This window comes from Schistocerca piceifrons, chromosome 6, assembly GCF_021461385.2.
Source record: "Schistocerca piceifrons isolate TAMUIC-IGC-003096 chromosome 6, iqSchPice1.1, whole genome shotgun sequence".
In the NCBI taxonomy this organism is placed as follows: Eukaryota; Metazoa; Arthropoda; class Insecta; order Orthoptera; family Acrididae; genus Schistocerca; species Schistocerca piceifrons.
This window is the reverse complement of record NC_060143.1, coordinates 588028925-588911385: the sequence shown is the minus strand read 5'-3', so window position 1 is coordinate 588911385 and position 882461 is coordinate 588028925. Positions and strand designations below refer to the sequence as shown.

General features: G+C 43.0%; 3 protein-coding genes across 3 annotated transcripts; 1 reads left to right on the top strand and 2 right to left on the bottom strand.

Moving 5' to 3' along the window:
• Positions 1-45641: 45641 nt before the first annotated feature.
• LOC124802464 (cadherin-99C) lies at positions 45642-674283 on the bottom strand. The gene is made up of 29 exons (XM_047263250.1): positions 674046-674283; positions 412287-412402; positions 343724-343789; positions 309490-309668; positions 291328-291450; positions 215226-215465; positions 161067-161216; positions 152740-152958; positions 152456-152650; positions 151360-151497; positions 143637-143792; positions 134347-134511; positions 130160-130312; positions 129864-130004; positions 125481-125765; positions 124415-124588; positions 124129-124338; positions 100537-100668; positions 88422-88538; positions 88091-88337; positions 87818-87969; positions 87583-87723; positions 68045-68257; positions 67635-67900; positions 62318-62539; positions 61877-61973; positions 58793-58925; positions 58172-58313; positions 45642-47152 (listed from the first exon to the last, which is right to left on the bottom strand). The coding sequence occupies exons 2-29, from the start codon at positions 412381-412383 to the stop codon at positions 47014-47016; spliced, it is 4692 nt and encodes a 1563-aa protein (XP_047119206.1). The 5' UTR covers positions 412384-412402; positions 674046-674283; the 3' UTR covers positions 45642-47013.
• Positions 674284-738673: 64390 nt separating this feature from the next.
• Positions 738674-800760, bottom strand: LOC124802472 (39S ribosomal protein L1, mitochondrial). Its single transcript, XM_047263262.1, has 7 exons — positions 800602-800760; positions 800239-800398; positions 799938-800151; positions 782612-782779; positions 779680-779794; positions 749912-750030; positions 738674-738978 (listed from the first exon to the last, which is right to left on the bottom strand). The coding sequence occupies exons 1-7, from the start codon at positions 800630-800632 to the stop codon at positions 738724-738726; spliced, it is 1062 nt and encodes a 353-aa protein (XP_047119218.1). The 5' UTR covers positions 800633-800760; the 3' UTR covers positions 738674-738723.
• On the top strand, positions 800645-877162 carry LOC124802473 (CCR4-NOT transcription complex subunit 6-like). The gene is made up of 5 exons (XM_047263263.1): positions 800645-800831; positions 806079-806207; positions 845916-846102; positions 861006-861181; positions 877152-877162. The coding sequence occupies exons 2-5, from the start codon at positions 806087-806089 to the stop codon at positions 877160-877162; spliced, it is 495 nt and encodes a 164-aa protein (XP_047119219.1). The 5' UTR covers positions 800645-800831; positions 806079-806086.
• Positions 877163-882461: the final 5299 nt, after the last annotated feature.

The window sequence follows — 882461 nt, the reverse complement described above, 5'->3', positions numbered from 1 at the left end:
GACAGAACCACAGGCACATAGACACAGGCAACAGAGCATGCACAATGTCGGCACTAGTACAGTGTATATCCACCTTTCGCAGCAATGCAGGCTGCTATTCTCCCATGGAGACGATCGTAGAGATGCTGGATGTAGTCCTGTGGAACGGCTTGCCATGCCATTTCCACCTGGCGCCTCAGTTGGACCAGCATTCGTGCTGGACGTGCAGACCGCGTGAGACGACGCTTCATCCAGTCCCAAACATTCTCAATGGGGGACAGATCCGGAGATCTTGCTGGCCAGGGTAGTTGACTTACACCTTCTAGAGCACGTTGGGTGGCACGGGATACATGCGGACGTGCATTGTCCTGTTGGAACAGCAAGTTCCCTTGCCGGTCTAGGAATGGTAGAACGATGGGTTCGATGACGGTTTGGATGTACCGTGCACTATTCAGTGTCCCCTCGACGATCACCAGTGGTGTACGGCCAGTGTAGGAGATCGCTCCCCACACCATGATGCCGGGTGTTGGCCCTGTGTGCCTCGGTCGTATGCAGTCCTGATTGTGGCGCTCACCTGCACGGCGCCAAACACGCATACGACCATCATTGGCACCAAGGCAGAAGCGACTCTCATCGCTGAAGACGACACATCGCCATTCGTCCCTCCATTCACGCCTGTCGCGACACCACTGGAGGCGGGCTGCACAATGTTGGGGCGTGAGCGTAAGACGGCCTAACGGTGTGCGGGACCGTAGCCCAGCTTCATGGAGACGGTTGCGAATGGTCCTCGCCGATACCCCAGGAGCAACAGTGTCCCTAATTTGCTGGGAAGTGGCGGTGCGGTCCCCTACAGCACTGCATAGGATCCTACGGTCTTGGCGTGCATCCGTGCGTCGCTGCGGTCCGGTCCCAGGTCGACGGGCACGTGCACCTTCCGCCGACCACTGGCGACAACATCGATGTACTGTGGAGACCTCACGCCCCACGTGTTGAGCAATTCGGCGGTACGTCCACCCGGCCTCCCGCATGCCCACTATACGCCCTCGCTCAAAGTCCGTCAACTGCACATATGGTTCACGTCCACGCTGTCGCGGCATGCTACCAGTGTTAAAGACTGCGATGGAGCTCCGTATGCCACGGCAAACTGGCTGACACTGACGGCGGCGGTGCACAAATGCTGCGCAGCTAGCGCCATTCGACGGCCAACACCGCGGTTCCTGGTGTGTCCGCTGTGCCGTGCGTGTGATCATTGCTTGTACAGCCCTCTCGCAGTGTCCGGAGCAAGTATGGTGGGTCTGACACACCGGTGTCAATGTGTTCTTTTTTCCATTTCCAGGAGTGTATATTATGAACCATACAGAGCTACAGAAGAGGTGAAAGTGAGAAGGCAAAAGAAAAAAGCAAACAGCTAGGCATCTTCTTGCTGCCCTAAAAAAAATGAATTCCACACCTTTGTTTATTCATACAGATAATGCAAATATTAACACATTGACTCTTTGGTCACAAAATTGTATACAAAAAATAATTTTTTAGAAAGGGATATTGCAGTGTCCTCTCAATGACCATAACACAATTTGTTGCTTTATTGGGTGTACTGATTCAGCTCACAGAAAGCAAAAATTAATATTTACATTTTTACATGTCTGACAAGAACAATCTAGTAAATAAATAAATAAATATATAAAGTTCCTGATATTGGCTTGACAATCGGTATATGTCACTGTGAAGTGTCAGCAACACTATTGTACTGTATGTGAGAGCAGATTTCAGATACTTGATTTTTGCATGTGACACAATGTAGATCACAAGTCCAAAGGAGCGCTGACATCAGGTGCGGGTTGTATGATGTCACTGGGCAGCAACAGGCTGGTCTTCATATGATCTTCCCCAGTACAGCCCACGGTCCATGTACACAGTGCTGTCTTATTGCTTCTCACGTCAGAGTCCACTCACAGCTGTGCTGAAGCACTGGGATTAATTAAACATTTGCACCATTCTGTCAGTCTCTTGAAAAAGATGTACTACTACAGTGCATACTGAGTTAAAGTACATAGATAAATACATGTACAGTAGATGAAGTTTGAATTCCAACATGGGGTTAGAATATTCATACCAATTACAACATCAGTTATTTCTTTCATTTGATTTTACTTAATGGAGATACTTGGAAATGGCTCAGGTTCAAATTACATCTTAAATTAAGATGAAATTAAATGTTCATTTTTTCCCCTTTTTCATCATTAAAGTACTCCCCTCATCTACAAAAGTCAGAAGTTGATAAGTATACACAAACGTTATCATATCCACATTTTATTTAGATACATGCATTTTTTATTATCAGGAGAAAGAAAACTGGCATTCTATGGATCGGAGCATGGAATGTCAGATCCCTTAATTGGGCAGGTAGGTTAGAAAATTTAAAAAGGGAAATGGAGAGCTTAAAGTTAGATATAGTGGGACTTAGTGAGGTTCACTGGCAGGAGGAACAAGACTTTTGGTCAGGTGAATACAGGGTTATAAATACAAAATCAAATAGGGGAAATGCAGGAGTAGGTTTAATAATGAATAGGAAAATAGGAATGCGGGTAAGCTACTACAAACAGCATAGTGGAACACATTATTGTGGCCAAGATAGATATGAAGCCCACGCCTACCACAGTAGTACAAGTTTATATGCCAACTAGCTCCACAGATGACGAAGAGATTGATGAAATGTATGATGAGGTAAAAGAAATTATTCAGATAGTGAAGGGAGACGAAAATTTAATAGTCATGGCTGACTGGAATTTGATAGTAGGAAAAGGGTGAGAAGGAAATGTAGTAGGTGAATATGGATTGGGGGGAAGAAATGAAAGAGGAAGCCATCTGGTAGAATTTTGCACAGAGCATAACTTAGTCATAGCTAACACTTGGTTCAAGAATCATAAAAGAAGGTTGTATACATGGAAGAAGCCTGGAGATACTGACAGGTTTCAGATAGATTATATAATGGTAAGACGAGATTTAGGAGCCAGGTTTTAAATTGTAAAACATTTCCAGGCACAGATGTAGACCCTGACCACAATCTATTGGTTATGAACTGTAGATTAAAACTGAAGAAATGGCAAAAAGGCGGGAATTTGAGGAGATGGGACCTGGATAAACTGAAAGAACCAGAGGTTGCAGAGAGCTTCAGGGAGAGCATTAGGGAACGATTGACTAGACTGGAGGAAAGAAATACAGTAGAAGAAGAATGGGTACCTTTGAGAAACGAAATAGTGAAGGTAGCAGAGGATCAAGTAGGTAAAAAGACGAGGGCTAATAGAAATCCTTGGGTAACAGAAGAGATATTGAATTTAATTGATGAAAGGAGAATATATAAAAATGCACCATCCCATACTGCTCTGACAGTACAGCAATTTTTAACCTCAAAACAAATTTCAGTACTACCACAGCCACCTTATTCACCAGATATCGCTCCGTGCGACTTTTTTCTATTTCCAAGAGTCAAAACGGCAGTCAAGGGACACCATTTTCAAACAACACAAGATGTCCAAAAAGCTGTGACAAGGGTCTTGGAGGATATTACAGAAGATGTGTTCCAGAAATGTTACCATCAATGGCAGAAGCACTGGAAAAAGAGTATGCAATCAGAAGGGAAGTACTTTGAAGGAGACAATACTAAACTATAATGGTAAGCAACTTTTTTTTTTCCACATCAGTCTCATTACTTTATTGTTGCACCTTGTATCTTGGTGATGAATTTTTGGAGCTCTTCAAAGTGAATACCCATCTTGCCTGTAATGGCTTCTTATGTGCTGACATATTTACCCATTCAAAGGTTTCATTCCGAGATAAAGATTCCAATTCTCTCTCCACTGCTTCTTTCCATTCTTGAGAGTTCGGGCTGCTCATTGCTTCTTCTGCTGTTGCTGGCTCATCATTAAAAGACTGGGCTGCACACATTTCAAAATCTGGATATTCTTTCGGTTTTGGTAGCGCGAGAAGAATGCCTTACATTGTTCTCTTCATTTTGTTCATCCTCAGACTCATTGTCATCATAAATAGTCTCCATTTGTCTTTGACTGTCCTTTTCCTGTTCTTCACCTTCTCTTTCTTCACATAAAATTTCATTCTTGGAACTAGATGCAGTTAACTTCGTAGTCTTGCCCTTTCAGAGTGCTTTCTATTTTCAAACAATACCACATTTCTGCTTGTAACAATCCTTTTATTCAATGGATCCATTAATCAGTAACCCTTTGAATTCTCACAACAGCCTACAAAAATATACTTTTCAGCTTTAGGGTCCCATTTTCCTCTTAGCTGTTTTGGAATGTGCACCATTGCATCACACCCAAAAAACCTTATATTGCTTAGGTCAAGTTTCCTTCCTACCCATATCTCATGGTGGGTTTTATTCCTTAATGCTTTTGTAGGTGATCTATTGTTCAAATATACAGCCGTTGATACCACCTCTGCCCAAAAATCTTTTGATAATCCAGAATCAATTATCATGCTCCTTGCTTTTTCGACAATGGTCCTATTAGCCCTCTCAGCAACCCCATTTTGAGATGGGCTGTACCTTATGGTAGTTTGATGCCTGATTCCCATTTTTGCCAGAAGTTCCTTCAATTTCTAGTTAATATATTCTCTTCTGTTATCAGACCTGATGATCTTAATCTTCTTTCTCGTCCAGCTTTCGACCATATTACAATATTCCTCAAAAATGTTACTCACTTGGTCTTTGGAACTAAGAAAATAAACATGAGTATATAGTGAATAATCATCAATAGACGTAAATAAATAATGGCTCCTACCTATGGATTCGCACTCCATCAGGCCACATACGTCTGTATGGATTAACTGTAACACATCTGTAGATTTACTTTTACTAGTCTTAAAAGGTAGTCTTGCTTGTTTTCATTTTATGCATATCTCACAAGGTCCTTGGTTACACTACAGTTCTGTATTTGCTTCACCATATCCCTCATTTAAGACATACTCTTTCTATTTAGGTGTCTAAGCCTGCGGTGCCATAAAAAGCCTTCCACTGAGTATACTGAATAACTAACATTTCTACGTTTACTGTCAATGGTATCCAATTTAAAAATACCACTTTTGTTACTTGCTGTAGTTATAACTTCACCATTTTTGTTGATTACTCTTGCTCCATGCATGTCAAAAATGATTGTATTTCCCGTCTTGACAATTTCCCCTGCAGACAGTAGGTTAGTTGCAACATTTTTTACATAACAAACATCATGTGCTGTAACCATATCGGGTTCACCATTTACACTTACATGTAGGTCTAGTTTCCCAGCCAAATGACACTGAAGCTTGCTGCCATCAACAGTTGATATTCCCATATGAGTGTTATCTTTATCATAAAGAAGAGATTTGTCTTTAACAATGTGCATAGCTGCACCTGAGTCTAAAATCCATTCCAGTTGACGATTACCCGCATCTCCAAAAGAATAAAAACATGAGAGTGCCTTACCTTTATTGTTGGCCCCTATCTCTGGGCTATCAGTAACATACCTCTTTTGCTGAGTGTCTGACCTCGGGTTTACTTTTTCTCTGCACTGAGATGCAATATGCCCCTTCTTCTAACATCTATAGCACCTCACTGATTTCTTCTTTTTGTTTCTTGAATAAAGAACAGATGCAGTTTCTTTCACCAATACATGACAGCTTGAAGTTCTCTTTACATCCTATAGGATTTTAATTTTAACACTGTCACCTATGATCGGTATACCTGAGCTTTCCAGCCCCATAATCATAGGTGCATAACTTTCGGGCAGTCCTGCCAACAGTAGTGGTCCTATCCATTCGTCAGTGATGTCAAACCCAATGTTTCTCAGTCCGTTCGACGTGGCTATTATTTTGTTCACGTATCCATCTACACTCTTGCATTTGTACAGTTGAGTGGTAATTAACTCATGTAATAATCCTACTTTCCTTGCAAGACCTCCACCCTCAAAGGCACTTCGTAATTTGTCCCAGACTTCTTTTGCCATTGCAGCTTTTTCAATGTGAACATAATTCACAGGGTCAACTAGTAATATCAAGTTTGGTTTTGCTTTCCTATCCTTAATAGAATAAATATGATCTGTGGATTTCATTGTCCCATCCACCACGTCCCATAGGTTGTTCAAAGGTAAATACACTTCTGCTGCAAATTTCCACGTCCCATAGTTTTCATGACTCATAAGTCTTTCAAGCAGCAGAATTTGTGCTGCTCTCATTTTAATGGTAACTTTTATCTTTCTTAACGTAAAGAATAATACCGAAGAATAATACAAAAGAGTAGCTTTTGTCTTGTAAGGATAACTCGTACTTCATGCAAGTGCACTACCTGGAACTTTTACAGTACTTTCTCACTATTATATTATGCATATGCTTATTCCAAATGCATCGCTGGGCCCATAACCTGCTAGAGTCGACACGGTTGAATAAGTAATAGTGAGTAAAACACATTTAGTGCCAGTAACTATATTTGCAGTTCCAGGTAAAATACATTGAACACAACAACCAAGGAACATTTAATTACATACATAAAACTCAGAGCATACAATAGCACCAGAGAGGTCTATTATATTCCACATGATGCACTTTGCTGGCATTACACACGGAATATATTGTTCTTACAATTCCAACAGTGTGGAATGTTTTGTGTAAACAAACTGCTAACACACTTTCATAACACATAGGCGAATCGCTGTTACGTTCTCCAGTGCCTGTGCAGTGGTGAACTACATTTTAAAATAAGTGCACTATTTTCAATCTTCGGTGCCGACTTGGTCCACTTGGTTCCAAAAAAAGTCTTCCCTCGGGGGTGCCACATCACTGTTCCGGCATCTTCCTGCTCAAATAACTCCTGTGCACCACTGTGTTAATCACATTTCGACGATCTCCCTATGTTCTGAAAGAATCTCACCTGTGATACTTAGAATTTCTCGAGCTGCTTTTAAACATCAGCCAATGTATGCAGTGATCATTTGTGTTGCGTTGCAGTACAGTATGAGTCACACCTTGTATGTTTTATTGTTGTTATCATTGCTTTGTTGAGGGCTAAGTTGAATTTTAATATTATAGACAGGTGAAGAAAGTTCCACCGCACTGTTGTTGTTCATTCACATTATTCCCCACTCCCACACGCACCACCACCACCACCACAGTGTTCTTAAGACTGAACAACCTCTAAAATATGATCCGCTTTGATGTTGCATGTCATCAAGAGGGTTCATGAAACAGTTTGGGTTTGCCGGGCCTGGTTTAGAGATTAATTTAAAAAATTAAACATATGTTTAACTAATATTTTTAACCCTACAGTTCTGAATAATTTCCTAAAATTCTCAATATTAATTTTACTTCATTTTATTTTTAGATTTATCTGTAACACATTGTGAGCCAGAGCTTTGGGAAATAGAAGAAACCCATACCGAGGATCTTAATAAGTCTGAGGAATTTCATAATATGTCTTCATCAGATAGAGAAAATGCTGCTGACTGCCTTACTGAATGCGAACGAAAAATAATTTTTAAATTGGGCCCATTTAAACCACAAGGACATTTCCAAAGGATTCAGAAGCAAAACGATGTCTTCCAGCTTAACATTACTCATATTTCAATAAGGCTGGTATAAAAATTTCAAGGCCGTGGCTATGTTCTAATATTTTAAACAAACCATACTCCTGCACATGGGTTAACAGTGTATCAGTTACAAGCAATTTTACACAATGTATATCTGACCATGAGAACTCTCAGCAGTATATTAATGGGGGTCTCTTTTTTAATAATTGTTTAAAACGTAATACCCTCGATACTTTACTGCAAAGTGAAATCAACAGTAATATTACTTTCTGGTGAGATATATTGCATTGTGTTAGTAATGTCATAATTACTTTAGCTTCATGCAATTTTCCTTTAAGAGGCCAGAATTCTGAATCCTGAAATTTCATCTCAGTTTTGTGTTTGCTATCGAATTATGATACTATTTTAAAAGAACTTCTTTAAAGCCAAACAATGCAATAAATTACTTAAGCCCCACGATTGAAAATGAGGTTATTAATTTACTTGCTACCGCAGTAAGAGAAAATATTGTTTTAGAAATTAAAAAAAGCTCCATTTCTGGCGATTATTTTGTATACAACATAAGAGCTGTCAAAAACTAACCAACTTTCTGTAGTTTTTCGATGATGATCATGTTGTTGTTGTGGTCTTCAGCCCTGAGACTGGTTTGATGCAGCTCTCCATGCTACTCTATCATGTGCCTAAAGAAATAAAAATTTGCGAGTCATTTTTGGGATTTACAAGGGGGGACCCAAAAGTAACCAGAATCGTAATGCTGCACAACGTGTACTTGTAGTAGCAGGTTGCACTGCCAGAGGGTTGTAGTAGTAGCTCTGCTGAGTCATTCTGCCACACAGCATCACCCAACAGTGAGAAGTGTGGTTTCTTTGGGAGTTCTTTGAGTGTGCATACAGAGTAGCCGTGACACGAGGAAATGGCTAGTTCTTATGAACAATGCGCAGCAGTGAAGTTTTCTTTCTTGCTCGGTAAGAACATAGCAGAAACTGTTGCAATGATTCAGACAGCCTACAAAGACCATGCTCTTAGTAAAACAAATGTGTATGAATGGTTTTCTCAGTTTAAAAAGATAGAAATGGTGGTTGAAGATCAGCCCTGTTCCGGTCGACCTTCAACTGCTTGAAGCAAAGACAACATCGACAAAATCCGTGCTCTCATCAGTAAAGATCAACGTAGGACAATCGACCAACTCGAGAACTTGTCCGGGTTGTCCTGGAGCTCAATTAAGCACGTCTTGACCATCGATTTGGGGATGCGAAGAGTGGCAGCAAAATTCGTGCCGAAGCTTCTTATCGGAGATCAAAGAGATCGTCATGTTCAAGTCTGTCTCAAAATGAAGGATGCATTCAAAGATGATCCACATTTTTTCAACAAAATCATTACAGGTGATGAGTCATCGTGGTATGGGTACGATCCAGGAAGTAAACAACAGTCATCACAATGGAAGTCACCTGGCTCACTTCGACCAAAAAAAGCTTGACAAGTGAAATCGAATGTGTAAACGATGTTGATCTGTTTGTTTGACATCAAAGGGATCGTACACTCTGAATTTGTCCCTGAAAACCAGACAGTAAACCAAAAATTCTATTTGGAGGTTATGAAATGGCTTCGCAGAAGTTTGTCGCGAAAACGTCCGTCTTTGTGGGATTCTGGTGTGTGGTTCTTGCATCACTGGTCTCAATTAAGACTACTACCTTGACCCACGTGCCCTATTCACCGGATTTAGCGTCCTCGGACTTCTTCCTATTCCCGAGGATGAAAAGAGACTTGAGAGGGAAGCGTTTTGCGGATGTGGTAGATGTAAAACGCAATGTCGTGAAAGTGCTAGCAGGTATCAAAGAGGACGAATTTAAAAGGTGCTTCGAACACTGGAATGAACATTTGGACAAGTGTATTAATGCTACTGGAAAGTACTTTGAAGGAGATTAAGGTTGTATTTGAAAACAATAAAGTATATGTTTTCTAGAAAGAAATTCCAGTTATTTTTGGGTCCCCCCTCGTATATCAGTAGCTGATTGTAGTGCAGAAGGGCTTAAAACTGGAATAGCAAAAGAGTGGGGGCTAACAGCTGGTTTCAAAAATTAAAGATGGGAGATGACAAAGCAATATTTTGATGAGTTATCAGAGGATGAGATAATTTCAGACCCAGAATTGTACTTCAAAGTCAGTGTGTATTATTGCTGTTTAGATATATTTATTTCTCAAACTAAAAAATATTTCAAAGCCTCTGTGATATTAGTAATAGATTCAAAGTGTTACAACTGGATCAACTTATCATTTTCAGATGGAATAATAAAAAAGGAAATTGGAAAACTGACTGTTAAATACAGTAAAGGCATGTTATTTGATCTGTATGAACAATTAATTTCTTTGAAATGTGCTTAAAAACTGAAATTCAGAGCCGGCCACTGTGGGCGAGTGCTTGAGTCCAGAACCGAGCTGCTGCTACGGTCGCAGGCTCGAATCCTGCCTTGGGCATGGATGTGTGTGATGTCCTTAGGTTAGTTACGTTTAAGTAGTTCTAAGTCTAGGGGACTGATGACCTCAGATGTTAAGTCCCATAGTGCCTAGAGCCACTTGAACCTTTTTCAAATTCAGAAAATCCATTCAATTAAGGAACTCAAGGAATTATTACTGATTAAATTCAATGGCCAAGCATCCAGTTTTCTGGAGATAATAACAGCATGTTTCCTATTTTTGACCCTTCGTGTAACAACTATATCAGCTGAAAGAATTTTTTAGAAATTAAAACTGATCAAAAACTGTCTTAGACCTTCTATGAGCCAGGAACAGCTTTCAGAGTTGCCAGCGCTGTCTATAGAGGCAGAACATTTCGAAAAACTAAAATCGCCTTCAGCTATGGATGATTTAATAAGCAAGTTTGTCGAAAAAGGTGAGAAAAGTATATATTTCAACTGTTTGGCTAACTTGGCTCCTAGGAGCCTTGATTGTAAATATTTACTTACCTGTGTGACCCATACTTAATCAATAAATATCTATTTTGTTCAAAATGCGTGTTTTTGTTTCCTTTGTGAAAAGAAGTTCCATTTGAGCTTCGCCAAAGTCGGGTAAAAGGGTCTCATGACAAATTTTGATACAGGGTCTGTGTAAGGCAAGGTGTGCCACTGCTAAGATATATGATGAGGAAACTTTTGGCAACTCCACACACACACACACACACACACACACACACACACACACACACACACACACACACACACACACACCAATTGGCGCGAAATTACAAAAGTTCCGCGTTTTTTGAATAGAGCTCGTACTAAATGCATCAAAAATCAGTTTACATTGTATTGTATTTATGGGTGATGTGAGATAGTGCAGTGATGAATTTTTGTAAATTTGTTCAGAAAAGTGACACAATTCGCATCCCTGACAAATTTACTTGGTGATAGCCCTTCGCTTGCATTCCTTTTGACTATGGACACTGATTCAACATTTTAACTGTAACTGAACAAATTATCATCGGCAAAGGGTAAGATGGAAAAGCATTTTCAAATTTTTCTGTATTACTGGAATCATCTGTTAATTCTGCTACGGCAAATGGGAGGATAGAGAAGTCGTCTCTATTATTTTCTACGTTATGTTCATTCAGCTGTTCAACATTAGTGAAAGGTAATGAACAGGAATTGTATAAAAGGTTTTCTGTCTATTTGTGTACATTTGAAATCTGTATTGTGATATTTTTCGTTACTTAGTCGAACATAGAGGTCATTCCATCAGATATCGTGGTAACAATTTCATTTTTAAAAGTGGTCATTTCACCTATAATGCACAGAGTGATAATATTGGTTAATATGTTTTGCAGTATTTGAAGAATATCGAGTTCAGTAGAAGCTTATATGGGTGAAAACGCTAGTTTGACTGACGGTCGAACAATTGCGTTTGTAATCTGCTCATTACCGGTAGTTGAATGCATCTCTGAGTGAAATGTGTCACTTTCAGATCGCGTATTTATTTCACAGACAGCAGCATTAATATTCCCCATGTGTTGATTGATTTCTGCTTCGTTAACTTCTGCATTTGTAGCCTCTCCTTGATGTTATTCAATCTGTACATTGAGCAAGCAGTAAAGGAAACAAAAGAAAAATTCTGAGTAGATATTAAAATCTATGGAGAAGAAATAAATACTTTGAGGTTTGCTAATGACATTGTAATTCTGTCAGAGACAGCAAAGGACTTGGAAGAGCAGTTGAACAGAATGGACAGTGTCTTGAAAGGAGGATATAAGATGAACATCAACAAAAGCAAAACTAGGATAATGGAATGTAGTCAAATTAAGTTGGGTGATGCTGAGGGAATTAGATTAGGAAATGAGACACTTAAAGCAGTAAATGAGTTTTGCTATTTGGGGAGAAAAATAACTGATGATGGTCGAAGTAGAGAGGGTATAAAATGTTGACTGGCAATGGCAAGGAAAGCGTTTCTGAAGAAGGGAAATTTGTTAACATCGAGTATAGATTTAAGTGTCAGGTAGTCGTTTCTGAAAGTATTTGTATGGAGTGTAGCCATGTATAGAAGTGAAACATGGACGATAAATAGTTTGGACAAGAAGAGAATAGAAGCTTTCAAAATGTGGTGCTACAGAAGAATGCTGAAGATCAGATGGGTAGATCACATAACTAATGAGGAGGTATTGAATAGAATTGGGGGGAAGAGAAGTTTGTGGCACAACTTGACAAGAAGAAGGGACCGGTTGGTAGGACATGTCCTGAGGCATCAAGGGATCACCAATTTAGTATTGGAGGGCAGCTTGGAGGGTAAAAATCGTAGAGGGAGACCAAGAGATGAATACACTAAGCAGATTCCGAAGGATGTAGGTTGCAGTTGGTACTGAGAGATGAAGAAGCTTGCACAGGATAGAGTAACATGGAGAGCTGCAGCAAACCAGTCTCAGGACTGATGACCACAACAACAACCACCTTTTGCATCAGAAGAGATGTTACCAGAATTTGAATCTGCGATTTCTTCTTACCAATTCTTGCCATAATGGTATTAAATGATTAAAAAGCCATAATAAAGCATTTTTTGCAATAAATAACATTAACTAACAATGGAAAAAAATAAACACTGTTGTTGAATGACCACAAGACTGATTTCATTCACTTCAATAATGGAACACACTACTGCACGTGAAATGCAAGAGGAAGGTCCATCTTGGACATACCTATACTGTGTACCGGTTTGATACTGTTAAGTATATTGCACTGTATAAAAGTATGTGATTAACTAAGGCAGAAAAGTGATGCTCTGCTGAGGGTTTAAAGCACAATAATGAATTCCATTTTACCTTAAATGTTGTCATTCTACTTTGGCATTTTTTTCTTATAAAAGTTTCTTTTATTTTGTTTTTGTGATTCATTTCACTCGTTTTCAATATCCAGTTGATTTATGTATCCATAGAGATGTTTTGAGTGATTGCTCGACCATGAAAGAAAGACAAACAAACAGCAGATGTTATTTAACAATTGGGCATAAGTGGTTGCCAGCGTGAGTTGGCTCCGATCTTTGCTCACTAAAGAATCGCCGAGGCATTTGTTGACTGTATGATGCATTTTAATTGTCCTAGATTGGTGATGGGAGCAGTGAAGTTAATGATATGGACGGATAGAATTTTGAAATGTAAACTGTGTATCACAACCTGGTAATTTCTCTACACTGTACAATTAGTTAAAACTCTTGAGAGTTCTTTTCCAAATGACTGTGGGTTCACATTGTACAGTAAGCAAAAAACATCATTTGAAGTTTTGTAATAATGTTGCACAAAACGTTAGAGGAGGGTGGGGATGGAAGGAAGTTGACATACTTACAGAATACGTAATGTTGTTTACTGCAAACGTGGATATGCGAGCCACAATTTAAATAATCTTGTCTATAAAATAATTTTAAAAATCTGTGCAACATCGATACGTTGCGTCTCTCCCACAAAATGCTGAAAAATGAAATTGATGTACCTTAGCATTTTGTTTTCCACACTTGCCCGTGCCACACGAACTTATGAGCCTCGATCTAACCGAGCCTCCCTCCCTCTCTTTTTGCTTATCGCAAAACACACTCACACTCCCATACCTCAACATTCCTTTTCACCCAAATTTCGTACGTTTTTAACGCATTTGTGCGTATTTTTCGCAGTTTCATGTATTTTGTAAGTATTTGTGCATATTTTTACGTATATATGCATATTTTTGGGTATCTGTGCGTGTCTTTGCGTATTTTTTTCGCATTTTTACGCGTCTTTTCACTTATCCAGCTCCTCCTCCTGCCACAGTGGACCCTTGCTCCATCTTTCTGCACTAGTTCAGAAAAGCATCCCTTTCCCAGGCTAAAAACCAGCCCCACATCGTGTTTCTCAAATACTGCCTCCTCTCACAATGACTTACACCATTTCAGATTCTGCCAATCCCTGTCCTTCGCAAACCTGGTGCTGCAAAAACACATCTCCGTGGTACAGGTATTCCAGAACCAACTCTCCTCCCTCTGCAGTACAGTACTACTGTGCAATTCCTACTCCATACATTACATCTCTGAAATTGAATCCCTACCTCTCCAGAACCTGGAGGAGCATTCAAAACTCCACCTCCGTAAGTTATCCGACCTGCTGACATCCTACTCCCACCTCAGGGTACCACTATCCAATCCCTATCGTACCCACAGTGTTCCTTGCTGTTCACCCCTAACAGCAGCTAAACCCAGCCTCGCTGACCTATTAGACTTACCACATCCCCCAAAACTCTTTACCAACTCTCCACCAAATCCAGAGCTAAAATATTCCTGTAACACTGTTGTTAATCGTTCCACCAAAACCCTTAGCTTCAGAGAAGTTTCAGTCCTATCCAAAGACCTCACCTTTAGCCCTATACCCAAATTTAACCAAGTTGGACATGTCAAAGACCTTCTCTCCTTCTCCCAAACCTTGCAATGGAAGCACTTTTTTGCTGCCAATCCCTCTAACCAAACCATCCTAATTCCAACATTGAACCCTGCCACTTCCAGTTCATACCACCATCCAACCATGATCCTCTCCCCCTCCCACCTAACCACCCACTGCTAACCTTCCAGGAATTCTTTACCTCCTACTTAGCCTAACCATCCTTTCTCAGTTCCCTTCCGCAGAACACCAGCCTCTCAGTAGAAGAAAAAACAGTCATACACAACCTCAAAACAAATCCTGATTTAATCGTTCTACCTGCAGACAAAGAGTCTAATACTTTGTCATGAATCACAGTGCCTACCTGGTAGAAGGCCTCCACCAATTATCTGACTCTTCCATCTATAAACTCTGCCAGAGTGATCCAATCCCAGAAGTCCATCACGAACTCCAGTCCGTGCTTGAAGCCTTAGGCCCTTCCCAGAACATCTCACCTGAATCCATTTCCCTATCACCCCTATGGCACCCCACACACCCAACTTCTACATGCTCCCCAAAATTCACAAGCACAACTATCGTGTATGCCCCATTGTGGCTGGTTACAGTGCCCCAGTCGAAAGAATCTCAGCCCTTGTTGATGACCAACACCTCCAACCCAATTGCCTGTAATCTAGCCTTCCACATGAAAGACACTAACCACTTCCTTCACCAACTCTCTACTATCCCCACCCTTTTACCTCCTGGATCCTTACCCATCACTGATGACACCACCTCCCTATACACCAACATCCCTCATGCTCGTGGTCTTACTGCTATTGCACGCTACCTTTCCCAATGTCCTTCAGACTCCAAACCCACTACTTTATTCTTAATACATTTTACTAACTCTATCCTAATCCACAACTACTTCTCATTTTAAGGGAAGGTAGATAAACAAATTTTCAGAACAGCCATGGGCATCCATATGCCACCCTCCTATGCCAACATTTTTATGGGCCTCTAGAGGAGACCTTCCTAGCCTCCCAAAATGCCAAACCCCTAGTCTGGTTCAGGTTCATTGATGATATCTTCATGATCTGGACTCAGGGCCAAGACACCCTATTTTTGTTCCTTCACAACCTCAACACCTTCTCTCTCATCCACTTCACGTGGTCCTCCTCAACCCAGCCTGCCATCTTCCTAGATGCTGACCTCTTCCTCTCTGATGGCTCCATCCACACCTCTGTTCACATTAAACCCACCAACCACAAACAGTACCAGCATTTTGACAGCTATCATCCCTTTTGTGTCAAAAAATCCCTCCCATACAGCCTGGCCATCTGGGACAGCTTATCTTCAGTGACAAAAACTCCCTTGCTCTGTATGCTGAAAGGCTCACCAAGGCTTTCACAGACAGGCACCATACCCTAGACCTAGTCCGCAAACAGATCTCTTGCGCCGTTTCCCCTCACATCCCACATCCCCAATCCTCCCATCACCCCCAAGTACCAGCCACAAAAGACTGTTGCCTTCATCACCCAGAACCACCCCCCCCCCCCCCCCCCCGGACTCTAACAACTGAACCACATCATTTGCCAGGGCTTTGATTACCTGTCATCATGCTCTAAAATAAGTAACATTGTACCCGGGATACTTCCCAGCCCTCCACTTTAGGAAGGATTCCATCACCCACCCAACCTCCACAACATCCTAGTCGATCGCTATGTCACTTCCAATCTCGACCCATTGCCACAAATATCATATCCGTGTGGAAAACCCAGATGCAAAACCTGCCCAGTCCACAAGTTTAACCTAGGCCTACCCTATTAGGAGCTGGATCATCTGTGAAAGCAGCCATGTCATTTACCAGAACTGTTGCAGTTACTGCACAACTTCTTTCATATTGGTATGACTACCAACCAGCTGTCTACCAGGATGAATGGCCACTGCCAAACTGTGGCGAAGAGGAAAGTAGATCAACCTGTGGCACAACATGCAGCTGAATATAACATACTTGATTTCAATGACTGCTTCATTACCCGAGCCATATGGATCGTTCCCTACACCACCAGCTTTTCTGAACTGCGCAGATGGGAGTTATACTTACAACCCATTCTCCACTCCCATAATTATCCCAGCCTTAACCTACTGTAACACTGTCCCCCCACACCCTCCACCCAACTGTTTCCACCCGCTCTGTCCTGTCACCACTTCCCCATTCTCATCTCCCTACCTGTTTATTTGCAACACTCTGTCAACCCATCTGCTCATCTTTCCTCACTCCTCTGCTTTCCTGCTCCTTTTTTCCCCATCTCCCTGCCCCACAACCTCCTGATGCTGTGCCTGTTGGAAGTCTCATCCCTGTACACTCCACCACACAGCATTCGTCAATCTCCTCACCCCTTCATTATCATCCCTTCCTCATCCCCGCCCCCTCCAGATTGCTGCTTTCATCCCATGTGATGTGCTTTCTGGCCTGAGATACTGGAGGGAGGGAGGGAGAGAGAGAGAGAGAGAGAGAGAGAGTGTGTGTGTGTGTGTGTGTGTGTGTGTGTGTGTGTGTGTGTGTGTGTCCTTTTTTTTTTTTTTCACTGATAATGATGAAGGCTGTGGCTGAAAGCTTTATGTTAGTGTCTTTTAATTGTGCCTGTCTGCAACTTGGTGTTTCTTCTTTACATTAAGTAGCAGTCTGTCTTTTCCTACGTTGACGATATTCCTACCTGAAGTTTCCATTGTATGACTGAGAATACATTGGTAGTTAGCATAAATATTTGAAATGATATGGCAAGAAAGTATTTGAACACATTTTGTTCAACATTTAGATTAATATGTTACAAATCATACAGAATAGGATGCACATGATGAAAGCAAGAAGACAAAAGACAAAGGCAAACAGCCGTGCATCTCCTAGCTGCCCTGAAAAAAAATGGAAGGCTGCACCTTTGTTTATTTGAACAGATAACACAAATAATAATGTATTGAGTCTTTGGTCACAAATTTTTACACAAAAAGTAAGTTTTTAGAAAGGGTTATTGCAGCGTGTATACAAAAAATTGTAATGTCCTATCAAAAGAACCCACAGCACACACACATACAGAGCAACACACATTCATAATAACACACATATGTAATATATCTATTATACAGATACCAGTGGACATGGAAAGAAACAACTTTAGATCAGTTTACTGTAAGTTATAATACATTTTAGGTGACATTATCACACCATTAAGGCAAGTTTACTTTAATATAATACCGTAATAAAAAATTATTCATATATCCTAATAAAGAGCCTTTTTTGATACAGTAAAATAGTTTATAATTTAAAATAAACTTTGGGATTTCTGTTATAATTTAAGTTGATGGAAAATTTGCATGGACTAAGTATACTGTGACGTAAAACTTTTTTAACTTGCCAAAACATACTTGCTTTTATGGAGAAAAGTGAGATATGAAACACAACATTACTGCAAATACAAATCACTCAGCAGGGGCACAAATAATGGGCAGGGTACAAGATGGCATACAGTATAAGCAAAGGAATTCATTCAGTGGTCGCACTTCATGATTCATACATCCCATCACACAGGAGTGTTCTTATTAGTGTGAAATGGGGGATGATGAACTGTTTCTGTAGATCACTTAAATAACTCAATCATAAATGATAGACAATATTCTTTGTCAACTGCACATGTCATACTCCACTTAAGGCTTCGGAAGGCTGTTTAGTGTCCAATAAATTATCAGGAGATATACTAATTTAAGAGAAAAGAACTGTTTTCTCTTGTCAAGCTGTCCTCCAATCATCCATCTCCAACAAACCTTAAATCAGGATTCAGATGCTTTTGAGGGGTGACAGGTGTTGAAAATGAACTCTTTGGGTGGAGGCTGGAGGGGGAAGGGGGAATTTAATGTATTTACAGAAAATGCAATATTGTTTACTGCAAACACAAATATGCAATCCACAATTTAAATAATGTTTTCTGTAAAATAATTTCAAAAATCTGTTTTGGATTTCTGCAGATTTTCAATCATCTACATTAGAACAAAGAGATCCATTCTGTTTCCTAGAACAGGATGTAGAATCAATACAGAAATAAGTATTACCTTGTAGTGTGGTTATATTTGATTTAGATTAGAGAGAGAGAGAGAACAAAATACCAAACCATATAGGAATCATATCCAAAATTCCTCCACTGTGAGCTTGTATTGGAATAGCTGACAGTTTTACTCAGTGTATTAATTAATCAAATAGAGCATGAGGGCACTGCTGGTTCATAGTGTCCAAGGGCACAATATTGTAGCGGTCAGATATGTCACCACTGGCATAAGCACTTATCTCCTGGTCCACACCTCACACCGCACATCGGAGACCAGAGAAGTGACTGCACGAGCAGATTGCTTGGTTGTGGCCAGCAATACGTAGCATAACACTCTGGCTGTGGCAGTGTGGGTCTAAGAACTCCATCAACCCTGGTAACCAGCTCATTGTGTTTGACGAGTGCCCACTGAACACTGTGAAACATCTAACATTAAAGTTCACATATAATTCATAAATTTAAATATCTTTTCAGATATTGCATTGAACTCTGCAAATGATAGGAAAATATGCCTTTGAGCAGGAAATGATACATTATTGTGTTGATACTTATCTTGACATATGGAGTGTGTCCATGATTGTTGATCTAGCTTTGTTGTTTGTTGCTGAAAATCAAGGGTTGTATCATTTTTGTTTTTGCTGGATTTGTATGCAACAATAAAGTCCAACACATGTATCCTGTTAATTTTCTTCATATATTTATGAAAAACAAAAAGCAGCTTCTTGCTTACACCACTCACAACTACTCAACCATTTTTCGATTACTGCTGTTGATGAAGTGACAGCTGCAATCTCTTACATGACACTCTGACAATGTGTGTGTTTAACAGTATTGATTTATCAGTGACTTTTAGTAGTTTATAATGAATTTAAACTTGTACATATTAATTTTTGCATGACAATATGCTCAGCAGAAAACTGGCATATTTAAAATAAATAGTTTTCTACAATGCTGAGATCTCCAAAGCTAAATTTTGTAAGATGAATATTTTTAGTAATTAATATTACAGTACATTAAATTTTCATCAAAAGAAATTAATATTTTACCTTCCTACAGTAGTGGTGACTTTAAGACTAAATTTTTCTTATTTTGTACAAAATACACTGTTCAAATTCATACTGAAAACTAGTACATTAAAGTTTGTTTACACTCTATACAAATGGTTTCATCACTCAGTAAAACTATATTGAGTTACTGTTATAGCCCTATAGCGTGAGCATGCGTAATCAAACAGCACACGATATAAGTGCCTCCACAGCTGGTGTAGAGAGGTCACCTTGCAGTGTGGAATCACAGCACAGCATGCGCTGCTCCGTGTGCACAGCGGCCCAATATATGCCTGGCACAATTGGTCCACGGCCTCACTTATGTTTTCTTACTAATTGTGTGCTAACCTATGACACTGTATAGTGATGTGTTCTATAATTCTGGGACTTTGTACCATTCTATACTTAATTCTGTGTTATTGTGAATCTCTTCATATGGAAGTAGACTAAAACTTGTTTGGCATTACTTCTGTAATTGTATTTGTACAGTATTGCAAAATACTTTTTGATGACTGCAGTATTCCACTTTCTACGTTTCATTCTTAGATAAACATCCCACACGCCAGTGTTGAACAAGAGCAAGCTCTCACTGATGAGCTGCAAACTTTCTCCATGGCACAATTTGGCAGTCTTGTTGATGCACCAAGTTCCTCCACCATTCTTGCAACCCCCAACCGTTTCGTCCTTATGATGATTCTGTGAAAGATTGGGATGCATATGAAAAATGCCTTTGTCAACATTTCCAAACTTTGTAGTCACAGACCCTAACTTGTGTAAGGTTTTATCTTTGTCATGGATTTCTCCTCATGTTTATCAACTTTTGTGTCCACTAGCTCCTCTTCAGAAACCTGCCAGTCTCTCTTTTGATGAAATATGTCAAGCGCACTCTATTTATCATTGCAAATATACTCATGTTATTGCTGCTCACATTGAGTTCTACCATTGTCAGAAGTTGCTACAACAGTCTTTCAGAGGTTGGGCAACGGAACTTCATGGTCTTAGCTATTGTTGCCAGTTTGTTACTGAGGTCCACTGGGATTCATATGCTAATACAATGGTTTGTGAAGCTATAATATGACTGGTCCCTACAGGAAAGTTTGTCAGCATGCTTTACAATGTAAAAATCCCTTTCTCTCAGATGTTCTGAACAGAGCTCAGTCTTCAGAAGTAGCTACCTACCAGGAAACCAGATAGAAGCATGGTGTGAAGTAACTGCGATTGCTCCCTCTTCTTCTGGCTCTTCTTCTTGGGCGCCAGGGGAAAGAAGATGTCACAGGTGTGCAACTGTGGCCTCCTTTTATTGTGTCATTAGTGTTTTTTTCAACATGAGTGGTCTGCATGCCCAGAGTGTTGGGTGATGTGCAACCATTGTTTCAAAAAAGAAAAAAGGGGGGGGGGGATATTGCACCTGTGTGCAACTCTCCACCTCCTTTACCAGACATGAACATATATGTGATGTTTCCCAAGTGCTGGTAGGCCCAAAGAAGCTCTACTTTGATGATGGATAGGATGGTAAAAGTGCAAGTGCACACGGGTACATCAATGACTGTATTAAATTCTCAAACGTGTTGGGCTTTGGCCCCTATCTCTCATTGGTTGGTAAGTTGCAATAAGCAACAAATACTCATATTTTGACAGTTTTAAACTTCCATAGTGTACAAAGCAGTTGGTCAGCCTTTGCCTTTCTAGTAGTGGATGATGCCAACACTGAAACCTTATTTGGATTAAATGACTTTAGAAATTTTGGGTTCTTTGTTTCTGACAAAGTGCATCTGGTATATCATGTTCCATTCAACAACTTGGTGCAAATTGCTCAGAAATTTCTACCCTGTTTTCAGAAGATTTAGAGCATTCTTCTGACTTCAAAACAAACATCTCAATGAAACAGATGTTACACACCCATATTTTGCATGCCCACCTAGTTCTGACAGCTTTATGGGAGCATGTTACAGCAACCTTTGACTCAGTGGTGATTTTAAAATGTTTGTAAAGTCATAGTCTTTTATTGCTACCTGTCCCTTAACCGATCAGGATGAACTCTCAGAATGGCTCTGTAGGGGCCAATAGTTTTCCAGCTTGTCAGAAGCGTGCTTAGAACTTCTTCTGGATGAAGATTCCAAATGTGTCCTTTTGGGGTACATCAGTGCCAGTGCCTGCCATTTTCTGATGATTTTTGGAGCAACTCACAGTCTCCATGCCAGGGTGCACTACCTACCTGGATGACATTGTGGTCTCAGATTCCTCAACAGAGGGACATTTTTGGAACCTTCATGCCTCATTCATGGTGATATAGGATACCAGCAAAATGTAACTCTGACAAATTGCAATTTTTTCAGCTGTCTGTCATCTATCTAGGTTTCGAAGTCTCGCATGCTGCTGTCAAGCCTGTATACTGGCATGATGTTGCCGTTATAGCTTCTCCGCATTGTACTAATGTCAAAAAGTTGCAAGCCTTTCTCAGAAATATTGCATACTACAGTGAATTTCTTCCTTGTGCAGCCACAGTGGCCCAGCCACTCGATGCCCTCTTACATCTCTTATGTAAAGGTGTTCCTTTCCAGTGGTCACCTACCGACGAGCGTGTTTTTATCCAATTAGGTTCAAAATTACACTCGGCATCTTGGTTACCTTACAACTGGACCGACATCTCGATTTGGCCACAGACACCTCCCAGTACGGCCTCGGGGCTGTTCTCATCTGCAGATATATGGACACTTCTGAACACACTGTTGCATATGCTTCAAAAACTCCGAATTGGGCGCAACAGTGCTACTCGCCGATAGAAAAATGAGCCCTTGCTAATGTGTATGCCTCAAAAAATTTCATGTTTTCCTATACAAATCTGACTTTTATTTGCTTACTGGTTATAAGCTACCGGTTTCTCTTTTTAATTCTTTGGCATCTTTACTGGACAAAGTGGCCCATTCGCCTGCACTGCTGGACTCTGGTTTTGTCGTGCTGTAAATACGAGTCTCATTTCTGATCCATAGTGCAACACCCTATTGCGGATTCCCTGTCTCAAATGCTGACTGGCCACAATTCAGCATTTGATGTCAAAACCCAAAGTACTGTTGACGGTTTTCCCATCACCAGTTCTCGGATTTCAGTGGCTGTCGCAGCCATTCCTGTCTTACATCAGGTCTGGATCCTTTGCATAGTTATTATGCTCTCCACTGCTATCTCCCAGTTCTTCACGGTGTGTTATTATTGGCTACTAAAGAGTCATTGGCCAGGGTTGTGATCCCATCTGCAACGCAGTGGGACATCGTGTACCTTCTCCATCTGGACCGTTGGGGTGTTTCTCATACAAAATTTGCTGGCCCACCACTGTGTGTTTTGACCAGGTATCGACAATGAAATCGTGCACACTGTGACAACCTGCACACAGTGCACCACCCATCGAGCAGCACCGTGGCTTCTCTTTCCCATGGCCGAGCCCCAGTGTCTCTGGGAGTGTGTTACACTGATTTTGCAGGACCATTCCTTAATTCCTTTTGACGTGTAATAGTTGATGCTTTTTCAAAATTTCCTTATGTGGTTTGTTGCCTGTCCATGTCCATAGCAGCTATGGTTATGGCCCTCTCAAAATTTTGAAGATTTTTGCACAAAGAGTGGCATCTGGCATGTTAAAGCCCCTCCCTTTCATCCTCAGTCCGACAGAGAGGCGAAGAGGCTGGTCCGTACATTCAAATTCCAGTTGAAAAAAGTATCGCCCGGTCTTCCCCTGAGGAACGCCTCTATAGGTTCACTCTAGTCAGTGACCATCACCTGGAAGAACTGCTTCACAGCTGCCAGCCCCTTGCAGTGCTTCATCGTGCTCTGGCCTTACGCCTGGCTACCAGCCGGCACTTTCTTCGCAGCAGTTTCACCTGGGCACTGCCATCTGGGTTTGGCTGGTGCCCAGAGTGGATACCAGTGGTCATTTATAACTGCTGAGGCTGCCATCTCTGCACCGTGAGCATCTTTGATGGCTCGGTGTCGTGACACTGTGACCGCCTCCGTCCACGTGTGACTGATTGTGCACCAGAGGGCCCTTTGTCCCTGTGACTCCCTTCACTCTCTGCTGCAGCTGCTGCTGCTGCTGCCAAATGGAGTAGTCGGTGCGAGGCTGCCTCCGTCTGTGCCATTGTCACTTTTTTCTCTGCTGCTTGCATCACCGAGTGCCTGTCCAGATATGGATTTGGGTACACCACCTCCCTCATTGGTGCTTGCTTATGGCTTCTCACAGGGTAGTGGGTGCCATATCTACCCACTCCTGCACCATTCCAGACTATATTCTCTTGTGCCGGCAGTGGACATCTCCACAGTGAACACTTCCCCAACGTGGAACAGTATTGTAACCCTATAGTGTGAGCACGTGCAATCAAACAGCGTGTGATACGAGCGCCTCAGTGGCCAGCCTAGAGATGTCACCTTGCGACCTGGATAGGTGGTGCAGAAGTACAGTGACAAGTGCACAACAGCCAATTGTAAGCCCAGCATGCAGGGCCCACGGCCTCACTTATATTTGCTTAAGTACTGTATGCTCACATGCGAGGCAGTATATTGATGTGTTCTACAGTTATGAGACTTCGTATACTGTTCTGTACTTCAGTCTGTGTTAATGTGATTCTCTTCATATGGAGGCAGACTAAAACTTGGTTGATGTTATTTCTGACATTGTGCCTGTACAGTGTTACAAGAGTTACTATCTTTTGAACTCTGATTATTATTCTTATTGATAATATACAATGACATTACAATGCGAAAAATTTGTATTTCGATGTGTACTGAATAGGTGTTTCATTCAATGCAATTCAATTTATTGCTTGTAACATGTAATTTTACATGTATGATGCTGAATCTTGGTCTGTTACACTATGTGTATCCCTAGAATTTCAAGCATAAAACTTATGAATGAGATTTTACCAGAATATGCATTTAATAGGAAAAGAAATTTACATATCAGAATTGTGTGAACACCAAAGTGTGCTCCATGAAATCCTGGGGCTACAACTGCATCTACAAGGGCTCTCTGAAAATAATATCAACTTAAAGAACAATTCACTTAAAGTCTTGTCACACACTGAGAAAAACAACCCTTATAAATACCATAACAGTGTTGGTTTTACAATTTTTTTTTCCTTCCAGTGCATAACAGTCCAAAATGAGGTGACAAGCAGCATAATAAATCTACAACAATGCTATGATCAAAAACTATAAACAAAAGAATTTGGCTTGTATGAGTAGGTATGTGGCAACTCGATACTTGGAACTACACACACATGCCGTGGCCTTGCTGAGGCACTGCCCCCCCCCCCCCCCTTTCTCTGTCTATCTCTTTACCTCTCTGTCCATCTTCCTCATGCACTCTCTCATCTACAGATGCCACAAACAAACATTCTGCTATCCTGTCTCCATATCTCTCTCATCCACAAACACATCAGACTGCTTGAAAGGATTTTGTCACTTCACTGTCAACACTTCACTGCTCAAGGCTATATAAACCAGCACCATGCAATCCAGTTTGGCATGGCAAGTCTGACGCTGCTCTCACACCCCAGTAAATTCAGTTGTGTTTGTTATTGACTACAGTTGTAAAACTCGGTGTATTCTACTATGTTTGATGCATTGTAAAATTAAACTGACCTTGATTTTAAAAGATATACTGGAGCATTAGCTTTTAGGTGTTGCAGGAAAATCTTACATCACAAGTTCACAGGTAGTTCACCCAAAATGTGCGGCATCAACTTCAAAGATTTCCGATAAAGACTGTGAGATTCAACAAGGTGATGTAGCTCCATAGTTTCAAACAGTAAGATATCTAACAATTTTCTAAACAAGAAAACAGCACAATCAGTAACAGTAATAAGAAGGTAAAGCACCAAACTGTAGTTTCACCAATTGTATTCTGCATAGACAAGCACTCACGCTGAAGATGATGCCGCCAAATCTAAAACTCGTTCTTAAAGAAGCAGTAAAAATAATCATTTATGTTAAACCATGCCCTCTTCTGTGCTGATTGTGTAATGAATAATTGTTTGTATTATTTTTTCGAACAAATCTAATTGTGTGATTGTTCATGTCGTATGTGACACATTAAAAAAAAAGTTAATCTTATTTGTTCTATCTTGTTTCTTCTTCATTGTCTCTTGGAACTAGTTTTCCACTTTCATCTCCATTGCTTGAATATTTCTTAAACTACATATCAGAAGTCTCTCTTCTCCTATGAATTATGATATATTTAGTGTCAATTCAAATCCATATTCTGTATGGCTGGGTTTGAATTTTGAAGCACCACTGGGCTGTGCCCATATGGCTTTGAAATGTGCTATTTGTTTTGTGAAAATGGGATTTGGGGAAAGTTGTTTGTGTTTTTAGTGTAAATGTTTGTTTTCAGTGTTTGCATGTGTTATTGCTACCTAAAGTGATATGTAAGAGTGAATTTTGGCCTTTTGTGATAAATTTCAGTATCTTCTGGGCCTAAATGTTGTATGAGGAAGTGGAGTGAAGTTTCTGATTTTAATCCAATTAAATCCAGGACATAAAAATGCTATATGCACAAAAAAACAATACATTTCAGGTGTTGGTAACTGAAATTGTGATCACAACCAAAACTATATTTATACATGCTGATAAATATACAAATTTAAGTACAGTGTAAAATGAATAAGCTCAACATCAAAAGTAAATAATTTTTTGAAAATTCATTTCCTTTAGTACTAGTCTGTCCTAACTACTTGATTACTTAATTTTACAGGTCACAAATATGTCCCTTTCAACTTGAAATGTTACTTACCAAGATCTCACCTCAGTATTCTTGCTGCTCTTCTTCATTGTCTTTCCTTCTGCGAGCATTGGGTGATTAAATAATGAAAACACTGTAGACATTCACTTGAAATCTTCTGATACTCATGAACATAGGTAATGTGATGATTTTCAGCTTGTATTCAGTAATTTATGCATTTCATCTATCACAGTAAGACTGTTCTGACATAGTGACATTATATTTACAATACATTTTCACCATTGAGTTTTAGCTAACAAATAACATGAAGTTGGTTTTGATCACATAGTCACTACACCTTGTTGATATTAGTTTGTGTGGATGGTTGAGCATAACACCTGTACACTTTATCTGGTAGCTACATTGATACATTTACATTCTGTTAAAAAAGATTTCAGGCTTGCAGTCATCGTGAACTTCATTGCACGATATTTCGGCTTGACAATTGCCAGCCATCTTCAGGTGAGCCGAACAAGGACTGACGAAGACGTTCTCCGCTCCAGCTTATATAGTGCGCTGATAGTACTGCTGCCCATGCGTTGCAATTGGGGAGACAGAAGGGCCACACCGCCCAGCGACCAGCACCCTCGCTGGTGGAACTGCAGTACTCAGCTGCTGTCGGTATTGTCGCTGGCTGCAGCTGTCGAAGTCTTCTGGCGTCCTCATCTCGAGCAAATTTCGGAGATGATGGGATTCCGTGCGTTATTCAATTGGTAACCACTGTCACGGTTCATTAGATTTCCCGCAATGCGTATTTCAACTGATTCTTTGATAATGGAGTCCCAAAAAGTTTTTGCAGTGGCCAAAATCGAAGTTTTGTCATACTCCATTGAATGTCCATTAGAAATACAATGTTCCGCAACTGCAGACTTACTGGGTTGCAGTAGGCGAGTGCAACATTGATGTTCTGTACAACGCTCTTCCACTGTACGCGTTGTCTGTCCTATATAGGCCATACCACATTGACATGGTATTTTGTAGATTCCCACCTTCCGCAGTAACAAATCATCCTTCACTGATCCCAGCAAATCCGAAATCTTAGAAGGTGGACGACAAACCACTTACACATTAAAATGATTAAGAATCCTTGCTATCTTGGAGGAGATATTCCTGACAAAGGGAAGAAAAGCTAGGGACTTGGCTGGCGTGTCCTCCTCTTTATCCACTTCACAGTTGGCAGTTGTCCAGCCGAAATATCATGCAATGAAGTTTACGACGACCAGCTGCAAGCCCGAAATCTTTTTGAACAGTTAATTCGCCGGGAAAATTTCAAATTTTACATTTACATTCTGTTATCCATACACAGACTACCTAATGATAACGAGATGAATGTTATCCTCTGACTAAGCCATGGAAACTGCACATCTTGCTAGCTAGCCTAGAACTGCCTGTGACATTGTTCGCTCACTTATAGATGCATGTAAAAACAAAAATCAAAATTTTGTTGTTAAAATTACAACATTGGCTTAAAAAGAGAGCAAAATCAGGGGACCATAACCAGAAAAAGAGCATGTCCCTTTAACCATGACCTGTATTTCTACAAAAAGGGCAAAATTAGACTTATTATTTTATACAAATGATTCCCACTTTTGTGAAATTTTCAAAATTAAGTTCCTAGGAAACTAATAACTTCTTCTAGAAGCAGCTATTTTTGGAATCAGAAAAATCGGGGCTACAAAACTATGGAACTGAATTTTGTAAATTATCCCAACCTCCTGTGACTGGAATCTGTAACACGAAAACTTTAAATACAAATAAATTTTTAAATAGAAAATCTTTGAAAAAAGTGAAATGCTTGTTCAGAAGAGGAAAATGAAGACTCTTAAGCTATCTCAATTTGGAAACAAATAGCTATTTGCTTACTGCAAATTTCACCTCCACCTGCCATCAGAAGTAGGGAAGTCACCCAGTGAATAACACAGTTTTATGAATTCCTCCATGAATAAGAAATTAATCATTTTACATAATTAAAATGTAAGTGTTACACACGTAATGGCAAAAAGGGGGGAAAATGTATTTAAGGAGTAGAATTGTAGTGAGTGGGGCTATTCCATGATGCTGCATATTGAACTGCGGGTGTCAACTGTGTTGAAACTTGAAAATTTGAACACACAAATTATCTGCAAGGTCATTAATACACAATACGAACAGCAAGGGTTCCAATATATTTCTCTGGAGCACACCCAAAGTTACTTTTACATCTGACAATGACTTTCCATTCAAGATAACATACTACATCCTCCCTACCAAAAAGTCCTTAATCTAGTCATAAATTTCACTTGATACCCCATATGTTTATATGTTTGACAAGAAGCGTAGGTGTGGTACTTAGTCAAATGACTTTCAGAACTCAAGTAGTACTGCATCTACCTGATTGCCTTAATCCAAAGCTTATTATGTCCCCTAATACAACATAATCATTATTATTCATCTGATAGTAAATTCTCAATACTCACAGCTACCTTTCATCTAACTGCACCATCATGAAAATAGTGCATAAATGTCCACCTCATCAAGGCCTCACTACAGACAAAACTTTCTCAACATCACTAACAGTGCTTATTCAGTATTACCTTATTGTAATCATGACAAGAGCCTTCATTACTTCACACAGTCTGACTTTGTACAAAATGTTTCTCCTTTTCCAGTACTTAATAAGCAGCTGAAGTATGAATAGGATAATTAATAGAAGCCTTTCTATAAATTATATATTTCCATTAAGTTTGACAATAACTCTGCTCTGCCAAAGGAAAGGCCATTACACAATGACTCCATAACTATAGCATGACTGCACATCCACCAAGTGTGATCCCATCTACCCATTAAATGTCCTATTATAATTGCAGTTTCATAAGATACAGCTTAATAGTCATTTAACTGTAACTCAGATAAGTAGCAAAATACATTGACAAGACACACAAATCACAATTACTGTGTAAAGTATTTATCAGTTCCATTAAAAATATAGTTATTAAGGAAGCACATATGTGGAATTAACTTCAAAAGCTTGATGTTGGTTTCATTAAATAAGTATGTTGTTTGAAAATTGTCATACCATTGTGTTTGTAAATTCTCTTACCATTGTGTGATCACATTACATCTACAGACTCAAACATCTGCATTTACAGAAAAATAGTCATTAGTTAAACACAGTCTGTTTGAATTCCCTAATTACTTTGAGGTCTACAGTACAGTCTGTTTGAATTCCCTAATTACTTTGAGGTCTACAGTAATAAACCACATAAACTGCAAAATAATTAACTTAAGACTACAATAGTGTGGATGGCAATAACAGTGCAGATGGCAATAACAGTAACAGATGGCTTTCACAGAGTGACAGGAGGATCAAAGACAGAAGATGCGTCACAGAAAATAGAAGTAAAAATAGTGCTGCAAAAGGTTGAGGACCTGTACTTACTAAGCTCATAACATACAAATGTGTATGTCCCTCCGTGGGTTTCCACATGATAAATGCACTATCAAATGTCATGTAACAAGTACGGTGAAAAAAAAAGTGACTAGTTCATTCTATAATGTTATAAATCCAAATAGTACCGTACTTCACCTGCTGTTTACACTTGGTACATTTTACCATGTAGGATCCGTCACACACCTTTATATTACTTTTCATTATGTACGTTGGCCTATATGAACTGTTCTGGTGATCCAGCTACTCTGTCCCACTGCCATGTATGGACTTTCTCTTTTTCTGGACTTTGATCCTTTGCAGGATGATCCTAAAATATGAGATCACGACAACTGCTTCAAGTTATGAAATAAACTTTGAACTCTTAAGTTTAACTTCTCTTTATTTAAATTCTTCCTCTCTCAAAATGACAGAACACTTTAATTACATCTCAAAATAATGTAAACATTGAACAAAATATTATATGTGTGACCTGTAGACTGTCCGTCAAAGTTCCATGTTTTTACATCAAAAAGAGATTAAATTGTTTTGGGTTTCCTTTAACATTTTTGGTGGCCCTCTTACTCCAAGCCATCCATTACACCATCTAACATAGCCACCTTCTGACTAATTTTAAAGAAACTTCACAACATTTTAAAAAATTGACTAGCTTAATAACAAGCTGCCGTCAATTTAAGTAAACTTTAGAAGGCTCACTACTTAGATTTTATAATGGAAATCTCCACCATGTTGCAGAAACTGTACATTGGGATGATTAATACTCTTACAGATTGTCCTGAGAACTCAACATGTGAGTAGCTGGTGTCATAAGTAAGAGTCAACTCCAGAAAATCTTCGTTTTGACAGTCATATATTTTCTCAAACTACGTAGTAACACAGACCTTTCATGACAGAACAACAACACAACCTGAACTTTCTTTTTTGGTTGAACATGCAGCACTGCTTATATAGTTTCTTGACATTACATGCTGTTTTTGTTCTCACTGTTTACAAAATAGATTTATCGAATGGTAATTAGAAAGTTTTATTATAAAATATTCATTGATACAATTTTGAAGTATAGAAATGTTCACTTATAGTGAATATAGATTGAAGTATTGGTTTTTAGGTTTTGAGATGAAAATAAAGTGATGAACTCCAGTTAACAATAATCTACACAAAATTACAGATTTCTTATTAATTAGTGAATAAATCTTTGTGATAATGTAAATTGGAGAATTTTACAGACTGTAGAATAAGATTACAAGCTTCACATTTTATGCAAAACTTTGTTTTGTCAGAATCTCAAAAAGGTCATTTGTTTATATTGGAAATTTCTGGAAGGTGTAATTACAAAATTAATTACAGGCATTCTGAGTCTGACGTCTTTAATAACGTGATCCCCTAAGGTTCTACATGGGTTTAATCATATCTGATGTTGTGAAACTTTTTGAATTGTTAATTTGGCTTTACATGAAATAATTGAATTTCAGTGATTGATTTGCTAATAAGCTACAAGCTAACATTATCATGACATCTTCACTTAATGTTTTCAAAAGTTACATAATTAGTTTTCCTGTAACTGTTCTGAAGTAATATATTACTGGTAATTAGAGATTCTGGCTAATTATTGTAGACTGGTAAGCTAATTAGTTATACTACATTATGTACGCAATGTATGTTATGCATTAGCACCTGACCATAAATTATGAAGCAAAAGATGTTTCATTATATGCTGTGTTCTTCGTATTGTGAACGGTATATCGAAAAGCTATCTTGGGTGGTATCGAACAGTTTGTAAAGTGGTGCTCGCTAAGTCCTAGTACACACATCCCTCCTCCCCTCCCCCTAATCATAGCTACTGTACGGAACGTGGAACAGATTATGTCTGTATGCGACCTGACTGTACCAAAAAGTCATGGAAGTAATGGTAAAACAAATAATTATACAAATATTTGTTAATACATAGACCTATCAGTTTTCAAAAATTAAAAGCAAAAAGGTTTTGAAATTGTTGAGTTCTAATCCACTATTTACAAATGATTGCAAAATTGTCAAGTTCTAATCTACTGTTTACAAAAGATGCAAAATTTTCTATCCCTATCCTTCTATTTTCAAAAGAGATCAAAATTTCAAGTCCCAGCCTAATATTTATGAAAGATAGCAGAATTGAACAATTTTAAGCTGTATAATCATTTTTTTTTAAATCTGAAACCTTAATGTTAACTTGAAATTTTTCTTTCTAGATATTTATACGGTGAAGTCTCTCTTTTCAAAATATGTATAAAATTGTGTAATGAAGTTTAACTTGGGTATCTTCTTTTGTCCTTGACTGTGCTGGAACATCTGGCAGCTTTCCAAATGGCTGTCAGAGTTTTTTTCATTTTTTTTTTGTTTGATTTTTTTTTTATTATTAATGCCATTGCTACAATAGCATAGTCCACCATGAGTGCGCAATATTTCATGTTCAGCCTGGATTAGGATAAGCACACAGAGTCCTGAGTTAAAGTTCAGTAAGTACTCATGCAGAAAAGTATTTGGTAGAAGTCAGGCACTTGGGAATTCATGGATAGAAACATAATTTATGACTAGTAGTTGTATTAGCATCACAAAATATTTAGATTCTTATTGTAGTAACACGATTCATGTTTCCGTCGCACTTCACATAGTGTAGACCGGAACCATCTGATAGGCATGCCCGATGTGAAGTGAGTGGGCACGGCCCGTGCTGCCTGGGTTGTTGTTGTTCCGCCGGCAGAGGTCGCGTGCCCTCTGGTGGACAGGACTTTACTTGCGGTAACTACTGTCCGTGACGCACCAAGCCGATGTGCGCCTCCCGTGATCATTCTGGTGGCTACTGCACTCCTCCTCCTCCGGGGGGTGAAGCCACTGTGATCCACTGCATCGGAAGGTGGAGCATCGTGCAGTAGCAATGACCTCCACGTCCATTGGAAGGTTGGAGTCGAGGGGATCTGCCAACCCTCGAGCCGGAACCTCGAATACGGCTGGAAGTGACCCACATGAAGAGGCCCCCGTCGTACCACCACCGGAGCCCGGGACAGAACAGGCGACAAGCTGTCGAACTCTGGATCAAGACCCGGGAGGGGCAAGACCCGGTGGCGGGGACGATGGGGAAGGGATGACCACAGGTGAACCAGCCTCCTAAGAAACCGGGCCTGCGAGGGGGGCCGGCTCTCGCCGGGGCATTGCCAACGATGGCGATGCCGGTGCTGGAGCTACTGGAGGCCGCCAAGGCTGAGAACCATCGCAGCGAGTCGGAGTCACAGGTGGGAGGGGCGGTAGTGTCCCCTGAGAGAACAACAGGGGTGCCTGCAATGGGGAAGCCGGCACCCGAGGGGTCGGAGGGGGGATGGGGGTGTCCAAATGTGGACGTAGCTGATTTTGGTGATGACGTACCTCCCGGTCCCCCCGCCTGCAAGGTATAGAGCCGGCGGCCATTGCAGAGCAGGACCACCGCCAGTATCCAACGTGGATTGCGACCGAACCCACGTACCCAGAAGACCGACATACCTGGTGGAAAGGCGGGTACCCCGTTTTGCGAAGACTGGCAAGGACCAGGCCGGAGGAGGTGCAGCAGAGTCCTAGATTGGCGCCCGTGGAGGAACTCTGCGGGGCTGCGTTCTCCCATCGGTGTAGTCCGGTATGTCGTCAGGAAAAACGTCAATGCCTCCTCCGCAGGAAATTCGTGCACATACTTTTTCATTTGTGTCTTAAATGTGCGCACCATGCGCTCAGCTTCCCCATTTGATTGTGGATGAAAGGAAGAGAGAGCGAATGTACCGAATACCGAAGCGCCTACAAAAATCCTGGAAGGTCTGTGAAATAAACTTAGGTCCATTGTCCGATACCAGGGTGACTGGCAGACCTTCCACAGAAAACATTTTTGCTAGTACCTGGATTGCAACTTCCAAAGTGGTTGAGGAGCAGCGAACCACATATGGGAATTGGGAATAAGCGTCAATGACAATAAGCCAAAAGCCATTGAGAAAGGGGCGCGCAAAATCTATGTGAACACGTTCCCATGCCTGGGTTGCAGGTGGCCATGAAGAGAATGCTGACCTGGGAGACGCCTGTTGGCTTGCACACTGGGAACAGGCGGCTACCAACTGCTCAATTTCTCTGTCTATACCGGGCCAGTTCTCATGTCTGCGAGCCAAGGTTTTAGTATGGGAAACACCCCAGTGCCCCTCATGTAATAACGTGAGGGCCTCCCTTCACAAACTTGCAGGAACAACTACACAAAGAGCTGTATCATCGGTAGCCAGAAGGAGAACTCCTTCCAAGACTGAGAGGCGGTCTCGCAGAACAAAATAATTACGAAGAGGGTCCGAGGCCTGGCCTGAGGGTCGGGACGATCACCCCTGCTGAAAGAGGTGAACTACTTGCCGGAGAACTGGGTCAGCTGAAGTTTCCCTGGCGACTCTAGAACTAGTGATCGGGAGGCCATCAACCACTTGGTGGGACGCCACATCCAAATGAAAACACATAATCTCCTCCCGATTGAACTTAGGATCCGGGCCCACCGGAAGACGGGAAAGAGCATTGGTGTTGGCATGCTGTCCAGTAGGGCGAAAATAAATGTCATAATGGTGCTTAGAGAGGAACAAGGCCCAGCGCTGCAGCCCTATCCAGAATCTGAGAGGTGGGGCCAAATAATGATATTAATGGCTTATGGTCAGTGATTAACTGAAACTTCATGCCATACAAGAAAGGGTGAAACTTGGTTACAGCGTAGACAATGGCCAAAGCCTCTTTCTCCACCTGGGAGTAATGGGCCTGCGTGGAACTAAGAGTTTTAGACGCAAATACCTGTGGCTGCTCGGAGCCATCCGCATTGCGATGGACCAGGACCGCCCCCACCCCATACTGCAAAGCATCTGTAGCCAGGACCAACGGCTAATTGGGGTCAAAAGTAGCCAAACAAGGCACTGACGTGAGGAGGCCCTTCAACAAGGTGAACACTCGCTCACATGCAGGCGGCCAATCAAAAGGAACACCCTTACGCTGAAGGCAGTACAGGGGGTGGGCTATGGTGGAAGCCCTAGGAATGAGCCGGTGGTAATAGGCAATCTTGCCTAAAAAAGCTGGTAACTCCTTCAGCGAAGAACCATCTGATAGGCTTCGTGCTGAGTGAAAGAGTTGCAATTAATCCAAGCTAGGTAAGGTGTCAATACCTTTGAGTACTCCAGAATGAGATTTTCACTCTGCAGCGGAGTGTGCGCTGATATGAAACTCCCTGGCAGATTAAAACTGTGTGCCCGACTGAGACTCGAACTCGGGACCTTTGCCTTTCGCGGGCAAGTGCTCTACCAACTGAGCTACCGAAGCACGACTCACGCCCGGTACTCACAGCTTTACTTCTGCGAGTCTCGGTCGGGCACACAGTTTTAATCTGCCAGGAAGTTTCATATCAGCACACACTCCGCTGCAGAGTGAAATCTCATTCTGGAAACATCCCCCAGGCTGTGGCTAAGCCATGCCTCCGGAATATCCTTTCTTTCAGGAGTGCTAGTTCTGCAAGGTTCGCAGGAGAGCTTCTGTAAAGTTAGGAACGTAGGTGACGAGGTACTGGCAGAAGTAAAGCTGTGAGTACCGGGCGTGAGTCGTGCTTCGGTAGCTCAGTTGGTAGAGCACTTGCCCGCGAAAGACAAAGGTCCTGAGTTCGAGTCTCAGTCAGGCACACAGTTTTAATCTGCCAGGAAGTTTCATATCAGCGCACACTCTGCTGCAGAGTGAAAATCTCATTCTGGAAACATCCCCCAGGCTGTGGCTAAGCCATGTCTCTGCAATATCCTTTCTTTCAGGAGTGCTAGTTCTGCAAGGTTCGCAGGAGAGCTTCTGTAAAGTTTGGAAGGTAGGAGACGAGGTACTGGCAGAAGTAAAGCTGTGAGTACCGGGTGTGAGTCGTGCTTCGGTAGCTCAGTTGGTAGAGCACTTGCCCGCGAAAGGCAAAGGTCCCGAGTTCGAGTCTCAGTCGGGCACACAGTTTTAATCTGCCAGGGAGTTTCATATCAGCGCACACTCCGCTGCAGAGTGAAAAACTCATTCTGGAGTACTCAAAGGTATTGACACCTTACCTAGCTTGGATTAATTGCAACTCTTTCACTCAGCACGAAGTCCGAAGTGAATGGTAAAAAGCACAGGTGACTTCTGTATGTAAGAAGCCTAAAAGAACGGATCTGTAAAATTACAGACTAATATCCCTAACTTTAGTTTCCTGGAGAATGCTTGAACATATTCTTAGTTCGAATATAATAAATTTTCTTGAGACTGAGAAGATTATGCCCACAAATCATCACAGTTTTAGAAAGCATCACACTTGCAAAATGCAGCCTACCTTTTTCTCACGTGATGTACTGTGAATTATGGATGTAAGGCAACAGGCAAATTCCATATTTCTACATTTCCAGAAAGCATTTGACATGGGCCCCATTGCAGGTGATTAATGAAAGTATGAGCATATGGAATAAGTTCACAGACATTTTATATGTAATAGAATCCGGTATGTTCTCCTTCACAGTGGACAGTTTATCAGATACAGGGATAATGCCAGGAGCATTCCAGGGAATTGTGATAGGACTACTGTTGTTCTCTATATACATAAATTATTTGGCAGACACGGTGGGCAGCAATCTACAGTTGTTTGCTGATGATACTGTGGCATACTGTAAGTTTTTAAACTTGAGACTGTAGCAAGATACAAGATAACTTATATAAAATTTCTATCTTGTGTGATTAACGACAACTAGTTCTAAATGTGGGACAATGTAAGTTAATGTGGATGAGTAGGAAAAACAACCCATAATATTCGAATACAGCATTTAGTAGTGTACTGCTTGACACAGTCGTGTCATTTAAATATCTGGGCATGATTTTGCAAAGCAATAGGGAATGGAACAAGCATTTGAGGACTGTGGTAGGAAAAGCAAATGATTGACTTCAGTTTATTGGGAGAATTTTATGAAAGTGTGGTCCAATGGATGTTGGTGAGACCTATTCTTGTATAATCAAAGTTTTTGGGATCTGTATCTGGTCAGATCAAAGGAGGACATTGAAGCAAATCAGAGGCAGGCTGCTAGATTTGTTAACAGTAGTTTCAAATATCACACTAGTGTTACAGAGATGCTTCAGGAACTCAAATCGGAATACCTGGAGGAAAGGTGATTTTCTTTTCAAGGAACACTATTGGGGAACTTTAGAGAACCGCCATTTGAAGCGGACTGGTGAATGATTCCACTGCCACCAACACACATTGTGCGTAAGGACAATGAAGGTAAGATACAAGAGATTAGGGCCCATATGGAGGCATATAGATAGTCACTTTTCCCCTCCATCTATTTTCAAATGGAACAGAGTACCTATTTCCCTAGTTGCACATGGTATCAAGGTGGAGCCCTCAAAATTCTCTCCTCTTCCTCCCAGTGGAAAGGGTGGGGCACTGATAGGTACTAAAACCCAATCAAACAAGAGGGGCTCATATAGCCAGACCTCCTGATTCAGGAATTATTCAGTGTGGCCATTTATATTAACAGAACACATGCTGCTGGCCAGAATGTGTTTTTAATAGTCAAATGTAAAGAGAGCAGTTTTGAGAAAGTTTTTCCTTTATATATCCAAAAGGATTTAGAGGGAATCTGTGGCTCTTTAAAATCAGTCAAGCGCTTGTGTAATACAACACTGTTAAGAGAAAACTTCCCCCACCAAGCAACTAACCTCCAAAAACCTAGATGCATAAGGGAATATGCAATACAAACTGAACTGCACACCAAACTGAACCACAGCTAAGGTGTTGCAATTTGCAGGGATTTGGTTGACATTACCAGAGAAGAACTAAAAGGTGAGTGAACACAAGAAGGCATTGTTGAAGTGCAAAACATAATGAAAAGTGTTGATGATGGGTGAAATCAGAATCATTTATACTGACTTTCAACAGCATAAAACTTTTAGAGCACAACAAGGCAGGTTCTCTTACCCTAATAATGCAGCCTTATTTTCCCAGTCAATGCATTGTTTTGGGTGTAAGAGAAAAGCCACTTGTGACAAATGTAGTTAGGCCACTCTATTGTTTATCTCCTCCAACGTGTGTTAATTGCTCTGGGGAACACCCTTTCTGGAGTAGGAACTGTAGTGTCCTCCTTGAAGAAAGGAAAATTAAAACAATGAAGCGCATGCTTTATGGTGAGGCCAAAAAGATCTATAGGGTCATACAGCCACCCACATTCCCTACCTCCTTTGATACTGTTGTTAAAGAGCCAGTCCAGAAGGCCAATGCTGCTTTGCAATTGGAGGTTACAAATGCCACCACTTGTACCTACATTTGTCAACGCTTTAGTGCTGTTGCAGTTACTTTGAAGCCTGTACTTTCTCCAAGAACATCAGAAAATGACATGGTAGCCAATGTTGCAGAGCTCCCTGATCCTCCGAAGGTTCAGTCTGGTCCACCATCCATTGCTGCAACTACCATCTCTGTGGTTGTAGCTCCACAGCCTCCACAGGCAAAAAGATCAATATCTAAGGCAGAGAATCAGCTGCTGATGGAGACCAGAAGTCAGCAATCTGATGACATCATCACTACTCTCTCTGACATCTTTGTGACTAGTCCTCAGAGCTGATCGACCTTGATGTCAACTTAGGTCACTCGTCTCACCTCTAGATAGAGCCTCCACCCACTGTAGGCTCCCGTCCCCAGCGGAAAGACAGAGTGAATGTGCAGCCCCTTGATAATGGCTCCCATACTACAGTGAAACATTAATGGTTTCAAAAACATGTGGAGGAGCCAAACGGCTTAGCACAGGATCATCCCTTATACTTGTGTTAGCAGGAAACACATTTTAAAGTGTCTGATGACCCTGTACTACATGGCTACATGTTCTATCACAAGCACTGGGGAAGGGAACAAGGGATGAACCACTGTGTTTGTCAATAATGCACACCACCCTTCTGCTCTTCCCCTAGCTATTGACCTGCAAGCGGTTGGGGTTGAAGTTAATATGTGTGTCGGAGGACCACTGTTCGCTCACTATATTTACCTCTGCAAGATGCAGTAGACTCTGAGCTTTAACAGATCTTATAGAACAACTCCCCTGACAATTTCTCATACTTGCAGACTTCAATACGCATCACGTATTGTGGGCTTGATATCGACTTGCCCTTGGGGTTGAGTTTTGGAGAGCCTCATGACGTCTCACGAACAGTACATCCTCAATACAGGCACTGCTTCTCATTTCTGTGTTGCTACTGGGTCATTCTCAGCCATCGATCTCTCTTTCTGCTCTCCAGTCCTTGCGGACTTCAGTGGGAAGTCTCTGATGACCTTCTTTCCAGTGACCACTTCCCACTCTGCATTCATCTACTGGATGGAGCTCTCCCTGAAAGGATGCAGCCATGATGGATAATTTCTGGAGCAAACTGGATGTTGTTCCACCAGCTGAGTGTATTTGAATGCTGCAACAGTGCCCAGGAGTGGGTGTACCACGTCACACGGCTGATCTTCGATGCTGCTGACTTCTCCTTGCCAAAGTACTCAGGTCATCTTAGGACGCAATCTGTCCCTTGGTGGTTGGCTGAGAGCCGTTCAGTAATCTGGATCAGGTGTGCAGCTCTGCAGCCACCAAACGGCAGAAAATCTCGCAGACTTCAGATCGGCAAGGGCCACGGCTTGAAGTATTAACATGGAGATCAAGAGGAGATCGTGGCAAGTATTCCTGGACTTCATCAGCCATTCCACTTGATCTGCAATACTATGGGAAACCATTAGAAGGATTTCCGGTAAAGGCAACTGGTTACCTATAGCAGCACTGTTGAAACAGGGGTGTCTCCAAACAATGCCCAGAGACATTGCTCAGATGATGCCAGAGCAATGCAATGACTACTGCCAATGGTAGTCACTATCTAGGGTGGTGCTGCTACCATACGATTGTAGAGGGTGGAAAGTTGGTCTTCAGATCCAACAATTCTGAGTCCTACAACAACCCATTCTCCATGTGGGAGTCAAATTTGGTGCTGTCTAACACTCATGAAACGGTGCCCGATCACAATCAAATCTGGTACAGCATGCTGCAATATTTGCAGTGTCCAAGGAGATCCTCTTTATGGTGATTTAATTTGGTATGGTTGACATGCCAGTTCCTTGACTCACGGTGGGAGGCAACTTTGACCCTCCTCTTCAAACCAGAGAAGGACCTCGTGTGTCCCAATAGTTATTGGAGCATCGTCTTAACGAGCTGTGTCAGAATAACCCTCGAGTGCACGGTCGACCATCATCTGGTTCAGATAGTAGAGATGAGGCAGCCCTTTGGCCAATCTCAGTGTGGATTCAGGAGTTTCTTGCAGAATAATGGCGTTTCCCAAGGCAGTGAAACATTAAAACTCTCACTACATTCATCTGAAATAGGGTGGCAGAGCTGTCAGAAAATCTCCTGCTGCCTGCTGGATGGAAAATAAAACGTTATAATAAAACATGGCACACAGTGCTCTGTATACCACTAGCACCACACATTAGAGGGTCCTCTGACTGGAGTAAGAAGCCACGTGTCGTAGGGCTGTGTCTAATGCGCAGATGAGTAAGGAGAACCTCGTATCGTCTGCATGGCTGGAAGGAGGAACATTCTGGATGCATTATGAGCTTTACTAAATGGAGCTTATTGTCTGTGACTTCCAGCCACTCATCTTCCTCTGTACATCAACAGCAACATGATAGCATGCTGGGGGATGGCACACAGAACTAACTGAGGATCACAACATATGTCCTCAACTGCTTCATCTACCCTTTTGCTTCCCACAATACCCATGTTCTCTGCCACCCAGCAGAAAGACACATCCTTCCTCAGCCTTTATAAGTGGAGAAGGGTGTCCTGGATATCCTGGACTAGTTTCTTGGCTCGATACAAGCATTGCAGAGACCGAAGGGCACTCGGGAGTCAAAACAGATGAGGCATTTAGCAGGCATGGCACATCTCATTACTCCAGTGTCCTCAGAATCATGGATAATTCAAAATTGAATACAGTGAAATCTGGAGGCAACCAGATCATGAGGACACAAACTGAGAAGACAGCGGAGCAACCAATGGAGTCCCCCCGTTTAGATCTATCAGTGAATAAAGCTATATAGTTTTGGTGCTCATTTAGAATGGTGGAAAAATTGTATGAAAAACAGTAGAAGGAGACCAATCTCTCCTGTACTGCACTAAATCTAAAATTACGCTAGGTCTCTACAGTAACCAGGGTCCTGCGTATGTCCCGCACCAAGGTCTCCGGCACGCACTTCACACAGATGCCAAATGGCCTCATTGCCCATGGAAAATTGGTAAAGAAGTATTCCATAGCTGGACAAACAATGGTACGGTTTCCTGGTGAATTTGGAGTAGGAGGAATACACACGCTTGACGTGTCACGAACAGTTGCCATCCGATGTTAAGTGGCAGTTTACCTCCCACAGCACAGACACTGGCTAAGCGGATGGTCCTGTAAGCACATGTGGCCAGCCTGATGCCTTCATTGCATATAGCATCAATTCTTTTCAGGTAAGAAAGCTTTGCTGACCCTACATCGTGTGCCCATAATCCAGTTGCGATTGCACAAAGGCACTATAAAACTGTGACGGAAACATCCTATCTGCTCCCTCGGACATGTGGCTAAGACACTTCAAGATACTAGGGGGTCTTTGTCTTCAGGTTGATGAGGTGTGGTACCCACGACAGTGTGGAGTGAAAAATTTTGTCCAGAAACATCACAGAGACTTTAAAAGGACGAATTGCGTCCAATAGACACAGGTCGGGTGAATTAAAAATACAATGAGAATAATTAAAATGAACACACAAAATTCCCTGCAGAAAATGTAAAACCAGTCTTCACAACCTACTCTTCCAAACTCTTCACTGTAAGTTCCAACACTATTAGAGGAAGAGCCCCACCAACTGCAAAATAATCAACAAATAAGGAGTTTTGGACAGGATTCTGTGCTTGATACTGTTTAGTGGTCATGACAGTCTCCAGCAGACAACAGGAGATTTTCTGACAGATCTGCCCCCTATTTTAAGTAATGTTCAAATGAAAGTGGTGAGAGTTTCAATGTTTCATGATTTGTCCAATTTGTTTCCTAAAATATTAGGTTGCTTTTCTTAATGTTTTAACAAGTTTTTTTTTTTGTAAGTGGTCAGCCAGTCACATTTCCTTGTATCTACCTTTTATCTCCTCTGTCATTTTATTTCTGTTATAATCCCAGGTATAGCACGTTTCACCCTTTCTCCATTGTCTTAAGGTGTGTGAGATAGAGTGATTATCTGGGTCAATACAAGTGAGGTGGGAGTGAGTGAGTAAGTGTCATTTTATAGGTTTCCTCATCACTGTGTGACAACAATTTTCGCCATTTTATCCATATTCATTTCTTTTAATTTGTGTAAGGGTACTGATAACCTCATCAATGAGCATCCAAAAAAAAAAAAAAAAAGCCCCAGCAGTTCCACCAGGGTGTGACAGCTACACCAGACGAGGGGACAACACAGAACAGCCAGCAGCAGTCACAAGTTCAGATCTCTCCCACGGTACCAGCTTCTCGAACTAAGCCCACCTACCAGGCTTTGTGAAACATGCAGTAGAACATCTGGGTTTGTTGCAGCAGCAAGTCGAGACTCCTGTCCAGAGGGCAGTGAGTTATAACCCAAGCGCTGCAGCTGTCTGCCACTGACACAACACGTGCGCCTCCACACCGAAGGCCTCTACGATGTAGTCATTTATCACAGGGCTGACTTCCACAGCAACGTATCCGACTGCCTTTGTGTGCCCCTAATTCCAGGTGTTTGAGGCATGACTTATCTGATGGGGTCACTTGCCACACACTGAGCACCAGCATCAGCCAAGCCGGGTACATACGTGTTGCAGCATGCCGGCTGGATGCGGACGGTGTCTCACTGGTCACCGGTTGTTTCCGTGCAAAATTGGGCATTTATTATTAATTTTGACAGCAAATTGTTTCTTTGGCCTTCAACAGCATGCTATCCCATCTTGCCCTCTGCTGCCTTAGTTTGTGACATCGTAGCAGACGCTCCATCCCACATTTGGCTATAATAGTAAGATCCCACCTGTTTAATTATTTATACTGTATTTAAATGTGCAGTGGTCTTATTCGAATAAAATACAGTTAGTACGTACTGATAAATGATATTTTATTGTGCTCAACAGCATGCTTATCAAGCTATCCAGCCAAATAAAGTGTGGCTTTACAATTAACACTTAAGCATGAAGGCTGTTCTTTTTTTTCACAATTTTCTCAGTAATTGAGTGTAGTGGTGACCCTCCATTACAATAATTGTCTTAGTATTATTTCAGCATCGCCAGGTGTCTCGTAACAGGGCCAGAGTAACTCACAGACTGGAAGATATTTAGCAGAGAAGTGAGGAAGGACAACCCATATAGCTGCACATTACGTTATGTGAGGCTGTCTTCATTGTTGCAAAATATCCTCCTATTCTTCATGAGCAGCAACTTGACTTTTTCTATTCATGATTTTGCTTCTTTTCCATATCTTCTTTTATTCTATCCTCTACTTCACAAAAAATTTATATTCTTGAACATGTCTTAAGTTTTTCTTCATTCATCATTTTCCTCCTCACATTTGTATTACTTTCATATTGATAATTATCAGTTTAAAACTATCTCATTAGAATTTAATTAAAAATTTTTTTTCTTGCCATATGTGTTTTGCCTTTGTTATTTGCAAAGTATCTTCAGTGGCTTGGGATATACAGGATGATTAAAAAAAACATTTACAGACTGGCACGCACATCAGTCATACAACAAGGATCGATAATCACATAGGAACCAGGGGTCGCAAAACCACAAGGGGGCACTACGATCACAAGTGGGCATTGCTATCCAAAAACAGGCAGAGCACTTGGAGACCAACACCATTCACACCGTGGAAGCTTTGGAAGTAACATGGCTAGCTACATGTACCGCAAAATGGCTGAGATGCATTTGACTTAAGGTGTAACCAGCTACAACAGATGAGAAGGCATGCCATTGTATTGTGTGAAATATCCCAATAGAAAGGTGATGTGCCACATATTATTTGCCACCCTGCAACACCAACTGTATGAAACCAGCTTATTTCATGTCCACAAGCTGGATGATGGTCAGCAATGAACAGCACAGACAATTTTGGCAGAAGAAAGCAATCTCAAAAGGGTGCGGCATATTCCATGAACAAGTACATGAGCTGTATCCTGCACCACTGACATCCCCCACCCCTTTGTCTGTCACATTGTACATTACCAGAGAACACATCCATTTCATTTCTAATGCGTGCAGGCATTTCAACCGGGGTTCTACAATAAGTGCACGGGATTTCTGCAGTGGTCTCTGCAGGAATCCGTGGCAGATTGAAGCTTCACAGTGAGTATCCTCTTCATTAACAAGGCTGCATTCTCACTCGAGGATGTGATGAATGTACACAAACCTTCATAAGGAGGCAGATGTGAACACACATGCTACACATATCCATGTGTCCTAATGCAAATATAACCTTAACATGTGGGCTTGCATCGTCAGAGACTGTTTAATTGGGCCGTGCACTCTCCTGGGTTAACTTGATGGTTGCAGATGTCTCGTATTCCTGCAAGAGGCTCTGCCAGACGTGCCGAATGAAGTCCCCGTACCTATTTGCCACCACATTCAGTTTCAGCACTGCAGAAAAGTAAGGGCACATTTGCAGGCAACCTTTCCAGCCACTGTATTGGTTGTAGTGGGCTCATCCAGTCTGTTCCCAATTGATTTTTGTATGTAGGGTTATCTGAAGGGCCTTGTGTATGAAACACCTGTTACATTGCTGGAGGACATAGTGTACAGAATTGTTGTGGCAGCAGGATGTCTTCAAGATACACCTGCTGCTGACTGCAGTCTTCATGTCACGTGTGCCTCGATGCATCTGGACAAAACTTTTATCATCTGCAGTGGGTATTCATTTGCAGCAAGTGACTAAATAACCACACCATTTGGTAGCCCCAGATGGCCTTTGCAATCCCAGATTCCTATGTGATTATTGATCCTTGTTGTATACCCAATGTGCTATATCAGTTTGTAAGAGTTTTTTTGAATCACTCTGTATACACATTTGGGTTTCACTTTACATTTCCGATATACTGAGGTTATAAACAGTTCTGGCACTTTATGCTTATCAGTGATGTAATGGTAATATAAATTTCTACTTACAATTTGTACAATTTTGTAGAAATTTATAAGGAGAAATTTATACTATCACTATGACACAGATAAGCAGAAACTATCAGAACTGTTTATTACCTCAGTAAACGATGTCCAAAACGTAAAGCAAAATAGATTAAACACAAATACATATACATTCCAGGTGGCCGAAGATGCCTTGCAAATAATAAAGGCGAACCATCAATGGCAAGAAAAATTGTTTTATTTGTTTGTGATTAGACAGTTCCAAAGAAATTATTATCAACATGGAATTAAACACAATTGAGGATGATAAGACAAGAAATAGTTAATGGTGTATTACTTTTGTTTGTGATACATTGTTTTTTATTCCATAAGTATTTCCAGGAGACCACACTGTTGCCATCATTTCCTGAAAGTATTTTTCATTATTTGTTAAAACATCAGTTTCATTTGTGGACAGCATACATAACCATTCAGCAAGACAGAGACAATATGATCCAATATCTAGAACCTCCATGACTTTCACTGTGTAGGTTCATTAGTACACCTTATCTTCAGAGCAGCAATAAAATATAAGTCAAAAACTGAACAACATTTTATTAAAAATAATATTTAGTCAGTAAAAATATTAACAGGGTACCAGGAAAAAGGAATGTTTTCTGCACATCAGTTTAAAATCTGAAATGTATCACATGATGAAAAGATGATACAAGTGAGACTAAATATTTCATTTGCATTTAAGTACAAAAATTCTATTTCATATCACATCTATGCACAAGTTATAATTTTGAAAAAAATAAACAATAAATAAATAAAATTTGTTGCATTAACATCAACATGTAAGTTTTCTGTATATTTACAATGCTTACTCCTTATACAAATATTTTCTTGAAAAAATATATAATTATTTGCATGAAAATCTCATATGTCAAATGATTTCTTTCACAACAGCACACTTCACTTCAAAAGTCACATCTATCCTCTTATTACACTCAAGTACATACTTCTCACAAAATATTTCAAGGTACACAGGTGGTGGTAACCACAGTGGTCCCTTCACACATTTCTTTCTAATGGTTCACATACAGCTTTCATTTCCATAAATTAACAACCATGAAAACAATGAATAATGAGCAATGATTCAGATCTATAATACAAGTAACTTATTTTGCAAAGCTTGGAAGACTTATGAGCCGTTTCTCACCTATACATTTATAATTATATACACAACACTGCCAATGACAGCAAATAACATTTATATAGCAAACACTGTACATATATTTGTATAAGACTCAGTACAAAACAGTTGGCACACTCATCAGAAAAAATGCTGCAACTATGATTTTATAAAATTTCAGCAATACAAAGATGCTCAATTTTTACTATTTCAGCACTCTACAAAGTGAGAATGCAAATAAAATTTACACATTGGTGGTTCCTTTGTTGCATAAAATCTTTGATGTGCTTGCCAGATAAAAAGTGTATGCAATATTAAGTACATCTGCCACTGCAGCACTGGCACCAAAAACTGGTAACTGCTTGCAAGATTTTTCCTTTTAATATATCGAAGCATACAGTTGTTTGAAGCATAAAGAGTTCAACACTCTTCATAATATTTCACACATTAAAGTAATGTAACATTCTGCTAGAGTGTATTCATTAACTTTCACTGTATACCTACTAGATAAAAAAATTTTCTTTCTGTACCAAGAATGTTTTGCTTTATGGGGGCATCTTGGTATTAAACTGTCTGATGTTGATTTGTTATTGTTGCTTATATTTTACAGCTGCAGCATTCACACAGTCCAATCTCTGAGTATTTGAGCATTGATCATTTTCAAACAGACCACAGCACACATCCAACATTAAAAATGTTACAATCAGTCTTTTGCACAGATTTTGCGCAAAAATGTGCATGAGGTATCAACAGTAAACTGAAAATGAATATCATTTTCTCTTAAGATGCACTGTCATTCTTCCCTATGGCCTGAAAGGCAGTAGTTAATGAACAACAAAGAGAAATGGCAATATTTTTGAGCTATCAGCTGGGGACAAAACAGTATTCTTTTTCAGTAATTTTGCAAATCACAATTCTGTTGTTGTTTCTACTGGAGACCTATCCCCTAAATATGTAAAGCCAAGATGAGAATAATCTTTCTTCTCTCTGAATGTCACATTCTCATTCGTAGCACTGGCATTCATATGGCTGGAATTGTCATCAGACCTAGAAAGGTAAAAAAGGAATTTGTGTTGAGATAGCACAGCTAGCACCACATATTACAAACTATAAAAGTTATCACAAGGAAACCCATTTTATTCTATATTAGAGCTCCTCTGTTATACTGCAGGTATATTGTTACCACAACCTTCTCCTATGAACCACAAACTACTGGAAAAACTAACATGGAACATTTCACAAACAATCCTTATGAAAAAACAAGTTATCAGTACAAAATAAAATATAGTAATCTGATATTGAACTCTAATCTTTAAACTGCACAATAGTTTTGTCATTGCACACTGGCATAGAGACACAGAAATCCAACTCATAGTGTTGTTTTTCTAGGAAGGACAGCCCCCTGATGCAGGACTATTTCATAGACTGGAGGATCAGGCATTTATATAAGAAAAGGAACACAGTTTATGACATTGGGGTATAGTAAGTAAAGACAAAGACTGTGCAGTAGCAGCTATTGAATTAACAGGGCTTAATACGAACAAGAAATCTATCATTCTGGAGTGTTTCAATAAACACAATAATTTTGTGTCAAATACAACACAACCTTGCAGAACTAGCACTCCTGAAAGAAAGGATACTGCGGAGACATGGCTTAGCCACAGCCTGGGGGATGTTTGGAAGGTAGGAGACAAGATACTGGCAGAAGTAAAGCTGTGAGGACCGGGTGTGAGTCGTGCTTCGGTAGCTCAGATGGTAGAGCACTTGCCCGCGAAAGGAAAAGGTCCTGAGTTCGAGTCTCGGTTGGGCACACAGTTTTAATCTGCCAGGAAGTTTCATATCAGCGCACACTCCGCTGCAGAGTGAAAATCTCATTCTGGAAACATCCCCCAGGCTGTGGCTAAGCCATGTCTCTGCAGTATCCTTTCTTTCAGGAGTGCTAGTTCTGCAAGGTTCGCAGGAGAGCTTCTGTAAAGTTTGGAAGGTAGGAGACGAGATACTGGCAGAAGTAAAGCTGTGAGGACCGGGCGTGAGTCATGCTTCGGTAGCTCAGATGGTAGAGCACTTGCCCGCGAAAGGCAAAGGTCCCGAGTTCGAGTCTCGGTCAGGCACACAGGCTGTGGTTAAGCCATGTCTCTGCAGTATCCTTTCTTTCAGGAGTGCTAGTTCTGCAAGGTTCGCAGGAGAGCTTCTGTAAAGTTTGGAAGGTAGGAGACGAGATACTGGCAGAAATAAAGCTATGAGGACCGGGCATGAGTTGTGCTTCGGTAGCTCAGATGGTAGAGCACTTGCCTGCGAAAGGCAAAGGTCCCGAGTTCGAGTCTCGGTCGGTCACACAGTTTTAATCTGCCAGGAAGTTTCAATATCAGCGCACACACTGCTGCAGAGTGAAAATCTCATTCTGGTACTCTCTTAGTCTCAGTCATTACAAAGTCTGTTATAAAATTTGAATTGATCTTGGAAGGACATTGGGTGGGATTTTTACTTTGGTTCACAAGACAAATTTTTGTGAACAGATACCATTTGATACTTCACTGAAAGTGTTAGTCATACATATTCAAATGTTTATCTGCATGCAAAGGGGAATCTACATCTACATGGTCTACATCTACATCTACATGGTTACTCTGCAATTCACACTTAAGTGCCTGGCACAGGGTTCATTGAACCATTTCCATACTACTTCTCTACCATTCCACTCTCAAATGGCGTGTGGGAAAAAGGAACACCTAAATCTTTCAGTTTGAGCTCTTATTTCTCTTATTTTATTATGATGATCATTTCTCCCTAAGTAGGTGGGTGTCAAACAAATATTTTCACATTCGGAAGAGAAAGTTGGTGATTGAAATTTCGTAAATAGATTTCGCCGCAAGGAAAACTGCCTTTATTTCAGTGACTACCTCCCCAACTCGCGTATCATAACAGTGACACTCTCACCTCTATTGCATGATAACACAAAACGAGCTGCCCTTCTTTGCACTTATTTGATGTCCTCCGTCAATCCCACCTGGTAAGGATCCCACAGCGCACAGCTGTCACTGATTTGATTTTCAAAGTACGTACATTCCTCCCCATTTAAATTTCACAACCCTTCCTCAGGGTAACAATCTACTGGAACAGGTTTTATTTTTTCATTTACTGTTTGTGTTTTAAATTCCAGGTCTCCCATTCATGTTAGCCCAGCACATGGCACCTTCCAAGCTATCAGTTTATCAGTTTGTAGCTCCATCTTTCTCGTATCTATTTATTGGAAAGCACATGATGCTTTATGTGACAGTGACCACTTTTGAATTGTTCCTTCTCCATCTCAGAGTGGTCTCCATTATGGAATTTAAAAATTGCCATTTGGTGTAACTTCATCATTTCTTTAAATCCTGATATCATATCTCATAAGATAAGTGAAGTTATCCTCCATTGGAACACTACTGTGATATTACAAGTAGCAGAAGTAAGTAGCACCTCCGTCCCCACCACTAGAAATCTGTACTTTGGTGGAAACATGAAGTAGCCATGGTCATTAAAAATTACAGACAGGCATTCTAGCAATGTAAACAACATCCACTGAGGGATACACTAATCACCTTCGAAAGATTTTATGCCCAGGTCTGCTAGGTTGTTGTGAACAATTTGTAACTGTCACTATTCAGACCTATACACCCTTTTCTCAAGTATGGGATAAAATGCACCATATTTATGGGCATCAGTAATCCTTTAGTGTCCTGGCTGTCTACCAGGATGGTACCACTAAGTCTGACAAACCACCATTGCTGAACAACCAGCCATGTAATTTTCCCATGTCTTGGGATTTTAAAATTATGCTCTGCCTTCTACTTTCATAAAATATTACCAAAAAGTATTTACCTACTTTTCGGTTCTTATCCCTCAGAAGGTTACAATGACATCACAGGAAATGGGAACTCTTGGAGCTCTTAACTGTATTAGCGCACTTTCTACTTTCACTAGGATGGACACAATCATCATGAAAATGCCTTTGGTCTGTTGTGCTGATAGACCACTTACACTTCATCTTCTCTGTACTTCATCTTCTCTGTACTTCATCTTCTCTGTACTACAGGTGATCCTTCTGAACTCTTTATACACTCATTCCCATAAACAGCCTCTTGGAGGGGAGCGAGAGGTACTCATGTTGTCACAGGTATTGCTGAGGAAGTGTATTATCTACTCCTATATGGATCTTACCTTTCATTAAGCAGCTCTCCTAACTTGACAGTTACATCTCAGATGACAGTTAGGTGTCATAGCAGTAAGTTTATTCATCTCGGGATCAACTTTACAAGAACACTGGATGTGTCATGGTATTACAGTTTAAGAGCAATTGAAAACATCTAATTTGTATTTACAGGCATTTACTTGCATGCACGTCCAGTTTGAAAAGGATGAGACAGACTGTTGGTTTTGGTATTATAGTAGGAAACATCCTGGCATTTCCTGAAGTAATATGGAGATTCCACAGAAAACTGAGATTAGGGTCTTTGTACATCCCTGCCAGATAAGATAAACTCAGGATAGCTGGATGAAGATTGGAGCCTTCGTCCTTTTGAACACAAGGGCAGTCTGTTTAAAATGGTGCCACCACCTTCTTCGCTTTTATCCTTGGTGTACACTACTATTTTGCAAAGAAGTTATTTTCACTGTAGACACTGCACACACATTATTTTATGATGTAACACTACACATGCTGTAAGCTGATGTCAGGAGTATACTGATGGTGTTTGGTTTCCATATGTGTCTGCATCTGCCCCTCTGCTAGCCTGGACAGGGTGTATACAACCCGGGACATCCGGGAGATCCGGGAAAAACCCGGGAATTTTTTCGTCTGGGAGAAAACCGGGAAAAACCCGGGAATTTTTTAGAATTCCGGGAATTTTTCATTGTTTGGTTACCAGTTAAATTTTTGTGATTTTGACTGGTAATAACCAATACTCTAACGAAGGATATTATTGTATCCCGCTTCTGCAGAATAATACTGCAGCAACAAAACATGAACGAGAGGAAAAAAAAAACGAAAATAAAACTTAAGTTGCAAAGGAAATGCGCCATATACAACAACAAAACACAGTGCTCATACAAGCGTCTGCGTGTCAAAGGCTTTAGGGAGAATATGCAGTGCTTCCTAACAACATATTGCCTCCAATGAGCGTGACGTGACAGTGTTTTTACATTAGATTCATTTGAGCAGTTGCGGGTGAGCTCTTGCGCATGCACAGTTGAGTCGCGTCTGAGTAGTACTTTCTCCCGCTTCTGGCTACAGAAGTGTGGCTGGGTGCCACAATCTAGTATTGTCCCGGTTTGGAAATATCGTAGATCCAGGGCTGATGCACAGAGCAGTCTGAGTTGTAGTGGGGAGGTGGGTAGTCTCCACGTGACCTGTGTTTACGTTTAGTGATTTTGATGTTTCCTCTTCGTTTATTGCTCTCACATTAAATGAAAACAAAACGAATTTCTGTGGGCAGGGGCTACCAAATGAATTAAAATACGTTCGCATAATTACGGAAGGCTAAAATATGTTGTTAGTTTCAGGTTTTATTTCCACCTTTCTGACAGTCAAACATTAAACACCTTGCAGAACAATGAAGTTATTTTTGGCGGTTTGCTAAAGAGATTTGGCTTTTATTAGTCTTTTGCACCGAGGCAGTCAATTTATTTGAAACAAAGTGTTTAATTTCGCACTGTTAGCTAGTTTCAACTGTTCGCTGCATTTCAAGTGCACGTTTTCCATCTTCTAGCTCGTATGGCATTATGCCATAATAAAGAACCAAACATGAGATAATGCAGTACTGGTACTCAAGAAAATTTACATCCAAATCTGGACATATGATAGTCCACTTTAAGGCGAATTATGCATTTTAGTATGATTCACGAAATTCCGATGCTCTTGAAGTATCCTTTGGTGTCTTGTTTCTTTTATGACATAATGCAAGATCTTTTAATGTTTTACACGTACGAACATGCGGGCTTCCTGAGTCATCGTAGCTGCGCAGGCGCTGTGACACCTGTTATCTGGCGCTCTCTGGGAACTGCTGAAACGAACCAATTTCTAACAGGTCATGGGAAAATATTGCGAATGGTGGTTTGAAAAGTATTACTTTCAAAGTAAATTTCCTTTTACACAAGATGAACTATGTGAGAGAATGTACGATGAATTTCTTAAATCACAGAGCGTTTGACTCTCATTTAAAAATCAACTCTTTGAGGACGACCATCTAGAAGAATTATGAGCCCAGAAGATCAGACATTTACATCGTTATTAAAAATTTTACTGGCACATTTGTGTGATGTATCTTAAAGTGTAATATGTGCAAAAAAGATCAACATTATATGTGGAAGCTTAGCTTCTCTTGCAGTTTATTAATCTTAGTGACCAATATTATTTGTGAAAGCTTTGTTTTTCTTGTAGCAACACTATGTATATTAATTTAAACCATTAACTTTCTTATTTGTGTGTTCACGCTACTTAAGAGTGATCTTGCTATTGGCTGACTACAGCATGTGTCCTGTGCTGTCATCAGCTGGAGAGATCATGTGACATGAGCTATGACTGGCTTACAAAAGCGCGTTGCAATCTTTATTTCATTGCTTCAGAAGGTAACATGAAGTGTTTGGTGGAATTCGAATTTATACCTCTGTAACACCAAAAAATGCGGCGTACCTGTTGCTGCACATTAAAGATCTTTCCAAACTGTGTTTGGAGTGCTAGTTCTGCAAGGTTCGCAGGAGAGCTTCTGTAAAGTTTGGAAGGTATGAAACGAGATACTGGCAGAAGTAAAGCTGTGAGGACCGGGTGTGAGTCGTGCTTCGGTAGCTCAGATGGTAGAGCACTTGCCCGCGAAAGGCAAAGGTCCCGAGTTCGAGTCTCGGTCAGGCACACAGTTTTAATCTGCCAGGAAGTTTCATATCAGCGCACACTCCACTGCAGAGTGAAAATCTCATTCTGGAAACATCCCCCAGGCTGTGGCTAAGCCATGTCTCCGCAGTAGCCTTTCTTTCAGGAGTGCTAGTACTGCAAGGTTTGCAGGAGAGCTTCTGTAAAGTTTGGAAGGTAGGAGATGAGCTACTGGCAGAAGTAAAGCTGTGAGGACCGGGGGTGAGTCGTGCTTCGGTAGCTCAGATGGTAGAGCACTTGCCCTTGAAAGGCAAAGGTCCTATGTTCGAGTCTCGGTCGGGCACACAGTTTTAATCTGCCAGGAAGTTTCACTAAGAGAGTACTTTGTTGAGAATTGTATTGCTCAGAGAGCTGTCCAGCTGCAAGGTTAAGTGTCATTAGTTGTCTAAGTATAGTGACCATGCAAAAATAACCATTGCAGTTCCATGCATTGTGTGAATTTTCAGGAGCAAGTGAAAGTGGTGAAAATGTATATTACATTTCAATGGGAACAAATATTATCTGTCTGAAGGATTCTTGTCAGTCTGCACAATTTATTTTACCTGCTCACATACAAGGATCTTGTGCCATTAGGGTTAACATATACGTCTGTTCCTTTCTTTTCTTATTTCTTTTTTTCACTGTATTATGAGGTTTTACTTCTAGTAGGTTTCTGATACTGAAGACAAATGAGCTATCCAATGGCCAACTATTGTGCCTCCTTGATCCACTGAGCGTAGTTGGGATGTGGGCAGTTGGTAGTTTGTGTGATGTGTGAGGGTGCGTAGTGGTATGAAAAAGGGGTAGGAGGGAGGGGGGGGGGGGGGGGGGGAGGACAGCCTTCCCCAAGAGAGATCACCTTGGATAAAAATGTTCAACATTGTACTAGCGAACATCGTTACATGTATGCTTCCCCAAACAGTAGATAATTAAACAATTACAGGACTAACAAGGAATAAACAGATACATTTGATCTAGACACATGGTCATTCCATATTCTGATCCACATGCTTGTATGTGCAGTCATGTGTCACTCAGTGTTTTGATATGACACAAAAATATCTTTTGTATCCCTCTAGCCTTATATGTCAACATGACACTCAGGATACATAATTTTTGGTGAATTATTATTTACCAACAGTGAACAATAAACTGAATGTTGTGTGATGTCAGAATGGCTTTGTGAAGAAAGATGGAAAGACTCTTCATGTGTAGATATTACTCACTCAAGTGTCATTCCAAGGATCTATGTTGGGCAGTGATTCCCCTACAAGAAGTGGTAACATAACCTCACGCCATGTCAACCGCAACACGAGCAACACCTGGGATCTAAGTGAATGACCACAGGAGTCCATTTCCAGTAGCTCACCAAACAGCTGGACATCACTGCTTCATATCAACAGAGTATGGGATGTGATGACACAACCACAAAGACAGAAACCTGTGTTTCCCCAGTCTTTTAGTAGGAGTCCACGCCAACTTGTTAGTGCACTGCAAAATTTCAACTGAAACTTCTGTATTATTATTATTACATAAGTTGACATTTGTCACTGTGACAAACATCCAGTATGTTTCTTAGCAGCCGGTAATGGTGTTGAACTGACAATGATGCAGTTGTCTTTAGTATTTTAGCCTTAGCCAGGTGACAGATAACATAGGGAATTTGTGCAAAGATTTTGACAAAGAGGATTGGATTGTTGTAGTAGTTGGAATGGGGAACAGCCTGGCTAATGACAGAAATTACGGTACTAGCAGAGACAAGGATGAAATAGGAGTACCAACTACATGCAAATGTGAGTTTTGAGGTGGTCTTGCAGCGCCATGACCAGTCCTGGGTAAACACTGCTGTGAGCTGTGTGAACACTGTGTTGAATATGCTGCCGCAGACTGAAGTGAAATCTCATACAAGTGCAATGCCTGTTGTAACAAGAGGGAGATGGGGATATATTAGACATAGCATAACCTGAAAAGGAGATTTATAGGTTGGCTGATGTTCTTGCAGAATATGAGTGAGGGCCACCATCACACGAAGCAAGATCTCTGTGGTTACTGGTGTCAGAAGGGCACTTTTTTAGGCTAGAATAAGGATTCAGGCAGCCTGTTTTGAAACAAGTCAGAATTACAGAAGAGCCTCACAACACACTTAACAATGTACAAATATGTAAGGTTAACTTCATCAGAATTTTAAAGGATTGAGTAATACAGTAGAAGAACTTGTCTCTTTGGAAAATTTAGAGAGCTCTGAAAAGATAAGACATCCCATGCCTATCTGAGCACACATAACCATATGATTACGTATGTTACATATAAAAGATTGCACTCTAGCATATCACTCATGTAGAACTAATACAGGAAAAGGAGGAGTTGTTACATACTGTATATTAAGACAGAAAACAAGTTCAAAAACATTGAGACAAGTAGATCTTGTAGTGATCAGCACAAAGGACTGTGCGCTTGTGAATTAATACCGAAAAATTGTTCACACTTAATTGTAACTGTACATAGGTCCCCACTGCCAAATTTTGAACTGTTTATGAGGCATTTTGATTGCTTACAATGGTATCTGTCAGACAGCAGCAAGCAGTAGTGGCTCATGTAGATCTTCTAAAGGATTCTGATATGAACAATGATTTGTAAACCTTTCTGGATCCTGCTGTTTGACCTCAGTAATTAACGTTCCAACATTGATGGATAAAGACAGCATGACTGTAAGTGATAATGTTTTCTTTGGTGCAGCTCAAAGCAAGAAAATAACTGTTTACCCAGTAACAAATGCTCCCTCTGACCATGATGCACAGATAGGATAAAAAAGATAGTGTCATTTTTTGAATGACAATATACAAGAGATGGCATGGGAAGAAAATTCATAATGAACCAAATGCTAACATTAAATTTAATCTATCCCATGGTAAATTCATATCATTATTTCAAAACAGCTTTCTGCATAACATAATCAGAAAGGATGTTAAACAGCCATGGATCATTGGAGGAAAGAAAAAGGGAAATGTATCTGTTGGCAAGAACAAATAGTGATACTGCAGCAGTTGTACACTACAAAACCTACTCAAAATTACAAAGAAAATTATTAAAAACTCAAACAATATGAATGTAATACAAGAAATCAGTAATTCCAACAACAGACTCAAGGCTACATGGAATGTAGTGAAATGAGATCCAGGACAATCAGCCACAGAATAGGATAGCATCACTATTCAACTTATGGGGGGGGGCTATAAGTGATGAGTAACAGGTAGCAATATTTTAATAATCATTTCTTAAATATGCTAGAAAGTATGTGGATGAACAGTTAAAGAGAAAAATCACAACAGTGTGTTGAGGAAGCAACTCTCATAGAATTCGGTCATATTCTTCATAACTTCTGCTTCTGAAGTTAAGAAAATGATATAGTCTCTCAAAAATAGAAACACATCTGGATTTGATAGTGTTTCCAATAGAGTACTAAATATTTATTTCCATATAGTAAGTCTATCTTATCCGAAATATATAATGCATGACTAACTCACGGCATTTTTCCAAAGAGACTGAAATATGCTGTTCTTAAACCCCTCTATAAGATAAGTGATAGGAGAGAAGTTAATAACTACCAACCTGTTTCACTACTGATATCATTTTACAAAATTTTTGAGAAGGTGATGTATTCTAAAACAATATCTCACCTGAGCAACAATAATATCTTCCGAAAATCACAGTCTGGATTTCAGAATTGTTCTACTGAGAATGCCATTTATATGAAGTTTTACATGCGTTAAATTACAAAACTGCACCGGCTGGTGTTTTCTGTCACCTCTCTAAGGCATTTGACTGTGTGAGCCACAATATTCTCCCACATAAATTAAAGTTTTATGGGATTGATGTTATAGCCAAACAATGAATAATATCATAACTAACCAAACGAATTCAGAAAGTTGTTCTTAATAGTTTAAGCAATGTAGACTGAGGACATTATTCTGACTGGGCAGACATCATATGTGGGATTCCCAAAGCGTCAATCTTAGCTCCACTATTGTTCCTCAGATTTATAAGTGATATTCTACGTAATACACAACAACCAGGATTAGTTCTTTTTGCAGATTAAACTAATATTATAATTAATCTGAGCATGCATACAGCAACAGATGAAATGGTAAACGATGTTCTTAAAAGCATCATTGACTGGTTTTCTGAGAATGTCCTCAGCCTCAGTTTTTTTTTTTTTTTTTAAGTACAACACATGTTGACAAAATAACAAATGATAGTTTTTGGTGCCCATATTGATGAGAATTTTGACTGTAAAAAGCACATTTTAGAGCTCCAAAAAGAACTTAGTTCAGCTACATTTGGACTTAGAATCATTGAAAATCTTGGTGAAATACACGTCAGTAAGCTGAAATATTTTGCATATCTTCTTTCAGTATCATAAGGAGTAAAGCTTTATGGTGACTCATCTTTAAGAAGAAAGTCTTCATTGCTTCAAAAGGTGCTCTAAGGATATCATGGGGCGCTCACCCATGACTATCTTGCAGACGTCTGTTTAAGGAGTTCGGCAATCTGACTACTGCTTCACGGTATATTTATTCCCTCACAAAGTTTGTTGTAAATAATCTATTGCCATTAAAAAAGGAATTGTTCTGAGAAATAGTGAGCTGGTAGTCTTTTGTGGAGTATACAGTGTGTTGACAATATTTGACAAGTTACATGACAATATTTGACATGTAACGAGTGTGTGGCACTGCCCAGATATGCCTTAGAGAGGAATTCAAAGTGTCAGTGTGCAACAGCATGCTCATAATTCCTTTGGTGTTGAAGGATTGAGTTGCTCTGTGAGACATACTGAGCCAACATGATTTTAACACTATTGGGTGCGAGTTTTGATCTGAAGTGTAGTTAATTTTGGAATACATAATTACAGTGAAGAATAAAGGGGATATTTAGTGATAGTGCCTCCAGTTGAGAGCCATCACCTTCCATTTTGTCTTGTAGTTTATGTTGGGAATGTCCAATTTTTCTTTTTTCTTACACAGACTGATTTTAAACTGTAGAATGCAACTTTCTTTACATCCACTGTCTCACTGAGATGACCAGTTCAATTCTTCCTGTTCCAGTCTATAGTATTTATTTTTGTCCTTTGTTAACCAGTACACATTTATATTAGGAAGAACACTGGAAAATTTTCTACTTCATACCTTTGATAAACAGGATTTGATATGTGAGGAGAATCCTGACCCATGATATTGTGCTCACTTTCATTCCTGTGATGCCCACCTCCCGCTATACTGGAAGCACGCGCTGTTGTGGCAGCATCAGAACTTACAGGACTCTGCTGGCCTGTAAGTGATATAAACATGAGTCATTTCTTTACCATTCTTTCTCTGAAACTGAATAACTTTACAACATATGCAATGGATACACATAAATAACTTGGAATCAGAGTTAGTGGCCAACCAGCATTTACTTCCAGTAGAGCCAATAGACACATTTAAAAGTGACAAACTAATTCTACCTTTAGGAACTATCAGTTTCATTGGTTAGAAATGAGAGGAGGTCTGTCAGACCCCAGCATGGGAGGAGCCCGCCTGCAGTGGCAATAAGCAGGAACTGCATCACACCCTCACAATGTGCCGGTGTCTGACTGACCTGCCATTCCTTTCTAACCCATGAAACTGATAGTTCTGAAAGCTAGGACTAGTTTTTCTCTTTTAAATGCATTTGTAACCACTGGCCAGCAATTCTATATGTTTACAGTTTTCTGTTTCTTAAGTGAATTTCCCATTTGATACAAACATAAAATAATTGGTAGGACATACCTATGCTGTCACCATTTTCTTTTGTTATGTAGCTCACATTGTCTAAGCTGAAAGCATGATTTTTACTGCTAAAGTCCAGTTGTAGATCATTGTAACTGTCACTGTCATCCAGTGGGACACTCATCTGCAGAACCTGAAATGTGAAAAGTGTGTGTTGTACAATGCTGATGTGAGACCTGCATTTTGTTTTCTAGTGAAAGGTCCAGAACCATCAGAATACACAAAACTGAAGTTTTCATCTGTGATGTATATAGCTGTGGCACATCAACTTAAATGTTAGTAGTTAAGGCCCTACCTATCATTAAACATTAAGTTGATGAGCCACAGCTGCGTACACTATTGCTGTTATTTGTGAATAACTGTGTAATAGAGATTTTAAAAAAATAAAACTGACATTATGTCAACAGTGAATTTGTTGCAACAAACATTGGAGAACTACCACACTGCTTATAAAATACCATTTGTTCGAAATCTACACAATCTTACATTACTAGCATCAGTTTGTCTCAAACAGCAATAAGGCCCTACCTATCATTAAACATTAAGTTGATGAGCCACAGCTGCGTACACTACTGCTGTTATTTGTGAATAACTGTGTAATAGAGATTAAAAAAAATAAAACTGACATTATGTCAACAGTGAATTTGTTGCAACAAACATTGGAGAACTACCACACTGCTTATAAAATACCATTTGTTCGAAATCTACACAATCTTACATTACCAGCATCAGTTTGTCTCAAACAGCAATAAGGCCCTACCTATCATTAAACATTAAGTTGATGAGCCACAGCTGCGTACACTATTGCTGTTATTTGTGAATAACTGTGTAATAGAGATTTAAAAAAAATAAAACTGACATTATGTCAACAGTGAATTTGTTGCAACAAACATTGGAGAACTACCACACTGCTTATAAAATACCATTTGTTCGAAATCTACACAATCTTACATTACTAGCATCAGTTTGTCTCAAACAGCAATAATTCTGATTTGGTAAAAAGATCAATTGAGAAATAATTCAACCTTAATATAGACTAACAGAGCCTGAAGAACTTATTATTTACCACCAGCTTCTAGTCTGTCACCAAGTTTCTTAGCGAAAATGAACATTGTACATATATTTAAGAATATCCTTTAATGGAATGGAACATCTGACTTTTAAACATTGATTGTATATCAATGTACATTTTTATATTCCTTTTTAAACTTATCATTCTTACTATAATGGCATATGAATTAATTTACATAGTACACAGTAATGAGCAGCTGAGTCAGCGGTGTCTGCTTTGTTGGAGCAGAGCATTTCTACCGCAATAGAAAATGGAATACTTCAATTTGTTATTTTATTCACACATTGCCAGTTCTTGTACTGGCTCTCAGTATGAGATTCAAATACATGATGAGAGAGACACACACAACACCAGCATACCTTACGGTAACCAAATTATGGGACTCCATGTTTCAGAAGATTGTACGGGCACTGGGCTTTTCACACATCACCGTGTCAACGATGTATTGAAACTACCTCGATGGGGAAAAAATCTCTGCAGCCGGAATCAACTGCCCCAATGATAAGCATCATCATTAACTATAGAAGATTCTTACTGTTGACAGACAGAGCATAGTATACAAAATAATTTTGTCAATTCAATAGAAGACAACAACAACAACGCTCTAGACCCTCTTTCTTGTTACTGATTACAGAAGATACAGCCTCAAATGTGTATGTTTAATCCATGTGAACTTTTGTCATCTGCATATCACAGGATGCAGATGTCAGTATGGGAAAAGAAGCATTGTTGGGGGATTCTCTATGCTTGTAAGTAGGTCACCTGTTCCGGTCGATACCAAGGACACCCTATGCAAAGGAATAGGAAGCCCCTGTCTATTTGTTCAGTAAATGGCTGCATGCTTTGGACACAGGTGATTACATGTTTGTAACAATGTTCCACTGTACCAAACAATGGAAAATCCAGGATGGAATGTAATAATACGAGAGAAGGAAAGTTGCTACTCACCATATAGCGGAGATGCTGAGTCGCGATAGGCACAATAAAAAGATTCACACAATTACCTGCAATACATCCTATGTTCCCGTAACCCTCCTGGCCTCAACCTTCGTTAGTCACTGTCCTCACCCATCCAGCTCCCCCCCCCCCCCCCCCCCCCTCCTCGTTCCCATTCCAGCAATACAGAGCCGTCATTTCACTGCCACACCCAGTCTTATAATTTATTTTTATTTTTCTCTTTTCCACTACTTACCCTCTCCTCCCTTCGCACCTTCTCTCCTGTCCTCCATCTAAACTGCAACACTTCACTGTCCACCATTCCCACCATACTATCCCTCCCCCTCCCCCTACCTGTCCCAGCCTCCTCCTTAACCCCACCCAGTCACCACTCCCATCATGCACTGGTGCTGCTGATCACAGTGTAGTTTCAGCTCTCTGAGACTGCAGACGTGTGAGCAAGTTGCGCTTGCGTGAGTGTGTGTGTGTGCATGTGTGTATGTGTGTCTACTTCTGACAAAGGCCATAATGGCCGAAAGCTATGATTGTGTGAATCTTTTTATTGTGCCTATCGCGACTCAGCATCTCCACTATATGGTGAGTAGCAACTTTCCTTCTCTCTATTGTTACATTTCACTGTACCAAGGATTTCAAATTGAGCTGTGCAGTACACCATTGTTTTGCAGCTGGTATGTCTGGCACCTAGTAATGACATCACATTCACCATTCCACTGCTGGGCTCACAACTTATCCTGTTTTCTTCTGTCTGATCTTTCATGCTGCATTACACCACAGTTGCAACACACTATATACAGGCTCCTATTTAACAAAAGAAAAGAAAAATACACATGCCCTTTAGCCTTTCTTCACAGTTCGACACACACACACACACACACACACACACACACACACACACACACACACACACACACACACACACACAAACACACACAGCCCAAGTTGAATTTGCTATAATTTAAGTCCAGTCATTTACAACTCATTAGCTATATTTAGTTTTCTATATATTTAGTGAATATTTCTATATATTGATTGAAAAACTTAAGTATTACACAAACCTGAGTTTCATATTCCTTAAGATTTGGTTCAACAAACACTGGATCATATCTCGGCACAACATACATTCTTTGCATTCTTTCTTTGTAAGCTTTGTACCTGTAGAGCAGAAAAAGTATTGTTTACAGGAACCATTATAGTGAATTTGTTGGTATCATACATTACTAGCACTACACTTATGTAATATATCATTTCACAAAGCTTTCAGAGTACATTAATTTATAGCCCATATTGTTGACCCATGTCTCCTTGTGCCATTCTTTGGCAGTTTTTTCTTCATCATAAAAAAAAAACAAATTGCTTTGAGTTGGTACATACCTCAACCATGAGATGCATATGTATATTGTTCCAGTTCTGCTTCATATTTCTATTTGCTATTCTTGAATGATTGTTTCCTTTACTCTTATAAAAAAAATAACAAATTGCTTTGTATTGGTACATACCTTGACCATGAGATACATATGTATATTATTCCAGCTGAGCCAAGTACGAAGATTATACAAGCGATTATTATGAGAGCATATGGGAAAACATCCCATGAAACAGCTGAGCCCTTCTGAAGTTTCATGACCATTAATGGACCATGTATCCCACTGGTTGTGGCTTGAAGAGTACTACCGATATCTCTTGTAATACTTGATTTCACAGCAGCATCCATTATTGACCTAAAAATTTCAAAAACTGTCACTTACATCAAGGATGAAAACCAAACAAAAGTTATTTTGTAATTCAAACAACTATAGCAAGAAAAAGAGTCCTGGAAAATGCCATGTTTGGTAGGAAAGCTAGATACAAGTGGTCAGCAGTTATATAGAGATTGTCTATGGCTTTTACGGCACACTCAAAGAGTCTCCTTGAATTGGAATAAGCTCTTTCAATGGTTGTAACATGGATCACAGAGTGATTGGGCAAATCACACGACACAGTCTGAATAATCTTAATACCAATGTTATTAAATTGGCAGATTCTTCTGCTAACACTAACTGGACTGTGAAATAATGTGATGAACTTGGGAACAAAGAAGTGAAGATGGTTATCCACCACATTACCACAACGAGCCTATTCACAATTCCACAGAATGTTTCAGCAAGCATTGTGCTGAAAGGGAATGTACCTCACTACAACCTTCACTCTCCTGAATGGTTGGGTTCATCTTTGGTGAACCTGTTTTGGGGAGTTATACACTTTGTGGTATATATCTAGCAGCATGTGAGTATAATAGTTTCTTACAAAAATGTCAAAGTAAGATTATGGTAACAAAGCTTCAGGCAACAAAGCATTTTAAAAATGATCGAACTTAGAATGCAATGACGATTATTGGGAACAATGATCAATCGGCATCACAGGTATCTGATGCTGCCAGACAATAAGAGTCTACTGAAACAACTTACTCCAACATTTTCTAACTTAGTTAGGGTGCTATACAAATTTTTATAATATATTTTTTTTTATCATATTCAATGCAGCCAGGTGATGTCACTGACAACTACTGATATTTTTATAGGAGCCCAATTGCCATTTTCAAGGCATAACTGCAGCAAGTAAGTGCTGTGCAAGGGAATTTAAAACCTTGGTTTGCACATAAACTCTGGAAAGGTAAAACACACACACACACACACACACACACACAGAGAGAGAGAGAGAGAGAGAGAGAGAGAGAGAGAGAGAGAGAGAAACACACACGCACACACACACACACACACACACACACACACACACACACACACTACCAAAGATGATGTCTCTGCAAACTAAAGTTTTAAATTTATTTGCATAGGGCTTTTTTGCTGCAGTTATGCCTCAAAAATGGCAGGAAGTGCTTCTGTTGAAATATCAGCAGTTGTTGATGATATTATTCGGTTGCAGTCCCGTAAGTTATTTGAATGTTCTACACAAGCAGAAACTTGTGTCTCATCTTTTAACACTGGCTCAGGTGTTGGGTGGGGGGTTGACATATGAGAAAAAACACAGGCATATATAAGCTAATGTACCTGTTACTGTTTGAGAGATAACAGAACCAAATTTTGCACATGTTGTCATTATGTTATTGGCTATAATCTGGATTATTTTTTTAAAAATCTTTTGTCAAATAAGTTGATCAGGACATTGCTGGATACTTTTAGGCACACACTATCATATGAGAAATATTTTCTCAAATGTTACTTTGATTATAACTTTCAAAATGTGGTAGGTTTTTCTTAGTAATTAGATAAACAATTCTGTGCACTAGTTTTTTAATGTCAGTCATAGTATTTGTACAACAATTTTTTAAATTTATTTCTATGATACATAACTATTTTTAGTTCACACAAATACAAATAAATTTGAGAGTTATGCACTCTGAAAAATTTTGTATCAAAGGAAGTAACGATGTACTATTTTCAAAGTCTGTAGCAAATTTCACCTTTTTATCTGCAATGGTTATGCAGAAAATGAAGGTTGGAGGAAATGCAGAAAAAAATTATTAGCATTTATGCCAGAAATAAGCACCATAATGTTGGCCATTACCAAACATTTGGTCTCTTTGGCCTTGTGTAGCTCTTTTCTTCTAGTCTGATCCTTGTGGCATGCCCTTTTTGCAATATCCTTCACTGACATTTCAGAACTAGCAATATGCACCTCATCAGTCTTCTTCTGTAGGTTTTCAGTAAAGCAACCTGCATCAAATCCTAGCCTCATACAGGTCTGGATTCTTCAAATGTTACCACCTTTGAACACCAAACGAGCATCATAAGAGGAAATTTTACCAAACGAGCATCATAAGAGGAAATTTTACCAACAGTGGTTTAGCAAACTGTTATCTTTGGGTGTCTCTTCCAAATGTGGTCATTAAAGCTTTCCTTTGGGTTTTGTATTCCATCATGGGTGCATTTCTTTAACAAAATGTAATTAACCACACCATAAATGGGCTCAAAGTCTTCTGTACTCTATTGATGCCGTCTCTGATGGTAGGAAATAATAAAATTTCACAAACAAGGACAGAGTTGTATAGAAAAGGAGGCAAGTCACTGCACACTGATTGAAACTACAGAGCTTTTACTTCATTTGTAGCATGAATTAAATTGTGAAAGTTGAAGTCAGTATTTCCACCATGCTACAGAAATACCTTGCTGATTAAAAAATTCAACATTTTTTATCTATATTACATACATCCTCCCTCAAAGGGATCAAAACTTTGGTTATTGCTGGTTATGGTCATGGTACTAAAGACAAACAATTTAAACAGCTGAAAAGTATTTGCACTTATTCTGACACAAATAGTGTTAGCACTCAATGATATTTCGGTAGGTCAGTCAGTTGTCATTTTCTACTGTGCATAGATGAAATATTGTATATGGTGGGAAATGATGACTGGCTAAACAGCTGACAATATCATTGTTATCCTGTATGCAAGGATAATTTCAAGATTCACAATATTGTTAAGCATTATTTTGATCATGCGTAATGTTTACATGTCACTTTCTAACCCTCTCATGTCAAGTACCAGTAGTTTGTAAATATTTTCAGTCAGTAGTTTAAAAATAAATAAATAAATTTTTTTTTAAAATAAGCAGAATAGCCGACCAACCAAATCAACAGGAAATGGGAAATTGGTCTTTCGTTCGCACTAAGTAATTAAAAATACAAGGATGATATTACTTGAAAATACTGGAGATAAAACAAAATGGACGTCAGCAAAAATACCTAGTTACTGACAAAAGATAGAAGAACAGCTTCTGAGACTTTTAAAAGCTTTTGAACTTCAAGTATTGATTGTTACAAGTTTCTTCTTCAACTAAACATAGAAAGGGAAAAGTATGGAGATATTTTCCAAACTTGGTGAAAGCATAATGAGGGCCTTGCAGGAATCAGCAACATCAAACATGTGGTTACTGACTTTGAGAAGAACTATTTTGATTCATGATATTAAAATCTATGGTCAGAGTGGTATGAACGCTCATTGTGTGTGCTCGCTTGTATAAATGTGTCTTGTTAACAGAAATAAAGTGCATCATTCCCATGTTTGGTTGTGTGCTGATGATCTCTAGCCAATGATTCACCATAGGAATAGAAATTGCCACACTGGTGACCCCTGACGCCTTCCATTCGATTGTGTTTTTGTGTGATTCTTTTACCCCTTTGCAGCTAAACTTACACAATGTATCAGGTACAGTTTTGTGATTCAGACTCTGACATGGGAGCACAGATAGTCCTTTCTGATAGTGACACTCCTACCATACAGCCTGACTCACGTGCCCCTACCAGCTCGCACCGACCTCTAATGTGAACTCCACCCTCTCCAGCTCACAGCCACCTTGGCAGGAACTGCATACAGGACAACATGCCCATTTCCATGCTGTGCCACAATACCCCAATTTCCTAAACGATTTCACCTGCAGAAGGAGAATTCCAAAATGTGGTTCACCTCAGTCAGTAACCTGTAGGACATTCATGCAATTCTGGGTGACAACGCGTGTTTCATATTTGTTAGCCACTTAGACGACGAATCGGACCTTGTCAGTGACCTGCTGCTGAATCCGCCAGCTCAACATAAATATGGTACCGCTCAGTCCCACAGTATTGAACACCTGTCACAACCGTATGCCAAAGCAATTTGTTACAGGACTCGTTATCTACAGCTGCAGGATTGAACCCCGTCTCAACTGTAACACCACCTCCACCCCAAGTCAACCTGAGCACCTCCCTGATGCCACACTGTGGACCCTGCAGCTGGTTAAATTGCTGCTTGACCATCAAGTATATCTCTTGTCTCACAAGTCTATTAAGAAACTCTGTCTTGCTGACTGTGCAGACAGCATTATCTGACATCACCAGCTCCTTCCCTCCGGCAGCTCCCCCACAGATACAAATGGTTGGCAACACTTCTCCTTCCTCTGGCTCCAATCCAGATGCTTCGTCAGCCTGCCGGTAGCAGTTGCACGCATGGCACGTGCTCCCGGCAGCTACATCCAGTGCCACCTGGTGGTCAAGTTCCAGGACTACCTGCACCACCAGCACCTGCCTCCCATTCTCCTCTGATAGCTGAGTGAGCACACAGTGCACCAAGCAGCTTGGGTGACATGAAGCAGATGTGGCATCCCGTGTACCCGTTACGTCGGTACCACGAAACTTTTGGCGACTCTGCACGGTGTCGTCATCCACTGGGTGCTTACTCGAACTCGGGCAATGAGTCCATCTGGGTGCCACGACTGGCAGTGACACTGTAGGGCGCCACCCTCCTACTCGGTTAACGTACGTGCTGCATCCTCCCACGGGCAGGCTCTACGTTTTTGATCCTACCGGCACCCTCTACTACCTCACATCCTCCACAGTTCTCTGCATTTCCAGGGAAGTGGGAGGGGAGGCCTGTGTGGCCACCACCAACACTGAACATGTGGTGATTGACTTTGAGAACAACTACTTTTATTCATGACATTTTGATCTTTGACCCAGTTGGGTATGAACACCAATAGTCTGCATTTGCTTGTATTGCTGTATGTTTTAATAGTAATAAAGCACTTCATTTCTGCATTCAGTTATGTGTTCGTGATCTCCTATGCCCAACGATGCACAGTGGGAATAGAAACTGCCACACATTTTTCATCAAGTGAGATGGGATGGAACTCTACAGTGAAATGCTACTCAAACTTATAAAAAGATTAAAATTTTAAATTCCTGATATAAGCCTGTTTTCCAGCAATTGTAGTGTTTTTCTTACTTCATCTGAATATCTGTAAAGTACAGGAACAATAAAGTAGAAATAATAAGTTTTAATCTAACCTCAGTACTCTGCTACTGTTTCTTTCCAGAATTGTTTCAGTTTCAGGATCTACTGCATAGAACCAAACATCGGTCCCATCTTTGTCTATTTCAATTGTGCTATTACTGCCAAGAAACTGTCTGGAGTCTACTTTCTCAATTCCAATAATCAAGTTTGTGTGGTCCTCCAGGACACTAGCAATTTTATTCTCCTCATTCTGTATAGTTTCTGGTTTGGCATCATCGATCACTAGTATCAGTCGATTCCGATCGGTAATGAGGTTTATCTGAAAATAAGATGAGTTATAAATTGGTATCTCACTACTACAGTCAAAAGAAATTATTTTAACACTAAGCTCATCTGGAAAATTATCAATTTTTTTATCTTCTAGAATTGTTATGAACAGCCAAGGCATGTCTGGAACACTTACCACAACAGGAACTGTTTCAGTATTGCTGTCTTGCTCTGATGTGGGGTTGTCACGAGCTTCTACAGTGAACCGGAAGGGCAGCCCCACATCATTATCAAATAATTTCTTGCTTTTGATTATGCTTGAATCCATAGCAAAATATTCTGATCCTTTATCACTTGCCAAAATTCTGTATTCAACTTTTCCATACTTCCCACTATCTTTGTCTTCAGCCTGCAACGTTAACAGAAAAATGAATAAGTAAAATAACATTTTAACAAATATTGGGACATGTGTAAACATCAAAGACCAATCTCTCAGTGTAACACTGTAGCTACTTGTCTGGTGCCCAAGAGAAACTTATCTTTCAAGCAATGTTCCTTCCTTCCTCTTTCAAGATTGTTGCCCCTCAATGGCTCTAAATGAAGGAATGATGTGAGAACTACACCAAAGTTAACTTTTGGTTAACAATTAAGCAAGCAAATTACAATGAAGCCTTTTCTAATTGAAACAGTAATGACCTTGCTACCATATCTCCTCACTCTGTATGATACTGTTCTATTGGTGTGTACATGTAATAGAATGCTCATGAATTTTTAATACCACAAAGAGCTCAGTGACACAGAGAAAAATAGCTGTTATGAGCACAGTACATGTGATGCACTAACTATTAGGCATACTCCATGTCATTCCAGTCAGAGCACTTTCCTTTAACTGCGCTTGGAATATACGTTTGAAAGCCTGGGCCAGACTCTACTGATTGCTAGCAGTCAATGCATGAAGAGTGTAGAAGCAATCACTATGTTAACGAATACGCTCCAAGGTGGATGAATGGAGAGTCAAATAGCAGTCATATACAGAATGTTTTGTTATTCATGATAGAAAGATACGTTAACATTGTGTGGATCTACAAGCATTCAGTGATAGTGTTTTCCCATACTTAACTGTTGCTCATTGAGCTGGTCTCCAAACATGGACGGACAGCAACAATTAGTTGCATAGTTGATGGTACTCATTCTGCCCATAAGTATCTGCAACCATTGTTTTGCACAGGGGTTGCCATGGACTGAGTCTAATGTATGACCATTTTTGTTTCTAATTTTTTTTTTACAGAGTATTTGTGGAAAGCATGGGCCACATCTGGTAATGGAGGTGCAGAAATGTTCCAACCAGTAGGCTTATACAATGTTATATCAATTTCAAAGTTACATAATACCATCTATGAACAACAGTATGAAGATTGAGTTCTACATCTTTAAAAACAATGATATGTTGTAGATATTTCAAAGTAAAAATAAAGACAGCTGGTTGGAACATGTTAAACATTTATTGTTAATAAATACAACTGAAGTCTTGACAGTTTCATTTATCAAAATGGATCACACAAATGTGGATGAGTTTTAATTTAGTCTTACATTTCTGTGAATTTGCAGTTTCATTAAGTACATCTATAGACTACTTAAGGAATTGTTCACTATATCACAGTACTGTCTTCTAAATTCTAAGCATGGTCTAAAGCTAATGAAGATGTTATTTTTGTTTCTTTTGAAGTGATGAAATTATCAGCTAAACTAAAGAAGAACAAAATAACGTGGTGATAACAATTGAACTCGAATACTGGAATGACTGTATTTCTGTCATAGCCTCCCCAGGAGTTTTCCACTACAGGATACAGCTATCACTAAGAACTCAAAATGAAAGATTTAGAGGAGCTTGAACTGCATGAGAAAGGGAATAACAGCAGTAAAGGCAAACACAGGTGAGAAGGCCTTACTGAAGAATATGAAAACAGATGTGATTGTGATGTATATTGGAATATGGAACATCTCCTGATCTCTCATAACTGTTCTAGCAAATGTACTCTCAATGAATTGTAGCGCTGAAGCATGAGAGCACTGGATAGAGCCCAATTTTGGGCTGAAAATTTTGGAGCTCCAGAAACAAATAAGTGCAGTAAAGAGCAAAATGTGGGGAAAATAGTGCAATAGAGGAATGACACTTTAGGCAATAAAGATGTGGTGTTTTCAGCAGAAAAGGTGGGACCCAATTACAGGTGCAATTTTTTTTATGGAATGCATATATAAGTCATTTAATGACAAAATTCTCAAGCATTGAAAAAAATCTGTAAAGTTCATATTTCATCACACAGAACTACTTCAGTCACTCACCCACAAAACTGTTAAAATAAATAACATTCAACATTTCAATGTTCTGTGATGTTTCACCCATGTATGATCAGCAAATACACTGGTGCCCAAAATTAAAGCAACAAATGGAAATTTTGCAAGGTAGCATTTATTTTGCTACAAAACAGTATAAACAGGTGATAATAAAGTAGAAACAATGTATAGAATACAGAACATAAACAACTGCAACATGTATAACAGTATACAAAAAAATGTTCTTCATATTTTCCAACTTAACAGATTTGCACACACATTTCTATGACAATACTGCTGACATTTAACAAGGATGTCACTGTGAAACTTCTTCTGGATGTCCAGTAGTCTTTTAGCAAAACTAAGCTGTGGGCTATCTGTAACTCTCCCGACATCGCATTGCTCCTGGGAAACAGTAAAGCCATCGAATTTGCTTTGTAACAGGTATTCTGCAGACCCCTTAATAAGATAATCCCACTAATGTTCAGTAGTTCCTCTCCATAAGACGGCTGCTGGCCTATTGCAGGTGTCTCGACGATGTCGTTGGAGTCTTTCAGTGAGTGCCTTTCTATGGGGTGTGACCAATTCTGGCAGCAATATAGGCCTGACAACAATGATGCACACTGTGAAAGATGTCATCAATCTCATGTTGAGGCAATAACGCCCTTTCTTCCAACAAAGCTGCTCGCAAGTCTTCGAGAGTGGTTAGTGGGCGCCGACGTGATGCAACCTGTGTCCCTAGTGCATCCCAGACATGCTCTACGGGACTGAAAGTAGGAGAGTCATCAGGCCACGCCATGCATGCAACATCTTCTGTTTACAAGAATACATTAACTGCATGTGCTGCATGAGGTCGAGCATTATTGTCCATCAATATGAAGTCTGGGCCCACAGCACCTCACAACAACTGCACATGAGGTCCCAAGATCTCATCACAATACCTACACCAGTTAAACCTTACCATTTCACCCATACTTCATGAAGAGGCATCTGTGTGGTCAACATAATCCCTGCCCACACCATTAGGGATCCTCCTCGATATCACTATCTTTCCACAATATTTGGGACCCAAAATCATGTTCCATGTTCCTTCCAGATGTGAATCCATCGAGAATTGCTCTCCTGACCAAATTGGGCTCATCTGTGACAAGAACACTGGCCCACTGCTCGGTCGTCTAGGTGGCATGTGAATGACTCAACTCTAGACATTCCCTTCTGTGAAGACACTTCACAGGTACATGTAAAATAGGTCTCCAACAATAAAGGCCACTCTGTGGAAGCCTTCTGCACATAGTTTGCCTTAATACAACACATTTAGTAGATGCTGCGAGGTCAGATGCCACCTGCCATGCAGTTCTAAGGTGGTACCATCATGCCCTTACAGCCATAAATGGTTCTCTCTTTCTGATGTCACACATGGTCGGCTCTGTTCTGGTCTTTGGTATACAGTTTTGGTCTCTGTAAACTGTCACCACATCTGAGAAACAACAGAATGATTTAGATTAAGCCATCAGGCCATATCATATTGTGACTGTTCTGCTTCCATTCTTCCTATGGCCTTCCACTGCAGAGAGTATGGTAGGCATCTTCCCTGTGCCATATTGCAGAGTCTGTGGCTGTGTACACAGCAATAGTAGATTTGGGACTACTCAGCAAACACTAGCACCTTTTATAGGTACCCCAACATCGTTGTTGGCATGGTTGTCCACTGTTCAGAATGCCATCTTCTGTGCAGAACATGATTGTATGGACATCTGTTGATAATTTGTATCATGAATTAGACACAGGAGGTGGAAATAGTGGTTTGTTGCTTTAATTTTGGACACAAGTGCAATTACAATCAGATAATGTGTTCTACATCACAGACACAGAGGTGTGTACCTTGTTTCCAAACAGTAATCAGCATCCTTGCTCATTGGCACATCCTCCACATCAGGGTTTCTGGATCGCAATTGTCTGAGCTTCTGTTTTCAAATGCCTTCCAGTGCATCCTTCACATCTGTCAGAATGATCCACTATGCTTCCTTCCCTAGCTACTCTTTCTCTAATTTGCTCATGGATGCTGACAGAATGAACAGTCTCTGTATAACATCACATTTGTATTGCAGTTTTCTTTAACTGATAATGCTTTGGGCTCTCTGACAGCTGAAGAGTCATCTGACAAAGCATCTAAAAACTTGCACACAGCCCAAACATTATTGACAATAGACAATTAAGCTTTCAATCAACTATCCCATCTAGTAATGTTGGGGGGAAGGATGGATACTGTGCAAATCACACTCAAGTGCCTGGCAGATGGTTCATCGTACTACCTTCACAATAATTCTCTGTTATTCCCATCTTGAACAGCACACAGAAAAAACACACATTTACATCTTTCTGTACGAGCTCTGCTTTCCCTTATTTCATTATGATGATCATTTCTCCCAATGTAGGTCAGCATCAACAAATTATTTCTGCATTCAGGGGAGAAAGCTGGAAATTGAAATTTCATAAGAAATTCTGCCATAATGAAAATGCCTTTGTTTTAAGGATTTCCATCCCAAATCCTTATCATGCCATGACACTCTCTCCCCTATTTCATGATAACACAAAATGTACTGCTCTGCTTTGAACTTTCTCGATGTACTCCACCAATCCTATCTGGTAAAGATCCCAGACAACACACAGCAGAACTCCAAAAGAGGTCGGACAAGCATAGTGTTGGCAGTCTCTTTAGTAGACCTGTTACACTTTCTAAGTGTTCTGCCAATAAAACACAATCTTTGGTTTGCCTTCCCCACAATATTTTCTGTGTATTCCTTCCAATTTCAGTTGGTCATAATTGTAATTCCTAGGTATTTAGCTGCAGCTGGATCATGTTGACTTCTTGCCACAATATTCCAGCTGGCGCCATCCATCCATCTTCAGGTGAGTGTCCGCCACTGGAAACTGCAAGTTTCCGGCATCGGCTTTATAGCAAAAATTGGCACGGAAATATACGCACATTGGCGCCCATCACAGGAGCGTCCTCTATTGAAACCTGAAGCCTCTGCAAATACTGTTCTATCTGTGGCACGCAGGTGCATGTGTAAATGTGAAACTACATGCCCAACCTTTATCGGAATGCGCACTTGCATCACTAAAACCAGACATCAGATGCCACCAGATGTGTCATTATGAATAAACAGTTTTCTTTCGGAAGAAATTAGAGAGACCACTGGGTCCCAACCTTGTCCAGTTGAAAGCCGCCGTCATGATGTATAAGATTTTGTGTAGACGTATTTCCACAGATTCTTTAATTACCAAATCCCAAAGAGTTCTCCCTGGGGCCAAGATTTTTGTGATCCATCGAATGGCTTGTGGTAATACAATGCTCAGCTCCAGCCAATTTACTGGGCTGTGAAAGGCAAGTACGGTGCTAATGTTCAATGCACCTTTCGTGTACTGTGCGTATTTGTCTTACCTATGTCAGCTTTGCTGCGCTGGCAAGGAACTTTGTAGATCGTAACCTTACGCAGACCCAGATCGTATTTTACCAAACTGAGAAGGGCACTAATATTCACTGGTGGCTGGAAGATTACTTTAACTTAGATGTTTCCTTAGGACCCTGACTACTTCAGATGAAAGGAACACCCTGGACTTGAACAGCTCCTTATGTATGTCGTGGGTAGTCACGTTTCATCCTCCTTAGAACTGTGCTAATCTGATGTGGAGAGTAACCATTACCTTTGAACACTGACTGTAGATGTTCTAGCTCCTTTGTAAGGCTGTCTCCGTGCCTGGTGCACCGACATTCTAAGATGCCATTAGTTTGTGAAAGGTGATGGCAGCTCAATGCTTGGAGATAAAGGTTTATATGTGTGGGCTTACGATAGTCAGAATGCCCTAATGATCCATCCACCTTCCTAATAACCAAGAAGTCCAAAAAAAGGTAAGAAACCATCCTTCTCTATTTCCATTGTAAACTGGAAGTTTTTGTGAATTGAGTTCAGATGTTGCAAGAAGTGTGACAGTTCTTCACTGTGGGGCCACACTACAAAAGTGTCCTGTCCCCTACTTATCACTCTTAGTTTAAGTTCTATTGAATCAAGTGTCCTTTCCTCAAAGTCTTCCATAAAAAAAGTTTGCTACCAAAGGACAGAGAGGACTTCCCATGGCAACACCATCAGTCTGCTCAAAATATTCATTATTAAATAAAAAGTAGATTGAGGAAAGGACATGATGAAAATGTGCTATTATATCGGCCATGACGTTATTGCTGATGAGTGACAAAGAGTCCGTAAGAGAAACCTTAAAAGTGAGATGATATTGAAGCTCACTACTAAGTAAGTTTCACAGAGTTGAACTGACTTCAGTTTATTGATAGTCATCCAAGTTGCAAACACGATGTGTGCTCTTCCCCACAAAAGGTCTCAGCAGGTACGTGGGGGTGTCAATATTACTGACAATCAGCCATAGCGGAAGCTCTTTTTTACGAATCTTCGGGAGACCGTATAACCTGGGTGGCACAGGGCTATGAATCTTAGTCTTTTGGGCACTTCTTGTGGAACAGAAGAAGAATTCAGCAGTGTTGATGTTTTCCTTTCCACTTTCCTGAGGGGTCTTTGTTAATCTTCCAGTACATTGGTTCACTCAGCAAATTATAAATCTTCTACTCATAAAGCCCAAGCGGCAACAACATGGTGACATTTCCCTTTCTGCTGGTAAGACCACCACGTGAGTACCTTCTCATACATTTTGTACTGCGGCCCTTTCCATGGCAGACACATTACTCTTCTGAGATGGAGCTTTCATGAGTGCACAACATGCTTCATGTCTTATTTCTTCTGCAGCATCATTAGGAAGAGGTCTCACAGCTTCCTCAACAGCACTAATAAAATCAGTCAGTGCAGGGTTCTCAGTGTAGGGGTGAAGTTCGGGCCTTTCCCATGCACAGACAGTGTTATTTTGTCCAAACCTCATCCATTAAATTGCCACTGAGTGTCGAAAAGTATATCCTTGTGGTAACGGTGCTGACTGTTGGGAGAACTTCGGAAACTGTCTCAATGTATGCCTTACGGACACAGTCCGATTTTGTCCGGGTCACTTAGTCGGCCTACGCCCAGGAAAGTGATGGTCAGGCTGGATGCAATATCCGTATGCGTATGAAACAGCTGTTTTGATATGGTATCCAGTTCACAGCAAGTAAAATGGATCCTTTCCTTCACTAGTGCTAGACTCACCTTTCGTGTAATGAATTTCACAGAGGCGATCTGGATAAAATGTCTCACTCTGGCAAACTTTGGAATAATGCCACTGTCCCGATACTTGAGTAAAAAACCACAGAGAACTTAACAATCTCACTCTCTTATTGTGTAGTTTGTCTGACTTCTGGATTTGAAGTGAAATCGCCACCCCAAAGAGGTATCTGATGGGAGAATTATGTGCCAGCAGTATTCTCACAGAAAGGCACTTACTCAAAAACTCCAACCGTGTTGTCAAGACGCTCGCAGCAGGCCAGCAGCCATCTTATGGAGAGGCAATAACTGAATGCCAGTAGGAGTGCCATACTAACACGTCTGCAGTATGCCTGTTGTAAAGCAAATTGGATGTAATTACTGTTTCCAGGAGCAAGGCGATTGGGAAAGAGTTGCAGAAAGCCCTCAGCTTAGTCTCGCAAAAAAACTACCGGACATCCAGAAGAAGTTCCATGGTGACATTCTTGCTAAATGTCAGCAGCACTGTCATAGAAAGGCACTTGCGGAAATACTCCAACAGTGTCATATAGATGGTTGTCGGAGGATAGTAACTGTCTTAAGGGAGACAATAACTCAATGCCAGATGGGAGTATCATATTGAGATGTCTGCAGAATGCATATTGTGTTGCAGTGGCAAAGCGATTTCTACATCCCAAAAGCAATGTGATGGAGAGTCTGCTGCAGTAAGCTACATGCCGTGTCTCAGAGACAGATCATTGGATGCCCAGAAGAGGTTCTATGGTGAGATCCTGGCTTAATGACTGCATCATTATCATAGCAAGGCATTTGCAGAAATACTCCAACAGTGTCATAGACACCCTTGCTGTCAGCCAGCAGCCGTGGGACGGAGAGGCAATTCGTGAAGGGCAGCCATAATGCTACGGTGGGGCATCTGCAGAATGCCTGTAGTGGGCTGACGGTGAAGCATCCTCTGCATCCCAGCACCGGTGTGAGGGAGCGAGGGTTACAGTAAGCCAGCAGTTGTGCTGCGATTATGAACTACTGGACACCCAGAAGAGGTTCACGATGAGACCGTAGCCGAATGCCAGTGGCAGTGTCATAGAAATACGCTATCACCGTGTCTGCAGCAGTGTCACAGAGACATATGCAATAGGCCAGCACCCGTGTGATGGAATGGCAATTCTGGAGGGGAAGCATTAGTGTGATGGTGAGGCATCTGCAGAATGCTTATTATAGTAGTGCAGTGGTGCGGCAATTTCTGTGTACCTGCAGCAATATGATGGAAAGAGTTTTACAGTAAGCTAGCAGCTTTGTCTCGCAGACAGATTATTCCACACCCACAAGAGGTTCCACGGTGAGACCCTTTCTAAATACCATCAGCATTAGCATAGAAGGGCACTTGTAGAAATACTCCGACAGTGTCGTGAAGACACTTGTAATAGGCCAGCAGCCATGTCACGGAGAAGAAGTGACATAACACTAGCAGGAGTCTCATATTGAGGCATCCCAGAATGGCTATTCTATTGCAATGAAAAAGCAGTTACTTTGTATGAGTATCAATGTGATGGGAAGAGAGTTACAGCAAGCCATCAGCTTTGTATCGCAGAAAGACTGCTGCACACGCAGAAGACATTCCGTGGTGACACTCTAGCAGAATGTCATCGGCAGTCTCAGAGAAACACACTTGCAGAATGACTACAGCAGTGTCATAGAGACACTTCCTATAGACCAGTACCCGTGAGATGGAGAGGTGATTCCTGAAGGGCAGCATAGTGTCACTGTGAGGTGTTTGCAGAATGACTGTAGTAGTCCGACGGTGAAGCTACTTCTGTGTCCCATCGTCAATGTGACGGAATGAGGGTCACAGTAAGCCAGCAGCTGTGCCTCAGTTACAAACTACTGGACACCCAGATACGTTTCCACAGTGAGAATGTTGCAGAGAGATAGGAGCCACACAGACTTCAGCAGTGTGACGGATAGACATTTGCAGTTGCCCGGAAATGGTGAGATGGAAAAGCACATCTTGATCGGCAACAGGTATGTCATTGAGAGACATCTGTAGAATGCATATAGTAGTGCAAACTAAACTAAACTCTGCCCAAACAGGCTCTGAAGGCCCAATGGTACCAACCGCCTGGCTTGTCATCCTCAGCCCTCAAGCATCACTGGATACGGATACGGAGAGGCCTACCGGCCATATGACAGTTAACAAGACTGCAACTACTGCTTCTCAATCAAGTAGCTCCTAGTTTGCCTCACAAGGGCTAAGTGATAGTAGCGCAAAGGCAAAGCAATTTTAGTGTCCCAGCAACAATGAGATGGTACACAGGTTGCAGTAAGTTAGAAATTGTGCTTTGGAGACAGACGATTGGACACCCAGAAAAGGTTCCCTTGGTGAAACCCTTGCTAAATGCCAGCAGCATTCACATAGAAGGGCACTTGCAGAACTACTCGAACAATGTTGTCAAGATACTAGCAGTAGGCTAGCAGTAGTGTTGTAGAGAGGCAATAACTGAACACCACCAGGAGTGCCATATTAAGACATCTGCAGAACGCCTGTAGTATTGCCCTGGTGAAGCAATTTCTACGTCCCAGGCTCGACGTGTTTTATCGAGTGTTACAGTAAGCTGGCAGATGTGACTCGATTAGAGAGTACTGGACACGCAGATGTGGTCCGATGATGAGATTGTTGCAGAATAGTAGGAGCCGTTGCACACTTCAGCAGTGTTATGGATTGAGATTTTCTGTTGCCCAGAAATGGTAAGATGGAGAAGCATTTCTAGGACAGCAACAACAGTGTCACTGAGAGTCATCTGCAGAATCCCTATATTAGTGTAAGGGTGAAGCAATATTAGTGTCCCAGCAACAATGAGATGGCACAAGAGTTACAGTAAGCAAGCAACTGTGTCTCAGAAGCACATTGTTGGACACACAGACAAGGTTCCATTATGAGACCCTTGCTAAATGCCAGCAGCAATCTCAAAGATATGCACATGCAGAAATACTGGAACAATGTCGTTCAGACACTTGTAGTAGGCCAATAGTCATGTTATGGAGAGGTATAACTGAGTACCGGCAGATTTGTCATATTAAGGTGTTTGCAGAATGCCTATTCTACTGCATGGCAAAGTGATTACTGCTTCCCAGGAGCAATGCAAGGGGGAGAGATTTACAGAAGGCCTTTGCCTTATTCTCCCAAAAAGACTACTGGACGTGCAGAAGAGTTTGTATTTTGATACCCTTGCTAAATGTTGGCAGCATTGTCATAGAAAGGCACTTACTGAAATACTCCTATAGTCTCGTGGAGATGCTTGTAGTAGAAGACTAGCCGGGTTGTGGGAGGTAATGACTGAACACCAGTGGGCTGCAATATTGATCCATCTGGCTGCTGGCATACTAATCCATCACTGATGGAGAGGCATTTCCTGAGGGGCAGAATGACTATTGTATTGCAATGGTGATGCAGTTATTGTGTACGAGTATCGAGGTGTTGGGGAGAGAGTTACAAAAGAAATCAGTTTCGTATCACAGAAAGACTGCTTGACATGCAGAAGATAGTCCATGGTGAGACCCTAGCAGAATTCCAGAAGCAGTGTCAGAGAAATGCATTTGCAGATTGACTCCAGCAGTGTCATAGAGACACTTGTGGTAGGCCAGCACCCATCAGATAGAAAAGTGATTCCTGAAAAGCAGCATTGTTTCATTGTGTGGTGTCTGCAGATCGACTGTATTAGTCTGATAGCAATGCAAGTTCTGTCTCCCATAGTCAATGTGAGGGAGTGAGGTTACAGTAAGCCGGTAGCTGTGCCTCAGTTTCAAATGGGCCCCCAGATGTGATTTCACAGTGAGAATATTGCAGAATGATAGAAGCCGTCGCAGACTCCAGCAGTGTGTTGGAGAGACACTGTAGTAACCCATAAAATGTTGAGATGGAAAAGAATTTCTAGAACAGCAACTACAGTGTCATTGAGAGACCTCTGCAGAATGTCTGTGATAGTGCAACGTCAAAGCAATTATGGTGTCCCAGCAGCAATGAGATGACACAAGATTTAAAGTAGGCTAGCAGCTGTGCATCAGACAGTTTATTGGACACCCAGAACATGTTCTGTTGTGAGACCCTTGCTAAATGCGAGCAGCACATTCATAGAAAGGCACTCACTGAAAGACTCCAACAACATCGTCGAGACACCTGCAATAGGCCAGCAGCCGTCTTATGCAGAGGAACTACTGAACACTAGTGGGATTATCTTATTAAGGGGTCTGCAGAATACCTGTTGCAAAGCAAATCTGATGGCTTTTCTGTTTCCCAGGAGCAATGCGATGGGGGGAGAGTTACAGATAGCCCACAGCTTAGTTTTGCTAAAAGACTACTGGACATCCAGAAGAAGTTTCACAGTGACATCCTTGTTAAATGTCAGCAGTATTGTCATAGGAAGGCACTTGCAGAAATACCCTAATAGTGTCATGGAGCCACATTAAGGGAGGTAATAACTGAATCCCCGTGGGAGTGTCATATTGAGCCGTCTGCAGAATGTCTATTGTATTGTAATGGCAAAATGATTTCCAAGTCCCAGCAGCAATGTGATGGAGGGAGTGTTACAGCAAGCCACACGATGTGCCTTGAAACCGGAATATTGAACATCCAGAAGAGGTTCCATTGTGAGACCCTTGCTAAATGCAGAAATACTACAGCAGTCATAGAGGCAGTTACCAGCACCCATGAGATGGAGAGGTGATTCCTGAAGGGCAGGCATAATGTTGTGGTGAGGCGGCTGCAGAATACCCACAGTTGTCTGATGGCGAAGCTACTTCTATGTCCCAGCACCAACGTGAGGATAGGAGGGCTGCGGTAAGCCGGGTGCTGTGCCTCTGTTATGAACTACTGGACATCTAGATGTGGTTTCATGGTGAGAACACGGCAGAATGATAGGAGTCATCAAAGACTTCAGCAGTGTGTTTTAACTGGAAATGGTGAGGTAGAGAAGCATTTCTAGAATGGCAGCAAGAGTATCATCAATAGTCCTCCACATAATGTCTATGGTTGTGCAATGGTGAAGCTATTGTGGAATAGCAGCAGCAATGAGATGGTGTAAGTTTTACAGTAAGCTAGCAGCTGTGACTCGGAGACAGTTTATTGGACAACCAGAACAGGTTCCACGGTGATGTCCTCGCTATATGCAGGAAGCATTCTCACAGAAAGGCACACGCAGAAATACTCCAACAATGTTGTTGAGACACTTGCGGTAGTCCGGCAGCTGTGTTACAGAGAGGCAATAACGACGCAACCGGGAGAGTCGTAATAAGGCTTCTGCAGAATGCCAATTGTAAAGCATATCCAATGTGATTATTGTTCCCCAGGAGCAATTCAATGGAGAGATTGTTACAGATAACTGAACGTCTCCAGGAGTGTCATATTAAGGGGCTCCGGAAAGGCTCAAAATCATGAAAAGTTCAATTTTTACTTTTTTGCATTTTCTGAATCTGCAGACTATTACCTTTTAATAGATATATAATTTATTCAATTCCGAAGATGACAACTATTTTTAAATTTTTTTTGAAATGTGTTCTACATGGGCGTGACCCACTGTGGCGCTGTTAAACTGCAGTCAAATGGTGTTATTATTAACATCCGTGTTCATCAGGTACATTTTAGTGAGGTGAGATAAAGTATGTGTTGTGGATAACCTGTGATGGTTCAATACATATCGCTGGTGCGATTGTCGATTGTTTCATGTTTATTTACTCTGTCGTTATCTCGAAAATATTCGTAATTAATTCTGTTTCTTGAGTCTCTGTTTTGTTGAAGTATAATAATGAGTAAAAGTAAAGTTATTAGAAATCCTCTGAAGGCTTTTAAGAAAAGGAGAAATGTTGGAAAGCCAAAGGTATATGTTATTACTGTAAACAATAAAGACGATAACCAAGTGAGTGAACCTAACCTCTCAAGTACACCTGCCCATAGCTGTCAAAGTAGGAAAGATAATACTTCACAGAAGAAGCTTGGTTCAGTGAGTGAAAACTATGAATGTTTTATGGGCGAATCGGATGTGAATGAAATATTTGATATGTCGGTTCTCAAAGGAATTTTTTCAAACTGTGTAAGACGTATTCATTGTAGTGAAGTTGGTCTGGAACTCTCCATAATAAAGCACGTAGGACTTGCTAGTGAAATACAACTGAAATGTGATAAGTGTTCATACATGACCACCTTTTGGAACAGTGTTGGAGTAACTGCAACTGAAGAAAATGGTAGCAAAATCTACGAACACAACAACGAGCGATGCTTGCTTTAGACAAGGAACGCCTTCGGGCTGCAGACAGGGCTGTAAAGAGTCTAGAAATACAAGCAAGAGTAAACAGGAGGAGGAACAAGAGGAAGCTGGAGGAGGAGTCTGCAGAGGATGAAGATAATCCATCCTATGGACCTGGAATGCACTAAAAAGTTAATCCAATCTTTGTCGCTCGATTCCCAAAACTTTCATTTTCTCATACTAATTACATGTTTTCTAAGGATCTTCCAAACATATTTGTTTCAAACTTTCAGTAAATGTTACACAGTACCTTCTGCATAATTTAACACAGCCTTTTTCCAAAAAAACTGTATATTTTTGAATATATAAATAAAAAATTGCAAAAAAAGTTGTGAATTTTCATTACAATTGAAAAAAAATCATTTTTAATAACTGAACTAAAATTTTGTAAAATCCCTGTGTTAAGTTGTAGCCCATATTCCAATAAATAATCTGTAAAAAGTTCAACTTCCTACATCAAATACTTTGTGAGGAAAGATGTAATTTATAAGCATTATTTTAACATTGCAAGTATAGGGCGTTCCGGAGCCCCTTAAGGTTTCTGCAGAATGCCAGCTGTAAAGAAAATCCAGTGCAATTAATGTTTGGCAGGGGCAATGCAATGGGGAGAGAGCTACAGAAAGCCACACATATTTAACAGAACACATGAATACAACATTTCCAGAGATGTGAAAAGCTTTGTCTAATAATTTCAAACTGTGGAAGAAAATATTATTGATGGAAGGTGCAAAAGATAATGTGCACTGCAGTTCTGCACACAAAATGAGTGATGCAAAGGATGAGTAACAACCAGAAATAGTGAGGTCAGATGCAGATGAGCAAATAATATGCGACATCTGTGAAGTAATCACTGGAAGTACCGATGTAATTGACAAGGCCTCAAATTACATCCATGTTGTGTTACATTAGGAGGCTGATCTGCCACCGCAAGAAGCAGTTGTGCCACAATGTGAAGTTGTAGATGGGAATAGCAGCAGCACTGCAACAGAATGTGTCAATCCCAGCTCGTCAGTAATTGATAGAAATGAGATACCTGATGTGGGACAGTGCAGGGTCAAAATGTCACATGTTGCACCACAATTACAGAATGCATCATCTGACACAGTACTGGTAAATTCATTGCTCACAAATTTTAGACTGTTATGTGATGCAGACAATACAAGAAACATAAGGTCACGTAAAAGACGAAAATGGCAGGGATGCACTCACACCAGAAAACACACTTGTAAATTTAAATTGGTTCATGGCAGAGGGCACAAAATGTTTGGAATCAAGAAGGAGTGATTTGGCATCAAATATAAAGTCAGACACCAGAATGAGATTTTCACTCCGCAGCAGAGTGTGCGCTGATATGAAACTTCCTGGCAGATTAAAACTGTGTGCCCGACCGAGACTCGAACTCGGGACCTTTGCCTTTCGCGGGCAAGTGCTCTACCATCTGAGTGAAAATCTCATTCTGGAAACATCCCCCAGGCTGTGACTGAGCCATGTCTCCACAGTATCCTTTCTTTCAGGAGCGCTAGTTCTGCAAGGTTCGCAGGAGAGCTTCTGTAAAGTTTGCAAGGTAGGAGATGAGATACTGGCAGAAGTAAAGCTGTGAGGACCAGGTGTGAGTCGTGCTTCGGTAGCTCAGATGGTAGAGCACTTGCCCACCAAAGGCAAAGGTCCCGAGTTCGAGTCTCGGTCGGGCACACAGTTTTAATCTGCCAGGAAGTTTCATAAAGTCGGACACAGAAAATTTGTCAGTGATCAAATGGTAAACCCAGTGATCAAATGGAAAACAGAATCAGACATAGATGTGATGTCAGAGAGTTTGTATTAGTTTTGTGTTAACCCAAAGCTTTGATAAGTGTGGAAAAATGTGAGGGAAAAGTGATAAGCTGTACAGTTGGATTTCATACTGAGGATAAATTCAAGTAAGAAACTGAGATATTTATTCAGACAGATCAGCAGTGGATATAAATGAGTTGAGCTACAGTTGTGGTAATTATTTTGAGATATGTATAATGAATGGTAGTGTCAATGTTTGATAAGTACAGGCCATGATAATTTAGTAAGATAATAACAGTGACAGCATGTTTCCACAAGTGGGAAATACCATAAAACTGCACAGGTAGCATTAGAATACATGCGATAAATTCCAGGAATGAGAGATAAGAACATACTATAAGATTTTTGTAGTAGTAACCCATCTGGACCATGGGAGTGAAATATTATTATAAGTTATTATTTTGTTGATGAAGTGTTGGTTGTGATGAAATAAGTAATGTAAGAGGAACACACCTTTGGAAAAGAAGCATCATCATTAATATTTAATGAAGGTTCATGAAAAATTGATGTACTGAAGTGAGTTGATGAGGTAAATGAGCTTTTGTGAGAGAGAAGTTATGGTTTATTGAGGGAAGTTATTAAGATACCATCATATATTAAGATTATGCACTCATGGAGAAAGAAGTAAGAAATGACATTGTAGTAATTGAGCATTCAAAGATATGCCAAGGAAAAAATGAGAGACATAATGAGGACATAACGAGTACACACGATGCACAGCTTGAATATAGCTCAAAGTTTGCACCATCAGGCTCCACCCATACCCGACACTGATGGAGTATTGAATGCCGGAAATTCTTGAGCATATCAGGAGTTTCTCTGAGTGCAGCAGTTGCTCAGAGGATTCTTGCAAATGATTCATTTCAGACTCCACAGGATTGTGATACATGAGAGATTTGTTCTGTTCATAGGTATTTGAACAGGTAATTCCCACATTGATGGACTAGGTGGGCATCATGGACCAGGTCCCTAGCCCCCAACTATACTGAATTTAGATGAGGAGCCATGAAATCTCTCAGATATTGTGATCCTGTGGAATGTGAAATGGATCTCATCACAAGAATCATCTGCACAACTGCTACAAGCAGCGGTTAATGTTCCATTAGCGTCAGGCATGCATGGCATCTGATGGCGCAAACTTTTATCATCTGTTGTAGCATTAAATGCTATCTGTATTCATGTCGTATGTCATGGGTGCTCATTAGATCCAATAACTGTTTCAAATAAATTACTCTCTTGCTTCCTTTCGGACCCTCATCCTCTGCTAAACTTTACCGTAGATGTTTGTGGCCAATGGATAGGTTTGATAGATGACAATATTTGAAAATGTAAGGTTTTGTTTTTTCTTCTCAGAATGTCACTGTAATCAATGTATGGGTAAAGGTACAAATCATTTACAATTGTACATATATTAAGAAAAGCTCAAATTTAAGGACTTGTATTACAGTGGCTATATAAATTGTAGATGAACACTGACACAAACATGGAGTAAAACTATTTGAATATAAAGACAATTTAGGAGTTTACCTCCACACCACTGTGACTAAAATGCAAAAAATTATACTCTGTAAATAATTTTCTGCACCTAAGATGAATGTTGTGTAATGGGCCTTCGGACAGAGACCTGCCTTCCCTCTCTCCCAGGCCCTGACCACTCCTAAAGGAGGTGTGCAGGTGCCTATGAGCCGAAAAGGAATCATCCCTTTCCAGGACATCCACACTGTCATCCACCAGATTGTTTTTCTGTATCTCCAGAAGGACTGCAAACACCTTTCGAAACTGGAGATAAGATATTTGCAGTGTACCAGACAGGGCTATAATTGGATTCTTATACAGGACACAAAACACTAATGTGAAATGATGATAAGCAGTTTACTAAGGGGAAGAATGCCTGCCATGAATGCCTTTTCACATCTCTCTTGCTGAGAGGAGTGTGGGAAAAAAATGCACTGAAGCGGACTGGTGACATGGAGCTTGCCCAGTGAAGGAATACTAGCCAATGTAAGGTCTCTGTACGGTCCTACCTTCTTACCACAATAATTTGGAAATTTTGGGCAGGAAAAAACGTTTAATAATGGTAGTGAACAATAAAGATCAAGAAGAAGAATATGATCGAGCCAATCAAATGTACAGACACAACCATCCACATAAGTCTGGAGGATGTAAAGGCATTGCCCTGGAAGGACTTGTGTAGAGCCGAGGAAGAAAACATGTGTTGTCCACGGGGAAAAGAAAAAAACCCCTGCTGACTGGTGAGAGACGCATTTGTCTCCTGAGCACCTTCTGGCACACCACCAAAGCCGGGTACCCACCTCTGACCACTGTCAACTTGCCTCAGCCACTGACTATGTGCCGCTACCGAAGTGTTGCCAGTTCTCTGCAGCACACCTCCCTCGTGTTGATATCAGCCAGCTCACCACCCATTAAAAATGCACTACAACTCAATCATAATCTAAACACTAAGTAACAGCCCTGAGAGTTTTGTAACTGATAAAGGGCAAGTTATTATTTCGTTCTCTTAGGTGACTTGTACATTTATTTGAATAACTGTAGTCCAAAGGCATTTTGCTTCTACCAATAAGTATTTATGACTTATCTCTTTAAATTCTTCCTGCTGGCACTCCAAATAATTTTCACTGAATGCGCTAATGTTGCACTCAAGTGCTGTTTTATATATGTTGTAATGGCCTTAAAAATTTTGACCACTACAAGATCCAGCCTCGTCTCAACGCATTGTGATTGGTTACAAGAATATAGTGGTGAGTTGATAGTAATATTCTACTATTAATATGCAGTGACCTAATAAGATCTGAAACTGACTAAGGAAGCATGTTATTCTGCAGAGGCAACAGGAATTCAATTTCGGAACTGAGAAAACTCTAATTTAGCTGCATCAGGACACACCTAGGAGCTACATGTTCATTCAATGGCAACAAATGCACCGTTAGTGGAAGCCACAGAAATGTCCGATGCCTTACAATGGAAATTAATGATGGATATATTGCTCCCAAAACTACTTTCTGTAACTGAGTACCCACTGAGACAAAAATTTGCAGATGGTTTCCAGATGACATGAGTAGACAGAGAATAAACACTACTCTAAAAACATAATTGTGTACAAGCTCCATAAATTTAAAGAACATTTTACCAAATTATCAAGGAATGCTACCATATCCTAATACAGATGACAAACATAACAAAATTATTTCAGTTGCTGATGTCTTCTACTTCCCAACAAAACCAAATGCCCGCACAGAATAATTAGTAAAACCTGCACTGCTGATAATTACCCAGAATACTTCCACAGTAATGTTGATGGGTCCAAAACCTCAGGGAGTGGCAGAGTGGACTGCACTTTTCTGTAGGCAAGCACAGGTTACAAGACACTGTTTTCACTTCCCAGTGAAACTTATAGCTTTTTGGCAAGGAAGTCCTATAATTCATATGAGATTTAAGTACAGATCATTTTCTAACCATCTTAACTGAATACACATTCAAGATAATCTTCATTGAAAAAGTGATTGAATATCTGTATGGGATATCAAACTTTTTTTTCTAATATAAACTGCATGCAAACCAGCAAGCCAATTTCATGCAATGACTAATCAGATCTCATCAACCTTTACCAGCTACTATAGCAACTCTACTTCATCAAAATAATGTATTTGTTTTAAAAGTAATTATGAAATTTGTAGATATTTGTAATCTTACTAACTAAAACTCCAGAACACAGAGATGGCCTACAGGCCAAAAGTCTCAAAAACAATAATAATATTAACACTACAGCAGCAGGAAGCAGAGGAGCTGTTTTTCTCCAGACACAAATACATATAGACTGCTACTCACTGTAAAGATGACGTGCTGAACTGCATTTAGACACAATGAAAAGACACTTACACATTAGCTTCCAGGCAAAGCCTTCTTCTGAAAGGGAAACACATACACACATTCATTCATAAAAGCATGCACATCTCATGCACACATGATTGCCATCTCTGGCTTCTCAAACCAGCATGAATGAATGAATGAACGAGTTACACACAAAGAGGTTTATTAGTTATATGGAATATTTCACTTACTTTAACCTGCAAAACAGATGTCCCAATAGGTGAATCTGCTGCAATTGCCCCAAAGTATTTTCCCTTTGAAAATTTTTGGTCTGGTTCTGGGAATATAAATTCAGGTTTGTTGTCATTCACATCTACAACCTGAATCTTAACCTGGAATGTAAGAACCATAGTCCAGAAGATTAGACTTATCAATTACCTCAATAAGTAGACAGTACAGAGATATAAAATTCTCACGTTTACTTACAGTAGTGCTGTTTCTCATCTGATTCACCAAACCAGAAAGAGTGTCTAGCTTTATAGCCACCTGATACTGTTGCACTCTTTCATGGTCCAGACCAGCAGTTCTTAACCTTAATTCACAGTTCCGATCCTTTGTCACATTTGTGTAGAAGAGACCTTATAAATGAAATGAGAATAAGTCTATTAATTTTGCTGTGATAATAATGACAGTTAATGAAAAGTACCTTATTGAGGAATACGTTGTTTGTAGTTGATTTAAGATGCACTGAAGACTAACCTTGAATGTCACCATCTGTTATTGTGCACCGAAGAGGAGCTATGTCTTGAGCTCTGATGTTCAAAATTGTAAGTGTCTTTATAAGGGTGCCTGCAGTTGCATTCTCAGGAATCTCTACAGTATAAGAAGTGTCAGCAAAGCCCAGCCCTTCATCTGGTGGAACAGTTGCCACGTGGCGGACATAAACAGGTACTGATGTCACAGATGACAACTGTGGTTCACCGAGATCATAGGCTTTAATATCGACCTAGAAAAAATAAAAGTGGTAATGTACAAAGCACTGCAGAGCTTTACACTACTGAAAATTTGCATTTACCAAAATATTACTTACTTGGTATTCATCGAGTGTTTCTTTCCGTAGGTCATCTCGAACGTGTATAACACCTGTATCAGAATCAATCTGGAAGTATTTGTTTGCTTTTCCTCTTCCAATAAGTTCATATCGAACCTATGACAAAGAAGTGCAAATTCAGCTCCAATTATTCATCCGTTATTGTGCATTGCACATGCTATAACTTTGTTGTAATTTCAACAGAGTTTGATGTAAGAGGGTGTGTCAAGGCCTTAAGCTGATCAAGAATTTGCAGGACTAAGAAAAATAATATAAGCTAGTAAACAATAACACACTGCAGTAAAGTGGTAAACCAGTAAAAACACACAGATTAAAGACAATAAAAGTCAAAATGTAAAATATTCCTTAGTACAATCCATTAATTTCTCCATTGTGTAGAACACCTTTTTTGGATAATTTTGTACCACAGACTTAAAAACTCATAAGTGAGACAATGTGTGCTTGTGAAGGTAGTGCATTTAAAAGTTAAATTCCCAGGTTTATTTGATTTAATCTAGTAGTAGACTGATTGATCATTTTTTTGTGATGAGCTAACTGTCTTCATTTGTAGTTCCATTGACTTCCTCTTGTATAAAAGGCAATCAAGTACAAATAATGCATACCTGTCATAATACTGAGTTTAGTAATCCTGCCAGATGTGTAAATGGAAGATATGCTTGTACTGATATGCCAAGGTCCAGTGAGAGTGCCTTTGGCAGAAATGTGAACTTCAGTAACAAGCAAAGTTAGGTCACCTGGTGGTGGACACATTTTCTGTTACTATTATCAAACTTTTGTCTCTTCCAGTGAACTATGACTTATGCTGTTTACCTGGGCTGATTTAGACTTGTGTGTTATAGTGCTTCAACTAATATGTGTGTGTGTGTGTGTGTGTGTGTGTGTGTGTGTGTGTGTGTGTGTGTAGTGCGTGCGTGCGTGTTTTTTCTGCCACTGCCGAGCTTAGAAGAAACTTTGCTTAATCTCATACTTACAACAAACTTGCAAGGCAAAGTCATAGTGCTTGAACTTACACGAATTTCAATCAGGCACTATTCTACTGCACTACTTCTCTATTGATTCACCCAATCATTTAATGTACAGGAGTGTATATGATATGGGACAAGCCAAACAGACAGCATGAGAACATATATATACCTAACATTGTTTCTTGTAGTGAACATCACACTTTTGATATATTATGTATGTATTCATAATAACGTAAGTTCAAATAGTAATGCTGGTCATAATCAAACAGCAAAAGTTCATTAATGGACAGTAGATTATTTCTAATAGTATAGTTTCGAAGGATAATCAAAATATATAATTTAGTTCTATCAGTAATTAGGGCTTATATCAATTTCCATCAAGAAATAATATAGTTTATTTGTGTTTATTAATAGACAATTTCAATCTGTTGCTATAAAGTTGTGTTCAATATATTTTGTTACTCTAAAGTGTGAGTTACAATAAAAAAACCAAGTCTCTGCTTTTGAAGACACTCACAATACACAAAACTGTCTTCTACTGCCAGATACGTTTTTTGCACTCAGAGAGCTGCCTCACTGTAATATACAGTATGTTCTGTGGCTATGAAAAATATGCATAGTGGTGCTAAGAAAAATATTTTTATTATACATACTAGAAGTTTATTTAATAAGCATATGAGTCATTCTAATTTAATACATACATAATCTCTGTGATATACACTTACAACAGGGAGCATTATCGAATGCCAACTGTCCAGCAGCAATAATGATTGGAGTATTCCCCCCTCCCCGTCACTATCAATCAAAAAGAGTGAAAAATCGAAGTTACACAAAGATTTCTGTATAATTCATTTTGGATTTGTTACTCTTCATCACATTTCCTACTAACACTTTATCTCTGATTTGTAATGTTAGTATATTCATGATGATCTTACACATACAGAACTTTAAACACACTTCCCGTTTATTTCCAAGTTAGTGCTACCATATTTCAGTCACTGAGCTGAAAAGGAAGCATAATTTTTTTCCTTGTATTCTTAGGCAAAGATGGCAACCTTTGTAGATGGGCTACTGGCACCACTTTTCACAATTGCATTTTACATGTTCCAAATTCATAGTACCTAAATTAGGAGTCAGATATGATAACTATAGCATTTACTATGCTACTACTCCTTCCTTCATGAAATATGTTTTGCTGTGTTGCAGTAGTACAACTTACAACCATTCTTCTGTTCTACAATGGCAGCACAAATGACAACATTTTAACAATGTGTAAAATAAGGGAAAGCAAGCAGCATCCAATAGCAGATCGATGCATCGAGCACAGGAACACATAATGGAAAACACCATTCACACTAGCTTTTGAGTGCTATCTCCTTTTCTAGCAACAGTACACAGATTCACACATACAACCATTCAGACCCTCTAATGCACACTCCTATGTCCATGGCAAGACTACTCATACCCTATTATTAACAGCTGTTGCCTTGCCAGGTGCAATTGGGCATGGAGAAGGGTAGGACACACGGAGGAGGCAGCAGGAAAGAGGCAGGTTCTTGGACAGATGACTCTGTAGCCTCACAACAAAATGAAAAAGAGAAAAGAGTACAGTGGGTACAACAAAAAGAGATGTAGGAAGAGGGAGAGGGTGCGGAGGGGGGAGGGGGGGGGGGAGTGGGATAAAGGAGAGAAAGGTGAAGATGAAGAGAGAGAAAGGGAGGGGTGAGAGATCTCTCTTCATCTTCACTTTCACTTTTATATTTGTGGATGGGAGCAAAATAAATGGGATGCCATGTTTTAGTAGAAGTCTAGCAGTATTTCTTAAATTAGGCCAGCATAAGGTAGGTAAGTGATTCTTGGTTTCTCTTACTCTAAATCAGTCTCAAACTCTTTCTCAGGCAGTCTTGAATTTGTCTGCAATGCCCACTCAATTTAGTACCCATTCCTTCAGAAAACTATTTGTAGGTGCTGTAATTCTTCTGCAAGGCCCTCCTTGTCTGAAAGTGTTCAAGCTCTAAGTACCAGACTTTAGCAGCAAATGTGACAGATGGTGGGGGGCTCAGGGCATGAAGTTAGAGGTCATTGTTCATGGGTTTTCTGTATATGTTGTGACACAGGGATGACTAGTCTTTTCTCAACTAATAAGCCAAGGGAAGTTCCACCATGAATTTTTTATTACAATGGACAGAGTTTAAATGTTCCAGGAACTCATCAAATTTCTTGTTCCACGAGGGCACACCACAAATGTGTTGTGTTGCTTGAGGCTTTACAGGTGGACTAGTGGTAAATACGGTTCTTGGGGGAGACATGGGACATTGTCATGAAATTTTCACAATATTTTGTCGACATCTTCAAGTGCAGCAAAAACTTTGCTGAGGCTCTGACTGAAGCCCCCTATTTATGCCAGACTGAGAAGAAACTGTGCAGGTGTATTAACGCATCAAATTCAGTGACCAGTAGCGCAAATATCCTGACCAGTAGTGGGGAGACAGCTACGCCACTAGCCAGACGGAGAATGGACAGATTTGATATAAGTGCAGAGGCTGTCAGTCATACTGTACTGTGCCATCAGCCACCCCAGCACCCTCTGTCAGGAGCTGCCTGCCGACCTATGTGTCCACACTGGCATGTGCCTGTTGTCACCATTGTCAATCGTGTATCTATCTCACCACAGCAGTCATCCTTTGTATGTACAACAGATCTTCTTTGCAGTCACTGTGATTTTAACATGGCCAGCACTAGATACCAAGCTGTACTAAGTTACTATCCTGTGTCCCTTTATAGCTGGTTAGCTGAGCTGCAAATTTCCACTCTACCCCAGTATGAAGAGGTAAATGAGATAACTCTGGTGTTTTTGTATTCCACACTGTGCCCTGTACTAAACTCAGGCACTGTAGATTTCTCTGGCAGTTCAGATATGTGTGCTGTTGATGTTCAGTGCTTATGTTCTAACAGGCTTTTTCAATGTATGCCAGCTTGTAGTTGCAGGAAATCTTATACGAGGATTATCCACAAAGTACATTACGTTTTCGTTTGTGTCCGTTAGGGGCGGGGCTAGTGCAGCTATCTTGGTGTCATGGCATTCTGCCGCTCAGTCGGCATCCTGCCGTGCTAGTGAGAGATTCGTGCTGTACTCCGTTGAGTTACTGTGACAGTCTGAAATGTCAGCGTTAATCGAAAATGCCGCGAAGCGTGAAGTGCGTGCTGTAATAAGGTTTCTGATTGCAAAAAACTGTACACCGATAGAAATCTATTGGCAGCTTTGTGAAGTGTATGGGGACAACATAATCACTGAAGGTGGAGTGCGTCGATGGGTCATAAAATTTAAAAATGGCTGAACTAATGTTCACGACAAAGAGCGAAGTGGAAGACCCAGCATAGTGACTGCCGAACTTGTCGAAAAAGTCAATGCCACGGTCCGTGAAAACCATAATTTCACAATAACGGAAGTCTCTATGAGTTTTCCACAAATTTCATGAAGTTTGTTGCACGAATTCATTACCGAAAAGCTTGGTTACCACAAGTTTTGTGCAAGACGGATACCAAAAATCTTGACAGATTCACAAAAATCAGCGAATGGCTGCAGCGTTAACGTTTATGGACGCTTACGAGAAAGATGGCGACTCATTACTCGATCGCATTGTTACTGGTGACAAAACATGGGTTAAGCATGTGAACTGTGAGACAAAATTGCAGTCAATGCAGTGGGGGCACACGAATTCCCCCCAAAAACCCGAGAAATGCATGCAGACAATGTCGGCAAGGAAGGTGATGGCGACTGTCTTTTGAGGCACTACAATAAACTCTCAAAGGTATTGCCAAACTCTGCACAACCTCAGAAGAGCAATACAAAACAAGCACAGGGGAAAGTTGGGCTCAAAAATCTTGCTGATTCACGACAATGCCCGGGCCCACACGGCAAATGCCACTCGTGAAGTCCTCGAATCTTTTAAGTGGGAGTTGTTTCCTCATCCGCCGTACAGTCCAACCTGGCACCGAGCGACTTCCACTTATTCCCAGCAATGAAGAAGTGGTTGGCTATGCAGCGTTTTGATGACGACGCACAGCTTCAAGAAGAGGTAACCACGTGGTTGAAGGCGCAGGCGGCCGAATTTTACGATGAAGGAATTTCCAAGCTCGTCCATCGCTACGATAAGTGCCTTAATTTAAATGGCAAATATGTAGAAAAGTAGTATTTAAGTGTGGCTTTCATCTGTATATAATTAAAAAAATTCCAATACTTTATTTATTTTTAATTCCAAAACGTAATGTACTTTGTGGATAGCCCTCGTAGAAACCAGGTCTTCTTAAACCAAGATCATCTTTCACAGATCCTAAAAGAGCTCAGGGCTCACTTGCGGGTGAAAGATGCATTAAACTTTATGTTTCTTGAATAATCTTCCTATTTTTGAAGAAACACTGCCAACATATGGCAAGATGACCATTCCTCTCTGTTCCTCATTTTCTTCCATCTCCTCACTTTGCCTAGCACACGCTAGGCATAAGTCACAGTGAACCTCTCATTCAGAATATCCATTCTCTAAACATATGATGTGGAGATGGTGTAGTTCATCAGATAGCCATCTGAATTCAATACGGCTCATCCTCTGTGGACCAACATCATAAGCTTGCCACTTTGTTGTGCAGGAAGGGGACAGCTGGTGTATAAGTCCACATGTGCAGGTTTAAGGTATGCGGTGTGGTGCAAGGTGCCATCCTCTTTTCTTCCCACCAACTCATCCAGGAATGGTAGTTCACCATTTTTCTCCATCCCCATCATAAACTCGATGTTCTAATGAAGTGAATTTAGGTATTGCAAAAGTGAATGCCATGGTGCCAGATAACAAAAAAGAGTCTTGTAGGTTTCAACTCCACTGATTGGAGTGCTCTCTCTTTGGAATGTTCCTAAAATGATTGGGCTCAACAGGTGACAAAGGATTACTCACTGTGACAGCATCAGTCTGTTCAAAGTACTGGTCATTGAATAAAAAGTACGTCAAGACAAACATGTGCTTAAACAAATGAACAAGTTCTCCTTGCAGCTTCTCGCCAATGAGCGACACTGAACCTTTCATTGGCACTCCAGTGAAACGTGAGACCACATTGAACTTAATGAGAATATCTGATGGTGCAAGTCACAAGTTCTTGAGCCAATGGATGAAGTCATCTGAGTTATGAAAGTGGTACTCATGTTTCCCACTAAAGGGCTCAACTGTGCTGCTAGATGTTTAGTCAGATGGTATGTCGGTGTTCCAGTGCTACTGACAATTACTTGAAGTGGCACAGTACCCTTATGAATCTTGGGCAATCTGCATAGTCTGAAAGGAACAGATGCCTGTGTATGAAGGTTGTTGGCCACAACATCAAAGACTGTTCTGAAGTTCTTTGTTGTATTTTGGTTGTCGAGTCCTAGTTTAGAAGGCAATAGGCAAGTTGTCCAATAACTGGTTCACCTTGCTTAAGTACGTCAGTCTGGAGAGGATGAAATTTTCACTGCCTTTATCCACTGGTAACGTCACAATACCAGGATCCTCACACTGAGATTGAAGCGCTGACCTGTCTGCAGCCGAGACATTATTTTTGGGCACTGGTGTTCGTGTCAGAGACATTATTTTTGGGCACTGGTGTTCATGTCAGAGCAAGCAAGTCTCCCATTTGATTTCCTTGATAACATCCCTGTGCAGTTTCAAGATTCCCTGTTCAATAGAACTAATAATATCCAAAATGGGTGGTGTCCTCAGAGTGGGTGTTAAGTTCAGCCCCTTCTGCAAGATCGAAACTTATGACCTTACCACAAAAATACAACAGAGAACTTTAGAGCTTCTCAAAAACAGCACAATCTCTGATAATGTGGCCAGACTTTGCACACAGGCACTTGTTCCTCCCAGAGTATATGAACTGAACAAGATTCACAAGGATACGGTACCACTTTGACCAACTATTAGTCACAGTGGTGCACCAGCATACAACCTGGCTAAAAGTCTAGCAGTGTGATTAAGCCCTTTAGTGGAAAAATGTAAACACTACATTCACAACTCAGATCTTGTGACTTGCACCATCAAATACTCTTGTTAGTTTCAATATATTCTCTCTTTCCACTCAAGTGCAAAAGGAAGGAATCAGTGTTACTGATTGGTGAGAAGCTGCAAGGGATCTTCTTGACTTGTTGAAGCACATGCTCACCTCAACTTAGTTCTTATTCAGTGACCAATACTTTGAACAGGCTGACAGTGTCACAGTTACCCAATGGGGTTAATCTTTTTCTAGAAGATTTTGAGGAGAGAGCACTCAAGTCTGGGAAGTTGAAGCCTAAGTGCTTTTAGCAATATGTGGATGTCACCTTTGTCATGTCACCCTTGGTATTGTATCACTGAACATCAAGTTTGCAATGGAGAAGAAGAAAAATAGTGAACTACCATTTCTGCATGTATTGGTGTGGATAAAACTGGACAGCATCATGTGTCACATTGTGTACCATAAACCTAGATGCACAGACTTACACTTACAGCCCATGAGCTGTCACCATCCTGCACAATGAAGTGGCATGCTGAGGGTGTAGATCCACAGATCATGAGCCATGTCAGATTCTGAAAGCATCTTTGATGAGCTATGCCACCTCTGTACTGTATTTTTAGAGAATGAATATTCTGGGTGAGAGATGCACTGTGCATTACACGCGGCATGTGCTAGACAAAGTGAGGAGACAGGAGAAAGTGAGGAACAAAGAGGAATGGCAGTGTTGCCATGCATCAGCAATATTTCTTCAAAAATAGGAAGATTATTTAAGAAACATTAAGTTAAATGCATCTTTCACCTGCAAATGAAACTTAGAGCTCTTTTAGGGTCAGTGAAAGATTGTCTCACTTTAAGAAGCTTGTAGCTACAGAACATTGTAAATTGGACAAACTTGTTGCACTGTGGAGGACAGATGCATTGAATGTCGAAGACGCACACATCTGGACCAGTAAAAGAAATCTGCAATGACTGTTGCTGTCTCACTCTCCCATTGCGGATCATAATACCTAGACTACCGGTCATCAAATTTGGTACATTCATGCCTGTGCAGTTTCTTCTGCGACTGTCATAAACAGGAGGCTTTGGTCACAGCCTCAGCAGTGTGTCTGCCGCACCAGACAATGTCAGTCAGTTGCGCCAATGAAATATTGTGGAAATTTCACAATGACACCTGACGTCTCACCCAAGAACCGTACATAACATAAATGTGTTTTCTACTTATCAACAGTGTGATGTTAGTGTGGAAATGGTAGATTCTAGTACCTCTGCTGCAAAGTGTTCCACATATAGGTTCAACATGACAAGCAATAACAGACTACAGATCACCATTCCAAGGGTTTGCTCATAATATTTTCCTTTGAGGAAGATATAAGCTGATGTCAGAACATGACTAAAAGTCCAATACAACAATCTTCAAGCTTTTTCACAATTGGTTCCAAGGATTCAGTATGTGTCTCTTTTGCAAACAAGGCTTGGTGTCCAGTGCTCAGTTTATTAAGCTCTTGCTGATCATAACATCCACCAGAGCTGGTAAATGCTGAGAGAATGCATAATTCATGGAATATCAGTATAGGCTCTGATGAAAGAGCATCAAAAGCCATATAGTGCATGTTTGGAGTGAAACTCAGCTGTAAAAAATGGCTTGAGGCTAACAACAGTTCACTGTCTCGCTGGAGTCTGGAGAGCAAGCACACATGACAGCACAACTTGCAGCATCTGAAGAGGTCAGCTGGGTTGTTGTCACAATATTGTGCATAAAATGCGGGACAACAATCAGCCAAACACTTGGGAAACACACCATTAATCAATCACATCAAGAAAACCTGAGAGATTACATTATGGTATATTATTTTTGTTTTCTATTTGTAGACATCCATTTCTTGTTTTAGATGTTTAAACTAATGCTCCTTTCAATACGACAATATGACATACTGCTACTCACCACACAGAGGAGACATTGAGCAGTGGAGAGGCAAATATAAAAGTTGTCTATTGGATAAGCTATCAGACATAGTCCTTCAAGAAGTGGAAAGTCTAGCCTGGAATATCAACAATTATAAAGAGGATAAATTGCTACTCACTAAAGACGACGCATTGAGTCGCAGACAGGCACAATGAAAAAGCAGTTACACATTAAGCTTTTGGCCAAAGTCTTCTTCAGAACCGAAAGGAAAACACACACACAAGCAGGCATGCCTCACATACACAACCACAATTTCTGGTCACTGCGGGCAGACTGCAACTGTTGCATTGAATGAAAGCAGCAGTCAACAGTGGGGTGGGATGGTGCAGGGTACAGGATGACGTGATATGGGTGGAGGTGTGGGTGCTGGGGAGAAGAGTACTGTTTAGTTTTGAGTGCAAGGTCTAAAAGGTGGCACGACAAGGCTGCCGGGCTCAGATCCTGGAGACCGTGGGGGAAGTGAATTTTTCCAGAGCAGAAAAGGAGAGGAGTAGAGAGGGGAAGAGAGTGGTGGATTCACTGGCAGAAAGCAGTGCATAATGAGGGTGGGGAGATGTGAGTAGGGAGGGAGGTGATAGGTCAGAGAGGACGGAAAATTTTGGGTGACGGGTGTGGAAAGAAAGTTGAGGTGGAGATAATTTCAGGAGCGCAGCATGTGATGTACAGATAATTCCCACTGTGCAGTTCAGAAAAGCTGGTGGTGGAGAGGAGGATCCATATGGCCCAGGTTGCGAAACAAAAAGCTGCTTTTCCAAACTGCACAGATAGGAGTTATCATTACAACACATTCTCTGTTCCCAAAACTGTTCCAACCTCAGCCTACAATAACCTACTGTCTCCATATTCTACAGCCAATTGTTTTCACCCACTTTGTCGTATCATCTCCTTCACATACATGTACCCTCAACCTCATTGTGCACTGCTCTCTGCCAATAAACCCCTCTCTGCTCCTCTCCTTTTCTGTCCCCTGTTTACACTCCACCACCCCTCTCCCCTCTCTCCTTCAGTCCCCTGACACTGATCCTGGCAGCCTTGTCCTGCCACCTGCTAGTCCTTGCACACTTCGCAACACAGTGCTCGTTTCCTACCCCTCCCGTACCCTGCTATCCAACTGCCTTCCCTGCCCTACTCCAGATTGCTGCAACTCAACATGCCATCTTTACGGTGAATGTATATCTTTTCATTATTGTATTTCACCAGGTGTAAACACACACACACACACACACACACACACACACACACACACACACACACACACACACACAAACAAACACAAACACGAAAAAACCACAACTCTAAAACATATGGCCACTATTGTCTCTGGGCACTGAGGCCTGTCTGAGGCGAGCAGCTATTTAGGCTGGGGCAAGCAGTGTAGGTAAGGAAGAAGTGTGAGGAGAGGAGGGGGAGGGATAGCAAGATTATGGTGGGGAAAGATGCTGTACTCTGACTGTGGGAGTGTGAAGGACAGGATGGTGGAGTTCTAGATGCAGCAGGGGGATGGGGCGGGAGGAGAGAATGAAAAGGACTATAAAGGTGCACTGGGGGGAGGGGGGCAATAGATATGTGTTGAGGCAGAAATGGGAGCAGGGAAGGGAACAAAAGCAGGTGGAGACAGGACCTAGTGAAGGTTGTGCAATTCAGAAAAGTTGGCAAGGATCTAGATGGTATGGCCAGTGAAGCAGCTACTGAAGTGAAGTGCAATGTGTTGTGTTTGTGCTCAGCAACTAACTCTTGGTCGCAACTCGGTGGTGGCCAACATGTGAACAGACAACCTGTTAGTTGTTGCACCCACAAGCTCAATGATTGCAACTAATTTGGTAGATCTTATTGGTGCTTTTGCAGGTCGCCCTGCCTCTGATGTCAAAAGAAATGCCTCTGACAGGAGTAGACTATATGGTAGTGGGAGTATGTAAGGAACAATTCTTGTGTCTAGGTGTTTTACAGGGATACGAGCTATGTGTCAAGGAGTCAGGAACAGGAGTGGAATAAGGATGGACTAAAATATTGCACAGCTTGGGTGCGTGGCAGAATACCATCATGGAAGGGGTGGGGAGAATATTTTTCACCTCTACATATGGCAAGAGTTACTCAGAAACCTGGTAGAGAATGTAATTCAGTTTTTCCAGTCCTGGATGGTACTGAGAGGGTATCTGGATGATGGCAGGTGACTGGGGAGACAGAGCACTTCCCTGCAATTTTTGCAAACCAAACATTTCATTCAGGACATCCCAAATCCTGCAGACTGTCTGGATGACATAATTATAGCAGTGGCTGTGATGGAGCAATACTTACAACATTTAAAGGTATTATTTTAGCGGCTCCAAATCTGTGTTGCAGGCATGACAGGTGTCACATTTTTAACTGTGTGTTAAGCATCACAGTGATATTTTGAGCAAAATGAGCCTAATGCCCAGACTTTATCTCACTTTCTGTGTGGACTTGATGCAATCTTTGACAGGCACGAAGCAGTGAGTTTTGATTTAAATATAAATCAGTGAGACATTCTCAACAAATTTCTGGTTATGGCTCCCAATGTAGTGTCCTCCTGATACCCAGCAAAGGCTGCAAATGTCAGGTTGTCATTCCATCTCTCTTGTGCCCATGGTGTCATAAGCTACTGCAAACTACTTGTTGGGGTACGTGCAGGATGACATCTTTACCACGGCATCCTGTTTATTTGTTCGGCACTGAACATATGGTCCAGAAGGGCCACACTTTTGCCCACTATCAAAAAGCTCCAGCACATCTGCACATAGTTTACATCAATTTTGTTGGACTGTCCCAGGCAGAAAATGGTTGCCATTGTCAATGCCCTTTATAACTTCCCGTATGTTACACATCCAGTCGACTACAGTGTGTGCCTCATCTACTAGCTTTGCCGCAGAGAGGGTGCCAACCACCACCATCTCCAAAAACAGCCCTTAGTTTATGGCATCTGTATTTCAGTTGTTGTTGAGCATCAGATCACTGCTCCATTCTGTCAATCATCAAATTCAGAGGTGGAGGGGCTGATCAGATTATTCAATATGCAGATGCACAAAATTATGGCAATAGTCACTTCCAAGGAAGCATTCATCAGCTTCCTCATTTATTTGGATATAAACTATATAGGTTTGGGTATGATGTAGCTGAAAAGCTTCGTAATTACCTTGTTTCCAGGTGGTGTCCCATCTGAATCAGTTGCAATTAGAGTTGTTACAGTAGTGCCAATGGGTACACTGTCTTCCAGAGTAACTGGTCGTGGTACTGTTGTGAACACTGGTGGTATATCATTTCGATCCTGAAATCAGGTATTCTCATGTTAGAGTAAAATAAAATATCAACAGGTAAAAACACTGTGTGTGTGTGTGTGTGTGGGTGTGTGTGTGTGTGTGTGTGTGTGTGTGTGTGTGTGTGTGCGGGCACGCATGTGCAGGTGTGTACTCATGTGCGTTGCTGTAAATAGAAAATAGTCAAGTGCATGAATTAGAAAGAGCATATCCAAAATGTGAATTTTACTCAATAATGGTCTCTTATAAGCCAATATGCTACCTTTTACACAATAACTATTCTAGTCTGAAGTGTGGTTGGACCAGTCAGATTTCAGGTTAACCATAACATTATGTTCAGATTTCAGCTTAACCATATGTATTATGCCCAGGTTAGTCACATAAAATGATTTGAGCATTTTACAATATTAATTAGATGGAAGGTCAACATATTGTCCTGCAGAGGAAGACATCAGTTAGAGAAGGCTAGTGAACAAATCACACACGTCCATGTTGAAAGAACCCATCTTGTATTTTCTTAGAGTGATTATGAGAAATTACTGGAGAAACAGCAACACTTTTATCTGCAGGTGCAGACCTTAAGACATGTAGAAAGATATTTCTGCTTAACACATATGACAGAAAAGGTTTAAAAATTACCTGAGCAATTAATAACAAATGTTCACCCCTTGGGAGGGGGGGGGGGGGGGGGGGAGGGTGAATGTAGAGGGATTTATTACACAGATCTGAAAATACTGTTTGCCATTGCAAGATAAATTGATGCCATGAAGATCTTAGTTGAAAAATAATATTATGAAATTATGAAAGAATAATAATTTGGTCTTATACAGTTTCTGGAACAAAATCATCTATCCAAATATTCATTAATCGCTGCACCTCTCAAATAAAAGAAGACTAATAAAGGCTGAAATACTAAATTCTGTCTTTCAAAACTGTTTCACCAAAGATATTCACAACAGTATTCCTACATTTAAGCATCAATGAAAACAATCAATTTTTGATTATTTAATGTAACTGGATAGATCAGGTGTGTGGCCATCATTCATTACTATGTAACCCCCTTGTCAGTCTTTGCTGTCATCTATCTTGCTCAAATTGTTGTCTGTTTTGTACCTTATGTGCTAGTTCACACATTTATCTATCTGTGCCATCTATATTGAATAACATCTTGCCCCTACATCTCTTCTAGTAGTGATTTCTATGGGCATATATGGGTCCATTGTTATTTAGCATATTTTACAGACTATAAGGCATACTTTTTTCTTCACAAAATTGCCTCCATAATTCAGGTGCATCTTATACCCAAAATTAATGTAAAAGTGTCCATTGTTTGATTTAAAATTCCTGCCAGCCTTAAAAATGACCATACATTCAATGGCATGGGAAACGTATCTCTGTCTGGCAACATTGAATTCAACTAGCAGCAGCAGTGCACCGATGCGATGAACATGAGTTGCAGGGATTCATAAGCTATCTCCCTCCTGCCCTGCCATCACAAACCCAGAACACTGTCTAGCTTATGATTCATAATTGCAGTCCACGGTGCCAGTGAACTTTATTTGACAGTGATTTGTGTTATTGGTAACAGCACAACAATATTTTTGTTAGTAGCTAGTTTCACAATACAAAAAAATAAATAATAAAAGGTATTCATAAGATGAGAGCTATAACTTGAAAGTAACAGCATATGCAGAAGAACATTAAAACAAAGCAGTTGAGTGGCATTTCACCAACAGAAAAAAACCATTTGTGACTGACAAGCTAGTAAAGAAGAACTGGAAAAATGAGGAAGATTAAATGTGCAAATAGAGGACTGACTGCACAATGGTCAAAACTAGAAGATGACATATGGAAATGAATTCAAGGACACCATCAAAATGGCACTGGAACCAATTCAACAGTGATTCAAATACATGCTTGTAATCTAGCACTACAGACTTTATGGACTTAGCATGCAAACCAAAACCAAAATATCTCAAAAAATGTCACTGCAGTAAAAAGAGAAAATATTATCTTTCCATCACTTTATTATTCAAAATTGAAAGAAAACCAATGTTGAACTAAGCCAAATAGCGAATACAGATGAAACTTCTCTGACATTTGATGTGCCAAGTAACAGAACTATTGCAATGAAAGGTGCTAAAAATGTAACTATAAAAATAAGTGAACATGAAAAAATGCACTACACTGTTGTCCTTTCATGTTGTGTTGATGGTACTAAACTTGAAACTTCCTGGCATTCTGGGTACTAAACTTAATTCAATTATCATTTGCAAGCACAAAACAATGCCAAAACCTTTTGAAATACTGCCAGGTGGTGTTGTTCATGTACATGACAAATGTTAGATGGGGGAGTCTGGTATGAAATTATGGATTAAGACACTGTGGGAGAGATGAAAAGGTGCTTTATTGAAGAAGAGTTCTCTTCTTGTGCTAGGTCAGTTAAGTAGTCATCTGAAAAATTCTGTGAAAGAGAAATTGAGACAGGGAAATATAGTGCTTGTTGTTATTGCAGGAGGACTTAATTCACAATTGCAACCTCTTAATGTCTTGATAAATAAACCATTTAAAGTGTATATGTGAGAGGAATGGAACAAATGGGTGGTAGATGGAACCCAACATGAATTTAAGCCGAAGGGAGCTTTAAGATGACCTACAATCAAACAAGTGTGTCAGTGGATAAAAAAGCCATTGTCTACGGTGAGAGAAGACAATATTGTTAAATCTTTCAACAAGTGAGGCATAAGTAACACTCTTAATGACAGTGATGACCATCTTATATATGAAGAAGACAACAATGATGATGAAGAGGAAGGAGAAGAAGAAAGTTCAGGTGACAATTTTTGAGGACTTTAAATATCAGTTCGGTTAGATAAACTAAGAATTTTTTAAGTCTGGATTTGTAATTTAATAATAAAAATGGTAAAAATGCTTAAACTGCTTAAAAATGAAGGTGTGGCTTATAGTCCATAGTGCATAAAATACAGTACAAATTTGCATATAATACTTTTTTCATGGTTCGCTACACTGCAGGGCCTTCTCTGCAGTGTCATTCACTGATTTACTTGCAAATTTGACAGCATTTTTTCCCATGTTCCACTTACCTTGCTTATACATGATTCTTTCACATACTGGTGCATTTGTTTTTCGCCAAACTGTTCTGATCAACTTTACTGCCATGCCCTGCATTACTTTGTTTTCCAAATACAGTAAATTAAATGTTGTACAATGTCTTCCTCTTTCTGTTTGCTCTGTTTTCAAAATATTGCCTGTTTTCATGACTTTGAATGTTTTCCCCCATCATAACTGTTTTACATCATAGAGGATACTTTTCTGGCGAGAAATTCTCTCCCACTCACTACCTCTTGAGAGCCCCTCTCTGTCTCACGATTTGCATACGACTTTTTTCTATTTTTGATATCTTTTTACTTGCTTTTCTTCTGATTTTCTACCTTTTTCCACCCCCCTGCTGCTTCATTTTTGCCAGTCCCACCATCTCTGACACTCCCAACCTTTGCTCTTGTCATGTTGAATCCTATCACATATTACACTTGTTCCTCTGATAAATCTGCTTTTCTACTATCAAAACCAAGGTCCCACATTCTGTTTCTACCAATCTCTTTTATAGTTTCAAATACAGCAATCTCTTGCATTTACCCCATTAATCTGTGACTATACATCTCATCTGCCAACTACCACCGCACCAGGCTTCTCTCCTTCTACAAAATCCTGCAGTTATCTGCCACTCTCATTTTCTTAGATAATGTCATCTGCCAAGCCAATTTCAAACTGCAACAACATGCCAGACCTCAGCATAACAAGCTATCCCTCCTTCCCCTACAATACGTCAACAGTGGTGCTATCCTTCCTGTCCCTCTGCAGCTTCCTAAAGGCCACACCACCAACCACCATTCCTCTCCTACAAACCAAGCTACGCTAACCTTCTCAAGCATCCCCACCCTTCACCACTGCCTCCCAGAGCAATGATAAAACCCAATTACGGATCACTCACAATAGTACAGTATTCTCAATCTCTCATCTATGGCACTCTCCCCTTCTGAATTATCTGTATTATTCAAGAGTCTCACGTTCACCCCTAAACTTGCATTTAATTATGCTTCTTTGATGAAGAATCTACTTTCCTTCAGACACAATGTCAGCTGGAAATATCACTTTGCAACTTAATCTCAAAGTCTTTCCAACAGCAAAACCTGACATTGAGCCCAGCCTCAAACAGTTCCAAACAAGATCCCAACTTGATCCACCACCATTACTTCAAAATCATCCCTTATAAGCCTTCCAAGAGTTCCTCATATTACTTCACAACCCTTCTTCAAGTCCCTATAACATGATCCTAACTTGTCCTCTGCAGAACTCCAAGCTCTTCATTCCCAGAAACTAATGAATCCATCATTATCCTCCCAGCAGACATGGGATCTACCATTGTGGTGCTAGACTGAAAGGAATATGTAAGTGACAGTCTACACTAGCTGTGTACACCTCTGTGTACAGCATCTGCCATCAAGATTCCATCCCTGTGATACAAACAGACCTCCAGTCCCTCCTAAAAGCTCAAGCCTCTCACAAGGATGAACACCTCAATCTATAGAACTTCTTACCCCACCCAAACCACACACCCCACCTTTTGCTTGCTTCCTACAAGCCACAAACCAAATCTTCCTGGTTAGCAAGAGGGGAACATTGAATCGAAGTGAAATGTATTAGACATAATCATACAGATGAGAGATTCACTTCATCCCAAAATAAGTCAAGTTAACAGTTACTATGAGTACAATCAGACAAATACAGAGCAACATCAATAATGTGATGGATTACCTTTTGCTGCAACACACCTCGCAACACTGTTCGGCATCGAGAGGATTAGACGTCGGATGTCATGAGGCAATTTGTCCACAAATCTTGAACAGCCATTTCCAAATAAAGTACAGTGACATGGCAGCATACAGCATTTCCCCACTGCCGTGTATCTGCCATTCACTTAAAAGGGATTGGCAACCCCTCAGACACTGAAGCATCAAGGGTTTGCATATGTACACAGCATTGACTCCCCAGTCTGCATATATCGCAACAAGCATGACAGATGGCAAGTGCCACCAGAGGTCCTCTGTGCCAGGGACCTATTTCCTTTGCCATGTCATTTGTGTGGAATTGCATTGGCACAAATTCCCTTGCACCCCAGCTATATAGCACAGCACAAGCCAACACCTCGAGGACAGTTCGCTCTACTGGAGCTCTGGACCGATTCGTGCACCAGCTCTTAGCAGCCCATCTGTCAGAGCCCAATCAGAAGCCACTGCAGCAGTATTTATGACTTTCCAGCAATATCTCGAGACATACCTGTCAGCCAACTGCACCAAACACTCGACCTCCATAGTTAGGGATTGTCAGCAGCATAGTCTTCATGCTGCACTGCATGTATTCACTGTGTGTTACAGGTGTATGCCTGTTAGTGTCTGAAAAGTTGTATTATATTTTGTTGAAGAAAATTGTCCTTTCTTATTAAAGCTCTCTACTGTGGTCACAATAAACCCTTGTTCTTATTATTTCTTATCAAGCATCTCCGCTTGGGAGATGTAGCACCCTGGTCCCGCATACACTCTACAGGGGACAAGTCCAGGGAACAGGCCAGTAGTGGGAGAGTGATTTAGGAAGTCCTGAGTAACTCAAGCTGTATGTGGATGAGCATTATCTTGTTGGAAAACTGGTCCCAGTAGACCATGTAGGCCCCACATGGGGTCAAGAATGTTATCAATGTCATGCTGGCCCACTAAGGTCAGCTGTGCAGGCATTGTGGCACATGACACTGTGGGTGGAACTGCACCACTCATCATGCTGTCTCCACATCCATATGCGGTTATCTGTTCCCAAAAGTAATCGGTATTCATCACTAAACACCATGTTTTGCCAATCTGTGACAATGCACGATGAAGTGGCTTCGCAAAACTTTAGATGGAGTCACCAGTGCTCAATGTTACATGACAAAGGCACTTGGATTGCAAAGTTGCATCTTCAATGTGTCTGGAAATGGCTTGTGGAACAACCGGCACCCGTACATCTGCTTGTCACTGTAGTATACCTGATCACTTGCTTCACAATCCTCCACTCCTCTTGCCTTGTCACCTTTCTGATCACTCCAGACCCAATATGTCCACTGTTCCCGACTGAAGACTCCAAAAGATCAACCTGGCAACCACACAGCATGTCAACCACATCACAGTTTTCATGCCAATGATTAGGCCCTCCCAAACTGACTTAAATGTGAGAAATGTCATCTCACGCATCTATCTGACAGTCTGCACCCCTAACATCCTCCACTTGATTCCAGATGTAATCTTCATGTATATGATTCATCAACAGTGCACCATTTAATCAGAGGCCCTTGTCCGATTGCAGTGGGGTCTCGAATCATTTGCGTATCAAATCTCACCGTACTTATTTGTGAAGTTTCGCATTTGTTCCTTTCTTCCCCCCTGGGTGTGCTGTTTCAATGTTCCTGAGTATCTATCTGAATTAGCTGATCAACACCTGCAGCCTATAGTAGAAAGACTACCCTCCTATGTTAAAGTCACCAACCATTTCCTAGATTGTTGCAAATCTGGGCCTGTCTCATTCCCACCACACACTTTGGTTATCCTCAGTTAGCAACACCTGATTCCAAACGTATGACCTCCTTTCTGCATACCTTAATCAGCTTTATACTTACCAACAACTACTTTACTTTTATGGGCAGACATACAAACAGATCAGGGGCACAGGGTGGTTCCATCCTAGGTCAACCTTTTCATGGGTCATTTGGAGGGGGCTTTCCTGGAACCCATAAGCCTTCGGCCCCTGGTTTGGTTTATATATATATTGATGACATCTTTGCTGTATGGATTCAAGATGAGGTTGACTTGATAAAGTTCTTGGAATCTCTAAATAGATTCTCCCAATTACATTTCACATGGTCCTATTCTGGATCCCATGCTACTTTCCTCGATGTCGACCTCATCCTCATCAAAGTTTGGCTACGCAACTTCTGTTTATATTAAACCTACTAACAAACGACAGTGCTTACATTTTTACTGTTTGCCATCTTTTCCGTGTTAAACATTCCCTCTCATACAGCCTTGGTATTTGAGGCAAACGTATTTGTTCAGATGCAGACTCTTTACAGCAATACATCAACATTCTCATCTCAGCCTTCACTGAGAGTAATTGCCCCACTGGTCTATTTCAAAAGCAGATTTCTTGGGCTGCCATGTCCAGTCCTGATACTGCTGATCCCTCCAAAAAATGCCTCTTGTCACTTAGTATTATCCTGGTACTGAATGTATTAATCAGCTTCTTCGACAAGCCAGTGACTTCCTAAAATCATACCCTGACATGAGATCCATTCTGTCCAACATTTTGCCAACCACACCTAGAACAGCTTTTTGCCTCTCTCACAATCTCTGAAGTTCCCTTGTTGGACACTGTGCTTCTTCTACATCAATTTCCCTACCCTCTGGCTCCTCCGCTGTGATCATTCCCACTGTAAGACTTGCCCTATGCATTCTCCTACCACCACCTATACCAGTACTGTAACTGGAAAAACATACGAGGGTGGTTTGAAAAGTTCTCTCGGTATCACCACAAAAGGTCAGTGCTAGCACAACAGGTTGTTCACATGATACTCATTGGACTGTTGCCTGTAAACATGTGCCATGTTAGTGCTCTTGGAAGAGAGCTGTGACGGTGATGTGGCTCTATTGATGTTCCCACGTAGTGTTTTGTGAAGATGGAAATAAAATTAGATTTGAGCAGTGATTAAGTACTTTGTAAAGAAAAGTATGACAGCGAATGACATTCTTGGCTGCTTCCAGAATACACTGGGGGACTCTGCTCCTTCATATTCAACTGTTACCAAGTGGCGAAATGAATTTGATTTTGGTCGGGAGAGCTTAGATGATGATCCGCACAGTGGTCAGCCAATATGTGTCACTACTCCAGAAATCATTGCAAATGTGCACAAAATGATCACGGAGGATTGCCAATTGAAAGTGCATGAAATTTCTCATGCTTACCGGACATCATCTGAAAGGGTATATCATATTTTAACTGAAGAATTAGAAATGAAAAAATTATCTCCAGGATGGATGCCACGACTCTTGATGCTGGATCAAAAACGTATGTCGCCATCATGGCAATATTACATGAACTAAGGTATGAAATGTAGCCACACCTGCCTTTTTCACCTGATATGGCTCTGTCAGACTTCCATATCCTCCCAAAACTGAAATTTTTTTTTGGTGGATGAAGATTCACTTTAAATGAAGAATTGATAGCTAGAATTGGCAAATATTTTGCAGGCCTGGAGGAAACTCATTTTCGAGATGGGATCGAGGCACTGGAACATCGTTGGACCGAGTGCATTAATCTACAAGGAGACTACATTGAAAAATAAAAGAAGTTTCAGTAATGTAAGTACTTTTTTTCTATTCTGTTCCAAGAACTTTTCAAACCGCCCCTGTACAATCAAAGGGAGAGCCACCTGTGAAATGACATGTCATACACCAGCTATTATGTAAACACTGTTCAGCCTTTTACATCATTTAGGTTGAGTGAGCAAAGTCACAGGGTATATAATGGTGACACACAATATCTTGTTGCAGAGCATGTTCTACAACGTGACAATTGTGGCCTCAGTGCCTGTTTCCCCATGTGTTTCATCTGGATTCTTCCTCTAGATGCCAATTTCTCGGAAATTCACAAGTGAGAACTAGTTTACAACATGTCCTTGTTTTTTGCTATCCACCTGGCCTTAATTTACATTAATTTCTTTGGTCTCAGTATTTATTCACAGTAACTATTCCTTTCTTCATTCCCTTCTAGTTTTCTACCCATCTCTACCACATACAATGCACTTAGCATTTCGCTCTTATTAACACATGCACAATGTTTTTGCAGCAATCTGTGTCTTGCATATTACCCTGTCTTCCACGTTTAAGCTCTCAGGTTTTCAAATTTCATCTGGTTCAGTACCCAACGATCAGTCTTTCCTTCTCATCCCATCCAGTAAGTCTCCCCTCACAAGGGTTCTGGGGAACTTTTCCAAAATTGTTCTACTTCCTAAACCTCACCAGTCCTTTTCCTTCACCCCTTTTCCTTCTCCTTCAATCCTATTGTCAGAGGAAGGACCCAATTGCTTCAAAACATTGCAAATTTAAATACTTCCATAAGTCTGTTCTCCAGCCTCCACTTGGAGAGTAGATGTAGAAATAAGTTAGAGTGACATTGCAAAAGAGCTCATATCACTCTACAGGGAGAAGTCCATAGGTCTTGATGGATTGCCTATTCAATTCTATATTGACTTTGTGGAGAAATTGACTCCTCTTTTAGGATAAGTTTACCCAATAACACTGGAATAATGGAACATATCATGTGACCAGAAAAGGGCACATGTCATTCCAGACCATAAAAAGGGTTGCAATACTAATGTACAGAACTTTAGACCTATGTAATGGACATCAACTTCTGCTAGAATTATGTGATCAAGTGTGATTGTGTTTCTGGAGGCAAAACCACTCCTACGTAAAAACCAGTACTGTTTTCACAAGGACTGATCCTGTGACACATCTTTTTCTGTTCTGTTCATTCATAAGTTTCAGAAGACAATAGAGAGTATACATCAGGTTTATGCCAAGTTTCTTCATTTACAGAAAACATTAGTTCTGCACAGCTGTCTCAAAATAAAATACATGTATACTGGATATTTGAATAGATATGCAAACAGAACTCCATACATTAATCTTAACTGAAGGACTGGGGAGGGGCATGGGGTAGTGTCATCAGAGGTGAAGGCTGTCATGACACAACAGCTACACCATTCTGATGACACCTCGTGAACCAGTGCACTCTGTGTGGCTGTGGCCACACTGCAGTATCTCAGTGGACCAGCCCTGCAACAAAGCCAACAGAGTGCAGCAACTCTGGGCCATCCAAGATATTTGTCAGTACATGCATCCTAGAAGATGTACACATGTGGCACTATCTTTTTCCACTGAAGTTGCAAGGGTAGCCAATTGAAAGCTTGTAGCTCTACACCACAACCTGTTTAGTTTGGTGCAGAATCGTCACAGCCTACAACCAAGTATCACCACTGACATCACTCGGGACTTGGCCACTCCAGTAATGATCTAACTTTGTGGATAAACAACTGCATTCTGATCAGCTCCCTGAAGAGTGGTAGTTGGTGATGTTCCATACTTTGTCCAGGCTGTACAAAATCTATTTCAGACTTAGAAATATTTCATTGCTTATTCAACAGAACTTTAACTTTGTATTAGACTTTGAAATATTTTTCTTCTTGCTCAATAGGACTTAACATCATATTGCAAAGGGACTAACACCACCAAGCTGCTGAATGAAATTTACAAGTTTCTTTTCAGAATAGTATTTTTGCAGTTAAGTTTACATCAAGAAGAAACATGTTGTGTAATTCCTATCCGCAATCCTCCATTGAATTTAAGCCATGTCTCTGTTGCTATAAAGTTACTTTATGTTCACGACACTGTGTCAGTTGCCGGACTGTGAATAAATGAGTTACATTCTATCTGACTTTCCATGGTGGTTATCTCCATGGTATCAGATATAGCATTGGCAGTGATAAGTTAAAATTGTACCCACACACTGTTACAGGTAGTCACTTTTCTAATTTGGGCTTGTCAATATGGCAACAGCAGCCAGCCCTGTGAACCTCACACTTCTGGTGATCATTCTGCTACAGGGGTTGCAGCAGACAAACAAGGTGTTGGTGGTATGGCTGGCAGCAATTACACACTCAACACCAGCAATGGCAGGACATCTGGCCCAAATCGATTCATTAGTGTGGAACATCAGAGCAAAGCCACCCCCTTTCCAAAGCTTCAACCACAAGCTGGGACTTCAGATGTGCCACATCGCATGCATGAAACAACACTTCCTGGTTTATGGCATAACAGATGATTTTTGACTCCCAGGTTCATGTGGCAGCTGCCTGCCACAAGTCCTTCAGCTATAATAAACACAAAAAATTATATCACAAATGGGTCATGAGGCTCCAGAGACTGTCACGGGAATGCGAATTCCTGTGCTCTCACCCCCAATGCAAACAATCATATACTTCCACACTATTTCAGGACACAGTGTCACTGCACTCATCCGACGAAGCCTTGAGACAGTTGTTGAAGTTAAAAGATCCCATATTGGATGTTTGTTTACCAATTATAAGGGCATCTGCACAGTCTCTGCAATCACCTGCCTCCTTCCAGGGTTCAGCATTAGCGTATGCCACTCGCCTCATCAGCAACAACCCATATATTAGGCATAGGGAACAGAAAATGAACTGACACACACAGAAACTCCACCATCCTCAATAGTTACCAGTGTGTGTGCGGTGCTTAATCAGTCACCAATGCCAGCAGTGCTGTTTTCATCAAATTAATTGTGCTCTTGTGGCAAAGCAAGTCACAAGGTGGAGATTTACTGGTCAGCCCCACCAAAGGATGTGGATTGGATATTCTCTGATCCAGCTGAATCACCCACTGATGACAACATGTGGCCAGAGGTCTCCTACATGCAAACAGTAATATCCCCATAATGAAGAGTGTCAATTACAGTGTCTCAAGAGGGAGTCCCGTTTGTCTTCCAAATTGACACGGGCTCCTCAGCCACCATCACTGATTGGAAAACATATCAGAATGTTCAGTCACCATGATTACATCCTTTTGACACCCCACTTCACAGTTTCACTAATTACCTCATATCTATGTCAGAATTTGCTATGCACAACTTCAATAACAAGCCGCCACTCTCACAGCACAATTTTGGTGGTCACCTCCCACGGTGCTTCCAACTCTTTTGGTTTGGATCTATTTAATATATTAGGACTGGGAATTCATGACACTTCAGAAACTGTGAGGGCAGTTGGACAAACGGTGGATCACATGGGCCTGTTAGACAAATTTCCGACTGTAATTTCGTGACGGGTGTCGAGAGTTTCAAACTTCGAGGCACATATTAACTTGCTACCGACAGTGACACCCAAATTCTTCAAGGCATGTAACATGCCATTTGCACTTAGAGAGAAGCTACACAGTGAATTACAATGTCTCCGGGACCAAGACATGCTCAGCCCAGTTACAAACAGTGGATGGGTAATGCGAATTGTGATAATGGAGCACTTAGTATTTGTCAGGACTTTAAGAGTAAATTCACAGACAGTGGAGAACTAACATCTCATTCCCAGGTTAGAAGAAATGGGCTGGAGGCTGCCTATTTTCTAAGGTAGACCTTAAGATGCATATTTACAATTAACCTAGGACAAAGACCACACTCAGTGCTATTCATCAACACTTGGTTTGGACTGTATCGGTATAACTGCCTACGATTTGGAATAGCTAGTGCACTACCTATATTCCAAAGACACTGAAACGACTTAATCAAGGGCATACTGAGAACAGTGAATTATTTGGATGACGTTTTTGTTGTACCTACGTATGCTGCAAACCTTACGAAAAATCTTGAAAAACTTTTTTCAGTGTTTTTGCAAGTGAAACTCCACTGTAAAAGAGACAAGAATGAATTTTTTGAGTGACACATATTCAGTGCCTCAGGAATCTGCCAAACTCTACAGTATGTGGATGCCCTTCATAAGTTGTCAGTATCCAAGGACAGGTATCTGGCCAATTGAACTATTACTGTCAGTCTAGTCCATGGGCGACAGTGCTCTCTAAATCCCTCCATCAGCTGCTTCACAAAAACTTCCCCTATAAATGATCGCCTGTGCATTCTGGGACCTGAAATTGGCACTGTTGCAACTGACCTGCTTCACAGCATAGAACCCCAAACATCACCTCATAGTGGTGACTGATGTCTCCAATTTTGGCATGACACAGTTCTCTCCCATATAATGAATGGAGCAGAACAGTCCATCACATTTGCATGAAAGACATTAAATTTGGCTCAGAGTAACTACAGTGAAATTGAAAAGGAGGCCCTTGCCATCATTTTTGGAATAAAAAGTTTCATTACTATATGTACGGGCAGGAATTCAGCCTTCTTACAGACTGTAAATCACTCGCTGCTACCCTTACTGACCAAAATGACAAGGCACCTACAAAGATGGGTCCTGTTTCTCTCTGCCTATACATATGATATCCAGTTCTGATCCACAACACAGCATGCCAACACCAATTTGACATCTCAGTTGCTAGAATGAATTTTTTGAGTGACACATATTCAGTGCCTCAGGAATCTGCCAAACTCTACAGTATGTGGGTGCCCTTCATAAGTTGTCAGTATCCAAGGACAGGTATCTGGCCAATTGAACTATTACTGTCAGTCTAGTCCATGGGCGACAGTGCTCTCTAAATCCCTCCATCAGCTGCTTCACAAAAACTTCCCCTATAAATGATCGCCTGTGCATTCTGGGACCTGAAATTGGCACTGTTGCAACTGACCTGCTTCACAGCATAGAACCCCAAACATCACCTCATAGTGGTGACTGATGTCTCCAATTTTGGCATGACACAGTTCTCTCCCATATAATGAATGGAGCAGAACAGTCCATCACATTTGCATGAAAGACATTAAATTTGGCTCAGAGTAACTACAGTGAAATTGAAAAGGAGGCCCTTGCCATCATTTTTGGAATAAAAAGTTTCATTACTATATGTACGGGCAGGAATTCAGCCTTCTTACAGACTGTAAATCACTCGCTGCTACCCTTACTGACCAAAATGACAAGGCACCTACAAAGATGGGTCCTGTTTCTCTCTGCCTATACATATGATATCCAGTTCTGATCCACAACACAGCATGCCAACACCAATTTGACATCTCAGTTGCTAGTCAGGACCCTTGAGTTTGATGCTGATCTGGAGGAATGCTTCCCCGTCAGACACCAAATGTACAACTTGTCAAAGTAAGCATGCTACCGCACCCAATGCTATTTCAATTAGCCAACGACCTCCACTACATGGTGCCACATCCAACTCAATTTCGTGGGCCCATCCCTAGGGGCTACCTGGTTCACAGCAGTAGATGCTGGCATGGGGTTTCCATTCATAACACAAATTACCTCCACGTTATTCACATTAAACTGAGTATGCCCCTCTCATAGCCCAGCTCCACCCCTGGACACACTAACACAGGTCTCTGTTACAGACCCGCAACCAACAGGGGTCCACCAATGACACCACGATCTGCTCCTTTACTGGAGGACATCACACCTGGGGTTACAGATCACAGACCATCCCAGTCAGTCAGCCCCATGAAAGAGGACGCCAGCCCAGCCAGACCTTCCCCCCAGGGCAGAGGACATGGACTTCACAAAAGATTCCAAGTCCTGTCTCCACCTTGCCACTTCTGTTCTGGGGGTAGGAACGTCATGATGCAACAGCTATGCTTCACCTCTGACACCACACCATGACAGCTCGGAGGACCAGCCTCATAGCAAAGTCAACAAAGGGCAGCAGCACCGGGCCATCCAAGACATTCAGCAGCACATGCACCCTAGAAGATGCACTCATGTGGAACTATCTTCTTCTGCTGAAGTTGCTAGGACAGTCAATCGAAAACTTGCAGCTCTACACCGTGGGCAGTGACCCTCAAGAGCAGAATAATCACAGCCTATGACTGAGGATCACCACTGACATATCTCAGGACACCACAGCTCTGGTAATGGCCTCACTGCAAGGATCCACAACAGCATCTGATAGGCTCCCTGAAGAGAGGTAACTGGTGGTTGTTCCATATTTTGTCCAGGCTGCAGAAACTCTCTTTCAGATTCAAAAACATTTCACTGCTTGTTCAGCAGAACTTTAACTTTGTGTTAAGCAGAGCTTTAACTTTGTGACAGACTTTGAAACATGTTACTGCTTGCTTGTAACAAAGCAGATGGATTTCATCCTTCTTGTGTTTTTCTTCTCCCCAGTTTATTTTTATTTTTATTCTTTTGCAAATATCTTCAAGATTATCACTTACGTGGAATGTGCACAGTATACCAGAGATGTTGGCTATTAACTTATGGCTTAGCCAATTTTATTATTAATTGCATTCTTTTGATTAATTGGAATTCATAAATGTAATCAGATTATCTAAAAATACCAATAATATACAACTTTTTTATCATTGCTCCTATGTAAACATGTATGCAATTGTTAATTTTCAGATAAAGTAGGTCAGAAGTATACTTAGGTAACTGAAACATATATTTAGCTAATGCTTGAAACGTATTCATAACTTTTGCCTTCATTTAGTTTCAAGGTAATTAGCATTATTAGTTAAAATATTGTTATTGGAATAGAATACCATACTTTGACAAACTAGACAGAGTAATTTACCTTGAAGTCTTCAGTCAAACCAATCTTACTCCACTATTCAGGTATTCAAAAATAGAAATCTTTAATCATAATTTATAAAAATTGTGCAAACAACAGTAGCTGAATGTATTGCTAATTATTGTAATCTTGTAAAGGATTGGCTGCTAGAAGCCATTGTAATAAGTCTGGGAGGTTATGAAATGAACAACATCTATGTCTAAATATGTACTGCAGGTGATTTAGTAAAAATTACAAATCATACATTATGCCAACTTTTATCTGAATTTTGCATCCAGGAAATCATTTGGTAGTTCAGTGACTGTTGTTTGTGATTTGCTGTGAACGGGTAATTAATTTCAAGAACTGTGCCTGACTTCAGTATGCATCCTGCAAACTGTGAAAACAGTACTGAACTGTGAACTGCATTATTTCCAAATGATATTTACTGTGTACACAGTTTCTTTTTTAATATGACTATATACTTGCAATGACAGTGTCACTAATTGCAGAACGAAATTTACAAGTTACTTTTCAGAAGAGTGTTTCTCCAGTGAACTTTAAGTCAAGAAGAAACCTTATGTTGTGTAATCCATTTCTACAGTCCCCTATTGAACTTAAGCCATGTTTCTGTTATTATAGAGTCACTTTATGTTCATGAGACTGTGTCAGTTGTCAGACTGTGAATAAATGTGTTACATGCCACCTGACTTTCCATGTCGGTTATCTCTGGGGCACTGGATATAGCAATGTCAATGTCAAATGTGATCCAAGGTAATGTGATAGCACGACTGCAGTTCGAGATATGCTGGTGTTTGAGGAAGGAGGTAGCAGCATAGAATAAAATATTTGATATCATATGCTTCCAAAGTGCCAAAGTGTTATTGGTTATAGAGATGCAACAGTTTACAGAAATAATAACTGTTTATTTCATGTGTCTGTATTCTGGCTTTTATCATCTGTCACTTTTGTGCTGAAGACCAAGCTGTGCTTCAGTTTACATTTTTCACCTCTAACCACAGAGTACCCGATTCTTGAGTGATTACTCATGTTTTCACTAAACTGTCTGAGAGTGGCGCACTGCTCGGCAGTGATATTTCACTTGAATGTGCAAAGGACCAAAGTGTGGCTAAGGCAGAAGATATTCTTCAGTTGGTAAAATGTGGTCCTTCAACAAGCACACACTGAATTTCTACACATGCTGGTATTCCACAAATGAGAATGTGTAAGACATTAATGTGATCAAACCTCTGTCCCTGTCATTCACAGTGAATTTGACACCTTAGAGAAGGGATAAAAGTAGATGTTTGGAATTTTGCTGCCAGATAATTGCAAATTGACAAAAAAAAAAAAAAAACATTAAAAATAATGAAGTGTCTTTCATTTGTGGCCGTGTAAATAGCACTCATAGCTCACATTGATGGTCCAACAAAATCACATGTGCCAATATGGAGAAACATTTTAGAGAATGCTACTCTGTAAATATGTGATGGTCTATGATAGATGACTGATTGAGTGTGTCATGTTACTGTATTATGTTATAGGGACCCATTATTGAGACTCTCCCAAAAATGAGCTTCTGGCATTACTGGAAGAGGCACCTTTGGTTCTGAGCATGGACACATTCTTCCTGCAAGATGGAGGCCTTGAGCATTCTAATCATGAGGTGAGATGCCATCCAAATGTAACATTTCTGGAAGATGGATAGACATTTCTCAGCCACCAAGGTCTGCAGAACTTACCTGTTTACATTTTTGCCTGTGGAGATGGTCAAAAGGTGAAGCCTACAAAGAAACGTTAAATGCAAGAGGCAAACTTATCACTCTTATTATGAATGCTGCTTCCTCCAAAAAAGAATGCCAAAACAACTACAGGAGCACTACAAGTGTTGTTGTTGAGAGAATTCCTAAGCATAATGAACTCAGAGGTAAAATTTATGAAAACCAACTTTGAATTTAATCATTTACTCCCCCATGAAAACATGGACCTTGCCATTGGTGGGGAGGCTTGCGTGCCTCAGCGATACAGATAGCCGTACCGTAGGTGCAACCACAACGGAGGGGTATCTGTTGAGAGGCCAGACAAACGTGTGGTTCCTGAAGAGGGGCAGCAGCCTTTTCAGCAGTTGCAAGGGCAACAGTCTGGATGATTGACTGATCTGGCCTTGTAACACTAACCAAGATGGCCTTGTTGTGCTGGTACTGCGAATGGCTGAAAGCAAGGAGAAACTACAGCCGTAATTTTTCCCGAGGGCATGCAGCTTTACTGTATGGTTAAATAATGATGGCATCCTCTTGGGTAAAATATTCCGGAGGTAAAATAGTCCCCCATTCGGATCTCTGGGCAGGGACTACTCAAGAGGATGTCGTTATCAGGAGAAATAAAACTGGCATTCTACGGATCGGAGCGTGGAATGTCAGATCCCTTAATCGGGCAGGTAGGTTAGAAAATTTAAAAAGGGAAATGGAAAGGTTAAAGTTAGATATAGTGGGAATTAGTGAAGTTCGGTGGCAGGAGGAACAAGACTTCTGGTCAGGTGACTACAGGGTTATAAACACAAAATCAAATAGGGGTAATGCAGGAGTAGGTTTAATAATGAATAGGAAAATAGGAATACGGGTAAGCTACTACAAACAGCATAGTGAACACATTATTGTGGGAAAGATAGACACGAAGCCCACACCTACTACAGTAGTACAAGTTTATATGCCAACTAGCTCTGCAGATGACGAAGAAATTGAAGAAATGTATGATGAAATAAAAGAAATTATTCAGATAGTAAAGGGTGACGAAAATTTAATAGTCATGGGTGACTGGAATTCGGTAGTAGGAAAAGGGAGAGAAGGAAACGTAGTAGGTGAATATGGATTGGGGCTAAGAAATGAAAGAGGAAGCCGCCTGATAGAATTTTGCACAGAGCACAACTTAATCATAGCTAACACTTGGTTCAAGAATCATAAAAGAAGGTTGTATACATGGAAGAATCCTGGAGCTACTAAAAGGTATCAGATAGATTATATAATGGTGATACAGAGATTTAGGAACCAGGTATCAAATTGTAAGACATTTCCAGGGCCAGATGTGGACTCTGACCACAATCTATTGGTTATGAACTGTAGATTAAAACTGAAGAAATTGCAAAAAGGTGGGAATTTAAGGAGATGGGACCTGGATAAACTGACTAAACCAGAGATTGTACAGAGTTTCAGCGAGAGCATAAGGGAACAATTGACAGGAATGGGGGAAAGAAATACAGTAGAACAAGAATGGGTAGCACTGAGGGATGAAGTAGTGAAGGCAGCAGAGGATCAAGTAGGTAAAAAGACGAGGGCTAGTAGAAATCCTAGGGTAAGATATATTGAATTTAATTGATGAAAGGAGAAAATATAAAAATGCAGTAAATGAAGCAGGCAAAAAGGAATACAAACGTCTCAAAAATGAGATTGACAGGAAGTGTAAAATGGTTAAGCAGGTATGGCTACAGGACAAATGTAATGATGTAGAGGCTTATCTCACTAGGGGTAAGATAGATACTGCCTACAGGAAAATTAAAGAGACCTTTGGAGATAAGAGAACCACTTGCATGAACATCAAGAGCTCAGATGGAAACCCAGTTCTAAGCAAAGAAAGGAAAGCAGGAAGGTGGAAGGAGTATATAGAGGGTCTATACAAGGATGATGTACTTGAGGACAATATTCTGGAAATGGAATAGGATGTAGATGAAGATGAAATGGGAGATACGATACTGCGTGAAGAGTTTGACAGAGCACTGAAAGACCTGAGTCAAAACAAGGCCCCCGGAGTAGACAACATTCCATTAGAACTACTGATGGCCTTGGGAGAGCCAGTTCTGACAAAACTTTACCATCTGGTGAGCAAGATGTATGAAACAGGCGAAATACCCTCAGACTTCAAGAAGAATATAATAATTCCAATCCCAAAGAAAGCAGGTGTTGACAGATGCGAAAATTACCGAACAATCAATTTAATAAGTCACAGCTGCAAAATACTAACGTGAATTCTTTACAGACGAATGGAAAAACTAGTAGAAGCTGACCTCAGCGAAGATCAGTTCAGATTCCATAGAAATGTTGGAACAAGTGAGGCAATACTGACCCTACGACTTATCTTAGAAGCTAGATTAAGGAAGGGTAAACCTACGTTTCTAGCATTTGTAGACTTAGAGAAAGCTTTTGACAATGTTGACTGGAATACTCTCTTTCAAATTCTGAAAGTGGCAGGGGTAAAATACAGAGACCAAAAGGCTATTTACAATTTGTACGGAAACCAGATGGCAGTTATAAGAGTCGAGGGACATGAAAGGGAAGCAGTGGTTGGGAAGGGAGTGAGACAGGGTTGTAGTCTCTCCCCAATGTTATTCAATCTGTATATTGAGCAAGCAGTGAAGGAAACAAAAGAAAAATTCAGAGTCGGTATTAAAATCCATGGAGAAGAAATAAAAACTTTGAGGTTCATCGATGACATTGTAATTCTGTCAGAGAGAGCAAAGGACTTGGAAGAGCAGTTGAACGGAATGGATAGTGTCTTGAAAGGAGGATATAAGATGAACATCCACAAAAGCAAAATGAGGATAATGGAATGTAGTCGAATTAAGTCGGGTGATGCTGAAGGAATTAGATTAGGAAATGAGACACTTAAAATAGTAAAGGAGTTTTGCTATTTGGGGAGCAAAATAACTGATGATGGTCAAAGTAGAGAGGATATAAAATGTAGACTGGCAATGGCAAGGAAAGCGTTTCTGAAGAAGAGAAATTTGTTAACATCGAGTTTAGATTTAAGTGTCAGGAAGTTGTTTCTGAAAGTATTTGTATGGATTATAGCCATGTATGGAAGTGAAACATGGATGATAAATAGTTTGGACAAGAAGAGAATAGAAGCTTTCGAAATGTGGTGCTACAGAAGAATGCTGAAGATTAGATGGGTAGATCACATAACTAATGAGGAAGTATTGAATAGGATTGGGGAGAACAGAAGTTTGTGACACAACTTGACTAAAAGAAGGGATCGGTTGGTAGGACATGTTCTGAGGCATCAAGGGATCACCAATTTAGTATTGGAGGGCAGCGTGGAGGGTAAAAATCGTAGAGGGAGACCAAGAGATGAATACACTAAGCAGATTCAGAAGGATATAGGTTGCAGTAGGTACTGGGAGATGAAGAAGCTTGCACAGGATAGAGTAGCATGGAGAGCTGCATCAAACCAGTCTCAGGACTGAAGACCACAACAACAACAACAACCCTTGTTTAACACCTTCTGTGTTTATTGGTTTGGGTTACATTCTAACAGCTACATCCCTGTAATCAATAGCTACATCTCTGTAGCCAATAAAAGTCAGATACATGTTACATGAAAGCCTTTATTTGAATAGGTCTATACTAGCACCTTCTGATATTTTTTGTTCCTCTTGAAATGCCCTGTATATTAGTAAGCCAGTGGATAACACCTGCAGTCATCCTAAGAGGCCGTCCACTTACATGCAGGGACATGACATCATTAGAGATATACAAAGCGAGGTGCTGCAGCAGTCAGACAGACACTGGATTCACATTCAGGAGGATGGCAGTTCAAATCCTCATTTACGTTTTCTGAGGACTCCTTAAACTGCTTAAGTCAAACTGTGGGAATGTTTCCTTTCAAAACAACACAGTTAATTTTCTTACCCAATCTTTGATTTTAAACTAATCATCAATCTGACATCAGACATTAATCTTCCTTTTCATTAGAACCTAGTTAGAAATTTTAAAGACACTTTCAGATGATCAGCAGCTGGTGCAGAGACTGGTAGCTACTGTAGCTCTAAACATAAACATGTATACTGTAATGTACGTAAATAGGTGAAAAGATTGTACATAATTTGACTACAGAATAGTGACCTGTTACAACGTCAACTATCTAGGAGTATCAGTCCAGAGCAGTTTAAAGTTGATTGACCACACAATTCCAGCCATGGGGAAGGCAGATACCAAAACTGGAATACTGTCCTTGCCAGGTTGTATCAACAGAAAAGAGGCAAAAGATTCAGAGAAGTGGGCAGAGTTCTTCATGAGTTTGTTTAGTCATCGCTGCTCTGCAGTGTATGATATTAAAAGAAAGACATTGCACATCACGGAAAAACTTACAACATTGTGGGGAGGCTTGGGTGTCTCAACAGTACTAATAGCCATACCTTAAGTGCAACCACAATGTGATTGTATCTGCAGAGAGGCAAGAGGCATGGTTCCTGATGAGGGGCAGTGGTTCTTTCAGTTGTTACAGGGGCAACAGTCTGAACGGTTGACTGATCTGACCTTGTAACTTCAGATAACATGTCCTGCTGTGCTGCTACTGCAAATTCATAGGTAATCACAGCCTTTTTTTCTGAGAGCATGCATCTTTACTCTTGGAGACATATAAGAACACCCAAGGCCATACTGACCCTACAACTTATGTTAGATGACATGTTAAAGAAAGCCAAACCTACATTTGTAAAATTTATAGTTTTACGGAAAGTTTTTGAAGACGTTGACTGGAATGCATTATTTGAAATTGTGAAGGTATCAGGGACAAACTACAGGTATCAAAACTAATTAACACCTTGTACAGAAACCAGATAGCAGTTGTAAGCACTGAAGGTTGTGAAAGGGAAGCTGTAATTGAGAAGAGAGAGACAGCCTATTCCTGATGTTATTCAGGATGTACACTGAACAAGCAGTGAAGCAAACCAGGGAGAAATTTGAAAACTGAAATGAAGTTAATGGAGAAGAAACAAAAACTTTAATGATTGCTGATGACACTGTGATTCTTTCAGACTGCAAGAGATTTGGAAGAACAGTTGAATTAAATGGATATGGTCTTAAAAAGAGATTATAAGATGAACATCAACAAAAGTAAAACCATGGTAATGAAGCATAACTGAATGAAATGAGGTGAAGCTGAATGGGAAATGAGACAATAAAACTAGTAGACAATTTTTGCTATTTGGGCAGAAAAATAACTGATGATGGCCCAAAGTAGAGAGGATATAAATGAAGACTGGCAATAGTATTTCTGAAAAAGAAGAATTTGTCATCTTCTATCACTATCAAAAATAGATTTACATGTTAGAAGTCCTTTCTGAAGCTGTAGCTTCAAATAGAAATGAAACAAAAACTTTTGAAATGTAGTGCTCTTGAAAAATGCTGAAAATTGGATGGGGAGATCAAGCAATGAACCAGAAAGTACCGAGTAAAATTGGGGGAAAAACGTTTATGGCACACCTTGGCTAAAAGAAGAGATAAGTTGATAGGATACATCCAGGAGTTGTCCATACAGTAATGAAACGGTTTCTGTTTGGGGTGGTGGTGGTGGTGGGGGGTGAGGGCTACAAATGTAGGGAGAGACTAAGGCTCGAATACAGTCACCAGGTTCAAATGGATGCAGGTTGTGGTAGTTATGCAGATAGTAAAAGACTTGCACTGGATAGAACAGCATTGAGAGCTGCATCAAACCAGTCTTCAGGCTGAAAACAACAACAAAAACAACACAGAGGGAAAATGATGGTGGTACACCATGTACCCACTGCCAAAGACTAAGGAGCAATCTGCAAAGCACAGATTTGTAAGTACCTACCCACTTGTTTGACCTTGTTTCTCTCTGCTGCACAATATGGGGCTGTCATTATTTTTACTGATGAGAGTCTTCTTCTGTTATATTGCCCCACAAAAATTTTCTGTTTTCACTACTGGATTTATTACCTTGGTGAAAACTGTTCTTTTACATATTAATGTACTGCCAGGATAATCAATTAACAAATGCTAAATTTCATCACTGATAAGTTGCATTTTACTCCATACATTTGGTTACTGTTACTGACTGTTCACATTTACAGCATTCCATGTGTGTGTGCAGAGGGGCAAAGATAGAAAGTAGACTTTCATTTAAGCACAACCATTAAAATTCATGTAGTCAATTTAAGCACTGCTGAAGTCTAAAAAGTGACCCGCAGTACAAAAATAGTATGTGAAAACTAAATTAAAAATTGTTAATACGTAACTTATATGAGCAATGCCCTCATTTTTATATTAGAACATTTTTTTGAGTGTAAGAAGCAATTCACATTGGTTTTTTATAAAATGAATAGGTAATATTTACCTCAACATTGACAATCACTCTGGTTGTGTCACCTGGGCGATTTCCCGGATTTTCCAATGTTCCAATGACAAGGATATATTGACTTTCTCTCTCATAATCCAATCCACGTAAAGTTCTAATAACACCAGTTTTCTGATCAATTGAAAATAATTCAGCTGGTCCTTGCCTGATAATGTAAGTTATTTTTTGATTCGTATCTGGATCATCAGCCTGAAAATACCATATCATTAGAATAGGTGCAAGGATTTTTAGCCTCTTTTGTCAACTAAGGAAGTTATGGATTTACCTTGACTTGGGTAACCATGTAATCTGGAACATTTTCAGGGACCCTTGCCTCATAGCTCAGTAAATGGAATATTGGCAATTCATCGTCAATATCCACCACCTGGACTGTGACAGTCGCTGTTGCCAAGCGAGGATCTGGTGCCCCATCTTTTGCAGTCACGACAAACTTATAGTCCTGAAAATAAAAGTAAGCTCAAGGAATCACATACCTGTTGAAGTACAATTTTGTAAGATATTTTGTAAGCACTCCAAACAGTCACAACATTTGTGACTCATTTCATTAGTAACTAATTTAAGGTGCTTCAAAAATAATATGCCTCTGACTCAATAATTGGTGAAACCATAAAAATACAGAAAATATCACTGAAATATATAATGAAGTTGTTAGAGCTTGGTAGCTCGAAAACCTGAGATACCCACTTCTCTTCCCCAACCACCTTCCCCCACCCTTCCCCCTCACCAGCTCACTAAAAGCAGCACAAATAATTTCACCCCCTCCCCCCCCAATTCCTCGCAAGTTGAGCTTTCAATTATTACACATAACCACTGTTAAGAGCAGGTTGTTGAATATCAGTTTATTTCTTGTTATATGTTGTTATGAATAAGGTTTGTAACTAATCTAGTCTAAAACCTTCTTGAACAATCAGAGCCTGCTACAGACCACTGCCAGGAACTATCTGTTAATAATGAAAGCACATCATGTTACATACAAATTTAATGCTGTACATGACTTGTTTCTCCATACTGCATCATCTTTTATCAACACATGGACTGCAAAAGTGAACCTTCTTTTATGTTGTGTACACTGTGAGTCCTGTTCATCCTTTTTAAGCAATTACTGGGTTCACTTATAAATACTAAGATGGTCAGTTAAAACTGACAAATCAATCTGAATACTTTACCTGGCTTCCTACATTACCTCAATGTGATGATAATAGAGTTGGACAAGTACAATGAGTAAATTAGTTTGTATGGAAAAGATGAGAAAGTCACAAACATGATCTATTCTGTGTGAAAGACAGCAATACATACAAATGATACTTAACATAATTGTACCAATGGCTTACCCTCTGTTTTTCATAATCAAGTGCAGTTTTTGTCCGAATTTCACCTGTCATAGCATCAATTGCAAATGGTATCTCATCAGGAACAGAATAGTACACAACTGCATTCTGGCCCTCATCTGCATCAGTGGCAAGCACACTCCCAACTTTGGCATTATTTTCTCCTTCCCGCACTCTAAACAGATACGGCAGATTCTGAAACTCTGGATTTTTGTCATTTATGTCTGTCACTTTTATGCTGATCAGTGCTGTGCTTGATAGTCCTCCAGTATCCTCTGCCTTAACTACCTGAAATTGAAAATAACTCTCTGTCAGTTCAAATGTGTGATGTAAACAAATAATTTGTCTAGTAAGTATTGTGACATTAAATTTTAAAAATCTGAAATATTAATCTTGAATTTTGGGTAGGGTGTTGATTTTTTACTGTAGGCATCATTTAAGAAGGGATTTTTTGAAACTCCACCCCTAAGGGGGTGAAATAGGTGTTGAAAGCTTTTTTGAAAAAAAAAGGCACTATTAAGGGAATTTTCAATTTAAAGCTATGAAAACTGAATAAAAAAACGAATAAAAGAAATAACTGTTTCAGCAGTTTTGGAAACTCATTCCCTAAGGGCATGTAATAGGGGTTTAAAAGTTTCAGAAAAAATTTCTCCTATTTAAAAAACAGTTGTAGGTTGCACACTGTTCTTCATTAACTCTACAAGGATTGTTTAACCTGGACAGGGCATCATCAGGTTACCTTAAAATATAAGGTGAGGATGAAATTATAATTAATTCAGTCTGGTGCTATCCTGGATTACTATAAAGGCAAAATAAGCTTCAAACACCAAATGAATAAAATTACATAGAGAAAAGTCACATAGCTCATGTTAAAGATTCAAAAATTTTCTGATAAAAAGCAACTGTCAAATAAGATATGACACCGAATAAAACATACAAAACTACAACCTACATGGAAAACATATTAAAAACTAATAGATAAAAGCACCAGGATCAGGCATGAGTAGAGAATGAAGAAGAAACCTCAAAAAGTATATTACCTCGTGTGGAGGTGGGGACAGGTGTAGCAGCGCAGAACTAGATCTCGTGCACAAACTGTAAACACAGCTGTATACTAGAAAGGTGACAAAGGGCCATTCGTATTCACATAGTGCATACATATGAATGATAGGAGCTCATGCAAAATATTGTGCTAGTAGAAATGACAGTGTACAGTGTGATAATGGTGTAACATTCAATTAGTAGTGGATGAACTGAGAAATTAATAAAAACATAACAGGGCCGTTGGAAATACATAAAATGCAGGATATGCTAGATCAAAAACTATGTACAGAGATACAGAAAATCCTTATGCTCAAATACAGCCTAAAAGAATAATGAAATGAGCGTTTGGCATCATTGGCCGGGAGGCCCCTTGCGGGTCAGGTCCGGCCGCCTTGGTGCAAGTCTTATTACATTCGACGCCACATTGGGCGACCTGTGCACCGGATGGGGATGAAATGATGAAGAAGACAACACAACACCCAGTCCCTGAACGGAGAAAATTCCTGACCCATCTGGGAATCGAACCCGGGCCCATAGGACGGTAATCCGTCACGTGGACCACTCAGCTATCGGGGCGGACTAAAAGAATAATGAAGTAAAATATGTAGAGCAATAAAATAAAGATTAGACTACAAATATAAGACAAAAAGGTAACAATGCTAAAACCAGTTCCCTGGTAATAAAAGATTAAAAACTAATATATCATTAAAAAAATAAATTAATTAAAAAACTTACAATCATATAAAACCTGATTTGTGCCAGCTAACTGATCATTGAGTAACATATCCTTCTTAGCATATGAATATCATCAAGAAGACTAGGTCTCCTTCCTTGGGGAGCATGATGTAAATCTTTAAGTTCCTGAGTGCAGGTGGCTAGTGGCCCCTGGATTTAAGGTGCTCAGCAAAAGAGGAATTATGCTTACTGGTAATCTGCCCCTTCTTAGTGAGTAAATGCTCCTGAAACCTTATTTTAAAAGCCCTTCCCACTTGGACAATGTCCAAAAGAATGAACATCACATGGAATCTGCAACTGTAAAACATATTATGTAAAGTGAAGGTGGCCGGGGGAGAAAGGAAAAGGACAGGGAAGGAACTGGTGAATGTGAATCAACTGAGGAGCATGCCGAGATAGTCCTTGCATTTGTGATTAACACTGTGTCCGAGTGATGCAGCAGTTAACACATGTGCCTTGTAAGCAGAAGATCCCATGTTTCAGTACCAGTCCATCACACATTATTGTTTGTCACTGCTGATTCTGCATAAAGTCTCGATCCAGCTTGTATCATTGGTCCCTTTCCTTCTCTTTCCTTTCTCCCCCCTCCATCTTCAATTTATGCAATGTTGTGGATGTATTGACACTGAATTTTGTTAGAGGTGGTATACACTATTCTTATATTTTGACCACCAAAGAGTTTAACTGCAGTGTAGAACACATTACCTAAAAATGAAAGCTTCGAAAACCTGTAATTTTAAGGTGCAGGACTGAGAGTCAGTTGGTGATTTTTTTGCATGTATAATTTCTCAATGATGGAGGGGCTGTAGCCATTGCAAAAAAGCAACATATTTCAGGTCTTCCAGTTCCTTTGTAATAGATTCTACATTGTGCAATTTCTGTGATACAGTGTTTCATAGATCTGAAGTAACTCATCTTGTACTTATACAGATGAGACGATGTAGCATGTATAACAGAGTCCCTTGTAGGAGGCTTACTATAAATGTCAAATTTGATGACATGATTAATGAGACAAGGCTACAAATCAAAGAAGTTGAGAATACCATTGCTATTGATGACTTCATGTGTAAAGATCATTCCTTCAACATCAAAAACAATTATTATCTTACCTACATATCACCAGCAAATTTTTTTTTTTTTTTTTTTTTTTACTGGTGGGGGACCTGGGCGAAATGGTCACACTCAACTAATTCATGAATATATCAGCAAGAAACCCTGCAAAATGATTACCCATGGCCAACTGACTGCTTATAAAATTTGTTATTAAAAATGAAGTAATTTTATGAAGTTAAGAGCCGAAGAAGAGCTATAACCTCCACAGTTTCATTGGTGCGTAGATGTCAGTGTCAAAGGTCATCCTGAATAATTGAAATAAGTCTCTTCTACTGGAATGTTTGTATCTAATTTTTTTTTATATCAAGCGACAGTAAAGTGCAGTAGTGAGGAAAAGATTTTCTATGTAAGAGTTGTAAAAGTTCCTTTCTATCAGAAATGGCAAAATTGTCATGAAATGTGAAGTCATTGTGAATCAGCTGAAGAAAATATTAAGAATTGGCCTGCCTGTGTTCCCAATCCCATTAATAACAGGATCTGTAGGTATATCCATCTTGTGAGTCTTTATCTGTGCACACATGTTTGGGGCCTTAGGATTTATCAATCTAAAATTGAGTAAGAGGTCAGGGGGGATGATATGTGCACATCCATCAAAGCAAGCCTTAAGCTCTTCAGCACAGGGAATCAGTAGGATCATAATCTATTTTGCAAATATCATTGCTGCAGAAAAACCATTGGATTTTATTAATGTAGTCATTTTTATAAACAACAACAGTGGTATTTCTCCGGCCTCGGCAGTGAGAGAGAGTGGTCATGCATGTGATAGTTGTGCTAGAATGAATATGTGTGTGTGTGTGTGTGTGTGTGTGTGTGTGTGTGTGTGTGTGTGTGTGTGCGTGCGTGCGTGCGTGTGTGTGTGTCATCATCTAAGGCCCCTTGGATGACAGTTCAATTGTTTAGCGACCTTTTTGTAGTGCATGTCTGTAACTCAACATCTCCACTATATGGTGAGAAGCAATCTATCTTTTGACAATACTGTCATTATCCCATACCAGAGTTTCCATTGTTTGACAGTGGTATTCTCTTTGACAGACAGGACTATGATGGTATTATCTGAGTGAAGCCTTTTTTTTAATACATGCCAGAATCATACAGTCTTTATTATCATATTTATCACATGTGGCCATCCCAGTAATTTCACTGGCTTTACAAGCAATACTCAGTTTATCAGATTTGTTACGAGTTGAAGCATCAAGGGCGATTATAATGTTTGTTACTGTCTATTCGTTTCTAACTGAAAACACCATCCATTTGGTTGACAACACGCTCCACAAAGGGAAAGTAGGCCCAGTTCCCTTATCCCACTGATATGCACGATGACAATAAATTTTCCGAAGAATTCCTGTTAATAATTTGAGCATTCACAGTTGTCGCTCTATGAACATTTGGAAGTATCATAAATTCTGACTCATCCCACAACACTGAAGGCTCTGCTATGTGATGAGATCTATGAGACATAATGAATGAATATATGAATAAAAGTAAGAAACATACCAGCTGGTATCTTGTGAGTTCCTCTCTGTCTAACTTTCGTATGACAGTGATTACTCCAGTCCGGTCTCCAATGGCAAACTGCCGTAGATCATTGCCCGATATGATAGAATATGTGACTGGGTCCTTTTCAGGGTCATTTGCCTGAAAATATGTACAAAATTATTACAAAAAATAATTCACTAATTTTAACTGCATTACACACTTGTATTGCAGTGGAGTTTGTCAGATATTTCGTAAACTTTCTGAATTCATATCCTCACATAAAATTATGTATTTCAATGCAAACGTTCACTTACAATGATAGTTGCAACTGTAGAATTTATAGGAGCACCTTCACTGACTTGCACTTCATATGTCTGTTGCTCAAATACTGGACTTCGAGTGTTTGGACCAGGAACCACATTAACTTCTACTATTGTCTGAGAATATTTTCCACCTTTATCTGTTGCCTGCAAGTAATTAAAAATTAGATGAGCATTCAGAAAAAAATGAAAGATGACTTACAGATAGCTTAGCATTGAGATGTAACTATCTCGTTACTAGAGTTGAATAATGAAATAGCCAATATCCGATTTATATAGGAGTAGGTGAAACACTTTTCATGAGAAGTATGCAATTCATTATATTTTTATTATATTGACCTATGTTTGCCATTATGTTTTTTATTGTCACACATATTCATCATTGTACAATATCACTTAAATTAATTTAATGACTTACAGAAGTCAAAGTTTAACATCTAATTTCATATATTAAATTATGAGATTAATATAATGGAAGGAAACATTCCACGTGGGAAAAATTATATATAAAAACAAAGATGAGGTGACTTACCGAACAAAAGCGCTGGCAGGTCGATAGACACACAAACAAACACAAACATACACACAAAATTCAAGCTTTCGCAACAAACTGTTGCCTCATCAGGAAAGAGGGAAGGAGAGGGGAAGACGAAAGGAAGTGGGTTTTAAGGGAGAGGGTAAGGAGTCATTCCAATCCCGGGAGCGGAAAGACTTACCTTAGGGGGAAAAAAGGACAGGTATACACTCGCACACACGCACATATCCATCCACACATACAGACACAAGCAGACATATTTTCTTTAAATATGTCTGCTTGTGTCTGTATGTGTGGATGGATATGTGCGTGTGTGCGAGTGTATACCTGTCCTTTTTTCCCCCTAAGGTAAGTCTTTCCGCTCCCGGGATTGGAATGACTCCTTACCCTCTCCCTTAAAACCCACTTCCTTTCGTCTTCCCCTCTCCTTCCCTCTTTCCTGATGAGGCAACAGTTTGTTGCGAAAGCTTGAATTTTGTGTGTATGTTTGTGTTTGTTTGTGTGTCTATCGACCTGCCAGCGCTTTTGTTCGGTAAGTCACCTCATCTTTGTTTTTATATAAAATTATGAGATTATACAGATTGAAACTTCATGTACACATTTTTCAGTTCAGTACATTTTGTAGTTTCAAATCAAGGCAAACAGCAATACCTTTATGGGCCACAATTTAATAATAAAACACACAAACTTACAATACAGATACATATATAGAATATGCACCAGAATAGCAGTGTCAATTAATTAAAAGTCAGTGCTTTGGTATAAAATTTTATAAATTTTTTTATTGCACGAATCAAAATTGAATAAAAATTTACAAATGTTCCTTTTTATTGATGCTGGATTTGCTGGCGCATATAAAATTTTGTGAATATTCAATTCCTCATCATAATGCTGTAATTACAGTTATGACAATAATGTCTAAAAGGTTTCTACTTGTTTTTTGTTTGTGTAAGGTTCACTGCCAGAACAGTTTTCAATCAGTTTTTGTAGCAGTTATGATTCAGTCAAGTCACAGATTTGAAGCAGATTTCGAGGAAATTATGTAAGTGTTTCTGACACCTTATTTGAAAATGTTATAGTATAGGTTTACATGACCAGAATTTCTTACTTGCTAAATATTCCTGACCTCTATCTGCATGATAATCAAAAAACAAGACCATGAGTCGGAATGAACAAGATATGTATTCTGAAGTTCTACAAACTCCCTCTATTGTGAAATTAATAACTAGACTCATCTAGTTTTCACTATCCTCATGGAAGCAACAAGTAGAGAGTTGTATATTTCTAGATTCCTTATACTATAGCCCCGTATGTAATACTTGGGTAAGTGTGGCAGCACCACACTGCCAGTGCACTACACTTAGAATATTTCACCAATGGCATCTGTGCGGACCTGTGACCAGAGGCCGCATGTGACTGTCTACATGACTTGTGCACAAGGTGCAGCACCTGTCATGCTATCTGTACAAGGACAGTGCAGCATGTGTTCATACTTATTGTCAGCAACTGCTTGTACATGGAAGAAGAAGAATAAACTTTGCTTCATTGTGGCTGCACTGTTGTTGTATCTTACTGTACTATACAAATAGCAGCTTGCATGGTTTTCACTTCCGCACAAGTATATAAGAGGCATACAAAAAGGTATGTGAATTTTTGCTGCTGCATCTCATGCCCCAAATTCTTAGCACTGATAATTATGTGTTAAATTATTCCTATTGATCTCATTTCCTACCTCATCCTCTTGTATTGATATGTTATTTTCCACACCTATCTGTGTCAAACAAACTTTTGAACCTAACTAATCCCCTCAACATCTCTTCCCTTATGGTAACACATGCATTCTGCTGTACCTCACCCATTCGATCCCTTTTTTTCCCACACTATACATCAATAACCCCCAACAACCTTACTAACAATATCCTAACACTACTCCTCCTTAGTTATGTAAACAAATCTGCTGCACAGCTGTGTGCAACTGCATTGCACCCTCCTATGCCAACCTATTTTATTTGTGGGCCTTCTACAGGAAATTTTCCTAGCCTTCACAGACAGAAATTATCCCCCAGACCTAGCTTGACAACAGATTTCCCATGCCAAGTTCCCACACACCCCCAATCCTCCCAACACTCCTAAGAAACAGCTACAAACAAGTGACCCCTCTGCCACTCTGGAACAACTGAACCACATACTTTGTTAGGCCCTTGATTATCTATCATCAGCCCTGAAATGAGGGACTTCCTACCCGAGATCCTTCCCACCCCTTCTAAAGTGGTGTTCCATTACTCGCCCAATCTCCAGCACACCACAGTCCATCCTTATGCCACTCCCAATCCCAACCTCTTGCCACAGGGATCATATCTCTCTGTGAGACCCAAGTGGAAGACCTGCCCAATCCAACCACCCAGTACTTCCTATTCTAGTTCTGTCACAGGCTTATCCTACTGCATCACAGGGCAGGCCACCTGTTTTAAGCATGCATGTTATATACCAGGTCTGCTGTAAACACTGTTCAGCATTTTATATTGGTATGACTAGCAATTAGCTGTCTACAAGGAAGAATAGCTACAGCCAAACTGTGGCCAAGAGTAAAGTGGTATAACATGCAGGCTGTAAATAACGTACTGGATTTCAATGGCTGCTTCAAAACCTGAGCCAGCTAGATCGTCCCCTCCACCACCAGGTTTTTTGAACTGTGCAGATGGGAGTAATCTTTACAGCACATTCTCCACTCCTGAAGTCATTCGAGCCTCAACCTACAGTAATCTACTGTCTCCATACCCTCCAGCCAACAGTTTCTGCCCCCCACTGCCCTGTCACCTCCCCACAATTCACCTCCCTTCACCCTCACTGAGCTGTGCTCTCTGCCAGCACATCCACCAGTTTTTTCCCTTCTCAGCTCATCTCCTTTCCAATCCTCAATTTTTCCCCCTCCTATCCCTCTACCACAGTCTCCTGACACTGTGCCTGTTGGCCCTGCCTTATCACCTCTAGACCTTGCATGTTCTGCCAGGCAACACCAATCTCTCTTCTTCCTCTTCTCTATCCTGCTCTGGATTACTGCTCCCATTCAATAATTTTCTGTTACAGTCTGGGCAGTGGTCATGTGTGTGCAAGGTGTGCTTGTTTTCGTGAAAATATGTGTGTGTTTCTCTTTTATGGAGAAGGCTTTGGACAAAAGCTTATATGTTACAGTCTTTTCATCATGCCTGTCTACAATTCAACAAGTCATTTTAATGGTGAATAGAAATCTATCCTTTTCATACTCTAGTTTTTATCTTTGGGTTTTCTGAGAGATAATATTCTGCTACAGTATTTGTTGCGTGCTTCACATTTTGCTCTCTTGACATCAAAGCAAATTTCATTCACTGTTTGTCTCTCTATACCACTACACTTTGACTAGGTATCATGGAGAGTGCCTCCCATCATGAACTATTCTACTAGGTACATTTCTACTCCGCTCATAGTCAACAATTCTTCTACTTTAGCACAGTTGAGTAATAACACATCGAATTTTATTAGAGTCATTCTAAAGAAAATCAAAAGAATGATGATGGTTGGCTTTAGTAAATTGTCTATATGTCATTGCATCACACTCTGTAATACTATCAGCTAGCTACCAATGAACATGCAGAAGTTTAGGGTGTACCTGGACTGTTATGCTGTACTGTTCTCCAGCTATCAGTTTTCCAATGGTAAATATTTCACCTGTTTTTGGTTCTATTTTGAATTTCTGCCTTCCATTGTTGGAGACGTGATATATGCTGTATGAAATTTCGGCATTCTCACCAAGGTCATCGTCTGTTGCAACAACCTGAAATTCATAAAATAATGTAGCCTGGAAGGAATTATTGACAAATATTACTAATTTTTGTGATTTTTTTCTTCTGAGTACAAATATAATTGTCTGTGACTAGAATTAACATATGTGTGAGTGGATATTAGATTTTTTTATAATGGGATTGATAGATAATATGTCATCTTACACATTTATTATAAGCTACCAGCAATAAAGGGCTCAGCCATCATTCGAAAAGTATATATAGCAAATAGTGAACAGAACACATTAGTTATATTGCTCTGATTTTTCAGTTTACAATAAGACTGGTGACTGAGGAAACTATTGCAGTGCACCACCAGTGCAACATGTAAGCATTTGTGTTCCGTGAGATTTTGGAAGTCCCTCAGTGAAAAGGTGAAGTGTGATTGTGAAATGCTTATAGGACTCTTACCAATTATAAAAAAGTCTCTTTTAAATATTGAGACATAGCATGCTGGAATTACTCCATCTGTTATGATTTCAACCCCTGATAATATTACTTTCTTCTCTTACATAGTTTACATGTGCCATGTACATAAATATTTCAGAATGATATCTAGACTGAATTTCACTTAGGTTCATTGTTCAGGTTATTGATGTTAATGTGCTGATTCTTCCATTGTATCAGTTTTCATGAAAGTATTGCTAATCAAGCTGAATTTTTTACTTCAGTGAATTAGCAAATGGTGTGTGAGCTAATACATATTTATGGGTTTAGTGATACCACTCAATCACGAAAACTGGCATTCTGACTTTCCAGTAACATAATTCAAATTCTGTGACATTAATTAACTTACAAGATAATTAACAGAAGAGTTCAGAAGTTTCTATATTTTCCATCATAGATATTGCTTCTGTGCCTGTCAAATTCTGATATTTTCTGTTATACTTTCATTCACCTAATTTTTATCCACAAGATGGCAGAATTCATTAATTCATCAAGCTATTAATTACAATTTTGGAATAATTTCCAATTATCTTCAATATAGCACCTGCACTTGTAAATAGGACATTCCCAATGTGGATGCATAAAATGGTTTTGTAAACTTTTCTAAATTCCTAGACCACCACATATTTCATAAATAGTATTGTTAATACGTATAGTACGTCCTGAGTAGCAAAATTTAATGTAGCAGTTTTTCAAATGATTGTGTGATTTCCAAAATAACAATTTGTTCATATGCCAGTCTTTAAATAGTCGATATCACATAAAATAGTCAGTCTGCTACTGGCAAGTAACTGTGTAACATCTATGTACATCAGCACTCAAATGTGAACATGTTAACACCTTTGTGAGAGTCCATGGTCTGAAAGCTCATAGGCACCACATATGACAAAAGAGTACCCACTTGAATGTGAATACGCTAACATCTAAAAGAAATTATGCATATTGGCATCCAGAAGAAAATGTGGTACTGTCATTGCCTAATAACTTACAAGTGCTAATGCAAGTTTGTGAATATTTTGACAGAACTGTGTTGTAAATAATGGGAAGGTTGGACCACCATTGTCACTGAAATAACTGGTTGTTGTAATTCACTGCAGAGCTACTTTTGATTTATGGGTAGTGTTTCTAAACACTGTGCTTAGGCATTATAACAAGTTGATGCATTCTGCCACTGAACTCTCATTTGTTTCTGAGAGGCAACCTGAGTCAAGTGCTGTTTATCTTACATATTTAAGAAACTGATCATTGTTCTAACAATACGGCATTAAGAATAATAAATATGTCAAAAAGTGAAATCAAAATCTGGTGTTGTATACATTATTAATACATTATTAAGCATCTAGCATTCATTAAGTTTTTCAGTTTCATGGCTAAAGACGGGTATGCTGCCGAAGAGGCAGTGTGGAGCAGAACACAGAAATCAGGTTTGTAACCATACAATAGGAGAGCCTTAGTGAGATATTTGCACTTGCATATCTCACAGATCTAGTAGGACATCTTGTGTAACCAATAAATTCTCAAATAAATGATACTGATGCATGATTCTGACTATTTACGTCACCCTGTATCATGTAGCAGTCTAGCATATCAAGTCCACTTTTGTTATGGCAGAGCAACATAGTCTCTCAAATCTTTAAAAAATTCAATTCTCATCTCTTCTGGCCTTCAATTTTGTGGAGCCTTATATCGTGAATTCGGCACAGCTGATCCATAACAGTAATCCACAATTTCACAAATGAATATTCCATAATCAAATCTGCTTCATCTAGAGGTATTTTTTGCTACCCATAATACCAATCTTGCTCACAAACTGTGCATTGTGCCTTTCTTCATGATCCCTGCTATATTTAAGGTGACTGTATATAATAAATTGAATGAGTGGTGAGCTTGTGATGCTATTTACCAAAGAAACTATGCATACTGATCAGTATTCTTTTGTCTGTCAAACAGTTTTTGATGTATGAGTGCAAATAGGTGGTACCTCTTTCCACAAACTCTATAGAACTGAATACAATAATCCAGAACCATTGAGTACTTCCTCAACATGGCCCAATGTACTACTTCCCCATCTTTCTCCGATCTCAATTATCCAGATTTAGTCTGCAGGTGAATAACAAGACAGTCCAGCCAATATGACGTTTTCCAGCATTTCTGAAAATCTGAGACAGTGTTGCATTTATTTAAATTACTTGAGGAAACTAGATGAAATAAAACAACAAGCCTATGCTGTCTCTCTAGTAGATTTGTTGCATCTTCTATGTGTTCTTCCATTAAAAAGCCATCTTTGGTTTGCTTTGGCCATGACTTTTTATATATGATTTTTCCAGTTTAAGTTGTTTGTATTTGTTTTTCCTAAGTATTTAATTGTACTGATAGCCTTTTTAACCAAAATTTAATGGCTTCCTTTTGCTACTCATGTGGATGACCTCACACATTTTTTATTTAGACTCAACAGCTACTTTTTGTTCCACACAGATATCTCGCCTAAATCATTTTGCAATTGATTTTGTTCTGATGATTTTACTAGAGAATAAACAACAGCATCACCTGCAAACAATCTAAGAGGGATACTCAGATAGTCTCCTAAATTGTTTACACACAGGGTGTCACAAAAATTCAGTGCCCAAACTAACATGGATGATACACAAGAAAAAACAAACATATTTCGTAAAGCAATCATATGCTGAAAGCCCATATTGTGTGAGCACTGAGCATGCTTAGATAGCATATGAGTGAGCAGATAAAAGTCACTGCGTTTAACATTGTTACATCAAATGCTATTTCAACACTGAGTCAGTAAATGGCGGGTAGTACTAGTGCCTGCATGGCAGCTGCAGTTTCAACATGGATCACTACACATAGGGAGAACTGTGAGACAAGCACTTTGTTTACAGTGTGGCTGAAGGCATTTGTCAAAGAGCCCGGTGATGTATCGCAAACATTTCCCAACACACAGATCTCCACAATATAGCACATATATTGTAAAGTGCACTCGACTGCTAATTACCAGCTCATTGATGGTAAGGAGGGCTAATGCAGGCAGACCTTGGGTGATGTGTACATCTAACACTGGGAAAGAAGTGCTGTTACATTTTAAGAACAATCCAGAGACAAGCATGCAAGCAATTGTTGCTGTGCTCAGTATTCATCATAGTTTAATATGAATGTGGTGCATGAACAGCTGCTTCATTCATATCATCCTATGACAGGGTGTCTACCGATTTTCAGTGGATCTAATTCATCACCTTTTCATGACTTTTTCATTATCTCTTTAGTTACATTCATGACCTCTCAAAACTAAGTGTGGTACAATGAAAAAAAAAACACTTTTTTATGGGTATGAAAGCTGGTTGAAATGAAAGCTGAATGTAATAATAAAAATTTTGAAGGTACAAAATTTATGTCAGATGTTAAATTTCACAGTAAAAGATTCAGTGTTTAACTTTCCTAAGTAAACTTGAAATTTCAACATCTAAAACTTCAGCTTCTTCTTTTGTCTTTCCTATAATCATTCTTTTTTATTTTTGAAATCTTTTATTTCTTGAACTGTTTTTCTTTTAAGGTTGGTCACTTCATTTTCATAAGATTTCTTCTTTTTCACAGCTTCTACTCTTCTTGATGAAGCATTCTTCACAGCTAGTATCACTAATTTTGTGATGCCCCCATTTAGTTGTTTCTCACTATTAAGAGAACCACCTAACAATTGTACTGCATTGTGAACACTTCTTTCTGCAACATCTGTATCTTCTTCTAAGTTTTCATCTAAAACTTCTTTGTTAACAGAAAAGCTGCCTTCAACTCCACCATTTCCATAATATATGAGTAACAGCTTCTCCACGAACTTGATGAAGCATGGTTCATACTTTGCAGTAAATTCACCAAAAATTCATCAAGTTTGTCGTTCTCAGCATGAATTGTTTCAATTGTTTTTCAGAATATTCACAGAATTTAAAGTATTCTCTCTTCACTACATCGGCTGTTGATGGAGTTATATGTTTTTTGATACAAATTCCTACATTGCAATTGTCACTCAAGAATTTCTCCAAATGGAGCTCTGTATAACTTTGGGTGATAAACATGAGTCACCTCTGATTATCTTTAATTTCAAAGGACTCTTCTCAGCAATTTTTAGAGACAGGCTTTGCAAAATACATGTGCACTCATTTCTGAAAATAAGGCTATTGTTTTCTATGTACAGTGAAATCCTATTTTATGTTTCCGTGTGGTCTACACTTAAAAAAAGCAAAATTGACGAAAATGCAGAATGGAGTAAAATGTTAAAATGCCTCAAAATGTGTGCAAAAACACATGAAATTGGCATACAAGATTAAAAATCGCAATCCTCTCCAATACCTTGTATAAAATATGAAGGAAATTAAATGTGCAAACAATGTTTATACAATAATTCATGGTAATAAAATGAACGGATGTGTACCAGATCACCCAAGAAATTCATGAACACTCAGTCACTTTTATTATGATCAGTTTTCAAAGCTCCATGCACTATGTGATGTCAGCAAATGCCACAACGAAACATTTGTGGTTGATTATCTTCTTCACTGATTATAAATGCTTGCAAATCATGCAACATTTTAAAATTCACATTTGGTCCATTCACTGAAATTTCAATTCTACTCTTACGTGACATATTCAAACCATTCAGAACTACCAGGAAACATGACTGTAAATGGAAGATGTGGCAGAATTCAAAAATACAGATGTTGAATATCTTGTATATACAGACAGATTTTGTTCACCTTAGAGGCAAACAACCATGTATTCCTTTTAGACAATTTTGTTTAAACTCTCATCTTATGACACAAAAGAATCCACTTTCCCTGAGTTTGTCACCCAGGAGATTCTGTAAATAAGGGCCACATCCATAAGTAATTATATATGACAAGTTATTGTTGTGTAACTGGATTTTTTGATAATCATGCTATCAGGAAACACGATTTGGAATATCCAGAATTAGATTTTCACTCTGCAGCAGAATGTGCGCTGATATGAAACTTCATGGCAGATTAAAACTGTGTGCCGGACCGAAACTCAAACTTGAGACCTTTGCCTTTCGTGGGCAAGTGCTCTACCATCTGAGTTACCCAAGCATGACTCACGCCCCGTCCTCACAGCTTTACTTGTGCCAGTGCCTTGTCTCCTACCTTCCAAACTTTACAAAAGCTCTCCTGCAAACCTTGCAGAACTAGCACTCCTGAAAGAAAGGATACTGCGGAGACATGGCTTAGTCACAGACTGGGGGATATTTCCAGAATGAGATTTCCACTCTGCAGCGGAATGTGCGCTGATATGAAACTTCCTGGCAACTTTACAAAAGCTCTCCTGCGAACCTTGCAGAACTAGCACTCCTGAAAGAAAGGATATTGCAGAGACATGGCTTAGCCACAGCCTGGGGGATATTTCCAGAATGAGACTTTCACTCTGCAGCGGAGTGTGTGCTGATATGAAACTTCCTGGCAGATTAAAACTGTGTGTCGGACCGAAACTCAAACTAGAGTCCTTTGCCTTTTGCAGGCAAGTGCTCTACCATCTCACTGTATTCAACTTCATTCTCTGGGGCTACATGTAAGCTGAGTTGACTCAGAGGCGGAATCGGTTGCAAGAATTCTTGCTGTACTTACACAAATACAGAACATGCCATGCATTTTCCAGCACAGAGGTTAATGTTGCTCATTTTGAATATTTATTGTAATGTAATAGTTATCAGAACACGAACAGAGTGAAAAACATTTAACTCCATTTTATCCTCAATCACAGACAATAACTTCCTGGATAATCTTACTCTAACAATACGTGTTTCCAAGACGGTTACTTTACGAATTATATTTGTTTATGTGTGCATCATCACCTCTGTTAATTTGGGCACTGCATTTTTGGACACCCTGCAGATTAAGGACAGCAGAGAGCATATTAAACTTCCATTGGGAATGCCAGATATAACTTCTGTTTTACTCAATCACTTTGCATCAGGTATTATGAAGAGTGATCTTTCTGACAGGAAATCATGAACCCAGTTGCACAACTGAGACTCCATAAACAAGCAGTTTGATTGGAAACTGCTTGTGAGGAATGAATTGAAAGCATTCTGAAAATCCAGAAATATAGAATCCATATGACATCCCCTGTCAATAGTACTCATTATTTTCTGCAAATAAAGAGCATAAAATTCCATAAAATTTCAGGTGTGCAGCCGCATAAATTCAGCATCTTCTTCTAACATTTCGGCTGAATACCATCCATCCATCTTCAGAGTGAGCCAAGGTGACTAACGCTCCACCACTTGCTCTGTCCTTTTAAACTCGAGGACCAAACCACTGCATATGCGGCCAAAGATACACGAGGCACCAGAGACATTGATAGGTGGCAAAGAGGTGTAACATATCCACGTAAATTAAATCTACGGCTGCGCAGTCGATCTACACGGTGATATCGAAGTATCACAGAGAGCTGCACCGTTGTGACATCTTTGTGATTTAATTACAGAAATTCCTAGATTCCATGACTTGTCCAAGCTGAAGCCACTCTCTCTATTAATTAAACTCATCACCAACTGAATTTCAATTGCTTCTTTCACTACTGAATCCCAGAAATATGAAGTTGAGGCTAAAATTTCGACGTTATCACACACCATAGAGTGGCCAGTGCCAATACAGTGCTCCACCTCCGCAGATTCATTAGGTTGTATGAGACGGGTGTACCTGCAGTGCATCTCTCCTCGACTGTACGTGTCATCTGTCTGATGTATGAATGGCCACACTCGCAGGGGATCTTATAAACCCCAGGCTTCTGAAGCACCAAATCATCTTTAACAGAACCCAGGAGTGCTGCAGTCTTTGGTGGAGGGCGAAAAATCACTTTCACTTCGTGTTTACTGAGAATCTGTCCTATTTTTGATGAAAGGTTTCCCACATACGGCAGGAAAGCTAGAGCATTAGTCACCTTGGCTCACTCTGAAGATAGCTGGATGGTATTCAGCTGAAATATTAGAAGAAGCTGAATTTATGCAGCTGCATGCCCAAACTTTTATGGAACAGTCTTTACACCACAAAAACGTGAAGATGCACAAAAAGTTTTTGCAAACCCTTGTCACCAGTTGTGTAAAGGCCTCATCGCCACTGCTGTGGAGGCAGAGTTGGTGAGTTCATGAAATGGCTTCTGGTGTGGTACACTGCTAAAACAATTTCCCCTTGCCACTATTACACAGCTAGATCCCAATGTCAGGTAATAGGATAGGAGAATAAAGGTTCTACAACACTCCAACAAATTAGTAACAAAGTCATACAGCACTGCTTGCAATATAAGACAAAAAAGGTCCTCAATGACTAAGTGCAAATAATTGTAGGTAATTTCACAGGAAACAGCAAATGCAATTACAATTGTCTGTTCACTTCTAAGAGTTCACTAAATGACGTTCCCTGTCTAAGTCAGCCGATGATAATCTAGAGCTGCTCTTCTATTTTCCAAGTAGGCTTCTGTCTTTTGTTGCCCGGTCATTGGCAGACTGTACTCAGCTGCCCATTGGCTGGGGCAAAGTCGATAACTCCATTCTCAGTGACACCCGTAGCATTGGTGGAACTTGCACAAGTGGCGAGTCTCTTTGGCAATGACACCAGTTCGCATCTTTGCACCTGTCACGCTTTTGCCCTGGCTGTGTCTTGTCGAATGACACAGCAGTTTTGTTTCACAAGAACAATATTTTCTGAATATGTGCTGATTATGTGCCAACAGATCATTTTCTTTGAGGTAATTCATAACGTTCAAACACAGTACATGTTCCAAAATCCTACTGCAAATCAACATCAGTGATATGGGTCTGTAATTCAGTGGGTAACTCATATTTCCTATCTTGAGTATTGGTGTGAACTGTGCGACTTTCAGTCTTTAGGTACAGATCTTCCATTGAGTAAGCAGTTGTATACGGTTGCTAAGTATGGAGCTGTTATATCCGCAAATTCTGAAAGACACCTAACCGGTGTAAAGTCTGTCCTGGAAGAGTTGCCTTTATTAAGTAATTTAAGTTACTTCACTACACTGGGGATATCAACTTCTAAGTTTCTCATGTTTGCAGCTGTTCTTGATTTGAATTCTGTATTATTTACTTCAATTTCTTTGGTGAAGGAATTTCAGAAAACTGTAACCACAGAACTTTAGTGGCACTTTCATTGGTAACATTGCCATTGTTATTGCACAGTGAGAATATTGATTGTATCTTGTAACTGGTCTCTTGGGGTTTTCTACCAGATTTCCAGATGGAGTTTCACAGTAAAAGCTATTGAAAGCATCTCACACTCCCAATTCCATTTCAGATTTGAAGCTCCTGTGAAACATTACCAGTCTTCGAGATTTTGCTTGCTTTGTAAGATTTTTTTTCATTGCTTCTGCAACAGTTTTCTGACCTCTTTTTTGTACCACGGAAGATCAGTTTTATTGCTTATTAATTTATTTGGTATAAATCTCTCAATTGCCACTGATACTATTTCTCTGAGTTTTAACAAATATATTATTTCATTATCTAAGATACTAAGTAGTCTTGGATGGTATGCAAACATTGTGTTAAATTGTCATTTAGAGCCTACACGTCACTGTATAATTCATAATTATGATTATAAAATCTGAGAAGAATGGATACTGATAAAAACCCATTGCAACTTACAGTATACACAAGGCGCTTCCCTTCTCCGGCCTGTATGGTGATGGGAGCTATGGCTGGCAGCCGTGGCGCATTGTCATTCACATCGTTCAAGGTGACGGTGAGGGTGAGTGGGGGACTAGCGGCACCATTACCTCCGGTCATCTCCCGAGCAACAACCTGTAACATAGTTCCACTTTAAGTTATTTGTATGCTCTAAATGTATCAATAACATTCAATATCAAACAATGGAAAATCCAGGATGGAATGTGACAATATTATGAAAAGGATAGTTCTATTCACCAATAGCAGAGATGCTGAATCCCAGATAGGCACAACAAAAAAAAGGCCAACAAGGCCTTTGCTGAAAATAGACAACACACACACACACACAAATGCCAGTCACACAGACATGACCACAGTCTCTGGCAGCTGGTCTGGCTTCAGCTGCCAGACTCTGGTCACATATGTGTGTGTGTGTGTGTGTGTGTGTGTGTGTGTGTGTGTGTTGTCTATTTTTGACAAAGGTCTTGTTGGCTGAAAGCTCACTTCCCGATAGTCTTTTTGTCGTGCATCTCCCCTATATCATGAGCAGCAACTATACTTTTCAAGACACTCAAGATCAATATTTACTTATTTAAACACACAAAGTGCAAATATCAGATGTGCTGAAGAAATCCAGCACAAAAGTTTTCTGGGTGCAAAACTGTCTCATACTGTAAAGTAACTAACTCGGCAACAGTTATTTTACAACCTGACACAGTTTTACGCTTAGAAAACTTACATGTTAACTGACTATCAGCAGGAGCCTATACATTTACAATTCTAGTTTTCACTTATTGAAATTTCCATTGAAGTCCTAGGTTTCTAATTACAATGATCAACAACATATTTGCTAAAAAGAATTGAATGGTGTTCTTTGCTAAGTCATGGGTGCTGAATTTGAAAATGAGATCAGTTTTTGGCTATTGGGCTCAGTTTTCTTGTGACATGTGTAACAAAACTTGTCAGTACTAAACTCTCATTTCTCACTGAAAAACATGATACACTGTGTTACTAAAGAACACAATCCAGTAAACCTTCACATACAATAACATTTATTTATACGTATACCTTGAATATTATTTACATGATATACGCATATGTAGTAACATAAAAACATATGTAAAAATTGTATTTTTACTCAAATGATTTTCATTCAAGGTTATTGTGGATATTTTAGATGAATCTGTGTAGATGGTTACAACTGCAATTATTATTATTATTGTTATTATTATTATTATTATTGAAAATTACCACACATTGCTTCTCACAAGGTCATACCACATGTGGTGTGGTGTACATCTGAACGTTAATGTTTCTGTAAAAGGTTACTTGAACAATTAATTTTCAGAACCATCCAGTGTAACAAGGACAGTACCCATTCAATCCCTGTGGTTCCCAATATTTTCACTAGGTCTTTTATATGGTAAATGTTTCTAAAATACAGAACTGCCAGATCACCATAGGCACAGTTGAAATAAAAACAGAATTACAAATAATGTTAATTTGGACAGTACAACATTCAACAGCCATAATACATTTGGACTTTTTCATCAAAACATAAAAAGCTTGTACAATGCGAAAACAGAGCTTCTTTTTTTTAACACAAGGTACTTCTACAGATGTGCTATGCATTACTGTAGGCATAAAGTAAAGGAAAATGAGAGTAACAATACACACAAAAAGTGGACTAAAGTCCAAGGCCAAAGACGTTAGTATATACTGCAGAGACCATCTGCTTCGTGTCATACTTCACTAAAAGACTTTGAAATATACAAGGTAGCACTTCTGACAGTCTATATGCCACCAACAGGAAAAGTTCTAAACTTCATTAATCAAGTAGAAGGGAGTACTAATATGACTCATTCCCACTAAGTGGGAAAATGCTGCATGCGGAGATTCCAATATATGTTTCGACTCTGAAAGTTCTGATTGAGGGCATCTAGAGTTACTGCTGACCAGCTTCAGTTTGATTCCCACAGTAACATTCCCAATAAGAATAGGAGGGCATAGCACAACAACTGTTGATTGTTTCCTAACTCTATCTGTCTTTAATGAAATAATTGGTTTAGCTATGAAGGGAAAAACAAAATATGTCAGCTTCACTAGTTTCTGTGAGAATTTACAGGATGAAAAAATGTGAAGAAGTTAAGCAAGAACATACAGTAGATGAGTAATTTAACTATTTCCTACAAATATTATAACAACTTTATGAATCCAGTTCTCCTTTACAATGATCCAGGGACATTTACAGTGGAAGTTGAGACAGAGGGTGGCTAACATCTGAGATCAAAATATCTTGTGCTACAAAGAGAGAATGTTATTTAATGGAAAAGATTAGCTCTAATCACACCTTTAAAATGCACTACGAGCAATGTAGTCCTCAAAAAGGCAGAAACCAAGTGCTATGCAGAAAATGAAAATTCCAAGAGCAAGGCAAGGACAATTTGTACCATTATTAGGCACAAAAAGAATGAACTCAGTAATGCAAATCATATCGATCTTTCTGAGGGCACTAGCAGCAACAGAGAATGTGAAAATAAAATCATTGGCTACATAATTCAGTGAATTGTTCCTAACAGTAGCTGAAAACACAAGAACAAAATATTGTCCATCAAAAGCAGATATAATATATTGACTTTGACAGGTAATGCAAATTCCACTATCAGATGTTAGTACTCTTCTGGCTATGATGCTATCTCAGCCATAGTACTAAAATCTCCTGCTGACTTGGGAGCACCACCTGCGAGTTACTTTTTGAATCAGTTGACGAGTCAAGAACGACTGAAGTATGCAGAAGGAACATCAACATACAAAAGTGGAAATAAGAAACTGACCTCTAATTACGGAGTAATCTTACTCCTTCCTGTGTTCACACAAATTTTTGAGAAAGTACCTAAGAACACAATACTGAACCGACTTTCTGAGAATAAAGACACAAAAGAATTACAGAATAACTTTATGACTTTTTAACTATAGCTCAGTTTAGCTTCCGTAAAGGCATCTCTACTGTGTAAACTGTATATGATCTCACAAACTCTCCTCTAGTGGAATTAAACAATAAAAATCACCCTGAAGGCATTTCATGTGATCTTGCCAAGGCCTTCGGTGGCATAGATAAAAAATTCTGCTATGGAAACTAAAATGGTAATGCATTAAATGTCTTCGCCTTGCATTGATGGAATCATATCTTAACAACAGAATGCACAGCCATCACCTTAACAATTAATCTTCCAAAAACTCAAAATGTTATAGGATGGGTAACATATCTACTCACTGAGTGACATCAGGAACAGAAATTTGCAAGCTTTCAGAGGCACTGCCTCCTCCTTCTATCAGAAGGGTTGAAGGGAAAGGAAGAGGCTGAAGGAAACAGACTGATGAGGTTTAAAAAATGGGGAGAGTTTGGAAAAGATTCCCAGAACCCTTTACTGGATGGCTTGAGAAGGAAAGACTGTCCTGCCTGATAAATCTCTGCTGATCTGGGATTCTAGGTGACTTCCACACTTTCCCCATTTGCAAATCCAGCATACATTCACTCAGTTCTGTCCTACGGCACAGTTATCTGGAACATTTGTACTAAGGTGAAAAAAGTTTTTGAACAATTTGCTGAAGCTTCTGCAGGCACCTAAGTATCCTTACACTCACATGCCACTATATGTACTCCCTGATGGTATTTGTGGTTAATGAGAAGAGTGGTTTTAGGATGAACTCAACTATTCACAGCCATAATACTAGAAGTATAAATAATTTCCATATAGACAACACATCCTCCTCTAGGGCTCAGAGTGGAGTTTATATTCAGGGGCAAAAGTCTGCAAATGTTTCCAGTGAACATCAATCAAGAAATTGAACTACGCATATATAAAAAATGATGTACAGGAACAGCTCATTAGCAACTCCTTCTAAAATTTATCTGTATACTGGGCCTTAGGAACATAAATGCTGCCTTATTTTAATACTTCTATCAGACATATCCTGATGTTTCCAGTGTGTAGACAGCTAATATGGGTCTCAATGAAGTTAAAATGCTTCATTTGAAATATTAGATAGTAACAGGAGCTGAGTAGTATGGCAAGAGAAGGAATCACTTCTATCAACACAGCTATGCTTCTCCTAAAACACACACCTGAAGTAATCTGGAAGTGATGGGAATTACTTATCGGTTTTTGTACATCATCACTTGTCATAATTTGTTGGTAGCACAGTTTACAAAAGTAGCCACCAGTGGTCAGTTCTGTCTGTTAATATCTAATTTGACCCATTCCATGATGGAGTTGGCAGAACATGATGTTTGAACAAATGAAAAATTCAGAAATTTAACTCCAGGAAATAAAGGTGGTTTGGCAGCATTGTGAATGACTCATCATCAAACACACTTAATCAAACTGCATTTCAGCATTGTGACAACTGTCTTACATGATTTTGTTGTTCCAAATGTGTGAAAGTTTATGGTTTGTACTAAATCAGAAGAAAACATACTAACATTAATCCGCATAAATATCACAATTTTTTGTTGTATTTGTGGAGTGTCAAAATGGAAACTTAATACTCTTGTAGAGTAAGCTTGGCAACCAGGACAAGAGTTGTCCTCCCCCCCCCCCCCCCCTTTTCTCATGCCCTATGTATGCTGTTTGTCATTGGCTGCACTCCTAACGGGGTAATTAAAAACAGTGTAACACATGTCCATTCCAGTTGGCAGATTTTGAAGAGCCAATGGACCACAACCAGCTGTTATTTTACTTTGGCAAAGATAGATTGTATGATGTTAAGAACAAGGAAAACTGAGCAACGTTCTAACTAACCATTTGTTCTTAGGGCTGTTCGTCACAGTGGAGAATTTTCAATATCATTACCTCCTGAGAATGTGACAGTGAGTGGTGACAAATATAATGATGAACTCACAGAACACAGCAAAGGAGTTATGCAGGCCGATCCAACATTCCGAGGCCACTGTGAATCAAATGAACCACACTTTCTGTCTCAAGGGGCCCTAATGACATAATTCATCATTTAAATTTGTCAAATCAATAGGATGTCATGATTAAAAGGCTAGAATTTTCTCTTCTGCAATGTTTATCATGACCACCACGCTGTTTTTACTCAGTATTTCTCCAAGGAAGATGACACTTTTTTTTTGTTAACATACTGTGACCATAGTGGAGGCACTCACCCACGACTTTGGTGTACATAAGGTGGTATTTCTTTTGCAGATTCCAGCAAAGTTAGATTGAAAGCAGAGTTTCTCATAATGAGCACAAATTTTCTTCTGTTCTGATTGCTTGTAGAGCTAATCTGAAGGAGATATACTTATCCAGTATGAGAAATACATATGGTATACATTTGGAGGTTTCAAAGTAATTGCAGCACTCCCTCACGTGTTGCTTGTATATATGAAGCACTGCTACCTTCTATGCAAGAGTGACAGCAGAGACAGAAAAAAAAACACTATTATGGGAGAAATGGCCTACTCAGAATGAATTGCTATCCATGCATAAGATCATAATGAACATTCTTATTGACCCCAAAAATGTGTAACTACCTCCTCTTCATATTAAACTACATCTTGTCAAAAATTTAGTGAAAGCCCTGGAGAGAACTTCACAAGGATTCTGTGCTTGCAAAGAAGTTTCTAACAATCAGAGAAGGAAAAATAAAGATAGGAACATTTGTAGGTTTCAACATTAGGGAATCAATGTTTGATGAAGACATTCTTGATTTGTCGAGTGATCTTGAAAGAGTGGCATGGTTGCCTTTCATAAGTGTCTGCAAGAACTTTTAGGCAACCATAGGGCAGAGAATTATGGTAACTTATTGCCTGTTGTTTTTCATCTCAAAGTCTTGGGTGGGCATTTGTTTAATGATTTTTCTGACACTTGGCTAGCACAAGTGGCTGGTGTTATCAAAGATCCACCCTCCATTTCTGGAAGTAAGATTACCACTACGGTTCTTCCCATGTCATATGCAACAGTTGACTGCTGCAGTACAGGATTCCAGGAACTTTGTTTTTATACATGGGATGCTATAGTTTGGTACTTATTTTCTCATAGCAGCTATCAAGACAAATCCAATGATATGTTACAGTAAGGTCTCTGAAGGTCAACGAAGGTCACAATGGTGGAGTGAATGTCCATTTACAGAAGGTGTTCAAAGTGAGACCATTGGTATCAATGCAGTGCTGCAATAAGTCTCTAGCTCTCACTGAATTTCATGGCATTCTCCGTAAATGAGAAGCATGTCAACTTGTTCTTCAAAGGAACACATCATTCACATTCACTTGATTCGACGATACCAATCTTACCATTCGTAGTAGTGTTGTATTGTGAAACCGTCGAATGATGTTTATATGTCAATGACATGTTACATGGATATGCCGTATTCAGTGAATATTCACTATTTGCATGATATACAAGAGAAAATTGTCAGCGCATGTGCTTTGATAAGTGCCGATGTGAGAAGGAATAACACTCAATCTATGATAAGCACTGAGTAAGAGGACGTCACTGAACAAAATTTTATGGTTGGGCTGCAAATAGTACTCAAAGGAATGATAAAGTGAAGATGGTAACTGTGATATTCAGTGTAGTGATGAGTTATTGCAAGATGTCACTGGAATGGAATGATTCAGTTAGTACTGAAGTGCTAATGCCTGAGACTGATGATGCACTAGAGCACAAGAAATTTTGTCAGTGAACAATGAAGCTGAGAGTGATGATGTTGTTAATGATGATGAGATTGAAGATATGTTGCTTTGTGGAGATTAATTAATATTTATATGAACAGTTCATTGATGCAGGATTATGATGATTCTATTGAGTTCTTGGAACAATTAAGGAGATATATTGCTGCCTATTGCTACTAATGGTTTACTGGTCACTTGTGGAGGGTTGTAAACAGGGAAGACAATTTAATAATAATTTATATTTGGAGAAATTTCCTGAGGGAGAGATCTTTATGGTGTATACGGAATACTTACAACCACGATAACGATAACTTGCAATTTTGGGCAAACTTATTGAAAGAAATAATCCTGTTTGGTGGGATCAAAATGACACTGTTTGCAATAAGCGTGCTATTGAAGAATATATTTGAGTTTAGATTTATAGGTTAACTGTTTGCCTTCAAACCACTGTCCAGGCTGTTTTGCATACTTTTTGAACCTTGGAGGTGCTACTTCTGAATTAACTGGCGCATCAGTTAACATCATCTACAGCTGAGTGCGCCCTGCACCGCTCCACCCACCAAGGAAAAATCCTTGGCAGTACCAGGAACTCAACCCGAATACTTTGCATGGCAGCCATCACACGACCATCCAGCTACAGAAACTGATTAACTAATAAGTGGGTGGGGGGTTCAATATCTACCTTAGCAACAAATCAATTCAGTGCACATTACCACTGTACTAGTCATTATTAAATATCATTTCTGAGTATAGTCTGCTGTGTTCTAGCTGAGTAAATAGTTCCTGGGTTGTTGTAGGCACTATCTACAACTCCTTGGCAAAAATATTACACTATCCACAGAGAGGACATATGCTCACTGCATTGCATTGAGCATACATGCAATGCACAAGGGAGGCAAGACCTACTTATCCACACTATTCCTCACTGTGCTGCAGCTGATGTGCTGGTCGAAGGTTGCTTCCTCAGATCTCTGTGCCCGTCAGTCAGTGCATGAGAACAGCTTTACAGGTTCATTCACATACCTGAAATCTGAACTTCCCTGGGCTCGGTGGATCCCTGTCAAGTGTTTCTTCATTGACTACCAGTATGCCACTGTTGTCAACTTTAAAGAAGTTTGTTGTCAGTTCGAATGCATATGTTGGTTTTGGATCATCAGGGCCCTGCAACAATCATGAATCTTGAAAATGGGTAGCATATGTACATATAAACTTAAGCATTTCAAAATTAACTCCCAAGATTCCACAGCAACTAGGAGAAAAACCACTTTCACATAAAGCATTAACACTTCTGTCCTTTCAGTTTTGTGAGCATTGTATTACAGCATTTTCAAAGTTTATACTTTCAGAGTAAAAGAGACCACTCACCAAACAGCAGGAGCATTGAGTCGTCAACAGATGCACAAAAAGGGAAAAAAAGAAAAAGAAATAGAAAAAGGCTTGCCAGGTTTTGGAGGAAATAATGAGCTCGAGTACACATACACAAGCGAGCGTGCCCGACCACCCACCCACGCACCCACCCACCCACCCACATGCACACACACACACACACACACACACACACACACACACACACACACACACACACACACACACCTGTGTCCAGCTACATTGAGCTGGCTGAACATACAGTCAGACAGCACAATGTAGCTGTGCAGGTAGTTTGTGTGTGTGTGTGTGTGTGTGTGTGTGTGTGTGTGTGTGTGTGTGTGTGTGTGTGCGTGTGTGGAGGATCGGAGGGGGGCATATGTGCTATGTGCTCGGTTGTGCATGCTCGTTAATGGATTTATCCAAAATCCAAGAAGTTTTCATTTTCTTTTTCAAGTGCTTGTCAACGACTCAATACTTCTACTATTCAGTGAGTGGTCTCCATTACCACTAAGTATTTACATTTTGAAACTTCCTGGCAGATTAAAACTGTGTGCTGGACCGATACTTGAACTTGGGACCTTTGCCTTGGGCCTTTGTTCTAGTCTTGGTCCGGCACACAGTTTTAATCTGCCAGGAAGTTTCATATCAGCGCACACTCCACTGCAGAGTGAAATCTCATTCTGGAAACTATTTATATTTACCAGAACTTTCCTTACCATATTGCTACAAATTCTGTGACAAAAGTACGTACAAGATCAGCATCAGTTACTGTAAGTTTAATTGGGTTCCCACTGGCATCAATAACTTTAGTTCCAATGGGTGCATTTTCATCCACAAATCCATCAGCTGCAGAGACCTGGATTTTTGGTGGGTTGCTGTCCACTGGCTTGACTGTGATGAACAGTTTTGCAGTTGCAAATCTGCGTTGTTCAGATTCTTCTTCTGCCTAATGGAACAAGGAAATAACACTTTCAATACCTTACTGGGAAGTATATATCTTTTATTGTAATTGTAATTTTCTAAATTATACCTTACCTTTATAATTATCTCAAATTTTTTAGCAACAGATGTATCAACAGGCTGTATCTGCCTTACAGCTCCTGTCTGAGGGTTTATTTCAAAATAATCCTTGTAAGACGATGGCATTCCACTCAGAAAACTATAATGAATAGGAGAATTTATGGAATCCATGTCAACAGCTTGAATCTTTTCTGGGGATATGTTGAGAATGCCAGCCAAGATTCCACTTGAAACCTAGAAAAGAACAAAAGTTTCTGGGATACCAACAAGGGACACAGATAGCTTTTTTGAGACATAAAACATCTCTAACAGTGCAAATAAATGTAAATGAACTGTCAAATAAAAGAGAGAGAAAGAATGAATTTCATAAGTATGAATGAGGGTAATGAAGACATAAGAAGTTTAAAAATTAATTTTATATTATTACTAAAATTAATAATAATGAATTCTTTCACAGATGAAATAGCACAGTTTAAACAAAACTTCTGATAAATATTAATACCAAGTTGGCACATTATGTATATCTACTACATTCTGAATAATACAGGTACTAACTTAATTTCTTGGTTGCTCCGTAATAGCTGTACCAAAACTAAAATGAAAATTTACATTCAGTTTAAAGTAACTACTTCAGTTTGACACTTTTCATTTAAAACAATTGTGAGTACCATAGTGAGTTCCTCTCTTCGATAAGCCCTCTGTAACCTTGTGTTCAGAAGAAAGAGTTCTACTTAATGTGGAGAACATGCTGCTGTTTAAAGTTTGAGGTCCATTAACACCATTTTCATGAGCATAAAATCCTTCAGTCCATTAGTAAAAAAAATGAGATACAAAAATAAGGAACAACAAAGTAAATACCCCAAGAATAAAGCAAAAAATACCTTGATTATTATTAAACAAGGAATACAAAAATGTTCATATACTAAATGAAAACCTGATTTTTGAAGAATTACAGTAGTCCTTAAAGGCAATTGTTTTGGATTAAGCTCAATTGTGACCATTATGAATATCACTTGAAATTACAAATTGCTGAAATCAGTCACATTTATTACAATGTAGATTGGACAATGTTTTTTGAAGTATTACATTTTCATCATCAGATGGACTTACATTAATTGATATGGCACAGACTTTATACGTAAGACTGTGTTTATTGGGAGGGCTTTGGGAAAGTCTAGCTCTTCTACAAGGAGTTCACATACACAGTCTAGTCAATGGATGTATTGTACAGTGCATGGAATATAACGGAATTTCTGACTCTACGACTTTATTTGAAATAATTAGGAGGTAAACGTCCTCAAAGTCTGCACCCCTTGAAGGTGAACCAAAGATGGAAGGGGGGAGCAAAGGTCCCATTTTTAATTTTTTTGCCTTATAACTCCGAAATGGTGCACTGTAGAAAAAAAAAGTTCCAAACAAAAATGGTAACTAATTAAATTTCCTATAAAATTTCTGTATACGTATTTGTCAAATTTCCAACACTTTTCAAGATACGTTTTATTTAAAATCAATGACTTTTAAAATATCATTTTACCTCACTCTTTTTGTCGAACATTTGTTTCTAGTGCCTCCCGTGAACATTTCTCAGAAAAATTGTCTGAAATGAAGTTGTAGAGCATTTCATTTCCTTTAACTTGATACAGACTTTTGCCACTTCATCTTCAACCAGTCAAAAGTTATAGAACTTCTAAGCTCTAAACATACTTACTTATAGAGGAACTTCGAAACTGAGTGTACTTTTCCAACCCTCTCCCACCTTCGGCTCTCATCCCGTGGGAAAGGACTAAGTATTTTTAAATTGTAACTATTCGTAATAAAGTCATAAAGTCAGAAATCTCATACATTCCATGCTCTCTATACCCCTCATTTGAGCACTCATTCACTGAACTAATAGGAAACTTGTGCAACCCATTTCTGAGTCTTGTTCAAGTGTTTGGGATCCTCACCAGTTCGATTTACAGGTAGAAATCAAAGCAATTCAGAAGCGTGATGCTAGATTTGTTACTAGTCTATTCAGTCAACACCTGAGTGGTACGAGATGGTTTGTGAATGCAAATGGGAATCCCTGGTGGGAAGATGTTCTTTTCACAAAACACTACTGAGAAAATTTAGAGAACAGGTATTTGCAGCTAACTTCAGAATGATTTATTGCTACCAACACACATTTCGCATGAGGACCATGAAGACAAAGTAAAAAAAAAATTGGGCCTGTACAGAGGCATACAGACAATCTTATTTTCTTCCTCCATTTGTGAGCAGAGCTGGAAAGGACTAGCAGTGGTACGTGGTACCCTCTGCCATATCTCATACAGTGGCTTGAAGAGTACGTATCTAGATGCAGGTATGAATGTGGATGTAGATTCTGGGGTAACCTGTGGCCCTGCATAGGCACATTAAGAGGGAGGTAGAAGCCCTAGCCTTGTTTAGCACAACACTGACATGGGGATAGTTTGATTACACAGATGAACAACAATACACAAGGGTTTCAGAAATTTCCATGATAAGCTTCTAGGACTTGTAGAGAGGATCATCATCATCATCATCATCATCATCATTTAAGACTGATTATGCCTTTCAGCATTCAGTCTGGAACATAGCCCCCCTTATAAAATTCCTCCATGATCCCCTATTCAGTGCTAACATTTGTGCCTCTTCTGATGTTAAACCTATTACATCAAAATCATTCTTAACCGAATCCAGGCACATTCTCCTTGGTCTGCCCCGACTCCTCCTACCCTCTGCTGCTGAACCCATGAGTCTCTTGGGTAACCTTGCTTCTCCCATGCGTGTAACATGACCCCACCATCTAAGCCTGTTCGCCCTGACTGCTACATCTATAGAGTTCATTCCCAGTTTTTCTTTGATTTCCTCATTGTGGACACCCTCCTGCCATTGTTCCCATCTACTAGTACCTGCAATCATCCTAGCTACTTTCATATCCGTAACCTCAACCTTATTGATAAGGTAACCTGAATCCACCCAGCTTTCAATCCCATACAACAAAGTTGGTCGAAAGATTGAACGGTGCACAGATAGCTTAGTCTTGATACTGACTTCCTTCTTGCAGAAGAGAGTAGATCGTAGCTGAGCGCTCACTGCATTAGCCTTGCTACACCTCGCTTCCAGTTCTTTCACTATGTTGCCATCCTGTGAGAATATGCATCCTAAGTACTTGAAACCGTCCACCTGTTCTAACTTTGTTCCTCCTATTTGGCACTCAATCCGTTTATATTTCTTTCCCACTGACATTACTTTCGTTTTGGAGATGCTAATCTTCATACCATACTCCTTACATTTCTGATCTAGCTCTGAAATATTACTCTGCAAACTTTCAATTGAATCTGCCATCACAACTAAGTCATCCGCATATGCAAGACTGCTTATTTTGTGTTCACATATCTTAATCTCACCCAGCCAGTCTATTGTTTTCAACATATGATCCATAAATAATATGAACAACAGTGGAGACAGGTTGCAGCCTTGTCTTACCCCTGAAACTACTCTGAACCATGAACTCAGTTTACCGTCAACTCTAACTGCTGCCTGACTATCCATGTAAAGACCTTTAATTGCTTGCAAAAGTTTGCCTCCTATTCCATAATCTCGTAGAACAGACAATAACTTCCTCCTAGGAACCCGGTCATATGCCTTTTCTAGATCTATAAAGCATAGATACAATTCCCTGTTCCACTCATAACACTTCTCCATTATTTGTCGTAAGCTAAAGATCTGGTCCTGACAACCTCTAAGAGGCCTAAACCCACACTGATTTTCATCCAATTGCTCCTCAACTAATACTCGCACTTTCCTTTCAACAATACCTGAGAAGATTTTACCCACAACGCTGATTAAAGAGATACCTCTGTAGTTGTTACAATCTTTTCTGTTTCCATGTTTAAAGATTGGTGTGATTACTGCTTTTGTCCAGTCTGATGGAACCTGTCCCGACTCCCAGGCCATTTCAATTATCCTGTGTAGCCATTTAAGACCTGACATTCCACTGTACTTGATGAGTTCCGACTTAATTTCATCCAGCCCAGCTGCTTTATTGCACTGCAATCTATTGACCATTTTCTCCACTTCCTCAAACGTGATCCTATTTCCATCATCATTCCTATCCCATTCTACCTCGAAATCTGAAACATTACTGATCGTATTTTCACCTACATTGAGCAACTCTTCAAAATATTCCCTCCATCTGCCCAAGGCATCCACAGGATTCACCAGCAGTTTTCCTGACCTGTCCAAAATACTTGTCATTTCCTTCTTACCTCCCTTTCGAAGACTGCTAATTACACTCCAGAATGGTTTTCCAGCAGCTTGACCCAATGTCTCCAACCTGTTTCCAAAGTCTTCCCACGATTTCTTCTTGGATGCTGCAATTATCTGTTTGGCTTTGTTTCTTTCTTCAACATAACTTTCTCTGTCTACCTGAGTTCTAGTATGTAGCCATTTTTTATACGCCTTCTTTTTCCTTTTACAGGCTGCCTTGACTGTGTCATTCCACCAAGCTGTTTGCTTCCTCCTACTTTTACACACTACTGTTCCAAGACATTCTTTAGCCACTTCTAGTACTGTGTCCCTGTACCCTGTCCATTCCTTTTCCAATGACTGTAATTGACTACATTCAACTAACTGGTACCTTTCTGAGATCGCTGTTATGTACTTGTGCCTGATTTCCTTATCCTGAAGTTTCTCCACTCTTATTCTCCTACATATGGACCTGACCTCCTGCACTTTCGGCCTCGCAATCCCAATTTCACTGCAGATTAAATAATGATCAGTGTCATCAAAGAATCCCCTGAATACACGTGTGTCCCTCACAGCCTTCCTGAATTCCTGATCTGTTATTATATAGTCAATGACAGGTCTGGTTCCCCTGCTTTCCCAAGTATACCGGTGAATGTTCTTATGTTTAAAAAAGGAGTTTGTGATTACTAAGCCCATACTGGCACAGAAATCCAAGAGTTGCTGCCCGTTCCTGTTGGCCTCCATATCCTCTCCAAATTTACCCATAACCTTTTCGTACCCTTCTGTTCGATTTCCAATCCTGGCGTTAAAATCACCCATGAGCAGAACACTGTCCTTGTCCTTTACTCTAACAACTATATCACTGAGTGCCTCATAAAAACTATCCATCTTATCTTGATCAGTCCCTTCACAATGCGAATATACTGACACAATCCTAATTTTCTTGCTAGACACTGTCAAATCTATCCACATCAGTCGTTCGTTTACATACCTTATTGCAACTACGCTGGGTTCCATTTCTTTCCTGATGTAAAGCCCTACACCCCATTGTGCTATTCCTGCTTTGACTCCTGACAAGTAGACCTTGTATTCTCCCACTTCTTCTTCTTTCTCACCCCTTACCCGAATGTCACTAACAGCTAAAACGTCCAGCCCCATCTTACTTGCAGCCTCTGCCAGCTCTACCTTCTTCCAAGAGTAGCCCCCATTGATATTAATAGCTCCCCATCTCATTACCATTTGTTTGCCAAGTCGTATCTTAGGAGTCCCTGGTTTGTCAGTTAGAGGTGGGACTCCGTCACCTCCAAAGGTCCGAGGCCTTTTGCTCTGATTGTTGCCAGCATCATATTTAAAGTACCAGGGAAGCAGGTTGCTAGCCTTACTTGCCCCGAGTCCCATTGGGTTTTACCCCTAACGGCTGAGGGACTAACCGGTGGATTTGGTAGTCTTTGCCGTATGAGCACAAAGGTGACCACGACTCAGAATATGTCCGAGATGCCCAGCCTTATTCCAAAGTAACTGGTATCCCGACTGTCGGGACCACTTACTTGGCCACTCATACGTTACCCGTGGTTCATGAACTAGGACATGACTACAGGAACCCACCCAGGAATGACTAAATAAAATTTTGAATAAGTTCCCATGTCCAGAAACATACTGTTTCTGTTCTATGATGGCTTCAATTACCCAAGAATTGACTACAGCTTCAGGACCTGGATTAGGGTTGACACAGTACCATTATAAGCTAACAATTCAAATGGAAACATAATGAAACATCCATTTGTCACTCAAGCAAATTTGTTTGTATTACCACTTAAATATTACGTGTTTATATTATTCCAAAACAAAAAAGAACCCAGCATACTGTACATGCAGAACAGTACCGATGCATTACAACAGTGGCTCGATGTGGTGACCACCGATGTTGCTACAAACATTGTACCTATGAAGCATGTTCTGGCATGTGCTCACCATCCCACCCGGTGTCTCTTCAATTTCTATTGAAGTGGCCAGAACTCGCACCAGCAGATCTTCCTCCATCTCTATGGGAGTATCATAAATCAAACTTTGCATATGACATTAAATGGCATCAGCTGAGCATCTAATGTAGTACATGTCATCCTGTCTACCCTTTTGCATACCAGGACAAGCAACTCAAGATCTTTCTTTTTCCTCTGAGCAGATGTGGCACACTACACATCTGAAATGAAATCATCATAGAATGGAAAGGTACATGTCTGAACATGGGTTCCTATTCAAAATATTATGTACTCACTCCCCTCTACAAGTCCTAGACGTTTGTAACAGGAATTTCCAAACACTCTGTGAACCTTATCTTTGGGTTAAAATAGTTTTTTGTCCTCTGGTATCAGACAGCACCATATGTTACCCAACAGTCATAGGTATAACACATCTGTGCCATACTAACTGATATAAATCAATCTGATGAACAAGGTGCAACAACAATGTTCCAGGGGTAAATGTACAGATGGGCAGGGCTGAGCAGAGATGGCAAGGAGGGAATGGACAAAGATAGGAGGAGATGAAAAGGCACATGGGCAGGAGGAGATGAAAAGTGAGAGTGGTGAGGAGTAGATAGACAGATAGATGGGTGAGGAGAAAGAGAGAGACAGAAGGAGGGGAGGAGGAGGAGTTGGGGAGACATGGGAGAGGAAGAGGTGATGGACAGATAGAGGGGGAGCAGGAGAGAGACAGAGACAGACGGAAGTGGAGATGGCAGAAGAAGGGGGAGGAGAGATGGAAAGAGAGAGGGGGGAGAGCAGGGGATGGACAAAGAGAGGTAAGAGGGGGAGGGGGGATGGACAGAGAAGTGGGGAAGGAGGAGATGGAAACAATGAGGAAGACCGAGGAGATAGGAGATCAAGAGAGAGAGAGAGAGAGAGAGAGAGAGAGAGAGAGAGAGAGAGAGAGAGAGAGTGCTGTGGGTAAATGGCTGGTATACAATATGTAAAAGAACGAAAAGGGAACAATAAGAATGGAGAACCAAAAATGAAGTGCTCACACCAAAAAGGGTCTAAGGCACAGATATAACTCTTTCGTTCCTATTGTCCAATCTATACATCAAAGAAGCAATGACCAAAATTAAAAAAATATATTCAAGAGCAGGATTAAAATTCAGGGCGGAAAGATATCAACGACAAACTTTGTTGATGCCATTGTTAACCTCAATGAAGATGAAGATCTGTTGAAGGGAATGAACAATCTAATGAGCACACACCTTAAATCAAAAGTAAACCAAATAAAGTCACATGTATGAGGAGTTGCAGAAATAAGAGTAGTGATAAACTTGACATTAAAATTGTGTCCATTTAGGAAGCCTGCTAACCTGGAAGCAAAACAACAAATAACTGACAGAACAAGGATGAGATAAAAAGCAGACTAGCACAGGCAAAGAGGGTATTCCTGGTCAAAGAAGTATATTAATATCAAACATCAGCTTTAATTTGAGGAAGACATTTCTGAGAATAAATGTACGAAGCACAGCATTGTACGGTAGTGATTCACGGACTAAGGGAAGACAGGAAAATAAGACAATAAATGCGTTTGGGACACGGTTGTAAATAAGGACGTAGAAAATTAGGAAAACTGATAAGATAAGGCACGAGGAGGTTCTCCGTAGAATCGACGAAGGAAGGAACATATAGAAAACGCTGACGAGGAGAAGAGACAGGATGGCAGGATGTGTGTTAAAGCGAGAGGACGTAACTTCCACAGTACTAGAGCATAATAATTATATGGGAAGACAGAGAGTGAAATATACCAATAAATAATTGAGGACGTATGATGCAAGTGGTACTCAGAGATGGAGAGGTTGGCACAAAAGAGCATCAAACAAGCCAGAAAACACGATTATAAAACAACAACAAATTTTTAAAAAATTGATCAGAAGAACTTCTCGAGTACCACAAAAAGGTTAAAACAAAATACATATACCTCTCGCGTTTATGTCTAATTGTATGCGAAAATCAGTTATTAATGAAGTGTATTATCAGTGACATGTTACGCCTTAATGGGTTATCACAAAATTGTCATTCGTTGGTCCTGAGCGTGCCTCAGCTTCGCAGACTCACCGAGGCGGAGTACTCGGGGTTGATGCAGACGCCGTTGAGCGGCGTGCAGCCCTGGTAGATGAAGGACGGCTCCTGGTCGTCGTCATCCTGCACCGTCACAGTCAGTGTCGTCGTCGCCGACAGCCGCTCCGACGCGTTACGCGCGCGGTCCTGCAACACGAAGAGTTCCTCATTCAAACAGTGAAGGCATCTCAACTCCTCTCACAATGCCGGAACCGCTCCTCTACAGATCTAATTAGCCTTCCCTGGCGAAGAGTGTCGAGTATACACATTCGCTGTTACAATATCATCACGTGTCACGTTCATTGTAGGCAACATAGACAGAGAGAGCACTAGAGTCTGCGATAATGTTCACACCCGCACTGGTGACGACACGATATCTATTGCTGTTACCGTAAGCCCAGCATTCACTCGATACCGAGACAAAGTCCAGGACGAGAATCTACATCAAACACTCGAAAACGGCATCTTTCACCAACCAATGTGCTCAGTGCAGGGTAGGAGCAGAATCCACACTACACACCCTTCCCATCCTTTTCGTTCATGATGTATGAAACTCTCGATGGAGATTTCTTATTATGTAATACAATATTCCTGATTGTAGCTATATTATTATTTTTAAAGAATTGTGCGTTAAATGAGAAGTGACCGTTGGCAACGACGAATTTTTCCGAACTAAAACTGGCCGAATCACCCAGAAAAAGTGGCTCATATGTCATAATCACCACGTGTATTAACGCGGTCACACCCATAACAGCAAGCCTGACAAGCGAAAACGACCTCGAGGCTTCATCGATTTTAAGATATGTAAATTTGTGCAACCATACCTATGTCGCATGCTCGAGCATACGCACCGACAATGTGAACGCTTGTGCAAGCAAATGCGGGTTACGAGGCGATTTTCGTAGCAACAGTGCGTCGAGCGATGTGAAGCAAATGTGAACGTTCAATGTAAACATTCAATATCCTCTGACAGTTCTCTTCGGTACAGGTTCCACGAGTACAGGTTCTGCCTAAGGACGCAGTAAAGGCCCTCAACGTTGTCGGTGTGTACGAGATACAGCGGAGCGCTATGCCGCCTGCACTGGGGAAACCCGATGGCCTTTTAGCTCCCGCATAGCTGAGGACGAGCGCGGCGTTCGGTTGAGACAAAATGACGAGTCGGCAGCAGCGGAGCTCTGAAGCAGGGCGAGCACTGGCGGGACGGCCGCGGATGCGCACACGGAAAATCGGATACTCAGCCGAAACGCTGATGGCGGCGACTGAGGAGTTTAGTGAGTCTGTGCCTCCAGTTATTTCGAATTTTCAAATGTTATCCGGCATCAATAGCAAGAAGAAGATGATCAACAAAAGTGCTTCGCAAAGTTTCAAGTCTAGTGCCACGCAAAAAACTCGCAGTGAAAAATCATCCGGATCAAAATGTAAGTGTTAACATGTGAAGTCCATCCTGACAAAGCAAAACTAGTTGAAACTATTAATTCGTTGCAAGAAATTGTGCGCAGATCCTTGGCAGAAAACAAAGTGTTAGCTGATAGACTCAAATGTCTTGAAAATGATCATAGAAAACTAAAAACCGCCGAGCAAGGCGTAAGTGAATTCGACAGAAATAAAGTGTACACAGTGACCGAAGATTCCGTCGCCATTTCAAGTTTTCCAACACATTCTGGGTGTACCGGTAACGCTAACCATAGCGCAATCATTTCGTCGTCTTTAGTAATAAATTCTCCTGCCGTGCTCCAAAAAACGGTAGGCCTATCTACAAAAGATCAAATCGTGCCCCATCTGAAAGAAAAGCCAGTTATTAAGCAAAATGTGGAACCTCGCCAGCCAAAAACCGTCACTCATAAACAGAAGCAAGGTAAATTCAACATTCAAGACGACAGTTAATTTAACTAACACCACAAATGCAGCAAGAAGAATAAACGATGTTTAATGGGTGATAGTCATCTTAGAGGTCTTGCACACGAAATAAAAAGCGTAAACAGTGAAGTAAATGCTTCAGGTTTTATTAAACCCGGCGCTCGTCTTGACCAAGTACTTTCAACTGTAAACAATATCTCTCGAAAGACAATGAAGGAAGACTTCATTGTAATATGTGGTGGGGCAAATGACGTCGCACACAACGATGGCTTGCATGCTGTTAATGCCCTAAAATCTGCCCTAAACCATCCAAATGACTCAAACGTCATTGTTCTCGATATTGCACACAGGTATGACTTGCCTCAATTCTCGTGTGTAAACAAGGCAGTAGCATACACAAACAGTCAATATGCAGAAATTTGCAACCGTTACGCAAATGTACAAATGGTTGACGAGCAACATTTTAGTAGAGATCTTTACACCAATCACGGCCTTCACCTCAATCGGCGCGGAAAAAGCGACTTAGCGTCCATTATTTGTGAATTCGTCGTAAATGCCAGGAACAACGTATGCTCAAAACACACACATTCGAAGAATGAGTGCTCCACAACACAAGAACACTGCAGGAATGGGTATAGACAGACGACATTGGACAAATGGCTGCTGAAAACACCAGGTAAAGCTGATTCTTCCCAGGCTCCCAGTACATGGAAACAGACCAACTTGAATAAATGGATAGTAAAAAATACCAAACCACTCTGTCAACCGATATTTCTTTTTTAGGGATAAATGTATAAGTGGTTCTGGTAGGGTGACACGTCCATCAAGCGTTCAACAATCCAAATTCACTTTCAAATTAATTCAACAGAACTTTCAAAGTCTTGGCAATAAGCACAATGAGTTGGATACCATTGCAGCAATTGATAACCCTGATGTTTTAGTTATAAGTGAACACTGGTACACAGCATGAACTTTTGCTCTGACTTCAGTAGAAAAGAGAAACGTGGTGGTGGGGTAGCTATCTTTGCAGCCAGTGGTAGTAATTACAGTGTAATAGATGTAAGTGCTTTCAGCATTGAGGGTGTAATAGAACTAGCAGCAATTAATTATAAGTGGGGGAAAGAGAACTTAATTATTATAGGTCTATACAGACCTCCATCTGGTAGCCTAGATAGTTTCTTTGATGTTCTTAATGACCTGCTTGTTGACATTGACAGTAAACACTGCAAAAAAAATGGCTGCGTTAACATAATACTAACTGGAAATATAAACATTGACTTGCTGTCCAATGACTCTGTATCTAAAAAACTAATGCTAATACTAGCTCAATTTAACTTAACATTTCTGATAAACGAGCCCACTAGAGAGGTCAATAGTGTAAAATCATGCATTGACAACATTATAACTAACATGTCCCACTTTACATGCATTGCATCAGTTCTGAAGCTTGTCATTTCTGACCACCACGCAGTACAGGTATTGATAGAAGCTGAAAATCTTCATGTCAATAGAAAAGAGAAACAATATGTGACAAAAAGAATGACCAATGACGACAATCTAAAAGATTTCAACAGTTTGCTAAAAAGCTTACAATGGGGTCAAAAAAGCAGCATTGCTTTCAGTGAGTTTTCATCAGATTTTTATTATTGCTTCAATGTCTCATGTCCAGAAATGACCTTTACAGTAGATGACTGCAAAAAGATACAAAAAATAACTGGATAAATCATGAAGTAAAAACAGCAAGAGAGAAACTTAGACTTTTCCAATATGCAATGATAAATAATAACAATAATAATAGACTAAAGGTAGAATTTAAGAACTGTCAGGATTACTATAAAGATCTTCTGCTAGAAACTAAAAGTAAATACGTAGCCACAATGTTAAGAAACTCTACTAACAAAGGTTTAGCTGTTTGGAAAGTAATAAATAGCTTTAGGGATTGTAAGGATAGATCAACAAGTGATTTTACTATAAACCATAAAGGGCACACCATGAAATGTCAATGTCAGATTGCAAATGTTTTTAATGAGTACTTTTCTTCTGTTGGAAAATCTGTCAATGACCATTTTAAGAATCTTCAGCATAGATATAGGGGCATTACATTCAAACAAAGCATATACTTGGCCCCAACCAATAACAAGGAAGTCAGAAACATAGTAATGTCATTAAAAAATATAAAATCAGCAGGCTATGATGGATTGTCTATCAGTACACTGAAAAGATGCATAGACAACATATCTGATGCCATGGCCACAGCAGTAAATGATGTAATTGCATCAGGTTGTTTCTCAGATAGTCTAAAGACAGCACAAGTAACCCCGATTCACAAGAAAGGTGATAAATCTAAAATTGAAAACTACCGCCCCATCTCAATCTTACCTGCATTTTCTAAGGTAGTTGAGAAAGTTATTTATACTAGACTAATGACATTCCTGAGTCAACACAATTTAATATTTGAAAATCAGAATGGCTTTATGAAAAACAAGTCAACATCAGTAGCAGCAGCACAATTAATAGACAAAATAATAACGGCCATAGAGAACAAGGAGTACGTAACTGGAGTGTTCCTTGATCTAGAAAAAGCTTTTGATTGTGTCAACATCACCATATTACTTGACAAGCTGTGGAACCTGGGTATAAGAGAAACTGGCTATGAGCTAATAAAATCATATATGAGCAATAGAAAACAATTTGTCCTGCTTAAAACAAACGGTGGGTCCTACAAATCTAAAATTACAGATATCAAATATGGAGTGCCTAAAGGTTCTTTCTTGGGACCCCTTCTTTTCTTGATTCATGTTAATGATATACAGTATTGTTCTCCTAACTGTACAAAAATATTGTATGCAGATGACACATCAGTAGTGTGTAATCACAAACACTATGAGAGACTGGAGGTACAGTGCCACAGTGTAACTAATGCAATAGTCAAGTATTTTAATGAAAGCCATCTAAATGTAAGTGCTTCAAAGACTGCAATGATGGAATTTAAGACAAGGAAACAAATAGAATTTGACATGAAATTATCCATAGGAAATGCCATTGTAAAAAAGGAAAAATGGACAAAGTTCTTGGGAATTACAATCCAGGACAGCCTCAAATGGGACATGCATATTGATTCCTTAGCATGTAAGCTGTCGAAGAATGTGTTTGCTATAAATATGATTAGCAAATATTGTAAGGACACGTGTGTACTAAAAACTGCTTATCATGACCTATTCTCATCAAACTTAAACTATGCTGTAGAAATATGGGGTGCAACAACTCAAGCCAACCTAAGTACATTATTAATACTACAGAAAAAAGTTAACAGAATTATTTGTGGTGCCAAACCTCGAGAATCATGTCGGAATCTGTTCCCAAAATTAGGTGTGCTTACCATTATAGGTGTATACATATTGAAAGTTATACTGCTTGTGGAAACAATAAATCCAAATTTCAACTGTGACCTGCACCAGTACGATACAAGGCAAAAGTTCAGATACCATGTAAATAGCCACAGAAGAGATTTATATGAAAAAAATGCACCTCATTTGGGTGAAGCTAGCCAATGCCCTACCAAAAAGTCTCACAACCCTTCCTACTAACAAATTAAAAGATCGGCTAAAAAGAATTGTAACTGAAAACCCTTTTTATTCCCTAGACGAGTATTATATCTGTATGAAAAGTGCTTCATAAGTATGTCAAGCTCATAGTTTTAAGTAACCTACAACTAATATAATGTTGATAAAAACGATATTTGTAATATCGTGATTGTATACTACCAGACGTAAAATCCATCAAAATGTAAAATTTATTAATACAAACAAATCTTTAGTTTGTAATTTATAAACTGACGTATTCAGAAGAATAATCTGTATGATGTCCTGAAACTGTATTATTTCTAGGGATTGTATTTGATTATTCGATGTTGAATAATAATAATAATAATAATTATTATTATTATTATTAAATCCCGAAGCAGACTGACAACGCGGACAGGGAAGGCGTTCCCGCTGACTGCCTTCCGTAACCGAGGCTCGGCTATCCAAGGGGACGTCTCCTACTAGATTAATCGTTCTCGCCGCATTCAGCCGCCTCGTAATACTAGATTATGTTCTCTTGTGACACGTTTTTACCAGGTTACTTTACTGTCTGAGTCTATCTCTTCGGTACTGATTTTAAACTAATGTCCCAATGATCCAGATACTTGGCATTTTAAACGTAGCTCAGAACTGGAAGGCAGTGCAGTACGTGGGGGTAAGAACCACCCATCTGCAATAGAGGAAGGGATGCGGGTGAAACGGGGTGACAAAGAAGAGTAACGCAGAGCACCCGAGTCGCTCCCTCCGTCGCAGCGTTCGGACGTTCTCGCTAGTGCCCTCCGCATGATCGTAATTTGTTTACTTTTCGCGACGAGTGTCGTGCTATTCGCGTTCGTACTAGTATTTCCCTACTCATTTAATCGTTATTCGAGAAGAATCGTTTACGCGCAGTGTAGCGTACGCCGGATTGTGTGTGTTTCCTTCGACACACGTTCGCGGCGGTAGCACTGTATAGTTCACCGTAAAATGGCCGGCCCCCTGACACGGGTCTGGTCATACGGTCGGCACTAGAGATCTGCCATCAACACGCACCGACAGACGTTACGCGTACCACCGACGTCCGACAACCGTGGTGAGATCCAGCAGGCTGAGTCACCACACTCGGATACACAGTTTCTCCAACACCAACACGAGCTTCAAGATCAACCCGAATAGCAACTTATGTACCACCATCATCAACAACTGCCGTTTCAGCAGCAACAACTGGTTCAACAGCACTAGTTTTAGCTGTTGCAGCTACAACAACACCAATTCCAGCACTATCACCACCACCAACAACAGTTCCGTCAGGTTAGGCATCAATTTAGCTACCCCAGTGATCCTTCCGGCTGCGCCATTGAAGCCAATGCACCTGCAAGTAAACGGCTGGGTGTCGACTCTCCGCCGTCCCAGCCTGTGACATGTGTGAGTTACTGGGTTCCGTTAGCCTTTCTAGTAATGGTACAGCGCAGACAAACTCGTAACGCTCTCAGAGTCAACAGTTGGCTTCCTCTGCTGCGGTCGTACGCCCGAGTGTCAGCACCGGTACAGTCGATCATATGCAGGCACCTGTATTGCCTTCGTGGAGAGCTCGGACAAGAACGTTGGCAAACTCCACCCTATGTCAGGGCAAGTTATTATTTTCCTGTAACTCTCATCTCAAGCATGACATTGTTGACATTAGTCCGCTACGTAGAAACAGAGTTAAGATAGAACTGAAAACTGCTGCGGCTGCTAGTGCTTTGACACAAGTCCCTGTTTTAAAAGATCGTAAGTCTGACGTCTATATTCCCAACTTCCTATTCCATACCTATCGCATTATTTGTGATGTTGACATCAGCCTGACAGACATGGAGATGGCTGACGCAATGGAGAACATATATTCTGTCGCAAGTATCGAACGATGCACTAAGAAACATCATTCACATTATGTACAAACTGTGCCGATTCCTCTCTGTTTGACTATGTTCTGCTCCCAAACTCTGTCCTCATATGTTGCTAGTCTGGAGACACGTTTCCCAGTAGAACCAGTAGAACGTCGCACCAGTCATTCAATGTAGGAATTGTTAGCTTTTTCATCATCGGGCAAGCCAATGTAGAAGTCATACTGGTTGCCGCAAGTGTGGTAGTCCACACCCAGCAGATTCATGTACGGCGGCGTTTCCGACGTGCTTAAATGGCACATTACGGCACCCAGTGACAGACCGTTCGTGCGCAACCTTTATCCGTCGACAAGGGCAAAAGCCTACGCCACGTCGGGGATGGTAATTGGTTGCCCTCAGCTCTCGCACACTGCTGTTCTCTGCCAGCCTCCTAGTCCTCAAAATCGCCTGGATTTCCCACCTCTACCTCCAAGGCATTTCCCACGACCAATAGTCGCTTTACGAGATTCTTCCACGGGATCAACGCCACCGCCGCTGTCGCCCCAGTTAGGCTCTCTCCCTCTGGATGCCGCGCATCGTCAACCCGACTTCTTCCAGTCGGCAGACAGCTCTGGCACAAGAGGTCATTGAGATGGCGTGCTCCTAGGACAGTATGGTTCTCACAGACATTATTCGTCACGAATATTCTGTCTCTCCTCACCTCCATAGCCGGCCGCTGTGGCCGAGCGGCTCTAGGCGCTTCAGTACGGAACCGCGCGACTGCTACTGTCACAGATTCGAATCCTGCCTCGGGCATGGATGTGTGTGATGTTCTTTGGTTAGTTAGGTTTAAGTAGCTCCACGACTAGGGGACTGATGACCTCAAATGTTAAGTCCCATAGTGCTTAGAGCCATTTGAACCATCCTCGTCTCCCCCAAGCCCCGCTACCACCCAACCCATATCCTCATCAGTACAGTCAACAGCCGCCACCACTTTGTAATAACAACGATTTTTTTTTTTTTTTTTTTTTTTTTGTCATCAGTCTACTGACTGGTTTGATGCGGCCCGCCACGAATTCCTTTCCTGTGCTAACCTCTTCATCTCAGAGTAGCACTTGCAACCTACGTCCTCAATTATTTGCTTGACGTATTCCAATCTCTGTCTTCCTCTACAGTTTTTGCCCTCTACGGCTCCCTCTAGTACCATGGAAGTCATTCCCTCATGTCTTAGCAGATGTCCTATCATCCTGTCCCTTCTCCTTATCAGTGTTTTCCACATATTCCTTTCCTCTCCGATTCTGTGTAGAACCTCCTCATTCCTTACCTTATCAGTCCACCTAATTTTCAACATTCGTCTATAGCACCACATCTCAAATGCTTCGATTCTCTTCTGTTCCGGTTTTCCCACAGTCCATGTTTCACTACCATACAATGCTGTACTCCAGACGTACATCCTCAGAAATTTCTTCCTCAAATTAAGGCCGGTATTTGATATTAGTAGACTTCTCTTGGCCAGAAATGCCTTTTTTGCCATAGCTAGTCTGCTTTTGATGTCCTCCTTGCTCCGTCCGTCATTGGTTATTTTACTGCCTAGGTAGCAGAATTCCTTAACTTCATTGACTTCTTGACCATCAATCCTGATGTTAAGTTTCTCGCTGTTCTCATTTCTACTACTTCTCATTACCTTTGTCTTTCTCCGATTTACTCTCGAACCATACTGTGTACTCATTAGACTGTTCATTCCGTTCAGCAGATCATTTAATTCTTCTTCACTTTCACTCAGGATAGCAATGTCATCAGCGAATCGTATAACTGATATCCTTTCACCTTGTATTTTAATTCCACTTCTGAACCTTTCTTTTATTTCCATCATTGCTTCCTCGATCTACAGATTGAAGAGTAGGGGCGAAAGGCTACAGCCTTGTCTTACACCCTTCTTAATACGAGCACTTCGTTCTTGATCGTCCACTCTTATTATTCCCTCTTGGTTGTTGTACATATTGTATATGACCCGTCTCTCCCTATAGCTTACCCCTACTTTTTTCAGAATCTCGAACAGCTTGCACCATTTTATATTGTCGAACGCTTTTTCCAGGTCGACGAATCCTATGAAAGTGTCTTGATTTTTCTTTAGCCTTGCTTCCATTATTAGCCGTAACGTCAGAAATGCCTCTCTCGTCCCTTTACTTTCCCTAAAGCCAAACTGATCGTCACCTAGCGCATTCTCATTTTTCTTTTCCATTCTTCTGTATATTATTCTTGTAAGCAGCTTCGATGCATGAGCTGTTAAGCTGATTGTGCGATAATTCTCGCACTTGTCAGCTCTTGCCGTCTTCGGAATTGTGTGGATGATGCTTTTCCGAAAGTCAGATGGTATATCGCCAGACTCATATATTCTACACACCAACGTGAATAGTCGTTTTGTTGCCACTTCCGCCAATGATTTTAGAAATTCTGATGGAATGTTATCTATCCCTTCTGCCTTATTTGACCGTAAGTCCTCCAAAGCTCTTTTAAATTCCGATTCTAATACTGGATCCCCTATCTCTTCTAAATCGACTCCTGTTTCTTCTTCTATCACATCAGACAAATCTTCACCGTCATAGAAACTTTCAATGTATTCTTTCCACCTATCTGCTCTCTCCTCTGCATTTAACAGTGGAATTCCCGTTGCACTCTTAATGTTACCACCGCTGCTTTTAATGTCACCAAAGGTTGTTTTGACTTTCCTGTATGCTGAGTCTGTCCTTCCGACAATCATATCTTTTTCGATGTCTTCACATTTTTCCTGCAGCCATTTCGTCTTAGCTTCCATGCACTTCCTATTTATTTCATTCCTCAGCGACTTGTATTTCTGTATTCCTGATTTTCCCGGAACATGTTTGTACTTCCTCCTTTCATCAATCAACTGAAGTATTTCTTCTGTTACCCATGGTTTCTTCGCAGCTACCTTCTTTGTACCTATGTTTTCCTTCCCAACTTCTGTGATGGCGCTTTTTAGAGATGTCCATTCCTCTTCAACTGTACTGCCTACTGCGCTATTCCTTATTGCTGTATCTATAGCTTTAGAGAACTTCAAACGTATCTCGTCATTCCTTAGTACTTCCGTATCCCACTTCTTTGCGTGTTGATTCTTCCTGACTAATGTCTTGAACTTCAGCCTACTCTTCATCACTACTATATTGTGATCTGAGTCTATATCTGCTCCTGGGTACGCCTTACAATCCAGTATCTGATTTCGGAATCTCTGTCTGACCATGATGTAATCTAATTGAAATATTCCCATATCTCCCGGCCTTTTCCAAGTATACCTCCTCCTCTTGTGATTCTTGAACAGGGTATTCGCTATTACTAGCTGAAACTTGTTACAGAACTCAATTAGTCTTTCTCCTCTTTCATTCCTTGACCCAAGCCCATATTCTCCTGTAACCTTTTCTTCTACTCCTTCCCCTACAACTGCATTCCAGTCGCCCATGACTATTAGATTTTCGTCCCCCTTTACACACTGCAATACCCTTTCAATATCCTCATACACTTTCTCTATCTGTTCATCTTCAGCTTGCGACGTCGGCATGTATACCTGAACTATCGTTGTCGGTGTTGGTCTGCTGTCGATTCTGATTAGAACAACCCGGTCACTGGACTGTTCACAGTAACATACCCTCTGCCCTACCTTCCTATTCATAACGAATCCTACACCTGTTATACCATTTTCTGCTGCTGTTGATATTACCCGATACTCATCTGACCAGAAATCCTTGTCTTCCTTCCACTTCACTTCACTGACCCCTACTATATCTAGATTGAGCCTTTGCATTTCCCTTTTCAGATTTTCTAGTTTCCCTACCACGTTCAAGCTTCTGACATTCCACGCCCCGACTCGTAGAACGTTATCCTTTCGTTGATTATTCAATCTTTTTCTCATAGTAACGTCCCCCTTGGCAGTCCCCTCCCGGAGATCCGAATGGGGCACTATTCCGGAATCTTTTGCCAATGGAAAGATCATCATGACACTTCTCCAATTACAGGCCACATGTCCTGTGGATACACGTTACGTGTCTTTAATGCAGTGGTTTCCATTGCCTTCTGCATCCTCATGTCGTTGATCATTGCTGATTCTTGCGCCTTTAGGGGCAATTTCCCACCCCTACGACAAGAGAGTGCCCTGAACCTCTATCCGCTCCTCCGCCCTCTTTGACAAGGCCGTTGGCAGAATGAGGCTGACTTCTTATGCCGGAAGTCTTCGGCCGCCAATGCTGATTATTTATCAAAATTTAGGCAGTGGCGGGGATCGAACCCGGAACCGAAGAGGTTTTGATTACGAATCAAAAACGCTACTTTTTTTTTTTTTTTTTTTTCGAGTTCGAAGGATCAGGAAGAGGATGGAGTGGGTTTTTCGATGTTGTTCTTTTTTTTTATTTATTTCTTTAATTTTTATAACATTTTTTTTGTATTATAGATTTATTTTTGTTTCATTATAAAGAAAGATCCTACAACTGCCGTAGCCGAGCGTCCGAGTCGTCTTCTCGTCTGTTGGGAGGGGTTCCCCCCTATTCCGTCCGGAGAGGATCAATATGTTCCAGGATTCTTCTTCATTTTCAGCGTCTGATGCCCGGAACGCCCCAGTGAGCAGGAGGATCCGCAAATAATGAACCTAAATAATTTGCGAAACGAGTTCTGTACTTCGGGTGGCGGCTGAAAGCTGCATGTGTCGTCATCAATAGGGACCAAAAGTCGAGTGTGCCTTTGGGAGCATCGCAAAATATGTAGTAAACGGCCATGCCTTTTAGCCAGTTAACGGCGTTCGTTCTGGTTGATGGAAAGTATACGACGTCGGGGCGCAATACGTCATCAGGGGAGATAGACTCCGGCAATCGCCGCAAGAGTAATGCCAGCATGCGCTGCGTCAGTAGCCAGCACTCGCTGGTCGCGGCACACGTCAGACGGTGTGCATCCGAGTCAGCGACTGAGCATGTCGGACACAAGGGGTCGTCCGTCAGATGTATGGAATGTAACCTCTGACGAGTAGCGAACTTCCCATTCACAACCACGTACCACAATGAACGCACCGTCGTAGGTAGAAAAGGCGTGTGTACCGCTCGCCACACCGCGTTCCAGGCAACTTCAGGATGTCTGTGGGCGACCGTATTTACAGGTTGCCGCTGTTGATAGAGGCGATAATAGTCTTTTGTGCTGGGCTTCCGTGTCGCCGGAAGTTCTGACCGTAAGTAGCTGAAGTCAATAAAGAACTCTCTGATGTGGGTGAGTGCCGGTGAAACGTGTCCTACAGAAACCGGGGGATGCAGAGAGTGTGGTGCCACTTCCGCTGTCAGGGTGCCCGTCAGAGTGGCGTGGGCAGAGGTCCACGTGCGATACCTGGTGTTGAGATAAAGCGATCGCGCACGGTTATATACGTGAATTAAACCGATACCGCCCGCCCGCTGCGGTAGTGTCAGGGTGGCGTATCGGACTTTAAAAACCAGACCGGTGCTTACGAAATGTCCATATGCTGCTTGAAATCTGTCGGCCATCGTAGCTGTCAAGGGAAGGATATGCGCAAAATAGTTCAGTTTTGAGACAAGATAGGTGTTGACATAATGTGTTCTGAGGAGCATATCCAAGCAACGCAGTTTGTTGTCCTGCAGCAGAGCACGTGTCTGGTGTAGGAGCCGGCGGTACGTAGCCGCCGCCGTGCGGCGGACATTGCTATAGAATTGCACTCCTAAACACTTGAGTACGGGCACCTTGTCAAAGGGCACCGCCGTTGTGTGGGAAATCCCTCCTCCGACATCCATGTATTTTGTCTTCTTCACGTTGATGACGCTCCCAGCGACCGCCCCGTACTGGCTTAGCCACTGTAGCGCCATATGCATTTCATCCTCTGATCTGGCCAGGAACACCACGTCATCGGCGAATGCACCACAACAAAAGGTCACGTCCCGCAAGGAGATACCAGTTAATCGCTGCCGTAGACCATGTAAAGCTGGTTCAAGCGCTGCAGCAAATAATATGCCCGACAGGGGGCACCCTTGTCGCACTGACCGTCCAACAACAATGTGACCAGACTGATAACCGTTGACCATCATGCGGGAGCGCGCTCCGTGGACCAGTCGAAGGACCACCTGTGCAGACTCCGGAGAGAGGCCCATGTGTTGCAAAACTGCGCGTAAGAAGCCGTGGTCGACGCGGTCGAATGCGTGGTCAAAATCTACGGCGACAAGGGCGCCTCGTATTTTGCAGGCCGCCGTCAAAGCAATTACGTCGCGGTATGCTCCTAACGCCGTATGAATGTTGCTGACACCACCTAAACATGTCTGATCGGTGTGGATGGCTTTCCCGATAGCGGTGTGGAGACGCGCGCGGAGGATACGGGCGAAGATCTTGTAGTCGTTGTTGAGGAGTGTGAGTGGGCGAAAATCCTGCCACCTACAACCACCATTCGGTTTCGGAACTGGGATCAAGATGCCTTCTGTGAATTCTGTGGGGACAGTGGAATCAGAGCGGATCCGGTCTTGAAACATTTGGAGCCACTTGTCACCCATAAGGTGGTAAAAAGTGCGGTAGAATTCCAGGGGTAAACCGTCCGGTCCAGGCGACTTGTTCGGTGCTCCACGAGCCAAGGCCGATGTCAGCTCGTCGGGTGTAACGGGTAACAGCAGACTATCATCGGGTGCCACGTCCCGAGGGGCGGGAAAATCGTGCAACAGCCCGTCATAATCACGTACATTTCGCGGATCTTCCATGTACAAGGTCCCATAGTGTCTGGCGAACGTGTGCGCGATGTCCGTTTGTGTCACTGCGCGCCCGCCGTCCTCCGTGTTTACCGTCGTAATGAGCTGACGTTTGCGGTGGCGCCTCTCGCGCACAATGTGATACACTGACGCTGTTTCGTTGGGGATACAGTCTTGCACTTGCGCACGGATGCGGACACCGTCTCGCTGCTCTGTCCTGATGCGAAGTAGACGAGCTTTGATGCGTTGTACGGACATCTGACGTTCGGAAGACGGCGGTTGCGTCGCCAGCTCACGTAACGCTGTATAGTAAAATTCCGATGTTGCCCTTTGCCAGTTCGCTCTGTCACGCCCGTAGGCCATCAATGTCTTTCGGAGTGCAGATTTGACACATCCCAGCCACCACAGCAACGTGGAAGCATACATAGGCAGGCGCCTGATACATCGACGCCACGTGTCAGTGACTGCTCGCCGACACGCTTCCTCGCGAAGGAGGGAGACGTTCAGCGTCCACGGGCCCCTGCTGCGTCTTGTCAGTTGTCGGGGTAAGGTGACAGTGCAGATGTACGCGAGATGGTCCGTGAAGGCCGTCGGCCAGAGTTCTGCATCACGGGTTGCTGTGCGAAGGGCACGCGAGACGTATATCCGGTCCAGACGACTGGCAGAATGGCTGGTAAAGTGCGTATATCCACTCTGGGTCCCATGATGTAAGAGCCATGTGTCGTGGAGCGTGAGGTCACGTATCAATGCTTGTAGAGCCGGGCATGGGACGTAATGCGGTATCTGGTCCTCGGGCCGCAGAACACTGTTAAAATCGCCGCCCACTATGTAATGGTCCATATTTCCTTGCAAAAGTGGGGCTACCTCCTCCGAATAGAAGACATGCCTGTCACCACGGTGCGAATTACCGGAGGGAGCGTAGACGTTAATGAGGCGGACTGCGCCAAGTGTGAGTGCGATGCCTCGCCCGTTCGGCAAGTAACGTCCGTCGCGTCTATGCCGTCTCGGAGAAGGATCGCCGTTCCTCCTGCGCCATCAGCTACGGGTAGGCTGTACGTGGTGTAGCCATATAGGTCTAAACACAGCTTGGGACGGACCTCCTGGAGAAGGGCAATGTCCAAGTCTGCCGCTCTGATCATGTCGTGTAACATGCGGGTCTTGACAGTGGAGTGGACACCATTTACGTTGACTGTTCCCACACGGTATGACTGAGACATATCAAGTGGCGGAGGCAGTGTGCCGGTGCAATCCCACAGTGATCTCACACACCACACACCACACAGCCATCCATCTGCATGCTGTGCATTACTGTGCCGTAGGAGTCCCTGATTGGCAGAGCCCTCCGGGCTCAATGTCAGCCATGGGCTCTGGTGGAGATATCGATGTTTGTTGTGCATCATCTGCCTCCATATCGTCTGCCCAGTCACCAAGAGACGATTGTGATGTCATTGGGGGCTGGTCGCTTTCATAGGAGCCCACATTTTGGGAGTCGACGCAGTGCGCCTCGTTTTCTGGGCCACCAGATGTAGGAGAGTGTTCCTTGTCTTCAGGCACCTTCTGGTGAATGATGCCACTGGAGTCCGTTGCAATTGTGGGCGAGTCAACGAAGTCGATGTCTTCCGTCGGCTTCACATCCCTGTCCTGCTCTTCAGCTGACAATCGTCTCTTCTTGTGTCGCTTGGGTGATTTTTGCTTTCGGGTCCGAGATTCGACATCCACTGGAGGGCGGGCCTCGACATAGTCTCGGTCGCTAGGAACCCCTGTGACTCATCCCGACAGTGACGGTGGCTGGGTGCCCACGACGCTGCGGTGGGCAGAGGCTGTAGGAACCTCTGCACCGTTGGGCTGCGGCGTCGTCGACGGTGCTGACTCTCCAACGGAGCTGGCAGCGGCTTGAGGAGGTAGCAGGTTTTGATCATCCATCACATCATGTCGTGCCGCCTCCACATATGTTAGCGGGAGAGAGGTCAGAGTGGATCGTTGGGGAAGTTCATTGCGGGGCACCTGAACGAGGCGGCGCTGCAGACACTCAGTTCTAACATGGCCCTCCTGGCCGCAGCCCGAGCAGGTCCTCGGTTGTCCATCATATATAACAATTGCGCGGCAGCCACCAACGAAAACATATGATGGAACGTGCTTCTTAAGTTCTATGCGCACTTGTCGTACCCCGTTAAGGACAGGGTACGTTTCGAATGTGTTCCATTTCTCCTCTGTGTGGCTCAGATCTGTGCCGTATGGCCGCAGCGCATCAACGACTAGGTTGGCAGGAACTTCGAACGGTAGTTCAAAGATGCGCACGGTACGCACCCCCAGACCAGCATGGTCAACTCCTACCACGCTCACGTTACCGTCTGCGTGACAGAAGCGAAAGCCGTTTGCAGATCGTTGGAATAATCTGTCGCAGGCCGCTTCGTCAATCAGTTTGAGGTACACTGTGCTGGTTACAATAGACAGATGAATTCCTATCAGTTCTTGTGGTTCGATGTGCATGATGTCTCGTAGAAACCGCTCAATTTCATGGGCCTTCGGTCTCGTGTACGATGCGTTGAACGTTAGTTTAATTGTAGCTTTTCGATATGAGAACGCCATGTCGGCTCGGTACAGCTACTATACGGCAATACAACGACGCGATCGCGCGCTAGCGGGTAAACAACAACACCTGCGGAGCACTGCCCGGCGCGCCGAGCCCGTCCGCACGGTAACACGGCTGAAAGCCGACTGCCCCTAGACCACGGGTACAACGAATATGTCATCAAAAAGGTTATGCCGTGTATCATGCACCTCTTTGAAGACGCGAAGACACAGCCACCAGGAACTTTACAGCCTCGACGACAACTATTAACGACCCTACTTACGTCTAGCAGCTGTGGCAGGCTTAAGGATTCTCCAATGGAATGCACGATCTGCAATTGCCGAAAAGGGAGTCCTCAAACATTAACTCTGGACGCGGAAGATAGCAGTGGCTGTCTCCTCAGAGATGTGGTTTCAACCAGGTTCTGTTGCCCACTTTCGAGGATGACAGGTTAGAGCCATGACAGTGAAGATGGTCGAGGTGGTGGCGCCCTCTTCGTTATAAATGGACTGTATCACACCCAAGTACAGAAGATATGCCACGAGGTTATCGACAGCTCTCAAGCGATAGCTGCCAGGCTCTCTACCACAATTGATCGCCTAATCATTGTGGCTATTTATAGCCAGCAGAGGTCGTATATTCCCTTTGGAGAATGGTACGCACTGGTTCGGCAGTTGGAACCTCCATTCTTATGTTGTGGGGATTTTAACACGCACAGCAGACTGTGGGGCTATGCATATAATAGGTTGATCCTTGATAGGGATCCTTGAGGTTCTCGACGAGTTCAATCTTATCCTCCTCGATGATGGATCCCCTACGTTATTTCCAAAGTCGTCGGTCTGACTCAGGTTTGGCGTCACTTTCTTCGACTTTCACGTGAAGTGCTCTATGAGGTCTAACCACTACACTCTTCTTATATCAACTTTCACTGCAGCGCCTATCACAGCCTATAGGCCAGCTCATCAATGGAACGTTACGCAGGCAGATTGGTCACGGTATGGCGCACTAAAGGACGCCCAACTATAGTCATTCATCGTCCCTGAAAGCAAAGCACGCTGTGTTTAGGACTTACATCAAAGTGGCGGCATAGCGTTCTATTCCACGGCGTTTGCCCTTTCTTGTTTTGTTCAAATGCCTCTGAGCACTATGGGACTTAACTTCTACATCTACATCTACATTTATACTCCGCAAGCCACCCAATGGTGTGTGGCGGAGGGCACTTTACGTGCCACTGTCATTACCTCCCTTTCCTGTTCCAGTCGCGTATGGTTCGCGGGAAGAACGACTGCCGGGAAGCCTCCGTGCGCGCTCGAATCTCTCTAATTTTACATTCGTGATCTCCTCGGGAGGTATAAGTAGGGGGAAGCAACATATTCGATACCTCATCCAAAAACGCACCCTCTAGAAACCTGGACAGCAAGCTACACCGCGATGCAGAGCGCCTCTCCTGCAGAGTCTGCCACTTGAGTTTGCTAAACATCTCCGTAATGCTATCACGCTTATCAAATAACCCTGTGCCGAAACGCGCCGCTCTTCTTTGGATCTTCTCTATCTGCTCTTTCAATCCGACCTGGTACGGATTCCACACTGATGTATAGGTCGAACGGGTGTTTTGTAAGCCACCTCCATTGTTGATGGACTACATTTTCTAAGGACTCTCCCAATGAATCTGAACCTGGCACCCGCGTTAACAACAATTAATTTTATATGATCATTCCAGTTCAAATCGTTCCGTACGCATAATCCCAGACATTTTACAGAAGTAACTGCTACCAGTGGTCATCAGTCCCCTAGAACTTAGAAAACCTAACTAACCTAAGGACATCACACACATCCATGCCCGAGGCAGGATTCGAACCTGCCACCGTAGCGGTCGCGCGGGTCCAGACTGTAGCGCCTAGAACCGCTCGGTCACCCCGGCCGGCTATTGTTTTGTCTTGTACTTTAAGAGCATATACATGTTTGTCATAACACTGTTGTAATTCTGCTCTAATGTTATTGTCTGAAATTATGTTTCTTTGGCACTTGTAGAAAAAAAAAAGAAAAAAAAGAGGAACAGGGGACCGCCTGTCGAGTTGGAATTCCTGCACGATGGATGTGCTCAGCAGATTGCGTCACAGCCCCTAAAGGACTAATGTGTGTAGAATTATCTTCTGCAGGAAATCTGCTAGATTTGATTCGATTTATTGTATAGGTGCACCTATGCAACGCCTGAAGTATTTTCTACCGAACTGTATCAAACATGTATCACTTGCAACCAGGAGAAAACAGCTCTGTGACCTGTATGGTTGAGTGTAAGATGAAAGTGGTGATATAACGGCATAACTCAGTGATGCCTGGAGCAATTTAAACCAAATTTGGCGTATACATGATTCATTTTACACTGGGGTGATGTGCACATACACAGATTGCGGTAGTATCGCCTACAAAAGGAATAAAAGGTCACTGTACTGGCGGGCCTGCCATTGGTACTCAGATGTTTGATGGGTCCGACGTGATTACGGCCGTACGACGGGATTCAACAGATTTTGAACGCGGTACGATAGTTGTGGCTCGACGCAAGGGACATTACATTTCGGAAATCGTTAGAGAATTCAATAGACCGAGATCCACAGTGTCAAGAGTGTGCTGAGAATTTTCAGGAATTACCTCTCACCACAGACCACACAGTGGCCGATGGCCTTCGCTGAAAGACCGAGAGCGTGTTTGCGTAGAGTTGTCAGTGCAGAAAGACAAGCAACACTGTGCGAAATAACCGCAGAAATCAATGTGGGACGTACGAGGAATGGATCCGTTAGGACTGTAGCGCGATATTTGGCGTTAATGGGCTATGGTAGCCGATGACCTAAAACAGTGCCTTTGCTAACAGCACGACGTCGCCTTCAGTGGCTCTCCTGGGCCCGTGACCATACTGCTTGGACCCCAGACCACGGCCTGGTCAGGTGAGTCCCGATTTTAGTTGGTAAGAGCTGACGGCAGGGTTCGAATGTGGCGCAATCCCGTTAAACCGTGGACCCAAGTTCTCAAAAAGGCACTGTGCAAGCTAGTGGTGGCTCCATAATGGTGTGGGCTGTGTTTACATGGAATGTACTGGGTCCTCTGGTCCAACTGAACCGATCATTGACTGGAAATGGTTACGTCCCATTACTACGAGACCATTTACAGCCATTCATGGACTTCATGTTCCCAAACAACGATGGAATTTTTGTGGATAACACCGCATCATGTCACTGGGCCACAATTGTTCGCGATTGGTTTGAACAAGATTCTGGACAATTCGAGCGAATGATTTGGCTATCCAGATCACCCGACATCCGTTCCATCGAAAATTTATGGTACATAAACGAGATGTCAGTTGGTGTTCAAAATCCTGTACCAGTAACACTTTCGCACTCGTGAATAGCGTTAGGGACAGCATGGCTCGGTATTTCTGCAGGGGACTTGTGACGACTTGTTGAGTCCACGCTGCGCCGAGTTGCTGCGCTACGCAGGATAAAAGAGGGTCCGATCCGATATCAGGAGGCAACCCACGACTCTTTTCACCTCGGTGTACTACGTTTTTATTAACTAGCTCTCTTGTCTTTCGGTTTGTCTCTTCAGCACAAATTTTGCAATTTATTGTACACAAAGTTTCCAAATAAACTACAGCATTAAGGATTCCTCACAGCTCAAATCCGGATGACACTGCAGTGTTAGTTCGTTTGCTTGTCCGGCGTGTGCTGGAGGGTGCTTTGTGCACCACTGCTGCTTCCCCCTGTTCAGTTCCAGTCGTGCGCGGTTCGCACGTGCGAAGGCTGCTGATAAGGCCTGCGTACGAGCTCGACTCTGTCTCTAATGTTTACTTCCGCGGTGCTTTGGTCACATATACTTAGGAGTAAGTAAGGTGAAGAGACACTGAAATCAACCTGAAATTTAGCACGTATCTCTGTTCTAGTGTGATCGCGGCATTTGAAACCGAATGAAAAATTTCACACACACAAGGCTAAAAAAGCGGAAAATAATTATTTAAAGAAAAATAAATTTTAATGTACACCCATGCCCGAGGCAGGATTCGAACCTGCGACCGTAGCGGTTCTCGCGGTTCCAGACTGAAGCGGCTAGAACCGCTCGGCCTCAACGGCCGACTTTCCTTAACAGTTTCCACACTGAACCTATTCCTTTCGTGAGTCCATGAAGCATTTGTGACAGGCAACACGCTTTCAGCAGCACCATTAGTGCCAGGTAGAGCTAGCACAAACGCTGTAATGCACTTCAAATTATTGCAGCAGGTATCTGAGATGTAGAGAAGTTGAAAATGATAAATCCTGTTCAGTTTGGTTTCGTCAGAGAGGTATTTTCTTTATTCTTTTGATGTGTTTGTTCTCCATTAGGTAACGCAACAAGTCACCTGAAAACACGCTGATTCAGAATATCTGGGATAGTTAATGGGAAACGGGACAGTATACATACCGTACGTATTTTACCGGAACAATGGTACACTTAAGCTAAATAAGGGACCATCCCTTGAAATACGAAAGTCTGGTCACGCTGTTATAACACCAAATACATAGTACTGAAAGTTTGTGATAGTGAAGTTTTAATAGCCGGCCGAAGTGGCCGTGCGGTTAAAGGCGCTGCAGTCTGGAACCGCAAGACCGCTACGGCCGCAGGTTCGAATCCTGCCTCGGGCATGGATGTTTGTGATGTCCTTAAGTTAGTTAGGTTTAACTAGTTCTAAGTTCTAGGGGACTAATGACCTCAGCAGTTGAGTCCCATAGTGCTCAGAGCCATTTTTTTTAAGTTTTAATAGCTATAAAAATACATAATTGGTGTATGAATAGTTCGCCTTCAAACTGTCATCCATTGTATGCGCCCCGCGCTTTTCGTTGTAAGTCTTACAAGTATTTTCATTTGTATTAGAAATTCACAATACTATCTGGGGGTCAGGAATCTTAATGTGCTACGAGAAATTATCTTCATTTGTGTTACAAATTTACAATCACAAAGTTTCAGGACTATCAGTATAGGGTTGGGAATCTTAATGGGCACCGAGAAATTATTTTACACTTTTTAGTCCAAACAAGGCACGTGGTAAATTGAAAAACTTATATTACTTTATATTAAAAACTTATTTCTCTAAAATATTTAATTTCTTAGTTCGCATTTCATTGCTGGCTTTGTTTTATTGCGAAAGTTGCAAAAGGACTCGATATTTTTTCTTCGAGCGATTTTCCACAAGACAGATCCCGTATCTGAAATTTTTGCAGTACCTAAATAAAGAAAAAGGCTAAAAACCCTTCATAAATAAGAACACATAAGTAGATAAAATTGTGGCTTTTTAATTAAAAATTGCTTAAACCGCGAAAGGGTCAGCGCCATCGAGGGGGAAAAGCACGGAATGTGCTAGCACGTAGCATCAACTCTTTAGTGTTCACTATGGACCTGGTTCGTGGTTCAGAGCAATGGAAGTGTACTCAAAATACGTAGTTAGCAGAGGCCTATTTTCTTTGCGGACTAGCAGATGATAATGGCCGTGCCGCTCAACGTTTATATTGGGGGAAACGTGCGCTGACAGGAGGACATTTGAGGCGACTGATTCCTCATCTTGCAGAGAGCTCTCTGAACCTAAACCCACCACACTTTTATTTGTGGGAGCCTTTGGAAGCTGTCGTGTACGGAAACACGGTACAAGATGTACAGAGTCTTCGTGCCCGTGTTCTCGAAGGCTGTGAAACAATACGCATTTCTGCAGGGATACACCAGCGCACCAGCGGTTCTAAGCGACGGCGAGTTGATGCGTGTATCCGTGCTAACGGAGGGCATTTTGAACATTGCATTTGGAAAGTGTTTTATACTGTGCTCATACGTTCTTCTCCTGTTTGATTCCCATGATTACCGCGATCATAAAGCCAAGTAGACACTGACCTCTAACAGGGAAACAAAGCACTTCCACACTCATGTCCACATAGCATATTTCCTTCCTCTACGTGTGAGGAATATTTCCTGGAAGTTCGGCCATACGTTTTTGTTACACACTGTATACTAATAACAAAACTGTAAAATGTCGTGTCTGTGTACTGAAAATATTCATCGATAACTGATTGTGGTGATGTAGGGAGTGTAACTGAATACAGTAACACTATTTTAAAAACTCTGCCTGTCTATTTGAACACGTTAATTTCCAAAACTACTAGACGGATTTTCATGGGCTTCCCACAGGTAACTTTAGAGTAGCTTGGGTCAATATACAGGCTTTATTTCACTAAAATCGGATGACGGTAAAAGATATCTTAATTTATTATCATATCTTATGAGGCAAACTGTCATCTGATGGATTTTTCAGTAAACCAAATACTACTCGGACACAAACACGCAGCTTATTAATGAAGGGGTCCATGGTAGCCCGGAGGTTGTCATTTGGAGTGCTACTGGGCAGTCCAGTGAGATCGTTGAGCCATACTCTTTTTGAAGACAACAACGGCCTACCAATGCGTATCGACTTCGAGCGGTAAGCGGCCATTATGAACAATATCTTCGCTCCACATAGCCTTCAAAAAACTTGTGTTTGACTTGTCAGTAATAGTAATGTGAGTAGAGCAGTTATGCTCTTTTAAATACGCGCTAAACATCATGATAACCAAATGAAAGTATAGTGCTTCTCGTTGGCGACCCTTTCTATATGGAAGATCAACTGCATCAGATTTGCTAACGACGAGGTACTGCTTGCAGGTAAAACAGCATCTCCTCAATGGACACTGCCCAGACTTGAAGAAAGCTTGAAAGGGTACTGAATGAAAATTAACGTGATCAGAGTAAATAACAAAGAAGATATGAAACTGGAAACAACGAAAGATCAACGTGAACAGGTTGTGCAATATAGATATTTGGGTATGACGCTAAATGATTACTGGATGATTAAAAAGAAAAAGGTCCAATAATTTAAATGGAAAACCAAGCTTTCCAGAAAACTGTATTATGCAGAGAATCGCGGTTGGAGTTATCAAAAATGTTGGTTAAATACTTCGCGTGGTGTGCTTTTCTGTGCGGTTGTGAAACCTGGGCCTTAAAGAGGGGAGAGAGAGACCAAATTGATGCATTTGAGATGTGGAACCGGAAGAGAATGGAGGAAATACAGTGGATGCATAAGGTAATGAAAAGTTAAGTACTAGAAAGGGTAAAGGAACCAAAAAATCTCAAACCATACTAGATGTCACATGTACAGCGAGGATAAGAAAAATTAAAAAAAAGAAAAAGACATTGGTCAGATGTTTTGTGAAATGATTGTCTAAAAGCAGAAACAAATGAAACAGACTGGGGAAACATTTGAGGCGCTTTTGTTTGCTTCTCGACATCGTATACAGCAAACGAGGCATCTAACCTTTTTACCTTTTGCTCTAGATTTTAAGTTCATTCTTCGGAAAGCATGAGACACTTCTTCTTAAACTAGCTGTCGCCTGAAGCCTCGCTCACGCATCAGCAGTTTTGTTATGATGAGTGATGGTGAGTGAGTAGGTAAGCTGTTGTGCGTGCAACAATGCCAGCTGCGTTCACGTACTGCCTGTTCCGGCAAGCACAGGTTGCGTGCTACTGAAATAACTACACATCATACAACGTGGACATTACCCAAAAAATTTAATAACTTTTTAACATAGTTCATGTTCACTGGTGTAAAAAAAATGTTCCATCCGAAACCTCATACTCTTAGGGGTAGATTTTTTCCTTTCTGTCTTTTTTTTCTACTTTCGAAAGTAGCCTATGTTATTCCTCAGTGTTCAAGCTATGCCCATACCAGATGTAATCGGAATCGGTTCAGGAGTTGAGTGGTGAAAACGTAAAAGACGGAGCTACTTTCGCATTTAATAATACCTGTGTAGAAGTATACATTAAGCAGTTTGAGGTTTGTACAAGCATTGCATCAGTAAGTTGAATCGTGTTACGCAGAAGATATCAATCATTTTTACAAATACGATACAGTTCAAACGCCAAAAGTAAACAGCTTTTTCAGAGAGCTAATACCATGGTCCAGTCACATTAACGTGACCGCCGCCTACGCTGCAGCACTAGCAGTTGAGGGTATGTAGAGGTGGAAATCAGTATAAAGGCACGTGGTTATTTGTGAAAAAGAACACGTTTATTTACGTGTTTGGTACTGCAAGCATTTTCCCGTATCGTTTACAACAAAGTAAAACAAAATACATCCTTTTTTACCATTAGCATTGGTACTTAAAGAACGGAACAACCTTTAGGGTGTGGAAATCGATATAAAGACATTTATGAATTGTTATCAAAATAATCTAACGTAAACAGTAAACAATCACAACTACGACCTAGTATCTAGTCGAGCCCCCACTGATCTTAATAACTGCGGAAATTCTCTGTTCTTAATAACTGCAGAAATTCTCTTAGGAATTGACTGTGTAAGAGCAGTGACCTCGTCTTCCGCGATTGCTATCAACTCCATCTGAAATGCAGTTTTCAGCTCGGCCACAGCCTCAAACTGTCGCCCACTGCAACAAGCACGACACGCTTGGATCTCACAGACTGCTCGATGGCCACCACATAAATGAAATTCCTTTCTCTTGCAAACAACACTTTGTCTTGGCACACGTGTCAATCCCAGCGTTCCCATGTTGGGCTGATAAACTATCCTCGTCAAATTCCTCAAACATACGAACAAATACAATTTCCAGCATTCTTGTGTAATCATCGGACTTCATTTTGGGGTATAGGCGTGCTATCCTGAATCTGCCATTAGCACAAAATGCTGCTCAGATTCAAATGCTGCCACCGCCAAACTTTCTGCTCATCCGAACGTGTTCATTTATATGGAGATCATGTTAGTAATACTGGAAACCATCTGGCGCATCCAAATTAAACTTTTTCTCATCACTGAAAATCACTCTGTTTCATTCTGCTGTCCACGGCAGATGTACTCCCCCAAACTTCAATCAAGCCTGAATGAGATTTTCACTCTGCAACGGAGTGTGCGCAGATATGAAACTTCCTGGCAGATTAAAACTGTGTGCCGGACCGAGACTCGAACTCGGAACGTTTGCCTTCCTCGGGCAAGTGCTCTACCATCTGAGCTACCCAAGCACAACTCACGCCCCCTCCTCACAGCTTTACTTCTGCCAGTACCTCGTCTCCTACCTTCCAAACTTCACAGAAGCTCTCCTGCGAACCTTGGAGAACTAGCACTCCTGGAAGAAAGGATACTGCGGAGACATGGCTTTCATCTTCCAGCAAGTTTCATATCAGCGCACTCTCCGCTGCAAAAAATGGTTCAAATGGCTCTGAGCACTATGGGACTTAACTTCTGAGGTCATCAGTCCCCTAGACTTAGAACTACTAACTAACCTAAGGACATCACACACATCCATGCCCGAGGCAGGATTCGAACCTGCGACCGTAGCGGTCTCACGGCACTCCGCTGCAGAGTGAAAATCTCATTCTGGAAACATCCCCCAGGCTGTGGCTAAGCCGTGTCTCCCCGCAGTATCCTTTCTTCCAGGAGTGCTAGTTCTGCAAGATTCGCAGGAGAGCTTCTGTGAAGTTTGGAAAGTAGGAGATGAGGTACTGGTGGAATTAAAGCTGTGAGGACGGGGCGTGAGTCGTGCTTGGGTAACTCGGATGGTAGAGCACTTGCCCGCGAAAGGCTAAGCTCCCGAGTTCGAGTCTCGGTCCGGCACGCAATTTTAATCTGCCAGCGGTTTCATTTCAGTCAAACTTCCTTATGCGCATTGTTTAAAAGTGGCTTATGGGTCTGCAAATCTGCCACGATTGGAGAGGAACACAAGCCGTCGACTTTTACTTTACGCAGAATGAAGCGCGTATCTGATGCCGATAATTTTCGTGTCCGGCCATATTTGTCAGTTTTGCCATACAGTATAACCAGTCTGACAGAATTATCAATAACACCAACTTCAACGTATGAATTTCTTAGCAATCTGGCGATTAGGCAGGCCCGTTTCTTTGTACGCCTTAATAATTGTTTGCTCTTCACCCAAGAGAAACTTTCCATGCGACGTAATCACAATAACTGCCGTACGACGTTAGCAGACACACCTCCAAACTGTAACTGCAGCGAGCTGTTCACATTCACCATTGGGCGCGTCATCTAGCTGCCCTGCCTTTATATCCACATCCGCCCCTTACTACCCGAAACATTGCCTTTTTCTCTATTTGTAAGTACTCGGCCTAATTCTAATAGTGAAATGAGAATGTATATTTTTTTGATTTGTTGTAAATTGCACAGGGATAATGCGTGCAATACGAAATAAGTAAATAAATACGTTTTTCCCACAAATAACGACGTGCCTTTATATACTAATTTCCACCACCGCATAAAGCGTGTGAGGGTGACGGAAAACAGCGTAGTCGTTGTCGTAATGCGGAAACGGAGCGATTTATTTGATGTGCAAACGGACATAGTCATTGGCTTTCGGGCAATGTGTGGAAGCATTTCCGAAACGGCTAAGTTTGTAGGCTGTTCGAATGTCGCCGTAATTAAAGGTACACCGCGCATGGCAAAATGGCGCTGTCCTGTGAGGCACCGAGGGTTACAGTTAACAGGAGTGAATGACAGCTGCCAAGATACGTACAGACGAACAGGCGTGCAACTGTTGAGCAACTAACAGCCCAAATGATCAAGGGGCTGTTAACAGTGTTTCCTAAACGTTCATTCGGCGAAAGTTGCTGCGTGTAGATCTTCGCAGCACGCGCCTGGTTCAAGCGCCCATCCTGACGGCTGTGCATCGGCAACAAAGGCTCAAATTTGCTGGCCAGTAAAGCGACTGAACGTTCACTGAGTGGCAACAGGTGGCCTCATGTTCCACCGGGGGAAGGGGGGGGGGCGAAGAGAGAGAGAGAGAGAGAGAGAGAGAGAGAGAGAGAGAGAGAGAGAGAGAGCTTAAGGAGTATCGGAGCAGACTTGCGATTGGATTCAAGACTTTCTTGCAGATAGACCTCAACACGTCGCTCTTAACGGAACTAAATCGACAGATGTAAAGGTAATATCCGGAGTGCCACAGGGAAATGTGATAGGACCGTTGCTGTTCACAATTTATATAAATGATCCAGCAGAAAGCGTCGGATGCTCTTTAAGGCTATTCGCAAATGATGCAGTGGTCTATACCAAAGTAGCAACGCCAGAAGATAGTAAGAATTTACAGAACGACCAGCACAGAACTGCTGAATGGTGGGGGCTCTGGCAGTTGGCCCTGAACGTAAATAAATGTAACATATTGCGCATACATAGGAAAAGAAATTCACTACTGTACAGCTGCACTATTTATGACAAAGAGCTGAAGACAGCGTTTGCCGTATAATATCTAGGCGTAACTATCCAGAGCGACCTTAAGTGGAATGACCATGTAAAAGAGATAGAGTGAAAAGCAGACACTAGACTCAGATTCATCGGAAGAATCTTAAGGAAATGTAACTCATCCACGAAAAGCTTCTTCGCCCGATTCTTGAGTATTGTTCATCCACCTGGGATCCCTATCAGGTACGACTGATAGTGGAGATAGAGAAGATCCAACGAAGAGCGCCGCGTTTCGTCACGGGATCGTTTAGCAGGCGAGAGAGCGTTACGGAGATGCCAAACAAACTCCACTGCCAGACGTTACAAGAGAGGCGTTGTGCATCGCGGAGAGATTTACTGTTGAAATATCGGGACAGCACTTTTCAGGAGGAGTCGGACAACATATTACTTCCCCCTACATACATCTCGCGTATTGGCCACGAGGAGAAATTTCGAGAAATTAGAGCCAATACAGGGGCTTACCGACAATCATTCTTCCCAAGCATTATTCGCAAGTGGAACAGGGTTGGAAGGATCAGATAATGGTACCGAAGTACCCTCCGCCACGCACCATTAGGTGGCTTGCAGAGTACGATGTAGATAGATGACATCTGGTGTGTATGGACCTGCAAAAATCATCGGAAGAGTCCAGGCCTGAGGAGACGCCGTTATGGCGTGGGGAATGTTTTCGAGGCACTCTCCGGGTGATCTCGTCATTCTGGATAACACACCGTATCAACACAAGTATGCGTCTATCTATCCTTGTGGACCACGTCCTACCCTACATGGAGCTCGTTTTCCTCGGCCCGATGGCATCTACCAGCAGGACAATGCAACGTGTCAAACAGCTCACTGTGTCCGTGCGAGTTTCGAAGAGCAGCAGGACGAGTTTACTGTACTCCCCCACCCAACAAACTGCACGGACTTAAACCCAGTCGAGGTTCTGCGGGACCCACTCGACTTCTTTTTATTTTTCATTTTGTTCGGTGTTGTTCGTTGCGTTTGGTCTGGGCGGACGTCACAAGACATCCGTTCAAGTTGATTGTTGATTCCTTTACTGAGCAGCCCTCTGACCGAACACGCTGAGCTAGCGTGCCGTGCCGGCTTCGGGCTGTTTCGCCACGGATGCTGAACCGTGAAAGCTAGCACAGGTGGCCGGCACTGAGTCGGCACGGCTGCACACCACTGTCAGCACCTTCCAAAACGTCACTGACTCTCTTCGCGCTGCAAAAGGTGGTTAGTCAGGCTTCTCACAGGCCAACAGACTAATGTGACTGGACAGATTATGTTTCCCTATATGCGTTATATGCTTCAAACGAGATAAAATTTTACATTAGGACATCTTTTTTTCTCCATGATCCGGTTTCGATGAAATAAAACGTATACGTTACCTGAAGTTACACTCAAGTTTCCTGCGAAAACCCTACCAGTTATTGAGATTAGCATGTCCAAATAGGCAAAACACATACACGACGGTTTTACAGTTTTATTGTTGATGTAGATACAGAAGACATTGATCGGTAGTCTATTATCGTTAAGAGATAGATCTGTAGAACGCGTTTCGTGATTGAGTAGCAGATAAATGAGATTTTGTGTAGGTTTTACTCGGTATACAAGTAAAGTTAAATCTTTTACTTTGTGAAAAATTTTGTATACTTCTACGGCTGCGTTCAAGCTCACACATTCAGGCATTTTCGGTAAATATTTGATCTCTCTGGATTCTTTTCTCAGTTGGTAAAAAATAGTACCGCCACGTTTCCATTTTCCATTATCGTGAGGCTTCTTACAGTCAGTATATTTGTTGTTCTACGCACCTTGACATTTCGCCAAAGTCCTTTTCTTGCCAGATAGTACCTTGTGTCCTGTTCGGCATTTTATTAGGGTCAACATATTTCAGTCACGATATAGCATTTCACTTCTTGTTGAAAGGTACAGTGAGTAATCCATGAAGTACGAATATTTTATATGTGAAAGTAGCTCTGTCTGTCTGTCACAAAAAATGTGGAAATGTGTGGTAAGTTCCTACGCGACCAAACTGCTGAGGTCGTCGGTCCCTAGGCTTACACACTACTTAATCTAACTTAACGCTAAGGACAACACACACACAAATGCCCGAGGGAGAACTCGGACCTCCGACGGGAGGAGCCGCGCGAACCGTTGCAAAGCGCCCCAGTCCGCGCGGCTGTTTGTCACATTTTCACGGCAGAACCACTGAACCGAATTTGATGAAGTTTGGTATCGAGACACCTTGAACCTTGAGAAGGAACAAGTCGACTAAAAAAAAGTTAAATCGATAGGCAGGTAAGGTAATAGTCGTTAAAAGTATCGAGGCAGCAAAATCTTTGTCGGCAATGCATTCTTTTACAATACGTTCCGCAGACGATAAGAGCCATGTCAAATTGGAAAGAACCAAACTGTAGATCTCAAAAAGGATCAACACGGAGGTCCACGAGTAGGTTTGCTTAGCATTTACGGTTCACCATAATAATTTTTGTCTTTTGATTGCACCTGGCGCAGTGAATCCGAAAGACATCACAAAAATTATTATTGTGGGTGAACCATAAAAGTTAACATATGTTCTCGCGAAATTTCTTTAGAGATTTTTGGGATCTATATTGTAGTATGACATCAAGTTATGTAGTACATATTGATTAGACAGCGTGAGGCTGCCGGCAAACTATTTACTTTATATACCTTTAAACGGGTAAACAGACTTTCATCAAACATTTGTCACGACAATTCTGATTAAACTGAGCTTCAAATAAATTTTTAAAAAAATCTGCGCTGGAGTCGATGCATTCCTGTCTGTGCCGTGATGCGATACACGTACAAGGATTGTAAGACGCGACTTGGTGCGATGGGGCAGCGGAGAGAACGGCACACACATCGCGAGCTGTGCTTCTCCGATACTTACATAACAACAGTAGCGATACGCGAATAAAGCCGCAGGTAAAAGCTAACTGAATTTTTACAGAAATAGAAAGTATTACTAATCGATGGAGAACTTTCGGAAATGCCTAAGGCGGCACTGTGCCTATTTAGCAATGTACAGCTGTTCTTCGAACAGACCAAAAGACCCAATTTTCAGAAACCGTCCGTAGGAGAGTATCACTGTCTGTCAGCGTTCGTACCTTTTCTCGATCATTTCTTAAATGAACTGTCATTAAAACTCCCAAAAAATTTAACTACAAAGAATCGGACACGTTCAAAAATTGCTGTCGCCAAACTAGAGTGATGACAGTACACAGCATGTTTTGCAAAGTTCTGGACCATACACAGAGGATCTCCCTTGTTTTGTAGCTTTGAAAGGGGAGCTTCAAATCTGGCAACAAATCTGTAACAACTATTACTTGCAGTGAGATATTTCTCGATCTTACTCCGTCTCAAGAAGTATCTTCGCAGCAAGATCACGGAAGGCCGTTTAAATTCACTGGCATTGATGCATATCCATCAAGGTATGGCATCAACGATGATCGTGAGGAAGAGTTAGATATCTTCCGTAGGAAACACAAGAGGAAAGTTTCATTCCGTTATATGTAATAATGACTGTCCTAAAACTGTGACTGTAATAAAATCATATTTCTAATATGTGTATCATATGTGATAACGACTGTAATTAGCGTAATCTCTTATTGTACGTGTCTGTTTATTTTAAAGTCAGACTCACACAGCCTGTAAGGACATGTTCACGCTTCTAATGTACCGCCTCCGGCCCTGCAAAGGTGGAACTGGTCGCCGGGCGCCTGCTGTAGAAGAAACAGCAGAGCAGCGCCACGACACGACAGCTGTACCCTCGTAGGCTGGAGAAACGATGCTACTGGCTGGAGAAGGGGCCCTCGCCAGGCAGCAAAGCATGTGCTCGTTGGGTCTGTTTCCAGTTTTGAATGCCCGCATCCGCGCAAAAACATCACTGCCGGAACAAACATACAGAATAGCGGAACGGCGACACTTGCCTATATCGTCTCTCCTGAACACTTTCCGCAGCAGAACCCTCGCAAAAGTTTTCGCAGTCTCGAAAGCTCGCCGTGGTGGTCCTCGCGGGACGTGCCCCACGTTCCAGTGCATTTCTGCGCGTCTCCGACGGACGACACGGCACCCACATCGTCTGCATCGGCGGCCGGATGGCGGCAGCTAGCCGTCTCCAGTGCACGCTGCTGGACGGGGGACGGGCACAGCCCGCGCATGTTTTCCCATCACTGCCCACTTACTTGCACTGCTGTCTCCCATCCCAACTACTCCGTACTCTGCTGTCTCCCTTTCTTCACTTCATCCACCACTTTTCTTCTTCTCCTTCTATTTTATTCTGTCCTCCCGTTGTGCCTTCGATAGCTGTTTGATGTCAGAATACCTTTTTGCTGAAATGTTTCATCAGAGCGGAAACGAGAGGCCCTAGAAATCACACAATGGACTTTTCTCCAAATTTTGTTAGCAAAATGAAGAATGTGAAATTAACGAATGGGGTATCAGAGTGACCAACGTGAGCTTTATTTTTGCAACACAAAGATTTAATTGTTCCAAAACAATCGGAGTAATTGAGGCGCGCGTGGCTTGTGTTCGTGCCATATCTCATTTTCACTGTACTACCACCTCGTTGTGTCAATTTCAGTTACTGGTGCCACTGAGTGCCCGCCTTGCCTGCCCGCGAGAGGCAGCAGCGGCGCTTACCGATATCAGCCCTGGCGTATTATCTTTGTTGACTGCTGTTACTTCCCGGTTGTCGTGTGTTCGGGGAGCCCGGATGTGCCAGTGATGAGTTGGGAGGCGCCAGCAGTGCAGTTCGGACCTGGCGGTGCTTGACTCGGAACGCGGCCCAAGTCCAGTCGGGCCGCGGCTGCATTGAAGGTCCTGACAGCCATGGCTCCCCCGACGGTTGCCGGTACATACCACTTGTGAGTGCGGACCACCTCGGTTGGTCGTCGGTCGGTCGTCTTGTCGGACGACGTATCGCTTATGGGTTACCTGCGCGTGCCGACTCGTGATTCGTCCTTGTTATTGCACAGTCGCTGCCGTTAGTATTGTCTAGTCCTTCGTGCAAGTGTTCGTGAAACTGTGTGTAGCTTGTGATGTCGACTGCTCACTTATTTTAGTGCTGTCTCCGTGCTGATGCGTGGCAGTCGGTCGGCTGGTGTGGATCGACCAGGAAATCTCCGCGCGGCGCAGTGGGCTGGGCCCGCTAGCGGTCTCTACGCAGTGCCGGGGTGTGTGGGAGCTGTTCCGATTGCTACGGGGTTGGTGGCTCACCGACCCGGGACATCAGAGTTGGGCAGTGATTTAACTACCGAAACCAGACTGTTCATATTGTGCTGTTGGTTAACACGGTTGGCTGTTGGGTGTATTCCCGTGAGCAACAGCGAGGGTTCGAGTTGGCGAAAGATTGGCCACCATCCGGTGGAGTTTAACTGTATTTTGGTTATTTGTAGTCCAAGTCCACCAGCGGAATTTTCTGCCTTGTGCCGTTAGCGTTCCGGTTATCTGCCCTGGCCGCTGACGTAAAATTCAGGCAGTGTCCTTTCCTCACCGTGTTGTCACTACCCGACATGTGTGTGTAGTTATGCATACTTGGTTGTGGGCGGCTACGCCTTTTACGTTTTGGCTTTGGAGTTAATTGTACACTGGTCGGGTGGCAAGCAAGACGTCTTGTCGGTGGGTCCGTTGACTGTCTCTTGGTTGGGTTGCCGGCGGATCGGATATAGTTGGGCTGACTAGCTGTCTCCCCTAAATGAACGCTAATATTTCAAGTGCAGACTGACCCTCAGAAACTTCTGAGCGCCGCTGGCTGTACTGCCTTTTCTTATTGGTGTTTGATTGTGTATTTTAATGGCTTATAGCGGATGGTTTGAATTTGTATGCTTTTAGTTCGGTTTTAAATAATGGGCCGTCGGCCGCTTTAAAATTGAAAGTTCCTTACTTGTGAAGTCTTGCATTGGACCTTCAGCCTCATTTAAAATATTTTGTGGATAATGCTTTGAGACTTCTGCCGTTTGAAAATGTATTGTAGTTGTTTTTTCCAATAATGGGTTTTCAGCCGCTTTAAAATTTAAATTCCTTACTTGTTAAATCTTATATTGGTGGGCCTTCAGCGTATGTAAAATATTGTTTAAAAATAAAGGTTTGGGCATTCTGCCTACAATGCCCGGCGGATCGGATATAGTTGGGCTCCCCTAAATGAACGCTAATGTTTCAAGTGCAGACTGACCCTCAGAAACTTCTGAGCGCCGCTGGCTGTACTGCCTTTTCTTATTGGTGTTTGATTGTGTATTATAATAGCTTACAGCGGATGGTTTGAATTTGTATGCTTCTAGTTCGGTTTTAAATAATGGGCCGTCAGCCGCTTTAAAATTGAAAGTTCCTTACTTGTGAAGTCTTGCATTGGGCCTTCAGCCTCATTTAAAATATTTTTTGGATAATGCTTAGAGCCTTCTGCCTTTTGAAAATTTATTGTAGTTGTTTTTTCCAATAATGGGTTTTCAGCCGCTTTAAAATTTAAATTCCTTACTTGTTAAATCTTATATTGGTGGGCCTTCAGCGTATGTAAAATATTGTTTAAAAATAAAGGTTTGGGCATTCTGCCTACAACAAATTATTTTACTTGTTTTAAGTCATCAGCCTTCAGCCGTTTTTAAATTAAAGTTCTTGTCTTTCAAGTATCACACTATGTGGGGCCTTCAGCCTAATTCAAGATAAGGCCTTCCGCCTTGTGTTTTTTTTTTTTTTTAATTAATTTTACCTGCAGTCTCAAATCATGGGCCTTCAGCCGTCTTTAAATCAAACTTGTTTGCTTTTCAAGTGTTAAATTTGTTGTGCCTTCAGCCAAGTTATAGAACTTACGTCCGTGAGGCCTCCTGCCGTCTAAATATTCCGTTTTGAGTCTGAATTTTAAGTGAATGGCTTTCAGCCGTTCTTAAATTTAAGTGGTTGTGCCCTTAAGGCATTAGACAGTGTGACCTATTCAGCTGATAACTAGGTCGAAAATTTTTGCTGTATTTTCTGGACAACTAAATAAAGTGTAACTGACAGCCCCCTTTTGGCCCCTTTCCACAACTGCAACTACCTGTTCTGTCCTACGGATTTAAGCAGGTCGTTTCAATAAAGAAGAAAAACTTAATTACTGATCTGAGGGCTCTTCGAAATAAGTTACACTGGTGCAGATAACGTGGAATTTTTTCTTTCGTGTTAAAAAACCACAGCATAAACTGAAACTTCTCTGCGTTCTACAGATCTATACACGATTAATAATAAGAGACTGTCACTTGTTATTGTACTTTTATCGTAAAATATGACAAAAAAGAAACAAGAAGGCATAACACAACAAGTCACACTGACGTTCCGTTACTTCCAGGATTTCTGCATATTTTAAACTCACAATTACATGCTGTCAGTAAGTGAAAATCGTAAATCGTGATTATGCCGATATTCATTGTCTCTGTCTCTGTCTTTCTCCGTCTCTGTTTGGGGAGGGGAGTACTTGCCCCCCCCCCCCCCCCCCCCGTATCACCCCCTTGAATCCGCCCTTGCACGTATGATGGACGCGGCGTACTACAGTCTAATATTTGCTTTATTTGGCGGGTACAGAGGAGACAGCAGCAGGCCGATGTACAGTGTGTGGCCCGCCCCGCCCCTTGGAGTAGTGAGGCGCCCAGCTCCTGAGGATGGGGCGTGGCGGGGCGGGGTGGGGCGGGGGAGCCAAGGCCAGCGCCGGGCCCGCGTGAGCGAGCGCCAGCAGCTCGGAGCTCGGGCGGCTCTATGCAGCGCGTCTTACCAGCACAGTGTGCTGCTGACGAAGCTCGCCGCCACCATCAGGTGGTACTGATGCGACTGATTGTGAGACGTCAAGTCTGAAAGGTTTCCTAGCCGTTGTTGTGGGACGTTAAATGTTCTGGATAATCAGGCCACGTCATATTTCTCAGAATCTACATATTCGGTGCCTCGACTTCTATACCGGAATTTTCCTCTGGAGTCTCCTGGTGTTCCAAGCTGCCTTAACACTTGTGGAGACCAGAGCTGGGTCCACTAATAAAAAGGGGTTTTCCCGCGCTTTTCCGGACGGATGTAGTTGTTAGGGTGGACTGTGAAATAATTCTGCATACCATTCATTGGTGAAGTGTCATATCAGATTGCAAACGTATTCTACGCCAAAAATAACACTATTAGTTTTCATACAAACAGTAAAATGAAAAACAAAATTGTTCACAACTTAAACACTGAAGTGCACCACAAGCCTGGCATTTATAAACTAAGCTGTTCCGTGCGCCACAAACTTCACATTGGCCAAAGCCGTAGGAGTTTGACCGTATGATACCACGAACACATGGATGCTCCTAGGCTCAGCAACCTAATTACGTCAACTTTTGCTACTCACTTGGCCCAGCACGGAAACACAGAGGCAGGCAAGGAAAAAAAACTTAGAGATATTACATTTTGCCGAAAGAGGAGTACAGATGAATCTGTTAGAGGAACCCAAAAAACCTGACTCCATACTGTGTGATCAACTAGAATTTAAAAAACCAAATGTACCTCCAAAATTTCATACAACTTCTCTAATTTGGAATGATAGAAATAATAATTAATTCAGAGAAACAGAATTCTTCACTGGCCGTTACCATATCTTTCAAACCCCAATTACTTAATGTCTCACTGTACAAAATTATGTGTACTGTAAGAAGTATCTCTGAAAAAACTCGAGAGGTGTGCCCTATCTGTAAACACACAGATCACGTTCTTTGGGACATCAAATCAGTAGCCGATGTAAACACACGTATTCGCCATTTTGTATTACGTTCAGTGCACTGATCAGTATGGATTTTAAAAGAAAATCAAACCTCTGTCTTATGTAAAGGAAGGTTTGCATGAAGTAAGTACTTTGTATGTCGCATATATAAAACTATGTAATCACAAAAAGTTTGTTTTGTTTTAGGACGCAAATGTAAAACCTTTTGTAAGCTATGTATCACAAAGAATTGCTACATTTAGGACACAAATGTAAAACTTGCAAAGACGTCAGTGCTAGCATCAGGCTGGAAACTAGTAAAGGTACAATAAAATCATCTAAAAAAACTAACTTGTGACTGGTTGCAGTGTCTCCTTCAACGTATTTCAGTATCAAGTTACAGGAGTGAGCGTAGGGAACACACACACACACACACACACACACACACACACACACACACACAAGAGGAGACCCAAAGCTTTGGAAATTTGCCACTTGTGAATAGCATGTACAATTTGCCGACTTGACCGTGCACTAAATGAGGAAATCAAAGGAAGGACGCAAAACCTTTATAGTATAGCGGAAGAAAGACAGCTAGGATGGTTGGGGCATGTCAAAAGAATGGAAGAAGAGAGGTGGCCGGCCACACATAGCACTTTCATGGCAATCACATAGAAGGAGAAGAGGAAGGAGGCCACGAAAAGGTTGACTAAGGGGCATCCAAGAAGTGATAAAATGAAGATAAATAGAACAGGATGACGAAAACTAACGAGATCGACCAGTTTCGCGACAGAGATGCGGGATGCGACGACAGCTGTACCCCGCACCAAGAAGCGTAGGAACGCGGATTCGTGAATGCGCGTATGGACAGCGTTATCTTCAGATGCGGTATATGTTTTTTGCAATAAATATGAAATTAAATTAAGGCTGTTGTAGTAATACACTGAAGAGCCACAGAAACTGGTACACCTGCCTCATATCCTGTCGGGCCCCCGCGAACACGCAAGTGTGCCACAACTGGACTAATGCCTGAAGGAGTGGTGGAGGGAATTGACACAATGAATCCTGTAGGACTGTTCATGAACCTGTAAGAGTACAAGTGAGTGGAGTCACTTATGGATAGCACGTTGCAATGCTTCTCAGATATGCTCAATAATGTTCGTGTCTGGCAGTTTAGTGGCCAGCGGAATTGTTTCAATTCAGAAGAGTGTTCCTGGAACCACTCTGTAGCTATTCTGGACGTGTGGGGTGTCGCATTGTCCTGCTGGAATTGCCCAAGTCCGACGGAATGCACAATGGACACGAATGGATGTAGGTGATCAGACAGGATGCTTACGTACGTGTCACCTGTCTAAATCGTATACAGACGTATCAGGGGTCCCATATCACTGCAACTGCACCCCCCCCCCCCAAACCATTACAGTGCATCCAACAGCTTCAACAGTCCCCTGCTGATATGCAGGATCCACGGATACATGAGGTCGTCTCCATGCCCGTACACGTCCATCCCCTCGATACAATTTGAAACGAGGCAACATGTTTCCAGTCATCAACAGTCCAATGACGGTGTTGATAGGCCCAGGCGGGATTTGATGCTCTGTGTCGTGCAGTCATCAAGGGTACACAAGTGGCCGTTCGGCTCCAAAAGCCCATATGAATGATTCTTACGCTAACACTTGTTGATGGCCCAGCATTGAAATGTTCAGTAATGTGCGGAAGGGTTGCACTTATTTCACGTTGAACGATTCTCTTTAGTCGTCGTTGGTCCCGTTTTTGCAGGATCTTTTTCCGTCCGCAACGACGTCGGGGATTTGATGTTTTACCGGATTTTTGATATTTACGGTACACTCGTGAAATCGTCGTACGGGAAAATCCCCGCTTTATCGCTACCTCGGAGATGCTGTGTCCCATCGCTCGTGCGCGTTCAAACTAACTTAAACCTGATAACTTGCCATTGTAGCAGCAGTAACCGAGCTAAAAACTGCGCAAGGCACTTGTGTTATACATGCGTTGCCGACCGCAGCGCCGTAATCTGCCTGTTAACCTCTGTATTTTAATACGCATGCCTGTAAGAGTTTCTTCGGCACATCAGTGCCGCCGCACGCTGTCGCTATTGGCTCCGGTGGTGGAACCCCGCCCCCGCCTGCCCTGATCGTGTCCTGCCTTCAGAGCGGCGGCCACACCGGAAGCGGAAGCGGCCGCGCTGACGGCACGCCCTGTCCTTCCTCGCTTGCTGGCGCCTACAAGGTAGGGCTGCGGAACGCGCTCGCACAGGCCGTTAGGTAGCGACACTCTGCCGTGTGGGCGTGTGCCGCCGCGTACGTGGCGTCCGACTACGGTCACAATGAAGATGGACGGCTTTCGAGTCTGTTCCCCATCATCGCCAGCTGTACAACAGACCAGTGGTCATCAAACTGCGGCCCGCGGTGCTCAGTCGTATTTTATAACAATACTCTTCTAGAAACTGAGAACCGAATCCAGAAACGTCAGCTGACATTAAAAACTTATTATGAGTCTATTTTCCCTCCTCACAAGGGAAACTCCCCAATGCACCCCCTTCGGATTTAGCGCCACGTCGCCCATTGGATAGCCCGTCAAAAAACTGAGCGCAGATCAACCATGAAAATAGGAAGGTGTACTAAACTGAGTAAAAAAAGAAGAAAAATGCGAGGGTCGTTGAATAAGTAATACTCCAGATTTTTTTCTCAGAACATAATCTTGTTAAGAGTCAGAATCTGGTGACAATATACATCAACATGTCTTGTCCATGTACCATTTTTCTACGTAGTCTCCATCACGTCCTATGGCCGTATGCCAACGCTGTGGAAGAGCACGAATTCCCTGCTAGTAAAAGCTCTTGTCCTGTAGGCGTAACCGTGTTTTCACTGCATGACTGACACTCTCGTAATCTTCAAAGTGTGTTCCCCGTAGAGAATCTTTAAGCACCTAAAACAGATGGCAGTCCGAGGGTGCCAGGTCTGGACTGTAGGGTGGATGAGGCAATGATGTCCAGCCCAATTTGGTGATCTGTTGCCGGGTTCTCAAGACTTGTGTGTGGGCGTGCATTATCGTGTTGGAGCAAGATTTCTGCTGGATTCTTTTCCGATCGAACACGTCGGAAACGGTTCTTAAGTTTATTCAGAGTCTTTACGTACGCCTCTGAATTGATGGGTGACCCTCTTGGCATCATCTCCACGGGAATGACGCCATCACAATCCCAGAACACTGTCACCATGACTTTTCCGGCGGAACGGGTTCTCCTGAATTTCTTCTTTTGTTGTGAATCAGGATGATGCCACTCCACGGACTACCTTTTTGCTTCCGGTGCAAAGTGGTGCACCCAGCTTTCGTCCCCCGTAACGATCCGTGGCAGAAACGCCTCTCCGTCGGTCTCAGAACGATTCGACAATTCAGATGAAATTGCCTTTCTTTCAATCTTGTGGTCTGCTAAGAGCATTCGTGGAACCCATCGTGAGCACTTCTTTGAATATCAGAGAGTCTCGATAATTGCAGACGCCCTTCCAATGCTGACCGACAAGTCGAGCTGTGATGCGCCAGTCGGCACGAGTAACGGCACCCGCACTATTCAGCACGTCTGGAGCAGCGGCTGTGGGAGGACGTACCGAGCGCCGCTGACACTGGAGCTCTGTTCCCGCCTTTCCTGAGTCTGTAACGTTCTTTACCCACCGCCCAACTGTACTCCTATCAACTGCTGCACCGCCATACATCGCACACAAACGTTTATGGAAGTTCACCACCGTTTCTTTTTCTGCACACAAGAAATCAATAACAGCACGCTGCTTGTAACATGAGTCGTATGTAGACGCCACTTTGACGCTGTACTGCGGCTCTGCCACATGCCAGAACGGTTCCAAACTTCACCGGCGCAAAGAACAAACATCAAATGTGAAGCACCAACAAGGACGTTTGTCTATGCATATCAATGACATTTTTAAAAAAAAACGTGGGATATTACTTATTGGACAACCGTCGTAGAAACAGAGAATGTTCCCTCCTTAATATGTGCAATACAGGGTGGTCCATTGATAGTGACCGGGCCAAATATCTCACGAAATAAGCGTCAAACGAAAAAAGTACAAAGAACGAAACTCTTCTAGCTTGAAGGGGAAACCAGATGGCGCTATGGTTGGCTCGCTAGATGGCGCTGCCACAGGTCAAACGGATATCTACTGCGTTTTTTTTTAAAATAGGAACCCATATTTTTATTACATATTCGTGTAGTACGTAAAGAAATATGAATGTTTTAGTTGGACCACTTTTTTCGCTTTGTGGTAGATGGCGCTGTAATAGTCACAAACATATAAGTACGTGGTATCACGTAACATTCCGCCAGTGCGGACGGTATTTGCTTCCTGATACATTACCCGTGTTAAAATGGACCGTTTACCAATTGCGGAAAAGGTCTATATCGTGTTGATGTATGGCTATTGTGATCAAAATGCCCTACGGGCGTGTGCTATGTATGCTGCTCGGTATCCTGGACGACATCATCTTAGTATCCGGGCCGTTCGCCGAATAGTTACGTTATTTAAGGAAACAGCAAGTGTTCAGCCACATGTGAAACGTCAACCACGACCTGCACCAAATGATGATGCCCAAGTAGGTGTTTTAGCTGCTGTCGCCGCTAATCCGCACATCAGTAGCAGACAAATTGCGCGAGAATCGGGAATCTCAAAAACGTCGGTGAAGAGAATGCTACATCAACATCGATTGCACCCGTACCGTATTTCTATGAACCACGAATTGCATGGCGACGACTTTGAACGTCGTGTACAGTTCTGCCACTGGGCACAAGAGAAATTAGGGGACGATGACAAGAGTTTTTGCACGCGTTTTATTTAGCGACGAAGCGTCATTCACCAACAGCGGTAACGTGAAACGGCATAATATGCACTATTAGACAACGGAAAAATTCACGATTGCTGCGACAAGTGGAACATCAGCGACCTTGGCGGGTTAATGTATGGTGCGGCATTATGGGAGGAAGGATAATTGGCTCCCATTTTATCGATGGCAATCTAAATGGTTACCGATGTTACTACAAGATGTTTCACTGCATGACAGAATGGCGATGTACTCGCAAAATGATGAATGTCCGGCACATAGCTCGCGTGCGGTTGAAGCGGTATTGAATAGCATATATCATGACAGGTGGATTGGTCGTCGAAGCACCATACCGTGGCCCGCACGTTTACCGGATTTCTTTCTGTGGGGAAAGTTGAAGGATATTTGCTATCGTGATCCACCGACAACGCCTGACAACATGCGTCAGCGCATTGTGAATGCATGTGCGAACATTACAGAAGGCGAACTACTCGCTGTTGAGAGGAATGTCGTTACACGTATTGCCAAATGCATTGAGGTCGACGGACAGCTTTTTGAGCATTTATTGCATTAACGTGGTATTTACAGGTAATCACGCTGTAACAGCAAGCGTTCTCAGAAATGATAATGTTCAAACGTACCTATGTTCTGTATTTTAATTTAAAAAAAACCTACCTGTTACCAACTGTCCGTCTAAAATTGTGAGCCATATGTTTGTGACTATTACTGCGCCATCTATCACAAAGCGAAAAAAGTGGTCCAACATTCATATTTTTTTACGTACTACATGAATATGTAAAAAAAATGGGGATCCCTATTTTAAAAAAAAGCAGTTGATATCCGTTTGACCTATGGGAGCGCCATCTAGCGGGCCAACCATAGCGCCATCTGGTTTCCCCCTGTGTAGAACAAATAGGACGTAAGTACATCTGGAGGTTACTTCGTTACACGTAGCTGTTGCAAACTGACATTGCGTCGCGATACATATACAAATTTGAATAGAGCTAACACATACGTCAATGACCGAACAGAAAGTTCGTGATTTTGTGAAAAGAAATGACCCAGTAAGATTTGAACCCGGATGTCCCCCGTCGCAGTCCAACACCACGACCACACAACCACCACACGATGACAGGTAACTCTGCTACATACTGCACATGTTAAGTTTGGACCATTCACTGTTTCTATTTTTCTTCTTTTTTCCACAGTCCAGTACACCTTCTTCCTGTTTTCGTGCTTGATCCGTGCTCAGTTTTTGACGGGCTGTCCTATAAATCTGAGAGGAGTACGACGGGGAGTTTCCCTTCTCAGAAACAAACACAAATACCCAAAGAAACAGTAATATTTTTAAGAGGTGTTTGATTTTAATTCACGCTGATGAATTCGACCGTGATCCACGTATAGTTCAGCGCTTACGTTATGCTCACAGTGGTATGGGGCGCAGTGCAGCGACTTTGGTGTTGACAGAAGTGAGAGAGAGGCGTTTTATTGTTTGTCTTCTGATGCTGGCAACTCACGAGTGCGCGAAACTAACACAAATCAGGTGCTGTGGCATAAATGTCAAACGGAAGTAACACGGACTCGGAAATATGCATTATCTTCAAATGAGGTACATGTTTGTAGCAAGGAATGTGAAATCAAATTGAGGCAGTTATAATACAATGCAATGAGTACAAGAGAAATGACATTCAAAATATTTAGTGAATATTTAGTGTGGTCGTGTCTCTTGTTGGTGTTCCTATTACTCTTTAATATAACATACTAATTTATGTAGATTGCCAGTTAATAGCTGGATCCGTTGGGGGAGGTTTGCTAAAGTGGCCAGGACGGCAAAAGTCGCCATTCGGTATTTTTTGCCCTGAGCAGCGTTACTGCCTGCCGAGAGGAGTAATAATTTTTTGGCCTACAAAACGTTCCTTTTTTTCTATTTTCATTTGATACTTTCTTCTTCGAACGGCCAATTCCTGATCCCCCCTCTTCTATGGGCCCTCAGCTGTCGCCCCACAATATCAGCACTGGCTCTTAATCAAAAAAGTCCAGCGGGCACTGCTATAGAGGGTAAAAATGTAAATGTCGTGTGACTAGGGCCTCCCGTCGGGTAGACCGTTCGCCGGGTGCAAGTCTTTCGATTTGACGCCACAACACAACACCCAGTCCCTGAGCGGAGAAAATCTCCGACCCAGCCGGGAATCGAACCCGGACCCTTAGAATTGACATACTGTCGCACTGACCACCTTTTTCTTTCATTTTGTTCGTTGTATTTGGTCGTAGCGGACGTCACATGACATCCAGTGAAGTTCGTTGTTGATCCTTTCACTCAGTTTTTTTTATTTTATTTTATTTTTTTAATTACAGAGAACAGCCAGGTCTCTGAGCGAACACGCTGAGCTACCGTGCCGGCGACCACTCAGCTACCGGGGTCAGACGCTATAGAGGCTGACCCACGAGGAATGATCAACATTCGGTGACATGAAAGGAACGACCATTTGAAGCAAAAAACTTCGTATGGACATATGCCCTATTCCGAGTAATTTCCTACGAACGAAACATTTAATGCATATTTGTTTTTGGACTAGCGGCGTGCACATATGTGTCTTGCCCATACGATATCTTTGAAGTTTTATTCTAGCTCAACCTGCCTCGTTGCTTTCAGCTTCTTTGCTCGGGATGTCTTTCTGCAATTGCACTGGCCCGTTGAATACGCTGTTGAGCACAGTGTGTTGTGAGCGAAGTAGTACGAGAAACTGAAATGTATCAGCAAGAAGCGTTTCTTCCATGTTACACTCTCAAATAGACAGAGGGGATAAAAGACTGTCCATATGCCTCCACAAGAGCTCTAATTTCTCTTGCCTTATCTTCGTGGTCCTCAAGCGAAATGTACGTTGGCGGCAGTATAATCATTCTCCAATCAGCTTTAAATTCTGATTCTCTAAACTTTCTCAATAGTGTTCTCAAGCATAACACCCACATCCCTCCAGGGATTCACATTTGTGTTGCTGAAGCATAACTGAAATACTTGCCTCCTGTTCGAACCTACCGACAGCAAATCTAGCAGCTCGCCTCTCAACTCCTTCCTTTAATTCGACGTGGTGTGGATCCCAAACACTCGAGCACTACTCAAGAATAGGTCACACCACAGTCCTGAATGCTGGCTGCTTTACGAGTGAACCACACTTTCCCAAAATTCTCCCAATAAACCAAAGTCGATCATTCTCTTCCCACACTGTACGATAAAAAATTTCTTGTACTCCATTTAGAGAGTTTGTCTGTACACTCAGGTACAGTGGACCACAGCGAGAGCCTGAACACCTGTGCCACCTTTTGCACGCATTCCTTAGCGAGGTGTGAAATTTCTTCTAATCCTAGCCGAAGTTTTCTAGTTTTCACAATGAACTGTTTCAGCACCTTTCTGGGATGATGTCAGAGGTCAGTGTCAAAGGCACGTTTCTGTGAGCAACAGATGGAAAAAAACAAGGGTGACTCGCCTAAGCTGTTTTCCCCAGATTCGTTTAAGATATCGTACTATCGTAATATCCTAGTGACTTGTGTAAAGTATTCAGTAACCGACGTAGCCTGACCGCATAGCTAATTTAACTACCGAGATATCAGTATGAACTTCTCTTTTTCGAGCTGAACTATAATAATTTATCTTGGTAGTATCGTACTTCAACGATGTTTCATTTTCAAATCACGGTTACTGTTTTCGGAGTGCTTGCAGTATTTAGAACTTAGAATTTACCTATTTTGAACATGAATTAATCCGACTGCTGTCGTGGGGAAATTCGTGATCAAACCTTACTCTTCCCCCTTCTGGATTCGTTGCATCCTATTTGTGGATACTGGCACAGATAGATCGATTGGCAGGAAGTACATTAAGTTGGAGGTAGCTGAAAGTTTTAAATTTCAGCTCAACTGCACTACGTCCTTAAACATTTTGCAGGAGACAGGGGTCAGGGGTCTGACTGGAGTGTGTGCTCGCATTCCACTATCAGAAACAATAAATTGATCAGTCGGGCATTTGACATTACTATTGGCTTTTAAAGCACTATATAATCCCTAAGTCAGTTCTCTCAGCTACACCAGGGCGAAGAATGAGGAGGAGGAGGAGGAAGAATCTACCACGTTGTAACGGGGAATCCTCCTCTAGCATTATCTTTCCTCAACAGTAGTTGTCACCAGTATTATTTTTAGAATTTTCGACAGGTCAATATTTTCTCAGTTGCTTTTCTGAACATTTTCATATAGTTTCACACACAGTACGTTATATTTCAAGCTAAAATTTATGAAAAGGAATTACTTTGTAAAATATTTCAATTTCGATTTATAATCGATAAGTAATAGTTGTGAATGTACAGATAAAATTATTGTTTTGGAAACATTTGAAATAACGAATTATTTGCACACTTCAAATTTCTATTATTAATTACGCAAACCTGCAATGCTTATTGCGTTTGTTTCTGGAGTCATTTATGAAATAATAATGGAAAGTAATACTGTAACGAAAACTAGTAGAAATTCATTTGTTAAGAAAAACTGTAAACCCTTTCGAATATTGTTATTTCCGGAGAGTGGAGGAGTCCTAATTTTCGCCTCTGATGTGATCGGACGTATTTTTGTATAATATGTGCGAACAATGTAATTTCGGCTTTGTTAAGGGGAAAAATCGAAATACTGTATGATATTCTAAAACCTGAGAAATTCAGTGGAAAACATTTTTATGGAAAAAATTCTGCAACGACAATCTTTAAATTTATTTAGTTCAAACTAACCGTGAGGGCCTTATGTTAGATTTTCAGCTTCAAGAATCAGACCCCGAGACAAGAAGAATGGGAGCCATCTTAACATGACAAGCTAAGTAAACTTGAAAGTTTATTGTAATCTTCGCTCGTCTCAAATCTTCATAAAAGACTTTGCTTATCAAAAACGTGGACTGGGCATTGTTTGATGTGGGCAACAGATGGAAGAAGGAAGGAGGGGGAGATTCACAGTGTACAGGATTTGGAATCCGGGTGGTCGCAAGACTGAATCTCGCCAAATATACAAGTCCTAGTATCCAGCAATAGAGCAATAGAATGCAAGTAAAAACTGCTGCTGCAAGACAGAGACCACTTGACTGTATTGAGAAACAGTAAACATTGCACACTCAAGTCACATTCCACTCCGCAGCAGTACTTGTGACAGATGTCGGTGACTGCTAGAAGACTCCTACATCCCGCGTGCTCACTTCTCGATGCCCACACGCAGCACCCCAGGCGAGACGTCGCGCAAGGCTAGATGGCGCCGTGGATGCACGTCCCTGCGATCACGCCAGGTGTGGAGCGTGTATGTGCCTCAAGCCAGAAATGCCCATTCGTTCTGGCCACTGACTACCTCCGACATGCGTCCCGCATGCTAAACGGTGTCGTCCTATGGAACCAGCCACATAGGTATCAGTTCAATTACAATTAAATATTACGATTACAGCACTAACCTGGTCCCTTACAAATGGATATTGTTATTTTCTTTGCACAGGGCAAAACATGGACCATAGCAACAGCAACTTTACATCCTGACGCATACCTTATAAGCCTGCTGACGACAGCGAATCTATCACCATTCCCTTGCTAAGTATAATGCTTCGCCAATAACTGAATGCTGGTGGCAACAAACAATATTTACTGAAAATTCCAGAATGGATGAACGTGCTCAATTTGTTTTCCTTGTGAGTGGTACCACTGTGTCTTCGGAGGAGAGATGTAATCGTCTTACAAGTGATCGGCTGTTAAACACACAATGCCAATGATTATGTTACTGTCGCTGAGTATAAAAAGTGGTCTTGGTTCTACAGGCACACACAAGCAACGCTAACCGTGTACATGTTAAAAACTATATATGCTATATAAATCGAGGTATGGTATTGCTTCCAAATGAAGTCATCTTCCACAGAAATACCGCAACACTGAATGCACCTGTTAATCTATGTGGTGTGTATTAACGCACCAAAGTGCGGGTGCAGTTCGCCAGAGGTGACAGACATGAATGCACCCTCAGAGACACAGATCTCCTTCAGACTGCAGTACGTGTATGTACTTTGGAAGTACAACACAATGCAATAGCAAAATCTTCTTTCAGTTCCCGTATGATGTGAAGTCTGCCTCATTTTACCGATAAGAAACACCACCGTAACTGCTCATAGTGTCTTTTCCATCACCTCGTGTTGCAGGAGGAAGCTTGGTTTGGCGCTCACGTTTCACGCTGTACACGGTTGACAGAGCTACGAGAACATGTTCCCATATCCATCGGGTGGTCAAAACATGGTCGTGTCGCATTATCTCAGCTCACCCTATTTCTCCATAGGATGTAGAAGGTGATATAGTCCTCTCGGACTTCCACTTAGTTCCCACTTAAATTGGAACGATCACACGGACAAAGCCGCAGGGAGCGTGGCGCAGAGAATGAGGAACAATTTCAAGATGCATAGAGACTGTGTAAACCCACACTCGAATTTTGCTCTATGGGGTCCTTAGCAGATACACTATGTCATCAAAAGTATCCGGACACCTCGCTGAAAATGACTTACAAGTTCGTGGCGCCCTCCACCAGTAATGCTGGAATTCAACATGGTGTCGGCCCACCCTTAGCCTTGATGATTGTTTCCACTCTCAGAGTCATACGTTCAATCAGGTGCTGGAAGGTTTCTTGGGGAATGGCAGCCCATTCTTCACGGAGTGCTGCACTGAGGAGAGGTGTCGATGTCGGTCGGTGAGGACCGGTACGAAATTCGCGTTCCAAAACATCCCAAAGGTGTTCTATAGGATTCAGGTCAGGACTCTGTGCATGCGAGTCCATTACAGGGACGTTACTGTCGTGTAACAACTCCGCCACAGGCCGTGCATTATGAACAGGTGCTCGATCGTGTTGAAAGATACAGTCGCCATCCCCGAATTGCTCTTCAACAGTGGGAAGCAAGAAGGTGCTTAAAACATCAATGTAGGCCTGTTCTGTGATAGTGCCACGCAAAACAACAAGGGGTGCAAGCCCCCTCCATGGAAAACACGACCACACCATAAGACCACCGCCTCCGAACTTTACTGTTGGCACTACACACGTTGACAGATAACGTTCACTGGGCATTCGCCATAACCACACCCTGCCACATTGTGTACCGTGATTCTCCACTCCACACAACGTTTTTCCGCTGTTCAATCGTTGAATGTTTACGCTCCTTACACCAACCGAGGCGTCGTTTGGCATTTACTGGCGTGATGTGTGGCTTATGAGCAGCCGTTCGACCATGAAATCCAAGTTTTCTCACCTCCCACCTAACTGTCATAGTACTTGCAGTGGATCCTGATGCAGTTTGGAATTCATGTGCGATGGTCTGGATAGATGTCTTCCTATTACACATTACGACCCTCTTCAACTGAGGGTGGTCTCTGTCAATCAACAGACGAGGTCGGCCTGTACGCTTTTGTGCTGTACCTATCCCTTCACGTTTCCACTTCACTATCACATCGGAAACAGTGGACCTAGGGATGTTTAGGAGTGGGGAAATCTCGCGTACGGACGTTCGAAGTCCGTGAGTTCCGCGGAGCGCCCCAATCTGATCTCTGACGCTTAATGAATACTGAGGTCGCTGATACGGAGTAAATGGGAGTAGGTGGCACCATAATGCATCTAATATGGAAAACGTTTGCTTTTGGGGGGTGTCCGGATACTTCTGATCACCTAGTGTAGGTTCGAAAAAGCTGACTCGCTTTCAGATATGAGAGTGCCACGAATACGATTCACCAGTGGCAGCAATAATTAATAGAGATCTCCACAGGATGCAACGCAAGTGGGTGGTTGAATGCAGATACCAGAAAGCGTAACACTACAGAACTGAAAAAACCAGTGTATTTGCATTTTTACGTGATTCCTCACACAGCACACCACCTACCACATGTGATCATTCTCAATCAACCATTATCCTCCCTTACCTGTAACCCCGTGGATATACTGCAGAACGTCTGTTACACTGTCTACCTGGCATCGAGATAGAATGCGTTAAAAATACTGTTAGCATGTGAAATATCTAGCAGTGGCATGAGGTAGATGCAAATATCGGCTTAATAACTTGTTACTTAGCCGAAACACTTTCTAAACTCGGTGAGAAGCGTGTTGTATTACGAGCTTACGCCACTGGTGACGTGCCCCCACTCGTCCGGTGTGTTAATACACATCCCAAAGATCACCGTCTATATTCAATGTCGCTGTGTTTATGTGGAAGACTAATTCATTCGGAAGCAATACCATACCTAGATGTATAGTTTTTAACATCGATATCGTTAACTATAGTTGTGTGCGCCCGTAGAAGCAAGAACGCTTTTTATGCAGGGTGACAGTAACACAGTCATTGCGATCATGTTCCTAGTAGATGGTTGCTCTCTTCCTAAGACACAATGGTACTATCACAAGAAAAACAAATGGAGTATGTTCATCCATTCCAGAATTTTGGCTCAGTATTGTTTGGTGCCACGAGCATTCAGAATACTGCATTCTGACTTAGTAAGGGATGTGTGACAGATTCACTGTGATCAGCAGGCTTATAAAGTATGTGTTGGGTGTAAAGTTACTGCGGTCAGTGTTCCGCCATCTCCAAAGTAAATGACTTATATCCAGTTGTAAGGGAGGTACAGATTTGACATCGAACACTGTGAATTTCAATGCACAGGTAACCGTATGGCTTTATGTGGAAAATTGTGACCAGTCATGAGGAGGATACAGATACTGATATTTCCAGAGCCACAGTCACGAGGAGTAGGAGGAGGAGCTATTTCAGATACTTCACTCATTATCGAATGTCACCAGACTGGTGTTGCTATCTTAATATTAATTGTAATTAAATTGATAACTACGTGGCTGGTTTCCTAGGACAACACCAGTTGGCGTGTGGGGCACGTAGCGGAGGCAGCCGGTGGCTGCAATTAATGGATATTTACGGCCTGTAAGGTGCATGCCACCGCCATTGAGCCTTCTCTTCTGGTCACTTGAAAATATTCAATATCGATCACTGGCAAGTGTCAGTGCTGGACGTATTGATGACATCCGAATTCCTACCATTCCGTCATCGTGGATACCCTCCGTGACCTGGCGAGTCTGGCATACACCTGGTGTGGTCGCGGAGACACGCATCGAGGTGGTAAGTAGGGTTGTGCGTGCACAGGATGTACGAGTGTTCCAACCGTCTTCGACATCTAACCCTGACAATCACTGCTACGGAATGGGATGTGGTTTAAGTGTGCTGTGTTTACTGCTTCTCAATGGAGTCCACTGCATTCTGACTTGCAGCGGAAAGGTGGGAGTGCTATTCATTATTGTAACTATCCTATCGTGTGGTAGATTCTTCCCCTTCCTCCTCCTCCTTCTCATTCTTCGTCCTAGTGTAGCCCAGTGCTTTAAAAGCCAAAGAAACGTCAAATTCCCAATTGATCAGTTTATTGTTTCTGATAGAGGTACTGCGAGCACACACTCCTGTCAAACCACCTGCCGTCTGTCTCCAACAAATTATTTAAGGACATAGCGCAACTGAGCTGAGATCTGAAACTTTCAACAACTTCCAACGTAATGGACTTCCTCAAAAATTACCTGTCAGTGCCACTATCCACCAACATGACGCAAGTAAAAAATTGAGAAGTGGAAAGAGTAGGGTTTGGAAACTGGTTGCAGGATCGAAAACCACAAATAGGATGCAAGGAAAAACTGCTTGCTCAGTCTGATGGAATGAGGGATCTATGTCCACGATATCCACAGCTGGAGATTTACCAGCTATCCACTACTTCGTTCAGGACAAAAGAGGGGTTACCGTGGTATACAACACATGCTCGCTGGGGAGGAAGTACCCAGCTGAGAGAGAGAGAGAGAGAGAAAGAGAGAGAGGGAGAGACAGACAGACAGAGAGCATGTGTTTCAACAGGAATTTCTCAGGTATCAATGTCTAAGAGCTGCTGCAGCCTAATGCTTTGTTTGACAGGAAGTAAGTGGAGGGGCGAGGGAGGAGCTTTGGGGAGGTCGCTCCTCTGCCAGTGGTAACTCAGTCAGTATCTGCACGGCGGGACGAGCACATCGAGCAGCTGCATCCACTGACCTGGTACGGAAAGTGTGTGTTTGGGAGCAAAACCAGAAGTGAGTTTGCAATCGAAGGGATACCGGCACCTGACACTTTGTTCGGGGATTGAGTAACAGGCGACCAGTGTGTGCTTCCTATGGTGACCCAGCACTCCTACAGTAGCTGCTGGCCACTGTTCAACGAACATGCGCCCGCAACCCCATTGTCATCCAGTAGCCTGTGGGTGGTGTGCGTGAAGAAGCGAGAATGAGCAATCGGTAATTTGTTTTTTCGCCAGATACATTTAGCGCAATCTGTAACAGTGCAATTACATGTGATGACCTGTTTTGAGGTCGATTTCGAGACGGTATTCCTTGCACAATCATAATAAAAAAGCAATCTATTTTATTACTTCTTTTCCTACATCTTCCAAAGCAGAAGAGAATGATGTGCTTCTCCCACCAAATAGAAGAGAGATCCAACCTCTGGCAATTGAATTTTATAAATAAACAGTACATCATTTACCATGTAATTCATGTTGATTTGAATTTCCTATCGTGAGATCCTTCCTTTCTAGCACACACTTAGTCTTTTTGCCACTAATTTCCAGATGTGGGAGTGGAGGGGTTGATTAATTTAACGATTTAACTAATTAGTCAATTAATTTTATATCAAAGGTACACTTGTATTTGTGTGTGGGTTTCCCAGAGGAGTGGTGGGGGGTTTCCAAGAAGGAAGGATTATCCCCAGGAGGTCATAAATAAATTAACAGAACAACAGATTAAGAGGTGGGAGAGGTGGTGATAAATCAATCAAGTCTTCCCACAAATGTATGCAACCCACACTAACAATTTGTCTCAGAACCCACTTTGCCCTGCTACTTATGATGCCCTGTTGTGTCCCAAATCTCTTCAACAGGCCTCTGATCAGAGTAACTGGTAATCCAGAAATCAATGTGACTCAACTAGCACACTCGTCAAACCACTGTAGCGCGATACTGGTCTCACGATCCAGACAGTTATCCCACTGGAAGATTTCTCCACCGTCAGGGAGAACATCGAGCACAGAGAGATGTAGCTGATCCGCAATAATCACATAGTACACAGTTCTCGAGTACTACCACAGGTCCTACAGCTGAACGTCCCCCACAGCATAGCACTGCCCTCACTGGTCTGCAGCCGTGGCGAAGTGCATGTTTCTGACAGGCACTGGCCTGGATAACAGCATATATGGACACGACCAGTGAACTAGTGTAACAACAAATGTCATTCATCCGACAGGCGATCCATTTCCATTGATCCACGGTCCAATCTCGACGATGATGCCCACTGCAATCGTAATCAATGCTATCATTCCATCAACAAGGGAACACGACGGGGTCCTCTGCTGCGGAGCCACATTTACGACGTAGTGCTGCGAAACACTTTCCCGCACCAGCACTGCACTCTGTCGTTAGAGCCATCTATCCTGCTTTCCACAGCAGCCACAATTTCGATCTCCATTCACTGTGATAATACACGACATCACACATAAGCTAGTAATGGAGTCGTGGCTTAGCAATGATACATAAATAAGTGCGATGCGACTTTGTGATCGGCTGAGAGCACCGTAAGATCCACGCAACACTGTGACAGCAATGTTCAGATTGAGAAGTAACTCACTTATTTGGGTAATATGTGGAAAATTGTGGAAAATATGGAAAAATGAGGGTAAATAGGTATCTTCCTGGCCGTGACCTCTGCTTGTGCCTCTAATGACGAAATATTAATTTGTTATGCAGAATCAGATTCGCGTGACATAATTTGATATCGGCAAAAAGAGACGTCTTAGAACTTCTCCCTACGGTGCTCCACTGAAATGTCTGAGTTTTAAAAGATGAAGGTGTGGACGAGGTGTCCGGTCCTCATCGGTGCAGATGCGAGGGGGGAGGGGACAGGGGTTGCTGCACATGTGACAACTATAGAGTTACGTCACGACCCGGAATACGAGTCGCTCGACTGGCTTGGTGATCTCGATCGATTCGTGGTGGTTCCCTGGAAGAGAGGGAATGAGGAAACCGACGAGCTCAAATGGGTAACCTGACACCGGATGTGTAACTTGATACCAGATGTAACGAGACCATCGTCTTAGGGAGAACAGGCAGATAGGGCTAACTGACCGACGTTTTAATACTTCTGGATAGTGTGGTACAGAATATGGACAAAATGTGAAGGTTTTTAGTAATAAGGACGCACGCTTTGTGGAGATGTTCGAGGCCAGTGGGAGATACTACTGCGGTCGTGGGTGACGGAGAAGTTGTCGAAATTCCGAGAGCGTATATTCCAGGTACAGACTGGAAACACAGTGTACTACTTTGCCTTCCTTACTCTCGCACGGTGAAAAAAAGAGAAAGTCAGAAGTTGAAAACAATACCCGGCTTCACTGTTAGTCCTTCTCGCCACACACTGTTCACGAATCGAACGGCGAAGGTGGGGGGAGGCGTGGGAGGGTAACAGTGGTGCCAGAAGTACCGTCCACAGTTGCCTCGCGGGCTACACACGTGGCAACACTGGAGGCGAGACTGGAGGGTGAAAGCGAGCACAAGCCGCGTCGTGAGCACAGTGCGCAGCCATAGAGGCGAGGCGGGCAGGCGGGCGGGCAGCAGGGTGAGGCGGCGGCGCGACCACACTCACCGAGGCGACGACGGTCACGAGGTACCGCTGCGTGCGCTCGTAGTCGAGGGCGCGCGCCACCGTCACCTGGCCCTGGTGCGGCAGCCGGATGGCGAAGAAGGCCGCCCCGTCGGCGGCGCCGCTGCCCTCGCCCTCCGGCGGCTGCCCCGCCACCACCGAGTACTCGACCAGCGCGTTCACGCCCGCGTCCGCGTCCACCGCCTTCAGGCCGCGGAACACCGTGCTGCCCACCGGCGTCAGCTGCGGGCACACCGTCCACCACCTCTCACATTAACCGAGTACAGCTTGTACATGGCCCAGTGCATGTTGGATGAAGTAGGGACAGAGGAGGAGATCAAAAGAAAAGGGAGATCTATCAGACAGAGGGCATTGGTGACAGTGACAGAGAAGAGCTGTACGATTCACTGGTAGAGAACAAAGATGTGTTCTCAGAGAGACCTGACAGAGTGGTGTATTTTGAACATATATTCAGAGTGAAGCCTCATGAGTCTAATAAGAATTTTTGGAGAAGTAAACATTATGTGCTGTGGTATATGAATAACTGATGGGCTTATATATATGAGTAATTTTTGGTGCATGGGGGGTCCAGCACAAGGTTTTATGTTGTTTGAGAAATTTTGGGGTGTAATCGTTAACTTGAACATATTTTGCACTGCGTTCTGTATGTAGACACACCAAACTTCCTTTGGTGCGCGGGGGTCAAGTTGGTGGGCTGAATATTAGGGTAAGCAACACAGCATGGGGATTGTAAAATTAAAGTTAGTTTATTTTGCTCCTTGTACTCTCAGTCTAGGCTAGATGATACGAATAGAGGATATTATAACAAGGTGTATAGGTGAATTTTAATAGAGATTTTTAAAAGTCTTTTTTTTTTTTTTTTTTTTTTTTTGAGGAAACATTGCCAAACCCCAGAAATTAATTCATGGTCCGTAATAATCAAGTAAGGTATTTTTTTTTAGTTTCTGCTGTCAAGCCATGACAACAGTCATATATTATTTAAAGTCTGATTACGGAGGCTTTGTCGCCAAGCAATACTGCCTCAATGACGTGGGCATTTCTAATCTAGTATTGAACAGATTGTTGGGCACAATTACCCAGCTGTTGCTCTAGCCTGTTTCTTAGTGATGGTTTGCCCTGAAATTCTGTCTTAGCTGTGTCAGCTCTGGATTGCATGAGGATGGTTCCAGGCTGGACCACTCTATGGTAAGCGGGGAAAACTTTCGTGTATATATGATTTTCATTGGGGATTTTGTGTGTTCCCTTGTAGTGCTCCATAAACTGGCTAGTGCGAGGACAGGAAACGGCGCCTGAGTAGGGAGCCGTGACACTACATCTAGTCTGGGGGCACCCCTGGAAGACATTTTTGGCAGTGAGAAGCGATAGTGCTCGTGAAATAAATTGATAAATGATACGTGTTCCAAAGTGAATAAATTGATTGGAAACAATGTGGTGTGCATAATATACTGCCCAAAATAAGGAAGTTAAAAAAAAAGAAATCGATAAAAGTTGTTTTGATTTTGTTAAAATTGTTTGTGTTTGTTTTGCTTTGCCAGGCCTGTTGTACTATACACACACACATAGAAAACACGAATTTAGAATCATGGTTAAGGAAAATTTTATTTTTTGGATTAGGGTTTTTTACAGATATGTTACAAATTCCTTTCTGTTGGGCACAAAATACATAGGGAATTTTACTTATTTTAGGGTGATGCCACTGCCGACTAGATTGCCAAGTAAACCATTAAATTTCTAGGACTAATTTAACATGACTGGTCAGTCACTCTTTTTGCGTTTTTTTGTTGGTGCTACTTGCATTTACTGCGTGCATGCGCTAGCAAGTGGGGGTATTGTGACAGTACAAACCCCCGTTACTAGATGAATATTTCTAGTATGCAAGGACTGCTCTGTGGAGAGCGAGCGCGCTACACGGTGTGCGATTCGCGGAAGCGCGTGTCGCGCCCGCGCGAGATTTGCAACGGACGGTGGGATGGTCTCTGTCACCGGGCGGCCACGTGGCCCGCAGTTTGGGGCATTGCTCGGTTTTTCACGCATTACGCGAAAACTATGTAACTTACGGTGAAGAGCGATGCGGCAGTGGATTGTGATCAGCAATATGCACCTTCTGAAAGATAGATCTTTATTTCAAGTCACGAGACGCAAAAGTTATAGTAACCTCAAAACCGGTTAATATCACGAATACTGAAAAATTAATAAAAATAGTAAATAACAACTTACAGGGATGAGCGAACACTCATTGAAAACGTTTCGTCATAGCGGATCGAGTTCCGTAGTCATATGTTCAGATTCATAAATAATTAAGCCCGTAAAGAGCAATAAACAAAGTTTGAGGGAAAATTGTTTATACAATTCAATAGAAAATTCATGACGTAAAGAACGGCACTATATAATATTTTGGGTGGCATCACACGTATTTTAAGCTAGTTAAGTTATACTATACACTTAACTTGCAATAGTTTTCATTGTTTGCAAATTATTATTGACATTTATCGCTCTTAATTAATTAATTATTATAGATATGAAGATTTTGAGCAGCGCAATGTGTAGAACGCTCTAGATTACGTCTAAAAACGGTGCTATATGGTGAATCTACTTGGTTTCTGAATTGTCGAACGGAAAAAACACATTTGGAAATTGTATATAAATTTGTTTAGTCTAAATAAAAGCAAAATATAAACTGTAAGGGGTTCATTATGTAAGAGGTTTACTGTTCACTACCCTGCTGGAGCAAATGTAATTTCGATGTATTGCTCACGCGCTGCCTGCGATATAAAACATCTCTGCTGCAATAGAATCGCAGGTCAGAGCAGTGTCGGCAGCAGTAACAATCGCTCGCAGTCGCAATAGTTCGTTTTAATGGAGCAGTCGCAATAGCTCGCTGTTACGGAGAAATCCTAGCAGCTCGCCGCTACAGTACAGTTCATAGCCATGTAAGAGCAATAGCAGTAGTCGTCGGCCGCTGGTGCAGCGCAGTTCATTGCCGTCTTAGTGTAAGGTAAACTTTATTATTCTTCATCGCCATGCGCGTATTTAAATTTGTTGTCTGAGATGTTAACATCAATTTGCTTCAATCTTTTTGTGATTTGTCAGTACCAATTAAGTCAGACTTTTAATGTTCAATATTTATGAAATGGTTTGCAGAAATGTATTCAATAATACGGTTTTTCAGAACATAATTTTTTACCAGTCATTTACTTGAAGTTAAATATTTTACAAATTTTCCCAGATAATTGATATGTGTTGTTTAATAATCAGAGGACCAGCTCTGCAGCTGTGTTAACAAGCAAAATCAGTTTTTTTCTGATAATGGAAATCTTAGACAAATGTTGTTCAGTAGTAGTAGACAGGCCAGCATTGCATTAAACTGAGCCATTTTGGAGCAGATATATACAGGGTGGTCCATTGATCGTGACCGGGCCAAATATCTCGCGAAAGAAGAGTCAAACGAAAAAACTACAAAGGCGAAACTTGTCTAGCTTGAAGGGGGAAACCAGATGGCGCTATGGTTGCCCCGCTAGATGGCGCTGCCATAGGTCAAACGTATATCACCTGTGTTTTTTTAAAATAAGAACCCCCATTTTTTATTACATATTAGTGTAGTACGTAAGGAAATATAAATGTTTTAGTTGGACCACTTTTTCGCTTAGTGATAGATGGCGCTGTAATAGTCACAAACATACGGCTCACAATTTTAGACGAACAGTTGGTAACAGTTAGGTTTTTTTTAATTAAAATACAGAACGTAGGCACGTTTGAACATTTTATTTCGGTTGTGTCAATGTGGTACATGTACCTTTGTGAACTTATCATTTCTGAGAAGGCATGCTCTTACAGCGTGATTACCTGTAAATACCACATTAATGCAATAAATGCTCAAAATTATGTCCGTCAACCTCAATGCATTTGGCAACACGTGTAACGACATTCCTCTCAACAGCGAGTAGTTTGCCTTCCGTAATGTTCGCAAATGCATTCACAATGCGCTGACGCATGTTGTCAGGCGTTGTCGGTGGATCACGATAGCAAATATCCTTCAACTTTCCCCACAGAATGAAATCCGGGGACGTCAGATCCGGTGGACGTGCGGACCGTGGTATGGTGCTTCGACGACCAATCCACCTGTCGTGAAATATGCTATTCAATACCGCTTCAACTGCATGCGAGCTATGTGCCGGACACCATCAAGTTGGAAGTACATCGCCATTCTGTCATGCAGTGAATCATCTTGTAGTAACATCGGTAGAACATTACGTAGGAAATCAGCATACATTGCACTATTTAGATTGCCATCGATAAAATGGGGGCCAGCAATCCTTCCTCCCATAATGCCGCACCATACATTAACCCGCCAAGGTCGCTGATGTTCCACTTGTCGCAGCAATCGTGGATTTTCCGTTGTCCAATAGTGCATATTATGCCGTTTCACGTTACCGCTGTTGGTGAATGACGCTTCGTCGCTAAATAAAACGCGTGCAAAAACTCTGTCATCGTCCCCTAATTTCTCTTGTGCCCAGTGGCAGAACTGTACACGACGTTCAATGTCGCCGCCATGCAATTCCTGGTGCATAGAAATTTAGTACGCGTGCAATCGATGTTGGTGTATCATTCTCAACACCGACGTTTTTGAGATTCCTGATTCTCGCGCAGTTTGTCTGCTACTGATGTGCCGATTAGCCGCGACAGCAACTAAAACACCTACTTGGGCATCATCATTTGGTGCAGGTCGTGGTTGACGTTTCACATATGGCTGAACTCTCCCTGTTTCCTTAAATAACGTAACTATCCAGTGAGCAGTCCGGACACTTGGATGATGTGGTCCAGGATAACGAGCAGCATACATAGCACACGCCCGTTGGGCATTTTGATCACAATAGCCATACATCAACATGATATCGACCTTTTCCGCAATTGGTAAATGGTCCATTTTAACATGGGTAATGTATGACAAAGCAAATGCTGTCCACACTGGCGGAATGTTACGTGAAACCACGTACTTATACGTTTGTGGCTATTACAGCGTCATCTATCGCAAAGCGAAAAAAGTGGTCGAAGAAAAAAATTCATATTTCTTTACGTACTACACGAATATGTAATAAAGAATGGGGGTTCCTATTTAAAAAAAAATGCAGTTGATATCCATTTGACGTATGGCTGCGCCATCTAACAGGCCAATCATAGCGCTATCTGGTTTCCCCCTTCAAGCTAGACGAGTTTTGATCTTTGTAGTTTTTCTCGTTTGATGCTTATTTCGTGAGATATTTGGCCTGGTCACTATAACGGGACCACCCTGTATATTGTGTAATAGAACAATTGTCTTTATGTAACACTATACCTGGGAATGGAAATGGCCCGAGAAGCGCCACCACCTTATTCCCCTAATTTAAAGTCCAAACTGTCGGCTTTGAAGCAGGAACAACTGCGTCTTCATTTAAACGAATACTTTTTCAGGGAGAGCTCCCTTTCCATTATCGACCTGTCGAGAAGTCCTCAGCAGTCCGCTACGGCTGTGTCCTACGTGAGCGACAGAAGCGACCCACAGCAAGCGACAGCTTCAGGCGACAAAACACAACTGCAGGTGTAGTTACGGAAGGGTCCTACGTGAGCGACATCTGTCTCGCTGCCTGTCGGCCGCTGCAACTGGCGACGTTTGAGTCTCGTCGCTGCAGCAAGCGCGACAGAGAGCGACAGCCACGTGTCTTCTCAGCAAAGTGGTGGAGCGGACGCGACTGCAGTTATGAATTACTTAACATCCGATTTTAAGAAAACCATTTGATTCTTCCGCATATTATAGCTTGATATCTTTAAACGATAAAGGTCTGAATTTATTTTCGTTATTCGTCATAGTTACTGTATTGCACGAAATTGAGTACTTGGCTGCACGGTATTTTACGAATTTGCAGAGATAAAATCACATTGCGTAGACTTCCTGTATAGTTCTTTGAGACCATACATTATTGTATACGAAATGTAATATATGTCTAAGTTTTATTTAAAGTTGAGACCGAAATAAAGCCGAGATATTGGTTGTTATATCCGCGGACGGGTCAGTCGCTGCGCGTCCGAACCTTTCCTGCGCTTCGGGAATCAAGTGGTCGTAAAAATCGTTGTATTTCATAAACGGTTCAAGATATCAAAATGACGAATTTTGGAAATGACAGCACACAAAAAATGGTTGAAATGGCTCTGAGCACTATGGGACTCAACCGCTGAGAACTTACAACTAGTTAAACCCAACTAACCTAAGGACATCACAAACATCCATGCCCGAGGCGGGATTAGAACCTGCGACCGTAGCGTCTTGCGGTTCCAGACTGCAGCGCCTTTAACCGCACGGCCACTTCGGCCGGCGACAGCACACAGAAAGGACTATTTTATCATATGATTAACACTCGATACGTTTTTGTAAACGCGTGAGCAGAGCGAAAACAAGACTCCCTATAAATTACACCATGAGGTTTCGTCCAAATTTTCGTACGCATGCAAAGGGAGAGAAACAGGTGAACGGGGTATCAAAGTGACCAGAAGGAGGTCTAGTTTGGCATGAAAATATTTAACTGCTTGAAAATAATCAGGGTCATTAACGAGAACTTAATTAGTAAGCCGAGGAAAAATTGAAATATTTAACGAAAAGCTGATGCCATCCTATGTAAATGAAGTGTCAAAAATTTCATCTTTTCAAGACCTAGCAATCCCTCACATAAATAGATACACTGGTGTGATATTTAAATGTCAAAAAGGCTTCCTTCGAATCAAATTCGTTAGGAAGGCAAACGAAGAGTCAGTAAGATCACGCTTTCTGAATAAAACTTGAAATTTAAAAAAAATGAAAGAAATCAGTCAAATACTTTATGAAATGATTTGTGTAAAAGAAATAAGTAAAGCAGAGAAACGTTCTATATGCCTTTGAATGATGCTCGAAATCATGAACAGAAGATGAGGTGCACCAAACGTTTCCCTAAAATTTTTTATTTCATACTTTTAGACAAATCATTACACATAACATTTGACTTTCTTTTCAAAAATTTTGTATGTTTTACTTTTACAGACTATTTACATCAATTGAAACGCTTGACCTTAACATTGACTGCTGGTGAATTACGTTTGCAATATCAAATAACTCTAAAATTTCGTGGTTCTTATAATTTATTAGGAATTAAATCTGTATCATATACTTGGATAGGTGTGAAGATCAAGTTCTTTGGCAAGACCTTAAAAATATACTTAGCGATGCAGTGAAAACAGTATACATAAAACTTAGTATACATAATTGTAAGTGAGTCAATAAAAATATAAAAACGGCCCCGAATCGAACCTAGGAAGTTTTTATATCGCATTATCCCGATCTGTAACGATACCTCTACACCACAGTAACTTATTGTTTATTGTTTTCCAACTGTGTACTTATGTTTAGATGTAACGTAGTTATTCATGTAGTAGTCATTCCTCTGCATTTGTTAGCTGTTACAAGTTCTTGCTCGTGTAAAAAAACATTCGTATTTAATTTATTGATGAGATAGTCGAATGCTCTTCTGCTCATTCACGTGTATTCGAAGAATTTGGTGATCTTCGTAGTTGTTGCTATTTATCAAATTCTCCATGAAGATTCCTCCCTTTGCAAATTTCAAACACAGCATTGCTTTCCGCTTTATTTTCTTAAGTAAACTTAATTCTGTAGCCTTACTCTCCAGCTACAGTATTCTACAGGTTAAGGACGCGATTTTCTAGAAACAGCTGGGTGGCTCTAAGCAGCCATCTTGTAGCGCGACATGGTCGCTCTCACGCAGGACACCCGAGCTTTTCGCCCGATGAGTGTGGCGTATCCAGGAGTGGCTCGCTGTCGCTCACGTAGGACACAGCCTTAAGAGTCAGATCACCTCTGGAAGGGTGGCCACATCTCGGCATAAGACGTAAGAGTTCAGCAGCCAGAAGTCACGTCACCATCCATCAGTGGCAACTACACACAGACACAACTCGTATACTATCGATTCGATAACCTAATTTGAAATGCTACCAATTCGATAACCTGACGTGGAATGGACCATAGGAGGTCCAAAATCAATATAGTGTTGTGATAGCACTGTAACCACAGTTCGAATGACCTGAGTTAATACGACAACGTGAAAAATGCAGGAACCACGTTTGTTAAAACCCTAACGATTTCACGTAAGCTGAAAATAACCTATAACCTATAACCCACACATGTGTTCTGCTTGGAAACTGCAAAAAATCGAAGGATGAAAATTCATGCTTCTGGCAGTGGAGACTTATGCAGTGCCTCTGAAGCCAAAAAAGTATTAAATTCTTGTAAGACTCACCACAAATATTTTTGTATGTGCAATAGATAGTGGTTATTTCATCGGCAGTAAAATAACCATCACAGAGCGATCAGACATGCAGTCTTATGTGTACCAACATTTGAGAAAGAAACATTCTCATACTTATTTACAAGTAGAGTGGCAGCCACCGAGAACATGGCAGATACATATAATGGAACAGTATGATACTTTCTACAAGAGTGGCGGGCAACACCCTTTTTGCACAGCACGTTACGAGCCGAAAAACTGAACTTCCATGTCCAGCAGAGTCCGCTGGCATCTAGTGGATGTAATATGTAGTCAAGAGCCCAGTAGCGTCGTATCTGAGTACGAGGGAAAGCTTGCGTCTCCATAAATATACTACAGTTAGGGAACAGGTGATGGTCACTGGGCGCCAAGTCAGGACTATAGGGTCGGTGGGTGATTATGTTCCACTGAAACTGTTGCAGGAGAGCAACGGTTTGCCGAGCGATGTCTGGGCGAGCGTTGTCATGCAGAATGTGTACGGCCTTGCTCAACATTCCTCTTCTCGGGTTCTGAATTGCCCGTTTGAGTTTTTTAGGGGTCGCACAGTACCTGTCAGCGTTAATTGTGGCCCCAGCGATTTAGCTCCGACGTCGAGCTGAAAGAAGAGGTTCATAACTTTCTGAACAGCATGGCGGCGAGTTGGTGTGACATGGGCTTACTAAAACTGCCACAGCGTCTACAAAAATGCATCGACAGAAATGGTGATTATGTCGAAAAATAGTTAAATGTTCAAGCTGTAAACTGATGTAAATCACTGTAGAAATAAACAGGTGTATCTACTTATAACAAATAGGAGACCTTACTTTTGGGGTTACCCCCGTATTACATAAAGAGATAATGAGAGGTAAAAATTCATTAAACGACACAACCATTAAAATATATACACGCCGTGTATATTTACTAGGCAGTGCCCTGTGGTAGGAATTTAAACCGACGGCGTCGCCTAGACAACGTGAAGGTCGAGATGGCCGCCATGATATCATAGAGGTGTGTACTGATAAAGGGCGCCGTTGTCATGGTAACGTAACGGCCGAAGTGCCAGTCGAGAAACCAAAGAACGCTTGGGGACGCCGACTACGATCGAGGTATCGATTCAGATCGATATCACCAAAGACGTCAGCACGGAGTGACCTGTTGCTAACAGTCCGAGAGTAGCTGTTCGACAATGCAGAGACGGTCTCCCTCGTCACTCACCGCGTCCCTCCGGCTTACTTTGTCCTTGACGATGTCCAGTACTATATCACTGCCCATTCTCCCCTGTACTCTTTTACCCAAGTACCACTTTTTCTTTCTTTTGTGGCGGCGTTCGTAGCGACAAACAATTCGCTGTAGAAACGGCTTACGAAGTCACCGCCACACTTTTAATAGCGGGCCGACCGGTCCGCTGGAACAGTGAACAGAAAGATGAAAACGCAAACACTCTGATTAAATAAAAGTCGGTACTTATCTTTATTAACGAAGATACAGAAACACAGTAGTGAACTCCGTGTCTACAGAGATCTGTCTAGTTCGAGTCGGAGCGGCTAGGTCAGCGTCGGCTGACGACTAACAACAACTCTGCTGCGATGAACACACAACTGACTAGCAAGTACACAATTCGGTGGCGAGTATACAACTGAGCGGCGAATACAGAACTGTCCTAGCGCTCGCGACTCCAGCGCTTAAGAAACCAGAAGCCAGCGGTGGTGCGCGCAGACTTGCGGCGATTTCCTGTCTCGCTGGCGCTGCTTATGCGGACGGCGTCCGGACTTTGATGCTGCCAACCTTTTGGCAGCGGGCTCGGGTGGCATTACTGGCTAGGATATAACACTTTCACTTTTGTTCATTACTACAGTGTCATCTGAACTAGAAGAAGGGATCGGTTGGTAGGACACATTCTGAGGTGTCGAAGAATCACAAATTTAGTACTGTAGGGAACTGTGGGGGGTAAAAAATCGTAGAGGGAGAACGACAAATGAAAACAGTAAGCAGATTCAGAAGGCTGTAGGTTGCTATAGTTACATGGGAGATGAAGAGGCTTGCACAGGATAGAGTAGCATGGAGAGCTACATGAAACCAGTCCTCGGACTGAGGAGCACAACAGCAACATGTTCATTACCGTAGCTGCAGTACCTACTGCTGTGGTAGCGACGATAACACGTGTTCGATTGATTTTGGTACGAAACACTGCAGGCAACGTAGACGCCGCGCACAGGGCACACACGAGATTTCAGAAGTGACCAAACTACAGACGCCACGCTTGCGCGCTGTTTCCTCCACTTACACGCATACACCTCCTGGGCGTGGCGCTCCTGAACGCCCCCCCCCCCCCCCCCCCAGCAGCGCGCGGTTACTGCCGCGGCCCCGACCCGCCGCCCACGCAGATCCGGCCCGCGCGGTCGGAACCCGACGCCCCTGCTGCTGCGGGTATCCCGTCTAGCTTCTACCCCGCACGCCTTATTGTCCGGGTTTTGCGTCCGTACAAGCGAGGCGCACCACACGCCGCACAATGCGCACAGTGTATCGTGCTGTGCCGGGCATTGCGTTCGTCTACAGCTCCGCCTCACACCCGGATTCCTACCCCGTCCGTGAGGGCGGCGCTTGCGAGTACGGTCGCCCCCTCCCTCATCTCGCGCAGTTCGTCAGTACACGCGTACTTTCATTTTTGAGCAACTGCATTCCACACACATTTTGCCTGTTCCAATAATAAACTTGCAAGTTTTCCTTTGACATCATGAGAACAACTAGAAATGACGAACTGTTAAGCATCTCTCTTACACTGCAATAAGTTCAACTGTTAAGTTTAATCTCATATACGAGGGTCGTTCAACAAGTAATGCCCCAGATTTTTAAAAAGCCATTAACACACATAGGCAATCGTCCTTATTGGTGCTTCACATTTGATGTTTGTTCTGTCCGCCGGTGAAGTTGCGAACCCTTCTGGCAGATGGCAGAGCCGTAGCACAGCGTCAAAATGGCGTCCACATACGACTCACGTTACAAGTAGCGTGCTGCTATTGCATTCATGTGTGCAGGGAAAGAAAACGCGGTGAACATCAGTAACGTTTGTGTACAGTGTATGGCGATGCAGCAGTTGATAGGAGTACAGTTGGGCGATGGATAAAGAAAGTTACAGCCTGAGGAAATGCGGGAACAGAGCTCCGCGATCAGCCGCGCCCGGGGCCCGGGACGTCATGTGACAGCCACTCGGGACGTCATGCCACAGCCACTGCTCCAGACACGCTGAAACGTACGGATGCCATTATTCGTGCCGACCGCGCGCATCACAACTCGACAATTGGCTTTACAGTTGTCAGTCAGCATTGGAAGTGCACTTGCAATGACCGAGACTCTCGGATACTCAAAGAGGTGTTCCCGATGGGTTCCACAAATGCTCACAGTGGGCCGCGAGATTCAAAGAAAGGTGATTTCACCTGAATTGTTGGAGCGTTTTGAGCCCGACGGACAGGCCACTTTGAAGATGACGAGAGTGTCAGTCATGCAGTGAAAACATGGCTACGCCTACAGGAAAAGAGCTTTTACCAGCAGGGAATACATGCTCTTCCACGATTTTGGCATACGGCCATAGAACGCGAAGGAGACTACGTAGAAAAACAGGAGCTGCATAAGACATGTTCATGTATATTGTCACCAAATTCTGACTCTTAACAATAAATATGTTCTGAGAAAAAACTGTGGGGCACTACTTATTGAACGACCCTCATAAAATGTGATAAGTCTCTTCGATGTAGCAATAACTGGACTGTTAATTATCCACCACCTTCTCCTCCCCCTTCACATCGAGAAATACTGTATACTACCAGCTAGATACGTGTGTATTCTTCGTGCATGGGCAACGACCCACTTAGAGCTCAAGTTCTGCTGCATGCTTCACAAGAAGCGAGACATGTCTTGACTGTCTCTTTACGCAGATTTCTAAGATGTGAAGATTTCTGTTGCCCTTTGTACTTTAATAATATAAACTATACATTTTCTTCGACATATTTCAGCTTTCTGATGAAATGAAACACGGTTTAGGGAGATAAATACTCATTTATTTTCACTTTTTTTAATTTGGTGTAACGTAGTAGGATACAGAAATAGATATAAATATGTACGTAATTCTCTGGCAACCTAAGCGAGGTGCAGATGCATCGAACACGGTGCACACTGAACCAGAGCACGCATCGCAGTTCGTAGCAAAGGCTTCCTCTGAAGTCTTCTGACGTAGCTCTGTAGCAACATGCCAGACGTTTCCAGAAAATCTCTATACATATGTCCACCTTTCACCAAGCTCATACACAGTACTCTGGATAACTACACTACCACACATCAGTGTGGTATTCTCGTTGGTGTAAATTTTCACTGTTGTTTGATAGCCTCCAAACATACTGTATGACCATCTAGTAACACTGCACGCGGTCGGGAGTTGAACGTAGCAGTTACTTGCGTTGAATTCTGCTGTAATTCATGCCATTCATAGTCTGAAAGCACTATTTTCATGTCTCTAAATCCTGAAGTTTCCAAAAATTACCATTACTTTTAACTCATGACTGAGGAGATGCCTACAAAAATGCCTTTACTGTCACTGGCATTCAACTTGTACGTTCAGCAAATAATATCACTAAGACAGACGCAGGAAACAGTGGTAGCGGCTTGACGAGGGGCTCAGACGGTGGTAATAGTGGAAAGTCGCAGTCCGGAAGCAATTCCGCACGCTGAACTGATTTCGGCTCTGACGTATCAGGTGTCTAGGGCTCTGCAGACCCGTGCCTTATCCTCTGCGTTGTGCGAGAGAGAATATTTGCAGACGGTAACCGTTGTATCTCGCCCGGTAACGCATTCACCTGAGCGCTTCTTGACAGCCACGCGTAAATTACGCCCTATGTACCACTACGCAAGTGTTACGCGCTCGTACTTGCTGTGAATTTGCAGTGTGCGCCTGCGCGATGCGCTACGCTTACCACTGCACCTCACCACAGAATACAGGCGATGCAACAGTAAGAGAAACAAAATGTCCGGGAAAACGTGTTATCAGATGACTGGGTGGTGCGGTCTAAAACAGGCAGCCACATAATCAATCCAGGCTGGGAAAAATTTGAAGAGATATTCGAAAGCAGCACAAATTGGTACACAGGGTCGTTACGATGATTCTGGTGTTCCAACACAAAAATTTTTAAAACAAGCATGAATCTCTCCCAGCTGTCAAAACATCAGATTTAGTGTTATCACGCCTGATGGTACACATGCAACGCAAGTTACATCCGAAATGAAGATCAGGTTTAGGGATGCTTGTGCTAAAATGAGTGCAGGTTGTATTCGGCCATTCACCAGATTGACAGACCCATATTTTACGAATCTCGTGCACGTATGCATTGACTAAAGAGCAAAGTACAGGTGTGCCAATGCGTCCGAGTTACTGTGCGACCATGCAACAATTCTGCATGCAAATGCTGCTAAAGACGAGGCACTGTCAGAAGTTCTGAAAGCCATATCGAATGAGTGCATCGTGGCTAAAACCAAAGCTACTTTTGGGTTGATACCTTCAAAAAAATCATTATTTCAATCTTACTGTTCATTACATTGGCTGGGACTGGAATCATATCAATAGGGAGGTCACCAGAAAGTTCTCTCATAAATGTGAGACAGAAGAAAATATTATTAAAAATAAAGACGACAGGAAAATGAAAAAACAGCGCTAACATCTGAAATGTTGAGAACTGAAATATTTATGGCAGATGTTGGTGCCAACGTCGAAAATCTTTTTGTATGTCCATTCTTTTGGCTTGAGGCCTGGAGGACTACAGCCGTTCACTACTGTAACAAAATGAAACACCTACATCCGTCCTTGTGATGTCATTTATTGTGTAGCTTCCAGTTTCGGCGCTTCAGTGCACCATCTTCAGGCCTTAGTTGATGCCGAAGGGCTTATCACGATCCATATATACGACGCATCAATGGCCAACATAACTGGTTTACCCTGTCACATTCGCAAACATCCCTGTTGCACTCATGGTGTGTTTGTTTCACAGCTGGAATGGCACTGGTCGAAGAGGCTCGTGGCGCGTTCGGAATGACAGCGAGACACGCTGCCCATTTGACCGGCCTGCACAGCTCCGGTGGCCGACAAACACAGCCCCGCGCGTGCGGTCATCAGATGCATGGGACGCCACGTACTACCCCATCGCTGTTGCACTCATACTCTCCGTCGTCAAGAAAAGGATGTAACCAATAACGTATTTTAGAACATCTGTTGACTGGTGCTAATCAAGTCAAGTGCACAATGCAATCATGGCGGCTTGACTATCGGTGTGTATGTTGGATATATTGGAAACTCGAAGTCTGGAACCAGTTCTGTGGCTCCGATATACCAGGAACTCCATCATGGAGTCGGTCTGCATGATGACTTATTGATGCACATGATGGACGCAGTTCGGCATGCAGACTTGGCTTCCAGTCCAACGTGTTTTGAGTGGCATTGTGGAATGTGTCGCTGGCTTGATGTACAATGAGGTGACAAAAGCCATGGAAGAGCGATATGCGCATGTACATAAGGCAGTAGCGTCACGTACACGCGGTACAGAAGGGCGGTGCATTGGCGGGGCTGTCATTCGTAGTCAGGTGATGCATGTCAAAAGTTTTCCGAAGCGATTATGGCCACACAGCGGCACTTAACAAATTTGAATGCGGAATGGTAGCTGGAGCCAGATGTGTGGAACAGTCCGTTTAGGAAATTGTTAGGGAATTCAATATTGGAAGATCCACAGTGAGATGAGTGTGCCGAGAATATCGTATTTCAGGCTCACCACAGACAGCGCAGTGGCCGACAGGCTTCACTTAAACGACAGAGAGCAGCGGCGTTTGTGTAGAGTTGTCAGTGCTACAAGACAAGCAACACTGCGTGAAATAACCGCAGAAACCGATGTGGGACGTACGACGGACGTATGCGTTAGGACAGTGCGGCGAGATTTGGCGTTAATGGGCTGTGGCAGCAGACGGCCGACGTGAGGACCTTTGCCAACAGCACGACATCGCCTGCAGCACCTCTCCTGGAATCGCGACCGTATCGGGTGGACCCTAGACGGCTGGAAAACCATCGCCTGGCCAATGAAGCCCCGATTTCAGTTGGTAAAATCTGATGCTAGGTTTCGAGTGTGCCGCAGACGCCACAGAGCCACGAACCCAAGATGACAATAAGGCACTGTGCGAGCTGGTGGCAGCTCCGTAATGGTGTGGCCTCTGTTTACACAGAGTGTCCAACTGAACTGTTCAGTGGCTGTAATCGGTTATGTTCAGTTACTTGAAAACCATTTCAGCTATTCATGTTTCCAAACCATAATAGAATTTTTATGAACGACAATGCGCCATGTCCTTGGGCCACAACTGTTTCCAATTAGTTTGAAGAACATTCAGGAATTCAGAACAATTTGAGTGAATGATTTGGCAACCCTTCCAAAATTTATGGGACATAATCGAGAAGGCAGTTCATGCACAAATACTGCACTCGCAACACTTTTGCAATTATGGATGGCTGCAGAGGTAGTAAGGCTGTCTATTTCCGCAAGGGACTTCCAGTGACTTGTAAGTTCGTGCCACATCCGCGTGCTGCACTAAACGGGGAAAAGCAGGTCCGGCACGATGTCAGGAGATTTACTGTGACTTTTGTGACCTCAGTGCCGCTGTTGCTGCTCAAATGTGTCAGGGAGGCGTGAAATGAAGGAGGAGTAAAAAAACGTGAAAAACTCTTACAGACACATATAGACATAGTGAATAATAAACACTGAGGGAGAGATATGGTTTAAAACTTACAATCGAGTGTGCGATTAAATTTCTTTTGCTTGGAGGTCTGATGACGCTTCATGACGATATTCGACCTTTCACTATCGAGTCCGGGACAAAAGTCTTGGGTCCACTTGATGGTTAGGAAGCCTGTACGCCGAAGATGAGTGGTGGGGTAGATGACCACAGCGCTGCAAGAACTGGTAAACAGCGGCTTCAGTTATTGTGATCGCTTCTCAGTTTTGCTTATTGATAACTTGATACCAGTGTCTTAGTTTATTTGTACAGCACTGAAGATGATCACTAAGTGATCGAAAATCGATTCTGCTAGCAATAAAACATCAATATTACGGCCAACAGTTATTTCAGACTGTACCCATATCCACAGGTCACACATCTTGGATTCTAGCGTCACTGAGGATGTCATGCATCTAAACTTATAGACAATACAGGTTAATACCTGCAGTAGGGAGACGTCACAGAAATACCGTTACCATGCTCAGTGGTTTACAATGTTGAAACGTCATACGTAAATAACATGCTAATATTTTATAGCAGAGACTTGTGTTCCGATAAATCAGAAATATTTCAAATGAAGTTTGGAGATTGAGGACCCCATGTGAAGTAGGAAATTGATCACTGGAGACTACATAATACTTCACCCCACAAATCCTACGAACTCTGCCAAAACATACAACAAAATACACCCCAAATGTATCAAAATGATTCCCAAATTACAGCTTCCATCGTCATCGCCAGCCCTCTTACCACCCCTCAAGCGCTCCATACTTTACAGTGCTACTGACAGTCTGTGAGTTCCACCACTGCAGTGAAGGCTTGTATCAGGCTGGTCTAGTTACCCAATATGTTCTTGGCGGCTAGTAAGCCTGGACACTGCTCATGAGGTGAAACACTTCGCCTGAGGAATCACTTACCCGTTAAAATGTTTTTAGGATGAATGGTTGGAGTTTAACATTTCTTCTATATCGAGATCAAATTTCCATCACGCCAAGATGCACCTACAGCGAAAATAGGTGTTAATTTAAAAAACAGTACTGTCATACAGCAAAAGAGAGTGCGGATCCCTGCGGCACAGCTGGCTGGGAATCCTACAGCTATTTGGGAACTAATTTCAATTTGAATTCGCCATGAGACCTACTGTTTAAAGCTAGTGAATCTACTACTGCTACTACTATACCAGCTGAGCCACTGCAACCCACACGTCTGTATGAGCTATTACAGCACATTTTCCTGTGCAAATACCCTTAAAATTAATCAGAAATGATGAGAACAATATATCCCTTTGTCAAGTAAGTTTAAGAGCTCAAATACGGTGAACTTGGGCGACTTGTACCCTGCAACATCGATCTCTATGGAGAGACTCAATCTAGGATCGATATATCTTAAAATGCTTTTCGGTTATGCTGCCACGTGCGTGTTGGGGCGACGTCTGGCCTGTGTTGAATGCATGGGGTGCAATGGTCAGGCGCCTGACACTGCTTGCTGTGTTTCATGTTGAACTGTCTCGGATAAGAAGAGAATGGACTATTACACCCGTTAGAATGTCGCTGTTTTGTTTGTACACCGTAAATACTGTTAGTCAGATATGCACTGCTGGAAATATCTCCCTCAACATTTATCTCTTATTCTTTCTAGCACAGAGGACCACTATGTAGTTCGGCGCCTGTGTTGTTTATCATGACTAGTTTGTTATAGCCTGTGTAATAGTACTCTGCGATGTGTCCACTGGCTTATAAGAAGACCACATTGTGCACCTACAAGTTGGGAAGCAGTTTGCTGAATTTTTAAAACTGGTGAAATAACTGCTTTTAACAACAGTTCGTGTGTTACAGCGATTAACTTACATGTAGACTACATGGAACTCGAGTACTTGGATTTCAACACTATTTTGACACTGTAGTCAACTTACTGAATTTATAAATGGTCCGATTAAAGAAGGAGATGGAATTAGGATACTATTTATAGTTACAGTGTTTTCCTCTACACAAACAAACATTAACAAGTCGTAAGAAATGGTAAGTGACATATACAGATCCTACGACTGACGGATGAGAGAACAGATACCGAGATCTTCCGATCCATAGAGTGGTTAGACTTAAGTCGTCCTTTGGCTTTGTAAAGTACAGGAGAAGCAGATGAAAGAGATTTCTCGGAAACATTAAGAAGTCATTATACCACTATTCGTTAAAAATCTGTGTTGAATTCTCAGTTCTCTAGTTGTCGTGGTTTTGGATCTTTAATTCAGACGATAGTACTGCCACATATTATTCGACACACATTCAATTACCTTGTGTATGCTTGTCACCTGTCTCCATTTACAAATCCTTTGCAAACGTCTGATGTCATGTGTGCAGTGTGCAAGATATGGTAAGGTTGGAACCATCAGATGTGAAATTCAGTTACATGGTTGCTATCACGTGTCGTGCTGGCTGACACAGGTTCTATACTGTTCCCCTATCTTCTACCCTAAATTTGTTGGGCTGTTATGGAGTTGCTTGAATGAACGAAAAAAAATCTTGGTACGCCTTGAATGATAATGAATATTCCCAGTTTTCAACGCAAAGGTACAATATTCGTTTTACAAGCATCAGAATGCAGCTAGAAGGTGGGCTAACACTTATTTAGGTGGAAATTTCGTTGATTTCGACGCTACTTGTTGATTTCACCAAAAATTTTAAGTGAAAATTCAATGTTTGTTTTAAAAAAAATTGTGGTAAGGTCTTATTGGACCAAACTGCTGAGGTCATCGGTCCCTAAGCTTACGCACTAATTAATCTGAAACTAACTTACGCTAAGGACAATGCACACATGCATGCCGGAGGGAGGACTCGAACCTCCGACGGGGTTGGTGAGCCGTGCTAAATTCAGTGACTTGGTGTGTGTGTGTGTGTGTGTGTGTGTTACCTGTCGCCATTTAGAAATCCTGCAGTTGGCAGAGTGCAACCGTCAACAGTAAAATTTCAAGAACAAAAACTTAACTTTTGTCTGTCTCAGAAACGTTTTCACTTCGATCGTATGTCGTCATCGATTGACTAACACTAGAGTAAATGAAACAATTCCTGTACCTAGAGTGAGAGGACAAGGGTATACCTGATAACACCTACAACAAGTATGTGGTGGTGCAAAAGCTCTGAGAGAGAATGCAAATACGAACATCCAAACATAATTCCACCCGGTGGCGCAGTCTCTACGTTACAATGCGGGTGAGTGTCGAATCTCGACGCAGGAAGATCTTACGTAGACAGAAACATTTGAAACGAAGTTCTCAGATATGTGCAAAACTGCAACAGAGTAAATAAAGAGACGAATGTCTGCACGAACAGTGAATGGTTCAAATGGTTCAAATGGCTCTGAGCACTATGGGACTCAACTGCTGTGGTCATAAGTCCCCTAGAACTTAGAACTACTTAAACCTAACTAACCTAAGGACATCACACACATCCATGCCCGAGGCAGGATTCGAACCTGCGACCGTAGCGGTCGTGCGGTTCCAGACTGTAGCGCCTTTAACCGCTCGGCCACTCCGGCCGGCCACGAACAGTGAAAAAATAAGTAGAAGGGACGTGTGCCAGAGGCTAGCGGGGCAGATCCTGCATTGGAAACCTTCAGCAAGAAATTCTGTGCGAACATAAAGGACAAGGTCGTGAAAACGGGATAAACGAGGCAAATGAGAAGAACGTGACGCCGCGCTGCTGACGCATGCAAGTCGGAAGCCTACTGACAACGTAGCGAGTTGCTTTACGCTTCTCCAATTATTGTGACAAGCAAATACAGAAAATCGTGCGTTTTCGCCTTTCGTACGTCGAGAGCTTCCGGACACTTAAGGTTCCACCTGGACAGCAGTAAAATTTCTTCTCTCATTTAACTTAAGTGTGGTTCAAATACGATGCGTCGAAGAAACTTACTCGTTACAGATAAAGATAACTGCCACCAGTCACTGTATGAGCTGTTTTCTTATTTACAAGAGTTAGTTTATGAGCAATCTCATTCCTCTTCAGAACCCCCTGAATAGATTCGAAAACCAGCTAAAGGAAATAAACATTTTATGTGAGGCAATTATCTGAATTTATATGGAATTACTGTACAGTCGCAGCGCTAACCTTAAGCTTACAGCGTCCACTTACTCTGTCTGAAGTTGTAATATTATTGGTATTTCCGTCCTACGAAAGCTTTGAGTATTCTTTGAAAGACATTTGTTTTGTATAATTTACGTAACTGTAAAGATGCGCATCTAGCGCGGACGCTAATACATCGATTGCGCAGTCAAAGAAACATTTTAACAGAAGCTGAACTGTCGTTCCGCTTCGATCTAAATAAAAGATGACGGTAGAAAACGTTTGTAGATCTTCAGATTTTAATGTGCTTCTGCTTGTTATGTGAAAACGTAAAGGAGGTCGACTTTAAGCTAAAAGAGTGAGCGGTCTTGCCAGCGTGCAGACAACATTATTAATTAATAACATTCAAGTAATTTATGTTCGAAATTGTAACTCGGCAAGCTATTGTTATCGGGGGTGTTGGACAGTGCAAGAATTGTCTTCAACGAAGGAGAAAAGTGACTGTAATTTGTGACAAAAAACGCGAACATGGGAAACAGCACAGGACAGGCTGAAATCTGATCGCACCATACTGTTAGAAAAGTAATTATGTAAGTTGTATTGTTTATAAATAAGCCCTAATTTGCTAGTGAGAATTGTTTGAATATATTTAGTGTTTACCAGACTTCTTATTCTGTTCTTTTCCTTTATACTTTTTTATCCTCCGTGCCATATTATTTTTATAAATGTCAAACAGCCTTTACTACAGCAGAGAATACTGCGGCATCCTGGTCGTTGACAGAAGGCCGCTCCTTGTCTTCTATACAACTCATAGCTGCCCCATTTATTGTTAAAGGTCCCTTAGGTAATTATAAAATTCATACTGATTACGTAAAGAAATCCGGGTTGTTCTTTTCCAAATAATAGAAATCTTTGCGTAATCAGAAACTAGCCTCCTTCTGACAACGATCAGGAGCCGACCAGAAGACGGACGTCTTCGACCGCTTTCGTGTGTCCTGTGGCAAAGCTGTGCCAAACTGGGAACACGACATTCTAGTATGAAACACAGATTTAAATTGAAAGAATTGAGATATATTTAATAGTAATAATAATTTTTTTTATCATACTAGATGTGGCGCCCGAACAGGGACCTGATAAAAAAATTTAATCTGTTCTGTTATTGTTTCATGACATCATCCGGTGGACATCGGGAAGCCGTAAAGGAAGTACTGAACGAAACCGTGGAAGTATTAAAAAAAAAAATTCGAAAAATAACAGCAGTGCGCAAAATGACTGATGTAAGTACGGTTTTCATTACGCATAAAATCTCGCGTCTTGTATAATATAACTGATTTCCGGAATTTCTTTCCTTACTGCTTCATTTTATCCTATCGCTGTTATTTCCTTGCAGAGTTGCTTATTTACGTAGTTAGAATTCGTTTCTGATCATCTCTTCATGCAAAGTTTATTTGTTAGCATTATTAGCATCTTCATTGTTGCTACGGTTAAGAACACAAGATGGATGCCATAATAGCAGGATTCAGTGTCTAGTAGGTGTTTGTCACTTGTTTTCAAAGTTAGGTGCCATCTTGTCTTCTACCCGGTATAGCTCGGCAATTGTCACCTACCGCGGTGTGACGTTTGACTATCAGGAAGCGTCGCAGCGTGCGCATCTGAGAGTTGACGATCGGCGTGCTGCCAAAGATTTCTTTGAGCAGTTACGTCACAAACTTGAAAATAAACATGTCAGATGACAGAGGCAAGCCGACAAACAGTGTGGATGACGTTGATGACACTGTTGTCAAGTCATACCCACTACGTTCGCGAACGGGAACAGGCAGACCCGATTCGCGAATGGAGAGAACGGCAGACGATGATGTTGTGCGTGACGTATCGTCACAGCAAGCGGGAGAAAATTCGATGGTTGAAATGATGAGAATTTTTTTTCAAGAAAGAGAACAGGAGAAAAGGGAAAGGGAAGCTTATAAATTACAAAAACAACGAGATAGACAAGAAAGGGAACAAAAAGAAAGGGAAAAGGAACGGCAGACAGAGCGAAAATGGTTTGACCTGAATACCATGATTGGTACAATGAAAAATAGGTTAGATAATATTGATGCCAACTTAGAGGCAAGAATAAGGACAGTCACGGTGGAATATATTTCGGAATTAAGTACTAAAGTTAATGAAAGGATAGAAGGTATTCTGCAGAAGGTAGATGCATGTGAGAGCACAGTAGGTAACGTGCACAAAGACATCAAAGTACAAATCGAAAGTTGCCAGGCAGTTACAACAGAAGTTTCAAAAAAGTCCGCTGAGGTCGGAGCTAAAGTAAACAAGCTTGCAGACAATGTCGTCACTCTGCAAGGCCAGGTCAATGACCTGACACAGGCGCTATCCGAAATAAACATTGAAAAGAGGGTGAATGATGCTGCAGCCAACGTACGTTCCACGATAGGAAAAGAATTTGTAGAATGGGTCGAGACTAAGGAACAGTACATAGAAAACAAGGTTCAACACGACTTAAAAGAAGCCGTTAAGTCAGCCACAGTTGAAGTTTTAGCTGCTCCAGGTACATCAAGAGATACGATTCTCGCTGAATTAGGAGAGATTCGTAGAGTTTTTCACCGAGATCTTCCCGAGTGGAAACGACACCTCACTGAGGAAATCGAGCAGTTGAAACGACAAGTCAATGATTTTCCTAATGATAATAGAAGTGAGCATTCACACTTGCTTTCTTCAGAACATGAATACAATAATAATCCCGTGTCTCGTGTAGAATTCTCTCCACTTGTACATGGACACAGTAGTAAGAATCCTTTAGTACGCAACCAGAATGATCAAGTAACTCTTGTCGAGCTCATGAAAGAAGAAAGCGTTCTCAAGCACCGCGTATTCCAGCCTTTTCTGCCAGAGAAACGCAACATCCACCCAATGGTTTTCCTGAGAGCTGGGATGACAAGCAACGTATGCGCTTTATAGTAGGTTACATTCAAGGAGAGGGTTCTGTCTGGGGAACAGAAGTAATTGACAGATGTAATAATTACGCTGACTTCGAAAAGCAATTTCTGAACAAATTCTGGAGTTCAGGCATACAACAACGCCTTAGAAAGGAGGTATATAATGCTGAACCATTTAATACGAGAAGTGCTGGTCTCCGTAGGTACTTCGAGAAATACCTGCGAAAAATACAATATTGGGACACGCCCATTTCCCCGAAGGACGTAATTATGATCCTTAAGTCAAAGCTACCGGTATCAATCAGGGAGAAGTTAGTAAATGTCAGTGACGACGACACGGAGGCTTTTCTGTCAGTACTTGACAACCTTGACATGATTCAAGAAGACGTGCGTGCTAGTGCGCGGAGTAATTGTAATCTTGGCCCGCACACTACACAGCCGCACGGTGTAGGCGCAGACTCAGGTATGTCATACCAACCCAACAACAGTAAAGGACACGACGTTCCGTGTGATAATAACAACTACTATCGCCGTAACGGGAAGCAGAAACATAAATTCCAGGATCAAAATAGGTACCACCCCATATACCAGACAACACAACAGCAATACGGTAATTCACCAGTTAATTACAATGATCGCTATCACTACAATAACGATCGCCATAATAATAATTTCAATGGAAAAGGACGTTGGATTAACACCAACAGTCAACAACAGTATGGTAACCAGCCTAGATTCCAGCACTGTTCTCAAGGGAGAAATCCTCCAGATCCTTCCAAGCAATACAAACAACAGTATGCTCCAAACTTAGGAATAGTCCGCCTTTTACCAACTATCGAAGTCAAAATCATGAACCTCAAAATTCTCGCATCTATTATGCCCGAGCAAACCCGCCAACACACACCATCTCAACTGAAATTCCGGCAAATAGCTCGCAACTTAGGTGGAATACGGAAGCAAACTTCGTACCAAGCGTACCGCCCGGTACTTCAAAGGTAATTGTGAGCGAAATTCAATCTAATGAACATGCGGAAAACTAAAATCACACTTTGACCGGTTTCACACCTTCAGAACTAATCTCCAGGCAAAAGGAAAGCAATGAATGGACTGATCCCATCCCCAAGATAGAAGGTCCAGAAGTCAACCTAGATAATAAGTTAAGACAAGCCCTGATCTCTCTCACAACTCATGCCAATTTAAGAAAAAAGGCATTTGACAAGCATGTCAATAAAGTTCTGTCGTATCGCCTGAACGAGCGTGTTCTTCTGAGGACACACTTCAAACCATCTCTCATCTTACGTAAAAATCGTAAGTGGCAACACCTATACGAAGGACCGCTTGTTATAGTCAGGAAGCCACATATTGGTTGTTACGTGTTGGCAGATCCAGCTAGTGGACGAATAAAAGGACTTTACCACCATGTAGACCTGAAGAAGTACCATGAAAAACATTAAAAAAAATATCATTTATTATGTTAAGCTGCAACTTGAAACAAGAGTGTGATCTGTTTAGAAAGTATGTGAATCAACAGCATGTACATGTATTCTGCAGGTGACGTAATCATTTGAGTGAGGTGGTCATGAAGTAATGATGGAGCTTGAAAGATATGAAGTGATTGAAGAAGGTACTCTACGGATTTGGAAAATAAGATTTGCTTTAGTTTTAAGGTAGTTTTAAGTTTCTTGAGCACGAGAAGACTGCAGTCGTTGGATTGAGTAAGGGATGTGCCAAAGTGCCACCTGCTGCTTTAGTTTTAAGTTATGGCAAATCTCCTTTTTACCAAGTAGTAAAGGTTTTCTTTAAATCCCTCATTCAGACCAGAATGTCCGTATATGTGAAGTATTAACCTAAGTTAAGCCTTCAAAGGATTGATATTTTAAGTCGCTAGAACCATGTACGATGAAAAACTGATACATTGTAATCTGTAGATTACACCGAGTATAAGCAGCAACATATAGTTAATGTGCAAAGAAATGAATAATGGTACCCGCAACTGGAGAGCAACTTTAATTTATTTATTACTATGAGTCAACCAGTTAAGAAATTTGCATTTATAATAAGAATTAGGTCCTGTATTGGAGAAACTTAGAGAGACTATTCCTATGTCACGAGTATTATACAGAAACCTTCGATATTAAGACACCTAGTTGAGGACTGAGATAATCTGCTTATATTCTTCTGCTATGTCCGCATGCCGTGATTTTGAAATATATTTGAAGATGCTTTGGAAGCGGATTTGTGCGACATTTTAATACTGAAGTCAAGTTATGCCACGTGGATGACACTAAAAACGATGGAGCCGAAGAATGAATTTGCTCAACTGATTATTTCACCTATTATCTATCTTCGTATCTTTCATTTCCTTGCACTATCCTATTGTAGTTTTCGTCTTTAGCATTCTTACCTTTCTACCCTACCCGGTAGGGGAAGAAATTTGGAAATTGGTTCAAAAGATTTGACGTGTGTATGTTGTGTGTCTTGACGATCGTGGCTCGTTGGTTAATGTGTATCTGCAGTTACTTATCGAAACGTGATGTAAATCTGATTTGCTGTGAACAAAAGCATCCTAGGAAATAGGAATAATTTTCCCGATTTCTGTTAGATGAAGTTTTGAACGTGAACTGTTCGGCACGCCAAAGTGGGTACATTTTACTGATTATTGATGTAACCGAATAAATGAACAAGAAAAAGGGCTGTTATAGAACAATAAGGAAAAGAATCAGATTTAAAAAATATATAAAATCTAACGTGCTTCAGAAGCACCATTCAGAATAGCAAACACGTTTTTCGTTAGGTCTTGGACAGTAATAAAAAAAAAAAACTATGTATATTTTGTAAGTGATCCTTTCATGATAAGTAATTTTAGCATTACCTGTGCTAATCTGTGGTATAGAGAGACCTACATGGACACGTATGAATTGCTGCGTGTGACTCTGTGACAAAATGATGGACACGTGTGTAAAATAGTAATTTGACACATGTATGGGCACGAGAAACTAGTTATCTCTTGTGTGAATCAGAACTGTAATAAACTTATGGTCACGAGTGATGTTCCGCGTGTGAAGTAGCATTACAAGTATTCTCACGTTGCAACGACGATACAGTGACTATCAGTCAAAGGATAGACAAGCTATTGTACTTACTGCAATAGGTGACAGTAGTCATTTTCATCGATGACTGTTCTTCGTCGCTGGTGCAGTCAATTTACCGTCCAGGTTGACCATGTCGCCTTGACGAGCTGCTCCAGTACCCACGATTCAACAAAAGGCACAAGTTAAAAGAAAGGTTGGCAGCCACAGAACTATCTGTCTCGTGCAGGACGCGTACTGCCAACGCTGTTAAACCGCCAGTTCGTTACCACGTGACTGTGAAGCACTGTGGCAACATTCAATGACTGCTCGCCGGCCCCTACTCAACAATAAGCATTCCTCTCCATAACGGGCGCGAGCGTGCTCCAGATTTGAGATGAAAATGGACATAAAAATAATAAAACGTTGATAAACTACGCACGATGTTACTATATTTACATTTAAAGGACACTAACGATGACTATAAAAATTGCTACGGCAATATTGCTAAATACATTGCTTAAGAAAGACCTGTACAAGACGAAACGTGTTTTGCTAATATTTGCTAACGAAAGAATGTAAAACCTAGACACAAAATATGAATAATATATAATGTATATGTACATAGTCTATGTAGTAATTTTTATTGTCTTAAATTCTTACTCTATATTCCCTTAGATTAAGATGCTAGTTAATGAGCAAGTCCTAACACAGATTTTTTTTTTCTGTATTTTCATGTGCTGAAACATGAATTGGAATGAGATTAAGACAGCCACCAAACTGACTCATTCGTCATTGAACCAGTCATCAACTTTCCTGATTCCCGACATGACCCGGTGGATCGTCGAGTCAAGAAATATCACTTCCCCCTTCACATAGTGAAATTCCCAGTGTTTTTCCACCAGAATGTGAAAAGGTGATCCCCAGTTTTAGTGCAGTGAAAAGTGACAGGTGATGAAAGAATTCCCCTGTGAAAATCACCCGAGTTCATGGGAAATACTCCCAACTACAAAGTGAAGAGTGACGTCGCTACGAGAAAGACTGATAAAAGTTTTATGTTCTGTTCACAATTGGCGGAAATGCACCAATACTGTAATAGAATTTTTTTTTCTTATTGTCAATATTTATGTATATTTGTATCTGTATGTGTATTTGATTTGTACTTATATCTATGTTAGTATTTCAATGTTTCAATTGACTGAATGAGAGTAACTCTTGAGAACCTATGTTAAATCCTTGAACACTTATGATGACATCATGCCACAACCAAGTTTGTTAATGATCAAGCAACTGTGAGTAGCTTTGACGACTTAGTATGAAACGCATATAATTCTATGTGCCTTATGTTATGTCTGTTTTGCTCCCTACAAGGAGACATCCTTAAATACTCCATTCACTAAGTACGTGAATCCAATAATATTACGACTGCGCGTGAGTCGTAACGATCTTTCAGACTCATTACTCCTCACGCGGGAAGCGATGTAATATTATTGGTATTTCCGTCCTACGAAAGCTTTGAGTATTCTTTGAAAGACATTTGTTTTGTATAATTTACGTAACTGTAAAGATGCGCATCTAGCGCGGACGCTAATACATCGATTGCGCAGTCAAAGAAACATTTTAACAGAAGCTGAACTGTCGTTCCGCTTCGATCTAAATAAAAGATGACGGTAGAAAACGTTTGTAGATCTTCAGATTTTAATGTGCTTCTGCTTGTTATGTGAAAACGTAAAGGAGGTCGACTTTAAGCTAAAAGAGTGAGCGGTCTTGCCAGCGTGCAGACAACATTATTAATTAATAACATTCAAGTAATTTATGTTCGAAATTGTAACTCGGCAAGCTATTGTTATCGGGGGTGTTGGACAGTGCAAGAATTGTCTTCAACGAAGGAGAAAAGTGACTGTAATTTGTGACAAAAAACGCGAACATGGGAAACAGCACAGGACAGGCTGAAATCTGATCGCACCATACTGTTAGAAAAGTAATTATGTAAGTTGTATTGTTTATAAATAAGCCCTAATTTGCTAGTGAGAATTGTTTGAATATATTTAGTGTTTACCAGACTTCTTATTCTGTTCTTTTCCTTTATACTTTTTTATCCTCCGTGCCATATTATTTTTATAAATGTCAAACAGCCTTTACTACAGCAGAGAATACTGCGGCATCCTGGTCGTTGACAGAAGGCCGCTCCTTGTCTTCTATACAACTCATAGCTGCCCCATTTATTGTTAAAGGTCCCTTAGGTAATTATAAAATTCATACTGATTACGTAAAGAAATCCGGGTTGTTCTTTTCCAAATAATAGAAATCTTTGCGTAATCAGAAACTAGCCTCCTTCTGACAACGATCAGAAGCCGACCAGAAGACGGACGTCTTCGACCGCTTTCGTGTGTCCTGTGGCAAAGCTGTGCCAAACTGGGAACACGACATTCTAGTATGAAACACAGATTTAAATTGAAAGAATTGAGATATATTTAATAGTAATAATAATTTTTTTTTTATCATACTAGAAAGTGCAGTTCTAGAGAGTTCCTGACATGAGCACACAGCGTATTGTAGCGGCCCAGTTATAACTGCTTCTTTTATTGCCCCCTTAATATACTAATTTCACATGAAACAGGGCATACGTAAAGGGTGTTACAAAGTCCTTGCGTCAAACGACTAGGGGGTAATACGTCACCGCAAACAACTTGTGTCTTTTAAAGTATGACGCAACGGGGCGTAGGCACTCTGCGACATTTGTATGCTATGTATGTTGCCTTTAGGCCAGCCATCTGGCCCACCCAAAAGAGTGTCAGTCATGCTTCTGTAATATCTTCACTCAGTCTTAAGATTTCCTGGTTGGAAATCTCGATCACTTTACTGGTGTAGATAGTACGCAGATGTTGCACACCATGACATCTCGTCGTCCCAAGGCTGACGAATTCAATTACGTTTGGCGTCACTGGGAAGCATCAGCAAACATTGTGTCTCTAACAAAAATTGTTGCCTACAGAGTGATCTGTCAGCGCTAGACGTTTGAGGCAAAAGCAACAAGTCTGTACACAATGTCCTGAACGAATTTCCAGCAGGTGAGCAGTGGGGGGGCAGTTGGGTGTGGGCAGTGGGTAGAGGGAGCAAGATCTGTCTACTGATTATCCCAACACATGTGTTGCTGTGTGTGTGTGGGGGGGGGGGGGGGGGCAGATGTGATGCGTGGAGGGCGTGGGGGGCTAGGAGTGGGGACGAGTCGCAATTGTGTCGCACAGTAACGGCACTACACGTGTGCTGCCTGGTTTGGCATGGCAGGGCACAACGGTCATTTCATAATGTCTACAGTAAACACACATACTGTGTTTTAAATGACCAATGTCGGCAGCAGCCAGAGACGAAACACGAACGGGCCGAAGTCGACCGGCTTTTATCGACTTCTGCCAATCTAAAACTTGTGAACTCTCTCCAGGACTGTGAATAAATAATAGGGTCCGTTACCGAGTTACAGAAAAAGCAAAACAAATGGGAAATTCTTTTTATCAATCTGAGTGTTAAAATGCGGTTCATATACATATTATGTGATCATCATTCATCGACATTGTTTTCTTGTGCCTTTGTTAGGCGTCGGTGCAGAATCGGCACAGTTATTAACGGACTTGGCATGGTTTGTTGCCCGTAAGCCTCCTGCCCTCCCCCCGGACGGAGTACGTGCACCAAACTGTGTGCGTGTAATGTTATCCGTGTGGAACAGAGTGAAAATTTTCCAAATGTTTGCGAATCGTGTAACTGAAACGAGAATCGGGTACCAGCCCATGACCCTGCTACTGGGATGTGGGAGTATCCGTTTGGGTTTTCAGACACTAGTTATCATACGTTCCATATAATGATATGACGTCTTAAATGGAAGACACAAGATTGGCGCTTACAAGTTTTATTAGTCTGGGAGTTTAAGTATGTTTCACATAGCTGCATATTACCATTCGCATCATTTGGTGATGTAATGCTTTAAAAGGAAGATATTTAAGTGAAAGAAAAAAATAATGTGACAACTTTTTTATTCATCCACACTGTTATAACAAAATGTGCACCCAGGCATGCATGTGGTAAGAAAGGAATAATAAGTTTTGAATAAGTGCAAATGTTCAAATGTGTGTGAATTCCTAAGGGACCAAACTGCTGAGGTCATCGTTCCCTAGACTTACACACTACCTAAACTAACTTAACGCTAAGTACAACACTCCACGAGGCTTCAATTAGTGCAAAAAAAAAAGGCAGGGCTATTTACATACGTGAACTAAATGTAGATAAAGGTATCAGTATATGAGAAAACTGTCAGTTGTTAAATACTAGAAGTTTCTTAAGAGAAGAAGCTCGCCGGCCGTGGTGGCCGAGCGGTTCTGGGCGCTATAGTCTGGAACCGCGCGACCGCTACGGTCGCAGGTTCGAATCCTGCCTCGGGCACGGATGTGTGTGCTGTCCTTAGGTTAGTTAGGTTTAAGTTGTTCTAAGTTCTAGGGGACTGATGACCTTAGAAGTTAAGTCCCATAGTGGTCAGAGCCATTTGAATCAGTTTGAACCATTTGAGAAGGAGCTCCTTCCGGCTAATCGCCTGTGTCTGTCCGGTCTCGCAACGCACACACATAGGCACGAGTAACTGGCGAATCTTGTACGCTGCTCTGAATAATAACTCGGCACATTTAACAAAAGTGTCTAATTAGAGACGGTTTGTCAGGAAGAGTAACGGACATTGTTCGAAGAAAGTAACGCCGATGGCGTCTTGCTGCTTGAGCATTGTATTCCGAACAGAACCAGCATCTTTAAATTCGAAGTCCGATTCAGTTAGGCTACCACTAATGACGGTGACTACAGTAGATTTTTGAAGGTCAGTCTCCTTACAGAACAGTGGTGTACGCTCATCAGCACTTAGGGCCTGCCGCGCGGTCTCAGGCGCCTTGTCACGGTCCGTGCGGCTCCCCACGTCGGAGGTTCCAGTCCTCCCTCGGGCATGGGTGTGTGTGTTGTCCGTCGCGTCTTCTTCTTTTAGTGTTCAACCCTGAGGTTGGTTTGCAGCAGAGCGCCGTTCCTCTCTTCTGTCTTCCTTCCTCTTCAGTTCTACATATGTGTTATATCCAACGTCATTCATGATCTGTTGTATGTATATCTTTGCTCACCCTTGCCGATTCCTTCCCTCAATAACTCGTTCTGCTATTGCTCCTATAATGTTGTTGTGTCGTGGGATGTGTCCTACAAGTTTGTCTCTTCCTGTTTGGATGTGCCTCCTGTACTCTTCTAAGCATCTCTTCATTTGTTAGTCTCTCCAGCTGATCATCACCCTTCTATAGCACCACATCTCCAGGGCCTCCAGCCGTCTACTCTGTTCTCTTCCAATTGTCCACGTTTCACATCAGTATAGGGCCACAGTCCAAACGAAAGCTCTCGTGACACGTTTCCTTATTTTCAGACTGATGTTGCTGGTGAGTAAGTTCCTCCTGCGATTAAATGCAATTTTGGCCTTTTCTGTTCTGCTCGCAATTTCTTTCCGGCTTCTACCATCCCTTGTGATTTTTCTTCCTCTATCACTTCCAGCTCCTCTCTTCCAATTCACGTTCTCAGAGGTCCATATTTGCTCCTGTACTGCATACCATCACTTCAGTCTTTTTCTTGTTCATTCTCATTCCATACCGATTGCATATTTTTTCCATTGTTCGGAGGACTTCCGCTAGATCTTCTTTTGTCTCCGTGACTAGAGCAATATCATCTGCGTAACGTAGCATGTCTACCTTCAGCCCATTAATTTTGATCCCCACGTCAGTAGTTTGTCGTACTTGGTCTATAGCTTCCTGGATGCAAGCGTTGAATATAAGAGGAGAGGAGAGAGGGCACATCCTTGTCTTACCCCTTTTCTAATATTTGCTTCTTGTTCCTGGTGACAGTTCATCATCACAGCCGCCTCATTCTTATAGAAACTGAGCATCACACGAATGTCTTTGTACTTTATTACACTTTTCCTCAGCACTCTGAACATCTCTTGCCAGATAACGTTATCAAATGCCTTTTCCATGTCTACAAAGGCAATATAAGTCCATAGCCTAAGTTAGTTTAAATTAGATTAAGTAGTGTGTAGGCTTAGGGACCGATGACCTCAGCAGTTTGGTCCCATAAGACCTTGCCGCAAATTAATTGAACTTACCGCCTGATACACTCACCACCCAGGAAGCGATAGGGATTTCATTTTTCTTACAGGAGTTCACATTACTACTGAATGATATTTTCAGATGTCTGGACGTAAATTCAATACGCCGTGCTATCGCTTCTACGATGTGTCCTTACGACAGCAAAGCTTCACTTCATCTCCTGCATACGATCGAACAGATTCGTTTAACTTTTATCACTTTCTTACCCGCTCACTGCTGCCCGACGAAGGATACAGCAATTGGTTGATGATGTACTCCACGCAGCAATGGAACGTTAATATCACGTTGGTGTACAAGTTCGTAACGTTTTTCCGTAAGTTTCATAAACACAATAGATACATATAACAGAACCTCTAGTCATCGATAATATATCTCATTCACTATTTACAACAGCCTGCCAACGCTGGCGTAATTTCTCGGTTCCACGACTGTAGAAATCACGAGGTTTTGAGGGGAAGAACTTATCAACCCACGTTCGGACGCATTTTCATCCGGAAACGAATTTCCTTGAAGGCTGTTCCGCAGAGAGCGGAAAAGGTGAAAATTTGAGGGAGCAAGATCATGTAAATAAGGTGACTGTGGAATGGCTTCCCAACGCAAACCCTGTATAGTGCTTTGTTTTCGGTCTAGCAGAATGTGAGCAAGCGTTATTGTGCAGTAGCGTCAGTTCACACAGTATTGCTGGATTGATGGGTTTAAACGTTCTTCAACAGATCCCGAAGGTCTTCCTGAACATGGGGAAACGGTTTTCCTTAAAACGAGAAAAACATTATCGTGCCGTGCCTTGCCCCACGGCATTATCCTCACGCACGGTGTGAATGTTTCTGGCTGCCTCCGCCGCCTCTGCCTGTAGGCAGACAGAAGAATAAGTCGGAAATGTTCCGATACCTGCACTTTGCACTCCATTTTCTAGCGTCTACAGCTCCACTTACTACCTCTAAACGACAAAATAACAGTATGTAAACTCAGATACCAGCAGTGAACTACAAATAAAAAATGGCAGTCGATTATGTCCATAGCAACCGGAATACCTACATGCAAAACACAAACGCTGCGAACTTAAGCACCAACCTCATATAAAAGTAAGATGCTTCTACTGCGGCCTAGTAACGTGTTTTGTACGGGTAAAAGCAGTTTTCCCGAGAAATTTTTATTCGGTGCCCTTAAAGCACAATAATGTAGGCAGCATTTATTATATTGAGATACATTAAGGGAATCGTCAACCAGGATACTATGTCAAGCTTTTTGTTCCCATCGCCATAGGCAAATTTAGCTGAGCACACTTCAAGGGCTTATAAAGTTTTGTATATTCTGTTACACCACCAGACACTCTGGCATCAACAAATTCCCAATGGCAAGTAATACAATACGGTTTTTATAATATTGTGCTCCAGTTTTCTTGGTTGAAGAACGCGAATATACTATCTGTTTATGGGTCCTCCACAATTTATAGCGTTTAATTTTTCTTCAACTGTTTCTGCTATGTTTAGCTAAATTGCTTTCGGTGCGAGAAACCGAAAAAAAAGCGGAGCGGACTTCTGAAGGGTCTGCAACGTCCACAATGGACATATTTCAATCATTTACAAGAAGGAAAAGGGAGTTAAGTGCACAGAAAGTAACAACGGAATTTGTGCAAAGTTTGTATAGCTCTGAAACGTCCTAATATGAAGTCGTTGGCGTTAACGTGGGCAGCAAGTCGGAGCAAGGGCGCAGGGGGGGCAAGGGGGTAGGGGCTTCCGGTGAATCTGGACTCACCACCTAAAAAAATTACACACGACCGCGTTGGCGTATAGTGGAACTGAAAGATTTTAATCTTCAATCATACGACGTAAAAGGCATACGCACTATCGATATTCAGTAAGGGTACAGATCGATTTAAACCATGAATATACCGATATCACTATCGGCTATCGCCCCCTCCCTAGTTTAGCCAAGACCGACTACTGTAACTACATTGTTGACCTTACTAGAGCTCAGTTGTTGTTTAGTTTATCAGTCCGGTTCTTACTTGCAGTTGAATTTATTGTGAGCGCTGTCGTTTATTTTATTCCGCTGTGTGCTGTAGTGATAGCTAAACTAAGGATACGTTTGTCATCAAGAAAGGAAAGAAAATCGATTTTGAATCGTCCACTAGTATTATGGTACGTTAATAACACGTGCACATTACTATAACAGGCTTCTTACGTATGTATCTACAGCATTTTAATGTTAGCACTGCAGTCGTTATTTGGAGACTGGTAGAACGTTGGGGTTGCAATATTTCGGTATTTCATAAGGCTGCGGAGCGCTAAGCACCGTCACAAATAACATTAAATTAAAATCAGTGCATCAAAATACACTTGGATTTGTCTGTGTCACCTAATAATCGCGTTGATCAACATAAATATCACCCAAACGATAATGGTTACACTTCTTTAAAAAAAACTTTGCTCGAAGTTCTATCATTACTAGCGCAATTGCCAAAATATCGCCCAATCTGGTCACCCGGACGGTACTCAATAATGGAAACAAGTAGTTCGGTTCTAAAAGATTTTTTCAGCGGGCTGCTTGAGTTGGTCCGAGCAGTAGACTGCGCCCTGCATTCCCCCCTCCTCCCCCCCCCCCCCCACAATCATCCAAAATGTATTTACGCTCTTGTAAAACTATAACCACTCAAATTCTTGCTCACTTACGGATAATTGAAGAATTTTAATGAAATTAAAGATACTTTAATAAAATCGGATACTGAATTGATTAAATTGGGATGCTTACATATGCTGAATGACTTCTGACATGGTTTCAGATGAGCTGTAAGTTTGAATACAAGACTGTAGTAGGAGAAAGATAGTTACTATCAAAAAAGATTTGAAATCGTTTGATTTTATAAGCAATTCAGTGCAACGTTAAGATTTTTCTGCTGTACTGTAGTGAACCTTATGTTAAAAGACTAATCCGTGTTTTGTTCGCAAAGAGACAATACATTTTTTAGTTTACACTTGAGTATTTCTTATTATATACATAAAAACTAAGCGAGAAAAGGTTCACTTAAAAGAATAACATGGATTCTCAACATTGCATAATTTTACAGTCCAATTACTATTCGTATGAATGCCTTCCGAAAGCAAATTATGTAAATAAAATTAAAAAATAAATGTGTTTTCAGAGTAAATGAAAAACATGAGCCTTTTTTAAGTTCTCCTTAACAAATCGGATGTCACCTGACCCCCACTCTCTTCCCCCACAAACTGCATTACGTATACAGATAACAACTCCGTGTGGCTGTATTGCCTGGTGCAAGTATTTCTGTTGGGCGCCATTTTGGAGACTTGCGTCTCCAGACGTCACAGCATTTACAGCCGTGGAAGGGGGACCTACAGTTTGACGTGGAATTCCATCCACGTTTTGCTTCTGGCGACTCCTCAGATTGTAGAGAGGTGGTCGCTAAATTAAAACGAAGACTGAAAAATTCATGATTTGGCCGAGATTTGATCCCACGAGCTCTCGGTTTCCAGGCACGCGCTTAACGTCGACTGCCAGGTGTGACAAGTCTATAGCGAGTTCATGTGGAATAAATAACCGTATCTATGGACTGCATTGACTTCAAAGTTTAAATCTTGCACACCGCCAAAGAACCGTACCTGACACAAATTTCAACTTGGTACATCTAACCGCTCCCGAGTAAAAGAGGTCCGAACAGTTGGACACCCGAGTAGTCCTGTAAGGTGAGAATGGACAACCATCGGCGTCCCGTAAGCTGAATGACGCTCGCGGACCGCCTGGCCACGTGACACGACGGCAGCGATCCTAGCAAGTGACATTAAAACTAGAGCAACCGTGACGTTAATGTTGATGGCCGGGAGGGACAAAGCGTTCCAAGACCCGGTCTGTCATTCGGCTTTGTTCGGCACTTCTCGGAAGTACCCGGAAAGGCGCGATATTTCATTTAGCACTGCGGTGCGGCATTCTTCTGTGAGTTCGGCAGAATCATACTGTCAGCGCTGTTTACTCTTCGTTGCTTGTTCGTGATATGAAGGACGTTCACAGGCCCTGTGGCTCTTTGCACAAAAAGTGGCAACCTAGCAGCCATCTGTCGAATCCTTTAAAATGAATGAGAATGATGAAAGAAGAGAGGGATGAGAATTATCATCTGGCATAAGTGTCGGGTACTGCAGAATTGCTATGAAACGACATTACTGTAGCATGCAGAAAGAATTTAAGGATTTAGTTGACAATGAAAGAGCATCGGCAGATGGGATTTATTGTTTTGTATACCAAGAAACACTGTGCTAAATTTGCAGGCACAGAGCACTTGAAGAAATTGGTGGTACGAATAGAAAAATTTCTGATGTCCCGGGTGCTATTCCGTTTCCAGCTGCAACAGTTTCGAGTGGAACTGAACAGAGTATGAGACTTGAAGTATTACTGAAAAGTACGTTGGTTAAATAAAGTTTAATGCCTGGAACGATTTTTCGATTTAAAACTCACTACTGTTAAGTTTATGAAGAAAAAAGGAGTCCAGGAACGAAAATTAGACATCTGGAATGGATTTCAGACTTTGCATTTTAAGTAGATTTGACTGTAGTAAGACACTGCAGGGTAACTTTTCTGATTTGATGGCGATGCATTTAATGACAAAATCGCGTTGTAGAATGGACACAGTCCGCCAAAGACAATTCAGTTGCCTAAGCTCAATGGCGTTAAAGAAATTTGCGAGGTTTGAAGAATTCATTTTGGCCTTGAACGAATTACGAGGATAGTTTTATAAACATTTTGAGGACACTGTCATCTTATTCTGTTTTCCAGCTGTTTTCGAGACAATTTGCCGTCTCAGATGAAATCGCCCCTGAGAAAGTGCATATGTAACTGACTGATCTGCAACATAATTCCTGTTCTAATGACATATCTTTTTACATAATACAACGTCCAGGACGTCTACATTGCTTTCCTTATGTTAAGTTTCCAAGTCTGTTTTTCTACATTATGAAACCACATAAGTCATGATTACGTGGCAACTCGAGTGCAAAACTGTGTGAAATTGTTTGTGTCTCTCCATATAACAACAGTTTGTACCAAATAAAAATTATATTACGTCTCCATAAAATATATACAGGGTGTTACAAAAAGGTACGGCCAAACTTTCAGGAGACATTCCTCACACACAAATATAGAAAAGATGTTATGTGGACATGTGTCCGGAAACGCTTAATTTCCATGTTAGAGCTCATTTTAGTTTCTTCCACCTACGCTCAATGGAGCACGTTGTCATGATTTCATGCGGGATACTCTACCTGTGCTGCTAGAACATGTGCCTTTACAAGTGCGACACAACATGTGGTTCCTGCACGATGGAGCTCCTGCACATTTCAGTCGAAGTGTTCGTACGCTTCTCAACAACAGATTCGGTGACCGATGGAGTGGTAGAGACGGACCAATTCCATGGCCTCCACGCTCTCCTGACCTCAATCCTCTTGACTTTCATTTATGGGGGCATTGGAAAGCTCTTGTCTACACAACCCCGGTACCAAATGATTAATGTGATTTGAAGAGAAGTAATAAAATGAGCTCTAACATCGAAAGTTAGCGTTTCCGGAATCATGTGCACATAACATATTTTCTTTCTTTGTGTGTGAGGAATGTTTCCTGAAAGTTTGGCCGTACCTTTTTGTAACACCCTGTATATACACAATGTGTGGCTAGGGCCTCCCGTCGGGTAGACCGCTCGCCTGGTGCAGGTCTTTCGATTTGACGCCACTGCGGCGACTTGCGTGTCGATGCGGATGAAATGATGATGATAAGGACAACACAACGCCCAGTCCCTGAGCGGAGAAAATCTCCGACCCAGCCGGGAATAGAACCCGGGCCTTTAGGTATGACATTTCGTCGCACTGACCACTCAGCTGCCAGAGGTGGACATAAAATATATATAAAAATAATTAAATAATACTGAAAAATTGATTTTGATTGTGATCTACACTGTTGACACATGTTAAATGTAAAACCAAGTCATATGCAGGGCGACTGTACCGGCATTTAAATGCCAGACAGCAGCGCACGGCGGCGGGGGAAGGCAGAGCGCTTTGGCACTCCGGCCCAGGCGAGGCCCGCGAGCCGAAATCTTGGCCGCCCCTGGTTTATGGGCTATAAGCACCGAGCCAAATGGCAACGATTTCCCGATACGCCACACCAACATATTATGCCCGAAAACACGCGTTTTTGAGGGTATATTCGTTTAATATCATCCCCTAAATTTATTTACACATCGAAAAGAGCGTTTTTTTACGCACGACGCACAGGCTGTAACTTTGCGCTCAGACTGAGAATGTATTTTTCTTCAGTGTTCAAATCTTGCGGTCGGGTAAGCACTTCCACTGATCTGTGTCGCGAGGTGCAAACGTGAGGTGAGTCAAGCGAGGGCGTAAATATCCGGAAATGTGTTCCCGGTTGCGTACAAACCGAGCGCCTGCCCGCCTCCCGCTCTCCCGCCGCTCGAGAGCCAGCCAGGTTCAGCCCGCAGGCGGTGGCCGCTGGCTCCTCACCAGCGCCGTAACCGTCCCGTTTTTACCCACTGACGCAAAAGACCGTCACTTTTGCAACTTTAAAATATTATTTGCAATTTATGTACAGTCTTAAAAACCCTTGCTTTAATGCAGTATGAACTGCGCAATATGTTTGTAGTATTATATAACAAGTACATGCTGCGCGAACAGAACCACGGAACATCTAATAAGTCTTGCAGCGAGCAATCAGTTGCACAGTTGATCATTCATCTAGAAAGATGCAGTTCCTAATAATGGAATCTTATTTCTATAGCAGTGGCGTAATTAAAGTCTAAACGTGTTGAAATGTAGAAGCCCATCAGTACAAAACTTTCAAAATCATCACAATCACTGTTGCAGTTCGAGTAATAAAGGCTCTCTCTGTCCCTGCACCACGTTTTAACCAACATTTGTCTCTTTTTATATTTTTCTGTGTTGAAATAAATATATAACGGGCAGATGCATCTGCGCGGGTTCTTAACTATCCCGGGACACGATGTTCGAACCTACACACTCGCAAAGGCAGCACACACCTGAAAACGCAATGTGTTTGCTTGGCGCTTGCAGAACACGTTCCACCTGGGCAGAAAAGCTACTACACTCCACTGCTAGAGCGCACGCTCCACGTAGCCCAGTTAGCAAAGGCCAAAGAAGGTTGATTAGGGAATGAAATTGTGGAGGGAGTGTCTCTGAACAATACACTGAAAATCTTGATCAGTGGGGTGTGGGGATGGGTTTATAAGTCACTTTCTATGTATTTCTCGAATAACTCGAAAACCACGGCTTCTAGCGAAAATGTTTACCAGTAAAAAACTTCACTACATTAAATTTCCTAAAAAAACATCGCTATTCATCATTTCTCTATAGCTAAGAGTTCAGGGGATGGAATTAATCACAGATTATGAAGAATATTGTTTTAACGCTATAAAATAAATACTTGTTTTAAATGAAGTGGCTTAAAAAGAAATATTAATTGTGTGTACCACATCTAAGTGCTGTAGCGCCTTATTAAGGGATAAATTGTGTTCGGTGGCTGTCACAGAGTGGAGGGGAGGGGAGGGTTGTGTAGGGTAGATGCGCGAGGCAAGGTGAGTGGCTGGATTGCGGCCATGCTCTTCCCTCCTTCATAGGTCTGCAAACTGAAGGTCGAGCAGCTCATTCCCCACTGTCTAGCCCACTACGTCACAGGACACAACCACAGTGTGTTTCACAAAGTTGTAATCAAGTCCTCCATAGCTTCCCTTATGAATGTCTGGCGACACAGTGCGCGAACATGCCTGGGACTGTTTAATCTGCACAAAATGCGTTAACACTGCATAGAATGAAGACGTGAGTTACTAATAACACTAACGCAGGTAATTCATACGATCAGAATCTACGCAATTCTCTGCACACTCTCCTGCTAGAGGAGAAACTGATTATTAGCCACCCAACACGAAAGCTATGGCATTCTTCAGCGAAAGACAATTTCCCTCACCGTGAGCGCCGCTCGCTTTTCAGTTTAGAGACAGACTATACATCCCCAGCATTTCGTGTCTGGTTCCCTTATGTGAGCAGACAAAATAACTTCACTGAGCTCGTGTTCATATAGTGGAGTTATTTTTAGATTATTAAGTGAGTATTTATTTGCAGTTGTTATGTGAGCTATTATGTAAAATATGTTCCTGTGTGTAAGCTGTAAGTGTGATGCTGTCAGTGACCTATGCAGTGTTGGTGGGAAATGGATTGGGGTAAAAGTGGTGCCTTGCTGCTGTCTAGCATTGACTACATAGTGTAAAGCCATGTAGCTGTATTTTAGTCACTTAGTGCTGACTTAATGAATGACCAAAAAGTCACTGTACGTCTCTCACTATTAATTATGTTACTGGTAGAATGCATAAATCAGTTCCATTCAGGGATTTCTGGCACTCGTTGGGTGAGCTGGACTGACAAGGGGAGGCTGCAATTGCGAAATTCAGATTCGATTCATACTGCGCATAATAAAAGGTGTAATGTGGCAAAGCACCAAGATGCACTTCTCAGCCGTTGTCGAGAAAATCGACAGTTAAAAGAAACCGTTGCAGTGAAATACTCTCTACGATTAATAACTCTGCATAGCGTCGTGGCGCAGCGGTAAGCGCTCTGGTTCGTAATCCAAAGGTCGCCGGATCGAATCTCGCACTATGCAACTTTTTTTTTTTAGTATTTGTTTTTTATAATTCAAATATATATATATATATATATATATATATATATATATATATATAATTCCCGGCAATCAGTTGCAACAATTATGCATATAATAAGTTGTTGAAAGTCGTTTGTCGTGGAAAAACTGGCGACTTCGAACATCATTATGTTTTCCGCAAACAAAGTTGTGTTTCACAAATGTTATTAATTGTCTTCATAGTGTTAACCACTCATAGTTAACGGAAGACGTAGAAACGATATTCCGAAACGAATACGTATAGCGTAAGTCAAACGTTCGAATTAGAATAGAGACCCCACGAACACAAATTTGCTGTGGCAGGTATGAAATATAAACTCCGTTACTCGCTCGTTACACTCGAATGACAGATGTTGAATGGGCCGAAACGAGCCGCCGCATAACAGCGTAGTTGCCTGCTAACTTCGAAAGAAGGTAGATGCGGTCCCTAGCGCAACTTATAACATTGTCGAAAATCAGTGCGGACGGGAGAGCTTTGGTACATCCTGTTAAAAAAAAACGGAAAAATGGAGGCGGTACAATTGGAGAGCGATCCGCCTTCACCAACATGCATAAGCACATTAATACTTTATATATATATATATTTGAATTACAAAAAACTAATAATAAAAAAAAATTGCATGGCGCGAGATTCGATCCGGGGACCATCGGATTACGAACCCGAGCGCTTACCGCTGCGCCACGACGCTGTAGAAAATCACTAATCGTCGAGAGTATTTCACTGCAACGGTTTCTTTTAACTGTCGATTTTCTCGACAACGGCTGAGAAATGCATCTTGGTGCTTTGCCACATTACACCTCTGGCCATGAGCTTTTATTATGCGCAGTATGAATCGAATCTGAATTTCGCAATTGGCGGCCTCCCCTTGTGAGTGGAGCCATTTGCCACACATCCACAACGTATCTTTCAAGATGGGTGTCAATATGTCTGATAGAATGGGACTGATCATGTTGATGACCTACTTCTGCTGCAGAGCCTCTGGGACTCTTTAGATTTTGGGAGAGCTGAGGCTGGGGTGATGCATTTGACACCCCTCATGTTGTGAGAAGTATTCCAGACAGTGATAGTGGAGACAATGAAATCGACACTGTCGAACAGATGTGCGTGTTGCACTTCAGTGTGGTAGACAGTTGACAGCTCCAGCTGCTGGGCTTTTTTCCGTAATAGTTCACTTAACAACTGCATACAAGTATTCACTTAATGAACTCAAAATAACTCCCCTATACACGGAAACAGTCTGAAACGCTCCTATGGGTGTTGCAGCGTAGGTTTTGCTGAGAAATAACGGTTAAGAAAAAACTTGGATATTTTGCCCCGTTTACGATTTAATTGGCACTGACGTTAGCCAATCAGGTCGTTGTGCGCGTAAATTCAAAGCGTGGGTGTGTTGTTCTCACAGCGCAGGCGACGGCGCGTCAGGTGAGACTTGCTCAGCCTTCGGCTCGGGTTCAGTCCGTACTACCGTCGTATACCAGTTTTTGTGTCGCCCTTTTGTTCGGTTTTAGGAAGCCACATGGAGAACACGTTTGCCAATACCGTCTCTGTCGGGCCGCTTCAACTTGCGAGGACAACGGCCTGGTTGACCAACTTCGACGCTGGTCAAAGGGGAAACGGCGCAAAGCATCGAATTATTTCTCACGGGCTCAGTCAAGTTTTTCTCTGCTCATATTAGAGCAATGGAGCAGCGCTCACGGTGGGGGTAATTGCCTTTTGCCGGAAGAACACTAGAGCTGCCGTCCAGGATCACTAAGGATCAGAATTTCCTCCGGCAGTGAGGAACAGTGTGCAGAGATCTGACCACACGCATTACCTGCGTCAGTTGTTTTAGTGACTCACATCTGCACTGCGTACAGTGGTAGCGCATTTTGTGCAAAGCAAACACTCCCCGGGCACTGCGTCGCGAGTGTTTCGTGGCGCGCTGTGGAGGACCCGATTACAACTTTGTGAAACACACACGGTTGTTTCCTGTGACGTAGTGGAGCAGGCACAGTGGGGAATCACCTGCTCCACCTTCAGCCTGCAGACCTACGAAGGATAGCAGAGCGTGACCACAAGCCGTCACTGACTTCGCCTCGCGCACCTATCCCACGCAACTGCACCCTCCGCTGTCTTACAATACGGCCCTGCTACACCTACATGTGGTACACATATTTGGTATTTGTTTTTAATGCACTTCATTTAAATGTAAACATTAGTATCATACCGTTGCTATTTTTCCATCTCTTAACGCAGAAATTATTAGTCCTAGAAAAAAATGAGTTGGACCTTTTTTATGGGAAATTTAATGTACTTTCATCTGTACTCGATAACATTTTCAGTAGAAGCTGCAGGTTTCGAATCATACTCGAAACACATAAAGTGACCGCAAAACCTATCCCCACTATCCGAACGCTGACACCCCTACGGTCAGGATTTTTAATACGATATTCAGGACAGTCGGTCCTATCACTGAGCAAAAATTTGCGACTAAGCGATTTCACCCCTAATTTTCCTTCATCGTCTGGACTAAAATGCACAAGTGGGCGAATGGGGTACACACTTTTAAATTCATTTATTGCCTGCGGGGAATAAAATTTCTGATCCACCACACTCAGACAGTGCCTGGCTTCTACGACACGTAAACCGCACGCACGCTACGAATGTTTTCGTGTACGGCTTTACAGATGTCGAGCAAATATACGGAAACAGAGAGAAAAGAGTCCTCGAATTTAAATGTAGACGCCAGCCAAGCCCGCCGGTTGCGTTGTCGCATCTGAACACAAGTGGCACCTGTACAACATCCTGAACACGTTGCAAGTGTCAATCGCGATCGTAACATTGCTGTTTAAGTTGTGAGTGAATGACGTCGGAGCCAAGTAGCAGGAATGTTTGGTGTTTCAAGAGGCGCCAATCGAACATTTTACTGCTGTTATGGCACAAAATAGTAAGGGGCTGAAAATTAAAACATTTTAAAACTTATTGTCCTTGCTAAAAGCAAAGGGAGTCACGTCAGAGACAGAGACAGGACCGAGAAACTAGCGGTTCGTAGCAAGTGGGTCAGACCTCGGCACGTTACAACACCACGCCAAGAGAGACAGAGAGAGAGAGAGAGAGAGAGAGAGAGAGAGAGAGAGAGGACGAGCTCAGCAAAAAATAGCACGGGACGGAACACCGACAGAAATGTGACAAGCATATTCGTTAGCTCGTAAGAGGTATCGATAGGAACTGTACCTACTCCAGAAGATCGAGTATCAGAGAACCTGCGCAGCAGTTAAGAGCAGTTAAGCGAATACAGAAGAGTAAGAAGCAAGCAGGCGGTCATTACCAACAGAGCATCACGTCGCAGCCTCACGTTAGCTTCCTTCAGACAGTCGAGCTCTCCAGCTCTCGCCGAATTGATAATTGGGATCAATGGCGCGCTCAGTGGTAGCACTGGATTTCGCGACTACGATACTGTAGCGAATGTCATACGCCATGTTATCAAAAATATCCGGACACCTGCCTGAAAATTACTTACAAGTTCGTGGCGCCCTAAATGGGTAATGCTGGAATTCAATATGGTGTTGGCCAACCCTTAGCCATCATGACAGTTTCCACTCTCGCAGGCATAAGTTCAATCAGGTGCTGGAAGGTTTCTTGAGGAATGCCAGCCCATCCTTCACTGAGGAAAGGTATCGATGTCGGTCAGTGAGGCTTGGTACGAACTCGGCGTTTCAAAACATCCCAAAGATGTACTATAGGATTCGAGGTCAGGACTCTGTGCAGGCCAGTCCATTACAGGGATGTTATTGTTGTGTAACCACTCCGCCAGAAGCCGTGCATTATGAGCAGGTGCTCAACCGTGTTGAAAGATGCAATCGCCATCCCCGAATTGCTCTTCAACTGTGGGAAGGAAGAAGGTTCTTAAAACATCAATGTAGGGCTATGCTGTGATAGCGCCACGCAAAACTACAAGGGGTGCAAGCCCCCTCCATGAAAAACACGACCATACCATAACATCACCGCCTCCGAATTTTACTGTTGGCACTAGACACGCTGGCCAGATGACGTTCGCCGGGCATTCGCCATACCCACACCCTGCCATCGGATCGCCACATTGTGTACCCGCATTCGTCACTCCATACAACATTTTTCCACTGTTCAATCCCCCAATGTTTACGCTCCTTACTCCAAGCGAGGCGTCGTTTGGCACTTACCGGCGTGATGTGTGGCTTATGAGCAGCCGCTCGACCACGAAATCCAAGTTTTCTCACCTCCGCCTAACTGTCATAGTATTTGCAGTGGATCCTGATGCAGTTTGGAATTCCTGTGTGATGGACTGGATAGATGTCAGTCAGATGAAGTCGAATTGTACGCTTTTATGCTGTCCGTGCCCCTTCACGTTTCCACTTCACTATCACATCGGAAACAGTGGATCTATGGATGTTTAGGAGTGTGGAAATCTCGCTTACAGGCATATAAGTGACGCCCAATCACCTGACCACGTGAGTTTCGCGGAGCGCCCCATTCTGCCCTCTCACCGTGTCTAATGACTACTGGAGGTTGCTGATATGGAGTACCTGGCTGTAGGTGGCAGCACAATGCACCTAATATGAAAAAGGTATGTTTTTGGAGGTGTCCGGATACATTTGATCACATAGTGTATATACGATAGAACAGTCTGGAAACCAGCCGGATGTAGCTGAGATGATGGTCTTCGCCTGATGAACTTCATACTGTTTGACGCCTACCACTGTTGCTGGAGAAGCTGACTGTCTTCCGACAACACCACATCAGGGAGCGCTGACGGCACCGAACTTCACCGCGGAAGCCGGCAGCAAGGACTCGTGCAGTTCACACTCCGTGCCCACGGGTGCCGAAATCTACGTGGCCGGTAGGAAGTAGACGGGCCGACTACACGACTTCCGACAACACTACATCACGGATGGGTCATTTAGGGTCAACACAGAATTCGGAGTGGGATCGAGCACACTCCGGCAGCTAGTAGAGACCATTCGTGCCGCGCCGACAACACGCCTGGGCCCGCACACCAGGTGCTGACTCGGCAGTCGTCAGCGGGAATCCAACACGCAGCTGAGACATCGGCTGCAGCGCCGGTCTGAAACGAGACGACTGCAAAATAAGTGAACTTTGACAATGTTTTCTAGTGTCAGAGACGCTTCACAGCAACCTAGCCGCAATCATTTCGTAAAGGCCGGCAGTCGCGAGTTTGTTTACATACTTAGGCGTAAATTTCGTACAAGCGTAGATATTTTGTTTTTGACTAGACTTAGCGCTTCAAAGTTAAATTAATTCGTGTCTCTCATCCAGAATTTGTGTGGTTAATTAAAAGTTTCTGAAGTAAGTTTATAAGTTTGTTTACATTAGTGTTCAGTTGCGTATTAGTACAGGTTAAGAAACTATTGTCTTGTTGAAGTTATTTTCTGCTTTTGTGTTACGTATTACTATCAAACCATGTGGACAATTGTGGTAGTTGCCGTAGAAATTTGAAAGAGGCGGTGTTCTGTATAGACTGTAGGTTGTGGTTTCATTGGGGCGAGTGCAGCGGAGAGGAAACGAGGGTAGATAATGAGGCTCTTCCATGGCAGTGTAGGTTATGTAGAAAGGACAGAAAAATCGCGGAACAGGAGGCAAAGATTTGTGCCCTTAAGGCTGAATTAGAAATCGCGAATTTGGAATTAAGTAAGCTAAGGGAGGAATAGGACTCTGGGCGCTGGGAAAAGGTAGCAAGCAAAGGGCGAAAAAGGGAAACAATTGATAAAACTTCTGAAATTCAGTTAGCAAATAAGTTTAACTATCTGAAGTAGTGGAGCAAGGGCCTCATTCAGATGTAGTCGAATGTAGGTTGAAGCAGATTACTAGCTTAAAGAAAAAAGACAGGTCGGGGTCAAACCAGAATAGGAAAAAAAAAATTCTGCTCATAGGTAGCATTCATGGGAGGGGTGTGGGCCAACAGCTTGAGAAGAAATTAGGGACAGAGTACCAGGTCACAAGTTTTGTGAAACCAAGTGCTAGCCTTAGCCAGGTGACAGAAAAATTAGGTCGGTTATGCAAGGACTTTGAGAAGGAAGATCGGGTAATTATAGTTGGGGGAGCAGGAAACAGCCTGGCTAAGATTCCAAGATATAGTATTAGGAGTGACCTGGATAAAATAGGAGCAGAAACTGAGCACACGAATGTGGGGTTTGTGGAGGTCTTTCAGCGCCATGATCAACCCTGGCTAAACACTGCTGTAAGGCGTGTTAACACTGAGGTGAACGGAATGCTCCAGACACCGGCAAAGTCTCACGCAAGTGTTGTTCCAGTTGATGCTATTGGTAGGTGGGGCTACACTACACATGGCCTGCACCTTAGTAGGAAGGGGAAAGATAAGTTAGCTTCTCTATTCGCAGATACTCTAAGGGGGGCCACAGTCACACAAAGGGTGATCCCCGTGGTTATTGGGACCAGGCAGACAGCAGACATGTTTCTTAGGTTAAAGCCAAATTCCAGACAGACAACAACCAAGGAAAATAGAAGAAAAGAAACTTCATGCACAGCAAATAGGGATAAAGCTAAGGGTGGTATCAACTTACAGCACCAAAATATCAGGGGAATAAAAAATAGATGAGCTGATAATGTGTTTAGATGATCTCAAAAATAAGAATCAGATTGATGTACTTTGTCTGTCTGAGCACCATGTAACTGTGGGGATGGAAAATGTGAGTATAAATGGGTATGATTTAGCATCTTACACTTGTAGATCTAGTGTGGATAAAGGAGGAGTTGCCATTTTCATAAAAGAAGGGTATAAATACAGAACTGTTGAAGTAAGCAAATTTTGTGTTGATCAGCACTTTGAGGTTTGTGCATCTCCACTAGGAGATTGGGAGCTATTCATAAAAAAGTTTGACTCCCTATTATGCTGTCTGTCACACAAAAAGAAGAAGTTATTAATCTGTGGTGATTTCCATGTTAACTTTCTAAGCAATTCTGATATGAAAAGTGAACTAGAAGTGTTGTTACCAACATACAACTTAGAATCAGTGATCAATTTCCCTACACGTATAGCTCAGGACAGTAGTACCCTAATAGGTAATGTATTTGTACAGCAAGAGGATGTAGAACAAACACATGCTTTCCCTGTGGTAAATGGATTATCTGACCATGATGCACACCTGATTAACCTACAAAACCTAACAGCGTGTACACTTCAGAAACCATTAAGTAAAAGTGTGAGGGTGCTCAACCCAGTATCTATAGATCACTTCAGAGAAAGTTTAGGAAATGTAAACTGGAAAGATGCATATAATGAGTCAAATACTAATGATGAATGCAGCATATTTCTTGACAAATTTATATACGTTTTTGAACACTGTTTTCCAAAGAAAATTACTAAATGTAACATCACAAACTTTTCAAAGAAACCTTGGATTACTACAGATATTAAAGTGTCTTCAGAAAGAAAAAGAAAACTGTATGAGACAGCAAGAACTATTAAAGATCCAGAAGTAGTTTTACACTGTAAAAATTATTGTAACATACTGAGAAAAGTTTTAAGGGAATCAAGAAATATGTATGTTAGAGAAGAAATTAACAACTCCAGCAATAAAATAAAATCAATATGGAATGTTGTTAGATGGGAGACAGGAAAAGTAACCACTGGGGTAGGTAGTATTACTGTTAAAGGGAATGAGACCATCTTAACCAACAGTACACAGGTAGCCAATGTATTTAATAATCACTTCTTAAGTGTAGGAGAAAAAATTGGTGAGAATAGTTCAAAAGAAAAAGCCATGCAATACAGGGAAGAGTCAGTTTTGAAAAATTTTGGTCAGATTAAGTTTCATCTAACAACCTCTTGTGAAGTAAGCAAAATTGTTAAATCTTTGAAAAATAAATGTTCTGTTGGAGTAGATGACATCTCTAACAAGTTAGTAAAACAATGTGGAACAATTACAGCCAATGTTTTGAGTCACATATGTAATGCATCACTGACTCAGGGTATTTTTCCAGACTGGTTAAAATATGCCACTGTCAGGCCTGTCTACAAAAAGGGGGAAATCACAGATGTCAATAATTACCAGCCAGTATACTTGCTTACAGCATTTTCAAAAATCTTTGAGAAAGTAATCTACTCATGAGTGGTTAGCTGTCTCAACAGTAATGGGATACTTTGTAAATCACTGTTCGGATTTTAGAAATGCTGTCCCACTGAGAAAGCAATATACAATTTCACTGTTCACATAATAGAGTCTTTAAATAGTAAAATGTCACCAGTAGGAATATTCTATGACTTATCCAAAGCATTTGATTGTGTGAACCATGACATTATGTTAGAGAAATTACAATTCTATGGTATAAATGGAACAGCATATGAGTCGTTTAAGTCATATCTACAGAACAGGAAGCAAAAAGTCTCATTATATGCTTCAAGTGATTTAAATGAGTTTGCCACGTCATCTAACTGGGGTGAAATTACATTAGGTGTTCCACAAGGTTCGATCATGGGTCCCCTCCTGTTCTTGATATATATGAATGACCTCCCTTCTTATGTGAAACAAGATGCTGGACTGACACTGTTTGCTGACTATACAAGCATAATTATGAATGCAGTAAAAGGAAGTCCGATAAAAAATGATACAAATAAGGTCTTTGGAAAAGTTATAAATTGGTTTTCTGAATGGGCTTGCTCTGAACTTTGAAAAAACACAGAACATCCAATTTTCTGCTGCAAAAAAGTATAATTCCTTCAATAAACATAACACATCAAAAGAAGTCAGTAGCCAGGGCAGAGCATACTAAGTTTTTGGGTGTACATATAGATGAGAATCTTAATTGGAAAATTCATATTTTGGATCTCCTAATGTGACTAGGTTCAGCAACTTTTGCAATCAGAATATTTGACAATTTTGAGGATGTAGAAATTAGTAAGCTAACATACTTTGCATACTTCCACTCTCTGATGTCATATGGAATAATATTCTGGGGCAACTCAACACTTAGGCAAAAGGTATTCACTGCTCAAAAGAAAGTAGTTAGAATAATGCATGGGGTTCATAGTCGCACATCTTGTAGGCATCTGTTTAAAAGGTTAGGAATTCTTACAACTGCTTCACAGTACATTTACTCAGTAACGAAATTTTTTCTCAACAACATGGACCAGTTTAAAATCAACAGCGACATTCAATTACAATACCAGAAAAAAGAAATTTCTACACTACCCTTTACTTAACCTATCTTTGGCACAGAAAGGGGTAAAATATGCTCCTATAAAACTTTTTGATAAATTACCAGATGAAATAAAATGTCTGGCAGACAGCAGTAATAGTTTCAAAAACAAATTGAAATCATACCTCCTTGAAAACTCCTTCTATACCATAGATGAATTCTTGAATATGAGTAAATAAATCTGGAGATATAATATATGCATTTTGTGCCATTTAAGGGAATGGGATAGATAATAGAAATATGTAGGTATAACACTAGAATGTAAACGAAAAAAAAGAGGAAAAAACTTGTTTCCTGTGCACATTTCTTGTGCATTTGACACGTTCCACATCATAATGGTTTTTCCGTCCTATTGATCAACGGAACACGTAACTAACTAACTAACTATCCTGAATTCATGCAGACGTGTCTCCCCTCAGGCTGTCTGTACTGTATACACAGAAAACGGAAAGATATCGTCCGACAAGCCACAACGCGGACGAAAGTGAGTGTCGATTGATGGTGAAAGACGGTCACCAAAGACAAATGTGACGAAAGGTAAAAGGACGACAGCTGCGAGAGTCACTGCAGAACTCAATATCGCACTCGCGAATACTGTCAGTACCTAAACAGCATGAAGGCAGTTCCGGAAGGAGGGAACTGCAGGGGCAGCTGGAATTTCAAAACGACTCATCAGTGGTGCAAATGCCGGTAACAGAAAAAACTGGACTGTGGATCAATGGAAGAAAATCATTTGGTCGGATGACTCTCGTTTGACACAGTTTCCAACTTGTGGCCAAATTTTTCACAAAAATGAAACATTGAAGGGCTCGGTAACCGTCTGAGGAACCACACTGTGTAATACCGAGGACCTCACGGTTACTCTGCACGGTCGCATTACTGTGAAGGGTAAGGTGCCCATTTTGGCTGATCAGGTCCAGCCAACGCTACAACGTTTGTTCCCCAATGGTGACGTTCCGTTCCAAAACGAAAGTGCCCCGGATCATACGACTTGCGTCGTCCAGGACTTGTTTTGCGAGAACGGGGATGAATTCCGCCTCTCCCCTACCACGAAATAGAGGGTAAAGAAAGCATGGTAATTAGAGAGTAAACTGCAGCTGAAAAAAAAGTGAGAGATAAGTGAAATTCCTGGGAAGGAAGATCAATCGAGTGATGTTTAGTGTCGTAATATCAGCAGATGCCTGCAGTACGATTGTCATGAAAACCTGCAAAGCAAACCTACACTTTTATTTCGTGCAATAATGTTTTAGCTACTTAAAGAAAAGTAACGATTAATTTATTCGTGTTCTGTCATTATTATTTCGTATGTCCTGAAGATCAGTGCTACTTGGAGTAACACGCAAATACTGTGTAAACTAATAGGGATAAGTCTTAAATATATGGAGACTTCTATCAGCATGTAACTACTTATTGCTGTAGCTGGTTCTCCAGATTCTTTAATCGGCTTTGATAATTCCGTGAAACTGACATACATCTGGAAGATTACCAGTTCTTGCACACATACGATGCACTGTTCGAAGTGGAAGCTGTTTTCCGCAGCCGCACTTTAGTAGGCCATTATACGGCAATTTAATTCGACAATATAATCTTGTGTTTTAACACTTGAAATGAAAGCTATGTCTCGGACAATCATTTGTTAGCTACATTAAGAATGTTAAATGTAATTGTTACTGCACAGACTTGCGGTACCTAAGAATTTTGCATTAAAATACTATTCGAAAAATTCAATCTGAGGAACTAGGTTTTTGTTTTGTTTTAAATATATAGTACAAACACATGCATGGATGCATACACTGCTACTTCAGACATATTTTGAGGCCAATCAAAGCTTTCTGGCTGTTTGTTAACAACAAAACATGAACTGATTTTTGAAGAATTTGCCTTCTTCAATGTTAAACAACACCAAGTCATTTTTGACAGTAATGTCGTGGTGGTGATGATTCTCTCGACTTACATTAAGGTGGTAAATAAGACCGCAGTTTCAGAGAACTTCCCATGAGTATATTTCAAAATAAACAGACAAAAAATTGTACACAATAATATACAAAATTACTATGGATATCCAAAAATATGAAAAGTAATCCATTAAAAATGGTTGAAAGATAGAAAACTTCAAGTATGTATTTAAGATAAATACGAAACAAACACTATTTCTGTAAACTGTATCACCCTTTACTCGCTCTGGGAAATTACTGGTATCAGGGACGAAACATTCTCATTCTTTTCATAAAATTCCGTTCCTCCTCTGGCGATGATCATTTCTACAGCAATTAGAAAATGGGGGCTTTATTCCTCGTTTCATTTTGTGGCGGCGTAAGCTTTGCCAGCACACCGGTCGGCTAAGACGAAGCTTGAAGATCGATTAGTCGGCACAGGATCGAGCGCACCTATCGCGAGAGAGGCCAGGACACACTCACAAGCAACGCGCCGACAACATCCTCCCGACAGCACGGATTTAGGCCGCCGCCGCTAAACGGAGCGCCTCGTTCGACCGTTCACTTTGGCGTCTGTCAGTTTACTCTCAGAGCAGGTTTAGTTCATCACAGGCTACGACAGTACACAACAACCAGAGTAGTGGCTATAACGAGACTAGTTTACCTCAACCACAATTGTAGTTTACATCAGTCTGCAAGAGAACTATTACGGATGGAGCTAGTACCACAACATGTGGACTCTATTCAAGTTAAGTAATGTTTCCAGTTCACGTAAATAAAGAAACGTGTTACCTACGTGTCCAATTTGTGTCGTAGAAAGAGGATACCGGCCACTCGTAACAACATTAGATCCCTCGCATCCCTGCGTTACAAGACTCTACACATTTTACCAAAAGGCACGAAAACTACACACTCGATCACACTTCGGAGAGTTGGAAGCAGCGTTCCCTCGGGACCAGGTAAGTCCTTCCCGCGAAGGCTTGTTGTTCAGTGAGCGAGTCTCGGGGAGGGGACGAGCCGGCCACCCGCTGCACTCGCGAATGCTTCCGTAACCCGGCAGCTCGTGCGCGGACACCGGGACCTGCACCAGGGAACACCGCCCTCACACTGGCGGCGCGCCACGCCTGCCGTATCCGCGTGTCGGCCAGTTTGAACCTCCGTCTACATCGGTACTCAGCAAGCGGCGGATACTGCTGGTACCTCTAACTGATCGCCCCTTCCTTGCTCCATTCGCGAATGGCGCGTGGGAAGAAACCACTCTAGTACCTCTAATGTCTCGGATTTTTCTCGCTGTGGTCATTTAGCGAGACGTACGTGAGTTGGAGTAATACGTTGTCCGCTTCTCCCCCGATTGTGCTCTCTCAGAATGTCAGTGGTAAACCTCACCGTGGCGGCCAGCGCCCCTCCTGTAGCGTCTGCCAGTGGAGTTGGTTGAGAGTCCCTGCGACGCTGTCGCGCCGGCCGAACCACCCAGTGACGAAACGCGCCGCTCTTTGTCGCATCTTCTCTACCTCTTCTCTCATTCCTGCCTGCTGAGGGTCGCAGACTGATCAACAGTAGTCAAGCATCAATCGAACAAACGCATTATAAGCCACTTCCTTCGTGGATGAGTCACATTTCCTTAAGAACCTTTCTATTAATCTCTAATCTGCCATCTGTTTTTCCTACTATTTGATTCATGTGTTCATCCAGTTATGGTCGCTCTGGATATTTACACCTAACCAAAGCTATGCAGGTTCTGGACATCGCTGGCGTTGCTACTTCCTTGCAGAGAACCGCATCTTCTGCAAGCAGTCTTAAAGAGCTCTAGATGTTTTCTGCTACATCTTTTATATGTACGGTACACTTCCTTGCGCTGCTGAAATTATCTTTACGCTTGCTGATTTTGTTCCGGTCCGATCCTCTCTCTGTGAAGTCGTATTTTGTCACTAATTGGCAGTGCAGGGCTGTGCCAAATGCCTACCTCAAGTCATGGAACACGGCATCAAGCTCAGCACCGATTTCTACACCGCTGTGAATCATGTTTCGGTCCTATTTAGAACAAGGCAATAACATCCGTTGTAGCGAACAGTATGGCACCAAACCATGCCGAATGCAATGGCAGGAGCTCACTGTATAAGGAAAAATGCGATCAACCACAAGGCGACAGTATTCTGAGTCCAATTGTTCTGCATGGCGGCGAGTGCTGAAGATATGTACCTTCCACGGTAATTCGTGTGCTTCGTTAGGTAGTGACTGTCTACTTCACCTCAACAAAAACGATTCTATCCAGATGCGTCGAAAAGGAAATCGAGAACGGAAGGCAAGCTTTGATGGAACTGACAAGTCGTGAGGCAAGAAGCTCTCAGTGCCGACAGTCCGAAGACTCGCAGCACCAAGATCTCCGCAGAGGTGGCAGGAATTCACGGCTTTGAGGAAGACGCACCAGACGGAGAAACTTGTCACTAGAAGATTGTAAAAAATGGTTCAAATGGCTCTGAGCACTATGGGACTTAACATCTATGGTCATCACTCCCCTAGAACTTAGAACTACTTAAACCTAACTAACCTAAGGACATCACACAACACCCAGCCATCACGAGGCAGAGAAAATCCCTGACCCCGCCGGGAATCGAACCCGGGAACCCGGGCGTGGGAAGCGAGAACGCTACCGCACGACCACGAGATGCGGGCAGAAGATTGTACAGGCCGACCCAGATGAAGTGGGAAACGGTAGGATCACGATCTACGTCTACTGTACAATTGTACCTGCATTCGGTAAGTAAGGAACAGTACGGTGTGTGGCGGAGGGTACGCCCTTCCTGTTCCATCCACGGAAGGAGGACTGTCTGTCGGTGCCCTTCTGTAATAGTCCGAGTTTCTCTGTGTTCACACCAGTGCTTTTAATGACTCGTTTTACCGAGCAAGGTGGCGCAGTGGTTAGCACACTGGACTCGCATTCGGGAGGACGACGGTTCAAACGCGCGTCCGGCCTCCCTGATTTAGGTTTTCCGTGATTTCCCTAAATCGCTCCAGGCAAATGCTGGGATGGTTCCTTTGAAAGGGCACGGCCGGCCTCCTTCCCCGTCCTTCATAAGGGGCCCAGACGGTCGGAAAATACTCGAGAACTTGCGGATCGAAAGTTGTGTAATCGACTTGCTTCGTGCGTGACTTCACGTCCTCGGGATTCTTTCGGTGTGAGTCTGGCCTCCGATTTCCAAACGGAAAGATTCAAGTGGTCTTTCATCTTAAACTCCTCCGGAGAGGAACTCCTGCATTACTGTACATTGTTACTGATTCCGGTAACTGATCGTCGACCGTGGAGTAAAAGCTCGTACAACATTTTGTCTGTTTATACAGTTTACATAAAATTTGTTTGTGTTTCGGCTGAGCTATCACTGTTTGCCGCAGCCGCCTTTCCGTGCATTTCGTGCCAAGTTTCTGACGGTGCCACGTCTCTGACCTCAACTGTAACCGTGCTTCTGACGGTGGCACGACAGGCTCTCCTGTGTTTGTGACTCTTGAAGTTTTCCCGGCGTATCGAATATTCCACAAGCTTTCGGGATTGCAGCTGGATCTCATCGACTTCTGGACGTCATGGTTAAACGCAGGGTGGATGGGTCATTGGGGCATTCGGTCTATCGAAAACCCACGCATACGGATCTGTACCTGCAGGCGTCAAGCTGTTATCACCCGTCACAAACTATGGGCGTCCTTCGAACGTTGGTGCATAGGGCACATGTCGTGTCTGATAAAGACAGCCTTGCAGACGAATTAGAGCACTTGAAATCGGTATTTCAACATAATGGATATTCTGCACATCAGGTCAGTACTGCTTTATGGAGGAAAAAACGTGACCACCAACAAGATCAAGAGGATAAGGCGGTGTTTAAGTCCAGAGCATTTCTCCCATATGTCGGGAACATTTCATCGAAAGTAGGCAGAATTTTAAAGAAACATCGTGTGAAAGCAATCTTCCGGCCACCTACAAAGACTCGTGCTCTTCTGGGCTCAGCCAAGGATGATCTGGGATTACGGAAGGCTGGAATTTATAAAATACCTTGCGAGTGTGGGAAAGCCTACATTGGTCAGACCACACGCACAGTACACGACCGCTGCGTTGAACATCAGCGCCACACTCGCCTTTTACAGCCCAGTAAGTCGGCCATAGCCGAACATTGTATTTCCACAGGACATAATATGGATTATTCGGCCACGAAAATCTTGGCCCCATCGAGATCCTCCTGGGATTCAGTTGTGAAGGAATCCGTGGAAATACGTTTAGCGGATAATCTCATTAATCGTGATGGCGGCTTTTTATTGAATAAGGCCTGGGACCCGTTGATTTCTTTAATTTCAACCAAAAGAAAACTTTTTATGGCTTCTGACACGTCGAGCGACAAGTAATTTTAATATTGAAATTTTGCATTTTATTGTTTTGGACACGTCTGCGTGCATGTTTTACTTTTTTCACGCATTCGATTGCGCTCCATAGATGCAGTAACATTGTAGAGGGCCTTGGAATCGACAGGTGGCGCGCATGCTACGGTAACTTGCGCATGCGCGCCTGCGGCACTTTTACGTATAAATAGAGCGACTTGCACTAGCAATCTCCAGTGTCAAACACTCGCCTGAAGATGGCTGTAAGGTTGTCAGCCGAAATATCGTGGAAAGAAGTCGATGAGATCCGGCTGCAATCCCGAAATCTTGTGGAATCTCCTGTATTTGTTAGCAAGTCTTCAAGCTAATCGCAACACGATCAAGATTGTAGAGGCCAAAAGTGTTCGGTTGCGTGAATTTTTTTTTCTTGTTTTGTGTGTGAAGTTCGTCCCACGGGAGCGTGGAAAACAAGGACGCGATGCAGGTATCTGAAGTAACAGTCACACTAAATACGTGTTTTTTTCAGCGGCGCTTTAGCGCACAAACTGGGTATGTTGTGGAATGCTGGTGAGGCTCGGCTTGCCAGGAGGCCGCCGTCAGACGGTACGTGACGGCCAGCGAGACCTCGCAGCGGCGCCGACCTGTCCGCCCACGCCCGGCTGACGTCACTGGCACCTGCTGCGCGCCGGTGAAAGCCCGAGACTACACTCACTGCTGACGCGTCTGTAAACCACTATCAAGCACACGGCAGAACGTACATCCGTGACACACGTAGAGGGTTTTTTTCTTGAGTCATCAGTCTTTTCACTGGTTTAATAGGACCCGCCACGAATTCCCCTGCTGTGTCTACCTCTTCATCCCAGAGTAGCACTTACAACATACGTCCTCAATTATTTGCTGGATGTAGTCCGATCTCTGTCTTACTCTACAGTTTTTGCCCTCTACAACTCCTTCTAGTACAATGAAAGCGAGTCCCTGATGTCTTAACAGATTTACTATCATCCTGTCCCTTCTCCTTCTCAGTGTTTTCCACATATTCCTGTCCTCTCTGATTCTGTGCAGGGCCTCCTCCCTCATTCCTTACTTCACCAGTTCACTTAATTTTCGACATTCGTCCGTAGCACCACATCTCAAACGTTTCAGTTATTCTATGTTTCAATTTTCCCACAGTCCATGTTTCACTACCGTACAATACTGTGTTCCGAATGTACAGTCTCAGAAAATTCTCAAATTAAGGCTTATGTTCGATACTAGTACACTTCCCTTGGCCAGGAATGCCCTTTCTGCCATTGCTAGTCTGCTTTTGATCTCCTAACTCCGTCCATCAATGGTTACTTCATTGTATTCCTTCACTTCATCTATTTTGTGACCATCAATCCTGATGTTAAGTTTCTCACTATTCTCTTTTCTGCTACTTCTCATCACTTTTGTCTCAATCCATATTCTCTTCACATTAGACTGCTCCTTCCATTCAGCAGATTATGTAACTCATCTTCACTTTCACCCAGGATAGCAATGTCATCAGCGAATCGTATCATCGATATCCTTTCACCTTGAATTTTCAGCCTACTCCTGAACCTTCCTTTTTTCTCATAATTGATTCTTCGATGTTCAGATTATCCTTTTTAATTCAAGCTCGTCGTCCTTGATCCTCCACTCTTATTAATCCTTCTTGGCCCTTGTACATATTGTATATTACCTGTCTCTTCCTATAGCTTACCCCTATTTTTCTCAGAATTACCAACATTTTGCAGCACTTTACATTATCGAACGCTTTTTCCATGTCGACAAATCGTATTAACATGTCTTGATTTTTCTTTAGTCTTCCTTCCTTTATCAACTGCAAAGTGAGAATTGCAATATTCAGCTACGCAAAGGGAAAGACACTCACCACGAGATTGTCCTACTGCGAGGGTACGAGATTTGCCAGATATTTTTTAGCCAAAATTTGGAAGTAAATAATTTCGTTGAGTGGGAGTGAATTCCAGTACTGATATTGAATACAAATGAACAAGCCTTATTAGTAGAATTAAATACATTTTTTTAATCCAGAATACTCGTTCAAGATAATGATGAACACCCATAGTCCGAGGAGCGTTGGGGACAATGCGGGAAACCCGCACCGCCGTACTAGGCAAGATCCTAGCAGAGCTGGTTTGCCATTGCCTTCCTCCGACCGTAATGGGGATGAATGATGATGATGAGGAAAATGACACAACAACACCCAGTCATCTTGAGGCAGGAAAAAATCCCTGACCCGCCGGGAACCGAACCCGGAACCCCGGGAAGCGAGAACGCTACCGCAAGACCACGAGCTGCGGACTTCGTTCAAAATATAAAGTTTTAATTACTATGCAAGAACACTTATTTATAGGACAAGTCCTGTTTTGTGTGTACTTTTATTTGTATGAGGTATTCCGCCTGGTCTCCATGCCGTTCCAAGAGAGCTGAAGACGTACTTGGAGCCTTGACGGGCAAAGCAGTGAAAGGCGGCAATGCCAGCCACGCTGTCAAAGAATACAAATAAGTCATTGACCGGTGTAAGTTATTGACCCGCTCAGTCTTCGACTACAGAAGCATCGCACTGAAAACTACTACTCAGAGCGTGATTTTCGACATTATAGGGCGATCGGGAATTCCTGGAGCCATGAAAGCAACTACCACCAATGCATTGTTAGTGGCAGCTTGCGAAATAGCACTTAACATAAAAGGCAGATGTCGTCAGATAGTTCTGCCTTGAGACGTTTTTCGATATCTGATCATAACTCCAAAACGGCAGTGGCTAAATTCTGGGGGCTAATACAAACACATCACTGGTAAACCACAAACCGAACTTCTCTGCAGTAAAAACCCATGAAAAATGGCGAGACCTCTTGCCAATAATCCTTTAAGACACGAAATTACCTTACTTTCGGTATCCGTTTGACATCTGTCTCTGCACCTCTCTCATATTTGCCACACGAGTTAAGGAACGAGAAGGACATCAATTACGAACTAAAGCAGTTTACTGGTCACAGTAGACTTGTACATATATTTAAACTCACACTGATAGTCACAGAATCGCAAAGCGCTTTGCAGGAACTATAAAAAACAAAAATCGATAAGCAGGCTAAGATAATGTACACTTTAAAAAAAAAAAAAAAAAGACGCACCACGAAGGAATTATCCGAATACGACGGAAATCGGTAGGTGCGATACACAAATACAGACAATAAAAAGATCGCAAGTTCAGAAAAATTGGATGGTTTATTCAAGAGAAGGGGTTTCACAAATTGAGCAAGTCAATGACGCGCTGGTCCACTCTGGCTCTTATGCAAGCAGCTATTCGGCTTGGCATTGATTGTTAGAATTCTTGGATGCCCTCCCGAGTGATAGCGTGCCGAATTCTGTCCAACTGGCACATTACATCGTCAAAATCCAGAGCTGGTTGCAGGGACTTGCCCATAATGCTCCAAACGTTCTCAGTTGGTCAGATGTCCGGCGACTTTGCTGTCCGAGGTAGGGTTTGAAAAGCAAGAAGACAAGCAGCAGGAACTTTCGCCGTGTGTGGGCGGGCAATATCGTGCTCAGGATGGCTGGTCACGAAGGTCAACCAAATATGGCGTAGAATATGGTCGACGCACCGCTGTACAGTAAGGTCGCCGCAGATGACGACCATAGGGGTCCTCCTATGAAATGAAATGGCATCCCAGACGATCAGTCCTGGTTGTTGGGCGACGACGGTCCGAGGCATCTACAGACACCTCGTCGCCGGTCATCGGGGCCCAGTTCGAAGAGGGTCTCATCACAGAAGGCAGTGGGATTCTAGGCGAGATACGTGTCTGGAGACACGTCGGACAGCGGTCGGGCGCCGACACGGCCGAGAACCACGAGCCATGGCCTGGGATCCAGCTTCATTTCATAGCAGGACCACCTCAGTTGTCATCTGCGGCACACTGGCACGTCGACGACATTCTACAGCCAGTTCTGTTTCCCTTAATGGGAACCCATCCTTCGCTTCCATTTCGGTAAGATAATTCCCAACTGCTCGTCTTCTTGCTTGTCAAATCAAACTTTGACCAGAAAGGTCGTCGGATCTCTCCCATTTTGAGAAAGTTTTGAGAATTTTGGGCAGGTCACTCCAACGCGCTCGGGATTTTAACGATGTAATGCGCTAATTGGACAAAATCTGGCATGGCATCCCTCAGAAGGACATCAAACAACTGCATCAAACAATTTCAAGCCGAAGAGCTGCTTGCATAAAGGCTAGAGGTAGACCAACGTGTTATTGATTGCTCAATGTGCGGATCTCTTTCTCTTGATCAAATCAACCAATTTTTCTCAAATTGTAATGATTTGTTTGTCTGTTGATCATGTGTACCAATTTCCCTCCCATTCGGATAATTCCTTCGTGGTGCGTCGGTGTTTTCGTAGTTTTCCTCCTTGGAGTATATTTTGGATATATTGGCGACCATCACAGAGGCCAGGGAAAATGACGTAGACGTCAATTTGTTACGGATAAAAGGAGCGCATGAAATTTTGCCTGGCGAAAGAATCGACCAACTAGCGCAGTTGTGTCTAAAATTGATCGTTCATAGTGGTTTCAAACCTACGATCAAGAACACTGCTTATCCTGACTGGAACCGAGAGAGGTGAGGTTCTTAGCAGTATTAAGGGCAGACGGCTAGCGGCCGTAAGACAGAACATCTCTCCCCAATCGTCGTTCGACTATTTGAAGCTAAGCAAACGTCATTCGTATGAAGCTGGGACATTCACATTGTATAAAAATTTTAGTTTCCAGCATTGTGATGAGGACGAAACTGACGTAGCAGACCTTGTATTGTATGTTAACCCGGGACCTAGAAACGACGGAGAGGCTGCGTCCCCGCAGCCGCAGTGGTCCACAACCCCACGACGACTACCGCACCCTCCGCCGCCCCACACCGAACCCAGGGTTACTGTGCGGTTCGGCCCCCGGTGGACCCCCAGAGGGAACGTCTCACACCAGACGAGTGTAACCACTATGTTTGCGTGGTAGAGTAATGGGTGTGTACGCGTACGTGGAGAACTTGTTTGCGCAGCAATCGCCGACATAGTGGAGGTGAGGCCGAATAAGGGGAAGCAGCCCGCATTCGCCGAGGTGGATGGAAAACCGCCTAAAAACCATCCACAGACTGGCCGGCTCACCGGACTTCGACACAAGTCCGCAGGGCGGATTCGTGCCGGGGACCAGGCGCTCCTTCCCGCCCGGAAACCAGTGCGTTAGACAGCACGGCCAACCGGGCGGGCCGCCCTTTTACGTTTACTCGAAGTTTTATGTTAACTCTGTACAGTACGGCGGTACGGCCAATACTGCCTAAAGCCAAAGAAAAAAAAATAAAGATAAAAATGTTGCCACCACGCTGGACCCAGAGGTCCTCTCAGACGAGTCAGGGAGCCAAGTAAGGCATCGTCCTGGACGCACTACTGTGTGGAGGCTCCTGGGACAACGAACATTGCCATATCGCAAGTGCCATCGTCATCGTCGTCAGTAGGGGGCAGGGGGCAGGCAGAGCTCGGTAGTCCGGCGAATCAGCCTCTGTACCCGCGTGCCGTGCGAAATGGGTTGGAGGAAAATCGTCGCTCGGAGAGCACCCCGTGTCGTTTCTCCACGGCGGCCTGCCGTAACTAGGCCACGAAAGTTGGGTAATAACATCCCTTGTCCCCGTTTTCCCTGTACGAGTATTATCCGCTACCCCAACGACCGAAAACGCTGAGCACGTCCTTGCCCAATGCTGTGAGGGACTCCGCCTTAGTCGCTGCTGGTCGGCCGGGCTGCGGTCTCGGTACGTCACCACGCCGGTGTGTGTATCCACTGCACAGGCGCGTCCAGCTGTTAGACTTCCGTGTCTGTGACAGGTGAGGGCACTGCAGATATCTGTGACCTTTGTTACGTTGCCAGCTGGCACACGCAGCGTCACCTGGGCATTTATTTCGCCCACTGCCTTGCGCCGCAGCAGTAACACCAGTCACCGTCAGGTCAGCTGTCGGGCTGGGCTGGCAGTTGGATGGGTGGACCGTCCGGTCTGCCGAGCGCTGTTGGCGAGCGGGGCGCACTCAGTCCCTGTGAGGCAGTCTGAGGAGCTGCTCGATTGAGGAGTAGCGGCTCCGGTCTCGGGAACTGACACACGGCCGGGAGAGCGGCGTGCTGACCACGTGCCCCTCCACAGCCGCATCCAGTGACGCCTTGGGGCTGAGGATGACACGGAGGCGACACTCCGTACTTTCGATTCGCATGTTATTTTTCCCTATACAACTGTCCTGAAACGATTGCACAGAACCTACTGCTTACAAATAACTGAGTCTTCATGACCTGTTCGTTTCAGTCTTCTATTATTAGTCCACCCCCTCCTCTACCTCCTCTCTGACCACCCTCCCTGCCTTTGCCCATAACTACCCCCCTCCTCCCCCCCTGTCTGTCCATCTTTTCTCCCCCTTCTCTGTCCACCACTCCGTGATCCGCCTCACGCTCACTCCAATGAGAGATCCGTGGTCTTTACCACCACAGTATTTCTCTCCAGCTCCAGGTAGTAAGTAATATGTGCGACAAGTCTGGCTGACATCGATCCATTGCCGTAGCAGGAGATGTTGAACATAAGCACGTATTGCACTCATACATGTCCGATTCGCAGCCGTGTGGGCTGATCTCAGGTCCCGCAACACGTTGACAAAACTATTGTCTCACTGCAGACCTCATTGTCGGGACCTGCTTGACACAATGAACTGTACAAATAAGATACAAACTGATCTTCAGGCCTTTAAAAGTATTCCAAATAAACTAAACACAAGAATTAAATACCAGCAGGTCCTCTTCGAAAATTTTTATGTCACCCCTTGTTATCCTCATTCCCCCTCCTACCCCTAGTGGTAGTGCGAAACCTTCCTCTACTTTTATACGAGGCGTGGTTTCGCACAGCCACATCACTTGTGTGGCGTAGCGTATTTCATTTGTGAGGCACGACCTAGAGTTATGAAGAAAATTGAGACAACAGCATTAAGTAACTCAATATGGTAACACAAGCGATGGAAGCAGCGCACGGCAGGAAAGTTGTCTGGACGCATGAATGTCGTGTGTTCCATATTGAATAGGCGTTTGGAGTGACGTCTCAAGTCAATGACGGGAGCACATCGTGATACAAGTAACATGTTTACAACCAAAGTAAATATTCTATGCGAATCATAGGTCTTTGTCACTGATTCCATATGTATGGGAAACTGGCTGAGGTGGCACAAATGAAAGCAAAATTAAGGAAAACCACGTACGATGAAGATGTTTAGGTCGTGTTACATCACTCCTCTTGTGAAGCTTAGTTCGCACTTTGGTGGCACAAATGAAAGCAAAAATAAGGAAAACCACGTACGATGAAGATGTTTAGATCGTGCTACAGCACTCCTCTTGTGAAGCTTAGTTCGCACTTTGGTGCATCGTTGAGACTCATTGCCACGATTCTTTTTCGTAGACTTTTTATTGCAGACTTGTTCGTCGTACCACGTCTAGGTCCGAGTCGACGACGCCAGAAACCTGTAAGTTGAGTCCTCTCCTGCGCAGATGAAAGATCGTATGGTAGGTAAACGAAGGGAAGTTGTTGAAGTAATTTTTCAAAAAAATGTTTTACGTATAGAATAAAAAAACACAGTATGCTTTCGATCCGCATGTTTGTTTCTTATACAACTTTTCTGAAGCGATTGCAGAGAAACTATTGCTTAAAAATAATTGACTATTTCAAATTGTACGTCTTACATCGTAGCCATATGACGAGGTAATAATCTTTTCGTTAATGGTCATATTTATTACGACACTTCAAAGTTTTTTAACTGACTGCCCGTTGTTCGAAAAATTGCACTTAATTCAGAGTGGGAATTGCGACTGCTAATCTGAGGGAAGCAAAAATTAGCAGTCAAGTTGTCGTCATATTCCGAAATGTGTAATTTCATATCATTATAATAGAGGTGTATCCTACGTTGAAAGGCAGAGTGAAAAGAAGTGAGCCGACCACGATTCGATCCCATAGCCCTTCGGTTTCCAATTTATTTCTCTACCCATGATATATATGTGTGTCAGTGGATAGAGGATGGAGGAAAAAATTACAAGAAAGCGGTGTGTGTGTGTGTGTGTGTGTGTGTGTGTGTGTGTGTGTCTGGTTGGTACCCTTTCGTGGTCGCTGGTGGTGCTGGCGTTTCGCCAGTGTACGTATACATTCTACATACTGGAGCAGCCAGCCGTTGCCCTGCCTTCAGGACTTCTTTGCCAACATGGTCACCGTTGTGTTTTACCGTAGGCCATTGGCCGAGGTCGCCTGCGGGTGCCAGAGGCTTGATACGTTGCACAAACGAATGAATAACATTCGGGCGAGAGACGACTCGACTTATACACATTGTCGCACCATAAGGGGTCATTCCTCCTAACTGGGGCGGGAGGCGAAGAGGCAGTTCTTCCAGAGAGAGACGAAACAAGCGAGTTGCGGTGGGACACACCCCGACGGGTTGCGATCGGCAGCGTCAGGTGGCTGTTAACAAGGATCTGCGCCTCGATGCTACGAAATATGTTGGGAAGAACTGCAAGAGCCTCCGCGATAAAACCCTTTATCTCGAACACGCGGTCAAACGTATTGTTAAAAATGCAGAAAAGCGACGGCACAGCGAACAAGAGTGACTGCAGCAACTGAAATCACATCCCGCTCCACCGCTATCGGAGCCAAAATGGAGCGACCAGGAAAGCAATTGTGATGCTCCCCAGTCAGGTCGCCAGCAGACAAGATAACCTTCCACTGACACTCTGCCCTGGAAACAGTTTTACGATGAATATTAAGAAAAGTGAGAGGAGGAAAGGAACTGAAACGGCCATATTGTTTCGGTATTAAAGCTATTTTACTCATCTTAAAAGCCTGCGTGATCTCGTTTAACATCGCCGTAAACGTCTTACCCGAGAGCCGCCTCGCCAAAAGCGAACGTTAAACTCCGTAGGGAGACCACTCCAGTCGGGTAATTTACGGGAGACAGCAGCAGCGATAAGAGAGAGAGAGAGAGCACCGCGTCTGCCTTCGAGGCGGCCACAGACAGCAGGTGTGATCCACCCACGTACGGCTCCACGAGAACCATCAGGAACACGTCTCACATTGTTGTTCACTGCAAACAGCTGCGCATAACAAAGTTTTGAACAAGGCTGCTTGATTCAGTGACCGTTTATAAATTAAAATTGAAACAATTGAGCCCTCGGTCACAATTTTTTAGTCTTTTTTACCAGGTTTCAACACTTCTAAGGGTGCCTTCATCAGACTTTACACATTTAAAGTGGCCTGTTATTTATTTTATACGTGAAATGTAAGTACTGTCTCTGTCTTGTATCGTTAGTCAGTACTTACACTTTTTTATATAAATTTTTTTTTCTTCCCACAAATTCGTAATTATGATACAGTCTACTTTAAACGTCTAAATTCTGATGAAGGCACTCTTAGAAGTGTTGAAACCTGGTAAATAAGACTAAAAAATTGTGACAGACGGCTCAATTGTTTCAATTTCAGTTCCGCATAGTATTTTTGGAGAGCGCCAACAATATCACTGTGAGAGATGTAACGAAACTGCGACGATGTCGCGATTGACGGCGAGTTAGGTGATACAGTGATGTCAGTTTCCGTTCGACAAGCGAGAGAGGTTTGGATTTGACCTGTAGACCCTTCATCTGATGCCGCTTAACCCGCAGCAGCTTTGATTTAAAACGGCGAACGTCTCGGATCAGGAGACAGACGTTACCCGCTCCGTCATACAGCTCGCGCAAAGGAGGGTAAGAAAATTCGCAAGTTTTCCTATAGACTGTAGTCCTATGCTCCAGCAGCAGAGTGCGATATTAAGGAACGACGGAGATTCGGCGTCGTTACATCTGCCCACCGATGATCCAACAGCGAAGAACAAGGCACAGCGGAGCGGCGACAACGCTCCCACACGGCCCAAATCACGCCTCCCAGAGCGCAGCCCACGAGTTGGGATTCAGTCAGCGTCCACTGCGCTGCGCCCGAAACAGCTTCGCAGGTTGCCGTTCCGGGTTTACAGTAGCCGCCACAGCACAGTGCTCAGAAAAGGAAACGGAGACAACGTCAACCGCAAGAATCATACCATATAAACCATCAGATGAACGAAACCTGTCGATACGACTTCAAGAGATGGAATATTTCAGCTCCCACACGTCACGCAAACACATCGCATCTACCAATTCACTTAGTTCACGACAGAAACTACAATGTGGGGACTGATCGCTTGGACGTAAAGCACAATTAAAGTCGCCACCTGACATGAGATACTGAGGCCTAGCGCAAACCGTCAACGCGCCACTGTATGACCCGAACCGGGCGGTGCATATAAAACAACATGGGCTAGGTTAGAAAGAGCACACCCTATCCCCCTAACAGAATTAATCAGTTCAATAACGGCAACGGGGATACGCTCATGTTGCACCCACGAAACTGGACAAGGAGACAGCATGTAGAATATTGGGCTAAGATCCAAAGGCAAAAACATGGCAAGGTATTGATGCCGAAGCCATGTTGTAAGACAAGTCTCTCAGTCCTGGGCTTGAACAGGAGAGAAATGAAACTCACGGTTGGACTATTGAGGGTCATGGGAACTTCAAAAAACTCCTACATACAATGGGGATAATAGAAGACCCCAAATGCAGGCTGTGTGGTATGGGCGAAGAAACCGCATCACAGACACAGAATATTCGGATCAACCAGACCTGAAGAAATTGTGTCTCGCAAAGCACTGATAAAGGATATGCTTGCACTGTTCAAGGACACTGACTGGCTTTACCAGAGACACAGGGATCAATACCGCACAATGAACTCTGTTTCGGTGCGGGCAGCAGCGGGCTTGACCAATGCTGTTTCTGCCTCCCTGATCAAATCAAATCAAATCAACATATCGCTCATTCAGAAGCCACATTAAAATCAGTTTGAAATTCAAAGAGAGCAAATCTGGTGAATAATACTTCTTGTAAAACTTCAGTATCGACAAGGATTATAAATAAACTGAAGTAACGAAGCCAAATGAAAATATGATTCAGTTCTATTAACGTTTAATAAAGGTGTAAGCTCGAGTCATCAATAAGAATAAGAACAGGTGCATACGCCAAAGAAAACCTACTTATTCCACTCCTCGACTGTCACAATCCCGTCGAACCGTTACGGTAACGTTTCTTCTTTGCAACAGCACGATCCGGCTGGGTTCGTTGCTTACGCCGGCCGTACGGCAAGTTACCCTCCGCCGCCGACTGTGTGGGAGGATTGTTTACCGCAGCCAAGTCAACCGTCGCCGGCGCTGAAGAGGCGGAAAATGTCTGCACAAGGGGAAGCCCCAGTGAAAGCGACCGACGCAAGTCAACGAGACAGCCAGGCGTCAAGACCGAGTCTGCGTCGGGAGTACCAGGAGCGTGCTGCTGTGGCTCAACACGTGGAACGGACGGAATAAGCGGCGAGGGAGTCGACACCACGGGTTCCAGCGTTTGGAGAGCTTCGAAGGACACATCAGCGGAAATCCAACGAGTCACATCAGAACCCGTGTCTTCGGTCTTAACTGTGGAATGTCACCCGCAGCGAAATTCAAATCCGTGCGGTGGGCGTTATTAGCAGAAGACTGCTCACCCCCTGATTCAGTACTATTGGGGACGAGGTCCATCACCGTTAACTTAAACCGCTTTTCAAGAGCAGGCTGCAAAACAAAGACACTTCTCGGACACAGCACGTCCCCACCCAGCTACAGTATGTATGAGACGGGATCTTCTGTTTCACCTGCATTTCTGCGGAACGAATTCCGATGAAGCGCTGGAGTCAGTGCTGGCTGGACCATCGTTCTCGGCGAATGTTTTTAACCTCGCCGTGCTTAAGCAAAACGTCCTTACGGTAAACATTATGTACGTAGGGAGGCAAGTTGAACACACTAACATTCGTGTATTCAACATCATCATTTGCAAGGAGGACTCCACTATCTGAGTCGTCTCTGTGACAGAAAGGAATCTGGGAACCATGCTTAAGCAGTAATATTTCTACTGGCAAGGGATTCAAAAATTTAATAAATAAACACAAAGTTCGGTGTCAAAATACGCCGTATTTACCTAATCGCATGTCAAACCAGAAACACCTACCACCCAATGGTAGGTTACCAGAGAACTGGCCTGCACATGACGGGTCGACTTCTCACTGTATCTTTACGAGGAACAGATCTGGACTCCACGGGAACAAAAGGAGCGTGCATACGACGACGCTAGCACATCTAAACCAAGTCAAAGACGAATTCGACATACCGTATACATTCACAAAGCTAAAACCTTGCCTAAACAGCAAACTTGCAGTAATCGTGGCGCTCTTAAGGAGCAGAAGTAAACAGTAAACCCTTTCAGCGTCGCAAGAGGAACTGCGGACCACCACTGCAGCCACGTACGGATCAGATCCCACTGTCTACATCTACATCTATACTCCGCGAGCCACCTTACGGTGTGTGGCGGAGGGTACTTATTGTACCACTATCTGATCCCCCCTTCCCTGTTCCATTCACGAATTGTGCGTGGGAAGAACGACTGCTTGTAAGTCTCCGTATTTGCTCTAATTTCTCGGATCTTTTCGTTGTGATCATTACGCGAGATATATGTGGGCGGTAGTAATATGTTGCCCATCTCTTCCCGGAATGTGCTCTCTCGTAATTTCGATAATAAACCTCTCCGTATTGCGTAACGCCTTTCTTGAAGTGTCCGCCACTGGAGCTTGTTCAGCATCTCCGTAACGCTCTCGCGCTGACTAAATGTCCCCATGACGAATCGCGCTGCTTTTCGCTGGATCATGTCTATCTCTTCTATTAATCCAACCTGGTAAGGGTCCCATACTGATGAGCAATACTCAAGAATCGGACGAACAAGCGTTTTGTAAGCTACTTCTTTCGTCGATGAGTCACATTTTCTTAGAATTCTTCCTATGAATCTCAACCTGGCGCCTGCTTTTCCCACTATTTGTTTTATGTGATCATTCCACTTCAGATCGCTCCGGATAGTAACTCCTAAGTATTTTACGGTCGTTACCGCTTCCAATGATTTACCACCTATGGCATAATCGTACTGGAATGGATTTCTGCCCCTATGTATGCGCATTATATTACATTTATCTACGTTTAGGGAAAGCTGCCAGCTGTCGCACCATGCATTAATCCTCTGCAGGTCCTCCTGGAGTACGTACGAGTCTTCTGATGTTGCTACTTTCTTGTAGACAACCGTGTCATCTGCAAATAGCCTCACGGAGCTACCGATGTTGTCAACTAAGTCATTTATGTATATTGTAAACAATAAAGGTCCTATCACGCTTCCCTGCGGTACTCCCGAAATTACCTCTACATCTGCAGATTTTGAACCGTTAAGAATGACATGTTGTGTTCTTTCTTCTAGGAAATCCTGAATCCAATCACAAACCTGGTCCGATATTCCGTAAGCTCGTATTTTTTTCACTAAACGTAAGTGCGGAACCGTATCAAATGCCTTCCTGAAGTCCAGGGATACGGCATCAATCTGCTCGCCAGTGTCTACGGCACTGTGAATTTCTTGGGCAAATAGGGCGAGCTGAGTTTCACATGATCTCTGTTTGCGGAATCCATGTTGGTTATGATGAAGGAGATTTGTATTATCTAAGAACGTCATAATACGAGAACACAAAACATGTTCCATTATTCTACAACAGATTGACGTAAGCGAAATAGGCCTATAATTATTCGCATCTGATTTATGACCCTTCTTGAAAATGGGAACGACCTGCGCTTTCTTCCAGTCGCTAGGTACTTTACGTTCTTCCAGCGATCTACGATAAATTGCTGATAGAAAGGGCGCAAGTTCTTTAGCATAATCACTGTAGAATCTTAAGGGTATCTCGTCTGGTCCGGATGCTTTTCCGCTACTAAGTGATAGCAGTTGTTTTTCAATTCCGATATCGTTTATTTCAATATTTTCCATTTTGGCGTCCGTGCGACGGCTGAAGTCATGGAACGTGTTACGATTTTCCGCAGTGAAACAGTTTCGGAACACTGAATTCAGTATTTCTGCCTTTCTTCGGTCGTCCTCTGTTTCGGTGCCATCGTGGTCAACGAGTGACTGAATAGGGGATTTAGATCCGCTTACCGATTTTACATATGACCAAAACTTTTTAGGGTTCTTGTTTAGATTGTTTGCCAATGTTTTATGTTCGAATTCGTTAAATGCTTCTCTCATTGCTCTCTTTACGCTCTTTTTCGCTTCGTTCAGCTTTTCCTTATCAGCTATGATTCGACTACTCTTAAACCTATGATGAAGCTTTCTTTGTTTCCGTAGTACCTTTTGTACATGATTGTTATACCACGGTGGATCTTTCCCCTCGCTTTGGACCTTAGTCGGTACGAACTTATCTAAGGCGTACTGGACGATGTTTCTGAATTTTTTCCATTTTTGTTCCACATCCTCTTCCTCAGAAATGAACGTTTGATGGTGGTCACTCAGATATTCTGCGATTTGTGCCCTATCACTCTTGTTAAGCAAATATATTTTCCTTCCTTTCTTGGCATTTCTTATTACACTTGTAGTCATTGATGCAACCACTGACTTATGATCACTGATACCCTCTTCTACATTCACGGAGTCGAAAAGTTCCGGTCTATTTGTTGCTATGAGGTCTAAAACGTTAGCTTCACGAGTTGGTTCTCTAACTATCTGCTCGAAGTAATTCTCGGACAAGGCAGTCAGGATAATGTCACAAGAGTCTCTGTCCCTGGCTCCAGTTCTGATTGTGTGACTATCCCATTCTATACCTGGTAGATTGAAGTCTCCCCCTATTACAATAGTATGATCACGAAACTTCTTCACGACGTTCTGCAGGTTCTCTCTGAGGCGCTCAACTACTACGGTTGCTGATGCAGGTGGTCTATAGAAGCATCCGACTATCATATCTGACCCACCTTTGATACTTAACTTAACCCAGATTATTTCACATTCGCATTCGCTAATAACTTCACTGGATATTATTGAATTCTTTACTGCTATAAATACTCCTCCACCATTGGCGTTTATCCTATCCTTGCGGTATATATTCCATTCTGTGTCTAGGATTTCGTTACTGTTCACTTCCGGTTTTAACCAACTTTCCGTTCCTAATACTATATGCGCACTATTTCCTTCAATAAGAGATACTAATTCAGGAACCTTGCCCTGGATACTCCTGCAGTTTACCAATATTACGTTGACTTTTCCTGTTTTTGGTCTCTGAGGACGGACGTTCTTTATCAACGATGATAATGTCCTCTCTGGTAAGCCGTCAGGTATTTTATCGTTTCGCCCAAGGGGGGGTCCCTCTAACCTAAAAAACCCCCGTGTGCACGCCACACGTACTCTGCTACCCTAGTAGCTGCTTCCGGTGTGTAGTGCACGCCTGACCTGTCTAGGGGGGCCCTACAGTTCTCCACCCAATAACGGAGGTCGATGAATTTGCAACCATTATAGTCGCAGAGTCGTCTGAGCCTCTGGTTTAGACCCTCCACACGGCTCCAAACCAGAGGACCGCGATCGACTCTGGGCACTATGCTGCAGATATTAAGCTCAGCTTGCACTCCGCGTGCGATGCTGGTTGTCTTCACCAAATCAGCCAGCCGCCGGAAGGAACCAAGGATGGCCTCAGAACCCAAGCGGCAGGCGTCATTCGTTCCGACATGTGCTACTATCTGCAGCCGGTCACACCCAGTGCGTTCAATAGCTGCCGGAAGGGCCTCCTCCACATTACGGACGAGACCCCCCGGCAAGCACACCGAGTGCACACTGGCATTCTTCCCCGACCTACCCGCTATTTTCCTAAGGGGCTCCATAACCCGCCTAACGTTGGAGCTCCCTATAACTAATAGGCCCGCCCTCTGTGACTGTCGGGACCTTGCCGGAGAATCGGCCACTGGCCCAACAGGCGAGGCATCCTGTGGTGGCTCGGAAACGATGTCATCACCACTAGGAAGCACCCCGTACCTGTTGGAAAGGGGTAAGGCAGCTGCCACGCGGCCAGATCCCACCTTCGCCTTTCGGCCAGGCACGCGCGAGCCCACCACTGTCCGCCATTCACCCTGGAGTGATGGCTGACCGGTAAGATGCTCACTGCCGGAAGACGCAGCGACATCAGGGGTTCCATGTGATTCCAAGGCCACCGAAGTAGGCATAGGTCTCACCACAGTTGCCCCAACGCCACTACGGGCCGACGCCTGCGTCTCGAGCTCGATGAGCCTAACAGACAAAGCCTCCACCTGCCCCCGAAGAGTGGCCAATTCTCCTTGCGTCCGCTCACAACAACCACAGTCCCTACACATGACTATGTTTACCCTACAAGCGAACGGTGTACTCGCCTTATTAGCAGCAGGAAATCGAAGTGCTCTCTCACTGACGGTCTAACCGACACTGAGCTGTTCTAACCAAACAAACAAAAGCCTGTACGATACGAGGGTCGATAGCAACGGCAATACTGTACACTACACTGTTATTAAAATAAACGGTTGTGTCTAGTAGGCACTCAAACACGCAAGAAATTACAAAAATGTGTGATGGCTCTTCACATCATTTTCACAATTTACTTTTAATGCAGTGTTAATTTTCACAGTTTGTACGAAATATTTATAAATTACAGAGAAAAAGCTTCACCGTGAATCAGTGTGTATCTCATAGCGAAATACGGATCTAAATGCCTACAGCAATTCCTGAGATTAGCCTGCCTGTACAGAGGGACACAAGCAAGCGACTTACAAAAGAAATAATGACAAGTACCTAACAAATTTGGTTAAATTTCAAACTGTTCTCGGTGTTCCTGAATTTTGCTGCAATGTCACCCTTATTTCTTTCCCACCCGTATGGCGTGCTTTCTTGCAGACAGTAAGTACCGAGTATGCCAGCGATTCTCTAAAAAACTTAACTACATTGTATAAAACAGTTTCAGATTTCTTAATACTTTTAAATGAGTTAATGTGTTATAAGAGTCGAGGGGCATGAAAGGGAAGCAGTGGTTGGGAAGGGAGTGAGACAGGGTTGTAGTCTCTCCCCGATGCTATTCACTCTGTATATTGAGCAAGCAGTGAAGGAAACAAAAGAAAAATTCGGTGTAGGTATTAAAATCCATGGAGAAGAAATAAAAACTTTGAGGTGCGCCGATGACATCGTAATTCTGTCAGAGACAGCAAAGGACTTGGAAGAGCAGTTGAACGGAATGGATAGTGTCTTGAAAGGAGGATACAAGATGAACATCAACAAAAGCAAAACGAGGGTAATGGAATGTAGTCGAATTAAGTCGAGTGATGCTGAGGGAATTAGATTAGGAAATGAGACACTTAAAGCAGTAAAGGAGTTTTGCTATTTGGGGAGCAAAATAACTGATGATGGTTCAAGTAGAGAGGATATAAAATGTAGACTGGCAATGGCAAGGAAAGCGTTTCTGAAGAAGAGACATTTGTTAACATCGAGTATAGATTTAAGTGTCAGGAAGTGATTTGTGAAACTATTTGTATGGAGTGTAACCATGTATGGAAGTGAAACATGGACGATAAATAGTTTGGACAAGAAGAGAATAGAAGCTTTCGAAATGTGGTGCTACAGAAGAATGCTGAAGATTAGATGGGTAGATCACATAACTAATGAGGAAGTATTGAATAGGATTGGGGAGAAGAAAAGTTTGTGGCACAACTTGACCAGAAGAAGCGATCGGTTGGTAGGACATGTTCTGAGGCATCAAGGGATCACCAATTTAGTACTGGGGGGCAGCGTGGAGGGTAAAAATCGGAGAGGGAGACCAAGAGATGACTACACTAAGCAGATTCAGAAGGATGTAGGTTGCAGTAGGTACTGGGAGATGAAGAAGCTTGCACAGGATAGAGTAGCATGGAGAGCTGCATCAAACCAGTCTCAGGACTGAAGACCACAACAACAACAACAAGAACAATGTGTTAAATCCTGCACCGGAAAAAAATTAGTGCTCCTGGAAAGACGATGTCTATTTTGATGCGATGACGTCATACTTCACCTGGGGAACAGTAGATATACTACAGATGATGGTTCCAACGTCGTCCGGCAACAGGTGGCGAAGTGGCAACAGCTACCAGAGCGCCACCTCTGTCTGCCCTTTAATACAGAATGCTGACAGCCAGAAATTTCAGCGAAGCAAACGGGCTACTCTCTACACACTATCAGTAACACAGCGCAAGTACTGGCCTGTCTGACCACAGAAAAGAAAATTCCGTGGTTGGCAAAAGGTCATTAAAATGTTTGGCATACACTTTCTACTGTTTCTCAGCTCTCAGAGGCATGAGCAGTGAACAGTGTCATCGTGTGGAACTGTAACCATAGCGGACCATGTGAACAATTACCTTTCTACCTTGTCTCGCAAGGCAGCTTTCAGTCGGATGAAAATTTCGTATAATAAATCTTACTGACACGATATCACCGCATATTCATTACTTTTTATAGATGGCACCCACTTTCCTCAGAAAATGTGTCCCTAAGTTTATTCCATCTCGAATGAAATGAGACATGTATGTCCAACAGAAACTATTGTTGAACTAACAGTCTAACAATTACTCTCAACAATATGGATATGTAAATAGTTAGGTCTGAGGACTGTTATCTTAGAGCGGATTTACATCGTGGACATAGAAATTAGTTGCGTCTAGGGAGAGTTGCCTGAAACTGGGCTTATCTCGAGGACACAGAAGTTAGTTGGGTTTGGTGAGTGTTACCTGACAGTCGGCTTAACTCACGGACTCAGAAATTAGTTGCCTCTATGGGGGCTTACCTGAGAGTGGGGTTACCTCGGTATTACAGAAATTAGTTTGGTCTAGGTAACGTTGTCTGAGATTGGTCTTACCTAAGGGACACACAAATTTGTTGTGTCTGGATGAGTTACCTGAGAGGGGGACATGGAAATTATTTGTCTCTGAGGACAGTTATCTGAGAGCTGGCTTACGCCAGGGACACAGAAGTCATTTGGGTCTGAGTAGAGTCACCTGACGGGAGGGGACTACCGCGGGGACACACAAATTACTTGGGTCTGGGGAGAGTTGCATGTAGCAGCTTACCTCAGGGATACAGAAATTAGTTGGGTTTATGGAGATTGGGTTTATGGAGATTTATGCATTGCATTGACTCAGAAATTATTTGGATCTAGGAAGGGTTAACTGAGAGCGCGCTTACCTCGAGTACGAAGAAATTAGTAGGGTCTGTGGAGAGTTACCTGAGAGTGGGTTACTTTGGGACGACAGAAATTACGTGGGTGTGGGGAGACTTACCCGAGAATGGGATTATCTTGGGGGTACAGAAATTAGTTGCCTCTGGGGAGAGTTGCCTGCCGCATGGACTCAGAAATTAGTTAGTTCTAGGCAGGTTTACCTGAAAGTGGGCTTACCTCGGGGCACGGAAATTAGTTGGCTCTCGGGACACTTACCTGAGAGCTGGCTTACACCAGTTCTACAGAAATTAGTCGCATCCAGGTAGAGTTAGCTCACCTCAGGGACGGTGACCTCGTACGGCGTGTCGAGAAAGACGGGAGCGTTGTCGTTGACGTCAGACACTCTGACGATCACTGGGATGGTGCGCTTCCGACCCGTGGCTCGCACCGTGCACGTCAGCTGCAACCAAACACAGTGGCACAACATGTTTTGTGAACCGTCAGGGGCGTACATGATGATATCGTTTCAGATAAATCTGAATATTGCAAATTGGATCAAGCTGTGCATCTCTGACAGGAAACAAAGGGTGTCAGAAGGACAGAGATCTAGACTGATCTATCAGGCATTGTCCAACTGGGTGCTAATTACATGTCTTTTCCCACAACGTACAAACTTAGGGCCATTACCTTTTGTTGTGTATATCAAATACATATAATCAGTTACATTACCCAAGTTCAATTTGTAAGTAGGCTGTTTATGTTTTCTCTATGTAAGTAGGCTGTTTATGTTTTCTTATTGGCAACGTTACGTAGCGCTCAATATGAAAATCACTGGCTGTGCTGTGTGCAGTCTGTGGCTGCTTTGCATTGTTGTAATACTCGCCATTGTAGTGTTAGGCAGCTGGCTGTGAACAGCGCGTAGCGTTGCGCAGTTGGAGGTGAGCCGCCAGCAGTGGTGGATGTGGGGAGAGAGATGGCGGAGTTTTGAAATTTGTCATGAACTGCTATATTTATATATGATGATATCAAGGTAAATACATTGTTTGTTCTCTATTAATATCTTTCATTTGCTAACTATCCCTATCAGTAGTTAGTGCCTTCCATAGTTTGAATCTTTTATTTAGCTGGCAGTAGTGGCGCTCGCTGTATTGCAGTAGCTTGACCAGCGAAGATTTTTGTGAGGTAAGTGATTTGTGAAAGGTATAGTTTAATGTTAGTCAGGGCCATTCTTTTGTAGGGAATTTTGAAAGTCAGATTGCGTTGCGCTAACAAAATATTGTGTGTCAGTTTAAGCACAGTCATGTATAATTGTTCTAAGGGGACGTTTCATATGTCGACCCTTAGCCTAGGATACCTCACTGGAATCTTCTGATTTTTCCTTGTAGTTTGTATATTTAGTGTAGCTTTTGTGTATTGCTAGCGCGTAATTGTAGAGAGAATCCCCTTTGTAGTTGTAGCCTTTCATTGTTGTACAGTAAAACAGTTGTGGCATGCATATAGATTTGCACCAAGTATTTCGCAGCTACGCTTGCAATTAACTAGATATTATTTTCAGTGCTATGTTAATGTGTTCTCCTATTTTTGCACTTCAAATTGTGCTTTTCTGTGTTATCGTGTGAAATATTGTGACAATTATGGCGTGTGAAAAACGTAACACTAGGCTCCAAAGTAAATTGAGAAATGATAGTGACGACGAGCGTAGCTTGCCAGCACCACTGTGTAATGAATTAACAGACGTTCAAAGTAGTAATTTGGTAACCGTGCATAGGGAAATGGAGCGGGCGGTAAATAATGGTGTAGACAGTGAAACAGGTAGTGAACAGAGAAGCATTATCGATCGATCGGTCGGCAACAGCTCGCCTCAGGAATCGGGAATGACAGGACACAATTTTGCAAATACTGTAGACTTAGGTTTTGGGTTCTCACCGTTTTCTCAAATAAGTGAAGACACATTTTCAGCTTGTCAAAATGTGAATGTTGCCGGTGCAAATGCACTGCCGAAAAGAGTAGAGGAACAGATTCCAGACACTAACGCATTGTTATTACAACTAATGCAACAAATGGAACAAAATCAGAGACAAACACAGCAAAAGCTTCAAAAGTTAGACACAATGGAACAAAATCAGAGACAAACACAGCAAAAGCTTCAAAAGTTAGACACAATGGAACAAAATCTTAAAAAGTTAGACTCATTGGAACAAACTCTTGAACAAACACGTGAAGATTTAACTACTGAGTTACATAACATTGAATCGAAATGTCAAAAAGTCTGTAATGACGTAAAAACACAAATTTGTGAGCATTTCCAACCAATTTTTTCGCGTCATGAAAATGCATTACAGAATCATGAAGCAGCCATAAAAGAACTGCAAACTATTGTTCATGAAAATCACAACACCTTGCAAGCTAAAATTGACTCAGTTGCATCTACCGATTCGGTTACGCAACTTGCAAAAACTCAGGAAAACTTTAAGGACACAGTAGATACTCTGAAACTTGGTTCAGAAAAACACACTGAAGAAATAAGGACACTATCGGAGAAAGTAGCCGAACTTTCGGATCAGGTCACTAACTTATCTACAAAGGTAGATGATGATCTGAATGACACAAGACCCGTAGCCTTCACTGACACAGAAGAGTATGAACAAATAAGAAAGTTCAAACAGAATCAAAATCAAATCAATACACAGTACAAAAGAGAAATCCGGGAGGTACAAGATCAGCTGACACAGGTAATACAAGAATTACGTATTTCAGAGGATACTCGCGCCCCAACACGGGAAGAGGGACACAGAAATACGGAAAAGACGCAAAATAATAACACAGGGCATTTCGGAAGTTATGAAAGAAACTGGCAATGTGCACCGAATTTCGAGATGGAACGGCCGACACGACCTAACAATGACCTATATGCGACTCGCCGACATGATGATTTTGACTATAAGCTGTTCATTACTACACGTAAATTCAAAACATTTAAGAATTCAGGCAACGACATTCATCCACAAGCATGGCTCCATCAATTCTCTCATTGTTTTCCTCCCAACTGGTCGTTAGGACACAGATTAGAATTTATGTGTGGCTACTTGGAGAATGAACCAGCTGTAAGAATGCGATCGGTAATTCACGATTGCCACAGTGAAGGAGAGTTTTACCATGCCTTCCTCTCAGCATATTGGTCTCAAGCTACACAAGACCGTGTAAAACATAGCATCATGATGATGAAACACTTTGAACAATCTGAATTTTCCAGTCTTGTCAAATATTTTGAAGACATGTTGCATAAGAATCAATATCTTTCAAACCCATACAGCCCCTTAGAACTCATCCGCATTTGCTTACTCAAATTGCCTGAACATTTACGACATATTATTTTAGCAGGACGTTGCAAAGACGACATTGAAGCATTTCAGGGACTGTTACAAGAACTGGAAATTGACACAGACAGTCGCGGGATGCGAAAACAGGAAAACAATCACTACAGGTCACATCCGTCACAATTCCGTGACGACAGAAATAATAACTGGACCCGACAAGCCTATTCTTACAACGTAAATCGTGACCAAAACAGACACCACCCGTATGACTACCGTTGGCAGAGCAGTAATAATTACAGGGAAAGATCACCTCTCCGCGGTAATGACTATCACAGAGACAATCAGAGAAACAGACAATATGGGAACGAAAATAATTATTATTACGGGAGACAGAATAACTTCAGATGCAACGGTCCAGCGCGCAGTTACGATTCAGGGAGAAATTCTCCACCACTTAACCGACAAGAAAGAAACTACAGGAACTACCGACATGACGACAGACGATATATTCGTAACGACAGACCTGAATTGCATCAGAACTGGCGGGATTTAAACAGGGCAGGGCCTTCTCGTCAGAGTGAATTTGTAGAAGTTAGGTCTCCTAATCCCAATAACGGCGCGCGCCAACAAAGAGGCAGACAATGACTCGCGCCGCAGGCAGCCACCTACGCCGGCTGGCTCAGAGAAAAATAACATAGACGCTAACCTTGAGAAAAATTTTAGCATTCCTCACCGACGTACACCGCATGATAATTCCGTTCAAGTTGAACCTCTGTGCACTAGGAAGAGTAAAGGTTTACACCACATTTCACATGTAAAACCGTTTATTGAAAGATAATCTGCTTTTTAACTTTGTCTTTGCCATAAAACTTTTCACTTCACATTTCTAGTATGCTTTGTCAGACTTAAGAAACTGTTAACATGCAACAATGTTTGAAGTTAAATAACCAGTCTAGAACCTAGGGAACATTTTTAAACAGAAATTACGAATGCATTGTTATAGTGAACAGACGACAAAGTGTTGTATTTGTACATTCTTGCTTGTTAGTTGCACGATTACGTAACGACTATCAGGCTTACATACTTAGGACACATACTGGTACTGCTAATGAGATTTTAATGCAACATTTTGGTTTACTTGAAAATACATTCTGGGTTTAATGTACTTTCTGTGAGATACCAGACGACACAGTGGTTAGTTTAAGTGACAACTACACGGTTTTATCACGACGCTACTAATGAGACACAATTTACCTTGTTGCTTTTGCGGTGTATCTGTTTTATATCTGCACAGTTTTTCTTAATTCTTCTGGAAAGTAAAACATGTTTTAGTAGTAACTTTTGTACTATAGCTACAATGAGACTGCCTTTTCCATAGCACAACAATACGTTACAGCACAGTACTTTCATCATCACAACAATAAGCGTAATAACTAAGATATCTCTACGCAAAGCATCTCACTTTTGTTTATCATGAGGTAAGTACATTGGCTTCTGCAGAACTTAGCTTTCGGAGGAAAATAACTACGACACTTCCACAGAGATTATCTTACAACAAGATGCACATTTAGCACTACAGGACATGCATTTCAGTGATTAATTTTGTACTTAAAACATTTATTTTTAAAGATTTTTGAATTACAAAGAAAGTTTTCCGTGATACATTTCATTCCATTGCTGTAATCTGTAACACCTGAGGGTATAATTACATTAAACCTCAGGGGGGTACACGCCTACTTTGTGTACCATGTGTTTGGCAAGCACAAGGAGCCCTAGCTAATATGGTATTTGCTTATACAACTTTACACATCGGTACCATATTTCTCTAACACAGAATTACACAGCTATCTGGTTATTTACCTGAGAGAGACAAACATTTATTTTACTACATCAGTGACAGACGTGTACGTAATTACACAGTTGGATAACTTCACACTTATGAAATTGTATTTTGTCTGTACTTTGTAAACTGTTCATTTTTTTTTTTTGGAACGATTGTGATAGTATGAGAGCTTTGAATGATGTATTTGGTATGTATTCATGATTTTTAAAGTACGTTTGAGGCAGATGACACTTTTGACATGAACAGAGAATTTTTTTAATTATTGGAGGAAGCTACGACGATTTTGAGATTTGACTGAGGTGTTATAATGTTATTTTTACGACGACGATGTGTATTATGCTGCTGAGGTATGTTTATGATTAATAGGCTGATGCTATATGAGTTATTTGATTAAGCCACGTAGCTGTTATGATGAAATATTGAAGAAGTGTCGACGAATATGGTAAGGAATAATGAGTAGTGTTTAGGGACTCTGGTTTGTGAAAAAGGTTGTTGGAAACCAAGATTCGTACTTTAAGAGTTATGAAACGTGCGTAAATGCGTGACTGTATCACAATGCTGACAAATATTTTATTTGGACACTTATATTTATAGGATTTTCTTTCTACAGATTTGCAACGCTAATTCTTGACCTGTGAAATATTTTTATGTGAGACTGTCACTGTAGCGGAAACTGGTGTTGTAAATATTTCCGTAAGAAAGTTAAGTGACCACCTGTATGTAATGCGTCGTGGGCACCCACCTGGGCGACAGCCGCCCGAAAAAAAAAAGCCATTAGCCTTTCAGCGGCACAGGTAAAAAAAAAAAGGGAGGCCATTATCCTGGCTATTGACCTTCCTTTGTAGAAAGCATCGCAAATACACTCCTGGAAATGGAAAAAAGAACACATTGACACCGGTGTGTCAGACCCACCATACTTGCTCCGGACACTGCGAGAGGGCTGTACAAGCAATGATCACACGCACGGCACAGCGGACACACCAGGAACCGCGGTGTTGGTCGTCGAATGGCGCTGGCTGCGCAGCATTTGTGCACCGCCGCCGTCAGTGTCAGCCAGTTTGCCGTGGCATACGGAGCTCCATCGCAGTCTTTAACACTGGTAGCATGCCGCGACAGCGTGGACGTGAACCGTATGTGCAGTTGACGGACTTTGAGCGAGGGCGTATAGTGGGCATGCAGGAGGCCGGGTGGACGTACCGCCGAATTGCTCAACACGTGGGGCGTGAGGTCTCCACAGTACATCGATGTTGTCGCCAGTGGTCGGCGGAAGGTGCACGTGCCCGTCGACCTGGGACCGGACCGCAGCGACGCACGGATGCACGCCAAGACCGTAGGATCCTACGCAGTGCCGTAGGGGACCGCACCGCCCCTTCCCAGCAAATTAGGGACACTGTTGCTCCTGGGGTATCGGCGAGGACCATTCGCAACCGTCTCCATGAAGCTGGGCTACGGTCCCACACACCGTTAGGCCGTCTTCCGCTCACGCCCCAACATCGTGCAGCCCGCCTCCAGTGGTGTCGCGACAGGCGTGAATGGAGGGACGAATGGAGACGTGTCGTCTTCAGCGATGAGAGTCGCTTCTGCCTTGGTGCCAATGATGGTCGTATGCGTGTTTGGCGCCGTGCAGGTCAGCGCCACAATCAGGACTGCATACGACCGAGGCACACAGGGCCAACACCCGGCATCATGGTGTGGGGAGCGATCTCCTACACTGGCCGTACACCACTGGTGATCGTCGAGGGGACACTGAATAGTGCACGATACATCCAAACCGTCATCGAACCCATCGTTCTACCATTCCTAGACCGGCAAGGGAACTTGCTGTTCCAACAGGACAATGCACGTCAGCATGTATCCCGTGCCACCCAACGTGCTCTAGAAGGTGTAAGTCAACTACCCTGGCCAGCAAGATCTCCGGATCTGTCCCCCATTGAGCATGTTTGGGACTGGATGAAGCGTCATCTCACGCGGTCTGCACGTCCAGCACGAACGCTGGTCCAACTGAGGCGCCAGGTGGAAATGGCATGGCAAGCCGTTCCACAGGACTACATCCAGCATCTCTACGATCGTCTCCATGGGAGAATAGCAGCCTGCATTGCTGCGAAATGTGGATATACACTGTACTAGTGCCGACATTGTGCATGCTCTGTTGCCTGTGTCTATGTGCCTGTGGTTCTGTCAGTGTGATCATGTGATGTATCTGACCCCAGGAATGTGTCAATAAAGTTTCCCCTTCCTGGGACAATGAATTCACGGTGTTCTTATTTCAATTTCCAGGAGTGTATTACACGCTCATTACCTGAAAACATATGGTTACTCGTACTTTGTGCTAATTACTGAAATGCTTATGAATTGACAAGAAATATTTTTACATCTGCACACCTGGTTACGACAAGCGTCTTTCTACGAGAGTTGAGAGCTACCGACTTATGAAATGTCACATGACTATTGCATGATATTTGCATGCTTTGGTTTGCGTAATTGCTTATTTCATTTGATACCTGTTTTCCAGCTGTGTTACAGCATTAGTTTTATAAAATAAACTTAGATGCATTTGCTAATGTGAACACTTTCTGTCAACAGATCTATTAAATGATAATTTTGTAATCCACATTCTTTAAAAAAAAAGGAGCACTTGGAAAGGAAAGAACAATAAGAAGGGACTAGTAACAGTAACTGGACACATAATTTTCTTTTCAAGTACATGGTAATATTTTTTTACAATAAGTTGTTGTGGTGCACCACTTTAATTACTTAGACATTAAGATGTGATTATACATTTCCCTTATCTGTATTGTTATCTTTAGTGTACTATTTTTTTTGCTTGAGCTATGTCATGTTTAGATATAAGCTGCTGTTTGCCAGGCATAGTGCTACTGAACTTTAATTTGTGTTACTCTGCTAAGCCAGATTTATTTTTTTTTTGTTTGCTGCACATTGCCTCATATTAGTTGTAATGTTGAATTGCTTGGTAATTTAGATTTACTGTAGTTAATTGTGTTATGTGCTGCTGCATTGCCTCGTCCCTTAGTTTAGCATCTGAGCTCAGTAGATTTAAGTTAGCTTAAGAGGGGGTAGACTATATAAGAAACTAACTATTATAAATTTATAAGAAATAGGATACTGTACAGTGGAGAAAAACTATTATTGACAGAGGATGTGAACAAAATACAGAAGGCAGGCTTAGATAGGACTTTTTGGGAATAATGATGAACAAAGGGAGATCTCCATGCAAAATACTGCAGTAAAACAAACCCTGTCCTTTCCCTTTTGTGTTATCCCACTATATGTTTGTGTACCCTTGTGTATTTGTTTTCTTCCTGTCTGTGTGTAGTTTCATAGAATTTTTTCTTCTTTTAATATTAAGCTACATTCACTATGATGAGGAATACTGTTATCCTCGAATATAATTGGCATTAATAATATGTTATTTACTTTGTAAAGATGTTAGACATTATTAATTCCGTTCTGTTTAATGCTCATGTGTGAAGTTGATGTTTCAAAAGTTATTGTGATCTTTTATGTATGTACTCGTGTCATAATTCCTGTAACATTGATGTATATGTTTATTTCTATTCTTTTGTAAAGCCCCTATTATCTACAAATGTTATCTGTATTATTATGTTTCAATGATGTTTTCTGTATCTTTGTAATTGTATTCTCATGTTATAAAATTGTACTTGACACCAGTTCATCAAATTAAGTAACTTGTGAGTTACATTTCACTGCACACGTTTCTGTTGGTCATAGTATATGGACAATATGTGAGAAGTTGGGACTGTTAGTGTTTGCTCGTGTTTTACTAATTCAGCAAGGGACTGGATAACAGCATTGCTGGTTCTAAGGACAATTCCAAAAACTTTGTGAGTGCACAAGTGGTGGTTTATGGACTTGCTATGTTCTCCGCAAGACTCTTCGATGGTGATTGTGCACCTGCACAGTCACAACAGATGGCTGCTGGCTGTCTCTTCAAGGACTATAGTGGGTCTACATCTTTGATGATCCATCAATACCATTATTTCTACAAGGACTGCAGTGGGTCTGCACCTCTGGTGGCCCACCAATACCATTATCTCTACCAGGTCTACAGTGGGTCTGCTCTGTGATGACCTACCTACCATTATTCTTCAAAACTTCGACTGACTCTGCTGTGGGTTTGCTCTGTTGTGGCCCATTACCTGTACGCATGTCAAGAGTCAGCACTGTCTTTCCGTTGGAAGGACAACACTACTTCTTCAAGACTGCATGGAAATCCACTACTTCTGTGTGCATTTTCCTTTACTGCTCAGACTTTGAGAAAAACTCTGCATTTTTACTGTGATGAACAATCTGGACTGTCTTTATGGACTGTGAGAAATTTTTAGCTTTTGACCAACATTGTATCAATAAGTGTGTGCATTTGATTTCTTTGTTATTGTAATTATGAAAAATTTTATCAAATCATTATTGGCCACTGCCCAAAAAAAATTTGTAAATTTTTTTGTGGGGAGCATGGGGGCTATGTAAGTAGGCTGTTTATGTTTTCTCTATGTAAGTAGGCTGTTTATGTTTTCTTATTGGCAACGTTACGTAGCGCTCAATATGAAAATCACTGGCTGTGCTGTGTGCAGTCTGTGGCTGCTTTGCATTGTTGTAATACTCGCCATTGTAGTGTTAGGCAGCTGGCTGTGAACAGCGCGTAGCGTTGCGCAGTTGGAGGTGAGCCGCCAGCAGTGGTGGATGTGGGGAGAGAGATGGCGGAGTTTTGAAATTTGTCATGAACTGCTATATTTATATATGATGATATCAAGGTAAATACATTGTTTGTTCTCTATTAATATCTTTCATTTGCTAACTATCCCTATCAGTAGTTAGTGCCTTCCATAGTTTGAATCTTTTATTTAGCTGGCAGTAGTGGCGCTCGCTGTATTGCAGTAGCTTGAGCAGCGAAGATTTTTGTGAGGTAAGTGATTTGTGAAAGGTATAGTTTAATGTTAGTCAGGGCCATTCTTTTGTAGGCAATTTTGAAAGTCAGATTGCGTTGCGCTAACAAAATATTGTGTGTCAGTTTAAGCACAGTCATGTATAATTGTTCAAAGGGGAAGTTTCATAAATTTTCTGTTGTTTGCAGATGTTACAAACATTGCAATAAATACAAAATCAAATATCGTCTTAGAAAGACTGACAAGCAAAATTTTAATGAACATTAATTAATGGTTCCTAGACAATTCTTGGTCACTAAAGTTTGACAGTATTTAACTTTGGTAATTACAGCTTGATAATAAATTCAACTTGAAAGAGCATGCCAGAGAATTGCCGAAGTGCCTAGACAAATTTCTCTTTGCACTGCATATATTGTCAGAAATTAATCACATAAAAATGAAAATTTTAGCGTACTTCTCTTACTTCCATTCCATATGAAATACGGGATACGTTTTTGGGAAAACTAATCCAGCGAACGTAAGCTTTTTTGTGACCTTCGAAAAATCCTGCAGAGACCTCTTTAAGTGTGTGGAGCTACTAACTATTCCTTCTCATTATATTTATTGCTTAATGAAACTTCTAATTAAAAGTATATCCCCCATACAAAGCAACAGCTCAGTTCATGGAATCAGTACAAGAAATAATAATAATTTTCACAGAGATTTAGCGTCCAGAAAGGTGTCCATTAATCAGACATTTTCAACGACTTGCCAGCAGCCATAAAAATTTAATTACTTATCAAGTTCAGTTTAAGAGTAACCTAAAACGATTTATTGGTAGACGTTTCGTATTCCTTGATAAATTTTTAGCAGAACTGATAAACAACGCAAGTAGTACACGCAGTATGATTTCTGCACAAATTCGGTGCAATAAAGTGATCGATGTAAATAAGTGTTGTAAAATGATGTCTCTGTTTGATAGTGTGTGGTTACAATACCCTAAGAATGATTATTCCACCTCTATTGAGTATTTACATATTTTGTGACAAATCTGTTATTACCTTTTAAATGAAAATGCATTCAAGATTTCTGTAATTGCTTCACATCCACGAGGATCACTTTACTTCTGGTCTGCAGAACAGACTGGGAACAGCACAATTCAATCCCTTTGGTATTTTTGTACCAGCCTCTCCACTAATTTTTATTATCTAGTAGGAAGCATTACAAGATTGTAAATACTTCCTTTATTTTCTTTTTTACAGTGTTTTATTTAGTTTGTGCTTTTATATGTGTAAACATATAAGGAGAAAACTGTACAAGATGCACAATTTTCCTCCGGCCATTTGCCGATAGGTGGCGACAACGGTAAGTAGCGGTCGAAAGAAACAGATCGCAGACGTCAGGCAGTTAGCTTGCACCTCGGCCAACATAACCTCATTCAAACATTAGACGATCTGTGACTGCATCATAAAGTTGTTCTTGATTGAAAATGTCAGTTTACAAGCCTAATTCTCGTCGTTGCGGGAGGTGTTACTGTTTTTTTGCAGTATGAAGAAAACAGCGGCTGAGTCTCATCGAATGCTCTCACTATGTATGGTAAGGACGCTATTAGTGAAAGAACGTGTCGTGAGTAGTTTCAACGCTTCAAGAAGGGTGATTTTAACGTCGTAGACCGGCATAGTGGTGGAAGAGAGAATGATTTCGAAGATGCAGAACTGGAGACATTGCTGAGTGAAGACACGCGTCAAATTCCAGAGGAATTGGCACGATTAGTGGGAGTGACACAGCAAGCCATTTCAAAACAGCTCAAGGCTATGGGCATGATTCAGAAGGAAGGAACTTGGGTCTCGTGTGAGCTGAAACTAAGAGACGTTGAACGGCGTTTGTGAACAGTTGCTTCAGAGGCAAACATGGAAGCGATTTCTCCATCGCATTGTGACCGGGGACGAAAAATGGGTTCATTACGATAACCTAAACGCAAAAAGTCATTGGGATATTCCGGCCATGCTTCCACGTCGACGGCCAAACCAAATATTCACGGCTCCAAGATCATGCTCTGCTTTCGGTACGACCAGCTCGGCGTCGTGTACTGTGAGGTGTTAAAACCAAGTGAAACAACCACAGGTGCTCGTTATCGAACGCAATTAATGCGTTTGAGCAGAGCATCAAAAGACAAACGGGCGCAATACAACGAGAGGCCTGATAAAGCGATTTTGCAGCTCGACAACGCTCGACCCCACGTTGCAAAAGAGGTCAAAACGTACTTGGAAACTTTAAAATGTGAAGTCCTAACCTACCCGCCGGATTCTCGAGACATTGCTCCCTCTGACTATCACCTGTTTAGATCAATGGCGCCTGGCCTGGCTGACCAACACTTCCGATCTCATGAAGAAGTCACAAATTGTATCGATTCGTGGATCGCTTCAAAAGATGAACAATTTTTTCGACGCGGGATTCGTACACTGTCCGAAAGATGGGAGAAATTAGTGGCCAGCGATGGAAAATAGTTTGAATGATACATGTGTAACCAATTTGTTTCATTAAAGCCTCAAATGTTGGAGAAAAAACGCCGGAAGCAAAGTTGTACACCTTGTATGTAGATTAATTCTGTTATTTCATCTGTAATATTATACTGGTGTACATGTGTATTTTGCTTTCTTATTTCGCGTAACATATGATGCACTACTTTGTTAGATTTTCAGAAGCACAATTTACTTTGATACGCAAGTGGAGAACACAGCAGGAAAAGAAAAGAAGAAATTACAAGCAAAAATATTTACAAGAACACTGTAGAAGACTCCAAGAAAACGAAAATAGGCATTGCACTTTCTATAATTAGCAGCAATCCTATTATGAGAGCACTCTTATAGTGTAGCTTATTCAAGCAGCAAACCGAACGATTATAAGTGACATTTTTTAAAGGCTGAAACATAAACAGTACATTTTATTCTAAACAACAATGAAACTACAATTTATTTATTTATGTAAGATCTCATGTTAATTATAATGACTGTAAATATACTTTGGAATGATTTTAGTATTCATTAATTTTATCCCTTAGTACCCATGAAATTTGATTTAAAACTTTTGTTCTCGTGGACATTTTTATAAAGTGCACAAAGCACGTTCATTTCCTGTGCTCTACATATGGGATGGACATACTGTAATTACGGAAAAGACAAGTGAAATTGACCTCAAGAACACTGACAGTGGACGCGTCGAATGCCAGGTAATTAACGAACTAATAGGAAGAATTAATACAGTTCTTGAAAAATACTATAATACACGTCGCTTCTATACTGAAGCGCCAAAGAAACTGGTATAGGCATGCATATTCAAATACAGAGAATATGTAAACGGGCAGAATACGGCGCTGCGGTCGGCAACGCCTGTGTGAGACAACTGTATGGCGCAGCTGTTAGATCGGTTACTGCTGCTACAATGGCAGCTTATCAAGATTTAAGTGAGATTGAACGTGGCGTTATAGTCGGTGCACGAGCGATGGGCACAGATTCTCCGAGACAGCGATTAAGTGTGGATTTTCACATACGAACATTTCACGAGCTTATTGCGAATATCAGGAATCCGGTAAAGCATCAAATGTCCGACAACGCTGCGGCCGGAAAAAGATCCTGCAAGAACGGGACCAACGACGACTGAAGAGAATTGTTCGACGTGACAGAAGTGCAACCTTCCGCAAATTGCTGCAGATTTCAAAACTGGGCAATCAACAAGTTTCAGTGTGCGAACCATTCAACGAAACATCATCGATGTGGGCTTTCGGAGACGAAGGCCCACTCGTGTAAACTTGATGATTCCACGAAACAAAGCTTTACATTAGACTGTTGATGACGGGAAGACATGTTGCCTGGTCGGACGAGTCTCGTTTCAAATTGTATCGAGCGCATGGACGTGCACGGGTATGGAGACAACCTCATGAATCCATGGACCCTGCGCGTCAGCAGGGGAATGTTCAAGCTGGAAAAGGTTCTGTAACGCGTGGGGTATGTGCATTTGGAGTGATGGGACTCCGGATACATCTAGATACGACACTGACAGGTCACACGTACGTAAGCATACTGCATCCGTTCATGTTCGTTGTGCATTCTGACGGACTTGGGGCAATTCCAGCAGGACAATGCGATACCCCACACGTCCAGAATCGCGACAGAGTGGCTCCAGGAACACTCTTCCCGAGTTCCAACACTTCCGCTGGCCACCAAACTCCACAGACATGAACATTATTGAGCATATGTGGGATGCCTTGCAACGCGCTGTTCACCCCTCCGTACTCTTACGGATTTATTTATGGTACAGCTAATGGGCAACAACTGTCATGACAATGCAATTAATAGTCAATAACTGTCAAATTAGCAGAATGTATGGGCAAGATGTCAGCCTAGTAGGGGACTTGTGTTCATGTTTACCGAGTTGTCCGAATACTTTTAAGTGTAAAGTGATAACTATCAATTTAATGATAGTAAGTTACGAACCAACGAAAGGTGTCTTCCCCACTGCCGCAATGTGCCACTCCACAATCTTCTGTCATTCTTAATCTGGACCTCAGTCAAGCAACAGTAGCAGCGGCGGCATCAGTGGTATTGCACATTTCCTGTATACCGTGGCACTCGCGGTATTGGACTAGTTCTCGTGACTTTTCGCCAGAGTATCGCAAACAGCGCTATTCTCCGCCCTCAGTTCTTTCATGATTCGAGCTCCCATGTATGAAACAGATTCAAAGGTCTAGTTACTTTACAAACATATATTACATATATCTTACATATCAGACGTTAAACTGTAGGCGAAAAGAAGTTTAGAAAAGGTCTGACGTCATGTTTAAAGTTTGTTGTATGTCGCTAAGTACTCTCACCATCAGACACCCCACGAGTATAGTCGAGTGATTTGCTCTCCATTTTAAGCAAAGCTAGCTTTTCACGCTTCTCAATGTTTAAGACCTCAGCTATGTGTTGTACAATCATGTAATTTTGCAGACACACTCAACTGGTACATGCAAATACTGTCTGCAAAATGTGTTGCAAATATAGTTATAAGGAAGTAATATATTAAAAGCATCCCTGATGTGGCAGTTTTACTGTACGAGTAGCGAAGATGAAGTAAATAATAAACTTTTCTCCTTTCATCATTTTGTGGGTGGGTATCAGGGAGAAAAAGTTTCGTAAAGATTTGAGCTGTAACGTTTGTTGGAAATTGCTTAGTGCACCATTCTAAGATAGTGGATGAATATTCTTAGTGAAACTTCCTGGCAGATTAAAACTGTGTCTCGGAGCGAGACTCGAACTCGGGACCTTTGTATTTCGGGGTCTAGTGCTCTACCGACTGACCTACCCGAGCACTGCACTGTTCCGGACGCCTCCTCCCTCACAGCTGTAATTCTGCCGGAACCTCGACTTCTACTTTCCAAACTTCACAGACGCTCGCCTGCGAAACTTGCAGAACGAAGGTAGGGGACGAGCTACTGGCGGAATTAAAGCTGTGAGGAGGCGTCCGGAACAGTGCTTGGGTAGGTCAGTCGGTAGAGCACTTGCCCACGAAAGGCAAACATCCCGAGTTTGAGTCTCAATCCGGCATACAGTTTTAATCTGCCAGGAAGTTTCATATCAGCGCACACTCGGCTGCAGGGTGGAAATTTCATTCTGGAATATTCTTAATTTTTGCGCGCTGTGAGTAGTGGCGCCTTGTCATTTATACGAAGTTCCCAGCAATATGACTTGTCTTACTGTGTTCGATTATATAAGGGTTGGCGAGAAATGCATGCTCGGACATACATACAGTTACGTCGCAGCTAAATGATTTCGAACGTGCGCAAATTGTTGCTGCTCGTAAAGTGGGTGTTTGGTGCTTCACGAGCCACCGTATCGAGGATATTTAACGCGGAAAAACTTCATCCCTGGACTAAAGTGTGTGTTGACTGATCGTGACGGACGATCACTGAAGAGTATTGTGGCAAAAAACAAGAACACGAGGTATGCAGAAGTCATCGCAAAACCGAATGTCATACATCGAACCCTTTCACCAACAAAACAACACGAAGGGAGCTCCACAAGATGGGAACTGCAGGGCGAACTTGAATTCCAAACCGACTCAGCAGTGATGTGAAAAAATGGTCCCATGGCATTCCCGGCCGGGATACCCCATCCGGGGAAGTTAGGCCGCCGTATGCTATCTTGTTTCAGTCGGCGCCATATTGGGCAACTCGCGTGCTGGTGACGAGGATGAAATGATGATAAGCACAACACAACACCCAATCCACGAGCGGAGAAAATCTCCAGCCCGGCCGGAATCGAACCCGGGCCCGCTGCGCGGTAGGCAAGCACGTGACCACTCAGCTAATCAGGGAGACAGCAGTGATGTAAATGCGCGTAACAGTAAAACGTCGAGTCGGAACCATAAAACCTGGACTGTGCAGCAATGGAAGAAAGCCATTTCGTCGAATGAGTCTTGTTCCACACTGTTTCCAACTTCTGGACGAGTCTACGTCCCAAGAGTAGGTCACGGTGAAGGTTCAATGATGAAAAAATGCCACTGATGGCCAAAAAGCTTGGCCGCAGAGTTGCCAAGTCTCTTCAGTCGACACCACGCTGCACGACTCACGTGTCGATGATGATGAAATGATGGCAAGGACAAGGCAAAAGCCAGTCCCCCGGGTGCAGAAAATCTCCGACCCGCCGGGAATCGCACCCGTGTCCTCCGCACGGCAGCCAGAGAGCGCTGACCACTCAGCTGACGGGTTGGTGTCTCGTGTGATGACTGCGCAGCCATGTTGGGCTCTTCCACGGGCCCCACGGGTGCTCTGCAGTGTCGCATAACTGCCAGGGGCAGTGTCTGCATTTTGGTTGTTCGGGTTGTAATGGGACACCCTCCTCTAGCATTGCCTTTCCTCAACAGAAGTAGGTGATATCAAATAATATATACGAATTTTTAAACAGGTTAATATTATCTCAACTGTTTTTCTAAAGGAATTGCGTATGATTTTGTGTGCGATGTACCATATTTCACGCTAAAATGTATAAAAAGCAATTACTTTAATTTCGTTGTTACAATCGATAAGTAAAGTTAAAATTACTTTCTTTTTGAAACATTTGAAATTACGAAATATCTGGCGCACTTAAAATTCCTATTAATAATTGCACGTTTACGTCTGGATTCATTTATAAAGTAATGATATAAATTGGTGAAATTTCATTTCTCAACAAATTTGTAATCTCTTTGAAATATTGTTAGTACTGCAGAATGGATTAGTAGTGGGCATTCCTGTGATGTGACCGGCCGCGTTTTTATTTCTGGCAATGACAATGTAGTTTTCGGTTTTGAAGTGGAATTTGTAAGAGTGTGATACACAAAAATGTGAGAGAATAAAATTAACTATTCAGGCAGTTATTCAGAAGTTATTACGTCAATTGGAACCATAAGAACCTGTGATACAAAAATTTCAGCTTCAAGAATCAACCCCTTGACGTGAAGAGCTGGGGCCAACTGCAAGAAAGGAACATAAGTAAAAAGGTTTGTTGTAAATGTTGCTCCTCACAAAGCTTGTTAAAAGAGTGTATTATGAGGTTAGTAAAATGTAAATGTGGTGTGACGAGGGCCTCCCGTCGGGTAGGCCGCTCGCCGAGTGCAAGTCTTTCGATTTGACGCCACTTCGGCGACTTGCGCGTCGATGAAATGATGACGATTAGGGCAACACAACACCCAGTCACTGAGCAGAGAAAAACCTCTGAACCAGCCGGGAATCGAACCCGCGCCCTTAGGATTGACATTCTGTCGCGCTGACCACTCATCTACAGGGGGAGGACACGAAGTCAGTGACAATCAACAAATGAGGGAGGTGCAGATTGCAGGGTTCGTCCCACGGTACAACGTTTGCTCCCCAATGGTGAAGCTGTGTTCCAAGACAACAGCGCCCGTGTTACACAGCTCTCATCGTCCGGATCACGAAGATCAATTGCCGCATCTGCCTCGGACACCGCAGTCACCAGACCTCAGTGATATTGTGCTTTTGTGCTCTACTTTGGAGAGAAGTGTACGTGATCACTATCCACCTCTGTCACTGTTACTCAATTGTCACCATTTTACAGGAAGAATGGTATACTACTCTCCTGAAAAGCATACACGACCTGTGTCTATGCATTTCGAGACGACTGGGAGCTGTTTTGAATGGCGACAGGGTTCCTGCGCCGTATTAGGCACGATAATGTTTTGTGTATTTGGTGTTTCCACAGTTTTGTCCAACCCTCATAGTTATAAGTAGATTATGACAGCATTTAAGGTTTTTAAGTCGGTCAAAAATTATATAAAACACCGATAAATATTAATTTTGCCACCCTGCATGCCACTACGCGCCACGAGCCACACTCGGCGGCTGGCAGTGTACGGCGGACAGCGCGGGCCAGCCTGGCCTGGCCGCCCACCGGACCCACCTGGAAGACGATGTGCGACAGGTTGTCGCGGTCCCTGTCGAGCGGCCGCAGCAGCTGCAGCCTCTTGCCGTTCAGGATGAAGACGGGCTCCAGCCGCGGGAACACCAGCTCCAGCGCCACGTCCGAGAACGGGTCCCCCACCACGGGCAGCTCGGCCGGCGTCGTCTGCTGGCTCATCTCTGCGAACACACCGCGCCGCACACTGGCCGTCAGCAGAGAGGCGCACACTTCCTTCAAACCGACATCTTTAATTAGCAGAGCTTCACAAAGTAGCCTACTCTTTCATTTTCATCCGTCATCCAAAAACAGGTGGTTTTCATTCGCTGTGCTCATTTTAACAAGTCTTTATTCTACATCTACATCTACGTGATTACCCTGCTATTCACAATAAAGTGCCTGCCAGAGGGTTCAATGAACCACTTTCAAGCTGCCTCTCTACCGTTCCACTCTCGAACGGCACGCGGGAAAAACGAGCACTCAAATTTTTCTGTGCGAGCCCAGATTTCTCTTATTTTATCGTCATGACCATTTCTCCCTATGTAGGTGGGTGCCAACAGAATGTTTTCGCAATCGGGCGAGAAAACACGTGATTGAAATTTCATGAGAAGATCCCGTCGCAACGAAAGACGCCTTTGTTTTAATGACTGCCCCTCCAATTCACGAATCGTATCTGTGGCACTACCTCCCCTATTTCGCGATAATTCAAAACGAGCTGGCCTTCTTTCAACTTTTTCGATGTCATCCGTCAGTCCCACCAGATGCACCGCACAGCAATACTCCAGAATAGGGCGGAAAAGCGTGGTGTAAGCAGTCTCTTTAGCAGACCTGTTGCACCTTCTAAGTGTTCTGCCAGTGAACTGCAGTCTTTGGTTTGCTCTACCCACAACATTATCTATGTGATCGTTCCAATTTACGTTATTTGTAATTATAATCCCTAAGTATTTAGTTGAATTTACAGCCCTCAGATTTGTGTGACTTATTGCGTAATCGAAATTTAGCTGATTTCTTTTACTGCTGATGTGAACAACTTCACACTTTTCCTTACTCAGGGTCAATTGCCACTTTGCGCACCATACAGATGTCTTATCTAAATCATTTTGCTAGTCGTTTTGATCATCTGATGACTTTACAAGACGGTAAATCACAGCATCATCTGCAAACAATCTAAGACGGCTTCTCAGATTGTCTCCTGTGTCGTTAATATACATCAGTAACAATAGAGGGCCTATAACACTTCCTTCGGGAACGCCGGCTATTACTTTTTTACTCGATGACTTTCCGTCTATTACTACGAACTGTGACCTTCCATACAGGAACTCACGAATCCAGTCGCACAACTGAGGCGGTATTCCGTAGGCACGCAGTTTGGTTAGAAGACGCTTGTCAGGAACGATGTCGAAAGCCTTTTGGAAATCTAAAACTATGGAATCAATTTTACATTCTCTGTCGATAGTACTCATTACTTCTTCAGTACAAAAAGCTAGTTGTTTCACAAGAACGATATTTTCTAAATCCGTGCTGACTATATGTCAATAAATAGTGTTCTCCGAGGTAATTTATAATGTTCGAACACAGTATATGTTCCAAACCCCTACTGCAAATCGACTTTAGTGATATGGCTCGCTTTCTTCTCTGTCTGTAGGTTAGTTACGAATTTTTCAGTCGATTTTAAAGTAACTTTGCAAAGAGCTACAGACTAGAGATTTTAAACATGGCTGAGAACTGCATGACAATGCAATATTAACCCGCTTCCTCGTCGGTTTGCTCGGAAGTGGTGGCGGTGCGAGTACAGAAGTTTCGTAACGCCTCATATCTCAGCTACCCTACAGGACTGGCGTGCTGAGCAGGTAGTATAGGAATGCACTCAAGCTGGTGTGCAAGCAGACGGGCACGACTGAGCAGAGAGGAAGAGGGGGGAGGGGAGACTGACCGAGAGAGGGGAGCAGCAGGTGTATACCATATATGTGACAGTGAACGCAAGCAAAGAGAAAGGCAAAAAGTTTATATATAATTTAAATAACAAATATATACTCAACAATATGTTTAAAATCCATTGACAACTTTCACACATGTTAAGGCTAAATAACGGATAATTATTATCTAAAATGAAAACAAATTTTTAACACAGCACGTATTTGACACTGGAGTGTTGCGGCTGTGATTTTCAATCCAGACACTGATTTGATGCAGCTCTCCATCTACTATATCCTGTGCAAGCCTCTTCATATCTCAATAACTGCTGCAACCTACATCCTTGTGAATTTGCTTAGTGTATTCATCTCTTGGTCTCCCTCTACGACTTTTATCCTCCACACTTCCCTCCAATGCTAAATTTGTGATCCCTTGATGCCTCAGAACATGTCGTACCACCTGATCCCTTCTTCTAGCCAAGCTGTGCCACAAATTCCTCTTCTCCTCAAATCTATTCAGTACCTCCTCATTAGTTACGTGATCTACCCATTCACTCTTCAGCATTCTTCTGTATCACCACATATCGAAAGCTTCTATTCTCTTCTTGTCTAAACTATTTATCGTCCATGTTTCACTTCCATATACACTCCATACAAATACTTTCAGAAACGACTTCCTTACACTTAAATTTATACTCAATGTTAACAAATTTCTCTTCTTCAGAAACGCTTTCCTTGCCATCGCCAGTCTACATTTTATATCCTCTCTACTTCGACCATCATCAGTTATTTTGCTCCCCAAATAGCAAAACTCATTTACTACTTTAAGCATCTCATTCCCTAATCTAATTCCGTCACCATCACCTGATTTAATTCGACACACTCCATTATCCTCGTTTTGCTTTTGCTGATGTTCATCTCATATCCTCCTCTCAAGACACTGTCCATTCCGTTCAACTACTCTTCCAGGTCCTTCGCTGTCACTGACAGAATTACAATGTCGTCGGCAAACCTCAAAGATTTTATTTTTTCTCCTGGCTTTTAATTCCTACACCAATCTTTTTTTTCTTCTCAATATACAGATTGAATAACGTCGGGGATAGGCTACAACCGTTTCATACTCCCTTCTCAACCACTGCTTCCTTTTCATGCCCTTCAACTCTTATAACTGCCATCTAGTTTCTGTACAAATTGTAAATAGCCTTTCGTTCCCTGTATTTTACTCCTGCCATCTTTAGAATTTGAAAGAGAGTATTCCAGTCAACATTGTCAAAAGTTTTCTCTATGTCTACAAATGCTATAAAGATAATTTTGCCTCTCCTTAACCTATCTTCTCAGATAAGTCGTAGGGTCACTATGGCCTCACGTGTTTCACCATTTCTACAGAAGCCAAACTCATCTCCCTCGACGTCGGCTTTTACCAGTTTTTCCATTCGTCTGTAAAGAATTCGTGTTACTACTACCTAGCAGTAAGTTTTTGCCTAGTTTCCTTCCTTCCATAGCTCTCTGAGCAGTTCTAAGTTTCGTTTTGAGAAATTCATTTAAAGTCCAAGTTTCACACCCGTACGTTAAAACCGGTAGGGCACACTGATCAAAAACTGTCTTCTTTAAGTAGACTGGCATGTTAGAGTTGAAAATTGTTGCATTCCTTCCGTAAGCCCTCCAACCCAGTTTAATTCGACGAAAAATTTCCGGTTTCAAATCCCCTTTTGCGTCAATTAATTGCCCCAGGTAAACGTATTCTGTAACACTGTTTAGGATGCTGCCGTTCAGTGTTACACGTGCTGCAGCCACCCACTATTATGCATAACCTCAGTTTTAGAGTGATTTATTTCAAGTCCAACTTCCTGACAACAATCTGTTAAGTCTCTTATAGAGGACTGCATTTCCATCTTACTGTTAGCTAGAACCACTATATCGTCAGCAAATATCAGGTGGGTTAGTCTTTTAGCATTTATCCTTTTCCTATGTTGTTCCATATAATTATCTACATAGCCATCTCGTGAATTCCTATAAATAACTTCGGGGATATAGGTTCGCCCTGCTTTACTCCTTTTCCAATGGGAAATTCGCACTTGTTTTTTCCTATGTTGATAGATTCTACAGACGTGTCATAAATGTAGCACAATATGTTTAGACATTTTGTTTCCACTCCTTGCTCGGCCAGTGCCTGTGTGACTGCAGTGTGGCTGACAGAATCAAAGGCTTTTCCGAAGTCAATGAAGGCTATGCATAGTGGCATTTCGTACTAATGGACTCGACTAATTACTTCACAGAGATTACCGGACGTTCGAGTCCTCCCTCGGGCATGGATGTGTGTGTTGTTGTTAGCATAAGTTAGTTTAAGTAGTGCGTAAGACTAGCGACCGAGTACCACAGCAGTTTGGTCCCTTAGGAATTCACACACACACTTGAACATTTTTCAGTTACTCCACTGCCAGTTTGGAATGTCCTCGACAAGATTTAGGTTTCATTTTCTTTGCTTCGCTTTCAAATCCTTCCTATACTCCATTCACCAAAACAAGAGACGTACTGTAAACACGGCAAGGCGCGTGACAACACCGCTGCCGTCGAGGGGTGTACAAGCAGGGGCGTCAGAAATTAAAAAATGAAAGTCATGTTTTTTTTATAATTTGGCACCTGAACATGATAAAATGATCCGAGAACTACCTTCCGACACCTTTTTTTACATTACATTAAAATTTATTGTCACTGAAAAAGAGAAATATTTAAGCTTTCAGGAAAAGTTGTTTTTTCGCGTTACTCTATATTTATCACGCCATATCTTCTAAAGTGTGTGTCACACAGCAAAACAATTTTATAAGTGCCTTCAGTACTATATGTTGATGACGTCTGCAAATTTTCTGCTCAATAGAGGTAGTAATAGTGAAGTAATAAATTAAAATCTCACGTCCGATGCAGAACTTTTACCAAATCATCATCCGAAATATAGTAAGCGACAAACTTTTCCCCTTTAAATTTTTTTGTGGGGGTGTAAGCGAGAAAACTTTCAGCATGGTTTGAATTTAATTTTGTAATTTGTTGGCATGCGATGGGTGCGACCGTTTGTCCTTTACGAGCGGTGCATTGTGCGGCTCGCAGGCGCGGCGCTCAGTCAGTGCGGCCGTCTCAGTTGCAGGTGTGAGCTCGTCAGTGGGTGTTGTACAGCGGCGATTTCACGATATCTTAAGTTCATCTGTAAAGACGCTTGAAAGACTAGTTGTTGGTTATTAGAGTAAGTATATGTGTTTGTAGTCACGCTGAGCATTCATTGTTTATGTGCGCATCCAATAGCATCGCATGGTTTCTTATTTTATATATTCACTTATTTCATTAGCATCACATACGGCTGTCCTCATTTAGTCATCCACGGATTCAGCGAGCGAGGTCAACGTGTCAGTTCTGAGTCCACCAAAGGAGCGAGCAAAGAAGAAATCATTAAGTTCTTCTGAGAAGCACATGGTGCTTAATGTGTATAAAACGGAACTGATACATCCAGAGCAGTCGGTGAGTGACATTGTTTCGAAAACAGCTGCAGCTACAGGTGTTGGACGTTCTTCAGTGTATCGTGTGATAAGTGAGTACAAGGTCACACACTCTTTGAAGTCTCCCAAGAAAGGAAAATTACGACAGAAACATTCTGAAAGTGTTGATGACTGATAGAAATGCGATACGAAGAAAAGTACATGAGTTTTTTTTTCGTAACGAATTGTCAAGTGCTTACAGTCGTGAACGAAGATGCAGATCTGGGCAATTTTCGGAGAACTACTTTTATAAGTTATTGAGAGAAATGAATTTCAAATGTGTCCGGCGCGTGCGCGATAGCATGCTAATAGACAAGGATGACATCATTTTATGGAGGCGGCGTTATCTTCGAACGATTAAACGGTTGAGAGATGAGGGCAGACCTATTTTCTATTTGGATGAGACGTGGGTGAACGCAGGACATACCCGAAGTTACGTCTGGGTAGATGACACTATAACTTCCTCAAAACAAGCGTTTCTGTCCGGATTATCCACCGGAAGCAAGGGCCCATCAGGTAAATGGAAACGTCTGATTATCGCACACATTGGCAGCAAAGCAGGGTTGGTTGAAGGATGTTTGTGGACTTTCGAATCCAAGAAAAGTGGAGATTATCATGAGATGTGCGCCGAAACCTTCGAGAAGTGGTTTCAAGATGTTCTTCCTCGGCTTCAGGGAAATGCAGTTATTGTTCTTGATAACGCGCCGTACCATTCTCGGAGCAAAGAGAAAGTTCCCAATGCGAATTCCAATAAGCACGAAATATCAGAGTGGCTAAAATCTAAAAACATCGATTTCAAAGACGGTATGTTGAAGAAAGAACTTTTAGATATAGCTAAAAATCACAGAACAGCGCCCAACGAATGCGCAATAGATGAAATGGAGAAGAATGCAGGGAAAACTGTTCTCAGAATTCCTCCGTACCACTGTGAATTAAACGCCATCGAGTTAGTGTGGGCCAGAATCAAAGGCTATGTTGCAGCGAAAAACAAAACATACAAAGTCGCGGAAGTTAAAGTACTGCTAGAAGAAGCAGTAAGAACAGTGACTGCAGAGGATTGGAACAAGTGCGTCCTCCATGTCGCAGAAGAAGTGGAAGCTCAAAGATGGAAAATGAGACTGCATTATAGAGGAGAGAGGAGCGGTTTGTTATAAACCTCAATGAAAACAGTTCAAGTTCGACAGAGTGAACCTTGTTTCGTCCTTTATCATTATTATTACTGGTATTGTTATTAAAATTAACAATTAATTGTGTTTGAATGGAGCGTTTTGTTGGCAACCTGAATGAAACTAAATCTGCTTCGACAGAATGAACTCAGTTTAACATTAATTTAACATTATTGTTAAACTTATTTCGTACATTGTTGCCCAGGTTTCTCAGGGTCCGCTCTGACAGCTCGGCAGCCAGCCGAACGCCGCCAGCTGCAAAGCGTGCGCCAAGGATTTTCCACACCCCTACGTACCACGTGAACACCGAATGCTTTCTCTGGAAACGAGCGTAGTCGCTCACGTGACACTGTTTATGTTTCGTCCCAGCTCTCGGTGAATAGACTTTAGTTGCTTTAAGCTCCTCCTGTGGCCTTTGTGTAAGAGCTTCTACATTGTATTCAACGTTTATTTACTCCCATGAATCTTTTTTTCCTTTTTAGCAAATTGTGATCGTTCATTTTAGATTTAACGGTAGTTATGTACCTTTCCCCCCCATGAACCATGGACCTTGCCGTTGGTGGGGAGGCTTGCGTGCCTCAGCGATACAGATAGCCGTTCCGTAGGTGCAACCACAACGGAGGGGTATCTGTTGAGAGGCCAGACAAACGTGTGGTTCCTGAAGAGGGGCAGCAGCCTTTTCAGTAGTTGCAAGGGCAACAGTCTGGATGATTGACTGATCTGGCCTTGTAACAATAACCAAAACGGTCTTGCTGTGCTGGTACTGCGAACGGCTGAAAGCAAGGGGAAACTACAGCCGTAATTTTTCCCGAGGGCATGCAGCTTTACTGTATGATTACATGATGATGGCGTCCTCTTGGGTAAAATATTCCGGAGGTAAAATAGTCCCCCATTCGGATCTCCGGGCGGGGATTACTCAAGAGGATGTCGTTATCAGGAGAAAGAAAACTGGCGTTCTACGGATCGGAGCGTGGAATGTCAGATCCCTTAATCGGGCAGGTAGGTTAGAAAATTTAAAAAGGGAAATGGATAGGTTGAAGTTAGATATAGTGGGAATTAGTGAAGTTCGGTGGCAGGAGGAACAAGACTTCTGGTCAGGTGACTACAGGGTTATAAACACAAAATCAAATAGGGGTAATGCAGGAGTAGGTTTAATAATGAATAGGAAAATAGGAATGCGGGTAAGCTACTACAAACAGCATAGTGAACGCATTATTGTGGCCAAGATAGATACGAAGCCCACGCCTACTACAGTACTACAAGTTTATACGCCAACTAGCTCTGCAGATGACGAAGAAATTGAAGAAATGTATGATGAAATAAAAGAAATTATTCAGATTGTGAAGGGAGACGAAAATTTAATAGTCATGGGTGACTGGAATTCGAGTGTAGGAAAAGGGAGAGAAGGAAACATAGTAGGTGAATATGGATTGGGGGACAGAAATGAAAGAGGAAGCCGCCTGGTCGAATTTTGCACAGAGCACAACATAATCATAACTAACACTTGGTTTAAGAATCATGAAAGAAGGTTGTATACATGGAAGAACCCTGGAGATACTAAAAGGTATCAGATAGATTATATAATGGTAAGACAGAGATTTAGGAACCAGGTTTTAAATTGTAAGACATTTCCAGGGGCAGATGTGGACTCTGACCACAATCTATTGGTTATGACCTGTAGATTAAAACTGAAGAAACTGCAAAAAGGTGGGAATTTAAGGAGATGGGACCTGGATAAACTAAAAGAACCAGAGGTTGTACAGAGATTCAGGGAGAGCATAAGGGAGCAATTGACAGGAATGGGGGAAATAAATACAGTAGAAGAAGAATGGGTAGCTTTGAGGGATGAAGTAGTGAAGGCAGCAGAGGATCAAGTAGGTAAAAAGACGAGGGCTAATAGAAATCCTTGGGTAACAGAAGAAATATTGAATTTAATTGATGAAAGGAGAAAATATAAAAATGCAGTAAGTGAAACAGGCAAAAAGGAATACAAACGTCTCAAAAATGAGATCGACAGGAAGTGCAAAATGGCTAAGCAGGGATGGCTAGAGGACAAATGTAAGGATGTAGAGGCCTATCTCACTAGGGGTAAGATAGATACCGCCTACAGGAAAATTAAAGAGACCTTTGGAGATAAGAGAACCACCTGTATGAATATCAAGAGCTCAGATGGAAACCCAGCTCTAAGCAAAGAAGGGAAAGCAGAAAGGTGGAAGGAGTATATAGAGGGTCTATACAAGGGCGATGTACTTGAGGACAATATTATGGAAATGGAAGAGGATGTAGATGAAGATGAAATGGGAGATATGATACTGCGTGAAGAGTTTGACAGAGCACTGAAAGACCTGAGTCGAAACAAGGCCCCCGGAGTAGACAATATTCCATTGGAACTACTGACGGCCGTGGGAGAGCCAGTGCTGACAAAACTCTACCATCTGGTGAGCAAGATGTATGAAACAGGCGAAATACCCTCAGACTTCAAGAAGAATATAATAATTCCAATCCCAAAGAAAGCAGGTGTTGACAGATGTGAAAATTACCGAACTATCAGCTTAATAAGTCACAGCTGCAAAATACTAACACGAATTCTTTACAGACGAATGGAAAAACTAGTAGAAGCCAACCTCGGGGAAGATCAGTTTGGATTCCGTAGAAACACTGGAACACGTGAGGCAATACTGACCTTACGACTTATCTTAGAAGAAAGATTAAGGAAAGGCAAACCTACGTTTCTAGCATTTGTAGACTTAGAGAAAGCTTTTGACAATGTTGACTGGAATACTCTCTTTCAAATTCTAAAGGTGGCAGGGGTAAAATACAGGGAGCGAAAGGCTATTTACAATTTGTACAGAAACCAGATGGCAGTTATAAGAGTCGAGGGACATGAAAGGGAAGCAGTGGTTGGGAAGGGAGTAAGACAGGGTTATAGCCTCTCCCCGATGTTGTTCAATCTGTATATTGAGCAAGCAGTAAAGGAAACAAAAGAAAAATTCGGAGTAGGTATTAAAATTCATGGAGAAGAAATAAAAACTTTGAGGTTCGCCGATGACATTGTAATTCTGTCAGAGACAGCAAAGGACTTGGAAGAGCAGTTGAATGGAATGGACAGTGTCTTGAAAGGAGGATATAAGATGAACATCAACAAAAGCAAAACAAGGATAATGGAATGTAGTCTAATTAAGTCGGGTGATGCTGAGGGAATTAGATTAGGAAATGAGGCACTTAAAGTAGTAAAGGAGTTTTGCTATTTGGGGAGCAAAATAACTGATGATGGTCGAAGTAGAGAGGATATAAAATGTAGGCTGGCAATGGCAAGGAAAGCGTTTCTGAAGAAGAGAAATTTGTTAACATCCAGTATTGATTTAAGTGTCAGGAAGTCATTTCTGAAAGTATTCGTATGGAGTGTAGCCATGTATGGAAGTGAAACATGGACGATAAATAGTTTGGACAAGAAGAGAATAGAAGCTTTCGAAATGTGGTGCTACAGAAGAATGCTGAAGATTAGATGGGTAGATCACATAACTAATGAGGAAGTATTGAATAGGATTGGGGAGAAGAGAAGTTTGTGGCACAACCTGACCAGAAGAAGGGATCGGTTGGTAGGACATGTTCTGAGGCATCAAGGTATCACCAATTTAGTATTGGAGGGCAGTGTGGAGGGTAAAAATCGTAGGGGGAGACCAAGAGATGAATACACTAAGCAGATTCAGAAGGATGTAGGTTGCAGTAGGTACTGGGAGATGAAAAAGCTTGCACAGGATAGAGTAGCATGGAGAGCTGCATCAAACCAGTCTCAGGACTGAAGACCACAACAACAACAACAATGTACCTTTACATTATTTCAGCAAACCGCTCTATTCCACTTAGTGGTATGTTTTTTTTAGCGTTCGTTTCTTAATAGTTAAATTGTCCTTGACTACTTCAATGTTGCTGTTAGCTCGAATCTCAAGCTGAAAAAGAAAGTGTATGGTCCCGCTTAAGCATATGTCACCCACCAACAATGGACGGTAGTAGCTGTAGAGAGGGGGGGGGGGGGGGGTGTTAAGGACTGAACAATAGATTCGTCAATTAATAGCAAGTATCTTTTGATATCCTTTCTACCACTTATTACGGAAACGCGATATTGTTGTCAAAGGGTGAGGCAATATTGTCCGCCGACAATCAGTATCTTCCAAGAGGAAATGAAACGCACGTGCTTGCAGTATGCCGAATTTGCTTACTTCTTTAGTAAAAAGGCGTTAGTACTTTAGTTAAAACTAAAGAAGTAAATAGAAATTGAGTTCTCCAACAGTCAGTAAAACAGTGTATCACTACGGAAGTTATTTACTAAAGTCGTCCAGGCTAAAGAAATGAGAGTTACTGCAACAGTAATTTATAATTGTTTGGCGCTTGCCACCCTTACATCTTAGGCAAAAAAATCCGTTTCTCCATTGCAACAGTCATAGCTGATACTATTCTGAACTCTGATAAGTTTGAAAAAAGGTACAACTCTGTCTAACCGTCATTGTTCAAGTTCTGGGGAATCAGCCACCTCTGCTGGTACAGACTTTGTTACTTAAAATTGATTACAAAATGCATGAGTAACAACTTTATCCTTCGAGCATGGAGAACGCGCTACAATGGGTTCCTATATCTAATAAATTTGATTGTACTCAAGAAGCTAAATTACCAGTTCAAAACTAGTACTGCTGCTGTGGCTGTGAAACTGTCTTACATATGCAACAAGCTTCAACATCGAATACCTCAATTGGTGATCTAGAATCATCTCCGAGATAAATCGGCGCACATTTTATTCAGTACTTGCATTTATTAAGCCTTCAGACAATTTAATAGACCGATGACTTCGTCCTTAGGCTGCCGCGTTTGTAGGTACTCACGTACCAAACTAACTTGCAAATACAAGTTTGTAGCTGTCGCATTCGGAAGGCGTTTATGCATGCAATGCAGACGACAATCTTCTTTTCTCGCAAATGAGTCTGTTTCATTTAGCCACTTGCTCTTGTAGCTCATCCTAGTTCATCAGATATATATGACAGCTAAAAAACAATAAATACTACAAAAAAATAATTCTTGGAAAACTGTTGAGACTGACTTCCCGAAAAGGACGTACACGAACAAGCAGCAAGCGATAATTTTGCTCTGGGCCAACGGCCTTGTCGCTGTGACGACACCGGTCCCCGTCAGACCATCGAAGTTAAGCGCTGTCGGGCTTGGTTAGCACCTGGATGGATGACCGACCGCCTGGGGCTGCCGAGCGCTGCTGGCAAGCGGGCTGCACTCAGCCCTTGTGAGGCCAATTCAGGAGCTACCTGAATGAGAAGTAGCGGCTCCGGTCACGAAAACCGATAAATGACGGGAGAGCGGTATGTCCCACGTCCGCATCCAGTAAAGCCCCTCGTCTGAGGATGACACGGCGGTCGGTCGGTCCCGCTGGGCCTTCCGAGGCCGGTTCGGACGAAGTTAAGTTAATAATTTTCCTCTACAGAGCAAGTACTCTATTTTATGTTTCATTTATTCCACAGAACGGATAAAAAAATTGATATTTAATGAACTACCGCCGAAAGGAGTTTAAAATCGCAATCTAGTCTAGTTGTTTTTCTTTCATATAAATGGTTCGTCTAGTAATTTTACACATACTGTACACAGAACCAGCTCAAAAAGCTGTCATACACCCCATGGAAGACCAATGTTCATAGTTCCTGGAACTTCCAACATACACCAGTTTAGAGTCGAGAAATGTCGTTTCACAAGTACGGGTCGACTGAATAAAACCTTAACAAGCTGAATAATAATCTTCTCAAAGCAATTTATTGTATTTTAATATCAGCACTTAAACACTTCGGAACTCACTTGCGCGGCCTCTCCCGCCGGAGGTTCGAGTTCTCCCTCGGGCATGGGTGTGTGTGTGTGTGTGTGTGTGTGTGTGTGTGTGTGTGTGTGTGTGTGTGTTGTTCTTAGCATAATTTAGTTTAAGTAGTGTGTAAGTCTAGGGACCGATGACCTAAGCAGTTTGATCGCTTAGGAATTCACACACTACTGCACTCCCCTGACTTAATCCCTCGTAAGTTCAACTCGATTTCTAAACTGAAGGAACCACTTCACGGCATTCGCTTCAGAACTGCTACAAATTCGTCGGGCAATAGGCCGCGCCGATCGAACTGTCAACACAACTGGCACTGCTAAGAGTATCCCACGACTTCCACATCGCTGACAAAGGGTTATACACAATGTTGGTGACTACTTTGAAGGTCAGTAAACCTTTGGAACACATATGTATTTTTTACGAGCTGTAAATAAATAGTTGCCACTATTAAAGTTCCAACGCTCGTACTTGTCATTTATACTACATGTAATATTAGCTCTCTAGCCTTTCTAGAGGACCCTCTACAATCTCTGTTGACGATTATGATGCCTGATACGGTACCACCTGGACTACATTTACCAAATAAAAAACGTATGCCTCAACCCAGGATCGAACCATCAACCTCCTGCATGTTAACCCAAATCTTTATCCGCAGCACCTACTGTACATCATGATTAATACGTGCTGACAAGGGAGTTACCACACATGTGGCTACAGTGCTGCTAGATTGCCACTGTTTAATGTCCTCTTTCTGCCGGATGTACTCGCCGAACGAAACTTTGTGAGAGACATTTTTTCATCGTTGGCAGGTGAGGCCTGCGAAGCCCGAGTGCGCTGCACCGTATATATATATATATATATATATATATATATATATATATATATATATATATATATATATATATATAGGGTGGTCCACTGATCGTGACCGGGCCAAATATCTCACCAAATAAGCATCAAACGAAAAAACTACGAAGAACGAAACTTGTCTAGCTTGAAGGGGGAAACCAGAAGGCGCTATGGTTGGCCCGCTAGATGGCGCTGCCATAGGTCAAATGGATATCAACTGCGTTTTTTTAAATAGGAACCCCCATTTTTTTATTACCACCCTGTATATATATTGCCCCCGCAAACAAGGTTTACACTCGGCGCGATGGGTGTTGGGAGCGACTGTAAATGGAAAATGCCTTTACGGTCACTCCCATAAGCCACCGCGCCGAGTGTCAACTTTGTTACTTTGTTTGCGCGTGTAAAAGTTATATATATTGACACTCGATATATATACACCTTTTACACGCGCTAACAATGTTGACACTCGGTGCGGTATAGGGTGGAGAAAAATTGTGTCACGAAATTTTAACCTTGGATAGCTGATGCCAGCAGGAACCAAAATTACAAATGTTTTGTAGGTCGACAACGCACAATTTTTAAACTACGGAAACACGGCACCACGCGCTCAGATTGGCCGTGGGATTGCCCTGTTGCCTTTCGTAGGTTGAAGGACAGCGCTATGGTTTTCGGTTGACACATACAAACGCCCCTCGCCCCGTCACTGCCCCAACGTGATACGCACACGTGTCGAGCAGGTCTTGCTGTTTGTCTCCGCCTCACGTCAGAGGCATTCACACGTAAGCTTCGCTTCGGGGCACACACACACACGTCACCTGCGATTTAGTCTTATACTAAGCATGGCGGCGCAGTATTCGTTTGAAAAACAACGAGATATGGTTTTTGTTTGTGGACTAGCCGACGGTAATGCGCATGAAGCCCGACGGTTGTATGAGGAACGGTACCCAGTAAGACGCCACCCACACCCGCAAACGTTAACAGCAATTCACCGGCGACTTGGCGAAAGAGACTCGTTGGGGCGATATTGTGGTGAAGCTGGAAGACCAACACGACAGGATGCTGCACTTGAAGAGGGTGTTCTCGAGCTCTCCGAGGAAGCACCTGCGGCAAGCGGCTGGACACCAGATGGTGGTCACTCACCGGTTACTCTGGGAGGTTTTGAGGGATGACCGCCAGCATCCATTTAGTTTCCACCCCGTCCAAGACCTATATGCTGTGTCGGATTATGAACACAGAGTAGCGTTTTGCCGGTGGTTTCTCCGACGTGTTGCACGAGATGCTGACTTCCTCGCCATTGTGTTGTACACGTGAACTTAAAATATATATATGTGAACTTCATGGTGTATTATATGTACAATTACATGCTTTGAGAGCACTATGTCAGCGATATTGGCATGTTGTTGATCGCAAACACCGCTGCAGCTCACCTTCCTGCTATAGTCAAATCGTTTATAGAACTGGACTACAGACAACAATTTACCGTCACTCAATTATAGTAGGTTATACTGATTGTATTCGAGCCACCCAATCCGATAATGCGCCGCCTAGCTCGTTCGGTGTGATTCCGTCTGTTCTAGGAACAGTGGATCGCAAAACTCACGGGCTGCGAAGTGTCGGGCAATGCTACACTGTCCTAAATCAAAGCAACAAATGGAAATTTTGCAAAGTTGCGTTTATTTTGCCACAAAACACTATAAACAGATGACAGTAAACTACACTGAAGAGCTAAGGAAACTAGTACACCCGCCTGATGTCGTGCAGGTCCCCCGCGAGCACGCAGAAGTGTCACAACACGACGTGGCATGGACTCGACTAATGCCTGAAGTAGTGCTGCAGGGAATTGGCGCCATGTATCCTGAAGGGCTGTACATAAATCCGTAAGGGTACGGAGGGATGGACATCTCTTCTGAACAGCACGTTGCAAAACATCCCAGATAAGCTCAACAATGTTCGTGTGTGGGGACTTTGGTGGCCAGCGGAAGTGTTTAAACTCAGAATAGTGTTCCTGGAGCAACTCTCTAGCAATTCTGGACGTCGCATTATCCTTTTGGAACTGCTCAAGTCAGTCGGGATGCACAATGGACATGAACGGATGCAGGCGATCAGACAGGATGCTTACGTACGTGTCACCTGTCAGAGTCGTATCTAGACGTCTCAGGGATCCGATATCACTCCAACTGCACACGCCCCACACATTACTGAGCCTCCAACAGAATGAACAGTCCCGTGGTGACATACAGGGTCCATGGATTCATGAGGTTGTCTCCATATCCGTGCACATCCATCCGCTCGATCCGACCAGGCAACATGTTTGCAGTCATCAACAGTCCAATGACGGTGTTGAAGGCCCCATGCGAGGTGTAAACCTTTGTGCCGTGCAGTCATCAAGGGCACACGAGTGGATCTTCGGTTCCAAAAGCCCATATCGATGACGTTTCGCTGAATGGTTCGCACGCTGACACTTGTTGTCGGCCGAACACTGAAACCTGCAGCAATTTTTGGAAGGGTTGCACTTCTCTCACGTTGAATGATTCTCTTTAGTCGTCGCTGGTCCCGTTCTTGAAGGATGTTGGCCGCAGCGACGTGGGAGATTTGACGTTTAAACAGATTCCTGACATTCACGGTACACTCGTGAATTGGTCGTCCGGGTAATTCCCCACATCAACGCTACCTCGGAGACGCTGTGTCCCATCGCTCGTGCGCCGACTATGAAACCACGTTCAGACTCACTTAAATCTTGATAACCTACCATTGTGCCAGCAGTAACCGATCTGACAACTGCGCCAGTCACTCGTCTTGTATGGGCGTTGCCGACCGCAGCGCCGTATCGTGCCTCTTTGCGCATCTGTATTTGAATACGCATGCCTGTACCAGTTTCAGTGTGTGTATGTGTGTGTGTGTGTGTGTGTGTGTGTGTGTGTGTGTGTGTGTTCACGTGAACTGTGTGATGTATCATATGTAGTAGACTTCCATGCTCTGAGAGGACTATGTCCGCAGTATCGGCTTGTTGATCACCGACACCGCTCCAGCTGCAACTTCCTGCTGGACACTCGTATGCTGTCACTCCGTCAGTTCTACGAACATTTGATCGCTAGCCTCTCGGGCTGTGATGGTCTGGGCAATACTGAACTCGTGTCCAAAATTACAGCAACAAACGCAAGTTTTGCAAAATTACGTGTATTTACTTACAAAACAGTATAAACAAATGATAGTAAACTAAAAACAATTTAAAAAATACAGAACATAAACAACTGCAATATGCATAAAGGTAGACAAAAATTTTCTTAGTTTTTCCCAACTTTAACGGATTTGCACACGGCTGGTTAATGTTCTTTAATGTGCTCAGGGCGGGGATTGGCCACCTCTGAGAGCAATATAGGCTTCACAACGATAGGGCAGGCTGTGAGCGATGTCACCAATCTCATGTTGAGGCAATAACGCCCATTATTCCCGCAGAGCTGGTGGATGGTGACATGGTGCAATCCATCTCCCAAGTGCATCCCTGATGTCCTCTATGGGATTCAAATTGGGAGAGCGTGCAGTTCACGCCATGTGTGCAATATCTTTCGTTTCCAAGAACACGTCAAACAACCCTGCTCTAAGAGGTCGAGCATTATCGTCCAGTAATACGAATTCTGGGCCCACAGCGCCTCGTAGTAACCCCACGTGAGGTCCCAAGATCTCGTCACGATACCTGACAACAAGTAAACCTTGCTGATTCGCCTGTACAGTTTCACGGCAATGTGTTTGAGTGGTCAACATAATCCCTGCTCCATCAATTCTACATATCGCAATTCATCGCAGAGAGCCCGGTAGGCGTCATCTCTGAGCCATACACTGTGTACACAGCGCCTGTGGATGTGGGACTACACGGCAACATACCCCATTCGATTGGCGCCCTACGTCATCGTTGGTGTGTTTGTCCGTTGACCGGAATGCTATCTTCTGTGCAGAATGCGATCGTACGGGCATCTATTGACAATTTGTACGATTATATCGTGAATTAGACACAGGACGGTGAAATAGAGGTTTGATGCTTTAATTTTGGACACCAGTGTGTGCTGCGACTCAATAGTAGCGAGTGCTGGGAAGCAGTAGAACCACGATGTGGTAATTGCCTCTATGTGGTGTCAATTGACGAATAACTTAAAAAACAGTCGATGTATGGTGTTTAACACTGTTTCTGCCGTTTGCCTACTGGCGTCCAGGTAGACTATTAACTATATTCTACCTGCATACAGCTATAATATGCTACTTCGACTCCAACACAAATGTTGTATTAAAACACAAAATACCGTTGGCAGTATACTCTATCCGTTAAGATTTGGTACTCTGTCACACACAAAGCATGGAACTTACCATGAAATTACCCTGTTACCGTATAATTTTTTGTGGATTATGTTATGACGCCATTAATTTACACACAATGCACATGGCATTCACATACTACTATACTTCACGAAACTATACTATAAATCTAAACTAACGGAACCAGCCAGCTTCAGTGGTGCTATAAAGTTTTTCCTAAGTGGAGCATAAAGTTCGCTTGAAGGTGGCATCCCGCACATAAAGCAACGCTTAGCGTTGTACTACATGATAAGGTAGTTAGGGTTGACTGTTTAACATGGGTGACTTCTAATTATAGAGTTTGAGTTATATATGTCAAATCACAAGTGGGCAGCATTATTGGTAACCACATGATACAGTTTATAAAGTGCCCATACACACGACTATATGCAGTTTGTTACGTCCTTCTTGGCCAAACACCATGGTATTACCCGTCTGGAGACCACTACAGAATGTATTGTGTGTTTGTTCCCTGTGCAAAACTGTTCAGGCATGTATACACTAAATTGTACCTTTCTTTTCAACTACTCTGTTATGGAATATATTAGGTTGGTGCATATGTTCGTAGTGTTTTACCAGAAGTTTAATAAACAAAACAGTTACACATAACAAGCACTTCAGTCATCAGTAACATATACTCATTACAACAGTCTGTCACCGCTGGGACATCTTTTCGATACCACAGTAGTAGGAATCACATGGTTTAGAGGCGAAGAACTTGTTGAGCCATGTTCGGAGCGCATTTTCATTCAGAAAGGCTAGTCCTTGAAAGTTCTTCGATGTAGGGTGGAAAAGATGAACATCTGTGAGCACGAGATCAGGTGAATAAGACTGGTGCAGAATGGCTTCCCAACCCAAATCGTATACAGTGTTCTTTGTCAGTCTAGCTGAGTGCACGAGGGTGTTGTCATGGAGCAGCATCACTTCACGCATGCATCTCAGTTGTTGACAATTAATGTCAGCACTTACGGTTGCACCTAAGGAAGCATTTCGTAGTTTACCACAGCAATTCGTACTACACCGCATCGTCGCTGTTGCATCACATGCTAAACATTATCTTTCATGAATGCATGCAGCTCTTTGTATGGGGAGTTGCCGCTATGTTTGGGCTCAACCATTCCTTCCTTTTCCTTGAAGATGCCATTTCTCGTCATCAGTAACAATACAGGATACAGATAGTGTTGTTCACGTGCCAATTGATGACGAACAAGCAGAGATACACATATGAACACCTGCTGATTTTTGTGTTTTTGGCTTACAGTATGTGGTACCCATACACCCGATTTTTGAACCTTTCTAATTGCATGCGCCATACAAAGCTGGCTGGAATGATCATAGTTAATCATATTTGCCATTTCTTGAGTACACTGACGTCGATCGTTGTAGATTAATGTGTTCAGACGATCTTCATCAAATCCCGAAGGTCTTCCTGAATGTGGAGACTCACTAATGACAAAACGATCCACCTTAAGACGAGAAAACGATTTTCTTGCCGAGATCTGTCCAATTACATTATCCCCATACAAGACGCAAAATTTTCTGGCCGCCTCTGCTGCTGTAACCCCTCTGTCGAACTCAAACAGAAGAATATGTCGGAAATGTCCCGATTTCTCCAGTTAGCACTCCATTTTCTAGCGTCCACAGCTCCGCTCACAATCTCCAAATGACGAAATGACAATATGTCAACTCATGTAACAACAGTGAACTACAAATAAAAAATTACAATCGATAAACAAAACCCATAGCAACTGAAATACCAACATGCAAAACAAGAACGGTACGAACTGATGCAAAAACCAATAATTACGTCACTTCAAATATTACTTGTAATGCTATTGCTACTGTACTCACATTATTTCGTCTATGTTTTCCGTGTATTACGACGTTGCTAACTTCTCTACAAATCAGGACTGTCATACTTGGACACTGCAATGTTGAGTGAGGTACCATACCTCGTAATATTTAGGGTCATTTCGTTTTCATTACTAATTCGAGGTCCAAGCATGAAGAATGTGGTTGAGGACTTGATACTAAGCTTATATTTCAGTTGACGCAGCATCATTGGTTGGTAGAATATAGGCATCAGTTCTGGTCATGATACACAATTATTTTGGAACACGACGACTTTCACATCTACGCCTATATATCAGTATCTCACAGATGATAACATCCCTTTAATACGTGTTGTGGCATTTGCTTAGCATTTATAGCAATTATGGGTGGCTACACAACTCTTGCCTTAATGTCTACAAGGTATACGAACCGAGTTTTCTTAGCGATTTCGCTTATGCTACGATAAACATGTATTTCATTGATTTAAAACAACAGTTATTTCTATCATGCACTGGAATCAGTAACACCAGCTGTGTATTTCATCCATTTAAATTACATTCCTATCACTTTTAGTTTGGGAGCTACAACCCTTCAAAGTTTCAGGGGCAGATACCACACGCTGTACATAATACATGGCTGTGTGGTGGGTGATGGATATTCTGGCGGTGGAAAGTTGATTTAAATGAGATATTCAAGTGAGTGTCCATGTTCTATAATGCACTATGCAATGCGCCTTCTAAAGGATCTGCGGACGAGATGTAACGTCGCCGGTGTAACGGAGCAACATGCGTCCTCGATGCGCCGTTTTGCATCATCTGGGGATGTGGGCTAGTGACATAAACACGATCCTTTAGCTATCCCCACAAAAAGAAATCTAATGGTGTTAAATCTAGCGACCTAGCGGGCCACGAGTGAGGACCACGGCGACCCAACCACCTTTCTGCAAACGTGTTGTTCACTTCTTCGACAACAGCACGCGCAGAATGGGCTGGATGACCATCGTGCTGCATCCACATATGGACTCTCGTGTGTAGACACACATGTTCAAGAAGACCGCCCAAACTGTCCACTTTAAACGAACGCTATAACTCACCTGTCAGCGTACCTGGGAAGTAGTGTGGACCGATGATTTCATCCCCAAGGATTCCACACCATACATTATTAGACAACCTACGTTGACGGTCGACAGGTCGTACCCACAGAGGATTGTCTGGGGCCCAGTAGTACACGTTATGGCGATTCACTGCACCATAATTTGTGAACGCGGACTCATCAGGGAACATAATACCTTGTAAAGACTCCAGCGTGAAATCACGCATGGCCCATTCACAGAATGTGACTCTCGCACGGAAATCGCTCCCATGCAGCTCCTGGGTCGGTGACAGGCGGTAAGGGTGAAACCAGTGGCCGTGCACTATACGCCACACGGATGTGAGACTGACACCAGCGGCTGCAGCAACGGCTCGTTGAGCTGACAGGGGGATCGTGGTGTAGCTACTGCAGCTCTAACAAACACCTCCGTCTCCTCACTTCTTGCAGTTCTTCGTCTGTTACTGCGGCGCATTACCAAGCTGCCTGTTTCCCGAAGTCGTTGTTCGGCACGTTAGAACGTAATGGATGCCGGAGCTCCTCGCCTAGGATATCTCAAGGCGCACGCCATGGCTGCTTCAGTGGCATCGTGTCGGCACTCGCCGGGCATCAGCAACATGTCAACGTACTCGTTATTCGTGTATGCCATCTTGATCCGAAGTCAGTAACAGTGGTGTATTGAGCCCCGTTTGTTTGTGTGGCTCGAAGTGCCGGGTATGCGGCCGTGTGCGGCGACAGTCGGCAGTCTAGCAGCGCATCGGGGAAGCTTCTCGCTCCGTGACACGGGCGACGTCACACAACTCGGCCGCACCGCACTGAGAAGCCGCACTGCGCCATGCGCACCGTGTGTGGTGTCTGCCCCTCAAACTTTCAACGGTTGCAGCTCCCAAACCAAAAGTGACAGGAGTGTAATTTAAATTCATGTAGGCACAGCTGGTGTTACTGATTACAGTGCATGATAGAAACAGCCATTTTTCCATTTAAAAAATGGAAATCTTTTTGCTGTAACTCCTTGGATAATAACGCAATAAACTATGTTCATAGCTCCGCGGACAGTGTAACGTTTCTTATGGTGACCTACCGCAATAAATATTTCCGTCGCCTATTACTTCCCAACTTACAGAGGCAAACACATTTAGTGAAACACCCTGTATGCCAAGGTATCGACTCCGACATTGTCTTTGGAAATGTCACGTCTCACACTGTTACAGTCGTTGGTCGTGTGTTTACATGCAGTACATGTTCGTTTTTGTAACCAATATTTGGCAATAAAAAGCCTTACTCCTTCCTTCCTGCTGTGCGTATGTGGTGTCTATTCTTTTGGACATGTCTGAAAGAACACACACCACGTATACAGGTTGTTCACTTTAGCGCCGGCCAGTGCGACCGAGCGGTTCTAGGCGCTTCAGTCTGGAACCGCGCGACCGCTACGTCGCAGGTTCGAATCCTGCCTCGGGCATGGATGTGTGTGCTGTCCTAAGGTTAGTTAGCTTTAAGTAGTTATAAGTTCTAGGGGACTGATGACCTCAGATGATAAGTCCCATAGTGCTCAGAGCCATTTGAACCATTTATTTTGTTCATTTTAATCGAAGACATTGAAGTATCTCTAAAACTATATAGTGGAGTAAACAAAGTTATAATTCCAATTTGTTTGTCTCTGATGCAGACATCGAACGATACCGTACTAGGCTCGCCACCCCACCCCGTGCGTGGGTGGTGGAGGGCAACTCTGAAATCTTCAATGGGAACCATTGTTGTTATTGTAGATTATGATTCGACCAAAATCTGAAGCATTTTCTTCATTTCGCTACAGATGGCGCAGCTGTAACCGGAGGAATACAAATGGGTACGCAATCGTAATTTGCGACACGCTGCTCGGTGGCACGTGGGACCTCACCTGCATGGTGCTACGGTACGGCAGGCCCGTCTTTCATAACAGCTTCTACATGGAAACCGCATTCGCAATGTTGTATTCTTCCAACATACCGAACTCGAGGTGCAACCTTGGACGTGTAGTGAACTACGACACATCGTAACAGGCAGCAGACGGCGACCGGAGCTCATGTACCATGCAGACGTAGAACATAGAGTGGCTCTTAGCATTACAATATTTGCGCAGTGTTTGTTGCCTGCACACCTACCCATCATTTGGAGAACAGACGTGCAAGTGAACCATGAACACGGTAGGCACAGAAGAAAAAACTGAAATGATCCTGACACACGCAGAATGTAGGAGGAATGTTGAGGCTACTGTTGCCTTGTATGCCGACATTTTCCAGAGAAATCTCACTCTCGTTCGTTCTTTTACAAGACTGTGAACACTTTTATGTCTGATGGCAGCGTACAGACCGACAAAAGGAAATGAAGCAAACATTTTACACGAGCTAACGAAATAGCTGTACTAGAGGCAGTGCACCACAGCCCACTGATTTAGCGCTCGGTAATTACACCGTGACAGGGTTGCTAAACGTCCCGTTTTCCGGGACAGTCCTGCTTTCGGATTTAAAAAATGAGCGTCCCGGTTATCGCTTTCGGGACGCCAGTTTAGTCCCGGTTTTGTGATGCCAAAGAAATACACTCATACCGTCTATTTCTTCCCAAATACTGGTGAAGATTTGTATTTTAACGGTCACTGTCAAGCATAATAATGTTTTTTGTTTCATTGTTGCACTTGCCAGCGTCTATCAAGGGCCTTTATTGCGCGTAACGCTTCCTTCTGTCATTAACTCTTTTCTTGGGATTCAGTTGAGTCAAGACGTTGCAGCTATGTGGTCCTCTGTCCGAGGCTTATTGTGCTTAGTTCACATTTGCTTGTGTCTGAAGTGAGCCCCGAACGCCAAAGCGAAAGCGTTCCTTTCAAGACAATGTACAGAAGAATGGTCTTTCATCAAACGAGGATGACATGACTATGACGTGGAATATGTACGTCATATGTTACTATTTCACATGGAGGAAGGGAAGGTACTATAGATCATTCAGGCAGCAAAAAGCGTAAATGAAACATGTGTTCTGCTAGCACTTAAAAAAATAGACAACTTTTTTATTTCAAAGTCATCAAAACAGAGCCAATCAGTAGTAGCAGTGGAATTAGCAATGCGTTATCATACAGTTAAACACCATACGTCCTGGAAATCTGTAGACTGGTCTTCTAGGCTAAGCTGCAATCTTTTTAACGAATCTGTCACAGTGAAGAGTGTGCCGTTGGGCAGAACCAAAACAACAGCACTTTTGAAAGCAGTTTTGGCACCCAACACTGTCAAACAAATACTCGTATGCGACGACCTTTCACTGGTCCCCTATTATTCGACAGCTACAGATGCGAGTAATCACAAGGCTGAAAAAGTATTTCCGTTAATTTTTCAATATTTTACACCTCAGAATGGCTTTCAAGTGAAATTGCTTAAATTAGTTTCAGTGCCAAATCAAACAACCTCTACAGTAAGTACGTACTGCATTACCGCATTAGAAGAAAATAAAATTGATAAGAGTCTAAGTGTATTGCATTTTGCGGTGTCAATGATGACGCTAATTTTGCAGGAGTGCGGCGAGCAGGTACTAACAATGCACTTGCTAGACTGAAAAGTTGGCTGCCCTGCTCACCTACTAAACAGTGCTGCCAAGACTGCCGCTGGCGTGATGAGTGTTGACGTAGAAACATTTATACTCAATCTTTTCAATTACTTCTCCATATACACAGTTAGAACGGAGCGTCTAAAGGAGTTTTGTGAGTTTGTGGGCGTAGAGTATCATGCATTGTTGTCACATACAAAAACAAGGTGGTTGTCTTTGTTTGTTGCTGTACAGAGAGTACTGAAGTTGTGTGATGGTCTTAAATCATTCTTATTCTTAGAAAAAAAGACACCTAAATTTCTGACAACCCTCTTCCAGAAAGCAAATCCGTGGTTCCTGCATAGTCAGTTGAGCGTGTTTCAGAGACGAATACTTAAACTTGAGAAAGCTGACAGCAGTGTTATAGAAGACGCTGTGATTTTGTAAAATACTAGCAGAATCGTAGAAAGTCGTAAAGAAGAAAGTTTTATTCCACTCAAACTGACATCTCTCTTGCAGAACAACGAGGTTGGATTAACTAGTGAATTTCAAAAATTTCATGTTGATGTAGAACAGTTTTATGAAATGTGTACAGGTTACTTACAAAACTGGTCAACAAATTTCAATGAGTTTTCCATTTTTAAATGCTGGACACAGGATCTGAGTGGAGCAATGTGACAAGGACAATAACATTTATACAACGTAGAGGATTGTCAGTAGATGACAGATTATTCTTTGACAAGTTTTCTGTATTTAAGCATTTCACTGAATCAGAAATCAATAAAAATAGCGGTAACTGGGGTAGCAAATCATGTCGGGAGAAGTGGACATATTTCTTTCGACAGGCTGGATGCGAAGAACAGTATTCTCAGTTGCTGAATCTGTGTTAACTCGTCTTCAGCGTACCAGGGCATAATCGAAACGTGGAACGAGTATTTTCTCTCGTGAAAGTGTAATGGACTGAGGAACGAAAGAGATTACAAGTACCAACGGTCGAAGCAATAATTAAATGCGTTTTTAAATATCAAATGAGTTGTAAATAGTCTTCACTGGTTTGCCGCCGGATCACGTTGTGCAAATTCCACAATATTTCCTCGGAGCAACTGTCCGCCATCTTCAGATGGTTCAAATGGCTCCAAGCACTATGGGACTTAACATCTGAGGGCATCAGTCCCCTAGAACTACTTAAACCTACCTAACCTAAGGACATCACACACATCCATGCCCGAAGCATGATTCGAACCTGCGACCGTAGCAGCAGCGCGGTTCCGGTCTGAAGCGCCTAGAACCGCTCGGCTCACGTGGTTTAACCTTGCTGGTACGACTGATGGTATCTGCACGTAGACGCCCCGTTTATAGAACGCGCAAGCGAAGAATGCGCAGGCGCGGAAATCGGACATGCGCAATGATTTACAGTTAGATGGTGCCATATTCAAACTCCCTCTGCCGAAAATCACGGAACGGCTGGTCTGCGCGTGCGATGTACGCTGCGTTTGCCAACAATGCGGCCAGACGTTACTCACCAACGGCCATACTAGGCCAATGTTATAACGGGCCTGTTATCGAAGAATCTTGATTTTCGCGTCGTGATTTAATAGTAGCCAATGCAGGGTTCCAGTCTGTGCTCAGTTGAAATCCAGTATCCTTGTTGATGAGATTATCGGCTGTACGGATATGTATGGCTACCTTAATGACGCAATCCCAGAAAGATGTTGCCGGGTATAAAACTTTCGTCTTTTCGTAAATCATCCGATGCCCTGTATTCAGCCAGTGTTCCGCAATTGCCGACTTTTCCGGTTGACGAAGTCTGTTCGACGCTGATGTTCATCGCAGCGTTCTTGTGCTTTGCGGCATGTCTGGCCTAAATACGCTGCCCCAAATTGACAAGGAATCTTGTACACACCACATTTCCTCAGGCCAAGGTCATCCTTCACCGAACCACACAGGTTTCTCAGTTTTGCAGATGGTTGAAAAACACACTTTAACTGTTTTGTCTGAACATTGTCTTCAAATGTTGTATTACACTCGAAAGGTTCTCAGGATCAGATACCACACGTGCTCTATGAGCTAACGCACGTACTTCATGCCGCGTTGTGCAGGATGATGGCAGCTTGTGGCCTGCAGATATAGATCTGTATGCGTTGGCTTGCGGTAGACGCTGAGTCCCAAGGTTCCATCTGCTTTCCTTTCTTCCCAAAACATCAAGAAAAGGTGAAGTACCATCTTTTTCCACTTCCATTGTGGCGTTTATATTAGGATGGAGCGAATTCAGATGCTGAAGAAACGTAGGTAGGGTGTCAAGTCCATGTGGCCACACCACAAATGTATCATCCACATACCGCAGAAAACAAGAGGGTTTGAGAGTGGCTGACTGTAGTCCTCCATAAAATGATTGGCCACCACAGGAGACGGAGGGCTTCTCAAGGCGACACCGTCCACTTGTTCAAAATATTGCTCATGAAATAACAAGTATATTGAAGTAAGCATGTGTTTAATTAATGTTACTATGTCCTCCTCAAACTTGTTGCTAATGAGCTCCGAAGAGTCCTGCAAAGGTACCTTTGTAAATCAAGACACAACATAGAAACTTACTAAGAGATCCGATGATTACAATCTAACAGTTTTCACGCGACCTATGAAATGTGCAAAGTTTCGAATGTGATGTTCGCACTTGCCTACGAGATGTCCCAATAGTGATGTCAGGTATTTGGCAACAAAATAAGTAGGTGCTCCTATGTTACTTGCAATGGGACGGAGAGGCATCACATTCTTATGGATCCTGGGCAGGCCGTAGAGTCTAGGAGAAGCTGCAGCCTGCTGACGCAAACCCTGAGTATGATTTTCTTAAAAGGAAAGACTTGTGTCCTTGATATACTCACGGAATTCAGAGCACGTATTAGCAAGATTAAGCTACATTTATACAAACTTGTGTCAGTGACGGGGCTCCTGCAATGACAGGTATTCATAATGGTTTTATTGCTCTTTGTCACAAAGACGAAGACTTTGCAGACTTCATTAGCTAACACTGCATAATTCATCATGTACTGGCTAGGAAGTGACTTAACACAAAAAATGTAATGTGTACTTTTTTCAAGATTGTTAATTCCATAAAAGGAAAATCTCTCCAAAGGCGGCTCTTTAAGCAGCAATTAGATGAGGAGGAGCCAGATTTGGCATTGTATACTGACGTGAGGTGGTTGAGTCGAAGCAAGTTTTTGCAAAGATTTTTACGTCCATTGGACGAAATAATAAAATTTCTTGAAGAGTGTTGCGATGAGCGTGATTTAGCATTTTTCGCACATTTTGTAAGTAGGCTGTTTATGTTTTTATGTTGGTAACGCCACGTAGCGCTCTGTATGAAACTGACTGACTGCGCTGTGTGCAGTCTGTGGCTGGTTGGACTCATTGTTGGAATATTCGCTCGTGTAGTGTTGGGCAGCTGGATGTGAACAGCGCGTAGCGTTGGGCAGTTGGCGTGAGCCGCCAGCAGTTGTGGATGTGGAGAGAGAGATGCCAGAGTTTTAAGAGGTTGCTATAAGTGGACGATCTGGACGTGCGTCCGCCAGTAAAAGCAAATTTGGAAAGATGGATGTCATGAATTGATAGATATACATATATCATGACTTTTGAACATTATTAAGGTATTGTATTGTATTTTACGGTAACCGGGGACCTAGAAACGACGGAGAGGCTCCGTCCCCGCTGCAGCCGCAGTGGTCCACAACCCCACGACGACTACCACAGTCCACTTCACCCCTCCGCCGCCCCACATGGAACCCAGGGTTATTGTGCGGTTCGGCCCCCGGTAGACCCCCACCAGGGGACGTCTCACACCAGACGAGTGTAACCCCTATGTTCACGTGGTAGAGTAATGGTGGTGTACGCGTATGTGGAGAACTTGTTTGCGCAGCAATCGCCGACATAGTGCAACTAAGGCGGAATAAGGGGAACCAGACCGCATTCGGAGAGGCAGATGGAAAACCGCCTAAAAACCACCCACAGACTGGCTGGTGCACCGTACCTCGACACAAATCCGCCGGGCGGATTCGTGCCGGGGACCAGGCGCTCCTTCCCAGTGCGGAATGCCGTGCGTTAGACAGCTCGGCCAGCCGGGCGGGCATTATTAAGGCAAATACATTGTTTGTTCTCAAAAAAAAAAAAAAGGGGGGGGGGGGGACTGTTAGTGCTCGCACGTGTGTTGATAATTCAACAAGGGACTGGTTAACAGCATTGCTGGTTTTAACGACATTTCAAAAAAAATTTCTGATTGCACAAGTGGTGGTTCACAGACTTACTATGTTATCCGCAAGACTCTTCGATGGTGATTGTGCACCTGCACAGTCGCAACAGATGGCTTCTGGCCATCTCTACAAGGACTACCATGGGCCTGCACCTTTGGTGCCCCACCAATACCATTATCTCTACAAGGACTATAGTGGGTCTGCACCTCTGGTGGCCCACCATTACCATAATCTATACCAGGACTACAGTGGGTCTGCTCTGTGATGACCTACCAACCAATATTCTTCAAAACTTCGACTGGCTCTGCTGTGGGTTTGCTCTGTTGTGGCCCATTACCTGTCTGCATGTCAAGAGTTAGCACTGTCTTTCCATTGGAAGGACAACACTACTTCTTCAAGACTGCATGGAAATCCACTACTGCCGTGTGCATTTTCTTTTACTGATCGGACTTTGTACAATGTAATTACTACTGTGATGAACGATCAGGACTGTCTTTATGAGAACAATTTTTGCTTTTGACCAACATTGTATCAATAATTGTGAGCATTTGATATATTTTTTATCGTTAATATAAGACAAATCATCAAATAATTATTGGGCACTGCCCAAAACAATTTGTAAACTTTTTGTGGGGAGCATGGGGGCTATGAAAGTAGGCTGTTTACGTTTTTATGTTGGTAACGCCACGTAGCGCTCTGTACGAAAATCACTGACTGTGCTGTGTGCAGTCTGTGGCTGGTTGGAATCATTGATGGAATATTCGCTGTTGTAGTGTTGGGCAGTTGGATGTGAACAGCGCATAGCGTTGGGCAGTTGGAGGTGAGCCGCCAGCACTGGTGGATGTGGGGAGAGAGATGCCAGAGTTTTGAGAGGTTACTATAAGCGGACGAACTGGACGTGTGTCCGCCAGAAAAAGGAAATTTGTCAAGATGGAGGTCATGAATATATATATATATATATATATATATATATATATATATATATATATATAATGACTTTTGAACGTTATTAAGGTAAACAAAGTCTGTTCTCTATCAAAATTTTTCATTTGCTAACTATGTCTGTCAGTAGTTAAAATCTTTTATTTAGCTAGCAGTATTGGCGCTCGCTGTATTGCAATAGTTCGAGTAACGAAGATTTTTGTGGGGTAAGTGATTCATGAAAGGTATAGGTTATTGTTAGTCAGGGCCATTCTTTTGTAGGGATTATTGAAAGTCAGATTACATTGAGCTAAATAAAACATTGTGTGTCAGTTTAGTGATGATCAGAATAAGTAAAGAGAGAAATGTCTGAGTACGTTCAGTTTTGCTCCGCTGTTTGAAAATAACGTAAGAGGTTTACCAGAACAGTTTTTCATAATTTTTTTAGGAGGACGTTTCAATTTTACCGCAAAACTGATCGCATTAAATCAAGAATTAGGAGGCAAGAATAAGGCAGTAGCAGAAATTGTGAGTTCTTTGGCAGCATTTAAAAGTCAAACAGCGCTTACGATAGTTGACATCGGGAAGAAAAGTTTTTGTGTGTCCATCCTTTTGTCAGGCGGTCTTTGGGACGACGGCCGTTTACTACTGTCGCAAAATAAAACAGCTACAGCCGTCCTTATGATATGATTTTATTTTATTTTGTTGCAACCAGTTTCAACGCTTCAATCCGCCATCTTCAGGCTGTTGTTGATGCGGTGCGGATTGACGTGATCCCTGTATATATCACATCAGTTGCCAGCATAACTTGATACGCAGATAATCTGAGCCAGCCGGGGTGGCCGAGCGGTTCTAGGCGCTTCAGCCTGGAACCGCGCGGCCTTTACGGTCGCAGGTTCGAATCCTGCCTCGGGCATGGATGTGTGTGATGTCTTTAGGTTAGTTAGGTTTAAGTAGTTCTAAGTTCTAGGGGACTGATGACCTTAGATGTTAAGTCCCATAGTGCTCAGAGCCATTTGAACCATTTGATTACCGAACTATGGATCGGTCGCACTGGACCAAATGATTCAGCCTTACATTACTGGCCTCCATGGTCACCGGACCCGACTGTATGCGATTATTTCTTGTAGTGGTTTATAAAAGACACTGTATATATGTGCCTCCGTTACCAACAACAATGAATGAACTGAGACACCGCATAACAGCAGCTGTAGAAGAGAAGCTGTAACTCTAGACATGCTCGCTACAGTGTCGGAACAACTGAAATACCGCATCTCACGGGGGCATGCTGAACACCTATGAAAAAAACCTTTTTGAGTTTCCTGTTCATCAGAAAAAAAGTCATTGTATGTGTTTATTAGTTTCATAAATGTAGACGTGCCAAATCAGACGATTCTTTCTGACACACCCTGTATATCCAACCACCCTTGCAGCAAAACAATCGTGATCACAAAAAGAAATGTCATTGTATGTTTATTTTGAGTTTTCGTCCAGAAGAAAGACGGGTTGTATTTTATCGAAGATGGCCATCTAAAAAACCACCTCGGTAGTTAACTTGTAACGAATGAAGATTTGAACAAAAAATCTTTTGTGGTTCTGTAGGCTCGGTACAAGATTGCATGCTGTACTAAGGAGCTATTTTGCAGTGGCAGCTCTTGCGCTGTGACGACTTTCATAAGCATGTTTGCAGTAAGGACAGCGGACGGGGTACGGGCGTGCACTCGCATGCGTCTAGCGAAAGCTGTGACGCGTAACAGGCGAGGGCCCGACGCAGCTGCGCCGCAGTCTGTAAGAACAAACCTCATGTAAACATTACACTACGTACTGTTCCGCATTTGCTGGAACCTCATTGGATTTCGTTCCACATGGAGCAGAAGCCAATCCGTCTCGCATACAGTCAAGTACAATAATGAGGATACGTTTTACGCTGTGCGTAACGCGACAATACGGGACAACAGCTTTAGCGGCGCATTTAACACGGAAGGCACTGGCCAGTCACCTGCAATGATGTGAACAGTTGTAATAAAGACGATAAAAGAGACGAGTAGTGAACAATATAGCCAGGAATGTTATTTAATTTTTAACAGAAAATAATATTAAAACTCAGATAAGCTTCTTAGGTGAGCTGATGGAAAAAGGTAACATGCTCTCCATCTTAGCTAACAAATGGCTCTGAGCACTATGGGACTTAACATCTGAGGTCATCAGTCTCTTAGCTAACACCGTACTCTAATTGGAAACGAGAGTGATGAAAATTCCTGACTTTAACAAGCGTAATTTTTCTGCACGAGTTATATGCGGCGTAAAAGCGCGCTGCCGGGCTTTCACCATGCAGTTAAATACTGAAGGTACTGCAGTCAGTCGTATGGTAATCTCTCAACTTCTTCCATATCGGACTCCGAGGAATGCGGTACATTTCAGTGCTGCTACGCTGATACCGAGGCTGTCAACAACAGAATCCCAAGCCACCAAAAAAGTCCACATTTTCCCTCCTCCTCTTTTATGACGTGCTGTTCAGTATTTCACCGTCGATCGGCAGTTACAAGACACGGAACTTCGTGAATTAGTCTCAGTAAGGCAGCTTAAATGTCGTGTTATCCCGTAACTTGGCTCCAGATTAATTTTGTTGGGTTCAGATTGCGGTGTTACGGCGAGAACGGCAAAAAATGCATCATTTGTTCAGTGTGCTCCACGAAGTGAAAATTGTTTTCCGTGTTTGTACGACGCTTATCATTGTGGCTCATGTGAGACCACATTTGTTCAATGAAACATTGGGCATATTCAAACAACTAGTGTTTGATTTTTCATGTTTCTCAAAAAAAAATTGTGTAATATACCTTAACTCAAAATCTTTAACAATTTTTATAATACATGGATAATTAAGAATGTGTATTTACAATGAAAACCAGAATTCTGTGTGCAGCATGTAATTAGAAACTAGAAGACGCGCATTTTTGTGGAGAAAATGATGGCTAAGTATGAGTTAGTTAACGCTTATTTGATAAATTTCATATTTAAATGATTTAGGTATTCAAATCGAAAAAAGTGTTCATCGTAATGGGTTGCGATCTTTCGCCAACCACCCCGTCTGGTTGTCAATCGACGACACTCCAGGTCACACCACGAGTACGTCCGAAATATCAACTCTAATATTTGCTACATAATGTTTCTTGAAAAAAGTCAAAGCTGACTTTTCTCTGTAATGTAGTGCAAAACATTAAGAACAACTTGTTCCTAGCCATTAACTGTGTTCAGCACGTGTGTTTCACTAGAAGCAGAGTCATCCATTTTCGCGGTACACATGAACAGCGGGACAATCAGAGCACAAGTAGCATTTACAAAGACTGTGAGTGTACACGGTTTTTGAAATAAAAATTACGTAGCTAAGTACGATTAAGAAAAACTTTGATAGCTGTTATTTTGTATGTATTGTATGTTAACCGGGGGCCTAGAAACGAGGGAGGTGCTACGTCCCCGCTGCAGCCGCAGTGGTCCGCAACCCCACGACGACTACCGCAGTCCACTTCACCCCTCCGCCGCCCCACACCGAAGCCAGGGTTATTGTGCTGTTCGGCCACTGGTGGACGCCCCCCTCCCCTCCCTCAGGGAACGTCTCACACCAGACGAGTGTAACCCCTATGTTTGCGTGGTAGAGTAATGGTGGTGTACGCGTACGTGGAGAACTTGTTTGCGCAGCAATCGCCGACATAGTGTGGCTGAGGCGGTATAAGGGGAACCAGCCCGCATTCGGCGAGGCAGATGGAAAACCGCCTAAAATGCATCCACAGACTGGCCGGCTCACCGGACCTGGACACAAGTCCGCCGGGCGGATTCGTGCCGGGGACCAGGCGCTGCTTCCCAGTGCGGAAAGCCGTGCGTTAGACAGCTCGGCTAACTGGGCGGGGTTTATGGTCGTTAATACGTCCTTTACAGTGACACAGTAATGAGGTATCTTGAAGTTTCATGTATCGTAACTTAGTAATAAAATATCCAATACATGAGGTGGACCTACTTTCACGAGCGGAACAACACGAGTGTACGGGAGCTACGGCTGCTGACCAGCCGTCGCGTTTGTGTTTGTTATGGTGAACGGGGTGCAGGTGGCAGACCCAGCAGCGGACACTCCGACGCGGTCAGCCTGCGGCCTGCGCCGTGCCGACGGCGGAGAGGCACCGGCGGCCGGGTGGCGTGGCGGCGTTCACCAGGGGCCGTCTGACGTTTCTCTCCGACGTTTCGTTACACTCTCTTTCTTGCAGTGTTCCAGTACAGTTCGCTGCAGTCAACGTGCCGAGTAATAGTGTCTTCACACTTGACGGAACGCCACCGTCACGTCAGAAGATTCTCCTTCGTAGTTCAAATGGTGGCATTCTTACACGCTGTCAAAGGAACGTTATCGACACGTCACGCCACGTCAAGTCACCGTTACGTCAAGGTTTCTAGGGAAGAATGTTTTGACGGGCCGTAATGTAGCCAACTTGGCGAGGAACTGTTATATTAAGTACAAAGTGTGATCTAATACGAAAGTTCAACATGAAATGTGGCATGACAATTATCAGAGTGAATAATCAGAACAAAAAGCTCCTGACATTGTAAGAAAAAGTTCACATACAAAGAGCCATTGCAATGGAAGAAAAGGGTATTCAACGACAGAATCCATACAAGCAATAACTCTTTGATCATGCTAGCCACCTAAACAATAGCAAACCGAAATGTAACCAGGATAAATAACTAATGAATCTCCTTCCCTCCTTTTCTCTCTCTCTCTCTCTCTCTCTCTCTCTCTCTCTCTCTCTGCCTCTCTTCCCCACGCATACATACATATGTATATAAAAAAAAACATATTTACGCACAGCAAACTACACACACACACACACACTTAAAAAAAGGAAAAAAAAGAGTATATGCGGTAGGCTGCCTAACAGCACAGCTGGAGCAGACTTACGCGAGCCGCTGCTCTCCTCGATGTCCAGGATGATGTTGGACTGCCCAGACTCCAGCTCGCACAGCCCTGCAACACAGAAAACAAGCGACAAGTTACAATCGGAACACAGCGCTGGCCGCAAAGCCTGCTACTAAGAGGCAATCCTTGCCTGTATCTGGCCTACAACTGAAGACACGTCGATGCACCTCTTCCCCCTCAGCCGGGTACGCAGCGCATGGACAGTGGGAAGCCGCCACAGCCCCTGGACCACGCCACTCAAACTTGCTCTGCGGCTGACGGTTCCACCTGCAGTTTCCGAACGTTACTAATTGAATCGGAATATTCAGAAACCCCACATGCCCAGTTTTTGACAGAATCGAGTTACCTACTTAGATGGTACTGTCTGGAGAAATCCCGTACGTTCTGGCATTTTCGGTATTGTTAAACAGCCATTGTATCACCTTACCTGAAGGGAAATTCTCAAGTACGAAAGATACCGGCTTTCTCAGAAGTTGAAGTAGTCAGCACTGTTTTAAACAGAGAGAACAGTCGATATTGCCTCTTACTATTTGATTTAATCGATTCACGCTGTTACTGGTAATAAAATTACAGACAGTTGCGATGCGAGTGACAAATGCCAGGAAGCAGGGAAAAAAAAAGAAAGAATGCAGAGGGGTTTCCGAAACTTGGGTAGCACAGCGGTAGCGTCACCACCTATCACGCAAGGGGGTCCGGGTTCGGTTCCCGGCGTGGGACTGGGTGTTGTGTATCCATCATCATTTTCATCATCATTGACACGCAAGTCGCCGAAGTGGAGTCAACTGAACCCGAAACCCGAAGCGGATATCCCCCCCCCCCCCCATTTCCGAAACACCAAACTAAGTTAGAGTGAAAAAAGAAGCGTATACTAATTGGAAAAGAAATAGAGTAACCAAAACATCGTGTTACCGCTGCAGGTGAATTCTGATCTGAAACTTTGTATTGCTTCAAAATTAAGGTTTAATTGCCACAGTGAACATAATAATGTACAACATTAAATTCAACACGTAATTCTATTTCCAATAGTCGGATGGAATGCATGACAACCAAGGTAACAGAAGGCAGCAAGATAGAATTATACGCTAAATTTAGTGACTTCCAAACAAACAATGAACAGGATGGATTGCTTCAAGCCTCACAGTAATAAAATCAATGGCAAGAAAGAAGCCTAGAAGTGATAAGGAATGTAGGAGGAAGAAATCAAAAGGACAGTCATCCGTTTATTGGCTATCAGGGCATGACGGTAAGATTCGGCTTTGTAAAACGACCTTCCAAAGTATTTCCGGTGTCAGCAGTGACCGAGTAAGCCACCTGTGCAATCTGTTGACAGAAGGTAAATCTCCACAAGACGAGAGGGGAAAATGTCGTCCTAGAAATGCTAAACCAATGGCCTTAATAGTGCAAGTAAAAAATTACATCAACTCATTTCCAGTGAGGAAGCACATTGTACCATTGAAGAATGGAATTATTTTGACTCTAAACTTAACCTCAAGATTATGTGACAAATGTTCAACAACATTAAACCGGATATTCAAGCTGACTGTCAATTTTATTTGAAAATTTTCCGTGGACATTTTAATTTAAAATTTGGGTAGCCACGGGTGCACCGTGTAGCACATGTGAAGAGCTCGGTGGAAAAACAAGTCCAACTCTGTCTATGCTACTAAAAGCGTACCAATAGCTAAGTTAATACTGCACAAAAAGTGTGCTGATAAATTCTTCCAGATATTACGTGCACTTAAAACGAATCTGAAACTGATTCTACCATTGCAGGCCTCTCGTTTTATTTCATGCAGAGCCTGTAACTGTCTCAGTTACCAATATAGGATGCTTCTTCTTGTGTCAGCTTTCAGTAAATGTCTCATGTGCACGATTTACGGAGTGGGACAGCCATGTCTTATACACTATGTGATCAAAAGTATCCGGACACCTGGCTCAAAATGACTTAGGAGTTGGTCGCGTCCGCCATCGGTAAAGATGGAATTCAATACAGTAGTGGCCCACCCTTAGCCTTGATGATAGCTTCCACTCTCGCAGGCATACGTTCAATCAGGTGCTGAAAGGTTTCTTGGGGAATGACAGCCCATTCTTCACGGAGTGCTGCACTGAGGTTTTCTATAGATTCAGGTCAGGACTCTGTGCAGGCCAGTCCATTACAGGAATGTTATTGTCGCGTAACCACTCCACCACAGGCCGTGAATTATGAACAGTTGCTCGATCGTGTTAAAAGATGCAATTGCTATCCCGAATTGCTCTTCAACAATGAGAGGAAAGAAGGTGCTCAAAACATCAATGTAGCCCTGTGCTGTGATAGTGCCACCCAAAACAACAAGGGGTGGAAGCCCCCTACATGAAAAACACGACCACACCATAACACCATCGCCTCAGAATTTCATTCTTGGCACTACGTACGCTGGCAGATGACTTTCAACGGGCATTAGTCTTACCCACACCGTGCCATCGGATCGCCACATTGTGTACCGTGATTCGTCACTCCACACAACGTTTCCCCCTGTTCGATCGTCCAGTGCTTGCTTACGCTCCTTACACCAAGCGAGGCGTCGTTTTGCATTTACCGGCGCGATGTGTGGCTTATGAGCAGCCGGTCGACTATGAAATCCAAGTTTTCTCCCCTCCCACCTAACTGCTTTAGTACCTGCAGTGGATCCTCACTGGCTACTTTACATTTTGTGCATTTTAGGTCATGTATTGCAGCGTACCAACTGCAGCTAACGTAAGGAAGTAATTTTTTTATCGTGGTAGGAAAGCTGTATCTTTCCAGTGAAGAGTAAATGGATTGTATATGTTAGTGATACGCCGCACATGATAAGTTTCTGCACGCCATGCAGAGTGGAGCGTGATCATAAACAGCTCAAGACACTGAAATAAGGACAAGGTTAAGTGCGTATAGAGATGAGTAGTTCTCTGTACAGTAAACACTGACGTGTTTTTATCTATCACAACTTGGAAGTGTATTACTGCCATTCGTTAGCTTATCAAAGAAAAAGTACAGTGCTATAATGCAAGTTAACGTATACAATAATGTCGTAACAACAGCAGTAAGTAAAAATATACAGTCGCTTCTGGTAAAAAGCTTCATTCTTGCCTGTTATACAGCCATTGAGAAAAGCATTCGTAAACAGAAAACGAGACCTGAGTTCACAAATGATACATGTAACGGTATAAACATTGTTCAATTTACTTAAATTGATTTAACAACTGAAAGTTGAATGCCAAATAAACACAGAAACACAGTGCTTTATACGGCAGTGCATCTCTGAACAAATATTTTACTTACCATGTGAGTTTCCTCCTAATACGTAAATCATCAGTCGCAATCGCTTTGGAGTCAATTGTGCAAGTTTGTTTGTTATGTCTGATGTTAATGTTTTTCTATTTGCTTCAAGGTACAGTTTGCACCCTCCTTTTGTATTTCCCTAATACATGTTTAATAATGTTTACAGTGATTGCTCTTACTTGCAACACATACAATTTGCGAGTTAGAGCGTCATTTTTAAATTTCAATACCTAACTTTTCGCTCTCTTCTTATATTCGCTATGCAACGTTTCTCATGTGATGTTATAAAACAAAGTCATCACTGATATTTATATACGATTACTACTATTTTGTTATTTTAGGTGTGATACTGCATACTATCACAAAAAATATATCAAGGAATTTTTTGAAGGTGGTAGTGGCACTAAAAACTTCAGACCGTGTTTTTAGTGTTACCCATGACAATGGCCAGTCTCAGTCTGATAGTTGTAATACTAGTCGAATATACTTACAAGAAAGCACAAGCAGTGACACTGGTAAGCTAAATATCTTATGGTCAACTATGAGTGTTTCTTCCTACGCTTGTGCTATTATACTATGTCCTCACCATTACCATGTCCGCCCCCGGTAGCTGAGTGGTTGCCGGCACGGTAACTCAGCGTGTTCGGTCAGAGGGTTAGCTGCCCTCTGTAATAAAAAAAAAATGAGTTAATGGATCAACGACGAACTGAAAGGGGTGTCTTGCGACGTCCGCCCCGAGCAGATACAACGAACGAAAACGAACAAAATGAGATTAAAAAAAAAATAGTGGCCAACGCGACAGAAGTCAATCCTAAGGGCCCGACTTCGATTCCCGGCTGGGTCAGAGATTTTCTCCGCTCAACGACTGGGTGTTGTGTTGTCCTAATCATCATAATTTCATCCCCATCGACGAGCAAGTCGCCGAAGTGGCGTCAAATCGAAAGACTTGCATCCGGCGAACGGTCTACCAGACGGGAGGCCCTAGTCACATGACATTCACATTCACCATTACCATGCTTTGTTTGTTGAAAGCTCTTTTTATGTTAGAGTGATGTGTGCGAGGTACGTCATGTTGCACGTTTTTATCCTTAGCAATTGCAGGTAGAGGCAATGGACGTAAAAGTTGTGGCACAGGACTGTCTAAGCTTGCAGACACCCCATTCTGACATGAAAACACAATGGGCTCTACTTCAAGTACACCTGTTTTTGAAAGAAAATTTCCCCCAGCAGAGAAGCATAAGTTTCCACGAAAGAATGGAACATGTTGTAAATCGGAATGGTTTGTGGCTTATCCGTTGCCACATTACGAAGAAAAGAGTGGCAGTGTTTTCTGCTATCACTGCATTCGGTCCATCAACTTAGTGAACAATAGAAGACCACGGAAAGAGACAGCTTTTCTTAAAGAAGGTTGCTGTAACTGGAAAAAAGCTACGGAAAAGTTCAAGATATACGAGAAGAGTCTTTTTCATCGGGAGTCTCTCGCAATTATTCAACAACATGAAAATACTCGTAGCACACCTGTGATTGCCCAAGCCCTCTGCTGACCGATCAGGAGAAAGCAAGAACCGCTTTGCTAGTAATGATCAGTTCACTCGGGTTCCTGGGTCGAACAGGAAACGCACTGAGAGGTCATGAAACGGTCTCTGGGAACCTCATTATTCTTCTCCAAGAGAGGAAGAATGATGTGCCAGAACAGAAGATATGACTGAAATGCCGCGTGACACTTGGTTGTTGGCTCACATGATCCGGCGAGAAATTATGCAGCAAATAAAAAATTCCCCATTTTACGTAACTGTGGCAGACGCAACGACGGACGTAGGTAGCCAGGAACAGTGTACGTTGTATTGACCCTGAGACGCTCGAAATAAAAGAACTTTTTCTGGGTTCATATAGTCCACCGGACACCAAGGCGCAAATGCTGGCAATCACCATCAAAGACATCGTTCTAAGACTCATTAGAAATTGAGTTTGTACACGCTCACAGTTTCGATGGAGCTGCTAATACGTCCGGGCGGAACAAAGGTGTGAAGGAAATCCTTCAGGACAAGCCACACAGTTGCTACATCCACTGCAGCAACCATTGTTTGGATTTGGCACCACAGGAAGTTTCAAGAAGCTGTGATCCATTGCGCGATGTACTGGTAATATAATTCTGGAATCCCCAAAAACGATAAACGTGTATGCAGATGTTGTGCTACTATCCGGTGTCGATGAAACGAATCCAAACCCAAAATCTCAACGACTAATTCCAATGTATCCCACCCGATGGTCTGTAAGAGTAAAATCTTTGGCACATTTCAGGGAAAACTATGAGCGGGTCAGGAAAACGGTGACCGAAATATTGAATGTAACGAGCTCAGTTAGAGATGAAAAAAGGTCAGTCCTGGGGGCTATGCGAAGCGGCTCGAAAAGTTTGAAACTCTTATGTAACAGCCTAGAACACACCTAAACAGTATCCATAACACTACCGCAACCCCAAGTGTATAACGCTGACATACGTTAAGTTCACCTTGCAGTATTTGTTTCCTAAGAACAGCTTACACAGTTGCAGATGACATGATGTACACTGAGAAAACGGCAACAGGAAAAGCACAGAAAATATGCCGCAAACAGCGACAGCAATTCTTAAAAACATGCCATAACGTGCAATAAATAAGGTAGTACGAAAGTATCCAAGGAAAACTATATTTTAAAAAAATGTAATTATGTGTTACAGTGTTGGTATAACTGTGCTACTTTCTGCATGTTCTAAATTTAAAAAACCCACTGATGATGGCGATATTTGTCGCCGAAACTAGTTTGGGAAATAAATAAGTAAACAAACAACAAAGTGTTTTGCATCAAGGCGGACTTACAATTCCCATGTTGTTGTCTTTTCCATGCGAACACGGACCAAATGGAAGTGTTATAAGGTAAAGTTATAGCAATTGAAGAGTCTGGACTGTGTAAGGAACTAGCCAGATCCCTACAGAATCCAAATTTTAACGCAGTGAGAGGTTCTAAAAGCAGCTCTTGCAAATCTTAGGACTATGGAAGCATTTGATATGCTGTTAGGCGAATCCAAAGATTGTTATAAAAATCTAAATATGAGGGATCCAAATATCTCATAGCCAATAAAAATACCAGCGAAATAGCAACACCCAGAACACAGTCTGTTCCCATAGAACTGTCTCAACAACGAAAATATAGTAAAGATTTGTTTGAAACACTTGACCTCCTTCTGAATGAGATTGATCGAAGGTTCCACCAAGAGGATCTAAAGCGACTGTCCCATCTTGAAGAGATACTTATTACACATCCTACATCTACACGACGTTTGGAAGAATTGCTTGGAGTACGTACATCAGACTCTGACCTGGACAAGCTTCATGCACCGGTCGAAATGCTGCGAACCATTACGACTGGGTATACAACCATGTGATTTATCCTCTGTAGGAAGAAAACTTATTGTTCAACCTGGTAGGGTTAAAGAACTCTTTCAGGAAGTTATTTGTCTCATCCTTCTGATTCTGACAGTTGCAGTATCGTCAGCAACTCAGCACCCTCTGAGAGGTTATTCGCCGCCTTGAGACGGCTCAAAATTTATCTCAATGTGTCAAACGACTCAGTCGAACTCACTCATATACTCTTACTCCATGTTCATCAAGACAGGGTTGGAAAAATTAATCTTATGGATGTCCTCAAAGAAATCGTTTCCTGAATTGTCGAACGGAAAAACACATTTGGAAATTGTATATAAATTTGTTTAGTCTAAATAAAAGCAAAATATAAGCTGTAAGGGGTTCATTATGTAAGAGGTTTACTGTTCACTACCCTGCTGGAGCAAATGTAATTTCGATGTATTGCTCACGCGCTGCCTGCGATATAAAACATCTCTGCTGCAATAGAATCGCAGGTCAGGGCAGTGTCGGCAGCAGTAATAATCGCTCGCAGTCGCAATAGTTCGTTTTTATGGAGCAGTCGCAATAGCTCGCTGTTACGGAGAAATCGTAGCAGCTCGCCGCTACAGTACAGTTCATAGCCATGTAAGAGCAATAGCAGTCGCCGCTGGTGCAGCACAGTTCATTGCCATGTAGTGTAAGGTAAATTTTATTATCCTTCATCGCCATGCGCGTATTTAAATTTGTTGTCTGAGATGTTAATATGAATTTGTTTCAATCTTTTTGTGATTTGTCAGCACCAATTAAGTCAGACTTTTAATGTTCAATATTTATGTAATGGTTTGCAGAATGTTTTCAATAATACGGTTTTTGAGAACATAATTTTTTACCAGTCATTTACTTGAATTTAAATATTTTTCAAGTTTTCCCAGATCATAGTCATGTGTTGTTTAATAATCAGAGGACCAGCTATGCAGCTGTATTAACAAGCAAAGTCAGTTTTTTTGTAATAATGCAAATCTTAGACAAATGTTGTTCAGTAATAGTAGACAGGCCAGCATTGCACTAAGCTGTGCCATTTTGGAGCAGATATATAGACAGCCTTCTCCGGTGACAACATTATGAGGTAAGAATTTTTCAATTTATTCAGGTTGATTTCACAAGGCCATGACGTAGCGCTGCTTACGTCCAAAATTAATCAGTTTCAATTCTCAGTCAATTTAGTACAGGAAGGATATGTTTATACGGGAAGGTTACAAAGCCTTCTTCTTCTTCAAACAAATTTTGTTATTCTTTTTTCATTAAGATGTGATGCACAATGTCTGTAAAATAGTAATGGGTTTGTGAACTAATAATAATAACAAAAGGTATCTCTCTGGCCGACTGATATTGCAGTCTACAGTAAATATGAACTCCTTTTCGTAAATGTACTCAAAACAAAGTAGTGCCAATGTCTTCCCACATAAATGATGTCTTTTTAAAAACTAATGCAACGAATATGAGTATTAATGAGTTGTTTCTCTTTGGAGAACAACATAGCGCTGATTACCTAACACACCTTCCCACATTATCGGTATGCATGTATTCTTACCGGTTTTTCTGAAAGACGAAATCAGTAAACGGGTTTGCTTGCTCCTCCCCCCCCCCCCCTTCAATGGCTAACGTAACTTGTTTCTGATGTATTATTCCTTTCGGAATAAAGACGACTATAATAGCTGACAAGGAGTTACGATCAATTTCGCAAGAGGCAGCAGCAAAATCCGCGTGTCAAGTGCGGTTTAGCGTAAAAATAGAACAGTTTGTTGAAACTTGTCTCGGAAAAAGTGCGTGTGCGACCTCTTGCTAATCTTAAGATAGTATCAAGTGTTTTCTGCGGCTTTTTACGGTGGTCGAGAAGTGACGATTAGTGCTCGGGAACTTTGCTGTGAACATTAATGTCAGACTAGCTCTAGAAATCCTTTTCCTGATTTTATGAATAAAAGCAGATCAAGTGGCATCGTGTCTTTTCGCAATTCTCATTTTAGTAACGTCGAAAAACTCCTATTTGCCGTTCGGTTATGCAGTACTTATTGCACGCACGTTAAAGTCTGCGACCGGCGGAGAAAAAAAAACAATGTGTACAAGGACGAGACATCTTTACAAGACGAGTGGTAAGCAAGTTGCCTCCTGTTGTGCTAGGAGAAATGGACCCGGGATGTTGCATTCAGAATCCGCCGTCTATCTCGAACTTGGCATTTTTTTTTAAGGGTTATTTTCAGAAACCGATCATGTAACTGCATGACGGTTACATTTTTGATCTCTTGTGTACGAATAGTACAGTCGGTACTCCTTGCGTTGCAACGCTTCTCCAAAACACTCTGCCATCAAGTCCCTGATCGGTCAGGTGTCAGTGGCTTTTGGATCTAATATTCCCATATAAGCTCAAAAAACAGTGCTGCCAATCGCAGACGTTTTATTCCAGTTTAGTGTCGAATATTTCCACTAGGACCCTCGCTTTCCGCATCACCTGTCCAGTTCGTCCCTCGTTGTGAGGCCAGATATTCACACGTCACACGTGCAGGTCCCTGCGTGCGACTACTGGGGCCCCTCCTCACCTCGACAAGGCGCCGAAGGCCACAGGCTACTTCCGTGGGCAGCACCGCTACGTGACCTCCCTGGAGAGTGGGGCTCAGCCGTCCGCTACGACGTGAGCCCTGCGTCTGCCATCCCGGACACCCACCAGCTGTTCGAGCAGCTCGAGGAGTTAGTCTGCTCCACTGCCCTGGCTGGTGGCTCTGGTCTCAGGGCGGTGTTCCCACACTCGTTTAGGCGAATACCGCGCTGATCCCACGTAGCCACCTCAGAAAATACGGCAGTCGGCAGCAAAATTTAAGTGATTCTTGGGGAGATGGCGCGCAAAACTTCCCTGCGACGACTGTGGCAGAATGGACGGCGGCCGCAGAAACGCCTCGGCCACACTGCGGGAACAGCGAAGCCGGCGAAGGAGGAGCTGGTCGGGCGCCTCACTCCGTCCGAGTCCAGGGAGTTTCCTTAGACATGTAAATAATTACACGGAACAGCCAAACAAACCTGTACACCTACCAAATATCGTGTAGGCACCCCGCTAGCACGCAGAAGTGCCGCAACATGACGTGGCATGGACTTGACTAATGTCTGAAGTATAGCTGGAGGGAACTGAAAGCATGAGTCCTGCAGGGCTGTCCATAAATCCGTAGGAGTACTAGGAAGTGCAGATCTCTTCTGAACAGCACTTTGCAAGGCATCCCAGATATCCTCAATAATGTTCATGTCTGGGGAGTTTAGTGGCCAGCGGAAGTGTTTAAACTGAGAAGTGTGTTCCTGAAGCCTCTCTGTAGGAATTCTGGACGTGTGGGATGTCGCATTGTCCTGCTGGAATTGCCCACGTCCGTCGGAATGCACAATGGACGCGAATGGATGAAGGTGATCAGACAGAATGCTTACGTAGGTGTCACTTGTCAGAGTCGCATCTAGACATTGCACACGCCCCACACCATTACAGAGCCTCCACCAACTTGAACAGTCCCCTGCTGACATGCAGGATCCATGGATTCGTGAGGTTTTCTCCATACCCGTACACATCCTCGATACACTTTGAAATGAGACTTGTCCGACGACGCTACACGTTACCTGTCATCAACTGTCCAATGTCGATGCTGATGGACCCAGACGAGGCGTAAAGCTTTGTGTCGAGCAGTCATCAAGGGAAAACGAGTGGGCCTTCAGCTCGGAAAGCTCATATCGATGGTGTTTCGTTGGATGGTTCGCACGCTGACACTTGTTGATCGACCAGCACTGAAATCAGCGGTAATTTGCGGAAGGGTTGCACTTCTGTTACGCTGAACGATGCTCTTCAGTCGTCGTTGCTCCCGTTCTTGAAGAGTCTTTTTCCGGCCGCAGCGGTGTCGGAGATTTCATGTTTTACCACATTCCTGATATTCACGGTCCATTCGTCCGCAGCTCGTGGTCTAGTTCAAAAATGTTCAAATGTGTGTGAAATCTTATGGGACTTAACTGCTAAGGTCATCAATCCCTAAGCTTACACACTACTTAACCTAAATTATCCTCAGTCCCTAAGCTTACACACTATTTAACCTTAATTATCCTAAGGACAAACACACACACACACCCATGCCCGAGGGAGGACTCAAACCTCCGCCGGGACCAGCCGCACAGTCCATGACTGCAGCGCCTAAGACCGCTCGGCTATTCCCGCGCGGCCGTGGTCTAGTGGATAGCGTTGCTGCCTCTGGATCACGAGGTCCTCTGTTCAATTCCCGACCGGCTTGGGGATTTTCTCTGCCCATGGTGTGGGTGTTTCTGTTGTCCTCGACATTTCATCATCATGCTGCGTGACAGTGGCTGGAGTGGATTGTGTACAAGTTGGACTGGGTAAAAATTGAGACTTTGTTGGGGTGCTGATGACAGTGCACTTGAGCGCCCCACAAACCAAACATCATCATCATCATCATCATCACCACCACGTTGCAGTCGTGAAATTGTCGTATGGGAACAAAATGGTTCAAATGGCTTTGAGCACTATGGGACTCAACTACTGAGGTCATTAGTCCCCTAGAACTTAGAACTAGTTAAACCTAACTAACCTAAGGACATCACAAACATCCATGCCCGAGGCAGGATTCGAACCTGCGACCGTAGCGGTCTTGCGGTTCCAGACTGCAGCGCCTTTAACCGCACGGCCACTTCGGCCCAGTTCATAGCTACCTCGGAAATGCTGTGTCCCATCACGCGTACGCCGACTATGCCATCACGCTCAAATTCACTTAAATCTTGATAACGTGCCATTGTAGCAGCAGTAAGCGATCTAACTGCGCCAGACACTTGTTGTCTTGTATAGGTGTTGCCGACCGCAGCGCCGTACTCTGCCTGTTTACAAATCTCTGCATTTGAATACGCCTGCCTATACCAGTTTCCTCAACGCTTCAGTGTGCTATGCTTAACCAGACGTAATTCATGAGTGATAAAATCATTTTAAACATTCACCACAGGCAGATGGCAGAAACAGTCTGAAAAGCTTCTAAAGGTGCTTCACGGTAGGTTGTGCTGAGAAATAACGGTTAAGAAAAATATTCGATACGTTGTGCCGTTTCCGTAGCATTGAAGTTAGCCAAACAGCTACGGTGAAGTTAGCCCTGTCAGGTGACACCGCCTTACCGCAGCACTGTGCGTGCGGGCAAGACGGATTGCGTGTTTCATTGAAGTGGAGGGCCGTAGGGCTGCGCGGCAGGGTAGCTGCTGGCAGGATCTCCCGAGCCGATCATAACTTTGCGGAGGAACGTGGTCTTTCCTACATCCAGTCCCGATGCTTCCTTTCCTCGACTTATCTAGGCCCTGGGAAGGCAGAATGGCTACGGAATGGCAGCACGAAATATTGCCCGGTCGTCGAGGGTGGGGGTTGAATTGCTGACCCAGCTCCCCATCACTTGTAAAAAATATTTTCTCGGTTCGAGATCTCAGTAATAAACCTCGGAGAAATCACGGACCATCACGGAGACGAAAATGGCCACGGAAAAGGACTTTGCTTATAAGAACGTGGAATGTGCAGGGCTTGGGTACAAAGAAAAGAGAAGTATACCATCAACTAGGGAGGTTGAAGAAGATGTATGTGTCGTCAGTGAAACAACGGTCAAGGGGAAGGGAAATGAAAATATAGCAGACTGTATTTACCTTGAGAACGCGCGTTAAAAAAGAGGAAAGGGCCAAGAGAGGGACTTCGATAGCTGTCCGTAAGAGACACAGAAGAGATATCAAATGCTGGGAGGAAACTGATGAGAGGATAATGACTGTAAAAATCTCAAAATATAGCCACGAAGTTATCATTGTCTGGGCTTATGCGCCTACAAAGACTCTGATAGTAAAGTCTAAGATGTGTTTTATGAAAAAATAACAAATGTGCTACAGAGCATAAACGCCCACAAACAAATAATTTTAATGGAAAATTAGGGGTCATCACCGATAGTGGAGTAGTTGGAAGACATAGCTGTGACACAGTGAATGACAGTGGTGAAAGGTTAGTGGATATGTGTGAGACAGAGTTCTTCAAGGTTGCAAATGGTTTCTTTCCTCACAAGCAAATCCACAAGTATACTTGGAAATATCAGGTCAATAATACACTATATTATTGCCAATAAAAATTCCAACTTAAGAACAAATGATATTAGAAGCTACAGGGGCGCAGAATGTGGCTCGCACCACTTCCTGTTACGTGCAACGGCGATATATCGAAGGGCCAAAGACAAATTAAAGAAGCTTATATTCCCACAAGGACAATGGATACTATGAAATACAACTGAAATAGCTTGAAACAGGGGTTATCAGACAAACTGAGGCACTTAGAAGAAGGAACGGCGGGGCATATGTCCCAAATGCATACACACAGCACCGAGCGGGGTGGCGCAGTGGTTAGCACACTGGACTCGCATTCGGGAGGACGACGGTTCAATCCCGCGTCCGGCCATCCTGATTTAGGTTTTCCGTGATTTCCCTAAATCGTTTCAGGCAAATGCCGGGATGGTTCCTTTGAAAGGGCACGGCCAATTTCCTTCCAAATCCTTCCCTAACCCAAGCTTGCGCTCCGTCTTTAATGACCTCGTTGTCGACGGGACGTTAAACACTAACCATCACCACCATACACACAGCAGCGTTTGAAGCCCTGAAGCAGCAAGAAGGAGAAAGAAACTGACCCCATAATGATGGGCTCAAAGCACCGAAGAAATATTAAACCTAAAAAAGATGTTCTATAACAAGAGGTTGATAACACGGGACAAACATGGCAGAACCTTGTATTTTAGAATGAATAGAGAACTAAGAAAGGACAGCTGCAAAAGGAAAAATGAAATCTGTGGGGATAAATGCGTGAAAGTGGGCTGAAGCATACAGTTTGGAAAAGGTTGCAGGGGTCAGGAAAGAAGTAAAAGAAAGAGCTAATCTGCCGGTTATCAGTCGCTAACAGAAAAAAGGACAGAGTATAAGGCAATAAAGTGCGAGGTACAGGAGAATAAGGAGGGTGAAGAGGTGACGAAAATAGCTGCGACACAGGTATGGAAGGAGGCTACACAAATGAAAATTGTGAAATCACCAGTGCCTGAAAAGGTACAAATTGAATTAATGAAGCATGACCCAAGAATTCTGTATGAATATGTAAGCAAGTTACAGGGAGCTGAGCAGATACAGTTCTGTGTGTACTCAGTTTCTCCATCGGTAGGTGGTGACCAGCATGAAGTTCATGAGGTGGAGGTCATCATCTTGAGTACATCTTCAGGCTATTTCATAGACTGTTTTGGGGCATCTAGGTATACATTCACTACAGTGTCATATGCAAGACTCGGTTCGTAATTATCCCAAGTTTCCTCCTTAGTCTGCTATATTCACTTAGTGGACTGTTAACTTCTGTCAGTTCCTCATCAGGTGCTCTTGTGAAAGAGATAGAATTTCTTGCAACATATCTTACAAGCTGACAAATATGCCTGAGTCCTTTCCTTTGGTTTTCTGTCACAGTCTCCTTTCTGCTAAATGTGTATCCCCACCGACAACCCGACCCACGTGCAACATACTGGCTCGCTTCCTGCTCCCACCTGTGGCAATGGGACTGAGTTTTGTCGTAGCGGGCCCTTATCCGTTAGTTAGAGGGCCCGCACAACAGACAAGCAAGATGGGCTGCCGTCCTACTTTCAAAAACTCAGATCGGAACATCGCCAGTGGATGTAAACAATAACAGGCGTTCCGAATAAACACGGAACTACTTCACCAGAAGACATGTGACAGTGTTTCCACCAATTAGAACTCGCGTGACTCATGTAGCGCTCCGCCAGCGCTGCGTTATAACCACGCTTGGGCAGTGAGAGCGTCAGTGTTTACCTACTGGCTCCGGCCAGTACTTAACGCCTGCTCTAGCATAGTATACACTCGCCGTAGCATTCAGTAGCACGTTCCATGTTGTAATTGGTGGAGTAGATTTTTGTCATTATTTTCTTTCATTGTCTCGTGTTCTTATCTGTTTTGCTACCACAAGAATTGTGAGGTTTTCTTGTTGGTCTTGCGTTTAAACTTTAGTGCATGTAAAGAAGGCTTTTTTTCTTTAAAGTATAATAAAGTGCGTTCAAACTCGACTGTTAGTTCTTTCCTGCCGACCGCAGGACGCAACAAGTTTTAATAACTTTTTTCCTAATTTCTGCCCCTTACTATTCTGTGCCACAACAAGTCATTTAATAAATGTATGCAGTATGGGGAAGAAATTCCAACAGCGTGGAACTTCATGCATCTAAGTCTCATACATTAAAAAGAAGCAAAAAAGTGTTTATCAATTATCGTGTCATAAATGTCACATGTCCAATGTATGTATGTATGAAAATATTTTAAAACCAAGAATGGAGAAGTTTGTAAATGAAGTAGAAGAACGAAGGGTCTTCAGAAAAGGCAGGTCTTGTGCAGATAACATCTTTAACCCTACTACAAATCATGAAGAAGACACTACGAAGCCGGCCGCGGTGGTCTCGCGGTTAAGGCGCTCAGTCCGGAACCGTGCGACTGCTACGGTCGCAGGTTCGAATCCTGCCTCGGGCATGGATGTGTGTGATGTCCTTAGGTTAGTTAGGTTTCAGTAGTTCTAAGTTCTAGGGGACTGATGACCACAGATGTTAAGTCCCATAGTGCTCAGAGCCATTTGAACCATTTAGACACTACAAAGGAATGCAAGCAACATTTGGTCTTCATAGGTCTTGAGAAAACTTGTGTCACAGTGCCACTACAGCTATTGTTCGATTTGCAGCGGTCAGGGGAACTGCAAAAATATTTATGAAAGAACTAATATAAACCTGTACAAGTCGGCGGAATGTGGAAATAAAGTGGGGAAAGAAATTCCTAGCGAGACCTTAAGAATAAGTAAAGGACTGGAGCAAGGATGCTATCTGCCTCCCACACTCTTTAAGATGTACGTGCGAAGGCACTGATCTGTGGTGTAGAAAGTGCATGGGCATGGAGACTGAACTGGGGAAATAGTGTATGTACACGCTTTTCTATGCTGATGATGAGGTCGTTGCAGAAAACGATGAAGAGGATATTCTTACACGCTTAGGAAGTTGTTGGAAGAGTATAAAAATTGGCGTTTGAAAATTCATTTTGAGAAGTCGGAATGTCTATGCTGGGGAGATGAGGGAAGCAACTTACCCACTATAGGACATCTTATTAAAGTGTGTAAAGAGTTTAACTACCTAGGTAGTATCCTACCAAGTGATGGAAGATATGACAGAGATATCCAACAACGGATTACGCATGGAAGGGCAGCTATGCAAAAATTAAATCCTGTACTTTGGTCTTCAAAACTGAGATTAAAGATTGAAAATTCTTTTAATGCAAATTAATCGTGGAACCAATAATAACAAGCTGTGGGAGTGAGTGGTGAGAATTCACAGAAAGGAACAGAAAGACACTTAGAGTTTTAGAAGTACACCACTTGAGAAGAGTATGTAGAATTTCCCGACTGGACCACGTAAGACATAAGAAAATAAAAGAAACGACACAGACACATTATAGTATTACAAAGGAATAGAGGAAAGACAGCTAAGATGGCTGGTGCACGTGAAAAGAATGGATGAAAACAGATGGCCCAAGACCTTCTAGAAGGATAAGACGGGGGATGACACGGAAAGTGTGGGAAAGTGATATCCAAGAAGTGATGGAGAGAGGAGGAATACGGTTCAAATGGCTCTGAGCAGTATGGGAGTTAACTTCTGAGGTCATCAGTCCCCTAGAACTTAGAACTACTTAAACCTAACTAACCTAAGGACATCACACAGATCCGTGCCCGAGGCAGGATTCGAACCTGCGACCGTAGCGGTCGCGCGGTTCCAGACTGTAGCGCCTAGAACGGCTCGGCCACCCCGGCCGGCAGAGGAGGAATAGAAGAGGACGATGAAGGGTGGCGAGATCGAGGCATTTGGCGGCGGGGACGCGGGGTGCAACGACTGCTGTAGAACCCACACAACAACAAGAAAGAAAGATGGACAGTCTGGCCGCTGTGCGCGCAATTTTCAGTGGCCCGCCAGATATAATTATTATAAGTTGTTCTCATAACGCGTATGATAGCGCACGAGACTGCTCAGCCTTTGACGCGGATTCGATCCTTACTACCGTCTCATGTACAGTTTTGCATCGCTCTCTTACACGGTTTTAGGAAACCAAACGAAGAACACGCTTCGCGACGCCGTCTCTGAATGGGCCGCTAGAATTTTCGTGCGTAACGGCCTGAGTTGTTAACTTCGATGCTAAACTAAGTCGCAAACGCCGCAACGCAACCTGCCCTGCAACACCCCTAATAGCTTTTCTAGACTTTTTCTGATCACCTTGTATCAAAACTGAAGTTGCTTGCTCGTGTCTGTGAGTAAATGCAGGCTATCAAGCACTGCTGTAGGAGTTTGATCCGGTTTTCAGGAGGAATGCCACCTAGCGAACAGCCGCCATAACCTAGACACCGTAAACACAGAAAGTGCGACAAAATTCGCAGGCTTAGTTGTAGCGCGTCTGGCTGGAATCCCAATGGTTGTAGGATCGAATCCTAGCTTGGTCACTTTTTCATTCTGCCTTATAACCTAGCATTCACTTCTCAAGGATGTGGAGATATGCATTGCGAAATATAATGACAACTTTAGGACCGATTGTATAAAGCATTTAACCTTAGGTTAAGATAGAAAATGACCTCAGCTCAAACTTAAACTGGAAATCTGCGTTGCATGAACATTAATCCTGGGTTATATCGTCGGGATCTCATTTGACCGGCCACGTCTGTTTATAGTGTAGTGCCACTACGATTCACCGCTTTTGTTTTTATAAGATACCAAATAAAAAAGAGTTTTATTAACACAAAAATGGCACGTAAATATGTGACTACGCCATTTCCAGGTCACTGATGTTCAAAACACTTTCTTTCGACTTGGAAGGTTAGGTTAAGGAAATTACCGGCTACCATGTGTACTTAACGATCAAACTCTAACAGCTCTTGCTAGACGATTCGTAATTTATGTGATTAGTTCAAGGGCACTTTAGACACTTAGCAGCAGAATAATAAAGAAAACTCAAAATATTTGCAGTGAACAGCTAAGTATGGGAATTCTGACAGCAGCCAAAAACGATTCATCATTCTCCCAGCCCTTTCTGTAAGTTTATACAGGGTGTTACAAAAAGGTACGGCCAAACTTTCAGGAGACATTCCTCACACACTAATAAAGAAAAGATGTTATGTAGACATGTGTCCGGAAACGCTTAATTTCCAAGTTAGAGCTCATTTTAGTTTCATCAGTATGTTCTTCCACCTACGCTCAATGGAGAACGTTATCATGATTTCATATGGGATACTCCTCCTGTGCTGCTAGAACATGTGCCTTTGTAAGTACGACACAACATGTGGTTCATGCACGATGGAGCTCCTGCACATTTCAGTCGAAGTGTTCGTACGCTTCTCAACAACAGATTCGGTGACCGATGGATTGGTAGAGGCGGACCAATTCCATGGCCTCCACGCTCTCCTGACCTCAACCCTCTTGACTTTCATTTATGGGGGCATTTGAAAGCTCTTATCTACGGAACCCCGGTACCAAATGTAGAGACTCTTCGTGCTCGTATTGTGGGCGGCTGTGATACAATACGCCATTCACCAGGGCTGCATCAGCGCATCAGGGATTCCATGCGACGGTGAGTGGATGCATGTATCCTCGCTAACGGAGGACATTTTGAACATTTCCTGTAACAAAGTGTTTGAAGTCACGCTGGTACGTTCTGTTGCTGTGTGTTTCCATTCCATGATTAATGTGATCTGAAGTACTAATATGAGCTCTAACATGGAAAGTAAGCGTTTCCGGACACATGTCCACATAACATATTTTCTTTCTTTCTGTGTGTGGAATGTTTCCTGAAAGTCTGTAACACCCTGTTACAGAGTCGGCCAGAAAAACGTATACACTTTTTGCCAGGCTCTATCGTGATATCGATATTATCGTTCGATTTGGGTTACGAGTGTGTTGTAGTATGGTTTTTGGTTCAACAGATGTTAGTACTTTCATGTCGGTATTGGGAAAACAAGATGGCTGGAGCACGCCTGACATTCGAGCAACGAAAATGTATTGTGAGGTGGTTTTTCAAATTTGATAATGCCGTTCAAGTGCAACGTCAGTGGAGGCGGGAGTTTGAAACTGAACCGCCAATTCGCCTAGTAATTAAACGCATCATTGACAAGTTTGAATTGCATGGAACGACTTGTGATATTCACAAAGAAAGATTAGGAAGACAGCGTACAGCTACAAATCCTGGTTCGTCGGCTCTCGTGTTGGAATCGTTTGCTAATTCTCCACAGAAGTCTGCTACGCAACGTGCACGTGAAGTGGGGGTTAGCAGTATAAGTGTGTACGAAGAAGCCTGAAAGCTGCAAAGTTGAAAGTTTACATTCCACGATTACTGCACGCGATTAATGATGACGATCCTGATCGCCGAATGCACTTTTGCGAATGGTATCAGCAAATGGTAACGGATGACGAACAATTTGTGACGAAGGTAGTGTGAAGTGACTTAATGGAACCGTGAATTGGCATAAGAGTGTGCACAAGGCACCGGAAATTTCGCATGTTTATGTGGATAAAGCGGTCAATTTATCAGGGGTTCATGCGTCGTGTGGACTATCATCTAGGGGCTTAGTAGGGCCCTTTTTCTTTGATGCTACTATTACTGGAGAAGTGTACCTGAAAATGTTACGCACATCACTTTTGTCAGGTGAACGTGCGCTTTATGGTGCTGATGAAGAGGTCTTCTAGCAACAGGAAGAGGCGCCCCCACACTACCACCTAGCCGTACGAGCTTTCCTGGATGACAGTTTTCCGGGGCATTGGGTTGAAGGAAGGGGGCCCATTGAGTTCCCTCCACGGGCGCCAAATCTAGCACCTATGGACTTTTACTTGTGAGGAACTGTGAAAGATAACGCCTATCGACGTAAGCCACACACACGCTGGTGGAGCTTCGCCAGGACATTACAGCGACATGTGCAGCGGTCTGCCCTGTAACATTGACTGACGTAGTTGCGACGACCGCTCGTCGTTTTGTTATGTGTATAGCCGCCAACGGCGAACATTTAACATAACCACGTGCTAAAGTTAAATGTTGTACAACATGTGTGATCAATTATTAAATGTAAAATAAAAACATAAATAATACTTTTCGTTTCTTATAGTGTGCACATTTTTCTGGCGGGCCGGCCGAAGTGGCCGTGCGGTTAAAGGCGCTGCAGTCTGGAACCGCAAGACCGCTACGGTCGCAGGTTCGAATTCTGCCTCGGGCATGGATGTTTGTGATGTCCTTAGGTTAGTTAGGTTTAGCTAGTTCTAAGTTCTAGGGAACTAATGACCTCAGCAGTTGAGTCCCATAGTGCTCAGAGCCATTTTTTTTCTGGCGGATTTATATTCCGGTTTCGGCATGAAGTGATAATTGGCTGTCGTAATTAGAAAGTACAATGTCTTCTTCCAACACTCACTGCTCACACACGCTATAAATGAGAACTTGACACACGACTGCTGCACCTTTTCTTGCGTTTCCACGCAAGTGCATCTGCGTAACTGGAAACTCTTGGCTCTTCAGCTGCTAGCTCTGGCGCCCGGCTTTCTGCAGACAGGGGAATATTATGATATCATTGTACAGGTGTGCACTTGCAGGGACGACCAACGGTAACACGTGACCCATACATGGTATCTACCGTCTCGCGGAGAAAAGAGCAACGTTAAACAATACAAATACGTTGTACTTGTTGCATTTTTACTGTGAAAATTATCGAATAATAAAAATGGCTAGATCGTATCACAAAAATTACTAGGAATGCCCGCAGTGCCTTTTTTCCAATACAGTAGCTAGTTGTCGCTTCAGGAAGGACTCCGACTGCGTTCGCACAACGCTTGTAGCATTCGGATGTCGCTTCGGGTATCGGAGCCACTACTGTTGTGTTTACTTTGCTGTACTGTTTGGAAAATGCCGTCAGCGGAAGCCTCCAAAGCACCCGTTTTTATCAGCGTCTTCTATGGGACCAGCGAAACAACTATCACAACAACTGATTCATTTCGGACAAGTTATCTGATGAGGTGGCAACAGAATTACAAACTACATGTACCAAACACATTACCTCTTCTTTCATTGTGTTAAAATGAGAGGCAGTAATGAGGTTGAAGTATCATAGCTGAAAAACACATGAAAATAATGTTTTACTATATGAGAAAAAGTTTTCGAAACCGTGTCATTTGAACAGTTTAGTTTGACGCTCTGTTTAAAAGTTTCTTCCAGTCTGATAGGTGCCTGGTATGCTCTACTTAACGCTCATTATTCCAAGAGCACACTCAGTTAATCGTCGTGTTCTGAAGAGCGTTTGTAGAAATATCCTTTCCCCTGGATCTAACCCCACAGACTGTATAAGATTTGACAAAATGCTTCAAGAATGGATATGCCTCATCTGCAATGAATACAAAAGGCAACACAGGTGGTCTTTTGTCATGGAGAGTCTGGCCGTTTATTAAGCTCCCTTTTTTTCTATCGAACGACATACACAAGACGAACTTAACTTCCCACACCCCCACCGTCGGTTATGTGAGTTTCCTGGAGATCCGCGACTGCTACCAGTACGACTGAATGAAAATGTTTACAACTATAAAACGTTGTACCAGAATTTTCTGGTCATTTTAGACGAATATGTTTTCCGTCAACATCACGGACTACATTTAGAAAGTTCTGAATGTTACACAAGTTACTTACAATCGCCTCCTCATAGCTACTCAATAACACGTTGTCGACAGATAGCATTCTCGATCGGTGTCACATTTCCCGCCAAAGGTCGATAGCAATATGTACTCAACTTAGATATCGAGATACCTCCGACTGTTTGAGAATAATTATTACGTCTTAAATTTTCATAAACGTTTGCAATACAACATAGATGTATTTCAGACACCAGCTCTAGACTGCTGGAATTTTTTGAAAGTATTTTAGTATCAGGTTCTCCAAGTATATTTATACGTACAGTCGCACACAAACGGTGTAATTTCAGTAGCCTATCTGATCTTAGCTATTCAACTTACACACAGTTCATCGCAAGTGGAAAGCTGTATTGGAAGAGCGCTATAAGCTTGCCAGTTATTATCGATCGGGTTCAGATCTGGCGTGAGTTGGGCGGGGGGGAGGGGGGGGGGGGGCAGCACATCAATTGTAACTCTGCTTCTCGAACCACTCCATCACACTCCTGGCCTTCTGACACCGCGCATTAGCTTGTGGAAAAATGCGCTTGGCGTAGAGAAACATGATTGTCGAGAAGGGGTGTACGTGATCTGCAACCAGTGTACGATACTCATGGTGTCATAGTGATTTGCGGGACCTCCACTGGATCCATGGGTGCCCGCGTGAATGTTCCGCAGATCTTAATGGATCCACCGCCAGCTTGTCTCCGTCCCGCAGTACAGACGTCACGGACTTGTTCCCCTGGAAGACGACAGATTCGCCTCCTCCCATCGGCACGATGAAGAAGGTATCGGAATTCATCAGACGATGCCACGCTCTGCCACTGCGGCAACGTCCAATGCCGATGGTCACGTGCCCGTTTTAGTCGCAGTTGCCGACGTCGTGGTGTTAACATTGGCACATGCACGAGTCGTCGGCTGCGGGGACCCATCGTTGAGAATGTTCGGTGCACTGTGTGTTCAGAAACACTTTTACTCTGCCCAGCATTAATGTGTGATGGTAGTTCCGCCACAGTTCGCCGCCTGTCCTGTTTTACCTCTCTGCCCGGCCTACGAAGTCCGACATCTGCAATGAGGGGTGAGAACCCAACCCCACGACGTCTAGACGTTTCACCTTGGTTTCGCCATGTGTTGAAGAAACGACTGCAAAGCGACTGATGATTCAAATTTGGTCCATCGGTACACCCATCCTTGTTCTTAGATAAGTTTTAACTGTTTCAAAAAAATCCTGATTCGTCTCGATTCCGCATGCAAAAAGACACATTCTTCTGGGAGGTTTTTGAAGAGCACCACTTCTATACTTTCCACTTCTGCGAACTGGTTCAACCTTTTCACGAAGGTAGATGAATGGATAAAGTCAAAAAGATTTTTTTTTAATCAGTTATCTTCAACCCTTGCCGAGATACGATGGCTTAGAGTCGACCTACAGTGAAGAGCTAAAGAAACTAGTGCAACTGCATAATATCGTGTAGGGCCCCTGCGAGCAAGCAGAAGTGCCGCAGCACGACGTGGCATGGGCTCGACTAATGTCTGAAGTATTGCTGGAGGGAACTGACACCGTGAACCCTGCAGGGCTGCCCATAAATCCGTAAGACTACGAGGGGTGGAGATCCCTTCTGAACAGCACGTTGCAAGGCATCCCGGACATGCTCAGTAGTGTTGATGACGGAGTTTGGCGGCCAGCGGAAGTGCTTAAACTCAGAAGTGTGTTCCTGGAGCCACTCTGTAGCGATTCTGGACAAGTAGGGTGGGGCATTGTCCTTCTCGAATTACCCAAGTCCGGCGAAATGCACAATGGATATGAATGGATGCAGGTGATCAGACAGGACGCTCACGTACGTGTCACCAGTCAGATTCGTATCTAGATGTATCCGGAGTCTGATCACTCCAAATGCACATGCCCCACCCGTTACAGAACCTTTTCCAGCTTGGACAGTCCCCTGCTGACATGCAGGGTCCATGGAGTCATGTGGTTGTCTCCATACCCGTACAATTTGAAACGAGACTCCTCCGACCAGGCAACATATTTCCAGTCATCAATGTTGGTGTTGACAAACTCAGGCGAGGCGTAAAGCTTTGTCAAGGGTACCCGAGCAGGCCTTCGGCTCCCAAAGCCTATCTCGAAGATGTTTCGATGAATGGTTCGCACGCTGATGCTTGTTGGTGCCCCAGCTTTGATATCTGCAGCAATTTGAGGAAGGGTTGCACTTCATGTTGAACGATTTTCTTCAGTCGTCGTTGGACCCGTTCTTGCAGGATCTTTTGTTGGCTGCAGCGATGTCGGAGATTTGATGTTTTACCGCTTTCCTAATGTTCAAGGTACATTCGTCAAATGGTCGTACGGGAAAGTCGCCACTTCATCGCTACCTTGGTGATGCTGCGTCCCATCGTTCGTGCGCCGACTATAACACCACGTTCAAACCCACTTAAATTTTGATAACCATTGTAGCAACAGTAGCCGATCTAACAACTGTGCCAGACACTTGTCGTCTTGTATAGGCGTTGTCGACCGCAGTGCCGTATTCCGCTGTTTATCTCTGTATTTGAATGCGTATGCCTATACCACTTTTTTGGTGCTTCAGTGTAAATGTGCGGCGTAAAATTTGTTTTTACGTTAACTGAATGCGCAGGAGCAGTTTAAAGTGAGTCAAATAAATAAAAAACGCGCTCTTACGATAATACTGAAAACTCGCTGTCAAAAATATTGCTTCACTCTCATTTTATGTGCAAAATACATGTTTTCTGTGAGTTTTTTTACGTGCGCCACTTCTATGTTTCAGAATTGTGCGAATCGGTTCAAATTTTGTAAGCCGGTAGAAAATACATGTAGTTAATAGTGGCTCTGTTATTTTGTAAAACCTTTATGCGGTGCCAGGATACAAGTAACATGGTTCAAAAGACACTAAAGACCTTTACCGGATCATTTTTCGCCAGTCAACAAAAATCTGCTCGACTTGCGAAGCTATGGTGGCCTAATGTCAAAATTATGCTAGAGTAAAAGTTGCGACCCAGAATGAAAAATACTCCTATCGTAATACAAAAGAGACGAATATGTCTTGGGCAGAGTTACGGATGTGAAAGAACACAACTAGCTTCTTGACCTATGTGGCAGCTTCAAAGACAATTAAACCAAACATGTTGACATACTCGCGCTATGTTAGATCCACCCCTTGTTACACGTGTGGTCAGGAGTATGAGAACAAACAGACACAAATGTATGTACTTGTAGTGAGTGGGATGCATCTACAATAGGAAGTGTTGGAGAGTAGCGGTGCACCTATAACAGCAAGTATCCCACAGTGGGGATTCATGCATCCTATACATTAATCACATCGGTATGTATCAAGTTATACTACATGACATTACGCATCATGTACTCATGTTACTTTACTTGGCACAATGCTCTGTATTACATGATGTGGATACCAATACTAACAGGTAAAACAGCCTGAATATGTCAAAATGTTTTGATTCAAATGTCTCTGAAAGCTAGTTCGCTTCTTTGTCATCCCTAACTCTGCCCAGGACATATTCGCCACTTTTTGTGCTACGATAGGAGCATCTTACATTCTTGCAGATGCACTATGTGATCAAAACTATCCGGACACCTGGTTGAAAATGACTTACAAGTTCGTGGCGCCTTCTATCGGTAATGCTGGAATTCAATATGTTGTTGGCCCACCCTTACCCTTGATGACAGCTTCCACTCTCGCAGGCATACGTTCAGTCAGGTGCTGGAAGATTTCTTGGGGAATGGCAGCACAATTTGTACGGACTGCTGCACCGAGGAGAGGTATAGATGTCGGTCAGTGAGGCCTGGTACGAAGTCGTCCAAAACATCCCAAAGGTGTTCTGTAGGATTCAGGTCAGGTCCCTGTGCAGATCAGTCCATTACAGAGATGTTATTGTCGTGTAACCACTCCGTCACAGGCCGTGCATTACGAACAGGTGTCCGATCGTGTTGAGAGATGCAATCCCACCCGAGAATTGCTGTTCAACAGGGGGAAGCAAGAACGTGCTTAAAATATCACGCAAAACAACAAGGAGTGCAAGCCCCCTCCATAAAAAACACGACCACACCATAACGCCACCGCCTCCAAATTGCACTGTTGGTACTGTGGCAGGGCATTCGCCATACCCACACCCTGCCATCGGATCGCCACATTGTGTACCGTGATTCGTCACTCCATATAACATTTTTCCACTGTTCAATCGTCGTTTGGCATTTACCGGTATGATGTGTGGCTTACGAGCAGCCGCTCGACCATGAAATCCAAGTTTTCCCACCTCCCGCCTATCTGTCATAGTAATTGCAGTGGACCCTGACGCAGTTTGGAATTCCTGTGTGATGGTCTGGATAGATGTCTGCCTATTACATATTACGACCCTCCCTAACCGTCGGCGGTCTCTGTCAGTCAACAGACGAGGTCGGCCCGTACGCTTTTGTGCTGCACGTGTCCCTTCACGTTTCCACTTCACTATTACATAGGAAACGGTGGACCTAGGGATGTTTATGAGTGTGGAAATCTCGCGTACAGACTTATGACACAAGTGACACCCAATCACCTGACCACGCTCGAAGTCCGTGAGTACCTGGTAGTAGGTGGCAGCACAATGCACCTAATATGAAAAACGTATCTTTTTGAGGGTGTCCGGATACTTTTGATCACATAGTGTATATGGCCGTAGAATGCTCACACTACTCTGTGCAGCTATAACCTGTTTATGATGTTGAACTGTCTGTTCAGACTTGTCTTGTAATGTTCTAGAAAGCCGTGAGCAACTTCGCAACAAAATATAAATTAAATACTATTGTGGAACATTGGTACTGTGTCTACCTGTTTTTAATATCTACGTTACTCCAAGTATCGACGAAATAATCCACAAATGTTATTCTAATATGCGACCAAGTAAAATCTCGTCGCCAAAAGCACTCTTGACCTGTCAGAACGGTGCGTTGGTTCTGAATCAGAAGTCTAAAGAATGAGAGAATCCAATAACTGAGATAAATACTGTGCTACTCTCGACTCCGGTACAGAGCGCCCGTGTCGAACGACATATGCAAGACCTTGGCAATGCTGGGATAAGTTGAACCGTTCACAACACAGAAATAAACAATAGGCCAGATCCGATGTACTGCACGATGTCGATGGTCGACCGCTGCAAACTGGAGCTGCTCGATACTGGGCAAGAACTGGGCCACAGCTGGAGTCGGGCTGTTCCTGACGTGTCAGCCACATAACCCGTGGCGCATTAGTTCAGCGGGAGCCAGTTGCCGTTTGGCGACAGCGGAACCTAAAGTGCCGGCCTCTGAACCTGGAATCAGCTGGTTACCATAAGAAGATTATATTTGTGATGTTCGACGTGCGAGCGCTAGAGTTACACAAATGTAAACGGGATGCGGGATGCTAAAGCTGCTCAGTACATTTTAGGACAGTAGCCGTGCAAGTTACAGATGTAAACAGATAGTGCCAATAATCGGTGGACCCAGTATCAGAAGCTGAAATGCTGCACGCAGTGCATACACTGAGGTGCCAAAGAAACTGGTATAGACAAGCGTATTCAAATACAGAGATATGTTAATAGGCAGAACACGGCGCTGCAGTCGGCTACGCCTATATATAAGACGAGTGTCTCGTGCAGTTATTAAATCGGCTGCTGCTGCTACAATGGTAGGTCATCAAGATTTAAGTGAGTTTGAATGCGGAGTTACAGTCGGCGCACAAGCTGTTGGACACAGCATCTCCGAAGTAACGATGAAGTGGGGATTTTCCCGTAGACCATTTCAGGAGCGTACCGTGAATATCAGGAATCGGGTAAAACATCTAATCTCCGACATCGCTGCGGCCGGAAAAAATATCCTGTAAGAACGGGACCATTGGCGATTGAAGAGAATCGTTGAGCGTGTCAGAAGAGCAACCCTTTCCGCAAATTGCTGCAGTGCATCAACAAGTGTCAGCGTGCGAACCATTCAACGAAACATCATCGATATGCGCTTTCCGAGCCCAAGGCTCTGAACTGGTGGGGGTTGTGTGCAGTTGGAGTGATACGACTCTGACAGGTGACACGTACCTAAGCATCCCGTCTGATCACCTGCAACCATTCATGTCAATTGTGCATTCCGACGGACTTGGGCAATTCCATCTGGACAATGCGAGGCCCTACACGTCCAGAATTGTTACAGAGTGGCTGCAGGAACACTCTCCTGAGTTTAAACACCTCCACTGGCTACCAAACTCCCCAGACATGAAAATTAGTGAGCATATCTGGGATGCCTTGCAACGTGCTGTTCAAAAGATACCTCCAACCACCTCGTAGTCCCGAATTTGTGGACAGCACTTCAGGATATACGATGTCAGTTCGCTCCAGCACTACTTCAGACATTAGCCGAGTCCATGCCACGTCGTGTTGCGCCAGTTATGCGTGCTCGCGCGGGCTCTACACAATATTAGGGAGGCGTACCAGTTTCTTTGCCTCTTTTTAACTAGTCAAGAAACGAGTTCATATTTATTTATGGTTCATTATCTATGCTACAGTTAGCCAGCCTAAAAAAAAAAAAAAAAAAAAAAAAAAAAAAAATTATGCTTGATCACCTTGTGTAATTCGTGAACTCAGGTCCAGAGTCTCGCCTGGATGAAACAATTAGTATTATAAGATAGTTAGTACTGTAGCTGCTGCTATTTATTCGTAATGAAACCAAATGTATGCGTATTAACATGAAAATTATACATATTGACTTATTTAAAGTCTTAAAAACACAAGAAAAATCTAAATGCATCGTCATATATGTGTGCCATCTCTTGGTGCCTGTAATAACGTAATAGGACGCCGTTTGCATGGGGACATCGAGGCTGATATGTCTGTCAGTTGTAAAAGACGTACTTGACGCTTGTATAACACTGGAGGTAGGTATCACTCATCAAAGATAAAAGCGGCGTTCACTACAGAAGTGACGCCAGTTTAGCCACATCATGTTATTGTAGATAATCTGCTATACATCGTTATTCCCAAAGGGAAACGATTATGTTACAAATAGTTAAGAAACACTTGGAGCTTAGAATAAAAATATATCTTACGAAGAGCAGTAAAAATTTGAACATTATTTATACATGTCATTTATAAAATCGTCCACGTTACTGCTATTATAAATTAATATTTCTGGGACTGTTCCACGTTTTATATCAGGAGAGAGTCACAACTATTAGAATAATAAGGTACATTTGTAATATTTGTTGTCTACTTGATGCTAAAAATCTTAAAACTGGCTGTAACATATAAGCTTAAATTCTAATAGAAGTATAGATAGTTGGAGGAGAAACTATCCTCTATTTCAAAAGATGTCCTCAAATATTCAAAAGAGGCTTTTTCACGAAAACTTAACTGTTCATTTAACAAGGCCAGCGGGCTGTCCTATAGTGAACAAAAATTTCGAGTTCTTCCAACGTATTTAAAAGTAAACCTTTAGGGCTGGTGTGGAGATGCTGACGATTATTTATGTCGCCCAAACCAAAACCGGACGCAACGAAGGTAACGTCGGGTGCGACGCAATGCTTTATCGAATACCTTCAGAGACACTCTGTAGATTCTCGGCTGGTGATGCTACTGGCTGCCCTGTGTTATTGTGAGGAGATGCGGAGCGCGTGAGATTTCAAGCATTCGACAGCAGCTCTACGTAAATAAATGTCACGCGATCGTCCGACGGAGACTGGGAGGGCGGGTGCGGTGTTGCGACCAGCTGGAGTCGGCGCTGCCGCTACAGGTCCGGCCGGCTACACACGCTCGTGACGTCACTGGAGAAAAGCGTCGGCAAGGAAGGCCGAGCGAGGGGGCAGGGGCGCGCCTGGAGTGCCCGTCCGGACATGGCGGTCTAGGCCTCCTGCGATTTGCCCACATCTGATGAGGCGCATTACCCACTCTTCCCCAATACAAGTTTGAGTTCCGTCTCTAATGACATCGTTGACGACATCTCTTAAATTTCCTCCCTCCGAACGGTAAGCGCACATCTATTTGGAAATCTCGGTACACCTACTAACAAGGGAACCTCCCCATCGCACCCCCCTCAGATTTAGTTATAAGTTGGCACAGTGGATAGGCCTTGAAAAACTGAACACAAATCAATCGAGAAAACAGGAAGAAGTTATGTGCAACTATGAAAAAAAAGCAAAATATACAAACCGAGCAGTCCATGAGCAACATAGGCAACATTAAGGATATTGTGAGCTCAGGAACGCCGTGGTCCCGTGGTTAGCGTGAGCAGCTGCGGAAAAAAAGTCCTTGGTTAAAGTCTTTCTTCGAGTGAAAAGTTTTAATTTTTTATTTTCAGACAATTATTACCCGTCCGTCCGATGCGAGGCAACTGCGCCGTAGCATGGGGACGCTACACCTAAACAAGAAAACCTAAATCGGGCAAGGTAGAAGAATCTTTTTACCCATTCGCCAAGTGTACAAGTTAGGTGGGTCGACAACATATTCCTGTCATGTGACGCACATGCCGTCACCAGTGCCGTATAGAATATATCAGACGTGTTTTCCTGTGGAGGAATCGGTTGACCTATAACCTTGCGATCAAATGTTTTCGGTCCCCATTGGAGAGGCACGTCCTTTCGTCTACTAATCGCACGGTTTTGCGGTGCGGTCGCAAAACACAGACACTTAACTTCTTACAGTGAACAGAGACGTCAATGAACGAACGGACAGATCATAACTTTGCGAAAATAAGGAAAGTAAAATTCTCACTCGAGAGAAGACTTGAACCAAGGGCCTCTCGCTCCGCAGCTGCTCACGCTAACCACGGGACCACGGCGCTCCTGTGCTCATACTTTCCTTAATGTTGCCTATCTTGCACATGGACTACTCCGTTTGTATATTTTGCTTATTTTTTTCATAGTTGCACATAACTTCTTCCTGTTTTCTCGATTAATCTGTGTTCAGGTTTTCAAGGCCTATCCACTGTGCTAACTTATAACTAAATCTTAGAGGTGTGCGATGGGGAGGTTCCCTTGTAAGGAATCCGCACATCAATCTTCACTCACCCCTGCTCTCGAATATGCCTACAGTTATTCTACACTGAGGAGCAAATAAACTGTTACACGTGCCTAATATCGTGTGCCGCTGAAGTGCCGCAACGCGACGTGGCATCGACGCGACTAATGTCTGAAGTAGTGCTGGAGGGAACTGACACCATGAATCCTGTAGCGCTGCCTATAAATCCGTAAGAGTACGAAGGGGCGGAGATACCTTCTGAACAGCACGTTGCAAGGCATCCCAGATATGCTCCATAATGTTCATGTCAGGAGAGATTGGTGGTCAGCGGAAGTGTTTCAACTCAGAAGAGTGTTCCTGGAGCCACTCGGCAGCAATTCTGGACGTGTGGGGATTTGCATAGTTCTGCTAGAATTGCTGAAGTCCTTCGGAAAGCACAATAGGCATGACCGGACGCAGACGGTCGGACAGGATGCTTACTTAGTACGTGTCGGGGTCGGGACACTTGTGAGGAGCGACATTCGTGAGGAGACCCGGCCGAACAGGCAGCGGGTGGTCTACAGGGACACCAAACAGGCAGCGCACCGCAGTCCAGTACTGCTGTTGTACAGATGGAATTCACCACAAACTAAATGGTTCAAATGGCTCTGAGCACTATGCGACTTAACATCTGAGGTCATCAGTCACCTAGAACTTAGAACTAATTAAACCTAACTAACCTAGGGACATCACACACATCCATGCCCGAGGCAGGATTCGAACCTGCGACCGTAGCGGTCACGCGGTTCCAGACTGAAGCGCCTAGAAGCGCACAGCCACACCGGCCGGCCTCACCACAAACAACTTAGTTCTAGGCGAAGGCAGCCATACATTTATTCCGGACGTCGCAGCTAATGAAGTGCGAAAATAAGTGCCAAACGCCAAAAGGCGTGCAAAATGAACGGACACTCCAATTTCTTCTGTTTACGCCGAAGAAGTAGGGCCGCTGTTCAACCAAGGATACGACATCGTCACATCACTGCCGTCACACAGGAGTGCAAAACGATCGCTGCAACGCATCAGGCAAAAAAGCATGGTATCTACACAAGATCCGACCGATGCTGCAGGAATATTTCTGCAAGAACATTATCTGCTAATGAATGATGGGAGTAAATTTTTACTTGCAGATGACGACAGAGGACCAAATGATAGGATATTGGTGTTCGCCAGCGAAAGGGGAAAATCCTGTTTAACAGACTGCTGCAATTCGTTATTTGTCGATGGAAGGTTCAAAAGCTCCTGCACGCTGTTTGGACAGTTATTTATTGTTGATGCCGATATTTCTAGTTCTGAGAAGGATACAAACACAGTTCCAACCGTGTACGCCTTGCTACCCAATAAAAACCGGGAAACGTACGATCGCTTTTTCACAGCTGTTAAGAGCAACGTACCTGGATGGTATCCTATAGCATTCATGATGGAATTTGAAGCTGCAATCATCCAATCAGTAACACATTTGTTTCCTGATGCAAAGATTAATGACTGCAACTACCATTTCAATCAGTGCTTCTGGAGGCAAGTGCAGAATTGCGGCTTGCTGCTGCCTACAAAGAAAACGAAGGAATTCGTTTTCACATTGTCTTCCGCTTTGGCTCACATTCCCCTGGACATGTTAGATGATGGGCGGTTATACATTCAGGAGAGCACGCCAGACAATGAAAAACTGCAGAATTTTTACGACTATTTTGTTGAACAATGGCTGGATAATGAAGACATGCGAAGGGATATATGGCACTGCCCAGGAAGGCGTCACCGCACCAACAGTGTTTCAGAAGGCTGGAATCGGAGGATAAATACATTAATTTCGAAGGTTCATCCAAATTTTTACTGCTTAGTAAAAATGGGCACCAATTTGACCGACAAGTGTGAGTGGGAAAAGAAGAAAGAAGTCCGCAATTAAGACAGATGAGATAATTTCTAAGGTCCTTACAAGACTCCAAGTTAACGGCAACATAAAATTATTTCTTATTTGCGTGGCCTATGCACAAAAATTACAATGGAAAGGAAATGGCTGAAGCTACAGCAACATTTGTACATATTGAAAAGGGGTTCAGTTCACGCCGATCGGCCTATTGGAAAAATTGTAAATAAATAACCATCCTCTAAATATTTTAAATAAATACAGTATAATGGGGGACGAAGAGAAAGTACCTCCTCGTGGTGGTCCCTGGAAAAGACACAAAGTCGGCTAAATGTCTCTTGTAAATTGTAAAAGATTCACTAATGAAGTCTGAAAAATCATAGCTGTTCTAACAATCACAATCACCATTTTTGTGTAGAGAATTTTAGAAACAATGTCTGTTTGAGTGAACGATGAATACTTCTTGTTTCAATACATAAATTGCATACCTTAACGCTAATTGCTAGCAGGACTCACATTAGACCTCAGTACACTTCCCTGCGTGGTACGGGAAAACTGAGGTTTATTTCGAAATAATTAAAGAAAAAAGTTTCTACCGAGAGCTAAATTCTTTAGTTGGCTCCTCTTAATATATGGTAATCCTCTTAATATATGGTAAAAGAATTACTTTTGAATGCATTATGGGAACAGCAGTGATCAATGTCTTGTAAATAATTACTAATAAAAACAGTCTTGATCACAATTTATTTTATAAGGTGACCGGTTTCGACCACTGCTGTGGTCATCTTCAGACCATTGAGTGGAAACCCCTTTCTGTTGGAGAATTCTCCAACAGAAAGGGGTTTCCACTCAATGGTCTGAAGATGACCACAGCAGTGGTCGAAACCGGTCACCTTATAAAATAAATTGTGATCAAGACTGTTTTTAATAGTAATTATATGGTAAAAGGTTGCCTTCCTATCATATCAAATATTGGGTGAGGGGTTTAAAGACGGAAAACATTTTCTGTTTCTATAGTTTCTGTAAAATACATCGTTAAGTATGAGGTTGAGCGAAAATTATGCCGTATGTAAGATTAATGAGAACAAAAATTCCAATGAAAAAGGTCTTACGCATAACTGTGCTGCAACTAACGGTTGACATGATATCGTGGGGGCAAAGTCAGCTCCGATTTCTAATCTGACTAAGGCCACTCTTCCGTGCCCAAAAAAATTGTGGAACAACGTAACCTGGCTGCACTGGAGGAGTGTGGATGTCCCTGGGCAGCTGCCCGGGCCGGCACAAGCCGAGTGCTCAGTCACACGAAGCGGTAGCAGGTAGTGGCCGAGCAGGTAGTGGCGCAGCATTTGCGACACACCCTGTGCCGGTCCCTCAGCATCCCGGATTTCTCACAAGTGTCGTCACATTCCAGTTTCTCACAAGTGTCGCTTCTCACAAGTGTCTACAACTCGTACGTATCACCTGTCAGCGTCGTATCTAGATGTATCAGGGGTCCCATATCACTCCAACTGCACACGCCCCACACCATTACAGATCCTGCACTGGCATGAATAGTCTCCTGATGAGATGCAGGGTCCATGGATTCATGGGGTTGTCTCCAGGCCCGTACACATCCATCCGCTCGATACAATTTGAAAAGAGACTCTTCCGACCAGGCAACATGTTTCAAGCCATCAACAGTCCAATGTCGGTGTTGCCGGGCCTAGGCGAGGCGTAAAGCTTTGTGTCGTGCAGCCATCAAGGGTACACGAGTAGGCCTTCCGCTCCGAAAGCCCATATTGATGATGTTTCGTCGAATGGTTCCCACACTGACACTTGTTGATGCCCCAGTATTGAAATCTCCAGCAATTTGCGGAAAGGTTGCACTTCTGTCAAGTTGAATGATTCTCTTCAGTCGTCGTTGGTCCAGTTCTTGCAGGATCTTTTTCCGGCCGCAGCGATATCGGAGATTTGATGTTTTCAAGAATCAAATGGCTCTGAGCACCATGGGACTCAACTTCTGAGGTCATTAGTCCCCTAGAGCTTAGAACTAGTTAAACCTAACTAAAGGCCTGACCAGACAGAATGCTGCCTGGCCGTCCGGCCTGTGGCCTTGAACCGCAGCCGGCAGGCCGCACTGTTGAATCGCTCGTTACTGTATGGCGGCGGTCACACAGAGTGCGGCTCCGACGCACCGGCACGCGGCCTGCAGCACCGGCCGCCGCCGGGTTGTCACAGATTACAGATTCGCCGCAAGCCGGAGCGGCTGCTTGCCTCTGTTGGCGCACTCAACTGCTGTGTGGTCACACTAGAAGCAGCGGCGTGAGGCGGTTTTTGTCTTGCAGCTCGTAGTGCATGCACACAGAAAGACTTGTAGAGGAGCTGAGAGAGTACAACTTTTGGTATGATACACGCGATCCTGATTTGGAGGTAGAATACATTTGTCTTCGATATACTCTTGATAGATAGCCAGGAGAACTAGCGAAAAGAACTGTTTGTAACAGAAGAACTGGGATCCACTATCCTTCGGGCATTTTAACCTGACAGCCTTTACGTCTATGCTTCCAAGGCAGTTCGGAAACCCCCAGTTCTATAAATCCTTCTTCAGATTTCTTCCACATCTCTGTTGTAGGCTGTAGAACAATCCTTATTGTCTGGCACACTTGTTTCACAATATCTGAGAGTGTTGAACGTCCTAACCGAAAAGAAAAAGCTATGGTCTGGTGACTGTCGCCCGTAGACAAGTATCTGGAAAAGATAAAAATCAATTATGCCGATAGAACGAATAGATAAGTTAACGACCAAAGGTATGTTTGTTTAAATTCAATGACAACGTTATGAATACAATGAAACAAAACAATCTATTAAGTAGAAAGTTCTCTCTAGCGGGACATACGGAACTAGATGTTACTATCGTTTGCTGTATTCGTAAACACTGCAGATAAATTTATCACTCCACTCGTAACTACGTTGTGGGATAGCACTTTCTTCCGCCGAACCTTTCATATGACACAGCAAAACTGAAATGGAATAATTTATATTACTTCCATTTCAAGCACAAAGAGGCCACAAACGGTAAAACTTACCTCAAACAAACGGCTTGTCTGTGCCTTGTATCAATTGGCTTTCTCCAGTTCGTTGTGCACTTCTCGGTGCTACCTTTTTATCAGGCGATGCATTTCCTCGAAACATTCTCGCGACATACGAAAATATTTGAAGAACCTCCCTTCTTCAGACTCACGACCAATACACAGACGACTGTATTCTCCTAAGCTTTCTCTCTTGTTATCAATGTCGTGCACCCAACATCTCCTATTCTTGGTGCCATTTCGTATCGTTAGTGCAAGCTACTCATTTCTGCAATGAAAAAAAATAAAAATAAAAATAAAAAAAACTCGCACGAAGATAACGTGTCCCGCGTGAAAATTCCAAATCGTCTAACGCAAGACTATCGCACTACGCATGCAAGCTTAATAATGGGTTTCCGCCCCTTCCACAGTGTAACAGCTGACGCATCAAGAGTCGCTGCGGCCGGCCGGCCGGCCTACCATTGCCTGTGTGGCGTCCCTGGCAGGTCCGGCCCACCGCTGCGCCGTCCGTCGCAGCGGCAGGCCGGATTCTGTCTGGCCAGGCCTTAAACTAAGGACATCACACACATCCATGCCCGAGGCAGGATTCGAACCTGCGACCGTAGCGTCCTCGCGGCTCCAGACTGCAGCGCCTATAGCCGCACAGTCACTTCGGCCGGCATTTGATGTTTTAACGGATTCCTGACATTCACGGTACACTCGTGAAAATCCCCACTTCATCGGTACCTCGGAGATGCTGTGTCCCGTCGCTCGTGCGCCAACTATAACACCACGTTCAAACTCAGTTAAATCTTGATAACATGCCATTGAAGCAGCAGTAATCGATCGAACAACTGCGCCAGACACTTGTTGTCTTATACATGTGTTGCCGACCGCAGCGCCGTATTCTGCCTGTTTACATATCTCTGCATTTGAATACGCATGCCTATATCAATTTCTTTGGCGGTTCAGTGTCAGAGGTCCGGCCGGCCTACACGAAACTATAATATCAGTTGCGGGAATCTTTGGCAGCGAGGTGACCCCTTTGTTGCGCAGCGCAGATGGTAAATCTAAAGAACACGTACGAGCTAGTACCCTGCCGGGTATCTCGGCTCAGCAGTCACGAGTCTAAGGTCAGGCTGCACATAGACGGACAGCGCCAGTGAGAGAGACTGCTGCTGCCATCGAGTACGCTCCGACGCGCACATTGCGCGCGCGCGCGCGCGTGTGTGTGTGTGTGTGTGTGTGTGTGTGTGTGTGTGTGCGTAAGCTGTGAGAAGGGTAGAGCGTCGCACGCCTGTGTCAGCTGCCCTGGAGACCGCTGCGCGGCAGAGTAACTCTCTGACGACTCCTATCGCTCGCCGTAGCCGTCGCCCCGTGTCGCGAGGGACTAGCCGCTAGAAAGCGGCAGCCGCCGTGGCTGCCGGCAGGCCGACAGGGGGCGAAACGACCAGTGCCCGCGCTGTCGCGTCCCTGGCCATTCTCGTAGTTTGCGTACCGCTCCTCGGGCGCGGCAGTAAATCTCCGCACACTCGGTTCGAGGCTCGGCACAGTTTCCTCTGTTCGCGGCCCACGTCTCTGCTGCCGGCAGGTCGGTTTCCAGGCGTTTCGCCACCTCTTCATTCCGTCGATTACTTCATCCACTACATTGTACAAACGCAGTTCTCTCCTTTCGCCGCGCGGGGTAGCCGCGCGGTGTGGGGCGCCTTGCCACGGTTCGCATGGCTCCCCCCGTCGGAAGTTCGAGTACTTCCTCGGGCAAGAGTGTGTGCGTTGTCCTTACCGTAAGTTAGTTTAACTTACATTAAGTAGAGTGTAAGCCGGGGGGAACCGATGACCTCTGCAGTTTGGTCCGCAGGAACTTACCACAAATTTTCTCTCATTTCGTCTTAACTCCCCGTCTTGTCTGGAACATACAGCAGTGAGTTAGACAAGTGCAACTCACGTTTCTCTCATCAATTTAGTTTTTTTCCACATTACCTAGGTGCATATCGGACTCAGATATTGCGAGGAATGTGGCTTCAACATGTTATTTTAAAAATTCGTTACCTAGTTTACGTAATATCAGGCACTCGAGAGACTTGACAAATGTTATCCGTGGCCACGACAATGAGCCTGTGTAGCGAACAGCGCAGCTTCGGCGTCGCAGGTGCAGTCTACGGCCGCTTCTCGTCTGAGCGCGGTGTGTAGTGTGAGTGTGTGTGTGTGAAACAAAACACTAATTATGTTAAATTTTAATGGATCCCTCAGAGCTCTAGGTTAGTCTTACTGGGTGTAGGATTAGATAGGGGCCAACGCCTGAAGTCGTGATTTGCCTTTTTTTTTTTTTTTAGGCAAAAGTGGTGTGGCAATATTCCTTCCTCATTTTTGAATCACTTTTATACTCCCCAAGGGAAGTAAAAGAAAAAAAGTAGCGCAATCGGTTAACGCACGGTACTTGTAAACACACGGTACTTAACAGACAGTGGGTCGTCAGCGATGCCGCGGTTGTGAGTTGAAACAAGAAAAAAATTTAAAAACGTGGGTACAGTGTCGTACTACCAAGCGGGCAAACCGTGTTCAAAATTCCCTCCTGCCATACATTCTTTTTCACAACACGATTAACTATCCATTTGGTCACTCAAATGTATGTTCTTTTTCTGTAATCTTGGCAGATGTCATACTATACATTGAATATAGAATATGAGTCATGTGGTAGGAATACGTTACCGTCGCAAGTAAATGTGATGAGTAGTGAAAGCAGACAAGATACCAGATAGACCACTCACAGAAATGAAAACAACAAATAAATGGGTGTGAACAATGTTAGAACAAAGAAATTCAAGACTCAAGACTTCGAAAACGGAACGCAACTTCAAAACCATTAAAAATGTCTGTTTTGACAGAACACAGAGAAACAGTGTCACTGTAAAACTGTTGCATTCATTTGTTACAGCTTACGTGATAAACTATTATATTGTGTCGTAGAAGAAGGTGTAGGTATATGAATGACGAAGACTAACTTCACTTAACGAAGGTTTATTCAGCACTTGCAGATACAAGAGCGCGGAGCGAACTGCCTCCCGCCAGAACACATGCAGTATATATAGAACTAAAGAACATTCCAGTACAATGATTCTTGACATTTGTGGATACTTCTAGAATGTACTCGAACCGAATATAGAAATTAAAATTGTACAGTCCAGGTGAGCTTTGAACCCACGACCCTCCGTGCAAAATTTTAATATACCAACCACTACCCCACAGTGCTACTGAGCTTCTGCTGCGACAATACTTTCACCATTTCCTTGGAAGTGATCACATTCACATTCATACGAACATCTACATCGAGCAAGGAGGCATATCTCACTCACTCACTCGCTCACTCGCTCACCAGGCTTACAACTTAGGTGCGTCACTAGCACATTCCTGTCCGCGCAATTTCTCATCGGTGAACGGGGCCTCACCCAATGGTAATCCAAATGCAACGTGTAACATGCCAACAAAACGATGATTTCATCACAAATCATACGGGTCATGTCAACACGTGGCCATGGATTTATATGGAAGAAACATATACATTAGATCTTTATATCATTAACGAATAAAGTATTTTTTGCTCCATCTTAATTTTTGTAAATGGTACGACCCTTTTAAAAATGTATATTTTGTAAATAACTCTTAAAATAGTAGAGAACAAAAAAGTATAACTAATAAACCAAAAGTACTGGAGACCTGGCAGATGTTTTGCGTTAAAGCTCCCTCTTAGTGTATTGAAATTTAGTTTACACCCGCACACTTATGCGTTTCCTTTAACTTACAAATTTAAGACGAAAACACGAAATTTAAGTCAATGTTCCACTCAAATATTTGTTTTATGATACGGAAAGTCACAGAAAGATATCTTTTCTGTCATGTTACCACATACTACTGACGTAATTATAATCAGCACCTTTTCCGCTCCAGCTATCTGTACTATGTAAATATTTATTACTAAAAATGTAAAAAATTGTATTTGCAATTCTTCTTACAAATTATTTACTCGAAAACCCTGTAACGGGACATCCTCCTCTAGCATTACTTTTCCTCAATTGCAGTTATAGATACCAGTATTATTTTTCGAATTTTTGGACAGGTAAATTTTCTGAAAACTTTTATATAATTTTATACACAGTATGTTATAAAATTAGAAGGAAGGTCAGCATTAGCCGTAATTTTGATGATTTATTAACAGCAAAATCGATTTTCGATCACATAATGAACTTTAATTTGTACGCTAAAGCACTGAAGATGATCATTATGTGATCGAAAAACAATTTTGCTGTTAATAAATCATCAAAATTACGGCCAATGTTGACCTTCCTTCTAATTTTATTTATCATATGGTCGTTGTGCACACAGCACTCTATGGAGTCGCCAATCAACAGTGTGTTACATTTCAAGATAAAATTTATGAAGAGGGTTTACTTTATAAAATATTTTAATTTCCATGTTATAATCGATGAGTACTAGTTCTGAAACTACAGTTAAAATTATTTGTTTAGAAACATTTGAAATTACAAATGACGTATTTGCACACTTAAAATTTCTGTTATTAATTACGCAGTCCTGTACTGTTTACTATGTTTATGTCTGTATACATTTCTGAAATAATAATCGAAATTAATAATGTAACGAAAACTAGTAGGAATTCATTCGTTAAGAAAAATTGTGAACCCTTTGGAATATTGTTATTTCCGCAGAGTGAGAGAGTCGTAAGTTTGCCTCTGATGTGATTGGACGTATTTTTGTATAATAGGTGCGAACAAAGTAATTTCGGCTTTGATAAGGTGAAAAATCAAAATACTGTATGATATACTAAAATGTGAGAAAATCAGTGGAAAATATATTTCCGTGCAAAATTCTGCAACAACAATCTTCCAATTTATTTACTTCAAACCAACAGTGAGGAACTTCAAGAATCAGATGATGATGATGTTGATGATGATTGGTTTGGGGGGCGCTCAACTTCACGATCATCAGCGCCCGTACAAAACCCATTTTTTAAACAGTCCAGTGTTGACACAGTCGAATCTAGTCACTGTTACGAATGATGATGATGATGATGATGAAATGGTGACAACACGGGCAGAGAAAATCCCCAACCCGGCCGGGAAGCATTACACAATCACACAGAAATCACCTTCTCATACCTGGGTCACCGCAGCTGCTGGGGGGATCGTAGAAGGCACTACCCAAAAAGTTGGCACAGTGTTGGCGGTGTCGCGGATGGTGCACGACAAAAGTAAAGCGATCTTGCAAGAACACCCAAAAATCAAGAACGCTCATATCACCTTCATGGAACAAATAAGAGATCGAGAGGCCCTTTATCTAGATCACAGCGTTGGTGTTCGTATGTGGGAAATATGTCCCATCTGGGAACAGAAGTGATTTCGGTGTAATGGCACGGGGAGCCGAACGTAGAAGAAAGGCAAGCATCTTCCGAATCAGCTGCCACACCTCCGCAGAAGATCAACACATCACTCGGTGTTCGTCCGTATCAAGCGTGTGACAACGAGGGCACAGCGGCGAATCTGTCATTTTAATGGCATGTAGACGAAGTTGCGTCACGTATTTCCCATTAACGACCAGATACCAGGTCGTGTCGAGGAGGACATGGTGCACAGAACGCCAAACCACGGGCCACGCGATCGTAGGATGTCGGCTTCCATAACATTCCGAGTACGATTTCTCATCATTAGGCGGTAAACATCACGTGCCGTAGGGTTCCTGGTACTGGGCAAGTCGCCATGGACATAACTGTATTCGGTGAAAAAGGTCCTGACATGTGAGAGAGAGGAAGAAATGCGGGCTACTGCAACGGGTGCCACTGGAGATGGAGGGGCCAATTCGTCAATCAGGCTTCCCGATAATCTGGTTTGGCGGCGGGTTCACGATTTAACCATCGTACTTACGTAAATGGCAGCTGCTCTCGTTTGGACGTTGACAAGGTGTGAAGGAGGGAGTGTCAGAGTGTCGTAGGGGACTTTGAGATAAGATCCGCACTTACAAAGTAGCCGAACGCGCCTGAAGTCTGTATGCCATTGCCTTTGGACATCAATAAAATCTGTGCTAAATAGGGTAATCGCGAGACTAGATGAGTGTTGACGAAATCCACCCATTGTAACATATCCAATGCTCCCATGAGAGCAGGAGTTTATAGTTAAATGAGATCGTGCGCTGTATATGACGCGTGAAGGTGATCCCCAAACATATGAGCTCGTCCACTAATGGCAATGGAGCCACACTCTCTGCTGGAAGACCTCTACCGACGAACATAGCACTAGATTTCGTCAGGTTCACACGGCTGCCCGCAGCAGTCCCGTACTGGTTGATCCATGCCAGTGCCTCTCGCACTTCATCCTTCGATAGAATCAAGAACACCGTGTCGTCTGCATAGGCGCGGCAGATGAAAGCATGCCCCCTCATTGTCATCCCTGTCACCCGGCTCCTCAAACCGCGTAACAGTGGCGCAAGGGCGATGGCGAAAATGAGCATCGACAGCGGACATCCTTGACGGGCCGACCGCATGACACTAACAGGGCCCACCCACCACATGACCAGCGCCACTGACCAGCACTCGCGACGTTGCACCGCAGAGGAGCCGCAACACGGTGTGTAGAAACCTGTGGGCAGAGGGCAGCCGTCTGAGTACGTTTTCTAGGAAGTTACGACTCACTCTATTAAAGGCGTGATCCAAGTCTACTGTCACTAGGGCACCGCGACTACGGCAGGTCGTGGCCCTGAGTGTCGTCTGAATACTACTGTCACCTCCAAAGCACGTTTGATCCAGACAAATGACTTGAGGGATGACGCGGCGAAGGCGAGCGGCAAGAATCCGGGTGAAAATCTTGAAGTCACAGTTTAACATGGTCAACGGCCGATAATGTCCAACTCCCCGACATCCCGATGCTTGGGGACCGGGATAAACAAACCTTCAACGAATTCAGGTGGGAGGGGAAGGTCAGGGTTCATCAGTTCTTTGTACATCGCAGCCGGCCGAAGTGGCCGTGCGGTTCTAGGCGCTGTAGTCTGGAACCGCGCGACCGCTACGGTCGCAGGTTCGAATCCTGCCTCGGGCATGGATGTGTGTGATGTCCTTAGGTTAGTTAGGTTTAACTAGTTCTAAGTTCTAGGGGACTAATGACCTCAGAAGTTGAGTCCCATAGTGCTCAGAGCCATTTGAACCATTTGTACATTGCAGTCCAGCGTGAGCCCATGATGTAGTGGAATGTACGGTAAAACTCCAGCAGAAACCAGTCGGGACCCTGGGCTTTGATCGCCACACCATCATGAAGAGCATCAGCAACGTCGTCAGCCGTAACTGTCGCCGTGAGAGTCTCTGCAGCATTACCCGTTAAGAGTATGTCAAGGAACGGAGGACATCAGTCGCTACCGTAATGTTTTGGTCCTCTGCTGCACTGAAACGTTTATAGTGATCCACTAAGGCGTTAACGATGTCATTCCGGGTCGTCGATCGACGACCGTCTGGCATGTCGAGGGCGTTGACCAGCTTCCTCCGACACTGCTGCTTCTCTAGGATAATATGACGCATGGACGGGGTTTCTCCTAGTACACAATCGTGACATCTTGCGCGTACTATTGTGCCTTCAAGGCGGTGACGCATAAGAGAAATCATCTTCACCTTTATCCGCTGAACTTCATCCTGTCGTTGAACAGAGGGGGCACGGTTTGAGAGTTCTCGGAGAATTGTGAAATAGTATTCCATGGCATGTCATTGCCAAAGCCTTTTGTCGCGACTGTAATTCATCTTCGAACGACGTAAAAGTACGCTTGGTGCAGTCGAGCCACCACTGGAGTGTTGAAGGATACGCTGGAAGGTGTCTCACACAGTTGTTCCACGTAGTCTCTACCATCTGCCTGCACTCCAGATCCTTGAGATGGGCGACATTCAGCTTCTACAGGCCTCGACCGCGCCACACCTCCTGTCTCTGGACCAAAACAGTGCAAATGTAGGCGATATGGTCGGAGAAGGCGGTAGGCCAAAACTCAGGGTCAAGCGTGGCAGTTACGATTCCTCGGGAAACGTAGGCAGGGTCAAGACGACTTGTTGAATGGCTGGTAACATACGTATATCCAGGTCGATCACCACGCACGCGGTCCCAAGTATCGGTGAGGTTCAGTTCATGCACGAGCAGCTTGAGTTCCTGGCATGTGGTGAAATGGGAATGTTGGTCCTTCTGGGATAACACACAATTGAAGTCGCCGCCAAGATTGATATGGTCGTAGAACCCTACAAACAAAGGAGCGACCTGTTCTGAATAGGGTAAACATTAATGATTCGGACACCGTGAAAAGTCACAGGAAGACCCTAGCCGATGACAGGCAAATGACGTCATCTACCTCAATGTCGTCCTTAAAAAGAGTACCTGCCCCACTGCCACCGTCAACACACGGCGTGAGGTAGAAAACATAGCCATAGATATTAGGAACTTCCTGCAGAAGGGGAAACATCGAGGTCCGACACCCTCAACATTTCACGGAGCAACTGTAGTTTGAAAGGGGTGCCAATGTTGTCGACGTTGATGGAGCCAATCCTGTAAGCTTGTCGCGGAATTGGGACTACTGGGACGGTCATGAAGGCACGAAGAGCAGCAGCGAACAGGAAGGTTGTCCCAGTAGGCTGCACATCCCCATCCAGTAACCTTGTCGATTAGCAGTCGTGGTCTGGAGCAGCAGCATTCGCTGCTGTCACAACGGTGGGTGTTTCGTCGTCTACATCGTCAGACCAAGCAAAGGTGCGTGGATGGTGTCCGTCCAGTGGAGTACCTGTGGAGTCCGAAGGGGCGGTACGTCGGCTTGGAAGGGTGGTGCTGTTCAGCGTCCATAGGCAGACGGGGTGCAGACTGGTGCTTCCACCACGGAATCGTCCATCGGGGGAACATCTTGACAGTTGTGACCCTCATCGTCTTGAGACTGCGTCCTGCAGGCGTCAGACGGGGCGATCCACCGTTTCCGACGTGACTTCGGCGACCGTTGCTTGCGCACGTGATCTTCAGTGTCCGAAGACGCCTGGGCATCCGTACGGTCAGAACACAAAACCACGGAGTCAAGGGCCATCCCCTGCACTAGAGACTGCTCCCCACTGCATATGACAGACAGGAGGAGGAGGCAAGGACGCCGGTCCGTCCGAAACAGCCTGAGGCATTACCGGAGTGGCAGGTGGTAGGAGCCAGTGGTGGTCGCCGTCGGTGGTCGTTATGGAGGACTTCGACAAACGTCAGCGGGAGCGTCGTTGGAGCGGCCGTGGTCTGCTCGTCCCCTCTCAGTTGCAGACAGTTAGAACGGAGGTGTCCTTCTCTGCCACATCCCGAGCATGCCTTCGGTTGGCCATAATAAATTATACTTGCACGACAGCCACGAATATATAAATAGGACGGCACATGTTTAGTTAGCTCTATGCGGATCTGTCGTACTCCATTGAGAACCGGGTATACAGGGTGAGTTACCTAACATTACCGCTGGATATATTTCGTAAACCACATCAAATATTGACGAATCGATTCCACAGACCGAACGTGAGGAGAGGGGCTAGTGTAATTGGTTAATACAAACCATAAAAAAATGCACGGAAGAATGTTTTTTAACACAAACCTACGTTTTTTTAAATGGAACCCCGTTAGTTTTGTTAGCACATCTGAACATATAAACAAATACGTAATCAGTGCCGTTTGTTGTATTGTAAAATGTTAATTACATACGGAGATATTGTAACCTAAAGTTGACGCTTGAGTACCACTCCTCCGCTGTTCGATCGTGTGTATCGGAGAGCACCGAATTACGTAGGGATCCAAAGGGAACGGTGATGGACCTTAGGTACAGAAGAGACTGCAACAGCACATTACGTCCACATGCTAACACCTTTTTATTGGTCTTTTTCACTGACGCACATGTACATTACCATGAGGGGTGAGGTACACGTACACACGTGGTTTCCGTTTTCAATTATGGAGATTACAACCCCCATCCGAAAACACAAACTGTAGTTTGGTGAATTATGTTAGTAGACAGTGCAAACACAGTGGGCAAAAACTTTTTCAACATTCTACGTATTTCGCATCACTGACTTTCTCCTGTAAAATATGCATGTTTCCAGCGCTCTTCTGTTTATAAGAGCTTGCACGTAAAACATTCTGCATCGATTTTTGTGTCTGATTTGAAGTTTTTGTTAGATACACCCTCAGAGAGGAAATACAGTAGTGAAATAGTGATGTGAGACATTCACTCTTGATCTGTACGATCTGAGATGAAATCACCCAAAAGCGGAATGTCCACAGCACGAGAAAATGTACGCATCGGAACCGGCGGAGGTGTTAACGGCGTTACAGGAATCGAGGGATTCCTTTAGCCTCCTGGCAGACACGTGGCCTCGGAAACCGGCAGCACGTGAGCCGCTGACGCGGATGCAGCCCCCCCCGCTCGCGCCGCACTTTAGCGTTTAGCCGGACCTCGGCGCCCGGCAGCTGCTTTAGACCTCGTACGTTCGCCGTCCCGCTCCCCACACCTCTGCGTCCTCGTTCCTATGCAGACGTTCCCACAACTCGCGCTCGCTGCTTCAGCAAATCGCTCGCCACAATGCCGGAAGTGCTGCTCGCGCGCCGAGCTGCAGGTTGTTGACAGAGCCGACCGGGAAGGGGACAGCTGGCTGCGTTGGTGCATACACATTTACAAAATTGGAAAACATGGAACTACACCGAAAATAAGGAAAAAATGTTGAAAACGAATTCAATATGGTGTTGGCCCACCCTTAGCCTTGCTGAGAGCTTCCACTCTCGCAGGCATATGTTCATTTAGGTGCTGGAAAGTTTCTTGGGGAATGGCAGCCCACTCTCCACGGAGTGCTGCATTGAGGAGAGGTATCGATGTCCTTAGGTGACGCTTGGCACGAAGTCAGGGTTCGAAAACATCCCGAAGGTGCTCTATAGGATTTAGGTCAGGGCTCTATGCAGGCCAGTCCTTTACAGGTATGCTATTGCCGTGTAGCCACTCCGCCACAGGCCGTGCATTATGAACAGGTGTTCGATCGTATTGAAAGGTGCAATCGCCATCCCCGAATTGCTCTTCAATAGTGGGAAGCAAGAAGGCGCTTAAAACCTCGATGTAGGCCGGTGCTGTGATAGTGCCACGCGAAACAACAAGGAATGAATGTCCCCGTCCATGAAAACCACGACCACACCATAACACCGCCCCCTTCGAATTTTACTGTTGGCACTACACACGCTGGCAGATGACGTTCACTGGGCATTCGCCATACCCACACCCTGCCATCGGATCGCCACATTATGTACCGTGATTCGCCACTCCACACAACGTTTTTCCACTGTTCAATCGTCCAGTGCTTACGCTCCTTACACCAAGCGAGGCGTCGTTTGCCATTTACCGACGCGATGTGTGGCTTATGAGCAGCCGGTCTACCACGAGTTCCGTTTTCTCACCTCCCGCCTAAGTGTCATAGTGCTTGCAGTGGATCCTGATGCAGTTTGGAATTCCTGTGTGATGGTCTGGATAGATGTCTGCCTATTACACATTACGACCCTCTTCGATTGGCGGCAGTCTCTGTCAGTCAACAGACGATGTCGGCCTGTACGCTGAATGCCTCGCCAACATGCTGCCAGTATGGTCGCACTATCGGTCGGAAGATGCCATTCACGTATCGTTCAGCAGTTACGGCGCCTTCCATGACTACCAGCGGCGTACGTTGGCCCCACATAATGCCACCCCAAAACAGCAAGGAACCACCACCTTGCTGCACTCGCTGGAAAGTGTGTCTACGGCGTTCAGTCTGACAGGGTTGCCTCCAAACACGCCTCCGACGATTGTCTGGTTGAGGGCATATGCGACACTCATCGGTGAAGAGAACGTGATGCCAGTCCTGAGCAGTCCATTCGCATGTTGTTGGACCCATCTGTACAGCGCTGCACGGTGTCGTGTTTGCAAGATGGATCTGGTCATGGACGTCGGCAGTGCGCATCATGCAGCCTATCGCGCACAGTTTGAGTCGCAACACGACGTCCTCTGGCTGCGCGGAAAGCATTATTCAACATGGTGGCGTTGCTGTCAGGGTTCCCACGAGCCATAATGCGTAGGTAGCGGTCATCCACTGCAGTAGTAGCCTTAGGGTGGCCTGAGCGAGGCATCATCGACAACAGTTCCCGTCTCTCTGTTTCTCCTCCAGTCCGAACAACATCGCTTTGGTTCACTCCGAGACACCTGGACACTTCCCTTGTTGAGAGCCCTTCCTGGCAAAAAGTAACAATGCCGTCGCCATCGAACCACTGTATTGACCATCTAGGCATGGTTGAACTACAGACAACACGAGCCGTGGAGCTCCTTCCTGGTGGAAAGATTGGGACTGATCGGCTGTCGGACCCCCTCCGTCTAATAGGCGCTGCTCATGCATGGTTGTTTACATCTTTGGGCAGCTTTAGTGACATCACTGAACACTCAAAGAGACTGTATCTGCGATACAATATCCAAGGTCAACGTCTATCTTCAGAAGTTCTGGGAACCGGATGATGCAAAATTTTTTATGATTTGTGTATGTCAGCTATTGTCATCGAAGGTATGTCTGCTACTGCCATTGAAGCATGCATATTGTTCTCCGCTTCATCGGTTTCCCATGCGACATCACTAGCGATCCACTGTCACTCATCGTTCAGTTTTGTTTCTATGTTATATTTATTGTCCTCGGGATCCCACAATTCCTACTTTATTGCCGACCGCTGTGGCCGAGCGGTTCTAGGCGCTTCAGTCCGGAACCGCGCGACCGCTACGGCCGCAGGTTCTAATCCTGCCTCGGGCATGGATGTGTGTGATGTCCTTAGGTTAATCAGGTTTAAGTAGTTCTAAGTTCTAGGGGACTGATGACCTCAGATGTTAAGTCCCATAGTGCTCGGAGCCATTTGAACGTGCTTTATTCTACAAAAAGGTGTAAGGTGTTCAGTTTCTTAGCCATTAAACTCCATACTTAGTGAGAACACACTGCCGCAATGCGAATATAAACACTCACTGGGTCACAGTTCCTGAGTAGATTAAGCCATTTACGCACTATGTGGCATGCTGTAACTTGTCAGGCTGTACACTGCATGGCGGCATAGTGCGGCAGTGGCAGTCTTCAGCAACGCTCAGTCTGAGAACACCCCCCCCCCCCCATTTCGGGTAGAATTGAAAATGCTGGGGAAGTACTGTCCTGCGAGCACCGGATTCGAGATGCAGTGCCACCAACTCAAGTACGAGTTGCCGTCCAGAAGTAGCCTTGCGGCAGACTCGCAGCTTTGTGTCTCAAGAGCTTACTGCGTTACTGCGGCGTACGCTTTTGTTCTCCCCGTCTCTTTTTCACACGTAAACGTGGTGCTGCTGCTCTGACCAGATCTTCTTTTTCTTTTATGAGATAATTGAGAGAGTGCAGTAGTAAAATACAAATCTAAAAGTCTCGGATTCAATCATAGTCAATCCTAGGATTTTTGTCTATCAGTTATTACTTCTTTCCCCTTTGACAATGATTATTGATGTGAAATGTTGAGTTACGCCATGGTTCTGAATATATTAGACAGTAGTTCGCTCTATAACAGCCTGGGTAAGTCAATTCAAATGTCGGAAGAGACACTGTGGTGTCGAAGTCTTCGGATTGATGAAGCTTTACTTTACTTACATAGAGTAAAGTTAACATTCGTGTTATAAATGGAAATGGAAATGAAGTCCCATGCTTCTTTACAGAGCGTAGGGGAACGATGCGGGAGACCCGCACCGCCTTACTAGGCAAGGTCCTAATGGAGGTGGTTTGCCGTTGCCTTCCTCCGACCGTAATGGGGAAGAATGATGATGATGAAGACGACACAGCAACACCCAGTCATCTCGAGGCAGGAAAAATCCCTGACCCCGCCGGGAATCGAACCCGGGACCCCGTGCTCGGGAAGCGAGAACGCTACCGCGAGACCACGATGGCGGACAACATTCGCGTTAAACATACAGCAAAAGTAATGCTGACACCCATATTAAACATACGATGAATAAAGCATAGCAACACTATACTCGTGAATTTGAGATTACATCCAAGTGCAGCTGAATAAATGGCAGGATCAGTACGTAAATATGTATACGCTTCAGGCTACTAATGGTGCCTCATAATAAATCGAGACGAAACGTTTATGGCAAAAAATAAATTGAGTTAATTCATTTGCAAATAGACCTATTTTCCCGCCACAATTTAAACTTCCCACCATGAGTCAGTGCGACATTGCCACATCTACTGGCGCCATCTTGGAGCCACAATCTTGAATAAATATGGCAAAATGCAGAGGGGAGGTGATGTCTGCTTTGTTCCACTACTGATGTATTTTTGGAAGTTCGTATCAGTGACAGAATTAAGCGCCGCCATCTTATCTTTACGAACGCGTTTTCTCAAATCAGCGAACGCAATTTGACATTGTAATTACCACTGGAAGAAAATGCCAAAACAGAAGAAATTCTATATCACCAGTTACGTAATGGAAAAGATGAAACACATCTCATATTTAAGACAAAGCTTGCCAAAACCTTCTTTACGACACTTACCTATCACCATTTATTAAACGAATGATATTACATAATATGTTAGAGTGAACTTATAGGTCTGGGCCTAAATCAAAACGTCTGTATAAACCAAATTTTAATCCAGTCTACTGTCATCATTTAGTGTAAGGCCTATGTGTTACTTTCAGGCTGAAAACAGAAATGAATATTCCAATACCGATACAAATGCTAGAGTGCGTCGTAATAGTAGTTTCTGTTGGAAAGTGAAGTTGATTTATTAGTTCAAGCTCCTAGAAAAGAAAAATTAAGAAGTGAAATAAAATCGCTTAAAGCAAAAAAACGAATATTTACAAAACACAGTATCTTCATTGTCCTCTGAAGGAAAAGCAGTGGCAGCTGACAGCTTGCACATGAGAAAGGTAATGAATTTGAAAGCTTGTAAGTTTTTAACTAAAGATTTACGAGATCTTGTTTCACTGACGTTCGCTTTCGCAAAAGTTTTCATGTAGTCCGTTAGATTAGTTCCGTTTCGTAGGAACGTCCATTACGAAGCGTAGTACGGGGTGTTCAAAAAGTCTCTCCGTAGTGCCGTATAATTGCTAGCCGCACGTGCCTTATGCTGCAGTGAATATACCGAAATGAAACTCAGTGAAATAGAAGTTATTAATTTATTGAATATTCATTTTTACTGAGATAAACGAAACAGTGGAAACGTTGGAAGAGTCCACTTGAAAGGAAGTAACCCAGGCAGGCGCGACTAACAATCATACGGCACTGCGGAGAGACTTTTTGAACAGCCCGTATATAGTAGTTCGCAGCTGTCGTATCGCTCGGTTTCAGTATGACGCCGAGCGCAGCGCTCGACTCGATACAAATCTGTGCTTTCCTTTGTGTGTAGTCTGTATTCTGTGGTCTGACGGCGCGGTAGCGGGAACGTTGCGGAAAGCACGCCGAGATGGAGCAAGTGAGAGCGAGACAAAAGCTGGCAGGTTCTCAGTGGCGCGGCGCGGCGCAGGGAGAAAGTCAGAGGTGAGCGCCGAATCGGGTGTCTACGGAAACGAAACGGTGTAGGGAGAGAGAGAGAGAGAGAGAGAGAGAGTGATGGAGAGCCTGACGTGGGAGGAATGGGCGCCTCACCGCAGCAGCGGCGCCTGCGTGGTGTACGGACGGGAAAAGCCCGACTGGTTAAAACCGACATCGTTATTTTAGTGCTGAATAACCAGTTTCGTTTTTTTACTAACGGACGGGTAAAAAAAAACGAAATATCAATTATCCGTGGCAGACATGCTATAATTTTTCGTTTTTAAATAAATCTATTGGATGGGCGGCTGTACATGGAGAAAGCGAGACTTGCCCCATCTGGTGTATACCGCAGTTTCTGGCTGTTGTCGGCGAGCTTAAGTTGTATTACAGAATGGCGCCGTTCCCGAATACAGTGTCAACAAAGCACAAGCCCCGTTCGCGGTAGGAGGCACTAGAAACCTGCGACATCGTATAAGCAGAAAACGTGACACTTAGCAATTCGTTCATAGTTCAAAAAAATGGTTCTAATGGCTCTGAACAGTATGGGACTTAACTTCTATGGTCATCAGTCCCCTAGAACTTAGAACTACTTACACCTAACTAACCTAAGGACATCACACACATCCATGCCCGAGGCAGGATTCGAACCTGCGACCGTAGCGGTCGCGCGGTTCCACACTGTAGCGCCTAGAACCGCTCGGCCACCTCGGGCGGCCGTTCATAGTCAACAGTAAAAATAGAAAGTAGTTGATATGTCCCTATGTCTACATAATATGCCTTTATCTGGTTGTACCCTTTAAAACGTACAAATTAACAAGAAAAATTGAGTTCTCCAACCTCAGTTATCACCCTTTAGCACTTACTATTCGTAACGCCCAATTAGTGGTATGATCCCCGATTACAACATGACTTTTGAGGAGAGTTTCCAAGAATTAGAATCAATAGGAGAATACTGATGATTTTTTTGTAGTACTCAACCACTTGTCACTTTTCGAGAAAAGCAGTGAACTGTGGACGGATTAAGTTCTGTTTTAATTGCCTGTTTAATATAACATTTTGATTTTACGTGTCTTGAAACTGACGGAGTCGAAATTTCTCATTCTTTGTTCGTTTTCTACTTTTGGTACAGGAAATAATAGCAATAAAACTCTGAAAGTCAGTTATTTCAGAAACCGGTTATTTGAGCGGTTGTTCAAATGGTTCAAATGGCTCTAAGTACTATGGTACTTAACATCTGAGGTCATTAGACCCCTAGACTTAGAACTACTTAAACCTAACCTAAGGACATCACACACATCCATGCCCGAGGCAGGATTCGAAGCTGGCGACCGTAGCAGCCGCGTGGTTCCGGACTGAAGCGCGTAGAACCGCTCGGCCACCGCGGCCGGCTGAGCTGTTGTAACAGTCCCCTTACAAAGGGGTCGGAAGAGCCGATGTAACTGAAAACCGGTTGTTTGAGCGACAACCGCCATCCCTAAGTGCGCAGCCGCAGTCCAGCCACGTCAATCGGTTGCTTGTGATTAATTCATGAGGCGAAGAAAAAGGGGCAAGCACGTATGAAACATAACATGTCGTATCACTGATGCAGCCTTACGATGAGTGTCGTTTTCGAACGACGCTTAAAATGAGGTCGACTCGTATTCCGTGACTATTTTATGCACACGTTAAACGTAGAAGTACTGGAAGTCGATGACTACTCCTTACTTCGCTTTCAACCAAAGCATCAGCGACTGGTGCCGCTTTCTGGGCACTACTAATTCGAAGATACGCTCTGAAGTTTGCCACTGAGCTTCCTGTGCTCTGCGTATACTGACGTAATCGTAGCAGTCTGTCAGGTCGTTAAACTGTACGTCCAATAAAAAAATTTTGTACACTCCTACAAGATTTATTTTATTATGAAACGTACCACGGAACTGCCTGCCACACTGCAAATCTAAAAGTTCTAACTGTAGCTTGGCATCCCCCACTGATGTCGTAACCACTGGTATCGGCGTGTACGACCTTCGCTTTTAAGTTGCTGGCCCTGACATACTGCTGTTTTCTGTTTTAGAGAGTGACTCTCGACTTCAGGTAACGTGCAGTTGAGTACATACGCTTGCCTTTAAAGGCCACGGCCAATGCGTCACAAGTTTTCCGCCCCCCGTCTGTCTTGTGCTTACTCATTTTTGGGCGCTCTAAAATAACCACAAAATTATTTTGATTTAAAAGATGCACTTTCGGGAAAGATATGGAGGGTGGTATTTAAGTCGAATTACGCGAAATTTGGTGAAACTTACGTTGCGTATGTCCTCGCGTGATGTATTCGTCAAACATTTGTTGGTAACATTTCAGATTACACCGTCTTGTACTTGCACTCTGTGTGTACTGCACAATTGTTAATAATACATAATTTGCATTCGAGACATCCAACAGTAGCGGCCATGCTTTGAGTGACATCAAAACAAGACGAAGACAGCTTACGTGCCTTTTACGTTTCCTGACTTACTGCTAAATCAGGAAAACTGCACACTATCGGACTGGTTGGTTGTTTGAGTTGGTGGCGGGGGCGAAAGAGCGAGGTCATCGGTCCCATCGAATTAGAGAAGGGTGGGGAAGGAAGCAGGCCGTGCCCTATCAAAGGAACCACCCCGGCATTTGCCTCGAGCGATTTAGGGAAACCGTGGAAAACCGACATCACGATGGCAGGAGTTGAAAGCGAGTCCAGTGTGCTGACCACTGCGGCACCTCGCTCGGTCACACTTAGAGAAGCATTGATACTGCCAGTTGTGAGTGAGGTTTTGAGCACCGTGCTAAACAAGACACCATCAGACATTTTAAAGAAAATGCTATTAAGCGACAATGCAGTACAGAAACGAATCGATCAAATCGTCCAAGTGTGTCGACGGTTCTCTAATGTCCAGAAGGTCAACGAGTTTTCCTTACAGCTCGATGAATCGGCCAAGTAATGTACTCCTTACCGAAGTTCGTTTCATAAAAGTTTGTCAAGAACTATTTATTCGCAAAACATTTCGAAACTGACACCGAGGGAAAACCTATATTTGACTTGCTGGGACACTGCTTTAAAGAAAACAGATTTTTCTTACAATAACATCGTGCCTGTTGCTACCGATGACAATGGTTGCACGATACCGTGGATTCGAGACATATTTAAAAAAGGCGTTTCCTCAAGTAGTTTCCGTGATGTATGTTATTCAGCAACAGCACTAGGTTGAAAAAACCCTAGACGTCGTCTTCGCTGCTCACTACAGTAAATGAGTACATCAATTAACAACATGAGAATCAATGCTCCCTCTGACGTAGTATTTCGAAAACTTTGTGATGAGTGTGAGGAAGATTACAGTTGTTTATTATTGCATATAGAACTTCGTTACATATCCAAGGGTCCTACCTAAAAATACATAACCTCCTTGACTCAGTTAGGACGTAGTTCGAAAAGAAACATAATTCCTTAAGAAGGGATCTATTGAATTAACTGGTTTATGCAGGGTGTTGAAGAAAGTGTCGAATACTTTGAAAGGTGGTAATAACCATAAAAACAAGGAAAAAAGACCAATAAATACGGGTCCGGAAACATATGGCTTTCGAGACCTGTACAAATGCCCATAGTGCTGAAGAGGTTTGATTGTGAATGCGTTGTCCTCTGTGTCAACCAACGTCAACATCGAGGAAATAAATACTGTACGGGCACCGTGGCCTCTGTGATTCGTCTCTCTGTATCGACATACTCCAATCGTACACGTCAGTCCGGGCACTGGGTAGTCCATAAGCAGCTGAGTTGTAGGTACTGCAGTTTCAGGCTTGTTAGTGTCTTATCGTGCATCGTAGTGACGACTCTATTTACAAAAATGGATTAATTGTTATATACACTGTTATTGTGATGTTTGTACTGTCTTTCACACGAGTGGTTCACTACATTCTCTTCTCCTTTCCACATGTTAGCAATGGAAGCGTAATATTCCACAAGTGATGGGGCAGATATTATTTACAGCTACAGGTCAGCAAATGGAAGGTGCCTGTGAGACCGTGCCCTCTACGCGGAAAAATATCCACGTAGCAGAAGTATCGTGCGATAAGCTGTTCGGTCGACTTTTCCGGCGCCTCGGGGACACAAGTTGCCTAGCAGCCCACGGCGCGAGCAGTGGACGGCCTCGGTCAGTCTGCACACTTCAGATGGGGGAGTACGTGATACAAGACCTGGACCCAATAGCGGCGATTGTTAGCAGTCATCCTCATGTCTGGGCTGTAATACATGAAGAATTACTGCACCCATGTCATCTTCAGTGCGTCCAGGCACTGAGGCCAGAAGACCACCGAGGCAGATTGCAGTTCTGTCAATGGTTCTTGCAGATGTCTCCTACAGATCCACTGTTTTCGCCGAAGACTTTATTAACCGACAAGGCAGGATTTACAAATGTGGGTGAAAGAACCCCAGATAAAAGGAAACATGTATTACAGACCACTGATGATGCTTCCCAAATAAAAGATGTGAAACGGTGAAACGTATATGGTAATAAACATACTGCCTTCAATTGGATGCACAGACGATACATACCACCACGAATTTAAAGCAACTAAGGAAAGACGGAAAAGCCGGCCGCGGTGGCCAAGCGGTTCTAGGCGCTTCAGTCAGGAACCGCGAGACTGCTACGGTCGCAGGTTCGAATCCTGCCTCGGGCATGGATGTGTGTGATGTCCTTAGGTTTGTTAGGTTTAAGTAGTTCTAAGTTCTAGGGGACTGATGACCTCAGATGTTATGTCCCACAGTGCTCAGAGCCATTTGAACCATTTGAAAGACGGAAAACAGAAAAAATGACAATAATACCAAAGTATTCCCCACTGACTGCTGTTGCGAAAAGGTGTTTATATGTACTGAAAGATAATACTAGGCTGAAGTATTTCATTTTATACACTGGAGGAATAATCGCAAAATAAATGATACATGTTTTGTTCAGTGTGCTTTACTGACAGTGTTTCCAGGGGAATAGCGAATAGAAAAACCGGGATAAAACTGATGCGGCATGCAGAAGTTTAAAATAAGATTCGTATCAACGACGAACAGCGAATAAACATAGTTCTTTTTTTTTAATTTGTGGTAAATTCCTATGGCATCCAAACAGCTGATGTCATCGGGCCCTAGGCTTACACACTATTTAATCTAACTTAAGCTAACGTATGCTAAGGACAACAGTCACACCCATGCTCCAACCTCAGACGGGGGAGAGCTGCACGAACCGTGACAAGGCGCCTCACACAGCGCGGCTAACCCGCGCGGCCTAAACAGTTCAAGTACACTAAAACGGCCCATCTAGGCATACCGTACGCTAACACTCAGCTTGTGGCGAGGTGATGTTGGGCGCCTAAATCTTGAATTGCTCTTCGTAATTTTCATGCGTATCTTGCTTAACAGTTAATAAAACTGTTGTTTAGACATTACGAAATATTCACAGAACGATCACTCCTCCTCCGCCCGCTCCTTGTAGAGAGTGTGGAACTCTCTTTGGCAGTCTCGATTTTTTAACATTTTTGTATCCCAGATATGTTTTGCTGTCTGTTCTTCATCATCGAGTGCTACCGCAATCACTGCAAACTGCTGTACGCTAAATTTTGGCATTTTATGACGATCTACCACGAACCACTAAACAGTGCCTCTGGTGAGTATTTCATGAACCAGCTGTAACGTCACGACGTTGACGTACCGTATAGTACGAATGTCAGAAATTCCCCTGCCCGCCAACGTTGAAAAACGTGACTGTTAGGCGGCGGAGACGTCCCGGCAGGTGCGAGTCCACCACAAGACGGCCGCTCCGGAAGAGGCCGCTTGTCCCTGTCGACCGCGAGCTGCCAGCTGCCCACACCGTGGTCCACGGCCACCGCGACGCGACCCCCTGTGTGCAGACGACGGGCGTCGCACAGCGGCCGCTGTTCCTCACACCGCACGGTCGCCACTTGGCTCTCCCCTGACTCCGTACTGAATAACTTACGGCTCTAACGTATCATCTCTCGGCTTCACCACGACTGACTCCTTGCAAACAAATCCGGCTGTACTACGCTCAAAAAATAAACTTCCGCTCTCTCCGTGCAAATCAAAAGTATTGCAATTTGACGCCACCTAAATATACGCAATGCTGTATTGTGTTAAAAAACACACTGCTCACTAGGTGTATATATTTTTATATTGTAGATCTGAGGATGGTCATTACTGACTGGAATCGATCTTCGTCAAAAGAATTGATATTGTGATTAAAGACTCGAATAAAAAACATTTCCACCTAAATATGTCTACGCCTCGTCTGTCCTCACCGGGCTGACGGTGCGCCTGCAGAACATTCTCGGGGCTGATGGGCGAATATTAAAGTGGAATCCAGAAACCCAAACTGTAAATTCCCCCAATATACAGTACACCTCGGACATTTGCGTTTTGGTACGGTTATTGTTAAAATGACAACTCTTACCATACAGAATTCAATATTCATTCCGCGTGTATTAAAACGTCCGTCTCCCATTTCATCGAAACGTCTTTTATTTCATTCCGTCCTATTTTCCCTTCTATCCTTCTCCATACCTGTGTATGAATATCTTACTGTACCATATCCTCAGTAACGCAATCCTTTCCTCGAGATTTACACTGCAGCGCCAAAGAAACGGGTATAGCCATCCATATTCAATCACAGAGAAACCTAAACGGGCGGTCGGCAACGCCTATATAAGACGAAAAGTGTCTGGCGCAGTTGTTAGATCGGTTACTGTTCCTACAATGGCAGGTTATCAAGATTTAAGTGAGTTTGAACGTGGTGTTCCAGTCGGAGCACAAGCGATGGGACACAGCATCTCCGAGGTAGCGATGGAGATTTTCCAGTGCGACCATTTCACGAGTGTACCGTGAATATAAGGAATCTGGTAAAACATCAAATCTCCGACATCGCTGCGGTCGGAAAGCGATGCTGCAAGTACGGGACCAACGAAGATTGAAGAGAATCGTTCGACATGACAGAAATGCAAGCTTTCCGCAAATTGCTGCAGATTTCAATGCTAGGCCATCAACAAGTGTCAGCGTGCGATCCATTCAAAGAATATCATCGATATGGCCTTGATGACTGCACGACACAGAGCTTTACGCCTCGCCTGTTGATGACTGGAAATATGTTGCCTGGTCGAATGAGTCTCGTTTCAAGTTGTATCGAGCGGATGAACGTGTACGGCTATGGCGACAACCTCATGACTCCATGGACCCTGCATGTCGGCAGGAGACTGTTCAAGCTGGTGGAGGCTCTGTAATGGTGTGGGGCGTGTGCAGTTGGAGTGATATGGAACCCCTGATACGTCTAGAAACGACTCTGGCAGGTGACACGTACGTAAGCATCCTGTCTGTTCACCTGCATCCATTCACGTCTATTGTGCATTCCTACGGATTTCCGCAGTTCCAGCAGGACAATGCGACACCCCACACATCCAGACTGGCTTCAGGAACACTTTTATCAGTTCAGACACTTCCGCTGGACAACAAACTCCGCACACATGAACATTATTGAGCATATCTGGGACGCCTTGCAACGTGCTGTTCATAAGAGATCTCCAACCCTCACACAATTACGAATTTATAGACACCACTGCAGGATTCATGGTGTTAGTTCCCTCCAGCACTACTTCAGATATTATTCGAGTCCATACCACGTAGTGTTGCGGCACTTCTGCGTGCTCTCTGGGGCCCTAAACGGTACTAGGCAAGTGTACCAGTCTCTTTGGCTCTTCAGTGTATTTTATATACTGATATATTAATGATAATATCACTCCTAGTATCAGCATCTGGAAAATTACGACCATTCCTTCGGTCTGTGTCAGGGGGCAAAATTAGTATCAATAAATTACATACCTACAATATCTATGTTTGTGATAGTATGTATGGTGCAGAATGGTTCACACCTAGACGTAAAATATTTGCACCAGACATTTGGTTCACACACCTTAGCCCTGAGTTACGAAGTACAAGAAGAGATATGTGAACTAGAACTTCAAGCTTTTCGAACTGTGGCTTCTTCTTCCTTTCAGTGTACCTTCTAAAATATCCATCCGTAATGATTGTCTTCTTAGCCTCCCATCCAGTTTTCTTATGCCTCTAAAATCTAAGGAGCGAGGCTGAGGAAGACGTCAGCGGTGAAACAGACACAGAATCGCGTTCGGGAAGACGACGCTTCAAATCCCTGTCCAGCTATCCAGATATAGCTCTTCCGTGATTTCCCTAAACTGGACCTGGCAATTGTCTCTGAAAGGACACAGTCTTTCCCTTCCTCGACTAATCCGAGTCTCCACACTGTCTCTAATGGCCTCAGTGTCGACAGCAGGTCTAGCTCTAATCTTCGTTCCTTCTTTAAAATTCCTACTAATATTCGTCTTTCTTCACAAACTCTCGTTAATACTTCTTCACTCTTCGTCCTTTCTAGGCGCCTTATCTTTTCCACCCACATCTCAACGGACTTGTTTCACCATCTTCACCGTACAACTCCACACAATGCCTTTACCCTGTCTCTCTTCTATCTCCACATTTATACTCCCCGTTTTCCCATTCCACTTGCAAATGGTTCGCGGAAGGAAAACTTCTTGGCACGCCTCCGTGTGAGCTGGAATCTTTCAAGGCCTCTCTGCGAGATATGTGTAGAAGGAAGCAACACATTAGTTCGGTCTTGCACGAATCTATGCCCTCGTGCAGAGCGCCTCTCCCGCGGCGCCTGTCGCTGGATTTGCACGAGCTCCTCCGTGACGTTTTCGCGCTTACGAAACGAATCCGTAAAGAAAAGCGCTGTTCTTCTTTGGATCTTCTGTACTTCCTCCATTAATCCTATTTGGTACAGATCTGAGACTAACAATATTCAAGGATTATTGCTCGATTCAGGGTTTCGTAAGTTACCTTATCTGTCGGTAGACTACATTTCCTTTCTTCCAATTAATGTCAGTCTTGCATCTGCCTCAACTGTGATAAGTTTAATGTCGTCTTTCTATTTTAAATCGCTCCGTACCAATAATCCTAGATATTTTATGGCCGCAACTTAAGCCACTGACTGTTATGCAATCGTGTAATCATGAAACAATGAGTATTTCTGCCTATTTATGAGCAAAGTGTTACTTTCGTTTATGACGATGGTGAACTTCCAAACCCTGTTTGAAGCGTCGATCTTCTACAGATCTTCCTGGATTTTGCATTAAATTTCAAGCGTTGTGGTTTCTCTTTATACAACAGCATCATCCGAGAAAAGCCTAATGGAGCTTCCGACGCTTTCCACTTGGTCATTTACATACCAGCGGAAAACTGCTACTATTGGAGCATAAAAAAGTGCGAATATGTTCCTGTTTCCTTAAAAGACTCTGACTGAAAAGCGGGATACCAGCTGCCTCATTTCACTTTCCTCAGTATCTTTAAAATTTTTCCCAAAAACTTTGGGATGCGGACATATTTACGCTTTTTTCTTTTTTTCTTTTTTTTTTTTTTTTTTTTTTTTTTTTTTTTTTTTTTTTTTTTTTTTTTTGACATACAACTTATCTCAGAGTCCAACAAGCTCCCCTAATTGTAATTCGTTCACACCCACTAGTGCATCGCTAAGTCGCTCATACTCATCCACTTCCATCTGCCATTTTCACTCACTCATTCAGTCTCCTTGTTCCTTCTTATCGCTAATGTATCTTTCCTTCCTTCCTACTGCTGATGTCTGTTCTCACTGGCGCTAAGTGTTCCAAATCGACGCGCATAAAAAGGCATTTTCCGGTGTTATAGCTCGAGTTCTATTGGTGATAAAACGGTAGCAGCAACTGTTTTGGATAACCTTTGTGCCAGGGACCATTTGTATACCCAATAGAAGGATCGTCTTAGTGTCGCTATCCAGCAGCACAGGGACAATGTATGAATGTTGCACACTTTCTCTGCTGAAACAAAAGGAGCATATCGGTTGGTTGTTTTTGCAGTTGATGTGGTCTGTGGTGGGCTTGACGGATATAAAGGGGGCGACGTTAGTTCATGGACAGTTCCTAGAAAAACCAAACAAAAACTTTTTTTTTCCCAAGAGACAAGAGGTTCAAAGCTACCCTAATTCTACACTTAAAATCCGGTACCGGGCGAAGTATAAATAATAAATCGCAGTAAACTGCTTACATTTTAAAAGTATGTTCTCTAAGCATTTATCCAGAAGGAACAATCTACCTGTTTCCAAAAAAGTCTTATTCGGTATCGAGAAACACCCCAAAAACTTGGTTTTTGGTTACCAAACCTCAGCCCTGTATTCTGAAGCGGCTATGCAACTTTTACGATGCTTTTCTAAGATCCCAGTCTTGAATAAACTTGAAAATTTTCCTCATATCTTTATCTGGTTCTGACGTACAGAACCATACACGTAACACAGTTACCTATACGTAAAATACGCACGCAAAATCCAGTGTGAGGTAAAACCGTAGTTTATGAAGTCATTTAGCACGGTCAAATATGCTGTTAAGTCTCTCCGTTATAATCTGGAAACACCATGTTGTAGTACTGAAGTAGACGCAAAATACTTTTGCAAGTAAAATCCGGACTGAGGTGTAAAGTTAGGTTTGCGTTATTTCAATTTCGCATAACTTATCTATCTAAATTTTATTGACCAATACATTTCTTTTCATATGAGTTACAGGCTCTGCTGCAGCAGGGAAAAGAAGGAAACGAGCAGATGAATGCTCCTAGCGGAGCACAAAAATGCGAATAGGTTCCTGTTTATTTAAAAGACTGAAAATCAGAGTAGCAACTGCCTCATTTTTTTTCCTTTCTTAGCACATTTAAAAATTTTCCCAAAAATTTTGACACGAGAATATATTCGCACTTTTTTATGTTGAGGGAGCAGAAGACAGTGGCAGTGGCAAAGAGACGGAAAATACTGGAAGATAGTAGACACTAGTTGTGTCATAGAAAGAGCGAAGGAGACAATGGCAGTATGGAAGAAAGAGAGAGACAGTGGAACATAGTTGATAGAACAGTGCTAGGAAAAGAGTGAAGGAGGCAACGATAGGGCGCGGGAGGGAGGAATAAAAAGAAGCAAAAAGTAGAAGCAGGTGAGAGCAAGTGCTAAAGACAGACAGAGTATATGGCAATGATAACGAGGAAGAGAGAGATAGTGACAGAAGAGACCGTAGCAGCGGGAAGGAAGGAATGAGAAATAAGCATTAAGAGAGAGTAAGAGGGAGGCAATGGAAGTGAGAAGAGATTGCAGAAATAGGACAGAACGGAGGGGACTATGGGTGTGGCACAGAAGACAACGACAGAGAGACACAGAGAGTCAATGACAACGAGTTGGGCTGAATGAGTGAGTGAGAAAGGGGAACTGGGTATGAGCGACATACTGCGAACGATTAGAAGGTCTGAGTGAGATACAGTTAGGGGAGGATGAGGGAGCTTGAGGTACGCCGCACATTAAAAGAAAAAAGCGCGAATATTTTCGCTTGCCAAAACTTTTGGGAAGCATTTTAAAGGTGCTGAGGAAGGTGGAATGGGGCACTGGTACCCCAATTTTCGATCGGAGAGTTTTAAGTAAACAGGGATATTTCGCATTTTTAGTGCTCCGATAGGAGCATTTTTCAGCTAGTGTACGTATGTTCAACATCTCCCTCTAAACAACAGCGCCGATTTCAACTAAACTTGATACACGTGCCACTATCTCGAGCGAATCGCTGTGGAGGTGAGAGAACTACCTGCCCGTGAGAGGAGCTGATTCCTCAGACGTTAACCGTCCGCTATTTGAGAATGAGAGCTCTCAGGGATCTGCAACAATTTTTATTCGTAATTTGAAGTCTTTATAAAGCTTTTACTCTCTGACAACCGCCATAAAATGATGAAAAGAAAAAAGTTTATGTCTTATTACATTTTCGCTGTTCGTGCAGTAAACCTGCCGCATCAGGCACGATGTTTTAATTTGTTACTTCTTTACTACTAATTGAAGTCGCGACACATTTTGCAAACAGTATGTCACTGTACAACACACAGTTCAGAAGACATGACGTCATAGGGTTTGAGCTGCGTGATGTGGAAATTGAGGACGAAATTCTCTACAGATAGCGGTAAAATATATGCACAAATGTATGTGAAATGTGTTAAATATAAATGAAATGCACTGACATGTGCAAAGCCGTAGGTGGAAAACTCTTCCTTAAACCCCTGGATGGATTTCACCCAAACGTGAGACACATGTTACTAGCTGGAAAGAGATACTGGGGGAGGGTGGTGGTAAGAACCAGCAACCTGCTACTGTGATACGGGTGATGACGTGGAGAGAGACGGAGAGAGGAAGAGATTAAAAGGAGTGAGGAGAAGATATAGGGACAGGTGGAGTCAGAGGGGAGGGGGCTGAGGTTGCAGGAGATGGACAGAGGGGGCAGGAGCAGAAGGACAGAGGGAGACACGGGTGGAGACAGACAGTGGACAGAGAGAGGGGGGAAAGTGGACAGGGCGGAGGAGGTGGGAAGCAGGAGGTGACCTGAAAACTTGCAGCAATAACACCGGGTACTCAGCTAGTAATTCCATGTTTCTCGTGTTATCAGAAAGAAGGAAAGCCACCGAAGGTCAGCACTCGCCGAAACCAGTTTAGGGAGAGCAAATAAGGACTTTATGCAAAAGCAGGCACACACGTCTCACAGCGACGTTCACACATTTCTTTTAATAAGAAAACATTTTCTTCCTATTGCTAGTCTACATTTCTGTTCTCTTTAGACTTACTAGTGTCAGGCATTTTGTTGCCCAAACAAGAAAACTTATCCACTAGGTTCATTTCCCTTTGATGCCCCAGCATCACCTGACTAAAGCCCCACGACCCTTCTCCTGCTTGTAATGACGATCACTTTACGATCTGTTTTCCAGGCGCTGTCAAGTCTGTTGGAGCTGTCAACGAGACGACGAGTACGGCCGCCGTGCTCGTGGGCACCTAACCTACCCTCGCAGTGCGCTCGCCTCAGGGGCGAGGCCGCAGGGGCGTCGTGACGTCACGCAGGCGCGGCAGTAGCAACCTCGGCATTTCCTTCTGCGGACGTGACGTCAGCTCCTGGCGTCGTCTTCACCTTCCACAGAAGCACCCCTCGGTTCCGTCCCACCGCCACCAACGAACCCGCGCATTCCTAAGTCAACGCCACAAGTAATATCTACTGGCGACCGCACATTCGCACCACGTATTCCACATGTGTCACATACCGATTCTCGCTTCCTGATACAGAAAACCGTACTGAATACTAGTACGTCCGTGATTTCCGGCCCTCGCTTCTTATGCCACCCGTTACAAGAAGGCTCCGTTGACCACACGTTTACACTGGAAAGTGTAAGATGCAACCCCCATGACAGGCTCTCACTACACGACCGTAGCTCAAGTCCTGCGTTAAGCTCCTAGTAACTGACACCCACGAAGCTCTTTCACTGCGCAGCCATCGACCTTCGTCAGGAGCACATCATTAGCCTCCGGCATTGCACAGCCGTTTTCATTCTGAGCATTATCTCTATCTAATAAATGGATTTTGTATTTTTTAATCTCTTTTTTAACGTCGAATGTTACAAATTCCCTTGACGAATTAAAATGCCGATGTTGCGTCATGTCGACAGTGTTGCCGTCCTCCCTCACTCGAGGAAATGAAATCACGAATAAACGAGAAAAACTTAGTGCGCTTAATATTCTACACCGTACTGTACTTCCGCTGCTCACCAACCCCATCTAGTTCGTCGCTTCTATGAGAACGAATCCTCCAGTCGACCTTGCACCTCCACAGACCACAGATTCTTTCCCAACGAAACGTCACTCAGTCTGCACTCGCGCACCACGACGCGCGACACCGCCTCCTCCCCCCCCCCCTCCCCCTTCCCCCTCCCTGCGCTGCGTCCTTCTCGGCCCCTCCACCTCCACCTACACCTACAGTGACTAGCCTCCACCCCACCGATATCCCAGGCTCTGTATGTGTATGCCAAACCAACTCTTCCCACGACTTCCCCATGTACTCTCAGCCCAATGCCCGAAACACTTTTTTTTCCATTTTTGATGGAAACACCGTCAATATCTTTTAGCGTGAACGCTCGAGAAAAATCGGACTAAAAACTATTAAATAACTTCTCCCAGTCGTATACTGATTCCTAGCCCATACAGATAATCTTGAACATTGCTCAACGTTAATTTTTAATAGTAATGGAAATACTTGTACGATTTAAAAATAAAAACTTGGAGCGCTTGCAATAGATAATAGTCCGGAAGCGAACAATTCACGCATCAGTTAATGAAAAAGGCAGATGCCGACAGCTGTGCATTTATCTTAGAATACGTGTGAAACAAACGCAACCCTACTTTTATAGAGTTTGTAGATTTAGTGAAAACTTTTGACATTATTGAGAGGAATACACTATTGTCAAATTCTGGAGGTAGAAAGGATAAAATACGGGCACCGCAAGGTTCTTTCGAATTTGTACGAAAACGATACTCTAAGTGTAAGAGCCGAAGAATATGAAAGAGGAACTGCACTTGAGAAGGGAGTGGAAGATGGTTATAGCTTATTCGCGATGCTATTTAAGTTGTACATTGAGCTAGCAGTAAAAGAAACCATAGCAAAATTTGAAAAGGAAGGTAAAGTTCAGGGGCAAAAGGTGACAGCTTTGAGGTTTGCCAATGACGTTGCAATTTTGTCTAATACAGCGAAGGAATTGGAAGACAAATTCAGTCGAATGGTTAGCCTCTCGAAGAGTTTTAATAAGACGAATATTTATGAACGTAAAACAACGGTAATGGAACGTAGTCAAATTACGTCAGAGGCAATTAGATTAGTGAATGTAACACGAAAAGCAGTGGATGAGTGTCGCTACTTGGGCACTAAAATGAATGATGACGGACGAAGTAGATAGACTATAAACGCAGACGGGCATTAGCGAAAACAGAATTTCCAGAGACGTAGAATTTCTAGACGTCCAACATAAATAAAAGTGTTAAGAAGTGTTTCATAAGGGCGTGTGTCGTCTGGTAGGGAAGTTAGGCAAGCAGTTGAGACAAGTAGAGAGTGGAAAGTACGAACTGCAGAAGAATGCTCGAGGTCGGATGGGTAGACTGCCGAGTTGGTCAATGAGATTTATAGCGGAACATGAGTAAAAGAAGGGACGGGCTGGTAGAAGACGTCCACAGGCATCGACGAATCGTGAGTACCGTAATGGAAGGAACGGGAGGATCGGCGGTAAAAACTGTGGACGTGAGCGAATTCAAATGGGTGGGGGATGCATGTGTCAGACCAGTCCTCGGAATTATATGTAATTCAAACAAAAGTAAAAAAAAAAGAAGCAAGTTGCTATTAGCTGGAATCGCCCCAGCTATTTCTCGATTACAGCACTCCTGCACTGCACATCTCTTACCAGGTGTAGAAGTATGAAACCGGACTTTCCCTGTAGACGGTCCGTGAGACCGCGTCTGCAGCGCCATCTGCTTCCTGCAACGGCTGACGACGAATGTCAACACACAGTAACTCAAGTCCCGTAGATCAGTATCTGTTTCAAACCCGTAAACGTGTCGAGTTTTGTGCCAATGAACTACGATTTGCAGATGGCATTGGTTTTCTGTTACTTTTTGAAGCAAAGTGCTGCAGAATCGCATCGAATGCTTGTCAAAGCTTCGGCGTACACGCACTTGGCAAAACACAGTGTTTCGAGTGGTTCAAAAAATTCAAAAGTGGTTTCTTTTTACGTGAGAAACTACGAACGCGGGAAACCACCGAAAAAGTTCGAAGACAAGGAATTGGAGACCTTATTGGATGAAGACGATACTTACAGTCAACAGGAATTCGCGGAACAATTGAATGTGACGCATAAAGCCGTTTCTCTTCGGTTGAAAGCTATGGGAAATATACATAAAGTGAGAAAATGGTGAACTAAATGAAAGACAGCAAGCAAATCGAAAGGCCACTTGTGAAATGCTGTTCGCCAGATAAAAAAGAAAGTCGTTTCTCCATCGAATAGTGGCAGGTGGTAAAAAATGGATATATTTTGAGAATCCTAAGTGTCGTAAACCACTGCAAGACAGTTCAAATGTCTCTGAGCACTGTGGGACTCAACATCTGAGGTCATCTGCCCCCTAGAACTCAGAACTACTTAAACCTAACTAACCTAAGGACATCACACACATCCATGCCCGAGGAAGGATTCGAACCTGCGACCGTAGCGGTCGCGCGGTTCCAGACTGAAGCGCCTAGAACCGCTCGGCCACCGCGGCCGGCCTGCACTGCAAGACCAATTCGCTTTGGAAAGATGACAATGCTCTGTTTTTTAAGGAAGAAGGGTGTCACCTATTATGAGCTGCTAAAACCTGGTCGCTACCAACATCAAATGATGGATTTAAATCGAGCATTACGTGAAAAAGACCGGAGTATGGAAACAGGCAACACAAAGTCATATTACTCCGTGGAAATGCCCCATCACGCACAGCGAAACGGGTCAGGGAAACGACCGAGGCGTTCAGTTGGGAAATTCCAGGGCATGCTGCTTATTCTCCACACTTGGCTCCGTCCGATCATCATCTGTTCGCACCACTGGGACACGCTCTCGCTGAACAATGCTTCAGTTCGTATGAAAATGTACGCTAATGGCTCCCTGACTGGTTCGCTTCAAAAGAACCTGCCGGAGAGGTGGGAGAAACGTGTAAGCAGCAATGGAAATTATTTTGAATAAAATAATGCTTATCAGTTTCAGAAAACAGACGTGTAATTCTTGCAACCAAATTCCGGTTCCATACTTCTACAGCTGGTAGTCTGTTGGAAGCAGTGCGCACTTAACAGCACTCGAAAATCTTTTGGTACCTTCAAACGTTATTTCGTCGGAGAAGTGGGTCGCACTATTTGTAGGAAGCTGGAGCGGGGAGCTCATCTTTAATCGTAGAAGTTGTAAGTAGGCTGTTTATGTTTTCTTTATGTAAGTAGGCTGTTTAGGTTCTTATATTGGTAACGCCGCCGCCACGTAGCGCTCTCTGTATGAAAATGAAATCACTGGCTGTGCTGTGTGCAGTCTGTGGCTAGTTTGCATTGTTGTCTGTCATTGTAGTGTTGGGCAGCTGGATGTTAACAGCGTGTAGCGTTGCGCAGTTGGAGGTGAGCCGCCAGCAGTGGTGGATGTGGGGAGAGAGATGGCGGAGGTTTGTAATTTGTCATGAACTGCTATATTTATATATGATGATATCAAGGTAAATATTGTTTGTTCTCTATTAATATCTTTCATTTGCTAACTATCCCTATCAGTAGTTAGTGCCTTCCGTAGTTTGAATCTTTTATTTAGCTGGCAGTAGTGACGCTCGCTGTATTGCAGTAGTACCAGTAACGAAGATTTTTGTGAGGTAAGTGATTTGTGAAAGGTATAGTTTAATGTTAGTCAGGGCCATTCTTTTGTAGGGATTTTAGAAAGTCAGATTGCGTTGCGCTAAAAATATTGTGTGTCAGCTTAAGCACAGTCCTATAAATAGTTCTAATGGGACGTTTCAAAGTGTGGTGCAAGTGGATGAGAGCGGAGCAGTCCGTGAGTGTGGGGCGCACATGTCCAGACGTGGCCGTACGTGTGTACACACAGACAGACGTACCTGGCTTGGCGGCGGCTAAAGGCAGCAGGCAGGCGGCGAGGAGCGCGGCAAGCGCCCGCACCCGGGGTCGAACCCAGGACCGCGAGCAGGGCTGCATGCCGGCGGCGGCGGCGACCCTGGAACACAGCACGCGCCCTGTCAGCCACTCTGCACACTACACAACAAGCTGGAACCGGCGAATCCACACATATTATCAAAAGGCATCTATGTTCGTACAATATGTTCCAAATGTCCTTTTAAAACACTGGGTTCATTTCCTCTAAACTTGGTACACGTGTAACTCACTGTCTCACCTACCTATCTACATCTACATCTACATGGCTACTCTGCAAATCACATTCAAGTGCCTGGCAGAGGGTTCATCGAACCATCTTCACAATTCTCTATAATTCCAATCTCGTATAGCGAGCTCTGATATCCCTTATTTTATCGTGCCGATCGTTCCTCCGTATGTAGCTCGGTGTCAACAAAATATTTTTGCATTCGGAGGAGAAAGTTGGTGATTGGAATTTCGTGAGAAGATTCCGTCGCAGCGAAAAACGCCTTTCTTTTAATGATTTCCAGCCCAAATCCTGTATCATTTCTATGACACTCTCTCCCATATTTCGCGATAATACAAAACGTGCTGCCTTTCTTTGAACTTTTTCGATGTACTTCGTCAGTCCTGTCTGGCAAGGACCCCACACCGCGCAGCAGTATTCTAAAAGAGGACGGAGAAGCGTAGTGTAGGCAGTCTACTTAGTAGATCTGTTAAATTTTCTGCCAATAAAATGCAGTCTTTGGTTAGCCTTCCCCACAACATTTTCTGTGTGTTCTTTCCAATTTAAGTTGCTCGTACTTGTAATACGTAGGTATTTAGTTGAATTTACGACTTTTAGATTAGACTGATTTATCGTGTAACGGAAGTTTAACGAGTTCCTTTTAGCGCTCATGTGGATGACGTCACACTTTTCGTTATTTAGGGTCAACTGCCAAATTTCGCACCATTCAGATATCTTTTCTAAATCGTTTTGCAGTTTGTTTTGATCTTCTGATGACTTTATTACTCAATAAACGACAGCGTCATATGCAAACAACCGAAGACGGCTGCTCAGATTGTGTCCAAAATCGTTTATGTAGATAAGGAACAGCAAAGGGCCTATAACGCTACGTTGGGGAACGCCTGAGATCACTTTTGTTGTACCCGATGACTTTTTGTCAATCACTACGATCTGTGACCTCTCTGACAGGACATCACAAATCCAGTCACATGAGTGCGACGATATTCCATAAGCAGGCAATCTCACTACGAGCCGCTTGTGTGGTACAGTGTCAAAAGCCTTCCGGAAATCCACTAGTTGTGTTTCACAGGAACGATGTTTTCTAAACCCATGTTGACTGTGTCAATAGACCGCTTTTTCTTCGAGGTAATTCATAATATTCGAAGACAATATATTTTCGAAAATCGTGCTGCATATCGACGTTAACGATATGGGCCTATAATTTAGTGGATTACTCCTACTACCTTTCTTCAATATTGGTGTGACCTGTGCAACTTTCCAATCTTTGGGTACGGATCTTTCGTCGAGCGAACGATTGTATATGATTGTTCAGTATGGAGCTAATCAAAGCGGTTGGGATGGGGGTGAGAAATGAGTGTGGTGCACGACGGTAAAGCACCCAGGCTACTTTGACGCAATATTTCAGAATGAGGGTGTGGTGTCACCGCCAGACACCACACTTGCTAGGTGGTAGCTTAAATCGGCCGCGGTCCATTTAGTACATGTCGGACCCGCGTGTCGCCACTGTGTGGTCGCAGACCGAGCGCCACCACAAGGCAGGTCTCGAGATACGGACGAGCACTCGCCCCAGTTGTACGGACGACATTGCTAGCGACAATACGGACGAAGCCTTCCTCTCATTTGCCGAGAGACAGTTAGAATAGCCTTCTGCTAAGTCCATGGCTACGACCTAGCAAGGCGCCATTAGCCTTACCTAGTTTGAGAGTTATCGTATAAATGTCTAAAGAAGAACGTTGTAAACCAACAAAGAATAAAGTTAAGTATATTCCAAAGCTACGTATTTTCTTGATAGCAGTCATAACGTATCCTGTTCCAGACTTGACGCCAGTCAGCGTGTGTGTACGCGTGCCTTTCGGCTCCCTTCTCTGTGTGGCATAGCTAGCTTGTTACGCCACAACAGAGGGCACAACAAACTTTATACATAATTTCAAACCTTTTCGAAACTTTTTCGTGGTGACATTCGCTCAACGATGGACGGAAATGAAGGTTGTCCTAGAAGGTTTAGCACATAGAAAGATTGTTGCAGCCATTCGGCCTCCTTCTAACCGACACGTGGGCATCACTGCCACCGAGGCAGAACCATTTAGCAGAACACCTCCATCCTGCCCTCCAAAGAGCTCTCGCTTCACATCACTGAAGTCGCAGATGGCAGTGGTTTGGAGTCAGTGGAATGTCTGGCTCGGAGCTGTGTTTGAAGTAGCGGATTTGTGACAGCTGGCTGTGTCAGTGTGGTGCCACCTGCTGCTGCAGACACAGAGCCACACGCCGGTCACTGAGCTCTTCCTCCTCGGTAGTGCCACGTGGCCGTTCGGAGCGCTGTCTTCTTGCGACCCTACATAAAAAAGGCCGGTTCCCACTAGAGCGCGGCAGCGCGGCGTGCGGCAACGGCAGCGGCAAGCGTTTTCCGCGTTGACGCGGCGGCTCGCGGAATTGGCGTTCCCATCTGGAAGCGGCAGACGTTAGCGGTAGCCAATGACGGACAGCCACTGAGGTACGGGGTGGGACCCACCGAAACGCGCGGTGCGTTTGATTAACTATATCTTACACCTATATGAAGGAAAGACGAAGTTGGGTGAAGACATACCAATTTTTCATTTTCTGTACAATGTACTCTTTCACATATTTCATTATTCATGTTTTCTCATTTCACCATGAACAGATTTCATGACTACCGTTCACGATTGTTCACTATCTCCTAACACATTGAAACAATGTACGACAAAAGAAATTATTCAGATAGTTAAGCGAGACAAAAATTTAAAATGTGATACGGTAGCAGGTACACGAAACAGTAAGAACACAAAGGCTAGGGGGAAGGGATGAAAGTGGAAGCCACCTGATAGAATTTCCCACAGAGCATAATGTAATCATCGCCAGCACCTTGCTTAAGAATCACGAAAGAATAATATATATTTCGAACAGTTTTCGAAACCGGATTTTAAATTGTAAGGCATTTCCTGATGCAGACGCAAACCTGACTGAAGACTGTCAATAGCAAGAAAAGCGTTCTGAAAAAGAAAATTTGTTCATGCCGAATATAAATTCTAATGGTTGGATACTATTTTACAAAGGTATTTGTGTGGAGTGCAGCCTTGTACGTAAGTGAAACGTGGATGATGAACAGTTCTGTCAAAAAGACAATAGACGCTTTCAAAACGTGGTGATTCATAAGAATGCTGAACATTAGATACGAGGTCGTGTGACTAAAGAAGAGGTACGGAATTAAATAGAGGAGGAAGAGGAAATTATGGTACAACTTTGACAACAATAGGGGTTAGTTGACAGGACGTATTATGGGGCATCAAAGAGTGAGGACAAAGGGGTTGGTTGACACTATTATGATAATAATCATCTGTTGAAATACTATTCTACTATTTTATCTGTTAATGTAAGCAGTGAATTTACTCTTCCATGCACTCCTCCACAAAATATTTAAACCAAAACTGAAATCAGCTGAACACCAAATCTTTCAACCACTGTCTGACAACTACTGGATTCACTTTCAACTTTCTACAACTATCACCGGCTAGCCACACACACACACACACACACGCGAAAATAAACAAACATTAGTTTTCAGCATATAATTCTGCAGTTTGGCAACATGTACATAAACAAACCAGACAGGAAGGGACATGAGGTGAACACACTGTAGTTTCGACGTCAAATCAGAGTTTTCAGTAAAACGTCTACTGCTAGTGGCAGAAGAAAAAAGAGCGAACATGAAAATGTGCTTATGTTCCATAATCTAAGTTTTAGTTCAACCTCCAGCATGTGACCAGGTGAGGGGAAACGTATATGTCCGCCAAAAATTCGATTCACTGAAAGTAATCAGTCATTCACGTAAAAAAAGATGTGAACTGTTTTATAATCTCCAAGTATCACATATCAAAACAAAACTGAATCATTCTAGATTCCGCCGAAGATGCCTTAAAGTAAAAGGCGAAACGCGTCTTGAATCAGTAAAGTACACTGGATAAAGAAAAAAGAAAGGAAATAATCAATAGCTCTACATATTTAGTAAATTACATCTTATGACATACCAGCAAATTAGTTTCGGTTTAACTTCTCATTCGACATGCTATTAATGCCGTTTAAAAAAATTCATCTATCCCTTCTGAAAAACTGTAGTTACTTTCAAAAATGGTTCAAATGGCTCTGAGCACTATGGGACTCAACTGCTGAGGTCATTAGTCCCCTAGAACTTAGAACTAGTTAAACCTAACTAACCTAAGGACATCACAAACATCCATGCCCGAGGCAGGATTCGAACCTGCGACCGTAGCGGTCTTGCGGTTCCAGACTGCAGCGCCTTTAACCGCACGGCCACTTCGGCCGGCTATGTAGTTACTTTCATATCTTGGTAGACGACGAGCAGGACGAAGTACCGGTCGCGTCGCCGAGCAACCCGCGCGCGGTCACGGCATAGCCCGTCCGCCGACATATCAGACAATATCTCGAGAACGGTGATAGCTATCGATCTGCTCTCAGCTTTAAAAACAATTTCGATATGTTGACTAAATTTCATACGCAATAATGTATTACCTAAAATGAACTGTACGCAAAGTCCACGCAATGCGTTTTTACCTCTGCACACTCATTAAAATTTCGTGTAAAGGTTTACGTAAATGCGATACAGCAAGTAACCACGACGAATAACGAAAAGAAATTCGGTCCTTTATCGAGAGAAGATATCAGGCTGTAACATGCCCAAGAATCAAATTTTTCTACCGAATAGTTTCCTTGGAATCGGATGATAAGTATTTCATAGCTGCCGCCGCGTCCGCGCCAGCGGTTCGGCGAAAGTTCGTGTGGCCCGGGGTGCCGTACCTGACGTCACGCTCAGCGCGTTCTGTGATTGGCGGCGCGCACCTGGAGCGCGGCAGCGGAAGCGGTTCGACATGGGCAGACCGCGACGCAGAGCCCGCCGCGCCTTGCCGCTGACGCCGTTTCCATGGCAACCACGCCGCTGACGCGCCGTTTTGACGCGCGGCAGCCCTAGTGGGAACCGGCCTTAACGCGACCGCCGCTGCCGGCAACCGTGTACAGTGGCTACAGTCCTGCCATGTCTTCCTCCAATATCGCGCAAGAAACATCCACTTTTTCGTAGCCCAATTACAAGATCTCGCTCAAACTTTGTGAGGTACTGATGCAAAATTTCGATAGACATATACGAGGGTAAACCCAAAAGTAAGGTCTCCTATTTCTTTATAAGTACATAGACCTGTTTATTTCTACGATGGTTTACATCAGCTTACAGCTGGAACATTTAGCTATTTTTCGCCATAATCTGCATTTTTGTAGACGCTGTGGCAGTTTTTGTATGGCCATGTCATACCAGCTCGCCGCCATGCTGTTCAGAAAGTTATGAGCCTCTTCTTTCACCTCGTCGTCGGAGCTGAATCGCTTTCCGGCCAAATGTTGTTTTAACCTAGGGAACAGGTGATAGTCACTGGGCGCCAAGTCAGGACTATAGGGTAGGTGGATGATTACGTTCCACTGAAACTGTTGCAGGAGAGCAACGGTTTGCCGAGTGATGTGTGGGCGACCGTTCTCATGGACAATGTGTAGTTCTTTGCTCATCTTTGCTCTTCTCCGGTTCTGAATTGGCCGTTTGAGTTTTTTCAGGGTCTCACAGTACCTGTCAGCGTTAATTGTGGTCCCAGCCGCGCGGGATTAGCCGAGCGGTCTGATGTGCTGCAGTTGTGGACTGTGCAGCTGGTTCCGGCGGAGGTTCGAGTCCTCCTTCGGGGATGGGTGTGTGTGTTTGTCCTTAGGACAATTTAGGTTAAGTAGTGTGTAACCTTAGGGACTGATGACCTTAGCAGTTAAGATCCACAAGATTTCACACACATTTGAACATTTTTTGTGGTTCCAGCGATTCATCTCCGACGACGAGGTGAAAGAAGAGGTTCATAGCTTTCTGAACAGCATGGTGGCGAGCTGGTATGACATGGGCATACAAAAACTGCCACAGTGTCTACGAAAAAGCATCAACAGAAATGGTGATTATGTCGAAAAGTAGCTAAATGTTCAAGCTGTAAGCTGATGTAAACCATCGTAGAAATAAACAGGTCTATGTACTTATAAAGAAATAGGAGACCTTACTTTTGGGTTTACCCTCGTATATAAAACCAATTGCGCGTAAGAAAATCCTGCGCTGTCCTGCGAAAGTATGTCGTTTCGTTGTCTTTCTCTGAGTGAGTTTTAATTACTACAGCAGGGCAAGTAAACTACTACACAAATTGTTTCCCCCAATTACATTCTGTCTTCTCATATTTAATTCTAAACAAAAATTGTATAGATAACACGTCCTCTTCCTCATCGTCGATTTTACACAAAACAGTGAAGCTGTATTTATAGTTTATCGGCTTATGGTTAGAATGCTACTACGGAGTCTGAACCGTCTACAACTTTGTAATTCTATTCAACCACAGAATAAAACAGTGCGAAATACTGCCATCTTCACAGCTGGAGAAGGCTGTCTCACGCCCCGGATCCCTATCATCCCAACCGATTTATCGTTTCTTTGTAAGCGACTTCAATTGCCAACCAAAATCTCGTTTGCAGAAACAATGAACAAGGCTAAAGGACAGAGAAACGAGAGAGTAGGAGAAGGACAGAGATAGTAGGAACGAAATGCACATAGTCGTCGGTAAGGAAGAGTTGCACAGAGACAGAGAGAGAGAGGGGGGCAGAGAGCCAGAGAGAGAGAGAGAGAGAGAGAAAAAGTCCCGGACGCATGGTTAATTCTTCGGTTGGAGAGTTTAATGCTCAGTAAAAATTCTATATTTTTAAAACTAGCTACATAACGTGAAGGCGATTAAGCGTACTTCATTGGCCGTGCATCACCTTGTACCTAGAAATGGAAGATGGTCTTTTGTAAGTGAACTGAGTTTGTGATGCAAAAAGAGGCAGGCAGATGTTTATTTAGTCAGTGACCGGTTTCGGATACGACCACTCTCAAACGAACCAATGTGTGTCAAGTAAATGTCAGTCGAAAATAGCTGTAAACAAAGTGGCTTCATATGTGTATGGTCACAACTAACGTTCGTTAACGAATCACGTTGGAGTTACGCATGAACTGATTTTCTTTAATATCTTAACAACTTGTCTGTCTTCAAAATGAAAAATTGTGTTAGTTTCAATTTGCTAATATTCCGAAATGTTTTTTGCTGTGAAAATACTTGGTCTTAACGTGATTTGAAGGAAGGAAGGAATGTTGGGTTTGACGTCCCGTCCACGCGAGTCATGAGACACGGAGCACACGCTCGGATTTTTCGAGAATGGGTAAGAGAATGTGCCACGCCCTTTCAAAGGAACAGTCCCGGCATTCGCCTGGAGCGATTTAGGAAAATGTCGGAAAATCTAAACCTTGATGGCCGGACGCAGGTTTGAACCGTCGTCCTCCCGAACGCGAGTCCAGTTTAGTAACCACTGATTTGACTTGCTAATTAACGGTGTGTAGTAGAGTAGAAATGTCACACATAAACAGCACCGAGCAGATTTCCTCCACTGCCACAGTTTTAAATACGAATAGGATTTGAGTAGGTGCACGACGGCTGCAAAATACTAACGCGAATTCTTTACAGACGAATGGAAAAACTAGTAGAAGCCAACCTAGGGGAACATCAGTTTGGATTCCGTAGAAATATTAGAACACGTGAGGCAATACTGACCCTACGACTTGTCTTAGAAGCTAGATTAAGGAAAGGCAAACCTACGTTTCTAACATTTGTAGACTTAGAGAAAGCTTTGGACAATGTTGACTGGAATACTCTCTTTCAAATTCTAAAGGTGGCAGGGGTAAAATACAGGGAGCGCAAGGCTATTTACAATTTGTATAGAAACCAAATGGCAGTTATAAGAGTTGAGGGGCATGAAAGGGAAGCAGTGGTTGGGAAGGGAGTGAGACAGGGTTGTAGCCTCTCCCCGATGTTATTCAATCTGTATATTGAGGAAGCAGTGAAGGAAACAAAAGAAAAATTCGGGGTAGGTATTAAAATCCACGAAGAAGAAATAAAAACTCAGAGGTTCGCCGATGACATTGTAATTCTGTCAGAGATAGCAAAGGACTTGGAAGAGCAGTTGAACGGAATGGATAGTGTCTTGAAAGGTGGATATAAGATGAACATGAACAAAAGCAAAACGAGGATAATGGTATGTAGTCGAATTAAGTCGGGTGATGCTGAGGGAATTAGATTAGGAAATGAGACACCTAAAGTAGTAAAGGAGTTTTGCTATTTGGGGAGCAAAATAACTGATGATGGTCGAAGTAGAAAGGATATAAAATGTAGACTGGCAATGGCAAGGAAAGCGTTTCTGAAGAAGAGAAATTTGTTAACATAGAGTATAGATTTAAGTGTCAGGAAGTCGTTTCTGAAAGTATTTGCATGGAGTGTAGCCATGTATGGAAGTGAAACGTGGGCGATAAATAGTTTGGACAAGAAGAGAATAGAAGCTTTCGAAATGTGGTGCTACAGAAGAATGCTGAAGATTAGATGGGTAGATCACAGAACTAATCAGGAGGTGTTCAATAGGATTGGGGAGAAGAGAAGTTCGTGGCACAACTTGACAAGAAGAAGGGACCGGTTGGTAGGACATGTTCTGAGGCATCAAGGGATCACCAATTTAGTATTGGAGGGCAGCGTGGAAGGTAAAAATCGTAGAGGGAGACCAAGAGATGAATACACTAAGCAGATTCAGAAGGATGTAGGTTGCAGTAGGTACTGGGAGATGAAGAAGCTTGCACAGGATAGAGTAGCATGGAGAGCTGCATCGGGCCGGTCTCGGGACTGAGGACCGCAACAACAACAACAGGTGCACGACAATATTCTATCTCGAAAAAACGTTGGTTTTCCGGAGCGAGTTTTGTAATTTCAGAAGAAGACTATGTTACACAAAAATTGAATGCTATAAATTGAAAATGTAGTAAGTAAATGTAAGAAACTTGCGTTAGAAGGATGGTCAGCGGTGAAAGTTTATGCTGAGCATAGCACAGCACTGTCTCCACCGCACCCATCCACCACACCCCAAACACTCCAGGTGAGCGCTGACAGCTGCGCTCCCGTCGGAGTTTTCAGTCTCTGCAGGCCACACGTCACTGTCTTCACGGACATCAATTTGAACAAGTTCTGGCGCAAGTATATAGTGCGAAGCTGTGTTGAATTTCTCGTCCCTTCGTGTCACTGTTTTGCAAGAAGAATTAATATTGAGTTGTTTGTGGTGCACTTGTGTCCCTACTCTAATGCATATCTCGGAAATGAACAAGTTTCAGACAAAACTTTAAAGTTTTACTCTTATTTTGATGCATACATTATATTCACGACTGTGTACAGTTATTTTGAATCACCCCGTATAGGAAAGGAAATCCGCTACTGTGCAACTTCACGACTGATGAGAAACTGCTAGAAACAGTATCTACAGCAAAATATCTAGGAGCAACTATCCAGAGCGATCTTTAGTGGAACGACCGCATATAAACAAAAAGGAGGAAAAGCAGATGACAGACTGACATTACCGGAAGTACTCTCCGCCACACACCACTACGTGGATTGCGAAGCACGATGAAGATGTAGACGCACATTGAGCTGTGTAATGAAACTATTTGAAACTCTTCTTCGCAGCTGAAACATTCACAGGTGGCTGACTACTGTAGCACAAATGTTGAAGCCACGGCACGGGAGACGAATGTGCTGGTGCTGAGAACTAACTCTGCGACAGCTGTACCTGCCACTGGGTCCACCCTTCTACTCACTTACGGCTCCTGCGACACGCCGGTATTTCCGTGACGTCACGGAGACGGTGGCCGAAACGTTGGCGTCGTTCGAGTATTACAGCTGAGTGCAACCGCATTTAAACTGTCTCCACTGCGTGATAGATCGCCGTGGTTTACTCGAACGCATATTTCGCGTGTTTCGCTGTCTCACCACGTGTAGTGCTGGGTGATACCTCTACTCTCTTCGCGTTGCGCAAATGTTTCTGATTTAAATAATCAAACAGCGCACCGGATACATTTTTTTTATGCTTAGCACTAGGAATATCAAAAATTTATTGCCTAGTGAAAATGTTTACGTTAGTATTTTGTGTACTGGTTGTATGTGTTTTGTGCCTCTCTTCCATTGTATTGTCTTTTTGAGGTTTAACAGTATGAGTGATGGCAAGCGTCTGTCTTATTTTCTGCATAATGGGGGAAGGCAGAGTATCTTATAACCACAAAAAGATAGGTACAGTGCAAGACAGGCAACACAACATACAACCACTAATGTAAATATTTGATCATGACGATGGGAAAGAAATTCTCGAAATGCTTCGTGCGAAGCATGAAAAAATACGTCAGTTGCGCATTGTTTAATTATCGTATTTAAAGATACGTTACAGTTCGTAGAACATCGATTATGGTGAAACTGAGTCAAATGTTTTGTTTACCACTTGCTGTCGCCACATGTCGGAGAACTAGTGGTACAAAACGTTAACTGAAGTTCGTAATTATTCCTGACACCACTTTCCTTATCAATATTGTTTTCCTCTACATATTTTGGTAATATGAATATGATGAAAAAATTTAATCCGTATGTCTCATTGATTTTAGTAGGTACACAAATTTTGTTGTTGATTGACAATACATTGAGTGGCAATACATTGCAGATGATTAGTACCAATGTTGATAAACGACAAGGTAGTAAATGCGCAAGCATTACAAATGCTGGAAATTACCTGATTTGAAGAAAAACTGTCGGAGGTTCAGTTGGTAGGGAGTGGCCGTACTGTGTGTCGTGGTTAAGAGTCTGGCACGCAGCTCAGTTTCACTAATATGTGTCGCGTGTTTATTTCTAGTTATGCCGCCTGACCTCTTACAGTAAGCGAACTTAACGTATCCATTGTCAACAAAATGCTTCTGGGTTTGAGGCCGCATTGTCAACTACAAAATTCCGACGTTTCGGCGACAGCTGCAAGGCGCCTTCCTCAGGGTGTATTGCTAATTGTGACAACGGCTGCGGAAGCCTACGTGTGCCCATGTCATTTGTAGCAATGAGTAAAGAATGTGACCCACCAATTTGTCGGTTCTTGTGAATGGATCCTTGTATGAAAGAGAAAAATTTATTCATTTTGAAAGTTACGTTAAAGGTCAGTGAGATCCTTTTGATACCCCAGGCTACATGTATGCAACACATTTCTACAGAAAAACCGCTTAAGAGAATAAAATTTATATTAGGATGTATTAAAGTGTCATAAGTTTGAGATATACAGTTGCCTTAGAAGGCTAGCAGGAACCTACAACTTCTAATCTTCAACGAGAATGCTACGAGACTGAACACAAAAAGCTCCGCACATGCGCGGGCTGATGTCTTTGGGGCAGACTTATTAAAGGCTTTAGAGCCAGTCACAAGAATTTCCTCTGATCAATCGAAACTGGTTGCAACCGTGCAATGGCCGCAACTCGAATAGCTTTCACCCAGTCACGAATCACAGGAACTGGGAGAAAGCCTGTGTCGAACGCATGCGCGTGGCTGCAACTGCATCTCGAACGAACCTGTTGCTGCGTGCCAGGGTGGTGGGGTGGGGGGCGGTGGTGCGCCAACGTCGACCAGCAGCGCGCTGCTCCCTGTCAGCCGCGGAGGCTGCGGTGAGGAGAGAGGGGGGGATGGCGAAGCCGCGGGCAGCTGGCCTGGCGGCAGGCGGACGGCGGCGTCGCATGCGTAGCGCCTCCGCTGGCGGCCCGTCTCCGTCTCGCACCACTGCCAAGGTAGCTCGCAGTTTAAAACATCGATACATATTACAAAAACGGATGACGTACTTACTGGTATGTATGTATGTTGCACATCTCCTCCTAAATCAGAGTGAGAGCTCTTGGCCACTTCCAACAAAATTTACTTATAATTTCAAACATGTAGGAAACTTTTTCTTTTTGACAAAGCTCGCGAAATGATGAAAGGAAAAAAGTTTATCGCTTACTACATTTTTTGCTGTTCGTGCAGTTTCATTTATTCGTTCGGCATTTACGGAGGCATTCACAACGTAATGTATTAACTGAAATATTCCGATAGCTCTATACTGACTCGCACTACTCTTTACATATGTTCTTATAATATTACGTCTGATTGATTCCGTCCGTACAGGCCTCTGAAGGTGCAACGGTACCGACCGACCGCCGTGTCATTCTCACCCGATAGCCGTCAGTGGACGTGGATATGGAGGGGCATGTGGGCAGCACACCGCTGCCAGTTTTCGCGAGCAGAGCAGCGACTTCTCGATCGAGTAGTTCCAGCTGAGTGCAGCCGGCTTGCTGAGAGCGCTCGGCAAATCCTGCGGTAAGCCACCCGGGTGCTACCCGAGCCAGACAGTCCGCACCTTCCGTGGTCTGACGGGAGCCGCGCCAAGGCCGCCGCCTGTTCATCTATTGGCTCCTTCAGTTGATACGAGTGTAATTCTCACTCAGACTCGTGAACAGTAGTCAGCCACGCTATATATATGGACTAGAGCTCACGCTCTCGATGTATCCGCTCCACAACCCCACGTTGTCCCAGACATTTCGGACATGGTAGCATTAGGGGATTTTAATTTCTTTTTTGAATATTCTGAATGTGAGTTACACGTTAGCGTGCGATCTAATTTCACCCCAAAGCATTGCATTTAGGCTTGTCGTCATGCCTGATGCGTCGGCCACTCACAGAGAGATGCAGTTTTCTATTTCTATCTCTACTGTGAAGCTGCTTTATGCTGCTGCTTGTTTCGTTAGGATTGGACGAAGGTGACACCTGGAGTGGTAGGTCTTCAGTACGTGCAGGTCTGCGTTCAATGTTCTGCCGTGGCTGCAATAATTTTTACTTCGATATGCGATGGCCTGATCGTCCGCGTACGAGAATCTACGTGATCTCGTGTCTGGCATGTCGGCAGCATACAGACTGAAAAGAATGGATGCTGGTGCCCAGCCCTGGGGGGGGGGGGGGGGGCAGTATTCAGGATCGGTGCTCTTGCTGTTCAAGCCACGAACTTGATGTCCCTATTTGTCACCATGTGTTGAGTAAGACGTATGTCTTTTTGCATTTGATGGTTCTAGCTAGATTAAGCAGTAGCCTCTCAATCCATATTGTAAGTTGGTGTAAGATATATGAGAATCAGACCGGTTTTCGTCTTGTTTTCCAAGCCTTTCTCAATGTACGTTGTGATCGCAACAATTTCTACTGTTCGAAAGCTCGCTTGGTATGTAGGAAGTCTGGTGTCGATTTATGGACCAATAATCTCTCTAACAGTTTGTAGTAGGTACATATCGGGGATATCAGTCAGAAATTCTTCCGCCTTTTTTTTCCGCTGCAGTCCAGGATGAACCTTGGCCTTCCCAGCGAGCTCCCGCCATCCATCGCGGTCACATGTCACACGCTACCCTCCTCCAGTTTCTGCATCCGATCTTCCGTAGGTCTTCTTCGACTCCACCCTTCCATCCTGCTCGAGGTTGACCTCGTCCTCTTTGTCCTCCTGGATTACCAAAGAGGATCTTCTTTACCACCTCAGGCTCCTCCAATCTTGCCACATGACCTGCCCATCTCGTCCTTCCTGATAGTATGATTTTTGTTACAGGAACATCGGCATATACAGTGTTCAATTCTGCGTTGTACCTTTTCCTCGATTGTTCTCTCTCATACACAGGGCCAATTATCCTCCCCAAAACTTTCCTCTCAAATCCGTCGAGTAGCCTTGCATCGGTTTCCGTCAAGGGCCACGTTTCCGAAGCATAATTGAGAACTGGTCTAACAAGGGTTTTATAAATAGTGAATTTTGTTGTGCAGCTGAGGAGTGTGGACCGGAATAAATTACTCGAGTTCAAATATGCCTCATTTGCTGATATCAGCCTAATCTTCATTTCAGTTGAGATGTCATTAAAGCAAGTGACTGTGGAACCAAGACACTTGAGGCTATCAACTCTATCAAATGTGTATCCATTCACATTGGAATTTGACGGCGTATTTGATTGATATGCTTTCCCACAGGCCATGCATTTAGTTTTATCTTCGTTTATCATAAGACCCATCTTCTTATTTGCTTGACTTACGGCTGTAAAAGCTTCTTTCAGTGCGGGTACTATCCGTACTATGATGTCTCGTTATCTCTGGTTATCTCTGGAATTTCCGGGTTTCAGCGCCGCGATGAGTTTTGCTTCTTTCCAGGTCTCAGGGAGAGCACCCGTTCTGATCTATGCTGTGGCAGAATTTAGCCAACCACCTTTTTTCTCAACTTCCGAGTTCTGTCAAGAATTCTGACAGAATTTCGTCAGGTCCAGTCGCTTTTTCTGTCTTCATCAACTTCAAAGCCTGGACAGTTCCTTCTGTTTCCACTTCTTTCACAAAGCCCATGTTAACTGGATTAGTAACTAGTGTATTCTTCGCGTTGCAGGAAATCTCTTCATTGTCAGTTGTCGTTAGTTGGCTTTTGGAAGTCTCTTCTGTCGCAGTCTCAGGGCTGGAGCCAAGAGATGTCGTGTGAGGCGTCGCGGCACCGCATGCTTTCCCAGCTCTTCCTGCTGGAGTGAGGATCTGGACTTCCCACTGGAATCTAGACCTTCCTTCCATCTGCTTCGACGCTCCTCGTTCACAGTACCGCGGTCGCGCCGTTGCTGCTCTCCTTAAATTTCCCCGTAAGTTTTCCACGTTCTCTCCTCTAGGAAGGCGTGAATTCCTTCCTAATCCCGCGAGGAACGGCATCTAGGGCTGCTTTGTGTACCAGGTTTGTGAATTTTTTGTAGTTATCAGATTTCTGCGGTGTCCGGTCTACTGTGTTCTCGACGTAGGACTGATAATAAACCCAGTGGGCTTTTCTCAGATTTGTGGTCTTTTGGCGACTACAGTTAGCGGACTTGCTGGCTGCGTAGGGGCGCCACGAGCGGCCTGCTCGTGGGCCGCACGGGCGTGCCTGCCGGAGGTCTGGCCACGTGTGGGCTGGAAGGCCGCAGCATCCCTGCGGGTACCGGCTGTCTGCCTGGTCGGCTACTCTGATACTTTCAGCCGTCGCTCCCGGATAACCAAACCTAGTGTGCTCAGAGTTATAAACACCGACGTAAACCGCTACATGATTAGCCTCGGGTAAAATACCTACGAACCGTATCTGTGACTCAGGCTTATTGACATTATAGATCATCAGCTCTCCCAGTTTTATACCGATCGCATATTCTGCTGGAATCTCTTTTGTGTCTACATTGCCTAGGAGTTCATTCTTCATGGGGGTGGCTATATTGTGCCTGTCACGACCCACGTAATCCGCACCACTCAATCCTGGTTCTTGCAGTAAAACCCCGCCATGGAGCACGCCGTTTTATTATTTCGTTACTACTAACTGTGAAGCAGGCAAAAAGGAATACAAACGTTTCAAAAATCAGATCGACAGGAAGTGCAAAATGGCTAAGCAGGCATGCCTAGAGGACAAATGTAAGGATGTAGAGGCTTATCTCAGTAGGGCTAAGATAGATACTGCCTACAGGAAAATTAAAGAGACCTTTGGAGAAAAGAGAACCACTTCTATGAATATCAAGAGCTCAGATGGAAACCCAGTTCTAACCAAAGAAGGGAAAGCAGAAAGGTGGAAGGAGTATATAGAGGGTCTATACAAGGGCGATGTATTTGACGACAATATTATGGAAATGGAAGAGGATGTAGATGAAGATGAAATGGGAGATACAATACTGCGTGAAGCGTTTGACAGAGCACTGAAAGACCTAAGTCGAAACAAGGCCCCGGGAGTAGACAACATTCCATTAGAACTACTGACAGCCTTAGGAGAGCCAGTCCTGACAAAACTCTACCATCTGGTGAGCAAGATGTATGAGACAGGCGAAATACCCTCAGACTTCAAGAAGAATACAATAATCCCAATCCCAAAGAAAGCAGGTGTTGACAGATGTGAAAATTACGAAACTATCAGTTTAATAAGTCACGGCTGCAAAATAATAACGCGAGTTCTTTACAGACAAATCGAAAAAAACTGGTAGAAGCCGACCTCGGGGAACATCAGTTTGGATTCCGTAGAAATATTGGAACACGTGAGGCAATACTGACCCTACGCCTTATCTTGGAAGAAAGATTAAGGAAAGGCAAACCTACGTTTCTACCATTTGTAGACTTAGAGAAAGCTTTTGACAATGTTGACTGGAACACTCTCTTTCAAATTCTGAAGGTGGCAGGGGTAAAATACAGGGAGCGCAAGGCTATTTACAATTTGTATAGAAACCAAATGGCAGTTATAAGAGTTGAGGGGCATGAAAGGGAAGCAGTGGTTGGGAAGGGAGTGGGACAGGGTTGTAGCCTCTCCCTGATGTTATTCAAACTGTATATTGAGCAAGCAGTAAAGGAAACAAAAAAAAAAAAGTGCGGAGTAGGTATTAAAACCCATGGAGAAAAAATAAAAACTTTGAGGTTCGCCGATGACATTATAATTCTGTCACAGGCAGCAAAGGACTTGGAAGAGCAGTTGAACGGAATGGACAGTGTCTTGAAAGGAGGGTATAAGATGAACATCAACAAAAGCAAAACGAGGATAATGGAATGTAGTCGAATTAAGTCGGGTGATGCTGAGGGAATTAGATTAGGAAATGAGACACGTCAGGTAGTAAAAGAGTTTTGCTATTTGGGGAGCAAAATAACTGATGATGGTCGAAGTAGAGAGGGTATAAAATGTAGACTGGCAATGGCAAGGAAAGCGTTTCTGAAGAAGAGAAATTTGTTAACATCGAGTATTGATTTAAGTGGCAGGATGTCGTTTCTGAAAGTATTTGTATGGAGTGTAGCAATGTATGGAAGTGAAACGTGGACGATAAATAGTTTAGACAAGAAGAGAATAGAAGCTTCTGAAATGTGGTGCTACAGAAGAATGCTGAAGATTAGATGGGTAGATCACATAACTATTGAGGAGGTATTGAATAGGACTGGGGAGAAGAGGAGTTTGTGGCACAACTTGACAAGAAGAAGGGACCAGTTGGTAGGACATGTTCTGAGGCACCACGGGATCACAAATTTAGCATTGGAGGGCAGCGTGGAGGGTAAAAATCGTAGAGGGAGACCAAGAGATGAATACACTAAGCAGATTCAGAAGGATGTAGGCTGCAGTAGGTACTGGGAGATGAAGGAGGATAGAGTAGCATGGAGAGCTGCATCAAACCAGTCTCAGGACTGAAGAACACAACAACAACAACTAACTGTATTCGCGACACATTGTGCAGACAGTATTCGTGTATACTACTGAATTTACCTCCAGCGTACATAGTTCAGGACATACGGCATCATAAGCATTGAGATTCATGCAAAAGAAACTGCAGGGTGAAATTCGCTAATGGTACAGCTGAAATAGTACAGATGTGTGGGAAATATGTTAAATATATGTGAAATGTGCGTTCGCGGGGAAAAACCCTGCACCGATCTTAACCAAACTTGATCCACCTTCAGTTTATAGTCTGGGAAGAATAGGCGTAGGAACCAGTAGTCTCCTATCGGTTTAGGGATGATTACGTGGAGAGGAAAGCGGGTAGCAGGAGATCGAGAAACGGACAGGGGGCGCAGGAGATGCTAAAGATACGCAGGAGGAGGAAATGATGGGGCAGAGGGGGCGAGAATAGACACAAAGAAAGCGAGAGGAGGATATGGAGTGAGAAAGGAAAGAGGTGCAGGTTGACAGAGAGACAGAGGAGAAAGAGATGGCAAAGACAGGGGAAGGAGAAGGTGAACACAGAGAGGTGGGAAAAGGGGGGGGGGGGCATTGACAGTGGGAAGGGGATGGTGGAGATGGACTTCGAAAGGAAAGAAGAGGAAATGGACAAAGAGAGCAGGAAGGTGAAGATGGACAGAGAGGGGGGGGGGGGGGAGGCAGGACGTTGAGCAGGTTAACAGAAGACTGGATTAAATACATACCTAGGCAATGCTGGGTACTAAGCTAGTAAACAGAAAAAAAACACGGAGGGCATAGCACCCGTAGCTGGGAACTATAATCAGACTCACTGGAAAGGAATTTTTTGAGGCTAAATGCGAAGATTTTTTGGTAGATTAGCATGAAGGAGATGAACAAGATGGCGACCTGACACGAATTCGAAAGGCTTTGCTTTGCAAGTCACGGTATCGGTGCCCTGTGCCAGCCAGACGTACGGATGGGACAAGTGCTGTCCGCATCCGCAAACCACTCATCCATATATGCAAATCCTTTACAAATCATTTTTAACATTTTGTAAATCGCTTTAATAGACATCCAGCACGCCACCGCTATGCTCGCACTTGGCGTGAACTGTCTTCTGCTGAAGTCACACTTCGTAATTCATTGGCTAAAGAAAGTAGAGGTCGATCATGACCTCATTTTAACGTATTACGTTGTTTTCGCGGTCTTCAATCCGAAGGCTGGTTTGATGCAGCTCTCTCTACTAGTCTTGCATTTGACGCTGTTTATGTATTCTTGCCTACGTCTCCAGCTCCCCTCCTCTATTGCTTGCTCCCAGTCAACCGACCTCTTCTTTTAGCTAAGCGGTGCCACAAATTTCTTTCCTTCCCAGTTCGATGTAGAACCTTCTCCTCAGTTAAGAGATCAACCCATCTAATTCTTATATAGGATTCTCATATAGCACCACATTTCAAAACTTATCCTCTTCTTCTCGTCCGCGTTTCACTTTCGTACTAGGCTACGCTCCAAAGAGATACTTACAGAAAAGACTTTCTAAGACTCAAATTTATATTGAGCTTTAAAAATTTATCTCTTTCAGAAGGTTTTCCTTTCTACTGCCAGGCTCTATTTTATATTCAATATTCACTCTCCTTCGGCCATAGTCACTTACTTTGCTATACAAACAGCAAAACTCATCAACTACTTTTAGTGCGTCATTTAACAATATAACTGCCTCACCATCGTCTAATTTAATTCGACTAAAATCTATAGTCCTTGTTTTATTTCTGTTGATGTTCATTTTATGTTCTCTTTTCAAGACTGTCTATTTCATTCACGTGTTCCTCCGAATCCTTTGTCGTCTCTGATATAATTACGTCATCGCCAGATCTCTAAGTTTATATTTCTTCTCCCTGAACGTTAATTCCCTTTGCGATAGTTGTCCTTGGTTCCTTTTACTGTTCGTTTGGCGTACAGATTGAATAACGTCGGGTACAGCCTATAGCCGTGTCTCACTCCTTTCTCGACCACTGCTTCCCTGTCAAGTCCTTAGATTTTTATAACTCCAGTCTGGTTTCTCTACAAGTCGGAAATTATCTTACCCTCCCTCCATTGAATCTCTGCTACCTGCACAATTTCAAAGAGTGTTGTCCAATTCACGCTGTCAAAAGCTTTTTCTAAATCTACAAATATTATAAATGCAGATTTGTCTTTCTTCAACCTATCTTCTGACGTACGTCGTAGAGTCAGTAGCGCCTCGCGTGTTCCCGTATTTTTCTGGAAACCAAACTGGTCTTCCCCAAGGTCAGCCCTTAACAGTTTATCCATTCTTTCACAAATAATTCGTGTGAATATTTTGCAACCACGACTCATTTAACTGATGGTTCGGTAAAATTCACACCTGTCTCCTTTGGGTTTCGATTTACTACGTTCTTCCTCAAGTGTCGGTCCTCTTCGTCTGTCTCGTATATCTTGGGTACCAGGGGAGGGAGATGTTTTGTCACGACAGGTTCCCAAAAGTGTCTCAGTAATTCTGAGGGCTCGTGGTCGTGCGGTAGCGTTCTTGCTTCCCGCGCCCGGGTCCCCGGGTTCGATTCCCGGCGTGGTCAGGCATTTTCTCTGCCTCGTGATGACTGGGTGTTGTGTGATGTCCTTAGGTTAGTTAGGTTTAGGTAGTTCTAAGTTCTAGGGGACTGATGACCATAAATGTTAAGTCCCATAGTGCTCAGAGCCATTTGAACCATTTTTTGAATTCTGAGGGGATGTCGTCTCCTCCAGCGGGGTAGTCTCCATGTAAGCGCTACGTCAAATTCTTCTTCTAGTATCATATCTCATCTTCACCTACTTCTTGTTCTGTTTCTCTAATACTGCCTTCAAGTTCATTTCCTCTCTTACGCTCCTCTATATAGGGCGTTAAAAAAGGCATTCCATATTCTGAGAGTAAGTAGTATTTATCAAAACAAGACAAAATGTTCATTATAGATGAGCCTAAAACGAATACCTTAAGAGATATGACGCCTGGTAATCTCAGCTACTGTGAAACACATCTGTTCTACTACAATCTCTTTAAATAATTTTTTTATAGCCAAAATCGCCGTCATAACTACTTTTTATTGACCGCTTTCGACGTGTATCTTCTACAGACCTTCAAAAACTTTTTCGGTGGTACGTTATGTTTCACTGTGCTTTCCTTACTCATGTCATTTTGGCATTTTGTAGACAGTAGAGAATAAAAATCAAAATACATACAGGTCTGTCACACATATGCGTGGAATGTGAAATATACTCGGGGGACAACGGCGCCTTAACAGCACCTGAAAGCTGACGATAAGGGCTGTCGCTTTTTGAAGGACGTGACACAGGCCCAAACCGCCCCTGGGAGGGTGAATGTCTCGTACCGAATCTTGAAGAGCAAGCCGTGACAAACGTACGAATGCAACGCCATTAGCATGCGGCGGGCCACTGATGGCAAGATGTGGAGTGCTTGTGCCACGTGGGGGATATGTGATGCCAAACATACGTTAACATATTGCGTCCGTTGCAGAAGATCGAGGACTTGTAAACGATGATCTAGGAGCCAAGCTCTTACTCGGGACAGCAGGTGCCGGCGGTTGAGGGCAGTCGTGCGCCACAGACCAACCACGAAATTGAATCCTAGGCATCGGACAGTACCTGTTCCAGCGTAACGTCAAGCGCCGGCGCGTCGGCCAGGAACGTTACAGCAGAGGGGGCTGCGAGGCGACGTCCGCCGGTAGTGCGCTGACCGACCTCTCTCTAGGACTTAAAGTTTCCACCAGTCTGATCTCACTACAGAAATAAAATGTTTACGTGCGACGGTGTCAGGACTTATGTAGGAATACACGTAAAACACACACACACACATCTCGCTCTTTCCTATTCGCTGTCGTCGATTCACATTTCTTTCCACATTACTTTAAATCGACATCATACTGGGTGACAATTATTGAACTATACGAACAAACCCTCCCCCCCTCCCCCCCATGAACCATGGACCTTGCCGTTGGTGGGGAGGCTTGCGTGCCTCAGCGATACAGATAGCCGTACCGTAGGTGCAACCACAACGGAGGGGTATCTGTTGAGAGGCCAGACAAACGTGTCGTTCCTGAAGAGGGGCAGCAGCCTTTTCAGTAGTTGCAAGGGCAACAGTCTGGATGATTGACTGATGTGACCTTGTAACAATAACCAAAACGGCCTTGCTGTGCTGGTACTGCGAACGGCTGAAAGCAAGGGGAAACTACAGCCGTAATTTTTCCCGAGGGCATGCAGCTTTACTGTATGATTACATGATGATGGCGTCCTCTTGGGTAAAATATTCCGGAGGTAAAATAGTCCCCCATTCGGATCTCCGGGAGGGGACTACTCAAGAGGATGTCGTTATCAGGAGAAAGAAAACTGGCGTTCTACGGATCGGAGCGTGGAATGTCAGATCCCTTAATCGGACAGGTAGGTTAGAAAATTTAAAAAGGGAAATGGATAGAATGAAGTTAGATATAGTGGGAATTAGTGAAGTTCGGTGGCAGGAGGAACAAAACTTCTGGTCAGGTGACTACAGGGTTATAAACACAAAATCAAATAGGGGTAATGCAGGAGTAGGTTTAATAATGAATAGGAAAATAGGAATGCGGGTAAGCTACTACAAACAGCATAGTGAACGCATTATTGTGGCCAAGATAGATACGAAGCCCACACCTACTACAGTAGTACAAGTTTATATGCCAACTAGCTCTGCAGATGACGAAGAAATTGAAGAAATGTATGATGAAATAAAAGAAATTATTCAGATTGTGGAGGGAGACGAAAATTTAATAGTCATGGGTGACTGGAATTCGAGTGTAGGAAAAGGGAGAGAAGGAAACATAGTAGGTGAATATGGATTGGGGGGAAGAAATGAAAGAGGAAGCCGCCTGGTAGAATTTTGCACAGAGCACAACATAATCATAACTAACACTTGGTTTAAGAATCATGAAAAAAGGTTGTATACATGGAAGAACCCTGGAGATACTAAAAGGTATCAGATAGATTATATAATGGTAAGACAGAGATTTAGGAACCAGGTTTTAAATTGTAAGACATTTCCAGGGGCAGATGTGGACTCTGACCACAATCTATTGGTTATGACCTGTAGATTAAAACTGAAGAAACTGCAAAAAGGTGGGAATTTAAGGAGATGGGACCTGGATAAACTAAAAGAACCAGAGGTTGTACAGAGATTCAGGGAGAGCATAAGGGAGCAATTGACAGGAATGGGGGAAATAAATACAGTAGAAGAAGAATGGGTAGCTTTGAGGGATGAAGTAGTGAAGGCAGCAGAGGATCAAGTAGGTAAAAAGACGAGGGCTAGTAGAAATCCTTGGGTAAAAGAAGAAATATTGAATTTAATTGATGAAAGGAGAAAATATAAAAATGCAGTAAGTGAAACAGGCAAAAAGGAATACAAACGTCTCAAAAATGAGATCGACAGGAAGTGCAAAATGGCTAAGCAGGCATGCCTAGAGGACAAATGTAAGGATGTAGAGGCCTATCTCACTAGGGGTAAGATAGATACCGCCTACAGGAAAATTAAAGAGACCTTTGGAGATAAGAGAACGACTTGTATGAATATCTAGAGCTCAGATGGAAACCCAGTTCTAAGCAAAGAAGGGAAAGCAGAAAGGTGGAAGGAGTATATAGAGGGTCTATACAAGGGCGATGTATTTGACGACAATATTATGGAAATGGAAGAGGATGTAGATGAAGATGAAATGGGAGATATGATACTGCGTGAAGAGTTTGACAGAGCACTGAAAGACCTGAGTCGAAACAAGGCCCCCGGAGTAGACAATATTCCATTGGAACTACTGACGGCAGTGGGAGAGCCAGTCCTGACAAAACTCTACCATCTGGTGAGCAAGATGTATGAAACAGGCGAAATACCCTCAGACTTCAAGAAGAATATAATAATCCCAATCCCAAAGAAAGCAGGTGTTGACAGATGTGAAAATTACCGAACTATCAGCTTAATAAGTCACAGCTGCAAAATACTAACACGAATTCTTTACAGACGAATGGAAAAACTAGTAGAAGCCGACCTCGGGGAAGATCAGTTTGGATTCCGTAGAAATACAGGAACACGTGAGGCAATACTGACCCTACGCCTTATCTTGGAAGAAAGATTAAGGAAAGGCAAACCTACGTTTCTAGCATTTGTAGACTTAGAGAAAGCTTTTGACAATGTTGACTGGAATACTCTCTTTCAAATTCTAAAGGTGGCAGGGGTAAAATACAGGGAGCGAAAGGCTATTTACAATTTGTACAGAAACCAGATGGCAGTTATAAGAGTCGAAGGACATGAAAGGGAAGCAGTGGTTGGGAAGGGAGTAAGACAGGGTTGTAGCCTCTCCCCGATGTTGTTCAATCTGTATATTGAGCAAGCAGTAAAGGAAACAAAAGAAAAATTCGGAGTAGGTATTAAAATTCATGGAGAAGAAGTAAAAACTTTGAGGTTCGCCGATGACAGCAAAGGACTTGGAAGAGCAGTTGAATGGAATGGACAGTGTCTTGAAAGGAGGATATAAGATGAACATCAACAAAAGCAAAACAAGGATAATGGAATGTAGTCTAATTAAGTCGGGTGATGCTGAGGGAATTACATTAGGAAATGAGGCACTTAAAGTAGTAAAGGAGTTTTGCTATTTGGGGAGCAAAATAACTGATGATGGTCGAAGTAGAGAGGATATAAAATGTAGGCTCGCAATGGCAAGGAAAGCGTTTCTGAAGAAGAGAAATCTGTTAACATCCAGTATTGATTTAAGTGTCAGGAAGTCATTTCTGAAAGTATTCGTATGGAGTGTAGCCATGTATGGAAGTGAAACATGGACGATAAATAGTTTGAACAAGAAGAGAATAGAAGGTTTCGAAATGTGGTGCTACAGAAGAATGCTGAAGATTAGATGGGTAGATCACATAACTAATGAGGAAGTATTGAATAGGATTGGGGGGAAGAGAAGTTTGTGGCACAACTTGACCAGAAGAAGGGATCGGTTGGTAGGACATGTTCTGAGGCATCAAGGGATCACCAATTTAGTATTGGAGGGCAGCGTGGAGGGTAAAAATCGTAGAGGGAGACCAAGAGATGAATACACTAAGCAGATTCAGAAGGATGTAGGTTGCAGTAGGTACTGGGAGATGAAAAAGCTTGCACAGGATAGAGTAGCATGGAGAGCTGCATCAAACCAGTCTCAGGACCACAACAACATGAACAAAACGTAAATTAGTTACAAACTACGGCGTGGACACACATTATTCAACATGTAAACGTCGCTACTACAGGTATTCGGATTTAGGTTACGACATGTTCGATATGCGTGTCGTCATTGGTGATGATGTGGCGCAGACGAATAGCGAAATTCTGCACGGTCCGCTGAAGTGTCGGAACATCGACGCTGTCGATGAACTCCTGAATGGCTCTTTACAGCTCCGCAACGGTTCTGAGGTTACTGCGGTACACTTTATCTCTGGTGTAGCCCAACAAAAAGGAGTCGCATGTGTCCAGATCCGAAGAATCTGGCGGCCAGTCGAGGACCATGCCAGTGGCGTTCTGCTCCAGGACCTCAGAGACCCTCCTGCTTCCATGGAGTCGAGCTCAGTCTTGCACCAACCACATCTTGTCGAAATCAGGGTCACTTTGGATAGTGGGGATGAAATCGTCTTCCAAAACCTTCACGTACCGTTACAGTTCGGTAGTCGCCGTGCCATCGACGAATATCGCACCGATTATTTCATGACTGGACATTGCACACCACACAGTCACCCGTTGACGGTGAAGAGGCTTCTCGATCGTGAGATGCGCCAATTTTATTCACGAACCCATCCACGTGCATGAAAATGGGCTTCGTCATTAAAGTAAACCACACATGCGCATACCAATTCCCACCACATCCCGCGGCCAGCCGTGCAGTTTGAACGTCGTAACGCTAACCGTTTAGAAGTGAAGACGATTTTATTTCATGTAGTTGAATAATTGTGACCAGGTGCAGCGCAGCACGGCGGCAGCCACTAGCTGCAGGCTGCGCCCGACGCCCTGGCGTCCCGACTGGCCCAGTTTCGGCGCCCGCATGCAGGTGGACAGCGAGCGGCGCACACCTCTCTGCGAACAGGACCACGTTCCGCGAAACTGTGAAACTTCAGCTTTTGTTACAGGAAACTGTACGGACACTTCGTACGACGTGAGGAAAACTTACCGAACGTGGACACCATTGATAAGTGGCACAATAGGCCCACAAAAATTACAAATGAATATAGTTATTTCTCTCACCGTAAAACAGTTGTTTAAAAGTTGGGGAATCTTAACGTGCCATATGAGTGCACTTAGTAAACTGTACTGGACACGTAGAAAACATTTTTGGTACCCTGGAAACCGTTCTATCTACCATTACGTAAAACGACATACAGAAAGCAAAAATGAACTAAAAACTGGAAACACTGCTTTCTATCGAAGAATAGGGAAACTTCCGAAAGAGACACAGGAAGTAACTCGGAGAGAAGATATTAAAATCTTTGCTGAAATAACAACTAAACAGTGAAACATTATGTAAAATAACGGAAGTACTCTTCAAATATCTTACGGAAATGCAGAGGGGTGACGTCGTCGACAATGTTCAGTACTTCGTCGTTGTCAGTGCCAATGAAATTCACCAACAGCCGTGTAACTTAAGATGTTATTTTACTTTATTTAGAAGGCCACCAGTTTCTGCGTTTCACTATGCCGTCTTCACACCCCATATGCATCTCTCAAAATAAACGATAATGCCATATAGAGCCATAAATCTGTGGATGTCGTGGATTGAATCGTTACGCTAGTGCTTCATTCGAAGATTTGATAGCTATCGAGAGTTGTTACCAAGTCTTCGAATGAAGCACTAGCGTAACGATTCAATCCGGGACATCCAGAGATTTATGGCTCTATATAGCATTATCGTTTATTTTGAGACATGCATATGGGATGTGAAGACGGCATAGTGAAATGGAGAGACTGGTAGCCTTCAAAATTAAGTATAATAACATCTTAAGTTACACGATGATGATGATGATTATTAGTGTTAAGTTACACGGCTGTTGGTGAATTTCACTGGCACTGACAAATACTTAACCAGCCGATGTCCCCTGTCCATAATGGACCAACAGAGACTTCGGTATATCGTGTCGTTTTTGAGGCTGGGTGTCCACCTGCCGGAATATCGGCGGTTGTGGACCACATCACCCAGCTATAATCGTGTAAGTTATTTGAACATTGTATTCGCCGGGAGAAACTCTGGTCTTTCAATAAAAGTTGTGTAAGCCAGTAATAAGAGGGGATTTTTATTTTTAGTGATTAATGCTATAGACGGGAAAAACACGTGTTAAATTTTACTAAGCACTGCGTCACATTTCTTATACGTTTCTGATCACAATATTCCATTCGATGCGAAACGACACAGACCCAGCTTTTCGATAAGTAATTGGTGGCGGAGGGGGGGGGGGGGGGGACGAGACTTAGCTGACGGCAATCAGACACAGTGTGAACACAACAAGCTTGGGGTGCCTGCCTCATCAGGGAAGATCAGTCTGAGTTTTGAAGAAATACAGGAACGCGCGAAGCAAAACCGACTCTATGACTTACCTTAGAAGATAAGCTTTCGAAGGGCAAATCCACATTTATAGGTTTAGAAAATGCTTTTGACAACGTTGACTGGAATGCACTCTTTGCAATTTTGAATGTGGAAGGGACAAAATACGAGGAATGAAAGGTTATCTGTAAGTTGTACAGAAGCTAGACAGCAGTTCCGAGAGTCAAAGCACGTGAAGGGCAGGCTTGTGGTTGAGAACGGAGTGCCACGGTTGTAGTTTATTCAGTGTGTATAATGTGCCAGCTGTGAAGGAAAGCGAGCACACAATGAACGTTTCTTCAGGAGACTAACAGTCTCCTCTTCTCCACCCGTTTCATCTGGTCAGCACCGAGTCTCCGAGAAGCTGAATCAGACAGCAAACACAGCACAGTCCTGCCTGCGAAACAAAATCGTAGCACTGCCCTTGTCCGCGGCTGAGATAACAACTTCGGTGTCCAACCTGTGTGAACGCAAAGCAGCCTTCTTCTCTCTGGTGTTGTTATCTTACTCTTGCGCAAAACAGCCAACTGGTTTCCGATGATGCAGAAAGGTAAGGAGCGAAGCATGCCATGGGTTGACTGTACTCGGTGATTCAGCCAAGCTCTTCACCTTGATTTTCTCAGGAGCCGTTTAAGATACTTGGTAATAACCACTTTCCCAACAAGGGTAACTGCATATAACTGACACAGTAAAAGGTGTCCGACGGGTCCGGTTTTCGGTTTCGTCACATAACGGATTTCTCCGGAACACTTCATATCGACTTGTGTGGTTTTCTTTTTTTTTTTTTTCCAACGCCAGCGAGGTAGCACTTGTAGTGTCAAAACTGCTTGGTGAAGACAAACGTTGCAGCTTCTGTTGGTAGCGCCGAGCGCCGACTACGTCAGCATTCCCTCTCGCGCGTCTGCGTCCACCGCAAACCAATGTTATCATTTAGATTTTTCTTCATCATTTTCAGCACTGTTTTTGATGAGTGCCGATGTGAAAAAAGAGCACACTAATTGCGTTAAAAATGTTTTTTTTTCCCGCAATTGGTACGCTATTGTTATTCCATTCACACCGCTCCACCTTCCACCCCCCAAAGAGCAAGCGGACTTCTTCTTTTGCGCCCCCTACACGTAATGCTTCACACAGTCAAAGTGAAAGACTGGACGTGATGAAAGCTCAAAACGTCGTAAGACTTCTTCACACAGTGAAAGTAAAATTATGTCGTTCTACAATTTCAAAAGAACAACTTCAAATGCTTACCGAAAATTGTGAAAAAATATAAAATAAAAATATTGACACTCGATATTACCAATTTGTTATCGATATACCGTCGGAAGAAATAGTGCAATATATAGGCTAATTCTCTGAAAAAATATTAATGTCTCGATATTTTACGAACGTACATACTTGTGGTTCCCAAGGGTCCTGGTTCCGGTAAAAGACGCCGTGATCGCAAAAGAGGCGGGGCGTGGCGAGAGCGGCGCTGGGTGGGTCGTCTGGTGGGAAGTGGGTAACGGGACAGGGGCAGCGCGATCCCAGGGGTCCGGTCTCTGTGCAGAGGGGTCGGCTGCTGGAGGCGTGGCGTGTTGGGAATCGCGTCCGGTGGGGCCGCCACCCACATCACATGTCTTCCACGCCGACTGAGAATGCTGTGAGGACATGCTCGGTGTGGAATTTATTCAAACTGCGGTTTCGTTTCTGTGATGCATATAAGTGGTGGTCGACGCTGGTTAATTCGACGGCTAGTTTTTGAGTGGTACAGTAAGTATGGTGTACGCGTACTTGGAGAAAGTGTTTGCGCAGCAAACGCCGACATAGTGTAACTGAGGCGGAATAAGGGGAACCAGACCGCATTCGGCGAGGCAGATGGAAGGAAAGCCGCCTTAAAAACCATCCACAGGCTGGCCGGCACACCGGACCCCGACACTAATCAGCCGGGCGGATTCGTGCAGGGGACCGGCACGCCTTCCCGTCCGGAAAGCAGTGCGTTAGACCGCGCGGCTAACCGCGCGGGCGTGTAAGACATTAGTGCTGTGGGTACTGGTTTTATCACTGTATGTGTGCCTCTTAAGCTGTGAAACCGAGCGGGCCTACTTACTTGGGAACGACCTGTCGTGTAACTTACTTCCTTTTCACAAATTAGCCGCTAGAATAGTAACGCGTTCGTCCTGGGCTGTGACTGTTCAATTTTAAAATCAGTGTGATCGAGCCTACTTAATTTTTCTAGCTATTTTCGCTTCTTTTGTGCGCTATCTTCTGCCGTGTTAAATTTTGTCATTAGTCTAACCTGACCTCTCTCGGAGCTCCTTGCAAGTCGTTTACTATTCCGGGGGAAGGAGACGCAGATAACGTCTTAAGACTAATTATCCATCGCGTTCTTAGCTCGCTCACCCGAAGATTTTGTTTCACGATCTGTCCTAAGCTGATATTGCGGTCGGTGCCTTGAATTGGTGTTTAATAGTTACGTGTATTTCTAAGAGGGTACTTGACGTGTTACAGACACGTTGTGCTCCCGTGCTCGGCCCAGAGGCCAGTGGCCGCCAGTCGCCGCCGCACGTCACGGTACATACACTCCCGCCTGGGTGGCTGGGGCGGTTTCCACTAACTCCGATGCTGCTGCATTTCTGATACCGATGTTATTGTGTAACTGCTCTTGTAGGTAGAATTTTATTTTAACTTTGGAACACCTCTTGGAGCACTTGATATTTCCCCTTTTGGGGCTGTCTTAGAAAAGTTAATTATCATTCCTGTAAACTGTAAAAACTGCTTACTAATCCTTGTCAAATTACATTCAATTTTGGGCGTTGAACTGTCCACGAAAAACTCTAGCGAAGTCGGCTCTTGTTCTGTATTAATATAAATATTGTTATAACTAGTAAAATTGTTTTCAATATTCTCTGTAGATTGCATTTCAGTCTTCCTACGTAGTTCTAAATAAATTGTCTTATGTATTTTACGAATGGTGCTTTATCTTCATTTGGGTTGAAACGTACCAATCGTTGAGCAACCAATAAATCGCAGAAAGTGTCGTAGCTCTAAAGACGAATTCTATGGCATTTCACTCTTCGAAGTTCGATTATGAGTTTAGTGATAACTGCGATATTTAGAAATTGGGAGTCATCTCTTCTGAACACGAAACCGACTGCTGCCGTCGTGTTGCAGTAGACGCCTATAGCGTCATGCTCACGCGGCGCTCAGAGAGACTGCAGCGCTTACAAAAGCGGAGTGTCGGAGAAAAGTTTCAGATTAAATTGGTACTGGTCACATTCGGCTACAAGAGCTTGGACCAACACACCAATTACCAAGTCATAGAACTACAAAAGAATGAAGCCACAAACACTCACTTAAAATTCCATATAGGTCATCAAGTGTTCGAAATGCCCGCCTTCCGTAATAGATTTTTTCAGTCGCTACTGCAAGGTCTTCTGGACAGGCGGAAGAGATTCCTTCGATATAATTCCACACGCTGCAACAAATCCACGTTTTAAATGCTCTAGGGTTATCAGAACTTGTACACAGACATGATCTTTGAGTTTAATCCCGAGGAAAGAGTCCAGTGGCGTTAAGTGAGGGGAACGAGCAGGTCAACCGATAAAGCTTCCACGCCCTGTCCAGCGAGCAAGAAAGAGCTAAGCCATAAACGAGTAGTGAAGGGGCCACACGTCCTGCTGATACAGCAAACGTCTACGTATTCCAAGAGATACTTTCCTCTAGGAAAGCCAGGACCACTTCGGCAAGGAATCTTTTACCCATTAAGATTCCTTCAGTGAACTAAGGATCAACTCCCAACCCCCCCCCCCCCCCACCTGCTGCGTCCCCCCTTCCCCACAACGTTTACACGCCATTGCGTCTGATGTTCAAGCTGACTCAGCCAGTGCGGGCGGATTCTCAGCGCCCCGATATTGCACGAGAGATAGGCTCATCGCTAAAGAGAATTCTTTGAAGAAGGAACCAGATGTCCCAATGCTTTTTCGCCGCAAAATGCAATCGACGGTGGTGCGAATTATTCTGGAGGCACCTGTTCTCTCTATGGAGCTAACATAGTGTTCCACGAGCTGCACATTTGTTCCTCATCTTCTGTGTAGTGTTGCAGTGTTCGTGCAATAACAGTCTGTTTGCACGTTCGCTGAACTGTCATTCTCATTGGACACCGTCTGTCTTCGTGCGGACAGTTAAGCTGTTCTTTTCGCGTTCCTTCTGCATTCTCCGGAAAAAAGTATCGTATCTAGTTTCTCTCACTGTGCGAAAGACATTTATTTTTCCAACTAATCGCCACTCGACACAGGTGGACGACACAGAAAGAACGGAATCTTCAATCACTCTGCGTCTCTTTTGCACCGGTACCGCCACGGTGGAACACAAGTTTCGAACTTACCCGACGTTCGTATTTCCACATTTGGATATCAAATTACCCACTTTATCAAATCACCAACTTTCCCACGACAGTAATCACTTTCATCTCCACAACAGATAATTTTAAAGTTTGACTTTTTTCAATTGCTCTGAAGCTAGTAATCGTATTTGGAGGAGTGAAACATGGCTGAAATCACCTCATTTAGACCTACGACGGTAGCGAGATGAATTACTGTTATCCAATTTGAAAACGTCTAGTTCATACCCGTATCTCTGTAATTAATGTAGCTACGTAGAGAGACTGCACTTCATTTACTGAGAAATTCTTTAAAATTCGTACGGTGATGGTGAACGGTTCTGAAATATTTGAGCTTAACATTTTAGTTTAATCATCCTGTATAAAATATCTGCAGGGATTTCTAGTTATACATGTAGTCCAGTTTAAAATTATTTTTGCAGCAGCTTTCCTCTTTTAAACTGATATTCGCAAGTCCTAATGTCTTAGTACTTTAAGTAACTTGCGGTCACAATAAGTACACCCGCGGCAGTGTTACTGCGTGCGTGTCGCCGCCTATAGTGGTGTGCAAGCAAGGCGGCGGCCGAGGCAGGTGCAGCCGCCCGCGCCACGGGCTGGCTGGCTGGCAACGCCGCGTTAGGCGCCGAATGCGATCGCTGTTTTTGCTTCTGACTCTCATCGCAAAAATTTATACGCCTGGGCAGCTATAGCTGTCGCTTCAAAGCGCAGGATTTGTCGACTTTGCTTTCTGCCGGCGACAATGTACACTGCGGTGGCGTAACCGAACTAACACGAAAATCAGAGCTAAATTGATTAAATCTTGGCGGGTAATCAGGCTTGTCGTGGCCTCATCTCCCATCGTTTGCACGAGGTTCCCGGTTGTCTTATTCAGAGAAGGAAGAGTCGAGTTGGCGTCCAGTTCGTTCCTCTGAAGCCGCTGGACCGCAGCCGCGTGCCTCCGGTCAAGGGGGGTGGGGGGTGGGGGGGAGGGGGGGGCGGACGTACAGGCCTGCCGCCGGCGACTTTCTATTCCGCCGCTTTCACATTACAGCTTCTCGCGTATTTTTGCTGGCGCCACATCCCGCGCCGAGCTCAGCTGGAAACCGCTGTCCCGACTGACAACATCGTCACGTGCAAGTTGGCTATACACTGAAGTGACAATGAAACTTGTATAGCCAAACGTGTTCAAATACAGAGATACATAAGCAGCCAGAACACGACGCTGCGGTCGGCAACGCGTATATAAGACAACTAGCGTCTGGCGCAGTTTTTAGATCGGTCACTGCTGCTACAATGGCATGTTATCACGATTTAAATGAGTTTCAAGGTGGTGTTACAGTCGCCGGACGAGCGATGGGACACAGCATCTCTGAGATAGCGATGAAACGGGGATATTCCCATACGGCCATTTCACGAGTGTACGGTGAATATTGGGAATCCGGTAAAACATCAAAGCTCCGACATCGCTGCGGCTGGAAAAAGATCCTGCGAGAACGGGACCAACGACGACTGAAGAAAATCGTTCAAGGTGACAGAAGTGCAACCCCTCCGCAAATTGCTGCAGACTTCAACAAGCGTCAGCAGGCGAAATCATTCAACGAAACATCATCGATATGGGCTTTCGGAGCCGAACGCCCACTCCTGTAGCCTTGATGACTGCATGACGCAAAGCTTTACTCCTAGCCTGGGCCCCTCATCACGGACATTGATGACTGGAAGACGTGTCGCCTGCCTGGTCGGACGAGTCTCGTTTCAAACTGTATCGGGCGGACGGATGTGTACGGGTGTGGAGACAACCTGCCGAATCCGTGGACCCTGCATGTCGGCAGGGCGCTATTCGAGCTGCTGGAGGCTCTGTAATGGTGTGGGGCGTGTGCAGCTGGAGTGATACGGAACCCCTGATACGTCTGTATACGACTCTGCGGATCCTGCCTGATAACCTGCAACCTTTCACGTCCATTGTGCATTCCGACGGACTTGAGCAATTCCAGCAGGGCAATGCGATTCCTCACACGTACAGAATTGCTACAGAGAGGCTGCAGGACCACTCTTCTGAGTTTGAACACTTCCGCTGGCCACCAAACATCCCCGACATGAACATCATATGTGGGATGCCTTCCAACGAGCTGTTCAGAAGAGATGTCCGCCCCTCGTATTCTTACAGATTTGTGGACAGCCCTGCTGGATTTACGGTATCAGTTCCTTCCAGCACTACACTTCAGACATTAATCGAGTCAATGCCATGGCGTGTTGCGTGTTCGCGGGGGCCCTACACGATATCACGCAGGTATCCAGTTTCTTTGGCTCTTCAGTGTAATTAAACCTCTGTTACTTGAGAGGAACGCCATGAAAAACGAGTGAATGTAGGACAGTGAAACTTTGTCGAAACATTTGTAAGGACTTGCAGAAGAGAGATACCGTTAACAAATAAACCATTGAATGAAACATATTTTAATTTCCACACGGCGGGATAACATTTGTTATTTGCGTGCCCGTGTTTGCGTTCCAGGCCACAAACGCCGCTCAGCGTTACGACCGTATCCACCCACGACAGCCAGTTAGTTAGCTCGGATACGGCTTCACAGTCGTTCGCGACCCTACCGGTGGACTCCCTTGCCGTGCAGTATCTGAAGAACCCAAACTGCGTCCAGAAGTAACATCCATCACAGCGGTAACTCGTTAAACAATCTGTGGCGCAACTGGACGTCGGCCAGTCCGAAATCGCCACTTAATTCCAACTTTCAAATCATGTTCTTCAACCGCTGTGCGGTCGCTGTTGTTCCGATAAAAGAGCTTTATGGGTGAAGCCCTACTCACACATCCATACTTACTGTCTGCTACTGTTATGCACGCTGGTGGTTGCGTTTCAGCCCTTCGTCACAGTAACAGTCATTGTCATTCGTATGACACGTACATGCAGTACATTTATAGTAAGCAATGAATGTCGCCACATAAAATAAAAATAAAACAACAAAATATTAATTATTTTGGTTCCTAACCCATTCCTCTGCTGTTGCCCTGGCATTCATAAGATCACACGTACTCTTATAGCATCATAATGCGCACTCCTCTCTTATATGTGTTTCAGTGCACCGCACTCACAACTCCGAGACGATGCAGTAGGCCACTTATAGAGCGAGTAACAGCGCCGAGCACATCCAGCGCGGGATCCATTTAATTTGACCCACAGGTTCCTGTCACGTACCACACCCACAGTATCGCAGTTGTCTTTCTCGAACCCTTCCCCTACTTGATAATTTACGATGTGCTGACAGTTCTTGTTCCAGAGATTCCTTACTTAGTAGGTCAGCTATTCAGCGTACAGTAGTGGCGGGTGTCACGATCGAAGCCTATTTCTTCGTGGTACGGGTATGTCGTGACGACTGGGTAGTTCTTTATTCTCTAGTAAACTGTGGTAATCTCTAAGCATGATCTCTGTTGACACTGCCTAGCACGGGAAGCCAGCAGAGAGCAGTTGCTCTGACTGTACCAGTAATCGTGCTCATCATGTTACTGAGCTGCGCACCCATCTAAATGGCTCTGAGGTCATCAGTCCCCTAGAACTTAGAACTACTTAAACCTAACTAACCTAAGGACATCACACACAGCCATGCCCCCGGCAGGATCCGAACCGGCGACCGTAACGGTCGCGCGGTTCCGGACTGAAGCGCCTAGAACCGCTCGGCCACACCGGCCGGCTCGCACCGGTTTGGATGGTATAATAACTATTACAGCATAATGAAGCACAGTAGTCTGCGGCCGAAAAGAAAACCGATGCAAGGGCTGATATACGCAAAGTCTCTATTCAGACCCCTCCGGTTTTGTCACACGGCCTCTGAATGCCAGTTTTTGTCTTGGCTGATGCGTTTTTCAGATGTTTTTTATTAGATAAAGTGTAGCCGAGTTGATGCCAAGGAATTTGGGGTAGTTGTTGTGAGGGAGAATATTGCCGTCAAACCGCACTTTGAACTCAGTGTTAGCTTCTTTGTTATTAAGGTGAAACGCACAAACGTCGCTCTTACTGGTACCGCGCTTCAGTCTCCCATTTTTGGAAATATGAGTTAAGAGCCGCTAAGTCCTCCGTTAGTGTTTCCTCTGACTAACCAAGCTCTTTTGACTGACAAGCCGAGTGACATCGTCTGCATAGCAGAATTTCCTTGAAGACGTTTTTGTGATCTCTCAAAGGCTTTTGATTGTGTGAATCATGAAATTCTTCTAGATAAGCTTAACTATTGTGGTATGAGTATGACAGTGCACAATGGTTTAATGCATACTTAACTGGAAGAATGCAGAAGGTTGAAATTAACGGTACAGATAGTCTACAAGAAACAGCAGAGTTCTCTAACTGGGAAGGTATCAAGAGTGGTGTCCCACAGGGTTCAGTCTTGGGTCCCTTATCGTTCTTAATATCAAATAATGACTTGCGACTCTGTATTCATGAAGATGCAAAGCTAGTTCTTTTTGCTGATGATACAAGTATAGTAATCGTAAATAATGTCTTTCAGAAAATTATTAAGTGGTTCTCTGCAAATGGACTCTCACTAAATTTTGAGAAAACACAGATTATACAATTCTGTACACTAAATGGCATAACACCGCTGACAAATATAAACTATGAACAGAAGTCTGTTGCTAAGGCAGCATATTCAAAATTTCTGGGTGTGTGCATTGATGAGATATTGAACTGGAAGAAACATATCGATGATCTGCTGAAATGGTTAGGTTCAGGTATTTACACTATTACGTTATGCAAATTCTGGTGATAAACATATCAGTAAATCATCCTACTATGCCTATTTTCATTCACTACTTTTATATGGCATCATATTTTGCGCAATTCGTCAATAAGAGAGAAAGTATTCATTGCACATAAGCGTGTAATCAGAATAATAATTGTAGCCCAACCAAGATCACCTTGCAGACATGTATTTAAGGAACTCGGGATATTCACAGTACCTTCGCAGTACATATATTCACTTATATAATTTGTTATTAATAACCCATCCCAATTCAAAAATAACGGCGAAGTGCATAGGTACAACACTAGAAAGAAAGGATGATCTTCACTATTCTGGATCAAATATGACTTTGCAATAGAAAGGGGTGAATTATGCTGCCACAGAAATCTTTGGTCATTTACTAAACAGCCTTAAAAGTCTGATAGATAGCCAACCAACATTCAAAAGCAAAGTAAAAGAATTTCTCAATGACAACTCCTTCTACTCACTAGATGAATTTTAAGGGCGACCACAAAGCAGTTGCTGCTAGGCTGAATACCGTAACACTTACAACCATCGAAAAGAAACGCAATGGATATTTAAAAAAAGCTGATAAAAATGCTCTTAATGCCTTTCCAAGAGACAGTCTTCACTCCTTCCGATCTGATTATGTAAGCGCAGAAAAGCTGTGGAATGATTTCAAAGAGACAGTATCGACATCAATTGAGAGATATATACCACATAAATTAATAAGTGATGGTACTGATACCCCATGTTACACAAAATGGGTCAGATCGATGTTACAGAAGCAACGAAAAAAGCATGCCAAATTTAAAAGAACGCAAAATCCTCAAGATTGGCAAAGTTTTACAGAAGTTGCGAGATGCTTTTAATAATTTCCACAACGAAATTCTGTCTCGAAATCTGGTAGAAAACCCAAAGAGATTATGGTCATACGTAAAGCACACCAGTGGCAAGACGCAATCAATACCTTCACTGCGCGATAACAACGGTGAAGTCACTGATGACAGTGCCGCTAAAGCAGAGTTATTAAACACGGTATTTCGAAACTCCTTCACCAAAGAAGTCGAAGTAAATATTCCTTAATCCCAATCAAGAACAACTGCGAAGGTGAGAAACATAGAAGTAGATATCCTCGGAGTAACGATGCAGCTTAAATCACTTAATGAAGGCAAGGCCTCCGGTCCAGATTGTATACCAGTCAGGTTTCTCTCAGAGTATGCTGATAAAATAGATCCATATTTAGCAGTTATATAACCTCTCGCTCACAAAAAGATCCGTACCTAAAGACTGGAAAATTGCTCAAGTCACACCAATACCCAAAAAGGGAAGTAGGAGTAATCCGCTGAATTACAGGCCTATATCACTAACGGCGATTTGCAGTAGGGTTTTGGAACATATACTGTATTCGAACATTATGAAGTACCTCGAAGAAAATGATTTATTGACAGATAGTCAGCACAGTTTCAGAAAATAACGTCCTTGTGAAACACAACTAGCTCTTTATACTGATGAAGTAATAAGAGCTATCGACAGGGGTTGTCAAATTGATTCCATATTTTTAGATTTCCGGAAGGCTTTCGACACCGTTCCTCACAAGCGTCTTCTAACCAAACTGCGTGCCTACGGAGTATCGCCTCAGTTGTGCGACTGATTTCGTGACTTCCTGTCAGAAAGGTCACAGTTCATAGTAATAGACGGAAACTCATCGAGTAAAGCAGAAGTAATATTCGGCGTTCCCTCTATTGTTACTGACGTATATTAACGACATACGAGACAATATGAGTAGCCGTCTTAGATTGTTTGCAGATGATGCTGTCATTTACCGTCTTGTAAAGTCATCAGATGATCAAAACGACTTGCAAAAGATTTAGATAAGATATCTGTACGGTGCGAAAAGTGGCAGTTGACCCTGAATAAGGAAAAGTGTGAAGTTATTCACATGAGTACTAAAAGAAATCAGCTAAATTTCGATTACACGATAAGTCACAAAAATCTGAAGGCCGTAAATTCAGCTAAATACTTAGGGATTACAATTAAAAATAAACTGCCGGCCGGTGTGGCCGAGCGGTTCTAGGCGCTTCAGTCTGGAACCGGCCGACCGCTACGGTCGCAGGTTCGAATCCTGTCTCGGGCATGGATGTGTGTGATGTCCTTAGGTTATTTAGGTTTAAGTAGTTCTAAGTTCTAGGGGACTGATGACCTCAGATGTTAAGTCCCATAGTGCTCAGAGCCATTTAAACCATTTGAACAAATAACCTAAATTGGAACGATCACATAGATAATAATGTAGGTAGAGCAAACCAAAGACTGCGATTCACAGGCAGAACACTTAGAAGGTACAACAGGTCTACCAAAGAGACTGCTTCTACCACGCTTGTCCGTCCTATTCTCTAGTATTGCTGTGCGGCGTGGGATCCACATCACGTGAGACTGACGGATGACAACGAAAAAGTACAAAGAAGGGCAGCTCGTGTTGTATTATCGCGAAATATGGGAGATAGTGCCACAGACATGATACGTGAATTGGAGTGGCAATCATTAAAACAAAGGCGTTTTTCGTTGCGACGGGATCTTCTCATGAAATTTCAGTCACAAGTTTTCTCCTCCGATTGCAAAAACATTCTGTTGGCACCCACCTACATAGGGAGAAATGATCATCACGATAAAATAAGAGAAATCAGGGCTCGCACAGAAAAATTTGAGTGCTCGTTTATCCCGTGTGCCGTTCGAGAGTGGAACGGTAAAGAGACAGCTTGAATGTGGCTCATTGAACCCTCTGCCACGCACTTTATTGTGAATAGCAGATTAATCACGTAGATGTTAGATGTAGAGGATATGAAGTAATGACTATATATATATATATATATATTATTTTGTGTAAAGAAAACTTATGTTAAAGTGAAACTTTCCACATCATCACGAAATGTCGTATTCATGATCTATGGAATAAATACTAATGTATATACGTATGGAAGAGCTTGTACATGCAGCTATGCAGGGAAATTGGCCGAAAGTTCTGGGGGAGATTCGGTGATTCGGTAGGTTTTAAGATGGGTCTTCTCCGCAGTAAAATACTGCACGCGCACTCTGGGCAACGCTAGATGAGTTGCAGCGTCTTGGCAGTCAGACCTGGCTACAGGCGTGCAGACCAACTTAGGCAATCCGGCAGCGCCTAACGGCAAGTCATGACGCGTGAGCCGCCGCAGCAGTGAGATCAGCGCGCAGCTAGGAGCGTCTCCGAGCCAGGGAAAACTTGCAGCTGCAGCGGGAGAAGCAGTGGCAATCCAAGGGTCCGTAGAGCAGGAGGCAAGTAAGTAGCCACCGGAGTGAGAGGAAGTGAGCAGCACGGCGCAGCGTGGAAACAAACTAGCCGCGAGTGTCCCTGGCTTGCAGCACGCTGTTCAAGTTTCCCCTCACTGGAGCGAAGCCAGAGGACGGAGGAGGGCACGCGACTGCGGCTGCGGCGTGCTGCCTTCTGTCGTGTGGGCAGAAGCGAGGAGTGCACGGCGGGTGGTACCTAGTGGACAGTGGTGCATTTCACTGGAGACAATCCGATATCCGACGAACTGGCGGCTGTCTGGGGTCTCAAATACTACTGGTACGGGTGTTTCTACGGGCCAAAGCACTGAGCAACGATGGAACATGTCAGATGGCGTTGCAGTGCGTATTGAATCTATCTAAAGCATGGTGTATTTTAAGGTTGTTGCGTCGGAGCAAGGCACCGAACGATTGCGATACATGTTAAGACGGCGTTGTACTGAATTATTCAGTGTGGTTAAGCCATCATCTTTGGTGTTGCTGTGAGTCTAAACTGCCTCGTAACAGACACTCGTCCAGATAGTTCGTTTCCTGAAGATCTCTAGCGATTCCACTTGAGCTCCATTTGATTCTGTTTGCTTGTCATACATAACAGGTTCTGCCCTGCTGGATGTAATACAGTGCAGTAAGCCTATCCTGTGGCACACTAAGATTACAGGACTTTTACGTATTTGTGACTGTCTGGTATAACAAGTTCTACCTTTTTGGACGAAGTTTGTTAAACTGCTACGAGGCACACTAACATTAATAAATGTTTACGTATTTGTTGCTGTCATGTGTAACAGGTTCTGTCCTGTTAAAAGAAGTAATTTACTGTAGAACGTTTGAGCAGCACATTTAGAGCTAAGTCTTACAATAAGAGATTTTGGTTATTTCCGAATTTGATGACTGCTGTGTAAATAATAGTTGTACAGAACTAGCCACATGTAGAACCGTATCAATGCTGTCATTCCTATATCTTCATGTTACCTCTCATGGCTTTTGGGTTAGGTTAACAAACAGCAACAGTGGCTCACGTCATTAAGGGGAACATTTTGCTACTGCTGATTCATGTTACTTATGTACTTGTGTAAGGATTTGTCTTACTTACTCTGAAGGGCACGTTAAGGAATACAAATCTGATTAACTGAACGTACATACTCTTGTGCACAAAGTTAATTGTTTGCCCTGATTAACGTACACCTGTTTCTTAGATTGCTCCGTGGAGCGAAGCATATTTCACTATAATTTGGTACAGTTACCTGTTGTTGATTGAACAGTTTAAGAGCTAAACTATAAAAAATGAAATGGTTATTGTACTACCTTATCTACCCATACAGTTGTTTAATAAGATTATATAACATTATCAAGTGTCTCTTAATGATTTGAAAATGCTCAGAGTTTAAACTTTAATTTATCTTATGCGGATAAATTTTGTCGTCTGCAGTTATTGTTCATGTGGGAACACGCAGCATGCAGCGCACCCTCGCTTTGCCGTCCACCGCCCCAGCACCAAGACACTGCGGTGACAACGTGATTCCTGTGGCGCACCGTCCTAGCATGATTGCTGTGAAGTTGGGTACCGACCTATACGGTACAGTTTTCTGTCTACACTGGCTCACGAAGCGAAAGTATCATGATAATCACTTTGTACTTCACTTCTGCCGCCTCTCTGATGACACACAGCTCCACACGCACGCACAGCCGTGTGTCCTCGCCGCCTGATGCTGCCCCCTGCAGAGCAGTCCGAGGCGGGGCGCACGTTGATACCACTGGGAGACGCGTCGCTGCGCCTCGCCCCTGTCTCACACCTGCCACACTCGTAACGGTTGCCTGGACGCCACGTGCCCTCGCGCCCTGTCGGTCTTTCACTGATCCTAGCATATTCTTGACCGGGACGAAAAATGCTCCTATCACAGCACGAAAAAAGGTGAATATGTTCTGGGCAGAGTTAGGGATCTGAAAGGAGGGAACTAACTTTTCGATTTATCTGCCTCTTCAAAGACATTTAACTCAAAACATTTTGACGTATTCGCGATTTTTACTTGTTAGTATTAGTATTAGTCATGTAATATAACGCCCGCTCACAGAAAAACTTTTTTCGCCATTACATGTATACTCTTCAGCCACATGATATTATACATTGTTCACAATGGCTGGAAATTTTCTGCATTTTGGACACGGGATCAGAGACTATAGCCTATAAACTGCAAGAGGCAGGCTTGACAAACACCTTGCAGCTAAGACAGCTCATTGTGTTGGGGAAATATGGTTAACTCGTATAAGAACGCGAATATGTCAAGATGTTTTGATTTAAATGTCTTTGAACTTTCCAGATAAGTCGAAAAGCTAGTTCCTTTCTTTTACATCACTAAATCTCCCCAGAACATATTCGTCTTTTTGTGTTATAATAGGAGCACTTTTCATTCTAGTTCCCAACCTTCGCTGTACCATAATTATGACATTAGACCGCCTAGCTTGATAACCGATGTAGATATTTGTTGACTCTGGCGACGGCTGATCCGGTATGCTTATATCGTGGTAACGAATAAAACTTCCACAAAACAGGACGACCGTTAATTACATGTATTTGTCTGTCTTGTAACAATATTTTCGCGTAAGTTTGAAACATGCAAGTGGAGCGTGTAAAAAAAATTAAAAAAACTAAACCTTTCAAAAAAAAAACAAAAAAAAAAACAGTATTCTGCACATAAAATCCTACTCAAGCTAGATTTCTTGAAAGCGAGTTTTCCGTTTTATCACAAGAGTACATTTTTTATTTATTTGGTTCATTTCAAACTGTTTCCGTGCATTCAGTACACGTATGAACGAATTTTCCGTGGAACATTTAGTTCCACATCAAACCATCGAATCTCGGCAAAAGATAAAGATTATTAGATAAAAAAATTCGTTTTGACTTACCAATTTATCTATCTTTGCACAAAATTTGAACCGATTTTTACAAGTTTGAAGTATAGAAGTGGCACCAGAAAAACGTGTTTTTTGCACGTAAAGTCCAAACGAAGCAAGACTTTTTCAAATGGTTAAAACTGGTCTTACAGCATGGTCCATTACACACGTGGACTCAATTTCAACCATCAGTTTCGCTCCAGTTCGAAGTGGATGTTTTTGCACGTAAAATGCGAACAGTGTACATACAAATGATGCCATTAATTGAGCATTAATTTCAACTCAATTAAAAATCTTTTGCAAAAGGAATTAATCGATTCACACAATTTGCTAGGGCGCCAGCTCCGGTTCGCCGTTCCAACCTTGTTTAATGTATTGTAACGTAGCTAAGCAAGACAGATGTCCGAACGACTGTACAAATGGCTGCTGGTCCGGGTTAAACCAAAACCTTTTACCCCAGGTTCTTAGCTCAAATAGGAACCGAACACATGCCCCCGCCCCTCTTCCCAAAAACCAAGCTTCTGCGTGCGGGCTTTTCAGACACATTTGTTACAGCTAATGATATTTAACGAGAAAGCCTGCATTCCCAAATATAAACGTTAAATGTTTCATGCGCACCCCGAATCGGACGCTATTGGCGAACAGGGCAGGACGGCGTTGTTCGCTGGGCTTCACAGGAGACATTGAGCATCGTCCCAAAACCCACCTTCCAACGTGCACACCAGTATCGTAACGGGAAATATGTATTTATACGTAATTTCGAGTGAGGTCTTAACATGTTCGTAGAATGCGTCCACTAAACTTATTTTGGTGCGCCCTGTGAAGACATGACAACAAACCTCAAACGGAGCCCAACACAAATGATGTACGTGAAGATGATGTATTAGTTATCGAAGCTCTTCACAGAATATTAATCGGTGAAATTGCTGCTGGCTAAGCGACACAGTTTGTAGGTTTGAAACACGATGCTAAAATGTTTTCCTGTACACGTACGGAAAAGCGGCGGCCGGGTTCGTGTCGGACACGTGCATCGAAGTCTCCAGCAGCCAAAAATGCGGCTGGCATGCCACTGGCCGCTTATACGCCCGGAGCGTTATAAAGGAGCAACCTGTGACACTCTACGAAGCTGAAGGGTTTTCACTGCAAAACTGCACAAAAATCGCGTCGCATTTCGTTTTAGTGAGGCCAATACGAAGATTTCTTGAGGACATATCGCATACCAAACACGAATTTTGATTACAGTTTGAGAATGGCCTACTTCGAGTCGCAAAAACAGAAAACAGACATTTAAGGAAAACCACATACATCCGAAAACATGAAATATAAGTAATTGGATATTTCGTTCCTTCAGACGCCAATTTATGACCAGTTATCTGCCATCCAACTATTTCGTTACGATAGCAAAATTCCAGTTGTGCAGAAGGATCATTTGGAAGATCGAAAGTGTTTAATAGACCATATCCCCTGGCTTTAGAACAGCATTGAGAATTGCACACGTTAAAATCATTGGAACATTCCACCCAGAAAATTCCAGAGAAAATTTGAAATTACTTGGCAGGGTAAGGCAGGCTAAAATCGCGAACATCAGCGTTCGGGATGCCGATAGCACAAGTATTGAGCCCAACGCCGGATGCGGTTGGGTGGCCATACAAGTGCAGTAGTCGTGACGCCGGCCGTCAGATGAAATGCTTCAGAAACAGCAGAGAAGCAGCGGGGAAAGGAGAGGGGCAGGGGGGGGGGGGAAGTAACCTGAACCGGCTCGTCCGAGTACACCACACCTTCCGGAAGCTCAGCCCGTGGACGAACAACAAAAACGAGGAGCACGTTTACCAGCTGGTGACAGTTTTGCCTAGCTCCAATACGCCAGTGCCCCTCCTGCGTTGCTACTCCGCACAGTGATGTCTTCCACGGACGCATCCAGCCAACACTCTTCTCTAGAAGACGCAGCTGTGAGCAGCGTACAGACAAGGCGGGAGGAGCCTTGTTACCGCCAAAAAATTCAACAACCAAAATGAAAAAGTCATCGTAGGAGTTTTCAATTGCCGCAGCATCAAATGTGTGATTAACATTACTTTTCGAAAAAAAAATATTGTGACAGTTCAGATGCCGACAATGAAATTAGTTGCAACTTTTAAAGAAAAAATTCCTGTAGATACTTTAGCATACATCGCTATGTATGTTAAAAAGAACTTCATTTAGAATGCGCAACAAGAATTTCAACTGAGAATTTTTAAATCGAAAACTTGCGTATCTAATTATATCCAATTTCATTCACTATTATTTTTCTGGCCTCAGGCCTAAGTCCGGTGACAGCAGAAGCAGGCGTCAGGTGGCGACAGCCGGGGCGGTCTTCAGACTGCGTCTGCGTCTGCTTCACCTGGCGCTGAACAGCCCTTATCGTGTAGACTGTGTTAGCGTTTTGAATTTTAAAAATTGGTTGCACAGTTGTTTAACGAATTAGCAATTTCCTGAACGCGAGTGGTAACGGAAGAGAAAACGTGGCTAGCGGCTCGAGGCCGAGGGCTGGGCGAGATAAGATAGCAGCAGCGGACCGTGAGTGACCGAGCGCCGCGGCCAGAAAGTCGCACCGCGCAGCGCCTCACCTGATTCGCGAAGCCGCTAACGGGTGTCGTAATTTTTGTTCTCGAATCATCTTCGTTCCACAAATACTAACTACATATACGGTTTGTGAAGACGAGTTCTTAGCCCTGTAGGGCACAGCTGACTTGGTACAGAACTGGTTTTCTCGGTCAATACTACTGTAATTTGCCATCGTCGTCCACTACTCGAGCCCATCAAGAAGACAAAAGAAGACCGCCAGGTGCCTCTCACCCAGTGCATTCCAACGTGCACTGACAAAGGCGCAGCAGGAAAAGGTGAGTGGTCGGCGGTCAGCAGCCACGTCGCAGTCCAACAGCGAATTCAGAAAAAAAAAATGTTGAGATCAAATGAAACAAACAGAGTAACATCAGAAAAAAGTCTGCCGGGTTTTCTTTCAAAAGGCGCCGAAAGTGTTAGCTGTTTTTAAAATTAATTATTTTTTTAATTAATCCTAGTGCACCCAAAGTGCCAGATAAAATTTGCACTAAGTAGTAAGTGGGTGCGTGGGTGCACTCGGGTGGTTTTTAAATAGTCCAATTTTTTTTTCATCGAAATAACTAGTTTTTGATTTTGCTTAGTTTAATCAAACGTATTTCACTTAACTCGAGCCGGCCGGAGTGGCCAAGCGGTTCTAACCGCTGCAGTCTGGAACCGCGCGACCGCTACGGTCGCAGGTTCGAATCCTGCCTCGGGCGTGGATGTGTGTGACGTCCTTAGGTTGGTTAGGTTTAAGCAGTTCTAAGTTCTAGGGGATTGATGACCACAGCTGTTAAGTCCCATAGTGCTCAGAGCCATTTGAACTTAATTCGAAACACAGAGTAATATATAAAGAAGTCAAGGTGAGTGATTAGCCCAAGTTGACTTCTTTACATATTACTCTGTGTTTCGAGTTAAGTGAAAGACGTTTGATTTAACTAAGGAAAAACAAAAAACTAGTTATTTCGATGAAAAAAGGATTGGATTATTAAAAATCACCCGGGTGCACTCACCGCACCCATTTACTACCGTTGTGGACACAATTTTGTTGGGCACTAAGTTTTTACATAATCTGCCACGTGCTCACTTTCGTCTGTCGACTTGCAGTTGCTTTAAAACACACCAAAACAAAGCTTTCACACTTTGGCCGTAAGCTACAAAGATTGGTGAATCATAATGGTATACTAAGGAAAGAGCTACCATCACCAACATTCTTTAAAGTCCGTCAGTTTACATTTTGAATATATATTTTTGCGTCACTTGGAAAGCTGGTAGATTGAAGTAACACAAGTGTCTGAGACGTCTGGACGTTTTGTTGCTGCTCTGCTTCGTTTGATTCGCTGGCTCAGACGGATGAGCTGAAATTTGTGAAGCAAAGAAGGGAGCAGTTTCTACGGTATATGTATGTACCTGCAACGTAAGGGGCTGGCTGGCAACTAATGAAGAAATGTCATATATTCGATGTCGCGTTTCCGATTCCATTTGCAAATCAATATGTACAATATGCGTGCGAGTTTCTGGTAGACATTTCACTGTACTTTCATTTGCTCTCGTCGACGTAAAGTCTTCACGTATCGAAGCGGCTCGGAAAGAAACCAGGACGGCTTCGGCACATCAAGGGCACCTCTCCTTCAACGCGTACTAATTGGAAGTACGAACGAAGGCTTTCTATTTTTGTTCTGATTTGCGATTCTCGTTTCTGTATTGTTATTATTTGTGAGAAACTGCAGACAGTCATTCACTTTCACTCTGTCTTTATAAACCGCGGAACTGAGCATCCGCAATAAAGGAAACGCACCATAATACTTGTTTAAATTTCACGTCTTTTTCGTTAGGCAAAAAACCGACTCTTAAGGGGTGTAGAACGTCAAACCGGCCGAGTTTGAGCAGGAGAGGCACCACATGACATTTTAATTTCCACTGTCTATACTTTTACAAATAAATTCATAAAACTTTGTCAGGATGACCAGGAAGGATTCAGGATTCACACTCATAGCATTGGAGGTTCAAAAACATAACAATTTTTTTTTACATGTGAAATTTCCATTGGCTGCATTTGTTGCTATAGGTACACTAACCGTTATAAGTAGGAGAGATTCTTCGATGAACTTTGCACAGCATAGAAACCATACGTACAAGTGTATGAAACTCTAGAATTTTCCAAATCTATTAAAAACTGTACCTATAGCAACAAATGCGACCAATAGAAATTTCACATGTAAAAAAGAAATGGTTATGTTTTTGAGCTTCCACTGGTATGAGTGTGAATCCTGAATGCTTCCTGGTTATGCTGACAAAGTTTTATGACTTTATTTGTAAAAGTATAGACAGTGGGAATTAAAATGTCCTGTGAGAGACGGTGAACCGAGGCACCGACAGCAGAGGACCGAACCGCGGACGGCTGCGCGTGTCTCAGAGTGCTGCGAGCCCGACCGCAGCAGGGGTGTAAAAACGCGCCTCTGCAGTAACAGGGCTGGCTGGCACACAGTGTCACTCCGCCGGTTTGTTCCTTCTTCACAACGACACCCCTCCTACACACAATATCGTTGCTCCGACGCCGAAACGATGGTGGCGGTCAACGGACAACCTGGAGAGGGAAGACACGGTGCTTTCAAAGGTCACGTCGCCGACAGCCCTCCGGGAAAGACGGCTGGACACTGCAGACATGGACAGCACAGGAAGGGAGGGAGGAACGCCGCACCCTGCAGCAGCCCGCTACATTTAAAAAAAACTCATATGGACAAATACCCTATTCCGAATAGTTTTCGACACAGAACACATTTAATGACGTTCAATGCTAGCCCTTTGCTCGGGGCGTCCTTCTGCCATTACACTAGCCCGTTGAACGCGCTGTTGTCCATGGAGTGTGATGAGCGAAGTAGTGTGGTTATAATTAAACTTTCCCTATTTAACACGTTATAGCACGGGAACTAATTACCGTACGAGTACCAAACTTGGTAGCAGTAACGTCCAGAGTATGGGGTGCACGATTTGCTTGTGTCACAACGCCACCATCCAGTTCCAAATATGGCCACCAGGTGCTCTTATTGATAGTCTCATACACCTGACCATTGACAGTGCAGTTGCTGATGTGTCAGCGTGAGCTCGGACAAAAGGAACGGGACATTATTAGTGAAGCTCTATTATCAAAACAACAGTAATGCTGCAGCTGGAGAATATCGCCGGTTGAAAGGATTACGGGAGGGTCCTCTTTCTCCATCTAGTGTGCTGAGCACGATGAAGAAGTTAGAATGGGCTGGAGCACGAGGCGTCGCTCCGGGAAGAGGCCGGCGACCGGTAGCACGGCACGTGGTTGATGACATCGCTGTTGCTATCGCAGACAAAGCTGCGCGCAATTCCCGATCGTCAGGCAGTGCGCCTGCTGTGTCACGACAGTTGCACATTCCGTGGTCCACTGTACGGAAGGTGCTTCGAACCATTCTCAAATGGTATCCGTACAAGAGCCATATCGTACAGCAGCTTGCACCATGCACCACAAGGCGCACAACCACGTGTTGACTTGGCTCTCCACTTTCCCCCAAGGACTGAAGTTGACGAGGGCTGGTCCTGGACCACCCTATGGGCAGACGAAGCTCATTTTTCTGTGACGGGTGGGGTGAACACACAGAATCGCCGAATATGAAGATCTTCACCTCCAATCACTGTTTATGAAGTTCCTCTCTACGGTGTGGCTTCACGGCTGCGTTCATCATCGGCCCATTCTCTTTTGAACAGGTTGGCACTCGAGAAACAATACGTGCAGCCCGACAGGCCAGCGTCACTGCGATATCCAGCTCCAGCATGTCGTACCCGCGCTACAGGAGACAGGCGCATTGAATTCAATAGTTTTCAAGCGAGATGGGGCCCCACCGCACGTCCCTCGTGAGTTTCACCTGCTTCTGCGAAACACATTTGCAAACGATAGAATTATCAGCCTGTCGTTTCTAAATGCTTGGCCGGCACGATCACCTGATCTCACTCCCTGTGATTTCTGGTCGTGGGGCTGGCTGAAGAGGACAGCGTTTGTCTGGGGAACATCCGCAGCTTATCAAGAGAAGTAGCTAGCATACCAACCGACAAGCTTCGTTCTGCTGTGCAGAATGCAATCCAGAGCTTTCAGACTCTTCTGGACACTGATGGGCGCCATATTAAGCCCCTTTTGTAGCAGTAATGGTACCGGTATGTGATGATATGATGTACCGTAGCAGCACATTAAAATCATTTCAGTTGAAGTGATTCTGCGACATTTCCCTTCTCCATCTCCTTGACATTAATGCTACCAAGTTTGGTCCTCGTACGGTAATTAGTTCCCGTGTTATAACGTTTTAAATAGGGAAAGTGTAATTATAACCGCCAGGTATTTCAGAGAGAAGCAGCGGTTATGACGCTGTCCAAAATGCCAGACATCTACGCTGATGATGAATTTGCAGACGTGGACTTGTTTACAGCTTCTGCGATGGTAGCGGTCCTGCTTCGGTCGAAAAAGCCGTCGGCGTTTGCCGATACTCCCAGTTTCCGACGGTAGAGTGTTTTTTCCAAAGTTTTCAGCGCACTAAATCAAACAGGTATTCTTCCAAGTTCCCATTTTTCTTCTGGACGTGTAGTTCAACTACTTGTGCAGGAACAGCAACACGTTACTGAAACGGTGCAGCGTAGTCCTTCTACCAGCACACGGCGACTTTCTGAACATATGCGTCCCACGAAATCATGCGTGGCGAACATTACGCGCGGGAAACTTGTACCCATTTCACATACAGCCTGGACGCAACCTTCACATTGGCGACGATGTCTCACGACTTGAATTCTGTCGCTCGTTCAGGGACAGTCGTAATTTCTTTCCATTAATTCTCTTCGCTCGCGAAGCCATGTTTGCCGGCCGCTGTGGCCGAGCGGCTATAGGCGCTCCAGTGTGGAACCGCGCTGCTGCTACGGTTGCAGGTTCGAATCCTGCCTCGGACATGAATGTGTGTGATGTCCTTGGGTTAGTTAGGTTTAAGTCGTTCTAAGTCTACGGGACTTGTGACCTCAGATGTTAAGTCCCATAGTGCTTACAACCATTTGAATCATTTTTATTTTGAAGCCATGTTTACGAGGAATAGAATCAAAAACACACGTAATAATTATCGACGGTCACAGCACAATCCATACGCTACAGTAGAAACCAATTTCCAAGTTCGTGTTTCGATCATTGTTTGGTGCTTCATGGGCGGTAACATGTTGATACGGCCCGTCATTTTAAAAGAGCGAATGGCGGCACACTATTACTTGCGTTTTTTGCAAAATTCGTTTGTTGAACACCTCCAGGACGCCCCGCTTGCCACGCAGACTGCAGTGCACTTCACCATGACGGAACGCTTCTACATTTTACCATACCTTAACCACAATTACACCAACCACCGGATTGGCCGTGGTAGTACAAGTAACAGGCCACCAAGAACGCCACACCTTACACTATTGGATTTTTGTTTATGGGGTTGGATGAAGTCTGATGTGTACAAACGAGAGGTGAAAACGCGAGATGAACTGCTTGGTCGCATCGTGGACACTGCTGCCCTCGGTAGGGAACGTGCAGACGCACTCACACGGGCAACACAAGGTGTTCTCCCAAGACGCACTGAAGCTGACAGCAGGCTATTTGAACGTTTACTGCGAACCATTCAACGGCTGTAATGTGACGTGCACGATAATCCTTAGAGGTGAATGTGTTAAAAATATGTATTTTTCAATTCACATTTTATAAAACGCTTGTTGTACTGTTTACTTACTGTTGTACATGACTACATGTGTGAACGTAAAAATTTATTGAATAATATAGAAAATAAATAACAATGTACATTATATGTGTTCTATCTCGGAAACCATTCAGAACAGGACGTATGTCCATAGGAAGTATTTTGCTTCAGATGATCGTTCCCGTTATATCTCTGAATATTGATTATTCCTCCTGTACAGTCTGTATGCTTTCAGGAGGCGCGGTCTAGGGTGCCTTGCCACGATTCGCTCGGCTGCCCACGTCGGAGGTTCGAGTCCTCCCTTGGGCATGTGTGTGTGTGTGTGTGTGTGTTGTCCTTGGCGTAAGTTAGTTTAAGTTAGCGTAAGTAGTGTGTAAGCATGGGGACCGATGGCCTCAGCAGTTTGGTGCTACAGGAACTTACCATAAATTCCCAAAATTCGTATGCTTTCAAAAAAGATGTTCTGACATTAAATCATTGTTCTACTCCACTTCCCACTCTCTACCTGCCTCTTCCTGCCCATCTCTTTATTCCCCCCTCACTCTATCAATCTGCTCCTTCCCCCCTTTGTTCGTCTGCCCCTGTCCCCTACGCCCATCTCCTCTTGCCTCCACTATTCCTCCCCTTCTCTTTGTCAGTCTCCTCGTTCCCCTCTCTTTGTCAGTCTCTTCCTTCCCTTTTTCCACCTCCTCGTCCGCCCTTTGCCTCCTCCCCCTCTGCCTGTTCATCTCCTCATCTCTCTTCCTCCCCTGTCCCTGCCCACCTCCTCAACTTACCTGTCTCTGTCCTTCTTCTCCTCTCCTCTCCTCTCTCTCTCTCTCTCTCCATTCCTCTTTCCTATCTCTACCCATCTCCTCCTCCCGCTCCTCATTCCCATTTTCTGTCTATCCATCTTCTCGTCTTTCATTCTCTCTCCACGTTATCACTCTGATGTCAATTGGAGGTTAGTGGTTTTACGCCTACGGTATTACTTCAGAAATTGTAACGAATTTGCATACCGAATGTGTGACTGACATCGTTCCAGGGGTTTTGCATGAGCTTTTCACCCGTGACTTTTCCCGCATAAGCACATGTCAAATATATTTCACACGTATTTAGCTAAGTTAAGGCCTTCATCTGAACGTCAAGCGAATTTTGCCTATCACTTTTATTTTCACACAGCTCGATGTTTATGAGATCGTTTCTCCTAAATCACATGTTGTACAATGATATAATTTTTCCGGTACATCCAATTGTATGTGTTCCTACTATCTGCGAAATGTGTTGTGAATAGACTTGCTAGTGAAGAAGTAATAAATTAAAACGCCATGCGTGATGCTGCTGTTTTTCACGCATATCAGTGTTTATGACGTCATATCTCCTAAACTACGTATCGTACGGCGATGTAATTTGTCTAGTACATTCAGTGGTATACGTGAATACTGTCTGCAAAATGTGTCACGAATGCAGTTAATAATAAGGAAATAATAAATTAAAATGTCACTTTTGATGGAGTAGTTTCACAGCATGAATAGCGAAAATGTTGTAAGCGACGAACTTTTTTTTCCTTTCATCATTCTGTGGGGCTCGTCAATGACAGAAAGTTCCGTAAAGGTTCAAAGTTACGTGTAAAGTTTGCTCCCATTCTCAAATACTGGATGACTAAAGCAAGGGTATTCGCTTGTCGTGGGCTACACTGCACCTCTTTGATAGATGGGTACTTCTTACTCCCACAGCGATTCTTTCCAGGCAGTAAATGATACGCGTACCAGGTTTGGTTGAAATCGGCCGAGTGATTTTGGAGGAGATGTGGCACATACGTACATACATACATACAAACAGGGTGACAATTACTGAACTATATGAAAAAAAGCGTAAATTAGTTACTAACTACGGCGTGCACACACATATTCGGATTTAGGTAGTGAGATGTTCGTTATGCCTGTCATCATTGGCGATGATGTAGCGCAGACGAATAGCGAAATTCTACGCGACCCGTTCAAGTGTCGGAACACCAGTGCTGTCGATGGACTCGTGAATGGCTCTCTTCAGCTCAACAATGGTTTTGGAGTTATTGCTGTACACCTTATCTCTAGTGTAGCCCAACAAAAAGGAGTCGCATATCTTCAGATCCGGAGAATATGGCGGCCAATCGAGGACCATGCCAGTGGCCTCTGGGTACCCTAGAGCCAGCATGGGGTCCCCAAAGTGCTGCTCCAGGACCTCAAACACTCTCCTACTTCGATGGGGTCGAGCTCCGTCTTGTGAAAATCAGGTTTGCTTTGGGTAATGGGGATGATCTTCCAAAACCTTCACGTACCGTACGGTAGTCACCCTGTCATCGACAAATATCGCACCGATTATTCCGTGACTGGACACTGCACACCACACAGTCACCCGTTGGGGGTGAAGAGACTTCCCAATCGCGAAATGCGGATTCTCATGCCCCGAAATGCGCCAATTTTGCTTATTGACGAACCCATCGAAATAGAAGTGGGCTTCGTCGCTAAACCAAACCATACAATTCCCATCATGGCCCGCGGCCAACCGTGCAGTTTGAACGTCCTAACGCAAACCGTTGAGAAAGTTATGAAGATTTTATTTCATATAGCTCAATAATTGTCACCCTGTATGCAGGCAGACCTGTATCCAATTTTATAATTTGTGTAAATATTAATGAATTTCAATTTTCAGAAAACCATTCCTTGCTATTGCCAGTTTACATTTAATATCCTCTTTACTTGTGCCGAATATCAAAATTCGTCTCCCACTTTTGATGTCTTATTTTTCTGACCTAAGTCAGAATATCAAAATTTGTCACCTACATTCAATATCTTATTTCCTAAACTAATTCCCTCGAGTTACGCTTAGTTAGCTTTGTTTCAAATCTGCTGATGTTCCTTTTGAGACGCAATCCATTCCGTTCACCTGATATCACAAGCTGTCACTGTGTGTCGGAATTACAATGCCATCACGAGACGCGAAACTTTTTATATTTCCTCTTTCCAGATTCCTCCACCGTTTGCTTTTCTGCACGCTCACTGTACATAGTGAATAACGTCGGGGATGGGCTGCAACACTCGTTCCCTTCACAACCGCTGCCTCCCTTTCATGTCCTTCGGTTCTTACAGCTGCACTGAGGTACAAGTTGGATATACCCTTGTGCTTTCTGAATTTTATCGCCGCAATTTTCGGAATTTCCTAGATTGCATCCCAATCAACACTGTCAAAAGCTTTCTCCAAGTCTACAAATGCCATAAACGTCCCACATTTCTCTATAAACGTCCCACATTTCTCCATAAACGTCCCACATTTCTCCGCAGTCTGTAGGATTTTACCTCGACGAGGGGCTTCCAGTCGTATATCGCCCATGGAATATTATTCAAGGGGAGCTGCACGTGAATAACTGTCAAAAAATTGATTTTTTAATTTTTTGTCTTGAAAAATTCTCCGTAGTTTTTAGAACGAGAAGACGTTTACTTCCATGAAAATGGACCACAGAAAGTACAAAAATTAGACGAATTTAAAAGTGGCTGCACGCACCACGACGTCCAGATGGCACACAGTCAGCTCTGTTAAAAATAAAGTTTTGCTCTCACTTGTTTCGTTTTTATGACTTTTTAGTTCCTTAAGTTGGCTAACCTGCGAAGGCTTTACAGTTACTTATCTTTTGTTTGTACAGACAGATTAGTCGTTGTTTGCTGTTGTTTTGGCGCGAACATTTTGTTTACAGCGAAGTAATTGTGTGCGTGAGTTTCTTATTGTATTGTTATGGGCAAGGCATAAGACAAAATAAAAGTGACTTTGAGGGAATGATAAAGGCAGTACGGGTTACCTTCTTTCATAAGCCCTCACAATGTGATGCACACTGCCAGCCGCGAGGAGGGGTCGCGCCGTTTGCGGCACCATGTCACGGATTGCGCGGCCGCTCCCGCCGGAGGTTCGAGTCCTCCCTCGGGCATAGGTGTGTGTGTGTTGTTCTTAGCATAAGTTGTTCTTAGCATTAGTAGAGTGTAAGTTTAGGGTCCGTTGACCTCAGCAGTTTGGACCCTTAGAAATCCACACACGTTTGAACAGTTGAACACTCTGCCAACCTGGCAGTGATTCATGGTGTGCTTAACAGAGGGCTGTCACTGAAATTCAGATCTACAATCATAAATATTCTTTGCCATTTGCTATAATGGAAGCTATAAAACCAATAAATAGAGATCTTACTAACACAAGATTATTAGAGAAATGTTTACATGGTAGGTGCTTAGAGCCATTTGAACCATTTTTTCGTGCGCGACAGGCCGATGTACATTAGCGACGGCGGCTGGCGAAACTTGAACGCGAAACGACCGACAAAGCTCAGTTAGCCGGAGCAACTTTGCGGCAACTGACAGCGGCCGGAAGACCCACTTGAAGAGCCCCGTCTCTCTTCACGACTCCAGTCACCCGTCCACGTTAAGGACTGACGCTTCAGTTTCAGAACACGCCAACAGCAAAGGAAATAGTCATTTTAACACGTCAAAAGTAAGGCAGGCACGATCACAACATAAAAAAACGTACCAAGCTACAGAATGCACGGTAGAAACACACAGAAGGGCCACAGAAACTCCTACACCTGCCTAATATCGTGTAGGGCCCCCGCGAGCACGCAGAAGTGCCGCAACACGACGTGGCATGGTCTCGACGAATGTCTGAAGTAGCGCTGGAAGGAACTGACACCATGAATCCTGCAGGGCAGTCCATAAATCCGTAAGAGGTCGAGGGGGTGGACATCTCTTCTGAAGGGCACGTTGCAAGCATCCCAGATATGCTCAACGATATTCATGTCTGGGGAGTTTGGTGCTCAGCGGAAGTGTTTCAACTGAGAAGTCCACTCAATGAGGACATCTGCATACAAAAGTTCCATTAAAAATAATGGGATACAAATTTATAATAGTTCTCCACATCAGACAAAATTATTTCATCACTCTCAATTTCAGGAAAATCCTGTTTGATGACTGTTCCTGCTGAGTTTCAGAATCTCTACATGTGAATTACAAAACTTAAAGGAAAAAAGGGCAAAATATCTTACTGCGAGTAGTTCAATGTGTCCTGTAGATTAAGCCAATCGAACAAACTCACCCATCAGAAACAGCGCCCTTACCTTTACATAACATCGAACATTATACTATATACTTCCAGTAAACTATTAAGAAAATATCAGAAGCTATTAAAAAAGCGAAGGTTGGAAGAAATAATATTTGAATTTGGTGGGATGAGATAAATTATCGCTGTGTAACTGCAACGCTACTCATTACGCTGCCGCGACCTCATATGTTGGACGGCCATATGTCGCTTGTTCCCATTCCCTGAAAGCTTTAGCTGTACCTCTATGACAAATTGAAATTTAAGTATAACAATTTGTACCAAGGACAAAGCGTTTTTCATCGATCCTCAGTATGCTGTTGATTTCAAATGGCATACTCTCATAATACGCAAGTTACTCGTAGAATAATTCTTTTACCACGAATATGAGGTTTCTTGTCATTTTATTACAACGGATCGTACCATTAACGGCCGGTTTTCGAGTGCTGCCCAGTTTGCTGGTGCGCAGAAACGGCATATATACACTATGTGATCAAAAGTATCCGGACAGCCCCTAAAACTCACGTTTTTCATATTAGGTGGATTGTGGAGCCACGTACTGCCAGGTACTCCATATCAGCGACCTCGGTAGTCATTAGACATCGTGAGAGACCAGAATACGGCGCACAGAGGAACTCACGGACTTCGAACGTGGTCAGGTGATTGGGTATCACTTGCGTCATACGTCTGTACGTGAGATTTGCACACTCGTAGGCATTCCTAGGTCCATTGTTTCCTATGTGATAGTGAAGTGGAAACGTGAAGGGACACATACAGCACAAAAGCGTACAGGCCGACGTCGTCTGTTGACAGACAGAGACCGTCGACAGTTGAAGGAGGTCGCGATGTGTAATAGAAAGACATCTATCCAGAGCACCACACAGGAATACCAATTTGGATCAGGATCCACTGCAAGTAGAACGACAGTTGAGTGAGAGATAACTTGCATTTAATGGTCGCGCGGCTGCTCATAAGCCACACATCACCCTGGTAAATGCCAAACGATACTTCTCTTGGTGTAAGGAGCGTAAACATTGGACGATTGAACAGTGGAAAAACGTTGTGTGTAGTGACGAATCTCGGTACACAGTGTGGCGAGCCGATGGCAGGGTGTGGATATAGCGAATACCCCGTGAACGTCGTCTGCCAGCGTGTGTAGTGCCAACGGTAAAATTCGGACGCGGTGGTGTTATGGTGTGGTCGTGTTTTTCATGCAGGGGGCTTGCAACCCTTGTTGTTTTGCGTGGCACTATCAGAGCACAGGCCTACATTAATGTTTTAAGCACCTTCTTGCTTCCCACTGTTGAAGAGAAATTCGGGGATGACGATTGCAACTTTCAACACGATCGAGCATCTGTTCATAATGCACGGCCTGTGGAGGAGTGTTTACACGACAATAAGATCCCTGTAATGGAATGGCCTGCACAGAGTCCTGACCTGAATCATATAGGGATGTTTTGGAACGCCGACTTCGTGCCAGGCCTCACCGACCGACGTCAATACCTCTCCTCAGTGCAGCACTCCGTGAAGAATGGGCTGCTATTCCCCAAGAAACCTTCCAGCACCTGACTGAACGTATGCCTGCGGGAGTGGAAGCTGTCATCAAGGCTAAGGGGGGGCCAACACGATATTGAATTCCAGTATTAGCAGCGGAGGCTGCCACGAACTTGTCAGTCATTTTCTCGCAGGTGTCCGGATACTTTTGATCACACAGTGTATATACAGGCTTCAACTCTGCACCGAAGGGAAGTGGCGTGCATGTGACGTAGGTGGCGTTCTTCCATTTCACTGGTCAACGTTCAGCGGCACGTTCAGAATATATGGCATGCCAGATATTGCTCTGCACGTTCGGAAAGACTCCAGAACGTGCCGTTCCACGCTATGACGTGAGGAGCTCGGCACGCTCAACGTTCGGAATCACGGTGCGTGTGCCGACGGCTTTATCGCGGAGCACCGTCGTGTCCGATGGATGGTGATTTGGGATGGGGGGGGGGGGGAGGGTGCGGCCGGAACTGCGCAGCAGCGCGCTGCGAACAAACAGGACGCCGGTGCAGCTCTGACCGCGGGAGTGGTGGGTGGTTCCGTCAGCCATCGGCGGGGCACCCAGTGTGCACAGCGCAGCGACGGACAGGGACACGGACAGCGACACGGGCAAGGGCGAGGGCGCGGCGCTTCTTCCTGCTAGGTCTCTCGTGGGCCGCGGGCAAACGGACCGTTCATTCGAGTGTCGAGAGTGCCGAGTTTCTGACGCCGTACCGTGGAAAATGCTCTATTGGCGAACAAGATAGGGGCCACGGTCATCGAGGGTTAAGCCACAGGTCAACACGTATTCGTTCCTCTCATTCCACTGATAACGAGTGATTTAAACAGATTGCAGTTTCCCACGAGACTTGCATTCGCTACGAGTATCAACAACGCACAGGGCCAATCACTTAGTGTATTAGTTATTAAACATCTCGGCACTGCAGCTAGTATGTTATTTCGGGTGGTCGTAACTAAACTTACCCTATTCAAAACATTATAACACGGAAAGTAATCACTGTACGAGTACCAAACATGGTAGCATTAGTGTCAAGGCAGAGAAATAATGTAGAATCAGTTCAACTGAAACACTTTTAATGTGCTGCTACGGTACATCATACCATTATATACCGCTACCATTACTGCTACAGAAGGGGCTGGCGCCCACCAGTGTCCTGAAAGCGCAGGATTGCGTTCTGTACAGCAGAACAAAGCTTGTCCGTGGGTATTTTGGCTGCCTCTGCCGATATGCTGCGCTTCACATCAGCACATGTGCTGTTCCCCTCGTAAAAAGCCTGTCCTTCAGGTAGCCACCCAATACCAGAAATCACAGGGATTTAGTTCAGGTGATCGTGACGGCCAAGCATTTGGAAACGATCGGCTGATAGTTCGATCGTTTCCAAATGTGCTTCGCAGAAGCAGGTGAAGCTCACGAGCTCCCCACCAAATGCCACATCCGGCATTTCGTGGGGAGCGAATATTTTTCTTAATTTGTGGCCAATGTTGGGCCTGATGTCCTGCAATACGTGTTAATGACATAAACTGAGACAATCTCTTGAAAAGGGCACGAAAGACCGATACCTGGGTCGTAATTAAATGAACAATACAGTCAAACAGCGGTGTCTTCCTCAATAAAATGTACTTACTCATAATTTGTCATCGACGGATTGTTAAAACGTAAACTTGTTTATCATTTCTGTCGTCAGACGCGAGTTTCTCATCAGACCACGTTGAGGCTGAGGTAAAACTGTTAACTCGGGAGAGGGTTTCACTCCGACAGACGCACGTGATCAATGAAAGTCTTGTGTTGCATACAGTTGACGGATTCGTAGTATCAAAATTGGGAATGAACTATGTTTAACAAAACGATATTCTAAACATGTATACATTTATAGGTGCGAGCGAATGTGAAGTTTTAGAGAGGAGTAAAGACGCGAGCTTGTGTCGACGTTAGGTGGGTATGTGTTATTCAGTGATGGAATGGGCGAGGAAGTTAGGATAAATTTGGGATAAATGTCAAAGTTAAGCAGGAAGAAATTAATACTTTTAGATTTTGTGACGAAATTGTAAATGTCGGAGGCGGAAAAAGTCTCGGAACAACAGTTGGACGAAATAGATAGTGTCAGGAAAGGAGGTTTATAAATAAAGTGAACATAAACAAAAGTAACACTAGGTTACCGAAGTGCAGCCGAATTAAGCCGGACGATTCTGAAGCAACTACAGGGTGTTCCATTTGTCTGATCACCGCCTGCCCGGGGTATTGCAGGCCGGCCACAGGAGCCGCGCCTGCCGGTGGAATGGGTCCCGTGGCACAGCACTGTGCCCCCTTTTTGTTTTTGGGTTTTGGCCTGAAGGGCTTACAGAAATACGCGCCTTGTCGGGCAGTTTCATTTGAGCTGTGAAACAGGCATCACCAGTGTTACAGTAAAGTTTGCGAACGCAACATCGGCAAGAGCGAATTACTCAATTCCACAACGAGTGTTTGTTTACGATTCGTATGTGCGTACGGAGCCCGATCGTGATGTTCGGGCCCGTGGCTGTGGCCGACCGGTTCTAGGCGCTTCCGTCCGGAGCCGCCCTGCTGCTACGGTCGCAGGTTCGAATCCTGCCTCGAGCATGGATGTGTGTCATGTCCTTATGTTTGTTAGGTTTAAGTACTTCTGAGTCTAGGGGACTGATGACCTCACATGTTAAGTCCCATAGTGCTTACAGCCATCTGAACCATTTGAATTTCGTACTGTCCGGAGAATGTATGAACAGAAGTTTCAGGTGTTGAGTTCTGAGTCGTGATGCAGTTCACAAATTAGTGAATAAGTTCGTAAAACGGAAAGCGTTCAAGAGAAGAAGCGTAAACGACGACGTACAGTGCTCACAGAAGCTCGTCTCGATGACACTGCATGTTGTTGTTGTGGTCTTCAGTCCTGATACTGGTTTGATCTCCATGCTACTCTATCCTGTGCACGCTTCTTCATCTCCCAGTACCTACTGCAATCAACATCCTTCTGAATCTGCTTAGTGCATTCATCTCTAGGTCTCCCTCTACGATTTTTACCCTCTTCGCTGCCCTCCAATACTAAATTGCTGATCCCTTGATGCCTCAGAACATGTCCTACCAACCGGTCCCTTCTTCTAGTCAAGTTGTGCCACAAACTTCTCCCCAATTCTATTCAATACCTCCTCATTAGTTATGTGATCCACCCATCTAATCTTCAGAATTCCTCTGTAACACCACATTTCTAAAGCTTCTATTTTCTTCTTGTCTAAACTATTTATCGTCCACGTTTCATTTCCATACATGGCCACACTCCATACACATACTTTCAGAAACGACTTCCTGACATTTTAATCTATACTCGCTGTTAACAAATTTTTCTACTTCAGAAACGCTTTCCTTGCCATTGCGAACCGCCTGGAAAATTCCCCTAAAATGTCTCCTATTCACCTTTCGCAGCAAACACAGATATCGAGCACCTCTGTATAAAGAGGTGCTACGCTGCCTGGGCTAAGGTCCCATAAAGTGTCTCCCATAAAGTGTCTGTAGTACGATAACTCCGACCTGGTGATCCTGCGCGGTTTTGCGAATGGGTTTTAAAACAAGTGCATGACGGTGAAGTGGATCCTTACCTCATTTTGTTTTCAGACGAGGCTCGGGTACATTAATTCCCGAAACTGTCGACATTGGAGCGTAGATAGACCTGTTGTGCTTCATGAGGAACCCCTTCTTGATCAGAAAATAGGTGGGTAGTGCGTAGTTAGTGATGACAGAATAATAGGCCCCAATTTTTTTTAACGACCCATCACAAGTGGAAGATGTGTGCAAAACATTTTGCGACCGTTTTTTAATGAACTAAGTTGAAGAGAAGGAAGTTCCACAATTTTTTCAACAGGATTCGCCAAGGGTTCATACGGCCAATGTTTCTTTGCATGCAGTTCACGATGTTTTCGTTAAAAGAATGATTGGTAACATTATCTGGCCCGCTAGAAGTCCTGATTTAACTCCGTGTGATTTTTATTTGTGGGTTGCACTGAACGACAAAGTGTACACAACCAATCTTGACACGATAGAGGAACTCAAAGACAATATCCGCGAATCAATTAATTCAATATCTCAGAGTTACATCGTGTGCTTAATAATTTATTGAGTAGATGCCAGAAATGCATGGAAAACAATGGCAGGCAGTTGGACGATCTCCTTGTGTGACATCAGTGAGTACGGAATTTATTTGCTTATATTTTAAATGTAGTCGTGTCCTGTCGCAGCGAGGCGAGGCGGTATCTGATGGCCGGGCAACGGGGCGCTCGCAGCCGCCGTGTACCGCACCGCAAAGGCGCTCGCCAAATAAACGGTACACCCCGTAGGTTAGGGTACGTGACAGTAAGGCTAGCAAATAGTTTCTGTTTATGTGCAGAAAAATAAATATCGACAGCAGAGGTAAACGCGAATACGAAATACACAGTGGCAATCGCCAGTAAAGGTTTCGTGAGGGGAAAAAACTATCTTAGCATCCAGGAAAAACGTGGCTGTCGGAAGGATTTTAACGGTGTACTCTTGTACAGAAGTGAAACGCGGATAATGAGGTCAGAAAACAAGAGAATAGAGGCTTTTGAAAAGTACAAGGGGAGTTTTGGATTGCGTAAGTTATAAAGATGTGTTGATTCGGGGAGAAAAGCTGTTGTACCGTATTATCGCTGAGTCGATGTGCGCGTAACGCACAGCGTAAAACGTATCCTCATCAACATACTTGACTGTTCTCGAGACGGCATGGCTTCCCGCTCAAGGTGAAATTAAAACCAATGGGGTTTCAACAAACACAGAAGAATACATTGTGTAATGTTTACATGAGGTTTATCCTTATGATGGAGTATAGCCACTATACTCCGTTGATCATAAGAACAAACCTCATGTAAACATTACACTATGTAGTCTTCCACGTTTGCCGGAGCCTGACTGGATTCCGTTTCACATGGAACGGGAAGCCATGCAGTCTCGAGTACAGTCAAGTATGTTGATGAGGATACGTTTTATACTGTGCGTTACGCGCACATCGACTCAGCGATAATACGGTACAACAGCTTTACCGGCGCATTTAACACGGAAGGCACTGCCCAGCCACGTGCACCGACTGGCATGCAGTGATTTGAACAGTTGTACTAAAGACGTAAAAAGACACGAGCAGAGAACAATATAGCCTAGAATGTTATTTAATTTTCAAACAAAAGCAAATAATGGTAAAACACTGGGGATACGCTTCTTAGGTGATATGAAGAAAAACGTGCTCTCGATCTTAGCCAACATAGTACTGTAATAAAAAACGAGAGTGATGAAAATTCGTAAATTTAACAAGGGTAATTTTTCTGCACGACCTACATGCGGCGTAAAAGCGCACTGGTGGGATTTCACCATGTAGTTAAATATTGAAGGCACTGAAGTATTACAGTCAGTCGTCTGGTAACCTCCGAACTCTTCCATATCGGATGCCGAGGAATGCTGCTACGTTCATAACCAGCCGATCAGCAATAGAATCTCAAGCCCCCAAAAACTCCACATTTCCTCCTCCTCTTTTATGGCGTGCTGTTCTGCGATTCGCCATCGCTCGGCACTGACGTGTCACAAAGCTTCGTGCATCAGTTCCAGTACGTTTGGCAGCTTAACTGTCTCATTATCTCTCCTGACATATGGAGCTCAACTCTATTGCGTTCAGATTCGACTGTTAAGGTGACAACTGTAAAAATACATCATTTGATAATTTGTAGAGTGCACTCCACGCCGTGAAAATTGTTTACCACGTGTTTTTTTTTTTTTTTTTTTTAATAGACTGTGGGACTCAACTTCTGTGGTCATCAGTCCTCTAGAACTTAGAAACCTATCTAACCTAAGGACATCACACACATCCATGCCCGAGGCAGGATTCGAAGCTGCGACCGTAGTGGTCGCGCGGTTCCCGACTGTAGCGCCTAGAACCTCTCGGCCATCCCGGCCGGCTGTTTTCCATGTTTCTACGACGCTTATCACTGTGGCTCGTGTGACTCACATCTGTCCTATAAAACAGTAGGCACATTCAGACAATGACTAGTTGATTTTTGATTTTTCTGCAACAAATTTGATTGGGTAATGTTTTCTTAACTTCAAAATGTGTAACAATATTTTATAATACATCTATAATTAAGAATGTGTATTTGCAATGAAAAACAGAATTTTGCCTGAGACATATAATAAGAAATTAGAAGACGTGCATTTTTCTTGCAAAGATGATGGTTAAGTACGAGTTAATTACCACATATTCGATAAATTTCACATGTAAATGATTTAAGTATTCAAACCGAATAAATAGAAATTGTAGATCAGAACGGATTTCGAACCGCCGCCCAGCAGTGCTGCAGTCGACATTTAACTTACGATACTACCGATTACGCTACGGATATACCGATACTTACTACGTCATATTTCTGGAGAAACGTCAAAGCTGATTTTTCTCTGTAATGTTGTGAAAACAGTTAAGAACAACTTGTTTCTGGCCATTAACGGTGTTCCGAGTGCGTGTTTCACTACAAAGCAGGAAGCAGTGTCACGCATTTTCGCGGTACACGTGAACTGCGGGACAGTCGAGAGCGCAAGTAGCGCTTACAGAGGCTGTGACTGCACACGATTTTTGAAATAAAAATTACGTAGCTAAAGTATGATTAAGAAAAACTTTGACGGCTGTTTGTACATCAGAATGTCGAAAAGTTTCATTTACAGTGACATAGTAATAAAATATCTAATAGGTAAGTTGGAGCTACTTCCAAGAGCGGAACAAGACCAGTGTACGAGAGCTAGGCTGCTGACCATTCATTGCGTTTGTGTTTGTTTACATCAGGTTTATTGTTACGATGAACGGAGAATAGATAACTGGATACTGGAGGAAAGTATGTGTTCGTGCGTGTGGGAGAGAAAGTGGTGTGGTTGAGCGGAGAGGAGGAGGTGAAGACGGCAGAGCAGGCGGTGCAGACTGGAGGCCTGGAAGGTCCAGCAGCGGCGGCGCGAGCCGGCAGCGCGGTGGAGTGGAGTGCAGCGCCAGCGTCGCGGAGCTTGCAACAGCGCCCTGCCGGCTGGCTGGCTGGCAGCGCGCCCAGGGCAGCTCGGGCCCGCGCCGCGCCGCGCCACGCCACGCCAGCAGCTAGCTGTGCGCGGCTCTCTGGGCCGACACGGGCCGGTGGCGCGGCGGCAGCGGCGCGGCGGCAGCGGCGCGGCTGTCCACTCGAGATGAGCTGCCTGGTCCGGGAGCGAACGAGTCGAAAGCTGTAAGCTGCCAGTGGCATACGTGCACTGGCAGTGTTGTTGCTAAGACTGTAGGGTAAGCAACTTTCAGACATGGCAATACCAACCAAAACAAAACAAGTCTCGTAAACATGCGATCTGAAATGCGTGCCTTAACACCACTTGTTCACTAGAAGACGTGTCTTTCACACTAGCAAAATTTTACAGCCCATCTTTACTACCCTTTCATTCTCGCTTTGGTCCGTACTAACTACTCTCAAAACTGCCTACCCTACAGTCTTAGCGACAACACTACCGGAACATGTATTCCATCGCCAGAGATATCAGAACGATTTACGGTTATACCTTTCGGCTCGATCCTTTCCGCCGTGCGGTCTCAGGCGCCTTGCCACGGTCCGCGCGGCTGCCCCCTCGGAGGTTCGAGTCCTCCCTCGGGCATGGGTGTGTGTGTGTGTAGTCCTTAGCGTAAGTTAGTTTAAGTTAGATTATATAGTTCGTAACCTTAGGGACCGATGAGCTCAGCACTTTGGCCCCGTAACAACTTACGAAAAATTTCCAAATTTTTCGATCCTTTCCGGGACAGCATCCCTAAACTCACACATCTACCTTTCTCAGTCATTCCTGAAAATTATTATCGTCATTGCGGAACAACGCTGCATATAACGGGGCTAGATACTCCACTACACTCTCTGAGCTCTAGTGTACTGTGCAGTGCAGCTGTCAACGAGTCGTGCGTGCGACTGACAAAAGAGCTCATCTCAGGATCACCCAAAAGTCAGCCGTCGATCCATTGGCGTCCTCGACAACGTTCACATCCATCTAACCACCACTTGCGCCGAACCGCCAGAGAACCTGCTATGGCCGTGCGTATTCAAATACAGAGATATGTAAACTGGTAGAATACGGCGCTGCGGTCGGCAACGCCTATATAAGACAATTTCTCACGCAGTTGCTAGGTCGGTTACTGCTGCTACAATGGAGGTTATCGAGATTCAAAGGAGTCTGAACGTGGTGTTCGCATGAGCGATACGACACAGTATCTCTCAGGTAGCGATCGGGGATTTTCCCGTGCGTCCATTCCATGAGTGTACCGTGAATATTGGGAATCCGGTAAAAAATCAAATCTCCGACTTCGTTGCAGCCGGAAAAAAGCACTGCAAGAACGGGACCAACGACGACTGAAGAGAATCGTTCAACGTGATAGAAGTGCAACCCTTCCGCAAACTGCTGCGTATTCCAGTGCTGGGCCATCCACAAGTATCAGCGTGCGAACCATTCAACGAAACATCATCGATATGGACTTTCGCAGCTGCACTGCCTGGTCAAATGAGTCCCGTTTCAGATTGTATCGGTGAAACTGTACGGCTTGGAGACAACCTGCCGAATCCGTGGACCCTGCATGTCGGCATGGGACTGTTGAACCTGGTGGAGGCTCTGTAATGGTGTTGGGCGTGTGCAGTTGGAGAGATATGGGACCCCTGATACGTCTAGATACGACTGTGACAGGCGACACGTACGTGAACACCCTGTCTGATCACCTGCATCCATTCATGTCCATTGTGCATTCAGACGGACTTGCGCAAATCCAGCAGGACGTCCAGAATTGCTACAGAGTGGCTCGTGGAACACTCTTCTGAGTTTAAACACTTCCGCTGGCCACCATACACCCCCGACATTAATATTACTCATCATACCTGCGATGCCTTGCAGTATGTTGTTCAGAAGAGATGTTCACCCCCTCGTACTTTTACAGATTTATGGGCAGCCCTCCAGAATTCATGGTGTCAGTAGCCTCCTGCACTAGTTCAGACATTAGTCGAGTCCATGCCACGTCGTGTTGCGGGACTTGTGCGTGCTTCTGGGGGCCCTACACGGTATTAGGTAGATGTACCAGTTTCTTTGGCCCTTCACTGTATATGCCGACGATATCCCGTTGTTATTGCATGTTCATCCTTGTTATTGATGGTCTACGGGAGTTCAGCCGTTCAGTTAATCGAGAAACTGAAACACCGATAGCCGTCGTTTTGATGTTGTTTTATTACATTGCAACCACTTTCGATGACTCAACATACCCTCTTCAAGTGTTTACTGATGAGGGGGTGAAATCCAGCCGTATACACAATCCCATCACTGGCCAACATCTATGATGTGGCTTCCGTAGAATACTGTAAAATCGATGTTGAGTCTGCAAGCACCACAGCCAAGTGTCCAGTCATATATCAGCGACGGGCCTGAGAAAGTCGCAGCTGCTGTACCGCGTATGAATGTTGACCTTTCATTATCGCGCTCTGGGCAAAATCTGAATCTTAGACCAAATCCTAAAAAATCACACAGGCCATCCTTCTATCACACCAATAGCTCATAGACGAACGTTTTCGTGGCGTAATTTACCCTGCATTCCTCCATGGTCTCCAGCTATCCCACCAAAACGCAGTAAAGAGATCTCGTATCCGTAAGGACGAGAAGAAAATTTTAACAGCAAGCGACGAATCTCTCGTAAGCGTATACGCAGTTAAATAATTTAGAAAAATAATTCCATTACACGACCTCAGACTGATTACGTCGTTTAGTCATTTAGAAATTAGACTCGACTACAATCCCGTTCATCATAAGAACAAACCTCATGTAAACATTACACTGCGTACTGTTCCGCATTTGCTGGAACCTCATTGGATTTCGTTTCACGTTGAGAAGAAACCAAGCTGTCTCGAGTACAGTCAAGTACGATAATGAGGATGCTGTGCGTTACGCGCACATCGACTCAGCGATAATACGGGACAACAGCTTTACCGGCGCATTTAACACGGAAGGCACTTGCCAGCCACCTGGTCCTTCCAACCTGCAGTGATGTGAACAGCTGTAGCAAAGGCGCAAGAGAACTGCATAGCCTGGAATGTCATTTACTTTTTGAACAGAAGGGAATAATGGTAAAACTCAGTCGATACGACTCTTACGTGATCTGCTGGAAAACATAACATCCTCTCGATCCCTAATTTTTCTTCATGAGCTATGTGCGGCGTAAAAGCGCACTGCTGGAATTTCAGCATGTAGTTAAATACTGAAGCCACTTGAGATATTACATTCAGTTGTCTGGTAACCTGTGAACTTCTTCCATATCGGACTCCGAGGAAAGCGGTACATTTCAGTGCTGCTACGATGACAACGGGGCGATCAGCAACAGAATCCCAAGCCACCAAAAAAGTCCACATTTCCTCGTCCTCTTTTATGACGGGCTGTTCTGCTTTTCACCGTCGATCGGCAGTTACATGACACGAAAGTTCGTGAATTAGTTCCAGTAAGATTGGCAGCTTAAATGTCGTGTTATTTCTCGCGAGAAATCCCTTAACTTGGCTCCAGGTCAATTCTGTTGGGTTCAGATTGCGGTGTTACAACGAGAATGGTAAACATGGATCATTTGTACGGTGTGCTCTACGCCGTGAAAATTGTTTATATGACACTTATCATTCTAGCCCATGTGAGATCACGTTTGTTCTATGAAACAATGGGCATATTCAAACAAATAGTATTTGATTTTTCATTTTTGTACAAAAAAAATAATTGTGTAATGTTCTCTTAACTTCAAAGTCTTTAACAATTTTTATAATACACATCGATAGCCGGCCGGGGTGGCCGAGCGGTTCTAGGCGCTTCAGTCTGGAACCGCGCGACCGCTACGGTCGCAGGTTCGAATCCTGCCTCGGGCATGGACGTGTGTGATGTCCTTAGGTTAGCTAAGTTTAAGTAGCTCTAAGTTCTAGGGGACTGATGACCTCAGCTGTTAAGCCCCATAGTGCTCAGAGCCATTTGAACCATTTTTGAATACATCGATAATTAAGAATGTTTATTTACAATGAAAACCAGAATCCTGTGTGTGGCATATAATTAGAAACTAGAAGACGCGCATTTTTGTTGAGACAATGGTGGCTAAGTATGACTTAATTAAGGCATATTTGATAGATTTCATATTTAAATGATTTGGGTATTCAAACCGAACAACCGTCGCCGACCAGCCCGCCTGATTACCAATCTACGACATTCCCGGTGACGCCACGAATACATCCGAAATATCAACCCTAATATTTATTACATGATGTTTCTTGAAAAACGTCAAAGCTGATTTTCTCTATAATGTACATTAAGAACAAGTTGTTTCTGGCCATTAACGGTGTTTCACTACGAAGCAGGAAGCAGCGTCATCCAGTTTCGCGGTACACATGAACAGCGGGACAGAGCACAAGCAGCGATTACAAAGACTGTAACTGTACACGAGTTCTGAAGTAAAAATTACGTACCTAAAGTATGATGCAGAAAAATCTTGATGGCTGTTAGTACATCAGAATGACTCAAGTTCCATTTACAGTGACATAGCAATAAAACACATAATGCATAAGTTGCACCTACTTCCAGGAGCGAAACAGCACCAGTGTACGAGAGCTACGGCTGCCGACGAATCATCGCGTTTGTGCTTGTTTACATCAAGTTTATTCTTATGATGTACGGAGTATACCGATACGTACGAACAGACTCAGACCATTTTCTAACATTAGCTTAGAAAATTAACACTGCCTAGCTGTTCCCGACACTTCATGTACGTGGAATGTATTGTTGATTTATAAAGCTTCATTGTATGCAAAATTTCAAGTAGCACGATTGCAGACGTGAAGGAGGAGCTTGTCTGGTTCATTAACTCGCAAGAGAGCCGCGGAGTTGCCCCACACCTCACTTTTCGAAGGAGTTACCAAACAGCCAGCTAAAGCCCGATCAAGTTTATCCCTTATGCACGTACATTCAATATAAATACAGAAAACTGCGAGCAGTCACTTTTTTTAAATGGTTATTTCTTCCACAAATCGGTTTTTGAACCTTTTTATTTCTTCCATAAATCGGTTTTTGAACCTTTTCAGGTTCATCTTCAGATGGTGAAAGCAGGTTAAACAAATATCACGGATTGAAACAGACATGTAACCTCCTGCGCACCATCTGAGGATCAGCCTAGAAAGGCTCGAAAACCGGTGTATGTAATAAATAGTATTTTAAAAAAGGTGACTGATTGCCGGTTTCTGTATTTACACACCGAAGAACCAAAGAAACTGGTACACCTGCCTAATATCGTGTAGGGCCCCCGCGGGCAGGCAGAAGCTCCACAATACGACGTAGCAGGACTCGACTAATGTCTGAAGTAGTGCAGGAGGGAACTGGCACCGTGAATCCTGCACTGCTGTACATAAATCCTTAAGAGTACGGGGAAGTGGAGATATCTTCTGAACAGCACGTTGTAGGGCATCCAAAAATGTTCACGTCTGGGGAATTTGATGGCCAGCGGAAGTGTTTGAACTCAGAAGATTGTTCATGGAGCCACTGTGTAGCAATGGTGGGCGTGTGGGGTGTCGCGATCTCCTGCTGGAATTGCCCAAGTCCGTCGGAATGCACAACAGACTCGCAAGCAACGCGCTCGACCACAAGTATTCAGGTCGTCGTCGCAGACAGAAGGCAGTCCCCAAGGCATCGGCGCAGTCGTCCAGCCACTGACGCACCAGCTCGCACTCCATTTGGTGGCTGCAACTCATCGTACAGCGGGACTTGTTCTTCATCAGCAGTGAGGCTGAGGTGGACTATTACGGAAGAGCTCTGCACCACAACACGCGGACGCAGTTAAAATTAAGTAGCAGCTCTCTGTTCGTGTACATGAAGAACCCTGTTAATACATGTGTGCAGTTGTGTCGTGAAAAAGAGGATACTGGCCACGAAACAACTTCTTCTCCTTTGATTCCTACGGTACAAGACTGAACAGTGGCGACGGGGAGACAACAGTGGCGACGAAGATTCTACACTAATAAACGATTGAAGATTTTTGACTCCGCCAGTTTCAACATACGTACAATCAAATTATTAAATTAAACAGCCAACTGAAGGAAAACTCGTCCATTCGCAGTTCACTGCTGTTGTCGAAAAGTGACCGAAGACTACAAAAAATAACCAGTATTCTCCTATTCATTCTAATTTTTTGAATCTCTACTGAAAAATAATGTTGCAATCGAAGGTCATACCATTATTCGGACGTTACGAATAGTCGGTGCTAAAAGATGAATACTGAGGTTGAAGAACTCTATTTTTCTTGTTAATTTGTACATTTTCAAGGCCACATGCAGATAAAGGCATATTATGTAGACACTGGCACCAGATCACCTACTTGCTATTTTCATTGTAAACTATGTACGAACTGTTGTACTTTTTATTTGATGCCACAGGCCTGTTGTGCTTCCTTCCGTTTTTAATCTTTTAAAGCAAATGGGGCACTGTACTTGGTTGATAACGTACCATCCAGACTAGGGATGGTGCCACTCTGCAATACGACTAACATCCGACAATGACAGCGGGAGACCACCATATGGACCAGATGTAGGAAGTCTTGTACACTGCCTGTACCCATGCGCCATCCAATAGGCCACGACACAAGGGAGCAGGTATATTGTTGTCTCAGCAATGCTGTTCCTGTTCTTACGGCACGTCCTCTTCTTCAGCGTTGTTATTAAAACAGCGTGATCGCTTTTCCCTTGAGCCGTGTCGGCTCGTTTCCCGAGCTGTTAAAACTTTCCTTATTGGCGCAATCGGTTTTCCTGTGAGGCCACTGGGTGGCGCTTCGGTCTTCTCGTAGTTGGCTCTTTTGTTAGAGGGAGAGGGGGGCAGGGCAGGTTGTCGACAGACGGTGGGGCGGTGAGAGGGAGGGAGTAACGTGTGAGGGGCGGCCAGCGTGCCATTACGGGGCCTGGTCGGCGGTTGCTCGCCCCTATCTGGATTTGGGAGTGACCGTCTGCTCATGTGGGCGTCACGATCACGTTGATTTTCTCTGGTAACCGCCCGCCCTACCTTGTTTACAGGTAAGGTACCTCTGTTTACGGATTTTGATACATTTCCTCCGATACTGGATTTGCTCCCCCGGTTTGCCCGCCGTTCTCCGTCGCTCCGTACTCAAGTTACTAAATTCGCGCCGCTGTCTGTGTGAACTCCCTTTATGGATCATATATTTGAGTGTATTTAAACTGTGTTTTCCTTTTAATAGCAATTTGTTTAGCATTTCGGTGATCTTTGTCATTATTGTTTGGGTGTGAAATTAATTTGGTTGTAATATTTTCTAGGGCATCACATATACTAGTGACCACTGAGGTCACTGCTCACCAGTGTGGGATCCGTACCAGATAGGGTTGATAGAAGAGATAGAGAAGATCCAACGGAGAGCAGCGCGCTTCGTTACAGGATCATTTAGTAATCGCGAAAGCGTTACGGAGATGATAGATAAACTCCAGTGGAAGACTCTGCAAGAGAGACGCTCAGTAGCTCGGTACGGGCTTTAGTTAAAGTTTCGAGAACATACCTTCACCGAAGAGTCAAGCAGTATATTGCTGCCTCCTACGTATATCTCGCGAAGAGACCCTGAGGATAAAATCAGAGATTTAGAGCCCACACAGAAGCATACCGACAATCCATCTTTCCACGAACAATACGAGACTGGAATAGAAGGGAGAACCGATAGAGGTACTCAAGGTACCCTCCGCCACACACCGTCAGGTGGCTTCCGGAGTATGGATGTAGATGTAGAATATCGAGCCTGACCTTCAAGGTGGCAAGTTCCCGCCTGCCCGACGCGTGCATGAATTGTAGGATCGGGCGAGGTCGTGGTAGGCACATGCCAACGGCCCGATGACTGTTGGCTCGTCTTACGTACTCGCGCTGGAAGGTCTTGGTGAGATTCAGCACTTTTCCTAAAAGAAGGAATTAATTACTCGCTGTTGTATGTGTTATTACTACTGTGAGCTCGTGCTTAAGTATTAGCCCTCGAGCATTTCTTGCTACTTCTTAAGTTTACGTAAGTAAATTTGTTTTTTGAGGGCCTTGTTAACGGCTGCTTAAACAGATTAATTGTTATCTTTAGTAGTTACTGTCAAATCATTAACCGGTTAATGACCTTTATTTTAACTATGGATTCATTGTAACAGATATATTTTGGTCGGAGTCTGGGCGGGGTTTGCACTTTGTATTCTTGTCTCTGGCCTTGAGAACTCTAATGCTCAATCCTGCCTTCGGCTTCCCGAGTTTTTCGTAACTTTGGAGCCGTTGGCCCGACGTGTTTTCCCTACTCGCCGATCCCCTGGGCGTGGCTACTGCACGTCGGCTGTGTACGCCTGTGCGTCGCGCTTTTTCGCATCCTGTCCTGCGGTAGTCACTGAGGCGGCGCGGCCTCGTCGCTTGCTACGGCATCTCCCTATATGTTAAGTTCTTAATCTTTGTGGCACTCGGACTTAAGTTTAAATCAAAGTGTTCACTACCCTAAGCCATCCTAGCCAAGCCCTGCCTCCGACAGCCCGGCCTTCTCTTGCTGCTGCTACCTCAAAATTTGCTGTGATTTGAAGATCTTTCAGTCCTTTAATTGTGGATTGCTGAACCAGTAAATTTTAAAATAGTTGTTACCTTTCTGTTGCAAAATTGTTAGTGACCGAAGGGCGCCCCAAATCCTTTATCGTAATCCTGGACCTGTAAATTTTAAAGTATTGTTGCCTTCCTGTTCGAAAAGTTTCTCGTGTCAAAGAACTCCTCCAGTTTTGTGAAATGCTGAACCTGTACCTTTCATTTTTTTTAAAAAAAAAAAAAAGAAAGGAGACTATTCTTCGGTTTCTAAATTGCTACCGTAAAAAGCGCTGTCAAATTATTGTAATCATAATCCTGGACTTGAAAAATTTTCCTAAATAAGGGCCACCTTACTTGTTTAAAGTTTACTATGGTTCTCAAATTGTTATGGTGACGCTCTTTCTGTAATTGTACAGAAGTCATATTTGCCTACTTCAAATTTTACGAATTTCTAAAGGGCTCTGGAGTTGGGTTTTTATGAATGTTGAACTTGTTCTTTTAAACAGGCATATATATATATATATGCAACTGCTTAAAGAGGTACTTAAACGGCCTTATGTAACTTGTGTTAACTTGCCTTGAACTTGGTGTTCTGTCGGGGCTACTTTACTGTAAGTATGGTCTTCCTGGTTTGTCACTCTGAAATCTATCTCACACAGTTTCTATTGATTTGTATGATATTGCTGTTTTAAGTACATCTTATTAAGTAAAGGATTACCAAATATTGTGTCCACTGAGATCTCATCCGTTTTTCAGTAATAACTAAAATTACAAAGCAATGGAAATTTTATGAATAAAATTGCTCGTTATTTAAAAACAAAAAATTTTAGCAGTGCTGTTACGGCCAGTTGATATTTCGGGTTTTTAACGAGTTATTAGTGTTAAACAAAAACACCTTCGTAATCGAGACTAAACAAATACAGAAAACTACTGGTTACTCAGATACCGGTTCTAACCGGTCGGTTTTTCCCGTCGCGGCTGCTGCTGCTATTTTCCGGTGTCTGTGCGGTTGCTTACGATAGTTGGTGGCGGCCATCGGCACAGCATTTGGTTTTGGTAGGACGCTCGACGCTTGTAACGGCGTTTGCGCGCTGACGCAGTAAGCTACTCTTCGCTGCTGCCGCCTCTGTCCGGGCTATCGTTCAGACGCACGTATCATGTCTATTAACTATTTCTCCTTTTTTTAATTAAATGTTTCCCTGAGACATTTAAGTCTCTTTTTATTATCTACCACAATGATCGAAGCAGACGAAATGAATTAAAATTTGTGCTGCGGCAGAAACGTTAACCTTTACACCACAACATTTAATTATAAGATCTATAAAATCACCAGTGGTGCAAGGACATTTCTAACTACTTATAAGACTTCTTCGCGATTTTCTATTAGCACAATCTCTCAATAGGACTGGACGAGTTGTTCATATTTCATCTGCTATGTTCAGTTTTCTCGTCTTGATCTCCAGCAAGACGTATCGTGTCGGTTCATTTCTTTGACTGTGACTGGACTGTTCTCTTGCAGAATATAACAGGCTACGCTACCTCACATTGCATGCCATCCAAGTAGCAGCCACGTCAAACATTGCTTATCTTGGGTGACCGTGGGGAAAACGGTGGCAAGGCCGTTGCCTGTTTTACGGCGAACACATCTGAATTATGTACGAGATCTGTCAGTCTGCTGGGCTGCAGCATTCTCCTGTTGCCGTACTTCAATAAGTTATTGTTTAGCGACTGAAACTTCTGCTAGACGAGACGAACCCGATATCACCGTGGTCGAGGGAACAGAAGATTGTTAGGTGAGATAAATTTTCCAGTTAACACAGAATCGGCGACAGAAAGCTCATTAACTCCGTTTGGAATCGCATTTCATCCAATTTCATTAAATAACACAAACACGCTGATGTATATTTCGTTTATTACACGGTGATCAATAAGTAGCTCACAGTGTTATAAGGACGTTCTCGTCGATGGAAGGGAAGTACCCAATTGTTCTATCTCGTCAGAAAACAAAAATATTTTGTAGGATAGCGACGTAGGCTGCAGTGATCTGTACGTTTCCTGCTAAGAGACTACAGGGAATGCAATTAATAGTGCAATAATTGACCACAAAAGGGCTCTTAAGTAACACGAAAGACGACGGCCTCATTAGAGACGCAACCCAAGCTCGGATTTTGCCTTAAGCGATTAGGGGAAATATCGGGAAACTTTAATCTGCATCGCTGGACGGGGATGTGGACCGCCGTCGTCCTGGTCTGCTGATCACCACACCGCACCGCATGGCCTCGCTCCCAGCGCACGTGCGTACAGTAAGGACGGCAGCTGCCGGAGTTTGCGACACAACGGTTCGCAGAAGTGCGCTAACTAGCGACGCAGGCCGTTTCCGAGGCGGCCCCGTTTTCAGGTGCCGTCGCTGGAGAGTCACTACACGGCCCAGTGGGCGAAGGCGCACTCGTCGTCTTGTCGTTCCTGTGCCACAAACAGGTGGCGCCGAAAAGTATGGAAAAAAATTAATCGAGATCTCCGTAGACGGTCAAGACACGTGTAATGCGTAGGCAGTTTGTCTTATTACCTTCACGTGTCTTGCTGTATTTCTTTCTTTCTTTCTTTGGGCCTTGTCCCGCGCCAACGGGGGGTCGACCTTGTTGTTACGGAATGGGCAGTGTTACTTCAAGAGGGTGACCACATGCCCTTCCTGCCCCCCCCCCCCTCCCCCTGGGACGTAAGGAGAGTACCCCAGCTGTCTAGCTGTCTGCATCTAGTGTAAGCCATGAAATAGTGCAAACGTGTTCAAATGTCTGTGAGTCGTGTAACTGAGGCGGAACATGGGGACCAGCCCGACATTCACCTAGTGAGATGTGGAAAACCGCCTAAAAACCACAGCCAGGCTGCCCAGTATACCAGCCCTCGTCATTAATCCGCCAGGCGCTGGCGCGCCTATCCGAGTCCAGGAAGCGGCGCATTAGCGTTCTCGACTACCCTGACGGGTTACGTGTCCTACTGGGTCTGAATTCTAATCCCAGTTTCCCGTTCGACGTCATAAATTGAGCAGCACTTTTCTGTCTGCAACAATAAATAATTGTTTCATATATGTAGACCACTCCCCACTGGCAGCTGTTTGTCGAGTTCCACTCACAATTCCTTTGTGTGCATATTTCGATATAAAAGTGGCGTGAGAATATAATACAGAAAATCGATTGTTTCTGACAGTGGTACTGCTGTTACCGAAACCCCTTCGAGATGCAGGTCGCGAAACAAGAGGTAGGCCGTGTGCATCCGGATGCTTTCTCTTCTTCCTGCCGAGTCTGCGAAAACTGGAAGGGGAGGAGAAGGGGTGGGGAGGGGGCGGGGAATGTGCACCGACCGGTAGCAGGTGTGTGTGCGCCGAGTCCGGTGCAGCACAGAGCTTCCCTAGTCGTCGTGCAGTGGAGGGACGGATCTTGCACAAGGCGGCTCGCTGGCGAGTCGACACACGACTTACACAGTGTACACTTCACACAGCAGTGGTGCCCTCTTTCGCCCCTGAACGAAATGGCGTTAAAGGTGTGTTCAGTCTCTGACATCTTATTCAGATACCTACAGCGTGACCGATAAAAGTGTCGAATACTTTGAGAGGTGGTACTACTCAATGAAACAAGAAAAATAAGCCCAATGACCACGGGTCCGGAAATGCACATTTTCTGAGATGAGCCAATAAACAGTGGTGCGGAAATGCGTACTTTCTGCGATCAACACGTGTTTACGGGAGGTGTTCAACTTAGCGTCCATTCATGACAATGCACCTGTATGCCCCCGGCGTAAGGAATGACGCACCCTTTGAAGTCCACCCGGTTGTTGTTGTGCCTGCTGGCACACGTTGAAGACGCGGCCAGCAGTGCGGTGCTGGCAATACTGGTGCAGATTTTATACCAGTTTGATACAGAAATTAATTACATTTATCAATTAATCACCGCCCACTGAACAACCCCCTGGATGACACGTGGGGCCACCACATTCCCCAATCCCGTACCCTTCCCCACCTGCTCTATTCGTGGAAATTTCGAATTTCGGTGGGAATTTCGAATTTTGGTCGGAATTTAAAAAAAATGGTGAGAATTTAAAAAATGGCGGAAATTTCCTTGTCCGAAGGCTGTAGTGACGTGCCAGCCCATCACCCCACATAGGAACTGGCGGGAAATTGAAAATATCAGTGCTCTTCCTAGCACTCGAAACCCTGTCCTTCACGGTGGAAAGCTCAAGTGCAGTCGCCAACACATGGAAACTGTCCAGATACAGGAGAACGAGGTTAGATTAGTGAACTTTATTCATTTTGGTCGGGAAACTGATGTAAAGTTAGGTGCTAATTATTTAATTAAACATAAATATTGGTCCTAATTACACATCTATGTGCATAGCGCTACATAAGGAGCGCCTAAAATCACCGTACAGCTCAAAAATCGACGATGTTATACAACTGGTATTATCCTGCTAGAGAAAACTTTCACGGCACCAATCAGACCTAGTCATAGGCGTAATCAAATTCTACATAGAATGGCCCCTTCACCTAGAAGGTGGTGGGAAGAAAGGCTGGAGTGCAAGGTACTATCGTTTTTTTTTTTTTTTTGGTGGGGGGGGGGGGGGGAGGGATATGTTCAAATCATGAGACGCTGATGTTGGGCACAGTGGAGGTCAATAAGTGTAGCACGCAGCAGAGGACTGGGTCCATCGCTGTTTGAAGTCAAAGTTCGCTACAGACGTCTCCTGCTACATTGCTCAGTTTTCACCCTGCAGCCCACGTGATCGAAGTTCAGGAATGTCAATACACGCAACCAAAACTGGTGCAAAACGATTCACTGTTCTAATTACATGTCGAAATTGTCATGAAAAAAACCAGCACTCGTAAATAACGGGCCATAATGCAACATCGGTGATCGGGAAAAATCGTAATCCCAAAAGACTGCAGGGGTGGCAGTTGCGCAAGTGTTCTCCTCGACGTGACATCACGAACTAACCAACTTACAGCCAGTCTCATTCTCCCCCCCCCCCCCCCTCTAGCACCCCTCATCTCTCCCTGACCCCGCCAGAGAGATACAGGCGTATTTTATCTTGTCACTGATGGTCCAGAAAGAGATCCATCCGGTGGCAGTGATATACAGTTTCCGGTCTGCGGAAACAGATGAACACTTCCTGCAATCTTTTAATCATATTTGTCAGAAGACTGGAGCCCCCTGGAACAACAACGAAATTTTGGAGGACTCTGCAGATCCCTTTTTCAAACAAGCAGCTGCTACCATCTGTGTTGACCACAGCCCCCACCATACCTGGGAGCAGAGTCTTCAGCCAGTGCATCCCTGGCGGAGATCGTAGCTGGGTGGTCCAGGCAGTCGGTCAGTGCGAATGGTGCCAACATGCACTACGGGCCCTGATGCCAGCAGGTAAAGGAACAAAGCAAGATAAATGATGGCTACCCCAACCTCCTACGGAACATGCCGCTATGCCTCTATCATACTGACCCCACAAGCGTCCGTCACTCTGCAAAAGAAAACACTCCACTGTAACAGTTGTATTTTTAAAGTGAACGCACCTCTTATAAGTGAGCACCTTTTAAAAAAGAAAACACTATCGCACTGATAATAAGTCTCCTACGACACATCACAGAGCTTGTCTGCAGAGTCGCGTAGCAATGCACCTGGTGGAAACTCAGGCACATCTCTACAAGTTCATTTGACTTCTACTCTACCACATAGCGATACGCAACATTGAATTGACATGTGTACAGAGTTGCTTTCTGCTGCTCTGCTATTTTTGACAGAAGTATATGCCCTTATTGCATACCAGATGAGCTCTGCTGCTTTTCTTGCTACCTTCCAACTCTGATATATTACCACAGACCTGTCAGGACATGTACAAACTGTAGATTTTAGGTATTTTTTTATCCTAGTAATAAGTTATTCGTTAGTTGACAGTGTGTCGACTGCACTTTGCATTCTGTACAGTAAGAGTTTCCCTTCTCCCTACCTACAGAGTGCATCATAATTTGTAGACAAACAGTTACCAAGTTGTGTGTCTGAACCGCAACTATCTACCCCAGCTCTACATCGACAGTGCTAGCAAGTTACACTACCAATATTTCATAATAATACTGTACTGTCTCCATCCAGAAAAAAAACCAAAGGCATCTTGCTGCACCTATCACATCTCCCTTCACACTCTTAAAGATCCACCATGATGACACATGGTCATCCCAGTTCCGCTATTTTGTGTGCTAGACAATGTTACGTGGTTCCATTACAAGGCCTGCTGTCACGATTTGTATTTGACGTTTCATAGACGCCAGTGCGATATTGCAGTGTATTGACAAAACAGGACCGGCAGCAGTATAGAAAACATCATCATCTTGAATTACATTCAGCTGCTGCCGAACGTAAAATGATTGTGTTTTTTCCTGACATATGAAAAAAATGGTGCGAAAGGCTGTATTCTGTAATGTTATTTCACGTGTTTGAAATGTTTGCAACACACATGTGCATGACAATTTATATACAGACACTGATTTGAATGCCAGGGACACTTTCAAGCCATTTAATTTTGTCCAGCAAACTAAAAGAAATCGGTCAACATATACGTTTTCTTCATCGGAGTTTTAACTCTCGCTTTTTCATCAATTCGACGACAGTTTCAGAGTAACACAGACACTCTACAGTGATTGGTAGTTTTTGCAGCAAAATATTGGAAGTTGTTTTTGATTTTACATAGGGCGGCTTTTACAGGAGATGTGAGATAAGTTACCGGTGGCAGTGCTGTAACGTTGTTTTCACTTCATTGGATGTCGCAAAATAACATGAGGTGGGGGGAGAGAGAGATGTGAACCATATCCTGCAGACGAGCGTAAAAAACTGTACAAATTTTACTCATAAAACTATAAGAAAATGGATTGCACATGCTATCGTGAAAACGAGACATCTATTATCGTCGCAATCATGCTTTCTTTTATGACAGATGCATACCTATAAGAGGTGCGATCACGTTAAATGCAATTGTTACAGTGAAGTGTTTGCCTCTGCAGAAAGGTGGTCATTTCCGGGGGCTGTACGCTGGAGACATAGGGGCGTGTTCCGTAGGTGGCAGCTGACAAACAGCTTGCCGTCGGTGTAGCCATTATCTACCTTGCTTTGTTCCTTTACCTGCTGGTATCAGGGTCTGGCATCATTACCACTGACTGACTGTGTGGACCACCCTGCCACGTGCTCCACAGGGGACGCACTGGACAGAAGGCTTCTCCCAGATGTGATGGGGCCTGCGGTCAGCGTAGATGATAGCAGCTGCTTGTTCGAAAAAGGAATCTGCAGAGTCCTCCAAAATTCCGTTGTTGTTCCAGGTGGTGTCCAGTCTTTCCCAGAAAAACATTTAAAAGATTTCACGTTACAGATCGGAGACAGCTATCACTACCACCAGATGAATCTCTTTGTGGACCATACAGAACAGGTCTGAGGAATGAGGGGTGCTAGGGAAGAGTTGAGACTGGCTTTAAAGTAGGTTTGTTCACGACCACACGTCGAAGATAACACACATGCAACTGCCACCCGTATCTCTTGCTGCAATCTTTTGGGTGATGGTATTTCCTAATTCGCAGTGCATGTGTTACCTTATGACCCGTTGCTTATGAGTGCTGGTTTTCTTTTCACGACAATCTCGCCGTGTAGTTAAAAGAGAGAATGATTTGCCATCAGTTGTGGTAGCGTGTATGGGCATTCCTGAATTTCGGTCACCTGGGCTGCAGGCTGAAAGCTGAGCAATGCAGCAGGAGCCGTCTGCAGTCAAACAGTGGTGTGCGCTGTCCTCAGCCGTTTGCTTACAGGTGATACACTTGTTAACCTCCTCTCTGTGCAACACGACAGGAGGGGCGGGGACCCACATGTCAGTCGGGGAAAACAATGACGCCATTTGGGGGTGGACTGGATGTAATTAATTGATCAATTTAATTAATTTTCGTATCAATCTGATATCAAAGGAGCACCAGTACTGCCACCATCCCACTACTGCGACCTTGTAGTGCCCGGACATAGTTGATTGGCGTGGTGTAGAACAATTCCTTAAAGTGCCCTCATAGCCAAAAAACTAGGGGATTGTGTCCCCCCCTCCCCCCATCGACCAATACAGCGGTTCTGAGATATCTCCATCAGATATTCGCGCACATTGTAAAGAAAGTGTGCTGGTGCGTCATTATGCATGAAGCACGTTTGTATTCGTTGCTGCAATGGCACCTCCAGCAAGGTAGGCAATACGTTAATGAGAAAGTCAAGATAATGCGTCCCAGTTAACCTTTGTGGTAGCTTGTATGAGCCGATTAATTTATCACCAAGTACGCCCGCCCGTACATTGACTGAGAATCGGTGTTGATGCCCTCTTTCCTGAACTGCTTGGGGGTTTACAACATTACCTCTTGTGAACCCTGGCTCAGAGGTAAATAAAATTTAGGATGTGAACAGTGGATCTGCGGCACACTTGTGCAGCAGCCACTGACAGGATGCACTCACCACTGCACACAACACTGTTGTCACTGCAACTGGGACTTGCAAAACACTGAGGGCGCTGCACGGGCGCCGCTAGTGGTACAGCAGCGCAACCTGCAGGCTTCGCTGGCGCCTGCTTTTATGGTCGAGCGCGCATTGCTCGTGGTGTTCCCATATTTTTCCCAACTCGTTTCTGGTGGCGTCAGCAGAACTCTTGCACAGCCCCCTCGAACACCGTTTTAGCCAAGAGGGTAAAGCGAAAACATTCACTTTTCATTCAAAGGTTCCCAATTAAGTTTGCTGTGTACCTCTGTTCCACGCTTGGCTGAGCCACAGCAATCTGTTAGGAGGTCAGCACTGTGTCTCTGAACTGTTTCAACGTCTGCAGTGAAGGCTGTCACCACAGGGGCTCCAGACGGCCCCACCTCTACGGGCAACAGCGCCCGCGGCCTCAGCCACGTACCACAGCTCCGCTGCGTTAACACGTCTGTGTGGTGCACCTTAGCCTGAACAAAATAATAAGATGGCACACCCTAGTAGTCATAATACAGCCTGAACAAGTAAATAAAGAAAAATAAAATGAAAAATGCAGATCTCTCATTGTTTTGCGGGAGGTTCTTTGTTAGCCTCTATGGAAAAAGTTAAGTTGCCGAAACTCGAGGAAAAGGAATCACAACCTCCTCCTTTTGGAAGTTATTGTCTGAACGGAGAATGCGGAATTCCCCTGACAGGTGTGGTAATCCAGAGCTTCAGGTCTCAATCTGTCACAAGCTCCTGACATACTCCACATTGCCTCTTTTACCATGAGCTTATCTGCAACAACATTCTTTAATATTTTACGGAATACACGATTGATGCCACCGCATCTCTACTTTGGACTCGTGACCAGTTGCGTCAGAAACAGGGGGAACATACTCTTACGGCGTAAAGTCAAGCGCCGTGACGCCAGTCGGGAACGATAGAGAAGATACGGCTGTGAGAAGACGTCAGCCAACCGCACTCTGGCCGGTCTTGCCTCCAGCAGGACAACGCGACAGCAGCTGCCCCTGTGTGACGCGAACATAGGCGCCGCATCCGACTGGCCACACCCCCGGTTCAATAGTAGCTTCAAGATTAGCAGCTTGGGTAGAAGGTCAACTCTAATCACTGCTCCATATATAGCTCACACTTGCAACGTTTATACTGAAGAAGATTGCTTATTTTCTATGTCGCCCTTTGCTTGCGACACATCTGTATAATTGGAAAAGTTAAGTATTGTATCTTTTAATTTTGGAATAAAACTCATTAACACAATTTGTTTGAATGTTGTCTAGCGATCCGAGTAAGCAGGTATCCAAGACACCACATATTTGACGACGAGCATGGAGACATAATCCTTCTTTGCTAGTGTTTGATTGACTGTTATTTTTGAGGTTATCAGTCCATTGTCTAGCGCTACTGGGGAAGATGTTACTGTGCGTGGCACATAAAAATATAAAGACTTTACAACCAACCTAAAAGATGACAACTAGTACTAAATATACAAATAAAATATTCGCAATCGTAGAACACCAAGGCACTGGCAAAATATGTTTGTAATGGGGCACAATTTAAAGACGTATTCGTCAGTTAGTAAGGTTTTAGGGTAGCTAGTTTGGCAGTACGTAGGAGTTGCGAGTGTAGTCTGTTCGCTCCTTCAGGAGCGGACCAGAATGCTTTTCGATCTTGACAGGTACTGTCTATCGCGCCCAGAGGACAGTACTTCAGCTTATGCCACAAAACTGTGACTCGCCTCCGAACAATGGTGCACAAGGGTAGAGGCCGTTTTCCGCGACTCCTGCTTTCTGGCCACGAGCGACGCGGACTTTGAGCAGCGCCTCTTCTTCGCCGCTGCCGCTGTCGCAGTGCTTTAAGGAACAGCGTGCGGAGGCGGGACGACTGGCGTGGGCGTGGCCCCGGCCCGGACCCGAGCGACGGCGGACGCGTGTGGGGCGGGGCCATGCCACGCCCACGCGCACACGCACGGCACGTCTGCCGCACGCCAGCCTCACTGGGTGCACACAAAACTTCGCTAGGCTGTTCCAACTGCACACAGAGAGGTGTCCCGTCGTCACCAGAAGAGGAAATTAATACGAACGTCTTCAGCGAAAAAGCACGGACTCTTTAATGATCTATAACTAACCTGGAATGAGCAGACAGAATTAGTTCCGTTTGCAGATGCTACACGTAATATTTTCCCAAGAGGAATAAAGAAGTATCAAAATGATTCACTTCTCACAAACGATATAGGTTTAAGATTTGAAAGCACGCAGCGCTATCGAGAGTACAACCGAGAACAGAGCAGTTGCGGTTAGTATACTGCACTAATAAGAAATTTTAAGCCCGGTACATAGTTCCTAGGGATGAACACTTAAATAGAAAACAGCCCGCCCGGTTAGCCGAGCTGTCTAACGCACGGTTTTCCGGAGCGGGAAGGAGCGCCTGGTCCCCGGCACGAATCCGCCCGGCGGACTTGGGTCGAGGTCCGGTGAGTTGACCAGCCTGTGCATGGTTTTTAGGCGGTTTTCCATTTGCCTCGGCGAATTCTGGCTGGGCCCCCTTATTCCGCCTCAGCTACACTATGTCGGCGATTGCTGCGCAAACAAGTTCTCCACGTAGGCGTACACCACCATTACTCTACCACCCAAACATACGGGTTAAACTTGTCTGGTGTGAGGCTTTCCTTGGGGGGTCCACCGGGGGCCTAACCGCACAATAAGCCTGGGTTCGGTGTGGGGCGGCGGAGGGGTGAAGTGGACTGCGGCAGTCGTCGTGGGTTTGCGGACCACTGAGGTGGGGACGGAGCGTCTACGTCGTTTCTAGGTCCCCGGTAAACATACAAATACCAAACCGTATAATAGGTTCGATAAGACGTTTCCCTTCCGCTACTTTGAACAGTGCAATAGTTATAATTTTTCTGTCCACAGAACATAATAATTTAACATACACTTTCATTCACTGATGCCCTACGGGATAACATTTTGGAGTAACTCCTCAATTAGGTATCAGTTCTTCACAATACAACGACAGTAATTATAGCCATGTGTATAGCTCGTGTATGTGAAACATCCACACGGTATCCGCATAAGTACATGCGACTGTTACCTACACTTTCACATTTGTGATATTTGTCGCCTACGACCCGTTTGAGTTTGAAAGCACTAGAGAGGCTGACAAATGTAATTCTGGAAGGAGATGTCAGCTGCTCTACTCCGTAGTGATGAATCAGATTCCCCCTGTGGTAAACGGAGCGCTTGCCCGCCGGCTTTCCCAGCACACACCTCCCACGCGGCCTGCGGCACACGCCCGGCCTCCGTCCTCGTCCGCTGCTCCCACGGTGAGGCAAAGTTTACACGCTTTCACTCTCGACGTCTCGTGCCACACAAAAAGACTCCCTCCATTGCGAGAGTAGTTTCCCACTAAGCGCGTCCTGTAGTTGCGTGGTTCCTCCCACGGCCGCCGTTTGTGCGGCAGCTGTGTGCCACTCGGTCGGTCGCAGAACGCCCACCCAGTAGAGAGGAGAGGGGTCCGCTACCCAAAGCTAATCAGAAGGGGGCGACTGCTCGAGGGGGAATCGCCAACATCCAGGGACGCTCCTGTCAGAGGTGACAGAACGACTTCCGAGTCGGTCGTTGCCGCACCGCGCTCCCTTGGCTCACACTCACCCTTCTCCGACACTGCCCAGCCGCTGCTTCCCCCCCCCCCCCCCCCTCCCCTACAGGCTCTTGCTGCCTCTGCTGCAGCGCCGACGACATATTGCAAACGTCCCAAGTATCGTTCAGCAGATACCGACATTTTGCACACATACTATCCGATTTACTTCACCGCTGTACTGCGCTTCCATAACCCCGTTTTCTATATACGTTTACTGGGTATTACACGTTCTACATCTACATCTACGTGATTACTCTGCTATTCACAATAAAGTGCCTGGCAGAGGGTTCAATGAACCACCTTCAAGCTGTCTCTCTACCGTTCCACTCCCGAACTGCACACGGGATAAACGAGCACTCAAATTTTTCTGTGCGAGACCTGATTTCTCTTATTTTATCGTGATGATCATTTCTCCCTACGTAGGTGGGTGTCAACAGAATGTTTTCGCAATCGGAGGAGAAAACACGTGATTGAAATTTCATGAGAAGATCCCGTCGCAACGAAAAACGCCTTTGTTTTAATGATTGCCACTCCAATTCACGTATCATGTCTGTGGCATTATCTCGCCTATTTCGCGATAATACAACACGAGCTGGCCTTCTTTGTACTTTTTCGATGTCATCCGTCAGTCCCACCTGATGCGGATCCCACACCGCACAGCAATACTACAGAATAGGGCGGACAAGCGTGGAGTAAGCAGTCTCTTTGGTAGGCCTGTTGTACCTTCTAAGTGTTCTGCCAATGAATCGCAGTCTTTGATTTGCTCTACCCACAATATTATCTATGTGATCGTTCCAATTTAGGTTATTTGTAATTGTAATCCCTAAGTATTTAGCTGAATTTACAGCCTTCAGATTTGTGTGACTTATCACGTAATCGAAATTTAGCTGATTTCTTTTATTGCTCATGTGAATAACTTCACACTTTCCCTTAGTCAGGGTCAATTGCCACTTTGCGCACCATACATATATCTTATCTAAATCATTTTGCTAGTCGTTTTGATCATCTGATGACTTTACAAGACGGTAAATGACAGCATCATCTGCAAACAATCTAAGACGGCTTCTCAGATTGTCTCCTGTGTCGTTAATATACATCAGTAACAATAGAGGGCCTATAACACTTCCTTGGCGAACGCCGGATATTACTTCTGTTTTACTCGATGACTTTCCGTCTATTACTACGAACTGTGACCTTTCTGACAGGAAGTCACGAATCCAGTCGCACAACTGAGGCGGTACTCCGTAGGCACGCAGTTTGGTTAGAAGACGCTTGTGAGGAACGGTGTCGATAGCCTTCTGGAAATATAAAAATATGGAATCAATTTGACAACCCCTGTCGATAGCACTTATTACTTCATCAGTATAAAGAGCTAGTTGTGTTTCACAAGAATTTTATTTTCTGAAACCGTTCTATGTGTCAATAAATCGTTTTCTTCGAGGTACTTCATAATGTTCGAATACAGTATATGTTCCAAAACCCTATTGCAATTCGACGCTAGTGATACAGGCCTGTGATTCAGCGGATTACTCCTACTTCCCTTTTTGGGTATTGGTGTGACTTGAGCAATTTTCCTGTCTTTAGGTACGGATCTTTCTGTGAGTGAGTGGTTGTATATAATTGCTAAATATGGAGGTATTTTATCAGTATACTCTGAGAGGAATCTGACTGGTATACAATCTTGACCGGAGGCGTTGCCTTTATTAAATGATTTGAGCTGGAATAATTCTCGAAGCAGAAACTCTGCAAATAGTTGTGGACGTGAAGAACCAGTGAAACTCAAGAGTATTCACAATATAGCCAATTTTCGTCAGCTGCTTTATTGTCTCCAAGTTCGACTGTCTGTGAATCTGAAAAGAGTTAAAGCAGCGAAGAACAGACAATACCGCGACTAATCAGTCCCAATAGTTAACTTCCTTTTTTAACAGTGATAGTACTAGGTACAACTTCACCTAATTAGACTGGCGACCGTTCTCTTTACCTAATTGCAGTTTGTTTCGAATCCCGTTTGTTCTGATGTTGCTTTCATTGAATAGCAATCTTTCGAGGAACGAAAACACTCAGTTTACTTACCATCACGTACGATCATGGTCAACTTGAAATGTTTTCACAGGAGCAACATTATCGGTCTACAGCTAATTTAGTAGTAGCCGGTAGAGTTATAGTATGCATGTTTGTTCCACGTCTCCTCCTAAACCACTGGGTCGATTTCCACCAGTCTTGGTAAACGAGGCACTTACTGCACGAAAAGAACCGCCGTGGGGGAAAGAAGCCGACGGCCTTGCCGCAGTGGTAACACGGGTTCCCGTCACGTCACCGAAGTGCAGCACTGCCGGGCTCGGCTAGCTCTCGGACGGCTGACCGTCCGGTGTGCCGAGCGCTGTTGGCGAGCGGCGCGCACTCAGCCACTGTGAGGCGAACTGAGGAGCTGTTCGATTGAGGAGTAGCGGCTCCGGTCCTGTAAACTGAGATACGGCCGGACAAGCGGCGTGATGAAGACATGCCCCTCCATATAGGAATCCAGTGACGCCTGTCGGCAGAAGATGACACGGCGGCCGGTCGGTACCGGTGTGAATTCGTGGCCAGTTCGGGTGGAGTTTACTCTTTAGTTTAACAGCTCTTAACCGGTTAAAAATCTCTCTACGCTACTTCACCATCCGATTCACAGACACAGTAGCAGAGCCGCCTCAGGGGACGACACCCTTCCCAGCTGCGTCATGGCGTGCACGCGCCCAGGCAACATCGTGGGCTCACACTGCCACGTCTTTACTAAGTCTGACTAGAGTCTGTAACCACTGAAATAACATCACTCATCCCGTCAACCCACGACGCTGCATTTCGTTTTCTGCTCCCGTCCCGGGAGCTTCCCCTTTCCGATCGGGCTGTGCATTAAAGTGAAATATTGTGTCTCTCCTTGGAGGCAGTGGTACGTAATGTAATTCCCTTATGTCCACAAGTGTGTTCGTGACACAGACTTTCGAGAGAGGTTTAGAGCCAGAGTCGAAGTCTCTATATCTGTCCTGGCCAGCCCCGTACAAAAAGAGAGAGACTAAAATAAAATCTGCTGTTCCAGTCACAAATTCGGGTTGCTTACACAATTACGAGTTCAGTCGTAGCAGGCACGACGCTGCACGCTCAAGATAGCGTCTGAGCACAGGACGAGCAACTGAGGGGGACGGAGAAATTTCTGGATTCACCTGTACGTTAATTCACAAATTGCTGGAAGAGGCGTAGAGCTGCAGCAGAAGATCCAGTGGCCGTCGGTTCCAGAAAGCCACGTGCGCAGGGAGTTGGTCCCCTCCGACGGCCAGTCCTTGCGAACGTGGCCTGGCCAGCGGAGGGGCCCAACTGCGAGACAGGCCGGAGCTGCCGCCTCCGCCTCCGCCCCCGCTCCTGCTAGCAATGGAGACCTGTTGCTTTCGGACGCACCGTGCCGTACCGTACCGTACAGTGAGCGACGGCCTGGATCTGCAAAATTACTGGGAGACGCCCTCCCGGCCCCAGTTCTGTAGGCTTTACTTCGTTACCAGCAGTCGGGCGGTAGCTGATGATGTTTGGTTTGTGGGGCGCTCAACTAAGCGGTCATCAGCGCCCGTACAAAGTCCCAGTTTTCACACAGTTCAATTTTTATACAGTACAATCCCACTGTCACGAATGATGGTGATGATGATAATGAAATGATGAGGACAACACAAACATCTAGTGGTGGTGGTGGTGGTGGTGGTGGTGGTTGTTGGGATGTTTAAGGGGGACTAAACAGCTAAGGTCATCAGTCCCCCACAAACATCTAGTCGCCGGGCAGAGAAAATACGCAACCCGGCCGGGAATCGAAGCCGGGACCCCGTGATCCAGAGGCAGCAACGCTAGCCGCTAGATCAGGAATTGCGGATCTCGGGCGGTAGTAATCGCCGTTTTTCGCTTCGTGAATTTGTTTCCGCCCCCTAGAAAGCAACTGCGCCGCATTCCACTTTCCTCAGCAACTTTAAAAATTTTTGCATGCGTACATATTCACGCTCTTTTTAACATGCAACTTCACGCTCCCACAAGCTCCCCTATTGTAACTCGCTCACACCCAGCAGTCCATAGCTGTAACTCGCTCATACCCACCCACTTCCATTTGCCCATTTCACTCACCCACTCAACTCAACTCACTGTCGTTGTCTCTCTCTGCCAGTGCCCCACGTCTAGTGCCTCCTTCTCCTTCCTATTACTACTGTCCTCTCCCACTGTCGCTGTCTCCCTCCTAATGCATTCCCTCGTTCCTAATGCTGTTATCTCACCTCACTATACCGAGCGAGGTGGCGCAGTGGTTAGCACACTGGACTCGCATTCGGGAGGACGACGGTTCAATCCCGCGTCCGGCCATCCTGATTTAGGTTTTCCGTGATTTCCCTAGATCACACCAGGCAAATGCCGGGGTGGTTCCTTTGAAAGGGCACGGCCGACTTCCTTTCCCATCCTTCCCTAATCCGAGCTTGTGCTCCGTCTCTAATGACCTGGTTGTCGACGGGACGTTAAACACCAATATCCTCCTCCTCACCTCACTATATCCCTCTTCCTCATTGTCACTGACATAGACTCTATCCGTCATTATCTCTGGTTCTCACTCAATTCCACTTTCTCTCCCCCCCCCCCCCCTCCACCCCCACCCTGCACTTCCAAATTCACTCTTTTCGTAGCACTGCTCTGTCACTGTCAACAGTGTTCCACTGCCACAGAGTCCCTCTCTTTCTCTCACACAGCACTTGTCTCCTTCGCTCTTAGTCAACCACAACCGCAACCTACTACCTTCCGGTACTTATTACATTTCCGTCTCTTTCCCACTACCACTCTATTCCTCTCTCTCAGCATAAAAAAGTACAACTAAGTTCGCATGCCGAAATGTTTGCGAACTTTCTAACAGGTGCTGAGAGAGGCAGAATAAGGCAGATGGTACTCCAATTTTCAGTCAGTCTTTTAAATAAACAAGAATATTTCGAATTTTTTGCACTCCGACACGAGCATTTTTCCGCTGCTTCCCTTCTTTTCTCTGCTGCGGCAGGGCATACAAGTCATATGAAAACAAATTTATTGGTCAGTAAAATTTAAGTATTTAACTTACGTCAAACTGAAATAATGCAGAATGAATTGTAAACCCTAGACTGCATTTTACGTGCATAAATATTTTGAATCTGGTTCAGTACTATAGCAAGGGGTTCCCAAATGACAACGGAGACACTTCACAGCGTATTTCTCCGTACTAAGTCACTTTATAAACTACGTTTTTACCTCACACCAACAAGAACTTGCTACCTATTACGACGGCAATAATCTCAAACCAAACCCTAGTAAATCTCAAGTATCCGCCTTCCATCTTAGGAACAAACAAGCCAAACGGAAACTCCGAGTCATGTGGCAAGGGGAAGAGCTGAAACATACAAACAGCCCAAAATACCTGGGAGTAACATTGGACAGAGCACTTACTTTTAAGCAGCACTGTCACAACACTAAAAAAAAGGTCTGTGCCAGGAACAACATACTGCGGAAGCTAACAGGTTCATCGTGGGGAGCTCAACCACATGTTTTGCGCACCACGGGTCTGGTGCTGAGTATCTCAGCAGCGGAATATGCGGCGCCAGTTTGGAGGAACTCTGCTCACACTAAGCAAGTTGACGTCGCCGTAAACGAAACTGTACGTATTGCCACAGGATGCCTCAAACCAACTCCCACAGACATCATCTACCCCATCATAGGCATAGCACCACCCACTATCCGCAGACAAGTAGCCGCCGAGATCGAAAGATCAAAACAAAAGAATGATCCTCGACACCCGTTGCATATGCACCGAAAACAACGTGTCCGGCTGAAATCCCGCAGGAGTTTCATTGAAACTACTGAAGAGCTCGTCACCAAACCCGCCGCAAGGAGGCTATCTCTTTGGGAAGAAATGGTGCCACACTCCACAATGGATCTACTTGAGGAGGGATCTGCAGGATTTCAACTACCTTTTACAACTTGGAGGTCATTAAACCGGCTGCGCACTGGAGTAACTGGGTGCAAATCAAACCTATTTAAATGGGGTTACAGTGATGGCGACAGGTGTGAATGCGGAGCAATACAGGACTTGGACCACCTACTGATCTGCCCAGATATGTCTATGACATGCACTAAAGATGATATTTTGAAAGTCAATGACAAAGCAATCTACGTTGCTAATTCCTGGGAAGGGAAGATATAATTGGTGCATCCGGACACGGAAGAAGAAGAAACCTCACACCAGATTTTACGTGTACAAGTAGGGTAACTTTTTTAACCTCTCCATATCGGAAACGGATACAGATATGAAGAAAATTTTCAAGATTGTTCGAGATAAGGATCTTAAGAATATATAGTAGTAATTACAGTCACCTTCTGTGCACAGCCGTCATGGAATCTGCGGCTCAGTTGAAAAATAAAGATTTTTGAAACTGGGCAGATGGCACTTCTACTAGAGAACAGACAACTATAATTTGAGCAATCGGCTACTGTTACTTACACTGAAGAGCCGGTACACCTGCCTAATGCCGTGTAGGACCCCGCGAGCACGCAGAAGTGCCGCATCAGGGCGTGGCATGGACTTGACTAATGTCTGTAGTAGTACTGGAGGGAATTGAAATCATGAATCCTGCAGGGCTGTCCACAAATCCGTAGGAATACGAGCAGGTAGAGATCTCTTCTGAACAGCATGTTGCAAGGCATCCCAGATATGCTCGATAATGTTCATGTCTCGGGAGTTTTTTGCGTGGCCAGCGGAAGTGTTTCAACTCAGAAGAGTGTTCCTCGAGCCACTATGTAGCAATTCTGGTCATGCTGGGTTTCGCATAGTCCTGCTGGAATTGATCAAGTCCGTCGGAATGCACAGTGGACATAAATGGATGCACATGATCAGACAGTATGCTTACGTACGTGTCACCTGTCAAGAGTCGTATCTAGACGAATCAGGGGTCCCAAATCACTCCAACACCATTACAGAGCCCCCACCAGTTTGAACAGTCCCCTGCTGACATGCAGGGCCCATGGTTTCATGAGGTTGTCTCCGTAACAGTACGCGTCCATTCGCTCGATACAATTTGAATCGAAACTCGTCCGACCAGGCAACGTATTTCCAGTCATCAACAGGCCAATGTCGGTACTGACGGGCCCAGGCGAAGCTTAAAGCTTAGTGTCGTGCAGTCATCAAGGGTACACGAGTGGGTCCTCGGCTCCGAAAGCCCATATCGATGATGTTTCGTTGGATGATTCGCACGCAGACACTAGACAATTTGCGGAAGCCTTACACTTCTGTCACGATGAACGATTTTCTTCAGTCGTCGTTGGTCTCGTTCTTGCAGGCTCTTTTTCCGGCCGCAGTGAAATCGGAGATTTGATGTTTTACCGGATTCCTGATTTCACGGTACGCTCGTGAAATGGTCGCACGGGACTATCCCCACTTCATCGCTACCTCGGAGATGCTGTGTCCCATCGCTCGTGCGCCTACGATAACTCCACGTTCAAACTCACTTAAATCTCGATAACCCTCATTGTAGCAGCAGTAACCTACCTAAGAAGTGCGACAGACACTTGTTGTCTTATATAGGTTTTGCCGACCGCAGGGCCGCATGCTGTCTGTTTACATATCTCCGTATTTGGATACGCATGCCTATACCAGTTTCAGTGTAATTACAAGAATTTTGCGCGGCATCCGCAAATATTCGAAAATATGTCACTATATAAATGAGCACTGGTATTATTGACGAAGGATTCAGAGAAAACGTCGCGATTAACGAAACACTAGAACCGGAGATATCAGGAGCCCGGCCTATGTGGCGCACGCGGTGTAATTTCAGTTGCCTGGCGTGTTCGGTATTCTACCGAACTGTTTGGTATTCCAGCCTAGTGTTCGGTACCGAAGTATGAGTGGTTTTATATTTTTAGAATTGCTTTCATATCGGTAACTTATTTATTCATTATAATTATTGTCGCTTCTGCTCGGTGTTTCAGAAGTTGCAAAATCTGAATCCAAATATCCTTAAAGCTAACTGCAATTGCCATATCTTAAATACTGCAACAAAGCACTGCATGAAATTATTATCTTTCGATGTCGTAAGTCCTGTGCTAAATGTTTCTGGTGAATTTTCTGTCAGTGCAAAAAGAGTGGAGGCGCTTCAAAAATGCTTTGCGTTTCTACTTAAGATTGCCGTTCCGTGTTTCACCATATAACAGTTAGATGAGCAATTTTACTGTCACCTGTGTAAAAGCTTTCGCATGATTGGAAAGCGATCAAAATGTATATCTCCCAAGAGGGTGACAATGAGTGTAATGTGCTCATTTGGTCTTTTGCCGCTAATGAAGAAAGTGGATTGCCAGAATGCTGTATTTTTTCTGTACAGCATTTATTAAATTTATTTCAGAAACGTATTAAAATTCTGGAACCCTAATACATAAATTATGTTCACATTGAAAGAGGACACTGAATCATGTAAGAACGAGGGTTTCTTCGGAGAAAAAAAACAAAGCAATAAATGGTAAAAACTAAAACATGTTGAGCGAAATAAATTCAAGAAGAACACTCTTGTACCCTACCAAAGAGCCGACGATTGTCTTAAAAAGACGTATGACTTTTAAGATTTTCAGTTACGTGAATACAGGGAAAGTAGCTCCTACATACGAAAAATACAAGCATGAAAGGTGGTGGGTGTTGAAGAGGACACTGATAAAGATAGTTAATACGAAGATATCCGTTTATTCAATAAAACTCTGGAACAATTACACAGTCAAGCGTCTACTTCGCAAACACGTTTTCGTGGAAAATTTTAACGGAGATGAAACGTCTAACATAAATATATATGATGGTAACAGGGGTGGTTGGTCACCCTGGCAATGATTTGTTTGTTCTGTAAAGGTGGCTGCAATAGTTTTAATTTTATGTCATGTCTGCCTACTCCTTTGTCATTTTTGAATAAATCGGTTACTGGTCACTGATGCTGTTAACCAGTTGCTTTCAGCCGTAGTTGAGCCTGAAACATCCTTGGGGTTATACCGTTTACGTGCCGTAGTTTAAATTTCTTAGCTAGATTTCATCAGCTCGTCTAATGTGAAATCTGTAAATGTGAAAGATCCAGTGTTTGAAGAGATTGTGGCAAGAGTTTTGGAGGAAGATGACGGAAATAGCAGCGAACATTTATTTTCAAGTGAGGAAAATAATTTAAATATACAATGTGAACATAATTCTGAGAATAGAGCTGCAACTTGAGAAGATGATGATAACGAGGAAGAGGAGAAGGCATCATCAACAAACACAATTAAAGTAACACTGGATTTTTATTTTCTAAAGCATTGCCTAAGAAAAATAAAACCCAGAGTCGAATCATTGTGAAATTTCCTAAAGCTGCTAACATTGCTCAAAACTTAAGTTCGGAGATCAACTCTGTCCGAAAAGACCCAACGCTACCGACTGGTCGCCGTGTCATCCTTAGCGGATGCGGATGTGGAGTGACATGTGGTCAGCAGGCCGCTCTCCCGGCTGTATGTCAGTTTTCGTGACCGGAGCCGCTACTTCTCAGTCACATAGTCCTCAACCGGCCTCACTTGTAGTGAATCATGGAGCGCGCCCCTACAATTCCGTATCGGGCGTTACAATCAAATGGTTCAAATGGCTCTGAGCACTATGGGACTCAACTTCTGAGGTCATCAGTCCCCTAGAACGTAGAACTAGTTAAACCTAACTAACCTAAGGACACCACACACATCCATGCCCGAGGCGGGATTCGAACCTGCGACCGTAGCGGTCTTGCGGTTCCAGACTGCAGCGCCTACAACCGCACGGCCACTTCGGCCGGCGTTACAATCAAATGCGACTGAAAATCGACGTTTTTCTGAGTGAACCGAAAATAATAGCCCCGCGTGGATGTTCCGGGACTTTATTGCATATATCTTTGGGCATCTGAAAACACAAGCACGAAAAATGAACAACTTAGACATATTTAAGCCAACATTCAAGAACCAATATTCGCCGGCCGCTGTGACCGAGCGGTTCTAGGCGCTTCAGTCCGGAGCCGCGTGACTGCTACGGTCGCAGGTTCGAATCCTGCCTCGGGCATGGATGTGTGTGGTGTCCTTAGGTTAGTTAGGTTTAACTAGTTCTATGTTCTAGGGGACTGATAAGGGTTGGGTTGGGTTGTTTGGGGGAGGAGACCAGACAGCGAGGTCATTGGTCTCATCAGATTAGGGAAGGATGGGGAAGGAAGTCGGCCGTGCCCTTTCAAAGGAACCATCCCGGCATTTGCCTGAAGCGATTTAGGGAAATCACGGAAAACCTAAATCCGGATGGCCGGACGCGGGATTGAACCGTCGTCCTCCCGAATGCGAGTCCAGTGTGCTGACCACTGCGGCACCTTGCTCGGTCGGGATTGATGACCTCAGCAGTTAAATCCCATAGTGCTTAGAGCCATTTGAAGCATTTGAACGAATATTCAGTTTGAAGACTGTCTTCTCTCGTGTAACAAAACCTAAATTATATATTTGGAAGCAAACTCACTGGTGAAAGAGAAGTATTTATTGAATTCTGGTGGGCAATAGGTATTTTAAAAAGTAACATTTGTAATTCGTAACATGGACATTAGTTTGTGATTAGAGGTAGGTACGTAAGAAGCTAGAATATGTGAAAGCAGAACTAAACAAAGTAACGGCATCCAATGTTACAGTTTTAGTTAGAAGAGACTACGATATTATGTGAAGTGTAGAAGTGTCCATTGTTACGCACATCCAAGAATGCGTAGTTAATGCTATTTTGCCCCCGAAGTAAAGTATCGTGAGAGCATCGTTAAGGAAGCAGAACAAAATAAAGTAGAATACCGCTGCAGTCGTTAGTGCGTCGGAACGTGGAACCTTGGTGTCAGTGGACAACTGTATTAAAGAGGACTGTAATATAGTTCGGAAATCGTGAAACTCACGGCACGAAACGTATCGCCTCAAAGTGCCGGCGGCGAGTTGGTGAATGCTCCGCGGAAGGAAGAAACAATTGCAGACCGACGGCGACAGTAAGAACTTCGCACTGGACGCCGTAACTGGCGGCGTCACACGAAAAGCCGAGTGTCGCCGGCTGTGCGAGGCCTGGGACACGTGACGTGACGTGACGTGGCGCTCGCCGCTGCCCGCTTATCCTGACGTGTGGCGTCCCGGCAGTTTGTTGTCGTGTTATCGATTGGCTGGCGCCCCGCCGCCTCTACAGCGCGCAAGCTAGAAGTTCCTAGAAAGACAGTGCGGTATCACCCGACACTTTAACGAGGTCGAGACTATTTTCCCGTGTGTCGAACGTCACGTCTCTTTACGAACAATCGCGTAAGTATAGCGTTTCGGATAAGCGTAGCCAAAACACAGACAAAAGTACTCTAAATTATAATAAACTAGAATGCACATCGTCAGCTCATTGGTACTGATTAAAAAACATTCGAAGAAAAGACGGACAACTGTGTTAACTAGGAAGTAAGAAAACACAAAATGAGTTAGCTCTATTCGTGGAAGAAGCAATGGGTAGGCCGATGTAGGCGAAGAAACACCGATGCAGAGGAAAATTCTACTTGGTTTGGAATTGGGTACAGACTTCAGGAAGAAGTGACGTTTCAATTAGCACGCCAGCATGCCAGCGTCGAGCCGAAAGCAGGGGCCCTATCCTGCATCTTTCCGCCATTTTGCCGATCGGTTCGGCACGCAACGGCACCGAACTGTCTTATTTTCGAAACAGAGCCCCAACATTATTCAGTTAGCATTTCGAAAGCGACGCCGAAAGATCCTAGCGAACCGGAACGCTGTCGTCAGTTCTCGCGCCAACCGACGTTAAGAAATCTGCCTCAGATCCGCGCATGCATACTGCATCGCCACAGCGGCACGAACTCGAAGCGGCTAGCTGCTGAGAAGGCGGGTTACACTACGTTATTCTGTTCCAATTTCGCTGAACACAGGCTTCCATGAATGCATGATAACGATACAATATTGACTGTATCCTGCAAACCGTCGTAAATGCCACATTACGTCATTTTATTCTCATTCACATCGACGTCTTGTTTAGTAATTTACGTTTCCGAATATGAGTTAGGAATGGACTGTAGTACCACATTGTACAAATACATTTATACGAACACCCGAAAAATTCGTCGATTTTTCTGTTTTCCGTCGTTCCTTAGTTGCTTCAAAATTCAAGGAGGTATGCTCCGTCTATGCAACTAATTAAAGGCAGTTTGTTTATTCCCACACGCGTTTCGCTTCCTTTATTGGTGAAAATGCGTCACAAATAAAAGAAGCGAAACGCGTGTGGGAATAAACTGCCTTCAATTGGTTGCATAGACGCAACACATCTGCACGAACCTGAAAAATTGTTTAAGAGAGTGTCAGAGAATAAGAAGATGCATAGAATGTGGTTGTAACTCGCTCCTACAGATCCAACCGATGAAGTTGCCTACTTCCCTATTGACACGTCAACGAAATGGCTCTGATCACTATGGGACTTAACTTCTGAGGTCATCAGTCCCCTAGAACTTAGAACTACTTAAACCTAACTAACCTAAGGACAGCACACACATCCATGCCCGAGGCAGGATTCGAACCTGCGACCGCAGCGGTCGGGCGGTTCCAGACTGAAGCGCCTAGAACCGCTCGGTCACACCCGCCGGCCGATACGTCAACGATTTGTGTCATAAAAACAAAATTTAAAAAATCGGCTTTTCGAGATCGTTTGGCGAGTGCAGCTATAGACGTTCATTATAGTTTATAACGTGCATCTGATGAATCAAAATGTTTCATATATGGTGGTATAGTCTGAAAATATTGTGGCGGGAGCCTTTCATCTCTGTCTACTGCTGTTAAGGATTCGAAATCAGATAAATACTTGTGACAAGCTAAAGTATAAAGACGATTGCTGCTAGCTTAATTCGCAGTAATTTGAGTTGTGGTCTTAGATTCCTGTCTCACCACACTCTCGGAAATCGCTACGTATTTCGAAGAAAATGGTGAATTATTTGTGACAAGAAGTAGTACAAATCCCACTGTCAATTGTTCCACGCACATTAATTTCATGTTTCATTTCTTAAACATATGGAAGTTATGAAATCGGAGATACTCGTTACTGAGAAAGCGCACTCTTAATGTGTAAATTACAACGAACATTTCAGAAATATGCTTAAATTTGACAATTAACGAAGTCTCAGGATGAGTTGGAAACACGAAGAGGAACAAAAGTATTTTCGCATTCAGTTGTATACGAAGCTATGCCCTTTGCCTCGGCAGTTCGCCGCCTTACCATTGTCGCTACTACAACTCGCACGCTGTCGTTGCTTTATTTTATGTAATTCGATTTGAGAGAGATGCAGGCTGACTTCGTTGCCGAATGATGCTGGATTGTTACTCAAAAAGTTTTAAACGCGTTTCGATGGTTACAAAGTAAACCATTTGCAGTAAAGAATACACAAGTCACTAGTAATTTCAGGTAGCGCTTCTGTAAGATAAGTAAGCAGAGCTGATGTCTTAATATTTAATGATCTTTAAACTATTAATTTCATAAAAATAACAGGCTATTGTGAGAAAATATTGATCGAAAGCTTTTTTTTATGTTGTAATCATTCACAGTAACAACCTAACCTAACCATACTTCTAGCAAAGGAAAATAGTCTTTTATGAACTAACTTTCCAACTGGACACGTGCTGTGGTGATGCTTTAGTAACACAATCACTAAATCCAAAGCTAAAACCGCTCAATATGTTTAAAATAACAAACTATAGGTGTAAATAAACCACATCTTACCGAACGACAGGGCCATACCGAAATTCATAACCTCTCCATACAGTTGTCGAAAAATCGGCGGGAGGACCGTTCGGTAACATGTCTCAGAAGCTTACTGAACAGGAAATTCGGATAAAGAAATGACGTCGCTACCGAAACTAATCTACTGCACCGACTGGTTTAAACGACAGAGAACAGGGCCCTACGAGGAAGACGCCAGATTGCCGAAGGGCTCAAGCGGCGGTGCTCAGACCGCAGGCCCTCCCATTCTGTATTTTTCGTACCGATCGGTGCGGCACATTACCTCGGTGGTGAAGTAATTTTCGGATCTTTATCCGAAGCTGCTATACTCTAAGATTTTGAGACCTGTTCCGGATTGGTCCTGCCACAGATTTTCCGACAACTGTACCAAGAAATGGTTGTTTTGGTACAGTCACTCGTTTGATTTGGTGTGATTTGTTTACAGCTAGAATTTGTTGTCTTAGAATTATTGAGTGGTTTTAGTTTTGGATTCAGAGATTGTGTTTTACTGAAGAATCACCAGGATGCATCTGAGTGCAAAGTGAGTTCATAACAGACTGTTTTCCTTTGTTAGAAATATGGCTTGTATTGTTGTTACTGTGAATGATTATAACATAAAAAACATTTTCGGTCAATATCCTCACACGATACCTGTTATTTTTGTGTAATTAAGAGTTCAAAAATTATTAAATTTCAAAACTTTGGCTCTGCTTACGTTTATTACATGAGTCTTAACTGAAATTGCTAGTGAGTTGGTGTACTTTTTCCAACAAATGGTATACTTATTATTTATCGAAGTGAGTTTAGAGCTGTTAAGTGACGATACAAAGGAATTTGGGTGAAGCCTGATGGTGGAGATCTTTCAAAATTTCACGGATTTACGGGTTACGCCCGCAACGTAGTCAGCCCGCATTAACGCGCTCGCTCTGTACAACTTGTAGTGTGGCGAGGTGGTTAAGGCAAGTAACTGCAGTACTACAGGTCACAGGTTCGCATCCTGTTGAGTATAAATTCTTTTTTCCTTTTCCTGTTTGTAATACTTTCTGAGATGCTGTTAGTATCTTCGATTTCGTAACTTCTATATGTTTAAGAAATGAAAGATGAAACTGTGTGAAGCAACTGATAGTGACATTTATATTTTTGTCTTGTCACAAGTAATTCACATTTTTTTCCGAATATGTAGCGATTTCCGAGTGTGTGATTAGACAGGAATCTAAGAGCACAGCTTAAATTACTGCGAATGAAACTAGCAGCAATCATCTTTATACTCTTGCTTGTCACAAGTATTCATCTGAGATCGAATTCTTAACAACAGTAGACACAGATGAAAGATCCCCACCATAATATTTTCAGACTGTAACACCATATACGAAACATTTTGATTCATCGGATACATATATGCGATTGCAGTGTTTCTCGGCGTATTCCACTGATGAATTCTTCTCGGGTTATCAGCCGAGTAGTGGCGTCGTCCTGTCGCAACGTTTGAATGACTTTCGTACCCATCATCTTGGACAATTCATCATCAGATACATGTTATAAACTACGACGAACTTCAATAGCTGGACTAGCCACAGGTTTTAGAAAAGGCGTTCTTTAAAATGTTGGTTGTAAGACGCAAATCTTTGATGTATCATATAGGGAAGCAGGCTACTTCATCACTTGGATCTCTAGGAGCAAGCTACAACCACGTTCTATGAATCTTCTCATTCTCTGACAATCTCTTAAACAATTTTTCGGAGTCGTGAAGGTATGTTCCCTCTAAGCAACTAACTGAAGGCAGATGCTTCACAAATGAAAGAAGCGAAACGCGTATGGCTTCACTCAGTTGTATAGACAGAACATACTTCCACGAATTTTGAAGCAACTAAGGAACGATGCACAGCAGAAAACATGACAAATCTTTTGGGTGTTTTTATAGATGTATTTGTACACTGCAGTACTACACATCATTCCTAACTGATATTCCGAAATGTAAAATCCAAAACAAGACGTCGATGTGAATGAGAATATAACCACATTCACGTCAGTTTCCAGAACACAGTCAAATACGCCATCGTTATTATGTTTGCATGGGAACACACGGTGAGCGAAATTTGAACAGTATTACGTACTTTAAACTCATTTTTGGTGCTGCGAGGAATAGCGTACCTGTGTCGGGTGCTAGCCGCTTCGGGTTTCCGCCGCTGTGCGCGCTGCAGTGCGCATGCGCGGATCTGCACCAGATTGCTTTTGATTGGTCGGCACGAGGAGAACTGACAACAGCATATCAGTTCGCTAGGACCGTTTGGCGTTGCTTCCGAAATGCTTACAGAATAACGTGGGGGCTGTCCTTCGGTAAGGGCGCCGCGCGGTGCGCTCGCCTACCGACCCAGTCGGCAGTGGCAGAGCAGCCGGAAGACGAGAGCGCGGAGCCCGTGACGCCGCTCCAGGGGCGAGGCGAGGCGCCCCTCTAGCCACGCTCCCCTCCCCTTCTTCTTCTTTTTTTCTGTTTTGCACTTTTCATTCTCTGCCCTGAGGGGACAGAGCGGGCTGTTTTAGGGCTTGCTATTTCCCCTTCACAGCCACGGGTTTATACACTTCATTTTTAGACAATTTTTACATTTATCTTGCTACATAGTGCAAGTTTTCTTTTGGTCATTAACAATTACAATGATATTTTGATATTTTAACATTTACAATGATATTTTAACAATTTCAGTGAATTTTAACAATTCTTTTTGTTAATATTACATTACAGTTTCGTTTTCCTTCAATTAATTTTACAATGCAATTTCTTCTTTGCCATTAATAGTTTATAATTACAGATATTTTATAATACAGGTAACTACTTATGCTACTATACATATGCATTTATTTTCCATTTTGTTATTTAGTGTGCAGAGCGAGGGAGGGGAGGTAGAGGGAGTTGGGTTAGGTATGTTTTGGTGGTTCTTTTGTGAGCCATGTTCTTGAGTGCTTGGTAGTGTTTGTGTTTTATTCTTGTGTTCTTCCGTCTAGGTGTAAGAGGATGGTGGTATTTTTTGTTAGTGGTGATAGGATTGGGGAGAGATCGGGGTACGTCTTTGCTGTGTTGTGAGCGATTGTGTGGGAGGGTGTTGTGTATTTGAATTTAGGTTTCCTGTTTGTTCTGTGGTTGACTGTAATAATGTCCTCCGTGTCCGTATCTGGCTCTCATTTTGGCTAATCTGGTTTATAGTGGCTCCATTCTGGTTGCCTCATATACTTCGTTGCTGGGTGTTATAGATGGTAGCCTTGCGGTACTTCGTAGGAGTCTGCGTGTTCTGTGCTGAACAGTCTTTTTGCGATCGGTGCACGTATACCTCCCAGGGGGGCTGCTGCATACTCCAGAACTGGACGAATGAAGGTCTTGTACGTATGTATTGCTGTTTGAGTGTTGCAGCCATGGAAGCGTCCTTGCACTTGTCGTATTAGGTTTTGTCTGAGTCGGGTTTTGTTAAGGAGGTACGTCAGGTGGGTCTTCCAGTTGAGATGTTTGTCTAGGTATACTCCGATATATCTGGCTGTGTCGTTTACTTGTAGGGGGCTATTCCAGAGGGTTAGTCGGATGTCATGTTCGTTCTGTTGTTTCTTTTTTGTTAAGTGCCTATGTCTGAAGAGGACTGTCTGTGTCTTGGTTGGGTTAGGTCGTATCCTCCATTTTGCCATCCAGGTTTCTAGACGGTGGAGGTATGCCCTCCGTGTGCGCGCTTTTGTCGGCTACCTCGCTGCCCCGTGTCCCTTCTCCGCCCATTCCACGTATGCCAAATCGGTGGCTCGACGGACACACTTGGCGGGACACTGCGCTACTTGTGACAGACACGGGACCAGAGACCAGCCGCCACCGGAAGAGAAGATTAGTCGACAGCAAGGTCATTAGAGACGGAGCACCAGCTCGGATTAGGGAAGGAAATCGGCCGGGCGCTTTCAAAGAAACCGTCCCGGCATTTGCCTGCGTGCTTGAACTGCCGTCCTCCCGAATACGAGTGCACTGTGCCGACAGACCAGTGCGCCTGCCCGCTCGGTGCTGCGACCGCAGCTGGGCGACTGCGGTCAGCGCAGCACGTGGCCAACACAGGTCGCACGTCTAGGCTACAATCTTACTACTCACACTGCAGTTTTGCAGGGGCTGAAACAGACCCGTAGTACCTGAAGGGCTGATCGAAAAATGCTAGAAACAAATACTTTCACATTCCTCACTTGAGACAGAAGCGACGTTAGTGTGCCCGACACCTGGTCGGCCTACCGCAGTTACCGCAGCAGGGAAGCTCCTAGCCGCCACCGTCGCCGCCAGCTCACCTGCAGGCAGAGAGAGAGAGACCGGCTCTGTTACAATGCTTGCATGCTTTTCATTACAAATACACACGACCGAGGCTGTCGCTGACAAGACAGGACCACTGGGGCAACTTTGTGCGGACTCTGCTACAAAATAGTATGTTGGTAAAACTGCACAAACTGCAGACTGACAAAATGAAAACTTGTACTATTCACACTGAAACGTCCAGGCGGCTCTACTATGCGAGGCTGGAGGTCTTCTGCAGAATACCTTCCACAAAAGCTTCTCCCGGACAGTGATCCATTTCGGGACCGACAACAACACGTCAGTCTCCGCCGACTAGTGGAAACTGACTACGCTACTGACCGAGTGGTCACCCCTTCGCTCAGGAGGAAGTTGCTCTGGCTATTAACAAACTCGAACCCAAAAAATCCCCAGGCCCCAACGGAATTCACCCAGAATCTATCAGGAATATAGCACCGCGCAGAGCGTATCGTTTCCAACTCAATTAATGAATGACACTACAACACCGACAACTTGGAACTCTGCAGATGCAGTAATCGTCCAGAAGACTGAGGACAGAGACCCGACGAATTCGAAAACATTCAGACCAATTTGCTTGATAAACGCATTGCCTAAGGCACAGGAAAGACTACTTTGCGACGGATTTTGTGACACAGGCATCTCTTTGGCCTTAACCCCCACCAATTCGGGTTTAGATCACAGAAATCTACAAATGACGCCATTAACAATGCGTTGCCAACAATACAAACGACACAAGACAAATACGTAGTTGCGATGCTAATTCATATAGCTGACGTTTTTGATAACGTCTGGTGGCCTGCTCTACTTGCAAGATTTAGGAAAATGCAGATATCCACATCGCTATGTTAAGGTTTCCTCAACTACTGGAACAACAGAGTTGTAGAATGGCGCGCAGGTCATTAGAGGGTCGCCAAAAGAATTACGAAAGGCTGCCCGCAGGGTTCTATATGCGGTCCCATATTCTGGGACATCACTATAGAACATCTTTTAAACACTGTCGATCACGACAACTGGGTAACAGGAGTAACTGCGTATGCAGATGACGTAATGGTAATTACATCGGCCAACTCAAGAGCAAATCTAGAAGTAAATGCAATACAGATACTGCAAAAAATAAATAACTGGTGCAACAACAACGAACTTCAAATAGCAGCCAACAAAACTGTCTACCGACTGCTACAGGGAGCATTACAAAGAAACCCAACAATCAATCTTGACAAAAAACCACCATACCACGAAAGCTTACAACATACCTCGGAGTATATGTTGACGGAAAACTCAAAGGCCACGCAAAACTCGGACAAAGAGACGAAACTGATCCATAAACTAGCCAGACTCAACACTGCACAGCTTAGACTATCACTAAAGATGACAATAACCTACCACATCGTCTTATTTGAGTCCAGCACATGGGCCTATCGTCTCTGCCTTACACCACGCAAAACCATGGTACGACGGGGACAGGGAAGCATCCTTTTAAGAAAAGTGAGCAGCGTTTGGGACAACATCTATAGAGGCATTATGCGTTGTCCTGGTGTGTACCCAGTAACATTATTGTATGTTTCACAGCTGCAGCATACTGGTCCAGAAAGGGACGATAGGACAAATTACAGGCCAACAAATAACTGACAAGAAACAACTTAATGAATGGCGAAATGACACGTGGCAGACTGAATGGTACATAACAGACAAAGAATGCTGAATACATACATTTTTCCCGAACGAATGAGCATGAAATATATAGCTCCAAAACGTGGTACGGTCCATTTTTTTACAGGGCATGGACCGTACTCACATCATCTTCATTGTGTTGCAGTAAGTGACACAGAAATGTGCACATGTGGAGAAATCGGCACAGCGGAACACATCACATTACATTGCGACATGTTTAGGCACATACGACCATAACAGTTCGACATTGACATACGACAAAGGATAAGACAAACGGATTATTGGTTAGAACTAACACCATCAGAGACAAAATTCCACAAGCTCTACACGCCGCATAAAGACAGGAAAGACCATACAAGAGACGGAGAAGAGGGAATCAACCTACAAGACGATGCGGCGCATGGAAAGATTCCGACAACGACCAATCACTGACTCGTCTGCCTCAACAAACTCACAACAAGACAAAATGGATACGTAGAGCAAGGTAAAAGTAAATAACAGAACAAGGAAATAACATCCAACGACGGAAAGTCTATAAAGCTTGTAACTACAGATGAGTAACACGTAAATAACTGCTAAGTTTAATTTCATAACGGCTCATGTTACAGAAATACAGTGATCTGAAACTTGCTGGGGAGGCGAGGCTCGACGAACTTCCGAGGTCCCCTCCCGCGGGAAAAGCCGCGTCACTGCCAGTAGTTATTCAAGAACGTCATACTAGTGTCAAATGCCACCTAAGCTGTAAATTTTCCATAATAGTCCACCTTCCATAATGTATTACTGGAACCTGAGCTATAATAGTAAAATTAATATGCGAAACGTATACCAAGTTATAATATGTAATGAAAATTGTAAAATAACATAATTGAATACAATTTGTAGTTATATCTAAGCAAATTACTGCTCCATTTGGGACTGGCTCGAAGTTGTTCCGATGCCCTCTCACCTGGAAGGTAGTGGGACACCTTTTTCAATTAAAAACCCCTCCTATCATCTATTAGCTTCTTCTCAAATAAACAAATTGTTTCCGTGTTCTTTTCTTCAAATTATATTCGTTTTATACCTGTATTAACTCATTGTTACTTTCGACCTATGGCTCAAAACAAATATTGTTAGAAATGTGGAACACTGTACTGTAACACGTAAAATTGTAAAATGTACGACCTACTTTTTCAAATAGGCAGCAGGCAATGAAGAAGTGAAAAAATATCACTGCTTACAAAGCCAGCCTCACTAGCGACCCCAGCGTCTGGAGACGCGTGTCTCGTCGCCGACAGAAAATGCTCCGTCCAGCTCAGAGACCATACGTATGGTGCCCACCAAGGAGCCAGTGCGTGCGCTGGCAGTAATCTTAAACCGACGACAGCGCTGACACAAGCCTCGTTTGCAAAAATAAGTTATTTTTATTCTTTCGCGCAAACATGTTTCATCATATAACTATCTGTTAGCTCCAGCGACTCTTCAACTAGCTTTTTTTTTTTTTTTTTTCACTTCGAATCACCCATCTTTGGGGTGCATCAGATCGATCACTTCTTAGATGCTTGTGTTTTCTTTTTCTCCCAATAGTTCTTCATTCTGTTTGATATCTTCTTTCTTTCCTCCTCTGATATCTGAATCTGTTTCCTGGTGTTTTGGTGTTGATCTTAACTTGGAACCTCTTAGTTTTGTCGTTGGTCACTGTCTTGGCTGTACTGTTCTTCAACATGACTTCGGTAAAGCTCTCAAATTCTTTTCTACTTCCTTAAGCCAGTTGGGTTAAGTCTTTTTTTTTCTTTTTGTAAAAGAAGTCAAAGATTTGTTTAGTTAGTCAGTCAGAGTTCATTCGGAGCACGTGTCCATACAAATCAATCTTCCTTTTCGTCATGGTTTCCGAGAGTCTCTCCGACTTCGCATAGAGGACTTCGTTTATATAGAAAACTTGTTTGTTATTTTGGAATCTGGGACCCACGATCTTCCTCAAAATTTTCCCCTCCTTGATTTTCAATTTCTCCGTTTGCCCTTTCCTACCCATGACAAGTGTCTCTGCTGCACAGAGTGCTTCCGGCTTTCTTATTCTGTGTGTGTTTTTGGTTTTCTGAAAAGCTAGTTCCATTTTGGTCCTTCTTGCTTCCATTGCTTTCCATTCAAGATTGTTCCAAGGAATCCATTCCCCTAGGTATTTGAAACTCCCAACCACCTCTATTTTTTGAGCTCCTACTTTAATTCTCTTGGGAGTATATTCGTCATAATCTTCGTTTTTTCCTAACAAGTCTTAAGTCCTATCTTCCCTGTCTGCTCTTCTTTAGCTTCATCCTGCGTTTCTGTGAGTAGCGCCATGTCGTCAGCAAATGCCTAACACTTAATCGTGATTCCTTTGTTTTTTGTTCCAAGTCTTATTCACCCTCTCGTTCTTGCATTCCATTCCCTCACAACTTTTTCGAGTGCACAGTTAAACAGCAGGGGTGTCGGACCCCTGTTCTGATCTCGATAGGTTCCGATAGTTCACCCATGAATCTTACTTTACAGGACGTGTTCGTGGCCGTCTCCTTGACTATGTTTCGAATTTTCCCGTCCAAGCTAAACTCCTTCAAAATATTGAACAACGACTTCTATGGAATCGTAAGTTATTTGGAAGTCTACAAAAGTCACTATATAGGTTTCCCCTCTGCTTCTGATATGATAAAATGTATCTGAGGTTTAAGATCAGTTCAGCACAGAATCTTCCTTTCCTAAATCCCGCATGATACTCTTCAATTTGGCAATCCAACTGAGATTCTGCTCTTTCTAGTAAAGCTCTGGACAATATCTTGTAGGTCACATCCACCAGGGAAATCTCTCTGTAGTTGCTGGGATCAGATTTAGGACCTTTTTTGTGAAGAGGATGTATTAGGGCCATTTTCCATCCCTCTGGAATGATCTCTTTCTTCCATATCTCCTCAAAAAGTTTCTGGAGTAAGACAATTGCATTTTTGCTAGCATACTTCCACAATTCGACTGTTATCTGTTTTTCCCATGATGCCTTGAAACTATCCATATGATTTACCATTGCCTGGATCTCACATACAGGTGGGAGTTTACAGTCTGCGTTGGGGGATGACTTTGGTCCGCCATCGAACGTCATCTTTTGGTATGGTTCCTCGCAGTTTAACACCTCCTCGAAGTATTAGAGTATCTCACAGTTGCCCATATTACTATACGCCATGTTCCCTTCAGTTTAATATCGTCGCCATTACCATTTTACTATCTGAGTACTAGGCGTTGCTTGGGTATCTGCGTATTTCTGTGTTTGTGGTCTTCACTCCAGAGACTGGTTTAATGCAGCTCTCCAGTACAAGCTTCTTCATCTCCTAATACCTACTGCAACTTACATCCTTCTGAATCTGCTTAGTGTATTCATCTCTTGGTCTCCCTCTACGATTTTTACCCTCCACGCTACCCTCCAATACTGAATTGGTGATCCCTCGATGCCTCAGAACATGTCCTACCAACCGATCCCTTCTTCTAGTCAAGTTGTGCCACAAATTACTCTTCTCCTCAATTCTATTCAATACCTCCTCATTAGTTGCGTGATCTACCCATCAAAGCATTCTTCTGTAGCACCACATTTCGAAAGCTTCTATTCTCTTCTTGTCTAAACTATTTATCGACCACGTTTCACTTCCATACATGGCTACACTTCATACTTTCAGAAACGACTTCCACACACTTAAATCTATACTCGATGTTAACGAATTTCTCTTCTTCAGAAACGCTTTGCTTGCCATTGCCAGTCTACATTTTATATCCTCTCTACTTCGACCATCATCAGTTATTTTACTCCCGAAATAGCAAAACTCATCTACTACTGTAAGTGTCTCATTTCCTAATCTAACTCCCTCAGCATCGCCCGATTTATTTCGGCTACATTCCATTATCCTCGTTTTGCTTTTGTTGATGTTCATCTTATATTCTCCTTTCAAGACACTGTCCATTCCGTTCAACTGCTCTTCCATGGCCTTTGCTGTCTCTGACAGAATTACAATGTCATCGCCGAACCTCAAAGCTTTTATTTCTTCTCCATGGATTTTAATACCTACTCCGAATTTTTCTTTTGTTTCCTTTACTGCTTGCTCAATATACAGATTGAATAACATCGGGGAGATGCTATAACCCTGTCTCACTCCCTTCCCAACTACTGCTTCCCTTTCATGCCCCTCGACTCTTATAACTGCCATCTGATTTCTGTACAAATTGTAAATAGCCTTGCGCTCCCTGTATTTTACCCCTGCCACCTTCAGAATTTGAAAGGAGTATTCCTGTCAACATTGTCAAAAGCTTTCTCTAAGTCTACAAATGCTAGAAACGTAGGTTTGCCTTTCCTTGATCTTTCTTCTAAGATAAGTCGTAGGGTCAGTATTGCCTCACGTGTTCCAACATTTCTACGGAATCCAAACTGATCTTCCCCGAGGTCTGCTTCTACCAGTTTTTCCATTCGTCTGTAAAGAATTCATGTTTGTATTTTGCAGCCGTGGGTTATTAAACTGATAGTTCGGTAATTTTCACATCTGTCAGCACCTGCTTTCTTTGGGATTGGAATTATTATACTCTTCTTGAAGTCTGAGGGTATTTCGCCTGTCTCATAGATCTTGATCACCAGATGGTAGAGTTTTGTTAGGCCTGGCTCTCCCAAGGCTGTCAGTAGTTCTAATGTAATGTTGTCTACTCTCGGGGCCTTGTTTCGACTTAGGTCTTTCAGTGCTAGCAGAATACTATCGAATGATATTTCGCAAAACCCAAAGAAATTCTGGTCTGCTGTTAATGGCACCACAGTTAGTGTCCAACCCCTAGCGAATGGGTCAAGCACTCAAACTGAGGGTAGCAAATCAAAAGATGAAATGCTTAACTTACGTTTTCAAACGTTCCTTTACAAACGAAAACTCAGGAGAATTGCCCCTGTTTAATCCTCGTACCACTTGAATGATGAATGAAATAAGTGTTTGCGCCAGTGGTGCTGAGTAAGAGCTGAAATGGTTAACATTGAACAAAGCTCCAGGGTCCGTTAGAATCCCTGTCAGATTCTATAATGAAGCTGCAGCGGACTTAGGCGCTCTCCTTCTAACTATAACCTACCGTATATCCCTAGAACAAAAAACTGTGCCCAGTTCATGGAAAAAGCGCAGTCCACACCTGTCTAGCAGAAGGGCAGTAGAAGTCATTCACAGAGTAACCACCCAATACCCTTCACATCGATTTGTTGTAGAATCTTAGAACATATTCTGAGCTTAAACATTATGAAGTGTCTTGAACAGATTGACCTCCTCAATGCCAGCCAGCATGGATTCCGAAAACATCGATTTCGTGAAACGCAACTCGCTCTTTTCTCACATGACATACTGAAAGCTCTATCAAGGCGGTCAGGTAGATGCAGTATTTCTTGATCTCCGAAAAGCGTTTGACCCAGTACCACACCTACACTTATTGTCAAAAGTACGATCTTATGGGGTATCAAATGAAATTTGTGACTGGGTTGAACTTCCTGGTAGGGAGGACACAACATGTTATCTTAGATACAGAATCATCGTCACATGTGAAAGTAACTTCAAGTTTGCCTCAGGGAAACGTGTTGCGACCCTTGCTATTAATTATGTTGGATTAATGACCTTGCAGACAATATTAATAGTAACCTCAGGCTTTTTGCATATAATGCAATTATCTATAATGAAGTACTATCTGAAAGAAGCTGCATAAATATTCAGTCAGATATTGATAATATTTAAACATGGTGCGAAAATTGACAACTTATTTTAAATGTTCAGAAATGTAAAACTCTGCACTTTACAAAACGCAGAAACGTAGTGCGCTACGGCTATAACATCAATGAATCACTGTTGGAATGGGCCACCTCAAACACATACCTGTGTGTAACACTTTGTAGGGATATGAAACGGAATGATCACATAGGTTCAGTCGTGGCTAAAGCAGGTGGTAGACGTCGGTTCATTGGTAGAATACTGGGGACGTGCAATCAGTCAACAAAGGTGATGTTTCAGCCATATTGGAGTCTTTCTTTGTGTTTGGCATTCGTGTGAATCGAAGAAGTCGAGTGATTGCCAAAAAATGGACGAAGAAGAATTTCGTGTGATGATTAAACATTACTTTATGAAAGGCAAAACGCCTCATAAGACAAAAGAGAAGCTTGATAAACATTACGGTGACTCTGCACCTTCGATCAGAACAGTTTACAAGTGGTTTCAAAATTTTCGGAGTGGCCAAATGGGCATCAGTAACGCTGAACGTTCTGGACGCCCTGTGGAGGTTACGACTCCAGAAATCATTGATAAAATCCATGATATGGTGACGGATGACAGAAGAGTTAAGGTGCGTGAGATTGGTAGTGCTGTGGGCATCTCGAATGAACGGGTAACATTTGGACATGAGAGAGATATCCGCAAGATGGGTTACGCGATTGCTCACGCTTGACCAAAAACGGAATCATGTGAAGTGTTGCAAGGATGGTTTGCAGCTGTTCAGAAAGAATCCGCAGGACTTTATGCGTCGTTACGTCCTTTTCCATCACGACAGTGCACCAGCACACACCTCAGCAGTTGCAGTCACAAAATTAATGGAAATAGGATTCCAACTCGTTTCACATCCCCCCCTCCCCCCCTTATTCTCAAGACGTGGCTCCCTCGGACTGGTATTTGTTCCCCAATTTGAATAAATGGCTGGCGGGACAAATATTTTATTCAGACGAGGAGGTGATTGTAGTAACTAATAGCTATTTTGCAGACTTGGACAATTCCTATTATTCGGAGGATCAACAAACTAGAACAGCGTTGGACGAAGTGTATAGGTCTAAAAGGACTTTTCAAACGTCCCTCGTAGAGTATTGCTCAGGTGTGTGGACCCGTACCAAACAGGACTAACAGGGGGTATTGAACGTATACAGAAAAGGCAAGCACGAATGGTTACAGGTTTGTTTGTTTCGTGGGAGAGTGTCACACTGATACTGAAGGAACTGAACTAGAGGATTCTTGAGAATAGACACAATCTATCACGAGACGGTCTATTACCGAAGTTTCAAGAAGCGGTTTTAAATGGTGACTCCAAGAATATACCAGAAACCCCCACGTATCGCTGACACAGGGATCATGAGGATAAGAATAGAATATAATTACTGCACGCACAGAGGCAATCAGACATTCATTCCTCCCGTGCTCCAAACGTGAATGGAACAGGAAAAAGCCCTAATAACTCGTATAATGGGACCTACCCTCTGCCATGCACCTCACGGTGGTTTGCAGAGTCCAGATGTAGACTGTCAAAGCACGTGAAGATGAGCTCCCAGGGCCGAAATGTACCGTGCATTGAAATGAAATCACGATTGTGACTGAACGCGGTTGTTCTTTATTTTACGAAAGTAAAATAGTTACAGAAGAAACTCTGACGGAAATGGACATAATTAAATCAATTTCTTCTCACACTCGCCGTAGCAAGTCGGGCATAACTTGCGTAACTGCAACGTAGATCGATTGTTTGGCAGGGGAGGAAAATACGCACGGTCTTTAATGAAACCCCAGGAAAAGAAATCCAGTGGTGTAAAGTCAAAGAGCTGGGAAGCGATTACCGAGGAAACCTCGCACTTATATGAGGAAATGAGATGGTTTACCGTTTTGCTGGCAGTAGACCATCCCATCTCGGTCATCTTCATCGATCTGTGGAATTATTTACATTTATTGTCTGATTTATGGACGACGTTACTTTATTTATCACTGTCACTTCCCAACGAAAGAATACTTGAAATTTTCAACGTAGCTCAGAACTGGATGACAAGACAATACTAACTGGGCTTGTTATCTGGTGTGTGGCGGTGGGGACTTGGTGCATAACTGCTATTTCCCCCTGTTCCCTTGCTCCGTTCCCGAATGTTTCCCGTGAAGAACGATTACTGGTAAAGCACCGTGTAAGCTGTAGGCTTCCTGATTTTTACCCTCACGGTGTTATCGCGAGATATGCGTAGGAGGAAGCAATATACTGGTCGAGTCAGGTGAAGAGAAAGCGAAACGAACCTGAAATTTACAAAATGCCTCTGTTTTAATCCCATCAACATGTCTGAAATCGACCGAAAAATTACACACATGCAAAACGAAACAGCAGTAAATGATTGCTTAAATAAAAGTGAAAGCACTTTTTAAATCTGACTGAAATGTATAAAATAATTCCTCCTACGCAAACACAGATTCATAACGCCACAGACATAGCGTTGGAAATTTCTGAATGTGAATTTTTAATAGCTACGACAGTACTTTTCAATTTGGAAACGAAAAATGTGGGAGGAGGGGGCGCGGAATGCCTAACTGATGCACGAGTTGTTCACCTCGCTACTATTGCACTACTTACTAAGTGATGCGTAACAGCGGTTCACATTCTTATTGTTATATGTTGCATATGCCCCACGTTCTTCATTTTAAATCAAACGTATATTTTCATAGCTATTAAAAATTCACAAGCGGAGACTTTCAGGAATGGGGTTAGGAATGTGTATGTGGCTAGGGGAAATTACTGTAGATCTTTTAGTTCGATTTAAAAACATGGTATATTAAAAATTCATTTTATTTAAATAGTTACGCTATCTTTCGTTTCGTTAATGAAACGAGTCGCTCAGAGTTTAAAATCGATCGGAAACAAAACTGTAATCGCGTTGTAATTTGCCGGACGTGTCCTTCGTTTGTCATCTGTGTACGCCAGAGTCGGGTTCTCTGGAAAGGAGGCTTTCTATAGCCCGGGGGCGGTAGGCGAGCGTTCGTCCGATTCCCCTAGATGCGGTGTGGCTGGCGTTCGGGGCGTTCCCGCCTGCGTCGCCCGGCGTTTCTTGCGGAAAAAGTTCTGAACGTCCTGCCAGGAGGCACCACCTTACAGAGGCGACCGACCAGGGCCAGTGTCTAACTAGCGCTCCAGGTTCTGGTTCGCTGAAAGGCCCACGAATTGAATAATTCAGCGAACGGACGGACCTTAGGCATTTTGCTGTTTTTTTCGGCGAGAGGCACAAGGGGATAGGCAAAATAATGCTAACGCCTGAACTTACTCGGAAATGGTTTATTAATAAGAGGTTGGACCCCAATTTGCCCGTAATACAGCTGCGATTCTTCTTGGAATAATTGTATACTGATTGTATAGTCTCCAGCGAAATTTTATGGCACTCTTCGATCAGAACCTCGTCTAACTCCTGTAGTGGCGACGGAGGCGGAAATCTGCTCCGGAGTCTGCGCTCCAATACCAAGTCCAGGGACTGTGCTGGCCAGGGAAGAAGCTGCAGTTCAGTTACATGCTGCTCATACGAAGATTGCACTGTCCTGGCTGTGTGAATAGGTGCATTATCGTCCTGAAATATGGCATCATTGTTGGGGAACAGCATTAGAATCATGGGGGTACACCTGATCACCTAAAATGTTCACGTAATCGTTGGCTGTAACCAGCAGAATACCACGATATGGCTGCCCACACCATCACACTTCCTCCTCCACGATTAACCGTTGGAATTAAGGAATCAGGATTGTAGGCTTCTTTTAGTGTTCTCCAGGCGTAAACGCGGTCCGATGTTGGAAACAACGAAAACGTTGATTCCTCGGATCATATAACGCGTCTCGACTGATGAGCCGCCCAGGATTTATGCTCCTGACACCGTGTTTTAGGTTTCATTGCGTTGGTCGTCGTCACTAATGGTTTCGGTACAGCAGCTCGTCCACGAATATTCACTTTATGTAGTTTTCGGCGCACAGTGCCGGTAGATACGGGGCCTCGAAGATGGCTATTGAGCTCTGCAGTCACTTTAGCCACCGTAGTTTTGTGTTGATTTGACACAATTCGTGTCACCGTACGACGATCTCTGTCATTTAGTTTTGATTTGCGCCCATTATTACGTTTACACTATCATGTCTTTCCATGTTTTGTGTCGGCTGTCATGATGGTTGAAACAGCTGCTCTTGAAACATTCAATTAGTTGGCTGTCTCGGTTACTGACGTTCCAGCTAATGGGGCGCCCACAATCTGCCCTCTTTGGAACATTGTTAGGTCTTTCATCGCACGTCGACCTCTGCCTCTGAATTCAAATACGAAGTGTGCACTACCCGTAAACAACCTGCACTGATGGCTAGTCCGTACTGAACACGCACGATCCAGCGCGACGTGCGCCTTACCTACGTTGTTGACAGTGAGAACACGCAAACCTCGTCCGCCGACAAACGCTTCCGATCACACCTGTGGAGCAGAACGTCGCGCGTCGGTTGCGGCCGGGGTCGGGGGAACCCCGAGGGCATTCGAAACGGACGGGTTCGAGGTCGACATCGATATCGCGGCGCAACACCAACTACCGATAAAAGGCGCCACCTGCTGTCATTGTCGCTATAAACTGGACGTAATGGGTCAGTCTGACTTGAGCAGACGTGCAGAATGCCTCGCAAACGTACGCGTCAACCATACGTCAAACCAGTGAGTCTGGAAGAGGGCGCATTATTGGCACGAGAGAACGTGATGCATCCATCCGCGAAATTGCTGCTCATGTGAGACGAAGTATTTTCAGCAGTGCAAGAGTGTGTGTAAAATGGTTCGCGGAGGGCCGCAGAACACGACGAGATGGGTCAGACCGCACCAGTCAGACACCCCCCCGAGAAAATGGACACCTCATCCGAATGGCAATGCAAGACAGATCTGCGTCCTCCTCGGTTTTGGCGCATCAGTGGAACAATGTAATACCACATCGTATACTGTCAGAGGTGACACTCCGTCGCCGTTTATTACGGCATGGGTCCCGTGGTCCACTTCGCCGCCTACCTTTGACGAATCTGCAGAAATATGCTAGACAGCAATGGTGTATGGAATGACATCACTGGGGCCAGGAATGGCATCAGACAGTGTTTTAGGACGAATCCAGGTTCTGTCTGTTTCAAAATGATGGCCGCATTTTGGTTCGCGCAGGCAGGAGTGGCATCACAGTGACCGTATTACACAAGACGTACAGTGGCGACTCGAGGCCTTACGGAGTGGGCTGGTATAGGATACAGCCACAAGTCAGAGTTGGTGCGTGTCCAGGGCGCTGTAGCCAGCGTGACCTGCGACCCTTAGCCGTAACCTTTCTGCACAACACCCCAGACGCCGTTCTTTTTAGCAAAACAATGCACGACCACATATTGCTGCACGATCACGTGTCTTCTTGGAGTCACAGGATGTCAGCCTTTTGTCCTGGCTCGCCACATCACCAGGCTTGTAGCCAATCGAAACTGTATGGGGTGTGGTGCAACGACGGATGCAGCGCTGTGGCCCAGTGCCCACAACCACAGATGAACTTTGGAATCAGGCGCAGCAGCATGGATACAGCCACAGGACGCCATTCGCGCCTCATACGCGTCAACCCCATAACGCGTGAAACAAGTTATCAGGGTCTATGGGGGACTCTGTGCCTAGCAGGCAACTGGACGCGTTTTGATCCTAGGTGACTGAAATGCTAATCAGTTCTGGAGAACATACTAATTGCACATGTCCTGCAAATATGAACGTCGTATCTCTAAATCGTTCAAGACGTTCTGTTTTTTTTTTTCTGAACATGTGCGTACATTTCCCATATTTGTCAATTCACTAACAGGGAAACGACTGCCGAACTAAAAGAAAACTTGAACGTAAAACTGTTCAACTGAATCAGGTGCACAGCAGCGAACAGCGGCAAATACGAAGCAATGTGCGCGCCTGGAGCGTACGTCGCCGCGTCGAGTGCGCCCGTCCCTGACTGACGCCGCGGCGATCCCAGTCCAGCGCTAGCTACCTGCCGCCCAGCCGAGCGCTCCCGAGGGAATCCGACGGCCGCCGAAGCTGCCGCCCGCCTCGGCGCACAGAGGCCGAGACGCGAGTGCCGCTATGCACCTGTCCTGTCCCGCGGCTCTCTCGCGAGCCAGGGAGAAAGCTGTGTCGCGGCGCTGCCCCTACCTGCCGAGGTCACGGAGCCAGCAGCGACGACCGTGTTCCAACATCTTCCCAGGACGAAACCAAATATGTGACTTCGCTTTTCAAACGCCTGTAAAGCAACTACCGACAGAACACTCCCGTCCAACAAAATTCGTATTAAAATCACGAAGTACGTGTATTTAACAAGCAAAAATCTCTACGCAGGGTGGTCGGAAAGAGTCTCCAAAGATTCTAAGGTTGTGCACAGAAAGAAAGGTTAAGAAAAAAAATCGATACTTTGCGCCGCTTCGGAGTTAACTAGCACTGAAGCTAGCCAATCAGGCCGTTGCGGACACAAATTGGAGCGGCGCGCGAGATACGACTACTACTAGTGTCAGTTGTTCTCGTACGGTAGACAACAGCGCAAGGGACTCCTCAGCCTTCATTACAAATCGACATTCGTCTTCCAAAATATTAAAAATACTCCAAACTCCCAAGTCTAGTTCGCCCCCCTTCCCTACAAACCATCGTTTGGTCGCCCTTGCCTAGAGGCTTATTTACTCCCACTCCTCAGCCATGCTTACTACTGCCCCGTGTCCAATATTCCTACCGCTCTCGGTACCGGCCGTCCGCGCGCAGCTGCCTCATTCGCTAACTGCGCTGCCAATTAACTCGGAAAAGGCGCAACGTATGGAATTTTTTCGTTAACAATTATTTCGCAGCACAACGTATCCTGAAACAGCCTCAAAAGCTTTTCACACTGTAGACTGAAGTTCCCAACTCGCTTCTGGCTGTCTGTTCGGTCTAATGTCAGGAACTACACAACAGATTTTGATCTGGTTTCGACTAACAGACAAACTAACTCACGAAGAAACTCGTGTATACAACTTTACAAATATTTCCTGGAAATGGGCTCGACTATGACTAATTAAATTGAGCCTCTGCTGTGAAAACCATCGCTCTGCCATGTAGCGCGCCGTTTCTTCACCACTAGATTCACGAGAAAGGTTCGTGTATATAATTTACAAACGTAATTTTTAAATATTCGGTGCAAACTTGCTGAATAGCGCTGAATTACCGCCTCCCTGTATATGGAGGCTGCTGCCAGGAACTAGCGTACGTGCTGCTCCCGGTACGGCTGCGCGGCTCGCGTTGCTAACGGGCGGCGATCCGGCAGTACGCCAGCCAGGGGTGTGTACTTCTTCCATCATTTGATTTATAGGAAATTCCTGATATCAGTTAGCTAACGTTGTTCTCTGATTTTTAATCACAGCTCCACGCAGTAACCCGTAAACAAAATTACCGTTACGCCAGACAAGCTGCCGTCCGTAGATACGCATGCCATGCCGGAGCGCACTGCTATTAACTTATAACGAAATACAGTGAATACTGTGTGAAAAAAAAGCAACGAAGACAGAGAGGAAACGGGTACAACAGCCGAAAAACACCTCTGTTTACCGAGGCAAATTGTTCTTAAGTGGACCTCTAGTGGTGAGGAACTGGCCAAATAAAATGAAACACGTCATTATCTTCAGCTCGTGGTCTTGCGGTAGCGTTCTCGCTTCGCGCGCGCGGGGCCCCGGGTTCGATTCCCGGCGGATTTTTCCTGCCTCGAGATGACTGGGTGTTGTTGTGTCGTATTCTCGTCATCTTTCGTCCCCATTACGGTCGGAGGAACGCTATGGCAAACAATCTCCTTCCTAGTAGGACCTTGCATAGTAGAGCGGCGCGGGTCTCCCGCATCGTCCCCTACGCTCCTCGGAGTATGGGACTTCATTATCTTCTTTAGCTAGAAATTAAGAGAATTATCAACTATGCCATTAAGTTGATAGGGGTCATTTTGAGCGGGGAAACATGTTGGACTCGGCAACAGGGGTGCCACTTTGCCCGATGTCAGATGGATTCCTCTTCCTGCCCTGTGTGTCAATGAGAGAGTGGAGAAAGTTCGCCTTACTGCATTACCGCGTAAATATTTCGCAGTGCAGCAGCTGATGTCAGCTTATAAAACTAAGACATTCTCAGCAAATATCGAACACGCTGGGGCAGATTCGTGATCTTAACTTATGAAACCAATTTCCTGAAGCGGTGTATAGTGAAATAGAGCTTTTAATTGGTGATGATACGAGAGGCATGCCTGCGTCGTGCTGTGCAGTTGCATTTGTCTTTACCACAGCGGGAATTCCACAGAAACTTGAACTTTTTTCAGACGTAAATCTTCAGCCGTGCTCCCAACACATGCACAAAGAAGTGTGTGTGTGTGTGTGTGTGTGTGGGGAGGACCACCACCTCCACGCAACGCACTGGGACGCCCGAAAACCACTATCAGGGATACGGGGACTCGTAGCTTCCCACCAAAATGCCTTCACGCGCCTGAAAATGGATGTCTCCTATACGAGGCTCCCAACAGATGTGCTCAGCTTCAAAATTATCGTGGATTTTCGCCCACGAGTGAAGGTGGTGCGGCAGTTCCGCCGAAAGTTCGAGGCAGCGGCACAAGCGCACGAGTTGAGTCACCGCTAGTTGCTCCTCCTCCTTCTTCTCGCTCAGCCTGCTAGCAACCGGTTTCCCTCAGCAACGGACTCACCTGTCAGCCCATCTTCCTCGTACCTAGCGGAAATCACAGCTGTACCCCGAGCAACTCGTCTTTCTCGCCTCTCAAATTTCGCTAAATGTCGCATTATTTAACATTTCACTAAGCTGTAGTCAACTAACTATCAATATTTATTTATTTACTTCGAAGCATTACTACGAAGACAGACTAGACAGTCACCTCCGCCCAGGTGCGCTGTGGCGCTGACTTCAAACCAGCTGTGTTGCGCCGAAGAAAGCCAACGCACCTCAACGCGCTCATCATAGCTGTCGAGACCGGATCCGAACAGCGACGTACGTTACCGTCTCCACAGCAGCAGCGTTCTCAGGGCAATATCACGCGCTGGACGAGACGACACAAAATTCGTTATGTTATACTGAAAAGTGTTGATTGTAACATTCTCGGAAGTGCGTCTTCTCTGCCCTATATCGCCACGAAACAGTGCCTTCAGCTCCTGATCCATCCACAGTTGTTGAACAATTCTACCACGCATGAGCTGTTTCTTTTTGCTCTTCCCATTCCAACAAAAATTTCCACAGAGTAATCTGTATCATTTCTTAGTTTTTCTTCAGTGTGTAGTATGCGCTGACATCCGCCAAATATCGGATATTTACTGAGAAATAAAACTTAATTCGTTGTTCTTTCCATCCACTTCACGAATAGATAACGTTTTTCACATGATGTAACCACACGCTTTTCTCTTAAAATAAGACTCTACAGGCTCGGCTCTGTCACCTGAGAAACATCCACCACGCTGGAAGTAATTAACAGCGAATTTCTCAGGAGACGCTAGCTTACACCGTTGCGTGAGATCAACGTGTGGAGACGCTAGCATGTCGATCAGCTGACGGATGGACAACCGTTGAAGGCGCCTTCTGGAGCAAACGTTGATTATCATTTTTGAAATATATGGTGACGTGTTGCGCAGCGTTTTATTGCGCAGGAAGCTATGTCAAAGGAAATAATCTTTCCTTTCTTCTGATAGAAATGTTTTCAACGTACCAAAAATTTCTCATAAAATTACATGCGGGTATTTATGTAATGTTAATTACATCGCCTTTCTTTCTCCGTTCCTTGATGTGAATTTCTTTTTAAGTAATTATTAATACTAGTAACGGTTTCCCCACGGATGAAGTATGAGAGAGTGTTTCCAGTCTCCATCTGAAAAGCAAAACTGTCTAAAGGCTCGCACACGCCCGACGACCAAGTCTCGTGACGCTACATAGGCACCGTCCCGATGTACCGTGTATCGCGACACCTCCTCTACAAAGTCGGGAGTCCTTATCTCCGCAATCAGATGCACTATTGAAATCCGCAAATATTAAAAGAAAGGGGTTGTAACTGGGATCGAGAGACGAATATCAAATAAAACTTACAAAATTACCTGCTGTAACACGTGGTACTGCCGGCCGGAGTGGCCGAACGGTTAAAGGCGCTACAGTCTGGAACCGCACGACCGCTACGGTCGCAGGTTCGAATCCTGCCTCGGGCATGGATGTGTGTGATGTCCTTAGGTTAGTTAGGTTTAAGTAGTTCTAAGTTCTAGGGGACTTATGACCACAGCAGTTGAGTCCCATAGTGCTCAGAGCCATTTGAACACGTGGTACTAATATGCGGATCTAGAAATATTAATTTACTGAATATGCATACATAAAAAGTTTAGTCAATATAAGAAATTGAGCTTACATACGTACACATGCGTAATTATTATTTCTCATTATGGTGCAGGCAAAAGTGTCAGTGTACCATGCTGAAGTAAAATTGAACATGCTTACTTCATTGAGAGTCTCTCATGTTCATCACAGTCCCTACGCCGTACACCCAAAACTGTAATGGGTGGTAATCAAAGCAGTTTCACTTTTTCGGAGAAGAACCAGATTTTTTTACTCGTACAACTTCTTGTGTTCTCTCCTGAATTGCGATTTTAAATTTTTTATTTCATGTAGCGTGTGACATTTCGTATTCTTTGGCCAAATACTCTACAGCAAGCCTCCTTTTTCTTCTGTCTATGTAGTCTTGGGATATCATATCCCAAAGACATGGGAGAGCGTGAAAATGGTATTAATTTCAATGTTACCTCTGTGGCAGATAAGTAGAAACTGGCTCGGAAGACATACAGACTGCAACAAGTTGCGTAACGTTGTCGCCTGTTCCTTGTTTCTGTGGGGAGCGTGCGACTTCGGCGACTGTTGCGAAACATAAGTCGCAACACGAGGACGACGTCGCAGAACAGCACTGGATCTTGTCCTGCGACTCTGCCGTTCGGTGTGTACGAGACACCGACAAAGATGTTTAGCCAACACTTTTGTCGAACAATTTTACAATTGAGCTCTTTGGTATTCATCGAAAACTAAAGCGAGATGGTGATAATCATTAAGTATTGAAACATCTCTGGTTTACGCCGCCGTAAAGTACTTTTTTCTGTGTATCTTTTATTTGACCGAACGAGTTTCCTTTTCCCTTGTTTTGTGTTATAGTTCAGCAGCGACTATTATGCAGTTACATGTTCTTTCCATTTTTTCCGGACCTCATTCTTTCTTAATTCAGATTAAATATGATTGAATTTTCTCGTTAAGTCTACACCGTTCTTCCTTTGAAGCAATGTGTAGCGAGCTACTGCTCTCAGACATCTCTTCTCTGCACTTCCTATCATTCAGATATGCAAATTAGTAAGTGTCTAGCATTCACATATATACAACAACTTTGTTAATTTTGTTTATATCGCTTAAGCAGCGAATCTCTTGTGAAGCTTTCAAAATATTGTGCAATTGTGCCTTGTAGATATTACTCACAAAGCTAGGTCATGTGTAAATCAGTTTTCTTCACGTTTAGTACACAAGCTCAAATAAAAAAAATCGAGTTACTGAGACGAAAAGCTGAGTAGCAGAAAGTACGGTACGTACTTACAGATATTAGTAGCACAATCCTTTGAATTCTATTCGTAATCAATGCAGAAAATGTGATCAGTGAATTTTTTTCTCAGATATATAGCGGATAACCGGCCACTGACACCGACAAGGCCGTTCATTAAATCATATCATACATACGTTATTCTAATTAGGCAGTGATAACTGTAAGTTTTAATGCAGAAAACAAATTTATGGATGGTGGTAAAACCAACCCCGACATGATGCATGGGAGAAATGCGACAGCGTGCTGGGCAAAAAAGATCAGCATCGCTGAAGCATTACTGTAATATATAAGAAACTTATAAACAGCCGACCAGTTGCAACGCATAAAGAATTCTTCACCTAGGTTTCGACAAATATAAATTTGTCTTCTTCACAAGGTGGTCTAAGGACAATGGTCACCATAGCTTACATTAGTACAGTATGAAACTTAAGTCAAGAATACATTTTAACACAAATTAGAGAGCACTTGCATTACAGAAATATGAGAACGACGACTGGTACTTACAATTTTACATTAGTAGGACTAATGTACCATCGCCGTTTTTACAAATATCGGCATAGATCCGTTTGTCAAAATGAAATATAGCCCTAGAATTAGGGTTTGTCACGTAAATATAAATTAGTACATGGATCCCGCAGAGCTCACAACCGACTCGGGAGCAAATAGCGACAAATTGCAGTGTTTATGCAAGCATTTCACATACGTACACGTCACAATCTCTTAGGCAGCAGAAACTGCCTTTGTATGTTTGAGGACGATGTAATGAAAGAGCAGCACTTGTTGCGAGGGGTACGTTCAGTGTCCACGTCTACGTTTGTGTCAGACTCCGCAAGCCACCTAAAGGTGAGTGGCGGAGGGTACTTGTGGTACCACTAACTGATCCCTCACCCCTCCCCGGTGCACATGCGGTACTTACGGCCATCAACTGCTCGTATCAGTACCTGCGCTGGCTGTGTCTTTGTTCTCAAATAATGTTCGCTTGTATGTGAAAAAGGAATAAATTTTCGTTCACTGTGGCCGCGCTGTTGTTTATGTCACAACAGTACGATACACCTTGAAATAAGACGCGGTATTTGCCTTTTAAAATAATTGTCCACCCTATTGGTGGCTCATCTATAACAGTAAAGGTGGAACAAGTACGCAACTCAGAGCCGGTAGCGTAGTAAATTTTACTTGATCGATTGTGTCACAGCTTAAACCCCGAGAGTGAGTGAAAAACATTCGTACGGTTGGCATGACCGCAGAAGCTGGTTTGATCCGCCGCTTTCATTCGACTGAAAAAAAAAAAGAAAGTTTATCGGATGGCCTCTCTTTTGTTAAACTCAGTCCGTTCTCCCATCACTAGTTGGTAGACAGCTCAGGCACCTGCCTCAAACGGTTAACCGTACAAAATGTTGCCAGAAAGTGGTCAAACGTTGTAAACTCTTTATTTGATAATACACTATGACTAATCCAAAGATATTACACACATCAAAAAAAGTTTTACATCACCCCCGTTCCCAGAACTCCTGAAGATAGACGACTGTGGATATTGTATCATAGACACAGTCCCTTTGACTGTTCAGAGATGTCACTAAACTCCTCCAAAGATGCAAACAACCGTGCATGAACAGTGCCTATTAGACGGAGGTGTCCGACAACCAATCAGTTACAGTCATTCCACCACAAGGAGATACACGGCTTGTGTTGTCTGTAGTTCAACCATGCCTAGATGGTCAATACCGCGGTTCGATCGCATCCGCCAGGAAGGGATCTCAACAAGGGAAGTGTCCAGGCGCCTCGGAGTGAACCAAAGTGATGTTGTTCGGACACGGAGGAGATACAGAGAGACAGGAACTGTCCATGACTTGCCACGCTCAGACCGCTACTGAAGTGGATGACCGCTACCTGCTCATTATGGCTAGGAGGAACCCTGATAGCAATGCCACCATGTTGAATAATGCTTTTCGTGCAGCCACAGGACAACGTTTTACGAATCGAACTGTTCGCAATACGCTGCATGATGCGCAACTTCACTCCCGACGTCCATGGCGAGGTCCATCTTTACAACCACGACACCGTGCAGCGCGGTACAGATGGGCCCAACAACATGCCGAATGGACGGCTCAGGATTGGCATCACGTTCTCTTCGCCGATGAGTGTCGCATATGCCTTGAACCAGACGATCGTCGGAGACGTGTTTAGAGGCAACCTGGTCAGACTGAATGCCTTAGACACACTGTCCAGCGAATGCAGCAAGGTGGAGGTTACGTGCTGTTTTGCGGTGGCATTATGTGGGGCCGATGTACGCCGCTGGTGGTCATGGAAGGCTTCGTAACGGCTGTATGACACGTGAACGTTATTCTCCAACCGACAGTGCAACAATATAGGCAGCATACTGGCGAGACATTCGTCTTCATGGACGACAATTCGCGCCACCATCGTGCACATCTTGTGAATGACTTCCTTCAGGATAACAACATCGCTCGATTAGAGTGGCCAGCATGTTCTCCAGACATCAACCCTATCGAACATGCCTGGGACAGGTTGAAAATGTCTGTTTATGGACGACGTGATCCACCAACCACTCTTGAGGGATCTACGCCGCATCGCCGTTGAGGAGTGGGACATGTGGACCAACAGTGTCTTGATGAACTTGTGGAAAATATGCCACGACGAATACAGGCATCCATCAATGCAAGAGGACGTGCTACTGGGTATTAGAGGTACCGGAGTGTACAGCAACCTGGACCACCACCTCTGAAGGTCTCGCTGTATGGTGGTACAACATGCAATGTGTGGTTGTCATGAGCAATAAAAAGAGCGGAAATGATGTTAATGTAATCCCTACTCCAATTTTCTGTACAGGTCCCGGAACTCTCGAACTGAGGTGATGCAAAACTTGTTTTGATGTGCGTATAAAAATGTATGTATGTTCCACATCTCCTAAGCCACAGGACAAATTTCAACTTGGTATATATATCGCTTATTGTCTGGAAAGAATGGCTTTGGGGATAAGAACCACCTATCTACCAAACAGGTGGGTGTGAGGGTGCAAAACAAGTGTAGCCCATGAGGGGCGATTACCTACACTTTAGCTATCCAGTATTTTAGAAGAGGACTTGCACGGAACATTACATATAATTTCAAACCTTTACGAACCTTTTCTCGTTGACAACCTGCACAGCACGATAAAAGGAAAAAAGTTTATCGCTTACTACTATTTTTGCTGTTCATTCAGTAAAACTAACGCATCAGGCATGACGTTTTAATTTATTACTTATTTGCTAGTAGCTATATTCCTAAGTCATTTGGCAGATGGTGTTGACGTAAGTCAATGAACGAACGTACAAAATTATGTAATCGTACGACACATAGTTAAGGAGATATGACGTCATAAACATTGAGCTGCGTGAGAACGAAACTTCAGGCCAAATTCGCTACAGATACAGATGAAACATGTTGACAAATATGTGTGAAATACGTTAAATATTTATGAATCATCTGCGACATGGGCGTATGCGAGCAAACCACTGGTAGAAAGGTCCTCCTAAACTCCTTGGTCGATTCCATGTAATCTTGTAACATATAGTACTTACTATCTGCAAAAAAATAAATCCTATTGGAGTATGGGTGACAACATGGAGAGAGAATGGGGTAGGAGGTGATGGTCAGATAGAGAGGGGCAAAGTCGAGGACATGGACACAGATGGGAGTGGAGAGCAAAGAAAGAGGGGAGGGGAAATGGACAGAAAGAGTGGACGAGGAGAAAGATGGACACTGATAGGGGGGACGAGGGGACGGACAGAGAGATAGGGAGTGGGTATGGACGGAAAGGGGAGGAGGTGGAGAGGAGAGAAGGAGATGGACAGAAGGGGAAGGAGCAAACTGACAAGGGGGAGGAGCACATGGACGGAGAGACTGGGGAGGACGAGATGAGGAGTTAGATCGAGAAAAGGGGAAGGAAGAGATGAAGCAATAGAAGAGAAGAGTAAATACGCCTCAAGCCAATGGGGCGACCAAACGATAGTTTGTAGGGAAGGGGGGCGAACGAGACCTGGGGGTCTGGAGTATTTTTAATATTTTGGAAGACGAATGGCGACTAGTAACTATCATACAATGAAGGCTTTCACGATCGGATGTTTCAGCTGTCGAGAATTCTTCTGGGGTGTATGGCCGTGGTCTATGGAACTCTTCTATCCCTGACGTTTCGCCCAAAGCTACGTTGGACATCTTCGGAGGTGCTCCTGGTTGTGCTGAGTCTTTCCGACTAAGGAGTCGGACGTCGAAGAACGGCCTAAATAGCGTGGAAAGTGGGCGTGGTCTGGATTTCACGTGATAGCAGAGATAAACCTTGTCAAGGATAAACTATAACTATCGATCATAGTGCGTCTAAGGTAAAAACTTATCGATTCTGTAGCGCCACTGTCCATATATCGCTGAGTTTCATAGCTTCTTCTTTTCTGTTAAAACTATCCCCATGTTTATATATTTCGACGGCTTCTCTATATAGCCGTGGATAATAGTTCGTCATAGTACATAAAACTTCAGTTTCCGAAAATTTCACCACGTGATCACCCGACTGCAGAGCATGTTCCGCCACGATTGACTTGTCTGTTTTCCGTAGTCGGCAAAGACTTTTATGATCCTTCAACCGTGTATTCACACTTCTCTTTGTAGTTCCAATGTAGACCCTACCTCAGTCTGCAAGACTCAGCATAACCAGGAGCACCTCCGAAGATGTCCAACGTTGCTTTGGACGAAACGTCAGGGACCGAAGAGTTCCATAGACCTCGGCCACACAACCCGGAAGAATTCTCGCCAGGCTTGTAAGTAGCCATAAAAAGTTCCAGCTCGAACCCTGTTAAAAACCTTTGTAATACCGACTTTTTAACAATTCTCTTTAAAGAAAAATACATGACTACATTATATATTTTCATTTCCCTGAGAGCTATCTTGACCCCGGGTACGGGCGCATTTGCCTCTGACTTCGACAGTGGTGTCAAATCGGGGATACGAAGAGCGTCCACAAGGTTCTTCATGAATGTCAAATCCAACAGAATGCACTCAAATCCGGTAGACTGCGCGTGATTCGATTGCTGCGTTCTACCGTTGTTTTAAATATTCGCATACGTTTTCTGTGGGAATACGATCGGGTGGCCTAGAGGATCGGTCAGTGTGGGATAGTGTGCGGGAGTGATGGTCAGACCAGGGACGCTTACCGCTTGCCCCGTCAACGCGGCTGTCTTCCGGGCAGATGGGAGTGTCCACAGCATACTCATCGTGAAGACGTACAACAGAGCAACACTTGGTTCCGCGAGAATGTTGAAATACACAGCCTGCTACATGTTAACGATTGACTGAACGAATGGGCCCGAGTTACAGTACGAAAAATGTGCCCAAAAATACCACAAAACACCTCCTGTCTCCACACGATGCGGGTTAAACACTCCATTGGGCTAGACGTGCAGCACCGTCTGAAAAAAAGAGGAAAATGGCGACCCGTCGATCTACACAACCTGTCGGCTGCTGTCTAGTTTATGTGTTTGGCTCACTCCAGGCGTGGAGCTTTATATGTCGCTGCAAGCAATGGCATTTAGTGACATACCCGACTTGGAATGTCCACTGCACACAGTTCTCTTTGCAATGGTCGTTCGGAACCTTTTTGAGACGGACCTGAATTCGCCGACAGCAGCAGCTCCTGTGGCGATGGAAGCCGACCCTTACTGAGGAGGCGTCACATTCTCTCCCTGAGCCTGTCAGGCTGCTTACCAGATGCAGAAGTATGAAAGCGGACTTTCCCTCTAGATGGTGCTAGCCGCCAATGCTGAGCCCGTTAGACCGTGTCTGCAGCACTGTCTGCTTCCTGTAACGGCTGACAACGACTGTCAACACACAGTAACCCAAGTTCCATACACTGTTTGAAACGCATAAACATGTCGAGTTTTATGCCTACGAACTACGATTTGCGGGCAGCATTGATTTTCTGTTATAATTTGAAGAAAACTGCTGCAGAATCGCATCGAATGCTTGTCGAAGATTTTGACAAACATGCTCTTGGGGAAACAGTGTTTCGAGTGGTTCAAAAAATTCAAAAGTGGTGATATTCACGTGATAAACGACGAGCGCGGGAAACCACCATAATGTTTGAAGACAACGAATTGGAGGCCTTATTGGATGAAAATGATACTCAAGCTCAACAGGAAATCGCGGAACAATTGGATGTTACACACAAAGCTGTTTCTCTTCGGTTGAAAGCTATGGGAAAAGTGCAGAAAGTGCGAAAATGGGGTTCCGCACGTACCGAATGAAAGTTAGCAAGCAACAAGAAAGACCACTTGTGAAATGCTGCTCGCCAGATACAAAAGCAAGCCGTTTCTCCATCGAATAGTGACACGTGACGAAAAACGGATATGTTCTGAGAATCGTAAACGTCGTAAATCTTGGGTGAATCCAGGCAAACCATCGACATCCACTGCAAGACCAAATCGCTTTGGAAAGAACACAGTGCTCTTGTGTTTGGTGGGATCAGAAGGGTTTTATCTATTATGAGATGCTAAAGCCTGCTGAACCCGTTAACGCTGATCGGTACCATCAGTAAGTGATAGATTACGTGAAAAACGACCGGAATATGGAAAAACGCAACACAGTCATATTGCTCCATGATAAAGCCCCATCACACACAGCAACACGGGTCAGGGAACGACCGAGGCGTTCAGCTGGGAAATTCCAGGGCATGCTGCTTATTCTCCACACTTGGCTCCGTCCGACTGTCACCTATTTGCGTCACCGGGACACGCTCTCGGTGAACAACGCTTCAGATCGTATGAAAATGTACGCTAATGGCTCGCTCACTGGTCCGCTTCAAAAGAAGAACAGCTTTTTTGTCGTGGTGTTCATAGTCTGCCGGAGAGGTGTGAGAAATGTATAAACAGCAATGGAGACTATTTTGAATAACATATTGTTTATCAGTTTCAAACAACAGACGTGTAATTACTGCAACCAAATTCCGGTTTTATACTTCTACACCGGGTATTTGTGAAACAGGCGCGCTCCAAAAAACTTCACTGCCGAAGAATCAAAGGAAGACGCCGAATGCATAACGAAAATCTGCTAAGGAAATCGTGAGAACATATCTTTAAGGCGACAAGTAGGAATATTCCGCAACGCCTCCCCCTGTGCATGGGTTCCGTAGATATTTTTGACGATGAACCTGATTAATGACAACTGGAGCAGTAGCTTACAAGCAACAGCCGCTATCGTCTTCTTCTTCTTTAGTATGTCTGTCTTATCACAAGTTTCTCCGTTTGTATGTTCGCTCAGTTCCAGCGTCGTCCATCATACCAATGGTCTTCTTACTTCTGCCTCTCATTCGTTCCACTTTCTCGTCTACATGTCAGTCCACTTCACCTTAAGCATTGTTCTGTACAGGTACAGATAAAAACTATCTCTTTCTTCTTTTTGTTTAATGGTCTGCGATTCATTGCCGTATAACGCTACACCTCAAACAACTTTTAGCAAATCTTTTCCTCAGTTCCATTCGAATACATCGCTATAAGGAGCCTAACATAAAAATACCCTGGTAAAATTATTTTACCGGTACTAAAACGTTAACTGCGTCCCTAGAAATCGCATTTGACTGTTCATAAAAGTTCCGCCGCTACAAACAGCAAAGAGTACCAAATGACGAAACAAGCGAGTGTGTGGTTTAAGGTTGGGTAGGGTTGTTTAGGGGAAGGAGACCAGACAGCGAGGTCATCGGTCGCATCGGATTGGGGAAGGATTGGGAAGGAAGACGGCCGTGCCCTTTCAGAGGAACCATCCCGGCATTTGCCTGGAGTGATTTAGGGAAATCACGGAAAACCTAAATCAGGATGGCCGGACGCGGAATTGAACGACGAAACAAGCAATAAATGACTGTCTCCGCTTTACACAGCAATTAAAGGAAAAGGCAGAGGCCGGAGATTGACTGAAAATAAAATAATGTCAGTCTGCTTTAGTTCATCTCGTGAAGGAAACGACGAACTCTTGAGAACAAACAGGAGTTTATTTTTGAAATAGTATTAGCGGCAACGCGCCTCGCGGTATCAAACTGGCTAACAGCCTTTAAAAAGAAATCAATTATTATAAGCGCAATACCTTTTGCGCAACCACAAACATGGCAGTCCAAGACGTCTAATTAGAAGATATTCTTGTTTGTGCACGGCAACGGCGGGTTCTGGGCTCCGCGCATCCTCAGAATTCGAAGCTGGGTGGAGAGACGGAAACGCTTTGCAGACTACATGTAACGATTTTTTTTCCGGAAGGCATCAATAGAAGGAACTTGCCCACTTGAATCCCATCTACTATCTACCAGCAACAATCTGAAATCAATATTTTCCTAGCTGATATTTGAAATTAATGTGTTAGCGGGGAGTAACAAAAGACTTGTGTAACTCTTCTGTTACAAGTGGGCCAGGAAAAAACCTCAAAATATGAGGATATCACCGGGAAGGTGAGGAAAGGGTCCACCGCTGGATTGATTTGATTTGGTTTGTTGCTCATTTGGAGACCTGTTGCCTTACATTTTATAACAGGTCGTTCATTTTACAGTTTTTCATGTAGATTACGAAACATATTCCGTACTGCAAACAGCAATTATTTTTTTCAGCAATTACAATGCAAGTAATAATAAATTAAAAATGCATTAGAAACTGAAAGAAAAAATATAAAAAATATTCAGATTTTAAGAAGATATGATGAGAGATGATAAGAAAGACTTGGATAGTCAGAGAGAGAGAAAGGGAGATGATGCTGATGTTCGGTTTGTCGAGCGCTCAACTGCACGTTCCTCGGCGCCCATACAAAGTCCCGATCTTTACGCAGTCCAATCTAGCCGTTGTCACGAATGATGATAATGTTGATGCTGAAATGAGGACAACACGAGCACCCAGTCCCCAGGCAGAGAAAATCCCCAGCCCGGAGGGACGGAGAGAGAGAGAGAGAGAGAGAGAGAGAGAGAGAGAGAGAGAGAGAGAGAGAAATGTTACTCTATCTGATACACCCTAGTCCGAAAGCCTCGGAACTACTTCCGTTTCGCAACAGTTTAATTACGGATTAATACTTCCAAACACAATTAACAAAAACACTGTGGAAAGGGCAGTGGTGTGTGAGTGTAAAGTATGATATTTCTTGGGGTTATTAATTAATCTTCAGTTTCTATATTAAGTGTTATGTTGCTCATATACTAAGTGTTCAGTTACAAATGTTACACCCAACAGCGATGTAATGAACGGAGTGTGGATATGCCTGCTGTTTATATTTAAGCTAGAAAAGGTTTACGGGGTTCCAGAATGAGATTTTCACTCTGCAGCGGAGTGAGCGCTGATATGAAACTTCCTGGCAGATTGTGTGCCGGGCCGAGACTCGAACTCGGAACCTTTGCCTTTCGCGGGCAAGAGCTGTACCATCTGAGTAGAACACTTGTCCGCGAAAGGCAAAGGTCCCGAGTTCGAGTCTCGGTCCGGTACACAGTTTTAATATGCCAGGAAGTCTCGTTTATAGGGTTGACTGGATTACACTGTTTATACTGAAAGAGTTTAATTATTTTAGATGTTGTGTAAGATTGTCTGTGGTACGCGTCGGTGAAAGTGTTTGCTGTCTGAGTGAGTGTGTGTTGCGGTACTGCTGTATGTGTCGGTGCACGAATTGAAACTGCTGCCTTAGTTGCTTCGTGTGTGTTGCAGTGTTCTGTTACAAGGCCGTGTCTGTCTGTACTCGTCATGTAATGTCCTCGAGACATCGTCAGCTACTTTATTTACTATTTCCCATTGGTCTCTCTCTCTTGTTGGCCGTATCATGTCACTGTTGTACCGCGTCGGTGTGTGGTGTGCCGCTCTGTATCGGTAACGGTGAAAAAGCGTGTGTTCTGGGGCTCCGTGTTCCCCACATGTACAGGCACCAGCACTCTGGCTGCGGCCTACGCTGCGTAAGGGCGCAGGGTGAGGGCCGTGACCTGTCAGAAAGTGAACCGTACCCCGGCTGCGATTGATACGGCTCAGACGTACCCTAATGTCCGAGAAGAACACTCTACGGCCCTTTACGCTTAACTCCCATTCCCTTTGCCAAATATCTACTCGCCATCTAACGACTTGGCGCTCCTCGTTAATATCCCGTCCGACAATCTCGATTACCTCCTCCTGCGTCCCCCTCCTCGGGCAGTATACTGCAGCCCGAAACCGAACGGTGACGTCGATAGGAAAGTTTCCACAGCAGGAGAGGAGAGGAGCGGCGTCCCCGGAGAAGTGTAGCCCTGCAGCAGGCAGCGAACACAGCTGCGGCTGCGCCGGCAAATGCCAGGCAGTCGGCCGCCAGGTGGGTGTCGCAAGCCGCTCTGCGCAGCGCGCCGACCGCAAGGACACGCCTCGCAGCACCGCAGCAGCAGTCGTGTCGCCGCCTAGCGCCGTGGGCCGGCCGCACTCTCCAAGATAACGCGTCACAATTTGCTACTCCCAGACAGCTTGCTACTCTCAGAATTATTTACAATGCGAGTATTTTCTACAGAAGGAGGGTCTTGCGAGAGCAGGTTGAGAGTGTATGTGAGAGCGGAGAGACACTCTCCGTGAGTGTTTTCTGTAGCAGTTCAGTCCGCGAAGCGAGAGGTTGCGACGGAAGAGCACAGGGCTGCAAGTGCACTTTCAGTACTTTCAGTGACAAAGAAAAAACGTAAACGACGGTCTTCGTGTTGGGAGAGAGAACGGATTTGGCGGCCGGATGATTTCGGAGCAGGCAAGAATCTCACTGTACAACTTGTGATGGAAAACCCACAACAAAATCGAAAATTTACGAGAACGGCGGCGACGAAAATGGAAGAAATGCTCTTTAGAACTGGACCAAAAATTGCCAGTCTAGATGCCCTTTTTGTCGGAGTCAGTCTGCTTTTTACGTTCTCCTTGCTCCGACCGTCACCAGTTATTTTGCTGCCTACACAGCAGGACTTCTGAACTTCACCTACTTCGTGATGACAAATTCTGATGTTAAGTTTCTCGGTATTCTCATTTCTGCTTCTTCTCATTACCTTTTCTCTTTTTCCGGTTTACTCACAATCCATATTTTGTACACATCTTCAATTTTCTTTTTCATTCTTCTGTATATTATTCTTTTCAGCAACTTGGACTCTTGAACTATTGATTGTGCGATAGTTCTCGTATTCGTCGACTTTTGCAATTTTCGGAATGGTGTGGATGATGTTTTTCCGAAGGTCTGATTGTATATCGCCACTCTCGTACATTCCACACATCAAAGTGAATAGTCGTGTTGTTGCTACTTCACCCAAAGAGTATAGAAATTGTGATAGAACGTTATCTATCCCTCCTGCCTTATTTGATCTTAAGTCGCCCATAGCTCTCTTAAATTCTGACTCTCATGCTGCAGACCTACCTCTTCCCTGCTGACTTCTGTTTCTTCTTCTATGACGTCATTAGACAAGCCCTCACCCTCATAGACGCCTTCAACGTACTCTTGCTACCTATCGGCTCACTCCTGTGCATTTAATAGTGCAATTCTCATTGTGCTCTTACTTACGGCCGTTGCTTTTAATTTCACCAGAGGTTGTTTTGACTTTTCTATGCGCTCACTCAGTCTCTCCCATAGTCACTTCCTATTTATTTCAGTCTAAGGGGCTTCCATTTCTGTATTTCTGAATTATTCTGCACATTTTTGTACTTTCTTCTTTCGTCGACCAACTGAAGTATTTCTTATATTGCACAAGGTTTCTTTGCAGTTCTTTGCAGTTACCTTATTTGTACCTATGTTTTTCTTTCCAAGTTCTGTGACTACCCATTTTTTGAGTTGTCCATTCGTCTTCAGTTGAACTGTTTACTAGCTTATTCAGTATCTCAGTATCTATAGCCTCGGAGAACTTCAAACGTGTCTCTTCATTTCTTAATAGTTTCTTATCCCACTTCTTTGCACATTCAGTCATCCTGACTAGTCTCTTAAACATCAGCCCACTCTTCGTCATTACTAAATTGTGATCTGAATCTGTATTTGCTCCTGGCTATGCCTTCGAGTTTCGGAATCACTGCCTGATCATGATGATATAACTTAAATCTTCCCGTATCCCCCGGCCTTTTACAATTTTACTTCCTCCGCTTGTAATTCTTGAGCAGACTATTCGCTATGCTAACTCAGATTTGTTGTAGCACTCAATTATGTCTTTCTCCTCTCTCATTCCTACGACCAATCCTGCATTCTCCCGTGACCCTTTCTACTACTCCTTCCCCTACAACCGCACTCCCATCTCCATGACTATTACATTTTCAGCTCCCTATAGGTACTGAGTTACCCGTTCAATATCCTCGTACACTTTTCCTACCTCTTCATCTTCTTGCGACGTTGGAGTGTACACCTGAGTAATTGTTGTTGTTGTGGTCTTCAGTCCTGAGACTGGTTTGATGCAGCTCTCCATGCTACTCTATCCTGTGCAAGCTTCTTCATCTCCCAGTACCTACTGCAGCCTACATCCTTCTGATACTGCTTAGTGTATTCATCTCTTGGTCTCCCTCTACGATTTTTACCCTCCACGCTGCCCTCCAGTACTAAATTGGTGATCCCTTGATGCCTCAGAACACGTCCTACCAACCGATCCCTTCTTCTTGTCAAGTTGTGCCACAAACTCCTCTTCTCCCCAATTCTATTCAGTACCTCCTCATTAGTTATGTGATCTACCCATCTAATCTTCAGCATTCTTCTGTAGCACCACACTTCGCAAGCTTCTATTCTCTTCTTGTCCAAACTATTTATCGTCCATGTTTCACTTCCATACATGGTTACACTCCATACAAATACTTTCAGAAACGACTTCCACAAACTTAAATCTATACTCGATGTTAACGAATTTCTCTTCTTCAGAAACGCTTTCCTTGCCATTGCCAGCCCACATTTTATATCCTCTCTACTTCGACCATCATCAGTTATTTTGCTCCCCAAATAGCAAAACTCCTTTACTACTTTAAGTGTCTCATTTCCTAATCTAATTCCCTCAGCATCACCCCACTTAATTCGACTACATTCCATTATCCTCGTTTTACTTTTGTTGATGTTCATCTTATATCCTCCTTTCAAGACACTGTCCATTCCGTTCAACTGCTCTTCCAAGTCCTTTGCTGTCTCCGACAGAATTACAATGTCATTGGCGAACCTCAAAGCTTTTATTTCTTCTCCATGGATTTTAATACCTACTCCGAACTTTTCCTTTGTTTCCTTTACTGCTTGCTCAATATACAGATTGAATAGCATCGGGGAGAGGCTACAACCCTGTCTCACTCCCTTCCCAACCACCGATTCCCTTTCATGTCCCTGCCATCTGGTTTCTGTACCAAAAGTAAATAGCCTTTCGCTCCCTGTGTTTTACCCCTGCCACCTTCAGAATTTGAAAGAGAGTATTCCAGTCAACATTGTCAAAAGCTTTCTCTAAGTCTACAAATGCTAGAAATGTAGGTTTGCCTTTCCTTAATCTATTTTCTAAGGTAAGTCGTAGGGTCAGTATTGCCTCACGTGTTCCAACATTTCTACGGAATCCAAACTGATCTTCCCCGAGGTCGGCTTCTACCAGTTTTTCCATTCGTCTGTAAAGAATTCGCGTTAGTATTTTGTAGCTGTGACTTATTAAACTGATAGTTCTGTAATTTTCACGTCTGTCAACACCTGCTTTATTTGGTATTGGAATTATTATATTCTTCTTGAAGTCTGACGGAATTTCGCCTGTCTCATACATCTTGCTCACCAGATCTGAGTAATTATTGCTCTCGATTCTGCTGAGAACAACCCTATCACTGAAATGTTCACAGTAACACACTCTCTGGCCCAACTTCCTATTCATAACGAACCTTCCTCCCCTTATTCTGCTGCTGCTGATACTACCCTATACTCGTCTCACCAGAAATCTTTGTTTTCTTTCCATTTAACTTCACTGATCCCCACTGTATATAGATTGATCATTAGCGTTTCGCTTTTCAGATTTTCTAGCTTCCCTACCACGTTCAGACTTCTGATGTCCCACGCCCCAACTCGCAGAACGTTACTTCCCTTAGTTTTCATTCTCAAGGTCACCTTCTCCTTGAAAGTCCGCTTCCGGAGATTCGAATGGGGGGATTAGCCCGAAATGTTTTCCCAATGGAGGGATCATCATGACACTTTTTTCAATTATGGACCACATGTCCCGCGGATCCACATTATGTATCTTTAATGCTGGTCCGGCTTAAAGTCAAGCGCCGGCACCCCGGTCGGGAATGTTAGAGTAGAGAGGGCTACGGAGAAGACGTCAGCCAATCGCACGCGGACCCACCCCTCTCTAGGACGACATCACGACGGCAGCGCCCTCAACACGAAGAGGACTTAAAAAGCGTGGCCGTGGCCCAGCTGAAGACCAGCAGTTCGCCGACTTCCACAGTGGCATCAAGAATAGACCCTTCTATAGCAGCGACTTAGGAATTACATTACTTCTCTTGCATTACGAACTGTATATACTGAAGAGATTACTTGTTTGTCTGTCACCCTTTGTTCGCGGCACATCTATATCTCACGAAGTTAAGTTAGGCATTGTAATCATTTCCTTTTGTAATAAACTTGATTAATATGATTTTCTCGAATATTTGTATAGCGATCCGAGAAAGCAGATTTCCTAGCCACCCCATATTCGACGAGTAGGCAGGAAAAACGCTGGCGGCAAGGTGGTCAACGGATCCCACAGTGACGGCCACGACTGATTCTCTGTTTTCCTTTTTTGTGGGCTTTAGTGTTTTGCTGGCGCCTTAATTCTGTCTTGTCTTTTGTTTGCAGGGGCGTGTTTACTTGTTTTAACAGTATCTCTTACGGTGTTTTTTGCTGATCAGTGTTTTCAGGTGGGCGTTGCAGAAATTTTGTTTGCTTTTTTACTTATTTTTATTGCTTGCCTTGTCTGCATTTGTTTCTTCCGCTATGCCCACCCCACCTATCGCACCCCCTGCTCAGGCCCCACAGCTGCAAGCGTTAGATGCAACGCAGCTAATGCAGATGTTTCAGTTCCAGAGCCAACAAATATCAACCCTGCTAAATACGGTGCAGCAGCAACTGGCCAACGCTCCGGACTCCCCCAGAACCACAAACTACACCTACTGTAGCTCTGAGTGTCATACCGTCTTTTCGCCAGTTTAATCAAAACCGAGAGGAATGGTTCGAGTGGTTGCAACAGTTTGAAGCCCACGTAATTACTCACAACGTACCAGGTACTGCGAAACTGCACTATTTCTTGTCCACGGTAGGCAGTGCAGTATTTAGACTAATTCTGAAATTTTTACCTGCCGCTACTCAAGAATGAACTTTCCTATGATCAGGTTGTAGATTCGCGCTAACTAACTATTGTGACCAACAAGTATATGTGGCAGGCCCCTGACAGAACGAGGGTGACTTCTTACGCCGGAAGCCACCATTGGTGGTGATTTTTATTCAAAATTAAGCAATGGCCATGTTCGAACCTTGCGACGCAGAACGTTTCGATAACTAGTCGAAGATTTCCACGGGTTTTCAAGTCTAGAGATTCCGAAATGCGCTACCTGCTCGTGATGTTCGATTTTTTCGCTCAGAACATTTACGGCTACATATTGTAGCTGAAACACGTGGTCTCGTGGGTAGTTTTATTTAATATGCGCACGGGTACGGCAAAACATACTATCGAGATGCAGTAGTGTACGAACTGTGAAACACGGCACAAATCTGGATCGCAATGTGGCCGCTCAGCAGCCTCAGAGTACTCTCGACTCTCGCGACAATGCGGGCATAGTGTTTGTTGTCTCAGAGCTGCGGGGATGCAGCTCTCGAGAGACGGAGGTCGACGCCTAGACGCCGGAGCGCCGTGTCTCAGGTCTCGCCTCATTCCCGGTCACTGCTGGCGAGCTGTTCACACGACTCGTGAAGTCTCTCTGGCAGTGGATGAACTCTCAGCTGTGTGCGCCTAGCCTAGCTCAACACCGTGGCTGCTGCACGGGCGCACGCTGCACTCACATCCGGCTGGACGGCGCTTCAGATTCGAGTCGCACGTGGGTCCCACGAGCTGGTGAAAGTCGCTCCCGGAAAGGCGAGCACGCTGCACCGCCGCCCCCGCGCTCCCTCTGCCTCCCTCCGAGGCCGCTCAGTCGGCCGTGTCCCAAGGCGGGGGGTAACTCTAGAAACAAGGCCTGCAGCAGAAGCCAGTACCTTACGCAAGCACTGTATACAGGAGAGAGGAGTGTCCGGTTTGAATGCCGACATTCTGCTGCCGATTCTGATTCGCTGGAAGGCCTGTGTTAAATCCTGCCTAGTCGTCAAAGATGGGCTGTCTAGAAAACCTGCTTTCTAGGATCGCTGGACAACTTTCAACCAAATCGTATTAATGAGTTTTATTACTAATGACCAGTTACAATAGTTAACTTTGTTTTACACAGATCTGTTGGAAGCAAAGGGCGACATACGAAATGATGAAGTTTCTTCAGTATAACAATTCCAAAATCTGATACATTCAGGGTTCAAGCGAAGTAGTGAGCTCTGACGCTTCTACGCAAGTCGCTAGTCTCGAGGCTGCTGTTCGACTGGTCGCGGCTCTTACGTCCTCTTCACACAGAGGCCGCTGCTATAGCGCTGTCGTCCTGGAGAGGGGCCGGTCAGCGTGCGATTGGCTGACGTCGTCTCACAGCCATCTCTTGCCTCTCGTTGCCGACTAGCTTGTCGGCGCTCGACTTTACGCCGTGACAGCCCGGGTGTGGACGAGTCTGGAGCTGGGCGAAGTGCAGGAGTCAGTCGCACCAGCTTGGGGTTGAGGTGGCAAGTCGCAGGGCCTCTGGGCTGGAGCTGGTGTTTCATCATTTCCGAAGGCTGGCGTTAGAGATTACTTGCCCAGCGCAGAAAGCGTACAACGCATTCGAAAGTCGGCATCCGACTCTGCTTCGGCACTTTGCCCAGCGAGTGCTGTGCGTCAGCGAGCCCGGGTTTGTTCAGTAAGAAGAGGCGTCACAGCAGGGCGCGCAGCCACCGCCCGGGCGCACACCGTGTTGTGTCGGACAACAGCGACGGACACGTTGAAACTGGCGGCTAGTCTTACTCTGTGAGACAGTAATAACAAAACGGCTAAACCACTGCGTCTGTCTCAAAAACTACTAGACAAATTCTCAACGAGCTTTCAAAGCTAACTTGAGCCTAAGTTCGGACAATGTACAGGCTTTATTTCTTCAAAATAGGAACACACAAAAAAAAACGACTCTGTAATTTACAGTTTTATCTAAAATCGTCCGCTCAGCGTAGTAGTTAGGATTTAATCATAAGAGCGTAAAACACCAAAAAAACCGAATAGATGGCGCTATTAGTTTCGTAGTACATTGAAGAACCAATAGAAGTCTGACGGTTTTTTTTATCTCAGCGACAGATGTATTTTTGCATGTTTATGTCAGTTACAGAACTAAGCGCCGCAATAGTATCTTTACCAATAAAAATTAACAATGGACTTTATTGGCTAGGACGTACGGATTTAGTTATTCCGCTTTGTGCATTATAAACTTAATGCCATTGCTTTGCCTCTTTTGCCAAGTTTTGTTTATATTCTTTGTCAGGAAAAGCGAATTTATTAAGCTTCCTCGGAGATTTTGATTTCGCTTTGTTTAAGAATAAAGACGCGTAGAAGACGGTCGAGTCTCTCCGAATCCGCCAGACCGGCTAAAAGACTGAGGAGTAGGCTATGTGGTCTCAAAAATCCAGTCAATATAGTGAGGCGCGAGACTTGCTGCAGCTCGAGGACACCAGCCTTCGACTCGCACTTTGGAAACGCCTTCCGAAAGCGAGGAGCGACGTAATGTGACCAAGAGCGTCATGCATTATCTCGCTCCACAGAAACCTTCGCTCAGAGAGGCTTAAAATTACTTCTCTCCAAGGTAACATTATAGAAGCGGAAATTTTAACGACAAGTGATGCAGGCGAGAGAGTTTTTATACCTAACAGTTTACCATTCCGCGTTAAACTTGCAGAATCTCGGTGAGTCACGGCGATATGGAAAGCACAAGGCCAGGGGCTGCGTGTCGCAGGCGTGGACCTGAGTGCCGGTTGCCTCTGTCTGGCACGGCCGTCTCCGCGGACGAGCGCGCTGTGCGGTTTGCGTCGCCGCCGAGAGAGCGTCCGGACGGAAAGGAACGCGAGAGGAGACCGGACTTGGGGTGCGCACAGTCACCTGATTCGCCGCAGTCACCGTTGTTTCGGACACGATGGTTGCGGAGAAACTGGGTGCTCACGCGTCGATCTACTGCGTGTGCCACTCCGTCCTACACACAGGCATTCCGCCGCCCCCTCAGTCTGCCCGTCTACACCCCTGCCATTGCAACCGCGTGGCGAATCCGCGTGAGTGGCGCCCGCCTCTATCACTCGCTATGCACGCGGCTCTCACTCGCCGCGTGACGGCCAGCAGCCGCGTGGCCTTTCCGTGCGGGCAAGGAAGCACGGCCTCTAGCTATACAGCTTCGACACGACCTGGCAGCACTAATGGGCCGGCAAGCGTTCAAAAACATTTACAATTAGAATTCGTCTCTAGCTGTCGATTTTTCACTATTTCTATGGAGAAGGTGTGTCTTGTATAGCTGAGATTCAGCACAATATAACGAAAATTAAAGTGATTACCGAATATTGAATGCTCAATAACATTGTTTCAGTTGTGGAACTGCATGTTTATGTGAAATAGTAGCTGATGAATTAATGCTCACTTTCAGTCAGCTGCTAAAATCGCACTAACAGACATATTTTGATCAGAACAAATTTTAAAAAAAATGTTGACAGTCTGACAAGACTATAATTGTCAACTTTGTTTGAAATTAACGAAAAATCTTCAGTTCAGCAAAGTTGGAGGGTTTTGTGAGTGAAACAAACAAGTGAGCTAACAGGAATCATTACATTTGATAACATGAACAGAAAGATAAAGGAAGTGTAAGGTTTAATGGTGAAAAGAATCGGTATTATTTGAGAACATAATGGATAATTATTCAGATAAGGTCATTCTAACAAATTTATTCGCCAATAAATTATCTGTAAATTACATAACAAATAACATTTAATACCACTCTATTTTATTTGTTTACTTCTTGTACAAAATTAGCATTTGTTCCCTTGGTTCAGTGCATTTTCTATTATTTAAATAACTTTTTAAATATTTGTCGTGAAATATGTCTTTGCACCTCAGTGGCTCAAGTTAAAGGCTGCAAAACTTAGGCTTAGTATTCGATCCCCGGCTGCTACAACGACTTTCTGTGTTATTATCGCTTCTTTCACCTATAATAAAAGGCACACCACCGTTACAGATAAGCCGATCGAATGGACACGGAATACGTTCTGCTTTCTTTTTCATAACAAACGTACTTTTATTATAACTCTAAAAATTATTTTTCCGTCGTTTTACTTGCTTTATGTGCTGTGGATTATAAGTTCACTTACATAGATGTTCGATCATACGGAAAATATAGTGACTCATCTTTTCTATGCAACCTGTTTTGCATGAAAATCTCGTTGGCAAAAATTTACAAATATTGGAGAAACGCTTCATACTAAACAAGAGAGTACCGTTTGATGTCGAATATTTAATGCGCTTTTATGCAGGAAGGTGCTTAACAAACAAGAAAATTAATTTTCGAGAATAGCTCTCTTGGACAACGGTGGCTTTTTCGACTGTTCATCTTCATTTTTAAACAAGAAAATAAGCTTTAAAAATCGGCTGTCTCTGACTGGCGGTTTATAGAATACTTTACTACAGAATACTTTACTATAGAATACACTCTGGCAAATAAACGTAGAAATGAGAATTTTTCATCGCCCAATGGACGTCCGAGATTAATTTACAATTGCCATAACAAATATGTGCTGTGTTCTACAAAATAATGTGCCAGAAAGAGATGGCTATGTATTTGAAGACATATTGTACGACCTTCTAGAACACGAACGCCCCCCCCCGCCCCCAATTACTGCAAGGTGTCGAAAGTGGCCATGAAATTTATTTCACGACCCAAGGAAGGTCTGGCTGCTTCCAAACTTGCACGGACCCTAAAGGCAGCCACGGAAGTTACCTACGAGACTGACTGCTCACAGCTGGCAGCGCGGAACCAGCAGGCTGTCGCAACTGCGCAGCTACCAAACACGCCATTTTTTTATTGGCTGCCGCAGAAGGCCTGTCTCGTGCTTTACAGCCCTACCACACTACCGAAACGGCGCCCTTCATTTCTCTTTGTACCCGCCAACACGTCTCCCCTCCCACAGGTAATATGACGCAGGAACTCTGCGTAAGCAGCCAATGATGAGAACGCAGCCGACAAAAACTCTCAGTCTTTCTTAGATTGCTAACACTGTCGGATATGTGTGTCTGCTTAGTATAATTACGGCACGCGTGGTTGGAGTGCTACAAAATGAGTGAACCAAGCAAGAACTCAGTGGTTCCTAACGATTAACATCACCAGCCTTCAAACCTAAAAATCTTCTAAGGTCTCCTAAAACGTTTATGGGTTGCTGCTGGACGTCCAGAACCATCCAACGTGTTTACGAGTCAGCTTGCTGTTAGAATATGGAATAGTTTTTTGATCGGACAGCTATCTACGCAATTACGTAGAGCTTCGAAATTCACAGATTTCGGAAGAGCCACTGGGTTCGAGTATATAACGGAGATCATAATAACACAACACACTAGCAACTTGTGTACCGTGAAAGTGTTAAGAAACGAGTGGAAGACGTTTTCCGTCTTTCTCTACTAACCTTAATTATTGCAACAAATCCTTACCAACGATTTAAAACCAAGCAGTTCATCTCTATGTCTGTCCATGAGCAAGGAAGGCTTACAACAGACTTCAGACAAATAATAGCCAAAGAAACGTCAAAGAAATCGGGTCACTTGTTTCTAATGACATTATGATTGAAAAAGAAGAATTTATACGCATCTGATTTGAGAAGTGAAGTGGAATCAAAATAAATTATTTGCAAATAAGATTATCAGCTAAAAGTCATACATCGAACTCATGATGAAAGTGGAATTCTGAGGTGGACTGCATGTACAGGAAGTAGTTTCTTTAGTGCAACAGCGGTAAATCTCCGTAACATGTTTTTTGCTCGCGTATCATGTCATTTCTGGAAACCCAGAATCTACTATGTAGGAATCAACATGGTTTCCGGAAACAGCGATCGTGTGAGACCCAACTCGCCTTATTTGTTCATGAGACCCAGAAAATATTAGATACAGGCTCCCAGGTAGATGCTATTTTTCTTGACTTCCGGAAGGCGTTCGATACAGTTCCGCACTGTCGCCTGATAAACAAAGTAAGAGCCTACGGAATATCAGACCAGCTGTGTGGCTGGATTGAAGAGTTTTTAGCAAACAGAACACAGCATGTTGTTATCAATGGAGAGACGTCTACAGACGTTAAAGTAACCTCTGGCGTGCCACAGGGGAGTGTTATGGGACCATTGCTTTTCACAATATATATAAATGACTTAGTAGATAGTGTCGGAAGTTCCATGCGGCTTTTCGCGGATGATGCTGTAGTATACAGAGAAGTTGCAGCATTAGAAAATTGTAGCGAAATGCAGGAAGATCTGCAGCGGATAGGCACTTGGTGCAGGGAGTGGCAACTGACCCTTAACATAGACAAATGTAATGTATTGCGAATACATAGAAAGAAGGATCCTTTATTGTATGATTATGTGATAGCGGAACAAACACTGGTAGCAGTTACTTCTGTAAAATATCTGGGAGTATGCGTGCGGAACGATTTGAAGTGGAATGATCATATAAAATTAATTGTTGGTAAGGCGGGTACCAGGTTGAGATTCATTGGGAGAGTGCTTAGAAAATGTAGTCCATCAACAAAGGAGGTGGCTTACAAAACACTCGTTCGACCTATACTTGAGTATTGCTCATCAGTGTGGGATCCGTACCAGATCGGTCTGACGGAGGAGATAGAAAAGATCCAAAGAAGAGCGGCGCGTTTCGTCACAGGGTTATTTGGTAACCGTGATAGCATTACGGAGATGTTTAACAAACTCAAGTGGCAGACTCTGCAAGAGAGGCGCTCTGCATCGCGGTGTAGCTTGCTCGCCAGGTTTCGAGAGGGTGCGTTTCTGGATGAGGTATCGAATATATTGCTTCCCCCTACTTATACCTCCCGAGGAGATCACGAATGTAAAATTAGAGAGATTCGAGCGCGCACGGAGGCTTTCAGACAGTCGTTCTTCCCGCGAACCATACGCGACTGGAACAGGAAAGGGAGGTAATGACAGTGGCACGTAAAGTGCCCTCCGCCACACACCGTTGGGTGGCTTGCGGAGTATCAATGTAGTAGATGTAGATGTAAATCGAATAAAGTTTTCGATGAGACGTTTCAACAAAAATAGTTGTTCTGAAAACTAATTTAAAAGAAACGAAAAGTGCATTCTTTGAATAAATGACGAAGAGCTGCAGCTATAAATGCAATTACATCTCAGATTTATCTATTATCCTTAACAGTATTTAATTCACAGATGTTGAACAAGTGTTTTTATTCGTCTAAGTGAATAGTGTTTCGAATAATAGCGAATAGCAGTTTGTATCTGTATTCGTTATTCGTGATTGGCATAAATTTTGCACAAGCCTGGCGCTAAGCAAAACGCAACGCGCGTGCACACGTTGGAAATTCGCAGCATGTAGGGAAGTGAGTGTAGGCGCGTAAAACCCGCGTGGCTCACTCGAGCCCAGCTCACGCGACTGCCACCATCATCGGTAATGGTCGGGCACTTCCGCCGACGTACGCGAAGCGTGTTTGCGCTCTCACTCGCACAGCACACAGGTGCTGGCGGCCCACGCGACGCAGGGCTCCAGTCGCTCGCCTACTCTCTGCTTCCTTCAGAGACGTAGTTCTGCACGTCATTCTCTCCACACGGTGCTATAGGCCTACTCTGTTCATCATAAGAATAAACCTGATGTAAACATTACGCCGTGTATTCTTTCGCGTTTGCTTGGATTTCATTGGATTTCGTTTCACGTGGAGCGGAAACCAAGCGGTGACCAGTACAGTCGACTAGGATCATAAGGATACATTGTACGCTATGTTACACGCACACAGACTGCGCGATAATGCGCAACAACCGGCGGATTAAACTTGGATAGCTTCGATTGTCATTTAATTTTTAAAGAGAATCAAATAATATTCGGCAAGACTGTAGCATTACCGCGCCCTTCTTAGCTGAGCAGACAGAAAGCATAAAACGCTCTCGTTCCCACCTGACACAGTATGCTAATTACAAACAAGAGTTCTGAAAATTCCTTAAACGCAGGATAATTTCTCTGGGCGAGCTTTGTGTCATGCAAAAGCGTACTGCGGGGACTTCACCGTACGGTTCAATACTGAAGGCACTGAAGATAATAATTACAGTCAGTCGTCTGGTTATCTCTTAGCTCCTTCCTTATCCGAATCCGGGAAACACATTTCAGTTCTCGAACTGTCATCTGCTACGTTGATAACGAGTCATTCAACAGCAAAATTCACGAAGCCTACCAGGTCTTTTCTTTATGACGTGCCTTTGAATGTCCCGCCAGCGTTCGGCAGTGACGGGTGAAAAAGCTGCGTGCGTTAGTTCCATAACGTCTGGCAGATTAACAGTCTTGTTATTTCTCGGGCCAAATTCCTTGAATTGGTTCCAGATCAGTTCTTTTGGGTTCACATTGTTAATGGTACAGTGGAAAACGAAAAAATACAGCTTCCGTATGGTGTGCCAGGTGCTGTGAAAATGATTGTTTTTCATGTTTTTGTGACCCTTATATACATCTGTGGTATAAAGAGTATTTAGTCTTTCATTTTTCCCTTAAAGTGTTAAATTGTTTATGTTTTCCTTCATAAAATATTAAAAATTAAGAATTTGCGTTTAAGATGGAAACACCAATTTCGCGTGCAATGCGTAATTACAGACAAGAAGACGTGCATTATTCATAACAAATGATGACGAATTTTACAATTACGAGATGTAAGTATTTCCAATTGAAGGAGAAAAAAATGATTCACGAGAGACTTGAACCAGCGAACCGTGAACTGCAATAAAGTATCAATATAGAGCGCTACCGATTCCGCTATGCAATTAGTTGGTGCTTGTATCTAAACTGCATGTAATACAATGCTTAGGAAAACTTCAAAGCCGACTATCGCTGTCAATTTGTGCAAAACGTTAAGAACTAGCTATTTCTCGCCACTTCCTAACCGTGTTCCACACGCGTTTTACTACGGATAATGAAGCAACCTCAGTCATTTTCATGCAGCGTATTAAGAGCGCGACAATCAAAGCACGACAGTGCGGAGGCTGTGACTGTACAAGATTTTTTAAATAAAAACTACTTAGCTAAAGCGTGATTAAGAAAAACGTTGATAGCTGTTAACAGATTTGAACATCTTAAAGTTTCATTTAACGTAACTTAGTAATAATACATCTAATTCGTAAGTAGGATCTACATTCATGAGTGAACGAGTGGTACGGCTTCTGACCAATCATCGCATCTGTGTTTGTTAACATGAGGTTTATTCTTACGATGAACGGAGTACAGCAAGTATCTGTGCAGTGGGCTGTTTCAGTGCTCCAGGTGTACTGCGATGATGCGATCGGTCGGAAGATAACGCGGCTGGCGGAACTCTGTGGAGGTGGGAAGGCCGCGCGAGTGGAAGAGCGCCAGCCGAGAGGAGTGGGGGCGGGGCGGCGCCGTGGCCGGCAGACGGGGCGCCGTTACGGGCGACGGACACGCGGCCTGGCCTGTCGCAGCGACACCGAGCCCCGTGGGAGCGCCTCGGGCTGCGGCTGCCTGGCCCCGCACCTCACCACAACTCCCCACCCACCTCTCTCCAGCTCCCCCCATCTCTCCGGCTCACCTCACCAACGTCTAGACGAGGCGGTGTCACTCGAGCGACGTCTTACTAAACACAGCCCTCCGAAATTCTTCCTTCACCAAAAAGACCAAGTAAATATACCAGAATTCGAACCTATGAGCAACGTACAAATACATATCCCAGCAGTATTGAAGCAACTTAGATCACTTAAGAAATGCGTCTTCCGGTCCAGACTGTATACCAGTTTGGTTCCTTCCAGAGTATGCTGATACAATAGCTCCATACTTAACAATCGTATACAACTGTTCGCTCTATTAAAGATCTGTAACCAAAGACTGGAAAGTTGCACAGGTCACACCGATATTCGAGATAAGTAGTGGGAGTAATCCAGTAAATTACAGGCCTACATCATTAAGGTCATTATGCAGCAGGATTCTGGAACGTATATTATGTTCGAACATTATGAACTACCTCGAAGAGAACGGTCTATTGACACACAGTCTGGCCGAGCGGTTCTAGGGGCTTCAGCCTGGATCCGCGCTGCTGCTACGGTCGCAGGTTCGAATCCTGCCTCGGGCGTGGATGTGTGTGATGTCCTTAGGTTAGTTAGGTTTAAGTAGTTCTATGTTCTAGGCGACTGATGACCTCAGATGTTAAATCCCATAGTGCTTAGAGCCATTTGTAGCATTTGACACACAGTCAACACCGATTTAGAAAACATCGTTGTTGTGAAACAAACCTAGCTATTTACTCACAAGAAGTCTTGAGTGCTGTCGACAAGGAATTTGAAATGGATTCCGTATTTCTACATCTCCAGAAGGCTTTTGACACTGTAATATACAAGTGGCTTGTAGTGAAATTGCGTGTTTATGGAATATCGTCTCAGTTATGTAAGTAGATTCGTGATTTCCTGTGAGAGAGGCCACAGTTGACAGTAATTGGCGGACAGTCATCCAGTAAAACAGAAGTGATTTCTGGCGTTCCGCAAGGAACTGTTATAGGCCATCTGCTATTCGTTATCGATACAAACGATTTAGGAGAGAAGCTGATCAGCTTTCTTACGTTGTTTGCACGTGAAGTTGTCGTTGTCGGCTGGTATGTCATCAGAAGATCAAAACAAATTGCAAAACTATTTAGAAAAGATATCTGTATGGTGCAAAAATTGGCAACTGAACCTAAATAATGAACAGTGTGAGGCCATCCACATGAGTGCTAAAAGGAATCCGTTAAACTTCCATTACACGATAAATCAGTCAAATCTAAAGGCTGTAAATTCAACTAAATACTTGCGAATTACGATGACGAACAACTTAAATTGGAAGGAACAAATACAAAATGTTGTGGAGAAAGCTACCCAAAGACTGCATTTTATTGGCACGACGCTTAGAAAATGTAACTGCCTAGACAAGTCGTGTCTGTCCTCTTTTAGAATTGTGCTGCGCGGTGCGTTATCTCTACCAGATGCGGCTGACGGAGTACACAGAGAAAGTTCAAAAAAGGGCAGCACGTTTTGTATTATCGCGAAGCTGGGGAGAGAGTGTCCCTAAAGTGATACAAGATTTGGAGTGAACATCGTTAAAAGGCAGGTGTTTTGCGTTGCGGCGGGATCTTCTCACGAAATTTCAATCGGTTTGTATCCCTCTAAAGGCTGACAAGTACACGCACAGCACCGAACTGGGTGGTTCCCGTCCGGTGTACCGACGCACATTTTCCGTGCTGCCCGTACACGGATCGCGGTCGCACGGGTGCAGTCGCTGCCGACGCGACAAGACACAGCCGCGCACTGAACATCCTGGTGCTCTGGTGCTAACAGCCTATACTTTTGTGTGTCCTTCGGCGAGCATTTTTACCCGATTGTTCCATCTCTCACAGATACCGAGCTTACATATACAGCAGCCAGCCGGTGTGGCCGTGCGGTTCTAGGCGCTTCAGTCTGGAACCGCGTGACCACTACGGTCGTAGGTTCGAATCCTGCCTCGGGCATGATGTGTGTGATGTCCTTAGGTTAGTTAGGTTTAAGTAGTTCTAAGTTCTAGGGGACTGATGACCACAGATGTTACGTCCCGTAGTGCTCAGAGCCATTTGAACCATTTTGAACTTACATATACAGCAAACAGCAAGTCGTATCGTCACGTGCGTTTCTGTGCCCGGCATTTGGGACTCTGTTTTCCACACAGACAGTACAAGTAAAAAAAAATCGTTATTTCGAAGGTCTGCTATATATGTCCTGTGACGAGGGCCTCCCGTCCGGTAGACCGCTCGCGTGGTGCAAGTCTTTCGATTTGACGCCACTTCCGCGACTTGCGCGTTGATGGGGATGAAATGATGATGAGTAGGACAACACAACACCCAGTCCCTGAGCGGAGAAAATCTCCGACCCAGCCGGGACTCGAACCCGGGCTCTTAGGATTGACAGTCTGTCGCGCTGACTCCCTTTTTTTTTTTTTTTTTTTTAATCTCATTGTGTTCGCTTTTGTTCGTTGCATCTGCTCGGGGCGGACGTCGTAAGACATCCATTGAAGTTCGTTGTTGATCCATTAACTCATTTTTTTTTTTTTTATTATAGAGGGCTGCTAACCCTCTGACCGAACACGCTGAGCTACCGTGCCGGCGACCACTGAGCTACCGGGGGCGGTCACTGGACACGGAATGAGGACGAGGAAGGCCGGTTGGCGTGCGGCCACCTGCAGCCTGGACCGGCCGCACTGCGCGCTCCCTCGGGCACAGTCAGAATGTGAAACAGAGGCTTCCCAACGGGCCCGACTTAAAACACCACCAGACAGCTTCCCTTTACGTCACGTACCACTTGGGCTCGCATTCGGACACCCTGGGCCGCAAACCTGCTGCGGACGCATTGGGCACGCCGGCTCTGTTGACAGCGAGAGGCCGGCGCGCCGTTAGCAGGCCAGAGGCGTTCCCTGGCGAGCCGCAGCCGCAGCCGGCACCGGGGGCCAGCCGGCTCCGCCACTGCCACGAGCGGCCGACACGCGGCCGGCTCCGTCGCGCCTTCTGCCGCTGGGGCCGGCTGAGCACCTGCGCGTGCTCCTCGTGCTGGCTGGCACGAGCCGCGACGGCGACACTGGCTGTGAGCGGCCGGCGCCTACTGCCCACCGGCCGGTGGCGCTACCCTCGTACGGGAAGACTCTGTGTAGGGCTGGAAGGCGATGCCGTGTCACCTGTACACCAATGTTCGGCAACACCTCTCTCCTCAACACTCTCGTCACCTAACACGTGCCCTCACACCGCTGCTCCGGACTGTGCCGGAAGGTTCAGTTAACACAGTTTGGTCCCTCCCACAAATCAACCATCCAACCGAAAGCTTTGTTAAACGAGCCCTGTCTAGGTGGCTTTTGTCCGTTCCACCCCAGAGCGCGTCACTTCCTCACATCTCCGTACATAAATTTTCTTTATTTCACGTCTATGGTCACAACTTTTTGCTGGTGATAAAAAATTTGTGGCCATAGATGTGAAATAATAGAAATTTATTCTATAATCGTATCACTGTTCAATTCGCGGCCATGTCGCAGCTTGTGAAAGCTGTATATTCAGTCCCTGTAGTGCACTATATACACAGTTACAGCGATCCTGTGATCCTATACTGTGGAATTTGTTTCCCTACCTACGCGCATTATCTGGCATTTATGCGCGTTCACACTTAGTGGACACCCACCGTAGCTGCTGGAAACTTTTTGCGCGACATTCTTACCATTACGGGCAAAATTCTTAACTTTGATAAGGTATCTGTCAAACCATCAATATTAAATTAATTAAATAACTCAAACTAAAATTATGCGAAAGATTCAGCAATTACCGATACAATAAATCGCAATACAGTTGGCTGTGTGGAGAGACAACCTTCAACCACTAATTTCCATTCTAAGAACTCCAGTTTACAGATTATGCAGATGAAGTACTCTGAATTTGCCGCGCAGGGTAGCCGCCCGATCTGAGCTGAGCCCCCCCCCCCCCCACTCCTCCTCCTCCCCCGCCGCAGGTTCGAGTCCTCCCTCGGGCATGTGTGTGTGTGTGTGTGTGTGTGTGTGTGTGTGTGTGTGTGTTGCCCTTAGTGTAAGTTAGTTTCAGTTAGATTAAGTAGTGTGTAAGCCTAGAGACCGAGGTCCTCAGCAACTTGGTCCCTTAGGAACTTACCACATATGTCCAAATCACCCTTAATTTATTTTTTGCAGTAAAGAAAATTACTCGCCATTTCCCACTTCTCTTTATACGTCAGATAACTGTCTAATGAGTAATGATGGCGCTTGCTGCGAGGCATCCAAATAGTGCATCAAGGATTTCCACGGTGATCCAGTGTGATACTGCTGGCGATGTTAGAGAGGTACGTGAGGTAGGCTCGAGTGGCAGATAAGTCCTTTTGTCGCCTAAAGTCTCTCTCAGACTTGAGGAAACACCTCAACTGTTCCAGGGCCGGTCGGCGACATCTGCCGTCTCAGCCGGCCCTCCGCGTGCTGGAGTCCTCTCCAGCAGGGCGCAGGTGGTGGGGAGGGGGGGAGGGGGGAAGGGGGACGTAAGGGAAACACTGGCGCCTGGCGGCAATTCAGCTAATCACAAATTTCTCACACTATGTTAATCTGTTTCTTAAGAGCGCTTTACATTGTCCTATCCAAATCTGAGAATTACATTAGAAAATAAATTAACGCTTCACTATACACGTAACTTAGCAATAGGTTTTTGCGGCTTGATGGATTGCTAAGGGGGGTAAGTCAAGTACCAAACTAAGAACTGAAATGTCGGCGGTTGTTCAGTACCCACAATTTTTTCTGTCACTCAACGCTCCTTCCATCTCCGTCAATTATTATCTCCGTATGTGAAAAATACCAAATCGTACCATACTTCTGGAAAAGTCCGCGCAAAAACCGGAGAAAGTATGCACGAATCACTTCCATCAAGTACCGTGATAATAATCTTTGAGTTGAGTTGCTACTTACGGCTACAAATCGAGACTATGAAGTACTTAGTCAAATATTTCTTAACTTTCTCTTCAGACTTATTTTCAGTTGAGGTGTGCAAACAGATGACGTTAGTATAAATTAAACATCGTGCGACTTGTGAACTTGTTACATGTAACTGTAGGTGCTAACATTCTCTTAGGAGTTTCAAATGGTTCAAATGGCTCTGAGCACTATGCGACTTAACTTCTGAGGTCATCAGTCGCCTAGAACTTAGAACTAATTAAACCTAACTAACCTAAGGACATCACACACATCCATGCCCGAGGCAGGATTCGAACCTGCTACCGTAGCGGTCGCTCGGCTTCAGACTGTAGCGCCTAGAACCGCACGGCCACTCCGGCCGGCAGGAGTTTACAAAGAGTTGCCTCTCGGTCCCTGTGTGAGACAGTAGGTAATACGTCTGTTTGAGAAAACGTGATCCTGTCTGAGGAAAGAGCCTGCACAGCGCTGGAGAACAGTGGTTGTGGCGGTGTCTGAAAGGCGGGCGACTCCAGTGGAAATCCTCAAAAGGACGGCAGCATCGATAGCGACAATACAGGTGTGCCATAATTGTTGTCTGCAGAGCGCAGCTACTTGCTTCAGCTTGCCTCCTGTAGCCGCCCTTCGTCGATCTGCTCTCGTCAAGTTCTCTGACGTAACATATTGATGTTGTTATCTACTGTATATGACCGGCTTTTCGTTATATCCACATATCAGATGGAGCAGCCACAAACATTTTCACTGCAACGGCGACTAAATTTCGGGTTTTCATAATAATAATCAGTGTCGACTTTTTGCACAGTGAACCACCCCTCATTTGTTGCTGGGTTACGGAAGACTAGATAGTTAATAACGTCTTTGGATGTTAGTTGTTATTTCTAGTTCCTGTTTCCGACTTTGTTACTTATCCGCACTGTTTCTGATTTTGTATTATTTCTGTCCGATTGGAAATGAAATGTTAAATAGCCTTTGAGTCACAATTTACGCTTTGTAATATTTCATAATCGAATCTTCCGTCGTCCAGAGATACGGTTTGCAGCTTGTCTACGATTATCGTTGACTAATACACACGCTATTGAGAAAATCACTTTAGTTTATTATTAACAGCATTTAATAATAATTAAATGAACATGAATGATCGCGTTTTGGGTATAGAGAAAAAGAGGGTTGATCCTACAATTACTCCCAGCAATTACGGTAACTAGAATGTCCGTGATTTTTATAGTTCCTCACTCAAAGATATTTTAGCAAGGACTACGGTCCATTACTGCGATAGTCATTCGAACTTGGTACGCTTTTACTTTCACAAAGCTAAGTGTCCAGTTCCGTTCTTATACTCAATTTAACGTCCCTTCGTAGAGTCTATAGATCCTATTATCGGTTATTCGGCACGTAATAGAGTTTAATACTGAGCCCTACTTTTTCTCGTGCACACAATTCCTCGAATATTCTCAGTCCGTGACCTTACGGCAAAGATCTACCTAGACCTAAGTATAACTTGTACTGACTAGACTTATTGGGAGCGCAGGGAACAAGAGAACTAACAATATCCGTGCATGCTTTTATAGTAGAATTTAGAAACAAAAGTAGCCGCGTTGAGACGTCTTTGATATCCCTGACGCGCTACTTCGCTGCGGGCGTTATTCTGATGAGAGATTATACATAGATAATTTTAATTAAAACTTTTACAATGCTATTAATTATTTCCGATATTATCGATCACCTCTCCCCTATATTTGAATAAGCCTGATAATATTGTTCTCAATTAAAAGAGCAGTTATACTCCCCCAATCAATCGTCTCAAACAGGAAATTAACAGATATTTCGTTAAATCGCTGTTTGGAGACATTTGTAGGTACAGTTAACCTAGAATGCAATCAAGGTGTTCAAAACTATCCCCAGTCGCGGAAATCAGAATCAAAGGCGTGCCCAGGTGCCGGCCGATCACCATTCACTGCCTGTGTAACGTTCCCGTACTCGTTGCCTCGTGGAACATCACAGGTGTCCGAGGGTGACACACACCATTCTCACGAGACGGAAGATTGTCATTTTCGAATCGACTCTAACCTTCCGCCATAAACATCGCTGCACGACAGCCAGATTTCTACCGCCTACGTCACCACCTATCTCCCTTAGCCGGTGCAGTTGCGCCAGCACGCTGTTGGGCGGCCACGGTCCAGTTTCTTCTCCACGGAAGCTGCGCTGCGCTGCCGCCGCGGCCTCGTCGTGCTCGCTGCGGACGGGAAACCGACACCCTCTGTGCTTCCCCCCTCGTGAGAACACACCAGTACGCTTTACGTAATTCGTGTTTTCTCCCTTCCGTGAGAATAGATTTCTATTCAGATTATATCATCAACACACATTTTCTCAAAGCACATACAACGTAATAACTAGAGACCGGATTATATGCATCATAAAAACCTTAAGATATACATCCAAATAAGTATGGAAAATGCTTGAAAATACACGAAAAATGTCTAATATGCAAGATCAAATAATTAAAAAAACATGGTAGTTACTGTGTGCATTATATCTCAAAGTCAAAACCTGTGCATATCAATTACGAGGAAGACCGCCGGCCACGCAAATAATTGATACATTTAGAATGCTGATATAATTTTCTGAATACTTTCCGGTAGAGGTTACGAAGGGGACCCTTCTGGGATTATTTTCTAAAAACTTGCAAAACGGGAATGCATACCTTGTTTCAAGAATTGTTACTTCTTTGCTATTGTTGTCGGTAAAAAATGGATGTGACGTGAGTCGCAGCGAAAAAATCGATATATATAGGATCAACTTCGAGATATATCGCAGGCAGAGAGGCACGCTCAAAAACTCCGTAATATTTGATTTAAAAAACAACATACAATCAATTGTTTGAACAGCATTAATTTTTAATTAACACTATTGGACTAAAGCATCATTCATAATTTATTTTACATTTTTCTACTATTGTAAACATAAACGACCACGAACAGTTCCAAATATTCGGTACTAAGACTGTGTCTTCGATCACTCAAAACATTTTTATAAGCAGAAAAGGACCGTTCTACATCAACTGAGGTAACTGGGCAGTGTTTGAATCTGAGTGCTATGTTGGCACTCATTGTTTCTGCTAAAAGTTCACGCGTCCCATTAATAAAACTATCAATTTGGCACAAGGTTTCAAAGCCTGCGTTATTGTAGAAAATGTTTTCAAACTTTTAAGTTTTCTTGATAATACCTCCGCCAATGAGGAGTTCAATAGAATAATTTTATTCATTAACTGAATAGATTCATTCAACGCCTAACCTTGAGTTTCAAGCTTTTTAATACTTGCAGGTATATGTATATCTACATCCATACTCCGCAAGCCACCTGACGTGTGGCGGAGGGTACCTTGAGTACCTCTATCGGTTCTCCCTTCTATTCCAGTCTCGTATTGTTCGTGGAAAGAAAGATTATCGGTATGCCTCTGTGTGGGCTCTAATCTCTCTGATTTTATCCTCATGGTCTAAATGGCTCAAATGGCTCTGAGCACTATGCGACTTAACTTCTGTGGTCATCAGTCGCCTAGAACTTAGAACTAATTAAACCTAACTAACCTAAGGACATCACACACATCCATGCCCGAGGCAGGATTCGAACCTGCGACCGTAGCAGTCGCGCGGTTCCGGACTGCGCGCCTAGAACCGCTAGACCACCGCGGCCGGCCCTCATGGTCTCTTCGCGAGATATACGTAGGAGGGAGCAATATACTGCTTGACTCTTCGGTGAAGGTATGTTCTCGAAACTTCAACAAAAGCCCGTACCGAGCTACTGAGCGTCTCTCTTGCAGAGTCTTCCACTGGAGTTTATCTATCATCTCTGTCACGCTTTCGCGATTACTAAATGATCCTGTATCGAAGCGAGCTGCTCTCCGCTGGATCTTCTCTATCTCTTCTATCAACCCCGTCTGGTACGGATCCCACAACGGTCAGCAGTATTCAAGCATTGGGCGAACAAGCGTACTGTAAGCTACTTCCTTTGTTTTCGGAGTGCATTTCCTTAGGATTCTTCCAATTAATCTCAGTCTGGCATCTGCTTTACCGACGATCAACTATATATGATCATTCCATTCCTAATGCCTACTCCCAGATAATTTATGGTATTAACTGCTTCCAGTTGCTGACCTGCTATATTGTAGCTAAATGATAAAGGATCTTTCTTTCTATGTATTCGCAGCACATTACACTTGTCAACATTGAGATTCAATTGCCATTCCCTGTACCATGCGTCAATTCGTTGCAGATCCTCCTGCATTTCAGTACAATTTTCCATTGTTACAACCTATCAATATACCACAGCATCATCAGCAAAAAGCCTCAGTGAACTTCCGATGTTGTCCACAAGGTCATTTATGTATATTGTGAATAGCAACGTATCGAACGCCTTGCGGAAGTCAAGAAACACGGCATCTTCCTGGGAACTCGTGTCTATGGCCCTCTGAGTCTCGTGGAAGAATAGCGCGAGCTGGGTTTCACACGATCGTCTTTTTCGAAACCCGCATGATTCCTACAGAGTAGATTTCTAGTCTCCAGAAAAGTCATTATACTCGAACATAATACATGTTCCAAAATTCTACAACTGATCGACGTTAGAGATATAGGTGTATAGTTCTGCACATCTGTTCGGCGTCCCTTCTTGAAAACGGGGATGACCTGTGCCCTTTTCCAATCCTTTGGAACGCTACGCTCTTCTAGAGACCTACGGTACACCGCTGCAAGAAGGGGGGCAGGTTCCTTCGCGTACACTGTGTAAAATCGAACTGGTATTCCATCAGGTCCAGCGGCCTTTCCTCTTTTGAGTGATTTTAATTGTTTCTCTATCCCTCTGTCGTCTATTACGATATCTACCATTTTGTCATCTGTGCGACAATCTAGAGAAGGAACTACAGTGCAGTCTTCCTCTGTGAAACAGCTTTGGAAAAAGACATTTAGTATTTCGGCCTTTAGTGTGTCATCCTCTGTTTCAGTACCATTTTGGTCACAGAGTGTCTGGACATTTTGTTTTGATCCACCTACCGCTTTGACATAAGACCAAAATTTCTTAGGATTTTCTGCCAAGTCAGTACACAGAACTTTACTTTCGAATTCATTGAACGCCTCTCGCATAGTCCTCCTCACACTACATTTCGCTTCGCGTAATTTTTGTTTGTCTGCAAGGCTTTGGCTATGTTTATGTTTGCTGTGAAGTTCCCCTTGCGTCCGCAGCAGTTTTCTAACTCGGTTGTTGTATATGGGAAAAATGAGTGCTAATCACAGCAATGTCTTTTTTAATACCGGAATCATTAAAAGCTTCCTTGCACTTAATGAAACAAATGGCGCACTGTGTCACCCAGTGCGGCGTGCAAGAGCAGCGCCACATGGCCATAACGGAGAAGAGGAAAACGACACACGACAGGGAAGCAGCGGCGTCTCCCAGGTTTCCTTCGGCCTTCGGCTGTTCAACGCTTTAGGATGTTCGTAACGTGACTCCCAAGTTGATGTGACCGCTTGCAGTGTATTTTATTGCAGTTAGTAAAAGAATCTGCCAACGGCCTTGCCGCAATGGTAACGCCGAAGTTAAGCGCTGTCGGGCTGGACTAGAAGTTGGACGGGTGACCATCCGGTGTGCCGACCGCTGTTGGCAAGCGGGGCGCACTCAGCCCTTGTGAGGCAAACTGAGGAGCTACCTGATTGAGGAGTAGCGGCTACGGTCTCGGGAACTGACAAATAACGGCCGGCCGAGCGGTGTGATGAAGACACGCCCCTCCATATCCGCATTCAGTGACGTCTGTGGGTTGAGTATGACACGGCGGCCGGAAGGTACCGTTGGGCCTTCATGGCCTGTTCGGGAGGAGTTTAGTTTTAGTTTTTTAGTAAAAGGTTCTAGATTTCATCGCGGTATTTTTCCGAAGATGGCTGGGAACTGAAATCTTGTACTGTGCTGTATACATTTAGAACCTGGATTTTTGCTTTTAAAGTCATGTCTCAATTATTTACATTCACGAGATGCACAACACATTTTAAGTAAAGGCTAATGCAATGTGGTGGCTTAAATTATTTTAACCCTTCAATCGTGAAGATGGTCAAAGAACAAAACCGGCAGAATTTGGGTTTAAAATAAAAACAGCTGATGGTCCAAATGTGCGTTTTATACACACATCAAAAAAGGTTTAGCGTCACCTCGGTTCTGAGAGTTCCGGAACCTGTACGGAAAATTGGAATACAGATCAACATAAATAACGTTTCCGCATTTCCACCCTTTCTATTGCTCACGAAAACCACATTACCATACCGAGACCTTCACAGGTGGTGGTCCAGATTTCTGTTCATACCGGTACCTCTAATACCCAGTAGCGCGTCTTCTTACATTGATGCATGCCTGTAATCGTCGCGGCATACTATTCACAAGTTCATCAAGGCACTGTTGGTTCAGACTGTACCACTCCTCAACGGCGATTCGGCGTAGATCACTCAGAGTGGTTGGTGGGCCACGTCGTCCATAAGCAGCACTTTTCAATCTACCCCAGGCATGTTCGATAGGGTTGATGTCTGCAGAACATGCCGGCCACTCTAATCGAGCGATGTTGTTATCCTGAAGGAAGTCACTCAAGCGATGTGCACGATGGGGGCGCGAATTGTCGTCCATGAAAGAGGAATGCTTCGCCAATGGTTGGCCTATCGGTCGGATGATGGCATTCCGCGACCACCAGCTCCCTACGTCGGACCCACACAATGCCACTCCAAAACAGCACGGGACCTCCACCTTGCTGCAGTCACTGGACAGTGTGTGTCTAAGGCGTTCGGCCTGACCGGGTTGCCTCCACACACGTCTCCGACGGTTGTCTGGTTGAAGGCATATGCGACACTCATCGGTGAAGAGAACGTGATGCCAGTCCTGAGCGGTCCATTCGGCATGTTGTTGGGCCCAACTGTACAGCGCTGCATGGTGTCGTGGTTGTAAAGATGGACCTCGCCATGGACGTCGGGAGTGAAGTTGCGCATCATGCAGGCTATTGCGCACAGTTTGAGTCGTAACACGACGTCCTGTGGCAGCACGAAAAGCATTATTCAACATTGTGGCGTTGCTGCCAGGGTTCCTCCAAGCCATAATCAGTAGGTAGCGGTCATCCACTGCATTAGTAGCCCTCGGCCGGCCTGAGCGAGACATGTCTCTCTGTATGTCGTCCATGTACGGATAACATCGCTTTGGTTCACTCCGAGACACCTGTACACTTCCCTTGCCGAGAGCCCTTCCTGGTACAAAGTAACAATGTGGACGCGATCGAAAAAAATGGTTCAAATGGCTCTGAGCACTATGGGACTTAACTTCTGAGGTCATCAGTCCCCTAGAACTTAAAACTACTTAAACCTAACTACCCTAAGGACATCACACGCATCCATGCCCGAGACAGGATTCGAGCCTGCGACCGTAGTGGTCGCGCGGTTCCAGACTGTAGTGCCCAGAACCGCCCGGCCACCCCGGCCGGCGACGCGATCGAAACGCGCTACTGACCGTCTACGCATGGTAGAACTACAGATAACATGAGCCGTGTACCTCGTTCCTGGTGTAATGAATGCAACTGATCGGCTGTTGAACCCCCTCCGTCTAACAGGCACTGCTCATGCACGATTGTTTACATCTTTGGGCGGCTTTGGTGACATCTCTGAACAGTCAAAGGGACTGTGCCTGTGATGTAAGATCCACAGTCAACGTCTATCTTCAGTAGTTATGGGTACCAAGCTGATGCAAAACTTTTTGATGTGTGTACATTACTTAACGGCTGTTGGCAGCCATCTTCCAAAAATGTCTTTAGTTTTCTCTATTTTGCGAGGTTAGCTTTCTCCTGGGACAATATTCGGAGAAGCCGCGATGGTGCTGAACCCGCGTCTGCCTCAGGTAGCAATTAATATCTGCCGACTTTTATCTGGGTCTGCAGCTAGGATTTCTGATGAACACAGTGGAGAATGTTGGCACGGCTCACAATCGGATGCACAAGCTGGTGCCTGTAAGCGTTTCGCCAGCAGGTATGTCGATTTCTCGATACACGCACATGCCTCGATCGGATAAGAACAGCCGCGCCTTTCCCCAGTCTGCTTTGCTGCAGCCAGGATTATTTTTTGACAAAAATCATACTATATGAGACCTGTTCAAAAAATTCCGGAAAATTCGTAATTTCGCGCCACTGGCGTATTGCAGCTAAATGCGGTTGGCATCGCTGCACACACCTATGTTTAATATGTAACGGCCAGAATTTTCATTGGTGTAAGTCAATTAATGTTCAGTGCTGTATTTAGAAGAACGTTGTGTCGCACAGTCTGCGAGTTTCGAGATGGCAGAGTTACAGGGGCAACGCGTCTGCATTAAATTTTGCTTGAAGCTCAAGGAAAACTTTACAAAGACAAGCCAAATGATGCAGTAAACCTTCGGTAGTGAGTGCTTAAGCTTTACTCGGTGTTACAAACGGTTCACATGTTTTAAAAATGGCCAGACGGAAGTTAAAGATGACCCTCGAAGAAGAGGGTATGTGTGTATAGCGTTGCCATCCGTCCCTATATATTGGGACCGTTACCGTTGTGGACCTTCTTGTCCCGACATCCCGATAATACCTAATTTGTCCCGATTTTTCAAAATACTGTTAAGAACTTGGCTCTAGTAATGAAGTAACGACAGCTGTTGACGCAGCGTGTAAATGCAGCCTCAGTTAGTTTTATTTATGTCAACAAGTTTATGTTGACAGATTCGTCTCACAGATGGCGTTGCACGTTGCTTGTCCGGTATCGACACTGCAAGCGCCTTCTAGATCTGGAGCCATCATTCGGGAAAATACCGGACTTCTACAGTAGTAGGGGTCTGGAACTATTTAAGCACCGGAGACAATTGGAAAGTTTCCCTTAGACAAAGTAATCGCTTTTTGTGGAGACAATGCCAACACCTACTCATCGACGCGGCTAGCGGAATGTGTTTCACCAAATTAAAGAACTAAGAAAAAATGTAGAAGGAATTGAAAGCCATGCCCAGTTCTCAGTACTATATCAAGTGCTGCTGGAGTCTTAACTGTCCACATCGAAATAATCGTCATGAAAGTATTTAACTGCTTTTCAATATAGTTCTGGTTATACACTGATATCAATCGCCAGAGTCTTCTCACTCAAAAACAAGATGGCTGTCGTAAATGCGCGCAGTTGAGAGTATTCTGAAGCTTTGGATACCATAAGAACAATTTTTGGACTCCGAATAATTTTGGACTTTTTCAGTAATCAGATCAGCGAAATTGACATCAATTTCTGCAGTCAAATTTGGCTCTATTTGCGCGCGGAGAAGAATAAAGTCTCGATAGTTGAAATAAGAAATATATTAATCGACACTTACAGATGTCTGAATGAAAAGAAGACTGCCGATTTTATTCGCATGCAAACCAAGATGAATTTGAACCAACTAAAGAATGAGAACCCTAAACACGAAATAATTAATTTCGTGCTCATGACGACATACCGGTGATCAAGTGAGCCACGGATTAACTTTATCGTCTTACGGGAGCACAGATTAACGACCAGAAAAGTTGGTTACTCATTTACGGAGATTTAACGCGGTTGAGATTATATGGGCTTTGGCCGTCGTCCGCCATCGATCGTTGGGTGTTATTCTTGATCGTTGTCCGATGAAGATGAGTGCGTTGAACTGTAAGTCCGTCGGACAGGATTAAAGGAGCGCTCCTTGAACACAAGTGTCGCTTCCTCCCGTTACTTCATCAGGTTCAAACCTTGCGTTGAGTATATCCTATTTTGTTGCCCCTTCCTGAGATGATGTCCCGAAAATTACGATCGCGCCAATTTATCCGGCGAAACTCAATTTTTCGGGTGTGCTATTGGGTTAGGGCGAGAGCCCTGCTGATGGGAGGTTTCGGCCTCCGTGATGGTTGAGCCAAGACTCCTTTTTTATTTCTTCGACGCGCTATTTTAACGTGTTTTCACGTCTTCCAAAAGCTCGTCCTTTCGCCTGTCTCTGACCTGCGAGCTTAATACTTCCAGTACATGTTAGGTAGATGGAAAACAAATTACGGCATACTCGGGAAGTTTTTATTGATGTCAGTTATTTGAGGGCTGATATTCATTCCCAGTCGCATCTCTCTGTAAAAATGCTGTTATCTCGCTAAACGCTTCTAAATCGCGTTTGCTCTGTGGTGTCCCTTTCAAAAGAGACGGATATGAAGGTTGTTAGGTCCACTGTCAGCCATGTATTTTCCCGATGGAAGTCGTGTCCTCATGTTACCAAGCCGTTCATAAGCTTGTCCCCACCAACGTTTGTCTTTTTCGCATTGGCCTAAGTGAGACAGACAGATCCAGTCGTCATAAAACGGACACCTTAAATCAGTTGGGCCCCTGTGTAACAGGCATTGGAGTTGGCTCCGCCGACAATTGGCCTTTCTTGCCAGGGCGATGGAACCGGCAATTCCCGATTCAGTCTTTTTTCCCAGAACGAAGAACAATACAGTTGTGTGGCTTGTCGGGCATTATGTTTTCATTACGTGCTGAGGAGTGGGTATGACCGCAACCCTTATGCCTTTTACCAGCATATGCTTACGGCCCACTGCACATGGCAAAGGATGCCACGCTATCGTGTGCTTTTTGCGAATATGCTTTATCTCGCATTTATTCGTCAGAGAGTTGGATGATGTGTAGAATCCCTTTTCTGTTGAATGTTTCATTTCTTGCTCCTGGCAGAAACTGACAAAAAAAATTGTTGAGCTAACCGGTTCTCGTCGTATTTCCGTCATAGTCCCTTTTCAGCTGCATTATTACAAAGTTTAGTTCATTTTTGTGGCCCTGTTTGTCTCGTTTTCATTAATTAATGAAAAGTAAATAAAAAGATGTTGCACGCAACGACTAGAAATGATCTTTTTTTCTTTTTTAAATGACGTAGGCCATGTAGGACTAACTCCGATTTTTTCTTCCTTTTTTAAGTAACAAATTTGTAAAGTTTCAATACTGAATAATCAATAAATCAAAATGGCCAGTACCACGTGAGGGAATAGGACAGTCACAAGGGGGGGGGGGGGGTGGAGGCATCGTGCCAGGTCCTGGAATTCGACCGCTGCCCACGCTGTCTCCACCCAGCCTGAAACAGACTGTCCGTTCTTTCAATAATAATAATAATAAAACTTAATAGTCTGGTGGGGCGTCAAATCCACATGTACCATGGAGCTATGGGTCGAATCCTCTACAGGTCCCATTTGTATTCCTTAGAGAAAAAAAAGAAGCGGTAGAGTGTGCGGCTGGAAACCGAAAGGTTATGGGATCGAAATCCGGCTGGGTCACTTTTATTCACTCTGTCTTGTAACCTAGCATTCACCTCTCATTTCTAAATATGGCGACAATTTCAAACCGACAATTTTTGCTTTCCTCAGATTAGCAATCGCAATTCGCACTCTGTAATTCGCTGCAAAAACTTCGAAAAATGTGGAGTGAGTTACGCAGCTCTGAAGTATAGAAATAAATATGACGATTAACGAAAAGATAACCACCTAATCGTCAGGGTGTGAGTGAGACATGCAATCTGAAATAATTGAATATTTCTGAGCTGGTCGCTAGTAAAGAATAATATACATCGTGTTAAGGTCTCATATGGTCTACGAGGGTGGAACAAAACAACCGCACCAGCGCATCTCACAAACGTTTGTAATACGACCTGAAATGTGCAAATGACGTTTTGTACACGTTTTCCAAACACACTAGCTCCACCCCAAACGCATATAGCGAGTAACGGTGGAAGACAATACAAAATCGATAACGTTATTTTCCACAATTTACTCACAAAATGCAGTTGCTCATTATAACATGACGTAAATCGTGCTTACCTAAGAAAAGCGTTCGCGACAGTTCACTAGTCACTTGGAACGGCGAAGCAAGAACACTAACGGTTGGCAGCACTGTTGCCAACTTTCAACTGCGAAGCGAGGAAGGCTGCCGGCTGCCGGCGCTGCGCCGGACTGCAGACAGGCAGCGTGTCGGGCCGACCAAGGCGTCGCCCGCCAGCCACACAGGTGAGTGTGTGTGAGTGTGTGCGTGCGCGTGTGTGTGTGTGTGCAGCCTCGTGTTACGTGACTGGCTGCGACGGACGCGGAACGTGCACTTTAAACGGCCGGCACTCTTCTTTCGCGAACGTATTTACTTGCAGTACGTCTTCAGGTGAACAAGTGGATCCTAGACGTTCGCACAAGAATACGAACTACTCGTATGTACGCACATTTCAAACCCATTATTATTGTTATTACTATTATCAAACACACCAGGCACTGTACGTCATATTTATCAACAAGCATGAACTACGTCAAGCCGCTCGCTATCGATGCAGGAGGAGGAGGAGGTTAGTGTTTAACGTGCCGTCGACAACGAGGTCATTAGAGACGCAGCACAAGCTCGGATTAGGGAAGGATTGGGAACGAAATCGACCGTGCCCTTTCAAAGGAACCATCCTGGCATTTGCCTGATTTAGGGAAGTCACGGAAAACCTAAATCAGGATGGCCGGAGACAGGTTTAAACCGTCATTATCGATTCAGGGAAGACAAATGTTACCTTGTTACGCGCTTACGGTGCTGCATCAGACTGCCGTCTTTCATAACAGCATGAAACACCTCTGTCTTCTTTGCCTCTTGTCATATGAAAGCTAATTAAAATGGAAAATCGAAAAAATCTTGAAAATCCACCTTTCCCCCCAATAGAACTGCGCACCCCGCACACTATTATTTTACAGTTACGTCTGTAACCGCACTTAAACCACACGTTCTACAGACATTAAGAAACGTTTCGCATCACCTCGATTCCGTGGGTTCCGTCACCTGTACAGATAATTGGAATAGAGATCAACATAAACATCATTTCCGCCCTTTTTATTGCTCACGAAAACCACACACTGCATGTTGTACCACCATACAGGGAGACCTTCAGAGGTGGTGGTCCAGATTGCTGTTCACACCTGTACCTCTAATACCCAGTAGCACGCCCTCTTGCATTGATGCATGCCTTTATTCGTCGCTGCATACTTTTCACAAGTCCATCAAGGCACTGTTGGTCCAGGTTGTCCCACTCCTCAACGGCGATTCAGTGTAGATCCCTCAGAGTGGTTAATGGGTCACGTCGTCCATGAACAGCCCTTTTCAATCAATTCCAGGGATGTTCAATAGGGTTCATGTCTGGAGAACATGGTGGCCACTCTAGTCGAGCGATGTCGTTATCCTGAAGGAAGTCATTCACAAGATGTGCACGATGTGGTCCACGAAGAAAAATGCCTCGTCAGTATGCTGCCGATATGGTTGCGCTGTCGGTCGGAGGATGGCATTCACTTATCGTACAGCCGTTACGGCGGCCCCTTCCATGACCACCAGCGGCGTACGTCGGCTCCACATAATGCCACCGCAAAACAGCAGGGGACCTCTACCTTGCTGCACTCGCTGGACAGTTTGTCTAAGGCGTTCAGCCTGACCGGGTTGCCTCCGAACACGTCTCTGACGGTTGTCTGGTTCAAGGCATATGCGACACTCATCGGTGAAGAGAACGTGATGCCAGTCCTGAGCGGTCCACTCGGCATGTTGTTGGGCCTATCTGTCATGCAGCCTACTGCGCGCAATTTGAGTCGTAACACGACGTCCTGTAACTGCACGAAAAGCATTTGTCAACATGGTGGCGTTGCTGTCAGGGTTCCTCCGAGCCATAATCCGTAGGTAGCGGTTCTCCAGTGCAGTAGTAGCCCTTGGGCGACCTCAGTGAGGCATATTATCGACAGTTCCTGTCTCTCTGTATCTCCTTCAAGTCCTAACAACATCGGTTTGGTTGATTCCGAGACGCCTGGACACTTCCTTTGTTGAGAGTACTTCCTGGCACAAAGAAACAATGCGATCGCGATCCCAGTATTGAACTGCAGCAGACAGCACTAGCCGTGTACCTCCTTCCTCATGGAATGACTGGAAATGATAGGGTGTTGAACCCCCTCCGTCTAATAGGCACTGCTCATGCATGGTTGTTTACGTCTTTGGGCAGGTTTAGTAGGTTTCGTTACATCTCTGAACAGTCAAAGGGACTGTGCCTGTGATACAATATCCACAGTCAAAGTCTACCTTCAGGAGTTCTGGGAAAATAGGGTGATGCAAAACTTTTTTTGATGTGTGTATACAGAATTTGCAGCTAAACCAGGTTTCATTTTAACCACAATGTACGGTAGAGCCCTTGAAAAAAAAATAGAAAGAAAAGAAAGAAAGAAAGAAAACTGCACCAGTGATTTGGTAGCTGGAGTGATCTACGAAACTGCTGTCCTATCTCGTAGTGTCATTTTGCTGTGGAATCGTAGAACGTCTTAAGTCCAGCGTAATGAAATATCTGGAACAGAATAACCTTCCCAAGCCAACCCTCACGCATTCCAAACAAGTCGATCACGCGAAATCCAGTTTGCCCTCTGTTACATGGCATCCTGAACGCCATGGATGAAGGCACTCAGGGAAATGCAGTATTTCGTGACTTCCGAGAACTATCTGACTCATGATGACAATACCTTTTATTAAGAAAAGTACTGTTATTTGAGACAGCGAACAAAATTTGTGACCCATTTAGAGATTACTTAGGGAGGACGCACCTTATTGTTTTCGATGGAGAGTCATCGACAGAGGTAGAAGTAAGTTCGAGCATTCCTCACAGAAGTGTGTTGGGACCTTTTTGTTCACACGGATTGCCGGAGACCTAGCAGACAATATTAATAACAAGCTCCGTTTTTGCAGATTATTACGAAGTATTGTCTGAAAAAATCTGCACAATGATGCAATAAGATTTCAAAGTGGTGTAAAGACTGCACACGTATTTAAACAGTTTTGGAGCTCGTAATTCGAAAATCAGCGCTCTTGTATCGTAATGTAGTAAAAAACAACCAGTCCAGATCGCAAATGGTGCTTGTTTCTACGGTACAGAGGGAGGTTACAGTCCTACGTAGTCCATCCTTGAGCGGTCATGTCTCTATTGCTGGTGTGTTCTGCTGTTGTAAGTGCAAAAGGCACATGGCCTCAACTGCTCGAGGTCAACGGAAACATTACTGCTCAAGGATGGGCTCTGTACGACTGAAACCTGTTAGCATAGCCTAAAAACAAGCACCACTTCCTGTTTTTGGTACATTACTTGCTTCAATGTTCAGAATTGCAAAACTGTGCACTTTACAAAACGCAGAATAGTAATATCCAATGACTATATCAGAGAGTAACAACTGGAATCGGGCAAGTTACAAAAACACACTAGTCGTGTGGACATTAAATGGACGGATCACACTGGCTCAGTTTCGGGTAAGGCAAGTGACAGCTTCGGTTCACTGGGGAAACAGTCAGTCTACCAAGCAGACCGCTTGTGTGTCCCATCTTCCAAGTGTGAACGATCCGCACTAACAGCGGTTAGTGACCGTACACAGCGTAGAGCGGCACCTCCGGTTCGTGGGAGAACATCCCCAACTCGTCAGTCTACCGACCGTAGGTGCTTAGTGCTACTCGCGCGAAGCCGGAACGGGTTGCTCAGTGGGGCACCCCCTGGCGCGCACTCGGTATGTCTGCAGAGTAAGAATGTGGATGCAGATGCAGGTGTGTGGTGTGCGAGAAACCGCGCGAATGAAGAGCAGCTGTCTGGACAACAGCGCAAACTGCGCCTCTACACTGGCCCAACAGCAGCTGGTCGCTCCCCCCCCCTCCCTCCCTCCCCTTCCCTTCCCCACCACACACACACACACACACACACACACACACACACAGGCCGGCCGAAGTGGCCGTGCGGTTAAAGGCGCTGCAGTCTGGAACCGCAAGACCGCTACGGTCGCAGGTTCGAATCCTGCCTCGGGCATGGATGTTTGTGATGTCCTTAGGTTAGTTAGGTTTAACTAGTTCTAAGTTCTAGGGGACTAATGACCTCAGCAGTTGAGTCCCATAGTGCTCAGAGCCATTTGAACCAACACACACACACACACACACACACACACACACACACACGCTCCTTATACTCAGGTGGCGACCAGCGGGCCTTGCAGCGACGACGCAGATCGAATGCGCTGCTCTGCCAAACGGCCTAGTAGTATAGCTCTTAAAAGGGGGAGCGGTTGGGTTGCAAAAGGTGGATTAATTCTGATTTTCAGGTATGTTGAATGTGTTATCCCTCTCGTGAAAAATCCGAGTTTTACACCGTCTCCCTCTTGCACATTATCCGCCATCTTGAAAAAATCGCTATGAAATGACACTTTTTCTCGGTGTTTTTCCTTACTAACTTGCTTCCAATGCATTTGAGACTGAAATACTCCATTATCAGTCTTAAAGAGCCGTTAAATTTCCACCACTTTCACATATAAACATGCTGGAAAATTCGGAGCAGCTGGTGAGATAAGAGGTTTTCAAAATCTGCAAAAAGCCAACAAATCTCAAAAAGTTCGATATATCAGCAGATTCGCCTTAATAACTTTTTCAGTGCAGTTTCGTGCACAATACACAACACCCAAAGTTATAAAGGATTTAATTTCCTTCAAGATTAATACAAAATAATTGTAATTATTTCCTGCACGTGCCAAGAAATGTTCCATTAACAATTTTAGTGAAGCTGAACCCAAACTGGAAATACCATCCCCAGTCAAAAATAGTTTCCTTCAATGTAATTTCATTGTTACGCCATTATGTATGCAATCTGTATATGTTGTTCATGAGATTCATGTAATTCCTGGGCAACAAATATTTTTGGAAAAGTAATACACAAATTGTCCGCCCCTCGTGGTCTCGCGGTAGCGTTCTCGCTTCCCGAGCACGGGGTCCCGGGTTCGATTCCCGGCGGGGTCAGGGTTTTTTTCCTGCCTCGAGATGACTGAGTGTTGTTGTGTCGTCTTCATCATCATCATTCATCGCCATTACGGTCGGAGGAAGGCAACAGCAAACCACCTCCATTAGGACCTTGCCTAGTAAGGCGGTGCGGGTCTCCCGCATCGTTCCCCTACGCTCTGTAAAGAAGCATGGGACTTCATTTCCATTCATTTTTTAATACACAAATGTTCAACACTAGCGCACGCACACACACACACACACACACACATATATATATATATATATATATATATATATATATATATATATATATATATATATATAAAGAAAATGTCAATAACTAATGGGGCGATGAAGGCATCAGTAGAGAAGCAAAGTTCTTCTTGGTGCAGTCAGTACTGACGCCAAATTTATTCAGAATGGCAGTTCCTCCTCAGTGGCCCCCCAACCTCCTCTCTGTGGGGTAGACGTGGCAATGTTACATTGTTGACATGACCACCCCATTCCTGCCCCCCTACCCCTCCCCTCCCCTCCCTTCCCCTCCCCTCCCACCCCCTTGTGAACTGCTGCGAAGAAGACTCACCCTGTACGAAGCTGCTGCAGAGGAAGAACCTAAGGTACTGTATTCTACGACAGTACAAATAGCGAATAAAGTACTAAAATCAATGAAATCTCCAATGGTATGAACTTATGCTTGCTACAATGAATATTGAACTGAGAACATTGAATCTTGCTTTTAATATTTTCCAAAATAAGTACTTAACACCATCCAACAGCCCTTAAACTTACATTCAGCTAGCAAGTTCCACATGCTATTCCAATAATGTGATGCTGGTAGAACGAAACAAACAACACTATAACCAATACTGGGTTAACATTCTGGGATGGATAGAAGTGTTTTTCTTGTGCGTGGTACCAGCGCCTCTTAGGAAGAGAGAGATACAATCCTTTTATAAGCGAGCAACTATTAAAAAAGCACATTAGCAACGACTATATTACACTAAAGGTGCATCCCAGCCTTGGTTCTACAGGAAGATGAAACACTAACAACATCACACAACTATAGAAAAAATCTTCCACCAGAATAGTCCATGTGTCTTCATCTCAACGTGTGGATAGAGATTAAGCAGCTTAGAACCAGTCTTACCTCCTCTCATCCCTCCTTCTCCTCTTCCACCCCCACTCCCTCAGCAGGCAGGGATACTGGTTTTCCAGGCCTGTTCTATCCTGTCGCTGACGGTACACTGCATGCGCCCTGCTTTGGTCAGTGTTGAATGATGTATTGTTTCTGGTCTTCAGCTTGACCCTTACATAGGTACTGCCTTCCCAGGCCTGTTCTAACCTCTCCGTTACAGTACACAAAGCGATCCATCTGCCGGCGATGCTCAACTTTCGTCAGTGTCGGGCTGACCATGATACTGTTTCAAGTCTGCAGATATCAAGCACATTTCTAGGAAATGCTCACCCTGAACAGTAGTGAAATACTCGACCACTCATTACAGATGCGGCAGAGACAACTTCCCAGGAGAAGAAGTGCTAACAGCATGTTACGGCCCTCGGCTACGCCTCGCAGTGGAGTGAGGCAGCTCCAGGATTTGACCAGCTGGAAGACTGGACGATGTGACCCGCGGCCGTTGAGGTCGTTGCCAGCGGTCACAGCTGAGCACGGCGGCGCTGGCCACCCCCGCTGCCACTGGACGCTTCCAACAGAGCGTGCACTCTCCTAGCCTCCGAGCACTAGAAATTAACGTCTGTGCAAGTCTTGTGAGTAAAGTGTAATCCGTGTAGGCATTATATACATTATACAGAATAGCAGCTTTTACGCTATTTAACACCATCCATTCACATGTCAGACAAAAAATACAGTCATTTTTACATCCAACAAAAGCTATTATTACCATGCCCTCCATCCTCGTTATTTCGTAACATCCAACTGAGTAAAAGTACGAACTCAGTTTACGATACTGTTGTGGAAAACGGATGAGCAAACTGCCGAGATCAAAGCTCTACAATAATCATTTTTGTCGTATTTTCCTCAATTTTACGTACTTTCCACCAATTTTCGTAATTTTATCTGGTTTCCCATAATTTCAATGCACTTTTACCCAATTACTTGAGCTCCAAACGACTGCTCTTGACGACTTGTCACACCAACAAAGCGTCTCATTGCGTCATTTTTGTGATGCTATCAGCCAATGACATTGTAGCACGATTCTCAATTTCTGTATCATTGCTAAACCATCCCTTCCATTACTTTGTGAATGCTGTATACATATGGAGATATCGTCAATCCTGTTTCACTGTGTACATCACGTGACACAAATCCCGTTTCGTGTTCTGGGAAATAGCCCGCAGCAGAGAGGAGGTGCAAAAACTACATTCTTCAGGATTCGCAGGATAAAGTCAGAGATTGGATGATGTCACCAACACATTTGATAGTTACCAAGCTAACAAACGATCCATATCCACAGAAGCACTCTGTCTTCTACTCCAAAACGATCTGCCTTTCATTGAACCTTTCAGCTAAGGATCCTGAGCAAAATTCCAGATCGTCTGTCTCTATGCATGTTGTAACTCTCCCTCTGTCTTTGATCAGCCTTCCCTGCAACACTGTCTCTGATTTAATTTGGAACAGACCAGAAGTATGAGGGTGCTACACCTTCTACATTTGACATCTCGTGAAGAAACAGAACCAGCAGAGTTCCATGTAACCGGTAGACTTCTATATTTTCCTTTCGGAAAGATTATAACATGTGTTCCAAATTTGCACAGCCAACCATTGCTCGTGATACAGACCAGACCTCTCACTACAATACCGCAGCTGACATTCTGCGAAGACTGTTCCATACCCAGCCCAGTACATGCAATCTACCTGCGTGCATGTATGCTGAGGAGGTAAGCACTCCTTATTGGTGTATAGTAGATACGAGCTTGATACTCTTGAGAGTGTTGTGGTGATATAACAGACAGTCAAGAAGCAGAAGACACATATTGTTTATGAATGATGGAGCTCTGGACAGAAGGAGTTTGAAACATTGTACATAAATCACTCGTGCTATCAGTTCTGAAGTACTGTTCTAGTATTTGGGGTCCATACCAAGAAGGTCCCGGCAAAAGAAAATAACCGTAGAACATAAACGCACGCTGCCAAGGCTACACTATTCTGCACTTACGCATGCTGTAGGGCTATGCTAATATGCTATAGTAAATTAGCTACTATTTTACAGAAATATGCAGTACCACGACTGAAACAATGACCTGCAATAATATTCAATATTCGGTTATCACTTTAATTTTTGTTATACTGAATCTCAGCCATTCAGCGCATAACTTCTCCATGGAACACAAGGATAATCGACAGATAAAAAGAAATCGTAATTCTAAATGCATGTGAATGCTTGCCGGGACTATTAGTGCCGCTACGTTATGTGGAAGCTGTGAGCAAACTGCTCTGGCCTCTGACGTCACCCAAGGCGGCCGGAGCGGCGTGCGAAACAGGTGAGCCAGACAGGGTCCCTGTCGCTCGTCTATTTCCTTGCCGCACGGCCTGGCCACGCTTCTGTTGCCCGTCACTCGCTCAGTCTGACAGGGGAACCTCCTCATCGCGACCCCCTCAGATTTAGTTATAAGTTGGCACAGTGGATAGGCCTTGAAAAACTGAACACAGATCAATCGAGAAAACAGGAAGAAGTTGTGTGGAACTGTGAAAAAATAAGCAAAATATACAAACTGAGTAGTTCATGGGAAGATATGCAACATCAAGGACGCTGGCAACTCGGGAGCGGTGTGGTCTCGTGGTAATGTGAGCAGCTGCGGTACGAAAGGTCCGTAGTTCAAATCTTCCATCGCGTGAAACATTTAATTTTTTATTTTCAGTTTATGTGACAAACTCTGATGTTTTCATCACTTTTTTGGGAGTGATTATCACATCCACAAGAAAACCTAAATCGGGCAAGGTAGAAGAATGTTTTTACCCATTCGCCAAGTGTACAAGTTAGGTGGGTCGACAACATATTCCTGTCATGTGACGCACATGCCGTCACCAGTGTCGTATAGAATATATCAGATCTGTTTTCCTGTGGAGGAATCGGTTGACCTATGACCTTGCGATCAAATGTTTTCGGTTCCCATTGGAAAGGCACGTCCTTTCGTCTACTAATCGCACGGTTTTGCGATGCGGTCACAAAACACAGACACTAAACTTATTACATTGAACAGAGACGTCAATGAACGAACGGACAAATAATAACTATGCAAAAATAAAGAAAGTAAAATTTTCACTCGAGGGAAGACTTGAACCAAGGACCTCTAGTTCTACAGCTGCTCACGCTACCACGAGACCACGGCGCTCCTAATCAAACGTTGTCCATGATGTTGCCTATGTGGCCCATGGACTACTCAGTTTGTATATTTTGCTTATTTTTTTCATAGTTTCACACAACTTCTTCCTGTTTTCTCGATTAATCTGTGTTCAGTTTTTCACGGCCTATGCACTGTGCGAACTTATAACTAAATCTGAGGGGGGTGCGATGGGGAGGTTCCCTTGTGAGTGAGCGCCGCGTGAGTGAACTGCCGGCCGCATGTTGCCGCAGCGAGTGACGTGCACTGGCGCTATCAACGCGACTTCGCCACGCGCCCTCTGTGCTACTGCGCACCGCGGCGTTGGATGCGGCGGTGACGCGGTAACGAAAGTATGTAAGGCCGGTGTTGTTGTTGTTGTTGTTGTGGTCTTCAGTCCTGAGACGGGTTTGATGCAGCTCTCCATGCTACTCTATCCTGTGCAAGCTTCTTCATCTCCCAGTACTTACTGCAACTTACATCCTTCTGAATCTGTTTAGTGTATTCATCTCTTGGTCTCCCTCTACGATTTTTACCCTCCATGCTAAATTTGTGATCCCTTGATGCCTCAGAACATGTCCTACTAACCGGTCCCTTCTTCTTGTCAAGTTGTGCTTACACTATCAAATTTCTTTGTCAAAGTTGATATGTCAAAAAAGTTTGATGGTGTAATAGGGCACTTTGTCAAATCTCGTCTGTCGTCAAATAAATTTGAGCAAATCGAAGACTTCGTTGTAGATTTGATCATAAAAGTCGCTTGTCTTCTGTTCACTGCAACGTGACATGTTACCACGTGGAGTGCTAGCATCGCTGCAGCGTTCTGCCATCTGTAGTGTGTTTATAAACATGGCCGGTAAATACAATTTGTGTGTACCGTCAACTACAAAATTAATAAAGATGTATGAAGCTGATGAGGCGCTTTACAACGTGAGTCACCCTGAATAGAAAAAGATTAAGAAGATTGGAGAGCTATAAAAATACAGCGGAGGTCATTAGCTATGAGATACGGTTTTCGGACACAAAATGTAATTGAGTTTTTTATAAAATGAAAATAGTTCTTAATGCACATAAAACGTACTGAACATTTATCTACCTTCAGACACTGGCCCTTTAGTGCTTTATAAATTGCTTCACACTTTCAGGTATTATTTTCGTTAATGCGCACTGTGGTATTCGAGTGCTGTACTGTAAGCTAGAGTAACCCTCTCGTGTACCAAGGAATCGGAGTGTTACAGTGAGCCTGTCTTCTGCAGATATATCAGTTCTTAAGTGAGTATTGTGCTTTCTGATATGAGGATACACTTCATCGAGCACATACAGAAATGTATGCTTATCCATTCTTAAGTAATTTATGTACGACTAGACGTCTTCCACTACAAGCTCACGTAACAAGTTTTGTTGAATGCTTTTACCGTCTCGTCGTAGATCCCACGGCTTCACCCAGGTACGTTTCCTTTTTTTCCCCCCTGTTTCTCTTCTACATGTGCACACAGTGCATTTGTGGTAGATGCAACTGCTGCGGTTAATAAGAAGTTGTTGTTATCAGCCATCTTGAACTTTGACGAAAAATATGATCCAGTGTAATACCCCTTTTTAGCGCCACGTCACAGATCTCTGTCAAATAAATTTGACGAATATTTGATCAAATCTTTGACAAAGAAATTTGATAGTGTAATACCGGCCTAAGAGGAGCAGACACGGACGTGGGATCAGCCTAGAGAAGACATGAGCTCCAAATGGGGAAATTCATTGAGATAAGCGACTTTGACAACGGGCAGATTGTTATTACGCAGTGCCTGTGAATGAGTATCTCGAAAGCGGCGAAGCTAGTCAAATGTTCACGTGCTAATGCCGTGAGCATCTACGGAAAGGGGTAGAAGAACAGTGCAACTACCACCGTGTGCTAAATGGCTGGACGTCCACGACTCTTCACAGAGCGTGGGGTTCGGAGGCTTGTCTGCTCTGTAAAGTACGATAGATTATGATCTGTAGCATGTCTGCCGAAAGTGCACAATACTGATGGAAACACCAGTGTTTCGGAGCACATCGTTTATCGTAAATTATTCAACACGGAGCTCCGCACCTACGTGTTCACATGCTGACCCAACGACATCGTCAGTTACGATTGCAGTGGGCACGGGACGATCGGGATTCGACCGTCATCAATAGAAATGTCTCGACTCTTCGGGTAAATCACATTTTTGCTACAACAGCTCGATGGCCGTGTCGACAAACGCCGTCGTCGATTTGACCGGCGGCTCGAAACGTGCAGCGCGCCACGGACGCAGGCATGTGGGAGCAGTATTACGCGATGCTATTTTTTTCTCTCTAGACATTCTTCTGCGCTTGCATGAGACCTGTGGCGTGTAATCGGAGACATGGGGAAAGCCGTGAACACAAGCATCCCTTCATGGTCGACGCCTTCCCTGACGGCGATGTTATCTTTCAGCAGTGTTAACTGAGCCAGAATCGTGCTGCAGTGGTTTGAGGAGCGTTATATTGAACTCACACTGACTGACGTCTCGGCGATCAAATTGCTATGGAACCCACTTGGGTCGCTATCGGGCGCCATCACCGCGTACGCAAATCAGCGCCCCGTTATTTACTCCAATTACATGCCTTGTGGGTAGACATGTAATGCCACATACCTCCAAACACCTACCAACAATCTGATACGCAGAATCAGAAATGTAATTCGTTCCAAAGATGGACAGCCAAGCTAATGTTTTGGATCATCAAATAGCTCTGAGCACTATGGGACTCAACTGCTGAGGTCATTAGTCCCCTAGAACTTAGAACTAGTTAAACCTAACTAACCTAAGGACATCACACACATCCATGTCCGAGGCAGGATTCGAACCTGCGACCGTAGCGGTCTCGCGGTTCCAGACTGCAGCGCCAGAACCGCGCGGCCACTTCGGCCGGCTTTTGGATCATCAGTGTATTTATGGAAGGTCAAGTATACGTAAGAAACAGGGCACAACATGACCGATACAGATATATCGCGCTTCGGGTATAGGGGGGGACGAAAATTAGTAGCAAACGCAGAACCGGATAATAACTCTGGGTTCGGTGTGAGGCGGCGGTGGGGTGGGTGGACTGCTGTGGCCTGTTGTGGGGTTGTGAACCACTGAGGGCTACGGCGGGACGAAGCCTCTCTGTTGTTCCTAGGTTCCTGGTTACAATACAGAATACAGTCTGGAAGGAAGTACTTTGGTGGTTGGAATCACCAGCCTCCTGTTGCCGTGAGCGTGAAAACGTGGCGAGAGAAGGGAGGAGAAGGATATGAACAGACGGCAGAGGAGGAGACGGACAGAGGAAAATGGACAGAGAGAGGGGAAGAAGGAGATGGAATTAGCGGTGGTGGAGGACACGGACAGAGCGGCGAACAGCAGATGTACTGAAAGAGGGGGAGGAGGAGACTGACAGAGCGCAGAGGGATGAAAGGGGTGGCCAGACAGAGGGGTGAAGGAGGACATGGACAGGGAGAAGGGAGAAGAAGAGATGGACATACAGAAGACTGGAATGAACCCACACACTAGCCTACCTCGGTAATCGTACCGGCGAATTTCTTGGTACATCGAAACAGTTCTCTGCTCCCTTTTAGTACCTACGAAATCCTAAGTGTTCTGGTACAGATCGGCCGAAAACATTCTATAATTGATGCCGCCGGCTACGGTACACCTGGTAATTGAACTATTTCGTCAATTGTTTAGACATTCAACTGTTCGCGTCACTCCTTTGTTTACTCAACAACCCATAAGGTACTACAGTAAATAGATAAGTTGTAAAATAACTCCAAACAAGTACAAGTATTTGATGTATAAAACTTTCAGTATTTCGTCCGTCACAATGTCTAGTCCTGAAGCAGAGAGATCGGACTGCTGAAAAGATACCGTACTGGGGGAAGAAGCGGACCCAGCGATATTCTCTTCGGCGAGCCGGTGAATCATTCTCCAAGACTCTCCCGAAAAAATTTAGACCCATACTTAAAAGAGATAATAAATGAAAAACAAGCGAGATTTATGAAGAATAATACAACTATTGACCAGATATTCACACTGAAAGAAGCCATATTCAAATATTGGGAGTGTAACAAAACAACGGCAATACTATTTGTCGATTTTAAGAAAGCCTATAACAGAATATCTACAGATAAGTTGTGGGAGAAAATGCAGAGATTCGGAATACTGAAGAAGATTATAAATCTTGTCAAAGTGACACTGAAAAGCTCTAAAGGGACAGCGAAAATGGATAGAGAATATTCCAAGGCGTTTGACATAAGGAGTCAGGCAAGGAGATGGAATATCCCCCCCTCTCCTTCAACATTGTAACACAGGAAGCGTTGGAAGCAGCAAGTGAAGCAGAAGAGGGAATTAAAATAGGAACAAAAATAAATGTACTGGCGTTTGCAGATGACGTAGCACTAATCGCTGAAAATCCGGATGCTGTTACAATACTGGCAAAATACTCTTTCAAAAAGCAAAGGAAGCTGGATTAGAAGTAAATGACGAGAAAACAAAATTCATGAGGGTAGAAAGAAATTACACAACAAAAAGTCGGGGAATTCTGCAGATCTATAACCACATGTTTAAAGAAGTAGATGAGTTTGAATATCTCGGAGTAGTAGTAAACCACAAAAACGATGAGAAGCAAGAAATGGAGGCGAAGATCAAAGCTGCATCCAGAGCCTCATATTTACTCAACAAACTACTGTCATCCAAAATTTTTTCAAGAGGAAGAATACAGAAAATCATGATCAGACCGGTATTACTATTTGGGGCAGAAATATGGAGAGTAGTTAAATAAACGGAGAGAAAGATAAAAGTTTTTGAAAACAAAATCCTGCGACAGCTATTTGGACCAGTCTATGAGGGAGGAGAATGGCGAAGAAAGAGCTACACAAGAACCAGATGTAGTTTTGGAAGCCAAGACAAGGAGACTAAGATGGGCCGGCCATGTATATAGAAGAGAGCAGGAATCTTTACAGGGAGAAGTCTCAGAGAATAAGCCGGAACGACGAAGACTAGGGGCGGGCCGAAAATGAGATGAGGAGACATGGTTGCCAAGGATCTCCAGGTACTGGGAATGAGGAAAGAAGATGCCGAAAACAGAATACTTGATGAGGCCAAAACCCGACTGCGGTCTGTGAGGCCAGGAGAGTCAGAGTAAGTAATAATAAAATTGCAGATTGTGCATTTTGTGGCATTATCGGACATAAATGTATTTGGTGAATTGGACTTTGCCTAAAACCAATAAAAGGAAGTATTCTACCTCCTGCACTTTTCAGTGTTGTGATGGAGGGAATGGATCGGGCAGTTAAAGATTTAGTAAAAGAAAAAGACAAAAAGATGATTTTTGCAGATGATACGGTAACATGGGGCGATACGTATAGAAAGAATGTTCAGACAAAGGCGCCGTTAATTTTGTGAATGAAAAGCAAACTTATCTGGTGAGAACACACTCCATATTTTCAGCAGCAAAACTGCCAGCGTGAAAAATTTAACGAACTGGATTATGAAACGTAGCAAAGACACTCGATGGATTAAGAAATTGTAACACGCACATTTGCACCCTCGTCACTTAAAATGTCTGTTACGCACTGTCAGCTGCATCAGCAGGGGTTTACCTTGAGTGAGGAAGGGGCTCGGGAGCCCTCAGATGCTGCCCCGCCTGGAGAGCAATGAGGGAACCGGAGGTGGATGCTAGGCTGGCACCGCCAGGGCAGCAGCCAGCAGCGCGTGGCTGGCCTCTGCACTCTGCACTCGGCTCCGGCCGCTCCTTACCTGCAACAAAAGACACCTGTCTGTCTGCTGCCAGCCACCTACTCACCTTACGTTTGCTTCTTCAATGCACTTGCTTACATACTGAAGCACCAAAGAAACTGGTATAGACCTGCGTATTCAAATACAGCGATATGTAAACAGGCAGAATACGGCGTTGCGCTCGGCAACGCCTATATAAAGACAATAAGTACCTGACGCAGTTCTTAGATCGGTTACTGCTGCTACAATGGCAGGTTATCGAGATAAAAGTGAGTTTGAACTTGGTATTATAGTCGCGATAGGACACAGCATCTCTGAGGCAACCGTGAATTGGGGATTTTGCCGTACGACAATTTCACGAGTGTACCGTGAATATCAGGAGTCCGATAAAATATCAGCTCTCCGACATCACTGCGGCCGGAAAAAGATCTTGCAAAAAGGGGAACAACGACGACTGAGGAGAATCGTTCAACGTGACAGAAGTGCATCTCTTCCGCAAATTGCTGCAGATTTCAATGCTGGACCATCAAAGAGTGTCAACGTGTGAACCATTCAATGAAACATTATCGATATGAGCTTTCGGAGCCGAAGGCCCACTCGCATAATCTTGGCGTCTGCACGACACAAAGCTTTACGCCTCGCCTGGGACCGTCGACATTGGACTGTTGATGGCTGGATATGTTACCTGGTCGGACGAGTCTCGTTTCAAATTGTATCGAGCGGATGGACGTATGTGAGTATGGAGACAACCTGGTGAATCCATGGGCCCTGCATCTGAGCAGGGGACTGTTCGAGCTCTGTAGTGGTGCGGCGGGTGTGCAGTCGAAGTGTTGTGGGACCCCTGATACTCTGACAGGTGACACGTACGTAAGCGTCCTGTCTGATTACCTGCATCTATTCGTGTCCACTGTGCATTCCGACGTACTTGGCTAATTCCAGCAGTACAATGCGTCACCTCACATGTCCAGAACTGCTACAGAGTGGCTCCAGTAACTCTCCTCTGAGTTTAAACACTTCCGCTGGCCACCAATATCCCCAAACATAAACATTATTGAGCACATCTGGGATACCTTGCAACCTGGTGTTCGGAAGGTGGCTCCTCGTACTCTTACGGATTTACGGACAGTTCTGGAGGATTCGTGGTGCCAGTTTCCTCGAGCAGACATTAGTCGGATCCATACCACGTCGTGTTGCGGCACATCTGCGTGCTAGCGCGGGCCCTACACAATACTAGGCAGGTGTACCTGTTTCACTGGCTCTTCAGTGTATACGCAGTAAATACATACATGCGTGTTACTGCTTCTGTCATAGTTTTAAATAACTAGTACATAAAACACAGAGTAAGTGTTTATTTAGTACTCAGGTTTTGGCCGGCATCTGAGACGAGATACCGGCAGAAGTAAAGCTGTGAGTACCGGGCGTGAGTCGTGCTTCGGTAGCTCAGATGGTAGAGCACTTGCCCGCGAAAGGCAAAGGTCCCGAGTTCGAGTCTCGGTCGGGCACACAGTTTTAATCTGCCAGGAAGTTTCACATTAGCACACGTTCACCGAAGTGTGCGCGAACGGACCCGACAGACGTAAAGTCGCTCCCTTTGGAGACAGTGAGACCACGTCTTGACCTATGCGCCGACGCGTCGACAAAACATGCTGACAAGTGGCCTTCTGCAGTAAGCGAATCTGCAGCGACAGCGCTGCGTGTTCTCGCTCTGGGAGTAGCGCGGCGCGCAGCCCCAGCCTGCGCCGGAGCTGTGTGCAGGCGAGGCTGCTAACCTTTAGCGCTCAAGGTCGGACTGCCCACTCTCCAGCCGGCCGCCTTCCCCACTCGCTTCACCGGCGGACCGGGAACTGCACCTCACACAGCTGTGTCTGTCGCGAGCGTCCCTCTTCGGCAACGTTTTCTCTGTATACGTCACACATATATCCGCCAATACACGACGGACAAAATAATTATGTCTGTAGTTCGCCACAAACAAGGCCACAATGTTCAAATGGCTCTGAGCACTATGGGACTCAACTGCTGAGGTCATTAGTCCCCTAGAACTTAGAACTAGTTAAACCTAACTAACCTAAGGACATCACAAACATCCATGCCCGAGGCAGGATACGAACCTGCGACCGTAGCGGTCTTGCGGTTCCAGACTGCAGCGCCTTTAACCGCACGGCCACTTCGGCCGGCGCCACAATGTTACACACACTGTTCTGTTCTCTCTCTCTCTCTCTCTCACACACACTCTCAATTCTAAATCAATAACATCGAAAGTTCACTCACTGAGGCTTTTGCGCATGATGCTGTAGTATATCGAGAGGTTGTAACAATGGAAAATTGTACTGAAATGCAGGAGGATCTGCAACGAATTGATGCATGGTGCGGGAAATGGCAATTGAAACTCAATGTAGACAAGTGTAATGTGCTGCGAATACATAGAAAGAAAGATCCTTTATTATTTAGTTACAATATAGCAAGTCAGCAACTGGAAGCAGTTAATTGACTCTCAGCACTATGGGACTTAACTTCTGAGGTCATCAGTCCCCTAGGACTTAGAAATACTTAAACCTAACTAACCTAAGGACATCACACACATCCATGCCCGAGGCAGGATTCGAACCTGCGACCGTAGCGGTCGCGCGGTTCCAGACTGCAGCGCCTAGAACCGCTCGGCCACTTCGGCTGGCGAAGCAGGTAATTCCATAAATTATCTGGGAGTAAGCATTAGGAGTGATTTAAAATGGAATGACCGTATAAAATTAACCGTCGGTAAAGCAGACGCCAGACTGAGATTGATTGGAAGAATCCTAAGGAAATGCACTCCGAAAACAAAGAAAGTAGGTTACAGTACACTTGTTCGCCCAATGCTTGAATACTGCTCACCCGTGTGGGATCCGTACCTGACAGGATTGATAGAAGAGATAGAGAAGATCCAACGGAGAGCAGCGCGCTTCGTTACAGGATCATTTAGTAATCGCGAAAGCGCTACGGAGATGATAGATAAACTCCAGTGGAGGACTCTGCAAGAGAGACGCTCAGTAGCTGGGTACGGGCTTTTGTTGAAGTTTAGAGAACATACCTTCACCGAGGAGTCAAGCAGTATCTTGCTCCCTCCAACGTATATCTCGCGAACAGACCGTGACGATAAAATCAAAGAGATTAGAGCCCACACACAGGCATACCGACAATCTTTCTTTCCACGAACAACGCGGGACTGGAATAGAAGGGAGAACCGATAGAGGTACTCAAGGGAACCTCCGCCATACACCGTCAGGTGGCTTGCGAAGTATGGATGTAGACGTAGAAGTACTGCGATTTAATGCTGCAGTTGAGTATAGTCGAGACTCGGCGACTCCGTTGACGACTTACAGCATACGCAATTTTGTGTCGTCCCGTTCTCATTGTAGGCTTCATGGGAAGCAAGGAGAGGATGTCATTTGGTGGCCAGTATCCCTTCTACGACACTAACTGCTCGTATGTACTAACATGGTTCTTCATTCATAAGAAGGTGTTGTGGTAGAAGCTCTCTGTAATAGCCCACGTTAGCCTCACTGCTGGTGAAGTACAAGTCCGCTATGCACACCACTCTGGTCGCTACGTACTGACAGACTCTGAGCTACAGGCTGGGCTGACTGCGACTGCGACTCCCACTGGTCTGCGACTGATGACTCGGCTCTCTGACTCACTGGCTGACGGACTGGGCCGCCCATCTGCGGTGGCGATCTGAACACTGGCGGTCGAGAGGGCGCTGGCGGCACGTTGCTTGCGAGTCTGTCTCTGGCCTCCCTCCTGACAGGCTCGCTTGCTCTCGTGCCTACCGTCGATCTTCTCGAAGCCTCTTTGCCAAGTGGACTGGTGGTGACAGCTTATGCCAGCACACACGAGTGAACATGTCTTCATGTAGTGTACATACTGGTACACTACTTATGCAACGAAATTAGACCAACATTCACTATTATCTCGCTCATGCCCTCTGACGCAAATTCGTGTCATAGCAAACTTACACTGATACCTGGAAGATTAACTGCTTTTGATCATCAGTGGATGTGGTTGCAGGTTTTATATCCCAAGATACCAACGCCTCTCGGATGTGTTACCATTACCTGAGCGATCTGGGTACCTCTAGAGCGACTTCCTTTTCATTCCGTTGTTCGCAACACTTACATGATAAGTTACCGGCATTGTTTGGGGAATTATAACTAGACACAGAGGTAAGTGCAGTCCCAAAAATTATTTGGTTGTTCTCCATACGACACTACAAAATGCGAAGGACGCATCAAACCAATCAAATTCATACAAGGTGAGACCTTGAACCCAACGGTGCTAAACACAACCGTAACGCAAGCCAGCACAACTGGAGCCCAAACGGAAAACATGGACAAATCAGACACCTCCGACTGTAATCATATCAAACGCAAAATAACTCTCTCTGACTCACTGACAGAGGAAGAAGACGACGTCTATTATTTCCCTTACGCCAGAGATTGTAGTGTTCATAACAATGATATTCGAAACCGTAATATCCACCTTGAGCAGGTCACAGCGCCGGCAGACACCACGAATGTCACACAAAAAGCCGCAGCAACAACCGCAACAAAAGTCTGCGGAGGGTCTGGCAATAGAGGCGACAGTGCGCATAACATACCAAAAGCTGTTATGTCTGTCACAGGTAGCGCAGACGAGCAGTCAAGTGGGAACCAAATCACGTCAAATCAATGGAGAATGGAGGCACAAACAACCAACACGTCTGATACACATCAAGACTGCACAAACGAAACACACACAAAAAACAAACGAATCATCACAGCCTTTAGGAAACTAAAACCGCATAGAAAACCCAAACAGCCTAAGAGAGTCAAGAAAGTGAAAGCGTGTGACGACCAAACGCGGCAATCGCAGGCTGCCTCAAAACCTAGTGATACGAAACCCCAGATGATACCAACACCTTCGCAGCCCCCCACCAACAACCTCAATGCCGACGCCCAAGGAAACCCCCACAACAACCAACGAGGAAGCCAATCCAGCGCCCCCCGCAGAGGTGCACAGCAACACCACTACACCATCACGACACGTCACGGCTGCAGAGACGCCAACACACGCCATCGACACCGATAGTTTTAGTTACGACAAGCTAGATATAAATGTAACATTAAGTAGGCTAGAAAAAAGAGACATCTTAGAGACGGCACAGCGGATGCTCATCCGCACCCTACACCCGTACGGCCAATCTGTTTGTTTCCGTGCATCAGAGCAAACCGATAGACTGATTCTCAAAACGGAGAATATTCCAACAGATCCAGACAGCCTACTAGACCTGCTCATGCATGTGTGCGCCCGAACCATTCGATATGGACAAGCTTTACAAGGATAACGTAAGGGCTCATGGGAGAACATACTTCGATTACAGTCAAACTGGCAGCAAGTGCTACGCCACCGTTAAACACCCAAACTGCTAATAGCACAGCTTAATGCTATGCGGAGTATACTTGTAAATTCGGAGCTCCCACGGGTCCTACGTGAACTAAAAAGTGACATTCTGTGCATACAGGAGCCCTACACTAGACAAGGGCATATCCCCAACTTTCCTCCAAGTGCGGTGACAGTTGCGGAGGGGACAGGCTGCATGGCATCTGTCATAATCCTAAACAAAGAAATACATCCGAGCACCTAGTTACAGTTGAAGTCACACACAAGGGGGATACTTGGATCATCGCGTCGCTGTACGCCCAATTCTGTCATTGCATCAAACCATACGCAGACCTCATCAGAGATGTTGCGCAATACGCTGGAAACAAAAAACTTCTCATCTGTGCAGAGATAAATGCCAGATCAACCCTGTGGCATTCAGACAGAACTGACGGCAGAGGTAGAATAATAAATGACATCATCCAAGAAAACAGACTACACGTACTCAACAAGGAAGGACATCACCCGACTCACATCGGACACAACGGTCATTCATCAAACATAGACATCACCCTCGTTAATAGCGCCGCCATCAACCACGTACGAGACTGGACCGTACGTGACCAGATCACTGCTAGTGACCACAACATCATCACACTAACCTTAAGTGGCACACCAAACGTCAACACAGAAACACTACCAAAAAGACTATTATTTGACAAAACAGACAGGGACAGGGTCAGACAAAAAATACATGAGCACATACCGCAAGACATCACCGGCAGTGTTGATTACAGAGCACATATGCTGACAGATATCATCACACACACACACACACACACACAGAATACCTGCATACCCACACAAAGAATGGCAAAACACCAAAATATTCCCTGGACTACACAATTAACACGACTCAAACAAGACTCAAAACGTAAACGTAAGTTTTACCAACGAGCAAATTCAGATAGAGAAAGACAATTACGACTACACGACTACCGGCTTGCCAAGGACAAATATAAACTTGAGCTGAATAAGACCAGGAAAGACCATTGGAACAGCCATGTAGCAGCACAAACACAACTAAACATTTGGGGGGAACCATACAAAATCGTGACAGAGAAAATTAAGAGCCCACTGGTTCTGGGAACGCTGCGACAGGAGGATGGTGAGATGACTAAGAGCTGGAGACGCACAGCGGAGTTCCTGCTGAGCAAACTCCTGCCTGACGACATCGCAGACACAGACACACAACATGCAGCACTGAGACGCGAAGTAGACACAGTATACACCACACCAAAAGTCACCTGTCCATTTACGCAGGAAAAAGTGGCGACAGCGATCTCAGAACTCAAAAACAAAACGGCGCCTGGACCGGATGGTATCCACTCTGAGGTACTGAAACAAACTGCAACGCAGATCAACCCGTGTCTCACAGCGTTGTTAAACGATGCATTAAGGCTGGGCCGTGTGCCTGCAGTGTGGAAGACCTCGAAGGCGGTTATCATCAAAAAGGCTCCAGACAAAGACCCATCAGACCCCAAGTCATACAGACCAATTTGTCTTATCAATACACTCGGTAAAGTACAAGAAAAACTACTCTGCAAAAGACTACAAGCACACCGAACACTACGGGGACTGACACCACACCAATACGGCTTCAGGGAAGGGAAATCTATAGACGACGCAATTAACAGAGCACTCCAAATAGTACACGACACACCCTCCAAATACACACTTGCAATTATGATAGACATCTCAGGTGCCTTCGACAACCTCTGGTGGCCGGCCTTGTTCAAGAGGCTCAGACACCTGCAGGTACCGGAGTCTCTGTATAATAGTTTCATGGACTACTGCAGAGACAGAACGGTCGTTTGGCAAATGGACAATCAGAAAGTGATTACACGAATTACAAAAGGCTGTCCACAAAGGTCGATCTGCGGCTCCATCTTCTGGGACATAGTTATAGAACCGCTCCTACAGTTACTAGAGGAGCACATCTTGACAGATGGAGTTGTCGCTTATGCTGATGATTTACTCGTCGTAGTTTCAGCAAACAACCGTGCCCAGCTAGAAGAATGAGCCAATGGAACACTTAGGACAATAACCCAATGGTGTACAGATAATAAATTAAAGTAGCAGGAAACAAAACAACTTATACATTGCCAAAGGGTATCCTGCGCAGGAACCCAACAGTCAAAATCGGGGACACAAACATAAAAAGACTAGCAGTCACACGCTATCTAGGAGTATACACTGATGAACGATTGAACTTCCACGAACACATGCGAATATGCACAAACAAAGCAGAAAAGATACTACACAAACTGGCTAGGCTAAATTCGGAACAATTCAGACTACCCCTGTCAGTGACACGAACATACCATTGCGCTCTCTTCGAGTCAGTACTATGCTTTGCTGCCAGTACGTGGGCCCACAGGTTAAATCTCTCAACCAACAGAACCATTGTACGTCAGAGGCCAAAGAAGTGTTCCACTTCGACTAACAGGGGCATTCAACACAACATCAAATGACGCACTATGTGTCGTCATGGGAATCTTCCCCACAGATATCACCATCAGGTACCGCGCAGCAATGTACTGGCTTAGGATGGGGAGAATAGACCAGGTTCGGCAGATCACTGGTGTACCGATTGAGACAACACGCCAACTCAGAGCATGGCGAGTGGATACCTGGCAGAGCGAGTGGGCCAACAGCGATAAGGGCCGCCGTGTATACAACTTCTTCCCTGACATCCGGGAAACTCTAAAACTAAAACATATTGATCCCAGTCGCGGTACGGTACATTTCATCACAGGACATGGCCCTTATCCCACGCACCTGCACCGCGTGAGTCTGCAGCAGACTAATAGATGCACATGCGGGGAAGAAGGTTCCCCTGAACACACTGTCTTCTTCTGCGGACAACGCACGAACATAAGACACACAGTACACATAAATCTCCTGAACACACAGAACGAACTACATGCCATAATACGCGACCCGGAAAGGTGGACTGAACTCAACAAACTAAAGGACGAAATCTCGAAGATCCAACAAATAGAATACTTGCGCAACAGACCCTACCGAAGGCAAGTCGGTCCAAACAGATGTCACGATGCCCAGGGGGACACACATATGATTAGCACCACGAGTATTGAAGAAGAAACAGATACAGACCAGGGCACAAACACAGATATTGAAGCGTCCAGCGCGGATGATCCATAGTGTCAACCAAGTCAAATTCAAAGAACACAGTGGAACAACCGACAAGAGGTGGACAAGTCCCACACAATCCTAAAAACAGATTGCACCTTATATGTAAATAGTTAACAGCATCTCCATGTCTAATGAGAGCTTAAAGCTAGGTACCTCTTAAAGGGACCTACGCCTTCCGTTAAGAGGCAGCGCACAGTCTGGATGGAAGGATCTTAATTGTGGTCCCTCTCTTTTGAGCCCAACCCGACGGATACCTATGGTAGATCGGGGAAAACCATCGTTCAGGTCGTGTTGTCGGAGGGGCCGGGAGGTGCTTGCGCCTGATGTACTCTACTAGGAGCCTTGTAGGCTCAGCACAAACCGTTAGCGTCATTACCTTATTACTTTTACCACAAGTACCCTTTCATTAGCAACTTTGAACCAAGCACAAAATCAGTTACCTCTCTATAGTATATAGTAAATAGTTTAGCAGGCTGGACATGGAGGTCTTAGTCTTAGTTTCTAGCTTTAACGTACCCTAATCTCTTCTAGTTAAGTTAGTTTTTAGGATGGTAAATGTTAAAGGCATGGTGAGCGACGGCCAGCGTCTTGAGGGTCATTCCAAGACCCGGGCCGCCGCCCACAACCAGGTGACGGGCAATATTATACCTATCCCTTCTCTATTCGGTTCTCTTCCTTCCTTCTTTCTAAATATTTAATTTCGTTTTGTTTATTAATATCTTACTTGATTTTGTATTAGTTATAAGTTTCTCTAATGCTGCACAACAACAACAAAAAAAAGGTATCAAATGGATGTAAACAAATAGAGCCCGCCTCCACGTGGCGGGACACGGGCATCGGTGTGAGTGGGGATGGGAGCCGGGGTGGTGTTACTTTCAGTCATACCGGACCCCGGACCCAGTCACAGCGGCTAAGTGGCAACATACGAACCACCATAAGAAATTAGACGGTGGGTCATAAAATATAAGCAGCTAGTGAAAAAAAAGTGTTCTCCAGTACCTCAGATACAACATAAATCACATTTCGTAGTGATAAACTGCTTGGACATGCAGCCAAATTACAAAATACTGTTCCTTCACGAGTGCACGCAAGAGGTGAAATCAAGTGAAAGCAAGAATTTCCGTTGCTTTGTAGCACCTCAATATTTAAGTGGCCAACTGTGTTCACTGAGCGAGGTGGCGCAGTGGTTAGCACACTGGACTCGCATTTGGGAGGACGACGGTTCAATCCCGTGTCCGGCCATCCTGATTTAGGTTTTTCGTGATTTCCCTAAATCGCTTCAGACAAATGCCGCGGTGGTTCCTTTGAAAGGGCATGGCTCACTTTCTTCCCCATCCTTCTCTAATCCGATGAAACCGATGACCTCACAGTTTGTTCTCTTCCCCCAAATGAACCCAGCCAACTGTGTTCATTATTTGCGTAGATATACTTCAATTTATTACAGTTTTCCAGTAATACAAATGAACATCTAACCTGAACGCTGTTTTGAATTATGACGTTTAAGTTCTATTGCTAAGTGCAAATTCTAATGGATTGCTAATAATCTGAAGCATCGCCGAGGGTTTATCTCCCAGGAAATGCAAATGGAAATTTCAAATATCTTGTACCACCTGCCGACTGGGTCCTGTGACACATTCAAACTTCTCCATAATGAACAAAATTTTCTATTTGAATTCAAATCCAGAATAACAATGTGTCAGCAAGAAGTTTAACTAATATCATTTAAAATGAACTGTTGCAAATGTTCAGTGACTCAGCAATATGCGACATACCCAGTTATACCTGTCACGTACAGTTTATCTTAGATTTGATCTTACATACTATGTAACACTTCATTACTCGTAACGAAATATGATTTTTGTTTCTTCTTTCTAGTGGACTTTTTCCAGCTACTAGCTGAGTACCTGCTTTGCCCTCTCTCTGTCCACCCCCTCTCTGTATGTCTCCTCCACCCTCTCTCGCCGGCCACCTCCTCCACCCTCGCCACTCTCTTCCCATCGTCTCCTCCCACTCTCTCCGTCCATGTCCCCTTCCCCCTCTCTCTTTCCATCTCATCCTCTCCCCTCTCTCTTTCCATCTCCTTCTCTCCCCTCTCTCTGCCTATCTTTTCCTCCCTCTGTCTCTGTTCTTCTCCTCCTCTTTCCTTTGCCTGTTCACCACCTCCTCGCCGCTCTCTCTATAGAACTACCACTCCCTCCCCCCCATGTGTGCCCATCTCCTTCCCCTTCTTTGTCCACATTATCACCCTCATACCAATAGGAGTTTGTGTTTCTTACTCCCACAGCATTTCTTTCCAGATCGTTGCTAACACGTGTACCGAATTTGGTTGAAATCGTTCTGGGGGTTTAGGATGAGCTTTGTTACCAGTGGCTTTCTCCGCATACGCGTATGTCGAATAATTTTACATACATTTAACATATTTCACATGTTTCTGTGCACATATTTCACCTGTATAACTAGTGAATTTCGCACTGCTCTTTCATTTTCACGCAGCTTAATGTTTATGACGTCATATCTCCCGAACAGTGTGTCGTACACCTATAAATCTTTGTACGTACAGTCAGCAAATACGAGAATGCAGTCTGCTACGATGTGAGGCGCATACATTTAGTAGTGAAGAAATACTGAAATAAATTTAAACGTCATGCTTCACGAGGGCGGTTTTCTTCATAAACAGCGAAAATGTAGTAAGCGGTAAAGTTTTTTTTTTTTCATCATTTTGCGTCGTCTGTCAGCGGGGAAAAGTTTCCTATAGATTTGAAATTACGTGTAAAGTTTGCTGCAAGTCACTAAGTGCTCTCAATTCTCAATTACTGAATGAGTAAAGGAAGGGTATTCGTGTGTTGTGGTTCAAATGGCTCTGAGCACTATGGGACGTAGCTTCTGAGGTCATCAGCCCCCTAGAACTTAGAACTACTTAACTAACCTAAGGACATCACACACATCCATGCCCGAGGCAGGATTCGAACTTGCGACCGTAGCGGTCGCGCGGTTCCAGACTGTGGCGCCTAGAACCGCTGGGCCTCTCCGGCCGGCGTGTGTTGTGGTGCTGTGGGCTATGCTGCTTTTCTATAACCATCACTTTCAGAGATAGGTGGTTCTCCCCCCCCCCCCCCCACAGCGATTCTTTCCATACACTAAGTTGAATGAGTACCAAGGCTGTTGAAATCGGTCAGGTGGCTTCGGAGGAAGAAATTTGAAAATTTGTGGTAAATTCCTATGGGACCAAACTGTTCAAGTCATCGGTCCCTAGGCTTACACACTACTTAACCTATCAAACTTACGTCAAGGACAGCACACACACCCATGGCCGAGGGAGGGCTCGAACCATCCTCCGACAGGGGAGTCGCGCGAACCGTGGCAAGGTGCCTCAGACCGAACCGTTATCCCCCCGCACGGCTGCTTCGGAGGAGAAGTGGAACATGTACATACACTATGAGATCAAAAGCATCCGGACACACCCAAAAACAAACATTTTCCATATTAAGTGTATTCTGCTGCCACCTACTGCCAGGTACTGCATATCAGCGACCTCAGTAGTCATTAGACAAGATGAGAAAGCAGAATGGCGCGCTCCGCGGAACACACAGACGTCGAGCGCGGTCAGGTGATTGGGTGTCACTTGCGTAATACGCTGTACGCAAGATTTCCACACTCGTAAACATAAGTGCAAACGTGAACGGACACGTACAGCACAAAAGCGTACAGGCCGACCTCGTCTGTTGACTGACAGAGAGCGCCGACAGTTGAAAATGGTCGTAATGTGTAATAGGCAGACATTTATGCAGACCATCAAAAAGGAATTCCAAACTGCATCAGGGTCCACTGCAAGTACTATGACAGTTAGGCGGGAGGTGAGAAAACGTGGATTCCATGGTCGAGTGACTGCTCATAAGCCACACATGACGCCGGTAAATGCCAAACGACGCCTTGCTTGGTCTAAGGAGTGTAAACATTGGACGATCGAACAGTGGGAAAACGTTGTGTGAAGTTACGAATCACGGCACAGAATGTTGCGATCCGATGGCAGCGTGTGGGTATGGCGAGTGCCCGGTGAACGTCATCTGCCAGCGTGTGTAGTGCCAACAGTAAAAGTCGGAGGCGGTGGTGTTATGGTGTGGTTGTGTTTTTCATGGAGGGAGCTTACACCCCCTGTTGTCACTGTCACAGCTCAGGACTACATTGAGGTTTTAAAGACCATCTTGCTTCCCACTGTTGAAGAGCAATTCGGGGATGGCAATTGCACCTTTCAACACGATCGAGCACCTATTGCTAATGCACGGCCTGTGGCGGAGTGGTTACCCGGCAATAGCATACCTGTAATGGACTGGCCTGCACAGAGTCCTGACTTGAATCCTATAGAACACCTTTGGAATGTTTTGAAACGCCACTTCTTGAACATGCATCACGGACCGACATCGATAGCTCTCCTCAGTGCAGCACTCCGTGAAGAATTGGCTGTTTTCCCCAAGAAACCTTCCAGCATCTGATTGAACGTATGCTTGCGAGAGCGGAAGCTGTCATCAAGGCTAAGGGTGGGCCAGCCAACACCATATTGAATTCGAGCATTACCGATGGAGGGCATCACGAACTTTTACGTCATTTTCAGCCAGGTGTCCGGATACGTATATACCAGAGTAATATTTTCATATTTCTTTTCTTTTTTCGTAAGTCTCACTAGCGTTCACTTTCCACGAGCACAGGCCGGTCTGTTGTACGAGGGGCGTTTAATAAGTAATGCAATACATTTTTTTCTCGGCTAATTTCGGCTGAAAAAATGCGGAATTTGTTGTGGGACATCGTGGAATATTCCCTTTTCAGCCCCTAGCGTTTCATGAAATTCCGATAGGAGGCGGCGATATTCTTAGACTTCAAAATGGCGCCTCTAACGGAGTTGGTTCCACGCAGAGAGCAGTCATTTAGTTTCTTTTCGTGGAAAACGACTGCAACTCAGATATTCACAGACACTTGCAGAATGTCTGCGGAGACCTGTCAGTGAAAAGAGCACGGTGTGACATTGGGTGCAGTTCTACGACACTATTACATTAGTATGGCACTACAGTCTGTCTACATTAAGAAGACTCTCATTCGTAACCAATGTACAAGCTTCAGTTTCAATATGACATCCGTTATTTAATTTGCGTGCGCAGCTGCGATGACGTAGGCAGCCTGTGTTTGGTGTATGCTCTGCTCATCTTAAATTTATGGAATGCCGTTCTATGTTAAATTATAGACTGACAGCATACCGTGTTTTATCATTTTAACTCTCCACATACGATTTTTTAATTCGTATCTGCAACATTGTTATGTGTCATTTCCAATCAGGTTCATATCTACACAGTACTGCAAAAAACTAGCAGGAAGGAATTTTCTTGCAAAAAATAAACAGATCCGTGTGTAGCCTACGCCAGAATAAAGTACAATAAATTATTTCATGACTGTTTCAAAATGTGTAAAAAATTAACAAGGTTGTCTGTGAGGCAAAGAAACTGTCAACTGACATTTTATTTTCTACTCTATGGATAAATATAAAGCCACGTGGGGAGTTGAAATGATAAAACACGGTACGCTGCCAGTCTACAATCGGAAAGCAGATTTGTAAATTTCTGCTAAAGCTGTCAATATATTTGAAACAAAATATTTAATTCAAAACTACTGACCAAATTTGCCCGCTCAGTCAGCTTCAGGTACATATTTACGTATGTTCGTACTTATATAGGGTTAAGGGATCTTACCGTATCATAAAAGAAACAGGACATCAGAGACTACTCCAAGAGCATCGAAATTTCGTAAACCTTACTAAAATGCTTAACTCGTCTTGAAGTGCACATTTGTATGTCAAGATTTCCTCTGAAGTATCTAACACTCCGCTTTTCTGTGTGGTTTTCGGGATACGAATTTTCTTGGGGCACCAGTACTGTATTATCTTATGTTTGGTACTTTATTATGGTATAACGCCATTCGTGCCAGAAAATGAAAATGTGCACTTCAAACTGAACGAAGTTGAAACCAACTAATAGTGTGCAACGAAACACTTCGTTCCAAATGGATTGACTCCCTCGGTGGAAAAGATTAATACAAGCAAATTTCTCTGGCAAACCGGCAAAAATAACTTCATTAAGCCGATTAATGGCTGATCACTAATAACGTGGAAATAATACAAAATCATAAAATAGAAACTAATAACTTATTTTGGTCTTCCATTATTATGAGAATGTATATCAGTTCACTTTATGACTCCCGGTCACAGGAATTGTTTTGTTTTCATTTGACGTGGGAGCTGCAAACGAAGAGTGAACAGCAGTATAACGAAACATTTACACGGGTCACTATAAGTCCGATTGCTCAGCACATGCGCGAATCAGGTAGCTTGGGCGCGCCAGAAAAATATTTCCGGATAGCATCTGGCTACTCGCTGCCACTGATCATACGGCAAACAGCGGCACTCGAAGCAGCCAGAAGCTGGAGAAGGCACTGCTCATACGCCAGTTCAGCTCTGATCCCGCTGGCAACTGCTCAAACGAAGCTTTCGTCCTGTCCCTCCTGTTCGGCAGCGAAGACTGAAATGTCAGAACGAGGACGTGAAAAAGTTGCTACCAATGTAATGAAGAGAGCGTGTTGTGGGTTAGCCGAGCGGTTCCGTGCAAGGACGATAATAAAAGAGCGACGTTCCCTTCTGGCCGCCGCCGTTGTAGGCGGGAGGAACCAACACCGACTCAAAGGAAGGCCTCGGCGCTTGTTGGTGACGTCACATCAGCTAGGCACGGCGAGCACCAGGTCTGTTGCAGGCAGAAACGCCTGGGCGTGCTTATCACTATAAATCTCTTATTTTTGTACAAAATGTTTGGTATTGTTTTGGGTTCTGCAGTTTTATTTAGATGAAAGATTTTCTTACTATCGTAATGCTACAAATGAAGATCATAGTTCTGTATTACTGAATCCTGTCGAAAAAAACGTAGATCAATTTGAGAAGATGCTTTGCCCCATTGCAAGCTTCGGAAATTTTACATTCAAGTAACTATATTTACTTGATCCATTTTGCTATCCAAACTTACCCCAATCCCCTTACAATGAACTCGTTTCTTTTATTTATTTTCGTTTGACAACGTCACTGGAAATGTGAACTAATTTACATGTGTAAATGTCCAACTGTTGCCAGTCATTAGATTAGAGTCGTTTTCAACGAAAGGAATTCTAAACAGGAAACAAAATAGCTTCATACATCGAGAATACTGCTGAGCTTAAACTTTTTTAAACATTAGAAAAGATAAATATTCCCCTCTTGCAACTGAAAGGAGAAACTTTATAAGATAAAAAAATTTTATTTGATAAAACAAGTATCTCTCTTTTGCCTCTTCTTCTGTCCCCCACCCCCTCCCCCAACGAGTACAATTGCAAGATAATTCATTAACATTCGTTGCTCCTCACCCCATAGTCAACCAAGATACCTAAAGAAGAGCACCAATATGTTCACAGTTTCTTGTAAAAGCAGCCCAGTACAAACGTAACTTCCTAAGATTTACAAATAAGGTAAAGAAGCACGAATTCTGTTGCTGCTGGACCATGAAGTTGTTTTTGTATGTCAATCCTTAAAACAGGTGGAAATTTAAGTTCAGGAGTACACTATTTGTTAAGAAGTGTAATGAATTGCACAAATATATTGATTGCAGAAATCTCTCAGAACAATGTGTGTTGGTCAACTACCGCCAATAGTTTCACATTTTCCTGTGTCAGAGAGGGAGACACCACCATTACGAGTACGCCTGCAACAGACCTGGCGTTCGCCGTGCCTAGCCGACGTGGCGTCACCAACAAGCGCCTAGGCCTTCGTTTGAGTCGGTGTTGGAGGAACACGACTCTGGCAGGCAGGCAGGCAGGCACGCCAACATAGACGGCCGCGTAAGCCTCGCCGTGGACCGTTAGGCAGTCGCTCGAGGTCACGCGAACGGCGGCCGCCCAGCCTGAACAGAACCGGACGGCTGAAGGAGGTGTTTGTAGACACGCACACACACCAGCGCGCCCTGCCCTGTCTGCGGCCCTCGTCGCAGTCTCAGATCCTGACACTGACCGGTCTGATGCGGCGCCCCACTTCACCAGTGCCACCCCCACACCTCTCTGGAGCTGCTCACCATGTGGAAGCCTGCGTCTCCCCGTACAACTGTGGCACTCCGTACGAACCTCCGTTACCCGACCGATCAGTCCTCGATGCCTGAAGACGTTTCGTAATAGCTTATCCCTTCTTTTTTGACGTTCTGCCAGGAAATTCTTTTCTACCCAGTTTGATTCAGTAGCTCTTCAAAAGTTACTCGATACTCCACACAAATCGTTAATCTTCAGTAGCACCACGGTTCAAACGCTTCTTTTCTTACGGTAATCTTATACTAGTTTTTACGACTTCTATTAATAAAAAACAATGAGCTCATTCTGGCATTTTACCATTGCCAGGTGTTCTGTAAATACATTAATAGGTGGTAAGTCTTTATACTGTAAAGTGTTCACTAACATCGTAAAAGTATTGCACATTCGAGTGGTGTTTTTACCTTACTATAAGAAACATTGGGCTCTGCGGGCCCCGAGGAACAGAAAAAGGTTTAGTTTCTTGTCTAAACTCTATCATCCAAGTTTCCACCTTTGGCGACACTAGTTGAACGAGTTTTGAGGTTATGTGTGTTCGCAGAGTGTAGACAAACTGAAACATGAACGGTCAATAATGTTCGCTTTTTGGATATCTATGCTTTGCATGGGAGTTTGTGGGATTTCAGTGATGCTGATTACAAAAATAAGCAACATAATGCTGCCACTTTGACAGTCATGTGCGATCATAACATAGATGGTTTGACAATATCTGAGCTGCAGGGCAAAGTTTATTGAGTTAGGAGCACATATACAACTGAATTAAGAAAAATACAAGCAGGTGTAATTCTAGCTGTGGCAACTCTTTGCTAAGGAGTATTGTTGACAGGAGGGAAGGCTATACAAATTCAAGAAGCTGCGTTCTTTATTCAATATTCATCTATTTAAAACGTCGCTGCAGTCCTCCCCAGTCACATATGTTAGAATTTTGAAATGTTGCCACTGTAGAGCCTACAGATCTATCTTCAAGAGAGTAGTTTGCAAACCATTCTCTTCTTAATGCGGCCTGCTTCGAATAATCATTGTCGCTAATGTTAATAATTATTACTGTTAATGTTAATAATTATTGGTGTAAATGAAATACCGTCATCAGCAACGGAAACCATATCTTATAGCATGCCGAGTGTTCTCGATTGTAATGCGCGTAGTATAATATGTAATTTCAGTTCTGGCGACAGTGCTTCATGCATTACAGTATCTATACTCCGTATCGCATAATTAACTCTACTTAGAAGAAACGTGAACAGTTCTGGTGACATTCTAAGATTTCCCGTTATAAATTATTTCAGCAAGGATGCTGACGTCTTTTCTTCATCCAGTCACGAATCGAAACACGTTTCTTATTGCTTTCTCATGCAACGATTCCACGCAGCAAGCTTTAACTCCATCACAACTCGTGCGACGTGCAGCTGCCAAAACTTTCATTTCAGACACGACTCAGGGACCCACAAAACGACGAAACTGAAGTGTACACCGGTGTCGTCGTGTCTACAGTCATATATGAAACCACTTGCGTGCAACTCATTCCACGCAACGAGTGGCGCAACCCAATGTCGTTGTGTAAACTAGGCTTAAAGTAGTAGTAGTTTTTTTTCTTTAATTTTACAGTTTGTCACGATAGTTTACCGTAGAGAGAAACCTACAAGGAGAATGTACGTCTTTCGCTGGAATTATATTTCTTATGTTGGAATATTAACAGTGTTGCATTCCACACGAGTAATAGGTCGGAAACAGCACCACTCTAAGATTGTAGCGTGTCTTAAGTGTAGAACCGTGTAGCCTAAGGAATGCATGTGTATATATTGTCTCTCGTCAATACCTTGTTAGTGCTGACCTCAAACACTAGGAAAATACATTAGAATTGATAGCGCAGTTGATTTACGTAAAGTGCTTCATAGTCCGTCCCTCTGGAGCTCCATCGTGCGTAAAAACCGCGCATTTCCTTTTCTTCTTCTTAACCGTCTGTTATATCATCACAACACTTTCATATCTACTATACACCGATAAGGGGTGCTACCCTCCTCGACATGCGCGCATCTGGAGAGATCTTGTGCACTTGGATGGGTTCGTAAGTAAGATTGGTGCCCAACAGCAGTTACGGACTCGTCTCGCTCTTTTCTTCTCGTAAGACGTGGAATGCACGGCCGACTTCTGGTCAGCTGCAACCGTAATATGTGACAGTGTTGCAGGGAGCGTTGGTCAAAGACAATGGGAGGAGATCTTTCAGTCTCTGACTTCATCCTAAGAATGCGAGAATGCTCCCATCCATATAGGGAAAGGTGGGCAATCATAATCATAAATTACACACGATGATCGAAGTGCTAGATATATGTAGACTGCTGCCTGGTGTAGTTTGGTGTATATGTTCGAGAATTACCAATGAATGGACGTACTGCACAGTTATCTATCAGCATTCGCAATCTCGTATATGGTACTCGCAAAGTAATGGAGGGGCAGTTCAGCGATGATACAGAAATTGGGAATCATTCTGCCACGTCATTGGCTCAAATGGCTCTGAGCACTATGCGACTTCTGAGGTCATCAGTCGCCTAGAACTTAGAACTAATTAAACCTAACTAACCTAAGGACATCACACACATCCATGCCCGAGGCAGGATTCGAACCTGCGACCGTAGCGGTCGCCCGGCTCCAGACTGTAGTGCCCAGAACCTCACGGCCACTCCGGCCGGCCGCCACGTCATTGTTCGGTGTTGGAATTACGGAAAAACTGGTAACATTGCTCAAATTGATCGCACTGTCAATTGTGTTGCTTATTACAGTACATCGACTGTGTCTTTTCCATCCAGTCCGTCCACTGGTATTCTGTTGATTACCACATAATGATTGACTGACATCGCTTTTTCGAGATGGGGAGAGAGTGTTAGCAGAAGGGCAACACCTTCCGCAGGTGACTGGCACCAAAACAGTGATCACGTACATGACTGCAATAAGGAGAACCAATTGAAACAGAACACTGAGCCATCTGCTATCCCGTAACTGCGAAAGAGGAGTTTAAATTTAGAGGCTGTCAATCACCTCCACAACGCCGCATAACTCTTCCAGTTTCCATATGTTGTGACTGTCTTTCACTTAAAATCGTCGTGTGTGTGTGTGTGTGTTGTGGGAGCAGCAGCAGCAGATGCGATGTCTAGTTTTCTGTGAGAGCCAATGACTCGAAACACGTTAATGTCAGTTTAGAACTTGACACAGACCTCGAAGTCGTGGTGGAGATTACAAAATGTAGGGCACTGTACAAAGCTGTCTGTCATATGCTGCTTGGACTTGTTACAGCAGAAAAAAGACAATGTATCAAACAATAACACTGGGACACTGTCTTGCGACTGACAGTGTGTGGAATATGGTCCTCCTACAGTACAGGGAATGACACTTTGCGCTGGCCTGTGCAGGCGACTTGGATCACTGAGTGGATCAATACCTGTATATTTAATGGGGGTCAGCGTATATCCTCAATGCCAACTCGCAGACACCATTTGTTTTCAATATATACATTGGAAGACAGGGACATGGTAAAATCTTATCGAGTTCTCTGCCGGATGATGTTAGCGCAATGTTTATAGTTCATAGTTTTTTATTCTCAGATGGATGGCACAAAATAACGATGACGAAGAGATTGTTTGGGTGACAGACACGAATGCACCCCGAGGGACGCAGCTCCCCTTCTGACTGTAGTACCTGTCTGTAGTTTGGCGACTCAGCCCAATGTGGTAGCAAAATCCTCGTTGTACTTCCAGTTACCATGCTGTCTTTTTCTACTGTTACCTCGTTTTGCAGGAGTAAGCTTCGTTTGGCGTCGGCCTTACACATCGCACATTGTTGGCAGAGCTATGGCAGCACGTTCCAGTTTCCACGGAATGGTCAAACCAAGGTCCTGTCTCAATACTTAGCTCACCCTGTTTCCAGACAGGTTGCAGAAGGTGGTAGATCCACAGCGCTCTCGGACTTGTGCTCAGTTCCGACTTAAATTGGAACGATTACATGCACAAAGCTGCAGGGACAGATGGGCAGAGATACACGACGCATCGGGGCTGTGTAAAAAACCGTGTTGGAGTTTTACTATAGCAGATAGGTTCAAAACAGGTCACTCGTTTCGAGATATGAGAGTGCCAAGAATATGGTTCGCTGCTGGCTATAATCATTAAAAGACATCTCCGTAGGATCCAATGCAGGTATGTGGTTGGATGGAAAGACTTGATTCCAAATTGCAGACAGCATTTCTACCGCGAAGCATAACACCATTGAGCCGTGGCGACTGGCGCTAGTTACGCCCCACTTGCGTCGCTGATATCGACACTCGTCTGCTCTTGTATCTCTGACGGTTCCGCTTTGGTTTTCCGGCTTGGCGCGTGGCGGCGCGTGGCCTGCGGCTCCCTCCGATCGGCGTTCAACGAGGCAACACTTCTGAAGGCAGGCCCTCGTCTCTATCCGCTGTGCCTGGGCCTCGCCGTCCTTGCCGTTTAGCCGCGCGCCGGGGGTAGGTGCTGAATAGTCGCCGCCTTTGCGTGCGAAACGGTGGCGGGTCCGTCATCTCATACTGGACGTCTCCTCACTGCGTAACTGGGAGCATGAAGTTACGTGTGATTCACATTCTGCGGTTAACCTGTGAAGATTTGTGACACGCTATATCTGCTATACTGAACTTGTGAAGCATAGTTTTACCGCTTGTTTTAAAAGTTTCTTGTAGTCTTAATTTGATGCAGTATGTTAATTAGTGTGCTCTTGGCCCAATTTTGGTTTTAGATTTTATTTTAATATGAAGGCCAGAGCTTTTGTCAAGTCACTGTAATTTTAATTGTTCTTTTATTCGGTAAATGTCTCAGTTTGGTTTTCAATCATGTTACAGATAGTCACGCAGTTAGTAAGCCTTGCACGGTCTATGAGAAAGGCGAATCACGAGTTGAATTTGTCTGCCGCGTAAATTATTTGCCGTTACAGAAATGATCTGGTATGTGGGCCAGCTGGGGTTTGTGGTCTTGGCGGGCACGCTGAGATCGTGTGTGTGTTCGGCGTGTTTTCTGTCCTGGCTTGCAGCCTGATCATCTGCGAAATTGCTTGGCGGTTGCTTTCTACTCGTTTGTTCCGAGTACCACCGCGTATAAGACGCGCTTCCATCCTTTAGTTAAGTATCCGGCCGGTCCGCCGGGACAGACGAGATCTTTTCTTAAGTAACTCAAGCTGAACCACTAGTGTTGTGTCTGTGGCCGAGCGGTTCTAGGCGCTTCAGTCCGGAACTGCGTTGCTGCTACTGTCGCAGGTTCGAAACCTCCCTCGGGCGTGGATGTGTGTGATGTCCTTAGGTTAGTTAGGTTTAAGTAGTTCTAAGTTCTAGGGGACTGATGACCTCAGATGTTAAGTCCCATAGTGCTCACAGCGATTAGTGTTGTGTAAATTTTGGTTACGAAAGCAATGAACTTAATAGTCTGCTTGTGGTGGTGAGTGTCTGTGATCCTTTTGCAATCACAGGTAATTATTATTTTTAAAATGCTGTTTGTTATATTAATTTATGATCCAATCACATAGTTTTTCTGGTTAAAGCCAGTTGTATTATCTTAAGAGGACAAAGGTCCGAATTAAATTTTCATATTGTTATTCTGATTTGTAATTTTGTAATTATGAAATGTGTCCTGTATTTGAAATTAAAATTATGTACCAACCACGAGTTTGTCCATCAGTAAAGATTCCTAGCTTCCTGTCTTCTTTGAGTAACGATGGTTAAATTGCAATTTGGTGTCTCTTAACACGTAATCTGAGCAGTAACATGGCTTAACTGTAGATCTAAAAAGCTTGTGTATTGATCATAGGATTGTGCACATTTTCTACAACCACTATACAGCGCTGCATTTTTTAAGCGATTTGTTGCATAGCACACCATCTGCTCTATGTGATCAATCTCAATCAACCGTCGTCCTTCCTCGCCTATAAGCCAGTGAATATATCGCAGAACATGAGACATGGCACTGAGATAGAACGTGTTACAAATACTGGAGAAATATCTAGGGGCATCATGAGTGAGTTCAAAATACCGGCTTCATGGCACGTTCCTTTGCCAAATCACTTCCGAAATTCGGTGATTTTATTACGAGCTTACACTGCCGGCGACGTGCACCTTCGGTCTGTTAATACACACTCCAGTGATCACCATCCGTATTCAATGCCACGGTACTTGTGTGGAAGACAACTTCATTCTGAAGCAATGCCACACCTCGATTTATAAGCTATTACAGTCTTTACAGATATTGTTACCGTTACTTGTGTGCGCTGGTAGAACCAAGGCCGCATGTGATTGTAACACAGCCATCACACGCGTGTTTTCTTAATAACTGGTCGCTTATAAGACGATTATGTCTCTGTTCCTAAGACACGCTGGTACCACTCGCAGGAAACACAAATGAGATATGGCCACCCATCGCGGATTTTCACTCAGTATTGTTTGGTATCTACATCTACGTGATTACGGCACGCGAGAAAAACGAACACTTAAATTTTTCTGTGCGAGCCCTAATTTCTCTTATTTTATCGTGATGATTATTTCTCCCTATGTAGGATCGGAGGAGAAAATTGGTGATTAAAATTTCATGAGAAGATCCCGTCGCAACGAAAAACGCCTTTGTTTTAATGATTGCCACTACAATTCACGTATCATGTCTGTAACACTATCTCCCCATTTCGCGATATATCACCAGTATTCAATTATTGACGAAGTATTGTACTTAACAGGGGATATGTGATAGATTCGCCGTGGCAAGCAAGCTTATAAAGTATGTGTACTGTAGTCAGTTTCCGACATGTGCACAGAAAATGACTATGTCCTGTCGTAAGGAAGGTGTTGATATGACGTGGAAAATTATGTCCAGTGATAAGAACGATATAGATATTTATATTTCCAGAGCTACAGTCGTAAGGAAGGGATATTTCCGATACTTCACTCACTGTCCAATGTAGTCAGATTCATACTGCCATCGTAGTATTTTATTGTAAGTACAGTGTTAAAATAAATGTGGCTGGTTTCCTACGACAGTTGTGTCTGGGGTACGGGAGCGCGTGTTGTGGCGGTAGTCTGTGGCCGGAACTATTGACATTTCTCGCTTACGGGGTGAGCCATCCGAACTGGATGGGCTGGAGTGCAAGAATGTAGCTGACCTAAACCTGTGATAGCGTGTTGCCCGTGGAAATCTGAGAAGATTCAATGTGGATGTGTGTGTGCGCACTGCACAGTTATCCCCAGCTGACTGCTTCTGCATATTTCCCGTCATTATCTGGTTGAGAAAACATCGACTGTGGCGTGTGTTGTGTGCATATAGATGGTGAAAGACAGGTGGAGGAGACGTTTGCTGCCGGGGAGAACCAGCCCAGCTCTCGTACAACAGTTCAGAAAGTGACCACTGCGATCTGGCCAGCGTGTGTGGAGAAGTTGCCCCATGACCATTCGCTGCGGTGGATGACCGACCGACCGATTTCGTGGCGACTATATGTATGGTGCATGTGCTTACGGATTTTTGGGGATCTGTGTGTCTTCACGGTATATGTACGAATGTCTGGTGGTCGGTAGCTATATGCAGGATACAGAAGTGATGATTTTTGTGTAGTGCAGGTTACGAATTGTGTATTTACTACATTGATACGGTATGTGGTGATATAGCCCAGTTGGAGATCGGTTTCACGCTGAAAAATTCAAGCTTTCCTCGACAGTAGCAGAGCAGTGTAATTGAGGAAGTGTCTTTGACGATAGTTTCCATATTTCATGATCTGTAGACCACTTTTTCAGGGTTTGACTGTAACTGTATGACGAGTTTTTTTTTTAAATCTGTACAAAATAGACAAATTATGAGGCTTTCAGCAGAAAATGACGAACAGTGCTCCCACAACCAGCAGCAGCAGTTTGGCCGGTAAATTCAGTAAGAGCCAATTAGAGTGCTCCATTCACAAGACATTCTTTATGCGGGGCATAGGAGGCTCAAAAGACTGGTTTGAACAAGACCGGGGTCAAGGTATCTACGGAAAGTTACGTGACGTCTGACAGTCACGCGATGTCTTCTTTGTTCAAGTGTTCAGACACGAGTGCAAGCGGACCATCCTCTTCTGGTTCGGACGGGTGGGATGCTGTCCTTCACCAGCCATTATGGCTTTAGAACATGTCCAGATCAGCAGCTGTAGGACATCGAAAATTTCCCGAAAATTTCTGCCATTTTTCTCGTCTGCACGAATTCTGTTTGTGTAATTGTTCTGATTTTCCTTTCTGTGCTTATTAGACACCAGTGTGTGCTTCGAGAAGTGAGACAAATAACGTCCCTGACTCCAGCAGCAGCAGATATAAACCACGCCCATTCATCGTTTCAGAATAGTGATGAACACCAGAGCAGCTGTAGGACTCGAGATATTTTTCTCTCTCTGGTAGTGCCTTCAAACAAGCAGCAAAGTGGTGAGAATCCTGTGATATTTATTTCGACCTCCAAATTTGGCGTGGAGTGTAAATTCGTGATCTGTCTCCCACAAAAGCGTGTTAAGTGTCTCAGGGGGGTTTCACAAGTGTGTGTGTGTGTTCGAGTGTGGTGGTGGCGGTTGACCCGTGTGGCTGTATCAGCGATATTCCCGCCGCCGGTGTGGCTCATCTTTCCTGTGGTGTGCGCAGAGCGCGTGGTGGCGCCACCTACCGGGCCGATCGGGCAGCGACGGGTAAGGTCTAGTTCTAGTAAGTAGCGAGGATTTTGCTTTGGGACGCCTAGCAGTAACGTCGTTTGCCAAGTCTGGCGGACAGTGCAGGTGCCGTGCGAGGTAGCATGAACGGCACATTTAGAAGGGGCTGTTTATACGGATGACGGCGCCGTAGGAAATATCGCCGGAGTGGAAGCAGCCACGTTACTGGGAAGCCGTTCGTGTATTTGCCTTGCTACATTTCTACTGGCACCGGGATCTGCGGCGGCTGGCTTCGTCGAATAAGCAAGAGGGTAAGGACCTTGCTTGTGCTGTAAATTGTGGCCGGAATCGACTACTGGGTTCAGCGCTGTTGACTTCATTTTCTCGGCCGGCCGTTGCTACTCCTACTGAGGCTGTCTTCGAATGTGTTTAATTTCAACTTGCTTAGTACGCAATGTTCTTGTGAGAGCTGTATGTGATGTGATGATTAACATTTACTAGGGCCTGGAGTGCTGGTACATTCTGTTTGTAGACTGCTACTGTCAGTGTTAACCGCCATTGAACACGGTTTGGCTGGTCCTTGTCTAAGTGCTGCCTGGTTATTGTATTTATTTCACAGGACGGAGTTAAGTTGGCCAGTTGCTATAGATATACATGGATGAAATTTTCCCTGGATATATTTTGCTGCGAATTGTTTACGTTTCTATCTGAAGTAATAGTGCGTCTGAGAGACACGTGTCTAATTCTAAATGAGTAGTTCAATAAACTCTTACGAGTTAATGAGAGGCCAGTTGTAATTGTTTGTTTAAATAGTTTGAAACTGATTCTATTAATGAATGCTGTAATGATTTATTGTGTTTCTAGTTACTTAAGTGAGATGTCAGTTTGTTGTAGATATCGACTAGTTCTCGGATTTTTCGTGACCGTTGCTGCTCCCGTTTGTGGGCCCATGCCGAGCCTGTATTAGAAACAGTTGAGTGGGCGGGCGTCCGCTTCTGGGCGTAGTTTGTTGAATCCCACGAGGCTGCTCGGTCACATGAAATTTTATATTTTATACCCTACTTTGTAGGGTACTTGCCATTTAAGTAACGAGGTTATGTGCCATGGCATCTGATTTGTTGTTGCCTGTACTCTGAATTACTTTGGTAATACTACTCACTGCAGTAACGAAAGACTACATTTTCTCGTTAAATTTTAGTAAATTGTTCTTCAGGTTGATAATAGTTTTTGAGTGAATAATTTTTAACTCAGTTCACTAAATGTGTAATATGCCACTAAGTGCCGTGGTTTATGAATGTTTAAATTTTGAAGTAAGCTGCTGTCATCTAAATGGTAAATTTAAAGATGTGTCGTAATTTTAAAAATGTGTTGATGTTTATTTGTTATTTGTCTTGTTTAACTGTGGCAAATAAACGTTCAGTGCAACGGTGAATTGCGATTGCCTGATGTGGCACTTGGTCCAGTCCTACCATCCCACAGCCTATTGTGCTGAGGTTGTATCGTGTAAAAGGTCGAATTCCATGCTGTGCTGACACATCAGTGGTATCCCTCGGAATAAAACGTGTAATTGTCTAAATATTCTCTCGTCATCTGCAAAGCTGTCTCTGTCTCTCTTTGTGCAGTGGTGCATTTAGTTCAAGTTATGTGTTTGACAGTGTTCCGCAACACCAGATGTAATAACTCCCAAAGCAGTTCGTGTTCAACGACAAAGGGTATCCGTGCGCCCGGGAAGGGAGGAAAGCGGCAGGTGTTTGCAACCCTGCAGTCACCGCGTGGCCGAGCAGTAAGGCCGGCGTGCGGCCTCTGGGGGCGGGGTGTGCGCGCACCGGACCGAGCGTCCTGTGCCGCGGAAGACTGACTGGACTCTTGTCGAATGATCTACTGTTACAGCACAGCCACTTGTCACCACGAGTTGCGAAGTGTAACATAGCCCCATCCTGCTGCATCTTCATCATTGTTATCGACGCTGTCCTCAGATGCACCGTTACAGCTAAAATACTATTCCTTCTCCAGCACAGATATCTCATTCACTGAACAGAGTAAACAATTACATTCATCCTCCCAGTCCAGCAGCTAGACAGAGTCCTTTTCCCGCCATTTTTTCCCAGGCCGCCATCTTAGATTACGTCATGGGATGGAGTTGTGAACTAGGTCACTTGGACTCCGGACCACATGGGGAGGGAAGACAGCGCCCTCTTGTGGCGGTGCTCTGAACTAGCTCAACTGGACTCCAGGCATAACGGTGAACACAGTGGATGGAGCTACTCAAATTGTTTAAATAAACAATGCATACAAAATAAAGACTTGTGTCTGTCCCATACGGCAGCCCAGCACATACCGAGTCCTTTTCCCACCATTTTCCAGATGGAGAAGACAAGAGGAGAGGGAGCAATGTAACAAAAATACTTCGTCCATGCTATCCAGCAGCCCAGCCCAGACAAAGTCCTCTTCCTGCCAATTGCCAGATGTGGGAGGGGAGGGAGAGGAGACAGGGCTTGGTTAGTGGAGGTAGCCCAATTGACCTATTTTCCCTCCAAAATTTGAACTACCCATCATTACATCTCTGCGACATTGCCACATCTACAGCCGCCATATTGAATAAATTTGGCAACAATGTAGGTTACGTTTGGTGGAATTCATGTCGGGCGATCTGAGTGGTGATAACATTCGCTCAAAATGTCGAGAATGTTCTTCAAACCAAATGCGAGCAATTGTGTCCCAGTGACATTGCGCACTGTCGTCCATAAAAATCCCATCGTTGCTTCGTAATATGAAGTCAGTGAGTGGCCGCCAATGGCGTCCGAGTAGCTGTTTCCAGCCAACGATCGGTTCACTTGCACCAGAGCACCCAGTCCATTCTGGTGGACACAGCCCAACCACTATGGAGCCACCATCAGGTTCCACAGTGCCTTGCTGGCAACGTGTGCCCATGCTTTCGTTGGTCTCCGTCACATGCGAACCCTGTCATCAGCTCTCACCAACTGAAATCGGGACTCGTCTTACCAGGTCAGGGTTTTCCAGTCGTCTAATGTCCAACCCATATGGTCACGAGTCCAGGAGAGGCGCTGCCGTCGATGTCGTACTGTTAACGAAGACAGTCTCGTCGTTGGTCTGCTGCCCTAGCCCATTAACGTCAGATTTCGCCGCACTGTCATAACGGGTACATTCGTCGTATGTCGCACATTGATTTCTGCTGTTATTTCATGCAGTGTTTCTTTTCTGTTAGCACTGGCAATTCTGCGCAAACGCTGCTGTTCTCAATCGTTGAGAGATGGCCATCGGCCACCATACTGTCCATGGTGGATGGTAATGGCTGAAATCTGCTGTTTTCGGCACACTCACGACGCTGTGTATCTCGGAATATTGAATTCCCAAACGATTCCCGCAATGGGATGTCCCATGCGTCTAGCTGTAAAACCATTCCGTGTTCACGATCTGTTAGTTCTCGTCGCGGGCTATAATTGCGTCGGAAACCTTTTCACACGAATCACCTGTGTACAATATTGCACTGCCATTTTACAGGGCACTAACAATGACTCCGAAAGTATGACAGGAGCTGAAAAGTTTGTGGGACAAAAGTTGCATGGGACAAATGGGGCCATAATATGACGTTGGTTTTTTGTTGCCAGATAGGATCGCTTCAGAGATATGGTGGTCAACTTTGTTTAAAAATGGCTCTAAGCACTATGGGACTTAACATCTGAGGTCATCAGTCCCCTAGAACTTAGAACTACTTAAACCTAAATAACCTAAGGACATCACACAACACCCAGTCACCACGAGGCAGAGAAAATCCCTGATCCCGCCGGGAATCGAACCCGGGAACCCGGGCGCGGGAAGCGAGAACGCTACCGCACGACCACGAGCTGCGGACTTCAACTTTCTTCTTCTTTTGTTTAAATGGTATGCTATAGTTTGGTACTTATTTTTTGATAACGACTCTCGAGACGATTCCAATGACGTGTAATAGTAAGGTCTTTGAAGGTCAGCGAGGGCCACAAAGGTGACATGAACGTCCATTTACAGAAGGTGTTCGAAGTGGTGACCATTGGTGTCAATGCAGTGCTGCTATCTTCTTATCATGGTTCGAGTGGCATGCCTTATCCCATCGGCACTTATCGAAGCACATGCTCTGACAATTCTCTCTCTTATATCTTCAGGTGTAGTTGGAACGCCTTTATAAACAATGTCTTTCACGAATCCGCGCAAGAAGAAATCCAGAGGCGTCAAGTCTGGCGAACGAGCCGGCCACGACACATCTCCTCCGCGTCCGATCCAACGATTTGGGAATTGTCTCTGCAACTCATTTCTAGCCATCAGCGAAAATTGTGCAGGGCACCCATCGTGTTGATACCACATTCTGTTCCTTGTTCCTAAAGATATTTCTTCCAATAATAGACCTAATATTTCTTGCAGGAATGTGGTGTACCTCCTACCATTAAGGTTTTCTTCGATGAAATAAGGCTGGCCGGAGTGGCCGAGCGGTTCTAGGCGCTACAGTCTGGAACTGCGCGACCGCTACGGTCGCAGGTTCGAATCCTGCCTCGGGCATGGATGTGTGTGATGTGCTTAGGTTAGGTTAGGTTCAAGTAGTTCTAAGTTCTAGGGGACTGATGACCACAGCAGTTAAGTCCCATAGTGCTCATAGACATTTGAACCATTTTTGATGAAATAAGAGCCTATAATTCTGTCCTCCACAATCCCACACCATACATTCACCGACCACGGTTTTTGGTGTACAACTTGCCGCAGTCAACATGTATTTTCAGTTGCCCAATAATACATGTTATGCAAATTAACATTTCCATGGTTCGTGAATGTAGCCTCGTCAGTAAATAAGATCAAATTAATAAACGTGTCATCCCTCTGAATCTGAAGTTGAGCCCATCGGCAGAATTCAAGGCGACGCATACAATCCGTACCAGTTAATTCTTGGTGGAGACTGATATGGTAAGGATGATGTTTATGGCGATGCAGAACACGAACAACACTACTCTGATTCATGCCAGATTCCCTTGCGATTTGACGCGAACTAACGCAAGGATCTCGAACCACAGTGGCAAGAGTATCTATTTCAGTTTTCTCGTTAGTAACTTTCCTTTGCCGGATATGTTTCCGATGCTTAAAAGATCCAGTTGTTCTCAATTTATCGTACACATATTTAAATGTACGACGTGTAGGGTGAGTACGTTGAGGATATCTTTCAGCGTATAAGTCTCTAGTTCTCACTGAATCTCGTTGGCATTCTCCGTAAATGAGAAGCATATCGACTTGTTCTTCGAAGGAATAGATCATTCACATTCGCTTCATTCGACGAAACTAGTCTTACCGTTCCTATTAGTGTTGTCTTGCGAAATCGTCGAATGGTGTTTCCATGTCAATGACACGTTAGATGGATACGCCGTATTCGGCGAATATCTACTATTTGCACGATATACGAGAGAGAATTGTCAGAGCATGTGCTTCGATAAGTGCCGAAGTGATAAGGAATACCACTCAATCCGTGATAAGAAAATTGCAGCACTGCATCGACACCAATGGTCATCACTTCGAATACCTTCTGTAAATGGACGTTCCTGCCACCTTTTTGACTTTCGTTGACCTTCAAAGACCTTACTGTTACACATCATTGGATTCGTCTAGATAGCCGCTGTCAGAAAATAAGTACCAAACTATAGCATCCCATTTAGAAAAACGAAGTTGACCTTCACATCTCTGACACAACCCCACCTAGCAACAAAAAACCAACGTCATATTATGGCTGGCCCCCGTTGTCCCATGCAACATTTGTCCTACAAACTTTTCAGCAACTATCACACTTTCGGAGTTATTGAAGGTGGCAACAGTTAGTGACTCGCCCAGTACATCTTGAGCACCTGATACTGCCGCCATCTGTATATGCGCCTATCGCTATCCCATGACTTTCGCCACCTCACTGTACAAAATATCAGGGAAGTCTTCCCCATTAAACACTGTATTCGCGCTTTGCCGAACAATGACGGAAAATTCAGTTAATAACACGAAGTTTTTACTTTTCTCCCCTTAGAAATTTCGCCTTAATTTCGTTGTAATTCTCTTCTTCACACCCTTCTAAATTACTGCCACCCTTTGAAGGCCTTGAGTCGTACAACTACAGTCTGGCTTCTGTTTAAGTTGCAGCTAACGTTTCGCTTCGTGTACTTTGACCCACCTAATTTGAGAGTAACACCGAAGGTACCGCAGTTAACAATGTGAGAAGCTTTTCCGAGATGTGAGGTGTTGACCTTGCAGTGCTCGGTCAGGCAGTGAGGTGCGGCACGCCGCCGTGTCCTGGTGACGTCACGCGGCGGCCAACAGGTGCCGGTGTTCCGCCTGGAATGCGGATGGTCCCCTCCCTCCAGCTCTGCACTGCACTGGCGGAGCGGAACCGGGTCAACCGGGGCAGTGAGCAGGGGGCAGGGGGCCAAATCATAACAACATCTAGGCTCAGCCCTTGGCGGACGCCTTACCGGCGAAAATTTTTTGGTAGCCAAACCGCAAAAGGTACAGTGATTGCTGTACTTCGATGTTACTTTTAATTCCGTTCTTATATATTTCAAACGCGTTTTGTTTGTTTTACTGTAGAACTTCCTCCTACAGGAGCTTACGTTGATCTCGTGACCTTGACAGGAGTCTACTGGGATACACTTATAAGTGGCACCTGAATATTGTAATGATACTAATGTAAACTAAAATGAAACTATTATATTGTAAACGATGTATGTCTCTGATGGGCTCTATAAAGCGGATCGCTGACTTTGCACGACCGCAGAGCCAAAGATACTACTTCTGGTCTGAGATTGTAGTGTTCGAGTGAGAGAGCGCTTGGCGCACAGCAGAGAGTGTGTACCAGTCTGTGAGGGAAAGAGGTTGCAGTAGGCAGTTTTTGTGGTGTGCTTCGTAAAGCCACCAAGTGTTAGATTATAAAGTAGAAATTTTCTAATGCCAATATTTCGTGTTACACCGCGCGTAAAACAGGTTGTTAAAATGATAAGTGATTTTATAATGCAATGTAAAGTGAAATACTGAAACGTAAATTTAACTGAGACAAGAAAGGATCACTGCACTGATATTACAAAGAAGATTTACGAGTACATGTATTATTGGAAATATAAATGTGGAAGTAGAAGTCTTCTCGCAGTTAAGGCAAAGAATATTTTATTACTTTCCTTTTCCCATCGTGTTAGTGTAAACGAGTTGGCTGATAACTGGTAACAGTGAGTTCTATAGAACCGTGCTCCGACTCGCGTTTGTGCCGTTGACAGGTTGGTGTATTCGGACTGTGACCTCTCGTTTTCTTAGTGCGTTCACTGGCGCCACTATATTTGCTCGCTTTGTCTGTGCGTGAGTGGCAGCAGCGGGTACTGTTTCATGCCATGTATCTGCGATGCACTATTTTAACCTCAGTTATGCATCCTTTGGGGGGTAAGGTGTGGGATGCGTCACCAATAGCCTCTCCCACACAAATGTCAACCTCTCCGGCACGTGGTATCCCCTGCTACGCTAACGAGGCTCTGGCGACCGAGTTTCTCCCGGGATAAGGAGAACCCTCTACTAAGTCAACGACCTTCTAGAAGGGCGGATGAGCTGGTAGAGCAAGGGCACCCTCTTGTCCTTGGAGTGAGAAATCACTCCTAAAGACGGAAGAATCACCAAGGGTGGTCAACGGCATAGGATGCTGAAGGCAACGGGAAACCACAGCATTAAAGATCCAATGGATATCCCCAGGAAAACTCATCATGGCAGGGTTCAATGTCAAATTATCCGGAGTTTCAACTCCCCCACTCGGATCTCCGGGGGGGAGAGCCTTGAACAATGCCACAAGTAAATACAAAAATAATGCAACAATAGCAACTTGGAATGTAAGATCATTATACCAACCAGGCAAAGTAAATAATGTTATACAAGAAATGAAACGCCTAAAAGTTAACATTTTGGGTGTAAGTGAAACAAGATGGCCTGACTCAGGAGAAATGACCATTGACAACATGAAAGTATATTACTCGGGAAATTCTGATAGCCAGCACAGGAATGGGGTAGGAATAATTTTAGATGAGTATGCTAGTAAATCTGTCAAAAGCGTTTTACCAATCTCAGATAGAGTAATCAGTCTACATTTACAAACGAAACAAACAAATATTAATTTAATCCAAATCTATGCTCCAACAGCCGACAAAGACCAAGAAGAAATAGGAAAATTTTATGAAGAATTAACACAAGCAATAGGAACCTCAAAAAGCAGAGACATTATTATCATCATGGGAGATTTTAATGCCAAAATAGGTGAAGGAAGTGAAGGTGATCTTATTGGACCTTTTGGTTTAGGAACAAGAAATGAAAGAGGAGATTTGCTGTCACAATTTTGCCAGGAAAACAATCTGTCTATTACAAACACATTTTTTAAACTCCCTAAACGAAGACTTTAAACTTGGAAATCACCAAGAGACTGTAATGAAGAAGTTTGCAGAAATCAAATCGATTTCATACTTATAAACAAGAGGTACAAAAATTCTATTCATGGTGTGAAAACATATCCAGGAGCTGATATATTTTCTGATCATAACCTTTTAGTAGCAAAGTTCCATGTGAAACTGAAAGCCATACAAAAGAAACAAAAGAAGGACTATATAAATACAACTATTCTAAGAGACCCCTTGACTAAACAAAAGACTTCTGAAGAGATTAATAAGGAATTAGTTAGGATAAAGAATAATCAAACAGAAGACATTGATGGCAAATGGGAACTTATAAAAGACACATTAAATAATGCATGTAAAAACACAATGGCGACCAAACACGACAACATGAAAAAGAAGTGGATGACAGAGAAGATATTACAATTGATGGAACAAAGAAGAATACTTAAAAATAGAGATGAAAGTGAGTATAAAAGATTACATGCAGAAATACGAAAAGAAACACGGCGAGCAAAAGAAGAATGGTACAAGGAACAATGCTCTGAAATTGAGAATTATGAAACAAGACATGATAGTTTCAACTTACACAAAAAAGTTAAAGATTTAGCTGGACTTAATAAAAAGAAAAGTACAAGTTTATTGTTAGATAAAAATGACAAAATAATTCCTGATGTTAAAGGTAAACTGGACAGGTGGACAGAATATGTCAAAGAACTATTTGAAGATACAAGAAAAGATCAAAAATTTGATGATAACATGATCGAAGAACGAGGACCAAGCATATCGAAAGAAGAAATATTACATGTTATCAACAAATCAAAGACAGGAAAAGCCCCTGGACCGGATAAGATACCAAATGACATCCTGAAACTCATAGGAATAGACCATATAGATATATTTGTACAATTGTTTAATGATATTTATAATTCGGGAATTATTCCTAGGGATTGGTTGACATCTACCTTTGTTTCATTACCCAAAAAGGCTAATGCCAAAACTTGTAATGATCACCGTACAATAAGCTTAATGAGTCACACCTTAAAGATATTTCTAAAAGTTATACACCAACGAATATACAAAAAAGTAGAAGAAGGTATAAGTGAAACACAATTCGGTTTTAGAAGTTCCCTCGGTACAAGAGAAGCATTGTTTGCTTTTAACATATTAGCGCAACGATGTATGGAGGTTAACCAGCCACTATATGTGTGCTTCCTGGATTATAATAAAGCATTTGACAAAGTTCGTCATGATCATCTCATAGAATTGTTAGAAAAGAAAACACTTGATAAGAAAGACATCCGCATTATATATAACCTCTACTACAATCAAACCGCAACCGTGAAGGTAGAAAATGAGTTATCGAATGATATAGAAATAAAGAGGGGTGTGAGACAAGGTTGCGTTCTCTCACCCTTATTGTTTAATATGTATTCAGAAGACATATTCCAGGCAGCTCTATCAGATGAAATAGCTGGCATTAAAGTGAATGGGCTAAACATTAACAATGTTAGGTTTGCTGATGACACTGCACTACTAGCTGGAAACCTCAAAGATCTACAATTACTTCTTGACAAAGTCGCAGAAAAAAGTGAAGAATTTGGCTTGACTCTTAACGTAAGCAAGACTAAGTTCATGGTGATATCTAAAACACACCAACAAGAAAATCTTACAATCAATAGGGAAAGAGTCGATCAAGTACGTAAATTTAAATATCTCGGAACAATTGTAAATGAGGAGATTGAAAGCTCAGAAGAAATTAAATCGAGAATAGGACAGGCCAGAAGTATCTTTAATAAGATGAAAAATGCATTCTGTTCGAGAGACATTTGTTTAAACACGAAAATGAGGTTGCTAAGATGCTATGTATTCTCAAAATTATTATACGGAATGGAAGCGTGGACATTGAAAAAGAAGGACATGAACAGTTTAGAAGCTTTTGAAATGTGGGCATATAGAAGAATACTTAGAATTAGTTGGGTGTCGAGGATTACTAATCAAGATGTCCTAAGAAGAATGGGAAAGGAAAAAGAATTAATTAAAACTATTAAAGTAAGGAAGCTACAATATTTAGGCCATGTTATTAGGGGAGTAAATTACAAAATATTGCAAATAATACTAGAAGGGAAAATTTGTGGGAAGAGAACGAGGGGTAGAAGACGGACATCCTGGATTGACAATTTAAAAAATTGGTACAACTGTTCAACGTCAGAACTCCTTAGATCAGCCAAATCAAGATCAGAAATTGCCATGATGACAGCCAACCTTCTTAGAGGAGACGGCACATGAAGAAGATGCATCCTTTATGGACTCATATTTTAATTTGTTTTTTCTTCTTCTAAGAATCCCTGTTAGCGCTGTTCAGCATTTCTTTTGTTAACAATGTGTATAGATGATATGATTGATCCATAATTTTCGAGATGCACCGGAAAATGAGATATAGGTCACGAAACTCGGTTGTACTTTCCTTTTTAGAAATAAATAATTTTTACAACTGTATCCTATTTTATTATTCATGATAATTCGGAATACTGCAGACAATTGGTGTGCAGTAGTAAAAACATAGTTTGAGTGTTTGTTGTGTTTACACTGTATTTCGTGGTTTTTTTTTCGACCGATGCGCACGTTGTGACACTAAAAAGTAAGTGCTACACTCTCAATTTGTTCAGAAATGAGTTTTGTATCACATGATGTATAAAAAAAATCAGGAACAATGTTTTTGAATAAACTTATACAAAATATTTTGTTTTTAAGGTCATATTTATATACGTTTTAGGTCATAAATTATGTATCATTCACTATTATTTGGGTCACTAAAATCCAGGCCATAATTATAAATCTAAGTCAACCAAAAGAGAGCGCATTCACGCGCATTTTGTGGGCTACAGGATTCTTTAACTGCCTGAGGGGATTTTGGGCTCAGACGTAATGACGATCAGACATGTTTCTATTGAGTTGCCGGACGGAGTGGCCGTGCGGTTCTAGGCGCTACAGTCTGGAACCGCGAGACCGCTGCGGTCGCAGGTTCGAATCCTGCCTCGGCCATGGATGTGTGTGGTGTCCTTATGTTAGTTAAGTTTAAGTAGTTCTAAGTTCTAGGGGACTGATGACCTCAGAAGTTAAGTCCCATAGTGCTCAGAGCCATTTGAACCATTATATTGAGTTCTGGGACGAGGTTTTAATTTTGGGCAGTCGTGGTCCTAAAAAGATCAGAGTGAGTCGTGTGAACTGTGAATAATCTACATCTGTGTGGCGTTTTGCACTGATTGTGACCTAGAAGTGATTGTTGAAAGCGATTTTTGGGTTATTGAGCGAGCATTGTATCCACAGACACCGCGTGTAATTTTTTTTTTTTTAATCAGTTAGGGTATAATCCATGTTGGCTAATGAAAATGAGCACCATAATGTATTTCAGACTAAGTCGGACTTGCTAGTCGACTTTGTATTCAGGATGTGGCAATATGTTGGAATTTTTATTTGATGAGTTCCCCTGATTTAATAGAAAGTATAGCCGCTCTTATAATTGAGAACGATATTATCGGGCATATTCTCATACAGGGGTGAGGTGATCGATAATATCGGAAATAATCAATAGCACTGAAAAAGTTTTAATTAAAATTATCGATATATAATCTCTCATCAGAATAACGGCCGCAGCAAAGTAGCGCTTCAGGGAAATCGTAGAGGGTTCAACGCAGATACTTTAGTTTCTAAATTGTACTATATAAACCATGCGCGCGTAGTATTAGTTCTCTTGTCTTGTTTTCTGCACTCGGAATAAGTCTACGTAGCTGCGGCGTTGGATATAGCTGGCATTTCCGTGTGACATGTTACGGTAGGGATCAGGGGACTTTTGCAAAACTGCAGGAAAAACTGATGATGGTTAATTTATACGGAACAGACTTTTGGCGTAAGGTCACGGACTATGAATATCTGAGGAATTGTGTGCGAGAAAAAGTAGCGTTCAGTATTAAATTCAATTACATGCCGAATAACCTGTAATAGGATCTGTGGACTATACGAAGGGAAACGAAACTTCCTGACAGATTAAAACTGTGTGCCGGACCGAGACTCGAACTCGGGACCTACGCCTTTCGCGGGCAAGTGCTCTACCATCTGAGCTACCCAAGCACGACTCACGCCCCGTCCTCACAGCTTTACTTCTGCCAGTACCTCGTCTCCTACCTTCCAAACTTTACAGAAGCTCTCCTGCGAAACTAGGAGAACTAGCACTCCTGAAAGAAAGGATATTGCGGCGACATGGCTTAGCCACAGTCTAGGGGATGTTTGCCGAATGAGATTTTCACTCTGCAGCGGAGTGTGCGCTGATATGAAACTTCCTCGCAGATTAAAACTGTGTGCCGGGCCGAGACTCGAACTCGGGACCTTTGCCTTTCGCGGGCAAGTGCTCTTTCAGCGCACACTCCGCTACAGAGTGAAAATGTCATTCTATACGAAGGGCCGTTAAATTTAATGTAACAACGGAACTGGACACTTAGCTTTCTGAAAGTAAAAGCATACGAAGTTTAAAGGACTGTATCGAAATATAGTATTGAGCCATGTCCTGGTTATAATATTTTTGAGTGACTATAAAATTCAGGGACATTTTAGTTGCTCCTTTTCCCTATACACAAAACTCGATCATTTAATTATTATTAAATGTTGTTAATAAAAGAACTGTAGTGATTTCCACAATACCGTGTGTATTAGTCAACGATAATCATAGACAAGCGGCAAACTGTATCTCTGGATGACGGAAGGTTCGATTATGAAATATTACTTCATTTCCAACTGGATAGAAATAATACAAAATGGGAAATGTGCGGATCGGTATTAACGTCGGAAATAGGAAGTTGAAATAACAACTGACATCCAAAGAGGTTACTAACTACCTTGTCTTCCGTAATGCGGCAACAAGTGGAGGGTGACTGACTCTGCAAAAAGTCAACATTAATTATTATTGTGAAAACCCGAAATTTAGTCGCCGTTACAGTGAAGGTGTTTGTGGCTGCTCCATACGATATGTAGATCTAACGAAAAGTCGGGCATACACAGTAGATAACAACATCAATATCTTACGTCGGAGAAGTCGGCGACAGCAGATCTACGGACGGCGGTTACACTAGTCAAACGTCGAAGTAGAGAAAACAGTTTCTGGGACTGATGACCTCAGATGTTAAGTCCCATAGTGCTCAGAGCCAAAACAGTTTCTGCACCATGTAGAAATGTTCAGTGCAGAAAGTTTCAAGTGCAGCCTCTCACGCCGGCCCACATCGATCGCCTTTGTCAGGGAAGGCGTGTGCTGCAGAAGATCACCGAAAGGTGCGTGCAGAAGCGCCAATGCCGACCGCGCCGCCGCTCTCTTTTGTCCTGTTCCCTGTCTGCTTACTACTGTACTGTCGCACGGCGCCACCTGCACGCACCGGCCGCCACACGTGTGGCCCGGAAGCGGAAGGACCTCCGCCTGCCACAGGCCGGCAGGCAATTGATCCTGCCGGTAGGCGGACGCGCGGGTCTTCTAAAGCAGTGCGTTGGTCAGAGCCAATACAGCGCTGTTTGCATTTTTCCTTCTGCGTTTATGGCAGAGGGGCAGGACGGATGGTGAGGTCGAGTCCTTGATCACCCTTCCCTCCTGTGATCATCCCTAACAAGAAGATGACACTACACTAGACTACACACTACACACAGCCACCTAAACGTCACAAGTGCACTTATGTACACAGCTCTCATACTTCACAAAGGAAAGGTGAATTTCAACCAAACTTGATTTACACATCACTTACTGTCAGAAAAGAATCATTTACCTATAAAGGGGGTGGGAGTGAAAAAAGAAGTGTAGTATACGACGTGCTAATATCAAACATTGTTCATGCAGTATATGAGAAAGACAGAGTGACTTGCAACAAACTTGGCACATGATTTCACGACTTTTTGTGAAACATTTTCTCGCTGACAATCGCCATAAAATGATGACAGGAAAAAAGTTTACCCTTCTTGTGGGTATTTTTGATCTGTCGTTGCAACGACAAAAATGCGTAATTTTTTCACCAGACGCGTTTCGCATTATTGAGGTAAAGCATCATCAGTTGTCTGTAATTAAGTTATTTACATTTTGATTTGCTTTTTAGATCGAAAAACAGTTCGTTAAGCAGAAGTTAATTTGTACTTAAGGTGGTTTTTCGGCTGATTTCTCGCTTACATCGGGAAATGCCGTCTGCTAGCACATCGTTGTTTTTCTGTGTTAGACAATGATAATTTTGGTCTAATTTTTGGATGTTTTCCGGCACTATGCACTTCTCACACCACACTCACAACACTAAAAAGTGTGTTTTGAAAAATGCATAGTTCTGCAAAACATCTAAAAATTGGGCCAAAATTATCAATGTCTAACACAGAAAAACAACGATGTGCTAGCAGACGGCATTTCCCGATGTATGCGAGAAATCAGCTGAAAAATCACCGTAAGTACAAATCAGCCTATTCTTAACGAACTGTTTTTCGATCAATCAAATCAAAATGTAAATAACTTAATTACAGACCACTGATGATGATTTACCTCAATAACGCGAAATGCGTCTCGTGAAAAAATCACGCATTTTCGTAGTTGCAACGACAGAACAAAAATACCCTCAAGAATTATAAAACAACTACGGACACTATGACCACACAAATGACGAAAAAAAGTTTACCGCTTACTACATTTTTTGCAGTTCATGCACTAAAACTGCCTCTCAGGCGTGACGTCGTAATTCACTACTTCTTCAGTATCAACTGTGTTGGCGGCACATTTTGCACACAGCAAAATTATATCGTTGTACGACGTATAAATCATAAACACTGAGGCGCGTGAAAAACAGCCGCATCATCCATAAAGTTTCAACTGATTACTTCTTTACTATTAACTCTATTAGCACCACAAAAAAAGCAAATGGCTCTGAGCACTATGGGACTTAACATCTGTGGTCATCAGTCCCCTAGAACTTAGAACTACTTAAACCTAACTAACCTAAGGATATCACACACATCCACGCCCGAGGCAGGATTCGAACCTGCGACCATAGCTGTCAAGTGGTTCCAGAGTGAAACGCCTAGAACCGCTGGGCCACAACGGCCAGCATTAGCACCACATTTCGCGACAGTATCCGCATGTGCCATTGGATGTACTTGCAAAATTACGTCATTTATATGACTCATAGTTCAGGAGGGATGACGTCATAAACATAGAGTTTCGTGAAAATGAAACTGCAGGGCGAAATGTAGCTAGGGATTCATGTCATGACTGTTTACAAATATGAGTGGAATGTGTGAAATATACAATAATAAGCGTGTAAAATGCTCCTCCTAAACACCTGGATCGATTTCAAAAAAAATGGTTCAAATGGCTCTGAGCACTATGGGACTCAACTGCTGAGGTCATCAGTCCCCTAGAACTTACAACTAGTTAAACCTAACTAACCTAAGGACATCACAAACATCCATGCCCGAGGCAGGATTCGAACCTGCGACCGTAGCGGTCTTGCGGTTCCAGACTGCAGCGCCTTTAACCGCACGGCCACTTCGGCCGGCTGGATCGATTTCAGCCGAACTTGGTACACATATTACTTACTATCTGGAAACAAATACTTCGGGAGTAAGAAGCAGCAATGTCGTATTCGGGTGGGGGTGATAATGTGGAGGGAGAAGGGGGAGGAGGAAATGGACAGACAGAGAGGGGGTAGCAGGAGATGAACACAGGAAGGGGGGAGGAAGACTTGGACAGAGAGAGAGGGGAGGAACGAACGAATAGATAAAAATAGAGGCGGAGATGGAGGAATCGTTAGCGCCAGGATTTCACCCGGAACAAGTCCCGCCCACTCACCCCCGGTTTTCCCGGTCTTTGTTCGGCGCCTGGGCATCGTTTCAGTTGACCCACGTGGCTTACCGCGTTCGGCTGCACTTGGAGTGAATGTTACATTAATATCTTGCTAGGTCTTAAATTTTCCCAGGTAGTTAAAAGACATATTACAAGAAGAAACATACTTCTATGTGAGAAAATGCGCCCAAAGCTAAAACAGGATAAACCTACCCTCAAAGAATAATTTGTTTGGAGAAAGAGGAACCACACTATACTTGACACTTAAGTTTCATAACTCAGACAGTATACGCGAAACAAGCGCCAATGTTCACTATACTTCCAGAGGGCATCAAAATTACTTTGTTGTTGCTAGATCGATCCAAGCTGATTTCGCGTGCTATTCACTGAATAGTTTTGCTGAAAAATTTTAGGGGTGAAAGAAGAACTAGGACGTTTTACAGCCATGAAACACCGCAGCATATATTTCCTCCACAACTGCTCTGTGACAAACATAAACATCACATTATTATTTTTTTTGAAATGGTTTGAATGACATTTACGAAATTAATAAATCTTTTGGTTAAAAACAGACAGGACAAAGAATGACGACACATTATTTTTCTGAGACGTTTGCAACAGCATATAGGTCACTAATCACACAGAAACAGCTACAATTCTTTGTAACTTCGTTTATAATGCGCAGGTATGGTAATTGGAAGAATTTACAAGTTAAAATTCACCCATTACCCATGCAAATACTAACGAAATATGTGATACATGCAAATATCTTACTGCTTTCATTAGGCATTTCTACTTTATGACATTCTTATATTCTTTAATTTTCGTGAGCTACTATGAGGGCCTACATGAACAAAACAACCTTCACTTATTTCTATATAACGGTGTTTTTAGACAACAGAGTTATTCGAGTGCATCCGTGGCTTTACTGCCGACATGACAGATTCAAGACCATTGTTTTCGCATTGTATGTTTGCTCTGCTGTTTCCCTCAAATAAACGTATTATAGTAAGTGAATTAGTTAATGAAAATTTCTGCTTATTGCCCTTAAATAACATGACGTTATTTTTTGTTTTCTATTGCTGGCGATGCTTTCAATTCTCTATAAATATTTTTATTTCTTTAATAATGCACATTCATATTACATTACTATCCAGAAAAGCTTAAATTTCTTATCGTTACTGAATTTCATCACAGTATAACACGTGTTGGACTGCGATGATAACAACTTTGTTGTAGCTTCCAGTTTGCGGAACTGGCGGCCGTTTAGGGGAGGGCCTTACACTATGGATAGGCGTGGAGGGGGGTGAATGGGCGGGACTTGTTCCGGGTGAAATCCTAGCGCTAAGGGCACGTCGGAGATGGCCAAGGTGAGGGCGTGCAGTAGAGATGGACAGCGAAAGGAAGGAAGAGATGGACAGACACAAGGGGGAGCAGCAGATGGACAGAGAGAGGAGAGAGGTGGTGGTAGACAGAGAGAGGCGGAGAAGGAAATGAGCAGAGAATGGGGAAAATTTGAGCCTGGTATTCATCTGCAATAATAACAGTAATACAACATTGTCTGTTTACGAGTTTACACTGAAAAAAAGCCATGGTGGCAGAAGGTTCTAACCATTATAGCAAATGTTTGTTGCTTTTCGCGTCGCGATTACATGAGGTAAAGTATACTGGGTTACTGAGTGACAATTAAAATGTGGCGGCATTGGGAAAATTCGTGGGACGTGTGATGTGACGTGCGGCTATCAGTGTTGGCGGACTGGTAGCGGATGACTACGTCCCGTTGTCCGTACGGGGGCGCCTGAGAGCAAGTGTCCGCCGCGCCAGAAGACAAGACTGACTGCTGCCGCGGAGTGTAGCAAGTGGGACAAGCAACGGTCGTCCCTGGCTCCGCCCCTCCCCCCTCCCTCTTTCTGCCTTCCTCTCACCATCCCCTCTCTCACTCTCTGCAGGCACGGACTTCAATCAAGCCTCCACAGGTTTGGCGCCGATTTTGCCGGGCGTGTTGTGACAGTTGCGATTACCATTCTACACGGATAAAATTGTAGGCCTTCGTGGAGAATCCGAAGAACAGTGCGGCTAGACACAGAAAGCGACGACGCGTGCTTGCGAGCAGAACGTTTACGGAACTGCAACGCTGATCTTTTTACACGGTCAATGTTTCAGGAGATCTAACGGTCCTCTGCGCTCCAACAACGTTTCTCGTAACACTGCCTCACCGCCACGTTTGCAACTAACAGCGGTACCAAAGTTAACGTCCACTGCCACTGTGATTTGGGGGCCATCCTCACTCTTCCACTGACCCCTCTTTCTTCACAGTACCAACTTCAAATTAGGGATAATTCCCTGCCCCATATCACCACACAGTGACCGTTCATGGAGTTTCTTCTAAGGAAGAATATTTTGGGAAGATGCTCTACAAAGCTCCAAATAAGTAACGGAATAAGGCTAAAGACGAGTAACGAAATAACTGCTAAACGGAAACACGCCTACCTTACGATGATCTATATTTTCGTACACAACTTGCTCTGTTCTTGATTTAAAATCCCACCTCAGGTTGGAAATATGAGCGACTTTCTAGGATGTTCGCTGTAAAGAACTACGAAAAAGCCAAGAATCTCACTAGGGTCACAAAAAAATTCTAACGGCCACATCATGGTTTGTTGCTCGTTAAAATCAGATTCAAGTTATGGGAATGACAATGAACAAAATAGATATGTTTCAAATTCCTTTTCCGAAGAGTCTGTACACCTGACTGGCGATTACTCGTAACAGCTGACCCGTTGCAGCTCTGAATAAAAAAAAAAAACTTTCTTTGCACTATCCACAATGTCCAGCAAAGTTTGTTCAAGCGATTCTACCAACGTTTTTACATCATTTTCACGAGAAGTGAGCAAGTTCTAAAGATTTTCTACAGATTTACTCTCACACAAAGCATACCTAACAAGTAAGACCAACTATGAATTGTTGAAATACTGTTGCCTTAACTGCGGTAGCAGGTACAAAATCAGTGGCAGCAATTTCGCCAGGGTAAGCCTCTCGCATATCGGAAAGTAAATTATTTTAAATCTGTTTACGTATGCCTTTGAAAGCAGTAGCCTTAAAAACGTTACCGCTATGCAGAGCATTAAATTAGACACCAAGATTTAGAAGACAATGGAAAGTTCCTGTATTTGGTGAGTTACTGCACTCGTCATGTCCACCAAGTGTGAGCTCAGAAACACAACACACTTCACAGTAAACAATTTTGGAGAGTACATAAGGATACTTGCGAATCTGATCATTGTGTCTGTCAACTGACTGTTGTCTCTTCTGTGATGATTATTGTGCGAGATCATTAATGCCACTTAGATCCAAACCGTCTCACACACAGCTAATATCTTTCGGAAACAATAAAATGGAAAACATTGCAACTTGTTTGTGGTATCACAAGCACCTATCTAATCTAATTTTTAGTAAATGTCTGGTGTGAAAATTTCTACAATTTTTTTTCTTTTGCTTTTAGTTTTTTTTTTTACTGACTTGATTTCCAGTGTTGGTCTCCGTAAATTCTTAGTACGAAGCATATCTTCAAGCCACGGAGAAAACAAATTAGTTTCCCCAAATCTCTGCACTGAAACATCACACGTATTGATGCTACACATCTGGGAAGTCACATCTTCAAACGCATAACTGCATATCGAGTCCTGTCACGTGAGGAACAGTAAAAGTGAGTCACCCTGCAACAAACAAGAGAAATCTCCTGTCGCTGCTGACTAGACTCGTGTTGCTATTTCAGTGTGATCAATGACCCAACAATACTGTAAAGTTACAGACGAGTGTAGGTATGTATTAGATTGAAAGGCTTCTGTTTACGTGCCATGTCGGCGGAACGGCGGTGTAGGAGAACCAACAGCGATTTGGCGAGGTTCAGTGGCAGGAGGGGAAGCGGGGGCTCTGCTCTGCAGTGTACACGCCGGAGCTCAGGAAAGGAGTCAACTCCTGCAGGACCTGATTTTGCGACCGGCTCGAATTGAGCACGTCGGAGACGTACGCCAGTTTCAAACATGACTGTAGGATCAGGGTAGGAAGGTTCGTATACAGGGTGTACATTTTGACAAACCAGAATAAACCCGAAAAATAAGCTTCACACGAAAAAATTTGTAGAATCCAAAGTTGATTATTTTCGAGGGGCACATCTGCTGGTGCTAAAATTAGCTCGCCACCCCAGCCCCCTGGGGGTGGAGCGGGTGGCAACTTTAAAATTTCAAATGGGAACCCCCATTTTTTTTATTGCAGAATCAGATTCTACATAAAAAAACTACGTACATTTTGTCTTAAACATTTGTTTTGATTCTTGGTAGTTGGCGCTGTAATTCAAGAAAATCCATGTTCTCATTGTTACGTGGAAAACGGTTACGGATAAATAAAAAATACTTACACAAGCTGCGACATCGTCGCGAAAAAACAGTGACCCGTATATGTAATAAATTTCCTTTAATTTACGTCTACGGTCACAATCTTTTCTGTTTAACAGATTACCGGTTTCGGTCTTTAATGACCATCATCAGATTTGCAGCAAAAATGGGAAAAATATAAATACACTCGCAAACTGTATACAGCTTAAGAACAATACATAGAGCATATTGAAAAGTAGTACTCCCAAATTTACATTTGTGCGCTTTAAATGTGAAGAGGCATACCTGTCTCATAAAAACAAAGTCCTAATGCACTGCAGCCATAGTGGCATCGTCAAATGTTAAATGCGGAATCAGCACCATCATCGTAAAATACAGATAAATCACATCACGTGCACGAGTCGTGTTGTCAGTAAAACTACTGTTTAAAACAAGCTGCCGTACAGTAGCCACAAGATGTTTGTGTAGTAAGTTGACCAGGTGTCGCTAATGTCAGCATACACTAGTTTTCAATAATTAATTGAAACAGCGAAAATAAAAGGGGGATACAATACCATGAATCCTGCAGGACTGCCCATAAGTCCGCACGAATACGCGAGGGTGCAGACCTCTTCTGAATAGCACGTTCCAAGGCATTCCGGATGTGATCAATAATGTTCAAGTCTGGGGAGTTTGGTGGGCAGCGAAAGTGTTTTAACTGGGAAACGCGTTCCTGGAGCCACTCTGTAGCAATTCTGGACGTGATGGGTGTCGCATTGTCCTGCTGAAATTTCCCAAGTCCGTCAGAACGCACAATGGTCATAAATGGATGCAGGTGATCAGACGGGATGCTTACGTCTCACCTATGAGAGTCGTATCTGGACGTATCGGGGCTCGGCTCCCATATCACTCCAAATGCACACGCGCCACACCATTACAGGGCTTCCACCAGCTTGAACAGTCCCCTGCTGACATGCAGGGTCCATCGATTCATGTGGTTGTCTCCATACCTGTACATGTCCATCCGCTCGATGTAATTTGAAGCGAGACTCTTCCAGGCAACATGTTTCCAGTCATCAACAGTCCAATGTCGGTGTTGACGGGCCCAGGCGGGGTGTAAAGCTTTGTGTCGTGCAGTCATCAAGGGTACACGAGTGAGCCTTTGGCGCCGAAAGTCCATATCGATCATGTTTCGTCGAATGGTTCGCAAGGTGATACTTTTTGATGGCCCAGCATTGAAATCTGCAGCAATTTGCGGAAGCGTTGCACTTCTGTCTCGTTGAACGAGTCTCTTCAGTCGTCGTTAGTCCGGTACTTGCAGGATCTTTTCCCGGTCACAGCGATGTCGAAGATTTGATGTTTTACCGGATTTCTGATATTCACGGTACACTCGTGAAATGGTCGTGCGCGAAAATCCCCATTTCATTGCTACCTCAGATATGCTGTGTCCCGCCACTCGTGCGCCGACTGTAACACCACGTTCAAACTCACTTAAATCTTGAAAACCCGCCATTGTAGCAGCAGTAACCGATCTAACAATTGCGCTAGACACTCGCTGTCTTATACGGGCGTTGCCGACTGCAGCGCCGTTTCTGCCTGTCTGCGTATCCCTGTATTCGAGTGCGCACGCCTGTACCAGTTTGTTTGGCGCGTCAGTATCTGCAGATGTAGAGCTGTAGGACGCACTCATGCTCGTGTTTCAACCCTGCGTCGCTCTAGTAGTCCTGCAACGCGCAGTCTGAATATCATTCCTACAAAGGTGGGTACCCGTACGGTAAACAGTTTTCTGTCTACGGTGGCGCAAGCAGCGAGAGCTTCACCATAGCACCGTGTATTTGTTGAGCTGCCCCTCACCTCGGTTGGGCTCCCTGCCGCTGCGCCTGCCTGCATTCCTCTGGCGGGGTCAGTGGGCCGCGGGGCCGTTAGGCGGCGCCCACCGCCAGGGCCCGACGGCGACGTCACACTCTCGCCGTGGGGGAGGGAGGCAGGGAACGCGTCATCGGTGAACGATCGCAGCGAAATGCGGAGCTCACCGTGTGGTTTACTGAACGGCAGCTCTCTTTAAATGGGGGTTAATCTAAGAATACACCCACGAACGAGAGGAACAACCTGACATTGCACAACCACGAGATGAGCGGATAACTTCTGGACTCTGCCGAGTCATTGAAGCAACCACGATTAACACCACGAAGTGCCACAAAAAGGAGCAGCCACGTATGTGCATTTACATAACTGCTCTGCAATTCACACGTAACCGCCTGACAGCGGGTGGGAAAAATGAAAAATTAAAACCACCCAAGTACGAGTTCTCACACCTCTTATTACAATGACCACTTCTATCTAGGTAGAATGCCGACAGTAACATATTTTCGCATACAGAGAAGGAAGCTGGTGACGGAAATTTCGTGAAAAGATCTCGCCGCAACGAAAACTGCCTTTGATTTCATGTTTGCCGCCTCAACTCGTTTATCATATCCGTGACACTCTCTCTCATCTTTCGCGACAATACAAAACGAGCTGCCCTCCTTCTGACTTTTTCGATGTCCTCCGTCAATCCCGTATCCTGTCCGTTGAGGATCCTATGTCACACAGCGATACTCCAGCACAGGACCGACGACCGTAGAGTAGGCTCTCTCATTTAGACCAGCAAAGCAAATCCAAAAAAGATCGATTAGACGAAAGTAGAGAAATAAGGCCAATACTCAGGCAGTCTGCACTGTTGCCAAATTTACTCAAGATGTCGGAAGCAGATGTAGCAGTGTCGCACTGATGGTGTCACCTGATGATGTCACCCCCTCCCCCTTTCTCCTCCCCTCTCCCACTATATTCTCCCCCACCGCACTTTCTCCTCGCCTCCTACACTTTCCTCTTTCGCTCCCCTCCACTTGGAAAATGGTGGGAAAAGCAACTCAGTCTGTGCTGAGCTGCTGGCAAGGAATGTTGTCATTTATTTTCACACAGAGCTCATTTCATTTCTGTTGTGTGTGGAAACACTCATCTAATTACAGCTCAATACACCACTGTTATGGAAATTGACACACTTTAATCACACAAGGAAGAGCATCATGAAACTAAACTAGAAATCGGTTCAAATGGTTCAAATGGCTCTAAGCACTATGGGACTTAACAGCTGAGGTCATCAGTCCCCTAAACTTAGAACTACTTAAACCTAACTAACCTAAGGACATCACACACATCCATGCCCTAGGCAGTATTCGAACCTGCGACCGTAGCGGTCGCGCGGTTCCAGACTGTAGCGCCTAGAACCGCCCGGCCACAACGGCCAGCCTAGAAATTGAGGTGAAATTAACTTCTCCTGCCTGCAAATCGGTATGAAATTACTTTCTCCACACCGCTTGTGCACGTGATAGCGTTCTTACATGGAAATAACATCTGAAACTTCACGGGGGTTGCTTTACACATATAGAGATCGATGTGAAATACAGTCACCAGTCAAACTCACACAAAACCTACATATCACAGTTTTAAAAAAGAACACATCACGAGCATCGAACGCACTGAACCCGCCATATGGGGAGCTGCATGTGGAAAACAACATCGAAATTGAACTTACACTGCGTAGAAAACATACATTTCGCAAAGCAACAATGAAAGATGCAGCGTTAAAGGTTGCATTAAAAAAAAACCACTCTGGTACATATCGCGAGCACTAAGTACGTAGTGTTGCGTTTGTCCTAGTGTGGTGCACTCTGCCTATGTCATCCTCTCACCGTGGTCAACGAGCTACTGTTGCGAACACGTGCTCTGCTCATGCTATGCTAGCGCTATGAATCGCACTTAACTATTTAATGAATTACGATATACCAGAGCGCACACAGTTGAGAGGTGTGGACCACATTGTAGTTTTCTTTTTCTAGGGTGTCTTCCTGTAGAATATTTCTGCTTGTAGCACATGTGCTCAGATTTCAGTAATAGTAAATTTTTCATTGTATTTCAAACCACCTGTTCAAATTTAGTAGTATATTTCTCGTGAAAACGAATTTAACACCAAATGTTGTGGTATATTTTCAGTTGCATTCCAAACCACGTGTTCGAATTTCGTTGCATGAAGTTTCTTTGTCGTTATAGTGTTCACACTGGAGACATTCGCTGCTCTAGATCGGCAGCTGGAAGAAGAAAGACGACAACAGCAACAGAGGCAAGAACAGCAGTTCCAAGAATGGAAGGACAGCCTCCACAGCTGAATGCACCAGCAAGAGACCAGCAGCGTAATACATATTTTCAGCATACACAATTTGTAGTAATATATTCATGTTAAACTCAATTTAGAAGTAACAAGTGTGTTCGAATTTTGATGCATTTCAAACCATGTGTTCAAATTTAGCCGTACATTACCAGGTGCAGCATGTGTTTCTCAGCTCAGTACATATCAATGTTGTATTTCAAACCATGTGTTTGCATTTTGTTGTATATTTCTCAATAAAGCAAATTTAGCAATAGCATGTGTGTTCGAGTTCTGTTGCATTTCAAACGTTCAAATTTAGTAGTATCTTTTTGTTAGTACCATGTGTTTCTCTGATACATACTTAGAGTGCATTTCAAAGCACTTGGTCGAATTTCTGCAGTATATTTCTCGATAAAATGAAATTAGTATATTTCAGATTACACTGAATTTCAAGCCACGTGGTTGTCCGCAGCTTGTGGACGAGTGGCTAGCGTTTGTGCCTCTGGATTATGGGATCCAACGATCGATTCCCGGCCGGGTTGGGAATTTTCTCTGCTTGGAGACTGGGTGTTTGTGTTGTCCTCATCATCATCGTCGTCATCATTCGTGATAGTGGCTAGATTGAACTGTGAAAAAAATTGGACTGTGTCAAAATTGGGACTTCGTATGGGCGCTGGTGACCGCGTAGTTGAGAGTCCCACAAGCCAAACATCATCAAGCCACGTGGTCGAATTTTGTAGCATGTTTCTCGATAATTTGAATTTAGTGGTATACTTTCCGCTGAATTTCAAACCACAGGGTCGAATTTCTACAGTAGTGTATTTCTCGATAAAGTGAATCTAGTATTAGTAGTATATTTCTTGCTATTTTGTCTAAAACTGACATGGTGAGACCGTGGCTGTGTATAATTAATGTAGGTTGATTATTACAAAGAAGAAGACAGCAACCAGCCACTATTAATACTGATATTTATTTAAGAAAATAGCGCCGTAACCGCTTTCGAACTGACAAGTTCATCATCAGACGGCTGATCACAAGATTTACATGATGCACTTAACACAGCGTCAGTTTTCGATTTTTATTCTTCCACTGTAGCAAAATATTCTTGGTGTGTTAGTGCCCTACGGTAGAAAACAGTGTTGGAAGCGCACTATGTGAACATAACTAACCTCCAAACGATGAAATACAGAGATAACAAATATGTGAGGCTATGTGGTTATAGTACTTACATCGAAAATTCCACGCAATTTTGCTACGAAGTTGCAGGATTGTATTTTTGAAATATTGCAAAATATATGCTGCACTTATATGATTTGCACATCACCATTCGTGCAAAGCACCCCCCCCCCCTCCCCCACACACACACACCAAAAAGTACTTGCCACATGTGAAGTTGACACAAAGATTGCAGTTTTACAAATACAGCAGTGCCAGAGATGTTGAGATATTACAATATACAGATTGCTTTGATTTCACAGTATGACTGTTTTTAAAGAATAGACATAACATAATGAAAATTAAAACACAAAGATAAACCTTACATTATGAGCAAATAATATTACAGATGAAGTTGACAGATGTAGTAACCAGCTTGTGTGAATGCTAATTACATGGTATTATGTAAATACTGTGCTATATACAGGGAGCAACATAAGAGGTGAGATAAAATGAATAATATGACAGTAACAATTATATTAACATCATATGACGCACTGAAATTTTGAATCAGGTATAGTTGTAATAAAGTATGACTAAGCAGGCGGCTATATTTTGGTGTAAAGCAGTGCCAAAGAAGTTCATGTATTAAAATTGCTTTAATTAGACAGTGAAATTTGTTCTCTCTCAAAGAATCAAGGCAACATTACAAGTATTTATATTACAAAGAATAAACGTTACATTGTGAGCATACCATATTCAGTGAGTATTAATTACAAATAAATTGGGAAAATGTGTTGACCAGTTGTATGAATGTTACTTATATGGTATTGTGTAAATACAATGCCATAAAAAGGCAACAACATATACATGACATACATGAATAGTGTGACAGTAGAAATTATATTAACGTAGTATGGCACACCACTTTTTTTAATGTTCTTTTTTTATTTATTTTATAATCGATTTTACAGTTGCAGTAATGTGTGACTGAGCAGGCAGCCATGTTATGATGTAATACTTTGTTTTGGTTATTGACTGCATGTTGTTAAAAGGAGTAGTGTTTATTTATATTTTAATCTGGATAATAGGTGAGTGAAATTTTGTAGAAAGGTTGCATTGGCTAGCTCTGTCCGTTCATTGAGAATATGATGCGGTGATTTGCTTCTATGTGTATATATTTCTATCTCTTCAAGAAAATGCAGATTTTGAAAGATTGTTTTAACGTATGGGATCTAAATGTTCTTTGAATCGAATCTCAAGAGTTTCTCCCAGTCTGTCCAATATAGGAGGAAGGGCAATTTTGGCATCTGTGTTTATATATACCTGATCTTTTGTATGAAGGGTTGTTATTCATTATATTGTGAATGGTTTGCTGCTGAAGTTTATGGTTTGTGTGGAAGCTTATATTTATGTTTGTGTTTTTGGAAAAAATGGTTCAAATGGCTCTGAGCACTATGCAACTTAACTTCTGAGGTCATCAGTCGCCTAGAACTTAGAACTAATTAAACCTAACTAACCTAAGGACATCACACACATCCATGCCCGAGGCAGGATTCGAACCTGCGACCGTAGCGATCGCTCGGCTCCAGACTGTAGCGCCTAGAACCGCACGGCCACTCCAGCCGGCCTGTTTTTGGAAAGATAACTTATTTTATCGGATATGCTCCCTAGAAAAGGAAGTGAGACATACGAGGGCTATCCACAAAGTACATTGCGTTTTGGAACTAAAAATAAATAAAGTATTGGAATTTTTTTTTAAATTATATACAGATGAAAGCCACGCTTCAATACTACTTTTGTACATAGTTGCCATTTAAATTAAGGCACTTATCGTACCGATGGACGAGCTTGGAAATTCCTTCGTCGTAAAATTCGGCCGCCTGCGCCTTCAACTACGTGGTTACCTCTTCTTGAAGCTGCGCCTCGTCATCAAAACGCTGCATAGCCAACCACTTCTTCATTGCTGGGAATAAATGGAAGTCGCTCGGTGCCAGGTCGGGACTGTACGGCGGATGAGGAAACAACTCCCATTTAAAAGATTCGAGAACTTCACGAGTGGCATTTGCCGTGTGGGCCCGGGCATTGTGGTGAATCAGCAAGATCTTTGAGCCCAACTTTCCCCTGCGCTTGTTTTGTATTGCTCTTCTGAGGTTGTGCAGAGTTTGGCAATACCTTTGAGAGTTTATTGTTGTGCCTCTTTCCAGGAAATCCACAAAAATCGTATTTCTACCGGGTTACTGATTAACCACGTGGTTGAAGGCGCAGGCGGCCGAAATTTACGACGAAGGAATTTCCAAGCTCGTCCATCGCTACGATAAGTGCCTTAATTTAAATGGTAACTATGTAGAAAAGTAGTATTTAAGTGTGGCTTTCATCTGTATATAATAAAAAAAAATTTCCAATACTTTATTTATTTTTAATTCCAAAACGTAATGTACTTTGTGGATAGCCCCGTATTTTCTGGTGCTTTCTACAGACTTTTGTGTTGACTGCACTGGTGTCTGGTGTGTTGTCCGTTTTTACCGACTCAGGTACGCAATCCTAAAAATCACCAAAATCTGGCCGTCGTCGCCAAACTGTATTGTTAATTTATCGTTGTATGGTACTGAACATGATATTCACAGTGAAATTGATGACCTTGTCGAGGATTTTTCGAGCGCTAACGCTCGTAGAATACATTTTCTTTAAATATTGTCGTTATTTCAGAATCGAATGACTAATAATAGTTTTTGTTTTGAATGTATTATAATAAACGAAGGCTCCGCAGAACGTGTTTTTGTATCAATCGGAAAACAAAGTTAATGCTACAATAAATCTGTAAATGGTACGGCTGGATTAGCCAGCTATCTCAAGTTGAGTCTAAGATAGGGCTCGGGTACAGACATACAAGACTGGCAGTACCGTATACAGTAAACTTACTTCGGCGAGTTGAAAAAGAGAGAGGCAGTGAGAGAGAGAGAGGGATATTTATGTTTGTACGATAAATCCCTTCCCTCAAAAATATTTCTCTCCTTCCTACCTCCTCAGTGTTACCACAGATGACATGTCACTGATCTCATTTGCACGGAGACTGCAGTACACGCGAGATGCCTATTTGCTTCCACCGCCCTGAGTGGAATGCGTTAAGTTCTAATAAGTATTGACCAACCTGCAGTCTTAGAGTTGTTGTCCCCTATGGAGAAAACAGCACGTAGGTCGTGAATCCATAATATTGAGGCTGCAAGAAACTCTTTGCGAGGAACTGTTATTTTAGAAATGATTAAATTTCAAATCAGTTTGTTTATACGGCTCCCTAGCTTTCGGCGTCCACCGGCGCAGGATAATGGCCGTTTCTCCTCCGAGTCAAACAAGTTCGTGTTTGTTGCGCTAACCTCAACGACTGCTATTACTCTTATTTTTATTTTTATTTCACGCGCTTGACAAGTAGGCCTATTTCAGTGCAGGACAGTGTAAGCGCACACCTCGTACACAAGCTACAATTGCTCAGTACCGATACATGGTCCACTTCCACTTGTTTAATCCACAGTCCAATCCACGTGAACTTCAGCTATTATGGTGCTCCCGGAAGTACCCCAGATTCGTCACTCCACATGCGACCGCACTCCAATGTGTCCACTAAGACCTTTCGGCGAAGTACATGTTGGTGATCTCGGGGCGACGATGTCGAATCTCGGTGGAACACCAAAGCAGGGCGTCACCGGCTGCAGCGAGACACGCGAGGTAACGGCTCACAAATTCAGCTCGTCAGCAGCGTGCCCAATAACTGCGCCCTCCGCTGACGGGCACTGAATACGGGCAGTCTTGACTGCGCATGCGCACAGTCGCGGCCCCGCTGCTGCAACACGGCAACTCCCGCATTTGTGTCGCTTACTGCCTACAGGAAAATTAAAGAGACCTTTGGAGATAAGAGAACCACTTGTATGAACATCAAGAGCTCTGATGGAAACCCAGTTCTAAGCAAAGAAGGGAAAGCAGAAAGGTGGAAGGAGTATATAGAGGGTCTATACAAGGGCGATGTACTTGACGACAATATTATGGAAATGGAAGAGGATGTAGATGAAGATGAAATGGGAGATACGATACTGCGTGAAGAGTTTGACAGAGCACTGAAAGACCTGAGTCGAAACAAGGCCCCCGGAGTAGACAACATTCCATTGGAACTACTGACGGCCGTGGGAGAGCCAGTCCTGACAAAACTCTACCATCTGGTGAGCAAGATGTATGAAACAGGCGAAATACCCTCAGACTTCAAGAAGAATATAATAATTCCAGTCCCAAAGAAAGCAGGTGTTGACAGATGTGAAAATTACCGAACTATCAGCTTAATAAGTCACAGCTGCAAAATACTAACACGAATTCTTTACAGACGAATGGAAAAACTAGTAGAAGCCGACCTCGGGGAAGATCAGTTTGGATTCCGTAGAAATACTGGAACACGTGAGGCAAACTGACCTTACGACTTATCTTAGAAGAAATATTAAGGAAAGGCAAACCTACGTTTCTAGCATTTGTACTTAGAGAAAGCTTTTGACAATGTTGACTGGAATACTCTCTTTCAAATTCTAAAGGTGGCAGGGGTAAAATACAGGGAGCGAAAGGCTATTTACAATTTGTACAGAAACCAGATGGCAGTTATAAGAGTCGAGGGACATGAAAGGGAAGCAGTGGTTGGGAAGGGAGTAAGACAGGGTTGTAGCCTCTCCCCGATGTTATTCAATCTGTATATTGAGCAAGCAGTAAAGGAAACAAAAGAAAAATTCGGAGTAGGTATTAAAATCCATGGAGAAGAAATAAAAACTTTGAGGTTCGCCGATGACATTGTAATTCTGTCAGAGACAGCAAAGGACTTGGAAGAGCAGTTGAACGGAATGGATGGTGTCTTGAAGGGCCAGAACATCAACAAAGGCAAAACGAGGATAATGGAATGTAGTCGAATTAAGTCGGGTGATGTTGAGGGTATTAGATTAGGAAATGAGACACTTAAAGTAGTAAAGGAGTTTTGCTATTTGGGGAGCAAAATAACTGATGATGGTCGAAGTAGAGAGGATATAAAATGTAGACTGGCAATGGCAAGGAAAGCGTTTCTGAAGAAGAGAAATTTGTTAACATCGAGTATAGATTTAAGTGTGAGGAAGTCATTTCTGAAAGTATTTGTATGGAGTGTAGCCATGTATGGAAATGAAACATGGACGGTAAATAGTTTGGACAAGAAGAGAATAGAAGCTTTCGAAATGTGGTGCTACAGAAGAATGCTGAAGATTAGATGGGTAGATCACATAACTAATGAGGAGGTACTGAATAGGATTGGGGAGAAGAGGAGTTTGTGGCACAACTTGACCAGAAGAAGGGATCGGTTGGTAGGACATGTTCTGAGGCATCAAGGGATCACCAATTTAGTATTGGAGGGCGGCGTGGAGGGTAAAAAGCGTAGGGGGAGACCAAGAGATGAATACACTAAGCAGATTCAGAAAGATGTAGGTTGCAGTAGGTACTGGGAGATGAAGAAGCTTGCACAGGATAGAGTAGCATGGATAGCTGCATCAAACCAGTCTCAGGACTGAAGACCACAACAACAACAACAACATTGTGTGAAGTCGGACAGACAGACCCAGAAGGAAGGAACAATGGTGAGGGGTCTCTATGCTTATCAGTCCCACCCCGACACCCGGGTTCAGAACCGTCCGCGGCACACCGTCTCCTTAAAATTCCGTAAAATTTCAAAATGACGTAATCTGCATTTCGCTCTCTCTCTCTCTGTGTGTGTGTGTGTGTGTGTGTGTGTGTGTGTGTGTGTGTGTGTGTGTGTGTGCGCGCGCGCGCGGAATTACCGTAGAGCGGTCTACTGGAAAGTGCACGCCCGCCCTCAGAGTGCAGACCAGAGTAGCGCTGAGCTGTGCAGAAGCGTTCGCGGAGCACCGCACGCACGCTGCTCTGTACAGACGCGGCCAACCAGCACCCCCGCCGGCCACAGCGGGCTGTTACTCTCTCGCCTAGGTGGACACACATCCCGTTTTCCACTACACGGACGACGACAACTATTGAACTGTACGAAATAAAATCGTCGTAACTTCTGAACGGTTTGCGTTAGGACGTTCATACTGCACGTTTGGTCCCGTGGCACACGCTTTATTGTTTGCTTTAGTGACGAAGTCCACTTCCATTTGGATGGGTCCGTCAATAAGCAAAACTGGCGCATTTGACAGACTGAGAATCCACATTTTGCAATCGGGGAGTCTCTTCACCCTCAACGGGTGACTGTGTGTTGTGCAATGTCCAGTCACGGAATAATCGCTGATTACCGAACGGTACGTACAGGTTTTGGAAGGTGGTTTCATCCCCGTTATCCAAAGTGATCACGATTTCGGCAATATGTGGTTCATGCAAGACGGTGCTTGACCCAATCTAAGCAGGGAAGTGATGTCTTGGAGGACCACTTTGGGGTCCGCATTCTGGCTCTGGGTTACCCACAACCCGCTCGCTGGCAGGGGCCTCGACTGACCGCCATATTCTCTGCATCTGAATACATGCGACTCTGTTTTGTGGGGCTATATTAAAGACAAGGTGTGCAGCAATAGCCCCAAAACCACATCTGAGCTGAACACAGCCATTCAGGAGGTCATCGACGGCATCGATGTTCCGACACTTCAGCGGGTCGTGCAGAATTTCGGTATTCATCTGCGCCACACCATCGCCGATGATGGCCGGCATATCGAACATCTCACAACCTAAATCCGAATACCGTGAGTTGCTCCTAGCAGCAGCTACCACCACCTGATGATGTCGACCACTTGCATCGATGATATATTGTGCGAGTTACACAATACGATCCGGCGGCAAACCCGATAAGCATATTTGAAACAAATCCGTCGGGAAAGCATGAAAAGTCACATCTCTAGTAACGTTTACGTGTTGCATAAAGTGTGTGCACGCAGTAGTTTGTAACTAATTTACGTTTTTTTCATATAGTTCAATAACTGTTGCACAGTAGCAAAAGTGGAAATTTACGCTCCCGTTGACGCTGTATCGCTAAAGATGTCCACTGACATTAGAGAAAGATATAACGTTTTTATTTCATTCAAAAACAACGATCAGATGAATCAGAAACACATATAGATGATAATAAAAATAGTGAGATTCCGGAACATGCCAGATCAGAGGTAGAAAGCGATTGCACAAACGATACCGGGAGGAATATTTGTACAAAAAGAGCTTCTGAAACTGTTTACGGAATGTTTCTACATATATATCTGCATCCGTACTCTGCAAACCACCGTAAAGTACATGGCAGAGGGTACTTTCCATTGTACCAGTTATTGGATTTCTTCCCGTTCCATTCACGTTCGGAGCGCGGGAAGAATGATTGTTTGAATGCCTCTGTGCGTGCAGTAGTTATTCTATTCTTGTCCTCACGATCGCAACGAAAGCAATACGTAGGGGTTGTACTATATTCGTAGAACCATCATTTATATTCCTAGAGTAATCGCTTAAAGGCGGTTCTTGACACGTAGTTAATAGACTTTGGATAGTTAACGTCTATCTTCAACAGTCTGCCAGTTGAGTTTCTTCATCATCTGTGTAACACTTTCCCATGGGTGAAACAAATCTGTGATCATTCGTACTGCCCATCTCTGTATACGTCCAATATCCCCTGTTAGTCCTATTTCGTAGTCGCCTGCAGAAATACTGAGTCTCTATACCTGTCAATAATTGCGAAATTGTCGTCGGTGCAGGATTTTGTGCCCGACGCAGCCTCTGGGTTATGTCCGAATAAAGTTCTGTGGGATTCGTGTCGGGCGATATGGGTGACTAAATCATTCGCTCGAAGCGTTCAGAATATTCTTCAAAGTCATGCCAAACAACTGGTGTCGGGTGACTAAGTCCACAGTCATCCATAAAAATTGCATCGTTGTTTGAGAACGTGAAGCCCACGCATGGCTGAAAATTGTCAATGATCGGTTCAGTTGGACCAGAGGTGCTAGTCCATTCGCGTAAACACAGGCCACCCCATTACGGAGCCACCACCAGATTGTACAGTAGCCTGTTCGACAGTTTGGGTCCGTGGCATCGTGGGGTCTGCGACGCACTCGAGCCTTAGCATCAGCTGTTACCAACTGACATCGGGAGTCATCTGATGAGGCCACGGTTTTACAGTCGTCTGGATCGCTACGGTGGCAATCCCAGGACAGCCGCTGGAGGCGATGTTGTCCTGCTGGCAAAGGTATTCGTACTGATCGTCTGCTGCCACAGCCCAGTAACTCAAAATTTCGCCACTCTATCCTAACGGATACGTTCTTCGTACGCCTCACATCAGTTTCTGCGGTTAATCACGAAATGTTGCTTGTCTGTTAACACTGACGATTCTACACAAACGCCGCTGCTCTCGTCGTTAAATAAAAGCCGTCGGCCACTGCGTTGTCGTTGCTGAGAGGCAATGCGTTCGACGTGGTATTCTCGGCACACCACCATTCGTGCATTGTCACATATCTTGCAAGAGAGCCGTCTTCATCCGCTTCAAATTGGCGGACGGTTTCTTCACAACCCAGCACACGCCCTCGTCTACGATCCGCGTCAAAGTCTTTCAGGGCCCACCGAGATGAAACCTCCCGCATTCCCAAAATATCCACAACAACGTCACGAGCACACACAAGGGAGATTGCAAATGTGTTTACGATGTGCTGCAGCGTTGTTCGACGGTCCTCCAAAGTCGTATCGTGAATCGCAGTCACTGTTTCACCACTGGCAACGGTGGCAGGCCTTCCGCTCCTCGGCGCCTCTTCCACCTTCCTCCTTCCACGTTCCAAGTCGGAGACCCAGTTTTGCGATGTTGCATAAGACCGAGCACAGTCCTTAAGCGTATTCCGCATATCCTCCGCAATTTCCTCGGGCGTTATTCCCTTCAAATGAAGATATTCAGTCACAGCAAGCTTCTCGATTCACTAGATATTCGCCATTTTGCTTACACTACGGCATACAGCGCATCCTAGCTGCAAAACCAACGAAGCTGGAGCCGCGAAATTTGACTTGCATACCCACCGAGGGTCACCCTAAAAGTAGGTGGTGTCCTTCGTGCGAGACGTTTGGGTAACTATTCCGGACTACAAGTTTTTCGAGTCTTCTCTGCGGGCGCACGCCTGCAGCCTGCAACCCCAACTCGCCACAGCACGAGGCGGGCCATCAGTCGCAAACGTGTCAGGGCTTTGCCTGTGCTGTTTGACATTTCGTAAGCCGAGTGGGAAGCAGTAGGGGGCGCGCGCTGCCCTGCTGCCTTTACATGGCGCGGCGCGGCAGGCGGAGCACGGGCGTATTTGGCAGCGGCAGCCGTTGCGAGGGCACGTCCACCGCGCCGGAACTGCAGGCCGTTCTCTCGCGCCCGCGGCGACTGGTCACAAGTCGCCAGCCGAGTGGCGGATTCAAGACCACACGACCACTTGGCACATCTACACTCGGATTAACCACAGCTGGAGATGAAGGCAACGCTAGTTACCAGAAAACATTTACGAGAGCGAAGTGGATTGAAAGCCAAAGGTGTTGGTATTCTACGTAGAATTAACATTATCTACAAATAGAGCAGACACTTCGGCACAAATTCGTTACAGCTACAGCAGCGAAAAAGTAAACTACACGAATACGGCAAGATAAATTTTAACACTAGCTCAGTACGCGGAGTTGACCCGGCACGTATGTATTCCAGTCTTCGTTAGTCCTTCCCCTCCCTCTGTTCGTCTCCTTCTTCCCCGCCACCCCTCTGCCCCCAACTGCCCGCCCATCTTCTCCTACCCTTCTCTTTGTCCCTGCACTCCTACCCTTCTTTCTGTCCATCTGTTCCTCCCCCCTCCATCCATCTCCTCCTTCCATCTCTCTGCGCATTTCTTCTTTCCCACTGTCTCTGTCTATCTGATGCTCTATCCACGTTCTCGGCTTTCCACTCCCCCTCCCCTCTCTTTGTCCATCTGCTCCTTCCCCTCTCTGTCTGTCTGTCTCCGCCTCCCCCCTTCTCTCCACGTTGTCGCCCTTACAACAATAGGAGGCTGGTGGTTCTTAGGCTCACAATATTTGTATCCAGATCGTAACTAATAAGTGTACCAAATTTAACTGAAATCGTTCCGTGGGTTTAGAATCTGCTTTTTTCTGTGACTTCGATCGTGTACACACATGCCAAATTTATTTTACACATGCCAAATTTATTTTCCGCATATTTAACATGTTTCACCTGCATCTCTAGCGAATTTCGTTCTCCAGTTTCATTTTCAGGCAGTTCAATTCTTATCCTGAGCCATGTGTCCGCTGATATAATTTTGCCAGTATATCCAGTGACATACGTGGCTTCTGTCTGTGATGTGTGTTGTCAGTAGAGTGAGTAATAAAGAAATAATAAATTAAAACGACGGTTATTCGCGCATCTCTGTCTTTATAATGACATGTCTCCTGAACTGTGTGTCGTACAATGAGATACTTTTGCAAGTACATTGAGTACTACAAGTGAATGTCTGCATATGTCGCAATTGCAGTTAGTCGCAAAGATGTAATAAATTAAAACGTCAGGAATAATGTGGCAGTTTTACTTCGCGAACAGGTAAAATTAGCTAGTGATAAAATTTTCCTTTCATCATGTTGTGGGGGTTGCCGCTGACAAAATGTTTCACAAGAGTTTGAAATTATGTATAAACTTTGTTTAAGTCACTAAGTGCTCTCATTCTGAATTAATAACAACACTTTGTTGTATTCCCGCTATCTTCTACAAAGCATCTCTGTTCAGTGCCTCCTCGCGGCCAAATCGGCACGTCTGGTCACTGTGTACAATTTAAGCAATTGTACGCCAGAGCCAGCCAGAGAGCTGCATTCCGGGCCGCAACGCCACTGGACGCGAGGGCGTTCTGTAAAGCGACGGCGACGCTTTCCGTGGGCGACAGACAGCCGCCAGGGAACAAGTACAACGCTCACGGACGACGGTCTCCCCGCGGGTGTCAAAGAGAGAAGCAAAATGAAAAACAAAAAACCATAAAAACACCTCTCTTCGATAGGCAGCGCCTGTGCAACAAAATGGAACATACTAGTGCCCACACAGCGCTTTCCACTACTCCACTAGTCACCGGCGTGACGACAGTGCAGCGAGAGTGAGGTCTCCTCTTGGAGAACACGAAACTGTACTGAACTGCAATTACACAACTAAAACATTAATGAATGACGTTGGAGGCCATAACTACTGTTGTGCTTACTATATAATCCGCGCCTGTTATATTTTAGTTGTTTCTATTGACGAAGACGTCATGTGTAAATGTGCACGGAATAGGACATTTTATATAGATTTGAGGCTATGTAAAAAGTTTCCGTTCGAACGCTGAGGCTATCATTCCACCGACGTACCAGATTGAAGACACCCGTATGGCAAAACACCGTGTCCTGCTGCGTGAAGAAGTCCGTAACTGCCTGCCGCACATCCTGGTCGGGCAGGAATCGTCGATCCTTCGAGGCTTTTCTTTAAGGAACCGAAGGCGTGATAATCACGTGGGGAGAGATCAGGACTGCAGGGCGGGTGCTGCAGTGTCTCCCACAAGAGTTCGTCTAACTTCTGCGCCAAGACCTTTCCGATATGGGGTCGTGCGTTGTCACGAAGCAGCATGTGCCACATTAATGACATCCCTACATATCGGTGGGTATAAACCCGCATTGGAGTCGTGCTACGTTGCATACACGCAGCAACAACGCCCTCAAATGGAAAATATGACTGTGGCCCATCTCCGTCAGTGCGTAATCTCAGAGTTTCTTACAACGCTACATCTAGTCCACTTGTACAGACTTTAAATACATTTTTTACTACCATACATTTTGTGGTGTCACCGCCAGACACCACACTTGCTAGGTGGTAGCCTTTAAATCGGCCGCGGTCCGTTAGTATACGTCGGACCCGCGTGTCGCCACTATCAGTGATTGCAGACCGAGCGCCGCCACACGCCAGGTCTAGTCTAAAGAGACTCCCTAGCAGTCACCCCAGTTGTACAGCCGACTTTGCTAGCGATGGTTCACTGACTACAGACGCTCTCATTTGCAGAAACGACAGTTTAGCATAGCCTTCAGCTACGTCATTTGCTACGACCTAGCAAGGCGCCATATTAAGTTACTATTGATATTGTCACTCATGTACCGTCAAGAGCGACGTTCATCATTAATCGATTAAAGTTAAGTATCAAACTACTTACGTCCGCTTTCTGAATTCTAATTCCCTGTCTAGTTCCAGACCTCACGTCAGTATAGTTCTTCCCTCCTCACGCCAGCCCGCGTGAGTTAAAACGCGTGCATTTCGGCCACCTCTAGCAACACGGTATTGGCTGTTCTGCCAACACAACACATTTTGGTTTTGTAAGCCCACATGAAAATGAGCTGCTGCTCGAATCAGTTGTAATCTACGCCCTCCTTCCTACTTGCAATTATTGTCCACATTAACAAAGCGGAAATTATACTGTTCGCACAAAACACAAAAATACGTTAGCACAAAACATAAAAATACGTCCGACCACATCAGAGGCATGCTTACGACTCTCTGCGGAAATAACCATATTCCAAAAAGTTTAGAATTTTTCTTAACAAATGAATTTCTACTAGTTTCTGTAACATTATTACTTTCGATTATTATTTCATAACTGGATCCAGAAATAAACATAGTAACCAGTACAGTATAGCGTAATTAATAACAGAAATTTTAGGTGTGCCAATAATCCGTAATTTCAAATGTTTGTAAAAAAATTTTAATTGCACATTCAGAACTCGTACTTATCGATAATAACATCGAGACTGAAAAATTTCATAAAGTAATTAATTTTCATAAATTTTAGGCTGAAATATAACGTACTGTGTATAAAATCAGATGAAGGTTTTCAGAAAAGCAACTGAGATAATATTCACCTGTCCGAAATTCGAAAAATAATACTGGTATCGACAACTACTGATGAGACAAAGTAATGCTTGAGGAAGATGTCCCATAACACAGTCTAGCAGTGCTAAACAAAGTAGTTAAAGCGGCCGAACACCCTGGTGGTAGTTGTCTTTCTCTGTGTATTCTCTTTTTGTTTCCTTTTTTGAGCGTTTGTAGGCTTGGCACCGGCTTGTGGGGACGACTATGAAAAGTTAAAAAACAAATTCAAAGAGGAGAACACAGACGCTGGCACGGCGCGGTTTGCCTCGGTGATGCGGCTCTGCACTGGAGTCAGCGCAGGCTGGCGGTACGACGCTGGGTCTACTGCGCCCCCGCCGTCGTTCGCTCTCACCTCACCTCAGTTGTGTGAAGAAGCGGACGATGTTTGTTACACGCACCAGACAGAGTCGTGCGCACCCACACTGCACTACAAGAGTCTCGAACGAGGCCAGACCGTGACGTCACCACCGTACGTCAGCACGGGCGTGCTGCAGCCCAGCGCGGCCTACGAGAAAGACAGGCCGCGGCGCGTGCGTCAATCACGAAGGCAGTCGTGCGCTCGCTCGCTCAAATCAGCAGACAAACTACGTTTCTACACCTGTTAACTCGGAACTTGGCGTGTCCGTACAAACGAAAACTGAATCTTCTACTGGAATCCGCTATTATGGAATCTTACCGTTATTAGATGGCAAGTCCATATTCAGAGGAGATCTCACAGTGTCGTGGATCTGTAATTCTATATATTAAAGAGCTTTTTTACTTCACCATCAGGTAAAAAGCTTTATGGTGAGAGAAGCACGTAAAAGCCACGAAGAAACAATTCTTTCGTCAAATTTCACAAAAACTCAACCATCAGAGCCCACCCGACTAGCCGCGCGATCTAACGCGCTGCTTCCCGAGCGGTAAGGCGTAAAATCGAGGCCCGGTGTGCCGGCCAGCCTGTGGATGGTTTTTAAGGCGGTTTTCCATCTGCCTCGGCGAATGCGGGCTGGTTCCCCTTATTCCGCCTCAGTTACACTCTTTCGGCGATTCCTGCCCAAACACTGTCTCCACGTACTCTACCACGCAAACATTTGGGGTTACACTCGCGCCTGGTATGAGACATTCCCGGCGTGTGAGTGTGTGTGTGTGTGTGTGTGTGTGTGTGTGTGTGTGTGTGTGTGTGCGGGGGGTGGGGGGGGCGGGGTCCACTGGGGGCCGAACCGCACAATAACCTTGGGTTCGGTGTGGGGCGGCGGTGGGTAGGTGAACTGCTGTGACCTGCTGCGGGGTTGTGAACCACTAAGGGCTACGGCGAGACGAATCCTCTCCGTCGTTGTCGTTTCTAGGTCCCCGGTTCAATACACACAACTATGCATTGTGGGAACGTGTCGATGACTATAGATTGGAGAGATATTGAAATCAAAATTGCAAAATGGGAAAAAATTAGATGATCGCTGGAAAACGAGCGGACGAAGTTTTCCGACCGTTCATAAGATCGACAGAAAAATATTGTATATACAAGCATCTAGCTCGGCCTCTGAAAGAAATATCAGTCCTGCCGGTTTCATTCTCAACGCAAGACGGTCACTTTTACAACCGGACGATGCTGAAGCTCTTCTTTTTGTCGATAGGAAGTCTATCCGAGTGAAAAAGTAAGCAGAAACTTCTTTCGAACATTAAGTTTCGTTTTCTGTTGTTTGTGGCGGTGGAAAATTTTCGTTTGCTGCACATTGTGTTGCGTATGTATGATTTACGTACACTGCTTTTTCAAAGCAATATTGGAGTTTTGAAATGAAATAAAGCTTACTTTATTTCCAAGTTGTTATTGAGCAGCAGGGCCAATATAGGCAGTTCTATTTCAGTCTCAGTTTATCATTTTTAAAATTTAGTACTTAGAAAAATACATCATTTTATTGACAAGTGGTGTATGTTGCTGGGTTTGACTGTAACAAGTCAATAACCAAAAATCCAGTATCTCGTTGCGAAAGTAACGCACAAAGTCGTCATCACATGCTCACTGTAATCGTTTAACATGTACCTAACGAATTCGAGCAAGATCTGTGCGTAAGAATTTTCCAGTACGGGCAGTCGACGGTGCAGTGGGGAGCGCGCGCCGCGCAGTGCAGTCCGACGTGTTGGCCGTGTGAGCAGCCGCCGGCCGTGTGAGCAGCCGCCGGCCGCTCTGTGACGCAGCCCAGGGCCACGGGCGGGCTGCAGAAGCCCGCGCGGCCGCTCTGCACTGCCAGGGATGCACACAAACTGCTGCAGGCGTGCGTGTTCAAATACGGAGCTACACGTAAACAGGCAGAATACGGCGCGGCGGTGGGAAACGCCTCCGTAATACAACAAGTGTCTGGCGCAGCTGTTAGATCGGTTACAGCTGCTACAATGGCAGCTTATCAAGATTAACGTGAGTTTGAACGTAGTGTTACAGTCGGCGCACGAGTGGTGGGACACAGCATCTCCGAGGTAGCGATGACGTGGGGATTTTCCCGTACGACCGTGTCTCGAGTGTACCGTGAATATCAGGAATCCGGTAGAACATCAAATCTCCAACATCGCTGCGGCCAGAAAAAGAACCTGCAACAACGGGACCAACGACGACTGAAGAGAATCGTCCAGCATGACAGAAGTACAACCCTTCCACAAATTGCTGCCGATGTCAATACTGGGCCAACAACAAATGCCAGCGTGCAAACCATTCAACGAAACATCATCGATATGGGCTTTCGGAGCCGAAGGCAAACTCGCGTACCCTTGACGACAGCACGACACAAAGCTTTACGCTTCGCCTGGGGCCATCAACGCCGACATTGGACTGTTGATGACTGGAAACAAGTTGTCTCGTTGGACGAGTCTCGTTTCAAATTGTATGCAGCGGATGGGCGTGTACGGGTATGGAGATAACCTCACGAATCCATGGACCCTGCACGTCAGCAGGAGCTGTTCAAGCTGGTGGAACCCCTGTAATGGTGTGGCGCGTGTGGAGTTGCAGTGATATGGGTCCATCATACGATTAAATACCAGGTACGTAAGCATCCTGTGTGATCATCTGCATCCATTCGTGTCCATTCTGCATTCCGACGAACTTGGGCAATTCCTGCAGGACAATGCGACACCCCACACGTCCAGAATTGGTACAGGGTGGATCCAGGAACACTCTTCTGAGTTCAGACACTTGCGCTGGCCCCAGACATGAAGATTATTGAGGATATCTGGGATGCCTTGCAACGTACTGTTCAGAAGAGATCTCAACCCCCTGGTACTCTTACGGATTTATGAACAGACGTGCAGGATTCATGGTGTAAATTCCCTCCAGCAGTACTTCAGACATTAGTCGAGTCCATGGTACGTCGTGTTGCGGCACTTCTGCGTGCTCCCGTGGGCCCTACACGATATTAGGCATGTGTACCAGTGTCTCTGGCTCTTCGGTCTAAGACAATAACAAAATAACGACATTACGCTAGATGCGTGTGCTTTTCGCACATCGGCTGTTTATTTGGACTGAATCAGAGAGCGATGTCCAGCGTGGGTGTATGTTCTTAGAAGAGCGGCACTGACACGCGACCTGCCTATGTCTACGACGTATACCGAAACTCTGACACTGAAGGAGATCCAGCTAATCCAGGTGGAGGCAGTAATCACCAACCAAACAGCATTACAAGTGGTCGAATTCTTATTTCCAGGCTGCAACATTTCTCACAATCAAAAAACGACATCACAGAAAGCTCCAAATAATTCAACATCTGTCTCGAACAATGACGTGGGGTTTCCGAAACGAGGGATGCCAACAAAATTTGCAGTTTAAAAAATAATTCCACTGTAAAATTTACAACGCAACAGACCGGAACACCAGAGAAGTGTGCCGGGACAACATCTGTTGCGTGGGCGAACAAATGAACGACTCTGGCAAGAACTGAAGTTACTTACCCTGCTATATACAAAGGGATATCTCCCCTAAGAGTCGTCAGGCTGGTTCGGAAGGTATTTGCAAAGTGATTTTGTAATGTGTTGTGGGGCTCATCTCACAGATACTGCTTATCACGTCTTTCACGCGGCTTTGAGCGTCACCCATTGTCAATGAAAAGCACTGATTTGTTTCCCGCCACAAGCAAAATGATTTTTGAAACTTCTAGCAGATCGTTGAGGGAGACCAAGAGATGAATAGAGTAAGGAGATTCAGAGGGATGTAGCTTGCAGTACTTACTCGGAGATGAAGAGGCTTGTACTGAATGGAGTAGCTTGGAGAGCTGCATCAAACCAGTCTTTGGACAGACGACCACAATAATAACTAGCAGATGAAAACTGTGGGCGCGACCAGATCTCGAACCTGGGGCGTTTGCCTTCCGCGGACCACTGCGTCACCAACTGAGCTACTTTGCCCGACAACTTTCTGCTAAAGGGAGAGAGGTTCGGCCCCCTGACCGACCACGCTGGCGGGCTGCTCGAGTACAACTTTACCTCGTATTCTGTTTTCCACATTCCGCACGTGTTTTCCTGCATTGCTCGCGGGACCAGCAGCAGTGAAAGAGAAGAGTGCTCGTCCCACGAGGAATGCAGGAGAACTCCTGAGAAATCTGGGAAAGATGAGGCACGGCACTGGCGGGAGGGCTTGTCCTGGACCGTGATAGGATAGCTCAGTCGGTAAAGCACTTGTCCGCAGGAGGTGAAGGCCCCACTTTCGTGTCCCTCGCCGGCAAACAGTTTTAATCTGCCAGGAAGATTCAAATCACTGCGCATCAGGCTGCAGAGTGAAAACTCTTTCTCAAAAATGATTTATAAATCACAATTTTACGTGCCCATGCGATAAATCGATCGGAAATGCGTCTAGTGTGATATTCGTTTTATAGCTGTCTATTAACACGAAACTACACTCCGTGCGAACAGGCTTCGGAAGGCCGAACGGTACTACGCGACAGCCGTGTCATCGTCAACCGCCAGGCGCCACTGGATGCGCATACGAAGAGGCCTGTGGTCAGCATCACCGCCACACCGCTCTCCTGGCCGTTGCCAGCCTTCGTGTCCGGAGCCACCACTTCTCAATCAACTGGCCTCACAAGGACCACCCAAGCCTGGCAGCGCTTAGCATCGGCGGTCTAACGGGAACCGGTGTTACCACTGGCGATATGTATTTGCAGGCAGAGTAAAACACGAAGAATAATCCGTACTCGAGCAGCGAATGAGCCGCGCTGCTCAGTCGCTGCTAGAGTTTCTTCTACTCTTCGTGCTTTACTGACCCTATTAATAAATATCAGTAAAGCGTATATTGCACTACGTCAATTTGGGGGTCGCTCTATCGAATTGGCACGTAAAATTCCGCTTTGAAAACCGTACTGTTTGTGACTGGTAACAAACCCACGTTTTCCTTTGACACTAGGCCTCTCGTGAAAGACGTTATGAGCAGTCTTTGTTTTGGCCGATTGCCTCTACATATCGCAAAAACGAAATTCTAAATATGTACTGAAGCACCGGAGAAAACGCGCGCCACGACTCTTGGGACAGTCATCCTACATATACAGCAAATACAAGTAATACGTGGCAAGATTAAATGGAGTGAAACAGAAAAATCACTGATGGACTTAGGAGGCCAACGTACCGTCGACTACGAGGTCATTAGGGACCGAGAACAAGCGCGGCTCTGGAGGAAATCGGCAGTCTAATGCAGCCACCCTGGTAGTCGCGGAAACTACCAGGGGGATTGGACAGAATGCTGAACACTTGAATGGAAGCTGTTCAGTTTCTTTATAAAAATCTACCGCGCCGAATTCACCGGGTCACCCCTATCCATCGTATTTAAAAGCATGGTGTGTCAAGAGAGAGAGAAACTTTTGCGTGATAGACATATTCGTAATCCAAGCTGCTTTATATATAGGTAATTCTTCTTGCAGTTCCGCTACAACGTATGTATGGGAGTCATATAAGACTGTAGGTTTGTAAGCCAGTTCTGCTGCTTTTTTTCGTTAATGCGCCCTCGACAGAAGAGTTCTCTTCTCGAGAAATCTTCTGTGATTTGTCTCCTGGAGTTCATTCACAAGGAACGAGCGCAGTTCCTGCGCGGAACGTCTCACTGCAGGCTAGCATCGACCCGCGCTCTTGATCTTCGTTGAGTTCTAGCGATTTATGCTTAATTTTCGACAGACACCGCCGATACGAATTATTTTATTAGTCATCTTGGCAGCAGCAGTGAATTTTCCTTAAATTTCGCTTGTCAACGCAAAATTCAACTCTGGTTTTCGTGTCACCGACAGCCTTAACATGTGACCAGGATTTGTCAGGCTTTTGCAACAAATTTCGCGACCTTACGTTGTTACACTGGTTATTGAAAAGTTTGCGCACTGCCTTTCTGGTGCCAGCCCCTCCTATCCGCATCCTCAACTGAGGATAACACGGCGGTCGGATGGTCCCGATGGGCCACTTGTGGCCTGAAGACGGTGTACTTTTTCTGGTGCCAGACGCGTTTCGAATGACGTCTTCCTGTCGGCAGATTTATACTCCACAATAAATTTCTTTGTTTCACGTCTATGATCAGAAAATTGTAGGTTCTCAGACGAGGCAAGTAGTCTTTCCAAGTCTTAAGCTATTATTTGCTTCAACTTTTGTCCAAACTCAGTGATTCTACCACCTGCAAGAAAACGGACAGAACTTATTCGATATACATTGCACTGAACATGTAGCGTGGGGCACAAACTTATAACTGAATCATTATCTCGCCCCTTAGACTCAACACCAGTTGTAACTGAAACTTTGGAGAAAACCTCAGTTCGCTGTTAAACATAGTCTCAAATCATACTGATATCATAGTTTAACCATCTAACGATCAATAGGGATGACTTGTATAACAAAACCTGCTGCGAAACAACATTAAATGACTTCCCTGAAAATTATAAAGAACAAACAATATTCGGGGAAGGCCACTTATGACGGGACTGTTCTGCATCCAATGGTAAGGTATAGACCTAGATTCCTTGAGGAAGTCCACATTGAAACTGGTATCTGTTATGATGAATCGTTTGTAGCAACAATGCTTACCAAAATTCAAACTGCATCAAATACAAGTAAAAATACTGTATTTACTAGTTTGGCGAGGCGGTGGTACATTCAGCTCTTGGCAGGAAGCTGAAGCTGAGAAGAGCATCTGACCAAGCATTGGCCCCAGTAAGACTGTTCATGAGTGGAGGGACCGTCTATAGTATCTAGTTTTTGTAAAGAAACTGATAACAGTTGTAAGAAGAAGAAGAAGAAGAAGAAAAAGGAGTGTGTGTGTGTGTGTGTGTGTGTGTGAGAGAGAGAGAGAGAGAGAGCATAGGGTGACGTATAGGGAAATGCTAAATGAAACGTTTTTGGCTGTTCAAAAGTCAATGTGTGAAGCCTTCATTTGATTCTTGCACAAACATCAATTAGTAAACCCGAACAAATTCTTTTTATATGTACAGACTGTCAGTGGCACCACCAGTTGGTGTCCAGACAGTCACGGATGGCACAGAGACTGACGCTGAGAAGGGCAAAGAAAACCAGGAACTATTGAATTTCCTGGTACGCAAAGAACCGTCTTGTATAAATGCTCAAACCTGTTTCAGCACCTTTCCTGCCATCATATGTGGATACTTTTATTCAGTTAGTTACTTTCTAAATATCGTTTTTCTCGGTATTCTCATCTATTACGGAAATACACACAACAGCCCAATGCGCGTAACAGACGTATACTAAATCCAGTAATTTATCTCTGCACCGCGAGACCGCTACGGTCGCAGGTTCGAATCCTGCCTCGGGCATGGATGTGTGTGATGTCCTTAGGTTAGTTAGGTTTAACTAGTTCTAAGTTCCAGGGGACTAATGACCTCAGAAGTTGAGTCCCATAGTGCTCAGAGCCATTTGAACAATTTTTTTTATCTCTGCAAACACTGCTACTCCAAGAATGCTTCCCAGTGTAATTATGGGGACCACACCCTGCCTATGTAACCCATGTTAATTTAGGCAAGTATTTCGCCCATTTCTGAAAAAACTCTTTGATGCAGGACCTTAACATTTTTACTGTATGTTGCATGATGCTAATAGAGTCAACTGTACTAAAATCTACTTTATCCATTTTATAGTTTTTAAGAATAAACTTTTTAAAATTTATTAACAAAAAATGTAAAGTTTTTTCTGCAGAAAATATTTTTTCCGTACTTCCTAATGGGCGAATATTAATGAATGTAGTACCAGAGGTGGCTTTTTATGTTATGCAGAGTCTCTGAAAATTTCATTCATTTATCTACGATAGTTAATGATATAGTGAGGCATATGTACTGAAAATTTAAGTTTGCGGAAAATTGACTTTAAAGAAAAAACTTCTGAAATTTGTTACTTACAGTTAATTAAAACTGTCCTGCTGCATATGATGGCCCTTCTTTGGTCTCTAGCAGGTCTTCCAGCTTCTTTTTCACCTTTCTGGATGTTTGTCTTGCTTTCTTGGCCATATTAGATGCAGACCTGTCTGCATCGGCTATTCTCATTTTATCGCAATGTTGCAGCCCAGTGATCATATTTTCCCCAGGATTAATTCCCAGCTTTTTCAGTACCCAACACTTTCCAATATTACCACAATCGAATGTAATAACAGCATCGTGAACTCCTTGTTTCATTGTATGCATGCCTACAAATACAGTTTTAGGAAGGCGGTTCCAAATTATGCTGTTGAAACATTCATTTTGGTTCTGTGTCTGCCCATGCAGACATTTCCTTAGAAGATCCAGATGAGCCAAGTCTCTGAAAATAGGTTTAATTGCTATAATAACAGCTGCAGGAAGAGAATGCTGGTGAGAATAAGATTCTCCAGTTGCTTGAGCCCTATTGTATTTGCACCACGAATTTTCTCCTGATGGACACAATCCATGACATGGCTTATCATCAGTAGAGGACTTATGGAAGAATATGGCCCTAACATCTCTCTTCATTGTCTCCAGATTTTCTTTATTTCTCCTAATTGCCTGCCCATAGTATAACTGCAAGTTAAAGCTCGAAAATATATGCAGAAAAGTGGGTGACATAAAAGTGGGTGTGGCACATAAACTCACGTGGTAGGAAAATGCTCTTTAAATCCTCGAAAAAAAATTTTCCAGAAAAATCCTTTTCAGAGTACTTAAATAAAACCTTAATCCATCGAAATACGATGAAAACCGAAATTTGAATTTTTTTCTACCTGGACCACGGTGTGGTCCCCTTAACGCACCAGTGCAAAAATGCGTGGCACAGACGTTAGTATCAATGACCCTGAGAAACAACTGAAATCGTTAAAATTAAACAAATCATAGAGCCTCCGATGGCGTCCCAACAGACTCTCCGCAGAATCTGCGGCTGTCTCTTTAACCGTAATACACCGCAAATTCCTCGAATAGGAAAATGTGCCCAGTAATCGGAAGGAAGCACCCACTGGTCACACCCGTCTCCAAGATGGTTAGCAGAAGTGATCAACAAAACTATTCTCTGGTATCCTTGACATCCACCTGTCGTAGAATCTTAGAACATATTCTCAGCACAAAGCTAATGAGTTACTTCGGACAGAATGACCTCCTCCATGCCAACCAGTATGGGTTCCGAAAACATCGCTCATGTGAAACTTCCCCGCCTTCTTGATAGCAATGGATAAAGCCAAACTCCGCGCACGAAGAGGATATTGAGGGAATGTATGATGAAATAAATGAAATTATTCACACCGTAAAGGTAGAGGAAAATTTAATTGTAATGGAATGGCGGAATTTCACAGCAGGAAAAGGGAGAACGAGAATGTGGACTGCCGAAAAGGAGTGAATGGGAAAGCAGAATTTTGTAGAATTGTGCTCAGAGCGTAGTGTGGTCATTCCTACTGACGGGCAACTTGTCGCAAGGTTGTATACGCGAATGAAACCTGGAGACGTGGGAAGGTTTCAGAGATTTCGAAATCTGATTATAAACTCCAAAACACTTGCAGTTTGTAATATGTAGGCTTATATTTTATTCGGAATAATATTCACGGCAGCATTGTATGTGAAATGTGACTGAACTTTGGTCGTATTCTCGTAATACTAATAAAAATGACTTCATCGATAACGACATAATTTAATATTGTGCTAAAAATTGTATCTCAGACAATACCCATGTAAAATGAGAATGAAAATCGTCATCTTTTGTTAGCTATGATTTCGCAGAAAAATCCTTCTTCCTGTTCCAACTATTTTACTCACAGGATGTGATTGATGTCTCGTAACACAGATGTCTGTAAAAACTGTACTAAAACATAATTATGTTACTAAACGATATTTGAAAATAGAGTTTATCTGGGGCAATTCTCCTAGGTTCTCGTTTGTACAGGAACATTTGAAAAACGTAATCAAACATTTCAGCCTTTGCTTTGCTACCCTCAGTTTCATTTCCTGTGTCATTCTCTATGGACTAGACACTAACTTTGGTGCCACTAACAGCCTTTACATACGACCAGAATGTCTTTGAGTTCTGTGAAAGATTGCGTGACAATATTCTGCTACGGTAGTCATTGAAGGCGTCACGCGTTTAATACAGCATCTCCCTATATCCTACCCTTTGTTTTATACCTATTATGCAGTTTCTGTAGAAGTTTCTTTACTGTGACACTATACCATTGGGGTTCCCTCTCAATATGAACTGTTCTACTTGGTCCCTATACATCCAGTGCATGGTCAAACTACTCTTTTAAACTTTAGCAAGAGTTCCTCTACAAGCTCCTGCCCATGCTGAAAGTTTCAAGTTCCTCATTGAAACATGACATTACTGACTTTTTATCTAGTTTATTAAACATATGTATCTTTATGCTTGTTTTAGTTGTCGTTTGTATTTTGGTAATCGTTTTTGCTACAACCTCATTGTTGCTACAACACCGTCATGGTCACTGATACCAGTTTCGATGTGGTCATTATTAAAAAGATCAGGTCTATTTGTTGCCATTAGATCCAATATATTTCCATCATGAGTGGGATTCCTAACTATCTGTTCTAGGCAGTTTTCAGAGAAGGCATTTAGTAAAATTTCCCAGGGTGTCTTATCACGCCCACCACTAACAAAGGTGTAATTTTCCCGATTAATTGTTGGGTGGTTAAAGTCTCCACAAACGGTTACAGTATGACTGGGGACCTTGCGTACTAGTGAACTGAAGTTTTGAAACTTGAGCACTTGCCGCGAAAGGCAAAGGTCCCGAGTTCGAGTCTCGGTCCGGCACAGTTTTAATCTGCCAGGAAGTTTCATATCAGCGCACACTCCGCTGCAGAATGAAAATCTCATTCTTTGAATTGAAGTTTTCTCTGATGTTTTCGGTTACATCAGGAGACGAGTATGGAGGGCAATAGAAAGATCCAGTTATCATTTTATGCCCACCCCTGATACTTAGTCTTGCCCAAATAATCTCACACGCAACTTCAATCTCTATCTCGGTAGGTTTGAGTTCCTCGTCTACCGCGGCAAATACACCGTGTCCATTTCCCATTTACATATCCTTTAGAGATGCACTTAAATTTTCCCCAAAAATCTCACTGCTATCATTTTCAGGTTTCAACCACCTTTCTGTACCTAGTATTATGTGGGCTTCACTGCTTTTCATGTGCGTTTCGGGAGGACGAAGATTCAAACCTGTACTCGACCATTCTGATTTAGGTTTTCCGTGATTTTCCTGAATCGCTTTATGTAAATGCCGCGATGGATGTTTTGAAAGGGCAGAGCCGACTTCCTTCCCCATCCTTTTCTAATCCGATGGAACCTATGACCTCGCTGTTTGGTACCCTCCCTCAAATCACCCAACCCAACCACAACCATGAACGCTTCAAACTCTGGCACTTCGTTGCGAATGCTTCGACGCTTTACCATTAGGAGCTCACCTGTGGGAGACATTTCTTTCGCTCTTACACTGGTACTTCTGGGTTTTCTACAGCTATCGTTATCTGGATTGGATGGATAATCTCCTAATCTAAAAAAAACCTTCATGTGCACCACACACAAAGTAGTTGAGTAGAAGCTCTGATGTGCAGTGCACACCTGATCTATTTAGGAGGAGCCTACAGTTCTCAACTCTGTGGCGCAAGTGCAGGAAATCGCAGCCTAGCTCGTCACAGAACCTTCGAAGTCTCTGGTTCAGTCCAAAGGGCTACGATCAGTTCTGGAGACAATGCTGCAAATTGTGAGCCTCGCTGAAACGCCAAACACTAGGTTGGTCCTCTCAACCTTCTCTGCTATTCGCTGTAATGACCCAAGAATGCTCTTGGAGCCCAGACGACAGGCATAATTTATTCTGACATGCGATACAATGTTGAATGAGGCCCCTAGGCATACTTCCCGATTGCTCATGACGTCCCTTCCTGTCCATTGATGCCATTTCCCTAAGAGGTACCATCATTCACCGTACGTTTGAACTGCTGACGATTAATAGACCCCCCACCCATCCACCCTTTCGCGTTTGCATCATCTTGACACAGGACAAAACAGGTTCCCCCAAAGCAGGTGAAATGAGTCTCACTGACTCATGCTCAGTTTCAGTGTACGACAGCAAATGGTTCAAATGGCTCTGAGCACTACGGGACTTACCATCTGAGGTCATCAGTCCCCTAGAACTTCGAACTACCAATGTGAGCATTTATTGCCAGTCCAAAAATAGCTCTGAGAGAACTACTTAAACCAACTTCCCTAAGGTCATCACACACATCCATGCCCGAGGCAGGATTCGAACCTGCGACCCTAGCAGTCCCAGACTGAAGAGCCTAGAACGACAGCATCTCGGACTTGTTGGTTAGGGGGATTGGTACAGAACCCTGGGCCCTCCCTCCTGCCCGTCCACCCAGTACAGCACGCCTAGATCTACCATTAACACGCCACTCGCAGTCAACTGTAGTACTGTGGTACCTCTGGGACGGGTGTCGCAGGTACACGACTCTCGCGAGCTCCTCCACCACACCGACTCACAGCAGCTGCCAATTGTTTGACAGTAGTCAGGGAGATTTCCAGCTGCTTACGAACGTCTACCAACTCATCGCAGCATTGGCAGCGGGTCTGCATTTTGGCTGGTGCAATGTATTGCCTGACAGTGAACAAATAACTTTAATAAAGCCCGCTGATTATCTTTAATCCGTTGAGCTAAGAAGTTGCTAATTCCCTATAAGAACTGAAGCAAATACACAAAACGAGATTTTTATTAAGGCAACACAAAAACCTGTGGTAAAAAATACTGGTTTCCTAAAAGGCTTTGATGTTCAACTATAGTTGTTAGCAAACCCGTAAACAGAGTTGTTTTAGGCCTACGATAACTGCAGGTAATATGTATATAGGTCTACTCCTGTTAAAGGGAAAACTAGATGTAACACAATCTGTTAGTTAGGAAATTTGCTACAGTAACTAAATCACAAATGCCGATTTGCTACAAATTGCTCGTAAGTTATGCAAAGGACAATGGTAGCTCCAGAAAATTCTCAAAAACTCACATTTATTTGCATTGATATGCAATAAAATTCGGGGCTGACGTATTCTTTGACTGGAATGGGAACCACAAACGCTGATTTGCTACGGTAACTTACGAAAATAGTTTTGCAACGTCCGGAAATGCTCAGACTAACCTATTTCTCACGTAGTTGTGCTATGAAATTAGAGAATGATTGTTTTGAACGAGGATAGGCCTACTATTCTTAAAAATTTTAAAGGAGCACAATTTAGTTTAAGCCTACTATTGACGGTATTATTACTACTTTATCGCGGCACTCGTGAATGTTCGAAATTTCACAACATATCACAATGCACACAGGTGCTGATTGTATCAATGAAAAATTACGCAGAATCAATGCGAACTACTATAGTCCTGTATTTACACTGACGACTTACCTGAAACCAAGTCAGAATTCCTTTAGCACATAAAAGCCTCTCAAGTTTCTCAATTACGCCTCAAACTTTACATCAAAATTCTTCAGTTTACTTTAGTGATCAACAAGTTTTTAAATTGTTATTTCAATTGTCAGCATGAAAGCAGAGGATCAAATTTCATTTACAAAATAAAACGGAATACACAAATATCACGAGGGATCTTAACACTGATTCACGCATTGATATCAACTAGACTTCTAATGTATGCGACTTCATAAATGAGTTTGCCCTGTTTTAGGCTACTTAAAATGGCGGCTGGCCCCGCCCACTGTGGCTTCAAAGCAACGTACGGCGTAAGCCTGCAGTGCCAGCTCCCTTCTTTTTATACCTCCATGCATTTCACTAGTTGAACATCGTTCTTGTAGTAAAACTGCAAGGGATACATCGCTGCCGCATAAGTGAGCCAACTTTGTGCATAGATACATAGTACAAAATGACGATCGCTAGCCGCCTTCCACTGTAAGTGTCGTTGAATTACACATATTGTCGCATGCCAGCGTTAAAATTAAATAAATATTTCCCAAATCAAGATAAGTAATGTTGCAAAAGTAAAGAAAAATATTAATTATATCACTCTTTCTACAACTTAAAAACATTACAGTTTGAAGATAATCGTAGAACACCAAGCTTAAGTTATTATACTATTTCAAGAACGTAGATACATTATGGTCGAACGGCGACGGAGGGGAGGGGCGGCGTGTAGGGCGGAGATACAGGCCACAGTCGGCTCGGGTGATTTCAAGCAACCCGATGAAAAAAATCTTTTCGAAACTAACGAAATGTAGAATATGCTGTTACCAAAAACCCCTTCCGCTCTCTACGAACCCGTCCGATCGTTCTGGTTTTCATATAGAGTACTGCAACCGGGTGGGCGATATTTTGCCATTTGGGCTACAAATGACGGGAATACAGCAATTTTTTTAAAGGAACGGAAACATAGCCGTTTGGACGATATTTTTGTTAATTTATTTTTGGGCAACAGAGGTAAATCCAAGTGTATTTTTATGCACCGAATTTTAATTTAATGTTATTTGTAATTATGTTTACCGCTCCGCTGCCTTGTGAAATACTGAAACACTGCAACCCCAAAGTTCTACCAGTCTCCAAATAACGAATCCAATGCTAACATTAAACTGCTGTAGTTATGCAATTTGGCTGTTTTAGTAGTGCGTGCATATTTTTAATTTACCATAACGCTGGTGGGCGAATCAGTACCGGTTTCCATCTTCTTTCTTGTTGCAAACTTATCCATTATTAGAAACTATAACACCAGCACACAGCGGAATACAATAACCACAGAACTTACATTACATTCAACTGCAAGTAAGAACTTAACTGATTAACAAAACAACTGAGCTCCAGTGTGGCCAACAGTGCACAGTGATCGGACTTGGCTATTTTAATCTATGGATGGCCAAGGTGACTATCGATAGTGTGTAACCATTTTTTTGACGTCTGATCGAAAATCAAAATATTTTCAATTTCACTACACGGCAGCTAGATCGTGTGTAATTTTATTTAGGTGACAGTGGGGTCCATACCCCCGAACCTCCCCTTATAGCTACGTCCTTGCTTCCGCCCATTGCTTTGGTCGCATCACAGTATATTAAATTAATTTTGCGACTGTTGGAAACTCATCGTGATTACTCTGAAAAGTCACAGACGAAATTATGAAGAATGCTAGTGTCATTGCTGCAAAATTTGGTTTCGAAGACACCAACGTCGATGCAACCCTTCAGCAGGAAGTCCATCACAATTCTGGAGGGCCTCATTAATAATAGAGTGCCCTATGTAGACAGACACTGTTGAAGCGCGTTTTGTTTAAGAAAACAGGCCAGTATCTGCATTATCTCAGTTACATCCTGTGCAAATGACAACCATGTGAAAAGATCATTTAATGGAAGCTTGTAAAACCTTCGCCGTATTTTATGATTTATCGAACGTAAGAAGTGAAACTGAACTTCGGCGAAAATTGTGACAGAATACAAGGAAACCAGGGGGGCTAACTGCTCTCAGTATCCTGAAAGAAACGGAAAGCTGCTTCCCCGAAACACGAAAGGCATAAAAAATTTTGATTTCTATCTCTTTCACAACACGTGCTCTGGAAGGGTCTTTTAGCAGTTAAACCCTTAACTCGCGAGGTGACTTTTCTGTATCGTAAACCACGAGGTGGGGTCTCTGGGACACCTATGTTTAAACCGAGATTTAAGGCAAAAATCATTTGATATTTTTAATTTATCCTATATAACATTTATTTTTGCAATTATTTAAGTGTTGTTTAAAGGCTTCTGGTTTATTTTATTGCACTAAGCAAAGCCTGCAGCATTTTACTATTTATCACACAAAAGGACCAATTTTGTGTGGCTATTTTAAATAGTACAAATAACACTATTAGATTACTGAATTTTACATTCTGAAAAATTATAATATCTCTGTAGCAAATATATTCCCAAATAAAACTAAATTCCAGAGTTTAAATTTGCGCTTAAAAATTCCACCCGATAGGTAAAAAAGAAAGTCTGTCAAATTGATATTCATTGCTGGGAACTACATTTTTCCTACCATCACTCAGAACACATTCGATTTTAACAGACACTTTAAGTACTTCATGGAAAATACAGGCAGATCCCCATTACAAATTTTTTGAAATTCTTCCTCTGAATGATGCTCTCGTTCATAGCAGTACTGTGATCACTGGTTAACATAAAATCGTCGTCTTTTTTCGTTTATTTCTTGATCTGTATCACTGACAGCTTCCTCCGTAAACCGACTAACAATTTCATCAAACCCGGGGAAATTAAAAATGAAACATGCGTGCCAACACATTTTTAGCTTTACGGTACCGTACCGTACTGAAGAAAACAGGTAGGTAGTTCACGAGGCGCGGTTTAGGGGACTCCAACACCTTGCAGTTAACACTTGTCAACAATAAACACAGAAGACGATAACGCAACCGACAACAAAATATCGTGGGCTTGGCAATTTAAGGAGGGTAGGCGGGGTATAGAAGCATTCCACCACAACTGGTCTTGGAGAGCGAGTTCGAAAATTTTCGCGCGGTCCGAGAGACCACACCTCCAGAGTTAAAAGTTCAGAAGAATAAAAACCTGGTTGTGGAGCACAATGTCAGAAAGCCGCCTCAGTGGTTTAGGAATTACGCGTATTCACAGAATTCGTACTGTTGACAATAAAGAGGATTTTATTAGTAAAGTGTAGGAAGAAGTTACAAAAACTCAACGAGGATTATGTTGTAGCCGGCCGAAGTGACCGAGCGGTTCTAGGCGCTACAGTCTGGAACAGCGCGACCGCTACAGTCGCAGGTTCGAATCCTGCCTCGGGCATGGATGTGTGTGATGTCCTTAGGTTAGTTAGGTTTAAGTATTTCTAAGTCCTAGGGGACTGATGACCTCAGAAGTTAAGTCCCATAGTGCTCAGAGCCATTTTGATTATGTTGTAACTACATGTCTTTAGATATTAGTAATCTGTAAAGTTCAATATAAATGTTTATAATTTTTCTTGCCAGTAAACAATTTTTCTACTTTAGTCACTGTGCCAGCGCTTCTCGCTTCCCTCACTCTTTTTCTCGTCCTGCATCACGCGCCCCTCCCCCAACATGCTGCCCGGTGACGCCCTTCTACTGAATCTAATTGAGGAAAAGAAAAATTTGACGCACAGCTTTAGTGAAAGAAGGGACACATCGTGGAGCGTCACCAAATTGTCAGTCTGGTAAGTGAGGGAAGGGTGGGGCAGCCCGAGGCTCCAGAGTTACCAGCTTCAGACGGATGTAGGCCGCAGTCCAGCAGAGAGCAGTGTGGACAGCTGCACCACATCAGCCTTCGGACTGGTGAGCACAGCAACAAAACACATTCATTTGTACTAGAATTCAACTAGAAACAAGGGTCAGGGATAACACGGTGAGGAGAGTTCTGTTGATATCAGCATTTTCTAAAGATCGGTGAAATGTGTAGCTTGGCACGTCCGAAGTATACAACCGATTACTGGAAGTGAAACTAACGTTAACTGGCAGAAAAGCCGCTGCGACAGAGCATCTGAACACGTGTCAGGAAGCAGTGAGTTGCACCGCAGAAAGCGGTCAGTTGCACGTCTCCCTCCCGCCCCTGCGAGCCATGTCTCCTTATCTCTGCTTCCCCGCCAAAGCCCCTAAAATTTGCGAACAGAACAAACAGCTTACACAACTGGGATTTTCCAACTCGTGTGGCTCCTGTATTGTATTACTCGTAGCTGGTGGCCGTCCTTGTTACTACAACAGGGAAAATCACAGCAAGTTTCTCTTTTAATAAAAAGTAGTTCACTTCAGGACGCAGAATGCGAAACAACTCGGCGAAACAAATTGTACTCGATAAGGAGCTCAAATGAGGTCTGATACCACGGTATGGGCCATTTGGCGTTACGCAACGCCACGTACGACGGAATTTTACTCGGTAACATTAATGAAGCTCTAATCAAAATCGTACGCTTGGGTTCGAATGGGACGACACAATAAAATACACATTTCCCTAGTAGAGGAAGATAAGACGAAGAGCGAAACAAACCGACAGACTGGTCAAAATCTGGCAGATAGATATATCTATTTCTCTTTACCTGCAGTGCTGCTCGAGAAACTGAACGACGGGGTTTAATCCCAGGTGAGACACACGAAAGCACGCAGATCCTCTTTCGGCGACGTCTGTTTGGACACACGCGTTCAATTAGCACCAAACACACTACCGCTAAACGGAGCTTCCGGCCCGCGACGCAGCTTCTCAGCTCACACGGCAGAAGCAGCGCCACCCAGTCACGAACCCGGGACCGCCAGCGACACACACACCCCCGCGACCGAGGCGGCTGAGCGACTGGCTGCGCGGCAGCGGCGGCGACGGCGACTTCGGGCAGGGTAGGTGGGGGGGGAGCGGCGAAAGCCAGGGGGGGGGGGGGGGGCGGAGGCGGAGCGGGCAGGTGTCTGCGGGGCAGGTAGGCCGGCCGGCGACGCCATCTGGCGGAACTGCGCGCGCTGCCCAGCATCAGCAGAATAGCACAGTGCGGGTTGATATGAAAACACGTCCGATAAAACTCTGCCAGTCTTATAGACGAATACGTAATTGTTACGGAATGATGAGTACCAGGCTTGAAACTGTGTATCATAAATGTTTTTTGGCACAACATTCGAGCGTTGCCCAGCAAGTAAGGCTCCGCATTTTTTTTTTTCTTACGGAAACAATGCTACCAATGCGAAACGTTACGTAGTGTTGTTGTTGTAGTCCGCAGTCCTGAGACTGGTTTGATGCAGCTCTCCTTGCAACTCTATCATGTGCAAGCTTCTTCATCTCCCAGTACCTACTGCAACCTACATCCTTCTGAATCTGCTTAGTGTATTCGTCTCTTGGTCTCCCTCTACGATTTTTACCCTCCACGCTGACCTCCAATACTAAACTGGTGATCCCTTGATGCCTCACAACATGTCCTACCAACCGATCCCTTCTTCTAGTCAAGTTGTGCCACAAACTTCTCTTCTCCCCAATCCTATTCAATACCTCCTCATTACTTATGTGATCTATCCATCTAATCTTCAGCATTCTTCTGTAACACCACATTTCGAAAGATTCTATTCTCTTCTTCTCCAAAATATTTATCGTCCATGTTTCACTTCCATACATGGCTACACTCCATACAAATACTTTCAGAAACGACTTCCTGACACTTAAATCTATACCCGATGTTAACAAATTTCTCTTCTTCAGAAACGCTTTCCTTGCCATTGCCAGTCTACATTTTATATCCTCTCTATTTCGACCATCATCCGTTATTTTACTCCCCAAATAGCAAAACTCCTTTACTACTTTAAGTGTCTCATTTCCTAATCTAATTCCCTCAACATTACCCGACTTAATTCGACTACATTCCACTATCCTCGTTTTGCTTTTGTTGATGTTCATCTTACACCCTCCTTTCAAAACACTGTCCATTCCGTTCAACTGCTCTTCCAAGTCCTTTGCTGTCTCTGACAGAATTACAATGTCATCGGCGAACCTCAAAGTTTTTATTTCTTCTCCATGGATTTTAATACCTACTCCGAATTTTTCTTTTGTTTCCTTTACTACTTGCTCAATATACAGATTGAATAACATCGGGGAGAGGCTACAACCCTGTCTCACTCCCTTCCCAACCACTGCTTCCCTTTCATACCCCTCGACTCTTATAACTGCCATCTGGTTTCTGTACAAATTGTAAATAGCTTTTCGGTCCCTGTATTTTACCCCTGCCACCTTCAGAATTCGAAAGAGAGTATTCCAGTCAACATTGTCAAAACCTTTCTCTAAGTCTACAAATGCTAGAAACGTAGGTTTGCCTTTCCTTAATCTAGCTTCTAAGATAAGTCATAGGATCAGTATTGCCTCACGTGTTCCGATACTTCTACGGATTCCAAACTGATCTTCCCCGAGGTCGGCTTCTACTAGTTTTTCCATTCGTCTGTAAAGAATTCGCGTTAGTATTTTGCAGCTGTGACTTATTAAACTGATAGTTCGGTAATTTTCACATCTGTCAACACCTGCTTTCTTTGGGATTGGAATTATTATATTCTTCTTGAAGTCTGTGGGTATTTCGCCTGTCTCATACATCTTGCTCACCAGATGGTAGAGTTTTGTCATGACTGGCTCTCCCAAGGCCATCAGTAGTTCTAATGGAATGTTGTCTACTCCTGGGGCCTTGTTTCGACTCAGGTCTTTCAGTGCTCTGTCAAACTCTTCACGCAGTATCTTATCTCCCATTTCGTCTTCATCTACATTCTCTTCCATTTCCATAATACTGTGCTCAAGTACATCGCCATTGTATAGACCCTCCGTCCACCTTTTTGCTTTCCCTTCTTTGCTTAGAACTGGGTTTCCATCTGAGCTCTTGATATTCATACAAGTGGTTCTATTTTCTCCAAAGGTCTCTTTAATTTTCCTGTAGGCAGTATCTATCTGACCCCTCGTGAGATAAGCCTCTACATCCTTACATTTGTCCTCTAGCCATCCCTGCTTAGCCATTTTGCACTTCCTGTCGATCTCATTATTGAGTCGTCTGTATTCCTTTTTGCCTGCTTCACTTACTGCATTTTTATATTTTCTCCTTTCATCAATTAAATTCAATATTTCTTCTGTTACCCAAGGATTTCTACTAGCCCTCGTCTATTTTCCTACTTGATCCTCTGCTGCCTTCGCTACTTCATCCCTCAAAGATACCCGTTCTTCTACTGTATTTCTTTCCCCCATTCTTGTCAATTGTTCCCTTATGCTCTCCCTGAAACTCTGTACAACCTCTTGTTCTTTCAGTTTATCCAGGTCCCATCTCCTTAAATTCCCACCTTTTTGCAGTTTCTTCAGTTTTAATCTACAGTTCATAACCAATAGATTGCGGTCAGAGTCCACATCTGCCCCTGGAAATGTCTTACAATTTAAAACCTGGTTCCTAAATCTCTGTCTTACCATTATATAATCTATCTGAAACCTGTTAGTATCTCCAGGCTTCTTCCATGTATACAATCTTCTTTTATGATTGTTGAACCAAGTGTTAGCTATGATCAAGTTGTGCTCTGCGCAAAATTCTACCAGGCGGCTTCCTCTTTCGTTTCTTACCCGCAATCCATATTCACCTACTATGTTTCCTTCTCTCCCTTTTCCTACTGACGAATTCCAGTCACCCATGACTATTAAATTTTCGTCTCCCTTCACTATCTGAATAATTTCTTTCATTTCATCATACATTTCTTCAATTTCTTCGTCATCTGCAGAGCTAGTTGGCATATGAACTTGTACTACTGTGGTAGGCGTGGGCTTCGTATCTATCTTTGCCACAATAATGCGTTCACTATGCTGTTTGTAGTAGCTTACCCGCATTCCTATTTTCCTGACCAGAAGTCTTGTTCCTCCTGCCACCGTACTTCACTAATTCCCACTATATCTAACTTTAACCTATCCATTTCCCTTTTTAAATTTTCTAACCTACCTGCCCGATTAAGGGATCTGACATTCCACGCTCCGATCCGTAGAACGCCAGTTTTCTTTCTCCTGATAATAACGTCCTCTTGAGTAGTCCCCGCCCGGAGATCCGAATGGGGGACTATTTTACCTCGGGAATATTTTACCCAAGAGGACGCCATCATCATTTAACCATACAGTAAAGCTGCATGCCCTCGGGAAAAATGCGATACGTTACGTATATATTATTAGTCTCCTGAGCGAGCGCGTCAAGTTTGGTCACTGCCGACAGATAGCGTAGCGACGAGACAGTTTCGTCTGGCGTCTATAGATGTTGTACGTTACAAGCAACGTGCCGTCATTGAATTTCTGACTGCAGAGAAAGAAACTGTGGGGAATATTCACAAACGCTTGTGCAAAGTCTACGGAGCATCTGCTGTCGACAGAAGTATAGTTAGTCGCTGGCCACGGAGGGTGAGGTCATTAGAAGGCGGTTCGGCGGAGCTCCACGATTTGCAGCGGTCGGGGAGACCGTCCACGGCTGTCACACCTGACAGCCGTGATCTAGCCCGCTCGGACTTCCGTTTGTTTGCGCCATTTTGAGGACGAGGAATAGGTGATTCACACAGTGAAGCAGTGGCACCGCCACCAGGACAAGGATTGGTTCCCACAGGGTTGTTTCGCACTGGAGGAAGGCCATAAAACGGAATGCAAATTACGTGGAAAAATAGAGAGTGTAGCTAAAACACCATTCCTTCGTCTGTGTAATTCTCATTATGTTCAATAAAGAAAAGTAGGAGAAAAAATGCGGTGCATTACTTTCTGGGCAACCCTCGTATTTTAAGTAGATGAAGTGGATGGTCAGATGGGTGGTAGACAAGTACATCCCCAAAAACATCTTTTTTCATATTAGGTGCATTGTGCTGCCACTTACTGCCAGGTACTCCATGTTAGCGACCTGAGTAGTCATTAGACATCGTGAGAGAGCAGAATGGGGCGCTCCGCGGAACTCACGGACTTCCAACGTGGTCAGGTGATTGGGTGTCACTTGTGTCATACGTCTGTGCGCGAGGTTTCCACACTCCTAAACATCCCTAGGTCCACTGTTTCGACGTGATAGTAAACGTGAAGGGAGACGTACAGCACAAAAGCGTACAGGCTGACGTCGTCTGTTGACTGACAGAGACCGCCGACATAGAGGGTCGTAACAACAGCCGAGGGCGTAGTCAGCAACCCCTCTCTGAACCATCCTCCCTCCCCCCTCCCCCCCCCCCCCCCCCCCGTCACCACCTTGGAGGGAAGGAGATACAGGTAATGAGAGAGCACTAGAGATTAACTTATTCGTGTCACAGAAGCAACAGTCAGACTTCTAGCTAGTTGTTGTTAAAGATCGGGTGGTACTTCGTGTGAATGACTGTTGTCTGTAGTTTGTCATACGCTAAATTGTCTGTTAAGTGTGGAGAAGGTTGTTTCTCTGAAGCGCCTTGCTAACTCTTCCTCGAGCCACGTTCCAAGTCACGCGGAACAGTTTTATTTCGGTCTTGGAGATTAGGTTCGCTAACAGACAAATTACTAAGGAACGACAGAAAACATAAAACTTAAAGAAATGACAGTAATTAGTTTCATTTCTGAAGTTTGTGCGCCCGCCTAAAGACACTCGATTTGTTTCTTGTCTACACGAATGAGGAACTGGAAAAACGAGAAAACCGTGACCTGCATGAACGTGACGCTTAGATGAAGGACCAGAGCTATGAAAACGGTAAAGAATATATACAAAGAGCGAAACTTGAAGAACGACGTTTTCAGCTGCCGTCTAAGTAGAACATCTGCACTAGTGAACCATAGCTTTATTCTACATGGGTTCTTAAGACGTTTAAACTGTTTTAAAGCTACATCACGCATGGTGTTAAACAATTAGCCAACTGTTTCTTTTTAGTACACAGATTGCATACATTCCTTTCATGCCCTATAACTCTTGTCGTCAATATATCGTATTTATGAAATTAATAGTTCTCTCACTATGATGTTGAACCGCAACACAATATTATCATGTTTGATCGTTATTTCAATCTCCTTTATTAAATTCCTCGAGTCCTTCCACTGAAGTGTTGCAAACACCTTGTACCAAGAGACATATTGATGCGAAGTGCACTTTTAGAAATATATCAGATTTCTGTATGAATCACCACTAGCCAAAAAGTGAAGGATTATAGTTCATACAGAGTAATTAATACGGTAGTATTATTACCAGTTTTCGGAATAATTTCTTCTAATCAGTATATTCAAAGCTATTTTTCTCCGTTATGAAAAGCTAGGGTGACCAGACGTCAGGATAAATCCGGACATGTCCTTCTTTTAATCTCTTAATCATTGTCAGGGACAGATTTTGACATTGTCCTCCTTTTTCGCTAAGTTTACCCTCATAAAATTATATTTACAATTTTTCCCGTTCTAATGTTCTTTCCTTAAATATCTTATCCACAGATGGCAGCAGGATAGTCGATTTTATCGATTTCTCACTACTGATAGTGGATCGATCCATAAGCGAGTGCAAATATCGATTATTTAAAATTTCCGTTCCATATTTTCAGTTCTGGATTCGCATTGTCTTGGCTTGGCATTATAGGTTTCATGCCATGTACTCGGTACTCATGTGTGAGTGTGATTTGCTGTTTTTTGTAACCAAGTAAGTTTTATAAAATATCCGGAAATGCCTAATCGCAAGATGTTCTTTCTTACAAATATCCTGCCTGGATTCGAAGCAGAATGTAAGATATGTATAGCTGGAACTTACGTCTCGGTGGTCGATAAAGGTATGAAATAGCTCGGTAGGTTGTTTTATTTCGTGGTTTTACGTCATGGTTTCTTAGCCATTCAATTTACTTGTACGCGGAAAACTGAATGAGAGAAATTCTCCATTTCTGCATAGTATACGTAAACACCATTAACTTATTTAAATGTTATAAAACGAAACGCATGTCGCTGTGTCACTAAAATATTTTAAATTTCTTACACCAGGTGGCCAAGATCTCCAGCATAATATTACCACTCACAAGCATAACAAAAATCTTTGGGGTCGCAATTCAATGTCTGGGATAGACACATTATTTATCAACAGGAATCCACTTAAGTCGTCGAGTACTTACTAGAGAAGGACCACTTGCATTCCATAATGTTAGGCATGTCAATGGACTGCATGCAAATGGCAAACGAAGCCATTGATTTTGATTCAGATGCCAAAAAGATCTCAGCCAGAAAAAAAACTCAAAGCATTATGAACAATTTAACTGCTCCTAATGTCTTGAATGTAACCATGAAAAGTTTGAGTGATATATGTTGTTCTGGTGTCTCGAACGATGGAAGCAAACACAGCAATTTAAATGGTCATGCTTATTCAGTATTTTGACTACAAACTTGGTGGTTTAAAAACAAAGGTAATTGACATAAAATCTACTCCAATGAAACATATGAGACTGTTGCACAGTATATTACAGAAACATTGCAACATTTGGATATTGCTAATAAGCATGTATCATTTACAAGTGATAACGCTAACACAAATTTTGGGGGTGTAAATATTAAGGAAGGTAAGAATACATACAACTGATTAAAGAGGTCTTTGAACAAAGAGAATCTATTTAATCTGTGTAGGATGTCCAGCTCACATTTTACGTAAACAATTTAGCATGGAACTGATCTCTGTCGATTGAGAGTGTGTCATTGTGAAAATTCGTCATTATTTCTCTGTTTACACTGTTAGAACGTACCAGTTACTCTCTTTCTGTGAATTTGTTGAGGTAAATTTCAAATAAGTCCTGTCTCATGTGAAAAATAGGCGGTTGTCTCTTTTTCCAATCTTTTCCCAACAATTGAAAGGGCGCTGGAAATTAATCTCGCTCTGAAATCTTACTTTCTGTCTGAAAGCAAGCCGTCAAAGGTTTTGTTTCAGTTTTTGGGACTAGTTTAAGTGAAGCCTACTTATAGCATTTGCATTCATTGATGTCTGCATTCAGTTCAAATACTCTGCAACTAGAAAAGGAGGGGAATTCTGTGCTTGAAGTGACTGAAATTTTAGATTCTGTATGCAAGGTGCTTGAGGACCGATTAAATGAAAAATTCACTAGCCTAAAGACCAAACGGGAGCTGGGAATTCCTACAGAAGAAGACTTTTATAACGAAATTAATTTTTTTTTTTTTTTTTTGGAGGAAGCTATGTTGCTGTATAAGTCAGTCGTGCCATTAATATTTGAAATTATGGCTGATGACTTTTCGTGTTTCAAATGGACGTTTCTTACAAAAGACGTAAATTACAGTGATGTTGAAAAAACCTTTTATATTTACAAAATAGTCCGCAGCTCGTGGTCTTGTGGTAGCATTCTCGCTTCCCGCGCACGCGGTCCTGTGTTCAATTCCCGGCAGGGTTAGAGATTTTTCTTGCATCGAGATGACTGGGTGTTGTTGTGTCGTCTTCATCATCATTTATCCCCAACTGTGCGGCTGGTCCCGGCGGAGGTTCGAATCTTCCCTCGGGCATGGGTGTGTGTGTTTGTCCTTAGGATAATTTAGGTTAAGTAGTGTGTAAGCTTAGGGACTGATGACCTTAGCAGTTAAGTCCCACAAGATTTCGCACACATTTTGAACATTTATCCCCATTACGGTCGGAGGAAGGCAATGGCAAACCACCTCCACGAGGACCTTGCCTAGTACAGCAGTGCGGGTCTATCGCTTCATCCCCTATGCTCCTCGGAGTATGTATGGGACCTCGTCATCATCATTTACCAAATAAGTGTAATGATTTTGAAATTAAATATGTAAAATGTTTTGACCAATTCTGTAATTTTAGGCAATTTCTGAAACGAAATAGTAATGACCCTGAATGTAGTGGGTTATCTTGTAAAAAATGGGACGAGCCCCCGCCGTCGCTGCTCTCTGACCTGATGGACGTGGACTCGTCGTCGCTGTCTCCATCCCTCAGGCCTGGACGTGTCCCCGGCAGCAGTTTTCAGGAGGATGTTCCTGTTGCCTCACAAGCCAGATGGCGGGGTACGGTCGGGAGAACGCCGTCCTCCACAGTCACGGCTCCCAGCTAATCTCAGCGTCCCATCCAGCATCCTGCCTCCCTCAACACTGTAGTTGGCTGGCTCCCTACACGACAACGGTGCGGCATTTCGGGAGGGGGGGGGGGGAGGGCAGATGGGGAGGAATGTGCTGGTGTAAATTGTAGCCAGCACACTGGTCGGCAAAGATGTAATGCGAAGATCGATAGCAGGCGCTGGATCCATTGCGGCTGTCACGAGAGAGGCCAAAGACACACTCGAAAGCAACACACCGCCAGCGCCCTCTTGACAGCAAGTATATAGATCGCCGTCGCTGACCAGAGGTCCTCATTTACTAACTCACACTCCATTTTTATGTCTGGCAGTTCACGTGCGGAGCATGTCACAGGCTACTCCAGTACTTAGCGTCCAGATTAATGTAATAGCAAGAGTACCAACATTGTCTGCAACAGGACTATTACGGATGAGCATGTACCACAACACATAGACTCTATTATAGTTAAACAGCAGCTATCTGTTCATGTAAATAAAGAAACGTGTTAATCTACGTGTGCATTTGTGTTGTAGATATAGGATACCAGCCACCCATAATAACATACTCTCCCTTGCTTCCTACGGTACAGGACACCAGAATGGCGACAAGGAGACTACAATTTCTTGATTTAATTACAGTCTCTTCTCTACTAATGACATGACATACATCATAGTTTCCAATATTTACTGCAGGGCTTATTTCAGATAACAGATTCTGTTTCAGCCACATTTTAACTTTTATATACACTGTCTCAATGTTCATTTTGTCATCATTCCTGCCTAGCCTCAAATTCTTCTATTAATTGTTATATATGTTGAACAGTCTGGCCACATTTTTGTCTTTTACCTGAACATTGTCATTAACACTTTGTAAGTTTTCCTGAATCGCTTACAACACTAATTTCTTTTTTACCATATTCCACAATGATTTCTGTGGATTGCTTAGCTCTCATTTCGTCAAGTTTGGTCACTTGTTCTTACTGCTCTGCAAGACCCACAAACAACAGACATTAACATTTAATGTTTCCACAGGATTTCTAAATCATTTCTGATGACACATCAGTGTTAACCAAGTTGGTCTGACGGGTACTCAAACCCTTATGCTCATGTCACATCAGTCCACACTGAAAGCTCACTAGTGATTAGTTGTTACATTAGTTCACTGCGAAAGCTTCTTCGTGATTGGTTGTTTCTTAATCTCTCAAGCCATGAACCATGGCAGTGTGATCCAAACACCACAGACAATTATAAGCCACATGTATGAAAATATTTTTGCCAGCTAACGCTATGGATGGTTATGATAGTGTAGGTTTTCTGTCAATTTACAATGCACTCCACAAACAGGATTACGCTTGTTGGCAGACAGAATATGTAGACGAATCAGTTCTATAGCGGCTTCTTCCAGAGGTAGCCATCATCACATGTTTACACAACTTCTTTTAATTGTGGGTGTAGAGCTAACGTCCAATAATGTTCTGAATGCATTCAGTCAGAGGAATTTGATGGCTAAGAGATCAACGTGAGTGTTACTCAAACCACTGTAGTGCAAATTCAGAGCTTCAAAACAGTGCTTGGGTGGGAAAATGCATTGTAGTAGTTCATACAGGTATGTGGTCAGTACAGTGCAGTTGACAAAATACTATTGATTGTGATAGTAACATGTTCATTTCATTCATTCAAACACTAGATTCTATTGCAGTGAATTCATACTACAGATTCTAATAGATTCCTAACAATATTTAGTTGTAGTAGTAGTAGTACTTCGATTCACACCATAGGTCCTCAACTAGTTACACTGCAACGATCACACACTTTTTGTTAGCTGGGAGTATTATTATTTATTCAACACTGATTTCTGCTGTCGGCTTGGTGTGATAAAAATTTCATATCAATGTAAAAGAAATGTTAAACTACAGTCGTCCTTCATGTTGTTGTTGTGGTCTTCAGTCCAAGGAATAGTTTGCTGCAGCTCTCCATGCTACTCTATCCTGTGCAAGCCTCTTCATCTCCGAGTAACTACTGCGAAAAGACTGTTGCAATTTCCGGCTCCTGTTTGGACTTTAGGCTAATGAATTTTTCATTTAATCGGTCCTCAAGCACCCGCATCCCTCTACCCCCTGAATCTGCTTACAATATTCATCTCTTGTCTCCCTCTACGAATTTTAGCCCCCACGCTTCCCTCCTGCACTTAACTGGTGATACCTTGATGCCCCAAAATGTGTCCTACCAACCGAACCCTTCTTTTAGTCGGGTTGTACCACAAAGTTCTCTTTTCCCCAATTCTGTTCAGTATCTCCTCATTAGTTATGTGATCTCCCTATCTAATCTTCAGCTTTCTTCTGTAGCACCATATTTAGAAAGCTTCTATTCTTTTCTTGTCTAAACTCTATGTTAACAAATTTCTCTTCTTCAGAAATGCTTTTCTTGCCACTGTCAGTCTACATTTTATATTCTGCCTACTTCGACCATCATCAGTTATTTTGCTTCCTAAATAACAAAACTCATTTAATACTTTAAGTGTCTCATTTCCTAATCTAATTCCCTCAGTATTACCTGATTTAATTCGACTACATTCTATTATCCTTGTTTTGCTTTTGTTGATGTTCATCATATATCCTCCTTTCAAGGTACCGTCCATTCCGTTCAACTGCTCTTCTAAGTCCTTTGCTGTCTCTGACAGAATTACAGTGTTACTGGCAAAACTCAAAGTTGTTATTCTTTCTCCCTGGACTTTAATTCCTACTCCAAATTTGTTTTTTGTTTCCTTTACTACTTGCTCAATATACAGACTGAGTAACATTGGGGATAGACTACAGCATTGTCGCACTCCATTCTCAACCACTTCTTCCCGTTCGTTCCCCTTGACTCTTGTAACTTCCAGGTGGTTTCTGCACAAACTGTAAATTGCCCTTCCCTCTCAGGATTTTACCCCCGCCACCTTTAGCATTTGAAAGAGAGCATTCCACTCAACAGTGTCAAAAGCTTTCTCTAAGTCTACAAATGTTATAAACGTAAGTTTAACTTTCCTTAACCTATCTTCTTTGTGAAATCGTAGGGTCATTATTGCCTCGAGTGTTCCTACATTTCACCAGAATCCAAACTGAACCTCCCCGAGATCCACTTCTACCAGTTTTTCCATTCTTCTGTAAAGGATTAGTGTTAGTATTTTGCAGCCGTGACTTATTGAATTGATCGCTTGGTAATTTTTCTACCTGTCAGCAACTGATTTCTTTGGAACTGGGATTATTATATTCTTCTTGAAGTCTGGGGTTTTATTCGCCTGTCACATGCATGTTGCTCGCCAGATGGAAGAGTTTTGTCAGCGCTGGCTCTCTCAAGGCTATCAGCAGCTCTAACGGAATTTTGTCTACTCCCAGGGCCTTGTTTCGACCTATGTCTTTCAGTGCTTTGTCAAATTCTTCATGTGGTATCATATCTCCCTTCTCATCTTCCTCTATGTCTTCTTCCATTTCCACAATATTGCCATCAGGTATATCTCCATTGTATAGACCCTCTGTACACTCCTTCCACCATTCTGCTTTCCCCTCTTTGCTTAGGACTGGTTTTCCATCTGAGCTCTTGATATTTGTACAGGAGGTTCTCTTTTCTCCAAAGGTCTCTTTAGTTTTCCTGTAGGCAGTATCTAGCTTACCCCTCGTGATATATGCTTTTACATCCTTACATTTGTCCTCTAGCCACTCCTGCTTAGCCATTTCACATTTCCTGTCAATCTCATTTTTTAGACGTTTGTATTCCCTTTCGCCTGCTTCATTTATTGTATTTTTATATTTTCACCTTTCAATATCTCTTTTATTACCCAAGGATTTCCAATAGCCCTCGTCATTTTACGTACTTGATCCTCTGCTGCCTTCACTATTTTATCTCTCAAAGCTAACCACTCTTCTTCTACAGTATTCCTTTCCTCTGTTCTTGTCAACCGTTCCCTAACGCTCTCTTTGAAACCCTCTACAAACTCTGGCTCTTTCAGTTTATCCAGGCCCCATATCCTTAAATTCCCACATTTTTGCAGTTTCTTCAGTTTCAATCTGCAGTCCACCGCTAATAAATTGTGCTCAGAGTCCACATCTGCCCCTGGAAATGTCTTACAATTTAAAATCTGGTTCCTTAGTCTCTGTCTAACGATTATATAATCAATCTGAAACCTTCCGGTGTCTCCAGGTCTCTTCTATGTATGCAAGTTTATCATATGATTGTTAAACCAAGTGTTAGATAAAATTATGCTCTGTTTAAAATTCTACTAGACGGCTTCCTCTTTCATTCCTTTCCCACAGTCCATGTTCACCAATTACTTTTTCTTCTTTCTTTTCCTACTATCAAATTCCAGACCCCCATGACTTGAATTTTCGACTCTCTTAACCATCTGAATAATTTCTTTTATCTCATCAACAGTTCCTCAATTTCCTCCGCGGCGCTAGTTGGCGTACAAACTTTTACACTGTGGTGGGTGTGGGCTTAGTGTCTATCTTGGCTACAATAATGCGTTCACTGTGCTGTTCATAGTAGCTTATCCACGTTTGTATTTTTTTACTCATTATTAAATCTACTCCTGCATTTCATCTATTTGATTTTGTATTTATAGCCCTGTATTCACTTGACCAGAAGTTCTGTTCCTCGTGCCACTGAACTTCAGTAATTCTCACTATGTCTAACTTTAATCTATCCACACTCCGATCCACAGAACCCCAGGATTGTATCTCCTGATAAATGGAATAAACAGAAAGCTATCTAATTTTCATGCCATCATTACATATTGATGTGATTTTTAAACGAATATGTACTTATATTGTAAGTGTTTTAGATCTACATCTACATGTACACTGAAGAGCCAAAGAAGCTGGTACACCTGCCTAATATTGTGCAGGGTCCCCGCGAGCAAGCAAAAGTGGCACAACACGACGTGACATGACTAATGTCTGAAGAAGTGTTGGAGGTAATTGATACCTTTAATCCTGCAGGGCTGTCCATAAATCCGTAAGAGTACGAGGGAGTGGAGATCTCTTCTGAACAGCACGTTGCAAGGCATCCCGGATATGCTCAATAATGTTCATGTCTGGGGAGTTTGGTGGCTAGCGGAAGTGTTTAAACTCAGAATGTTCCTGGAGCCACTCTGTACCAATTCTGGACGTGTGGGGTGTCGCATTGTCCTGATGGAATTGCCCACGTCCGTCGGAATGCACCATACTCATGAATGGATGCAGATGATCAGACAGGATGCTTACGTACGTGTCACCTCTCAGAGTCGTATCTAGATGTATCAGGGGTCCCATATCCCTCCAACTGGACACACCCCACACACGATTACAGAGCCTCCACCAGCTTGAACAGTCCACTGCTGACATGTAGGATCCTTAGATTCACGAGGTTGTCGCCATATCCGTACACGTCCATCCGCTCGATACATTTGAAATGAGACTCGTCCGACCGGGCAACATGTTGCCAGTCATCAACATTAAAGTTCCCACGCTGACACTTGTTGATGACCCAGCATTGAAATCTGCAGCAATTTGTGGAGGGCTGCACTTCTGTCACGTTGAACGATTCTCTTCAGTCGTTGTTGGTCCCGTTCTTGCAGGGTCTTTTCCCGGCCGCGGCGATGTCGGAGATATGATGTTTTACCGGATTTTGTATATTGACGGTACACTCGTGAAATTGTCGTACGGGAAAATTCCCACTCCATCGCTACCTCGCGCTCGTGCGCCGACTATAACACCACTTCAGACTCACTTAAATCTTGATAACCTGCCATTGTAGCAGCAGTAACTGGTCTAAGAGCTGCGGCAGACACTTGTTGCCTTATTAGGTGTCGCCGACTGCAGCGCCGTATTCTGCCTGTTTACATATCTCTGTATCTGAATACGTATGCCTAAACCAGTTTCCTTGTCGCTTCAGTGTACATGCATACTCTGCAAACCACCAAGAACTGCATGGCACAGAGTACAATCCATTGTACCAGTTATCAGCGTTTCTCTCCATTCAGTTCATGTGTGGAGTGCTGGAAGTTTAATTGACTGAATACCCCTGTCTACGCTGTAATCATTTTAATTTTGTCCTCACGATCCCTACGAGAGCAATACATAGAGAGTTGTAGTATAATCCTAGAGTCATCTTTTAAAGTCTGTTCTTGAAACTTCAGTAGAATTTCTCGGATAGCTTACGTCTGTCTTCAAGACTTTATAAGTTCAGTTTCTACAGCATTACTAACGCACTCCCATGGGTCAAACAAACCTGTGACCATTCGTTGTGCCCTTCTCTGTATAGTTCAATATCCCCTTTAAGTTCTACTTGATACAGGTTCCACACACTTTGTAATATTCTGCGATGGCTCCTTTGTAGACTGATTGCACTTTCCTCAGTATCCTACCGATAAACTGAAGTCTGTCACCTGCTTTACCCACAGCTGATCCTATGATCATTCCCTTTCATATCCATACAAACTGTTACATCTAGGTATTTGTATGAATTGGTAGACCGCAACAGTGAATCATTGATATTATAGTCATAGGATACTACGTTTTTATCCGTTTTGTGAAGTGCACAATGATACATGTTTGAACATTATAGCAAATTGCAAATCTTTGCATCACTTTGAAGTCTTATCAAGATATATCTGAATATAAATAATTCAAAAGCCAAGACCGCTTAAACACTGTTTACTAGATAACCGGTTTCAACACACTGAAGGTGCCATCATCAGAGCTGAATGTAGCTACACATGCATAAATCATTTGGATATAACGATACATGAGGCAGACCAGCTGATATAAAATCATTGTCGCAGAAATAAAAAATACAAACAACGGCTCTCACGGTCATTCTATTCCATTTTTATTTCTGCTACAATGATTTTATATGTGCTGGTCTGCCTCATGTATCGTTATATCCAAATGATTTATGCATGTGTAGCTACATTCAGCTCTGATGATGGCACCTTCAGTATGTTGAAACCGGTTATCTAGTAAACAGTGTTTAAGCGATCTTGGCTTTTGCATTATTTATACAACAGAGTGATCGCCCCACAACACACTATGTGTTCACTGCAATATATCTGAATATGTATGCAGTTTATTTCAGACAGTACTTCATTATAGATAACTGCATCATCCGCAAAAAGTCTGAGGCTAGTATCAATATTTTCTGCAAGGTCATTAATATACAACGTGAACAGTAAGGGCCTCAACGCACTTTCCTAGTGTACATCCAAAGTTGCTTCTACATCTAATGATGACTTTCCATCCAAGATAACATGCTGTGTCCTCCCTACCAAAAAGTCCTCAGTCCAGTGAGAAATTTCACTTGATACACCGAATGATTAAACTTTTGGCAATAAGCGTAGGTGTGGTACAGAGTCAAATACTTTTTGGAAATCGAGATATACATCTATCAGACTGCCACGATCCAAAACTTTCAGTATGTCATGTGATAAAAGTGCGAGTTAGCTTTTGCATAATCAGTTGTTTCGGAAACCATGCTGGTTGGCATGGAGGAGGTTATTATCCTCAAGATAGCTCATTATGTCTGAGCATAGAATGTTTTCTTAGATGCTACAAGTTGATATCAAGGATATTGGTAGGTAGTTTTGTGGATCACTTCTTACTACCATTCTTGTAGACAGATGTGACATTTGCTTTCTTCCAATTACTGGGCATGGATTTTTGATTGAGGAATCTACAGCTGATTCTCAATATCACTGAGACTAACACTTATTTTACTCATCTTTTCAGCTGTACTAAGAGTAAATTGGGGGGATTCTCGTGGGTTTTCCTTTTTAAAGGAATGTTTGAAAACGGAGGTAAACATTTCACCTTTCGCTGTGCTATCTTTAGTTTTAGTTCCTGTCTCATTCTTTTAAACATGAGCCAGAATTCCTTTACATGCTCCGCCCCATATGGAAAGTTTCAAGTTTCCCAATGAGATAGAGCGCTACTGATTTTTTTATCTAGTTTACTGAACATATATATTTTATTGCTTTTTTTTAGTTGCCTTTTTCACTTTGGAAATCATTGTTGCCACAACTGGGTCATGATCACTGATACCAGTTTCAATGTGGACATCGTCAAAGAAGTCAGGTCTATTTCTTTCAGATTGGGGTTTTCACAAAAGGAATTTAGTAACGTTAGGATATCTTATCACGACCACCACAAACAAAACTGTAATTTTCCCAATTGATTGTTGGATGATTAAAATCTCCGCCAATGGTTACTGTATATTGGGGAAATTACGTACAGGTGAACTGAGGTTTCTTCTAAAGTTTTTGGTTGCATCAGGAGATGAGTCTGGTGGGCGATAGAAAGATCCAGTTCCCATTTTATGCCCAACCCTGATACTGAGTCTTGCCCAAACTGTCTAATATGTAGCTCCAGTTTATATCTAGGTGGATTTGAGCCTCTTGTCTACTGAGATACAAGCACCACCTCCCTGTCCCATTAGCCTATCTTTCTGATATACGCTTAAATTTTCCTTAAAAATCCTACTGCTATCAATTTCGGCCGTCAACCAGCTTTCTGTATCTAGTACGTTGCGAGCTTCACCGTTTTTCAGGAGCGCTTTGAACTCTGGCACTTCGCTGTGTATGCCTCGGGAGTTAACCACTAGGATTCTAATGCGCTCAGCTGTAGGACGCATTTCTTTCGATCTTACCCAGGGACTTCTGGGTTTCCTACAGCTATCGTTGTCTGAATTGGATGGAGAGTCGCCTAATCTAAAAAAAAAACCTTGTGCGCGCCCACACACAATCAGCTACCTGAGTAGCAGTCCCTGACGTGTAGCGCACACCTGACCCATTTAGGGACACCCTACAGTTCTCAACCCTACGGCGCACGTCCAAGAAGTTGCAGCCTGGCTTGTCACAGAGCTTTCAAAGTCTCTGGTTCAGTCCTTCCGCTCAATTCAGAACCAAAAGACCACGGGGGACAATGCTGCAAATCGTGAGTTTCGTTGAAACTCCGTGTGCAGGGGTCATATTCTCTGCCAGACGCTAGAATGATCCAAGTGTGACGTTGGAGCCCAGATGACAGGCATCATTTGTTGTAACGTGCACCACAATGTGCAGCTACTTGCACCCTGTTCCCTCAATGGCTGCCGGAACAGCCTCTTCGACGTGTTGAAAGAGGCCCCCAGGCATACACAACGAGTGCAGCTGGTGTCCTTTCCTGCTCCTTGCTGCCATTTCTCTAAGGGGTACCATCGGCCGACGATTAATAGACCACTACCATTTACCTGTCGCCTCCACTTCACACTGGACAAAACGGATTTCCTTAAAACAGGTGAATTGAATCCTACTGGCTAGTTTCAGTTTCAGTGAAAGACAGCATCTCGATTGGTGTATCACGCTTAACCCTCCACGGTCCCCGCCCACACTGTACAGGACGAGACGAGTGATGACAGATCCTGCACTCTCTGCAGAGGAGACAGCGTCCTCAGGACAGGAGGTATCTATGGCACCAGTGCCACAGTAACAAAACTGTCAGGAACCCTTCCAACACACCGACTCACAGCACCCGCCAGTCGTTTCACAGTAGTCAGGACGATTTCCAGCTGCTGACGAATATCAACCAACTCGTCCTGTGCTTGAGAACAGCATTCACAGTGGGGCTGCATTGTGGCTGGTGCAATGTATTGCAGGACAGTGAACAAATAACTTTAAACTAAGCCTGCTGATTATCTTTTATACCTGTTGAGCTAAAAAATTACTATTTCCCTATAACAATTGGAGCAAATACACAAAACGAGATTTCTACTGAGGCAACAGAAAAACCTGTGGAGTATTACTAATTTCTTAAAACTTCTTGAGGTTAAATATAAATATTAGAAGACTCCAAAATGGAGTTAATTGAGACTAAATGTAAATTATATATACTCTCCTTTGAAGGAATACTAGATGCAACAAATATGTTAGAATATCAGCTACAGTAACTAAATAACAAACGCCGATTTACTAGAATTTAGATTCTGCACATGACAATATTAACTTCCGAAAATTTAAAAAAATACACGTTTATTTGCTTTTATATTCAATGAAATTGGAGATGGTCTATTATTTGGCAGTAGCTGTGAATCACGAACACTGATTTGCTAGGAAATAAGTTATCCAAAAACACTCGTACTGGTAACTTATGAAAATATAGTTTTGTAAGCATCTGAAAATTCTCAGAAATAACCTATTCCGTACGTAATTATACAATGAAATTAGAGAACAGCTGTTTTGAGCGATGATAGGCCTACTGTTCTCAGAAATTTTAGAAGAGCATAGGTTAGTTTAAGCCTTCAGTTGACGATTATAGTTTATTGCAGTATCGCAAATGTTCGAAATTTCACAATATATCACAATACAAACGGGTATTGGTACCATCAATGAAAGGTAATGCAGAAGTGACGTGACAATAAAATATGTGAGTCTGGAAACCAAATCCGCCCACGAATTTTGCACACACGCTCTCACGCATAGGAAAATTCCGAAGTTGGCTTTTTACATATAAACAAACGTGAACCGCACGGATTTTGTACTTAGCTGTTACTGTGCAACTTCTACACTGGCGCGCCGACGAACAATATTGCAGTGTGAGATTATCTTAGTCAAAGTCTAGAAAAGTGTGCAGAACAAACAAACCACGTCTTCTGCCTGTTGCAGCTAACAATGCTAACAACATTACGTTGTATATAAGGCACATAACATTTACATATGATTTCTAAAAGGTGGCAGTTGAGGACTCTGGAGGTGTGAACAATATGTGAACAGTTTCCATAATCATAATCTGTTATGGAGTAGTGGGACTTCTGTTTATGAACTCACACGCTCCCATAGGGTTTATAAGTCATTTTCTGATGGATGCTAGTATGATTCATTCAACAGCGGTGCTTATGCAGGAGATCTTTTGCTGGTTATAACAGCGAATGTTATTAAATGTGCTGTGAGATGACGGTGCCTGCGTACTTGTAGAAATTCTGCAAACCTGCTAGGACACTGAAATATGTTCAGCTTTAGTGAAATATTTACAATAACCGTCGAATTTAGAGTTATTCTAGGTCACGGGGAGTCTGGTTTTAAAAAGCTACCCTGAAATATTTTGGACAAAATTCGAATTTGGAATATTTTACATTAATTAGGTATATAGTGAGAAACTGAACAATTCATGCACTGCACTGTAGAGACTACATAACATTACTTTTACGGTAAAATTGTAGCAAAATGTCCCATGTTACAATCAAATTGTAACAAATTACTCCATGTTACAGCATAGTTGCAACGAAACACCCCGTGATACAGAAAATTGTAACAAATTACCCAATGCACAACTATGCTACAGAAAAAGTCATTGAATTCCTACAAGCAGTAGAGTTCGCCGATAGCGTTAGGGTAGACCACAAATACAACAAGACCAGTCAGTACAAGTTCTGTGTCATTCACATACCAATCATTCTAATATGTGCAACGTCACTGCTTTCAGAATTGTACAGTGCTGTTACCAAAGACCTCTTGGCTCCAACACTATTGCATCTCAATGGATTTTTCTATGATGCCCCAGTGGAAGTAAGATAGCTGTGCTAAGTTATCAGAGGTGGCAGATGTATGATATCACAATGCAAGATGGTGATACAGAATTTCATTGATAATGTTGGAACCCAAGATGTCAATAAAAGACAGTGAACCTGTGAATACGTGTCCAGCCTACAATGTTACTAATCCAAAATAGTTGTTCTTATTTCTTTGGTGCTGCAGTCACCTACTCCCACCACTCATTATATGCTTCCGGGCTTAATGGCCAACATGTAGACTCGATACTCGTGTCCTGTCTACTTCAGTGAAAGGCTGATCATCATGAAGCAGCAACACAGATCTGCCACCTCCAGAAAGAAACGAACAGTTGATTTTAATCACTAATCGCTTCATCTTCTTCTGTGTTAATTTTTATTATTCATTATGTATGTACATGCCTATGTCTTTTCGTGGTTTTCTATTATTTTTCTCACAGCGTAACTGCTCTCAGGCGCAGATTATGCAGTGCCTGACACATTTGAGCAGCAGCAAAAGTCAAGTTACCACACAGACATGATCCATGATGCAGGTCTCAACACGCTGGAGTGGAACTCAAACATGCAGGACTGTTTCCAGCCTTCAAGTTTCCACTATATCCATCACTTGTATCTCTAAGTCAGCATGCAGACACGCTCTTTGATGAAGTGACTGATCCATCAGAGCAGGACACAGAGAATTGTTTCCAGCATCTGAGTTTCCACTATATCCAATGTCCTCAGATATAGCTTAATTGCAAGCAGTGCACAGTGCATTCAAAACGAATATGCTCTTATTCGTTACAACTCATAAGTTGAGTGCTAGTGACAGTAAATATAATGTTGTAGGCATGTCCGCAGGTTGGGAGTTCAGTGAAATGGCGAGTTTTGAAAATCCATGATTTAGTGACATGATAGTAGAGTTGTCATACCATCAACTGTGTCAGTTATGTCAGAATTTAACCCAAATAAATCCAATGTCCAGTATTCAAAGATCTGCAGCATTTTAGCTCGGATAATACGAGGTACAGAAATCTGGTTGAAACCTAAAATTGACAGAAGTGACATTTTTGGGGAAAATTTAAGTGTATATCGAAAAGATAGGCTAATGAGATAGGGAGGTGGTGTATTTGTTGCAACAGACAAGAAACTCTGATCCACCAACATAGAAACTGAAGCTGCATATGAGATTGTTTGGGCAAGACTCAGTATCAAGGGTGGCCATAGAATGATAACTGGATCGTTTTATTGCCCATCAGACTCATCTCCTGATGTAACTGAAAACTTCACTGTAACCAGTGGTGGAGAATTTAATCATCCAACGATCAACTGCGATAATTACAGTTTTGTTAGTGGTGGCCGCGATAAGATATCCTAACGTTACTAAATGTCTTTTGTGAAAACTACCTAGAACAGATAATTTGAAACCCCAATCATGATGGAAATATATTGGATCTAATTGCAACAAATAGACTTGACTTTTTTGAGGATGTCCACATCAAAACTGATATCACTGATCATGACGCAGTTATTACTAGAATGATTACCAAAGTACGAAAGGCTACTAAAACAGGCATAAAGATGTATATGTTCAGCAAACTAGATAAAAAATCGGTAGCGTCCTGTCTCAATGAGGAGCTTGAAACTTTTTGTGTGGGGTGGAGCATGTAGAAGAACTCTACCACAAGTTTAAAATAATAGTTGACCATGCACTGGATAGATATGTTCCCAGTAGAACAGTTAATAATTAAAGGGACCCTCCATAGTTACAGTCACTGAAAAGAAACTTAAATAGAAACAGCGAGTACTGTGTAATAGGTGTAAAACAAAATGTGTGTGAATTCCTAAGGGACCAAACTGCTCGGGTCATCAGTCCCTAGACTTACACAATACTTAAAGAAACTTATGCTAAGAACAACACACACACACACACAGACACATATGCCCGAAGGAGGATCAAATCTCCGGCGGGAGGGGCTGTGCAATCCGTGACATGGCGCCTCAAACTGCACGGCAGGTATAAAACAAAGCATAGGACTATAGATAGAGGGATGCTGAATGAAACGCATTTGGCTGTCACAAGAGCAATGCATGAAGCCTTCAGTGACTACCTTAGCAAAATATCGTCAAATTGTCTTTGATAAAACCCAAAGAAATTCTGTTCATATGTAAAGACTATTAGTGGCAGTGTTCAGTGTCTAGAGAATGAGACAGGAACTGAAACTGAAGGTAGCAAATGAAAAGCTGAAATGTTTAACTCAGTTTTGAAATATAGCTTTACAAAAGAGAACCCACGAGAAATGGACCAATGTAATCCTTGTATCTCTGAAAAATTGAAAGAAATAAGTATTAATATCAGTGGTGTTGAGAAACAACTGAAATCGATAAAACTGAACAAAGTAACAAGGCCCAATGGAAACCCTGTCAGATTCAATAATGAATTTGCGGCTGAGTTAGTCCCTCTTCTAACTATAATCTATCGTAGATCATTCAAATAAAAAACCGTTCGCAGTTTTCGGAAAAAAGCACAGATCAGACCCGTTAACAAGATTGGTAGTAGAAGTGATCTGCAGAACTACAGTCCAGTATATACAGTGCGACAATAAATTAATGAGACTGATTTTCTTTGCAAGATGTGGCAACCCTGCAGGATTGCATAGGCACAATATCTTTGACCTTGGTCTATAAGCTGCTTCTAGTCCAAGCAGCACATCGATGCAACTGCTCAGTTGTGAGCTGTGCTGTAATCAGTTAACATGTGTTTGAGTCTCTCGTCACAGAAATGGAACCATGTAATATTGCGCAACGGTATGTCATTTCTTTTTGCATTAAATTCAGTGAAAACGCAATGACAACTTACGGCAAGCTTCAGAAGGCTTTTGGAGAGGAGGTATGTCAAGAGCTCAAGTTTTTCGTTGGTATAAAATATTTAGTGAAAGCAGAACGAATGTTGAAGATGAAGACCGCAATGGACGACCATCAACCTCACGGGTGGATATCAACTTGGCCAGTGTGCGTGAACTCGTACAATCTGATCAAAGATTATCTGTGAAAATGATTGCAGAAGAACTGAACAGCAACCAAGAAACGGTTCGTCTAATAATAACTGAAGATCTTGGTATGAGAAAGATTTATGCAAAAATGGTCCCCGATAATCTCACACAACAGCAAGAAACATGGAAAAATGTCGCAGCCAATCTGTTAGAGCAAATGGAAATCAATTCAGAATTGTTGAGCCGTGTAATCACAGGTGATGAAAGTTGTTTTTTTTCAATGCGATCCAGAGACAAAACTCCAAAGTTTGCAATGGTGCTCAGAGGGATCACCCAGATCAAAAAAAGCTCGCACGTCAACGTCAAAAGAGAAATGCATGCTTGTGTACTTCTTTGATTCCAAGGGAATTGTTCATAAAGAGTGGGAGCCTCCTGGACAAACAGTTAACGAATATTACTACAAAGAAATTTTAGAAAAACTACGTAAAAGAGTTATTTGTGTCTGCGCCAACATTACTGATAATTGGATTCTGCATCACGATAATATGCCATCCCATACTGCTCGGTCAGTACACCAATTTTAACCTCAAAACAAATTTCAGTACTACCACAGCCACCTTATTCACCAGATATCGCTCTGTGCAACTTTTTTCTATTTCCAAGAGTCAAAACGGCGGTCAAGGGACACCATTTTCAAACAACACAAGATGTCCAAAAAGCTGTGACGAGGGTCTTGGAGGATATTACATAAGATGAGTTCCAGAAATGTTACCATCAATGGCAGAAGCGCTGGAAAAAGTGTTTGCAATAAGATGGGAACTACTTTGAAGGAGACAACACTAAACTTGACTAAAACAGTAAGCAACATTTTTTTTCACATCAGTCTCGTTACTTTATTGTCGCATCTCGTACTTGACATCGATTTGTTGTTGGATCTTCGAACATATTCTGAGATCAAACATAATGAGGTATCGTGAACATAATGACTTCCTCCATACCAATCAGCATGGATTCCATAAACATCGATCATGTGAAACACAACTCGTACTTTTATCACATGACATAATGAAAAACGTGTAAAGGTAGTGATTTAGATGCAGTATTTCCTGATTTCCAAAAAGCATTTCACTAAGTACCACGCCTATGATTATTGTCAAAAGTACGGTCATATCGTATAGTAAGTGAAATCTGTGAATGGATTGATGATTTTGCTGTTAGGGAGGATGTGGGAAATGTGCACCAGGGAAGTGTGTTGGGATCCTTGCCATTCATGTTATATATAATGACCTTGAAGACAATATTAATAGTGTCATCATGTGCGCTTCTGTATCTGCACAGCGAGTGTACTAATGTGTGCAAACTTAGCTTACCACTTAGTGCGCAAATGGACAACACATCTGGACTGTCTTCTCAAGCCCAGACTGTTAAACAGACATTCTAAATAAATCTGAACTTGGCCCTGTAAGGCAGCTAATATCAGTTGTGGATCACAACAGTAATCATCATAAATGCTGCTGTCACGTAACTAGAATGCATGAATTAATAAAGGTGAAACTTTGGGTTCTATTCTAGAAAGACAACACAGCTATTCCCTTTTTTATTCTACATATAATTTATTAATTGTACTTTCAGGGGTCAAGTGATACACAACAATCATGTTCAATTAATTTTGACACTCAATAACAAAATATTTAACTCTTGGACATAATGAATTGATGATTATTAAAATCATTAGCTCTACACATAAAAATTTTTCATCACAGGAAAGAATGATTAATATCTTCATCAGCTCATTTAAATCTACATTGTCGTAGCTGATCAATGCACTGAGTTGGTGGAGAATACATTTACTTTTTGTACCAATGAAAAAACTATCATGTACTCAATGTGAGGGTAGGTTAGTATCCAAGCTTTTGAAATTCAATGGTCAAGGCACACGCAAGTCGGAGTGAGCAAAATCTAGACTCAACATTTATTGTGGCCTAATGCACGATGGTACTTTATCAAGTGTCACCTGCAACGGCATTGTCTCTGTGCTGGATCTGAACTGCTAATTCCCTACTCTGGCCTTGACTGAATTCACTCAGTCTCAACCTTCCTGCATTCCGTAGGATGTTAATCTTTCCCTAGGTGAAATAATGACTGTTGCACCCTCGCTGAGGGTTGGAGTGACATGCACAATTTCTTTGCCTGCGAAAATTCCCGTAGGTGTAATTATCTACCTCTTTGCTATCTGTCGCCACGATGTGTGAAGCGTATCATCCTCACTTTGCAGAAAGCAAAGCTCTCAACACCCTCGCTTATTTCCACACACCTGTGCGGTCAACTGTGAGACAAGAAAGAGAGATCTAGCCATTTTAGTTCTCAAAATGCTTTTATGTAACGGAGGTCTGTGTCGTCCAGTTTGGCTTCAGCCAATCACCGTCTCACTAGAGGTGAATTTAATTTTTCCTGCTGGGTCATAGCCTAGTCCTGTTAATGCTGTGCAGCCAGTTACCCTCAGTCCCGGCTGTATTTACGTTAAAAGGTATAATGTATTGTTCTGGCCTTATACCTTTCTGCACTGAAGCTCGCTGTCCTCTTGTTAAATGGGGTTTTCTGATGTCATCAACCGCCTGCTCGGTTTGTCTCCAAAATGTGTTTCACTTTAATTTGTTTATTCATGCCCCTGTCCATATATTGATAGGTATTGTTTTTTTTAGTTTTTGCTATGTAAGATTAACTGCAACTGCCTCTTGTTGATATAATATAATAATTATTTTCTGAGGATCTCATACTGTATCGTACTGTCGTTACGGATCAAGCTCGTGTAAGGTCTGTAAAATCCGGATATCTTATAACAGTAACTTCAGACATTTTGCAGATGATGCAGTTATCTATAATGAAGAATTGTGTGAAACTAGCTGCATAAATATTCAGACAGATCTTGATAAGATGTGAAAGGGGTGCAAAGACTGACAGCTTCCTTTAAATGTTCAAATGCGTACAATTGTGCACTTCACAAAACGGAAAAACGTGGTCTCCTATGACGACAATATCAATGAGTCACTGTTGCAATCGGTCTTGTCATACAAATACCTAAGTGTAACATTTGTAAGGATATGAAATGGAATGATCACAAAGGCTCAGTTGTGGATATAAAAAATGGTAGACTTCGGTTTATTGATAGAATACTGCCGAAGTGTAGTCAGTCTACAAAGCAGATTGCTTACAAATCACTTGTGTGAGCCATCCCAGAATATTCCTCAATTGTGTGAAGCCTATACCTAATAGGACTAACAGGGCGTATTGAACTCATACAGAGAAGGCAGCACCAATTATCACAGGTCTGTTTGATCCATGGGAGAGTGTCACAGAGATAATGAAGGAACTGAACTTACAGACTCTTTAGATACACGTATTCTATCCGGAGAAAGTCTACTAACAAAGTTTCAAGGACTGCCTCTTAAATGTTAAGCCTAGGATTATACTGCAGCTCCCTACGTATTGCTCACATAGGGATCGTGAGAACAAGATCAGAATAATTACAGTATGCACAGGAGCATTCAATCAATCTTTCTTCCTGCACTTCATACATGAATGGAACAGAAGAAACCCTATTAACTGGTACAATGGGACATATCCTCTGCAGTGCACTTCACAGAAGTTTGCGGAGTATAAGATATAGATTTAGATTCTAGATTGTCATGAAATAAATGTTGGGGGCTACCCAGAAAAAGTCAAAATATACAACAATGAGAACAGCACATGGTGCACTCACTTTCAGAAATCTACATTGAGAAATTTGATAATGGTAGCTCAGTCACCCAGCACGTGGCTGGTAAACGCTTCAGTGCCACCCTTATATGTACAAATTTTATGGAAATTTTTAGCAATGGATTGTAATGCTTGCCCATCCGAACACTTCAGAAGAAGAAGAAGACGAGGAATGCATTGCTTTAAATTTCTATGACTGTTATGCATCAACACAGAGACGTTGGTGCAGAAAACCTCGCTAATTTGAACTAGTATTGTAGTTGTCCATAATACCATAGCAACGCTAGCAGACATTACAGATTTGCAGAATGACCAGCAGAGGACTCACAGTTGCCCCTGAACGTGAATAAATACAACACAGAGCACATACATAAGAAAACAAATCAGCTACTCCACAACTACACTATTGATGGCAAACTGCAGGGAATAGTGTTATTTTTATGGTCTTCAGTCCAAAGACTGGTTCTGACGCAGCTCTCCACGCCACTCTACCCTACGCAAGCCTCTTCATCTACGAAAAAGTACTTCAACCTACATCCTTCTGAATCTGCTTAGTGTATTCATCTCTTGGTCTCCCTCTACGAGTTTTACCCTCTGCACTTCCCTCCAATACTAAATTGGTGATCCCTTGATGCCTCAGAATGTGTCCTACCAACAGATCCCTTCTTTTAGTCAGGTTGTGCCACCAAGTCCTCTTCTCCCAAAATCTACTCAGTACCCCCTCATTAGTCACGTGATCTACCCATCTAATCTTCAGGATTCTTCCATAGCACCACATTTTAAAAGCTTCTTTTCTCTTCTTGTCTAAGCTATTTATCACCCTACACTGTTTGTCATCCATGTTTCACTTCCATACACGGCTACACTCCATACAAATACTTCAGAAAAGACTTCCTGACACTTAAATCGATAATCAGTGTTAACAAATTTCTCTTCTCCAGAAATGCTTTGCTTGCCATAGTCAGTCTGCATTTTGTATCCTCTATACTTCGACCGTCATCAGTTATTTTGCTCCTCAAACAGCAAAATTCATTTACTACTTTTAGTATCTCATTTCCTAATCTAATTCCCTCAGCATCACCTGATTTAATTCGACTACATTCCATTATCCTCGTTTTATTTTTGTTGAAGTTCGTCTTATATCATCCTTTAAAGACACTGCCCATTCCACTCAACTGCTCTTCCAGGTCCTTTGCTGTCTCTGACAGAATTACAATGTTGTCGGCAAACCTCAAAGTTTTTATTTCTTCTCCATGGATTTTGATCCCTAATCCAATTTTTTTCTTTTGTTTCCATTACTTCTTGCTCAATATACAGATTGAATAACACTGGGGATAAGTTACAACCCTGTCTCACTCCCTTCTCAATCACTGCATCACTTTCATGCCACTCGACTACAACTGCCATCTGGTTTCTGTACAAACTGTAAATAGCCCTTCGCTCCCTGTATTTTACACCAGCCACTTTCAGAATTTGAATGACAGTATTCCAGTCAACATTGTCAAAAGCTTTTTCTAAGTCTACAAATGCTAGAAACGTAGGTTTACCTTTCTTTAATCTATTTTCTAAGATAAGTCCTAGAGTCAGTATTGCCTCAAGTGTTCCATCATTTCTATAGAATCCAAACTGATCTTTCCTGAGGTCAGCTTCTACCAATTTTTCCATTCATTTATAAAGAATTTGTGTTAGTGTTTTGCAACCATGACTTATTAAACTGATAGATCGTTAAGTTTCACACCTGTCAACACCTGCTTTGTTTGGGATTGGAATTATTACATTCTTCTTGAAGTGTGAAGGTATTTCGCCTGTCTCATGCATCTTTCTCACCAGATGGAAGAGTTTTGTCATGGCTGGAATACCAAGGGTATCAGTAGTTCTAATGGAATGTTGTCTACTCCCGGGGCCTTGTTTCGACTAAGTTCTCTGAACGCTCTGTCAAATTCTTCATAGAGTGTCATATCTCCCATTTCATCTTCATCTACGTCCTTTTCCATTTCCATAATATTGCCCTCAAGTACATCACCCATGTATCGACCCTCTATATACTCCTTCCATCTTTCTGCTTTCCCTTCTTTGCTTACAACTGGTTTTCCATCTCAGCTCTTGATATTCATAGAGGTGGTTCTCTTTTCTCCAGAGGTCTTCTTAATTTTCCTGTAGGTGGCATCTATCTTAGTCCTAGTGATATATGCTTTTACATCCTTACATTTGTCCTCTAGTTGTCCCTGCTTAGCCAGTTTGCACTTCTCTTCGATCTCATTATTGAGGTGTTTCTATTCCTTTTCGCCTGCTACATTTACTGCAGTTTTATGTTTCCTCCTTCATCAATTAAATTCAATATCTCTTTTGTTACTCAAGGAATTCTACTAGCCTTCTTCTTTTTACCTACTTGAGCCTTTGCTGCTTTCACTATTTCATGTCTCAAAGCTACATATTGTTATTCTACTGTATTTGTTTCCCCTGTTCTTGTCAATCTTCCCCAATGCTCTCTCTAAAACCCTCTGCAACCTCTGGTTCTTTCAGTTTATCCAGGTTCCATCTCCTTAAATTCCCACCTTTTTGCAGTTTCTTCAGTTTTAATCTACAGTTCATAACCAATAAACTGAGGTCAGAGACCACATCTGCCTTTGTAAATGTCTTACAATTTAAAACCTAGTTCCTGAATCTCTGTCTTCCACGTATTGAACCTTCTTTCACGGTTCTTAAATCGAGTGTTAGCTGTGATTAAACTATGCTCTGTGCAAAATTCTACCAGGCGGCTTTCTCTTTCATTCCTTTCCCCCAGTCCATATTCACCTGCTACTTTTCCTTCTCTTCCTTTTCCTACAATCGAATTACAGTTCCCCATTAGCATTAAATTTTTGTCTACCTTAACTATCTGAATAATGTCTTTTATCGCAGCACACGTTTCTTCAGTCTCTAAATCCTCTGCGGAGGTAGTTGGCATATAAACTTGTACTATTGTGGTAGGCGTGGGCTTTGTGTCTATCTTGGCTACAATAATGCATCCACTATACTGTTTGTAGTAGCTTACCCATGCTCCTATATTTTTATTCATTATTAAATCTACTCCTGAATTACCCCAATTTGATTTTGTATTTATAACCCTGTATTCACATGACCAGAAGTCTTGTTCCTCCTGTCACCGATCTTCACTAGTTCCCACTATGTCTAACATTAATCTACGTATCTATTTTCCTTTTTAAATTTTCTAACCTATGTGCCCTATTAAGGGATCTGACATTCCATGCTCCGATCTGTAGAACGCAAGTTTTGTTTCTTCTGACAACGACATCCTCTTGCGTAGTCCCCGCTTAGAGATCTGAATGTTGGACTATTTTACCTGCAGAATATTTTACCCAAGAGGACGCCATCATCATTTAGCCATACAGTAAAGCTGCATGCCCTTGGGAAAAATTACGGCTGGAGTTTCCCTTGCTTTCAGCCGATCGCAGTACCAGCACAGGAAGGCTGTTTTGTTTGATGTTACGAGGCCAGATTCAATCATCCAGACTGGTGCCACTGTAACTACTAAAAAAGCTGCCGCTTCTCCTCAGGAACCACATGTTTGTCTGAGCTCACAATAGATACCCCTCCGTTGTGGTTGCACCTAAGATATCTGTATCACTGAGGCACACAAACTGGGGTATCAAATACTGGTACCAAAAGAATCCTCCACTGTACAACATCACGTGGCTTGTGGAGTATGATATAGACGTACATGAATATATATTAATTCAAATTACAATGAGTAAATGACTGCTCCTATCTAAACTGTGTTTCACTGATCAAACTATAAACATGTTGGATGAAATATTCTGGTTGCTTAAGTACAAATGACAGCTAGAATGATGTACACGCTCAGTACCGGCACTCTAGAAAAGAGGCAGACAAGTCATATTTGGTATAGGATCTGGATACACTGATCAAATTTAAACGAATAGTTGTTCGTGTGCAGGATATGAACATATCCAGTATATCAATTCTTGATGTGGTAGACCATCCATAAGAGGTATAAAAGTGTAAGAGTATACCTGGAAAGAGACTTCACAATGGGCCTATAATGATTTGAACATCAGTGCTTGCTATTAGAGCTTGGAGTTCTGGTACTTTTCCAACAAAGCTACTACAATCTATAACTATTATGCTGATGGGTTCCTAAATGTACATTCTTCCTGTATTCGACCTTTACATACAAGCACATGAAATTATGTAAAAGTGTAAGTAAAAGGGGGATCCTGATACATTCGCCTATCCACCCCTACTGAAATGAATGAAATCGATCAGTCACAAGTTAAATTGAGCAAAGCTGATATATTTGTCCAAATACCAGATGATGACTTACTCAAGTGTACAATGCTTGTAGAATCAAACGGAAGAATACTGAAAGGCACTCTCGTTCAAGAAGTCCACCTGCGTACTATGGTAGTGTCAGTTCTCATTCGAGCAGAGGCGGATTGGTAACCACATAATTTATGTCCACTCATGTCACTGACTACATCTATCTGATCCCGCATTTCCTATCTATCATGTGAAGTTGTTAATATAACGCCAATAGTCCTATGATTCTTGACATAGTGGAGGGAAGTTTAAAATTCTCTCTCTTGCATTCACTCACTCACACACATTTACAAGGTAAACTGGAAAGCATTATATAATTTATATTAAATATACCTTTACTAATATGTAAATTTAAAGTCTTTTTGAATTTGTATCTTTAATTTTTTTGTTTTAATTAATTTTACATGACTTATGCATGATATTTTGTTTCTAATATCTATTTAATTTAAATAATTTATTTTAATATATCACAGATAATTAAATACATATACCCATACATTTTACTTTATTAGTATAAACTGATTATTTTAAGTTATATATTTATCTAGAATTAGACCTCCTTATGATTTTAGTTTATAGTAAATTATTATTTAATAAAGTATTTAATTATATTCAGAGAACTCTATTACAAAATAGTGATAGGATACAATATATATAAATATTTAATATCATATAAAACAGTATATTAATATAATTAATATTTGTAGCTATAATAATATAATTTAATAAGTTACCTAATATAGATTAGTTAATGTTTAAATTTTACTACAAAAAGTATATAACATATTCTGTTAAATCTATTAGATTATTTGACCTTTCATTATTATTATAGAAAAAATAGACTAAATGAAAAAACAATAATATAATATACATTCATTGGAATGCAAGTTCTATATTTATCGTTATTTATATATAATAGAGAAGTTGTTGTGGTCACAATGGACCAGATTGCTTTTTTTATTTCTATTTGACTGGTTTTATTTTATTTTTTTGAAATGTTTTTACCTTTTGTTAAGGGTTTAATAGCTTGAGTGCACATTATTAATGTTTCCCAAACGTTTTCTTGTTGTTTACATATTCACTTTTTCTTCATATTATATGCAAGTTTTGTTAAGATTAAATGTTCTTTTTGCAGTAATGTGATGTAATTATCAAGTGGTCTTGGAGCAGTGAATTTAGTATCAGCATAATTCATGCCAGCAACCGCAGTTATATGACTGACACAAGTGAATGTTATAGGCTAAAACAGTTATTTTTATAATTGGGGTTAAAATATAAATTTTTTAAGGTGAAATGTTAAACATTTCTTTATGGTTTTTTATGACCCTGTGAAACTTCAATAATAAACTTCATACCCTATTATTTTATACGTTAATTATGCTGACCAGGCTACTATTAGTTACAGTCTTTCAACTCAAAGAATTTGGCAGTATCTCATTCCAGTCAGAAGAACCTACTATGTGAGTAATACTACACAATTGACTACGAAATTTATTTGAGTTCTCTTGATTTATAATCACAAAATATTTCAGTTCAAGGTGCAGCTTATTCTTAAGAGGAGGTGTAATTGCAAGAGATCTTTGTTTATAATGAAGTTGATGGTGCATTACTGTTAATGAATGTGGATTTGATATTACCTGAATTTAGTTAACTGATTTTGGCTGTGAGGTACGTACACACCACCCATCGCTCTCTCTATTGATCATGCTATGAGTTTTTTTAAAAATAGCTTTAAGTTTGATTAGTCATAACACAGTCAACATACTGGAAAATGTATCTTGGAAGAGGTTCAAGACATAACTTATTAGTAAAGTACCTCATTTACCCTGAAAGTTTTCCTGCGCAAAACAGAATATCTTTAGTGTTGGATGTTTTACATTGATTTTTTGTTTGTTTATATATTTAATAGAAATAATTTTATTGTGTTAGGTTTTCTTAGTACATTTTATAGAATTGATATTTTTACATTGTAGTTTACTGGTAATGTAAAGGATTTTTGATATATTAAATTAAATTTGTGAAAGTACATTTAATTTGTCATATCTTTTATATCAGGGTTTATGAAAATTTTTGCATTTGTTTTCCTTATCTCGTTTTAGGATCATTTACAAACAACTTATAGTTAATGTGTCATAATTAAAGGAAAGTTAATATTTTTGTACTTAATTTCCTAAAACACAAATGTTAACCTATTTAAGTTAACAATCTTATTTATAATGATGAAATTAGTGTTTTTATTGTATTTAGTATTTGTTATTCTTAACTTGTTATAAGGAAATAGGCAAAATTGATTTCTGCCTGTTTATGAAAAACGTGTCCTCTTGATAATATTTTGAGGTTTGCCCTGCTCATTGAGTAAATTTTTAAAGAACCACAGTGTTCTGACCATGTAAAGATAGCATAGTCATAAGTTCATTAATTAGTGGTTGAAATGAACGGCTTGATACTTGTCGCTTAGTAAATTTCTGAATTTAGCTTTTAAGTCAAAAGACTTAAATTTATTGTTAGGACGAAAAGACCCCGTAGAGCTTAACATTTTACTTTAATATAGCTTTTTGTTGGTCTTTCTATACTGAATGATTTCTTGGTGTGATATGAAAAACAAACTCCTCATTACTAAATCATTGATTTATGTTTGTTATCATGATTCATAAGTTATGATCATAAGACCTTAGGGACAACAGTGTAATTGTTTTTGGGAGCTCATATTGACAAAGCAAATTGTGACCTCAGTGGTTGATTAAGAAAAATTATGGGGACAGTAGCCGAGTAATTAGGTCTGTTAGACCTTTCAATTCTTACAAGATGTCAGTTTGGATAGGGAAGAACCAGGTTGATTTCTATTCTAATACTATTTATTCACATTAGTATGAAAGGACCATGTGGATAAAATACATTTTATATTATTGACTGATATCAATTGATTACTATTTTTACAGATTGATGTGTTAAATTTAGAATTCAGTTATGCAGATTTTTTCTACAAATAGTATTGATACTTTATGATTTATTTATGTTTGTTTTAAATTTTTCTTATTTTAGTTAAGTGTACAATTAGTCTAGCTTTTTAGACTTTGTTGGAACGTAAGGTTTTAGGTTATTTTCAAATTCAAAAGGGTCCAGATGAGGTAGGATTTGTTGGTATTCCTCAACCTTTTAGTAATGCAATCAAATTGATTTCTAAGGAGTAGCCTGTTCCTATTGTGTCAAATTATTTGCTTAATTATTTCTTTTCCCTTTTTAATGTAATAGTTTCTTTAGCTCTTTAACTGATTTTCCCTTATTTAACATGTATATGTTCCATTTGTTGCAAGTTTTTATTTTTTGTATTATACCAGATTAAGTGTTTATACTATAATAATTGCTGGTTGATCATCAAATTCATATTATTCTTTGTTTGTTGCTTTATGTTCTGTTGCCAAACCATTTCATATCTGGTTAGATTAGATCTGAGTTTATTGTCTTATTACTTTAATTAGTAGTTTTAATATTTTTGACTTTATGAATCATCAAGTGTATTGTTGATTTATTATTTCTTTTCCTTTAGCCCTGGCTTCTCTTGCTTCTTTTGCTTGGCTGAAACTAACCGAATCCCTTTTTATTTTGTTGAAGGGGAGTCTGAATTAGTTTCAGGGTTTAATATTGAATATGGAGCAGGTAGTTTTATTTTGATTTTTTTTTAGCAGAAGATTTCAGAATTATTTTTATAAGTTAATTCTTGGCTTGAATTTTATTTGAAGGTGATTTTTACTCTTTTATATTTTTTATTACGGGTGCTATTATATCTTTTGGATTTATTAGTGTCTGGGGAACTTTACCAGAGTTTCATTCTGACAAGTTGTTATATTTAGCTTGAAAGAGTTTTCACCTTTATCTTTAATTTTTTTATTTTCTTTAATGGTTTGAAAGTTTTATTCACCTATTTATTTAGTGAAATATTTTAAGAAAAGTCAATAGAGTTAAGCTTCTAGTTTTATGTTTTCCAAACATACGCTTCTCCTAAAACGATTTTTTAAATTTTATTCCTTAATTAGCTTATATCATGCATTTGGTACATGAACATTAATTATGAAGTAGGTAAAGTATATGTATGTTATGTTTGGTCCTGTTATAATATAGGTTTCTTCAACTGGCTGCTTCATTAATAATGTCGATAAATGGACAATAACTACTAAGATTCAAATGGATTTTGTAAATAGGGTAGAACTCAATAACACAAACTGCTGTTTTATTGTAAAATGGTAAAATATTTTTGATTCTAATTCATAGAAATAATGCAATAATTCCTCCTGATTTTGTAGGAATTGACTGAAATCACTGCATAAGCAAATAAGAAGTATCAATCTGTTTGAATGCAAACTGCTCTTACTAAATGATTAGCATGCTCAATTCTCTGGATATCCTAGAAGATAAGGATTAATTAGGAATAATATAATTAATAGTGATGTTATTATAACAAATGTAATGGAATCCCTGAATGTAAAATATGGATGGAATGGAATTTTTTTCAATATCCCCATTTAATCCTAAAGGATTATTAGCCCCTGTATGGTGAAGAAAAAGTAAATGAATCATGGCTATAGCAAAATTTTAATGGTAGTACAGCATATCCTCCTCATACTCACTGAACTAAATCTGTTCAAAAATACGGAATTGCTTTTAATATATTAGTAAATACTGTTGTAACTCAGAATGATATTTGAATTCAAGGTAATTATATATAAATTACTATTATTCTAATAATAAATGTTGGATATTTATACAGTTTTTCTAAAGATATTGTTATTTTTCGATAATTATTTGTGTTATTCATATTTATAGTCTCAGCGTTTTTAAACAAATCTATAAATATTATTATCTCTGTAATAATGAATGTAAATACAATGAAGGTTCATTTTGTCAAAGTAAAATAAATATAAAGTAAAATAAACATAAGTAATATATTACCAAGAAGTGCCAAAAATAAAATACATGGTAATCAGTAACTTTATATTATTGTTCCTGTTATTAAACCAATAAGGAAGATTTGTAAAATAATAAAAACTATTATTGATATTTGGTGTCTTGGTTCAATGAAGCTAATTTTTAGTAAATGTGATAGAAACGTAATAGTTTTTATAATTATTTGTGGGATTAGTGTATTAAAACGTGTTTGTGGGCCAGAGGATGGGAAATTTTCCCACCCCTAATGTTTTAAAAGTGGGGGCTCAAATAACTTCCTGTTTACAAAATTTGTGTTTCTTTAAACAATTAAAAGTATTGTTTACATTCTATATTTTTACTTCTTCATTGGTTTCTTTTGTTGAGAGTTGAATATATTGTTCTTTCTTTGTTTATATTAAATATTCTTCTTTTTGAATTTGATTTCCCATTTTCTCATTATTTTTTGGTATTTTCTGTTTGCGAAGGGACTTTGGGCCTTTCGATTTTAGTTTCAATAATTCGACCTCATGGCAATGATTTCATTAATTCTTTTGCTTTATCTTTATGTTAAAATATTTATTTATGACCATTTTTGATCCCTCAAATTTTAGTAAATAATTGATGATGGCTCGTGCATGCTTTAATGTTTCTGTCAAGCTTTATTTGTATAATTTGTGTTTATTCATATGCTAGTTTGAATATAATGACGTATTATATTGGTGTTGTCATTTTTCTTTGATTTTCTTAAGTTTTTGGATTCGTTCTTTAATAATTACTGCTAAAGATTTACTTTATTTCGTATCATTCTAATTTGTTTATTTTTATGGTTTTGATTTTACTTATTATTTTATATTGTTCTTTTGCTAGATTGAGCCTTCTTTCTTTTTATATATATTTTTTGAGGCTAGATTGCTTTCTGCTTTGCTTTCTGTTTCCAAGTAGGTGTTTATTTGATTTGTTTACACTTTGGTTGATATATTGCCTTTTTTGTTGGTTTTGTTTAATGTTAACGAGTTTTAATACAAGAATATATGTGTAGCCACCTCAGCTGCGTAAAATTGTAGTCCAATTGACCATGGTGCTGACAGCTGAAGAATTTCATCAGAATAAAAATTTCGTAGGATAACCAAAAAAATATAATGACATAGCTCAAATATACAATATACTTAATAGGATTACTTCCATAAAATGTACAAAAAGCATACTTAAATATAATCATGTGAGTGAAAAACATCTGAGCAATAATGCTCTCGTCAAATAGAAATTGTCTCAAGAATAAACATTAAACTGTAAAAATGTAACATATTTGTCAATTGGAATAAAATGTTCCATCGAATTACGATGGCAGTCATGAGGTCACTTAGGTCCAAGAACTGCATCAAACCGCTGCTACAATCAAACTAGATGGCTAACAGGCCAAGGCAGCCATGAGTTGGACATGAAAACAGATTCACATCAACTAACAAGGAGTGATCGAATTACAGACAAGAGCAAATGAGGCACTGCATAGACAATTTCACATTAGAGGCAACAACAGGAACCAGTGCACGAAAGTTATAACATACTGCATTGGTCTTAATTTACAAAAGGAATACAGTTCTAATAACGGAAAGATAAACAATGTTTAAGAGTCTACATTGAGGAGAGTACTGCCATTCAGACCATTTTTAATTAGTGGTTCTATATTTTGAAAAGAGTTTTTGTAGCATAATTGCAACTGTTTGTTAAGAATGATAGGTGTTTAAAAATCTCTAGCTCTTCTAAGATGTGAAGCCTATAGTCTTTTTTTTTCCTCTGAGTAAGACCTGAACGTCTTTTACATCTTTAGGATTACGTCCTCTGAGTAACAAATGGTCAGCAAAAGTTGAATTGTGAACATTTGCCTTTTTGGACGAGTAAGTGATCCCTGAATCTTACTGAAATAGCTCGCCCTGTTTGGCCTACGTAAGGGCAGGACAATTGCCGCAATTTTTTTTTTCTAATACTCTCTATTTTTCCTTTGATGTTTGATTTTAGTTCATATCTTTTATGTTTTTATAATTTTGGCTATTTCAGTTAAGATACCAATATTTTTGGTTCACCTTTAACTTCCTAAAACTCGTGAAGAGACTATTGTTTCTCGTAGAATGAATCTTGCTGGTGTTTTGTTACAGTCAGGTCGTTATTGGTATTTTTTATGTGACAAAGGTTATTTCTTATTTGGGTTTAAAGCTTAATTATTTTTTATCCTCATTAGGTCTGTCTGGTGCTGTTATTATTAGATTTATTTGTTTTTGTCACGTTGATTCAAAGTATTTAATTGCTTACTGTTCTGTTGCTCATATGAGGATGGTTATTGGTGACTCAATGATTTATGAATTGGTGGGGTTGTATAGGTGCACTTTATTTAATGGTTGGTTCAAATGGCTCTGATCATTATGCGACTTAACTTCTGAGGTCATCAGTCGCCTAGTACTTAGAACTAATTAAACCTAACTAACCTAAGGACATCACACACATCCATGCCCAAGGCAGGATTCGTATCTGCGACCGTAGCAGTCGTCTGGTTCCAAACTGTAGCGCCTAGAACCGCACGGCCACTCCGGCCAGCCTTTAATGGCTGGTCATGGTTTATGTTCCTCTGGTTTATTTTCTTTATCTACTATTATTTATGGATGTTTAGGTAGATGAAGATTATTTATTAACAAGGATATACTTAATTTGATACCTAGAACAGCTTCATGATGATTTCTTTTGAGAGCTTCAAAGATGGCTGGTCCCTTATCTTCAGATCTAGTTGGTTAATTAAGATTATGAAATAGAATTATGAATTTATCTTTTTGATTTTTGGTGTTAATTTTTTCAAATTTTTTAGGCTGTTTACACTTACACACACACACACACACACACACACACACACACACACACACACATATATATATATATATATATATATATATATATATATACACTCCTGGAAATGGAAAAAAGAACACATTGACACCGGTGTGTCAGACCCACCATACTTGCTCCGGACACTGCGAGAGGGCTGTACAAGCAATGATCACACGCACGGCACAGCAGACACACCAGGAACCGCGGTGTTGGCCGTCGAATGGCGCTAGCTGCGCAGCATTTGTGCACCGCCGCCGTCAGTGTCAGCCAGTTTGCCGTGGCATACGGAGCTCCATCGCAGTCTTTAACACTGGTAGCATGCCGCGACAGCGTGGACGTGAACCGTATGTGCAGTTGACGGACTTTGAGCGAGGGCGTATAGTGGGCATGCGGGAGGCCGGGTGGACGTACCGCCGAATTGCTCAACACGTGGGGCGTGAGGTCTCCACAGTACATCGATGTTGTCGCCAGTGGTCGGCGGAAGGTGCACGTGCCCGTCGACCTGGGACCGGACCGCAGCGACACACGGATGCACGCCAAGACCGTAGGATCCTACGCAGTGCCGTAGGGGACCGCACCGCCACTTCCCAGCAAATTAGGGACACTGTTGCTCCTGGGGTATCGGCGAGGACCATTCGCAACCGTCTCCATGAAGCTGGGCTACGGTCCCACACACCGTTAGGCCGTCTTCCGCTCACGCCCCAACGTCGTGCAGCCCGCCTCCAGTGGTGTCGCGACAGGCGTGAATGGAGGGACGAATGGAGACGTGTCGTCTTCAGCGATGAGAGTCGCTTCTGCCTTGGTGCCAATGATGGTCGTATGCGTGTTTGGCGCCGTGCAGGTGAGCGCCACAATCAGGACTGCATACGACCGAGGCACACAGGGTCAACACCCGGCATCATGGTGTGGGGAGCGATCTCCTACACTGGCCGTACACCACTGGTGATCGTCGAGGGGACACTGAATAGTGCACGGTACATCCAAACCGTCATCGAACCCATCGTTCTACCATTCCTAGACCGGCAAGGGAACTTGCTGTTCCAACAGGACAATGCACGTCCGCATGTATCCCGTGCCACCCAACGTGCTCTAGAAGGTGTAAGTCAACTACCCTGGCCAGCAAGATCTCCGGATCTGTCCCCCATTGAGCATGTTTGGGACTGGATGAAGCGTCGTCTCACGCGGTCTGCACGTCCAGCACGAACGCTGGTCCAACTGAGGCGCCAGGTGGAAATGGCATGGCAAGCCGTTCCACAGGACTACATCCAGCATCTCTACGATCGTCTCCATGGGAGAATAGCAGCCTGCATTGCTGCGAAAGGTGGATATACACTGTACTAGGGCCAACATTGTGCATGCTCTGTTGCCTGTGTCTATGTGCCTGTGGTTCTGTCAGTGTGATCATGTGATGTATCTGACCCCAGGAATGTGTCAATAAAGTTTCCCCTTCCTGGGACAATGAATTCACGGTGTTCTTATTTCAGTTTCCAGGAGTGTATATATATATATATTCCCAGCACATTAATTATTATTCTGGTGTTTATACTTCATCTCTTGGTTATCTGCAGGAATATATTCTTTTACTTTTACATTGATTATTTTTTAATATGCTTTGTTTGAATGGGGAGTATTTCTTTGTTTCTATTTGCTTAAGTATTTTAATTTAAAATATTGTTTTCTGGGATCAATGATATGAAGTTTTTCGTCTTAGACTATGTATTTGTTTTTCATCTTAGACTGCATATTTGTTTTCTATTTGTTCACCTTTTTTTCTTTATTTTTTCTAGAACAATAATTTTTGTTTAGGGGTATTTGTTATTTTAAAATTGACTGCACAGTTTTGTGAACTTTTTTAATTTTAAATGGTTCTATGGTTGTTATCACTTTAATTTCAGTTGAATATATTTTGTTTTTATGTCTTCTTTGGTAATATATTAGGAAGAAGATTATATGTCTGGCGAAAATAATATTAATCATTTTATTAGTATTGTTTTATTATTTATTCTTTCAATAGGATTTTTAATTATTGTTTAAAATTTGATTAGAATTTTATTACATTGAGATGAATTGGGTTTAGTTTCTTATTATTTGGTTATTTATGATCAAAATGTGAAGTCTTATAGTGCAGGTATATTGACTGGTTTATCTAATCTGATTGGTGACGTTCCTATTTTGATTTTTATTCTCCTAATATTAAATGAATGATATTATGATTTTATTTCAAATTCTTTTGAAATAACACTTAATACTATATTAATTTTTTAGTGGCTATAACTAAGATTCCTTTCTCTTCGAGGCTTTCTCCAGCTATGGCTGTCCCTACTTCTATTTCATTTTTTGTTCCTTCTTCTGTTCTTGTTACTGCAGTTGTTTATTAATTAAATCACTGTTATTCCAATGTTGGGTAATTATAACTGTGGTTGATTCTTACTATTAATTGGTTGTATAACTATTTTTCTGCCTGGTTTGGGGGCTAATTTTGATTTTGATTTGAAAAAAGTTATTTGTCTTTCGACTTTTAAGACAGCTTGGTTTGATAATAAGAATTTTGACGATAGGTTATTGAAAGTTTGCTTTTTTTTACGTTTATCAGCTCACCCTGTACTTAAAGCCTTATTATTTACATGTGCAGGTTCAATAAATCATATTTTAAAGGATTCTCTGGATATTTGTTTGACAGGTTCTATCGTAAATTTTATACCTTTAAATTCTGTTTGTTCTAATGTTTCAAGTTTGTATTTGTGTGGTATGCCTTTTTAGCTGGATTTGATGAAAAAGGTTTAGTTCATGGATTTGTTTATTCAAGATGAATTAAGTGTTTAATTTTTCATTTTTTTCTAGAGGTTTAACAACTTTTCTTCGTTTATTTTATTTCGCAATGCCTGGTGACAAGTTTTATTAAAGGTTTTTTCTTTGATGTAAGGGTTATTGTATCTCCTTTCATATAGATTATTTACTGTTTGTTGCCATTTTTGGTGGCAGTATTTTTTTTATTTTGAGCTTTTCCTCATTACAGAGGCTTATCTCCAACATAATAATTTACTCGGAAATTACTATACAAAGAATAAACGTTCTTAAACTTATTTCTCCAGGGGTTTCGATATTGTGTGTGCTCTTCTTCTGTGCCCATTCTCCTTTTTGTGTGCTGTACATTTTGGAGCCAGGTGGTCTTCTTCTGCTCCCACTCCAGTACCAATTTTGGTATTCTGGCTTCCTCCATTCGTCAAACATGCCCGTACGACTGTAATTTCTTCCTATCCCTTATGTCACATATTCTTTCTTCCATTTCCATTCTCCCTAGTATTTTGGTGTTCCTTATCTTATCTTTCCTGGAGAGTCTTACTCATTTTCTACGGGAGTCCATCCTTAGAGCTTGTTCTTTTGATGTGCTTCAGGTTAATTGTCCAGGACTCCGTACCATACAGAACCATAGTCTCGAATATAGACTTTTATATTCATTTTTTAGTTCTGCTCATTAAATTCCTGCTCCAACAGACGCAGTTAAGCATCCCAATGACCTTCCGTCTGCTACTAATACTTTTATTGATTTCTGACTCTGATTTTTCCTCGATTTCTAAAATGGATCCCGAATAACAGAAAGTGTTTATCTTTTTGATTTTCTTTTCTTCAGTGTATAGTTCATCTGAGTCATTAGTCAAGTATTCTGTTTTTTGGTAATTAATCTTCAAACCCAAAGTTTTGTATGCTACTGATAGTTTCAGTCTTTTACCTTGATTAATTTTTCCTATTCCTATTATAATTGATTTACCTTACTATTTGAAATTTTTAACAATTACTGTTGTCATTTATAGTTATTATTCTGGTTTTCTAGTTTCTAATTTGATTTTTTCTGATAACATGTTTTCTTTAATTATGTTATGTTTTGTTAAATTCGCTAATTCTATGTGATTTATACCTTTTCTTTCAACTAAATTTACTACATATTTACCTTTATAGTTGGTTATTTATCATCAAAATCTTTTGATTAATTGTTGAGGTCGATCATTAAGTGGTCTGGGTTTATATAGATTATTTATTTGATTATATTCAAGGCTGATATACACAAATTTTAAGATTTATTTTTAACTTTTATTTTTTACTGTTTATTCTAGTATTATTATTTTCCTTACACCTAAAGATGTTCAGGAATTATTTTTTTACAGTGAAAATGTAATGCTTTATTTAGACTATTTAAATGTTACAAATATTAACGGAATTTAATCACTAGCCTCTTTTTGCTTCAATTAATATAGAGTAAGGGTAAAATATTTACCAACCATCCACATCGAAACTGACTGCAATAATTCGCTTCTTATTCAGTGTAAGGTTGATTGATTATGTCAATGCTTTTGGACTGTAACATAAATGTTATACTTAACTAGTCCCCCTGTGCCAAAGTGCATACCAGCCAGGGACTGAGGGAGCCACAAGCTGCTTGTCAAAGGGCTTAATGCTCATCATCCATATCTAAGCTACTTTAGAGAAGTCCTCCCAGCAAGCATTATACCTGCTTTTACCGCTGCACATTAGGAAACTTGGTTTCCAGCAATGTGGATCCCTACCCTTCATGGCTATCGGTGGTATTATAAAAATCGTAATGACTGTAACAGAGTGTCAGGTGCACTATTTACATATGTCCTTTCCTCTGCCTATAGCAAACCTGTGCTCCTTCAAACAACTGTAGAAGATGTGGCCATCAGGGTGAGGACAATGCAGGAAATTATCTTCTGTGACACGTACCTTCCTCCAGATGGTGAAGTACCACAAAATCTATTGACTGCACTAATTTCTCGACTCTCCCCACCTGTGCTACTTTTGAGTTATTTCAGCACCCATAACCCGCTAGGGCATCACCAAGATCACTAGCCGTTGTAAAGATGTCAAGAATCTACTAACTCAACTTGACCTTTGCCTCCTAAATAAAGACACCCCCACTCATTTCAGTGTGGCACATGGCACATACATGGCCATTGATCTCTCCGCCACTGATCTGGCCTTCTGCCACCTAAGCACTGGAGAGATCTCGGCGACTTGTGTGTTAGTGACCATTTTCTGCTCTTCCTTCCTCCATTGGCGTCTTTCACATGGACGCATGCCCAATTGGGCTCTTACTAAGGCCGATTGGGATGCCTTCATACTTGCTACCACCACTGGATCTCTATCGTGCGGCAAAATCGATGTGGTGGTCCAGAGTGTTACTACAATCATTGTTGCTGCAGCTGAATCAGGAGTCCCTTTCTCCTCAAGTATCCCCGGAAATGGTGGTCATTGGAAACTGTTGCGGCCATTAGAAAATGTAGGTGGGCACTACAACGTCATAAGCTGCACTTATCAATGGAGCACCTCATTGCCTTAACAGCTCCGTGCCCAGGTCTGTCAACTAATCGGATGACATAAGCATGAGTGTTGGGAATGGCACATCTCCATCATTAATACACGAACCCTCCTTCCCAAGTTTGATTTCCACGAACAGAGCTCTGTATACCAACTCAGATGCAATTGCAGAACATATTGCTGAGTACTATGCTTGAACCTCTGCATCTGAGAAGGTATACCTGGGATTTCCAAGAATGGAGTTCTCTATGCCAACTCAGATGCATTTGCAGAGCATTTTGCTGAGCACTATGCTCGAACCTCTGCATCTGAGAATTACCACCCTGGCTTTTGTACACTAAAACAGCAGGTGGGACAAAAGTACTTATCTTTTACTACACCCATCCGCAAATGATTAAACATCCATAATCGAATTTCCAGCGCCACATCATTACTCGAGCGATGGCGAATTCCTGTCATGATGGCGAGAAAGTATCACCATTCCAGTTCTAAAATCTGGTAAGACCCTGCTAGATATGGATAGCTATCATTCTATTAGCCTCACCAACATCCTGTGCGAGTTGCTTAAATTTGTGGTGAACTAGCAGTTGTGTCGGCTTTTTGAGTCTCAGAGGGCGTTCTGGCTCCGTCTCAGTGCAGTTTTCGCCAAGGTCACTCCACCACTAACAATTGGGTATACCTGGAGTCTGCCATCCAAATGGTATTTTTCTGCCATTTACATCTTATTTCCATCCTTTTTTGACCTGAGGAAAGTCTATGATACCACTTGGTAACACCACATCCTCGCTCCGGGCCTCCCGATTTTTGTACACATTTTTTTCCCATGCCACACCTTCAGAGTTTGAGTCGGCACTTCACACAGTTCCCACCGTTAACCATGCAATGGGCTCTGTACCGAGCATCTCTCTGCTTTTAGTGGCCATTAATGGTCTTGCAGCAGCTGTGAGGGCCCTCAGTATCACCCTTGTTATATGCTGGCGACTTTTATGTTTCGTTTTGCTCATCTACTATTAGTGTGGCTGAACTTCGACTCCAGGGAGCCATACGAAAGATGCAATCATGGACCCTCACCTACAGCTTTCAGTTTTCAGCCACCAATACTTGATGTCATGCACTTCTGTCGCTGTTGTATGATTCACCCACACCCACAACTTTATCTTGATAACCATCTCCTTGACGTAGTGGACTGTTATCGCTTTTTAGGACTGGTTTTCGACATCCACGTAACTTGGCTTCCCCAGCTTCGTCAGCTTAAGCAAAAGTGCTGGCAGCATCTTAACATTCTTCATTGCCTGAGTCACTCTGACTGGGATGCAAATCACCGTGCATTGTTGCAGCCATACAAAGACCTTGTATACCGTAGTCCCATCTTGACTATGGGAGCTTGGCTTATGCTTCAGCATATCGCCCTCAGGTTTCTGGATGCTGTACCCTACTCACCACTGCAGAGTTCAACTTGAGGCAGGAGCTTTCCAAATGAGACCTGTGAACGGCCTACTCGTGGAAGCTGATGTTCCTCCATCGCAGTTTGGGTGACACCAACTGCTTGCCAATTATGCTGTACACATTCACAGCTCGCCTGAACGTCCAAATCACCATCTCCTTTTCCCTAATGCAGCAATTCATTCACATAACTGCCCTGATCAGGGATTACAATTGCAGTCCATGTCTGGCCTCTTCTCACTGAACTCAAGTCTTTCTCTCTACCACCTCTCTTTCAGGTCCACTCACATACACCTGCATTGTACATAAATCAACCACAGCTTCATCTGGACCTATCACAAATCCCACAAGACTCAGTTCATGATGTGGTCCTCAACCGCCTATTCCTCTCTGTTTTTGATGCATCCCAGGATTCAGAATAGTTACATGGATGGTCATGCTGCGTTTGCCTGTGCTCATGCAGGACATACTGAGTTGCACTCCTTGTCAGATGACTGCAGTGTTTCCACTGCATAGCTGGTAGCCATTTCCTGCACCCTCGATCATATCTGTTCCTGTGCTGGGAAGTGCTTCCTCATTTGTAGAGGCTCTGCTGGCTCACCACAAACTTTAGCAACTTGCACAGAGTGTTGGTGAGGCTAACAGAATGATAGCTATCCATATCTAGCGGGGTCTTACCAGGTTTTAGCACTGTAATGATAATGCTTTCTCGCCATCATGACACAAATTCGTCGTCGCTCCAGTACGAATGTGGTGCTGGTAATTCGATTACGGATGTTTAATCATTTGGGGATGGGTGCGGTCAGACCCAGGGGTTGTGTCAGGACAACGTGCAAGGGTACTGAGAAATTGCCACTCACTCAACGGAGCACTGTATGGCTCAAGATGGCGTGTAGTAAAAGATAAGTACTTTTTTTCCACCTGCTGTTTCAGTGTACAAAAGCCAGTGTGGTAATTCTCAGATGCAGAGGTTCGAGCATAGTGCTCACCAAATTGCTCTGCAATGGCATCTGAGTTGGAATATTTGTGGAAATTCCATGTACACCTTCTGGGGGTCCGATATCCATAAAGGTGCTTGATCTTAGTCCAAACTTGGGAAGGAGAGGTTTGTATTCCAACGGTGGAGATGTGCCATTGCCAACACTCATGCTGATGTCAACTGATTAGTTGACAGACCTGAGCACGGAGCTGTTTGAAGGCAGTGAGGTGCTCCATTGATCAATGCAGTTTATGATGCAACAATTTCCGGTGACCACCATTGCCAGGGATACTTGAGGAGAAAGGGACTCCTGATTCAGCTGCAGCAACAATGATTGTAGTAACATTCTGGATCACCACATCGATTTTGCCGTGCGATAGAAATACGGTGGCGGTAGCAAGTATGAAAGCATCCCAGTCAGCCTTAGTAAGAGCCCAATTGGGCAAGCGTCCATGTGAGAGACGTCAGTGGAGGAAGGAAGAGCGGAAAATGGTCACTACCACACAAGTTGTCGAGAACTATCCAGTGCGTAGATGGCAGAAGGCCAGATAAATGGCAGAGAGATCAATGGCCATGTATGTGCCATGTGCCACACTGAAATGAGTGGGGGTATCTTTATTTAGAAGGCAAAGGTCGAATAGCGTTAGTAGATTCTTGACATCTTTACGACGGCTAGTGATCTTGGTTACGTCCACAGTGGGTTATGGGTGCTGAAATCACTCAAAAGTAGCAAAGGTGGGGGAAGTCGAGAAATTAATGCAGTCAATAGATTTTGTGGTACTTCACCATCTGGAGGAAGGTACATGTTGCAGATGGTAATTTCCTGCATTGTCCTCACTCTGATGGCCGCAGCTTCTACAGTTGTTTGAAGGAGCAAAGGTTTGCTTTAGGCTGAGGTAAGGACATATGTACATAGTGCACCCGACACTCTGTTACAGTCATTACGATTTTTATAATACCACTGATAGCCATGAAGGGCGGGGCTCCACATTGTTGGAAGCCACGTTTCCTGAAGTGCATCACATATATATGCTTGCTGGGAGGACTCCTCTAAAGTAGCTTCAGATATAGTCCACAGCGACCCCTTCTGTGTGAGAGGAGCCTAAGGAAACTGTTGCTTCTCCAGGTGGGAGGAAGGGACCAGAGTCCCTGGCATTTGGCGAGCAATTACTACCAAAGTAGGTGCTTTGGGAGCAACAGAAGAAGAACTGCCCCAACAACCAAGGGGGAGGCGGGGATGCAGTTGGGCGGCCCTGACGGCCCACTACTGGAGGCAGAGACAAGGGGACTATCTTGGCCAGCGAGGGCAATGTCATCGCAGCTGCAGCATAGGAGGATGTCAATTAGAGTTCAACCGGTCATATTTCCATGTAGCCTCTTGATAAGTCAGCCTGTCCAGGTCTTGTACTCCACAATTTTCCTCTCGATTTGAAAAACCGCACAGTCCAGCGAGCAGGGGCAGGGGCAGTGGTGCTGCCGACAGTTGACACAGGTGGGAGGAGGGGCACATGGAGTATTCAGATGCAATGGACACACACAATCTCTAGATGTGGCACTGGAAATGCACCTGGAAGACGTGCCTGAATTTCCAGCACTTAAAGCACTGCAAGGGGGAGGGACGTATGGTTGTACATCACATCAACAGATCACCACCTTGACGTGTTCAGGTAACGAATCATCCTCAAAGGTAGAGATGAAGGCACAGGTCACAATCCTATTAGCTTTTGGTGCCCTATAAATGCTACGGACGAAGTGAACACTAGCATTCTAAATCGGTGCATAGTTTATCACCGGATTGCAGTAGAAGGTCTTGATGAAAAATTATCCCCTGGTTTTAGTGGGGAGTGATTGAAATGGGAATATCACCCAGCTTGTCACAGGCTTGGACTGAGGATGCTGCCTTAATGAGGACTGACCCATTTCTCATTTTGGACAGCACCATCACTTCCCCAAACTCATCCTTGAGGTTTTCAATTAAAAATAGAGGCTTTGTGGCCAGAAAAGGATCCCCATCGGTTCTGCTGCAAACTAAATATTGAGGCGAATGTAGACCTATGCTACTCCAATGGCATAGCTATGGCGGGGAACGATTTGGGATCGTATTTCTCAGTACTGAAATCTAGCCTGCCTTCCTAAAGGCACTGCTGGGGCTACTTGGCCACCAGCAAAAGACGACTTGGTCTGCTTTATTGTGTGTCATCCCCCCTGATGCCACCTGCTCTGACCTGGAGCTCTGCCCATGGGTGACACCCAGCCACAGCAAATGCCACCGGGTACAATGGCTGTTGCCAGGTGTCCTGATGCACCAAGAAGACGGGCATCTGCTACTTGGCATACATGGGGAGTTTGCAGCTTGGACATCACCAGTGCGATCCTTGTGTTGTCAAGGGCCTACAACCAAGAGCGTACATGATGATCCCTCCAAGATGGACTGCCTACTGCGCAGGGTATTGGGTGTGAAAAGACACATTATCACCATGGGTGCAGAAGATGACAGTGGACAAGGGATGTGCATTACACACACCTTAGTGTCTCATCATCCAAACAGCTGGATTATGGGTAGAGTTATAGAGCCAAAACAGCACACAATGTGTGTACTGATGGCTACATGATGCACCACTTAAGGTGTCCTTCCCCAAATGGCCCACACTTCTTAAAAATTTGGAAAATGTGGAGGTCACACCCTAATGGGACACCATAATACTGAAGGCTGAAAAGTAGGAGACTCCTTTTAGGTGCCTCTTACGAGAGGCAGGAATACCTCAGGCCTATTCTAATCCCTGAACCAGTCGACGGGAGGGGACTGTTCATCAGAGACAAGGGTATTGCCAGCAGTGTCCAAGGAAGTGTTACAGAACTGCTCATTTTCTATACACGTAAATGATCTGACAGACAGGGTAAGCAGCAGTCTGCAACTGTTTGCTAATGAAGCTGTCGTGTACGAGAAAGTCTTGTCGCTGTTTGACTTTAGAAGCGTACAGATTGACTTAGACAGAATTAATGTTTGGTGTGATGAATGGCAGCTTGCTCTAAACGTAGAAAAATGTAAGTTAATGCAGATGAAAGGAGAAACAATCCTATCCTGTTCAAATTCTGTACTGATAGTGTGCTGCTTAGCAAAGTATTACTGACTAAATATCTAGGCATGATGTTGCAAAGTGATATCAGAAAGGAAAGATGTTAGTAGGGATGGAAAATTTTGGTGTATTGAGAGAGTTTTAGGAGTGTAGCTTATCTACAAAGGAGCCAACATACAGAACATTTGTACAAATCATTCTTGAGTAGTGCTAGAGTGATTGTGATCCCCACTAGGTCAGATCAGAGGAAGACATCGAAGCAATTCAGAAGTGTGCTGCTAGATTTGTTACTGGCAAATCAGATTGATGCTTCATGAAGCCAAATGGGAATCCCTGGAGGGAAGATGAAATTCTTTTTATGAAACACTACTGAGAAAATCTAGAGAACCAGCATTTGAAGCTACTGTGTAACGATTATATTCCTGCCAATGTACATTTTAAGTAAGGACCACAAAGACAAGATATGAGAAATTAAGGTGGATATGAAGGTGTACAGGCAGTTGTTTTCCCCTTGCTTCATTTGCGAGTGGAATAGGGAAGGTAATGACTAATGAGGGTCACTCCAAAAGAAATGCACACTATTTGTTTTAAAAATCCATCTTTTATTTTACATGTTTGAAAGTTTTACAGTGTGTAGATACATCCTTTAGGAATAATATTTCCTTTTCTCCACACAACTTCCATCACTCTCGACTACCTAACGCCATCTTGGAACCAGCACCTGTATACCCGCATGGTAAAATTCTGGAGCAACCTGTTGGAGCCTCTGTTTGGCAGCCTGCACAAGGGAGTCATCATCTTCAAACCTTGTTCCATGAAGAGAGTCTTTCAGTTTCCCAAAGAGATGATAGTTACATGGAGCCACAAGGAGGTATATAAACTACATAGAGTGGCTATCTGTGAGGTCACAGTGCTCCCAGCGGCAGCAAAAAGCAACACCGGCCGCCATTTTTTGAAACGTCTACATGTCAGTATATTTAAATTTGGTGTATAGTACTGGCGTTTGATAATCACTGTTTTCCGGTTGTAATTTGTTTTAAAAGTCTTACTGACCGATCGCAAATCATGCCCAGTGTATGTGCAGCGTACAATTGTGCTAATAGATGTGATAAAACAACTGGAATATCATATTTCAGGTGAGTATCTAAATGCGTCTTGTACTTAGCGTCTTGTGCATCATTTTCGTGTTTAAGCTGTACACAAAATGTAAATAAGCTACTGTATACACGTCTCTTTATTTTTAGATTTCCTCTGAAAAAGAAAGAGCTGTTAAGTCGGTGGTTAGCCAATATGAGGCGAGATAAGTGGCAGCCAACTCAACTCAACTCACTTTGAAGATAGATACATGTATAGTACAAACGAGACAAGGCGACTTCTGGCAAACGCAGTACCAACAATATTTACGTTTCCTGACCATCTGCAGAAAACGACTATAGTATAGAGATAACCAAGGAAACGGCCTGTCAGTGAAGAATCAGCTTCCTTATCAAATGAACCAGGTAAAATAGTTTACCTGATATTTATTTGCTGTATGGGTTATGTGTGAATTTTACTATTAATCAATGTATGTTTAAAGAAAAATAAAGCTTAATGATAATACTTCATTTTTGTAGGTGAAAGATTGAATCAAAATGATCATACAGATCATTCTTATTGTTTGCCTAGCCCCAAAAAATTGAAACAGAATTATGAGGCACTACAGAAAAGGACCGAGAAGCTGAGGAAGCAAGCGAAACATGCACGGCAAAGTGTTTCAAGAAAGAAGAAACAAATTGTGACATATAAAACAGTGGTCGTAGGCCTAAATAAGAGACTTCAAGACCGTGCTTCTGAAGTGATAAGATGTGACAAAAATAGTGATATTCTGAAGGCACTTTTTGCAATGCAAAACAAATGTTCAATTCCTGAATATCCTAAAGAAATAAGACAGTTTGCCCTTACTCCTTCAAAGTTTATAATTATTTGAGGAAGTCTGTTAAATTACCCCATCCTCGAACACTCCGCAGTTGGGCAACTACAGTGAATGACAGTCCTGGATTTACAGAAGAAAGCTTAAAAAATTAGCAGATGAGGTTCAATGTAGTTCAGGACCTATTTTAGCTGCTCTTGTGTTCGATGAGGTGGCTCTTAAACAAGACTTAATATGGGATGGTAATAAGGTCTGGGGTTATGTTGACTTAGGGCAAGTATGTGAGGAAAGTGATGATAGCCAAATAGCAAATGAGGCACTAGTATTTATGGTCACTGGGATTAATAAGAGTTGGAAAATTCCTGCTGCCTATTGTTTTCTTAATGGTTTAACAGCAAGTGTGAAACTTAATTTACTGCAGCAGTACCTCCGTAAATTGGAGGAAACTGATGGAAAACAGGTTTCATTGCAATAAAATGCATCAAAAATAGTTTTTATACTGCTCCAAAGGGTGTATTCAAATTGTTAACAGTGGCATAAAGGGTTTTCAGGGACTGTCAAACCTTAATATGGAAGAAGAACTCCCTTCTGTAGTTGTGTGTGGAATTGTTCAGAATGTTGGGTGACAGGCCGAATTTATTTACTCGATTTTGATCATCTAATGGTGCCAGCTGAATTTGGAGAAGAGTCGCATTACTCTTTTCTAGTCAGGATGCTGTTAAAATAGTATTTTAATTGTAGGTTACACCATTTGTGTCAATGGAAGAAAGAGGAAAACATATTCGGCAAATATATACAAACTTATATCGTTTAAGGGGAAATGAAAGGTCCTGCGTTGTCAATTGATCGTTTTTGGACCTACTGAACTATTTAAAATAGTTTTTGACCTAATCTATATGGCATTGCAGCGGAATGAACTGCAACATTTTGTAATAAACTTTTCAATTAATCGATGTCAGAAGTGTGTTTCATTTCTTTTAGCCTTCATCACTATATGTTTTACAGTAGAGAAATCAGACTGTCAGTGCAGATTGGCTTTTTTTCTTCACGCCATGGGTAGTAAACAATAACAACATTCAGTATTAGCAGACGACGTGTAGGCTGCACCTTGACGTTACAAGACATGGCGGCTCAGTTTTCAACTTGCTTCAAAGATGGCGGTGCCATAGCCAGTCTATGTTGTTTATATAGGTCGTTGTGGAGCCAGGACAGGACTGTAAGGCGGGTGTTTCAGTGTTGTCCATCTGAGTTTTGTGATCGCTTCCATGGTTTTTTGACCGATATGTGGCCGTGCATTGTCATGCAACAACAAAACATCCTGCTTTTGCCGATGTGGTCGAACACGACTCAGTCGACCTTTAAGTTTCTTCAGTGTCATCACATATGCATCAAAATTTATGGTGGTTCCACTTGGCATGATGTCCAAGAATGTTCGGAATCGAAAAACACCATAGCCATAACTTTTCCAGCGGAAGATGTGGTTTTGATTTTTTTTTCTTGGGTGAATTTACATGATGCCACTCCATTGATTGCCTCTTCATTTCTGGTGGAAAACGGTAGGGCCATGTTTCATCACCTGTCAAAATTCTTCCAAGAAATTCATCTCCGCCATTCTCATACTATTCCAAAAGTTCGCTGCATACAGTTTTTCTTGTTTCTTTGTGAGCCACTGTCAACATCCTGGGAACCCACCTGGCACAAATCTGTTTTAACGCCAACACCTTCGGTATTCTGCAACCACTTCCTTCCCCTATCCCAACGCAGCTTGACAATTCGTTCACTGTGATGCATGTGTCAGCAGTCACCAATTCGTTAACTCTCTGCACATTGTCTGGAGTGTGTGCAGTACGAGGCCTGCCGCTGCGAGGACAATCCGCAATACTTCCATGCCCGCTTTCATCACGTAACCTGGTTGCCCACCGACTAACTGTACTGCGATCGACAGCAGCATCTCCATACACCTTTTTCAACCTCTTGCGGATGTTTCCCTCTGTCTCGTTTTCAGAGCATAGGAATTCTATGACAGCATGTTGCTTCTGATGAACGTCAAGTGCAGCAGCCATCTTGGAGACATTCTGTGATGGCGCCACTCACGGGAAGAGGTTGAACTAAGTTTGAAAACAAGCGGTAAGGATGTATCTACACACTGTAAAACTTTCACACATGCAGAATGAAAACTGTATTTTTATAAAAATAGTGTGCATTTCTTTTGGAGTGACCCTCGTAGATAATTCTATCCACTATATACCACAGGGTGGCTTGTGAAGTACGCATTAGACATAGATTTACATCAACATCACATCCTCCTCCTCCTCTCTGTCCACCTCCTTCTCCCCCTCTCTTTGTCCGTCTCCTCCTCTGCCCTCTCTGCTCAGCCATGCCTGTCTCTCATACAACACGTCAGGCCTCCGAAGCAGCCCTCTTTGCCCCCTGCCCCTCCTATGGATTGGCAGGTGGTTCTTACACCCACATTACTGCTTTCCAGACAATAAAAGGTAAGCATACAAAGTTTGGTTGAAATTGATCCAATGGTTTAGGATGAGATGTGTAAGACAAAGACAAAGACAAAGACAGACAGAGACACACACACACACACACACACACACACACACACACACACAGTATGGTTTATTACTATACCTACTCCTGCATTGCCTCTATTTGACTTTGTAATAATAGCCTCGCACTTACCTGATCACAAGTCCTATTTCTCCTACAACCATCTACCGTGTGTAATTTCAAATTATCAATATTTTTTCCAATTTTTTAATCTAACTGCCTAATTAAGGGATCTATTCATTCACACAGACTCACAGAATTCCAGGTCTGTTTCGTCTAAAGACGACATCCTCCTGAGTAATATCCATTCTGATATCTGAATGGGTGCCACATAATTGACCCACGCTGTAGTGCTGCATGTCCTGAGGAAACATAAAGGGGTTATTTCCACTTACTCTCAGATACTTGCAGTACTGACATAGCAAGACAGTATAAGCAAATGTTTCATGGCCAGATCAATCATCCAGACTATTTATTCCCCCTGCATCTACTGAAAAGGGTGCGGCGCCTCCTAAGGAACCACATGTTTGTTTAGTCTCCCCATAGATGGTGGTTGGTAGTATGGTGACATGTATCATAGATGCACACAACTCAGCCCACTTTGATAAGGTCTGTTATTCATGAGTAGAACAACAGCTATCACATATAAATAACTGACAAAATACAATGATTCCTTAATTACAATGACCATATGCAAGTGTCTATGGCAGGAAGCACTAAAAATGAATTTTTCCTTTGATGCAACGTTTCAGTCACCTACTGGAATATTAATGTTTCCTCCAATTTCAAAACAGTGACAATGATTTTCATTGACATGGAGATTTCTCAGAATATTTACACAACTAATCTCCATTTAAAACAGTATCTTCTTATTAGAGCAAAGCTCTGCTATCTGGAAGGTATGAATTTGAAGAAGTGAAACATCACAATAATATTTAGTGATTATGTGTGGTGGAAAGTTCTTGTAGAAACTAAATACTTTTGGATTAAAGAGACCACTAACTGAAAAGCAGGAGCGTTGAGTTGTTGGTAGGCACACACAAAAGACTTTCGTTTGTGCCTATCAACAATTCAATGCTTCTGCTTTTTGGTGAGTGGCCTCCTTTAATCTGAAAGTATTTAGTGATTATGACAGACTTTATTTGAATTATATAAAGTTTCATAATAAACAGAACCACTTATTTTAATAAATACATCTGTTTCATTTTTAACCGATTATTTATCATTTACTACAGAAGAAGATGACAACGTTTATGTGCAAACGTTGTATCTTCCACGAATAACAGGAATGTCAAGTCTCACAGAAACTGGATTGAAGATTAAATAATAAAAAATTATAGAATATCAGTTTCTTCATGTTATGTATGTATTCGAACTATAGAACATTTAGGCTGCACGACCATGCAACATCCCTCCTAGAGATGCAGGTTTTACCTAAAAATTACACTTATCAACAAGAATTATGTTATGATGAGTGTGAAAGGTATTATTTTTTAAGATGTGGGTGCTGAATTGAAGAATGAAATCTGGTGTTGGCTATCGGTCTCAGTTTTCTTGCAACACACTAGCCCTATCTATTGAAATCCTTGAAAACACAGCACATCACTTCTTCTTCTGTACCTTACCTTACAACTCCGCATTGTGAGTTTTGTTGTTGTTGGAAGTGACTGCTTGTTTTCCAAGTTCATGAAGATTTGTGTTCAGTATTACTTCAGAAGATGAAATCTCTTATACCTGTGTAAATAGCACAAATCCTTTTTGTTACATCTGTGGAGAGTTAACTTTGAAAGCACAAATATGAAAATTTGTCTTCTTGTATATAAGTGCTATGAACTTTATTCCAAGTGTAAGGTTGGTGGCCAGCACAAGAATTGGCATACCTACACACAAAGGGTATTAGGAAAATTTTGCAGTACAGCTTTGTTTATTTAACTTTTTTGAAGTAATTTCCACCACACCGAGTACACCTCACCACCCCTAAACCCCTTCCCCCAAGTTTCTGTAGGGAGTAAGGCACACTCGTGCCAAGTTCTCAGGAGGTCTTCATCACTTGGAAACTGCACTACTTTCAGCTTCATTTTCACATGCAGAAACAGTGCAAAGTCACAAGGAGCAAGGTCTGGACTATAAGGAGGGTGCTCGAGAAGTTTCAGTCCCATTCCTTGCAAATATTCGGTGCACGCTTTGGTGCGTGAGATGGGGCATTGTCGTGATGAAGGAACCGAGTGGCCTTCTCGACTTCGGTCAGAGGTTCCTCAAAGACTGGATGATTTTGGGCAGGCACTGTTCAGTGTAACACTTAGCTGTGAATGTCTTGTGCGTGTCCAAAATAACAATGTCCACAATTCCACTCAATTTGGAAAAAAGCTATCATTTTCTTCTTTACTGATTGGGATTTTTAGACAGCTAAAGGTGTGTCATTACCTTCAAAGAATAAAACTTTGTTTCCAGTCTCAGTCGGCATGTCATAATGGTACAGCCAAGTCTCGTCACGTGTCACAATATTATCCACATAATGACTTCGTCCCTTAGAAAACTTCATCATCTCCCAGCACCAAGTCACACATCGTGTCATCTGTTCTTCCGTCAGCCTATGCGGCACCGAGAGAGAATGAATTTCTTTATTTGCGGATTCAAACAAACTGCTGGAGCATTTAACCCTAAGATATCTTCTATATGCTTATAGGTTACTTGGCAGTCTTTCTTCACAGCATCAGTGCTTTCCTCTGGAACTGATGACCATGGCCTTCCCGTCCTCTCAGCATCCTCCAGAGTGAAATTTCCTCTTTGGAATTTTCTGTACCACCTGAATACAGTTATACAATGTCGATACACATAGCCGAGTGCAAGAGTCATTTCTTCAAAGCACTTGTCTGTGTTTAAAGCATGCATCATGCTGTACCACAAAACTGCCCGAATCTCACTTTGAAGTACTTGCTATGGGACCATGGTCACAAACCCTGCTAGTGAATTAATGTGCCCACAGACTTGGCACAGCAGCTACTACCCAAGTATGAAATATTCTCAGAACACAGTAGCCATCACATCATATTGCAAAACTTTCCTAGTATTCTTTATACACTGTTCATTATGTATTACACTCCTGGCAGGCAGGTTAAAAGGATTAGGTCACACGTTCTTTGCCGTTCCCATGATTTGGAGGGAGCAAATTGTCTACACGATGAACTGTTATTTTTTGTCAACAAAAACAGATCCGATCAACTCGAGAACACAGAAAACTGCGCATTATCCTAACTACGACAATAACAGTGACAAACGTGCAGAAGACAGCAAAGGAGATAAGCCTGCCAACCAATCATTTCAGGGCCACTGTGAATCGAATGAATGACACTTCCTGTCTCAACAATCTTGTTCTCGATTTTAATTTGTAGAAGCAACAGGTTGAGTTTTAGTTTCGCAACTGAAAGGACAGAATCATCATCTTCAAATGCATAAGTGAGTTTTTATCATGCAAACTGTTTCTGAATGTTTCCCCAAGAAATGTGACACAATTTTTTGTAATGATATGTTATGGTGACATGTGGCCATGAGTTGCACTTGTTGATAGATTCCAATAAAATAAGTCTGAAAGCAGTACTTCTGCACAGTTTCCTTCTGTTATGATAGCACAGCAGTCAATGTGATGAAGGCAACAACATGCAGCTCAGCTACACAAAACACTGTTGCTTTCGATGTGAATGGGACAGCAAAGACAGAAAAAAAGCAACTAATATGGGGAAAAAGGATTGCTTGGAATGTACTACCGCCCAAGCAAAACAATGTCGTGAACAATGCTCTTGTTGACCCTGATTCTCTTCAAAAACTTTAAGGACAAAACTTCAAGAGGATTCATGTACTTCCCATGATCAGCCCCCCAGGGGCTCAGCATTCATTTGCTGAGTACGGGCTTGGCGACCCCGGGGTCCTGAGCTGGGGACTGGTCAGCGCCGCCAGTCTCCTGTCACCGTAGCCCCCGGACATGCTTCAGCGACCACCGCATGGCGCAGCGGTGGAATGTTGTGTGCTGCGGGGAATGGTAACCTTGGCTTGACCGCCTGGATTGCGAGGAAGGTAAACCTCTATAAAAACCCCTCAATCTTACGGTGTGCTGCACGCCTATAAGATGCATGGCTGTTGGGGTGGAACAGTCGCAAGCGGGCAACCTCTGGGGCACCTGCCGCACCCCAGTTGTATAAGGCTTACCTAGGCACGCGGGGCCCTGTCTAGGTGGACTTCTAGTTCCCTAGCTGCTCGTGGGACCGAGATGGAAACCTCGACCTTTTCTTCTTCTCCTCCCAGCGGAAAGGGTGGACCGCTGGTGGGTTCTAACACCCAATCCAACAAGAGGGCTCGTGTAGCCAGTCCTCCTGATTCAGGTAGTAGTAACAGAACGCATGCTGCTTCGCAGAATGTGTTTTTCATAATTAAAAGAAAAGATGGGAGTTTTGAAAAAGTTTCGCCATTTTATATACAGAAGGGCTTAGAAGGTATTGCTGGCACATTAAAATCTGTAAAGCGCTTGCGAAATGGCACCTTGTTGGTTGAAACATCTAGCTTCCAGCAAGTCCAGAACCTTCAGAAGGCACGATTTCTTGGGGAGTTTGCGATAGAGACTGAATTTCACAACACCTTGAACTACAGCAAGGGTGTTGTGACTTGCAGAGATCTCGACATTCCCAAGACGAACTGAAGGCTGAATGGTCCCGGGAAGGAATTGTCGACGTGCAACACATTATGAAACGGGTGGATGGTGCTCTCATAAAGACTGACTCATTTATCCTTACATTAAACACCACCAAATTGCCAGAGCATGTGAAGGCAGGTTTCCTACGTCTCAGTGTACGGCCTTATTACCCCAACCCCATGCGGTGTTTTAAATGCCAACACTTTGGACACACTACTCTCAGCTGTAGAGGGGAAGCCACTTGCGGGAATTGTGGTAAAGCCGCCCATGAGGGAGTTGGTTGCTCCTCTCCTCCCAAGTGTGTCAACTGCTCTGGGGATCACCCTGTGTGGAGTAGGGAATGCAGAGTTTTCCTTGAGGAACGGAAGATCCAGGAACTAAAAACTACAAGACGCATCCCGTATGGTGAGGCGAAGAAAATCTACAAGTCCATGCAGCCGCCCACGTTCGCTGCTTCCTTTTCTTCCGTTCTCAAACAACCAGTCTTGAAAACCGATGCCGCTGCACAAACGGAGGTTGCTACTGTCAGCACTAGCACCTGCGCTTGCGCTTGTCAATGTATGTGTGCTGCTGCCGTTCCTGTGAAGCCTGCTGCTTCCCCCGGCCTTCTGACCAGGCCGTGGTAGCTGACATCATGGAACTTCCTGCCCCTTCCCGGTTCCAGTCTTGTGCACTGCCCAGCGCTGCTACACCCCCTACTGCTTCTGAGGTTTTGGCTCCAATGCCACCTCAGGCAAGAACATCAAGGCCAAAGACAAAGGTGAAGACTCGCCCACTAAAGGAGACTGCAGTTATACAGTCTCCTGATGTGGATGTCATTCTCTCTGACGTCTCTCTCGACTCCTCTTCTGAGGCGATGGAGGTTGATGTCAGACTGGGGCAATCATCTCGCCCCAAAACTGAACCTCCACCTGTTGCGGGCTCTCCTCCCCGACAGAAAGTGAGAATGAAGGTACTCCCACCCTGATAGATGGCTCCCATTATACAGTGGAACATGAATGGATCCCGGGCACGTGGAGGAACTGAACCTCCTAGCACGGCAACGTCCCCTGTGCTTGTATTTACAGGAAATGCATTTAAAACCATCTGATGCTCCTGTACTAAGGGGCTATATGTCATATCGCAAAGATGACCTGACTGGAGAAAGGGCCAAAGGCGGAGTCGCTGTGTTTGTCAATAATGACCACCACTCCTCTGCTCTCCCCCTGGATACTGACCTGCAAGCAGTTGCAGTTGAAATTCATTCAACTCGGAGGCTTACCGTTTGCTCCCTTTATTTACCCCCTCTGGATGCAACGACCTTAGATGCTCTCACAGATCTTATCGACCAACTCCCCCGCCCATTTCTCCTCCTGGGAGACTTCAATGCCCATCATGTCCTGTGGGGCTCCACTTCTCTTTGCGCTCGAGGTCGAATTTTGGAGAGCCTCCTAACATCTCAAGTGTTGTGCATCCTCAACACAGGTACTCCGACTCATTTCTCTACTGCTACAGGGTCATTCTCAGCCATTGACCTATCTTTCTGCTCTCCAACCCTCACCGACTCTGTTCACTGGGAGGTCATTGACGACCTTCATTCCAGCCATCACTCCCCTATCCGCATTCATCTCCTGGATGGTGTATTGCTGGAGCAGCGGCCACCATCGTGGATGATTGGCAGGGCTAACTGGCCACTGTTCACTCGGTTGGCTGTCTTTGACCGCCACAATAACGTACAGGAATGGGTGAATCACATCACGCTTGTGGTCCATCATGCTGCTGACCTGTCCATACCACAGTCTTCTGGCACTCTTAAGCGGCGCCTTGTGCCTTGGTGGACAGAAGAGTGCCGTTCAGCCATCCGAGACAGGCGTGCTGCTCTTCGCTGATTTAAATGCCGCGTAACAGCGGTCAATCTTACTGCCTTTCGAATTGCGAGAGCCAGGGCACGCCGTGTCATTAAAGAGAGCAACAAAAGGTCATGGCAGGAGTTCCTGGACTCCATCAACCGTTCCACTTATTCCACAAGAGTATGGGAAGCCATCCGGAGGATTTCCGGTAAACATCGCTGTTTACCAATAGCTGCTGTCCTGAACCAGGGATGCCTCCAAACGACACCCAGAGCCATTGCTCAGATGCTGGCAGAGCATTTTGCACAAAGTACTGCCACTGCAAATCAGGATCCAGAGTTTCGTCGCTACCGTGCGACTGTCGAAAGAGCGACCTTGGACTTTCGATCGAACAGTTCTGAGGCCTACAATTCCCCTTTCTCCATGTGGGAACTTGAATCGGCACTTACTGAGACTTCTGACACTGCACCAGGTTACGACCGCATCTGGTACTCCATGCTTCGACATCTGCCAGCGGCGTCAAAGGAAATCCTCCTCGAATATTTTAATCTCATATGGCAGACAGGAGTGCTCCCCACCCCGTGGAGGGAGGCAATCCTCATCCCTCTCCTCAAACCAGGAAAGGACCGCACATGTCCTGGTAGTTATCGTAGGATCGCCTTGACAAGCTGTGTCGGAAAGACCCTGGAACGGGTGGTTAACCAGCGTCTGGTCTGGCTGTTAGAGACCAGACAGCTCCTTAGCCGCTTTCAGTGTGGATTCCGAAAATTTCGGTCCACGGTCGACAACCTGACCCTCCTAGAGGCGGCCATTCAGCAGGCTTTCCTCCGTCAGCATCACTGTATCGGTATCTTCTTTGATATCAGTAGGGCATATGATACTACTTGGAGACACTGTATTCTTGCACAAATGCGTCAATGGGGGCTTTCGTGGCTGCCTCCCGATTTTCATTCGGTCTTTCCTGTCTCAGCGGTTTTTTCGGACCCGCGTTGGTAACACACTGTCTGATCGCTTTGAGCAAGAGAACGGTGTCCCCCAGGGCAGTGTTTTAAGCATTACCCTCTTTGCCATAGCCATCAACAGTATAACGTCTACAGTGAGGAGTCCAGTACAGTGCCCCTTATTTGTGGACGACTTTGCTGTTTTCTGTTCCTCCTCCAGTGTTGCAACCGTGAGCCGTCAGTTGCAGCTAACAGTGCGGCGGTTAGAGGAGTGGGCTGCGAAGACGAGTTTTCGGTTTTCTGTCGATAAGTGTGTTTGTGTTCATTTTAATCGTTCTCGTCATCTTTTTACTTTGCCTGCCTTGCATACGGGGGATACTGTCCTACATTTTAGAGACACAGTGCGGTTTCTGGGCCTAATTTTTGACTCCAGGTTGTCATGGCTGCCACACCCACGTGACTTGAAAGCCAGAACGCTGAAGGCACTGAACATCCTCAAGTGCCTCAGCCACAGGTCTTGGGGCGCGGACAGGGCGCGGCTCCTACAGTTTTATGGAGCTTTTGTGCGTTCACGGCTGGACTATGGGTGCACAGTATATGGGTCAGCGAGGCCATCTTATTTGCAAATCCTTGACGCTGTCCACCACGCTGGGATCCGACTGGCCACGGGTGCTTATCGGACCAGTCCCATACCCAGCCTATGTGCTGAGGCTGGCGAACCGCCACTTACCGTCCGGCGGCAGCTCCTGCTGGTGCGCCAGGCTTGTAAGTTTCTTGCAGCTCCCAGATCGCCTGCTCACCATCTTGTTGCCCATCCACCTCTGGACCGCCTTTTTTCCCGCCGTCCTCGGGCTACGTTGCCGTTTGGGATCCATGTGCAATGTGTACTAGAGTCGCTCGGTGTGGAGTCTGTACAACCCCAGGGTTTTAACCGCCTGCCACCCTGGTTACTGAAGAGGCCCGGAGTGATTTTAGATTTATTGCAGTACAAGAGAGATTGCACTCCTGCCACGTTTTTAATGCAGCATTTTCTGCCGTTTTATCTGAGCACCACGACTATGTAGCTGTTTTTACGGATGGGTCGAAACAAGGGGATTCTGTTGGTTGCTCAGTTGTTTTTCCATATCGTGTCCTCAAGGTCCGACTGCCTCAGACTTTTACTGTCTTTGATGCAGAATTGTTTGCGATCTTGTGGGCACTGGAGCACATGAGACATTCTTCCTCTCCTAAATTTCTTGTCTGTTCCGATTCACTCAGTGCCCTTCACTCATTGCAACGTTTGTATCCGGCAGACAAAATTGTCCAGATCATCCAGGATGCCCTCCTCCGACTACAGCAACTGGGGAAGGTTGTGGCTGGGTTCCGGGGCATGTTGGCATTGCTGGGAATGAAAGGGCAGATCTGGCAGCCAAGGAGGCGTGTCTCGCCCCACAAGTATCTCAGTGTGCTATCCCCTTGCACGCACTCACCTCGCTGTTGAGCTCACGGGCCATGTGTCGGTGGGAGGATGAGTGGCTGGAAGTGACTGACAATAAGCTCCGTATAGTCAAGCCCACAACGCGTGTGCGGTGTACTTCCTTTCAGCACCATCGACGGGACGAGGTTCTCCTCACTCGGCTTCGAATAGGCCACAGCCCCATGACGCATGGCTTCCTGCTCCGGCGAGAGGACCCTCCAATGTGTGGTGCTTGCGGTGTCCAGGCCACTGTGCGCCACGTTTTATTGGATTGCGTTTTATTTTCTGACCTGCGGATCGCGGCTGACTTGCCAGCGGACCTGCCGTCTCTTTTAGGCAACACTCGGACGAATGTGGTTAAAGTTTTAAAGTTCTGTGCCCTGTCAAATGTTTTTATAAAGATTTTAGGGAGAGGATTTTAATTTGCTCACTGTGTGACAAGCTCGCCCATATTTTATGTAAGTGGCCAGCCAATAACAATTTCCTGTGACATTCTTGTTGCTATGTTTCGCCTTTCCTTAGGTTTTACTTTCTTATGTAGCATTTTCCTTCTTTTCCTGCTTTCTTTGAGTGTGTGCTTTAGTTTTCTTAGGTCTGTCCACATTCGTTCCTTTTAATGTGTGTCAGGGCGCTGATGACCTCGATGTTGAGCGCCCATAAGCCCCAACACACCACCACCACCATCCCATGATCAGTGATGCAGAGAAGAGATATTTGTAAGTTCACAAATTAGCAAATTGACGTTTGATGAGCATTTCCTTGATATATTGAGTGATGTTGAAAGAAGAGCATGTCTGTTTAGGTAACAATAGGGATAAAGAACTATCATGATATTGTACAAGAAATATTGATATCTTACCACCTTACAGAATATAAAAAAAGTCATTTCTATTACTTTTTTTGAATGATTATTTGGATTTCTTCCTGGATAAAATTGAATATTCAATTTTGTTTGATTATTGCCAGTCCTTACAAAGAGGTGTTCCTCAGGCAAAGTATTGCTGGAAATTTAGAAGAATATATTTTTAGGTATCATTCTTTACTTTTCTTTAGTATTAGGTTACTCATTTACTTGATTCCTTTGTGTACTGACAGATTTTTCTTTCTTCTGTTTGCATTTGAAAGTGTTGTTGTAAAGTGTGTCACTTCCCCAGGAATATTTAATAGGACCAGCAGTAGTCAGACAATATTGGGGTACTTCATTTGCGTTGATAATGCTTTTCCATTTGAAAAACATCCTGGCACCATTCTCCATGTTTATAAATAAGAGGGCCACTGTTTTCTGGGAAGATGTAGAAATAATGATATGAGAAATGTAATTACCTGTTATATGATTTTTCTCCTACCTCTTGGTGAGCATATTTTTTATCTATCCAATTACATTATGCTTTCAAAAGCTGATTATTTTCTATGACTAATGTAATTTAGTTAACATGTTGAAAAAATGGGAAAAATAAATTACAAAAATCATAATTAAAAAATTTGGCCAGTTCAGAAATTCTGAAATGATATCAGAATTAAAGGGTGAATTATCTCCGAGAAACTCTGTACGCTGTTTTCCATAAGACAAAAAAATTGTTTATCTTACTGACAACAGTATACACATTATCCTGTAGCAGTGCTTTGTTTCACATCAGCTTCTTCAAACTCATCTTCTGTTTTAGCTTCTGATTCTTCTTCTCTGACATCCCTGAAGACTTCAACATATAGTCCATGATCAATCTTAAACCGTTCTCGAGATGGGGGACTGGTAAGAAGAGTCCTTGTAATAAAATTTGCTTTTTTGCGAGTTCGTGCAGCATGAACATCTTGTAGAAGCGCAGCAAAATTTTCTTCCAAATGCTTTGGATCCATTGTCAGCTGAAAGACAGCACAATATTTAGATAGATAAGACAGGAATAATGTACATGTGTTCAATGAAAATACTTATGGCTTTCATTTTATTTATAGAGATGGGTCCCTCGAACAGTTTAATTCATTTGTTTCCCATAAATTTGGCAAGTTATGTGAATTGAGAAGCCTACCGATTCTGAACACATTTAATAAATTATCTACAGCTGACATCACAAAAAGTGGTAGTGGCTGAAATTTGAACTGCCCAGAAAGCTACACAGGGGCCAATCATATTACAGAGGATACAGCACTGCTCATAAAAGTAAAGAGCACTTGTAAACTGCTAGTGTTAATGAGCAAGTTGCAACTTATTGACACTCAGCCCAAAGAACACTCCCTGTAAAGAAATATGAGAAAATTTGCTCCTGGGATTCCAGTGTGAAAAATACATTCAATGTTGTGAAGTGGTGAAAAGGTAGAACAACAGTAAGAAATGCCTGAATACCACATTCTTTCTTTGTTCATTGGCACAGTCAACAAACTGATAAGCAACTGCATACCAACAAGATTTCGATCAAATTCCACTTTCGGCAATTTTTTTTTTGTTTTTCTACATTAATTTGTTTCATCTCTAGAAAACAATAAATTGACAAAATTCATAGTTCTTAATAAGCATATTCGGTCTTCCATTTTTCTCAGTAATTTATTTACCATTTAATGTCCCACTTCAGTAAGCAAATGCATCTTGTGAGGGAAGAGGTCTATGAAGTGAGCAATAAATGTCTCATTTTGTGCCGCCTCCTCCCAGGCAGATATACGGCAATGTTTCAAAGTACATCATGGGTTCTCAGCTCAGGGTCAACCCAATTTTCTCACATGGTTCATTTTCTCTCTACTCACACACTTTCAATGGTGCTGATATCTGTAAACAACCCAAGCACCCATCATGCTGGAAACAGTCAAATTCCTGAAGATACAGTTGTCACACTGATGGTCTACTAACATTATCTGTAATGCGAGTATACTTGCAAGCATCAAGTAGATAATCTGCCCTGTGAAGGAGCTTTTTAAGTCCACGAGAACACCTGCAGTCCAAACTGCCACAGACACCATCAATGTGTTAATGAATATCGAAATTGGTTGAGCCATTGGGAATTGCTTCACCTTGCCATAATTCAGTAATATAATCTTAAGAACACCATACAGTTCCAAGATTCTGTTGTTGAGTAGTTTAAATAATCAGCTTTTCATAATCTTCACCTCTATGCTAGAATAAGATGAAATTAATCATCATTATATTATTACATTTTTCAGAAGCCAGAGCCATCTCATATAGGTTGGCTAACAGCAAATGTTTTCAATAGTTTCATCATACTTGCAGCCACAAGTGATCATTGCATTACTGCACAAAACCTGTCGATATCAACTGAGGAACGCCGACTGCAAATCATCACAATAGTGCTGTCGTTCATATTTTTTATTTATTTATTTATTTTTTGACCAGGGACCACTTTGATATCTTTGTTGTTCTCATAGAACACAAGTGTCCAAGGAAAATAAATTGCTTCTATCTAAAAATAAACTTTAATCAAAACTTTTAACATATTTGTTAAATGCAAAAGTAACATGCATTAAGAGTATGATATCAATAGAAAAACAAATTTTTTAGTAAAAAATTAAATTTGGTTTACATCAATGTGATTTTTGGGCTTGTGTCTATTGTACAAGTTCATTAATCCTGAGACTAATATTACTTTTCAAAGGTGCGCTCATACCGTCACTTACTTTCAGTTGATTCTTGGTTCTGTTTCTAATTAGCAGCAAAGTGGAAAACCCTTGTTCCCATAAATAATTTGTGGAGAAAATCATAAGACAGAGCTAGGCAATTTCTTGAATTTTAGTGTATAAAACTGCCTTGTACTCCAAAACTGCTCTAGACAATCAGGTTCAAATGCATCCTTACAGATTCTATCATCTTGGAATTCAATGAGCTCTTCCTGGATTTTCTTCTGCAACTTCTCCAGCATTACTGCCAGAAGGCTTGTAAATAATTTTTGACCAACTTTAACTTATGTTTTCCAAAATTCTGGAAAGTAATGACTGAATTCACAAGCTAACATTTGCAAATGACTCTTGATGTTTTCTTGTATATTTGCCCTAATCTTGTCACACTTTTATTATCAATGAGTGCTTTTAATTTTGTGAAAGCAGAATATTTGTTTTAGCCAGTCATACCCATCCATACTTGAAGCTTGCAAATCAAGGCACGAAGTTTGTCTTCAAAAATAAATATATTTGCAATGGCTTCTTAATATCTGTTTGCTGAACCATGCTATTGTAGGTTCAATTTATTCAAATGTTTGAAAATATGCACAAAGTAAGCCAAATGCACCTGAGATGACACATCAGAAACCTGCACTAGCAAGTCTTGTCGTCCCCCCCCCCTCCCCCCCCCTCCCAACCAGAACCAACTCAACCTCTACTCTCAGTTGGTATAATCTTCCCAGCATGTTGCCTTTCAATGGCTAACGAGCTTCTGTGTGAAGGAGACAGGTCGCATGGTGGGAGTCGAGTTTCAGTGCATAAGCCAAAGACTGAACCAAAACTGAGTGATTTGGTTTCAACCAAGTACATTACATAAAATCACAATAACCGAAATACAATATGTTCATTCTTGTTTGCTTAAATTTTATAAATTACATTTAACATTTCACAGATCCTGGTTTGAGGCTGTATTTAATTTGTTTCTGATATGAATTTCCATATCCAATAATAATACTGCTAGTTTCAAGATATTTACTTTCGTATTTAGATGATTTCAGTGGAGTTACATCTACACCTACATCTACATCCATACTCTGCAAGCCCCCATACAATGGGTGGTGGAAGGTGCTACGTACCACTACTAGCCATTTCCTTTCCTGTTACACTTGCAAATAGAGTGACTCCATATGAGCCCTAATTTCTTGTATCTTATTTTTGTGGTCCTTAAGTGACACGTATGTTGGCAGCAGTAGAAGTGTTCTGCAGTCAGCTTCAAATGCTCTCGAAATTTTCAACAATGTTCCTTGAAAACAACTTCGTTTTCCCTCCAGGGATTCCTTTTTGAGTTCCTGGAGCATCACCTTAACACTTGCATGTTGATCGAACCTACCGGTAACAAATCTATCAGCCCACCTCTGAATTGCTGTGATGTCTTCCTTTAATCTGACTTGGTACTGATCTCAAACACTCTAGCAGTACTTAAGAATAGGTCCCACTACCATCCTACATGCAGACTCCTTTACAGGTGAACCACACTTTCCCAAAATTCTCCCAATATACTGAAGTTGACCATTCATCTTTCCTACCACAATCCTCTCACGCTCGTTCCACTGCTTTGCAACATAAGATATTTAAATGACATGACTGTGTCAAGCAGGATGCTACTATTTAGTTTTTTTTCTTTTTTTTCCCCTACTCATCCGCATGAACTTACTTTTTTCTACATTTAGAGCTAGCTGCCACTCATCAAACAGACTAGAAATTTTGTATAATTCATTCTGAATCCTCCAACAGTCAGTCAACTTAAGACACCTTACTGTACACTATAGCATCATCAGCAAAACGGCCACAGATAGCTGGCCACCTTGTTCGCCGGATCATTTATATGCATAGAGAATTACAGCAGTCCTACCACACTTTCCTGGGGACTCCTGAAGATATCCTTGTTTCTCATGAACACTTGCTGTGGAGTAAAACACACTGGGTTCTACTGCTTAAGAAATCTTCGAACCACTCTTTATATCTGAGAACCTATTCCATATACTCGTACCTTCGTTAACAGTCTCCAATGGAGCAACACATAAAAAGCTTTCCTGAAATCTAGATATATGGGATCTGCCAGTTGCCCTTCACCCTGAGTTCATGGTATATCGTGTGAGAAAAGAATATGATGAATTTTGCATGAGCAATGCTTTCTAAAGCCATTCTGATTCATGGAAAAAAGCATCTGGGCCTCAAGAAAATTTATTACATTCGAACTGGGAATATGGTAAAGGATTCTGCAGCAAACCGATTTTGCAGGACCATGTGTTTGCCCTTCTTATATATAGGAGTTGCCTGTGCTTTTTTCCTGTCACTTGCTACTTTGCACTGCGCGAGAGATTCACGATAGATGCAAGCTAGGTATGGGATCAATGCCATAGAGTACTCTTTGTAAAACTAACTAGAATTACATCTGAAGCTGGCAACTTATTTCTTTTCAATGCTTTATTTGTTTCCAATGCTTGTTTCTCTATTCCAGGGATGCTTATAACTATGTCATCCGTATGGGAGTCTGTTCAATGGTCAAATAACATTAGTTCAGTCTGAGCTTTTAACGTATTACTCAATAGGAATATTTCTTGTACTTTCTTTTGCTTCCTACCCTATAACATAACTTCTTCAATATATTTGATGAACCAAGGTTTCGTAAGTGCTTCTCCTGCTGTGTGAGGCTTTTTTGAATGCACTATCTATTTCAATATCTTATACAGCACTACCAGTGTCTTCTCCGATGAGGCAAATCTTGTACCACATTGCCTTCCCCCCCACCACCCTTCCAGATTCTGTAATTTTCCTTTGAAGAATTCTAGTGGTTGGTCAGAGAATTTTGTATAATTCATCTTGAATCCTCCAACAGTTATCATCTTAAGATACCTTACTGTACACTATAGCGCCATCAGCAAACAGTCACAGATTGCTGCCCACCCTGTCTGCTGGATCATTTATATGTATACAGAACAATAGCAGTCCTACCACACTTTCCTGGGGACTCCTGAAGAGATCCTTGTCTCTCATGAACACTTCACTAGTTTCGAGGAGTCATTTGTGACAATAGTTGTGGATTTATTTCTATCAAAGTAAAACCAATTTTAATTAACTACTGTAATAATTTCTTTCAGGTGCCGTTAGTTGAAAATAAAACGGGAATGCAATCTAATATAAGCATAACAAGCAAACATATAGAAAACAATTTATTTTCATAATAAAATAAGTAAATAATATAATAATAAATAGGGAGATGGATGGAATTGGAATTATCTCTACAGAAGATCCATATAAAAATTTTAACAGTGCAGGAAACAAGATTCTTAAATGTGACAGTAGTTGACACACAACTTTACAGGATTTATAAAGGGGAAAAAGCAGTAATAATAATGGAAAACATGCCAAAGTTTGGAACAGCATTTTATGTAAAAAAAAATCATTGACAATATAATAGAATTTATGTTGGAATCAGAAAGAATGTGCATGTCAACAATAAAGTACAAGAATAAAAGCTACACTCTTATAAACTGCCCAGCACCTATAAATGGTGACAAAAAAAGAACTCTGCAGAAATTAGATCAGTTTTGGGATCTTTTAGAGTCTCAAATCTCCAATGTATCTAAGAACAACTTTAAAATACATCTCACTGATTTCAATGTGCAATTTGGGAAAGAAATGCAGTTTAAGAATATTGTATGTGAATAATCCAGCAGACTTAACAACAAACAAAAATACTGAAAACTGACCAATATGTGTAAAATGTTCAAGTTAAAACTTATGTCCACACCTTCTTGCGAACTACCAAGAAAAGTCAAAACTTAGATATCTCCAACAAACACCAAAGATAGGAGAATTTCAACTGAATCATGAGGCCATATCTAAAAAGACTAGCAATAAAATTATGGATGTCAAAGTAATCAGAAACTCAGAATTTGATTCAGACCATTATCTCTGTAAGGTTGAAATATTTTTCTCCCACCTAAAACACACAATACAATGAAAAAAAAAACACAAAAATTTAGAGAAGAAACTGTTCCAACACAAACAAATTACCAAAGTATTAAGCACAAAGCATTTGAGACACTTCCCCATTGGAGACTTAACAAAGGTCCGAGCAAATGGAATAGGTTCCCACACACAATAGTGGCTCGAAGACTTCTTAATAGAACCCAATATGTTGTCCTCCACAGCAAGCATTCATCATAGACAAGGATATCTTCAGGAGTGTCCAGCAAAGTGTGGTAGGATGGCTATCATTCTCTATGCACATAAATGATCTGGTGGACAGGGTGGGCAACAATCTGTGGTTATTTGCTGATGATGATGTAATTTATGGTAAGGTGTATAAGTTGAGTGACTGTACAAGGATACAAGATGAATTAGACAAAATTTCTAGTTGGTGTGATGAGTGGCAGCTAACTCTAAATGTAGAAAAATTTAAGTTAATGTGGATGAGGGGAAAGCTTTAGTACTGGCCAAGTACAAAAAGAAGAATTGGAGGAAAGAAGAGTGTGAAGAAGCAATAAAACCAGAGCTCAAAAATGAAGAAAATGGAGACCTTTTTAAAAAATTAGAAGAAATCAGATATCAAAGAAAAGAAACATAAAAAATAATCCAAAAAAATCAGAACTGCCTTTAAAAACTCAGCTTATGGAAATCCAAGAAAATTTTACCAAAAATAATACTACAAATGTTTAGCAAACTTCGAAACAGGTTTTTAAAGGGTGTCAAGTACCACGTATTTATTTCAAAGATGAAAATGGCAAAGTAGGATTAAACAACAAAGAAAACTGCAGAATAAATCCAAAAGTTTTTGAGAGGCCCTTCAACTGTCCTGTTCCAACAGTTAAACTGGAACTTCCAGTAATACCACAAAATCTGGAGGATGATTTCCCACCAATAGAGCAAGAAGTTCATGAAGCCATCAAATCACTCAAAAATAACAAAGGAAGTGGTGAAGGATCTCATTACAACATATTTACTGAAATTGTCAGAGCCAAAGATTATAAATGATCTACAACTGATTTTTGAGAACTGGAAAACTGAAAAGATTCCAGAAGAGTGGAAAATAGAGTTAATCCACCCACTACATCAAAAGGGAGACAAACAAAATGTCACTTCTGCCAGTGGGAAGCAAAATGTTGCAAATACTCGCCTGAACGGAGTTGTAGAAGCACGAATCTGAAGAATATCAGGGAGGTTTTCGAAAGGGAAGATCCTGCACAGAACAAATTTTTTACTTAAAATCAATAATTCACCACAGAATGTTAACGAGCAAAGAGAGAATAGTATCATTTATTGACCTCAAAAAAGAATTTGATTTGGTAGACAGAATAACAATAGATAAAATCATCAGAGAATTTGAAATTAAAGCAAAATTAGTAAACATAATTAATGAAACTTACAAATAGGATATCTAAAGTTAAATTTATGGGAGAAGTATCTCAGCTATTTGAAATAAAAAATGGTATTAGATAACTGCACATTTTGTCACCTTTACTGTTTAACAACATTCTAGAGAAAATCGTAAGAATCTGGAATTTGGAGCTGAAGAATCACAAAACTGAATCAATAATTTTAGGAAGTAAAACAAATGGAATTAAGGCAAACTGCCCAGTTTTTGCAGACAATTTTGCAACAGTAAATAGAATTGGTTTCAAAATTTCAGCTGAAAAAACAAAATTCATGACAAACATAAAAAATGCACCAAAATTCATAGAAACACAAATAGGTAAAATAGAAAGAGTATATAAATTCAAATATCTTGGACAAACTACACAAAAGAAAGGATTACAAAAATTTGTAGTAGATGTAAGAGTTAACAAAATGGAGAGAGCATATGGTTTGACAAAGAACACTTACAACAAGAAATGCATATCTAGAAAAACAAAACTAAAACACTATACCACTGTAGTATGACCACAATGTTTATATGGATGTGAATGCCTAACGACGAGTTATAAGCTGGACAGGACAGAGATACCTGAAAGAGGGATAGTTAGAGAAAGAAGGGAGTGCAATACAAACTACAGATGGCTGGAAAATAAGAAATCATGAGGAGATCTACAAAAGTATAGAGAAAATACCAGAACTAATGACTAAAAAAGGATTATCTTTTTTGGACACTTCTAATGAATGAATTCTCAGACTCACAAGACAAATATTCCTGTACTTTTGAAAGAAGAAATCAACAACGCCACGGACTACAGAAATAAGGAAAGACCTACAAAGAAACAATATCAAAGACTCAGAAATACCCGACACATATCTTTTTTGAGAATAGAATATTAAATTTAATGGGTTTCACTACAGATGAAATAATGAATTGGGAACAACAGGGGGAGAAGATGGAGTACTGGAAAAATAGAAGAAGAGGAATTGAGGTTGTTACGTATTCTGGTAGGTCATTACAAAAATTAAAAATATGCACGTGCGCACACACGCGCGCGCATGCACACGCATACACTTTTACCATATTTTTAATTGCAAACTGCTACTAGGCAGTCACCAGAATGTACCTTTCTCATAATACACACACATATAGATATACTCATATTTCCTTTTGTTATACCTGGTTTTGATTAAAAAGAATTTAACATGGAAAAATGTGTACTTTATCCTAAGTCATAAATTTGTATGTATGTTGAGACCTAATGGTCAGTTAAATTACTCTTGTCATCAAATTACTAAACAGTCAAATAGAATCACTGACATAGCCGAGCAAGACAAAAGAAAACTTACTGTTTGTCCATGGTAAGTTTACAATTTGTGCAATGGTTGTTGGGAGTGGCAGCAAGTGTGCCATTCCCCTGTATAAGGGCTGCTGAGGGGAGAGGAACAGTGAGGTGAAGTCAGCCTTGGCTGCTTCCCACTGTGTTGGCACCATTACCCTTAACAATGTGTACAGTAATACATCACATCTAGGGGCAGCCTAACTTTGGTAGCACTCAGACACAAATGAATACCTTTCAACTAAGGCTGATTTTCTCTGATTCTGGTAGCACCAGTGAAAGTGTCACAGTATCATGGTCAAAAATTACGACTGACTGACTGGCATGTGCAATGCTGTGACATCTATCACTAGCCCAGCCCCAACCATCCAGGCTCACCACTACTCACCTGGCACACGGCGTTGCGCTGCCCGCTGCCTGTGTAACGAGGGCTTAATAAATTACAACCAGTAAAAGTTTGTAATTTTAAATCTTTTGTGGACCATATTTTAGCTCTCGTGGACCATTGGTTCGGAACAAAAGAGAGGGATGTTTTCTGTACAAAACATTTCTCTTGGGGCAAGGAAGAAAAAGAAAACAACTGTTGCAACTTAACACGGAATCGAACTTCTGCCCCATACATCGAAAGCCTACCTGTTCATCGTTCAGCTGCAGTGGCGACCTGCAACCATTTCTCTGTTAAAGATCTATGTTAAACATCTACAGCTGATAACAGCATATTGTATTCACAGTAAAGCTTTTGTGCCTTCTTGGAATAGGTCTAGAATTCATACAAGACCATTTCTGCTTGATATTTCAAGATCTTCTGTGCATTCTCAACACAATATGAAGAAATGGCATGGTGTATTTCGTTTCTATCAGTGCTTTACTGGACTTCAACTTTGACTGTGATTTTCTGTCCAAGTCTTTTTGCCATCATGTCGTATGCTGGAATTGTAATCTTTTAAGGTTATACTATAATCTGCCTACCATACTACAGAATAGAATGATGCAATGGGTATGAATAGTTTGGGAAATGAATAAAATAAAATTTTAAAAATGCACTATATTTCTAACAATGCAAAATAAAGGACGGAACAATGACAATATTATTAAAAGGACAGATAGTTGCTCACCATACAATGAATATGGTGACCTGCAGATAGGCACAACAAAAACAAGTAAGCTTTCAGCCAAAAAGGCCTTCATCCAAATTAGATAACATACAAACTCATGCTGTGTTCTAGTTGGGATGAAAGCCTTTTTGGCTGAAAGCTTAACTGTTTGACAGCTTTTTGTTGTGCCTGTCTGCAGCTCAGTATCTCCCCTATATGATGAGAAGCTATCTATCCTTTTCATTTTATTGTCTCTACATTTATAATCTACGAGGGTCGATTCAGAAGGAAGGCTTCCTTCGTGTTTACAAATGTGCCAGCAGAAGAGGTTTGTTTGAACTTCTCTGCAACTGCAGCCCCGGAGCAACGCCATGTTTCGAGAGTGAAATTAAACGCCCACTTATCATCACCTCTAACAATGGAGTCCAACAATCCTTCCATATCTTCTTGACACTTTTGAAGAAACTGGTGAGCACAGTGAAGGCATTTCTCGTTGTGCTCTGCTATAAGCATAAGCAGTACCCATCGAGCGCAACACTTGTGATATTTCAATTTTGCCATTGAAGCTTTCAACTGCACTGCAAGAATTCCCAGGAATCCGAGTAAAAGTGAACGGATGGTGAAACTCCTGTCGAAGCATTTTGTGTTGGACCATTGGAATAGCCATCTCTGAAACTAAAGCTCATCCACTCCATTCTTCATCGTGGACCTCTTTCTGACTGGCACTAAACTCTCCGCACCATTTTTGGACATGTTGAATGGACATACACTTGTCGCAATACACTTGTGTCAACTGATGATGAATATCAGCAGGTGGAGTCCCTTTTGCATGCAAAAACCAAATTACAGAACGAATCTCTCACTTGGCAGGAACAACAATGGCCACCTTCATCGTGGACAGCTGCTCAGCCAATACTTTGTGGCAGTGCAGCGAAGTGCAGCCGGGCAGAATTAAGAGTGGGGGAACAGTCACACACACAGCGGTGTTGACAGATTTCGCCTAGCACTTTCCCATGCAGCTGGACCTCTTAGGGAACTTTATTTCTGGATAAATCCTCATACATTAAAATTAACTTCTAAATAGTGTGCCCACTGACAAGCAATAAAGTACCATTTCTGAGGGTGGGGGCGGGGATGGGGTGGGGGGTGGGGTGGGGAGGAGTGAGAGCAATATGGTCACAAGTACCTAGTGAGCATACTGCTATACTGTATCTGCTTCATTTTTGGCTATGTACCAGTACTTTTACTTCACTAGAAATAATGGTCACCTAGAACGAAAATGGGCTTCTAACAAAAATGGCTTCCACTGTATTCTAAGGTAAAATTAGATTCTGCAATACTCACAATTCCAATCTGTGCTTCTATTGTACCATAATCCAGTTCACGTTCATCTCTTGAAGCTGTATAGCAAATCCCATGTGCAAATCTTTTAACAATCTCTGCTATATCTGGCCCAAGAGTACCTAAAAATGAAAGTTACATACATTACCATAATTAAATTCATTTACAATAACACAGCAGACCATAACTTTGCACGCATTGGACATGAAACATAATTCAGCTATTCTAGAGATGAAATGTACATCACATCAAATATCATTTGTGAAGGTACATCAAATTTGCAGTTTCCCTAATTGCTAACGACAAATGCGAGATGGTTCACTAAAAATGATACCACTAATTTCCTCCCCTACACTTCATCATTAAGCTGTATGTTTAATGACCTCCTGAACAACAGTGCTCTATTAAACTCTGCCCTTCCTTCTTTATGATTTATTTCATGTTGAATCAGAGCATGGTTGGTATATCAAGATGTGTGTGTATTTACTTTACAGAAACTGCTGAATGCTTGATATGGCAAGAGAAAAATGCTTCATAACTTGTAAAATTAAAATAAAGATATAAAATTTCAGAATCTGTAATTTAATTACTGTTAGACACCAGCGTTTCAATAGGAATCTTCAGTTTTTTAAATGGTTGTTGTTGTTGTTAAGGTCTTCAGTCCAGAAACTGCTTGATGCAGCTCTCACTGCTAAAAATGGTTATATGGTTATTAATCATCTCACCAGATACTTGAAGTTACTTTTAAAATGTTCGTAACTGCTCAGTGTTGCACCTATGGATGCTTGACGCATATAATAGGTACAAGAGAACAAATTAACCTATAAATGTGCCCACATGTTTGGCTTCACCCCTGCCACTGCAGCCATTATCTGATTTTGTAGATCGTCTACTGTAGTCCGAAGTTGAGGCACATAAATACTGTTTCTTATGTGGTTCCAGAAAGGGGTCGATGAGATGGAGGTTCTCGTACTCCAGTTGTCTCCTACTTCCACATTAAAATGAACTGTTGCCTGTCACTGAAAACCAATTTGTTGTGTACACAGTTCCGCGTAGTCAGCGCATACGCAACTTTCCCACTAGAGCGCGCCCTGCTAAGCACAACAGCGCAGGCGCAGCGCTCGTCCGTCTCCGCACTACGAGATGGCACTGCCTTAGAGATGGACCAAATTCTGCTTCCGCCGATCCGCGTATTAATATGTAATGCAGCCAATGAGATTGCTGCTAACGTAGAACCTTTTCTCCTCGCGGATCACACTCGTGCAGTGATACCTGAACGCGCAAGGTATTATAACGAGTGTACAGACCTCCGATTAGTCAGTCTGCATTTGTCTGCACCAGTCTGTACAAGTCTACATTAGTCTGTACCAGTCTATAGTCAAGTTTCAGTCTGCGCCTAATAAGATTACCATATTCCTGTACATAGCCATGAAGATGAATGTATAGACACTTTGTCAAGTATCAGAGATATGTGAGAGTAAGATTAACGTACCCAGACCAAAGGAACTTCAGATTGTCAATTGTAAATAGCATCCAGAATCAAGTTATGTAATGTCTATGCTTTTTATTATTTTAATATATGTGTGTGTGAAAATTAATCAAGTTCTGTTTAAAGTTGGTCACCGTCAATCTGCTACTCTAAGCGTGCAAGCGGCATTTCTATCGTCTGAAAACACGCCACGATAAGACCACGAGACATATTGCTGACACTCGCCTACTTCAGTAGAGCGACAAGTCAAATAATCTGATGGTGTCTGTACCGAAGGTCTTACAGTACGCACTCCACACAATTGTAACAGAAAATTTCTTGCCCTTCTTCCCTGGTGAGTATAAAATTTCCCACAATATACACTGAAGTGCCAGAGAAACTGGTATAGGCATGTGTATTCAAATACAATACGTAAACAGGTGGAATACAGCACTGCGGTCGGCAAAGCCTGCATAAGACATCAAGTGTCTGGTGCAGCTGTTAGATCAGTTACTGCTGCTACAATGGCAGGTTCTCAAGATTTAAGTGAATTTGAAAGTCAGTGCATGAATGATGGGACACAGAATCTCCGAGGTAGCAATGAAGGGGGGGATTTTCTCATATGACCGTTTCACGAGAGTACTGTGAATATCACAACTCCAGCAAAACGTCAAATCTCTGCATCACTGTGGCCAGAAGAAGATCCTTCAAGAACAGTAGCAATGTTGAAAGAGGAGAATCATTCAATATGACAGAAGTGCAACCCTTCCTCATACTGCTGCAGATTTTAATGCTGTGCCATCAACAAGCAGCAGCGTGTGAACCATTCAATGAAACATCATTGATATGGGCTTTCAGAGCCAAAGGCCCACTTGTGTACCCTTGATGACTGCACAACATGAAGCTTTACGCCTTGCCTGGGCCCGTCAACACCGACATTCGTTTGTTGATGACTGGAAACATGTTACTTGGATGGACAAGTCTCATTTCAAATTTCATGACTCTGTGGACCCTGCATGTCAGCAAGGGACTGTTCATGCTGGTGGAGGCTCTGTAATGGCATGGGGTGCATGCAGTTGGAATGATATGGGTCTGCTGACACGTCTAGATATGACTCTGACAGGTGACATGTATATGACCATCCTGTCAGATCACCTGCATCCATTCACATCCGTTATACATTCTGATGGACTTGGGCTATTACAGCAGGACAATGCAACACGTCACACATCCAGAATTGCTATAGAGTGGCTCAAGAAACACTCTTCTCAGTTTAAACACTTCCACTAGCCACCAAATTCCCCAGGCATGAACATCATTGAGCATATCTGTGTTGCCTTGCAATGTACTGTTCAGAAGAGAGTTGCACCTCCTCATATCATTATGGATTTATGGACAGCCCTGCAGGACTCATGGTGTCAATACCCTCCAATACTACTTCAGACATTAGTCGAGTCTGTGCTACACCATGTTGCAGCATTTCTGAGTGCTTGTGGGGGCCCTAGGTGATATTAAGCAGGTGTACCAGTTTCTTTGGCTCTTCAGTGTATTTTAGAACCAATGGAGATGGCCTCCTAATATTCATAAATGTTAGATGTTGCTGTAACAAACACCAGACAGTGGTAACTGGAATCCTGAATTCTCTACTCACGTACTGAGTGGACTTTTAGGGACGAACAACAAAGCTTCATTGTATGATATTCTGATCTTTGTGTGAAACAAAATGATAAGCTTTTTATTGTCCCTTTGTACTGACAACCCTTGCCTTTGAACTGTTTTTCAACATAATCAGAGTGGTAAAAAGATGAAACTGAATTGTTAACAAAATTCAGATTTGCTCATTTCAAACTGTAGTACACATAAAGCTGTTTCAAGAAAGTGTTATTTTGTTATATGACTCCGAACTCAGATGATTCTTTTTGAACATTTTAGTCAAACAACGGAAAATCCAGGATGGAATGTAACAATACGAGAGCAGGAAAGTTGCTACTTACCATATATAGGAGATGCTGAGCCGCGATAGGCACAATAAAAAGATTCACTCACTCATAGTTTTCGGCCATTAAGGCCTTAGTCAGCAGTAGACACACACACACACACACACACACACACACACACGCGCGCGCGCCCACACACACACAAACACAAAAACACACACACACACACACACACACACACACACACACACACACACGCGCGCGCGCGCGCGCGCGCGCGCCCACACACACACAAACACACACAAACACAAAAACACACACAAAAACACACACACACACACACACACACACACACACACACACACACACACACACACGCGCGCGCGCACGCACGCAAGCGCAACTTACACACACATCTGCAGCCACAGAGAGCTGAAACAACGCTGCGAGCAGCAGCACCAGTGCATGATGGGAGTGGTGATTGGGTTGGGGTAAGGAGGAGGCTGGAGTGGGGAGGGGAAGGGATAGTATGGTGGGAGTGGCAGACAGTGAAGTGTTGCAGTTTAGACGGAGGGTAGGAGAGAAGGTGCGGAGGGGGAGGGGGTAAGTAGCGGAAAGGAGAGAAATAAAAATAAAAAAAATTAAAAGACTGGGTGTGGCAGTCAAATGACGGCTGTGTAGTGCTGTAATGGGGACAGGGAGGGGGATGGATGGGTGAGGACAGTGACTAACAAAGGTTGAGGCCAGGAGAGTTACGAGAACGTAGAATGTATTCCAGGAAAAGTTCCCACCTGCGCAATTCAGAGAAGCTGATGTTGGTGGGAAGGATCCATATGGCATAGGCTATGAAGCAGTCATTGAGATGAGGGGTATAAGGTTTGGCAGCGTGTTCAGCTACAGGGTGGTCCACTTGTTTTTTGGCCACAGTTTGTCGGTGGCTGTTCATGCAGACAGACAGCTTGTTGGTTGTTGTGCCTACATAGAATGCAGCACAGTGGTTGCAGCTTAGCTTGTAGATCGCATGATTGATTTCACAGGTAGCCCTGCCTTTGATGTGATAGGTAAGGTTAGTGACTGGACTGGAGTAGGTGGTGGTAGGAGGATGTATGGAACAGGTCTTGCATGTAGGTCTATTACAGGGGTATGAGCCATGAGGTAAGGGATTGGGAGCAGAGGTTGTGTAAGGATGGATGAGTATATTGTGTAGGTTTGGTGGATGGTGGCATACCACGGTAGGAGGGGTGGGAAGGATAGTGGGTAGGATATTTCTCATTTCAGGGCATGATGAGAGGTAGTCGAAAACCTGGCGGAGAATGTAATTGAGTTGCTCCAGTCCCGGATGGTACTGAGTTAAGAGGGGAATGCTCCTCTGTGGCCGGACTGTGGGACTTTGGGAGGTGGCGGGAGACTGGAAAGATAAGGCACATGAGATTTGTTTTTGTACAAGGATGGGAGGATAATTACGGTCAGTGAAGGCTTCAGTGAGACCCTCAGTATATTTAGAGAGAGACTGCTCGTCACTGCAGATGCGACGACCACGGGTGGCTAGGCTGTACGGAAGGGACTTCTTGGTATGAAACGGGTGGCAGCTGTTGAAGTGGAAGTATTGCTGGTGGTTAGTAGATTCATATGGATGGAGGTACTGACGTAGCCACCTCTGAGGCGGAGGTCAACATCTAAGAAGGTGGCTTTTTGGGTTGAGTAGGACCAGGTGAAGCAAATGGGGGAGAAGTTGTTGAGGTTCTGGGGGAATGTGAAGAAGGTGTCCCCACCTTCAATCCAGATAGCTCTTATAGTCACATACACAAATGAATGTGGATAAATTTAGGCTTATTCTCTATATACAATACTACATACTTTTTAAAGATATAGAGGCTTCTGTTACTCTGCTTAGAACATAATTGAAAATGCAAACTTTAAATGTGATTATGGTCTATTTAGTGGTTTATTGTCTATACTGCCACACTATAAATTAAAGTCTACCCTGAAATTTATCCTGTCATTTACAGCTTCTACCACCTCTAGCAGTGATTTGTATATATAAAAAAATACATTGCACCATAGCTCAAAGCCCAGGACATCCCATCCTCCCCAGCTCACCTGCTGCCTTTCCTTTTCTCTTTTTTAATTTTATTTTCATTTTAATTGCATTAACTTCTAGTTTTAATTTGATTCAAAGTCTACAATTACATTAGAAAAAATATTAAAAAACCTTATTTCATTAAGTTTACAAAAAAAAAAAAAAAGTAGATATACCGGGTGATCAAAAAGTCAGTATAAATTTGAAAACTGAATAAATCACAGAAATAATGTAGATAGAGAGGTACAAATTGACACACATGCTTGGAATGACATGGGGTTTTATTAGAATTAAAAAAAGTGCCAACCAAACAGTAGTGTATGGAATGCCGGTGGGATACGCGACTGCACGAGCGCTGACTTCCCCATGAATAGACGAAACCCGCTACAGTCTCCATTTCTTCCTGAACTGTCTCAGCATTTCGCCTTGTGTTCGGTCGGCCACTACGGGGTCTATCATCTAACAAACCCGTGGCTTCGAACTATGAAATCATTCTCACCACAGCTGCATTTGTCAACGGACCTTTACCCATTCGAATCCCCTTCCTATGGTGATAGGATCGTAATGCTGAACTAGCACATTCCCCATTCTGATAATATAGCTTCACTAAAAGCGCCTTTTCAGGTAATGTCAACATGCTGCAACTGCTGCTGCATCTGATTCTCTCTCAGTACATCTCCTTTTATACACGATTGTAATGCGCAGTCACTGACATTTTGCTGTCGGACATTTTGTGTTTTTTTTTTTTTTGTCTAATAAAACCCCACGTCATTCCAAGATGTGTGTCAATTTTTACCTCTCTATCTACATTATTCCGTGGTTTATTAAGTTTTCAAATTTATACTGACTTTTTGATCACCCGGTAAGAACACTCAGGTTAGGGTTTAACATTACAATGAAGAATTTTGGTGTAGGGGGAGGGGGGGGGGGGTCTTTGTGCTTGATTGCTATTTGAACTAGGAGCAAGGGGTAAAATATTTTCAGTTTAGCACAAACCAGTGCCATCTGTATAGACAATCTAACACCTGTCTTGCTGTATCTACGTTACCCATATATTAAGCAAGGTTAGCAAGGAAAATCGGAGCTGGTGCCCACGCAAGTTGTGTGAATCAATTTCTTTTGAACAAGATTTTAATTGGGCTGAAATTAATGTTCAGCTCATAGCACAAACTGCATGTGCAGCATTCGGATTTTACATGTGAAAACAGTCACCCTCATTCAGATTTTACATACGGAAACAGTCACCCTAAAATAACTCTGGACTGGATAAAGACTGATGGTTCAGATTTGGTCCATCGGTGTATTGGACGTTGGTCTACAATAATTTTTAACCGTTTGAAAAAAGATTGCATTGTTTGGATTTTACATGCAACGAAGACATTTTACTGGGATGTTTTTGAAGTGTGCCACGTCTATACTTAAACTTGTACGAATTGGTTAAAAATTTGCATGAAGGTAGTTAAATGGATAAAGTTAAAATAAGATTTTTTTATCCAATAACCTTTACCCATTGTTGGGATATGAAGGTTTAAAATCTAGCTAAATGCAGTGCCTAAAATTCAGTCTTATGTGAAATGAATGCATGGAATCAGGTTAAAGTGCATCAAATTAACAAAAAATGCATTCTTATGATAAAACTGAAAACTTGCTTTCAAGAATCTAAGTTTCATTTGTGAATTAGTTCAAATTTTGTACAAAGACAGCAAGATATGTAACCCTGTTGTTTTGTGAAAGCTTTGTCTGTTGGCATGATATAGCAGGCCAAAGTTGCACATGAAATACAGTTTTATGTGAATAGTGCATGCTGAAACAGTGTCAAGTGATACAGCTGATATATGAAGATAGTAACTGCCCTCGAAAGAACAGATACCATTGATGACCGTGCTGCTCCTCTAGAATAAATGATAATTAATTGAAATCCTCGGCTGCCGACAGGTGTTGATATACCTCAATGGGGACAGCTGAAAATGTGTGCCCCAACCAAGACTCGAACCCGGGTCTCTTCTGTTTACATGGCAGACACACTATCCATCTGAGCCACCGAGGACATAGATGAATAACGCGACTACAGGGACTTATCCCTTGCATGCTTCCCGTGAGACCCACATTCCCAACTGTCCACAATCTACATACGTAATGTACCTAATAGATATTTGCCCATCCACTCATTACTCGCGCACACTAAGGTGACTATTCCCATAAAGGAATAGTTCAGGTGATGAAATGGTACATTTTCTGGCTGCAGTTCTGTAATGGTGGGCCCAAACTTTTAGGGACTAAAATTTCTAGAAAGATCATTTTTTGCTTCATATTTCTTGAATGTTATTGGATTATCGATCAATGATTAGAAGTTTTGATTAATGCCAGTATATAATTCTTAGATTGCTATTTAAGTGTTTACCAAGCTAAGGTATTACTTAAAAGATGAGTGATGCTTATCTCGCAAGGTGGTCTGTGGATGTATGTTGACGATAAAAATTTTTGGTCAATCGCTTGAATTCCTGGCAGCAATTTCATATTATGGATAGAGGTCTCATGCAAGTTGTTTAATTTGAAGATACCTTATGTGCGTTGATCTACACAAGCAGTTAAACGAAGTTGTCCTTTTTTATTGATATAAGAGGAAAAGATAGCTGTAGGCTAAGAGTTTTCTTTGATTATTTTATTGCCTTTTACATTATTGTCGGTATTACTGTGGTATGGTCTATTGTGTTTCTTTTAAATTAATGTTTTTACTGAGCTGAAGTTTTAGTAATGTGCATCTTAAGTACCATGGAAAGAAAACTTTGCTGTAACAAAGGTTGAATAATAAATCTAATATCTCAAGAGAAGGTTCAGCAGCATTCACCAAAGGAGCCCTGTTTCCTGATCAACCAACTCAAGTGGCCTATAGGATTTAATGGAGTTTCCATTTTAGCGACATCAGTACCTTTGTCCATGTCAAACCTACCAACAATACCTCCACTTTGACAGCTGCCATCCATTCCATACCAAGAAGCTTTCCATATGATCTAAGTACCACCACCACCACCACCACCACCACCACCACCACCACCACCACCCACCATCCAACCACAGTGGAACATTCCTCTCGTGACTCAGCACCACTCACAACTAGAGAAACAGAATCACATTCTTGACTACCTCGACTACCTCTCTGAAATAGGGAATCTCCTCCCCACTGTCCTTCCCACCCCTCCCACAGTGGCATTCCGCCACCTAGCCAATCTACACAACATCCACGTTCACCCCCACTCCTAAGCCTGCTCCCAACGTCTTGCATCATGGCTCATATCCCTTTAATAGACATAGATGCAAGACCTGTTCCATTCAACCTCCCACCACCACCACCACCTACTCCAGTCTGGTCATAAGTGTCACGTGTCCCATCAAGGGTGGGGGACTACCTGTGAAAGCAGTCATTTGACCTACAAGTTAAGATACGAGGGTGAGTCAAATGAAAACCTTAAATATTTTTTTAAATATTATTTATTGTGCAGAAGTGGTACAAAGCTGTATCACTTTTCAACATAATCTCCCCCATGCTCAATGCAAGTCCTCCAGTGCTTCCAAAGTGCATACATTACTTTAGAAAAAAATTCTTTTGGTTGTCCGCACAACCACTCATGCACTGTGTTGCGTACCTCTTCATCAGAACGGAATTTCTTTCCTCCCATTTCGTCTTTGAGTGGTCCAAACATATGGAAATCACTTGGGGCAAGGTCTGGTGAGTATGGTGGATGAGGAAGACACTCAAAAATTGTTCCGACTGGCTGTACGGGCAGTGTGGGGCCTTGCATTGTCATGTTGCAAAAGGACACCTGCTGACAGCAATCCATGTCACTTTGATTTGATTGCAGGCTGCAGATGATTTTTTAGGAGATCTGTGTATGATGCACTGGTGACAGTGGTCCCTCCAGGCATGTAATGCTCCAAAATGACGCCTTTTTCATCCCAAAACAGAGTCAGCATAACCTTCCTTGCTGATGGTTCCGTTCGAAACTTCTTTGGTTTTGGTGATGAGGAATGGCATCATTCCTTGCTAGCTCTCTTCGTTTCCAGTTCGTGGAAGTGAACCCAGGTTTTGTCCCCAGTAACGATTCTTGCAATTAAGCCATCACCTTCTCACTGAAAGTGCCAAAGAAGTTCTTCACAACAATCAACACGTCATTCTCTCATTTCAGGAGTCAGCTACCGTGGCACCCACGTTGCAGACACTTTGTGAAATTGGAGCACATCATGCACAATGTGGTATGCTGACCCATAACTAATCCGTAAACATGCTGCAATGTTGTTCAGTGTCACTCGGCGGTTTTCCTTCACTATGGCTTCAACTGCTGCAATGTTCTGTGGAGTCACAACTCGTTGTGCCTGACCTGGACAAGGAGCATCTTCCACTGAAGTCACACCATTTGCGAACTTCCTACTCCTTTCGTAGACTTGCTGCTGTGACAAACATGCATCACCGTACTGAACCTTCATTCATCGATGAATTTCAATAGGTTTCACACCTTCACTACACAAAAACTGAATAACAGAATGCTGTTCTACCCTGGTGCAAGTCACAAGTGGGGCAGTTATCTTTATACTGATACTGCGACGGTATGTGTGCATCTGCACTATGCTGCCTCCTACAAGCCATTCTGCACACTGTTTGTAACACGCTTACCAACTTACAGGATAACGGCGCAAAATTTCGATTTGTTATTACAAAATTTAAGGTTTTCATTTGACTCACCCTCGTACAATCACTATGCTGTGTTCTATGAGGGCACGACAACCAGCAGTTTGTCAGTCCTCGTGAATGGCAACCCACAAACCGTGTCGAAGTGACAGCCAGAGTAGCCAGTTGCTCAGTACACTGCCCAACACAATGTTCTTCAGTGCAACGACTGCTTCACAGCCTTTGTCAGCTGGAGCCTTCCTACCAGCACCAGCTTTTCCGAATTGTGCAGATTTCCTGCAATACATCCTTCGTTCCAGTAACCCCCTGGCCTCAACCTTCGGTAGTCACTGTCACCCACCTATCTCCTTCCCTGTTCCCATTCCAGCACTACACAGCCTTCTGTTCCAACGACGCAAGCACATTCTCTTTACTGCTCTCCTCCTCTGCTCCTTCCTTTCTGCTGCACCCCCACCTGACCTCTGGACTGCACCTACCCTGTGCCCACCACGTCTTTCTATCCCTGCCCACCCCAGCCTCCTCCTTCCCCCCCCCCCCCCCCCCCCCCCTTCTCCCTGCTCGCCACCCGTACTGCCTCTCCCACCACGTGCAGTTTGCTCGTAGTCAGCCCTCGGTGGCCAGAGGCAGTGGTCATGTGTATGAATTGCGTTTGCATGAATGTGTGTGTGCTATCTGCTTTAGAAGAAAGTCTTTTGGCAAAAGCTCACCTGTTTAACAGTCTTTTTGTTGTGCCCTCTGTGACTCAACATCTCCACTACAAGGTGAGTAACAATTTGTTATTTTCATGATATTGTGGATGTAATATTAATTATGTACATACATTATCATCATAAACGTCACACAGTATTTCATATTTCATTCGGTACTGTATTTATGTTTCATGTTATTTGTGCTCTGTATTAAGCATTTATCATTATTTTTCACATGTCTGCACATGCAGAATCAAGTGTATATGAATAAAATGTGTGTAACTATAAAAGTAAAGAATTTAAAAAATAACAATAAAGAATTAAACAAAATTATAAATATAAAAGAAAATAATAAAAAACCAAAAAATATAAAAATTAAAGAAAATACAAAACAAAAATCTTCCACAGACATGTGGCCCTGACATAGTGATGACACAGTAGGCTATTCTTGACAGGTTCACCCATACCATGCTGGTACCCATAGAGGAACTGGACTAACAATGCCGAATTCAAGTAACATGGGTAAAAAGACAATTAAAAAACTTATATTGCAACTCCTCCCCCCATGAACCATGGACCTTGCCGTTGGTGGGGAGGCTTGCGTGCCTCAGCGATACAGATAGCCGTACCGTAGGTGCAACCACAACGGAGGGGTATCTGTTGAGAGGCCAGACAAACGTGTGGTTCCTGAAGAGGGGCAGCAGCCTTTTCAGTAGTTGCAAGGGCAACAGTCTGGATGATTGACTGATCTGGCCTTGTAACAATAACCAAAACGGCCTTGCTGTGCTGGTACTGCGAACGGCTGAAAGCAAGGGGAAACTACAGCCGTAATTTTTCCCGAGGGCATGCAGCTTTACTGTATGATTACATGATGATGGCGTCCTCTTGGGTAAAATATTCCGGAGGTAAAATAGTCCCCCATTCGGATCTCCGGGCGGGGACTACTCAAGAGGATGTCGTTATCAGGAGAAAGAAAACTGGCGTTCTACGGATCGGAGCGTGGAATGTCAGATCCCTTAATCGGGCAGGTAGGTTAGAAAATTTAAAAAGGGAAATGGATAGGTTGAAGTTAGATATAGTGGGAATTAGTGAAGTTCGGTGGCAGGAGGAACAAGACTTCTGGTCAGGTGACTACAGGGTTATAAACACAAAATCAAATAGGGGTAATGCAGGAGTAGGTTTAATAATGAATAGGAAAATAGGAATGCGGGTAAGCTACTACAAACAGCATAGTGATCGCATTATTGTGGCCAAGATAGATACGAAGCCCACGCCTACTACAGTAGTACAAGTTTATATGCCAACTAGCTCTGCAGATGACGAAGAAATTGAAGAAATGTATGATGAAATAAAAGAAATTATTCAGATTGTGAAGGGAGACGAAAATTTAATAGTCATAGGTGACTGGAATTCGAGTGTAGGAAAAGGGAGAGAAGGAAACATAGTAGGTGAATATGGATTGGGGGACAGAAATGAAAGAGGAAGCCGCCTGGTCGAATTTTGCACAGAGCACAACATAATCATAACTAACACTTGGTTTAAGAATCATGAAAGAAGGTTGTATACATGGAAGAACCCTGGAGATACTAAAAGGTATCAGATAGATTATATAATGGTAAGACAGAGATTTAGGAACCAGGTTTTAAATTGTAAGACATTTCCAGGAGCAGATGTGGACTCTGACCACAATCTATTGGTTATGACCTGTAGATTAAAACTGAAGAAACTGCAAAAAGGTGGGAATTTAAGGAGATGGGACCTGGATAAACTAAAAGAACCAGAGGTTGTACAGAGATTCAGGGAGAGCATAAGGGAGCAATTGACTGGAATGGGGGAAATAAATACAGTAGAAGAAGAATGGGTAGGTTTGAGGGATGAAGTAGTGAAGGCAGCAGAGGATCAAGTAGGTAAAAAGACGAGGGCTAGTAGAAATCCTTGGGTAACAGAAGAAATATTGAATTTAATTGATGAAAGGAGAAAATATAAAAATGCAGTAAGTGAAACAGGCAAAAAGGAATACAAACGTCTGAAAAATGAGATCGACAGGAAGTGCAAAATGGCTAAGCAGGGATGGCTAGAGGACAAATGTAAGGATGTAGAGGCTTATCTCACTAGGGGTAAGATAGATACCGCCTACAGGAAAATTAAAGAGACCTTTGGAGATAAGAGAACGACTTGTATGAATATCAAGAGCTCAGATGGAAACCCAGTTCTAAGCAAAGAAGGGAAAGCAGAAAGGTGGAAGGAGTATATAGAGGGTCTATACAAGGGCGATGTACTTGAGGACAATATTATGGAAATGGAAGAGGATGTAGATGAAGATGAAATGGGAGATATGATACTGCGTGAAGAGTTTGACAGAGCACTGAAAGACCTGAGTCGAAACAAGGCCCCCGGAGTAGACAATATTCCATTGGAACTACTGACGGCCGTGGGAGAGCCAGTCCTGACAAAACTCTACCATCTGGTGAGCAAGATGTATGAAACAGGCGAAATACCCTCAGACTTCAAGAAGAATATAATAATTCCAATCCCAAAGAAAGCAGGTGTTGACAGATGTGAAAATTACCGAACTATCAGCTTAATAAGTCACAGCTGCAAAATACTAACACGAATTCTTTACAGACGAATGGAAAAACTAGTAGAAGCCAATCTCGGGGAAGATCAGTTTGGATTCCGTAGAAACACTGGAACACGTGAGGCAATACTGACCTTACGACTTATCTTAGAAGAAAGATTAAGGAAAGGCAAACCTACGTTTCTAGCATTTGTAGACTTAGAGAAAGCTTTTGACAATGTTGACTGGAGTGCTCTCTTTCAAATTCTAAAGGTGGCAGGGGTAAAATACAGGGAGCGAAAGGCTATTTACAATTTGTACAGAAACCAGATGGCAGTTATAAGAGTTGAGGGACATGAAAGGGAAGCAGTGGTTGGGAAGGGAGTAAGACAGGGTTGTAGCCTCTCCCCGATGTTGTTCAATCTGTATATTGAGCAAGCAGTAAAGGAAACAAAAGAAAAATTCGGAGTAGGTATTAAAATTCATGGAGAAGAAATAAAAACTTTGAGGTTCGCCGATGACATTGTAATTCTGTCAGAGACAGCAAAGGACTTGGAAGAGCAGTTGAATGGAATGGACAGTGTCTTCAAAGGAGGATATAAGATGAACATCAACAAAAGCAAAACAAGGATAATGGAATGTAGTCTAATCAAGTCGGGTGATGCTGAGGGAATCAGATTAGGAAATGAGGCACTTAAAGTAGTAAAGGAGTTTTGCTATTTGGGGAGCAAAATAACTGATGATGGTCGAAGTAGAGAGGATATAAAATGTAGGCTGGCAATGGCAAGGAAAGCGTTTCTGAAGAAGAGAAATTTGTTAACATCGAGTATAGATTTAAGTGTCAGGAAGTCATTTCTGAAAGTATTTGTATGGCGTGTAGCCATGTATGGAAGTGAAACATGGACGATAAATAGTTTGGACAAGAAGAGAATAGAAGCTTCCGAAATGTGGTGCTACAGAAGAATGCTGAAGATTAGATGGGTAGATCACATAACTAATGAGGAAGTATTGAATAGGATTGGGGAGAAGAGAAGTTTGTGGCACAACTTGACCAGAAGAAGGGATCGGTTGGTAGGACATGTTCTGAGGCATCAAGGGATCACCAATTTAGTATTGGAGGGCAGTGTGGAGGGTAAAAATCGTAGAGGGAGACCAAGAGATGAATACACTAAGCAGATTCTGAAGGATGTAGGTTGCAGTAGGTACTGGGAGATGAAAAAGCTTGCACAGGATAGAGTAGCATCAAACCAGTCTCAGGACTGAAGACCACAACAACAACAACAACAACATATTGCAACTGTCAACAAAAATCTGCATCAGTGCCAGGCTATTGTAATCTAATATGACCTAGGTAGACCTAGGCATGTAAAAGATTACCTTTTTGACTTACCTGGAAGCCTCAAAGACATTTAAATCGAAACATCTTGACATATTTGCAATTTTTTGTTTTGTAATTTGGGTTAACCTTACTTCACTAGTGTTGTGAACTCTTACCTGGATGTGTTGGTACACCTACAACTTACAGTTTATAGGCTAAAGTACCTGATCCTGTGTCCAAAACCCAGAAGATTCGCCAGCCATAGTAAATAATATATTATGTCATATGGCTGAAGAGCACACATGCAACAAGTAAAAATGGGGACGGGGGTGGGGGGTGATTTCTGAGGATGGATTTGTTCGTGTGGGGGGGGGGGGGGGGGGGGGGTTTGCTAAAACAATTTTTTCATTTCTTGGTGGGGATGGGACACTGATTTTTCCCTCAAATTGACTATTTCTCCTCCCAAACCCACCCCTGTTACATGTAGGGTGTAGGGTATAAGTACAAATAAATCCAAATTTATGTGCTTTTAGAGAGAGCGCTGCATCTACAATCTGAGATACGATGTCATGTATCATGTTACTTAATGCATTGTATTACATGACATGGGTACTAATACCATCAAGTCAAAAAGCGCAAATATGTCAAAATGTTTTGATTTAAATATCTTTAAAGCTGCCAGATAAGTCGAAAAGCTAATTCCCTTCTTGTACATCCTTACATCTACCTAGGACAGTCACCTTTTCTTATGCAATAATGTGAGCATTTTCCATTCTGGTTTATAAAATATACGTCTTGTGTAGGACTGTGACCGACACGTGAATTTATTTCATTCGAATATAATTACACACTTTATTACTCATTTACGTGCAAATCATTACCACCACTGTGCTCATAGACTACAACTTGTCACTGCAATGATATTAGTCTCTCCTCTACAAATGTCTTGATTCAGTTTACTACTTGAACTTTCGTCCTTCGATCACAGAATACAGATGATTCTTCTGCAACTTCCAATATGGTAGTCAAGATTTCGTTGTTTTGTTCTGTGCGGCCAATGACTTTTGCTTTTCTCTTTTTGTGGTAATGATCAATTTCCTTGGTTTCATCTCCTTCCTCAAGGACCCACTCCTTTGACTTTTTCCCCTTCCACCTTATTTTCAGCCTCTGTCATCACATCCAAATTTCCATTGCTTCCAGCCATTGCACATCCTGTTGCGTTAGGATCATTGTTTCACAGCCATATAACAAACCACTCCAGGAAAATGTCCTGATGAGTTCTTTCCTAATTTTAATACTCATCTGCCTGCTTGTTTGAAGCTGTTTCTTGTTACTGAAAGCCTGTTTGGTGAGGGCAACTCTCCTTCCAATTTCCATAGCACACTACTGTCTTGAATACCAATGCTTCCTAAGATGCTGGACTTATTTTTCCCTCTTCTGTGGATGTTCAAATGTTCCGTTTCAGTTTTTCTTCCTTTAGTATTGTTGATAAAAATTGCAGATCTATGTATTTCTTATCAGTTTATTTTGATACCTTGGTTTTTTTGTTTAAATTTGGATATGGACTCCTCAATGGACATGTTGATGAAGTACAGGAATGGTGTGCAACCTTTTGTCACTCCCCTTTTAATACATGTATTCAGTACATTCGCATTCATGCCTATCTTTGTGCTTTGGTTTTTGTACCCGAGTACAATGAGTCTTCTGTCCAATCCTATGTTCTTCAAGGTTTTAAATAGCTGCTTCTATTTTTAATCCTGTTCTTAATTACACTGAGCAATGTTTTCAATGCACATGGCAGTAGTGTTAGTATTCTAAAGTTAGAGCGTTCAGTGGTATTTCTTTCCTTCAGTAAGATAACTGCCAGACTTTTAGTAAAGTCTTCCAGGATTTCACCATTGTAATACTGTCTTACAATAATGCTGTACAGTTCTTGTGTTACATTTTTTCTCTTACTTCCTTCAGATGTTCTACTGGTATGTCATCAGGTCCTGTTGCTTTCTTGTCCTTCAATTTCTAAAGCATTAGATCAAATTATCCTCATGTGATTATCAACCCTCTATTATCTTTTTCCAACATCTCCTTAGATTCAAGATAGTCTGTAATTTCCAGCACTTACTCATTGTAGCACAAGCCCTCAAGATATTTCTCTCAGCGCTCTGTGATATCTTTGCCGATTATCACAGTAATTTTTTGTTTTACATTTGTATTGCAGTGATTTTATCATGCTGTATATGCTTTACCTGTTCTTCCTCCTACTGTTACATCACACACTATTACACTTTGCTTACCTTCCTTCATCCATTCTTCTTTGGTCTCTCTGCATTTTGTCACAATGGCATTCTATATATTCCATACTGCATCTGGATGTCTTTTGTATTTACACTCTTATATTGATTTCTTGGGTGTAGGATGTCTGGCATTTCTTCTGTAGTCTAAGGTTGTTTTGGTTCTAGCTGCATATTACCCAAGTTTTTTTGCTGCCTCAAGGATTCCTTGTTCAAGCATACCCCAGGTCCACTTAACTATTATTAGTTTCCGCAAATGTATTGGTATCCTCTGCATAATTCTGTTTTGTTTGTTCATTTTGCCATTTGTTTGAATCTCATCTTACTTCATTTCTTCTTATCATCTTTTTTAAATTTGAAACTGCACTTTACCATCACAAATTTGTTGTCATTATCTACTTCAGTGCCAGGATAGCTGTGATTTAATTTGATTTGGTTTCTATACACAGTTTCGAACAACAGGTAGTCAATTTGGTATCCTTGTGTGTCACTGGAATTTTCCCAAGTACATCTTCTTCTCAAAAGGCATTTCAAACATGGTTTTAGTTATTACCATATCATACTGTTCACAAAAATCTAGTAGCTATTCACCTCGACAGTCTCCCTTTCCCAGGACAAACTTTCCTAGTCCTATTCTGTCTGATTTTGTGCAAAATACAGCCTTGAAACCTCCCATAACAGACAATGTTTGCCTTGTCATCTATTAATTCCTTTAGATCATCAATACACTCAAATATTTTTCAACCCCATCTTCTTCACTACTCGATTTTGGAAAGTACATGCATATAACAGTCATGTCCCAAACTGTTGCTGTTGTCTTTGCCACTAATAATCTGTCATTTTCATGATATATGCTCTCAACCTTCTTTGCCCAGCTTCTTCCAAGACTCAGTCCCACTTCATGTTGACCACGTAGTGTTCCTCCACTGTAGATTATCCAAAAATGAACCATTAATGAAATCACTGCTTCCATGTCAAAATGTCAATATCATAAGCTTGTGTGTATAATAGAAGACAAACTTAAAACCACAGATTAACAATTTTTGAAAAATCGTTAGTGATAATGTAACAGCCTAAGAGGATATTACTTCTGTGAGTGAACCTGCCTGAAACATTTTTATTCTCTCACATGTAAACTAAAGCATAAATTTAAATATCTATTTGAAGTCACTGGGAAACATCTACATCTATATTTATACTCTGGAAGCCACCCAATGGTGTGTGGCGGAGGGCACTTTACGTTTCCACTCTCATATGGTTCGCAGGAAGAATGACTGCCGGAAAGCCTCTGTGCGTGCTCGAATCTCTCTAATTTTACATTCGTGATCTCCTCGGGACGTATAAGTAGGGGGAAGCAATATATTCGATACCTCATCCAGAAATGCACCCTCTCGAAACCTGGCGAGCAAGCTACACCGCGATGCAGAGCGCCTCTCTTGAAGAGTCTACCACTTGAGTTTGCTAAACATCTCCGTAACGCTATCATGCTTACCAAATAACCCTGTGACGAAACGCGCCGCTCTTCTTTGGATCTTCTCTATCTCCTCTGTCAACCCGACCTGGTAGGGATCCCACACTGATGAGCAATACTCAAGTATAGGTCGAACGAGTGTTTTGTAAGCCACCTCCTTTGTTGATGGACTACATTTTCTAAGGACTCTCCCAATGAATCTCAACCTGGCAGCCGGCTTACCAACAATTAATTTTATATGATCATTCCACTTCAAATCATTCCATACGCATACTCCCAGATATTTTACAGAAGTAACTGCTACCAGTGTTTGTTCCGCTATCATATAATCATACAATAGAGAATCCTTCTTTCTATGTATTCGCAATACATTAAATTTGTCTATGTTAAGGATCAGTTGCCACTCCCTGCACCAAGTGCCAATCCGCTGCAGATGTTCCTGCATTTTGCTGCAATTTTCTAATGCTGCAACTTCTCTGTATACTACAGCATCATCCACGAAAAGCCGCATGGAACTTCCAACACTATCTACTAGGTCATTTATATATATTGTGAAAAGCAATGGTCCCATAACACTCCCCTGTGGTACGCCAGAGGTTACTTTGATGTCTGTAGACGTCTCTCCATTGAGAACAACATGCTGTGTTGTGTTTGCTACAAACTCTTCAATCCAGCCACACAGCTGGTCTGATATTCCGTAGGCTCTTACTTTGTTTATCAGGCGCCAATGCGGAACTGTATTGAATGCCTTCCGGAAGTCAAGGAAAATGGCATCTACATGGGAGCCTGTATCTACTATTTTCTGGGTCTCACGAACAAATAAAGCGAGTTGGGTCTCACACGATCGCTGCTTCTGGAATCCATGTTGATTCCTACAGAGTAGATTCTGGGTTTCCAGAAATGACATGATACGCGAGCAAATACGTGTTCTAAAATTCTACAACAGATCGACGTCAGAGATATAGGCCTATAGTTTTGCGCATCTGCTCGACGACCGTTCTTGAAAACTGGGACTACCTGTGCTCTTTTCCAATCATTTGGAACCTTCCGTTCCTCTAGAGACTTGCGGTACACGGCTGTTAGAAGCGGGGCAAGTCCTTTCGCGTACTCTGTGTAGAATCGAATTGGTATCCCGTCAGGTCCAGTGGACTTACCTCTGTTGAGTGATTTCAGTTGCTTTTCTATTCCTTGGACACTTATTTCGATGTCAGCCATTTTTTCGTTCGTGCGAGGATTTAGAGAAGGAACTGCAGTGCGGTCTTCCTCTGTGAAACAGCTTTGGAAAAAGGTGTTTAGTATTTCAGCTTTACGCGTGTCATCCTCTGTTTCAATGCCATCATCATCCCAGAGTGTCTGGATATGCTGTTTCGAGCCACTTACTGATTTAACGTAAGACCCGAACTTCCTAGGATTTTCTGTCAAATCGGTACATAGAATTTTACTTTCGAATTCACTGAACGCTTCACGCAAAGCCCTCCTTCTTACGCTAACTTCGACATCATTTAACTTCTGTTTGTCTGGGAGGTTTTGGCTGCGTTTGAACTTGCAGTGAAGCTCTCTCTGCTTTCGCAGTAGTCTCCTAACTTTGTTGTTGAACCACGGTGGGTTTTTCCCGTCCCTCACAGTTTTACTCGGCACGTACCTGTCTAAAATGCATTTTACGATTGCCTTAAACTTTTTCCATAAACACTCAACATTGTCAGTGTCGGAACAGAAATTTTCGTTTTGATCTGTTAGGTAGTCCGAAATCTGCCTTCTATTACTCTTGCTAAACAGATAAACCTTCCTCCTTTTTTTTATATTCCTATTAACTTCCATATTCAGGGATGCTGCAACAGCCTTATGATCATTGATTCCCTGTTCTGCACTTACAGAGTCAAAAAGTTCGGGTCTGTTTGTTATCAGTAGGTCCAAGATGTTATCTCCACGAGTCTGTTCTCTGTTTAATTGCTCGAGGTAATTTTCGGATAGTGCACTCAGTATAATGACCCTACCAGCTGTCCTAAACATCTGAGTGTCCCAGTCTATAGCTGGTAAATTGAAATCTCCACCTAAGACTATAAGATGCTGAGGAAATTTATGTGAAATGTATTCGAGTTGTTCTGCCAATAATGCTGCTGAGTCGGGAGGTCGGTAAAAGAAGCCATTTATTAACCTAGCTCGGTTGTTGAGAATAACCTCCACCCATAATAATTCACAGGAACTATCCACTTCTATTTCACAACAGGATAAACTACTACTAACAGCGACAAACACGCCACCACCGGTTGCATGCAATCTATCCTTTCTAAAAATTTCGGCAAAATTTATCTCTGGCTTCAGCCAGCTCTCCGTACCTATAATGATTTCAGCTTTGGTGCTTTCTATCAACGCTTGAAGTTCCGATACTTTACTAATGCAGCTTCGACAGTTTACAATTACAATACCAATTTCTGCTTGGTTCCCGCATGTCCTGACTTTGCCCTGCACCCTTTGAGGCTGTTGCCCTTTCTGTACTTCCCCGAGGCCATCTAACCTAAAAAACCGCTCAGTCCATGCCACACCCGTGTAGCCGACTGCTGGGTGTAGTGGACTCCTGACCTATCCAGCGGAACCTGAAACCCCACCACCCTGTGGCGCAAGTCGAGAAATCTGCAGCCCACGTAGTCGCAGAACCATCTCGGCCTCTGATTCAGACCTTCCACTCGGCTCTGTACCAAAGGTCCGCAATCAGTCCTGTCGATGATGCTGCAGATGCTGAAGCTCTGCTTTCATCCCGCTAGCGAGACTGGCAGTCTTCACCAAATCAGAGAGCCGCCAGAAGCCAGAGAGGATTTCCTCCAATCCATAGCGACACACATCATTGGTGCCGACATGAGCGACCACCTGCAGATGGGTGCACCCTGTACCCTTCATGGCATCCGGAAGGACCCTTTCCACATCTGGAATGACTCCCCCTGGTATGCACACGGAGTGCACATTGGTTTTCTTCCCCTGCCTTGCAGCTATATCCCTAAGGGGCCCCATTAAGCGCCTGACGTTGGAGCTCCCAACTACCAGTAAGCCCACCCTCTGCGACCGCCCGGATCTTGCAGACTGAGGCGCAACCTCTGGAACAGACGACCTCCCACTCTACCACAGGTGAGGGGTCAGCCTCAATGTGGGCAGTATCCTGGGCAGCCACAGCCGTAGATCGATCGGGGGATGCATGGGACGAGCTGGCCGTCTCCGACAAACCCCCGTCTGGACCCCCACAGTGATGCCTATTGGCAAGCTGTGTGACCGAAGCCAACACTGCCTGAAGCTGGTAGCAAAGGGATGCCAACTCAGCCTGCATCCGAATACAGCAGTCGCAGTACCTGTCCGTGCTAAATACTGTTGTGCAAAGAACGTCTGAACTAATCTACAGAGAGCACAAACAATTCGACACAAAATTTAAACGGTTATTAAAATACAAGATTGCCTAGTAAATGCAATAATGCTGCTGCTTACGAACTGCTGATACACTGCTCGGCGGCAAAAGGAGACTACGCGATTTTACACTATTCAGGTACTAAAATGTGATGCTACAACTCTCAAATACTATAATACGCCCGAAATTTATGAATTAAACAATGCAAGTACCCAAAAACACGCAAAGAAATTAAGAATTAAACTATGTAACAAATAAGTGAGCTAAGAGTATACGACTTGCTGCTGGCAGCTGCTTATCCAATGGCGGCATGGAGCAAACAATCAATGAAAAATGCCTAACAATAATCTAACAGATTAAGAGCACATTACTTCTGAATCTTAAACTGCTTGAAACATTTTTGTGCTTCAAAAGACAAATGCACACCATATTTTTTTGCAGTGGATTTTGGTTCTGCTAATACATTATGTCAGTCTACATATTTGTTGAGAAATTACACCATCAGTCACTGGGAAATGATTTAACCCTTTAATCTCTTATCATTACAAGGAACCAGGCTTGGACAACTGCAGTTTCAATTTTTTTTGTGTGGCCCAGGTAAAGGCCTGTTCAATTCAGGCCTTTTGCCAGTAAAGCTTCAGCAATTTCCAATCAAAATTTCATCCACTCCTTAATAATCTTAATTAATAAAATGTCTGCAAAATTCTGTTTTCTTGTGGCTATTCTGTATTTCATCCAGATTTTCAGTGTAGCAAAGTTGAAGAAGTGGAGAATGATGTTAAAAGTCAAATTCTTTGTCCTACACTAGATGCAGTAGCAACCTATTTGTTGACGACAGATGTTCTCTCCACACGATGACTGGTTACATACACTTACAAAAGAGAGAACATGGTATTTCTTCCCCTTACTGAACCAGTGCTGTATCTTGATTTCTGGGTGAATTACAAAACACACAGATGCTATTAAAAAGCAATTACTATCTTTCCATCATACTAAAAATAACTGCATCACTTCGAGCAATTTATATCAGTTCTCCTCTTTTTATTTTGAAATACCACAGAAGTTTACTACTCCTAAACTATTTGTTATAAATCTTCCCTTTCCATGACGTTCCGTGTCAACTACTTTCTCCAACAAGGGAATTACAATGAAACACCTGTCTAAATGCAAGCAGCTTCCACGAGGAATGGCCTGTTAGAGCGAAAGAATCTTGGACGAACCAAGTCCCAGCTCTGTACCTTCCAGATTTGTTGAAGCACCTTAGCATTTTCTTTTAAATCCATTACAAGACCCAAAGTTGATGTAATCATAGTTCCCACCACCAAACCCACAGGCCTAGATTTATGTTTGACAAACTGTTTCAAATTAGTCTTTCCTGAAAAAGGAATCATCTGTTCATCAATGGAACGGGATTTCTAATTTCCAGGAAGATTGATAGAAACAGTCCTCACAGTGGCAATATTAAATTGAACTTTCCATAGCTTCTTTATTTTCAGTTCTTCACTCACTATGTTAGTATCCCAAGGTCAAAATTATTTCTAAAAAAAGAAAAGCACTGTAACAATGCTGGATATCACTGAGAGATTAAATCCTTCCTGCTACTACATTAAAATTCTAGGATACTGGACCTCACCCATTACTACTTAAATCAAGCTCAGCACCATTTGTAAGTAGTGATTTACCACTTTCTGCTATTGGATACATGATTGTGAATTCTGATGGAGAAGTAAAGAAATCTTAGAGAAATACTGAGTCCAGCACTGCAAAATGCTTTTAAGTTTAAAAAAAAAAAAAAAAAAAAAAAACGGTTCCCTATGTTGTTGTTGTTGTGGTCTTCAGTCCTGAGACTGGTTTGATGCAGCTCTCCATGCTACTCTATCCTGTGCAAGCTTTTTCATCTCCCAGTACCTACTGCAACCTACATCCTTCTGAATCTGCTTAGTGTATTCATCTCTTGGTCTCCCTCTACGATTTTTACCCTCCACGCTGCCCTCCAATACTAAATTGGTGATCCCTTGATGCCTCAGAACATGTCCTACCAACCGATCCCTTCTTCTGGTCAAGTTGTGCCACAAACTTCTCTTCTCCCCAATCCTATTCAATACTTCCTCATTAGTTATGTGATCTACCCATCTAATCTTCAGCATTCTTCTGTAGCACCACATTTCGAAAGCTTCTATTCTCTTCTTGTCCAAACTATTTATCGTCCATGTTTCACTTCCATACATGGCTACACTCCATACGAATACTTTCAGAAATGACTTCCTGACACTTAAATCTATACTGGATGTTAACAAATTTCTCTTCTTCAGAAACGCTTTCCTTGCCATTGCCAGCCTACATTTTATATCCTCTCTACTTCGACCATCATCAGTTATTTTGCTCCCCAAATAGCAAAACTCCTTTACTACTTTAAGTGCCTCATTTCCTAATCTAATTCCCTCAGCATCACCCGAATTAATTAGACTACATTCCATTATCCTTGTTTTGCTTTTGTTGATGTTCATCTTATATCCTCCTTTCAAGACACTGTCCATTCCATTCAACTGCTCTTCCAAGTCCTTTGCTGTCTCTGACAGAATTACAATGTCATCGGCGAACCTCAAAGTTTTTATTTCTTCTCCATGAATTTTAATACCTACTCCGAATTTTTCTTTTGTTTCCTTTACTGCTTGCTCAATATACAGATTGAACAACATCGGGGAGAGGCTACAACCCTGTCTTACTCCCTTCCCAACCACTGCTTCCCTTTTATGTCCCTCGACTCTCATAACTGCCATCTGGTTTCTGTACAAATTGTAAATAGCCTTTCGCTCCCTGTATTTTACCCCTGCCACCTTTAGAATTTGAAAGAGAGTATTCCAGTCAACATTGTCAAAAGCTTTCTCTAAGTCTACAAATGCTAGAAACGTAGGTTTGCCTTTCCTTAATCTTTCTTCTAAGATAAGTCGTAAGGTCAGTATTGCCTCACGTGTTCCAGTGTTTCTACGGAATCCAAACTGATCTTCCCCGAGGTTGGCTTCTACTAGTTTTTCCATTCGTCTGTAAAGAATTCGTGTTAGTATTTTGCAGCTGTGACTTATTAAGCTGATAGTTCGGTAATTTTCACATCTGTCAACACCTGCTTTCTTTGGAATTGGAATTATTATATTCTTCTTGAAGTCTGAGGGTATTTCGCCTGTTTCATACATCTTGCTCACCAGATGGTAGAGTTTTGTCAGGACTGGCTCTCCCACGGCCGTCAGTAGTTCCAATGGAATATTGTCTACTCCGGGGGCCTTGTTTCGACTCAGGTCTTTCAGTGCTCTGTCAAACTCTTCACGCAGTATCATATCTCCCATTTCATCTTCATCTACATCCTCTTCTATTTTCATAATATTGTCCTCAAGTACATCGCCCTTGTATAGACCCTCTATATACTCCTTCCACCTTTCTGCTTTCCCTTCTTTGCTTAGAACTGGGTTTCCATCTGAGCTCTTGATATTCATACAAGTCGTTCTCTTATCTCCAAAGGTCTCTTTAATTTTCCTGTAGGCGGTATCTATCTTACCCCTAGTGAGATAGGCCTCTACATCCTTACATTTGTCCTCTAGCCATCCCTGCTTAGCCATTTTGCACTTCCTGTCGATCTCATTTTTGAGACGTTTGTATTCCTTTTTGCCTGTTTCACTTACTGCATTTTTATATTTTCTCCTTTCATCAATTAAATTCAATATTTCTTCTGTTACCCAAGGATTTCTACTAGCCCTCGTCTTTTTACCTACTTGATCCTCTGCTGCCTTCACTACTTCATCCCTCAAAGCTACCCATTCTTCTTCTACTGTATTTATTTCCCACATTCCTGTCAATTGCTCCCTTATGCTCTCCCTGAATCTCTGTACAACCTCTGGTTCTTTTAGTTTATCCAGGTCCCATCTCCTTAAATTCCCACCTTTTTGCAGTTTCTTCAGTTTTAATCTACAGGTCATAACCAATAGATTGTGGTCAGAGTCCACATCTGCCCCTGGAAATGTCTTACAATTTAAAATCTGGTTCCTAAATCTCTGTCTTACCATTATATAATCTATCTGATACCTTTTAGTATCTCCAGGGTTCTTCCATGTATACAACCTTCTTTCATGATTCTTAAACCAAGTGTTAGTTATGATTATGTTGTGCTCTGTGCAAAATTCGACCACGTGGCTTCCTCTTTCATTTCTGTCCCCCAATCCATATTCACCTACTATGTTTCCTTCTCTCCCTTTTCCTACACTCGAATTCCAGTCACCCATGACTATTAAATTTTCGTCTCCCTTCACAATCTGAATAATTTCTTTTATTTCATCATACATTTCTTCAATTTCTTCGTCATCTGCAGAGCTAGTTGGCATATAAACTTGTACTACTGTAGTAGGCGTGGGCTTCGTATCTATCTTGGCCACAATAATGCGTTCACTATGCTGTTTGTAGTAGCTTACCCGCATTCCTATTTTCCTATTCATTATTAAACCTACTCCTGCATTACCCCTATTTGATTTTGTGTTTATAACCCTGTAGTCACCTGACCAGAAGTCTTGTTCCTCCTGCCACCGAACTTCACTAATTCCCACTATATCTAACTTCAACCTATCCATTTCCCTTTTTAAATTTTCTAACCTACCTGCCCGATTAAGGGATCTGACATTCCACGCTCCGATCCGTAGAACGTCAGTTTTCTTTCTCCTGATAACGACATCCTCTTGAGTAGTCCCCGCCCGGAGATCCGAATGGGGGACTATTTTACCTCCGGAATATTTTACCCAAGAGGACGCCATCATCATGTAATCATACAGTAAAGCTGCATGCCCTCGGGAAAAATTACGGCTGTAGTTTCCCCTTGCTTTCAGCCGTTCGCAGTACCAGCACAGCAAGGCCGTTTTGGTTATTGTTACAAGGCCAGATCAGTCGATCATCCAGACTGTTGCCCTTGCAACTACTGAAAAGGCTGCTGCCCCTCTTCAGGAACCATACGTTTGTCTGGCCTCTCAACAGATACCCCTCCGTTGTGGTTGCACCTACGGTACGGCTATCTGTATCGCTGAGGCACGCAAGCCTCCCCACCAACGGCAAGGTCCATGGTTCATGGGGGGGGGAGGGGGGGGGGGGGGAGGTTCCCTATGTGTCAATGAAAATAATCAATTTTTGAAAATAATGTATGGAATTAGGCCAGGAAGGTTACGGGAGTGAAGGGTGTGCTGTAAGGATAGCTCCCATCTGCGCAGCTCAGAGAAGCTGACAGTGATGGGGAGGATCCAGATGGCATGGGTTGTGAAGCAGCCACTGAAATCTTGCATGTTCTGCTCTGCTACATGTTGTGCCACTGGGTGGTCCATCTTGTTTTGGCAACGGTTTGGCTGTGGCCATTCATTCTAGCTGACACCTGGTCGGTTGCCAGCCTCTGATGGGATAGGATAAGCCTGTGACAGGACATGAGTAGGTTGTGCTGGGTGGGTGGACTGGGCAGGTCTTGCACCCGAGTCTTCGACAAGGCTATAATCCCTGTGGCAGGGGTCTGGGGGTGGGAGTGGCATAGGGATGGATTAGGACGTTGGGGACACAGCACATAAAACAGATGGGCTACTCCACAACTGCAATGAGTATTGTATACACTATTATATTTTATTGCTACAGATTAGTAATGTAAGATCAAACTTATAAAAATGTAATTCATTTGTCTTAACAGATCTGAAGACGTTCAATATTTGAACGAAACTGATAATCATTACACAGACAAATGTAATAAAATATTACAATAATTATTCAGTTGTCATAGATTAATCGCCACTTGGCAACATGTCAAGACTTAGAATTTGGTATCCCCAGCAATGCAGCCTAGCTGAGATGACAGGTAGAGTTGGGTGAAGCGGGTGAGCTGAACAAGAACCCGGAGAGGGGAAAATAGTGGCAAAGGGAAGAGAGAGAGAGGCCATTGCTGGCATGAGCATCCAGCTGGCGGCTGACACACACCCACTGAAGTCACCCATACGACTCTCAGTGGCACGCTCTGCCGCTTACCAGCCACGCTAGCCTATGCAACAGTTTGACACTGACCATTCATCTGGGTAGACAGCTTGTTAGTAGCCATGCTCACCTACAGGTGAGTTTCTGCAGAAATTCCAGTTGGGTTGGTAAGTGATATGGCCATTTTAACAGTTGGTCCTCCATCTGCTGGGATATGATCTGCCTATGACAAGCCTCTTAATAAATATTGTGGAAAGTTATCATAGAATGTAAATACTTTAGAATTAAAGGAGACCACTTACAGAAAAGCAGAAGCGTCAAGCTGCCGACAGGCACACAGAAAAGGAGGAAAACTTGCTACTTGTCAGAGTTATACTTCAACGAGCTAGAGTAAAATACACAAACACACCACACACTCACACGTGCCTATGCCCCTACGGTGTGCCAGATCGACTGACAGTGCTAACGCTATTTTGCAGTAGGTGGAGGTAGTGTTGGGAGGGGGGGGGGTAGAGGGAGAGGGAGGCAAGAGGCAGGGAGAGAGACTGGGGATGGGTGGTTAATGGCCTGGAAAAAGGTCGGTTTCCCAGTTAGGAATGTGGAAGGGAGCAGTGTCGGGTATGTGGGCTGACACAATTGTAGCGACCAGTGCGAAATGGCACATGCTAAAAGCGATGTGGGGATGTGAGCTCTGAAGGATGGAGCAGGCTGAGACAATGGGTTACGTGAGATTGAGGCCACTCTCGAATCACCCTGGCCTCAATCCCAGGTAACCCACTGCCCCCACACCCTCCATGCAACTGTTTCCCCTTCCTTTGTCCTGTCACCTCCTCCCAATTCACGTTGCTTTCGGTGTGTGCCACTTTCCACCGGCTGCTACAATCACGACAGTCCATACACCTGCCACCCATGCCTCCTACACTTCTAGCTGGCAAACCGGCCTCCCTCCTGAGATTTCACTGCTATACGGTTGGCCACACTTTAAAGCATGTGTGTTGCCAGGTACACCGCCGCACTTCCTACAGCCACCACCACAGCGCGAGGGTCCTGTCATGAAAACTCAGTGCCAGTGCTAACGATATGCGAGCACCCCTTCTCTGGAGCTCCAGTGGTGGATCTACTCAAGTTCAAATATTGATGCACAGAGCCCATTTTGTGTTTTGACCATTTCATAACATTTACAGACTTTCATAGCTATCGGGGCTAGTCATCTATGGAATAGCCATTGTATTGCTAGCTATTCGGTGAGTGGTCTTCCTTAATCCTAAAGTGTTACGACTCTTAATAAGATGTGCTGGGAGATTCTATGGGACAAACTTGCACCTGGGACTCTTACACAAGTATGACACTTGTGTAAATGTCTTGAAAGAAGCAGCAGTGATGAATTCCCTTACAAAACACTTGCATGAACTATACCATATCAAGATACAGCCATTCTATCAGTAGCTCATGAAGAGCCACACGGTAATGCTCCTCACAGTTCACATCTGGAAATGGAAGGGAATGAAGCCTCAATGTACAGTGTAATGTCTGCAGTTTACAGCAGCTCCAGTAATGTGGCGTGGGCAGAGTGCTTTAGCAGATGTGATGCTACTGGAGGTGGTATGATCTTCCTTCCACGAATCATTGAAATGATTTACCCAGCCAGTTACCGTGGACCTACAGTTTAATAACCTCACAGCACAGTGCAAATTGGTATTTTCCGCAAATACAAAAATTTGCCGAAAGTGGATAAAGCAATTAGGAACATAAAAAGTCCTAGCACCGGCTGTGGATTGAGTTCCCAATTGGATTTGTAGCCTAAGTGTAAATTGACAGAGTATCCACGAATTCCAAAGCATTATTCCACTGTTTTGCATATCGTGTAACAAAAACATGGTCTATAAACTGAAGAGAAATGTTTCCTTACCATTCTTAATGTTTGGAAATTTCCGCCTAAAGAGTCCTCTGACAGATGCTAACTCAGGTAGGATACTCGGATGAGCAACTGCGTACTTGAAATCTTGCATGGACAAATTACCATTCTGCAAATCACAATAAGAATATCAGCTCTGAGTGGTCTTTGAAACTGAACAACATACATTATACAAATTACATAACATTCAGTAAGTGTTATTTGAACTTCTGTAAAAGAAATACTACTCTGTTTCTTCCACAATGGCTCTTAAAGGGCTACCATCTCAGTTATAACATCTGACCAATTAATTGTGATTAGGACAATATTTTATTAAGGTTACTTAACTGACAAATCAAGCCACGGTACAACATACTTTGAATATAGGTATTTCTATTTACAGTGAGGTTTCAGTTGCCCGAGACTGCAGTTGTGTGCATGAGTTGCGTTTGTGTGTGTGTGTGTGTGTGTGTGTGTGTGTGTGTGTGTGTCAATCAGACAGGCCAAAGAATTGTTGGTACTGAACCACTTTTTATACTTCAGTGATGCCCATCATTTGGGGTACATAGCAAACAGCCACCAAAATGTTATGTATGTGGTACATGTTTGAAAATATAAAATAATAGGATGGATAGAAAATCTACTCATCAGCAAATGGTGGCTGGATGGGGGATTGTGATTGTGGAAATATATAAGGTTTCATAGCAAGTGTCTCCTTCTACCAGGGGAAGGAAGAGATATGACGGAAAAGGACTGGCGTGGTTTAGGAAATGGGAAGAGTTACAGAAAACTAGAAAAGTCACGCTGAAACCCAAGTCAAGGGAGACTTACTGGACACGATGAGAAGGAAATGGTGACTGTTGGTACCTGCATCAGATGAGATTTGAAAACCTGAGAAGTTAAAGATGGAAAATAGGATAATAAGTGAGACAGGGAGAGCTGGAAAAAAAGACAGGTTGGAAAACAAAACAGTAAAATGGAACAAAGAAAAGGGACAGTTATTGAAAATAAATGCTGAGACAAGTGGAATTAACACCGCTAGAGGCCAGCAGGTGACAAGACCCAAGCACATATTGTAAAGCTAGTTCCTACCTGTTATGTTCTGAGAAACTGGTGCCTGGAGCCAGAATTCAGATGGGTAATCATACCAATACAGAACACCTGACATTGTTTGCATTACGTCTGGTACACAAGATGTGTCGTTTCACGGATGGCTCTCCCTGTTCTGCTAATTACAGCTGGTGGTAGGAGAGTACATCATGCAAGTTTTTCAGTAGGGATGGTCACAGTGGAAGAAGCCTGAAAGTAGGCAACAGGGGAAGAAAGAATGTAGAGTCTTATCAGGATACTGCAGAGACTGAACAAATATGTATGCATCAAATGCCAAGGCTGTAGGAGGAGGAAAGCAGGGTGGCATCTGACAAAATGTTAAGTACTGTAGGTTTAATGTGAGGACAAGTGTGGAGCTGACCCTCAATGAAGATGAAGTCAACATCAAGGAAAGTGGCATGAGATTTAGAATATGACTATGTGAAATTTAATTGGAAGAAAGTACTTACAGATACCAAAATTTTCAAAAGGTCACCATTGCCATGAATCCATATGGCAGAGATGCATCAACATATCTAAACTAGACCAGGAGATGAAGGCTTATGGATCCCAGAAAGGCCTCCTCCAAGCGATCCATGAAAGGGCCAGCATTAGGAGGAGCCATCCTGATTCCATGCCCCTGATCAAAACTAAAGTCTTGCAGTATGGATACTCCTCAGTGGAAATCAGTTAGAATAATTAATGACTCCAAGACAAATGTTTTTAAAAATAGTTCACAGGAGATGAAACGGGATGAAATTTACAATGAGCCGAATGCTAACATTTAATTTAATCTAGTCGATGGTAAATTTATATCATCATTTGAAAATAGCTTTCTACAAAAGCTAATAAGAAAGGACAATAAACAGCTTTGAAAAAACCATTGATCACTGGAAGGATTAAATTATCTTGGGAAAGGAAAAGTGGAACATATCTGTTGATAAGAACAAGTAGGATCCTGCAGTAGTTGCACACTACAGAAACTACTCAAAATTACTAAAAAAGATTATTAAAAATCAAGGAACATCCACATAATGTCAAAAATCAGTAATTCTGACAACAGACTTAAGGCTATGTGGTGTTAGTAAAATGAGAGACGGGACAACCATCTGCATAACAGGATAATATTACTGTTAAACTGAATGGAAGGGCTATAAATGATGAGTCGCAGCTAGCAAATGTATTTAAAAATCTTTTCTTAAATATGGTAGAAAGCATAGGGGCGAAGAGATGAAGAGAAAAATCACAGCAGTATGCTGAAAATGTAACTTTCATGAAATTCAATCATATGAATGTATCAACAGCTTCTCCTTTTGAAATTAAGAAAATTATACATTCTCCAAAAATAAAACCCCATTTGGTTTTGATGGTGTTTGCAATAGAGTACTAAAAATCTGTTCCCATATAATAACCCCAGTCTTACCTGAAATATGTAACTTCAGGCATTTTTACAGAGAGACTGAAATAAGCTGTTGTTAACCCCTCTTCAAGCAAGGTGATGTGAGAGGTGTCCATAACTACTGACCTGTTTCACAGCTAACATTACTTACCAAAATTTTTGAGAAGGTGATGTATTCTAGAGAAGTATATCACCTTAGCACACAAATGCTAAACAAATGAACTTCTAAAGGAATATATGACTGAATTCTATGTTGGAATGCGGTAATTTAATACCATCAAAACTTTAAATACCAGTTGGAAATAGTTCCAGATAACTTTCTACCCTACAAGAGCTTAAATAAATCTATGAATTTTCTTCATTTGCACATAGCTGTGTAAACACACATGAAAAACACAACTTCATTGTTGTTTTGATTTTCAGAAAAATAATTTAAACAGAAAATAGGTGGCAAATAACCTGTATATCCGTGATGAGCTCCATTCCACCAGCCACTGTTGCTCCGGCTTCAAGGGCAATCTTTTGTTCTTCTTGTGTCTTTGCAAAAACTATGACAGATCTGTCTTCGCCATGTTCAAATGGATGTGGAATACCAGCAACTCTGGTAAAGTTATCAACAAATTTTGTCTGAAAAATACAATTTATAAATTACAGCACAAATAAAATAGTGCTGGAATCTAAAGTAAATAGTCACCAAACCAAGAGCAGACATTAAGAGTGAACATTTTAAAGTTGCAAATAATAACATAGTAATTAGCAACAAATCTATATGAAAAGTGTTTGTGTGTTCTTCACTCTTAACATATAAAATATGCTACCATGAAACAATTGAACAGGCAATTACTGCAATGACTTTACATTTAGGAATAATAATTGTGTCAAACAAATAAGTATTTCTTTAGAATACCACCAGTAACCTGCCCCTCCCCGTCAATTCTTTAAAGAATCAAACTCTCCAGTGTAAGACAGTTTTGCCTGATTACTTTACAAATGAGTTAATGTGTTAAACAGTTGCAGTTAAACATGTGAATTGTGTTTGGCCAAGAATTCAGCATGTGGCCCATGCTGTGGCACAAGTGCCATAGTGTTCAGCTTTGCTGGCACATTTTCCTAACTGCCACGCCATGCTGTCACAGCATGAGGTGTGGGGAAACTGTGAACGTGCCAGATATAAATGGCAATGACACAGCACTGCGTATGACTTGGTTTTATTTTTCACGTTTCTCAACAATCAGATCAAAAACAAAACAAATTTTCAGTATAACTGAATTATATTTAGCGCACTGATGACCTATAATTTTTATCTGGTACAAACTGTCAGTATACAGACACACACAGACAGTTTCACATATTTTCACATGCAGGCTGCCATGTAATAGTGATTTATTTCGTTTCATAATTGAAAGAACATCTTCCATACATGTATTGGTCGAAATATTGCAGCACTTTTGCAACCTCATTATGCAGACATTGAAAGTGCCTGAGAAGAGCAGTATAGAACATCTTGCAATGTCATTATGACCAGTGTGCATTGAAGCTCACTTAAAATGCAAGTTCTGCATTCTATTCCAGATGTTCTAATTTTTGTTCCTGCACTCCCTTTTTCCTCGATAAATTGAAGAATTCCTAGTTTTAAATCAAAAAATCATTCCAGGCATACCCCTTGACTTAATCAACTTATTTTGCAGTAACATATAAAATCTCATGGAGACCTTGCATATTACTGCAAAACTAGTTGGTTAAGTCAAGGGGCATGCCTGCAATGACTTTTTGATTTACAACTGTTCCACATTGTTGCAGCTGATACCCTGTGTGCGACTTCAGAAATTTTACTTTGCATACCACTAATTTTTTTCACATGCTCCATGCCTGAAAATTTAGCACAAAGCGCTTTTGATGTAGAGAACAACGAATCTCATTTGTCGATCTTTGGAAATTTTTTTCCTTTACTGGCAACTCAATCTTTAAATTCTTTCTGCATGGTGCTGCACTGTCATTTCATAGCAAATTTGAATTACCCATTGCTTATATGAGTGCAGAATATACGTCGAGAAATGTCATACCTCTCTTCTGTCACTTTTGTGGCGAAAGATGCTAGTCTACTTATTTTTGTGCAAACAGCCACTGGACTTGTGAATGTCCTTCATATCACTAACAAAAAGCGAAAGGTAAACAGCACTAACACCACGAGGCTGCTGAACTGAAGACATTTGTGCTGTCCGAAAAATGCAACACCGTAATACTAAATGAAATGTTGTGCTGTACCAGGTACTTAAGGGAACAAACGAGCAAAGCCGAGACAGACTGTACCTTGGCCCACTTGCGAACCACAGACCCTGCATGCGTGAACTTTGGCATGCCGTGGCTGGCCCTGATGTAAACCTTTATGGATGAAGACATAAAACCATAATTATGTTGGTTTTATAAGTTTCAGATTATTTGATCAAAGAATACCAAAAAAGTCAAAACTGATTATAGGTCTTAAGACAGGCACCTAAATTACCCAGAATAATACTCGATTACTGTTAAATCTGTAGTGTAACATTATACCTCTTAATGAGTTGATGACATCATTTTAAATTTGTAATTTGGTCAATAACTATATGAAATTATGAAAATCAAATTTTTGTTGCTCCTGGAAGCCATTAGATTGGCAACTTGCAACTGGGACTGTGTGACCATAGCTATCTAGTAATACAGATGACATACAAAGTGTTCAGGTGTTAGCAGTATTGCTCCGAGAAGCATCAATGGCAATAATACTGACCCTTACAAATATTATTTGCATGTTACAAACGTTTGCAATATCTCACACTGAGCTGAAATATGAAATACTTTCTCAGTGAAATTATGGCTATTTACATAGTTGGTTTCACAGTAATCTATACTTACATTTAAATTTAGTAATTGGGCCTGTGGAGTAGGAGTTGTCAAGCAAAAATGTTTTCAATTTCCTTCTACAACTATTTCACTCTTTATCAACACCGGCCAAGACACACTCAGGAGGCCACTTTTGACCTCTTCAAACTGCTGCTGCATAGGATGGGTGGCCGCGCATGGCAGACAAACGGCATGCTTATCTGCTAAGGAAAGCAGCACGCGGGTCTGACAGCAGTAGTTCGGCAGCTTCTCCATAGGGACTCTCAATTGGGCTAGTGTAAAAGGCGCTAGTGGCCAAACGTATTCTACAATGGTAAATTGTATTAAGATGGCATAAGATGGACAGACTTGCAGATCAATAAAGAACATGTAAGTCGTGTTCTGAACAGACAAAGGATCGGTGCAAACAGATGAGGGTGGTCCAAGCCACTACCTAGGAAGTGCCACTTAGAACACGTAGGTCATTGAGGGACTGAGTACAGCGTGTGGCCAGGTAAGACAAGAATGTTTTCTACCATGCTTAATCCCCAGGAATTTCGTAGTTTCAATGAATGGAAGAACAACAGGACCAAGAAGTAAAGATGGTGTAAGAAACCCACTGCACTGCCACCACACAAATGGTTTTGTCAGTGGAAAAGTGCAAGCCACTGTCAACGCTCCACAAGTAATGACGATCGAGACAGTGCTGAAGATGCCGCTTAAGGAGACAAGTCCATGGAGAACTGCAATAGTTCGCAAAGTCATTCATGAAAATGGAGCTGGAGATAGACCATAATAACTTTTAAAGGCTACAGCAAACAGGATGACGCTCAGGATGGAACCTTGAGACACTCCATTCTCCTGGATAAAGGTGTCTGACAAGGCCAAACCAATACATACTTTGAAAACTTGGTCTTCTAAAAATTGCTGAAGTAAATGGGGTAGGCAGCCTGCGAGGTCATCGGTCCCTTACACAAGGGAAAGAAAAGAAAGGAGACATGTAGCACAATAACAGGAGAAAGGAGGAACCAGAAGAACAACAAACACTACTGTGGACAAAACAGGAAAAGAAAACTACAGAGAGAAGCAAGAAACAGGTAGAAGGGGTAAAAACAAGAGAGCAGTGACCGTGGCTGGCTGACCACGAGAACAAAAAGGAAAAGCCAGCCACTCTGTGACACATTATAACATCCACCCTAAAAGCATTAGAGTGGAGAACACAAGGGGAGAAAGGACATGTGCTATAACTTACAAAGAATGATAAAACCCACTGTTATATATAAAAAGTAAAACTAAGTTAGCCGATGAGGCGTTGCCAGCTAAAATTAATGGCAACGAGTCCAGTAACTGAAGAGTCCATTCCAGAGCAGCCAAAGGAAGACAGCTCACCAAGATCCAAGATATGGGCCACTGTCAGCCGGGCGTCGCACTGACACTGAGGTCGGTCATTATGCTGCAGGAGGTAGCCGTGTGTCACCCAAGCATGGCCAATGCAGAGCTGGAAGAGAACCACAGAGTCCCTGTGAGAGGCCCGCATGGAGGACTGCCACACATTCTTAGTCTCCTTAATGGCATGCAGTTTGTTGTGCATGCTGAGGTTATGCGATTTCGTCTCCCAAACCTGCAAAATGTTGCGGCGTAGTACTGAACACAGGTCACATGCAGAGAAGCCGATCTCCATAAGCAGTTTCTGCGTAGCATGTTTGGCCAGCCTGTCGGCAAGTTCGTTGCCTGGGATTCTGACGTGACCTGGGGTCCAGACAAACACACTGAACAACTGGACTGTTCCAGTGCCTGAATGGTCACTACCAAAGGATGACGAGGGTAGAACTGGTCGATAGCTTGTAGGCTGCTCAAGGAGTCAGTACACAGAAGAAATGACTCCCCAGGGCATGAATAGATGTGCTCAAGAGCACGAGATATAGCCACCAGCTCAGCAGTGGAAACACTGCAGCCATTGAACAAGGAATGCTGTTCAATATGTCCTTCACGGACATATGCGAAGCCGATGTGAGCATCAGCCATCAAGCCGTCAGTGTAAACCACTTCGTGGCCTCGGTAAATGTCAAGAATCGAGAGGAAGTGGCAGCAGAAAGTCGCGGGGTTAACTGAGTCCTTAGTGCCACGTGAAAGGTCCAGTCCAAGCTGTGGCCTAGGTGTACACCATGAAGGTGTACGTGAATGGACCTCAAATATAGGTGGTAAAGGCAAGGACTCCAGTTCAGAAAGAAGGGATCGGACACGAACTGCAATTGGAAGCCATGACCTGGGCTGCAAATGCAGGAGATGAACCGCCGTGGGTGGGAAAAGGAGACGGTGATTCGGATGCGCAGGAGAACTACGAACATGTGCAATGTAACTGGCCAGCAGTTGTGCACGCGTAACCTGCAATGGACTCCGCCCTCTCCACAAAGACGCTGGTCACCAGACTCGTCCTAAAAGCTCCTGTCACTAGGCGAACAATACAGTGGTGCACTAGGTCGAGTGAACGCAACGCTGAGGGTGCCGCCAAACCATAAACCAGACTCCCACAGTCAAGGTGGGATAGAACAAGGGCTCTGGACAGCTGCAGCAGTGTAGAGCGATTTGCACCGCAGTTGGTGTTGCTCAGGCAGTGGAGGGCACTGAGATGCTGCCAGCACTTCCGCTTCAGCTGACAACGATGAGAAAGCCACGTCAATCAGGCGTCGAAAACCAGTCCTAAGAATTGATATGTCTCCACTACAACGAGTGGACCATCATAAGGTAAAGTTCTGGATGAACGGTACGATGCCAACAGAAGTGCATAACACATGACTTTGCAGTCGAAAACTGGAAACCATGGGATAGAGCCCATGACGGCACCTTGTGGATGGCTCCCTGTAGATGCCACTCTGCAACGCCAGTACTGGTGGAGCAGTACGAAATACAGAAGTCGTCTTCATACAGAGAAGGTGGGATGGATGGCCCTACAGCTGCTCCTGGAGCATTAACGGCCACTAAAAACAGAGAGACACACAAAACAGAGCCCTGCGGGACCCCATTCTCCTGGATATGGGGGGGGGGACTATGGGAGGCACCAACTTGGACATGGAAAGTACGAAGCAACAGGAAATTTTGGATAAAAATCGGGAGCGGGCCTTGGAGACTCCACTCATATAATGTAGCAAGGATATGATGTCTGTTGGGATGGCAGACTCGAGGGACACAAGATTATCAGTGGTAGAGCGACCCTAGCGGAAGCCACCCTGACATGGAGCCAGCAGGCCACATGACTCCAGGACCCAACCCAACTGCTGACTCACCATATGTTCCAGCAGCTTACAAAGAACGTTGGTGAGGCTGTTGGGCCAATAGCTATCCACATCAAGCGGTGTTTTACCAGATTTGAGCACCAGAATGATGGTGCTCTCCCAGCATTGCGATGGAAAGAGGCCATCACACCAGATCTGATTGAAGATGACGAGGAGATGTCACTTGTAGTCAGATGAGAGATGTTTAATCATTTGGCTGTGGATCCTATCTGGCTGTGTCGAGGCAATGACCAAGGGCACTGAGGAGCTCCCACTCTGTAAATGGAGTGTTATAGGATTCACTGTGGCGTGTAGTAAACGAGAGTACTTCCTCTTACAGCCGCTGTTTGAGAGTGGGAAAGGCTGGGAGGTAATTATTCAACACAGAGGCTCGAGCATAGCGCTCAGCAAACTGCTCGGCAATCACGTTTGCATCGGTTTATAACACGCCATCTATGTTAATACCAGGAACACCTATTGGGGTCTGGTACCCGAAAACATGTTTGATCTTTGCCCAGACTTGGGAAGGTAATGGATGGCACCCAGTGGTCGAGGCATACTGCTTCAGCAACTTCTGCTGACCACCAAGGGACTGCCTTTCACCGGGGGCACCCTAAAGAGCGAGGGATCGTGCTTTCTGCCACAGAAACGATTGTAGTAGTCGCCTGATCAACCACCACATCAATGTTCCTGTGTGGGGGAGATTCAATGGTGACAGCAGAGTTTCCCAGTCCACCTTGTTTAAAGCCCACCTGGTCAGGTGTCCGTGGGCTTAATGCTGGGACAGTGACAGGAAGATGGGGAAGTGGTCACTACCACACAGGTCATCATGTGCTCTTCAGTGGATAGATGGGAGAAGTCCTGGGCTGCAAATTGATAAATCAATGGCCGAGTAACTACCATGAGCCAAACTGAAATGTGTGGTGGCCACAGTATTTAAAGGGCAGAGGTCAACCTGAGACAGTAAAGTCTAGACATTTCTGTCTCAGACAGTAAGCACAGTGCCACCCCACAAGGGGTTATGGGTGTTAAAATCTCCCAAAAGTAGGAAAGGTTTAGGGTGTTGATCAATCAGTGCAGTTAATACAATCAGAGATACTGCACCATCTGGAGGAAGATATACATTGCAGAAAGTTATTTCCTGTGTCGTCCTTATCCTGACAGTCACAGCTTCAAGAGGGGTTTGAAGGGGCACAGTGTTACGACAGACTGAGTTTAGGAATTAAACCGAAACTCCACATGACACTCGATTATGGTTGCTACAGTTCCTGTAGTATCACTTATAGCCATGGAGGGCAGGGGTCTGCATTGCCGGGAACCAGGTTTCCTGGAGCGCAATGCAGAAAGCAGGTGTAAAGCTTAACAGTTGCTGTAGCTCAACCAGGTGGTGGAAAAAACTGCCACAATTCCACTGGAGGGTGACATCATCATGAGACTGGGAAGGCACGGAACATTCAATGAGGCAGTTTATGCCTCAGGGTCACCTAGTGCCACCGAATTTTTGCCTGAGCAATCTATATCCATTGTGTCTGATGGTCCGGAGAGATATAGGTCCTCAGCGGATGCCAGAATCTCCACCTCACCTGCAGATGCAGAGCTTGTAGGTAGCAGAGGTGTGGGTGCCACCACAATTCCCTTGGTCTTGGGGACCTTCTTTTCGGGTTTCCCTTGCTGCTCCTTTGGTTTCCCTGGCTGGGAGGACTTCACTGATTCAGTCTTCGAGACTGAGGATGCGCATTAAAACCTACGACCAGCTGCTTTTGGGCTCTTCAGCCACTGGCAGGTGTCATCTTTCCCACTTGCAGAAACCTGGGAAGGGAGTGACCCAAGGGACCCCTTCCTAGCGAGAAGAGCTGAAGAAGACTTACGCTTCTCTGGCTGTTGCTCCTGAAGTAGGTGGTGTGGGAGCAACAGGGAGGTAAGTGCTCCCCACTGTCAAGGGGGCAGGTGTAATCTTCTGGTTCTGAGAGGTGGCAGGAATTCGAGGAACTGATGGGGTGACAACTGTTCTTGTAGCGGCGGTGTAAGAGGAGGTCATAGCCACAGGATGTATGTGCTCAATTTTGACTTAGTTTCCATGATTTTCCTCTATTTCTGTGAAATCCTGCAGTCTGGCGAGCTAGTTGAATGATGCTCTCCGCAGTTGACACAGATTGGAGGCGGGGCACATGGAGTATTGGGATGTGACGGATGTCCACAATTTCGACATGTGACACTGGAAGTACAGTGGAAAGACATATGGTTGAACTTGCAGCACTTAAAGCACAGCATTGGGGGAGGGATATATGGCTTGATGTCACAGCAGTAGATCATCATCTTGACCTTCTCGGGCAATGTGTCACCCTTGAAGGCCAATATGAAGGCACAGGTGGCAACCTGATTATCCTTCGGACCCCAATGGACGCGCCGGACGAAATGAACACCTCGCCGCTGTAAATTGGCGTGCAGCTCGTTGTAAGACTGCAAAAGAAGGTCCCTGTGGAATGTAAGACCCTAGACCATATTAAAGCTCTTACGGGGTGTGACAGAAACAGAAACATCTCCCAACTTGTCACAAGCTAGTAATGCTCGTGACTGGGCAGAGGATGCTGTTTTTATCAAGACTGACCCAGAGTGCATTTTAGACAAGCCCTCCACCTTCTCAAACTTGTCCTCCAAATGCTCCACAAAAAACTGAGGCTTCATGGACATACGAGGTACCGGGGCGAGTAAGGTTCACTACCATCCTTAGCCTGGCATTCCTCCCATAGCGTGTCCAGGGAGGGGAACAATTTGGGGTCATATTTCTTAACATTGAAGTTAGACTGCCCGCTTAGAGATTGCTGGTGGTGGAACACGAGCAAGAGATGACGTACTACATTGCATGGCGTGTCATCCGCCCTGATGCCACCCACTCAGACAAGAGACCCTCCACATGGGTGCCACCCAGCATCAGCAGGGCCACTTGGCAGGATCCCTGTGTTGTTAGGGGGTACAACCAACAGGGTACATGGCGATCCCACCACAATGGACAGGCTACCATGCCGGATATGAGGTGTTAAGAAGTTCATGGTCATCATTGACGCAGAAAGCGACACTGCAAAGTGCATGGTGAAAAACGCATCCAAGGAGGTGTCCTTGCCCAAGAGATGGAGAGTGAGCGTGACTGCAATGTGACAACGAGAAAACGGGCTAAAGATCTCAAAGCACAATGGACACGATGCACCATGTAAGGCACCCATCCCCAATTGGCTAGCTCTTTGGCAAAATTTAGAAAGATGGAGATCAAACCTGACAGAGGACCAAGGCTGAAATACGAAAGACTCCTTTTAGTCACCTCTTACGACAGGCAGGAATACCTCAGGCCTATTCTAACTTCCGGACCCGCAGGGGGTCTAGAACTCCTGACAGAGGGATCAATTGGCAATTTGGAAAGGTAACAGCTCAGGCAATCACCCTTCCAAGGGCCTGGCCTGTACCAGGGGGTATGGATGAACCCTACCTGTTGATCCGGGGCTGGGAATTATGCGTTACCAAATCACCTGTTACATGTCAAATGTAGGGGCAGCCTTCAGGAGTGCACAGGGAGAAAGAAGAACCAGAGGAACCTGAAATGCCGAAGCAGAGGAAGGTTAGGAGAAGGATTACAAAGAAAGAAAGAACAGATGATGGGTTGTTCTGATGTGAGGCTGTTAAAACCTCAGAACACATTCCCAAAAATATTGTAGACATGATCCCCAGGGGACAGAAAACGAATATCAGAATACAAACTGCAGCATGGAAAGGAAAGAGGAACATAAACGATTAAATAAGGGCATTCCATCAGGAAATGGTGGACAGTTAAAAGTTGGGCGCAACATGCACAAAGTGTTGGGAAGCATCACTTAACAAATGGTGATGGCTAAAAGGACAGTGCCCAATATGCAACCTAGTTAAAATGACCTCCTCGGAGCGAGAGGAGGTCGTCCAAGTCACTGGGAGAGCCTTAATATCCTGGAGCTTGTTCTCATGAAGGGAGGACCAATTGTGATGCCAAAGTAACACCACTACTGACAGACGGCAACTCAGGGATCATCAGAGGGAATGTAAGAACTAGTGGGCTGAGGTACGAAGTCTGCAGCCTTGGCAGCAGCCTCATTTCCTGCCAGACCGATGCGACCAGGAACCCACGTAAACAGCACTGTGGTTCCATAAGAGTGAGCAAGTGACAGCTTTCCTGGACCTGTTGCACTAGGGGATTGCCACTGTGCAGCACACAGAGGCTCTGAAGGGTGCCGACAGTCTGAGCAGATGACAAAATAGAAAAGCCTGTGTCACCGCTGTATGTACTACGTGGCCTGATACAGGGCGAAGTGCTCTGCTGTAAATACTGAGCAGTGTTCTGAAAGCCGATACAAAAAATGTTGGTGCGAATGATGAAGTCACACCTGACACAATGGTCAGTCTGAGAGCCAGTGTATACAAAGGTACTATTGCGAAGATCATGAAACTGAAGGCGACTGAGCTAGGATGGTGTAGTGTCCTTAGGAAGTGAATGAAGGCAAAGGTGAACACAGGCTGCTGCACAAAGCCAAGGTGGTGAAGGGTTTACATCCACCGGGACAGTTGCAGGTAGCGTGAGGTTAATCTGCCAGAGCAAGAACCGAAAGCGAACTCCAGGAGGTGACGGAGAAGACCGACACACCCCATACTGTTGATCAAAGGACAAACTGAAGGAGGCGGCATAGAATGGGTGGCCATGCATGGCACAGAAACGGCACGTATATCTAGTAGTGTGGCAGCTTCTGCAATCGAGGTTGTGTAAAATGTGCCAGTGACCAAACGAATGCTATGATGGTGGGTCGTATTAAGTCGGTGTAAGAGGGCCGGATGTGCAGATGCATAAATGAAACACCCGTAATCTAGTTTCGGACCGACGAGGGACTGGTACAAATGGAGGAGGGTGGTTCAATCTGCAACCCAAGAAGTATCATTGAGGACATGTAGGACACTGAGGGACCGCATACAGTAGGCCGTCAGGTAAGACACATGGGAGGACCAAGAAAGTTTCCTATCAAGCACGAGTCCCAAGAATTTCATAGTTTCAATGAATGGAAGAGCAACAGTCCCAAGATATAAAGGCAGTGGAAGAAACCAAATGCGCTGCCAGAAATTCATACAAACTGTTTTGACAGTGGAAAAACAAAAGCCACTGTCAATGTTCCACGAGTAAAGATGATCGGGACACCGTCAAAGATGCCAGTCAATGAGACAAGTCCACGAAAATCGTCAAGGAAAGGGAGCTGGAGATGTCGGGCTGAAACAGGCCATTATAGGGTTAATGGCGATAGCAAAGAGGACGACACTCAGCACGTAACCCTGAGGCACACCACTTTCCTGGATGAAGGTGTCCGACAAGGCAGAACCCACACGTACCTTGAAGGAAACAGGGCAGGCGGCCACGGAAGTGCCACATGTAGAGAGTACAGAGGATACAACTCCTCCAACTGGTGTCATGGGCTTTTTCTGAATCGAAAAACATGGCCACAGGCTGGGATTTCCACAGAAAACCATTCATGACATGGGTGGGCAAAATGATGTGATGGTAAACTGCAGAATGTTGTGCTCGAAATCCACACTGTGCAGTGGTTAGTGAATAGCGAGACTCGAGCCACCATACCAACCATGCATGAATCACACGTTCCATCACCTTGCAAATACAGGTGGTGAGAGAAAGGGGGCAGTAGCCAGAAGGAAGGTGTTTGCCCTTACTGGGCTTAGGTACGGGTATGACAGTGGCTTCACGCCACTGTTCAAGAAACGTGCCCTCTGCCCAGATGTGGTTGTATGTCCGGTTGTATGTATTAAGCAGAAAGTGCTTGCCCACAAGAGAAAGGAGCTGCAACATCTGAAAGTGAAAGCGTCTCACCCTAAGGGGGAGGATCGAGACGAACTGAGAGCACGATCTAGCTCCCTCAAAGTAAAGGTGGCATGTAGCACTCAGGATTCTCAGAAGAAAAGGGTATCTCTCGAGCCTCCTCCGCTCATTTCCAATGGAGGAAGGCAGGGTAATAGTGGGAGGAGCTCGAAATCTTCCCAAAATGGCGGCTCAAGGTATTCCTTCCATCCTTTCCAGCCTACCAGTTGTGTAGCTGGTGACTCCACCGTGTGAGACAAGAGTCTGATGGCTTGTTGCACAACTGGATGAGGAGACAGTGATGCTACCATGACATGAGCGATTTTACAACCTCAGAGCTGAATTTGACGCTGCATGTCTGCGTGGCCATCTCCTTCATGGAGGGAGATATAGCAAGAGCAGTACTGTAAGTGCCAGATGGTAAAACGCAGGGTTTGCGACTAGCCAATAACTTGCAAGCGACCGGGTAAAGTACTTTTTCCTTTATCCAGATCACCTGCACAGAACGCCCATCGAGAAACACAGGACAATCTCTAGAGGCAGCAGTACGGTCGCCACTGCAGTTGATGCAGCACGGAGAATGAGGCGGACAATCATCCTCGTGCGGATCCCCACCACAGGTTACACATTTGTCCGAGTGTCGACAAGGCATTCGAGTGTGGTTGAAACGATGACACTGGTAGCAGCAAATTGTGTTTGGAATGTACGGTTGGGCTATGGTAACTTCATAGCCTGCTTTGATATTGGGTGGAAGCACCACTACCAGTGAGAGAAAGAGTGCGCGTGGGCACTGGGGAGGCATCTACCTTTTTCATCACCTGATGGATGGCAATGACACTCTAATCAGAGAGGTACATCTGAATCTCTGCCTCAGTCGACTGTTGAGCAGCCTAGTGTAAGAAACACCACAAGATGAATTCAGAGCTCTACGAGCCTCGACACAAACACAATAGCCACGGAGAAGCGAAGTGGCAAGCAGTTGTTGAGCTCGAGAATCAGAAGTAATCTCCAAAAATCAAAGTGCCGTAGCCCAAATGAGAGTAGGAATTCTCAGGGCCGGCAACTGCATCAACACCTCTCTGTATTACAAATGGATTTACCATTGGAAAGGACTGACCGTCTTCAGTACAGGAAATCATTAGGAACTGTGGTGCAGCTGGGAGGGTCTTTGAATCGGGAGCTTCATTCCATTTACATTTGGTAGACATGGATTGCAACATGAAGACTGGTCACTGTGAGAAAATGCCCACGATTGCCAGCATCTCTGATGGCGCACTCCTTCCACCTGGGGGACCCTTCACCAGGGAGCGAACCCAACTTAGTTGATTGTTCACAGCTCAGGTCACACCTCCGACACCTGACAGAGGGACCAATCAGCAATTTGGGAAGGTAGCAGCTCAGGCTACCACTCCTCCCTGGGCTTGGCTTGTACCAGGGGATATGTGCAAATCCTACCTGTTGACGCGGGGCTGGAAATTACATGTTACCCAGTCACCTGTTTTGCATCAGACACATGGGACAGCCTTCAGGAGTGCACAGTGAAGAAGACAAAAAAGAGGACCTTCAAACGCCGAAGCAGATGGAGGACAGGAGAAGGCGAACAAAGAAGGTAAAAAGGAATGAAACACAAGTGGTGAGACCATTCTTACATCAGCTATGGACGATGCAGAACATTCCCAAAAACACCCCAGACATGTTTCCCAAGGGAGGGGAAAAAGAATATCAAGAGGATAGACATGCAGCATAGAAGGGAGAAGATGCTGCAAAGGCTGGGGCCACGTTGTAGCCAAGCACGAACCCACCAAAGAGCTCAAAAACCCCAGGCAGCTCATAACTCTTGTATGAGTACATTTTTGGCAAGCATGGGCCTTTTTTTCTCAGGCTCATTCTGTAGGACAGGTCCCCTGCTGACAATCCAGCTTGCTCGTAGAATGTTGATACTGACTTTTCCTACTTTGTTTCATTTACTTTAGATAACATGTTTCAGTTAACTTGCGTTTGGTCCCCTAATCTGGATTTGACCACCTTTCAAAGTTTTTTACCGATCATGCGTGCCTTGTAGGAAGGTCGCCCAAAGTTGAGTAGCCAGTCAACGTGACGAGTTGTCAGTTATGTGTATAGTGGAAGCCGCTAGCCATGTAGGGACTGTACTGTCGATGTCAAAGCTGCTGCCCTCCAGCGTGTGCTGAAGAGGAGGTGCCTGTTCATTTGGGGCATTGAAAGTCTAGGCACTGGTTAACATGCCAAATGGGCTTTGCTCTGATTGGGTGGTACCTATTGGAAGAGCATTCATCTGAAGTATGAGGCATCACGAAATGGCCCAAGTTATCTGCCAGTGACCTTGAGGTTCCAGCAGTCTCCTCAGCCAGACTGCAATTCAGGCTGGTAGTTACGACACTAGGAACTTTACCTACTTGGGCACGCCACAGGAAAAAAACAAACCAAGGGACTTATGAGCTGCCTGGGGGATATATTAAAACTATTCCTGGTTTTTATCTGAACAAATGGTGGATCTTTTCTCTGTATGAAACTATTATTGTTTCTGGAGAATATGAAAACTGACTAGGCAAACTCTCTTCCTGTAGCAAATTAGAGTTATTCTATCTTAATTAAGGCATCAAATCCTACCCAGTCCCAGGCATTACTCTCCTGTAAACAACTTGGTGATGTACCTCATACCATAATACATCATAAGAACCTCAGCACGATACAGCGATTAATTTTTCACTGCAATCTAACCTACAGATGGCCAAAGAACTATTTGAACACTTAGAGAGGATTTCCCCACAAGGCCTGCTAGACAATGAGGTAGACACTGGTGCATTCATTCTCACTTTTGAGGGGGTTTTTAGTGTGCATCACCACCTGCAGGAAATTCCACTTTGTGTGGTAGAGGCCTTCTGATTGACCAGCTTCGTTTCAATCTTAATCTGTGTCTCCTCAGTGACAGCACTCATTCACATTTTAATGCCAGCCACGGCACCTTTCCGGCTGTCAACCTACAATCTCCTTCGCCGATCTCATGGTTTCAGTACAGTGGTCGATGCATGACTATCTTTGTTACAGTGCCCTCCACCCAAAATATCATTTACCACACTGAGTTCTTGAAAAAGCTGACTAGCTGCCATATATCTGTGCCACTCCATTCACACACTCTCTGTTAGACGGTATCACTGATATTGTGGGTAACGTCGCCAAGGGAATCTCCTATATTGCTGGATCAGCTATCCCCAATTTTCTACTGACCACACAGCTATTGGCCAGTGCCATGGTGGACAAAAGGCATTGCAACAGCTATTGAGGATCATCCAAGAGCTCTACAATGCCTAACATGATACCCTTCACAGTCCATCCTCATTACTTGTCTAGTGAAATGCAGTGAGAAGTAATGCTGTGAGCACTACTTGTCCTCCTCGGATCTTCGTACCAGGTGTGGGCCGATCTCGGTGGTTTGCTGGGCCACCGAAGCTCAACAACTGTCTCAGCTCTCCTCCTTCATGGCGGAAAATCTACATCTACATACATACTCCTCAAGCCTCTGTACCCTCCCAGGCAGCTCATATATCTTGTATGAGTACATTTTTGGCAAGCATGGGCCTTTTTTTCTCAGGCTCATTCTGTAGGACAGGTCCCCTGCTGACAATCCAGCTTGCTCGTAGAATGTTAAAACTGATCCACCAGAAATTTTTATTTGATACACATCTACAATAGGATTCGAAACTGTAAACATCTGTCAGTTCTGATGACAACTCTACAAAGGAATTATTCTTTTGTAGTTGATGAACTATGGAGCTTTGGCACAGTGAACGTATTTAGGTGTTGAAAGATACTTGGAAAAATTAGTATGAAAAGAAGTTTTGTGGGATAAATTGTAGAGAGAGGTATTGCTAACATCTGTAAAATAAAGAGTGTTACAGTAGAAATCTTTCATTATATCCTTTGAGTAAGAACACACAATAAATAATATGGTTTAGTTTCAGTTAATTTTAGGTGATTTTTTTTCCCCATGTGATGTTGATCATATTCATGACAACTAACTATTATGTGGAATGTCAGAGGGGATAAATTAGATGTTATTTATCTCTGTGAAAAACATGGCAACATGCAGACCACTGGGTTTTTGTTTTAATCTGTGACAAAATTTGATAAAGGTAACCTAACCACATACATACTACCTACTTCTAATTTGACCTAAGGAACACAAGTTGTCAAGTAGAAATTATTTTACTTTAACTTATCATCTAACATCACCTTTAATTCATGAGGGACTTGGTAATTTATTTTCATGGCTGCATACTTTGTTCCTGTCTGTGTATGAGCAAGGTTAAGTTATGGATAGCATAGGCTATTTTTGTTCATGATGTTACACTTATGAATACTACTATTTGGCCATATTTTTAAGTAAGGCCTAAATCTGAACAAAAAATGGGTCGACAGAAGCGTCCGATCCCACGTGTCTGCTTTGACCCGTGACGTAAGAGTGTTGTCGTGTGTGACGTCAAGACGGCGCGGAGTTTGGTTCGAGTGTGGCTGTCTCCAGTTCTGTTTTATCTTATTTTATTTACTTTTCTGATCTGTTCGTTCAATCTCGTGAGATTTTTTTTTTTAATTTAAAAACACTTATTACTTATTTTAATTATCTGTTTCCTCGAATTTCTGTTTTAGTTTATTATATTTATCTTTCTGATCTGTTCATTCTATCCCATGAGATTTTTTTTTTTTTAAAGACAAAAAACACTAATCAGCTACTGAAGCATCTTTATCTTCTATGGGTTGCAGGGGTTACGACCCCTGGGGAGGTGGGTGGGTATTCATGCATGGCTGTCTTCACTTACATGTTGTAGCTACGCAAGGCGTCTAAATTTGTTTGTATTTAGTTTGCCCCCCCATCCAAAACACCCCATTTCCCGCGCTTGTCCCGTTAGTGTCATTAGGCTTCTTGTGGAAAGAGTGTGTGTTTGTTTTTGTTTCCGCCATATTTGTGACATCATGGGTCAAAGCAGACGGGTGGGATCGGACGCTTCCGTATTTCCCAAAAAATTTCACATAAGATTATACATATTGTGAGGATGTTGCTACATACTGAAAAAAGCAATCCAGGTCTTTTCCAGTTGTACTGTTAACTATGATCGCTGTTGTTCCACTGTGACATAAAATTATGTTGTTAACATTCTTTACTCTTTCAAGAAATTGTCTACACGAAGCATGAGGATGGCCCCTAGATATCCTTATAACACATTTTTGTGAAACGAGTTACTTCTGTTTACACATGGAATTTCCCTCAGAAAACTATTCTATATGACATCAATGAATGGACATTCCAAGAAAAGAACGAGTTCTAATACTTTCACACCCAATATCAGCAATTACACATAGAGCAAATTGAGCTGAACATTTGAGAAGATCTACAATACGTGATTTCTAATTTATGTCCCGGTCAATTGACATCCAGGAAATTAGAACAATCAATTTTACACATCCTATTTTCTCTGTGTCATATTGTTACTAATGATGTTATCTCTTGCTTTGTACAGAACCGAATGAACAATATTTTTAAGTTCAATCATACACTATCTACCCAGACCTGATCAATAATATTTATGATTAGGGGCCTACTTCAGTTTTTCCTCTTGTTTTACTTGATTATGGTGCTTGCATTGGCAGCAAGGGACACAATAGATTGTGGTGCTTGCATGGTCAGCAAGCAACAAAATCAATATATTACACGATCCACTTACTTCAAATTAAAACAAGTATTTTTAACATAATTTGGTCTTACTTTCTTGTCTGTGGACATGTCCAGTTCAATAAAGGCGAAGAGTGGTGCATCTGGAACATTGTACATTGTTGGGTGGTGGGTTTCTCGATGACACTGTACAGCTTCAACAAAGTCGTATACCCTCCACTGATAATACCTGCCAATCCACACATCGTCACTGGAAACTGGCTTGTGGCTGTCGTTCAGACGTTTAGAAATAAGTGGCAATTTATCTCTGTAACAAGACAAATGTGGCAATTCATCAACCTGAGTAACACGCAATATTTAGAAATAGAAAAAAACGTAAACGCAATGTGTTTACTTCTTTTCTCTCAGCTTTGGCGGAACCCATGCAACTTTTTTGATCTCCACTTTAACTTTCTTTTTTCTTGCTTTTTCGCGAGTTCCCTTTCGCGCAGCAAAATTTCTGGCCTGCCCATAACAAATTGGAACCAGAAATCTTGAAGTCACGGCACGAATACCTGTGCACGAAGTTTACCTGCTTAGGCCAGAGGTTACACATAACCTACAAAAATTATAATAATTTCTTAAAACATGTATCGACTGCGTTTTATTATTTCAGTTGTCAGATTCGCATGACTAGTGTATAAAGCGCCAACTTTCGGAAGAATAACTTCGAACAACGCCAAAATACAATAAGCGACGGCTCTCCGTGCTTACTAACCTCCCAACGTCGCTGCCATATTCCTCAGCATCGTCTCCCGTCGGCAGCACTCGTCTAAGTACGGAGCATTTCGCAGGTCAACAACCAATCCAACGAGGAATATTTCTCGTAGCGAACACTTTTGATAAATGGCGAAGCAGTGTTTGTCAAGATAGTTTTGTTTACAAGAAAGTAATATCGGTGCACTCCAGCAATAGAGGATTTTGGTGTCTGTTCGGAGGTAGATGAAGGTGCGTTGTAGTTTCGTGAAGTGGTTACGTTACCGCATGCTGTACCTAACGTGAAATTATGCTCTTAGTACACAAAACCCAACTAGTTTGCATGAACCTGATGAGAAACATCAAGTAGCATCTTTTCGGATATGGTAGTCTGTTTAGTTTATTGCAGTTCACATGTGTTTGGATTGGTGTAATAAGGCTCTAGGAGTGCTTACAAGCGTTTATACAGCCATTTCGAAGGCCAGTTACATATAGTGCATCGTATGAAACAAAATATAACGAAATGAAGTTCACAAATATTTGTGGAATGTTGAATAACCTAACAGCAGACGGAATGCTGCATGTGTTTGAGTTGTGCACAACGATCAGCTGACACGAGAAAGCCAGGCACATAAATTGTCATCTTATTGCCATTCCGCTGATAATTTTAAAATTGGACGCTAAATATCGTGAAGATTACAATCAAAATAAAGCATTTTGCTCCTGTGGATGGCTCATCACAAAACTGCCAAAAAAAGAAGGTAAAATGTTGTTTTTACTCGGGTGTTATAAAAAAAAAAAAAAAAAAGTTGCGCTAAAATCTCTAATCGGATTACCCGAGAGTAAGCTGGTAAACTGCACCAAACACATTCCTCCGACTGGGTTGTCTTGAGAGAATTTATAAATTTTTGTGAGGATACACCCCCATGCCCCTCTTCCTTTTAGGAAAAGCGTAACATATCTCTCTCTCTCTCTCTCTCTCTCTCTCTCTCTCTCTCTCTCTCTACCTCGTTTTTGATACACAGTCTTTTTTACTGTACATTGTAATTTGTTTCCTGTAACCTGTGTGATGGCGAATTTTAGCGAACTACCATTCGCGCATGGGTACTGTAGGTAATATTGTATGCCTTAATAATACCTGGATTCTGAGTAATAACACTTGGGTATGTTTCAGTCTTTCTCAAGTGTTGATTAGGGTGGGCGTGCGCCCTCAGTGTAAACCACTGTTCTGATCTAATTCATCATGACCATTCATACAACAAAAATCGCATCCACTCTTGCCTCGTTGGTTTACTATTAATTGAAGAGGATTTATCTGTTGTACTTAATGACCCTCTACCTATAAACATAAGCAAACCTTAATCTACACTTACAACAACGTAAATAGTACTTCAGAAAGCACTAATAATGTTCAAAATTAAATTAAATTGCAAATAGTATCCTGCTTTCACTTCTGTTGGTCACAGATTCCTAAATTATCTGCATAGATTCTTCATTACTTCCTGCACAGCCTTACATTGAGTAAAATCTACTTACTACGACTTATAGAAACATATGTATCAGGTCCAGTGAAGGCTTTAAATGATAACTCTAGGAATATATTACAGTCACCTACATATTGCTCACATAGGGATCATGAGGGTAAGATCATAATAATTACTGCACACACAGAGACATTCAACCAGTCATTCTACCCGCACTCCGTACGTGAATGGAACAGGAAGAAAACCCAATAACTGGTACAATGGGACATATGCTCTGCTGTGCACCTCACAGTGGTCTGCAGAGTATAGATGTAGATGTACAGATAGAAATATTGATTTAAATGGAATATGTTTCTGAAGTTGTTGTGAGCCATATTGATAAAGCCACTCATTTTCAGTTCAGTCAAAACCCACATAGTGAAGAGTGTGCGGAGATGGGGAATTTGGAGAGGGGATGGGGTGATGGAATTGACTAATAAAAAGGCAATACCCTTACATAGTTTAAAGAAATGGAAAGACAATGAGAATTCAGGTGATTGCAAACTGTGATTTGTGCTGCAGATGTAGATGACTGAGACTTAAGAATAACTCTTTTTTAGGAGTTGCATTGTTTGTCACATATTTTTGCTTCAATGTATAATAGTAATAATAATAATAATAATAAAATCCTTTATAATGTAGAAGGTTTGAACAATTGATTAGTCATGTCAAATGCTTATTGAAAGTCACGAAGTGCTATATCTACAAGACTGTCCTGATTGATGGCAAATGAGAAAGTGCGAGTTAGGTTTTGCATGACCAATGTTTTTGTAATTGGTACTGGATAGCATGGAGGAAGACATTCTATTTGAAATACTTAGGCCTAATCATGTTTGAACTCTGAATATGTTCTATGATTCTACAACAGATGGATGTCAGTGGGATAGTAGATTATCCCTTTGTTACTCTTCATGTAGACAGACATGATCTGTGCACTCTCTCTCTCTCTCTCTCTCTCTCTCTCTTTATTATTATTATTATTATTATTATTATTAAAGACCTCCTTTCTCAACCTCACAGGTACTAATAGATATTTACAGTGATGTGAGAATTGAATTGAGGCAGTACTACGGGAGTTTTCTTCATGGAAAGGAATTGATTTTACCATCACTAACTGCTTTTGCATGTGACCAGAATTTCTTTGGCTTTTGTGAGAGATCTTTTGATAATATTCTGCTACAGTAGGCACTGCCCATTGCACTCTTGTAAACCAAAAATGTGTCATCATCATCTGTATTCATAGCTCTATACTTTATTTTACACTTATTAGAGAGGAGTGTCTCTTTCTTTCATTGTCTCGTTAAAGTTAACGTATAGGCTAGTATGGAAGTGTCCCTTCCATCATGAATTGTTCTTTTAGGTAGGCACTGCATATCTATCAAGTGCATGGTCAACTATTCTTTAAACTGGAGCCTCAGTTCTTCTGTGTACTCATGTCCAGAACTGTTTGCTTTAAATTACTCATTGAGGTATGATACTACTGGCTCTTTATCGAGTTTGAGAATACACAAATCTTCCAAGCTATTTTAGTTATCCCTGTACTGCAGTAATAATTGTTCCTGTAACTGCCTCATGGCTACTGATACTAGTGCAAAGACCGCAAGAAAGGATGTTTTAGCATAGATTGCACAAGTTGCCTTAACAAATAAATTAAATCTCAATATTCACTTAAGAAATTTCCATAACTGGCATTGGCCTGTTGACTTCTGTCTCAGGTTCTTCGGCTGATGCTTGTTTGATGATTTTTTCTGACCTATTGCCAGCACGTGTGGCTGGCATTGTCAAAGCTTCAGCTTCTATTGATTTGATTATTTAATCTTCAGCCACAAGCTAAACTCCAGTCCACTGCCAATAATGGAGGGTGAAGCTTTGACAATACTAGCCCCCTGTGCTGGTGAAGTATCAGAAAAATCATATGATCTAAGATGGATAAGTCGAGCACAGCCAGTACCTTGGTCTCCGAGGTCAGCTGAGATGAATCATCTGTATGCTTGTGTGTGGATTTGCCTCAGAAGTGAAGTGTACAGCATTCCTGTTGGTATGGTTGAAGAATTGGAACAGAAACTTCTATGTCTTGACAGGATTTAGCAGATGAACAGGGAGGTGGTATTTGAAGGAATTGGCATTCCACTGCAGAGTCTAGTGCAGTATTGTCTCAAAATATAATAATCCTTTGACTGGTAAGAGTCTACAGTAAATTGAGAACATCTCCTTCTACTGGTAGGATGTACAGTAAATTGACATTGGACATTGAACAGCGAAAGTAGTATTGTATTTCTTACAGAAGTAGGCCTTAGCTAAAATTTCAAAATCATTTATGCTCATTAGGACAGTTCTGCATACAGATGTTAGTGGCAGTTTGTAACCACAAATTTGCAATTATTTGGTCGGTGTATAAGTTTTTAACATTATTGCGTAAGTTTAATAAACACAACAATAGACATAACAGAGACTTTAAAGCAATAATATAGTCTCCTTCACTATTTACAATAGTCTGTCAGTGCTCGAGTGACTTTTCGATTCCGTGGCTGTAACATGATTTTTAGATGAAGAACTCATTGAGCCATGTTGGGAGTGCATTTTTACCCAGTAAGGAAGTTCCTGGAAGGGTGTCTGACAGATAGCGGAAAAGGTGAAAATCTGAGCCTGAAAGATAGATGGAAATGGTGGGTGTGGAAAACTTCCGAATCCAGTTCCTGTATTGATTTTTTTGTTAGTCTAGCTGGCATTATTGTGGAATAGCATCCTTTCGTGCAGCCTTCCTGGTCATTGATCTTGGACTGCGTCTGCAAGACGTCTCAGCTGTTGACAGTAAATGTCAGCAGTGATGGTTACACCTCAGGGAAGCAATTCACGGTACACCACGCCGCACTATTCCACCAGATACATAACATTATGTTTTGCGACTGCACACAGATTATTGTACAGGTAGTTGCTACTTTGTTTGGGCTCAACCATTCCTCCTGGTCTTGGAGCATGCAGTACTCATACAGCCGATTTTTGAACCTTCCCATTGTACACAAATGTCACGTGATGATCGAATGATCACAATTAATCACATTTGCCAATTCTTGAGTACATTAACTTGAATCATTGTGGATTAATGTGTTTAAGCGATCTCTATTGAAATCCGAAGGTCTTCCTGAACATGGAGAGCCACTAATGTCAAAACGATCCTCCTTAAAGTGAGAAAACCATTTTATTGGCATGCTCTGTTCAATAGCATTATCCCCATACACAGCATAAATGTTTCTTAATGCCTCCGCTGCTGTCACCCTTCTTTTGAACTCGAACAGAAGAATATGTCAGAAATGTTCCGGTTTCTCCACTTGGCACTCTATTTTTCCAGTGTCCACAGCTCCACTGACTATCTCCAAATAACAAAATGACATTATGTAAACTCAAATAGCACAGTGGACTATAAATAAAAAATTACGTTCAGTAAATAAACCTATATCAAAGGAAATACCAGCATGCAAAACAAAAACGCTACGAACATATCCACCGACATAATATTTCACAAACTGCTTGTTTGCAGATCCAAATTTGCAAGAAAATTTTGGTTCTCTCATCTTAACATTCGCTCATGTCAGGTTTATCTTCTAATTACAATACAACCTGTGTACAGATATTGCACTCGGGTGCCCCAGGTACCCTGTCAGCTTAGCACCCCAAGTGGATAATTGTCACTTGGGGCTTAAATGAGACCTACTTTTGTACTAGGAAAAGAACTGAGAGTGAAAATATATTTACCAATTAAGCTTAAGGTACTGCATGACATTTCAAATATGTTGGACTGAAGGGGAGTGTTGCTATGACAGACATCCTGTGACTGAAATGGTCGTATTGTATAAAGCAGCTCATAGCAGTTTACATACATATATTATGTTACTGGTTGTTATTTCTCCTAGGTTACTATATTTTATTGTAACCCCATACAGGCTAAAGAAAGTGATTCTTTCATCTTACTGTACAGGTTTTAACATGTCACGAAACCACAAGGAAAAGTACGAAGGCACCAATTCACGGAGGGCACACACAATCATGTCTCCAGAGGACGCAGCTTCTGGAAAGAGATCTGATTGGACGGAGTTGGAGATAACAGGTATACATCATTGGACTGCACTGTAATTTATTTTGAAAGATACCTCTGTGTTCTAATGTTGACAAAAATGCTCGCTCTAATCATATATTAAATAGCAGTGTAAGCATAGTAATTTTAGAAACAGCAACCAGTCAGAGATAGGTTGAGACTAAGTAATTCACTCACGTAGCAAGTTGGTAATCAATGTCGTACAAGAACAATTTTAATATTGTTAACCTTCCTAACATCTTAGGCAATAACAATTGGCAGATGATTCATAGTAATTAATTTAGAAGCAGTGTGATTTCTTGGCCTTGTGTATTAATTGTGAAAGTCTTAAAAATATGCTCACAAAATAGAAGCATTTATTATTTGTCATAAGTCAGAACTCTGTTTATAATATTTCCCCTTTTAGAGTCGTTGAAACATTAGTTTTTAAAACTGTTTCATTTACCAAAAATACATCAAATTATTTCTAGTCTTTTGGTTATTTCTTTTATTGGGCATCTAGTGGCACTTAACTGCCTTAAATATAAATGCATACATACCACCCATAACATCGTCTTTTTGGAGACGAGAGACTATGAAGACGATTTTTACAAGTCATAAGTTAGGCGATCTGAAGTTTTCCCGGTGTATTTCCAATTTGAACAGTTCTCGGGTATCCGACCGGGTAGCGTCGTAATTTCTCCACAATATTTTGGCAGACGTACACGCTGCCATCTTCGGGCACCTGAAGATGGCAGCGTGTACGTCTGCTGAAATATTGTGGAGAAATTACGACGCTACCCGGTCGGATACCCGAGAACTGTTCAAATAAGTCATAAGTTGCCTGAATTGGTGTTTCTTTTTTTCTCACCCAAAAAAAGAAGTCCACAAGCCTTTAGTAACTTAGTTTTCTTTGAAGATTTTGGAGGAAATCTGGAGAAATATATGCTTTTAACTTCACCTGACTTGGAATTATTCTTCCTGCTGGACTGTACGTGAATTTATTTGACTCAATCTCTGCCAGCTACTAGGATATTTATCTTCGATGTGCTAGTGTACTATGTGTAGCGTTCTAGGTACTTTGTGTTGCCCACTGGGCACTCTTTCTTAGAAATAAATCATTAAGATTTTGCTCTTGCGAAGTCAGCTCCTTTTTTCTGAAAGCTCTAATGATTCATTTGATACTTGATGGTGTATTGTTCTTAATGGGCTATCAATTGGCTAAACTTTTATCCCTTGTAAATTATAAGAGACAGTCAGATGAAAAATAGATAGATGGGAAAAAAAGTAAGTAAACTGTTTATTATTTCAAAAGTAAGTGCCCTGACTGTTAATAAATTTATGCAACTGTGAGACAAGCAGTCAGTGCCTCGCCTCACGGAAAAATGTTTGCAGTTGCCTATGGAACCATGTACAGTAAAAAAGGACAGTGGTTGTGGTTTTCCAGTGTTAGAAACCCAAGTAATGATGTGCTTCAGCTGCTGCGTGCGCTTGGTACATTTCGCCATGTCAGATCTGTCACTCAAATGTATGTTATTTTTTATTATGCATGCCTGTATGAATTGTTCTGGTGGTCTAGCTACTCTGTCCCACCACCTTGTAAAAACTTTCCCTTCTTCTTGACTTCGATCCTTTGGAGTGTGGTGTTGAAATATGAGATCACAACAACTAATTCAAGCTACAAAATAAACTTTGAACTCTTAAATTGCACTTCTGTATTATTTTAATTCTTCCTCTCTCACAATTACAACTTGCAATAGTCTAAACATTCAGCATAATATTGAACATGTGATCCATAGGCCATACATCAAAGTTACATCTTTTTACATCAGAAAGTGTTTCATTTGTTTTGAGTCCCTGTTGAGATTGTTGGTGGCCCTCTTACTCCAAGCCTTCCATGATGCTACCAACTTAAGTGTCAAAGCATTTCTATATCCTTGTGCAGCAAGTGAGTGCACTCATCCTCTGACGACTCCCTGCTCCCCTCATTATTATTGCTCATGCACACACTATACAGACACGGGCAAGGGCACATAGTATCTACTCTTTTTTCTACACTACTAAACATTTACCTGCTACCACAGTCATCTTTAGCTGGTACAAATCCCAAAAGTGGAACAGAGTATTTGATAATCTGCCCTGTTGCACTACACGTGATTGTATACAGCCATGCATGTCTTATTCCAAAGCAAATAGACGGCCACAAGTCTCTTCTTTCAAGGTCTCAAAAATATGGACACTGTATTGGGAGAGATCGGGACAGCATGTGTGTGCATTTGTAGCTTACAGGCACTCAACAGTGAGGTTATCAGTGCTCTGAAGGGACTGTATGGAGGATATTCAAGGGCTTCACTAAGGAATTTCTGCAGTGTACTTAAAACAACTATGGCAAAATGTTGGCGGGCATTATCCTGCAACAGAATGGTGCCCTCTGTCAACATTCCTGGGCATTTGGTCTTGATGGCACACTCAGTTTTTGCAAACTGTCCATGTACCACTGTGCATGGTTTGCGACCCTGTGTTCCAGAAAGTCAATGAACAGTGGGCTGTTACAGTTAAAGGATATGGTTATCACAACCTTCCTGTAGCTGACGTGCTCCAGAAGTTTTGCTGGGGAGCCCGTACACATCCTCGATACAGTTCCTATCTCTCCCCATGGGATTTCCTATTTTAGGAGCCCTGAAGAAATAAATTTGTGGCCATCGATTTGCTTCAGAGGAGGAGGTGTATACCTGGGTAGTTCTGCTTCTGTAGGCCAGTACCAGCATTTTTTCATGAAAGCATTGACCATCTTGTCTCACAGTGGGATACATTTATGGTGAGTTCTTTTGAAATAATAAATGTTTTGCAAACTTTTTTTTCTAACTGTCTAGTTTTTATTTCAATGTTCCTTATAAATTTTATCCTGTTCAGACACTAGTACCATTTACATGATGCAAATTATGGAAAATAAACACTAAAATGTACTTTATTAGTAAAAACAAATTGTGCAAAATCCAGGTTACAAATAGTTTTGGAAGTTTAAGTAGCTCCTAATGCAAATGGGCTGCCACTTCATTTCTTCTTAGTAACTGGGCAGTATAAGGCTGCACATACAGTAAGGAAGTGTTATTTTAATAGAAACTAAAAACCAAGGCAATTCTGCAGTGTGCAAGACACTCAGGTCTGTGTGTATCGAAAAGGCAATCTCTTTATATGAGGTGCAAATCAATGAGCATTGTGTTTACATAATCCAGAAGATGCAATGCAGAGTAGATGAATTGTGCGTATCACATAATAGCTGTGACAAAAAGGCCTGCTTATGTGCACATAGCATAGTCTGCAGGCACACAGTTTTGATCACACCTCCGTAGTCAGAATCTATGTGTTTGTGATTTTAAAGAAGAACTTAATTGTGCATATCAGGGAGCTGATGCAGTGCTGCAAGAAGAGCTAAAGGTTGGAGATACATGTTCACTGTCTGGTAGTACATATGAGATTTGTTCAGTACAGTAACTACAGTTTTCGTCATCTAGTAATTTTTGGTGTTAATCATTCATCCATTCAAATCACTATCCAGCTCATTCCTTTTTTCCTAGCTTTCTGCATAGGTTTTCTTGATGGTTCTAATTACATTTATGAGACTGTTAAATCAGCCTAAGGTGCAGTTAACTTATTCAGGAGGACAACACTTCAAATCAAAATCTGGCCCTTCAGATTAAATTTTTCCACCACTTTCCTAAGTTTCTTAAGGCAAAGGGCCTCTGCTGATTTCCTTTTCCACCCTTTCACAATCAGAGCTGCTTCTCCATGTCCAAATTTTTAAATTCCTGGGATTACAACTTGATAATAAATTCAGTTGGGAGGAGCACACCACAAAACTGCAGAAACGCCTTAACAAATCTGTGTTTGCAATTCGAGTGTTAGCAGACATAGGCGACATAAAAATGAAAAAGCTTGCATACTTTGCCTACTTTCATTCCATAATGTAATATGGTATAATATTTTGGGGTAACTCTTCAAGTCAAACAAAAGTTTTCAGAGTCCAAAAGTGTGTAATACGTGTTATTTGTGGAGTAAATTCGTGAATGTCATGTAGAAACCTCTTCAAAGAACTGGGTATACTAACCACTGCCTCTCAGTATATTTACTCCTTAATGAAATTTGTCCTAAATAATATATCTCTTTTTCCAACAAACAGCTCAGTTCATACATACAAAACCAGGAACAAAAATGATCTGCACAAAGACTTAAAAGCACTTACTTTAGTTCAAAAAGGGGTCCACTACTCAGTAACACTCATCTTCAATAATTTGCCAGCAAACATAAAAAAATTAGTTACAAATAAAGATCAGTTTAAAAGGAACCTGAAAGACTTGCTAGTGGCCAACTCCTTCTACTCCATTGACGAATTTTTTAATAGGGGGGAAGTTGACATGTTCCACATCCACGAGGATCTCCTCAGCATGGATCTATGGAACGAAAAACTAATCTAATCTAATCTAATCCAATGACCTCACTGTTGGTGTGACACCCGAATCTTTTTTCCTTTAAGGAATAGCTCTGTTATGCTTATAAACATATCACATGTTACTGGTTGTAGACACAATCCTGTTTTACTATGAGAATACATTTCTAGATCTTTTTCCCCCTCCTCCTCCCACCTCCTCCTCCCCCTCCTCTTCTTCCTCCTCCCTTCTCCTCTTCCTCCTCCCTTCTCCTCCTCCTCCTCCTCCTCCTCCTCCTCCTCCTCCATTATTGCCTGTTTCCACTTTTTGGGTCAGGTTGTGAATGAAGGACCTACACCGTTGCCTATCTCTTCCTAACTCCTTTTTTAAGCATGTCTTCTAGTTTTCAACCGCTCTTCTCGTGGACTGCTCATTACACCATCCCATCTCCTGGGCATTCTTTGTGATCTCTTTCCACTTAGCATTTCAGAAAATACTTTTTATAGCACACTCTCCTCTTCCACTCTCATCATGTGTCCATACCACATCAACTTTGTTGCTCTGTCATGTCCTGAGGTTTTGAGATTCCGATCATTTTGCCGATATCTTCATTTTTGATTATATCCTTCTTGTCTTGACTCTGATTCCTCTGGAACTGCATTCTGCACTGTCACTTCTTTGTTGTAGTCCACATACCAGGACGTCTCTTTTCCATTGAATATCTGTTACACTCTGGTAGAAGCTGTTTGTTTGTTGTATTTTCCCAATTTCCTCAGAAATTTTGTCGTCGTTTGTGATCACACTTTCTAAGTAACTGAAACTTTTGATCACTTCAAAAATTTTTACATTCAGCTTTATCTCTCTTCCCTTCTTCCTTCCTTTTGCCATCACTACTATTTTGCTCCTCTCTGTTGTTTCTCTCATCCCAAATTTTTCTTTCTCTTTTTTCCACACATCTACTTGCCTTTGCTCTTCCATTTAATTGTCACCTCATATCATATTGCTGTTTGCAAACAACATGGCTTTTGTTGCATCTCTTCCTAATTTGTGTTTAATATTCTTCCATAACTGTCATGACTAATATGGAGCACAGCACTATTCACTGTTATAGACCCATTTCAATAATAAACCATTTTACTTTGCTTTCATAGCTGTCTTCACTTTAATAACACAATTTTTGTGTATAGTTTTTACCATTTGCTCTTTCACATTTCTTGGCATAAAATAAAAACAATGTGTTCTTGCTCAGATGTAAACAATTCCACAATGTATCTAAAAACAAAGATGATGTGACTTACCAAACGAAAGTGCTGGCAGGTCGATAGACACACAAACAAACACAAACATACACACAAAATTCAAGCTTTCGCAACCAACAGTTGCTTCATCAAGAAAAAGGGAAGGAGAGGGAAAGACGAAAGGATGTGGGTTTTAATGTTCTTTTTTCCCCCTAAGGGTCTGTGTATGTGCGGTTGGATATGGGTGTGTGTGTGAGTGTATACCTGTCCTTTTTTCCCCCTAAGGTAAGTCTCTTTCCTCATTACCTTAGCCAGCTTCATCCTGACCCACAACTTCTTCACCTTTGAAGGCCAGACATACCAACAATTAAAGGGAACAGCCATGGATACCAGGATGGCCCCCTCGTATGCCAACCTATTCATGGGTCGCTTAGAGGAAGCCTTCTTGGTTACCCAGGCCTGCCAACCCAAAGTTTGGTACAGATTTATTGATGACATCTTCATGATCTGGACTCACAGTGAAGAAGAACTCCAGAATTTCCTCTCCAACCTCAACTCCTTTGGTTCCATCAGATTCACCTGGTCCTACTCCAAATCCCATGCCACTTTCCTTGACGTTGACCTCCATCTGTCCAATGGCCAGCTTCACATGTCCATCCACATCAAACGGTCCCTTCCCTACAGCCTAGGTCTTCGTGGCAAACGAATCTGCTCCAGTCCGGAATCCCTGAACCATTACACCAACAATCTGAAAACAGCTTTCACATCCCGCAACTACCCTCCCGACCTGGTACAGAAGCAAATAACCAGAGCCACTTCCTCATCCCCTCAAGCCCAGAACCTCCCGCAGAAGAACCCCAAAAGTGCCCCACTTGTGACAGGATACTTTCCGGGACAGGAACAGACTCTGAATGTGGCTCTCCAGCAGGGATACGACTTCCTCAAATCCTGCCCTGAAATGAGATCCATCCTTCATGAAATCCTCCCCACTCCACCAAGAGTGTCTTTCCGCCGTCCACCTATTCTTCGTAACCTCTTAGTTCATCCCTATGAAATACCCAAACCACCTTCCCTACCCTCTGGCTCCTACCCTTGTAACCGCCCCCAGTGTAAAGCCTGTCCCATGCACCGTCCCACCACCACCTACTGCAGTCCTGTAACCCGGAGGGTGTACACAATCAAAGGCAGAGCCACGTGTGAAAGCACCCACGTGATTTACCAACTGACCTGCCTACACTGTGAAGCTTTCTATGTGGGAATGACCAGCAACAAAGTGTCCATTCGCATGAATGGACACAGGCAGACAGTGTTTGTTGGTAATGAGGATCACCCTGTGGCTAAACATGCCTTGGTGCACGGCCAGCACATCTTGGCACAGTGTTACACCATCCGGGTTATCTGGATACTTCCCACTAACACCAACCTGTCAGAACTCCGGAGATGGTAACTTGCCCTTCAGTATATCCTCTCTTCTAGTTATCTGCCAGGCCTCAACCTCCGCTAATTTCAAGTTGCCGCCGCTCATACCTCACCTGTCTTTCAACAACATCTTTGCCTCTGTACTTCTGCCTCGACTGACATCTCTGCTGAAACTCTTTGCCTTTACATATGTCTGCTTGTGTCTGTGTATGTGCGGTTGGATATGGGTGTGTGTGCGAGTGTATACCTGTCCTTTTTTTCCCCCTAAGGTAAGTCTCCGGGATTGGAGTGACTCCTTACCCTCTCCCTTAAAACCCACATCCTTTCGTCTTTCCCTCTCCTTTCCTCTTTCCTGATGAAGCAACCATTGGTTGCGAAAGCTTGAATTTTGTGTGTATGTTTGTGTTTGTTTGTGTGTCTGTCGACCTGCCAGCACTTTCGTTTGGTAAGTCACATCATCTTTGTTTTTAGGTATATTTTTCCCACATGGAATGTTTCCCTCTATTATATCCAATTCCACAATGTGTTTGAGAAACCTTGGTGATGAGTGACCCTGCAATGTCCATGATCTACGTTTGCACCCGTATTGCGCGAACCACTGTGAAATTCATGAAACAGGGTACTTTCTTGAAACTTCCTGGCAGATTAAAACTGTGTGCCCGACCGAGACTCGAACTCGGGACCTTTGCCTTTCGCGGGCAAGTGCTCTACCATCTGAGCTACCGAAGCACGACTCACGCCCGGTACTCACAGCTTTACTTCTGCCAGTATCTCGTCTCCTACCTTCCAAACTTTACAGAAGCTCTCCTGCGAACCTTGCAGAACTAGCACTCCTGAAAGAAAGGATATAGCGGAGACATGGCTTAGCCACAGCCTGGGAGATGTTTCCAGAATGAGATTTTCACTCTGCAGCGGAGTGTGCGCTGATATGAAACTTCCTTTCTTTCAGGAGTGCTAGTTCTGCAAGGTTCGCAGGAGAGCTTCTGTAAAGTTTGGAAGGTAGGAGACGAGATACTGGCAGAAGTAAAGCTGTGAGTACCGGGCGTGAGTCGTGCTTGGGTAGCTCAGATGGTAGAGCACTTGCCCGCGAAAGGCAAAGGTCCCGAGTTCGAGTCTCGGTCGGGCACACAGTTTTAATCTGCCAGGAAGTTTCATATCAGCGCACACTCCGCTGCAGAGTGAAAATCTCATTCTGGAAACATCCCCCAGGCTGTGGCTAAGCCATGTCTCCGCTATATCCTTTCTTTCAGGAGTGCTAGTTCTGCAAGGTTCGCAGGAGAGCTTCTGTAAAGTTTGGAAGGTAGGAGACGAGATACTGGCAGAAGTAAAGCTGTGAGTACCGGGCGTGAGTCGTGCTTGGGTAGCTCAGATGGTAGAGCACTTGCCCGCGAAAGGCAAAGGTCCCGAGTTCGAGTCTCGGTCGGGCACACAGTTTTAATCTGCCAGGAAGTTTCATATCAGCGCACACTCCGCTGCAGAGTGAAAATCTCATTCTGGAAACATCCCCCAGGCTGTGGCTAAGCCATGTCTCCGCTATATCCTTTCTTTCAGGAGTGCTAGTTCTGCAAGGTTCGCAGGAGAGCTTCTGTAAAGTTTGGAAGGTAGGAGACGAGATACTGGCAGAAGTAAAGCTGTGAGTACCGGGCGTGAGTCGTGCTTGGGTAGCTCAGATGGTAGAGCACTTGCCCGCGAAAGGCAAAGGTCCCGAGTTCGAGTCTCGGTCGGGCACACAGTTTTAATCTGCCAGGAAGTTTCATATCGGCGCACACTCCGCTGCAGAGTGAAAATCTCATTCTGGAAAGGGTACTTTCTTTATTATGGCCTCTTCCTGTTCCGTCCATGTATGGAGACTGGGGTGAATGATAGATTAAAGTCCTCTCTGTGCACTGCAACAAGCCTAATTTTGTTTTAGTGATTTCTAAGAGAGCAATAAATAGGGGTTGTAGTGGATAACCAGACTCGTCACTTAATACTGGTTTTTGAAACTTTTATAAATAGTAATTTGTGTTTATCTCCAAGAACCTGCAAGTTTAATTTTTCCAACGTCTTCTTGACACTCTTCCATGGCTCAAATGAACCAGTGACGTGCTGCCGTTCTCTTTATACATTCTGTATGCTGTTAGTCTTATTTGGTGCTGGTCCCACACACTTCAGCAATATTCTAGAATCGATCACACATCTGCAATGGATCACACAAGAGTTTTGTAAGCAATTGCGTTTATAGCCTGATTGCATTTTCCTAGAGTCATGCTAATGAACCAAACTCTGCCAATTTGATTTACCTGTGACTGAGTCTATGTGATCACTATGCTCAGAAATAGTGTCATTGATGAGTTTCAATCATTTTTTAGTTACCCTCTATTTTTTTCCACATACCATATGACTATGTGAACCAAAACTACTTGGTCATGGAACAAATTAGTACATAGTTTATAAAATGCGGATTAGAAGATTTATAAACAAAAGACTTAAAGAATTTATAAAATATGAAAAAACTTTGAAGCAATATATTAGTAAGTAACACATATCGAGAGAAGCTCTCAACTACTGGGAGGAGTTCTTGTGCAGAATAGGTATGTACCACAAGGAAACCTTTCATCTCGGATTTGAACACTCGACTTGGCTACAATACGAAGTCATGAAGGAGGTATGCGACATTGTAAAGTATGTGAGCTGCAAAATGCTGAATGGAAAAAGTCATTGACTGGATGCTAACTGATTTCATTATTCCAGTATTAATTTCTTCAGATATTGCCATCACAAGACATTGGGGAACATCATGTTGCACGTAGATAAAATAGTTACATGTTGTAGTAGAAATGTATATGTGCAACATGATGTTTCGATGTCCAATTATGGCAACATCTGAAACATGTAATATTGGAATAATATAGTCAGCTTGCATCCAGGTAATGAGTTTTACTCTCAGTGACCTATATGGCATTTGGCAGAGTGCACATATTGAATACTTGGGGTTTATTGCTAACTTTTTTCCAGCTATGTTTGAAACCGATTGAAAATGAAATTTTCTGAGTAGTGCATCTCTCTCTTTACAATGCTTAACAGATGTTACCCAAGCACATATCTCTCTCTAGAGTTCACTGAATGAATGTTGCTGTTGCTTATGAATAAGTCAGTATTGTCAACCAAACACATCGTAATGGAATATGTCTACAAGGATGGCAGAATTAGAAATCTGAGACTCATGAACAATAGCCAAACCGATACGGCAAATCTGTCTGACCTCCCTTATTTTAGCCAAGAATGTTCTCTGTGAATTCACAGAGTTGCCCCAAAATGCAACACCATAGGAGATAATAAAAGGGAAGTCAAGAAGGCTTCGTATTTCGGTGTGAGACAGTGGACATAATTCTAATGACGACGATACCAACATTGAAATTGTGCATGAGATCTTGAACATGGCACTTCCAAAAATCACTGCCATCCACCCCATTCATAAGAATATAAAATGGTTGACTTCACTGACTGATCATCTTTGAAGAATACAGTTTCACTTTTACAACAAAAGTTCTGTGTCAGAATTTTGTTGCAGTTAAGCATAAATATCATAGTTTTGTGAATCTAATGTGCACTGTTTTACCATATGCAGTATTCAAAATTGTGATGTGCACGGTATTCAGTGGTGCATTACATTAGAGTACAACAACATGAATGCATCATTCACCAGGAATGTTGGTGAAATTGAGGTATTGATCCTTACATCACATTGCATTGTTGTATTCTCAACTTCATTACATTATTGTTGGCCTATTTCTGCGCATTGTGTTTGTAGTTGCAAAATGGAAGGCAAGCAGAGAATGACATTCTATGATGCTGCTTTCGATCATAAAGTAATTCTTGATGCTCAAAAATATGGTAACAGTGGGGCAAGAAGAGAGTTCAATAGAGCAACAGGTAATGTTTCTTATGGATGAAACAGAAATTGGCATTATTTGCAACTACTGCTACTAGAAAGAAATACACTGGCCCTCAAAAAGGGAGATGCCCTGATGTTGAAGTAGAAGTTTCTTAATTCATCTGTGAAAGGAGGAAAAATGGGCAATCACTGACTGTTGTTGTTGTGGTCTTCAGTCCTGAGACTGGTTTGATGCAGCTCTCCATGCTACTCTATCCTGTGCACGCCTCTTCATCTCCCAGTACCTGCTACAGCCTAAATCCTTCTGAATCTGCTTAGTGTATTCATCTCTTGGTCTCCCTCTACGATTTTTACCCTCCATGCTGCCCTCCAGTACTAAATTGGTGATCCCTTGATGCTTCATAACATGTCCTACCAACCGATCCCTTCTTCCAGTCAAGTTGTGCCACAAACTCCTCTTCTCCGCAGTTCTGTTCAATACCTCCTCATTAGTTATGTGATCTACCCATTTAATCTTCAGCATTCTTCTGTAGCACCACATTTCAAAAGCTTCCATTCTCGTCTTGTCTAAACTATTTATCGACCATGTTTCACTTCCATACATGGCTACACTCCAAACAAATACTTTCAGAAACGACTTCCTGACACTTAAATCAATACTCAATGTTAACAAATTTCTTTTCTCCAGAAGCGCTTGCCTTGCCATTGCCAGTCTACATTTTATATCCTCCCTACTTCGACCATCATCAGTTATTTTGCTCCCCAAATAGCAAAACTCCTTTACTACTTTAAGTGTATCACTGACTAGTGTCACAATAAGAAACAAAGCCAAAAGAGGTGGCGGCAGCTCTTAATGTACCGAGGCAGGAGTTTAAAGCTAGCAGTCGATGAGGTGACTGCTTTATGAAATGGTCGGGCTTATCTCTACGATGCTGTACAACATTACACCAGCAGCTACCGTAGGAGTTTGAGAAAAAACTTAAAGAATTGCTGCAGTATGTCATCACACTACAAAAAGGAATTTTACGACAGGTCATATGAGGTGTCTATTTGGTTTAGTATGCCACCTTATCACACGATTGATGAGATGGGGACAAAATAAGTTACTATCAAAACATCAGGGTGTGAGAAACAGTGCGTGACTATAATGCTAGCAATCACAGCAAACGGGTGCATATTTCCCCCTTTCGTAATCTCTGTGCAGAAAACAAGCCCTGAGACCCCTAAAAATGCAAAACTGTTTCCTGATGATGTTATTGTTAAAAATCAAGGGACGGGATGGATGACTGAAACTTCAATGCTCGATTGGTTCCAAAACACATGAGAAGTATGTACAGGTGGACTTTCCAAACTACCATCAATGCTTTGTCTTGATACATTTCGTGGTCATGTCTCTGACGACGTAAAAAAGAAGATCCACAGCCTAGCCAGTGACCGTGTTATTATTCCTGGAAGAATGACTTCTGTGTTACAACCCCCAGGACATTAGTATAAATAAATCTTTCAAAGATTATGTTCACATTATGAAAAATGGTTTTGTGAACTGAACCGTGAACTAATTACAAGTAAAATTAAGCGTGCTGCACCCGACATTGTTGCACACTTGGTTTCAGCTGCCTGGAAAAGCATTAAAGCACCAATGATCATAAAATCATTTGAAACATACTTTGTTTAATATACTCCAGACGGCAATGAAGATTATGCGAGGATGGTGGGAAAAGAGGAAATATATATATTTCTGATCTCAAATCCTCCGAGGAATCCAGTAATGATGAAATTAGTGAATAATGATGGGTAGTGCTTGTAATTTATGGTACATTTGTTTGCATGTCATGTGCAAGGTCTGTTCAAAAAATTCCAGAACATTTGTAATTTTGCACCATGTGGCTGGCATCCAAGCATGCCTGTGTTTAGTGTGTAACTGGCAGAAGTGTAATTGTTATATGTCTGTCATTTATTGTTCAGTGCTGTCGTGAGTAGAACATTGTGTCGCACAGTTCGCGAATTTCATGATGGCAGAGTTAGAGGATCAACACATCTGCATTAAATTTTGTGTGAAACTTACGAGAACTTTTACAGACACACACCAAATGATACAGAAAGCCTACAGTGATGAGTTCTTAAGCCATACTTGGTAATATGAATGGTTCACACAGTTTAAAAATGGCCGGATGGAGTGGAAGATAACCCTCGTTCAGAATGCCCTTCGACGTCTACGCATAACACTCGTGTCAGGAATGCCAATGAAATTGTGTGTGCCAATCGAAGACTGACTGTCCAAGAGATCACAGAAGACAGTAACATTTCAGTTGGATCATGTCATGAAATCCTGACAAAGCATCTTGGAATACATCATGTTGCTGCAAAGTTTTTCTCACGGGCTCATGAGTCAAAGCCAGAAAGAACTGTGCCTCACAATCTGCGAAGAGCTTTTGGATCACACAAATGAAAACGAGATATTCCTTAAGAGAATCATAGCTGGTGATGAGATGTGGGTCTATGGTGATGGTGTTGAGACCAAGGTTCATTCTTCACAATGGGTTGGGAAAGGTTCTACAAGATGATAAAGAAAAAAAAAGCTCTTCAGGTCAGGTCAGATTTCAAAGCTATGCTGATGGTTTTCTGTGACCTTTGTCATGAATTTGTGCCACAGGGACAAGCTGTTAATTGATGTTAGTATCGGGACGTGTTGCAACACCTGCAAGAAAATATGAGAAGGAAATGGCCTGAAATGTGGTGAGACAGTTCACGGCTCTTGCATCACGCTAATGCACCCGCACATTCAGCCTGTTGCCCTGTTGGAGCATGACTATTGCTCAAAAAACCAAATCACTGTGCTGCCTCATTCTCCATACTCTCCAGACCTGACCCCTGCAGACATATTTTTTTATTTCCAAAGTTGAAAACTCCATTGAAAAGATGAAAATTTGCTGCAATAGATGAGCTGAAAGAAAATTCACAGATGGCACTTTGCACGATCCAGCAGACACATACCAAAACTGCTTCCAAAAGTGGAAACGGCATTGGCAGCAGTGTATCAGTTGTGGAGGAGAGTATTTCGAAAGAGACCATGCACAATAAGTAAAAGGTAAGTGTAGAAAAATTTTGTGGACAAAGTTCCGGAAGATTTTGAACAGACCTCGTAGTTAATGAAGTGAGGCATTCTTTTTTAATAATGACTGTGTCACATAACAGTGGATCTCTTAAAAGTTGTTGTTCTGTTAGGTCGTGTATACACCCATTGTTTAGGAAATAAATTTAGCGTATCAATGATACATCAACAAATTCTTTATTTGCGATTTTAATTTTTAAGATTGGGGTGCACATTACAGCCTGTGGCATATTAGATTTGCACAAGTACAGTAAATGCTCTGTCAGCCATGTGCTGATTTTTATTGGTTACCATATTAGCTATATGATTTGTATTACATTTCACAGTAGCATGTGTCAACTGCAAAGAGAGAAAAATATTTGAGACGTCTGTCATGTTCAGTGGCAAATCATTGATATGTGGGGTGACTCCACGACGAAGGATGAAACTTTCAGGGATGATAGAAGAAGGTAAATGTATCTATTTGAGGTAAGGAACCATGGTCTAGAAATGATTGATCAAAAATTAGAAGTGAAAATGGTTCCGATACTACTGAGAGTGGAGTAAATGTACCGATACTATTGCTGCTAAAATTGTGGGGTAGACGGCTTTCAGCGGTTGCAGTATGGATCAAAACAATGTAAAGTAAACACGTGCTGTAAAATGCATAACTTAAGAGCTACGAGCACTTGTTCATCTTTGCTGCTGTGGAACTTATCTCTTATACGGAGCAGGTGTCCTTAGCTCTTAAGGTATGCATTTTAGAGCCAATATTTACTGGGCTTTTTTCCTTGTTTTTCTCCATACTGCCTCCTCGAAAAATGTGTAATCAAAGAGCGTGCAATAAAAAAGATGTTTCACACTACTGAAGCTCAAAAAGTGCTCATAGCTCTTAAGATACTCATTTTAGAGCCCATGTTTATCAGACTTACTTTTCCCCATACCACCACCTCTTAAAGTTGACTACCTAACAGTCTTTGCAACAACAGTCCTTTACATTTATTTCACTGTCAGAGACGCCAGAACGATTTTCCCTTATAAGCTTTAACTTTGTTGTTTCCAGACCAGGGTCTCTCAACTCAAATAGATTCATTTATTCTTCTCCATCATTGCGAAAGTTTGTTATATCATCACGGAATCATGTCATATATCAAGAAAAGCGTTGGACTGATAACAGAACTCTATGACACTCTACATGGTCCCAATCAGATTCAAACTTTAGCCTGGTGGTTCACATTGAAGGAGAGCCTCCTGATTCCTGCTCTTTAGATATGAAGTGAACCATTATTGAGCTTTTCCCCTAATTCCATAAAGTTCCAACTTTGTAAAAGTATTGTGTGCTCCACACAGACAAATGTTTTTGTTAAATCAAATAAAATATCCCCTGCCCAGAACCCAGTGCTTTGCACATAAAAGAATAAATTGCATTTTCTGGACGACAAACTACAACAAAAAATTATGTGTACTGTAATGTTCCACTACTCTCCTATATATTGCAGTCTCAAAACTTTTGAAAACACTGGTGGCAAACAAATTAGCCGATAATTATATACATTATCTCTTTTATTTTTCTATAAAGTGTTTCCGCAGACAAGTATTTCACTCTGTCAAGAAAATGATCACACATGAAAGATGCACTGCATAGGTGATGGTGAACAGAACTAATATATGGTGCACTGATGTTCATAATTCTACTTGAAATTTCATCATACTTGTGGGATTCTTCACTGTTACTGGGCTCTCACTGCCCTTCATATTACAGTACAATATCTGTTTCCTCCTATGTGATGTTATGATGCCATTAGCTATTCAAATTAGTTGCTTATTAGTACTGCATATCTACCTGCAGTTTTTTAGTTGTTCGTGTTACTCATATTGTAAACTTCTTGTCAGGTTTAGCATAAAGCCTGGAATGAACACAACTGCACTGGTATCAGGGAATGAGAATCCTCTCTGGTGTAAATGGTAGGTAAGTGTGAACAAACACCATTCAGTTGTGACTGGTTCACATTCATCGGTGTTTGCTGGAGCTCCACTGGTTGTCAGTGTTTCAGCATACCTCCAAAGGAAGTTCACAACTTCTATTCATTGGTGCTAGCAGTGTAGAGAGTATTCATCTGCTCTTTTGCGAATGAGACAAGTTATGTAGGTGATGGGATGATCTGAAGAGAATGTAATGTTTGTGATACAGCAGAATATAGATGTTGTATTTCCTCGTGAGATTAAAATCACGAATGTCGTACCAAAAGAAAAGTGATTGGTAGAAAGTTTGCAGAGCATTCAAAGGTCCAAGTGAGGACGGGAAAAAATTGTTTAAATGCTTTCAAACAGAGTGAATAAGTGCAAGATTTTTTCTTTATCTGTATTAAAATGTAACAGTACAATAAATTCCCTTGGACAAACAAGTATGAATATATATATATATGTACATCGAAGAGCCAAAGAAAATGGTACACCTGCCTAATATCATATAGGGCCGCCGCAAGCACGCAGAAGTGCCACAACATGACGTGGAATGGACCCAACTAATGTCTGAAATGGTGCTGGAGGGAATTGACACCATGAATTCTGCAGTGCTGTCCATAACTCTGCAAGAGCATGAGGGATTGGAGATTTCTTCTGAACAGCACTTTGCAAGGCATGATCGTGTCTGGGAAGTTTGGTGGCCAGCAGAAGTGTTTAAACTCAGAAGAGTGTTCCTGGAGCCACTCTGTAGCAATTCTGGACATGTGGGATGTCACAGTATCCTGCTGGAACTGCCTGAGTCTGTCAGAATGCACAATGGACGTGAATGGATGCAGGTGATCAGACAGGATGCCTACATATGTGTCACCCGTCAGAGTCATATCTAGATGTATTAGGGGTTCCATATCACTTCAGCTGCACACACCCCACATCAATACAATTTGAAACGAGACTCGTCTGACCAGGCAACATATTTCCAGTCATCAACAGTCCAATGTTGGTGTTGATGGGCCCAAGTGAGGCGCAGAGCTTTGTGTTGTGCAGTCATTAAGTGTACATGAGTGGGCCTCTGGCTCCGAAAGCCCATATCGATGATGTTTTGTTGAGTGGATCGCTTGTTGACACTTGTTGATGCCCCAGCGTTGAAATCTGTAGCAATTTGCAGAAGGATTGCACTTCTGTCACACTGAACGATCGTCTTAAGTTGTCATCAGTCCATTTCTTGCAGAATCTTTTTCCGGCTACAGCAGTGTCGGAGGTTTGATGTTTTACCGGATTGCTGATATTTATGGTATACTCACGAAATGGTCGTACGGGAAAATCCCCACTTGCTACCTCAGAGATGCTGTGTCCCTTCACTCATGCGCCAACTATAACGCCACTTTCAAACTCAATTAAATTTTGATAACCTGGCATTGTAACAGCAGTAAACGATCTAACAACTGTACCAAATACTTGTTGTGTTATATATGCACTTCCGACCACAGCGCCATATTCTGCCTGTTTAAATATTTATGTATTTGAATACAAAAACCTATATGAATTTCTTTGGCACTTCAGTGTATTATGCTGATTGAAATTAAAAATATGTGAAAGACATGATCATTCTCATTGCTTATGTTTTGTAGCTGTAATTACATGGCTGGTGTATCACTTGTATTTTAGAGGGTTTGGATATAGTAACACAATAAGTAAAAACCGGTTTCCTGTGATAACACTATCTGCTCTCTAACAAGCTTTATATAAAATTTTTATAAGGTAGCTTACATCACACATTGCGTGCATATTCACATTTCATTACTCATGCTTTACTGACATTGTCTTCTCCATTTGTACTTTAATAAAATCCTGGAAGTTCTTGCCATACATACTGCAGACATCGGGAACTGTCTCAGGTATAGCACCTGTTCAAATGCAAAACAATTTAGGTGTCAATGTCTCAGTTGCCAGTAACCATAATATAAATGCAAATCTTTCTTTCAGTTATGTCACTCAGCTGCTTTAAATTTTTCCTTCAATTGTAATGAGAAACCAGCAAGAAGGATAACCTAGGTATGTGCAAAGTATTGCTGCAATGCTAAGAAAGGATGGAGCTGCAATTCAGTGTTAAATGCACTACCTCAAACAGCTTCACGCACATGTAAAAATTCAGACACCTAGGCGTACACTGATCAGTCAGAACACAATGACCACTGACCTACCATCAATATAAACCTTTACAGGCGATAGCATCATCACCTGGTGAGGGGTGACTGCTAGCCAGACATGCGGATGGTGCACGTAGTACCAGTGAGCATGCTGTCCATGTGTAGAATGAGGAAGGTGCATGATCTATCTGAATTTGGCCGAGGGCAGATTTTAATGGCCCAGAGATTTGGCATGTGCGTTTCGGAAATGCACCACTTGTCGCGTGTTCAATGAGTGCTGTGATGAGTGTCTTCAACTCGTGGTGAAGCCAAGATGAAACCACATCCAGATGTCATGGGTTTGAGCGGCCACTCCTCATTACAGATTTTGGACATCATAGAACAGGCAGACTGGTAAAACAGTACAGGCAGTGAACTGTGACATAACTAACATCAGACCTTAATGCTGGGCATAGTCTGAGCATCTCTGAACACACAGTGCACTGAGCGCTCCTAACGAGGGGCCTCCACAGCCGATAACCCTTGCATGTGCCAGTGTTAACACCACAATATCAGCAACTACAACTGAGATGGGCACATGACCATTGGCACTGGACATTGGTGCAGTGTCAGAGTGTTGCATTGTCTGATGAATTCTGTTACCTTCTTCTTTGTGCTGATGGGAGGGTGTCACTCTGTCATCTACCAAGGGAACAGCTCCTTGACACCTGTACTACAGGAAGGAAACACTCTGGTGGTGGCTCCATTTGTGCTCTGTGGAACATTCACATGGCATCCATGGATCCAGTGAAGCTCGTGCAAAGCACTAAGACGGCCAAGGAGTATTGTACACTGGTTGCAAACCACGTTCACATCTTCATGATGATCATGTTTCTTGATGGCAGTGGCATTTTTCAGCAAGATAACGCACCATTTCACAAGGCCAGGAGAGTGATCTAGTGATTTGGGGAACACAGTGGCATCTTCCAATTGCTTTGATGACAGTCTGATAGTGATGATGTCATTCTCGTGGATGTGTTGTCAAAGGGATTGACCAATAATTCAGAGGTATATGTGGAGACTCTTAACAAACCCGACAGTGGTTGCCGACGTGTTTGGTCTGATAACCAAAATAAATCTTCCTCCAACACGACAGTGCACAGATACACGCAAGCCTCAGGACCAAGAAACACATTACCAAATTGGGTTGGACATCATTGCCTTGTGTAGCCTTTAACCCAGACCCGGTGCCCTCAGACTTCAATCTGTCACTTCAGGTTACTCTTGCAGGATGCACTTTGAAGATGACAGCATAATTCGTGCAGTGAAAACATGGCTTCAAGCACTTGGCAAGTGCTTCTACAATGCTGGCATAAGGCCATGGAGCATGCCCGAGACTGTAAACAAAAATAGCACATTTAATTAAAATACTGTCCTAAAGTCAATTTCTTGTAAGGGCAATGAAAATAAAATACACTAACAGTTGTTTAAAGGAACAGTTGAGATGTTTAAGATCATCTGTTATAAAAAAAATACACTTAATTTCTTGTATAGCCCTTCTCAGTATTCCTCCTACCTTTCAGTCTCCCCTTTTTCCCTTAGAATTGACTTGTCATCTGAACTGTAGCTACTGGTAAAGGAGCTTCTCTTTTCTCCAAAGGCCTCTTCAGTCTTTCATTAGATGACATCTGTATTTACCATAGTAACAAGTGCTTCAACAGCACTTCATTTCTCCTCTAACCATCCCGAATTGCCATTTCATACTTAGTCAGTCTTGTGTTTTAGATCTCTGTATTCCCTTTCACCTACTTCAGTAACTGCATTTTTGGATTTTCTCCTTTAATCAGTTGAATTCAACATCTTGCTTGCTATCAGGGATATCTATGGCACTTTGTCTTTTAGAATATTTGATCACCTTTCTGCTTTCACTATTTCATCTCTTGTAGCTACCCATTTGCTGTCTATGGTATTGTATTCCCATGTTTGTCAGTCATTACTTAATGCTTGTATTGAGACTTTCAACATCGTTTGGTTCTTTCTATTTATCGAAGCCCCACCTCCTTAATTTACATCTTTCTGCAAATTATTCAGTTTTGCTATCACTGTCATTTCTCAAAGCTGTCCATGGATCTTTGTTGCATCCACTTACTTTTTTTAGAAAGTCATTATTCCATCTTCTCAATATCTTACCTTTCTGCAATTAATAATCAATAAATTATGCTCAGTCCGTAGCTGCCCCTGGATATATTTTAATATAAACGGATAGATTAAAAACCTACTCACCAAGCAGCGGCAGGGGAACCCACACACAAAAGGGTTTAAATTTTTGCAAGCTTTTGGAGCCAGTGGCTTTGCTTCTGCCAGAAGAGTTGAAGGAGGAGGAACTACTGCACAAATGCGGACAGAAGCTGTGGATTTTGCTGGCTTACTGTTCCCTGTATCAATTGGCTACCATTTAGTTTCGACTGATAGTGCCCTGTTCATGTGCTAGAGGGAATACTCATCTTTCTCTTAATATAGTTTTTTTGTTGATCTGTCTGCTTTGGAAACAGTGTGTACTCTGTACACAAATGTTTTGACCATGCCCTTGGTTAGTGACAGATGATGATAACTTGGAGGAATACAAATTGGTGTGAATAGGCTTAATGATAATCAGATGTCTAATGAAAACATCCAGGAATTAAAAAAAAATCCATATGTTCCTGTTTCTATGGTGAACTGTATTTTGTGGGGGTTTCTCTAAATCAGCTGCCCATAAACTAATGATAATTGACCATACTCTCATATAATCTTGCCCATGTTGTTGTTGTGGTCTTCAGTCCTGAGACTGGTTTGATGCAGCTCTCCATGCTACTCTATCCTGTGCAAGCTTCTTCATCTCCCAGTACCTACTGCAACCTACATCCTTCTGAATCTGCTTAGTGTATTCATCTCTTGGTCTCCCTCTACGATTTTTACTCTCCACGCTGCCCTCCAATGCTAAATTTGTGATCCCTTGATGCCTCAAAACATGTCCTACCAACCGATCCCTTCTTCTAGTCAAGTTGTGCCACAAACTTCTCTTCTCCCCAATCCTATTCAATACCTCCTCATTAGTTATGTGATCTACCCACCTTATCTTCAGCATTCTTCTGTAGCACCGCATTTCGAAAGCTTCTATTCTCTTCTTATCCAAACTAGTTATCGTCCATGTTTCACTTCCATACATGGCTACACTCCATATAAATACTTTCAGAAACGACTTCCTGATACTTAAATCTATACTCGATGTTAACAAATTTCTCGTCTTCAGAAACGATTTCCTTGCCATTGCCAGCCTACATTTTATATCCTCTCTACTTCGACCATCATCAGTTATTTTACTCCCTAAATAGCAAAACTCCTTTACTACTTTAAGTGCCTCATTTCCTAATCTAATTCCCTCAGCATCACCCAATTTAATTTGACTACATTCCATTATCCTCGTTTTGCTTCTGTTGATGTTCATCTTATATCCTCCTTTCAAGACACTGTCCATTCCGTTCAACTGCTCTTCCAAGTCCTTTGCTGTCTCTGACAGAATTACAATGTCATCGGCGAACCTCAAAGTTTTTACTTCTTCTCCATGAATTTTAATACCTACTCCGAATTTTTCTTTTGTTTCCTTTACTGCTTGCTCAATATACAGATTGAATAACATCGGGGAGAGGCTACAACCCTGTCTCACTCCTTTCCCAACCACTGCTTCCCTTTCATGCCCCTCAACTCTTATAACTGCCATCTGATTTCTGTACAAATTGTAAATAGCTTTTCGCTCCCTGTATTTTATACCTGCCACCTTCAGAATTTGAAAGAGAGTATTCCAGTTAACATTGTCAAAAGCTTTCTCTAAGTCTACAAATGCTAGAAACGTAGGTTTGCCTTTTTTTAATCTTTCTTCTAAGATAAGTTGTAAGGTTAGTATTGCCTCACGTGTTCCAACATTTCTACGGAATCCAAACTGATCTTCCCCGAGGTCCACTTCTACCAGTTTTTCCATTCGTATGTAAAGAATTCGCGTTAGTATTTTGCAGCTGTGACTTATTAAGCTGATAGTTCGGTAATTTTCACATCTGTCAACACCTGCTTTCTTTGGGATTGGAATTATTATATTCTTCTTGAAGTCTGAGGGTATTTCGCCTGTCTCATACATCTTGCTCACCAGATGGTAGAGTTTTGTCATGACTGGCTCTCCCAAGGCCATCAGTAGTTCCAATGGAATGTTGTCTAATCCGGGGGCCTTGTTTCAACTCAGGTCTTTCAGTGCTGTGTCAAACTCTTCACGCAGTATCTTATCTCCCATTTCGTCTTCATCTACATCCTCTTCCATTTCCATAATATTGTCCTCAAGTACATCGCTCTTGTGTAAACCCTCTATATACTCCTTCCACCTTTCTGCCAGTTCTAAGCAAAGAGCTTAGAACTGGGTTTCCATCTGAGCTCTTGATATTCATACAAGCGGTTCTCTTCTCTCCAAAGGTCTCTTTAATTTTCCTGTAGGCAGTATCTATCTTACCCCTAGTGAGACAAGCCTCTACATCCTTACATTTGTCCTCTAGCCATCCCTGCTTAGCCATTTTGCACTTCCTGTCGATCTCATTTTTGAGACGTTTGTATTCCTTTTTGCCTGCTTCATTTACTGCATTTTTATATTTTCTCCTTTCATCAATTAAATTCAATATTTCTTCTGTTACCCAAGGATTTCTATTAGCCCTCGCCTTTTTACCTACTTGATCGTCTGCTACCTTCACTACTTCATCTCTCAGAGCTACCCATTCTTCTTCTACTGTATTTCTTTCCCCCATTCCTGTCAATTGTTCCCTTATGCTCTCCCTAAAACTCTCTACAACCTCTGGTTCTTTCAGTTTATCCAGGTCCCATCTCCTTAGGTTCCCACTTTTTTGCAGTTTCTTCAGTTTCAATTTGCAGTTCATAACCAATAGATTGTGGTCAGAATCCACATCTGCCCCTGGAAACATCTTACAATTTAAAACCTGGTTCCTAAATCTCTGTCTTACCATTATATAATCTATCTGATACCTTTTAGTATCTCCAGGATTCTTCCAGGTATACAACCTTCTTTTATGATTCTTGAACCAAGTGTTAGCTATGATTAAGTTATGCTCTGTGCAAAATTCTACATGGCGGCTTCCTCTTTCATTTCTTCCCCCCCAATCCATATTCACCTACTATGTTTCCTTCTCTCCCTTTTCCTACTGACGAATTCCAGTCACCCATGACTATTAAATTTTCGTCTCCCTTCACTACCTGAATAATTTCCTTTATCCCGTCATACATTTCATCTATTTCTTCATCATCTGCAGAGCTAGTTGGCATATAAAGTTGTACTACTGTAGTAGGCATGGGCTTTGTGTCTATCTTGGCCACAATAATGCGTTCACGATGCTGTTTGTAGTAGCTAACCCGCACTCCTGTTTTTTTATTCATTATTAAACCTACGCCTGCATTACCCCTATTTGATTTTGTATTTATAACCCTGTACTCACCTGACCAAAAGTCTTGTTCCTCCTGCCACCGAACTTCACTAATTCCCACAATATCTAACTTTAACCTATCCATTTCCCTTTTTAAATTTTCTAACCTACCTGCCCGATTAAGGGATCTGACATTCCACGCTCCGATCCGTAGAACGCCAGTTTTCTTTCTCCTGATAACTACATCCTCTTGAGTAGTCCCCGCCCGGAGATCCGAATGGGGGACTATTTTACCTCCGGAATATTTTACCCAAGAGGACGCCATCATCATTTAATCATACAGTAAAGCTGCATGCCCTCGGGAAAAATTATGGCCGTAGTTTCCCCTTGCTTTCAGCCGTTCGCAGTACCAGCACAGCAAGGCCGTTTTGGTTAATGTTACAAGGCCAGATCAGTCAATCATCCAGACTGTTGCCCCTGCAACTACTGAAAAGGCTGCTGCCGCTCTTCAGGAACCACATGTTTGTCTGGCCTCTCAACAGATACCCCTCCGTTGTGGTTGCACCTACGGTACGGCCATCTGTATCGCTGAGGCACGCAAGCCTCCCCACCAACGGCAAGGTCCATGGTTCATGGGGGGGAATCTTGCCCATAGAAAAGAGAAATTAATGGAATTCTTATAGCACCTTAACTCTATCGCTAACAATGTGGTTTCTGTGGAGATAGATGTGGGAAACCTTCTTGACAGCTGTTGTGGCTGTCATTTTGATAGTGCACGGAATTGTGTTATTTCCACTACCTTCTCTCATTGTGTTAGAAATAAGGCTGTGGCAAGCAGCAATTCATTGGGCAGCTAGGTTTCACACTGCCACCATTGATGACAATGCCTGCATCACTGGTAGTGTGGATAGTCGCAATATCACATTTTTGATATATGTAAAACTCGTACAGCATGCTAATAAGAAAGCCTCTGGAAGCCGAGGACAGCCTTTGCTGACTTCCCTGGAAGTGACTGGCAAATGGCCAGTTGAAATATGCTCAGAAGTAAATGAAGACTGGCTGCCGCCCCTATAATGCACAAAGTACCCTTTGTGATCTGGAAGAAAAAAAAATAGTGCGTTCCTCAAAGTGGTGTGGTCTCACATTGTCCTCCTGCAGTATGCCATGTGGAGTTGCCTGAAGGATGAGCACTGTCTCAGGCATGAAGGCCTCGCCACTGTAATATTTGCTGTTTGTATTGCTGCGGTGCATGGGAGTTGATGTCCCTGTGTCGTGTCCAGAGGGACACAGACCTACATAGTTGGCATTTCTCCACTACATTACAACCCTCTTCTGTCCACTACTTCCACAAATACATCTCTGCCATAGTGGTACACAATGTACAAATTGAAGTGCTGCAGTATGACGAACTCATCGCCTGAAGACGTTATTCTGTGCTGTACTTTACTAACTAGCTTACATGCCAACATTCTGCATTTTTGTGTCGATGTGACTGGTTCTTCTTTTTGTTGTTGCAGCCTGTTTGGCACCTCTCATTGATCACTCTTAAAATGTAAAGCTGCATGTAAGCTGGCACTAGAAACAAGTTTTCATTGCTTACTGTTACGCTTTTATTTTTAGCGATAGAAATTCACTTGTTGCTTGCATTTTAATTTCTCAATTTGAAGCAAACAATATTTCAAATAGAAGCTGATGTCTGTGGAACTCTTGTTGAAGGCCTGAAGTGCTATGTGAAGTTAAAGTTAACTGAATGAAATAAGTTTTGTTGAAATGCATGCTCTTTTGAATTTTTATTTGAAATTTCTCACATATATTGTTTCACAAACTGTGCCTGCACCTCTGCCCAGTCTCTCATTCACTTCTGCCTTCCGTTTCTCTCGTAGGTACCACATTTTTTTCTTGACACAGTTGAACACAACAACAATTTCCTACACCAAATCCTGTTCTTTACTATTGTTTTTGTGTTTATTTCACATGGTGTTTCACAGGAACTCCTCTAACAAGTGCAAAGTTATTACCCCTCAACAATTTGTTGCCTGGCCCACTCATATTTCATACTAGAAACTGTCTCAGTGAAATCAGAACTTGAAACCTAAATATAAGTTGATGGTGATAAAATATTAACTATCCATCCATTTCAATCTATTCACAGCCATGTCATAAACTGTGCCACAGTCATTCAATGCTCAAATTGAAATCTGAGTTAGGCACTGTACCTCTTATTTCGTACTCAAATCAACAATAACTTCTGTGCATAGATTTCTTATAATACACTTGTCATGACCAACAAATACTTTCTGTCTTTAAAATTACACACTGAATCCTGACTTGTGAGAACCCTTACTTACAATCTTCAGCTAGCTATTTGTTCTGCAATGAGATGCCAGAAGGCCCTGAAACCCTCTTTTGTTCAACACCAGTGTCTTACCATAAGATTGTCATTGTTACCGAGATTTAGTACAACTCGGAGGTTGCCCACCCAACTATCAAAATTTACCTACAAGCACAACATAACTTTATGGCTACATTGTTTCTTACACAGTAGCCCCTGAACACAGATGTCCAAACATTGAATGAGCCATTAAGCTGATCTGATACATTTTGCTATTGCCACCTAACAGTTAACCTTTGGATACTACATGAGAACCCCATCTCTGGCCAGGTAACAAAGGACAGTCACCCAAATGGGAACTCCGATGGAATTAATACTATGTTTGCCCAATTCTGGGCTGTACAAGGACTACCAGTGCCCACTGCTGTAATTGTAACTCCAAATGTTGCCTGATAAACTCAGAATCTTCCTGTGTGAAAACACTGCAGACTATACAGACAATCAATGATCAATAATTACTTGCTCACTTTTTGGCCTGCCAGGGGGCTCACCATTCTTTGGTAAGTTGTGCTTGACTGCCACAGGGTCCCAGCCTTTGCAGCATTGCTTCCTCTTTCTGTGCTGCCAACCTACACTTCGTCTACCTCGTACCTCCTCTGACTTTGTGTAAGTTGGTTCTTTTGGTGCAGATCATGCTTGGACTTGGTTCATGAGTTTCGTCTTGATTTCTAGTTTCACTCCCAGCACTATCTTCACCTTCCATTAACAATTATATGGCCCCCATTATTGGGTTTGACCTGCCATTTTTTCTAAATTCTGCAAAAGTGCATGTCATACAGGGAAGTTCACCCAGTATGGAGTATGTACAGCCTCTGTGCTCTTCTACCCTGGCACCCATCTTTCCTGTTGTTGTAGTATGCACAAAACCCAGCATGATAGCCATCCTGTTGTGGTGGTGGTGGTGGTGGTGGTGGTGGTGGTGGGGGGGGGGGGGGGTCATCATGTACCTGCACAATGGTAGTCCCTTGACCATGCAGGGATCACCTGCATTGCACACTTCCATTGTATACCATGGAGTATGTGCCCATCATGACTGGGGCAAGGGGACTCTGGCAAAGGATTACTGGCTAGGAAGCTCTTGCTGTGGCAGGGTGGTGCTCATGAGAGAGCCCCCATTCAGAGTGGGTGGCACCATGGCGAATAGATGGCACACAAAGCGACTTAAACTTTCTCCTGCTGGTGGTAACATGGCCCCTGCAGTCTCTTCAACTGGAAAGGCCTTGCACAATGCAATAAAGTATGGTTTCAACACATTCCCTTCTCTTCCCTTGCCACACCATGAGAGGAAAGCAAGACTAGACAACAAGTAACAAAATCCTCCCCCCAATACCTGATCTGTACCAGGACCAATGGAGATACCTTTTTGGCCACAAAGCCTTTATTTTTTGTTGAAAACATTGAAGACAAATATGGGGAAGCTCCAGCCATCTCTAAGATGAAGAGCGGTTCCCCTCTCATCAAAATGTCATCTCCTACTCAGTCACAGCTACTGCTGTCTTGTGAAAAGTTGGGTGACACCCCCATGACTGTCACTCATCACAAGTGTCTCAATATGGTCCACGGTGTCATCTTTCACTGTGATCTCGTTATGCTATCTGACTTTTGAGCTGTGGGACAACTTAGAGTGTTGGGGTGTGCACTCCATCTGTTACATCCATAGGGGATGAAGGGGAAACAGAGTTGCTACCGGATCCTTCACCTTGGCTTTAGAGGATGATAAGCTGCTCGAGAAGGTCGAGGTGATGGCCTACCTGCGTGACGTGAAACCTCGTGTTCCTCTTCCTGTTAGATGTTTCAGGTGTATGAAATTCAGACATGTCTTCCCATTGCACTGCTACCCCACTCTGCAGGGGTTGTGGCCATCCGCTGCACGTGAGTGTTCCTTGTGCTCCTCCCCCCACCTGCGTAAACTGCAGCATACTCCGCTCTTTCAGCTCACCAAATTGTCCTGTCCTTAAGCGTGAGAAGAAAATCCAGGAGTATGAGATCCTGGAGAAGCTCACGTATCAAGAGGCAAGAAACAAGTAGCAGCATCCTAACACCATACAAGTGACACGATCGTACATCGCCTTCTCTGTTGATGGTGCCTTCCTCTGTTGCAGTGGGGCCCCAGAGCTGTCCACTGATCCCTGCCACCTAGGTGGTCGGAGGAACTTCTGGTGCTTCCACCTCACCAATTTCGGGAACATTGGCTCCCCACCTGCTGGGGACACCCGTCCCCATCCGCCAGCTGGAGGCACCTCATCCTCCTCCAGCTTCTCTAGCTAGGTCCCTCGGGACTCTTCCTTCCACAGTTCCTGCTAGTCCACAGCCAGATGCCAGCCAGTGGCTGAAGAAACCACTGGCTGCTGGTCATCTGACTTCTTGTTCTTCCTCTGTCCCTAATACCAATTCAGAGAAACCTTCTCAGTCCTTGTCTTCTAAGGAGAAGATGGACAAGAAGTAGTCTTCTGAGATGAAGAAAACTCCGGTGGCCCCACAACCAGTGGGCTCTGCATGTACTCCTTCTGTGCCCAAGGTGGAGATTACGGTGGCGCCTGGGCACCAGATCTTCCCGGGCAATGTGCCGCAGAAGGCAGTCCGTGACCGTAGCAGTACATGACCTGCCCTTACTGGTCATTTCGTGCCCCCACAATATTCAGACAGCATGACTCTCCAGTGGAATTGTAACAGATTTTTCCACCACCTGGCTGAGCTACAGCAGTTTTTAAGCACATACCATACATTCTGCATTGCCATCCAGAGACATTGTTCCCAGCAACTCTGACCCCTGCCCTTAGTGACTACTGAGCTTATTTTAAGAATTGTACCAACTTTGAGAGGATATCAGGTAGAGTTTGCACGTATGTGCTGGACTCTATATATTGTACCTTGTGCCTCCTGATAAATCATTGGAGGCTGTCGCTGTTCACGTACAGGCATATCAGAATTAATTACCATCTGTAATGTTTATCTACCTCCCGATGCTGTCGTGTCCCAGGATATAATGTCTGCATTACTCTGTCAACTCCTCCCACCTTTCCTAGTCTTGTGCGACTTCGATGCCCTTAACCTTGTGTGAGGCGGAACAATGATCACTGGGTATAGTAAAGACACTGAAACTTTACCGGCAGAGCTCAATCTTTGCCTCTTGAACTCTGGTGCCCCCACACACTTCAGTGTGGCATATGGAGCTTATTTGACCATTGATCTCTCTTTTTGTAGTCCTGGTCTTCTACCATCTATCCACTGGAGGGTCCCTGATGACCTGTGTGGTTGTGACCACTTCCTGATCTTCCTGTCCCTCCCTCAGCATTGCTCCCCTGGATGCCCACCCATATGGATTCCCCATAATGCTGGCTGGGTTGGGTTCACCTCTACTGTCATCCTTAGTTTCCCATCGCAAGCCAGTATCAATGCAGCTGTTCAGCATACCACAGCAGACATTCTTTTAGCAGCCAACCAAGCCATCCCTTCTTCCTCAGGGACCTCCCATCGGAAGATAGTATCCTGGTGGACCCCAAAGATTGCTGCAGCCGTTAAAAACCGTAGCCAGGCTCTCAAACACATAAGCGGCACCCTTCTCTGGAGCACCTCATTGCCTTTAAATGATCCTGTGCCTGTGTTCACTACGTCATAAAAGACGAAAACAAGAATCCTGGAAATGATAGGTTTCTACCATTGGATCATGTACCTCTGTATCACAGGTATGGGCAAAGATCAAATGATTCTATAGCTTCCAGTCCCCTGCAGGTGTACCAAGTATTTCCTTAGGTGGTGCCTTTTATACTGATACAGATGCTGTTGCTCAACATTTTGCTGAGCGTTACGCTCACGCATCTGTATCTAAGGACTACCATTTCGCCTTTCGGCTTGTAAAACCGTGGGTGGAGTGCATGTGTTTATCTTGTAGTACCCACCACCTGGAGCCATATAATGCCCGATTCAGTGAATGGGAACTCTCCAGTGCCCTAGCCCATTGCCCTGATACAGCCCCAGGGCTGGGCTGCATCCACAACCAAATGCTGAAACATCTTTCAGTGGATTGTCAGCATCACATCTTTGCCCTATTTAATCGGATCTGGAATGATGCTGTGTTGCCATAGAAAGTGCAATAGTTCAGTTACTAAAACCGGGTAAGAACCCTATCGAGATTGACAGTTATTACCCAGTCAGCCTTACCGACACACCTCAAGTCTCAGGGCCTTTTGGCTGCATCTCAAGGCGCTTTTTGCAAAGGCCACTCCACTGCAGATAATTCGGTTCATCTGGAGTCCACCATCTGGACCACCTTTGCATGTCATCAGCACCTTATTGATGACATGGCATTATCACATTCTTCTTATGATGTATGAGTGGGGTCTTTGGGGTCCACTCCCGATTTTTGTCAAGAACTTCCTGTCGTGCCGTATGTTCCAAGTTCAAGTGGGTGCTTCATTCAGCACTCACCCCCTCCCTCCCCCCCCCCCCCCAATATCTAATAAACAGGATCCCAAGGGCTCTGGACTGAGCATACCCCTTTTTCTGGTGGCCATCGATGGTCTAGCGATGGCTGTGGGGTCTGCGGTATTGCTCTCCTTATTGTTCTTGAGGTTCGTGAGTAGTGGATTGCGGTGTGAGACTTGTTCGAAGTATTTTCACTGGGGGGAATGCAGTGGGGAAGCCAGTGGGCATTCTGGTGAGATCCTCTCCTGGAACTGCAGGTTATGTAGCAAGAGTAAGTTGATAGAGGAGCAGGAGCGTAAGATCTGTGCCCTTCAGGTGCAGTTGAAAAACGCACAGGAGGAGCTAGATAGGATGAGGAGGGAGAAGGGGGTTGGGGAATGGGAGCTGGCTGTTGGCAAGAGATCTGCTAGGAGAAGGAGATTTTCAGATAGTTTTACTATTGGTGTTTGTAATAGATATGACCAACTGTCAGAGTCTAGTGGAGAGGAATCTCTAGTAGCTGTAGATGTAGGAAGTATGCAGCAGACCTCAGCAGTTACGGTGGCTAGGACAGTTGCAAAGTCTAAGAGAAAGAAGAAGGTTCTGCTGTTAGGTAGTTCTCATGGTAGAGGTGTAGGCCAGCAGTTGCAGGAAGTTTTGGGGAGTGAGTACCAGGTCACCAGCATTGTGAAGCCTAATGCAGGATTGGCTCAGGTGACTTTTAACATAGGGGGGTTATGTAGGGATGGGTTATGTAGGGATTTTACTAAAGAGGATCAGGTAGTGATTGTGGGTGGGGCTGGTAATAGTATTGATAGGGATGGGAAGTATGACATAGATGGTGACCTGGAAAAGATAGCCACTCAGACTGGCAACACGAATGTGCATTTCGTGGAACTGTTTCAGCGTCACGATCGGCCTCATCTTAATATAGCCGTCAGGCGTAATAACATGAGACTTGGGGGTGCGCTGATGACAGAAGGCATGAGTCACATTTCAGTGGTGTCGGTGGAGTCTATCAGTAGGACGGGTTTCACTAGACATGGCCTGCACCTCAACAGGTATGGGAAGGGGAGGTTGGCAAAACTTATAGGTGACAGCATAGGTGGGGGTGGTGGGATCACTCATGGGAAAATTCCGGTAGTTGTGGGTGTTAGAGCTGTACCTTTTTTAGATTGAAGTCAGCTGATAGGTATTCCTGCTTAAGGGAAATCTCTCTAACAAAGAAACCACTTTCTACTAAGCTTGGGTATCCGATTAATGAGGGAATTAGTATATTTCATCAAAATATACAAGGTATTCGAGATAAAGTTAGTGAACTGCTTATAGATGTTGACTCTGAAATTATTGGTATATCTGAACACTTCTTAAATAAGGAGATAATTCAGAGGCTTCCTTTACCAGGATACAGGTTGGCTGGCAGCTTTTCTAGGAGCTCTTTGCGGTGTGGGGGAGTAGCCATGTATGTGAAAAACGGTATCCCATTTGAGTCAATTGATGTTTCAAAGTACTGCACTGAAAAGGTGTTTGAATGTTGTGCAGGTGTGGTTAAATTTAGTGGAGCTAAACTTCTTACTGTTGTTATTTATAGATCCCCAGACTCCGATTTCACAACATTTTTGCTAAAGCTAGAGGAGGTTCTTGGTTCACTTTATAGGAAATACAAAAAGTTAGTTATATGTGGTGACTTCAATATTAATTGTATAAGTGATTGTGCAAGGAAAAGGATGCTGGTAGACCTCCTTAATTCATATAATCTTATGCAAACCGTATTCTTTCCAACGAGAGTGCAAGGGAACAGTAGAACAACCATAGACAATATTTTTGTTCATTCGTCATTGTTAGAAGGGCATTCTGTTAGCAAAAAAGTGAATGGCCTTTCAGATCATGATGCACAAATTTTAAGTCTAAAAGATTTTTGTGCTTCAACACATGTTAAATATAGTTACCAACTTTTTAGGAAAGCTGATCCAGTTGCTGTACAGACTTTTGTAAACCTTATCAAGGAACAAGATTGGCAAGATGTTTATAGTGCTGATACAGTAGACGATAAATATAATGCTTTCCTCAAGACTTTTCTCGTGCTCTTTGAAAGTTGCTTTCCGTTAGAACGTTTAAAACAGGGTACTAGCACAAACAGGCAGCCTGGGTGGCTGACTAAAGGGATAAGAATATCTTGTAGAACAAAGTGGCAATTATATCAAAACGTTAGAAACAGTCAAAATCTAAATGCAGCAGCCCATTACAAACAGTATTGTAAGGTGCTTAAAAAAGTTATTAGGAAGGCAAAAAGTATGTGGTATGCAGATAGAATAGCTAAGTCTCAGGATAAAATTAAAACCATATGGTCAGTCGTAAAGGAAGTGGCTGGTCTGCAGAGACAGGTCGAGGATATAGAATCAGTGCGTAGTGGGGATGTCCGTGTTGCTGATAAGTCGCATATATGTACAGTACTTAATAATCACTTTCTGAATATAGCAGGTGAACTAAATAGAAACCTAGTCCCAACAGGGAATCATATAGCGCTCTTAGAAAAAAGTGTTCCGAGACTGTTACCTGAAATGCTCCTCCATGATACTGACAAGAGGGAGATTGAGTTAATAATTAAATCACTAAAGACCAAGAACTCTCATGGATATGACGGGGTATCTAGCAGAATACTGAAGTATTGTTCCACGTATATTAGCTCAGTACTTAGCCATATCTGTAACTTTTCCTTTAGCAGTGGTCGGTTTCCTGACCGATTAAAGTACTCGGTAGTGAAGCCAATTTATAAAAAGGGAGACAGGGATAATGTTGACAATTATAGACCTATTTCTATGCCATCGGTGTTTGCTAAAGTTATCGAGAGGCTTGTATATACAAGGTTACTGCAGCATTTAAATTCACATAATTTGCTGTCAAATGTACAGTTTGGTTTTAGAAATGGCTTAACAACTGAAAATGCTATATTCTCTTTTCTCTGTGAGGTTTTGGACGGATTAAATAAAAGGTTGAGAACGTTAGGTGTTTTCTTTGATTTAACGAAGGCTTTTGACTGTGTTGACCACAAAATATTACTGCAGAAGTTGGAACATTATGGAGTAAGGGGAGTAGCTTACAATTGGTTCGCCTCCTACTTTAAGAACAGAAAGCAGAAGGTAATCCTCCGCAATATTGAGAGTGGTAATGATGTTCAGTCCCAATGGGGCACTGTTAAATGGGGCGTTCCCCAAGGGTCGGTGCTGGGGCCACTGCTGTTCCTTATTTATGTAAATGATATGCCTTCTAGTATTACAGGTGATTCAAAAATATTTCTGTTTGCTGATGACACCACCTTGGTAGTGAAGGATCTTGTGTGTAATATTGAAACATTATCAAATAATGTAGTTCATGAAGTAAGTTCGTGGCTTGTGGAAAATAATTTGATGCTAAATCACAGTAAGACTCAGTTTTTACAGTTTCTAACCCACAATTCAACAAGAACTGACATTTTAATCAGACAGAATGGGCATGTTATAAGCGACACGGAACAGTTCAAGTTCCTAGGCGTACGGATAGATAGTAAGCTGTTGTGGAAAGCCCATGTTCAGGATCTTGTTCAGAAACTAAATGCCGCTTTATTTACCATTAGAACAGTATCTGAAATAAGTGACATTTCAACACGAAAAGTAGTATACTTCACATATTTTCATACGCTTATGTCATATGGTATTATTTTTTGGGGTAATTCTTCTGATTCAAAAAGGGTATTTTTGGCTCAAAAACGGGCTGTTCGAGCTATGTATGGTGTAAGTTCGAAAACCTCTTGTCGACCCTTATTCAATAGTCTGGGAATTTTGACATTGCCCTCACAGTATGTATTTTCTTTAATGTCGTTTGTTGTTAGCAATATTAGCTTATTCCCAAGAGTTAGCAGCTTTCACTCAGTTAATACTAGGCAGAAATCAAATCTGCATGTGGAATGCACTTCCTTGACTCTTGTGCAGAAAGGAGTGCAGTATTCTGCTGCATCCATTTTCAATAAGCTACCACAAGAACTCAAAAATCTTAGCAGTAGCCCAAACACTTTTAAGTCTAAACTGAAGAGTTTCCTCATGGCTCACTCCTTCTATTCTGTCGAGGAGCTCCTGGAAGAGATAAAAAATTAAGCAAATTCCAGTGTTACATTCTTGATTTTCTTTATTTAAACTAACGACTTGTTTCATTTTATCTGTTTCTACAATCGTGTTATAATTTCATGTATTGACTCGTTCCATGACCATGGAGACTTCTCCTAAATGTGGTCCCACGGAACAATAAATAAATAAATAAATAAAATAAATAAATTGCTTCTGTAGTATTGTTGTTGGTGAGCGTCACCTGCAGGGCACCATACAAAAGGCACAGTCATGGGCACTCACTCACGGCTTTTGGTTTTCAGCTTCCAAGACTCATGTCACACACTTTTTTCACCGCCGTACTGCCTGCCCTCACCCAGAGCTTTACCCAGATAGACAATTACTTGTAGTTGAGATGCACCGCTTTCTGGGACTAGACTTTGTTTCCCAGCTGACATAGCTTCCCACCTACGCCAACTGAAGCAAAACTGCTGGCAGCAACTAGATACACTTCACTGCCTCAGTAACACTAGCTGGCGTGCAGACCATTCTACCCTTTTGCGGCTCTACATAGCCCTGAGTGTCTTGTCTTGACTATGGGAAAGACTCTCATAGCATATGGTTCCACATCACCCTCAGCATTGCGGATACTGGACCCCATTCATTACCGTGGGGTCCAACTCGCGACAGGAGACTCCCGAACTAGCCCTGTGAACAGCCTACTAGTCTCGGCTGGAGTGCCTCCATTACCTATCAGGTGCCAACAACAGCTGCTGAACTATGCTACACACATTTGTAGCTTCCCTGAACATCTCAACTACTGTGTCCTTTTCCCTGGAAGGGAGCTTCACCTCCCACATTGCAACACAGAACTGGGATTACAATTGCTGCATGCCTACAGTATCTCTGTTCAGAACTGCAACTTCCACCACTGTCGTATCGGGTCCGGGAGACGTTGCACCTGTCCCCCGTGGCTTGTGCCCAAACCTTGGGTTTGTCTCAAAGTCTCCTTTGGGCCAAAAGATTTGTTGACCCCATGATTTTTTACCGCCTGTTCTCGGCTGTCCTTGAGAAGTATCGAAGTTCAGAAGTGGTATTTACTGATGGCTCAACAGTTGACGAATGAACGGGCTTTGCATACACATGTGCACGGTGCAGGCACTCCACACTCTGCCCAGTGGCTGCATTGTCTTCACTGCTGAAGTGATGACCATTAAATTAGCTCCTAGCCATGTTTGTTCTTGCACTGGCAAGAGTATCCTAATCTGTAGTGACTCTTTTGGTAGCCTTCAGGCTGTAGACAAGTGATACTGTCCTCACCCACTGGATCTTTTCTCTGACCTCCATCAACCTGGATGACTAATCATTTTCATGTGGTCTTGTGGTAGCTTTCTCGCTTCGCGCGCACTGGGTCCCAGGTTCGATTCCCGGTGGGGCCAGGGATTTTCCCTGCCTCGAGATGACTGGGTGTTGTTGTGTCATCTTCATCATCATCATCGTTCATCCCCATTATGGTCGGAGGAAGGCAATGGCAAACCACCTCCGCTAGGACCTTGCCTAGTCGGCATTGCGGCTTTCCCGCATCGTTCCCTACGCTCCTCAGAGTATGGGACCTCGTCATCTCATCAGTCGTGTTGGGATTTCAAGAAATGAATGAGCTAATAGGTTGGCCAAGGATGCTGATTTTGGAAAGGGGATCCCAGAACTGGACCTTCAGTCTTTTAGACGCCATAGATTGCAGGAAGTCTGGAACTCAGAATGGTCTGCCCTGATACCTCCAGACAAATGGAGGACAATTAAGGAGACCGTGATTGCATGGTGGTCTTCTCTGCATGCTTCTTGCCGGGGATCCACTGTCCTCTGTAGACTCTGAACGGGCCACACTTGCCTGAGCCGTGGCCACAATCTCAGACTTGAGGATCCCTTTCACTGCTGATGTGGAGCCCTCCTGACAGTGGTCCACTTGCTCATAGACAGTCCTAATTTGGCTACTTTGAGGTGGCATCTTAATCTTCTTAGCACGCTCCCTCTTGTGCTAGCAGATGATGTCAACTCAGCTGATCTGGTGTTACATTTTGCTTGAGAAGGTGGTTTCCCTTCATCCCTGTAAGGTAGAGCTTTTTGGCCTCATAGACTACTTGAGGGGTTGGTGAGGCTTCCTCTCCAGCAACCCCCCCCCCCCCCCTCCTCCCCTCTCCAAGGGGTCCCTCTACCCTTTCCACCTTTTTATTCTCTCTATTCTTTATCATTTCTTGGTTTTAAAGCCTTCTCTTGACTGATTTTTTTTTAATGACTTGTCTGTGCTGTCTTTTTTTCTGTACTTTTATCTGATATTTATTGTGTTAGTTACTCTTAGGCTTTCCAGGATTTACCGTTCACATCCTTCCTTTGATAACTATTCCTGGTTTGCCACTTAACGAATGAAGGGGCTGATGACCTTACAGTTCCGTTTCTTTCACTCCAAAACAACCAGCCAACCAACATACTAACTGACTGACCAACCTTCACTTTTTGGCAGAATATTTTCGTATTTAAGAATAAGAATACATACTGTCTGTTTTCTCATCATTAAATTTCTCATAGTTAAGGATCCCATAAAACTAATACAGGATCTACCACTACAATAAACATGTTAATAAACTGTATTGTAACACATTTTCTTACTTTGTGAGGAACAGCTGATTCTAGATGGCTTGACATCACCTTCACCTTGCAGTGGTTTGAAAGATTAAAACTGTGTGTCATATCTGACTCAAATGTGAAATCTTGGTTTTTGCTATTAGCACCTTACTTCTCTCTAAACTGTACTTTGTATATGCTGGATTAGTGATCTGGGGCGAAAGAATATGATTGAAAATGGCCTAGTCATAGCCTTTGGGTGGTTCCTATACTGAATCTGTCACTTGCTCTATAGTAAAATATTTGGTATGTTGCACACACACATGAAAGTTTAAAGCACAGCTGAGTTTTCTGAGGAGACTATTTAATATAATTGTTAAACATTAATGCATTCACCTTCATTGAAGAATTCAGCTAAATAGCCTATTCTGGGTGTCCATGGTTTTCTTGGTCATCCTGAGTCTCTCCAACTAATAGGTCTGTCTCTCGAAGTTATCCAAGGAACGTGACTTGCAGACATACTGGTTAGACAATCACTCTGTTTTCTGTACTCAATTTATCCACAACACTGTATATATTAAAGTCTTTCTGTATGTCTTAGTTCCATAAGTTACATTCAGAAAATCATGCCTCCAACAACATGAAGAAATCACTTTTTAGTGGATTGCATTATTAGAGATTCTTTTTCTACGTCAAGCTTCTTTATAGCAAAGTTGCGAAGGCCATTGTTTTGTAGAACATTATCATTATTTTTTCATTGTTTTGCCCTTAAAAAATGTTTTACTGTTTCACGTATCTTTCTGAAGTCATCGGTTTTGGTCATCATATAGGTACATCTGTTGTGTATTGCAATGTAGTATTTGTGGTGTGACAGTAATTTGAGAGTATTATCAGACAATACTGTTTTGGAACATATTGGCTCTCTACACTGAAATGCCATTATTCTCATTTTATCTTATTTTACAAAGTTTGATCTAGTCCTTACAAATATAATATCAGAAGTGTAAATCTTGGAAATCATTTTAGAACTCAGGTACTGTCAAATGTGGTGAATTCGGAAGGTTTTGTGTTATTTTCACCGTAACTTGCATAGCTTTTGTTACATTGCATTGTTTGTTACAGAAATGGTGGCATAATACCCTAAAAACAGAAATTCTGTGTGTAACTATATTTGTCTGAGACAAACAAATAAAGTGTCTGAAATCACCCCATGGATCAGTGTGATTTTGGACATGAGGTTTTTAATTTTCTGTCCAATGTTTCAAAGTATTTGGGGAAATTTGGACAAGAATTGACTTATTTTTAAATTCTACATTCTTCCTGTTCAATTTTCATGACTATTAACACATTTTTAGGTTGTCTATTATTACGAATAAGTGATAAGGATTGAGATAATGAATTTTATATATTGAAGGTCAGTTTTTAATACGATACCTTACGTCAACATTTTTTTTTTCTTCCTCGCTTAGTATTGTCATCTCATTCATCCCACTCTTCTCACAATAGATAGATAGAAAATTTCTTATCTTTTTGGTCAGATTCATCAAGGTAGCCTTTCACTAAGTATCTAAGATACAGTTTAGTGAAAGAAAATCCTCAGTGTGCAGCCCTCAAGATACCTTACTTCAACATTTTTCCTTCTCATTTAGTACTCGTTGCACTTCCAGTTTTTTTTAGACGTATTTCCCACACTTTCTTTTTTAGGGTTGATCTAGGTATACAATACAATATGCATGGTTTTCTGTACAATAATTTGCTATACTGAATATCATGAACAGCTTTATCTAAAAGTTTCGAGTCATAATTCCACCATACTTCAGCAACTTTTCTGCTTTTATATGCGTTTGACATTGTAGAAGTCACCCCACACAGTACCCAATTTTGCAAAAACCATTGTTATTTCATAAATTTACATGAAAAGCTTGACAACTTGAACAAGAATTGTCTCAAAGCCGTAGGCTGCTGTCCTCATTGAAAATTGCAGTTACAATACTTTTCTGCCAGTCGCAATAATAGAAAGTTTCTACTTGACGATACTGCATGAACTTTCAACAATGAGACTGTTCATCAGATATTTAGCTAGGTAAACAATCAACCCAAAATAAAAGTCACGGAATGTGATAACTATTATGTTTCGCTTAAAGTAACTGGCGTGTGGAAGTGAAAATGAGCAGCAAATTGTTGCTACACAGTGGGAAAGAGCAAATAAATCACACTGTCCGAAATCCCACCCTGTGTCCAAAATCACTCTGTTTGACGGTAGGTCATCAATTTGCATGTTCTGACTTTCATTTAGCTAATAAGTTGCTCTTATGTGGTATTCATTGTTTATATAAGATTTGTAGTTATGCTGGAGATTTGAATGTGTGTGCCCAGCTCAAGATAGAAATACGTTAAGGCATTCTCCTTATAACATAAAAAATAATATTGTCAACATTTTTAACTTAATGGGATAATTGTGGTACTGTATTCAGTTCTATTGTATTGTAAAAGTTGAAATGAGCAGGATATTGCCATTTGACTTGATTAATGTTAATCTTATTTTATTGATTGCATCTGTTGTGGTAAAACTTAAGTTCCGCTATTCCCAATAAACATTAAACTTTATTCTCATTGCCAGTGACACTAATGTGGAGTTTTTGTTTTTGCAGGGACTATTCGCAACCTGAGTCCAAATTTATGGACATTCACACACCTTACAGCATTGTACCTGAATGATAATTGCCTTTCTCGAATTCCTCCAGACATTTCAAAACTAGTGAATCTTCGTACACTCGATCTTTCAAGCAACAAATTACGCAGCCTGCCAGCTGAATTAGGAGACCTAATTTATCTCAGGTAAATTACTGAATGATTTTTTCCTAGAATATTAACGTATTCTTTAGATATGTAGTGTTTCTTACCAGCATTTTTAGTCAATTGCTCACTTCACAAAAGTGCTGCTAAAAAGCAGAATCTTTATCTACAAGATAAACAGCATTGCTAGCAGCTGAGATAAAATGAGTGGTAAGTTTAACAGTATCCAAATACTGTAAAGTCCCCCGAGTGGGTGACGAGTGCCCTGCGTGTCAGATGCTGCTACCCAAATAACTTGAGAACATGGGGTGTGCTCATTCCCCCTCCCCATCTCTCTCTCTCTCTCTCTCTCTCTCTCTCTCTCTCTCTCTCTCTCTCTCTCTCTCTCTCTCTCTGTCCTGTACAGTTACATTGTGGTAGCTGAATACACAACGCAGGGACTGTAGTTCTGGAGGTGACTGGGTTAAAGGGTTGTATTGGACGGATTGGGAGAGGGGAAAAAGAAGGTGGGAATCAGGAGAGGGGATCAGAGAAGGGGGCTGACAGCTCGGAGGGAGGCAATAGGTGCACAGGTCAGTAATGCGATGCATGGGCACCAGTGCTGGTAAGTTCATGCATGGTATGTGCCTTTCTTGGGAGGGGGTGACAAAATGGGGGAAGGGGATGAGGTTTAGGGGTGTAGGATGAGTGAAGTTAGGTTCTTGGGCAAGTTGCAGATGGGTGACGAGTGTGGGGCAGGAGGCTACCAGAGATTGAACCTAGGACAATTATGGGAACAAAAGATGTGCTGCCAGAATAACTCTCATATAGGTAGTTCAGAAAAGCTGGTGCCAGGGATACCCGTTGTTTGTCCAGTGGCAACAAAGAGAATGAAATGAATGAATGAGAGAACCACAGAGCAGACATAAATATTATATCAAGGCCCTTTCAACATTATTAAATCATCTATATGTAAATCTACTTCATGACTCTGCAGTTCACGGTTAAGGTCTCAGCAGAAAATTCATCGAATCACTTTGACACTATCTTTCTGACTTGTTACTCTCAAATAGTACGTGGGGAAAATGAACACCTAACTCTGTGGAGCTATGGTTTCTTCCTGTGTAGGAGGGAAGTGACAAAATATTTTTGCTTTTGGTGGGGAAAGTCAGTGATCGAACTTTGGCAAAAAGATCCTGCTGCAGTGAAAAATGCATTTGTTTCAATGATTGCCACCCCAATTCACATATCATGTCCGTGACACTCTGTCCCGTGTTTCCGATAATACGAAACAAACTGTCCTTTTTAACTTTTTCAATCCTATTCCGCACAACAATAATCCAGAAGAGGGCAGAAAAACCTAGTGTAGTCAGTCTCTAGAGTTGATTTGTTGCATATGGTAAATGTTCTGCCAATAAAATGCAGTCTGTGGTTCACCTTCCTCACAACATTTTCTATGCAACCATTCCTATTTAAGTTAGTCATAATTGTAATCCCTAGGTATTTAGTTGAATCAATAACCTTTAAATTTATGTGATTCACTGTCTAAATGAAATTTAACAGGTTTCTTTTTGCATTCGTGTGTGTGGTTTCACAGTTTTAATTATTTAAGAGTCAATTGCCACTTTCTGCACCATACAGATATCTTGTCTAAATCATTATGCAATTGTTTCTGATCTTCTGGTGATTTTTGTGTGGTCTTACCCACTCATATCATTTAGGGTGCCTAACGGATGTTGCAATTTTCGGAATGCTATACAACAATTCAAACAAATAATATTAGGTAGTTTTATTCCAGTAAAGCATATTGACAATATTTAACTTTGAAATAATAATGATGTCGCAAATGATGGGCGACACGCAAACAGACAGTAATGTTCATCTCTATAGACAATGTCCAAACAAGCAATGGATGTTGTTGTTGTGGTCTTAGTCCAAAGACTGGTTTGATGCAGCTCTCCATGCTGCTCTATCCTGTGCAAGCTTCTTCATCTCCAAGTACCTACTGCAACCTACACCCTTCTGAATCTGCTAAGTGCATTTATCTCTTGGTCTTCCTTTACGATTTTTACCCTCCATGCTTCCCTCCAATACTAAATTGGTGATCCCTTGATGCCTCAGAACATGTCCTACCAATCAACCCCTTCTTCTAGTCAAGTTGTGCCACAAATTTCTTTTCTCTCCAATTCTATTCAATACTTCCTCATTAGTTGCGTGATCTCGTCTTCGGCATTCTTCTGTAGTACCACATTTCGAAAGCTTCTGCTATCTTCTTGTCTAAACTATTTATTGTCCATGTTTCACTTCCATACATGGCTACATTCCATACAAGTACTTTCAGAAAGGACTTCCTCCCACTTAAATCTATACTCGGTGTTAACAAATTTCTCTTCTTCAGAAACACTTTCCTTGGCATTGCCAGTCTACATTTTATATCCTCTGCACTTCGACCATCATCAGCAATGGATATGGATCATTAATAATTGATATTGTAGCACTCTCTAATGCTGTTCCCTAATGTCCGGATGAGGTTGGCGGGAGCGGTGCTTATATTCACTTCTTGCAGAGGTCGCTCCTGTTGTGGGTCCTTGTCAGTGTTCTTCCTCTTCATTCCGACGCTTATGGTTCCACCAGAACATTCCTATCCCCCAAAGTGATGGACCGTCATCGTTTGAGTGCGACCATGGTGGGGGATGCAGGAGTGTGGACGCAACATTGGGCCGGAAGCTGTGGCTGCAGGGGACGTCAAGCTTCTGTCTGGACCCCACCATCCGCCTGCGCTCTGGCGGGAATGTCCCCTGGAAAACGACCAGAAGGGTATGCGTCCACCTCCTGCTGTCATGAACTAGATGAAGAAGGCAGTGACAGCTGCAGTGTAGGCAGGTCCAGCTCCGTCGGTAGGATAAGAGTAGGCTGAGGAGGCGAAGGCTCTGTCTCCGTGAGGTCGTCCCCGCAGTGTTGTGATGACTCACTCTGGCAGCTGCTGCAGCCGCACTGCCCTCTGGATCCGTGAATCTGGAGGAAGACAGACTGGAAGATCATTGTGTACATGACAGAGGCGAAGTTATTTGATGGCGGCAGTGCAAGACATCCAGACCTGAAATAAGATACATGCATGCATCAAGTTGACGGACAATCTCGCCTTGCACTTCACTGTCTGCTGCTGCTAAAAACCCTGTAAAAGACAATATCATGTGACGTGAAGCGATACTTGCGGCCTTCTTTTGTTCAAATCGGGGTCCGCTTCCGTGGCCTGTGCAATTTGCTTGCAGTTCAGCGGAAAAGACTGAAGCAATTCAGAATCCCGAGCATCGATGTGACAACAAGATGCAGCAGAAGAGTGAAAGTGTGTATCAGGGCCAAGCAGAAGATGTGAAAGTGTGTCCCCGTTACCATGTTTATCTGTCGAACGATACACAATCTCATACTGGTATTGAGACAAGAACAAAGCCCATCTTTGCAATTTTTGGGCAGTTCATACAGGAAATGGCTTCATCGGATGAAACGTGGACTGCAAAGGCTTGTGATCCATTATTAAGCTGAATTTTCTGCCATACAAATAGTGGTGGAATTTGGTGAAACCGTACACAATAGCCATAGCCGCATTGTCGATTTGTGAATAGTTACACTGAGCTTTGGACAACACTCATGAAGCAAAAGTAATAGGTCTGGCTTTATCATCAAGTCTTTGCGAAAGCACTGCACCAATTGTCTAAGAGGAAACATCAACTTGCAAAACAACTTGTTTGTCAGGATCAAAGTAAACTAAGCATCGATCACTGAGCAATGCATCTTTAAGTGTTTGAAAAGCTACTTGGCACTCATCCGCCCAAACAAATGGGACATTCTTGTGACGCAAGCGATGCAATGGAGCTGTGATGCGTGCAGCATTTGGTATGAAGCGAATATAATAGTTAATTTTCCCTGAAACTGCCTGCAATTCTGTGATACTCCGAGGAACTCGCGAGTCTTGTATGTCTAACAAATGCAACTGAAGAGGATGTACACCTTGACTGTTTATTACATGACCAAGATACTGCAACTCTGGTTTAAAAAAAATCACTCTTGTCCAGTCTACACTTTAGTCACACAAAACAGAGCACGTAAATTTGCAGTATGTTCTTCAGGTGTATGACCTGCTATGACAGTCTCGTCCATACAGTTTGAACAGTTAGGGACTTGCACAGTCAGCTGTTCCGAATACTGTTGGAGAATGGCGGGTGTGGAAGGACTGCCAAAAGGCAAACACAAATATTTACACAAACCCAAATGAGTATTTACTACACACACTTCTTGTGATTCTTCATTAAGCAGTATTTGAAGATACACGTTGTGCAAATCAATTTTTGAAAATTAACGTCCAGCACCTAAACTGCCCATGAGATCCTCTCGGCATGGCAGTGGATATGTATCAATGGCAGTTTGTGGGTTGACTGTAGACTTAGTCAACACAGAAGCAAATACGACCTGAAGGTTTGGGGAGCAAAACCAGTGGACTCGCCCACTGACTAGCTGATATGGACATAAGAACTCCGTTATCCTGCAGTTCTTTAAGTTTGGCAGCGACTTTGTCCTGTAATGCAATGGGAAAAGTTATGGCCTGGCAAAATTACTTGTGATCATTGTCCTTCAGAGGAATGTTTGCAACGAAATTGTTGGTTTTGACTAAATCTTCAGAAAAGAGTTGCGGGAATTCTTTTAGCAGGCTAGCTACACTGTCTTTTGCATTGAATGCAGACACTGACCACACATTGCCTGAATGTTAAAGCCAAACAACTCAAAAGGATCAAGAGCAAATACGTTCTCACACTCAGATGATTGTAGCACTGTAAAAGTCACTGCTCACATATGCGAGCGATACATTGCAGCCGAAGTACATGTTCCGAGAACAGGAATGTCTTGTCTATTATAAGCCATCAGTTGCATGCTGGTTTTAGACAGGCATGGGGAGCCTAATAGTTCATATGTGTGTTGACTGAGCAATGTGACAGAGGCACCTGTGTCCAACTGAAATTTCACACTTTTCCCACAAATAAGTAAATGAACAAAAAGTTAGTTTGATTGGCATATCACTGAAGAAACTACATGCTTGCTAGTTTTGCTAATGTCTGTTGCAGGTTTGGAATATACTGCATGAATAACATGGGCCTTGTGATGAGATTTTTGTGAGTGGGCCGAATTCGTGTTTGTTCTGTTGGAAACATACGGACTGTACATGTCCTTTCCTACTGCAAGCATAACACTGAGCTTGTTGGGAGGGGCAGTCTTGGCATTTGTGCCATAAGTAACACCTAGGGTGAGACTTAATTCTGTTTGCCTGTGTAGTGAGCTGCTTACGTGGAGTGGAAGGTTGTTTACTTGGCATGGCTAGCACAAACTGCTGGTGCGGAATGGGGCAATCACAAGCAAGGGACTCAACCTGACAAATAGCTGGCTGCCCAAATGTATGAGCCGACAAGGCACCGGAATCGTACTGACCTAGTATTTGCACTACCTGCTGAAATGATGGATTGGTTTGTTTCAGAATCTGTTCTTTGAGTTTGACATCAGGTACATTGTACACGATCACATCATGCAACATAACATCTGAATATAAAGCACCGCAAGCACATTTGAATTTGCATTTCCTTTTCATACCTTGCAAATCTGTTACCCACTCATGATAAGTTTGTTCTGATGAGTTTTTGTGATTAAAGAATAGATACCTACCTGCTACCACATTCACTTGTTGGTCATAATAGTTTGTTAGTGAGCTGATAACACTGTCGTACACAACTTCACTAGGAGTGGTATTAGGAAAGAGTTTTTGAATTATTCTGAACACTGCACTTTTTGCTGTGGTTAATAGATAAGGAAGTTTCGCAGTACCTGGTACATTGTGAGCTAGTAAATGTGCCTCGAATTGGTGTAACCCCTCGAGCCATTCCTCTGCTTGTTCCCGAAACTGTCGAAAAGGTGGTATAGCAGCTGTAGTAAGTGGTGCTTGTTCTGTTGGGTGCACAGTGTTGGCCAGTAGCTGCTGCATCGTGTTGAGTAGTGCAGCAATCAGCTGTGTCTGGAACTGAAACATCTACTTAGCTGTGTGGCATCTAATGTGCTTGTGGCTGCAGTGCCTGAGCAGGAGGCTGGCCAGGGTGGGAAAGGGGGGAGGGGAGGGGGGGAGACATGTTGGAAGACACAAATGCAACACACAGACAAAAAAAGCATAGAAAATTTCTGCAACACCTACCTGAAAACACTGATTAGCAAAAACGACAAGAAACTGGTAAAGTAATGAGCACCCCTGCAAAGTAAAGACAAGAGAGAATTAAGGCACCAGCACAATATACAAGAAAGTCTGTGGCCGTCAGGCAACGGAGTTCGTCGGATCCTCGTCGCCAGTTGTGGAGTCTTGCCCACTCGTCTCATATAGGGTGCCTAAGGGATGCTGCGTTCCCGGAATGCTATACAACAATTCAAGCAAATAACATTAGTAGTTTGATTTCAATGACTTTGAAATAACAATGATGTTGCAAACAATGGGCGACACGTAAACAGTAATGTTCTCTGTAGCCAATGTCCTAACAAGCAATGGATTTGGATCACTTATAACTGATACTCTTTGCTAGGCCGTGCTAATACTGTCCACTAATGCCCAGCCGAGGCTGGCAGGAGCGGTGCTTATATTCACTGCTTGCAGAGTTCAGTCCTGTCATGTCGCAGTTCTTATCAGCGGGCTATTGGCTGACATTGCCTCATCACCTTTTCTGGTCTTACTTTCTTCCTTTTCATTCTGACGCTTGCAGTTACATCATAATAATTTTACTAGATGGCAAATGACAGCATCATCTGCAAATAATCAAAGAAGGCTGATCAGATTGTCTCCTAAATTGTTTATTTGGATAAGGAACAGCAGAGGGTCTGTAACACTTCCTTGTGGAATGGCAGCCATTACTTTTTCACTCAATGATTTTCTGTCAGTTGCCATGATCTGTAGCCTACCTGATAGGAAATCATAAATCAATTTGCACAACTGTGAAAATTGCCTGTAGGCATGCAATTTGATCATAAGCTTTTACGAAGAATGCTGTCAAAAGTCTTCTGGACATCTAAAAATGTGGAATCATCTCGAGATTCCCCTATTGATAGCACTTGTTACTTTGTGCGAATATAGAGCCCATCATGTTTCCTAAGAACAATATTTTTATGAATCTGCACTGATGATGTGTCAAAAGATAAGTTTCTTGGAGGTACTTCCTAATGCTGTAATTAATGATAAGCATAATACCCAGTATATGCACAGAATATTGTCAATCTGTGAATAAACTGTCTTGTAAGATTTGACCTCTGTGTAGTCTGTGGAACTTTACATAAAGTGAAACATTGAGAGGGTTTTTGCCCCCCCCCCCCCCTCTACTTCTACTATTTATTTATAGGGATCAGAAATTACCCATTGCTTTATAGCCATAACAGCTATTAATTCTGTTCTGGTAGTGGGAAATCTTGGAAATAATGTTGAAAGTCGTTAAGAGGGCAACCAAAGGATTCCAGATGTGTTAAAGCTCTTACTGGAGGCTGCTTTATTTGGATATAAATTTGTCCCTTTACTATTACAACTGTTAAGTGAGTCAAAAAGACTTTCCTGTATGCATTTATATGTAGCAACGTGACCTCCCATTTTGCCCTTCAAATCAGCACTCTGACAAAATAGGTGTTTAAACTGTATGAGTCACATTTGAGTGAAACAAACATACTGGGCAGAAAGAACTCTTGGATTTCTGGGCCAGTATGGGCTTAGTAATCACAAACTCCTTTTTTAAACATAAGAACATTCACTGGTATACTTGAAAAGGCAGGGGAACCAGATCTGTCATTGACTATATAATAACAGCTCAGGAATTCAGGAAGGCTGTGAGGGACACACGTGTATTCAGGGGATTCTTTGATGACACTGATCATTATTTAATCTGCAGTGAAATTGGGATTGTGAGGCCGAAAGTGCAGGAGGTCAGGTCCACATGTAGGAGGATAAGAGTGGAGAAACTTGAGGATAAGGAAATCAGGCACAAGTACATAACAGCGATCTCAGAAAGGTACCAGTCAGTTGAATGTAGTCAATTACAGTCATTGAAAAAGGAATGGACAAGGTACAGGGACACAGTACTAGAAGTGGCTAAAGAATGTCTTAGAACAATAGTGTGTAAAAGTAGGATGAAGCAAACAGCTTGGTGGAATGACACAGTCAAGGCAGCCTGTAAAAGGAAAAAGAAGGCGTATCAAAAATGGCTACATACTAGAACTCGGGTAGACAGAGAAAGCTATGTTGAAGAAAGAAACAAAGCCAAACAGATAATTGCAGCATCCAAGAAGAAATCTTGGGAAGACTTTAGAAACAGGTTGGAGACTATGGGTCAAGCTGCTGGAAAACCATTCTGGAGTGTAATTAGCAGTCTTCGAAAGGGAGGTAAGAAGGAAATGACAAGTATTTTGGACAGGTCAGGAAAACTGCTGGTGAATCCTGTGGATGCCTTGGGCAGATGGAGGGAATATTTTGAAGAGTTGCTCAATGTAGGTGAAAATACAATCAGTAATGTTTCAGATTTCGAGGTAGAATGGGATAGGAATGATGATGTAAATAGCATCACATTTGAGGAAGTGGAGAAAATGGTCAATAGATTGCAGTGCAATAAAGCAGCTGGAGTGGATGAAATTAAGTCGGAACTCATCAAATACAGTGGAATGTCAAGTCTTAAATGGCTACACAGGATAATTGAAATGGCCTGGGAGTCGGGACAGGTTCCATCAGATTGGACAAAAGCAGTAATAACACTAATCTTTAAACATGGAAATAGAAAAGATTGTAACAACTACAGAGGTATCTCTTTAATCAGCGTTGTGGGTAAAATATTGTCAGTTATTGTTGAAAGGAAAGTGCGAGTATTAGTTGAGGACCAATTGGATAAAAATCAGTGTGGGTTTAGGCCTCTTAGAGGTTGTCAGGACCAGATCTTTAGCTTACGGCAAATAATGGAGAAGTGTTATGAGTGGAACAGGGAATTGTATCTATGCTTTATAGATCTAGAAAAGGCATATGACCGGGTTGCTAGGAGGAAGTTATTGTCTGTTCTACGAGATTATGGAATAGGAGGCAAACTTTTGCAAGCAATTAAAGGTCTTTACATGGATAGTCAGGCAGCAGTTAGAGTTGACGGTAAATTGAGTTCATGGTTCAGAGTAGTTTCAGGGGTGAGACAAGGCTGCAACCTGTCTTCACTGTTGTTCATATTATTTGTGGATCATATGTTGAAAACAATAGACTGGCTGGGTGAGATTAAGATATGTGAACACAAAATAAGCAGTCTTGCGTATGTGGATGACTTAGTTGTGATGGCAGATATGATTGAAAGTTTGCAAAGTAATATTTCAGACCTAGATCAGAAATGTAAGGACTATGGTATGAAGATTAGCATCTCCAAAACGAAAGCAATGTCAGTGGGAAAGAGATATAAACGGATCGAGTGCCAAATAGGAGGAACAAAGTTAGAACAGGTGGACGGTTTCAAGTACTTAGGATGCATATTCTCACAGGATGGCAACATAGTGAAAGAACTGGAAGCGAGGTGTAGCAAAGCTAATGCAGTGAGCGCTCAGCTACGATCTACTCTCTTCTGCGAGAAGGAAGTCAGTACCAAGACTAAGTTATCTGTGCACTGTTCAATCTTGTGACCAACTTTGTTGTATGGCAGCGAAAGCTGGGTGGATTCAGGTTACCTTACCAATAAGGTTGAGGTTACGGATATGAAAGTAGCTAGGATGATTGCAGGTACTAGTAGATGGGAACAATGGCAGGAGGGGGTCCACAATGAGGAAATCGAAGGAAAACTGGGAATGAACTCTATAGATGTAGCAGTCAGGGTGAAAAGGCTTAGATGGTGGGGTCATGTTACGCGCATGGGAGAAGCAAGGTTACCCAAGAGACTCATGGAGTCAGCAGTAGACGGTAGGAGGAGTCGGGGCAGACCGAGGAGAAGGTACCTGGATTCGGTTAAGAATGATTTTGAAGTAATAGGCTTAACATCAGAAGAGGCACCAATGTTAGCACTGAATAGGGGATCATGGAGGAATTTTATAAGGGAGACTATGCACCAGACTGAACACTGAAAGGCATAATCAGTCTTAGATGATGATGATGATGATGATGATGATGATGATACATACTGGGCTCAATGTTTGTCACTGGTTCGAGTGGTGGTGTTTTTTTGTTGAGAAAATGCATAGTTTTTGGATTATAAAGATTGCATGCTGTACGGTATAATGAAGTGGGGCCTTCATGGTATGCTCACCCAGGCAGAAGGAACTACCTGTAGTACACTAACGTGTATTTACACATCCTATAATATTCTGGCTTCATGCTGTTACATATTCAGATATAATTTTAAAATGTAATAGCAATGTAGTATGAAAATGAAGAGATTTTTTTTGAGAATGCATTGTTTGAACTCATTAATGATAAGTTATTTGGCGAAATATCTCTGACTTTAAGTGATACATTAGGTGTTGACGATGAGTATACCTTTTCTACAAGCGAGTATGAACCATCATCACCAGACAGAACTAAATGAAACAAATTGAATGGAATCGCTATAGAAAGAGAGCCTACAAGAAAATGTTTGCCTGTACAAAAAAGTTACAAAAGAAGCATAATAGAAAATATGCAAAGAAGTTCAATGCAAGCTGCAAAGTAGCTTAATTGCACTACAAATGCAGTTATAAGTGGTAAGATTTTGCAAAGCCCCTCCAAATTCATATAATTATTCTTTAATGAAAAGGGAAATGTCTGAGAAATTTAAAGAATGCCCATTTTGTAGTCTGATTGTCCATGATTACGACTTAAGAAAGTGGGCTATTATTTCTACAAAAACCTCAATTTAAATGCCTTGGGACGAGGAGTTTTGTAGATAGAACTAAAAGAAAAAACCAAATTCATTCCTGAAAAATAACAAGATTTGAAACTTCCCGACAGATTAAAACTGTGTGTCGGGCCGAGACTCGAACTCGGGACCTTTGCCTTTCGCGGGCACGTGCTCTACCAACTGAGCTACCCAAGTGCGACTCACGCCCCGTCCTCACAGCTTTACTTCTGCCAGTACCTCGTCTCCTAGCTTCCAAACTTTATAGAAGCAATATCCTTTCTTTCAGGAGTGCTAATTCTGCAAGGTGCGCAGAAGAGCTTCTGTAAAGTTTGGAAGGTAGGAGACAAGGTACTGGCAGAAGTAAAGCTGTGAGGACAGGGCGTGAGTCGTGCTTGGGTAGCTCAGTTGGTAGAGCACGTGCCCGCGAAAGGCAAAGGTCCCGAGTTCAATTCTCGGCCTGCACACAGTTTTTATAAATCTTATTCTGATAACAAGATTTGTTTCTATGAAGGAAATGAAGGATGGAAAAGACATAATAGAGTGTGCTGCAGCATTTGTACAGAAAGTCACCATCTGATCGCAGGTGAAGGGTATAGTTGAAACAGTATTTTCAGTACAGATCAATCACAATTTGAATATGAAATGGCAGATAGACAAACTTTATCGAATGTAGGAGTAAAGCACATTTTATCTGTGGGGAAATCTATTATGCCCAGCAGAGCTGTGGGTACATGACAGAGGAGTCTGTGATGAATTTCAATAGCGTGCAAGAATCGGTGTTGTGAGAATGATATGGTGAGTGTGGTATCAACCATTGTGGAGATCACATTGTTATTAATTGTTTGTACTCTTCGCAAAAGTTCTCTGCCAAACATTTTGTAATAAGATTTCATCATCACATTTGAACATTATTGTAGGATTCAACAAAATACACAATTATACAGGGTGGTCCATTGATCGTGACCGGGCCAAATATCTCACGAAATAAGTGTCAAACAAAACAACCACAAAGAATGAAACTTGTCTAGCTTGAAGGGGGAAACCAGATGGCGGTATGGTGGATCACGATAGCAAATATCCTTCCAACTTTCCCCACAGAGAGAAATCCAGGGACGTCAGATCCAGTGAACGTGCTTTGACGACCAATCCACCTGTCATGAAATGTGCTATTCAATACCACTTCAACCGCACACGAGCTATGTGCCGGACACCATCAAGTTGGAAGTACATCGCCATTTTGGCATGCAGTGAAACATCTTGTAGTAACATCGCTAGAACATTACGTAGGAAATCAGCATACATTGCACCATTTAGATTGCCATTGATAAAATGGGGGCCTATTATCCTTCCTCCCACAGTGCCGCACCATACATTAACCCGTCAAGGTCACTGATGTTCCACTTGTCGCAGCCATCATGGATTTTCTGTTGCCCAATAGTGCATATTATGCCAGTTTACGTTACCGCTGTTGGTGAATAACGCTTCGTCGCTAAATAGAACGCGCGCAAAAAATCTGTCATCGTTCCGTAATTTTCGTTGTGCCCGGTGGCAGAACTCTACGCAACGTTCAAAGTTGTCACCATGCAATTCCTGGTACATAGAAATATGGTACGGGTGCAATCGATGTTGATGTCGCATTCTCAGCACCGACGTTTTTGAGATTCCCGATTCTTGTGCAATTTGTCTGCTACTGATGTGCGGATTGGCCGCGACAGCAGCTAGAACACCTACTTGGGCATAATCATTTGTTGCAGGTCACGGTTGACGTCTCACGTGTGGCTGAACACTTCCTGTTTCCTTAAATAACATAACTATCCGGTGAACGGTCCGGACACTTGGATGATGTCGTCCAGGAAACCAAGCAGCATACATATCACATGCCCGTTGGGCATTTTGATCACAATACCCATACATCAACACAATATCGCCCTTTTCCACAATTGGTAAACGGTCCATTTTAACACGAAGCAAATACCGTCCGCACTGGTGGAATGTTACGTGATACCACGTACTTATACATTTGTGACTATTACAGCGCCATCTATTACAAAGCAAAAAAAGTGGTCCAACTAAAACATTCATATTTCTTTACGTACTTCACGAATATGTAATGAAAAATGGGGTTTTCTATTTAAACAAATGCAGTTGATATCCGTTTGACCTATGGCAGCACCATCTAGCGGGCCAACCATAAGGCCATCTGTTTTCCCCCTTCAAACTAGACGAATTTCGTTCTTTGTAGTTTTTTCATCTGATGCTTATTTCTTGAGATATTTGGCCCGGTCACTATCAATGGACCACCCTGTATAAATGACACTTTACAATAGAAAAGTACAATCTGTATTTTAGCGCAATTATGTAGTTATTTATTTACATATATATCTAAAAACAAAGATGATGTGACTTACCAAATGAAAGTGCTGGCAGGTCGACAGACACACAAACAAACACAAACATACACACAAAATTCAAGCTTTCGCAACAAACTGTTGCCTCATCAGGAAAGAGGGAAGGAGAGGGGAAGACGAAAGGAAGTGGGTTTTAAAGGAGTCATTCCAATCCCGGGAGCGGAAAGACTTACCTTAGGGGGAAAAAAGGACAGGTATACACTCGCACACACGCACATATCCATCCACACATACAGACACAAGCAGAAATATGTCTGCTTGTGTCTGTATGTGTGGATGGATATGTGCGTGTGTGCGAGTGTATACCTGTCCTTTTTTCCCCCTAAGGTAAGTCTTTCCGCTCCCGGGATTGGAATGACTCCTTTAAAACCCACTTCCTTTCGTCTTCCCCTCTCCTTCCCTCTTTCCTGATGAGGCAACAGTTTGTTGCGAAAGCTTGAATTTTGTGTGTATGTTTGTGTTTGTTTGTGTGTCTGTCGACCTGCCAGCACTTTCATTTGGTAAGTCACATCATCTTTGTTTTTAGATATATATTTCCTACGTGGAATGTTTCCCTCTATTATAACCATATTTATTTACATATGTATGTATGTTAAAGGATAAAATAAATGTGTCCATTAGTGTTTAAAAATTAAGAGTCTTTTCAATTACATACTATACAAATACTGTGTTGATTTTCATTACGGAATAAAATTGCCGTTTGTCTGCAAGACAGACATTTGGCTCATGAATTCATGACCTTATTGCTAAAAAACTAGCATTTCCTCTTAACAGAGGATTTCTCACCACTGCACCACCAACTCGAAATAATCCTGACATATGATTCTCATCCAGATATGACTTAAGTTGAAACACCTACCTTGTAATAGTACTATTAACTTTCCTACTCTCTTTTATTAATATTGATTCTATATAAACTACTACTAGCAGCATCAATCTTAATTCCCCTGATTGCTTTGCCTTCATGTCAATGTAGTCACACATTCAGGACTACTTTCTTGCAACAGGTGCCTTTAGAAATTTGGAATGACTAAATCTAAGATATCACCTGTGAAAATAGCAAGTAGGGATTTGCATAAATGATAGTGTTTCCTAAACTTGTGCTGATTTTATGAGTGTGATTTTTCTTTCTTTAAGTCTTGAGAGACATCATCATATAGGTGTGCAGGATGTGATCAAAGATGCCATAGCTTTTTGTAATGTGCAGCTGTTTGCTTAAGGAGATATTTTGGGACTTTGTTGAAGGATCTGTTGTTAATATTAGATGAACTTAGTGTATGGTTCTGATAGCATTTCTTATAAATATATGATATGCTGTTAACTGTTCACTATCAATCTATTTATCTTCCCCTTTCAACAAAGATTGCATCAATCCACCATACATTAAATGTTTCTCTTAAAACAAACATTACCACCATAATAGCAGGTTTGCATTTCATATAGCCACAAAGAATGATGAAGTTAAACCTGCTTAAAACATACACAGCAGATTTTCATGTCCATATTATAAGTCACTATTTCATTTTAGGGAGGGAATTTGTTATCTATTCTACCAGCCATTGTAAAAATTCTTTCAGTTTACTCCTAACTTAACATAGCATTATTTCAATATCGAGACTATACTCAGTTTTATGAGAATTTTTTTTTATTATTTTGCTTTCTGCAGGGAACTTCTGCTGAACAACAACTATCTACGGGTTCTCCCATACGAGTTGGGGAAACTCTTCCAGCTGCATATTTTAGGACTCCAGGGTAATCCTCTGACAAAGGAGATCCTAGCCATGTATGGGGAACCTAATGGAACTCATCGGCTGCTGACCTACATGCTGGACAACTTACAAGGTAGGCCATGACTCTTCAATTTCATGTTGTTTAAAGTGACTGACACTGTTGATGATTGGTGAAATCATCCAAATTATGGCTGCTTTGTGGTTGATAATGTCTGCTGGTGCAATTTGTTGTTAACCCTGTTGATTCATTTTTTATAATCTCATAATCTCACAGTCTGGCTCCAGCTGCTAGAGACTGTGGTCATGCGTGCATGCATGTGTGTGTGTGGGGGGGGGGGGGGGGGGGGAGAGGGTTGTTATTTTTTGATAAAGGCCTTGTTGGCTGGAAGCTAACTTTCCAATAGTCTTTTTGTTGCATCTTTCTATGACTCAGCATCTCCACTATATGGCAAGTAGCAATTATCCTTTTTATTATATTGTTATAAGCCTTTTTCTAGACATTCTGTTTTGTAACTAAACTGCCTGAAATCGTGCAACAGAATTATTGCCTGTCCTGCTGCAGAATCTCTATCTAATGGTTGCCAAATGCACACTGGTGTGAGCAGTAACGAAGTGAAATAGTAGTGAAGTTGTCACTAAAAGAAATTGATGTTAAGCCCATAAGTTGACGTTGATGTGGAGCAAAGAATTCATGTGTCATATTTATTTACCAAAGCTGATTCAGAGAAATATTTAATTTAAAGTGTTATTCGTCAGCAATTATCGATCTCACACTGAAAGCATATATCATAATGACAGTCTTATCTTCATCTTCCTTTTCCTCTTTCTTAATGTTTGTAATGCGTGTTGGTGTCGTTCACTGGTTTGGTTCTGTGTTGCCATTTTAGCTGATATTGTGCTTGATCAGGGTGCAGGCCAGAGATCTTTATCTTCATGCAAAGTTTCAAGCAATTACTGCCTGGATTGTTCTACTAGCAAACTAAAAGCAGTTTTCACTACAGTTGGTAAGTTTGCTCTAAGAACATGTCTGTACCATTGTATCTGTTATTGGTGCTGATCCATGTAACTTATGAACTTTATCACTCGGGACATGATAATGCAGTGTTAATTCAAATATTCAACTGAGCATCTTAGTTTCCGTGACAGCAAGTCATTGTTTCACTTATTTTATATCCTTGTCTGGAGCACGTACGTGAGCAAGTGCTGAGACACAGTTTAGTTTATTAGCACAACATGCAGAAGTTAAGTCCAGTACGATGCAACGGTGGAAAGACACAACTAAATGATCGTCCTGATCCAATATGAACAAGAATCTTTCATGGCATAGGTTGTGACAGTCACTGACACAAGTTTCATTTATTAAGTCCCATTCCTGGTGTCTGCTGGAGCCACATCACATTTCACATGTGGTGTAGATACAGTCTTCGGGCTGGGCCCCGGCAGGAGCTCTGATAGACGGGCCCACAAGAATAACACAGGTGGAGGAATATGACAGTGGCAGTCAGCTAGCACGTGACGGTGGATGCAGCTTAGCCCTGTGTTGCCAGCACTGTTGCTGCTGATGCGTGCACTGCCTGTGAGCACTACTGGCACACGGTGGCACGTGGTAGTGATCAGCGTGTAAACAGATTATCAGCAGTACAGTGTTAAAATGTGGGCTGTACATGTGATATTTTAAACGATCTACCGAGAAAAAGCGCTTATGGCCCTGAAGCAGACTACCTGCTGGATGCGGCTGTTGTGCTGGAAGTAGCCAATGGACGGCCAGTTACAATATCCCTGCCCCCTCAAGATGACAGAGTAGTGATCTTGACAGAGGTCAGTGTGTTCTCCATGGGTTGAGGGGAGGGTTGGAGATAGTGGTGCCAAGCGACTGACGGAGAAACACGGTGTTGGTGGTGGTGGTGGTGGTGGTGGTGGTGGTGGTGCTGCTGCTGCTGCTGCTACTACTGCTGCTGCTGCTGCTGCTGCTGCTGCTGCTGCTGATGGACTAGTGGGTGTTGGTGGTCAGTGTGAGACAGCAGCCTGATAACTACAGTCACCTGAGACGCAATGGCTTTGGAGGGCAAGAGAGTTGACACAGGGGTATGCCTGTGGCCGATGGGAGACAAGGCTCAACCAAAGAAGCCTAGCAAAGGCATGAACAAAGGTGGCAGAAATATGTCTGAAAAGAAAAAGACTGTTGGAGAAAGATACAATGGCGGCACAGTCTGGTGCGGGCCAGCTGGTGGCACAAGGAGGCCGTACTCGTGACCAACTGGAGCAGAGGTGCAAAGCTACCAACGGGGTGGTGGGGCATCGGCAGGTGTGTATGGCTCTGGGAGGTGGCGCAGCAGTGTGATGCAGCACTGTGGTACCGACAGGGCACTAGTGGCATTGGGAGACAGCTTGACCAATGTGGCTGCCGACATAATTGTGCGATGGCCACGGAGCCTGTGGGACAGTGATTGCCAGGGGAAAAAAATGTGAAAATGGCAGATGAAAGGTCCAATGTTCACAAAAGGAACATGTGATCACTTAATAAATGAATAGATATGAGCGTTTAAGTCATTGTGGAATGGCACATATCTTCTACAGTGGTCTTTTATAGGCTGGCATTGCCTTGTGCACTAAAACAGTTTGTACCAGTTCACCAGGCAAGGGTGCATACAAACAGTGACCCCCAGACTGCTGCATGAGGGAGTACCGGAAGAAAAGGATAAATAGAGGAAGGTACGAGGTGTAAGACTGCTTGTGGGAGAGTAACCCAAACCAACGGTAGGTGAATGCAATGCAACAGACAGACAGCAGATGAGACGACAAACCAGGAAAGGACAAACAATCTAGATGACAACAAGACACTACTCAAAGCCATCGACACAATGATGACAATGAGTCCAAGAGCAGTGGAGAGACAAATCTGAGATGAAACCTAAGAGAGTAACTGGGTGACAAGCAAGATAGTTATCGAGCAGTCCTAGTACATTGAAGGTAGATCCAACACTATCGAGCATGAGCAGTGAACTGACTGGTTGTGCCCTGGGTGGCTGTCTGTATAACAGCCGTGTGGAATGATATTAACTGCCGTACTCACGTGGCACCCGTACAAGCGCAGCACTGTGTGGCTAGGGTGCCCTCTAACAGCAACCTAAGTCCATCTCCCGTGGTGGGCATTCAACCTCTTGGGCACCTGATATCAGATCCCTCCCACCCTAAACAGGGACACCCCAGACGATGCCATGGGAAGCGGAAAGATGGTATGGATGAAGACCCTGTCCCTTCAGCTGTCAATTATGGGAAGGGAGGTGGTCAGCAGTGTCCATCACGACATTGCTGGAGGTGAGAGTGCCACAGGGGTCCCCTGATCCCTATGAATGCAGAAGGTAGTGCTGGTGTGCCTGTGGGTAGCTGTCAGCAGCCACCACAAGTGGTGCCGACCCTGGGGCCTCGTGGTCACCGGAAGGTGGACGGGTAGGATGTACAGTGGGTGTGACTCCTGTACTCCAGGCTGGAGATGGTACTGGTGTTGGCATCTAATACCATCCACCAGCATCCTAGCTGCTGGCCCACACAGTCAAGCCAGGTGCATAATGATGGAATGGCTACGAATGGGATGTGGGAGGTGGTGGCATCTAAAGATGAAGCCCACAGCACAACATTCAAATGATGATGTCTCGTTATGCCTACCTGCTGTCCGGGACCCCGATTTCGAGTAAAGCAGATCCCCTGCTTATACAGGGATACTGCATGACAACATACACTAATTAACTGAAACATTATGACCACTGACCTACAATTTATATAAACCCATCCAGGCGACAGCAGCATCACCTGGCGAGGAATGACAGATAGTCAGACACGTGCACAGCACATGTGGTATTGGCTGGTGTGCTGTCCGTGTGTAGAATGGGGAAAGCATGTGATCTATCTGAGTTCGACCGAGGGTAGATTGTGATCGCCCTGAGGCTAAGCATGAGCGATTTGGAAACTGCACCACTTGCCGGGTGTTCAATGTGTGCTGTGGTGAGTGTCCTCAACACGTGGCAAAACTGTGTCCATATGTCATGGAGGTGGGCAGTCACCCCTCATTACAGGTGTCAGACGTCATAGTCTGGGCAGACTGGTAAAACAGGACGTGCAGCGAACTGTGGCAGAACTAACATTAGACTTTAACACTGGGCAGAGTAAAAGTGTGTCTGAACACTCATAATGATGGGTCTCCACAGCCGATGACCCATGCAACACCATGACATTGGCAACTGTGACTGAAATAGGCAAGTGACCATCAGCATTGGACATTGCCACAGTAGCCGAGCATGTCACGGTCTGATGAATCCTGATATGTTGTTCATCATGCCCATGAGAGGGCACAAATCTGTCATCTTCCAGGGAACATCTCCTTGACACCTGTACTGCAGGTCGGAGACAAGCTGGTGGTGGCTCCATTATGGGTCATTCAATTGGGAATCCATGGGTCCAGTAGAGCTCATGCAAGATTCCATGATGGCCATGGATTATCATAAATTGGTTGCAGACTGTATACACTCCTTCATGCCAATCATGTTTCCCGACGGCAGTGACTCATTTTTCAACAAGATAATGCGTCATGTCAAACAAGGTTAGGAATGTGGTGAAGTGGTTTGAGGGACACAGTGGCGAGTAGTATAATTTTATGTGCCCAGGAACACTTATGACATGACATTTTTTAGTGGCAAACACAATTGTCAGTGGCTTTTTTTTTTATCTCTGAGTAGGTGCCCTGTGCAGGGATCAACATCTCGAATGAGTATGCAACTGATTGTTTGGAGCTATCCTCATTACCGTGTGACAGAATGCCCTGATGCCATAGGCGGGTGTGTCAGGCACCACAGCCACCAGATTTTCCGGAAATAAAGGTGGGAGACAGGGGTTGGATTTCAGCGTGGTTTTTTATTGAGTAAAAGCTAGGTCACAGGCAAGGGTCCAGTTGTAGGGCACTCTATTTTTATGCAGGTGATTGTGGGGTTGTGCAATATGGGCTGCTTGGGGTAATAGTTGACTTTGCCGAAAAACACCTCCAGTTGGTAAGTTTCTCGGTTGGGGAAAGGAATCAATGGTGGTGGCATTTCAGTCAGTAGTCTTGATTCCATCTTTGGCGAGCCAGTACCCCAAATACTCCACTTCCAGCTGGAAAAATCGCCACTTGTCCAAATGACAATGCAGACCTATGTCCTGCAGGGTTGCAGAGGTTTTGCAAGTGCTCCTGGTGAAAGAGTCCTGTAACAGTGAGATAATCCAGATTCACACAACCCAAAATGTGTGTGTCAGTTGTTCCAGATACCTTTGGAATATTGTGGGGGCTGAAGCAGTCCCAAATGGGAGTCACTTGCACTTATATAAACCAAAAGGCATGTTGACGACGACAATGTTCTGAGAGTCATCATCTAAGGACAACTGAAGTTAAGCTTTGGCAAAGTCAGTCTTTGAGTGGTATTGCCCACCAGAAAGTTTGGAAAGGAGGTCTTCGATTTTGGGAATAGGATTAGATTTAATGAGTGATAGAGCATTGATGGTAGCCTTGAAATCTCCATATGATTGAGGAGAACGATTGGGCTTCCTGTTTATGAGGAGTGGGGTGGCTCATGCTCTAGATCTCACAGGCTCAATAGCTCCAGCAGCCGGGAGATGATAACGCTCTTACTTCACTGCAGTTTGTAAGGCTACTGGAATGGGTCTTGCATGGTGAAAATGATGTGTGGCATCTGGCTGAAGGGTGATGTGCACCTGAAAATCCTAGGTGCATCCGAGATACGTATTAAATAGTTTGTGGAAAGGGACTTCAGTGGATACAACCATGATTTTGTCAGAGATAGAAAATCCAAACAGTTTAAAAGGCATCGGCCAGAAGTGTTTAGTAGCCAATGTGTGGTGGACAACAAATAATGTAATAAGCCATGTAATGTGTTCGTAGGCTTCTGTGACCAAGAACTGCCCAGAAAGGGAATAGAACTGTCCCCGTAAGCCACAAAATGCCGCAAGGCCAGAAAAAACTCGGTGGAGCCCAGTCGGGCATACTTTGCCACATTGATCAGACAGTGGCCCCTTTGTCCATCTGAAAATGGACATCCTTATTATAAATGTGGAGCATCTGCATGAAAGGGTCCAGCAGAGCTACTGACTGCAGTGCATGAACAATGTCCTGATGCGCACGTGGTACAGAATGGGGGCAGGTTGTGTGGCTGTAACACACCAATCGAAGGTGCTCCTCTTTGCTACTGAGCATGCAGGTTCTCCAGCAGTCTGGACAGTCCGCTCACGAGTGAGTGGAGAAACACTGCTGGCACGAATGAAGCGGTCCCCGTGGTCTGCAACGAGGTGCGACCAGAGGCTTAGATGCCGTAGAAATGTCACACACAGACATCACAAGGGTGCTGCCTGCAGGTCGTCTTACACTTGCAGTGCAGCTGTGGGGTGTGTGGACCTCCACAACTTGTGGCCTCACCGCCAGTCATTCATTAGCCTCCTGTGCGATTTCAAATGAGTGTGCGATGTGTAAAATGTTCTCCAACAAGGGTTATGTAGTTTCAAAACTGCAATGTGGACCTTCAGATCTGATGCAAGGTGGACCACCATGTCACAGTCTGCATATGAAGTCTTGCTGCCTTGTCTGGTGCAAGTTAAATCTTATTTGCACTGAGACCTTGCAAGCCAGTCAGTCACCCAAAAACAGTATGATTTCCCAGCAGTTTGTGGTATTAATGGAACTCTAGTCTGGAGGCAACCACATAGTACCTCTGGGAATAGTAATTGATCAACAGAATGCATAGAGTGCAAAGGATATGACAGAGGAGCGAACTTTCATAGCACAGTTTCATGCTGACCACGACCTGTGCCTTCTTAATGATGGTGCCTCTACTCATTTTAGTGCCACATATGTCACTATCTCTACTGTTGCTCTTCCACTCACTTCCCCTCCTTACCTCTTTACATTGGTCACCACATGATGACCTCTGTGTTAGTGACCACTTCCTGTTGATTCCCACTTTCCCTTCCCACCTCCTAATGACCTGGTTATGCTGCTGGGCTTTCCATCGTGCTGATTAGCCTCTACATACCTCCCAGTTCATGTTCATACTATTTTTTTCATATTGCATTGATGATGCCGAACATGATCTGTCCGATAAGATAATCCACGCAGCTGGCATTGCCATTCCCTACGCAACAGGCCCTGTTCGCCATCGACCAATTCCGTGGTCGAGCATAACTATTGCCATCACCATCCGTGATCATCGTTGCGCCTTGCAACATTTTAAGCAGCACCTGTCCTCTGCCAGTGTTATTACCTTTAAACAACTTTGCGCCAAAACCTGTAACTTAATCAGAGCAAGCAGGTATGTTGGGAACGCTTTGTCTCCTTACTAAGTTGTTCTGTCCGTTCGTCACAGGTGTGGGCTATACTCCACACTCTCCAAGGTTGTCAGTGACAGTCTTCCGTTTTGGACCTTGCTCTTTCAGATGACGTTTGTATGGACCATCAGTTCTCACTGAACACCTTGCGACTCATTTTGCAATGGCATGGACGTCAGCCTCCTATCCAGCCACCTTACTCCTCTGGAAATCCATTTATGTTTCACCCCTTGTCAGGTGGACTCCTACAATGAACCTTTTACTGAGTAGGAGGTTCTTCTGGCCCTCTCTTCTTCCAACTATTCAGCTCCTGGTCCTGATTCCACCCATAACCCACTGCTTCTACACCTCAGTCCTCCACAACGGCATTGTCTCCTCCAGGTGTTCAAATGTATTTGGCTCCAAGGCATTTTCCCCTCTCAATGGACAGACAGTATTTTGGTTCCTGTCCTTAAGCCCATCAAGGACACATCGTCCCTTGTTAGTTACAGGCCAGTCAGCCAGACCAATATCCCCTGCAAGTTACTAGGACAGATGGCAGCTTGTTGGCTCAGTTGGGTCCTTGAATCTCAGTACCTTTTATCTGTTTACCAGTACAGCTTTTGGGAGGGATGGTCTCTGATCGATCATCTGCTTCGACTGGAAACTGCAGTTGGCAGGTTTTTTTTTCTCAGCACCACTATCTTGTTGGAGTTTTCTTCAATCTTAGTAAGGCATATGACTCACTGTGGTGCCATCATATCCTATTTATGCTCCACGAGTAGGGTCTTTGGGTACTCCTCTGGATTTTTACTCACCAGTTCCTGTCCCATCGGTCTTTCAGAGTCCAGGTTGGTTCTGTTCTCAGCTCTCTGCGGAGTCAGAAGAATGGCATTCCACAGGGCTCCATATTAAGTGTCCTTCTTTTTCTCATCGCTATTCATGTACTTGTCGCCTCTGACGGACCTTTGGTCACCCCTGCTCTGTATGTGGATGATATCTGTATTTTGGCTAGCTCCCACTCAGTGCTCCATGGAATGTCAGCTCCAAAGTGCCGTCTGGCATGCCTCAATGTGGACTCTCTTGTACGGTTTTCATTTCTGTCCCTGTAAGCCGAGGGTGGTGCAATTCTGTAGCCGTACTATGATCCGTCCTGATCGGAAGCTCTGACTCGACATCCAACACCTGACCATGGTCCCCCGGTTCTGTTCATTGGGTGTTTGTTTTGACAACAAGCTTACTTGATTTTCCCACATCCATCATCTGAATGTTGGCTGTTTTCATAAACTCAATATCCTTCGCTTTGTTGCCCACACCTCTTTCAACCCTTCTTCACCTTTATCAGGCATTAGCTCTGTCATATCCGGACTATGGTTGTAAAGTTTATGGATCGGCTGCCCCTTCCATGCTGCTCCTCTTGGATTCACAATCATGGTATCTGTTTAGCCTGGGGTGCCTTTCACACTACTCCTGTAAATAGTCTTCTGGTTGATGCTGGGATCCCTCCCCTTTTGGTTGACAGGTCCCAGCTATTGGTTTCTTTTGCCATCGCTATCTGCTCTTGCCTGCCCATCACTCCTATTCCATTCTTATCATGACTTTGGACTGTCACCTACCAACTGCTTCCCCTTGGGTGGGTTTAACAGTTGAGCTCCACCTTGATTGTCTCCGCCAGGACTTGGCTTCCATCTCCCCTCCTTGTCCTCTTCCCCACATTCTGTCCTGACCATTGCCTCCTCCTCCCCCCCCCCCCCCTCTCCCTGTTATTTCCTCCGCCCTTGATTCAGATAGATCTCTTCCGGCATTCATAATCCATCATTTCTCCAGTGGTGTCCTGTTGTTTCTTCCAAGTGCTCAAGTGCTCTTATTGGAGTTTGAGGATGCCACTATTGTTCACATCGATAGCTCTAAATCCACTGATCATGTGGGTTCACTTTTTCTGTTAGCACAGCACATCATCTCTTGCATGCCATGTGTGGGGTGTTTACAGCAGATTTGACAGCCATGTGTTGGGACCTCTGCTTTCTTTAAATGGTCCTCAGTCACCCAAGTTTTGTTATGCATAAATGCAGTGAGTGGCCTTCAGGCTACTGCTCAGATTTTTTTCCGGCCACTCCTTGATCTCTGCCATCCATGACCTCCTCACTGATCTTGGTGATCCTTCTTGTTTGGTTTATTTCCTTTGGATACCTGGTCACATGGGTATCCTGGGAAACTGGGAAATGAACTTGCTGATCAGGGGGGGGGGGGGGGGGGGGGGGTGGGAGGAGGGGAGAGGTGGTCCACCTATCCCCCCATCTAACAAACTTCGCACAATCAAGAATATTCCTACCATATGGTGTTCTCCCATCTGCCTCTCCAGGCCGGAATCTCTGCTGTCTTTGCATCGGCTGTACTAGGTTGAGTGATGGTTTTTAACTCCAGAATGAGTGCCCGCCTCCTTTTTAGTTCAACCTCAAGGTGATCCATATTTTGCTGTACTGCCCCCACTTTCTGTTCCTTCACATTAAATATGCCCTCCCACCTTCCTTGTGTCAGTGGTTAGCAGATAACCTTCGGATGGCTGCATCTGAACCTGGTATTCTTTGCAAAAATGGTTTGTCTTCTCAGGTGTAAGTACTTGAATTCTTCTCTGGAATTCGAGTCCCTCAGTTAGCGTACACGATGGCTATGGAATCCGTGGCCTTGCCTCCACACTGGCCAGGTTCTCCCTGCCTTTTTCCCCACATTTTGTCTGGTATGTAGTGCAGTTTTGTTTCTCCTTTTCTTGTGTCTTCACCCTTTGCTATTGTCCTGATTGCATTGTGATTGTGATATGGTGTGGGTATCAAGACGGGTTGGTGGCAGTGGTGGTTGTCCACCACGCGTAGCATTTTTGGGACACCCCTGCTCTTCATGTTTCCACCCTTTCCTATTCTTTCCTCTTCCTGCTGCCCTGACATTCCTGTTCCCTCCCTCTTTGCTTGCCCGTTATCCCTTCCCCTTCACTGGACTGCTGTTTGTGTTGTTCCTCCCCTGATTTCTGCCATCGGTTACGGATTTCTGTAGACAGCAGCAATTGTCAAGCCCAAGTACTTAAAAGTCCTTGTTATTTGGAGGTCAGCACTATTGATTCTGATGGAATCTGAGTAATTTAGATCTGTGATGAGATATTATTTTTTCTTTACATTGAGTCACACACTGAATTCTGTGAGGTGGTCGTCTCAGGCTTGGACTTCACATTCCAAGTTAGTCTTATCTTCAGAGTTTATTGCACATCATTAGCATATGGTCATGTCGAGGTTGTTGTTTTCTGCATATCTCTTTTGACTGTATTCATGACTAAGATGAGAGGAGAGGTGAAAGAGCAGGTCCCTGGTATACTCCTACAGAAACAGTATAACAACTTAATAGTATAATGTTATATTATTGTGAAAGTAAGAATCCACAAAATGATGTTGACAGTTTTCCTAAAGAAATGAATACTTGATGTCTTGGAATTGCAGCCAATTATCATATACTTCTAAGGTTTTGCCATCTGTGTTAGTCATCTTTAGGTGAGGTGACGTGTGTGTCCCATGTGGCTCTATTTACTAACATGCTGTATGGAATTCACATATTTGTCATGTACATAACAAGAAGACTATTCACATAGTGAGAGTCAGCACCATCATTTGTGGAACTACACTTTTATTACAACTGTCTGCTGCAAAGTGGAAGATTCTGCAGTCTTATTTATCACTGGGTACCAGATTCTTTTGCTGTAGAACTATATGCAATATGTATGTGTGTGGATACACCAAAAACTCTAAAATATAGATATGAATTGTGCTCAATTGATCATACGGAAATAAAAATGCAGTTTTCATAGTTTCAGCATTAAAACTACGAACTTCCTGGTCAGTGTTGTACCAAATTGTTCAGTTACAAAGAAATTCTCTAAAAAATGTAATGAATTTTATATCGACATTTTACTTGTATTATGCAGTGTGCACTTCCAGTATCTTTGGCACCGTAGCTCCTTAGGCAATCTGGACAACTTTAGTCAAATAACATAGCTGCACCATTACCTGCCATTTTTCACAGTCAAACAACACCGAAGTGCCATTTTCAGCCATTTCATTCTTAATTTCTAATTCGTGTGAAAACTGATATTTATAGTTTAGCAATTTATACCATTGTATGAATTTAATACTTTAAAAACCAATTTTAACTTCATATGAGATATTGAAGAGTGATGCTTATTGATGGAGAAAAGATGGAGCCTCTTACCACAGCAATTTATGTATGAAATTTCTTTAAAGTAGAAATTTCCCTGTGTGAGCCTGTTCTTTCATTTGAAATAAACTCTTTGTTTCATCTGTAATTAGTTAATTTTGTACCATTAGACATATTCATTTAACATCACACAAACTTCAGGTTATACGCATCCATTTGTTGTGATGTGAGCCACACACCTTTGTGGAAAGGTTAGTATGTAATATTTCCCGTATTCCTATCAAATAATGTAATATTATACAATGAGAGGTATAGATTTCTGTATGTAGGACTAAAAAAGTGAAATTCCTGCACTGGTTTAGTCATATACCACCAGACAAAGTGTACGAAAAAATAAGTCAGTGTATAAGTGGTGTGCATTGTTTGATGACCTACAAGACACTGACCTAATGTTTTTAATATGTTGTGTTTTCTGGTATGTTGGTTGGCTAAATAGGCATATGGGTTGCAGGTTTTTAGTTCTTTGCACAGTAACTCAGAACTGCAAATACTGTTAAATGGAAATATAGGCTCCATTACTTATTGATCCTTCCACAGTCTCATCCTGACAAATGAAAGCGTGCTACCTAACTTTTGTGTGATGTTGCATAATTATGCTCAAGATGGTGCAGTTAGCTATTCACCAGTGAAATAGTGTTCATTTCAAATAAAAACAGTACTGCAAAGGAAGAAAATTCCTTTGGATAAATTCAGTGCATCTGCAAATCTGAGCACAAAAGAAGGTAAGTCTACTGACAGATACTGTACACAGGAGAAACCATATGTCAGTATCACTTTCCGGCATGGTACCAAATAGTTATAGTTAGAGGGCACACCTACTGAGGACCATATTATGCATGTCACAGAGATAGCTCGATCCAGCTGCCATAGTTAAGCTCTGGCATCACAGAATACAGACCTAACAGGGACTAAATCCTGCATGATGCTAGGCAAACAGTTTGCAAATGAATATTCATCTGCCAATCATTAATTTAAGTGTATGCACTGTTTTGCACCTCGAGTTGTTATCAGTTGTCAGTTGTCATTTACCAGTTACCGCCACACATTTCTTGACTGTCGAGTGGCACAGTGTGCATTATTAACAGACACAGAACTCGGATGCTGTCACTGACAGCAGAGCCGTGCTGGAACTGCTATTACATTAGGTAGTCATCATTCACTCAGATAAATGTATACCAGTTTTCAGAACTTTAACATAGTACCACACCTTCACATCATCATCATCGTCATCACTGTCACACTGAAGTGAAGTATTTGTATATACGTGTTTTTAATAAATGATTGTAGATTGTTATTTATTGTGTTGCCAACATTATTTTTTTATAGTCTAGTTTTGCCCCGTGACAAGACTGTCTGCAGTGTACAAGCACACCACCTCAAATACAGCAACTGCCTTTTGTGTTGGGGGTCCACTTCCTGCTACCTTTATGTTGGGTGCTAAACTTGTTTGGCGAATATAGTAAAGACTTTTCATGAAACAGGACTTTAATTTTTTTTGCTCCAAGTGTTGTCTTCCAAAGTTAATCAGGAAAGTGTTGCACAGTATGCTTGTATTTTATGCCCAACTGATGTTGGTGTTCGTGATGTTTTGTGTTATCTAAGTCGGTGGACAGTCTGACTGGTCAAAGACCCATTAAGACCACTGCAGCAAGATCTCATTCCTTATGTCAGAACTTGAGGTTTTGAAAATAAGGATTTTGAATTGATCAGTTTTTTCCCCTTCCAGAAGTTGAATTTACAGCCTTGAGTCATTATGGATTTATCCTTTGAAATGGGTAAGCTGATGGGGCAAAGAATTGATTTTTGTGTAGAATTTTAAGGTCTGTGTGAGTGATTGTGTTTGCTAGATTATGGAGTGCACTCATAGAAATTTATTTTGTGACTTTAACCTTTTTATATTTGATATTAGCCACCAATGACCAAATCTCAGAGCCAAAAGTGAGCATAGATAGAAGAGAAACTTTGAAGAATTTTGGATAAATTCAGTCCGTGAATGTAGAATGAATGAAGATGCCTACATATTTGATAAATTTTTTCTGTAGTAGGATGATTCCATTTGTAATAATTCAACATCTTGGCTTATTGATTTGTTGGTAAGCCAAATAGCTGGAGTTTTGTTGACAGTAATAATAATTTTTTGAAGAAGAGCACAGTTGTGAATTTCTTAAAGATGTTTTTGTAGTTTGCTGTCAGTGAACTTCAGGTTTGAAGTGCTTCTGTAAATAGCTATATCATTCACACACAATAGGAGTAGCATCCACCCCCCCTCCCCCACCCCCCCCCTCCCTCTTCTCCTTATTAGGGTGGGACGCATTTTAAAATACTGTGATAAATGTTCGACTAAATGACATTGGCAGTTGAGTTGAAGTGGTTTATAGATAAGTCCTAAATGCCACTCTTCATCAGATGGTTTTTCGATGTTGAGGAAAACAGGTTTTGTGCTGTGATTAATTTGCCAAGCTAAGCAAGCTTGCTCAAAAAGTCTCATTGCTTGCCAAATATTGCTGTTGTTTTCACAGAAACCAATTTGCTGTGTGATGATGATTTTGTGTAGAGTCGAGTGTGGTAAATTGTAGTTAGCACGAGCCCACCACGGCCTCCACTTGTCGAGTGCCGTTATGCCCGTAGAGAGGTTTGGTTGTAGGCGCATTATTATATATTATTTTGTGCCAAAAGTATTTGAGGATCTGTTCTGATTCGCAATCTAATTCTTACCACTGCAGATTTCCGTGTTGTAGTAAATAATTTAAGAATAAAGACAACTAATTGAGTAGTATAGGAATTGAATTATGGACAGGCACGTAAATGAGACTGAAAACAAACACTAGGAGAGTGACTACCTGAACAGCTAGCACAGTGATGATAATGGGGAGTGGATTGGAAGTGGGTGACAGAACAGAGGAAGGAGAGACTGTGGGGTCTAGAAGGATGAATAAGAATAAGGTTCTGGGGTAGGATGGGGCAGGCACAGGGCAGGGTACTTTGCGCATTTTATCCTTATCCAATAATATTGTTACATTCCGACCTGTATTTTCTATTGTTTGATTTTATCCCTTTTTATTTTTCCCTCTGTGGTACCGTGTTTTGACCGGAAGACTACTCGAACACTTAATTTTCTGCCATCGTATCAGCCTCGTAAGCCATTTTTCCTAGCACATGTATAACTTCACGGCCGTGCACTTTCCACGAGGATCGGCGTAGTCGAAAAATTCGGGAAATCACTTTCCCTTTGCTCAGCCAGCGCACCTCAGTGTGGTAGGGAATATCTGCATACTCCTCTTCAAAGGAAATCTAAAATTCTTTGAATTGACGATGAGTGAGTCCACGAGAACGAATGTAGTTCACGATACGCACCACTACCTTCATCACAGCTTGAAGACCGATAACTATCGCACAAAGAGCCTCTTGGTGTGCAAAACAGTGAACGGACGGTAAATTCGGCATGTTAAGTTTGTTCCGCAGTAGGCCAATAAACCCTTCTGCTTTACCGCACATTGCTGGTGCCCCGTCTGTGGTTACGGAAAACAGCTTTTCCCAAGGGAGTCCTATTCCTTCAGCTGCCATTTCAACATCTGCTAAAATATCCGCCCCTGTAAGAGTGTCCTTCAACGAAATCATATCCAGGAGCTCTTCCCTTACATGTAGGTCGTCGTCCACGCCACGCAAAAATATTGCTAACTGAGCCGTGTCGTTAATATCCGTGGACTCATCAAGTGCGATGGGGTACGCTAGGAAGTTTTCAATTTTGGCTGCCAGTTGCTCATGCACATTCTCAGCAATGTCGTTGATTCTCCGATGTATTGTCATTCTGGAAAGTGGTATTCTGCTGTACGCGGGAGCAAATGTGGGATTCATTCTCTTTACTACGTCCAACATAATGTTTTTTTATAAATGGCCTCCCAGCTCTTGCTAAACGTAGAGCAACTTTGTAACTAGCTCTGAGAGTCCTTTCGCAACACCCCTCATCTTCTTCACCCTAAAGTAGAGAAAAAAAGATATGTTAGAAATAATTTATGCGAAAACGAAAACTAAGGAATCTAAACAAATGTTATTTCGCTTCGCATTTCCTTTAACCAAAATATACATGCTAAAGTACTTGCAGCAAACCTCGTTTGTAGATACAGAATTCTCTTCTGCAAGAGTTTGCAACTTCCGTAATTCTTCCTCTCTGGCATCCCCTGTTATCACTATACTTTTCTGAATGCAGTTTGCTGTAGTGCCTTTCAATAGACGATTTTCTGACAGACGTAATTAGTGTACCGCAGATTAGACATTTGGCTTTATCGTCACAACGCACGAAAACGTAGGAGAGTTCCCGTTTCGCTTTAAATTGACTTTCGGCAATTTTCGCAGCGCATTTTTTTTAATTGTTCTCATTTTGTTCGTTGCATTTGTTGGGTGCGGATATCCCATGACACCCGTTCAAGTTCAGTCCGTTCAAGTTCAGTGTTGAGCCTTTGACTCAGTTTGTTTTATTACAGAGGGCAGCTAAGCCTGTGACCGAACACGGTGAGCTACCGTGCCGGCGTTCGGCAGCACACAGCGTCGGCCTGACCTAGCAAACCGAGTTGAGGCGAAGTATGCCGAGTTGAACCGATGCACTGTGCAGGCACTCGCTGCACCTGGCTTTGCACGCGTGCGGTTTTCCGTGTTTGCGCGGCCCTGCTCTAGAGCAGGGCTTCCCAGCGTGTGGTCCGCGGACGCCTTAGGGGTCCGCCGGCTCTTTCTAGGGGGTCCGCGGCCACCTTTCACTAAATCGTGTAAAGTAATGAGTAAAATTATGTGAAAATCAAATTCATCACAATTTTTTTTTTTCGTATGAAAAACATGTTTACTTTTACTTCAGATCGTATTCCCAAGCAGCCTTTGCGGTTCTTAAGTGAGAACTCATACACAGTTTAGTGCCGGAGAATGCGGCTTCCTCTGATCGACTGTTTCGTGACAATACGGGGGGCGTTTGTGCGCCGACTCACGGCGCTAGATGCGTTGAAACCTTTTACGCATGCGCGGAGCGAGCTTTGTCGACCAATCAGCGAACAGTTTGGACGTGACGTTGATTGCTCTTGGCGGAAGGCAGCTCCAACGTGTGAAATGTCAATTACAAAGTAATTTTAATCAGGCTATAGTGTGTTGAAAAAAGGGAGTAAATCCACTAGCAAGTGTCTGGATACAGTGGGAATTCAAATTGGATCGTTAATTTCGAGTTGTTTTCATTTATCTCTTAATCAAAGGCTATTGATACTTGTGGGGGGGGGGGCTCATTTGGAACATGGCACTTGCATTAAGAAGCTTTCAGTTCCCATGGGTTTCGCTCTGAAATTTAAAGTTATTGTGCTCTTGGCTGATCAGGGGTCCGCCATGGATTTTCGACTGAAGAAGGGGTCCGCCAGCTAAAAAGGTTGGGAAGCCCTGCTGTAGAGAATCGTAGCCCAATACCCTCCTAGTGGCAGAATGCGGTACTAAAAAAGCTTTGCCCTCTGCTACATCAGTTTGGCTCCTGTTGGGTAACCCCTTGTTTCAGAAAGAGTCAGTCAGTGTTGTTTAATATTGAGACACAGTGTAATAAAGGCACCAAGTCGATCATTTAAAGTAGACGCCAAACGATAACTCGTCTTACCTCTGTTTGGAAAACGTGTGCTAAACCGTTAGAAGAATCACGCCAGCCGACAGTAACTGCGCAGATGGAAACGTCTTCTTCCCCCGCACCCCATTTTTGAGCGTAGGAAGTGTGAACTGGACCGTTGTACAGTTGGCGGCTGTGTGGTGTGGACCAGGTCTGGAAGTCTGCGGATGGCCACCAGGAGTAGGCAGGGCCGACAGTTACCAGACGTAGGCGACAGCCGGCTGGCGTCTCGCGTGTGTAACGGTGCGGTGCCGCGCCGTGGGCGGCGCCTGCCCACTGCTCCACCGTGGCCTGTTTGTAAACGTTCTGGTACTGTTCGCGACGACACGCTCTTCAATCTTCCACAGAAGAAAAGTCGCAAATTCTTCTCCGGGATCCTCGCCCTGCTTTATTAAGTTCGTCTGTGCTCTTACGAACACGGACAACTCGATGCAGCAACTGGGGAATGGACGCAGAGCGACGATCTTTCAGACACCGTATATGGTCGAGAGAGCGACATACGGCAATTATTGAACTATCGGCTAGATGGGTGAATCTGTTGTTCTCTGTGGAACATCGTGAGTAATTTCCAGCCATCTTTCGAGGTGTTCAGGTGTAATTCGTATGCGGTTTCGAGGTGCTTCGTTGCCGTTAGAGAAACGAACCCGACCTGGGAAAAAGCAATATTCCGAGGGGCCAAGTTCCCCTGAGACCGTAATTTGAGAAAAGTAAAAAAAAAAAAAAAAAAGACTTCCTGTGAACCATCGCAACTAGCACGTGTCGATTCTTTCTGAAAAGAAATAAACTATCGTCAAAAGTGCCCTCAGTATTGGATAAATCCAACGGAAATGTATAGACATAGGGCTCCTTCTAAGAATAATAAAATTCCCTTCTCAGTAGGACAGTGGTTCGCACGAGCCATGGCCAAAACGGCCAACATCATTCAGTTTATTCATGACAGTGGGGTATTGCCGCTTCTCTCTCTTCATAGACTCGAAAGAAATCGTCCGGAAAATAACATCGAGTGAAAAAAAATGCTCCTGTACCGCGCATCTCGAGACACTTTGCTCTTATCATCTTCGTTAACAAAATCGGACTCCTTTTTTTGCCATCGATGAAACGTTTCTCAAATTCGTTTTTGTAAAGTTTGTCTGTAGCCAGCCCAAACATTGTTCGTGGGGTGTTTCGCGTGCCTCCGGCTGTCAGCGTAAAGTGCTTTGGTTGCCATTACAAATTTTTGTTTTGCTTATGATTTCTCCTGCGTAAACGACAGCGACCTCCAATTAGTTTGCTATAGCCGTGTCAAGAAATTTGAGAGCGACGGCGCCAAGCACGAGAAGTTGGGTGGAGACAGCCTGGCAAGCCCCGCTTATCGGGGAACCCTGCTGCCTGCTGGCTAGCGTTTCCCGTACGTGCCGCGTAAGCTGCTGCTGTTAAAAGACTGCTTTCGTCTTTTCCGAAAACTTACCAATTACTCAGACAAGATTCTAATGTACAGTGGAAGAGCAAGCGACTGTCCATATTACAACATTAACAAGTGTACTTCATTAGCTATTTTTATATTGAAATGTCGATTGTTGGCGTTCTAAATCTAGGACAAAGTCATTGTTATCAGACACAATTAAAAAAAAAAGAAAAACTAAGAATATTGTGTAGGGGACAAAGATTACACTTCCTAATTATTATAGCGGGATAAACGCTTACCAATCAATTGATACTCTGATATGATGGATGTCTCATTAGCTCCAGTAAAGTGTGGTGAGCACACAGTCCTTGCCAGGGTAGCCAGTTGTCGGTATGTGATGCTAGGAATCGGCTGTGCACAACCGTGTGACGGTTTGTATAGCAACTGTGATTCAGATGTTACGTTGGCAACATATGTGATAGCAATAATAGAAAAATTCGTGTAGCAACATATTGAATAGTGAACGTTAATCAATTAAAAAAAAAGAGTAACATCTAAAGTGCTCTTTCACACTAAATCTCGACGCACCTAAACTATCCTAACAGACATGAATGTGGTGCCTTATCTCTTGGACAACTTGAAATGAAAATTGAGGAACATCAAAGAGAAGGCTTACCGTGGCTGAATTTTGTGGTCGAGATAGATGTACCGAATGGCTTGACTCGGGATAGTAGAAAGGGATGAGAATCGTTGGCCAGTACTTGCCAGCATCGTGCTCGTAAGTGAGGTACTACCAACTGTGATTCAGGAACTGAAAGCAGTTGAGTATGGCTGATACAAAGTATTGATTATTTTGCCCATTTGTTTCACACGTCGTGGGCAACAACGTGTGTTAGTGACAAAAGTTATCTGATGCTTCCCGGCGTCTTTTTATTGCATTCCGCGGTCTTGGGTCGACCGAACTAGCGGGCTCTGCTAATCAGGTGAGCTGAATATGCATTCTACTGGTACGTTTCCCTTTATATTGATAGTGGTTTTCAACAAGAAAACCTTAAGAATGTTTCCAAGCGGAAAAAGACATTTTAGAAGCTAATCAGCAACTCTGGCTTGGCCCCTTTCAAGCGGCCATTGCGTACACGCACTACAGAGTGCATATACCCTGCCACCTATGAAGGGCATAATCAATAATTAAAGACGCCGGAAAGCGTCATTGAATATTTTGTCCCGGTCATAATTTGTTCCCCATGACGTGATCTCATCCCTACATGTTTGACACAAACATGTTGGAACACTCTGTATAGATGGCAAAGACGAACCGAAACGGTGGTCTTTATGAAAGCGAAAAGACTCCACACGATTGTCATCACGTATGAAGATCCCAAACGGTCAGGACATCGGACACATCCTCCTCGATACGCCAGTAGCAGTTAGTTATAGCGGACCTCCTGTTGCAACACGTCCGACACAAGCGGGCTCGTCGGTGGGATGTGTCCGGTGTGTAGTGGAAGGAGGTTTCGAGTGCCTGTCTGGGACACAGTTCTCTCCTCTGCGGCTCCGCGGCCTCCTGCAGCAGTCGTTACATTGCCTTGGCAGGGCCAGGGCCGGGGTCAGCTGCTCGCTCAAGACGGCGTTGTTCTTAGCAGGTACTGGTGATGGGCCGGTAGATGCGCAGCCCCGCAGAGGCCGCTTCCCTTCCGCTGTGCACGAGACCCTCGACTCGTCCTCGGGGGACGCCTTGTCTGGGCGCCAAGTCCTACGCGAGACCGCACTGTTAGCGACTTAGTGACGTGCAGCACAGTTGATTAGAAAAGGCGAATTCGGATCTATTCTCGGCACTGCTGTGCCGTTTAAGAACTTATCACCTGTCAGCCAGCTACTCCGACACCACTGATAATTGCCCTGCAGCAATGTAATTGCTTCCAGACGATTTAAAGACCCGACTAATGTGCAGCACTGTCAGTAGTTCGCCTCCAATTTGGTCCTTGTAACGTTCGCAGAAATCTCCACAAAGGCAAAACGGAGAACAGTTGAGAGCTCCGCGATCTAGTGTCTCAACAAAATAAAAGTGTGCTTCTAAAGAAATCGGCGCTGTTTATTCAGGGCCCATTTGAGAACATATTCCGTCACAAGCAGTTTCACATTCGTCACCCCCCCCCCCCCCCCCCCGGTTCCTCCATCCCTCCGTCCCCGTTCCCCGCACTTTTCCCTCGTACCCTTTCTCCCGAGTCAGCTTTCGCTACTAATTCTAGTACACACTGTAAACAAATCTTGCACTTCGTGAGCCTGCCGCCCCAGGCGAACTGCTACTAATTGTGACACGTCGCGCTTAGGAATGTTACTCGCCCCTCTCAGCTGGGCGTCGCTAGGGCCTTAAACCGGCCCCTCGTTTATTAGCGATCTAATAAGAGCATTGATGAAATGTACGATGAGATAAAAGAAATTATTCAGATAGTGAAGGGAAACGAAAATTTAATAATCATGGGTGACTGGAATTCGATAGTAGGAAAAGGTAGAGAAGGAAACATAGTAGGTGAATATGGATTGGGGGTAAGAAATGAAAGAGGAAGCCGTCTGGTAGAATTTTGCACAGAGCATAACTCAATCATAGGTAACACTTGGTTCAAGAACCATAAAAGAAGGTTGTATACCTGGAAGAATCCTGGAGATACTAAAAGGTATCAGATAGATTATATAATGTTAAGACAGAGATTTAGGAACCAGGTTTTAAATTGTAAGACATTTCCAGGGGCAGATGTGGACTCTGACCACAATCTGTTGGTTATG

What these genes read in the sequence shown, in the direction of transcription:
- LOC124802473 (XM_047263263.1), top strand. Translation starts at nt 806,087, where the DNA reads ATGTCACGAAACCACAAGGAAAAGTACGAAGGCACCAATTCACGGAGG. An exon ending in GACGGAGTTGGAGATAACAG is followed by an intron (nt 806,208 to 845,915) that starts GTATACATCATT and finishes TTGTTTTTGCAG; the next exon opens with GGACTATTCGCAACCTGAGT. An exon ending in GGAGACCTAATTTATCTCAG is followed by an intron (nt 846,103 to 861,005) that starts GTAAATTACTGA and finishes TGCTTTCTGCAG; the next exon opens with GGAACTTCTGCTGAACAACA.
- LOC124802472 (XM_047263262.1), bottom strand. Translation starts at nt 800,632, where the DNA reads ATGCTGAGGAATATGGCAGCGACGTTGGGAG. An exon ending in CCAAAGCTGAGAGAAAAGAA is followed by an intron (nt 800,152 to 800,238) that starts GTAAACACATTG and finishes GTCTTGTTACAG; the next exon opens with AGATAAATTGCCACTTATTT. An exon ending in AGCTCATCACGGATATACAG is followed by an intron (nt 779,795 to 782,611) that starts GTTATTTGCCAC and finishes TGTGATTTGCAG; the next exon opens with AATGGTAATTTGTCCATGCA.
- LOC124802464 (XM_047263250.1), bottom strand. Translation starts at nt 412,383, where the DNA reads ATGCAGCCCTGCTCGCGGTCCTGGGTTCGACCCCGGGTGCGGGCGCTT. An exon ending in TTGATTATGAAAAACAGAGG is followed by an intron (nt 124,589 to 125,480) that starts GTAAGCCATTGG and finishes TTTTATTTTCAG; the next exon opens with GACTATAAGTTTGTCGTGAC. An exon ending in CATCTGTTTTGCAGGTTAAA is followed by an intron (nt 68,258 to 87,582) that starts GTAAGTGAAATA and finishes TTAACGTTGCAG; the next exon opens with GCTGAAGACAAAGATAGTGG.